General features: G+C 45.6%; 1 non-coding gene across 1 annotated transcript; it reads right to left on the bottom strand.

Moving 5' to 3' along the window:
- Positions 1 to 653,020: 653,020 nt before the first annotated feature.
- trnay-gua (transfer RNA tyrosine (anticodon GUA)) lies at positions 653,021 to 653,113 on the bottom strand. Its single transcript has 2 exons — positions 653,077 to 653,113; positions 653,021 to 653,056 (listed from the first exon to the last, which is right to left on the bottom strand). It is a non-coding gene; the product is annotated as a tRNA-Tyr (tRNA).
- Positions 653,114 to 1,153,433: the final 500,320 nt, after the last annotated feature.

Here is a 1,153,433-nt window from a genome sequence, read left to right as displayed (position 1 = left end):
ATGGATTTAGATAGCCTCAGAAACCATTAGACCAAAGCAACCAATGCTGTTTGAACTCTGAGATTAAATGATCCACTCTGTTCCATGTACCCTGTTTATAATATATGCTAATATAGCTTTAATAAAATGAACGCAATGCTAATGACATTTAAAAGTAGAGTTGAAATGGGTTTGATTGAAGACTGCAAGAGGCTATTATGATGCTACCATTGCAGAATGATGCAACAGAATAATATAATCACAGGAGTGTATGATATGGAAATAATTTTACATTTCTAAACATAAATTATAGGAGCATTGAAAGGCTTGTATATAATTGTACATTTGAATATTTCCAGAGTGAAACAACCTTGATTGTCCACTGATTGATAGCTGGCTTTTATTTACAGACAGCGGTTCCCACTGGGAAGATTTCAATTAAAAAAAATAAGGGTCTTATTCTGAATAGTGTCGTGCTGTTGCTCGATAGTCCAACACCATTTTTCCAAATAGGCAGTCGGAATTTTAGATGGAAAGCATGAAAACATGACCGTTTCATATTATGCCATAAACTGTAAGGATGAAGTTCAAACAGCCTCTAATCACCCGAGCCCTGAGTTGAGATGATAACCTTGAAATAATTCCCTGCTATCTGTTATCATTAATAATCTGGCAAAAGAATTTGTCCAGAACATACTTCAGTTTTGGAACTGATGCAAGTACATTTCTACAGTCAAATCCTGCTGGTAGCAATAGCTCTCGACAGAGGTGGCATACAGCTTCCATCCTTGCCCTTGGCTTGATGCTGCTGAGCCAAAATAGCAGTCAAAGTGAACTGATAATTAATGTGCTCTCACAATGGTAAGTGACATGCAAGTGATTCTTTCCTTTTGAAATCAGCATGATCTGTAAAACTTCCACAAGTCCTTGCAGTTTTATATTAAACATAATTGTTACAAACCTTGAAAAAGGAAAAGGATAATGAAGGGGAGTACTTTTCCTACAAAGTATTCCCCCTTGCCTAACTACTTAAAAAAAAATATCCTCTGTGTCGTATGCAGTACTGACATTTTTATCATTCATCTTGCCTCCCGTGGCAACACATCATTTTGGGCCTACTCTCTATCCTGGAAGCAACTGAATACTGATCTTGAGTTGCCAGAGCAAAGAAAATGTACTATTAGTTGAGCCCTGCTGTGTAGTCACCTGGCACTATCTTTACCTAATGCAGGTATCTCTGATCAGAATTCAGCAAAATTACCTTACCTTTTTACATTTTTTTTCCTGTTTTTAATTAGCTCATGGAAAAAGAACACAGCCAAGTTGCCAGATGGGCTTCTGTGAAGGTCTTGACCCCATATCCTTTCCATCACCAGGACCACCTACTTCCACCTCCGTAACATTATCCGTCTCCATCCCTGCCTCAACTCATCCATGCCTTTGTTACCAGTGGACTTGACTATTCTAATACTCTCCTGGCTGGCCTCCCACCTTGCACCCACCGTAAACTTGAGATCATCCAAAACACTGCTACCCATATCCCATCGTGCACCAATTCCCGTTTACCCATCATCTCTGTTCTCGATGACCTACATTGGCTCCTGGGCCAACAACGTCTCGATTTTAAAATTCTGATCCTTGTTTTCAAATCCTTCCATGACCTCGCCCCACCCTATCTTTGTAATCCTCCAACCCAACAACCCTCCGAGATATCTGCGTTCATCCAATTCTGGCCTCTTACGCATCCCCTGTTTTTATTGCTGTGATGGCTGTGACTTCAGTTTCCTACACCTAGAACTCTGGAATTCCCTCCCTAAACCTCTCCGCCGCTCTCCTCCTTTAAGACCCTTCTTAAAATCTAACTCTTTGACAAAGCTTTTGGTCACCAGATCTAATATCTCCTTATGTGGCTTGGTGTCAAATTTTGTCTGATAACGCTCCTGTGAAGCGTCTTGGAATGTTTTACTATGCTAAAGGTGCTATATAAATGCAGGTTATTGTTCTTGTCTGTGACTCTCATTTTGTTATATGTATTTCTGCTGTTCACATGTATGTGTCTGATTCTCCTCTTCTGTGTGCCTGTCTCCTCATCCTCTCCATCAGCCAGACTTGTTGGCACACATGCTGCAATCATACTGCAACAAACCATGGCTTGTTTGACAATAGTGCAGGATGTGGTTACTCATCTCACTTGCATTTCAGCTGACTTGAGGAAAAGAGGAGCTATGTGCATAGATACTCAGACAGAGCAGACTTTGAACTGCCAGTATGATTTCTAACCATTGTAAAGAGCTCAAAAATTGCCAAATCTGTTCATTCACTGGAAATGAAAAGTGCTTGAAGTTTAATTTTATTTTTTAAATCCAGTAAACCAGAACTGGCACATATTACTACCATTGGGGAAGTACCTCGCACTAGCAGTGTCCTAAGAGTTACTGTATTACTAGATTGGCGGATTATTTTATATATGCTACTTCAGTGAAAGGCTTTGGGGGAGAAATTCAATTCATGGCTGTTCGCTTTGCGCCTGAAAAACAGGCAGCTAGAATTTGCAAATTGGGAGGCGGGGGGTGGGGGTGAGGGGGTGGGGTGGTGCGGGCACGGCTCCTTGGTCACCCATTTGACACCCAAGGCCCGCCTGATGCAATATTAAGGTGGGCCTGTAAATGGGCGAGCCAATACCCTGTACAGTTGTAGCAGGACTTCTCTGCTTTTATACTCTATTCCTCTTGCAATAAAGGCCAACATCCATTTGCCTGACTGATCACTTGCTGTACCTGCATTCTAACTTTTTGTGTGTCATGCACAAGGACCCCCAGGTCCCTCTGTACTGCAGCACTTTTCAATTTTTCTCCATTTAAATTATAATTTGCTTTTCTGTTTTTACTGCCAAAGTGGATAACCTCACATTTTCCCACATTATACTCCATCTGCCAAATTTTTGCCCACTCACTTAGCCTGTCTATATCCCTTTGCAGATGTTTTGTGTCCTGTTCACAATTTGCTTTCCTACCCATCATCAGCAAACCTGGCTACATTACACCCAGTCCCTTCATCCAAGTCATTAATATAGATTGTAAATAGTTGAGCCCCAGCACCGATCCCTGCGGCACCCCACTAGTTACTGTTTGCAAACCTGAAAATGACCCATTTATCCCGAATCTCTGTTTTCTGTTAGTTAGCCAATCCTCTATCCATGCTAATATATTATCCCCAACACCGTGAACCTTTATCTTGTGCAGTAACCTTTTATGTGGCACCTTATCGAATGCCTTCTGTAAATACAAATACACCACATCCACTGGTTCCCCCTTATCCACCCTGCTTGCTACATCCTCAAAGAACTCTAGCAAATTTGTCAAACATGATTTTCCATTCGTAAAACCATGGTGATTCTGCTTGATTGAATTATGCTTTTCTAAATGTCCTGCTACTGCTCCCTTAATAATGGACTCCAGTATTTTCCCAACAACAGCTATTAGGCTAACTAGTCTATGGTTTCCTGCTTTTTGTCTGCCTCCTTTTTTAAATAGTGGCGTTACATATGCGATTTCCCAAACTGCTAGGACCTCCCAGAATCCAGGAAATATTGGTAGATTACTACCAATGCATCCACTATCTCTGTAGCCACTTCTTTTAAAACCCTAGGATGTAAGCCATCAGGTCCAGGGGACTTGTCCACCTTTAGTCCCATTATTTTACCGAGTACTACTTCTTTAGTGATAGTGAGTGTATTATTTCCTCTCTCCCTATAGCCCCTTGATTATTCACTATTAGGATGTTTCTAATGTCTTCTACCGTGAAGACCGATACAAAATATTTGTTCAAAGTCTCTGTCATTTCCCCAGTCTCAACCTCTAGGGGACCAACATTTACTTTAGCCACTCTTTTCCTTTTTGTGTACCTGTAGAAACTCTAACTATGTGTTTTTATATTTTATGCTAGTTTACTTTCATAATATATCTTCCCTCTCATTATTTTTTTTTTAGTCGTTCTTTGCTGGCTTTTAAATGTTTTCCAATCCTCTGTCCTCCCACTAGTCTTGGCCACACTGTATGCCCTTGTTTTCAATTTGATACCATCCCTTAATTCCTTAGTTAGCCAAGGATGGTTATCTGTTCCCTTACAGTCTTTCCTTCTCATTGGGATATATTTTTGTGGCGAGTTATGAAATATCTCCTTAAATGTCTGCCACTGCTCATCAACCGTCCCATATTTTCATCTATTTTCCCAGTTCACTTTAGCCAACTCTGCCTTCATACCTTTGCAGTCTCCTTTATTTAAGCTTAGGACACTGGTTTGAGATCCAACTTTCTCACCCTCCAACTGAATTTAAAATTCAATCATGTTATGGTCACCCATTCCTAGAGGATCCTTTACTAGGGATTGCTTATTAATCCTGTCTCATTACACAGGATTATAGAAACATATAAACATAGAAAGTACACCATTTGGCCCTTCGAGCCTGCACCAGCATTCAATAAGATCATGGCTGACCAGACCTAAGATAGCCTGCTCCCTGGTTGGTTCCGCGACGTACTATTCAAGGAAACTATCCCGGATACACGCTATGAACTCTTCCTCAAGGCTACCCTGGCCAATTTGCTTTGTCCAATCAATATGAAGGTTAAAATCGCCCATGATTATTGCCGTTCCTTTTTTACAAGCCTCCATTTTTTCTTGATTTATACTCTGTCCAACAGTGTAGCTACTGTTAGGGGGCCTATAGACTACACCCACCAGTGACTTTTCCCCCATATTATTCCTTATCTCCACCCAAACTGATTCAACATCTTGATCTTCCTGACGGCAAAATTCAGGTAAATATAGATGGAGCATGTTCTATACCCTCTCCTCCCGGTTGCAGCTGCCCTTGAAGGTGCCTGCTCATAAAATTGCCCAGGAAATTTTGAGTGCTTCTCCTAGGCCCATGAAAAAACTGCAGCCTGCTGCCAGCCTGTTCGAGCTGCTCCCCCACCACTCCCTCAAATACAACCTGATGGCCAGCTCAGTGTAGGAGCTGGTCAATTTGTTGCACTCCCAGAACCAGTGAGTTGAAGTAGGGCACCTGTTGGATGCCCACAACTTGCCAGTGGCATTTAAATGAAGCTCGATCCAAATTTAGTTCATGCCTCACACTGCCACAAATGGGCAGGCAGACCCGGCTGCTCCATTGACTTTCCAGTTGTATCAGGTGGAAATCAAATTTCTCGGCCCATATTCACACGAATGGGTCAGACATCAAAGGTATTATTGGCAGGCTAACAGAACTGAAAATGTCACATTGACCTGTGCGTAGGTCCAGTTTAAAGGATCATGTCTCAGTGAAAATTGGTTTGTCAGATGTGGTGCAAGATCCCCTCAAGGAGACAAACCCAGATTTTAACCTTCAATAGGCCATTCAGCCCTCGAGCCTGTTCCGCCATTCAATTAGATCATGGCTGATCTGTATCTCAACTCCGTCTACCCGCCTTGGTTCCATATCCCTCACCTAACAAAAAAATCTCAATCTCAGTTTTGAAATTTCCTGCTTGGTGGGAACAGGGTCGGACCCATTTTACTCCCCACCTGATTTTACGCGGCATTGAAGCCTCACAATAAAACTCAGAGGTCATCAGCTGGACCCTCTCCAATGCCAGAAAAGAACAGAGATTCAGAATCTCATGAGCATCCTGGGTGCATCTCTGCAAAAAGTGTTTTATTGCCCAAGTGCAGAAACTCCCTGAGCCAGAGTAGAAATTACAGCAGAGCCGGCAGTATAACTCAATGCTGCTGACTCCTGTTGCTCAAAAACAGGTCTTGCCGTTACACAATGAATTGTAGACACAGCAGTTGGGGGGGGGAGAACCTTTTAAAGAAGAGACTGCCTCTTAAATGTTAACTTGTCCGATCTCCTCACAAATGCTGACCGACCTGCTGCGTGTTTCCAGCTTTTTTTTTCTGTGTTTTTTTTCTGTTTCATCTGCAGTATTTTCGCTTTTTATTTGGATTAACTCTGCTGATCTTCTCAGTGACTGCAGTGAAAATTTGACCCCAGTATCACACTGTGAAATCATCAATCCAATTCCATAATAGAAGCAAGCCGCAGATTGCCATTATTGTTTGACAGTGCAATAAACCCAAGCAGTGCACATAAGAACAGCAGGAGAACTGAATGGTTGACACCATAATGATCTAAAGGTCAAATTACAAGATTTCGCTGTAATAAGGGCAAGAGCATACATTATTCTTTTTTGAAATGATGTATCGGCTTTATCAGTGCTGGAATGGCATTACAATTTTTCAAAACATTATTTGATTTTCATTTCCTAGATTTGCCCACTGCAGTGCACAATGTCTGAGACTGATATCCGCTGTAAGACCTCCTCGTTGTAGACTTTCTGTGCTGTCATTATGATAAATGCTATTCAGTAAGTTCGGAGCACCCGAGACCTAAAATTTCACTTTTTAATTTTTGTCAACCTGGATCTTGTACGCAAGTGAAAAAACTCAGTACATTTTTTTTTAAAAGGATACATTTTTGAAGTCATTTGTATAAATGGATTTAAGAAGCTTCCAGTTATGTATCTAGAAAGAAGGGATTGGGTTATATGTGAGATTAATTTAAAATCAATTAAAGAGGGATATGTTTGTAGAGCCTAATGGGGTAGAAATTGATTATGGGGTGTTTCTCGGGCGCATAACCGACAGAATGTGCAGACAGCTCGCGCCCCAACCAGGCGGCCTGAGGTGCACCTGAAATTAGACCTCGGGCCTCATTTCAATCATTTGAGTGAACTGCCGGTGTCTGTCGCACCTCCGGAGGCAGCTCGCCCCTTGCCTACTGATCAATTTTGGCTCACTTGCATTGTCGATCCTTGGGCAAGTCCCATGAGGGGATGGGGAGGGGGGGAGGAAGGAAAGCGGTGAGATGGGGGGGGGGGGGGGGGCAGTGGTGCGGGTCGATCGAAGGTGGGCAACAGCATCCATGTATGCTGTAAGGAGCATTCCTGCTTTTCCTGGCATCACATCACACTTCAAAAAAATAATAACTTACCTTTTTGGTGGAGGCCGCTTGCTAGGTTGCAGCCATGTGAGGAAAACCTTGGTGGGGTAGGCCTGGTCCCTACTCTGCTCAGTGAAGCCTGGCTTCTCAGAAAGGGTCTAAAATAGGCACCAGGCCTTTGACTGACATATGGAAGGGGCCTAACGGCTGTTTTAGGCAATGTCCAGGACACCTGTCCGAGGCTGGATGTTTTTCCAGGTGTTCTTGGGGCTGCCCTGTGCAGTTGGCCATTTTTGCCCATGTTTTTCATCTGGAAAAGAGGCGCGGCAAGGACCAATTTCTACCTCAATTACTTTTGTGCTATTTAAAAATTCTTATTCATGAAAGCAGTAAGTTACCCCAAAAATGCTTGCAGGGATATTAGCAAACCTAGCAAAAAGACCTATTAGATTGTTGGTTTAGATAGCTGATTGTTTCTGCAAGTACCCATACGCTCACTGCAGTGGGTGGACTGTACACCTAGGAATTGCCAGCTTCCAATTTGGCAGCCGACGGACTTCCGGGGGACATTGGGCATGAGAGATTGTTACCCAAAATTCCGCTCTCCAAACTCAATTTTTTGCCCCGGCCAAACGAGATTAAATTACTCCCCCAAGCTTTCTGTTCCAGTTGTTCTTTATGTCATTCAAATGAATTATGATATTGAAGTAAGATTATTAATGAGTTTCATAGATTAATATGGTTTAATTTCATTCCAGGAATTATGGTCATTTTTAGCTATAAAGTGCTTATGCGATGAGGGACAGTAATAAAATCTTCATTACTGTGGGACCTGAACAAAATTATAAAGGTATTATCAATCTCAGAGCCATTTGTTTTGCAAATTTTTCACGTTCTTCATAATATTTTGTGCTTCCTTGGTGCTTTGCTTGAAATCATCTTTGAAGCAGTGCAATATTTCAAAGTTCATGGTTGCATGTGCACTGACTAGTTTAACACATCCGCTGCAATATTGGCTGAGATTTTGCTGCAATATCCGCTGTTCATTAGACTTGCCCTTGCACACTGAAGTTTAAATTTTTTTTTGCGTGGCAAGTTACTGAAAGTGTGAGCTGATAATGTCACAGTGAGAGAAACAGGGCATCTGGGACCTAAGTGAACAAGACAAGCAAGTCTCCTTGATCAATCAGATTGAAGGATTGTGAAATAAGCAGTGCAAGGATTGAGAAGGAAATGTAAATTAGAGTGGGTGAATTCAATGTCACATCAACTACAGAAAGAGAAATAAAGAGAGGGAAAGAAAGATTGGATCAATCGAGAGAGAAGAAAAAGAGACAGAAAGGAAAAGTAAGAAAAAAAATTAAAAATTAAAAAAATTGACATTTTAAAAATCTCCAACAACAATTACTTTCTGAACGAATGAAACTCCATACTTATAATAGTTAATGTTCAGTGCTGGAGAGGTTGATTGCCGATAATTAAGAATGATCACATTGTTAAAAGGGTAATTACACTTGAAATGACATGACTTAACTTTCTGTGGCAAGTTTATCTACCGCACAACCTCAGCAACTTCCTGCTATTCAATGTATTTCAATGGTGAGGCAGCAGGCGAGATACCGTTTTCGCGAGCCTAATGGACAAGTGGCGCAACCTGGATAGCAACTTCTGGATATTGACAATTAACCACGCATCTGCTCCTCGCCTGAAATTGCTATACCATTTACGCATAAATAACGGTGAATGCCATTAGCCTCAACATTATTTTGACAGTAAAATCTGGCCCATTGTTTTCTTTTGTACTCTGTTAAGTTTCACGACTGGTCTAACCGTCTGAATGGTAATGGTTTGTATTACGTCTGTGTGAATCTTGATTGACAGATTGACCCTTGTTATATTAATTTTCAGGGAGTTATCGCTAGTGTCCTGGCCATTATGTATCCCTCAGCCAGCATGATTAAAACAGAAAATCTGGTCATTATCACATTGCTGTTTGTGCGCAAATCGGCTGCCGCGTTTCCTACATTACAACAGTGACTACACTTAAAATGTACTTAATTGGCTGTAATGCAATTTAGGACATCCTGAAGCCCTGAAAGGTGCTATATAAATGCAAGTCTTTCTTTCTCCAAGTTGCTATTTCATGAGGGCTCAATTTTCCCCAAATCTTTTTTTTGGTGTACTTGAAGAATTATGCCCATTTTTTTGGGGTCCAAGTGCGCCCAAAAATTTTTTCTAAATTTCCCTGTTGGATTTCTTCATTTTGGCGCAGCCTAACCTGTCCTTTAGTTTTGGGGCTGGAGCCTTGATCTGCGCCAAAAAGATTGGATTGCCACGGTAACCAGGGACACAATGCGAGCTGAGGCTGGAAAGTGAAACATACAGCTAGCTCGCAACACATTAAAACACATTGCATCAACTTAAAAACACATTAAAACACATTGCAGCAACTTACCTCCAATTATTAAAATCCCCCGCCCGCCTCCCGGTCTGCTTCCCCCGCCCGCCCCAAGCCTCGAGTGTCTTGCCGGTGCCGGTCCTGCTCCCCCGCCCCTAGCCCTGGCCGAAGGGTTTACTGATCTGCTTCCCTAGCCTGCCCCAAGCCCCTTGCCAGTGCCGGTCCAGCTACAGCACCCCCTCCCCACCCCCACAAGCACCGAGTGCCTTGCCGGTCCCGCTCCTAGCCCAGGCCGAATGGCCTCCCGGTCCACTCCTCCACCGCTATCCCAGGCCGAGTGGCCTCCTTCGTCCTGGTCCCCGAACGGCTACCCCCAGCCCCCATCTCTCTCCCCCCCCACCACCCCTCTCCCCCCCTCTCCCCCCTCTCTCTCCCCCATCCCCCCCCCCCCGATCTCTCTTTCTCTCCCCTCTCTCTCTTCCCCCCTTTACCTTTCCTGCTGCTGCTGTCCGGGCATCTGTTGCACTTACCTCCGCCAATTTCCTTACCTGCGCAAATTTCTTCACCTGCGCCGATTTCATTAACTCTCCAGAAGGTTTTTCTGCAGAGGCCACATATACTGGCCTAAGCAGAACTGGAGTAACTCTCAGCTGGCCAAACTTGCCTAATGGCCAGAATTGGCGTAGGTGGCAGGTTACGCCCCCTTTGGCTGAAAAAAAACTTACCTAAAAAAATCGTAACCAACTGAGTTATGCTGGAAACTGTTTTTTTTTAAACTTAGGCCAAAAAAAGCAGCCTGCTCCAAAAAAATGGCACAAATCACTGGGGAAAATTGAGCCCATAATTCTTTTTTGAACTTATTATTATGAATCTGCATGGTAAAATGTAGATTTGGCCGAGACAATATGGGGCAATCCTAAAATCAATAATGAATTTAATCTAGCACCTGGCAAACACCATTGTTGAGGAGACAACAAAACTAATCACATACAAGACCCAGTGAGACATTTGTAGAAAATCAGAAGGTTTTAAATAGCGCTGTCAGGGAGCAGAAAGACCACCACAGTACACACAATACACTGAGGCAGCAGAAGATCATAAACATAGAGAATATTGGAAAAATAAATGTCTACATAGATTAATAATATAGTGATAACATCATGTTCCTTAGGTATTACAATAGGTGCCTGGCCTTAGGCTCTCATTAGTGTTCTGTGCCTTGCTGAAGCAGTAATAACCACCTCAAGACTGATATTGATCGGAATGTCCTCCACATTGATGTATTTGTGTTCATAAATTTATTATTTCCCTGTAATTTTTTTCAAAAACTATGTCTTTTCTGGAGTTAGCTGGTAATTAACAAGGTATTTGCAAGTAAGGTTAATGTTAGAGGGCAGTAAAGGAATACTGTTAGCCACTGAAAATAATAGATCATATAATGCACCATTGACTTGACTTTTATTAACATTTTTGTTTATCCGCAACACTGTTTAGTTTCCTATTGCGTTGGTCCCGTTTGTAACTTCTCCTGCCTGGTGGAAACTGGGTAGGCGGTGGGGAAGGGGGCGGGGTGGGGAAGGCGGTGTGGGGGAGGGGGTTGTTGGGTGTTGGGGAGGCTGTTAAAATCTGGGTACTCACCCTCTCTGAACTCGGTGCCTTCCCGTCATGTCCCGATATTAAGCTGCTCTTCTGAAGGAAGTGGGTCCTTCTTTAAATATGTACATTGGAACCTGACTGCACTTTAGTTGCAGGTCTGAGGCAGGAGGGGAGCAACAGCTCCCCTGTTAGGCCAGACCTGCCGGAAGGTGGATCGTGGCCGAGAAGCGGCCTAGGCCCAGATAAGCAATTCAGTTAAATTTTAGGTTGCCTTGCGGGCCAGGAGGAACACTCCTGCTCCAGTGGACCTCTCGAGGAAGCCTTGGGCCTTCCTTGCCCCCCGGGCAATGCCTTCCTCCTCCCGATCAAGTCCAGAGCCCACCTCACCACTTACCTGGGTCCAAGCTTGTGGCTTCGTGCTGCCAAATTCCCGCCCGCCGACCAGCTAGTGGAAAATTTATGGTAATAATGGTCTGGCCCTTAAGATTAACCAAGCCTCCACATTGGCAGACTACCTGGGTTCACTGCCTGCTTTGTGCACCATGGACATGGAGAATTATGCAGCAGACCACCGCAGTAGGTTTTTCTTATGAGTAACTCTTTCATTGATCACACCTTGCATCGAGCATGACGATTCAAGGGAGGGGATTTCCTCCCTCCACATATGTACACGTGCGGGAGCACACACACACACACACTAAGTTTCCTTAGACACGTATTTTGATTGTTTTATTTTAGGACTCAGGAACCCAGTGCTCTGATAGTTAGGCTCTCTCTTTCAAACACGTGTGCATTGCCCTTATTCTCATCAATCCCTAAAGTAATGCTACAAGTTGAGTGGCTGATTCTATAGTGCGTCAGCTGTGGCTCAGTGGGTAGCACTCTTGCCTTTTGAGCCAGAAGGTTGTAGGCTCAAGTCCCACGACAGGGACCTATGCACAAAAGTTTAAGCTAACACTCCAGTGGAGTGCTGTATTGTCAGAGGTGCTGTCTTTCAGATGTGATGTTAAACCAAGGTCCTGCCTGCTCTCTCAAGTGGATGTAAAAGATCCCATGGCACTATTTTGAAGAAGAGCAGGGTAGTTATTCTTGGTGTCCCTGGACAATATTTATCCCACAAACCACATAACAAAAACAGATAATTTGATAATTATCATATTGCTGTTTGTGGGAACTTGCTTGTGTGCAAATTGGTTGCTACATTACAAAAGTACTTCATTGGCTGTGAAACGTCTGGTGGTCGTGAAGGGGGCTATATAAATCCAAGTCTTTCACATTGTATTGACCAGGGAAATTTTGTTCTCTGACATTCTTGCTCTTGATGTGGAAACCAGTTTTGCCATCTGACCCCAATAACTTTCCAATTGATAGCCCGGCTATTGAACAGGCCAGAAAGATCAGATGCTGAAGGGCTACTTCCTCACATCACACACAGCATCCTGTCCTATTTAAGCCTACAATTAGATTTATTCTCTGATACCTGAAATAAAGATTGGACCTGTACTGATTCAAATCTTAATCTATCTGCAAGACTTAAAGACCCAAGATCATGTTCAGTGAAGCTGCACGTGTAACTTCAATAACTCTCTTTTCCTGCTATATAATAAAAGCAGTATTTCAAACCCTCTTGTCATACTTTAATCCCTTGTAAAAGATTTGAATGTAGTCCTCCACAAGCCCATGCCACCACTGACTACTATTATGGATGATAACCACGATCTGCCTTGGTTTATGTCAGAAGAATCTGTGGGCTAGGAATCTGATGGTGCTACGCCCGTTGTTCGGGAACTAAACAAGTTCTTAAGCCTCTAATATGGTGAGTAAGAAGCACATCATAAGCCGAATGTGTGCCGCCTGCCATATTGACATAAGCCAAAAGGTTGGTGTCCAGGGCCTGAGCTTGAATCAGGGGTTAGAGACTTTGTATATGCAAATAAGGGACCTAATGCCTATTGAGGCCCCCTCTGCAATTTTGGTTTGTCCTGAACAGTCAGTCCTCAGGAAAACCAGGCCTACATGTGGCCTAACAGACAGTCCTTAAAGGGACTGCTGCAGGTCAGCACCAAAAAGGTAAATTTGTCAAAAAACACTTGCATGTGGAGCTGGGAGGAGCAAGAGTGCTCCTCCTGACCGCAGGCTTCTGCCGGCCAGCACTTGTCTCTCCCCCACTCATGAACTTGAGCCCTCGATTGTGACCTCCAAACCCCCCACCCCCCTCAATTGTGATCTTGAGCTCTCCATTTGCGTACTCGAACCCCCCCCCCCCCCGATCACTGCCACTGCACGCCCCGATTGATACCGCTGCCCTCCTTCTCAGCATCTCGTGATGTGACACAGAAATGGCTATCCATTGCAGCTTCTGCATTTTAATTGACATTTTGCAAAATGTACCAACGTGCAGAAAATACGACAACCCATTGGGAAAGGGATATAAATCAGTGCCAAACATTAAACACTGCCATCATTACAAATGCTTGTGGCCAAATTATATGCAGACTGGGAGCAAAAAGGATCTCAAGAGGGAAGATATAAAGTATAATCCAAACTTCAAATGAAGAATCTGTTGGTGTATAACTAACAATGGATAGAATAGTTGAGTAAGCAATCATAGAATAGTAGAGCTATCAAAAGGCAATAAAAATGTACAATTAATGCCATTAAGAGTTCTAATGAACCTTATTCAGCTGCAGGGTGATCATTACCATGTAATTCCGGCATATAGTAATTGGTGTTTCACACATAATCAAAAAGCAACCAGTTTCATAAATAAGCAGCAGTTTTGAATACTGCATTTCTTCAATCAGATTGTTGCACACCACTGTGCCTCCATATTACTGATTATCCCTGAGCCATGTGATGATCACTGGCGATAGGGATTATAATACTGCAGATTTACAGTCTTATTGTTAGATCATATCAACAGATGGCAATCCAAGGTGAAAGCAAGGGAAAGTTTCCAATTTTCTCAAATTGATCAAGCCAGTGTTGTCGTAACATCAGAGCAAATTTGGCTGAACATAAGGACAATAAACACGAGTGTTGTTCAGAAATATTCTTAATCCATCCACTTTAGCACACTTGAAAACAGATAACTCATGCTATCAACAACTGTTGTGTGAGAAAACATAATTTGATAAAAGCATGCTTTGTGGGGAGGTTGTGAAGAATTAAATGTTAGTTAAATAATGATACATTGTTAGAACAGGTGCATCTTCGAGAGTCACTGCAAGTCCATTGGCATAAAGACACATGTTTTTAAAATCTAACTTAGTCTGCTGGACACTACAGAATCCAGGCAGCTATATTATGGGTGTTTTCATTCTGGTTTCATTAGAAATAGTAGTCCTAAATCGGAAAATCAGTTATTTTGTATTTAGATTTGAAGTGCTTATGTTTGTCAGGATTCCTTGTTTACAGTTCCTCGCTCCTCTACTTTAATGATCATACCCACCCAAAGCAGCTTGAGACAAGAGACGGTTGGCCCTGTGCATTCATGCTCAATTACTCCCTCCTCTTGTGGTCACCATGAACAAAATATTTTGATGCTGGAGCATACTACCACCATCATTGTCATCATCATCATAGGCATTCCCTCAGAGTTGAGGATGACTTGATTCTACTCTAAAAGTGAGTTCTCAGGTGACTGAGGAGTCCAATGAGGACCTACAGTCTCTGGCACAGGTGGGGAAAACAGTGGTTAAAGGAAAGGGTGGGTGGGAAGCCTGGGTTGATGCGCGCACCTTCCGCTGCCTAAGCATGGTTTCTACTTATTCTCGGCGATGAGACTCAAGGCGCTCAGCACCCTCCCTGGATGCTCTTCCTCCACTTTGGGCGGTCGTGGGCCAGGGATTCCCAGGAGTCGGTGGGGATGTTACATTTTTCAAGGAGGCTTTGAGGGTGTCCTTGAAGTGTTTCCTCTGCCCACCTGGCCGTGTCGAAGCTCCGTGTTGGGAGTCTCGTGTCGGGCATGCGGACAATGTGACCCATCCAACGGAGCTGATCGAGCGTGGTCGATGCTTCGGTGCTGGGGATATTGGCCTGAGCGAGAACACTGACATTGTTGCGTCTATCCTGCCAATGGATTTGCAGGATCTTGTGGAAGCAGCACTAGTGGTACTTCTCCTGTGTTTTGAGGTGTCTTCTGTATCTCGTCCACATCTCTGAGCCATATAGGAGGGCGGGTATCACTACTGCCCTGTAGACCATGAGCTTGGTGCCGGAGTTGAGGTCCTGGTCTTCAAACATTCTCTTCCTCAGGCGACCGAAGGCTGCGCTGGTGCACTGAAGGCAGTGTTAGACCTCGTCGTCAATGTCTGCTCTTGCTGATAGTAGGTTCCCGATGTATGGAAAATGGTCCATGTTGTCCAATAACTGTTAATAACACTGCTACTACCAGTGTAACTAGTGTAGGACTTATCTTAATTAGGGCAGGTTTTAGCTGTAAGATATATCTACACTTTAGAGTTCAGACTTGTGAGACAAAAAAAAACAACACACAAACTCAGGATATTTCTTTTCTCACCCCTATCCAGGGGTTATCTTTATTTAGAATAATCAAAAGAAGTATAAGCAATTTACGATGGCATCAAATGCACAATCATTTCTAATTATTAGCCCGCACCAACCTAACCCATAACGGTTAAAATTACCTATCCCCTAAGTGATTAAAAGAAACAAAGACACTCACACAGGGTTAATTCCAGCTGTGGTCAACAATCAGAAATTAACTCCCTGATTCCCTTAGTAACTGACCAGGTTACCAATTCTCTTGACTACAGCCCCTGACCTCACATGTTACAGACATTTTATACTGTTTTTCTGGATGTCTGCCCACGGTGTATGCAATTGTCTAGGTTCAAAACGAAGAAACATTTTCTTACAATGAATAGGTCTGTCACTCTCTTATCTCCTGGAAGGTCTTTTTCCACAGTTCCCAGACAAGTGTTTTGTAGCTCTGAGGTGTTAAAACACATGAGAAAGTCTTTTGAATTCACACAGCCTTGTGGGTCACCAAAAAATGGTCAAGCCAGGTTTAGCCATCTTGGAGCAGTTTGCAAGCACAGTTATTAGCAGAAAATGAGATGAAAAAAATGCTGTAGTCCTACACTAGTACTATTACTACTACCACAACTACTACCAGTATAGCTACTACTACTACAAGCTTCACTGAGGCCTAGTCAGACAAAATGGACGCTGAGACAAAGGAGCGATGACAAAAAGAGGTAGGTTTGAAGTACACATAAGTACACATTACTATGCCAAAAGGCTCACTGTTTAAATCTATATTCTTGTAAATGCTATGTAACGAAAGAAGAATGAACTAGCATTTACATAATGCCTTTCATGATTTCAGGATGTTCTAAGTTCTGCACAGCAAATTAATTGCTTTGGAAGTGCAGTCACTGTTGTTTTGTAGGTGAATGCAGTAGCTAATTTATGCACAACTAGGTCCCAGAAACAATCATTGAGATAAAGGACTAGATAATCAGGTTTTTTTTCCGTGATGTTGATCGAAGTGACTGTTGGCCAGGACAATGGAAGAACATCCAGCTTCTTTTTGAATAGTGTCCTGGAAGGGTTTATGTCCACCTGAACAGGAAGACTGGGCTGTGGTATGATGCTTAGCTTAAAGAAGGCACTTTTAACAATGTGGCACTCCACCAGTACTACTTTATATGCACAAGTCCTGGGGTAAGAATGCTACTACTGAGCCAAACAAAATGTACAGCTGCATGACCATGTAATCCGGGTAAAGTTTTGGATTTTTAAAAAAAACAAACACTAAGAAGCTATGCAAGCATTTCTGGTGTTGCAACTAAAAAAAAAAATGGGCTCAGTTTTCCCCAGTGATTTGCGCCTTTTTTTTGATGCAGGCCGCTTTTTTGGCCTGTTAAAAAACCCAAGTTTCTCTAATCAATTTGCACCAGCGTAACTCAGTTACAATTTTTTGAGGTAAGTTTTTTTTCAGGCAAAGGGGACATAACCTGCCACCTGCACCAATTCTGAAGTTTGGCCAGCTGAAAGTTACTCCAATTCTTTTCAGGCCACTGTATGTGCCCCCTGTAGAAAAACCTTCTGGTGAGTTAAGGAAATTGGCGCAGGTAAGGAAATCAGTGCAGGTAAGTGCAGTAGATGCCCGCACAGGGGCAGAAGGGGAGGTAAGGGAGAGGGGGGCGGTGTGGGGGGAAGCCTTTTGGGTATAGTTAAGTGTGGGGACTAGGAGGGATGAGGCCATTCGGCTTGGGCTAGGTGCGGGGGAGCAGACCAGGAGGCCACTCGGCCAGGACTAGGTGCGGGACCGAGAGGGAGGAGGCCCTTCGGCCTGGGATAGGTGCGGGGATTGGCTCTGGCATTGGGAGGGGGGGGTGGAGGGGATCTTTAATAATTTAATGGCGGTAAGTTGCTGCAATATATTTACGCTTGTGAAGTTGCTGCAATTTATTTTAATGTGCTTGTGCAGGTTGCGAGCTGGCTGTATGTTTCACTTTCCAGCCTCAGCCTGCATTGTGTCCCTGGTTATTGTGGCAACCTGATCTTTTTGGCGCTGATCAAGGCTCCACCCCCAAAACTAAAGGACAGGCTAGGCTGTGCCAAAATGAAGAAATCCAACGGGGAAACTTGGAACATTTTTTTTTGGCGTACTTGGGCCCCCAAGAACGCCAAAAAAAAAGCTTTGGGGAAAATTGAGCCCAATATACTATAGAATTCCCTGAGACTGCCCCTTGGCACACTGGATTGCCTGGGCACAGCATGCCACTAGAGAACGCCATTCATTTTTCCTCCCATTAAATTCTGTTTCATTAGATATAAGAAAAAGACTCCCAGGGCCCCCTGTTGTTATTACCACCATTAAATTTAAGTAACAGTAATATCACTGGGAACAGCAATGTTAGCACAATAACAGTAATTCACCTCCCTCTTTAAACTGATGTGCTCATTTTAATCAATGGCACTGATGGTGGCAGTTTGCCATGTGCAAATAGCAGTTTGCTTCTACAGATAAGTAAAAGAACGTTTTGGCAGGAGCTGTAAAATAACCTTAATTTTTAATTTACAAGCTATATAACATATTTAGACAGGTATGTTGGCTTGATTTGGATAAGTTTGGCACCTTTATTTTTGATGAATACTATTTGGATGCAAAAAGGCTCCAAAGGCATCCAAAACCACAACCTTTGCTCAGGCTGAAAGGGGAGGAGATTGAGAGAGAACAGATAATGAAGGGAAAGGAAAGGCAAAGGGCAGGCATGAGTTTGTAGGTAAGTAATGAAGCTGCCCAACGTCCAACCGTTGTCTGGCTGTTGAACCCGAGGGGGCAATATATTGGCATGGATAGAGGATTGGCTAACAAACCGAGAGTCGGGATAAACGGTTCATTCCCTGGTTGGCAACCAGTATCTAGTGGGGTGCAGCGGGGATCAGTGCTGGGACCCCAACTATTTACAATAATGACTGGAAGAAGGGATTGAGTGTAATGTAGCCAAGTTTGCTGATGATACAAAGATGGGAGGAAAAGCAATGTGTGAGGCAGGCACAAAAAATCTGCAAAAGGACATAGACAGGCTAAGTGAATGGGCAAAAATTTGGCAGATGGAGTATAATGTTGGAAAGTGCGAGGTCATGCACTTTGGTTATTATTCAAATGGAGAAAGATTGCAAAGTGCTGCAGTACAGCGGCACCTGGGGGCACTTGTGCATGAAACACAAAAGGATAGTATGCAGGTACAGCAAGTGATCAGGAAGGCCAATGGAATCTTGGCCTTTATTGCAAAGGGGATGGAGTATAAAAGCAGGGAAGTCTTGCTACAGTTATACAGGGTATTGGTGAGGCCGCACCTGGAATACTGCGTGCAGTTTTGATTTCCATATTTACGAAAGGATATACTTGCTTTGGAGGCAGTTCAGAGAAGGTTCACTAGGTTGATTCCGGAGATGAGGGGGTTGACTTATGAGGAAAGGTTGAGTAGGTTGGGCCTCTACTCATTGGAATTCAGAAGAATGAGAGGTGATCTTATCGAAACGTATAAGATTATGAGGGGGCTTGACAAGGTGGATGCAGAGAGGATGTTTCCACTGATGGGGGAGACTAGAACTAGAGGGCATGATCTTAGAATAAGAAGCTGCCCATTAAAACTGAGATGAGGAGAAATTTCTTCTCTCAGAGGGTTGTAAATCTGTGGAATTCACTGCCTCAGAGAGCTGTGGAAGCTGGGACATTGAATAAATTTAAGACAGAAATAGATGGTTTCTTAAACGATAAGGGGATAAGGGGTTATGGGGAGCGGGCGGGGAAGTGGAGCTGTGTCCATGATCAGATCAGCCATGATCTTATTGAATGGCGGAGCAGGCTCGAGGGGCAGTATGACCTACTCCTGTTCCTATTTCTTATGTTCTTATATGCTACATGAAACGGTTGTGAGGACAGTTACTTTCTGCACAACTACCAGGATTTTATGTTGATAGTATAGTTGGCTGGCAGTGGCATGATATATCTCACGATATATCACGATATATATTCTGAATACAATCAAGTAAAAGAAAAAAGACAGACTTGCATTGATATAGCACCTTTCATGACCACTGGACATCTCAAAGCACTTTACAGCCACTGAAGTACTTTTTGAAGTGTAGTCACTGTTGTATTGTGGGAAACACAGTAGCCAATTTGCACATAGCAAGCACCCACAAACAGCAATGTGATAATGACAAGGTAAACTGTTTTTGAGTGAGGGATAAATATTGGCCACGACACCAAGGATAACACTCCTGCTCTTCTTTGAAATAGTGCCATGGGATCTTTTATGTCCACCTGAGAGAGCAGATGGGGCCTTGGTCTAACATCTCATCCAAAAGGCAACATAGCACTCCCTCTATAATGTACACCTAGATTTTTGTGCTCTAGTCCCTGGAGTGGTACTTGAACCCACAACCTTCTGACCCAGAGGTGAGTGTGCTACCCACTAAGTCACAGCTGACTCTTGGTACAAAGATTGGGCAATTGCTTAGTAGAAGAAGTAAGGCAGTTGCTCAGTATAAGAAGTCAAATTTCATAGTCTGTCTCAGTGTGAGAAGCCGGTTAATCAGATCCCTGGAAGACTGTCTACGGCCCTGATTGGAAAGCATTCTGGTGTTTTAAATTCCATGGGAATTGGACCAGCTGATGGATATGTTATACATAGTTTCTCCCTTTTGTTTGCTGTAACGTAGTCGGGGAAAGCCGTGGAAATTTGGGTGCTAAGTAGTGGTGGTCAAAGGGAAGAATCTTCGTGGGAGTTTTTGGATGGGCTACAGTAACACTTAAAAACATTGGGGATGATCAAGGTTGATAGTGGTAGCAAGTAGTTCTGAGCTTTCTTTACTATTCTCCCTCTTGCATCATCTACATCATTTTTTAAAAATCTCAGCATGCATCGATCTAATTACCAATTCAAACCGCGATTCATTTGAAGTTGAATAGAGCTTGTGTTCTGCATAGAGTAGAAGTGGGTGGGCAGCATCATATCTCTTTGTAGAATAATTGATTTATTTGTGCCAGAGGATAAAGCTGAGGGTAGCACACCATTTGTCTGCCGACTTTTCAATTCTGTCGATATCTGCCTGAAGTAATTTGCGGGCTGAAATTGCCCCACGCCCCGATCGAGGGTGGTAACCTTCCCGGTCTAGACTTTTATTACTCCTGATGCGGAATTAGGCACGTGCGCCCCTCCAGGGAAGCACAACGCTGTCTCTGGTGCTCTGCTTCCCTGGAGATGCGCTCCCGGTGTGAGAGTATAGTACTGAGTCCGCGTAGCATTGACACGCTACAATGCCCCTTCCCTTCATTTAAAGGTGAGGGCCGCTGTGCACTCTCCAGGCCCTTTAATGGCCAACCACTGGGCCTCCAGGGAAGCGATTGACCGGGCCAGTGGCCCAGCACCCAACTACTGGGCTACATGATGGCGGCACAGGCGACGTGAGGGCCGCCATTGTTGGGCTGACACTAATTGCGGTGTGCTCCCAAACCTCCATGGCAATTTTCCAGGAGGTGCTATCACCCCGTCGTTTGGGCAAAAATGCCATTGCGCCCGTTAGAGTCCCCCAGAAGTGCTAACGGATCTAAAAAAAAGTGCTAATTTTGGCCCCCTGGTCTTTGGGTATCATTCAGATGGGAAGTTAACCAGGGCTGTGACATTGTCACTCCAGGTATTAGGAAAAGTAAAAGTATTTCATTTAAGAGAAATTTGCCACAACAAATGCTTTTAATTGTATGACTCTCCAGTGGTAGTGAACAATTACACGTGGAAATATGCAAAATTAGTTTCAGTGACAGTCCATGCTGAGGTCTGCGTTAAGATAAAATGCCTTAACATTTACCAAATTTGCCAATTGCATTTTATCCCCAGGCATTCCCACTTCCCAGGTACATAACAACAGTGGCTGCATTACCAAAAATACTTAATTGGTTGTAAAGCGTTTTAGGATGTTCGGTGGTCGTGAAAGGCACTACATAAATGCAAGTTTTTTTTCTTGTTATCAAGCATCGCTTGCTCAATACTCCATGGGAATTATTAGCTCCAGTGCTTCTAGGACTAGGCAATTATCATCTACAGGAAAGAATTGATCAGAAGTGAAGACTGAAGATTTGAGGATGGATAAATATTCTCAGGTTTTGCTTAATTACCTGATGTATTTATTCAGAACTTCCCCTTCGGAGATTAAATATAGATGCCTCGACAAGATATCTTGCACATGGGCCTTACAGGGAGTGTACTGAGGGTCTTTTCTTTTTTCTTCTTGTGTTTTCCTTCTTCGCATATATCCTACAAATCATACAGACTACAAGCGTGGGGTTAACAGCATATGCAAGCCACATCAAACTGCCTTTGTAGCAGTTGAATCGACCAATTTTATTTGCCTTTCTAGAACAATGCCTTCCCCATGCCAACCAGAAATTGAATGAACATCACCATTCCTAAATAAATAAAACTTGATTGTCAAGACTGTAATCAAATACAATAGCTAAGATAAACAAGCACATTCGATTTTATTCATTAAAGGTGGTTGTTTATCTTACCCGCTCTATTTAATTTGAAGCGGTGTTGTTCATTGCGAAGCTTGACGATAGCTTCGGGTGACTTGAGAGTTGAACAAAATTGGGAGATCAGTTGGTAAGTGCATTTTCCAGTGTGGAACTGAGCCTCAGAGACCGGAATGATCACTGGTTTGATCCTTGTGATTTAATATTGACGGCCTTTGTCCCTACCTCACCCCACACCCTCCTCCACACCAACATCATCAACTTCAGGCTTGATTTCTCCATCATTCTCCTTGTCAGGCTCAAGAGCTCCACCTTGGCCAAGCTCCAGCTCATTCAGAAATCCATCACCTGCACCTTTCTTATATTATGTCCCATTTACCGATTCCCCTATCCATAATAATCTCCATTAGTTCGCTGAGCCCCAACGCATTGATTTCAAACCCTTATTCCCAGTCACAAATCTCTGCATATATCCTTCCTTAGGTAAAGAGACCAAAACTGTACACACTAATACAAAAGCAAAATACTGCGGATGCTGGAATCTGGAATAAAAACAGAAAATGCTGGAAATCTCAACGGGTCAGGCAGCATCTATGGAGAGAAAGTAGAGTTAACATTTCGGGTCGCCCTGAACTTGAAAATTTCATTCACTTTGCACCCAATTTCCAATCTTCCCTTACCTTCACATAGAAAATAGGTGCAGGAATAGGTCATTCGGCCCTTCAAGCCTGGTCCACCATTCAATAAGATCATAGCTGATCGTTCACCTCAGTACCCCTTTCCTGCTTTCTCTCCATACCCCTTGATCCCTTTAGCCGTAAGGGCTATATCTAACTCCCTCTTGAATATATCCAATGAACTGGCATCAACAATTCTCTGTGGTAGGGAATTCCACAGGTTAACAACTCTCTGAGTGAAGAAGTTTCTCCTCATCTCAGTCCTAAATGGCTTACCCCTTATCCTTAGACTATGTCCCCTGGTTCTGGACTTCCCCAACATCGGGAACATTCTTCCTGCATCTAACGTGTCCATTCCATCAGAATTTTATATGTTTCTCTGCGATCCCCTCTCATCCTTCTAAACTCCAGTGGATACAGGCCCAGTCGATCCAGTCTCTCCTCATATGTCAGTCCTGCCATCCCGGGAATCAGCCTGGTGAACCTTTGCTGCACTCCCTCAGATTAGGAGACCAAAACTGAACATAATATTCCAGGTGAGGCATCACCAAGGCCCTGTACAACTACAGTAAGACCTCCCTGCTCTTATACTCAAATCCCCTAGCTATGAAAGCCAACATATCATTTGCCTTCTTTACCGCCTGCTGTACCTGCATGCCAACTTTCAATGACTGATGTACCATGACCCTGGTCTCATTGCACTTCCCCTTTTCCGAATCTGCTGCCATTCAGATAATATTCTGTCTTCGTGTTTTTGCCACCAAAGTGGATAACCTCACATTTATCCACATTATACTGCATCTGCCATGCGTTTTCCCACTCACCTAACCTGTCCAAGTCACCCTGCAGCCTCTTAGCATCCTCCTCAGAGCTCACACCGCCACCCAGCTTAGTGTCATCTGCAAACTTGGAGATATTACACTCAATTCCTTCATCTAAATCATTGATGCATATTGTAAATAGCTGGGGTCCCAGTACTGAGCCCTGCGGCACCCCACTAGTCACTGCCTGCCATTCTGGAAAGGACCCAATTATCCTGACTCTCTGCTTCCTGTCTGCCAACCAATTCTCTATCCACGTCAATACATTACCCCCAATACCATGTGCTTTGATTTTGCACACCGATCTCTTGTGTGGGACCTTGTCAAAAGCCTTTTGAAAGTCCAAATACACCACATCCACTGGTTCTCCCTTGTCCACTCTATCAGTTACATCCTCAAAAAATTCTAGAAGTTTTGTCACGCATGATTTCCCTTTCATAAATCCATGCTGACTTGGACCGACCCTGTCACTGCTTTCCAAATGCTCTGCTATTTCATCTTTAATAATTTCTTCCAACATTTTCCCCACTACTGATGTCTGGCTAACCAGTCTATAATTATCTGCTAGCTCTCTCCCTCCTTTCTTAAAAAGTGGTGTTACATTAGCTACCCACCAGTCCATAGGAACTGATCCAGAGTCGATAGACTGTTGGAAAATGATCACCAATGCTTCCACTATTTCTAGGGCCACTTCCTTACGTACTCTGGGATGCAGACTATCAGGCCTCAGGGATTTATCGGCCTTCAATCCTATCAATGTTCCTAACACAATTTCCCGCCTTATAAGGATTTCCTTCAGTTCCTCCTTCTCATTAGATCCTCGGTCCCCTGGTATTTCCGGAAGGTTATTTGTGTCTTCCTTCGTGAAGACAGAACCAAAGTATTTGTTCAACTGGTCCGCCATTTCTTTGCTCCCCATTATAAATTCACCTGAATCTGACTGCAAGGGACCTACGTTTGTCTTCACTAATCTTTTTCTCTTCACATATCTATAGAGGCTTTTGCAGTCAGTTTTTATGTTCCCAGCAAGCTTCCTCTCATACTCTATTTCCCCCCTCCTAATTAAACCCTTTGTCCTCCTCTGCTGAATTATAAAATTCTCCCAGTCCTCAGGTTTGCTGCTTTTTCTGGCCAATTTATATGCCTCTTCCTTGGATTTAACACTATCCTTAATTTCCCTTGTTAGCCACGGTTGAGCCACCTTCCCCGTTTTACTTTTACTCCAGACAGGGATGTACAATTGTTGAAGTTCATCCATGTGATCTTTAAATGTTTGCCATTGTCTATCCACCGTCAACCCTTTAAGTATCATTCGGCAATCTATTCTAGCCAATTCACGTCTCATACCATCGAAGTTACCTTTTCTTAAGTTCAGGACCCTAGACTCTGAATTAACTGTGTCACTCTCCAGCTTAATAAAGAATTCTACCATATTATGGTCACTCTTTCCCAAGGGGCCTCGCACAACAAGATTGCTAATTAGTCCTTTCTCATTATACATCAGCCAGTCTAGGATGGCCAGCCCTCTAGTTGGTTCCTTGACATATTGGTCTTGAAAATTATCCCTAATACGCTCCAGGAAATCCTCCTCCACCGCATTGCTACCAGTTTGGTTAGCCCAATCAATATGCAGATTAAAGTCGTCTATGATAACTGCTGTACCTTTATTGCACGCTTCCCTAATTTCCTGTTTGACGCTATCCCCATCCTCATTATTACTGTTTGGTGGTCTGTACACAACTCCCACTCGCGTTTTCTGCCCTTTGGTATTCCGTAGCTCCACCCATACTGATTCCACATCATTGTAGCTGATGTCCTTCCTTACTATTGCGTTAATTTCCTCTTTAACCAGCAACGCCACCCCATCTCCTTTTCCTTTCTGTCTATCTTTACTGAATGTTGAATACCCCTGGATATTGAGTTCCCAGCCATGGTCACCCTGGAGTCATGTCTCCGTGATGCCAATTACATCATATCCGTTAACAGCTATCTGCGCAGTTAAAATCATCCAGCTTATTTCGAATATTCCTTTAATTGAAGCACAGTGCCTTCAGGCTTGTCTTTTTAACACACTTTACCCCTTTAGAATTTTGCTGTAATGTGGCCCTTTTTGCTTTTTGCCTTGGGTTTCTCTGCCCTCCACTTTTACTTTTCTTCTTTCTAATGTGAACAAAATTAGGATGGGTTGACAGGCAATGAATTTTTTAAGGCTCCTCCTCCTAATTTCAATTGGCTCTAAGCATGTAAACTTGCACATGGAGACTAGCCAGCAGCCTGATAACTTGGGGGTTGGGAAATCTAGGGTGCCTTTAAGAGCTATTGCTCACCCTTCGAGGGTACTTCTTTTTGGCTTAGAGGCAATCCCTGCTTTTAGTGGAACACGAATGGGCTTGAGAAAAGATAATGCAGTCGGGTGACGCCAAAAATGACTGCAAGTAGGAATGTCTGAGGCTGCCTTGGAGGTCCTAATGCAGGAAGTGCAGCAAAAAAGAATGGTCTCTTTGCATCTGGCCACACTCCTGTCAAAGCTGAGGTCCAAGCTGATTGGATGGAGGTGGCCAAGAGAGTGAATTCAGTTGGGCAAATGACAAAGAGGTTTCCTGGTATTGGGAGGAGTGCCAAGATAAGTGTATCCACCATTCACGACATTACTATTTTTCAGATATAGTTTGCATTAGCTTGAACCAAAATTGTGAGCATCAGCACCATCAGGGAGCAAACATTTTCCCCTTTTCTATATTCATAAATTGAGGACCAACTATGGAGCTCACCACCTGTGGGGGCCACATATAGCTTGCAGTATGTTAAAAGTTATGTTGAGAACGATAACTGCCATCAGAAACTACATGCATACTGCATTACCAAGCAGCCATGCAAAGACTCATGTGGACTGGACACGGGAATGTCGATCTGGATGCACTGCCAGTTCCTAATATCCGGGTGTCCTATGTGTGCTTTTCGGAAAGAGTTGCTTATAACCACCATGAATGTGCTGGCAGGAGACACACTGATTTGAAAAATCTGTTCAGATTTGAGGAGATGATCCTCAGTATTTTGGCCTAGCGTCTGTGGAAAGGGCAGTGAAGAAAATGTTTGGAGACATGTTGCCCCTTGCTAGCAATTATCCTCCTATTGTTTGTGTCATTGTTACCCTTTCTCACACGCAGTAACAGAGACATCTAGGGCTAGAAATTGCGTATCGCTCCATTTGAGACGATAACTTTTGGGGGAGCTACCTAATTCTAGCAGATGCAAACTTCCGGTTTAGCACTCCAGGAGGGAGGTGGAGCGCAAAACCAAGTGCTACCACTTCCCTTGGAGCACTAAATCAGGCAGGAGGGGCGGGTAGATGTACAGCACTGCACAATGTCCATAAGAACATAAGAATTAGGAACAGGAGTAGGCCATCTAGCCCCTCGAGCCTGCTCCGCCATTCAACAAGATCATGGCTGATCTGGTCGTGGACTCAGCTCCACTTACCCGCCCGCTCCCCGTAACCCTTAATTCCCTTATTGGTTAAAAATCTATCTATCTGTGATTTGAATACATTCAATGAGCTAGCCTTAACTGCTTCCATGGGCACAATTTCACAGATTCACAACCCTCTGGGAGAAGAAATTCCTTCTCAACTCGGTTTTAAATTGGCTCCCCCGTATTTTGAGGCTGTGCCCCCTAATTCTAGTCTCCCCGACCAGTGGAAACAACCTCTCTGCCTCGATCTTGTCTAACCCTTTCATTATTTTAAATGTTTCTATAAGATCACCCCTCATCCTTCTGAACTCCAACGAGTAAAGACCCAGTCTGCTCAATCTATCATCATAAGGTAACCCTCTCATCTCCGGAATCAGCTTAGTGAATCGTCTCTGTACCCCCTCCAAAGCTAGTATATCCTTCCTTAAGTAAGGTGACCAAAACTGTACGCAGTACTCCAGGTGCGGCCTCACCAATACCCTATACAGTTGCAGCAGGATCTCCCTGGGAAAGAGTGAGCATAATATGGTAGAATTCTTTATTAAGCTGGAGAGTGACAGTTAATTCAGAGACTAGGGTCCTGAACTGAAGGAAAGGTAACTTTGATGAAAAGAAAGAAAAAGAAAGACTTGCATTTATATAGAGCCTTTCACAACCACCAGACATATCAAAGTGTTTTACAACCAATTAAGTACTTTTGGGGCCAAAATTGTCCCACTCCTTAAGGCCTGTTACCACCACAAATTGGCGGCCATGCTGTGGAGTGGAGCGGCCGCCAAATTTTTGTGGAATGGCTGCTGATAGCCCATTTGCCCTCCCCAGTTTTGCCGGTGGTGCTCCGATCTTCCCCCCCACCCCACCCCACCCCTTCCACTCTGCTGCTGCCGATCTGCGGTATGCCCGTCATCACTGTGCACACTACCAACCTACCCCCCGCCCCCGCCCCCCCCCCCCGCCAATGGCAACATTCCCCTCTGAAAATCTTCGGCCCGCCCGGCGGTGCCAAAACCTGTTTTTTCCCGGTGGTCCAGTGAGACTGTGGCCTTTTGCAACGACGGTGTGGCTTCCCTTAACGGGGAGAATGCACTGCTGCCGCCACCATTTTTTTTTTGTCGGCCGACTGCGATGCCGGCCCGACAATTATGCCGCTGAGTTTGGCCGGGCAGTCAACAGGCAGCCTGGCACCCCCTCTTGGGTGCCAGGCTGTTGGCTCGGCCGAAACTCTCCCTGGTGGCCCAGTGGGCTGAAGTTTTAAAATTGCGGAGGCTCTCCCCTTTAAGTGAAGGGGAGAGCTGTGGTGACGCAGTGCCGCGATGACGTCATCGCGGCGGTAACTCTGCACCGCCCCCAACTTCCGCCCCTCAGATTTTGCCACCGCCCCGTATCCGCCCCTCAAGTGTTGTCCCCGCCCCCATTAAGAACGACTTCTGGATCCAAGGAAAAGAAAACAACAAGGAGCCGAATGTTGCTCAAGAGGCGACCTGAACTGCAGCTGTGGTAAAAACCATCGAAACAGGGTGGGAGCACCCCGTTTCGGGCGGGGGGCAATTTCTACCCCTTGGAGTCTAGTCACTGTTATAATGTGGGAAAGGCAATGATATGGTCAGTTCGGAGAGTTGTGATATGTAAATGCGACTTCTAACCTACTGATGTATGCCGGCATAATGTTTGAGGTGTTATTCAATGTACCTGCCTTTGCTATTCTATCATGAGCTCTTTCTTATCTAAATTGGATAGTACAATGGGAATCAGGAAAGGAATTTCCATTCCTAGCACTTTGCTGCAGCAACCAACGCTACTGTACAAAAATGTAATACACAAACAATATTAATATGCAAAATGGCACCCTTGACAGGGAAAGAAACTAATGTAGGGTGCTAAATGCTACTAAATATTCATGCTTCCTTGAAAATAAATCACTAGTTTTGATTCCATTTTGGGAATGGTAACTTAACTTTAATAAACTAATTTCAACAGGCCAAGTCAGTCGATTTATCATGCACCCATTTTATATGAGAATGGTAGTGAATTTTAGCTGGAGATCACATTGTAATTTCAACTGCAGAGCCCCCCTTTGCCTGCTATTTTGCTGAGAATCATGTCCGCAAGGTCACATTCCCGGCCTGCACTCACTCATAGCAAGGCCCCATGCTGCCATGTGTAGCCTTGTGAATTTTGGTCTATTATATCGGTTGTGTTATTTATACAGCTACTCTTGGGCTTTTAATATAAGGAGTTCTTGCAGAGCTAATTAACATCAATTTTACTGGCAATGAAATAACCTTGTGAAGTTTAAGTGGTTTCAATAACTAATAGATTGTCTTTTACCTCTTTGATCAATATTAAAAATGGAGATTTTAGCTTTTTCAGTTCCCTTACAGTTCCTTATGGATTAAGCCAATTTAATACAGGACATAACTATCTCTCATATGCTGCTATTTCCTGCAGAGTAGGGGATGTGCAAGTGCTTTGATTTCCTAATCGTGTGCACCCTTTTATGCTGACCATGTTAACAATTTTTATGTTTTTACCATTTATCTTACTTCCCACGCAAGACTCACCAGGCCTATAACTCCAGTCATTGGAAGAGTGATCAGCTCCCAGACCTTCACTAATGCTGCTCATAAGCTATTTGCTTCTTGGCATGGAACAGTGATTCTGCCGTCACCACTCTCCCCCCACCTCCACACACACACCGACCCCATCCCCCAGCCCCTCCCCATGCCCACATCCCAAAGAGCGGCATTCCTTTGATGGTGCTTAAAAAAAGGAAGAGAAAAAAACCAAGGGGCCGAAATTGCTCTACGCTAGGTTTGGGGCGGTCATTTCACTGATGGAGATATTTTTGCGCTGGTGCAGGATGTGACGGTGACGGCGCGGATTTTGGCTCTTCGTGCGTTCCCCTGGCGTTTGTGCGCCGCTCAGCACGTCAGCGCAGCGCACAACGTCATGGCGCCACATCGCAATGTCCCTACCCAGCGCGTAAAGGAGAGGGATGCTGTGATCTGAGCAGCACCTTTAGTGCCACCCACTGGGCCACTAGGGAGGGTGTCAGCCAGACCAGCAGTGGCCCGGCCAAACAAGCGGCCGCCATTGTCGGGCCAACTGAAAAGTCGGCCGACACAAAAAAGATGGTGGCTGTTGCGGCGACGCCTCCCCTTTAAGGGCGGCCGGGGCGCCGCAGGTTCTTGCACCGAGAAGATGTCGGTGGCATCGCCCCGCGCAGACCTCGCTCCGGCGGGGCACGTTCCCCTGCGGGGCACAAAGGGGTCAGCGCGCACAGCAATGACGTTATCGGCGTGTGCGCGCTAATCGAGGAGTATGCCGCAAACCACTTTTTGCCAGCGGAGCCCCGGGGGTGGATCCGCGCGGGTCGATGTCGCCGCCGCGCCCATGAGCTAACGTATTAGCGCTCCGGTAGTGCCAGCCGACAGCGCTAACTGGCCCTGCACTGAGGGGCTATTTCAGCCCCCAAGTCTCAAGTAAAGAACTTATAAGGAGATAAGTTTGACTTTGGGGCGATTTTGTAAAATGGCGGATATTGGATAGTTATGCATCACTCCCGATCACGGATATGGGCAAGACGTATAACGGGGGACGACTCTGATATTGCCTGTTTTACATTATCACCCTAAAGTCAAAATGTCCCCCTTTGTGTACTAGGAGAAAATTAAAGCTTGATGTCTGCCCCTCTTAGACTCTGATATTGTCTTCTGTGGTATTTATAGGTTGGGATCGATGCTGCATGTTGCAGTCTTAGATTGAAATCATGGAATTATCTCTCTTTAATCTTTAGGACGAGACAATTATTTTTTAGTATTTTCTCTTCTTGGAAGTTTTACTTTTAGCTATTCACTTCTCTCAGGAGATTAGGGGTCTAAATTGCCCCCATCCATAAGCTCCATTGCCGCCTCTCAGAGGGGACCTTACCAACCGGGGGCAGAATGGTGGGCCGACCCGACCGAAATTTCCCACGGGTGGGGAATGGCGAGAACGAGTTTCTGCTTTGCCCGTGTTCCCGCTGCGTCGGGCACGCGCCGAGCCCTTACCGACCGGTCCCCTTTCTGACCCCCGCGTGGAATTTCCCGGTGGGAGTACTGCCGGCGCCGGTCAGTACCACTGACAGCTTTCTCCAGCGAGGAGCTGTCTGTGGCTGGGCAGCGCTTCCGCCCTTAAAGGGGAGGTCGCGTTGCCGGAGACTCCATCTTATTTGTTATTGTCGGCTGACTGCCAGGTGGGGCCAACAATTATGCCCACGGGTTCGACTGGGCTGCCAACAGGCTGCTTGGCACCCCCACTTGGGTGCCAGGCCACTGGCCCAGCCGAAACCCTCCCTCGTGGCCCAGTGTTTGCCACTAATGTGGCTGCAGAGTTTGCAGCGGCCCTCTCCTTTAACTGAAGGTGAGGGATGTTGTGACGTGCACGCTGACATCATCAGCGCGGCGCTGATGATTTGGAGTGACAGCCGTTCTGACCCGCTCACACTTCCGCCCCGCTGACGACGGCCACTCTGATCCGCCTGCAATTCCGCCCCTCTCCCGACACCAATACCACTCCGACCGGAAACAAGCTACAAAGTGCTGAAAATCGCCGGATTGTTCATCCCATGCATTGGGATGGACAGAACACTTTAAAATCGGTAGGCGCACTCCGTTTCAGGCGGAGGGCAATTTCGGTCCCTAAATATGTTGGGAAAAATTCCTGATACAGGATATTGTTCACGGTTTGTTTGAAGCGGCAGGCTTAGAGTCATAGAATCATAGAAATTTACAGCACGGAAGGAGGTCTTTTCAGCCCATCGTGTCCACGCCGGCCGACCAAGAACTATCCAGCCTAATCCCACTTTCCAGCTCTTGGTCTGTAACCCTTAGGTTACGGCACTTTAAGTGCACATCCAAGTATCTTTTAAATGTGGTGAGGGTTTCTGCCTCTACCACCCTTTCAGGCAGTGAGTTCCAGAGCCCCCCCACCACCCTCTTATCTCCTCTAAACCTCCCCCCAATTACTTTAAATCTATGTCCCCAGGTTGTGGACCCCTCTGCCAAGGGAAACAGGTCCTTCCTATCCACTCTATCCAGGCCCCTCATAATTTTATACACCTCAATCAGGTCTCCCCTCAGCCTCTTCTGTTCCAAAGAAACCAGACTCAGCATCTCCAATCTTTCCTCATAGTCAAAATTCTCCAGTCCAGGCAACAGTCTTGTAAATCTCTGCACTGATGGTCCATATAATGTCTCTGCACCTTGTTACAAACTCTCACGAGGCATGGCTATATCAGACACTGTCACTCTGTGACCTTCACTTTATTTCCAGGACTGAAGAGTCTTGATCCTGGGTGGGACCTCCCCTTTTATACCTGGAAACCCAGGTGAGGAACTCACTCCCTGTGGTCAGGGTGTGCATTACAAGGGTACAGGTACAGTATGCATGAGTTACAGTTACATACTTATAGTCATTGCAAGATGGTGAAATACATGACAGTCCACATGGCCCTTTCTGATTCAGTGTTGATGCACCTGATTTTAAACTGCTGGTATACATCGCCTCCAAGTCACACAAAAATTTGCAATGTGATATAAGCGTTTCCCAACAAACCTACTAAAAACCTCAAAAATAAAAAAAGGCTTTTTTATTCCTAAAGCGTATATCATAGCAATAACTTCTATTTGCCCAAATTGATTTGATTAAAGTTGGATCACCTCATCTATTTACTTATATTAAGATTTATGAGCTTTTGAAATAATATCAGTTTGGCTTTGAAGTTGTAAGATTTAGAAGTCATATAACAGGAACATGTTTTAGTGACTGATTGTATCGATCTTGACCAAATGCAGGAAAGCTTGACTTTACATAGATCAGGCAGCTGTGAGGCAAGACACTATTTTGACTGTAGGCATTTCTTCTTCAGCTCAAATTAAATTACTGGTCTTGGTGTAACTAAATAATTTTTTGTTATCTCTTTCTCAAAAAGTTATTTAATAATAGGGATAATGCAAGTGAATGAACCAAGAACTTTAGTAGTTTAATAGGACCCCAGAGCAAAATAGATGAAGCTGCTGATTTCCTGTACTCCTGAATTGCAAACCTATTTCCATGCTCATTTACTAGCCGAGTCTTGGTCTTTTCTCTGAGCATTATGATCCTGATTTTAAGGGGGGGTGCAGTACGGTGCGCATGAACCCCAAAGTGGGCGGCGCACCCACTGAGTGCAGGGATGTGGAGGCCTAGCCAGTTCTAATAGCCGGGCCTCATTTCCTTAACTTTCATCGGAGTTCTGCCCGAAACTAGCCAGATGCACTACCTGGCCAGTCGGTGGGAGCGGATCGGGGATACTCCACAAAATTAAAATTAGTTTTTCAGGGCCATAACGTTTGTTTAGTACGTAACACGCTGTTAAAACCCCAGTTACACCTAATCCAAAAGGGTCTAACTTTTAATGGGATATTTAACAGCAATATTACCGCAGAAAAGCCAACGTTTTTGTCAGTTTCACTGATTTCTCGGATTACACTGATTGCCGGCTGTATGTGTGGGGTGGGGGCTGGCGGTGGTGGGGGGCGCAGCCACTGTTCGAGCACTGTGTGACTGACAGCAACCTCAGGATTGATGCGTTGGGATGCACATGCATTAAATCCTGAAGTTGCGGTCAGTTTCAAGGGGGTAATAACAGCGAATGCTGTTCATTTGCTATTGTTATCCACTGCACATTCCTGCCCATTCGTTCTATGGTTTGTAACCATGCCCCCATTTGTTAGTTCTACAAAGGGTTTCTTCACATCCATTGTATCAGTTTCCTTTATGGTTTTAGAAACTTCAGATATTCTTTCCATGCTGTTCTTTTTTCCCTCTGCAAGTGCAGATTGATCTTCATTAGGTCCTTTCGTATAGCTCAATAACTTAAGACAATGAACCATTCTTATTGCCTTTCTTTTAACAGATGACTCATTGCATTGTTGATTGAATTGTGTCAAAAGTCATTATCACTAATAGTATTGCGCACATCTCTGGTGGCTGTATGATCTTTTTCTATCTTCTTGATTGTCCATTGTCTCCATCCATCTGTCATTGTTGGCATTTGACAGGCTGGCAGTAATACCATAAATTTGCAATGTGGTGCAGAATGCAACAAAAAGCAAAATATTCACATACTTTCCGAAGGCTATTATTGCGATCTGCTCCTGAAACAAATCTAAATATCAAAATCTAATTTTCAAAGTGTCAAATATGTGCTCCAGGACATATTTTTCTGTGTGAGACTAATTTTGCCTCTCTTGTGCATGGTCTTGGGAATTTGGCACTGGAATCATGATCCACGGCTTCAGAACATTGCATTTGCCTCATTAAAGAGAATAACATTAATTAAAAAGAACCACTATATAACACAGACACTGCAATTTGGCGGATAATGTCTTATCTAGCAGTCATCCTCCACTTACTTCTTCTTCCATGAACTTCTTGCTTCATACAGAATTATGAAGAATAATAGTCATGGGTGTTGCCAGGGAAACTTATGCTCCTGCATATTATTTCTCCCACATACCACTCCCACATTATTAGGATCAAAGTCTTTTCCAGGTGCACTGTCTAGCATATGCTTCGAGTATATTGTAGCCAAAACATTGGGGAAATCCACAATTAGCAGGACCTAAATTGGATAGCCCCTGAAAAAGGGTACAGAGATCGGGATGCGCGATTATCCCGCTCCTGTTGATTGCAATGCAGGCAACACGGCAACTTCGTGCTGACTGCTCATTTGAATGATCTCTGCATCCAGCCAGTGCTAACCACGCTGTTCATTGGCTGGACGCATCAGCAGGAGGCCAATATCGTGAAAGACTAGCATTACTTAAAGCTAGCCTGCATTGCTGACAGCTAGCCTGCACCTCTTAAAGGAAAAGTGCATTGCAGCAGCTGGAGATTCTGACCTGGGAAAGAGTGAGGAATGGCACAACAGGGGACAGAGCGGGCTCCAAGGTTTTTGGATGCTGCACTGGAGGTCTTAGTGGAGGAGATGGAAAGGAGGAGTGATGTCTTGTATTTGCAAGGGGGAAAGGAGGCCCTCCAGACACACGCTCAGAAGGCAGTGGGAGCAGATAGCCACGGAGGTCAATGCCAGGAGTCAAGCCTCAAGGACCTGGATGGAGTGCCGCAAGAAGTTGAATGACCTCACATGAGTGGTCAAGGTTCGTGAATGCATTTTCAAATGCCATATCCTACCAACTGCACCAGTAGCCTCAGCCACCGCTCAAATTACCCATACCCCCAATTTCTCACCTACCAGCAATCTCTATCAATCAGGCTTCATACCTAACATTCATATGCTTCACTTCACCCTCACACACTTAGCACTGCTGCAAGCCACACACGCACATCTCACAGCTTATACACATTACCAACTATTCAACCATGACAGCCACATCAACCAAACACATTTCACAACACTCACTGACACATTTCCCTCTTTCTTGCAGGATAAGGTGATGCAAAATCGGAGGTAGCAGGAGCTAACCGAAGGGGGACCGGCACACCTGCATGTCCTAAACCCTTTGGAGAAGACAGTGCTGGCCATTATTGGCATTGTCATTGCTTAGGTCATGGCCAATGACAGACCTGAAACCATCAAAGATTACAGTATACTCATTCCTAATACTCCTTCTCACATCCCACTTCCCTCTCATCTCATAATCTCTTCTGATTTACAAGTTGCAGATGGTGCAAGCATGCACCTCTTGCTTTACCACCCCCCCCCCCTCCCCCATCTTCCCACACCACACCCTTACCCTGTGCCTTTTTCCTTTCCGATACCAAAAAACTAAAACTTGGCCAGGCAGTGGTGGAGGAACAGGAAGTGCAAGAGGAAGAAAGAAGTGACGCAGAAGATGCCCTGTCACACTCGCAGCCACCAGCTCAGATACTGACTCTCCACTTCATTTATAGGATATGCACATGGTGAGGCACACTGGATCTGCATGTGGTGAGACACCGGACATGAGTGGCCTGCAGCCAGGGCAGGAGGAAAGGGTAGTGCGGGTACCAGATCCCTGGAGGGCAAGGTCACATACAAATTCTGCTGCACAGGACTCAGATGAGGACTTCAATGGGGCGGCCTACGGAAGAAGCCTGATGGATATTCACAATGAAATGCTAGATGCATTGGCAAGCCTACCAGAAAGCCTGAGTGTAATGTCAAGGAGCATGGCGGAATCCTGCACCAACCTTGCACAGGATTTTGCGCAGAGCTTGGAGCCAACCCCTTCCAGGTCTGATGGCCAATATCTCAGCTTCCATTGCAGCACAAGCCAAAACCACCAAAGGTCTGAGTGCTGCAGTGGAAGCTCAGACTGAAGTCTATCAAGTCCAGCTTGCTGCCAAGCTAGCACAGCCTGCTGCCATCATGGCTGTGGTTACCAGTGTTGAAAGGGGCTTGCAGGGTGTCACAGCAGTCCAGCAATCTGTCCTCCATCAGATTACTAGCATTGCTGAGGCACCAGCCCCGGGGGAGTAGCAGAGGCTCCGTGGAGCATGAACCTGCTGGCCTCTCTCAGGATGACAACATTCGTCCTCCCACCACTGCCACTCCGCCAGTGCCCTCGCTGTTGCCTGTCAGCCAGCCAGCCCAGACTGCTGACGCCCATGCTGAGGCGGTGCAGTCTAAAGCCGGGCCTTCTCGGCCCAGAACTGCTCGAGGTCATCCTGCAAGGCCATCTGCAGTCTTCGCCACTGAAAGTCAGCAGCCTTCCACCATCCATGCTGCAGCCACTGGTGTAGGCATTGCGTAGGAGCACTAGGACAGGCAAAGGCACATGGAAGACAGGCACTAAGGGAATGCACGAGGGTGACTTTGTTATGAAAATTGGATATATTATTGTATAAAGTTGGTTTGGAATTTTTTTTTTGTGGTGGCTTTTATTGTAGCATTGTAGCCAAGAGATGCTGTGATTATCCAAAACAGAGCGAAGCTAAGGTGTGGGACTGTAAGTGAATGGGGAATTGGGGTTGCATTCACAGGTACCACAGTCTGATCAGTTGATCACGGACAGCCCGGCCAGAAAGTGACTGTCTTGGTTGCTTCCTCCTTCTACTCCTCCTCCTCCTCCTCCTCCTCCTCAGCTGTTCACTGTATACCTGGTGGCAAGGGCTATGCGAGGTTGTGCAGCATGTAGCAGATCATGACGAATCTTGAGACGCGCTCTGGCAAGGACAGCAGAGCTCCTCTAGAGCAGTCCAGGCAGCGGACGCGTTGTTTAAGGACCCCAATGGTCTGCTCGATCAAATTCTGTGTGGGACCATGGCTTTCGTTATATGCTCATTTCAATACTCATTTACATAATATAAGCCTTTCAAGTGTTTCAGAATCTCCATCTGATCAGAACTCTAAATGAACTACTGAACTGCAATAACGCATTTTTAATCAGTTTTTATTCTTTCTGCATCAGGGCTTCAGATGTTTCATGCTATCTAATTAGCGTAGAACAGCAGTTCTCTCTATGAGGCACCCGACCTGTCCAAATGGGATATGGCGAAGTGTCTCTCTCCATGATCTGCTGCTGCTTCCAGCCAGATTGTACCACACTGCCAATTCCACTCAACATGCAGCTCGCATCAGTATTAGTTTAGTTGGTCTTTTCTGCATTGCTTTCAATGCCTGGATATCCTTGCTGGAATATAGTGACAGAACTGTGCACAAACTCCAGGTGTGGCTTTACCAGTCCTTTTTACAGACTCATTATCCCCTCCTGGCTATACACCCCAAGATCCAATTAGCTTATTGCTGCTGCACTCTGCACACTGCACACTGCACTGTTGGTTTCAGTGAGCTATCCAACAACACCCCCAGATTCATCATTCCCTCCCATAAAATCCATGGCAACTCCCCACATCACACATATCTAGGTGTTTCATTATCCCCACTTTCAGGATGCCTTCTAATTAGATGCTGTGCTTCCTGCCCTGTAGTTCCCTCGTTTGTCCCTTTCTAAATTTGGTGTTCTGTTAGATACATTCCAGTCCTTGGGCACTATTGCTGTTTCTATTGATTTCCTAAACCATTATGTATTTGTAACATGTTCTAACGCCTGTTTCCATCATCTAGCGAATTCACTATTGAATTTGACTTAATACTTCAATTCAGAAAGAAAGACTTACATTTATATAGCGCCTTTCACGTCTCAAAGCGCTTTACAGCTAATGAAGTACTTTTGGAGTGTAGTCACTGTTGAATTGTGGGAAACATGGCAGCTAATTTGCACATAGCAATTCCCACGAACAGCGCTATGATGATGACCAGATAAACTGTTTTTCTTATGTTGATTGCGGGATGAATATTGGCCAGGCCACCGGGGATAACACCCCTGCACTTCTTCGAAATGGTGACCTGAGAGGGCAGCCGGGGCCTCGGTTTAAGGTCTCATCTGAAAGTCGGTACTGGAGTGTCAGCTTAGATTTATGTGCTCAAGTCCCTGGAGTGGGATTTGAACCCACAACTTTCTGACCCAGAGGCAAGTGTGCTACCCACTGAGCCACAGCTGATGCTCACAAACATTTAGTTTAGCCAGAAACTGTTGCAAATAACTTTTGTCAAATGCTTTTAGAAAGTCAGGATATAAAAGCAACTAAATGACCTTTCTCAATTAACATCAGGGCCTAGAAATTCACCTCGGGTGGTGGTGAAAATGGGCAGTGTCGGATTGGCCGCCCATTATACATAGCGTCTGAGAGTAAATTCAATTGCAGTCAATAGAACTGAGTATCAGGTGCTGTGTATAACAGACGCCCGCTCCGATACCGCCCGTAGTGCACCACTGCCCGGGGCGAATTTCAGGCCGGTACCTTTTTTGGCATGAGTTGCTCTCATAAAATTCATATTGGTCTTGTTTGAGTATGCTCTTGCTAGATACTCTTGAATTATACCCTTCACAATAAACTACATTATTTCTTTCAACTGTAAGTGCCAAGCTAATAAGCCAGAATCTTGCTTCTGACCTTTTATAAAGATTGATTGGAATAGCATGAGCTATTTTCTGGAGCCACCCATTTCAATGAGTGGCTAAAATGTTTCATCAAAGCAGCCAGAGCTTCTAATCTGATTTCTTGAAATATTTTGAGATTCTGTCTGGTCAAGGTGCTTTATAAATATTTAAGTAGTTCAGAAGTTACCATATAATTGCAGACTATTTCTCTGTGAACACATGCAGATCCTCCCATTCAGTTCCCAGTCTGGCAATGCAGCGATGCTCTTTATAGTGAACTCCATCCTTCATTTGTATTTAGAACTTCTGATCCACAGCGACACCCTTGGGTATTGCAAGTTACAAAATAATTGCTTTGTGCTTAACTAGTTAATTGATTGCCGCATTTTCTACTCTGGTTGTGGCATTCTCTTATTGTGTGAGTTTATTCTAGAGATGTAATTTTAAGACAATTTAGAGAGCACAGCTGAGAAATTTGACCTGCGCCAAAAATGGGTGCACAGTCGACTGACGGGGGGAGGTGCTCCGAGGAGGGGGTTGGACTGGGTGGCAGGTGTTATGTATGTAAACTTGTATTTACCTTTTACAGCCACCAGGGGGCTCATCCCCTGGAGTAGCAAGGGATCCCATAATCCCTTGGGAGCACCGGTATTTAAGGAGGCCTCGCAGGCTGGAGAGACACTCTGGAGACCTGCAATAAAAGACTAAGGTCACACTTTACTTTGAGCTCACAGTATCCAGTCAGACTCTTTCTTACATAACAAATGGTGACAAGGATGGGATGCAGATAACGAACCCAACGATGCAGAGAACAGTGGGCATCCTGGAGAAATTCTCGGAGGGAGATGATTGGGAAACCTTCAAGGAGCGACTCGACCAATACTTCGTGGCCAACGAGCTGGAAGGAGAAGCGAACGCTGCCAAACGAAGGGCGATTCTCCTCACCGTCTGCGGGGCATCAACGTATGGCCTCATGAAAAATCTGCTTGCTCGAGCGAAACCCACAGAGAAATCATACGATGATTTGTGCACACTGGTCCAGGAGCATCTGAACCCAAAGGAAAGCGTTCTGATGGCGAGATACCGGTTCAACACCTACAAAATGTCTGAAGGCCAGAAAGTGGCGAGTTATGTCACCGAGCTAAGATGCCTTGCAGGGCATTGCGAATTTGAAGAACATTTGGAGAACATGCTCGTACTTGGCATTGGCCATGAAATGATACTTTGTAAACTTTTGACTGCAGAGACCCAACCTTGAGTAAGGCCATAGCGATAGTCTAGGCATTCATTGCCAGCAGTGACAATACTAAGCAAATCTCTCAGCACACGAGTGCTGCTACAAGTACTGTGAACAAAGTGGTATTGTTTTTAAATCGCAACGTACAGGGCAGACCCCACATGCCTATAGCTGCATGTCCGCAGATGTCTCAGAGTCCACCATCAAGGGTGATGAATGTAAGGCCATTAAAACCTTGTTGGCGCTGCGGGGGTGATCATCATTTCCATTCATGCTGCTTCAAAGGGTATGTTTGCAAGGGCTGTGGAACAATGGGACACTTCCAGCGTATGTGCAGGTGAGCTGCTAATCCTGTTAATCCTGCAAACCACCATGTTGCAGAGGAGGACTGACCCATGGCGGATCATGACGAACCAGAGCCTCAGACTTAGGAGGCATGAGGTATATGGGGTGCATACATTTACCATTAAGTGTCCCCCGATAATGCTGAATGTTGAACTAAATGGACTCCTGGTGTCAATGCAGTTGGACACAGGCGCGAGCCAGTCCATTATGAGCAAAAAGACGTTCGTAAAATTGTGGTACAGCAAGGCCTCAAGGCCAGTCTTGACTCCAATTCGCACAAAACTGAAAACTAACACAAAGGAACTGATTCCCGTAATCGGCAGTGCTACTGTAAAAGCCTCCTACGATGGAGCGGTGCACAAGCTACCACTCTGGCTGGTACCAGGCGATGGTCCCACGCTGCTCAGGAGGAGCTGGATGGGAAAGATATGCTGGAACTGGGATGATGTCCGAGCGCTTTCGTCCGCTGACGACACTTTGTGTGCCCAGGTCTTAAACAAGTTCCCTTCGCTGTTCGAACCAGGCATCAGGAAGTTCCAAGGAGCAAAAGTGCAGATCCACCTAATTCCGGGGTGTGACCCATCCATCACAAGGCGAAAGCAGTACCCTACATGATGAGAGAAAGGTAGAGATCGAGCTAGACCGGCTGCAACAAGAGGGCATCATTTCGCCAATCGAATTCATAAGAATTAGCAACAGGAGTAGGCCATCTAGCCCCTTGAGCCTGCTCTGCCACTCAACAAGATCATGGCTGATCTGGCCGTGGACTCGGCTCCACTTACCCGCCTGCTCCCCATAACCCTTAATTCCCTTATTGGTTAAAAATCTATCTATCTGTGATTTGAATACATTCAATGAGCTAGCCTCAACTGCTTCCTTGGGCAGAGATTCACAACCCTCTGGGAGAAGAAATTCCTTCTCAACTCGGTTTTAAATTGGCTCCCCCGTATTTTGAGGCTGTGCCCCCTAGTTCTAGTTTCCCCGACCAGTGGAAACAACCTCTCTGCCTCTATCTTGTCTATCCCTTTCATTATTTTAAATGTTTCCATCAGATCATACCTCATCCTTCTGAACTCCAACGAGTAAAGACCCAGTCTACTCAATCTATCATCATAAGGTAACCCCCTCATCTCCGGAATCAGCCTAGTGAATCTTCTCTGTAACCCCTCCAAAGCTAGTATATCCTTCCTTAAGTAAGGTGACCAAAACTGCACGCAGTACTCCAGGTGCGGCCTCACCAATACCCTGTACAGTTGCAGCAGGACCTCCCTGCTTTTGTACTCCATCCCTCTCGCAATGAAGGCCAACATTTCATTAGCCTTCCTGATTACCTGCTGCACCTGCAAACTAACTTTTTGGGCTGCACTTCAGTCCCACACTCCTGATCTTCGGGCACCCTGTGCGGAGGGGAGCGGGTAGGTCCGAGGGCCTCCTCGTAGGACTGCTCCTGGGCATGGCCAAAGGGGCCATCAGCCGGTCCAGGCAGCAGGCGGTCGAGGGGGTCGTTCAGCCAGACTGCCTGCCTCTCTTCCGCGCATACATCCAGTCCAGGGTGTCCCTGGAGATGGAGCACACGGTGTCCACCGGTACGCTCGCGGCCTTCCGTGAGAGGTGGGCACCGGAGGGACTGGAGTGCATCATCACGCCCGGCAACCAAATTTTAATTTGATTTTATGTTTTTAAGTTAATTTGTTTTAATTGCCGGTGCTTTTAGTGTCCCCCCTCCCCTTTTATAGGGGGCACTTGGAGAAAAAATATGTTTTTGTGCCCAAAAAAAACCCCCAAAAAATACCACAAAAAAATAAAAGGGCCTGTAAATGTTTGGTGTTTCCCCCAGATCGGGGGGGGCACGGTTTAATGTTTTTTATTTACTCCCAAAAAGAGTTTCATGCACAAGGACCCCCAGGTCCCTCTGCACCGCAGCATGTTGTAATTTCTCCCCATTCAAATAATATTTCCTTTTACTGTTTTTTTTTCCCAAGGTGAATGACCTCACATTTTCCGACATTGTATTCCATCTGCCAAACCTTAGCCCATTCGCTTAACCTATCTAAATCTCTTTGCAGCCTCTCTGTGTCCTCTACACAACCCGCTTTCCCACTAATCTTTGTGTCATCTGCAAATTTTGTTACATTACACTCTGTCCCCTCTTCCAAGTCATCCATGTATATTGTAAACAGTTGTGGTCCCAGCACCGATCCCTGTGGCACACCACTAACCACCGATTTCCAACCCGAGAAGGACCCATTTATCCCGACTCTCTGCTTTCTGCTAGCCAGCCAATTCTCGATCCATGCTAATACATTTCCTCTGACTCCGCGTACCTTTATCTTCTGCAGTAACCTTTTGTGTGGCACCTTATCGAATGTCTTTTAGAAATCTAAATACACCACATCCATCGGTACACCTCTATCCACCATGCTCGTTATATCCTCAAAGAATTCCAGTAAATTAGTTAAACATGATTTCCCCTTCATGAATCCATGTTGGGTCTGCTTGGTTGCACTATTCCGATCTCGAGGTCCCGCTATTTCTTCCTTAATGATAGCTTCAAACATTTTCCCCACTACAGATGTTAAACTAACCAGCCTATAGTTACCTGCATTTTGTCTGCTCCCTTTTTTAAACAGAGGCGTTACATTAGCTGCTTTCCAATCCGATGGTACCTCCCCAGAGTCCAGAGAATTTTGGTAGATTATAACGAATGCATCTGCTATAACTTCCACCATCTCTTTTAATATCCTGGGATGCATTTCATCAGGACCAGGGGACTTGTCTACCTTGAGATCCATTAGCCTGTCCAGCACTACCCCCCTAGTGATAGTGATTGTCTCAAAGTCCTCCCTTCCCACATTCCTGTGACCAGCAATTTTTGGCATGGTTTTTGTATCTTCCACTGTGAAGACCGAAGCAAAATAATTGTTTAAGGTCTCAGCCATTTCCACATTTCCCATTATTAAATCCCCCTTCTCATCTTCTAAGAGACCAACATTTACTTTAGTCACACTTTTCCGTTTTATATATCGGTAAAAGCTTTTACTATCTGTTTTTATGTTTTGCGCAAGTTTACTTTCGTAATCTATCTTTCCTTTCTTTATTGCTTTCTTAGTCATTCTTTGCTGTCGTTTAAAATTTTCCCAATCTTCTAGTTTCCCACTAACCTTGGCTAACTTATATGCATTGGTTTTTAATTTGATACTCTCCTTTATTTCCTTGGTTATCCACGGCTGGTTATCCCTTCTCTTACCGCCCTTCTTTTTCACTGGAATATATTTTTGTTGAACACTATGAAAGAGCTCCTTAAAAGTCCTCCACTGTTCCTCAATTGTGCCACCGTTTAATCTGTGTTCCAGTCTACTTTAGCCAACTCTGCCCTCATCCCACTGTAGTCCCCTTTGTTTAAGCATAGTATGCTCATTTGAGACACTACTTCCTCACTCTCAATCTGTATTACAAATTCAACCATACTGTGATCACTCATTCTCAGTGGATCTTTTACTAGGAGATCGTTTATTATTCCTGTCTCATTACACAGGACCAGATCTAAGATAGCTTGCTCCCTTGTAGGTTCTGTAACATACTGCTCGAAGAAACAATCCCATATTCATTCTATGAATTCCTCCTCAAGGCTACCCCTTGCGATTTGATTTGACCAATCGAAATGTAGGTTAAAATCCCCCATGATTACTGCCATTCCTTTTTCACATGCCTCCATTATTCCCTTGATTATTGCCCGCCCCACCATGAAGTTATTATTTGGGGGCCTATAAACTACGCCCACCAGTGACTTTTTCCCCTTACTATCTCTAATCTCCACCCACAATGATTCAACATTTTGTTCATTCGAGCCAATATCGTCTCTCACAACTGCCCTGATATCATCCTTTATTAACAGAGCTACCCCACCTCCTTTCCCTTCTTGTCTATCTTTCCGAATTGTCAGATACCCCTGTATGTTTAATTCCCAGTCTTGGCCACCCTGAAACCACGTTTCTGTAATGGCCACCAAATCATACCCATTCAACGAGTGGGCCATTGCGATTGTTCCTGTCCTCAAGGCAGACGGCACCATCAAAATCTGTGATGTTTACAAAGTAATTATCAATTGTTTCACCCTGTAGGACCACTACCAAAGGCCGACGACATTTTTGCTACGCTGGCAGGAAGAAAGATGTTCACAAAGCTGGACTTGACCTTGGCCTACATGACGCAGGAGCTGGAGGTATCATCAAAGGCCCTCACCTGCATAAATACGCACAAAGGTCTCTTCATTTATAACTGATGTCCGTTTGGAATTCGATCAATGGCAGCGATATTCCAGAGAAATATGGAAAGCTTACTGAAGTCAGTCCCGTGCATGGTGGTCTTCCAGGACAACATCTTGGTTACAGGTCGGGACACAAGCGAGCATCTGCAGTACCTGTAGGCGGTTCTTAGTCGACTGAACTGCATGGGGCTCAGGTTAAAACGCTCAAAGTGTGTTTTCCTGGTGCCTGAAGTGGAGTTCCCGAGGATAAGAATTGCGGCGGATGGCATCAGGTCCACCGATTCGAAGACAGATGCAATCAAGAACGCACGAGGCCACAGAACGTGACGGAGCTGCGGTCATTTCTCGGACTTCCGAACTATTTTGATAACTTCTTACCGGGTCTCAGCACACTGTTAGAACCACTGCACGCCTTACTGTGTAAAGGAGACGAATGGGTATGGGGCAAAAGCCAAGAAAATGCCTTTGTAAAAGCTAGAAAATTGTTATGCTCAAACAAATTGCTTGTGTTGTATGATCCATGTAAGCGTTTGGTACTAGCATGTGATGCGTCGTCGTAAGGCTTCGGGTTTCCCAAAGCTAATGATTTTGGGAAATTGCAATCGGTGCTTATGCATCCAGGAGGTTGTCTAAGGCTGAGAGAGCCGACAGCATGATTGAAAATTAAGCATTAGCGTGTGTCTATGGGGTAAAGAAAATGCATCAATACCTGATTGGGCTAAAATTTGAATTGGGCACTGACCATAAGCCACTGGTATCCCTGTTTTCCAAGAGAAAGGGGATAAATACTAATGCATCCGCCCGCATCCAGAGATGGGCGCTCACGTTATCCGCATACAACTACACTATCAGCCACAGACCAGGCACAGAAAAGTGTGCTGATGCTCTCAGCAGGCTGCCATTGTCCACCACGGGTTATGGAAGCATTTGAGAGTGAGCAATCACTCGTTACAGCCCAACAGATTAGAACCTGGACAAGCCAGGACCCTTTACTGTCCTTAGTTAAAATCTGTGCGCTTCACGGGAACTGGTCCAGAGTCCCAGTGGAAATGCAGGAAGAGATAAAGCCATTCCAGCGGCGCAAAGATGAAATGTCTATATAGGCAGACCGCCTTTTATGGGGAAATCGGATAGCGGTTCCCAAGAAGGGCAGAGACACCTTCATCAGTGACCTCCACAGTACCCACCCAGGCATCGTAATGATGAAAGCGATAGCCAGATCCCATGTGTGGTGGCCTGGTATCCATGCGGACTTAGAGTCCTGTGTGCACAGATGTAACACATGCTCGCAGTTAAGTAATGCACCCAGCTAGGCGCCACTAAGTTTATGGTCTTGGCCCTCCAAACCGTGGTCTAGGGTACACGTCGACTATGCAGGCCCATTCTTGGGTAAAATGTTCCTTGTGGTTGTAGATGCGTACTCCAAATGGATTAAATGTGAGATAATGTCGGCAAGCACACCGGCTGCCACCACTGAAAGTCTGCAGGCCATGTTTGCCACGCACGGGCTACCCAATGTCCTTGTGAGCGACAATGGGCCATGTTTTACTAGTGCTGAGTTCAAAGAATTCATGACCAGCAACGGGATCAAACATGTCACATCTGCCCCGTTCAAACCAGCATCCAATGGTCAGGCAGAGAGAGAGCAGTGCAAACCATCAAGCAGGGCTTGAAGAGGGTAACTGAAGGCTCACTGCAGACTCGCCTATCCCAAGTCCTGCTTAGTTACCGCACAAGACCCAACTCGCCCACTGGGATTCCACCTGCTGAACTGCTCATGAAAAGGACTCTTAAGACAAAGCTCTCTTTAGTTCACCCTGATCTACATGAACAGGTGGCGAGCAGGCAGTTTCAACAAAGTATATATCAATATAGCATAAATGTGTCACGCAAAATTGAAATCAACGATCTTGTATTTGCATTGAATTATGGACAAGGTCCCAAGTGGCTTCCCAGCACTGTTGTGAGGGGAGCAGGGTGTTTTGGGTCAAACTTTCAAATGGACTCATTCACCGGAAACACTTGGACCAAATCAAACTCAGATTCACGGACTATCCTGAGCAACCCACTTTGGACCCTAACTGCCTTGAGCCCCCAACATACACACTAGTGGCAACTGACACCGTGCTTGACCATGAAGCAGAACCCATCATTCACAGCAGCCCAGCAGGCTCCAACACACCCAGCAAGGCCAGCTGCACAGCAGCCCAGCGAGGGTCCAACAGATGGTTCACCAATACCAGCATCTGCACCAAGACGATCAACCAGGGCAAGAAGGGCCCCAGATCATCTCACCTTGTAAATAGTTACACTGTTGACCTTGGGGGGGGCGGGGGAAGTGTTGTTATATATGCAAACTTGTATTTACCTTGTATAGCCACCAGAGGGCTCATCCCCTGGAGTCCCAATGAATCCCATAATCCCTTGGGAGCACAGGTATTTAAGGAGGCCTGACAGGCTGGAGAGGCACTCTGGAGACCTGCAATAAAAGACGAAGGTCACACTTTACTTTGAGCCCACAGTATCCCGTCAGACTCTTTCTTCATCCATAACAGGAGGTAAATGCGATTGTTTTTTTAAAATTCTTTTTATAATTAATGTTGATGTAGCCTCAGTAATGTATTGGGAATGTTTTTGGTGGGTTTTTTTCAGATTTTTTTTTCTACGGAAGTCTCTCTTAGGACGCTCTGAGGCTGGCTGTATAGCTTTGGATTTTCAGTTGCTCAGCCGGACTAGCACCCTAAAAGAGGTGAGGAACACCTCCCATAGAGCTCAGCTCCACACTCGGGGCTCAGCTGGTGCATTTTGCGGCTGGAGACATCAAACCGGCGCAAAATTTACCGCTCCACCTGGATTAACGCCGCAACAGAGGCACGGCTGAATTTCCACCCCTTTTGCTTTACTGTGCCAAGTGCCACCTTCTGTTCTCAAGGGCTCCATTGGTACAGTCCCTGTCTCGAACCTCACAACCTCTGACGTTGAGGTAGCAGCATGTAGGAGTCAGAGGTTAGGATTGTGCTTGAAAAGAATTTTAGGCACAAATAGTCATGGTGATAAGAGGGAGCAGGAGAAAGGCACAATGAAGGGGAAAGATGTTAGGACAACTGTACATTTCTGGCAATTTGGTGTATTTGTGTATTTTTTCCCAGAAGGTCTCTTGACATTCTTATATGGTGATTAATATTTGTAACCGTCCTCTCCCAGAAAGGACATTAGAGGTATTTTAAATTAGATGGATGGTTAACTAAGAGGAAGGCTTTATTGAGTCATGTTAATGGAAAACACCTTCCTTAGTGGAAGAATTTGGATCTGATCTCCTGGCTGCTGGAACGTGCTGCTGGCAGCAGGGTATTTGGGCCCACCTTCTCTCTCTCTCTTCGGTGTCTTTGTCATGAGCAGCATATTGGTTTCCAGCATCATTTCGCTCCTCATCTTCTGTGCTTGGAGGACCCAAACCCTTTAATGACCAAATTATAGAGAATGTAACTGTTATATATGTATACTTGTATTTACTCTGTACAGTCACCAGAGGGCTCATCCCCTGGAGTCCCAAGTGATCCCATAATCCCTTGGGAGCACCAGGTATTTAAGGAGGCTTCACAGGTTGGAGAGGAACTCTGGAGACCTGCAATAAAAGACTAAGGTTACACTTTACTTTGAGCTCACAGTGTTCAGTCTGACTCTTTCTCCATACACAATAACTGGCGACGAGATATAGATAGCAAACCCAAAGATGCAGAGAACAGTGGGCATCCTGGAAAAATTCTCGGAGGGAGATGATTGGGAAACTTTTGTGGAGCGACTCAACCAATACTTCGTGGCCAACGACGTAGATGGGGAAGAGAGCGCTACCAAAAGAAGGGCGATCCTCCTCACCGTCTGTGGGGCACCAACGTATGGCCTCATGAAGAATCTGCGCACTCCAGCGAAACCCACGGAGAAATCCTATGACGATTTGTGCACACTGGTCCGAGAGCATTTGAACCCAAAGGAAAGCGTTCTGATGGCGAGGTACCGGTTCTACACCTACAAAAGTTTTGAAGGCCAGGAAGTGGTGAGTTATGTCGCCGAGCTGAGACGCCTTGCAGAACATTGCGAATTTGAAGGGCATTTGGAACACATGCTCATAGACTTTTTCGTACTTGGCATTGGCCACAAAACGATACTTCGCAAACTTTTGACTGTAGAGACCCCAACCTTGAGTAAGGCCATAGGGATAGCCCAGGCGTTCATTGCCACCAGTGACAATACAAAGCAAATCTCAGCACACAAGTGCTGCTACAAGTACTGTGAACCAAGTGATGTTGTTTTCAAATCGTAACGTACAGGGCAGGTCACACATACCTGCAGCTACACGTCCGGAGATGTCTCAGAGTCTACCAACAAGGGTGATGAATGCAAGGCCATTAACACCTTGTTGGCGCTGCGGGGGTGATCATCGGTTCCATTCATGCCGATTCAAAGAGTACATTTGCAAGGGCTGTGGAACAATGGGACAACGAGTGTGCAGGTGAGCTGCAAAGCCTATTGAACCTGCAAACCACCATGTTGCAGAGGAGGACAGATCCATGGAGGATCATGACGAACCAGAGCCTCAGATTGAGGAGGCAGAGGTACATGGGGTGCACACATTCACCACGAATTATCCCCCAATAATGCTAAATGTTGAACTAAATGGACTCCCGGTGTCAATGGAGCTGGACACGGGCGTGAGCCAGTCCATCATGAGCAACAAGACTTTTGAAAGGTTGTGGTGCAACAAGGCCTCAAGGCCAGTCTTAACACCAATTCGCACGAAACTAAGACCGTACACGAAAGAATTGTTTCCTGTAATCGGCAGTGCTATCGTAAAGGTCTCCTATGATGGAGCAGTCCACAAGCTACCACTCTGGGTGGTACCGGGTGATGGTCCCACGCTGCTCGGCAGGAGCTGGCTGGGAAAGATACACTGGAACTGGGACGACATCCGAGCACTACCGCCCACTGAAGACACTTCGTGTGCCCAGGTCTTAAACAAATTTCCTTTGCTGTTCGAACCAGGCCTCGGGAAATTCCAACGAGCAAAAGTGCAGATCCACCTAATTCCGGGGGTGCGACCCATCCATCACAAGGCAAGAGCAGTAGCGTACATGATGAGAGAAAGGGTAGAGATTGAGCTAGACCGGCTGCAACGAGAGGGCATCATTTCCACGATCGAGTTCAACAAGTGGGCCAGCCTTACCGTCCCAGTCCTCAAGAGAGACGGCACCGTCAGAATCTGTGGCGATTACAAAGTAACTATCAATCGTTTCTCCCTGCAGGACCAATACCCACTGTCAAAGGCCGACGACCTCTTTGCAACGCTGGCGGGAGGAAAGATGTTCACGAAGCTGGATCTGACTTCAGCCTAAATGACGCAGGAACTGGAGAAATCATCGAAGGCCCTCACCTGCATCAACAAAGATCTTTTTGTTTATAACAGATGCCCGTTTGGAATCCGATCGGCAGCGGCGATATTCCAGAGAAACAAGGAAAGCTTACTGAAGTCGGTCCCGCACACCGGGGTCTTCCAGGATGACATTTTGGTCATAGGTCGCAACACAGTTGAGCATCTGCAGCACCTGGAGGAGATTCTTAGTCGATTCAACCGCGTGGGGCTCAGGTTAAAACGCTCGAAGTGCGTTTTCATGGCGCCTGAAGTGGAGTTCTTGGGAAGGAGGATTGCAGCGGACGGCATCAGGCCCACCAACGCGAAGACAGAGGCAATCGAGAACTCACCAAGGCCACAGAACGTGACGGAGCTGCGGTCGTTTCTGGGACTCCTGAACTACTTTGGTAACTTCTTACCGGGTCTCAGCAGATTGTTAGAACCACTACATTTCTTACTCCGAAAAGGGGACGATGGGTTTGGGGCAAAAGCCAAGAAAACGCTTTTGTAAAAGCGAGAACATTTCTTGTGTTGTGTGATCCATGTAAGTGTTTGGTATTAGCATGTGATGCATTGTCATATGGCGTCGGGTGTGTATTGCAACAAGCTAACGATTTCGGGAAACTGCAACCGGTTGCTTATGCAACCAGGAATCTGTTTCAGGCTGAGAGAGTCTACAGCATGATTGAGAAAGAAGCGTTAGCGTGTGTTTATGCGGTGAAGAAAATGCATCAATACCTGTTTGGGCTAAAATTCGAATTGGAAACTGTCCATAAGGCACTTATATCCTTGTTCTCCCAGAGTAAAGGGATAAATACCAACGCATCGGCCCGAATCCAGAGATGGGCGCTCACATTGTCCGCATACAACTACGCCATCTGCCACAGGCCAGGCACAGAGAACTGTGCCGATGCTCTCAGGAGGCTGCCATTGCCCACCACGGGGGTGGAAATGGCGCAGCCCGCAGATCAAGCCATGGTCATGGAAGCATTTGAGAGTGAGCAATCACCCGTCACTGCCCGGCAGATCAAAACCTGGACAAGCCAGGACCCCTTACTATCTCTAGTCAAAAGCTGTGTGCTTCACGGCAGCTGGTCCAGTATCCCAGTGGAAATGCAGGAAGAGATAAAGCCGTTCCAGCGGCGCAAAGGTGAAATGTCTATACAGGCAGACTGCCTTCTGTGGGGCAATCGAGTAGTGGTCCCCAAGAAGGGCGGAGACACCTTCATCAATGACCTCCACAGTACCCACCCAGGCATTGTAATGATGAAAGCGATAGCCAGATTCCACGTGTGGTGGCCCGGTATCGATGCGGACTTAGAGTCCTGCGTTCACAAATGTAATACATGCTCACAGTTAAGCAATGTACCCAGGAAGGCACCACTAAGTTTATGGTCTTGGACCTCCAAACCGTGGTCTAGGGTACACGTCGACTATGCAGGCGCGTTCTTGGGTAAAATGTTCCTTATGGTTGTAGACGCGTACTCCAAGTGGATTGAATGTGAGATAATGTTGGCTAGCACGTCCGCTGCCACTACTGAAAGCCTGCGGGCCATGTTTGCCACACACGGCCTACCCAATGTCTTGGTGAGCGACAACGGGCCATGTTTTACCAGTGCTGAGTTTAAAGAATTCATGACTCGTAACGGGATCAAAAATGTCACATCTGCCCCGTTTAAACGAGCGTCCAATGGTCAGGCAGAAAGAGCAGTGCAAACCATCAAGCAAGGCTTGAAGAGGGTAACTGAAGGCTCACTGCAGACTCGCCTATCCCAAGTCCTGCTTAGCTACCGCACGAGACCCCACTCACTCACTGGGATCCCACCTGCTGAACTGTTCATGAAAAGAACACTTAAGACAAGGCTCTTGTTCGTTCACCCTGATCTACATGAACAGGTAGAGAGCAGGCGGCTTCAACAAAGTGCATACCATGATAGCACAAATGTGTCTCGCGAGATTGAAATCAATGATCCTGTATTTGTGTTAAATTATGGACAAGCTCCCAAGTGGCTTCCCGGCACTGTCGTGGCCAAAGAGGGGAGCAGGGTTTTTCGCATCAAACTTTCAAATGGACTCATAAACGGAAACACTCGGACCAAATCAAACTCAGATTCACAGACTATCCTGAGCAACCCACCTTGAACCCTACCTTTTTTGATCTATCAGCACACACATCAGTGGCAACCGGCACCACGGTTGACCACGAAGCAGAACCCATCATCAACAGCAGCCCAGCAGGGCCCAACACACAATCGCAGCCCAGCAAGGCCAGCTGACCAGCAGCCCAGTGAGGGCCCAATAAATGATTCAACAACACCAGTTTTCACACCGAGATGATCAACCAGGGCAAGAAGGGCCCCAGATCGACTCGTATGGTAAATAGTTACGCTATTAATTTTGCAGCAGAGTGTTGTTATATATGTATACTTGTATTTACTCTGTACAGCCACCAGAGGGCTCATCCCCTGGAGCACAGGTATTTAAAGAGGCTTCACAGGTTGGAGAGGTACTCTGGAGACCCACAATAAAAGACAAAGGTCACATTTTACTTTGAGCTCACAGTGTTCAGTTTGACTCTTTCTCCATACTCAACAGTAACAATCCACTACAATTTTGGAAATCCTTTCACTGTATTGCAGGGCATCCCTTGCAACTGTCCACATACTGGAAATGGGACGAGAATTTCACAGATCTCTTCCAGAGTACTTCTAGTAATACCCAAGGCTCTACTGAACCCGTTTTTGTCCTTTTGTCCTTAGATTTCAGAAAGCTGTCATCTGTCGTGGCTGAAGTGGGTAACCTGGTGTCCTGACAACCACCCTGTCACCTTACTGTGATTGAGGAGTGCAGGTATCCTAGATTACCTGAGAATAAACACATTGGCCGGAATCTTACCAACCCTGCAAATGTGGATTTGGAGGTGGGCCCACTGGCAAAATGGCCAAGATTGACAGTGGGGTGAGATCCTGCTCTGAACCCACTTCCTTGTCAGTTTCCAAAGTGCTGGGTCTGGCTGCGGTTTAGAGACCTGACATCAACCGATGGGCCAGCCAATTAAGATCATTAAGAGGTACTTTAGAGGTATTTTAAAATAATTTTACCAGGTGCCTACCATTTTTCTACGTTTTTCAGCAGCTTCCTGTCACTCGGCCTTCTTGCCAGGCAAGTGTGTTGGGTTCTCAATGACTCTCCTTTGCTTTGACTAGTTGACAGCTGCAGAAGTGGTATAAAAACTACCATTTAACAGCTGCTCACTTTCTGATCTCAGAGGCTGAAGTCTTCAGGATTTGGAAGACACTTTTGAGCTGTATGCAGTTTGGAAGTGTCTGCAGTGAACTCTCTATCCACTGTCATCTCCTTGGAGCAACCTCTCTCACCATTGACAGATCGCTTCTGTCATCTCAATTTCAGCTACCATCTATTCCAGCAGCACCGGTGCCATTGAGAATATCTCAAATTGGTCCTCAGAATCCCACCACGATCAGCCCCAAAACCAACATCACTAAACGTACCAGCATCACCACCAACAACACCAACCTTCTCCACAATCACCTGATGCTGTACAAGAAACAGGGCATCAGCACCTGACCACATTGCTGCCTGGGATGCCGGGATGATTTCACCATGGCTACATTTTCTTCACTTGATGCTGTAAACCCTGGCTGCAACATGTTGCTCCAGGTTGGTACCACCCACACCAACACCTTAAAGCAACCCTGCAATTCACAAGCCATTCCTTTCACATTCATCACCATTGCAGGGGTTATCCTTATGTCTCACCATTCACTGCAAGTCACTTAGCCACTTCTAAAGGTTCACACAAATCTGTCTAAGAACGCAAAGTGTTCAAAATAAAGATTTCAATGTTTGGGAACACATTAGCAGAAACTCGACATGAACATTGGCTAAATGACCCAAGTGCCTACCCTTGTGTTGTTAGTTGGTATGATTGGACAAGGAAGAGAGGTGATTGTGAGGGGTGGCTCGATGGGGATGTGATAATGTAGATAGAGATAGAGGGATGGGTGGAGGTGCATGGTAAGTTGGTGTGAGTAAGGATATGCAGGAGTAGGGTAGGGAAGGCAGAATGATGGGGATGTGATGAGTGGCACAGCAGGATGAGGTTGAGTGTGGCTTTGCAGTAACATTTTGTGATCCACTGAGATCATTGAAAGGTTTGTGCCACTGCAACCAGCTCTTCCTGACAACATTTCTGCTGTGCAATGTGCAACCAGGCTGCATTGGTGTCCTGGGGAAGTCTCTTCCAGCTATTGGAAGAGCCAGGGTGCAAGCCATGCACTTTTGTGCAGTGCTTGTCAGTGTTTGCAGTACCACAATGCTGCAGCACACTGACAGAACAACTGTCAAAATCAATGAGGCCATGGTCCCCTTAAGGAAACCAGCTGATGACGCGTCATCAAATGACGCAATCAGATCAGCTTCCTTTTAATTGTCCGGAAACCTTGCAGGATGGGCTTAACAAGCCCCATCAATGGAAGATTCTTCATACAGAGTGGGCTGGAGTGAGGAGCGGCTTTGCCACCCACCACCTACCCCAGCCGCCCCGGTCTCGCCACGGTTAGTGAGATCGCGGCCTTTGTGTCTACTCCCTGGATAGCATGCATGAGATGACTAACATCACTTGCAACTGGACAATAAAGGGGATTGAATCCTTTCTTGATAATGACGTTTATGGGGCTTTGAAAGATACTTGTGAAAATCCAGCTGCTTAGAAGAAGTTGATAGCTCTCTCTCTTTCTCGCTCGCTCTCTCTCTGCTTTGATGGATCTAGGTGGACTTGAGTAAACTCAGAGGTATGCCTGACTTGGGGCATCTGTGATGTGTCTAATGCAGCAATGAATTGCTTAGTGACTGATATGATTAATGTCACTACAGACCACCTGGAAGCGTTTTGATGCATAAACGTTAAGTGCTGCAAGTCAGTTCCGACAGCTGGCATATCTCTGTGACAGTGTCAGTGGTAAAACATAGCCTTTTCAGCTACATTGCCTGCATGAAAAGTATAGATAGATCTTGCATGTTGGTCGTTCCTATGGCGCAGATACCTGCCGATCGGGTATTGCCTGTGTGCATGTCTCCGCAATCACCTGGCTTCCGTCCTTTTCCATGTCCTCATCATTTTCTTCCTCAAAGCACAGAAGCAATGAAATCCCCAGAGGGAAATCCATTATTACACTATGCCGAGCTCCTTTCAAATTCTCAAAAAGTTTCACAAAGTACTTTTAAGTGCTCAGAAACTGCAGCTTCAATGTCGTATTGATGACTCCCAGTCAAAATACTGTTGACGAATTGCATTCCTGTATGAACTTTCACCTTTCCGATCTTTTTCTAACTGTGGGCCACCATTCATGCTGAGCACTGCCAACTTTACTGTGGGTGTTGTTCTCAGGGATGATAAGGGGGCGGGAATGCAGGGAAATCTTGGAGATATTTGTCCGCACTTCTTGCTTCATAAGAACATGAGAATTAGGAACAGGAGTAGGCTATATGGCCCCTCGAGCCTGCTCCATCATTCAATAAGATCTTCTACCTCAACTCCACTTTCCCGCCCCATCCCCATATCCGTTGATTTTCTTCGGAAATGGGTGATTTTTTTAAGGAATATCCAGCACTCCTCACCCAATCTGACTCAACTTTCCAATATCAGTTCATATTGTCAATGGAATGAACTTACAACTACCCCTCTTAATATGGAAAGGCTTGACATATATAGAAAATGAATGTTGTTATATTTCAGTATTTTTTAGATAAATTAAATTCTCCAAAACTCCAAAGGAATGAACTTGCAGCATACTAGTTAGTCACAAGTTCACCCATTAAGTATCATTATTTTATTTATTTATTTCATGCCACAACAAAATATTCACACACATTATTTTATTAAGCCATATGTGCCATCTCTGTCCATATTAAGAGTCTTTTTTCTTTTTCAGCAGTCCCCTGGAGTTGAGGATGAGTTGCTTCCACACTAAAATGTGTTCTAAGGTGAATGCAGGATCTACATTCTCTGTCACAGGTGGGGCAGATGGTGGGTGGGGTGCTTGGGTTGTCACGTGCTCCTTCCGCTGTTTGTACTTGGCTTCTGCGTACTCTTGGTGAAGAGACTTGAGATGTTCGGTGCCTTCTCGGATGCTTCTCCTCCACTTTGAGCGGTCTTGGGCCAGGGATTCCCAAAAGTCAGTGGGGATGTTACATTTTTTCAAGGAGGCTATGAGGGTGTCTTTGAAGCGTTTTCTCTGCCCTTCTGAGACTCACCTGCCATGACGTAGCTTGGAGTAGAGCGCTTGCTTAGGGAGTTTAGTATCGGGCATGGGGACCATGTGACCTGTCCATTGGAGCTGTAATCAGCGCCTTGATGCTGGGAATGTTGGACTGAGAGAGAACGCTGACATCAGTGCACCTATCCTGGCAATGAATTTGCGAGATTTTGCGGAGGCAGCGTTGGTGGTACTCTCCAGTTCTTTGAGGTGCCTACTGTACATAGTTCATGTCGCTGAAGCATATAGGAGGGCGGGAATCACTACTGCTCTGTAGACCATGTACGTGGTGCTGGGTTTGAGATCCTGGTCTTTCAACACTCTTTTCCTCAGGCGGCCAACGGCTGTATTGGCACACTGAAGGCAGTGTTGGACTTTGTCATAGATGTATTATATTAAAACATTATATTAAGATTAGCACGTTGCCTATTGTTGTGTATGTATAATATAAGTATACTCCCTGTACACTCAATGTACAGTTACATAAGACTAATGAATGTACCTTCACACTGTATACACTATGCATGTACCACCAGAGGGTGCAACTGGTGGAAATCTAGTACACGACAGGTAATCGGGTATAAAAGAGAGCTCACCATGCTGTACTCTCACTCAGGAGCTGTAATAAATGGACTGTCACCACAGTTCAAGTACAATACCTTTCCTCGTGGAGTCATTACTAAAGTGCTTACAGATACAATACCTACTATGTGTGGACCTGGGTTCAAATCCATCCCAGATTGATGCAATAAAAATCTCTTTTGTTTGTCTACTGTAAGGGTCCTGTGTGATATGAGTTTGGGCAGTCTCAATACAGTGCTTGGTCAGCTTGGTCCTTCAGCCCCATAGCGTCCCTAATTCGGCATTAATTGACAACCTCATTCAAGTCACAGGATGGCTTGTGTGGAAAATGGGACTTTGGAGCTGAGGTTCATTGTTGAGGCAGAGTAGGGGGACACTTTACTCTGCACTTGGCTGTGCTGCTATTCCTGACCTGGGACCAGTTTGATACTTCTGTAGCACACTTGCCTGCTGTAAATCCATTTATTTGAATGTATGAGTTGGTACTCGGATTATAGTCGGGTGAAGAGGACTTACATGGGAGTTTGATGGGGTTGCAGATTCACAAAATCTTGGGCTGTGTTCACTTCACTTCACAGCTGGAATGAAGACATTTGCACTAGTTTTTCTAGTTAACTGCCAAACTAAGTGCTGAGTACTGTGCTAACAGAATTATTTCAGGTGTGTGGTGATACCTGTTGCCACTATAGAATTTTTGTGTTATAAATTCAATGAGAGGAAACGGTTGATAGCAGCCATTTTGAGTGGCAGTATTAAAATATCTAAAAAATATATGCCTCATATTTTTAAAAATTATCATTGCATTTTCAATAAGTAGAGCAGTCAGTACAAAATCCCAATCTAAGAATAAACTGTTTCTTTATTACTAGTTATGAATGCTCAGCACATTAAATATAGTCAATCCCCTGGCAAATGTCAACAGGAGACAGCAGTGTATTTTAATAGTCTAATCAGCTTGTGTAAAATATATGTTTTTGTTAAGTGGTTTGTGTTGCTTTGTTTGGATTGAATTGCTGAGTGAATGATTAAATGGGTTGTGTTTCAAAGCCCATGTAAATTAGCTATTTTTATTACAGAAATCGTGATCCAAGCAAAAAATGTGTTCAGGAAAGTAGCTTCATGTTTATCAGCAATGTTAACAATTTGTTTATTTTTTTATTTTTAGTGCCTCTCCATACCAACACAATTTTAAAATTGGCTGGTTAGGTTCAACATGCAAAACCTCAAGAATAATGCTTCCCCTTACTTCATATCATACAACCTGCAAATCTCAGGGAAACATAGTTGTCACTGCATGAAAGCACCATTTTCACAGTAAAAGTCCATCCAAAGGCAATATTGTATTTTAAGTACAGCTAATAAAGAATAACACAGTCCTTTTTGAAAGGTTGACAAATATTAGGACATTGTAGACATTTAAACAAAGCCTGACTATTACAACTCCGCATCTCTCGCAGAATGATTGTGCCATTCTGTTTTAGTTGAGCTTAAATATGTTTTCTTGAAATGCAAACAGAAAAGGGAAACTTGGCACTGTAATGGATTAGTACAATATCCATTCACTGGGGAGACCCAGGTTCAAATTCAGCTCACACTGCTGGGATAAAAGCCTCTTTCTGTTGGCTGTAAGGATCCTTCACAAAATGAACTGGTGGAGGCTCAATTCAGCTCTGACAAGGCATGGGCGTACAGCACAGAAGCTGCATTTATTTGGCACAAAATGGACAATCTTACTCTGAAGGGCGGCTGGTGTGTGAGATTGAAAAATTCACAGTGATGCAGCTGTAGTGTTGCCAACCCTCCAGGAATGCCCGGGAGTCTCCAGGCGGTAAACTAATCTGCACGACACTACTGCAAGCAACCCAAGAGAAAGATTAGCAGGGCAATAAAAATTGGTGTTTGCTTTTTATTTTCCTTGAACAATTTTGTTTATTAGTTATAAAAATATTGGACCCGGAGGGAAAAAAAAAGGCCATTTGACTGACAGTCAAGAATCACTCGATCGGGTAATGAAGAGTCGATTCACTTTCCGACTGGCCTGGGAAGGCGGTGTGCTGTGAGGATGGATATATCGGGCGACCAATAGCTTGGGTGTGGTGGGGGGGGGGGAGGTTGGAGGCAGGAGGTCATGTGATGACCCCTCCATGTCATCCATCCAGAGTTGTCAACCATATCCAGCAGTAAGCTTCAGGTGAAGGTGTACTTCGAGCAGAGTAAGCTGAGCTTTGCTCTTCATTTGGCTGAGGCTATACCTGACCTGGTGCTTGGAGTGCTGAATGCTGAGGTGAATGGAACAAAGTGAAAGTTCCATCCTTCTGCACTTTCATCCCTCAAACTAGATAAGCTCAAAATAATTGATACACACACACCACATAGAGTTTACTCCATTGATTAATGATAGCAGTAAAGGTCAATGTGAGCATTGTAATGTATTTGCTTCATGGGTTCTTTGCTAATAAACCAACTAGTTCTTAATAGCAAAGGTTTAACAATCACACTACACATTATCAGTTCATCCACCAGGCTCACAACCACATGCCTCATCATGGATCCCTTAAACCCAACTGGTTGGAGTTTTATTGAGTCTTGTGAACATCATGTGACTGGCTAAGCCACTCCCAACTCAACAGCTCGACAACTATTTTAGTTGCACTTGTAAATCAAATGCCCCTTTATTAAAGAGGCACCAAAACCGACACATGAACAAATTAAACATTAGACATTAAACAGATCGAATTAAAATTTCGTTGCCGGGGGTGATGATGCACTCCAGTCCCTCCGGTGCCCACCCCTCGCGGAAGGCCATGAGTGTACCGGTGGACACCGCGTGCTCCATCTCCAGGGACACCCTGGCTCAAATGTACCCACGGAAGAGAGGCAGGCAGTTGGGCTGAATGACTCCCTCGACTGCTCGTTGCCTGGACCGGTTGATGGCCACCTTGGCCAAGCCCTATGAGGAGTCCTTCCGACCTGCCCGCTCCCCTCCACACAGGATGCCCAAAGATCAGGAGCGTGGGACTGAAGTGCAACCAGAACTTGAGGAGCAGCCCCTTCAAATAATGGAAGAGGGGCTGCAACCTCACACATTGAACATATGTGGAACACAGACTCCTCCAGATCGCAGAAATTGCATGTGGCCTGGGAGTCTGTGAAACGACTTAAAAACCGATTGCACGGGACTGCTCCATGCAACACCCTCCAGGCCAAGTCCCCAATAAATAAAGGGAGAACTCCCGCATAGAGAGCACTCCACTGGGGACCCCCGCCTCCTCCGGACGGCAAGATGGTGCGTCATGGCGTGTCCGGACGGCAGACGAGGATAGCAAAGTGGAGAGTGTGTAAGAGCAGCCCGCCAAAAGCTCTACAACGATTTTGTTCTATCTGTAAAACAATAAGACGTTAAATCAAGTGTCCCCTGGCTAAAAGGTGGTGGTGGTGGCGGCGGGCACTAAAACCGACAAACCTAAACAAATTAAACTTTAGACAATCAACTGGTTCAAATTAAAATTTGGTTGCCGGGGGTGAAGATGCACTCCAGTCCCTCCGGCACCTACCTTTCGCGGAAGGCCATGAGCGGACCAGTGAACACCGCGTGCTCCATCTTCAGGGACACCCTGGCTCGGATGTACCTGCGGAACACAGGCAGGCAGTCGGGCTGAACGACCCCCTCGACCGCCCACTGCCTGGATCGGGTGATGGTCCCCTTGGCCATGGCCATGAGCATCCTATGAGGAGGCCCTTGGACCTACCCGCTCCCCTCCGCACAGGGTGCCCAAAGATCAGGAATGTGGGACTGAAGTGCAACCAGAATTTGAGGAGCAGCCCCTTCAAATATTGGAAGAGGGGCTGCAACTTCGCACATTCGACATACACATGGAACATGGACTCCTCTAGACCACAGAAATTACAGGCGGCCTGGGAGCCCGTGAACCGACTTAAAAACCTATTGCATGGGACTGCTCTGTGCAACACCCTCCAGGCCAAGTCCCCAATAAATAGAGGGAGGACTCCCGCGTAGAGAGCACTCCATTGGGGACCCCTCCTCCTCCGGACGGCAAGATGGTGCAACAGCTCCACAAAGTGAGCATACTCACAGGTGCATACATTACAAGCATGAAGTTGGGAAAGGGAATAGAGGAAAATATATACCCTACCATACTTAGTTTCTCTCTTCAGTTTGGAACTGCAGTGCAGAAAAACAAAAGTCTAGTCAAAAATACCTTAAATTAAAGTCTTTGATGACTACAAGTTTTTTTTTGATTATTATGGATTATGCTCTCAGAAACGAAGCCCGTACAGCTGTCTAATCAAGTGCGGAAAATATTCGGAGCACACCGCAGCTTGGAGTAAGAATATTCTACAGCTCATTTTGAATGTGATGACTTCCATCTCTGCACTGGTAATGTGTCAGACTGCTGCTGTGCCTCCTGCTCGGTAAACAGAGAAGCAGCTGTCGCATAGACATTGCACTGCCAGTTTATTTTCTCCCATCAGTTAGCAACTGCTTGTTTTATCTACAAGGGTTAATAATGTTTGATTAGTCATCTTGCCTCCTTTTCTTAAATAAGTTATTTGAGGGTCCCGACTGTAAAGTCCTGTCCCCTCAGTACAGATTCACACGAGGCATGTCGTGAAGTCAAGGTCACTCTGGACCTGCACCTTTATTTCACAGCTCTGGAATGCTGCACTTGCCTGAGACCTGTCCTTATATACCTGTCTCTTGCAAGTGCACTCCTGGTGGTAAGTTATGCTGGTGGTTACAGGTCATATCTTATTACAGTCCTGTATAGCATGTTAGGATACAGTTATATATATAAAATAATGTAAGATACATGACATCACCCTCCCCCAAGGTCTTATTGTCTTTATAGGTTCAGTCTCTCAGGTGGTCGATGCTCTCGCGTGGAGCGTCTGAGTTGTGGTTCAGTTGTTTGCCTTGGTGTCTGTTTTTCTTTGGGTGTGGTTGCTGGTATCTTGCCTGGGCTGTCTGTTTCGATTGGTGTGATTGTTGTTGACTCGCCTGGGCTGTCTGTTGGGATTGCCCTTTCCTCAGGTTGTTCCCTCTGTCTGTCCACCAGGTGTGGTGCGAGTTCCACATTGTAGTCTGCCTCTGGTTCCGCAGTGTTGTTGGTAAATCTGCTTTTGACTTGGTCTACATGCCTTTTGCCATTGTCCATTTGTACTACCAGTAGCCTGTTTCCTTCCTTGCCCGTTATTGTCCCTGCAAGCCATTTGGGACCCCTGCCATAGTTTAGTACAAACACTTTGTCCCCTATCTCATTCCATCTCCCCCTTGAATTTCTGTCATGGTACTCAGTCAGCTTATGGTGCTTTGCCTCAACGATTTTGTGCATGTCTGGGAGGATTAATGAGAGCCTTGTTTTTAAAGTCCTTCTCATCAACAGTTGCGCGGAGGGGAATCCCAGTCAATGAGTGCGGACGAGATCTGTATGCCAGTAGCAGTCGCGACAGGTGACCCTGCAGCGTGGGACCTTGGATTTTAAGCATGCCTTGTTTAATGATTTGCACTGCTCTCTCCGCCTGGCCATTGGAGGCCGGCTTGAATGGTGCCGTCTTGACGTGATTTATGCCGTGGTCAATTATAAAGTCTTGAAATTCTGCGCTGGTGAAGCACGGACCATTGTCACTGACCAATATGTCAGGGATTCCGTGCGTTGCAAACATGGTTGCGAGGCTCTCCACAGGGGTGGAGGTTGTGCTCAAGTTTAAAATGGTGCATTCGATCCACTTTGAAAATGCATCTACAACTACGAGGAACATTTTGTCCATGAATGGGTCAGCATAGTCTATGTGCACCCTCGACCACGGTTTGGTAGGCCAGGGCCAGGGGCTCAGTGGAGCCTCCCTGGGGACATTGCTGAGTTGGGCACAAATGGTGCACCTTCGGACGCAGAGCTCCAAGTCCGCATCAATACTAGGCCACCAGGCGTGGGATCTGGCTATGGCCTTCATGAGAATGATCCCCGGGTGCTCGCGGTGGAGCTCCCGGACAAATGCCTCTCTGCCTCGCAGAGGCATGACTACTCGGCTGCCCCACATCAGGCAGTCTGCTTGTAGTGATAACTCATGCATGTGCCTATGAAAGGATTTTAATTCCTTGGGGCAGGCATTGTGAGCCTCTGCCCAGTCACCGGTTAGGACACATCTTTTTACTAAGGATAACGTGGGGTCGCTGGCCGTCCAGGCTCTGATTTGGCGAGCCGTCATGGGCGAACCTGTGGACTCAAAGGCATTGATTGCCATGACTATCTCACAGTCCTGTTCGTCAGACCCTTCCGTGGTCGCCAGGGGTAGCCTGCTGAGCGCGTCGGCACAGTTGTCTGTGCCTGGTCTGTGCCTTATGGTATAGTCGTAGGACGCCAGCATGAGTGCCCACCGTTGAATTCGCGCCGAGGCGTTGGCGTTTATTGCCTTGCTCTCGGATAGGAGGGACGTGAGGGGCTTGTGGTCAGTTTATAACGCGAACTTGGCCCCGAAAAGGTATTGGTGCATCTTTTTCACACCGTACATGCACGCGAGCGTCTCCTTCTCTACCATTCCGTACCCGCGTTCCGCCTGCGAAAGTGACCTGGAGGCATAAGCTATGGGTTGTAATTTGCCCGCACTATTGACATGTTGCAAAACGCACCTGACCCCGTACGCTGACGCATCACATGTGAGAACTAGCTTTTTACCTGGGTCAAAGAAAGTCAAAACACTGTTGGAACACAGAAGGTTGCGTGCCTTATTGAAGGCGCGTTCCTGGGCGTCCCCCCAAAACCAGTCGCACCCCTTTCTGAGTAGCACATGGAGAGGCTCCAGCAGCGTGCTTAAGTTCTGCATAAAGTTCTCAAAGTAATTGAGTAGCCCGAAAAAGGCTCGCAGTTCTGAGACATTCCGGGGCCTGGGTGCCAGGCGAATTGCTTCTGTTTTGGACTCTGTTGGGCGGATTCCATCAGCGGCAATCCTTCTGCCCAAAAATTCAACCTCGGGTGCGAGAAACAGGCACTTGGATTTCTTGATTCGTAGACCTACCCGATCCAACCGCTTTAGTACTTCCTCCAAATTACGGAAATGGGAGTCGGTGTCCCTGCCCGTGTTAAGTATGTCGTCTTGAAATACAACCGTCCCCGGGATGGACTTGAGCAGACTCTCCATGTTGCGCTGGAATATGGCAGCTGCCGACCTGATGCCGAATGGGCATCGATTGTACATGAAAAGCCTTCTGTGTGTTGATGGTGGTGAGTAGCTTGGATTCCTCGGTCAATTCTTGCGTCATATACGCAGATGTGACGTCTAATTTTGAGAAAAGTTTACCTCCAGCCAATGTGGCAAATAAGTTCTCCGCTCTGGGCAGCGGGTATTGTTTCTGTAGGGAGACTCTGTTTATGGTAGATTTGTAGTCCCCACAGATTCGTACGGATCCATCAGGCTTCATGACTGGGACGATGGGACTTGCCCAGTCGCTAAATTCCACAGGTGATATAATGCCTTCCCGCAGAAGCCTGTCTAGTTCGTGTTCAATCTTTTCCCTCATCACATAGGGTACAGCTCTGGCCTTGTGATGGTCTATGTGATGGTCTAGCATCCTGTGTGATGGAGATTTTGACTTTGGCCCCTTTGAAAGTGCCCACACCTGGCTGAAAGAGATGTTCAAATCGCTTTATAACTGTTGAGCAGGAGGTCCGTTCCTCTAATGACATGGCATGGAATCATCCCATTTCCAGTTTAATTTTGCCAGCCAGCTTCTCCCCAGCAGTGCTGAAGGGTCTCCGGGGACAATCCACAGGGGAAGTCGGTTTACTGTCCCTTTGTGTGTGACAGAGAGCATGGCGCTGCCGAGGACTGGTACGATTTCTTTGGTATAGGTCCTTAGTGTGGTGTCGACCCTTGTGAGTTTTGGTCTGTCTCTTTTATGTGGCCACAGTTGTTCAAATTGTTGAGCGCCCATGAGAGATTGACTCACTCCCGTATCCAGCTCCATGTTGACTGGTATCCCATTGAGTAGGACCCTCATAATTATAGGAGGCTTCCTGTTGTAGGAGCAGCGGCCATTGATTGTGTTGACCCGCTGTACACCGGTGTCCCGGGTACTGTCCCCACCATCTTCTGGTCCGCTTTCCAACTCATCCGATTCGTATACCAGCCGAGCTGCCGTTTTTTTGCACATGCGGGCCAAATGCCCTGTATATTCACAATTTCTGCAAACAGCCTGCTGAAATCGACATCCCCTTGATGAGTGCCCACCCCCACACCTCCAGCACAGACCGGTTCCATTGTTCAAAGTGTTCCCAAAGAATGAGCTGCGTCTGGCTGATCTCTCTTGAGCTTCTCTCAGTTTGTAGTTGATTGCTCGCATTGTGGGTTGATGAGGTGTGAACTGCCGTTCCTATGGCCCTTGATGGCTTCTGCCTGCTGTCGAGAACCTGTTCTCCTGGTTGTGTGTGGGGGTAGCAGCTTGTTTAGTGCTGTGAACTTCTTGTTCCAATATTTCGTTAGTTGTCGTACCTGCATTGTAAATCAACCTCGTTTCTTCTTCCCCTACCAAGAATGTCTGTGCAACCAGTGCTGCTGCCTCTAAGGTCAGGTTCTTGGCCTCTATGAGCTTTCGGAATATGCCTGCGTGGCCTATTCCTTCAATGAAAAAGTCTCTCAGCATTTCTCTCCTCAGTTCATCGGAGAACTCACATAAACTAGCCAACCTCCGAAGTTCCACCACGAAGTCGGGTATGCTCTGGCCCACACAGAACCTGTGTCTGGCCATGTGTAGGCTGCTCGCTGGCTTCAGGTGGTCTCTTACCAGTGTGCTCAATTCTTCAAACGACTTGCTTGCTGGTTTCTCGGGTGCCAACAGATCCTTCATTAAAGCGTATGTTTTCAAGCCACAGCTGGTCAAGAGATGGGCTCTTCTCTTGTCTGCCTTATCGTCGCCTAACCAGTCTTTGGTTACAAAGCTTTGCTGGAGCCTTTCTATAAAGTCCTCCCAATTGTCTCCCGCATTGTACTTTTCATCTGATCCGTTGTTCACCATTCTGTGGATTCTGTAATCCCGTAACCCGTCGCCACTGTAAAGTCCTGTCCCCTCAGTACAGATTAACACGAGGCATGTAGTGAAGTCAAGGTCACTCTGGACCTGCACCTTTATTTCACAGTTCTGGAATGCTGCACTTGCTTGAGACTTGCCCTTATATACCTGTCTCTTGCAAGTGCACCCCTGGTGGTAAGGTATGCTGGTGGTTACAGGTCATATCTTATTACAGTCATGTTAGGATACAGTTATATATAATAATGTAAGATACATGACACCGACTATATGTTTGTGTGGCTGTGCATGTGCCTTTAAAAACAAATAAATTACATGTAGAAATGTTCTCTTTTCCTCTAATTTCCTCCCTTTCTCGCGTGAAAATGCTGGTGTCTCATAGCACCAGCTACCTGCGATACCACGTCCAAACAATCATTCCTCATGTATGAGCCTAGACTGTGAGCATTAGGGAGCTTTTCTGTTTAGGGGTGGGGTTATTGAAGCCGAGCTTGACTGTGCTGCCACGTGATATCCACACAGGCGCTTCCCAGGAGGGATAAATTGGATTACAATTAGGAGCGGGAAGTCTGGCTCATTTCTTCCCTTTCCTGCACCAGCAATTGATCCTAACTGTTGTTACGGGTGATATCCGCTAACTGATTGCAGACTATAAATTGAACTTGGGACCTTCCTGCAAATAGAATCTTGGGCTGTATAGTCAGAGAAAAAAAGCACAAATCTCAGCAAATGATTGAGTTTGCACAGAGCATTAGTCCAACACTTCCTGGAGCACGGTGCATATTTCTGGTCACTATATTATGAAAAAGACATGCAATCATTGAAGAGGATACAGCAAAGGGCAACTAAATTAATAGCTGGGATTAGATGCCCGAAATGTGAGAAGAAACATAGAAACATAGAAAATAGGTGCAGAAGCAGGCCATTCAGCCCTTCGAGCCTGCATCGCCATTCAATATGATCATGGTTGATCATGCAACCTTGGTACCCCACCCCTGCCTTCTCTCCATACCACCTGATCCCTTTAGCCGTAAGGGCCACATCTAACTCCCTTTTGAATATGTCCAACGAACTGGACTCAACAACTTTCTGTGGCAGAGAATTCCACAGGTTCACAACTCTCTGGGTGAAAAAGTTTCTCCACATCTCGGTCCTATATGGCTTACCCCTTATCTTTAGACTGTGACCCCTAGTTCTGGACTTCCCCAATATCGGGAACATTCTACCTGCATCTAATCTGTCCAGTCCCGTCAGAATTTTATAAGTTTCTATGAGATCCCCTCTCATTCTTCTAAATTCCAGTGAGTATAAGTCTAGCCGATCCAGTCTTTCCTCATATGTCAGTCTGGTGAACCTGCGCTGCACTCCCTCAATAGCAAGCACCTCTTTCCTCAGATTAGGAGACCAAAACTGTACACAATACTCAAGGTGTGGTCTCACCAAGGCCCTGTACAACTGCAGTAAGACCTCCCTGCTCCTATACTCAAATCCCCTCGCTATGAAGGCCAACATGCCATTTGCTTTCTTTACTACCTGCTGTACCTGCATGCCTACCTTCAATGACTGATGTACCATGACACCCAGGTCTCTTTGCACGTCCTCTTTTACTAATCCGTCACCATTCAGATAATAATCTGCCTTCCTGTTTTTTCCACCAAAGTGGATAATCTCACATTTATCCACATAATATTGCATCTGCCATGCATTTGCCCATTCACCTAACCCAAGTCCCTCTGCAGCCTCTTAGCATTCTCCTCGCAGTTTGCACTGCCACCCAGCTTAGTGTCATTGGCAAACTTGGAGATATTACCTTCAATTCCTTTGTCTAAATCATTAATATATATTGTAAATAGCTGGGGTCCCAGCACTGAACCCTGCAGCACCCCACTAGTGACTGCCTGCCATTCTGAAAAGGACCCGTTTATTCCCACTCTTTCCATCCTGTCTGCCAACCAGTTCTCCATCCACGTCAATACATTACCACCAATACCATGTGTTTTAATTTTGCACACTAATCTCTTGTGTGGTTCCTTGTCAAAAGCCTTTTGAAAGACCAAATACACCACATACACTGGTTCTCCCTTATCCACTCTACTAGTTACATCCTCAAAAAACTCTAGAAGATTTGTCGAGCATGATTTCACTTTCATAAATCCATGCTGACTTGGACCGATCCTGTCACTACTTTCCAGATGCGCTGCTATTGCATTTTTAATAATTGATTCCAGCATTTTCCCCACCACCGATGTCAGGCTAACCGGTCTATAATTTCCTGTTTTCTCTCTCCCTCCTTTTTTAAAAAATGGGGTTACATTAGCTACCCTCCAATCCATAGGAACTGATCTTGAGTCCATGGAATTTAGAAAATGACCACAAATGCATCCACTATTTCTCGGGCCACTTCTTTAAGTACTCTGGGATGCAGACTGTCAGGCCCTGGGGATTTATAGGCCTTCAGTCCCTTCAATTTCCCTAACACCATTTCCCGACTGATAAGGATTTCCCTCAATTCCTCCTTCTCGCTAGACCCTCGCTCCCCTAGTATTTTCGGGAGGTTATTCGTGTCCCTTACACTTAGTGAAGACAGAACCAAAGTATTTGTTCAATTTGTCTGCCATTTTCTTCTTCCCCATTATGAATTCACTTGATTCTGACTGCAAGGGACCGACATTAGTCTTCACTAATCTTTTTTTCTTCACATACCTATAGAAGCTTTTGCAGTCAGTTTTTATGTTCCACGCAAGCTTACTCTCATACTCTATTTTCCCCCTTCTAATTAAACCCTTAGTCCTCCTCTGCTGAATTCTAAATTTCTCCCAGTCCTCAGGTTTGCTGCTTTTTCTGGCTAATTTATATGCCTCTTCCTTGGATTTAACACTTTCCCTAATTTCCCTTGTTAGCCACAGTTGAGCCACCTTCCCTTTCTTATTCGTACACCACACAGGGATGTACAATTCTTGTAGTTCATCCATGTGATCTTTAAATGTTTGCCATTGCCTATCCACCATCAACCCTTTAAGTGTCATTCTCCAGTCTATCCTAGCCAATTCACGTCTCCTACCATCGAAGTTTCCTTTCTTTAAGTTCAGGACTCTAGTCTCTGAATTAATTGTGTCACTCTCCATCTTAATGAAGAATCTACCATATTATGGTCACTCTTCCCCAAGGGGCTCCGCACGACCAGTTGCTAATTAATCCTCTCGTTACACAAGACCCAATGCTGGAGAGGCTGGGAATGTTTACTCTGGGGAAGAGAAGGCTCTGGGGGACTTTATAGGAGGATTTCAGATCCGAATGTGCATTGACAAAATAAACATCGATATGTTTAAAATAGACAGAAGATCTATGATATGAGGGCATGGCTGCAAATTTAGAACAAGGGTGAAACGATATTATAGATTTAACTACCTTACACAGAGCACGGTGAATGTCAGAAGCGGACTGCCAAAGGAGACAGTGGGATCTGATTGGTGTTAGCAAGTTCAAGAGAGTTGGACAAGTACCTGGAGAAAAAAAACACTGAGATGGATGTGATTGGGAGGAATCATGAGATACAATATTTCCTACACACTGGAACTGACCAAATGGACAACAGTCTTTCCCAGGCTTGTACGCTCCAATATTTTTATGTTCTTTATTCCTTTGGCTCACTTCCACACTGGGAAGTGAGTTTACCAACTGACCTACCGGGAGACTCATTTTTTTGACATCTAGTTGTATAGAATTTCCTTCAAGTGACTGATATGTATTAACATTGCACTTCTTAGGACTCATGTTAAATATTTTGAGATGATAAGAATTAATTACAATTCCTCCATTCTTTCTTGAGAAATAATAACCTGTAGAAAATGTTTTGCATGTAGCACAAAGTCCTGTGACATTTCCGTCAGTTATACCAATCACACTTCAGCGTATTCTCTGACTCATAGAAACATAGAAACATAGAAAATAGATGCAGGAGTAGGCCATTCGGCCCTTCTAGCCTGCACCGCCATTCAATGAGTTCATAGGAGATTTGCTAGTAACGTCTGGCATGAGTAGACATGACATTTTCTTTCAATATGGGGTGTTTCTGACCTCCAGCCTGAAAATGCCCAACAGATTCCAATCTACAAAGTTCTCTGACCAAAGAGCATTTAAGCTTTGACCTTTGAGCTTTTATTTACTTAGACTCTGAAGCCTAAAGGGACCTTAGCAGCAGAATAATACATTAAGCATTGCAAGGTATAACACTCCTGTCTATATAAAATGACTATCATCTGACTTAACTAAGCCCAATACAATAGGAGATCCACTAGTGTGTATTTACAATTTCAGAGATCCAAATAAGTTTATGCAAACATTGTAAAAAAATCTTGATAGCTTCCTGAATATTTGAGGCATACCGAAAGCATCATTTCAGTCTTTCACATAACTTTGATTTTGCTATCTCTCATATTTTTCACATCAAGCATCTAACAAATTTTCAGTGATTCTATTCAAATTTATGCGCAATGTACAGTTTCCCTGAACTCAACTTCAGATTAATTCTCATTAAACATGTTGCAACACCTTCCCCCCCCCCCCCCATTTCCAGATTGCAAACATGAAACTCAATTGTGCATCCATGCTTTACTCAGCTGCTAAGTTATCGGACCAAGCATGAAAACTTACTGGTTGTTCACTGTATAACTAACAGACGAGACTGATTTCAAGGCCACAATCTGATCTCCGGGTTCAAATCATACTCACAAACCACTTGAGCTTCATTCTCATGATTAATGATGCTGGCTGAACACATTAATTTGATATACTCTTTTATCACTTCCTGCTAGCCTTAATTCTAATAATAGTTTTTAGATGCATGCATACTAAAAAGTTGGCAACAAACTATTTGAGGGCAGACCGTGTATTTAGCTTGACAGCTAAAGGATTCCTCAAGAATAACTGCAAGTTGAAAATGCAAGGAAGTCAGCATTTTTAGTTAGCTTTATACTACAATCGTAATTTCTAAATTTATACTGGATGTTTTCAAACAAAAACAGTTTTGAAACATTTAACTGAAGAGGGTGCCCCCTTTAATCTGGGTTTAGCTATAATCAGGAATTACATTTATCGGAGGATGCAGCTCATTCTTGAATAAAATAAGTGGCTGAAATTATGCATTTTTAAGTACTTGCATTGATGAACACGATCTTGATTGATTGATTATTTATTTATTGACAATTTCCTCCGCCCTCAACCACAGATCCATGCCTGAAGGCATTGACTCCTTGACAATGGTGACTACACTGCAAAAGTATTTCATTGTCTGTAAAGGGCTTTGAGATGTCCGGTGGTCGCGAAAGGTGCTATATAAATGCAAGTCTTTCTTTTTTGACATGGAATTTTCTTGGAGCTGGAAGTGGAGGAGAAACCCTCGTTTCTGACACATTTCTGGTGAAATTGCAGCAGTGGATTAAGGAAATTCCCAGCCTTTGCTGTAGTACAATTCCATAGGCTACCTTGCTAATTTAAATGGCCATTATTTATGCACGCCTCTTGACAGTGAGCCTGACGAGACTATTCAAGCTAGTAGGCTTAGGCTTAGTCCTGTCCTTACCTGATGTCTAGTCATTGTGCACTTTGAGCAGGTTAAAAAGAAAGACTTACATTTATATAGGGCGTTTCATGACCTCAGGATGTCCCAAAGCGCTTTACAGCCAATAAAGTACTTTTGAAGTGTTGTCATTGTTGTAATATTTGGTTCGGTTGCACCACTGTACCCATCTGGCGGCCACATGCTGAACACACTTGCTCGACCCCCACCGTCCCACCACCCCGGCAGCACAAAGCAGTCCTGCAATCAACAAAGCATCCCTTTCACAGACAGCCATTGCTCAGGTTTAAGTCTTGTCTTACCATTCATCAGAATCGAGCAGGCCTGTTGGCAGGGTGCAAGCAAAAATAGGCAAGGCGGGAAAGTGATGCAAAGAAATAATTTTATATGTGCATCAAAACTTACAGTAACTTATTATTGTGACATGTCTAAAGCACCCATATGTATTCTCTTGTGCAACTAATAATCTTTCATCTTTCTTTTCCTACAACTCCTGTGATGTGCACGCCTGTGGCTTCAGCAGAGGTAGAGGCAGGCTGCTCACTTCTCTGCTGTGACTGCTCAGATGTTCTTGGCTGATGCCCTCTGAGTTTTGGAACCCATAAGGGCCCCACCAAAGAATGCTCCACCTGCAACAGTGCAGGGGCCGACTCGGCCATTGGGACAGGAGGCAGCATGTAGGGCACTGATGAGGGGGGGGGGGGGGGCAAAGGGCTGAGAAGTGGCAGCGCTAAGAGCAGAACCCCCCCTCTTCAATGTCTCCTATCGCCATCATCCCTCTCATGGCCCACACGCACTTCCCTGTTATCAATGAGCAGGAGACCAATTTGCTGCATATTAAGGGGGCGATGAATGGCCAAGCCTAGGTTTTCATCTATCCTGGTTAAGGTGGCATTGAGAGTGTGCAAGCTGTTGATGAGGGCAAGCATGCGCTCGTTTGACTTCCGCGTTTGTTGCTCCATGCAAGTGGCTACCCTTTGCATGGACAAACACATCATATCGAAGGCCTGCAACATCTTGCCACTCATGCTTGAGGCGGACTCCTCCAATTCTCTCTGCAAGCCTGCACATCGCGGCTGGAAATCCTGCCAGAGCCTCACGCATTTTTTGCTGCTCCTCCAGAATCATCCCCTTTGTGGACGGCCCACGAGTTTCAGCATCTGCGTTCAGCTGAGCAGAGCTGGGAGTGTCCTGTGCTCGTCCACGAGGACTCTCCACTGCTGTCCTTGTCTCCACCAAGTGCTCTTGCTCACATGTGATCTCTGAGACACCAGGTGACAACAAAACTAGCTGTCTTTATGGTGCCACCGATGTGTGTGTATCTGCGCTGGTGCATGGTGTACATGCATCCTGTGGCGATGCACCCTCAGAGTTAGGGACCTCCTTTGAGGAGTCTTCTTTCTCTTCCAGCTCCACAACCTGTTGGATACTTAATGGGCCTGCGGCAGAGTAAAGACATGGATTTTCCGCTTTGATGATTTTGGGGTGGTAATGGCGGCGGGGCGGTAAAGTTTGCGCCTCAATAAGTAAAATTGGGCAGCTGGGCCCTAAGTCATGGGGTGCAGCGCTAAGGGAGGCGTTATACACATATCTTGGGCGCTAGCATGGGAAAATCCCAAGCTAAAGAATCGGTCTGTGAGCACTCTGAGAGACGCCTGGGGAGAAACCCCGCCCCCACCCCCCACCCCCCCACAAAAAACATTCCCAAAACATTGCCTATGCTACCACAACATAAATTGAAAAAAAAATTAAAAGAAAAAACAATCACACTTCCCTTAGGAGTAGTCCATTACTTATCTCTCTGCAGTCGGTATCGTTGGACCGCCTGATTTCCCAGGCGTTCACTGCGGGGCGCGCTGCGGGTCGGGCTGAAGTCAAAACACGCGTCAGCGTTGCAACCAGGGGCGTTGCACACCTGCGCATCTCTTCCAGGTGGTGCTGCTCCACGCCACCACAAAACCGGACCTGAGGATTCCTGAAGGGCGCTGGAGGCTGACCGTCCACCCAGAAGACCACCATTGCCGCCGCTCCGGGGCGAAAAACAGAGCGCAGAAGACCCGAAAATCCACCCCATGAATTAAAAACTGTCATAGTAAGAATATGTTAAGTTAACATTACGCAATCATATTTCACTAGCTGCTGACATCAAGTCAACATATTGTTCTCCACAAATGCTACTTGACCTGCTGAGATTTCCAGCGTTTCTGTTTTTATATTAAGTCAACATGAGTGGCTGTGTGATATTTAATTTTGTCACCAGGTAGCTGGGAGTTCCCCTTTTCTCCATCTCCCACTGCTATGCACACCGACACTCCACTTATTTCAATTGTCTCCTTCTCTGCAGCTGTGAGCGTTGCTATGACTGGAGGGCTACCTCCTGTTCTCTGGTTCTCCCTGTTATTCTGTGCTCTCTTCTGCAAGGCTGGAAACAAGAGATCTTTGAGTGAGAGTCATAAGTGAATCAGATGGATGGACAGCATTTGTTGAGGGTGACTATGAGGGAGAAGCGTTACATTGCATTAAGATGAAGGTGAGTGTTTGTGAGCGGATGGTCAAATGGGGATGTGAGGAAATGCATAGACAGAGCAAAATGGGTGCATCTGCAAGATACGTTGGTGTGAGGAGTGATGTGCAGGAGTAGGCTTGGGAAGTCAGAGTGAGGGGTTTGGGATGACACGCACATCAAGATGTAGTTGAATGTGGAATTATACTTACCTTTACTGCCCTCAGGAGGCCATTCAATCTCTTCCTGCATTGTATCTATAAGCGTGCTGCCACTCTCCTGCTGCTGACCTCCTCTTCTATGATATTGTAGGCCTTAGCTGTGATATGTTCATCCATGGAAAGGGTAGCCTTGGCCATGCACCTCCTCCACTATCTCCAGCCATGCCTTCTTTGTATGTGAGGCTGGCTTCTTCCTCCTGTCAGAAGGAAATAAAACCTCCCAGCGGGTCCTTGCACCTCACAGCATGAGGTCCAGGGAGGCATCACTAAAGCGAGGGGCAGCTTTGGAACGTTGAGAATCCATTTTCATCACCAATCAATCTTTCTCCCACTTCCACAAACCTTCAACTGTCATCTTTCCAATGTTCCTTTAAATACCTCAGCTGAAATAGACCCACGTGTGTTTTCATCGCGCCTGTTCGCGTTAATTAGTCAGATACAAATGCAGTGGCTGGGTTAAAAAGCCACTGACAGGGGCACTGCAGCAACTTCTGGGTTTCCCACACGATCCAGATCACGTGCGCCCAGCCCGTCTCCAGGTAAATATTCCGGCCGTTGATTGAGGGATAAATATTGGCTAGGACACTGGGGATAACTCCCCTGCTCTTCTTCAAAATAGTGCCAGGGGATCTTTTATGCCCACCTGAGACAGCAGACGCGGCATCGGCTTAACGTCTCATCTGAAAGGTGGGACCTCCAACAGTGCAGCACTCTCTCAGCACTGCACTGAAGTGTCAGCCTAGATTTTTGCATTCAAGTCTCTGGAGTGGGACTTGAACCCACAACCTTCTGACTCAGTGGTAAGAGTGTTACCAACTGAGCCATGGTTGACACAATTGGTATTGTAGGAAAGTAATCTGATGCAGGAACCATGTTCACTTTCACCCTGTCTGGCCCTGGGGCACTCAGGCCAATTACATTGTCCCAAAAGCTGCCTCAGTGGCAATCAGTACATTCAGCACAGTCTGAGGATTGAACCTGGGACAACCCTGGTCTGTATTGCTCAGCAACTCAAATGAATAAACTCACTGAATCCTTGGGGAACTGCTACATTCTTGCTTAATTGAAGTCAGTTAAAATGATCCCCATGAAAACAAGAGACTTATATCAAGTATAATATTAACAATAATATTAAATTAGAAAATTAAATTACCTGCAATTCATGTTCCTTATTTTTTAAATTATGTTAGCAAGAGACTGATGTAGATGGTTGCTTTTGTCAGATCCCTGTGTGCTGGCATATCTGAAAAACGATGGAAAATAAACAAGCAGCCACAAAGGACTACCTCATTAATTGGGATTCATCGGGAAATGCTTTGACCAACTTTGTGCAGTTTGGGGTTTGACAGATATCCCTTAGTGTTTCAAGCTTTCCAAAGCTGCAGCAAAATTAATTAGCAAAAAGATAATTTATATGCACTTTTTCCAGTCAACAATTTGCTTCTTGTAAATGATGATGAAGACTTTAATGTGTAAAGTTTTTGTCAGCCGCCATCGAAAATAAAATACTGTTATTTTTAAATTGGTCCAACTTAATGAGCATAAGTGTTCTGTTAATAACTTAAGCCTGTAATGTCACATTTCTTAATATGAATTTGTGGATGTTGTTTATGTTTAATAATTGAGACTTTTTAATTTAGTAACTCCTGACCTTCCACAGCTTTTCATGCCTATTTTATGTATTCAAGATAACTAGCTGAGATCAGATGCAAACTATTTATACATCCTTAAAAGAATCCTTGTAATACTGTCTTATTATCTCGAGATTCTCAAATGTCAATGCTTGATGTGTACTATTCCTGAATTTTTAATGTTTGTGTAAATTTAACGCCCTCCAGTGCAGAGAAATTGATCTCAATGTTGCAATGATTTAAATTATAAAACGATTTCTTCCTCTCTCTCTCACTTTGATTATACACCATTGAAATGATCAACTCTTTGTGGTTTTGATTGTAACAATCACAATAGTTCAAGGTGCCTTGGATATTCCTTGGAAACACTAAGGGATATCTGTCAAACCCCAAACTGCACAAAGTTGGTCAAAGCATTTCCCGATGAATCCCAATTAATGAGGTAGTCCTTTGTGGCTGCTTGTTTATTTTCCATCATTTTTCACATATGCCAGCACACAGGGACAGAAACATTATATTTAGGAGAAACAAGTTTTCCTTCCATAAAAATGTACTTAATATTATCAGTCTATCGTAAGTTATTACTTAAGTATAATACAGTATAATGAAGAACATAACATAAGAAATAGGAGCAGGAGTAGGTCATTTGGTCTCTCGCGCCTGCTCCGCCATTCAATAAGTTCATGGCTGATCTGATCTTGGCCTCAACTCCACTTTCCTGCCCGCTCCCCACAACCATTGACTCCCCTATCATTCAAAAATCTGTCTATATCCACCTTAAATATATTCAATGACCCAGCTTCCACAGCTCTCTGTGGAGAATTCCAAAGATTCATAACCCTGAGAGAAGAAATTGCTCCTCAGCTCAGTTTTAAATAGGCGGCCCCTTATTCTGAAACTATGCCACCTAGTTCTAATTTCCCCATGAGGGGAAACATCCTCTCTGCATCTACCCTGTCAAGCCCCCTCAGAATCTTACATGTTTCAATAAGATCACCTCTCATTCTTCTAAACTCCAATGAGTATAGGCCCAACCTGCTGAACCTTTCTTCATAAGGTAACCCCTTCATCTCAGGAATCAACCCAGTGAACCTTCTCTGAACTGCCTCCAATGCAAGTATGTCCCTCCTTAAATAAGGAGACCAAGACTGTATGCAGTACTCCAGGTGTGGTCTCACCAACACCGTGTACAGTTGTAGCAAGACTTCTCTACTTTTATACTCCAACCCCCTTGCAATAAAGGCCAACATTCCATTTGCCTTCCTAATTACTTGCTGTACCTGCATGCTAACTTTGTGTTTCATGAACAAGGATCCCCAGATCCCTGTGTACCGCAGCATTTTGTAGTCTCTCTCCAGTTAAATAATTTTATTCTTGCTACCAAAGTGGATAACCTCACATTTTCCCACATTATACTCCGTCTGTTAAATTTTTTCCCACTCACTTAGCCCGTCTATATCCCTTTGCAGATTCTTTGTGTCCTCCTCACAACTTGCTTTACCACCTATCTTTGTATCACCAGCAAATTTGGCTGATGAAGTGGCCCAGTACGGCGATGCTCCACACCGATGTGCTATAAAGTGATTGAAATGGAAGTTCATGGCTATCACTCTCACTCAATTAGTTCCTGATTTTTGGCCGCACAATCACGGGACACACTAAACAGAGATTAAAACTTCCCCACAAGGGAAGAAGGAAAATCAGAGTGCAAGTGACCCTGGGCGAGTGCTGCACCAGCTTTGGCAGAGTAGAAAGCAGCTACCTAATCTTATGGTGTGCACAGCTCAGGATGAAAACAATAATGAAATGTAAAACTAAAAATGCTAACGATGCTGATTGATCATCATAAATAAATAATTACTTTAGCTGGCCTATGTTATGTCCTAGGATTCTCTGATAATGACTCCACGAGGCAATGTGTTGTACTGGAACTGTAGTGACCTTAGTCCTTTATTGAGGATCACACCTGGTGGCCTGCCGCCTGGCACACCTGTACAGGTAACCAACAAGTCTCCCACTGCTGTGCCCTCTGGTGGCACAATTTGTGATAGTACAAACAGTAGCCATGTAGGATACATGACATCATTCTCCCCCAAGCCTTTAGTGCAAATCGCCACTGCATTGACTGTGCTTTGGGCTTAGCTCTATCTGGTTGACCCTTGGCAGGTCGTTTCAATCTTGGGTAAGTGGTTGGTGTTTCGTTGGCAGTAGAGTACTGTTGGTTGCTGTTGACCACTCCATTCTCCCCCCCGCCGCCCCCGCTCTGATATATAGATTATGCTGGAGGCTCATTGCATTCATATACAATGAAGTCCAGAAAAACAAGTTTGCATTACATTTGTGGTTCAGTTGTGAGACAAGTACATTAGACTGGTGAGATACATTATCGATACGTACTGGGGATCGGTAACCGGTGCATAAGGACAAGCTAGTTCCAGAACTGCTGGATGGTTCCAGGTAGTCTGGTGGCGGCGCGGTGCCCAGTGCTGGCAGTGGAAACCCGGTTGGCTCAAATTGCCTGCTCTTAGGGCTGTTGCCGTTGCTCCTAGCGTCGGGCAGGTTCACAGATGCCTGTGACCTCCCTGTCCTTTCTTTGCGCCCTGGGTTGCTGCTGCTCTCTGTGGAGCTGCCATCTAGCAGTTGTTTGGTTTGGGATCCTGGCTGGTCCCGGAGCCCTTTGGGAGAACTGTTGCGGGTGACCCTTCGTTCCCGGGTATGTCCTTGGTGGCAATGGGTCTGGTGGTTGAAAGTTTGCTCTTTCAGGCTCATGGCGGTTGGTGCCATCAGGTGCCTAAGAGGCAGAGCCAATCAGGGGCAGGGTATCAATACCAGTACCATTGCCCTCCTGAGATCGCTTGCTCTGCAGCTCATGTGTATTGGCTGCTTGTGGCCACCTTCCATGGTGCATAATTCTAGTCCCAGGGATGCAGGCCACAGCGTTGGGTAGCTCGCTGGACCTGTGTGCTCCCGATGGGTGTTTGCCCGCTGCATTGGCTGTATGTAGTTGAAATCCTACATCGCACAACGTTTCATTACTTATTGTGAGTACCCTGTAGCTCTGATCGCGATCGTACGTTTTTGCCTTGCTTGTTGCATTTACACAACCCTGATCATCAATTACACATTTTACATGATCGCAATCACGTGACTTTTCCTTGCTTATTGCACATACACAACTCTGATCATCAGTTACACATTTTACCTCTAACTCACAGTTGCTATTGCATCGCTTGAATGTGTGGAACTGTCCTTTTAAGTGTAGTAGGTTGCAGGCCTCTTTTAAGAGAGCCTTGCTATCTTAACCCCAATCATCATCTTCGCATGGTACCACATGTTGCTCCATCAGCGCTGCACCTCGTGGACTGGCCGCCGCCATCTTTTTCTTCAGCGCATCACCTCGTGGTTCGAGCGCCATCTTTCCTCCATCCACGATTTTGACTGCGGTGTTCTGCCACCGAAGCTGGGAAGTTGCCTTTGGATCCGATTTTCTTCCTCCGGAGTCCTGCCACTTGAGCCTGCTCGGTTTGCTCGGATCGTCCCAGCTGGATCATCTCCATGCAGTCGTGCTGGGCGGTCTGTGCCTCAGGTGCTGTGCTGGTCTGCTCTCTGGTGCCGGATCCAACCTCAGGTGAGTGCAGAGGACGTTGATCGCTGGAGGGGTGAAGTGGATCTTCTCCATCCACCTTCTTCCGAGTAGCGTTGGTCCATCACCTGCAACAATCCACAGAGATAACTTGTGCACCGCGCCATCAGGGAGTACCTTTACATCCACACTACCAACGATTGGGATAAGTTCATCGGTGTAGGTTCACAGCTTTGCCTGAACCGGGACCAACTTGGGTCGTTCAGCTTGATTGTTCCACGGCCTCTCAAAGGCTTTTTGATTCATTACTGACTGGCTCGCCCCCATGTCCACTTCCATGAAGACTGGAACGCCATCTATCTTGACTTCCATCCTCAACGGGGAATACTCGGTGGTGCAGGTAAACATGCTATATACCTCGTCGTGGGGCTGAGCTGCCTCTCTGCCTATCATTTCATAATCCGCGCTGGATTCATAGCCATCTGCAGACTCTCCATCAACACAGTTATATTTCTCTTACACATTTGCTGGAGGTGGCCCTTTGTGCTGCAGCCTTTGCATACAGAGTCTTTAAAACGGCACTGGTGAGCCCTGCCCTGTAATTCCCTCCACAACGCCAGCTAGGAGCTACTTGTTTAGCTCCCCTCGGCGTACTCTGAGTTAAGGGACTCGGGAGCCTGTTCTCTCTTCCCTGAGAAGGTTCGCATCCTACAGTCCAGCCTCTAAAAGGTGCCACCCTGTGCACAATATTTGCCGAATTTGAGTCCTGAGGATGAGTCATCTGCCTAGAGCCGCAGATTGAGGTCATGAATGCCCTGCTCACAGAGATGGCCTTCTGCAGTGTGGCTGTGGTATCCGCCGACAGTAGCTTGTGAAGAAGGCCCTCATGGCCGATTCCAATGACAAAAATGTCCCGCAGCGCTTCGGTGAGGTGGTCGCCGAAATCACACGATGCCGCCAGCCTCCTGAGGTCCGCAGCGTATTTTGCGATTTCCTGATCTTCGGGCCGTCGGCGGGTGTAGAACCGGTGTCTGGCTGTGAGGATGCTCTCCTTGGGCTTGTGTTGCTCATGGATCAGTGTTACGAGCTCCTCGTACGTCTTGGTCATTGTCTTCGCTGGTGCCAGCAAGTCCCTGACGAGGCCATAGACAGTGGGCCCACAACTGGTTAGCAGGATAGCTCTGCGCTTGCCAGCCAGTGTGGCCGGATTGTCTCCTGCCAGGTCGTTTGCTGTGAAGAAATGATCGAGCCTCTCCACAAAGGCATCCTAATCATCACCATCGGCGAACTGCTGCAACGTATCAAGGGTAGCCATTTTCGTGTGAAGGTCTGTAATCTCGTCGCCAATTGTTATGTCCTAGGATGCTCTGATAATGACTGCCTCGAGGCAATGTGTTGTACGTGAACTGTAGTGACCTTAGTCCTTTATTGATAACTCCAGAGTGAGGATCACACCTGATGGCCTGCCTTTTATACTAGGCCAGGCACACCTGTACAGGTAACCTACAAGTCTCCCATTGCTGTTCCCTCTGGTGGCATACCTTGTGATCGTACAAACAGTAGGCATGTAGGATACATGACAGCATACAGTACAAAAAAAATCTGAGGAACCAGTCTCTAGAAAATTTCCTCTGCTTTTGTGACAAAGGGTCACACCCAACTGCTAACTTCTCTTTAGTCTCATTCAGATGCTGACTGATATACTGTACATTTCCTGCATGTTTGTTCTTGTTTAGGATTTACAGCATTTTGTTTCTCTTTTCATGTGAATTTGACTGTGCATCCATCTGGAATTTTACTGCCTGCTTTCCTGGGGTACGGCAGCATAGTGGTTACTGGACTAGTAATCCAGAGGTCTGGACTAATTATCCAGAGTCATGAGTTCAAATCCACCATGGCAGCTGGGGAATTTGAATGCAGTTAATTAAATAAATCTGGAATAAAAGCTAGTATCGGTAATGGTGACCATGATTGTCATAAAAACCCATGTGGTTCACTAATATCCTTTAGGGAAGGATATCTGCTGTCCTTACCCAGTCTGGCCTATATGTGACTCCAGACCCACAATATGGTTGACTCTTAACTACCCTCTGAAATGACGGCTCATCACCACCTTCTCGAGGGCAATTAGAGATGGGCAATAAATGCTGGCCTTGCTAGTGACTCCCACATCTCAGGAACGAATAAAAAAAATATACAGAGGCCTTCACTTATCACCTCCATATAGAATTGTAAAAACAGATATTGACAAACAAGGCAACCTGCATTTATATAAACGTGGTTTTAGAACATGCAAGAGTTGTTTTGTCACAAAATGAGGGCGAGTGTTATCTCAGCTCCTACTTCTGAAACCGAGGTAAGTTACACACTTGTTGTGCCAAAGCATCAATGTCATTAGATTAACACAAAAACGTACTTGTTGGTCATTTTATCTCTCTTGCCTTAATCTTTAACAGCTGTCTGTGGTGCCCTGACAGCGAGCAGCAGTTTTGACACACAGTATTGAAAGGTTGAGTAGAAATATGCATCTATCTGGGATCTCACATCGGTTGTCTGTCATTTACGGTCCTCCTTTAGTCTTAAACAATATACTAATCAATCATTTTCGATAAATGGCATTTCACACGTGCCAAAACTTTATAAACTAATATGCAGAGACAGAAAAAAGCTCATGTCTACAGGGCTAAGTATTATAGTTATTACTCTGCTGAACTTTATTGGACACTGTTCAATAATTAACAGATTATAACATTTTTCATTTTGCTGAAGAAAGCACTCATTTTTTTTCCCTTAGTAAACTCTTGCAGATAATCATGTTAGCCGCCTAAGCAGCAACCTTTGGTTAATATTTTCCCAAGCGAACTTTATGCAAAAAAGGAGCTACCTAGTGACGAGGAAAGATCGTTTTACTAATGAATAGAATGCAGGAATTAGAATTCCCTTTCATTGTATGAAGACGTTGGGTTTTCTTTGTTGAAGGACTTGTGTTGATGATGTCAGGTGATTGACATCAATCAGTTCTTGGATGAAGCTCCCAATTTTAATTGTTGAATGTGTGAAGATTTTGATCTTAGCTTTATATATTTGCACAGGTATGGGTTGGTCTATACGGGAAGCTTTGTTGTGGTTAGGTTTTTCCATTACTCGTTACATTATTCTGAATCATTTTAATTTCTGTTTATACGAAAATGGATGTAAGTTGCTGTCTCAAAATCGTACTGGAGTATGGAATCAAAGGTGTATTATTAACTGTACCATGATGAAAATATTAAGTGATGTATAATCAGCTGAGTGGCAGTATGTGTGAGATCTGGTGATGGGAAAAGATGCTTATTATCCTGGTTCTATATTCAGAAAATTAATTGAAGCATTGAAAAGGGCCTGAATTTAGCTTATTACAGATGATATTGCACTTTTTGCAGGCACTCAGCCAGACCTATTGAAACTGGCGGAGAATTACTTCTAATGTGATATGAAAATAAGTGAAGCTAAGATTGAAATGATGTGTATCTCAAAAAGTCACACATATGCACACTGCGGGCGGAAAAACTCCAGCAGACTGACATTAGCACTACTAAGGAGCATTGTTCTCTAGAACAGTAAACGCAATAAATAGTTTGACATAAGCTGCTGCAAGGGTGGCCAATTCATTTAGCAGCACAAGTTTATCACACACAAATAAAGGATAAAAAGCAAAGCTGTCAGGCCAGCAGTAATCTATCCTATTTACTTTTGGGTTTTGGAATGTAATGAGAAAGCTGTACCAAAGACAGATGAGTTTAGAATTTTTTTAATTTGGGGCAGGGGGAGGGATTGCAATAAAAATAGTAGGAAGGGAACAACAGCAAAACAGGGTTATTGTGAAAAGATGTGCAAGCAAGTGAAGGAACTCTGGAAATATTGAACTGCATTAATATGAACACAATTCATTCATCCAAATGACTATCTTTTTAAAGAAAATGATATAAAAGTTTGCACCATGTGTGACATTTGTAGCTGCAGCAGCTTTTATGCTGGATGATTTCAACGACAAAAGGCCGCCACTGTTTGTTTGGAAATTTTGAGGCTGATAAAAACTTGGGGGTAATTTTAATCCAGAGCGGGATGGGTGTGGCAAGGGGGGGTGGGGTGGGATGGTGGGGACGGGAGCAAGATGGGTGGTGGACAAGGGAGAGGAAGTTGTAGAGAGGGACGGTCCATTTTAATGGCCGGGCCTCACAATAACATGTTTGTCGGGCTGGCTGGATGATTGCGTCGGTAGCAGGTCACTGGTTCGCCTTCGCTGTGCAATTTCCGGCAGCAGTCATGAGTTGGGATATTTAATGGATGAATGCACCTCTTAAAGGTAGGTTGCATTCTCTGCAGTTTATCATTTTACATCTCCATTTCTTGTACTGGATGGTGAATATGGCTGGTAGAAGAGCAAGGATTGGCCCCAGGTTTTCTGAATCCAGTGTAGGAAAAGGCTCAATGATCCTACTAGATCAGTAAAGGTGAGTACAGCTCTTCCTTTCACCATCTCTTACATTGCAACTGGTCACAGTCACTCTTCAGCATTCAGAGCTGTTACCATCCCTACATCACATCCCTCAACACCAATCACAAGGGCACACTGTATTACCTCTCATGCTCACTCCTAACATACACTCCCTTCCTACTTGCTGCCTTCACTGCTTCCACTCACACCATGCTCATCTCATTTGCTGTCAATTGTTGAAACTGCACCTCCTTCATCACACTCAACCTACTTACTTCCCAAACAAGACATCCCCGTTCTCCTAGTGTTATATATGTGGACTTGTATTTACTCTGTACAGCCACCAGAGGGCTCATTCCCCGGAGTCCCAAGGGCTCTCATAATCCCTTGGGAGCACAGGTATTTAAGAAGGTTTCACAGATTGGAGAGGCACTCTGGAGACCTGCAATAAAAGACGACGGTCATTCTTTACGTTGAGCTCACAGTGTTCAATCTGACACTTTCTCCATACACAATAACTGGCAACGAGATACAGATAGCAAACCCAAAGATGCAGAGAACAGTGGGCATCCTGGAGAAATTCTCGGAGGGAGATGATTGGGAAACTTTTGTGGAGCAACTCGACCAATACTTCGTAGCCAATGAGCTAGATGAGGAAGAGAGCACTGCCAAACGTAGAATGATCCTCCTCACCGTCTGTGGGGCACCAACGTATGGCCTCATGAAGAATCTGTGCACTCCAGCGAAACCCACGGAGAAATCGTACAACGATTTGTGCACAGTGGTCTGAGAGCATTTGAACCTGAAGGAAAGCGTTCTGATGGCGAGGTACCGGTTCTACATCTACAAAAGGTCTGAAGGCCAGGAAGTGGCGAGTTATGTCGCCGAGCTGAGATGCCTTGCAGGACATTGCGAATTTGAAGGACATTTGGAGCACGTGCTCAGAGACTTTTTCATACTTGGCATTGGCCACGAAACCATACTTCGCAAACTTTTGACTGTAGAGACCCCAACCTTCAGTAAGGCCATAGGGATAGCCCAGGTGTTCATTGCAACCAGTGGCAATACTAAGCAAATCTCTCAGCACACAAGTGCTGCTACAAGTACTGTGAACAAAGTGATGTTGTTTTCGAATCGTAACGTACAGGGCAAGTCACACATACCTGCAGCTACACGTTCGCAGATGTCTCAGAGACCACCATCAAGGGTGATGAATGCAAGGCCATTAACACCTTGTTGGCGCTGTGGGAGTGATCATCGTTTCCATTCATGCCAATTCAAAGGATACGTTTGCAAGGGCTGTGGAACAATGGGACACCTCCAATGAGTGTGCAGGCGAGCTGCTAAGCCTATTAAACCTGCAAGCCACCACGTTGCAAGGAGGACAGATCCATGGAGGATCACTATGAATCAGAGTCTCAGATAGAGAAGCAGAGGTACATGGAGTGCACACATTCACCATGAATTGTCCCCTGATAATGCTGAATGTTGAACTAAATGGACTCCCGGTGTCAATGGAGCTGGACACGGGCGCGAGCCAGTCCATCATGGGCAAAAGGACTTTCGAAATGTTGTAGTGCAACAAGGCCTCAAGGCAATCTTAACTCCAGTTCGCACGAGACTAAGAACTTACACGAAAGAACTGATTCCTGTAATCGGCAGTGCTACCGTAAAGGTCTCCTATGATGGAGCGGTGCACAAGCTACCACTCTGGGTGGTACTGGGCGATGGTCCCATGCTGCTCGGCAGGAGCTGGCTGGGAAAGATGCGCTGGAATTGGAACGATGTCCGAGCGCTATCGCCCGCTGACGACACTTCATGTGCCCAGGTCTTAAACAAATTTCCTTCGCTGTTCGAACCAGGCATCGGGAAATTCCAAGGAGCAAAAGTGCAGATCCACCTAATTCCGGGGGTGCAACCCATCCATCACAAGGCGAGAGCAGTACATGATGAGAAAAAGGGTAGAGATCGAGCTAGACCGGCTGCAACCGATCGAGTTCAGCGAATGGGCCAGTCCTATTGTCCTAGTCCTCAAGGGAGAAGGCACCCTCAGAATCTGTGGCGATTACAAAGTAACTACCAATCGTTTCTTCCTGCAGGACCAATACCCACTTCCAAAAGCCGACGACCTCTTTGCAACGCTGTCAGGAGGAGAGATGTTCACAAAGCTGAATCTGACTTCAGCCTACATGACGCAGCAACTGGAGGAATCATCGAAGGCCCTTACCTGCATCAACATGCACAAAGGTCTTTTTGTTTATAATAGATGCCCATTTGGAATCTGATCAGCGGCGGCGATATTCCAGAGAAACATGGAAAGTTTACTGAAGTCGGTCCCGCACACCGTGGTCTTCCAGGACGATATCTTGGTCACAGGTCAGAACACAGTCGAGCACCTGCAGAACCCGGAAGAGGTTCTTAGTCGACTCAACCGCATGGGGCTCAGGTTAAAATGCTCGAAGTGCACTTTTCTGGCGCCTGAAGTGGAGTTCCTGGGAAGGAGGATTGCGGCAGATGGCATCAGGCCCACCAACCCGAAGACGGAGGCAATCGAGAATGCACCGAGGCCACAGAACGTGACGGATCTGTGGTCATTTCTGGGACTCTTGAACTACTTTGGTAACTTCTTACCGGGTCTCAGCACCCTGCTAGAACCACTACATTTCTTACTACAAAAAGGGAGTGAATGGATTTGGGGCAAAAGCCAAGAAAATGCCTTTGTAAAAGCGAGAAAATTGTTGTGCTCAAACAAATTGCTTGTGTTGTATGATCCATGTAAGCGTTTGGTACTAGCATGTGATGCGTTGCCATATGGCGTCGGGTGTGTATTGCAACAAGCTAATAATTTCGGGAAACTGCAACCGGTTGCTTATGCAACCAGGAGTCTGTCTAAGGCCGAGAGAGCTGACAGCATGATTGAAAAAGAAGCGTTAGCGTGTGTCTATCGGGTAAAGAAAATGCACCTATACCTGTTTGGGCTAAAATTCGAATTGGAAACTGACCATAAGCCACTCATATCCCTATTTTCCGAGAGTAAATGGATAAATACCAACGCATCGGCCCGCATCCAGAGATGGGTGCTCACGTTGTCTGCATACAGCTACGCCATCCGCCACAGGCCAGGCACAGAAAACTGCGCTGATGCTCTCAGTAGGCTGCCATTGCCCAGCACGGGGGTGGAAATGGCGCAGCCCGCAGATCTAGCCATGGTTATGGAAGCATTTGAGAGTAAGCAATCACCCGTCACTGCCCAGCAGATCAAAACCTGTACAAGCCAGGACCCCTTCTTATCTCTAGTCAAAAACTGTGTGCTTCACAGGAGCTGGTCCAGTGTCCCAGTGGAAATGGAGGAAGAGATAAAGCCGTTCCAGCGGCACAAAGATGAAATGTCTATACAGGCAGACTGCCTTCTGTGGGGCAATCGAGTAGTGGTCCCCAAGAAGGGCAGAGGCACCTTCATCAATGACCTCCACAGTACCCACCATCGTAATGATGAAAATGATCATCATCGTAATGATGAAAGCAATAGCCAGATCCCACGTATGGTGGCCCAATATCGTTGCGGACTTAGAGTCCTGTGTTCACAGATGTAATATATGCTCACAGTTAAGCAATGTACCCAGGGAGGCGGCGCTAAGTTTATGGTCTTGGCCCTCCAAACCTTGGTCTAGGGTACACGTCGACTATGCAGGCCCGTTCTTGGGTAAAATGATCCTTGTGTTTGTAGACGCGTACTCCAAGTGGATTGAATGTGAGATAATGTCGGCTAGCACGTCCGCTGCCACCACTGAAAGCCTGCGGGCCATGTTTGCCACACACGGCTTATCCGATGTCCTGGTGAGCGACAACGGGCCATGTTTTACCAGTGCTGAGTTCAAAGAATTCATGAACCGTAACAGGATCAAACATGTCACATCTGCCCCGTTTAAACCAGCGTCCAATGGTCAGGCAGAGAGAGCAGTGCAAACCATCAAGCAAGGCTTGAAGAGGGTAACTGAAGGCTCACTGCAGACTCGCCTATCCCGAGTCCTGCTTAGTGACCGCACGGGACCCCACTCACTCACTGGGATCCCACCTGCTGAACTGCTCATGAAAAGAGCACTTAAATCAAGGCTCTTGTTAGTTCACCCTGATCTACATGAACAGGTAGAGAGCAGGCGACTTCAACAAAGTGCTTACCATGATAGTGCAAATGTGTCACACGTGATTGTAGTCAATGATCCTGTGTTTGTATTAAATTATGGACAAGGTCCCAAGTGGCTTCCCGACACTGTCGTGGCCAAAGAGGGGGGCAGGCTGTTTTGGGTCAAACTTTCAAATGGACTCATTCACCGGAAACACTTTGACCAAATCAAACTCAGATTCACGGACTACCCTGAGCAGCCCACCTTTGACCCTACCTTTTTGATCCCCCAACACACACACTAGTGGCAACCGATACCACGGTTGACCACGAAGCAGAACCCATCATCCACAGCAGCCCTGCAGGGCTCAACACACCAGGCAGCCCAGCAAGGCCAGCTGCACAGCAGCCCAGCGATGTCCCAACAAATGATTCCACAACACCAGCTTTCACACCGAGACGATCAGCCACGGAAAGAAGAGCCCCAGATCGACTTACATTGTAAATAGTTACACTGTTGACTTTGGGGGGGAATGTTGTTATATATGTGGACTTGTATTTACTCTGTACAGCCACCAGAGGGCTCATTCCCCGGAGTCCCAAGGGATCACAGGCATTTAAGAAGGCTTCACAGGTTGGAGAGGCACTCTGGAGACCTGCAATAAAAGACTAAGGTCACGCTTTACTTTGAGCTCACAGTGTTCAGTCTGACTCTTTCTCCATACGCAATACCTAGCACCTTACCTATTTTCCCTTCCAGCTTACGCACTGCATGCAGAAGCCCCATACATGTGCACTTGTCATCTCAGTAGCTACTCATAACTCTTTCCTTACATTTCTGCAGGAAAAGAAAGTGCACAACACGAGCGAGGGAAATAAGATGCATGGAGGAACAGCCAACATTGTGGCATTCACCCAGGTGGAGCAGGAGGCAATGGAAATAAATGGGACATCCAACGCAAGCAGAATTGGAGATGGAGGGGTTGGTGGTTTGTTAGAACAGGGTGATTGCTCTTCACTTGCACCCCTGCATGAATCACAAGCATTTGCAGCTTCAGCCAACTTCAAAACCACAACTACTATGGTCAAGCCTATCATATAAAAATGTCCAGTCCCTCATTGCAATCGTAACTCATCCTTTTCCTCTTTTCTCTAGACCTTTCTCAGCAGCAACCTCCCCTAGAAGCACCTGAAGAGTACACCCTGGAGGAGGTTGTTATGTATTGATGTGTGTATCGTCCTGGTATCTTAAATGTAATATAAGCACAATGGTACACCACAGAGGGCGCTGTGGTGGGAAACCTGGAAGTACCTGCAACAGGCAATATAAAAGGCTGACTACCACACCTGAGAGGCACTCTGGAGCTCAACAATAAAAGACGAAGGTCACAGCAGTTAGATTTACACCAGACTGTGTAGAATCAGTGATTTGTGTGCTAGATACACCACAGAGATGATCCCTCCTAGGGAAGCACAGTCATGTGCTCCATCCCTCCCAAGCACCAGCAGAGAGATTGCCACCTCATGTTGGATACACCTGGTGAAACACACAGCAGTGGCAGGTACTGGTTGCAGGGACAGCCCAGGAGATGAATTATCGGAGGGTGATGTCCTCTCCTAGCTCTGATGTGTGGGACAGAACCCATTATAAAGTTTCACTACTTATTGAAGTATTACAAATAAGCAATTTCCACTGTCATAAATTGCTGTATTTCCCTATGTAACAACAGTGACTACACACCAAAAAGTACTTGATGATCTGTGAAGCAAAATACACAATATAAATTCAGTTTCTTTCTTTCTTGTGTAAGAATATGAGTTAGTACACTAGTTAATAAAGACTGTTAATCAAAGGTGCATTGTCCATCATTTCTGTCACATCATTTGAATCATTGCATGATTTGTGCATGGTATGCTCAAGGCAGAAATGATGCAAGGCATGTTTGTTCTCCCTCCATGAACAATAAAAGGTTTATCAAACACTTTTTCAGGAAGATGTTTAGATAACAGAGGATCCCACTATAGGACGTAGAAAAGAAGTGGGAGAGGAAACATGTGGGAAGTGAAGAGAATAATGAGATAGATCTAACAGCTGGAAGAGCTTTGGGCAGTACTCTCATCCTGTCACAAAGAATCAACCTTATATTGTGCGAGTCAGCGCATTAACTAATGGTGATGAAATACGAGGAACTTGTTTAATGATTACGGTGGCCACTACATTAGGAGCTGCTAATGAGGGAACAGCGCTGAAATAAGAAGCAACAAATGTACTACAGTGATAATAATAACCAGTGGCACATATTCTAATGCTATGCAAGAAACCATTATGATTTAGATTGTAATTCTTATTTTTTAAACTCTCTTATGAACTATTTTACTGTCTGCTATTCAGCACAGCGAACTCCTCCCTGGACAGCAATGCCAGCTAGATAGGTTATAAATGCAAGCTCCTTCTCTCTTAAATTGTTTCTTTTACAGTAAAGGGTCAGGACTAGTTCAGAAGTGTTCTCAGAATCAATCTGTGTCGACTACAGTTCAGTTGACTGAATACTGTTCAGATTTGAGCCCAGGACTGAACATTCTCAGAAAATGTCATCAAATCTATGCAATGGAAAAGTTTGCTTTTTCTTGTTCAATCTTTGTATCTACCATGCATTTTATTTTCCTACAGTATAACAAAGGGGGCGAAATTGCCCTGCGCCCTGATTGGGGTGGTAACTAGCTGGGGCCGGGACTTTCTGCGCCCGGCGTAGAAGTCCTGCCCCTGCTGTGGACTTGCCCTTATCGTCCTCAAAGGAAGCGGCGCGCAATCTTGCGGGCTCCACTTCCTTTGGGGGGGGTAACCAGGGCGCTCTGCGTAGTGCTGACACGCTTCAATGCCCCTCCCCCTCGACTAGGCCACCAGGGCAGTGTGGAACCAGGCCTGCAGTCCAGCACCCAAAACGATGGCGGCATGTACCACACTGTGGCTGCCAGCGTAGAACCGACTTGAGAATCATCAGTCAAACATGGGGCACTGGCGCCCTCCCCTTTAAGGACATCCGCTCGTGCCAGCCTGCAGGGCAATTTCCCCTGCGGGGCGTTAAGGGGTTGGTGTTGGGCACTGAGGGGTCGTCTCGCACGGCGATGACATCGGCGATTGCGTGACAGCCCGGGTAGCTAACCGTGGGGCACGGCTCTGCCACGGCAGCACCTCTGCAAACTCCAGGGCAATTTCACCGCAAAGCGCCCCCACCCCCGAAGGCACTAATGGGGCTATTAAAAAGAGGCAAGTTCGCCCCCAAAATGTTCTGGCATCGCCTTCTGACCCAAATGAGGCATGTCTCTGAAAGAGATGCTGAAACCTTTCCAGTCTCTTTTGTAGATTAAGTGAATTCAGCCATGTCCCATCAGAGTGAATTCACGCTAAAATGCTGGAGCAACTGCAAAATGTCTGCTACCATTCATCTAAGAGGGAGTCTGAGGAATCCTGAAAATAGGTAACCAAAATCATTTTGCATGCAGGATAGATGTCTGCTAGTGGAAATTAGGCAGCAGGTGTTGACCTCGCAGTATTCAGCCATTCCCTTGATTCTGGGGCAGTCCCAGTGGATTGGAAAACAACAAATATAACGGTCCTATTTAAAAAAGGAGGCAGACAGAAAGCACGAAACTATAGACCAGTTAGCCTAACATCTGTCGTTGGGAAAATGCTGGAGTCCATTATTAAGGAAGCAGTAGCAGGACATTTGGAAAAACATAATTTAGTCAAGCAGAGTCAGCATGGTTTTATGAAAGAGAAAACATGTTTGACAAATGTGCTGGAATTCTTTGAGGATGTAACGAGCAGGGTGGATAAGGGGGAACCAGTGGATGTGATGTATTTGGATTTCCAGAAGACATTCGATAAGGTGCCACATAAAAGGTTACTGCACAAGATGAAAGTTCATGGGTTGGGGGTATTATATTATCATGGATAGAGGATTGGCTAACTAACAGAAAACTGAGAGTCATGATAAATGGATCATTTACCGGTTGGCAAACAGTAACTAGTAGGGTGCACAGGGATCTACTATTTACAATCTTTATTAATGACTTGGATGAAGGGACCGGGTGTAATGTAGCCAAGTTTGCTGATGATACAAAGATAGGTGGGAAAGCAAGTTGTGAGGAGTACACAAAAAATCTGCAAAGGGATATAGACAGGCTAAGTGAGTGGGCAAAAATTTGGCAGATGGAGTATAATGTGGGAAAATGTGAGGTTATCCACTTTGGCAGAAAAAATAGAATAGCAAATTATAATTTAAATGGAGAAAAATTACAAAATGCTGCAGTACAGACAGACCTTGGCATCATTGTGCATGAAACACAAAAATTTAGTATGCAGATACAGCAAGTAATCAGGAAGGCAAAAGGAATGTTGGCCTTTATTGCAAGGGGGATAGAGTATAAAAGCAGAGAAGTCCTGCTACAACTGTACAGGGTATTGGTAAGGCCACACCGAGAGTACTGCTTACAGTTTTGGTCTCCTAATTTAAGAAGGGATATAATTGCATTACATAGAAATTAGGTGTGGGAGCAGGCCATTCGGCCCTTCAAGCCTGCACCGTCATTCAATAAAATTATGGCTGATCATTCAACCTCAGTACCCCTTTCCTTTTTTCTCTCCATACCCCTTGATTCCTTCGGCCGTAAGGGCCATATCTACCTCCCTCTTGAATATATCCAACGAACTGGCCTCAACAACTTACTGTGGTAGAGAATTCCACAGGTTAATCACTCTCTGAGTGAAAAAGTTTCTCCTCATCTCGGTCCTAAATGGCTTACCCCTTATTCTTAGACTGTGACCCCTGGTTCTGGAACTCCCCAGCAACAGGAACATTCTTCCTGCCTCTAACCTGTCCAATCCCGTCAGAATTTTATATGTTTCTTTGCGATCCCCTCTCATTCTTCTAAACTCCAGTGGATACAAGCCTAGTCTCTCCTCATATGTCAGTCCTGCCATCCCGGGTGAACCTTCGTTGTACTCACTCAATAGCAAGAATGTCCTTCCTCAGATTAGGAGATGAAAACTGAACACAATATTCCAGGTGTGGCCTCACCAAGGCTCTGTATAACTGCAGTAAGACCTCCCTGCTCCTATACTCAAATCCTCTAGCTATGAAGGCTAACATGCCATTTTCTGCCTTCACCGCCTGCTGTATCTGCATGCCAAACTTCAATGACTGATGTACCATGACACCCAGGTCTCGTTGCACCTCCTCTTTTCCTAATCTGGCACCATTCAGATAATATTCTGTCTTCCTGTTTTTGCCACCAAAGTGGATAACCTCACATTTATCCACATTATACTGCATCTGCCATGCATTTGCCCATTCACCTAACCTTAAAAGTCACCCTGCAGCCTCTTAGCATCCTCTTCACAGCTCACACTGCCACCCAGCTTAGTGTCATCTGCAAACTTGGAGATATTACATTAAATTCCTTCATCTAAATCATTGATGTATATTGTAAATAGCTGGGGTCCCAGCACTGAACCCTGCGGCACCCCATTGGTCACTGCCTGCCATTCTGAAAAAGACCCATTTATTCCGACTCTCTGCTTCCTGCCTGCCAACCAGTTCTCCATCCACATTTAATTTTGCACACTAATCTCTTGTGTGGGACCTTGTCAAAAGCCTTTTGAAAGTCCAAATACAGCACATCCCTTGTCCACTCTACTAGTTACATCCTCAAAAAATTCTAGAAGATTTGTTGTGCGAGGATGATTTCAAGCATGATTTCCCTTTCATAAATTCATGCTGACTTGGACCAATCCTGTCACTGCTTTCCAAATGCGCTGCTATTTCATCTTTAATAATTGATTACAACATTTTCCCCACCACCGATGTCAGGCTAACCGGTCTATAATTCCTTGTTTTCTCTCTCCCTCCTTTTTTAAAAAGTGGTGTAACATTCGCTACCCTCCAGTCCATAGGAACTGATCCAGAGTCAATAGAAGGTTGGAAAATTATCACCAATGCATCCACGATTTCTAGTGCCACTTCCTTAAGTACTCTGGGATGCAACCTATCAGGCCCTGGGGATTTATCGGCCTTCAATGCCATCAATTTCCCTAACACAATTTCCTGACTAATAAGGATTTCCTTCAGTTCCTCCTTTTCGCCATTCGGCCCTTCAAGCCTGCACCGCCATTCAATAAAATTATGGCTGATCATTCAACCTCAGTACCCCTTTCCTTTCCTCGAACCCCTAGTATTTCTGGAAGGTTATTTGTGTCTTCCTTCGTGAAGACAGAACCAAAGTAATTGTTCAATTGGTCTGCCATTTCTTTGTTCCCCATTATAAATTCACCTGATTCTGACTGCAAAGGACCTACGTTGGTCTTCACTAATCTTTTTCTCTTCACATATCTATAGAAGCTTACTCACATATTTTATTTTCTTCCTCCTAATTAGACCCTTTGTCCTCCTCTGCTGAATTATAAATTTCTCCCAGTCCTCAGGTTTGATGCTTTTTCTGGCCAATTTATATGCCTCTTCCTTGGATTTAACACTATCCCTAATTTCCCTTGTTAGCCATGATTGAGCTACCTTCCCCTTTTTATTTTTACTCCAGACAGGGATATACAATTGTTGAAGTTTATCCATGTAATCTATAAATGTCTGCCATTGCGTATCCACTGTCAACCCTTTAAGTATCATTTGCCAATCTATCCTAGCCAATTCACGTCTCATACCATCGAAGTTACCTTTCCTTAATTCAGAGACTAGGGTCCTGAACTTAACACTGTCACTTTCCATCTTAATAAAGAATTTTACCATATTATGGTCACTCTTCCCCAGGGGGCCTCACACAACAAGATTGCTAATTAGTCCTCTCTCATTACACAACATCTAGTCTAGGATGGCCAGCTCTCTAGTTGGTTCCTCGACATATTGGTCTAGAAAGCCATTCCTAATACACTCCAGGAAATCCTCCTCACCGCATTGCTACCAGTTTGGTTAGCCCAATCTATATGTCGATTAAAGTCGCCCATGATAACTGCTGTACCTTTATTGCACGCATCCATAATTTCTTGTTTGATGCCATCCCCAACCTCACTACTACTGTTTGGTGGTCTGTACACAACTCCCACTATCGTTTTCTGCCCTTTGGTATTCCGCAACTCTACCCATATAGATTCCACATCATCCGAGCTAGTGTCCTTTCTTACTATTGCATTAATTTCCTCCTTAACCAGCAATGCTACCCCACCTCCTTTTCCTTTCTGTCTATCCTTCCTGAATGTTGAATACCCTTGGATGTTGAGTTCCCAGCCTTGGTCACCCTGGAGCCATGTCTCCGTAATCCCAATTATATCATAATCATTAATCGCTGCCTGCGCAGTTAATTCATCCACTTTATTCCGAATACTCCTCGCATTGAGGCACAGAGCCTTCAGGCTTGTCTTTTTAACACTCTTTGTCCCTTTAGAATTTTGCTGTAATGTGGCCCTTTTTGATTTTTGCCTTGGGTTTCTGTGCCCTCCACGTTTACTATTCTCCTTTCTATCTTTTGCTTCTGCTCCCATTTTATTTCCCTCTGTCTCCCTGCATAGGTTCCCATCCTCCTGCTATATTAGTTTAACTCCTCCCCAACAGCACTAGCAAACACTCCCCCTAGGACATAGGTTCCGGTCCTGCCTAGGTGCAGACCGTCCGGTTTGTACTGGTCCCACCTCCCCCAGACCTGGTTCCAGTCTCCCAGGAATTTGAATCCCTCCCTCTTGCATCACTCCTCAAGCCACGTATTCATCTTAGGTCTCCTGCTATTTCTACTCTGACTAGCACGTGGCACTGGTAGCAATCCTGAGATTACTACCTTTTGAGGTCCTACTTTTTAATTTAACTCCTGGCTCCCTAAATTCAGCTTCCCGCTTTTTACCTACATCGTTGGTGCCTATATGCTCCACGACAATTGGCTGTTCACCCTCCCCCTCCAGAATGCCCTGCAGCCGCTCCGAGACATCCTTGACCCTTGCACCAGGGAGGCAACATACCATCCTGGAGTCTCGGTTGCGACCGCAGAAATGCCTATCTATCCCCCTTACAATAGAATCCCACCACTATAGCTCTCCCACTCTTTTTCCTGCCCTCCTGTGCAGCAGAGCCACCCATGGTGCCATGAACTTGGCTACTGCTGCCTTCCCCTGGTGAGCCATCTCCCCCAACAATATCCAAAGCGGTATATCTGTTTTGGATGGAGATGACCGCAGGGGACTCCTGCACTGCCTTCCTACTCCTGCTCTGCCTGATGGTCACCCATCCCCTATCTGCCTTTGTAACCTTTACCTGCGATGTGAGCAACTCACTGAATGTGCTAGCCACGACATCCTCAGCATCGTGCATGCTCCAGAATGAATCCATCCGCAGCTCCAGTGCTGTCATGCGGTCTAACAGGAGCTGTAGCTGGACACCCTTCCTGCACATATAGTCGTCAGGGACACTGGAAGCATCCTTCATATCCCACATGGCAGAGGAGGAGCATGAAATGGGTCTGGGCTCTCCTGCTATGGCTTAACCCTTTAAATAACCTAATTTGGCAACAATGCCAAAGGTTCCTTACTGACAAGATAAGGAAAAAAGAAAAACTACTCACCAATCAACCAGCCAATCACTTACCCTCTTGGCTGTGACATCACACTTTGTTTTCTTTTCTTCCTAGGTCGGGGAGTCAGTACTGGTGGGAAAACAATACAAGGCAACACCTCCCGCTCCCACTTGCCTGAACTCTCCCATTTACCAAACTCTTCCCTTTGCACTCTGAGCTGCTGCTGCACTCCGAGCAAGTCTGCACAAAGCCCTCTCTTTTTATACTGTTTCTAGTTGACTCACCACTGGCCTGTTTAGGGAACCAGTTTTTCCAGCTGGCCAATTAACTAAGCTAGCTTGCTTGTTTGTCTCTGCTTAAACCTACAAGAATCCTATCTGTTTAATATTTCAGTTTTATTTAAACTTGTAATCTTATTTTACCTTTGGAGGCAGTTCAGAGAAGGTTCACTTGGTTGATTCCGGAGATGAGGGGGTTGACTTATGAAGAAAGGTTGAGCAAGTTGGGCCTGTACTCATTGGAGTTCAGAAGAATGAGAGGTGATATTATTGAGACATATGAGATAATGAGGGGGGTCGACAAGGTAGATGCAGAGAGGATGTTTCCACTCATGGAGGAATCTAGAACCAGGGGGCATAATTTTAGAATAAGTGGTCGCCCATTTAAAACTAAGATGCGGAGGAATTTCTTCTCTCAGAGGGATGTAAATCTGTGGAATTCTCTGCCCAGAGAGCTGTGGAGGCTGGGTCATTGAATATATTTAAAGCGGAGATAGACAGATTTTTGAGCGATAAGGGAGTAAAGGTTAATGGGGAGCGGGCAGGGAAGTGGAGCTGAGCCCATGAGCAGATCAGCCATTATCTTATTGAATGGCGGAGCAGGCTCGAGGGGCCAAATAGCCTATTCCTGTTCCTATTTCTTATGTTCTTATGTTCTTATTGAAACCAGATCCCAGCTACTTGATACTGAATGAAGACCAAAAAATTGTAGATCCTAGATTTTCTTTGGAAAGTTTGTCAGAAAAAACGGCAGACTGTGGCCATGTCTTGTCTTTAGTAATTAACACATGGATGCATTCTGACTGCAGTGTGTTAACTCTTGTCTGCTACTAGTTGACGCAGAAGCATCTGTTTATTAATGGCTCTGACAAAACGATTATTGCACATGTACAGAAGGAACTACAGAGGAATGGTGGTGTGGAATGAATTACATTCAAAAATAATTAGGCAACACACTGTAACATGAAGTTTTACAAAGACATTTTTGTTCTGAAAGTGTGTGATGTGCTGGTTATTGAACAGGACTGGAATGATCCGGCTGCAGTACAATTGAGTTTTTCATGCATTTGGTGAACATGGTGATTGCAGAGACTGATATAAATGATTCAGAATCTGAAACACAATGGGCTGGATTTTCGGTCTTTTGCCGCCCCTCTTAGCGCCCCAGAGGGGCGGCAATGGCACTTGTGCCTGGCTGGCCAGCTTCCAGCGCCCCGCCGACATATTAGGTGCTGAGTTTGTGAGGGCGTGGAGCAGTACCGCCCGGGAGAGACAAGCCAGTGTGCAACGCCCCGGTTGCGACTCTAGCTTGATCCTTGGATCACGCCCGCTCCCTAGCACCCCGTAACGCGCCCTAGTGGGACTGCCTGTGAAAGCTGGCATTCCAAGCAGTACCAGCCGAAGTGATTGAAGAAATGTCTACCTCAGGTAAATGTGATTGTTTTTCTTTTCGAGATTTATGTTGGGGTCACGTCAGAAAAAAATTGGGAATGTTTTTGGTGGGGTTTTTCAGGTTTTTTTCTCCGCGGAAGCCTCTGTTAGGGCATTCCCAGATCGGCTATTTAGCTCGGGATTTTCAGTGGCTCAGCCGGCCTTGCACCCTAAAAGAGGTGAGGAACACCTCCCTTGGCGCAGTGCTCCAAACTCCGGGCCCAGCTGACGAATTTTGTCGCGGCAGACGCAAACCATTTGCCGACACAAAATGTACCGCCCCGCCCAAGACAGCGCCACAACAGAAGTCTGACTGAATTTCTCCCCCGATGTGTTGGATCTTGCCCTAGAAAATAAATGCCTGTGCCAAGAATACGTTTGAGTTCAAGATCCTTGCCACAGATTTAGAGAAGGCTAACATTTTGTGAGTATTGCAAGGGTAAATGAAAGATTCAAGGTCACCGGTATAAAATGCTTCCAATTTGCAGGGCTATGGGGAAAAGGCAAGAGTGTTGGACTAATTGGATAGCTCGTTCAAAGAGATGGCACAGGCATGATGGGCCAAATAGCCTCCTTCTGTGCTGTATGATTCTAGAAGCATGTGACTGACCCCTGACAGAGCTTGTGCACTTCTCTGGTGAGAAATGGGGCATAGGAGAAGCTGATTCCTTGTGGTAAACTCTCTAATTTACGATGGTTGTTAAGGTGATTATGCACAAGTTTGTATATACGTGGGTAGAAGTTAAATAGTTTAATTTCCGAATTTATAAATGGAAGTGCATGCCTATTTCTGTGTCTGCTGGTGCATTAGTTGGTCAATTTCTCTGCTACTGTTTGCTTTGGATCAGCTATCTGGAGGTACAGATGTGTGTATGTGTCCATTATTTTTCCTAGCTGTGTACTGGGGAATTGTGGCTTTGGAAATGTTGTGTCTCTGTAGCATTGGGATTTGATCGTAAATGTTGCGACCATCTCAAGCTTTTTTTTATGTGCCATTTTCAAGATCACAAGGAGTCTCGATAGAGTAGACAGAGAAAAATTGTTCCCATTGGTGGAAGGGTCGAGAACCAGAGGACACAGATTTAAGGTGATTGGCAGAAAGTCCAATATGAGGAAAAGCTTTGTTATGCAGCGAGTGGTTATGACCTGGAATGCACTACCTGAAAGGATGGTGGAAGCAGATTCAAATGTGGCGTTCAAAAGTATCTGACGGAAAAAGATTTGCAGGGCTACGGAGAAAGGGCGAGGGATTGGGATTAGCTGAAGTGTTCTTGCAGAGAACTGGCCCGGGTTTGACAGGCCAAATGGCCTCCGACTGTGCTGTAATCATTCTATGATTCTATGTGGGCTCTGAAGTCAAACCCAAGAAAAAAGATTCCTTCTCATATCTGCAGCACAGTATGATTCATTTTGCAGTTGAAGTGAATGATCTGGTGACGCAACTGGTACAATTGTTGGATAGAAGTGTGATTCTACTCCTGAGGGGGGAAAAAGCCGAATGCTGGAAGAAGTGGCATGGTACCAACAAGTCTAGTCTTGGGTGCAGCATCAAGTTTTGTGAACATAAATCCATTTACAATGCGTTTTCAGCAGAAGCTATGGTAATACAGCACATTGAGGCTGGAATTGCCCCTTATGTGCGGCCCATTAGCGCCGCTGGAGCGCCCCTTAAAGGGAAGCTGTGTGCGCCCCGGCCTCCATTTTATTTTGGCGGCTGACCTTTTGGTCGCTCTGACAGTGGCGGCCATCAGGGAGCCCGGCACTCCGTTTTGGGTTCCGGGCTGCTGGCCTGGTTGAGCACGTCCCTGATAGCCTAGTGGCAGCCACCAAAGGGCCTGCAGAGTGCGCAGCGGCCCTCCCCTTTAAATATAGAGGAGGGGTATTGTAGCGCATTCATGCTACGTGGAGCTTCCGCGTGGCACTGGCCTCTTCAGCGCCGCGCTGCCGCCCCGGGAGCGCCCCTCTAACAAAGTGAAGCGCCTGAGACAGTGCTCCGCCTCATTTCAGGGCGCAAAGCCCAATTCCAGGCCGAGCGATACCGAGCGGTATCTGGCCCCGGAAGGTTACCGGCCCCAATTGGGTCGCGGGGCAATTTCAGCCCCATAGTCTATGGGGTCGAAATTGGTTATGTATGGCTGTTTTTGAGACGGTGTCACCGCCTGAGTGCTGATTTTAGTGGCAGGCGTTAGATGCAGCCTCAAACTGCCAAATTCAGTTTTTATGCCCAAAGATGAGAGAGCAGTGCTAAAAGTGGCATTGCACACTCATCCAAAGGCGCCAACAGGGCGGGAGCTCAGGAGGCTGACTGAATTTTGCAACGGAAGGCTGCCGGCATGTGAGCTGGGAAAACGGGAAGAAAAAAAACCTAAAACTTCTCCAACCCACACAAACACTTCCCCATTGGTACAACTAGTAAATAAATGTTGAAATTAATAAAGAAAAAAACTGACCTTGATCTCTTGGCGATTCCGCCCGAGGTCCGCTATGTACTCACCACTATTTGCGGGCTGTATGAACGCCTGCCGGTAAGGCCACCGTGGAAACGCAATATTGTGACAGCAGCGCCAAGGGGGCGTTGCACGCTGGATGATGTCACCACGTGGGATGGCATTAGAGGGAGCAGTGTTACCTCTTGTCGCCTCCTCCGAAGACCAACTGAATTTCGACGGAGGCGTGGACGACGACTATCACTTACGGTAGACATTTGCCGTCCACGTTAACGGGCGGCGTTATCAAGTGAATTTCGGCCCCTATGTGTTTTATGCTGGGGATATGAGAGTGAGATCTTAACAAAGCACGGGGTTAGGGGCTTTCTATTCTAGCATCAAATACACTGCGCACTAAACGTTCATCATAATCATTAGTTGATCATTTAATTTTTCTTTTAGGAATTGAGCTTTTATCATTTCTAAAAGTCTGGTCTCTTTGCTAATTAGATTGTTCCATAAGATTAATCTGTTTATTAATATGCCTGATATAACGACTCTTGCAAATGCACAGAAGGAACTGCAGAGGAAAACTGAGAGGCAGAATGGCATGAATTGCATTCAAAAGTAATTAGGTCACACGCTGTAACATGAAGATTTTAACAAAGACATTTTTTCTCCTGGAAGTGTGAGATATTTTGCTTATCGAGCAGGACCGGAGTGATCCAGACAAAGTACTGTGTAGTTTTTCATGCGTTTGGTAACATGGTGATTGGCAAGACAGATGTGAATATGTAAATAATTCAGAATCTGAAATACAGTGTATGGATATTGCCCGAAAAAAAATACAAACCTGCACCAAGAACACGTTGAGTTCATGGTCCTGACCACAGATTTAGAGAAGACTCAATATTTTGTGAATCTTGTAAATGAAAGATTCAATGTCACAGGTACAAAACATGTCAAATGCACCATTCTGCTTCTACTGAGCATTTGAATTGCAGGGTAAACTGTAAGCTAGTACAGAAAGCTGGAGATAGATATGTGATTTGAATGGAAAGGTCAGTCTTCTGGCAGAGGTTTGAGAAAGCTTCACGGTAGAATGAGTACAAAAATGTCAAATTATGGAAAATAAAAGTTGGGTTCTCTGAGCACATCAGACAAAGGTATCAGCATTGCTGCTGCAGGGAGGACTGTCTCAGGCAAGTGGTGTAGATCTCAAACCAGGTCAATGGTGGGCTTGTGCCCTCATGATCAGAGTAAAGTGTGAATCTGCTACCATATGTATGATAACATTGTACACAATGGGGGTCTAAACTTAACATTGTCATACCCGTTTTATGGGCCTAGAACCGTTGCATCAATAACCAATTTAGCAATGTAATACTGCACAGGTGTTTTGTCATCATCATCATCATAGGCAGTCCCTCGGAATCGAGGAAGACTTGCTTCCACTCCTGAAGTGAGTTCTTTGGTGACAGAACAGTCCAATACGAGAGCCACAGGCTCTGTCACAGGTGGGACAGATAGTCGTTGAGAGAAGGGGTGGCTGGGACTGGTTTGCCGCACGCTCTTTCCGCTGCCTGCGCTTGATTTCTGCATGCTCTCGGCGTTGAGACTTGAGGTGCTCAGCGCCCTCTCGGATGCACTTCCTCCACTTAGGGCGGTCTTGGGCCAGGGACTCCCAGGTGTCAGTAGGGATGTTGCACTTTATGAGGGTGTTTAGGTCACTGCTAAATCAATCAGGGCCTTTTATTAGGTGGCACTGTGACTGCCTGATTTCAACATTGAAATTAAGCTCCTGTGCTCATTTCAGATCTGAACTCCTAAATCCAGTTGTCCTCGTCAGAGCAAGCTTTTACTGACATCTCCATGTTTTGAGCAGTCAAACTATCGGTCCTGTAGATGGCTCAAAAAAGCCCCAAAACCAAGAAAATGTTTAGTTTGTTGTGGAGTTGTAAGGAACAAGAGTACTTCTCCTGGGTCCACAAAACAACTGCAGGCTGCTACTGTCCTGTCTTGTCCTCGCCGTGATTGTTGCCCCACCGCCTCCATCTCTGGGACTTATCACAGGGCCGGGGCACGGGTCGAAATCTTTAAGGACCCCCAGGCGAGCTGCTTCGGTTGCCTTACTTCAGCTTGCCTGATTTAGTCTAATAAGGCTCAAGGACAAGAGGTTCCAGGGAATAGTCATTCACATACTGCCATGTAAAGCTTAATATTGAGGGATCTTGGGGGAAAAATTTATGTTCGCCAGCAAAGTTGCTGGTGTCACCGGCAACTGCAGTTAACGGCCGCTGGAAATAGCCGGAACGCTAACTGAGTGAAATTGGTCTGGGGGGCACGCAGAGAGGTGGCACAGCGTTCACTTTCCGTGCAATGCCATCTTGGTGGCGTTGCTGGAGGGATCCGGGACGAAGTTCCTGTCTAGGTCTCCTCCTCATCATCATCATCATCATAGGCAGACCCTCGAAATCGAGGAAGACTTGCTTCCACTCTAAAAGTGAGTTCTTAGGTGACTGGACAGTGCAATACGGGAATTACAGTCTCTGTCGCAGGTGGGACAGACAGTCGTTGAAGGAAAGGGTGGGTGAGGAATCTGGTTTGCCGCATGCCCTTTCTGCTGTCTGCGCTTGCTTTCTGCATGCTCTCGGCGACGAGACTCGAGGTGCTCAGTGCCCTCCCGGATGCTCTTCTTCCACTTAGGGTAGTCTTTGGCCAGGGACTCCCAGGTGTCGATGGGGATGTTGCACTTTTTCATGCCCGACAGAAGACTCCCAAAGCAAGCACTCTACTTGGAACTCCTACACGGCTAGCGATCCCCAGCTGGACAGAGGAGGTCTCCTACCAACTGCACCACTAGCCTCTCTCACGGCTCAATGCACAACCCCCAATCACTCACCTATCAACAAACTGCACCAATGATGAGGCACATCTCCCATTCCTAGCCTCATCTCACCCCCTTGGAGGAGACTGTGCAGGCCATTCTTGGCAGTGCCATGGATAAGCCTTTGGCCAGCAGCGGGGCTGAAAGAATATAAGATGCGGGTATCCTCATACGTTATCCTCCTGCTGGTATGCACCTCTTGATTTTCCACCCTCCCATCAGCACAATGCCACCCTTGTGCCTTCCTCATCTCACACACCCAAGAAATGCAGCCTGCCCAGTCAGTGGGTCAACAAGAAGAGGCAACCTGCCCAGATAGTGCAACTGCAGGCAGATGATTCCATCCCGAATATCTTGGCCACAAAGGGACCATCTGAGGTGCATCCTTCCGTCTGATTCCTGCTCTTCGGCCTGCTCTTTTGCGTCTTCCTTGTCCCTCTGCAAGTGAATGCTGTAAATGTGAAATGACAGCATAAAATGCTGGAAATACTCAGTTGGTCAGGCAGCATGTCAACCTGAGACATAAATTCTGTTTTTCTCTCCACAGATGTTGCATGACCTGCTGAGTACTCGCAGCATGTTCAGTCTTCTCAATGGCCTTCATTTACCATCCGAGCACTTTCGAGTATCTAGCAGCACTCCCTACACACTTAAAAAACTTTTCACATCTATTGCAGCAAGCCACCACTTCAATAAAATAAAAAAAAACCAGTCTAAACTCTGAAATTCAAACTTACCTGAATGAATGACTAAGAGCTGCAGACATCGCCACTGTCAGCCTGCTTGACCTGGAATGCTTAGGACCCAGCATTGAATTCAGCGCTAGGGTCGAAGTTCACATTGGTGATGTTAAGTCAGTCTTGGACACCGATTGATGTCACCATGTCGCCATGTTTATTCCAGGCACTGCCAGCTACCAGCAGTACAAAGGGGAGAGCAATATGGCGGGATCCGCCACCAGCTAGCGAAAGAGCGGCGGCCGCCATTTTATCGCCATTTCATGGTGTTCTGGAGTGGCACTCAAGATATGAATTTCTAGCCTCTGTGTTCAGCCCAGTTGTAGTTTAGCACAGAAGATGCAACTATTATTTTTCGATGCCCTCATGAGGGGTAATTAAGCCTGCAACTACTGTAAATCTCTAGTATCATTGATTCTGTTCACTTATCCATTTACAGGTTAATAAATATTTTTTTTATTCATTCCTGGGATGCGAGAATCGCTGGCAAGGCCAGCTTTTCTTTCCCATCCCTAATTGCCCTTGAGAAGGTGGTGAGCTGCCATCTTGAACCGTTGCAGTCCCCGTGAGTGAAGATACTCCCACTAAACCACCAAACTGTTGTTAGGTAGGAAGTTCCAGGATTTTGACCCAATGACGATGAATTAACAGCGATATATTTCCAAGTCAGAATGATGTGTGACTTGGAAGGGAACTTGGAGGTGAGGATGTTCCCATGCACCTGCTGCCCTTATCCTTCTACTGGTAGAGGTCACGGGTTTGGGGTGTCGAAGACGCCTTAGAGAGTTGCTGCTGTGCATCTTGTAGATGGTACACACTGCAGCCATGGTGCGCTGGTGGTGGAGGGAGTGAATGTTTAATGTGGTGGATGTGTTTCGCAATCTATAGCCTAAGCCATATTCCAATCATTAGTGTAACACTTTCCAAAGTTGAGGAAGACCATGTGAAGCCATGTGATTTAAGCAGTTGCTGAAATACAGCAAGGGTTTCTGTTCAATCCTTGGGTTTATGACTAATTACTTAGATAGTGGGTAGGTAAAGGCACAGTCTGCGTCATTTTAAGGTGTTGGACTGGTTTAGTGGTAGTACTCTCACCTTTTGAGTCACCCACTCCAGAGACTTCTACGATGATACTTCAGTGTAGTACTGAGGGAGGGTTACACTGTCAGAGGTGCCATCTTTTGGATGAGATGTTAAATTCAGCTCCTGCCTGCCCTCTCAGGTGGACGTAAAAGATCCTATGACATTTTTGAAAGAAGAGCGAGCGAGTTCTCCTGGTGTCCTGGGCAATATTTATAGCTCAAAAAACACTACCAAAACCTGATAGTCTTGTCACTTATTTCATTGCAGTTTGCGACTCCTTGCTGTGCACAAATTGGCTGCTGTGTTTTCCCACATTACAACAGTGACTACACTTTGAAAATCGTCATCATCATGGGCAGTCCCTCGGAATCGAAGAAGACTTGCTTCCACTCTTAAAATGAGTCCTTAGGTGACTGAGCAGTCCAATATGAGAGCCACAGTCCCTGTCACAGGTGGGACAGATAGTCGTTGAGGGAAAGAGTGGTTGGGACTGGTTTGCCGCACGCTCTTTCCGCAGCCTGCACTTGATTTCTGCACGCTCTCGGCGCTGAGGCTCGAGATGCTCAGCGCCCTCCCGCTTCCTCCACTTGGGGCGGCCTTTGGCCAGGGACTCCCAGGTTTCAGTGGGGATGTTACACTTTATCAGGGAGGCTTTGAGAGTGTCCTTGTAGTACTTTGGTGGTACTTTGGTGGCTGTGAAGCACTTTGGGACATCTTGAGGTCATAAACAGCGTTCTATAAAGTTCTTTCTCTGTACTTTTCTCATAGCAGGTGAAAGCTCATCTACGGGAGTGACATGACATTACAGAACCCAAGATGGTCAAATGTTTACATTGAGTTTCTGAATTCTTTTATCTTGCTCATGTTTAAACCAATTTTCTCAACTCTTTGGTGTATAGTTATATATGCACTTCATCCTCCAGTAGCGCAACGATCTTTTTTCACACATGAGTTGAAAACATGTGTGCTGGCTAACTTTTTAACTGATGGCCCAGTTGACTCCTGTCTTCTTACAACATGCACACATGTATGCTTCCTGTACAAGAGCAGCAACCCCTCCCTAATGTTCTAATGTTGGAGAGCTGAAGTCTTTTGTAGCACTCTTGCCATTGCCCGATGTAAGACCAGCGATTGAACATGAGCCAATCCCCATTTGTGTGCCTTAGCCACTCACTACCTTAACCGGCTACGCTATGAAGAGCAATTGAATTCTCTTGTATTGTCCGCAGCTTTCCTGTATCAAGCAACCTAACCGCTCTGTTTTGTAGGCTATCATGTCTCGGCAGTTAAAAAAATATCATTATTTTCCCATAGGCAGTGCAATCTAATTGGTATCATTTAGAAAACATTTCATGAACAGATAATGGTTCTTGGCACATTAATTAAAGCCTCTCATTTGGATATCAGAGAACATTACCAGAATTGGGGGCCCAAATTGTTCCTTTCTATAAGGTCCGTGTGGGTCGGGGTGGACTGGCCGCCGAGTCTCCGCGGAGGGGCTGCTATTTTATAAATTGCCCTTCCTCAGTTTTGGAGTAGTATACGGGACGGCTCTGCCCGTTTTCCCGCTGTGTCATGCACGCGCCGACCCATTACTGACCGCCGGCAACTCCTTCCTGAAATTGCCCCTTTTGAAAATTGCCCCATGGGAGCGCCGCTGCCGCCGGTCGGTGCCACTGACAGCTTTTGCTGTCGGTACCCTATCTGTGGCTTGGCAGCGCGGCCGCCCTTAAAGGGAAGGCGGCATTGCTGCCGAAGGGGAGGGAGGTTGTGACGCGCCAGCACGATGACATCATCAGTGCGGTGCTGATGCCTTGCAGCGTCGGTGATCCGACCCACCCCTCACCTCTGCCCTGCTAGTGACAGCTACTCCGACCTGCCCCCACTTCTGTCCCGCTAGTGTGTTACTCCGACCTGCCCCCTCTCTGTCCCGCTAGTGTGTTACTCCGACCTGCCCCCTCTTCTGTCCCGCTAGTGTGTTACTCCGACCTGCCCCCTCTCTGTCCCGCTAGTGTGTTACTCCGACCTGCCCCCTCTTCTGTCCCGCTAGTGACAGCTTCTCCGAGCTGCCCCCACTTCTGTCCCGCTAGTGTGTTACTCCGACCTGCCCCCACTTCTGTCCCGCTAGTGACAGCTTCTCCGACCTGCCCCCTCTTCTGTCCCGCTAGTGACAGCTTCTCCGAGCTGCCCCCACTTCTGTCCCGCTAGTGTGTTACTCCGACCTGCCCCCACTTCTGTCCCGCTAGTGACAGCTTCTCCGAGCTGCCCCCACTTCTGTCCCGCTAGTGTGTTACTCCGACCTGCCCCCACTTCTGTCCCGCTAGTGACAGCTTCTCCGACCTGCCCCCTCTTCTGTCCCGCTAGTGACAGCTTCTCCGACCTGCCCCCTCTTCTGTCCCGCTAGTGTGTTACTCCGACCTGCCCCCACTTCTGTCCCGCTAGTGACAGCTACTCCGACCTGCCCCCTCTTCTGTCCCGCTAGTGTGTTACTCCGACCTGCCCCCTCTTCTGTCCCGCTAGTGACAGCTTCTCCGACCTGCCCCCTCTTCTGTCCCGCTAGTGACAGCTTCTCCGACCTGCCCCCTCTTCTGTCCTGCTAGTGTGTTACTCCGACCTGCCCCCTCTTCTGTCCCGCTAGTGACAGCTACTCCGACCTGCCTCCTCTTCTGTCCCGCTAGTGTGTTACTCCGACCTGCCCCCTCTCTGTCCCGCTAGTGTGTTACTCCGACCTGCCCCGACTTCTGTCCCGCTAGTGTGTTACTCCGACCTGCCCCGACTTCTGTCCCGCTAGTGACAGCTTCTCCGACCTGCCCGCACTTCTGTCCCGCTAGTGTGTTACTCCGACCTGCCCCCACTTCTGTCCCGCTAGTGACAGCTACTCCGACCTGCCCCCACTTCTGTCCCGCTAGTGTGTTACTCCGACCTGCCCCACTTCTGTCCCGCTAGTGTGTTACTCCGACCTGCCCCACTTCTGTCCCGCTAGTGTGTTACTCCGACCTGCCCCACTTCTGTCCCGCTAGTGTGTTACTCTGACCTGCCCCCTCTTCTGTCCCGCTAGTGACAGCTTCTCCGACCTGCCCCCACTTCTGTCCCGCTAGTGTGTTACTCCGACCTGCCCCCACTTCTGTCCCGCTAGTGACAGCTTCTCCGACCTGCCCCCACTTCTGTCCCGCTAGTGTGTTACTCTGACCTGCCCCCACTTCTGTCCCGCTAGTGTGTTACTCCGACCTGCCCCCACTTCTGTCCCACTAGTGACAGCTACTCCTACCTGCCCCCACTTCTGTCCCGCTAGTGACAGCTTCTCCGACCTGCCCCCACTTCTGTCCCGCTAGTGTGTTACTCCGACCTGCCCCCACTTCTGTCCCGCTAGTGACAGCTACTCCGACCTGCCCCCACTTCTGTCCCGCTAGTGACAGCTTCTCCGACCTGCCCCCACTTCTGTCCCGCTAGTGACAGCTACTCCGACCTGCCCCCTCTTCTGTCCCGCTAGTGTGTTACTCCGACCTGCCCCCACTTCTGTCCCGCTAGTGACAGCTACTCCGACCTGCCCCCACTTCTGTCCCGCTAGTGTGTTACTCCGACCTGCCCCCTCTTCTGTCCCGCTAGTGTGTTACTCCGACCTGCCCCCTCTCTGTCCCGCTAGTGTGTTACTCCGACCTGCCCCCACTTCTGTCCCGCTAGTGTGTTACTCCGACCTGCCCCCTCTCTGTCCCGCTAGTGACAGCTACTCCGACCTGCCCCCTCTTCTGTCCCGCTAGTGTGTTACTCCGACCTGCCCCCACTTCTGTCCCGCTAGTGACAGCTACTCCGACCTGCCCCCACTTCTGTCCCGCTAGTGTGTTACTCCGACCTGCCCCCTCTTCTGTCCCGCTAGTGTGTTACTCCGACCTGCCCCCTCTCTGTCCCGCTAGTGTGTTACTCCGACCTGCCCCCACTTCTGTCCCGCTAGTGTGTTACTCCGACCTGCCCCCACTTCTGTCCCGCTAGTGTGTTACTCCGACCTGCCCCCACTTCTGTCCCGCTAGTGTGTTACTCCGACCTGCCCCCACTTCTGTCCCGCTAGTGTGTTAATCCGACCTGCCCCACTTCTGTCCCGCTAGTGTGTTAATCCGACCTGCCCCCTCTTCTGTCCCGCTAGTGACAGCTACTCCGACCTGCCCCCTCTTCTGTCCCGCTAGTGACAGCTACTCCGACCTGCCCCCACTTCTGTCCCGCTAGTGACAGCTACTCCGACCTGCCCCCACTTCTGTCCCGCTAGTGTGTTACTCTGACCCGTCCCCACTTCCGCCCCGCTCCAAAAAATAGCACAAAGTGCTGAATTTCTCCGGATTGACCGCCCCATATATTGGGGCAGCCGGAACACTTCAAGAGTGATAGGGCAATTTTGGCCCCTTGATGTTCCTGGAATTCCTTCCATAAAATTTGGTGCTTTTCAAAATAAAATCTCACTTGGGTCTCGTGCCCTGCCATGTGTGATGTTGATTTATTTTGAACAGATTGTGATCTTGTTTAGCTCTCCAGCTATTGTGTTAGAAGTCATTTTTATTTAAACATTGTGGATTTATACTCACTAAGTTAATGAATATCAGCTCACAGAAGTGAATCATTTTCCAAATGTTACGCAGTGTAATTATCAAATAGTCCCAGCCAGGTATTGCAGCGCAGTCACGCCACATGGCGTAATATTTGTAGTTTTGGAACCATTACTGTAGGAAAGGAGCAGCTGAGCTCAAAAAGGTGCTGAGAAGAGCCTCTAGAATGATTGATTACAGGACTAAAGCATATTGAGCATGGTCTCTCGGAACTGCAGTTCTTCTCCAGGGAGAGTAGAGTGCTGAAGGGAGAAGACGATGCCGATGTTCAAATAAATAAGGCTGATGGATTTCGAGAATCAGTCAGGCTTATTGGATTTTGTATGGGGATGGGGGGATGCCTCGAATGGGGTGGTAGTGGACCACAGGTTTTTTGGAGGGGGCCCAGGAGGAGCATTCCTGGCCCAAGAGGAACACCCCTCCCACATGCCACCTGCCCCCCCACCCCAGGATCGCTTCCCTCCTCCCAGATTGGATCGGCTCAGCATGGGAGCCAACCAATTTCCTGCCCTCCCAGAACCGGCAAGCTGCAGTGGAGTTCCCATTTGGCACCCTCGTCATTCCAGCGACATGTTAACGGGCCTAATGGCAGCACTCCTGCTCCTCCTTGACCCACGTAGTTTCCTGAAGCGCTGATTAAGCCGCTCAACACCCGGTGCTATCGGGCAGAGTGTACGTGGTGCACGCTCCACCCATTTGTAGCTGAAAATTGCAATAGGAGCCCGGCAACCAGCGTAGTGTCAGCTGTGGCTCAGTGGGTAGCATACTTGCCTCTGAGTCAGAAGGTGGGTGGTTTCAAGTCCCACTCCAGGGACTTGAGCATATAAATCTAGGCTGACACTCCAGTGCAATGCTGAGGGAGTGTTGCACTTTCAGATGAGACGTTAAACCGAGGTCCTGTCTGCTCTCACAAGTGGATGAAAAAGATCCCATGGCACTATTTCGAAGAAGAGCAGGGGAATTATCCCCGGTGTCCTGGCCAATATTTATCCCTCAATCAACATAACAAAAAAAAAAAAGATTATCTGGTCATTATCACATTGCTGTTTGTGGGAGTTTGCTTGTGTGCAAATTTCCATGTTTCCTACCTTACGACAGTGACTACACCCTGCCAAAAAAAGTACTTAATTGGCTGCAAAGCACTTTGAGACGCCTGGTGCATGAAAGGCGCTATATAAATCCAAGTCTTTCTTTTCTTCCATACTTAAGCATCGGCCCACTTGTTTCAGTCTTGTCACACAGTGGAAAAAAACATGTTGTAGTTGCTGAATTCCCTGGCAGCTCCATTAAGCTTGCCTTGTGGTGTCAGATTCAACATCCATGGATATTGCAGACCATTATAATGAATGGGCATCAGATCATCCAAAAATGGGTTTTACATCTGCACTAACAGCAGTCTTACTGATTGAATGTAGTAAATCAAATTTGACTACTTCAGCTGGATAGCTGCATATATCTTATTTAAAAAAGCAGTTTGAAAGTTTCATTCCATACACATATTCTTTGTCAACCTTTTTGGTCCATTTGTCCCTTTTTGTCCCTTTTTGTCCCTTGAAGGTGCTAACTCCAAGCAAATTATGTTTTTGTACTCACCAAGTCAATGAGTGTCAGTCCGAGGAAATGATGCATTGTCTGTAATCCCATTGTATGATTCCATGGCTCTAGCAGCTCTCCACTGCCTTTAGAAAATCACCATTTCTTTATGCTTGAGCCTAGGCACAGTGTCGGCAAGCTTATTTGTGGTGGATATCACAGCTGACGCTGCCTTCAGCCAATGTCCATCCATGTATTTTCCAGCCAAGGTCACTGGATGTCAATCAGTAGTGGGGATCATGCCTGATTTCACCCTCTCCCATCTCTGGGGTATTGAAGCCAACTGTAGAAGCCCCAGTTGATCATCAGATCTGTTGTTGGAGCAGATGTGGAAAGTTTGTTGTAACTTACAAAGATAACAGATGAAGTACTGTTTGAACACTTAATTTCCTGCAGCTCTGTGGCCAACATCACTGAATTGGATAGAAGTAACCTTTCTGACGGTGAAAGTGACTCAATATCTTGGAAGCACAGCTGTGAAAATTATGAAAATCACTTTAAGTAATTGTCTGTGCCTACTTCTTAGATAGCAGGGAAAGGAGAGAATTGAGCTGCTTTTCAAAAATGAGAGAGACTTGTCGGAGAGTAACCCCCTTGAAGAAAATAATTGCATTTGTTGCACATCACCTGAGCTGGTAAGCAGCAAAAAAGCTGAACACTGAATCAAAAATTAATTTTGAATTATCAAACGCAGCAAGAATGCCATGCGAGTTACAGCATTTTCAGTCCAATAAACAAACGTTTTTGTCTGACATTTAGACTTGGTGTTCAGAGTCTGTAATGAGGAGTGGTATTATTGACCCTTTGAGTACTGGATGATTTTCTTTTCAGCTTTCAAAATATGTAGCAATTTTCATTCTAATATCTGCCAAAATGATGTTTTGTAAATCTCCAGCTATGATTGCTAAAGTAAGATCAGATAAAGGCAAAGAGCTACAGCACATTCTTCAAATTCTGGGAGTATTCAACATTTTAAGAATGCAAACATATATTTTTGATGGGCCGGTGTTCTGAATCATTTTGAATTTAAATTAAGGAAGACACACAATTGAATGTCCATAAGCAACATACTCTACTATTTTAAGTCATTTGACCTTGAGTGAAGAAATTCCAGCATGATGTGGTGCACTATTCAGACCAACAAAGTATTATCGAATCCCTTGTTTGTGCCAAGTTAGCCAATCTCAGCCAGGATAACTAGGGGCCACTAGTCTCAGTATCATTAGTTTATGATCAGGAGCAAAATACTGGTTGATTTTTCTTTTCTTTCTAATCTTTTTATCAATGGCCTTTCCAGAAAGTGAATGTGTGGACATCAAGGGGATAATTATGACTTTGAGTGATAGTGTAAAATGGGTGATATCGGATCAGCCGCCCTTTATCCATCTCCCGATTTTAATTTCCATTGACGGGCAGTTGATCCAACTGAGAACAGCGCTAGGCTAGGCTGGGTTGTGATGCCTCCACTGTTGAATAGCATGCAGATACTCAAGCTGAGATTTTTTAAGATGTTAACCCATTTATTTTAAATATAATAATGTGGATCAGAAAATAGGTGTCAAAGTCTAGGCTCTAAACAATCACTCCGATGAGGTACTGGTGGGCTGGATGCTTAATTTGAATGTTTTCTGGAGAAGGGGAAGGAGAGAAAACTGGAGAGGAAAATAGAAATTGCTGTATCACTAGTTTTCGAAGGGGGTTTAATGTGGGTTCTATATCCCCACATGCACTGCAGCATAGCATCGGAAAGATGAAATGGCCACAGTTGGAAAGTATAATATTCTGTCCCTTTTTTGTATTTTCCAGTTGTAATGTGGACCTAATTTTATATTCAGTATTATGCACCATTGTGCATTGTGCTGTGAAGTTTGAAATGCAAGTGTGAAGTTGGATATCATCATTGCACATTATACTGTACAATTTTGATATTTGCATGTTCTACACCAAAGAGCTCTAGATGGAAAATGTCAAATATTGTCATGAAAACCTATTCAAAGTGCAGGATTTCATCACATCATATAGTGGTTCTCAACACTGATGTTCAAAAATAGAACTGAGTGGAGTAGAACAGCGGAGCAGCATTTAAATTAATGGCCCGGCTATAGCCCAGCTTTTGTGCCGATGTGATGTAAAAACCATGTTTCACCAGTGCAAAAGCTACAGCATTACTTGGGAGTGAAGTCTTCATAAGAACATAAGAAATAGGAACAAGAGTAGGCCATTTGGCCTCTCGAGCCTGCTCCGCCATTTAATAAGATCTTGGCTGATCTGATCATGGACTCAGCTCCACTTCCCTGCCTGCTCCCCATAACCCTTTACTCCCTTATAGCTCAAAAATCTGTCTATCTCTACCTCAAATATATTCAATGATCCAGCCTCCACAGCTCTCTGGGGCAGAGAATTCCATAAATTTGCAACCCTCTGAGAGAAGAAATTCCTCCTCATCTCAGTTTTAAATGGGCGGCCCCTTATTCTGAGACTATGTCCCCTAGTTTTAGTTTCCCCTATGAGTGGAAATATCCTCTTTGCATCCACCTTGTCGAGCCCCCTCATTATCTTATACGTTTCTGTAAGATCATCTCTCATTCTTCTGAATTCCAATGAGTAGAGGCCCAACCTACTCAACCTTTCCTCATAAGTCATATCCCTCATCTCCGGAATCAACCTAGTGAACCTTCTCTGAACAGCCTCCAATGCAAGTATATCCTTCCTTAAATACAAAGACCAAAACTGTACCCAGTACTCTAGGTGTGGCCTCACCAATGCCTGTACAGTTGTAGCAGGACATCTCTGCTTTTATATTCTATCCCCCTTGCAATAAAGGCCAACATTGCATTTTCCTTCCTGATTACTTGCTGTACCTGCATACTAGCTTTTTGTGTTTCATGCACAAGGACCTTCAGGTCCCTCTGTACTGCAGCACTTTGCAATGTTTCTCCATTTAAATTATAATTTGCTTTTCTATTTTTTCAGTCAAAGTGGATAACCTCACATTTTCCCACATTATACTCTCATCTGCCAAATTTTTGCCCTGTCTATATCCCTTTGCAGATTTTTTGTGTCCTCCTCACAATTTGCTTTCTCACCCATCTTTGTATCATGAGCAAACTTAGCTACATTGCACTCGGTCCCTTCATCCAAGTCATTAATATAGATTGTAAATAGTTGAGCCCCAGCACCGATCCCTGCGGCACCCCACTAGTTACTGTTTGCCAACCAGAAAATGACCCATTTATCCCAACTCTGTTTTTTGTTAGTTAGCCAATCTTCTATCCATACTAATATATTACCTCCAACCCCATGAACTTTTATCTTGTGCAGTAACCTTTTATGTGGCATCTTATCGAATGCCTTCTGGAAATCCAAATACACCACATCCACTGGTTCCTCCTTATCCACCCTGCTCGTTACATCCTCAAAGAACTCCAGCAAATTTGTCAAACATGATTTCCCTTTCATAAAACTATGCTGACTCTTCTTGATTGAATTATGCTTTTCCAAATGTACTGCTAGTTTCATAATAATGGATTCCAGCATTTTCCCAACGACAGATGTTAGGCTAACTGGTCTACAGTTTCCTGCTTTCTGTCTGTCACCTTTCTTAAATAGGGGCATTACATTTGCAGTTTTCCAATCCGCTGGGACCTCCCCAGAATCCAGGGAATTTTGGTAGATTACAACTGATACATCCACTATCTCTGCAGCCACTTCTTTTAAGACCATAGGATGTAAGCCATCAGGTCCAGGGGACTTGTCCACCTTTAGTCCCATTATTTTACCGAGTACTACTTCTTTAGTGATAGTGATTGTATTAAGTACCTCCCTCCTATAGCCCCTTGATTATCCACTATTGGGATGTTTTTCATGTCTTGTGTTTATATGTGTGTGTTGTGTAAGGGGGTGGAGAAGGTGAATTGTGCACTAATCAGGTAGCAAGCTGGGACATGTCTTTTGCAGAGACTAGCATTTTACATATATTTTTCTTTACTATTAGTATCAAATGCTCCTTGATCAGTTGAAGCATTGACCAAATGTAAAATAAGGCTTCCTCTACAATCTGAACCTTAAACTTACAGTATAAGTGTCACTTTTCTATTTCCTGCACCTCTGGCATTCCCTGGCATCTCTGAATGACATTTGCAAACTGTTGATTCTTCAGTGTCAACATCATTATGCATTAAAAGATTGAATGGTTGTCCTGCTGTTGGAGGTGCTTTCTAAGTAAAAGGTGATCAGAATAAAATGGCCCCAAGAGGTTAACAGTGCACATTAAGAAAAATAAATGCTCTGGGGTAATCTCAAGGCTGCAATCTAGTCGCAAACCTCAGATGCTGTTTATAAACAAACTGCACTTTGATCTGGCAGATTATGCCATCTGAGTTAGCTGATCAAGTTGCTACCCTGCTATTACTCTCAGTAAGCCATTCCCAATGGAACAAGAGTCCTTTGAGATTTTGGAGCCCCTCAGTAACAATTAAAACATTGAATAATGACATCATCATGGTTTGTGCTGGAACAGCTGTCCTTCTCAGAAGGCGATCAGGGAAACTGCGAAAGATATGAAATTCTTGGAAATAACATTGCTTGGCAACATTGCTATTCCAATAGTGACAAAGTGGAGCAAATCTGAATGGTACATGTTGCTCCCTTTTGCTACTAGGATCAAGGATACAGAATGAAGCCCATTAAGCTTGCCCCATAACCTTCAACCATTTCACCTTCTGAGGATGGGTTAGGAAGGAGGAAAGAGGAAGGGGGAAAAGAGGCAGGGTTAAGGGGAATCAGCAGCTCTGTGGTGATTTTCCAGAGGCATTGATAGAATATTCTCCTCCACAGAGATATTTGCTCAATTGTGATAGTCTTGTATGGATTCTTTTGGACATATCTGTTTCCTCTTACACTGTACTTTGGTGTGAACATAGCAACTTTCTCCCTCTAACTAAAAGCAGAACCCGTGGATGATGCCAGGATTATGTGCTGCATCTGTTCCTTCAAACGTATAAAACTGAAGTAGACGAGGAAGTAATTTTATGATTAAATGAATGGTGACCAATATGTGGGCAAATTTCCATAAAATCAACCATAATCAATTGAAATCAGTGCCATGAACATACTATAGCCACACACTTACATTCAAGAGGATGCTCTCTATATCTGAATAAAATGGATCATTTGATTGTGCAAGCACTGAATCTGGAACTACCCTTAATAGAATTCATTTTTTTAGATACATTGAAGAGTTGGTCAGTAATACGCAGAATATACTGAGAGTGAAAAATGTATTTTTTTTTACTCAATATGAAATTTTTAATTTTTGTTAAACTACCATTTGTGTAGAACAAATTAACTAATGGTCTGGAATTTCCTGGAAGGGATGCGATATAGGACTTACGCTGTAAATCACGCCGTTGAGCCCTCCGATCTTCCCATTGTTAACTTTCATCGAAATTTCCTGGAAAAGTAATTTGAATATCACAACGAGCTTAATGGAAAATCAGGGACCTCAGCAGTGGATTGAGCCAATAGCTTCCTCGTATACCAACCACATGACACAAAAGGTTAGAAAAAACGCCACATAACTGAAGGTGAGGCTTGGAATTTGAAGGTGAGTGATCTAACTATTGTAAACTGACATTAAATCAATAAAAAATATAGCTAATTTTAGTCAACAAAATTCCTGTAAAACAATATTAAGAAAGTAATTTCCAATGTCTGCACTTCCCCATTTCCACAGATATGGCACGAGCTCAGGAGGAATCGACAAAAAGGACCGTGAACTTTGAGGAAGCTCACTTCGATGCAGTGGAGCAGCGCCGAGATCTGCTACTGCAGAAAGCAAGGGCGATTGCTTCCCGCAAGGTCAACTAGGCGACATGGAAGGAGGTGGCAGTGACTCTGAACACCCACGCTGCTCTCTGGCTGCCCTGGCCACTGTCACCGTACCTTCCTCCAAGGGGCTAGAACCCCTGGGCTCGGGGGTAAGCAGATCGGGATCCTCTGGTTCCATGGGCATCTTGCTTGGGAAGTTCAGGCTGAGCCAGTCTTCCAATGCAAATCTAGGCAGCAGACCACTACAATCTTTGCCACTTTATCGGGGGTGTACTGCAGGATTGCGAGTGCAGGGATCATTGATGCCCTGTCTCTGCTCTGCAGGGGACATGCTGCATTTGATGTAGTTTAATGCCCTGCGGAAGAGGGCCTATCACCCGTCGAATACGTGTCATCAGTCCCCTCTTCACTATTATGATGCAAAATACAGTGGCACAAGCAGGATAGCAATGAGGAATTGGGATGGTTATCTCTCCATGAAGCAATATTTAAATGGATAACTTTTTAATTATCAAGAAATTTGAGTCTAGTAGGATAGAGGTTTGGTATTATTGGAGACATGGAAGTGACACAGGAATTCTGTACTGGGAAAGATTCTATAGTCTGTATCAATTTAAAAATGAGAAATAATTGGACGCTTTACAGATTTCAGTGACATTGTTATACAGATGTTACTCTACCCTTCAGTGTATCATTTCTGTTTTAGTGTATGTGCTGCTGCAGCAAGCTCAAATTAACTTACCCTTATTGCTTCAAATACTTTTTCAAATGAAAATATTCCATCAAGCTTGCAGTTGTTCAATACGTATTGAATAAAAATAAAGTTACATCTGTTATGCCTAGGAAGAAGCAACAACAATGGCTTATTATTCTGTATCTTCAATCTGCGCAATTCTACTATTGTTTGTACAGTCTGCTTTTGTTAGGCAATTCTACAATTACTTAGCGAAGCAAAATACTGCGGATTCTGGGAAAATGAATTAACTTCATAGCTACAATAACTTAGTTATTTACGTATAAGGATTATGAATCCCTCTATTTTCTCACCAGATTTCCTTGATTCTATTGGCCCACATTATGCCTGTGGCTAATAATGAGTGCATACCCTCTTCTCAAACCTCTGTCCTTCAGGCACCTTCTCGGAGATATGCAACAGGATCCCAGCTTTGACTTGCCCTCTTCCTGCAGCTTCAGGGCTGAAAACTTGAGAACTCATTAGAGTGGAGGGAATTGAACCTGCATTCCACCCCATTGAAGGTCCACACATGGTGCTGTAACACATTGTGCCACAGCGTCACTGGGGCATCAAAATAACGTAAAACAGATTTTTGTAAATAGTTTATATAACTCAGGATATGAGTAAACACAAAGATGGTAGCTTGCTCCACAATTTTACATCTAAGCATTTTATTGCTGAATTTCTTTAGAACATAAGAAATAGGAGCAGGAGAAGTCCATTCAGCCCCTTGAACCTGCTCCACCATTCAGTAAGCTCATGACTGATCTTCTATCTCAACACCTTCCCACCCTATCCCCATATTCTTTGGTTCCCTTAATATCCAAAAATCAATTGATCGCTGTTTAGAAAATTCTTAATGACTGAGCATTCACAGCCCTCTGGGTCGAGAATTCCAAAGATTCACAACCCTCTGAGTGAAGAAATTTCTCCTCATCTCAGTCCCAAAGATTTAAGATTATCATGGATGAGATAATTTCCTAATATTTGTTGTGAATTTTTACTTTTGAATATAAATTAAATGTTTTGACGTGTTTCAAAACAGAAAATTATTGAGTGTTAAAATAATGTGAAGAAACAGTGATCTAGTTTCCTTTATCTGTAATACTGATATGTCATCTGCAGTTTGGATATACAGGCAACTCTCGATTATCAGCACACGGATGCAACGGGAAACCGTTGTAACGGCATTTAAAATTCCGTGTGTGTGACGTCACTTTGAAACTCTGATGTTCCTTTTGAATGTTGCATGTTGAGCCTTGCTTTTAAGCACTCTGCCTTGCCTCAGCTCCCGCTGCTGCTCGCACACAGGTCCACTGCCTCTCATAATTCATTAAAATGCCACGAACAGTTACAGGAAGTAATCAACAAGCCTAATGGTCTTTAGATCTAGAGGACTAGGATTCAAGGATTAGAAGATACGCTATAGCTATTGGTTAGAGCACACCTGCAGTACTGTAAGCATTAACTGTAATGTCAGTTCGCTCTAACGGAGAAATCGTTTACCCGGCATAGCCCAATCCCCGAGGGACCCGGATAATAGAGAGTTGCCTGTATATGATATATCAATAATACTCTACACTATTGTAACCATTTCTAGATCATTTGTTTCTGATCAACTAATACAGGTCAAAGTGACACTTCAAAAAATTTACAGCTCTACAACTTCATTCACTTATTATTCCTATATTATATATAACAATTTGTACAAACTGCGGTATTCCCAGCAGCAGCCAGTGAGGTAAAGCCTGAGATGACTTCCGACCCTGTTACATTGTATGGTAATCATGGCGAAAGATCGTGGTGGAGGAAGGGTGAGAGACCGTGGCGGAGGTGCGGCGAAAGTTTGTGGCGGAGGAGCGGCGAGAGATCATGGTGAAGGTGCGGCAAATGAGGGTGCGGGACCCAGAAGAGCCGAGGGCCCAAGGGCAGCACGGGCCAGCCCACGCTGCGATATGTGTGCGCACTAGGTCCGTGTAGCAGAGCAGGTCTCCAGTTGTCCTGGTTTACCCTTGCCACTGGATAAAGACCTAGCTCTGTCAAGCCCGTGTGGTGGTTGATGTGCAACAGTCACCGCACGTTAAAAAAATCCACCCACAGGCATCTTCCATCCCTGGAGTTCAGGACTGGAATATCTGGTCCTCCATTGAAACATCTATGAACTCATCCCTTTTGGTGTGGAAGCAAGTCATCCTCGTTCGAGGGACCGCCTATGATGACAACCTTCTGACTCAGAGGCAAGAGTTGTGCCCACTGAGCCAACACTTTTAGGAGAGGAGAAAAGGGGTGGAGGAAGCTATGAAGAAAAAAAATATACAAACCACTCCTTTTAGTTTTTCTTTTTTTTTAGTATTGTCAAAGAGCTGATTTTCCAATTCTCTCTTTGCTAACGTTAAAATGTTAATACAATGCTGGGAACACTCAGCAGGTCAGCCAGCTTCTGTGGAGGGAGAATCAGAGTTAACGTTTCAGGTCGATGACCTTTCATCAGAAAGTTAATGGTTACTTGGGCAAAGCTCTGCACATCATGCTGTACTATTGATTCTAAGCAGGTACAAGTATCAACTTTGCACCTTCATTGTAACAGTGGCATAAAAAAAGTTGAATGTAGACCGTCTGGCGGTGCAGCAAATCAGTACTGTAACACTGGGCGTGGAATGATATGGGTACTGACCATTGAAGGGAAGTGGCAGGTGCAGGCTAAACATTTGGCTGCAGGACAGGGAAGGAATCCAGAAATATAATTGAAAATGAAACAAGATGAACAGACAGAAGCCAGTGAGCAGTGCTCTGTGCACATGTTGGACACAACTGCAGGGAGCTGTACCCTCCCTCTGATCAATAGTGATGCTCACAGGCAATATAATCATGACTACACACTTATTACTGTTAACGCCACACTGGCTGGTGCAAAAATAATGAAGGTATTCGTGACCTGGATTGGGCTGGGCTTTGTTAGACAAAAGCCTGACCCAACAGTGGCTGATTTTAAGCACAGAAAAAGAGTGAGGGAAATTAGTTCATTTTTTCACCCAAAGATGTTGCTCAGAAGGGACTGGGCACTTGAATATTCAAGTGGAATAACAAAAGAGAAAAAATGCAGTGTTTTCAAATCCAGTATGTTTATGTGTGATCAAGAGCAGTTTCCATGGTGTCCTAGGGAATGCACATAAAATTGATGGTTCCGAATTGTCCTAAGTAATTGTGACAAGTGCACTCAGCAGCCACTGTATAACCATTAATAAGCAATGAGCAGTCGTGAAAGTTTTTATTTCACTAAGTTAATTCCTCACCGGTTTTTAACGTTTGGCTTATTCCACTTTCTCTAGGCATCTCTGGCTCATTCTTCGGTTTTCCTTTCCTCTCTGATGAAAATGTTTTTCTTTAACGAAAGGGTTTAAATTTAAAGCATCGAGAAGGAAGGAGGGGAAAGGGATGGTGATGCGGGGAAGTATCCAATTGTTGATCTGAGATTCACACCAGTTGCAGGCTAGAAATCAAGATATTTGTCATCTAGCATACTGGTGGGGACAAATATATGACCTCCTACTCCAATGTAGTAACAGTTATGTTGTATAACTGCATTTTCTCATTTATATGTTGCCCCTCTTCGAAATGATCTAAAAACACACCGTCAGGTTCCACATGTACGCTGATGATACCCAGCTTTACCTTACCGCCACCTCCCTCAACCCCTCTGTTGTCTCTAAATTGTCAGATTGCTTGTCCGATGAGCAGAAATTTCCTCCAACTTACTATCAGGACCAAAGCTGTTGTCTTCAGTCCCTACCGCAAACTCCGTTTCCTAGCCACCAACTCTATCCCTCTCCCTCGCAACTGTCTGAGGCTGAACCAGACTGGTCGCAACTTTGGTGTCATATTTGACCCCAAGATGAACTTCTGACCAGATCTGTGCTATCACTAAGACTGCCTATTTCAACCTCTGTAACATTGACTGACTCTGCCCCAGCCTCAGCTCATCTGTTGCTGAAACCCTCATCCATGCCTTTGTTCCCTCTAGACTCGACTATTCCTGGCCTCCCATGTTCTATCCTCTGTCAACTTGAGGTCATCCAAAACTCTGCTGCTCATGTCCTAAAACTCGCACAAGTCCCCTCACCCCTGTGCCTGCTGATCTACATTGGTTCCCAATGCAACGCCTTGATTTTTCAAATCCTTCCCTGGCCTCGCTCCCCCCCTCTCACCCCATCTTTGTAATCTCCTCAAGTCCGACAACTCTCTGAGATATCTGCACTCCTTTAATTCTGGTCTGTTGAGCATCTCTGATTTTAATCATTCTGTCATTGGTGGCTGTGCCTTCAGCTGCCAAGGCCCTATGCTCTGGAATTCCCTAAAAAGCTCTCTTTCCTCCTTAGGACGCTGTTTAAAACCTACCTCTTTACTGCCCTAATATCTCTTGATGTGACTTGGTTTCAAATTTTGTTTGATATCCCTCCTGTGAAGTGCCTTGGGACATTTTACTGCGTTAAAGGCGGTATATAAATAAAAGTTATTGTTGGTTGTTATTGCATTTAATCATTATATTAGAGATTCTAGCCCAAGGGCATCAGTTATACCTCCATAGGAAACAACTCAATTTACTCGAGTTATTCTTCAGATGAACCTGACCTTGTTCATGCCCTAAATATGTTGCTGTGCTTTGGAACCAATTGATCTGGCCTGATTTAAAACTGCAAGCCTGGACTTGGAGTTTAATACTACATATTTTATTTGGGAACAAAGTGCTCATTTATGTGCAATTCATTCCAGACCTCGCCTCTATTACCTTTTAAATTTCCATCTTAGCACCCGCATTTATTTTGACACTTATTGCTATTGGAATAGGATTGTGAAGATAAACATATAATTCATCAGACTTCTCGGATAGTGTGATTCTTGCAGGCTTATAGGGCAATTTCTCGGTGGAGAGCTGAGGCTTTTGTATTTGTTTGTATTCTGTGATATCATTCACCAGCTATTAGCAAGTGCCTCGGATGTATGGATTTCTGCAGGGGAGAAAGAAGCCTTGAAATCAACAGTAACAACTACTGCATTTATATTTCACCTTTAATGTAGTAAAGCAGCTCTAGGCACTTCACAGCTGCGTTATCCAACAAAATTTGATGCCACAATGCATAAGGAGATAATAGGACAGGAAAGAGGTACGTTTTAAAGAGTGTTTTAAAAGGAGTAGAGAGGCGGAAATGTTCAAGGAGGGAATTCCAGAGCTTGGGACCTAGACAACAGAAGGCAAAGCCCCCAATGTAGGCTTGAAGCAAATTGTGGAAGCACAAGAGCTCAGAATTGGAGGAACACAGGGTTGTAATGAGGTTACAGTGATGGGGAGGGGCGAGGCCATGGAGGGAATTGAACATGAGATGAGAATTTTAAATTTGAGGTGTTGCTGGACTGAGCGCACAAAGGGGTAATGGGTGAACGGGTGCGAGTCAGGATACGCGCAGCAGAGCTTTGGATGAGCTGAAGTTTACAGAGTGTGAAAGATGGGAGGCAGGCCAGGAAGGCATTGGAATAGTTGAATCTGGAGGTAACAGAAGCATGTTGTGAGGGTTTCGGCAGCAGATGGGCAGACACTGGTGATGTTATGAAGGTGGTAGTAGGCAGTCTTGGTGAGGGAGAGGATGTGGGGCCAGAAGCTCAGGTCATGATCAAATAGGACGCAGAGGTTGTGAACCGTCTGGTTCAGCCTCAGACAGTGGCCTGGGAGGGGGATAGAATCAATGGCTAGGAAATGGCATTTGTGGCGGGGGCTGAAGACAATGGCTTCGGTCTTCCCAATATTTAAATGAAGGGAGAAGAGTGGATGTCGGACTGCATGACACTGTAATACAAGGCTTTTTTTATGTGGCACAAAATCTCTTTGTGTTCCCTGCTATATTCTTTCAGTTCTATTTACAAATGAGATTTACAGTTTTATACCATTCATTCCTGTGCAATGTTTCACCCCCGTCATCCTGCTAATTGTATCTCTCCCCAAATTGATTACTTGTGCTCGGATAAGGTTCCATGCGACACTTAAGTTTAACTAATGAGTATTGATGGGCTATTTGACATACAGGGCAGCTGAGCTCAACCTTGCCATGAATGTTGTCCAGCAAGGGAAATTGGATCATGATCTGGATTATAGATTCTAGTTATATTTTCCTTTCTCTAATTCCAGAGGCAGACTTACCATGTGAAAAATTGGGTGATTTCCACAGCACTGTATAATTGGTGCCCTTTCTTTTTTCTCCATGAGAATCCTGAATAATCTCACACTCTATTGGGGGAAGCTAGTCTGACCCTGCCTAGTCCAGAGGCAATTCTGGATACATTCCTACATCCATTCTTCTCTCTTCATTGCCAGAGGCAATTCTCTCCGCTTGATTCTGGAAGCTCATCAGCTTCCATCCCAGCAGCTTGAGGAGGATGCACAGGAAGGTGATTAGATGGAACAAGAGAGCCTTAAGCTAGGGGAAGGTGAATACAATGTTAGCCCAGTGTTTTCAATGAATGGAAGTTGACACAGCAAATCAAGGAATTTCTCACTGCCCATGCTTCTCTCTTTTCCCCACCCTCATAAATCCTTCACAATCACTTCTGCCTATTTCCTTTTTATGACCTAAGCCAGCATCCAACTCCAAAAAGTAAGCAAGCGTACACAGAAATGAACTCTAAAGATGTGCAGTCAAGCCAAGTTTACGTTACAGAACTCTGTCTACCCTTTGTGCCAGCTACCTTAATTGCTCTGGCCCCTAATGTTCTAGCCTATGAGGTGGTCCTTGAATGAGATGAAGTTGAATGGTGGATGACTGCGAGGGTCTTCCTGGAGTCTTAGAGGTGCGAGGTGACTCTTGCATCTCAGTGAAGGTGTTGTCCCAGAGGCAGCCTTCCGCTTGCAATATTAAGAGGTGTCAGCCCCATGTCTGAAGCTCCCTCAGGTGCAGACGTTGGAGGAGACCTTTGAACCAAACTCATTGCCACCCTCCAAAGAAATAGCAATATCTGTGACTAAGACTTGCAGCTACTGGTGCAGGCGAAGACAGTAAGGTGCTAGTGGTCAAAATGATGACAGACCTAATTGTCTCAGGGCTTCAAATTTGTGACCGTAACGCCATCAAATGGCCATTAAATGACACTAAAATGGCAGCCGCTGCTCTTTTGGTAGCTGTTGATGGGTCTTGCGATAGCGGCAGTTTTTGTCCTTACCTTTGCACTGCCGATAACTGGTAGCGCCATTCCAAACAAAATAGCGGAGTTGTGATGTAAATCAGCGTACAACGCCGACTTTATGATACAAGCGCGATGTTTGACTCTAGTGCTCAATTCACTGCTGGTTGTAAGCATGTCAGGTTAACCTGGTGTGCAAGCAGGCTGACAGTGTCGACATCTGCATCTCTTAACACATCGTTCAGCTAAGTTTGAATTTAAGGTTTTGGACAGCTTTTAACATTTTATTGAAGTGGTGCAATAGATGTGAAATGTTTTGAAAGTGTGTAGGGAGTGCTGCTAGATGCTTGCAAGTGCTCAGATGGTAAATTTAAGCCTTTGAGAAGACAGAACATGTTGCGAATACTCAGCAGCTCACGCAACATCCATGGAGAGAAAAACAGAGTTCACGTCTCAGGTTGAGATGCTGCCTGACCAGCTGAGTATTTCCAGCGTTTTATGCTGTCATTTCACATTTACAGTATCTAATTGCAGAGGGAAGAGGTAGACACAGAGGAGGAAACCAAAGAGGAGGAAGCCATAAAGGAGTAATAAGATGGAAGGATGCATCCCAGACAACCCCCTTGTGGCTGGGATATCCTGGGTGTAATCATCTGCCTCTGGTCCCAGTGGCCACCTCTTTCAACATTAGTCCCACAATTTACCTTCCATCTGTTACTGACCATCACAATGTCCTCTTGGCCATGCTGCTGAAATAAAAACCACCAAGAAAACTTTCCAATCCACCGACATACGTCTATCCATCCAATGTGACATCACAAAATCAACTCATCACCATTATGCATTCCCTTAGTGACTGTCCTGTGTATGCCTTTGCATATCCTACTGATGTCACAGAGTGCTACCTCAGTGGCTACCTCAGTGGCTGGTGGAAGGCTGCTGACTTTTAGTGGGGGACACTGCAAATGTCTTTGCTGGTTGACTTTGAGAAGCTGGTGGCTGGGCGTGTCAAATCAATCTTCTTGTTCTTCACTCTCCTCTCCTTCTTGTTGGTCACCCATTGACGGGGCAGGATGCATTTCTTGGGCGTGTGAAATGAGGAAGGCACCAGCGTGGAGTTGTGGTGATAGGAGGGCGGGAAAGCTTGTGGTTCATGCCAGAAGGAGGATAATGAATGAGGATACCAGCATCTTTCATCCTTTCAGCCCCGCCGCTGGCCAAAGGCTCAGACATGCCCCTGCCAATAATGGCTTGCACTGTTTCCTCCAAGGGGGTGAAGTGAGGCTTAGAATGGGAGATGTGCCTTGTGATTGATGCATGTAGTTGGTAATGAATGATTGGGGGTGGGGGTCATGCATTGAGCAGTGTGTGAGGCTAGTGGTGCAACTGATAGGAGACAGCTTTTGAAGATGCATTCCTGACCATGCCCAGTGGTCTGAAGTCGAACCCAGGGACTGGGAGAAATTTAGAACTCAGCAGAGGAGGACAAAGGGTTTGATTAGGGCAGGGAAAATAGAGTATTAGAGGAAGCTTGCAGGGAACATTAAAACGGACTGCAAAAGCTTCTATAGATATGTAAAGAGAAAAAGGTTAGTAAAGGCAAACATAGGTCCCCTGCAGTCAGAATCAGGGTGAGTCATAACGGAACAAAGAAATGGCAGACCAATTGAACAAGTACTTTGCTTCGGTATTCATTAAGGAGGACACAAACAACCTTCTGGATATAAAAGGGGTCAGAGGGTCTAGTAAGAAGAAGGAACTGAGGGAAATCCTTATTAGTCGGGAAATTGTGTTGGGGAAATTGATGGGATTGAAGGTCGATAAATCCCCAGGGCCTGATGATCTGCATCCCAGAGTACTTAGAGGTGGCCTTGGAAATAGCGGATGCATTGACAGTCATTTTCCAACATTCCATAGACTCTGGATCAGTTCCTATGGAGTGGAGGGTAGCCAATGTAACCCCACTTTTTAAAAAAGGAGGGAGAGAGAAAACAGGGAAATTATAGACCGGTCAGCCTGACATCGGTAGTGGGTAAAATGATGGAATCAATTATTAAGGATGTCATAGCAGCGCATTTGGAAAGAGGTGACATGATAGGTCCAAGTCAGCATAGATTTGTGAAAGGGAAATCATGCTTGACAAATCTTATGGAATTTTTTGAGAATGTTTCCAGTAGAGTGGACAAGGGAGAACCAGTTGATGTGGTATATTTGGACTTTCAGAAGGCTTTCGACAAGGTCCCACACAAGAGATCAATGTGCAAAGTTAAAGCACATGGGATTGGGGGTAGTGTGCTGACGTGGATTGAGAACTGGTTGGCAGACAGGAAGCAAAGAGTAGGAGTAAATGGGTACTTTTCAGAATGGCAGGCAGTGACTAGTGGGGTACCGCAAGGTTCTGTGCTGGGGCCCCAGCTGTTTACATTGTACATTAATGAGTTAGACGAGGGGATTAAATGTAGTATCTCCAAATTTGCGGATGACACTAAGTTGGGTGGCAGTGTGAGCTGCGAGGAGGATGCTATGAGGCTGCAGAGTGACTTGGATAGGTTAGGTAAGTGGGAAAATCCATGGCAGATGAAGTACAATGTGGATAAATGTGAGGTTATCCACTTTGGTGGTAAAAACAGAGAGACAGACTATTATCTGAATGGTGATAGATTAGGAAAAGGGGAGGTGCAACGAGACCTGGGTGTCATGGTACATCAGTCATTGAAGGTTGGCATGCAGGTACAGCAGGCGGTTAAGAAAGCAAATGGCATGTTGGCCTTCATAGCGAGGGGATTTGAGTACAGGGGTAGGGAGGTGTTACTACAGTTATACAGGGCCTTGGTGAGGCCACACCTGGAGTATTGTGTACAGTTTTGGCCTCCTTACTTGAGGAAGGACATTCTTGCTATTGAGGGAGTGCAGCGAAGGTTCACCAGACTGATTCCCGGGATGGCGGGACCGACATATCAAGAAAGACTGGATCAACTGGGCTTGTATTCACTGGAGTTAAGAAGAATGAGAGGGGATCTCATAGAAATGTTTAAAATTCTGACGGGTTTAGACAGGTTAGATGCAGGAAGAATGTTCCCAATGTTGGGGAAGTTCAGAACCAGGGGTCACAATCTAAGGATAAGGGGTAAGCCATTTAGGACCGAGATGAGGAGAAACTTCTTCACCCAGAAAGGAATTCTCTGCCACAGAAAGTTGTTGAGGCCAATTCACTAAATATATTCAAAAGGGAGTTAGATGAAGTCCTTACTACTCGGGGGATCAAGGGGTATGGCGAGAAAGCAGGAATGGGATACTGAAGTTGCATGTTCAGCCATGAACTCATTGAATGGCGGTGCAGGCTTGAAGGGCCGAATGGCCTACTCCTCCACCTATTTTCTATGTTTCTATGTTTCTATGAAGTCATTAAGCTTCTTTGGGCACTGGAACCAGGTGGTGAGAGATGATACTGCTGGCAGTGACGGCCTCGGTGATGTACTCCCATATAGTTCTTTCTGGAGGACCTCCTGGCCCCTGTGGGTAGAGAGCCAGCCTTGTAGTGTTGACCCCTGCGTAAAGCTGGAGTGCTGGCTGCAAGACCTTGGGTGCCCCTTCCCTGGCTTGCTGAGCCATTTGTGTTAGTGCTGAGACACCTTTCCCATTTTTTTCAGCTTAGGCAGGGAATTCAGCTTAAGAGTGAAATATTCACATTTGGGATTTCTTTTTAATGTTACATTTTTTTTTATAGGAAGAAAAGGCTGAAAACTGCATTCTTTCACTTCTTTTTAATTTGTATTCCTTCAGTGTGCATGGCCCCTTTAATTCTCAGACCTCTTCATTACCCACAATTCCTTGCAAACTCCGAAGGCTGTGGGATTGAGGCTGTGGGAATGCTGCACTTGGACAGGAACTTCACCTTGGATGCCTGCAGCCACCAGGACGGCGTTGCATGGAAGGTAAGCGCTGCGCCAACAATCTCCAGCCTCTCGGACGAATTTTATCCCATTAGTGTTGTGGCCATTTTTAGCGGCTGTTATCGTCTGGCTAACATGAATTTCTCCTCCTCAATCAAGTCTTGGAAGGTCTGTGAAATGGTTCCGTTCAGGCATGCCCTAAAGATATTGGTTGAAGCAGTGGTACCGGCCACTCTGCAAGCCATAAACGTCTTTAGTATTTCCTCCTTGGCGCTGCAGAAACCTCCTGGACTGTCACTCCCTCTCCAGGGTATTCTGCAAGTCACGGGGAAACCTCCTGCAATGTATTACAGATGCGTGTCATGCACACCTCCTATTTCTCCATTACCTGCAGATGATATTGATGCTCCTAAGTAATCATTGGTCTTTTGAAGACTGGACCCCTGAGCTGGAGGCTGTTCAGAAAAGGTTCACAAGGTTGATTCTGGAGATGAAGGGGTTGACTTATGAGGAAAGGTTGAGTAGCTTGGGCCTCTACTCATTGGAGTTCAGAAGAATGAGAGGTGATCTTATCGAAACGTGTAAGATTATGAGGGAGCTTGACAAGGTGGATGCAGAGAGGATGTTTTCACGAATAGGGGAGACTAGAACTAGAGGGCATAATCTTAGAATAAGGGGCTGCCCATTTAAAACTGAGGTGAGGAGGAATTTATTCTCTCAGAGGGTTGTGGATCTGTGGAATTCACTGCCTCAGAGAGCTGTGGAAGCTAGGACATTGAATAAATTTAAGACAAAATTAGACAGTTTCTTAAACAATAAGGGCATAAGAGGTTATGGAGAGCGGGCAGGGAAGTGGAGCTGAGTCCATGATCGAATCAGCCGTGATCATATTAAATGGCGGAGCAGGCTCGAGGGGCCGTATGGCCTACTCCTGTTCCTGTTTCTTATGTTCTTATCTGCACTCCTCGGCTCCTCAGCTGAGGGTGCTCATTTTTCTTCCCTTTGTGAAGGAATGGCACTTTCCCTCTCTTCCGCTCCCAGGTCCTCGTGCTCATGAGCTCGGTGCTTCACCCAGTGAAATTCCTTAAGACTCACTGGGGCCGAAATTCGGTACCTCCCCATTTGGTTTGGTAACCAAGGGGAGGCGTGACTTCCTGCGGCACACGCAGAAGTCCCGCCCCGGCAGTGAAAGTGGGGTTACCGTCCCTGAGAGGAAGTGGAGTGGGCGGGACTGGGACACTAACCGCGGGAAGTTACGAGTGCTACGTGGAGCACCGCGTAACGCTGGCGGGAGCACAGGCCCCTTCCCTTCTGTTAAAGGGGAGGGCAAACTGTGAACTCTGCAATAGGGCGAAGGGGCCACCACTTCACCACTGGGGAGCGGGGTGCTGTGGCAGCAGCCCAGCACAAAAGTGGAGTGCCGGGCTGCAACATTGCGGCACGGACCCCACAAATTCGACAAGGCAAGGCCATTGTAAAACAATTGCATGCCACACCTCCCCTTTAATTTTTGCCCCATGAGTGGAGTGAGGCCCAGTTCGCAACCTGCAGGAGAAAAACAGGAGAAGTTGTTCAGCTGTGTACACTGTGACATTTCTCCTTGAGGAAATGGTGGCTACGTGTAAGGGAATTGCAATAAAGTTCATAAAGCTGACACTACCTATCATGAGCCTTTACCAACCATCTCATGCCACCTTGCCTCCAACCTCATGACCTCTCACAGAATCTCATGTTGGTCTGCCTATTATCTACAGACCACCTTCTTTGTGTGGGATCAAGGCTTTCAGTAGCAGTGTTCCTTCTCCAGTTACATTTGTTGGGGCTAGTTATGTGTGACCATTTCCTTTGCAATGTGTGAACACAATATTTCAAAGAAAGTTTCATGGACACTTCTTTTCCCCCATGTGAGTGCATGCATCCTGTGATGATGAGAGGTGAAGGTGGATTGTCTCTTTAAATCAACTGTTCTTCAAAACTGTCAGAACCCCTTGTGGCAGGCAATGAACTCAGGCATGATTGTGAGTGAGCACCCTGCTTCACTGCATCCAAAAAATTCTCCTTTGCATAAGTCCATCCCCTTGAAACCCAAGTGGTGACTTAGGAAAAGTATGAAAGGTAAGCTGATAAATGAAGCCTTTATCATTCGTATAGAATGTGCATTGGGAACAGTGCCTTGACGTATCTTGGCTAACCTTGCAAAGTCATTGAAATTCTTCCTGCACTGTGTGGCAGTTGTTGAAGTGGTGGAGATTGCACTTACTGTCCACAATCTTCCCAGCACTGAGAGTGCGGGTTTGGAGGCGGGCCCGCTGTTAAAATGGCCCTGATTGACAGCAGGTCAAGATCCCAATCTGAATCCGAATGAGTTTCTCAGCTGTTAGATGTGCGTTCGGATAGCAAATCCGACAGCAAACGGCAGGACAGGTAATTAACATAATTAAAAGGTACTTATTGCTAGTTAAGAGGCTTAAATGCAGGCACTTACAATTTTACTAACCTTTTGACGGGATTATTGTGCCTCAGGTTTCACGCTAGGTAAGTGTGTCGGGTTCTCAATGACTCTCTATTGCTTTGGCTAATTGACAGCTGCAAAAGTGGTATAAAAGTTATCATTTCACAGCTGTTCACTTTTCAATGTCAGAAGCTGAAGCCTCAGTGTTTCGGAAGAGTATTTAAGCTATATGCACCTCCTTGAAGCAACCTCTCTCACCATTGACAGGGCGCTTCTGTCATCTCAACCTCACCTGCCATCTATTCCAGCAGCATCAGTGCCCTTCTCACCTTAGACCTTAGAATTTCACCATCATCATCATAGGCAGTCCGTCGGAATCGAGGAAGACTTGCTTCCACTCTTAGCATAAGTTCTTAGGTGGCTGTACAGTCCAATAGGAGAACCACAGTCTCTGTCACAGGTGGGACAGACAGTCATTGAGGGAAAGGGTGGGCAGGGAGCCTGGTTTGTGCTTGTACCTTCCACTGCCTGCGCTTGATTTCTGCATGCTCTCGGCGACGATACTCGAGGAACTCAGCGCCCTCCTGAATGCACTTCCTCCACTTAAGGCGGTCTATGGCCAGGGACTCCCAGGTGTCAGTGGGGATGTCGCACTTTATCAGGGAGGCTTTGAGGGTGTCCTTGTAACATTTCCTCTGCCCGCCTTTGGCTCGTTTGCCGTGGACGAGTTCCGAGTAGAGCGCTTGCTTTGGGAGTCTCGTGTCTGGCATTCTAACTATGTGGCCTGCCCAGCAGAGCTGATGAAGTGTGGTCAGTGCTTCAATGCTGGGGATGTTGGCCTGGACGAGGACGCTAATGTTTGTGTGTCTGTCCTCCCAGGGGATTTGCAGGATCTTGCGGAGACATCGCTGATGATATTTCTCCAGCGACTTGAGGTGTCTACTGTACATGGTCCACATCTCTGAGCCATACAGGAGGGCGGGTATTACTACGGCCCTGTAGACCATGAGCTTGGTGACAGTTTTGAGGGACTGGTCTTCAAACACTCTTTTCTTCAGGCAGCTGAAGGCTACACTGGCGCACTGGAGGCGTTGTTGGATCTTGTTGTCAATGCCTGCTCTTATTGATAGGAGGCTCCCGAGGTAGGGGAAGTGGTCCACGTTGTCCAGGGCCCGCCGTGGATCTTGATGTCTGGGGGGCAGTGCTGTGCGGTGAGGACAGGCTGGTGGAGGACCTTTGTCTTACTAATGTTTAGCGTAAGACCCATTCTTCATTAAATACGTCGACTATGTCCTGAAGTTCAGTTTCTGTGTGTGCACAAGCACAGGCATCATCCGCGTACTGTAGCTTGACGACAGAGGTTGGAGTGGTCTTGGACTTGGCCTGGAGACGGTGAAGGTTGAACAGCTTCCCACTGGTTCTGTAATTTAGTTCCACTCCAACGGTGAGCTTATCAACTGTGAGGTGGAGCATAGCAGCGAGGAAAATTGAGAAGAGGGTTGGGGTGATGGCGCAGCACTGCTTGACCCCGGTCTGGATGTGGATTGGGTCTGTGATAGATCCGTTGGTAAGATCACAGCTGACATGTTGTCGTGGAGCAGGCGGAGGATAGTGACGTACTTTTGGGAGCATCCGAAATGGAGGAGTATGCTCCATAGACCGTCGCGATTGACAGTGTCAAAGGCCTTTGTAAGGTTGAAGAAGGCCATGTATAAGGGCTGGAGCTGTTCCCTGCATTTTTCCTTCAGCTGTCGTCTGCAAAAATCATGTCCGTTGTGCCCCGGAGGGGAAGAAATTCGCACTGCGTCTCTGGGAGGAGTTCCTCGACCATGAGGGGAAGACGGTTGAGGAGGACTCTAGCGACGACTTTCCCAGTGGTTGATAGCAGGGAGATTCCTCTTTAGTTGCCGCAGTCGGACTTGTCCCCTTTTTTAAAGATGGTCACGATCACTGCATCTCAAAGATCTCCCGGCATGCTCTCCTCCCTCCAGATGAGAGAGATGAGGTTGTGTATTCGCGCCAGTAGTGCCTCTCCGCCATACTTCAGTGCCTCAGCAGGGATTCCATCCGCTCCCGTAGCCTTGTTGTTTTTTAGCTGTCTTATGGCCTTTTCTACCTCGTGCAGTGTTGGGGTCTCACTGAGGTGTTGGCGGGTAGCATGCTGCAGATGGAGTCGAGAACACTCGGGTCAAAGGCAGAGGAGATCTTCTAAGTGTTCCTTCCAGCAGACCCTGACTGCCTCGGTGTCCTTGATGAGTGTTTCCCCGTTCTTGGCCAGGAATGGGGTGGGGCCTTGGGAGTTTGGTCCGTATGTGGCTTTGACTGCGGCGAAGAATCCTTGCACATCATGGCTGTCGGCCAGCTGCTGTATCTCCTGTGCTTTCTCCATCCACCACCTGTTCTTTAGGTCCCGGGTTTTTTGTTGGACCTTAGCCTTTAGCCGTCTGTAATGCTGCTTTGCTGCTCTCGAGTTGGGTTGCTGTTTAAGGCTCAGAAATGCCCTGTGCTTGCAATCAATTAGTTCTTGAATCTCCTGATCATTCTCATCAAACCAGTCCTGGTGTTTCCTGGTTGAGTGACCGAGCGTCAACTTGCAAACACTGGTTATGGAGGCCTGGAGGGCAACCTAGCGCTGTGGACATTGTGCATCTCGGGGTCATCAAGGCATGCCAGGTTAGTTGTGAGGCGCTGACTGTAAAGGGCTGTCTTAGCTTAGTCCTTAAGTGCCCCGACTTTTTTGCAACACTGCTTCTGCTGCCCCTTTCGCTTTGGGGCTATGTTGATGTCAATAATGGATTGGATTAGGTGGTGGTCCATCCAGCAGTCATCAGCTCCTGTCATGGCATGGGTGATGTGCACATCCTTGCGATCCCTGGCTCGGACGATGACATAGTCGAGCAGGTTCCAGTGTTTGGAGCGAGGGTGTTTCCACGATGTCCTGTATTTGTCCCTCTGGCGGAACAAGGTGTTGGTGATAACAAGTTCATGCTGTAGACATTTTGTCAGGAGTAGGGTACCGCTGGAGTTGGCTTTTCCTACCCCCTTTCTGCCAATCGCGCCTCCCCAGAGGTCTGTGTCCCTGGAGCAAAAACCCTCTTTGGCCTCATCTGTTGCATCGAGTTTTGGGCACTGCTGACTGTGGTGCACTGGTTCTGGGATAGGGGTGAGTCGAAGCGTCATGAGGCATTCGTTCGTCCCGCAGGGGGTGTCTTTGAGGCAGTTGACCAGCTTGTTTTTGATGGCGAAGCTGACTCCGTGGAGGCGGCGTTCTGCCTCCTGGTTTCCCTTTCCAGAAGAAGGTGTAACCTCCACCTTGTTCCTTGAGCTGGCTTTCCCCTGCCCGCCGGGTCTCGCTTAGGGCTGCGATGTCGATATCAAAGCATCCAAGTTCCCAGGCAACTATGGCAGTGCGGCGTTCCGGTCTGTCGCTGTTGGGGTTGTCCATGAGGGTCCTGATGTTCCAGGTCCCGAACTTCAGGTTAGATGAGTGGAAGATGCCTGTGCGTAATTTCTTTTAACGTGGGGTGATCGTTGCACGCCGGCTACCACACGGGCTTAGCTGAGCGAGATCTTGGTCCAGTGGCAAGGGGGTCCAGGACGACTGGAGACCAGGCACTGCTATATGGGCCTAATTGCCTACGGCGAGATGTTGGCCCCAGGCTCGGCGCTGGGTAGCGCCCTTGGCGGTAGGTGGTCCAAGGCTTGGTTGTGGGCAGGCATTGGGGGGCCAGTGGTGCACTGGGGTTCAGAATGGGGGAGGCAGGGAGGTCACAGCCATTGTACTCACCACGTGCTGGAGGAGGAGAGGAGACCAGGCCATCAGTGGGGAAGGAGAGATCCAGATGGCGGGGGTGGCGGGGGGGGGGAAGAAGAAGAAGAAGAGGTGGAGGCCTGATAGCCAGGTCCAGCCGCCCAGTCGCCGCAGAAGTTCCAGCCGGGAGGTCCAGGTAATGTCGAGTCGTCCAGCTGCTGCAGGAGGTCCAGCTGGGAGGCCCAAATCGTACTGAGTCGCCGCAGGAGGTCCAGCCAGGAGGTCCAGGTCACGTCGAGTCGTCCAGCACGATCAGTTCCAACACCAACATCACTAACCATACCAGCATCACTACCAACAGCACCAACCTTCTTCGCAATGACCTGATGCTGCACAGGACACAGGCCATCAGCACCTGACCACAATGCTGCCTGGGAGGCCAATGATGGCCTCACTATGTCCACATTTACTTCACTTCGCGCTGTACACCCTGACTACGACATGATGCGCCAGGTTGGCAGCACCCCACACCAGCTCCATAAATGTCCAACCCATTCCTTTCACATTCATCATTGTGAGGGGTACCCTTATTCTCACCATTCACTAAAACTCACTAAGCCACTTCTAAAGGTGCCCATAAATCTGTCCAAGAACGCAAAGTTCTGAAACTAAAGATTTCAATGTTTGACAGCACATCAACATTAATGATGCATGAATATCGGCTACAGGACCCAAGTGCCTACCCATGTGTGTTATTAGTTGGTATGATTGGACAAGGATGAGGGTGACTGTGAGGGGTGGCTAGTGAAATGGGAAACTGATCAGGGAGAGAGAGAGAGAGAGGGAGGGATGGGTGGAGATGCAAGGTAAGTTGCTGTAAGGATGCGCAGGTGTAGAGTAGGGAAGGCAGAGTGATGTGGATGTGATGCGTGGCACTGTAGGATGAAGTTGAGTGTGGTTTTGCAGTTACGTTTCGTGATCTACTGAAATCATTGAAAGGTTAACGCCACTGCAACCTGGTCCTCCTGATGACATCCCTGTGCCCTCCTGTGCAGTGTGACACCAGGCTGCGTTGGTGTCCTGGGGATGTCTCTTCCGCCCAGTGGAAGGGAAGACAACCTCCCTGTTAGCTGTGACTCCCTCCATAATCATCTGGAGGGAGTCATGGGAGAGCTTGCGTGCAGCCATGCACCTTTGTGCAGTGATCGTCAGTATTTGCAGCACCTCAATGCTGCAAAAAACTAACAGAAGAACTGTCAATAAAAAGTTGGGAATGATCCCTTTAAGGAAACTGGCTGATGACGCATCATCAGATGACGTAATCAGATCGGCTTCAGTTAATTGGCTGGGAAACCCGCAGGGGGGGATTAACAAGCTCCAGCACGGAAGATTGAAGGGAGAGGGCGGGCTGCATTTCAGAACGGGTTTCCCATGCTGCACCAATGCCGCCCGCATCGAACTCACCTCCGTGGGCTAAAGCCCGGCCACTGATCCAGCAACCTCTCTTCATTGATGCCTAAACCACTCTCTTATGGGGCTTCTTGCTCTTAATCCTTGAGTGCCGTTACCTTCTAGTCCACTCTTCAGCCAGTAAAACATCCGCAGATTCATCTGGGAGCCCTCTAGCTGCTGACTGTTCCCCTTCCCCAAGACTGCTGCTGCTTCAGACATTCATTCACTTGCCTTTTTGAGAGCAAGAACAACATGTTCCCATAAGCATAAGCAGAATTCACTTTCCCTCCCTTCTAGCAGCAGTAAACCAATGAGAAGTGTTCTTACAGTCCCTAACCCACCCTGCATATATTATTAGGGCCTCAGAGGAAAAACTGCCGGATTAGTGGTAGGGTCATTTGGGCAGGCGGAATTTCCGTCCTGTCGCTATACCACCAATTTGAGGGAAATCAAGCCCATGCTCCTTGAGCATTTGATCATCAATGTTTTCCTTACAACCTGCGATACTTTTCTTAACCAGATATTTGTTCATTTCTCTATTTAAAAAAAATAAATGAATTACTGGAAGTCAGTTCCATGCATTTACCGTTCTGTGTAAGGAAAGGTTTCCTTTTAATTTATAATCTCCCGAGATGCAGACTGAATTAAATAACCTGCTCAATATTACATTATGCCTCTCAGCAATTTAAACATTTGGATAGGTCCCCTCCCATTCTTCTTTTCTTCAATGAAAGCTGGTTCAGCTCTATGTACCTGTCTTCATAATTTAGAGCCGTAAATGTTGAAATCATCTTTGTGTTCTGAATCTGCTCCAATGCATTCGGTGATTTTGAAAGTTGGGTATACCAAACTATGCACGTTATTCTAAAAATAGACTAACCAGCAAGTTACATAAAGCCGCGATGACCTGGTTGAACCTTCAAGATGCATCCAGTGTAAATGTATATGCCGCTCTCTTTTTTCTGAGTTCGAAAGAAAAATGCACCAATCTGGGAAATTTGCAAAGCCGTGCACTCTTGTCTCCAAAGCCTCGATTTTAAAATGCGCCATGAGCAAGGCGTGTAGGGGCTGGGGTGAGCAGGAGCTCGCATCCGGCACTGTGTGATGCTGACTGATTTTAACTACAGTGTTCTGAGAAAAAGAGAGAGAAAATCAGCCAGCATTCTTCTTCCTAATCACAATCAGACTTTGTCCAGGGGGTGGGGTAGTGGGGGGTGGGGGGGTGGGTAAGGGAGGAAAGAACAAAAGGTAAGACCTGCGATAGGGTGGAAGGCGGGAATGATTAATGACAAATGTACTACAACAACAACAACTTGTATTTATATAGCGGCTTTAACATAGTGAAACGTCCCAAAGCGCTTCACAGGTGTATTATGAGATAAAAATTTTGACACCGAGCCGTATAAGGAGAAATCAAGGCATGGAACCAAATGCTTGGTCAAAGAGGTAGGTTTTAAGGAGCATCTTGAAGGAGGAAAGAGAGGCGGAGAGGTTTAGGCATGGAATTCCAGAGCTTAGGGCCTAGGCAACAGAAGGCACGGCACCAATGGTTAAGCGATTATCATCAGGGATGTTCAAGAGGGCAGAATTGGAAGAGCACAGACATCTCAGGGTGTCGTGGGGCTGGAGGAGATTGCAGATGTAGGAAGGCCATGGAGGGATTTGAAATCGAGATGTACTTAACCGGGAGCCACTGTAAGTCAGCGAGCACAGGGGTGATGGGTGAGCGGGACTTGGTGCGAGTTAGGACACGAGTAGCCGAGTTTTGGATCACCTCTAGTTTACGTAGGGTAGAATGTGGAAGGCCAGCCAGGAGTGTGTTGGAATAATCAAGCCTAGAGGTAACAAAGGCATAGATGATGGCTTCAGCAGCGGATGAGCTGAGGCGGAGACGGGCGATGTTACAGAGGTGGAAATAGGCGGTCTTAGTTATTCTATGGATATGTGGTTGAAAGCTGATTTCATGGTCAAATATGACACTAAGGTTGCGAGGCTGGTTCAGCCTCAGACAGAATTTGGCGAGAGGGATGGAGTCAGTAGCTAGGGAATGGAGTTTCAGCTGGGGGCCGAAAACAATTGCTTCGGTCTTCCCAGTATTCAATTGGAATATTCAATTGGAATATTATTATATTATCATATCTTTTATCATTTAATTACTCCTGCCTTAGAAATAAGATATAAGAAATAGGAGTAGGAGTTTGGCCCCTCGATCCTGTTCCGTCATTCAATAAGATTACGGCTGATCTGATCTTGGCCTCAACTCCACTTCCCTGCCCACTCCCCATAACCCTTGACTCCCTTATCGTTCAAAGATAATGGAGGGCGTGTTAGGGGTGGTAATAACTATCACAGGCCTTTCCTTTTGTTCTTTCCTCCCCTCTCTCCTACAGTTACTTAAAACATGTTACATCTCTAGCTTTTTCCAGTTCTGACGAAGGGTCTGAAACATAACTCCATTTCCCTCTCCACTGATGCTGCCTGACCTGCTGAGTATTTCAAGCATTTTCTGTTTTTATTTCAGATTTCCAGCATCTGCAGTATTTTGCTTTTGCATCAAAGTTTTAAAACTTACTTGGATCTCTTCCGGTCCCTCCTCGCACCCTGTTGCTGCTGCCGGACATCTTAAAGTTTTACTTTTTATTTTCTTTAAATGGTCTTATCGGAGCCATGAAGTGCATCGTGCTTATTTAGCAACTAAAATGACAACTGTTAATTATTTGAACTCCTGGGCGAGAAGCTGGAGCGAACCTCGACCTGCGAGTCTCCATGAGAGGCCTAGTCAATATTAACTTCCAGGTCGGGCCTTATTTACATTCTGCCAGCCAACTGCCCACCCGAAACGGGACTCGAGGCATCTGGCGGTTGCTACCAAGTGTTAAGATCGGCCAGACTGGAGGCTGCCCATTGGCATTTGGGTCAGTTGTTTCCAGGGCATACAGCATGGTCTCATGGGTGGCAAGGGGGGCTGTGAGCCCAGGGCAGCAGAAGTTGACGACACTCGTGCTCCCACAAAGCTGAGTTTAAAGCTGACCACCCTAGGCCTCCACTTCTTCCCCAATAGATTTTGCTGAGTGAGGCCCCTGTGGTGGGCACTCCACTCAGTAAAACGCCATCGAGGTCCTACATACCAGACTGATTCCCGAGATTGCTGGACTGACATATGAGGAGAGACTGGATCGACTGGGCCCGTATTCACTGGAGTTTAGAAGGATGAGAGGGGATTTCATAGAAACATATAACATTTTGACGGGACTGGACAGGTTAGGTGCAGGAAGAATGTTTCTGATGTTGGGGAAGTCCAGAACCAGGGGACACAGTCTAAGGATAAGGGGTAAGCCATTTAGGACCGAGATGAGGAGAAACTTCTTCACTCAGAGAGTTGTTAACCGTGGAATTCCCTACCGCAGAGAGTTGTTAATGCCAGTTTATTGGATATATTCAAGAGGGAGTTAGATATTGCCCTTCTGACTAAAGGGATCAAGGAGTATGGAGAGAAAGCAGGAAAGGGGTACTGAGGTGAAGGATCAACCATGATCTTATTGAATGGTGGTGCAGGCTCGAACGGCCGAATGGCCTACTCCTGCACCTATTTTCTATGTTTCTATGTTTCTACAGGACCCCGATTATTATATATTAATGAGTTAGGCAGGTGCCTCGGCTGTCTGCAAAAACAACAGGGTTAAACCTGCTGTAGGGCGGGAACGGAGGGGCAAATATAGCTGCTCAATTTTAATTCCCATACCTCCAAGTGGAAGGAGTTAAAATTGTCCCTTACGCATTCTTCGTGGCGGTGGTTTGTGTGGTCTTGACTTGCAATAATACTTTAGCTCTCTTTGAAGGTCATTTCAATTTAAATCAAATTTAAATGTTACAGTGTTACTTTCATGCTTATGATTGTATAATGTCACAAAACAATACTTGGGACTTGGTTACTCAGTTACTTTGTCTTTTTAATTTATTCTATGATGTGTTATCAGTATAAGATAATAATACCTTTAAAAACGGTTGTTGCAGCAGCATTACAATATCTTATCGTGACCTGCGTGATGTTCACCTTCTCCTCCGCATGCATAGCCCCTTTCTGCGTCAGTGCTTATAACAATTCATTGTATTCTTCTGAATGCATGAGACAAAACAAATGGTTATGCTCGTCATTGGTCTTAGTACAGCTCAATACCATCCTATTCAAGCCAGGTAAAGTGCCTTAGAGTGCTTCACTTACAGACCCATCTTGATTAACATGTGTATTAATATTTTAATTGCACTCCCAGCTAATTAAAAAGATTGTCTTCACTGATGCATGTAAAAAGATGGATGGTAACGGTTTCAGTAAACACAGAAAAAAGATTTGGTTGGCTTGAAATGGCATTTATTTTAGTTTGTGCTAAATTACATCAATTTCTGGAAACTTTTTCAGGCTATGGACATGTGGGATGAAATTTCCGCTGGGCTTCTCCCATATACCCACCGTAATTTTAATGGATGAGCCACGGAAACTCTGCAAAAATGGTGTAAGTTAGTGTTTTCACCATTTTTCCCGTGTTTCCGTTGAACTTACGGAGATGGATTGGAAGAACCCCTGTGGAAATTCAGCCCCTCTGAAACTTAAAAGGCGGCAGCAAATTCTTCGTGCATCTGAACAGTGAAAGAAACAATGGCGTGTAGCAGGGATATGCTTTATTGCCACTAAAATTTGATTTGCCTTCAGAGCTATTGGGGCAGGTATAAGGGAAGGCTTGGGAGAGCACATCTGTCATACATGCCAACCTAGAAAACGAGGAACGGTTGACTACCAACTTCTCTGTTAAATATGCTGTTAAGTTATTTGTATAATTCTCACAGTGACATAGAGACATTCTTCTCCCTCCTTCCACCCAGTTCCCACTGATCGTTCTCCTCCCTCCCCCTGCTTTATGCTGAAACTCTTCTTCCCCACCCCATCCATTATCTAACGTGTCGTAAAATTGTTGTGAAGCGCCTTGGGACGTTTTACTACATTAAAGGCGCTATATAAATGAAAGTAGTTATTATTTCCCCCCTTTTCCCATCTCTCTCCTTTTCCGTTTTGTTAGCACTCTTCTTCCCATTTGCCTTAAAAATTCAATGAAGCATTCTTCGCCTTCTTTTGCCCTCTCTCTCTATTTCTTTCCCTCTATTACTGAGGCACTTGCTCTGTCTCTTTATTCTGACCCTCGGCTCATTGAGGCACTCTCCACCATTTTTCTCTGACTCTCGTGCACTTTCTTCCCGCATCCCAGCTCATGGAGGCACTCTTCTTTATTCCCTCCCCCCCGATTTTCCACCTTTCCCTTTGGTCCACAAATACACTCTTCATATCCGAATCTCCCTCACTGTCGCTCCTGGCTCCTGCTTGATGATGATGCTGCTGCAGGGGATTGAACACTGCTGTACAATGTGGACAGGAAATACTGCCCACAGTGTGTAGCATAGTTTGATTTCCAGGAGCACCAGATCGGGTGAGGGGCGGAATGGGGCCTACCACTGGTTTTCATCTAGAAATATGGACAAGTGGCAACTGAGTTCATAACATGGAATACGCATGTAAGAGGCAGATGGTTGGCCTATATGATTTCTCTGGTATCTAGATGCTGTAATAGAGTTTAATAAATCCTGAGAACTCTGGCAGCATTCAAGGGTCTGGTTCTTTTGATATTCCTTTTTCATATATTACTAGTCTCCAGAAGATAACTGTTATCTCAGAATCCTGATAGCTCCTGAATTAAAAATGAGTCTTAAAAACAATCTTTTTCTTTTGGATAGCTCTCTCGCTGCTATGTAGGATACATAATATAAACATTCATGTATTTTGATCGATTTATGCATTGATGCATATGTCTTTTCTGAGAAAAATCAAGTATTTATGAAATCGATACTTTATTAGAGGAAAGTAAGGGTTGGGAAAGGAACATCTTTCATTGTTTGCCCCTGTTGCTCACATCAAGTACTCCTAAATCAGGCGCAACACAGACATGTGAAAAGTATGTGCAGGGAAGTGGAGCTGAGCCCAAGGTCAGATCAGCCGTGATCTTATTGGCCCGAAATCCTGCTCCACTGCTTCCTGCGGGCGCTCGACAGAAAAAGGTAAAAAAAAATCCGCCCCTACCTGTTCCTGCTGCGCGCACCAGCGATCCCGGCCCTGAGGCCTCCTCTCCCTGCGCATCGGAGCGCATGCACGTCGGGACATCCATAGGCTGGAGCTGGAGTCACATGGCACTGGGAGGCCAATCATTATAATTTTCTCATTCATAATAATGGGAGCTGTGTAAGTAGGAGTTCTCATTATTATGATTGAGAAACACTCCCCCAAAACACCCAAACACAAATAAAAAAATAGAAAAAATTCCGTCACATATTTAAGATTAATTTAAATTAAAGTTAATAAATGTCTTAGAAAAAATATATTTTTTTCCAATATTTAAAAAAAAATTATGGTTTAAAATAAACTTACCTTACTGGGCAAAGTTTTAGCATTAAAATGTGTTTTTTAAATGTTATTTTTATCTGTTTTTGTATGTTTTAAAACTCTTACGCTGGTAAAAGTAGGCTATGTGCCTGCTTTTACCAGGCGCAAGAGTTTGCAGGATATTTGCTGGGCAAGAGATGGGTAAATACCGCAACCTTGCCCATGCGTATGTCCTGGCTGTGGTGATACGGAAAAGCCGTTTTTCAGCGCATGCGCATTATGTGCTGCAAACCGGCTTTTGCGCTGCCTTCCCAGGTCCGTGCACACTTCGTACGGGAGGCCGCAATTTCAGGGCCATTAAATGGCGGAGCAGCTTCGAGGGGCCGAATGGCCTACTCCCGCTCCTATTTCTCATCTTATTGTAAAACTCTCAATTCTGTCCCAACAGTGCATCTTAACCCAAACTTCAAAAGACCAACCCTTACTGAATAAGTCTCGACAGTTCTTCATTCGTCAATAACAGAAATCCTTGAAGAGTAAAACTGATTCATTTATTGCCAATAATTCAAGAATTAGTGAGTTTTGTGCAGTTGGCTTGTACATACTGGGACCAGGCTTGCGATTATACAGACTCATTTCACTTCGGACTTTTCATAGCCAGCAGGGAGAGAGGTTTAATTGCATCAGTGTGGTCTGGATTGAAACCTAAGATCCAATATTTGTGTTACTTGTAATAAATAACGTTTAATTGTTTTTGTTTCCTTCTTATTTTGATTTGCCTGTTTCAAGTTATTAATATTCCCAATTTCTCCAATTGATTACAGTTTTGACAAAATGAAATGCATCATAATGACAAGGGCATGCATGGAAACCACAGTCTACAAAGTACTCATTGCTGAACCATTTCCTTTACTTTAATGTCGTTTTATGAAGCTATAATGCTCAAGTGAGTGAGTAAAGCAATTTACAGACCTATATATATGCTTTTCCATAACACTTATTTGACAACAACACAACTTCCCCCAAAAGCTCCTCTGTTATAGGTGCAATTGACCTGACTTGAGGTTTGTTTACCCAGTACTGGGAATACTAGATAAGGTCAAACTTCAATAGTTATCAGTAACAAAGGCATGACCAGTCAAACCTCACCTACTGAGGGATGCCAGAGTGACAGGGACTGTTGAGTTGGACACATTCAGAATTATAAGGAATTATCGATTTGAAGGAATCCCAGGAGGGGGTAGTGTTTAAAGAACTAGCAGCAGAGGTACCTGGGTTGATGACTGGTTGAATGTGAAATGGAAATTAAATTACATGCAAAATAAATGAGAAGGAACTAATAGGAGCGATGTTGAATGAAGAAACTAGTTTGTAGTTAGCTGCTTTATTAAAAAAAACATAAAATTGCAGTGACAAATGCATATGAAATCACAATGACAAATCAAAAAAATTATTTGAAGCTTAATTTTAATTTTTGGGACTATTGTGTAATTTTATTTCTCTAGTACTGACTTCCTTGGTTTGACATGAGATTACTTTAATGTATAATATATACAGGGGAAGAATATAAGTGTTGTACAGGTACGACATCTCAAATGTGGCAACCTCGGGACCAAGACAGTGCCGATATTTGGATTTTTTCGGATTTCGGACAAGAAAATCAAGAGCATACGTATACTACCGAGATCGACAATGTACTAATGGTGGCGTGGGTCAGGTCGGGTCGGGCTGGGTCGAGGGTCATTCAACAAGGCCCGGCAAGGTTCGGACCAATTGCACGCTCTTTAAAACATAGCGGCGAAGCTGATAACTAGTCCAGCCCGCCGGTTTTTGGACAATAATTCTGGATTTTATTTTACTGAATATCAAATGGGATTTTCTCAAAACTGTCCGGTTTTCGGGAAATACCAATTTTCAGACAGTTGGATTTGAGGTGTACCTGTAATGAAGAATAATATGTGGCACTGTTTATGTCTCCTGTTTCTCTCTTCCTGTAAATGTGATAGGAATGTTATACATTTAAAAAAGCATAAGACTTGTAGGTTCATTTCATGTCTATTTCATTACATCAATGATGCATTGAAATTTAATTTGACACATGTCAAATAAACACTTAATTTGCCCTGATGCTAATTAATTTTGTAGTTGACTTTCATGAGATTTGCAACACATCTTTCTAGATTCTGATTTTACCAAGTTCAATTATTAGATTTTTGTTAACATTTTATTAGGATGGGCAACATTGTATCAGTAATGGGGAAAAAAATTAAGAAACAATACCCAAAACAAACCCAGTTTGTATCAATGACTTAAAGCTCTGTCATCTGTCTCTCACCCGGGTGGCTTTTCTACAATAAGCTTTGACTCGAAGGTGATTTCTGTGACATCCTGTCACTTCGAGTACTCATCACAAACCCTCCAAGGGAACTCTGATCAAACAATTTAGGATTGAACAAAGATCTGTGTTTTTCTATATATGAGGTGATATGAAGAGTAACTGATTTGTGTCTGATTTTCCCTTTTCTTCTTGCATGCGACACCTCCCTGCCCCGTGGCAAATTTAGTTTTAAAGGTGAAAGCGGAGTGTTTATCAATCTGATGGGGGTAATTGTGGTTCAAAAGATACATCCTTTCTGCTTGACATTTTATTCACTGCAAATCACGTTTGAAGTCCTGACCTCCTGGAGAGATAGCTTAAAGTCATTGTCGGATTCTCCATTGCATTTTATGGTTGTATAGCTTTGTTTTTATAATGTGTATATTTTTTAAACTCTGAGATAAAACAACGAAGCAGCATGTAACAGTGGAAATATGCATAACAGTCAAGGTTAAAAGCAATGTTTTATGACAAAGCTGGGGATTAACGTGGACTCAAAAGGAGCACGGGGGTTTTGTCTCTATAGAAGCACAGCTGCCATTGTCTGACACATTGACGGAATGAAAATCCCTGTGTTCCTTTGCATTTTCTCTGGAGGCACTCGTTTTCATTTATTAGACTCTTCCTACTGATGATTTGATCTTGAGAGAAATTACTTTGAAATGTGCCGCTGACTTTCACAACTGTTGCCATTAAAAATTAATGAGATCTATGATTAAATAGAAACTTCAGCTTGTTATTGCTCTCACAGTCGCTCTCACGAAACAATATTTGCAGTGGCTTCTTTCAAATTACATGACATCTCAAAACACCTTGTTTTTGATGAGACGACAACAAAGACAATTTTACTCCCAGAAGTAATCAAAATGTAATTTACAAAGAGAAAAGGTTTTCATCTGCGACGTAAGGATCTCTTACCTTTTTTTGTTAAATTCTACATTAATCAGTAAAAAAATATATAAATAAAGACACCAGCTAATCCTGCTGATCAACTACAAAATGTGGCAAAGTCTCCTGTGTTTATTATTTTTACCACTGTAGAAGTGGAGCTACTTTGAAATTTAGTAAAATGTGGTTCTAAAATAAGTGAGAACTAAATAAAATGCAGTCCCAAGAAATCCATTTATTGAAATACATTTATTGTAATGGGAAATAGATGAAGTTCATTTAATTTCAGGTCTGTTTGCAGAACCAAGTTTTTTATTGGAACATAATCCTCATATTTATTGATGGACTTCCAACTGCAACATATTATTCCTTGAAGGAAAAGCTTCTTAACTTAGATCAAAGTATCTTGTAGCTTTTCCAGAATAAAAGACTTTGTTGCAGCGCAAACATATTTTTATCTTGAATACCTTTCCAGGTAGATCTACTCTGGCTACTGATTGGTTGTACATTTATCTCCCTCCACTGCTTCACTATGGATCCAGACTTAACTGATTTACACACAGCCACCTAGTCAGTCACATTTGTGCGCACACGCCCACTATTTCAGGAAGCTTATATGTTCTTTTCGGTGTAAACTTCCATTCAATAGGACAACTGTTCTTTCTACTTGCAGTATACACATCCAAGAATGCCCATTTTTAACTTTTTAAATCCAACTTCCGCCAATTGCGCACTGCCATTTGCCATTCCTTATTCCACCAAATGAAGCAACAGGCCATCCGAACTGTTTTGGCTCTGTCAGTGTGACCATGAAGTACACACATCTTTTGTTTTGGGTTGCTTTATCCTCCTCCTTCTACCTTCCTCCTGAAGAAATTGCATCACCTCATTTTCCCCTGGCCCCAGTTGATGTAAAGGAGTTGATAGGGTAGATAAGGGGTATGACCTTAAAATTGGAGCTAGGCCGTTCAGGGGTGTTGTCAGGAAGCACTTCGTCACACAAAGGTTAGTGGAAATCTGAAAGGCTCGCTCCCAAAAAGCTGCTGAGGCTAGGTCAATTGAAAATGTCAAAACTGAGATTGATGGATATTTGTTAAGCAAGGGTATTAAGGATTACTGAATCAAGGCAGGTAGATGGAGTTAAGGTCCAGATCAGCCATGATCTAATTGAATGGCAGAACAAGCTTGAGGGACTCAATGGCCTACTCCTGTTCCTATGTTCTCAAATCAACGCATGGAAAATTGTCAGTGTGACCCCATTTTCTGCCATTATAACAATTAATTTTATACTTTCAAATCTTAGTTAGTTATCGACTTGTGATGTATAGCACAGTGCCATCTCCTTTGGAGCAGTGCACAGCAGAAGGAAATTCAAGTTCAGAAAGGGAAGCAGTTTCTCATTTCAGATTTCCAGATATTGGACTAATAAATATTTTGTTGGATGTATAAATGTCTCAGCACCTCAGTTGCTGACTGAATTTTTACAAGCTGGTAGCTGTGTGGTAGCAAGGTTCAGAAGAAGGATAGCAATAGGAGAACAGAAGTGACTCAAAGAATGGAAGCAACGCTAGTGCTAAGAATGGTGGCAGCAGTTGTGAACAGGGTTATGTTGGATAGTGGATGGTTATGATGACCACCAACATAGAAGCAGTAGCAACCTCATTCAGGGTAGCAGCGAGGAAGCAACCACCACAGGGACAAGGCTAACTGTGAAGGAATACTCCAGAGGATTGAGTAGTCGTCTTTGATTTTAGGAGGACAAATTTCCCTAGTTAATGCAACTTAACTTATATTAAGGAGAATGAGACAGCCAATAAGATATTTCACTCAAGGGTTGCAACGTAAATATCTTAAGATGTAATTAAAATTGTATTTTCCAAATGTTATGTTGCCAGTATATTTATTTGTATATAATTAATAGTAATTCCCTGTGCTTAACATCTTGGGTGTTAATAATGCAACAACTTTTTAATTTATATTTAAGAAATGCATACAATTAAAAAAAAATGTTCATTGCATTAGGACCATTACAGTGACTGACTTTTTAAATATATTTTCACAGCTGCAAGAATGGGTTGTGTGTAACTTTATTTTTACTTCCCGATTTAGTTATGTAATATAAGAACATTGTAATGAAATTAACCTGTAGATTATGTCTTTCATGTATTACATTACAAATCAGAGTGTAGTCCAAGATGAATATAGAGTGTATAGGGCCACCTCCTCATTCTTGAGTGTACTGTCTCATTGTGTTTGTGTTGCTTCACCTTCCCTCACCACTGTTACACGCATGTTCTGGCTCGAGAGTTGGAGTCCCTCAGATCTTTAGGTCTGCGTGGCTCTGGGAGTACAGAGTGTTTTAGGAGATGCTCCATTGTTTGATTTGCCTCTCCGCAGTGGCAGTCGGTAGTATCAGTTTAGCTGCAACCCCACCTCTGCATGAAGGCTCTGCAGAGGTTGACACCAGTCCTGAGGCGATTGAGACACAGCCAAGCAGGCCATTTCTCACTGGCTCCTGTTGGAAGAGATTCTTCTAGATCGAAAGCTAGCTTGTGTGGCTTTGTCTGCAGATCCTTTGACCAAGCATCTAGTCTACAGCTGTGGGGGTTACATTCCAAGGGCTGGAGCGTATGCAAGAAACGACTCCGGCACTTGAGCCTCTTAGTTGCTGAAAAAGTGAATGACGGTGATCACTTGCCTGTTTTGACCTTTCCACTCTTGATGAAACTCGCCTTCTTATGAAATGTGGGGCAATACCAGCAAGCAGGTAAATATTATCCACCGTCATAGGTTTCAGGCAGTTGGAAATAGCTCTGCAGCCCGCATTCATTGCAAGAGGATTTGAGTACAGGAGCAAGGATGCCTTACTACAATTATACAGGGCATTAGTGAGACCACACCTGGAGTATTGTGTGCAGTTTTGGTCTCCTTACCTAAGAAAGGATGTACTTGCCATAGAGGGAGTGCAGCGAAGGTTCAGCAGACTGATTCCTGGGATGGCAGGACTGTCGTATGAGGAGAGATTGGGTCGACTAGGCTTGTATTCACTAGAGTTTAGAAGAATGAGAGGGAATCTCATTGAAACGTATACAATTCTGACTGGGTTGGATAGACTGGATGTGGAGAGGATGTTTCCTCTGGCTGGGAAGTCTAGAACAAGGGGCCACAGTCTCCGAATACAGGGTAGGAAATTTAGGACCGAGATGAGGAGAATTTTTTACACTGAGGGTGGTGAACCTGTGGAATTCTCTACCAAAGAAGGCTGTGGCGACCAATCACTGAATATATTTAAGAGGGAGATACAAAAGACATCAAGGGGTATGGGGAAAAAAACGGGAATATGGTGTTAAGATAGAGGATCAGCCATGATCATATTGAAAGGTGGTGCAGACTCGAAGGGCCGAATGGCTGCCTACTGCTCCTATTTTCTATGTTTCTATGTTAAGGACTGGATCTATTATCTTGTCATGCAAGGAGTGTTCCCAGAATGGACAGGTATATACAGCTACTGAATAGCGCAGGGCAAGGCCAGTAGTTCATTAAGGTCATTGGGTCGGTTCCCCATTTAGAGTTGGCTAACTTCCTTAAGATATTGTTTCTGACTCCCACCTTCACCTTTGTTTTGATGACATGATCTATGAAGATGCTAGGACCAGTTCAGTTTAAGAGCAGCCTGTTCCATCTCGAGCTTTCCCCTGCCCCAGAAGTGGTCCCAATGGTCTAGTAATCAAAAACCCTTCTGCACCATCTCTGACACCACACATTAGTGTCTAATCCGCTTCTCCCTAAATGGGCTGGCACAAGATGGGGGTATTCCTGAGATTGCTGCCTTTGAGGTCTTACTCTTGAATCCAACACTGAATTCATCAACATTTTCTTTGCAATAGCTTTCTTTTACCGTCTACTATATCATTAATGTCTGCATGAACGCTGATTTCTGGCTGCTCTCCCTTCCATTCCAGAGTTTTTCCAACTGCTCCAATGTGTTGCTAACCCTGGTACCTCAGAACAACACATTATTTCCGACTCCTGTAGATGGCTCCAATAAAGGCTGCCTATATTAAATTGCATATATATATAGTGCTTTATAGTGCCTATAAAGTAGAAAACATCCCACAATACTTTGGAAATATTGAAAAAAAAATAAAGTAGATGAAGGGGATTAAAGACTGGATGCTGTGTCAGGTTAGGGGAGGTGACTGAAAGCTTGGTCGAAAGGATCGGTTATGAGTAAGTGCGAAAGGTGCAAAGAGAGGTGGAGAGGCAGAGGGGTTTAGGAAGATAGGATGAAGGCCGAATGAGGCTATTCCTCCAATTATGAATTGTCCATAGCTACCAGTTACCTGTTTGAATACGTCTACTACATTCTCCAGGTGTAACCACACTTTTTTAATAGTGGCAAGTTATGTCCTCAAGTTCACATTTGCACTCCATAACTGCGATTGCGCCTGCCGAGGCAGGCTAAGTATGGCTGAGGTAGGTGGCGGAATGAGACCCCACTCCCGGTTCCATTGCGCTCTGTTGAAGTTATTTTGCCCTAATTGGAATTGTTAAGCCCGCTCTGCGAGGTTCTCGGCCAATTAAAAGGAAATTTGATGACGTAATTTGATGATGCGTCATCAGCCGGTTTCCATAAAGGGACCATACCCACATTCATTTTGACAATTGTGCTGTCAGTGTTCTGCAGCACTGAGCTTCTGCAAACACTGACAAGCACTGCACACAGGTGCACGGCTGCACCCAGGCTCTGCTTATGGAGGGAGTTACAGCATGCAGGGAGGTTTTCTTCCCTTCCAATGGGCGGAAGAGACCTCCTCAGGACGTAGCCTAGTTGCACATTGTACAGGAGGGCACAAGCAGGGATGTCGTCAGGAGTGGCGCAAACCTTTTAATTATCTCAGTAGATCATGAAATGTTACTGCAAAGCCACACTCAACCTCATCCTGCTGTGCCACTCATCACATCCCCATCACTCTGCCTTCCCTACCCTACTCCTACACATCCTTACTCACACCAACTTACCTTGTACCTCCACACATCCCTCTCTCTCTATCTACATTATCATATCCCCATCTCACTAGCCAACCCTCACACTCGCTCTCATCCTTGTCCAATCATAGCAACTAACAACACACAAGGGTAGGCACTTGGATCTTTTAGCCAATGTCATGTCAAGTTTCTGTTAATGTGTTGTCAAACATTTAAATCTTTATTTTCAACACTTTGCCTTCTTGGACAGATTTGTGTGCTCCTTTAGACGTGGCTTAGTGAGTTGTAGTGAATGGTGAGACATAACGGTAGCCCCCCAATTGTGATGAGTGTGAAAGGAATCGGTTGGGCATTGTGTGGATGCTTTATGGCGTTGGTGTGGGATGGTGCCAACCTGTCGCATCATGTGGCAGCCAGGATGTACTGCATCAAGTGAAGTAAATGTGAAGAATACACCAATTGCTCACATAACATTAATAAAGCCAGGCTCTGATTAGACTTATGGCACACACAGGGCTGGATTTTGCCGGCGTTCAGAGGGCAGGTTTGGAGGTGGGTCCATTGTCAGCCTGTCATTGTTCAAGTGATGTGCGCAGTTCAAGTTTCTGCCACAGACTCTTTCCAGGCACTTGGAGGAGACGGCAATGGCATTGCACAATCATCCATGTCCACCTGAATTTAGGAGGCGAGTGATGCACCCATTGACAAGGAGGGCAAGTTCTTCCATTCCTGGCCTCCCACTGTCCTTCAGGTGATTGCGGAGAAGGTTGGTGCTATTGTTGGTGCTGCTTGTGTGCCCGGTGATGTTGGTGTTGGGGCTGATGTTGGTGTTGGGGATTCTGTGGACCAAGGTGAGATTTTATCAAGGGCACCGATGATGATGGAATAGATGGTCGTGAAGTTGAGATGACAGAAGCGATCTGCCAAAGGTGAGATAGGTTGTTCCAAGGAGGTAACACTGGATAGAGAGTTTGCTCCAAACACTCCAACCTTCCTAAAGATCAAAAGTGTATTCCAAATCCTAAAGGCTCCAGTTTCTAACATTGGAAAGTTAACAGCTGTGAAATAATAGCTTTTATACCAATTTTGCAGCTATTCAAAGCAACGGAGAGTCACTGAAAACCCAACAAACCACTTGACGTGATCCCTGAGTGATGGAAACCTTGTGAAAAAGTTGGAAAAATGGATAGTTGCTGGTAAAATGCAGCTTAAGTACCTTTAAACACCCTCTTAAGTATATGAATTGGCTCACCCGCTGCTTAGTGCCAGGACTGCAAAGCGCAGGCAGAGCTGACACTTGGGAAACGTGCTCCCAAGTGGCTTCAAAGCGGAATACCGTCCCACTGTCAATCTTTTAGATTTTAACTGCCGCTTCCGAACCCACCCTCTGAGCGCCAGCAAAATCCAGCCCCATGTGTGCCATAAGTCTAATCAGAGCCTGGCTTCATTAATGTTATGCGAGCAATATTCACAACAGCTATTTAAATATGATTCACAATGGATGATTATTAATGGCTGTTTTACTGCAGGAAAGAGACTTGCATGACCTTGAATATTGTGTACAGTTTTGGTTTCCTAACCTGAGAAAGGACATTCTTGCTATTGAGGGAGTGCAGCAGACTGATTCCTGAGATGGCAGGACCAACATATGGAGAAAGATTGGATCGACTAGTCTTATATTCACTGGAATTTAGAAGAATGAGAGGGGATCTCATAGAAGCATATAAAATTCTGAATGGATTTGACAGGTTAGATGCAGGAAGAATGTTCTCGATGTTGGGGAAATCCAGAAACAGGGGTAAGCCATTTAGGACCGAGATGAGGAGAAACTTCTTCACTCAGAGAATTGCTAACCTGTGGAATTCTCTACCACAGAAAGTTGTTGAGGCCAGTTCGTTAGATTATATTCAAAAGGGAGTTAGATGTGGCCCTTATGGCTAAAGGAATCAAGGGGTATGGAGAGAAAGCAGGAATGGGGTACTGAAGTTGCATGATCAGCCATGATCATATTGAATGGTGGTGCAGGCTCGAAGGGCTGAATGGCCTACTCCTGCACCTATATGTTTCTATGTTTCTATGAGGCGAATACTTCATCCAGGCCACGGGTTTCACCAGTTGATAAATTGCCTGGGCTTGTCAGAGGAGCAACATTTGCAGAGGCCCAGATTTACCAGGACAGCATTGACTAATAATCTGCGGTGTTGACCCCCACTTCAGTCAGTTCAACTGTTTTGCCAGTCGCTGTTCAAGTGATGTGCGCAGTAAATGTTTATGCCGCAGCCTCTTTCCAGGCACTTGGAGGAAACTGCAACAATATTGCACAATCATCCACATCCGCCTGCATTTAGGAGGTGAGTGATACACCCATCGATAAGGAGGGCAAGTTCATCCATTTTCCGAGATGTGAACAGAAACGGTTGCAAAGCAAACGTTTAATGCCGCTGCTATATTTTCCACAATGTTGAAGTTGGCTGACTGTACTCCTATGGAAATCAGCGCTTGTAAATCCGTTTTCTTTCCTTCAACATGAAGGTGGTGTGATGCCCAAAACATGACCATCCAAGTCATGCGAAATACCTCATGAGTGAATGTCTGGGTGGTTTCGCCCGCTCGCCTGCTATAACTTTGTCAGAAAGACTGGAAAATGGCATAAACATGTTCCAGGATTTCTGCTGAGGTTTCGGCGGGCAAACAGGAGAGACACCTGCGGAAATGCACCCTCTTCACCTAGAAATTCCTTGCTGCTTTCGCCGTCATTTCAGTATATAATTAGGGCAAGTCATTTTTTTTTTTCAGGCAGCAAAATGGAACGGTAGTGAATTTCCTTGCACGTTATGGCCCTTTGCAGTGATCACACGCCAAGTCCCGAGTGAGCTGATCCACATGTATCATAATGAGGGCCAGTTTAGAGCTTTACACTTGCAATGCACTTGGGGTAAGTGTACCTGTTACCAGGATCAGAGGAGAGAGACTAACATAAATGAGGCGTTTGATGGCCTGACGAGTGGGGAGAGTTTCAGGAACAGTTTTTTTTTTTTGGCAGCTTTGTTAATGCTTGCTTTCTTTTTCTCATTCTGCCCATATCGACCTGGACTTCTTTCGCTGCTTCTGACAGTGTGAGATCACATTGCACAACTTCACCATGCAGAAAGACCTGGACTTGGACATTGCTGGCGAGATGGCCCTAGGAGAGCATCACCATGACCTGTGCTCAGAGGACTCCTCCGTGACTGCTGCAAGGGGCATTTCATCAATGAAATAAGAACATAAGAACATAAGAATTAGAAACAGGAGTAGGCCATCTAGCCCCTCGAGCCTGCTCCGCCATTCAACAAGATCATGGCTGATCTGGCCGTGGACTCAGCTCCACTTACCTGCTCACTCCCCGTAACCCTTAATTCCATTATTGGTTAAAACTCTATCTATCTGTGATTTGAATACATTCAATGAGCTAGCCTCAACTGCTTCCTTGGGCAGAGAATTCCACAGATTCACAACCCTCTGGGAGAAGAAATTCCTTCTCAACTCGGTTTTAAATTGGCTCCCCCGTATTTTGAGGCTGTGCCCCCTAGTTCTAGTCTCCCTGACCAGTGGAAACAACCTCTCTGTCTCTATCTTGTCTATCCCCTTCATTATTTTAAATGTTTCTATAAGATCACCCCTCATCCTTCTGAACTCCAACAAGTAAAGACCCAGTCTACTCAATCTATCATCATAAGGTAACCCTCTCATCTCCGGAATCAGCCTAGTGAATCTCTCTATACCCCCTTCAAAGCAAGTGTATCCTTCCTTAAGTAAGGTGACCAAAACTGCACGCAGTACTCCAGGTGCAGCCTCACTAATACCCTATACAATTGCAGCAGGACCTCCCTGCTTTTGTACTCCATCCCTCTCGCAATGAAGGCCAACATTCCATTCACCTTCCTGATTACCTGCTGCACCTGCAAACTAACTTTTTGGGATTCATGCACAAGGACCCCCAGGTCCCTCTGCACCGCAGCATGTTGTAATTTCTCCCCATTCAAATAATATTCCCTTTTACTGTTTTTTTTCCAAGGTGGATGACCTCACATTTTCCGACATTGTATTCTATCTGCCAAACCTTTGCCCATTCGCTTAACTTATCCAAATCTCTTTGCAGCCTCTCTGTGTCCTCTACACAACCCGCTTTCCCACTAATCTTTGTGTCTCCCACTAATCTTCTCTTCTGTACTACACAATCTACCCTTGATGCCACGTCTTACTGCCCACCCCACAGCCTTCAAATAAAGGAATGATCCTTTACTCCAGTAACCATCCTAGAATGGGTAGGATGTGAAAGCCTTAGAGAGGGTGCAGAGAAGATTTACGAGAATGATTCCAGGGATGAGGGACTTCAGTTAGATGGATAGCCTGGAGAAGTTGGGGCTGTTCTCCTTAGAACAGAGAAGAATGAGAGGAGATTTGATAGAGGTATTCAAAATCATGAGGGGTCTAGACAGAGTAGATGGATCGGGACAGAGTAGATAGCAAGAAACGGTTCCCTAGGGCAGAAGGGTCGAGAACCAGAGGACACATTTAAGGTGATTGGTAAAAGAACCAAAGGCAACATTTTTTTACACAACGAGTGGTTAAGATCTGGAGTGCACTCCCTGAAAGGATGGCGGAGGCAGACTCAATCACAGCTTTCAAAAGGGAGTTGGACAAATACCTGAAGAAGAAAAATTGCAGGGCTATGGGGAAAAGGCAGGGGGCTGTGATTAGGTCAGGTGCTCTTGCAGAGAGCCGGCACTCTCTCCCTCTATATGCCCATGCCATTAATTATCAGCTGATTGAATACGTGGAACCTTTCCTGTATAACACTAACCTCCAAGAATAATAAACTATGATACAAGTGCTCATTTATTTTATTACAACAATACCCAAAGTGAGCACAAGCTAACTGACTCTTTCCAGTCACAATACTTTAAGGGCATGGATACACCATGCCTTTCGTTTACCAATGGCTTCTCCTCGGTGCAATCTGGGGGCCTGTTTTGCAGGAAAGTTTCAGCTGATCATGTTCTACCAAAAAGTCATGGGACTGAGGTAATCCTCCTCTCCTGGCAGCTTGCTCTTGATAAAACAAAGAAAGACTTGCATTTACATAGCGCCTTTCACGACCACCGGATGTTTCAAAGTGCTTTACCATCAATGAAGTACTTTTGAAGTGTAGTCACTGTTGTAATGTGGGTAATGTGGCAGGGAGCTGTTGCGGGCTGCACCTCTGGAGCTTATTCTGGGCAGCCTGGTGTCGCCTCCTACTTTCCACTGGCGTGGTGCTTAGAGCAGGAAGGCCAAAAGCCTGACATGTGTTATTGTCCTGAAAGATGACTGTATCAGGCAGGTTGACTCCAATCATTGGTATTTATCTGGATCTGTGTCCCTGCTGATCAGAAGGTTGCCTAGTCTAATGGCAGCTAACAGATCCTGAAAGCCATGAGAGAGCAGCATGCATCGCAGCCACCATGGTCTGACAGCCGCTATGTAGGGTGCTGCCTATTCTCTCCCCTACTGCCACCAAAAACTGTTTCAAGTGGCTGAAGGGTCGATAACCAAAGAATACAGATTCAAAGTGATTGGCAAAAGAACCAGAGGTAAAACGAGGAAACTCTTTTACGCAGTGAGTTGTTGCGATTTGAATGCACTGCCTGAAAGGGCGGTGGAAGCAGATTTAATAGTAACATTCAAACGAGAATTGGATACATACTTGAAGGAGGAAAAAAGTTACAGGGTCATGGGGAAAGAGCAGAGGAGTGGGATTAATTGGATAGTTCTACCAAAGACCCGACACAGGCACGATGGCCGAATGGTGGCCTCCTGTGCTGTATCATTCTATGATTCTATAGTTTCTTCATGGCTTTTGGAAACCAAGGCATTTACACCCCCCACAATTGCTGACCAAGCACCAATATAACTCAGCTTTGATAGGATCTAGCATAGATAGAAAGTGCACCCCAGCAATTATAAAAAGCATCTTTGTGATCTTAAAATAGCGTTTCCAATGCTTGGAGTACTCTGGAGGTGCCCTGTGGTGTGCACCACACAAAACCTGCCGATTGTTTTGGGCCTGCTGCACAACCTGTCCATCAAGAAGGGCAGCAACCTTGAAATATATGAAGAACAGATTTGTGTTCTAGCTGTGGATGAGAAGAATTTATAATTGGCTGTGGCATGAGGTGATATTTTGACAGCCTCATGCAAACGTTATAACCTTACAGGTCACTTATTGATGCTGTAGTTATTAATGTTCCTAAATACCTACTGGTCAAGATTCATGCAGTGCTAACACTTTATCAACAGGCAATCTACAAGCAGGTCAAGGTTACCTTGCTATACATCACTGTAAACATTCAGTCCCTTGGTGGACCCGAGTACAATTTATTTTTGGGACATATCTATGCATTCTTATACTTAGTAAAGTTATACAAAGCTCAGTATTTTCTAGCATCTTAGTAAGAGGATGTAATCGCCCTTTGTACCTGTAGTTCTCAAGTCCATGCACTGTCCCTGTAGCTTGATACTTGATAACATGGCAATTAGACCTGGCTATTGTTGACGTATTCTTAGACCGGTTGTGGCAGGGCTCTCACCCACTTCAGCAGCTTGTTATTTAATGAGTCATCCAAACTCTTGGCACTTTCTTTTCTGTCCTGCTTACTCAAACCCTCACTTTCTGTATTTACCAAAGATGACAAACCACTGTCTCCATCTCTGACTCCTCCACTTGAACTTCCTCTGATGCTATCCGCACTCAAAAAGCCGTGCAGTTTTACAGCTATTTTTTTCTCTTGCTCACATTTCCCACGTTAAAGGATACGCGCTCGCCTGCTGCAATTACCATGACAACATATTCAAGCACATCTCTGTTCAAGGCCTCTTTCTTGCTTTGGCCGCGTTCAAGCTGTCTCCCAGGCACTGGAAATAAGAGTGTACAAATTACCTAGTCAGCCCAGGCTCAGTGGGTAGCACCCTGGCCTCTGAGTCAGTAGGTTGTGGGTTCAGGTGCCACTCCAGTGACTTGAGCACAAAAATCTAGGCAGACACTCCAGTGCAGTGCTGAGGGAGTGTTGCACTGTCGGAGGTGCTGTCTTTCGGATGAGACGTTAAACCGAGGCCCCATCTGCTCTCTCAGGTGGACGTGAAAGATCCCATGGCACTATTTCGAAAAAGAGCAGGGGAGTTATTCCTGGCAAATATTTATCCCTCAATCCATATCGCTAAACAAACAGATTATCTGGTCATTATTACATTGCTGTTCCTGGGAGCTTGCTGTGCGCAAATTGGCTGTCGCATTTCTTACATTACAACAGTGACTACACTCCAAAAGTACTTTATTGGTTGTAAAGTGCTTTGGAAAGTCTGTTGGCCATGAAAGGCGCAATATAAATGCAAGTATTTTTTCTTTCTAGTCTAAATAAAGCATAAAAAGCTGGAACATAATTTGAGGAAATTATTGTTTGAACCCAATAATAAAATTACCAGAAAGTTAAACTGCAAAGAACAAAACTACATGCACTAAATATATGATTTTTATTCCTTGAATATATTTAAAACCACAAACTTCTGAATGGCATTCCTTGGATTAGAGAGGTGAGGGCTAGGTAGACCTATTCTCCTGTGGTTGAGGTGGTCACTGCTCGACCTTTGGTTCCTGCCAAAGCCTTGCAGCCAGTAGACTGTAGCTCAGTAATGATAAGTAACAAATGCATCCACGCCCAATGTATGCATTCAAAATAATGTGCTAATATATGTTAACGATTTAGCAAATGCTAAAACTCATCACTATTAGTGCATGTTACCTTCTCGTACTCAATGTCTCAGTACACAAATTAATTTGCTGACACAGAAACAGTGGATGCACTTCAACAGTAATTCATTTGTTGCAAGGTGCTTTGGGACCTCCTAAGGACATGAAAGACTATCCAAACGTAAGTACATTTTTTTCTATTTATTCTTTTAACTGACACCCTGTGAGAAATACTGTCATACCGACTTCAGTTTGATATGTTCCAAGTTAACTCATAGCTCCAGTACTGTGCACCACTAACCTTTCTGAATGACTCAAGTTAACAAGATCTGCGCCCTCAATCATTGGCAAAATTGATACTTTACAGTCCACCACTGTAATAAAAAGAATACTGCCTTGTTAAACCATTGTTGGAATTCATAAACTGGCAGTACTGCCACCGAAGGGAGTCAAGGGTTATGGGGAGCAGGCAGGGAAGTGGAGTTGAGGCCAAGATTAGATCAGCCATGATCTTATTGAATGGCGGAGCAGGCTCAAGGGGCCAAATGACCTACTCCTGCTCCTATTTCTTATGTTCTTGTGAAGCTTGAATAAACCAAAGAGGGAATAATTGCTTTGGTTGCTATGCATAGTGATGATATAAGTGCATTAATGAAGAGTTTCTCTGATCGCTATTTGTAACAACATTATAAACCAGTTCCTTGATACCAAATGTGTTACAAATATTGATCAGAAGAAATCTTCATGAATGCATTTATCATGTTTCTTTACCCCAGAGTACCATTTTCCACAGGGTAGTACGTCAATGCAATAATGGCCATTAATCAGGAAGTTATCCTCTCAACACTTCACCAGCAGCAGAAAAACATTTGCAAAGCTATGAGGTAAAAATTTTCTGCATTTTCTCAAAAGCACATTTCCTTAAAACTCCACATACAAACCACAAGTATTGCTTGAAAAGTGTGACCTGTGCATATTTTTTATTTTGTAAAGGATTTTTTTCACTCCCTAATGAACAATAATATCATGATCAATAAAGTACAAATGTGAGCAGCACTGAAATAAGAAAAAATATCATTAAGTTTGATTCAGCAAAACTTTTCATTTCAGTAACTCAAAAAAATCTGTTTAAATTTGACCCTTTTTGGGTGACTGCTACACAAAGTTCCTCTAGTAAGATTCTGTGCCGATGAATTCACTGAGGGACCATCTTGCCACATGATCGCTCATAACCTGCTATTGCTATACTGACATCCTCTCACAAAGGTTAAAGAAAGAACTTTCATTTATATGTTGCCTTACCATATTCTCAGGCCATCCCAAAGCTCATTACTTCTAGAAGTGCAGTCATTATTACTGGGCCTGAAATTTCAGTCTCAGTGTGTTTGTCCAAAGTGTGTACAGATCCGAGGAGGCATCGCGAAAGCTGGTTTTTGGTGTGCAATCCGCAAGCGCCGAAAACCGGCTTTTCCGACCTGTCAAGTTGTAGCTTGACAGATCCAACGCATCTTGGGGAGAAGGACATTTACATGGGTGAGATTGCAGTATTTACCCATCTCTTGCCCAGCGAATGTCCTTAAAACTCTTGCGTCTGGTAAAAGCAGGCACATAGCCTACTTTTATCAGTGTAAGAGTTTTAAAACATCAAAAACAAAATGTAAAAACACATTTTTATGTTAAAAACCCTGTCCACTAAGGTAAATTTATTTTAAACCCTAATTACAAAACTTTTTTTTAAATCCGAAAAGTATATATTAATTTAAATTTAAATTAATGTTAAATATGTGGGGTCTTTTTTTGTGTTTAGGTGTTTGGGGGAGGGTGTTTCTCAATCTTAGTAATGAGAACACCTACTTACGGAGTTCCCATTATTATGAATGAGAATACGTTGCCTTGATTGGTTGTCTAGGCCCTCGTGACTCCAGCTCTGCGTATGTTCAGACGTGCACGTGCTCTGATGCGCATGCAGAAGAGGCCTAAAACTGTAATCGCTGATGGGCGCCCGAGCAAAAGGTAAGTGCGTATCTTTTCTCTTCTTTTCAGGCGACCATCCGCAGGAAGCCCAGAACCGGGATTTCAGGGCCGTTATATAAACAAACTCAGCAGCTATATTGCACACAGCTAGGTCTCACAAACGGCGAATAAACAAATGATCCAATAATCTGTTGTTGGTGGTGTTGCTTGAGGGAGAAGTGTTCGCCAGGACACCAGGAGAACTCCTGGCTCTTCTTCGATTAGTGCCATGGAATCTTTGACATCCACCTCCACAAACAGATGGAACCTTGGTCTCATCCAAAAGGTGTTGCCTCCAACAATGAGATACTCTCTTGATAATGCACTGAAGTCCTGATTGAGATTATGGTCTAGAACCTCCAGTTTTGTGCTTATCGCCCAAAAATGGACATTATTTCTGGTGTGGGCGATAAAAAAAGGTTTTCAGATTGCCGGCTTCTCGCCCATTCTCAAAGCACCTAGTCTCCATTTTAAAAAATGGGCAATACTGCGAGTGATATGAAATGGGCGGTAGCGTTAAATTTTTTTGACCTTCTGCCGTAAAGATGGCCGTCCTTAGCAGTGCTCGATTCCCACGATTCAGGAGGCCAGGGGTCAATAATGACATGTGCGTGAGAGGAGACAGAGAGAGAGAGGGAGCTCAGAGGGACTGAAGGCGTGTCTGGGTGTGGTTTGGCTGCTTTGGGAGGAAGGATGGAGACCTTAGAGCTTCACAGCAAGTAGGCAAACAAAAATTAGCTGTTACCAGCCACATATTTGCCCAAATTTGGCCTATAATGGAGAGAGAGGAAGAGGCATCACAGCACGCTGTGGAGATTGACGCTGGAGAGAACAGTGAGGTGGGAGAGGAGCGCGTTGGAGGCCACAACAGAGCCAGGAGGTTTTCGGACGAGGCAAATGCCTCCCTCCTGCAGGAGGTCGAGTTACACTGGGGTGATTTGACACAGGGAGGGCGTGGGAAGCCCACCCCAAAGGCCTACCAGAGGATATGGACCGAGATAGCAGAGGTGGTCTTGTCGGTGACCAACGAGGTTCGTGAGGGCAACCAATGCCGCAAACAATGGAACGACCTTGTGGGATCCGCAAGAGTAAGTATTACATTGATTTACACGTACTTATTTATTTATATAATTTGATTTGTAACAGTCATGAGTGACTATCAGCAGATGTAAGATCTTTCATTTTCACCGGGAATGTTTTACTCAAAGCCTGCGGTCACGGTGCACGTCTTTAGGTAAAGAATGATAATTATCATAATAATCATGATTACATCTGTCGGTTATGTGTTGTATCAGTCTCTGTGACAGTACCTAGCAATTATATCACGCAATGATCTCATGCCATGTCGTCCTTTTACAGAAGAAGCTATCGACGATGAGGTCTGTGCAGAGGCGAACGGGTGGGGGGTCACCAGTCCCCAATGACATCACCGAGATGGAGGAGCGAGTGCTAGCACTGATGGGGAAGCACACCCGGACAGCCACGGCTGCATCTGCAGACCCTGAAGTGATGCCACGTGAGTAAAGCTTACACCATTGCGTGATATGAAGCAAATCGTTGCCACACCCACATATATCCAAACAACCATATATAATAGATGATTTCTAAAATTGTCATAGAAATAATGATGGCATAATGAAAATCATTGTAATGCAAATGTGTTGATGGTCATGAAATGTAATGTCTGCAATGATTTTGAGAGCGGTGATGCTTTTGTCGTGTATATGCTGTGCGTAGCGCTGGACTCACCTTGTGACCCTAGAACCCCCTTCTCCTCTAATAACCTAATTTGTGTTTTGCAGCTCAGCCAGCAGCGCGTCACAAGGCAAGACCACAGAGGCCAGAAGGTGGGGGCATGGGGCCGACTCTCTGGACGATCCTACATCTGGTGCTGAGGAGCTCCGATTCTCGCCCGTCAATCCCCTGCGTCTGTTCTCCACAGATGAGAGCGCAGACTTCGAGGAACCTGCATCACCACGCTCCAGAAGCCATTCAACTCCAAGGCCATCAAGTGGTCCTCCGGTCATTCCCGCCTCCACTCTAGAGGTACCAGCCCCAAGCACTTTGCCACAGGGCACCTCATTTGTCCCCAGCATGGCACCGACCCCACGGAGGTCTCATGGACACGGCAGGTCGGTGGAGAGATGGTACAGTTGTCCAGGAGGACTGTAGACATTGGTGACCAGCTCATCAAAGCATTGTGGGGTATAGCCTGATAGCTGGCCACCGAGTACGTTCCATGGATGGCGGAGGCCCTGGATGCGATAGCCAGGAACACTGCTAGCACAGGCCTCCCAGTGGTCCCTGAGCATGGCACTCCACCCCTAGCTTCCGCACCACCACTTAGAACGACAGATGAGAGCAAGGACCAAGATCCTGCTTCTGCATCAGAGAATGTTGCCTCCTCGGCACTCCACGCTCCCGTACCCATGCAACGACCGCATCTGCCTTTTGTTGCAATGTATGGGGGCTGGGGACCTCGCTCCTGTTTTGCCTTTGTATTCTGTGTTGCTGGACATGTTGAACATTTGATTGATGTCAATGGTGGAAAAAGTGGGGTGTGGGCGGGGGTTGGGTGTTATTGACTGTGATACTTATGATTTCAGACCAATGTTGGTATAAATTTTTTTTTATTGAACATAACCTTATTGCGCATTGTTTCAGATAGCTGCAGCGTTACACGCTGGTGATTCCTTAACATGAAAATACAACTCAACATCAATCAACGTAAACTTTAACTGGCACCAAGTTGATGGGCACCATTGATGTCTGAGCTGCATACAGACAGCAGTGTGTCAGCGTTGTCACTCACATCAACGCTCTTTCAGGCAAATCGTTCAGATATCAGCTCTTCACGTAAGGGTCTTGCAGCTATGTCGCCATCACGGGCCCTTTCCTGCGGTCTGGAGGGGTTCGTGGGCATGGTTGCATAGCCAGCCTGATTGTCTGGCCCTAGGTCAGCGTCCAGCCCCTTGGCATCATCTTCCTCTCTCTCCTGAGGTGGAGCATCAGTCCCTTCTGGCAATTCTTGGCCCCTCATGATAGCCAAGTTGTGTAACATCGAGCACACGACCACAAATTTACTTACTTGTTCAGGGTTGTATTGTAGTCACCCTCCTGACTGGTCGAAACATCTAGGCGCTGCTTAAGCACAGTTATTGTTTGGTGGTCCTATTGCATTCAAAGTATAATAGATTGATCAGAAGCAATGATTTTCTCACTAAAATACACCTGGAGTAAAGCCCCAATCATCCAGAGTCTGAAAATATGTCTGTTGAGATGTTCACTTCACCTGAGAAGAACTCCAGAGTCAATGCAAACTTCCCCAAAGTTGAGGTAGCCTTTTCAATGAAGCGACCTGTGATTTTAAAAATGCCAGCCACACCACTGGCGTACGTTCAGAACAGTGCTACTTTTTCTGGGGGTTTTTTGGCCGAGCGATATTGTGGGCGATATGTGTGCGAGGTGGTGAAAGTGACGGTGGCGATCTCCTGGGCGTTAGTTTCACCAAATGTGCTCTTTACGACAAAAAAAAGTGGGTGGGTTGTATTATTGAATCTCAGCGTTAATTCCGTGTGGAAATTAACCCTGGGCAATATCAAGGGCGGGCGGTAATATTTTTTCCCAGCATTAAGCACATGGGGAAAGTAACGCTCGGCGATAAGTTTCCTAAAAATGGGCAATATATGGGCGTTATATGTCATTTCAGTGGTAAAAAGGGCATTAAGTGGGCGTTAAGCATGCAAAAAAAGTGGAGGTTCTAGCCCCATGTGCTTATGTCCCTAATAGGGCATAAAGTTACAACACTCTGAATTGGAGGCGGGTGCTATTAAATGAACCAAGCTGACATTAAAGATTAACAAACATTTCTTCTCTTCCATATCTAACAGCACATGAGGCAAGCCATTTTGTATACTGCCTTACATCCAACGAAAGTGCTCTGGGTTAATTCTGTAACAAAGTCCCTTTTTACGTGGACAGGTCATTAACCTTACAACTTCCTACTAGGCGAGCTGAGTAGATGCCATTAAGGGTCTCTTCTTCACTCCCATCGGACACAAGGATCCCGCTGGACTTAAACCCAGTTTTCAGAGACTCTTATATCTCTGGGACTGTCTGGGGCTCGAACTCAAAGCCATCTGACTCAGAGGCAGGCATCCTAATGCTTAGCTGAGGCTTACTCCGACAAACATTTAGCAGAATTTAAATTACAAACTGGGAAATGTTCTTGGTTGGGATATATTGACGGTGTTATCCAGGCATTGAAGCTATACAAGGAAAATATATATTTTTGTATTTGTGCAGAAATTTCTCAAGGTATTGGACATTTAAGACTTCATAGATGATAAACACCAAAAAGTGACGGCTGTTCTTTTGCTAGACCAATAGACAAACTTCAGTACAAGATCTTTTATATTTAAAGAATTTGACTCTTCATACATAGGGTATTTGACACAGAAACAGGCCATTTGGCCTGACCAGTCCATGCCAGCCTTTATGCTCCACTCGAGCCTCCTCCCATCTTTCCCATTCTAAATCTATCAGCATAACCCTTTATTCCCTTGTCCCTCATATGCTTGCCTAGCCTCTCCTTAAATGCATCGGTACTATTCCCTTCAACCACTTCCTGGGCCCAAATTTGACCAGGAGTTGCTCCGTTTTTTTTGGAGCAACTTGATTTTTCTGGAGTATCTTAAAAATCCCCATTCTGCACATTTAATTTGCGCCAGTGTAAGTGAGTTAGTTAGGATTTTTTTTAGTTTCGTTTTTTTTTCCAAAAGGGGGCGCTATCAGCCACCTATGCCTGTTTTGGCCATTTAAGCCAGTTTGGACAGCTAATAGTTGCTCCAAACTAACTTAGGCCAGTGTATGTGGCCACTTGTGGCCCGCACAAAAAACCCTTGCAGAGAGTTAAGAAATCAGCGCAGATAAGTCCATTCTAAAGCACCAAGCACTAAACAAAGTACAAAAATAAGCATTCAATAACAAATAAAAAATACAGGAAAGCTGAGAGGACCTGCACCTAGCACCGAGACTTACAAAGCACTAAACAAAGCACAAAAAGTAATAATCAATTAATAAACAAATAAAAAATAGAAGGAGCCCTGCACCTAAAGCAACAAGACCAAAGTAATAAGCAATCAATCAAACAATAACAAATAAAAAATAGAAGTCCAACCAAAACACGGCCCGGGAAGGTAGCAGGCTGTCGATGAGGAAATCCATTCGGCCAGGGATAGGGGCGGCTCACTTCGGCCCCTCCCACACAGCCTGCAGCACACACTCACAGATTCTGGGGGCGAGGCGCTACTGCGCATGCGCGCACACTCTAGCGCACATCCGCCCCCGAATCCAGTGGCCACGCTACGCCACCATCGAGGAGAGGCTGGGGAGCGGCCAAACTCGGACTGAAGATTTTTGGAGTACTTCGAGGCGGTCAAAAGTGGCACATCTCTGGTGAGTGCGCCAGAAATCTGTACTGGCCAAATTCTACCCCCCTGTGGCAGCGAGTTCCACATTCTCACCACTCTTTGGATAAAGAAGTTTTTTGTGAATTTCTTATTGGATTTCTTGGTAACTATCTTATATTGATGGCCTCTAGTTCTCCTCCACAAGTGGAAATATTCTCCCTGTAGTGACTCTATCAAAATCTTTCATAATTTTAAAGACCTCTATTAGGTCACCCCTCAGCCTTTTTTCAAGAGTAAAGAGAGCCAGCCTGTTCATCCTTTCCTGATATGTATACCTTCACATTTCTGGTATTCCATGTATTAGAGGAAACTTTGTTTTATTTAATTTTTTAATTGTTTTCAAATGTTTATAATTTCAGCACTACACTCTGTGATAGCATTAGCTGAGATGTGGTACGATGTCAGAAGCTTGGCTTCAGCAGGGACAGGTAACTATGAAATGCATTCACCCTCCATCCTTATTATAGATCCTTTTGTAACTACAGGTAATTAAAAATAAATAAATCATGGGTCCACACATCGTCATACTTACACTGCCTCAAGCACTGTCCTCCTGTTTTGAAATTATAGATTAAAAAAAAATCAGACAACTTCACATCTGTTAGTACGATGCATTTCTAAGATAATGTCACTTTTCCTGTTCAAGGTCAAGATCACGATCCACACATTTGTGTTTACAAATTGCAGTGACATTGTTCCTGTGGTGCCAGTCAATCCAGCCATGGAGGCAACAACTAGCGTTGCAGAATTAATGCACCAGGATAATTAGCAAACCCTGCATGAGTGCAAGCTCGAAACACACCCTGGAAGCAGTGCAAATATCTTGGAGAAAATGTAATCATTTTCACAATGACGTACTTCCATTTGTAATCCGAAAACTGCAGCACGGAGGTGATGGGACCTAATAGCATCAAGTTTTACAATTAAGTTAGGCTATTAAAAAAAAATTAGGAGTCTAATTAAAATTTTCACTATTTGACTGGACGTGATTCTGCTATGTGAGTCAGATTAGAACCAACCTTTTGTATGCTTATCTTTACTACTGTTCTATGGAATGAGAAAATAGCTAATTTACAGCAACAAAATATAGCTTTCTTCCTCCCTTTCTCTCACTGGTTGTCTGCTCTTCCCTTACCGCCTGCTCCCTTTCCCCCCACCCTCTGTCTCTATGACTAATTGTCCTTGGGTCAGTTTACCAGCACGTATGCAGCGACTGCTGTTGCTGTGATATAAAAGCAAGCACCATAGTGCATGATATTTACTAGACACAGGCTGGGCAAGAGGAATTATATTTAAAATCTTATACTTGAATTCATTTTAGGAAGGACTGAGAACTGCCATAAACAATAACAAAATAATATTTTGCATTATTTACACGGTAAGCTTTCAAGGCGATTCTTGGTTAAATAAAAATGGTTATTTTATACATGGACAAGGGCAGCTTAGTAATCAGATTTTTCAAACCTCCCTTAATAAAACCTTTCAGCAGCAAACAAAAACAGCAGCCTCATCATTCCTATTCACACATGCTCAGTAACCAGCTGCTAAACAAACTAACTGAGATTGAATACCACAGTATTCATCATCATCATAGGCAGTCCCTCGAAATAGAGGAAGACTTGCTTCCACTCTAAAAGTGAGTTCTCAGGTGACTGTACAGTCTGACGTGGGAATTAACAGTCTCTGTAACAGGTGGGGCAGACAGTGGTTGAAGGAAAGAGTGGGTGGGGAGTCTGGTTTGTCGTACGTTCCTTCGGCTGTCTGCACTTGATTTCTGCATGCTCTCAGCGACGAGATTCGACTTTGGTTGTGGTCTTGGGCCAGGGATTCCCAGGTGCCGGTGGGGATGTTGCACTTTATCAAGGCTTTGAGGGTGTCCTTGAAATGTTTCCTCTCCCCACCAGGGGCTCGCCTGCCATGTAGAAGTTTCGAATAGAGCGCTTGCTTATGGAGTTTTGTGTTGGGCATGTGGACGATGTGGCCCGCCCAACAGGGCTGGTCGAGTGTCGTCAGTGCTTCGATGCTGGGGATGTTGGCCTGAGTGAGAACACTGACGTTGGTGCGTCTGTCCCCCCAGTGGATTTGCAGGATCCTGCGGAGGCAGCGTTGGTGGTATTTCTCCAGTGCTTTAAGGTGTCTACTGTATGTGGTCCACGTCTCTGAGCCACAAAGGAGGGCAGGTATCACTACTGCCCTGTAGACTATAAGCTTGGTGCCAGATTTGAGGTGCTGGTCGTCAAACACTCTCTTCCTCAGGCGACCGAAGGCCGCGCTGACACATTGGAGGCAGTGTTGGATCTCATCATCGATGTCTGCCTTTTCTGATAGTAGGCTCCCGAGGTATGGAAAATGGTCCACGTTGTCTAAGGCCTCGCCGTGGATTTTGATGACCGTGGGGCAGTGCTATGTGGCGGGACCACAGTATTACAGTAGTATTAGTGAGTGATTATATCGGGAGGTATGTGGATGTTGTGATGGTTGTAGATTGATTCCTGACATTTGGAGTCGAGGAAATTCATGCACTGTGTATTATTTCCTCCACCCAGCTTTTGGTGAAAAGCTTGTAAGTCCTTTGCAGAAGAAGATATAGGCATTGATGGGGAACAGTGCTATTATCAATGATTCAGAGTCAGTCCATTACAAAACTGAATAGCTCATCTATTTTTGAAGCATTGTACCACATCACTGTTAGAAATGAGGAAGAAGAAAATCTACGGTGTTGCTCTAACCAGCAAGAAAAATACACCAAAACCCTGAATTTTCACCTCCCACACCCAACGAGAATGGGCGGTTGGGATTAGAATAGCGGTAAACAACTTATTGCTGCATTCTCGTTGCATGGCCATCTGCTGCCATGTTAACTCCTGGATTCTGAGAAGTGTTGGAGGCGCTCACTACAGGCAGGCGTGGGCTTCATTAATATCTAAAAGTTGGGGTCCTATGATGTAATTAAGACTCCGATGTGATTTTATCTATAGATCGTGTATAACACCGGAATCAGCAATGAAATCTGGTGGCAAACAGGAGTGGGATCACAAGAGGCCAGGAAGTCAAGTACTGTTCATGTTTTTGGGAGATTCCTTGTGGGGCAGGGAGAGCAAGGAATCTCCCACATAATGAACAGTGCTTAACTTCCTGGCCCCTTCTGATCCCGCTCCTGATTGCCGCTAATTTCACTGCCAGTATTCCTCCGGGCTTCAAATGGAAGTATTGGGACTTCCTTGTCCCACGCTTCCCCCTCCCCTCCCCCGACTGCGGTGCTCACCCAGCACGTTTTCTTCACCCATCCTCGACCACTTACCTTAATGCAGGGGACCATTCCCTCAGGTTTCCAGCGGTGGCCTCCTGCAGCCTGAAATGACTCTGCTGTGCCCACCCACCAGCTACCTGGTGATTCCCACCAGTTTCGGGCGGAAGTTCAACATCTAACATGCACACGAGTCCCAGAATTTAAAATAGGCTGGGCCTCATTTGGGTGCCGTCATTATTTGCCCCCTCATTGACACACTCGTGCCCTGAGTTAAAATCAAAGCTGAATTATTCATAGTCTCCCAGAACGTAAACACACCATATTGATAAAAATGGCTGTGGGTGATTCGGTTTTTAAGTTATGTTGTTGTGATAGGTAGATGTTACAACATCAATATTGATGGATCCTGTTCAATGCCAGTTTTAAGATCCCAGAGGGAGAAGTGCAGTCTTGGACATTATTTCCAAGTGCATCACTGGTTTCTTACAGATACTTCTTTTTACATACATAGTATTACATAGGATTATACAGCACAGAAACAGGCCATTCAGCCCAACCAGTCCATGGTAGTGTTTATGCTCCGTTCAAGCCTCCTCCCATCTTTTCTCATCTACTTCTCCCCATACGCTTATCTGGCCCCTCCTTAAATGCATCTATAATATTCATTTCAACCTATGACAGCGAGTTCCACATTCTCTCCACTCTCTGGGTAAAGAAGTTTCTTCTGAATTCCCTATTTGATTTCTTAGTGACTATCTTATATTGATGGCCTCTAGTTTTGCTCTTCCCCACAATTGGAAACGCTTTCTCTCTGTATCCACTCTATCAAAACCTTTCATAATTCTAAAGTCATCTATTAGGTCACCCCTCAGCCTTCTCTTTTCAAGAGAAAAGAGACCCAGTCCGTTCATCCATTCCTGATAGATATAACCTTGCATTTCTGGTATCATCCTTGTAAATCTTTTTTGCCCCATCTCCAGTGCCTCTATATCCTTTTCATGATATGGCGACCATGAATATTGTACAAAGATGTTGAAAAAGGTCTTAGTTTTCTGAACATTTGACAACTTCAGTTCCCTTAGGCTAAGGTACTTATAACAATATTTCACCAAAATCTCTTCATTTATCCACAAGTCTGCCATTAATTTTAAAATATTACTTCAAAATCGTATCAATATCAAAAGTAATTTTCCAGGTATTGGTAATGATACCATCTAGAAACAGTTATGTCCAACAATCAGTCAGTGTACCACTTTCCAACATAGGTTTACACTGTAGGAATTGGACAGCTGTGAAAGAACCAATTAAGCTCATTAATAGTATGGTGAGGTTGAATCCAATTAAAATAAGCTGAAGCGCAGTTTCCGATCACCTAAAGGGCTGCCGCAGATGCCGGCTATAATTCCAGCTTTGAATTACACTAATGAGATGAACTTGGCACCAAACCAAGCAACAATGGCTGTTTCTGCTATTATGCCTCCTCACCATCATTTTGAGGGGGCAATGGGACAAAAAGGAGGATTAGGGACAGGGTCCATAGGAGAAGGCCTTATCGAGGAGATAGGTCCTGCAGGGGCCAGAATGTCATAACTGAGATTATGGAGGTCATTTTCAAATTGGCTGCTTTGGGATGAAAATCGGGCGGGATCTACAATGAGCGGGCAATCTGCTTCACAAGGTTACCACCCAAGTGGTGAAATTGAAAATGATCTCCTGAATAACTCGGACTTGGAGCAGCAGTGCCTAAAAAGCTTGAAGCAATTATTGAACTGTCCGACAGCAACAGATGACCAGGAGCTCACCTATACATTTAGAACTGCTGTGAATTTTACTACAAAGGACACACTGCTATGAATTATTTTGTCCTTGGTTCATCTCAATCATGGGCATGGGAGAGGGGGTGGTGGAGGAGGTGTAGAGAATATTTCAGGTATTTAGTCAAAGGCCAATGTTCCTTTGCCTTCAAGCAACAACTAAGCACTATTTTGGAGGGTTCATTGGCTCATCCATTTTCATAGAGATAGGGAGGAGCAATTAGAAAGATGGAAACAGTAACTCACCTGCCCCAAGCTCTGGGGCACTATGTGGAGATAAGGGATCCCGAATCAATCCAAAGACTTGTATTGACTGCAAAAGCTTCTGCTCAATCAATGTGCAAGTGGCCTGTGATGCACCATGAAGAAGCTTGCATGTGACGTTCCCAAAATCACCATATCCCTCATTCATCTTCCTTTGCCAATCATTGTTGGTTGTGGTATTTGAATGGGATGATGCAGAGCAAAGCTGGTTGTTAAGGGATCTGGCCGATGGAATGAAATTATTTTTTGCTGATTCTGTGGTATAAGCCACATATGCCAGCAGAACTTAAGAGATAAGTAGGCACAAGGCTATGCACTCGATCATTAAACGAACCATCAGTACCTCAAGTGGTGCTTATGGTCTCTGGACTCCTTGAGAGAGAGTTTTTACAATACAAGATAAATGCAGTGCGGAATAATCATGTCTTGCTGTTTGCCGCGTAGCCGCTGCAATATATAATGAGGAACATAAATGAGGAACTTACCCATTCCACACTGATGGAGAGCAAAGGGCTCCAGCTACCTTCACCAGCAAAGGTTGAGGTTGCAAAGGTATGGTAGGCTAGAGCTAATCTGATTGTGTTGCCCATTTTAGTAAACAGAATCTTTAGTGGCATGGCACGAAAATGTATACACCTGCCTGGCTGATAATAAACGCAGATTCTAATTCCTCATATCAACCTCGGTCCCATGGGAAACATTACATAGATTTGTACATAACGATTGCTGGATTCAGTAAATCATTAGCTATGGTTAATCGTGCCTTCCTCCTTTTTGTTACCCTAGCAACCATTGTCATCACTTGGATTTACTCTCTCCCTTTGCTTGGCTAGAAATACATGTAAACAGAGGCGACAGAGATGCATATAGTAAATTAAATCCATTTATTGTTTGCTTTGTATGAGCGGTTTATATTCCTCTTAATACTTTTGGTCTCTTTGTAACCTTCTTACAGTAAATTATTTCAGCTCTCAAAGTCAAGTTGTAACTTTCCATTCCTTCACAAATGTTTATATTTGTTTCGAGATTGAGGTCAGCTTTCAGTAATGTGCCTGGGAAAGGAACAGTGAATAATGCGTGGTAAATGCTTTTAACCATCAGACTTATCCTATACCTCCATGTACTCTCACTCCAGGCTTTGACTATAGTAGAACCTCACTTCACACCTCATTAAGTTTGAAATATCAAATGAATTTAATTTACAAAAAATAAAAAAGCAAATAACGAGCTGTCTTTATAATATGATTATATATTTAAAATAGATATATACTCAATTCTTCATATGGTCAAAATAATAATAAAAGCAACACAACTCTTTAAGCAATCACTTTCTAAATGATCATTGTTTTTTTTACCTTGCCTATATTAATCTAAACTGTTTAGTGAAATTCTGATCTTCCTCTCATTCAAGAGTTTTATCCTGACTGATTCCTTTTCTGAGATTTTTCAAGCTAACTCCTCAATTCAGACAGAATTGGCCTTATGCATCCGACCACTCAAATCTAAAAAGGAACTGACAGTCATGAGTCAATCATGCAGTATTACACATAGAGTGCTGTGCTCAGTTCTGGTCTCCATATTACAAGAAGAAGGTAGAAGCACTGGAGAAAGTGCAAACATTTTTACAAGAATGATACTAGAATTGAGAGTGTATAATTATCAGGAAAGACTGATCAGGCTGGGGCTCCATTCTCCAGAAAAGAGAAGACTGATAGATGACCTGATAAAATTATGAAGGGTCTTAAGATAGATGTAGATATTTCCACTAGTGGGGGTCCAAAACTAGGGGGCATAAATATAAAATAGTCATTAATAAATCCAATAGGCAGTTCAGGATTAACTTATTTACTCAGAGTGGTGAGAATGTGGAACTCGCTACCATGGGGATTGGTTGAAGCAAAAAGCATAGGTGCATTTAAGGGGAAGCTAGATAAGCATGAGGGAGAAAGGAATACAAGGATATGTTAATAGGGTGAGATGAGATAAGATGGGAGGAGGTTTGTGTGGACCATAAACTCTGGCAGAGATCTGTTGCGCCGAATGGCCTGTTTCTGAGCTGTCAAATTCTATAGGCTGGAAATCGGCCAGACAGGGCGGATAATTTGAATTATTTGAATAATGACGGCCCGGCAGGAGTCAGAGGGAAGTTGCGGGAAATTCGAATCTTTAACCATGTCACCACCTCCCAGTTCTTTGGGGCGCTTTTTGAGGTGGTGTAGGGGCGAGTTTGCGTCGGGAGCAGGGCAATGTCTTTTATGTGACGGGGGGAGGGGGAACATGGTCAGCGTGACAGTGATGATGTCAGCGCGATGCAGATGTGCTGCGTCGCGCTGAAGCGTAGTAATGTTCTTGTAGTGTATGGAGAAAGAGTCAGACTAAACACTGTGAGCTCAAAGTAAAGTGTGACCGTAGTCTTTTATTGCCCGTCTCCAGAGTGCCTTTCCAACCTGTGAAGCCTCCTTAAATACCTGTGCTCCCAAGGGATTATGGGATCCCTTGGGACTCCAGGGGATGAGCCCTCTGGTAGCTGTACAGAGTAAATACAAGTTTACATATATATAGTGTAACTATTTACAATGTGAGTCGATCTGGGGCCCTTCTTGCCCTGGTTGATCGTCTCGGTGTGAAAGCTGATGTTGTTGAATCATTTGTTGGGCCCTCACTGGACTGCTGTGCAGTTGGCCTTGCTGGGCTGCCTGGTGTGCTGGGCCCTGCAGGGCTGTTGTGGATGATGGGTTCTGCTTCATGGTCAACCGTGGTGTCAGGTGCCACTGGTGTGTATGTTGGGGGATCAAAAAAGGTAGGGTCCAAGGTGGGTTGCTCAGGATAGTCCGTGAATCTGAGTTTGATTTGGTCCAAGTGTTTCCTTCCGGTGAATGAGTCCATTTGAAAGTTTGACTCGAAACATCCTGCTCCCCTCTTTGGCCACAACAGTGCTGGGAAGTCACTTGGGACCTTGTCCATAATTTAATACAAATACAGGATAATTGATTTCAATCTCGGATGACACATTTGCGCTATCATGGTATGCACTTTGTTGAAGCCGCCTGCTCTCTACCTGTTCATGTAGATCAGGGTGAACTAACGAGAGCCTTGTCTTAAGTGTTCTTTTCATGAGCAGTTCAGCAGGTGGGATCCCAGTGAGTGAGTGGGGTCTCGTGCGGTAGCTAAGCAGGACTTGGGATAGGCGAGTCTGCAGTGAGCCTTCAGTTACCCTCTTCAAGCCTTGCTTGATGGTTTGCACTGCTCTCTCTGCCTGACCATTGGACACTGATTTAAACAGGGCAGATGTGACATGTTTGATCCCGTTACAGTTCGTGAATTCTTTGAACTCAGCACTGGTAAAACATGGCCCATTGTCGCTCACCAGGACATCGGGTAGGTTGTGTGTGGCAAACATGGCCCGCTGGCTTTCAGTAGTGGCAGCGGACGTGCTAGCCGATATAATCCCACATTCAATCCACTTGGAGTACAACGACAGGAACATTTTACCCAAGAACGGGCCTGCATAGTTGACGTGTACCCTAGACCACGGTTTCGAGGGCCAAGACCATAAACTTAGCGGCGCCTCCCTGGGTACATTGCTTAACTGCAAGCATGTATTGCATCTGTGAATGCAGGACTCTAAGTCCGCATCGATACCGGGCCACCACACGTGGGATCTGGCTATCGCTTTCATCATTACGATGCCTGAGTGGGTACTGTGGAGGTCATTGGTGAAGGTGTTTCTGCCCTTCTTGGGGACCACTACTCGATTGCTCCACAGAAGGCAGTCTGCCTGTATAGACATTTCATCTTTGCTCCGCTGGTACGGCTTTATCTCTTCCTATATTTCCATTGGGACACTGGACCAGCTCCCGTGAAGCACATAACTTTTGACTCGAGATAATAAGGGGTCCTGGCTTGTCGAGGTTTTGATCTGCCGGGCAGTGATGGGTGATTGCTCACTCTCAAATGCTTCCATAACCATGGCTAGATCTGCGGGCTGCGCCATTTCTACCCCCGTGGTGGGCAATGGCAGCCTACTGAGAGCATCAGTGCAGTTTTCTGTGCTTGGCCTGTGGCGGATGGCGTAGCTGTATGCGGACAACGTGAGCGCCCATCTCTGGATGCGGGCCGATGCGTTAGTATTTATCCCTTTACTCTCGGTGAAGAGGGATATAAGTGGCTTATGGTCAGTTTCCAATTCGAATTTTAGCCCAAATAGGTAATGATGCATTTTCTTTACCCATAAACACACGCTAACGCTTCTTTTTCAATCATGCTGTACGCTCTCTCAGCCTTAGACAGACTCCTGGATGCATAAGCAACCAGTTGCAGTTTCCCAAAATCATTAGCTTGTTGCAATACACACCCGGCGGCATATGACGACACATCACATGCTAGTACCAAACGCTTACATGGATCATACAACACAAGCAATTTGTTTGAGCATAACAATTTTCTCACTTTTACAAAGGTATTTTCTTGGTTTTTGCCCCAAACCCATTCATCCTCTTTTCATAGTAAGGCGTGCAGTAGTTCTAACAGTGTGCTGAGACCCGGTAAGAAGTTACCAAAGTAGTTCAGGAGTCCCAGAAATGACCACAGCTCTGTCACGTTCTGTGACCTCGGTGCATTCTTGATTGCCTCCGTTTTCGCGTTGGTGGGCCTGATGCCATCTGCCGCAATCCTCCTTCCCAAGAACTCCACTTCAGGCGCCAAGAAAATGCACTTCGAGCATTTTAATCTGAGCCCCATATGGTTGAGTCGACTAAGAACCTCCTCCAGGTTCTGCAGATCTCGACTGTGTTCCGACCTGTGACTAAGATGTCGTCCTGGAAGACCACGGTGTGCGGGACCGACTTCAGTAAGCTTTCAATGATTCTCTGTAATATCGCCGCCGCCGATCGGATTCCAAACGGGCATCTGTTATAAACAAAAAGACCTTTGTGCGTGTTGATGCAGGTGAGGGCCTTCGATGATTCCTCCAGTTCCTGCGTCATGTAAGCTGAAGTCAGATCCAGTTTCGTGAACGTCTTTCCTCCCGCCAGCGTTACAAATAGATCGTCGGTCTTTGGTAGTGGGTATTGGTCCTGCAGGGAGAAACAATTGATAGTTACTTTGTAATCGCCACAGATTCTGATGGTGCCGCCTCCCTTGAGGACTGGGATGATAGGACTGGCCCACTCGTTGAACTCGATTGGGGAAATGGTGCCCTCTCTTTGCAACCTCTTTGCCCTCTCTAGCTCGATCTCTACTCTTTCTCTCATCATGCACAGTACTGCTCTCGCCTTGTGATGGATGGGTCACGCCCCTGGAATTCGGTGGATCTGCACATTGGAATTTCCCGATGCCTGGTTCAAACAGCAAAGGAACTTTGTTTAAGACCTTGGCACACAAAGTGTCATCAGCGGGCGATAGTGCTCGGACATCGTCCCAGTTCCAGCGTATCTTTCCCAGCCTGCTCCTGCCGAGCAGCATGGGGCCATCGCCCGGTACCACCCAGAGTGGTAGTTTGTGCACCGCTCCATCGTAGGAGGTCTTCATGGTAGCACTGTCGATTACAGGAATCAGTTCTTTTGTGTAAGTTCTTAGTTTTGTGCGAACTGGAGTTAAGACTGGCCTTGAGGCCTTGTTCCACCACAACCTTTTGCCCATGATGGACTGGCTCGCACCCGTATCCAGCTCCATTGACACTGGGAGTCCATTTAGTTCAACATTCAGCACTATCGGGGGACAATTCGTGGTGAATCTGTGCGCCCTATGTACCTCTGCCTCCTCAGTCTGAGGCCCTAGATAGTCATGATCCTCCGTGGATCTGTTCTCCTTTGCAACATGGTGGTTTGCAGGTTTAACAGGCTTTCCACCTTGCCTGCACACTCATTGGAGGTGTCCCATTGTTCCACAGTACTTGCCAACATACTCTTTGAATCGGCATGAATGGAAACGATGATCACCCCCGCAGCGCCAACAAGGTATTAATAGTCTTGCATTCATCACCCTTGATGATGGACTCTGAGACATCTGTGGGCGTGTAGCTGCAGGTAGGTGTGACCTGCCCTGTACGTTACGATTTGAAAATAACATCACTTTGTTCACAGTACTTGTAGCAGCACTTGTTTGCTGAGAGATTTGCTTCGTATTGTCACTGGTGGCAATGAACGCCTGGACTATCGCTATGGCCTTACTCAAGGTTGGGGTCTCGACAGTCAAAAGTTAATGAAGTATGGTTTCATGGCCAAATCCAAGTACGAAAAAGTCTCTGAGCATGTGCTCCAAATGTCCTTCAAATTCGCAATGTCCTGCAAGGCGTCTTAGCTCAGTGACACAACTTGCCACTTCCTGGCCTTCAGACCTTTTGTAGGTATAGAACCGATACCTTGCCATCAGAATGCTTTCCTTTGGGTTCAAATGTTCTCGGACCAGTGTGCACAAATCGGCGTACGATTTCTCCGTGGGTTTAGCTTGAATGAGCAGATTCTTCATGAGGCCATACGTTGGTGCCCCACAGATGGTGAGGAGGATCGCCCTTCATTAGGCAGCGCTCTCTTCCCCATCTAGCTCGTTGGCCACGAAGTATTGGTCGAGTTGCTCCACAAAAGTTTCCCAATCATCTCCCTCCGAGAATTTCTCCAGGATGCCCACTGTTCTCTGCCTCTTTGGGTTCGCTATCTATATCTCGTCACCAGTTGTTGTGTATGGAGAAAGAGTCAGACTGAACACTGTGAGCTCAAAGTAAAGTGTGACCTTAGTCTTTTATTGCAGGCCTCCAGAGTGCCTCTCCAACCTGTGAAGCCTCCTTAAATACCTGTGCTCCCAAGGGATTATGGGATCACTTGGGTCTCCAGGGGATGAGCCCTCTGGTGGCTGTACAGAGTAAATACAAGTTTACATATATAACAGTTCCCCCCTTTACTTAAAGGGGAGGGACACTGCGAGGCCTAGTGAGGCCTACTTGCCGTCCACTGGGCCACCGGGGAGGGATTTGGCTGGGCCTGTGGCTCAGCACCCAAGAGCGGGTGCCAGGCTGCCTGTTGGCGGCCCAGGTGAACCAGCGGCCGAATTGACAGCTGACTGCAGAGTCGACCAACAATGAAAACAAAATGGCGGCCGCACCGCCCAGCCACTAGTAGCTTCCCGCTTCATGAAGCTGTCAGTGGCACCGACTAGCGGTGGCCGCGCTCCTGCGGTGTCATTTCCCCCGTGGGGTGGAAAAGGGGTCGCCACCGGGCGGCAAAGGGTCATGTGCGGCCGACACCAGCTCAGCGCTGGGAGGGACGGAAACACGGGACGTGGCAGAAGCTGGTTTCCGAATCCCGCAGTCCGGGGCAAATTGCTGACTGGTTGCACAATCCACCTGACCCCTGTCTGTAAAGTCTTACCGCCCCATTACCGCCTCTTCAAAGTGGGAACGGGCCTTAAAAAAAGGGGCAATTTTGGCCCCTGTTTTTATAAGTTTAAATTCTTCTCTTCACTTTGTAACAGTATATCAAAATAAGTTTCTTGCAGAAATCTGAACTGCAGTCTGTTGTTTAAATTGCTTGGCCACGAACTTGCTCGGGTCGGGATCTCAGTGGTTGAGCCGGGTTGTGCCCTCCGGGACTTACTACGCAGGAGCTGTGGGGTCAGTGGTTGGCGACCTCAATTGCATGGGACAGGTGGGCCAATAGATGCATGCTTTAGCATAATATGGCTGTTCTATCCGGCGCGACGTCCACAGTGATGTTATTTTTGTTCCACTAATGTATATTTTGAGCAATGGCTGAGTCACAGTTCCAAAGTTTATGATCAGAAGGTGGTGACTGACTTATTTCTTATCGAGGTCAGGAGTTTGCTCCCTCGGTGGAGAGCCTCCTGTCGACATCAGGTTCTGTTACAATTAGTTCACTAATTTCACAAGCAAGCAAGAGCAGCATTCCGAGGTATTTGTATGTTGTCTGCCTCCTAAGTATCTCTGTTAAAGCATCTGATAGAGGAAACCTCCATGAAACCTTGAAAATAGCCACCAAAAAGCTCAGCATTTAATTCTTGCTCTGATGGGGAAGAACTGCTCTGCTCAGTATAAGTAGTGTGACACAGTAATGAAATTAATTTTTTGCCTCTACTGTTAATTTGCTAAGCACAAATCACTTCTGAGTTAACTAAGTAACGTGCTTCAATATATGTAATTACCTATCTCTCTTCTTATAATTGGGGGACCTTTGTAAGCTCCTCAAAAAGTGTGAGCAGAATATTTTACTCATGTGGCAGATTATAGCTTTCAGTGCCGCAAGGCACTTTTCTGTTTGATGTGGTCCAAGATGTCAGTGCATGTTGCTGAATAAATATGAAACTAGTCCTATTCTTACCCATTTCTAGTGTGCATTGTAGAAGTGGCAGGATGATGATGGGCTTACATGTTGCAAATAAAAAAACAAAGCCCATTATCTCCCCTGAGAAGACGGAACATTTTTGAATATTATTTTAAGGAAAATGATATTAAAGTCAATTTGACTCCCGAGTCACTGGCACATGTATTTGTAATTTCTTTTTTGTTTTATTTAGGTATTTGGTCAGGGGATGGTTGCCCTGGGGAATTGAATACTTTACTCAGTTTGGGCATCTTGTTCCAAATCCAAGTGCTCCCAGATCAAGGGCCAACAGCTCTAATGTCTACCCACTCATCATCCTAGGCAGTCCCTCGAAATCGAGGAAGACTTGCTTCCACACTAAAAGTGAGTTCTTAGGTGACCTACCCTCTACTTCAGAAGAGCATCCGCCTTGCTGTGCCGCAGTGCGAATTTATGGATTGAGATCTCAGTGTGGAACATTAGTAAGGAACATGTCTAAGAGTTTGCATCAAGTTCTTCTGTCTGCTATTTTGTTATGAATACCTTTAATCCAACTAAATAGGTTAATGCTACAATAGTAGAAAAAGGGAGAGGGTATAACTGTACTAAGGCTTTTGTTACTACTATCGCCCATCATGATTTCAATGCATCAGTTAAAAAATCTTTTAAAAATATGCCACTTCTCTATGTACTATTTTACAAATGTTGTTTCTGACAGGCTTGCTATGTTTACGCCTCTGAGTCAGAAGGTGGTTGTTATATATGAATAAAGAGTCTGACTGGATACTGTGAGCTCATTATAAAGTGTGACCTTGGTCTTTTATTACAGGTCTCCAGAGTGCCTCTCCAGCCTGTGAGGCCACCTTAAATACCTGTGCTCCCAAGGGATTATGGGATCCCTTGGGACTCCAGTGGATGAGCCCTCTGGTGGCTGTACAAGATATATACAAGTTTACATATATAATCGTTGTGGGTTCAAGTCCCACTCCAGGAACTTGAGGACATAAATCTAGGCTGACACTCCAGTCCAGTGCTGACAGAGTGCTGCACTGTCAGAGGTGCCGTCTTTCAGATGAAATGTTAAACCGAGGCCCCGTCTGCTCTCTCAGGTGGACGTAAAAGATCCCATGGCACTATTTCGAAGAAGAGCAGGGGAGTTATCCCCGGTGTCCTGGCCAATATTTACCCCCCAATCAACGTAACAAAAACAGATTATCTGGTCATTATCAGATTACTGTTTGTGGGAGCCTACTGTGCGCAAGTTGGCTGCCGTGTTGCCCTTATTACAATAGTGACTACACTCCAAAAGTACTTCATTGGCTGTAAAGTGCTTTGAGACGCCTGGTGCTCGTGAAAGGCGCTATATAAATGCAAGTCTTTCTTTTTTTTTAAAACAAATAAAGGGAGCAGTATCTCATGTGTCCTTTTAGCACTGGTTGCACTCCCTTATGGTGCATAGCTAGTTAAATGTTATACCACAACTGGGGAAGGTAGAACATTTATATTGGAAAAAACCCCACTTCTGTAGTGATACAAATATAACATGACATTTTGTGTACTTTATATACAATGTTCGATGAGTTTTATACAAGGTATGGGTCCATATACAATGCTCAGTATATTAGCGGTTATGGCAGCCAGTAGCTTCAGACTGCCTGTGGCTCTCGCCTAAAACAGGAGTAAGCATGCTCTGCTTAGATTTTCCAGCTCTACGGTGGCCTAACTAGTGGTCCTTAAAGGGCCAGCCGGATGCCATGGAAGAAGAGGTAAGGTTTTTCTTTTTTATTCACTTGAATGTGGAGCCAGGAGGAGCATTACTGCAAGCTGCTGCCAACCTGCCCTTTCCCTCTGCCTTTCGCCTCTCCCAGGACCTACTGAGGTCCACTTCCAATGCCGCAGATGGGCCAAATTGGTGACCTCCCAAACCATTGAGCTGCACTGGGACACGCAATTGCTGTCAACAGCTCGCCGGTTAAATTCAGTTGCGGTCTGGCGCCAAATTTGGCGTGGATTCCGTTAATTTCTCACCTGTTTCGGACATCCACTTTGGTAATTCTCGTACTTCATGCCATGAAGTTACCCGAGCACTTGCTGCAGCAGAGTGGCACCTCGAGAGGCTGTCTTCAAATGGAAACAGCTTTGGGTTTCCTCACCCGTTATCTTGTAAGATCAAAGAAGATGCTTAAAGGGAGACGTGCCAATGAAAAGTTTTTGGCAAGCCTCATTTTTCAAATGATCTCCAAGTGTCAATGCACATTGCACTTATGTCATTGTGACAAAGTTTGTACACTCTTTTCTGTTTATTTTCTGTCGCAAGACACTTGCATGAAGACATTGAACTTTAAAAGAAATGTTGGTGATGCCATGGTTTCCCTGTTGATGTCACAATGTATTCCAGAGTAAAACTTACTTTAAGGTGAACAAGTCAGATATTAACCTGAGTCTTTTCAACATCTGTAATTTTCCTTTAATGCAAAATTAAAATCCATAAAAAGGCAGTTTCAATTTGAATTTTATAAATAGGGTCATATAGTACAAGAGCAAAGAGGTAATGATATATTCATATAAAGCAATGGTTAGGCCACACTTAGTGTACTGTGTGCAGTTTTTGAGGTTCCATTATCAAACGGACATTAAAGTCAGGGAGAGTGTACAGCAGGATGATACCAAGCATGAGAAACTATAATTATGAAGAGAGACTTGAGCAGAGAAAGTGAGGTGGACATTGAGACATTTTTCAAACAATGAAGGATTTTGATGGGGTGAATGGAGAAATACTATTTCCTCTCGACAAAGGGTCACCAATTTATAAATTGTTTCTGAGGAGTGATGTTAGCAGAAGTTTCTTTACGCAGAAAGTTGTTCGAGCATGGAATGGTTTGCTATGGGGAGTAGTTGAGACCATTGCCTTTTTAAGGGAAGATAGATCAACATTTAAAGCAAACGAAGATCAGGGCTCCGAGGAGAGAACAGGCCAGTGGGATTAGCTTTGGATTGTCCTAACAAAGACCCTGCAACACATGTCAACATGTCACACTATCAACCATGATAGCTGTTTGATATTCATCTCTGACACCTCCTCTACCTGCTCCAAAATTCCATTGAATTTGGAAAGTTCATTAGGGGTGGTGTACTTTCAAAGTGGTCTAATGATTAGATACTTGTCCACACAGGTGAGAAACAGAGCATGTGTGACAGCTCGCCATGAATACTGATTTATAATTTACTGTTGAGTTGATAACCTTGAGTTATGGAGGTGATCTCCAGCAGTGAAATTAAAATTAATGCTTAAATTCAGACTATTTACGGATGTCATTTATGAACAATTTTGATGAGATCCTCAAGATTAGTTTTTTTTTTCTCTCCTCTCCTCAAAGTTGGCAACTCATGCTGAAATACTGGTCTTCAGATGTTGGCAGGCCTCTGGTAATTTGCCAGTCTTTGTGTCGAAGCCTGGACAGAGAGTCTCCACAGGCTATTTGACTTTCAACGTCAGCAAAATTAAGTACAAACTTGTTCTTGTCCACTGACTACCGTGGCAGAGGTGGGGAGAAGGTACTTTTACTTTCATAAAATGAAAACCAGCTATTTTCCAGACAGACATTCTGGTCTACAATTCATTTTATGTTCCTTTCATGGCTCGTGATATCAAATATTACAGCTTATTTTTTTTTCAATGTTAATAGAGATGGAAATAAAATTCAGCTGGTCTTAGCTACATAAAAACATAGAAACATAGAAAATAGGTGCAGGAGTAGGCCATTCGGCCCTTCGAGCCTGCACCACCATTCAATATGATCATGGCTGATCATGCAACTTCAGTACCCCATTCCTGCTTTCTCTCCATACCCCTTGATCCCTTTAGCCGTAAGGGCCACATCTAACTCCATTTTGAATATATCTAACGAACTGGCCTCAACAACTTTCTGTGGTAGAGAATTCCATAGGTTCACAATTCTGAGTGAAGAAGTTTCTCCTCATCTCGGTCCTAAATGGCTTACCCCTTATCCTTAGACTGTGACCCCTGTTTCTGGACTTTCCTAACATCGGGAACATTCTTCTTGCATCTAACCTGTCCAATCCCATCAGAATTTTACATGTGTCTAGGAGATCCCTTCTCATTTCTTCTAAATTCCAGTGAACATAAGCATAGTCGATCCAGTCTTTCTTCATATGTCAGTCCTGCCATCCCGGGAATCAGTCTGGTGAACCTTCGCTGCACTCCCTCAATAGCAAGAATGTCCTTCCTCAGATTAGGAGACCAAAATTGTACACAATATTCAAGGTGTGCCTCACCAAGGCCCTGTACAACTGCAGTAAGCCCTCCCTGCTCCTATACTCAAATCCTCTCACTTTGAAAGCCAACATGCCATTTGCCTTCTTCACCGCCTGCTGTACCTGCATGCCAACTTTCAATAACTGATGTACCATGACACCCAGGTCTCGTTGCACTTCCCCTTTTCCTAATCTGTCACCATCCAGATAGTATTCTGCCTTCGTGTTTTTGCCACCAAAGTGGATAACCTCACATTTATCTACATTATACTGCATCTGCCATGCATTTGCCCACTCACCTAACCTGTCCAAGTCACCCTGCAGCCTCTTAGCATCCACCTCACAGCTCACACTGCCACCCAGCTTCGTGTCATCTGCAAACTTGGAGATCTTACATTCAATTCCTTCGTCTAAATCAGTGATGTTTTTATTGAATAAGTAGACTGCACGATCCAATCAGGGATGGGTTTTTATAGCGAGCATCAAAAATGATCAAAATTTAGGAAATATTTGAACTAAATTGGAGTTTTCTTATTTATTAAATATCTGCAACAGTTATTACTAAAAAGATTCTGCTCATGACATGCGTACATGCAGGATTTGGATTCAAAACTCGTCCTTCAAGTTAGAATAATAGTACTGTCCTTTCTTTGGTTTGTTAAACTGACACTGTCATCTGTTGTTCTTTCTCAGATACACATATGGGGGCGATGTTAACCACTACTTGCCCAGCACAAACTGGTTAGCCATGGTTTCGCCTACCGAGGCGGACCCAGTGCGGACGAGGTAGGTGTCGGACTGCAACATCCCACTCTGTGAGAAGAATCTTCCATTGATGGGACTTGTTCAGCCTGACCTGCGAGGTTGCTGGCCAATTAAAAGGAAGCAGGTCTCATTAAAGGGACCATGTCCACATTCATTTTCAAGCAGGATATCGTCGGGAGGAGCTGGCTGCAGTGGCGCAAACCTTTCAATGACCTCAGTAGATCATGAAACGTTACTGCAAAACCACACTCAACCTCATCCTGCTCTGCAACTCATCACATCTCCATTACTCTTCCCTACCCTATTCCTGCACATCCTTACTCATACCAACTTACCTTGCGCCTCCACCCATTCCTCTCTCTCTTTATCTACATTATCACATCCTCCTCTCACTAGCCATCCTTCACACTCACCCTCATCCTTGTCCCATATTACCAACTAATAACACACATTGAAATCTTTATTTTCAACACTTTGCCTTCTGGGACAGATTTGTGTGCACCTTTGGAAGTGGCTTCGTGAGTTATAGTGAATGATGAGACATAACGGTACACCTCACAATAGTGATGAGTGTGAAAGGAATGGCTTGTGTATTGCAGGGATGCTTTATGGTGCTGGTGTGGGTGATGCCAACCTGGCATATCATGTGGCAGCCAGCGTGTACAGCGTCAAGTGAAGTGAAGTAAATGTGGCCATGGTGAGGCCATTCCTGGCCTCCTGGGCAACAACGTGCTCGGCTACTGATGCCCTCTGTCCTGTGCAGCATCAGGTGATTGTGGAGAAGGTTGGTGTTGCTGTTGGTGATGCTTGTGTGCCTGGTGATGTTGGTGAGGGCTGATTGTGGTGGAATTCTGAGGACCAAGGTAAGATTTTCTCAAGGGCACCGATGCTGCTGGAATAGATGACAGGTGAGGTTGAGATGACAGAAGCGATCTGTCAATGGTGAGAGAGGTTGCTCCAAGTAGGTGACACTGAATTGAGAGTTCACTGCAATCACTTCAAACCTCCATAAAGCTGAAAAGTGTATTCTAAATCCTGAAGGCTCCAGCTTCTTTGATTGGAAATTGAACAGCTTTGCAATGGTAGCTTTTATGCCACTTCTGCAGTTGTTAACTAGTTAAACCAATCCAGAGTTGTTGAGAACCCAACATACTTACCCATGTGCCCAAAGGATGGGAACCTTGTAAAAAAAATTTGGAAAAATCCTTTGGACCTGGTAAACTGCTGCTTAAATAGCCTTAAGCAGCTTCTTAACTAGCACAATTGCTTAGTGCCGGGTCTGCAATCCGCAGACAGAGCCGACACTTTGGTAATTCACAAGGAGGTAGGTTCAGAGCGGACTTCCGCCCCGCTGTCAATGGGCTGGCAGGGCTGGTAATATTCCGGCCAATAATTCTATGATTATGTAAAGTGGGAAAATTGGCACTGAAAGGTGGAGGTTGAGAGGTGATATGGTTAATCTTTTTAGGCTTCTAAAGGGACTGGATAATGTAGACCATGGCAAGCTATTGCATCTTGTCCAGAAGAATAGGGCCAGAGGACACGGCCTGTGCTTGAAGTGGGATAAATTCAAAACTACTATCTGGAAACTTTGGACAGGATTTTAATGAGCAGGAGCATATAGGTTTAGGAGCAGGTGGAGAATTAAAACAGATGAAATTGGCAGCGTGTCGCGAAATCGGCTCTAACCCCCCAACTATATTAGATAGGAGCAGACTAAGAAGGACTACGAGGAATACAAAGACAGGTTTCGAATGCATGTATGTAAATGCACAAAGTGTGGTGAATAAGGTTGGTGAGCTATAAGCACAATTAGTCGTGTGGGAATATGATGGAGTGGCAATAATGGAAACGTGCCTTAAAAATGGTGAGGACTGGGTGCTTAATATTCATGGAGACAAGGTGTTCAGAAAAGATAGGGAAGGAAAAGAGGTAGGTGGAGTGGCAGTACTGATTAGGGAAGACTTTATAGTTTTGAAAAGAGAGAATATCCTTGAGCGGGCAAGGACAGAATCCATTTGGTTAGAGTTGAGGAGCAAAAAGGGTATGATGATGCTATTGGGGGTATTCTATAGGCCTCCAAATAGTGAGAGAGAGATACAGGAGAAATCACAGAGAAATCACAGAGATGTGCAAGAACCAGAGAGTGGTGATATTGGGGGACTTTAATTACCTAAATCTCAATTGGGATAATGTTAAAATAAAGGAAAAGAAGGGGGAGGAATTTCTGAAATGTGTTCAGGAGAACTTCTTTGACCAGTATGTTCTCGGCCAAACTAGAAATGTGGCAGTGCTGGATCTGGTGTTGGGGAATGAGGTGGGCCAGTTGGACCAAGTGTCTGTGGGAGAACACTTGAGTAAGAGTGACCATTGTATCATGAGGGTTAGTAATGGAAAAGAGCAAGGAACAATCTAAGATGGAACTTCTAATTTGGTAGAGGACTAACTTCAATGGAATGAGAGGGGATCTAGCCAGGGTAAAATGGAACCAAAGATTGATAGGAAAAACTGTAACGGAACAATGGGTGATCTTTAAAGAGGAGATGTTTCAGGTACAGGCTAGCTACATTCCAACAAGATGGAAAGGTAAAGGAACCAAAGCCAGGGCTCCTTGGATGATGAGGAAGGTGGAGAATATAATGAAATAAAAAGAGAGGATGCATGTCAGGTGAATGCTTCAAGTGAGAACCAGGCCAAATACAATAAGCTGAGAGGGGAAATGAAGAGGAAAATAAGACTGGCAAAAAGAGAATATGAGAATAGAACGGCAGTTAACATAAAAGGGAACCCAAAAAACTTCTACCAGCATATAAATAGTAAGTGGGTAGTAAGAATTGGGGTGGGACAAAGGGACAAAGTGACAATGAAGGTGATATATGCGATGCCTTACAATGTGCTAGTTAGTCAGTCAGAGTTCAGGACTGGAATATTGGGTCCTTCATTGGAATATCTGTGAACTCATGTGGAAGCAAGTCATCCTCGTTCGAGGACCACCTATGATGATGATATGCTTCGAGGCACAGGGCAAGGCTAAAATATTTAATGAGTACTTTTTATCAGTGTTTACTAAAGAAGAGTATGCTAACAAAATATCGGTAGAAGCGAAGATGGTAGAGGTAATGGATGGGGTGAAAATAGATAGGCAGGATGTACTGGAAAGGTTGGATATGCTTAGAGTGGATAAGTCGTCTGGTCCGGATTGCTTGCATTAGGTTGCTAAGGGAAGTGGAGGTGGAGATAGTGGAAGGGCTTGCCATAATCATCCAATTTTCCCTCGATGCGGGGGAGGTTCCAGAGGATTGGAAAGTGGCAAATGTGACACCATTGTTCAAGAAGTAACCATTAGTGATGGGTAAAATTTTAGAAACATTAATCAGGAAAAAAATTAACAGGCACTTGCAACCAACAGGAAGGTTTAAGTTAATTAAGGAGAGGCAGCATGGATTTGAAAAAGGCAGATTGTGGTTGACTAATTTAATAGAATTTTTTGATGAAGTAACAGAGAAGGTTGAAGAAGGGACTGCAGTGGTTGTTGTCGATATGGATTTTAAGAAAGCTTTTGACAAAGTACCACATAAAAGGCTGGTTAACAAAATTGAGGCTTATGGAATAGGAGGGTCAGTGTCAGCTTGGATAAGAAATTGGCTTAAGGATGGAATACAGTGAGTCATGGTAAATGATTGATTTTCAGACTGGAGGATGGTAGACAGTATTGTTCCCCAAGGGTCAGTGCTAGGAACACTGTTTTTTCAAAATATATATATATAAATAACTTGGATCTTGGAATAAAGAGTAAAATTTCAAAATTTTGCAGATGCTACCAAACTTGGAGTTGTGGCAAACAGCGAGGCTGATACCAATCAACTGCATCAGGACACAGATAGGCTCGCAGAATGGGCAGACAAGTGGCAGATGGAATTTAATAGAGAAGTGTGAGGTGATGCATTTTGGCAGAAGGGATAGGGAGAGGCGACATAGGCTTAATGGCACAGTTCTAATGAGTGTGCAAGGCCAGAGGGAACTAGGATTCATGTGCATAGATCTTTGAAGATGGCAGGACATATTGAGAGAGTAGTTAGCAAAGCATACGGGATCTTGGGCTTCATAAATAGAGGTATTGAGTACAAAAGCAGGGAAGTTATGCTGAACCTTTATAAAGTTCTAGTTAGGCCACAACTAGAGTATTGCATCCAGTTCTGGTCACAAAACTTTAGGAAGGATGTGAAGGTCGCTGAAAGGGTGCAGAGGAGATTTACCAGAATGGTTCCAGGATGAGGGATTTTAGCGACAAGGTTTGGTTGGAGAAGCTGGGGTTGTTTTCCTTGGAGCAAAGGAGGTTGAGGGGAGATTTGATAGAGGTGTACAAGATTAGGGCGGGTTTGGATAAGGTAGACAGAGAAAGGCTGTTCCCATTGGCTGATGGTAGAAGGACTACGGAGAGACAGGTTGTCACTTAACATATGTTAATCACTCAATTTTATAGTGATGCTGTCATTGAGCTTTAACTTTAACTTTGGGTCCCCAGGTTTCCAGGGCTTCCTGGAAATTACCAGTAAAACAAGGTGAAAATTCAATGGCAATTGAGGGGGCTAAAGCCATGTCAGGGAAAAATGCTCATAAGTACTCAGTGCTCACAGCTGCTTTCTTTCCTGCTTGAGGGACATGGTTTCTTCACAGTCCATGTGCTGAGAGGTTACATTACACACGTTGGAGGTCTGATCTGCACTTTGGAACTCTCCGATCAGCATGGGTGCCGCTTATGCTGCCTTAGGTCGGAGGTCCAATGAGGACCAAGATGACCAGTAGCAGCACCAGCAGCAGAGTAGCAGCATGCTGGTCACATACCTCCACAGGAGAGAGGGGAGCAGCAGAAAGGTGCAGCTCACAGAAGACCATGCCCGGCACATAGGGTCTACAAACAGAGGATAAGCGCCTTAGACAAGTTGCATGTTCAGCCATGAACTCATTGAATGGCGGTGCAGGCTAGAAGGGCCGAATGGCCTACTCCTGCACCTATTTTCTATGTCTATGTTTCTATGAATACCAGCATCTCCGGAGGCTCAGGGTGTCGCATCAGGTAGAGGCGGACATTTGCAGCCTTCTGAAACAAGACCTGTTGTTGTTTCCAGCTGGACCTGGTGGCCACACTTTACCAGTGGTTGTCAAAGTCACTACCACCCTCAACATTTTTGCCTCCGGGGCTCTGCTAGAGACACTTGCAGGATTTCTCAGTTGGTGGCACACAAATGCATAAGACAGGTGACTGGCTTGATGACCAGATCCAAATTATGTCAACTTTGTCTGCGACGACGCCAGTTAGACTGAGCAGGCGTTCAGGTTTGCGGCTCTGGCTCAAATAGCCGTTGCATGAAAATAGAAAAGTTAGCGGTGGTGTAATCAGAGTGTCTCTGAGGTTGGAGCAGAACTGAGAGAGTATCATTGAGCATTTCATTCGGCTTATTCCTAACCGTGGCAATGCTTGTTGCCGATTGTTGGTGCTTAAAATGAGAAAATGTCCCATTCTCCAAAATTGGTGTCTCTTTTCTGGGTAAGAACATAAGAAATCTTAGGAACCAGGAAAGATCATTTGGTGTACTACGCTTGTCTCTCTTTGACTGATCTGCAGAAAAACATTTTTCATTACATTATCCGAGTAACCACCTTTATCTATTTGTCCCATTAATTTCCCTGCTATTTCTGTTACCTATTGTCTTTTGTGTAAAATTGTTCTGCCCAAGTAATCAATCTCTGAGTACCTATATATTTTTTTAATGTTTCCAAGGTTTTGAGCTCTTACTCAGTTTTTAACAATGTTTGGATCGATTTGATAAATCCTTTTTACAATTATGAAAACTTATTTTGGCTAAAGCCAATTTTCAGCAAGAACAAGGAAATATTGACTGAACAATTACTTAACCAGAAGAAAAGAACAACACAGATAAGAGTGGCATAAGACTTAAAGATACAGGCATCATGCCACCCGCATTATTATGTATGTTCTTTTCAGGGCTGGATTAATAGGAAATATATTATACACTGATATTTAACACCTTTGTAATTCTATTTCTCATACTAAGTTAATAGGTCATTCACGCTAGTGCAATATAACCCATATTTTGCACATTGTAGATGTTTACATTTTGTTATAAAATATATATATATATATATATATATATAATTCCATATATTTTTTTCTTTCTTTCCTCCCCTTTCGATCCCACAATTGCCACTTACCATTCTCCAGCTAACCTGGCAGGAATCTACTTATTCTCAGTCCGCTGCCAACATTCCAACAAGGAGGAGAGCAAGACTGATCTGTTGAAATATCAAACCTCTGCCCATCAACATCACCCAATAGCCAGATCTAGATTGGAACCTTCCCTGGTGGAGAATTGTGAGCTATGTTCTATTATTCTATGGTGTAGGAGTCAAAAGTGTTACTTTAAATATAGTGTGGGATATTTGTTATTGAAACATGTTTCACAAAGGCCAATTAGTGAAGTGATATGTCCTGGTTATGATACAATATGCTAAAAATGGAGTGTTTTAGAGAAATCGCATTAAGCTGAAAACACCTACCTTAGGTCATCATGTACTTGCATTAAGTCAGAAGGTCGTGGGTTAAAGTCTCATTCCAGAGACTTGAGCACCATATCTCGGCTGACACTCCAATGCAGCACTGAGGGAGTGCTACCCTGTCGGAGGTGCCATTTTTCGGATGAGATGTTAAACCCATGTGCCCTCTCAGCTTGATGTAAAATATCCCATGGCGCTACTTCGATGAAGAGTAGGGAAGATCGCCCTGGTGTCCTGGCCAATATTTATCCTAAACAATCCTCACTAAATAAAAAACATAATATCCTGTCATTTATCTCATTGCTGTTTGTGGAACATTGCTATGCACAAATTGACTGCTGCATTTTATACATTACAACAGTGATTGCACTTTCAAAGCATTTAATTGGCTGCAAAATGCTTTGAGACCTCCTGAGCTCATGAAAGGTGCTATATAAATGCAAATTATTTATTTTCTTTTGCATTATATTTCTTAAACATACAAATATGTGGAATAAAAATAAACTGTCTTCCATTATAAGCCTGACCATGTTTTTTAAGGATATGGTCAACTTTGATGCTGTAAACTATTTGCAATAAATTTCTTGCCTCCCAATGGTGACTGCAGTTCCGTAAATCATCTCATCCTGACTCTTGATCACATGAATAATGCAATTAGTACTGGGACAGTGATAAAAATTCTGGAATCTTTGTGACCCATTTGCTGAAAAAGTTTACAAAAACACAAGAATGGTCTTTTTTGCAGACATTATATTCACGTCTTATAAATATTTTATTTCTGCACTGAGTAATACGCATGAAATGATCAATTTTGTATTCCATTGGGATCCTTAAAAGCAATCCTTTTTTTAGGAAACGAGGACAGCCAGAGTATTACCCTTAAGACAAATCCAGTGCTGTGATATATTAATATTTAACATTTAATTAAAAAGACTGTTGGCTGCAAGTGAACTCTGCCAACAAGCTGAATGATTTTACAGCCTCTCAGTATGACCACTAGTTGCTCTCTGCAATTTACAAATGTCTTTGTCATATAATAAAACTGAAGTGCTGAGGTTGGTGTAGGACCATGATTTATTAGCTGTTTAAGAGCTGCGGACCTCTGCTACTAGACAGTAAATCAATAGCTTACACGCAAGTGATTGACTTTGTGTTATAAAGCTAATAGTATGTTTTCCAAATGATAGCTTGTCGAGAGATTTATGATTCTTTGTCCTTGGCCAGACCTGTCGTAATGATATTGGTTTTTATGTTTTCATTTTAACATAAAACAAAACATGAGGAAAAGAAAAACTTGACAATTGTGGCAACATTTAAATGCATTATTACTTTTGTTGCATTGATTTTGCTTTAATGCAATATCAAAGTTTTCTTCTCAAGCTTACTGTCCAAAAGACCTCTTCTTCCAGAGTTTCTTGCAGCCGAGATTACAGATAAGACATTAATCTGGAAGAACGGTTCTGAAGGCTGAATCGTCAGCTTTATTTAACCTTGGAAACTGTTGGATGAAGAGAGGCTTGCAATGTATTTTTTGTTATTGAATAAAGAATTCAAATCCTTGAATGAAAGTTTTTCAGTTTGTAGGAAAGTTCAAGTGGAATGAAAGTGATTGTGAGATATCAGTAAAAATGTGTTAAGACATTTGTATCAAATTTCTTTGCTGTTTTAACAAAGGTGATAATCTGTTTAAAATAAATGGGTTCTCGCCTTTGAGCAGAAGAGTTTCCTGTAAACTAGTTCTGTTTGCCTGTATTACTAATATCCACAGTGGAATTTCAATCTATTTATTCCATAACCATGCACCAATGACCTTCTACAGAACTTAAAAAAAAACAGTTCTACAATAACATTACTCATAGAAAAAAAATATTTGTTCAATTATGACTAAACCAAATGCTGAAACTCTAATAAAAATAGAAAATGCTGCAAATATTCATCAGCTCAGGCAGCATCTGTGCAGAGAGAAACAGAGTTAATGGGGGGGACATTTTCCAGGGGGTCAGCATGTGCGATTGGTGGCAGGTCGGGTAGGAATCATTTTTTTTTGACAGTGGGTCGGGACCCTGCTTTCAACCCGCTGCCACATGCATTTCCCAGATGTTGGGTCTGTCAGTGCTGAGCAGGCCCGACATGCAGTGGCGGGGTTGGCAATTCAGGCCATTAGTGGCTTGGTTACAGCCACTTAACTATGCTTCTTTCCCAGCTTTTTGAATTTGACAGGTTGCCCACCGGTTTCCTGCTGTGCCTAGACCTTGTCTGTGAAGCTGAGGTGGGAGGTCAGTGGCCATTGTTTCAGCTGATGAGTTGACAGCTTCAAATGTCAAAGCTCCAAGCTGATTGAGAAATGTTCCCTTAGACACTAGCTTCTCTAAACTGCATTTCCACTACAGATTCAGAAAGCTGCTTTACACAAATCTTCATCCAGTTTGATCTCATTACCTCTTCCACCATTGACAGATCGCTTCTGTCATCTCTACTTCACCTGGCATCTATTCCATCAGCATCGATGCACTTTATAATGTCTCACCTTCGTCCTCAGAATTCCAGCATCATCATCCTGAGCACCAAGCACACCAGCAACATCAACAACAACACCCCAACCTGCTCCGCAATCAACTGATGCTGCACAGGACAGAGGGCATCAGCACTTGATAGCTAGATTTACTTCACTTGACGCTGTACACCTTGGCTGCCACATGATGCACCAGGTTGGCACCACCCCATTCCAACACCATAAAAACATCCCGACAATGCCCAAGCCATTCCTTTCACAGTCATCAGCATTGCAGGGGTACTGTTATGTCTCACCATTCACTGCAACTCACTAAACTATTTCCAAAGATGCACAGAAATCTGTCCAAGAATGCAAAGTGTTGAAAATAAAGATTTAAATGTTTGACAGAACATTAACAGAAACTTCACATGCACATTGGCTAAAACACCCAAGTGTTGTATGTTGTTGGTTGGTATAATTGGACTAGGATGAGTATGAGGGGTGGCTAGTGAGATGGGGAAGTAATAATGTAGATAGAGAGGGATGGGTAGAGGTGCAAGGTAAGTTGGTGTGAGTAAGGATGTGCAGGAGTAGGGTAGGGAAGGCAGAGTGATGGAGATGTGATGAGTGGCACAGCAGGATGAGGTTGAGTGTGGCTTTGCTGTAACATTCCATGATCTACTGAGATAATTGAAAGGTTTGCACCACTGCAGCCAGATCCTCCTGATGACATTCCTGCTTGTGCCCTCCTTTACAATGTGCAACCAGACTGAGTTTGTCTCCTGGGGAAGTCTCTTCCGCCCTTTGGAAGGGAAGAAAACCTCCCTGCGTGCTGTGACTCCCTCCATAATCATATGGAGGGAGTTCTGGGAGAGCCTGGGTGCAGCCCTAAAACTTTGTGCAGTGCTTGTCAGTGTTTGCAGCACCTCAATGCTGCAGTACACTGACAGCACAACTGTCAAAATAGAGTTGCACACAATCCCTTTAAGGAAACCGTCTGATGGTGCATCATCAAATGACGTCATCAGACCCGCTACTTGTTAATTGGCCGGGAAACTTGCTGGGCAGGCTTACCAAGCATAATCCGGGGAAAATCATTTCTACACAGCTGGCTGGGGCCGGCAGTGGGGCTGGGACCTGCCACCAACGCCGCCCGCCATGGACCCACCGAGGTTCGTAAAATCCAGCCCAATGTTTCAGCTCGATGACATTTCACCTGTAAATTGGGTCAGCTGGCATCTGAATGATTTCTGTTGGGACCCTTTTTCAGATGCTTAGCATCTTCTGTTTATATCGCACAGGGATTTTCATTACCACAATTATGGAGATAGCAGCGATTCTTAGATAATGAGTGTGACATATTGGCTGCTGAGCATTAACAGTCCTGCAGGTAAGTGAGAAACCATTCTCTATACAGGCATTAGATAGTGATCTATAAATACTGACATTCAATTAAAATGCAATCATGTTCAACAACTTATATCAATATTAATAACCTAAAAGAGTACAGCTTTATAAAATATAAAGCTGCAGAAAGTACTGTCCATATTGAATTGAGCTTATCTTGTTTTTCATAGAGGCTGTATGCCAATAAATACAAACCACTAGACAAACTAAATTCCGTGTAAATATGAGCCACTTAAGTAATACTCCAAGGAATGCTCATAAAAGCCATATTTGTCAACCTTATCTGGCTATTTACTAGTTGCTTATGGAAATGAATAAAGTTTACTTTCATTCAGTAGTTGATGTCTGTAATCCATCCTTGGCCTAGACATTAATTGGAGTCACCAACCTCTCTATAACACTTCAAAATGATGTGGAACGATGTATAAATGTTATGCAAAATGTGTGTTCCTCAGCTTCAGCACTGAGCAAGGTCCCAAAAATTGAAACATTTTAATAATGAACTGCTCTCCCTATAAGCAACCCTTCTTTGGCATTTCTCATAAAATCCTATTTTCAGTTAGTGCTTGGATGAGTGTGGAAAAGATGACTAGACTTAGCAGCCGGAAAGAAAGAAAGATTTGCATTTATACAGTGCCTTTCAGAAACTAGTATGGATATGGAGTCAAGCCAGGTGGATGGAGTTAAGATAGAGATCAACCATGATCTCATTGAATGGCGGAACAGGCTTAAGGGGCGGAATGGCCTACTCATGTTCCTATGAACTCTGGGTGTCGCAAAGCACTTTACAACCAATGAAGTACTTTTGGAGTGCAGTCATTTTTGTAATGTAGGAAATATGGCAACCAATTTGCACACAGCAAGGTCCCACAAACAGTAATGATATATAGACCAGATAACCTGTTTTTTAGTGATGTTGGTTGAAGGCTACATATTGGGCTGCACACCTTGGAGAACCCTCCTGCTCGCCTTCAAATAGAGCCATGGGATATTTGATGTCCACCTAAGAGGGCAGGCAGGCCTAAATGTCCGCAATGCAGCACTTCCTCAGTACCGCACTGGAGTGTCAACCTAAATTATGCGCTCAAGTCACTGGAATGGGAACTCCTATATCACTCTGAAAATGAGCTGAGAACAAACTATTGGCCACAATTATTCTAACATGCAGGGAGCAGTACAGCGGGACCTGGGGGTACTTGTGCATGAAACACAAAAGGAAAGTATGCAGGTACAGCAAGGGATCAAGAAGGCCAATGGTATCTTGGCCTTTATTGCAAAGGGGATGGAATATAAAAGCAGGGAAGTCTTGCTACAGCTATACAGGGTATTGGTGAAGCCACACCTGGAATACTGCGTGCAGTTTCGGTTTCCATATTACGAATGGATATGCTTGCTTTAGAGGCAGTTCAGAGAAGGTTCACTAGGTTGATTCCGGGGATGAGGGGGTTGACTTATGAGGAAAGGCTGAGTAGGTTGGGCCTCTACTCATTGGAATTCAGAAGAACGAGAGGTGATCTTATCAAAACTTGTAAGATTATGAGGGAGCTTGATAAGGTGGATGCAGAGAGGATGTTTCCACTGATGGGGGAGATTAGAACTAGAGAGCATGATCTTAGAATAAGGGGCCGCCCATTTAAAACAGAGATGAGGCGAAATTTCTTCTCTCAGAGGGTTGTAAATCTGTGGAATTCGCTGCCTCAGAGAGCTGTGGAAGCTGGGACATTGAATAAATTTAAGAAGAAATAAACAGTTTCTTAAATGATAAGGGGATAAGGGGTTATAGGGAGTGGGCAGGGAAGTGGAGCTGAGTCCATGATCAGATCAGCCATGATCTTATTGAATGGCGGAGCAGGCTCGAGGAGCCAGATGGCCTACTCCTGTTTCTATTTCTTATATTCTTATGAACTATATCAGGATTGCACACTCGGGTACATTTTAGCATTTTCTTTTCTTTTAGTGAAGACAAATGTAGTCAGAAATGGGAGAATTTATAATGGGGAACAAGGAAATTGCAGAACAATTAAATAAATACTTTGGTTCTGTCTTCATGGAAGAGGACACAATAACATCCCAGAAATGCTAGGGAACCAAGGTTCTAGTGAGCAAGAGGAATTAACGGAAATGATCATTAGTAAAAAAATAGTGCTGGAGAAACTAATGGGACTGAAGGCCGATAAATCCCCAGGGCCTGATTATCAGCATCCCAGAGTACTAAAAGAGGTGGCCATGGAAATAGTGGATGCATTGGTTGTCATCTTCCAAAATTCTCTAAATTATGGAACAGTTCCTGCAGATTGGAGGGTGGCAAATGTAACCCCACTATTTAAAAAAGGAGGGAGAGAGAAAACAGGGAACTACAGATCGTTAGCCTAACATTAGTAGTAGGGAAAATGCTAGAGTTTATTATAAAGGATGTGACAACGGGACAATTAGAAAATATCAATGGGATTAGACAAAGTCAACATGGATTTATGAAAGGAAAATCGTGTTTGACAAGCCTACTGGAGTTTTTTGAAGATGTAACTGATAGAATAAATAAGGGAAAACCAGTGGATGTAGTGTATTTGGATTTTCGGAAGGCCTTTGATTACATCCCACATAAGGGGTTAGTGGGCAAAACTAAAACACATAGGATTGAGAATAATATACTGGCATGGATTGAAAATTGATTAACTGACAGGAAACAGAGAGTTGGAATAAACGGGTCTTTTTTGGGGTGGCGGGCAGTGACTAGTGGGGTACCACAGGGATCAGTGCTTGGGCCCCAGCTAGTGACAATATATATAAATAATTTGGATGAGGGAACCAAATGTAATATTTCCAAGTTTGCCGACGTCACAAAACTAGGTGGGATTGTGAGTTGTGAGGAGGATGCAAAGACGCTGCTAGGGGATTTAGATAGGTTGAGTGAGTGGGCAAACGCATGGCAGATGCAGTATAATGTGGATAAATGTGAAGTTATCCACTTTGGTAGGAAAAACATAAGGACAAAGTATTATTTAAGGTGTGGGAAATGCTGATGTACATAGGGACCTGGGTGACCTTGTACACCAGTCATTGAAAGCAAACATGCAGGTGCAGCAAGCAGTTAGGAAGGCAAAGGGTATGTTGGCCTTCATTGCAAGAGGATTTGAGTACAGGAGCAAGGATGTCTTTCTACAGTTATACAGGGCCTTGGTGAGACCACATCTGGAGTATTGTGTGCAGTTTTGGTCTCCTTACCTAAGAAAAAATATACTTGCCATTGAGGGAGTGCAGCGAAGGTTCACCAGACTGATTCCTGGGATGGCAGGACTGTCATATAAAGAGAGATTGGGTCGATTAGGCCTGCATTCACTAGAGTTTAGAAGAATGAGAGGGGATCTCATTGAAACGTATAAAATTCTGACGGGGTTGGACAGACTGGATGCGCGGAAGATGTTTCCCCTGGCTGGGAGGAATAGAACAAGGGGTGCAAGTCTCAGGTTAAGGGGTAGGAAATTTAGGACCGAGATGAGGAGAATTTTTTTTCACTCAGAGGGTGGTGAACCAATGGAATTCTCTATTACAAAAGACTGTGGAGGCCAAGTCACTGAATATATTTAAGAAGGAGATAGATAGATTTCTAGACACAAAAGGCATCAAGGGGTATGGGGAAAAAGCGGGAATATGGTATTGACAAAGAGGATCAGCCATGATCATATTGAATGGCGGTGCAGGCTCGAAGGGCCGAATGGCCTACTACTGCTCCTGTTTTCTATGTTTTCCAATAAAGAACTAGTAAGTAGTAAGGCTCATTTAATGAGATGAACTATGTGATAGTGAATAGAAATGAGTTAGTGTATATTGGATAGACTACCTTTATAGAACAATCATGATTGAAACTAGAAAGTAATACATCTTTTTCAACTTCGTAGAAGATTTAAAATTTATCCGCTTCATAAAAATATTTATACTCTTGTAGCTAAATGTGTGAGCTGAGGCTTTGGTAGCCAAATGGATACAAAGGCAATATGTATAAATGGTTAGTCACTGTAAAGCATCTCTTGATTGAAAATGCACTGAACCAGACTCAATATGACAAAGAAGAGGGAGGGGAGAGGCATTTTAAATCACTATATAATGGTTTCGGTGTCATCTCATTGTTCCTTGGAGTGCTGCCAGGTTCAGATTTGTGTGAGAACTGTATGAGCATACTTCATCCGGATGAGTGCATGATCAGTGAAAACCAGAAAGAGAGAGGATGTAGATCGAGAAATAACAATCAATAGGAACGGGAAGAGGAATGAGAAGAAAAAGTATTTCTGTGCACAAATAATAATAGAAAATAACATTGATGTTAAAACCAGGGCAAGTAGGTTTAAACATCTCGGCTTTGAATCATACAGAAATGCGTAAAAATGAAAGCTTCGTATCCTGTGATTATACATGGGGCGAACTTCCAGATGTCATTTGTTGGAGCTTCAAGGAAGGAATTGTGTGTGTCAGATGTATAATACATGATGACATGGGAATGCATAGTTCTTGCAAAAGTATTATTTGTCATAGTAGCTGTTTAATAATAAACACAAAGCAGTTAACAGATTGGATTTTGTACTGTTCATGAAGTTAAGCTCTCAATCATCGCATAGTAATGATGATCATAATCTAGCACCTTAATGAACAAAAAATGAGCCTCTAGATCAGTATGAACAGCTAACCTTTCACCAATCATCAGAACATTTCTGTCATTTCTCCTGTGTCCAAAGATTACATGCATTTTCTCCTCTCTACTTCCTCAGTTTGTTCATATCAAGATAGATCCAATTCTAGGGGGATCACATTGACTCCTACTCTAACCTACTTTTTCCTGATCTTAAAGGATAGTATGGAATTGTCAAAATAGATCTTTATTTTTGACTTTTTGAATAAAAATAGTTTTGCTGTTTCTGAACTCGCTGTAGAATACTGTAAGTAAATTACACTTGGTGCTGGAGATAGTCAGACCCCTTTTTATTTTTTGGGTGGGAGATGAGGGAAAACAAGCACAAACCCCTTGACAGCTGCTGAAGTCATTCACCTGAGCCACTGACAACTGTTTCCCTACAATAGAATAGAAGATCCCCCTCTCCCTCACCGAACACCTGCTTCATGCCACCTGGGATTAAAAAGACAAGACTGGTCAAACCAGTTCCCTCCTTCTGTCTCCACACCATTATTCTTCCTGCCCACATTTACCTTCCTTGTTCCTTCAGTTACTGTTTGACACAATGATGGCAACCCCTTTAGCAGCTCTATCCAAGCAGACTGTAGAGGCATCTGGGATGCTGCTACCACCTCAGCCATAGCATTGCAGCATGAATAGGTTTACAGGGGACCAAACCTTTACGTACACATGAAGGCCACAAGTCACATCATCTGGCACATGTAAATCAAATTAAAAACTTACCAGTCATTGACAGAAGGTGTCCATGTCAAAAAGTTGCCCCATTAGGTGTTAGCTGAAGCTCAGTGGTAGAACTTTTGCCTCTGAGTCAGAAGGTTGGGTGTTCAAGTCCCACTTCAGATACTGGGGCAAAAAATCTAAGCTGACACTCCAGTGCAGTACTGAAGGAGTGCTGCATTGCTGGAGATACTGTCTTTTGGATTACACGTTAAACCGAGACCGCATCTGCCCTCTTACGTGGACGTAAGAATTACCACGTTGATGTCCAGAAAAGATCAAAGGGGGTTCTTCCTGGTGTCATGGACAATATTTAACCCTTAACTAACGTCACTAAAACAGATTATCTCGTCATTATCACATTGCTGTTTGTGAGAGCTTGCTCTGTGCAAATTGGCTGCCATGTTTTCTACATCACAACAGTGACTACACTTCAAAAAGTACTTCAGCTGTAAAGCATTTTGGGAAGTCCTGGGGTTGTAAGAGGCGCTATATAAATTCAAGTCTTTTCTTATTACCTGAAAATTGCAAAATTATTTTGGCTCTCTCATGGGGGCTTTAATGCTACTTGCCTCTTTAATAATGCTCATGCCATTAAGTTTCAGGCAGTCCCCAGACCATCTCCTCCCTCTTGATCTATGCCCAAGGCTGCATCCATGAGTGCTCCGTGTGTGTGCTTGTAATGAAGCCCCAGAGAAAGGCTGTGATTTCGGTGAGAGGAAATTGTATTAAAAATGAGTTAAACTCTCTTTACAGCAATGTATATAATGTCCGTAATAAAACAGGAGAGCTGAAGTGTTGCGAGGAATCAGAGAGAGTAAGGATTACTGAGACATGGCTAAAGAAAAATCAAGACTGGGAATTAAACATTGCAGGGTCTAACATATTTAGAAAAAATAGAGATGAAAAAAGGGGAGGTGGAGTACTTATTAGGGATAACATAATGGCAGTAGAAAAAAGTGACACGGCTATCAGCAAGACAAAAATAGAATTCATATGGATATAGATAAAAGATAATAAAGAATCAATCACACTAATAGATGGATTCGACAAACCACCTAATAGTGGAAGGGAGGTGGAGGAACAAATATGCAGACAAATTAGGGAAATCAGTAACTAGTGGGATGCCGCGGGGATCAGTGCTGGGACCCCAACTATTTACAATCTATATTAATGACTTGGAAGAAGGGACTAAGTGCAACGGAGCAAAGAGGAACTATGAAATTAAATTATCAAGGAACAAAAAGAAAATAGTAAAATAGTTTACAGATACATCAATAAAAAGGAAAGTTGGGATGGGAATAGGACCATTAGGAATAGACAGGATAATACCACAGGTATCGATAAAGAGATGGCAGAAATATAAAATAATGATTTTGCTTCGGTATTTACCACGGAGATAGAACAGGTGGACATGACATTTGATGCTGAGATTAGTAACGAGATAAGAACATTTAAAGTAAAAAGAGGGGAAATATTAAATAAACTATTCAAACTCAAAGAGGATAAAACATCTGGTCTGGATGGATTGCATCCATGAATTTTAAAAAAAGCTAGGGAAGAGATAGCAGAGGCCGTACTACACATATTTAATAATTCGTTAGAAAAAAATGTAATGCCAGAGGACTGGCATAAACTAACATAATACCGATATTTAAGAACATGTCCAGGGAATTATAGACCAGTCAGTTTAACATCGATGATAGGAAAAATAATGGAATCCCTACTAAAGGAGAAAATAGAAAAACATCTAGAAACCAAAAATATAATAACAAATTCCAATGAGAAGGAAAGACTGTAAGAGAAGGGATAATCATCCGTAAGGGATAGTGTCAAATTGAAAAGAAAGGCAAGCAAAGTGGCAAAGACTAGTGGGAGGCTAGAGAATTTGGAAACTTTGAAAAGCCAGCAAACTTTGACTAAAAAAATAACAAAGAGAGGGAAGATAGATTATGAAAGTAAACTAGCACGAAATATAAAAACAAATAGTAAGAGTTTCTACGAGTACATAAAAAGGAAAAGAGTGTCTAAAGTAAATGTTGCTCCTGGAGGATGAGACTGAGGAATTAATTGCCAAGGCACCAGATTTGCTGCTCGAGAGGAGTGAATGTTCACTCGATAATGGAACATATAATTTTGTGTGCTTAATTGCACCTATGTTCTGGTGGCATCTTTTGAGTATCTCTTGTACTACTGGGGTTAGAAGCTACATTTTCAATAGAGCAAGGGGCATAGGGTGTAAGGACCCGCTCCAGACTAGGGACAAGATCTATTACATGCTGTGGGCATTGTACTGCACTGACACCTTGATCGATTTCACCTCCGGCCGCCACACCACCACCTATAAGCTGCCCCACGGCGTCGATGGCACCAGCTTCGTGGTGTACGATGGAGCGGTCTTCTTCAACAAAGAGCGCATGAGGAACATCAAGTACGACCTGAGGACTTGCATCAAAAGCGGCGAGGCCATCATTGCCAACGCCAACTCCCACAACACCTCCCCCTACAGGTGGGGGGTAGGGGGGGTGGCAAGTCAGATAACGACCATGCCGTGGACACAATGGGCTGTTGGTCACCTACGCAACCGAGCAGAACAACGGCATGATAGTCATCAGCCAGCTGAACCCTTACCTGATGACAGCATCCGAGCTCCTTACCACCTCCACCACGCTCCAGCTCAGGCTGTGAAACGCGGTCCTTGCTCTCTCTCTCTCTCCGTACTGGTTTGCTGTTCCTTTTTTATAAACCCTCCCTTTCCCTCAGGCCCTGCTTCAGCACCTCAGTCAGCCGCCTTCCCTTCCCTTTCCTTGCCTGGCCCACTTACCTCACTGAACAGAAAGCACAGGAAACCGGGACTAATGTCGAACCACAGATATTTCCAGACCAGAGGGTCCCAGACTGGAGAGGTACAATCTGTACCAGCCTTTCTGTCAGTCATGTTTAAAATTCTGCAGTCAGAGACGACTGAATGAAGATGAAAGAACAAGTATTGATCTTAGTTGTTGTGCATTTACGTACAAGATCTTTCATTGTGGAGCATAGACTGTCTGCATATTGATTAAATGGAAGCCTGTGTAATTGACTGCAGACCTCCTTTTCTCCACATAAGTGCTGTCAAACACACTCAAGACCATGGGACAGGTGACAATGGTATAACATTGTTGGTGTCTTCTAACTGCTTATCTGCAACTCTCAAATGCAGATGGGCACAGTTATTTGTTGATTGCCCACGATACTGCCCTCAGATTATTGGAATGATCTAGCAGTGAAAACCTGTAGAGCAGTTTCACAACCAATCGTACAGAGATGCCCACGTACATTTCAAACACATTGTGTTGCTGGAAAGCCTCCACTTCATCAAACACGGCTCCTACACAAATCCCACATATGACATTGTCGCCCTCTCGAATCCTGTCCATTGGGCATAGTCACCTCCTGAAAGTCCTGTGCTTGTGTCCCTAATGTCCTCCTTCATCTTGTTGCTCCTTGGAAAGCAAGCTGGCAGCCATGATTGGCATGTTTCTGTCCTCTTGTTGGATTTAATGTTAACATCACCAAATAAATAGGATGGTTTGCACAGCACTGTGGCCATCAGCCAACATCACAGGAGTCCATTTTGAAGTAGATCTGCAGTATAAAAGTGCAAGAAGAGGCTTCAAACACTAATTAGAATAGGAAACTCAAAATTCCATGGGAATGTTTCCTGCTATACTATAAGCAGTCATATCGTCAGCTAATTTAGTTTTCATTTTTACTGTAATATGCAAAACAACAATTTTTCTTTCACGGACAATTCAGTTTGCAAACACCGCACTAATGAAACTAAAATAATTTGGATGAGAGTAGTGAGAGTGAAGAAGAAAAGAATGACTTGTGCTACAATCATTGCACGTTACTGAATTTTATTATACAACATTAAAATTGAAAGATTGAATTATTTTGCCAGCAAAAATAGCTAATGGCAACAGCGATGAAATATTGGTGGCAAGTAATTTGGACAACATAAATCTTCAGTATGCAGCAGAATAAAGGTCAGGAATTTCCTACTGGTCTCCATAAAACACTGAATGTTTCATTAAATACCTTTCAACGCGAAGATATGTGGACTGAAAGAGTACTTTGACAAATTATATATTTAGCAGTCAGGTTGATGGAGGGCCTTTGTCTTATGGTTGTTTAATGTAAGGCCCATGCTTTTGTACGCCTCGGTGAAGGTGTTGACAATGGCTTGGAGTTCGGCCTCTGTGTGTATGCAGATGCAAGCGTCATCCGCATTCAATGACAGAGAATGGGCAACCTTGGATCTAGCCTGGAGGCGGCAAAGGTTGAACAGGTTCCCATTGGTTATATAGTTTAGTTCCACTCCAGCAGGGAACTTGTTGAGAGTGAGATGGAGCATTGCGGCAAGGAAGATCAAAAAGAGCATAGGCCTTGGAAAAGGTGGACCATTTTCCATACCTCGGGAGCTTTGGTCAGCAAGGGCAGACATCGATGATGAGGTCCAACAGCACCTCCAGTGTGCCAGTACAGCCTTCGGTTGCTTGAGGAAAAGAGTTTTTGAAAACCAGGACCTCAAATCTGGCACCAAGCTTATGGTCTACAGGGCAATAGTGAGACCCACTCTCCGGGAAGTCGGAGAGGCCTATAAAAGACCCAACGTCGATGGCAGATGGGAGTTCAGAGCAGCGTGAGTCCGGGGAGTCGGAGAGGCCTATAAAAGGCCCAACGTCGTCAGGAGGTGGGAGTTGGGAGCAGCATGAGTCCGGGGAGTCGGAGAGGCCTATAAAAGGCCCAACGTCATCGGGAGGCCAGCTGGTGCAGCTGCAGCAGGGGCAAAAGGTAAACAAAGAAGTAGAAAGAAATCAAAAGGTGACGTCACAGCCAAGGGGGTAAGTGATTGGCTGGAGATTGGTGAGTAGTTTTTCTTTTTCTTTTCCTTTATCAGTAGGTAACCTTTATCATTGTTGTTGCCAAATTAAGTTAATCTAGGGGTTAAGTCATGGCAGGAGAGCTTGGACACGTGCCATGCTCCTCCTGTGCTATGTGGGAACTCAGGGTCGCTTCCAGTGTCCCTCACGACTACATGTGCTGGAAGTGTATCCTGCTGCAGCTCCTGATAGACCACATTGCGGCACTGGATCTGCGGGTGGATTCACTCCAGAGCATCCGCGATGCTGAGGATGCCGTGAATAGCAAGTTTAATGAGTTGGTCTTACCGCAGGTAAAGGTTACACAGATAGATAGGGAATGGGAGACTAACAGGAAGAACAGTGGAAGGAAGGTAGTGCAGGGGTCCCCTGCGGTGATCCCCCTCCAAAACAGATACATCGTTTTGGGTACTGCTGGCGGGGATGACTCATCAAGGGAGGGCAGCAGCAGCCAAGTCCATGGCACCATGGGCGGCTCTGCTGCACAGGAGGGCAGGAAAAAGAGTGGGAGAGCTATAGTGGTAGGGGATTCTATTGTAAGGGGAATAGATAGATTTCTCTGCGTCCGCAATCGAGCCTCCAGAATGCTATGTTGCCTCCCTGGTGCAAGAGTCAAGGGTGTCTTGGAGCGGTTGCAGGACATTTTGGAGGGGGAGGGTGAACAGTGCATATAGATACAAACGATATAGGTAAAAAAACAAGATGGGGTCCTACAAAGTGAATTTAGGGAGCTAGAAGTTAAATTAAAAAGTAGGACCTCAAAGGTAGTAATCTCAGGATTGCTACCAGTGCCACGTGCTAGTCAGAGTAGGAATCGTAGGATAGCTCAGATGAATACATGGCTTGAGGAGTGGTGCAGAAGGGAAGGATTCAAATTCCTGGGACATTGGAACCAGTTCTGGGGGAGGTGGGACCAGTATAAACCAGATGGTCTGAACCTGGGCAGGACCGGAACCAATGTCCTAGGGGGTGTGTTTTCTAGTGCTGTTGGGGAGGGGTTAAACTAATATGGCAAGGGGATGGGAACCTATGCAGGAAGACAGAGGGAAGTAGAATGGGGGCAGAAGCAAAAGATAGAAAGAAGAAAAGTAAAAGTGGAGGGCAGAAAAACCCAAGGCAAAAATCAAAAAGGGCCACATTACAGCAGAATTCAAAAGGGACAAAGTGTGTTAAAAAGACAAGCCTGAAGGCTCTCTGCCTCAATGCAAGGAGTATTCATAATAAGGTGGACGAATTAACTGCACAGGCAGCAATTAATGAATATGTTATAATTGGCATCACGGAGACATGGCTCTAGGGTGACCAAGGCTGGGAACTCAACATCCAGGGGTATTCAACATTCAGGAAGGATAGACAGAAAGGAAAAGGAGGTGGGGTAGCGTTGCTGGTTAAAGAGGAAATTAATGCAATAGTAAGAAAGGACATTAGCTTGGATGATGTGGAATCTATATGGGTGGAGCTGCGGAATACCAAAGGGCAGAAAACGCTAGTGGGAGTTGTGTACAGACCACCAAACAGTAGTAGTGAGGTTGGGGACAGAATCAAACAAGAAATTAGGGATGCATGCAATAAAGGTACAGCAGTTATCATGGGTGACTTTAATCTATATATGGATTGGGCTAACCAAACTAGTAGCAATACGGTGGAGGAGGATTTCCTGGAGTGTATTAGGAATGGTTTTCTAGACCAATATGTCGAGGAACCAACTAGAGCATTGGCCATCCTAGACTGAGTGATATGTAATTTGAAAGGACTAATTAGCAATCTTGTTTTACGAGGGCCCTTGGGGAAGAGTGACCATAATATGGTAGAATTCTTTATTAAGATGGAGATTGACACAGTTAATTCAGAGACTAGGGTCCTGAACTTAAGGAAAGGTAACTTCAATGGTATAAGATGTGAATTGGCTAGAATAGACTGGCAAATGATACTTAAAGGGTTGACGGCGGAGAGGCAATGGCAAATATTTAAAGATCACATGGATGAACTTCAACAATTGTACATCCCTGTCTGGAGTAAAAATAAAACGGAGAAGGTGGTTCAACTGTGGCTAACAAGGGAAATTAAGGATAGTGTTAAATCCAAGGAAGAGGCATATAAATTGGCCAGAAAAAGCAGCAAACCTGAGGACTGGGAGAAATGTACAATTCAGCAGAGGAGGACAAAGGGTGTAATTATGAGAGGGAAAATAGAGTATGAGAGGAAGCTTGCTGGGAACATAAAAACTGACTGCAAAAGCTTCTGTAGATATGTGAAGAGAAAAAGATTAGTGAAGACAAACGTAGATCTCTTGCAGTCAGATTCAGGTGAATATATAATGGGGAGCAAAGACATGGCAGACCAGTTGAACAAATACTTTGGTTTTGTCTTCACGAAGGAAGACAGAAATAACCTTCTGAAATACCAGGGGACCGAGGGTCTAGTGAGAAAGAGGAACTGAAGGAAATCCTTATTAGGCGGGAAATTGTGTTAGGGAAATTGATGGGATTGAAGGCTGATAAATCCTTGGGGCATGATAGTCTGCATCCCAGAGTACTTAAGGAAGTGGCCCTAGAAATAGTGGATGCATTGATGATCATTTTCCAACAGTCTATCGACTCTGGATCAGTTCCTATGGACTGGAGGGTAGCTAATGCAACACCACTTTTAAGAAAGGAGGGAGAGAGAACATAAGAACATAAGAATTAGGAACAGGAGTAGGCCATCTAGCCCCTCGAGCCTGCTCCGCCATTCAACAAGATCATGGCTGATCTGGCCGTGGACTCAGCTCCACTTACCCGCCCGCTCTCCGTAACCCTTAATTCCCTTATTGGTTAAAAATCTATCTATCTGTGATTTGAATGCATTCAATGAGCTAGCCTGAACTGCTTCATTAGGCAGAGAATTCCACAGATTCACAACCCTCTGGGAGAAGAAATTCCTTCTCAACTCGGTTTTAAATTGGCTCCCCCGTATGTTGAGGCTGTGCCCCCTAGTTCCAGTCTCCCCGACCAGTGGAAACAACCTCTCTGCCTCCATATTGTCTATCCCTTTCATTATTTTAAATGTTTCTATAAGATCACCCCTCATCCTTCTGAACTCCAACGAGTAATGACCCAGTCTACTCAATCTATCATCATAAGGTAACCCCCTCATCTCCGTAATCAGCCTAGTGAATCGTCTCTGCACCCCCTCCAAAGCTAGTATATCCTTCCTTAAGTAAGGTGACCAAAACTGCATGCAGTACTCCAGGTGCGGCCTCACCAATACCCTATACAGTTGCAGCAGGACCTTCCTGCTTTTGTACTCCATCCCTCTCGCAATGAAGGCCAACATTCCATTTGCCTTCCTGATTACCTGCTGCACCTGTAAACTAACTTTTTGGGATTCATGCACAAGGACCCCCAGGTCCCTCTGCACCGCAGCATATTGTAATTTCTCCCCATTCAAATAATATTCCCTTTTACTGTTTTTTTTTCCAAGGTGGATGACCTCGCATTTTCCGACATTGAATTCCATCTTCCAAACCTTAGCCCATTCACTTAACCTATCTAAATCTCTTTGCAGCCTCTCTGTGTCCTCTACACAACCCGCTTTCCCACTAATCTTTGTGTCATCTGCAAATTTTGTTACACTACACTCTGTCCCCTCTTCCAGGTCATCTATGTATATTGTAAACAGTTGTGATACCAGCACCAATCCCTGTGGCACACAACTAACCACCGATTGCCAACCTGAAAAGGACCCATTTATCCCAACTCTCTGTTTTCTGTCAGTTAGCCAATTCTCTATCCATGCTAATACATTTCCTCTGACTCCGCGTACCTTTATCTTCTGCAGTAACCTTTTGTGTGGCACCTTATCGAATGCCTTTTGGAAATCCAAATACAACACATCCATCGGTACACCTCTATCCACCATGCTCGTTATATCCTCAAAGAATTCCAGTAAATTAGTTAAACATGATTTCCCCTTCATGAATCCATGTTGCGTCTGCTTGATTGCACTATTCTGATCTAGATGTCCCGCTATTTCTTCCTTAATGATAGCTTCAAGCATTTTCCCCACTATAGATGTTAAACTAACCAGCCTATAGTTACCTGCCTTTTGTCTGCCCCCTTTTTTAAACAGAGGCGTTACATTAGCTGCTTTCCAATCTGATCGTACCTCCCCAGAGTCTAGAGAATTTTGGTAGATTATAACGAATGCACCTGCTATAACTTCCGCCAGCTCTTTTAATACCGTGGGATGCATTTCATCAGGACATGGGGATTTGTCTACCTTGAGTCCCATTAGCCTGTCCAGCACTACCTCCCTAGTGATAGTGATTGTCTCAAGGTCCTCCCTTCCCACATTCCTGTGACCAGCAATTTTTGGCATGGTTTTTGTGTCTTCCACTGTGAAGACCGAAGCAAAATAATTGTTTTAGGTCTCAGCCATTTCCACATTTCCCATTATTAAATCCCCCTTCTCACCTTCTAAGAGACCAACATTTACTTTAGTCACACTTTTCCGTTTTATATATCGGTAAAAGCTTTTACTATCTGTTTTTATGTTTTGCGCAAGTTTACTTCCATAATCTATCTTTCCTTTCTTTATTGCTTTCTTAGTCATTCTTTGCTGTCGTTTAAAATTTTCCCAATCTTCTAGTTTCCCACTAACCTTGGCCACCTTATACGCATTGGTTTTTAATTTGATACTCTCCTTTATTTCCTTGGTTATCCACGGCTGGTTATCCCTTCTCTTACCGCCCTTCTTTTTCACTGGAATATATTTTTGTTGAACACATTGAAAGAGCTCCTTAAAAGTCCTCCACGGTTCCTCAATTGTGTCACCGTTTAGTCTGTGTTCCCAGTCTACTTTAGCCAACTCTGCCCTCATCCCACTGTAGTCCCCTTTGTTTAAGCATAGTACGCTCGTTTGAGACACTACTTCCTCACCCACAATCTGTATTACAAATTCAACCATACTGTGATCACTCATTCCGAGAGGATCTTTTACTAGGAGATTGTTTATTATTCCTGTCTCATTACACAGGACCAGATCTAAGATAGCTTGCTCCCTTGTAGATTCTGTGACATACTGTTCTAAGAAACAATCCCGTATGCATTCTATGAATTCCTCCTCAAGACTACCCCGTGCGATTTGATTTGATCAATCGATATGTAGGTTAAAATCCCCCACAATTACTGCCGTTCCTTTTTCACATGCCTCCATTATTCCCTTGATTACTGTCCGCCCCACCGTGAAGTTATTATTTGGGGGCCTATAAACTATGCCCACCAGTGACTTTTTACCCTTACTATCTCTAATCTCCACCAACAATGATTCAACATTTTGTTCATTAGAGCCAATATCGTCTCTCACAACTGCCCTGATATCATCCTTTATTAACAGAGCTACCCCACCTCCTTTCCCTTCTTGTCTATCTTTCTGAATTGTCAGATACCCCTGTATGTTTAATTCCCAGTCTTGGCCACCCTGCAACGACGTTTCAGTAATGGCCACCAAATCATACCCATTTGTAATGATTTATGCGGTCAACGGGTAATTATAGGCTGGTTAGCCTGACATCAGTAGTGGGGAAAATGTTGGAATCAATTATTAAACATGAAATAGCAGCATATTTGGAAAGCAGTGACAGGATTGATCCAAGTCAGCATGGTTTATGAAAGGGAAATCATGCTTGACAAATCTTCTGGAATTTTTTGAGGATGTAACTAGTAGAGTGGACAAGGGAGAACCTGTGGATGTGGTGTATTTGGACTTTCAAAAGGCTTTTGACAAGGTCCCACACAAGAGATTGGTGTGCAAAATTAAAGCACATGGTATTGGGGGTAATATACTGACGTGGATAGAGAACTGGTTGGCAGACAGGAAGCAGAGAGTCGGGATAAACGGATCCTTTTCAGAATGGCAGGCAGTGACTAGTGGAATGCCGCAGGGCTCAGTGCTGGGACCCCAGCTATTTACAATATACATTAATGATTTAGATGAAGGAATTGAGTGTAATATCTCCAAGTTTGCAGATGACACGAGGCTGGTTGGCGGTGTGAGCTGTGAGGAGGATGCTAAGAGGCCGCAGGGTGACTTGGACAGGTGAGTGGGCAAATGCATGGCAGATGCAGTATAATGTGGATAAATGTGAGGTTATCCACTTTGGGGGCAAAAACACGAAGGCAGAATATTATCTGATTGGCGGCAGATTAGGAAAAGGGGAGGTGCAACGAGACCTGGGTGTCATGGTACATCAGTCATTGAAAGTTGGCATGCAGGTACAGCAGACGGTGAAGAAGACAAATAGTATGTTAGCCTTCATAGCTAGGGGCTTTGAGTATAAGAGGAGGGAGGTCTTACTGCAGTTGTACAGGGCTTTGGTGAGGCCTCACCTGGAATATTGTGTTCAGTTTCGATCTCCTAATCTGAGGAAGGACGTTCTTGCTATTGAGGGAGTGCAGCGAACGTTCACCAGTCTGATTCCAAGGATGGCAAGACTGACATATGATGAGAGACTGGATCGACTGGGCCTGCATTCACTGGAGTTTAGAAGGATGAGAGGGGATCTCATAGAAACATATAAAATTCTGACGAGACTGGACAGGTTAGATGCAGGAAGAATGTTCCCGATGTTGGGGAAGTCCAGGATCAGAGTCTAAGGATAAGGGCTAAGCCATTTAGGACTGAGATGAGAAGAAACTTCTTCACTCAGAGAGTTGTTAACCTGTGGAATTCCCTACCGCAGAGAGTTGTTGATACCATTTCATTGGATATATTCAAAAGAGAGTTAGATATGACCCTTACGGCTCAAGGGATCAAGGGGTATGGAGAGAAAGCAGGAAAGGGCTACTGAAGTGAATGATCAGTCATGATCTTATTGAATGGTGGTGCAGGATCGAAGGACCGAATGACTTACTCCTGCACCTATTTTCTATGTTTCTATGTTTCTATATGGCTCAGAGACGCAGACCATATACAGTAGACATCTCAAAGTGCTGGAGAAGTACCACCAAAGCTGCTTCCGCAAGAACTTGCAAATCCACTGGGAGGCTCGATGCACCAACATCAGTGTCCTTGCACAGGCCAACATCCCCAGCATCGAAGCACTGACCACACTCGACCAGCTCCGTTGGGCAGGCCACATCGCCCACATCCCCGACCTGAGACTCCCAAAGCAAGCGCTCTATTCGGAATTCCTATTTGGCAGGCGAGCCCCAGGTGGGCAGAGGAAATGTTTCAAGGACACCCTCAACGCCTCCTTGATAAAGTGCAACATCCCCACTGGCACCTGGGAATCCCTGGCCCAAGACCGCCCAAAATGCAGGAAGAGCATCCGGGAGGGCGCTGAGCACCTCGAGTCTTGTCGCAGAGAGCATGCAGAAATCAAGCGCAGGCAGCGGAAGGAGCATGTGGCAAACCAGGCTCCCCACCCACTCTTTCCTCCAACCACTGTCAGTCCCACCTGTGACAGAGACTGTAATTCCCATATTGGACTGTACAGCCACCTGAGAACTCACTTTTTGAGTGGAAGCAAGTCTTCCTCGATTCCGAGGGACTGCCTATGATGTTGATGATGATTTAGCAGTCACTAAGAGTAACTTGAAACTGGTATGGGACTTTGGACTTTGGTTAACTTTGGCTTGGGTTAACGAGTTTTTCACAGGATGCTGACATATCGAAATATGCTAATATATTAAGTGAAACCCTGTGATAAATAAGCAAGCAGTCTGTATCTAATTGTGCCTCATTAGATAGTTTAAAGGGAGCCATTTTCATGAAAAATTGATGGCAAAACTCTCTTGTTTGTTTATAAATACAGGGCGTGCTGAGGTAAAGCTGCTGTTATACCATAGAGGCTGGTCCGAGACCAGTTTCTGCACAGTGCGACGTGCAACCAGAAGACTTGCATTGTACTGCCAGCCTCACAGTACATTGAGCTCAGTGACAAAATAGCTCTTCACATGTATAACTTGGACATGTAGACCCAAGGTGCCTCAGGAGGCTAATTTCTAATGTTCTGCGGCCATGCTCCAGGCTGTTGCTTCTATTCAAATGGCATGAAGATTCTACGGTAAGTTTTAAAACTTCCAGGAGATCCAGTGGAACAGCTAGGCACTTTTAAAGCATGGCATCACATTAGAATTATCCTACAAGGGGTTTAGAAAGACATCCATCCCTCATGGGGTGGATGAAAGTGAGGGGTATTCACTGAACAAGAACCCAGCCGCAGCCACCGCAATGCTGGAGTTTTTAAATGAGACGAGTAGTGAAAGGTGGAGGAGCCTTGTGGTGAAGACTAACTTCTCTCACTCCAGCAGGAACGCATGAACCCTGCTCCGTCAACTTGGCGGGGCAAACCCCGCCTATAAACACACGACGACCATCGGCGCAGACGCCATTGAGTCCCACTTGATACAAACATCAAAGGTTTCGGTGGACAAAGAATTTTGACGTTAGGTGAAGCGACAGCTTTCAACAAACTTGATCGCCAACTACATCTGATCCAGTCACCTGGACGAACTAAACGCAGTCCTGTCGACAACCAAATCTGGAAAAGCTGCAGGTCCAGATGTTTTCTGTCCAGAATTCTTAAAAGCACTGGCACCCAAAACGAAGAAATGGTTGACCTCCTTCTCTGAGGTACTGGCAACTGGTAAAAGGCCACCTATTTGGAGGGAGACTAAAATAATTGCCCTCCCGAAGCAGGGAAAAATGCTTGTGAAGCCTCCAGCTACCACCCGATCCCTTTACTTTGCACTTGTTATAAAGTGTTGGAGAGGCTACTACTCCACAGAGTAGCCCCCATCATTGAGCCAACCATTCCTAAGGAGCAAGCGGGCTTCAGGAGTGGCCGTAACTGCTGCGACCAAGTGGTAGCTTTAACAGCGCACATTGAAGCAGGCTTCCGGCTCCAGCTCAAGACCGCCGCAGCACTCATGGACCTGTCAGCAGCATATGACACAGTATGGAAGCATAGACTGCTTTTCAAGCTCGCCACCATTTTACCCTGCAGATCAATGATCCATCTTCTCAACTCCATGCTTAGCTTCCGTGTGTACTCTGGCACCCAGAACAGCAGATATAGGACATTGAACACCGGACTCCCACAGGGTTCTGTCCTGGCACCCATATTATTCAATGTTTACACCAGTGATCTGCCCGAAACAGATTTCGGAGTCACGCTTGATCGCACCCTGTCATATAGACAACATCTGTAGTACGTTGGGAAGAAACTAAAGAGTAGGGTCAGCTTGATCCAGAAACTCGCTCGATCCACATAGGGAGCAATGCTCAAACCTCCGTATGGCTGCACTCGTTCTGGTGTACTCTACAATGACATACTGCTCTTCAGCATGGCTATCAAGTCCACATGTCAAATCCGTTGATGTCCAGCTGAATTCTAGTATGAGAATTATCACCGGTATGCTTTTATCGACACCAACACCTTGGCTGCCCATGTTTGCAAACAGCGCACCACCACACCTACGCCGCAAATATGCAGTCTCCAGAGGATACAACAGCTACACCAGCAAAGACATGTTGATCAAGCCAACTTGAACTACCTCCCACCAACCCATATCAAATCTAGAAGGCCATGGAGTACCTTCAGCGATCTCCCTGCAGCCTTGATGACCGATGGTGAAATGATTGTAAGAACTGCAACATACGGAATGGATTCCTTATAGAGGACCCCACAGTACAACCTGGAGGATCAAACCTTCCTTACAGACAGTAAAAAACCATCAACTGCCTCAGAACTGGTCATGGTAGATGCTGTCACCTTCTCCATAGATGGAAGATTAAAGCTTCCCCATCATGCGTCTGTGGAGTACTGAATCAGACCCTGGAGCACATCATTGAGCACTGTACTCAGAGGAAATTTGCAGGTGTAATAGAGCTCCACCTAGTGGACTACTTCTCCATCTAGTGGGCTACTGTGGTAATGCAACTCCTGATGTATAATAATAAAATGGTCCAGTTTTCAGAAAGAGCCATCTTGTATAATGTATGTGTTAATGATGTCGTAAAGAAGATATCACATTGGCCACGAGGATAGGATAATCGGATTCCCTAGCTGAAACTTTTGGTGGTGGATGTTTCTGCCAACCAACAGAGAGACTTTGAGAGGTTCTTTGTTTTGCAGAACAGCTAAAAATCCAAGGTAACTTACAAGCACATTTGGCTGAACTGTGAATTCAGATGGCTGTGCCTATGGGAATAATACAGTGCTTGGGTAAGTTCCATCATGACCGAGAGACTTTCAGAATGTATGTTGAGTGGCTAGAAATGTTTTTCACCGCAAATAGTATCGTTGAAGTCCTTGATGATGAAAACCATAACTGGGTGGTGTTAGAAAGGAAACGGGATATTTTCTTGAATGAAGCAGGCCTCGAAGTGCAGGAAACCCTGAAAAATTTGCTTGTTCCTAACAAGCCAAAGGACACGCCACTGACAGAGATTCTAACCAAGTTAGAACAGCACTACAATCCTGAGCCCCTGGAAATTGCTGACCATTATCATTGTGGAATAGAAGATCAATTAATTGATGAGAGTATCAGTGAGTACATTGTAGCTTTAAAAAAGCTATACATTCACTATCATTTTGGAATCTTTCAGGACTGAGCATTGTGTAACTGCTTTGTTTGTGGGATGAAAAATGAAGCAATCAGAAGAAAGTTGTTGACAATCCCCAACTTGACTTTTAATTTAACTTGTTAGAGAGCTATGTTGATGGATATGGCTGACCAATACTCATAAGGACATAAGAACCAAGAGCAGGAGTAAGCCATTTGGCCCCTCGAGCCTGCTCCGACATTTAATAAGATCATGGCTGATCTGATCATGCATTCAGCTCCACTCCCCATAACCCTTTATTCCCTTATTGCTCAAAAATTTGTCTATCTCCACCTTAAATATATTCAATGACTCAGCATTCTGGAGCAGAGAATTCCATAGATTTACAACCCTCTGAGAGAAGAAATTCCTCCCCATCTCAGTTTTAAATGGGAAGCCCCTTATTCTCAGACTATGCCTCCTAGTTTTAGTTTCCCCTATGAGTGGAAATATCCTCTCTGCATCCACCTTATCGAGCCCCCTCATTATCTTATATGTTTTGATAAGATCACCTCTCATTCTTCTGAATTCCAATGAGTATAGGCCCAACCTACTCATCATAATCACCAAAACTTATGCAGTACTCTAGGTGTGGCCTCACCGGTACCATAGAAACATAGAAACATAGAAAATAGGTGCAGGAGTAGGCCATTCGGCCCTTCTAGCCTGCACCGCCATTCAATGAGTTCATGGCTGAACATGCAACTTCAGTACCTCATTCCTACTTTCTCGCCATATCCCTTGATCCCCCTAGTAGTAAGGACTTCATCTAACTCCTTTTTAAATATATTTAGTGAATTGGCCTCAACAACTTTCTGTGGTAGAGAATTCCACAGGTTCACCACTCTCTGGGTGAAGAAGTTTCCCCTCATCTCGGTCCTAAATGGCTTACCTCTTATCCTTAGACTGTGACCCCTGGTTCTGGACTTACCCAACATTGGGAACATTCTTCCTGCATCTAACCTGTCTAAACCCATCAGAATTTTAAACGTTTCTATGAGGTCCCCTCTCATTCTTCTGAACTCCAGTGAATACAAGCCCAGTTGATCCAGTCTTTCTTGATAGGTCAGTCCCGCCATCCCGGGAATCAGTCTGGTGAACCTTCGCTGCACTCCCTCAATAGCAAGAATGTTCTTCCTCAGGTTAGGAGACCAAAACTGTACACAATACTCCAGATGTGGCCTCACCAAGGCCCTGTACAACTGTAGCAACACCTCTCTGCCCCTGTACTCAAATCCCCTCGCTATGAAGGCCAACATGCCATTTGCTTTCTTAACCGCCTGCTGTACCTGCATGCCAACCTTCAATGACTGATGTACCATGACACCCAGGTCTCGTTGCACCTCCCCTTTTCCTAATCTGTCACCATTCAGATAATAGCCTGTCTCTCTGTTTTTACCACCGAAGTGGATAACCTCACATTTATCCACATTATACTTCATCTGCCATGCATTTGCCCAATCACCTAACCTATCCAAGTTGCTCTGCAGCCTCATAGCATCCTCCTCGCAGCTCACACTGCCGCTCAACTTAGTGTCATCCGCAAATTTGGAGATAGTACATTTAATCCCCTCGTCTAAATCATTAATGTACAGTGTAAACAGCTGGGGCCCCAGCACAGAACCTTGCGGTACCCCACTAGTCACTGCCTGCCATTCTGAAAAGTCCCTATTTACTCCTACTCTTTGCTTCCTGTCTGACAACCAGTTCTCAATCCTGTACAGTTGTAGCAGGACTTCGCTGCTTTTATACTCTATCCCTCTTGCAATAAAGGCCAACATTCCATTTGCCTTCCTGATTACTTGCTGTACCTGCATATTAACTTTTTGTGTTTCATGCACAAGGACCACCAGGTGACTCTGTACTGCAGCACTTTGCAATTTTTATCCATTTAAATTATAATTTGCTTTTCTATTATTTCTGCCAAAGTGGATAACCTCACATTTTCCTACATTATACTCCATTTACCAAATTTTTGCCCACTCACGTATCCCTTGCAGATTGTTTGTGTCCTCCTCACAATTTGCTTTCCCACCCATCTTTGTCTCATCAGCAAACTTGGCTACTCCGTCCCTTCATCCAAGTCACTAATATAGATTGTAAATAGTTGAGGCCCGACCACTGACCCCTGTGGCACCCCATTAGTTACTGTTTGCCAACCAGAAAATGACCCATTTATCCCTACTCTCTGTTTTCTGTTAGTTAGCCAATCCGCTATCCATGTTAATATATTGTCCCCAACCCTGTGAACTTTTATCTTGTGCAGTAACTTTTTATGTGGCACCTTATCGAATGCCTTCTGGAAATCCAAATACACCACATCCACTGGTTCCCCCCTTATCCATCCTGCTCGTTACATCCTCAAAGAACTCCAGCAAATTTGTCAAACATGATTTCCCTTTCATAAAACCATGCTGACTCTTCTTGATTGAATTATGCTTTTCCAAATGTCCTGCTACTGCTCCCTTAATAAAGGACTCCAGCATTTTCTCAACGGCAAATGTTAGGTTAACTGTCTACAGTTTCCTGCTTTCTGTCTGCCTCCTTAAATCGGGGCATTACATTTGCGGTTTTCCAATCGCTGGGACCTTCCCAGAATCCAGGGAATTTTGGTAGATTACAAGCAATGCATCCACTATCTCTGCAGCCACTTCTTTTAAGACCCTAGGATGTAAGCCATCAGGTCCAGAGGACTTGTTCGCCTTTAGTCCCATTATTTTACTGAGTACTACTTCTTTAGTGATAGTGATTGTATTAATGTCCTCCCTCGCTATAGCTCCTTGATTATCCACTATTGGGATGTTTTTAGTGTCCTCTACCGTGAAGACCGATGCAAAATATTTGTTCAATGTCTCTGCCATTTCCCTGTTCACCATTATTAATTCCCTAGTCTCATCCTCTAAGGGCTCAACATTTACTTTAGCCACTCTTTTCCTTTTTATGTACCTGTAGAAACTCTTACTATCTGTTTTTATATTTTGTGCTAGTTTACTTTCATAATCTATCTTCCCTCTCTATTATTTTCTTAGACATTCTTTGCTGGCTTTTAAATGTTTCCCAATCCTCTGGCCTCCCACTAGTCTTGGCCACATTGTATGACCTTGTTTTCAATTTGATACCATCTCTTATTTCGTTCGTTAGCCACGGATGGTTATCCCTTCTCTTGCAGTCTTTCCTTCTCATTGGGATATATTTTTGTTGCGAGTTATGAAATATCTCCTTAAATGTCTGCCACTGCTCATCAACCATCTCATACTTTAATCTATTTTCCCAGTCCACTTTAGCCAACTCTGCCTTCATACCTTTGTAGTCTCTTTTATTTAAGACACTGGTTTGAGATACAACTTTCTCACCCTCCAACAGAATTTGAAATTCAATCATGTTATAGTCACTCATTCCTCAAGGATCTTTTACTAGGAGATCATTTATTAATCTTGTCTTATTACACAGCACCAGATCCAAGTTACGCTGCTCCCTGGTTGCTTCCGCAACGTACTGTTCAAGGAAACTATCCTGGATACACTCTATGAACTCTTCCTCAAGGCTACCGTGGCCAATTTGCTTTGTCCAGTCATTATGAAGGTTAAAATCACCCATGTTTATACAGTTCCTTTTTTCCAAGCCTTCATTATTTCTTGATTTATACTCCGTCTAACAGTGTAGCTACTGTTAGGGGACCTATAAACTACACCCACCAGTGACTTTTTCCCTTTATTATTCCTTATCTCCTCCCAAACTGATTCAATATCTTGATCTTCTGAGCCAATATCATTTCACTAATGCACTGATCTCATCCTCCTTTTACTTTCTGTTTGTCCTTCCGAATTGTACATAAGAACATAAGAACATAAGAAATATGAGCAGGAGTAGGCCATAAGGCCCCTCGAGCCTGCTCTGCCATTCAATAAGATCATGGCTGATCTGATCATAGACTCAGCTCCACTTCCCTGCCTGCTCCCAATAACCCCTTAATCCCTCATCGGTTAAGAAACTGTCTATCTCTGTCTTAAATTTATTTAATGTCCCACCTTCCACAGCTCTCTGAGGCAGTGAATTCCACAGATTCACAACTCTCTGAGAGAAGAAATTTCTCCTCATATCAGTTCTAAATGGGCGGCCCCTTATTCTAAGATCATGCCGTCTAGTTGTAGTCTCCCCCACCAGTGGAAACATCCTCTCTGCATCCACCTTGTCAAGCCCCCTCATTATCTTATACGTTTTGATAAGATCACCTCTCATTCTTCTGAATTCCAATGAGTAGAGGCCCAACCTACTCAACCTTTCCTCATAAGTCAACCCCCTCATCCCCACGATCATCCTAGTGAACCTTCTCTGAACTGCCTCCAAAGCAAGTATATCCTTTCGTAAATATGGAAACCAAAACTGCACGCAGTATTCCAGATGTGGCCTCACCAATACCCTGTACAGCTGTAACAAGACTTCCCTGCTTTTATACTCCATTCCCTTTGCAATAAAGGCCAAGATTCAATTGGCCTTCCTGATCACTTGCTGTACCTGCATACTATCCTTTTGTGTTTCATGCACAAGTACCCCCAGGTCCCGCTGTACTGCAGCACTTTGCAATCTCTCTCCATTTAAATAATAACTTGCTCTTTGATTTTTTCTACCAAAAATGCATGACCTCACACTTTCCAACATTATAATCCATCTGCCAAATTCTTGCCCACTCACTTAGCCTGTTTATGTCCTCCTGCAGCCTCTTTATGTCTTCCTCACACATTGCCCTTCCTCCCATCTTTGTATCGTCAGCAAACTTGGCATCGTTATACTCAGTCCCCTCTTCCAATTCGTTAATATAGATTGTAAGTAGTTGGGGTTCCAGCACTGATCCCTGTGGCACCCCACTCGTTATTGATTGCCAACCAGAGAATGAGCCATTTATCCCGACTCTCTGTTTTCTGTTTGTCAGCCAATCTTCTATATTACCCCCAATCCCGTGAACTTTTATCTTATGCAGTAACCTTTTGTGTGGCACCTTGTCAAATGCCTTCTGGAAGTCCAAATACACCACATCCACTGGTTCCCCTTTGTCCACCCTGTTCGTTACATCCTCAAAGAATTCCAGCAAATTTGTCAAACATGAATTCCCCTTCATAAATCCATGCTGACTCTGCCTGACCAAAGTTTGTTTTTCTAAATGTCCTGTTACTGCTTCTTTAATAATGGACTCCAACATTTTCCCAACCACAGATGTTAGGCTAACTGGTCTATAGTTTACTGCTTTTTGTCTGCCTCCTTTTTTGAATAGGGGAGTTGTCTGATACCCCTGAATATTTAGGTCCCAGCCTTGGTCACCTTGCAACCATGTCTCTGTAATGTCTATCAGATCATTTGTATCTATTTGTGCCGTCAACTCATCTATTTTGTTATGAATGTTGCGTGCATTGAGATAAAGAGCTTTAAAATTTGTTTTCTTTCCATTTTTTCCTGCTTTGACCCCACTTTCTGATTCATCTTTATGTTTATACATTCTGTCCCTTCCTGGCATGCTCTGGTTTTCATTTCCCCCAGTGCTACCCTGCTGTATTGCCTTCTCCTTATTCTTTGATTTTTTTAAATTTTTGCACATCTGAACCCTCGGCCCCCCCCCCCCCTCCCCACAATAATTAGTTGAAAGCCCTCTATTGAGAATTTCACACCATTTCCAGTTGTCAGACAACAGAGGTGAATCGCTTGCAGGTTAAAAGTAAAAGGCAGTTGGGCCCCTCGGCCTCAGTAACTGGCCAAGATAACAGCGCATTGAAGCCGTGCTATCAGTACCTGAGACAACACATTGCTCAAAGCTGCTATTTGTGAAGGCAGAGTGTTTCTTCTGCAAGAAAACTGGTCATTTTGCGAAGGTATGCCGACTGAAAAATAAATCGATGTTCAATGCTATAAGTGGAACTCATCAGACACCACATAGCATTGAAGAGAAGCAACAGGATGAGGAGGTTCTGGAGATACACGTCATCGGGAGCACAATACTATATAACAACGATTCGTGATGTATCATCATCCAAGTAGACATTGAGCATCCAGGATACCCATGGAAATCGACACTGATGCATCCATGAGCATAGTGCTGGAATCATTATATATCGACAAATTGTGTGATTTTCCACTGGAGAAATCAAAAAAAAGCTGTGAGGCTACTCAGGAGAGCAAATTCCTGTTGTAGGACGTATCACCATACCAGTGAAGTACAAGGATCAGTTTCAGAGCTTGCCTCTCATAGTAGTGGCAAGAGTCAAGCCTGCCTTGATGGGTAGAAATTGGTTGGGATCTCTGAAGCTGGATTGGATTGAGATTTATTGTGTGGAAATGAAATTTGCATCAAAGAATGATGTCCTCAAACAGTATCCGAAGGTGTTCAGTGAAACAGGCAGTCTGATCCAAGGCTTCAAGGTGCATGTCAGACTGCAGAAGGATGCAAGACCAATTTATTGTAAGCCATGCCCCGTACCATATGCACTCAAGGAGAAAGTTGAGCAAGAACTCAAAAGACTAGAGACTGAGAACAAAGTAGATCTACATAACAGGTACAACAACAAATGGTGTAGCCCTAAGTCAGATGGTAAGGTACGGTTGTTTAGTGATTATAAAGTAACCATTAACCAAGTTCCACCATACCACCCTGCTTCAAATGTTGCAGCTGTGCGCCAGTGCAAATTGTAAAACTTGCTCTCATCAAGCAAACGTTGGATCCAAATCCAAAGAAACTGTAGTTGTCGTTGAACCACAAATTAGCAAATTTTCTAATTACTTATCGTAATACTCCTCATATAACTGATGGTAGAACACTAGCAGAGTTGCTTCTCAAATGACGGCCACGAACCAGGTTCTCGATGTTAAAGCCAAACTTGGCACAGTCAGTAGAAGAGAAACAATTAAGTCAGAAAGAGAATCATGATAGAGGTAGAGTAAGAGAGAGAAGTGTGAAATTGAATCAGAAGGTTAGAGTGAAGAACCATCACCATAAATGGTTAAAGTGGTTGCCAGGAAGAGTAGTGAAAATATGTGGCCCTCGTCCATATTTGGTCAAGATGTTTGATCATATACCAGTTAGGTTTGTTCACATTGATCATATTTTACCTACAGATGTGGAAGGAATTGAAAGTTGGAATGATTCGATTATTTCTGATGAGTCAGGTAGTCTTGCTACAAATAGCAAATCCTACATCAGATGTGCTAGAAACAAGTCCAAGAGAAAGTCAGAATTTAAGTCTGAGTCCAAGTCAGGCAGACAAACAGTCTGAAGTTGTAGTGAGTCCAAATGTAGATCAAGGGTTACCCTTAGAGAAAACCTCTCCTCAGGCTCAGCCTAGAATGAGTCTAAGTTCAACACCAAGTTTGTAAAGTTCTGTTCAAGAGCGAAGGTATCCTCTTTGAAACAGAAAACCAGTGGTCAAGTTTGATTTGTAAATATGGAAAAAATATGCCCATATCTTTTGTTGTGTATAACCATTACGTACAATGATTATTTTGTTATAATTACTTCTTCATTAAGGAGGGAGAAGTGTAATAGAGCTCCACCTAGTGGACTACTGCTCCACCTAGTGGACTACTGTGGTAATGCAACTCCTGATGTATAATAATAAAAGGGTCATTTGACAAGGTCACATGATGACAGTTTCCAGTCAGAGCTATCTTGTGTAATGTTTGTTAGTGATGTCATAAAAAATATATCACAGCAAGCAGCCTACAAGATATCCACACTGTTACACCGGAAACTTTGGCCTGGATATCCAACTTAGATATTGACATTTGATTTGTTATGCTACTACTATACTTTTGTGTATGTAATAACTGTTAAACTGAGTACTGTTTAACTCCAAGAGGTATGACCTTAGCTCTGCTTTATTAAGGCCCAAAGTGACTAATATACAAAATGGCTGGCCTTTTATAGTTGGGTTGAACACACGTATGTGCAGCTCAATGGGCTCCAACAGTGGCGCCATCTAGTGGCTAGTGATCCCAAAAGTACATACATGACAATACCCCCCTCTGATATATTAACAGAGTCTTCTACAAATTGAGATGGTCCGGTGTTTTACGCTCCCGGGTTGACCATCTCAGTTCAACTCCAGCCTTGGGTGAGTGTTCAGAGTCTGTTGTGACTGGTGGCTGGGTGGCTGACCTGGTGGGAGTGGCAATGGCCATGTCAGGGATTGAAAGTCCATTTTCATTGAACATGTCAGTGATTGAAAGTCCCGATTCACTGATGATCACTGAGTCCTCTGATGACTAGGGGTAGGTTGGTTGGTCGTCGATTGTCTCTTCCTCTGACTGTTCCGGTTTGTCTGTGTACCGGAGCCTTGTCTGATCTATATGTTTCCTGCATGTTTGCCCATTTTTGAGCTTGACAATAAATACTCTGTTGCCCTCCTTGGCCATGACAGTACCAGCGATCTACTTGGGACCCTGACCATAATTCAGAACATATGCAGGATCATTTACAGAAATATCGCATGACACAGCTGCGTGATCATGATACCCTTGCTGACTTTGTCTTCTATATTCAACATGATTATTCAAGCCAGGGTGTACAAGAGATAGCTTTGTCTTAAGACCTCTCTTCATCATTAGTTCAGCAGGCGAGACCCCAGTAAGCGTCTGTGGTCTTGTCTTGTAACTAAACAGTATGCATGACAGGCGGGTATGCAGTGACCCTTGGGTTACTCACTTCATACTCTGCTTTATGATTTGGACAGCATGTTCTGCTTGCCCATTTGAATGGTGCTGACTTTACATGTTTGATACCATTGAGTTTCATGAACTTGTGAAACTCCTGACTGGTGAAGCACGATCCGTTGTCGCTAACAACGATGTCAGGCAGACCATGTGTCGCGAACATGACACTGAGATTCTCAATGGTAGCTGTGTATGTGCTGGATGACATGATTATACACTCTATCCACTTCGAATATTCATCCACCACAACTAAAAACATCGTCCCCAGGAAGGGACCTGCAAAGTCGATGTGGATCCTAGACGATGGTTTGGATGGCCACGACCACAGACTCAGCGGTGATTCCGCTGGTGCTTTGCCAAGCTGCATGCAAGTGTTGCACTTTTGCACACATGATTCCAGCTCAGAGTCAATTCCCGGCCACCATACATGAGACTTGGCGATGGCTTTCATCATTACAATGCCGGGATGTGTGCTATGTAGCTCACGTACAAATTTCTCTCTCCCTTTCTTGGGCATAACAACATGATTGCCCCACAGTATACAATCCGACTGAATAGACAGTTCGTCGTTGCGACAAATGTAATGTTTGGTCTCCTTGCACATTTGCTTGGGTATGGCAGACTAATCACCTTTGAGGATGCAACTGTTCACCACCGATAAAATCAGGTCCTTGCTGGTCCAGATCTTAACTTGTTGAGGCATGACAGGGGTTCCTTCACTCTCAAAAGCATCCATAACTAACAATAGGTCCGCTGGTTGTGGCGTTTCCACCTCCGGTGTAGGCAACGGCAGACGGCTCAAAGCATCGGCACAATTCTTGGTGCCAGGTCTATGGCGAATGATATAATCATCAGCGGATAATGTCAGCGCCCACCTCTGGATGCGGGATGGAGCATTGGTATTGATATCTTTGTTTTCAGAGAACAGTGAAATGAGCAGCTTGTGATCTGTCTCCAGTTCAAACCGAAGACCAATAAGATACTGATGTATCTCTTTAACCCCATACACACAGGCTAGTGTTTCTTTCTCTACCATGCTGTAGGCTCTTTCCGCTTTAGACAAACGTTTTGAAGCATATGCGACTGGTTGAAGTTTACCCGACTCATTAGCTTGTTGGAGTAGGCAACCAATTCCTTATGACGAAGCATCACAGGCCAATACTAAACATTTACATGGCTCATAATGTACCAGCAGCTTGTTGGAGCAAAACAGATTAGTGGCTTTCTCAAAAGCTCTGTCTTGAGATACACCCCACACCCAGTTGTCGCCTTTTCTTAGCAGCATGTGCAGTGGTTCTAATAAGGTGCTCAATTTAGATAGGAAGTTACCGAAGTAGTTGAGTGGACCCAGGAACGAATGCAGCTCCATCACATTCTGCGACTAGGTGCATTCTTGATGACCTTGGTTTTTGCGTCCGTGGGCCTGATACCGTCAGCAGCAATTTTCCTCCCCAGGAATTCGACCTCTGGTGCCATGATGATGCACTTTGAGCATTTCAGTCTGAGTCCCACTTTGTCCAGACGATATAGAACCTCTTCCAGGTTGTTCAGATGTTCCTCGGAGTCACGACCTGTGATCAGGATGTCATCTTGGAACACGACGGTTCTGGGAATGGACTTCAGTAGACTCTCCATGTTCCTCTGAAATATTGCTGCAGCCGAGCGAATTCCAAAAGGGCACCTGTGATAAACAAACAGTCCTTTATGCGTGTTAATACACGTAAGTCTCTTCGATGTCTCGACCAGCTCCTGTGTCATGTAGGCTGACGTCAAGTCCAGTTTGGTCAACGACTTTCTCCCGGCTAGCGTTGCAAACAAATCATCAGCCTTTGGTAACGGGTACTGATCTTGTTTCAAAACCCTGTTGATCGTAGCCTTGTAGTCTCCACAGATTCTGACTGTGCCATCACTTTTCAGCACAGGAATAATGGGGCTGGACTCAGCCTGGGCCTCACAGCCTTAGTTTCCCGCAGCTTATTGAATGCCCTCTGGCTCATTATCGATTGACTCGCCCCCGTGTCCAGTTCCATTGATACCGGCATCCCATTAAATTTCACGTTGATCATGATCAGTTTGCTCTTAGTTAGGAACGAGTACAGTCAATACACTTCCTCCTCTGGTATCTTGGATTGTGTATCCGGATCCGCGCTAGTCTGACCATCATCCTCCATGTGATGTGTCGCAGCACACTTGCTCATCTGCGGACACTTGCGCTGGAGATGCCTCACTCTCAGACAGCCTTTGCAACTATATTGCTTAAATCGGCACTGCTGGTGCAGGTGATTTCCCCCACAACGCCAACACGGAGAAATCGGATGCATTCCTGCTGGCGGTTTTTGGGCAGCCACAGGTTTCGTGCACATAGTCGGGTAGGCCCTGCCATGTGCCGCTCTGCCGAATGGCGAATCAATCATATTTACAGTACTTGCCAAGTTTCAGTTTTTCACTGATATCTGCTTTAGATTTCTATCCGTCGTCATGCATGACTGAGCGATCATGATGGCCCTGTTCAACTCCAACATCTCCACTGCCAGTAGTTTATGCAGGATTACCTCATGGTTGATGTCGATTACAAAGAAGTCCTGCAGCATGTCTGCCAACACAGCCCCGAACTTATATGGTCCCGCTAGACATCTCAGTCGGCAACGAATTCCGCCGCATTCTGGCCCTCTGAGCGAACATGTGGGTAAAATTTGTATATTGAGATGATGATGCCTTTGTCTGGCTTAAGGTGGTTCTGTACCAGTGTACACAATTCTTCTCTGTTGGACTCACAGGCAGTAGTAGATTCTTTATCAGACCATAAATATTTGGCCCGCAAATTGAAGAATGCCCGGCACCGATCTGCATCGCCGACCTCCATTTTGTTGGCCTCGAAGAACTGGTTCAAATGGCTCACAAAGTCTGCCCAATCTTTCCCTTCCACAAATCACTCCAACAATCCAATTGTGCTCATTTTTGCATGCAAAGGTTCTTGTTGCCTCGTCACCAAATGTTGTGTATGCAATAGCTGTTAGACTGAGTACTGTTTAATTCCAAGAGGTATGACCTTGGCTCTGCTTTATTAAAACCCAAAGTGACTAATATACAAAATGGCTGGCCTTTTATACTTGGGTTGAACACACGTACGTGCAGCCCAATGGCCTCCAACAGTGACGCCATCTAGTGGCTAGTGATCCCAAAAGTATATACATGACACATACAAAACAAGAAGTGGTGATCTCACAACTCCATTTTTGTTTGGGCTTCTGATCACTTCCTCACTTGCAAGTTACATTATCCTTTGTGCTTTGCAACAATATAAGTGTGGTAGAATAATAGCAAAATACATCATTTTGTCACTTGTGATTGATGTCACCATGATAAAATTGACTCTTGAGGCTTTTCTTTCTGATAAGTGTCAGCTTGGCTTAGTTGGAAGCACTCTCAGCTCTGAGTCAGAAAATTGTGTTTTCAAGCTCCACTCCACATAATCAAGGCTGGTGTTTCAGTACCGTACTGAGGGCATATTCTCTTTTGGATGAAATTTTTAACCAATGTTGTTCTTTGTTCTAAGAGGAGGCTAAAGTCTGGATAATTCTCCCAGTGTCCTGGCTGACATTCAGCTCTTAACCAACACCAGCAAGAACAAATGAATTAGTCATTAGTAACAATTCATCTCATTGTTGTTTGTGGGACTTTGCATTCTGCAGAACGATTGCTGCAGTTGTTACTAGTAATAGTTACTACACTTCAAAGTAATTTATTCTATGTGAGCCGCTTTGAGATGTTTCAGACAAGCTAAGTTGCTGTATAAATCAGAAATTCCTTTTCTCCCTCCTGGGAAGATAAAAGTTTACCAAGCATTTTTGCATGAAGTGTTCATTTAATTGCATTTTCACAATATAACATCTAAACCAATGATGATTTCTCTGATACTTGCTACAATTGCAGTACATTTCTTTTTTGTTCCGGGGTGCGGCGTCGCTGGCAGGGCCAGCATTTATTGCCCATCCCTAATTGCCCTTGAGAAGGTGATATGGAGCTGCCTGCTTGAACTGCTGCAGTCCGTGTGGAGAAGGTACTCCCACAGTGAGGTTAGGGAGAGAGTTCCAGGAATTTGACCCAGCGATGATGAAGGAATGTCAATATATTTCCAAGTCTGGATGGTGTGTAACTTGGAGGGGAACTTGTAGGTGATGGTGTTCCCATGCGCCTGCTGCTCTAGGTGGTAGAAGCAAAGGGTTTGGGAGGTGCTGAAGAAGCCGTGGCGATTTGCTGCAGTGCATCTTATCGATGGTACACACTGCAGCCACAGTGCGCCGGTGGTGGAGGGAGTAAATGTTGAAGGTGGTGGATGGAGTGCCAATCAAGCTTTGTCCTGGATGGTGTCCAGCTTCTTGAGTGTTGTTGGAGCTGCACTCATCCAGGCAAGTGGAGCGTATTCCACCACACTCATGACTTGTGTCTTGTAGATGGTGGAAATGCTTTCGGGAGTCAGGAGATGAGACACTCGCTGCAGACATCTTTATCACTGTGAAAATGATAAGCATTTAATTGAATTTTCTGTTTGCAACTTGAGCTAAGTACAGACTTTTCTTCATGGGGGAGGGCGCAGGAGACAATTTAGCCCTTTTCCTTTAAAGAGGTTGATTCACACTCTGATTCACTGGAACAGAAATTCATCTTGGGTGGTGGGGCAAAATGGGCAGTATCGGATCGTCTGCCCATTATACGCAGCATCTGATATTTAATTCCATTGACTGCAATGGAACTGAACATCATTCACTGTGTATAACAACCGGCCGATGTGACAGCGCCCATTTTTTGCCACCGTCCAAGATTAATTTCTTCAACCCCGTTATTTTTTATTTGCAGTGATGAATTACGTGGCACCATAATTACATGATGAATTACTTCACTTGTATTTATTGCTTGCACTCTATTGCTATGAAGTGTATATCAGCATAAGTATATTAAATGGTGGTATGACGTTCCTTTATTCTTTATGAAGGCTGAGAATTTTAATTTCATTCTTTTTACTCTGGAAGGCTATTTTGTCAAGATAAAGTGATGGCAACTTGTAATACTTTATCCTGGAATAGTGCATCTTTTATTTGAATGAACATTAATGGGTTTTGTACAAGAGATACTTAACACTGATGTTCTGGTGTCCTTGTGTGCCATCTTCTTATTGATTTCATGTATTTGTCCAACAGGAAGACATGAACCTGAATGAAGCACACAAGACATCATTAAGCGATACAGATCTCTCTAATAAACGGGAAATGGTCTTGCAGTACATCTGTACTGCTTCAGAATCAGTAAATAAAGCCTGAATTACATTCTAACAGATGTTAAAATGCAAATTGTTCAGAAGGTAGAATTCCCTTTTAAGACATTTGTCCTCGTTACTCTGTGTGAGTGGGTTAGGGTTTTAAGTAGAAAGTTGGCAGGAAGTGCAGACATGTATGGATCTGTTATTTTACCTTGCCGAAGTGCAGTGTGGCATTGCGTGCAAATAATCTAGATGCAGATCAGGCCTGGCTTCATGTTGGTTTTGTCATGACCTTTCCAACTCTTTTCGGCCCAGGACTAGATTCTTGACCTTGTAGGGACTGGAATCAGTTCCTTTCCCCTCAGACGTAACTTTCTTGTGCCTTCACGTGCAAGAGAGTGAAAACAAGGTGCTAAAATTAGCTCAAAACTGGCATTGCATATTTGCCAACAGCACCAACTCACTGTGCATGTGAGGGTAACTGAAGCCAACATCTAATGCAAACAGACTTTCTATAGAAAAAGGAAATGAAGGCTGCCAGCTCATATACCATTTGTGTGCAAGTACTCGTAATAATGCAGCAACTCCTGTCATTGTCACTTCCAATTTAGCAGCCAAATGGAGTGACAATAAGGATGAATTGACAGCAACATACAATGTGATGTTTGTTTCTTCAGAGAAACATTCACAATTGACTGCTTTGCAAAACAATAACAGAAAAATTAGAATTAAAATTCGGACTGGATATGGTTACTATCTTTATAAAGTAGAACTCAAAGTGGTTTGTTGTTTGCCCCTCAGTTGGCCTTCATAAAATGGGACTGCACATGGTCTTCATAACAACTGTACCCGCCGCCATAATTTTGCAGTGATTTATTTATTCTTCCCATTTAAAGAAAGCTGCCAGCATTTGTGTTTGATTGCTTAGACAGGGAAGTGCTTGATGATTTTATGTATGATAAAAGTGACAATATAATAATGGATGTTGGTACATAAATACAGAAAACAAGTAAGGAAAAAGGAAGGATAGAAGTTCAATGGTCTTTATTTAGAGTGAAGTTTTCATGCTTACACAGAAATTCTTAGAAAATTTATCACAAGCCTCTGCAGTGAATTCAGCAATAAATAGGAGAAGGTAGGTACTGCAAGGAATTTAATGGCCAGAGTGATCTGCTGGACTAGTTTTATCGCTTAGATGTTTCGGAGAGGAATTTCCCACATTATTTTTCCCCATATTGGCCTGGGTTTTTAATCTGTTTTTTTGCCTCTCCGAGGAGATCACACGGTTTCGGGTGGGGTGGAGTGTGTATGTTGTGATACACAAGCTATCGCAATTGTGTGGGACAGGCCCGATGGACCAGATAGTCTTTAGCTGTCTGTCATTGTTCGTTGTTCATATGTTCGTAACAGTAAAGAGTAATGGGAAAAAATAATCTTTGATGACTGCAGCCCAAACTTGAAGTTCATGGAGAATTGAATATTTTTCATTGCTTTTCTGTCTTTTTAAAATTCTGTAATGGAAGGTAATAAAACACATGGGGTGGGGGCTAAATTTAGTAGCTCCCAAAAATGGGAGATTAACCGGAGCCTGTTGCTTTCGATACAGGTTTCGTGCTACCTGCTAATTTAAATGATTGCAGCATTGAGGCCGTGCTAAATGTTCTGTTGAGTAGATAAACGCTTCAGCAACAGGCCCCAAGTTCATGCGAGGCCAGTACCACAAGGCTAGCCTATAAGTGCATTCTGGCTGGAGCAGGTGCTGGAAGTGGCTGGGGAAGAGAGTCTGATTTGCAAGAACACTGACTAATGGCGCAACAGGGTAGAGAGTGTGCTTCAAGGTGCTCAGACGCTGCACTGGAGGCCTTGGTGGAGGAGGTGGCTAGCAGGTCCTCTATCCACAGGGGTCCTTCAGACAAACTCTGCAAGGGCAGTGGGAGTGGGTAGCCATGGTGGTTAATGCCAGAAGTCCCACAAAATTGGTCCAGGCCAGTGAATTTACCTGCAAATGCCACCATCTTCACCACGAGCCTCGCACACTGCTTAATGCACCCCAACCCCATCAGTCACCTATCAACAGGACTCAAACCTCACATTCAGAGCTTCACCTCACTCTTGCACTGCTGCAAGCTTCATGCCTACATCTCACAAGCTTGCACACACTGCCTGTTATTCAACATTGCACCACACTCACTGACACACTTCTCTCTCTCTTGCAGGACAAGTTGGTGCATAACCAAAGGCAGCAGGAGGTAACTGGCTGGGAACTGGTGCACCTGCCTTACCTTACGCCGATGGAGGAGACAGTGCTCGCCATCATTGCCATGGCCATCGCTGAAGCCGTGGCTAGCGGTGGGGCGGAGTCCATCGAAGATGGCGGTATCCTCATAACTAATCCTCCTTCTCATATCCCACTTCCTCCTCATCCCACAATATCTTCTGATTTTAAAGCCTCCCCCCGTCCTGCACCGTAACCCGACCCATGTGCCTTTCTCCTTTCAGAAACCCAGGAACTGCAACCTGGCCAGGCAGTGGTGGAATAGCAACAGGTGGAAGAGGAAGAAAGCAGTGATGCTGAAGACACAGCGCTGTCACTCGATTTCACACTCGCAGCTACCAGCTCAGACACTGACACTCTGCCTACTTTAGAGGATAGCTTAGATGTGGGATCTGCAGGTGGTGAGCCACCGGACACGAGTGGCCTGCAGCCAGGGCAGGGGGAAAGGGTATCTCAGGTGCCAGCTCCCTGGAAGGCGAGGTCGCACACAAGTTCTGCTGCAGAGGACTCAGGTGAAAAATTCGATGGGGCGGCCTTCAGAAGAAGGCTGATGGGGATGCACAATGAAATACTTGGTGCATTGGCAGGCCTGCCAGAAAGCCTGTGTTCAATGTCAAGGAGAATGGAGGAGTCGGGCGCCAAATTGGCACATGGCTTTGCGCAGAGCTTGGAGCCCATCCTTTCCAGCATCGATGTGATGGCCAATTCCATTAGCACACTTGCGCACACAACCACGATGCAGCATCAGACGGCTGATGTCTCAGCTTCCCTTGCAGCACAAGCAGAAGCCACCCAACATCTGGATGCTGCAGTGGAAGTTCAGACTTCTGGCCTGCAAGGTGAGCTTGCTGCCACGCAAGCTCAGACTGCTATCATCGTGGCTGCATTTACCAGTGTTCAAAGGGGCTTGCAGGGTGTCACAGCACTCCAGCAATCTGTCCTCCAACAGATGACTAGGATTGCTGAGGCACCGCACCGGGGGAATGGCAGTGGCTCCTTGGAGCACAAACCTGCTGTCCTTTCGCAAGCTGACATCATTCATCCTCCCACCCCTGTCACTCAGCCAGTGTCCTTGTAGTTGTTTGTCCGCCAACCAGCCCAGACTGCTGCCGCCCATGCCGAGATGGAGCAGTCCAAAGCTGGGCCTACTAGGCTCAGATTTGCTTGAGGTCATGCTCCAAGGCTAACCGTAGTCTCCTTTACTGAAAGTCATCAGCCTTCCACCAGTCATGCTGCAGCCACTGTGTAGGAGCACTAGATCAGGCAAAGGGAATGTACAAGGGTGATTAAATTACGTTTGTATGCAATTTGACATGATTTCATTTATACATTTTGTTTGGAATGTTTATTTTGTGTTGGCTTTTATTTTTGCATTGTGTCCAAATGGACGCTGTGATAGTCAGTGACAGAGGGAAGATAAGGTATGGAACTGAAAGCAGAAAATGCTGGAAATCTCAGCGGGTCAGGCAGCATCTGTGGAGAGAAAGCGGAGTTAACGTGTTGGGTCGATGACCCTTCGTCAGAACTGGAGCATGTTCGGAAAGAACAGATTCTTAACAAGCACTTAAAGGGGGAGGGGAAGAAAGAACAAAAGGGAAGGTCTGTGATAGGGTGGAAGACAGGAGAGATTAGAGAGACAAAAGGGATGATGGGCCAAATGTGGGACTGTTTGTGAATGTGGAATTGGGGTTGCATTTGCTGGTATCACAGCCAGATAAGTTGGTCACGGAAAACCTGGACAAAACAGGGCTGTCTGGGTTGCCTGCTTCCTTCCTCGTCCTCCTCCTCCTCCTCTTCCTCCTGGTCCTCCTGCTCCACAGCTAGTTGCTGTATGACTGGTGGAAAGGGCTGTTCCCTCCTGATGGCAAGGTTGTACAACAAGCAGCAGACCACCACAAATCTTGACACTCGCTCTGCCAAGTACTGCAAGGCTCCTCCAGAACGGTCCAGGCTGCAAAAGCATTACTTCACCACCCCAATGGTCTGCTCAACGATATTTCCTGTGCGTGGGTCATGCACTGGAGTCATGAGCCATGTTGATAACAGATAGCCCTTGTTGCCCAGTAGCCACCTTCTGGTTTGTCGTGATGCCTCAAATGCAGATGGGACAGTGGACTGCCACAGAATGAAGACATCATGATTGCTAGCGGGATACCGGGCATACACCTGCATGATTTGCTGAGTATGGTCACACACCTGTTGGACATTGAGGGAATAGAATCCCTTTCGGTTGCGGTACATCTCAGAGTTTACATGCGGTGCCCACAAAGCGACATGCGTGCAGTCAATGGCACCCTGCACCACGGGGAAGCGTGCAATCCTCACGAAGCCACGTGCTTGCTCTGCCTGCTTCTAACCTGTATGTAGTTGATGATCCCTTTAAATAGTGCTGGTGGGGGGGGGGGTCCTTCCTGCTGCTGAACGTGTGTTCAGCTGTGTGAGCTTAAGAGAGGGCGTAAGCTGGAGTGTTGAGCTGCAAAATGGCAGCACTGGCATCAAATCAGCGTTACATGCTAATTGACGTCATGATCTGCATACTTCTGGCGCACGCTTCCTGCGCCCGTTCTGATGCCTTACCCAAGATGACATCCGGCACGGCCCACACCAGAAGTGTACGGCGTGCCATGGACACCATTTTGGAACCAAAACAGCACCCATAGCGCCCAAACAATGGGCGCCACGGAACCAAATTTTGCGGCCATGAGAATTAAACAGGACTTGGGTTCTACAGTCGGGCAATGTTGCGAAAACATTTCTGATTTTTTTTTAACAAATTTTAATAGTTGCAAGGGATATGTTCTGAATGGGATGAAGATGCATTATTGGAGGCATGAACGCAACAACTCCTTCCGTTTTCACCCCCTTTGAAAATTGCGCACCATTACTAAATGGCAAAATCCTTCTTGGTGCAGCTTCATTTTTTAAGTCATTAACCTTTTCAAAGGCATAAGACCTTTCTATTTCTTTAATCTCCTCTGAACCACAGTGGCTGGGAAGGCGTTTGGTTGATTTGCCCCAAAGCTCCACTAATGAAAATCTGAGTTGGCCATGGAATGATTTTCATTCTGATTTTGATCAAATGCTTGATGATAATCATCAACTGTTCTCTTTCTTCAGGCAATATTCTCCTGCTTTCAAACTGTAGTAATTACACCACTCTTTACAAATCTATCATTGGCCCATCTATCCTTTCCACTTATCACCTCCTCCCCTTTCCTCTCAGGTTCTGGGATGTGGCATCACTGCTCAATTCCATCACCACCTTTTCTACCATTATCAAATTGAATCCCTTTATTCTGGCTTTAATCCCACTCACAGAATGGAGACCACCCTGATCAAAGTGACCAATGACATTCTGAGTGACTATGATCACTGTGTGTTACCCCTTCTCATTTTCCTTGACATGTCTGGCACCTCTTCATCGTGGTCCATGTCTGTAGTACTGCCTTCACATTGCTCACTTCCTACATATCCCACCAGAACCAGCAGACCTCCCAGAGTAGCTTCTCCTCAGCTGCCCACAAGTCCATCTTCAGGGTATCCCAGGTTGCATACCTTAGCTCCTTCTATTCATCTATATGCTGTCCCTTTGTTACAATATCATAAGCATGGGATCAGCTTCCATTTGTATGTTGAGAATACAGTTTTATCTCTTGATTTCACAGCTGCCAACTTGTTGCCTGACATCGAGTTGAAGATGAGTCAAAACAGTCTGTAGCTTAGCATTGGCAACAAACAAATGCATTCTTTTTAGCTCCTGCCAGAAACTCCAAGCCATAATCCTTGAATCCACATCCCTTCTGCAATGCTCACTTAGGTTCAAATCCAGTCAAAGATTGCCAACTGTACTTCTGAAATATTGCCCACCTCCATCTGTGCCTTATCCCCACTTCAACAGAATGGCCCTCTTCAAGCCTTTGTCATCTCCAGACTCAACTTCTCCATTGCTTACCTTGCCAACCTCCTGAACTCACCTCAAAGAATCTCCAGATCTAAGCCACACTAAGTCCTGCTCACCTATTACCTCTACCCCTGTAACACCCACTGGCTCAGTCCATTAGCACATTGACTTCACAACCCTTACTGTGGTCTACAAAACCCTCCCTCGCTCCACTCTACCCCCTACAATCCCCTCAGCCCTACATCCCTGCTCACATCCTCTGCACATCTAACTCTGCTTTACAGTGCATTCCCATTCCTCCACCTGTAGCATTGGTGCAGAGCTTTCAGCCATCTTGATCCCACAATCCCATACTCTGAAAGTCTCCCCCCCCAAACCCTTCCTCTTTCAAAAGCCTTCTTTCAGGCCTATTACTTAGATTCCTTCATCCATTCTTTCTAAACTCCTTCCTAATCCTGCTTGCATATAACCCAAACGGTGTGGTGCGTGGGGATGTTTTTTGCTACATGAAAGAGGTGCGATAAATTGTTGCAGAATAAGAAAGCACTTTACCTGGTTCTGGGGTGTAAGGAGTCAACCTAACAATAGGGAAAAATCTGAGAAACAGAGATCTCAATATAATTAGGTTCAATGAAAGAATAGAAAAGGAAAAAAGAAAAGTTCAGGACAAGGGTTCTGACTGGAAAACAATTGGCAAACAGAACTACAGATCATCAATGGAGAATATTTAAAGAGGAAATGGAAAAGGTACAAATCAAGTGTGTTCCAGTCAGAAAAGTAGGGATTACATCAAATGGCGAGCTTTCTTGCTTGAATGGGGACATTAAAGAAGAATTTAGCACTTACTGGACAGATAATTTAAAAAAACGCGAGGACAAAGGTAAAGAATGTAGAAAATCTGCAAAGAAGATTATAAAAGCTAAAGGAGAGCTTGAGTAGAAGAAATATCAAAAAACATAATGGGCAATAAAGACTTTTGATAGGCCACATCAGCAGTACAAAGATAATCAATGTATGGGCAGGGCAGCCAAACGATGAAGGAGACTAGCTTGTCGTGGAGAGTGAGAGAAAGGCAGCGTAGCTTAGGCCCTTCGCTAGCCAGAGCGATATAATAATAAGTTAATGTGCACGTCAACAAATCTTGTGCTGATGTGCAATGTGTAACATTATACATTCTTCCTGTCTTTCAATGCTAACATTTTTCTATTATTGAAAATTATTGTAGATCAGAGAGATTTTGTTAAGCTGGCCAGTAGGTTGTACTGCTTCATTCTTCCTAAAATATTTATTCATTTTTTTTGTACCAGAGAAACTGTTACTGTTATCAGGGTGTGGTGGTAGCTTTGTTGAAGTTGCAATGTTGGTGCAATTATTTGACAGTGTCTAATGTCCTGAGTCATCTCTGTTTCAGTTGTGTATAAAGAGGATATATAACCAGATAATTGGCCTAATTGTTCTAGCAAAATATTGTGTGCCGACACAGGCTGTTATTAATGCGCAAATCCATCAGCAAGTTCAAGGGGATGAAGAGATACGGAATAGCTCCAGAACTCGCTGGTTGATTTACATTGCTCTGTCATTTGCCTTGCTCAGACGGCATCTCACCATTAGCCTCCCCATTATTTTGAAGAATTTGCTGGATTTTCACATTAATAGCTCATTAAACTTGCCGCTGACAGTTAGTGCCCATAAATAATAGTATAAGTACTATGGCGTGATAATTGTTAATGCAAAGCCAATCAATCTCTCCAGCCCAGAAAGGGAAACATTTAAACTGTCGAGTCTCATTCCTGCATTTAGTAAATTGTAGTGAGAGATTTTAAAAATGTTATTTGGAATTTATCTATTTTTTTCTTACTTTTCCTTCCTATCTCTTTTTTCTGTCTCCCTCAATCAAGTCTTTTTCCCTCCCTTTATTTTTCTCTTTCTGTACCTGATTTTACATTGAATTCGCCGCTCTAACTCACTTTCCTTAGTCCCTCTGTTTCTTTCTCAATCCTTAAATCTCATTGGTTAAGGAGATAGATTGTTGGTTCCGTCATTCACCAAAGGTCCCAAATGCCCATTGCCATCGCCGCACCGTTATCAGCATGCACATCCAGCAAGTTATGCAGCAAAATTTATTCGAGCTGAAGAGTGCAGGAAAATGCTCCTAACTAACTGTGGATGCTGCGAGATGCCCGACTCCAGCAAGGTCTTGCGCTTTCTTTGTTTGTGAAGTGACACAGGGGCACAGTACCCTGTGTGATAACCAATTGGTTTTGTGGTTAGTTAGGTGTAAAAGTAAATAGCACAGCCACTGACTGTTGGAACAGAGAGAACAGGACAGGTCAGAACAGGTCAGAGCAAGACAGGCTGGAATAGAATAGAACAGAATAGAGATGCTGACTGTTAGTCTAAAACAGCCTCTCTGACTGTAGAATCAAATAGAATAGATTAGAACAGAACTGCTGACTATTGAACAAAATAGAATAGATTAGAACAGAACTGAACTGAAGAGACTTGAGAAGATACTGCTGAAAACACTATACTTCTATTCCTGGAAATTGAGGAAATTCTTGCTCTTTCTATAGTAAACTAAATTAATGCTGTGAGCTTGCTGATCTCGTATCTGAAAGCACAAGTAAACTAGTTGCAACAGCAGTGAACTGCAATAATAAGAAAACACCTAATGCAAGTGTTTTGCCACTGGCACGCATCACTGAAATGAAACGGTGGAGATTAACACTTTTGAGTGCTGAATGTCTTGGAAGTTGCACATTTTGTTAACTGCCAAAAATTGTATTTAGAGGGTCAACAAAGAGGTATGAAGGGGAAGAAATTCTCCAGCACCCCATTTGTGCACGGTAACCCAGTCGGGGAAGGACTTCCTGCGCCCAGCGCGGAAGTCCCGTCCCGGCCGTGAAATTAGGGTTACCGCCCCTCACAGGAAGTTGAGCCCAATGTCGCATGCTCCACTTCCTGTTGTGGCGGTATCTGGAGCGCTACTTGGGTGAGATCGGCAGCGCTATGTGGCCTCTCACAGAGCACTGATGTGTTTCAACGCCCCTCCCTTTCTGTTAAAGGGGAGGGCCGTTGCGCACTCTGCAGGGCATTTGATGGCCTCCACTGGGCCAACAGGGCGGCATGATGCCGTGGCCGCAGCCCGGCACTGAGACGGAGTGCCGGGCTGCACGATGACGGCCACGCCACGGGGTACCAAGATGGGCCGACCAGTGAGTCAGCCAAAACGGCAAAGTGACAGCGCATCTCCCTTTTAAATCCCGCCCCGCGAGCTGAGGTCGGCCTGGTTCGCGACCGGCGAGGCTGCTGCTGACACCGCTTGCGGGGTGCTGGCTAACTTACACTGAGGGGTGGAAAGGGGTCGTTGCGGGCCGCAAAGGGGTCACCATGCATAGCGATTAAATCATCGCCGGTTGCGCGGCGACCCAGGGTGCTTCAGTGTTTGTGTCTCCATTAACTCCCACGCAATTTTGTTGGAGTCAATAGCGTCCCCCATACCATCCCGACCCCCCACCCCGCTCTCAACTGAGCGAAAACAGGTTTGCGCTCCCTGGAGGTGCTAATGTGAGGCTCACAACAGGGGAATTTCACCCCTTAAATGATTACTGTATTTCAGTCATCACAGAGGAGGTGCATGCTGAGATTATAGAACCACTACATGTCAGTGTATAATTGTTAGTGGAGCTTATTATTTAAAGAGATGGTGCTGACATAAGGTAGATAAATCACAAGGACATGATGGATTACATCAGAGGGTCCTGAGGGAAGCTAAGGAAGAAATTGCTCTGACTTTGATTTTACAACATTGTTTGGAATGGGGAAGTGCGCCATAAGACTGGAAGATGTTAAACATGGCACCCCTCTTCAAAAAAAGAGATGGAAGTAAGCCATGAAATTATAAGCCAGTTTGTCTTACTTCAGATGGTGGTAAATTTCTAGGGAGTGAAATTGGTCTTTCAAAGTGTCATGTAAATTACATTATTCTATATAACTGTATCCTAACATGCTATACATGACTGTAATAAGATATGACCTGTAACCACCAGCATACCTTACCACCAGGGGTGCACTTGCAAGAGACAGGTATATAAGGAGAGGTCTCAGGCAAGTGCAGCATTCCAGAGCTGTGAAATAAAGGTGCAAGTCCAGAGTGACCTTGACTTCACTACATGCCTCGTGTGAATCTGTACTGAGGGGACAGGACTTTACAGTGGCGACGAGTTACGGGATTACAGAATCCACAGAATGGCGAACAACGGATCAGATGAAAAGTACAATGCAGGAGACAATTGGGAGGACTTGAAAGAAAGGCTCCAGCAAAGCTTTGTAACCAACGATAAGGCAGACAAGAGAAGAGCCCATCTCTTGACCAGCTGTGGCTCGAAAACATACGCTTTAATGAAGGATCTGTTGGCACCCGAGAAACCAGCAAGCAAGTCGTTTGAAGAATTGAGCACACCGGTAAGAGACCACCTGAAGCCATCGAGCAGCCTACACATGGCCAGACACAGGTTCTACAACTGCAGACGCTGTGTGGGCCAGAGCATACCCGACTTCGTGGCGGAACTTCGGAGGTTGGCTAGTTTATGTGAGTTCTCCGATGAACTGAGGAGAGAAATGCTGAGAGACTTTTTCGTTGAAGGAATAGGCCACGCAGGCATATTCTGAAAGCTCATAGAGACCAAGAACCTGACCTTAGAGGCAGCAGCACTGGTTGCACAGACATTCTTGGAAGGGGAAGAGAAACGAGGTTGATTTACAATGCAGGTACGACAATTAACGAAATATCGGAACAAGAAGTTCACAGCACTAAACAAGCTGCTACCCCCACACACAGACAAAACCGGGAGAACAGGCTCTCGACAGCAGGCAAAAGCCATCAAGGGCCACAGGAATGACCGTTCACACCTCATCAACCCACAATGCGAGCAATCAACTACAAACTGAGAGAAGTTCAAGAGAGATCAGCCAGATGCAGCTCATTCTTTGGGAACACTGTAAACAATAGAACAGGTCTGTGCTGGAGGTGTGGGGGTGGGCACTCATCAAGGGGATGTTGATTTTAGCAGGCTGTTTGCAAAAATTGTGAATATACAGGGCATTTGGCCCGCATGCGCAAAAAAACGACAGCTCGGTTGGTATACGAATCGGATGAGTTGGAAAGCGGACCAGAAGATGGTGGGGACAGTACCTGGGACACCGATGTACAGCGGGTCAACATGATCAATGGCCGCTGCTCCGACAACAGGATGCCTCCTATAATGATGAGGGTCCTACTCAACGGGATATCTGTCAACATTGAGCTGGATACGGGAGCGAGTCAATCTCTCATGGGCGCTCAACAATTTGAACAACTGTGGCCGCATAAAAGAGACAGACCAAGGGTCGACACCACACTAAGGACCTATACCAAAGAAATTGTACCAGTCCTCGGCAGCGCCATGCTCTGTCACACACAAAGGGACAGTGAACCGACTTCCCCTGTGGATTGTCCCTGGAGACCCCCCAGCACTGCTGGGGAGAAGCTGGCTGGCAAAACTAAACTGGAAATGGGATGATGTCCATGCCATGTCATTAGAGGAACGGACCTCCTGCTCAACAGTTATAAAGCGATTTGAACATCTCTTTCAGCCAGGTGTGGGCACTTTCAAAGGGGCCAAAGTCAAAATCTACATCACACAGGATGCTAGACCGGTCCATCACAAGGCCAGAGCTGTACCCTATGTGATGAGGGAAAAGATGGAACACGAACTAGACAGGCTTCTGCGGGAAGGCATTATATCACCTGTGGAATTTAGCGATTGGGCAAGTCCCATCGTCCCAGTTATGAAGCCTGATGGATCCGTACGAATCTGTGGGGACTACAAATCTACCATAAACAGAGTCTCCCTACAGGATCAATACTCGCTGCCCAGAGCGGAGGACTTATTTGCCACATTGGCTGGAGGTAAATTTTCTCAAAATTAGACCTCACATCTGCGTATATGACGCAAGAATTGACTGAGGAATCCAAGCTACTCACCACCATCAACACACATCGAGGCCTTTTCATGTACAATCGATGCCCATTCGGCATCAGGTCGGCAGCTGCCATATTCCAACGCAATATGGAGAGTCTGCTCAAGTCCATCCCGGGGACGGTTGTATTTCAAGACGACATACTTATCACGGGCAGGGACACCGACTCCCATCTCCGTAATTTGGAGGAAGTACTAAAGCGGTTGGATCGGGTAGGCCTATGAGTCAAGAAATCCAAGTGCCTGTTTCTTGCACCCGAGGTTGAATTTTTGGGCAGAAGGATTGCCGCTGATGGAATCCGCCCAACAGAGTCCAAAACAAGCAAGTCGCCTGGCACCCAGGCCCCGGAATGTCTCAGAACTGCGCGCCTTTCTCGGGCTACTCAATTACTTTGGGAACTTTATGCAGAACTTAAGCATGCTGCTGGAGCCTCTCCACGTGCTACTCAGGAAGGGATGCGATTGGTTTTGGAGGGACGCCCAGGAACATGCCTTCAATAAGGCACGCAACCTTCTGTGTTCCAACAGTGTTTTGACTTTCTTTGATCCAGATAAAAAGCTAGTTCTCACATGCGATGCATCAGAGTACGGGGTCAGGTGCGTTTTGCAACATGTCAATAGTGCGGGCAAATTACAACCCGTAGCTTATGCCTCCAGGTCACTTTCGCAGGCGGAGCGCGGGTACGGAATGGTAGAGAAGGAGGCGCTCGCGTGCGTGTACGGTGTCAAAAAGATACACCAATACCTTTTCGGGGCCAAGTTCGTGCTAGAAACTGACCACAAGCCCCTCATATCACTCCTATCCAAGAGCAAGACAATAAATGCCAATGCCTCGGCGTTAATTCAATGGTGGGCACTCATGCTGGCGTCCTACGACTATACCATAATGCACAGACCAGGCACAGACAACTGTGCCGACGCGCTCAGCAGGCTACCCCTGGCGACCACGGAAGGGTCTGACGAACAGGACTGTGAGATAGACATGGCAATCAATGCCTTTGAGTCAACAGGTTCGCCCATGATGGCTCGCCAAATCAGAGCCTGGACGGCCAGCGACCCCACGTTATCCTTTATAAAAAGATGTGTCCTAACCGGTGACTGGGCAGAGGCTCGCGATGCCTGCCCCGAGGAATTAAAACCCTTTCACAGGCGCATGCATGAGCTATCACTCCAAGCAGACTGCCTGATGTGGGGCAGCTGAGTCGTCATGCCTCTGCGAGGCAGAGAGGCATTTGTCCGGGAGCTCCACCGTGAGCACCCGGGGATCGTTCTCATGAAGGCCACAGCCAGATCCCACATCTGGTGGCCTGGTATTGACGCGGACTTGGAGCTCTGCGTCCGAAGGTGCACCATTTGTGACCAACTCAGCAATGCCCCAGGGAGGCTCCACTGAGCCCCTGGCCCTGGCCTACCAAACCGTGGTCGCGGGTGCACGTAGACTATGCGGGCCCATTCATGGGCAAAATGTTCCTCGTAGTTGTAGATGCATTTTCAAAGTGGATCGAATGCACCATTTTAAACTCGAGCACAACCTCCACCACTGCGGAGAGCCTCACAACCATATTTGCAACGCACGGAATCCCTGACATATTGGTCAGTGACAATGGTCCGTGCTTCACTAGTGCAGAATTCCAAGACTTTATAATTGACTACGGCATAAATCACGTCAAGATGGCACCGTTCAAGCCGGCCTCCAATGGCCAAGCGGAGAGAGCAGTGCAAATCATTAAAGAAGGCATGCTTAAAATCCAAGGTCCCACGCTGCGGGGTCGCCTGTCGCGACTGCTGCTGGCATACAGATCTCGTCCGCACTCATTGACTGGGATCCCCCCTGCGCAACTGTTGATGAAAAGGACTTTAAAAACAAGGCTCTCATTAATCCTCCCAGACATGCACGAAATCGTTGAGGCAAAGCGCCGTAAGCTGACTGAGTACCATGACAGAAATTCGAGGGGGAGATGGAATGAGATAGGCGACAAAGTGTTTGTACAAAACTATGGCAGGGGTCCCAAATGGCTTGCAGGGACAGTAACGGGCAAGGAAGGAAACAGACTATTGGTAGTACAAATGGACAATGGCAAAACCTGCTGGAGGCAAGTAGACCAAGTCAAAAGCAGATTTACCAACAACACTGCGGAACCAGAGGCAGACTACAATGTGGAACTCGCACCACACCTGGTGGACAAACAGAGGGAACAACCTGAGGAAAGGGCAATCCCAAGAGACAGCCCAGGCGAGTCAACAACAATCACACCAATTGAAACAGACAGCCCAGGTGAGATACCAGCAACCACACCCAAAGAAAAACAGACACCAAGGCAAACAACTGAACCACAACTCAGACGCTCCATGCGAGAGCATAGACCACCTGAGAGACTGAACCTATAAAGACAATAAGACCTTGGGGGAGGGTGATGTCATGTATCTTACATTATTATATATAACTGTATCCTAACATGCTATACATGACTGTAATAAGATATGACCTATCACCACCAGCATACCTTACCACCAGGGGTGCACTTGCAAGAGACAGGTATATAAGGACAGGTCTCAGGCAAGTGCAGCATTCCAGAGCTGTGAAATAAAGGTGCAGGTCCAGAGTGACCTTGACTTCACTACATGCCTCGTGTGAATCTGTACTGAGGGGACAGGACTTTACACAAAGATATTCAAGCGGGGTGTATAATGGGTCGCTGATTCGCTATCACCCATTTTGTGCTACCGCTTAAAATCAATTTCACTGCCCTCGAGTCTCCAATATGAGATGTAATTACTAAGCACTTGGAGAACCATGAGCTAATCAGGACCAGTCAGTACAGATTTCTAAAAGGCAGGTAAACTTGTGTCCCTTCATCAATCTTATAGAATTATTTGAGAAAATAACACCAAGGATAGATAAAGGAAATGCAGTGGATGTGATTCATATGGATTTTCAAAAAGTATTTGATAAGGTACGAGAGGCTTATGACAAATTCAGTAGGTCAGCTTTTACTGAGGGTTAAAATTGGTTTTGTGGATTAGCCACCTGCGAAAGAAACTAACCATTTTTCATTTACATTGAAATCAATGGATGGAAAATTTCATTTCTACAAGAGGCGGCCAATTTGCAAGGCCAGTTTTACATCTGGGCAGCAAGTTGAAAATCTACCCCAATGGCACATAGAATAAAGGAGGACTCTGGTTGCATGGATAGGGAGGCAGTTGAAGGGCAGAAAGCTAAGGATAAGGGTAAGAGACATTGGGCTAGAACCTCCACTTTTTTTGCATGCTTAACGCCCGCTAAACACCCATTTTACCACTGAAATGACATATAATTCCCAGATATCGCCCATTTTGGCACAAAATGGAAAATGACGGGCTTTTTTAGGAGACTTATCGCCGAGCGTTACTTTCCCAATCGGCTTAATGGCGAGAAAAAATATCACCGCCCGCCCACTTTTTTTGGGCGGAATCAGCAGAATGGGCGAAATCAACGCCATAATATCGCCCAGTGTTACTTTCCATGCGGAATTAACGCGAGATTTAATATTAACGCCCGCCCACTGTTTTTTGTTGTAAAGAACATATTTAACCAAGCTAGCGGCCATGGAGATCGTCCATCATCAATTTCACCACCTCGCACACATATCGCCCACAATATCACTCGCTCAAAAAAATCCGCCCACAAAAAGTGGAACTAACCGGAACGAATGCCAGCGGTGTGGCTGGCATTTGTTAAATCCCACTCTTACGTGAGGAGCTGATATCTGAAAGATTTGCCGGAAAGAGCACTGATGTGAGTGACAACGCTGACACATTGCTGTGTGTGTGCAGCTCAGACATCAATGGTGCCCATCACCTTGGTGCCAGTTAAAGTTTACATTGATTGATGGTAAGTTGTATTTAACCCTTTCATGGTAAGGAATCACCAGTGTGTAACAGTCCAGCTATCTGAGACAATGAGCAACAAGGTTATGTTCAATAACAAAAGTTTAATACCAACATTGGTCTGAAATCATAAGTATCACAGCCAATAACACCCAACCCCCGCCCACACCCCACTTTTTACACCATTGACATAAATCACATGTTCAACATGTCCACCATCACAGAATACAAAGGCAAAGCAGGAGCGTGGTCCCCAGCCCCCATACATTGCAGCAAATTGCATACCCCCAGATGGAGATAACACAGCCATCACCTGCGCATATGCACATCACTTTCCTTCCCCTTTCTCCTTCTTCTCCCTACCTCTATCCCTACGATGCCTGGCCGAGGAGCTCCTCAGGCAGTGCCACATTGGGGGATGATGAAGGCAGATGCGTTGGTTGCACGGGCACGGGAGCGAGAGGTGCCGAGGGGGCAACATTCTCTGATCTTGATCCTTTCTCTCATCTGTCGTTCGCAGTGATGGTGCGGAACGTGGGGTGGAGTGCCGCGCTCGTGGACCACTGGGAGTCCTGTGGCAGCAGTGTTCCTGGCTATCGCATCCAGGGACTCCGCCATGCACGGAATGAACTCGGTCATGGTAGCCAGGTGTTGGGATATGCCCCCTAATGCTTCGATGAGCTGGTCACCAATGTCTACAGTCCTCCTGGACAACTGTACCATCTCTCCGCTGTCGTGTCATGCTCGTGGAACAGACCTGCCACGTCCATGAGGCCTCCGCGGGGTCGGCGCCGTCCTGGGAACAAATGGGGTGCTCTGTGGAAAGGTGCTTGGGTCTGGCAACTCCAGAGTGGAGGCGCAAATGACCGCAGGACCACTAGATGGCCTGGGGTGGAATGGCTTCTGGAGCGTGGCGATGCAGATTCTTCGAAGTCCGCGCTCTCATCCGTCGAGATCAGGCCCAGTGGATTGACGGGCAACAATCAGAGCTCCTCAGCACCAGATGTAGTAGGATCGTCTGCCGACTCCTGCCCCATGCCCCCACCTTCTGGCCTCTGTGGCCTTGCCTGGGGCCGCGCTGCTGGCTGAGCTGCAAGACACAAATGAGGTTATTAGAGGAGAAGGGGGTGCTAGGGTGACAAGGTGAATCCAGCACTGCACACAGCATATGGGGACAAAAGCAACACCGCTCTCAAAATCATCGCAGACATCACACTTCATGACCATCAACATATTGTGCATTGCAATGATTTTCTTTAGGCCAGCATTATTTCTATGACACTTTTAGAAATCATCGAACAAAAATGATTGTTCGGGTATGAATTGGTGTGGCATCTATTGACTTTACATCACGCAATGGTGTAAGCTTTACTCACGTGGCATCACTTCAGGGTCTGCAGATGCTTCCGTGGCTGTCCGGGGGTGCTTCCCCACGAGTGCGAGCGCTCGCTCCTCCATCTCTGTGATGTCATTGGGGACTGGTGGCCCCCCACCCGTTTGCCTCTGCACAGACCTGATCGTCGATAGCTTCTTCTGTAAAAGGTGACATGACGACATGGCATGAGATCATTGTGTGATATCATTGCTAGGTATTGTCACAGAGACTGATACAACACATAACCGACAGATGTAATCATGATTATTATGATTATTATCATTCTTTACCTAAAGACGTACACTGTGACCGCAGGCTTTGAATTAAACATTCCCGGTAAAAGTGCAAGACCTCACATCTGCTGATAGTCACTCATGACTGTTACAAATCAAATTATATAAATACATAAGCACATGTAAATCAATGTAATACTTACTCTTGCGGATCCCACAAGGTCGTTCCATTGTTTGCGGCATTGGTTGCCCTCATGCACCTCATTGGTCGCCGACGAGACCACCTCTGCTATCTCGGTTCATATCCTTTGGTGGGCCTTTGGGGTGGGCTTCCCATGCCCTCCCTGTGTCAAATCACCGTAACTCGACCTCCTGCAGGAGGGAGGCATTGCTTCGTCCGAGAACCTCCTAGCTCTTTTACGACTTCCAATGTGCTCCTCTCCCACCTCACTGCTCTCTCTCTCGAGCGATCGTCTCCACAGCGTGCTGTGATGCCTCCTCCTCTAGCTCCATTATAGGGCACATTTGGTCAAATATGTGGCTGGTAACACCTACTTTTTGTTTGCCGACTTGCTGTGAAGCTCTAAAGTCTCCCTCCTTCCTCCCAAAGCAGCCACACCACACCCAGCCACGCCTTCAGTCCCTCTAAGCTCCCTCTCTCTCTGTCTGCTCTTCTGCGCATGTCATGGTGACCCTTGACCTCCAGAATCACGGGAATCGAGCATTGCCATGCCTTTGCTAAGGATGGCCACACTTTACAGCAGAAGGTCAAAATAATGTAACCCCAACGCCCATTTTCAAAAATGTAAACCAGGTGTTTTGAGAATGGGCGAGAAGCCGGTGATTTGAAAACCCTTTTTTCCGCCCACGCCAGAAATAACGCCCATTTATGGGCGATAAGCACAAAAGTGGAGGTTCTAGCCCTACGTCTTAAACTGGAAAGGTATGGCAAATGTTGTTCCACAGGTCTGTGTTGGAACCACACTTCTTTATTATTGTCATAAATAATCAGGATTTTGGGATTAAAGGAACAATATTGAAATTGAGAGGGGGGTGGTGGGGGGGTGATTGTGGGTAGTATGGACAATTGCACAAGCTTACAGGAGGACATGGGTAACAGATATGTCAATGCCGAACAAGCACAGGTCAATGCCGGCCGAAAAATACAAAATGCTACATTTCTGAAAGTTGGAATCAGAAATTGAAATACAACAACTTGCAATTATATGACATCTTTAATGTAAACATCCCAAGGTGTTTGATAGAAATGCAACTCAAATGGTAACATTTTAAATGGAATAGAGCTGCAGAGGTACTGTGTGGTATCTTGGCGAGCCGATATGCAGGTTATTAAACGAGGCAGCACAACTCAGGCAGGCTATGAACAAAAAAACTGATCTATGGCTTTCTATTTAGCGGGATAGAACACAAAAGCATAATATTGAACTTCTACAAGAATTTACTTCACAGAGTATTGTGTGCACTTTTGGTCATCCCCATTATACAAAGGATATTAAAGCAATGGAAAAGGTGCAGCAGATATTTAATGGGATGTTAGTGGGGATGAGGATTTACAATTATAAAGAGAGACTTGAGAAGATAGGACCTCTTTCATCAGAACTGAGGAGGTTAATGGGTGACTTGATACAGGGCTTCAAGACTGTGATGGATTATATTGAAGTAAATTGTACTAGATTGGTTCCACTGGTTGGTGAGGTGGTAGTGAGAGAACACAAATTTGAGATAATCACAAAAAGAATTGAAGGGGGACTTAGAAAAAAAATTTCACATGAGGATAATTAGAATGTGGAATTGTCTGCCAAAAAACATTGTTGAAGTAGGGTTGATAAATTCTTCTTAAAAGGGAGTTAGCCAGTGCTTGAAAAAGAGGACTATTAAAATGTATGAAGAAGAATCGAATTAGACCAGATGGTTCATGTACAGCATATACCAGCACAGACTTGATGGATCAAATGAACCTGTTTCTGTTCTATAACATTCTATGATTTAACTTATGATTGACATTAAGAGGCAATGTATCAGTTTTCTTTGTCATTGAACATATGTTTATATTTCTCTACTTACCACAACACCCAAGGGTTTGTGTTTCTGGAATGACACCAGGTTATCTCCGTATCAACAGACATTGAACTCTCTGCCCTCGTCTGAAGGTCTTGAGTGGGAGTTGGTGGTCTGCCCTTGTAGTCATTTTCAGAGTGAATGTGAACAACATTAGTAGCGAGAGTCAGAAGTCCTGCCTCGCCTGTTGAAACAAAGGTGATGGGAAGCGATAACGTTCAGAGGGAACTAAAAATAATGTTATCACGTGCTAAATAAAATTACGCCCTAAACCAATTTTCATTGTAAAAACAAAATGAGAAATATTTCCTTTGTGCATTGTGTGCAACCTAGTAATCTTATTCTCCCTTTGGGCAGAAATTTACAACAACATTTGAGCATAAATATGTCTCTGCCAGGTGATTTCCCTGACTGCATAGTGTTGGATCACTTGTTCATGTTACTCAGATTAGTCTGTAGAATTTACCAATATTTCGCAAAGATTCCTTGTACCTTTCCCCTGCAGAGGAGAAGAATCCCTTTCTGGACTTTTAAAATGGAAGAAAAAAACTTCGGGACACAAATGAGTTTAAAGGGGGAGACGAAGCCTGCAGGGGATAAAAGTGGATGCATTCATGGAAACCCCCCCCAGTGTTTGGACTCATAGGAAAGGGTATTTAATTTGGAACTATCTCCCAGAAAGTCTGAAATCCTAAAGTGCACATGGAAGAAACTACGACTTTAATCAAATTTGGGATTTTTAAAAGATGAATGTTGGGTTGGCAAGAAAAGGGATGGGGTCCATCTCTAAAGGGCCAGTTTGGACATTGGAGCTAATCAAATTGTCTGGGAACTGTTTACTCTCGAAAACTTGCCCCTAGAAAACATTAGCATTCAAACAATCGACCATGGAAGAAACAGTATCACCCCACCCAGAGAACCCAAATGTCACATACGTATTCTAACACCTTTTCAACAGGCATAGAAATATCTGGCTCAGGCCAGACTAGCACAATGGACAAGAGCTCACCAACATCAAAAAGCCTATTAACGCCAGATTAAAACCACTTAATCAAGTTTTAGTTAGCTTGGCTGCAAAATCGGAACAAAGAGCTGAGCTAGATTTGATGGAAGATAAGGAAGCCTGTTTTACTATAAGTGAAGGCCTGTTCTGGCAGTTAGGTGTGCTTCTAGAGACACTATTAAGTTAGCAGTCATGTTGCATAAGTTCTACACCAGCCTCGAAAAGTAGGACCCCGAAACATCGGCGAAAGGAATCTCTAAAACCCAGAAGGACAGCACCACGACAGCAAACAGGCTTTCAAAACGCCTATCGGAAAGTTTCGGACCATCACGACCAATCAAACAGTCAACCGGAGCCAACCCGACAAAACCGAAGAAAAACCGAAGATTTTTCCACTCTACAAGCTGGTCCTACGCTACCAAGGGGTACAGACTACAGAACGTGGACAACTAAGGCGAACCCCAGGGACAACTAAGGCGAACCCCGGAGTTGAAACTGTCAAGAGGGGATTGGTGAGCATAGCCCCTGAACCCCCCCAGAGCTATAACTTAGTTAGTTAGGGGAATTGGGAGGGGGAAGGCTGGGATAACTTGTGTAAATGTATCTGCATTCTCCTCTTTACCCCATTTAGAGTTTAAGCTGTATTTGTTTCCTCACAGGCTGTAATTTGACATTTTATTCAATGTGTTGTACCCCTCAGTGTGTAATGGTATTCCTATTCTGTGTGTGTTATTAAAGGTGTGCCTTTTTACTTCTTTTTAAACACAATAAAGCCATACCTGCTTCCTACCTTGAAACCCATTGTCTGTCCAAGTCTCTCACAGTCCCTTCATAATTCCAGTGTCTAGAACCAAGGGTGTGTGAGCGATTCGGAACCACTCATATAAGATCAGAAGGGAAAGCTGACCCCCTGAAAACCACCCCTTACAAGTCGGAGGTGGAGTGGGAAGGGTGGGGGGGAGGGGAGCAGGTACAGTGGTGTAGTTTATATATTACTGGCTAATCCAGAGAACATGAGTTTAAATTCAGTTTGAGAATTTGAATCCAGTTTAAAATATCTGGAAATAGAATGTTGATACAGATTGAATCTCCCTTATCTGGAACCCTCAGGACCTGGCCTATTCCGAATAAGGGATTTTTCCGGACGAGGAGAAGTTACGTTAAATTGGATGGTATAGGTACTGAGCAAGGGGTATCGGGGCTGGCTGGCTTGGGGCTGGGAGTGCAGCAAAGAGATCATGGGGGGTGGCGGGGGGGGCGGGTGGTGTATCGCGGGGTCAGGCCAGCGATTGTGGCAGTCGGCAGCGAGGAAGGACTTCAATTTATTCAATTTGTTCATGTTGGAGTTCTGTGCATGCGCCACCCGGTGGCCGGGAATGGTTCCGGATGAGGGGTCGTTCCAGATAAGGGAGTTCCGGATAAGGGAGGTTCAACCTGTATCAGTAAAAATGATCATGAAGCTGTTGGATTGTCGTAAAAATCCAACTGGTTCACTGTAGTGGGATAGCGGAAAGGCTTCCATTTCCACGAGCGGACCCCCTGATATAAGGGGTCGACACTCATCCCAATCCATGTAACAACTCTCGAAGTTAATAGACAGAGATGGAAGGCAAGGTTCAATGATCTTTAATCATGAACGGTCTGGGAGCAATTTCTCAACACAGCCGCCTGTGAGTGAAAACGCTCTGCGAACAGCAAATTCATACATATTTTATACAATTTCAAAGACCCCTTTACTTCCCCAATGCAACCTCCCACGACTCCTGATTGGTTACCTTATTAGTAATACCTTGGATTGACAGACCAGTGTCTTAAGGCAGTTTCAGGCCTTCTCTAGGGTGACCTCATCTTGTTAGAATGTGCTGACCTGGCGGCCTTCGGCTCAGGTTGGTTATTGGGGCTATCGAGCTCTGTTATAATTAAAGGGTTAGGAATGGACCTCGGACATAGGCCTTTGTAATGGGCACTTTTATAAGGGTGTGTAAAGGAAATAACATATCAGAATGATTAATTACAGGAGGCCCCATCACAGGAAACCCAGAGGGGCAGATAAACAGGGCAAGAGGTCAAAAGTGACAATGGAGAAATTCCATCTGGTCAAGGCAAGAGAGATAAGATAACATTCCAATGTGCTAATAAACCATTGAGACACAGTAAGGTTTATGGAGTACCGGAGATGGGCGTGTTTGAATTGTACCTTTACTTTGAGTGCCAAAGATTTCAACTATACACCTTTTCTGGATAACTAACTTAAAACATTTTATATATACCCCTAATGCAAAATCTATTTTTCCTCTTACATTCACTAATGTCCTTTAGGGGAGGAAACATTGTGTCCTTATCTGGTCTGGTCTATATATGATTCCAGTTGCACACCAATGTAGATAACTCCTAATTACATTTTAACTGGCCTAGCAAGGCATTCAGTTGAAGAAAGTCCATCACCACCTCCTCATAGTAAATAGAAATGGTTGATAAAGAATGGCCTTGCCTGCGACGGATCCTGAAAATGAATCAGAAAATAAGGTCAGAACTTTAATGTGTTCTACATATTTTCTGTTTTCTGCTGAGGGCTGCAAGTCCCAGATCTAGGATCTTTATTTTTATTTGTTCCTGGGATGTGGGTGTCATTGGCAAGGCCAGCATTTATTGTCCATCCCAAATTGCCCTTGAGAAGGTGGTGGTGAGCTGCGTTCTTGAACCGCTGCAGTCCGTGCGGTGAAGGTAAACCCATACAGCTGTAAGGGATGAAGTTCCAGGCGTTTGACCCAGCGACGATGAAGGAACAGCGTGGTGTTTGACTTGGAGGGTAACATAGAGGTGATGATGTTCCCATGTATGTACTGCTCTTGTCCTTCTAGACGGTACAGTTAGTGGGTATGGGAGCTGCTGTTGGAAAAGCCTTGGCTAGTTGCTGCAGTGCATCTTGTAGATGGTACACACTGCAGCCAGTAGTGGACGGAGTGAATGTTTAAGGTGGTGGATGGGATGCCAATCAAGTGAGCTGCTTTGTCCTGGATGGTGTTGAGCTTCTTGAGTGTTGTTGGAGCTGTACTCATCCAGGCAAGTGGAGAGTATTCCATCACACTCCTGACTTGTGCCTTGTAGATGGTGGAAAGGCTTTGGAGAGTCAGAAGGTGAGACACTCACCGCAGAACACCCAGCCTTTGATCTGCTCTTGTAGCTACCATATTTATATGACTGGTCCAGTTAAGTGTCTGGTCAATGGTAACCCCCAGGATGTTGATGGTAGGGGATTCAGTGATGTAATGCCGCTAAGTGTCAAGGGGTGGTGGTTGGGTGGGCTACATCGTCCGCATGCCCGACATGAGACTCCCAAAGCAAGTGCTCTACTCGGATCTCCCACAAGGCAAAGGAGCTCCAGGTGGGCAGAGGAAACATTTCAAGGACACCCTCAAAGCCTCCTTGAGAAGGTATAACATCCCCACTGGCACCTGGGAATCCCTGGCCCAAGACCACCCTAAATGGAGGAAGAGCATCCGGAGGGCACTGAGCACCTTGAGTCTCGTCGCCAAGAGCATGCAGAAAACAAGTGCAGGCAGTGGAAGGAGCGGGCGGCAAACCAGGCTCCCCACCCACCCTTTCCTCCAATGACTATCTGCCCCACCTGTGACAGAGACTGTAATTCCCGCATTGGACTGTACAGCCACCTGAGAACTCACTTTTAGAGTGGAAGCAAGTCTTCCTCGATTTTGAGGGACTGCCTATGGTGATGATGATGTTGGAGATAGTCATTGCCTGGCATATGTGTGACATGAATGTTACTTGCCAATTATCATCCCAGGCCTGAATGTCGTCTAGGTCTTGCTGTATGCCGACATGGACTGCTTCATTATCTGAGGAGTTGCGAATGGAACTGAACACTGAGCAATTATCAGCAAATATCCCCACTTCTGATGTTATAATGGAGGGAAGATCACTGATGAAGCAGTTGAAGATGGTTGGGTCTTGGACACTGCCCTGAGGACCTGTGGCAGTGATGTCCTGGGGCTGAGATGATTGATCGCCAACAACCACAACTATCTTCCTTTGTGCTAGGTATGACTCCAGCCAGTGAAGAGTTTTCCCCCTGATTCCCATTGACTTCAATTTTACTAGGGCTCCTTGATGCCACACTTGGTCAAGTGCTGCCTTGATGTCGAGGGCTGTGACGCTCATCACACCTCTGGAATTCTGTATTTTGAGTGATGTGAAGACAACTAGGCTAAAGCTCTGTGACTTGCATGGAGGCAGCTGACAAAGTGGGAGTCAAAAGCTTGCAGAGGTTTCCCAGAAAATAACAATCTCCAGTTCATGCATCCAAATTGTATGCACAATCCAATATACTTTGGTTCTGAGGCATTACGATGCCACTTATTGAAGCCACTTATTTCTTTTCAATCAGTAATTATATTAAACCATTGTTACAATTCTGAATATGTAGGAAATGCATTCTATGTAACAAACCACATTAAAGATTCATACATGTGAAACCATTGTTGTAAGCTGACATTCAGCAATTTAACCCATATGTTTGTAGTTCATGCTGAAGATCAACTTCTTCAATTGGGATTGGAGGTTTCAGTATCAGCTAGTTAGGTTGGAAGGCTGGACTAATCGGGACCACCCCCGCCCCACACCACCCATTGGGTCGGGAGATTGAAACCCACCCTGGGATTGAAATTCCCCTGGAGTCGGGGATTGACCTACCTGCTCCTGGAGCCTGCTCCGGAGTCCTCCCCACCTGACTGGAAGCCAAGTATATCAATTAGGCTGACTTCTGGGTAAGTTCCTGTCAAGGAGAAAAGAAGTGCACTGTGGACTTAAAACTGCACAGCATGTTTAAAAAAATATCCGTTAACAGGATGTGGATGTCGCTGGCAAGACTAGCATTTATTGCCCATCGCTAATTGACCTCGAGGAGGTGGTGGTGAGCTGCCTTCTTGAACTGCTGCAGTCCATGTGGTGAAGGTACTCCCACAGTGACTTTGTTGTAGCGGTTTTGGTACAACTGAGTGGATGGCAAAGCCATTTCAGAGGGCAGTTAAGAGTCAACCACATTGCTGTGGGTCTGGAATCACATATGAGCTAGACTGGGTAAGGATGACATATTTTCTTCCCGAAAGGATATTAGTGAACCAGATGGGTTTTTACAACAATCCGGTAATTTCATGGTCTCCAATACTGATACCAGCATTTTAACTTGAGATGTATTTAATTAACTGAATTTAAATTGCCCCAGCTGCCGTGGTGGAGATTTGAACTCACATCTCTGAATTATTAGTCCAGGCCTCTGGATTACTAATCCAGTGACATAACCACTATGCTCCCGAACCCCATGCAGGCCCGTCCGAAACTCCGTCCTCCCCCACCTATGCATCCTTCCCCTGTTAATATCCAGGCTCTTGTAACTGCAGTGGTGATAGCTTTTAGTTAAGATAAAGAAAATAATTAGAATGAAATTCCTATGTTTAGCATTCCACTACCAGACAAAGCTCTGAATTGCGATGTCTTTATGTGAGACCAGCGGCAGTTATATTCTGTAACTTGGAAAGCGGTCTTGAGCGTGCTGATATGCTTGCGGTGGAAGTCCTCTTATTACCATGCAGTAAGCAGATGACAGAGTATGCGCATGAACTATGTCAGAAACGACAACACTTCCAGGGAGATATAGGGCCGAAAATTCCGGCCTGACTGGGTCCGTATGGAATGCGCATGGACCCGGCGAGGCCTCGCAAAAAACGGTTTTCAGGGCGCGATGCGCATGCGCCGAAAACCAATTTTTCCGATCTGTCAATCCTCCGCGTCTCCGGGAGAAGGACATCCACGCGGGAGAGATTGGGCTATGTCCCAGCGAATGTCCTTCAAACTTTTATGCCTGGTAAAAGCAGGCGCAAAGGTTACTTTTAGCAGCGTAAGAGTTTTAACACGTATAAAAATTAAATTTAAACACTCATTTTTATATTAAAAACCCTGTCCATTAAGGTAAGTTTATTTTTAACACTATTAAAACACATTAAAAAAATTCCCCAAATATTTTTTTCTCTGAAACATTTAATTACATTTAATTTAAATGAATTTTAAATATGTGAGGTGTTTTATTTATTTATTATGTTGTGTTTCGGTGTTTTAGGGTTTTTTCTCATTGATAGTAATGGGAGTCCGTACAAACAGAGCTCCCATTATTATCAACGAGAAAATTGAATACTGATTGGTGGTCCAGGCCCACGTGACTCCAGTTTGTATGTATGTACCTGAAAGTCATCTCTCTGCTCAGCGATTCTAGGCCTCCGACCGGAATCTCCACATACCTGCGGGAACACCAGGTACTTTTGTAGATTTTCTGGGGGTTGGAGGCGATTGCAATTTTCCCCCCCATTAAAAGCAATAATGAAGGTATAATGCAAACCCCAGTTGGGAGACAAGTCAGTCAGCTCTATCCGAGAGCACAAAACCTCCCCACTGCTCGCGCCTGTTCCTGCAAACCACATTTTCATGCATTACGAGTTTATTTCATGAATGTTTTCAAAAGCTGCATTGTAACAGCTTATTTGTTACCTATGACATATTTAGGGGCCACATATTAAACAAACGCACCTGTTCCAATACAAGAAAATAAACCTTTTGGATGAGATTGATATGAGAGCAATATGTGCATTAAGTTTTTAAAAGCAGAAAATGTTTGAAAAGTACAAATAGTGAAAGAGCAAAAGACAGGTTAAGGTTTTATGATATCCTTTCACCAGAAATCAATTTCAAGGTTTAGCTTCATTGAAATTGACTCAGCCTTAACCCTCCTCAAGCTATTTAAAAACAAAAATAATGAAGTAGTTGTGGGTTGTAAGTGGAAATTGCACTGTCGATTGGTTTTGTAAAATACTTTTGTTTACAAATTAACATATATCTGGGATTATATTCCCAATAAAAACTACTGAAATGTGTCTCCCAAGAAAATAAATCTCATGGTTCGGCACTCAATAGCAACAACTTGCATTTATATAGCATCTTTAATGCAGCAAAACGTTCCAAGGCGCTTCATCATAGTCAGTCCCTCGAAATCGAGAAAGACTTGCTTCCACTCTAAAAGTGAGTTCTTAGGTGACTGAACAGTCCAAAGCGGGAATCAGTCTCTGTCACAGGTGGGACAGACAGTGGTTGGAGGAACGGATGAGTGGGGTGTCTGGTTTGTCGCACACTCCTTCCGCTGCCTGCCCTTGTTTTCTGCATGCTCTCGGTGATGAGACTCGAGCCCTCCCGGATGCTCTTCCTCCACTTAGGGCGGTCTTTGGCCAGGGACTCCCAAGAATCTTCCCTCCGGCGACGTTCGGGCCCCCAACCCTCTGGCGACATTCGGGCCTTCACTCCACTGGCGACGATTGGGTCTTCACTCCACGGCGACGTCCTGGCCTTCATCCCTCCGGCAACTTCCTGGCCTTCATTCCACCAATGAAGCTCTGGCCTCCCCCCGGCCACTGGCCCCGTTCTGTCGAGCACGTGGTGTGCACAATGGCTGTGATCACTCTGACCTATTGGACCTCTCCCAAGACGCTTCACTGGAGCGTTATCAGACAGAATTTGACTCCGAGCCACATATAGAGGTATTAGGACAGGTAAGATCACCTCTTCAGTAAATCCATTCCTGCTGCAAACGTTTCTGAGTACTTCAGGTGCCCCATCACTCTGTAATAAAAGTAATGGAACATTGAGTATATCTGCAATATAAGTTAACGACAAGCTCATGTCTCCATTGCACGTTCAGTTTGACTCCTTGTTGATATCTGTCATAATAATGTTTACATTCAGGAATATTTTTTGAATAGTCAGCTCTTTTCCTGGGTGTTAGTCAGCTTTTGTTAGCTTTCTGGATTGGAATGTTGAGGATTTTACAAAGAACATCATGAGAGACGCCTTTTTTGTTGTGGTAATGGTTTCCCCAAGGAGAAGCTGTAAGGACGGCAGCTGAGTGCACTGCTAAAAACAGTGCAACGTTTTACTCGCTTGTTTAACTGCAGTGCTGCTGCGTCTCTCTTGGGAGACTTTTAGGTCTGAGATCCTTTCAGGTACGTCTCAAATGAAATTGTCTGGCTTTCTCAAAGTCATGCTTATCTTCAAGGTTGTTGCATAGAACAAAAACTTCTTACCAAGTAAAAAGAAAAGCCATACAAAATCTCATGACATCTGCTTAATTAATAATGTATTACATCAGGATATAATTTCATTGTATAATTCAGTTAATAGTTTGACTCCAATAATACTATAAACTGGGAAAATATCTTGATTTATTTGTCATTTTAAAACATGCTCTTCTACAACTTAGTCAAATCCATTTACTAGTTTTGGAAAATGATAAATACTCTTGTAGGATAAGGACAACTGACCATCCAATATCCTGTTCAAGTGACAATTTTTCAAATGTGAGGCTAGATAGCGAGTGACAGGCTTTGGCATCATGACAATCACGTCCTATTGCTAAGGTTCACAAAGGCATTGTTAGATCTCTTAATTTCCAATGAAATACGAACTCCGATTGTAGTTTTCATGTAACTTTATTTTGGCAGCAGCAACAAGCTTCTGGCTTTAAGCCAGGCCTTTGTCCTTCTGAGACCACATGGTCAAAATGGCTGTACTTATACCTGGTTCAATTTACAGAAAAGAACTCGCCTCCTTGACCTTATTGGCTCAATTGATATATTCTTAACCCCGAATTGGCTCACTGTCAAAGGTCCTGAAATGTCAAGTTGATTGATGACTTAATGCAATGTGCTCAGTCGCACGTAGACCTGGGAGTCTGTGTTTTCTCAACCTCTCTAAATACAGCCTGTTTGAATTCTCTATCAATCCCCCCTTTGATTCTTTCACAAACTGAATCATAAAACATCAGGTATCACTGGTTAAACATTCTACAAAATAATTTCATACATGTTGATAGAGTTTCCTTCGAAAATTTGTTGATGTGTTTCGCCACATGTCCAGACTAGTAGCTTCCACACAAATTTACACCAACCCGAGTTCCATCGTGGCCACAATGGAAGTCTGGTTTTAGTAGGTTAATTAACCTTATTCCAATTTAATCCAAATCAATTTCTTAATTCAACCAGTAAACAACCTTCCCTTAAGCATAACATACTCCTGTGCCACGTACAGATGGTCTGCTGGGACCTGCAAGGTGTCTCACCTGCGGGACAGCAGCTACAGCCACTTGGTTGCAACAACATTTAATCAACATAAACAAACAATATAACAGTAAAACAATTACAATGAATAGAATTAAACCTTCCACCAATGAAGTTCCTATTGAACCTAGCCATTCAGTGGCTCCACTCCACAAAGTGAATGATGGGGGTTGCTTAAGTTTTTCTACCTCCTTTTGGATATGCTCCGCTAAGTGGGTAATTTCTTCGGAGCTATCTGGGATATATGTGCAACACTCAGTTCCGAGTAAGGCGCAAGTACCTCCCTTTTCAGCCAGGATGTAATCAAGGGCCAGTCTATTCTGTAGAGCTACTGTGTGGATTGCGACCATTTCTGCATTGATTTTAACGAGGGCCTCTGAGGTATCATTGGCTACCCGTTCCACAACGGATGCCATGTTAATGGATTCCCTTGCCAGTCTGGCGGTCCCATACCTGGGGATCAGAATGGCAAAGAACCTCTCTGTTTCTGTGATAGTTCTCTTAGGACGGTGTAAATGTTCCGACAGTGACTTTATATGATACATATAAGGCACAATGTAGGCTAAATAGCAGGATCCCGTCCAATTCTGGGGTAGTCAAGGTTAGGCCTTGTGGCCACACACCCAATAGGTGCCATTATAGGCAATGAAGGTGAGCTGTTTCTTTGTCAGCAACACTCCGGGGCCTGTCCAGGCTTTTCTATCTGTTTTATTCAGAATCCCCATTACGTTAAAAATTCCCACATCGGCCCAGTTTGGACGGTTCCGTGGCTTGATTATATTATAATTCCGGGAGCAGTTACTATACCCCATATTTTGGCCTCCTTTGATGTTTCTAATCAGACAGACCGATTCCCCTGGTCTTCCTATTCCCGTTGTATTAGTGATAACAAAAAATGGGGGCCGTTTGAAATTATTGTAGCATGGTTGGTATCCCCCTTCAAAGGTAGTCAGATTGTAACCTGCTGACTTCCATTGACGTGCCCAGTTTTCCGTATCCTGAAACGCCTTGCCTGTTTTGTTTTGATGAATTATCCACTCAGCCATTTCCGAGATATTCAAGGGAACTGGCCTCAAGGGAATCCCTCCCTTTGAGTGAATAGGAATATGCGCACATACCCAACAACTAGAAATGTTACCTTATTTGGCATAAACGTATGACATATATAAAAAGGTATTTACATGTAATTCCCTTGGTACTCTACTATTTCCCTTTGGTGCAGAGGGTCGGCTAGTAAGAAGTAGGCCTATGCCTAGAATACCAACAGTCAGTAATACAGTAAATTTATACATTTTGGCAAAAAGTAATTGTCCTTATTAGATTTCAGCTTCAGTTACGGGTGCTCATTTAACGTGTGAAGCATGGATCTAGGCTTTCTTTCCTTGGACTTTAACAGCTGCCTGGGTGGTCAATAACACTTGATAAGGTCCCTCTCACTTGGCACCCAAAGGTTCTTTATGCAACTTTTTCACATACACCCAGACTCCCGGGATGATGTCGTGTCCTCCTTCGGGTGGATTACCCCAAGCTGCCGATACTTGTCGGGAAACAGAACTAATATCTTTGGTTAGGTTCTGACAGTATGATAACAAAGTGTCACTCATTAAGTGAACATCAGCTTTCCTTAAATCAATAGTTCCTGGCAGCGACATGGTTCTTCTTGTTATAATTTTAAATGGGCTTCGACCTGTAGTTCTGTTCGGGGTTGCCCTAATACTACATAGCACTATTGGTAGTGCCTGGGGCCATGGTGTTCCTTCTTGGTGATATTTGGCAAGCCGTTGTTTCAGAGTTCGATTCATTCGCTCTACTTGTCCTGATGATTGTGGATGATAAGGACAGTGTAAATCCCACGTAATGTTCAGTAACCTACAGACTTCTTGGCAGACAGCACCTGTGAAGTGTGTTCCCTGATCTGAGTCAATGCTACTCAGGACTCCCCATCGGAGAATGTAATCCTTACACAAGACCTTTGCAGTGTGATTGGCTGTGGCTCTTTTAGTTGGGACAGCTTCTACCCATCTAGAGAATCTGTCGACCATGACAAGAATGTTAGTGTATCCTTGGCATGAAGGAAGAGATATATAATCAACCTGCAGATGCTGGAATGGTCCGACAGGGGCAGGGGGCCTCAGTTGGGGCATTACCGTGATGGGTCCAGAATTATTTTTCTGGCAGTCCACACAGCGGTCTACTACCAGCTGGGCATGTTTTTTAAATCCCCGACCCCACCAGCTTTTCTGGAATCGTGCCGTCATCTGTTGTGAGGCCAAGTGTCCCCACGAGTGGATCTGTTGGGCTGAAAAAGGCATAAGCGCTTGTGGCGCGACTGGATTGCCAGTAACTCTTTGTCTCCAGACACCATCTTCACATAGCTTAATTCCTGCCTCAATCCTTGTCCATTGTTCCTCTCTGGAGCACTCGCCTTGCATTGTTTGAAGGTCTCGTGTCAGAGTCCTGAGTGCTTTCAATCTGCACATCTGTGTTGGTTCTTTTGGAGGATCACCCTGTGAGGCGGCATCTTTAGCTGCCTGGTCGGCGAGGGCATTTCCCTGAGCTTCTGTGGTATTTTCCTTGGTATGGGCCTTACACCTCAGGATGGACACTTCCTGAGGTAATTGTATGGCCTCTAGTAAGTCTCGGACTTCTTTTCCGTTTCGGATAGGTGTACCAGCAGCAGTGAGGAATCCCCTTTTCCTCCATAACAGACCAAAGTCGTGAGCGACTCCAAAAGCATAACGTGAATCTGTGTAGACATTAGCTGTCTGTCCTTCTGCTATTCGACATGCTTCTGACAGGGCCCGTAACTCGGCCTGTTGTGCTGACGTTCCTGAGGGTAAACATCTTTTGTCCACTACCTCAAATAAGGTTGTAACTGCCCATCCTGCTTTTCTGGTACCATTGTCAACAAAGGAGGAACCATCTGTAAACTGGATGAGGTCTGGGTTGTGCAGAGGCTCTTCTGCTGCTAAGGCTGCTTCTTCTGTTTCTTTTAAAATCTCCACGCAGTCATGCTCTTCACATTCTCCCCCCTCTTGCTCCCTCGATTCTGACATCGGGAGCATAGTTGCAGGATTAACCGGGCTGGCCCGGACGATATGGAGATTAGGAGCTTCCAAAACTGCTGTCCAGCGGGTCCATCTTGCTGCCATCACCTGAGACATTCTATTCATAGACAGCAAAGCATGTATGGTATGGGGACACTTGACCATCAGCTTTTGGTCGAGGACTAGACCCGCAGTGATCATTACCGCTCAACATGTAGCTTCCATTGCCCTTAGGCAACTTCCCCATCCGAGGGCTACCGTATCCAGTTTTGCCGAATAATAGCCAATAGGTCTTTGCCAATCCCCATGTTCTTGTGTCAGTATAGCTGTCATATATCCTTCTTTCTCATGGACAAACAGGGTAAATGGCTTACCACTGTCGGGGATTCCCAGAGCTGGTGCCGAACACAAAGCCTTTTTCAAACTCAGGAAGGCCTCTTGCTGTTCCTTAGTGAGAAACATAGAAACATAGAAAATAGGTGCAGGAGTAGGCCATTCGGCCCTTCGAGCCTGCACTGCCATTCAATGAGTTCATGGCTGAACATTCAACTTCAGTACCCCATTCCTGCTTTCTCGCCATACCCCTTGATTCCCCCTAGTAGTAAGGACCTCATCTAACTCCTTTTTGAATATATTTAGTGAATTGGCCTCAACAACTTTCTGTGGTAGAGAATTCCACAGGTTCACCACTCTCTGGGTGAAGAAATTCCTCCTCATCTCGGTCCTAAATGGCTTCCCCCTTATCCTTAGACTGTGACCTCTGGTTCTGGACTTCCCCAACATTGGGAACATTCTTCCTGCATCTAACCTGTCTAACCCCATAAGAATTTTAAATGTTTCTATGAGGTCCCCTCTCATTCTTCTGAACTCCAGTGAATACAAGCCCAGTTGATCCAGTCTTTCTTGATAGGTCAGTCCCGCCATCCCGGGAATCAGTCTGGTGAACCTTCGCTGCACTCCCTCAATAGCAAGAATGTCCTTCCTCAGGTTAGGAGACCAAAACTGTACACAATACTCCAGGTGTGGCCTCACCAATGCCCTGTACAACTGTAGCAACACCTCTCTGCCCCTGTACTCAAATCTCCTTGCTATGAAGGCCAACATGCCATTTGCTTTCTTAACCGCTGCTGTACCTGCATGCCAACCTTCAATGACTGATGTACCATGACACCCAGGTCTCTTTGCACCTCCCCTTTTCCTAATCTGTCACCATTCAGATAATAGTCTGTCTCTCTGTTTTTACCACCAAAGTGGATAACCTCACATTTATCCATATTATACTTCATCTGCCATGCATTTGCCCACTCACCTAACCTATCCAAGTCGCTCTGCAGCCTCACAGCATCCTCCTCGCAGCTCACACTGCCACCCAACTTAGTGTCATCCGCAAATTTGGAGATACTACATTTAATCCCCTCATCTAAATCATTAATGTACAGTGTAAACAGCTGGGGCCCCAGCACAGAACCTTGCGGTACCCCACTAGTCACTGCCTGCCATTCTGAAAAGTACCCATTTACTCCTACTCTTTGCTTCCTGTCTGACAACCAGTTCTCAATCCACGTCAGCACACTACCCCCAATCCCATGTGCTTTAACTTTGCACATCAATCTCTTGTGTGGGACCTTGTCGAACGCCTTCTGAAAGTCCAAATATACCACATCAACTGGTTCTCCCTTGTCCACTCTACTGGAAACAGCCTCAAAAAATTCCAGAAGATTTGTCAAGCATGATTTTCCTTTCACAAATCCATGCTGACTTGGACCTATCATGTCACCTCTTTCCAAATACACTGCGATGACATCCTTAATAATTGATTCCATCATTTTACCCACTACCGATGTCAGGCTGACCGGTCTATAATTCCCTGTTTTCTCTCTCCCTCCTTTTTTAAAAAGTGGGGTTACATTGGCTACCCTCCACTCCATAGGAACTGATCCAGAGTCAATGGAATGTTGGAAAATGACTGTCAATGCATCCACTATTTCCAAGGCCACCTCCTTAAGTACTCTGGGATGCAGTCCATCAGGCCCTGGGGATTTATCGGCCTTCAATCCCATCAATTTCCCCAACACAATTTCCCGGCTAATAAGGATTTCCCTCAGTTCCTCCTCCTTACTAGACCCCCCGACCCCTTTTATAACCGGAAGGTTGTTTGTGTCCTCCTTCGTGAATACCGAACCAAAGTACTTGTTCAATTGGTCCGCCATTTCTTTGTTCCCCGTTATGACTTCCCCTGATTCTGACTGCAGGGGACCTATGTTTGTCTTTACTAACCTTTTTCTCTTTACATATCTATAGAAAGTTTTGCAATCCGTCTTAATGTTCCCTGCAAGCTTCTTCTCATACTCCATTTTCCCTGCCCTAATCAAACCCTTTGTCCTCCTCTGCTGAGTTCTAAATTTCTCCCAGTCCCCAGGTTCGCTGCTATTTCTGGCCAATTTGTATGCCATTTCCTTGGCTTTAATACTATCCCTGATTTCCCTTGATAGCCACGGTTGAGCCACCTTCCCTTTTTTATTTTTATGCCAGACAGGAATGTACAATTGTTGTAGTTCATCCATGCGGTCTCTAAATGTCTGCCATTGCCCATCCACAGTCAACCCCTTAAGTATCATTCGCCAATCCATCCCAGCCAATTCACGCCTCATACCTTCAAAGTTAGCCTTCTTTAAGTTCTGGACCATGGTCTCTGAATTAACTGTTTCATTCTCCATCCTAATGCAGAATTCCACCATATTATGGTCACTCTTCCCCAAGAGGCCTCGCACAACGAGATTGCTAATTAATCCTCTCTCATTGCATAACACCCAGTCTAAGATGGCCTCCCCCCTAGTTGGTTCCTCGACATATTGGTCTAAAAAACCATCCCTTATGCACTCCAGGAAATCCTCCTCCACCGTATTGCTTCCAGTTTGGTTAGCCCAATCTATGTGCATATTAAAGTCACCCATTATAACTGCTGCACCTTTATTGCATGCACCCCTAATTTCCTGTTTGATGCCCTACCGAACATCACTACTACTGTTTGGAGGTCTGTACACAACTCCCACTAACGTTTTTTGCCCTTTGGTGTTCTGTAGCTCTACCCATATAGATTCCACATCATCCAAGCTTATGTCCTTCCTAACTATTGCCTTAATCTCCTCCTTAACCAGCAATGCTACCCCACCTCCTTTTCCTTTTATTCTATCCTTCCTAAATTTTGAATACCCCTGGATGTTGAGTTCCCAGCCCTGATCATCCTGGAGCCACGTCTCCGTAATCCCAATCACATCATATTTGTTAACATCTATTTGCACAGTTAATTCATCCACTTTATTGCGGATACTCCTTGCATTAAGACACAAAGCCTTTAGGCTTGTTTTTTTTAACACCCTCTGTCCTTTTAGAATTTTGCTGTACAATAGTCCTTTTTGTTCTTTGCCTTGGGTTTCTCTGCCCTCCACTTTTCCTCATCTCCTTTCTGTCTTTTGCTTTTGCCTCCTTTAGAGGCACGTTTCCCCTTTAAAATATAATTCAATGGCTGAGCAAGCTGTGTGAAGGAGCCAATCCAATTTCTGTTAAAGTTACACAATCCCAAAAAGGACCTTAGTTCCTGAATAGTGGTGGTTTTTTTAGCAGCCCGAATGGCTGCAGTTCTATCCTGGGTAAGTTCTCTCTTTCCTTGTGAAATCTTTTGTCCCAGGTATACAACCGCTTCTTGGGATATTTGTGCTTTGTCGATGCTGGCTTTATGTCCTTTCAGCTAAAGGTGGTCCAGCAAAGCTCGTAAATCTTGTTCATGCTGTTCTTCCATGTTTGACGCTGGCAGGATATCGTCTACATATTGGATGACTGTGGATGACAGGGGAGGTAATTCTCGCAAATGGCTTTGTAAAGCCATGTGGAATACCGTAGGGCTGTTGTGGAAACCCTGCGGTAACCAGGTCCAAGTATACTGTTGTCCTTGGACCGTGAAAGCAAACCACTGTCGAACCTCCGATGCCAGAGGCACCGACCAAAATCCCTTGGCCATATCTATAACCGAGAAATATTTATGTTCCGGTTTGAGGGCATTAAAAATGGTGGAGGGATCTGCGACCAAAGGAGCTTTTTGATCAATACACTGGTTAGCTTTCCTATAATCGACAGTCAAACGGCAAGTCTCATTAGATTTCTATACCGGCCACACGGGGCTATTGGAGGAGCTATGCGTTTTAATAAGCGCCCCTTGTTTCTCCAATTGCTGAATAACTGGTAAGATTCCCGCGATGGCAGTTGGACTGATGGGATACTGTTTAGTGCATGGAGGCTTGGTCCCGGTAAATGACGCAGGCTCCATCTGGAGTAGGCCACAATCGTTCTTATCTTTAACCCATATCGGGTGTTCCTTCAATTCTTCTTTCTTCAAAGTTCTAATTGACCATGTCACACGACCATCCTCGAAATGCAACGATGAATCTACTTGGATTAGAACGTCCATTCCCAAAAGGGGTTGATCTACTGGGCCTATCCAGACCGGCATGGTTAGTTCATGTGGACCCAGCCCTATAAGTACCGGTGTTGTCCTTTTAATTTCCATTTTATGGCCCCCAACTCCATAGGCTGTGCGTGCCCTACCATCCAACGACAAAAAGTCTCCATATTGTAGGGGTAAGCATGTTAATTCCGTCCCTGTGTCCAAAAGACAGTCCACATCCTTATTGCCCACCCTCACAGTTATATATAGCCCATCTCCCCTTTGTTGTATTAGTGCGAGGAGGGGGGGCCAGGGTGGGCTCTAATCGTTTTTTGCTATCCCAAGTAACTCCTTCTGTTGTTGTATTGTCAGTCGCTTGAATGCTTCTATGAGGTCGTTATCTTGTGACAAGCCTGGCTTGTTGGCTGAATTGTATCCCTGGCTGCGTCCTCTTCCCCAGCCACGACCTTTCTTGGCCCAGTGACCTTCTTTCCCACAATAATGACATTTTCCGGGTAATTTTCCTAATAACTGTTTATCGGAATCCTGGGATTTCCATCCCATAGCCTATACAGCTCGGACTTTAGCTCCCATATCCCGATCTAATTGATTACATCGATCCACCAATGCTGCAAAGGTAGTTCCTCTACCTTCCCAGTCCGGTAACACTACCTTAAGCATTTTGGACAGTTCTGGCTTTAGACCTGCCACGAAAGCTGCTTTCAGGGGTCCAAACACTTGTTCATCCATTTCCTCATCCGTATTATTCATACCCGAATGTTCGAGCCACGTGCATCTAAACCGCTCGTCATACTCCAGGACCTCCTCTGTTCCTTTCTGTTGGCAGGCTGCAATTTTTCCCCAGTCTGTCTTAGCTGGACTGAAGGCTTGCAACCAGTGTTTAATCGCCTCCCATCCTGCGTCTAATTCTTGCTCATTCTGCCCCAAAGCTTCATCTACCTTGTCGTGTAATTTTCTTCCCAGTGTTTTTGGCACCATTATGGTCAAAATTTGCACTCCGTCCCAGGGATGAAGTTGATATATATTTCTTAAGCGGTCCAATTGGTCCCACGTTTTTACTCCCCCTTTCTTTGGATTGGGCAATTCCTTGGACCATTTATCAATTTTCTCTGGGTCTGCCGGATCATGAACTAAGTATTCTCCATACACCCTTCTCTTTGTTTTTTTGGTTCCGCCCTCATCCGCAGTCTCTTCTGATTTGACTACAACTCGTCTTTTTTTAAACGGGGCAAAGCGCACCCCTAATTCTTCATCATCCTCCGACACTGTATTGTCAGAGGATTCAGAAACCGTATCTATTCCTTGGTCGTGTTTTCGGGCTTGCGCCTTTAATTTATCCAAACATGGGTACCCTGGGAATTGATCAATACATTTTCCTTTTCCTATTACTGTCTCTTGACCTAATGATTTTTTCCATTCTTTAATTTCACCTTTAAGATCTTTAACTTCCGCTTCCAGCTTTTCAAGTTCAAGCTTTTTCTGTCGCAGCTGTGCACAAACTGCTTGCAATTGATCCTTTGTACTGGTCAGTTCTCGATCATGTTGGGAACGCATTATAATTTCATTCCGGTTTCGGATCTGGCCCATAACCGCTAGGGACCATCTGGTTCGCTCTTTATTTTTCATACGGGTCGTTTTTCCCCAGACCCTTTTAATCTCGTCCAAGGACCATTGTCCTTTGGAGGTTCCGTACTTTTGTTCGATCTTAATACAGGTTTTAGATAAGTCGAATTGTTGCTCTATGTATTCTTTCAACTGTTGGAGGATTTCATCTATCGAAACCTCAGGTGGTGCCCGCCCGCCTTTAGCAGTTGTAGGCAATTCTTTGCTCTTATCTCCTGCTGCCATAATACTGATTTCTTTACTGGGGTCTCGAGTCGTAGGCTTTCCAGCCGATCAGTGGGTTGGTGATTAATTAAATAACACACCGCCGAAGTTTAGACGTCTATGGGACCTCGAGCCGACTACCAACCGGAGGGTTCGCAAACCGGAGGCTTTCGGAATCGCGTAGAAGGAGAGGCGAATTTAGACTTTTGACCGAGGACTTTTATAAAGGAGTCCTCAGTATGTGGGTCCGATGTCCAAAATTCAGTTTCTTTCCTCAGCGATCCTGTTCGTGATGCTAAAATTGTTAGATCTCTTAATTTCCATTGAAATACGAACTCCGATTGTAGTTTTAATGTAACTTTATTTTGGCAGTAGCAACAAGCTTCTGGCTTTAAGCCAGGCCTTTGTCCTTCTGAGACCACATGGTCAAAATGGCTGTACTTATACCTGGTTCAATTTACAGAAAAGAACTCGCCTTCTTTGACCTTATTGGCTCAATTGATATATTCTTAACCCCGAATTGGCTCACTGTCAAAGGTCCTGAAATGTCAAGTTGATTGATGACTTAATGCAATGTGCTCAGTCGCACGTAGACATTGGAGTCTGTGTTTTCTCAACGTCTCTAAATGCAGCCTGTTTGAATTCTCTATCAGGCATACTTTCCAGGTGTAGGAATCCCAGCTGAATTTCCCTGTACAGGTATCTAGCCCAGAAAGAGCCATTCACAACTTCAGGGCATTCCAATCGAGCTTTACAGCCAATGACGTACTTTTGAAGTGTAGTCGCTGTTGTAATAAAGGAAATGCGGTAGTCAATTTGCGCACAGCAAGCTCCCACAGATAGTGCTGGGATAAATATTGGCCGGGACACTGCGGAGAACTTCCCTGCTCTGCTTCAAAATAGTGCCATGGGATCTTTTATGTCCACCTAAGAGGACAGATGAAGCCTTGGTTTAACATCTCATCCAAAAGACAGCACCTCCGACATTGCAGCATTCCCTCCGTACTGTACTGGACTGACAGCTTAGATCATGTGCTCAAGTCAATGAGGCCCTGGAGCTAATTGCAATGCCCTGTACATGACAACCATTGGTATTTTAAACTGACAAGTCTGTTAAGTCATGTGTCAGATTGTGAGCATTTCTCAAGAAGAATCCGTTCTTTTTTTAAGTATGATTGAAGGCTATTGATATTAACCAAGGAAATCGTTATGAGGGCAGGACTGGAGGTTGTCAGAAGCATCCAATTAAACTTTACTTTCTCTCACTGTTGGTTGTGCATAAAACTCAGGAAGAAGACCTAAAAAGGAGCTGTTGTTTTCAGAAGTTGCAGATGTCTTTATTTTGTGTTTGTCTCCAAAATTGTGAATATGTCATAAATAAGCTACTAGAATGCAGCTCATAAAAACTTTTTGTTTTCCTCAAAGCAACATTCTGGGGCATACCTGATTGTTGTCTTGTTATCAAAGTTTATTTTTCCCCCCCAAGACTGGTTGAGGCTGCTTTTTGAGATAAGGAAGATGTTCCCTGGTGTCAATGCAGTAACTGAGCATTCCTCCAAAATAGGGAGTAGAGTTGGAGTGATGCTGAGGTTTACTTTCCTTCGAAAGCTTACATAAGAACATAAGAAATAAGAGCAGCAGTAGGCTCTTCGAGCCTGCTCTGCCATTCAATAATCATCAGCGTCATAGGCAGTCCCTTGGGATCGAGGAAACATAGAAAATAGGTGCAGGAGTAGGCCATTCGGCCCTTCTAGCCTGCACCGCTTCCACTCTTAGCATGAGTTCTTAGGTGGCTGTACAGTCCAATATGAGAACCACAGTTTCTGTCACAGGTGGGACAGATAGTCGTTGAGGGAAAGGGTGGGCAGGGAGCCTGGTTTGCCGCTCGCTCCTTCCGCTGCCTGCGCTTGATTTCAGCATGCTATCGGCGACAATACTCGAGGAGCTCAGCGCCCTCCCGGATGCACTTCCTCCATTTAGGGTGGTTTATGGCCAAGGACTCCTAGGTGTCAGTGGGGATGTCGCATTTTATCAGGGAGACTTTGAGGATGTCCTTGTAACGTTTCCTCTACCCGCCTTTGGCTCGTTTGCCGTGGACGAGTTCCGAGTAGAGTGCTTGCTTTGGGAGTCTCGTGTCTGGCATGCGAACTATGTGGCCTGCCAGCGGAGCTGATCAAGTGTGGTCAATGCTTCAATGTTGGGGATGTTGGCCTGGACGAGGACGCTAATGTTTGTGCGTCTGTCCTCCCAGGGGTATTGCAGGATCTTGCGGAGACATCGCTGGTGGTATTTCTCCAGCGACTTGAGGTGTCTACTGTACATGGTCCACGTCTCTGAGCCATACAGGAGAGCGGGTATTACTACAGCCCTGTAGACCATGAGCTTGGTGGCAGTTTTGAGGGACTGGTCTTCAAACACTCTTTTCCTCAGGCAGCTGAAGGCTGCACTGGCGCACTGGAGGCGGTGTTGGATCTCAACAACAATGCCTGCTCTTGTTGATAGGAGGCTCCCGAGATAGGGGAAATGGTCCACGTTGTCCAGAGCTACGCCATGGATCTTGATGTTTGGGGGGCAGTGCTGTGCAGCGAGGACAGGCTGGTGTAGGACCTTTGTCTTACTAATATTTAGCGTAAGGCCCATGCTTTCATACGCCTCGGTAAATACGTCGACTATGTCCTGGAGTTCAGCCTCTGTGTATGCACAGGCGCAGGCGTCATCTGCGTACTGTAGCTCGATGACAAAGGTTGGAGTGGTTTTGGACCTGGCCTGGAGATGGCGAAGGTTGAACAGCTTCCCACTGGTTCTGTAGTTTAGCTCCACTCCAGCGGAGAGCTTATCAACTGTGAGGTGGAGCATGGCAGCGAGGAAGATTGAGAAGAGGGTTGGGCAATGACGCAGCCCTGCTTGACCCCGGTCCGGACATGAATTGGGTCTGTGATGGATCCGTTGGTAAGGATCACGGCTTGCATGTCGTCGTGGAGCAGGCGGAGTATGGTGACGTACTTTTGGGGGCATCCGAAACACCAGGACTGGTTTGATGAGAATGATCAGGAGATTCAAGAACTAATAGACTGCAACCGCAGGGCATTTCTGAGCCTTAAACAGCAACCCAACTCAGGAGCAGCAAAGCAGCATTACAGACGGCTAAAGGCTAAGGTCCAACAAAAAACCCGGGACCTAAAGAACAGTTGGTGGATGGAGAAAGCACAGGAGTTACAGCAGCTAACCGACAGCCATGATGTGCAAGGATTCTTCACAACAGTCAAGGCCACATACAGACCAAACTCCCAAGGCCCCACCCCACTCCTGGCCAAGAACAGGGAAACACTCATTAAGGACACCGAGGCAGTCAGGGCCCGCTGGAAGGAACACTTCGAAGATCTCCTCAACCGAGACTCTGCCTTTGACCCGAGTGTTCTCGACTCCATTCCGCAGCATGCTACCCGCCACCACCTCAGTGAGACCCCAACACTGCATGAGGTATAAAAGGCCATAAGACAGCGAGAAAACAACAAGGCTACGGGAGCAGATGGAATCTCTGCTGAGGCACTGAAGCACGGTGGAGAGGCACTACTGGCGCGAATATACAACCTCATCTCTCTCATCTGGAGGGAGGAGAGCATGCTGGGAGATCTTAGAGATGCAGTGATCGTGACCATCTTTAAAAAAGGAGACAAGTTCGACTGCGGCAACTACAGAGGAATCTGTTGAGTCCTTACACTCTACTGTAAATCAACACGAGGCACATACTGGAGACAAGGTCACTCTGTGACCTGTACCTTTATTCACAGGACCAAGAAGTGATGACCCTGCGTGGGACCTCCCTTTATATACCTGGATGACCAGGTGAGGAGTGTCTCCCACAAGTTCAACCCCTGTGGTTAAGGTGTGCATTTCTTAGGTGTATACAGTGTACAGTTTTGTTACATGAAGGTTACACTTACATGAAGGTTACATACATGACAGAATCTCCCTGCTATCAACCCACTGGGAAAGTTGTCGCTGAGAGTCCTCCTCAATCGTCTTCTCCCCATGGCCGAGGAGCTCCTCCTAGAGTCGCAGTGCGGATTCTGTCCCCTCCGGGGCACAAAGGACATGATTTTTGCAGCGCGACAGCTGTAGAAAAAATGCAGGGAACAGCGCCAGCCCTTATACATGGTCTTCTTCGACCTCACAAAGGCCTTTGACACTGTCAACCGCGAGGGTCTATGGAGCGTCCTCCTCCGTTTTGGATGCCCTCAAAAGTGTGTCATTCAATTAGATCATGGCTGAGCTCACCACTTTCCTACCCGATATCTATATCCCTTGATTTCCCTAGACTCCAAAAATCTATCTGTCTCGGCCTTGAATATATTCAGAGACTCAGAGGGGTGGATAATTCCAAAGAAACACAACCCTCTGAGTGAAGAAATTCCTCCTCATCTCTGTCTTAAATGGCGTACCCCTTATCCTGAGACTGTTCCCCTAGTTCTAAACACTTTAGCCAGGGGAAACAACCTCTCAGCATCTACCCGGTCAATTCCCTTCAGAATCTTGTATGTTTCAATGAGATCACCTCTCATTTTTCTAAACTCCAGATAGTAAAGGCCCATTCTACACAATCTCTCATCATAAGATAGCCCTCTCATCCCAGGAGATTTACATGGAGATTTACTCTCCGAATGGTGGCCAGAATTACAGTATGCTCCAAAATGCTGGAAAATGCATCAAATCAGGTGTCAGAAATCAAGTAATGGTTAGAAATGCAAGATTTCCTGGTTAATGGTTAATCTTTCACTAGAAATTGGGGAATGGTTAACGGTGACTGGTTAATATTTAAGCCAGACAACGCTAACTGTCAATGCTCAGCCAGAACTGGTTAATGGTGAACCGAGACTGTTTAAAGTTTTTAGTTAACGACTAGTTAATGATTGACACTAACTGGTGAATAGCTAAGAGTCATTGAAATGAGACGTCTTCTCATGTGCCCTTGACAGGGACCAGTTAGATACCGAAGTAGAGTTCAGGAGTTTTTTAATCTGATAATTATTTACCTCGATGGAACAAGCTGTAAATTGTATCTTGGAGGACTTCAGGTGAACTTGTGTATCTTTCCAGTTCTTTGGCACAGAAATAAATAAATATATTTGGTAAAAAAATATCAGGGCTCTCATCCCCTTGAATAATATTTAAATTCACCACTGTACAAACTGTGCTGTTATGTTCATTAGTTTTTTTCTCTTGAGGTATTAGATATAGCTGCAGCTTAAGTTATGACAAGCCCATGTCCTATTGCATGTTTCAGAGAAAATCTCTTTTTATGTCTTGAGGACTGAGGCCTATGTTCAGGGCTGATTTTGTGCTGTCAGTTTTTCGGGGGCTGTCAGGTTTCTGAAGCTGTTGCTCCAAAGCTGTTAGCTTTTGCTAGTTTTCTAAGTTGGCACGAATCTTGCCCCTAATGCAACCTCAGGTCAATGAACTCAAGACAGAGTAATTAAACTTGGGACCTTGTGGTCTACATGGATCAGTTAAATGCTATCAGCCCCTTGGCTGTTTTATACATGATGGATGATGTGTCATCCTTGCTTTAGTGGTAGAGCTCTTGCCTCTGAATCAGAAGATTGTGGGTTCAAACCCCACTCCAGGATTTGAGCACATCATCCAGTCTGACATTCCAGTGCAGTATTGAGGGTGCTGGCTTTCAAATGAGACGTTTAAATGAGGCCCATCTGCCCTCTCAGATTGGCATAGAGAGGGTGAAATTGGGTGGTCGTGAGAAATGGGCAATAGTGAATCAACAGCCTGTTTTACACCTCGCTCGATTTTCTTTTCCGTTTAAGTCAATGGAAAGGCAAATTGTTCGAGATGTAAAACAAATCACCGATTTGCTATCACCAATTCCTCTCACCGCCAAACACCAATTTCACCCCCAACAATTCCCAGGGCATTTTTTGAAAAATAGCAGAGGAGCTCCACTGCTGGCCTGGGCGATATTTATCCCTGTACCAAAACAGATTATCTGCTCATTTATCTCATTGTTGTTTATGGGAAGTTGCTGGGTGCAAATTGATTGCCACATTTCTTTTCATTACAACAGTGACTACACTTCAAAGATATTGGCTTTGGGACGTCCTGAGGTCATGAAAGGTGCTATATAAATCCAAGGTCTTTCTTTTTATGATACTGTTGATACAAGAGCTATTAAAAGTGCCTTGGTCACTCGAGGCTTTATGTACCTGACCAGAATGATAGATGGGATCTATGAAAGAGACTGAGAAATGAAATTGAAAAGACAGAGCCAAAGAGTGACGATAATTCAGCAGTATTTAATTGGGTGTAAAGCGCTTTGGGACATCTTGAGGTGTTGAAAGGCATTATATAAATGTAAGTCTTTCTTTTCAAATAAACAAAATGATGGCATTACAAAGGAAAGATAAATAAATTAAAGAAATATAGAAGAGGGCAGGGCAAGTTGTTTTTTTAAATGACATATCGGGCTAGAAATTGGTATTGCCCTGGTTGGGACGTTAACTTTTGAGAAGTTGGAAGTTCAGTGCCAGGCGCTAATCAAGCTCGCTGCCCGCTAAATTCAGTCTCAGCACTCAAAGAATGTAGGGGAGTGCTAATTCAGGCGCTAATTGGATAGGTGAGTGGTTTTAGGCTCCAAGCGAATATGAGGTGCTGTGTAATCGGGAGTCAGCATTGGCGAAGGTGCCTTCCAGCCATTAAAGGGGAAGGTCACTGGAGTCTGCACACCAGCCCCCAATGATTCAGGGAGAGCAGAACGGTGATATGCTGTGGGATGAAATGCAAATTCCTTTGACAGCTCGTAACATTCCGGGGACTAAGCAGCATTTATCTCGCTGTAAATACATCCTGCGCTCTCTGCTACTTATACCTGCCCTTTGGAACTGAAGTTCCTTGACAGCTGAGGCGCATACCTTGAAGTAGTGCCCCGCCAGCCACCAGCTGGCTGGTTCACGCATCCGCTCCTTGGCACTGTGGGCGTGAGGCGGTAAGGCAGGGGACACTACTGAAATTTACAGATCAGGCGCCCAGCACGCTCGCTGACGTCACAATCTGCATGGCGAAAGGTGCTGAGGTGCTAAGAGTTACTGCCGGCGCTATGGGGCCGGCGAATTTGGCGTGCAGCGCAGGATTCGGCCCGCCATGTCGCTACTGACTGAGCGCCCTGTTAGCGCCCTTGCCAGGCACTAACTGGGTGCGCTAATGTGCTGAATTTCTCCCCCATACTGTCGATAGTCATCCAGAAATGCCTACACTTCCATTTTCATTCTTTGCAATTTCGCAGTCGGCGTCAGAGTGAGGGCTGTCAGTGTTTGAAATGGAATGCTCTCCTCTGCTATTTTAGAAGAGGTGTTAACTTGTTTAAACCTGCTTTAATCTAACCCTAAGACACTGTTTAAACTGGTTAACACCCCCTTTTTAATTGAGAGAGGTATTTGGAGGAGCACATATCCCATTGACTGTGTGTTTCACTGTGGTGCAGAAAATAACAGGCGTTTATTTTTTTATATTCGTTCCTGGGATGTGGGCGTCACTGGCAAGGCCAACAATTATTGCCCATCCCTTATTGCCCTTTAGAAGGTGGGTAAGCCACCTTCTTGAACTGCTGTAGTCAAGTCAGGATGGTGTGTGACTTGGGGGGGAACTTGCAGGTGATGGTGTTCCCATGCACCTGCTGCTTTTGTCCTTCTAAGTGGTAGAGGTCGCAGGTTTGGGAGGTGCTGTCGACGAAGCCATGGCGAGTTGCGAGTACAATTACTATGAATTGAATGTTACCAACAAAAGTTTGTTCAACAGTTCTTTCCATGAAAATTAGCCCCCCTTTAAAAGATTGCATTCAATAAAATTATCTATGTTGCAATTTCCACAGAATTAACAGGACAGAAACAGGCCATTTGGACCAATTGGTCTATGCCAGTGTTTATGCTCTGCACGAGTCTCCGCCCACCTTCATCTAACCCTATCAGCATCACAGGCAGGGCCCTGTTGGGCCGAATGGCCTGTGACTGTGCTGTAAATTCTATGTACCTGCGACTCCTTTCTCCCTCATGTACTTATCTAACTTCCCCTTAAATACATCTATGCCGTTCGCCTCAACTACTCCCTGTGGTTGTGAGTTCCACATTCTAACCACTTTATGACACAGTCCTTCCTCGGCTATTTTTAAATTGAGTTTTATTTTATTTTTGGGGCAATTCTGCCCCCGGTACTGTACCATGGCTGAGTGGGGATACCCTGCCCCTTGGTCTCTTCTGATGATAATGGCAAATTACCTTGAGGAGAATAGTGAGCATAAAGCTGGACCCATTCTACCAGAGCATTGCACCACTTTGTATGTGAAACATTTTGAAAATGAAACAGTCAATCACGCTTCTCTTGCATCTTTCAAACCCCAAAGACTACAATTACTATGCAGATGCAGGTTGTGTGAGTCATTTTGCTCGTGAAATTACCTCAAGAATGAAGTTTGTCATTCTGTGGTGACCTGAAGTCTGTTATTTACAATGTTGATGAACAAGAATTACTTGGAGGATTTTTAGCAATCCACCAAAATTCTCTATATACTATAAAAAGCCAAATATGATTTTCAAAATGACTACAGCGCGAGAGGAGGTTTAGATAACGAAATCACAAAGGGGGAAAAACTTGTGTTCACCAGCAAAGTTGCTGGTATCACCGGCAACTGCAGTTAACGGCCGCTGGAAATGGCTGCAAAGCTAACCGAGTGAAATAGGTCTGGGGATATGGAGACAGTTGGTGCAGAGCTCATCTTCCATGCAACACCATCCCTGGTGGCTTTGCTGGAGGGACCTGGGATGAAGTTTCTGTCCAGGTCCAGCATTGCTGCTTCCCACAGCCTCTATGAGTGAAGTTGTGGAGCTCGTAGGGAATTGTGGGCAATGAAGAGGTCTGAGAATTAAAGGGGCCATGCAGACTGAAGCAATACAAAATAAAAATGCAGTGATTCAATACATTTTCAGCCCTTTCTTGCTTTTAAGAAATATTCAATATTTAAAAGAAGTTCCAAATGTGAATATTCAGCTGTTTAAGCTGAATTACCTGCTGAACCTCAACAAATGGGAAAACTGCCTCAGCACTAACACAAATGTCTCAGCAAGCCAGGGAAGAGGCACCAACAGTCTTACACACAGCATTCCAGCTATATGCAGGGAGGTCAACACGGCAAGAGCGGACCTCCACCCACAGGGGCTGGGAGACCCTCCAGAAAAAACAATGTGGGAGTACATCACTAAGACGATCACTACCAGCAGTGTCACCCCCACTACCTGGCTTCAGTGCCCCAAGAAGCATCATGACCTCAGACCACTGGTCAAGGTCAGTGAATACATCTTCAAAAGCCATCTCCTACCAATTGCACCACTAGCCTCACACACTGTTCAATGCACAACCCACAATCACTCATCTACCAAAAATCTGCACCAATGATGAGGAACATCTCCCATTTCTAGCCTCACCTTACTCCCTTGGAGGAGATGGTGCAGGCCATTCTTGACAGGGGCATGGTTGAGCCCTTGGCCAGCAATGGGGCTGGAAGGATAAAAGATGCGGGTATACTTGTATGTTATCCTCCTGTTGGCATGCACTTCTTGCTTTCCCACCCTCCCATCAGCACAACTCCACCTTTGTGTCTTCCTCATTTCACACACCCAAGAAATTCAGCCTGCCCAGCCAGTGGGTCAACAAGAAGAGGCAACCTGCCCAGCCAGTGGGATCACAGGCAGATGATTCCATCCCAGATATCCCGGCCACAAAGGGGTTGGCTGGGATGCAGCATTCCATCTGATTCCTGCTCTTCGACTTCCTCTTCTTCTGTGTCTTCCTCTTCCCTCTGCAAGTGGATGCTGTCAACTTGAAATTACAGCATAAAATGCTGGAAATATTCAATTGGTCAAGCAACATGTCAACCTGAGACTTGAACTCCGTTTTTCTCTCCACAGATGTAGCATGACCTGCTGTGTATTCGCAGCATGTTCTGTCTTCCTAAAGGCCTTCATTTGCCATCCGAGCCCTTGTAAACATCCAGCATCACTCCCTACACACTTAAAAAAAAAATTCACATCTATTGCAGCAAGCCACCACTTCAATTAAACAAGAACAAAACAGTCCAAACCCTTAAATTCAAACTTACCTGAATGATGTGTGTGTCCCTTTAAGAGCTGCAGAAATCGCTTCTGTCAGTCTGCTTGCAAGATAGGTTAACCTGGCATGCTTAGGACCCCACGCTAGGGTTGAAGTTCGCGTTGTTGATGTTTATTCGGCATTGCACGCTGGTTGACATCACAGTGGCGCCATTGTTTTTCCAGGGTGCTGCCTTACCAGCACCGCAAAGCGGGAGAGGAATATGACGGCCTTTGCAGGACCTGCCACTAGCTGGCGAAAGAGCGATGGCTGCCATTTTATCACCATTTCATGGCACTACTTCTTCTTCTTCTTAGGCAGTCCCTCGGCATCATGGATGACTTGCTTCCACACTAATATGAGTTCTCAGGTGACTGATGAGTCCAATGTGGGACCTACAGTCTCTGTCACAGGTGGGGTAGATGATGGTTGAAGGAACAGGTGGGTGGGGTGCTTCAGTTGTCGTACACTCCTTCCGCTGTTTGTGTTTGGCTTCCGCTTGCTCCCGGCGAAGAGACTCAAGGTGTTCAGCACCTTCCCAGATGCTTCTCCTCCACTGTGAGCGGTCTTGGTCCAGGGACTCCCAGGTGTCGGTGGGGATGTTGCACTTTTTCAAGGAGGCTTTGAGGGTGTCCTTGAAGCGTTTCCTCTACCCGCCTGGGGCTCGCTTGCTGTGTCGGAGCTCCGAGTAGAGCGCTTGTTTTGGGGGTCTAGTATCAGGCACGTGGACAATGTGGCCCATCCAGCGGAACTAATCAAGCGTGGTCAATGCTTTGATGCTGGGGATGTTGGCACTGACATTGGCGTGCCTATCCTGCCAATGGTTTTGCAGGATCTTGCAGAGGCAGCGTTGGTAGTACTTCTCCAGTGTGTTGAGGTGCCTGCTGTACATAGTCCATGTATCTGAAGAAATAAGAGGGCGGGTATCACTATTGCTCTGTGCCGGTGCCGGGTTTGAGGTCCTGGTCTTCAAACATTCTCTTCCTCCGGTGACTGAAGACTGCACTGGCAGTGTTGGACTTTGTCATCGAAGTCTGCCGTTGTTGACAGTAGGCTCCCGAGATATGGAAAATGGTCCTTGTTGTCCAAGGCCTCGTCATTGATCCTGATAATCGGGGAGCAGTACTGTGTGGTAGGGCAGGTTGGTAGAGAACCTTTGTCTTATGGATATTTAGTGTAAGGCTCATACTCTTGTACGCTTCGATGAAGTTGTTGACGATGGTTTGGAGTTCGACCGCCGAGTGTGCACAAACGCAAGCATCGTTTGCGTACTGTAATTCAATGAGAGGATGGGACGACCTTGGATTTGGACTGGAAACGACGGAGGTTGAACAATCTCCTGTTTGTTCTGTAGATTAGTTCCACTCCAGCGGGGAGCTTACTGAGGGTGAGATGGAGCATTGCAGCAAGGAAGATCAAGAAGAGCATTGGTGCGATGACGCAGCCGCGCTTGACCCCGGTTTCCATGTGTATTGCGTCTGTGGTGGATCTGTTGTTCAGAATCACGGCTTGTATGTCATCGGGAAGCAGGCGGAGGATGGTGAAAAACTTTTGAGGGCAGCCGAATTTGAGGAGGACACTCCATAATCCCTCATAGTTGACATTGTCGAAGGCCTTTGTGAAGTCAGAGGTTGGTGCGGCTCCCTGCATTTCTCTTGTATTTGACCTGCGGTGAAGATCATGTCCATTGTGCCCCTTAGTGGGCGGAATCCACATTGCGACCCTGGGAGGAGCTCTTCAGCCACTGTGAGAAGGTGATTGAGGAGGATTCTTGCGATGACTTTCCCTGTGACAGACAGCAGGGAAACTCCTCTGTAATTACCACAATCAGACTTGTCCCCTTTCTTGAAGATGGTCACGATTACGGTGTCTCTGAAATTCCCTGGCATTCTCTCCTCCTTCCAAATAAGAGAAATGATTTCATGCATTTGCATCAATAGTGCTTCTCCGCCATCCTTTAGCTCTTCGGCAGGGATTCCATCTGTTCCTGAGGCCTTGTTGTTCTTCAGTTGTCAGATAGCCTTTTCAACTGCTGGGCTGGGTTGTGCTGAGGTGGCGGCAGGTAGCATACTGCGGGATGGAGCCGAGGACACACGTCGAAGACAGAGTCTCGGTTAAGGAGATTTTCGAAGAGTTCATTCTAGTGGGCACTGACTGCCTCGCTGTCCTTGATGAGTACCTCTCCGTTCTTGGCCCACAGTGGGGTAGCACCTTGGGTGCTTGGGCTGCAGGTAGCTTTGACTGCGCTAAAGAATCTAAAATATTCTGCCTGGATCCTGTCATCTTCAATCTTAACCTGCTATTCTGAGCAGGTGAAAAATGCGCTCGCCTGAATCTGGCAGGGTCCTTTAATTATGCAGATCGGGGTCCGATGACCTGAGCGGGGAAAAGGCTTTCCCGCCAGATGAAGACAGTGGGAAGAGGATCAAGAACCATAAGAGGCCATTTAAGGTGCGTTTTTTCACTTTCCCGTGGGGTCAGGAGAAGGAGTACTGCTCTGGAAGACCCCACATGGAAAGTTTAGGCCTCCCTTGCCCTTGGCTCCCCCAAACCTCACCTCATGTGAGACAATCCCAAAATTCCCCCCGCCCCATGAATTACTTTCTTGCCCACGGGCTTCCCTTGGGACCTCCTGTCACCTGAACTTTTCCAATGATCTATCCTCGGCCCCCTCCACTTCCTTATCTATATGCTGTCTGTCGATGACGTCATCTGCAGTCAGTGACCAGAATCTTACCAGCCCTGAGAGTGTGAGTTTGGAGGCGGGCCTGCTGTCAAAATGGCCGTGATTGACAGCGGGGCGGATGTCCGCTTTGAACCCGTCTCCGTGTGAATTTCCAAAGTGCCGGCTCTGCCTGCGTATTGCAGGCCCGGCTCTGCCTGCGTATTGCAGGCCCGGCACTCAGTGACGTGTTAGGCAATTGTGCTAGTTAACAAGCTGCTTAAAGCTATTTAAGCAGCATTTTACCAGGTCCAAAGGATTTTTCCAAGTTTTTTTTACGAGGTTCCCATCCCTCAGGGAACAAGTCAGGTAAGTGTGTCGGGTTCTCAACAACTCTGGTTTGGTTTGATAAGTTGACAGGTACAGAAGTGGTATAGAAGCTACCATTTCACAGCTGTTCAATTTCCAATCTGAGAAGCTGGAGCCTTCAGGAGTAGACTTTTCAGCTTTATGTAGGTTTGAAGTGTTTGCAGAGAACTCTCTATCCGGTATCATCTCCTTGGACCTGACTTTTGTGAACGGGTTACTCACCCGACTCTCAAGTCTTCCAGTTAAATCGGAAGTAGGTGCGTTCGTGACATGTTGGGGTCGGGTTTCTTATTTATTTACAATGTAACGCTCGATCCGCTTAGCTACTGTCATGCTCATCCTGAGGTGTGGGGGATAAAATCCCCTCCCTTTCCAGTCCATGACAAAGATTGTTACATTGTCAGCTTCTATCTCTACTTCGGCTTCTTCACTGCTGAAACCATTGTACATTCTCACTTCCAGCTTTGACTCTGTTTCACACGTCATAACCTCCAAATTGTGCAAAACTCTGCCTATCCCACTTAAAGTCCAACATGCCTACCTTCTTTGTCCTTACTGATCTACAAAGAATTTCCACTCTCTGTAATGTTTTTGCTTCATGGGTTCTTTGCTTAAGAATTCATAGCAACACATTGCTATTAAGAACTAATTGGTTTATTAACAAAGGATTAACAATCACACTACACATCTCCAGTTCATCCACTAGGCTCACAACCACATGCCTCATCGTGGATCCCCTAAAACAAACTGACTGGGGTTTTATTGAGTCTTTTAAACATCACGTGACTGACTAAGCCACTCACAATTCAACAGCTCTACCAACCTGTGAGCATACTCACAGATGCACACATTACACTCCCCAATATAAAATTGTTGGCCGGAATTTTCTATACCTGGGTGGTTCGGATGTGGGCGGTCGGCATGGTGGGTCACGACCTTGCTGCTGACTCCAACCCGCTGCAGAAAACGACTTTGTGATAATGGGGCCTATTAAGCCCGACCTGCTCATTACCTGGCTCAATTAAATGGTGTGAGCTTAATGATGTCATCCATGATGTGTTTTCACCCGATATATTTAAAGGAGCCATGGCCACGTTGCCTTTGAAGTTTCATCTAGGAGTGTGCAGGCAGCACATTGGAGGTTTTCATTGTTCCAAATAATTGGAGAGATGACTGCACAGAGGCAGAAGGTTGCACCCAGGTTCTCTGATGACTCCCTCCTTATCGTTGTGGAAGGAGTCTGAGCACGCAAGGAGGCCCTCTTCCCTTCCAATAGCCAGAAGAGACCTCCCTAGGAGACCAAAAGAGCCTGGCTCTAGAGCATAGCAGGGATGTGGTCAGGAGGACCTGGGGGCAGTGCTGCAAACATTTTAATTATCTCATTAGATCAGGAAAGGTGAGTACAAAACTACACTCAACTTCATCCTGCTGTGCCTCTCATCACATCCCCATCACTCTGCCTTACTCCACTCCAGGAACTTGAGCACATAAAACAAATCTCGGCTGACACTCCAGTGCAGTGCTGATGGAGTGCTGCACTGTCGGAGGTGCTGTCTTTTGGATGAGACGTTAAACCAAGGCCTTGTCTGCTCTCTCAGGTGAACGTAAAAGTTCCCATGGCACTATTTCAAAGAAGAGCAGGGGATTAAACCCCCAGTGTCCTGGCCAATATTTATCCCTCAATCAACATAACAAAAAAACCCAGATTATCTGGTCATTAACACATTGCTGTTTGTGGGAGTTTGCTGTGTGCAACTTGGCTGCCGTTTTTCCCACAATACAATAGTGCTTCATTGGCTGTAAAGCACTTTGAGATGTCCGGTAGTCATGAAAGGTGCTATTTAAATGCAAGTCTTTCTTTACTCATACCAACATACCTTGCACATCCACCCATCCCTCTCTCTCTACAATATCACATCTCCATCTTACTAGCCACCCCTCACAGTCAGCCTCATCCTAATGCAATCATAGTAACTAACAATACGGAAGAAGCCCACTTGGCATTGCCACCCCACCACATCATAGTCACCCTCAAGATGTAACCCATCCATTCCTTGTGCTCATTCCATCACTCTCACTCAAACCATCTCTTTTCCTCCTTGCAGGAGAAGAGAGCGCACAATAAGAGGGAGAGGGAAAGAACTGGAGGTGGGCCTCCAACATTTGCGACCCTCACAACAGCAGACGAGGCTGAGCTGGAAGTTTTGGGAGTGGCCGAGCACCTGGAGGTAGGAGACAGAGAGAGAGAAGGACATCTTAGTAACCTGGGATAGAATTAACAATCAGACAGCTACATGGCATACATCAGTCACCCATATGGGGACTGAAGTCATCAGCCACTGAATGTCATCATGTGCATGATGATATCTGCGCATTCTTCATATGGCATATTTAACTCATCTCTTTACTCTCCCATAGGCCCATGAAGAGCCCTCCGCCCTCCCCCCCGCCCCACACACACACTGTCCAGGAGGAAGAGCAAGATGACTCCTCAGAGGAGCCTCCAGCCTCTGAGGGCGCAGCATCACCAGACATAAGTGCACCGAGCACCAGCATAGAGACGCACACCTCGGTGGGTCCACCGTGAGATAGAGTAGTGTTGTCACCTGTTGTGTCATAAATCTCACGTGATGGTGGAGACAGGGACAGCAGTGGAGACTCCTCAGCAGAGGGTGCAGAAAGCATCCAGCTCTGCTCATCTACACAAGTAGATTCACAAGGGTAACCACTTGGGTGTTTCAGTCAATGTTAATGACAAGTTTCCACTAATATATTATTTTCACCACTTTCCTGTCTTGAACATATTTTTGTGCACCTTTGGAAGTGGCTTAGTGAGTTGCAGTGAATGGTAGGAGATAATGGTACTTCCACCAATGGTGAATGGATTGGTCATTGTGGGGATGGTTGCTGTAGGGTGATGCCAACCTATGGCAGCCAAATGGGTGTACAACAAAAGTTAAGTAAATCTGGCCATGATGAGGCAATTCCTGGTCTCCCAGGCTGCAATGTGGTCAGGTGCTGATGCCCTGTGTCCTGTGCAGCATCAGGTGATTGCGGAGAAGGTTGGTGGTGTTGTTGTTAGTGTTGCTGGTGTGCCTGGTGCTGCTGGTGTTGAGGCTTATCATGCTCCGATTCTGAGGCCAAGGTGTGACAGTATAATAGATGGCAGGTCAAGTAGAGTTGATAGTAGCAATCTCTCAATGGTAAGAGAGGTTCTTCCAATGAGATGGCCGGATGGCGACTTTGCAGGCTGCAGAAAATTAAATCTGTGCTGGTAATGTAGTCAGCATCAGCTTCTGCCTGAGGAAAGTGATGATCTGTCAGGTGGGAGCTTTTACTGTACATTTGATGCTGTCAAGTAATCAGCTGGAGCAATGGCCGTTCAGCTCCCGCCTCAGTTTGACAGACGTGGTTCCCAAGCTGTGTGAATCCCATGGTTATGCAGGGAAATTTGAAATGTAGGGTGAGAAAGGCTCTTTGTTGTCTGACAACAAGCTGATAATGATTTGAATTAGGTTGCCCGCCTCTGTCAGTCGAGTCACTGCTGCACCAGCAAACGTGCCCGAGGGAAAGGCACGTGGGGGAGGAATGACGGCAGGTTCCTAACTTATTTCAAATTTCTCACCTGACCCGCCTCCAATCACGCTTGCATGAACCCCAGTAAATTCTGGTCGTTGTCTTTAAATACCTCCATGGCTTCAGCGCAGCCTATCTCTGCAAATGACTGCAATTTTATATTTTGCCTCCTCATGAATACTCCATTTCTCTGAGTTCGGCTTCTTGCACATCCCCCTGCTCTCCTTTCTCCCACCAGTAACAGCAGAGTCTTCAACTGCCTGAGTACTGTCCTCTGGAACTCTCTCCTTAAATCTTTCCATCTCCACACCTCCTCTATAAAACTCTTTTGAAAACTCACCCATTTGACTAAGCTTTTGGTCATCCTCCTATCCTGGATTAGTATCCATTTCCCATGTTCTTATCTGTGAAGTGCTTTGGACATTCTTTACATAAATGGTGTTATGTTCATGCAACTTGTCACTCTATTGGCACCTCTATTCCTAGTTTTACCCTGAACTGCGTTGTTCATATTTTCCGATAGTCATTTTTATAAATACTGCAGTCACAGATTTAAACCTTGCAGGTGTCAAAATTAGAACTTTTTCTGGTTTGTTTCCTATATTTAGATTTAAAAGCATTCTCATTGATTTCCATGTAATTTAAGTCAGGCTTAAACCAGATTTGATGTCATTTGTTTCTCTGTGATAGTTTTGCTGCCATTTCCTTTTGTTTCCCTGTTGTGTGAGAATGTTCTGAAGTCAAGGGGGCCGAAATTGGTGGAAGTGCCGTCCACAGCTGCCGAGGTTCCGCCGGAAATCATTGTTTTTTACAGATTCCTCCGGTGCCGCCCACTTGCTGCCCGGCGGGAGATTGGTCGTCGAGGTTTTGCCGGAGCAACGTGCTGCCGCCCGCTCATGCCAGAGACGGGAAATTCGGCATTTTCCTCAGGCGCGATCCCACTAAGATCGCCCTGCTGCCCACCAGAAGGAGCGTCGGCAAAAAGCTGGTTTGAGCTGGCTGTGGGTCGGGCATCAGTTGAAACACTGAAAGTCCTGCAGCGCTCCACATCCCGGGTATTGTGCAGATGCTGGAGCATTATAAGTGGCTCTGAAATCTTGATGGGACGGACCTTAACCCGCACAAAGACAGTTGAGAAATGTAAATCCATTTGACTCCATTGAAGGGAAGGTGTGGTCGGGGAAGCGGCAATAAGTATCGAGAGATGTTAAAGACTCAATGGAGATGCCCTACAAGAGTGTTGACACCATTTCAGGCGGACCATATTTAGTGACAGATTGTGACTGTGCAGATGGTATGAGCTTATATCAGAGTGAATAAGCGACAGTTAGAAGATGTAAAGATATGGCAGCACTCTGCAAGTGATAGTGAGAACAGCATGACATGAGGTATGTAAGACGGAAAAATACATATAATGGATTGCAATGTCACTGATGTACATGTCATCTCAGGGGTGGCACTCCGCGATGTATGTAGTTATAAAAAGTGGGTTGAAGTGCAAGCCTTAATGTGTGCCCTGCAAGTAGTTCAACTGACTGGCATTGAATGGCAGCCTTCCAGCATTGGTAACTCTTACTTGTCATTTTGCTATGGCCTGATGACAGGACGCATTATACAGTGAGTCATTTGTATAGGGCAAGGTAATTCTCAGAGCAGAACACCTGAGGGAGAGCTGTGTTTTTCTCAGGAGGCACCACACCTTATATAAAAATGAGACACTGACCAAAAGTGGGTGAACAATGTGACTGCATTGAAAATCTCAGCATACCAAAAGTGACATAACATAATAACATGAAGAACATTTTCACCACCAACACCCACCCGTCTACCCGCTACCACCACCTCTCTTCTCCCTCCTCGATGTGAGGCCCATGATCCTCTTCTTCGCCCCGCCTTCAACATGGTGTGCTGCACCCCTGCCCCTCAGCGCCTCTGCTTGGTCAGGTTGTGCAGGTGGGCAGCCGGATCGCTGCAGACGTGTCCGTCTTGGCGAGAAGGTAGTGGCGTGACTGAAGGTCTCGGCATCTCCAGCTCCTCGGGATTCGTCTGTCTTGAGGGCGTGGCTCGGGGGCTTGCATGACCGAGCCAGAAGCCATCGTATGCCTCATCGTCTCAACAGAAGCTCCAACGCGCTAATGAGCCACTCCATCCTGTCCGTATGCTGCTGAGCAACAGTCTCGATGGTGGCAGCTACCCCAGCCATGGTCTGCAGCAGGTCGCGACCCATCTCCACGCTCGTCCTCGATAGCTGCACCATCTCGTGAATAGTTGCGAGCCGTCCTGCATCCTCAGGTGGTTGTTGGGTGGTTGTGATTTCACGCACCTTGACTGATTTAGAGCCACGGCCTCTGCGCCTGCCAGCACTTGTTCCTAGTTCTTCCAGTTCGAAGCCCATGAATTCGGACCCTGACGCCGAGGATCTCCGGACAGGTGGCACAAATGTCAGGAGGCTACTGTCCTCCTCTTCCAGCTCCTCTACCTTAAATGGCTCAATCATGGGACCTTCTCCCTCATCTTTCTCCTGTTCTTCTGGACTTTGGGTGGCGGAGTTGGGTGTGGTAGATATGGGTGATCTTGGGTGGGGGGGAGGCGGCGGGGGGAGGGTATGGAGGAAGGAGCCACTGTCTTGGGCTGGTGACAACGTTGGGGTGGGAGAAGTTAGGGCCACACTCCTCCTTTGTGAGCCACAGGTGGATGCTGTGCATTGGTCGGTGCTGTCCGAATCACCATCTGCAAGTAGAGGCTAACATTTCAGTCTATGGGGGGAGGTGGGGGGTAGGATTGGGGATGCTGACATGTGAAGCGTCCCATTTCACATTGTGCCATCAAGGAGTTCCATCTCTACATCGGCACACCAATAATGGCCGACAAAATGTGTGAGAAATCCCATTTGACTTAACATTGCATGAGCTTTCATGCCATCAGCGTTAAGCACAGCAGAGATTAGTATAACCTTACCATACTCTATAACGGGATCTGCATCACCCTTTTTGGTTGCACGGTGGTGGTCAACCACCAATGCCAAGACACACTCCTCCAGGCTGCTCAACTCTATCAGCTCCCTCCCGTGGCACTCAGGCTTGCTGTCTTGGATGTCTTTTTCTTCTGCAGAAAGAAAAGTGCCAGCCTTGACCCCTTTTGCTCATGCAGCACACACACATACTCACACACACAGACACAGCTGGCACAGGGTTTTGTGGTGTTCTATGGGAGGGCTCCAATAAATGGTTACTCAGTCTTGCTGACGCCACCATATCGTTCCAACATTTCCTACACTGATCTCCATCGCACACAATGTTAGCCATTGAGGACACGGCCTCACCGATCTCACTCCAAATCTGTCTGTGTTGTGGTGGTGGAGGCTTGCCACGACCATCCTGGGTGAGGTCTTTACTCGACCTCTGATACAAGCCCCTCCAGTTCTTCATCATTAAACCAGGGAGCTCAGGCCTTGGGTTTAACAGTCTTCTTTGGCCTTTTGTCCACTCATTTTAATGCCCTCAATAGATGGCTGATGATAAATTTGGTCCTCTCTATTTCTAATGCTCTCCCCTCTCCAACTGGCAGTTGCAAGGGAATGAGCAGAATTTAAGCGCATGCGCAGATGTCCCAGCAGGCCCAATCGTGGCAAATTTGATGTCGGCTGCTTAATAAAACTACAAAAAAAAACACCGGAGTCTCGCGCATGCACGGTGCACGGCCTCTGAAGTTTTCCCATTCATGAGGCCTGCACCTGCTGCCCACTGCTGCCGCTGCCTACTGCCGCTGCCTACTGCCACCCACACCCGCCCGCCGACCCCTGCTGCCTGCCACTGCCGCCGACACAACCGCGATGAAAATTGCTCCCGCCTGGCCCCAGCGGCAGCGGGCCTCAAAAAGGTAGAGTTCACCAATTTCGGGGCCAAGAAGTCTTTAAAATTATGAACGGTTTTGATAGAGTGGATGTAGAGAGAATGTTTCCGCTTGTGGGTTAGAGCATAAGTAGAGGCCATCAATATAAGATCGTCACCAACAAATCAAATATGAATTCAGAAGAAACTTCTTTACCCAGAGTGCGGTGAGAATTTGCAACTCGATACCACAGGGAGTAGTTGAGGCAAATAGTATAGATACCTTTCAGGGGAAGCTAGATAAGCATATGAGGGAGAAGGGAATAGAGGGTTATGCTGATAGAGTTAGATGAGGAAAGAAGGGAAGAAGCTCGAGTGGAGCATAAACACCGGCATGGACTGGTTGGGTCTAATGGCCTGTTTCTGTGCTGTCTATCATATGTAATCCTATGTAATCCTATGTAGTATTTTTTAAAGGAGCCAAACTAGCTAGTGCATGGAAATGATGCCGTTCTATCATCTTCAAAGGAAGTGCATTAGCACGACAGAAAAGGAGAAATCACAGGCAAATCCTGACATTGCAAGAGGAAGCAACGGACATTATAATCAACGAGGTCCTAAAAAAGTGAGAGAAATCTTTGGCCTGATCAAGGACAGGTTGTTTCCTAGTGTGAACAGCAAAACATAGCAGATGTTCTCAAGAAGATAAATTAAATTTTCATCTGCTTCAGAGACATGATGGCCCTAATGAAGAGATGTTACAATTTCTAGAGTTGGAACAAGGAACAATTTATTCTTCATGCCAGAATTTCCATGGCCACACTATCTCTGACCCTCAACAACTTTCTGGGCAGAAAAATGGGATGTTGTAGAATATGAAACATAAGAACATAAGAACATAAGAAATAGGAGCAGGAGTAGGCTATTTGGCCCCTCGAGCCTGCTCTGCCATTCAATAAGATCATAGCTGTTCTGATCTTGGCCTCAACTCCACTTTCCTGCCTGCTCCCCATAACCCTTGACTCCCTTATCATTCAAAAATCTGTCTATCTCCACCTTAAATATATTCAATGACCCAGCCTCCACAGCTCTCTGGGGTAACAAATTCCTGGTACATTAGAACCTGCTCTGGAGGAGGTGGGACCAGTACAAACTGGACGGTCTGCACCTGGGCAGGACCGGAACTATGTCCTAGGGGGAATGTTTGCTAGTGCTGTTGGGGAGGGGTTAAACTAATATGGCAGGGGGATGGGAACCTATGCAGGGAGGCAGAGGGAAGTTAAAAGGGGGGCAGAAGCAAAAGGTAGGAAGAAGAAAAGCAAGAGTGGAGGGCTGAGAAATCAAGGGCAAAAATCAAAAAGAGCCACATTACAACATAATTCTAAAAGGACAAAGAGTGTTAAAAAAACAAGCCTGAAGGCTCTGAGTTTCAATGCAAGGAACATTCGTAATAAGGTGGACGAATTAACAGCGCAGATAGCTGTTAACGGATATGATGCAATTGTGATTACGGAGACATGGCTCCAGGCTAACCAAGGCTGGGAACTCAACAGCCAGGGGTATTCAGGAAGGATAGACAGGAAGGAAAAGGAGGTGGGGTAGCATTAATGGTTAAAGAGGAGGTTAATGCAATAGTAAGGAAGGACATTAGCTTGGATGATGTGGAATCTATATCGGTAGAGCTGCAAAACACCAAAGGGCAAAAAACATTAGTGGGAGTTGTGTACAGACCACCAAACAATAGTAGGGAGGTTGGGGATGGTCATTATACAGGAAATTAGGGACGCGTGCAATAAGGGTACAGCAGTTATCATGGGTGAGTTTAACCTACATATTGATTGGGCTAACCAAACTGGTAGCAATACAGTGGAGGAGGATTTCCTGGAGTGTGTAAGGGATGGTTTTCTAGACCAATATGTCGAGGAACCAACTAGAGTGCAGGCCATCCTAGACTCGGTGTTGTGTAACGAGAGAGGATTTATTAGCAATCTGGTCGTGCGTGGTCCCTTGGGGAAGAGTGACCATAATATGGTAGAATTCTTCATTAAGATGGAGAGTGACACAGTTAATTCAGAGACTAGGGTCTTGAACTTAAAGAAAGGAAACTTCGATGGTATGAGATGTGATTTGGCTAGGATAGACTGGCAAATGATACTTAAAGGGTTGATAGTGGATAGGCAATGGCAGACATTTAAAGATCACATGGATGAATTACAACTATTGTACATCACTGTCTGGTGTAAAAATAAAAATAAAACAGGCTCAACCGTGGCTAACAAAGGGAATTAGGAATGGTGTTAAATCCAAGGAAGAAGCATTTAAATTGGCCAGAAAAAGCAGCAAACCTGAGGACTGCGAGACATTTAGAATTCAACAGAGGAGGACTAAGGGTTTAATTAGGAGGGGGAAAATAGAGTATGAGAGTAAGCTTGCAGGGATCATAAAAACTGACTGCAAAAGCTTCTATAGATATGTGAAGAGAAAAAGATTAGTGAAGACAAACATAGGTCTCTTGCAGTCAGAATCAGGAGAATTTATAATGTGGAACAAGGAAATGGCAGACCAATTGAACAAATACTTTGGTTCTGTCTTCACTAAGGAAGACATGAATAACCTCCCGAAAATACTAGGGGACCGAGGGTCTAACGAGAAGGAGGAACTGAGGGAAATCCTTATTAGTCAGGAAATGGTGTTAGAGAAACTGATGGGACTGAAGGCCGATAATTCCCCAGGGCCTGATAGTCCGCATCCCAGAGTACTTAAGGAAGTGACCCTAGAAATAGTAGATGCATTGGTGGTCATTTTCCAAAATTCCATGGACTCTGGATCAATACCTATGGATTGGAGGGTAGTTAATGTAACCCCACTTTTTATAAAAGGAGGGAGAGAGAAAACGGAATTATAGACCGGTTAGCCTGACATCAGTGGTGGGGAAAATGCTGAAATCAATTATTAAAGATGTAATAGCAGTGCATTTGGAAAGCAGTGACAGGATTGGTCCAAGTCAGCATGGATTTATGAAGAGGAAATCATGCTTGACAAATCTTCTAGAGTTTTTTGAGGATGTAACTAGTAGAGTGGATAAGGAAGAGCCAGTGGATGTGGTGTATTTAGACTTTCAAAAAGCTTTTGACAAGGTCCCACACAAGAGATTAGAGTGCAAAATCAAGGCACATGGTATTGGGGGTAATGTATTGACGTGGATAGAGAACTGGTTGGCAGACAGGAAGCAAAAAGTGGGATAAATAGGCCCTTTTCAGAACGGCAGACAGTCACTACTGGGGTGCTGCAAGGTTCAGGGCTGGGACCCCAGCTATTTACAATATACATTAATGATTTAGACGAAGGAATTGAATGTAATATCTCGAAGTTTGCAGATGATACTAAGCTGGGTGGCAGTGTGAGCTGTGAGGAGGATGCTAAGAGGCTGCAGAGTGACTTGGACAGGTTAGGTGAATGGGCAAATGCATGGCAGATGCAATATAATGTGGATAAATGTAAGGTTATCCACTTTGGTGGCAAAAACAGGAAGGCAGATTATTATCTGAATGGTGACAGATTAGTAAAAGGGGAGGTGCAACGAGACCTGGGTGTCATGGTACATCAGTCACTGAAGGCAGGTATGCAGGTGCAGCAGGCAATAAAGAAAGCAAATGGCATGCTGGCCTTCATACCAAGAGGATTTGAGTATAGGAGCAGGGAGGTCTTACTGCAGTTGTACAGGGCCTTGGTGAGACCACACCTTGAGTATTGTGTGCAGTTTTGGTCTCCTAATCTGGGGAAGGATGTGCTTGCTATTGAGTGAGTGCAGCAAGGTTCACCAGACTAATTCCCGGGATGGCAAGACTGACATATGAAGAAAGACTGGATCGGCTAGGCTTATACTCACTGGAATTTAGAAGAATGAGAGGGGATCTCATAGAACATATAAAATTATGACGGGACTGGACAGGTTAGATGCAGGAAGGATGCTTCTGATGTTGGGGAAGTCCAGAACCAGGAGTGACAGTCTAAGGATAAGGGGTAAGCCATAAAGGACTGAGAGGAGGAGAAACTTCTTCACCCAGAGAGTGGTGAACCTGTCAAATTCTCTACCACAGAAAGTTGTTGAGTCCAGTTCGTTGGATATATTCAAGAGGGAATTGGATGTGGCCCTTATGGCTAATGGGATCAGGGAGTATGAAGAGAAGCTGGGAGTGGGGTACTGAAGTTGCATGATCAGCCATGATCGTATTGAATGGCGGTGCAGGCTTGAAGGGCCGAACGGCCTGCTACTGCATATATTTTCCATGTTTCTATGTTTCTATGTAACGAATTCCAAAGATTCGCGACCCTCTGAGAGAAGAAATTCCTCCTCATCTCTATTTTAAATGGGCGACCCCTTATTCTGAAACAATGCCCCCTAGTTCTAGATTCCCCCCACGAGGGGAAGCTTCCACTTTGCATCTATCTTGTCAAGCCCCTCAGAATCTTATACGTTTCAATAAGATCACCATAGGACTCAGTGGGAGGAAGCAAGTCTTCCTCAATTTTGAGGGACTGCCTATGATGATGATGTCATTATAATAGATTACACTGGGGGATGTAGGGTGCCACTCATATGGATACCAGATGGATAGACTCAATCTCTATGGAACCCAATATTCTCGAAGTGTAACCCCAGTACAACCTCATGTAAAGCCACTTTCCATTAACAAACAAGAGGGAAAGTTCTCCAGTAATACATTACTACTTTCTGGTTTGATCATACAATCAATGTTTCTTTTCCCTGCTAATCTTTCTGATGTCTTAAAATCTAGGTGAGGTATGTAAATGCTGAACATTAGAATGTTTTCTAATCCTGTGTCAGTATGAAGTTATCTGTTCAGTTATAGCATTGACCATATATTACAGATTAAAGCTGTGACTATTCTGCCTCAACAATGTGTCTTATCCCCAACACTCATGGGAGCCTGAAGCCTCAGCAGTATGTTTTAATCCAGCCCCAGGAGTATTCCATGCTGCATAAGCGTGATACTTCCCTTTCCCACATTGGCTACCTTTGTGTTCTGACTGAAGGAGATTGCTAATCTTGTACCAGATCTGAGACATGACTATGTCGTGGACTGTTGCACCCTGGTAACCGAGGTAAAACTCTGCAATCTCATTTCACATAGGACTATCAAAACAAAAAAAAACCATAAATTCAATCAGCATGGGCTGGATTTGAAACTAATTCTCAAAGGCGATGGCACACCAACAAATTGAGCTACCATTACATTCAACTTATTTTTCCTCCGGTTTCGGTTGGTGGCATTTTAATTTGTACGTTTGATTCTGTTGTTGACGTTTGTTCCTGAAATTTTACAAGTGCTCAAATGTAATCAACCACAGAGCCATTCAAGACTTTATATATAATCTAAACCGTTTGATTAGCGGATAACAAAATGCAATTGCAATTTAGCAAAGAATCCTTCGGCATGACTTCGAGGAGATAAAATTGATCTTGGCCAGTGATGCAAAACAGTCGATTGTGAATCGACACCCCACTTGATTTCTCTTTTCCACTGACTTCAAGAGACTGTGGGAGTGGGTAATGTGAAGCATGTGTATCTAATCAATTCAATGTTTCATGTTGCAGAGAAAGGAGGTGCTTGTCAAAACCATTCTTGGGTTTCCTGATGCGCAAGTACAGCTATCCATCATTAATGTGCTGACTCTTGTTTTCCCAACTGTATCCGATAAGTTTCAGGAATGTATAGCCTGGTTCAAAAGTTACTGCATGTTGTTTCAACAAACGTCAAACTTCCATTGTGCAGTAGTCAAAGAGCAGCAGATATTTCACAGGGTCGTCTGATAGTTCTCTCTTTTTGCAATGTTGTCCCTGGGTGGCAGAAATATTTTCACACTTTGCTTTGATTTTTAGACCTAGAGATCGCACTAAAGAAGATGTCAGCTTGTCATATTAGTTCATTCTTTTTTTTAGATTCTAGGCACTGTTATATACTTGAAAGTTTATATACAATAATAGCATCCATCTCTTCTGTCCCTCAGTCTTTCCTAGCTCTCCAGGCTTAGCATTGCTTTTGCAGTTTGAACATCAAATGACCAGTGAGTGGCTGACCTGACATTTTAAAATATTCTTTCAGATACCATCCAATTTCACTTGGCACAACGAGGCCACTTTTCCTTTATGACCACGTGCTGTCAGAGGGAGAAGCACGTGATTTTTCCTGTCTCGGACCATGCATTTCATGTCACAGTGCAAGCCCACTCGCTGGCTGGGACTGGCGCCAGATAATTGGGGAGGAAAATAAGCTCCGCTCTCTGCCTCTCTGGCCTGCAGGTGCATCCTGAATGCTGGGATTGATGTCTTCTGGCTGCTGCCTCAAAAGCCTGAAGATTGCCATGGGGGTGCAGGGGGAGGAGTGGGAGTGGTAGCTTGAGGAAACAAAAATATCCGGGAATGGCTCCCCTTCTGTCTTCGGGCTGCCCCAGGACACCTGAAGACCCTGTGAACTGCATGGGTCAGGTTTCTTCAGGTGCCCACCTGCTGGATGAATTTAGAGTGAAATGAGGCGGGAGCACAAGAACGCTTGCCTCCCCACCTCATCAACAGAGTTACCTTGGGCCTACACCTATGAAGCCACAATCCAATTGACCTATATTGACGGAGTGCCAGGAAATCTCGAGTCAATGCAGTGGGGGTAGAGATGTCACGTAACGGCTTTCACCCATTTCCCCTCTTCGTTGAACTTGATTCCCCAGGCACAGCAAAGAGGCAAACTCACCCTACCTTGGGTAGAAACAGCAGAGGTTGTATCATTAAAGTCAAAAAAGAACAGCGAGCCTGATGACAAGAAAAGAGACTGCTGGCTGTCTGAACAACAAAATAGGGCGGGCTTGGGATCGGGGCGAGCAGGAAGTTCTGATGATGTCACCAGCGTGAGTCTCATTTCAATATGATTGATGGGCTGCCCACTGGATCTCATCGGGAATCGGGTAGCCTACTCACTTTATGCCAGCAATTTTCGATGGGCTCCAAAGGTCTATTTAAAATGGGAATGCACTTCTTAAAGTGCGGTTACATTCCCTGCTTTGAACTTTGATTGCAACCCTCATCCAAGCCTTGGAAATTAGTGGCCTGAGGCAGAGCCACGAGCAACAGGGAAGGCGAGAATGGCGGCTTATCAGAACAGAGTGTTTGTATTTTACTCATTCATTCTGCACTCACCTCAGTAAGCTTCACATTCACCTGCTAATATACAACCTCTCAGTGCCATCCTAACTCGTCCCTTTTGTCTTTCCCCTAGCTCCTTCTCATCTCCGAATCTCGTGAAGAATGCTAATAAGCAATAGGAGCAGCAACAGGTCATTCGGCCCTTCGAACCTCGGAGAAGGATAGTTCTCCTGAGAACGCACCGTCAAATACTCCATCCCTCCCAAGCACCAATACAGACATTGGGTCCTAGATGTTCCATGACAGTACGCCCGTTTTACAGGCGTTAAATGGCCGGCAAAGCATCCAATATGGCGGGTGGTGTGCATGTGTACATGCTGAGCTGGACGTTCATCACCCGACATATTAGTATAGGCACGAAAAGAGGTGTCCAGTGCTGGTGCCTGAAACAGGCACTGGGTCCTTTGCATATGCCAATAAAAGGACTAAGCCTGTTTGATACCTCCTTTACCAAATTGATATACCCTGAAAAGGACAGCATGGCCGGCTGCGTTCAGCCTAATGCACAACTGCTGCAGGTTGACATCAAAAGATAAGTTTCCAAAAAACACATCCCTGATTGTGGAGCTAAGATTGCAAGAGTTCTCCTACTGACTGCAGGTTCGAACTTATCTTTTGACGTCAATCTGCAGCAGTTGTGTATTAGGCTGAACGCAGCCGGCCATGCTGTCCTTTTCAGGGTATATCAATTTGGTAAAGGAGATATCAAATAGGCTTAGTCCCTTTATTGGCATATGCAAAGGACCCAGTGCTTGTTTCAGGCACCGGCACTGGACACCTCTTTTCATGCCTATACTAATATGTCGGGTGATGAACGTCCAGCTCAGCATGTACACCACCCAGACATTCCCGGCCACCATTCGCGCCCCCGATCGCTGCTTCGACCCCCCTCCCGATCCCTACCTCGATCCCCCGATGACTACCTCAGCCCCTTCATCCCGATCGTTATCTCGACACCCTCTCCCGATTGCTACCACGTCCTCTCTCCCGATTACTACCTTGACCCCTCTCCCGTTTGTCCCAACTCTCCATCGTCTCCCTACTGCAAGACATAAGAACATAAGAATTAGGAGCTGGAGTAGGCTATTCAGCCCCTCGAGCCTTTCCGCCATTCCATGAGATCATGGCTGATCTTCTACCTCAACTCCACTTTCATGTAGGCTGAGGGCAACGGAGGCCATCACCCGTCCCTTCGAACACTTACCTGTGTCGCCGGCAGCAGCCTGAAATTCAAATGGTCTTCACCTGCCTGGGGATGTCCAGCTCGCCGGTCTGATGTAAATGACGACTGCGGCCCAATATCGGGTTGGCCTTGAGACTACCTGTTCTGGTGATTGATTCTTGTGCCCAGTTCACGCCAGCAGGCTGGAAACAACCATTGGCCCTGAAATTCCGGTGGGCGGCTTCCTTCGGACGAACGCCTCTGACCCGAAATTTCTCTACGAATGTACCTGGTGGTCCCGGAGACGCCTTCGATTCCGGTCGGAGGCCTTCTTTCCCCGGACTTCGTAGCGCATCCACGTCTTCTAGATACGGACGGAGAAGCTGGAGTCACGTGGGCCTGGACAACCAATCACAGTACAGTATTCTCATTGATAGTGATTCCGATTTTACAAGTTCCCATTACTATCAATGAGAATAACCCCCTAAAACGCCCAAACACAACATAATAAATTTAAAAAACACCTCACACATTTAAAATTAATTTAAATTAAAGTTAGTTAAATGTTTTAGAAAAAAATATATTTTTTGGATTTTTTTTACTGTGTTTTAATCAGCTTTAAAATAAATTTACCTTAATGGACAGGATTTTTACTATAAAAATGTGTGTTTTACTTTAATTTCTATGTGTTTTAAAACTCTTACGCTGGTAAAAGTAGGATACGCGCCTGCTTTTACCAGGCGTAATAATTTGAAGGACATTCGCTGGGCATGAGTTGGGCAAATAGCCCAATCTCTCCTGCACAGATGTCCTTCTCCCGGGAATGCGGAAGATCTGTCAAGAGGGTTTGTAGCTCTCGCACAGGCTGTATGTGTGTGTCTTTCACAAAAAAAGTCACATTTGCTCAAATGTTTCCAGCAATGTACCAAATCCAGATCAATCTATATTTTATATCTATATATAGAAACATTCTGTATGGGGAAACGAAAACTGCCAACTGTCTGTCGTCTTTTACTTATTCCTCAAAACAGTATTTTGACACTTGCTGATTTGTTTAAATAAAAAATTAGGTCGAAAATCTCTTTGAAATGGGTCTAAAGAGCCTTTGCAGAGCTACAGAAGCACTGCTCGTTAACATTTGGCTCACCTACTTTGATGAAATAGGTATATCTGTACATGGCTAGCCTAGGGTTTTTCTAAAGTGCCGTCTTTTATTAGCACTGTTCAGTGAAGTGGATGCGGACTGTAGTTTCTCCTCTACTGTGATTGGGTGGCTTCACGGGCTTCACAAATGTTTGGTTTGTGAATTCTGTTTTGACCATCTCTCGATATTTGGTAAATTATGAGCTGCTGTAAACTTGTACAATTCATGTATATTGGTGGTGGTAAAAGGTTGTACAGATTTCTATTTTGGAAGAGAGATTTTCTCTTATAATAAAATATTTCCTATCTTGCCATTTTAACAAAAAAAAAAGATACCTTGACAGATCGGAAAAGCTGGTTTTCGGCACATGCGCATTGCACGCCGAAAACCGACTTTTGCGAGGCTTTGCCAGGACCTGGCGAGGCTGGGATTTCAAGCCCAATATCTATGCCTTGCATTCCATATGAGTTTGATAGAGAAGCAGAATGGTCTGTGTTATGTATGAATAAAGAGTCTGACTGGATACTGTGAGCTCAAAGTAAAATGTGACCGTAGTCTTTTATTGCAGGTCTCCAGAGTGCCTCTCCAGCCTGTGAGGCCTCCTTAAGTACCTGTGCTCCCAAGGGATTGTAGGATCACTTGGGACTCCAGGCGATGAGCCCTCTGGTGGCTGTACAAGGTATATACAAGTTCACATATATAACAACACTCCCCCCACCCCCCCAAAGTCACCAGTGTAACTATTTACAAGGTGAGTCGATCTGGGGCCCTTCTTTCCTTGGTTGATCATCTCGGTGCAAATGCTGGTGTTGAATCATCTGTTGGGCCCTAACTGGGCTGCTGTGCAGCTGGCCTTGCTGTGCTGCCTGGTTTGGTGAGTCCTGCTGGGCTGCTGCGGATGATGGGTTCTGCTTCGTGGCCAACTGCGGTGTCGGTTGCCACTGGTGTGTATGTTGGGGGGCCAAAGAAGGTAGGGTCCAAGGTGGGTTGTTCAGGATAGTCCGTGAATCTGAGTTTGATTTGGTCCAAGTGTTTCCGGTGAATGAGTCCATTTGAAAGTTTGACCCAAAATACCCTGCTCCCCTCTTTGACCACAATAGTGCCGGGAAGCCACTTGGGACCTTGTCCATAATTCAATACAAATACAGGATCATTGATTTCAATTTCGCATTACACATTTGTGCTATCATGATATGTACTTTGTTGAAGCTGCCTGCTCTCTACCTGTTCATGTAGATCAGGGTGAACAAACGAGAGCCTTGTCTTAAGTGCTCTTTTCATGAGCAGTTCAGCAGGTGGAATCCCAGTGAGCGAGTGGGGTCTCATGCGGTAGCTAAGCAGGACTCGGGATAGGCGAGTCTGCAGTGAGCCCTCAGTTACCCTCTTCAAGCCCTGCTTGATAGTTTGCACTGCTCTCTCTGCCTGACCATTGGATGCTAGTTTGAATGGGGCAGATGTAACATGTTTGATCCCGTTATGGGTCATGAATTCTTTGAACTCGGCACTGATAAAACATGGCCCGTTGTCGCTCACATGGACATCAGGTAATCCGTGCGTGGCAAACATGGCCCGCAGGCTTTCAGTGGTGGCAGCAGATGTGCTTGCCGACATTATCTCACGTTCGATCCATTTGGAGTACGCTTCTACAATCAAAAGGAACATTTTACCCAAGAACGGGCCTGCATAGTCGACATGGACCCTAGACCATAGTTTGGAGGGCCAAGACCATAAACTTAGAGGCGCCTCCCTGGGTGCATTGCTTAACTGCGAGCACGTGTTACATCTGTGCACGCAGGACTCTAAGTCCGCATCGATACCGGGCCACCACACGTGGGATCTGGCTATCGCTTTCATCATTACGATGCCTGGATGGCTACTGTGGAGGTCACTGATGAAGGTGTTTCTGCCCTTCTTGGGGACCACCACCTGATTGCCCCACAGAAGACAGTCTGCCTGTATAGACATTTCATCTTTGCGCCGCTGGTACGGCTTTATCTCTTCCTGCATTTCCACTGGGACACTGGATCAGCTCCCGTGAAGCACACAGTTTTTAACGAGGGACAGTAAGGGATCTTGGCTCATCCAGGTTCTAATCTGTCGGGTTGTGACGGGTGATTGCTCACTCTCAAATGCTTCCATAACCATGACTAAATCTGCGGGCTGTGCCATTTCCAACTCCGTGGTGGCAATAGCAGCCTACTGAGAGCATTAGCACAGTTTTCTGTACCTGGCCTGCGGCGGATGGCGTAGTTGTATGCGGACAACGTGAGCGCCCATCTCTTGATGCAGGCTGATGCATTAGTATTTATCTCCTTACTCTCGAAAAACAGGGATATTAGTGGCTTATGGTCAGTTTCCAATATAAATTTTAGCCCAAACATATATTGATGCATTTTCTTTACCCCATAGACACACGCTAATGCTTCTTTTTCAATCATGCTGTAGGCTCCCTCAGCCTTAGACAGACTTCTGGATGCATAAGCAACCGATTGCAATTTCCCAAAATCATTAGCTTGTTGCAATACACACCCGACGCCATATGACGACACATCACATGCTGGTACCAAACACTTACATGGGTCATACAATACAAGCAATTTGTTTGAGCATAACAATTTTCTAGCTTTTACAAAGGTATTTTCTTGGCTTTTGCCCCAAACCCATTTGTCTCCTTTACACAGTAAGACATGCAGTGGTTCTAACAGTGTGCTAAGACCCTGTAAGAAGTTACCAAAGTAGTTCAGGAGTCCTAGAAATGACCACAGCTCTGTCACATTCTGTGACCTCGGTGCATTCTCGATTGCCTCTGTCTTCGAATTGGTGGGCCTGATGCCATCTGCCGCGATTCTCCTCCCCAGGAACTTCACTTCAGGCGCCAGGAAAACGCACTTTGAGTGTTTTAACCTGAGCCCCACGCGGTTGAGTCGACTAAGAACCTCCTCCAGATTCTGCAGATGCTCAAATGTGTCTCGACCTGTAACCAAGATGTCATCCTGGAAGACCACCGTGCGGGGGACCGACTTCAGTAAGCTTTCCATGTTTCTCTGGAATATCTCCGCGGCTGATCGAATTCCAAACGGGCATCTGTTATAAATGAAGAGACCTTTGTGCGTGTTGATGCAGGTGAGGCCCTTCGATGATTTCTCCAGCTCCTGTGTCATGTAGGCCGAGGTCAAGTCCAGTTTCGTGAACGTCTTTCCTCTCGCCAGAGTAGCAGAAAGATCGTCGGCCTTTGGTAGTGGGTATTGATCCTGCAAGGAGAAACGTTTGATAGTTACTTTGTTATCACCACAGATTCTGATGGTGCCGTCTCCCTTGAGGACTTGAATGATCGGACTGGCCCATTCGTTGAATTCGATCGGCAAAATGATGCCCTCTCTTTGCAGCCGGTCTAGCTCCATCTCTACCCTTTCTCTCATCATGTATGGTACTGCTCTCACCTTGTGCTGGATGGGTTGCACCCCCAGAATTAGGTGGATCAGTACTTTTGTTCCTTGGAACTTCCCGATGCCTGGTTCGAACAGCGGAGGGAACTTGTTTAAGATCTGGGCACATGAAGTGTCATCAGCGGATGAGAGCGCTCGGACGTCATCCCAATTCCAGCGTATCTTTCCCAGCCAGCTCCTGCTGAGCAGCGTGGGTCCATCGCCCGGTACCACCCAGAGTCGTAGGTTGTGCACCGCTCCATCATAGGAGACCGTTACAGTAGCACTGCCGATTACGGGAATCAGTTCCTTTGTGTAAGTTCTTAGTTTCATGCGAATTGGAGTCAAGACTGGCCTTGAGGTCTTGCTGCTCCACAATTTTTCAAAAGTCTTTTTGCTCATAATAGATTGGCTCGCGCCCATGTCCAGCTCCATTGACACCAGGAGTCCATTTAGTTCAACCTTCAGCATTATCGGTGGACACTTTGTGATAAATGTGTGCACCCCATATACCTCTGCCTCCTCAGTCTGAGGCTCTGGTTCGTCGTGATCCGCTGTGGATCTGTCCTCCTCTGCAACATGGTGGTTTGCAGGATTAACAGGGTTTGCAGCTCGCCTGTACATACATTGGAGATGTTCCATTGTTCCACAGCCCTTGCAAACGTACCCTTTGAAGCGGCATGAATGGAAACGATGTTCACCCCGCAGCGCCAACAAGATGTTAATGGCCTTGCATTCATCACCCTTGATGGTGGACTCTGAGACATCTGCGGACGTGCAGCTGCAGGCATGTGGGGCCTGCCCTGTATGTTGCGATTTGAAAACAACATCACTTTGTTCACAGTAATTGTAGCAGCACTTGTGTGCTGAAAGATTTGCTTCGTATTGTCACTGGTGGCAATGAATGCCTGGGCTATCGCTATGGCTTTACTCAAGGTTGGGGTCTCTACAGTCAAAAGTTTGCGAAGTATCACTTCATGGCCAATGCCAAGTACGAAAAAGTCTCTGAGCATGTGCTCCAAATGTCCTTCAAATTCGCAATGTCCTGCAAGGCGTCTTAGCTCGGCAACATAACTTGCCAGTTCCTGGCCTTCAGACCTTTTGTGGATGTAGAACCGGTACCTCGCCATCAGAACGCTTTCCTTCGGGTTCAGATGCTCCCGGACCAGTGTGCACAAATCGTCGTACGATTTCTCTGTGGGTTTCACCATGTGCAGGTTGTTATATATGTGAACTTATATATACCTTGTACAGCCACCAGTGGGTTTCGCTGGAGCAAGCAGATTTTTCATGAGGCAATACATTGGTGCCCCGCAGATGGTGAGGAGAATCGCCCTTCGTTTGGTCGTGTTCGCTTCTCCTTCCAGCTCATTGGCCACGAAGTATTGGTCGAGTCGCTCCACGAAGGTTTCCCAATCATCTCCCTCCAAGAATTTCTCCAGGATGCCCACTGTTCTCTGCAACGTTGGGTTCGTCATCTGTATTTCGTCGCCAGTTGTTATGTATGAATAAAGAGTCTGACCGGATACTGTGAGCTCAAAGTAAAGTGTGACTTTAGTCTTTTATTGCAGGTCTCCAGAGTGCCTCTCCAGCCTGTGAGGCCTTCTTAAGTACCTGTGCTCCCAAGGGATTGTGGGATCCCTTGGGACTCCAGGGGATAAGCCCTCTGGTGGCTGTCCAAGGTATATACAAGTTCACATATATAACAACCCGAACAGGGTGCAACACCCAGCACAAGTGAGCAACAGGAAGTAATGGTGGCAGGAACAGGCCAGGAGAGACCTAGCTGAAGGCCAGATCTCACCAGCTTTGCTGAGCAAGACAGAGATGAGGACTTCAGGGGCACAATCATGAAAAAAAAACTGTGCGCCTCACACAATCAGTTGCACAAAATATTGACACCAAGGAGTTTAGGCACTATGGCTGCAAGAGTGGAGGAGTCAACTTCCAACCTGAGTAGTGCCATCTTGCATGGCCCCAGCATTCTGCAATCTTCAGCCGGGTTCTCACAAAGGAAGCCAGTGTCACCAGCCTTTGCAGCTTTTGTGGAAGCTCAAAAGACTGCCATGCATGCAGAATCTGGGCTCAAAATCCTGCACTCCACCTTCGAGAGGCAGAATTTGGAGATATTGGTGGAGCAAATAGATACGTGCTTTCAAGGGGTCACTCATCTTTTGCAGTCTGCTTTCTTACAGATCTTTGGAAGTCATGAGACCAAGTCCCACTAGAGTGCAGTGGTGCAATGGCAGCAATACATATTGCCCTTTCTTAGGTTGCCAGCCCCTCTACTCCTTTGCCACCCCCTCAAACAATACCCACTATAATGCCAGCAGGTGAGCTGGGCCAGACTGCCTCGGCAGCAGCTAAGGTGCAACAGTCTGGAGCGGGGCCCACACAGGATTGAGCACCCAGAAGTCACCAGCCATGAACACCTCAAGATTCCCAACATGAGGAGGAGCAACGTTCCGCCAACTTTGAGCAGTTGAGCTCAGAAACCTACTTATTAGAAAGGCACCATGGGTTGGCACTTGAATAAATGGAAGATATTATGATGTTTGCCTTTAAATGAATCATATTTAGCACTTTGGTCTGAGGTATGGTTTCATGGCAGCTTCTGAGTTTGCGAGTGTGTCATTGATATAGAAGTTGGCTGAATAGTCTCAATGTTCTTTAATGCAGGATTAAGGCAACATTAAAGGATGTAACAAAGATTCTTAATGCAGAGGGGCTGTGTCTAAGGTCTTGGGGCAGAGGAATGAGCAGGGCAGCAGAATCGCTGGTCCTCTACATCTCTTGCTGGAAGGTGTTTGTGGTCTCCTTCCTTCTGCTACTTCCTTGCCTTCCCTCTGGTCTTGTGTGATTAGGACTGTTGCTCTGCCTCCTCCAAATACAGGCCTCTCTGTTTGACAAGTTTGTGTGTTGTATTGCATCCCATTGGGAGACTCCATACAAACAGAGTTCCCATTACTATCAATGAGAAAATACTTCATTTCCACTGTTGGTCCGTCCTACATGATCCCAGGATGCGCTTACGCTTCTGGGATATGTGGGCCTCTGCACTGGGCTGCGTAGCCAAGCCTCGGTGCCGATGTGCACGTTCCTCTGGGACCACCAGGTATTTTAGAATTTTTTTTGCGTGCGGAGACATCCGCCCCACAGGAAGCCTCTGACCGCAATTTCTTGGTCATGGTGACAGCTGTCTGGATACCTTACACAAACGTGCCTGATCCTGTTTGCTGTGATCGGGTGCTACCTGAACTTTAATGGAGTGTAGCCTTTTTCTACACACGAATGTTGCTGGCTGGTCTTCTGTTGTCCTGATGGCAACATGTGCCCTGGACGCGAGGAAAGCCAGTCTTGGTTGCAAGTCCCTGAGCTTTCTCATATTGCCTGCTGAGGTCAATGGCTAAGGCGATATACTGGCTAGCCCCTGTGCAAACAGTGCAATGGTAACCTGGGTAGTACCGCTGTATACTGAAGACTGAGATATATGGCAGAGATCTGCTGTAGAAACTGGAGGAGCCAGTGTTAAAGAGGATAAGGGCTGTTGCCTGATTTTGACAGCCATTGGCAAATCATGGTCACCTGGTCCAGCAGACAGCAGGCCCTGTTGCAGGAGGCTGCAGAGTTCTGCGATAGCCTGCCTGGATAAACACAGCCTCCTGAGACAATGCTCCTCCAATAGCTCCAAGAAAGGGGCTCTCGGTCTGTATGCCCTGTGTACTGGGTATGCAGTGCTACGAGTAGTCTCCTCACCTGCTGTCTCCTAATATGTGTAGCTGGTGCTAGTGGCCGAGGCTGCTGCATTTCTTCCCTCTACTCTTCCTCCATCCAAATGATACTAGCGATAATAGCACCCACGATAAGCAGGTAAAACTTAATGAGGCAAACAAAGTGAGAAAGAAGGGATTGTGAACCGGAAACCCTCCTGGCAATCCAAATAGCACACAGATCCTGTGATCAAATTAAATGCAGGCAAGTGCCTCTTTAAATACTACTTCAAGATTTTACAAGGTCCACGATTGAATGTTAATATGGAGTTGGGCTTTCTAATTATATCATAAGATGCCAATTTACATATATTTATGAGGCTCTCATTTGCCTCTGGCAGGCATCTCGGATAACTCCGAAAAAAACGTGGATAAGATGGCGGTGGGCAGGATTGCGTCAGCTACGCAGCGCTAAGTACCCTACCGCCATTTTAATCACCCGCCTGCCCATTCCCACCAGGTGGGCAGGATTAAACGTCCGCCTTTACGTTCTGTTTTGTACTTCAGGGGCAGCTACAATTCAGAACGACAGCCAAAGCAGAACAGTAGTCCTACTTTTGTGCTACATCCAACTGAATGATGCCCGCCTATGAACAGACAGCTCGCTGACACTCAGTGGCTAGGCTCACACGCGATTGAGATACCGGAGGGCAAATGGCACCAATGGAACCATACTCCAGCAATGAGTCAATGCTTTCGGGGGATGGAGACGAGAGGTTGAAATGGAAACAAAAAAGTAATTGCTGTGCTGTCACATCCACTCTGAATAGCTGCAAGGGGAGTCACTTAATATTAGGGAAAGGAAGAGATAATTTAAAGTCTAATTTCTGCCTCAAACCTATTTGCACTCGTGGCAGGCAGCTAATCATGGTTGTGCTGTTGCGACAGAGTGAAAATGTAGCCCAGAGTTAGGTAACACTAATAATACTGTTATCAATAATTAACACATGTTTATTAAGTAAACTGTTGTACCATCATAATAATTAGTGCTAGCTCAGTAAATGCAGGCCCACAACCCATTTCTAAGTTTGATTTCCTTGTGTAACTTGTTACTCATTTGATCAATTGCTTTTAAAATATTTATAAATGTGTTGCGATAACATTTTCTTTAAGGTTCATCTCTTCATTCTACAGCATGTAGAATTCTGAATTTAAAAATGAATGAACTGGGGTTGTGATGAGTTAATGCTCCATCCTGTTGTGTACGTGTAAATAACTGACAAACTGAGCCAGGAGAAAAGTAACTTAAACCGTGTGCTTTATACAACCCAAAATGGTGTCCCCAAATCGGCATGAGTCAGAATGAATATTACAACTGTGAATAGCTCCCGCAGGGTCCTAATGCCCGTCCAGAGAGCTTTAACAAATAAATAGAGTATGAACAGCGATCTTTTCTTCATTTCAATTGGCCTAAATATTTTTATAACAATATGATTAGATTATAATTCTGCAATTCACATCAGGCCTCGTTTGAAGAATAGTTTGTTGCACTGCAGTGCTAAAAATGGATTATGATATTATTCTAGTTGCTGTGGGAATTGAATGTTTGTGCTTCTGTATCAATATTTAAATGATGCCATGACACACTGCTGTATTTTGTCCAAAGGTCTTGGAGACGTGGCTGAAATCACTGAGTGTTAAAATTGTTTTATTGGCCAAATTGTGAACTAAAATTATGCTGGTAAACAGGCAATAAGTGCAATAACAGGCATTGGCATAGTAATACCACCATTCTGTGGCATCATTGGCACTGAGTGGGAGCACACTCAGGATATAATAATATTTTAATACAAAATTCCAGATACCATTTGAGCCATGGGGTTAATAGGTATCACCTGCCCTTGACCCTCTGTACTAACACCGAAATCTGTGCTGGTACTAATAGAATGAAAGTACCTCACTAAATAGCATTAACATTGATGTACTGGTGCCATTTGATGGCAGCACGGCAGTAGTAAAAATATCATAGTACTTTAATAATGTATTAAACATTTAACATGAGCGGAACTCATTTTCGTACGACTTAACATTGCTGAGTGCGAATGCAACGTGTTTGTAAATGTTTTATAACCAGTAATTATTACAAATGAGTTCCCTTTTCTTTATTAAATATGTGTTAATTATTTCTGGTAATATCATCATTGGATTATTAAGCAAGGCCATTTTTTCAGTACAACATTGTTAAACTTCACTTGTTTATCTCACAAGCTAGTTGTTTGAAAGTATGTATGTGCCCATCTCCAGTTCAAAGTTAAGATTGCCGCTTCTAATCCACAGTTCAAAAGAATGTTTGAACCAAAGTTCAAAGCGGTTCACTTCAATGATGAAGGGAAATTGTGAAAGATGTTTGACAGCTTCGCAGATGAATTTGTATAATGTGCTGTCTGGATCATTTGAATGTCTGTGAAGTTATCAATTGCTGAGTTCTAATCTTGCTATCTCGGCCTCGGTATTAACCTACCCCCTTGCTCTGAGTATTGAGTATGGCAAAGGTTAAAATTAGTCCGAGTTGACTGAGATCGCTCCGTTCCAGCCCAGTGTCATTTCATCCTTGCCAGCTTTCAAGTTGAACAAGGCTCCCACTACAAGGGGGGTTGCAGCCTGATGATGTCATCACCACTGTGATGTCACCTTAACAAAACATTGGGGGGAGTCCTGCACTCTCTGGAGCCCGATAGGTAGTGGATCTGTTGGGTGTGGGGCAGGATTCATTTCTGCAAATGAGTCCCGGCCATTCAGATCATGGGCACTCCATGTCCCCGGACACTCCAGGTGCCCCACCCACATTGGGGCTCGCGTATATGGTTCCCTCCCTCCCTTTTAAAATCGGAGTTGCAGTGCCTCGATGACCAGAAAATCTATTTGCATGCATCCCAAGAAACAATGCTGCTTGATGGTGAGACACTATTTGCTCCTGGAGGGAAAGATTTCCGAGCAGGTTTATAAACTGGAAGGGCTGGAAAGTGCCCTCCGCCCCGTTTGGGGTGGATAATTTGAATTATTCGAATTATCACCGTCCAGCGTGAGTTGGAGGGAAGAGACAGGGAATTTCATCACTAACTTTGTCACCGTCTCCCAGCGCTTTGGGGCGCTGTTTGAGGTGGTGTAGGGAAGTCAGCATGGTGGCTTAAAGCGTCCTTTGCGCCCACTGGGCTACCAGGGAAGGGGTTTGGCCGAGTCAACAGCCCGGCACCCAAAAGGGGGTGCCGGGCTGTCTGTTGGCGGCCCGGCCAAACCAGCGCCTGCCATTGTCAGGCCAACTGTAGAGTTGGCCGACAATTAAAACAAAATGATGGCCACGGCGGTGCGCCCTCCCCTTTAAGGGTGGCTGCACCGCCCAGCCATTGCCAACTTCCCGCCTTGCAAAGCTATCAGGGACACCGATCGGTGGTGGCCGCGCTCCTGCGGGGTCATTTCCCTCATGGGGCGGAAAAGAAGTGGCTGCCGGGTGGTAAGAGGTCGGCACGTGGCCGACAAGGGGTCGGAGCGCTGAGCAAGATGGAAAGTCGGGGCGTGGCTGCAACCTGTTTCCGCCGCCCGGCCCAGGGGTCAATTGCAGATGGGTCGCATTCTACGCCTGCCCCCGATCAGCGTGGCCTTACTGCCTCGTTATCGCCTCTTAGAGGCGGTAATGGGCATTAAAAAAGGGGGCAATTTGGGCCCCGAAGACTTTTCAGGTTTGCAATTCTTTTGAGTTCCAAGATTGGGCCCAATGAAAGGATTCCACGATGTGAGGCTTACATTACATACTTAATCATTCAATTCCATTCAACTCCAAGAAACAATAGCATGACTTGTCCAATTTGGATATAATTTGCGAATCTGATGATAGCCAAAATTATTATTCTGATAAGGCTAATTATCTCATTATAGTATTGTGGATTGTAATACCCAAAGCTGTAAATTAAAGGATAGAAGTTCCACTTGGTATAGTTATTGTTGTGTGCATCATTAGCCTGTTTATTTTAAATGGGTTAATGCATGTGTAATAGTACACACAGGAACACTTAAAGGAATTTATATATAATCTTCACTAATCTGTTATGTGACCGGTTCGTCAGCACTTTATGCACTAATTCACACCATTGGGTGACTGACAGCTCTGAATTAAGTGGCTTTTGGAATGTAAGTACAAGGGAATTCACCCATTCAGGCGGAAAGATTTCTGTGGAGCCATGGTGCTTCTCCTAAACATTCCTTCAGACCCCACAAAAATGGCTTTTTAAAGAAAACATAAATGAAGCATTTTCCAAACATCCTCCAGTGGTCCCTTTAAGACTTGACACGCCATCCTCTCAGTCTGGCAATCTCCAGCAGGTGGGTGACTTAAATGCACCTTCCATTGACAAGTAAATCAGAGAACCTGCCCCTGACCTGGACAATTTACTGGGGTTATCACTGGAGGCTCCTGGTTACTTATACCAAGAAGTACGCAATCACAGATTTTCGATCTGATATTTTTAACCCTTTGTAGACCAACTCAAGTTGGTTGTTTGGTCTAATGTTATCTGTGACTGATCTTTGGACAAACTGCCTTGTTTAGCCAGGTCTACCTCATGACATTGGGTAAAACCTCCAGGTCATCATAGGCAGTCCCTCAAAATGAGGATGGCTTGCTTCTATGTCGAAAAGGGATGAGTTCACAGGTGTTTCAATGAAGGACCTAATATTCCAGATCCCGAACTACATCTTGAAGGGTGGAGGATGCCTGTGCGTGGATTTTTTTAACGTGTGGCGCACACCACCTGGAGACCAGCTCTGCTGCACGGACCTAGTGCGCACAAATATCGAAGTGCCAGACCAGGTAGGGGTGGGATGGTTCCCTTCGCAACCTCCACTGTGCCCTTGAAATCCGCTGTCACTGTGTGAACAAAGGAAGGATATAATTGCATTGGAAGCAGTTCAGAGAAGTTTCACGAGGTTGATTCCTGAGATGAAGGGGTTGTCTTCTGAAGAAAGGTTGAGCAGGTTGGGCCTCATTGGATTTTGGAAGAATGAAAGGTGATCTTATTGAAACGTATAAAATTCTGACGGGGCCTTGATAGGGTAGATGCAGAGTGGATGTTTCCCCTCTGGGGGAATATAGAACTAGGGGGCATAGTTTCAGAATAAGTGGTCGCCCATTTAAAACCTCTCATTCTTCTGAACTCCAATGTGTATAGGCCCAATCTACTCAACCTATCCTATAAGTCAACCCCCCTCATCTCCGGAATCAACCTAGTTAACATTCTCTGAACTGCCTCCAATGCAAGTATATCCTTCCTTAAATACGGAGACCAAAACTATACGCAGTACTCCAGGTATGGCCTTACCAATACCCTATACAGTTGTAGCAGGACTTCTCCACTTTTATACTCTATCCCCCCTGCAATAAAGGCCAACATTCCATTTGCCTTCCTGATTACTTGCCTTACCTGCATACTAATTTTTTGTGTTTCATGCACAAGGACCCCCAGGTCTCTCTGTACTTCAGCACTTCGCAATTTTTCTCCATTTAAATTATAATTTGCTTTTCTATTATTTCTGCCAAAGTGGATAACCTCACATTTTACCACATTATACTCCATCTGCCAAATTTGTTCCCATTCACTTAGCCTGTCTAAATCCCTTTGCAATTTTTTTGTGTCTTCCTCACAATTTGCTTTTCCACCCATGTTTGTATCATCAGCAAACTTGGCTACATTATACTTGGTCCCTTCATCCAAGTCATTAATATAGATTGTAAATAGTTGAGGAACCAGCACCGATCCCTGTGGCGCACCCCACTAGTCACTGCCAACCAGAAAATGACCGACTTATCCCGACTCTCTGCTTTCTGTTAGTTATCCATGCTAATATATTACCCCCAGATAAGCTTTAATCTTGTGCAGTAACCTCTTATGTGGCACCTTATCAAATGCCTTCTGGAAATCCAAATACACCACATCCACTGATTTCCCCTTATCCACCCTGCTCGTTACATTCTCAAAGAACTCCAGCAAATGTTATCCTTTAACAAAATCAGTGAAGCAGATTCTCTTCTTCTCAGGCAGTCCTCCGGAGTCGAGGATGACTTGCTTCCACACTAAAAATGAGTTCTCAGGTGACCGAAGAGTCCAATGCGGGAGCTACAGTCTCTGTCACAGGTGGTTAAAGGAATGGGTGGGTGGGGTGCCTGGGTTGCCGTGTGCTCCTTTCACTGTCGTCGCTTGGCTTCAGCTTGCTCTTGGCAAAGAGACTCGAGGTGTTCAGCGCCTTCCTGGATGCTTTTCTTCCACTTTGGGCGGTCTTGGGCCAGGGACTCCCAGGTGTCGGTGGGGATGTTGCATTTTTTCAAGGAGGCTTTGAGGGTGTCTTTGAAGCGTTTCCTCTGCCCATCTGGGGCTCACTTGCCGTGTCAAAGCTCTGAGTAGAGCGCTTGTTTTGGGGGTCTTGTGTCAGGCATGCGGATGATGTGGCCCGTCCAACGGAGCTGATCGAGCGTGGTCAATGCTTTGATGCTGGGGATGTTGGCCTGAGCGAGAACACTAACATTGGTGTGCCTATCCTGCCAATGGATTTGCAGGATCTTGCGGAGGCAGCATTGGCGGTACTTTTCCTGCGTTTTGAGGTGCCTGCTGTACACAGTCCCATCTCTGAGCCATATAGGAGGGTGGGTATCACTACTGCTCTCTGGACCATGAGCTTGGTGCAAGGTTTGAGGTCCTAGTCTTCAAACAAACACACTCTTCCTCAGGCAACCGAAGGCTGCACTGGCACACTGAAGGCAGTGTTGGACCTCATTGTTGATGTCTGCCCTTGTGGACAGTAGGCTCCCGAGGTGTGGAAAATGGTCCACGTTGTCTAAGACCTCGTCGTGGATTGCTTCTGTGCACACCTGGAGGCCGAACTCCAAGCCATCGTCAACACCTTCACCGAGACGTACAAGAGCATGGGCCTGACATTAAACATCCGTAAGACGAAAGTCCTCCACCAACCTACGCCCGCCACACAACATTTACCCCCGGTAAAGCAGGTTATCTGGTCATTATCAGTTTGTGATAATTGCTGGGCGTAAATTGGTTTCCTACATTACAACAGTGGCAATAATTCAGAAGTACTTAATTGGCTGTAACACATTTTGGTGCATCCTGCGGTTATGAAAGGCAGTATATAAATGCAAGTCTTTCCTTCTTGGAATTGCAGCAATATTTTCTCACCATTTTCTCAGCATGTTTGCTAGGTGTGTTTGATGTGCGAGCATGTCTTTGTCAGTAATACTTACTCCATTACTACTCGAATAAAATTAGATGGTGAGTAGTTTTTACCAGAGAGACTACAAAACATAAATCTGATCAATGGGCATAGGTGACATAAACCCTGAGTGTCTTGCAAGGGGTAATGACTGTCATCTGATCCACTCGATCAGGTGGCTGACTGAAAATGAATTGCTAGAATGTGTTGTCTGTGAGTGAGATTGCTTCAGTTTGATGCTCTGCCAGGAATAGGGAGGAGGCCATTCCAGTTTTGATCAGTTTTGTGCCAGAAGGGATAGATGGAAATGACCAGCGTGCTCCATGTCCTTGATCTATGATGGTCTTCACAAAAAAGAATTCATGATTGTGCTGCCTTTACATAAGAACATAAGAAATAGGAACAGGAGAAGGCCATACGGCCCCTCAAGCCTGCTCCAACATTCAATAAGATCATGGCTGATCTGATCATAGACTCAGCTCCACTTCTCCGTACACTCCCCATAACCCCTTATCCCCTTACTCGTTTAAGAAACTGTCTATTTCTGTCTTAACTTTATTCAATGTCCCAGCTTCCACAGCTCTCTGATGCAACGAGTTCCACAGATTTACAACCCGAGAGAAACAATTTCTCCTCATCTCTGTTTTAAATGGGCGGCCCCTTATTCGAAGATTGTGCCCTCTAGTTTTAGTCTCCCTCATCAGTGGAAACATCCTCTCTGCATCCACCTTGTCAAGCCCCCTCATTATATTATACGTTTCAATAAGATCACCTCTTATTCTTCTGAATTCCAATGAGTAGAGGCCCAACCTACTCAACCTTTCCTCATAAGTCAACCCCCTCATCCCCACGATCATCCTAGTGAACCTTCTCTGAACTGCCTCCAAAGCAAGTATATCCTTTCGTAAATATGGAAACCAAAACTGCACGCAGTATTCCAAGTGTGGCCTTACCAATACCTTATATAGCTATAGCAAGATTTCCCCGCCTTTTGCCTTTGCAATAAAGGCCAAGATACCATTGGCCTTTCTGATCACTTGCTGTACCTGCATATTATCCTTTTGTGTTTCATGCACAAGTACCCCCAGGTCCCGCTGTACTGCGGCACTTTGCAATCTTTCTCCATTTAAATAGTAACTTGCTCTTTGATTTTTTTCTGCCACCCTTTCCAACATTATACTCCATCTGCCAAATTTTTGCCCACTCACTTAGCCTGTCTATGTCCTTTTGCAGATTGTTTGTGTCCTCCTCACACATTGCTTTGTATCATCAGCAAACTTGGCTCCATTACACTCAGTCCCCTCTTCCAAGTCATTAATATAGATTGTAAATAGTTGGATTCCCAGCACTGATCCCTGCGGCACCCCACTAGTTACTGGTTGCCAACCAGAGAATGAACCATTTATCCCAACTCTCTGTTCTCTGTTAGTTAGCCAATCCTCCATCCATGCTAATATATTACCCCCAACCCCATGAACTTTTATCTTGTGGAGTAACCTTTTATGTGGCACCTTGTCAAATGCCTTCTGGAAGTCCAAATATACCAGACCCACTGGTTCTCCTTTATCCACCCTGTTCGTTACATCCCCAAAGACTTTGTTGCAGGTTTGTTGAGAAATAATCTTCGGTTGATGCCCAGCATGTGTTACAGGATTTTTTTTAACTTGAGCACTTAGCTCATTGTGTGAAGGAGAATAAGTGGTATTCCAATATTGCATTAGTATGCAGCAGCATTGCTGCAAGAAGTTGCTTTAGATCATATATATTAACTTAATACATGATGTATTTCTGCCCCTTCTAAGGGGCCATGATCCTATTAAATGGTGGAGCAGGCTCGAGCGGCCAATGGCCTACTCCTGCTCCTATTTCTTATGTTTCTTATGTTCTTATGCCTGCAAAGGTGCCTTTGTTTTAAGCTGTGTGCGTCAGTTTATACCTTGTGAAAGTTATTGTAATGCTCTATTTGGCACAGTATCCATTTTTCATTCTAAATCTCACCAGGTTTTAGTAATAAACTTCTAAACTGTAGTCCCAAGATAATTCGCAAAAAAAAATCTGCAGTCTGCTCAAACTCTATGTGCAGCAACATAAGTCACAGACTGATGGTTCTTTGGCTGATAGCGCATACCGCAATGTCTCTCTTATTGATTGAGCTGAAAAAAGATACTGAATATAAACAAGACCTTTTGAGTTGGAAACAAAACCCACTGTAAACCAACCAGTATCAGTTTCTTTTCTTCTGCCAATGTATACACAGTGCTGTTTACTTTTCAAAGTGTCCATCTCCAAAGAAACAAGGGCAAACACCCTAAGCTGACAATATTGAATGACTCTGATTTTATTTCTATGAACAATAATGACTATACTGTTCATAAACTGCTAAATTGTGATTATCATGTACTACTGTGTTAATAATCAAGAACTAACGTCCTTCCATAATAGTTTTCCAATTACCTCCCCTCCTTTCCTTGAGGTTCTGACTCGCACTGGGGCATGGTGGCACATGCAGTTACTGCCTTCAGAATCTTGCCCGCTTGATCATGTGCAAGTCTGGACAGTGAGGGTTGGGTGCTATTCGATGGTTGAGGGTATTGAGCCTAATCCGATCCTTACCTAACGCAAGGATACTTTCCAGCGGGTCTCACTATATAACAGTTGGGAGCAGGATGTTCCCCTCGCCCCGCCCTGATTTTATTCTAGCCTCGCCCAGTGATGCTGAGGTCAATTGTGCTGCCCTTACTGCTCTTGAGCAGATCAGCTAGTTTAGCACAGACTAGATACTGAATCATTCATCTTTCTGGTCTGTATGGCTCTGTTCAACACTGGGCAGTTCACTTAGTCACTGAGCCTTAGAGGGTAGCTGCACCCTGCTTCTTGCATGCATGTTATGCTCTTGTCAGGAGAAAAATGTTTTTAGAGTAAGTTGAAAAAACATCCCATGGCACTATTCGAAGACGAGCAGAGGAGTTCTGCCCGGTGTCCTGGCCAATATTGATCCCTCAACAAAATCATTAAAATAGATTACCTGGTCATTATCACATTGTTGTTTGTGGGACCTTGCAGTGTGCAAATTCACAGTGAGCTCAGTGTTCGAATATATATAAAAAAATACTGTAACACATACAGGGCATCAACTGTAGATTATTTCTCTTGTGTGAAGATCATCATAGATCAAAGATATCGAGCACAAAGGCCATTTCCATCTGCACTGTCACTACTTGCTGGCATAAAGCTGATCAAAAATAGAATAGCCAGCTCGCTATCCCTTTGTTTAATCATAATTATAAAATACTATTAAATCCAATAGTTTAAATTAATTTCTAAACGGCAACCCTGGGTTAATACCTATGTATTGATGGGATGATTCTTTATTGAGCAAATACCCTATATGAAAATGCCATTTTGACCTTTGCACTGGTTTTTATAGTAGTAATTTAGAAGGGGGAGAGAAATGAACCATCTGGAGATATGATTGTTTCAGTGTGATGGCATGAATATGGAAATATGTTGTTTTTTATTCTCACATTATTGAAACATGGGAAGTTGTGAATTATGGAAAATAAACCATTAATTAGCTCCGGTCTGCACAACTAACAAATAGCGCAGGTGTGACTGAGTCACAGAGCACACATCATGAGTAATTTTTGAATTCAACATTTTCAAGTGCCACTTGCCAAGTTTTTCAGTCCTTGAAGATTTTTTTTTTTAAACTGAAAATAGTTTGCAGCATACTGTTTTGGCTTTGAACAAATGGGCCAGTGAGTGTGTCTTGACAGTGAGTTATAAAAAGTAATTTTACTGCGGGAGATATCTTGGAGTCTGATCCTACTCTCACAACATCCAGACACGCATACCTCCAGCATGGGTTGCTAGATGCAATTAGGAAGAGAAATCCTGGGCAATTCTTTTCCACAGCAACTTGGGTGCATCAGCCAATTATATGCCCACCTCGCCACCACCTCTGAGATCAGCTAACAGTACAGACTTGGAATCAATCCTGTGTAGTTCTGGTCTGTATGGCCCAGTTGCTCACTGGATAAGCACATTGAGCTATCAGGCAAGACCAGTTCCTCGGACCCAAAATACCACATTGGATTTCTTTTGCCGCTATTTCAGATTAATGGACGTTTTTATAATCCGAAAACATCTGAATTTCGCCAAAATTGTTTTTGATATTGGCGCAGTGCAGAAAGACCTTTGGTTTTGAGGGTGGAGATAATTGTTAGCACCGAAAAAGTGAGGCCCGTTCTCTGCGCATGCACAAAAAAAAAGTCTTCCTGTTTTCCACCTGCCATTTCTAAAGAGCTTTTGAGCAGATCTGTGAGTACCTGAAATCGCAGCTGCAAAACTAAAAAGAGAAAACGCATTCGATTTTGGCTCGACACCTGTGGTGTGAAAAACATAGGAGTCCATTAAAACCAAAACCAAAAAGGAGATAGAGAATTAAATATCCTAAAAATGGAGCATGAATCTGCAAGGAGAAGGGCCAAGACATTTAGCGAAGACGACAATGAGGCCCTGGTAAATGCCATTGAAAGGAGATGGTAGCAGGTTGGAAACAAGGGTGCCGGTAAACTTAAACCCACACCAATGAATAAAGCTTGCAGAGGAGTTTTTGGCAGTGGCATTCATCCAGAGGGACGGCAAGCAGTGCCGCAAGAAGTGACAGGACCTTGGCCAAGCAGTTCATGTAAGTAATATTTTTATGTTTGCACTGCAATTACTAGAATTGTAAATGTGACTATCTGTGTGTGCCACGATAGCAGAAGGCCCATCCCTTTAAAAAGTTGTATTTTCATCTTTGCAGAAGAAATTGTCACACAACAATTGAGAGCGGACAGAAACTGGTGGAGATGTGCCAAATATGCATCCACTAACACCCTTAGAAACGAGGGTTGCTGGTATGATTGGTGCTGGCTCCAAAAGATCGACCACTCTTGCACAAGCTGGGCCCAGCTTCCAGAGAAAGGGTTTCACAGTCTGGGTTGGCTAAATGTTAAGTACTGTGTGGACTACACTTCGGTTGAAATGGGATGTACTCTCCGTTGGCTACGCTTCGGTTTATTCAATGTGCTATCATTCATCGTGGTCCTTCAAATGAGCCTGCGTTATATGAGCCTACTCATGTCACCCCATCCCCTCCCCTGCTACTAACCATTTGTCTGTTCTGTTATATTTTGCTGATGTTGCACACGCATCCATTAATGAAGGACAACCCCCCACCGCGGCACCACAACCAGAAGTGGATGATGAGAATGACAACCTTGTCCATATTCAAGATCTTCCACAGCACAATGAGGACGAGGATGAGGAGGAGAATCAGGAGGAGCAGGAAGACGCTGATATAACTCAGATGGTGACATTGCATTTGGAGGAGGTGGTGCCGGACAGGCATGTACCAAGCCCTTTCGAGGCCACTATGACCAATGGGACATTTTGTGGTTGTCCAGCCTTCGAGATCGTGGCGGGTCCCAGAGGGTTGCAGCGCACCACACCCAGGGTATGGGTGACAAGGGGAAGGAGAGCTCAACAGCGCTCTGCTGAAATTCATGATACACTGGAGGTGTCAGAGCTCATGGGAATGTGTGGGGAGAGCATTGAGCTTACTGGATCGCTCATTGAGACCATGGGTGTGATGAGGGGAGAAATAGCAGCACTGTCGGCAGAAGTAGCAAGACTGTCAGGAGGAATGGCAGCAACAGTGTCGGGAGGAGTTGCAACGCTATCGGAAAAGTTAGGGAGGGAATATTGGAGATAGCTGCTACAATACGGGAACACACCCAGGTTGTCATTGCCCAGCGGCAATTGACGGCATCAATTGATGTCACTCCCACTCCAAGCCCCAGACCAACCTCAAGTACTGTGCAGGTTGATCCACAGGCCGAAGAGGCCCAAGCCAGCCTTCTAGATTGCCGTTTCGTGGGTCAGTCCACCAAGAAGTGCAGCGCCGTACCCGAGACAGTAACAAATACCTTGGGCTCAGCGGGAATAGGGCTAAGGCTGCGCCAACAAGGGTAGTGGCAAGTACAAGAGGGGCAAGGGCAAGAAGGGCGGTGGCGCGACGGTGTTTGAATAAGGGGGTGAAGAGATGGTTGCAGCTAAAGTTTGTTTGCTGCTGTTTTTGTTGTTGTTGTTTTGCTATTCTTTTGTTCTTTTATTGTTATTTAAGTGATTTTAATTGAAAAGTTTAAAGCTTGATACAATTTTTTTTAATTAAAGTTAAGTACAAATGTACAAATGTTTAATAAACTTAATTCTTTTCTCAAATAAACCAAAATCATGTACATTATTTTTTCAAGTAAACCAACATAATATTATGTACATAATTTTTTCAGATAATAGGTGCAAATAGTCAACATGGTGGGACACAATGATCAAAGGTGCCGTTCAGCCTTCATGCAGCAAAGCATTTAAGGATTAGCTGCTGACGCAACACTCTTGCAATGGCGTAAGGTCCACGAGGCCTCCTCCTCTTTCATCGTTGCCTTGCGGGTTGAAGTGGTGGCATGGGTTCCTCGTCCTGCTGCTGCTGCTGCTGCTGCTGCTGCTCCTTCTCCTCCTCCTCGTCAGCCTCCCGCTCCTCCCCCCCCCCTCTCGCCTGAGGTGGTTCTTCAACGTCCAGTGCCTGTTCCCTCATGATGGCCAAGTTGTGCAGCATGCAACACACGACAGTGAAACGACCGACCTGATCAGGGGAGTATTGCAGGTAGCCTCCAGAGTGGTCCAGGCATCGGAAACACTGCTTTAGCACTCCAATTGTCTTCTCGACGATATTGCATGTGGCTATGTCGCAGATATGAGAACATAAGAACATAAGAAATAGGTGCGGGATCAGCCATACGGCCCCCCGAGCCTGCTCCGCCATTCAATAAGATCATGGCCGATCTGATCATGGACTCAGCTCCACTTCCCCACCCGCTCCCCATAACCCCTTACCCCCTTATCGTTTAAGAAATATTGTAGCGACGCTCACCTTTTGTCTGCGTTTTGCAGAGGGGGGTGGGGGAGGTCATGAGCTAGGTGGCGAGCCTGTAACCTTTGTCCCCCAGCATCCAACTCTGCCCTTGGGGCTGCTGCTCAAATATAAAAGGTACAGTGCTCTCACATAAGATGAAAGCATCATGGATGCTCCCTAAATATTTCGCATCCACTGCTATGATACACCGCATATGGTCACAGATGATCTACACGTTTAGGGAGTGGAATCTTTTTCGATTCTGGTAAACCTCCAAATCATCTAAAGGTGCTCGCAGGGCGATGTGCACACAGCGAATGGTGGCCTGTACCTTGGGGAAGCCAACAATTCTTGCGAAGCCGATAGCCCTTTCACGCTGTGCCACCCTGGTCATCGGGAACTTGATGAAGTTGTCCCTGTGTGCATACAGTGCAGTAGTCACCTGATGAATGCAGCTATGTATAGCGTGCTGCAAGATGCAGCAAACATCCCCAATTGATGCCAGAAAGGAGTCGGAGGCATAGAAGGCAAGTGCTGCAGTCACCTTCACCTGCACGGGCAGTGCAGTTCTCCTCCAGCTTCTAGGTTGTATGTTTGCCTTGATAAGCTGGCATTTCTGTGCGACCACCTCCTTTCGAAAACAGTCTTCTGATACACTCTGCCTCACTCAGGTGCAGGTATGATCTGCTCTGTACACACGATCTGTGTAAGGGGATCTGCGAGTTCTCTGATGCCTTAGATATTTCTGCCGAATTAGCCTTCTCCTTCGAAAAGCAAGCATACAATATGCATGCAGCAGATTTGGCACTGTTAGACTTCCCCTCATTGCTTAAATTTGCTTCACAACAAATCAGTACTCATGAAAAGCAAGCACAGCCTTCCCTCCAAAAGGTTGCCGCCCTAGTCGAATGGACCCGCTCTGCGCATGCGCAACACTCGACTCGAAGCTTTTAGGTTTCCAGGGTAACGCGACACACAATTGCGAGTCGGCAGAGATTTCGGCCAGAAATACAACAGAGAAAATCAACACTTTGAGCAAAATATACGAATGAAATGTTAACACAAACTGTTGATGTCCCGTCTCCTCCGCTGTTCCGGGCGGGCTCGAGGCACACAGGGTCGGTGTGCCGGCCGGCAGGATTGCTCCCTTGGCCGAACACAGGGGCTCGCCGCTTGGCTTACACCTCCCCACCCTGGACCTCTTTGGAAGCCGAGTGCCGAGCTCCTGTGTCCGGTCGAGGGAGCAATCCTGGCGCGCTGATCCTGTGTGCCTCGAGTCCGGTGGGCAGCGGAGACGGAACATCAAAAGTTCGGTACTGGAACTTAAGCATTTCACTTTTCAACCGCAATAAAGTTTGTCTTTTCCCTCCACACATTTTAAGTAATTTATATATAATCTAAGTTTTGTTCCCTCCCTCCAAAAGCTATAACTCAGCTCTGTTTCCCAAAATGGCGTCGGTAACGGCGATTTCTATCTGACTCCGATTTGGTACGGTAAGGTTTTACAAAGTGGTCCCCAGTGCCATTCTTAAAAAAATTCTTATTGGCGAAACTAACAAAACCGGGCAAAAATGGCGTTACGAATGGATTTGACCCCGAGTGACGTAAGAAAAACGGTACTTAAAAAAATGGCCGTTATTTGTTAAGGACGATGTTATATCCTTGGCGAAACTTGCAAAATTAAGTTAGCTCCAAAAAACACTTAACTCCAAAAAAATTGAGGTTAATTTTGGGCCCCTTGTCTCTTGTCGCAAATTCAAGTTCATACAAATGTCTGAGTATTTTTTAAACTTCTTTGGAATACTTCATATATTTTCAAGAACGGATAAATTGCATAACTAATCTTCAATCCTTTTGCAAATCTTTTGCTGCACCCTGTACACATTGCTCTCTATATTTTTGTGTTGATTAGTAACAATAGGTTCAAGTTTTGGACCCCCGCTAGAACGGCGCTCATCGGAGAGGCTCGCCTAATTTGTGGAACAGAAATTGCGCCGAATACTTACCTTGCAATTCTCGGATATATGTCGGGCCGTTTGGGCGCAGCAGGAGCTGCTGGGGGCGGAGCTTCAGTCCTGCGCCAAAGAGTGCCGGCAGCTGCGCGCATGCGCAGTAACTCCTGGCCCTCCCAGCGCGTCCTGTCTCCGGACAACGACCCTATCCCTGACCAAAGGGACGTCGCCCCTATCCTGGGCCGAGTAGCCTGACTGCCCTTACCTCTTCTGCGATGGGGCCCGCCCGACTGGCATCTACCGGGGGCGGGCCCCCCCCGAACTCCTTGTCGGCAGTGGGGCCCGCCCGACCAGCATCTCTTGGGGGCAGGCTCCACCCAAACTCCTTATCGTGGTAGGGCCCGCCAGACTGGAATCTCCTGTAAGAAATGGATCATATTCTACAAGCGTGAGAAACCAATCTGTTGATCAGTGGAAAATTTTCAGAGTTGACCAAAACCAAACCATAAATCTCAATTGCTGCTTTGACTTCAATTGACAGTGCATGTCACCTACCCGCCTCTCTCTCGTCCCTCTCTCTCTGTCGCCCTACTCTCTCACCCCCCCTCATCCCCTCTCTCTCGTTCCTCCCCTCTCTTTCATCCGCGCCCTCTCTCTTGCCCCCCTCTCTCTCTCACCCCCTCTCCATTGCCTCTCTCGCCCCGCCTCTCCCTCTTGCCCCCTCTCTCTCTCGCCCCGCCTCTCTCTTTCACCCCCTCTCTCTCTCTCGCTCCGCCTCTCCCTCTCGCCCCCTCTCTTTCGCACCCCCTCTCTCTCACCCCCCTCTCTCTCTCACCCCCTCTCTCTCTCGCCCCCCCTCTCTCACCCCCCCTCTCTCGCCCACCCTCTCTCTCTCAACCCACTCTCATGCCCCCCCTCTCTCTTGCACTCTCTCTCTCTCACCCCTCCTCTCTCTCACTCCCCCCTCTCTCTCGTCCCCTGCATCTCGCATAAAGTTGCTGAAGCAGAAGGAAGTGGAGGTTTTGATTAAGCGACACGAGGCAGAAGAAGCGAAATCTGAATGTGAGAAAAAGGAGAAGGAGCAAAAAGAGGACATGAATCATTGAAAATCTAGTTGACTGCAGTTTCTCAATTTATAGAATTGGTCATACCAGATACCATTCAGCCTTCCTCTTCAGGCTGTTGGAGGGTTCCCGGTGCTGCAGTAAGTGAGTAGAAACTTTTAATTTTTTAGTTATTGATTGATTTTTTTAAAGAATATTTTTTATTTTTTATTTTTACATTTTTTTTGATTGATTAATTTATTGGTTGATTTATTGATTTATTTATCATTTATTATTGATAATAGCTCTTTATTGGTGAAAGTGAAGTGTTTAATGCTTTGTAAAATCCCCTAACATCCCTCCAACTTCCCTCCCCCGCCACTACCCTCCTCCCATCTCTCGCTCTCTGCGCCTAATTTCTGAAGTGTAGGCAAGGTTTTTCTGAGCGTACAAAAATCGGCATTTGCTCCGTTCTAAGTTAGTTTGGAGTAACGTTTCGCTGCCTAATCTTGCAAAACAAGCGTAAGTGACTGGTAATGCCCCTTTTTGAAAAAAAAACTGTACTAAAACGAAATTATTCTAACTAACTAGAACTGGAGCAAACTAAATGCCGAGAATTACGATTTCTAAGATACTCCATACTGAACTAGTTTCTCCAAAAAAATAGGAGCAACTCGAGCCGAAACTTGGGCCCAAGAGGGGTCCATGCACCGAGCCTGTGGGACTCTACACTTTTATGAAAAGTCTCTTATTTCTGAATTTTTAAATCAGTATCTCATCCATTCCCATTGGATTCCTGTGGCTTTTACATTAATTGGAAATCTTTCTTGTGGAATGTCATCAATAACATTCCCAATGGCACTGGAAATTCCCAATTGCACTAATTTTAATTTTCTTGAGGTATTTTCAAGAAGATGCAGATTTTTGGAGTAGGATAGTGTTCTCGTTCCTATTAGGCTTTTCTGGACCCTGTTCGCCTTTTCTGGCATCTATGAAGGGCAGAGTGTGCAGGTGGATTGGATGGTAATCTTTGGTATCCATGCTCAACCAGGCAAGTTAGGTTCGAGTCCATAAGTTAAGCAGCCCAGTAGCAGTGCTTGAAGTTGAGAAGGCTGAGAACACTCTTCATGATTGAGCCTTCAATAAAAAGCCAGATTAATACCTTTCACCATCTGTCAGACAAATACTGTTTCACCTAGCGCAATCTATTCTGCTATGTCAAAATTAAACAACTCTTGCATCCAAGCTGGAATTACCTCTCCTGGAACTGTCGCTCCATTCGTGACAAATTGGTTGATTGTTGCCCCAGTGATGATAGTATTTGACTGGTTCCCCAGTGATGATGGTGTTTGGTTGAATGTTTCCCCAGTGATGATGGTGTTTGGTTGAATGTTTCCCCAGTGATGATGGTGTTTGGTTGAATGTTTCCCCAATGATGATGGTGTTTGATTGTTTCCCCAGTGATGATGGTGTTTGGTTGAATGTTTCCCCAATGATGATGGTATTTGATTGGTTCCCCAGTGATGATGGTGTTTGGTTGAATGTTTCCCCAGTGATGATGGTGTTTGATTGTTTCCCCAGTGATGATGGTGCTTGGTTGACTGTTTCCCCAATGATGATGGTGTTTGATTGTTTCCCCAGTGATGATGGTGCTTAGTTGAATGTTTCCCCAATGATGATGGTGTTTGATTGTTTCCCCACTGATGATGGTGTTTGATTGTTTCCCCAATGATGATGGTGCTTGGTTGATTGTTTCCCCAATGATGATGGTGTTTGATTGTTTCCCCAGTGATGATGGTGTTTGGTTGAATGTTTCCCCAGTGATGATGGTGTTTGATCGGTTCCCCACTGATGATGGTATTTTATTTCCGAGCCTGCAGCTCCACAACATTCAAACAGAAAAAGCCAGCAGTATAATAAAAATACAAGTGTGAAAGGACCAAGTTGTCTGGGCTTTGTATTATGAATTGCTGGGCACTGGGGAGTATATTTTTCTCAAGAGTCACAGATTGGACACCATTGCTTTAGGCTCCAGGATTTGTTAATCTTAAATTAAGGAATGAATCAATGCCACATATGGTCTGAGTAAGATCAAAAATAAGATGGTTCCATGTGGCATTCAGCAAGCAGCTCACAGAATAAGTCCCTCCAGTGTATCTGATCTTAAATTTTGGATCAACTCAATGAGCAAATGGTCATCATTGCAGATACTTGCATTCTGGTGGTTATGGATTGGCAAAGATTTTGTCAATTTACATGCCCGGAAGTTATTGACTGCGCAGTCTATCCTAAGTAGGTTAGTAATTGGTTGGTCAGCTTTGCAGCTAATGGATCAGCATTAGGTTTTTTTAGATGGTGACACTTGTAGTGTAGTTGGTGTTGCTACTTCATATTGAAGATTGATGATCATTAGTTGGGCCCTAACTCCTTTCCAGGTTTTGGCACCATTCAGCAGTGTTGGCAATACAGCAGCATGAAAGAATCAAAGCTTTATCTGCAGGCTAACCATTCGATTATGCCACAGGTGCTGTTGAGGGCTGAATATGGTGGCTGTGTTCACTCTGTGTTAATATTGTTGTTATAGTGAACATTGTTACCAAGGTAAATTAGTTATCATACCTCTACTATTCCACCCTAATTACTGCCCTCCACATGACAACTTCCCCTTCTCCTGGATGTCATCAGCACAGAAGCCATCATGCTTTATGATAGTCAATGCTATGTTCTGGGACTGCAATGAAGGAACGTCTCGTTATAATATTTAGCATCACATAACAGAATGGAGGGTATAGCATGTTTAAAGAGGAGGTAGCTGTGGTGATCAGTTTGTCTGTGCTTATCCTCAGAAGTCTTCCTTTTTCTGGCAACATTTTGATTGTAAAGTTATTGGCCTAGAAATTCGCCTCAGGTGGGGAAGAAAAATGAACATTGTCGGATTGCCTGCCCATCATACGCAGTGCCTGATAATCTGTACCATTGTAGTCAATGGAACTGAAGACCAGACGCTGCGTCTAACGGGCAACCAATCCGATACTGCCCCTTTTGCCCCACCGCCCGAGACAAATTTCTAGGCTGCTGCCTTTTACTGTCTTCTTTAGTAGAGCCTTGAAAATGTTTAAATATAAACAAAGAAGACGTACTATGGGAAAACAATCAAGAGGATCTCTATAGACAAGTTCTGCATTCTATATTTTCAATGTCATCTATCCTAAGGGTGCTATTTTTAAATGTTGTGATTTCTTTCTCCAGAGATTAGGTACAGTGCACAGCTAACATCAACATCTTATCTTCTTTTCCCTACATTACAACAGTGACTACACTTCAAAAGTACTTAATTGGCTGTATATGCTTTGAGACCTACTATGGTCACTGTATAAATGCAAGTTCATCCAGAGCTCCATAGAATGACGTTGTAAAAGACATCGGAGTTTAATTTCTGACAAATTATATCCGAGTAAAACAGGGGAAATCTATTCCATATAATAGTGCCCAAATTCTTGCTAGAATTAATGGATTGTGGAAAATATACCCATTATTTTAAACAGACTGAGGAAAATAATTACTAGGAGTCCTTCCCACAGTAAATGCGTAGATATTCAGGCTAGGATTTTTGGCATGTTTGCTCACCAAGCTTGTGATATCCTACACGTCCCTTTTAACGGGCAGGAAAATTGTGGGCTGATGAGCACACAAGTTGAAATCTCCGGGCTCAACTGGCTTCCTCTAGAGACATTGGGATGAGAAATTCGATTTCTATCTGAAACAGCTGTACGCCCAGCCCAGCAGACGTGCCACTCGCCCAAAGCGAGAAGCCTGAACCACTTTCGGGTGGGGGGGCCTCATTGAATACAGCCGGCGAGCAGTGGGCACCAAACAGGCCTGCTGGTTGTGGGAGGATGAAGAAATCGGCTGACTGCCGCACGGAGCCAGCTGGCGTGATGAGACTGGGAGGTTAGGGAAAGGGCACCACTCCTGGGGAGGTAGGGCACAGCCTAGTAGCAGGCCATAGTCATTTTGTGGAGTCAGGAGGAGCATTCCTTCACCTCTTGGCCCTGTAAAAATTTCCACGCACACAAAAATATTCCTAGGCCTTTAAGGATGGTCGGTCAGGCCACTCACCGCTTGGCTCGTGCCACTGTTTTGGACATGAAAAGTTCAATCAGGGTTCCTACAATTGGTAGAGGACCCCCGTTTTGCATATTCAAGCAGCCTTGCATCCGATATATGCTGCTTATTTATTTACAGGCCTGCCCGAAAATTGCATCAGGCAGGCCTTGGATTTCAGTGGGTTTGGTGTCGGTGCCCTCTCAAATTTCAACTGTTCGCGACTTGTTTTTTTAGGACAGAAACAAGTGGCCGAGAGTTGATAATTACCCCCATGGTTTTCTTTTATATTGCAGTGCAGACTTTATTATTGTAGGCTTACTGTCTGCAAGGATAGTACCATTTAAAAACAACAAATAAAATGTATAAGGTTGTGTTGAGTTTCAAATCTTTTCAAAATATTGGCCTTGAAATTCCGAAGGGGGCTTCCCACGGGTAAATCTTGAAAAAATAGAAATAAACTGTGCACTTACCTGGAGCTACTGCGCAGGTTGGGACTTCCGATTCACAGGCCTCCTCTCCCAACTACGCGCAGTGCGTGCACGTCAGGACGTCCGCAGGAGTCATGTGTGCCTGGACACCCAATCACAGGTAAGTATTTTTTCATTCATAGTAATAGGAGATTTGTAAGTTACGAATCTCCTATACTATGAATGAGAAAAACCCCAAAACGCACAAACACCATACAACACATTTAAAAAAACACCCCACACAATTAAAAATGTTACACATATTTTTTAAATTTAAAAAAATGTCCAAGTTTAAAAAAAAGTTAGGGTTAGGGTTTCAAATAAAATTATCTGAGTGGGCAGGATTTTAACATAAATGATTTATTTTAATCATGTTTTTTCGATATCTTTAAACTCTTACGCCTGTAAAAGTAGGCTATACGCCTGCTTTTTTAGGCACAAGATTTTTGAGGACAGTTGCAGGGCAAGATATTCGTAAATATCGGAAATCTTGCCCTGCAAGTGTCCTCGCTCCCGAATTACGGAGGATCTGTCAAGCCAGAAACTTAACAGATCGGAAAAAACGGTTTTCCGCGCATGCGCATTACACACTGAAAACCGGCTTTTCCGATGCCTTCCCGGGTCTGTAGAAACTTCGTATGGACCTGGGGCATCGGAACCTCAGGGCCATTATTTATATAAAATATCGAAAGAGGAAAGTTGCAAGTCTGCAAAGGGTAGTCTGTTCAGCCTGTAGTGAGACAGGAGCTCTCCAATGATCATGTCTCATGCATTAAATTATCATCATCTGTTGCAGTATTCTAAATAATTCAGCAATAAAAGTGTTACTGCGATGCTTTAATGAGAATGCAAACTTTAATCTGGTTTGAAATATCAAAGAAAAGGATTCTTTTGAACATATAATAATAATAAAACCGGACGGTCCACCCATTATCGACCTCTGCACCGGCTTTGGACATGACAACAACAGACCCAGCCCAGTCGACCCTGCAAAGTCCTCCTCACTAACATCTGGGGACCTGTGCCAAATTTTGGAGAGCTGTCCCACAGACTAGCCAAGCATCAGCCTGGCATAGTCATACTTACAGAATCATACCTTTCAGCCATTGCCCCAAACTCCTCCATCACCATCCCTGGCAGGACAGACCTACTAGAGGTATCGGCACAGTGGTATACAGTTGACTGGGGGGAGGGGGGGGGAGTCAGGGGTGGATTGCCCTTGGGGTGGATGGGGCTGCAGCCCACCAAATAAATGTTGGAAAAATATATAAGGCCTCCCAAATAGGCTGAATGGAATTCACATGTTATTGAGAGAAATTTGCATACATGTAAAGGAATCTAGTATTGCAATGTTAACAGAACCAGAATATATACCTACTTGATACAGAATATATGCTTTCATTGTTGAATATACTGGCCTATGTTTTCATACTCAGAATCAGAATCATATATGTAATGTAATTAACATGAACAAACATAACTATAGGCCCATTTGGATAAGTTTGCCCCAGGCCCATCAGACCCTTAATTCGGCCCTGGGGAGAGGGCCCTGGGAGTCCTGAACATTGACTCTGGACACCATGAAGTCTCATAGCTTCAGGTCAAACATGGACAAGGCAACCTCCTGCTGATTCCCACCTACCATCCTCCCTCAGCTGATGAATCAATAGTCCTCCATGTTGAACACCACTTGGAAGCAGCAGTAAGGGTAGCAAGGGCACAGAATATACTCTGGGTGGGCTTCAACGTCCTTGGTAACACCACTACTGACTGAGCTGGCTGAGTCCTGAAGAACATAGCTGCCAGACTGAGCCTGTGACAGGTGGTGAGAGAACCAACACGCGGGAAATCCTACTTGACCTTGTCCTCCCCAATCTACCTGTCGCAGATGCATCTGTCCATGACAACATTGGTAGTAGTGACCACTGCACAGTCCTTATGGAAACAAAATCCCGTCTTCACTCTGAGGACACCCTCCACCATCTTAATGTGGCTCTAACACTGTGCTAAATGGGATAGATTCAGAACAGATCTAGCAGCTCAAAACTGGGCATCCATGAGAGCTGTGAGCTATCAGCAGCAGCAGAATTGCATTCCACCACAATCTGTATCCTTATGGCCCGGCATATCCCTCACTCTATCATTACCGTCAAGCCAGAGGATAAACCCCAGTTCAATAAGGAGTGCAGAAGACCATGCCAGGAGCAGCACCAGGCATACCTAAAAATGAGTTGCCAGCCTAGGAAAGCTGCAATACAGGACTACTACATCATGCTAAACAGCAGAAGCAGCATGTTATAGACAGAGCTAAGCAATTCCACAATCAACGGAACAGATCAAAGCTCTGCAGTCCTGCCACATCCAGTTGTGGACAATTAAACAACTAACAGGAGGAGGAGGCTTCATGAATATCCCCATCCTCAATGATGGGTGGAGCCCAGCATGCGAGTGCAAAAGACAAGGCTGAAGTGTTTGCAACCATCTTCAGCCAGAAGTGCCGTGGATGATCCATTTTGGCCTCCTCCTGAGGTCCTAATCATCACTGAAGCTAGTAAAATTGAAGTCAATGGAAATCAGGGGGGAAACTTTCCAGTGGCTGCTGTGCACCACCAGTGCAGATCAGCCATGATCTTATTCAGATCAGCCATGATCTTATTAAATGGTGGAGCAGCCTCGAGGGGCCAAATGGCCTCCTACTGCTCCTATTTCTTATACTTAGCACAAAGGAAGATGGTAGTAGTTGTTGAAGGACAATCATCTCACCTCCAGGACATCGTTCTCCAGCCCTACAACCCTCCGCGATCTCTGCGCTCCTCCAATTCTAACCTCTTGTGCATTCTCGATTTTCAGTGCTCCACCATTGGTGCCCATGGCTTAGCTGCCTTGGCTCTAAGCTCTGGAATTCCCTCCCTAAACCTCTCCGCTTCTCTACCTCGCCTCCTTTTAAGACGCACCTTAAAACCTACCTCTTTGACCAAGCTTTTGGTAACCAATCTTAATATCTCCTCATATGTCGAATTTTGTTCGATAATTCTCCTGTGAACACTGTGGAACATTTTACTACATTAAAGGTGCTATATAAATGCAAGTTGTTGTCTAAAAAGTGCTGTAAATACAAGCCAGGCCTATCAGCTTCTGAAGGAGAAAGATTGGTTCCTGTTTCTGATAGGGATCTTTATATAGAACTGATGGCATTTGTCTTTCAGATGCTGATTGACTTCTTGTGTACTTAGTGCATTTTCGTTTTTATCTCCAATTCAAGTTGTTATATGGGACCTGTAGTTGCACATACGAGCATCAAAAAAAAGCTTCATTTGATGGTAATACTGAATCTAGTTTAATCCAAATCTATTGATGCCTCAAAGTATGTCAGTAACTAGTATTTAAGGAGCATGAAGATGCTTAATTCAGTGATTGGCACCAGTTACATTAGTTTCAAATGTACAGTTTTTCATGCATATTTGTTTGCTTATTATGTTATTATACCAGTACTTTTACTTTGCCAGTACTTTAAACTTTACTTAAACTAATTCAGATGATAGGCCAGTGTAGGAAAGACAACAAGGAAACCCCACAGAAATGAAACTTTTGATTAACCCTAACTGTAATTGAACATTTGAATATCCTCAATAATAGTTCATGAGCTGCGGACGCAAAAGCTTAGCGGCCGTGTAACTGCCACTGGCGACTGGTCTTCGGGAAAGGTGTGGTGGTACCGGTGCTAGATCGCCAGGCTCATTAAGCTCCCCTATGTCCTCGCCCGCATCCTCTCCCGCCTGTTCCTCCTCTTCATCTTCGCCGGCTGCCTCTTCTGTCTCATCTTCTTCTGGAGGTGGACCTGCAGCATGATCTGGCATTATTTGTCCTCTCTTTATAGCTAGGTTATGCAGCATGCAACACACCACAATAAACTCTGCTACCTGATCAAGGTGGTACTGGAGGCTGCCTCCGGAATGGATCCAGGCAGCTGAAGCACTGCTTTAGGACTCCAATTGTCTTTTCAACAATGTTGCGAGTCGCTATGTTTTTTTCATTATAACGTTACTGTGCTTCAGTGACAGGATTACACAGAGAGGTCATCAGCCAACTGGCAAGCCCATATCCTTTATCCCCCAGCATCCAACCGTGACCTTCTGGCTGATTGGCAAACAGGTCAGGGATAGCACTTTCACGTAAGATGTGCGCATCATGGATGCTGCCAGGAAATATAGCATTTACTGTTAAAATTGTTTGATTGTAGTCGACAACAAGCTGCACATTTAGTGAGTGAAACCCCTTTCTGTTACGAAACACCTCTGCATTCTTTAAGGGTGCTTTCACGGCAATGTGCGTGCAGTCTATTGCTCCCTGTACTTGGGGAAGTCTGCTATTCTCGAGAAACCCAAAGCACTCTCGGTCTGTGCCTCCCTGATCATTGGAAAGCTTATGAAGTCCATCCTGCGAGCGTAAAGGGCTTCAGTCACCTGTCGAATGCAGCAGTGTGTAGCGTGCTGAGAGATATGGTAGATGTTGCCAGCTGAAGCCTGAAAAGATCCCGATGCTTAAAAGGCTAGGGCAGCAGTAATCTTCACCTCAACGGACAGTGCGGTTCTGATGGTGCTGGAAGGCTGCAGATTATCCTTGGCAAGTTGACATAATCGATGACCTCCTTCCGGAATTGCAACCTCCTAAGACAAACATTTTCAGACAAGTTCAGGTAAGATTGCTTCTCCAAGTACCTTTGTTGGCTGTACGGTCTCCTCCTCTGTCTTCATCTCCATCTACGCATTTCTCTGCCATCTCTTCGATTGATCCTTTCAGTAACCAGTGTGTGAGCAGTTACAATTAAAGGCAGGGAAAGCACAGGCTTGAATGCCCAGTAAAACCAAGCTGCTATCCCTCCTGAACCGAAGAAATTATATGATAATGAAATGGTAATAGTGTTAAAATGAACCTGCTTTGAGAAGTTTCCAAAGGTAATCATTGGATTTAATCTCAATTTAAAAGAGACTTGCGGGCATTTACATATTGCACAGTTGATGGGAGTGAACCAGTCTCCAGAGAATGGAAATAGATGAAATAAAATGACCTGATATCAAAAATAACTTGAAAAGTGTCAGATTTAAGTACACTTAACTAAGAGAGAAGGCACAAAAGTTATTGAATAAATTTTTTTTTATGAACAAACATAATTTTTTTTATTAACTAATGAACAACACCTTCCCTCCGACCCCCCGCCCCCCACACCAACCCACCCTTCCCTCAAATCCCCAAAACGTTAGAAGAAGAAGAAGAAATTGAACATTTAAGTAATAATAACAAGTGACCATTTAAGTAATAATAACAAGTGAACAGTTAAGTAATATAGAAACATAGAAAATAGGTGCAGGAGTCGGCCATTCGGCACTTCGAGCCTGCAACACCATTCAATGAGTTTGTGGCTGAACATGCAACTTTAGTACCCCATTCCTGCTTTCTCGCCATACCCCTTGATCCCCATAGTAGTAAGGACTACATCTAAATCCTTTTTGAATATATTTAGTGAATTGGCCTCAACAACTTTCTGTGGTAGAGAATTCCACAGGTCTACCACTCTCTGGGTGAAGAAGTTTCTCCTCATCTCGGTCCTAAATGGCTTACCCCTTATCCTTAGACTGTGACCCCTGGTTCTGGACTTCCCCAACATTGGGAACATTCTTCCTGCATCTAACCTGTCTAAACCTGTCAGAATTTTAAACGTTTCTATGAGATCCCCTCTCATTCTTCTGAACTCCAGTGAATACAAGCCCAGTTGATCCAGCCTTTCTTGATATGTCAATCCTGCCATCCCGGGAATCAGTCTGGTGAACCTTCGCTGCACTCCCTCAATAGCAAGAATGTCCTTCCTCAAGTTAGGAGACCAAAACTGTACACAATACTCCAGGTGTGGCCTCACCAAGGCCCTGTACAACTGTAGCAACACCTCCCTGCCCCTGTACTCAAATCCCCTCGCTATGAAGGCCAACATGCCATTTGCTTTCTTAACCGCCTGCTGTACCTGCATGCCAACCTTCAATGACTGATGTACCATGACACCCAGGTCTCGTTGCACCTCCCCTTTTCCTAATCTGTCACCATTCAGATAATAGTCTGTCTCTCTGTTTTTACCACCAAAGTGGATAACCTCACATTTATCCACATTATACTTCATCTGCCATGCATTTGCCCACTCACCTAACCTATCCAAGTCACTCTGCAGCCTCATAGCATCCTCCTCGCAGCTCACACTGCCACCCAACTTAGTGTCATCCGCAAATTTGGAGATACTACATTTAATCCCCTCGTCTAAATCATTAATGTACAATGTAAACAGCTGGGGCCCCAGCACAGAACCTTGCGGTACCCCACTAGTCACTGCCTGCCATTCTGAAAGGTACCCATGTACTCCTACTCTTTGCTTCCTGTCTGCCAACCAGTTTTCAATCCACGTCAGCACACTACCCCCAATCTCATGTGCTTTAACTTTGCACACTAATCTCTTGTGTGGGACTTTGTCGAAAGCCTTCTGAAAGTCCAAATACACCACATCAACTGGTTCTCTCTTGTCCACTCTACTGGAAACATCTTCAAAAAATTCCAGATTTGTCAAGCATGATTTCCCTTTCACAAATCCATGCTGACTTGGACCTATCATGTCACCTCTTTCCAAATGCGCTGCTATGACATCCTAAATAATTGATTCCATCAATTTCCCCACTACCGATGTCAGGCTGACCGGTCTATAATTCCCTGTTTTCTCTCTCCCTCCTTTTTTAAAAAGTGGGGTTACATTGGCTACCCTCCACTCCATAGGAACTGATCCAGAGTCGATGGAATGTTGGAAAACGACTGTCAATGCATCCGCTATTTCCAAGGCCACCTCCTTAAGTACTCTGGGATGCAGACCATCAGGCCCTGGGGATTTATCGGCCTTCAATCCCATCAGTTTCCCCAACACAATTTCCCAACTAATAAGGATTTCCCTCAGTTCCTCCTTCTTACTAGACCCTCTGACCGCTTTTATATCCGGAAGGTTGTTTGTCCTTAGTGAATACCGAACCAAAGTACTTGTTCAATTGGTCTGTCATTTCTTTGTTCCCAGTTATGACTTCCCCTGATTCTGACTGCAGGGGACCTACGTTTGTCTTTACTGACCTTTTTCTCCTTACATATCTATAGAAGCGTTTGCAGTCCATTTTAATGCTCCCTGCAAGCTTCCTCTCGTACTCTATTTTCCCTACCCTAATCAAACCCTTTGTCCTTCTTTGCTGAGTTCTAAATTTCTCCCAGTCCCCGGGTTCGCTGCTATTTCTGGCCAATTTGTATGCCACTTTCTTGGCTTTAATACTATCCCTGATTTCCCTTGATAGCCACGGTTGAGCCACCTTCCCTTTTTTATTTTTACGCCAGACAGGGATGTACTATTGTTGTAGTTTATCCATGCGGTCTCTAAATATCTGCCATTGCCCATCCAATGTCAACCCCTTAAGTTTCATTCGCCAATCTATCCTAGCCAATTCACGCCTCATACCTTCAAAGTTACCCTTCTTTAAGTTCTGGACCATGGTCTCTGAATTAACTGTTTCATTCTCCATCCTAATGTAGAATTCCACCATATTATGGTCACTGGTCCCCAAGGGGCCTTGCACAACGAGATTGCTAATTAATCCTCTCTCGTTACACAACACCCAGTCTAAGATGGCCTCCCCCCTAGTTGGTTCCTCGACATATTGGTCTAGAAAACCATCCTTTATGCACTCCAGGAAATCCACCTCCACCGTATTGTTTCCAGTTTGATTAGTCCAATCTATATGCATATTAAAGTCACCCATGATAACTGCTGCACCTTTATTGCATGCACCCCTAATTTCCTGTTTGATGCCCTCCCCAGCTACACTACTACTGTTTGGAGGTCTGTACACAACTCCCACTAGCGTTTTCTGCCCCTTGGTATTCCGTAGCTCCACCCATACCGATTCCACATCATCCAAGCTAATGTCTTTCCTTACAATTGCATTAATTTCCTCTTTAACCAGCAACGCCACCCCGCCTCCTTTTCCTTTCTAGCTATCCTTCCTAAATGTTGAATACCCTTGGATGTTGAGTTCCCAGCGTTGGTCACCCTGGAGCCATGTCTCCATGATGCCAACCACATCGTATCTGTTAACTGCTATCTACACAGTTAATTCGTCCACCTTATTCCGAATTCTCCTCGCATTGAGGCACAGAACCTTCAGGCTTGCCTTTTTAACCCACTTAGACCCTTTAGAATTTTGCTGCAAAGTGGCCCTTTTTGTTTTTTGCCTTGGGTTTCTCTGCCCTCCACTTTTACTCATCTCCTTTCTGTCTTTTGCTTCTGTCTCCATTTTGTTTCCCTTTGTCTCCTTGCATTGGTTCCCATCCCCCTGCCATATTAGTTTAACTCCTCCCCAATAGCACTAGCAAACACTCCTCCTAGGACATTGGTTCCAGTCCTGCAGACTGTCCAGTTTGTACTGGTCCCACCTCCCCCAGAACCGGTTCCAATGCCCCAGGAATTTGAATCCCTCCCTGCTGCACCACTGCTCAAGCCACGTATTCATCCGAGCTATCCTGTGATTCCTACTCTGACTAGCACGTGGCACTGGTAGCAATCCCAAGATTACTACTTTTGAGGTCCTACTCTTTAATTTAGCTCCTAGCTCCTTAAATTCGTATCATAGGACCTCATCCCGTTTTTTACCTATATTGTTGGTACCGATGTGCACCACGATGACTGGCTGTTCGCTCTCCCTTTTCAGAATGTCCTGCACCCGTTCCGACCCTTGCACCAGGGAGGCAACATACCATCCTGGAGTCTCGTTTGCAGCCGCAGAAACACCTATCTATTCCCCTTACAATTGAATCCCCTATCACTATCGCTCTCCCACTCTTTTTCATGCCCTCCTGTGCAGCAGAGCCAGCCACGGTGCCATGAACTTGGCTGCTGCTGCTCCCCCCTGATGAGTCATCCCCCTCAACATCACTCAAAGCAGTGTATCTGTTTTGCAGGGGGATGACCACAGGGGATCCCTGCACTACCTTCCTTGCACTGCTCTTCCTGTTGGTCTTCCATTCCCTATCTAGCTGTGGACCCTTTACCTGCGGTAAGACCAACTCACTAAACGTGCTATTCACCTCATTCTCAGCATCGTGGATGCTCCAGAGTGAATCCACCCTCAGCTCCAATTCTGCAACGCGGTCCTTCAGGAGCTGGAGGCGGATACACTTCCCGCAGATGTAGTCGTCAGGGACATCGGAAGTGTTCCTGAGTTCCCACATAGTACAGGAGGAGCATATCACCTGTCCGGGCTCTCCTGCCATGACTTAACCCTTGGATTAACTTAAATTGGCAACAACAATGCTAAAAGTTACTTACTGATCTGGAAGAGAAAAAAGAAATAATAACAAGTGAACATTTAAGTAACAACGGAAGTATTGAAAAACACTCCCCCCTCCCTTGACATAGCAGTACAGGGTAATGGCTTTTCATAGGCATCTATTTCACATATTCACTCTCTGTAGACCTCATTTCCCTCCAGATCCTGTCTCACCCTGTGTTCGCATCCCACCCGCCCGTTTTGGTCTATGCAGCCCGACATGAACGCGTTGTGCAGCGTGGGACGGCAAGACTTCCTGCCGTGGTGGAGGTGACGGGGCGGAAGCAGAAGCCTCAGGCTCTACTTCCGAGTCAGGAGGAACTGTGTCCTCCGTACTCACTTGTGTGCTTGGGGTGGACACGACACCTTGGGGTGCAGCGCCGTGTCCAGCCAGCAACGCTTGCCGTAGGGTATTTGTTGAGGCTGTCTGCTCCCTAATCGCCTCCAACGTCTCCCGAGCAGTCTGTGACTGCTCAGAAGACCAGCTGGAGAAGCGCGAGCAGAACTCGCTCCAGGTTGTGGAGAACTGGCTCCAATTAGCTGGGAAACCCGCGACCCCCTGGATAAGATTGCGACCGATCGCAACCATCTGGCTGCACAGGGATAGTAAGCTCTCCGTCTGGTTCTCCGTGGTAGGCGGCATCTGCAATGTCACGTGCTTTGGCGTCACCACCTGCACACCACTTGGTCCCGGTGCCTCATCTATCTCAAAAGAGATGGCCGCAGGTTGTTCCCCCCCCACTTCTTCCTCCTCCTCCTCCTCCTCCTGCTCATGCACAACAGCAGGAGTCTGCACTGGCTCCTCTTCTGGCTCTTCCTCCTGTGAAGTTCCAGAAGGGTCACTCCACGGACATTTGTTGACCTTTGAAAGACAAATGAAATTTATAAACAACGTTTAACAATTCAAATCAATACATCTCAATTTTTCAAGAACTCAAAACATTACAATGCTTTCCATTACCCCATATGCACAAGCCATCACCAGGCCGAACATGACCTCATTCGAAGATCAATAGTACATCTCAATTAAATATCAAATTACATTATAATTGCATAAGATTACCTGCGTAACAAATGTAGTATTTACTATTGATTCACACATTGCACAATGCACAGTTCTCATTACTCACGTGACTCAAGGGTGGGTTCGGCCACACCACGGATTGTGACCGAACGGCTTTCTGGCCCCACCAAGGCCACTGCAAGCTCCTCATAAGTACTAAGAGACTGCAGCATGGCACAGCCCCCGCCCGTCCTGCGTTGCTCGCGGTGGTTGATAGATATCTTCTGTAAATGATAAGATAACATTGCACGGCATAAGCAAATGGATTTGGCAATAAACATTTAAGACTGACAGATTTATATGTTCAATTACAAATTTGCATTACATTGCATAGGAATAAAATATTTCATACTGTAACATTCAAATTTATGTTGCGGTGCATAAATGTAATCATAATTTAATCATCATTTAGTTATTTAGTTATGTTTAAAAATTACGAGATAACATTGCAGATTCTAGTTACAATTTCCATACATCATTAAATAATACATATGGATGATTTCAAATATAAATTTCAACTTACTCTGGCAGCCGCCAGTAGGCAGTTCCATCTTTTGTGGCAGTGGTCCGGTGTCCGCGCTTCATTTGATGCCGACGTGACCACGTCGGCAATCTCTGCCCAAATCCTCCGATATGCACGGGGTGGAGGTTTCCCATGCCCACCCCATGTCAGATCCTCCCACCTCGCGCTGACTATGTTGACGAGGGCCTCATTGGCCTCCTCGCTGAAGGACTTGGCCCTTCGCCTTTTCAATGATCCCTCCATTTTAGAAATAAGGGTAGTATTTTTATATAAATTCGATCACTCTGGTAACTGCTTTCTCCTATCTTCTCTCCTTTCCCCTCTCTCTCTCTCTCTCCAAGATCCACACAGAGCTTCTGAGCATGTGTGACGACCCCTGACCTCTCAAAACGCAGCAAAGAGAATCAACCTTAAAAAAAGATCAAGCTACACATGTGCAGTAATTCATTGCTAGGGGAGCTTTTTTTTTCATTCACTTCCGTTTTCTTTGGCCGATCGTGAGATCGCTGAAAAATCAGATCGGCCATTTGACATCGCTGGGGTAAGGCCGAGTGGAAAATTGCAATAAAATAAATGGGCCTTTTGCCGACGATCAGCACGAGCGATACGTCCCACATCGCTGGAACAAGGCCCATTTTTTTGGGCCTTAGCCACCTAGTGGAAAGTCTAGCCCATAGTTCTGTGAGTTGCTCTTTAGAAACTTAAGCTCTAAGTCATAGAATTAGACTGTGTTGTAAGATTAAGTTAAGGGCGATGTTTTTCTCTCAGTAAAAATGCAGCATTGAAATGGGAGTAGGTTGAGAGGGTGGGAAGGGGAATGGTTAATTTTCACCTTTACCAGCTAGATGGTATCACCCACCCATTGTGGATCGACATTCATCCTATTAAAATAAATAAAATGGAAATTGGAGCAGATTGTAAAATAGGCAGTGAAGTTGAAAACAACACCCTGGGTTTTGCAGTGGGTTGTAACTTAATCGTTTCACCTGTGCAATGTAGATTTGTGTTCAGGATAGACGATTAGGAAGAAAGTTATCTTTCTCTGCTATTTGTAAGAATCAACTTCAGGGAGCAGGAAACTGGTGGTAGTGGATTGGCCGCCTGTTCTCCCCGCCCGATTCTCCATTCTGTTGATGTCATTTTCAGCCTGCACTGAAGTTGAAAATTGCCTCCCCCATAATTTGGCAGAAATTAGCGATTAATTGTCAATCTCAGTCAGGGAAGTGTGACATGTCTGAGAAAAAGCATATCACAGTGGTCCAGACAAAATTGTTTTTTCAAGGTATGTCGTTGAGGGGTAGACTTGCTGTTCACTTGGCTATACTTGATTTGTCTCCACAAGTAACCATTGGAAATAAGCTAATTTAAAAAAAGACTTGCTGGTATTTACATATTGCACAGTTGGTGGGAGTGAGCCAGTCTCCAGAGAAAGGAAATAAATGAATTAAAATGACCTGATATCAAGAATAGCTTGAAAAGTGTCAGATTTAAATTCACTTAGTTATACAAGCTTCTCCCCCTCACAGAAACATCCCCTACATTTTGAGATATATCAAGACTTCTGCAGTTACCTGTAGTATACAATTTTACCAATAGTTGGCATAGCTTATTCAATCTGCCACCCGTCCTCATATTCCTTGTCCTTAAACTAGACACAATATGGCATCATTGTACAGTGCGTAAAGGTTTTTGTAACTGTTGGTACCATCGATTAACAAGTATGGAATGAGAAAAGCCAATTGGCAGTGGAATTTGTTCCTTCCATAAACTATAATCCGTTTGCTAAATCATGTCATCTATCCAACCCCGTCAATATCTTGAGCGAGGTAACAACTGCAAGTAAACCCTTCATGAAGGCAAGGCTCGATGAACTGTTTCCCTACCTATAAAAGGTAAAGATCTAAAATTTCAGGATGTCATCTAATCATCTAATTCTACAAATTGCACTATTCAACTTTGAGTAGTTGCAATGTACAAATGAGAGCACAAGATTCATTGGGGTTAATAGAAGTTAATGGAAAAGGAAATCAGTCAAGGTATAAGAGGGGCTGCTGATTCGCTAACACCCATTTTGCCTATTGACGAAGATCAATTTCACTCCTATTAGGTTCTGTAGAGCATTTCATCAGCTACACCTCATGCTACAACGTTCAGACCCAATCATAATCTCGTTGTCATCATCTCTCCTAAAGTTAAAGTAATATCAGAGGAACCAAACTCCCAACCAATGCCTTATCCTTCTCTCCGCACTCTTTCAGCAGTCTCATTGCACCTATTAATAGGTTTGGATCAAGATTCTCCCTGCAGACAGACCATGGGAAGATTTTGTCTCCCATCCAAGAATATTGAGCTTCTGTTTATTGATCATCCCTTCAAACAGATTTTGTTTTCTGTATTTTATTGGAAATAATCATTTTCTTCTGGACTTTCCCCACCTTTCACTTTCCAGCTCTTTATGAAAGGGTGTAATTGACATAGCAGTACAGGGTAATGGCTTTTCATAGGCATCTATTTCACATATTCACTCTCTGTAGACCTAATTTCTACGCTCACTTGAGTGTTCATTTTGTACTTATGCCCATAAGTTGTATAATGGTTTGAATTCAGTAATTTGCTTAACTCTATTCATTTGTCTGAACACTTCAAAGACTGATATCGTGTTGCATCACAATCTTCTTTCCAATGAAAACAAATATAGTTCTCTGAGTTGCTCTTCAGAAACTTAAGCTCTAAGTTGCAGAATTATACTGTGTTGTAAGATTAATTAAGGATGATGTTTTTCTCTCTCAAAAAAAAATGCAGCCATGAGATGGGAGGCAGGGGAGAGAGTGGGATGGGGAGTGGTTCATTTTCACCTTTACCACCGAGATGTTATCACCCAAACATTGAGGATGCTGATCGACATTCATCCTATTAAAATAAATAAAATTAAAATTTGGGGCGGGTCGTAAAGTAGGCAGTGAAGGTGAAAGCGAACCCCTTGGTTTTGCAGTGGGTTGTAACTTAGTCTTTTCGCCTGTGCAATGTAGATTTGTGTTCAGGATAGACCGATAGGAAGAAAGTTATCTTTCTCTGCTGGTTGTAAGAATCTCCACATGGATAATTTTCTACTTCAGGGAGCAGGAAACTGGTGGTAGTGGATTGGCCGCCTGTTCTCCCCGCCCGATTCTCCATTCTGTTGATGCCATTTTCAGCCTGCAGTGAAATGAAAATTGCCTCCCCCATAATTTGCGATTAATTGTCAATCTTAGTCAGGGAAGTGTGACTGGTCTGAGAAAGAGAAATACACAGTGGTCCAGACAAGTTGCTGTTTCAAGGTTAGTGTTGAGGGGTAGACTCGAGGGAGCATTACTGATCACTTGGCTGCACTATACTTGATTTATCTCCACAAGTAACCATTGGAAATAAGCTAATTTAAAAAAAGACTTGCCGGTATTTACATATTGCACAGTTGGTGGGAGTGAGCCAGTCTCCAGAGAAAGGAAATAAATGAATTAAAATGACCTGATATCAAGAATAGCTTGAAAAGTGTCAGATTTAAGTTCACTTAGTTATACAAGCTTCTCCCCCTCACAGAAACATCCCCAACATTTTGAGATATATCAAGACTTCTGCAGTTACCTGTAGTATACAATTTTACCAATAGTTGGCTTATTCAATCTGCCACCCGTCCTCATATTCCTTGTCCTTAAACTAGACACAATATGGCATCATTGTACAGTGCGTAAAGGTTTTTGTAACTGTTAGTACCATCGATTAACAAGTATGGAATGAGAAAAGTCAATTGGTAATGGAATTTGTTCCTTCCATAAACTATAATCCATTTGCCCTATCATGGAATCTATCCAACCCTGTCAATATCTTGAGCGAGGTAAATAACTGCAAGTAAAACCTTCATGAAGGCAAGGCCCCCTGAACTGTTTTCCTACCCATAAAAGGTAAAGTCCTAACATAAGATGTCATCTAATCATCTAATTCTACAAACTGCACTATTCAACTTTGACTATTTACAATCCACAAGTGAGCAGCAGAAGACTCCTTGGATGTTAATAAAAGTTAATGGAAAAGGAAATCAGTCGGGGTATAAGAGAGGCTGACAATTCACTACCACCCGTTTTGCTTATTGATGAAGAGCAATTTCACTCCTATTAGGTTCTGTGGAGCATTTCTACACCACACCGAGTATTACAACATTCAGACCCAATCTTAATCTCTTCATCATCATCTCTCCCAGAGTTAAAGCAATATCAGAGGAACCAAACTCCCAACCAATGCCTTATCCTTCTCTCCACACTCTTTCAGCAAAGTCTCATTGCACCTATTAATAGGTTTGGATCAAGATTCTCCCTGCAGACAGACCATGGGCAGATTTTGTCTCCCATCCAAGAATACTGAGCTTCTGTTTATTGATCCTCACTTCAAACAGATTTTGTTTTCTGTATTTTAGTGCAAATAATCATTTTCTTCTGGATTTTCCCCGCCTTTCAATTTCCAGTCCTTTACAAAAGGGGTTAATTGACATAGCATTAATGGCTTTTGATAGGCATCCATTTCACATATTCACTCTCTGTAGAAAATAAACCCGACCTAATTTCTAGGCTCAATTTGTTATGTATTTAACCCTTTGCAACCTGTATTACTCTACCATCAGAGGGCCTACCTGTTGGAGTCCCAAGGGATCCCAGCATCCCTTGGGAGCACTGTATATAAGCAGGCCACCCACGAGGTACCTGCACTCTGGAGTCTTATTAAAGGCGCTAAGGTCACACTTACTGTTCACAGTACTCAGTTTCATCCTTTATTATGAACATATCACACATGAATGTTCACTTTGTACTCAAAACCCACTTGTTCTATAATCTGCTTACCCCTATCCATTTGTCTCAACACTTTAAAGACCAATATCGAGTCCTATCACAATCTTCTTTCCAATGGAAACAAATTTAAATCTGAGTCACTCTACAGAAACGTAAGTGCTAAGTCACAGTATTATACTTGTTGTAAGATGAAGTTAAGGGAGATGATTCCCTCGTCCAAAAAAAAACAGCCATGTGATGGGGGTGGGGGCATGGTATGATTTCAATTTTACTACCTGGATGGTGCCAACCATCCATTTTGGAAGCAAATGACTTTCATCCTATTGAAATTATTGAAATGAAAATCGGAGTGGGTTGTACAACAGGCAGGCAATTTGTTCTCCCAGTTCACCCCCCCCCCCCCCTGCCACCCCCCCCACACCGCCACCAGGATGAAAACTACCCCCTGTGTTTTGCAATAGGTTAAAACATTATCCTTTCCCTGTAAAATCTGAATTTGTATTCAGAATAGTCGAATAAGAAGAATATTTTATTTCTCTGCTGGTTGCAAGAATTTCCATGCGGGTAATTTTTCACTTTGAGGGGGAGCAGGAAACTGGCGGTAGTGAATCAGCTGCCCCTTATTCACCCCGCCCGATTCTCCTTCCGTTGACGTCAGTTTTCAGCCTGTGCTGAAGTCAAAAATGGCGCCCCATAATTTGGCAGAGACTAGCATTTAATTGGCAATCCCAGTCAGAGAAATGTGACTGGTTTGAGAAAGAGAAGTTCGCTGTAGTGCGGAAGTGATTGCTTTCTCAAGTTTAGAGTTAATGGGCAGACTCGAGGCAGCATTGTTGTTCACTTGGCTGCACTGTACTTGATTTGGCAATGCTTGACACTGGATTAAATTGGAAAAATCTGTTCTGTGCTCCAGCATGGACATGACTTATCTTAATGAACGCAAAGATATCCAAAAAAATGAACACAGATCTGATAATGCTGTAGCCATTGCAACCCGAATCTTGATTTCAATGACTTCTTATAAACTTATTTTAATTTAGGTGGCAAGATGGCCCCTCACATGCCTGAGTGAGACAAATGATACTTTTTCATTAAGCACGGCTCAATATAAGTTGTTAATAGTTAAATAGATATGTTAATGACTGCTGGGTGGCCCTTTGCTTGCCTCAGCATTTGTAATAATTCTTACTAAAACTAAAATTGATTTGCGTTAGCTATATTTAGTATTTCCTAGTAATTAATTGAAGATTGCTTTTCAATTAGCCTGTAGTAGAATTGTCACAAACATGATGACGTCATTAACATGTATCAGAAATATGGGATGCACACCGCACTGCAGGCACAGACATAGAACAACAGCTCCACATAAAATTGAACTAGACTATCACATAAATAGTAGGTACTAAGGAGTGATTCCAAGGCTGTAATCAAATCTCCGGGTTCAAGTAGCTGTTATAAACTGCGTTCCATTCTTATACAGAAATATTGTACACTTTTTTGAAATGAGGATTATTAATCCCATTTTACTTTGTACATTTTAACAGCTGCCAATCAAAATGACAGCTGAAGCAATTGTCCTGCAATTGATTTCATGAACTAAGCAGTCAATAAAGGCAACGGAACAAAACTGGCCAATCGTGGCACAGCTGCAATAACGCTCCTTTTACACTTCTGAAGTAGCTAAATTTCTCCTTAACAGAGAACCAATTTGGTAATCCAGCTGTGCAAAAACGTGCACATAATTTCTCTGTGCAAAAGTAGAAAAAGCTGATGAATTGAGAAAGGTCCCAAAAAGGATACTCCAAGATTAAAATAAATCTGTTTCCCCAGTGTAGGAGATGCTGTTCCTCAGGCAGCAGAGTGCACTCCATTTGTCAGTCACAAAAAAACCCTCAGTGATGCACATTGTTTAACAACTTCATATTTGCAATGGTAAATGCCATGAGTTTACCATTAAATGATTGATACTTTTAAGATCCTTGGGCTGGATTTTCGGCTTTTGAGATTTCGGGGCGTTAATGATGGCTGGGCTTTCCTGATAACGGCTGGAAAAGGTTTGTGCCTCTGTCTGTACAATTCGGCAGAAACTGAGGTTCAATGATCGGGGGCACTAAATCAGGTGTTACACTCCTATACAAAAGCAAAATACTGCGGATGCTGGAATCTGGAAATAGAAACAGAAAATGTTGGAAATCTCAACGGGTCAGGCAGCATCTGTGGAGAGGAAGCAGAGTTAACGTTTTGGGTCGACGACCCTTCGTCAGAACTGGCGAGTGTTCGAAAAGAACAGATTCTTAAGAAGCACTGAAAGGGGGAGGGTTAGAAAGAACGAAAGGAAAGGTTTGTGATAGGGTGGAAGGCAGGAGATATTAGAGAGACAAAAGGGATGATGAGCCGAATTGAAATGGTACTCCCAAGACGCGCGGCTCTTGCACTGGCAGCATCTCCACGCTGCCTCCTCTGTGGACGGTGTGGCTGTCCATTTGGGGCCTCGCCAGGCTCCCCTTCATCGTCCTCCTCCTCCTGAGGTTGGGCTGCAATCCTCCTGGCAATCCCCCTCATGATGGCCAATTTGTGCAGCATACAGCACACCAGAATGAATTGTGAGACCGGTTGAGGGAAGTATTGAAGGTTGCCTCCAGAGTGGTCCAGGCATCGGAAACGCTGCTTGAGCACCCCACTTGTCTGTTCGATGATGTTGCAGGTGGCTGTCATTGTAGCGCTGTTCCACTTCTGTGGTGGTGTTGCGTAGGGAGGTCATGAGCCAGGTGGCTAGTCCATATCCTTTGTCCCCGAGCAGCCAACCATGCCGTTCCCATGGTGGCTGAAACAATCGTGAGACAGTGCTCTCATGCAGGATGAAAGCACCATGTGCGCTCCTTGGATAGTGATCATTCACTGCGAGAATGCGCTGCATGTGGTTTATGAAGTGGTATCCCTTTCTGTTTCTGAAAACCTCTGCATTGTGTAATGGTGCTCACAAGGCCACGTGTCTGCAGTCAATGGCTCCTTGCACCCTCAGGAAGCCCGCAATTCTGCCAAACCCACATGCCCACACATTCTGGCTCTCCCTGCTCATTGTGAACATTATGAAATCCATTCTGCAGGCATACAGAGCCTTTGTAATGTGGTGAATGCAGCGATGTGCAGCGTATTGAGAGATGCTGCATATGTCCCCTGCTGCAGCCTGAAAGGAGCCGGAGGCATAGAAGGCCAGCACCACAGTGACCTTCACTGCGACAGGCAGTGCAATCGTGTTGCCGCTGTAAGGCTGCAGGTCTGTCTGTAGGAGATGGCATATCTCTGTCAGCACTTCATTTTGGAAGTGCAGCCTTCTCACACACTGCTCCTTAGAGAGCTGGAAGTATGAGCATTGGTGCCTGTAAACCCATGGGGAGTAAGCCCTCCTCCCCAGACGTCTTCAGCCTCTCCTCATCCGTGGGCCGACATGGCCAAGAGCCCTTTTTCTATCCTGACGCCGCCTAGCAATAGCATGAAGCATGATACGTTGGTGAACTAGTAATGTCCCCATTAAATGTTTTCACTGAAGTTGTAAGGACACTGTAATAGCAGATAAACCTGCCGCTTTAAAGTCTGAGCTTCACACAGCATGCAGTGCACAAATGTTGCTGTCAATGTGACCTCTGATTTAGAATCCTCCTACCTCAATTTAAAGATGTGGCAAATACCTCTTACTCGACTGTGGGACTACCTGGTTTTTCAGGCGTCACTTGAGGTAGACGTTTAATGCGGCGTTAGCACATAATTTTGTAGCTGTGGCGCTAGCGGAATGTTGCACAACGATTGACGTCATGACGTGATTGAAACTACAGGACGGGGTGGTAAGTTTTTGCACCGCCACAAACCCTGAGCCGAATTTGCCGGCCGGGCGGTAAAAGCAATCTGCCCACTGTTACGCCTTTAGAAATCCTTTACCACCCCTCCGGGGTGCTAACAGAGGTGCAAGCCAGCCGAAAATCCAGCCCCTTGAGTTAATATAAAAAAGGTGACTGTGGCAGATAGCTTGCAACACTAAGATTGTGCTTTTCCAGACAATCCGAGTTTTGTCTGTTTCAAGTTAAATTAGGCTGAACTACACTGTAGACAATTTATGAAGTTGTAAGAACCACAGCTTCTATTTTTGTTATATTTCCCAATGTAATATCATACTACAATAGTAGCAGCCTGTCCTATGGCTTCTTCATTCATTTATAAATGTGAAACACTGAAACTTTGAGGAAGAGAACTGATGATATGCATTACTTTGAACTGTGATGAGTCTTGTGACAAAAATGAAGCACTTTTGTCTTTGTTGGACTATCTATTGGACTCTTTATTGATGACCACAATCCACACACAGGGTACATCGATTATAGATCAGTATTTTACACAAGCTACATAGAACTTACATTCCAGTCTAACTAATATTTGCACCTTATCACAAGATAGAAACTTGTGTAGTTCTGGAAGGTCTTTGTATGTCTGATTGGATTGCTGGCATCATACCTGGATGGTGAATCGTCGAGCAGGTTATTCAGAGTACCTGACACAGATCAATGAATCCCATTCATTTCCAAACATCCTCCGTGATTGAAATTGCGGGGTAGTGGTGTTGATTAGCAGCTGTGCCTGGGGTGAAGTATTCGGTTAGGCTTGAGTGAGGGGCAGGACCGAATATTCTTTGCCGTCTCTTTGGCAGATAGTTACGTGGCAGGAGTTTCCAACTGAGGACTTGTAGTTGCCAGTGTGGCCTCATTCCAGCAGTAAATCTGAAGCCAGCAGGACTCAATGGTAGACATTTTCATTGCAAGAAGTGAGTGTGCAAAGACATGATTTTTGTTTCCATGAGTGCACCTCCTGGCCCCACTCGCTATCAGTCCCTGCATGGCCTCCCTCCCTATCAGTCCCTGCATGGCCTCCCTCCCACGATTGCTTCCCTTCTCCTCTCCAATGCCCCCTTTCTGTATTGTTTCTACGGAAGATTCGCTGGACTTTTCAACCCCCCACCCCCAGCCAGTCAGCGAGCTTGCTTAACACTGGCAGCTCACCGATGTTGTTGTGTCAAAGCCCGACCACGAAAATGGTTGAGGCCCCTCACCGACGACAGCAGGTAGATGTCCTAATCACTCCACCCACCGCCTGTCTGATGGTGTGCTAAGAATGAAATATGCCTCCCAGGTTTCAATGATCAATCTTTGTTGTTTTGCTATTTGATGCAGTTAGCTGTGAGGGTGCTTCTGGATTCGGCCATCTAGAGAAGAACATACTTCAAAATGGTTACAGTAAGATACTCCTGGAACTATTGCAACATGCCAAAATATTGCAGCATGTTACATTGAAATGATCCAATGAGGCCCTGCACGTGAGGGAATGAAGAAATGGATAAAGAGGTATGGACTAAGAAGTGAAAGATACCTGCAACAAACTGTGGCAGGACTCTAGCGTCACATTCGCCCACTCCCTCTCATGACTGCATGCACATAACCTTGATGTTCAACTCCTCATAAGGAGGTAAGGGTCATAGCTTTGGTGAACCCCTCCCCAATCTTCCTGCCCTGCGTCCTGTTGTGTCGCCTTCTTCCAGGAGACACATATTGGAAAGAGGAATACGAGAGAAGATGTGTTCCACCAAAGTGTCCAGGAGCCCAGCCATCTAATGAGAGTATACGGACATGCAGCAGTGTAGCATTAAGGAATATTGTGTTGGGATTATACTTATTACTTACTTTGATATGGCAACATTACAGAGTGCCATGGAAAGACATGCCTGTGCACTTACAAAGATGAACATTTGGCACAGTTCACTGCATTCTTCCTGTTGGATGTGTACTAAATTTTCATTGCAAGAAAAGCAATTAAGATGCATGTTTGCAAATTACTACCTTGGTTGCAATCCCAGGATGTATCAGTGCGGTCCAGTTCGCTGTGCTGATGGGCTCTTTGAGCCATTTCTGAAGTTTTTTACTTAAAGATTTGAAGAAAGGCTGGAGGAAATGTCAAAATCTTGAATCAGGTCAAATTTGTACTTGAAGTATTTTTTTTAAACAGTGAGGAAACAGATTGCAGACCTATTGCAGCTTTTATGTTCTAGTCAGTATGTAACAAGCCCGACATGGGAGGGGGCGGTTCTGGATTTAGTTTTGGGGAATGAAGTTGGGCAGATGCAAGGGGTATCAGTGGGAAAGCACTTGGCTGCCAGTGACCATAATTCAGTCAGATTCAAGGTAATGGATAAGGACAAGGATAGACCAGGAATTGCATTCTTCCTGTTGGATGCTGTACTAAATTTACATTGCAAGAAAAGCTATTAAGATACATGTTTGCAAATTACTACCTTGGTTGCATCCTGGGATTGCAACCAAGGTAGTAATTTGCAAACATGCAATGTCCCAAATTGGGGAAAAGCTAACTTTGCTAAATTGAGAAGTGATTTCGCTACAGTGGACTGGAAACAGCTACTAAATCAGTGTCGGAACAGTGGGAGGCATTCAAGGAGGAGATCCGGAGGACTCAGGCCAAACATGTGCCCTTAAAGAAAAAGGGTGAGAATAACAATTCTAGAGCCCCCCTTGATGTCTAGGGACTACAGGAGAGGATAAAGAAAAAAAGGGAAGTTTACGTCATATACTGACGGCTAAATACTGTAGCATCTCTGGAGGAATATAGAAAGTTCAGAGATGAAATTAAAAAGGATATTAGGAATGCTAAGAGAGTGAAAAATTCTTGGCAAGTGAAATCAAGGAAAACCCAAAAATGCTCTATAAATATATTAAGAGCAAGAGGATAACTAAAGAAAGGGTAGGGCCTATTAGAGACCATGAGGGTAATCTGTGTGTGGAGGCAGAAGTTATGGGTATGGTTCTTAATGAATACTTTGCGTCTGTTTTCACAAAGGAAAGGGGCAATGCAGATACTACTATTGAGGAGGAGTGTGAAATTCTGGATGAAATATAATGTTAAGGGAAGATCGTGTTTGACTAACCCGATTGAATTTTTCAAGGAGGTAACCAAGAGGGTCGATGAGGGTCGTGCGTACGATGTAGTGTATATGGACTTTAGCAAAGCTTTTGATAAGGTCCCACATGGCAGACTGATCACGAAGGTAAAAGCCCATGGGATCCAGGGCAAAGTGGCAATTTGGATGCAAAATTGGCTTAGAGATAGGAAGAAAAGGGAACTGGTTGATGGATGTTTTTGTGAGTGAAAGGATGTTTCCAGTGGGGTTCCGCAGGGCTCAGTACTAGGCCCCTTGCTTTTTGTGGCATACATCAATGATCTCAATTTGGATATAGGTGGTATGATTAAGAAGTTTGCAGATGACACTAAAATTGTCTGTGTGGTTCATAATGAAGAAGAAAGTCATGGACTACAGGAGGATATCACTCTACTGGTTAGGTGGACAGAACAGTGGCAAATGCAATTTAATTTGGAGAAGTGTGAGGTAATGCACTTGGGGAGGGCTAATAAGGAAAGAGTATACACATTAAATGGTAGGCCACTTAGAAGTGTAGATGAACAAAGGGACCTTGGAGTGCTTGTCCACAGATCCCTGAAAGTAGCAGGCCAGGTAGATAAAGTGGTTAAGAAGGCATACGGAATGCTTGCCTTTATTGGCTGAGGCATAGAATACAAGAGCAGGGAGGTTATGCTTAAATTGTATAATACTCTGGTTAGGCCACAGCTGGAATACTGTGTGCAGTTCTGGTCGCTGTATTGTAGGAAGGACGTGATTGCACGAGAGAGGGTGCAGAAGAAATTTACTATAATGCTGCCTGGAATGGAGAATCTTAGTTATGAGGACAGATTGGCTAGGCTGGGTTTGTTCTCCTTGGAACAGAGGAGGCTGAGGGGAGACCTCATTAATGTGTATAAAATTTTATGGGGCCTGGATATAGTGGATAGCAAGGGCCTATTTCCCTTGGTGGAGGGGTCAATTACGAGGGGGCATAGGTTTAAGGTGGTTGGTAGAAGGTTTAGAGGGGATTTGAGGGGAAGCTTCTTCACGCAGAGCGTTGTGGGGGTCTGGAACTTACTGCGTGGATGGGTGGTGGATGCAGAAACCCTCACCACATTTAAAAGGTGCTTGGATGGGCACTTGAAGTGCTGTAATCTGCAGGGTTATGTACTTAGAGCTGGTAAATGGGATTAGACAGGATAACCTATTGTTGGCTGGCGCAGATACGATGGTAAGTACTTCAGGGAATCTAATACGGCCAGAGTTGTCTCCTGGACTCATTTCGATCACCTGGATGGGTCGGAGAGGAATTTTCCCAGATTTCTTTCCCCCAACTGGCCTGGGGTTTTAGCTGTTTTTTTTGCCTCTCCCAGGGGATCGCATGGCTCTGGGTGGGATTTACTGTAAAATGTTGCGATACATGGGGTATCGCAGTTGTGAGGGGTGGACTGGTTGGGCCAAATGCTCTTTACCTGTCCGCCATTGTTCATTGTTCAAAGGTTTATATGTAACCTTCAGGGCTGCTGACCGAGGGTCGTGTGGCTCTTTGTCGGCCGGTGCGGACACGATGGGTCGTAAGTTTCTATGTTTCCATGTTTCTAAACTTCATAAAATACATTAAGCTCACAGGGAGATTATGTTCTCTTTGTAATTAAGATAATTTTTTTAAAGGAAGTTGAATTTTGAAACAAACAGCCTCTAATTATCTGAGATGTTGACAGTTAGAGTATGTAAATATTCTAGTTCCTATCAACTGTCACAGAGAGAGACACTGAATTTTCCCATTTAATTTGTTTAAAAAAAACGCAAACAAGTTGAATTTTGAAGGCTCTAATTGCCACCTGTGTTTTATTGTTAGTGTGTAATTAGAATGTCTACATTTTCTTATATCATCATCAAAGACAGTCCCTCGGAGTTGAGGATGACTTGTTTCTACTCTAAAAGTGAGTTCTCAGGTGACTGCGGAGTCCAATGTGGGACCTACACTCTCTGTCACAGGTGGGGCAGACTGTGATTGAAGGCATGCGCCTGGGTTGACACACGCTCCTTCCGCTGTCTATGCTTGGTTTCTGCTTGTTCTTGGTGATGGGACTCGAGGTGCTCAGCTCCCTCCCGGATGTTCTTTCCTGCCTTTGGGTGGTCATGGGCCAGGGAATCCCAGGAGTTGGTGGGGATTTATCAGAGGCTTTAAGGGTGTCCTTGAAGCACTTCCTCTGCCCACCTTGGGTTCACTTGCCATGTCGAAGCTCCACGTAGAGCGCTTGCGTTGGGAGTCTCGTGTCGGGCATGCGGACAATGTGGCCCACCCAACGGAACTGATTGAGCATGGTCGATGATTCGATGCTGGGGATGTTGGCCTGAGAGAGAACACTGATGTTGGTGTGTCTATCCTCCCAGTGGATTTGCAAGATCTTGCGAAGGCAGCGCTGGTGGTACTTCTCCAGCGTTTTGAGGTGCCTGCTGTATATAGTTCACGTCTCTGAGCCATGTAGGAGGGTGGATATCACTACTGCCCTGTAGACCATAAGCTTGGTGCCAGATTTGAGGTTCTGTTCTTCAAACACTCTCTTCCTCAGGCGACTGAAGGCTGCGCTGACACACTGAAGGCAGTGTTGGACCTCATCGTCAATGTCTGCTCTTGCTGATAGTAGGCTCCCAAGTTATGGAAAATGGTCCATGTTGTCCAAGGCCACGTCATGGATTTTGATAATCGGTGGGCAGTGCTGTGTGGCGGGGTCAGGTTGGTAGAGGACCTTTGTCTTACAGATGTTTAGCGTAAGGCTCATGCTCTCGTATGCCTCGGTGAAGGTGTTGACGATGGCTTGGAGTTCTGCCTCCGAGTGTGTGCAGACGCAAGTGTCGTCTGCGTACTGTAGTTCAATGAGAGAGGATGGGATGACCTTGGATCTGGTTTGGAGGTGGTGGAGGTTGAACAGTATCCCATTTGTTCTATAATTTAGCTCCACTCCAGCGGGGAGCTTGCTAGGGGTGAGATGAAGCATTGCAGCAAGGAAGATCGAGAAGAGTGTTGGTGCGATGACGTAGCCTTGCTTGACCCCATTCCGGACATGGATTGGGTCTGTGGTGGATCCGTTGGTCATGATCACAGCTTGCATGTCATTGTGGAGCAGACGGTGGATGGTGACAAACTTTTGAGGGCAGGCAAAATGGAAGAGAACGCTCCATAATCCCTTACGGTTGACAGTGTCAAAGGCCTTTGTGATGTCGAAGAAGACCATGTACAAGGGTTGGTGCAGTTCCATGCATTTCTCTTGTAGTTGTTGCGTAGTGAAGATCATGTCCGTTGTACCCCTTAGTGGATGGATCAGTTTCTTATAGCTGTGTGAGAGGGAAACACTAAATTCAGAGATCCTTTTAAGAGTACTGTTCAACATGGGATTCCCAACCCAATCAATGCTGTTAAGCCCATGCACTTCACCTCCTCTAACTGCTGACAGATACCAGGAATCGACCAATTAGCTAAGCCTCACATTCAACCCCCAGTTGTGCCAAACCTCAGGTTCACCCACACCTGCCAAACCCCACAGTTCCCTCTCTGTAATGTATGCACCTTTGCATATGCTCACAGGTTTGTTGAGTTGTTGATTTGGGAGTGGCTTAACCAGTCACATAATGTTCACAAGCCTAAATAAAACCCCAGCCAGTTGGGTTCGGGAGATCCACGATGAGGCAGGTAGTTGTGAGCCTGGTGGATGAACTGGTAATGTGCAGTGTGATTGTTGAACCTTTTGCTAATAAACCAACTAGTTCTTAATAGCAATGTGTTACAATGAATTCTTAAGCAAAGAACCCATGAAGCAAATACAGTATACTCTCCTCAGTGATGCCAGATCAAAGGACTCTCCATGCTGCCAACCGCCAACAATTCCAGGGGAATACAGCCAGACCCCAGAATCCCCATCCCAGTTCTACCAAACCCCAGATCCATTCCTTAGTGCTGCCAAAGCCGGGGACAATCTCCCAGTGCCATCAAAGCCTGGGACTGCTCCATTGCTGTTAAACTACAGGACAGTGCCTAAATGCTGCTAAGCTTCATTCCTGCTCCCTGGTACTACTAAACATAGAAACATAGAAACATAGAAAATAGGTGCAGGAGCAGGCCATTCAGCCCTTCTAGCCTGCACCGCCATTCAATGAGTTCATGGCTGAACATGAAACTTCAGTACCCCCTTCCTGCTTTCTCGCCATAACCCTTGATCCCCCGAGTAGTAAGGACTTCATCTAACTCCCTTTTGAATATATTTAGTGAATTGGCCTCAACTACTTTCTGTGGTAGAGAATTCCACAGGTTCACCACTCTCTGGGTGAAGAAGTTTCTCCTCATCTCGGTCCTAATGCCAGGTTCCTGATTTTCCTTGGCATTTTTCCGATTTCCTACAGTAATTTCAGCAGGAGATTGGGGGAACTCTGGAGAGATAACTTACATGATTTTTTTTTAACTTGCTTATGCTATTTCTCCAGGGATTTAGCTGATTTTCCACCAAAGAACACCTAGAGAAATTCCAGGCGCCAATACCTACCACCAATTGGTGCACCTTGCAGACCATTTGGCTGTATATGCTCAGCTTTAAAAATAGCAAGGCGTTAAAAAGTAAAGAGGTCAAGCAGAGGTTAATTTCTATTGGTGAGGAAGACTGCAGATTGTCGGGTACTCATAAACTCCAGGTGCCAGGTTAGAAAAATACAGCTTGAAATGACTGCTGTTCTTTCTCTTTGTTTATAATAACAATAGATTTTCCATGGCGGAAATCACTCATGGTGAGCTTGACAAATGTTATCAAGATTTGTCTCTTGATAACATTAGGGCTTTTTATGTCAGTTAAGATATCACACCAGAGCCGCTGATTTACAGTGACTGAATAAGTCAGCTTCCATTTAAAAAATAATGTATTCTGGGAACTTTACCGATGCTTTGGGAATGGAATTTCACAACTCTGCCCATTATTTTGTGAAAAATGTAAATGAGTACTCTTTATACACATTCTTTCACCCGTCTATTTGACCCTGAAATTGCGGCCTCTCCAGGTGCATACGATGTGCGCACGCGCCCAAAAAGACTCCGCAAGTTCCGGGTTTAGACGCGCAATGCGCATGCGCTAAAATCCGGCAGTTACGATCTGTCTTTTGACAGTTCCAATGCATGCCCGGGTGAAGGGCCTTCGCGGGCGGAGATTTGGACTATTTGCCCAACACTTGCCCAGTTAATGTCCTTCAAACTCCTATGCCTGCTAAAAGCAAGCGTTAGGCCTACTTTTACCAGCTTAAGAGTTTTAAAAGATAGAAAAATAGAATGTTATCAATAATTTTTATATTTAAAACCCTGCCCATTAAGGTAAGTTTATTTTCACCCCTATTAAAACATATTGGGCCTGAAATTGAGGTCAAAAGCTTCCATCGTATGAACGGCTGCAACCCGAAAAAAATCTACGAATCTACCTGTTGGTCCCGGAGAAATGTAGGATCCTGGTCAGAGGCTTAGATTTACTGTGCATGGAGACCTGTCTTCGAGGTACATAAGTCCAAGCTGGAGTCATGTGGGCCTGGACAACCAATCACAACGTGGGATTCTCATTGATAATAATGGAAGCTTCGTTTTATGAGCTCCCATTATTAGCAATGAGAAAACCCCCTAAAACACCTAAACACAGCATAATAAACAAATAAAACATCTCACATATTTAAAATTAACTGAAATTAAATATAATTAAATGTTTTAGAAAAAATATATATTTTGGGGAATTTAAAAAAAAATGTTTAATAGTGTTAAAAATAAACTTACTTTAATAGACAGGGCTTTTACTTTAAAAATGTGCATTTAAATTTAATGTTTGTTTTAAAACTCTTACACTGGAAAAAGTAAGCTATGCACCTGCTTTTACCAGGCATAAGAGTTTGAAGGTCATTTGCTAGGCATGAGTGGGGCAAATAGCCCAATCTCTCCCGCGCGAATGTCCTTCTCCCAGGGATGTGGAGGATCTGTCAAGAGAAATTTTGACAGATCAGAAAAGCCGGTTTTCGGTGCATGTACATCGCGCCCCGAAAACCGGCATTTGCAAGGCCTCACCGGGTCCATGCGCACTTCGTACAGACCCGTCAAGGCCGGAATTTTTGGCACATTAAAAATTTTTTAAAAAAAATACATTTTTATCTAAAACATTTAATTAAATTCAATTTCAATTAATTTTAAATATGTGAAGCGGTTTTCTTATTTATTTAAAATGTTTGTGTTTTTAGGGGTATCTCCATTCATAGAAATGGTGATCTCCACTGTGAATGGGGATGCGCCATTTTTATTGATTGGTCCACTCCCCACGTGATCCCAAGATGCACATACACTCCTGGAATACGTGGGCCTCTGCACTGGGCTGTGCATGATGGCCTCGAAGCGCACGTGCTCATTCCTCCGGTACCACCAGGTACATTCGTAAATATGTTTGTGATTGGAGGCATCTGCCCGCAGGAAGCCTTCGACCACAATTTCAAGGCCTTTCCAGGCTGGATTTTCCGGTCTTCTGCACGCTGTTTTTCACCCCGGAGCGGAGACAATGGCAGCGGTGACATCATCAGTGCCCCGCAGAGATCCTCGGGTCCGGATTTGTGGTGGTGCAGAGCAGCACCGCCCGGAAGAGCTGCAACAGCCCTGGTTGCAATACCGGCACGAGTTTGAACTCCTGCTTAACCCGTCTGCTTGGAAGCGCGTCCCGAAATGTCTGCCTGGGAAATCAGGGTGGTCCAACCATCCCATCAGCGAAGAGATGAGTAATAGACTCCTAAGGTAAGTGTGATTGTTTTTTCTTTTACGTACAATATACATAGATGACCTGGAGGAGGGGACAGAGTGTAGTGTAACTAAATTTGCAGATGACACAAAGATTAGTGGGAAAGCGGGTTGTGTAGAGGACACAGAGAGGCTGCAAAGAGATTTAGATAGGTTAAGCGAATGGGCTAAGGTTTGGCAGATGGAATACAATGTCGGAAAATGTGAGGTCATCCACCTTGGGAAAAAAAAACAGTAAAAGGAAATATTATTTGAATGGGGAGAAACTACAACATGCTGCGGTGCAGAGGGACCTGGGGGTCCTTGTGCATGAATCCCAAAAAGTTAGTTTGCAGGTGGAGCAGGTAATCAGGAAGGCGAATGGAATGTTGGCCTTCATTGCAAGAGGGATGGAGTACAAAAGCAGGGAGGTCCTACTGCAACTGCACAAGGTATTGGTGAGGCCGCACCTGGAGTACTGCGTGCAGTTTTGGTCACCTTAGTTAAGGAAGGATATACTAGCCTTGGAGGGGGTACAGAAACGATTCACTAGGCTGATTCCGGAGATGAGGGGGTTACCTTATGATGATAGATTGAGTAGACTGGGTCTTTACTCCTTGGAGTTCAGAAGGATGAGGGTGATCTTATAGAAACATTTAAAATAATGAAAGGGATAGACAAGATAGAGGCAGAGAGGTTGTTTCCACTAGTCGGGGAGACTAGAACTAGGGGGCACAGCCTCAAAATACGGGGGAGCCAATTTAAAACCGAGTTGAGAAGGAATTTCTTCTCCCAGAGGGTTGTGAATCTGTGGAATTCTCTGCCCAAGGAAGCAGTTGAGGCTAGCTCATTGAATGTATTCAAATCACAGATAGATAGTTTTTTAACCAATAAGGGAATTAAGGGTTACGGGGAGCGGGCGGGTAAGTGGAGCTGAGTCCACGGCCAGATGAGCCATGATCTTGTTGAATGGTGGAGCAGGCTCGAGGGGCTAGATGGCCTACTCCTGTTCCTAATTCTTATGTTCTTATGTTCTTATGTTCTGATGTTCTTATGTTTTTAGCGATTTGTGTTGTGGTGGCGTGGGAAATGTTTTGGGAATGTTTTCGTGGGTTTTTTTAGGTTTCCCCCTGCCACCAGACATCTCTCGGAGCGCTCCCGGCCCTGCTCTTTAGCTCGGGAATTTCCCATCCTTGGTGCACAATGCCCCCCCCACCCCTTAGTGCTGCACCCTCTGATGCAGGGCCCAGCTGCCCAAACTTAATTACTAAAGCGCAAACCATTCCCGGCCGCTAACTTTCCTGCACCGCCGCCATTATCGCCCCAAGAACATATAAGCCTCAAATCCAGCCCTAGACTTTGTGCTCGGGTGTTGGTTTAACGTAGTTGGTGGCATTTTTACCTCAGTGGTTGTGGGTTCAAAGCAAACTAAACATTTGAACACACAATCTTAGTTGACACTTCACTAGAAGTTAAGTACAGTTCCAACTAAGTAGCAGAGTAATACATTGTGTGTTACATGGTATAATGCTCATGTCATTATAAAATAGTTCATTGTCAACAACAATAACAAGTTGCATTTATATAGCGCCTTTAACATACTAAAATGTCCCAAGATGCTTTACAGTAATGCTACCAGACAAAATTTGCCACTGAGTCACATAAGGAGATATTAGGGTAGGAGACCAAAAGCTTGATCAAAGAGATAGATTGTAAGGAGCATCTTAAAGGAGGCGACGTAGAGAGGTTTAGGGAGGGAATTCCAGAGCTTGTATCCGAGACAGCTGTAGGGCACTGCCACCAATGGTGGGAGAAGAGGATTGGGGATGCACAAGCAGCCATAATTGGAGGAACGCTGATTTCTCGTAGGGTTGTTGGGCTGGAGAATATTACAAAGACTTAATATGAGACACATCATGAGAGATTTTCTAGTATTATATAATATAACACGAAAACGAGTCTGAAATTCTTTTAAAAATTAGGTAAGAATTCAAGCTGCTATTTTGAGTTCTCTATATCTGCTAATGTAATTAACACAAAAAACGTTTCTGTTATCCTCATGTCGATAAGGTGAGATGAAGTAGGGTGGGAGGAGGCTCTTGTGGACTATAAACACTGGCATAGACCTGTTGGGCCGATTGGCTTGTTACTGTGTTGTAAAATTATCCCTGGTGACACAATTCACATTCCAATCTAGACCAAGTTACAGTTCCTTGCCATTGATAGTTAATGTTAAATGTGCACTAAATCTCATTTCAAATTGAAACACGTAGGAAATTACATGCATTTTAATATTACTTTTTCTATTTTTCTCCCCTCCCCAAAACATTGAATCCTCATGGAGTACAGTGCCATTCGGTACTGAAAGTTTATCAATTGAAGCTTTCCAAATCGGTTGTTGTTTAAGAACATAAGAATTAGGAGCAGGTGTAGGCCATTTGGCCCTTTGAGCCTGCTCCACCGTTTAATAAGATCATGGTTAATCTTCTACCGCAACTCCACCTTCCTGCACTATCTGCATATCCCTTGGTTCCGTTAGTATTCAAAAATCTATTAATATCTGGCTTAAATATACTCAACGACTGAACATCCACAGCCCTTGGGAGTAGAGCCTTTGAGTAAACCTTTCTTCATGTGGAAGTATATTCCGTGACTGGTGACAGGCTATTTTACCATGGAGCAGCAGAGTCGAGCCTAGGCCTGGCCTCACCCAAGATCTGCACGCACATATTTTGGGATTTACCAGATAATGATCACACTGGGAATTGGGAACTCTGAATGATTTTTCTCTTAGCCCACTGAGGTCAATTTTAGCACCTCAACTGTTGTCCCAACTCTATGGATCGAGGATTGAATATGAGACCATCTGGCCTGCATGGCTTAGTGCTGTACTGGGTATTGCCTTTGCCAACCAGGCTTTTTCTTCAACATAATTACTTATCAGAGCAGAAAGGCACAAGTCCGTCAAAGCTCAGGAAAAAAAAAAGATGATGCATTGTTATTCCTGACAGGACTTAGCACAGTTTGACTTCTGCAACACTTTATGAAATGCATCAGTATTTATTCAGTGTGTAGGAGGCATCAAATGTTTTGCACCTGAGTGTTAAACATTCCTCGAATTTACACTGAAAGAATTATCATACAGTCAAGGATGAAATATCAAATGCTACTACCTGCTGTTTGGAAGCCCTGTCCAATAACAGTAAAAAGGGAGCAGAAACAGAAGCTGTAACATCGAAATCTTCAGGTGGTTCAGGAACTGGAAAGGATTTTCGAATGTTCTTAGACCTCCTCCAAACTCTTACCATATGGCAGAATGATGTGCCAAATTAGATACATTCGTCGATGTACTAATCTAGAGACTTGCAATGGAAATGGCACAGATTGTAAATTTAAGAATCCCACAACTCCAATCGAGTGCAACCTTTCCTCACAGTCTTGAAACTAACATCGCCATAATCCTTAAGTTTAAAAACTGCATGAAATACAAACAATGATGTCCATAATGGGCTTTAATCCAACATTTGCTAAACCAATTCATATTAAATAGATTGCACTTTCTAGACATTATGATTGGCATATATGTCTGCTGTATTATGAAAGGATAGCTGCCTCAAGGTTAGCGTTTAACTGAGGAACAGATAATTTCAACTCTTAAGTACAAGTCACCCCCTCCCCCGCCCACCATAAAAATTATGCAAGTGACATTTCTATTATTCATAGACCCCGTTATGCAAAGATTGCACAAAAATCTTTACTGTGATCTCTACTGGAGCCAGTTCTGAAAATTGGATTGAAAAAAATCAGACAGCAGCCCTGATGACTTGCCACAGAGCCATATAGATCAGAAATCCCAGGTTTAATCCCCAGTTATTTTGGCAACTTTCTGGGTCAAAAGTTTGTAAGGTAATCTCTGGACTTTCAGGTCTGTTTGGCTCTGTATCACACTAGGAATGAAACATAGAAACATAGAAAATAGGTGCAGGAGCAGACCATTCAGCCCTTCGAGCCTGCACCACCATTCAATATGATCATGGCTGATCATGCAACTTCAGTACCCCACTCCTGCCTTCTCTCCATATCCCCTGATCCCTTTAGTCATAAGGGCCATATCTAACTCCCTTTTGAATATATCCAACGAATTGGACTCAACAAATTTCTGTGGTAGAGAATTCCATAGGTTCACAATTCTCTGGGTGAAAAAGTTTCTCCTCATCTCCGTCCTAAATGGCTTACCCCTTATCCTTAGACTGTGACCCCTGATTCTGGACTTCCCCAACATCGGGAACATTCTTCCTGCCTCTAACCTGTCCAATCCCATCAGAATTTTATATGCTTCTATGAAATTCCCTCTCATTCTTCTAAATTCCAGTGAATATAAGCCTAGTCGATCCAATCTTTCTTCATATGTCAGTCCTGCCATCCCGGGAATCAGTCTGGTGAACCTTCGCTGTACTCCCTCAATAGCAAGAATGTCCTTCCTCAGATTAGGAGACCAAAACTGCACACAATACTCAAGGTGTGGTCTCACCAAGGCCCTGTACAACTGCAGCAAGACCTCCCTGCTCCTATACTCAAATCCTCTCGCTATGAAGACCAACATGCCATTTGCTTTCTTTACTGCCTGCTGTACCTGCATGCCTACTTTCAATGACTGGTGTACCATGACACCAAGGTCTCGTTGCACCTCCCCTTTTACTAATCTGTCACCATTCAGATAATAATCTGCCTTCCTGTTTTGCCCACCAAAGTGGATAACCTCACACTTATCAACATTATACTGCATCTGCCAAGCATTTGCCCACTCACCTAACCTGTCCAAGTCACCCTGCAGCCTCTTAGCATCCGCCTCACAGCTCACACTGCCACCCAGTTTAGTGTCATCTGCAAACTTGGAGATATTACATTCAATTCCTTCATCTAAATCATTAATATATATTGTAAATAGCTGGGGTACCAGCACTGAACCTTGCGGTACCCCACTTGTCACTGCCTGCCATTCTGAAAAGGACCTGTTTATTCCCACTCTTTGCTTCCTGTCTGCCAACCAGTTCTCTGTCCACGTCAATACATTACCCCCAATCCCATGTGCCTTAATTTTGCACACTAATCTCTTGTGCGGGACCTTGTCAAAAGCCTTTTGAAAGTCCAAATACACCACATCCACTGGTTCTCCCTTATCCACTCTATTAGTTACATCCTCAAAAAATTCTAGAAGATTTGTCAAGCATGATTTCCCTTTCATATATCCATGCTGACTTGGACCGATCCTGTTACTGCTTTCCAAATGCGCTGCTATTACATATTTAATAATTGATTCCAGCATTTTCCCCACTACTGATGTCAGGCTAATTCGCTGTTTTCTCTCTCCCTCCTTTTTAAAACTACACCTGAAATATTAAAAGCTACCTTCCAATCCATAAGAACTGATTTAGAGTCCATGGAATGCTGGAAAATGATCACCAATTCATCTACTATTTCTCGGGCAACTTCCTTAATTACTCTGGAATGCAGACTATCAGGCCCTGGGGAATTATCGGCCTTCAATCCCATCAATTTCCCTAACACCATTTCCTGACTAATAAGGATTTCCCTCAGTTCCTCTTTCCCGCTAGACCCTCGGTCCCCTAGTATTTTCGGGAGGTTATTCGTGTCTTGCTTAGTGAAGACAGAACCAAAGTATTTGTTCAATTGGTCTGCCATTTCCTTGTTCCCCATTATGAATTCATCTGATTCTGACTGCAAGGAACCTACATCAGTCTTGACTAATCTTTTTCTCTTCACATATCTATAGAAGCTTTTGCAGTCAGTTTTTATGTTCCCTGCAAGCTTACTTTCACACTCTCTTTTCCCCCTCCTAATTAAACCCATAGTCCTCCTCTGCTGAATTATAAATTTCTCCCAGTCCTTAGGTTTGCTGCTTTTCCTGGCCAATTTATATGCCTCTTCCTTGGATTTAACACTATTTTCCCTTGTTAGCCATGGTTGAGCCATTTTCCCCGTTTTATTTTCATGAAGTTACCCATCAAGGAAATTCTACGATATGTTTTAGAAAGATGTCCTTTGTTATTTTAATATTTCAGGTGTAGACCAAGGTGTCTGAAACATAACTATCCTGTTCCAGGTGTTAATAGACCTGCTATGTACTTCCAACATTTCCTGTTTTATTTGAGACATTATTCATTTGCTTTTTTTCTCTTTCAATTTGCTGATACTTCCTGTAGTCTCATACTGAGTTAGGAAAACAAAAATTGATGTCCAAAGACACATTATCACGCATAGATCTGGCATGCTATTGGCAAGACTGCGAAAGAATCACTTGTCCATTAAATCCATGGACCATATTCATTAGAATTTAGAATATTACAGGTGGTTTCATAGAGGTATCCACAATTATGAAGGGATGGGACAGAGTAGATTGAAACAGACTGTCCGGAATTTTACCAGCCCTGTGAGTGCGAGTTTGGAGGTGGGCTTGCTGTCAAAATGGCCGTGATTGACCCATTTCCTTGTGAATTTTCAAACTGTCAGCTCTGGCTGTGGATTGCAGACCCAGCACTAAACGGCGTGTCAGACAATTATGCTAGTTAACAAGCTGCTTAAGTAGCATTTACCGTTCAAAGGATTTTTACGAGAGCCACGTCCCTCAGGTATCATGTCAGGTAAGTGTGTCGGGTTCTCAACAACTCGATTAGTTTGACTTGTTGACAGCTACGGAAGTGGTATAAAATCTACCATTTCAGAACAGTTCAATTTTCAATCTTAGAAGCTGGAGCCTTCAGGATTTGGAATACACCTTTCAGCTGTTTGGAGATTTGAAGTGTTTGCGGTGAACTCTCTATCCAGAGTCACCTCCTTGGAGCAATCTCTCTCACCATTGACAGATCGCTTCTGTCATCTCAACTTCAGCTGCCAACTATTCCATCATTGGTGCCTTTGAAAAAATCTCACCTTGGTCCTCAGAATCCCACCACAATCAGCCCCAACACCAACATCACTAGGCACACCAGCATCACCATCAACAACACCAATCTTCTCTGCAATCACCTGATGCTGCACAGGGCACAGGGCATCAGCACCTGACCACATTGCTGCCACGGAGGCCGGGGATGGCCTCAGCATGGCCAGATTTACTTCACTTGACACTGTGCACTCTGGCTGCCACATGATTCGTCAGGTTGGCACCACCCCACACCAACACCATACAACATCACTACAATGCCCAAGCCATTCCTTTCACACTCATCACCATTGAGAGGGGGGCAGGGAGGGAGGGGGGGTTGTACTATTATGTCTCACTATTCACTGCAACTCACTAAACCACTTCCAAAGGTGCACGCAGATCTGTTCAAGAAGGCCTGGCGTCAAAAAAAATATTTCAATGTTTTAAAACACATTAGCAGAAACTTTATATCAGAATTGGCGATAACACCCAAGTGCCTACCCTTGTGTGTTGTTCGTTGGTATGATTGGACAAGGATGAGGGTGAGTGCGAGGGGTGGCTAATGAGATGGGGATGTAAGAATGTAGATAGAGACAGAGGGATGGGTGCAAGTGCAAGGTAAGTTGGTTTGAGTAAGGATGTACAGAGAAAGGGTAGGGAAGAGTAATGGGAATGTGATGAGTGGCACAGCAGGATGAGGTTGAGTGTGGCTTTGCAGTAACATATCGTGATCTACTGAGACCATTGACGCTGCCGTCATCACTCTTCTCAAAAAAACAACCCTTTGACCAAGCTTTTGGTCAACTACCGTAATTTCTTCTTATCTGGTTTGGTATCAAATTTTATTTTTCTCACAACAGTCCGTGAAGCGCCTTGGGACGTTTTACTAAGTTAAAGGTGCTATATAAATACAAGTTGTTGTTGTTGTTGTTTGCACCATGGCAGCCAGGTCCTCCTGACGACATCCCTGCTTGTGCCCTTCTGTACAATGTGCAACCAGGCTACGTTGGAGTCCTGGGGAGGTCATAGGAAGGGAAGAGGCCCTCCCTGCGTACATATGGAGAGAAGTCATGAGAGAGCCTGGATGCAGTCGTGCACGTTTGTGCAGTGCTTATCAGTGTTTGCAGCACCTCAATGCTACAGAACACTGACAGCATCTGGCCATGGTTCCTTTAAGGAAACCGGCTCATCAGGGACCACAGCCACATGCTGTCATCATCAGATGACGTCATCAGACATGCTTCCTTTTAATTGGCAGAGAACTTCGTAGGTTGGACTTAAGAAGCCCAATCTAGGAAAAGTTGTGGAGGGAGCTGACATGGAGGCATCAGCAAGGTCGCAGCCCACCTCAAATGTCGCCCGCTCTCGCATGCCTCAGTAGGAAAAATCTGTTTCCAGTGTTTGCGGGGTATAGAACAAAGGGGCATATAATATGGGGGGAGGGGTCTACAAGAAATGTAACCAGCCTAAACATAAACAAAAGGAAAAGAGCGGATAGGAAAGAATAAAATAAGGGAGGACATTGATGTCAAGGGAATGAATAGAGTTATAAAACAGGAGTCTAAAAATATATTAAACATAAAGTGAGAGGAAATCCTATTAAAAATGAGTTAAACTGTCTGTACAGCAATGCACACAGTATCTGCAATAAAACAGGGGAGCTGGAGACAATCATGTGTTGCGAGGAACCAGACATAGTCGGGATTACTGAGACATGACTACAAAAAATCAGGACTGAGAATTAAACATTGCAGGATATAACATATTTAGAAAAAATAGAAAGGAAAAAAGGGGAGGTGCAGTAGCTATAATTATTAGGGATAACATAATGACAGTTGAAAAAAGTGACGCAGCTATCAGCAAGACAAAAATAGAATCCATATGGATAGAGATACAAGATAATAAATGATCATAGAAACATAGAAACATAGAAAATAGGTGCAGGAGTAGGCCATTCAGCCCTTCGAGCCTGCACCGCCATTCAATAAGATCATGGCTGATCATTCCCTCAGTACCCCTTTCCTGCTTTCTCTCCATACCCCTTGATCCACTTAGCCGTAAGCGCCATATCTAACTCTCTCTTGAGTATATCCAATGAGCTGGCATCAACAACTCTCTGCGGCAGGGAATTCCACAGGTTAACAACTCTCTGAGTGAAGAAGTTTCTCTTCATCTCAGTCCTAAATGACCTACTCCTTTTCCGAAGACTATGTCCCCTGGTTCTGGACTTCCCCAACATCGGGAACATTCTTCCTGCATCTAACCTGTCCAGTCCCGTCAGAATCTTATACGTTTCTATGAGATCCCTCTCATCCTTCTAAACTCCAGTGAATAAAGACCTAGTTAATCCAGTCTCTCCTCATATGATAGTCCAGCCATCCCTGGAATTAGTCTGGTGAACCTTCGCTGCACTCCCTCAATAACAAGAACGTCCTTCCTCAGATTAGGAGACCAAAACTGAACACAATATTCCAGGTGAGGCCTCACTAAGACCCTGTACAACTGCAGTAAGACCTCCCTGCTCCTATACTCAAATCCCTAGCTATGAAGGCCAACATACCGTTTGCCTTCTTCACCGCCTGCTGTACCTGGATGCCAACCTTCAATGACTGATGAACCATGACATCCAGGTCTCGTTGCACCTCCCCTTTTCCTAATCTGCCGCCGTTCAGATAATATTCTGCCTTCGTGTTTTTGCCCCCAAAATGGATAACCTCACATTTATCCACATTATACTGCATCTGTCATGCATTTGCCCACTCACCTAACCTGTCCAAGTCACCCTGCTGCCTCTTAGAATCCCCCTCACAGCTCACACCGCCACCCAGTTTAGTATCATCTGAAAACTTGGAGATATTACACTCAATTCCTTCATCCAAATCATTAATGTAAATTGTAAAGAGCTGGGGTCCCAGCACTGAGCCCTGTGGCACTCCACTTGTCACTGCCTGCCATTCTGAAAAGGACCCATTTATCCCGACTCTCTGCTTCCTGTCTGCCAACCAGTTCTCTATCCATGTCAGTACATTACCCCCAATACCATGCGCTTTGATTTTGCACACCAATCTCTTGTGCGAGACCTTGTCAAAAGCCTTTTGAAAGTCCAAATACACCACATCCACTGGTTCTCCCTTGTCCACTCTGCTAGTTACAGCCTCAAAAAATTCCAGAAGATTCGTCAAGCATGGTTTCCCTTTCATAAATCCATGCTGACTTGGACTGATCCTGTTACTGCTTTCCAAATGTGCTGCTATTTCATCCTTAATGATTGATTCCAACATTTTCCACACTACTGATGTCAGGCTAACCGATCTATAATTACCCGTTTTCTCTCTCCTTCCTTTTTTAAAAAGTGGTGTTACATTAGCTACCCTCCAGTCCATAGGAACTGATCCAGAGTTGATAGACTGTTGGAAAATGCACTGCTATTTCTAGGGCCACTTCCTTAAGTACTCTGGGATGCAGACTATCAGGCCCCGGGGATTTATCGGCCTTCAATCCCATCAATTTCCCTAACACAATTTCCCATCTAATAAGGATATCCTCAGTTCCTCCTTCTCTCTAGACCCACTGTCCCCTAATATATTCGGAAGGTTATTTGTGTCTTCCTTCGTGAAGACAGAAACGAAGTATTTGTTCAATTGATCTGCCATTTCTTTGTTCCCCATTATAAATTCACCTGAATCCGACTGCAAGGGACTTACATTTGTCTTCGCTAATATTTTTCTCTTCACATATTTATGGAAGCTTTTGCAGTCAGTTTTTATATTCCCTGCAAGCTTCCTCTCATACTCTATTTTCCCCCTCTGAATTAAACCCTTAGTCCTCCTCTGTTGAATTCTAAATTTCTCCCAGTCCTCACGTTTGTTACTTTTTCTAGCCAATTTATATGCCTCTTCCTTTGTTTTAACACTATCCTTAATTTCCCTTGTTAGCCACGGTTGAGCCACCTTCCCCGTTTTCTTTTTACCCCAGACAGGTATGTACAATTGCTGAAGTTCATCCATGTGAGCTTTAAATGTTTGCCATTGCTTATCCACCCTCAACTATTTAAGTATCCTTTGCCAGTCTATTCTAGCCAATTCACGACTCATACCATCGAAGTTACCTTTCCTTAAGTTCAGGACCCTAGTTTCCGAATTAACTGTGTCACACTCCATCTTAATAAAGAATTCTACCATATTATGGTCACTCTTCCCCAAGGGGCCTCGCACAACAAGATTGCTAATTAGTTCCTTCTCATTACACATCACCCAGTCTAGGATGACCAACTCACGAGTTGGTTCCTCAACATTTTGGTCTAGAAAACCATCCCTAATACACTCCAGGAAATCCTCCTCCACCGTATTGCTACCAGTTTGGTTACCCCAATCAATAAGTGGATTAAAGTCGCCCATGATAACTGCTGTACCTTTATTGCACACGTCCCTTATTTCTTGTTTGATGCTGTCCCCAACCTCCCTACTATTGTTTGGTGGTCTGTACACAACTCCCACTAGTGTTTTCTACCCTTTGGTCTTCCGCAGCTCCACCCATACCGATTCCACATCATCCAGGCAAATGTCCCTCCTTACTATTTCATTAATTTCCTCTTTAACCAGCCACGCCATCCCGCCTCCTTTTCCTCTCTGCCTATCCTTCCTAGATGTTGAGTTCCCAGCCTTGGTCACCCTGGAGCCATGTCTCCGTGATGCCAATTACATCATATCCATTAACTGCTGTCTGTGCAGTTAATTCGTCCACCATATTCCGAATACTCCACGCATTGAGGCACAGAACCTTCAGGCTCGTCTTTTTAACACACTTTGCCCCTTGCTGTAATGTGGCCCTTTTTGTTGTTTGCCTTGGGTTTCTCTGCCCTCCACTTTTACTATTCTCCTTTCTATCTTTTGCTTCTACCTCCATTTTATTTCCCTCTGTCTCCCTGCATAGGTTCCCATCCCCCTGCCATATTAGTTAAACTCCTCCCCAACAGCATGAGCAAACACTCCCCCTAGGACATTGGTTCCGGTCCTGCCCAGGTGCAGACAGTCCGGTTTGTACTGATCCCACCTCCCCCAGAACCAGTTCCAATGTCCCAGGAATTTGAATCTCTCCCTTTTGCATCACTCCTCAAGCCACATATTCATCTGGGCTATCCTGTGATTCCTACTCTGACTAGCACGTGGCACTGGTAGCAATCCTGAGATTACTACTTTTGAGGTCCTACTTTTTAATTTAGCTCCTTGCTCCCTAAGTTCATCTCGTAGGACCTCATCCCGTTTCACCACCACCCTACACCACCACCCTACACCTATTAGTATCAACAATACTAATAGATGTAGTCTACAGGCCACCGAATAGCGAAGGGTGGTGGTGGAAAAAATATGCAGACAAATTAGTGAAATGAATAAAAAACATAGAGTAAGAATCATGGGGGATTTCAACTACCCTGATATTAATTGGACAGAACAGGTTGATAAAGGGGATAAAGGAATGGAGTTCCTACAGTGTGTACAGAACTCTTTTCTAACCCAACATGCAAAAAGCCTAACAATGGAGGATTTGCATTTGGATCTAGTAATGGGGAATGAACCAGAACAAATAAGAGAAGTAAAAGTAAGGGAACATCGAGGCAATAGTGACCATAATTTTAAGTCTTAAATTTAAATCATCCTCGACTCCGAGGGGCTGCCTAAGAAGAAGAGTGACCATAATATAATTAGCTTTAAGATAATAATTGAGAAGGACATAAGTATGACAGAACCCAGGATAATAGATTCAAGAAAATCTGATTTTGAGAGGCTGAGAATAGAACTTGGGAAAATAAAATGGGCAACAATATTGGCAAACAAAGATGTAGAACAGCAATGGGAAACGTAGGAACAATATATTCTGCTGAAAGGAAACAACAAACTAAACACTAATGAGACCCCATGGATGAATAAAGCCATAAGGGAACAATTGAGAGTAAGGAAAGAGGCATACATTAAGTACATAGACAGCAGGGGAGTGCATAATAAGGGAGAATACAAAGAAATTAAGAGAGAAACCCCCCAAAAATGAGGAAGGCAAAAAAGAACTATGAAACTAAATTATCAAGGAACATAAAACAAAACAAAACAAATATTTTACAGCACATCAATAAAAAAGGAAGGTGTAGATGGGAATAATACCATGAAAGGATAGACAGGATAATACCACTGATAATGATAGAGAGATCGAATAAATATTAAATGATTATTTTGCTTCAGAGAGATAGAACAGGTGGATGATGAGATTAGTAATGAGATAAGTGCATTTAAAATAAAAAGAGGGGATATATTAAATAAATTAATCAAACTCAAAGAGGATAAAACCCCTGGTCTAGATGGATTGTATCCACACATTTTAATAGAATCTAGCAAAGAGATAGCAAATGCCTTAATAAGTCTTTAGAAATGGTGTAATGCTAGAGGACTGGTGGATAGCTAACATAATACCTAAGAAGGGGGATAGAACATGTCCAGGGAATTATAGATCACGCAGCTTAACATCGGTGCTAGGAAAATTAATGGAATCTCGACTAAAGAATAAAATAGATAATCTTGAAAGTAAAAATATAGAATTGAATAGTCAGCATGGATTTCAAAATGGAAAGTCTTGCTTGATAAACCTCATTGATTTTTTTTGAAGAGGTAAGAGAGAGATTGGACAATGGTAATGCAGTAGATGTAATTTATCTAGATTTTCAAAAGGTCTTCGATAAGGTACCCCATAAACACTGATGAACAAAGTCAGAGAATGCATTGGGGACAAGTATGAGGTTATCCACTTTGGCAGAAAAAATAAAAAAGCTAATTATTATTTAAATGGAGAAAAATTACAAAATGCTGCAGTGCTGAGGGACCTGGGGGTCCTTGTGCATAAAATACAAAATCTTAGTATGCAGGTACAGCAAGTAATCAGGAAGGCAAATGGAATGTTATCCTTTATTACAAGGGGGATGGAGTATAAAAGCAGAGAATTCCTGCTACAACTGTACAGGGTATTGGTGAGGCCACACCTAGAGTACTGCGTACAGTTTTAGTCTCCCTATTTAAGAAAGGATATACTTGCATTGCAGTTCAGAGAAGGTTCACTCGGTTGATTCCAGAGACCAGGGGTTTGACTTATGAAGATAGGTTGAGTAGGTTGGGCCTATACACATTGGAGTTCAGAGGAATGAGAGGTGATCTTATTGAAACATGTAAGATAATGACGGGGCTCGACAAGGTAGATGCAGAGAGGATATTTCCACTCATAGGGGAATCCAGGACTAGGGGTCATAGTTTCACAATAAGGGGTCGCCTGTTCAAAACTGAGCTGAGGAGGAATTTCTTCTCACAGAGGGTTGTAAATCTGTGGAATTCTATACCTCAGAGAGCTGTGGAGGCTGGGTCATTGATTATATTTAAGGCAGAGATAGACAGATTTTTGAGCGATAAGGGAATAAAGAGTTATAGGGAGCGGGCAGGGAAATGGAGCTGATTCTATGATCAGATCAGCCATGATCTTATTAAATGGCCAAATGGGCTATGTCTGCTCCTATTTTTTATGTTCTTATGTTCTTAAGTAGCAGAATAGATTGCTGGCTGGCTTCAAGACAGGAAGCAGAGAGCAGGGGTAAAAGGTAGCTATTCACAGTGGCAGAAAGTGGGCAGTGGTGTCCCACAAGGTTCAGTACTGGGACCATTGTTGTTCACAATTTATATTCACTATTTAGACTTTGGAATCAAAAACACAATTTCTAACTTTGCAGATGACACCAAATTGGGGGGATAGTCAATACTGAGGAGTGCTGCAACAAATTACAGGAGGACATTAATAAACTTGCAGAATGGCATATAATTGGCAAATGAAGTTCAATACAGATAAATGTGAGGTATTACATTTTGGTGGAGAGAATAGGGAGGTTACTTATTATTTGGAGGGTGTGAGTCTAGGTAGGGTAGAGGAACAAAGGGATCTCGGAGTACAAATACACAAATCACTAAAAGTTGTGGCACAGGTTAGCAAGGCCATAAAAAAAATCACTCGGGTTTATTTCTAGAGGTATAGAATTGAAAAGTTGGGAAGTTTTGTTAAACCTTGGTTACACCACACTTACCTAAGGGCTGGACTTTCGGCTTTGCTCATTTCGGGGCGGTAATGGCGGTGAGGTGGTAAAGTTTGCGCTGGGGAACAGTTTGCACTTCAATCAGCAAAATTGGGCAGCTGGGCCTTGAGTGTGAGGCGGAGTGCTAAGTGAGGGGTTGTACACCTCTCAGGGCGCTAGGCCGGATGAACATGCAAAAATCTCGAGCTAAACAGCTGGTCTGGGAACGCTCTGAGAGAAGACTGGGGAGAAAAAAAAACCTGAAAAGAAACACTCAAAACATTCCCATTACATAGCCCACGCCACTACAACATAAATCGCATTAAAACGTAAAATAAAAAGCAATCACACTTACTTGAGGTCGGCATTACTTACCTCACTGCAGCCGGTATAGGTCAGACCATCCGTTTTCACAGGCGGTGGTATGGGTCGGGCGGGTCTCGAAAGTCGAGCCGGTGTCGCAACCAGGGGCGCTGCACACCGGTTCAACACTTCCGGGTGGTACTGCTCCGCGCCCCCACAAAACCGGCCCCGAAAACCCCTTTGGGGCATTGAAAACTGACTGTCCACCCAGAAGAGATCACCGCTGCCATTGCCGCCTCTCCTGGGCGAAAACAGAGGTGCAAATCAGCGGAAAACTCGCCCTTTAGAGTACTGTGTACAGTTCTGGTCGCCATATTATAAAAAAGTATAGTGGGGATTGGAGAGGGTGCAGAGAAGATTTACAAGGATGATACCAGAAATGCGAGGATATACATATCAGGAAAAGATGAACAGGCTGGGTCTCTTTTCTCTTGAAAGAAGAAGACTGAGGGGTGACTTAATAGAGGTCTTTAAAACTATGAAAGGTTTTGATAGAGAGAATACAGAGAGAATGTTTCCACTTGTGTGGAAGAGCATAACTAGAGGCCATCAATATAAGATAGTCACCAAGAATTCCAATAGGGAATTCAGAAGAAACTTCTTTACCCAAAGAGTGGTGAGAATGTGGAACTCGCTACCACAGGGAGTGGTTGAAGCAAATAGTATCGATGCATTTAAGGGGAGGCTAGACAAGCATATGAGGGAGAAGGGAATCGAGGGTTATGCTGAGAGATTTAGATGAGTAAAGATGAGTGGAGCATAAACACCAGCATGGACTGTTTGCGCCGAATGGCCTGTTTCTGTGCTGTATATCCTATGCAATCCTATGTAATATACAAAATGAAAATCCCGATTTTCATTGCTCAACCTGTGCCTGCAGCTGCCTAGGCCCAAAGCTCTGGAATTTCCTCCTTAAACCTCTCTGCAGCTCCTCCGTTAAGTCGCACCTTAAAACCCACCTCTTTGACCAAGCTTTTTGTCGGCTATCTTAATAGTTATTTATGTGGTTTGGTGTCAACTTTAGTCTGTTAACACTCACATAAAGTGCCTGGGAATGTTTTTACTACTTTTACGATCCTATATAAATGGATGTTGTTGTTGTAAAAGTAAGGTTTTTGGAAAGCGAGCAGTAGAAACTATTTTAACAGTAGCTTAAAGTCTGTAGAATCAATTGCCAGAGCTAATAATTAATGCAGAGATCATATCAACTTTTAAGAAGAGGATAGATAGGTGGTTGAAGAAAAGGGGGATTAAAGTATATGGGAACAAAGTGGACACATGGGATTATGACTACTGCTTGTGGGGATGATAGAGACCAACATAGATTATTGTGCTGAATGCCCTGCTTCTATGTTGATCAAAATAAATCAACGTCTTCAATCCTTTTCTCCCAACTCCACACCAGGAATGAGGGTTGGAGATTTGCCTTCCATATCTAAGATTAATTTAGTGCCTAAAGTGTATCTCATTTGAACCATCCTACATCAAATTATATTCATGGTTACCAAACTAATCACACACTGCACACCACTGAGTAAGTTAGCTAAATCTTTTTCTTGCCACGGTCATCAAAAATGAAGGCAGATCTACATGAATGGATATCAATTTATTAAGGCAGCTGTGACAACATGTTGATATCATCAAATTAAAACATTCAGGTACACATGAAGTGAATGTTAGTGACTGATAGAGTTCAGTATTTATAAGCTCCAATGTAGTTTGTGTACCAGAACTCAGTGTCAGTTGCGCTCTACTGAAAACAGCTTACTGTATGAGATTATATAGGTCAGAAAGATTAGAGGTCACATCGCTGGCAAGTTAACAGCTTGGGCAACAAGTCTACCTGGATTCATTTTAAATTCATTTTCAGCATACAGCTGACGATTCATACAACCGCATTCTTTCCGATTGAGTTAGAGTTAAGTGGATCTACCTTCCTCAGTCATTCAAGTTTAACTTAAGAGACACCAACAAGATCAATCCCCATTTGCAGCCATGGTATTTCTTCTTTCTTTCACCATCTGCTTTTCCTGGCAGATTAAACCTTGCAAATGACTGTACATGGACATGGGTAACCATGCTGTCTTTTGTCCCTCTGCTCTCAGACTTGGGGCTAGATTTTACACTTTTGTGCTTATCGCCCAAAAATGGGCATTATTTCCGGCATGGGCGGTAAAAAAGGATTTTCAGATCGCCAGCTTCTCATTCATTCTCAAAGGACCTAGTCTCCATTTTTTTAAATGGGCATTACCGCGAGCGATATCAAATGGGCGGTAGCATTAAATTCTTTTGACCTTCTGCCGTAAAGTGTCGCCGTCCTTAGCAATGGCATGGCAACGCTCGATTCCCGCGATTCAGGAGGTCAAGAGTCATCATGACATGCGCAGAAGAGGAGACAGAGAGGGGGAGCTCAGAGGGACTGAAGGTGTAACTGGGTGTGGTGTGGCTGCTTTGGGAGGAAGGAGAGAGACTTTAGAGCTTCACAGCGAGTAGGAAAACAAAAATTAGCTGTTACCAGCCACATATTGGCCTATAATGGAGAGAGGGGAGGAGGCATCACAGCACGCTGTGGAGACTGACGCTGGAGAGAGCAATGAGGTGGGAGAGTAGCACATTGGAGGGCGCAAAAGAGCCAGGAGGTTCTCGGACGAGACAAATGTCTCCCTCCTGCAGGAGGTCAAGTTACGCTGGGGTGATTTGACACGGGGAGGGCGTGGGAAGCCCACCTCAAAGACCTACCAGAGGATATGGAAAGAGATAGCAGAGGTGGTCTCGTCGGCAACCAACGAGGTTCGTGAGGGCAACCAATGCCGCAAATGATGGAACGACCTTGTGGGATCCGCAAGAGTAAGTATTACATTGACTTACATGTACTTATGTATTTATATAATTTGATTTGTAACAGTCATGAGTGACTATCAGCAGATGTGAGGTCTTTCACTTTTACCGGGAATGTTTTGCTCATGGTGCACATCTTTAGTTAAAGAATGATAATTTTCATAATAATCATGATTACATCTGTCGGTTATGTGTTGTATCAGTGTCTGTGACAGTACCTAGCAATGATATCATGCAATGATCTCATGCCATGTCGTCTTGTCACCTTTTACAGAAGAAGCTATCGACGATGAGGTCTGTGCAGAGGCGAATGGGTGAGGGCCACCAGTCCCCAGCGACATCACTGAGATGGAGGAGCGGCTGCTCGCGATCGTGGGGGAGCACCCCTGGACAGCCATGGATGCATCTGCAGACCCTGAAGTGATGCCACGTGAGTAAAGCTTACACCATTGCGTCATGTGAAGTCAATAGATGCCATATCCACTCATATCTGAACAATGATCGATGATTTCTAAAATTGTCATAGAAATAATGATAGCCTAATGAAAATCATTGCAATGCAAATTTATTGATGGTCATGAAACGTGATGTCTGCAATGATTTTGTGAGCGGTGGTGCTTTTGTCATGCTTATGCTGTGTGTAGCGCTGGATTCACCTTGTGACCCTAGCACCCCCTTCTCCTCTAATAACCTCATTTGTGTTTTTCAGCTCAGCCATCAGCGCGGCCCCAGGCAAGACCACAGAGGCCAGAAGGTGGGGGCGTGGGGCCCGACACTCCGGACGATCCTACATCTGGTGCTGAGGAGCTCCGATTCTCGCCCATCAATCCACTGGGGCTGTTCTCCACGGATGAGAACGCGGACTTCGAGGAACCTGCATCACCACGCTTCAGAAGCCATTCCACCCCAAGGCCATCTAGTGGTCCTCCGGTCATTCCTGCCTCCACTCTGGAGGTACCGAGCCCAAGCACATCTCCACAGGGCACCCCATTTGTCCCCAGGACTGCGCCGACCCCGTGGAGGTTTCGTGAATTCGGCAGGTCTGTTCAAGAGCACCACTTGAGAACGGAGAGATGGTACAGTTGTCCAAGAGGACTGTAGACATTGGTGACCAGCTCATCGAAGCATTGGGGGGCATATCCCAACCACTGGCCACCATGACCGAGTAATTCCGTGCATGGCGGAGGCCCTGGATGCGATAGCCAGGAATACTGCTGGCACAGGCCTCCCAGTGGGCCCTGGGCACAGCACTCCACCCCTAGGTTCCGTACAACCACTGCGAACGACAGATGAGAGCAAGGATCAAGATCCTGCTTCTGCATCAGAGAATGTTGCCCCCTCGGCACCCCCTGCTCCCGTACCCATGCAACCACCGTATCTGCCTTCATCCCCCCCAATGAGGCACCGCCTGAGGAGCTCCTCGGCCAGGAACCATGGAGTGAGGAGGGGAAGGGGTACAGGTGGGGAGAAGAAGTGGAGGGGGGAAGGAAAGTGAGGTACATGTGCGCAGGTGATGGCTGTGTTATATCTCCATCTGGGTGCATGCAATTTGTTGTAATGTATGGGGGCTGGGGACCACCCTCCTGCTTTGCCTTTGTATTCTGTGTTGCTGGACATGTTGAATATTTAATTGATGTCAATGGTGGAAAAAGTGGGATGTGGGCAGGGGTTGGGTGTTATTGCCTGTGATACTTATGATTTCAGACCAATGTTGGTATAAACATTTTTTAATTGAACATAACCTTGTTGCACATTGTCTCAGATATCTGGACCATTACACACTGGTGATTCTTTTACATGAAAGGGTTAAATACAACTTAACTTCAATCAACGTAAACTTTAACTGGCACCAAGGTGATGGGTACCATTGATGTCTGAGCAGCACACACACAGCAGTGTGTCAGCGTTAACAATCACGGCAACGTTCTTTCAGGCAAATCGTTCAGATATCAGCTCCTGACGTAAGAATCTTGCAGCTATGTAGCCACCACGGGCCATTTCTTGCGGTCTGGAGGAGGGCGTGGGCATGGTTGCATAGCCAGCCTGATTGTCTGGCCCTAGGTCAGCATCCAGCCCCTCATCGTCCTCTTCCTCTCTCTCCTGAGGTGGAGCATCAGTGCCTTCTGGCAATTCTTGGCCCCTCCTGATAATCAGGTTGTGCAGCATCGAGCACATGACTACGAATTTATGTATTTGCTCAGGGTTGTATTGTAGCTCCCCTCCTAAGTGGTCAAGACATCTGAAGTGCTGCTTAAGCACAGTTATTGTTTGCTGGCCCCATTGCATTGAAAGTATAATAGCGATTGATCAGAAGCAATGATTTCCTCACTAAAATACACCTGGAGGAAAGCCCCAATAGTCCAGAGTCTGAAAATATGTCTGTTGAGATGTTCACTTCACCTGAGAAGAACTCCAGAGTCAATGCAAACTCCCCCGAAGTTGAAGCAGCCTTCTGAATGAAGCGACCTGCGATTTAAAAAATGGCAGCCACACCGCTGGCGTTCGTACGGAACAGTTCCACTTTTTATGGGCGGTTTTTTGGGTGAGCGATATTGTTGCCGATATGTGTGCGAGGTGGTGAAAGTGACAGTGGTTGATCTCCTGGGCATTAGTTTTGCCAAATGTGCTCTTTACAACAAAAAAAATGGGCGGGCGTTATTATTGAATCTCAGTGTTAATTCCGTGTGGAAAGTAACGCTGGGCGATATTATGGGTGTTGATTTCGCCCATTCTGATGATTCTGCCCAAAAAAAGTGGGCGGGCAGTAATATTTTTTCCCGGCGTTAAGCACATGGGGAAAGTAACGCTCGGCGATAAGTTTCCTAAAAATGCCCGTCAGTTTCCATTTTGTGCCAAAATGGGCGATATATGGGCATTAGAAGTCATTTCAGCGGTAAAATGGGCGTTAAGTGGACGTTAAGCATGCAAAAAAAGTGGTGGTTCTAGCCCTTGGACTGTTAGGTACAAATGGTACTCAAACTTTTATTCCTGTGTCTGTGTTGGTTTAGTAGATTTGCTTGGTAAGCAATTCTGAACGCTTCCCAGAATTGTCCAAATCTCTCAAGACTTTTCTATTTCTTTCAACTTTTCTTTAACTTTTAACTTCCGATTCGGGTGTGAAAGAATCAGGGCTAGAAATTCAGTAGTGCCCGCTTTGAGGCGGTAATGCTGCCGGGTCGCTACCTTTAGCGCCTCAAAGTGTGATATTCAGTTGTATCGCCCCAAGAGGAGAGTGGAGCGCTAAAGGAAGAATTGCACAATCCTCTTAGGGCGGTAAAGGCCCATTGAGGGACGGTAGCACTGGGTCGCTTCTCAACTTGAGGCGCTAGGGTACCAGCATCCCAGCACCTAAAGAGGAGGTGCAGTCGGCCATGTAAAACCGGCAAAAAAAAAATGAAAGGGAGGCTACCAACAGCCTTTCACAGGTAAGAAAGGTAAGTAATTGTTAAAAATTTGACTCTCAACACTTACCTCATCATACCATGCGATATCGCCCTGGGATCCTCTGTGTACCGTCTGCTTCCCCCTGTTGGGAGTAGCGCCAGGCGCTACGGCAGATGTAAACTGTCAATTTCGGAAACGCGTTGCAAAGGCGGCGTTGCACACTCGTGATGTCACCAACCGGGTGGCTCTGGAGTGCGCAGCGCTAAACCGCCAGTGAAGTTTGCGATTGGCTGTCATAGCGCGGCACCTAGGCGGTAGGTGTTTAGCAGCTCCTTAGCTCCCCTCTCTGGCGCTAATGGTGAGGGTAAGAAACCGAATTTCTCCCTCTCAATTTTTTATCAAATTCATTGAACAAAATAAGACTCCTTTCCCCACCCATTTTGATGTTTGTATCAATCAAAATGAATCAATTTATTGCAAGGATTCATCTTTTAGGTGTCAATCAAAAATAGACACTTATAATGAGCAAATGTAATTATATGGCAAGAACCTGGTTAACTGGCTATTCCTTTTGCTTTCCTACCCTTAAGCAATTGGCAAGTGGACAGCACTAGGTAAAAATTCCTTTGAATCCTCCCGATGTTGTTTTTGAAGCCTATTTTAAACCCCTCTGCCCAGCAGGAATTGTGCGGGTATGGTGACGGGCGCTGGGGGGGTGTCGCAACACGTTCCCTCACCCACCATCGCAACTGACCTCAGTTCACGTACGGAAAGGCTGCCTGGCCCAGGCAGCTGGGGCACTGCTTAACAGGCAAAGGTCACAAGTCGCGATCTGATGGTATCGTCGGCACTGCGGTGCATTTTTACTCGCGGATTCAGGCGGCCCACACGGCACCAAACCCAATAGCAGAGCGCCCAATACAGTCCATGATAATTAGATTCATTTTATTTTTCTGTGGCATCCTTGTGGGCTAGGAGGAGCACGAGTGCTTCCCTGGACTGCCCAAAGATTCCTTGGGCCTCTTCAGCCCCAGTTATGTCTCTCCTACCCAGCGTCGGTATATGCTGCTAAAACCCTTGCTCAGCAGTAACTTCATGCCGGGGACCATTTCCTTGGGTCCTCCGTGTTTTCGGACTCCTGACTCAAAAACTGCTCCTGCCCGTTGCCTTTGACGACATTCCCGCTGGTTTCGGGCTGGAGACAGTGCCTCTTTATTTAAATGAGGCCCGAGATTTAAAATGGCCTGAGCTTCGTGCTGAACTCTCCATGGGGGTTTCCCTCCCACTTGCTCAGAACGTGGCCCGAGTAAAACTCAACCCAATGGTCTCTAGGCTTGGGATCCTTGCAACTTGCATTTGGTAGCTCTGATCATTAATTGGGGCCAGTTCCTGGTTTTATGAGTCCTTTGGTCAAGAGGATATGTTGGTAGGGTGAGATGAAGTGAGGTGGAAGGACTCTCGTGGAGAGCATAAACACCGGCACAGACTTCTCGGGCCGAATGGACTGTTTCGTGCTTCATATTCGATGTAATAGCACTGCCTCAACTTTCCAGAATGTTAAGCATAAACTTTCTGATTTCTCAGAGTACAGCTGTTTTTTTGTAGAAAAATATTTTTAAAGCCATGTTTCTACCTCTGATTCCAGTACAGACTCGGTATAGGCTGTTAAACAACCGGCGAAATGGTATAATGGGACAGCTTTATAACTACTCATCTGGATTTCTGCCAATCATCTCTCTCCTGCGATCAAGTGCTGATTTTTTAGCACCAGCTATATCGGAGGCCAAGCTTTTGTTTTGTACTTCTCTCAGGCAGCATACGCTCAAAAAAAAGGAAAGTGTGTGTTTCTCTTGGGGAAGAGTTGTGGTAAAAGTTAATTTGCTGTAAGGTAAATGATTAGAAGAATTAACTTTTATTGCTTTTTATGCATTTGAGGGTAGGAATTCTGATTGTGAGCTTTACGTATGAACACTGAACGCACTACATTTCTATGCGTGCTATTTTTATGCAGACATTACCTCATTTAAAATTAATAGTTAATGCCTGAATTAAAATGACAAGCACAAAAAATGTAGCGTGAGCACATTAAGTATTTATACACGAAAGTTGCCGATCAGAAGTTCTGTGTTGCTTAGTATGAGGTTAGTTCTAAATAGTTCAATCATTTTCCCATGCTTTTATCTACTGGGCATCAAACACTATGTTTGACTGATACCCTCGTTTGTTTCAATTGCAATTCATCCAAGGTGGGGCCCCAAGCGATCCTTTACTGCAGTCAATCACTGCTGAGGAGCCCCTCGGAATATGACATTGATGCTCTAGCGATGTCAGTTTACGATCGCGATGCTGCCCTGGCAATGTGGTCAGAGGACAGCCTGGATCTTGGTCCTCTGCTGCCGAGATCAAGATGTAGAAAGTCACAGCAAGGAAAATAATAACAAAGATGATATCAACATTTGAAAAGAAAAACTCGGTAAAAAGAATTGTCAGTAAAGCTACGATAACTATGGAATAAAGTCATTTCAGAACATATTGTGAGACACGTATGTGGGATCTGATGTTGTTTTTCTGGCAATACACTTGAGTGTCTTTTCAAAGAAAGAGCTGGAAATGATTGGATATCTCAGTCTGACATAATAGGCTTTTCTGTCAGATTAAATGCTCAGATCTTATCTTTGTACATTCCTGTTGCTGTCATGCAAAGATTTCCAGATTTGCCTCCAGTCTTGTATGGGAAAACATTCACATTGATGTGAATTCTGGGATTTGACTAGGCGTCAAAGAGTATTTGCAGTTTACTGAGCTCCAGTAAGCATCATTCACATTGGCAAAAATATTCATTGTTGTCACTATGTTATGCCATGATACAATCCCATGGGTCTGGTCTGCCCTCTTATTTTACTGTCCTGCAATATGCCTTGCAGTCTACCATAAATGAACATGCCAGTATGTCATAAGTTGGTGCTCAAGTGCCGCCAATGGTATTTTATAGTGAACATTTTCTTGCACACTACTTCATTGAAACAGACTGGCTCGACTGTCGCCGCTCGCTGTCATTACTGTGTCAAACTGACAGCAACTTCCGCATATGTGCTGTTCAACGCGGTAATCTGCAAGTTGCTGCCAATGATACCCTGCTCCTCCACAGGATGTGCTGTTGCAGTCTTTGCAGATGCAATCAACACAGAATCAGTGATTTTACATGAACTTCAACTTTCTATTCATTATTCTCGCTGTAAAACCCATTGAAAATTTTAAGCCTTGTTGAAATGAGGTGTAATTGAGTTTTTAACGGCGTACTAAGTCATAATTGCTGAACAACCTCTCTGGCCCTGATAAAACTAATTTTATAAGTGAGGAGTGTCATTCCCTCCATTCCATGATAAAAATTCCATGATTTTTAAAATAATAAAAAATATATTTTTTAGCTTATTTCCTTAATGTGTGTTTACGATATTTCAGCTTCTACCTTGATCCCGTGTGTATATCCCAATCTTTATTTCACTTTCTATAAAATGGTTAAAAAGTGAATGATAAGTTTTTTACTTCCTGGTTTGCTGTTCTGTGAGAATTCTTCAATCTGATTGGCTGCTCAGCTTGCTTGATGACTTCATTAGTCCTGGATGTCACAAATCCCCATATAGATGGAGCCAGATCGAAAGTCACATCGGAATAGGGGTAAATGATGCTCTAGAGTCTGCTAGATCTTTATGGGTAGTTTTTTTTAGGTCAGTGGCGAGCGCTGTCCCTTTGCCGCTGACTGCAAAGTCAAGGTCAATATATTTGGGATGTGGGAGAACTCCTCAATAAAGAAAGTTGTTGTGTCTTTTTGCAAAGAAAACTGTGCTGCTTTGTTCAGAATTAACATCTGAACTTATGCTGCATAATGTAAGAATATTAGAGCTATATTAAAATCTGGTGTGCTGATACAAAAACATGCCAGAAATGTGTTTAAATGGGCTACTTAATTTTAATAAATGGTCTGAAATGGCACGAGCTGAATAAAAACACAAGACAGGATGTCCCAAAGTGCTTTACAAGAGAGAAAAACAGAGTTAACATTTCAGGTCGATGACCCTTCGTCAGAACTGGCAATAGTTCGAAATGTAACATCTTCTTAAGGAAGGGATGGGGCTCTGAAAGCGGAGGGGGGCGGGTGGAAAGAACAAAAGGGAAGGTCTGTGAGAGGGTAGAAGGTAGAAGAGATTTGAGAGACAAAAGGGATAATGGGCCGAATTGAGATGGTAATAGCACAAGTTAGGAAACAAAAGATGCGTCTAGATAGGGTGTGAATGGCAGAATAATTATCAGCTGCCAAGGGAAACAGCGTAGGAGGCCAAGGACGGAGAGGTCAGAATGGGAGTGGAGCGGAGAATTAAAGTGACAGGCGACCGGAAGCTTGGGGTCACGCTAGCGGATTGAACGGAAGTGTTCCGCAAAGCGGTCACCCAATCTGCGTTTAGTCTCCCCAATGTAGAGGAGACCACATCGTGAGCAGCGAATACAGTATACTAAATTGAAAGAAGTACAAGTAAATCTCTGTTTCCGCACCACTCCCACTCTGACCTCTCCGTCCTCGGACTCCTACACTGTTCCAATGAAGCTCAACGCAAGCTCGAGGAACAGCATCTCATCTTTCGTTTAGGCACTTTACAGCCTTCTGGACTCAGCATCGAGTTCAACAATCTCAGACCTTAACCTGTCTTTATTTTTTACAAAAACTCAACCCCCTTTTTATTTTTATTTTGTTTCTCTCTGTTTCCCTTGGCAGCTGGTAATTATTCCGCCATTCACACTCTATCTATACTCAACTTTTGTTTCCTAACTTGTGTTATTACCATTTCAATTCGGCCCATCATCCCTTTTGTCTCTCAAATCTCTTCCACCCAATCACAGACATTCCCTTATGCTCTTTCAACCCCCTCCCCCCCTCCCCCTTTCAGGGGCCCAGCACTTCTTTAAGAATCTGTTATATTTCGAACTATTGCCAGTTCTGACAAAGGGTCATCGACCTGAAATGTTAACTCTGTTTCTCTCTCCACAGATGCTGCCTGACCCGTTATTTCTAGCATTTTCTGTTTTTATTTCAGATTCCAGCATCCACAGTATTTTACTTTTGTGTTATATTGGACTAGAATCATAAGAGCTGCCCGTCGTAAGCAGGTGAGTGGCAAGATAGGCTGCTGGGCTGTCTTGTCGGAGATAGGGAGGGTGTGGGGGGGTGGGGGGGGGCAGGGGTGCATTTGCTGCAGGGGAGGCCTCAGCTTTCATTGTGGAGCTCGGAGAAGCACTCCTGCTCCTGGCAAGGAAAGTAATAAAAATGAATAAATTTTGTCCTCAATTGTCTTCGCTGCTGATTTAGACTGGTGGGAAACTCAACCGCATCCCGCTCACGCCGTCCAGTAAAAATTGCAGTCTGGTCCTGATAATATCATTGGCACCTGACATCCATATGTGAAAAAGGACTCCACTGGCTTTGGGCAGGTGTCCTTGTCACTTGCTCAGGAGCGAAGATGAAAATCAAAACGTGTCTGCTCCTGGTGGCTCCAAAGCATAAGTATGTAAGTTGATTAATTTTAACTGCCAATCTCCCAGTTCCTGCCGGCTGGATAGGGTTAAAATTGTCCTCTATACATAGATAATCTTCCTGTGCAGGAAGTGTTTAAAACAAGGTTTGCTGTGTTACTGACATGACTTTAAAAGTATGATGTAATTAAAACAAATTTAGCTGAATAGAAATATAGTGCCCGAATTTGATGGACTCAACACACACTGCCGCCGACTGCCGCCAACATTCCTCCTTGAGTTCCGCCCAGTGCCAGTTTTGATGTGGTCTGGAGCGAGCGGGAAGGCAGAGCTGCCGTGAACCACCCACTGACTTCAGCGGATGGCCGAGTGGCGTAAGTGGACTCCCGCCCGCCGAGATGCCAGATTGGTGCGAGCGGGAGTCGGCGCCAGAACGGGGGTGGACCGCTGTGAGGAGGCTGGTCTGTCCCCGACGGCGAGTATGAAGAGCTGAAAAAAAAGGTGAGTAAACATTTTTTTCTTTTTTTCTCTACTGGGGCTTACCTGTATGGGGTCTCCTGAAGGTGTTACGATGTTTTTTTTTGATGCTTTTTCTTTGCAGGTCTTCGACCCTCCGTGGGCCCGACTCCATCCTCGGCGGCACTTGGGCGGCAAGTGCCTTTGCCGCCGAGATTGGGAGCTCCCGCCGGTTGCTGCCCAGATTGATGGCGTAAGTCCCTCATTTGCCGCCCGCCGCCCTTTAAAGGACATTTTTGATGAAAACCCTGCCCAAAGTACTTTGGCGCCATCGGCTGTCCTCTGGGTGGCACTTGGGTGGACGGGGGCCTTCACCAAATTCGGGCCCTTAGAGCCTGAAATTCTATGAGAGTCTCTTGCCAAAACACAGGAAAAATGGCATAACAACAACAACAACTTGTATTTATATTGTGCCCTTAACGTAGTGAAACGTAGTAAACATTTCTCTTGGCTTCTGCCAAGCTTCTGCTGATACAGCAGGAGATTGGGAGAAATCCAATGGAAATTTAGGGCTATGGTCTAATTAAAAGGGATTGTTTCTTAATATGATTGTCTTTAAATAATGTTTATTCCTCCTGAAGGTAATGAATTTTTTAATCATTGTGTGTCTTTTATTATCAATTTCAATATGCAAGAACCTTTAGATGTTCTTACAGGCATCTGTATTAGTCCAGGGTTATGTATAGGGCTATTAGAAGCTATAGTTTATGCCTTTGTATTGCATATTGCCATGGAAATTGGTCATATTGGAGGTAAGGAAGTCTACAGCCAAGTTTCCCTGTGAAAGTGCTTTACCAAATGTTTACCCAGGAGTGGCTTTGTCATTATGGGGTCAGTTTAAAAAATTCGTACACGTTACATTCAGCCTTGCTCGACAGGAGGGCAAATTGATTCTTAATTTTAATGGAAAGTTTGTGCAGTTGTGAGTTAACAAGCTGACTTCCACACATAATTGGCCAATCTTCCCTCTTCATCAAACAAGGCCCCACATTGATTACTGTTTTTTAAATATAAAAGTAGATTATACAATGCAGTCGTTAAATTATAAATTTAGTGTTTATTAGTGGTATAATCACCAAATTTGCCATTGTTCTCCTGTTCTCTTGCATATTTTAGTGAACACGCTGTAGTTCCTGAGCAGGTTTCAGGGGTTTCTCTTCCACCACCCCCAATACCCTGTTTGTCAGCACGAGACATAAAATGCTAATTCTACAAGTTCCCATCAGCACCATAGAATCATGGAATCATAACAATTTACAGCAGGGAAGGAAGCCATACTGGCTGACAAAGAGCTATCCAGCCTAATCCCACTTTCCAGCAGCATTGTAGATAACAGCACTTCAAGTACATATCCAAGTACTTTTAAAATGTGGTGAGGGTTTCTGCCTTTACCACCCTGTAGTGAATTCCAGACCACCACCACCGTCTGGGTGAAAGAAATTCCCCTCACATCCTCTTTTCAAACCTCGTACCAATTACTTTGAATCTATGGCCCCTAGTTGTTGACCCCTCTGCTAACGTCCTTCCTATTTACTCTATCTAAGCCCCTCATAATTTTATACACCTCAATAAGGTCTCCCCTCAGCCTCCTCTTTTCCAAACAAAAGCACCCTAGCCTATCCAATCTTTCCTCATAGCTACAATTCTCCAGTCCAGGCAACATCCTCATAAATCTCCTCTGTACCCTCTCTAGTGCAATCTCATCTTTCCTGTAATGTAGTGACCAGAACTACACGGAGTACTCTAGCTGTGGCCTAACTAATGTTTTAAATAGTTTAAGCATAACTCTTTGGAATTTTATGCCTCGGCTAATAAAGGCAAATATTCCGTATGCCTTCTTAACCAACTTATCTACCAGGCCTGCTACCTTCAGGGATCTATGGACATGCACTCCAAGGTCTCTTTGTTCCTCTACACTTCTCAGTGTCCTACCATTTATTGTGTATTCCCTTGCCTTGTTAGCCCTCCTCAAATGCATGACCTCACACTTCTCCAGATTGAATTCCATTTGCCACTGTTCTGCCCACCTGACCAGTTCATTAATATCTTCCTGCAGTCTACATCTTTCTTCTTCATTATCAACCACAAGGCCAATTTTGATATCTGCAAACTTTTTAATCATAACCCCTACATAGAAACATAGAAACATAGAAAATAGATGCAGGAGTAGGCCAATCGGCCCTTCGAGACTGCATCACCATTCAACATGGTCATGGCTGAACATGCACTTCAGTACTCCATTCCTGCTTTCTCTCCATACCCCTTGATCCCTTTAGCCATAAGGGCCACATCTAACTTCCTTTTGAATATATCTAACGAACTGGCCTCAACAACTTTCTGTGGTAGAGAATTCCATATGCTCACAACTCTCTGAATAAAGAAATTTCTCCTCATCTCGGTCCTAAATGACTTACCCCTTATCCTTAGACTGTGACTCCTGGTTCTGGACTTCCTCAACATCGGGAACATTCTTCCTGCATCCAACCTGTCCAATCCCGTCAGAATTTTATATGTTTCTATGAGATACCCTCTCATTCTTCTAAATTCCAGTGAATATAAGCCTAGTCGATCCAATCTTTCTTCATATGTCAGTCTTGTCATCCTGGGAATTGGTCTGGTGAACCTTCGCTGCATTCCCTCAATAGCAAGAATGTCCTTCCTCAGATTAGGAGACCAAAACTGCACACAATATTCAAGGTGTGGCCTCACCAAGGCCCTGTACAACTGTAGTAAGACTTCCCTGCTCCTATACTCAAATCCTCACGCTATGAAGGCCAACATGCCATTTGCCGCCTTCACCTCCTGCTGTACCTGTATGCCAACTTTCAATGACAGATGTACCATGATACCCAGGTCTCATTGCACCTCCCCTTTTACTAATCTGTCACCATTCAGATAATAATCTGCCTTCCTGTTTTTACCACCAAAGTGGATAACCTCACATTTATATACATTATACCGGATCTGCCATGTATTTGCCCATTCACCTAACCTGTCCAAGTCACCCTGCAGCCTCTTAGCATCCTCCTCACAGCTTACACTGCCACCCAGCTTAGTGTCATCTGCAAACTTGGAGATATTATATTAAATTCCTTCGTCCAAATCATTAGCGGTACTCTACTAGTCACTGCCTGCCATTCTGAAAAGGGCCTGTTTTTTCCTACTCTTTGCTTCCTGTCTACCAACCAGTTCTCTATCCACGTCAGTACATTACCCCCAATACCATGTGCTTTAATTTTGCACACTAATCTCTTGTGTGGGATCTTGTCAAAAGCCTTTTGAAAGTCTAAATATACCACATCCACTGGCTTCCCCTTGTCCACTCTACTGGTCACATCCTCAAAAAATTCTAGAAGATTTGTCCAGCATGATTTCCCTTTCATAAATCCAGGCTGACTTGGACCAATCCTGTCGCTGCTTTCCAAATGCTTTCCATCTTTAATAATTGATTCCAACATTTTCCTCACCACCGATGTCAGGCTGACCGGCCTATAATTCCCTGTTTTCTCTCCCCCTCCTTTTTTAAAAAGTGGGGTTACATTAGCTACCCTCCAGTCCATAGGAACTGATCCAGAGTCAATGGAACATTGGAAAATGACCACCAATGCATCCACTATTTCTAGGGCCACTTCCTTAAGTACTCTGGGATGCAGACTATCAGGCCCCAGGGATTTATCGGCCTTCAATCCCATCAATTTTCCTAACACAATTTGCTGACTAATAAGGATTTCCTTTAGTTCCTCATTCTCGCTAGGCCCTCGGTCCCCTAGTATTTCCAGAAGGTTATTTGTGTCTACCTTAGTGAAGACAAAGCCAAAGTATTTGTTCAATTGGTCTGCCATTTCTTTGTTCCCCATTATAAATTCACCTGATTCTGATTGTCTTCACTAATCTTTTTCTCTTCACGTATCTGTAGAAGCTTTTGCAGTCAGTTTTTATGTTCTCTGCAAGCTTACCTCATATTCTATTTTCCCCCTCCTAATTAAAACCTTTGTCCTCCTCTGCTGAATTCTAAATTTCTCCCAGTCCTCAGGTTTGCTGCTTTTTTTGGCCAATTTATATGCCTCTTCCTTGGATTTAACACCATCCCTAATTTCCCATGTAAGCCACGGTTGAGCCACCTTCCCCGTTTTATTTTTACACCAGACAGGGATGTACAATTGTTGAAGTTCATCCATGTGATCTTTAAATTTATGCCATTGCCTATCCACCGTCAACCCTTTAAGTCATCGCCAGTCTATCCTAGCCAATTCATGTCTCATACCATCGAAGTTACCTTTCTTTAAGTTCAGGACTCTAGTCTCTGAATTAACTGTGTCACTCTCCATCTTAATGAAGAATTCTACCATATTATGGTCACTCTTCCCCAAGGGGCCTCGCACAATAAGATTGCTAATTAATCCTCCCTCATTACACAACACCCAGTCTAGGATGGCTAGCTCTCTAGTTGGTTCCTCGACATATTGATCTAGAAAACCATCCCTTATACACTCCAGGAAATCCTCCTCCACCGTATTGCTATCAGTTTGTTTAGTCCAATCTATATGCAAGTCGAAATCATTGATATATATCACAAAAAGCAAGGGACCTAGAACTGAGTCCTATGGAACCCCACTGGAAACAATCTTCCAGTCACAAAACCACCTATCAACCACTACCCTTTGCTTCCTGCCTCTGACCCAATTTTGGATCCAACTTGCCACTTTACCTTGCATCCCATGGCCTTTCACTTTCATGACTAGTCTGCCATGTGGGACCTTATCAAAAGCCTTGCTAAAATCCATATATACTACATCAAACGTGCTACCCTCATCAACCGACCTTGTTACTTCCTCAAAAAATTCAATCAAATTAGTCATACACGACCTTCTCTTAACAAATCCATGCTGACTGTCCTTGATTAATCTGTGTCTTTCTAAATGAAGATTTATCCTGTCCCTCAGAATTTTTTCCAATAATTATTCCACCACCGTGGTTAGGCTGACTGGCTTGTAATTACTCAGTATATCCTTTTCTCCCTTATTAAACAACGGTACAATTTTAGCAGTCCTCCAGTCCTCCGACACCACACCTGTAGCAAGAGAGGATTGGAAAATGATTGTAAGAGCCTCTGCTATTTCCTCTCTTGCTTCTCTTAACAGCTTGGGATAAATTTCATCTAATATTTCACATTCCTCCTCCCTGATTGCAATGTCTGCATTTCCCCTCTCTTTTGTGAAAACAGACGCAAAGTATTCATTAAGAACCACATCCACGTCTTCCACCTTCACACACAGTTAACCTTTATGGTCTCTGAAGGGCCCTACTCTTTCTTTAGCTATTTTCTTGCTCTTAATGTATTTATAAAACATCTTTGGGTTTTCCTTAATTTTACTTACCGAATTTATTTCATGCTCTCTCTTTACTTTCATAATTTCCTCTTTAATTTTGCCTCTGCACTTTCTATACTCCTCAAGGGTTTCTGTAGTATTGAACCCTTGGTGTCTGTCATAAGCCTCCCTTTTTTTCTTTATTCTATCCTGTATGCCCCTTGACATCCAGGGGGCTCTAGATTTGTTAGTCCCACCCTTTTTTTGTCTGTTTTGTTCTGTGGGTATCAGCCTCAGTTCTGAAATAGTTATTTTCATTGGCCTGGTGTTTCCACATGGTTGCACTTGTTAGCATCTGTGAAATTCTGCGATTGGTGCCGGTTTGTGGGCCTTCGAGGAGACACTTAAAATTAAGATTTTTTCTTACATGCAAGGACACTTATAGGCACCTTTTAAAATCTTCTGAAAATAATTGTTAATGTACTAAGAAACTGACTACTGTACCCCAATATAATTAACAAATGGTTCTGTATACTTTTGTAAAGTCATTATCAGTTATTTAAAATCGGGTTACTCACAGGTGGTGGACTAGTTTGAGCAGAAACTTAAGAAAAAAAAACCTTTTCAGAACTGGAGCAACTTTTGCACCGGGATCACCAGGACAATTGTGTTTTTGTTGATGTTAAATTTTTGTATTATTCATTGTTTTTGTTGTCAAATTCATGCAAGTAAACTGCAAAAATATGTTTCCTGTCACATATGGTCTCCTCACCCTCCATACTGTTCACATTTTCACAGCTTCTGAATTCAATAACAGGTTTCAGGAATAATTTAAGGACTTGGCATCCTGAGAAGCGTGAGGAGCTTATTTTGAAAAAAAAAACCTGCCGTTTCGACCTTTTGCACACCTAAAGCCGTGAAACTCCGAATGTTATCTCAGCATCGTCTTGCTTTCAAATGTGGAAAGGTCTACCAAAAAAAACCCTGGAATCTGTTTGATCAGAACCCCATTATATTGGACCTCATTCAGGATATCTTTATAGAATATTAACAAGGAAAGCAAACAGGCAAAATGAATTCACTCAACCAACACTTTTTTAAAATTGCATTTTCAAGAGTTGATATTCAGAATGTATATTTCGTGGAACTGTTGCATATTTTGATTAAGTGCATGCTTGGATGGACATTCTCTCATCTTTAGGCTCCATCCTCTCTCCATTACAGTGGTGTTTATACCACAAATAATGTGGAAATGTATAATTTGAACACTGTTCTTTCTGCTTGGAAATTTGCTCATGTTTACCTTGTAACTTAGAAAGATTTATCCTTTCTAACTGCAGTAAAACCAATAGGGCCCGAATTTGATGAAGGCCTCCACCTGCCCAAGTGCTGTCCAAAGGACCGCCAATGACCGTCGAGGCACCTGACATCATTTTCGGCGGGATTTTCATCGGAGAGTTCCCTCGAAGGTCGACGGGTGGCAAATGAGTGAGCTACACCACCAATCTAAACGGCAGCCAGCGGGAGCTCTCATTCTCGGTGGCAAAGGTGCTTGCCGCCCAAATGCCGCCGAGGATGGAGTGGGGCCCACGGAGGGTCGAAGACCTGAAAAGCAAATGCATTTAAAACAAAAAATAAAAGAAACATCTGAAGACCTTCAGGGGACCCCATCCAGGTAAGTCCCCGTGAAGAAAAAAATTACCAAAAGTTTTTTCCCCATCTTCCGACCTACCGTTGGGGACAGACCAGCCTCCGGTCAGCGGTCCACCCCTGCTCTGCCGCTGAATGCCGCCGACTCCCGCCCGCATCAATATCGCAGCTCGGCCGGCGGGAGGTCAGTTGCCCGATTCGGCCGTCCGCTGACATCGGTGGGCGCTTCCCGGTGGCTCTCCCCTCCCACCCGCTCCAGGCCACGTCGAAAGTGGCACTGGCCGGTTCGGCAAGAGGAATGTTGGCGGCAGTGGGCAGTAAGTTCTTCAATTTCGGACCCATAAATTATACATACCTTAGGGACTGGGATCAACTGGCTGTTTTTTGTAGTGTCCTCATTTTCAAAATGTTCATATTATATACTGTAAAAATGTTCCCAACAATCTTGAAGAACCAGCTGAGATTGTGATCCACACCTAATCAAGCTGCAACAATGCTTAGAGTCAAACTCCCACACATCACTGTTCAGCTCTGTTCACTTTGCAGTTTTGAATCTGAAACCCCGTTTCATCTCAAACTGCTCTCACTTGGGGCAGAGTGTTTCTCAGTTCTGTCTATCATCGTTAGGGCAGTCACAGGACAATAAAAAGCATGAAATGTGATAACAGTTTGTGCTGGTATATTGAAACTTCCAAAGGCAAGTCTTCGATTGAGAACATTTGGGAGGGGAAACATAACAGGCCACTTTACGTGTCGGAGTGAGACTGCAGTTTTCTGGTTGAGCAGTGAGTCTGCAGGAAGGACGAGTGAGAGCTGGGACTTACAGGACTGTCCATCACTCTACAGAGTAGCAGAGTGAGAGAGAGAGAGAGAGAGACCCGGGACAGCCATCTACCGTAATGTATGCACCTATGAGTATGCTTACAGGTTTGCAAAAAAAACCCCAAAAAACAAGGGGGCACTTGTTTGAAAATGTTTGGTGTCCCCCCCCCACTTTAATAAGGGGGCACTTGATTTAATTGGTGTCTAAAAATAGTTGTCGAGCTGGCCTGGAGGGTGGTGCATGGAACAGTCCCATGCAATAAGTTTTAAAGTCGGTTCACGGGCTCCCAGGCCGCCTGCAATTTCTGCGGTCTGGAAGAGTCCGTGTTCCATGTTTTTATTGAATGTGCGAGGTTGCAGCCCCTATTTCAATATTTGAAGGGGCTGCTCCTCAAATTCTGGTTGCACTTCAGTCCCACACTCCTGATCTTTTGGCACCCTGTGCGAAGGGGAGCTTTCCTTGATTCGGGCGGTTGGTGAGGTCAGTGCATGCAGGTCAGCGCGAGGAGGCAGCAGGTTTTTTTGAAAGACATGGCTTTGGTCGAATGGGGAGTTCTTTACCCAGCATCCACAGTGGCATAGAACCCGCACTACCCCTGGGATAGCGTAATGGAGCAATGGGAGCATTCAATCCCAGAACAGCACAAAATCCTGCTGCCGCTCGCGCAGACCTGTGTATCCTCTGTTTTAAGTTGTAAAAGGGTTTGTGCATTGAAGGCTGGCCGTAGTTCAGAATTTGCAAGTGTCCGTGGTTTCAGAGTGCCTCTTATATATTTTACCATGTAAGTTATTTAGGTCTCTCACTAAGTGTCCATTTTGTGCAGGTGTCCATTTTCTGGGAGTCTCAGTTATTCAGGTTTCACTGTACTGTGGTTACATTCGTTATGGTTCTGGAAGCTGCTGACAATTTTCAGATTTTCATCACCTTGAAGGTTCTGGCCTGATCCATGACCATCGATCTACTTTTTGGTGATTTTATTGCTAATGCTGTGGGCTACTGCAACTCTTGAACATTTTGATGAATCATTTATCATTGTGGTTGGGTAAATGTTGGAGTCCATTATTAAAGAAGCAGTAGCAGGACATTTGGAAAAGCAAAATTCGGTCAGGCAGAGTCAGCATGGATTTATGAAGGGGAAGTCATGTTTGACAAATTTGCTGGAGCTCTTTGAGGATGTAACGAACAGGGTGGATAAAGGGGAACCAGTGGATGTGGTGTATTTGGACCACCAGAAGGCGTTTGACAAGCTGCCACATAAAAGGTTATTGCACAATTATAAAAGTTCACGGGGTTGGGGGTAATATATTAGCATAGATAGAGGATTGGCTAACTAACAGAGAACAGAGAGTCAGGATAAATGGTTCATTCTCTGGTTGGCAACCAGTAACTAGTGGGGTGCCGCAGGGATCAATGCTGGGACCCCAACTATTTACAATCTATATTAACGACTTGGAAGAAGGGACTGAGTGTAACGTAGCCAAGTTTGCTGACGATACAAAGATGGAGGAAAAGCAATGTGTGAGGAGAACACAAAAAAATCTGCAAAAGGACATAGACAGGCTAAGTGAGTGGGCAAAAATTTGGCGGATGGAGTAAAATGTTGGAAAGTGTGAGGTCATGCACTTTGACAGAAAAAAATCAAAAAGCCAGTTATTATTTAAATGAAGAAAGATTGTAAAGTGCCACAGTGCAGCGGGACCTGGGGGCACTTGTGCATGAAACACAAAAGGATTGTATGCAGGTAGAGCAAGTGATCAGGAAGGCCAATGGTATCTTGGCCTTTATTGCAAAGAGGATGGAGTATAAAAGCAGGGAAGTCTTGCTACAGCTATATAAGGTATTGGTGAGGCCACACCTGCAGTTTTGGTTTCCATATTTACGAAAGTATATACTTGCTTTGGAGACAGTTCAGAGAAGGTTCACTAGGTTGATTTTGGGAATGAGGGGGTTGACTTATGAGGAAAGGTTGAGTAGGTTGGGGCTCTACTTATTAAAATTCAGAAGAATGAGAGGTGATCTTATCAAAATGTATAAGATTATTAGGGGGCTTGACAAGGTGGATGCAGAGAGGATGTTTCCACTGATGGGGGAGACTAGAACTAGAATAAGGGGTCGCCCACTTAAAACAGAGATGAGGAAACATTTCTTCTCTGAGGGTTGTGAATCTGTGGAATTCACTGCCTTAAAGAGCTGTGGAAGCTGGGACATTGAATAAATTTAAGACAGAAATAGACAGTTTCTTAAACAATAAAGGGTTATGGGAAGCGGGCGGGGAAGTGGAGCTGAGTCCATGATCAGATCAGCCATGATCTTATTGAATGGCGGAGCAGGCTCGAGGGGCCGTATGGCCTACTCCTGTTCCTATTTCTTATGTTCTTATGTTCTTATTTGAACATCTCCAAAACCTTTGCTATGTCCTGCAACAGTGCACCTGTAAACTAGTTGGCCCTGAATTTCCGCACGGTTTGTCCTGATCTTCCACTATAACATTAGCGGAAGGTCAACGGTACCCTAGAGAATCCGCACAAACAGGCATTTTCAGCTGGGGTGTTCCTCCATTCTCTCACCAAAGCTTTAGTAGAAGATCAGGGAAGACCAATGGAAATTCAGCAACAATATCATTATATGCCCCTGCCACCCCTCCTCCCCTTCCCCCCCCCACATCATAGCTCTATATATGGCTAGTTTCCTCTCCATAGTTGGTGGTCTTTCCTCTCTTTTTCCATTAACAAGGGTAGCTGTCATTCACTGCGTTCCTTCATCATATCAGCCACCCTACCCCCATTCAACATCCACAGCTATACACTCTTTAGCAGATAATTCCACTCTATATTTATAAAAGTCCCCCATCATGCACTCAATGTTCATAAGTTCCAGTCCTCCAGCAATGGCTGAATCTTGATCTCACCATGGCCTTAAATGGGGAAGTGATAAACTTGTTCCATTCAATTCTTCAAAGACTTAAGGGTGGAAATTCGCCATGCCTGATTTCAGGCGCGAAGGTGGTGATACGCATCCAAACTAGGAGGCTCGAGGCCAGCTCAAATCTCAGCTAAATAATCTGGGCCAGCTGCTGCCGCCAGTCGCCCCGCCGCTGGGAGCTCAGTCGACTGGTGAATTGAATTGCAGACATTCCCCTCACCAAACTGAGCAGACAGCTCAACCAACCCCTCCCCACCCTTGGAGAAGCAGTTGAACACCATTGTAATGAAGCAGTTGAGCAGACAGCGCAACCCTCTCCCCCCCACCCCCGACAGCAGCCAGGCAGAGATAGGAAACAATTGCTCCAACCCAACTGAGCCTGTTCAATCCCCTCTAACCCTTGAGAAGATATTAAGCAAAACTAGCCGCCGCCCCCCCCCAAACCCCTTCCCTGACATGAGATTGAATGCCATTTTCCAACCCAACTAAACAGACAACTGCCCCATGGAGCAGAGTTAGTGGCAAACACCCCTCCATTAAGCAGAAATCTCCCATTCTCTCCCCCACCTGACCGCTCCCCACCACCACCACACCTGTGACTGAGCAGATAGCATCCCCCCCTACCCACTAACCAGAGATGGCAGCATCCCTGCCACTTCATAGAGCAGAGATCATGGCCAACAGGAACCAACCCCTCCTTACCCCAACCCCCGCCAAATCAGAGTTCACAGCTACTCTAAACAAAATCAGACTTTGGGATCTCTTGTCCCCCAACAGCAAGTGACAAATGATCAAAAACAAAGGTGTGGAAGTGCGTATTATCTAAGGTAAGAAACTGAAAGACCTTGGGCAGATGAGGCGTATAGGAAACCACCCCACTCTCTCACTGAGCAGAGATTCCACTGAGAACATTTGCTCTTCTGTTGAGCAGAAACCATGCAAGCTTCCCTCCCCATATGAGAAGAAAGATTATGTGCCTCACACCGATGGAATTAGGCCCTCGCCCAGTGCAGTTCCCCCTCCCACTGCGAGGAAGATTGGTCCTGGCCTAGTGGAACCCAAACTATCCCATCTATATAGGACAACAGAGGCAGGAGTAGGACATTCAGCTCCCCAAGTCTGTTCCGTCATTCAATTAGATCATTGCTGATCCGTACCTCAACTCCATTTCTCCGCCTTACCTCTATATCCCTTGATACCCTTATCTAACAACAATCTATCAGTTTCAGTCTTGAACATTTCAATTGATCTACAGCCTTTTTCTCAGAGCAAGTTCCATATTTTCACTACCCATTCTGTGATAAACAGCTCCCTGAATTCACTTCTTAATTGCTTAGCTCTAAGTTTAAGATTATGCCCCATTGTTTTGGTTTACCCAACAGAGGAAATGGTGCCTCTGTATCTACCCTATTGAAAATGTTTGGGATGTAAATGACACCCAGGAGTTAAAATAGCCCAGGCCTCAAATTGATGGTGTTGGGGAAGTTTGATGCCCACCCTGCCCTCATGAAGGCCCCCCCCCTCCTTCACTAACCAGTTAAGATTAAACCCTTCCCCCAGTCTAAAGTCCCTAGTTTGTTATACAGCCTGTTTGTTAAGCAACATCGGAAGAGATGTATAATGGGTAACCAATCCACTGCCGGTGCTAGAAGTGTGCAATGTAGTATGTAATAAAAAATCGTGGTAATTATCTGCAATATCTCTTTTGCATAAAATAAACAAAGATAAATAATTAATCATCTAACAGTGTTCTGACTGGCTTAGTGTTAGTTGTGAACTCTCAGTTGTTTTGGGATGATAAAGTATGCAAGTAGCATTTTACTCTTCTTTCAGCTTTGATAGATCTGTCACAACAGATGTCATCCATTTGCAGGAACAGTTTATTTCTACTTGAAACATTTATGCTGCTGTTTGTGTATTAAACTATCACCCATGCAATCAGCATGACAGAAATACTAATATATTGTTTTCATTTATTTTTAGGAAATATTTTTCATATTGCATTTTTAATTGACAAATGTGAACTTTTGTTTTGATTAAAAAAAATGTAATTTTATTAAGAGAAATTAGAAGGAAACACTGAATTGGCTTGGGACTGTTATTTTTCTGGTTGGATCATCAACTGAATATTGCTTTTGCTTTTCATAATTTAACAATTACTAATTGCTCTCCTGTGGTGTAACGCAGGGAAATAATTATTTTTAAAGTATACTAGTATATCTCCTGTGGCGATATTCACAGTCAGTCAGAGGATCTGCTGATTTTCTTTCAGCATATATGGGTGTACGGAATAACATCACTGCCACTGACTTACAGTGACTGAATAAATCATATGTATTTTGGACTAAACGGTATTCTTGTTTTTTTTTCCAGTGGTTCCGCGATCAAATTCCATGGGGGTCATTTTAACTTAACCCGTCAGGCAGGATTCAGGTGGCTTTTGGGTTGGACGCCCCTTTTACACCTGGTCTGATTTTACGCTCCATTGACATGGGTTAGGTTAAAATTAACTCCCACTACTCCGTCTATTATTCTGTGAAAACTATAAATGCGTGGCCTTTATTCATAATGTGCATTTGTACGCATGCGTATATTTTTTTACATTTGTATTAAGTTTTAACCATTACCAGTCTTGAAGCTGAGAATGCAAAGGAAGATGATTTGCACGACATATCAGTTGGAGTTCTGATCAAGCTATGGGTGGATTGCCCAGCTGGCGGACTGAAATGAGGGTGAAACTAAGTTGCACCCTGTATTTATGATCCAGCGATTTTCCGATGTCTAGGGCTATGATAGGTGGAGTTCCCAGGCAATTCTGCCTTTATATACCCATAAGAGAATTTAGTGGGAATCTCGCTAGCTGAGACTTGGTGGGTGTCTTCTGAAATCTTGGAAAGGTGCAGGGTGAAACCTTGCCAGAGGGGATTTATTACTTTATACTGGCCCCCATTGAAGACAATGGAAAAAAAGAAAGAAAGAGTTGTATTTATACAGCATCTTTCACGACCTCAGGACATCCCAAAGTGTTTTACAGCCAATGAAGTATTTTGGAGTGTAGTCACTGTTGTAATGTAGGAAACCCGGCAGCCGATTTTCACATAGCAAGCTCCCACAAACAGCAATGTAATAATAACCAGATAATCTGTTTTTGTGATGTTGATTGAGGGATAAATATTGGTTAGGACACTAAGGATAACTCCCCTGCTCTGTTTCAAAATAGTGCCATAGGAACTTTTATGTCCATCTGAGAGGGAAGATGAGGCCTCGGTTTAATTTCTCATCTGATAGACAGCACCTCCGACAGTGCAGCACTCCCTCAGTATTGCACTGGAGTGTCAGCCTAGATTTTTGCACTCAACTCTCTGGAGTGTGGCTTGAACCCACAACCTTCTGACCCAGAGGCAAGAGTGCTACCCACTGACCCACGACTGACAATGAGGGTCAAATTGGTCTTCGGAGGTAGTACAAATCAGGTGATAGTGAATTGGCAGACAACTTTATACCTCAGCCGATTTACTTTCCCATTGAATTCAGTGATGCCGAATTCAGATTGCAGAGTCTGAGCATTTGCAGGCTACCAATTTCTCAGGATGCTGGTGGGATATTTCTGGTTAGCATCTTGTTCACTGCTCAATTGTTTTAGAATTATTTGAAGAAAAGCCAGTGGATATATTTCAAAGGCTTTATTCAGGTAAAGATTATAATTAATTTTTTTTAAATCAGAAAGGCGATGTGTGTGTGAGGGAGGAAATACTTTTTGTTTTGTGTTCTATGATCTTCAGAAAGTGGATTAAGCTAACAGATAGAGCATGATGGTGTTTTTCTTCAAAAAAAAACATTGTTTGAATTTTGAAGCCTTTGGAAAGCATCAATGTTTTCATCTGCGTTTTGTTGGTATAGAAAGTGTAACCACTAATTGCTGGCAGCTATGAGACAGACAAATAAATACATAGACATAGACAAAGACAGAGACAGTGTCTGTCCTCCAAGTTAATTTTAACAAATGCAAGTAAATTACATTTTGAAAGCAAGCAATGCTTCTTTGAGAGCGATGAACAGAAGCGGGAGGGAAGGATGGAAGCAGGGTAAGGGTAACTGGGCCCCTGGCTTCTCATTACCATCACGGGAGGGGGGGCCGAGTGTGTGAAGGATTAAAGGTGTGATGAGTGACAGCAGAGTGACGGGCAGGGGAGGATACACGGTTTGACGGGGTAGTTCAAGGGGGAAGGCGAAGGGGTAGAGATGGGAGTGATGGGATTGTGCAAAGGGGAGGGATAGTGGGTAGGCAAAGAGGTAGCGGACAGGTTGAGCGTGCAGGCATGGAGGAAGCACGTGATGGTGAAAGGGATGGGAACGGAGCCACTGAGGGTTAAATATTCCCGGCAATCACCACTGGAAAATGCAGCCTGCAGGCATTGGCAGCTTCTTTCATCATCAAACACGCCACGCCATCCATGTGCTCCCATCCAAAAAGAAAGAAGGAAAATACAGAGAAAGAGGCAGGAGAAGGTAGAGAGTGAAGCAAAAAGATGTGTTAGGGAGAGAAGCAGGAGAGGAAAGGAGAGAGACAGCTACATGAAGACAACTGAGTAAAATAAAACAAGACCATTGTCTCTGACTTGCAGTTTACAATGCAATGGAAGAGCTATTAGTATTATATACATATATATATAAATATTCTGAGAGCAATCACATTGGCCAATACTGATATAGAAATGAATTTTCTTTCAAAATTTTAATAGCATACTGCATTTAAGAGCAAGTTTTGTCAGACTCTCTTCCCATCACGAATTGCTGAATCAGGTATGAAGGACAAGTTAAGGTGCTCACGAATTTCCACTGATTAATGCCACCCACTGAGGCTCCACACTAGAAATGGTGTCTTGCAAATTGTAACCTGTAATGCCATAATGTAGAGCTTTATCAAAGCCTAGAACATCTGAAGCACTGATAGAATCTTGGGTTGCACAGGTGTTGATTTTATTGTGGGTATGTTCTTTCAACTGGTTTTGCAATTATTTACCTGCTGACCCCATCATCATCATCATCATCATAGGTGGTCCCTCGAACGAGGATGACTTGCTTCCACATAGGTTCACATATATTTCAATGAAGGACCCGATGTTCCAGTCCTGAACCCCAATGGAGGGGGTGGAAGATGCCTGTGCGTGGATTTTTTTAATGAGTGGTGATGCCAATAGCTTCCTATCTGTCGGAAGAATAGGACAATCAGAAATGAGGCAGCAGAACTCCTGTTTTGTGAACAATTTTACCAGTCTCAGAATGAATTTTAGGGGCAAATAAGAAAGGTTTGACTAGCAAAAGGCCATCTGGACTATTAAGCCCACCCCTATAGGCCGGTTAGTTTAACATCTGTAGTGGGGAAAATGCTTGAAGCTATCATTAAGGAAGAAATAGCGGGACATCTAGATAGGAATAGTGCAATCAAGTAGACGCAACATGGATTCATGAAGGGGAAATCATGTTTAACTAATTTACTGGAATTTACTGAAATTCTTTGAGGATATAACGAGCATGGTGGATAGAGATGTATTGATGGATGTGGTGTATTTAGATTTCCAGAAGGCATTCGATAAGGTGCCACACAAAAGGTTACTGCAGAAGATAAAGGTACGTGGAGTCAGAGGAAATGTATTAGCATGGATAGAGAATTGGCTGGCTAACAGAAAGCAGAGAGTCGGGATAAATGGGTCCTTTTTGGGTTGGAAATCGGTGGTTAGTGGTGTGCCACAGGGATCGGTGCTGGGACCACAACTGTTTACAATATACATAGATGACCTGGAAGAGGGGACAGAGTGTAGTGTAACAAAATTTGCAGATGACACAAAGATTAGTGGGAAAGTGGGTTGTGTAGAGGACACAGAGAGGCTGCAGCGAAATTTAGATAGGTTAAGCGAATGGGCTAAGGTTTGGCAGATGGAATACAATGTCGGAAAATGTGAGGTCATCCACCTTGGGAAAAAAAATAGTAAAAGGGAATATTATTTGAATGGGGAGAAATTACAACATGCTGTGGTGCAGAGGGACCTGGGGGTCCTTGTGCATGAATCCCAAAAAGTTAGTTTGCAGGTGCAGCAGGTAATCAGGAAGGCGAATAGAATGTTGACCTTTATTGCGAGAGGGATGGAGTACAAAAGCAGGGAGGTCCTGCTGCAACTATACAGGGTATTGGTGAGGCCGCACCTGGAGTACTGTGTGCAGTTTTGGTCACCTTACTTAAGGAAGGATATACTAGCTTTGGAGGGGGTACAGAGACGATTCACTAGGCTGATACCAGAGATGATAGATTGAGTAGACTGAGTCTTTACTCTTTGGAGTTCAGAAGGATGAGGGGTGATCTTATAGAAACATTTAATATAATGAAAGGGATAGACAAGATAGAGGCAGAGACTGGTCGGAGAGACTAGAACTAGGGGGCACAGCCTCAAAATACAGGGGAGCTAATTTAAAACCGAGTTGAGAAGGAATTTCTTCTCCCAGAGGGTTGTGAATCTGTGGAATTCTCTGCCTAAGGAAGCAGTTGAGGCTAGCTCATTGAATGTATTCAAATCACAGATAGATAGATTTTTAACCAATAAGGGAATTAAGGGTTATGGGGAGCGGGCGGGTAAGTGGAGCTGAGTCAACGGCCAGATCAGTCATGATCTTGTTGAATGGCGGAGCAGGCTCGAGGGGCTAGATGGCCTACTCCTGTTCCTAATTCTTATGTTCTTATGTTCTTTCCTGCATAATGTACAATCTTCCTCATCATAGCCTCGATCCAACCTGTTCAATATTTTGAGTTGAAGTTATGCAAAGGTACTCAAATAAAACTCTCGAATATTTGTTATTCAACCCCAACCTGCTACTGTCCATAGGCAACATTTCCTCCTCCAGCCCTCATCTTTTGCCTCTGAGTCTGAAGGTTAAGAACATAAGAAATAGGAGCTGGAGCAGGCCATTTGGCCCCTCAAGCCTGCTACGCTATTCAATGAGATATTGGCAGAACTTCTACCTTAACTCCATTTTCCTGACCTATCCCCATATCACTTGTTTCCCTTAGTGTCCAAAAATTCATCAATCTCAATCTTCAATATATTCAATGACTGAGCCACCAAAGACCTCAGGGGTAGATCATTTCAAAGATCCACAACCTTCTAAATGAAGAAATTTCTCCTCATCTCAGTCCAAAATGGCTGAACCGTTATCCTGAGAATATGATCCCTAATTCTAGACTCTCCAGCCAAGGAAACAACCTCTTAGCATCTACCCTGTCAAGCCTTCTAAAATGTTATATGTTTCCATGAAATCATCTCTCATTCTTCTAAAATCCAAAGAAAAAAGGCCCATTCTAAATCTTTACTCCTAGGACAGCCCTCTTATTACAGGAATCAATCTAGTGAACCTTCATTGCACCCCCTCTAGGGCAAGTATATCCTTCCTTAGGTAAGGAAGTGGGTTCGTCCCGTTCCACAGACTTGAGCATTATACTCAGTGCAGTAATAAGTGGTGCACAGTTGGAGTTACCTGCTTTTGGATGAGACATTAAACAAAGACCTTGTTAGCCCTCTCAGGTGGAACTAAAGGATCCAATGGTACTATCAGAAGAAGAGCAGGGGAGTTGTTCCAGTGTCCTGGCCAACATTTATCTCTCAATCAACATCATTGAAACAGATGATCTGATGACTATAACATTGTTGTTTGTGGGACCTTGCCGTGTGAAAATTGGCTATCACATTTTCTACATTACAACAGTGACTACGCTTCAAAAGTATCGCACTAGCTGTAAAGCGCTTTGGGATGTCCTGAGATTGTGAAAGGCACTATATAAATGTAAGTTCTTTCTTTCTTCATTTCAAATTATAGACATAAATCTTTTTTGATGGATGTAGCTGGAGTTTTATGATCAAAAGATGAGGTGCTAAATTGGGCCGTGCAGGGCTTCCTCTGGGAATCAAACACAACTGGGAGAATGAAGAAAGGCCACACAGAGCAGGACAAGCTGCTAGAAGAGAGAGAAGGAGGAGGGGGAGAAGGGCACTCAGCAGGAGGCCATATCCACCAGGGGGTCTTTAGGGAGCAATTCTCTTAACTCAACTTCAGCGAGGACCAATGCATGACACATCTTTGGTTCACAGAAGAGGTCATAAATGAAATCTGTTAACTGCTGCAGCTGCAACTGCAGCCTCCAGCAGGGCAAAGACTGCATGCTTGTGGATGCCAAAGTGTCTGTGGCTCTTATTTTCTGTACGCCTGTCTCCTTTCAAGCTGCTGCCAGAGATGTAAGCAACATTTCACAGTCTGCAGTATGCTGCTGCATAGGGGAGGTCACTGAGGCTTTCTATATACAGGAAAACACATTCACATCATTCCCTCTTGCCAGAGACAAGCAGGCGGAGTGAGCACGAGGGTTTGCACAGATTACAGACTTCTCCATGGTACAGGGTCTCATTGACTGCTTGCACATGATCTTGGATGCTCCTCATCTGAGCTATGCTATTCTCATTAACCGGAAGAGATTCAACTCCCTCAGGTTTCAGATAGTATGTGACCACAGGCAACGCATCATGCAGGTGAATGCCTGTTATACTGGCAGCACTCACGATTCTTTCATTCTGCGGTGAGTCAAGGACTGGCTACTAGGGGGCCAGGTTTATCCCCTCATGACATGGCTCATGGCTTCGGTCAGGAATGCACACACACATGCATTGGGGGTCTACAATGAGAGCCATGCTGCCACGAGGAACATTATAGAGCATACCATTGGCATCCTCACATGATGTTTCCGTTGCCTAGACCGCTCTGGAGGAGCCCTGCAGTACTCAGCTGATTGGATCTCAAGATTTGCCGTGGTCTGCTGCATGCTGCACAACCTGGCCATTATGAGGGAACAGCCCTTGCCATCACTATCAGGCGAAGGAACTGAAGAGCAGGAGCATGAGGAAGAGGACGAGGAGAAGGAGGAAATGGAGGAGTAAGAGGAGGCAGAAATATAAGCGGAATTGGAGAAAGAGGAAGAGGGAGGCTACAACATAGACAGCCCCTTTCTTCCTGGCCTCTACTTGATCAGATTATTCATGAGCAATACCAATGACCTTTACTACATCTCCCCATTCACCAACAGTCCGACACTCCTTACCTTTCCTCTATCATTGACAATCACATCGTCCTCTTTCTGACAATATAAAAATAAAAACCACTAGGATATGCAAATTCATATCCAATTTTACAAATTCACTCATTAAATAATACATAAATGTAAGTAATCACCTTTGTGCATTCCCTTAATGCCATTTACCTTCCATTTACCTTTACCATCCCTAGTGCTCCTACGAGGTGCTTCCCCAGTGGCTGCAGCATGGGTTGTGGAAGGCTGCTGATCTTCATTTGAGGAGACGGCAGGAGGACTTGGAGGACAACCTCAAACATCTCTGGGTATAAAGGGCCCGGCTTCAGACTGCACCAACTCTGCCTGGGCTGCAGCAGTCCGGGCTGGCTGGCTAAAAGACTACAGCAATGGCACTGGCGGAGTGGCAGGGGTGGGAGCAGGAATGGAGCTTCAATGGAGCCACTGCCATTCCCATGGAGTGGCGCCTCAGCAATCCTGGTGATCTGTTGGAGAACAGAGTGCTGGACTGCCGTGACATCCTGGAAGTCCCTTTGAACAGTGGTATCCAGAGCCACAGTGGCAGCACTCTGAGCTTGCAAGACGGCAGTCTGAGCTTCCAGTGCAACAGTCAGACCACTGATGGAAGCTGTTTGTGCTGCAATTAAAGCTCTGACATCGGCCATCAGGCGCTGCATCATGGTGGGTTCCACAGGTGTGCTGGTGAAGGTGACCACCTGTTCCACGTTGGAAAGGATGAGTTCCAAGGTCTACAAAGCCCAGTGCCAAGTTGGAACTGAACTCCTCCCTGTTCCTTGACATTGTGCTCAGGCTTTTCCGTTCACCAAGTATTTGGTTGTGTTCGCTCATCAGCTTTCTTCTTTAGCCTGGGCCAATTAAGTCCTCATCTGACTCCTCACAGCAGAACCAGTGTGTGACCTGGCCCTCCGGCGAACTGGCACCTGCGCTATCTGTAATATCTTTTTTACGACATCACAAACACACACTTACAAGATGGCTCCATGACCCAGGAACTTGTCAGGTGACCTTGTCACCTGATGCTTTTATTGTATTTACATGAGCAGTTGCATTACCACAGTAGTCCACTGGATGGAGCAGTAGTCTACTAGGTGGAGCTCTATATTTCACTATCCTTTCCTCCCATCCTGTCTTCTGTGCACTTGTGCCTGGTGTCTCACCACGTGCAGATTTACTAAATGGATTTCAATTTGTTCTGCATTTAAAGGACCACTCATTCTTGCGTCTCAGCCATTGGTCTGGATTTTAGCCTGGAGGTGCATTTCATTTGTGTGGGGTTGGGGGGGGGGGGGGGGGGTGGGGTGGGGATGCAGGGTTATGTTTTGAGGCCGGGAAACCTGGAAAAACAGGTTTCCAGAAAGTCCTGCAGTTTTCAACTGCGAGGCTCCTTTAAATGTTTTTCTGTCAGTTTACCACCCACAGGCAGCCTGATTGATAGGCTGGAGGCCTGCCAGCCGAGGAAGCCTGCAGCACATGGCTGCAGTCGAGGAAAGCAGGTAGGTCTAGTGGGGGGGAGAAAGAATTCACGGGGGGAGCCGAATGCGCGGGGGCATGTCCGATGTTGGTGGGGGGAGCAAATGATGGTCGGGGTGGTCTGATCACGTGTGATGTTGAGAAGTTGGTGGTCAAATGTCCAATGGTGGGGGAGGTGGGGGGGAGTTGACAAATCACGGGAATGTTGACTGGTAGCTTGTTGGGCCTGGAAGCAGCTCCTGGCTCCTCCTGGCCCACAAGCAGTGCTGTAAAGGCACCTTTCCCGTGCTGGGTTTCACCAGACCTGGGAAACCTGGCCGACATTAGTTAAAAATAGAATGACTGTTAGAATGCAGGCAGGCAACCTCATTATAATATGTAAATGACCAACTCGCCTTCCACGAGTGGATTGGTCGCCCTTCCCTCGTCCTGCCTCCGTTAAAACCGGATGTTTACGGGTTTGGTTCCTGTTTCAGATTTTTTGAATTATAACCTCTGATTTGACCCCAACCCACCCATTTTTGGGAGTTAAGATTCAGCCCAATATTGTCTCTGAGGCTGAAGCTAGTCAGTCTCCTAATATGCATGAGGATAATGCCTTAGAATGAGATACTTTTCAAAATGTTTGAATGCCCAAAATATGCGTCCATCCTACTTATGGGCCGATATTACCGCAGTGTTAACAGGAAGGACCCCGCTATAATTCTGCATTAAGTAAGTAAGACTAAAGACTGTAATTTCTTCTCTTCAATCTCAGAATATATTGAATAGCTTCCTCTCAAAAGTAATTGATACCATACTGTTTAACCTCTTTAAAAGAAATAGTTGTGTCTATTTAAGAATGCGATGAAAGGTTGTAAACTTAGACATACGCGATCAAATACGACACAGAATGCAATTATTCCTGAGTTGAAGATTATGAGCAAGGAATTGTGGAAGGCAAATGTTCAGAGATGAATTTTACAGGTTGTAAAGTCACCTTAATGTCAATAAAGTTTTACTTGATTATCTTTGGTGGATGGGAGGAATTTCACAGAATTTTCTTGTTACCTGTAATTGGTAACCTGCCTCGAGAAATTAAACAGGTTGGATAAAGTCAGTGATGGGGTAAATTGTATGTGGAGATAATTAATTTGATAAGCCAGATAGATTTTTTGTGACTTATATTTTATGTTCTTTTTACAATACCAATCAGTTAAGACTGATAAATCTCTGCACCAGAGCACATCCAGACCATGTTTGTATTGGCATTATGCAAAAGTAACTGTCCTATATAGAATTACATCACAGTGGTTGAAATGTATGGATAATCTACTAAAGTAATTTTATAGTAGCGAATTAATCAATTGCATGATACTTTTAGGAGAGTCCGAATTGTAAGTCATAAAGCAAATAGAGGGCTGGATTTTCACTTTGATGATTTTGGGGCGGTAATGGCGGCAGGTCAGTAAGATTTGTGCCCCGGGAACTGTCTGGCCCTCATCATCACAATTGGGCAGCTGGGCTCTGAGTCTGGGGCGCAGCGCTAAGGAAGGGGTTATATACATCTCTTAGGGCATTAGCATTGGACTGCATTACTTACCTCTTTGCAGTCGGTATAGGTTGGACCGGCTGGTGGTCACAGCATGCGTGCAGCAGGGCGTACGGGTCGGGCAAGAGTCAAAAAGCGTGTTGGTGTCGCAACCAGGGGCGTTACGCACCGGCGCAGTGCTTCTGGGTGGTCCTGCTCCACGCCGCCGCAAAACCGGCCCCCGAAACTCCCCGCTGGGCGCTGGAGGCTGCCCACTCGCCCAGAAACCCCATCACCGCTGCTCCGGGACAGAAAACGGAGTGCAAAGGACTGGCAAATCCCCCCCCAAGAGGATCTAATTTGGGTAATACATATTTATAACAATGCAGAATAACGCACAGAAGGTGCAGCACTTCTTGGGCCAAAATTGCCCCTTTCCTTAAGACCTGTTACCACCGGAAATCGGCGGCCACGCTGCGGAGTGCAATGGCCGCCGACTTTTCATATAATGGCCGCCATTTTAAATACTCCGCTCCTGCAGTATCCTGGGGGTGACTCGCTCTCTACCCCTCCCGCTCCACTGCTGCTGATTCGTCATAAGTGTGTCCATCATCAGAATGCACACCACCAATATTCCCTCCCCGACAGTGAAATTCCACTGCCGGGCGGTGTCAAAAACAGTTTTTTTCAGATGGTGCAGCGAGGCTGTGACCTTCTGAACTGGCGGTGTGGCTCCATTAAAGGGGAGGACGCACTGCCGCAGCCGCCATGTTTTTTTTTGTCGGCTGACTGCCATGTTGGGCCGACAATTACGCCCCTGGGTTCGGCCGGGCCACCAACAGGCCGCTCTTGGGGGCCAGGCTGCTAGCAAGCCGAAACCCTCCCTGGTGGCCCAGTGGACCGAACTTGAAAAATCGCGCAGGCTCTCCCCTTTAAGTGAAGGGGAGAGCCTTGGTGGTGCGGCGCCGTGATGACATCATCAGCGCTATGTAGATGACTGACAATGGCGGACACTACACCCCTCACCCATGCCCCGCAACTTCCGTCCCGCTAGTGTGCTCACCGCCTCGCATTCACCCCCATTTTGAGCGACTTCCGCTCCGCCAAAAAAAAAGCCAAAGAGCAGAATTTTGCTCAAGAGGCTACCTCATCTATCGCGGCAGTAAAAACACTAGAAACGGTGTGCGTGCGCCCTGTTTCAAGCGGAGGGCAATTTCAGCCCCATTATGTCTTGATGCTTCTTTTCAAAAGGAGAAACCCAGATGAAGAGGCAAAGCATATAGTGCAGGACATCAGCAAAGTTGAAAATGGTAGAAGCGAAGGTAATTCAGAAAAGAAAAGTCATGAGTAGCAATTAGGCAAAGGAAACATTGTTTTTAAAAGCCTGATTTTCTTTCTTTTCTTTTCTTTTCTCTTTTCTTTTCTTTTCTTTTCTTTTCTTTTCTTTCCTATCTTTCTTTCCTATCTTATCTCCAAATATGGAACTATATTGAAGTCTTGGGTGTATAGAGATTTAAGAATTGCTATGGGAAAAAGGAATTATCAGCTGAACAAATATTGCATCTGGAAGCTACCTGATGTATTTTCTGTTTATTTCATGAGTAAAAATTTGAAGAAACCGGAACATTAAAATTACAATATAATATAAACAGAAACAAACTGTTACACTTCCCATTAGAATAATTTCTAACCCGGAGCGATTGGCTGATGTGATGTTACTTACAGTATCATTGAAAAATGTCATTCCTTAGGTGTTGCTGATTATTGCAAGAAACCTATTTAAAAGTAGCTATTTACCATTACTTTGTAATTGTGCATATACGTATTGAAGAGATGGCTATGCTGTATTTTATACTGGCTGTTCAGCATAGAAACATAGAAAATAGGTGCAGGAGTAGGCCATTCGGCCCTTCGAGCCTGCACCGCTATTCAATATGATCATGGCTGATCATGCAACTTCAGTACCCCATTCCTGCCTTCTCTCCATGCCCCTTGATCCCTTTAGCCATAAGGGCCACATCTAACTCCCTTTTGAATATATCTAACAAACTGGCCTCAACAACTTTCTGTGGTAGAAAATTCCACAGGTTCACAATTCTGAGTGAATAAGTTTCTCCTCATCTCGGTCCTAAATGGCTTACCCCTTATCCTTAGACTGTGACCCCTGGTTCTGGACTTCCCTAACATCGGGAACATTCTTCCTGCATCTAACCTGTCTAATCCCGTCAGAATTTTATATGTTTCTATGAGATCGCCTCTTATTCTTCTAAATTCCAGTGAATATAAGCCTAGTCGATCCAGTCTTTCTTCATATGTCAGTCCTGCCATCCCGGGAATCAGTCTGGTGAACTTTCGCTGCACTCCCTCAATAGCAAGAATGTCCTTCCTCAGATTAAGAGACCAAAACTGTACACAATATTCAAGGTGTGGCCTCATCAAGGCCCTGTACAACTGCAGTAAGACCTCCCTGCTCCTATACTCAATTCCTCTCACTATGAAGGCCAACATGCCATTTGCCTTCTTCACTGCCTGCTGTACCTGCATGCCAACTTTCAATGACTGAAGTACCATGATATCCAGATCTCGTTGCACCTTCCCTTTTCCTAATCTGTTACCGGTACACTCATAATAAAGGATGAAACTGAGTACTGTGTACAATGAGCTAGTGTGACCTTAGCTCCTTTAATAAGACTGCAGAGTGTAGATACCTCGTGGGTGGCCTGCTTATATACCGTGCTCCCAAGAGATGCTGGGATCCCTTGGGACTCCAACAGGTAGGCCCTCTGGTGGTAGTGTAATACAGGTTACAAGGGGTTAAATACATAACATCACTCCTCCTTGAAGTCAACAGTACACTTACTTACAAGGTGAGACGATCTGGGGCTTTTTGCTCCGTTGTCGATCATCTCGGTACAAATGCAGGTGGGGGTGAGTTGGTTAGTTCTTCACTGGGCTGTTGGGCAGCTGGCCTTGCCGGGCTGCTGGGGATGGTGAGTTCAGCTTCATGGTCAACCATGATGTCGGTTGCCACTTGTGTGTGTGTTGGAGGGTCAAAGTTGGTGGTGCCTTCTTCGGGTTGTTCGTAGCTGTTGGTGAACCGCAATTTGATTTGGTCCAAATCTTTTCTGTACATTTGTCCATTGGCCAATTTGAACTGAAACACCCTACTCCCCTCTTTGGCTGTGAACGTGCCAGTGAGCCATTTGGGACCATGTGCATAATTGAGCACAAACACAGGATCATTGATCTCAATATCGCGTGACAAATTTGCGCGGTCATGGTACATACTTTGTTGATGCCGCTTGCCCTTCATGTGATCATGGAGATCAGGGCGGACAAGAGAGAGCCTTGTTTTTAGCACCCTTTTCATGAGCAGCTCAGCTGGGGGAACCCCGGTGAGCGAGTGGGATCTGGTGCAGTAGCTGAGCAGCATTTGGGACAGCTGGATCTGCAGAGAGCCTTCTGACACTCATTTCAAGCTTTGCTTGATGGTCTGAACTGCCTGTTCTGCCTGGCCGTTGGATGCGGGTTTGAACGGGGCAGATGTGACGTGTTTGATCCCGTTGCGGGTCATGAATTCCTTGAATTCAGCACTGGTGAAGCACAGCCCATTGTCGCTGACTAGGACATCAGGCAAACCGTGCGTGGCAAACATGGCTCGTAGGCTTTCAATAGTGGCCGTGGATGTGCTTACAGACATTATTGCACATTCAATCCATTTTGAGTAAGCGTGCACGACAACCAAATTTTGCTGAGAAATGGGCCTGCATAGTCCTCGTGGATTCTCGACCATGGTTTGGAGGGCCACGACCACAAACTTAGCGGTGCCTCTCTGGGTGCATTGCTTAGCTGAGAGCAAGTGTTGCACTGGCGCACGCATGACTCTAAATCTGAGTCGATGCAATGCCACCACACATGGGATCTGGCTATGGCTTTCATCATTACAGCCCCTGAGTGGGTGCTATGCAGTTCACATATGAACATATCTCTACCTTTCTTGGGCAAGACCATGTGATTGCCCCACAACAGACAGTCCGCCTGCAGGGACAACTTGTCTTTGCGTCTGTGGAACGGCTTAATCACCTGCTGCATCTCCGCTGGGACACCAAACCAGCTCCCATGGAGGACACAGTTTTTTTTACCAAGGACAGTAAAGGATCCTGGCTCATCCAGGTCCTGACCTGGCGGGCTGCACGGGGGACTTTTCATTCTCGAATGTCACCATGACGGTCATGTTTGTAACCCTCACATAACTGTAACCTTTATGTAATAACACTGTACACTGTATACACCTGAGAAATGCACACCTTGACCACAGAGGGTGAACTTGTGGGAGACACTCCTCACCTGGTCATCCAGGTATATAAAGGGAGGTCCCACACAGGGTCATCACTTCTTGGTCCTGTGAATAAAGGTACAGGTCACAGAGTGACCTTGTCTCCAGTATGTGCCTCGTGTTGATTTGCTGTAGTGTGTAAGGACATAACATTTGGCAATGAGAAACGGGAATCAACGACTCAAGAGAATGGCCACCGGTAGCACGGAGGAACAGTACTGTGTTGGTGAGGACTGGGACGATTTCATTGAGAGGCTCCAGCAGAGCTTTGTCATGAAGGACTGGCTGGGAGCGGCAGCGGCTGAAAAGCGGAGGGCGATCTACTGACCAGCTGTGGACCTCAGACGTGCGTGCTGATGAAAGACCTGCTCGCACCCGAGAAGCCGATGGACAAGACCTTCGAGGAGCTCAGCAAACTGATCGGTGAGCACCTCAAACCGGCGAGTAGTATACACATGGCCCGACACCGATTCTATACGCACCGATGTTGGGAAGGGCAGAGTATACCGGACTTCGTTGCGGACCTTCGGCGCTTGGCCAGCCTCTGTAAGTTCACAGACGCCTGCAGGATTTCTTCATTGAGGGCATTGGTCATACCGGGATTTTTAGGAAGCTAATGAGACCAAGGACTTGACCTTGGAAGCAGCGGCGTTGACGGCTCAAACCTTCATGGCGGGGGAGGAGGAAACCAAGCTCATATACGCACGCAACTCTGCTCCCAATGTGGCGATGGAGCAGGGAGTTAACATGGTAAACGCGACTCAGAACCCCGCAGGCAGGCAAGGGCAATTCGACACCAACCAGACAGTAACAGACTATAGGGTGCGTCCTCAACAGAGACAATGGCAGGTTGAACGGACATTTACAGCATTACAAGGGACAATACGTCCCGGGATGGGACCATTGACACCCACAAACAGAGTGCTCAAGAGTAATCAAAGGGACAATCAGAGAGGAATGCCTGGTAAGAGCTCTTTTGTTCACAACAATCTCAGCTCATGCTGGAGGTGCGGGAGCAAATATGCTGCGAAGGTCTGCCGGTTTCAACAATTCATCTGCAGAAATTGTAACTTGAGTTGACATTTAGCCAGGATGTGCAGGATACTCGCAGCGAGGCTGGTTTATGAAGTGGATGAACGAGAAGAGGGGTCTGCAAGGCAGGGTTATGCTTGGGACACAGCAGTGGATGCTGAAATTCAGCGGGTTCAGGTGGCAAACATCCATAGCTCATACACAAGAACACCACCTATGATGATGAGAGTACTGTTAAATGGCATCCCGGTACGCATGGAGCTGGACACAGGAGCCAGCCAGTCACTCATGAGTGTCCAACAATTCGAGAAACTATGGCCACTCTGAGCTAGCAGACCCAAACTAGAACGCATTGACACGCAATTACGGACATACACCAAAGAGATCATCCCAGTGCTAGGCAGTGCAATGTTGGTGCTCACATATAATGGATCTCAGAACTGGCTGCCACTCTAGATTGTCCCGGGAAATGGTCCCGCGCTTTTGGGGAGGAGCTGGCTAGCCGAGATGAACTGGAAATGGGGGGATGTGCACGCCATTTCATCTGTGGCACGAAGTTCATGCTCACAGGTCCTACAAAGGTTCGAGTCATTATTATTGCCATCGGAACTTTCAAAGGCACCAAAGTAGTGATACGCATCACCCAGACGCCACACCAGTGCACCACAAAGCCAGAGCTGTGCTGTATGAGATGCGGGAGAAAATTGAGAGTGAGTTGGACAGGTTGCTAAGAGAGGGCATAATTTTGCCCGTTGAATTCAGCGACTGGGCAAGCCCCATCGTCCCTGTTCTAAAAACGGATGGCTCGGTCAGGATCTGCGGCGACTACAAGGCCACCATCAACCGAGTGTCCCTTCAGGACCAATAACCGCTTCCGAGAACGGAGGATCTTTCTGCCACGCTGGCAGGCGGCAAGCTGTTCACCATGTTGGACCTCACTTCAGCCTACATGACCCAAGAACTGGCCGAAGAATCCAAGCTACTGACCACCATCACCACAAACAAGGGGCTGTTTGTCGACAACAGGTGTCCGTTTGGCATTCGTTCAGCAGCCGCTATCTTTCAGAGGAACATGGAAAGCCTGCTCAAATTCATCCCTGGAACAACTGTATTTCAGGACGACATCCTTATCACGGGTCGAGACACCGAGGAACACCTCCACAACCTGGAGGAGGTGCTACGCCGACCGAACCGGGTAAGCCTGCAGACTAAAGAAGTCCAAGTGTGTGTTTTTGGCCCCAGAGGTCGAGTTTTTGGGCAGGAGGGTTGCCGCAGACGGGATCCGGCCTACCGAATCCAAAACGGAGGCGATCCGTCGCGCGCCCAGGCCTGGCAATACATCGGAGTTGCGTTCATTTCTGGGACTCTTGAACTATTTCAGGAACTTTCTGCCGAACTTAAGTACATTGTTGGAGCCGCTAAACGTGCTCCTGCATAAGGGTTACGATTGGTTTTGGGGGGACTGTCAGGAACGGGCTTTCAATCGGGTGTGGAACCTGCTTTGTTCTAATAAGTTATTGACCCTGTACGACCCCTGTAAGAAATTGGTTTTGACATGCGATGCATCATTCTTTGGGGTTGGGTGCGTGTTGCAGCAGAGTAATGATGAGGGGCAACTCCAACCTGTGGCTTATGCCTCCAGGTCGCTCTCCCAAGCAGAAAGGAGGGATGGGATGGTTGAAAAAGAAGCACTCGCATATGTCTACGGGGTGAAAAAGATGCACCAGTACCTTTTTGGCAGAAGCTTTGAATTAGAAATGGACCACAAGCCGTTAACATCCCTGTTGCCCGACAGCAAAGCGGTCAATGCCAATGCGCCAGCTCGCATACAGCGATGGGCTCTCACGCTGGCTGCGTATGACTACACCATACTGCACCGGCCAGGCACCGAAAATTGCGCTGATGCACTCAGCAGGCTTCCACTGGCCACCACTGAGGGGGCAGCGGAGCAAAGCGCTGAGATGGTCATGCAGTCGATGCCTTTGACAGCGCAGGCTCCCCCATCACAGCCTACCAGATCAAAATCTGGACCAACAGAGGTCCCTTCCTATCTCTGATTAAGAAATGTGTCCTGTCTGGGGATTGGGCATCCGCACATGGAGCATGCCCTAAAGAGGTCAGACTGTTCCACAGATGGATGGATGAGCTCTCCATCCAAGCGACTTCCTACTATGGGGCAGCCGAGTAGTCATGACCCGGAAGGGAAGGGAAGCATTCACCAGGGAACTCCACAGCGAGCACCCAGGCATTGTGCTAATGAAGCCATTGCCCGGTCACATGTATGGTGGCTGGGAATTGATGCAGACCTGGAACACTGTGGTCGCAGGTGCATGACATGTGCCCAGGTGGGCAATGCCCCCAGGGAGGCCTCACTCAGCCCGTGGCCCTGGCTCACCAAGCCATGGTCTCGTATTCATGTAGACTATGTGGGCCCGTTCATGCGAAAAATGTTTCTCATTGTTGTTGATGCGTACTCGAAATGGATTGAGTGCATCATATTGAATTCGTGCACGACATCCACCACAGTGGAGAGTCTGCGTCTGGTCTTTGCGACCCACGGCTTGCCGGACATCCTGGTTAGCGACAACGGCCTGTGTCTCACTAGCTATGAATTCCGGGAGTTCATGTCGGGTAATGGCATCAAACATGTCAGGACAGCGCCGTTCAAGCCGGCTTCCAATGGCCAGGCGGAACGTGCGGTCCAAATCATAAAACAAGGCATGCTCCGGATTCAAGGACTCTCCCTTCAATACCTGCAGGTCCCGACCGCACTTGCTTACGGGAGTCCCGCCAGCGGAACTACTCATGAAACGTACACTTAAAACTCGGCTGTCCCTCATTCATATAGTCTTGTCAGACATTGTTGAGGGCAAGTGTCAGTCCCAAAATGAGTGCCACGACCGTAACTCAAAGGGGAGATGGATAGAAATCGATGACCCTGTATTTATTCTTAATCACGCTGTGGGGCCCAAGTGGCTCGAGGGTACTATAATTGATAAAAAGTGGAATCGGGTCATAGTGGTCAGACTCAACAATGGGCAGATATGCCGCAAGCATCTGGACCAAGTAAAAAAAAAAGGTTCAGCATGAACACTGAGGACCCTGAGGAACAGCATGAGATGTTGCCCACACCACTGCCAGAGAACGAGCAACAAGAACTTTCAGCAGCATGCGGCCAGCCCGGACAAGCCAGAATCACCACCGGTGACAAAGACATATGCCAAGGCTCAACAACCAGAGCCCCAACTGCGGCGCTCCACGAGAGAGCGTCGACCGCCTGAAAGACTCAATCTTTGACCCAAAGACGTTGGGGGGAGGTGATGTCATGTTTGTAACCCTCACATAACTGTAACCCTTATGTAACAACACTGTACACTGTATACACCTGAGAAATGCACACCTTGACCACAGGGGGTGAACTTGTGGGAGACACTCCTCACCTGGTCATCCAGGTATATAAAGGGAGGTCCCACACAGGGTCATCACGTCTTGGTCCTGTGAATAAAGGTACAGGTCACAGAGTGACCTTGTCTCCAGTATGTGCCTCGTGTTGATTTGCTGTAAGGACACAACAATGACCATGAGCAAGTCCGCTGGCTGTGCCATTTCCACCCCGGTGGTGGGCAATGGCAGCCAACTGAGAGCATCTGCACATTTCTCTGTGCCCAGTCTGTGGCGGATTACATAGTTGTATGCCGACAGCATGAGTGGCCATCTTTGCGGGCAGAGGCATTGGTGTTAATCCCTTTGCTCTCAGAGAACAGTGATATGAGCGGCTTGTGGTCAGTTTCAAACTCAAACTTGAGGCCAAATATGTACTGGTGCATTTCTTTCACCCTGTAAACACACGCCAGAGCCTCTTTTTCAATCATGCTGTAGGCCCTTTTGGCCTTGGACAAACTCCTGGACGTATAAGCGACCGGTTGCAAAATCCCTGATTCGTTAGCCTGTTGTAACACACATCTGACCCCGTATGACGACGCATCACAAGCTAGCACTAATCGTTTACAAGGGTTATACAGGACAAGCAGTTTGCTTGAACACAACAGATTTCTGGCTTTCTTAAAGGCAGCCTCTTGTGAATTCCCCCATACCCAGCCGTCTCCCTTACGCAGTATGTAGGGGTTCTAGCAGGGTGCTTAACCCAGGTAGGAAATTACCGAAATAGTTGAGTCCGAGGAACGACCACCACTCCATTACATTCTGGTCTTGGCACATTCTTGATGGCCTCCATCTTGGCGTCGGTGGATCTGATGCCGTCTGCCGCGATTCTTCTTCCCAAGAACCCGACCTCCTGTGCCAGGAAAACACACTTCGAGCTTTTCAACTTGAGCCCCACGCGATCCAACCGACTAAGAATCTCTTCCAGATTCTTCAAGTGCTCAATGGTGTCCCGACCTGTAACCAGTATATCGTCCTGGAAAACCACGGTGCGAGGAACTGACTTTAGCAGGCTCTCCATGTTCCATTGGAAGATAGCCACGGCCAACCGAATTCCGAATGGGCATCTGTTATAGATGAATAGACCTTTGTGTGTGTTGATCCAGCTCCTGTGTCATGTAGGCCGAGGTCAGGTCCAGCTTGGTGAACGTCTTCCCTCTAGCCAGAGTTGCAAATAGGTCGTCTGCCTTGGGTAGCGGGTACTGGTCCTGCAGCGAAAAACAGGTTATCGTGACTTTATAGTCCACACAAATTCTAACCATGCCGTCCTCTTTAAGTACCAGGGCAATCGGACTAGCCCAGTCATTGAATTCCACCGGCACAATGATGCCTTCTCGCTGCAGCCTGTCCAGCTCAATTTCCAATTTCTCACGCATCATGTACGGTACCGCTCGTGCCTTGTGGTGGATGGGTCGCGTACCGGGAACCAAATGGATCTGCACTTTCGCCCCTGAGAAGCTTCCAATGCCTGGCTTGAACAACGATGGGAACTTGCTCAGAACCTGGGCACAAGAGGTGTCGTCGACGAACGAGAGCGCTCGGATGTCGTCCCAGTTCCAGCGGATTTTTCCCAGCCAGCTTCTGCCAAACAACGTAGGGCCATCCCCTGGCACAGCGGGAGTTCATGCACTGCTCCGTCATAGGAGACTTTGACTTCTGCACTGTCAATTACAGGGATTAGTTCCTTGGTGGTAAATCCTTAGTTTGGTGTGAATGAGGCTGAGCCTGGGCCTTTGTGCCTTTTTGCCCCACAGCCTGTCGAAGGCCTTTTTACTCATTATAGACTGACTTACACCCGTGTCCAGTTCCATAGATTCTGGAATACCGTTCAGTTCAACTTTCAACATTGTTGATGGACATTTCATAGTGAATGTGTGTACCCCGTACACTTCTGCCTCCTCGGTACGAGTCTCCAATTCAGCCTGATCCTCTTTGATCGATCTTCCTCTGCAACGTGGTGGTTTGCAGGGTTTGCAGGATTTGCAGCTCGCCTGCGCATTCGCTGGAGGTGTCCCATTGTTTTGCAACCATTGCACGCATAGTGCTTAAAGCGGCATTATGGGGCCGATGATCACCTCCACACACCAACAAGGTGTTAACTGCCTCGCATTAACGATTGATGGCGGACTCTGGGTCATCTGAGGTCGGGCAGCAGCAGCCAGCGTGTATCTTCTGCCATGTACATTTCTGCTTGAAACCGACGTTACTTTATGCACAGTACTGGCTGCAACTTCTTTACTCTACAAAATTTGTTTGGTGTTGTCGCTGGTGGTCATAAATGCCTGGGCTATCGTTATGGCTTTACTTAGATTCGGAGTTTCTACAGTCAATAGTTTGTGAAGGATTGTCTCATGGCCAATGCCCAGTACAAAAAAGTCTTGAAGCACTTGTTCTAGGAATCCGTCAAACTCACAATGTCCTGCGAGGTGCCTTAGTTCGGCGACATAGCTCGCCACTTCCTGGCCCTCCGATTGTTGATACGTGTAGAACTGATATCTCGCCATCAAAACGCTTTCCTTAAGATTTAGGTGCTCCCGGACCAGCGTTCACAATTCTTCATAGGATTTCTCTGTTGGTTTTGCCCGAGCTAGGAGATTCTTCATGAGGCCATAGGCTGTTGCCCCACAGACAGTTAGGAGGATCGTCCCTCGTTTGGTAGCGTTCTCGTCCCTTTCCAGCTCGTTGGCCATGAAGTATTGGTTGAGTCTCTCCACGAAGGCCTCCCAATCGTCCCTTCTGAGAATTTCTCCAGTTTACCGACTATTCTTTGCCTTTTCATGAGGTTGTTTGTTACCTCGTCGCCAATTGGTACACATAATAAAGGATGAAACTGAGTACTGTGTACAATGAGCAAGTGTGACCTTAGCTCCTTTAATAAGACTCCAGAGTGCAGGTACCTCATGGGTGGCATGCTTATATACCGTGCTCCCAAGGGCTGCTGGGATTCCTTGGGACTCCAACAGGTAGGCCCTCTGGTGGTAGTGTAATACAGGTTACAAGGGGTTAAATACATAACAGTCACCATTCAGATAATATTCTGCCTTCCTGTTTTTGCCACCAAAGTGGATAACCTCACATTTATCCACATTATATTGCATCTGCCATGCATTTGCCCATTCACCTAACCTGTCCAAGTCACCCTGCAGCCTCTTAGCATCCTCCTCACAGCTCACACTGCCAGCCAACTTAGTGTCATCTGCAAACTTGGAAATATTACATACAATTCCTTTGTCTAAATCATTAATGTATATTGTAAATAGCTGGGGTCCCAGCACTGAACCTTGCGGTACGCCACTAGTCTCTGCCTGCCATTCTGAAAAGGACCCGTTTATTCCTACTCTTTGCTTCCTGTCTGCCAACCAGTTCTCTATCCACATCAATACATTAACCCCCGATACGATATGCTTTAATTTTGCACACTAATCTATTGTGTGGCACCTTGTCAAAAGCCTTTTGAAAGTCCAAATACACCACATCCACTGGTTCTCCCTTGTCCACTCTACTAGTTATATCGTCAAAAAATTCTAGAAGATTTGTCAAGCATGATTTCCCTTTCATAAATCCATGCTGACATGGACTGATCCTGTCACTGCTTTCCAAATGCGGAAATTCCACTGCTAATACATCTTTAATAATTGATTCCAACATTTTCCCCACTACCGATGTCAGGCTAACTGGTCTATAATTCCCTGTTTTCTGACACCCTCCTTTTTTAAAAAGTGGGGATGCATTAGCTACCCTCCAATCCATAGGAACTGATCCAGAGTCTAGAGAATGTTGGAAAATGACCACCAATGCATCCACTATTTCTAGGGCCACTTCCTTAAGTCCTCTGGGATGCAGACTATCAGGCCCTGGGGATTTATCGGCCTTCAATCCCATCAATTTCCCTAACACAATTTCCTGACTAATAAGGATTTCCTTCAGTTCCTCCTTCTCGCTAGACCCACTGTCCCCTAGTATTTCCAGGAGGCTATTTGTGTCTTCCTTAGTGAAGACAGAACCAAAGTATTTGTTCAATTGGTCTGCCATTTCTTTGTTCCCCATTACAAATTCACCTGATTCTTACTGCAAGGGACCAAATTTCACTAATCCTTTTCTCTTCACGTATCTGTAGAAGCTTTTGCAGTCAGTTTTTATGTTCCCTGCAAGTTTACTCTCATATTCTATTTTCCCCCTCCTAATTAAACCCTTTGTCCTCCTCTGCTGAATTCTAAGTTTCTCCCAGTCCTCAGGTTTGCTGTTTTTTCTGGCTAATTTATATGCCTCTTCCTTGGATTTAACACTATCCTTAATTTCCCTTGTTAGCCACGGTTGAGCCACCTTATTTTATTTTTATGCCAGACAGGGATGTACAATTGTTGAAGATGATCCATGTGATCTTTAAATGTCTGCCATTGCCTATCCACCGTCAACCCTTTAAGTATCATTCGCCAGTCTATCCTTGCCAATTCACGTCTCATGCTATCGGAGATACCTTTCTTTATGTTCAGGATCCTAATCTCTGAATTAACTGTGTCACTCTCCATCTTAATGAAGCATTCTACCATATTGTGGTTACTCTTTCCCAAGGGGCCTTGCACAACAAGATTGCTAATTAATCCTCCCTTATTACACAACACCCAGTCTAAGATGGCCAGCTCTCTAGTTGGTTCCTCGACATATTGGTCTAGAAAGCCATCCCTTATACACTCCAGGAAATCCTCTTCCACCTTATTGCTACCAGTTTGGTTAGCCCAATCTACATGTAGATTAAAGTCACCCATGATAAGTGCTGTACTTTTAATGCAAGCATCCCTAATTTCCTGTTTGATGCCATCCCCAACTCCCACTAACGTTTTCTGCCCTTTGGTGTTCCGCAGCTCTACCCATACAGATTCCACATCATCCAAACTAATGTCCTTCCTGACTATTGTGTTAATCTCCTCCTTAACCAGCAATGCTACCCCACCTCCTTTTCCTTTCTGTCTATCCTTCCTGAATATTGAATATCCGTGGATGTTGTGTTCCCAGCCTTGGTCACCCTGGAGCCATGTCTCTGTAATCATATTCGTTAACTGCTGTCTGCGCAGTTAATTCGTCCACCTTATTATGAATGCTCCTCGAATTGAGACATGGAGCCTTCAGGCTTGTTTTTTTAACACTCTTAATCCTTTTAGAGTTATATTGTAATGTGGCCCTTTTTGATTTTTGCCTTTGATTTCTCTGCCCTCCACTTTTACTTATCTCCTTTCTACCTTTTGCTTCTGCCCCCATTTTACTTCCCTCTGTATCCATGTATAGATTCCCATCCCCTTGCCATATTAGTTTAAATGCTCCCCAACAGCACTAGCAAACACTCCCCCTAGGACATCGGTTCCAGTCTTGCCCAGGTGCAGACCATCCAATTTGTACTGGTCCCACCTCCCCCAGAACCGGTTCCAATGTCCCAGGAATTTAAATCCCTCCCTCTTGCACCATTCCTCAAGCCAGATATTCATTTTAACTATCCAGCTATTTCTACTCTGACTAGCATGTGGCACTGGTAGCAATCCTGAGATTACTACCTTTGAGGTCCTACTTTTTAATTTAACTCCTAGCTCCCTAAATTCAGCCTGTAGGACCTCATCCCATTTTTTACCTATATCGTTCGTACCTTTATGCACCACGACAACTGGTTGTTCACCCTCCCCCTCCAGAATGCCCTGCAGCCGCTCCGAGACATCCTTGACCTTTGCACCAGGGAGGCAACATACCATCCTGGAGTCTCGATTGTGGCCGCAGAAACGCCTATCTATTCCCCTTACAATAGAATCCTCTACCACTATAGCTCTCCCACTCTTTTTCCTGCCCTCCTGTGCAGCAGAGCCACCCATGGTGCCATGAACTTGGCTACTGCTGCCTTCCCTTGATGAGCCATCTCCCCCAACAGTATCCAAAACGGTATATCGGTTTTGGAGGGAGATGACCGCAGGGGACCCCTGCACTACCTTCCTACTCTATCCAATCTTCGTAACTTAAGTACTGCTAACTAGTGTGTTATATATATGACTTATACATTGAGAAAAGTGAACAAATGGAAAGTCACCTGGAACCAATAACCTATAGCAGGTTAACAAAGGCAGATTGTCATGTATGTAGACCATGTATACTAACTGTATAGTCACATAAGGTGTGCCACCAGAGGGCACTGTGGTGGGAGACCTTTGGGTCACCTGTATAGGTGTGCAGGGCCCAGTATGAAAGGCTGCCCACCATGCTTGTGCCTCATTCTGGAATTACAATAAATGGGACGAAGATCACAACAGCTCAAGTACAATACTAGACCTCGTGGAGTCATTCACAAGAGTGCTAAAGACACAACACAGGTAAGTGCCTTTGTAGATAACACTGGTTCATTCTGGTTCATGTGATCTCATGGTCTGGTTTTGATCGACTGAGGGAGTCAGAGAGGAGTTTCCCAGATTATTTTTTTCCAGGAAATTTCATGGCTGTGGGGGAAGTTAGAGAGGAAGAGCTTGAAATTCGGTAGGTTAGCATCTCCCATTAGCGTCTGGGTGTGGTGTTTGCTAATGGGGCGCTAATGGGTTAGCGACCGAGTGCGCCAAATGCAATGATGCCCGCAAACTTCAGTGCCTCGCAGATCATGACGTCATACAGTGCATAGCACCCCGTTAACACCCTGGGTGTGAAATTGACTCCCATCCCCTGCTGTATCGCAATGCACCGACAATGTCAGCAAGAGGAGACGTTGTGAACTCGGCTCGTCGCTTGGGAGCTGTAGTTAAAGGAAATGGTTTTCAGCTAGTGCAACCTTTATTATTTGCACCAATCTTTTCACTGCTGCAAGATGTCCAAGCCTCTCCACTTTGTGAAAGTGTTTGGGGCTGTAATGGCTATCACCCAGGTCACCATGCAAAACAGAACTACCGACAAATAACTTGTGCAGCATCATTGGCTCTTTCCTTTAAGCAAGGAAAGCAGACTCTCATGCTGTTAGCAATGTCATGTATGTAACCTTCATGTAACTGTAACCTTCATGTAACAACACTGCATACTGTATACACCTAAGAAATGCACACCTTGACCACAGGGGGTGAACTTGTGGGAGACACATCTCACCTGGTCATCCAGGTATATAAAGGGAGGTCCCACACAGGGTCATGACTTCTTGGTCCTGTGAATAACGGTTCGGATCACAGTGTGACCTTGTCTGCAGAATGTGCCTCGTGTGAATTTATAGTAGAGTGTACGGACACTACATTTGGCGACGAGAAACGGGAATCAACGACTCACGAGGATGGCCACAGGTAGCACAGAGGAACCGTATTGTGTTGGTGAGGACTGGGATGATTTTGTTGAGAGGCTCCAGTAGAGCTTTGTCATGAAGGACTGGCTGGGAGATGCAGCAGCTGACAAGCGAAAGGCGCATCTACTGACCAGCTGTGGACCTAAGACGTACGCGCTGATGAAAGACCAGCTTGCACCCGAGAAGCTGGTGGACAAAACCTTTGAAGAGCTCAGCAAACTGATCGGTGAGCATCTCAAACCAGCGAGCAGTATACACATGGCCCGACACTGATTCTATACACACCGACGTCGGAAAGGACAGAGCATACCAGACTTCGTTGCGGACCTTCGGCACTTGGCCAGCCTCTAAGTTCACAGATGCCTGCAGGGGGGAGATGATAAGGGATTTCTTTATTGAGGTATTGGTCATGCCGGGATTTTCAGAAAGCTAATTGAGACCAAGGAATTGACCTTGGAAGTGGCGGCATTGATGGCTCAGACCTTTATGGCAGGGGAGGAGGAAACCAAGATCATATACGCGCGCAACTCTGCTTCCAACGTGGCGATGGACAGGGAGTTAACATTGTAAATGCGACTCAGAACCCCGCAGGCAGGCAAGGGCAATTCGACACCACCCAGGCAGCAACAGACTCAAGAGTGGGTCCTCAGCAGAGACAATGGCAGGTTGAACGGACATTTACGCCATCACAGTGGACAATGCGTCCCGGGATGGGGCCGTTGACACCCACTAATAGAGTGCTCAAGAGTAATCAAAGAGACAATCAGAGAGGAATGCCTGGTAACAGCTCTTTTGTTCACAACAATCTGAGCTCATGCTGGAGGTGCAGGGGCAGACATGCTGCAAAAACCTGTAGGTTTCAACAATTTATCTGCAGAAATTGTAACTTCAGTGGACATTTAGCCAGAATGTGCTGGAAGCCCACAGCGAGGCTAATTTACGAGGCAGATGAACCAGAAGAGGGGTCTGCAAGGCAGGTTGATGCTTGGGACAAAGCAATGGACGCTGAAGTTCAGCAGGTTCATGTGGCAAACATCCACAGCTCATATACCAAAACGCCACTTATGATGATGAAATTCTTATTAAATGGCATCCCGGTACGCATGGAGCTGGACACAAGGGCCAGCCAGTCACTTATGAGTGTCCAACAATTCGAGAAACTATGGCCACTCAGAGCTAGCAGACCCAAACTAGAACGCATTGACATGCAATTATGGACGTACACCAAAGAGATCATCCCAGTGCTAGGCAGTGCAATGTTGGTGGTCACACATAATGGATCAGAGAACCGGCTGCCACTCTGAATTGTCCCGGGAAATGGTCCCGCGCTTTTGGGGAGGAGCTGGCTAGCCGAGATGAATTGGAAATGGGGGAATCTGCACGCCATTTCATCTGTGGAGTGAAGTTCATGCTCACAGGTCCTACAGAAATTTGAGTCACTATTTCAACCTGGTGTTGGGACTTTCAAAGGTACTAAAGTAGTGATACGCATCACCCCGGATGCCAGACCAGTGCACCACAAAGCCACAGCAGTGCCATATGTGCTGCGGGAGAAAATTGAGTGAGTTGGACAGGTTGCTAAGAGAGAGCATAATTTCGCCCGTTGAATTCAGCGACTGGGCAAGCCCCATCGTCCCTGCCCTAAAAACGGATGGCTCGGTTAGGATCTGTGGCGACTACAAGGCCACTATCAACCAAGTGTCACTACAAGATCAATACCCGCTTCCGAGAGCGGAGGATCTTTTTAACGCTGGCAGGCGGCAAACTGTTCACCAAGTTGGACCTCACTTCAGCCTAAATGACCCAGGAACTGGCCGAAGAATCCAAATTACTGACCACCTTCACCACGCACAAGGGGCTGTTTGTCTACAACAGGTGCCCATTTGGCATTCGATCAGCGGCCGCTATCTTTCAAAGGAACATGGAAAGCCTGCTCAAATCCATCCCTGGAACAATCGTATTACAGGACGACATCCTTATCATGGGTCGAGACACCAAGGAACACCTCCACAATCTGGAGGAGGTGCTACACCGACTGGACTGGTTAGGCCTGCGACTAAAGAATTCCAAGTGTGTGTTTTTGGCCCCAGAGGTCGAGTTTTTGGGCAGGAGGGTTGCCACAGACGGGATCCGGCCTACCGAATCCAAAACGGAGGCGATTTGTCGTGCGCCCAGGCCCGGCAACACATCGGAGTTGCGTTCATTTCTGAGACTCTTGAACTATTTCGGGAACTTTCTGCCGAACTTAAGCACATTGTTGGAGCTGCTCCTGCGTAAGGGTTGCGATTGGTTTGGGAGGACTGTCAGGAACAGGCTTTCAATCGGACACGGAACCTGCTTTATTCTAATAAGCTCTTGACCCTGTACAACCCCTGTAAGAAATTGGTTTTGACATGCGATGCATCATTCTATAGGGTTGGGTGCGTGTTGCAACAGAGTAATGATGAGGGCCAATTCCAACCTGTGGCTTATGCCTCCAGGTCGCTCTCCCAAGCAGAACGGGGATATGGGATGGTTGAAAAGGAAGCACTCGCATGTGTCTATGGGGTGAAAAAGATGCACCAGTACCTTTTTAGCAGAAGGTTCGAGTTAGAAACTGACCACAAGCCGTTAACATCCCTGTTGTCAGACAGCAAAGCTGTCAATGCCAATGCGTCAGCTCGCATTCAGCGATGGGCTCTCACGCTGGCTGCGTATGACTACACCATACGGCACCGGCCAGGCACCGAAAATTGCACTGACGTGCTCAGCAGACTTCCACTGGCCACCACTGAGGGGGCAGCGGAGCAAAGCACTGAGATGGTCATGGCTGGCGATGCCTTTGATAGCGCAGTCTCCCCCATCACAGGCCGCCAGATCAAAATCTGGATCAAACGAGATCCCCTCCTATCCTTGATTAAGAAATGTATCCTGACTGGGGATTGGGCGCCCGCACTCGGCGCATGCCCCGAGGAGGTCAGACCGTTTCACAGACGGATGGATGAGCTCTCCATCCAAGCCGACTGCCTACTATGGGCCAGTCGGGTAGTCATGCCCCAGAAGGGAAGGGAAGCATTCAACAGGGAACTCCACAGCGAGCACCCAGGCATTGTGCTAATGAAGGCCATTGCCTAGTCACATGTGTGATGGCCGGGAATTGACTCAGACCTGGAACACTGTGTTCGCAGGTGCATGATGTGTGCCCAGCTGGGCAATGCCCCCAGGGAGGCCCCACTCAGCCCGTGGCCCTGGCCCACCAGGCCATGGTCACGTATTCACGTAGACTACATGGGCCCGTTCATGGGGAAAATGTTCCTCATGGTCATTGATACGTACTCGAAATGGATCGAGTGCATCATATTGAATTCGTGCACGACATCCACCACTGTGGAGAGTCTGCATGCGGTCTTTGCAACCCACGGCTTGCCGGCCATCCTGGTTAGCGACAACGGCCTGTGTTTCACTAGCTATGAATTCCGGGAGTTCATGTCGGGTAATGGCATCAAACATGTCAGGACAGCACCATTCAAGCTGGCTTCCAATGGCCAGGCGGAACGTGCGGTCCAAATCATAAAACAGGGCATGCTCCGGATTCAAGGACCCTCCCTTCAATGTCGCCTATCTCACCTCCTGCTGGCCTATAGGACCCGACCGCATTCGCTCATGGGTCCCGCCCGCAGACTACTCATGAAACGTACACTTAAAACTCGGCTGTCCCTCATTCATCCAGTCCTGTCAGACATTGTTGAGGGCAAGCGCCAGTCCCAAAATGAGTGCCATGACCATAACTCAAAGGGGAGCTGTATTGAAATCGGTGACCCTGTATTTGTTCTTAATCCCAAATGGCTTGAGGGTACTGTAATTGGCAAAGAGGGGAATCGGGTCATAGTGGTCAGACTTAACAATGGACAGATATGCCGCAAGCATCTGGACCAAGTTTAAAAAAAAGGTTCAGCATGGACACTGAGGAACCTGAGGAAGATCATGAGATGTTGCCCACACCACCGCCAGTGAACGAGCAACAAGAACTTTCAGCAGCATGCACAGTCCCTGCGGCCAGCCCGGACGAGCCGGAATCACCACAGAGGACAGAGACGCATGCCAAGGCTCAACAACCAGAGCCTCAACTGCGGCGCTCCACGAGAGAGCGTCGACCGCCTGAAAGACTTAATCATTGACCCCATAAGACGTTGGGGGGGGGGGGGAGGAGGTGATGTCATGTATGTAATCTTCATGTAACTGTAACCTTCATCTAACAACACTGCATACTGTATATACCTAGGGAATGCACACCTTGACCACAGGGGGTGAACTTGTGGGAGACACTCCTCACCTCGTCATCCAGGTATATAAAGGGAGGTCCCATGCAGGGTCATGACTTCTTGGTCCTGTGAATAAAGGTTCGGGTTATAGAGTGACCTTGTCTGCAGAATGTGCCTCATGTCAATTTATAGTCGAGTGTAAGGACACTACAAGCAACGTATCAAAATTGTTTAGCGCTCTGCCGCTACCACCCCGCTCTTAGACTTTAGCACCCTAAGAGAAATGGTTAGCGCTTGATTTAGCACTCCACTTCCCTCTTGGAGCGCTAAAGCTAAATATTGCTGGAGGAGAGAATGATTTGCGCCTGGTGCTACTTTTTCAACTTTTCAAAATTTTACGCCCTAATCGGGGTTCTACCGAATTTTTAGCTCGAAATGTTTAGTCATGATGCTCCGCCGTCATGGTGTGGCTTAATAGCTTGATAAACCAGCTTGTCTTTTCTTGCCCCTCAATTTTGTATATTCCTATGTGGGTATGCTTGCTAACATCCAGTAAAAGAAAAATTTAAAAAAACAGAATGAGAAAAGGCTACTCTGCCCATGAAATTTGTTCTATCCATGAGCCTTGTTCCAATCCACTCTATCATTGATTCTGTAGAGCCCATCTAATCTCCTGAGACAAAGGCTGAGCAAACGTTCTCATTTTCCTACCCCTAGAGAGGAATGTCTCATCAGCAATGCAATGGTAGGGATATAAAATAGCATGTTTTTCACCACTATTCTAAAGCACCTGACATTAAGAGCTAGAGGAAGTCATTCAATGTGTAATGCTGGCATCAGTCCAAGATTCAGTCATTCCTACTGAGTAATAAACCAGCAGGAAAGGCTGGGACATTGGAGCAGGGCCAATCTCGAACTTGTGTCGGCGGCCCTTTCAGTTCTGTTCAGAATTCCCAGGAGAGCGAAGTAGAGATTAAACTATTACTACGTTCACTGCTAAGATTACTGAATGCTGAAACACAAACTAAGATCTATTACCAAAACAAAAATGAGAAAATAGCATTTTCTGCCCAGGAATGTATCTCTGCAGTCAGTAATTAAGCATAAGTTAAAAGAAAAACGGTGATCAATTCGAAAAAAATGATTACTTTGCATTGGTGGCCAAATAATAGTTACTTACTGTTAAATATAGATAATTGGGAACACCACAGGTGTGCAAGTAAGATTGAGAAGGAAAGATCAAAGCTGGAGCTGAGAGTTGACAGAGAGCCAGTATAAAGGTCAAATTCCTCCGCATTCAGCTGGTTTTTCGGGGCATGTCTGCTATAACTCTCATACATGGATAAGAATGGCAAGCCTCCATGACACTGTCGATGATGAGGGCCTGGGCCACGTTAACTCCCAGACCTCATTAACATTTGAAGGACGGGCTTCCTTCTCGATTGCCTGCAGAATTGGGCAGCCCACCCACATGACATGCGTGTTTGCTGACTATACATACTGATTGATGCATCCTCTGCTTGCATATTTCACACAACGGGGGTAATTTTAACTTTGGGCGATAATGCAAAATGGGCGAGATCGAATTGGCCACCCATTGTACGCCTCGCCCCATTTACCATTAACTGATGTTGCCATTTTTCACTCTCACCCAAAGTTAAAAATGACTCCCAACAACTTGGGAAGATTTGCTGGCTGCAGTGATGAGTCAACAGCCTCCCCACCTGCTTTCCTGCTACATCCATGGAGGTCCTGGTGGAGGATGTGTGGACCAGGAGTGAAGCACTATTCCCCAACACTAGCAGGTGCATCCTCAAGGCCACTGTCAAGCAGATCTGGAAGAGCTGGCTGAGAGGATCAATACCAACAGCATTGCCGCAGGGCTGGTTACAATGTAGAATGAGGTTTAATGAGCTCACAAGAGCATCAAGTCTGAATACACCTCTTCATCTCCCCACCTCTTTCACCGGCACCTCATAACACTCCTCAAACCCCCAATCCCTCACTCTGAACTATTACCTCTCCTCCACCACATCCTTCATCATTTATGGAAAGCCACGATCTTGCTTCTATTGACTGCTGAGGTCAGTAGGGATGGGGATGTACAGCTTGCTCCTGGAAAGAGGGCATCGGTGACCTTAATGTAGCTGTGAACTGCAGCCTGGGAGATGCAGTTGATGTCCCCTGTAGTCCCCATTGGCATCAAAATTGATTTACATATGTAAGGGGCCTAACGCCTGTTGTATCCTGCCGCCAGGAATGCCTAACATCCTCGGGGCACAGAACATTCCCCCAGAAATTATTACTTCTTGTTCCTGCTTTCTGCTTGCCTAGAAAATGGATGCAGTAAGGGACCATTTCATCCCATTCGCCTCGATATTTATGGAGAAGTGGGGAGAAAGCAGGGGCGTGCAGTGGTGGGGTTGGGAAACCCGGTGAGTCTGGGGACACGGCGGTGCTCCTCAATGTAATGGCTGGGCCTCATTATCAATGTTTTAATTCCGCTTCCCGCCCGACAGCCGGCCAAGATTGAGAGGCTGGCCAGTTGCCATGTCGGAAAGCCAGTTGGGAACTGTCCCCGGGAAATCGGTGCTTGGGATCGGGGCTTGGTGTGGAGTGGGGTGGGGGGAGGCGGTGGAGGGGAGATGGTAGGAGAACGGGGTGGGGGCTCCAAACCTGGCAGCAAGGAGAGACGGCGATCAGCAAAAGGAGGCCGAACGTTTGCTTGAAGGCTCAGGGGGAGCACTCCTCTTCCTCCTGGCCCACAAGGAATGCTCTAAGAAGCACTTCTGCAGCCAGCTGCTCTTGTCTCTCTTGAGCTTCCAGGCTTTACTAGCCCCGGTAAAGCCCGGCTGCCAACTTTTACATTTAAATCAGGTTCCCAACTGCACTGTGGGTACATGATTTAAATATTAGAATGAACTATCTCGCCTCTCCAAGACGCACGCCTCACAAACGACCACCCTAAAAACGGCAATGAGTGGGTACGCAGTGGGTTGGGCCGCGTTCCCCGTTTATTAAATTTAAAATCCCCTGCCTACCTAACCCTCTCCCATCCGCCATGGGGAAGGGGGCTTAATATTGACCCCATTGTGTCTAACAGTGTAACCTAATGAAAATGCATCAAAGAAAAATAATCACAGAGATGTTCTGAAATTTTCCAAAAGATATGCCAAGATTGTCTTTCAACTCTCCCCAGTAGCCATCTTGATTGCCTGTTGACTTCACTATCACTTATCTCAGGCATTAGATCATCCGAATCTTAGTTAGATCGCAGCTTTTATCAGCCCACAGCTGGAATCGATGCTTTTATCTGCTATCTGATGGTGTAACAAAATTTGACGTAGCAATTTGTACAGTTCTTGTGACTGTTCCAGGTTCTTGTTACTCTCTGGAGAATTTCAAGATCTCGGTGTAGTGCAGCCGAATGATGCCCACAGACTATCCCACTCTTTTGGGATGCGCTACTGCAGGTTTTTTTGTCGATCATTTCCAGTAAATCGCAGTAACAGTTCCCACGCATTACGCGCTGTACAGTTTGCGAATTGCTCATTAAAAAGAACAACATGCTTGAACAACTGACCCCCACTGGCACAGAGACTGCATCCAATGAAGAACCTTTTACGATAATCGTTTCAGTCTGAAAGTGATCATCTATGTTAGCATGATGAAAAGCATCATTTTTATGTACTTTACAATCAAACATCAGCCTGGGCCTTTTGTGGTCCCAGTTTAGAGTTTCTGTAACCTCCAAGCTCCTCTGGCCGAACCCGATATCACATCATGTGCTTGGATACTGAATCAATCATGTCAGTTTGATGCCAAGGGTATCATTACTGAAAATGCAATGTTTCATTGAAAAAGGTCTTAAAATGTTTACCAGTATCCAGAATCTATAAATAATGTTAGTTGCTTGTCAGTCACTTCCAGGAAATAAATCAGTCTTGGAGTGGGGTGTGGTGGAGGGGGCAGGATTCAGCTGATTAATAAACCATCCTAGCATCACCCTTGTGGCTTATGATATCATCTGAATTCCTTGATTGGATTTCTGTCTTGTAAATCCACTGCCAGTCAGCTATATCCTCCATATCTTTCTATTTCACATTTGAAGTATTTTGATAATTTTGAATCCTATCTAACAATAGCAGAGACACAGTTTGAAGTTTCTTTTGGAGCAATTATCGATGGTTGCCTGCCTCACTGAGGTATTAAGCCAGGTAGGGAGAGTTCATGGCAATTAGATTGTATGTCATCTGTTCTAAGACTGGGCCTGACAACTAAGTGACCAATTCACATTCTAAACCACCTGCATATGAGTTTGCAAACGGATGTGCGAAATGACAAATAGACTTCGACGTGGGCCGGGGCAGTCTGGCCCAGCCGGCTGTGTGGTACTGACAAGGGTACTGATGGAGTGAGTGGCAGGGCACAGCTAGGCTGTCATCCTGAGAGAAGACAGCAGGGGATTCTTCCACAGAGCCAATGCTGCACTTCTAGAGCTGTACTTCAGTAATGTCATGGCACTGCGTGAGAACAAAGAGCAGGCATGATGTGATGCTCTCCAAGTCCATGTCAATGCTGGCACCCAGAGCCAAGGTGGTAGCAGTCTGAGCTTGCATGGCAGCAGTAGGAGCTGCTACGGACGATATCAAGCCTGTCAGCAGATGCACCATCCTAGTAAGGTCCAGTGTCATGTATATGGAGATGGTTATTCTCTCCAACTTGGACAGAGAGGATGTTTCCACTGATAGAGGGGACTAGAACTAGTGGGCATAATCTTAGAATGAGGGGCCGCCCATTTAAAACTGAGATGAGGAAGAATTTATTCTCTCAGAGGGTTGTAACTCTGTGGAATTTGCTGCCTCAGAGAGCTGTGGAAGCTGGGTTATTGAAACATTTAAGACAGAGATAGACAGTCGTTAAGGGAATAAGGGGTTACGGGGAGCGGGCAGGGAAGTGGACCTGAATCCATGATCGGATCAGCCATGATCATATTAAATGGCGGAGCAGGCTCGAGGGGCCGTATGGCCTACTCCTGCTCCTATTTCTTATGTTCTTATGTAGAGTGGTCTTCAAGCTCCGCGTGAAGCTTTGACACAAGGCGGAGTGGAACTCTTCCATGCTCTCAGCTATTTTGTGCAAGCTAGCTGCAAGGCTGTCCAGTGCACACAGCATTTCCCGGTGTATGCCCACTAGCCTTTTCTTTAGTAGTCTTGGCCCTGAATGTCAGTATCTGTGTTCTCTACTCCAGGTACGTGATCTCAGCCTTCGGCAAGTTGACAGCTGAAGCAGGAAGACTGCTCTTCTCACCGACCCTCTATAGCACGCGTGGTGCCAGTCTCTGAGTGGGAGCTTGCTATGGTCAGATCGGCTGGCCCTGCATCTTCAGGAAGGTTGCCCTCCTCATGCTGAATTGGCACAGGGACTTTGACATTTTCAGCTCTTGAAATGAAAGAGAGGGACAAGGGTTAGCTTTCCGTGTGTAGTGAAAGCCGCGTGTGAAGAGTGCTGAAAGCAGCGACAGTTTGTCATGCAGAGTGTGTAAGGGTGAGATAGAAGCGAGGAGAGAAAAGCCTTGCCACTTGCAACAGCCCTGAGACCCCCCCCCTGCCCGTGATGTCCAACGTGTCCTCCTTGAGTGGAGGGATGGTGTGCAGGCAGCCTCGACTTTCTCCAACTGCCGTCTGCCTCTTCATATTGTGTGCAAGAAAGGAGTGTGTTACTGACAGCATTGTGAGCTGGTTTAAGAATGTGCCTCTCATGGTAGAATAGTGATGATGTTGTATGCAAGATGTGAGCTGAGGGTTGCAGTAGTGGTAAGAGTGGAAGGTGTGGAATGTGTCAGTAGGGGGACAAGGGGCTAGAACTTTAATTTTTGTGGTTCTGGCGTGGGCAGTAAAAAAGGGTTTTCAGATCGCCGGCTTCTCGCCCATTCTCAAACCACCTAGTCTCCACTTTTGAAAATGGGCGTTACCGCGAGCGATATAAAATGGGCGGTAGTGTTAAATTTTTCTGACCTTCTGCTGAAAAGTGTAGCCGTACTTAGCAATGGCATGGCAATGCTCGATTTCTGAGATTCTGGAGATCAAGGTTCACCATGACATGCGCAGAAGAGGAGGCAGAGAGAGGGGGAGCTCAGAGGGACTGAAGACGTGGCTGGGTGTGGTGTGGCTGCTTTGGGAGGAAGGAGGGAGACTTTAGAGCTTCACAGCAAGTAGGCAAACAAAAAGTAGGTGTTACCAGCCACATATTTGACTGAATTTGGCCTATAAGGGAGAGAGAGGAGGAGGCATCACAGCACGTTGTGGAGACTGATGCTGGAGAGCAGTGAATTGGGAGAGGAACACATTGGAGGGCGCAAAAGAGCCAGGAGGCTCTCGGACGAGGCAAGTGCCTCCTTCCTGCAGGAGGTCGAGTTACTCTGGGGTGATTTGACACAGCGAGGGTGTGGGAAGCCCACCCCAAAGGCCTACCAGAAGATATGGACTGAGACAGCAGAGGTGGTCTTGCCGGCGACCAGTGAGGTTTGTGAGGGCAACCAATGCTGCAAATGATGGAACGACCTTGTGGGATCCACAAGAGTAAGTATTACATTGATTTACATGTACTTATGTATTTATATAATTTGATTTGTAACAGTCATGAGTGACTATCAGCAGATGTGAGGCCTTGCACTTTTACCGGGAATGTTTTACTCAAAGCCTGCAGTCATGGTGTACGTCTTGAGATAAAGAATGATAATTATCATAATAATCATGATTACATCTGTCGGTTACGTGTTGTATCAGTCTCTGTGACAATACCTAGCAATGAACGGCTAAAGGGATCAAGGGGTATGGAGAGAAAGCGGGAAAGGGGTACTGAGGTGAATGATCAGCCATGATCATGTTGAATGGTGGTGCAGGCTCGAAGGGCCGAATGGCCTACTCCTGCAGCTATTTTCTATGTTTCTATGTTTCTATGTCATGCAATGATCTCATGCCATGTCATCCTGTCAACTTTTACAGAAGAAGCTATCGACGATGAGGTCCATGTAGAGACGAATGGGTGGGGGACAACCAGACCCCAGCAACATTACTGACATGGAGGAGCATGTGCTCGAACTCGTGGGGAAGCACCCCCGGACAGCCACGGATGCATCTGCAGACCCTGAAGTGAAGCCACATGAGTAAAACTTATACCATTGCGTCATGTAAAGTCTATAGATGCCACACCCACACATATCCGAACAATCATATATGATGGATGATTTCTAAGATTGTCATAGAAATAATGCTGGCCTATTGAAAATCATTGCAATGCCCAATGTGTTGATGGCCATGAAATGTGATGTCTGCGATGATTTTGAGAGCGGTGGTGCTTTTGTCGTGCATATGCTGTGTGTAGTGCTGGATTCACCTTGTCACCCTAGCACCCCCTTCTCCTCTAATAACCTCATTTGTGTTTTTCAGCACCGCCAGCAGCGCGGCCCTGGGCAAGACCACAGAGGTCAGAAGGTGGGGGCGCGGGGCAGGAGTCAGCGGATGATCCTACTACATCTGGTGCTGAGAAGTTCCGATTCTCTCCCGTCAATCCGTTGGGTCTGTTCTCCATGGATGAGAGCGCGGACTTTGAAGAACCTGCATCGCCACGCTCCAGAAGCCATTCTGCCCCAAGGCCATCTTGCGGTCCTCCGGTCATTCCTGCCTCCACTCTGGAGGTACCGGTCCCAAGCACTTCACAGGGTACCCCATTTGTCCCCAGGACGGTGCCGACCCCGCGGAGGCCTCGTGGACGCGGCAGGTCTGTTCCATGAGCGCGACATGAGAGCGGAGAGATGGTACAGTTGTCCAGGAGGACTGTAGACATTGGTGACCAGCTCATCATTGGGGGGCAGATCCCGACAGCTGGCCACCATGACCGAGTACATTCCACGCATGGCAGAGGCGCTAGATGCGATAGCCAGGAACACTGCTGGCACAGGCCTCCCAATGGTCCCCGAATGCGGCACTCCACCCGTAGGTTCCGCACCACCACTGCGAACGACAGATGAAAGCAAGGACCAAGATCCTCCTTCTGCATCAGAGAATGTTGTCCCCTCGGCAGCCCCGCACCTGTACCCATGCAACGACCACATCTGCCTTCATCCCCCCAATGAGGCACCGCCTGAGGAGCTCCTCGGCCAGCCGCCATGGAGTGAGGAAGGGAAGGGATAGAGGTGGGGAGAATAAGGGGAGGGGGGAAGGAAAATGAGGTGCATGTCCGCAGGTGATGGCTGTGTTATATCTCCAGCTGGGTGTATGCAATTTGTTGTAATGTATGGGGGCTGGGGACCACGTTCCTGCTTTGCCTTTGTATTGTCTGTTGCTGGACATGTTGAACATGTGATTGATGTCAATGGTGGAAAAAGTGGGGTGTTGGCGGGGCTTGGGTGTTATTGCCTGTGATACTTATGATTTCAGACCAATGTTAGTATTAAACGCTGAGGCGTGAGTCCGGGGTCGGCGAGAGGCCTATAAAGGCCGCGAGTTCAGCAGTCGGGAGGTGCGTCGCTGAGGCGTGAGTCCGGGGTCGGCGAGAGGCCTATAAAGGCCGCGAGATCAGCAGTCGGGAGGTGCGTCGCTGAGGCGTGAGTCCGGGGTCGGCGAGAGGCCTATAAAGGCCGCGAGATCAGCAGTCAAGAGGGGCGTCGCTGAGGCATGAGTCCGGGGTCAGCGAGAGGCCTATAAAGGCCGCGAGATCAGCAGTCGGGAGGTGCTTCGCTGAGGCGTGAGTCCGGGGTCGGCGAGAGGCCTATAAAGGGCGTGAGTTCAGCAGTCGGGAGGTGCGTCACTGAGGCGTGAGTCCGGGATCGGCGAGAGGCCTATAAAGGCCGCGAGATCAGCAGTCGGGAGGTGTATCGCTGAGGCGTGAGTCCGGGATTGGCGAGAGGCTTGTGCAGCTACAGGGAGAAGGCAAAAAAGAAGTTGAAAGAAACAGAAAGGTGACGTCACAGCCAAGGGGGTAAGTGATTGGCTGGTGATTGGTGAGTAGTTTTTCTTTTTTCTCTTCTATAACAGTGAGTAAACTTTAGCATTGTTGTTGCCAATTTAAGTGTATCTAAGGGATAAGTCATGGCAGGAGAGCTTGGTCACGTGATATGCTCCTCCTATACCATGTGGGAACTCAGGGAAACTTTCGGTGTCCCTGACGACTACGTGTGCAGGAAGTGTATCTGCCTCCAGCTCCTGACCGTCCGCGTTGCAGAATTGGAGCTGAGGGTGGATTTACTCTGGAGCATCCACGATGCTGAGAATGACGTGAATAGCACGTGTAGCGAGTTGGTCTTACCGCAGGTGAAGGGTCCACAGCTAGCTAGGGAATGGAAGACCAGCAGGAAGAGCTATGCAAGGAAGGTAGTGCAGGGGACCCCTGCGGTCATCCCCCTGCAAAACAGATACACCGCTTTGAGTACTGTTGAGGGGGATGACTCATCAGGGGAGGGCAGCAGCAGCCAAGTTCATGGCACCGTGGCTGGCTCTGCTGCACAGGAGGGCAGGAAAAAGAGTGGGAGAGCAATAGTGATAGGGGATTCAATGGTAAGGGGAATAGATAGGCGTTTCTGCAGCCTATCTGCGGCCATACTGGAACATACTGCGGCCGCAAGCGAGACTCCAGGATGGCATGTTGCCTCCCTGGTGCAAGCAGTGACGCATTGGTGCCATCAGTGTCCTCCTCTTCCTCTTCCACATCCCCAATCAATGCAGTGCTCTCGATACTGTCAGCAGGGCTTGACCCCTCAATGTCCTCACTGCTGTGACTTGAGATGTCTTCTGGTCATTGCGGTCTCTCCTCACTCCCCACTGTGCTCGGTGTGCTGCCACTCGGTCTGTCATCTGCAAGCATAAATGGGAGAAGGGCTGCCGTGAAGTGGAGGTGGGTTATTGATGCATTGTGCCTGCAAATAGCAGACTTCCAGAAGGAAAAGAAGGGTCAAGGATGTCTCGGAGCGGGTGCAGGACATTCGGAAAAGGGAGGGTGAACAGCCAGTTGTCGTGGTGCATATTGGTACCAACGATATAGGTAAAAAAAGGGATGAGGTCCTACGAGACGAATTTAAGGAGCTAGGAGCTAAATTAAAATGTAGGACCTCAAAAGTAGTAATCTTGGGACTGCTACCAGTGCCACGAGCTAGTCAGAGTAGGAATCGCAGGATAGCTCAGGTGAATACGTGGCTTGAGCAGTGGTGCAGCAGGGAGAGATTCAAATTCCTGGGGCATTGGAACCGGTTCTGGGGGAGGTGGGACCAGTACAAACCGGACGGTCTACACCTGGGCAGGACCGGAACCTATGTCCTAGGGGGAGTGTTTGCTAGTGCTGTTGGGGAGGAGTTAAACTAATATGGCAGGGGGATGGGAACCAATGCAGGGAGACAGAGGGAAACAAAATGGAGACAGAAGCAAAAGACAGAAAGGAGATGAGTAAAAGTGGAGGGCAGAGAAATGCAAGGCAAAAAACAAAAAGGGCCACTGTACATTGTAATTCTAAAGGGAAAAGTGCAATAAAAAGGCAAGCATGAAAGCTCAGTGCCTCAATGCAAGGAGTATTCGAAACCCAGGAGAGGGCTCTGAGCTAGTTAGAGTGGGTGAGAGCTCAGATGAACAGGACCCCAAGAAAGAATGCAAAAGGCAGGAGGCAACAGAGCAGAGTAGCACTGGGGTAAGTGTAAACCACAAGATGATAGGAAGGGACAATATGTATGAATATAAAGGGGCTGCAGGAGGGGTCAAAACTAAAAATCATGGTTTAAAAACTAGTATTAAAACACTCTACCTAAACGCACGCAGCATTCAAAATAAAGTAAATGAGTTGACGGCACAAGTCATTACAAATGGGTATGATTTGGTGGCCATTACAGAAACGTGGTTGCAGGGGGGGGCCAAGACTGGGAATTAAACATACAGGGGTATCTGACAATTCGGAAAGATAGACAAGAAGGGTAAAGAGGTGGGGTAGCCCTGTTAATAAAGGAAGATATCAAGACAGTTGTGAGAGACGATATTGGCTCGAATGAACAAAATGTTGAATCATTGTGGGTGGAGATTAGAGATAGTAAGCGGAAAAAGTCACTGGTGGGCGTAGTTTATAGGCCCCCAAATAATAACTTCACGGTGGAGTGGGCAATAATCAAGGGAATAATGGAGGCATGTGAAAAAGGAACGGCAATAATCATGGGGGATTTTAACCTACATATTGATTGGTCAAATCAAATCGCACGGGGTAGCCTTGAGGAGGAATTCATAGAATGCATACGGGATTGTTTCATAGAACAGTATGTTACAGAACCTACAAGGGAGCAAACTATCTTAGATCTGGTCCTGTGTAATGAGACAGGAATAATAAATGATCTCCTAGTAAAAGATCCTCTTGGAATGAGTGATCACAGTATGGTTGAATTTGTAATACAGATTGAGGATGAGGAAGTAGTGTCTCAAATGAGCGTACTATGCTTAAACAAAGGGGACTACAGTGGGATGAGGGCAGAGTTGGCTAAAGTAGACTGGAAACACAGACTAAACGGTGGTACAATTGAGGAACAGTGGAGGACTTTTAAGGAGCTCTTTCATAGTGCTCAACAAAAATATATCACAGTGAAAAAGAAGGGCGGTAAGAGAAGGGATAACCAGCCATGGATAACCAAGGAAATAAAGGAGAGTATCAAATTAAAAACCAATGCATATAAGGTGGCCAAGGTTAGTGGGAAACTAGAAGATTGGGAAAATTTTAAATGACAACAAAGAATGACTAAGATAGCAATAAAGAAAGGAAAGATAGATTACGAAAGTAAGCTTGCGCAAAACATAAAAACAGATAGTCAAAGCCTTTACCGATATATAAAATGGAAAAGAGTGACTAAAGTAAATGTTGGTCCCTTAGAAGATGAGAAGGGGGATTTAATAATGGGAAATGTGGAAATGGCTGAGACCTTAAACAATTATTTTGCTTCGGTGGACGACACAAAAACCATGCCAAAAATTGCTGGTCACGGGAATGTGGGAAGGGAGGACCTTGAGATAATCACTATCACTAGGGGGTTAGTGCTGGACAGGCTAATGGGACTCAAGGTAGACAAGTCCCCTGGTCCTGATGAAATGCATCCCAGGGTATTAAAAGAGATGGCGGAAGTTATAGCAGGTGCATTCGTTATAATCTACCAAAATTCTCTGGACTCTGGGGAGGTACCAGCGGATTGGAAAGCAGCTAATGTAACGCCTCTGTTTAAAAAAGGGGGCAGACAAAAGGCAGTTAACTATAGGCCGGTTAGTTTAACATCTGTGGTGGGGAAAATGCTTGAAGCTATCATTGAGTAAGAAATAGCAGGACATCTAGATAGGAATAGTGCAATCAAACAGACGCAACATGATTCATGAAAGGGAAATCATGTTTAACTAATCAACTGGAATTCTTTGAGGATATAACGAGCATGGTGGATAGAGGTGTACCGATGGATGTGGTGTATTTAGATTTCCAAAAGGCATTCGATAAGATGCCACACAAAAGGTTACTGCAGAAGATAAAGGTACACGGAGTCAGAGGAAATGTATTAGCATGGATAGAGAATTGGCTGGCTAACAGAAAGCAGAGAGTCGGGATAAATGGGTCCTTTTCGGCTTGGAAATTGGTGGTTAGTGGTGTGCCACAGGGATCGGTGCTGGGACCACAACTGTTTACAATATACATAGATGACCTGGAAGAGGGGACAGAGTGTAGTGTAGCAAAATTTGCAGATGACACAAAGATTAGTGGGAAAGCGGGTTGTGTAGAGGACACAGAGAGGCTGTAAAGAGATTTAGATAGGTTAAGCGAATGGGCTAAGGTTTGGCAGATGGAATACAATGTCGGAAAATGTGAGGTCATCCACCTTGGGAAAAAAAAACAGTAAAAGGGAATATTATTTGAATGGGGAGAAATTACAACATGCTGCGGTGCAGAGGTACCTGGGGGTCCTTGTGCATGAATCCCAAAAAGTTAGTTTGCAGGTGCAGCAGGTAATCAGGAAGGCGAATGGAATGTTGGCCTTCATTGCGAGAGGGATGGAGTACAAAAGCAGGGAGGTCCTGCTGCAACTGTATAGGGTATTGGTGAGGCCGCACCTGGAGTACTGCATGCAGTTTTGGTCACCTTACTTAAGGAAGGATATACTAGCCTTGGAGGGGGTACAGAGACGATTCACTAGGCTGATTCCGGAGATGAGAGGGTTACCTTATGATGATAGATTGAGTAGACTGGGTCTTTACTCGTTGGAGTTCAGAAGGATGAGGGGTGATCTTATAGAAACATTTAAAATAATGAAAGGGATAGACAAGATAGAGGCAGAGAGGTTGTTTCCACTGGTCGGGGAGACTAGAACTAGGGGGCACAGCCTCAAAATACGGGGGAGCCAATTTAAAACCGAGTTGAGAAGGAATTTCTTCTCCCAGAAGGTTGTGAATCAGTGGAATTCTCTGCCCAAGGAAGCAGTTGAGGCTAGCTCATTGAATGTATTCAAATCACAGATAGATAGATTTTTAACCAATAAGGGAATTAAGGGTTACGGGGAGCGGGCGGGTAAGTGGAGCTGAGTCCACGGCCAGATGAGCCATGATCTTGTTGAATGGTGGAGCAGGCTCGAGGGGCTAGATGGTCTACTCCTGTTCCTAATTCTTATGTTCTTATGTTCCAAACTTTTGTTATTGAACATAATCTTGTTGTGCATTGTCTCAGATGGCTGGACTGTTACACACTGGTGATTCCTAACCATGAAAGAGTTAAATATAACTTAGCATCAATCAACGTAAACTTTAACTGGCACCAAGCTGATGGGCACCATTGATGTCTGAGCTGCACACACATAGCAGTGTGTCAGCGTTGTCACTCACATCAGCGCTCTTTCCGGCAAATCTTTCAGATATCAGCTCCTCATGTAAGAGTGGGATTAACAAATGCCAGCCACACCGCTGACATTTGTTCCGCTTAGTTCCACTTTTTGTGGGCGGATTTCTGAGCGAGCGATATTGTGGCCGATATGTGTGTGAGGTGGTGAAATTGATGCTGGGCGATCTCATGGCTGCTAGTTTGGGTAAATATGCTCTTTACAATAAAAAACAGTTGGCGGGCGTTAATATTGGATCTCGGCATTAATTCCATTCGGGTGATATTATGGTCGTTGATTTCGCCCATTCTGCTGATTTCGCCCAAAATAAGTGGTCGAGCGGTAATATATTTTCCCGGAGTTAAACACATGGGGAAAGTAACACTCGGCAATAAGTTTCCTAAAAATGCCTGTCAGTTTCCATTTTGTGCCAAAATGAGTGATATTTGGGCGTTATACATCATTTCGGCGGTAAAATGGGCATTAAATGCGCATTAATCATGCAAAAAAAGTGGAGGTTCTAGCCCAAGCAGTTGGAGTGAAGTATCTTGTGGTGGTTGTCGCAGGTAAAGGACTTCCAGAAGGCATTTGACAAGGTGCCACATAAAAGGTTACTGCACAAGATCAAAATTCACAGGTTTGGGGGTAATATATTAGCATGGATAGAGGATTGGCTAACAAACAGAGAACAAAGAGTCGGGATAAATGACTCATTCTCTAGTTGGCAACCAGTAACTAGTGGTGTGCCGCAAGGATCAGTGCTGGGACCCCAACTATTTACAATCTATATTAACGACTTGGAAGAAGGAACTGAGTGTAATGTAGCCAAGTTTGCTGATGGTACAAATATGGGAGGAAAAGCAATGTGTGAGGAGGACACAAAAAATCTGGAAAAGGACATAGACAGGCTAAGTGAGTGGGCAAAAATTTAGCAGATGGAGTATAATGTTGGAAAGTGTGAGATCATGCACTTTGGCAGAAAAAAATCAAAGAGCAAGTTATTATTTAAATGGAGAAAGATTGCAAAGTGCTGCAGTACAGCGGGACCTGGGAATACTTATGCATGAAACACAAAGGATAGTGTGCAGGTACAGCAAGTGATCAGGAAGGCCAATGGAATCTTGGCCTTTATTGCAAAGAGGATGGAGTATAAAAGCAGGGAAGTCTTGCTACAGCTATGCAAGCTATTGGTGAGGCCACACCTGGAATACTGCGTGCAGTTTTGGTTTCCCTATTTACGAAAGGATATACTTGCTTTGGAGGCAGTTCAGAGAAGGTTCACTAGGTTGATTCCGGGGATGAGGGGGTTGACTTATGAGGAAAGGTTGAGTAGGTTGGGTCTCTACTCATTGGAATTCAGAAGAATGAGAGGTGATCTTATCGAAACGTATAAGATTATGAGGGGGCTTGACAAGGTGGATGCAGAGAGGATGTTTCCACTGATGGGGGAGACTAGAACTAGAGGGCATGATCTTAGAATAAGGGGCTGCCCACTTAAAACAGAGATGAGGAGAAATTTCTTCTTTCAGAGGGTTGTAAATCTGTGGAATTCGCTGCCTCAGAGAGCTGTGGAAGCTGGGACATTGATTAACTTTAAGACAGAAATAGACAGTTTCTTGAATGATTAGGGGATCAGGGTTTATGGAGAGCGGGCGGGGAAGTGGAGCTGAGTCTATGATCAGATCAGCCATGATCTTATTGAATGGCGGAGCAGGCTCGAGGAGCCGTATGGCCTACTCCTGTTCCTATTTCTTATGTTCTTATGTAAATGGAACAGGGAAGTGTTGTGAGTAGTGAGGCTGCAGGTGGTACTGGTGTGAGGAGAGAGTAGTTGAGGTAAGAGTTAGGATTCTTACCTTGACAATTCTGCTCTGGCGATTCAACTTCAGTCCTGTCCTGTGAGACAAGCTCCTTGAATTGATCTCCTTTGTAAAGTCCTCTTGTAGAAATGAAATTTTCCATCCATTGATTTCAATGTAAATGAAAAATGGGTAGTTTCTTTCGCAGGTGGCTAATCCACAAAACCAATTTTAACCCTCAGTAAAAGCTGACCTACTGAATTTGTCATAAGCCTCTCGTACTTTATCAAATACTTTTTGAAAATCCATATGAATCACATCCACTGCATTTCCTTGATCTATCCTTGGTGTTATTTTCTCAAATAATTCTATAAGATTGATGAAGGGACACAAGTTTACCTGCCTTTTAGAAATCTGTACTGACTGGTCCTGATTAGCTCATGGTTCTCCAAGTGCTTAGTAATTACATCTCATATTGGAGACTCTAGGGCAGTGAAATTGATTTTAAGCGGTAGCACAAAATGGGTGATAGCGAATCAGCAACCCATTATACACCCCGCTTGAATATCTTTGTGTAAAGTCCTGTGCCCTCAGTACAGATTCACACGAGGCATGTAGTGAAGTTAAGGTCACACTGGACCTGCACCTTTATTTCACAGCTCTGGAATGCTGCACTTGCCTGAGACCTGCCCTTATATACCTGTCTCTTGCAAGTGCACCCCTGGTGGTAAGGTATGCTGGTGGTTACAGGTCATATCTTATTACAGTCATGTATAGCATGTTAGGATACAGTTATATATAATAATATAAGATACATCACATCACCCCCCCCCCCCAAGGTCTTATTGTCTTTATAGGTTCAGTCTCTCAAGTGGTCTACGCTCTCGCATGGAGCGTCTGAGTTGTGGTTCAGTTGTTTGCCTTGGTGTCTGTTTTTCTTTGGGTGTGGTTGCTGGTATCTCGCCTGGGCTGTCTGTTTCGATTGGTGTGATTGTTGTTGACTCGCCTGGGCTGTCTGTTGGGATTGCCCTTTCCTCAGGTTGTTCCCTCTGTCTGTCCACCAGGTGTGGTGCGAGTTCCACATTGTAGTCTGCCTCTGGTTCCGCAGTGTTGTTGGTAAATCTGCTTTTGACTTGGTCTACATGCCTCCGGCAGGTTTTGCCATTGTCCATTTGTACTACCAGTAGCCTGTTTCCTTCCTTGCCCGTTACTGTCCCTGCAAGCCATTTGGGACCCCTGCCATAGTTTAGTACAAACACTTTGTCCCCTATCTCATTCCATCTCCCCCTCGAATTTCTGTCATGGTACTCAGTCAGCTTACGGCGCTTTGCCTCAACGATTTCGTGCACGTCTGGGAGGATTAATGAGAGCCTTGTTTTTAAAGTCCTTTTCATCAACAGTTGGGCGGGGGGGGATCCCAGTCAATGAGTGCGGACGAGATCTGTATGCCAGCAGCAGTCGCGACAGGCGACCCTGGAGCATGGGACCTTGGATTTTAAGAATACCTTGTTTAATGATTTGCACTGCTCTCTCCGCCTAGCCGGCTTGAACGGTGCCGTCCTGACATGATTTATGCCGTGGTCAATTATAAAGTCTTGAAATTCTGCGCTGGTGAAGCATGGACCATTGTCACTGACCAATATGTCAGGGATTCCATGCGTTGCAAACATGGTCGCGAGGCTCTCCACTGTGGTGGAGGTTGTGCTCGAGTTTAAAATGGTGAATTCGATCCACTTTGAAAATGCATCTACAATTACGAGGAACATTTTGCCCATGAATGGGCCCACATAGTCTACGTGCATCCGCGACCACGGTTTGGTAGGCCAGGGCCTGGGGCTCAGGGGAGCTTCCCTGGGGGCATTGCTGAGTTGGGCACAAATGGTGCACCTTTGGACGTAGAGCTCCAAGTCCGCGTCAATACTAGGCCACCAGACGTGGGATCTGGCTATGGCCTTTATGAGAACGATCCCCGGGTGCTCGCGGTGGAGCTCCCGGACAAATGCCTCTCTGCCTCGCAGAGGCATGACTACTCAGCTGCCCCACATCAGGCAGTCTGCTTGTAGTGATAGCTCATGCATGCGCCTGTGAAAGGGTTTTAATTCCTCGGGACAGGCATCGCGAGCCTCTGCCCAGTCACCGGTTAGGACACATCTTTTTACTAAGGATAACGTGGGGTCGCTGGCCGTCCAGGCTCTGATTTGGCGAGGCATCGTGGGCGAACCTGTGGACTCAAAGGCATTGATTGTCATGACTATCTCACAGTCCTGTTCGTCAGACCCTTCCGTGGTCGCCAGGGGTAGCCTGCTGAGCGCGTCGGCACAGTTGTCTGTGCCTGGTCTGTGCCTTATGGTATAGTCGTAGGTCGCCAGCATGAGTGCCCACCGTTGAATTCGCGCCGAGGCGTTGGCGTTTATTGCCTTGCTCTCGGATAGGAGGGACGTGAGGGGCTTGTGGTCGATTTCTAACTCGAACTTGGCCCCGAAAAAGTATTGTATTGGTGCATCTTTTTGACACCGTACATGCACGCGAGCGCCTCCTTCTCTATCATTCCGTACCCGCGCTCTGCCCGCGAAAGTGACCTGGAGGCATAAGCTATGGGTTGTAATTTGCCCGCACTATTGACATGCTGTAAAACGCACCCGACCCCATACGCTGACGCATCGCATGTGAGAACTAGATTTTTACCTGGAACAAAGAAAGTCAAAACACTGTTGGAACACAGAAGGTTGCGTGCCTTATTGAAGGCGCGTTCCTGGGCGTTCCCCCCAAAACCAATCGCACCTCTTCCTGAGTAGCATGTGGAGAGGCTCCAGCAGCGTGCTTAAGTTCTGCATAAAGTTCCCAAAGTAATTGAGTAACCCGAGAAAGGCGCGCAGTTCTGAGAAATTCCGGGGCCTGGATGCCAGGCGAATTGCTTCTGTTTTGGACTCTGTTGGGCGGATTCCATCAGCGGCAATCCTTCTGCCCAAAAATTCAACCTTGGGTGCGAGAAACAGGCAATTGGATTTCTTGACTCGTAGGCCTTCCCGATCCAACCGCTTTCGTACTTCCTCCAAATTACGGAGATGGAAGTGGGTGTCCCTGCTTGTGATAAGTATGTCGACTTGAAATACAACCGTCCTCGGGATGGACTTGAGCAGACTCTCCATGTTGTGCTGGAATATAGCAGCTGCCGACCTGATGCCGAATGGGCATCGATTGTACATGAAAAGGCCTTGATGTGTGTTGATGGTGGTGAATAGCTTGGATTCATCGGTCAATTCTTGCGTCATATACGCAGATGTGAGGTCTAGTTTTGAGAAAAGTTTACCTCCAGCCAATGTGGCAAATAAGTCCTCCGCTCTGGGCAGCGGGTACTGGTCCTGTAGGGAGACTCTGTTTATGGTAGATTTGTGGTCCCCACAGATTCGTGACTGGGATGATGGGACTTGCCCAATCGCTAAATTCCACAGGTGATATAATGCCTTCCCGCAGAAGCCTGTCTAGTTCATGTTCAATCTTTTCCCTCATCACATAGGGTACAGCTCTGGCCTTGTGATGGACCGGTCTAGCATTCTGTGTGATGTAGATTTTGACTTTGGCCCCTTTGAAAGTGCCCACACCTGGCTGAAGGAGATGTTCAAATCGCTTTATAATTGTTGAGCAGAAGGTCCGTTCCTCTAATGACATGGCATGGACATCATCCCATTTCCAGTTTAGTTTGGCCAGCCAGCTTCTCCCCAGCAGTGCTGGTGGGTCTCTGGGGACAATCCACAGGGGAAGTCGGTTCTCTGTCCCTTTGTTTGTGACAGAGAGCATGGCGCTGCCGAGGACTGGTATGATTTCTTTGGTCTTGGTCCTTAGTGTGGTCTCGACCCTTGTGAGATTTGGTCTTTCTCTTTTATGAGGCCACAGTTGTTCAAATTGTTGAGCGCCCATGAGAGATTGACTCGCTCCCGTATCCAGCTCCATGTTAACAGGTATCCCATTGAGTAGGACCCTCATCATTATAGGAGACGTCCTGTTGTAGGAGCAGCGGCCATTGATCGTGTTGACCCGCTGTACACCGGTGTCCCAGGTACTGTCCCCACCGCCTTCTGGTCCACTTTCCGACCCATCCGATTCGTATACGAGCCAAGCTGCCATTTTTTTGCACATGCGGGCCAAATGCCCTGTATATTCACAGTTACTGCAAACAGCTTGCTGAAATTGACATCGCCTTGACGAGTGCCCACCCCACACCTCCAGCACAGACTGCTTTCATTGTTCCCAAAGAATGAGCTGCTTCTGGCTCTCAGTTTGTAGTTGATTGCTCGCATTGTGGGTTGATGAGGTGTGAACGGCCGTTCCTGTGGCCCTTGATGGCTTCTGGCGCTACTGCCTGCTGTTGAGAGCCTGTTCTCCTGGTTTTGTCTGTGTGTGGGGGTAGCAGCTTGTCTAATGCTGTGAACTCCTTGTTCCATTATTTCGTTAGTTGTCGTACCTGCATTGTAAATCAACCTCGTTTCTTCTTCCCCTACCAAGAATGTCTGTGCAACCAGTGCTGCTGTCTCTAAGGTCAGGTTCTTGGTCTCTATGAGCTTTCGGAATATGCCTGCATGGCCTATTCCTTCAATGAAAAGGTCTTTCAGCATTTCTCTCCTCAGTTCATCGGAGAACTCACATAAACTAGCCAACCTCCGAAGTTCCGCCACGAAGTCGGGTATGCTCTGACCCACACACCGTCTGTGGTTGTAGAACCTGTGTCTGGCCATGTGTAGGCTGCTCGCTGGCTTCAGGTGGTCTCTTACCAGTGTGCTCAATTCTTCAAACGACTTGCTTGCTGGTTTCTCGGGTGCCAGCAGATCCTTCATTAAAGCGTATGTTTTCGAGCCGCAGCTGGTCAAGAGATGGGCTCTTCTCTTGTCTGCTTTGTCATCTCCTAACCAGTCTTTGGTTACAAAGCTTTGCTGGAGCCTTTCTATAAAGTCCTCCCAATTGTCTCCAGCATTGTACTTTTCATCTGATCCGTTGTTCGCCATTCTGTGGATTCTGTAATCCCGTAACTTGTCACCACTGTAAAGTCCTGTCCCCTCAGTACAGATTCACATGAGGCATGTAGTGAAGTCAAGGTCACTCTGGACCTGCACCTTGATTTCACAGCTCTGGAATGCTGCACTTGCTTGAGACCTGTCCTTATATACCTGTCTCTTGCAAGTGCACCCCTGGTGGTAAGGTATGCTGGTGGTTACAGGTCATATCTTATTACAGTCATGTATAGCATGTTAGGATACAGTTATATATAGTAATGTAAGATACATGACATCCTTGGCGACCTATTCTCACAGAGGTGTTGCTTGGACCCCCTGGGGGGAACATGATCTCCCTCATCCTGCCCACTGCCTGGACCAGGGCCTCGGAAAACCTGGCTGCCACCTCTGGCACTTCTGCAGCCATGTTTCAGAAGGTTTCCTACTGTCTGCAGCCACAGTTCACCTCCCCTTTAAGAGCTTTTGAATGTCTTTCAGTGACGTTGGAGACACCCAATTTCCTCCCCACCCCCCCCCCCCAAGCAAGCACACAGCCAATGAGCAGTGTGAGTAGTACTGGCTGCATATCTGACACATGATAATGAGGTAACAGCACCAATTCCCCACTGTCCCTGTGAACATATACAGACTGCACCCCAGCCCCTTCACACCCAGGTGCAATCAAATTTCCAGGCCTCTGTGTATGTGGGGGGGATGGTGGGTTATCTGCACAAATGGGAAGGGTATAATAATTATACGCATATTTTAAAGGGTTAAAAAACATTAGAAAATTGCAGACATGTAGGCCATTTATTTGGACTTTGGATTTATAAAGGCTGTTGCATTAATTGTCATTAAATCAGCTTCCTTTGTTTTGTTTCTCATATGGCTGTCCTTTGAAGTAAGTAGCAAGCGACCCGCTTTAAATGACAGTTACAGTTGATACACTTCTTGATTGCGTACAATTTTTAGCTCCGTAACTGCGCTTGCAATGTCAAAAGCAAACATATTATAGCTTATGTAATTGGCATACATTTCCAAAAATAAGTCTGTGGTGTGACTAACACCTCGTAATGCTGTTGCTGACGTGCTTATTGAGTATTAAATCGCACTGCTTCTTTTGACATTAAAATCCGACATTGGCCATTCCGTCATTAAAACATGTAGTTGGCAGACTATTTTTCACATAATGACGCAATAATGAGTTTTTCACGTTAAAAAATAAACATTCTTTGCATTGAATGTTTTTTTGAAACCACCCTGTCTTGTTAGATACTGGGAAATTTTCAGTCCCATCTGCTAGGATGTTGTAAGATAGCAAAGAGAGAATTCAGCGTCCTCTTGGCATATAAATTGCAGATGGCCTGTTGTGGTAATGATTTTATAGCCTTGTAAGGTGTATGGTATAATTTTACACCCCATCAATATGACAAGCTGGAATGTTCATATTTATTCAAAGCCGACTGTTATCTCACAGGCTGCTATGGAAATTCAGCAATCAAAGCCACAGCGGCACAGATAAAATGAAGGTGCAGACCTGAGGTGCATCGAATATTTGCACTCTGGTATTTATACGTGGGTCACTTCTCTCAAACGTGCCAGTGCTACCATCGCCATGGTGCTCAGACATGCAGTGTGTAGACACCACAGTATGAACAGCTCTGAACGCGGGTTATGTACTTTTTAACATTTTAATTGAGCTACAGCCCTGTGGCCTTTTTTTTGCCACACCTCTCGATCACTGAAGCAAAATTGAAATCATGTCACTACAGTCAGTGCTGCAATTCCTCCATTGATTAGCTCTGTGAGATGCCACTTTTGCATGTGCAGCCTTCAACGTGATGGAAGACAGCGGTGCTTCTTCCAACAGCAATTTCCCTTTTACTGCTATCGCTGTGACATCTGTAACTCCCCTTTTATGTGCCAAAATCCTTAAGTCATTTATGAAGTAGGTTCGCAGCCTTTAATGTGTCAGTGCCAGCTTCATGTCACCTCTGAGTTGGTAGATGGTGAAAATGAGTCAGCAGACATAACATTTCTATGTTACATTTTCTCCAGTGGTACGTGAAAAACAGACTGACACCCTTTTGAGGCTAGAATTAAGACGGGAATGCTAAAAGCATGAAGCTATTCGATGGCAGATCTAATTTACTGGGTATGTCTATTGCTGTTACCGGGATTAGAAGGTCCTTTTGTCTCGTGCAGTGCACAATTCTAAGCTAAAAAGTATTCAAATGATTTGTTTTGAAAGAAAATGTCTTCCAATTCTGCTAGACCAAATGTATGACTTGTCGCACCGTATCATTATTCCAGACTGATGGATTAGAATAAAAAAAGAACGCCTGTGCCAAAACTGTACTCAATGTGGCATAAAAAAGACAAAACAAGTTGTCATAGTCTTCGTATTCACTTCCACTTCTTGCGGAACAAAAGAATTCCTGAATAGATTGAAATTTCTCTCTTATATTAGCAATGATGCATTAACATAGTTGTATGAACTTACTTTGATGGTTAGAATAACTGGCCCCAAGTTTCCACATGATTTGCTCCTGATTTTTAGGAGCAACTGGTGTAGAACGGAGTATCTTAGAAATCGGAATTCTCCACATTTAGTTTCCTCTAGTTCTAGTCAGGTAGAACAGTTTCACTTTGGAACAGAATTTTTTTTTCAAAAGGGGGCGTGTCCGACCACTTACGCCTGATTTCAAAGTTTCGTGAGTGAAAACTTACTCCAAACTAACTTAGAATGGAGTAAGTGAAGATTTTTGTACGCTTGAAAAAACCTTGTCTACACTTTAGAAAATCAGGCGCAGGTTACAAATTAGCCGTAGGGATTGAGGTGGGGGGGAGGGGGGGGAAGGGAAATCATTAAATTCTACAATCAATCCTTAGTTATACTTATACAAATATTATACAAATAAATCCAACCTGAATAAAAATTTATAAGCAAAGAAAAGATTAAATAAATCATGTTCCTACCTGTGTGAAAGTGCTTCAGGCAGGCCTTTCATGTTGGAGACAGGCAGCGGTGTGGCGTCAGTGTCTCGACGGCAGCGGCAGCAAGCTTCGAGCTGAGCTGCAGTGCTTGAGGCAGGCCTTCATTCTCTTTGTGGCTGGCCGCGAAGAAGCAGCACCGGACGGACCCGAGGCCATTCGGCCATGAGATAGCAGCGGCGTCAGTGGCTGGCCGGCAGCCGAAGAATCAGCGGACCGATGTGAGGCCATTCGGCCATGAGATAGCAGCGGCGTCAGTGGCTGGCCGGCAGCCGAAGAATCAACGCAGGACACACGCAGCTCATTAAGGCTCTTGAGGCCATTCGGCCACGCTTTAGGGGCGGCGTCAGTGGCTGGCCGGCAGCCAAAGAATCAGCAGTGGACGGACGTGAGGCATTCGGCCATAAGACATCAGCGGCGTCAGTTGCTGGCCGGCAGCCGAAGATACAGCAGCAGCCTCGAGATGTGAGGCCATTTGGACAGGGAGAGGCAGCCACATCGACAGTTTTATATTTAAATTTGCAGAGTGGGTGCTGCATTGTCCACACCACGTATTATTGCAAAGTTGAATTGGCACTCTTATTTCTCCAAACACACAGTCCTTAATTTGCATGCACCAATGCAGCACCGGTTCTGCAAGTTTAGCAGTGAAAAGCTGAACTCACTGATTTCAGCAGGTGATTTATTCAGCAGTGCTGCTAAAAGCACTCCCTCACGCACAGAAATATAAAAAAAAATAAAATTACAAGCCTTTGCAGGGGTCCAAGAAACAAATCTTCACTTTTTCTGCAGTATTTTTAAAAATGGCCGAGTGCCAATGTTTGTGTGAGACTGCGCGCACGCTCCAACGCGCACGTGCAGGGTTGCCGGCACCACGAAGGCTAATTTAAATTGTACCCGCCCCCTGCTGCTTAGAAAATCGGCGCAAGTGTTAGGCTCCGCCCCCTGCTGCGAAGAGCGCGCCGCGCCAAGCAGACATCGAGCTCCAAGGAGCTCGAGAATATTGGATTTTTTTTTAGGCGCAGTTTTCGGCGCGAAAAACAGGCGCCCAGCTCGGAGGTGCGCCGTTTTCGCCGCGGCACGAAACTTGGGGCCACTAAGTGGGGAATTTGGACTTTGGGCGATAGTGAGAAATAAGTGATATCGACTCAGCTGCTGATTATACATCTTCTCCTGATGTTTATTTCGCTGAATCGATCTCCTCCATTTTACACTATCTCCAAAAATGACCCCCATAGGCCCTGAAATTCCATGGGGCTATGTCTGGTCCCCTAACTCTGGTGGGATACTGGCAGAAACCCCAGAGAAAAGGCATAAGCAGCTGAAAAACAATGCTGTCGGCGTTCTTGTGGGGGGAGGGCTTGTATCCTGCCAGAATTACGGCGCAGGAGCTGTAGTAGCCCTGCAGAATCTTTAACCCATGCCAGCTTGCTGGTCCTTTTGCCTCTGAGATAGAAAGTTGTGGGTTTGAGCCTCACTCCAGGCTCTGAGCACAAAATCTAGACTGACACTCCAGTGCAGGTCAAAGGGAGCGATGCACACTTGTAGTTGCTCTCCTTTTCATACCCTGCTTACCTCTTCTAGTGATTCAGTGAGCGTTAACAATGCAATGACACGATTGAAAGAACATGTGTTCTTTAGACAACACTCAACTAACACCTCAAAATTCGATTGACCTGGGCATTCATTTCATTGGTAATTGTGTGATCTTCCTGGGATAGAAACATAGAAACATAGAAAATAGGTGCAGGCATAGGCCATTTGGCCCTTCGAGCCTGAACCGCCATTCAATAAGATCATGGCTGATCATTCCCTCAGTACGCCTTTCCTGCTTTCTCTCCATACCCCTTGATCCCCTTAGCCGTAAGGGCCATATCTAACTCCCTCTTGAATATATCCAATGAACTGGCATCAACAACTCTCTGCGGTAGGAAATTCAACAGGCTAACAACTCTCTGAGTGAAGAAGTTTCTCCTCATCTCAGTCCTAAATGGTCTACCTCTTATCCTAAGACTGTGTCCCCTGGTTCTGGACTTCCCCATCATCGGGAACATTCTTCGCGCATCTAACCTGTCCAGTCCCGTCAGAATCTTGTAAGTTTCTATGAGATTCTCTCTCATCCTTCTAAACTCCAGTGTATAAAGGCCCAGTTGATCCAGTCTCTCCTCATATGTCAGTCCCGCCGTCCCTGGAATCAGTCTGGTGAACCTTTGCTGCACTCCCTCAATAGCAAGAAATTCCTTCCTCAGATTAGGAGACCAAAACTGGATACAATATTCCAGGTGAGGCCTCACTAAGGCCCTGTACAACTGCAGTAAGACCTCCCTGCTCCTGTACTCAAATCCTCTCACTATGAAGGCCAACATGCCATTTGCCGCCTTCACTGCCTGCTATACCTGCATGCCAACTTTCAATGACTGATGAACCATGACACCCAGGTCTCATTGCACCTCCCCCTTTCCTAATCTGCTGCCATTCAGATAATATTCTGCCTTCGTGTTTTTGCCCCCAAAGTGGATAACCTCACATTTATCCATATTATACTGCATCTGCCACGCATTTGCCCACTCACCTAACTTTTCCAAGTCACCTTGCAGCCTTTTAGCATCCTGCTCACAGCTCACACTGCCACCCAGTTTAGTGTAATTTGCAAACTTGGAGATATTACATTCCAATTCCTTCATCTAAATCATTGATGTATATTGTAAATAGCTGGGGTCCCAACACTGAGCCCTGCGGTACTCCACTAGTCACTGCCTGCCATTCTGAAAAGGACCCGTTTATCCTGACTCTCTGCTTCCTGTCTGCCAACCAGTTCTCTATCCACATTAGTATATTACCCCCAATATCATGTGCTTTGATTTTGCACACCAATCTCTTGTGTGGAACCTTGTCAAAAGCATTTTGAAAGTCCAAATATACCACATCCAGTGGTTCTCCCTTGTCCACTCTACTAGTTACATCCTCAAAAGATTCCAGAAGATTTGTCAAGCATGATTTCCCTTTCATAAATCCATGTTGACTTGGACCGATCCTGTCACTGCTTTCCAAATGCGCTGCTGTTTCATCTTTAATAATTGATTCCAACATTTTCCCCACTACTGATATCAGGCGAACCAGTCTATAATTACCTGTTTTCTCTCTCCCTCCTTTTTTAAACAGTGGTGTTACATTAGCTACCCTCCAGTCCATAGGAACTGATCCACAGTCGATAGACTGTTGGAAAATGATCACCAATACATCCAGTATTTCTATGGCCACTTCCTTAAGTACTCTGGGATGCAGACTATCAGGCCCTGAGGATTTATGGGCCTTCAATCCCATTAATTTCCCTAACACTATTTCCCGCTTTATAAGGATATCCTTCAGTTCCTCCTTCTCACTCGACCCTCGGTCCCCGAGTATTTCCGGAAGGTTATTTGTGTCTTCCTTCATGAAAACAGAATCAAAGTATTTATTTAACTGGTCTGCCATTTCTTTGTTTCCCATTATAAATTCACCTGAATCTGACTGCAAGGGACCTACGTTTGTCTTCACTAATCTATAGAAGCTTTTGTAGTCAGTTTTTATGTTCCCAGCAAGCTTCCTCTCATAGTCTATTTTCCCCTTCCTCATTAAACCCTTTGTCCTCCTCTGCTGTATGACAAAATTCTCCCAGTCCTCAGGTTTGCTGCTTTTTCTGGCCAATTTATATGCCTCTTCCTTGGATTTAACACGATCCTTAATTTCCCTTATTAGCCACAGTTGAGCCACCTTCCCCGTTTTATTTTTACTCCAGACAGGGATGTACAATTGTTGAAGTTCATCCATGTGATCTTTAAATGTTTGCCATTGCCAATCCACCGTCAACCCTTTAAGTATCATTTGCCATTCTATTCTAGCCAATTCACGTCTCATACCATCGAAGTTACCTTTCCCCAAGTTCAGGATCCTAGTCTCTGAATTAACTGTCTCACTCTCCATCTTAGTAAAGAATTCTACCATATTATGGTCACTCTTCCCCCAAGGGGCCTCGCACAACAAGATTGTTAATTGGTCTTTTCTCATTACACATCACCCAGTCTAGGATGGCCAGCCCTCCAGTTGGTTCCTCGACATATTGGTCTAGAAAACCATCCCTAATACACTCCAGGAAATCCTCCTCCACTGCATTGCTACCAGTTTGGTTAGCCCAATAAATATGTAGATTAAAGTCGGCCATGATAACTGCTGTATCTTTATTGCACGCATCCCTAATTTCTTGTTTGATGCTGTCCCCATCCTCATTACTACTGTTTGGTGGTCTGTCCACAACTCCCACTAGCGTTTTCTGCCCTTTGGTATTCCGTAGCTCCACCCATACAGATTCCACAACATCCAAGCTAATGTCCTTCCTTACTATTGCATTAATTTCCTCTTTAACCAGCAATGCCACCCCACCTCCTTTCCTTTCTGTCTATCCTTCCTAAATGTTGAATACCCCTGGATGTTGAGTTTCCAGCCTTGGACACCCTGGAGCCATGTCTCCATGATGTCAATTACATCATATCCGTTAACTGCTATCTGCGCAGTTAATTCGTCCACCTTATTCCGAATACTCCTCGCATTGAGGCACAGAGACTTCAGGCTTGTCTTTTTAATGCCTTTTGCCCCTTTAGGATTTTGCTGTAATGTGGCCCTTTTTGCTTTTTGCCTTGGGTTTCTATGTCCTCCACTTTTACTTTTCTTCTTTCTATCTTTTGCTTCTGCCCCCATTCTACTTCCCTTTGTCTCCCTGCATAGGTTCCCATCCCACTGCAATATTAGTTAAACCCCTCCCAACAGCACTAGCAAACACTACCCCTAGGACATTGGTTCCGGTCCTGCCCAGTTGCAGACCGTCCGGTTTGTACTGGTCCCACCTCCCCCAGAACCGGTTCCAATGTCCCAGGAATTTGAATCACTTCTCCAAGTTTGCGGATGACACTAAACTGGGTGGCGGTGTGAGCTGTGAGGAGGACGCTAATAGGCTGCAGGGTGATTTGGACAGTTTAGGTGAGTGGGCAAATGCATGGCAGATGCAGTATAATGTGGATAAATGTAAAGTTATATATTTTGGGGCAAAAACACGAAGGCAGAATATAATCTGAATGGTGGCAGATTAGGAAAAGGGGAGATGCAGCGAGACCTGGGTGTCATGGTTCATCAGTCACTCAAAGTGGGCATGCAGGTACAGCAGGCGGTGAAGAAGGCAAATGGTATGTTGGCCTCCATAGCTAGGGGATTTGAGTATAGGAGCAGCGAGGTCTTACTGCAGTTGTACAGGGCCTTAGTGAGGCCTCACCTGGAATATTGTGTTCAATTTTGGTCTCCTAATCTGAGGAAGGAATTTCTTGCTATTGAGGGAGTGCAGCGAAGGTTCACCAGACTGATTCCAGGGATGGCTGGACTGTCATATGAGGAGAGACTGGATCAACTGGGCATTTATTCACTGGAGTTTAGAAGGATGAGAGGGGATCTCATTGAAACGTATAAGATTCTGATGGGACTGGACAGGTTAGATGCAGGAAGAATGTTCCCGATGTTGGGGAAGTCCAGAACCAGGGGATGTAGTCTTAGGATAAGAGGTAGACCATTTAGGACTGAGATGAGGAGAAACTTCTTCACTCAGCGAGTTGTTAACCTATGGAATTCCTTACCGCACAGAGTTGTTGATGCCAGTTCATTGGATATAGTCAAGAGGGAGTTAGATATGGCCCTTACGGCTAAGGGGATCAAGGGGTATGGAGAGAAAGCAGGAAAGGGGTACTGAGGGAATGATCAGCCATGATCTTATTGAATGGCGGTGCAGGCTCGAAGGGCAGAATGGCCTACTCCTGCACCTATTTTCTATGTTTCTATGTTTCTGCAGCTCTCCTCAAGCCTTATTTGAGCTATCCTGCGATTCCTACTCTGACTAGCACGTGGCACTGGTAGCAATTCTGAGATTACTACTTTTTAATTTAGCTCCTAGCTCCCTAAATTCATCTTGTAGGACCTTATCCCATTTTTTACCTATATCGTTGGTACCTATATGCACCACGACAACTGGCTGTTTAACCTCCCTCTTCAAAATGTCCTGCACCCACTCCGAGATATCCTTGACCCTTGCACCAGGGAGGCAACATACCATCCTGGAGTCTCGGTTGCGGCTGCAGAAACGTCCATCTATTCCCTTTACAATAGAATCCCCTATCACTATAGCTCTCCCACTATTTTTCCTGCCCTCCTGTGCAGCAGAGCCACCCACGGTGTCATGGACTTGGCTGCTGCTGCCCTCCCCTGATGAGTCATCTCCCTCAACAGTACCCAAAGGGGCGTATCTGTTTTGCAAGGGGATGACCGCAGGGGACCCCTGCACTATCTTCCTTCCACTGCTCTTCCTGTTGGTCACCCATCCACTATCTGGCTGTGTAACCTTTACCTGCGGTAAGACCAACTCACTGAACGTGCTATTCATGTCATTCTCAGCATTGTGGATGCTCCAGAGTGAATCCACCCGCAGCTTCAGTGCCGCAATGTGGTCTGGCAGGAGCTGCAGCCGGATACATTTCCCGCATATGTAGTCGTCAGGGACACTGGAAGCATCCCTGAGTTCCCACATAGTATAGGAGGAGCATAACATGTGTCTGAGCTCTCCTGCCATGACTTAACCCCTAGATTAACTTAATTTAGCAACAATAATGATAAAGGTTACTCACTGATAAAGAAAAAGAAAAAACTACTCACCAATCACCAGCCGATCACTTACCCCCTTGACTGTGATGTCACCTTTCGATTCCTTTCTACTTCTTTTTGCCTTCTCTCCCTGCTACAGCTGCACCAGCTGGCCTTTATAGGCCGCTCCGACGTCCCCTAACCTCTTGCTGTGACATCACACTTTGTTTTCTTTTCCTCCCAGGTCGGGGAGTCAGCACTGATGGGGAAAACAAGACAAAGCAACACCTCCTGCTCCCACTTGCCCGAACTCTCCCACTTACCAAACTCTTACCTTTGCACTCTGACCTGCCTCTGCATATGTTTTTGAGAAATGTGATGAGGCATTATATAGATGCAAGCCTTGCTAATATCACAGAACTGAATTTGTCTCCATTTATGTATTTTAGAATTCTTGATTTTATTACTTCGTGCAACGTTTATACAGAGCATGGTCCGTGAGCCTACGAGTTTGGAATGGCAGACACACATAACAGTATAGATTGAAAATAAGTGATTTTTAAAACTTTAATGTTGCATTACTGTGCCGCGCCTTTAAGACTCAGCTGTTGCCAAGGTCTGACTCGGAGTTCGGTGCATCTGCAATGCGTCCGCCAAATTTACCGACCAAACTTTCATTATTGTCCCCCCGAGCTCTGGTGTGCAGCGGCTGATTTAGCACCCCTGTCAGCTCCTCGCCTGATTCTGATGAATTTCTGGGCGGAGGGTGCAAACTTTTTCAAGGCGCTAAAATTAATGATGCACAACCGAATTTGTCCTCCATTATTTCTTGCTTCATTTGTTTTATTTTTTCCTACGTGTTTATGGCTTCCTAGCTGAGAGGACAGGCAGGTGACCAGCATTCAGAGATTTGCTAATGACTTTATGAACTGACTGGTAGGAGATGCGCCAGAGGATCCAAGGATCATCCGTCTGCTGTTTGTCCTCATGGGTTAATGGTTGGCTTACACTTCAATGTCTCTGCTTGGTATGTGCAAATGTATAGGTATGAATGTGCATCATACCACTACATAGTTCATGCCATCTGTTGTCTTTGTTGACTGTATTAGGGGACAGAATATTCAACTGTTCACAGTTTGCCTTATTCTGAAAGGCAAGTGTATGAGGATCCTGCCAGTAATGTTTTCATCTGTTTTAACTTGAAAGATCGGTGTTAAATATCAGCAACTGGGGAATAACATCCAGATTTGCTTGCAGTGACGTCTATATCACCCAAATATGAATTAATTATAAAAATGCAGCCCCTTTCAATCAATCGCTCACCCTCCCACATCCACACAGATCATATTGGGCGTGCATCAAGACTTTATCCTGCTTCCTCTTAATTCTGCATATCATGTTGCCCCTCAATTGGCATCATCCATAGATAGGGGGTTGACTTCCATATGTATCCCGATGACAGCCCAGTTCTATCTCTGTGCCACTACCCTTAATTCCAGGATTCTGACATCAAGTAATGGATGAAACAAAATATTTTCTAACTAAATTGTGGCCTCTCTGGGTGCGTACGATGAGCACATGCACTCGAAGAGGCCTCGCAAATGCTGGTTCTCGGCACGCGATGAGCATGCGCTGAGAACCGGCACTTGTGAACTGTCCAACTTTCTTTGGACAGATTGAACGCTTCCCCGGGAGAAGGGCATTCGCACGCAGAGATTTGTGCTATTTACCCAACTCCTGCCCAGCGAATGTCCTTCAAACACTTACACCTGGTAAAAGCAGCGTAAGAGTTTTAAAAGATAGAAAAATTATATTTTATCACTAATTTTTATATTAAAAACCCTGTCCATTAAGTTAAGTTAATTTTTACCCCTATTAAAGCATATTAAAAAATATTTTTTTTTTTTGTCTAAAACATTTAATTAAATTCAATTTCAATTAATTTTACATGTGTAAGGTGTTTCTTTTATTTATTGTGTTTATTTCGGGGGGGTTATTCTCATTGATAGTATTGGGAGCTTGTACAAACAGAGCTCCCATTATTATGACTGAAAATACACCATGTTCATTGGTGGTTCAGGCCCACGTGATCCCAGGTTACGCTTACATTTCTGGGATGTGTGAACCCATATGCTGGGCTGTGAATGGAGGCCTCAGACCATAAGTATACGTTCCTCTGGGACCACCAGGTACTTTCATTAAAACATTTTGGTCGGAGGCGTCCACCCCCAGGAAGCCTCCAACCACAATTTCTGGGCCACTATTGGTAAGGTCAGAGCCACCTTGTTTGGTTCCTGCAGTAAGTTCCATAAGCTAGGCCCTAACTTCATCCTCTTGCCCAGGTGCTCACTTAGGCTGAATCTGATGGTGCACAGTATTAGTTTTCTGTCTGACACTGAGCTGTGCTTCAAACTTCATATCCTGTCCCTCAGCAACAACACAATTTCCTCCTCCTAACCTGCCTTCACCTGGATCTCATCTGCATTGTTACTAAAACTCTCATCCAGGCCTTCTCAAGCCACAACCTTCCATCTCTGTCTTCTTATTCCCAAGGGAGAAGTATGCTCCCATTCTTGGCTTCGACGTTCCATTCCTGCAAATCCACCACAGTAACAATCGGCATGGGGGTGGGAGGAAGATGATAATAATGGTGAAAAGTATGATAACCGAGCCACAAAGATGCTATCAGCTACTTTGCCTCGTTTAGCTTGAGTATAGTAACAGTGCAAAGCCAGATAATTCAGAGCTGCTACGCCACTGTCTTTCATGGAGGAGGGTAGTGGTGATTGAGAGGGAGGGTAACAGTAATCAGGGCATTTGAGGTCGAGGTCACAAATGGGGGGGAGGCTAGTTGTGTCCCATGTGGTTTGAATGTGGATCTTGGAGAAGCACTACTGTTCCTCCCGGTTCCACATTCAGTTAAGCATATTTTAAACACTTACCTTGTTGGTTGTGGCCTGCAGCGGCCCTTTATGGACCACTTATTAGGCCACATGTAAACTTGGATTTCATGAATGTAGCTGGTCTGTGGCAACCCATTATTGCAGAGGGGTTCCCAAACAGGCGCTAGGTCCCTTATTTCAATATGCGAAGGGCCTAATGCCTCTATCATGTGCGGACCCTGGACATCTATTGTTTGTCTTCATCAATATAGCTGATGTCACACTTCCGGCTCATAATGACCTGTATTTCCTGTCCGCCATATTGGAGGCTTAGGAAACTGTTCAGCACCTCAAATACTGGAGGTGCATGGTCGAATTTCTAGGGCAAGGTGTTAGTAACATTTGTGACTTTTATCTATTTGGCCTATGAGGGATTTAGATTGAATTTATATTATGTTACTGACATATGGCCAGGTTTAGTTTACAAAGGATTACCTCCCCAACATATTCAGGCTATTCAGAATGGTGAGTAGATGGAATAACAGATGAAGTAGCTGTCAAATGATGTAATTTTCAGCCATATTAGTTTTGAGACAATGGAAAAATCATTGAGCACATCCCATAGCAGGTCACTTCCCAGGTTTTCATCTAATACACCTGGCAGTGGGCTCAGCTGGAGAGGGGCTATATCGTTTCCATTGAGTTCCCATACCAAAGGGCAAGAGGTTTAATTCAAGGTGGCAACTCCGGCAACTCAACAGATCAATCCCCTTGACACAGAGTAGATAGAGTCAGATGTCTCTCTCTCTCTCTCTCCATCTCGCTTTCACTCTCTCAGTTAATTCAAGGACTTCTAACCTTTAAGTGAGTTTAGCTCATTACATGTTAGGGAAATGTTGTGTGGTTTGCTATTTTTCATGATATAAGGAGCGATAGGAAATTGATTGAAGCTTGTGTGAAAATTATATTCTGTTTATTCATGAATCCTTTTTGTTCATTTACAATTGATGTCATCACACTAGAGTGCTTTTCAATCCACATTCTAAAAAGACAAAAGAATGGGCATGCAAGATAATAGTATTCAGTTCATTCAACAAGGGCCCGATTGTTACAATACGTCATGCTAGCATTTCATTACATATTGGATAGTAAAGGTGCTCTTTGGACTGTACGGGATACTGGAACCACTTATGGAGGTGACCTGTAACGCTGATCCCCAGAGATTATCTACTGTCGACCTCTGAACCTGTGACAGTGTTACACATTGGAAGAAAAAAAATAAGGGATCATAATGATTGGTGTCATACTGGCCGAAGGAGAGGCTGAAAGAGTTCTGGGAGTGCTAATAGATTCAACACTTGCTATGCCCAGTCATGATTGAGCAATCAAAAAGACAAACCGAATGATGAGCTATATTGTCAAATCAGTAGATTTCAAGTCTGAGGCTGTCATGTTGAAGCTGTGTATTGCTCTGGTCAGGTCACACCTTGAGTACTGCATTCAGTTTCATTAACAACGGCACAGGAAAAACATCCAAGCACTGACATGGTGCAGAGAAGAGCCAAAGGACTGATGCTTGGTCTCAAGGAGTCGAGTTGTGAGTTGAACTCTTCAGCCTTGATGGGACGTGATTGAGAGGGAACTTTATAAAGGTATATATGCTATTAAATGGACTAGAAAAGATTAATTTAGAGCACTATTTCACATCAAACTATGAGTACAGATCAACAATAACTTTCATTTATATAGCGCCTTTAATGTAGTAAAATGTCCCAAGGCACTTCACAGGAGCGTTATCAAACAAAATTTGACACTGAGCCACATAAGGAGATATTAGGACAGGGGCTTGGTCAAAGAGGTAGGTTTTAAGGAGCATCTTAAAGGAGAGAGAGAGGTAGAGAAGCAGAGAGGTTTAGGGAGGGAATTCCAGACCTTGGGGCCTAGGCAGCTGAAGGCATGGTTGCCAATGGTAAAAAAAGAGATCAGTACAAACTAGTAAAATGCATTAGTGATGGAAAGCACTTCGTATTAACACATGATAAATACATAGAATGGCCTACCAGGTAGTGGAGGGGTAAACTATCAAAGAGCAGTTGGATGGTGCAATAGTGAATTTCTGGAGAAGGAAGAGCTATATGCAAAAATGGCCTCCCTCATCTCTACTTACCTTTGTGACGTTTACCTCAGAGTTTCTCAATTATTACAGCTCACAAAGGCAAAGTTTCGATCAAAAGTAATCTCTTCAACCATCTGATATTAAAACAGTGAAAGGTCAGATCTACCTAAAATTTCCTTCATTTTTGCAAACACTAATCAGCAACATTTAAGGTCAGTTTTTAATAATTCAGTACAATAAAAGTGTTTCCCACTAACCGTGGGTACTACTTAGTGAGCTCTACCGAGCAAAAAATTGCAGGATGGACATTTCATTTAAAAACAATCCAGATATTTCCAATTACAGATCTGTAGAAATCCATTGCAAAGAAGTTTTAGCATTTTCATGGCACAGCAATGCTTTGTACCTTGGATCAGTAGGAGATCAGTTCAAGCCCAGGATTACACAAGAAGTGTATGCATACCTGATCTCTTGTACCATAGGCACAGAGACTCCCAGCATAAATTAAATAATTTACTGTGGGGAGGGAAAGCCATTCCTAGTCACTCCCCTTGTAGCTCCTTGTGGCTAGTTTGGCACTACCATTAAAAAAAACTGAGACAGGCAACTCATTTCACTTTCCCACTGTTGACCAAGAAACGGTGCATATTAAAAGAGGGGTTGTAAATCTGAGAAAGGGGAAAAATAATTGAATTTTCACTTACTCTGAATATGCCTCTTGTGCACCCTCTCCTCCCTTGAAACTCACTTTTTTGACCAAGCTTTTGTTCATCGCTCCTAATCTATCCTGTTTTAGCTCAATGTCCGATTCTCCTTAAGCCTCTGTGAATCGCCCTGAGATGTTTTCTTATGTCAAAATTGGTATATATAAATGCAAGTTATTATTAATGGTGTCGAGAGGCCATTTCTTGAAAAGGTATTTTTAATTTTGTTTTAAAAAAAAACTGTTATTATGGCCGAGATTGTCCTCTTGATTTGGTTCAGGAGTACAAATGGATCCAAAAAACACATTTATATTGACACAAACAACAATATAAAAGCAAAATACTACGGATGCTGGAATCCGAAATCAAAACAGAAAATGCTGGAAATCTCAGCTGGTCAGGCAGCATCTGTGGAGAGGAAGCAGAGTTAACGTTTCAGGTCAATGACCCTTCGTCAGAACTGGCGAATATTCAAAATGAACAGAGCACTGAAAGGGGGAGGGGAGGAAGGAACAAAAGGGAAGGTCTGTGATAGGGTGGAAGACAGGAGAGATTAGAGAGACAAAAGGGCTGATGGGCCGACTTGAGATGGTAATGGCAGAATTTAGAGAAAAGTTAGTCTTGATAGAGTGTGAATGGCAGAATAATTAACAGCTGCCATGGGAGAGAGAGAGAGAAAAAAACTTACATAAGATCGGGAGGGGGGATGGGGGGGTTAAAAAAAGGGAGGAATGGAGCCAGATATGGGCAAAGGTTATATGGTTTGAAATTGTTGAACTTGATGGTGAGTCCAGAAGACTGTAAAGTGCCTAAAGATGAGGTGTCTAGAAAGTAGTGCTCACCCTTTTGAGTTACCAGAGCGTGACATTTGGTTGTGGTTGAGTGGGGAGGGGGGGCAGCTGTTTGGAAGGCCAGCGGGAAATGTGTTTTCTGTTGCCTCATGAGGACCACCCTTGGGGTTGTGTGAACTTGGATGCTGTTGGAGGCCTGGAGCTTGCCTGTTTTATGTTGTCAATCTAGAAATGTGTATATAATGAGCCAGTTTCACCTTGATGTGACTGGGGTTTGAAGTTATCAATTTGAAGGCATTTTGAGATTTGGACAGAGGTGTAAGTGACCTTGTGAAGGTAGTGTTGGGCAGCTTGAGACTCACAATTGTACAAAATAAAATTTAAGAAGATTGTCCACTGAGCAGCCATTATATTGTTCACGTCATTAAATGGGTGATAGGGCAGTAGCCTTTCCCTAGTTTTCACAATTTCACATGTATATTAATCAAAACTGTGCAGACGTGTTGAGCTTCACGTTACCTGAATCCAAAGTGTCACAGAGTCAGCCGCATGCTGTGGTATAAAGTGGAGAACAAAACACATCAAATATTCAGCGCAAACTTACCATTTTTCACTTTGGTCTTGTTACCAACTGTTTTCCCCAAATGTGTTGAAGTTCATCGACTGCATATTCAGAGACAGGAGGGCAGATTTTCCTTTGTAGTGAAACTGGCTCTCTTGGCATAACTATAATGAGCAGCATAGGAAAATAGTGCAGGGAGCCATTCTGCCAGCTACTAATGTGATTTCCTGCCAACAGTGATGTAAGGCATACAATATGCTTGCCCAAGTATGGGCGGGCATGAAAGGCAAATGATATATTTCCTGTCATTTGCACCTACGTGTTCCTGACATCCAGGGTTGCTAAAGTTGCGGGGGAGAGAGGTGGGGGGGGGGAGAGAGGAAACAAAATTGTTTCAAGCCCTTAAAGTCTAAATGAATTGAAATATAATGCAGCTCTTAATTTACAATTATGCCACTTCAATGTTGTATCTGCTCTGGTGTAGCTCTGACAAGGAAATATTAAGAAGAAAGAAAGACTTGTGTCTATATAGCGCCTTTCATGACCACCAGACATCTCAAAGCACATTACAGCCAATTAAGTACTTTTGGAGTGTAGTCACTGTTGTAATGTAGGAAACACAGCAGCCAATGTACGCACAAGCAAGCTCCCACAAAGAGCAATGTGATAATGACCAGATAATCTGTGTTTTTTTTATATTGATTGAGGGATAAATATTGGCCAGGACACCAGTGATAACTCCCCTTTTCTTCTTCAAAAGATTGCCATGAGATTTTTTACATCCACTTGAGAGAGCAGACAGGGCCTCAGTTTAACATCTCATCTGAAAGACAGGACCTCCAACAGTACAGCATTCCATCAGTACTGCATTGGAGTGTCAGCCTAGATTTGTTTGTGTTACAAGTTCCTGGAGTGGAACTTGAACCCACAACCCACAGCCCACAGCCTTCCAACTCAGAAGTGAGAGTGCTACCCACTGAGCCACAACTGACACAGTTGAGGGGGGGAAACTGCAGCAGACTTCAATGGAATAGAAAATCAGTTGGGGTGTATAATGATCAGCCAATCAATTCCACCCGTTTTATGTCCCCGCCCAAATTGAAGGTTTCTGTTGACTCAAAAAACTCCAGATAAGAGTTGGTACAAGAGTAATTTTTTTCTTTGGCTGAGCTATAAAAAAAAAAATCACAGACTCATTTCACTTTAAAATTATTATAAGCATAAAACATTTAAACAATCCCCAGGCAAAATCCGTGTATTGTAAGAAGTTCTTCAGATTTTAAATATTCCCAATCTGAGTCATTCCTTCTGGTTTAATACTTTCTTTCAAATGCAAAATTACTGCCTTGCTAAACCATAAAATTGATGGCTTTGGAATATCTTTATTGCAAATGATTAATAATTTACAAATAGTTCTAATGTTTGGAAACTGCTGTGAGCTATTTCGATGTGATAATGTGCCATAGGTCTTCAATCACTTATTTATTAAACATTTTAATAAATATGTATGCACACAAAATCTGTAAGGAACCCACTTTCTCATCTAAAGTTTTTCTGCAAAAAAGTGTGTTTTTAATCTTAAATTATTGTATGTACAGTAATAGTTGCAAGGTTTGAGAGTTTCATAATTTGAGTCCTCTTGTGATAGTTTTAGAAAAGGTGTAATTCAACATCTAGTGATTGGTAATCTTGGTAATGCAAGCTTTTCAAAGTATTTATTTTTGTGGCAGTTTTTTTGATTAACAATCCTAGAGATGCACATATATGAATATATGAATATCTAAATATATAGACAAATAGCACATACAGGATAATAGTTAAGTGGGGTATTACTGTGAATAGTGATGGATGGAATGTTGAATCATCCAATTTAATGAGAAGTGCTGTTATCTCATGTGTTTTTGCAATATTTGAATTTATTTATTTTACTCATCGATGAAGGAGAGTAACAGATGCCTGTTAATTTTATGGAGTAGCTTTGATTTTGCAAAATGTTGGATCAGTGCAGAAGTAAGGTGTTGATGTGCCCTATCACAGTCACATCATGAGGTTCACACTGAAGGATTAATGATTGTGACTTTACTGCTGTAAATTTGAAAATGAATTTACAGTTTAATATCTGTGGCTAATATTTGTTGTATTGTACCAAGTTATTTGTTGAAGTATGTTTCGTTGTAATATCAGCCCAATCTTCGCCGTGACGCAGTTGGTAGCAATCTCACCTCTGAGTCAGAAGGTTGCAGGGTCAAGTCCCATTCCAGAGACTTGAGCACAAAATCGAGTCCTGTTTTTCAAGTGAGACATTAAGCCAAGGCCCTCTCAGGTGTATGTGAAAAATCCCATGTTACTATTTTGAAGAAGGGCAGGGTAGTTCTCCCTGGTGTTCTGGCCATTATTTATCCCTCAGCCAAAATCACTAAAATTGATTATCTGGTAATAATTTCATTGTTGTTTATGGGAGCTTGCTGTGTGTAAATTGGCTGCCACATTTCCTACATTACAAAAGTGACTACACTTCAAATTAAGTACTTTATGGCTGTAAAGTGATATCCTAAGGTCGTGAAAGGCGCTGTATAAATGTGTCTTTCTTTTTTTTCTTTCAGGTTTAGTTGGGTTGGAGTACAAACCAACTAGATTCATATGTGTTTAGTCCTTTCATTACTGCCTTTAATTGGGATCCTTTACAGGCCTGGCCTCTCGCCAAGCCTCAGTGGGAGGATCAGCAGAACAGACATATGTTTTTTTCATTGCAGTTATGTGCACACTAGTGATGAAAAGGTTGCGGTGTGATTTGTGTCAGTCCATCACTGTGGTAAGTAACGCAGAAAAAAACAAGTTTTGTCAAACCTTATTAAAAACCCTTTAACATTTTGAGAAATGTATTACACGATTTGTTCATTCATGGTGAAATAATCTTCTCAGAAATGCAAAGGGTGCAAGGGGGGGGGGTGGCAGAGAAAAAAGATAGTCATCTGGGAAGACTAAGCTTTCCAACCGGAGAAGCCCTGAGTATCTAATATAGAAAGTTTAACTATTAATTTGGGATTCTGGAATACACGTGGATCAGTGCTTCCACAGCTGGAGCCTGAAGTACTTGGCAGAATTGCCAAGTTAAAGATGCTAGTACACTGAACAGGAGGAGGGTTGAGCATCAGTTCAGGGAGCCTGAAAACACTTGTAGATGGAATGAAAGGCAACCTCAGAGCATCTTTAAAAGCAGAATGAAACTTTTCATCCTTGAATGGTGTGAGATGAAGAGAAAGGCTAGACGTGACTTTAGTATTAAGTTATTTCCCTTCACGTTTTATGTTATGGTCGGGTCAAAGAGGAATTGCTGAAAGAGATGCTGTTGCTATTTTGAAGTGTTTTTTTTATCTAGTCTCATGTGGAGCAGATCTGACTGCTATCTCAGCTGCTTCACTTGTTCCTATTGCCACGTCCTGTGTCTAATCTGGATCGGCAGTAGGTCCACTTGGTAACTGCCTGTGTGGGTGTATCTATAACCAGTAAATAAATCAAGCAAAATAGTTTATGGAAAAATCTTGCGTCAGGAAAAATGAATGAACGCTGTTGTATACAGAAGACTGAATTTTCTAGTGGGCAGCAGGTTTTTCCACTGTAAGGGCTTCACAGGCTGGTCTGGTGATATCTTTACCCAACATCCGCACATGAGTACTTGCACCAACAGAGGTCACTAGAAAATGATCAGGATCACTGCCCAATTTTCCCTTCCCCAACTTAGCAGATCCTCAGGCCAATTATAGTGCCTCTACCGCTGACCCAGCTAACTTGCCACAACCCGTAGATTGAACTTGGGATCTTCTTATAGGGCTTGACATGGTAGCTGCAGGGAGGATGTTTCCTCCAGCTGAGGAGTCCAGAACCAGGGTTCACAGTCTCAGAATAAGAGGTTGGCCATTTAGGGCTAAGAATTTAGGAGAAACTTCTTCACTCAGAGGGTGGTGAGTCTTTGGAATTCTCTATCCCAGAGGGCTGTGAAGGCTCAGTTTTTGAGTACATTCAAGACAGAGATTGATAGATTTTTGGATATTCAGGAAATCAAGGGATATGGGGATAGCGCAGGAAAGCGGCATTGAGATAGATCAGCCAAGATCTCATTGAATGGCGGAGCAGGCTCGAGGGGCCGAAGGGCTTACTCCCGCTCCTAATTCTTATGTTCTTATGGGCTATAACGTCCACTTTTTTTGCATGTTTAACGTCCACTTAACGCCCATTTTACTGCTGAAATGACGTATAACGGCCATATATCGCCCATTTTGGCACAAAATGGAAACTTATCGGCGAACGTTACTTTCCAAATGTGCTTAATGACGGGAAAAAATATCAATGCCCGCCCACATTTTTTTGGGCAGAATCATCAGAATGGGCAAAATCAACGCCCATATCGCCCAGCATTACTTCCCGCATGGAATTAATGCTGAGATTCAATAATACCGCCCACCCAATTTTTTTTGTCGTGAAGAGCACATTTGGCGAAACTAATGTCCAGGAGATCGCCACCGTCACTTTCACCACCTCGCACACACATTTCCCACAATATCGTTCACCCAAAAAACTGCCCAGAAAAAGTGGAACTGTTCTGAACGAACGCCAGCGGTGTGTCTGGCATTTTTTAAATTGCAGGTCGCTTCATTCAAAAGGCTGCCTCAACTTCGGGGAAGTTTGCATTGACTCTGGAGTTCTTCTCAGGTGAAGTGAACATCTCAACAGACATATTTTCAGACTCTGGATTATTGGGGCTTTACTCCGGGTGTATTTTAGTGAGGATATCATTGCTTCTGATCAATCGCTATTATACTTTCAATGCAGTGGGGCCACCAAACAATAACTGTGCTTAAGCAGCGCTTCAGATGTCTTGACCATTCAGGAGGGGAGCTACAATATAAGCCTGAGCAAGTAGGTAAATGCGTGGTCGTGTGCTCGATGCTGCACAATCTGGCTATCATGAGGGGCCAAGAATTGCCAGAAGGAACTGATGCTCCACTTCAGGGGAGAGAGGAAGAGGACGATGAGAGGCTGGATGCTGACTTAGGGTCAGACAATCAGGCTGGCTATGCAACCATGCCCACGACCCCCTCCAGACCACAGGAAAGGGCCCGTGATGGCTACATAGTTGCAAGACTCTTACATGAGAAGCTGATATCTGAAAGATTTGCCGGAAAGAGCGTTGATGTGAGTGACAACGCTGACACACTGCTGTATGTGTGCAGCTCAGACATCAATGGTGCCCATCACCTTGGTGCCAGTTAAAGTTTACGTTGATTGAAGTTAAGTTGTATTTAACCCTTTCATGTTAAGGAATCACCAGTATGTAACGTTGCAGCTATCTGAGACAATACGCAACAATGTTATGTTCAATAACAAAAATTTTATACCAACATTGGTCTGAAATCATAAGTATCACAGGCAGTAACACCCAACCCCCACCCACACTCCACTTGTTCCACCATTGACATCAATCAAATGTTCAACATGTCCAGCAACACAGAATACAAAGGCAAAGCAGGAACGTGGTCCCCAGCCCCCATACATTACAAAAAATTGCATACACCCAGATGAAGATATAACACAGCTATCATCTGCGGACATGCACCTCACCTTCCTTCCCACCTCCCCTTCTTCTCCCCACCTCTATCCCTTCCCCTCCTCACTCCACGGTACCTGGCCGAGGAGCTCCTCAGGCGGTGCCTCATTGGGGCTGATGAAGTAAGATGTGGTGGTTGCACGGGTACGGGAGTGGGGGGTGCCGAGGGGGCAACATTTTTTGATGCAGAAGCAGGATCTTGGTCCTTGCTCTCATCTGTCGTTCGCAGTGGTAGTGCAAAACCTAGGGGTGGAGTGCCGCGCTCGGGGGCCACTGGGAGGCCTATGGCAGCAGTGTTGCTGGCTATTGCATCCAGGGCCTCTGCCATCCACGGAATGTACTTGGTCATGGTGGCCAGCTGTCGGGATATGTCCCATAGTGCTTCGATGAGCTGGCCACCAATGTCTACAGTCCTCCTGGACAACTGTACCATCTCTCTGCTGTCATGTGGAGCTTGTGGAACAGACCTGCCACATCTACAAGACCACCACGGGGTCGGCGCCATCCTGGGGACAAATGGGGTGCTCTGTGGCGAGGTGCTTGGGGCCGGTACCTCCAGAATGGAGGCGGGAATGACCGGAGGACCACTAGATGGCCTTGGGGTGGAATGGCTTCTGGAGCATGGCGATGCAGGTTCCTTGAAGTCCGCATTCTCATCCATGGAGAACAGCCCCAGTGGATTGACAGGCAAGAATTGGAGCTCCTCAGCACCAGATGTTGGATTGCCCGGAGAGTCGGGCCCCGCGCCCCCACTTTCTTGCCTTGGGATGCGCTGCTGGCTGAGCTGCAAAACACAAATGAGGTTATTAGAGGAGAAGGGGATGCTAGGGTGACAAGGTGAGTCCAGCGCTATACACAGCATATGCACGACAAAAGCGCCACCGCTCTCAAAATCATCGCAGACATCACATTTCATGACCATCAACACATTTGCATTGCAATGATTTTGATTAGGCCATTATTATTTCTATGACAATTTTAGAAATCATCTATCATACATAATTGTTCAGATATGAGTGGTGTGGCATCTATTGACTTCACATCACGCAATGGTATAAGCTTTACTCACGTGACATCACTTCAGGGTCTGCAGATGCGTCTGTGGCTGTCCGGGGGTGCTTCCCCACGAGTGCAAGCACCCGCTCCTCCATCTCAGTGATGTCGCTGGGGACATCACCCCACCCATTCGCCTCTGCACGGACCTCATCGTCAATAGCTTCTTCTGTAAAAGGTGACAGGACAACATGGCATGAGATCATTGCGTGATATCATTGCTAGGTACTGTCACAGAAACTGATACAACACATAACCGACAGAGGTAATCATGAGTATTATGATAATTAGCATTCTTTACCTGAAGACTTACATCATGACCGCAGGCTTTGACTAAAACATTCCTGATAAAAGTGAAAGACCTCACATCTGATGATAGTCACTCATGACTGTTACAAATCAAATTATATAAATACATAAATACATGTAAATAAATGTAATACTTAATCTTGCGGATCCCACAAGGTCGTTCCATCGTTTGCGGCATTGGTTGCCCTCACGCACCTCGTTGGTCGCCGACGATGCCACCTCTGCTATCTCGGCCCATATCTTCTGGTGGGCCTTTGGGGTGGGCTTTCCACGCCCTCCCGGTGTCAAATCACCCCAGCATGACTTGACCTCCTGCAGGAGGGAGGCATTTCCTTGTCCGAGAACCTCCTGGCTCTTTTGCGCCCTCCAATGTGCTCCTTTCCCATCTCACTGGTCTCTCCAGCGTCAGTCTCCACAGCGTGCTGTGATGCCTTCTCCTCTCTCTCCATTATAGGCCAAATTCGGGCAAATATTTGGCTGGTAACAGCTAATTTTTGTTTGACTATTTGCCTCCTTCCTCCCAAAGCAGCCACACCACACCCAGACACGCCTTCAGTCCCTCTGAGCTCCCTCTCTCTCTGTCTCCTCTTCTGCGCATGCCATGATAACCATTGACCTCCTGAATCGCGGGAATCGAGCATTGCCATGCCGTTGCTAAGGAGGTCAAAAAAATTTAATGTTACCTCCCATTTCATATCGCTTGCGGTAAAGCCCGTTTTCAAAAATGGAGACTAGATGGTTTGAGAATGGATGAGAAGCCGGCGATCTGAAAACCTTTTTTTACCGCGCACGCTGGAAATAACGTCCACTTTTGGGCGACGAGCACAAAAGTGGAGGTTGTAGCCCTAAGTTCTTATGGGGCCAAACTTGGTGCACTCACCACCCGCTGCCATCCGTGCCGCCGAGTTTTTTTGGGCAGTCTCCCCTCTGAGCGAGTTTTGTGGAGGCCTCCCGCTGGTGGGGAGGGAAGACCGCTGATGTCCGCTGGCATGCAACTCAAGTAAGTGTCCTCCTGCCTTCCGAGCTGCCAGTTTGGTCCGGGCGGGAGTCTGTTGCAGCAGGGGGAAGGACCGCCATGTGGAGGCAGGTCTAACCTCAATGGTAAGTAAGAAGACCCGCAAGAAAAGTTTAGTAAGCTTCTTTTCTTTATTTTTTTTTCCAGCGCTTCAGGTGGATGGGGTCCCCTGAAGTTTTGCAGTGTTATTTTTTGAAAATGTTACATTTTATATGTTCCCCCTCCCTGGGCCTGATTCAATGCTCGGCGGTACTTTGCCGAGGATTGCATTTGGCGCTGATATTGGGAGGTCCCGCCAGCTGCTGCCCAGATTCATGGAATAAATTGTTTTTTTTGCCGCCGGGCGATCTTTCCTTGCCTTTTCCACGAATCTCCCACCCAAAGTACCATCGGGTATCTCAGCATTCCTTTGGGCGGCACTTGGGCAGAACTTAGCTTCCACCAAGTTTGGGGTCTATGTTCCTGTTATCTATGGCTCAGCTGCTCACTGCAGAAACTACTTGGAAATCAAGAATGGTCTGTACTTCCATCAAGAGAGCAAGATTAAATAAAATCCCTATCTTAATATCAGCCGTGGCTCAGGTAGTAGCACCCTTGCCTCCGAGTCGGAAGGTTGGTGATTCATTGTTCCATCCCAGAGACTCGAGCACAAAAATATAGGCTCACATTGCTGAAAGGATTCGGAGTTCTCTAACTTCTAAGACACATGCAGCTTCTACTCATGGTGGGTCACAGTAATTCCTTCCAGCTGGTTCCCCGGTGATGTCATTAACCCTCATTGTTTAAACAAAATATATTCAACTGATCAACAAAAATACACAGGGAAAAAAGTAGCGGTGAGGTAATGGTGCATGCCGTTATTTATGCAACTTCAGATGAGGGCAGATGTGCGATTAAGTTGCTGTTCGAGACGAGATGGTAAGTGTGAATTACTGCCAATCAACCTCTCTAGCACTGAAAATGAACTACTACAAGTGTGGAGTCTCATTCCTTCAGGTATTAATTGTCGTTGGAGACTTAAAAATTTCAAAAATAGAATTTTTAAACAATTTTTTCTTTCTATCCCTTTTTCTCTCTTAATCCAATCTTTCTTTCCCTCGCTTTACTTCTCTTTCTGTACCTGATTTAACATTGAATTCACCCACTCTAATTTACACTTCCTTCTCAGTCCTAGCACTGTTAATTTCACAATTCTTCAATCTGATTGGTTAAGGAGATACACAGTTGCTTTCCCTGTTCACACCGGACCCTCGCTGCTCACACTTTCAGCAACTTGCCACGCAAGAATTTTAAAACCTAAACATGCAAGGGCAAGTCCAACTAACAGCAAATGCAGTCAGATGCCCAGCTGTGGCAAAATTTGACAATATAGTGGTCTTTATTTTTGATTTTAAAAAATTAGTCCAGAAAGCATGATAAGAAATCGAAAGATGACGTCACAGCCAAGGGGGTAAGTGATTGCCTAGAGATTGGTAAGTAGTTTTTCTTTTTCTTTTCTATATCAGTAAGTAACCTTTAGCATTGTTGTTGCCAATTTAAGTTTATCTAGCGGTTAAATCATGGCAGGACAGCTCGGACATGTGTTGTGCTCCTCCTGTACTATGTGGGAAGTCAGGGCACTTCCGGTATCCCTGACGACTATGTGTGCGGGAAGTGTATCTGGCTGCAGCTCTTGATGGACTGCATTGCGGCACTGGAGCTGCGGGTGGATTCATTTTGGAGCATGCACGATGCTGAGAATGACGTGAATAGCACGTTTAGTGAGTTGGTCTTACCGCAGGAAAATGTTACTCAGGCAGATAGGGAATGGATGACCAACAGGAAGAGCAGTGGAAGAAAGGTAGTGCAGGGGTCCCCTACGGTCATCCCCCTGCAAAACAGATACACCGCTTTGGGTATTGTTGAGGGGATGACTCATCAGAGGAGGGCAGCAGCAGCCAAGTTCATGGCACCGTGAGTGGCTCTGCTGCACAGGAGGACAGGAAAAAGAGTGGGAGAGCTATAGTGATAGGGAATTCAATTTTAAGGGGAATAGATAGACGTTTCTGCGGCCGCAACCGAGACTCCAGGATGGTATGTTGCCTCCCTGGTGCAAGGGTCAAGGATGTCTGGAGCGGGTGCAGGGCATTTTGAAAAGGGAGGGTGAACAGCCAGTTGTCGTGGTGCATATAGGTACTAACGATATAGGTAAAAAAAAGGGATGAGGTCCTACAAGGCAATTTTATGGAGCTAGGAGCTAAATTAAAAATTAGGACCTCAAAAGTAGTAATCTCAGGATTGCTACCAGTGCCACGAGCTAGTCAGAGTAGGAATCACAGGATAGCTCAGATGAATATGTAGCTTGAGGAGTGGTGCAGCAGGGAGGGATTCAAATTCCTGGGGCATTGGAACCGGTTCTGGGGGAGGTGGGACCAGTAGAAACTGGACGGTCTGCACCTGGGCAGGAGCGGAACCAATGTCCTAGGGGGAGTGTTTGCTAGTCTTGTTGGAGAGGAGTTAAACTAATATGGCAGGGGGATGGGAACCTATGCAGGGAGACAGAGGGAAGTAGAATTGGGGGCAGAAACAAATGATAGAAAGAGGAAAAGTAAAAGTGGAAGGCAGAGAAACCTAAGGCAAAAAGAAAAAAGAACCATATTACAGCCAAATTCTAAAGGGGCAAAGCGTGTTAGAAAGACAAGCCTGAAGGCTCTGTGCCTCAATGCGAGGAGTATTCAGAATAAGGTGGACGAATTAACTGCGCAGATACAGTGAACGGGTATGATGTAATTGGCATCACGGAGACATGGCTCCAGGGTGACCACGGCTGCAAACTCAACATCCAGGGGTATTCAACATTTAGGAAGGATAGCCAGAAAGGAAAAGGAGGCGGGGTGGCATTGGTGGTTAAAGAGGAAATTAATGAAATAGTAAGAAAGGACATTAGCTTGGATGACGTGGAATCGGTATGGGTAGAGCTGTGGAATACCAAGGGGCAGAAAACACTAGTGGGAGTTTTGTACAGACCACCAAACAGTAGTAGTAAGGTTGGGGACAGCATCAAAAGGGATCAAAAGGGATGCATGTAATAAAGGTACAGCAGTTATCATTGGGCTAACCAAACTGGTAGCAATGCGGTGGAGGAAGATTTCCTGGAGTGTATTAGGGATGGTTTTCTAGATCAACATGTCGAGGAACCAACCAGGGAGCTGGCCATCCTAGACTGGGTGATGTGTAATGAGAAAGGACTAATTAGCAATCTTGTTGTGCAAGACCCCTTGGGGAAGAGTGACCATAACATGGTAGAATTCTTTATTAGGATGGAGAGTGGCACAGTTAATTCAGAGACTAGGGTCCTGAATTTAAGGAAAGGCAACTTCGATGGTTTGAGGCGTGAATTGGCTAGAGTAGACTGGCAAATAATACTTAAAGGGTTGACGGTGGATAGGCAGTGGCAAACATTTAAAGATCACATGGATGAACTTCAGCAATTGTACATCCCTGTCTGGAGTAAAAATAAAATGGGGAAGGTGGCTCAACCGTGGCTAAAAAGGGAAATTAAGGATAGTGTAAAATCCAAGGAAGAGGCATATAAATTGGCCAGAAAAAGCAGCAAACCTGAGGACTGGGAGAAATTTAGAATTCAGCAGAGGAGGACAAAGGGTTTAATTAAGAGGGGGAATATAGAGTACGAGAAGAAGCTTGCTGGGAACATAAAAACAGACTGCAAACTTCTATAGATATGTGAAGAGAAAAAGATTAGTGAAGACAAACATAGGTCCCTTGCAGTCAGATTCAGCTGAATTTATAATGGGGAACAAAGAAATGGCAGACCAACTGAACAAATACTTTGGTTCTGTCTTCACGAAGAACGACACAAATAACCTTCCGAAAGTACTAAGGGACTGAGGGTCTAGTGAGAAGGAGGAACTGAAGGATATCCTTATTCGATGGGAAATTGTGTTAAGGAAATTGATGGGATTGAAGGCCGATACATCCCCGGGGCCTGATAATCTGCATCCCAGAGTACTTTAGAAGTGGCCCAAGAAATAGTGGATGCATTGGTAATCATTTTCCAACAGTCTATCAACTCAGGATCAGTTCCTATGGACTGGAGGGTAGCTAATGTAGAAACATAGAAACATAGAAACATAGAAAATAGGTGCAGGAGTAGACCATTCGGCCCTTCTAGCCTGCACCTCCATTCAATGAGTTCATGGCTGAACATGCAACTTCAGTACCCCATTCCTGCTTTCTTGCCATACCCCTTGATCCCCCTAGTAGTAAGGACTTCATATAACTCCTTTTTGAATATATTTAGTGAATTGGCCTCAACAACTTTCTGTGGTAGAGAATTCCACAGGTTCACCACTCTCTGGGTGAAGAAGTTTCTCCTCATCTCGGTCCCAAATGGCTTACCTCTTATCCTTAGACTGTGACCCCTGGTTCTGGACTTCCCCAACATTGGGAACATTCTTCCTGCATCTAACCTGTCTGAACCCATCAGAATTTTAAACGTTTCTATGAGGTCCCCTCTCATTCTTCTGAACTCCAGTGAATACAAGCCCAGTTGATCCAGTCTTTCTTGATAGGTCAGTCCCGCCATCCCGGGAATCAGTCTGGTGAACCTTCGCTGCACTCCCTCAATAGCAAGAATGTTCTCCCTCAAGTTAGGAGACCAAAACTGTACACAATACTCCAGGTGTGGCCTCACCAAGGCCCTGTACAACTGTAGCAACACCTCTCTGCCCCTGTACTCAAATCCCCTCGCTATGAAGGCCAACATGCCATTTGCTTTCTTAACCACCTGCTGTACCTGCATGCCAACCTTCAATGACTGATGTACCATGACACCCAGGTCTCGTTGCACCTCCCCTTTTCCTAATCTGTCACCATTCAGATAATAGTCTGTCTCCCTGTTTTTACCACCAAAGTGGATAACCTCACATTTATCCACATTATACTTCATCTGCCATGCATTTGCCCACTCACCTAACCTATCCAAGTCACTCTGCAGCCTCATAGCATCCTCCTCGCAGCTCACACTGCCACCCAACTTAGTGTCATCCGCAAATTTGGAGATACTACATTTAATCCCCTCGTCTAAATCATTAATGTACAATGTAAACAGCTGGGGCCCCAGCACAGAACCTTGCTGTACCCCACTAGTCACTGCCTGCCATTCTGAAAAGTACCCATTTACTCCTACTCTTTGCTTCCTGTCTGACAACTAGTTCTCAATCCATGTCAGCACATTACCCCCAATCCCATGTGCTTTAACTTTGCACATTAATCTCTTGTGTGGGACCATGTCGAAAGCCTTCTGAAAGTCCAAATATACCACATTAACTGGTTCTCCCTTGTCCACTCGACTGGAAACATCCTCAAAAACACCACTTTTCAAAAAGGGAGGGAGAGAGAAAGTGGATAATCATAGACCAGTTAGCCTGACATCAGTGGTGGGGAAAATGTTGGAATCAATTATTAAGGATGAAATAGCAGCGCATTTGGAAAGCAGTGACAGGATCGGTCCAAGTCAGCATGGATTTATGAAGGGGAAATCATGCTTGACAAATCTTCTGGAGTTTTTTGAGGATGTAACTAGTAGAGCGGACAAGGGAGAACCAGTGAATGTTGTGTATTTGGACTTTCAAAAGGCTTTTGACAATGTCCCACACAAGAGATTGGTGTGCAAAATCAAAGCACATAGTATTGGGGGTAATATACTGACATGGATAGAGAACTGGTTGGCAGACAGGAAGCAGAGAGTCGGGATAAACGGGTCCTTTTCAGAATGGCAGGCAGTGACTAGTGGAGTGCCACAGGGCTCAGTGCTGGGACCCCAGCTCTTTACAATATACATCAATGGTTTGGATGAAGAAATTGAGTATAATATCTCCAAGTTTTCAGATGATACTAAACTGGGTGGCGGTGTGAGCTGTGAGGGGGACGCTAAGAGGCTGCAGGGTGACTTGGACAGCTTAGGTGAGTGGGCAAATACATGGCATATGCAGTATAATGTGGATAAATGTGAGGTTATCCACTTTGGGGGCAAAAACGCAAAGACAGAATATTATCTGAATGGTGGCAGATTAGGAAAAGGGGAGGTGCAACGAGACCTGGTTGTCATGGTTCATCTGTCATTGAAAGTTGGCATACAGGTGCAGCAGGCGGTGAAGAAGGCAAATGGTATATTGGCCTTCATAGCTAGGGGATTTGAGTATCGGAGCAGGGAGGTCTTACTGCAATTGTACAGGTCCTTGGTGAGGCCTCACCTGGAGTATTGTGTTCAATTTTGGTCTCCTAATCTGAGGAAGGACGTTCTTGCTATTGAGGGAGTGCAGCGAAGGTTCACTATACTGATTCCCGGGATGGCGGGACTGACATATGAGGAGAGACTGGATCAACTGGGCCTTTATACATTGGAGTTTAGAAGGATGAGAGGGGATCTCATAGAAACATACAAGATTCTGACGGGACGGGACAGGTTAGATGCAGGAAGATTGTTCCCGATGTTGGGGAAGTCCAGAACCAGAGGACAGTCTTAGGATAAGGGGTAGGCCATTTAGGACTGAGATGAGGAGAAACTTTTTCATTCAGAGAGTTGTTAACCTGTGGAATTTCCTGCCGCAGAGAGTTGTTGATGCCAGTTCATTTGATATATTCAAGAGGGAGTTAGATATGGCCCTTATGGCTAAAGGGATCAAGGGGTATGGAGAGAAAGCAGGAAAGGGGTACTGAGGGAATGATCAGCCATGATCTTATCGAATGGTGGTGCAGGCTCGAAGAGCTGAATGGCCTACTCTGGCACCTATTTTCTATTTTCTATGTTTCCTTAAATGGTATTGATGGTAAGACTTGCTTTTAATCAAATTATCTGATTGTGAGACTCAGCCATGGCTCTAGCCTCTGAGTCAGAAGGTTGTGGATTCAAGTCCTACTCCAGAGACTTGAGCACAAAAATCTAGGTTGATACTGCACTGAGGGAGTTGCACTATTAGAGGTGCCGTCTTTCAGATGAGATGTTAAATCTCTCTCAGGTAGATGTAAAAGATCCCATGGCACTCTTTCACAGTAGAGCAGGGGAGTTATCACTGGTGTCCTGGCCAATATTTATCCCTCAATCAATATCACTAAAACAGATTATCTGGTCATTATCAAATTGCTGTTTGTGGGAGCTTGCTGTGCGTAAATTGGCTGCCATGTCTCCTACATTACATCAGTGACTACACTTCAAAAATTAACTTATTTGGCTGTAAAGTGCTTTGGGACATCCGGTGTCCTGAAAGACGCTGTATAAATGCAAATCTTTATTTTCTCTTTATGGGTGTGTACATCTGTATGGGGCCGAATTTGCCCGCAGCCGCCGAGGATCCACTGGAAATGTATATTTTCTGGGCGATTTCTCCGGCAGCGCTGCACATCGCGGCTATGGTGCAGATGCTCGACCATCATGAGTGGGACTGCTGGCAAAAAGTTAGATGGATGTTACTTTACTTTAGTGCTGATGGTCATGTTTAATTTGGATGTGATAAAAGCGACTGAAACGTGTCTAGGTTGATGGATTTGTTTTTTGACCTTGCTGAAAGACCTTCATTGAGAAGCCCTATGGCGAAGGCAAAATAATTATGAATAAGTGAAAAGTCACATTTTGTCCATCCAAGCTGATTAATTAATTCTGTGACACAGTACTTCATGAAGTTCTCAGGGAAGCACTACATATCAGATAGAGGGTGCGAGGGTTAGGGTTAGAATGATCTATTGTAAGCCTGAGACAGCTACAGACTCTGACAACATTTGTATGGGAGGAAAAAGATATAAAGTTACAGCTATTCGACTTTATCAGCAGCACGATTACAGACCAAACTGAGGAAGGATAGAACACCGCAAGTAACAAGAGCTGCGCTGACTCAGTGTCTACTGTTGAGGTTTCACTATTGCCTTGTTAATGTGACTTCCTTTGTACTGCAAGGAAACTACTTCATCAAATCTGTTCAGATTCATCACAAAAGACCTGTACCCAAAAGTGCATTGTTACGGTGACGGACATAAGTCTATTCTGAGAGATGTAATTAATCTAACACATCGAATAACCCTCACAGCACATAAAGCGTATTGCGATGGCGTGATGACCGTACCCATTATACAGTGCAGTCATATGTGGATGGGAAGATATTCCCGATAAAGCAGATGACCTGAGGGACAGATGTGTGTTTCTCACAAGACACCACAGATGACATTAAAATCAGACACTCACCAAGAGAGGGTCAACAATGTGAGTGTATTTACAAGTGCACAATAACAAAGGTTACATAACATTATTACATTTACAAACATTTACACCACCAACACCCATCCCTCTCCCCAGCACCACCACCTCTCTTCCCCCCCCTTGAAGCCATGCCCAAGCTCCTCTTCCTTGCCCCCCCTACACCATTGCGTCCCGCTCCCCTGCTCCTCACTGCCTCTGGTTGACGAGTTTGTGCAGGAGGGCAGCGGGATGTCTGCAGATGTGTGCGGCTGAAGGTGCCAGGATCTGCTGCTCTTCCAGACCTGTCTGCCTTGAGGGTGTGGGGTCAGGGGCTTGAACTGCATGTCCAGAAGCCAGCTCTTACCTCATCGCCTCAACGGTCTCGGTTCTGTGCTCCAACACAGTGATGAGCCAGTCCATCTTGTCATCATGCTGCTGGGTGAAGGTGGCCATGCTGTCAACTATCCCGGCCATGGTCTGGAGCATGTCGCGACCTATCTCCACGCTCATCCATGATAGCTGGACCATTTCCAGAATTGCAGAGAACCATGGTGAATCCTTAGGTGCATGCTCACTCCTGGTGGGTTCTGACGCCTTGCTTGCCTTCGCGCTATGGCCTCAGCGTTTGGCTGAGCTTGCCAGTGTGGAGTCCGTTCCAAACCCAGGAACTCGGAGGCCGACGCCGAGGTTCCGCTGACACCTGGCTCACATGGCAGGAGGCTGCTCTCATCTTGTTCCTGCTCCTAGCTCAAGGGGCTGAAAGACAGGCCCTTCTCTATCCTCTCTCTCCTCTTCTTCTTGCCTCAGGGTGGCGGAGGTGGGAGCCGTGGAAATGGGTGTTCTGTGGGGGTGGGGGAGGGGGGGCGGGGTGGAGGAGGGATCCGCTGTCTTGGGCTGGGGGGGCGATGTCGGCGTGGGAAACATTGGGTCTGATGGCTTCTCTGAAGGTCAGAGATCAATGGTGTGCCTTGATCCTTGCTGTCCGAGTCATCATCTGCAAGTAGAGGAATTGGAGGATGACATTTCAGTCTATGTGGCGGAGTGGAGTGGGGGGGCGGCGGGGTGGTGCTGGTCAAGCTGAGATGTGAGCAGTGCCATCGCACACTCAGCCACCAAGGAGTTCCATCTCTACATGGGTACAACAATAACAGCCAACAACGTGTGCGGTAAACTACGAGTGCATTAACATTGCATGTAATATCTCCAAGTTTGCAGATGACACTAAGCTGGGTGGCGGTGTGAGCTGTGAGGACGATGCTAGGAGGCTGCAGGGTGACTTGGATAGGTTAGGTGAATGGGCAAATGCATGGCAGATGCAGGATAATGTGGATAAGTGTGAGGTTATCCAATTTGGTGGCAAAAACAGGAAGGCAGATTATCTGAATGGTGACAGATTAGTAAAAGGGGAGATGCAACGAGACCTGAATGTCATGGTACGTTAGTCACTGAAGGTAGGCATGCAGGTACAGCAGGCTGTAAAGAAAGCAAATGGCATGCTGGCCTTCATAGCGAGGGGATTTGAATATAGGAGCAGGGAGGTCTTACTGCAGTTGTACAGAGCCTTGGTGAGACCACATCTTGAGTATTGTATGCAGTTTTGGTCTCCTAATCTGAGGAAGGACATTCTTGCTGTTGAGGGAGTGCAGCGAAGGTTCACCAGACTGATTCCCGGGATGGCAGGACTGACATATGAAGAAAGACTGGATCGACTAGGCTTATATTCAGTGGAATTTAGAAGAATGAGAGGGGATCTCATAGAAGCATATAAAATTCTGACGGGATTGGACAGGTTCGATGCAGGAAGAATATTTCCGATGTTGGGGAAGTCCAGAACCAGGGGTCACAATCTAAGGATAAGGGGTAAGCCATTTAGGACCGAGATGAGGAGAAACTTCTTCACTCAGAGAATTGTGAACCTATGGAATTCTCTACCACAGAAAGTTGTTGAGGCCAGTTCGTTAGATATATTCAAAAGGGAATTAGATGTGGCCCTTACCGCTAAAGGGATCAAAGGGTATGGAGAGAAAGCAGGAATAGGGTACTGAAGTTGCATGATCAGCCATGATCATATTGAATGGCGGTGCAGGCTCGAAGGGCCAAATGGCCTACCCTTGCATCTACTTTCTGTGTTTCTATGTTTCTATGACCTATCATGCCATGAGCATGGCTCAGACCGCAGATTAGTATAACCTTACCATGTTGTAGCATCGGATCTGCATCCATCATTGTGGTTGCATGATGGCGGGCACCCACCAATGCCAACGCACGCTCCTCCAGCCTATTCAATTCGACCACCTCTGCTGCTCCCCCTCCCGTCGCTTTCACGGTGGCTGCCCTGGTTGCTTTTTTTTTCTGCGCAAAGAAACGTTGCAGCCTTTAGCCCCTTTGCTGTTGCCCCCCCCCCACCCCCCCCACACACACACACTCCCACACACACACACACACACATCTGGCGCATAACCTTTTTGGCTTTGAACAGGAGCGGCGAATAAATTTGTACTCACTCTAGCTGCCGCCAGCAAATCGTTTCAACGTTTCCGGCATTGGTCCCTATCCTGCTCAACGTTGCCCATTGCGCTCACAATCTCACCGATCTCCCTCTAAGTGCATCGATATAAGGGTGGTGGAGGCTTGCAACGACCATTCCGGGTGAGGTCTTTGTACCTGAGCTCCACCTCCGTTACTAACTCCCCCAATTCCTGCTCATTAAACCATGGAGCTCTGGGCCTGGTTTTTCCAGTCTTCATTGCTGCTTTCGATGATGAAACGAATGGCTGCACAACAGTTTGTGTATCTCAATTTCTCCGACTGCTCCCTCTGCAACTCAGACTGACCCCTCTGCAACTTCCAACTCTCTCCTATCCAACCTCCAACTCTGCCCTCTGCAACCTCCAACTCAGTCTCTCCAACCTCCAACGCTCTCCTCTCAAATGCCAACTCTCTCCTCACACTCACAGGTGGAATAAAGTGGTGTGCCTTTAGGCGCATGGGCAGTACAGCAATCAGCCTCAAACGGCCCCGAAATGACGACACGTCGGAAGACAAAAACTACAAAAATAAATCGTGAAATCTCGCGCATGCGCATTGGAGGCCCTCCGAAGATCCCCGAGTGGAGAGGCCTCCAACTGCCGCACACTGATGATGCCGGCTGCTCACTCCCGCTCCCGCCCAGCGACTGCCGCTGCCTGCCGCTGACGCTGCCACCCACACAACGGAGCCGAAAGTGGCTCTTGACGGGTCCTAGCGGCAGAGGGCGGCCACTGAGACCAAATTCAGTCCCTATATTTTTATGTGTAATAAGTGAATAATAAAATATAAAAATATTAGCTTAAGGCACCAATTCAATCTCAGAGCTCATATTTATAAATCACTCAAACTGCACTCTGTTAGTTTATGACATCGCCTGAGTTTGATTCGATTACTTTCCTGTGATTTCTTGTGAGGTATCCATTATATATGATGCTATGGGATTTTTTTTTTTACTTTGTTTTACAGGAACTAATATAGTTTGGAAACCCTGTTGGGATCTTTGGTAAGTATGATAAAAAAAATAAAATCGTGGATTTTGTTTTCTTTTCTGATTAAAACATTCTCTTTTTTTTATCTCTTCCTGTCTTGTCACATGGCTGTCCTGATCCAGTGTGGAAAATATGTTGGTAAGTACAGTTTTTCATGCTCAGCCTTTGTTTGTCACTGAGGGAAAGAAATTGTAATGTTTGTAAGTGGTGCTATTTTCTTATTTTTCCATTACTTTTATAAAAGATCTATTCAGCATTTTTGTGCAAGTGTAATGGAACAATTTGATGCAGGAATCATGAACTGTTGCAGTGATTTATTGCATTGCTGTTTATTCCTTATGTAAATTTTTTTTGTACTAGTCCAACCATCAGTCTTTCCACCTCACCTTACCCCCACTCTTTTAATCACATTTTGCAGATTAAACGACAGGAAAATTGTGCACTTACTTTGATGCATTTTGCAATGTTTTTATTACTTGGTATGAAGTGTATACTCGCCGTCACTTCTAGTAATAAGACTTCACTTATTATTGAATGATTGCAAGGCCGTGAATGGTACAGTGTGCCAGTCTCCAGATGAAGTATGCTGTCTAGTTTGTCAATCATGGCACCACACTACTGTGAAAATACCCTGTGGAAGAGCCACAGGAGGGCACTATAGATTTCATCAAAGGGTTTGCCTGCTCTATTATTTGTTTGAGAGTGTCAGAAGATGGCAGTGCAGCCCCTTTAATTGTGCAGACGGACCATTTGTATCTGCCAGGCCGTTACAATAAATTACTTGAGCCAGGACACGGTTATACTGCCGGGATTGTTTTGATGCCGATAACTGTTTGGAGGAATGCAGAGCTGGCAAACCAGCTACGCTACCACTTCCACATTGCACTCTGGTGAGGGAAAGCTAGGCTCAAATGCCTATTAAATTTTAACGTTGACAAAGAGCCAGCGGAAGAGTCTGCTCTTTATTAACATTGAAAGGATGTTCTGCCTGGGAACTTTTCAAAGTTCACTTTGCATTGGTCATAGTAATACGACAGCACATGTCTCAGCATTTGAAATTTAGTTGGTATATCCTGATTTTGTTGAATTTTCAGAACCTCAATCCTGTCCTGTTGTGCTGACTTCAAAGCAACGTTCACAAATTTTAAAAATTCCTCTGATCCTAAAACTGTTGTTTCAAAGATTGTTTTTTTTCCTCCCAAATTACAGCAGTTGGGGAAATAAAGCAAATCTTAAGTGCTGAATAGGACTGATCATTAACGCCAGCCTGAAACGGGGGCAAAGTCAGCATAACGGCCACGCTGCCCATCCCAAGCCAACATTAGGAGGCCTGAAGCATTTTTGGTTCATAGAATCATAAAATCATAGAACGGTTGCAGCACAGTAGGAGGCCATTCAGCCCATCGAGCTCGTACCGGTTCTCTGCAAGAGCACTTCAACTTGTCCCAATCCCCCGCCCTTTCTCTGTAACCTTGCAATTTTTTTCCTTCAGGTAAACATAGAAACATAGAAAATAGGTGCAGGAGCCGGCCATTCAGCCCATCGAGCCTGCACCGCCATTCAATAAGATCATGGCTGATCATTCCCTCAGTACCCCTTTCCTGCTTTCTCTCCATACCCCTTGATCCCCTTAGCCATAAGGGCCATATCTAACTCCCTCTTGAATATATCCAATGAATTGGCATCAACAACTCTCTGCATCAACAACTTATCCAATTCCCCTTTGAAAGCCATGATTGAATCTGCCTCCACCACCCTTTCAGGCAGTGAATTCCAGATCATAACCACTCGCTGCGTAAAAAAGTTTTTCCTCGTGTCGCCTTTGGATCTTCTGCCAATCACCTTAAACCTGTGTCCCCTGGTTCTCGACCCTTTTACCAATGGGAACAGATTCTCTCTATCTGCTCTGCCTGGAGCCCTCATGATTTTGGACACCTCTATCAAATCTCCTCTCAATCTTCTCTGCTCTTCAGAGAACTACCCCAGCTTCTCCAGCCCCTCCGAAGATGCCCGAGTGGAAAGGCCTCAAACTGCCGCACACTGCTGACGAGAACGGATGAGAAGAAACCTCTTCACACAGAAAATTGTGAACCTGTGGAATTCTCTACCACAGAAAATTGTTGAGGTCAGTTTGTTAGATATATTCAAAAGGGAGTTAGATGTTTCCCTTATGGCTAAAGGGATCAAGGGGTATGGAGAGAAAGCAGGAATGGGGTACTGAAGTTGCATGATCAGCCATGATCATATTGAATGGTGGTGCAGGCTCGAAGAGCCGAATGGCCTACTCCTGCACCTATTTTCTATGTTTCTATGGGCTGGACTTTCCACTTGGAGGCTAAGGCCGAAAAAAATGGGCCTTGTTCCAGCGATGCAGGATGTATCGCCAGTGCTGATCGCCGGCTTAAGGCCCATTTTTTTTTTTGCGATTTTCCACTCGGCCTTAGCCTAGCGATGTCAAATGGGCGATGTGATTTCTCGGCGATCTCTCGATCGCCCAAGGAAAACAGAAGTGAATGAAAAAAAAAAGCTTCCCTAGCAACGCATTACTGCGCATGTGCAGGTTGATTTTTTTTTCAGGTTGATGCTCCTTCCCGCGTTTTGAGAGGTCAAGGGTCTTCACACATGCTCTGAAGCTCTGTGTGGGTCTGGGAGAGAGAGAGAGAGAGAGAGAGAGGAGAAAGGAAGCAGGTATTTTGAACAACTCTAAAATCAGATAAATTTAAAGAATGGAGGGAGCTGCAGGAAAGCGAAAGGCCAAGCCCCTCAGCGAGGAGGCCAATGAGGCCCTAGTGAACAGTGTCAGTGTGAGGTGGGAGGATCTGACACGGGGTGGGCATGGGAAACCTCCACCCCATGCAAATCCGAGGATTTATAGCTAGGTTATGCAGTATGCAACACACCACAATAAACTCTGCTACCTGATCAGGGTGGTACTGGAGGCTGCCTCTGGAATGGATCCAGGCATCTGAAGCACTGCTTTAGGACTCCAATTTTCTTTTCAATGATGTTGCGAGTCGCTATGTGACTTTCATTATACCATTTCTGTGCTTCAGTGACAGGATTACGCAGAGGGGTCATGAGCCAACTGGCAAGCCCATATCTTTATCCTCCAGCATCCAACCATGACCTTCTGGCTGATTGACAAACAGGTCAGGGATAGCACTTTCACGTAAGATGTGCGCATCATGGATGCTGCCAGGAAATGTAGCATTCACTGTTTGATTGTGGTCGACAACAAGCTGCACATTTAGTGAGTGGAACCCCTTTCTGTTACAAAACACCTCCGCGTTCTTTAAGGATGCTTTCAGGGCAATGTGCGTGCAGTCTATTATGCCCTGCACCTTGTGGAAGTCTGCTATTCTCGAGAAACCCAAAGCACTCTCGGTCTGTGCCTCCCTGGTCATTGGGAAGCTTATGAAGTCCATCCTGCGAGCGTAAAGGGCTTCAGTCACCTGTCGAATGCAGCAGTGTGTAGCGTGCTGAGAGATATGGCAAATGTCGCCAGCTGAAGCCTGAAAAGATCCCGATGTGTAAAAGGCTAGCGCAGCAGTAACCTTCACCTCAACGGACAGTGCGGTTCTGATGGTGCTGGAAGGCTGCAGATCACCCTTGACGAGTTGACAAATCTCATCGATGACCTCCTACCGTAATCGCAGCCTCCTAAGACAAACATTTTCAGACAAGTTCAGGTAGGATTGCTTTTCCAAGTACCTTCGTTGGCTATACAGTCTCCTCCTCTGTCTTCGTCTCTGTCTATGCATCACTGTGCCACATCTTCGATTGATCCTTTCTGATACTTCCTTACTATACAGTATAAATGCACACGAGGCCCATGCTTGAGAGAAGGTCAGTCTGTGACCTGTCCTTTATTCCTTAACACTCAAGTGATGAAGGTGGGTGGAGCTTCCCCTTTTATACCTGAAGGTCCAGGTTAGGAGTGTCTCCCACCTAGTGGTCAGTGTTCTCACGGTGTACAACTTAGGTCAGTTTATACATGGGTTACAATGCTGGTTGAATACATGACATCACCTCCCCCCACAAAGTCTTATTGGGATCACAGGTTGAGTCTCTCTGGTGGTTTACGCTCCCTTGTAGAGCGCCTGAGTTGGGGCTCCGGTTGTTGGGCGCTGGCCTGAGTGTCTGCTGTTTGCGGTACCTCAGGCCTGTCTGGACTGCCCACAGTGACTGGGCTCTCCTCCCTTTGGTTCCGGTGTTCGGTCACCTGTGGTGGAGTGAACTCTATATCGTGTTCTTCCTCTGCTTCTTCTATGGGGTTGCTGAACCTCCTTTTTGTTTGATCCACATGTTTGCGGCAGATTTGTCCATTGGTAAGTTTAACTACCAGAATCCTATTTCCCTCTTTGGCAACCACAGTGCCTGCGAGCCATTTGGGCCCTGCAGCGTAGTTGAGGACAAAAACAGGATCATTTACATCAATACATCGCGCCCTCGCATTCCTGTCATGGTAGTGATATTGTGACTGGCGCCTGCTCTCGACAATTTCTTTCATGGTGGGGTGTATAAGGGATAACCGGGTTTTGAGTGTCCTTTTCATTAGTAGCTCTGCGGGTGGAACCCCTGTGAGCGAGTGTGGTCGGGACCTATAGGCCAACAGGAGGCGTGGTTTGTAGGGAACCCCCTTGGATTCTGAGCATCCCCTGTTTGATTATCTGCACTGCTCGTTCTGCCTGGCCGTTTGAGGCCGGCTTGAACGGTGCCATTGTAACATGATTAATTCCATTGCCTGCCATGAAGTCCTGGAATTCAGTGCTTGTGAAGCACGGGCCATTGTCGCTGACCAAGATGTCCGGTAGGCCGTGGGTGGCGAACATTGCTCGTAGACTTTCTACCGTGGCAGAGGATGTGCTTGAATTTAAAATGTCACACTCGATCCATTTGGAGTAGGCGTTTACTACAACCAAAAACATTTTCCCCATGAAAGGACCTGCGTAGTCCACATGGATGCATGACCAAGGCTTGGCGGGCCATGGCCAGGGGCTAAGGGGGGCTTCCCTGGGCGCATTGCCTAGCTGGGCACACGTGTTGCACCTGCGAACACAAAGTTCCAGATCTGCGTCGATCCCTGGCCACCAAACGTGTGACCTCGCAATTGCCTTCATCGTGACAATGCGGCAGAGTCAGCGGCAGTTGGCGAGAGGTGGGAGCAGCGTCAGAGCGGCCTATAAAGGCCCAGCGGGAGCTCGAGAGTCAGCGGCAGTTGGCGAGAGGTGGGAGCAGCGTCAGAGCGGCCTAGAAAGGCCCAGCGGGAGCTCGAGAGTCAGCGGCAGTTGGTGAGAGGTGGGAGCAGCGTCGGAGCGGCCTATAAAGGCCCAGCGGGAGCTCGAGAGTCAGCGGCAGTTGGTGAGAGGTGGGAGCAGCGTCGGAGCGGCCTATAAAGGCCCAGCGGGAGCTCGAGAGTCAGCGGCAGTTGGTGAGAGGTGGGAGCAGCGTCGGAGCGGCCTATAAAGGCGTACTTGTGCAGTTACAGCGGGAGAGAAAGCAAAAAAGAAATAGAAAGGAATCAAAAGGTGACGCCACAGCCAATGGGGTAAGTGATTGGCTGGTGATTGGTGAGTAGCTTTTCTTTTTCTTTTTATATCAGTAAGTAAACTGTAACATTGTTATTACCAATTTAAGGGTATCTAAGGGTTAAGGCATGGCAGGAGAGATCGGTCACATGATATGCTCCTCCTGTGCCATGTGGGAACTCAGGGACGCTTCCGGTGTCCCTTACGACGACATGTGTAAGAAGTGTATCTGCCTCCATCTCCTGATGGACCGTGTTGCGGAATTGGAGCTGAGGGTGGATTCACTCTGGAGCATCCACGATGCTGAGAATGACATAAGTGGCACGTGTAGTGAGTTGGTCTTACCGCATGAGAAGGATCCACAGCCAGTTAGGGAATGGAAGACCAGCAGAAAGAGTAGTACAAAGAAGGTAGTGCAGGGGTCCCATCTGGTCATCCCCCTGCAAAACAGATACACTGTTTTGAGTGCTGTTGAGGGAGATGACTTATTAGGGGAGAGCAACAGCAGCCAAGTTCATGGCACCGTGGCTGGCTCTGTTGTACAGAAGGGCATAAAAAAGAGTGGGAGAGCGATAGTGATAGGGGATTCAATCATAAGGGGAATAGATAGGTGTTTCTGCGGCCGCAATCGAGACTCCAGGATGGTATGTTGCCTCCCTGGTGCAAGGGTCAAGGATGTCTCCGAGCGAGTGCAGGACATTCTGAAAAGGGAGGGAGAACAGCCAGTTGTCGTGGTGCACATTGGTACCAACGACATAGGTAAAAAAAGAGATAAGGTCCTACGAGACGATTTTAAGGAGCTAGGAGTTAAATTAAAAAGTAGGACCTCAAAAGTAGTAATCTCGGGATTGCTACCAGTGCCACGTGCTAGTCAGAGTAGGAATCGCAGGATAGCACAGATGAATACGTGGCTTGAGCAGTGGTGCAGCAGGGAGGGATTCAAATTCGTGGGGCATTGGAACAGGTTCTGGGGGAGGTGGGACCAGTACAAACCGGACGGTCTGCACTTGGGCAGGAACGGAACCAATGTCCTAGGGGGAGTGTTTGCTAGTGCTGTTGGTGAGGAGTTAAACTAATATGGCAGGGGGATGGGAACCAATACAGGGAGACAGAGGGAAACAAAAAGGAGACAAAAACAAAAGACAGAAAAGAGATGAGTAAAAGTGGAGGGCAGAGAAACCAAAGGCAAGAAACAAAAAGGGAAAAGGGCCACTGAATATAAAAGGGCTGCAGGAGGGGTAAAAACTAAAAATCATGGTTTAAAAACTAGGATGAAAACACTCTACCTAAATGCACGCAGCATTAGAAATAAAGTAAATGAGTTGACGGCACAAATCATTACAAATGGGTATGATTTGGTGGCCATTACAGAGAATTGTTGCAAGGTGGCCAGGACTGGGAATTAAACGTACAGGGGTATCTGACGATTTGGAAAGATAGGCAGGAATGGAAGGGAGGTGGGGTAGCTCTGTTAATAAGGGATGATATCAGGGCAGTTGTGAGGGATGATATTGGCTCCAATGAACAAAATGTTGAATCATTGTGGGTAGAGATTAGAGATAGTAAGGGAAAAAAGTCACTGGTCAGCGTAGTTTATAGGCCCCCAAATAATAACTTCATGGTGGGGCGGGCAATAATCAAGGGAATAATGGAGGCATGTGAAAAAGGAACAGCAGTAGTTATAGGGGATTTTAACTTACATATCGATTGGTCAAATCAAATCGCAGGGGGTAGCCTGGAGGAGTAATTCATAGAATGCATACGGGATTGTTTCTTAGAACAGTATGTAACAGAGCCTACAAGGGAGCAAGCCATTTTGGATCTGGTCCTGTGTAACAAGACAGGAAAAATAAACGATCTCCTCGTAAAAGATCCTCTCGGAATGAGTGATCACAATATGGTTGAATTTGTAATACAGATTGAGGATGAGGAAGTTGTGTCAGAAACGAGGGCACTATGCTTAAACAAAGGAGACTACAGTGGAATGAGGGCAGAGTTCGCTAAAGTAGACTGGAAACAAGGACTAAACGGTGGCACAATTGAGGAACAGTGGAGGACTTTTAAGGAGCTCTTTCATAATGCGCAACAAAAATATATTCCAGTGAAAAAGAAGGGCGGCAAGAGAAGAGATAACCAGCCATGGATAACCAAGGAAATAAAGGAAAGTATCAAATCAAAGACCAATGCGTATAAGGTGGCCAAGGTTAGTGGGAAACTAGAGGGTTGGGAAGATTTTAAGCAACAGCAAAAAATGACTAAAAAAGCAATAAAGAAAGGGAAGATAGATTACGAAGGCAAACTTGCGCAAAACATAAAAACAGATAGTAAAAGCTTCTACAGATATATAAAAACGGAAAAAAGTGACTAAAGTAAATGTTGGTCCCTTAGAAGATGAAAAGGGGGATTTAATAATGGGAAATGTGGAAATGGCTGAGACCTTAAACAATTATTTTGCTTCCGTCTTCACAGTGGAAGACACAAAAACCATGCCAAAAATTGCTGGTCATAGGAATGTGGGAAGGGAGGACCTTGAGATGATCACTATCACTAGGGAGGTAGTGCTGGACAGACTAATGGAACTGAAGGTAGACAAGTCCCCTGGTCCTGATGAAATGCATCCCAGGGTATTAAAAGAGATGGCAGAAGTTATAGCAGATGCATTTGTTATAATCTACCAAAATTCTCTGGACTCTGGGGAGGTACCAGCGGATTGGAGAGCAGCTAATGTAACGCCTCTGTTCAAAAAAGGGGGCAGGCAAAAGGCAGATAACTATAGGCCGCTTAGTTTAACATCTGTAGTGGGGAAAATGCTTGAAACTATCATTAAGGAAGAAATAGCGGGACATCTGGATAGGAATAGTGCAATCAAGCAGATGCAACATGGATTCATGAAAGGGAAATCATGTTTAACTAACTTACTGGAATTCTTTGAGGATATAACGAGCATGGTGGATAGAGGTGTACCGATGGATGTGGTGTATTTAGATTTCTAAAAGGCATTCGATAAGGTGCCACACAAAAGGTTACTGCAGAAGATAAAGGTATGCGGAGTCAGAGGAAATGTATTAGCATGGATAGAGAATTGGCTGGCGAACAGAAAGCAGAGAGTCGGGATAAATGGGTCCTTTTCCGGTTGGAAATCAGTGGTTAGTGGTGTGCCACAGGGATCAGTGCTGGGACCACAACTGTTTACAATATACATAGATGACCTAGAGGAGGGGACAGAGTGTAGTGCAACAAAATTTGCAGATGACACTAAAATTAGTGGGAAAGCAGGTTGTGTAGAGGACTCAGAGAGGCTGCAAGGAGATTTGGATAGGTTAGGCGAATGGGCTAAGGTTTGGCAGATGGAATACAATGTCGGAAAGTGTGAAGTCATCCACCTTGGGAAAAAAAAACAGTAAAAGGGAATATTATTTGAATGGGGAGAAATTACAACATGCTGTGGTGCAGAGGGACCTGGGGGTCCTTGTGCATGAATCTCAAAAGGTTAGTTTGCAGGTGCAGCAGGTAATCAGGAAGGCAAATGGAATGTTGGCCTTCATTGCGAGAGGGATGGAGTACAAAAGCAGGGAGGTGTTGCTGCAACTGTATAAGGTATTGGTAAGGCCGCATCTGGAGTACTGCGTGCAGTTTTGGTCACCTTACTTAAGGAAGGATATACTAGCTTTGGAAGGGGTACAGAGACGATTCACTAGGCTGATTCGAGAAATGAGGGGGTTACCTTATGATGATAGATTGAGTAGACTGGGTCTTTACTCCTTGGAGTTCAGAAGGATGAGGGGTGATCTTATAGAAACATTTAAAATCATGAAAGGGATAGACAAGATAGAGGCAGAGAGGTTGTTTCCATTGGTGGGGGAGACTAGAACTAGAGGGCACAGCCTCAAAATACGGAGGAGCCAATTTAAAACCGAGTTGAGAAAGAATTTCTTCTCCCAGAGGGTTGTGAATCTGTGAAATTCTCTGCCCAAGGAAGCAGTTGAGGCTGGCTCATTGAATGTTTTCAAGTCAAAGATAGATAGATTTTTAAGCAATAAGGGAATTGAGGGTTACGGGGAGAGGGCGGGTAAGTGGAGCTGAGTCCACGACCAGATCAGCCATGATCTTATTGAATGGCGGAGCAGGCTCGAGGGGCTAGATGGCCTACTCCTGTTCCTAATTCTTTTGTTCTTATGTTCTTAATGCCCGGGTGCCCATTGTGGAGTTCTCTGATGAACACCTCTCTGCCCATCTGGGGCATGACTACGCAGTTTCCCCACAGTAGGCAATCGGCCTGAATCGAGAGTTCATCCTTGCGCCTGTGAAATGGTTTAAATTTCTCAGGGCATGCCCAGTCCCCATTCAGGACACATTTCTTGACTAGAGACAATAGCGGGTCTCTACTTGTCCAGACTTTAATCTGACCGGCTGTCACGGGTGAGCCTTCGCTTCCGAAAGCTTCAACAGCCATGACCATCTCAGCAGCATGCTTGGTAGCCCCCTCAGTGGTGGCTAGTGGGAGCCTGCTGAGTGCATTGGCGCAGTTTTCGGTGCCCGGTCTGTGCCGAATTGTGTAGTCATAGGCAGCTAACGTGAGTGCCCACCTCTGTATGCATTTATGGCCTTGTTGTCGGCCAAAAGGGACGTTAGGGGTTTGTTATCTGTCTCCTGCCAAACAGGTACTGGTGCATTTTCTTTACCGCAAATACACATGCGAGCGCCTCCTTTTCTACCATCCCGTAGCCCCTTTCTGCCTGGGACAGACTTCTGGAGGCATAAGCTACCGGCTGTAACTGACCCTTGGCATTGACATGCTGCAACACACACCCGACACCATAGGACGACGCATCACACGTTAACACAAGTTTCTTACATGGGTCATACAGCGTTTACAGATTGTTGGAAAATAACAAATTGCGTGCTCTATTAAAAGCCCTTTCCTGGCTGTCCCCCCAGACCCATTCGCGACCTTTGCGTAGGAGCACGTGTAGCGGCTCTAGCAGCGTGCTCAATTTGGGAAGAAAGTTCCCAAAATAGTTCAGGAACCCCAGGAACAAATGCAGCTCCATCGTGTTACGGGATCTGGGTGCTCTCTGGATCGCTTCCGTCTTGGATGCAGTAGGGCTGATCCCGTCTGCTGCTACCCTCATCCCCAGGAATTCTACCTCTGGAGCTAGGAAGACGCACTTCGCCTTTTTCAGTCGCAGACCTACCTAGTCCAGTCTGCGTAGCACCTCCTCCAGGTTGTGGAGGTGTTCTTTAGTATTGTAACCTGTAATGAGGATGTCGTCCTGAAAAACCACCGTCCCTGGAATCGACTTGAGGAGGCTTTCCATATTTCGTTGGAAGATCGCGGCGGCCGAGTGAATCCCGAACGGACATCTGTTGTACTCAAACAACCCCTTGTGTGTCGTGATGGTGGTCAGCTTCTTCGACTCACTCACCAGCTCCTGGGTCATGTAAGCTGAGGTCAGGTTCAATTTTGAAAAAGGTTTGCCACCGGATAGCGTCGCAAAGAGGTCCTCCGCTCTCGGTAGCGGGTACTAGTCTTGGAGTGACACCCGATTGATGGTGGCCTTGTAATTGCCACATATCCTGACCGACCCATCCGCCTTGAGCACCGGCACAATTGGCCTCGCCCAGTCACTGAATTCGACTGGCGAGATGATGCCTTCCCTCAGCAGGCGGTCCAATTCGCCTTCTATCTTTTCCCGCATCATGTACGGCACAGCTCTGGCCTTGTGGTGTACTGGCCTGGCGTCCGGGTTTATGTGAATCACTACCTTGGCCCCCATGAAAGTGCCAATGCCGGGTTGCAATAATGAGTCAAATTTGTCCAGGATCTATGAGCATGATACTCGCTCCACAGAGGAAATTGCATTGACATCGCTCCATTTCCAGTTCATGACAGCAAGCCAACTCCTCCCCAGTAGTGCGGGACCGTCCCCTGGGACAATCCAGAGTGGCAGTCTGTTCTCCGAATCTTTGTGGATCACGACTACCATGGCGCTGCCAAGCACCGGAATGATCTGCTTTGTATAAGTCCGTAGCTGTGCGTCAATCGCCGATAATTTTGGCCTCCTGGCCTTGGATGCCCACAACTTTTCGAACTCTTTGATACCCATCAGGGACTGGCTGGCACCCGTGTCTAACTCCATTGATACTGGGATGCCATTGAGGAGCACTTTCATCATTATCGGTGGCGTCCTGGTGTATGAACTGTATACGTGCTCCACATGAACTCGCTGAACTTCAGCTTCCAGCGATTTCCCCCAGTGTTCATTTCTGCAATTTCTGCAGGTATTTTGCTCATCTCTGCAAACTCCGGCTGAGTGTGTGCCTCCACGCCTCCAGCATGAGTTGCGGTTTGAAACAAAAGGTCCCTTGCCAGTCGATCGTCCCTGACTGCCCCTGTTATTGTCCTTGAGTGCACCATTAACAGGTGTTGATGGCCCCATTACTGGCCGCATTGTCCCTTGCAATGGCGTGAATCGCTGTTCAGCTTGCCATTGTCTCTGTCGAACTCCCCCTCTGGGTTCGACTACATGTTGGGGCATGCCCGACTGCCCTTGTCTGCCTGGAGAACTGTGTGCTGCTTTAACAATGTTGAATCTCTGTCCCAACCATTCCTTAACACAGTACCTCTCGTCTGTTCTGCTAGTGGCCATGCTCGCGTGGTTTAAATCCCAGTTTCTTGTCGCCATTTGATACGTCCTTACTATACAGTATAAATGCACACGAGGCCCATGCTTGAAAGAAGGTTAGTCTGTGACCGGTCCTTTATTCCTTAGCACTCAATTGATGAAGGTGGGTGGAGCTTCCCCTTTTATACCTGAAGGTCCAGGTTCGGAGTGTCTCCCACCTAGTGGTCAGTGTTCTCACGGTGTACAACTTAGGTCAGTTTATACATGGTTACAATGCTGGTTGAATACATGACACTTTCAGTAACCAGTGTGTGAGCAGTTGCAATTAAAGGCAGGGAAATCATAGGCACCATAATCACTATCAATAATTACTTTCACTAATTTTAATAATCTCTCTACTCCATACTCTCTAATCACTTTAGTCTGCTCTCTCTGTACTCTCTAAGCTGTATACCAGTCAGTTTGAAAGGCCCCAACAATATCATTAAATGACTTCACTATGTAAAAGCTATTTACTAAATAATTCCAATATATAAGATCTATTTAGCATAAATAAGTTGATAATACCTATTTATATTCCCTGTCCCAAATTTCCGAGTACAATTTGCTTCAATTTTACTCTCTGAATGACTCACAACTAATTTTCCACCTTTCCTCCGAAGTTAAAAATGGCGTCCGTAGTGCCCATTTCTTTCTCTTAGGCCCTGAAAAAGCAACTATTTTTCAGCACTCTTTTGGGTCTTGCATTGGCCCAGCGAAGTGCATGCTAGGTGCCGAAGCTTGGGATGGGCCTTGTGTGGGCGATCATCTCGGCGAACAAAGTGGAAACTTGGGGGCCTATTTTTCCGGCAATGTCTTGGGCCTAGTTTCCACTTTTTGCTCAAAATGGGCAATAGAGGTTAGTTTTGGGCGATAGATGGGCCATGGATGGGCGATGTGAAGTGGAAAGTCTAGCCCATAGTTTCTATGTTTCCGGTCTATCCACGTAACTGAAGTCCCTCATCCCTGGAACCCTGGTTCGGGACTCATTTGACTGCTGCCAGCGAGCTTCAGACGGAAATGGACACGCGGCTGCAGCTCTCCAGTTGTAGGAGGGGAAGAAATCAGCTGGCTCCCAAGCTGAGTTTTTGGAGAGGCCTCCGACCATATCTTTGTGTGACCTCGAGTTATGCCGCTCAATGTCTGGTTCAAATGACACCGATACATAGGACCCCGATTTGCATATTTAAGCAACCTCCCACCCAAAACAGGCTTGTCAGTTTACAAGCCTGCTTGAGGATTGCACGAGATGGGCCTTGGTTCTCAATGGGGGCGGCCAAGGTGCCCCTCCCCGAATTTCAGCAGCTGACCACTCGTTTTTCAGGAAGTGGAACATCACCTCGTATATGTTTCTTTCAGCATTCTCAATCAGAGGGAGAAACGCTTTATGGTATTTTAATAGTGCATAATTTGAATCTTTAGTTACACAGTAAGAAAATGCATTTCTGTTAATTAATGGCTCTGATTGAGAAGTGTAAGGAAAGAAACAAATGAAGCAGATACCAGACTGAATCCTGCTTAATTTGTATTTGTAGAAATTGCAACAATTCACTAAACTTAGCTCATAAATAAAAATGTTTTGTTATTTGAATATTCAGCACTCTAAGGTTATGTTATTTAAATTTTGGCTCTGTTTTTCTGATTTTCAAGTTTGCAAAATTGAGATATATATTATCGTGGGAATGAAGCAGAGGCACTGTCTTCCTCAGGTGGTCTTGCACCCCATTTGCCTAAATTTGATTTGGGTGACTCTACATGTGGGATGCGGTGGAGGGGACGGTGGGGGTTAAGTCACCCACACTATGGTGGTGCAACGTGTGTTCAGCAATGTACTTATGCAAAATGCATTCTGAGTAGAGTACATTATGCATGTGGGAGCTGGCAAGATAGGGGCTGGTACCACATAACTGCAAATGTGTCTAAAAAAAATATTGAGGAACACAGACCTTTGGAAAGTGTACCCCACCTGCCCTGCAGCAAATAAAGAGCATTGTAAAAATGTTCTTGATGAGCGTTAATCTGTGTCTTTGGATTGGTCTCAGGCATGGTGTGGTCATGAGGTACTCTCTACGGTCATGAATGAATTGTCTTATCAGCTGTGATGATGTCTAAATACTCTGGCGTTGAAGACAACTAAACAGCAGCAGATACCAATTGCAACATGTCACTATGCTGTTGCGTTTTATATTGTAATGCAAATATGGTCAAACATCTGCTGTGTGCAGTTCACATGTTCACAGGTACGGTGACAAGAGGTTGGCAATGTGGCAAAGCAATTTTAGATTTTAGTTAACAATGTTGTAGATGCTTGGAATGAATTGTAACACGCACCCAGGCGATTGGAAAATCTTCCTACCTTTGTCAGCATCAAGTCTTCCTAACTTACATGCAGCAGGTGCTAGATGTAGATTAAAGCTTTCTCATTGTTCCAACTGTGTACTTGAGCCCTGAACTCAGTTAAACTACTTTTACACATGACCTCACTAGTTGAGACTGTTTCTTTGTTAACACTGAATTAAATCAATTAGCGTTTGTTTATTATATTCAGAATAACTCCACAAGACTGTGTTGTAAGCTCAAACCATTGTGACCGTGGTCTCTTTAATGTAACTCCAAAGTGAGGAAGCAGCATGGAGGATTGCCTTTTATACCTGCTTGCCCAGGGTGCACAGGTGACCCTTAGGTGTGCCCGCTGGCGGCAATTCTTACACATTGGTAAGGTTTGCATACATAACATCACTCCTCCCCCCCCCCCCCCCTCAAGTCTTATGTACAAGTTATTTACAGGTTGAGGCGATCTGGCGCTCTGTGTTCCCGGGTCGATCGCCTGAGTTGAAGTCCTGGCATGGGTGAGTGGGTCGGATCATTGCTGCACGGCGGCGCAGCTGGTCTGATTGGACTGTTGGGGATGGTGGGTTCATCCCCGTGATTGACAGCGAGGTCGATTGCTGGTTGGGTGTGTATTGATGGATCATAGTCTTTTTCAATCTGTTCTTGGTTGTCGGTGAATCGCAGTTTGGTCTGATCCAAGTGCTTTCTGCACGTTTGCCCATTCAACAGTTTAACAACAAACACTCTATTCCCCTCCTTGGCTAAAACAGTGACAGCAATCCATTTGGGACCATGACTGTAATTGAGAACAAACACAGGATAATTAACCTCAATATCAAGCGATACAGCCGCGATTGTGGTACACATTATGCTGGTGCCGACGGGTTTCTACGTGATTATTCAGATCCGGGTGGACTAAGGAGAGTCTGGTTTTGAGTGCTCTCTTCATTAACAATTCTGCAGGGGGATCCCCGGGGTGAGTGAGTGGGGGTGCGTCTGGTAGCTGAGCAGGACACGAGATAACCGGGTCTGCAAGGAGCTCTCCGTTACGCGTTTCAAGCTCTGCTTGATAGTTTGGACTGCCCGTTCCGCTTGACCATTGGAGGCGGGTTTAATTGGGGCAGACCTGACATGCTTAATGCCATTGTGGGTCATGAACTCGTTGAATTCCGAGCTGGTGAAACACGGTCCATTGTCACTAACAAGAACGTCGGGCAAACCATGGATGGTGAACATGGCCCTGAGACTTTCAATGGTGGCAGTGGATGTACATGATGACATTATTACATATTCAATATATTTGGAGTAAGCGTCCACTGCTACGAGAAACATCTTTTCTAGAAAAGGGCCAGCAAAAGCTACATGGACCCTGGACCACGGTTTGGAGGGCCATGATCACAGGCTCAGTGGAGCCTCCCTGGGTGCGTTGTTCAATTGTGAGCAAGTGTTGCATTGGTGTATGCATGACTCCAATTCTGAGTCAATGCCAGGCCACCAAACGTGCGACCTGGCGATAGCCTTCATCATGACTATGCCTGGGTGGGTATTGTTTAGTTCGCGTATAAATGTTTCCCTGCCTTTTTTTGGCAAAACCACGCGATTCCCCCATAGGAGACAATACGATTGGATGGATAATTCATCCTTACGATGGTAGAAAGGCTTCATTTCATCTTGCATTTCCCCGGGAACCGCCGACCAGCTCCCATTAAGGATGCAGCTTTTTACTAGTGATAACACAGGGTTTTGGCTAGTCCAGATCCTGATCTGGCGAGCTGTGACGGGTGACTCCTCGCTCTCATTGAAGTTTGTCCAGCTCAATCTCGACTTTCTTTTGCATCATATATGGGACTGCTCCTGCCTTGTGATGAATGTGCCGTGCCTCAGGAACAAGATGGATCTGCACCTTGGCGCCTGTGAAGTTGCCGATGCCTGGCTCAAATAACGCCAGGAATTTGTTTAGCATCTGGCCGCACGAGACGTCATCCACCAACGACAGTGCTTTGATGTCGTCCCAGTTCCATCGGATCTTTCCTAGCCAGCTTCTGCTGAACAGCGTTGGGCCATCGACTGGTACAATCCATAGTGGTAAATCATGCACCATTCCGTCGTACGATACTTTCACTGCCGCACTACCGATAACAGGTATGAGTTCTTTGGTGTACGTGCGCAGTGTTGTGTGAATCGGGCTCCGTTTTGGCCTCTGTGCCTTGTTGCCCCACAGTTTCTCAAAAGCATTCTTTCTGGCTCATGATCAATTGACTCGCCCCCATGTCCAATTCCATGGTGACTGGAATGCCGTTAAGTTTAACTTTTAACATTATCGGAGGGCTTTTGATGGTGAAGGTGTGTACCCCATACACTTCCTCTTCATCCTTAGGTTGAGTTGCCTCTCTTGCTCATTCAGCTTGATTTGTGCTGGATCGGTCGTCCTCTGCTGATTCTGCCAAGTGGTGAGTCAGAGGTCATTTGCACATTCACTGGAGGTGCCCCATTGTTCCACAGTCCTTGCACACATAGTGCTTGAATCAACATTAATGGGCTCTATGACTGCCCCTGCAGCACCAACATGATGTTAATGGCTACGCATTCACACCCCACAACAGCCTCTGAGTCACCCTAGGCCTGGCCTCTGTGGTCCTGTAGACCCTGCTTCTGCCTGCTGAAGGCATTATTTTATGCACAGTACTTGCCAGTGAGCTTCGATGCTGTGAAGATATCTGTTTCGTATTGTCACTCGTGGATATGAAGGCCTGGGCTATCATGATGGCCTTGCTCGGATCTAGGGATTCAGCAGAAAGCAGCTTGCGAAGAATGACCTCGTGGCCGATTCCAAGCACGAAAAAGTCCCGCAACATTTCCCCCAAAGATCCGGCAAATTCGCACTGTCCCGCAAGGCGTCTTAGGTCGGTGACAAAGCTCGCCACGTTCTGGCCCTCGGAGCGAAGGTGCGTGTAAAAGCGATACCTGGCCATTAGGATGCTCTCCTTCAGCTTGAGGTGTTCCCGAATCAGCTTGCACAGGTCTGTGTAAGTCTTGTCTGTTGGCTTGACCGGTGCCAGCAGATTTTTGACGAGGCCATATATCAAAGACCCACATATGGTGAGGAGAATCGCCCTGCGCTTGACCACCGTCTCAGCCGTGTCCAGCTTGTTGGCCATGAAGTACTGGTCAAGACGCTCAACGAAGGCTTCCCAATCATCACCCTCAACAAATCTCTCAAGAATACCAACGGCAGCCATTACCGTGTGAAACTTCGTGATCTGTAACTCGTCGCCAATTATTATGTTCAGAATAACTCCACAAGACTGTGTTGTAAGCTCAAACCATTGTGACCTTGGTATCTTTAATGTAACTTCAAAGTGAGGAAGCAGCATGGAGGATTGCCTTTTATACCTGTTTGCCCAGGGTGCACAGGTGACCCTTAGGTCTCCAACAGATGTGCCCCCTGGTGGCAAGTCCTACACATTGGTGAGGTTTGCATACATAACAACGCTAACTGTAGATGGCTATTTGTTGCTCCTTCTTGGAATTTGGTTGAGACCACAAACTCAATTCAGTTATCGCATTAACAGTCTAAGTAAGACTCTTACAGAGAAGACAAAAGCAAAACACTGTGGATGCTGGAACTCGGAAATAAAATGAGAAAATGCTGGAAATGCTCAGCAAGTCAGGCAGCATCTGTAGAGAGAGAAACAGAATTAATGATTCAACTCGATGACCTTACATCACAACTGGAAGATGTTAGAGATGAACAGTTATTTTTGCTGTGCATCATCATCCCTTTTGGCCTTGAATCACTCCACTCTATTACAGGCATCTCCCTTTTATTCTACCCCTCCCATCCCCACCTCCACCCCCACTCTCCCTTTTCCCCCTAGCTCTGTATTTGCTTAAAAGCTATTCATCTCTAACACATTCCAATTTTGACGAAAGGTCATTGACCCAAAACATTAGCTCTGTTTCTTTCTCCACAGATGCTGCGTGATCTGCTGAGTGTTTCCACCATTTTCTGTTCTTGCAACAACAACAACTTGTATTTATATAGTGCCTTTAACTTAGTAAAACGTCCCAAGGAGCGTTATAAAACAAAATTTGACATGAAGCCACATAAGGAGATATTAGGGTAGGTGACCAAAAGCTTGGTCAAAGAGGTAGGTTTTAAGGAGCGTCTTAAAGGAAGAGAGAGGTAAAGGGGGGGAGTTCCCAGAGCTTAGGGCCTTAGCAGTTAAAGGCATGGCCACCTATGGTGGAGCAATTAAAATCAGGGATGCTCAAGGGATGAGAATTATAGGAGCCCAGATATCCCGGGGGGTTGTGGGGCTGGAGGAGATTACAGAGATAGGGAGGGGCAAGGCCATGGAGAGATTTGCAAACAAGGATGAGAATTTTAAAATCGAGGCATTGCTTAAACCCGGAGCCAATGTGGGTCAGCAAGCACAGAGGCGATGGGTGAACGGGACTTGGTGCGAGTTAGGACATGGACAGCAGAGTTTTATGTGGCCTCAAGTTTATGGAGGATAGAAGGTGGGAGGCCGGCCAGGAGTTAGTTGGAATAGTCAAGTGTAGAGGTAACAAAGGCATGGATGAAGGTTTCAGCAGCAGATGAGCTGAGGCAGTGGCGGAGTGGGGCGATGTTATGGAGCTGGAAATAGGAGGTCTATTATTACAGAGATGAGATTGTGCTCCCATAGGTCTGGACTATACACATACGAGTATAGCTCACTTCATCAGTTATGAATATGGGATTAGTTTAGTTGAGTTTAACATCATGGTTGCTGTCAACATATCTCACTCCGAGGCATTAAGCAACTCAAACATTACACCTAATAATGTCTGTTCTCTAACTACTAAGAATACAGATTTGTCTCCAATCATGTAGGATTTCACACTCAGTCATATGACCAATTTCTGCTTCTTTGTTGTGGAGTGGCCTCTTGTTTTTAAATGAAAACAGGAGATGTATTATTCATTGCTGACTAATGGCAGTAATACATCTTTTATGCCAATTTCCTTCTGAAGGCATGTGTGCAATTTCATACTCACTGTCATTCTCTGATACTTTCTTCAATTAGCCATTATTTTTCTGCACACCTTGACTATGGGTCGGATCTTGCTGGAAAAATAAAGAAAGAAAAAAGTAAGACTTGTACTTATATAGCACCTTTCACGACCCAGGACGTCTGTCATTAAAGTGCTTTTGAAGTGTAGTCACTGTTATAATGTAGGAAACGCGGCAGCCAGTTTGTGCACAGCAAGGTCCCACAAACAGAAATGTGAAAATGGCCAGATAATCTGTTTATTGAGGGATAAATTTTGGCTAACTCCCTTGGTCTTCAAAATAGTGCCATGAGATCTTTTATGCCCATCTGAGAGAGCAGACTAGGTTTAACGTCTCATCTAAAAGATGGCACCTCCGACAGTTCAGTACTCAGCACTGCGCTGGAGTGTCAGCCTAGATTTTTCTGCTCAAGCCTCTGGAATGGGTCTTGAATCCACAACCTTCTGACCCAAAGGCGCGAGTGCTACCAACTGAGCCACAGCTGACAATGGCCTGTTAATGACACGTGTCATTATTAATATGCAAATTATTGTGCCTGCTAGTTCAGGGAAGCTGTGAGTTGCAAATCTCCAGAAGTTGCTGGTCGATTTACATTGCTCTGCCATTTACTTTGCACAAACGGCATCTCACCCTTTGCCTCCCTGCTATTTTTAAGAATTTGCTGGATTTTCACATTAATTCGCCATTAAACTAAAGTTAGGTTGAGAATTTAAGTAACTTTTTAACGATTTGATAATTGTTCATGCAATGCCAATTAACCCCTCTGGTTCACAAAGGGAACAAGTTAAACTGTTCAATCTTATTCCTGCATGTAGTAACTTATTGTTGGATATAAATGTTTCACTTTTTTTCTTACTTTTCCTTTCTGTCCCTTTTGCTCTCTTAATCCAATCTTTATTTCCCTTGCTTTATTTCTCTTTCCGAAGCTGATTCGACTCCAATTCACTCTCCTTCTCTGCTATCCCTCTGTTTCTTTCTCAATTCTTAAGTTTCCTTGGTTACGGAGATACACTGTTGCTCCCGCTGTTCATTAAGGTCCCAGATGCATCATTACCCTTGCCACACCGGTATCCAATTAAAAACAAGGGCATACAAGGTGCCCAAAACTACTGGGAAGACAGAAGATTGGGAAGCTTTGAAAAGCCAGCAAGGAATGACTAAAAAATGATTAAGAAAGGGAAGATAGACTATGAAAGTAAATGAGCACGAAATCTAAAAACAGATAGCAAGAGTTTCTATAGGTATATAAAAAGGAAAAGAGTGGCTAAAGTAAATGTTGGTCGCTTAGAGGATGAGAACGGGGAATTAGTAATGTGGAACATGGAGATGGCTAGAACTCTGAACAAAATCAGTCTTTATGGTAGAGGACACAAACAATATCACAACAGTGGATAGTCAAGGGGCTATAGTGGGGGAGGAACTTATCACAATCACTAAGGAGGTGGTACTCAGTAAAATAATTGGACTAAAGGCAGATAAATCCCCTGGATCTGATGGCTTGCATCCTAGGGTCTTAAGAGAAGTAGCGACAGGGATTGTGGATTCATTGATTGTAATTTACCAACATTCCCTGGATTCTGGGGAGGTCCCAGCAGATTGGAAAACTACAAATGTAACACCCTTATTTAAAAAAGGAGGCAGACAAAAAGCAGGAAACTATAGACCAGTTAGCCTAACATCTGTGGTTGGGAAAATGTTGGAGTCCGTTATTAAAGAAGCAGTAGCAGGACATTTGGAAAAGCATAATTGAGTCAGGCAGATTCAGCATGGATTTATGAAGGGGAAGGCATGTTTGACAAATTTGCTGGAATTATTTGAGGATGTAACGAACAGGGTGGATAAAGGGGAACCAGTGGATGAAGTGTATTTGGACTTCCAGCAGGCATTTGACAAGGTGCCACACAAAAGGTTACTGCACAAGATAAAATTTCACAGGGTTGGGGGTAATATATTAGCATGGATAGAGGATTGGCTAACTAACAGAAAACAGAGAGTCGGGGTTAATGGTTCATTCTCGGGATGGCAATCAGTAACTAGTGGGGTGCCGCAGGGATCAGTGCTGGGACCCCAATTATTTACAATCTATATTAACAACTTGGAAGAAAGGACTGAGTGTAATGTAGCCAAGTTTGCTGATGATACCAAGATTGGAGGAAAAGCAATGTGTGAGGAGGACACAAAAAATATGCAAAAGGACATAGGCAGGCTAAGTGAGTGGGCAAAATTTGGCAGATGGAGTATAATGTTGGAAAGTGTGAGGTCATGCACTTCGGCAGAAAAAAATCAATGAGCAAGTTATTATTTAAATGGAGAAGAATTACAAAGTGCTGCAGTACAGCAGGATCTGGAGGTACTGGTGCATGAAACATAGAAACATAGAAACATAGAAAATAGGTGCAGGATTAGGCCATTCGGCCCTTCTAGCCTGCATCACCATTCAATAAGATCATGGCTGATCATTCCGTCAGTACCCCGTTCCTGCTTTCTCTCCATACCCCTTGATCCCTCTAGCCGCAAGGGCCATATCTAACTCCCTTTTGAAGATATCTAACGAACTGACATCAACAACTCTCTGCGGTAGGGAATTCCATAGCTTAACAACTCTCTGAGTGAAGAAGTTCCTCCTCATCTCAGTCCTAAATGGCTTACCCTTTATCCTAAGATTATGTCCCCTGGTTCTGGACTTCCCCAACATCGGGAACATTCTTCCTGCATCTAACCTGTCTAGTCCCGTCAGAATTTTCTATGTTTCTATGAGATCCCCTCTCATCCTTCTAAACTCCAGTGAATACAGGCCCAGTCGATCCAGTCTCTCCTCATATGACAGTCCTGCCATCCCAGGAATCAGTCTGGTGAACCTCCGCTGTACTCCCTCAATAGCAAGAACGTTCTTCCTCAGATTAGGAAACCAAAACTGAACACAATATTCCAGGTGGGGCCTCACCAAGGCCCTGTACAACTGCAGTAAGACTTCCTTGCTCCTATACTCAAATCCCCTTGCTATGAAGGCCAACATACCATTTATCTTCTTCACTGCCTGCTGTACCTGCATGCCAACCTTCAATGACTGATGAATCATGACACACAGGTCTCGCTGCACCTCCCCTTTTCCTAATCTGCCGCCATTCAGATAATATTCTGCCTTCGTGTTTTTGCCCCCAAAGTGGATAACCTCACATTTATCCACATTATACTGCATCTGCCATGTATTTGCCCACTCACCTAACCTGTCCAAATCACCCTGCAGCCTCTTCGCGTCCTCCTCACAGCTCACACCGCCACGCAGATTAGTGTCATCTGCAAACTTGGAGATATTACACTCAATTCCATCATCCAAATCATTAATATATATTGTAAAGAGCTGGGGTCCCAGCACTGAGCCCTGCGGCACTCCACTAGTCACTGCCTGCCATTCTGAAAAGGACCCGTTAATCCCGACTCTCTGCTTCCTGTCTGCCAACCAGTTCTCTATCCACGTCAGTACAATACCCCCAATACCATGTGCTTTAATTTTGCACACCAATCTCTTGTGTGGGACCTTGTCAAAAGTCTTTTGAAAGTCCAAATACACCACATCCACTGGTTCTTCTCTGTCCACTCTGCATCCTCAAAAAGCAAACGTTCAGGGCCAGGGGCCCAGGGGCAGCACAGACCAGTCCACACTGCGATATGTGTACGCATTAGGTCCGTGCAGCAGAGCTGGTCTCCACTTGTCTTAGGTAATCCTTGCCACTGGACCAAGACCTAGCTCTGTCAAGCCTGTGTGGTGGCTGGTGTGCAACGGCCACCCCACGTTAAAAAAATGCACGCACAGGCATCTTCCACCATTCAGGATGTAGTTCGGGTCCTTCATTGAAACAGCTGTGAACTCGTCCTTTTTTTGGCGTGGAAGCAAATCATTCTTGTTTCGAGGGATCGCCTATGATGATGATGATGACAAGTTAAAACAAGTTCCAGAAATACATATTTAGACATATTTATGGAAACTGTAAATATGTTTCCACAAAATTATGCATTTAAAATTGTGGCTTCTTTGCCCATTCAAATGTCACCATGGTAAAACTACAGGGTCTCGTGAAGCCAGTAACAGACTCTAAATAATGTTCTGTTATTACTGATAGAAGAACATATGCTCCTGATTTGTTACTTGATCTGATTAAATTTACATCTAAGGGCCAGTTCATTGTCTTGTGTTAAGCAGGTGAAGATTGCCTTCCACCAAAGAGGTTGTAAAATCTGAATGGTTTGATGTGCACAATGGGACCAACATAGAACTGGCAGAGTCCTGGGTTGTTGTTTGGCTTCTTGAAAGGGCAGGTTTCCATTCAGCCACTTTGCTTTAACACCTAACACTCGCGTATCATGCGACTTTTGAAGACCTAAATTGTAACCTAAATTTGGGGGTAGCATGATACGCGAGATACAAAATTTGCGGGTGTGAAGTGCTGGCCAAGATTAGGCTGTTAGGCTGTTAAGCAGACCGTATCCATTTACGGTAAGTCAAATAGTACATATGTATATCAAATAAAGATGATTTTGATAAAACTGCTGTTTTACTTGCTGATACACACGTAATGTTTACGCTTTCCAAATCAGCTGAGAGGCTAACTACCAAAGGAAAACAGAAACGATTCTTAATTTCGGACACAGCTTTCTCCGACACCAAACAGCTTTGCAGCTTTAACGTTGTTGCTTTGTTCCACTTCGGCAACAACTTGCAGCTTAAATTTGGCAGTATATTTCTTCGCAGATCTTTTCTCCATAGTGGCTAAGGGTAGAATGTAAAAATATATTTGTTATAGTTTACTACCTTAGATGAGATTTGGAACGAAATACGGTCACTGTTTATTATCGTAATGAGAAACAGCAAAACAGCTGTTTCTCATTCGGTTGTTTACGGCGGAAGAGTTGTTTCATGATTCGGTTGTTAAGGTCTGTATTCGATCGTTGTTATGTGTTAGGGTACTTGTTACGTGTTGGGTACTTGTTAAACTTGTTTGAAAGCCTAGCCTAGTGTCATCTGGTATCTCAAAAAAGTGACTCGCATGATACATAGGATATATGATAAAATCATGTTTTGGGGACGAAAATTTAGGGGTCGCATGATACGTGAGATCGTAGGATACGCGAGTATATACGGTATGTGTCTGGAAACCTAATGCATCCTAAGGCATCCTAGATCAAATAGGGTTTGTCAGTATGTGCTGAAATGTGTTAGTTTATATGAAATGACTGTGCTGAACTTTGTGCCCATTAGCCTTATAAGAACTAATTTAAATTTTTGTCTTACTGAAAAGTGAGATAACAAGTACTGAAGGTGAAATAAAATGTCATTTCCTTTCAACAACTATTGCAAAGCAAATGCAATATTGTGGAAAGCAGAAATGTCATTATTAGATGCTAAGTGACCTCAACATTGAGGCCCCGACCTGCGAGGGAACATCAATGGCAGGTCGGGGCCATAAAAGGAGCGGCAAGTGAAGGCCATGGGCAGCGTGGAGGCCACTACAAGGCACAGTGCGAGCTGGTGCAGGAGGGTGACGGCTGTGAAGAGTGACGTCATCAAGATCCAGATCGGTGATTGGATCGTGGGCAGATACAGCAGGAGTGGCACGATCAGGGCGAAGGAGTGGTGAGAGACTGTGGAGGGACGTGATCGGGGCCCAGGGGGAGGCATGAGTTCGGGGCCAAGGGCCCAGGGGCAACACGGACCAGCCCACACTGTGATACGTGTGCGCACTAGGTGCAGCAGAGCTGGGCTCAACTTGTCTTGGGTAATCCTTGCCACTGGACCAAGACCTAGCTCTGTCAAGCCCGTGTGATGGCTGGTGTGCAACGGCCACCACATGTTTAAAAAAATGCACGCACAGGCATCTTCCACCCTTCAGGACGTAGTTTGGGGCCTTCATTGAAACACCTGTGAACTCATCCTTTTTTTGGTGTGGAAGCAAGTCATCCTCGTTTCGAGGGATCGCCTATGATGATGATGATGACAAGATAAAACAAGTTCCAGAAATGCATATTTAAACATATTTATGGAAACTGTAAATATGTTTCCACAAAATTATGCATTTAAAATTGTGGCTTCTTTGCCCATTCAAATGTCACCATGGTAAAACTACAGGGTCTCGTGAAGCCAGTAACAGACTCTAAATAATGTTCTGTTATTACTGATAGAAGAACATATGCTCCTGATTTGTTACTTGATCTGATTAAATTTACTTCTAAGGGCCAGTTCATTGTCTTGTGTTAAGCAGGTGAAGATTGCCTTCCACCAAAGAGGTTGTAAAATCTGAATGGTTTGATGTGCAAAATGGGACCAACATAGAACTAGCAGAGTCTTGAAAGGGCAGGTTTCCATTCAGCCACTTTGCTTTAACACCTATGTGTCTGGAAACCTAATGCATCCTAAGGCATCCTAGATCAAATAGGGTTTGTCAGTATGTGCTGAAATGTGTTAGTTTATATGAAATGACTGTGCTGAACTTTGTGCCCATTAGCCTTATAAGAACTAATTTAAATTTTTGTCTTACTGAAAAGTGAGATAACAAGTACTGAAGGTGAAATAAAATGTCATTTCCTTTCAACAACTATTGTAAAGCAAATGCAATATTGTGGAAAGCAGAAATGTCATTATTCGATGCTAAGTGATCTCAACATTGAGGCCCCGACCTGCGAGGGAACATCAATGGCAGGTCGGGGCCATAAAAGGAGCGGCAAGTGAAGGCCATGGGCAGCGTGGAGGCCACTACAAGGCACAGTGCGAGCTGGTGCAGGAGGGTGACGGCTGTGAAGAGTGACGTCGTCAAGTTCCAGATCGGTGATTGGATCGTGGGCAGATACAGCAGGAGTGGCACGGTCAGGGCGAAGGAGTGGTGAGAGACTGTGGAGGGACATGATCAGGGCCCAGGGGAGGCATGAGTTCGGGGCCAAGGGCCCAGGGGCAACACGGACCAGCTCACACTGTGATACGTGTGCGCACTAGGTGCAGCAGAGCTGGGCTCCACTTGTCTTGGGTAATCCTTGCCACTGGACCAAGACCTAGCTCTGTCAAGCCCGTGTGATGGCTGGTGTGCAACGGCCACCCCACGTTAAAAAAATGCACGCACAGGCATCTTCCACCCTTCAGAATGTAGTTTGGGGCCTTCATTGAAACACCCGTGAACTCGTCCTTTTTTTGGTGTGGAAGCAAGTCCTCGTTTCGAGGGATCGCCTATGATGATGATGATGTTACACAAAGGCACATCATAATGATGTTCCTAGAGTGTATTTACTCTCTTGCTGTACATTCTGTTGGTTTGCTAGATGTACCAAAATGTAACTATTGTTACCTGACCAGTTGTGTGTAGTGTTGGACAATCTTCTGAAAAAGGGGGAATGTAATCTCGCAAAGGGATTTGGATGTAGGTGGACCCTTCTGGTCAGAGCTAAACAATACCGTCTTTTTCTCCTTTATATTCTTCTTTTGTGTGTGTTCTTTTCAGTTGAGTGATACAGTTCTTAAAATTAATGCTGCATGTGTAAATTAAAAGAGACAATTTTTTTCCCCCACCTTTTGCTATTATTCATTATAGTGTGTGAAAACAATTTTTTTTACAAAACATCAATGTTTTATAGGCACTTTAGTGACAGTGCTAAGAATTGATGAGCAATTGCAATAAGCCATGGCATGTGGAGTGTGCTATCAGATAGGCTTCAGAATTTCGTTGCTGATTAGAAACTTTATAAGCATACAAGACTGTCAGCGTATAGTGACACCCACGAAGGTGGTTGAGTTGCTGCAATATTACTGCAGGGTGAAACTTTTGAAGATGAGATTACAGTGATATGTTTCCAAGAATGTAATTATTCTCCCACTCCACTGTCTTGTACTGAAGTTATGCAGATAAGTAGTTTCGGTTAACGTCGCAATACCCATATTAATTTAATTTTACACCAATAACTTTTTATTACTACGTTCCACTATTTGAATAAATCATGTATTGTTTTTTCCCAAATCACATTTAAATTGTTTTTAAAAGTCTAAAAAGATAACATGATTTCCTTTATTCATTTTAAATACACAAAACAGTCTTGAGAATAGGATTTTCTATTGCTGACTCAAAGAACATCATTTCATAATGTTCTGGGTAGTAGTCGGATAGCTGTGGTGTTAAGTACATAATTCTGAATAAGTAATAATGGCCCTGAATTTCCTTCTTATCACCAGCATTAGCACTTTCATTACGCAATTAATGCATTGGAAAGATTGAGGAAAATCGATTTTTAGTGCATTGTGCTGCATCTGTGCCAATATTGTGAAAAACACAGGCTAGACTTTCCACTTCACATCGCCCATCTATGGCCCATATATCGCCCAAAACGGACCTCTATCACTCATTTTGGGGAAAAAGTGGAAACTAGACCAGAAATATCACCAGAAAAACAAGCCGCAAGTTTCAACTCACTTCGCCGAACTGATTGTCGAGCTGATCACCCACACAAGGCCCATCCCAACTTTCGGCACATTGCCATCACAAGGCTGGGCTGATTTAAGGCCAAAAACATCGCTGTGAAATAGTTGCTTTACAGAAGAAAATGGACACTACGGGAGCCATTTTAAAGATCGGAGGAGGGGGGGGAGACAGCCAAAAAATCGTACTTTGATGGTTGTGAGTGATTTATGGATCCTGTATAGATAGATCTACTCAGATTTTTAATTGTATTTCATTTTACTAATAGTAGTCTAGTGGATTAGACATTTTTTAGTGAAAAGTGCATTTATTCCTGGTGAAAATAATTATTTAAAGTGAAGGGGGCCTAATGTTAGACTGGGGCTGGAATAGATAGAGTGTTGAATAGATTCACATTCTTTAGTGAAAAGTTAATTTATAGCAATGAAAATAATTATTGATAGTGATGGGGCCTATGCTTTCTGCACCATTACTTGTAACTGCTCACAAGTTGGTTTTTGAAAGGATCAATCGAAGAGGTGGCAGAGAAATGCGTAGACAGAGACAGAGGAGACAGAGGAGGTGAGCGTACAGCCAACGAAGGTACAAAGAAACGCAATCTTACCTCAACTTGTCGGGTGTCTAAGGAGGCTGCGCCTCCGGAAGGAGGTCATCGATGAGATTTTCCAGCTCATCAAGGGGATCTTCAACCTTCCAGTAACATCAGAACTGTACTGTCCATTGAGGTGAAGGTTACTGCTGCCCTAGCCTTCTACGCTTCAGGATCTTTTCAGGCTTCAGCTGGCGACATCTTTCATATCTCTCAGCATGCCACACACTGCTGTATTTAGCAGGTGATTGAAGCCCTTTACGCTCGCAGGATGGACTTTATAAGCTTCCCTATGACCAGGGAGGCAGAATAGCAGACTTCCCCAAGGTGCACGGAGCAATAGACTGCACGCACATCGCCCTGAAAGCCCCCTTAAAGAATGCGGAGGTGTTTCGTAACAGAAAGGGATTCCACTCCCTAATTATGTAGCTTGTTGTCGACCACACACAAATAATCATGACAGTAAATGTTACATTTCCTGGCAGCATCCATGATGCGCACATCCTATGTGAGAGTGCTATTCCTGACCCGTTTGTCAATCAGCCAGAAGGTCACGGTTGGATGCTGGGGGATAAGGGATATGGCCTTGCCAGTTGGCTGATGACCCCACTGCGTAATCCCGTCACTGAGCAGAGAAACGTTACAACAAAAACCACATAGCGACTCGCAACATCGTCAAAAAGACAATTGGAGTCCTAAAGCAGCGCTTCAGATGCCTGTACCAATCTGGTGGCAGCCTACAGTACCACTCTGACCAGGTCGCTGAGTTTATTGTGGTGTTTTGCATGCAGCATAACCTAGCTATAAGGAGAGGACAACTAATGACAGATGGGGCTGCAGGTCCACCTCCAGCCGGCGAGGAGCAAGAGGAGGAGGAGGAGGAACAGGAGGAAGAGGAGGTTGGTGAGGAACTCGGGGAGGATCAGCCTGGCGATGTAGCCATGGTCCTACCACCAACCCCCCCACCCCCCGCCACCGCCAGAAGAACAGTACCCTGTGGGAGTTATGCGGCCGCAAAGCTGTTGTGTCAGCAGCTGATAAAGGAATGCTTTGCACAAACTTATATTGGGGATCGTCACATTTATATTTAGATTAACAATTACGTTTAAACAAAAATTGTATTTGTGTTGAGTTAGTTGAGTTACATTTTAGCCTTGCCTGCACTGGCTTGTCCTTTGTAGTGCAGCATTTGCATTAATGCTTAACTTAAGTAATGTTATTACAAGAGAATAAAGATGTTCAATTATTCAAAATGCCTAAGTTAACTAACCTTATCAGAGAATGCACACCAATTGTTAAAATCATTAACAAAATTTATTGCAAACAGAATTCTTTTCAAACACCCTCCCCCCCACCCCACCAACTATGAACGGACATTTTAAACAATTTAACATACAATGAACAATGATCTCTCCTCTCTCCTCTCTGTCTCTGCCTTTCTCCATTCTCTCTATCCTCTCTCTCTCTCTCTCTGCCCCTCCCTGTGCCTTTTGTGCATGTGTGGATGACCCTGACCTCCTCCTGACCTCCCACATATGCCCAGAAGCCCGTTGCTAGGGAAGCTTTTTGACTTCCTCTTTCAGTGGGCGAACGCGACTTCGCTGAAAATCACATCGCCCATTCCACATCGCCATCCTAAGGCCGAGTGGAAAATCGCACAAAAAAAAATGGGCCTTGTACCAGCAATCAGTCCTACATTGCTGGAACAAGGCCCATTTTTGGGGGCAATGGCCCCCTAGTGGAATGTCTAGCCCACACAGTTTTTAACACTGCAGATCTTAGTGTTCGTGTCAGCTGTGGCTCAGTGGGTAGCACACTTGCATGTGAGTCTGAAGGTTGAGGGTTCAAGTCCCACTCCAGGGATTTGAGCACATAAATCTAGGCTGACACTCGGGAGGTGCCATCTGTTGGATGAAATGTTAAACTGAAGGCCCGTCTGCTCTCTCAGGAGGATGTAAAAGATCCCATGGCACTATTTCGAAGAAGAGCAGGTGAATTATCCCTGGTGTCCTGGCCAATATTTATCCCTCAACCAACATAACAAAAACAGGTTATCTGGTCATTATCACCTTGCAGTTTGTAGGTGCTTGCTGTGCACAAATTAACTGCTGCGTTTCCAACATTTCAACAGTGACTACACTCCAAAAGTACTTCATTGGTTGTAAAGTGCTTTGAGAATGTTTGGTGGTTGTAAAAGGTGCTATATAAATGCAATTCTTTCTTTCTTTCTTAGACGCAGCAGAGCTCCTCAGGGCTCATTTGCATAGCTGCACTGTTCGAGTACACAGAGGTTTACCGGGATTATGGCACTCCTCCAGCCGGTGTAACTTTACACTCACAAAAGAAACAGTCCTGCAGCTCCCCGCCAGCACTTCAGACACGTGTAATTGAGGAGCTGCCGAGTTGAAATGGGCACCATTTTCACTTACTGATTACAAACTTCCAAGGAACTTTTCTTGACACCTTCATTCACACTTTTTAATCATTTACACCTGCACTTAATTTTACTATAGTGCTTTCCTCCCTTCCCAGAAATAGATTTGGTGACCCCACCTCCCCCATCCCCCCACCCCCGACTCCCTCACTCCCTAAACCAACATTCAGATCAACTTTGGACAAAGATTGGATATCTCCATGTGCGTACCACCTTAAGCCATCATGATGGAGGCGCTGTGACAGCAGCAGTGTGTCAGGGCCAAGAGAATCAGGCATCATGCCAGTGGATAGAAGCTCACCTGTCACGATGCTCCTCAATGTGTGCAGAAGCTGAAAGGGTCCTACGAGGACCTTCCTGAGGAGCTGTGTGTGTTTCCGAGGATGTCATCTCTGCCAAAGTCATCACGGTTTGCTAACTTGCTGCACTGCCACAGCTGCTCTGTCTGTGGCTATTGAAGTGACGGATTGAAGCCCTCAGATTGTATGACTCCAGACCCTTCCAGGTTGCCATCGGGGATCCATGCACTGATAACAAGAGAGCTCTCAGAGCATGCAGCCAGCGGGTGACGGATGTCCTTTGTCATACAGCAGCTGAATTCATCCACTTTGGCATAATTCCCAGGCATCAGCAGCACTGAGCCAAGGGACTTTTACAGGCTAGCTGAATTCCCCAGGGTGCAATGTATCATGATAGCATGCTTATGGCACTGAAAGCACCAACCAAGCAATCGTAACATATATGCATAGCAAGGGGTTCCATTCCCATGATGTCCACCTCATCTGTGATGCAAACTGGGCTGTGTCCTCACTCACTGCCACAAGGGGCATCAGAAGACAGGTTCTGCAGGATGTCTTCATTGACTGATCGACTGCCATGCCAGCACCTCAGTCTCACCTTCTTCTTTGCACCCTACCTGGTGACACCAAAGTGGATCTCTTTAGCCCAGCAGGATATTGCCAGGATTCCTCACCTGTGTGAAGATGTTCGAACCTACTGAATGGACTATTTTGTGACTTGCTGCAATGTTCGTAAATAACAAATCACAAGAAAAGTGCTCAGTCTTTTTCAAAGCAAACATTTCTTTTATTGTAAACTAAGCGGGTAGAGGATTATGTGAATGAGGATTTGGCTGTCAGTTAAGGAGTGTGTGGCAACTGTGATGGAAGAGGTGAAGTGAGAGATGTGGGAGACGTTAGAGTGGAGGAAGGTGTTTTGGGGTTGTGCATTGTAGCTGGTATGTGTTAGGGAAGTTACAGTTGCCCTGTGTGTGTTGCTTTATGAGGGTGAAGGGTGTACTGGTGCCAAGGGTGGGCAGGGAGGAAAAAGACATGCTGCCCTTGCCTGGCCTTGTGAAGTGTTTTATTTTCTCTCTTCACTGTTGATCAGTCCTGAGTGTGAGGGAGTCGGGAGTCTATGCCAGTGCTAGCTCCCAACAGGGGGCCCGACTGATGTTGGTGACCGACTTGGAAAAAATAAGATCCAGGAGTGTGAGGCCCCTGACTTGTACCTTTTGGAGGAGAACGTGGAGGTCTTCAGTAGAGAAACCAGTCGGACCTCTTCTGCCTGCTGCCCTGGAGTGATGTCCAATAGGTAAAGCTGACACCTAAGTAGGCATGATCGTGCCAATCTGAACCTATGTTGTGGGTGAGAGATGCTGTCAAGAGATTTTGTAGAAATTGCCAGCAAAACCACTTGTTGGCTACTTACCTTGCTGTTGGTCAGTGTTCACTGCTGTTGGACATCTGTTTTTAATGAGTTGCACCATTGTTGCACAGAATATTCCTGCGGTGGGGAACGGGGTTTGGGGGCCGGTGGGGGTGGGGGGAAAGATTTGCACAAGTTTAGTTTCTACACTCAAATTACACCAGAGCTGCACCAAAAATATTGAAATTTACTTCTCACAGTAAACTTGTTTGTAACACCCTCTGCTGATAAATGGTGTAACGTTCTGGCACAACAATGACTTAACTGACATTGACATTGAGGAAATTCAGGGCCATTGTATCATGTTTTTGTTATATAGTTGCAACAAAAGCATATGCAAAAAGTGAGCAAAAATATAAATTGAAGTGTGATGGGTTAAAAGATTTCATTCACTCAACCTGGACCAGAACTGTGGCCTTATTCATCTGGAATAGACCAGCCAGTCACTGGGAGAACCAATCTTACAGCTTAATTCTTCACCGAGATACTGTTGGCATGGATAATCTTACGCAAACTGCTGGATTAGGATGGCCTGTTTGTCGCTTTGGGCTCGTGAAGCAGTTAAATGAAAACTGCCTGTGTATTTCATGATCGTACATAGTAAAACTGAGTTGTGTCGTCAGTTTCTCAGAACCGGTGGGCAACATGAAGAGAGAAATTTGCCATTAAATCCTTTTTTTTAATCAATGGAACAGTTGCAAAATATTCTGATGCGCTTCAACATCATTTGCTTCATTCTTGCTTTCCTTGGATTATTTTTGTATAAAGGATGAGTGCAGATGACATAATCGAGGCAAATGGTTCAGAGGAGGTGCCAAGCTGATACGATGAAGGGACTGAATTAACAGGCACAGTGAAAATGTCACGATTGCTGAAGGATTCGGAGCTCTCTAAGACTCATGCAGCTTCCACTCATGGTGGGTCACAGTAATTCCTTCCAGCTGATTCCCCGGTGATGCCATTAACCCTCATTGTTTAAACAAAATATATTCAACTGATCAACAAAAATACACAGGGAAAAACATAGCGGTGAGGTAATGGTGCTTGCTGTTATTTATGCAACTTCAGATGAGGGCAGATGCGTGATTAAGTTGCTGTTTGAGACGCACGGCTCTACTGTTAGCTTCACGAAAACAGCATTCCACTGACTGCCTCACCATTAAAATGCATTGAATAACATGAAATTGCTGTATTTGCATGGTAGATACAAACTAAACTCACCTCAGAAAGTTAAGTCTTGTAAATTTCAGTCTAGGTAGCTTTTTAATGACCTGGTAAGTGTGAATTACTGCCAAGCAACCTCTCTGGCACTGAAAATTAACTATTACAAGTGTGGAGTCTCATTCCTTCAGGTATTAATTGTTGTTGGAGACTTAAAAATTTCAAAAATAGAATTTTTTAAAAACTTCTTTTTGTCCCTTTTTTCTCTCAATCCAATTTTTCTTTCCCTTTCTTCATTTCTCTTTCTGTACCTGATTTAACATTGAATTCACCCACTCTAATTTACACTTCCTTCTCAGTCCTTGCACTGTTAATTTCACAATTCTTCAATTTGCTGGTTAAGGAGATACACAGTTGCTTTCCCTGTTTACTCTGGTCCCAGATGCCCTGTTTCCCTCGCTGTGACGTTATCAGCTCACACTTTCAGCAACTTGCCAAGCAAGAAATTTAAGACCTAAACATGCAAGGGCAAGTTAAGTAACGCTAGATGTGGTCAGATGCCTTGCTGCAGCAAAATTTGGCATAATAAGAAGTTTTTGTTATTGATTTAGAAAAATTAGTCCAGAAAGCAGGACTTCCTCAAATGGTACTGATGGCGAGACTTGCTTTTAGTCAAATTATCTGATAGTGGGGCTCAGCTGTGGCTCCAGCCTCTGAGTCAGAAAATTGTGAGTTCAAGTCCCACTCCGGAGACTTGAGCACATAATCCAGGCTGACAGATGTCTTCAGTACCGAGGGAGCGCTGCACTGTTGGAGGTGCCGTCTTTTGGAATTAGATGTTAAACCGAGGCCCCGTCTGCCATCTCAGGTGAATGTAACAAATCTGGCCACACTATTTGAAGAACTGCAGGGGAGTTCTTCCCGGTATCATGGCCAATATTTATCCCTTAAACAACATCACTAAAACAGATCGTCTGGTCTTTATCACATTGCTGTTTGTGGGAGCTTGCTGTGTGCAAGTTGGCTGCCGCGTTTCCTACAGGAGTGACTACACTCCAAAAGGACTTAATTGGCTGTAAAGCAGATTAGGTCATTCTGAGGACATGAAAGGCACCATATAACTACAAATCTTTGTTTCTTTCTTCCTCTTTTATTATTATCAATATGTGTATGGAGTTTGGACTGCTGTTCGCTGATTTTAATTGTCACTGGTTGCATTTTTGTAAAACATTTTAATTTTGTTGAGACATTAATTTTTCAATGCAAGTCTTTGTTCATTTGTGCATCAATGGAAGCCCAGCAGTGATGGCTGATTTTTCCCTCAGTACTCCAGCAGAGTGTACATCCAGGCATTATTATGGTGTTTCAATTCTCTGTTTTACTACTTCAGAGGAGCTCCACATTAAGAGTACTAGTCCCCATTTAAATAATTGAATATTGTTGATTTAAAAAAAAATTATCTGAATTTCCAGAAGCTAAAATTAATTTTTAACTGTAATTTCTCTTGGGCTTTGTTTTGAAATTAATTATCTTTATGTGGAACGACTTTGAAGTTGTAAAACTGAAAATTAAAACCTCATCATAGCTTTATGTGCATGAAATGAAGAGCTATCAAAATTAGCAACCGGAATTATTTTCTTGGTTGTACATGGCCAAGCTTTATGGCCAGACAGCTGATAATTCTACCCATTAAGGGGGTATTATCTTCATGAAAATTTTTGGGAGGGAATAGAACAGTGCATCATTTTTGCCACAATGGACATCGGGCACGAGTGATGTCCATGACAAATCAGAAGTCTATCCCAATCTTATGAATATTCTATATTTTAAAGTTACTTTTTTAACCAGCCCATTATTTATCTAAAATGGATTCCCAGACAAACGATTGCCTCTACACTTGTTGAACTTGACTTTGTTGGTCGATTTCAATCAAGTACTTTTTGAACACAAAATTAGTTCATAACTTCAAAAGCAAAATACTACAGATGCTGGAAATCCAAAAGAAAAGCAGAAAATGCTAGAAACACTCCATTCAGATGAAGGGTACGCCTCAAATATTAACTTGTCTCCACAGGTGCTGTGTCTGACTTAGAAAGATTGTGTATTTCTTTAGAAATTATGCTGACATATAGAGATGTCAGATGCTCTTAAAGCTGATAGGATCAATACACAGTCCAGTGTGAGCAGGGATTCCTCTGTTATATTCTGAGAACAGTTTTTGATCGTGAGCCAAGAATTAAAACAGAGATTTTAAGTAAATTATTGCACCAAATGCTAATTTTCTTCTACTTGATGAAAAACAGCCACAGCAAAATCAGTTCAGACACAATCCATCTTCTTATTGCATGCAAAATGCAAAATGCAATATTCCAAAGTATTCAGAACTTGCTAACTAGGAACTGAGATGTGACTAGCCAAATATACATTATTTTGGTACCTTTAATCAGCATAATCAGAAGTCTGCCATGAACTCTAGATTTCAGAGGTGATCAGACAGTGTTCGAATCAACGTCACCAGCCAGTCCTCCAGAATGTTTGGACTGATATTTTGAAAAACAAAAGCCCTGATTGGATTATTCTCCTTAGAGCAGAGAGGGTTAGGCGGGGATTTAATAGAGATGTTCATCATTATGAGGGAGTAAATAGGGAGAAAATGTTTCCACCAGCAGGATAGCAGATAACCAGAGGATACAGATTAAGCTAATTTGCAAAAGAGCCAGAGGGGAGATGTGCAGACATTCTTTTAACGCAGCGAGTTATTATGATCTGGAATGCGCTGCCTGAAAGGGCGGTGGAAGCAGATTCAATTATAACTTTCAATAGGGAGTTGGATAAATACTTGAAGGAGAAAAAAATGCAGGGCTATGGTGAAAAAGCAGTCGAGTAGGACTAATTGGATAGCTCTTTCAAACGCACGATGGGCCGAATTGCCCCTTTCTATGCTGTATGACTCTATGATTTATTTTACAGAAGGAGGGGATACAGATTGTGTAGTTTGTACATGGTCATGATTACGGCAGCTCTGAGATCTCCTGGCATGCTCTCCTCCTTCCACATAAGAGAGATCAGGTCATGCATTCGTGCCAATAGTGCTTCTCCGTCATACTTTAGTGCCCCGGCGGGGATTCCATCTGCTCCTGATGCCTTGTTGTTCTTGAGCTGACTGATGTCCTTTTATACCTTATGCAGGGCTGGGGTTTTGTTGAGATGGTGGTGGGTAGCATGCTGCGGGATGGAGTCGAGGACACTACTTTGACCTCACAAAGGCGTTTGACACTGTCAACCGTGAGAGTCTATGGAGTGTCTTCCTCTGTTTGACATATGAGGAGAGACTGGATCGACGGGGTCTGTATTCACTGGAGTTTAGAAGGATGAGAGGGGATCTTATAGAAACATAGAAAATTCTGATGGGACTGGACAGGTTAGATGCAGGAAGAATGTTCCCGATGTTGGGGAAGTCCAGGGCCAGGGGACATAGTCTTAGGATAAGGGGTAAGCCATTTAGGACTGAGATGAGGAGAAACTTCTTCACTCAGAGAGTTGTTAATCTATGGAATTCCCTATCGCAGAGAGTTGTTGATGCCAGTTCATTGGATATATTCAAGAGGGAGTTAGATATGGCTCTTGCGGCTAAAGGGATCAAGGGGTATGGAGAGAAAGCAGGAACGGGGTACTGAAGGAATGATCAGCCATGATCTTATTGAATGGTAGTGCAGGCTCGAAGGGCCAGATGGCTACTCCTGCATCTATTTTCTATGTTTCTATGTTTCGGCTGCCCCCAAAAGTTTGCCACCATCCTCTGTGTTGTGTATCTGTAAAGCATGCACTCCCATGTTCCGCCACCGGGGAGCGCATCCCCTGAAGTCCCAAGGGATCCCAGCATCCCTTGGGAGCACGTATATAAGCCGCCTCCTAAGGCCTGTTACTCTGGAGTGTTTTAATAAATACTGAGGTCACTGTTACTTTAACCTCCCTGTGTGCAGTCTCATCTGTGTTAGGAACACAACAACTGGCGACGAGTACACGAATCCAACACAAAAATGCAGCAAACTGTGGGCATCCTGGAGAAGTTCTCAGAGGGTGAGGTCTGGAAAGCCTATGTCAAACGGTTAGACCAGTACTTTGTAGTCAACAAACTGGATGGAAAAGGAAGCGCTGCAAAAAGGAGAGCGGTCCTCCTCACGGTCTGCGGGGCACCGACCTAAAGCCTCAGGAAGAATCTTCTAGCTCTGGTGAAACCCACAGATAAGTCGTATGAGGAGCTGTGTACACTGGTTTGGGAGCATCTTAACCCGAGGGAGAGCGTGCTGATGGCGAGGTATTTGTTCTATACGTACCAGCGATCTGAAGATCAGGAAGTGGCGAGCTACGTCGCCGAGCTAAGGCGACTTGCAGGTCAATGTGAGTTTGATGGCTACCTGGAGTAAATGCTCAGAGACTTTTTTGTACTGGGCATTGGCCACGAGACCATCCTACGAAAACTTTTGACTGTAGAGACACCGACCCTCAGTAAGGCCATTGCGATAGCACAGGCATTTATGTCCACCAGTGATAACACTAAACAAATCTCTCAGCACACAAGTACTAGCAATGTTCATAAATTAACTGGAACTGTGTTTGCAAGCAGAAACGTACAGGGCAGAAACCACAAGTCTGCAACTGCCAGCAGGCCTCAGGTGACCCAGATGACTCAGAATCTGCAACAAAGGATGAATGCAAGGCAATTCACACCTTGTTGGTGTTGTGGAGGCTTCCATTCAGCCTATTCATGCCACTTCAAAGGGTATGTTTGCAAGAGCTGTGGAACAATGGGGCACCTCCAACGAGCTTGCAGACGAGCTGCAAGTTCTGCAAAACCTGTTAACCACCACGTGACAGAGGAAGATCGGTCCATGGTGGACCAAAGCAATTTCAAGCCTCAGAGAGAGGAGGTAGATGCTGAAGTACACGGGATGCACACATTTTCGACGAAATGTTCACCTATAATGCTAAACATAAAATTGAATGGCTTACCCTTCGCCATGTAACTGGACACTGGCACTAGCAAATCCATCATGAGTAAAAAGATGTTTGAGAGACTGGTGCAACAAGGCACTCAGACCAACCCTGAGCCCCATCCACACGAAACTGAGACCGTACACCAAAGAGCTTATCACTGTCCTGGGCAGCATCATGGTCAAGGTCATCCACGAGGGCACGGTGCATGAACTGCCACTCTGGATTGTCCCGGTCGATGGCCCCACACTGCTTGGAAGGAACTGGCTGGGCAAAATCCGCTGGAACTGGGATGACATCCGAGCGCTATCACATGTCGATGAGGCCTCATGTACCCAGGTTCTCAACAAATTTCCTTCCTTTTTGAGCCAGGCATTGGAAACTTTTCCAGGGCGAAGGTGCCGATCCACTTGGTCCCAGAGGCATGACCCATTCACCACAAGGCGCGAGCGGTACCTCACATGGTGAAGGAGAGAGTGGAAATCGAGCTGGACAGGCTGCAACGCGAGGGCATCATCTTGTCAGTGGAATTCAGCGAGTGGGCCAGCCTGATTGTTCCAGTACTCAAAAGTGATGGCACGGTCAGGATTTGCAGCGATTATAAAGTAACTATTAATCGTTTCTCGCTACAGGACCAATACCCGCTACCGAAGGCAGACGACATATTTGCGACGCTGGCAGGAGGCAAGATGTTCACCAAGCTCGACCTGACGTCGGCCTACATGACACAGGAGCTGGAGGAATCTTCGAAGGGCCTCACTTGCATCAATGCGCACAAGGGACTGTTCATCTACAACAGATGCCCGTTTGGAATTCGGTCGGTTGCAGCAATCTTCCATGGAGAGCCTACTCAAGTCGGTACCACACACATTGGTTTTTCAGGACGACATATTGGTCACGGGTCAGGACACCATCGACCACCTACAAAACCTGAAGGAGGTCCTCCAGCAACTGGATCGCGTAGGGCTGCGGCTGAAGAGGTTGAAATGCATCTTCATGGCAACAGAAGTGGAGTTTTTGGGGGGTAAGATCGCGGCGGATGGCATACGGCCCACAGACGTCAAGACAGAGGCTATCAGGAACGCGCCCAGGCCACAGAATGTCACGGAGCTGCGGTCGTTCCTGGGACTTCTCAACTATTTTGATAACTTCCTACCGGAGTTAAGCACCCTCTTAGAGCCCCTACATGTGTTATTGCGTAAAGGTGAGAACTGGGTACGGGGAAAAAAAACAAGTAATTGCTTTTGAGAAAGCCAAAAACATTTTATGCTCCAACAAGCTGCTTTTATTGTATAACCCGTGTAAAAGACTCATGCTAGCATGTGATGCGTCGTCGTACGGAGTCGGGTGTGTATTGCAATAAGCTAACGTTGCGGGGAGGTTGCAACCTGTCGCCTATGCTTCCAGGAGTTTGTCTAAGGCCGAGAGGACCTACAGCATGATTGAGAAAGAGGACTTTAGCGTGTGTGTTCGGGGTAAAGAAAATGCATCAGTACCTGTTTGGCCTCAAATTTCAGCTGGAAACCAATCACAAGCCCCTCACATCCCTGTTCACTGAAAACAAGGGGATAAATACTAATGCCTCAGCCCGCATATAAAGGTGGGCACTCGCGCTATCAGCATATAACTATAGCATCCGCCACAAGACAGGCACCAAGAACTGTGCGGATGCTCTCAGTCGGCTACCATTGCCCACCATGGGGGTGGAAATGGCGCAGACTGAAAACTTGTTGATGATGGCGCAGCCCGCAGACTTGTTGATGGTCATGGAAGCATTTGAAAATTGTAAATCACCTGTCACGACCCGCTAGGTTAGGACTTGGACCAGCCAAGATCCTCTGCTGTCCCTAGTAAAAAAAAAACTGTGTACTGCATGGGAGCTGGGCCAGCATCCCCGTTGAAATGCAAGAGCCAATCAAGCCGTTGCAGCGGCGAAAGGACGAGCTGTCCATTCAGGCAGACTGCCTGTTGTGGGGTAACCGTGTAGTGCTACCCAAAAAGGGCAGGGAGACGTTCATCTTGGATCTCCACAGCACACACCTGGGTATAGTAATGAAAGCGATAGCCAGATCCCATGTGTGGTGGCCCGGCATCGACTCTAACATAGAGTCCACTGTACGGCAATGCAGCGTGTGTGCTCAAGTGAGCAACGTGCCCAGAGAGGCACCACTAAGTTTGTGGTCCTGGCCCTCCAGACTATGGTCGAGGATCCATGTCGACTATGCGGGCCCGTTTCTCGGTAAAATGTTCCTGGTGGTGGTGGTTGCTTTTTCAAAATGGATTGAATGTGAAATAATGTCGGGAAGCACCACCACCGCCACCATTGAAAGCCCGAGGGCCATATTTGCCACCCACGGCCTGCCTGACATACTGGTCAGTGACAACGGGCCATGTTTCACCAGTGCCGAATTTAAAGAATTCATGACCTGCAATGGGATTAAACATGTCACTTCGGCCCCATTTAAACCTTCAATGGGCAGGCAGAGCAGGCAGTACAAACAATCAAACAGAGCCTTAAACGAGTCACAGAAGGCTCACTCCAAACCCGCCTGTCCCGAGTACTGCTCAGCTACCGCACGAGACCCCACTCGCTCACGTCAACATTTTCACCGAGACGTATGAAAGCATGGGCCTTACACTAAACATCCGTAAGTCAAAGCTCCTCCAACAACCTGACCCCATCACACAGCAGTGCCCGCCCCGGTCATCAAAATCCACGACGCGGCCTTGGATAACATGGACCATTTTCCATACCTCGGGAGCTGAAAAGGACACTTAAAACCAGACTCTCGCTGGTTCACCCCAACCTGCATGATCAGAGAACAGGCGGCAGCAACAAAATGTAAACAATGGTCGCGCCACTGTGTCACGGGAAATTGATCTGAATTACTCTGTGTATGTGCTAAACTATGGACATGGTCCCAAGTGGATCGCGGGCACGGTGATAGCTAAAGAAGGGAGTAGGGTGTTTGTAGTCAAACTAGACAATGGACAAATTTGCAGAAAGCACCTGGACCAAACGAGGCTGCGGTTCACAGACTGCCCTGAACAACCCACAGCAGACACCACCTTTTTCGAGCCCACAACACACACCCAAAGGATCAACGACACCACGTCAGACCAGGAAATTTAACCCATCATGCCCAACAGCTCAGCAAGGCCAGGCTCACCCAGCAGCCCGGCAGGGCCAACAACACGCAAGCCCAGCGAGGGCACAGCCAACACACCAAAACAGACATTTGTACCGAGGCAGTCCACCAGGGAAAGAAAGGGTCCCGACCGCCTCATCTTGTAAGTAGTTTTCACTTTGACTTTGTGGGGGAGTGATGTTGTGTATCTGTAAAGCATGCACTCCAATGTTCTGCCACCAGGGAGCGCATCCCCTGAAGTCCCAAGGGATCCCAGCATCCCTTGGGAGCACTGTATATAAGCCGACCCCTAAGGCCTGTTACTCACTCTGGAGTGTTTTAATAAAGACTGAGGTCACTGTTACTTTAACCTCCCTGTGTGCAGTCTCATCTGTGTTAGGAACACAACACTCTGCCTGCTCCACAATGACATGCAAGCTGAGATCCTCAACAATGGATCCACCACTGACCTAATCCACGTCCGGACCGGAGTCAAGCAGGACTGCATCATCGTGCCAACGCTGTTCTCGATCTTCCTTGCTGTAATGCTCCATCTCACTCTCAATAAACTCCCCACTGGAGTGGAACTAAACTATGAAACCAATTGGAACCTTTGTCGCCTCCAGGCTAGGTCCAAGGTCATCCCATTCTCTGTCATCGAACTACAGTACGCGGACGACGCTTGCCTCTGCGCACATTCAGAGGCTGAACTCCAAGCCATCGTCAACATCTTCACCGAGACATATGAAAGCACGGGCCTTACACTAAACATCCGTAAGTCAAAGGTCCTCCACCAACCTGACCCCATCACACAGCAGTGCCGATCCCGGTCATCAAAATCCACGGTGCGGCCTTGGATAACATGGACCATTTTCCATACCTCGGGAGCCTACTATCAGCAAGAGCAGACATCGATGACGAGGTTCAACACCGCCTCCAGTGTGCCAGCACAGCCTTTGGTCACCTGAGGAAGAGAGTGTTTGAAGAGCAGGACCGCAAATCTGGCACCAGACTTATGGTCTACAGGGTAAGAGTGATACCCGCCCTCCTATATGGCTCAGAGACATAAACCATATATAGTAGATGCTCAAAGCGCTGGAGTAATACCACCAGTGCTGCCTCCGCAAGATCCTGCAAATTCACTGGGAGGATAGATGCATCAATGTCAATGTTCTCGATCAGGCCAACATCTCCAGTATCGAAGTACTGACCACATTCGACCAGCTCCGTTGGGCGGGCCACATCATCCGCATGCCCGACACGATACTCCCAAAGCAAGCGGTCTACTCAGATCTCCTACATGGCAAGTGAGCCCCAGGTGGATGGAGGAAATGTTTTAAGGACACCCTCAAAGTCTCCTTGATAAAGTGCAACATCTCCATCGGCACCTGGGAATCCTTGGCCGAAGACCGCCCTAAGTGGAGGAAGAGCATCCGGGAGGGCATTGAGCACCTTGAGTCTCGTCGCCGAGAGCATGCAGAAAACAAGCACAGGCAGCGGAAGGAGCATGCGGCAAACCAGACTCCCCACCCACCCGTTCCTTCAACCACTGTCTGTCCCACCTGTGACAGATTATAATACCCGTATTGGACTGTACAGTCACCTGAGAACTCACTGTTAGAGTGGAAGCAAATCTTCCTCGATTTCGAGGGACTGTCTATGATGATGAGTATGTATATGCAATGCTTTTAACAATTTAGGAATGCTAGTTTTGGGTTATCTGTTCACAATTTGCAGCTTTGAATGAGTTAAGTACAAATAACATTGTGGCATTAGTAACTGCACTACTGAACATGTCTTCCGGGAGCAACCTACATATTCTATAAATGGAATTGACATTTCAGTCACGGAATGGCTGTGATTGTGTACCAAGATTGTAAATACAAAGCAATACTGAGTATGACTCAGCTTGATTGAGCAGATGAACTGCGTTGGTTTTCAGCTTGCCACAGCTGGAAAATGCCTTACCCTCAGCTACTTTGGTGAACAGTGTTTTCCAGTCCTACTTAACAAATAAAAATGTCACCCCATTATGAAATGAGCCCAGAATGATAGCCGATATTGCCGACTATCTTGAGAAATTCTTAGCATCCTGTGCATGAGAACATCTTTGTTGTGATAAAAGGTCACTGATTAGGTCACTGATTTTGTGAACTAAAAGCTCATGATGGCCTCAAGGACAGAATGCAGTGAGGACACTGTACAGCCACGTTTCAGCAACTACAGTTTTTTAAAGAAGCCTGTCTGATGTTGAGTAATGAAATATTTACAGTGAGTTCATATATTTGTTATGTTTCCAATTTCATTTTATTTTTAAATCATTCTTTAACACAAATTATTTTTACAAGCCCCCACTATTTCTTGGTTTATACCCTAACCAACACAGTTGCTACTGTTAGGGGACCTATAAACTATGCCCATCAATGACTTTTTCCCCTTATTATTCCTTATCGCCACCCAAACTCTTTCAATATCTTGGTCATTTGAGCCAATATCGTTTCTCAATATTGCAGTGATTCCATTCTTTATTAATAGAGCTACCCCACCTCCTTTTCCTTTCTGTCTGTCCTTCCGAATTGTTTCTTCACCCCCACGCACCAATTTTCTCACCTGAACATGGTGTTCGGATCTGACTCCACAAGTGAGGGAACCAAATGGAACTGAACCACGTAGTTGAGGAAGGTCCTTGGTCTTACCTGGGACAGTGGTTGGGAGCACCATAACGAAGTCTCAGTCTCCTGGACTAGGTGATGGGAAAAATCAACCAGCGTTTCCGCCCCTGATCACAATCCAGTGACTGCAAAGTGTGTGTTTGTGGTTGCAACTTTAGGTGAGAAACTCCTTCACATGAGAAAATTGATGAAAGAAAGAAGAAAGAAAGATTTGCATTTATATAGCGCCGTTCACGACCACCGGACATCTCAAACCGCTTTACAGCCAATTAAGTACTTTTCAAGTGTAGTCACTGTTGCAATGTGGGAAAGAGAAGATGAGAGAGGAGAAATCCTAACAACTTGTGTATAAAATTATGTTAAAACTAAAATAATGGTAACTAGGGCTGCAGAGAGAGCTTTAAACTAATTAGTGGGGGGGGGTGGGGGTTCAGGTGAGCACAAACCTAAAAGTTCAAAGAACAAGGTGAAGGCAATAGAGCAGGGTAGCATCGGGGGAAACAAAAACCAGAGTGGGACAGGAAGGGACAGAATCGAAAACATAAGAGTGTATCAGAAACTGGGGCCATAGCAGGAGAAAATGGTAAGACAACACATTTAAAAGCTCTTTATCTGAATGCACGCAACATTCGTAACAAATTAGATGAGCTGTTGGCACAAATAGTTACAAATGAGTATGATCTGATAGCCATAACAGAGACGTGGTTGCAAGGTGACCAAGACTGGGAACTAAACAATCAGGGGTACTTGACAATTCGGAAGGACAGACAGAAAGGAAAAGGAGGTGGGGTAGATCTATTGATAAAGGATGGAATCTCTGCAATAGTGAGAAATGATATTGGCTCAAATGGCCAGGATATTGAAACTGTTTGGGTGGCGATAAGGAATAATAAGGGGAAAAAGTCACTGGTGGGCATAGTTTATAGGCCCCCTAACAGGAGCAACTGTGTTGGTTGGGGTATAAACCAAAAAATAGTGGGGTCTTGTAAAAATGGAACAGTAATAATCATGGGTGATTTTAACCTTCATATTGATTGGACAAGTCAGGGTAGCCTTGAGGAAGAGTTCATAGAGTGCATAAGGTTCGGGTTCCTTGAGCAGCATGTACCGGAACCAACCAGGGGGCAGGCTATCTTAGATCTGGTCCTGTGTAATGAGACAGGATTAATAAACAATCTCCTAGTAAAGGATCCCCTTGGAATCAATGATCATAGCATGGTTGAATTTCAAATTCAGATGGAGTTGAGAAAGTTGGATCTCAAACCAGTGTACTAAGCTTAAATAAAGGAGACTACAAAGGTATGAGGGCAGAGTCGGCTAAAGTGGACTGGGAAAATAGATTAAAGTATAGGACGGTTGATGAACAGCGGCATACATTTAAAGAGATATTTTATAACTCTCAAGAAAAATATATTCCAGTGAGGAAGAAAGGGTGTAAAAGAAAAGATAGCCATCCGTGGCTAACTACAGAAATAAAGGATGGTATCTAATTAAAAACAAGAGCATACAAAGTGGCCAAAAACTAGTGGGAGGACAGAAGATTGGGAAGCTTTTAAAAGCCAGCAAAGAATTACTAAAAAAATGATTAAGAAAAGGAAGATAGACAATGAAAATAAACTGGCACGAAATATAAAAACAGATAGCAAAAGTTTCTATAGGTATATAAAAAGGAAAAGAGTGGCTAAAGTAAATGTTGGTCCCTTAGAGGACGAGACCGGGGAATTAGCAATGGGTAACATGGAGATGGCAGAAACTCTGATCAAATATTTTGTATCAGTCTTGACAGTAGAGGACATTAAACATATCCCAACAGTGGATAGTCAAAGGGCTACAGGGGGGGAGGAACTTAACACAATCACAATCACTAAGGAGATGGTACTCAGTAAGATAATGGGATGAAAGGCAGATAAATTCCCTGGACCTGATGCTTGCATCCTAGGGTCTTAAGAGAAGTAGCGGGCAGGGATTGTGAATACATTGGTTGCAATTTACCAAAATTCCCTGGATTCCGGGGAGGTCCCAGCAGATTAGAAAACTGCAAATGTAACGCCCCTATTTGAAAAAGGAGGCTGCCAAAAAGCAGGAAACTATAGACCAGTTAGCCTAACATCTGTGGTTGGGAAAATGTTGGAGTCCATTATTAAAGAAGCAGTAGCAGGACATTTGGAAAAGCAAAATTCGGTCAGGCAGAGTCAGCATGGATTTATGAAGGGGAAGTCATGTTTGACAAATTTGCTGGAATTCTTTGAGGATGTAACGGACAGGGTGGATAAAGGGGAACCAGTGGATGTGGTGTATTTGGACTTCCAGAAGGCATTTGACAAGGTGCCACATAAAAGGTTACTGCACAAGATAAAAGTTAACGGGGTTGGGGATAATATATTAGCATGGATAGAGGATTAGCTAACTAACAAAGAACAGAGTGTCGGGATAAATGGTTCATTCACTGGTTGGCAATCAGTAACTAGTGGGGTGCCACAGGGATCAGTGCTGGGACCCCAACTATTTACAATCTATATTAACGACTTGCATGAAGGGACCGAGTGTAATGTAGCCCAGTTTGCTGATGATACAAAGATAGGCGGAAAAGCAATGTGTGAGGAGGACATAAAAAGCCTGAAGGCTAAGTGAGTGGGCAAAAATTTGGAAGATGGAATATAATGTTGGAAAGTGTGAGGTTATGCACTTTGGCAGAAAAAAATTGAAGAGCAAGTTATTATTTAAATGGAGAAAAATTGCAAAGTGCTGCAGTACAGCGGGACCTGGGGGTCCTGGTGCATGAAACACAAAATGTTAGTATGCAGGTACAGCAAGTGATCCGGAAGGCCAATGGAATCTTGGAAGGGGATGGAGTATAAAAGCAGGGAAGTCTTGATACAGTTATACAGGGTATTGGTGAGGGTTAGTACAGTTTTGGTTTCCATATTTACAAAAGGATATACTTGCATTGGAAGCAGTTCAGAGAAGGTTCACTAGGTTGATTCCGGAGATGAGGGGGTTGACTTATGAGGAAAGGCTGAGTAAGTTGGGCCTTTACTCATTGGAATTCAGAAGAATGAGAGGTGATCTTATTGAAACAAAAAGATTATGAGGGGGCTTGACAAGGTGGAGGCAGGTCTTACCTGAAAGTAAGTATGAAAACCGTCAAGAAATGGTTAGTGAAATGGTTTGCTTTATTTATTTTGCAACGATTTTACTTGATAGGATCCTCTGAAGGAATGTCATGGTTTGTTTTTCATTTGTTGAAGATTTTTTTTCCCGTTTCCCCCCTCTCCGGGCCCGACTCTAGCCTCGGCGTTACTTTGCCGAGGATTGTATTTGCCGCCCAGAATCCGACCTACCGCCCGCTGCCACCCAGAATCGGCGTGTAACACCCATTTTTTCAGCCGGGTGTTTTTTTTTCCATTTTTCCACCAAACTTCTGCCCAAGGTATCATCAGAATCTTAGCGGTCCTTTCTACGGTAAATGGGCAGAACTTAGGTTTGACCAAACTCGGGCCCTATATAAAATCTTCCATGAACCAGCGCAATCGGGCCATGTTTTAAATCCAATTTTTTTCCTCAGCATTAAAAAATATTCCTACATGTATTCCTACAACCTGGTGCAGTTTTATTAATAGAGCTGAATATGGGTTTCTCACAAAAAAATAAGCATTTTTAATCGGTGTCCAGGCCAGCACCTGTGAATAACCCTATTTTAAGTAATTGAAAATGACATTAAAAACTATACAGAATCATTTACTAGTTTCATTAGTCAGTTTCTTAGTAAATTAAATATTTTTTAATATTTAAAAACTTTAAAAAGTTGCCCATTAGTGCCCTAGTGCCTGAAAAAGGCTTAATTTTAAGAACCTCCTCGAAGGCCGCAAATTAGCGGAAACTCGGCATGCTGATTAATTCGATCTGGGGTCGTGGGCAGTTTTGTGGGTGGAGCCAGCTTCCAGTGTGATATTTTTTATACCAGCGCAAAAGTTCACGGAAACTTGATTTGTGCTGGGCAAAACTTGCGCTTAAAATTCTGCGATCTTCTGTGCAGGAGGTTTTTAGCCGATTGCAGGTGAATTGTGGTGAGTACAAACTAGCAGAGACTTTAGCCCAATGACAGTGTAAAGGCTTTTTTCATAATACTCCATTTCTAAAGAGTATATTGCAGCTTTGCTAGGATTAATAAATTTAATGATTTATAGCAACAGTTGGGGTGAGACAAGGATGCTTACTGTTGACTGATTTATTTAATCTAGTACTAGAAGCAATAATCAATCATACATTAAAAGATGATATTGGAGGCAAGAATTTAAACCACTTCAGATTTGCTGATGATATTGACCTTATAACAATATCTAAAACAGATATTCAGAAACTAATTGATAAGATATACAAGGAGAGTAGAAAATCTGGATCACTCATTAGCAAAACGAAAACAAAGATCTTGTCATTTGGGAAGCATCAGGAAATTGAACATATTACAGTTGGAGGGGATGCAATTGAACAGGTGTAAAAGTTTGTATACCTTGGTTGGTTAGTGCCAGAGAACAGGAGTTGTAAAGAAGACATCCAAAGAAGAATTGGATTTGCTTCTGCTGTTTTTGGAAGATTAAAGAAATTTTGGTAAAATCAAAAGTAAGAGTTTATGAAATGATGGTTATCCTCATATTATTATATGGATATGAGTGTTGGAACATGTGACAAGTTGACTAGCAAGAGATGTCAAGAGCACAGATGAGTTGTTTGAAAGGAATATTGGGAGTATCCAGAATGCAAAGAATCAAGAACGATATAATAAGAACAAGGCTTGGACATGAAACCAAGCTTATACAGATGATCCAAGAAAGACAACTGCAATGGTTTGGGCACGTTTCAAGAATGGGAAGAGCTAGAATACCTTTCATGGCCCTGCAAACAAGGGCCACGTGGAGCAAGAAGCTGAGAAAGATCAGTGAGGTACTGGAGAGACAATGTCAAGAGTGACTTGTCACAGAAAGGGATACAGACGACTGAATTGGCCAGGCTAGTTCAGAACCCGAATGGAATGAATTCATTTGGCTCCGTCGTTACTGCTGAGCCAGCAGACGGGAATGTCATAGTAGTAGCAATAGATTTAATAGTAACCGGGACCTTCTCGAACTTTGCTTGGTTTTTATAGGAAATTGCCTTAGTTAGTCTTTTTTTGCTTTCTGAGGAGGTTGTGTGATAGGGGGAGGGCTGAACAGAGTCCATGGCTGCACTGTGTCAGAACGGGATGGGTTTGATGGACTAGATGGTCTTTTCCTGTTATTTTAATACATTCATGGGACACTAGTAGGTCTCATTGTGTTGTAGCCCACAGTTTAATAGCCTGCTGACACACACTGTTGATGTTCACACATTGAAGAATAGTCATTTGGATGAGTTACTGGAAATTCTACTGGTACGCAAGGATGTGTGCCCCAGCATTCAAGACAAGAGGGGTTAAAACTTGAAGCCCATTCATGGCATGATAGAGTGGAGCAGCATGCCTGTGTTCCAGTGCCCTATGGTAGGGTAGGAATTTGCAGCCCTGTTCTCACTTATGCTGTGAAGTGGAGGACATTGATTTGATGGCAAATGGTACCACATATCACCCAATTCAAGCCCTGCCTGACAGACAGCTACGACTCATTGTCAGGGAAAATGGTGGGAAAAGTGTTTCCGACCAGCTAACATGCCCTAAAGAATTCTAGCCACTGCCTGCTGTGGTATGGAAAACAAAGATTAACCGCATTGTAAAGCTCTCACATGTATATCTTTTTGCCCTTCTCTTTCTTATCTCTCCTAATTGTAATGCACATATGCAAAACACAGCAGGTTTTACACAACTCTGCTGTATTTAAAAAGTCCAATTTGTCCCTTGTTTAAAAAAAAAAATGTTTTTCCTGCTGATTTCTAAACTAGGCTCCTTAGATGATGCTATTACTCAAATTATTTTATCCCACACCATAAGCTGACTTATTAAATAAGGTACAGCAGTGGCTAAACCATTATTTCATTGTAGAATCATTTACAATTCATAACGCTCCATCAGATAAACATGTTTGACGTACTGGTTTTTCACAAGTAGGAAATGGTTCAGTAAAAAATAAATTAGGGAGACTTAGATGTTCATTTGTGTAACTTACCATGATGCTTGTGATCATGAAGCAATAGAGCAGATGTTGGGAATCTGAAACATCTGAGTAGTATGGGTATACCAGTGTTTCCAGGGATGGGAGAGGCAAATGGGGTTGGCACTACATCTGGGGACAGCCTCTCTTCATTGGAACTTTGTGCTGTTCTACTCTCTTGACTTACTTTTTTCTTCCATCAGGCCCCTTGGCTACAGCAGCCTTCTACGGTTTGCTTCTCATTCCAGTTGCCTAGCAATCTCAGGAGCGATTTTAACCCGACTCGCTCAGCATAAACCTGGCGGGTAGGCAGTTAAAATCGCCCTGGCTCTTCCCTGTCCGAAAGCCGCCAATGATTGCAACATCTGCAATTTTTACCTGCTTTCCTGAGCAGGCAGCAAGGACACGCACCCAGAGCCAACAGGGTCATAGAAACATCGAAAATAGGTGCAGGAGTAGGCCATTCGGCCCTTCGAGCCTGCACCACCATTCAATATGATCATGGCTGATCATGCAACTTTAGTACTCCATTCCTGCTTTCTCTCCATACCCCTTGATCCCTTTAGCTGTAAGGGCCACATCTAACTCCTTTTGAATATATCTAACGAACTGGCCTCAACAGAAAATTCCACAGGTTCACAACTCTCTGAGTGAAGAAGTTCTTCTTAACATGTGCATCTTATGGCTCGATGACGTAGTGGAGATCCGACTATAATTTTAACTCGGGCCTAAGCGGGGAATCCACCTGGAGTTAAAATTGGGGCTGATTCGTGTCTTTTATTTATTTGATATATCATATTATGCCACCTTTTGGGCTAGAATTTCCATAAAAGCCGCCACTGTTGGATTGCCACCCAAAAAGATCGCTAAGATTCTTAAATTAACGCCAGCGGAAAATTGCACAAAATAATGAAAAAGTACCGCCCGGCGAGAAAATGGATTTTACACGTAGATTCTCAGTGGTTAAACGCGATCCTGGGCAAATTGGGCGGTTCTTAATTAAAATGGGCGGTAATTACTCAAATTTAGACTGAGGCTGCGATTGGGCCTAGGGAGTGGGGAAAACACAAAATATATTTTTTCCAAAAAACCAAAAATAAAAAATCAGAAAAGATTCTCAAGACCCTTTTTAACAATTGCTGTAAAAAAAAATTAAAAGAATTATAAAAAAACATTTTAACTTATCTTTCTTTGCAGGGTACTGACCTACTGGCGTTTTTTTCGATCTTATCTACGGGTCACCGCTGAGCCCAAACTTGGATGGCAGCATTTCTTTCAGCGGTGCGCACCTGCGGACCGCTCCCCAGTGATATTTCAAAATCACCGGCAGAACTCTTGGTGAAATGGAATGGACATTTTCGCCGGGTGGTTTTCCGCCGAAAACGAGCAGTACCGCCGAGAAAATCGCCAGAAATGGAGTGGAAATTCTCGCCCTTTGTCTCTTGTGCATATCACAATTGCCTTAAACCGTGTCCTAATCCCCACTGTAGTACTTTACAGGTCATTCTGTGGGGGTCATTTTAACTTAACTCACTCGATGGGAAGCTAATGGGATTGGGTCGCCTGCCCGTTTTACACCCTGCCTTCAATGGAACCTGTCGGGGTGTTAAGCGAGCGGTTGATCCAATCCCATCAGCTGCCTACTGGGTGGGTTAGGTTACAATGACCCCCCCCCAATGTCCTCTGCTGTGTGCGTGGTTATTCTGTGCATGTTTTTATTCCCTTTCCCTCTTTTCCTTGTTCTGTTCATCTGTAATGGGGCTAAAATTCTGGTCGGAGGCTTCCTTTGGACGAATGCCTCCGACCTGAAATTTTTTTGCCTGGTAGTCCCGAAGGCGCCTTCGATTGTGGTCGGAGGCCTTCATTCGATGCGTAGCGTACGGAGCGAGGAATTCCCCGTGCGTGCAAAAAAGCTGGAGTCACGTGGGCCTGGACCACCAATCACTCTGCAGTATTCTCATTGATAATGGGAACTCCGTTTCTCCGAGTTCCCATTATTATCAATGAGGATAAACCCCTAAAACAAGAAACACAACATCATAAATAAATAAAAACCCCTCACATATTTAAAATTAATTGAAATTAAAGTTAGAAAATATAAATATTTTTAACATTTTTTTTAATGTGTTTAAAATAGCTTACCTTAATGGACAGGGTTTTTAACATAAAAATGTGTTTTTAAATTTAATGTTTATATGTTTTAAAACTCTTACACTGGTAAAAGTAAGCTATGCGCCTGGTTTCACCAGACGTAAGAGTTTGAAGGACATTCGCTGGGCATGAGTGGGGCAAATAGCCCAATCTCTCCCGCGTGAATGTCTTTCCTGTGGGGATGTGGAGGATCTGTCCTTGACAGATCGGAAAAGCCGGTTTTCGGCGCCTTGAAAACCGGCTTTTGTGAGGCCTCGCTGAGTCCGTCCGCACTTTGTATGGACCCGATGAGGCCGGAAATTTAGCCCCAATATCTTTCTGAGGAAGGGTTTATACGTGAAACATCATCTGACGTGCCTTTTCTCGACTGGTGCTGTCTGACCTGACGAGTTTCTTCAGCTTTTTCCTTTTTTGTTACCATGAACCTTCACTAACATGTTACGTTAAATTCTTGCTTCAGTGATAAATGCGTAGAGAGACTGTTTCATCAGCATCTTAAAAATGCTGCATTGTCAAAGTCCAAAGACTTTGAAAGGCTGTATGTGAATATATCCTTGGTGATGAGGCTTGTTTTGTTACGAGGTGTAAAATCCTTGATTATATACACAGACTTGCTAATATCATTGAATTATCTCAGCCCTGTAGCGTTCCATCTTATTTAATCTCTGACAGTACCAAGAACACACTTTGTAACATCAATTATCCCTTAAGGTATCATGAGAGTTTGGCCTTGCTGTTAGTTTTCCAAGGTGGATCTTGAATTTTATTAAAAGACTCCTGGTCTAAGGTAATGTTGATGATAAAAGTTTTTAAAAAGTAGGTTTGTGTTATTAGTAAAAGCTTTCCATTGTACCAGTTTAGAATGCTAACAAGGTTGTTCTCTTTCACCTGCTTGATTGTGTTGAATTTTTACTTGTATTGTTATTAATCATGATGGTTAGGGGTTTGTGTCACCTGCCAAATGCCAACAATTAATATTGATGGTGCCTCCTGTGGCACAGGATGTTTAAAAGGGCTATTTCCTTCCCAGACACGGAATCTGTCAAAATAATGTGAAGGTTGTAGGAAACCCTCAGTCACATAAGTTAAGAAAATCCTCAGGTTGTGATCCCAGCATAACTCTAGGAATCGCACTTGATGCTGCCCTTCAGCACTGAACCTGCTGAAGTTTGCAAGATCATTGGGAGGGCACCACATCTGCATGTGCCAGGCGGGTGCAAGAGCCACTTTGGGTGCATCTGGGTGCACCTCTGGGGCACAGTGCCAAAAACTCTGGCTCTAGCCTACCCATTGGTCAAAAAATTCAGTGTCTTCAGATTTCCTGGGCAGGCTGATTGCCCGACCTAGATCCAACCAGTGAGGCCCACTTTTAGCCTTGTGGTTGCTGGTATGCTCGCACTCACTCAGTGTACCAACTGCCACAAAAATTCCAGCTCCCTTAGGAGTGGGGACTCCTGGCTTAGGGATTGCCCACCCATGATTCTGCCCCTTCCTTTCATTTGCCTTGTAGATTGAAGTTCAACCTTGTCTTTGTCATTTTGTTGGGAGTTCTGCTGGTTTCCTGTTGGAGTGACTGTGGGAGACAAGTGGTACCCCATTGAATTTCTGTGCCAGTATCATTAGTAAATGATGTTGCACCACATCTGGACCAGCTTTGGAGTGCACTATGGGTAGCATGAAGCAGGAGCTGGTGAAACCGGCAATGTCGCACAAGTGAGATTACCAATGCCACATTATCATTTCAGCTCTTTCTCATTAGCAGTGTGCTACCAACATTATATACTACCGTCAATACTGAGGAAGCATTTGTGTTGCCCACAAAGGGAGACTGTTGTCAACTACAGCAGCAAGATGAGCCCATTTACTTATTCAATACATTGAAGGTTTATTTATTTTTCGGGGTTTTGGATTAATATCAATTCTGCCATTTGGACAGCACGGCCCTGTATCTGAAGAATCTACCTATGATCTATGTAGTGAAGTGGCTTTCATTTTTTCAACTAGATCAGTTTGTGGTTATATAAGGCAAGAAAGTTCTGCAATGGACGGTTTTATGGCAAATGACATTAATTGGACCTTTATGCTCACCATTGATATTGCGCTATATTTATGTTGCAAATTGCATGAACGTAGATACGATAAGGGCACAGTGATGTCAATGTCATATCTGTGATCTCCAATACTTCGTGCCCAATGCTTTATCTCTTTAACTGATGAAATAAAAGGATAGAGAAAGAAATAGAGCAAAAGATGAAGAAAGAAATAAGGTGAATTAGAATCAAACGAAATATTGACAGAAAAAGACAAGGTAGGAAAGAGAGTGGAGTAAAAGAGAGAAAAAAGAGACAGAAAGGAAAAGTGAGAAGAAAAGACCAAATGGAAGAAGAAGACATTATAAGTGTTTGGGTGTTGCTGCATTGGCCCTTGAGAAGTTAATCAGTGAATGGCAGGGTCGGTGTGCAAAATCTAAAAACATTCTTGACCTACGCAGTTTAGAACCAGCAGCCATGCCCATCATGATCAGGAATAGTGGAACACCAAGTGGTGGGTACAATATTGCACAGCTTTCACAGGAGCTGCTAACTGAAAAAAGGCCAAGGTCCATCAAGTTCGCCTTCTACCAAGCTAGTAGTCACATGGTGCAATTATACTGGAATTGTTGACTAATCATGGCAATCAATCTCTATCAATTACTCTTCAATAGATCCAGAAATGATACGAGGTGATCCCCAGTGATGGAGAGTTTTGGGAACCATAGGTCCAATGTCACCTTTTCCCTCCCAAGCATGGTATACTTGCCACATAGAATAGTTGAGGTGAATAGCATAGATGCATTTAAGCTAGATAAACATAGGGAGAAGAAACAAATCGAAGGTTATGCTGATAGTGTTAGATGAAGAGGGGTGGGAGTAGACTTGTGTGGAGCATAGACACCACATGGCCTGTTTCTGTGCTGTACATTCTATGTAATTCTATGTATTACTTAGTTAACATTCTGTCCTCTCATTCCAGTGTAGGACCAAGATCTTTTCATACAGTGGCCATTTAATGTCAGAATAAGACTACAATTTTGATATTTTTCACTGTTCTGAAAAGGCAGGTTTTATTGGGAATTGGTGTTGCAGTAACCAATCAGACCATGGCATTGGTATTCATGGATTTGAATGAATTGTTTAGTTCTGCTTATAATCCTATTTTAGAATAGACCTGTAGCTCTATGTATGCGTGATACACCAGTGAGCTTCCCATTTCTTGGCAGGACCTGTATAACAAGACTAGCATGCAGTCTTCTGGAGATGCTGTTCAGAACTTACCCATAGTTACTCCCTAAATAATCCAGTAACAATATCAGTAGGTTATTTTTCTCTTATAATTTGTCTGGGAAGCCAGATCAATGTCAAGAAATCTATTTTGTGTGTGCTAATTAAAAAAGGAAGGTTAATTCAGGGTAAAGTGAAGTACTGCACTTTTTTGCCTTTTGTTCTAAATAGTTTGGTTTATAAAAAGACTGATTGCAGGTTATCCAGAAGACGAGTATTTTTGTAAATATATTCTTAATGTTTTTTTGTAAATTAGACATTATTTAATTCAATATTTGTTTCAAGGAGTACTTTAATTGCATGATTTTCCAAGTTAAATTATTAATGAGAATGTTGGTGACCGATGTCAGCCTTCATAGTTTCGAGATTAATTTAAAAGAGGGATTTCCTTGAACCTTGGGTGAAATTGTTTTGATTTCTTGGTGGATGATGAATTTATGTCAGTTGACATTATTATCACTGCCCTAAACTGTAACTCAGGCTTAAAACTGCACCACACTGTAACTTAGGGTTTAACTGCCAAACTCGTCCATTAAAAAGCAAAAGAATAAGTGAACAGCAGCAATGATATGGATTTTATGGTAATGTTTAGACTTCACTGTCACCTCAAGTATGTAAAACATTACAAATAGTAGTGACTGCTGCAGTAAACTATTATGTACACAATGGGGTTGAATTTCCATGGGGCTTCTCCCAATCATTCGCCGTAACTTTGGTGGAAGATGTGGAAAAACCATAAACGCCACTTTCACAGATCCTCTGCCAAAGTTACAAAGGCCGATTGGGAGAATCCCTGCAAAAATTCAATTCTCAAAATCCGATGGGGTCAAAAGCAAATATTTTCAGTTATGGCATGGGCAAGTGCAGAGCAATATTTGTGTATTCTGTTCACAAAATGTATCACAGCCCACAGCTCAGTAAAAGCTCATTCCCATTTCCTATGCCAACTTGCAGTGTGCTTATATCGACTCGGAGACTGCCCTAACTCAGATTGTTCAGAACAATATCACCACATCTGTCTGCCATAATTCAAAACCTCAGTTCTAAGAGAGGACAATGTCTTAACTCATTAAGGCCAATTTTAACTGGCTCTTCGCAGCGTAAATGGGGCATTAGTGGTGCTGGGTCACTTACTGCCCCATTTACGCTGGTGTCCCAGCCACTGCCATTTTGGATAGGTTCCTGAGATGGGCAGCAGGGGGGAGCCCACCTGTTTCAGGTAGGAGGCCACTTGTAATATGTACATTGGGGTCCTATGATGTATGATACATCCTTACTATACAGTATAAATGCACAAGAGGCCCATGATTGAGAGAAGGTCAGTCTGTGACCTGTCCTTTATTCCTTAGCACTCAAGTGATGAAGGTGGGTGGAGCTTCCCCTTTTATACCTGAAGGTCCAGGTTAGGAGTGTCTCCCACCTAGTGGTCAGTGTTCTCACGGTGTACAACTTAGGTCAGTTTATACATGGGTTACAATGCTGGTTGAATACATGACATCACCTCCCCCCCGCAAAGTCTTATTGGGATCACAGGTTGAGTCTCTCTGGTGGTTTAAGCTCCCTTGTAGAGCGCCTGAGTTGGGGCTCTGGTTGTTGGGCGCTGGCCTGAGTTTCTGCTGTTTGCAGTGCCTCAGGCCTTTCCGGACTGCCCACAGTGACTGGGTTCTCCTCCCTTTGGTTCCGGTGTTCGGTCACCTGTGGTGGAGTGAACTCTATATCGTGTTCTTCCTCTGCTTCTTCAATGGGGTTGCTGAACCTCCTTTTTGTTTGATCCACATGTTTGCGGCAGATTTGTCCATTGGTAAGATTAACTACCAGAATCCTATTTCCCTCTTTGGCAACCACAGTGCCTGCGAGCCATTTGGGCCCTGCAGCGTAGTTGAGGACAAAAACTGGATCATTTACATCAATACATCGCGCCCTCGCATTCCTGTCATGGTAGTAATATTGTGACTGGCGCCTGCTCTCGACAATTTCTTTCATGGTGGGGTGTATAAGGGATAATCGGGTTTTGAGCGTCCTTTTCATTAGTAGCTCTGCGGGTGGAACCCCTGTGAGCGAGTGTGGTCGGGATCTATAGGCCAACAGGAGGTGTGATTAGCGGGTTTGTAAAGAACCCCCTTGGAATCTGGGCATCCCCTGTTTGATTATCTGCACTGCTCGTTCTGCCTGGCCGTTTGAGGCCGGCTTGAACGGTGCCGTTCTAACATGGTTAATTCCATTGCCTGCCATGAAGTCCTGGAATTCAGTGCTTGTGAAGCACGGGCCATTGTCGCTGACCAAGATGTCCGGTAGACCGTGGGCGGTGAACATTGCCCGTAGACTTTCTACCGTGGCAGAGGATGTGCTTGAATTTAAAATGTCACACTCGATCCATTTGGAGTAGGCGTCTACTACAACCAAAAACATGTTCCCCATGAAAGGACCTGCGTAGTCCACACGGATGCGTGACCAAGGCTTGGCGGGCCATGGCCAGGGGCTAAGGGGGGCTTCCCTGGGCGCATGGCCCAGCTGGGCACACGTGTTGCACCTGTGAACACAAAGTTCCAGATCTGCGTCTATCCCTGGCCACCAAACGTGTGACCTGGCAATTGCCTTCATCGTGACAATGCCCGAGTGCCCATTGTGGAGTTCTCTGATGAACACCTCTCTGCCCATCTGGGGCATGACTACGCGGTTTCCCCACAGTAGGCAATCGGCCTGAATCGAGAGTTCATCCTTGCGCCTGTGAAATGGTTTAAATTTCTCAGGGCATGCCCTGTACGTGGCTGCCCAGTCCCCATTCAGGACACATTTCTTGACTAGAGACAATAGCGGGTCTTTATTTGTCCAGACTTTAATCTGATGGGCTGTCACGGGTGAGCCTTCGCTTCCGAAAGCTTCAACAACCATGACCATCTCAGCACCATGCTCGGTAGCCCCCTCAGTGGTGGCTAGTGGGAGCCTGCTGAGTGCATCGGCACAGTTTTCGGTGCCCGGTCTGTGCCGAATTGTGTAGTCATAGGCAGCTAAGGTGAGTGCCCACCTCTGTATGCGGGCCGATGCGTTTGCATTATGGCCTTGTTGTCGGCCAAAAGGGACGTTAGGGGTTTGTGATCTGTCTCCAGCTCAAATTTCCTGCCAAACAGGTACTGGTGCATTTTCTTTACCGCATATACACATGCGAGCGCCTCCTTTTCTACCATCCCGTAGCCCCTTTCTGCCTGGGACAGACTCCTGGAGGCATAAGCTACCGGCTGTAACTGACCCTTGGCATTGACATGCTGCAACACACACCCGACACCATAGGACGATGCATCGCACGTTAACACAAGTTTCTTACATGGGTCATATAGCGTTAACAGATTGTTGGAACATAACAAATTGCGTGCTCTATTAAAAGCCCTTTCCTGGCTGTCCCCCCAGACCCATTCATGACCTTTGCGTAGAAGCACGTGTAGCGGCTCTAGCAGCGTGCTCAATTTGGGAAGGAAGTTACCAAAATAGTTCAGGAGCCCCAGGAAAGAACGCAGCTCCGCCGTGTTACGGGGTCTGGGTGCTCTCTGGATCACTTTCGTCTTGGATGCAGTAGGGCTGATCCCGTCTGCTGCTACCCTCATCCCCAGGAATACTACCTCTGGAGCTAGGAAGACGTACTTCGCCTTTTTCAGTCACAGACCTACCCGGTCCAGTCTGCGTAGCACCTCCTCCAGGTTGTGGAGGTGTTCTTCAGTATCGTAACCCGTAATGAGGATGTCGTCCTGAATAACCACCGTCCCTGGAATCGACTTGAGGAGGCTTTCCATATTTCGTTGGAAGATCGCGGCGGCCGAGCGAATCCCGAACGGACATCTGTTGTACTCAGACAACCCCTTGTGTGTCGTGATGGTGGTCAGCTTCTTCGACTCACTCTCCAGCTCCTGGGTCATATAAGCTGAGGTCAGGCCCAATTTTGAAAAAAGTTTGCCACCGGATAGCGTCGCAAAGAGGTCCTCCGCTCTCGGTAGCGGGTACTGGTCTTGGAGTGACACCCGATTGATGGTGGCCTTGTAATCGCCACATATCCTGACCGACCCATCCGCCTTGAGCACCGGCACAATCGGGCTCGCCCAGTCACTGAATTCGACTGGCGAGATGATGCCTTCCCTCAACAGGTGGTCCAATTCGCCTTCTATCTTTTCCCGCATCACGTACGGCACCGCTCTGGCCTTGTGGTGTACTGGTCTGGCGTCCGGGTTTATGTGAATCACTATCTTGGCCCCCATGAAAGTGCCAATGCCGGGTTGAAATAATGAGTCAAATTTGTCCAGGACCTGTGAGCATGATACTCGCTCCACAGAGGAAATTGCATTGACATCGCCCCATTTTCAGTTCATGACAGCAAGCCAACTCCTCCCCAGTAGTGCGGGACCGTCCCCTTGGACAATCCAGAGTGGCAACCTGTTCTCCGAATCTTTGTGGGTCACGACTACCGTGGCGCTGCCTAGCACCGGAATGATCTGCTTTGTGTAAGTCTGTAGCTGTGTGTCAATCGGCGATAATTTTGGCCTCCTGGCCTTGGATGCCCACAACTTTTCGAACTGTTTGATACCCCTCAGGGACTGACTGGCACCCGTGTCTAACTCAATTGATACTGGGATGCCATTGAGGAGCACTTTCATCATTATCGGTGGCGTCCTGGTGTATGAACTGTATACGTGCTCCACATGAACTCGCTGAACTTTAGCTTCCAGCGATTTCCCCCAGTGTCCATTTCTGCAATTTCTGCAGGTATTTTGCTCATCTCTGCAAACTCCGGCTGAATGTATGCCTCCACGCCTCCAGCATGAGTTGCGGTTTGAAACAAAAGATCCCTTGCCAGTCGATCGTCCCTGACTGCCCCTGTTATTGTCCTTGAGTGCACCATTAACAGGTGTTGATGGCCCCATTACTGGCCGCATTGTCCCTTGCAATGGCGTGAATCACTGTTCAGCTTGCCATTGTCTCTGTTGAACTCCCCCTCTGGGTTCAACTACATGTTGGGGCATGCCTGACTGCCCTTGGCTGCCTGGAGAACTGTGTGCTGCTTTAACAATGTTGAATCTCTGTCCCAACCATTCCTTAACACAGTACCTCTTGTCTGTTCTGCTAGTGGCCATGCTCACGTGGTTTAAATCCCAGTTTCTTGTCGCCATTGATACGTCCTTACTACACAGTATAAATGCACACGAGGCCCATGCTTGAGAGAAGGTCAGTCTGTGACCTGTCCTTTATTCCTTAGCACTCAAGTGATGAAGGTGGGTGGAGCTTCCCCTTTTGTACCTGAAGGTCCAGGTTAGGAGTGTCTCCCACCTCGTGGTCAGTGTTCTCACGGTGTACAACTTAGGTCAGTTTATACATGGGTTACAATGCTGGTTGAATACATGACAATGTACGTCGGAATCAGATTGCAGTTTTGAGGTACTAATCGGTGGAGGGTGCACCGTGCATGCTCTGCCCGTTTGTGCCAGGTGTTGAGCAGCCGCTCAGAAGACGGGCTAGCAAATGTTTCATTATTTTTTTTGCTAAGGCCTGTTCAAGGCCTCTCACTCCAAGGATCACCTGGTTTCCAAGGCTGGTTTCCCACCCTCCCACAACTGTCAACCTGCAGCGTGTCTCATCTGCTTGGCATCACTACGATTGTATATGAAACCCGGGCCTCAAAATGGCTAGGTCATGGCGGCTTATTGCTATCCACCTGAAGTGATAATCACCCCTTTTTGCTTCCTGAGCCATCTGAATTTAATGTGGATCAGGCTCAGTACTTTACCAACTGTGCCCACCAGTCTTTGCCTATTACCTTTATAGCATTGACACTAGAAAGCACTTTGGAGCGAACAGCAAAGGCCAGCAACATGAAGTACATGACCCTAATATTATCTTCCAACTGGAAGGCAGTTCTGAATATGTATTTTAACTCATTGGCTTCTATACCTTCTAGCTATACATCATAAATAAGTCAAACAACAAGGCCGTGATCTCGCCAACCGTGGCGAATCTGGGGCTGTGAGGGTCGGGTGGTGGGTGGCGCCCCTGCTCCTAACTTCAGCCCACACTGTGTGAATTATCTTCTCTTGGTGGGGCTTGCTAAGTCTGCCCTACGAGGTTCCCGGACAATTAAAAGGAAGCGGGTCTGATGATGTCATTTGATGACATGACAGATCCTTAAAGGGATCATGTCCACATTGATTTTGACAGTTGTTCTGTCAGTGTTCTGCAGCATTGAGGTGCTACAAATACTGACAAACACTGCACAAAGATGCACAGCTGCACCCAGGCTCTCCCATGAGTCCCTTCAGATGCTTATGGAGGGAGTCACAGCATGCAAGGTGGTTCTCTTCCCTTCCAATGGGCAGAAGAGACCTCCCCAGGAGACTAACACAGCCTGGTTGCACATTGCACAGGAGGGCACAAGCAGGGATGTCGTCAGGAGAACCTGGCTGCAGTGGCACAACCCTTTCATTGATCTCACCAGATCACGAAACATTACTGCAAAGCCACACTCAACCTCATCCTGCTGTGCCACTCATCACATCCCCCGTCACTCTTCCCTACCCTGCTCCTGCACATCCTTACTCACACCAACTTACCTTGCACCTCTCTCTATCTACATTATCACATCCCTTTCACACTCACCCTCATCCTTGTCCAATCATAGCAACTAATAACACACAAGGGTAGGCACTTGGGCCTTTTAGCCAATGTTCATGTAGAGATTCTACTAATGTGTTGTCAAACATTGAAATCTTTATTTTGAACACTTTGCCTTCTTGGACAGATTTATGTGAACCGTTGGAAATGGCATAGTGAGTTGCAGTGAATCGTGAGACATAAGGGCACCCGCGCCCCCCCCCCCCCACCCGGAATGCTGATGAATGTGAAAAGAATGGCTTGGGCATTGAAGGGATGCTTTATGGAGCTGGTGGTAGCAACCTGGCACATCATGTGGCAGCCAGGCTGTACAGCTTCAAGTGAAGTCAATGTGGCCATGGTGAGGCCATCTCTGGTGCCCCGGGCAGCAATGTGGTTGGGTGATGATGCTCTGTGTCCTGTGCAGCATCAGGTGAAGGTTGGTGTTGTTGTTGGTGATGCTGGTGTGTTTAGTGATGTTGGTGTTGGGGCTGATCGTGTTGGGATTCCGAAGACCAAAGTGAGATTTTCCCAAGTGTACCAATGCTGATGGAATAGATGGGAGCTGAAGTTGAGATGACAGAAGCGATCTGTCAATGGTGAGAGAGGTTGCTCCAAGGAGGTGACAGTGGATAGTGAGTTCACTGCAAACACTTCAAATTGTATACAGCTCAAAAGCGTCTTCCAAATTCTGAAGGATTCAGCTTCTGAGATTGGAAAGTGAACAGCTGTGAAATGGTAGCTTTTATACCACTTTTGCAGCTGTCAACTCGTCAAAGCAATGGAGTGTCATTGAGAACCCAACACACTTACCTGACGTGAAACCCGAGCAATGGGAAGCTCCTGAAAAAGTTAGAAAACTGGTAAGTACCTGGTAAAATTATTTTTAAATAACTTCAAATGACCTCTTATTGATGTTAATTGGCTGCCCCGCCGCTTGGTGTCGGTCTTTGAACCGCAGCCAAACCCAGCACTTTGGAAACTGACAAGGAGGCGGGTTCAGAGCGGGATCCTGCCCCGCTGTCAATCCCAGCCATTTTGAAAGTGGGCCCGCCTCCAAACCCACACTCATAGGGCTGGTAAGATTCCGGCCCAACTGTAGATCGATATATCTTCAGTTTACTTAGGAAATGTAAGTTTAATTCGAAATTAAAGGAAGTGCAATGCTAATTTGAAATAGCTATACATCTGTCTAGCATCAGTAGGTAATTGATGCTACTGATACATTTAATTATAATAAAATGAACAGTTGTAAAGATCAATACGTTTTTTTTCCTGAATCCCACAGGATTGATTCATGTTCATAATTAGCTTTCGCTCCTACTTGTCCCATCCAGTACGATCGTGGTTCTGTTGATTTTTAACTATTAGGAGCTCATGCTCTATATTGCTAAATTTCCAAAACAAAAGAATTCTGGAAAGCATGTTGGTACGTCAGTCTATGAACCTTAGTTGTACTGGAGGTAAAGCTAATGAGGGGACACTCTTCAGAGCATTGCCTACCTTTTGTAGCAATTAGCAATTGGTACCAAAAGAGACATTTTGTCATTGTAAAAATTGTGTTAAAAATCGCTTGATGAATGGGGACAGGAAATTTCTAAAGAGTTTATTCCTTTATAATGTTCCTGTTTCTATGGGCAGTCAGCATGACAAATGATTAATGCGTGAACTGGGATGCATTGTAAAAACTTCACACGTAAATATGTGCATGGAAAGCATTTTTTTCTCAAAGTTCAGAGAGCACAAATCCATGGGGGTAATGTGGGGCTTGATTGACATAGCATGCTAAATAAAGGTGATGATGTAAAGCATTTCCCACAAGGAGCTATGCAGCGTTTTGGAGGACTTTTAGAAAATGCTGAATGCTTCCCTTTTGTTTCTTGCAATTCCTTTGCCACCTTGTAGTCTTTTGTTACTTTTTCATGTAATCTTTCGCTGTATTATTAATAATTGTGGCATAGATGAAGGGCACTTCATTTTCAATTATGCCTCTTTTTCACTCAATTATGTGGAAGACAAAGTAGTTGCCTTCTGTCAAAAAAAACAAATCTAATTTATTGTTCATGTCATTTTGTAAAAATACGTTTGGTTCATCTATTGAGGTCTGTGAAAATACAGGACCCATGTGTTGAACCTTAGTGTAGAATCTATTCCAAGTGTGTTTGAGTTGGCTTGTCACATATGAACCTGACTTTAGACCTTCTTATTGAAGCTATTCCCAGTGATTGAGTTGCCGTGACACCTGCAAACTATGGTACCCCCACGTGGCAAGACATCACTTTATATAGTCAGAGCTGTGTCAGCCAGGGTGGAAACTGCTCATAGATTCACACTTCAGGAGCGGGGGAGTCCAGATGGATTGCATCCACGCATTTTTAAAGAATCTAGGGAAGAAATAACAGAGGCATTACTGCATATATTTAGTAATTCGTTAGAAAAAGGTGTAGTGCCAGAGGACTGGCCGATAGCTAACAATACCTATATTTAAGAAGGGGGATAGAACATGTCCAGGGAATTATAGACCAGTCAGCTTAACATCGGTGGTAGGAAAAATAATGGAATCCCTACTAAAGGAGCAAATAGAAGAACATCTAGAAACAATAAATATCATAATGAATAGTCAGCATTGATTTCAAAAGGGAAAGTCTTGCTTGACCAAACTCATGGAATGTTTTGAAGAGGTAACAGAGAGAGTAGACAGTGGTGATGCAGTAGAAGTAATTTATCTAGATTTTCAAAAGGCCTTCGATAAGGTACCCCATAATAGACTGATGAACAAGGTCAGATAATGCGGAGTCAGGGGACAAGTAGCAGAATAGATAGCTAGCTGGCTTCAAGACAGAAAGCAGAGAGTAGGGGTAAAGGGTAGCTATTCACAGTGGCAGAAGATGGGTAGTGGTGTTCCACAAGGATCAGTGCTGGAACTACTGTTGCTCACAATTTATATTAACAATTTAGATTTTGGAATCAAAAACACAATTTCTAAATTTGCAGATGAAACCAAATTGGCGGTGACAGTCAATACTGATGAGGATGCAACAAATTAAAGGAGGACATTAATAAACTTGCAGATTGGGCATATAATTGGCAAATGAAGTTCAACACAATAAATGTGAGGTATTACATTTTACTTGGAGGGTGCGAGTCTCAGTGGGTAGAGGAACAAAGGAATCTTGGAGTACAAATACTCAAATCACTAAAAGTTGCGACACAGGTTAGCAAGGCTGTAAAAAAAGCAAACAAAGCACTAGGGTTTATTTCTAGAGGTATAGAATTTAAAAGTAGAGATGCTATGCTAAACCTGTATCGAACCTTGGATAGACCACACTTAGGGGGAGAAATTGGCCAGCCTTTCGCGTGTTTTTTTAGTGATATTTCGCCTTTTGTGCCGATAAAGGTATAGGCAACTCTCAATTATCCGGGTCCCTCGGGGATTGAGCTATGCCGGGTAAACGATTTCACCGTTAGAGCGAGTTGACATTATAGTTAATGCTTACAGTACTGCAGGTGTGCTGTAACCAATAGCTGTAGTGTATTTTCTAATCCTTGAATTCTAGTCCTCTAGATCTAAAGACCAAGGCTTGTTGATTACTTCCTGTAACTTTTCGTGGCATTTTAATGAAAAAGCAGCGCGGCAAGTGCAGGCTCGACAGAGGCAGTGGACCTGTGTGCGAGCAGCAGCGGGAGCTGAGGCAAGGCAGAGCGCTTAAAAGGAAGGAACATCAGAGTTTCAAAGTGAAGTCACACACACGGAATTTTAAATGCCGTTACAACGGTTTCCCATTGCATCTGTGTGCGGATAATCGAAAGTTGCCTGTATTCCCCTAGGGCCCAAATTTGGCCAGTAGAGATTTCTGGCACACTCACCAGAGGTGCGCCGCTTTTGTAGAATGAAAAATCTTCAGGCCAAGTTTGGCCACTCCCCAGCCTCTTCTCGATGGTGGTGCAGCGTGGCAACTGGATTCGGGGCGGAGCCAGGTCCCGGCGCCGAAAACAGTGCCGGAATCTCTGCACATGCGCGCTAGAGTATGTGCGCATGTGCAGTAGCTCCTCACCCCCAGAATCTCTGCGTGTGCTCTGCAGGCTGTGTGGGAGGGGCCCGAAGCACACCACCCCTATCCCTGGCCAAAATAGGCTCCCTCGTCAGCAGCCAGAGTGTGCTCTGCAGGCTGTGTCATCTGATTGTTTTCTTCCCTTTTCCACGTGGTGCTTCATGTACCAGATTAGACTGAACTTAACCATGCAGCTAGAGTCAGGTATTGGACCTGAGCTTTGGGTCATTCATTATAAATTTACTGCAAATTTACACTTTGATATACAGACTGGAAGGTTCCAGATTCAATTTTGAGTCTCTGCTGAGCTGACTAGTCTTGGCTAGGGCATCAATTGGCACGGGTACCTTGAGTTAGTAAAAGGAAAAATCATCCCTAACCCTAACCCTAACCCTAACCCTAACCCTAACCCTAGCATTGAGAACAGGTTCAGAATTGGCTGACGGCTTGCTGGCACTCGCTGCCTGGACATGGACGTGTGTATGGGAGGGGCCCGAAGCGCGCTGCCACTATCGCTGGCCGAATGGGCTCCCTCATCAGCGGCCCACTGCTTTCCCTTCACATAAAGGTAGGACTTCTATTTTTTATTTGTTATTGATTGATTGCTTATTACTTTAGCCTTGGTGCTTTAGGTGCAGGGTTCCTTCTATTTTTTATTTGTTAATTAATTGATTATTACTTTTTGTGCTTTGTTTAGTGCTTTGTATGTCTTGGTACTAGGTGTAGGTCCTCTCAGCTTCCTTGTATTTTTTATTTGTTATTGAATGCTTATTTTTGTGCTTTGTTTAGTGCTTGGTGCTTTAAATGTACTGACCTGCGCTGATTTCTTAACTCTCCACAAGATTTTTCTGTGCGGCCACAAGTGGCCACATACGCTGGCCTAAGTTAGTTTGGAGCAACTACGAGCTGTCCAAACTAGCTTAAATGGCCAAAACAGGCGTAGGTGGCTGGTAACACCCAATTTTGAAAAAAAAACTATACTAAAAAATAATTCTAACCACCTCACTTACACTGGTACAAATTAAATGTGCAGAATTGCAATTTTTAAGATACACCAAAAAAATCAAGTTGCTCCAAAAAAAACGGAGCAACTTCTGGCCAAATTTGGGCCACCAATTTAGCCAAAGTTAACGAATGACGGTTTTGAAATATTGTTGAAAAGCGGATCGACCACGTGCAATGTCAAAAAAAATGCACCGCTTAAAATTGGCCGTTGGGTGAAAAAAAATGCCTGAGGAAAGCCAGCGTTGAAACCCGAGAAACAGCGGTATGTATGAAGATCCTCAAAAAAGGTAAGTTGAAGTTTTTATTTTTAAATTCTTTTTTAGCAATTCATTAGTTAAGTGTATAGTGAAGTAGAATGGGGGCAGAAGCAAAAGATAGAAAGAAGAAAAGTAAAAGTGGAGTACAGAGAAACACAAGGCAAAAAGCAAAAAGGGCCACATTACAGCCAAATCCTAAAGGGTCAAAGTGTGTTAAAAAGACAAGCCTGAAGGCTCTGTGCCTCAATGCGAGGAGTATTCGGAATAAGGTGGACAAATTAACTGCGCAGACAGCAGTTAACGGATATGATGTAATTGGCATCACGGAGACATGGCTCCAGGGTGACCAAGGCTGGGAACTCAACATCCAGGGGTATTCAACATTCAGGAAGGATAGACAGAAAGGAAAAGGAGGTGGGGTGGCATTGCTGTCTAAAGAGGAAATTAATGCAATAGTAAGGAAGGACATTAGCTTGGATGATGTGGAATCTGTATGGGTGGAGCTACGGAATACCAAAGGGTAGAAAACGCTAGTGGGAGTTGTGTACAGACCACCAAACAGTAGAAATGAGAATGGGGACAGCATCAAACAAGAAATTAGGGATGCGTGCAATAAAGGTACAGCAGTTATCATGGGCGACTTTAATCTATATATAAGCTATATATTGACGGGGCTAACCAAACTGGTAGCAATGCGGTGGAGGAGGATTTCCTGGAGTGTATTAGGGATGGTATTCTAGACCAATATGTCGAGGAACCAACTAGAGGGCTGGCCATCCTAGACTGGGTGATGTGTAATGAGAAAGGACTAATTAACAATCTTGTTGTGCGAGGCCCCTTGGGGAAGAGTGACCATAATATGGTAGAATTCTTTATTAAGATGGAGAGTGACACAGTTAATTCAGAGACTATGGTCCTGAACTTGGGGAAAGGTAACTTCGATGGTATGAGACATGAATTTCCTAGAATAGACTGGCAAATGATACTTAAAGGTTTGACGTTGGATAGGCAATGGCAAACATTTAAAGATCACATGGATGAACTTCAACAATTGTACATCCCTGTCTGGAGTAAAAATAAAACGGGGAAGGTGGCTCAACCGTGGCTAACAAGAGAACTTAAGGATAGTGTTAAATCCAAGGAAGAGGCATATAAATTGGCCAGAAAAAGCAGCAAACCTGAGGACTGGGAGAATTTTGTAATACAGCAGAGGAGGACAAATGGTTTAATTCGGAGGGGGAAAATAGAGTACGAGAGGAAGCTTTCTGGGAATATGAAAACTGACTGCAAAAGCTTCTACAGATATGTGAAGAGAAAAAGATTAGTGAAAACAAACGTAGGTCCCTTGCAGTCAGATTCAGGTGAATTTATAATGGGTAACAGAGAAATGGTGGACCAGTTAAACAAATACTTTGGTTCTGTTTTCATGAAGGAAGACACAAATAACCTTCTGGAAATACTAGGGGACCAAGGGTCTAGTGAGAAGGAGGAACTGAAAGATATCCTTATAAAGCGGGAAATTGTGTTAGGGAAATTGATGGGATCAAAGCCCGATAAATCCCCGGAGCTTGATAGTCTGCATCCCAGAGTACTTAAGGAAGTGGCCATAGAAATAGTGGATGCATTGGTGATCATTTTCCAACAGTCTATTGACTCTGGATTAGTTCTTATGGACTGGAGGGAAGCTAATGTAACACCATTGTTTAAAAAAGGAGGGAAAGAGAAAACAGGGAATTATAGACCGGTTAGCCTGACATCGGGGAAATGTTGGAATCAATTATTAAAGATCAAATAGCAGTGCATTTGGAAAGCAGTGACAGGATCGGTCCAAGTCAGCATGGATTTATGAAAGGGAAATCATGCTTGACAAATCTTCTGGAATTTTTTGAGGACAAGGGAGAACCAGTGGATGTGGTGTATTTGGACTTTCAAAAGGCTTTTGACAAGGTCCCACACAAGAGATTGATGTTCAAAATCAAAGCACATGGTATTGGGGGTAATGTACTGAAATGGATAGAGAACTGGTTGGCAGACAGGAAGCAGAGAGTCGGGATAAACGGATGCTTTTCAGAATGGCAGGCAGTGACTAGTGGGGTGCGTGTTGCCAATTATATCATATCCGTTAATTGCTATCTGCGCTGTTAATTCGTCCACCTTATTGTGAATACTCCTCGCATTGAGGTACAGAGCCTTCAGGCTTGTCTTAACACACTTTGCCCCTTTAGGATTTTGCTGTAATGTGGCCCTTTTTAAAAAAAAAAAACTGACTAACAAAAAACCTAATTAACTCACACACTGGCGTAAATTAAATGGACATAGTTACAACTTAAAAGATACACCAGAAAAATCAAGTCAGACCAAAAAAACCAGTGCAACTCATGGGGAAATTTGGGCCCAATGTACCTCAGCCATGCGCTCTGCCTGCATGCATACTGTTGTATATGGAGAAAGAGTCAGACTGAACACTGTGAGCTCAAAGTAAATTGTGACCTTAGTCTTTTATTGCAGGTCTCCAGAGTGCCTCTCCAACCTGTGAAGTCTCCTCAAGTACCTGTGCTCCCAAGGGATTATGGGATCCCTTGGGACTCCAGGGGATGAGCCCTCTGGTGGCTGTACAGAGTAAATACAAGTCCACATGTATAACAACACTGCCCCCCGCAAAGTCAATAGTGTAACTATTTACAATGTGAGTCACTCTGGGGCCCTTCTTGCTCTGGTTGATCGTCTCGGTGTGAAAGCTGGTATTGTTGAATCATTTGTTGGGCCCTCGCTGGGCTGCTGTGCAGCTGACCTTGCTGGGCTGCCTGCTGTGTTGGGCCTTGCAGGGCTGCTGTGGATGATGGGTTCTGCTTCGTGGTCAACCGTGGGGATCAAAAAAGTTAGGGTCCAAGGTGTGTTGCTCAGGATAGTCCATGAATCTGAGTTTGATTTGGTCCAAGTGTTTCCGGTGAATGAGTCCATTTGAAAGTTTGACCCGAAACACCCTGCCCCCCTCTTTGACCACGGCAGTGCCGGGAAGCCACTTGGGACCTTGTCCATAATTTAATACAATACAGGATCATTGATTTCAATCTCGCGAGACACATTTGCGCTATCATGGTATGCACTTTGTTGAAGCTGCCTGCTCTCTATCTGTTCATGGAGATCAGGTTGAACTAACGAGAGCCTTGTCTTAAGTGCTCTTTTCATGAGCAGTTCAGCAGGTGGGATCCCAGTGAGTGAGTGGGGTCTCGTGCGGTAGCTATGCAGGACTCGGGATAGGCGAGTCTGCAGTGAGCCTTCAGTTACCCTCTTCAAGCCTTGCTTGATGGTTTGCACTTCTCTCTCTGCCTGACCATTGGACGCTGGTTTAAACAGGGCAGATGTGACATGTTTGATCCCGTTACGGGTCATGAATTCTTTGAACTCAGCACTGGTAAAACATGGCCCGTTGTCAGTCACCAGGACATTTGGTAAGCCGTGAGTGGCAAACATGGCCCGCAGGCTTTCAGTAGTGGTAGCGGACGTGCTAGCCGACATTATCTCTCATTCAATCCACTTGGATTACGCATCTACAACCACAAGGAACAGTTTACCCAAAAACGGGCCTGCATAGTCGACGTGTACCCTAGACCATGGTTTGGAGGGCCGAGACCATAAACTTAGCGGCGCCTCCCTGGGTGCATTGCTTAACTGCGAGCATGTATTACATCTGTGAACACAGGACTCTAAGTCCGCATCGATACCGGGCCACCACACATGGGAACTGGCTATCGCTTTCATCATTACGATGCCTGGATGGGTACTATGGAGATCATTGATGAAGATGTCTCTGCCCTTCTTGTTTGCCCCAGTCTGCCTGTATAGACATTTCACCTTTGCGCCGCTAGAACGGCTTTATCGCTTTCTGCATTTCCACTGGGACACTGGACCAGCTCCCGTGAAGCACACAGCTTTTGACTAGAGATAATAAGGGGTCCTGGCTTGTTCAGGTTTTGATCTGCCGGGCAGTGACGGGCGATTGCTCACTCTCAAATGCTTCCATAACCATGGCTAGATCTGCGGGAGGCGTCATTTCCACCCCCATGGTGGGCAATGGCAGACTACTGAGAGCATCGGCGCAGTTTTCAGTGCCTGGCCTGTGGTGGATGGCGTAGTTGTATGTGGACAACATGAGCGCCCATCTCTGGTTGCGGGCCGATGCATTGGTATTTATCCCTTTGTTCTCGGAAAACAGGGATATAAGTGGCTTATGATCTGTTTCCAATTCGATTTTTAGCCCAAACAGGTATTGATGCATTTTCTTTACCCCATAGACACATGCTAACGCTTCTTTTTCAATCATGCTGTAGGCTCTCTCGGCCTTAGACAGACTCCTGGATGCATAAGCAACCGGTTGCAGTTTCCCAAAATCATTAGCTTGTGGCAATACACACCCGACGCCATATGATGATGCATCACATGCTAGTACCAAACGCTTACATGGATCATACAGCACAAGCAATTTGTTTGAGCATAACAATTTTTTCGCTTTTACAAAGGTATTTTCTTGGCTTTTGCCCCAAACCCATTTGCCCCCTTTTCGTAGTAAGACATGTAGTGGTTCTAGCAGTGTGCTGAGACCAGATAAGAAGTTACCAAAGTAGTTCAAAAGTCCCAGAAACGACCGCAGCACCTTTATGTTCTGTGGCCTCGGTGCGTTCTCGATTGCCTCCGTCTTCGCATTGGTAGGCCTGATGCCGTCCGCCGCAATCCACCTTCCCAAGGACTCCACTTCAGGTGCCAGGAAAATGCACTTCGAGCATTTTAACCTGAGCCCCACGCGGTTGAGTCGACTAAGAATTTCCTCCAGGTTCTGCAGATGCTCGACTGTGTTCCGACCTGTGACCAAGATGTCGTCCTGGAAAACCACAGTGTGCGGGACTGACTTCAGTAAACTTTCCTTGTTTCTCTGGAATATCGCCGCTGCTGATCGGATTCCAAACGGGCATCTATTATAAACAAAAAGACCTTTGTGTGTGTTGATGCAGGTGAGGGCCTTCAATGATTCCTCCAGTTCCTGCGTCATGTAGGCTGAAGTCAGATCCAGCTTCGTGAACGTCTTTCCTCCCGCCAGCGTTGCAAAGGGGTCGTCGGCCTTTGGTAGTGGGTACTGGTCCTGCAGAGAGAAACGATTGATAGTTACTTTGTAATCGCCACAGATTCTGACGGTGCCGTCTCCCTTGAGGACTGGGACAATAGGACTGACCCACTTACTGAACTCAATCGGTGAAATGATGCCCTCTCTTTGCAGCCGGTCTAGCTTGATCTCTACCCTTTCTCTCATCATGTACGGTACTGCTGTCGCCTTGTGATGGATGAGTCGCATCCTCGGAATTAGGTGGATCTGCACTTTTGCTCCTTGGAATTTCCTGATGCCTGGTTCAAACAGCGAAGGAAATTTGTTTAAGACCTGGGCACACGAAGTGTCATCACCAGGCGATGGCGCTCGGACATCGTCCCAGTTCCAGCGTAGCTTTCCCAGCCAGCTCCTGCCGAGCAGCGTGGGACCATCACCCGGTACCACCCAGAGTGGTAGCTTGTGCACCGCTCCATCTTAGGAGACCTTTACGGTAGCACTGCCGATTACAGGAATCAGTTCTTTCGTGTAACGTCTTAGTTTCGTGCGAACTGGAGTTAAGACTGGCCTTGAGGCCTTGTTGCACCATAACCTTTCAAAAATCTTTTTGCCCATGATGGACTGGCTCGCGCCTGTGTCCAGCTCCATTGACACCAGGAGTCTATTTAGTTCAACATTCAGCATTATTGGGGGACAATTCGTGGTGAATGTGTGCACCGCATGTACCTCTGCCTCCTCAATCAGAGGCTGTGGTTCATCGTGATCCTCCATGGATCTGTCCTCCTCTGCAGCATGGTGGTTTGCGGGTTTAAGAGGCTTTGCGGCTCACCGGCACATTTGTTGGAGGTGTCCCATTGTTCCACAGCCCTTGCAAACGTACTCTTTGAATCGGCATGAATGGAAATGATGATCACCCCCGCAGCGCCAACAAGGCTTGCATTCATCACCCTTGATGGTGGACTCTGAGTCATCTGCGGACGTGCAGCTGCAGGTATGTGTGACCTGCCCTATACGTTATGATTCGAAAACAACATCACTTTGTTCACACTTGTAGCAGCACTTGTGTGCTGAGAGATTTGCTTCATATTGTCACTGGTGGCAATGAACACCTGGGCTATCGCTATGGCCTTACTCAAGGTTGGGGTCTCTACAGTCAAAAGTTTGCGCAGTATGGTTTCGTGGCCAATGCCAAGTACGAAAAAGTCCCTGAGCATGTGCTCCAAATGTCCTACAAATTCGCAATGTCCTGCAAGGTGTCTTAGCTCGGCAACATAACTCGCCACTTCCTGGCCTTCAGACCTTTTGTAGGTGTAGAACCGATACCTCGCCATTAGAACGCTTTCCTTCGGGTTCAAATGCTTTCGGACCAGTGTGCACAAATCGTTGTACGACTTCTCCATGGGTTTCGCTGGAGTGAGCAGATTCTTCATGAGGCCGTACGTTGGTGCCCCACAGATGGTGAGGAGGATTGCCCTTCGTTTGGCAGCGCTCTCTTCCCCATCTAGCTCATTGGCTACGAAGTATTGGTCGAGTCACTCTACAAAAGTTTCCCAATCATCTCCCTCCGAAAATTTCTCCAGGTGCCCACTGTTCTCTGCATCTTTGGGTTCGCTATCTGTATCTCGTCACCAGTTGTTGTATATGGAGAAAGAGTCAGACTGAACACTGTGAGCTCAAAGTAAAGTGTGACCGTAGTCTTTTATTGCAGGTCTCCAGAGTGCCTCTCCAACCTGTGAAGCCTCCTTAAATACCTGTGCTCCCAAGGGATTATGGGATCCCTTGGGACTCCAGGGGATGAGCCCTCTGGTGGCTGTACAGAGTAAATACAAGTCCATATATATAACGCGTAGCTCTCCTTTTTGATCCCTAATTGATCCCAACCCTCCTCTAACTACCCATTTACTAGTCATCTGCCTAGTTTGAAGTCACCTCCAGTAATATTGAGAAAAACACTTGAATTGCTGCTTAACAAGAGAGAAAATAAGCCTCCTGGGACTTTGCATTAACATATGCTCATTGATATGCATTTACTGTTAGGGATAATTGAGGAACTTCGGCAACATTTTGTGACCACTTCATTAATACTAATTCACAAAATGGCTGCACCTTAATGCATAAATGGCACAACCAGAACTCATGATATAAAGTAATTTTACTTCACATGGTTAAAGGAAGGAGCTATCTTCACAGGATAACTACAGGCTGTGATTTCAGTACCTTCTTACCACTTACTGATGCAGCCATCCTCCCATACCAATAGTTTTATTTGCCTGTTTGAACAAGCACCTGACTGGGCTTTCAATGTTTAAAGTTGCAATCCAACTCCCATTTTGGTATTTTTGGAGTTGTTGAATTTTGGCCTACCAGGAGATAATGGTTTAACATTCAATTCTTATGGCATGCTTTCGAATGGTGTAAGTTGCATGTGGCTCATAATGCTTACACTAACTACTCAATTAAACAGCAATGAGGTAAAATTAAGGGAATGATAATGTTTGTTGAGGTTTCCACTAAAAGCATGTATATTCTGAGGTATAGTTTGAAACCCTATAATAAGCATAATGATTTTTTTTCCAACTTTTGGAGCTTTGAATTGCAGATCTTATATTGCTCAGATAATTTTCATAATTGTATTCTATCAGAATGATTAATATTGGACTTACCAATATTGATGTAATGAAGTGCTGGGGCTAAAAAGAAGGTAAGCAATCTCTGTTTTTTAGTATATAGTAATTTCTGCAAAGAAGTGGGTCATTCAGCTCATCGTCCTTCTCTGGTACTACCTACTCTGAGCCCATTTCTATGCAGTTTGCTCATGATCTTTCGGGGGGGGGGGGATTTTAACTCCCTTAACTCACGGAAAGCAGGCAAAGGGCAGTTAAAATGGAATGGGGAGCTTACCCACACACTTCCCTCCCCAATCTGGCTGGTTGCAATTTTAAATTTCCAGATCGGGCTCTGATGACCTGCTTGCTATCTTTACCTGAGGCCTGAGCAGAAAAGTTCCTGCCAGGCTAACGCTACACCGAGCTGCATCGAGGGCCAGAGGAGGCCCAATCAGATTTGTTTTTAAAATTTATTTGAGGTTTCCTTGTGGAGCAGGAGGAACAGGAGTGCTTCCCTAGGCCCCAGAAGGAATCCTTGGTCCTCCATGTCCTGGGCTTTCCCACCTCCCTTCCCCGAACTGTGATTCCCATCCTGAGCCCCTCCAATCCACTTACCGTTCTCTTTGGTCCTTAGTCTGTCCTCTGGGCTGCCCGATTTTAACTGCCGGGCAACCATTTCTCTCCAATTTCCTGCCCACTTTGGTACAAAAGTTGGCAAACGGCATGCTGATGAGGCCCAGCTTTTAAAATTGGCCCAGCCTCCATTCCAATGCTCCCGGACAGGTCAGCTGCTCGCTAGGCCATGTATCCACCTGGGATTTAAAATCAATTCTTTAGCATTTTTCTTTGGGTTAAATTTTCATCTTCATTGCATTGATTTCAATAGATGAAAATCAAGCAGGTTCTATGACTGGCGAGTGATCCGGTCTGTCACGTTGCCATTCCTGCGGTGAAGAGAAATATTTTACCCCTTTGTGTTTAGCTGATCCCCACTTAAATATTGTGATTGCCTCAATTGTCAAGCATTTGTGAGATGATGAACAATGGTGCTGTCTTTCTAAAGCATCGTCACATCACTGTGAGTGACTCTAAAATCATATGCAGCTCATTCTGAAATTCCTTTCACCCCCCCTTCCCTCACTTGGCAACAATGTTCTCCTTAAATGGTTGTAGTGAATAAATTAAAGTAAATCATCAAAATTAATTTCAAGTTTTAAATAATATTTGCAATTTACAATTATCTCAAATGTTACAGTCAAACCTCTGGCAAGGAATAAATGTCCCATCTGTTGCAAAATCTCAATATATAGAAAATCTTTAATTACATCTAAATCAGCTAAGTGGATATATTTCTACATAGAGCACACAAAGGTATACAGCTGCTGTCATGTAATAAAATGCTTCCAAGAGGAAGAATTCAAAGGTGGTTCTTGCAATGTAGTGTCTGGTTCTATTTCCTACTTTAACCATTTGGGAAATGTCTGTCCTATATGTTTAAATAGCAGTAGTTGGACAATGGCACACATGCATCAAAAATTTGGCTTCAGCCAGCAGAATCTCAAAAGGAAGCCCATGGCCTCTGTGGTGAAAGCATCACAGACTGGTTGAGTGACAGACTTCAACACATGGACACAGTGAAGGAGCTAACTCGCTTCCAAGTAAGAACTATACCTTGTTAGCAGTAAAGCCAAACCATGCCGAGAAGGTTAAATGGTAGAGGTTAGAAGGATAGCAACATGATTTGGAGAGTATGGCCATTGCCATTGCAATATTTGACCATTCCACATGGGGACACAAGTTTAGAGCTACGGAGATTGTAAACTGGTGAGACCCACTGTACTGTAAATTAAAGAGTGCTCAGGAATAATCTGGCATTGCAAATGGACTGCATTCCAAAATTTTCCAGGCACCTTGCCTTGCTTACCATCAAAGAACAAACTGAGGGGTTAATGGAATGAACCTCACAAACCACTTTTCTAAACTCATTTGTGTCAATGCTTTCTATCTTGCGAGAGGATCATTAAGAATTAGAAACCTAGTCGTAATAGGTGGTGAAGATGGTGGAAGTTGCAGTTATGGATCTGCATGTAGACATTCTGGAACGCTGGCCACTCAATGCACTGGCATCATTTGGAAGCATGGCAGATGACGGAGTCACCCGACGTTGGCTTAGCACAGCTCACTCCTTTCTGCGGTCATAAAGAAAGCAACAACAAAAAGGAAACTTGACATTGGCTTCATGGAACAACACAACTCTCTTTACAAAATATAGAAAAGTCAAACAGAACTGAGGGCAGCATGGGAGCTGAGTCGGGTATAAATGAGACCAAGCTGGCTGGAGAGCGACAATTGGGGATGATGATGTGGCTGTACTCTCTTCTGGCGTGGCAGGATAGATGAGATACTGCATACAGCTGGTGCGTGATTTATGATTTGCAATAACATTAATGCAAAGTTGGATAGTCTGCCAAAAGACATCAACAAACGTCTGATGACTGTGAGACTATCACCGAAATAAAAGCACTGCACTGCTATCGTTAGTGCCCATGCACCAACAATGATGAATGAAGTTGAGATGAAGGCACAGTTTTATAGAGTTCTAGATGATGTGACTGCTACAATACACATGGCGCACAAACTCATCATTGTGAGAACTGATAGGGATGCCGCCACTTCAGTTTGTGTCAGTGGTTTAAAGGTGTTCGGAAGGCTAATAGTAATGGGGTTGGATTTTTGGCTTTGCTCATTTCGGGGCGGTAATGGCGGCAGGGCAGTAAAGTTTGCGCCTGGGAACAGTTTGCACCTAACTCAGCAAATTGGGTAGCTGGGCCCTGAATGTGGGGCGGAGAGTGAAGGGAGGTGTTGCACACATCTCTTAGGGCATTAAGCCGGCTGAACATGCGAAAATCCTAAGCTAAACAGCCAGCCTCCGAGTGTTCTAAGAGAGGCCAGGAGAGAAAGAAAAACCTGAAAAAAACCCACCAAAAACATTCCCAATAAATAGCTCATACCACCACATCATAAATCGCAAAAAAAAATGTAAAAAAAATCTCATTTACCTGAGGTCAACATTACTTACCTCACTGCAGTGGGTACAGGTCAGACCGCCCACAGACCGGTCCCAGCATGGCGCTCTACGGAGCGTTACGGATCGGCGGGAGCCAAAAACCGAGCTGGCGTCGCAACCAGGGGTGTTGCACACTGGCTTGCCTTTTCCAGGCAGTAATGCTCCGCGCCTCGCAGAAACCGGCACTGAAATCCCCGGCAGGGCGCTGGAAGCTGGCCATCCGCCCGGAAGAGCATACCCCGATATTTGCCGGGGCAAAAACAGAGGCAGCAACAAGCTGAAAATCCCGCTCATGGTCTCCTTGTTATGAAAAAATGCCACTGAGCATGGACTGGATATAAATGCAGTCTTCTGCCAGTCAGACCAGGATATAACATCCTTGATCCAAAAATATGGCATGTAATTGTTTACATCATTGTCCAGCATCATGACCTGCAAGATGTAGTAATCACCAGAACTGTGGGCTGTAGTGATACCCGCCTTCCTGTATGGCTCAGAGACGTGGACCATATACAGTAGACACCTCAAATCGCTGTAAAAATACCACCAACGCTGTCTCCGCAAGATCCTGCAAATCCATTGGGAGGATAGACGCACCAACGTCAGTGTTCTCGCTCAGGCCAACATCCCCAGCATCAAAGCACTGACTGCACTCGACCAGCTCTGTTGGGCGGGCCACATCGTCCGCATGTCTGACACAAGACTCTCAAAGCAAGCGCTCTGCTCACAACTCCTACACAGCAAGCAAGCCCCAGGTGGGCAGAGGAAATGTTTCAAGGACACCCTCAAAGTCTCCTTGATAAAGTGCAACATCCTCATTGACGCCTGGGAATCCCTGGTCAAAGTCCACCCAAAATGGAGGAAGAGCAACCAGGAGGGCGCTAAGCACCTCGAGTCTCATCGCCGAGGGCATGCAGAAAACAAACGCAGACAGTGGAAGGAGCGTGCGGCAAACCAGCCCCACCCACCCTTTCCTCCAACCACTGTCTGTCCCACCTGTGATAGAGACTGTAATTCCTGTATTGGACTGTACAGTCACCTGAGAACTCACTTTTAGAGTGGAAGCAAGTCTTCCTCGATTTCGAGGGACTGCCTATGATGATGATGCATGTATCAGAATGCTGGGCCAACCACCATATGATGAGTTCTGAGCTGTCACTAACAATCCAACCACATTGTCACTGAACCATTTTGAAGTCCATTAAGTGCTAAAACGTAAAGTGGCTGAAGGATTCAAACACCCAACAGGAGCTGTGCATTACCAACCTTGAAGAACTTGTTGCAGTTTAGTACCTACAAATGATGTTGAAATCAAGTTGAAGACACAAGAAGTGCAAGGCCACTTCTGGCACTATTGGCTTTGGCAAGTGCCAGCAAGAGGACTGGTTTGGTGAGAATGAGCACTCAATTAGAAAATTGCTTGAAGAGAAACAGGGGGGCACACAACAGCCTGCTCTCTGATTCCAACTCTGCTGCTTGCAAAGCACATCACCAAGCCATCAGTCTCTGGTCCAAGCTAAATTGCGGTAAAGAAAAGATCATTGATAATGATATAAGCTGATGAAATCCAACTCTATGCAGGCTAGAATGACACAAAACATTCCCATGATGCACTAAAGGAAGTATACCAACTCAAGTATATCAATACTGTATCTCCGAAGAATGCAGATGGCATTTATCACTAGCAAGGTTGGGATCATGCAACGGTGGCACAAACAATTTGAGGAATTATTAAATACACGATTCATCATTACAGATAAAGCCCTCAACAGAATGACATGGCAGCCAGCACCTAATAACAAGGAAAGGGTACTTATAATGGCCAAAGTTAGCAATGAGGTCTAATAAATCTCCAGCATAGTTAGAAAGAGGGATGAGGTCCTGCAGGCAGAATTTAGGGAGCTAGGAGGAAAATTAAAGGGTGGGACCTCAAAGGTAGTAATCTCCAGGTTACTACCAGTGCCATGTGCTAACGAGTACAATAATAGAAGGATAGAGGATGAAGGCGTGGCTGGAGAGTTGGTGTAGGAGGGGGGGCTTTAAATTCCTGAGGCATTGGGACTGCTTCTGGGGGAGATGGGAACTGTACAAACCAGATGGGTTGCATCTCAACAATGCCGGGACCAATATCCTCGCGGGGAGTTTTGCTAGTGCTGTTGGGGAGAGTTTAAACTAGGTTGGCATGGGGATGAGAACCTGAGAACAAATTCAATAGGGAAGGAAGTAAAGCTGAAATTGGATAGCAAGAATGTAAAAAGTGAATCTGTAAGACAGAGGAAACAAGGGTTACTAAGTAGTAATCAAGGAGCTGTGCTGAATGGTATATATTTTAATGCAAGGAGTATAGCGAATAAGGCGGATGAGCTAAGAGCACAGGTAGATACTTGGGAGTATGACATTATAGCCATTACAGAGAAATGGCTGAAAGTGGGGCATGTTTGGTAGCTCAATATTCCTGTTTACAGGATTTTTAGACAAGACAGAGAGGGGGGTAAAAATGGAGGAGGGTGCATATTGATTAAATAAACTATTACAGCTGTGAGGAGGGTTGATATGTTAGAGGGATCATCAAATGAGGCCATTTGTCAAATTGAAAAATAAAAAAGGGGTGATCACACTGCTGGGCATGTGGCACAGTGGGAGGGAGATAGAAGAGCAAATATGTAGGCAAATTTCTGTGAAGTACAAAAAACATAGGGCAGTAATAGTAGGGGATTTTAACTATCCTAATAATGATTGGGACAAATATAGCGTGAAGGGTAAAGAGAGTGCGGAATTCTTAAAATGCATTCAAGAGAACATTTTTAGTCAGTACGTAACAAGCCCAACACAAGAGGGGGCGGTTTTGGATTTAGTTTTGGGGAATGAAGCTGGGCAGGTGGAAGGGGTATTAGTGGAGAACACTTGGGTGTCAGTGATCATAATTCAGTCAGATTCAAGGTAATTATGAATAAGGACAAGGATAGACCAGGAATAAAAGACCCAAATTGGGGAAAAGCTAACTTTGTTAAGTTGAGAAGTGATTTGGCCACAGTGGGCTGGAAACAGTTACTTGTAGATAAATCAGTGTCGGAACAGTGGGAGGTATTCAAGGAGGAGATCTGGAGGGCTCAGGCCAAACATGTGCCCTTAAAGAAAAAGGGTGGGAATAACAATTCTAGAGCCCGCTGGATGTCTAGCGACTTAAAGGGGAGGATAAAGAAAAAAATGGAAGCTTATGTCATATACCGACGGCTAAATACTATAGATTCTTTGGAGGATAATAGAAAGTTCAAAGGTAAAATTAAAAAGGATATTAGGAATGCTAAGAGAGAGCATGAAAAAATCTTGCAAGTAACATTAAGGAAAATCCAAAGATGTTCTACAAATATATTAAGAGCAAGAGAATAACTAAAGAAAGGGTAGGGTCTATTAGAGACCACGAGGGTAATCTCTGTGTGGAGGTGGAAGATGTTGGTATGGTTCTTAATGAATACTTTCAGTCTGTTTTCACAAAGGAAAGGGGCAATGCAGATACAGCTATCGAGGAGGATCTGGAGTGTGAAATTCTGAACGAAATAAGCATAGTGAGAGAGGAAGTATTAAGGGCTTTAGCAGCTTTTGAAAGTAGATTATTCCCCTGGCCTGAATGAAATGCATCCCAGGCTGTTGAGCGAAGTAAAAGAGGAAATAGCAGAGGCCTTGACCATCATTTTCCAGACCTCTTTGGATTTGGGCATGGTGCCGGAGGATTGGAGGATGGCTAATGTGTTATCCTTGTTTAAGAAAGGGATAGGCCGAGTATTTACAGGCCTGTCAGCCTAACCTCAGTGGTGGAAAAATTATTGGAAAAATCCTGAAAGACAGGATAAATCTACATTTAGAAAGGCAAGGATTAATTAGGGACAACCAGCACGGATTTGTTAAGGGAAGATCGTGTTTGACTAACCTGATTGAATTTTTCGAGGAGGTAACCAGGAGGGTCAATGAGGGTAGTGCATACAATGTAGTGTATATGGACTTTAGCAAAGCTTTTGACATGGTCCCACATGATAGATTGGTCATGAAGGTTAAAGGATTCAGGGCAAAGTGGCAAGTAGGATCCAAAATTGGCTCAGAGGTAGGAAGCAAAGGGTAGTGGTTGATGGATGTTTTTTGACTGGAAGGATGTTTCCAGTAGGGTTCCAGAGGGCTCAGTACTGGGTCCCTTGCTTTTTGTGGTATACATCAATGAGTATGATTAAGAAGTTTGCAGAAGACACTAAAATTGGCTTTGTGGTTGATAATGAAGAGGAAAGTCATGGACTGCAGGAGGATATCAATCTATTGGTCAGATGGGCAGAACAGTGGCAAATGCAATTTAATTTGGAGAAGTGTGAGGTAATGCACTTTGGGAGGACTAATAAGGATAGGGTATACATATTAAACGGTAGGCCACTGAGATGTGTAGATGAACAAAGGGACCTTGGAGTACTTGTCAACAGATCCCTGAAAGTAGCAGGCCAGGTGGACAAGGTGGTTAAGAAGGCAGATGGAATGCTTGCCTTTATTGGCCAAGGCGTAGAATAGAAGAGCAGGGAGGTTATGCTTAAATTGTATAATACTCTGGTGAAGCCACAGCCAGAATAATGCGTGCAGTTCTGGTCGCCGTATTATAGGAAGGACGTGATTGCATTAGAGATGGTGCAGAGGAGATTTACTAGACTGTTGCCTGGAATGGAGAATCTTAGCTATGAGGGCAGATTGGATAGGCTGGGTTTGTTCTCATTGAAACAGAGGAGGTTGAGAGGAGACCTCATTGAGGTGTAAAACGTTTTGAGGGGGCTGAATATAGTGGATAGCAAGGGCCTATTTCTCTTGGTGGAGGGGTCAATTACAAGGGAGCATAGTTGTAAGGTGGTTGGTAGAAGGTTCAGAGAGGATTTGAGGGGAAGCTTCTTCACACAGAGGGTTGTGGGGGTCTGGAACTCATTGCATGGAAGGGTGGCTGATGCAGAAACCGTCACCACATTTAAAAGTTCCTTGGATGGGCACTTGAAGTGCCGTAATGTGCAGGGTTATGGACCTAGAGCTGGTAATTGGGATTAGACTGGATAACCTCTTATTGGCTGGTGCAGATACAATGGTAAGTACTGCCGGGAATCGAATACGCCCAGGGTGATCTCTTGGACTAGTTTTGATTGCCTGGATGTGTTGGAGAGGAATTTTCCCAGATTTTTTCCCTAATTAGCCTAGGTTTTTACCTATTATTTGCCTCTCCCAGGAGATCGCATGGCTCCGGTTGGGGTGGAGTGTAGAATGTTGCGGTGCAAGGGATGTCGCAGTTGTGTGGGGTGAACTGCTTGGGCTGGATGCTCTTTACTTTTCCATCATTGTTCATTGATCATAGGTTTATATGTAACCTTCAGGGCTGCTGACCGAGGGCCGTGTGGCTCTTTGTCGGCCGGCGTGGACACGATGGTCCGAAATGGCCTCCTTCTGCGCTGTAGATTTCTATGTTTCTATAAAGTAGGGCTGAGTGCCATTAACAGAATCTTGAAACCGTCTGGAGCAATGGCACCATCTCACAAGACCTGAAGAATGAAGCAAGAATGAATGTACAAACAGAACAAAAAGAGAAGCTTGACTCCAGCAACTATTATGGCATTTTGCTATATATACTACATCATTTGATAGTCCACTTGATAGCCATGAAAAGAGCGCTCTTGATTATTGTCTTGAAAATATAATTGACTTAGTCCTTTAGAGAAAAATGCAGCATCATTGACATAGTTATTATCACTTAACAGATTCTGGAGAAAGGTGTGTAGAACAAACAGACTTCTACACATTTTGACCCCTGTTCCTCTCTCTGGATGTAAGTGTTAAGACATGTTACCCTCATCACATTTGGCAACTTGATGATATTGATAAGAACTATTTGATCATCTAATGAGTTTGAACAGCAAAGCCAGCCATCTAGGTGACAGCCTTGACTTAGTGTTAGCATTCTTACAAGAAGTGGCTGCAGAGATAGTGGATGCATTGGTTGTAATCTACCAAAATTCCCCGGATTCTGGAGAGGTCCTAGCGGATTGGGAAAACTGCAAATGTAACGCCCCTATTTAAAAAAAAAAAAAGGAGTGAGACAGAAAGCAGGAAACTATAGACCTGTTAGCCTAACATCTGTGATTGGGAAAATGCTGGAGTCCATTATTAAGGAAGAAGTAGCAGGACATTTAGAAAATCATAATACAGTCAAGCAGAATCAGCATGGTTTTAAGAAAGGAAAATTATGTTTGAAAAATTTGCTGGAGTTCTTTGAGGATGTAACAAGCAGGGTGGATAAAGAGGAATCAGTAGATGTTGTGTATTTGGATTTCCAGAAGGCATTCGATAAGATGCCGCATAAAATGTTACTACACAAGATAAGAGCTCACGGGGCTGGGGGTTATATATTAGCATGGATAGAGGATTGGCTAACTAACAGAAAACAGACAGTTAGGATAAATTAGTCTTTTTCAGGTTGGCAAACTGTAACTAGTGGGATGCAACAGAGATCAGTGTTGGGGCCTCAACTATTTACAATCTATACTAATGACTTGGATGAAGGGACCAAGTGTGATGTAATCAAATTTGCTGATGATATAAAGATCGGTGGGAAAGCAAGTTGTGAAGATGACAGAAAGAATCTGCAAAGCGATATAGATAGGTTAAGTGAGTGGGCAAAAATTTGGCAGATGGCATATAGTGTGGGAAAATGTGAGGTTATCCACTTTGGTAGGAAAAATAAAAAAGCAAATTATTATTTAAATGGAGAGGGATTATAAAATGCTGCGGTGCAGAGGGATCTGGGGGTCCTTGTGCATGAATCACAAAAAGTTAGCATGCAGGTACAGCAAGTAATTAGGAAGGCAAATGGAATGTTGGCCTTTATTGCAGGGGGGGTGGAGTATAAAAGTAAGGAGGTCTTGCTACAACTGTACAGGGTGTTGGTGAGGCCACACCTAGAGTACTGCGTACAGTTTTGGACTCCTTATTTAAGGAGGGATATACTTGAATTGGAGGCAGTTCAGAGAAGGTTCACTAGGTTGATTCCTGAGATGAAGGGGTTACCTTATGAAAAAAGATTGAACAGGTTGTGCCTATACTCAATGGAATTTCGAAGAATGAGAGGTGATTTTATCGAAATGTATAAGATTATGAGGAGGCTTGATAGGGTAGATGCAAAGAGGATGTTTCCCCTCGTGGGGGAATCTAGAACTAGGGGACATATTTTCAGAATAAGGGGTCACCCATTTAAAATGGAGATGAGGAGGAATTTCTTCTCTCATAGGGTCATTAATCTTTGGAATTCTCTACCCCCCAGAGAGCTGTGGAGACTGATTCATTGAATATATTTAAAGGTAGAGATAGACAGATTTTTGAATTATATGGGTTTCAGGGGGCAGGGAAGTGGAGTTGAGGCCAAGATCAGATCAGCCATGATCTTACTGAATGGCGGAGCAGGCTCAAGGGGCCAAATCGCCTATGCCTGCTCCTATTTCTTATGTTCTTATGTTCTTATTCTCACGCTCCAATCCAATGACTTGAGCTCCTAATCTAGGCTGCCACTTTCAGTGCAGCACTGAGAGAGTGGATAGTTCTCCTAGTGTCTTGGCCGACAGTTATCCCTCAACCAACATTACCATCTGGTCATTTATTTCATTGCTGTTTCTGAGACCTTACTGTGTACAAATTGGCTTCTGCATTTCTCCACATTACAATAATGACTACACTTCAAAAGTACTTCATTAACTCTGAAGTGCTTAGAAATGTCATGAAAGGCACTCTATAAATGCAAGTTCTTTCTTTCTATATTATGGAGGAACATTTTTGTGGTTTCCAGTTTGCCATTTTGTACTTTCTCAGTCATGTCAAGAAACTAACAGAGGCTCTGAGAGAAGTTTCCTCTAATATAATGTCCATTGGAGATTCAAAAGCTTTTTTTAAAAAAAAACAAGGGTTCACCTCTTGTTTGTCTAGTATTGTACTTTTAATATCTTATATTATCTTACATGTAAATAAATCTGAATTTATTTTAACGCAAATGAAATGATCTCACAGCCTTTTATTTACCACCTTTCGGAGAAGCATCCCACATGACTTCTAGTGCACTATACCATAATTAAGGGGTAATTCTTGCTCTCCGTGGCATTCTATTCCACTCAATTCAAGCATCTAGCTGTAGAGTTTGGTTCACAGAAGACTAGGTCTGCCTGTAGAAACTGCCTTTCTACCATGAGCATGAGTTGTTGGGGGAAAGCCTAAACTGTAGCACCTATCTAAGTCAGACTGTAGTCTAAGACACTGCCCCTCATGCAAGATTTTGTTTCAGAGTTGATCGGTTCTCAGTGACAGCTATTATAAACAAGTAGAATTATTTTGTTGCTTTCTGGCTTTATCAGACAGAAGCTGTTTTAAATGTAGTAGTTTCAGGTCAGGGAGAGATGGGCTGAGTGTTTGGTGGATAGGAACACTTTAAAACGTGCCTAGAATTGATATACAATATAACTACAGAAATTCGACATCACATACCTACCCAAAAGGCTCTCATAATTGCTTGGCTTTCCTTATAAAGTTCTATTTTTTGCTTGTTAAGCCAACTTACATGGATACCATATTATGCATTACTTTTTTCAAAGTTTATTTGTGTGATTTTGAAATTATGATGAGTTAAAGCTCCTTTTTAGTGAATTTGTATACTCGTCAGTGGAAATATTAACATATTTGGAACCCAGTATCGGGATCAATACTCCCATATTGGGTAAAGTACACTAGATGTACATTATTCAAATCATTCCCCAACATGTGCCTTCATTTCAACCTCAGAAAAAGACCCCATTCCCAATATGCTGTTATGCACTTCACTTTACCAGTTTGGCTCAACTTTATGGCTATTCAGAGTAATTTGGTGTGCTTTGTGCGTGGTTTTCTATGGCAAACTTGTGAACATTATCACGTCCAACTTTCCAAAGCTGTGTACAAGTGGCTGTCTCAAGACAAGGCTGAATTGACGTCAAGGGAGAATTGGCAATGTTGACATAGAAGCTGACAGAGAGAAGATACTTGAATCCAACCAGTCTGGGATGTATTCAAAGCCACGTTCCACCGAGATGGAAGGCCATTGCTACAACTCATTGGATCACTAATTCCTGAACCTAGTCCCATGTTAGTTTTGCAACGTGCAACTCAAAGACAAACAACCTGGCAATGTTCTCTCTAAGTGCAGCTGCGCAGTAATGGGAAAGGTCCCGTGCAGGCAGTAAGTACCACGCACGCACAGAAATTTAAAGGGATAGTTTAAAAAAACCCAGACTGTACAGGACAAAGCGCAGCCTACAGGGAACATTGCACACTGGATTAATATTCTGAATAAAATAGTCAGTAAAAAAAAAACAGACTGTAGTAAACATTGCACACTGGATTAATAGTCTGAATAAAATGAACTTTTTATTTAGAACCTGTATGGAGCTTTGTCTGTGTGTAGTTTGATGAGCGGTACATGACAAACCCAAATGGTGAATGAGTTAAACATTATTCATTTCCTGTGGCAACTCTTCTGCATATATTCTGCTACATGTTGAATTCAAAGCTTTTACATCTTCATCAAAAAGAATGCACAGAGAATTAAAAGGATGTAAAACTTTGTTAATATGTTAATATTGAAATGGCTTTTTGGTGCTGCCGAAGTCTGACTACCTTTGTAGAACATGGATATTGATGAAATTAGCAACAGCTCCTTCTGTAGGACGTGAAATCTGACATGCAAATGGAGATGTTGATGCATAGTGAAATCCATTTAAGGGAATCATTCTGGTTAAAATGGTAAAAATGAAAACCTTTCAAAAGGTTGAGGGTTTTTTTTCTATTGAAGGGAATCGTCAAATTATCAGTCGAATGTATTATGTACTGAGATGCAAAGCTAGAACCTCACATTATGACATTTAGGACATTGTGGGCTGGATTTTCATTTTGATTCCACCTTTGTTAGCACCCTGGAGTGGCTGCAATGGCTCTGGACATGGTAACCGCCCAGGAGACCAGATTTCAGCACCCCACCGGGACATTTGGTGCCGGTTTTGTGGCGGCGCTGAGAAGTATTGCTGGGGAGCGCCGATCCGGTGTGCAATGCCCCCGGTTTCGACTGTGTTGTGAAATTTGGTTGGAGCGGCTGGAGTTCGGGGAGTTGGGGAGGTGGGAGTTCGAGCAGTGGGAGTCCGGGCGTCCGAGGCCTATGAAAGGCCCAGGAGTCAGAGAGGTGGAAGTTCGAGCAGCGAGACTCCGGGGAGTCGGAAGCCTATAAAAGGCCCAGGAGTCGGAGAGGCGGGAGTTCGAGCAACTGGAGTCTGGGGAGTCGGAGGCCTATAAAAGGCCCAGGAGTTGGAGAGGCAGGAGTTCGAGCAACTGGAGTCTGGGGAGTCGGAGGCCTATAAAAGGCCCAGGAGTCGGAGAGGCAGGAGTTCGAGCAACTGGAGTCTGGGGAGTCGGAGGCCTATAAAAGGCCCAGGAGTCGGAGAGGCGGGAGTTCGAGCAGCGGGAGTCTGGAGAGTCGGAGGCCTATAAAAGGCCAGCTGCAGGGGCAGAAAGTAAGTAAAGAAGTAGAAAGAAATCAAAAGGTGACATCACAGCCAAGGGGGTATGTGATTGGCTGGTGATTGGTGAGTAGTTTTTCTTTTTCTTTTCCTTTATCGGTAGGTAACCTTTATCATTGTTGTTGCCAAATTAAGTTAATCTAAGGGTTAAATCATGGCAGGAGAGATCGGATACGTGTCATGCTCCTCCTGTGCTATGTGGGAATTCAGGGACGCTTCCAGTGTCCCTGACGACTACATGTGCGGGAAGTGTACTCTGCTGCAGCTCCTGACAGACCACATTGCGGCACTGAAGCTGTGGGTGGATTCACTCTGGAGCATGCGCGATGTTGAGGATGCCATGAATAGCACGTTTAGTGAGTTGGTCTTACCGCAGATAAAGGTTACACAGACAGATAGGGAATGGATGACCAACAGGAAGAGCAGTGAAAGAAAGTTAGTGCAGAGGTCCTCTGTGATCATCCCGCTCCAAAACAGATACACCGCTTTGGGTATTGTTGCTGGGTGACTCATCAGGGCAGGGCAGCAGCAAACAAGTCCATGGCACCGTGGGTGGCTCTGCTGCACAGAAGGGCAGGAAAAAGAGTGGGAGAGCTATAGTGGTAGGGGATTCTACTGTAAGGGGAATAGATGGACGTTTCTGCAATCGAGACTCCAGGATGGTATGTTGCCTCCCTGGTGCAAGGGTCAAGGATGTCTCGGAGTGGTTGCAGGACATTTTGAAGGGGGAGGGTGAACAGCCAGTTGTCGTGGTGCATATAGGTACCAACGATATAGGTAAAAAACAGGATGAGGTCCTACAAGGTGAAATTAGGGAGCTAGGAGTTAAATTAAAAAGTAGGACCTCAAAGGTAGTAATCTCAGGATTGCTACCAGTGCCACATGCTAGTCAGAGTAAGAATTTCAGGATAGCTCAGATGAATACGTGGCTTGAGGAGTGGTGCAGAAGGGAGGGATTCAAATTCCTGGGGCTTTGGAACTGGTTTTGGGGGAGGTGGGACCAGTACAAACCGGATGGTCTGCACCTGGGCAGGACCAGAATCAATGTCCTAGGGGGAGTGTTTGCTAGTGCTGTTGTGGAGGGGTTAAACTAATATGGCAGGGGGATGGGAACCTATGCAGAGAGGCAGAGAGAAGTAGAATGGGGGCAGAAGCAAAAGATAGAAAGAAGAAAAGGAAAGTGGAGGCAGAGAAATCCAAGGCGAAAATCACAAAGGGCCACATTGCAGCAAAATTCTAAAAGGGCAAAGTGTGTTAAAAAGACAAGTCTGAAGGCTCTGTGCCTCAATGCGAGGAGTATTCGTAATAAGGTGGGCGAATTAACTGCACCGGTAGCAATTAATGAATATGATATAATTGGCATCACGGAGACATGGCTCCAGGGTAACCAAGGCTGGGAACTCAACATCCAGGAAGGATAGACAGAATAGAAAAGGAGATAGGGTAATGTTGCTGGTTAAAGAGGAAATTAACGCAATAATAAGGAAGGACATTAGCTTGGATAATGTAGAATCTGTATGGGTGGAGCTGTGGACTACCAAAAGGCAGAAAACGCTAGTGGGAGTTGTGTACAGACCACCAAACAGTAGTAGAGAGGTTGGGGACAGCATCAAACAAGAAATTAGGGTTGCATGCAATAAAGGTACAGCAGTTATCATGGGTGACGTTAATCTACATATTGATTAGGATAACCAAACTGGTAGCAATACGTTGGAGGAGGATGTCCTGGAGTGTATTAGGGATGGTTTTCTGGACCAATATGTCGAGGAACCAACTAGAGGGCTGGCCATCCTAGACTGGGTGATGTGTAATGAGAAAGGACTAATTAGCAATCTTGTTGTGCGAGGCCCCTTGGGGAAGAGTGACCATAATATGGTAGAATTCTTTGTTAAGATGGAGAGTGACACAGTTAATTCAGAGACTAGGGTCTGAAAAGGAAAGGTAACTTCGATGGTATGAGACGTGAATTGGCTAGGATAGACTGGCAAATGATACTGAAAGGGTTGACAGTGGATAGGCAATAGCAAACATTTAAAGATCACATTTAAACTTCAACAATGGTACATCCCTGTCTGGAGCAAAAATAAAACTGGGAAGGTGGCTCAAATGTGGATAACAAGGGAAATTAAGGATAGTGTTAAATCCAAGGAAGAGGCATAAAAATTGGCCAGAAAAAGCAGCAAACCTGAGGACTGGGAGAAATTTAGAATTCAGCAGAGGAGGACAAAGGGTTTAATTAGGAGGGGGAAATAGAGTATGAGAGGAAGCTTGCCGGGAACATAAAAACTGACTGCAAAAGCTTCTTTAGATATGTGAAGAGAAAAAGATTAGTGAAGACAAACATAGGTCCCTTGCAGTCAGATTCAGGGGAACAAAGAAATGGCGGACCAGTTGAACAAATACTTTGGTTCTGTCTTCATGAAGGAAGACTCAAATAACCTTCCGGAAATACTAGGGGACCGAGGGTCCAGTGAGAAGGACGAACTGAAGGATATCCTTATTAGGCAGGAAATTGTGTTAGGGAAATTGATGGGATTGAAGGCCGATAAATCCCCGGGGCCTGATAGTCTGCATCCCAGAGTACTTTAGAAGTGGCCCTAGAAATAGTGGATGCATTGGTGATCATTTTCCAACAGTCTATCGACTCGGGATCAGTTCCTTTGGACTGAAGGGTAGCTAATGTAACACCACTTTTTAAAAAGGAGGGAGAGAGAAAACGGGTAATTATAGACCGGTTAGCCTGACATCAGTAGTGGGGAAAATGTTGGAATCAGTTATTAAAGATGAAATAACACCGCATTTGTTAAGCAGTGACAGGATCGGTTCAAGTCAACATGGATTTATGAAAGGGAAATCATGCTTGACAAATCTTCTGGAATTTGTTGAGGATGTAACTAGCAGAGTGGATAAGGGAGAATCCGTGGATGTGATGTATTTGGACTTTCAAAAGGCTTTTGACAAGGTCCCACACAAGAGATTGGTGTGCAAAATTAAAGCAGATGGTATTGGGGGTAATGTACTAACATGGATAGAGAACTGGTTGGCAGATAGGAAGCAGAGAATCGGGATAAACGGGTCCTTTTCAGAATGGCAGGCAGTGACTAATGGAGTGCTGCAGGGCTCAGTGCTGGGACCCCAGCTATTTACAATATACATTAATGATTTGGATGAAAGAATTGAGTGTAATATCTCCAAGTTTGCAGATGACACTAAACTGGGTGCCGGTGTGAGCTATGAGGAGGATGCTAAGAGGCTGCAGGTTGACTTGGATAGGTTAGTTGAGTGGGCAAATGCATGGCATATGCAGTATAATGTGGATAAATGTGAGGTTATCCACTTTGGTGGTAAAAACATGAACGCAGAATATTATCTTAATGGCAGCAGATTAGGAAAAGGGAGGTGCAACGAGACCTGGGTGTCATGGTACATCAGTCATTGAAAGTTGGCATACAGGTACAGCAGGCGGTGAAGAAGGCAAATGGTATGTTGGCCTTCATAGCTAGGGGTTTTGATTATAGGAGCAGTGAGGTCTTACTGCAGTTGTACAGGGCCTTGGTGAGGCCTCACCTGGAATATTGTGTTCAGTTTTGGTTTCCTAATCTGAGGAAGGACGTTCTTGCTCTTGAGGGAGTGCAGCGAAGTTTCACCAGACTGATTCCCGGAATGGCTGGACTGACATATGAGGAGAAACTGGATTGACTGGGCCTTTATTCACTGGAGTTTAGAAGGATGAGAGGGGATCTCATAGAAACATATCAAATTCTGACGGGACTGGACAGGTTAGATGCAGGAAGAATGTTCCCGATGTTGGGGAAGTCCAGAAGCAGGGGACACAATCTAAGGATAAGGGGTAAGCCATTTAGGACTGAGATGAGGAGAAACCTCTTCGCTCAGAGAGTTGTTAACCTGTGGAATTCCCTACCACAGAGAGTTGTTGATGCCAGTTCATTGGATATATTTAAGACGGAGTTAGATATGGCCCTTATGGCTAAAGGGATCAAGGGTTATGGAGAGAAAGCAGGAAAGGGGTACTGAGGTGAATGATCAGCCATGATCTTATTGAATGGTGGTGCAGGCTCGAAGGGCCGAATGGCCTACTGCTGCACCTATTTTCTATGTTTCTATGTTTCAATCTGGGTGGCAGCTGACGGAAGGTCTCATTCGCGGCAGCAGACGTACCACGGAGTCAGGTCCACGGAGAATCGAAGAACTAAAAATAAAAAGCATTAAAAACAAAAGAAAACATCTGACGACCTTCAGGGGACCCCATCCAGGTAAGTACCCATAAAGAAATAATTGAAATAAATAGTGAAATAAACTTCACTAATCTTTTTTACAACATAAAAGCATACTGTTGAGGACAGAGCTTCTTGCACTCAGCGGTCCATCGCCATCCTTCCGCCGACTCCTGCCCACTTCTGCCTGCATGAATCTGGCATCTCAGTGGGTGGGAGTGTACTTACATGCATGGGCCATCCGCTGACGTCGGCAGGTGCTTCCTGGCTGCTCTCCCCTCCCGCCCAATCCAGGCCATGACGAAAGTGGCACTGGCCGGTTCGAGTAGAGGAATGTCGGCGGCAGTGGGCGGTAAGTTCTCCACTTTTGGCCCCTTAATTTTCTTCACAGAACCTGGAAAACTGCCAGCTCTCCTATATGCATCCAACAATAGCCTCGAAGAAATTGCAACTCCCCTCCTCAGACTAAATTGTGAACTTAAAAGTCAACATGCCCTTCTCACTGCCAGCTGACACACGGCAAACACTTGACCACAGGACTTGCTACTTCCAAAGCATTCAGCAGCCTAAAAAAAAAGACCTGCTGCATTTGCTCACTTTGGTTTCATTTGTGGACATGTGAGCTGGGAACTAGCTGTCCAAAATGGAGCTTGGTGCCATTTTAAATTCACAGATGAGAGGATTTTCATTCCAGACAGCCTTTGAGACACTGAATTTTAACGGCAGGGCAGCAGCTTCCCGCTGACTTCCTGGCTCTTCTGGTCGCTAATTCGGCCAGCAGACAGGCCGGTCCCTCCCTAGGCTGCTTTCCCACCTGGGAGTTAAAATTCCCCCTAGAAAAGTTGGACGATCCCCTTGTCTCTGTTGAGCTGATAGATCTTAGCAGCATAGTAAAGGGGTGCTACTCTTGGTCCCAATAGCCCTAAGCTATGGAGAGGAAAACCAACTCGGGCTCCTGCTCAGCAGGCAAATGCATGTGTGTGGGCATTGGATGAGGGCAGGATTGGGCTTGGCTATGACGCATCTATATTCAAATAACTGCTGGCACTGCTCAAGCTTCCACATAAAGAATGGCCACCTGGACAAGGGACTGGAGAGCGGCTGCAGCAATGGAGCCATACTCAAACATTACATCAGATGCTGTTCTCCATTGGCTGCCCATCCCTCGGCCATTGACGTCGAAATCCTTGTTTTTATCTAAAAGTGGTCTATTTCCGTGGGCCTTGTAAGGGAGTCGCTGGGGCTAGGGCAGTAGGGCTACCTAAATCCTTGGTGCTGAGAACAGGCATACCAGCCATCTCCAAGGTAGAAATGGGAGCAGGATTGAGATCTGAACTCCTGAAGAGGAGGCAGATATTTAATTTCTTAATTTCTTTTTAGATTGGCCCCTTAAGAGAAGATCACTGAGGGCAGAATTAAGAAGTGTTCCTGGGGGAGGGCGCCTAACATTTCCACCACCAATGGCCTGGGCACCTAAGTAGCAATTTGAGGCCTGCTGCACAAGTTAGGTGCCCCAATTGAATTGGTGTGCTATGGTATCAAAAAGATGATTGGTTAGAAATAAATGGAACAGTTGCTGTATTAGGCAAGCAATTTGATTTGTATGTGTCAGAAAGTTAATCCATTATAATGGCACCAGGGTAGTGAATTCCACAATCATCAGACTAAAGTTCATGTGACATCAAAAAAAAAAATCCTTTGTTGCTGAATGCACTGGTTGCTTGTGTAGTTATTTGTGTCTTTCCTCTGTTCAGTGGCACAAGACGTTATAGGCAGGAATACGACATCCTTTTGTTTGTGGCATCTTAAGTATTATTGCTCTCTGTTTTGTGACATCCATGTGATTTAATCTGATGCATTCAAACCATGATTTCATAACCGAGCAGGCCCAGCTAGAATTTAAAGAACGAAAATGTAGCATTCAAAGGAGCCTGGGCCAAGTTAGCAGACATGCTAAAGGAAGATATATTTTAATAAAAATAAATGTAAGCTTGTGAATATTGTGAAAGGAAACAGCAAACGTGAGCTGAATGGCTTTTTTCTCATTCTATGTTTTCTTACCTTATTAACAAAATTCTGACTAACCTCTCAGTGAATTGAAAATGAATCAAATACGCTGCAAGAATAAAAGCTACTTGTTTGAAACAGTTTTATTTTAAAAAGGTGTTACATTCACAAAGAGCATCCCAGAGATCTACGTGCCTACAGTTATGCTTAATCCATCTGGTAGCTCATATTCAAAATCGGAGGAAAAGCAAGTAATAAAGAACAATGCAGCCAGATTAAGAAGGATTTAGATTTCTTAGGTAACTGGTGCAGTAGATGGCAGGTACAGTTTAACAATGATATGTGTAAAGATAGCTTAGATTAGCAGAGGGGTCGAATTGTGCTGTTGTTGTACAAGGCATTGGTCAGAGCCTATCCGCAGTGCAGTGTGCATTTCTTCTCATGTAATTATTAGAATGATGTTACTGACCTTGTGACAGTTTTGAGGCAAGCGATGATGATGATATTGGATATCGAGAAATTTAAGTTATGAGGAAAAGTAAGTAAGTTGTGCTTGTTTTCTTTGTTTAAAAAATATATATATTTTGAGCTGAGCCAATTGAGGTTTACAAGATTACAAAGGGAATTAATAAAATGCATGCAGGCAAAATGTCCACTGTGGTCAACAGTTCAAATATCAGGAACAAAGGTTCAAAATATGGAAGTTAGGAGTAGGAAGGGAAGTTAGGTGGAACTTTTTGATCCAAAGGTAATTGAACCATGTAGAAATTTACGAGGGAAAGCAATCAATGTAAATGGGGTTCAAGAGTTCACTGGATGCTTTTCTGGAGAGGGAAAGCGTTGAAAGATTTGATAAGAAAGTGGATCGGTGGGATTGATCCAAGATTCTGTTTGTCGTCTGAAAACAAATTGTTCAGTTATAGTCATACCAAATAAGTGTCTCAAATTATGTGGTCTGCATATCCCAGGCTGGCTTTAGAATCAGCGGGGGAGAAATTCGGTCGTGTTTCACTTGGGGCGGTGTCCCGTACGGAGCAATAACATTTTGCACCAGCAAATGATTTGTGCCTGCTGCCACAAAATTCATCAGTTTGGAGCAGGGCGCCAAGGGAGGCATTGCATTCCTCTTTTAGGGCGCTAGGCCGGCTGAGCAAGGGAAAATCCCAAGCTAAACAGCCGGCTTTGGAACAAAGGCCTGGGGAGGGGAACTCTGAAAAAAACCCACCAAAAACAATCCCAATACATAGCTCATGCCACTACAACATAAATTGCAAAAAAATAAATTAAAAAAACCATTCACACTTACCTGAGGTCACTGTGGCTGCTTTCGCAGGCGTTCCCACCAGGATGCGCTGCGGAGCGCTAAGGGTCGGGCAGCAACCAAAAATCGAGTTGGTGTCGCAACCAGGGGCGTTGCACACTGGCTCGCCTCTCCCGGGCAGTAATGCTCTGCGCCCCCGAATGTTCTGGCAAGGCACTGAGAGCTGGCCGCCCGGGCACAAGTGCTTTCCGCCACCATTGCCGCTCCTCCGGGCCCTAAGAGGGGCGGCAGCAGACCGAAAATCCAGGCCATAGAATCCTAGAAACTTATTGCATTGAAGGTGGCCACTCGGCCCACCATAACTGTGCTAGCTCTTTGAAAGTGCAGTCGTGCTTAGCCCCACACTCCTGCATTTTGTCCATTACCTGTTAATTCCTCATCCTCAAGTACCTGTTCAACTCCCTTTTAAATGTATCAGCTTCCACCACCCTTTCAGATAGAGCGTTTCAGATCCCAATGACTCTTATTTCTCCTCAGCTCCCCTCTAGATCTTTTGCCAATGATTTTAAATCGATGACTTCTGGTTGTTCACCCACTCACCAGAGGGATTCATTTTTCTCTAGCTACTCTATCAAAACCTCTCATCATTTTGATAACCTCTATTAGGTCACCTCTTAACCTTCTCTGTTCCAAGGAATACAGTCCAAACTTTTCCATCCTCTCCTCATAACTGAAATCCTTAATTCCTTGTAACATCCTGGTAAACCTCCTCTGCACCCTTTCTAAGGCCTTTACATCTTTCCTGGTGTAGTGCCCAGAATTGTCCACAATAACCAGCTGAGGCCAAACCAGTGATTTATAAAGCTCCAGCATGATCTCTTTTATATTATATGCCTCTATTTATAAACCCAAGTAATCCATATGCTTTTTTAACCACCCTATCAACTTGCCCTGCCACCTTTAAGAATTTGTGTGTATGGACACCGATGTCTCTCTGCACATTTACACTTATCAAAATCATTCCATTTATAGTATATTGTCTTTCCATATTTGTCCTCCCAAAGTGCATCACATCACACTTGTCCACATTGAACTCCATCTGCCATGATTCTGCCCATTTCACCATTATGTCTACAAAGATCCTCATCACTATCTACTAATTGCCAAGTTTTGCATCATCTGCAAACTTTATAATGTACTCCCTACACATGTGTATAGGTCGTTTACAAAAACTGAGAAGAGTAATGAACCCAAAACTGACCCTTGGGGAACACCACTGCAGACCACCTCCCAGTCTGAAAAACATTCATCGATCCATCCACCACCCTCTGCTTCCTGTCACTGAGCCAATTCAGTATCCATACTGTCTCTTTCTCCTTAATTCTATGGGATTCCATCTTCTTAATAAGCCTCCTGTGCAGCACTTTGTCAAATGCCTTCCGAAAGTCTATTAAAACAACATCTATTTCAGTACATAAGAACATAAGAACATAAGAATTAGGAACAGGAGTAGGCCATCTAGTCCCTCGAGCCTGCTCCACCATTCAACAAGATCATGGCTGATCTGGCCGTGGACTCAGCTCCACTTACCCGCCCGTTCCCCGTAACCCTTAATTTCCTTATTGGTTAAAAATATTGATCAACCTTCTCTGTTACCTCATTAAATAATTCAATCAAGTTAGTCAGACATGATTTGCCTTTAACAAATTCATGCTGGCTTTCCTTGATTAACCCATGCCTTTCCAAATGAAAGCTTATTTTGTTCCTGATAATGGTTCTAATAATTTCCCCATCACCAATGTTAGGTTGACTGGCTTGTAGTTTCCTGGTTTTTCCCTCTCCCCTTTCTTGAATAGTGGTATAACTTTAACAACCCAGCAGTCCTCCAGCACTACTCCAGTATCCAATGAGGATTGAAAGATTATGACCAATGCCTCTGCTATTTCAACCGCTGTTTCTTTCAGCAACCTAGGATGCATTCCATTTGGATGAGGCACTAACGACTTACTGACCGGGTGTGGCGAAATGAACAACTCCCGCTAAATTGGCCGAGAGGTTTGTGGCGGCGGCAACACATTGCACCACGATCTCCTGCGCCCGGAGATCGTGACGTCATTGTCCTGCGCATCGCTTCCATAGCGCCCCGGACCCGAGCTTCGGTTCAGCCCCCTGCAACACTGCTAGGCGACTACACCGACAGCTGCAGGAGGCATTGTCTGGGAGCATGTTAATGGGGATGTTGGCGCAGTAAGTACAAAAACTGTTGAAATGCATAAGTTAATTCTTCGGGCGCAATCGATCAGCCAGGCACTCTGCTGGAGTGCAAGGGGCTGATCGGGCCATATCACAGTTGGCATTAGCGACCAGCTATCTGGTCCCAATGCATCATCATCATCATCATAAGCAGTCCCTCAGAATCGAGGAAGACTTGCTTCCACTTTTAAAATGAGTCCTTAGGTGGCTGAACAGTCCAATACGAGAGCCACAGTCCCTGCCACAGGTGGGACAGACAATTGTTGATGGTAAGGGAGGGTGGGACAGGTTTGCCACATGTTCCTGCGCTTGTTTTCTGCATGCACTCGGCGATGAGACTCGAGGCACTCAGTGCCCTCCCGGATGCACTTCCTCCACTCAGGGTGGTCTTTGGCCAGGGACTCCCAGATATCAGTGGGGATGCCGCACTTTATCAGGGAGGCTTTGAGGGCGTCCTTATAATGTTTCCTCTATCCACCCTCGGCTCGTTTGCCATGAAGGCGTTCCAAGTAGAGCGCTTGCTTTGGGAGTCTCGTGTCTGGCATGCGAACAATGTGGCTTGCCCAACGGAGCTGATCAAGTGTGGTCAGTGCTTCAATGTTACATCGATGGCCTTTCCCTTTAAAGGAGGGAAGGAGCCTCTGATCATGGCAGCGCTGCACGGGACATTGTGCAGCACTGCACCACTACCATCCCGCCTGCGTACTTTAGTGCTCCAGGAAGGAAGTGGAGCATTTGATTTAGTGCTCCACTTCCTGTCCGGAGTATTAATACCGAATTTAGAGAAAGCTGAAAATCATTAGCGCCTAGCGCTAATTTTTCCAGCTTTTAAAAGTTAGCGCCCCAAACAGGGCAACTCCTGGACTTCTCTCCCCGGTTGTGTCCTTGAGTTTCAGCAGCTATCAAGGAAAAGCACCAGAAGTTGTTCTGGTAGATGTAACCCAATTGTTTATATACTCAGATCCTAAGTTATGGGTAGTTTTCTCAAAAACAAGAAACTAAATATAACTAATTTGTGGCATATCTTAATACACTGGCAAAGACCAGCTGGGTACTTGATTCTGTTATTGTCAAGTGAGAAGTCTAATTTTTTATTAAAAAGCCACCAGGATTCATCAGAAAATAACTAGGTTTCCTTTGTAGTCGAATAATTCTTATGTTAATAATTATGGTACATGGATTTTTAAAGGTTTTAGTAAGGTAAACTAATGCATCTTTATGACTCCTAAAGGACCAATTTGTGGATGCTTTTTTGGATTATTGTAGTAAAATATGCAAATGCTCAGCTTATTGCCATCCAGCCTGTATGTTATATTTAATTAGATTTTATAGTTAGGTGACTGTGAACATAACAGTATATTTGAGCCATTCTAAACATACCAATTACTGAAGTTACACATCCTCATCCTTGAATTGAAGTTATTTCTCTTTTTTGTGTGTGTGGGGGGGGGGAGCAAGTGCATGTCAGCAACTTGAAGGCTCTCCCAAATGAATCAAATATTTTTACGTCCCTAAGCTTCCTAAAAGTGCAGAACAGCCAGACTTTGCAAATAGAGTAAGCGCTGACTGACATAATGAGACAAAAAAAAGTGATGCAGAGCGTATCACTCATTTTTCTGGTAATTTGAGTCAGAGACTTGAGAGATCATTGATGAAACTCAAAAGGGACATAGGGAGCAGCACTTTCATTTCTTAATGAGCGGTTTGATTTTTACTATGAAAGAACCTCATCAAATGTTAAGAAATACCATTTTTGCCTCTTTATTTATGCAATAGAACATTTGCAGACGACGTGGTCTGAAGAGATAGTCTTATCAATTATAGAAAAAAAGAAAGACTTGCATTTATATAGCGCATTGCATAACCACCAGATGTCCCAAAGTACTTTACAGCCAACTAAGTATTCTTTGTAGTGTTGTCACTGTTGCAATGTTGGAAATGCGGCACCTAATATGTACACAGCACACTCCTACAATTGACCATTGTCAGGGATGAATTGTAATTCATTGAAAAATGATTATTTTTTGTTTTACACATAAGGCCCGATTGTTAGACTTCTTTCTCCCCTCCCCAACGCCCCCTCCATCTTCTCTAGACAGTTGTGTTTCATGCAAAAAGTTGGATTGCGCTCTATACAGCACACGCAGTGCTACCCCTGAGTTAATCGTGGCTCAGTTGGTAGCACTTTCACCTCTGAGTCAGAATGTTATGGGTTCAAGTCCCACTTCAGAAGTTTGAGCACATAATCCAGGCTGACCCTCCATTGCAGTACTAAGGGAGGGCAGCACTATTGGAGGTGCTGTATTTTTGGATGAGATGTTAAAAGAAAAGAACGACAGGCTTGCATTTCTATATATGTCAAACCATTAAATGTCTGCCCTCCCAGCCGGACTTAAAAGATCCCATGGCACTAATTCTAAGAAGGGCTGGGGAGTTCTCCCCGGTATCCAGGTCAATATTTATCCCTCAACCAACATCACTAAAACAGATTATCTGGTCATTATCACATTGCTGTTGTGGGGATGTTGCTATGTGCAAATTGGCTTCTGCGTTTCCTACATTACAACAGTGACTACACTTCAAAAAGTACTTCACTAGCTAGAAAGCACGTTGGGATGTCCTGAAACCATGAAAGGTGCTATATAAATGCAAGTCTTTATTTTCTTTTCTTTTCCGTTGTGACTTAAATTGAAGACAGACATGGTTGGAGCCTGTGATATCTACTAACCTAGCAATGAGACAAACTCACAGGAAGGTGCTGTTTACATGCTTAAAACAGTTGGGAATGGAAAACACCACAATTAATTGACCCTGCAGGAAGCTCATCTTGCCACTATCTGAAAAATTGCCTTGCGGGACACCCCAGCAGAGCAACTAACTTGTGAGAGCAAGGAGGGATTATAGTAATTATAGTGCTTGCAAAATGGAGAGAAAAAGTGGCAACAAAAACAAGATGCTCAGGAAAAGCTTTTTTTGATGGGAAGCAGGTAGAATTTTTGTTTTTTCAGAAGGTTAAATGTCAACAATCAAAGACACAAATGGCACCCTAAAACAAGAGAGATGCATCAGACGAGGCACCCACAATCTTGAATTCTACTTCACAAGTTGCAGAAGAACATTAATGAAAGGGAACTGCTTTCAACTACTGTTAAACTGGACTCAGGAAAGTCTCAGGTTCAGTAACGAGGTGCCGCTGATATAGCTGATTTGGGGATAGCAGTGGGTGGGGGGAATGTTGCTGTAGTTGGACTTTGTCGCGAGGTTACAGAGGGGGTGGGGGAAATTGACCCGGATTCCTGCACGGTTATGGTCTGGTGATCCATGCTGAAAAGTGTTTGTGTGGATGTCTGGTGGGAATCGGGTCAGGTTCAGCCGTGATATCTAATTGAGTCAGCCGTGATAATTAGTTGAGTTGCCCGCTGACACTCACAAAGGAAGAATGTTTACTTGGCTGAGATAATAGATATCTGCCAATGACCATGTAATATGCCTTTAGAAGAGTAGTGAAGAAAAGAGAAAAAGTAATGTAGAATGATTTTAGTATAAAGGGAAGACAACTGTTCATTGTTTTGAATTGGTTTCATGGAATCATTTCAAGATTGAATGAAATAATTACAAAATAAGTACTATGTATTCTGAATTGCATTTAGATTCTCTTCCTATTCTGCGCTTCCATCTAAAAACCATAAGATTGATCATCTTTTCTCAGCAGATGAGTGACACAGTGTGTTGAATCTGGTTCAATTGGGTCCGATTTGCATTCTCAATTTGTCCATGAAATTGGAATGTAAAATTACTCAAGATGAAAAAGTACGTTGACAATACCCATAAATAATCGTTTTTTTGCACACACTTTGAATCAGGTTCAAATTGGGCCTTATTTGCACTCTCAATTTGTCCGTGAAATTTGAATGTAAAGATTTTCAAGGTGAGGGGAATTACTGGCAACACCCAGAATTGATCCATTCGTGAAGTGTGGAAAATGACTGTTGTCTATTAAATGTACCCAGGCGTAGATGAGGCAAATGGTGTGAACTTGAAGCAAAATAATCAGTTTACATTTGCAAATATATGAATGTCCTTTCCCCACAAAAATAAATAGAACAGTTAATAGATATAAACTCATTAAAATCTAAGTCATGCAATCACTTCTCAATACTTTCATCTTAACCTCATTCAATTACCCATCAAAATGAAACAAAATTAATTGGAAGACAAACCTTCCACCTAGACATGCTGGGGCAAATTTTCATTTTCAGCACTTGGGTGATAATCTGGCGAGTGGATTGCTTATCCTTTCATCAAAGATTGTCTTCATTTGGGACTAGCTAATGGACTTCTTTAAAGCAAACCTGCCTGTCTCATTTTCTATTTTATATAACACTCTGTTCACCAATGGAGTATGATCTATCTAATCCTGCCCTCTCTTCAATTCGATTGGCTGCCGTATGTCAAGTGGTGATCTCACCCTTGCTTATACATAGTGCTACCTAAATGTATGCAAAGATCTGTATACCAATGTTATGTTGTTGTCAGGGCTGCATAACATATGCTAGTGTGATATTAAATGATGGGAATAAGTGTGCACAAATTCAGAAAGATTTGATATTTTTAGCTGGAAAAGGGGCAAATTTAGTTTCATGCATGTAAATATGAAGTTTTGACACCTGGTAAAAGAAAATGTAACCTTGACTATGTGGGAACATTCTTTACATATCAGAGTAGCAGAGTGATCTCACTATATTGCTGGACATGTCACTGACACAATCAGCCGAATCTTCCCAGATAGTAAACAAAAAATTGGGATGCATAGCAAAAGATGAATCAAAAGAATTGATATTAGAATTGTACAGGGCTTTGGCGTGGCCACAGGCTAGATATTTCCATCGGCAAAGTTGATGTATAAACACTTAACATACTACGTTCCTGTGTGCACCAGTTTTACATAGGCATTAACCCATTTAAAATAAAAGGGTTAATGTGAGCAAAACTAGCCTACATGACATGTAGTACATGTTAAGAAATTGCTAAAAATGCTAAGAGCTAATCATGACATAGGACATGTCATGTGTTCTTGCTATTGAGGGAGTGCAGTGAAGGTTCACCAGACTGATTCCTGGGATGGCAGGACTGACATATGAAGAAAGGCTGGATCGACTAGAATTCACTGGAATTTAGAAGAATGAGAGGGGATCTCATCGAAACATATAAAATTCTGACGGGATTGGACAAGTTAGATGCAGGAAGAATGTTCCCGATGTTGGGGAAGTCCAGAACCAGGGGTCACAGACTAAGGATAACGGTAAGCCATTTAGGACCGAGATGAGGAGAAACTTCTTCACTGAGAGAATTGTGAACCTGTGGAATTCTCTACCACAGAAAGTTGTTGAGGCCAGTTCGTTAAATATATTCAAAAGGGAGTTAGATGTGGCCCTTACGGCTAAAGGAATCAAGGGGTATGGAGAGAAAGCAGGAATGGGGTATTGAAGTTGCATGATCAGCCATGATCATATTGAATGGTGGTGCAGACTCGAAGGGCCGAATGGCCTACTCCTGCACCTATTTTCTATGTTTCTACCATCACATCTGAAGTATCATGTCCAGTTTGGTTATCCCTTCTTCAAAAGGCACATCATGTTATTGAAGACTAGATTGAATCCTGGGATGAGAAGGCTGTCTGAAGTTTAGAAGAATGAGAGGTGATCTCATTGAAACATACAAGATTCTGAAGGGGATTGACAGGGTAGATGCTGAGAGGTTGTTTCCCCTGGCTGGAGTGTCTAGAACTAGTGGGCGCAGTCACAGGATAAGAGTAGGCTATTAAAGACAGTGATGAGGCGGAATTTCTTCACTCAGAGGGCTGTGAATCTTTGGAATTCTCTGCCCCAGAGAGCTGTGGCTGCTGAGTCTCTGTATATTCAAGGCTGAGATAGATAGATTTTTGGAGTCTAGGGGAATCAAAGGATATGGAGATCGGGCAGGAAAGTGGAGTTAAGGTCGATGATCAGCCATGATCCTATTGAATGGCAGAGCAGGCTCAAGGGGCATATGGCCTACTCCTGCTCCTAATTCTTATGTTTTTATGTAGGGTTCAGCAGAGGGTTACACGATTACTTCAGAAACTTTGGAGGGCAGAGGTATGATTGGTCAATTGTATATTTTGGGGCTTTTCTCTTTTGAGGAGGGGAGAAAGATAAGACTTTATAGAAGTTTTTAAAATCATATGAAGGGGCCCAATAATTAAAATCTGAGCAGTTTTTTTGTTTCATACAGAATTGGGGGCATAATTCAAAATAAGAAAAACTAAAGCAGATAGAAAATTCAGACAGATTTTCTTGAGAAAAATGGTGATCAAGATATGGAACGAACTGCTAGGAAACATTGAGGATTTTGAGGAAATAGCTAAGTTCTTGACAGCTGAAGGGATTTGCAGTTATTACATTTTATAAATGATATGTGGCCTGAAAGACAAGAGATAATTGAATGGGCAGGCTCGATGGAATACCTTAGGGTGGGAATTTTCTTTGGGGTGGGGGATTGGTTGCAGAGGGGGTCCAAAGGCGGCTGGGAAACCCAGGAAGCCCTGCCGACTTTACCGGCAGGGCCTATTTTGAATGTGAGAACTCAGTTTCACACCCGCTAATTGAGAGGCTGGCTGGTGGCGGGCGAGGAGGCCTCGGTTTGGGAGGCGTGGGTCCGGAATGGTCCATGTCCAGGGGAGGGATCACGGGAGGGGGTTCGGCAATCGCCATCTGGAGGGGTTCGGCAATCGGTAATCGGTGGGAGGTGGTCGAGAATCGGGAGGGGTTTGGGAATCGGGAGGAGGTCGGCAATCAGGAGGGTGGAGGGAGGATCGGTGGGGGATCGGCAGGTGATGGTGGGTGGTTGGGGATCGGAGAGTTCAGAGATCGATGATTGTGGGAGGGTTCAGCCAGGAAATTGTGGGGGGGGGTCGGCCAGAGATCGTGTGGTGGGGGCAGGGGGTTGGGGGGGGGGGCGGTGGAGGATTGTTAGGGTGGCCAGAGTATCGTGGCTGGCCACCAGAGGATCATGGCGGATCTTATCATCATCATTGGGGGATGAGGATACCTGGGGAGTGGAGGGGGGAGAACGCTTGGGAATGCAATCGAATGCCTCATGGAAGAGACTACGATCGCAGGGGTTTGGGCTAGGCGGGGACCCTGGATCCAGAAGGTAGGTATAAAGCCACTTACCTCCTGGATGTTGCAGTCTCCACCTCTGTTTAATTGTGTGGTTTCACAAATTGTGTGAAACCCATCCACAGGCAGTTAAATTCAAAATGGAGGGTAAAATAGAGCCTTCCAGCCTCAATATAATATTTAAGTTAAGGTAACAACTGTCATGTATGCATGTTAATGTATGTACTGTAACACTAGACCACTGAAGCAAGTCCAAATCTGTCGGAGCGACGAAGGCCTCCAGGCCCCGGTGATCGACATCCTACTTGGATCCATCGCAGCACCTGGAAATCCTACCATCCAACTCGACTACGCGGTGATGACATAAACTGCACCCAAACTCAACGAGATGATCCAACCTGAACGACCAGACCTTATCTTCCGGGCTCCAGTGGCAGGACTCCGAGGGAAAAAGATCGGCGCAGAAGGTAGATTCCCGGCGTCCGTGAAAGAACCTGGGGAGAAAAGGATTACCGCAGCCTACCTCGTGGAGAGAGAGAAGATGGCGCCCGCACCACGAGGTGAAGCACCTGGAATCAAGATGGCCGCGACCAGACCACGAGGGGCAGCGTTGAGGAAGCAACATGTGTCACCGAGCGGCGAACCGGATTGAGGTAAAGATTACAAGGTCCTCTTAAAGGAGACCGGCAACCCAGAACAATTAAAGGGACAGTTCCACTCTTGGCACAGTGATGCCGGTGATATTAAAGATAAAAGTGTAAAGAATGAATGCAGATATATAAATGTACTGTTGAACGGCGATGCCGGCAATGCTAATGTGAGAAATGTAACAAATGCTTCAAAAGATGATGTAAGTGACAAGTTTGCACTGTTGAACAGTGATGCCAGTAATGCTAACGTGACAAATGTAACCTTTGTAAGTGACAAACGTGGAAGTGTAAAGAAGTATAACAATGTCGAAGTAGCTAGTAGCGATCATAGCCAATGTATCATGTATGCTCATGATAGAATGAGAAATGATACCGGGTTCTACATATATAATGACAATGCCAAAGGGACCCCCCCCCCCCCCCGCCCTCCCCGCCCCCCCTCCCATGGGAAACACCCAGGTCCAGCGACTACAGTGATCATGTAGCCTGCGCTTCCGGGACCAATGTGATGCCCCAGGAAGAGTTCACACACACCCAGTGGGAGCAAACCCACTGCAGGGACAGCAGTCAATGGGCAGCACAGCCACCACCACTGGCAACCTGCCCCAGATTGGCCCTGGCCACCAGGGCCAGCACTGGGAGCAAGAGGCCAGTACCCTCCAGCTTTACCGGTGGAACCTGGGATGAGCAGACTTCCACCACCAATGGAGGACAAGGAGGCCACACCACTAAATGCCACCACCTACCCATTCTACAATGTATGTACCTTACCCATAGAATTTGCTCCACCACTGCGGAATCCTCCAACAGTGACACCCACATGGTCTATGTATGTGGGGGGGGGGAGGGAAATGGATGTGTGCAGCCACGAGCACATGGATTACACCTGGCACCCACACAACCCTCACCACAACCTCCCACCGCCCACTACTGATCACCTCCCCATGTCATGGCAATAAGGACGTGAGAAAGACTTAGGGGGGAGTGTTGTCATGTATGCATGTTAATGTATGTATTGTAACACTAGACCACTGAATGTACCTTCACCCTGTATACACTATACCTGTACCACCAGAGGGTGCTGCTGCTGGAGACCTAAGGCTCACCTGTACACTGCAGGTAACCAAGTATAAAAGGGAGCTTACCTCTTGGTGTCCTCACTCTAGGAGCTGCAATAAAAGGACTAAGGTCACTACAGTTCAAGTACTATACCCTTACCTCGTGGAGTCATTATTAGAGTGCTTGCATATACTACAACAACCCCTGGTCACCCAGCCCCCAGCCACCTCCTGCAAAACCGGAAGTGGGAGGATTGGAGGTGGAATCAGGCCGGGAATCACATTTTTAACAATTTAGCTACCCCCCACGCTCCAAACCCACCCATTGTTTTTAGAGGAAAATTACGGCCTTCATGTCTGAATATGTACAATGTTCTCTACTTGTGCTGTGATTTAACCAGATATGTAAATCACAATTAAATCCGTCAATAATGAATGATTTTTCTAAACAAGTTTGAAACGTACTATTACATAATCCTAATGCACCAGTACCTCTATTTTTTAAAGTATTACTTTCAGTAAGTTCCAGAGATTACTATAGTTTCAGTTCCGAAATGACTGTAGAATCCCTGAAGCCCCTGTGTAATTCCAGGGCACCTACACAAACATATGCTATTTAAAGTAGTTCATGAATATTTATTTATCCATTGCCAAATTCTAGCTAAATTCCAACAGTGCCTGAAGGTACAGGCACAGATTCTCACCCACATCCATGCCCACCACCCCGAATGAATAAAATTCTGAATTTAGTGTTCAATGGTAATTTTTAAAAAACTTTTATTTGACGTCTGTGGGGAAAAAAACGATCTGGATTGTGAATACGTGCATAAAAGTGTCATCTCCTGAAACTGAGTCAAAAAATAATTATATGGCTAGCATTTCTGTGGAAACAGCAAGAAATATTGAAACCTATAAAATGAGAGGGTCAAGGGGCAATCAATTGAATGTTATAAACCTTCCAGCACGATGTAAGAATCATAAAATACAAAAAATATCAATATGATATACAATAACATGGAATCTATGACTATAATCCACTCCTAATGGTCATGCAACTTAAAGATGTGACATAGATATATTGCAAGAACCCCCTCTACTGAACTAAAAATCCATAAAATGAGAACAGTATTTATGCACTACGAAGCCACACAGAAGCAAATGGTCACAAAGGAAGGTCGAAATGTATTCTTAAACTAAAGCACAGGGACCTAATATATTTTGACATCATTTACATAAAAATATAGAAATGTCTAGACGAAAAAAATGATTGTTCAGGTTCAGTTCTTTAGGGCTAGAAATTATTATCGGCACCGTCTATATCTCAGCAGTATTCCGGCAGTATACACTAATCGAATGTTTAGTACCGCCAGAATACCGCTAAGAACCAAAGCCACTAGTCTCGGCTTTCTTTCCCCGGCGATGGCTGTCGCGGTAGATATCTGGCAGTAGCGGTGTTCATAGTCGTGTAAGGCTGGTGTCCGTGACAATGGCCTTTCTGCGCAAGCGCAATTTTTTTTTCTCTCAGTTAAGTTTTTCCCACGATTCGGGGGTCAGGGGTCGCTAATTGTGGATGTCTAACTATGTGTTCCATAATAGTAGCTGGGCAATTAGCTCATACCAAGTTCTTGTCATGTTTGCAGAAAAAAATACCTTCCAATCGCGCCGAGCATCGGCGCATGGGTGGAGGGCCATCAAACCTGGCTGAACTGTCAGACCTGGAGGAGCGGGCTGCAGCCCCCATAGGAGTACATAATCGCTCAGCCATCTGTGGTGGTGCTGCTCCTGTGGTAGTGGCAGGTAAGTCATGCATAATCCTGGGCCGGTCATGTAATTTAATGCTATGTGAATATAATGTAGAAATGATGTAATGTAATGTAATGCTGGGAAACAAAATCTAAATCTGATGCCATGCAGTTTCTGTCCATTCTGTTCATGCTAATTTCATGGAACGTCTCTTGGTGATATCTAATGCTGCAGTGTTGCTCCTCTACATATGCCTGCTTTTATTGCAAAGGGGATGGAGTATAAAAGCAAGGAAGTCTTGCTACAGTTATACAGGGTATTGGTGAGACCACACCTGGAATACTGCGGACAGTTTTGGTTTCCATATTTAAGAAAGGATATACTTGCTTTGGAGGCAGTTCAGAGAAGGTTCACTAGGCTGATTCCGGAGATGAGGGTTGACTTATGAAGAAAGATTGAATAGGTTGGGCCTCTACTCATTGGAATTCAGAAGAATGAGAGGTGATCTTATCGAAACGTATAAGATTATGAGGGGGCTTGACAAGATGGATGCAGAGAGGATGTTTCCACTGATGGGGGAGACTAGAACGAGAGGGCATGATCTTAGAATAAGGGGTCGCCCATTTAAAACTGAGATGAGGAATTTCTTCTCTCAGATGTTTGTGAATCTGTGGAATTCGCTGCCTCAGAAAGCTGTGGAAGCTGGGACATTGAGTAGATTTAAGACAGAAATAGACGGTTTCTTAGCCGATAAAAGAATAAGGGGTTATGGGGAGCGGGCAGAAAAGTGGACCTGAGTCCATGATCGGATCAGCTATGATCGTATTAAATGGCGGAGCAGGCTCGAGGGGCCGTATGATCTACTCCTGCTCCTATTTCTTATGTTCTTATGTTCTTAATGTAAACGTTCTCATGTCACCCTGACCCTCCCCTCCTCTGCTGCTAACCTCTCATATTATGTTTTCTAGTTGCCCAAGAGCTTCAACAATCTTCCGAGCCACCTGGAGCTTCGCCATTATTGGTGCAGGTGATACTTTCCGGAGCGGACTCCACTGAGGAGGAGAGCGTACGCCTTGATGACCCTCCTCAAGCTGTTACGGCGGGTGTGTTAAGTGCACAACATTTGCAGGAGGTTGTTGAGGAGGGGGAGATGGCGATTGAGGGGTCCATTCTACCTGAGGCCACCTCTTCCTCAGTGGAATCCATCTTTCATGGATTCGGCTCGGAGGAAGTAGCGGGACCAAGCGGTGTGCAGCAGCGCACACCGAGTGTTCCAGCCCCTGTACCGAATCCACGGAGGTTGATTCGGTGGGGCAGGTATGCTCGACGGCAGGCAGACATCAACCTGGACTTGGTGGACTGTCTAGGGCGAGTGTTGACATTGGTCAAGAGCTCCTCCAGGCCATTAGTGGCTTAGCCAGGAACATCGGCACGCAATCAGCACGTCAATCGGTGGACATGGCGGAGCTGATTGCGGTGATGCAGCGAACTGCCGATTCCGTCGATGCCACGCGGCGCACAATGGAATTGGCATATGGCACTGCACCCCAAAGTGTCAGACCACTGATGCCGACAGCACCTGAGAGTCGGGAGCAATCAACTGCTTCCGAATCTGAAGACGGGTGGAGGCAGGGTAAAGATAATGGGAAAAAACTATTGGGGGTAAGGGGGAGGGAAGACGGGGGGTGGGGGGAGGGGTGAAAGGGCGGTCAGAAGGGTGGCCGCAGGTAGAATTTTTGCTGGGTGGGGGGGTGTCGTAGGTGTTTTTTTACTTGTTATCAAAAATTGTTGATTGTTGGAGGGTGTTGTGGGTGTTTGCAGCTTTTAATGTTTCCACTGTCTGTTGTTAATGTTTGTTTTGTTAAAATTATGTATCACATTTCATTTAAAAATAATTATTTATTAATTTATTTTATTTGAAATATTATAAAGTTTTTCAATTTTCAAATGTTATAAAAAGTTTTATTCAACTTAACCATTCTTGTGCAGTGTCTCACTCACTTTTACAAAATGAGGGATAACAATCATTAAAAGTGTTGCAAACAATGGCCAGGCAAGAATGAAATGTAACTTTCACCGTTCAAGCAAAACGTTCATTTATGAACTGCTGACGTACCAGTTTTGCAGTTGCGTAAGTACCACAGGGCTTCTCCTATGGTGTAGGGGGGATGGAGTGGTGGGGGCATGGGTTAATCGTCAGGCTCCTTGTCCTCCTCGACCTCCGCTTCCTCCCCCTCGTCTACCTCTTTTTCCTCTGCCTCCTCCCCTCTCTCCTGAGGTTCTCCTGCAATCCCCATTGGCAATTCCTGTTCCCCCTCATGATTGCTAAGTTGTGCAACATGCAACACACCACAATGAACTCCGCAACCTGCTCCGGGTGATATTGTAGGCTGTCTCCAGAGTGGTCCAGGTATTGGAAGCACTGCTTCAGCACTCCAATTGTCTTTTCGACGATATTGCACTTGGCTATATGGCTGTTGGAGCAATGCTCAGCATTTGTCTGGGGCTTACGGAGGGGGGGTGGGGTCAAGAGCCAGGTGGCGAGGCCATATCCTTTGTTCCCAGCATCCAACAGTGACCTTGTGGCTGACTCTTAAACAGGTCAGAGACAGTGCTCTCATGCAAGATGTACGCATCATGGATGCTCCCTGTAAAATTGGCATTTGCTGCCATGATGCATTGCGTGTGGCCACAGACGAGCTGCACGTTCAGGGCATGGAATCCCTTTAAGTTTCAGTAAATCTCTTCATCCTGTAAAGCTGCTCGCAGGACAATGTGCAAACAGTCTATGGCACCCTGGAACTTGGGGAAGTTTGCTATTCTTGAAAATCCCAAAGCCCTCTCACTCTGTGCCTCCCTGGTCATAAGGAAGTTTATAAAGTCCATCCTGCATGCATAAAGTGCTTCAGGTACCTGTCGAATGCAGCAATGTATGGCGTGCTGAGAGAGGTAGCAAATGTCGTCAGCTGAAGCCTGAAAGGAGCCCGATGCATAGAAGGAAAGTGCCGCAGTAATCTTAACCTCAATGGGCAGTGCGGTCCTGATGGTGCTGGTCGGCTGCAGGTCTCCCTTAATTAGCTGGCATATCTCACTGATGACCTCTTTTCGGAAGCGCAGCCTTCTAATGCACTGTGTATCGGAGGGTGCAGGTAAGACCGCTTATCCCTGTAAATGCATTGGAGGTAAGGCCTCTTCCTCCTCAGCAGTCTGCGGCCTCTTTGATTGGGCACATAATGCTCTTCAATGAACCTTCTTCCAGCCCTATTGCACAGCATGTAAGTAGTCAGCAATATTGGCAGAGAAATTACAGGCTCCATTCCTTTTAATGTCCTAAACTGTCATCAAAAGTCTTCAATTGTCCTCAAACAACTCCAAATGTACTGTAAATTGACCACAATGTGCTCAGATAATCTGCAATATATTCAAACACCCTTAAATACCGCTCACAAATGGCTTTTATGCTCCCACCAACTTGAAACAGCCTTTTCTTCAAGTTCCTCTGATTTAGAAAATGGCGTACATATCGTTGGATTAAGGTCAGGTAAGTGCAGCTTTTTCTGGGCAGTATTTTAGTCTGGCGGTAAAAATGGGCGGTTTGTTGAATTTACTGCCGGCGGTAATTTTGAGCGGTATTTGAGCGGGGCACAGGAAATTACGTCGGAATTCATTTTAAAAAAATGGACGGGCGGTATCGGTTACCACCGGCGGTAATTGACTGCCGAATTTACAGTCGCCGATATATGGGTGGTAAATGGGCGGTAATTTCCACTTTGACCGTCATTTGGGCAGTAATCTGTTTCCCAGCGGTAAATGGGTGGTAAAATGAATGGTAAAATGGGCATAATGTTGCTGAATTGCTAGCCCTTAGACCTGAGTCTGAATTTGAATGATTTAAGTATTGAAGCAGATTTCCTTCTCATCATTTTAGGATAAAATGGCACCTTGAATTTTATAACCAAGGTATTGAAATGATGTGTGATGGAGGAAAAGGAATGTCGGAAAGGGGATTGAAAAAAAACGAGTTGCATTTATATAGCAGCTTTCACGACCTCAGGATGCCCCAAAATGCTTTGCAGCCAATCAAGTACTTTCACACACATGGAGGTCAGTGTTACACTCAGAGCAGAACTACAGAGCAATAATGTGGTAAACCCAACAGGACGATAGCATTGCAGCATTTTCCCCTGGAATTCTTTTTGGAGAAGCAAAGAAAGAAAGTAGAAAGAACTTGGTGGCGCAAAGTACTTTACAGCCAATGAAGTACTTTTGAAGTGTAGCCATTGTTGTTATGTAGATAACACGGCAGTCTGTTTGCACACAGCAAGATCCCACCAACAGCAATGTGATAATGACCAGATAATCTGGGTTTTTTGTTAAGTGTTGAGGGATAAATATTGGTCGGGACATTGAAGGATGGGTAAATGTGATTAGAACTATTTGTTCGTGTGAAATTCCTCTGACCACTATTTTAATAAAAGTGTAACATTGTTTAAAATATATGGGTTAACTCCTTCATTAAAATATTGGACAAAGGAATTTGATGAAACACATGAATGTGCTTATTACTAATATTATGCAGTACAATTTCAACCCCCTAATTCTTAAAAAAAAAATGTGAGACCAGGGAGCCAGGAATATTCCTGGACCTGCAAAGAGACATTAGCAAATTAAGTAGATGGACTAAAACATGGAAAGTAGCTTATAATATCGATCAATGTATGGTAATGTATATCATTATAGAAAAATTGGGTACACAATGAAGGAATCGCCACTGGCAAGAATGGAGAAGGATTTATGCTATTAACAATGTACTGAAAGTATAAACTTAATATAATGCTGCTAATATAGCCAGCTACGTGCTCGGATATATTACAAGGGAATTTGATTATAACCATAAGTAACTCCATGAAATAAACAGGTATGGTAATACCTGAACTACGATAAGTGTATATTTGGAATATTGGCCGCAAAATTTGGCTCCATTGCACCCATTGTTTGGACGCTACGGGTACCGATTCAGAAACAAAATAGTGTTTGCAGCACGTGCGCACACCTCTGTTGCGGGCCGCGCCACATGCCAACTTGGGTAAGCCGTGAGCGCGGGCACAGGGAGTGCACATCGGAAGCATGCAGAGTAGGTAGATTGCGACGTCAATCAGCTCCGGGGAGCTGACACCTGCGCTAACCTTGCCCCCTGCCCTGGCTGCAGGCCACTCATGCCCGGTGTCTCATTACATGCATATCCCGCCTCTAAACTATCCTCTAAAGTATGCGGAGTGCCAGTATCTGAGCTGGTGGCTGCCCGTGGGAAATCGAGTGACAGTGCTGTGTCTTCAGCATCACTGCCTTCTTCCTCTTCCACTTCTTACTCCTGCACCACTGCCTGGCGGGGTTGCAGTTCCTGGCTATCTGAAAGGAGAAAGGAACAAGGGTAGGCTTGTGGCGAGGGGAGGGAGGGAAAGCTCCACAGGAGGGAGGGGGTCATCACAGGAGTGCACCACGCCGGAGGCGATACCCCCAACATAGGGCATACAGGCAGAGAATTAGTTTCCTCAACATGACTGAACAGCAGTGCTTCAGGAGGTTCAGGCTATCTTGTCAGGTCGTGGCAGACATTTGCAGCTTACTGGAAGAAGACCTGTTGTCCAAAGGACCTGGTGGATACCCCTTACCAGGGCTGTGAAAGTCACCACTGCCCTCAATTTCTTTGCCTTAGGCTCCTACCAGGGATCTGCAGCAGACATTTGCAGGATCTCGCAGTCGGCCACCCACAGTTGCATCACCCAGGTCATCAATGCCCTGTTTCACAAGTCAGGCACTTATGTCAACTTTGCCACTGATGAAGCCAGTGTTACTGACCGGGCGCTCAGCTTTGTGGCTCTGGCTGGCTTCCCACAGGTGCAGGGAGTCATCGAATGCACACATGTGGCCATCAGGACATCCTCACATGACCCAGGAGTCTCTGTCAACCGCAAGGGCTTCCACTCCCTCAATGTACAGCTCGTCTGCAATCATAAAATGATCATCACGCATGTGTGTGCCAAATTCCCAGGGTGCTGTCATGACTCTTTCGTCCTGGGCAAATCCACCGTTCCTTCACTCTTGAGACCTCCAAACAGACTTACCAGCTGGCTGCTTGGAGACCAGGGCTATTCACTGATGATGTGGCTGAAAACACCCTTGAGGAAGCCAAGGAATGAGGCTGAGGAGCGCTATAATGAAAGCCACACGTCGACTAGATGTGTCATAGAGCAAGCAATCAGCGTGCTGAAGACGTGCTTCATATGCCTTGACAGATGTGGAGGAGCCCTTCAGTATGCACCAGCCATGTTGTCGGCCCCCGAGGTTCAGCATCTGCTTGCAGCTGAGCAGAGCTGAGGGCGTCCTGTGTCCTCCGGCGAGGCCCTTGAGGAATGGAGGGAGGAGAGAGAGAAACAGATGCCATTGTAAGGAGGGGGAGAAGAGAAGCAACCTGATAGGAGTGGAAGGGTGAAGAGAATAAAGCTGGTTTGAGGGTGGGAAAGTGACAGGAAGAAGGACAAATGTCCAGTATTAGCGGGGGGTTTGGGGGGGGGGGGGAGCAGAGAAGGAAGAGTGAGAGAAAGCCTGTGGAGATGGAGGAAAAGGGAGAAAGAGCCCATTGGGTGAGAAGTGGAAGAGAGAGATATGGGAGGTGAAATCTGATAGCAGCGGCCTGCCAGTGCGAACTGGCCACAAGGTAACAATCCCTGCATTGCAATGGGTAGGCCCGAGGCATACTTGATATTTGGCCTCAGGCCTCAGTTAAATTAGATCAGTGAGCTGCGTACTGACATGCAGCAAGCAAATTGGATTTAAATTTCGGACTGCTATATTGCCGGCAGTAACCCTCGGGTAGTTCCTGGGAAGAAAGGGGGAAGAGGTGATCAGGAGGGGGCCGAGTGATTGGCAGCTGCCACTCCTGGTGGCATGAGAGATAGGTTAAATATAAAATGTATCTTTCTACGTCTAAGAGAAATTTGCACTAATATTCACAGAATGTCCAGTGATTTGTCAGGCTAAATTGCAGAATATGTGTGTGTTTCAAAGGGCATATATATATATATATACTTGGAAAAAAATTAAGAACCAGTTTCAAAATATTGGCCCTGAAACTGCGGTTGGAAGCTTCCCACTGGCGAATGCCTTCGATCCGCAAGAAAACTACTTGGTGCCTCCGTATCTTCGAACTCTGCAGTCCTGGGCCTGCAGGCGTACACCTGTGTAAAGGCCTGCGAATCCCAGGGGTGCATGCATTTCGCAAGTGTCCCTGGGATCACGTGGGCCAGCCCAACCAATCAAAAAGAGGGATTTCTATTATGCTTATGGGAATTTCATTTACATACGGAATTTCCATAAGCGTAATAAAATGACATTAAAAAAATAAATTTTCACACAACCGAAATAAGAATAAATCACCACATGTTTAATAAGTCCTCGCATGTTTAAAATGAATAAGAATACAATGTCATTAAACATTTAAAATAAAAATTTAATTTTTTGAAAAATAAATGTAAACATTTTTAAAGGAGCCAAAAATAAGCTAAACTCATTTTGAAGGTTTTAGAATGTTTAAATTATTTAAAAATTTTATTTTAATATTTATTTAAACCCTTTTTTATACTGGTAAAAGAAGGCCCTATGCCTGGTTTACCAGGCGGATGAGTTATGTGGGCATTCGCTGCGCAGTAGTTGCGTAAATTGCAGACCTCAACCAGCGAAGGTACATTTCCTGCGTATGTGGATGATCTGCGGAAAGTTGACAGATCGCAAATTCCGGGTTTTCACGCATGCGCAGCACATGTGGAAAACAGAACTTGTGGGGAAATTACGGCTGCATACACAGTGTGCACGCGGTCATCGGTCCTCTAGGATCCGGGCAAATACATTTTAAAAGGAATCTCCTCAGATAAGACAAGTGAAATTACTTTTTTTTTGCAAATCTGGTGAAACATCTTTAACTGATCCCCATTCAGTGATAGAGTATCTGTTAAAAAGATTTTCCAGTAGTCCAAATGAAATGTTCATGGTAAGCTGCTCTGAATGTAAATTGCTTCATTTAATAAATATAAATTGCACAGAATTAAACTGTCTCCATTTCTTTATTCATAAACCCTCTCCTCTACTTTGTTTGGTTTATTGCTTGTCGGTTCAGAGGTGTAAGCAGCAAATTTAAAACGGTAAATAATTGTCCGAAAGGCCTCTTCTCTTCCCCGCCATTTGTTCCCCCACCTCCACCGCCGCCCCTCCCCCACCCCCGACTCATGTATCTTCTAGTGCGTACAATCTCTAGTGGGCTCCTGGAGTATGCACCCACAGAAAGTTTCTTTAAAAATTCATATTAAGTTTATTTTGTTTTAATATTATTTCACAGTTGATAGGTTTTTAATTCTGTAAAATTGCTCATTGCAGTACTCTGAATCAGATATTCAGTGTTATAGAGGCTGAGGTCATGTTGGTCAATAGAATGAAAATGAGCAGGGATGCAACACTCGTGAAATTCATGGTCAGTATGACGATCAAAGGCTCAGTTTATTGAAAACTTGTACACTAAAAGAATAAAACGCATTAATAAAGGAATAACTTTTGCTGCAACAATATTATTCATTCTCTCTCTCTCTCTTTTTCATCTTTCTCATTTCACCCTCTTTCACAGTTGCTTTTTTCTTATTCCTTCTTGTTCTCCAAAATCTCACCCCTCTAAATCACTCTCCATCCTGATGTCCCAGTTACCCCCTCCTGATCGCCCTCCCTTTCCTGGTCCCCCTCTTCCTATCGTCTTCCCTTTCCCAGTTGCCCCTCTCCCAATTGCCTTCCCTTCCCTGGGCCCCCTATCCCGATTGCCCTCCCTATCCCGGTTGCCCCCATCCCACTTCTCCTTCTTGTTCCCCGAAATCTGGGAGCCCATCCAGCTGCTCACACCCCTAAGGCTGCTGCTTCTTCTGCCTTCCTGCTGAAAAGTGATGCTGCCCTTTAACTGGCTCCAGCCTTTCAAATGTTGCCCCAGAAATGTATTCGCCCCCTTCTTAGTGACAGTAAGCCAATGAAAGATGGGTTCCTGGCCTCCAAACAGGCCTACACAACTAATGAGGATTCTGGGAGGAAATAGCCTCAGGTTAACAATTGTTTGATATTTGGTGGATGGTAGGAGCTCCTTGCCACAAATCCACCAACGGGAGGCAAATCCAATGTGTCTTCAGCAAGGAAAGCCTTACATAAGGTACATAGCAATTTTTAACCTACAATATCCAATAGTTGGCTTGAGTTTAATTTAATCTTGCTGACATCATCAGAAGCCCTCTGTTGATTTGTGAGTCTTGTAACTCACTTCTAGCTGTCTCTTTTTCTTTCTTTATTGTCTTTCATTTGACAACTATTTCATTGCTCATCAACTAATGGAATCAAGGTAACAGTCAAGTTGGTTCAGTAAAAGAATTAAGGCTTTCTGCCAGTTTTCAAAACCAATGATAATGATAGTGAAGAAAGTTTCCAGTTTTTAAAAATTAAATTGACTCCTCCAGTGTTTTTCCCTTACCCTTTCCTTCCGAAAGACAGTGATATTGAATGATTCTATGTTACAATTCCATGGGTGTTAGCTGTCTTCCAGTACCTCACCCAAGTCTCCAGTTTCATGTATCAGCCTGAACAGTGATTGATGGCAGGTTGTTCATCAATGGGAAGATTGCAACCTAGCACAATCTTACGCCACCTGACGTATGTACACTTTCTGAACAATGATCAGGAGCAGAAAATGTAGCCATTTTTCTTTTCTTCTCAGCAAGGAAACACTGCTGCCAATTGAAACTACATTGTGGCAGCCCCAGCAAAACTCTCAATGCACTTCAGGAATCAAATACAGGTTGGACCTCCGTTATCCAGGACTCCCTTATCCGGTACCACCCCTCGTCCGGCATGATTCCGGCGGCCGGGGGCGCGTGCACAGAACGCGGGCGACCTCCACCCGACTTTGGGGTTGCGCTGACACTCGGCCCGCTGGCACTCAGCCTGCCAGGGCCTGCCGACACTCATCCCGCATCAACACTTGGCCCGCCGACACTGAGCCCGCCGACACTGAGCCCGCCGGGGGCCCGCCGACATTTTGCAGCTGGCTGACATTTCAGCCCAGCCTGGGGCACCGATATCCTCCCCCTCCCACCCCCTCGGCAAGACCTTCCTTTATCCGACAAAATCCCTCATTCGGCACAGGCCAGGTCCCAAGAGTGCCAGATAAGGAAAGTTCAATCTGTATGTTACTTCCCTTTTCTGATCTCAGTACTATATTCTCACAGTGCACTTACCCACCAAATAAATCAGGAGATCGTAAGGGAAAAAAAATTAATATGTACATTATATCAAAGTAACCATTAAAAGTTTTGAAATTGTGTTTTAAAGAAGCAAGATCTTCTGTACAAATTGTGATGTGCAGCTTGACAGAGAATTGTTGTGCAGTTGTTCAAACAAGAAAATAGATTGTAAGCAGTAAGTTGAATTCATGTGATAGTTCAAAAAAGGTTAGTCTCACCTGTCTTGTTCCTTGTAATTCATGAAATAAACCTGTATGGAACATGATGGTTTGTGAACTGCTTGAACAAGGAAAGTAGCTGATCAAGGATAAGAACATCAGAATTAGGAGCCGGAGTAGGCCATTTGGCCCCTCGAGCCTATTCCGCCATTCAATAAAATGATGGCTCATCTTCTACCTCAACTCCACTTTCCTGCCCTATCCCAATAATCCCTTGAATCCCTTAGTGTCTAAAATTCTATAGATCTTAGTCTTGAATATACTCAATGACTGAGCAGTCACAGTCCTCTGGGATAAAAATTTCCAGAGATTCACGACTCTCCAAGTGAAAAGATTTCTCATCATCTCAATTCTAAATAGTCGACTCTTTATCCTGAGACTATGACCCCTAGTTCTCGACTCTCCAGCCAGGGGAAACTGCCTCTCAGCATATGTATCCTGTCAAGCCCTCTAAGATTTTTATATGTTTCAAGGAGATCACCTCTCAATCTTCTAAACTCCATTTGACTCAATCTTTCCTCATAAGACAATGTTCTCATCCCAGGAATCAATCGAGTGAACCTTTGTTGCACTCTAAGGCAAGTATATCCTTCCTTAGGTAAGGAGACCAAAACTGTAAACAGTACTCCAGGTGTGGTCTCACCAAGGCCTTATATAATTGCAGCAAAACTTCCTTACTCTTATATGCCAACCTCCTTGCAATATAGGCAAACACACCATTTGCCTTTGTAATTGCTTTCTGTGCCTGTTTGTTAACGTTCTGTGAATCTTGTACAAGGACCCCCAAATCTGTCTGCCTATTAACATTTACTAATCTCTCACCTTTTAAAAAATATTCTGCTTTTGTATGTATGATGTAGAATCTTAGGGCCCAAGTTTCAGGCCGCACCTAGAACGGCGCAGCCCCGACCTGGACGCCCGTTTTTCGCGCCACAATGTGCGCCTAAAAAATTATCTATTCTCCGGCTCCCTGCAGGTCCTCTGGAGCTGGGCGCGGCGCAGCACGAGCTGTGGGGGGCGGAGCCAGGTCCCTGCGCTGAAAACAGTGCCGGGACCTCTGCACATGCGCGCTACAGTGGGCGCGCATGTGCAGTAGCTCCAGGCGCCCAAAACTGTGTGGGAGGGGCCCGAAGCACGCAGCCCCTAGCCCTGGCCGAATGGCCTCACTGGGGCTGTGTGGATAAGGCTGCCTCCTACGCCCAGCTCCTGCTTCCTCCCGACCCGACCCGACTCGACTCCCGCTCCCCCCCCCCACCCCCCCGCCCCCGAACTGGACCCGACCCCCCCCACGGCCCCCAGACCAGACCCGAAACCCTCCCCCCCTGCCCCCGGACCGGACCGGACCCTGGACCCGCCCCTCCCGCCCCGGACGGCCCCCCCGGACCATACCCGACCCCGACCCTGACCCGCGCTCCCCCCGCGACCCACGCACCACCCCCCGACCTGCGTTCCCCCCCCCCTCCGTACCCCGGACCCGACCCGACGCGACGCCACCTACCTGTAAATCCAGTGCTGGGGGCCCGCCCGAAGTCTTGGACCTGGCCCATTCAGCCTCCCTCTCCTTTCTCCCCTCCCTTCGCTCCCTCCCTCCCTTCTCGCCCTCCCTCCCTTCTCTCCCCCCCTCCCTTCTCGCCCTCCCTCCCTTCTCGCCCCCCTCCCTTCTTCCCCCCTTACTTCTCCCCCCTCCCTTCTCCCCCTCCCCTCCCTGCCCTCTCTCCCCCCTCCCCCTCTCCCCCCCTCCTCCCCTGCCTCCCTTCTCCCTCTCCCTTCTCTGCCCCCCCCCTCACTGTCAGAAACACAGATACTGACAGACAGAGAGTGAGAGACACACACACAGACAGACAGATAGATAGAGATACTGACAGAGACACACTGGGGGGGGGGGGGGGGCATCCCAGCACGCTGTTGGAGGGCTCCCGGTGCTGCAGTCGGTAAGTAGAAAATGTTTTATTTATTGATTTTTAAATTTTTTTTATTTTTTATTAATTTTTTTTGATTGATTTATTGGTTGATTTATTGATGTATTTATCATTTATTATTGATGATGGCTCTTTATTTGGAAAACTGAAGTGTTTAATGTTTGTAAACTTCCCTTTAAACCTCCCACCCCCCCATTCCCTACGCCTGATTTGTAACCTATGCCTGATTTTCTAAGTGTAGGCAAGGTTTTTCTGAGCGTACAAAAATCTACACTTACTCCATTCTAAGTTAGTTTGGAGTATGTTTTCACTGCCTAAACTTTCAAAATGAGCGTAAGTGGCCGGACACGCCCCCTTTTGAAAAAAAAATCTGTTCCAAACTGAAACTGTTCTAACTGACTAGAACTGGAGCAAACTAAATGCCAAGAATTGCAATTTCTAAGATACTCCATTCTAAACCAGTTGCTCCAAAAAAACAGGAGCAACTCAGGCCGAAACTTGGCCCCTTAGAAGGGAGGAAGAGGCTTAAACTGAATTTTTTTTTTGTAGAACTTTTTTTTATTCGTTTCTGGGATGTAGGCGTCGCTGGCAAGGCCAGCATTTATTTCCCATCCCTAATTGCCTTGAGAAGTGGTGGTGAGCCACCTTCTTGAACGGCTGTAGTCCCTGTGGTGAAGGAACTCCCATTGTGCTGTTAGGGAGGGAGTTCCAGGATTTTGACCTGGCAACAATGAAGTAACAGTGATGCATTTCCAAATCAGGATGTTGTGTGATTTGGGGGGGAACTTGGAGGCAAAATGGATTTGGTAGAGTTCACAATACTGGATTGTACTTGCTCTGTGGAAAGAACAAGCCACATGTCCTTTTCTTATTCCATGCCTTTTCAAGTTTGATTTAAAATTTCAGCTATTCTCGTTATCTTCTTGAATGAGGTTGGTCCTTCAATTTAGCACTAGGTGTCTTCTTATGTATTTCTTTGTTATTTGGTCTATTGCTTGTTCCAAATATCCTACCTCTCAAATTTAATGGGCCTGAAATTGATGGCCTTACCATCCACTGTTGCCGACATTCCTCTTGAAGTTGCCACTTTCCATTTGGTGTGGAGCGGGTGGGAGGGGAGAACCGCCAGGAACCGCCCGCTGACGTCAGCTGATGGCCGAGTGGTACAACTAACTTCCCCCTCGCTGAGATGCCATATTGGTGCAGGCGAGAGTCGGCGCCAGAACGGGGAAAGACTGTTGGCTGGAGGCTGTTCTATCCCCGACGGTGAGTATGAAGAGCTGGAAAAAAAGTTAGTAAACATTTTTTTAAAATTTTCTTTACAGTGACTTACCTAGATGGGGTTCCCTGAACGCGTTCCGATGGTTTTTTTTTAATGATTTTCCTTTTCAGCAATTCGACCCTCCGTGAGCCCAATTCCATCCTCGGCGGCACTTGGGCAGCAAGCGCACTTGCCACCGAGATTGGAAGCTCCCGTCGGCTGCCGCCCTTTCAAGGACCTTTCTGACGAAAACCCCGCCCAAAGTATCGTCAGGTACCTCGCCGGCCATCGGTGGTCCTTTGGGTGACACTTGGGCGGGTGAGGGGCTTCACCAACTTCGGCTCCCATATATTCTTCTGATTGCTTTGCTACAGAGTATGCTTTACAGTTGTTTAACCTAGTTGATAACCTTTGCTCCTTTTGAATTCTTACTTTCCCACACTCTGTATTTCACTCTCACTTGAACCCTCTTTACTTTCTGTGATTTACTTTTTCTCGTTCCTCTCTCTCAAACAATGCTTTTTTATTTGAGCAGTCCTCTTTCTGCTTTCCCTGGCTCATTCTTTGAGCCCTCGATCTCCATGGATTTGAATGTGCTTTTTAGGTTACGCTCTGCTCCTGAGCTCCTCTGAGCTGTCTACAGATTTGCTTTGAGCGTCTTTGCTGACAACTGTGTCATTCCTAGATATCATCTGAGGTTGCTAAATCTGTGGCTTTTCTCTTCAGGGTAGATCCCTGGATAATGATCCCTTCAACCAAAAAGGCTCCAGAGGTGGCTGTCTCACAATGCTTCCGTTGGCCCGAAAACCTTCCATTCTGAGATGGAGCTCACAGGATAGCATTAAGCTGTCACCACAAACGTACATTGCTTCCTGCAAGTGTTTACTGTGGTGGGACAGATGTGATACCTTCAAGGATTTTGTATCTAATTACAGTATGAAATACAAGCAGTAAAACTAGGGTAACAACTTGTGCAAACTGGAGAGCATTTCTATTTAAGGATAGCTCCGGGGGGAGGGGAGTTTAATGATGCAAATAAATTTGTAAAAGAAGGAATTGTAGCTCACCATCAAATTTTATAAGAAATATATTCATCAAACAGCCAAAGAAAATAACGAGAATCACTGTTTTATATTTATGAAGTATAACCTTATTCTGACCCAGACATTCTGCTTTATAAATCAGATTACCTTAGCCATTCATATTGATTTTTAAAATGCAAAAAAAACTGGTGTTGAAGGTCTCATTTCTTGATTTCACTGAATTAGGAGTAACATCTTTAAGGGGTGACATTGGTCTTCAACAACAGCTCAAAACAATCTCATCCCAAATCAACAATCATTTTACACCACGCCCTTCTTTTCCATTGACTTGAAAAGAAAATTTGCCGCAGTGTAAAATGGAATGCTGATTTATTATTTTCACTACTGTTCAAGGTCAATTCCCTCCCCTGAATGTGTAAGCAAAACTGTTTTTTACTCATCTAATGGAAAACATTTCTTTGCTCTTTTTTCAATTTTTAAAATTCAGTCTTAGGATCCGGACATTGCTCACAAGACCAGCATTTATTGCACATTGCTTGTTGCCCTCGAGATGCTGTTGGTGAACCGTATTATTGAAACGCTGCAGTCCATGTGGTGATGGTACTCCCACAACGCAGTTAGGTAAGGAGTTTCATGATTTTGACCCAGCGGTGATGAAGGAATGGCAATATATGTCTAAGCCAGGATGCTGTGTGACTTGGAGGGGCACTTGAAGGTGAGGGGGTTCCCTTGCATCTGTTGCCTTCGTCCTTCTAGGTGGTAGAGGTCATAGGTTTGGGTGGTGCTGTAGAAGAAGGCTTGGTGAGTTGCTGCAGAGCATCCTGTAGATAGCAGCGTGCATCCACGATGCACTGAAAGTGGAGGGAGTGGATGTTTATGGTGGTGGATGGGCTTTTCAGGAGGTGAGCCACTCGCCGCATAATATCCAGCCTGTGCCAAGCTCCAGTAGCCATGGCATTTGAATAGCTGATCCAGTTGAGCCTCCAATCCCTCAAAATGTTGATGGTGGGATTATATGATGATGGTGATGCCAGTGAATGTTAAGATGAGGTTGTTAGACTCTCTCTTGTTGGAGATAATCGTTGCCAAACACTTGTGTGATGTGAATGTTACTCCCCAAGCCTAGATGTTGTCCAGGTCTTGCTGCATATGGGCATGAACAGTTTCATTGGGCCCAAAATTGAAGAACTTACTGCCTACTGCCGCCGAAATTCCTCTGGTCGAACTGCCCAGTGCCACCTTCGATGTGCCTGAAGTGGGCTGGAGCGGGCAGGAGGAGAGAGCCGCCGGGAAGTGCCCCCCGATGTCAGCGGATGGCCGAGTCGTGCAACTGACCTCCCACCCACTAAGCTGCGATTTTGATGCGGTGGGAGTCAGTGGCAGTCGGCAGCAGAATGGGGATGGACCACTGGCTGAAGGTTGGTTTGTCCCCGACGGTGAGTATGAAGGTCTGAAAAAAAGGTGAGTAAACATTTTATAATATACTTCTTTACCGGAACTTACCTGGATGGGGTCCTCTGAAGGTCTTCGGATGTTTTTTTTAATGCTTTTCCTTTTCAGCTCTTTGACCCTCCAAGGGCCCGACTCCATCCCCAGTGGCACTTGGGCGGCAAGCGCCTCTGCCGCCGAGATTGGGAGCGCCCGCCGGCTGCCACCCAGATTGGCAGCATAAGTCACTCATTTGCCACCCGCCGACCTTTGAGGGACCTCTCCGATGAAAATCCCGCCGAAAGTACCATCATGTACCTCAGCGGCCATCGGCGGTCACTTGAGCGGGCGGAGGCTTTCATCAATTTCAGGCCCATTATCTGAATAGTTATGAATGGAACTGAACACTGTTCAATCAACAGCGAACAGCTCCATTTCTGACCTTATGATGGAGGGAAGGCCATTGATGAAGCAGCTGAAGGTAGTTGGGCCTAGGAGGCTGCCCTGAGGATTTTCTGCAGTGATGCCCTGGAGCTGAGATGATTTGCCTCCAACAACCACAACCTTTGTGTTATGTATGACTCCGGTCACGGAAGAGTTTTTCCCCTGATCCCCCATCGACTTTGGTTTTAGCAGGGCTCATTGGTTCCATGCTCAGTCGAATGCTGCCTTGATGTCCAGGGCAGTCACATGCCAGCAACCTCTGGAATTCAACTCTTTTTTGTCCAAGTTTGGACCAAGGCTGTAATGAGGTCTGGAACCAAGTAGTCCTAGCGGAATCCTAAGTAGTATTGGTAAGCAGGTTATTGGTGAGTAAGTGCCGCCTAATAGCACTGTCTATGACTCCTTTCATCACTTTGCTGATGATTGAGAGTAGGCTGATAGGACTGTAATTGGCTGGATTGAATGTGAAGTGCTTTTAGTGGCCACGACATACCTGGGTAATTTTCCACATTGTAGATATCAATGTTGTAGCTGTAGTTAGTGCTGGAGCATATATCTTCAACATTACAACCACGATACTGTCGGGACTCGTATCCTGTGCTGTGTCCATTGCACTCAGCCATTTCTTGATGTCACGTTGAGTAAATTAAATTGGCTGAAGACTGACATCTGTGATGGAGGGGACCCAAGGAGGAGCCAGAGAAGGATCATCCACTCAGCACTTCTGGCTGAAGATGGTTGTGAATGCTCGTCTTTGCACTCACATATTGGGCTCTGCCGACATTGATAGGGATGTTCAAGGAGCCTCCTCCTCCTGTTAGTTGATTATTTTGTGACTGGATGAGGCAGGAGTGCAGAGCTTTGACCTGAACTGTTGGTTGTGGGATTGCTTGGCTCTGATGCTGGCTCCACCGTTTATTATGCATGTAGTTCTGTGTTGTAACTTCACCAGGTTGACACTTCTTTTTCAGGTACACCTGCCGCTGCTCCTGGCATGTCCTTCTATATTCCTCATTGAATCAGGGCTGGTCATCTGGCTTGATGGTGATGAAGAAGTGAGCGATATGCCGGGCCCTGAGGCTATGGCTTGTGGTATAATACAATGCAGCTGCTACTGATGGCCCACAGCACCACATTGGTGCCCTGTTTTGAGCTACTAGATCAGTTCTTAGTCTATCCCAATTAGCACGGTGGTAGTCCCACATGACACAATGGAAGATATCCTTAAATTGAAGATGGGACTTGGTCACTCCTACCAACACTGTCACGGACAGATGCATCTGCGACAGATATATTTGTAAGGATAAGGTCAAGTAGGTTATTCCCTCATGTTGCTACTATCATTTCCTGTCACAAGCCCAGTCTGAAGTTGTGTCCTTCAGGACTTGACCAGCTTGGTTAGTGGTGGTACTACAGAGCCACTCTTGATGATGGACATTGACGTCTCTCCTCCAGAGCATAGTCTGTGCCCTTGCTAACATCAGTGCTGCCTCCAAGTGCTGTTCAACATGGAAGAGTACTGATTCATCAGCTGAGGGCAGCTGGTAGGTAGTAATCAGCAGAAGGTTTCCTTTCCCACGTTTGACCTAATGCCTTGAGAGTTAATGGGGTCCGGAGTCATTATTGAGGATTCCCAAGGCCACTTTAAGGCCTTAGACACTGTCAACCGCGAGAGATTATGGAGCGTCCTCCTCTGTTTCGGCTGACTCAAAAGTTTGTCACCTTCCTCCGCCTGCTCCACGATGACATGCAAGCCGTGATCCTGACCAACAGATCCACCACAGACCCAATCCAAGTCTGGACCAGGGTCAAGCAGGGCTGTGTCATTGCACCAACGCTCTTCTCGATCTTCCTTGCTGTAATGTTCCATCTCACTCTCAACAAGCTCCCCGCTGGAGTGGAACTAAACTATGGGGACCTGTTCAACCTTCGCCGCCTTCAGGCTAGATCCAACATCATCCCATACTCTGTCATCGACTTACAGTATGCGGATGATGCTTGCATCTGTGCACACTCAGAAGCCGAACTTCAAGCTATCGTCAACACCTTCAACGAGGCGTACGAAAGCATGGATCTTACGCTAAACATCCATAAGACAAAGGTCCTCCACCAACCTGACCCCATCACACAGCCCCCTGGTCATCGAAATCCGTGGCGCGGCCTTGGACAATGTGGATCATTTTCCATACCTCGGGGTCTACTATCAGCAAGGGCAGACATCGATGACGAGGTCCGGTCACCTGAGGAAGAGTGTTTGAAAACCAGGACCTCAAATCTGGCACCAAGCTTATGGTCTACAGGGCAATAGTGATACCCGCCCTTCTATATGGCTCAGAGACGTGGACCATATACAGCAGACATCTCAAAGCGCTGGAGAAGTACCTTCAACGCTGCCTCCGCAAGATCCTGAAAATCCACTGGGAGGATAGACGCACCAACGTCAGTGTTCTTGCTCAGGCCAACATCCCCAACATCAAAGCACTGACCATACTTGACCAGCTCTGTTGGGCCACATCGTCCTCATGCCCGACACAAGACTCCCGAAGCAAGCGCTCTACTCAGAACTCCTATATGGCAAGCGAGCCCTGGGTGGGCAGAGGAAACGTTTCAAGGACACCCTCAACGCCTCCTTGATAAAGTGTAACATCCCCGCTGGCACCTGGGAATCCCTGGCCCAAGACCAGCCAAAATGGAGGAAGAGCATCCGGGAGGGCGCTGAGCACCTCGAATCTCATCGCCGAGAGCATGCAGAAATCAAGTGCAGACAGTGGAAGGAGCTTGTGGCAAACCAGGTTCCCCACCCACCCTTTCCTTCAACCACTGTCTGCCCCACAAGTGACAGAGATTGTAATTCCTGCATTGGACTAAACAGCCACCTAAGCACTCACTTTTAGAGTGGAAGCAAATCTTCCTCGATTTCGAGGGACTGCCTATAATGATGATGATACCAATGTGTCACTATCTCTGGTGGACATACCCAGGGATGGTGATGGAGGAATCTGAGTTGTTGGCTGAAAGATATGGTTCTGTGAGTATGACTGTGTCAGGTTGTTGCTTGACTAGTCTGTGGGCCAACTTTCCCAATCCTCAAATGTTAGTGAGGAAGACTTTGCAGGTTCGACTGGGCTAGGTGTGCCTTTGTTGTGTCTGAATCTGGTGCCTAGGTCGATGCCGGGTTGTCCATCCAGTTTTATTCTTATCATTTTTCATACAACTGAGTGGCTTGCAAGGCCATTTTAGAATGCAGTTAAGAGTCAACCATCTTGTTATGGGTGTGGAATATGGAATCACATATAGGCCTGACAGACAGATTTCCTTTCCTAAAACATATTAGCGAAGCAAATAGGTTTTTATGACAATCTGGTAGTTTCATGGTCTCATTTACTGATAATAGTTTTTCTTAAATTCCAGACTTATTTAATGAATTGAATTTAAATTCACCAGCTGCCTTGGTAGGATTCTGAACTCACGTCAAAGCATTAGTACAGTGCTCTGGATTACTAGTCCAGTAACATAACCGCTACTCCTACTTCTTCCTTAAAGGACATTAGTGAACCTGTTAGGGTTTTACAACAATCAGACAGCTTCATGGTCACTTTTACTGATGCCAGCTTTTTATTCCAGATTTATTTAGTTTAAAAAGAACTGAATTAAAGTTCACAAGCTGCCATGGTGGATGATTAGTCCAAGTGTCTGGAAAATTCTGCACAGTTGGACAAGAAAGTCTGTACAATGCAATAGCTTTTTTAAAAACTGGGAGTAATGATTCGATCTGTCTCTGACTGGCAATTTTCTTTTAATGTCGGCGCAACTTAGTCACAGAAGTATATTTGGATAAAGGAGCAGTATTCTCTTCTTGTTAAGCAGCACTGTTTGCTGCATGAATGAAGCGGTTTTCAGTTTGTGAACAGGTCTATGCTATAAACTATATGATTTCAAACCCATCCAGTGCACTATGAATGGCACAGGATGAATAACAGCAGTAAATAACTATATTGAGGTATTGGGTGGGTAGGAATAGATCAGAATCAAGCACTGTTGCACCAGTACAATACTTTGAGGAACATAATGGCTCGGAATTTGCGATCAGCGGCGAAGCGTAGGCATTCGCCGCTGGCCCCGAAGTAAGCTTCGTACAAAGATCTCGTGATCTCTGTGTCGAAAAGTTCAGGGTTTCCAACATGTAATTCATATCAACGTAGTATAATGGGAATCCCCTAGTGCGAGCTGTTGTGGCATCAACAAGCTGACTAAGCAGCCAATCAAAATGCAGAATTCTCATAGACAGCGAACGAGGAAGTGTGTAAGCTCCTAAAATTCTACGGGCCCAAACTTGGTGGCCTTACCGCCCACTGCCGCCGGATGCTGCTGAGTTTTCTGGGTGGTCTCCCTTCGCTGCCAGTTTCGTGGAGGTCTGCCACTGACAGGAGGGGAGTACCGCTGGGAACCGCTGCTGGCGAGCAAGTCGCTTAAGCGTCCTCTCGCTCGTCGAGCTGCCATATTGGTGCAGGCGGCAGCAGGGGGAAGGACTACTGCGTGAAGGCAGGTCTAACCCCAACGGTAAGTATGAAGACCTGCAAAAAAAGGTTAGTAAACTTCTTTTCTTTTTTTCTTTTTCAGCAATTCAGGGGGATAGGTCCCCCTGAAGGTGTTGAAGTGTTTTTTTTGTGTTAATTTTAATTCTTATGTGTTCCCCCCTCTCTGGGCCCAACTCAGTCCTCGGTGGCACTTTGGCGAGGATCGCATTTGCCGCCGAGATTGGGCACTCCCGCCCGCTGCCACCCAGATTTAGGGCGTAAGTCGGGATTTTGCCGCTGGGCGGTACTGCCATATCTTTTAGAGGAATCTTCCTGGCAAAGTACCTCCCAGTCTCTCGGTGGTCCTTTGGGCGGCACTTGGGCAGGCCTTGGCTTTCACCAAGTTTGGGCCCTAACTGTTTAGAAATGTTAGAGAGAGCAAAACAAAGGTTGGGTGTCTCACATGGGGAGAAAGCACACCTGAAATAAAGATGAACAAACTTGCTTAAATCATTTTATTTTTATTAAAATGGATAAATTTGACACGGCAAAAAATTAAAAGCAGTTATTCAGGGTCATAACATTTGTTTAGCAATAAATGCGCTGTTATAACCCCAGTTACACCTAATCCCGTTGGGTCTAACTTTTAGTAGGGGATTTAACTGTGTAATCAGGTTCCGTGATTTGAGAGATTTCACTGATTGCCGGCTCTGCCGGGGGGAGGGGGTGCGAGGCACAGCGCAGCCTATGGAGGAGCAGTGAATGACAGATCACAACTTCAGAATTTCCGCGTTAGGCTGCGCATGCGCCCCATCCTGCAGCAAAAGCTGCCAGTTCACCATCATCAGGACTTCAAATTCTGGGCCAATTTATATTTTTTAACAACTACTGCATAAATCGAGTTTTGGGTCTTGCCAAATGCAGTGTGTGTTTATCAGTTGCTTGTACCTGTTTAATCCAGCTATAAATTGTTATGAGAAGTCCTCAGAACATAGGAACAGGAGGAGGCCATTTAGCCCCTTGAGCCTATTCCACCATTCAATGAGATCATGGCTGATCTACGACCTAACACCATATACTCACCTTTGCCCCATATCCCTTAACACCTTTGGTAAACAAAAATTAACATATGACCTAGCATCAGATCCTGCTTGCAGAAGAGAGTTTCAAACTTCTACCACCCTTTGTGTTGTGGAAGTGTTTTCTAACTTCACTCCTGAAAGACCTGGCTCTAATTTTTAGACTTTGCCGCCTAGTCTTAGACTTTCCAACCAGCAGAAATAGTTTCTCTCTATCTATACTATCAATTCCCCTTAATATCTTGAAAATTTCAATCAAGTCATCCCTTACCCTACAAGGCCATGGACCAAGAGCTGGAAATTGGAAGTAAGATGGATAGCTCTTTTTCGGCTGGCACAGACACAATGGGCCGAATGGCCTCCTTCTGTGCTGTAAACTTCTTGGATTCTATAATTAACCTTCTAAGTTCCAGGGAATACAACCCTAGTTTGTGTAATCTTTTCTTGTAATTTGACCCTCGCTGTCCAGGTATCATTCTGATAAATCAACATTGCACTCCCTTCAAGGCCAATATATCCTTTCTAAGGTGGTGCCCAGAACTGCTCATTGTACTCCAGGTGTGATCTAACCACGGCTTTGTATAGCTGTAGCATAACTTCTACTTCCTCTAGATATAAAGGCCAACAATCCATTAGCCTTTTGATTATTTTATGTACCTGTCCATCACATTTTAATCTACACAGACCCCCAAGTTTCTTTGAACCTCCACTGTTTCTAGATTTTCACCATTTGGAAATCTATCCTTTTTCGGATAACCTCACATTTGTCTACACTGAAATCCATTTGTCACAGTTTTGCTCATTTCCTTAAACTGTTAAAATTGTTGTATCCATGTTCACTGCTTACAATGCCGCCTACCTTTGTGTCATCAGCAAACTTAGATATGTGGCTTTCTAGCCCATCATCTAAGTCATTAATAAATACGGTGAATAGTTGAGGCCCCAAAACAGATCCTTGCACCATTAGTCACATCCTGCCAATTAGAGTACCTGCCCATTATTCCTGCTCTCTGTTTATTGCAGCTCAACCAATATTTTAACCAGATCAATAATTTTCCTTCAATTCCATGAGCTTCAACTTTAGCTAATAGCCTCTTATGGGGGGCTTTATCAAATGCCTTTTGGAAGTCCATATAAATAACATCCATAGACATTCCCTTGTTCTCTACTTTCGTCACCTCTTCAAAGACTTTCAATCAGGTTTGTCAGGCATAAACTACCCTTTACAAATCTATGCTGGCTCTCTTTGACCAGCTGAAACTTTTCAAGGTGTTTAGTCACTCTACCCTTAATTATAGATTTTAGTAATTTCCTGACAACAGATGTTAGGCTAACCGGTCTATAATTTTCTGGTTTCCCTCTCTCACCTTTCTTAAATAGCAGAGTGACATGGACAATTTTCTAATCTAAAGGAATGGTTCCCAAATCAAGCGAACATTGGAAGATTATAGTTAGGGCACCTGTAATGTTCTCAGCTACTTCTTTTAAAACCCTGGGATAGAAACTATCTGGTCCTGGGGATTGTCACTCTTTCGTGCCATTATTTTCTTCATTACTGTGGTATCTTGAGACACAGCTAATACACACACTTGCACTATCATCATCATCATCATCATAGGCAGTCCCTCGGAATCGAGGAATACTTGCTTCCACTCTAAAAATGAGTCCTTAGGTGGCTGAACAGTCCAATATGAGAACCACAGTCCCAATCACAAGTGGAACAGATAGTCATTGAGGGAAAGGGTGGGTGGGACTGGTTTGCCACACGCTCCTTCCGCTGCCTGCGCTTGATTTCTGCATGCTCTCGGCGATGAGACTTGAGGTGCTCAGCGCCTTCCTGGATGTATTTCCTCCACTTAGGGCGACCTTTGGCTAGGGACTCCCAGGTGTCGGTGGGGATGTTGCACTTTATCAGGGAGACTTTGAGGGTCTCCTTGTAACATTTCCTCTGCCCACCTTTGGCTCGCTTGCCATGAAGGAGTTCCGAGTAGACCGCTTGCTTTGGGAACCTCGTGTCTGGCATGCAAATGATGTGGCTTGCCCAGTGGAGCTGATCAAGTGTGGTCAGTGCTTCAATGCTGGGGATGTTGGCCTGGTCAAGGATGCTAACATTGGTGCATCTGTCCTTCCAGGAGATTTGTAGGATCTTGCACTTGCACTAACATGTCTGCTGAATAACAGCTGTGCAAACACATGGCTTTATTGTTATTACACAAGTAGTCCACTAGGTGGAGTAGTCCAGTAGAGTGCTCTATTTAACTTCTTCAATAAGGAGGGAGAAGTGTATCGTAACAAAATAATTATTATACATAACTTGCATGGTATACACAAACAAAAGATTAGAATTTATTTTCCATATTTGTAGATTAAACTTAACCAGTGGTTTTCTGTTTTGAAGATTATACCTTCTTTCTTGAACAGAACTTTCCAATCTTGTTGTAGAACTTAGATTCATTTTAGGCTGAGCCTGAGGAGAATTTTTCTCCAAAGACTGACCTTCATCTACTTTTGGACTGTACACTTTCAGACTGTTTGTCTGCCTGACTCAGACTCAGACTTAAATTCTGACTTTCTCTTGGACTTGTTTCTAGGACATCTGATGTAGGATTTACTACTGGTGCTCTACTTGTAACAACACTATCTGAATCATCACAATAAATTGAATCATCTCAACTTTCGACTCCTTCAACAGGTAAGATAGGGTCAATATGAACAAACCTAACCTTTAGATGATCAAACATCTTGACCTTATATGTGTGAGGGCCACATATCTTCACTATTCTTCCTGTTAACCACTTTAAACATTTATGGTGATGGTTCTTCACTCTAACCTTCTGATTCAATTTCATACTTCTTCCTCATGACTCTCTTTCTGCCTTGATTGTTTCTCTTCTACTGACTGTGCCAAGTTTGGTTTTGACAACGAGAACGTGGTTCATGGCTGTTTGAGAAACAACTCTGCTGGTGTTCTACCAGTAGTTGTATGAGAAGTATTCTGATAAGTAATCAGAAAATTTGCCAATTTGTGGTCCAATGACAACTGTCGTTTCTTTGGATTTGGATCCAACATTTGCATGATGAAGGCACGTTTTACAATTTGTCCTGTGCACTCTGCTGCACCATTTGAAGCAGGGTGGTTTGGTGGAACTTTGGTATACTTCACACCATTTCTGCTCGTGAATTGTGCACATTCTTCGGAACAAAATTGTGGCCCATTATAAGACACAATTCCTTCTGCGAGTCCATAAGTCCGTATCTTTGCAAATTATCTAGTGTTTTACTTGTTATTTTCCACATCGAAAACACCTCTACCCACTTCAAATGACTATCTATCACTATGAACAATTGTTGTCCTTCTAGCTCAGCAAAATCTAGACGTAATCTTTGCCACACCCTGGGAGACGATTTCCATGGCTGTAGTGGTACTGATGGTGGCTTCTTGCTCACCGATTGACATGTTGTACATTGACTGACAATGTACTCTATCTCTTTATCTAAGCCTAGCCACTATCAGTAACTGCGTGCAAAACTCTTGGTCAAGTACAATCCCAGGTGCTGGTTTTGAAGATCTCTTAACAATAAGGACCTGAACCAATTTGGGATAACCACTCTTGCTCCCCACATGATAATTAATTCTTATGAATGAAGAATGGATGAATATCTTTGTCGGATACTTGATTTGGCCATCCATTTGCTATGTAATCATACACCTTTGACATAACTGGGTCACGTTCAGTTACCCTACCAATCTCTTCAGCTGTGACTGGCAGCTCATCAATGTATGAAAAATAGAACACGTCTTTCCTATTGGGTGTAACTTGTGATGGGGATGGCAACCTGGACATAGCATTACTGTGATCAGCTGATCTTCTGTACTCTAGTCATACATATATGCTGACAAAATCAAAGCCCATCTCTGCATTCGGGCTGAAGCTAAGGTTGGAACTGGGGATTTTGGAGGGAGAATTGATTTCAAAGGCTTATGGTCAGTAATGATGGTAAACTTACGACCAAGCAAGTATTTGTGAAACTTTTTGACCCCAAAAATCAATGTCAAATCTTCCCTTTTGATCTGTATATAATTCCACTCACTGGCACTGAGAGTGCATGAAGCAAAAGCAATAGGTCTCTCCTCCCCACTATGTAGTATATGAGAGATCACTGCCCCAACTCCATACAGAGAGACATCATACACTGGCCTGATTTTCTTGGATACATCATAGTGAACATGATGCTCTCTACTAACTGGCTTTTACACTCTTTGAATGCCATGTTGCCTTCTTTTGACCACTTCCAAGGGACCTGTTTTCTCAAATGCTCATTCAGTGGATGTAATCCTGTAGCCAAACTTGGGAGGAACTTTCCATAACAATTCAAAAGACCCAAAAATGATCGAAGTTCAGAGACATTCTTGGGAATGGGTGCATTTCTGATTGAATCCAGCTTTCCCTTGGTTGGATGTAAACCATCTTTGTCTACACTGTGCTCTAAGTACTCCACTGAGATTTGAAACATCTCAAACTTGTGAGCAGTCAATCGTACTCTGTGCTTCTCTAGCTATTTGAGCACGACATTCAACACCTTATCATGGATTTGCCTGTTTGGTGCTGAAATGAGTATATCATCTAAATAAAATACTATACCTTCAATCCCTTGCAAAATCTGATTCAGCATCCCTTGGAATATGGCGGAGGTGGAAGACACTCCAAATGGTAATGTATTGAACTGATATAGACCTAGATGAGTATTAATAGTCAAAATGTCTTGGACTTTTCATCTAACTCAAGGTGTAGGTAGGCGTTTGTTAGATCTAACTTTGAGAAGATCTGTCCACCTGTCAGTGCTGTGGAAAATCTTCCACATTTAGCCACGTATTGGGTAGATTACACTCTAGAAACTGGTATAATCACCACACAACTTTACCTTACCATTGACTTACGTAGAACAATGGATGTAGCTCAATTATTAGATCTACCTTAGAGATAATGTTCTCAGTTTCTAGTCATTTGAGTTCTTGCTCAACTTTCTCATTGTGTGCATATGGTGGCTTGCAGTAAATTGGTCTAGCACGCTCCTGCACTCTGAAAGTCGCCTTAAAGTCTTGGATTGGACTGCCTGTTTCGCGGAACACCTTCGGATATTGCTTGATGACATCATCATTCAATGTAAATTTTGCTTCCACATGAAAAATCTCATTGCAATCCAGCTTCAGTGATCACAACTTGTATGGATATAGTGATTCCGGTAATATGCTCACGGACGCACCAGTGTCGATTTCCATGGATAGCCTAGTTCCTGTGACATCTCCTTGGATGACAACACTTGATGAATCACTGTTAGATACCTTCATGATCCTGATGATGTGCATCTCCAGAACCTCCTCGTCCTGCTGGTTCTCTTCAACGCTATGTAGTGTCTGTCGATTTCTGCTTATAGCATTGCCAGTCGGTTTACTCGTCAGTCGGCATACCTTTGCAAGATGCCCAGTTTTCTTGCAATAGAAACACTCTGCTTTCACATATGGATAGCTTTAAGTGAGGTGTTGTCCCAGGCACTGATAGCATGACTTCAATGCATTGTTTCCTTGGCCAGTTGCTGAGGCCTTGGGGCCCAACTACCTTTTATTTGTAGCCTGCAGGCGATTCACCTCAGTTGTCGGACAACTGGAAATGGCGCGAAATTCTCTGGAGTGTTGGTCGGCCATATCCATCGATATAGCTGTCTGACAAGATAAATCAAAAGTCAAGTTAAGTTAGGGGTTGACAACAATTTATTCCTGATTCCTTCATTTTTCAAATGACAAACAAAGCGGTCACGCAAAGCTCGGTCCTGAAAGTTTCCGAAATGAAAAAGTGAATGGATAGCTTTTTTAAAGCTGCAATGTACTCACAGATACCCTCATCACTTAATTGATCGCGTGTTCCAAAACGATAACTTTCAGCAATTTCCAAGGGCTCAGGACTGTCTTCTTCTTCGGCAGTCCCTTGGAGTTGAGGATGACTTGCTTCCACACTAAAAATGAGTTCTCAGGTGACTGATAAGTCCGATGCAGGAACAACAGTCTCTGTCACAGGTTAGGCAGACGGTGGTTGAAAGATTGCTGTTGAAGGGCCGGTTGGTTGAAGTGCTTGGGTTGTCGTGCGCTCCTTCCGCTGTTTGCGCCTGGTCTCCACTTGCTCCTGGTGAAGAGACGCAAGGTGTTCAACGCCTTCCCGGATTATTCTCTTCCACTTTGAGCGATCTTGCGCCAGAGATTCCCAGGTGTCGGTGGGGATGTTGCACTTCTTCAAGGAGACCTTGAGGGTGTCCGTGAAACGTTTCCTCTGCCCACCTGCGGCTCGTTTGCCGTGTCGGAGCTCCGAGCAGAGTGCTTGGTTTGGGAGTCTCATAACAGGCATGTGGACGATGTGGCCCGTTCATCGGAGCTGATCAAGCGTTGTCAATGCTTTAATGCTGAGGATGTTGGCCTGAGTGAGAACACTGACGTTGGTGCGCCTATCCTGCCAATGGATTTGCAGGATCTTGCGGAGGCAGCATTGGTAGTACTTCTCCAGTGCTTTGATGCGCTTGCTGTACATAGTCCATGTCTCAGAAGCATATAGGAGGGCTGGTATCACTACTGCTCTGTAGACCATGAGCTTTGTGCCACATTTTATGGCTCTCGTCTTCAAACACTCTCTTCCTTAAGCGGCCAAAGGCTATACTGGCACACTGAAGGCTGTGTTGGACCTCGTCATCGATGTCTGCCCTTGTTGATAGTCGGCTCTCGAGGTATGGAAAATGGTCCACATTGTCCAAGGCCTCATCGTGGATATTGATAATCAGATGGGCAGTGCTGTTTCTTGGCAGGAGCAGGATGTTTAATCTAAGGCCCATGCTCTTGAATGCTAGGGTGAACGTCCATCGCCTTCAGACCAGATCCAAGATCGTGCCATCCTTTGTCATTGAATTACAATATGCAAAAGATTCTTGCGTCTGCGTTCACTTGGAGGATGAACTTCATAAGAAAATAAGAACATAAGAAATAGGAACAGGAGTAGGCAATACGGCCCCTCGAGCCTGCTCCGCCATTCAATAAGATAATGGCTGATCTGATCATGGACTCAGCTCCACTTCCCCACCCACTCCCCATAACCCCTTATCCCCTTATCATTTAAGAAACTGTCTATTTCTAAATTTAGTCAATGTCTCAGCTTCCACAGCTCTCTGAGGCAGCAAATTCCACAGATTAACAACCTTCTGAGAGAAGAAATTTCTCCTCATCTCTGTTTTAAATGGGTGTCCCTTTATTCTAAGATCATGCCCTCTAGTTCTAGTCTCCCCCATCAGTGGAAACATCCTCTCTGCATCCATCTTAACAAGCCCTCTCATAATCATATACTTATTGATAAGATCACCTCTCATTCTTCTGAATTCCAATGAGTAGAAGCCCAACCTACTCAACCTTTCTTCATAAGTCAACCCACTATCTCCAGAATCAACCTCGTGAACCTTCTCTGAACTCAAAGCAAGTATATCCTTTCGTAAATATGGAAACCAAAACTGCACACAGTATTCCAAGTATGGCCTCACCAATACCTTATATAGCTGTAGCAAGACTTCCTTGCTTTTATACTCCATCCCTTTTGCAATAAAGGCCAAGATATCAATGGCCTTCCTGATCACTTGCTGTACCTGCATACTATCCTTTTGCGTTTCATGCACAAGTACCCCCAGATCCTGCTGTACTTTGCAATCTTTCTCCATTTAAATAATAACTTGCTCTTTGATTTTTTTCCATGACCTCACACTTTCCAACATTATACTTCATCTGCTAAATTTTTGCCCACTCACTTAGCCTGTCTATGTCCTTTTGCAGATTTTTTTGTCCTCCTCACACATTGCTTTTCCTCCCATCTTTGTATCGTCAGCAAACTTGGCTATGTTGCACTCAGTACCTTCTTCCAAGTCATTTATATAGATTGTAAATAGTTTGGGTCCCAGCACTGATCCCTGCGGCACCCCACTAGTTACTGGTTGCTAACCAGAGAACGAACCATTTATCCCGACTCTCTGTTTTTCTATTAGTTAGCCAATCATCTATCCATGCTAATATATTACCCCCAACCTCGTGAACTTTTATCTTGTGCAGTACCTTGCCAAATACCTTTTGGAAGACACAGCTAATACACATACTTGCACTAACATGGTTGCTGAATAACAGCTGTGCAAGCACATGGCATTATTGTTATTACATCAGTAATCCACTAGGTGGAGGAGTCCATTAGAGAACTCGATTACAATTACTGTTACTTTGCTTATGTTCATTTTGGTGTGTCCCCGTCCCTGATTAAATATTAATTGCCTTGGAAATTCCGGCATGCTCTACTGCTCTACCTCTTCCTCAACTGTAAATACTGATGAAAAGTAATTATTCAACATGTCCACCATTTCCTTATTTTCATTGACAGTATCACTGTTATCAGTTTTCAAGTGGCCCACCCATTACTCAATGTCGGTATTTTGCTTCGGGCTGGACCTACAACTAGGCTATATTAATATTTTGTGAGGGAAATATTGGAATATGATAGTTTTTATTGTGAGCTCTTTACCTCACCCTCCTAGAAATTTATTTTAAAGAAAACTTATTAGAGGGTTCTCTAACATAAACTGTACACATGAAACTGGGAGAATAAAGTTACAGCAGCTCGTAGGTGTCTTTCCAACTTCTTAATTGCATTAATGCTTTCTAATCACTCCCACTTAAACATTAAACATTTTGTATGATATATTGTGAATTTTATCGAGTGATTTAATTCACTACTGGTCAGCCGTGGCTCTTAATGTGGGCACTAACTGCCAGTGCCAGTGCACTCCATGTCATTTATGCATGAAGGTAATTACACTGAAGGATTAATGATTGCCATATTGGCCCAGTATTTGCTGGAGCGGCGCATCTTTCAGCATGCCCCGTTAGTTAGACCTTTTCCTCACCCATCAGCTTGAAAAAAAAATTGGGGCAGCAAATTGCTTGGAGTGCAAACTGATAATAAGAACATAAGACCATAAGAAATAGGAGCAGGAGGAGGCCATACGGCCCCTTGAGCCTGCTCCGCCATTTAATAAGATCATGGCTGATCTGATCATGGACTCAGCTCCACTTCCCCATCTGCTCCCCATAACCCCTTATCGTTTAAGAAACTGTCTATTTCTGTCTTAAATTTATTCAATGTCCCAGCTTCCACAGCTCTCTGAGGCAGCGAATTCCACAGATTAACAACCCTCTGAGAGAAGAAATTTCTCCTCATCTCTGTTTTAAATGGGCGGCCCCTTATTCGAAGATCATGCCCTCTAGTTCTAGTCTTCCCCCATCAGTGGAAACATCATCTTTGCATCCACCTTGTCAAGCCCCCTCATAATCTTATACATTTCAATAAGATCACCTCTCATTCTTCTGCATTCCAATGAGTAAAGGCCCAACCTACTCAACCTTTCCTCATAAGTCAACCCCCTCATCTCCGGAATCAACCTAGCGAACCTTCTCTGTATTGCCTCCAAAGCAAGTATATCCTTTCATAAATATGGAAACCAAAACTGCACACAGTATTCCAGGTGTGGCCTCACCAATACCTTATATAGCTGTAGCAAGACTTCCCTGTTTTTATACTCCATCCCATTTGCAATAAAGGCCAAGATACCATTGGCCTTCCTGATCATTTGCTGTACCTGCGTACTATCCTTTTTTGTTTCATGCACAAGTATCCCCAGGACCCGCTGCACTGCGGCACTTTGCAATCTTTCTCCATTTTAACAATAACTTGTTCTTTGATTTTTTTCTGCCAAAGTGCATGACCTCACATTTTCAAACATTGTACTCCATCTGCCAAGTTTTTGCCCACTCACTTAGTCTATCTATGTCCTATGATAAAAGAGACAGAAAGGAAAAGTCGGAAAAAAAAGTTAAATTTAAAGTTTTAAATAATTTCTAAGAACAATTTACTACATGCAGAAATGAGTCTCCACAGTTTTAGAAACATAGAAACATAGAAACATAGAAAATAGGTGCAGCAGCAGGCCATTCAGCCCTTCTAGCCTGCACCGCCATTCAATGAGTTCATGGCTGAACATGAAACTTCAGTACCCCCTTCCTGCTTTCTCGCCATAACCCTTGATCCCCCGAGTAGTAAGGACTACATCTAACTCCCTTTTGAATATATTTAGTGAATTGGCCTCAACTACTTTCTGTGGTAGAGAATTCCACAGGTTCACCACTCTCTGGGTGAAGAAGTTTCTCCTCATCTCGGTCCTAAATGGCTTACCCCTTATCCTCAGACTGTGACCCCTGGTTCTGGACTTCCCCAACATTGGGAACATTCTTCCTGCATCTAACCTGTCTAAACCCGTCAGAATTTTAAACGTTTCTATGAGGTCCCCTCTCATTCTTCTGAACTCCAGTGAATACAAGCCCAGTTGATCCAGTCTTTCTTGATAGGTCAGTCCCGGGATGGCGGGAATCAGTCTGGTGAATCTTCGCTGCACTCCCTCAATAGCAAGAATGTCCTTCCTCAAGTTAGGAGACCAAAACTGTACACAATACTCCAGGTGTGGCCTCACCAAGGCCCTGTACAACTGTAGCAACACCTCCCTGCCCCTGTATTCAAATCCCCTCGCTATGAAGGCCAACATGCCATTTGCTTTCTTAACCGCCTGCTGTAACTGCATGCTAACCTTCAATGACTGATGTACCATGACACCCAGGTCTCGTTGCACCTTCCCTTTTCCTAATCTGTCACCATTCAGATAATAGTCTGTCTCTCTGTTTTTACCACCAAAGTGGATAACCTCACATTTATCCACATTATACTTCATCTGCCATGCATTTGCCCACTCACCTAACCTATCCAAGTCACTCTGCAGCCTAATAGCATCCTCCTCGCAGCTCACACTGCCACCCAACTTAGTGTCATCCGCAAATTTGGAGATACTGCATTTAATCCCCTCGTCTAAATCATTAATGTACAATGTAAACAGCTGGGGCCCCAGCACAGAACCTTGCGGCACCCCACTAGTCACTGCCTGCCATTCTGAAAAGTACCCGTTTACTCCTACTCTTTGCTTCCTGTCTGACAACCAGTTCTCAATCCACGTCAGCACACTACCCCCAATCCCATGTGCTTATACTTTGCACATTAATCTCTTGTGTGGGACCTTGTCGAAAGCCTTCTGAAAGTCCAAATATACCACATCAACTGGTTCTCCTTTGTCCACTTTACTGGAAACATCCTCAAAAAATTCCAGAAGATTTGTCAAGCATGATTTCCCTTTCACAAATCCATGCTGACTTGGACCCATCATGTCACCATTTTCCAGATGCACTGCTATGACATCCTTAATAATTGATTCCATCATTTTACCTACTACTGAGGTCAGGCTGACCGGTCTATAATTCCCTGTTTTCTCTCTCCCTCCTTTTTTAAAAAGTGGGGTTACATTGGCTACCCTCCACTCCATAGGAACTGATCCAGAGTCAATGGAATGTTGGCAAATGACTGTCAATGCATCCGCTATTTCCAAGGCCACCTCCTTAAGTACTCTGGGATGCAGTCCATCAGGCCCTGGGGATTTATCGGCCTTCAATCCCATCAATTTCCCCAACACAATTTCCCGACTAATAAAGATTTCCTTCAGTTCCCCCTCCTTACTAGACCCTCTGACCCCTTTTATATCCGGAAGGTTGTTTGTATCCTCCTTAGTGAATACCGAGCCAAAGTACTTGTTCAATTGGTCTGCCATTTCTTTGTTCCCCGTTATGACTTCCCCGGATTCTGACTGCAGGGGACCTACGTTTGTCTTTACTAACCTTTTTCTCTTTACATACCTATAGAAACTTTTGCAATCCACCTTAATGTTCCCTGCAAGCTTCTTCTCGTACTCCATTTTTCCTGCCCTAAGCAAACCCTTTGTCCTCCTCTGCTGAGGTCTAAATTTCTCCCAGTCCCCAGGTTCGCTGCTATTTCTGGCCAATTTGTATGCCACTTCCTTGGCTTTAATACTATCCCTGATTTCCCTAGATAGCCACGGTTGAGCCACCTTCCCTTTTTTATTTTTACGCCAGACAGGAATGTACAATTGTTGTAATTCATCCATGCGGTCTCTGAATGTCTGCCATTGCCCATCCACAGTCAACCCCCTAAGTATCATTCGCCAATCTATCCTAGCCAATTCACGCCTCATACCTTCAAAGTTACCCTTCTTTAAGTTCTGGACCATGGTCTCTGAATTAACTGTTTCATTCTCCATCCTAATGCAGAATTCCACCATATTATGGTCACTCTTCCCCAAGGGGCCTCGCACAATGTGATTGCTAATTAATCCTCTCATTACACAACACCCAGTCTAAGATGGCCTCCCCCCTAGTTGGTTCCTCAACATATTGGTCTAGAAAACCATCCCTTATGCACTCCAGGAAATCCTCCTCCACCGTATTGCTTCCAGTTTGGCTAGCCCAATCTATGTGCATATTAAAGTCACCCATTATAACTGCTACACCTTTATTGCATGCACCCCTAATTTCCTGTTTGATGCCCTCCTCAACATCCCTATTACTGTTTGGAGGTCTGTACACAACTCCTACTAACATTTTTTGCCCTTTGGTGTTCTGCAGCTCTACCCATATAGATTCCACATCATCCAAGCTAATGTCTTTCCTAACTATTGCATTAATCTCCTCTTTAACCAACAATGCTACCCCACCTCCTTTTCCTTTTATTCTATCCTTCCTGAATGTTGAATACCCCTGAATGTTGAGTTCCCAGCCCTGATCATCCTGGAGCCACGTCTCCGTAATCCCAATCACATCATATTTATTAACATCTATTTGCACAATTAATTCATCCACCTTATTGCGATACTCCTTGCATTAAGACACAAAGCCTTCAGGCTTGTTTTTTTAACACCCTTTGTCCTTTTAGAATTTTGCTGTACAGTGGCCCTTTTTGTTCTTTGCCTTGGGTTTCTCCGCCCTCCACTTTTCCTCATCTCCTTTCTGTCTTTTGCTTTTGCCTCCTTTTTGTTTTCCTCTGTCTCCCTGCATTGGTTCCCATCCCCCTGCCATATTAGTTTAAATCCTCCCCAACAGCACTAGCAAACACTCCCCCTAGGACATTGGTTCCGGTCCTGCCCAGGTGCAGACCATCCGGTTTGTACTGGTCCCACCTCCCCAGAACCGGTCCCAATGCCCCAGGAATTTGAATACCTCCCTGCTGCACCACTGCTCAAGCCACGTATTCATCTGTGCTATCCTGCGATTCCTACTCTGACTATCACGTGGCACTGGTAGCAATCCCGAGATTACTACTTTTGAGGTCCTACTTTTTAATTTAGCTCCTAGCTCCTTAAATTCGTTTCGTAGGACCTCATCCCTTTTTTTACCTATGTCGTTGGTACCAATGTGCACCACGACAACTGGCTGTTCTCCCTCCCATTTCAGAATGTCCTGCACCCGCTCCGAGACATCCTTGACCCTTGCACCAGGGAGGCAACATACCATCCTGAAGTCTCGGTCGCGGCCGCAGAAACGTCTATCTATTCCCCTCACCATTGAATCCCCTATCACTATTGCTGTCCCACTCTTTTTCTTGCCCTACTGTGCAGCAGAGCCAGCCACGGTGCCATGAACTTGGCTGCTGCTGCCCTTCCCTGATGAGTCATCCCCCTCAACAGTACTCAAAACAGTGTATCTGTTTTGCAGGGGGATGACCACAGGGGACCCCTGCACTACCTTCCTTGCACTACTCTTCCTGCTGGTCTTCCATTCCCTAGCTGGCTGTGGACCCTTTCCCTGCGGCAAGACCAACTCACTACACGTGATACTCACGTCATTCTCAGCATCGTGGATGCTCCAGAGTGAATCCACCCTCAGCTCCAACTCCGCAACGCGGTCCGTCAGGAGCTGGAGGCGGATACACTTCCCGCACACATAGTCGTCAGGGACACCGGAAGTGTCCCTGAGTTCCCACATGGTACAGGAGGAGCATAACACCCGATCGAACTCTCCTGCCATGACTTAACCCTTAGATACACTTAAATTGGCAACAACAATGTTAAAAGTTACTGACTAATATAAGAAGAAAAAGAAAAACTACTCACCAATCACCAGCCAATCACTTACCCCCTAGGCTGTGACGTCACCTTTGTTTCTTTCTTTGCCTTCTCCCTGTAGCTGCACCGGTACGCCTCTCTCCGACACCGGACTCGCGCTGCTCCGAGCTCCCGCCTCCTCGACTGGCTGCTCGAACTGCTCGACTCCCGCTGGCCTTTATAGGCCTCTCTCCGACCCCGGACTCGCGCTGCTCCGAGCTCCCGCCTCCTCGACTGGCTGCTCGAACTGCTCGACTCCCGCTGGCCTTTATAGGCCTCTCTCCGACCCCGGACTCGCGCTGCTCCGAGCTCCCGCCTCCTCGACTGACTGCTCAAACTGCTCGACTCCCGCTGGCCTTTATAGGCCTCTCTCCGACCCCGGACTCGCGCCGCTCCGAGCTCCCGCCTCCTCGACTGGCTGCTCGAACTGCTCGACTCCCGCTGGCCTTTATAGGCCTCTCTCCGACCCCGGACTCGCGCTGCTCCGAGCTCCCGCCTCCTCGACTGGCTGCTCGAACTGCTCGACTCCCGCTGGCCTTTATAGGCCTCTCGCCGACCCCGGACTCGCGCTGCTCCGAGCTCCCGCCTCCTCGACTGGCTGCTCGAACTGCTCGACTCCCGCTGGCCTTTATAGGCCTCTCTCCGACCCCGGACTCGCGCTGCTCCGAGCTCCCGCCTCCTCGACTGACTGCCTTTCTGTGCCAGAGAGGTTGAGTGCCATTGAAGAAACATAAATCTCATCCTTTATCACTGTTGTTGCCAAATTAAGTTAATCTAGGGGTTAAGTCATGGCAGGAGAGCTCGGACACGTGTCATGCTCCTCCTGTGCTATGTGGGAACTCGGGGACGCTTCCAGTGAGCGGGAAGTGTAACCTGCTACAGCTCCTGACAGACCGCATTGTGGCACTGGAGCTGCGGGTGGGTTCACTCTGGAGCATCCACGATGCTGAGGATGCCGTGAATAGCACGTTTAGTGAGTTGGTCATACTGCAGGTAAAGGTTACACAGACAGATAGGAGATGGGTGACCAACAGGAAGAGCAGTGGAAGGAAGGTAGTGCAGAGATCCCCTGCGGTAATCCCCCTGCAAAACAGATACACTGTACTGCTGGGGAGAATGACTCACCAGGGGAGGGCAGCAGCAGCCAAGTCCATGGCACCGTGGGTGACTCTGCTGCACAGGAGGGCAGGAAAAAGAGTGGGAGAGTTAGAGCGGTAGGAAATTCTATTGTAAGGGGAATAGATAGACATTTCTGTGGCCACAATCGAGACTCCAGGATTGTCTCCCTGGTGCAAGTGTCAAGGATGTCTCGGAGCGGTTGCAGGACATTTTGGAGGGGGAGGGTGAACAGCCAGTTGTCGTGGTGCATATAGGTACCAACGATATAGGTAAAAAACGTGATGAAGTCCTACAAGGTGAATTTAGGGAGCCAGGAGTTAAATTGAAAAAATAGGACCTCAAAGGTAGTAATTTCAGGATTGCTATCAGTGCCACATGCTAGTCAGAGTAGGAATCGCAGGATAGCTCAGATGAATACGTGGCTTGAGGAGTGGTGCAGAAGGGAGGGGTTCAAATTCCTGGGACATTGGAACCAGTTCTGGGGGAGGTGGGACCAGTACAAACCGGACATTCTGCACCTGGGCAGGACCGGAACCAATGTCCTAGGGGAGTGTTTGCTTGTGCTGTTGGGGTGTGGTTAAACTAATATGGCAGGGGGATGGGAACCTATGCAGGGAGACAAAGGGAAGTAGAATAGGGACAGAAACAAAAGATAGAAAGAAGAAAAGTAAAATTGGAGGGCAGAGAAACCCAAGGCAAAAATCAAAAAGGGCCACATTACAGCAAAATTCTAAAGGAGCAAAGTGTGTTAAAAAGACAGGCCTGAAGGCTCTGTGCCTCAATGCGAGGTGTATTTGTAATAAGGTGGACGAATTAATTGCGCAGGCAGCAATTAACGAATATGATATAATTGTCATCACGGAGACATGGCTCAAGGGTGACCAAGGCTGGGAACTCAACATCCAGGAGTATTCAACATTCAGGAAGGATAGTCCGAAAGGAAAAGGAGGTGGTGTCGCATTGCTGGTTAAAGAGGAAATTAACGCAATAGTAAGGAAGGACATTAGCTTGGATGATGTGGAATCTCTGGGTGGAGCTGCGGAATATCAAAGGGCAGAAAACTCTAGTGGGAGTTGTGTACAGGCCACTAAACAGTAGTAGTGAGGTTGGAGACAGCATCAAAGAAGAAATTAGGGATGCGTGCACTAAAGGTACAGCAGTTATCATGGGTGACTTTAATCTACATATAGATTGGGCTAACCAAACTGGTATTAATATGGTGAAGGAGGATTTCCTGGAGTTTATTAGGGATGGTTTTCTAGACCAATATGTCGAGGAACCAACTAGAGGGCTGGCCATCCTAGACTGGGTGATGTGTAATGAGAAAGGACTAATTAGCAATCTTGTTGTGCGAGGCCGCTTGGAGAAGAGTGACCATAATATGGTAGAATTCTTTATTAAGATGGAGAGTGACACAGTTAATTCAGAGACTAGGGTCCTGAACTTAAGGAAAAGTAACTTCGATGGTATGAGACGTGAATTGGCTAGAATAGACTGGCAAATGATACTTAAAGGGTTGACAGTGGATAGGCAATGGCAAACATTTAAAGATCACATGGATGGACTTCAACAATTGTACATCCCTGTCTGGAGTAAAAATAAAACGGGGAAGCTGGCTCAACTGTGGCTAACAAGGGAAATTAAGCATAATGTTAAATCCAAGGAAGAGGCATATAAATTGGCCAGAAAAAGCAGCAGAACTGAGGACTGGGAGAAATTTAGAATTCAGCAGAGGAGGACAAAGGTTTTAATTAGGAGGGAGAAATATTGTATGAGAGGAAGCTTGCTTGGAGCATAAAAACTGACTGCAAAATCTTCTATAGATATGTGAAGAGAAAAAGATTAGTGAAGACAAATGTAGGTCCCTTGCAATCAGATTCAGGTGAATTTGTAATGGGGAATAAAGAAATGGCAGACCAGTTGAACAAATACTTTGGTTCTGTCTTCACAAAGGAAGACACAAATAATTTTCCGGAAATACTAGGGGACCGAGGGTCTAGTGAGAAGGAGGAACTAATGGAAATCCTTATTAGGTGGGAAATTGTTAGGGAAGTTGATGGGATTGAAGGCTGATAAATCCCTGGGGCCTGGTAGTCTGCATCCCAGAGTACTTAAGGAAGTGGCCATAGAAATAGTGGATGCATTGGTGATCATTTTCCAACAGTCTATCGACTCTGTCCTAGCACTTCAGCTGCATTTCGCTGCAAAAAAAAGTGATCTGTAGAGTCTTTGCTGGAGTTAGCACATTTTTATGAACTGGAGGGTAGCTAATTTAACCCTACTTTTTAAAAAAGAAGGGAGAGAGAAAACAGGTAATTATAGACCGGTTAGCCTGACATCAGTAGTGGGGAAAATGTTGGAATCCATTATTAAAGATGAAATAGCAGTGCATTTGGAAAGCAGTGACAGGATCTGTCCAAGTCAGCATGGATTTATGAAAGGGAAATCATGCTTGACAAATCTTCTGGAATTTGTTGAGGATGTAACTACTAGAATGGACAAGGGAGAACCAGTTGATGTGGTGTATTTGGACTTTAAAAAGGCTTTTGACAAGGTCCCACACAAGAGATTGGTGTGCAAAATTAAAGCACATGGTATTGGGGGTAATGTACTGACGTGGATAGAAAACTGGCTGGCAGACAGGAAGCAGAGAGTCGGGATAAACGGGTCCTTTTCAGAATGGCAGGCGATGACTAGTGGGGTGCCGCAGGGCTCAGTGCTGGGCCTCCAGCTATTTACAATATACATTAATGATTTAGATGAAGGAATTTAGTGTAATATCTCCAAGTTTGCAGATGACACTAAGCTGGGTGGCGGTGTGAGCTGTGAGGAGGATGCTCAGAGGCAGCAGGGTGACTTGGACAGGTTAGGTGAATGGGCAAATACATGGCAGATGCAGTATAATGTGGATAAATGTGAGGTTATCCACTTTGGGGGCAAAAACACAAAGGCAGGATATTATCTGAATGGCAACAGATTAGGAAAAGGGGAGGTGCAACGAGACCTGGGTGTCATGGTACATCTTCATTGAAAGTTGGCATGCAGGTACAGCAAGCGGTGAAAAAGGCAAATGGTATGTTGGCCTTCATAGCTAGGGGATTTGAGTATAGGAGCAGGGAGGTCTTACTGCAGTTGTATTGGGCCTTAGTGAGGCCTCACCTGGAATATTGTGTTCAGGTTTGGTTTCCTAATCTGAGGAAGGACGTTCTTGCTATTGAGGGAGTGCAGCGAAGGTTCACAAGACTGATTCCCGGGATGGCAGGACTGACATATGAGGAGAGACTGGTTCAACTGGGCCTGTATTCACTGGAGTTTAGAAGGATGAGAGGGGATCTCATAGAAACATGTAAAATTCTGATGGGACTGGACAGGTTAGATGCAGGAAGCATGTTCTTGATGTTGGGGAAGTCCAGAACCAGGGGTCACAGTCTAAGGATAAGGTCATTTAGGACTGAGATGAGGAGAAACTTCTTTACTCAGAGAGTTGTTAACCTGTGGAATCCCTTACCGCAGAGGGTTGTTGATGCCAGCTCATTGGATATATTCAAGAGGGAGTTAGATATGGCCCTTACGGCTAGAGGGATCAAGGGGTATGGAGAGAAAGCAGGAAAGGGGTACTGAGGTGAATGATCAGCCATGATCTTATTGAATGCTGGTGCAGGCTCGAAGGGCTGAATGGCCTACTCCTGCAGCTATTTTCTATGTTTCTATGTTTCTATCCTTAAAAACGTGCTTATGTTGTTGGGTTGTAGCCTTAACATTCTGTAACGAATTTAAATGGTAATTAATGCATAAACACACCAATTTCTTGATGCTGATGAAGACTTTGAGGGCGAGGTGCCACTTCGCAAGGCTTACGGTGAAACAACGCAAATGTTCCAGCAATTTGTGGTGATTCGCAACTCACAGGATATCTCTTTCTTCCCACAAATTGCTGGATGATTTACACACCATAAAAGCAAGCGCCATTGAACTCGTTGCTACTTTGCCAGCAAATTCTGGCCCATTTTTGCAAGTTTTAGGCAGAAATCATTTGCTGTTAATCTCTGATTAGTGTGTGTTATGATGTTTTATTTGTGTGGTGCATTTTACCACCATGCCTTTCAGTTTGAACAATTTATGGTGCTTATTGTATCTGTAAAATGCTAACTCATCTATCTTCACTGACTAATGGTTTTGGATCTCAGACTCACATGAGACTAATAAACTGCTCGATTAGATGCTGAGCTTTTAATCATACACTTTCTCAGAATTTTGCATTGCATAATTTTCAACATCCCTTTTCTCCCCACTGCCCCCCCCCCCCCCCCCCGCCGAGGTAAGGGGTGTCAGGCCACTCGGCCCAGGATAGGGGCAACATCCCTTCAGCCAGGGATAGGGTCATCGCCTGGAGGTAGGATGCGTTGGGAGGGCCAGGAGTTACTGCACACAAGCGCAGCCTCCACTGCACACACGCACAGCTGCCAGCACTGCTTTTGGCGCAGGGTTGTAGCTCCGCCCCCAGCAGCTCCTGCTACGCCACGCTGAGCTGGAAACGGGTCTACAGATATCGGAGAACTGCGAGGTAAGTATTCGCCGCAATTTCAGTTCTACAAATTAGGCGGGCCTCTCCGATGTGCACCGTTCTAGCGGGGGTCCGAAACTTGAGCCCTATGTAACTGGGCTGGTTGAAGGGAAAGAGAATTTCACTTGAAAATTTAGGAAGGAAATTAAGTGTCATGAAAAACAGATATGCAAGAATAAGAGTTAAACTGAATAAAGTAATTGAGGAAGGCTGACAGAAACCGAAGAAGAAAAGTGTAAAGTGGCAGGAGCAGAAAAATAAGAAAACAAATCAGACTGAGGAATACAATAAAGACAAAGTTAAGAGAAGTAACCTTAGAAATTACTATTGGTGATATTAGTGGACGAACATGAGCAGATCCTCCGACCTTCCCCTGCTCAGGATTTACTGGGGTAATGGCCCATTTAAAAGAAGCCATTCTGAACTCAGCAGCAAAGAAATCTCAATGGACATGTTAAGAATGCTTCCACTGATCTTTCAAATGTTAATTTCTAGGCTATGATTAAACTAAGAACATGTCAGAAAATCAGCAAAGAATGAAAGGAACAAAGAACATGGCAAGAACAATAATGCACGTGGATAGGGCCATCTCATTTATAAGTGTTAGGGGAAGTCGTAAATGTTATCTGCTTCCCAGAGCTAGAAAAAATATTAAAGGGTAGGGATTCAGCTATGTAGTTCTTGGGTACCATTTGATTGTGTATAAATGTAATATATATTCTACAGTATGTTAAATACAGATACGGTACTGATTAAAAGTTTCTTAATAAACTTTACAGACTAAACGGCAAACAATGGCAAAACATAATTGTTCAGTTCAAAAACTGTTCGATGTCGGGACAAACATTCAGGTCGCCTCAGATTCAGATCTCTTCTTCCTTTCCAAACTACACTAATTAATAATTGCACATCAAAATATGTTAAAGCAACTTTGAAGTACAGTAAATGAAAGTAGGTAGATTCACCTGGTCCCCAAAACAGAAAGGGAAACCCTTTGCTAATTATTAAGGAACTTTTGCTATATTTTCATTTTTGACACTCCGACTGCAGAGTTTCACACTCCTGGTGCACAGGAGAGCTGAAAATCTTCTCTATTGTTCTTGTCTCAACTCCTGCCCCTCTACATAGCACGAGGGAATTCACTCATTTATTTTCTCTCTCTATTAGGCCATAAGAGACTTTAGATGGCTGCAAACCCACTATAACCACTTGAGAATATAAAATATGTGTATTTTAAATGCTTTTCCACCAATTATTTCTACTGAGCCACCAATTTCAATATGCCCAACACATAAAAACTTATCAAAGAACTTATCAAGAAGACGCCAAAGGGAAAGAAACCAACAGTACTGCTTTGTGCATTTGTGGCCCAATCTCAATTGACCACATTTACTTTTGTGATACTTCTGAATTCTCCCCTTTGTTAAACTCACTGACAGGAAAAAATCTTTTCTTCATGACATTATCCTACAAGCTAAAGTATGTATGCATTATGACTTTACCCATGGGAATAAATGTAATGCACAGAGGAATATTTCCCATTAGCTCCAGATGCGACCTGGAGTAAAATACTTTCTGACTTGACTGTGCAGCTGTTAATGTCTAGAATCTTTTCTTTCCCTCTTTCAATTTTTCCTGTTTTTTGTCCCCTTAGCAGACCATTTCACAGTCATCTGAATAACATGGGTTGTGGTCCCTCAAGTTCTGGTTGCTTTCGAGCATCTCACGCAAGTATCTATTCCTCATGTGTGAATCTAGCCAGGGAGTGGTAACAGATTATTTGACCCTGCATCTTAGCTGAGGTTGAATTTGACCTCACCCAACATCCACGAGTACTTTCCAGCTGGTGTCCTGGGTAGTGATCAGGAGCAGGAATCCTGATTGTTTCTTTTCCTCTTCCCAGCCGAAGGCCCATTGTAGCACCAACACCAAACTGGCTGAGGTTAGCTAACTGAATCTGCCTTCACTGGAACAAAGAAGATTGAGAGGCAACAATATACAAATCTTTAAAATAATGAACAGAGTGCATGATGTGAAGTAGACTTTTAATTTCAAATGTTGCAAAATCAGTGGGCATTGATTGACTATAGACAGACTTTGGAAACGCTTTGGGACGTTTTACTACATTGAAGGCACTATATAAATACAAGTTGTTGTTGTCATTTGAAGGTAGGAATTTAATTCCTGAGTGAGTGATGTGTAGAATGGACTTCTATCAGTTGGTCAATGCTAATCCACGGAGTTCCTTAAACAGACGATTATCTTGCAGAAAGTGAGATTGAAGGTTATAGGGATAGATTTAGGTATTCATGATTAAATAGTTATCGAACACAATCATATACTATTCAGTATATGACAAAATAATTATCCAACACGGTGTTATGCTATTCAGTATATGGAGGAAGGTTCTTGCTTTAACTTTTTGGATATTTCACTCTAGTATAAATGACCTTCTTCATAATTAAGTTAGATGGGAGCTGTGACTGTGTAGTTGAGCTGTTCACGGCGATTGGAGGGAATGGGCTGAATGGCGTTTCTCCATTCCATACTTTCTTATGTTTTTAATTTGGCAAAAATGGAACTTAAGCTTCAAATGTTCTTATTCCTCAAACCGTTTTGATTACTGGCAGGATACAAGAGTTAGAAGAGAAATGCAGACAACTCTTTGAAGGTGTGACAGCTAACTGTTTTCAGCCCGTTCGATGAGGTAATCTGTGAAGGTATTATTTTCCCACAGCAACAATAAGACTGACTTTAATTTCTATTTTCTGAGGACACTATAGTGTTTTTTTAAAATCAGTGTTCAGTAACAGAGCCCAGATTTACATTCATACTATTTGCACTGTGACTGTACATAAGAAAACTATAATGAGCATAGTGCTAAGATATTTAGATTTTAGGTCAATGGGATGCCATTCTTAAAATGAAGGGAGCAGATACTTACATAAAGCATATGGAATGTAAGCAGGGTATGTTCATACCTGGATCTGTTACACCCTGGGGAGCAATATGAATGTGTTTTATAAATTAAGTGGCAAAACGTGCAAATAAGCAGATTATTGTTCCCTTGGGTTTTATTTTACTTAGCCATAAAATCCTATTAATATTCATGAATATTTCATAAGTGATCTTGTCTGTGACCGTAGGTACTATGGAGATTTAATATCCCTACTTAGTAAACTTGCTGTGTGTGAGGTTAAATAAAAATGGCCAAAACTTTTCTAATTTTCTGTGATAATATACATTTCAAGCTAGAAAAAGGAAGACGGCATTTATATAGAGCCTTTCAAGACCTTAGGGTGTCCCAAAGCATATTACAACCAATGAAGTTGTTTTGAAGGGTAGTCGCTATTGGAATGTATGAAACGCGGCAGTCAAATTGTGCACAGCAAGGTCCCACTAACAACAATCTGATAATAGCTAGATAATCTGTTTTAGTGATGGTTAAGGGATAAATATTGGCTAGCACACCAGAGTGAATGCCCCTGCTCATCTTTGAAATAGTGGCATGGAATATTTTACGTCCACCTGAGCTGAGAGGGTAGATAGGGCGTCGATTTAACATCTCATCCAAAAAACTCCCTCAGTACTGCACTGGAATGTCAGCCTAGATTATGTGCTCTAGTCTCTGGAGTGGGACTTGAACCAACAACCTTTTGATTCAGAGACGAAAATGCTACCATTGAGCCAGCCACGGCTAGAAGTAGAGTAAACAATGAGACCCAGTTCATCACTACCTTTTCATAGTTAAATCTTTAATCTGATTGCAAAACACATGACAAAGCCACAAATGTGTTATGATGGTTGGGTCATAGGCTGTGAAGCCATGGTGACTGACTGGTTACCTGTCTGATACATCGATTGTTAACGACAACGCTCATCTCCTAACTGAAGGAGACACATAACTCAAAAGTGACAAAGCCATTAGTTAAATAATTCCTCTTTCTATGTAGTCTACTTATATTTGTGGGTTTGATTTTTGTTTGATTTAACTCTTGAAATTTGGTTGTGTAGTATTATCTTATGCACAATTTGCACATTTGCTACAAGTTCCTCTGTGTGCAATTTTAATGGGAATATTAAGCCTTTTAAAAGTATACGAATACTGCCACAATGCAATTTATAGACCACAGGTTCACTACCGCCAATGCTAGTTTATACAATTATGGCAACAAGCTCTTCATATTAATATATGGTCCTGTAAATACCTGTGAATAAAATGTAAACCCTTGTAAAAGTCTTTCAGGTAGATAAGGTGGTTAAGAAGGTATACAGAATGCTTGCCTTTGTTAGCCGAGGCATAGAATACAAGAGCAGGTGGGTTATGCTTGAACTGTATAAAACACTGGTTAGGCCACAGCTGGAGTACTGCATGCAGTTCTGGTCATCGCATTACAGGAAGGATGTGATTGCACTGGAGAGGGTACAGAGGAGATTTATGAGGATGTTGCCGGGCGTGGAGAATCTAAGCTATGAGGACAGATTGGATAGGCTGGATTTGCTTTGATTGGGACAGAGGAGACGGAGGGGAGACCTCATTGAGGTGTATAAAATTATGAGCGGCCTAGATATAGTGGATAGAAAGGGCCTATTTCCCTTAGCAGATGGGTCAACAACCAGGCAGCATAAATTTAAAGTAATTGGGAGAAGGTTTATAGGGGATTTGAGGGAAGATTTCTTTATGCAGAGCGGTCTGGAACTCACTGTCTGAAAGGGTGGTAGAGGCAGAAACCCTCACCACATTTAAAAAGTACTTGGATATGCACCTGAAGTGCCATAACCTGCAGGATTACGGACCTAGAGCTGGAATGTGGGATTTAGGCTGGATAGCCTCTTGTTGGCCACGATGGGCCGAAATGGCCTCCTTCCATGGTGCAAACTTCTATGATTCTATGATATCAAAATGTAACAGAGATATTGACCCAAAAATTGCGGTCCGCGCCATAGCTCTGAAGTACGCCGCGGACCTGTGAAATGATTACACACCTACCTGATGGGGGCCCTCCTTCGTAAACTTGCTCTCTGACTCTGTACAGGAGGGCAGCGTAATGGCCCACGGGTCCCAGGGCGCAACTTGTGTGGAAACATACCTGGGATCACGTGGGCCTGGTCCTCCAATCAGGAAACAGAATTAGATTTTACATCATTTCAGGAGGGAATCCCGTAATCAGATTTAATTACAATTACTTTACAGGATTGGAATTTAATTCCTAATTAGCTTCATTCCACCAGCTTCACTACATCTTAGTTCTGTTAATAAAACCAAGAAAAATACATTTGATACAATTAAACTCTCTGATTTCTGAGATGGAAATGGTTAAAACGTGCCTGAAGTATTCACTTACGCTGATGCAAACAGGTCCTTTACCTGTTTGCACCAACCATAACATTTTCGCACGCAATTGCCGGGCAATTGGTGGGAAAATATCCCAACTCTGCGCCAGCAATTATTTTTTCTTTTGCCGTGCGAATGATCTATCAATGCATACATAGACAGATCTCAAGTTCGGGACTTAGCATAAGCGCATGTAGAAATCCTGAACTTGCGGGCCATTTAAAAAATGATATGACGCCATATGCTCAGAGTACGACATCATAACCACCGAAAATTCTGGCCCATTCATAAATTTTATACAGTATCATCCACTGTCTCTTCCCCTACTGAAGATGGTGACTTACTAAGGAGGTGTTCCATAGATGCTGCCTATCCTTTGTTATCTCATCCAAGTGGCCACTTTACACATTGAGCCTGGACTAATCAGTTTTGAGAACATTGCAACTGAGCCCAATTCTGGCCCCATCTGATGTGCACATTCATCACAATGGGCCACAAGATAGTGATCAAGAGAAATAATCCTGGTCATCCTTTTTAATCTCTCTAGCTTCTGTACACAGAAACCAATGTTTTTTCTTTTATAACATTTAGCATTATATGATGATTCAGTAGAGTACAATTCCTCTTAAACCTTATATCGGAAAGGTTATTGTACTTGTCTATTTGCCATTATACAGAGCTATGTTTTCTTACTTGTAAAGCTATAAATGAGGTAAATGAGTATCTAAGCTGTAGTTGGATACTAACTAATGAAATTGCACATGCCATGACGATAGAATGTTGCAATAAAATGGAACAAAAGCAGTTGGTAACAGGGATGTATAACTACGTGAATGCTCTTTTATTCAAAAGAAGAAACGTGTAATGTGATACTGGAACTGTTCAGGGCTTTGAATTAGTGAATGACTTTGGAAAGCTTTTTATTGTATAGCAAGAGGCACTTTGATAGAGTAGATCCAGCTATTGCCCTTCAAACAAAGTATTTTTGATTTAGTCTTAATAAACTAGCTGTTTGAGAGAGAGGCATCATTTCATAAAGCATTAAAATACTGGGCCTGAATTTGCGGCCGGAGGCTTCCCGCGAAATGCCTCCAATCCTCAAATAAAATCCGCGCCTACCTTCTGCCTCAGGAGCCACGCACTCCTGGGCCTCTACACGTAGACATGTGTACAGGCCCACATACCTCAGGAGCGCAGGTGGTTCGCAAGTGCCCCTGGGATCACATGGGCAGACTTAACCAATCAAAGCATGGAGAACCTCATTCTAGCGAGTTGCATGCGTGAAAACCTGGAACTTGCAGGGCCCTTACGTATGTAGCGGAAAATACGGGACATTGGTATTGGACGGGTGTTCTCTGTCTGTCTTAGAATCTGTAGGACAAAACTATTGATATACAAACACTTAGCATGAATGTTCATTTTAAACAGAACTAAAGGATGCAGCAATGCAATAAGATGTTGGGGCTGAAATTCAGGTATGCCAGAAAGCTGGCGCACCTATGAGTTTTTACCTGGTTTTACTGCTGGGATCCACGAGGCGGCCGGAGTATGACCGATTTTCAGGACTTTGAAATTAAGACCTGCCAGAAGTCGGTCATAGTGGGGGCGGGAGATGGACAGGAAGACAGGCTGAGGGGCTGAATTTGGGCTGGACCCGGGACTCCGCCGCTGTCAATTAGCGGTGGAGCGGTGGTGGCATCACAGCGCAAGTGTGTCACCATGCTCTTCTCCGTTAAAGGGGAGAGAATTGGGCATTTTAAACCTTCAGCCGCTGGGCCACCAGGGAGGATTTCGGCCGCACCAGTGGTCTGGCACCCAAGAGGGGGTGCCAGGCTGCCCGTTGGCGAACACGTGAGCACTATCTTGCCGGCCGGATCAGGAAGTTGGCCAGAAAAAATAAATACATGGCGGCGTCGGCAGTGGGCCCACCCCTTGAAGGGCCACCGTGCTGCCAGGCCGCACACACTCGGGATAAGGTGCACTGACAGAAAAAGCTGTCGGGGCAATGCGTGACGGGGGATCGATTTATTTTGGTGAATTGCGGTCGGTTTATTTTTCAGGTGAGAGAGAAAGGCGGTCTCCAGCATCGGGGCAGAATCGGGTGCAGGCCGAAAAATCCCCGACCTGAATTTGGGTCAGGGCGGCCAGTTGATCACAAAGTGGCGGCAACGGGATTCCGACGCATGGCCGCTGCAAACGGGCAGTAACGGGTCTTTGAGATCCTGAATTTTGGCCCCGTTATGTTTTCACTGCCTGCTCACAAAGCTGTGAAATGATAGATGTATGAGTCCATGAAAGGAAAGGTAACTGAATATGTTTTGTATCAATAGTAACTATTCACCTCTCGAAGGGATTGCTTACTTTGTACACAAAAGTTAACTTTAAAAATTGTCATTTATTTGCACTGCTCCATGGAGGAGTTCTTTGTTCTTCCATTTCAGGCAGCACAGACTCAGGAAGTATGTTGGTGTGATGCAGTGCAAAGATGATCCCTTCACAGCAAAGGTCTCTTCAATATCACTGGATTCACTTTATTTAGAGATTGAGCACGACAAGCTGGGTGTTCTTTATTTTGTCAGTCCAGCAATTATTGCACACTGACAAAAAGATTCACCATTGGTCATTAATCAGCTTCACTCAAATAATCAGATGTAGTGACAGATTTAAACAAATAATCTTTTGATTGCCCGAAGGGACAGAGTCTCTTTCTGCCTTCCGGCGTGTTGAGCAGGAATCCTTCAGATATACTTAAGCTTTCATTCAATATATATATTAAAAAGCAACAATTTGGGGAAACTCAGGGAGTAATGGAGAGTAAAATCGGGCAGGGGGTACAACCAATGTTGCACCCGATCCTGTAAGTTTCCCAATGAGCAGGCTAGATTAAAATTGCTCCCTGGGGAATTTCAATCCCCAAGGATGGGTGGGCTGGGGGCGAGCAGGAAGGTAAAAATGTTAAAATTCTCAAACCGAACCCCAACCCACCCACATGCAGTTTTAACGGAGGCAGCTTGGTGACCAACATCTTTTAAGGAGGTTGCATGCCTCCATTTTGACTGATTTAAAATTTTTAAAGCATTGGAGGCTGAGATTCCTAGACCTCGGGAATCCCGCCGGGTAAAAGGAGACAAGAAGGGCTGGACTCATGAGGTAACTGCCTTTATTGCACTGTTTGTGGGCCAGGAGGAGCAGGAGTGTTTTTACTCAGGCTCAACAAGCTTACCTCCAAGCAAATGGACCCCCGCAATGTCCTTCCCCTCCCGTGATGTCTGACCTGTTCCCTCCCACCTGCCCCATGATGTCAGACTTACCGTATTCCCAGTCTGGAATTTTGCCAGCGCTGAAATGATGGGTCTGGAGGCGGGTCCGCTGTCTAAATAGAAAAGATTGACAATGGGTCATCAGCCCACTGTCAACCTGCTTCCAAGGTCCCACATAAGAGATTGGTGTGCAAAATCAAAGCACATGTTATTGGGGGTAATTATACTGACGTAGATAGAGAACTGGTTGGCAGATAGGAAGCAGAGAGTCGGGATAAACGGGTCCTTTTCAGAATGGCAGGCAGTGACTAGTGGAGTGCCACAGGGCTCAGTGCTGGTACCCCAGCTCTTTACAATATACATCAATGATTTGGATGAAGGAATTGAGTGTAATATCTCCAAATTTGCAGATGATACTAAACTGGGTGGCAGTGTGAACTGTGAGGGGGACACTAAGAGGCTGCAGGGTGACTTGGACAGGTTAGGTGAGTGGGCAAATGCATGGCAGATGCAGTCTAATGTGGATAAATGTGAGGTTATCCACTTTGTGGGGCAAAAACATGAAGACAGAATATTATCTGAATGGTGGCAGGTTAGGAAAAGGGGAGGTGCAACGAGACCTGAGTGTCATGGTTCATCAGTCATTGAAAGTTGGCATACAGGTATAGCAGGCGGTAAAGAAGGCAAATGGTATGTTGGCCTTCATAGCTAGGTGATTTGAGTATAGGGGCAGGGAGGTCTTACTGCAGTTGTACAGGGCCTTGGTGAGGCCTCACCTGGAATATTGTGTTCAGTTTTGGTTTCCTAATCTGAGGAAGGACGTTCTTGCTATTGAGGGAGTGCAGCGAAGGCTCACCAGACTGATTCCCCGGATGGCTGGACTGACATATGAGGAGAGACGGGATCAACTGGGCCTTTATACATTGGAGTTTAGAAGAATGAGAGGGGACCTCATAGAAACATTCAAGATTCTGACGGGACAGGACAGGTTAGATGCGGGTAGATTGTTCCCGATGTTGGGAAAGTCCAGAATAGGGGACACAGTCTTAGGATAAGGGATAGGCCAGTTAGGACTGAGATGAGTTGTTAACCTGTGGAATTCCCTGCCACAGAGAGTTGTTGATGCCAGTTCATTGGATATATTCAAGAGGGAGTTAGATATGGCCCTTACGGCTAAGGGGATCAAGGGGTATGGAGAGAAAGCAGGAAAGGGGTACTGAGGGAATGTTCAGTCATGATCTTATCGAATAGTGGTGCAGACTCGAAGGGCTGAATGGCCTACTCCTGCACCTATTTTCTATGTTTCTATGTTAATCTCCCAAGTGTCGGGTCTGACAGCGCTTAACAGACCTGATACCAAGCAGCGGGCGAGGCAACTGACATCATTAACAGCTTATTAAAAAGGTAGTTGAACAGCATTTTACCATGTACTTACCATTTTTTCAGCTTTTTCAGGAGGTTCACAGTGCTCGGGGATCACGTCAGGTAAGTAGGTCAGGTTTTTAACGAGTTCCCATTCTTCTGAACAGTTGATAGCTACAAAAGTGATATTTTCTTCTTCTTTCTTATGGTAGTGGCAAAGCAAATCAAATGTCAACATCCAAATTGGATATCCAGGCCAAAGCTTCCGGTGTAAGAGCATGGCTCTCTTGTAGGCTGCCAGTAAATTTCCTCTGAGGGCAGTGCTCAACGATGAACTCTGGAGTCTGATTAGGATCTCCACAGTCGCTTTAGCCTTGCATCGATGGAGAAAGTGGCAGCATCGACCATGACCAGTTCTGAGTCGGTTGATGGTCGTCCACTGTTTGCGAGGAAGGTTTGATCCTCCAGGTTGTAATGTGGGGTCCTCTATAAGGAATCCATTCCGTATGTCGCAGTTCTTTCAAATATTTTGCCATCAGTCATCAAGGCTGAGGGGAGATCGTTAAAGAGCTTCGACGACAGTCCATAATGGCCTTCTAGATTTGAGATGGGTTGGTGGTAAGTTGTTCAAGTTGGCCTGGATCGGCATATCATTGCTGGTGTAGTCGTTGTATTCTCTGGAGACTGCATATTCGCGGCATGGGTGGATGATGACAGCCTTTTTGCAGCTTCACGGCTAATGTCGTCTCAAAGGACACTGACCTTGTCATTAAATCGACCTCCAGGTGACATTAGCAAACCAAGCAAATCGAAAGTGGTATAAAAACTACCATTTCACAGCTGTTCACTTTCCAGTCTTAGAGGCTGGAGCCTTCAGGATTTGGAATACACTTTTGAGCTTTATGCAGGTTGGAAGTGTTTGGAGTAAACTCTCTATCCACTGTCATCCTTGGAACAACCTCTCTCACCACTGACAGATCGCTTCTGTCATCTCAACTTCTGATGCCATCTATTCCATCAGCAGCTTTGCCCTTGAAAAAAACTCACCTTGGTCCTCAGTATTTCACCATGATCAGCCCCGACACCAGGCACACCAGCAACACCAACAACACCAATCTTCTCCGCAATCAACTAATGCCGCACAGGACACAGGGCATCAGTACCTGACAATATTGCTGCCTGGGAGGCGGCCTCACCATGGCCACATTTACTTCACTTGACGCTGTACACCCTGGCTGCCCACATTATGCACCACCCCACACCAGCTCCATAAAGCAACTTCCAAAGGTGCACACACATCTGTCCAAGAAGGCAAAGTGTTTAAAATAAATATTTCAATGTTTGACAACACATGAACAGAAATTTCACATGAACATTGGCTAAAACACACAAGTGCCTACCTTTGTGTGTTGTCAGTTGGTATGATTGAATTAGGATGATAGTGAACGTGAAGGGTGGCTAGTGAGATGGGGAATTGACAATGTAGATAGAGAGAGAGGGAGGGGTGGAGGTGCAAGGTAAGTTGGCGTTCATAAGGAAGTGCAGGAGTAGGGTAGGGAAGGCAGAGTGATGGGGATGTGATGAATGGCACAGCAGGATGAGGTTGAGTGTGGCTTTGCAGTAATGTTTTGTGATATACTGAGATAATTGAAAGCTTTGCGCCACTGCAGCTGGTCCTCTGGACCACATCCCTGCTTGTGCCCTCCTGTGCAATGTGCAACCATGCTGCGTTGGTCTCCTGGGGAGGTCTCTTCCCCCATTGAAAGGGAAGAGAACCTGCCTGTGAGCTGTGATGGGAGTGCCTGGGTGCAGCCTTGCCCCTTTGTGCTGTGCTTGTCAGAGTTTGCAGCAGCTCAATGCTGCAGAACACTGACAGCACAACTGTCAAAATCAATTTTGCCACGGTCCCTTTAAGGAAACCAGCTGATGTCGCGTCATCAAGTGACATCATCAGACCTGTTTCCTTTTAATTTGAACCTCGCTGACGGGGGGGCTTACCAAGCCCTATTATTGTAAGCAGCTCGGAGTGGGCTGGAACCTCGCTAAAGGCCCAGCCGCTCCGGACTCAACAGTGTTGGTGAAATTACGGGCCATGGCCTGGCTAATTTCCAGCCCGACATACAAAAAGTTTTAAAGACGTCCCGACATTAAATTCAGCAGCACGTGTAGGAAACCCTTATTTTCGGAATGCCTCTCTGAAAATCCTTCCCCTCACTCTCTTCCTAGTTCCAAGTAACTATCAAGGCCTATGTCTCTGCTAGACCTGCACCATCTTGCTATTAATTACAAATGCTGGGAACTAGGGGCTAGAAATTGGCCTCATTTGCGTTCCCGCCTTGCATCTCTGGGGGGGATAATGGGACGCTACTGGCTCTGCGGGAGTACCAACGGCCACAAAATTGCCGTGGAGGTTTGCGGCGGCCGTAACTCCGAGCGCCACGATCTTCTGAGCCTGGAGATCGTGATGTCATCCGACTGTGCAGCGCCCCGGATCCAAACTTCGGTTCAGTCTCATGCAGCATCGCCGGGAGTCAACAGAGGCTGCAGGAGGCATTGTTAGGGAGGCCAACTGCTTAGGGAACGTTTTTTTACAAGTGATGATGGTCGGTCTTTTCAACCCTTAGGTGATTTTTTTTACAATCTGATCTGCCGTGATCAATCAGCCGTGCACTCTGTTAGAGTGCTTGGGGTTGATTGTCACAGATTGCGGGACAACGAGGGATATCGTTGCAATGCAGAGCCTGCAGCAATGGCCCTTACCTTTAAGGGCTGGAAGGAGTCTCAGATCCCGGCAGTACTGCCCTAGACATTGGGCAGCGCTGCACCGCTACTGCTCCCCTTGCCAGCTTTAGCACTCCAAAGGAAGTGGTAGCGCTTGATTTAGCACTCCACTTCCTTCCTGGAGCGCTAAACCGGAAGTTCGAGTCGGATTCACTCGCGTAGCGCCCGCCGATATTTTTCCGCTACCACCAAAAGTTATCACCCCAAATGGGTCGCTATGCAATTTCTCCCCCAAATAGTTTTATTTGTTTTCCAACAAATGTACAACTACAAAATAAAATTTCAGCAACAACATAAAATTGCAATAAATACAACACAACATAAACAATTCTTATCACTTAAAATTGTTTAGAGCCACAGGAAATAAAAGTTTTAAAATTGGTTAGTCATTTCTGTTGGCACACAACCCACTTCCATCTTTTTTGCAGCATATAACCTTCATATTAGCAGCACCGGGAAGATAATTTAAGCCTTGGATAGTTTTTCCATTTTCTCGTACAGAGACTCAGTTGGTGAGATAATACAAGAGGCTTCTGAATTGATTCAGGTTGCTCTTTTATTGTCTCATTCAACCTAGGCCCACTAACCCATTCACGCTTGCTGCCTGTGTACAGTTGCAGATGATTGGATTTTGGGTGATTAAAATTGCATATGCATATCTACTCTTTTTGGAGTTCACCTGCAAAAACATAAAACATTAAACCGTGCCACCCGACCTGGGTGACACACCAGACATTTACAAGGCCCTTTTTTTTCCCCCTTTTTTTTTGTGTTTTTCATTTTTTTTTTTGGTTTTTTTTTTGGGCGCTAAAATCACATTTTTCCAGTGCCCCCTATAAAAGGGAAGGGGACACTAAAAGCACCGGCAATTAAAACAAATTAAACTTTAAAACGTAAAATCAAATTAAAATTTGGTTGCCGGGCGTGATGATGCACTCCAGTCCCTCCGGTGCCCACCTCTCGCGGAAGGCCGCGAGCGTACCGGTGGATACCGCATGCTCCATCTCCAAGGACACCCTGGACCGGATGTAAGAGCGGAAGAGAGGCAGGCAGTCAGGTTGAACGACCCCCTCGACCGCCCGCTGCCTGGACCGGCTGATGGCACCCTTGGCCGTGCCCAGGAGCAGTCCTACGAGGAGGCCTTCGGACCTACCCACTCCCCTCCGCACAGGGTGCCCAAAGATCAGGAGAGTGGGACTGAAGTGCAGCCAGAATTTCAGGAGCAGCCCCTTCAAATAATAAAACAGGGGCTGCAACCTTGTGCATTCCATAAAAACATGGAACACGGACTCTTCCAGACCGCAGAAATTGCAGGCGGCCTGGGAATCCGTGAACCGGCTTAAAAATTTGTTGCACGGCACTGCTCCGTGCACCACCCTCCAGGCCAAGTCCCCGATGAATAGTGGGAGGACCCCTGCGTAGAGTGCCCTCCATCGGGGACCCCCGCCTCCTCCTGACGGCAAGATGGTATAAAGAACACCAGCTCCTTCGAGCCAGAAATGAACCAGCAACCTAAGGATGATCTTGCTGCATAGTGCCACTACAGTCCTCCGCTCTACCAACTGAGCTATCGAAGGGAAGCTGCCATATGCATATCTACCACCAGTTTGGAGTATCACTTTGCATTAATGATTGGTAACAAGGGTTGTTTACAGATTGAAGAAGGGTTAACTTAGTTTACAGTAAAAATTGGGAGTGGGGTGCAGAACTGGAAAAAGAAGATACTATCTTCAATGATCAACTGCAGTATTTTGACTGACTGTTTTTTGTCCAACTGAAGGTCAACTTATGCGGGATAATTTTCCACCTGTCGGTAATTTTGACACAGCTGTATTGAACAGAAAATTCAATATTAGTCATAAAGTCTCATCCGTTTCTTCTAGTTAATGTTCCCATTTTCTGACATGTGTTTAAAATGCTGTAATGGTTTTTCGCTATGTCAAAGAAAAATTCATGCCAATATTTGGTGCGCAGCTCCAACTAATTGTAGCCATGTCGCATATTTCCAAATAGTTTTATGGCTTTTGCACTTGGAGATCAATGTTACACCCAGAGTAAATCTGCATGACAATAGTGTAGCAAACCCACCAAGAAGATAGCATTACAGCATTTTCTCCTAGAATCCTTTTGGAACAGCAAAGAGTAAAGTAGAAAGAACTTGCATTTATATAGTGCTTTTCATGGCCTCAGGATGTCCCAAAGCACTTTACATCCAATGAAGTATTTTTAAAAGTGTAGTCACTGTTGTAATGTAGGAAATGTGGTAGCCAACTTGTCACAGCAAGGTCCCACAAACAGCAATCAAATAATGACCAGATTACCTATATTAGTGATGTTGGTTCAGGTATAATTATTGGCCAGGACACCAGGGAGAACTCCCTTGCTCAGCCTTGAATAGTGCCATGCGATTTTTTATGTCCACCCGAGAGAGCAAATGAAGCCACAGTTTAACGTCTCATCTGAAAGACGGCACCTCTGATAGTGCAGCACTTCCTCAGTACTGCACTGAAGTGTCGGCCTAGATTTTGTGCTCAAGTCTTTGGAGTGGGACTTGAACCCATAACCTTCTAGCTCAGAGGCAAAAGTGCTACCCACTGGGCCACAGCTGACACCACATTGAAGCAATGCAAGGACTATCAGCAGAAGTCCATATCCAAGGGGAAAAGAGTGTACAGAAAGAGAATGTGCTACCCTGAACCTAATCGAGGAGCAGTATTTAAAGAGCTTTGTGAAGTGGTATGCTAGATGTTTTCAAACTGTTAAGTCTGTAGCTGTGAAAATCTGTGATGCACAAAGAAGTATCTTCCATGTGAATGTCGACTAACTGAGACCAACACATGATTCCTTCATTCTCAGCCAGTTTCACTGATATGCAGAGGTGCACAGATGGTTTTGTATTTGTGTTGGTACCTGGTATAATTGTGAGTACATTCAGATATAGCGTATGATAGGGTAGTAACCTCCCCTCCAGATAAAGGGTTGCAGATTATAAGGTATCACGGAAGTGTTAGTCCAAAACATTGCCAAATGTAGACAAAACATCAATAGGTAATAGCATGCTTTCCAGCTATTATTGTACGCTACGCTTTGTATCAGTTAAGGTTGGGGGACAATATCACCTAGAAATGGAGAAAATCAGTGGGGGAATAGCTCTGTAGCAACCTCCACATCCTCTCCAGACTTTTCCAGACAAACAAAAAGATGCATTGGTATAGCACCTTTCATATAAAGAACATTCCAATGTGCGTCACTGATAGATTAAGGAGCCAATGCTAACCAGGGGCGAACTGGCTCCCTTGAAAGATTGCAAAATTCTCACAGAAAGAGTGGCCGATAATACAGTACTATGAAAACATTCATGATGGTACTCAGGAAATCTCCCGATGTCTCACATGGGCAATCTATCCTTGGAGGTGGCGGAAAGATCGGTCGAAGAAAGTTTCTGAATAGGAGAGGGAGGTGGAGAGGTTTTGGTGGAGAATTCCAGAGAGTGGTCATCACCTTGTGACTTTCCTAGCTGGTTAGTTGAATGCTGTTTTTCCTTTCCTTGTCTTTTTTTAAAAATAGTATTATTCCTTTTCCGACATTTTGCAATTGCTCACCCCTTTGCTTGGAGGAGATAGTAATCACTTCCTTTGTTATTTCATCCCAGGTTAATCTGGTGAAATTGGGGTGAAGATTGTTACTTTCTCAATGAGGGTCACTTCCAACTCAATAAAACACACTTTGCATGCTTTTTAAATCATTAGTTGCAATTTTCTGCTCAGCAGATCACAATTACCACTCAATGGTCTGTTATAGAGGTCAAGGGACTCATTGCCCATGTGCTTGGGTGCTATCCTCTGATTATTGTAGCTGAGTGCTGATTGGACTTCTTAACATCTTATCAGTTGGGAATCATCTTGTGCTGCTGGTCAGAAAATTCTGCATTCCTTAGTGGGCAGCAGTTGAGTTTATTGCCAGAGTAATGATTGTGTAAAGGGTCTGACTGTCCAACAGCCAGAAAGCCATTCTCAAAAATCTACGATAAATTCACTGCATCAACCCCATTGATAGAGTAACTTTTATACTGGGCACATTCATCTCAGATATGAAAAGGGCAGTACACTATCTTTCTGTTTTTATTGTATTAATGCACCTGTTATTTCCGAGGACCTTTTCAAATTCTTTGTTACTTGATAATTTACTTACAAACTGACCTAGTACAAATGTCAAGAACTGTTACATGATCACCGTATTTAAGATATGGGGTTAGAGGCAAAGATCAGCAGCCGTTACCAACAAGGGTCCAAATCTGGTACCCTATGGACCCTTAGTATTTAATGAAAATAGTTGTGTCAATAGATTGTTAACCTTAACATGCTGGATTATCTAATCGAGAAGAAACTGATTGAATGCACAACTGGAGGATATATGGCAGGAGCAACACATTTTCTGAGTGTTACGTTATGGTCAGTTAAATTAAATGCCTTCTAATGAATTAAGATGATTCTTACAAACTGACTTGTTCTGCCAGCTGTGGTTAAGCATGAATGCAATATTTCATCGAATTGCATACCAGTGACAAGTTATTAATCCTGCTGAACAAGTTCCTTATTCTGCCAAACAAAAACAAGACAAACATTCACGGTAGATTCTCAAATCAACCACAAAGGATTTGGATTTGAAATCTAGGATTTCCTACTAGGATTGAGCTAGGATTGAAGTGGTTTGAAAATTTTTAGGTCATGTAACCATTTAAGTTTACATTGAGCCACTCAAAAATCCAATATGATCCCATACAAAGTAAAATATATTGATTATTGTGAAACAATATATAGGATTATTGGAATTTTAATCCTTTTTCAATCACTTCAGTGTAACAATTGAACGTATTTCAATAATATTTTGATGAACATTGCATTCTCTCTTTTGCATCAGAGGTTTAGATACGGATCGAAATGGCTGATTAACTAATTACTTGTGGCAACAAAATTACATTTTCATCAACCCTTCGGGAAGCCAATGAGTGTAAACGAGAGAGAGATGAACCTAAAATCCCATCAATGCTTTTACATGATTCCATCATAAATCTTGTGAATCATTATTTTGTAGCTGGACATACCATATAGATTCTGGGGTAGAAATTTCCTGGGGGTTCTCCTGATCTCCCACTGTGACTGTAGCAGAAACAATGAGAACGGTGAGAGATTGGGAGGAACCCGATGGAAATTTCAGTTTACAAAAAGAAGAGAGTGCTTGTTTTTTTATTAACTTAGAATCTTTTGTGATCATGGAACCAAGGTTTGACAGAATGACTGCTGCTATTAGTGCCAGTTTTGCTCAGTTGGTTTCATTCTCACCTCTGGGTCAGAGGTTTGGGCCTAGAACGTTGCTGGTGCCGAGCCCGTTCTGCAGGTGTTAACCAGGCATCTAACCTTCCAATATGGCAGGCAGCACGATCAAACTCATTCTGTGCCTAAATTGCGCTGTCCGCCACATTGGATTGGACTGCTACACAGGCATTCAAAACGTGCAGCGGAAGAATGCAAAACAATGGTTCAAATATTTAAATATGTGTCCTTCATCTGTTGTAGGAGGCTTTTGTAATATTGGATAGCCCCAGCACTCTACCCGCCACACGATAAACTCACTCAGCGACTCGTGGCATTAGCAGGTAGGAAGGATCCTTCAGCAACGCTATTTAAAGGGCTCATCTACTACATGCAGCTTAGTTTATTGCCTATCTCCTTCCCTGCCTCAGCCCGCCTGCTGCTGAAACCCCCATCCAGACTCAACTATTCCAATGTTCTCCTGGCTGGCCTTCCATCTTCCATCCATCATAAACTTCAGCTCATCCAAAGCTCTGCTGTGTATATCCCGACTTGCACCATGTCTCACTCACCCACCACCCCAGTCCTCGCTGACCTACAATACCTCCCTGTCAAGCAACACATCAAATTTAAAATTCACATCTTTGTTTGTAAATATCTTTATGGCCTCGGCCTTCCCTATCTCTGTAACCTCCTCCAGCCCAACAACCCTCCGATAAATCTGTGTTCCTCCAATTCTGGCCTCTTGTGCATCCCCAATTTCCTTCGCTCCAACATTGGCAGCCTTAACTTCAGCTGTCCTGCCACTAAGCTCTGGAATTCCCTCTCTAAATCTCTCTGCCTCTTTAGCTCTCTTTCTTCCTTTAAGACACTCCTTCCACTGGGTCCACTGTTGTTCACCATTTATATAAATGGAAGTACTATATCACAATTTCCCCCCCCCCGGGGGCGCAAACGACTTTTTGCCTGGGCGCGATGCCGCTACTGAATCCTGTGCAATTCCACAGGAGGTTAATGGTATCGTGAACCAGTAGCGCCCCATTCCTACCGGTAGCGTCCCGGGCTGCTGCGCCGGCAATGATAACGTCAACACCGTGCACAGCGACCGGTTTTCGCCACGGAGCAAAAATTCAGTAGCGCCCCGTGAGGCTGTCGCGGGCGATGACAGGGACAGCTTTGCGGGGCACAAATTAATGTGGAGGTGTGACGCTGAAAGTTTTTGAAATGGTCGATTTACCAGTCGTGGCCTTCTCATCTTCATATTGTGGGGTCCGAACCGTGATCTTGCAGCCTGGCACTCTGCTTGTGTGCTGGGCTGCTGCTACGGCACCCCGCTCCCTAGCGTTCCAGCGGTGGCCCCTTCTCCCTAATGCAGAGTCCGCAGCGTGCCCTCCCTCGGACTTGCAGCCATGTTCCGAGAGCTAAATTCCTGGCATTGCCGTTCTCTGTGATCTTTTCCCACTGGCGGCAGAGGTGATGCCTGGAGAGTTTTCTGTCCCCCGTCACTGTTCTTCAATCGGGAAAGTTTTCCTGCTGTCTGCAGCCAGAGTGTACCTCCCCATTAAAAGGTGCTGGTGGCTGCCTTTAAGTGCCATCAGAGAAGCCTGATTTCTGGCCCCCCTAAGAGGCTCCACGTTTGAATCATTCTAATGAGGTCCCAGCACAGATTTAACCTGCTGCCCAGGACCACGTGCGCAGTGAGTACAGGTCCCTCCCCGCCCGTTTTTACAGAGCGATCGTATTTCTAGGCAATAATCTAGGCTGGCAATGCAGCGCAGTACTGAAGAATGCTACATTGCTCAAGATGCCATCCTTTGGATGAGCTGTTAAATTGAACTATTACCTGGTCCAGTGGTTCAGTTGGAAGTTAGAAGATCCCATGGCACGATTCTATTCTATGAAGAGCAGAGTGTTTTCCCCAGGATCTTGACACCTGACCTTCCTCAACCAACACATTCAAAAATTAACTGCTCGTCGTTTCATTGTTGTTTGTTAGATGTTACTATGTGTAAAATGTCCATCTTAGTTTCTTAAATGACAGTTATTTCATAGAAACATAGAAACATAGAAAATAGGTGCAGGAGTAGGCCATTCGGCCCTTCTAGCCTGCACCGCCATTCAATGAGTTCATGGCTGAACATGCAACTTCAGTACCCCATTCCTGCTTTCTCACCATACCCCTTGATTCCCCGAGTAGTAAGGACTTCATCTAACTCCTTTTTGAATATATTTAGTGAATTGGCCTCAACAACTTTCTGTGGTAGAGAATTCCACAGGTTCACCACTCTCTGGGTGAAGAAATTCCTCCTCATCTCAGTCCTAAATGGCTTCCCCCTTATCCTTAGACTGTGTCCCCTGGTTCTGGACTTCCCCAACATTGGGAACATTCTTCCTGCATCTAACCTGTCTAACCCCGTCAGAATTTTAAACGTTTCTATGAGGTCCCCTCTCATTCTTCTGAACTCCAGTGAATACAAGCCCAGTTGATCCAGTCTTTCTTGATATGTCAGTCCCGTCATCCCGGGAATCAGTCTGGTGAACCTTCGCTGCACTCCCTCAATAGCAAGAATGTCCTTCCTCAGGTTAGGAGACCAAAACTGTACACAATACTCCAGGTGTGGCCTCACCAAGGCCCTGTACAATTGTAGCAACACCTCCCTGCCCTTGTACTCAAATCCCCTCGCTATGAAGGCCAACATGCCATTTGCTTTCTTAACCGCCTGCTGTACCTGCATGCCAACCTTCAATGACTGATGTACCATGACACCCAGGTCTCGTTGCACCTCTCCTTTTCCTAATCTGTCACCATTCAGATAGTAGTCTGTCTCTCTGTTTTTACCACCAAAGTGGATAACCTCACATTTATCCACATTATACTTCATCTGCCATGCATTTGCCCACTCATCTAACCTATCCAAGTCGCTCTGCAGCCTCATAGAATCCTCCTTGCAGCTCACACTGCCACCCAACTTAGTGTCATCCGCAAATTTGGAGATACTACATTTAATCCCCTCGTCTAAATCATTAATGTACAGTGTAAACAGCTGGGGCCCCAGCACAGAACCTTGCGGTACCCCACTAGTCACTGCCTGCCATTCTGAAAAGTCCCCATTTACTCCTACTCTTTGCTTCCTGTCTGACAACCAGTTCTCAATCCATGTCAGCACACTACCCCCAATCCCATGTGCTTTAACTTTGCACATTAATCTCTTGTGTGGGACCTTGTCGAAAGCCTTCTGAAAGTCCAAATATACCACATCGACTGGTTCTCCCTTGTCCACTCTACTGGAAACATCCTCAAAAAATTCCAGAAGATTTGTCAAGCATGATTTCCCTTTCACAAATCCATGCTGACTTGGACCTATCATATTACCTCTTTCCAAATGCACTGCGATGACATCCTTAATAATTGATTTCATCATTTAACCCACTACCGATGTCAGGCTGACCGGTCTGTAATTCCCTGTTTTCTCTCTCCCTCCTTTTTTAAAAAGTGGGGTTACATTGGCTACCCTCCACTCCATAGGAACTGATCCAGAGTCAATGGAATGTTGGAAAATGACTGTCAATGCATCCACTATTTCCAAGGCCACCTCCTTAAGTACTCTGGGATGCAGTCCATCAGGCCCTGGGGATTTATCGGCCTTCAATCCCATCAATTTCCCCAACACAATTTCCCGACTAATAAGGATTTCCCTCAGTTCCTCCTCCTTACTAGACCCTCCGACCCCTTTTATATCCGGAAGGTTGTTTGTGTCCTCCTCAGTGAATACCGAACCAAAGTACTTGTTCAATTGGTCCGCCATTTCTTTGTTCCCCGTTATGACTTCCCCTGATTCTGACTGCAGGGGACCTACGTTTGTCTTTACTAACCTTTTTCTCTTTACATATCTATAGAAACTTTTGCAATCCGTCTTAATGTTCCCTGCAAGCTTCTTCTCGTACTCCATTTTCCCTGCCCTAATCAAACCCTTTGTCCTCCTCTGCTGAGTTCTAAATTTCTCCCAGTCCCCGGGTTCTCTGCTATTTCTGGCCAATTTGTATGCCACTTCCTTGGCTTTAATGCTATCCCTGATTTCCCTTGATAGCCACGGTTGAGCCACCTTCCCTTTTTTATTTTTACGACAGACAGGAATGTACAATTGTTGTAGTTCATCCATGCAGTCTCTAAATGTCTGCCATTGCCCATCCACAGTCAACCCCTTCAGTATCATTCGCCAATCTATCCTAGCCAATTCACGCCTCATACCTTCAAAGTTACCCTTCTTTAAGTTCTGGACCATGGTCTCTGAATTAACTGTTTCATTCTCCATCCTAATGCAGAATTCCACCATATTATGGTCACTCTTCCCCAAGGGGCCTTGCACAACGAGATTGCTAATTAATCCTCTCTCATTACACAACACCCAGTCTAAGATGGCCTCTCCCCTAGTTGGTTCCTCGACATATTGGTCTAAAAAACCATCCCTTATGCACTCCAGGAAATCCTCCTCTACCGTATTGCTTCCAGTTTGGTTGACCCAATCTATGTGCATATTAAAGTCACCCATTATAACTGCTGCACCTTTATTGCACGCACCCCTAATTTCATGTTTGATGCCCTCCCCAACATCACTACTACTGTTTGGAGGTCTGTACACAACTCCCACTAACGTTTTTTGTCCTTTGGTATTCTGCAGCTCTACCCATATAGATTCCACATCATCCAAGCTAATGTCCTTCCCAACTATTGCCTTAATTTGCTCCTTAACCAGCAATGCTACCCCACCTCCTTTTCCTTTTATTCTATCTTTCCTGAATGTTGAATACCCCTGGATGTTGAGTTCCCAGCCCTGATCATCCTGGAGCCACGTCTCCGTAATCCCAATCACATCATATTTGTTAACATCTATTTGCACAGTTAATTCATCCACTTTATTGCGGATACTCCTTGCATTAAGACACAAAGCCTTCAGGCTTGTTCTTTTAACACCCTTTGTCCTTTTAGAATTTTGCTGTACAGTGGCCCTTTTTGTTCTTTGCCTTGGGTTTCTCTGCCCTCCACTTTTCCTCATCTCCTTTCTGTCTTTTGCTTTTGCCTCCTTTTTGTTTTCCTCTGTCTCCCTGCATTGGTTCCCATCCCCCTGCCATATCAGTTTAAATCCTCCCCAACAGCACTAGCAAACACTCCCCCTAGGACATTGGTTCCGGTCCTGCCCAGGTGCAGACCGTCCGGTTTGTACTGGTCCCACCTCCCCCAGAACCGGTTCCAATGCCCCAGGAATTTGAATCCCTCCCTGTTGCACCACTGCTCAAGCCACGCATTCATCTGTGCTATCCTGCGATTCCTACTCTGACTATCACGTGGCACTGGTAGCAATCCCGAGATTACTACTTTTGAGGTCCTACTTTTTAATTTAGCTCCTAGCTCCTTAAATTCGTTTCGTAGGACCTCATCCCTATTTTTACCTATGTCGTTGGTACCAATGTGCACCACGACAACTGGCTGTTCTCCCTCCCTTTTTAGAATGTCCTGCACCCGCTCCGAGACATCCTTGACCCTTGCACCAGGGAGGCAACATACCATCCTGGAGTCTCGGTTGCGGCCGCAGAAACGCCTATCTATTCCCCTCACCATTGAATCCCCAATCACTATTGCTCTCCCACTCTTTTTCCTGCCCTCCTGTGCAGCAGAGCCAGCCACGGTGCCATGAACTTGGCTGCTGCTGCCCTCCCCTGATGAGTCATCCCCCTCAACAGTACCCAAAGCAGTGTATCTGTTTTGCAGGGGGATGACCACAGGGGACTCCTGCACTACCTTCCTTGCACTGCTCTTCCTGTTGGTCTTCCATTCCCTATCTGGCTGTGGACCCTTTCCCTGTGGTACGACCAACTCGCTACACGTGATACTCACGTCATTCTCAGCATCGTGGATGCTCCAGAGTGAATCCACCCTCAGCTCCAACTCCGCAACGCGGTCTGTCAGGAGCTGGAGGCGGATACACTTCCCGCACACGTAATCGTCAGGGACACCGGAAGTGTCCCTGAGTTCCCACATGGTACAGGAGGAGCATAACACCCGACCGAGCTCTCCTGCCATGACTTAACCCTTATATACACTTAAATTGGCAACAACAGTGTTAAAAGTTACTCACTGATATAGAAGAGAAAAAAGAAAAACTACTCACCAATCACCAGCCAATCACTTACCCTCTTGGCTGTGACGTCACCTTTTGATTTCTTTCTACTTCTTTTTTGCCTTCTCCCTGTAGCTGCACAAGTACGCCTTTTATAGGCCTCTCCACGCACCTCCTCGACGCTGCTCCCGACTGCCGCCGACGCTGGGCCCCGGACTCCCTGCTGTGCCTTTTATAGGCCTCTCCACGCACCTCCTCGACGCTGCTCCCGACTGCCGCCGACGCTGGGCCCCGGACTCCCTGCTGTGCCTTTTATAGGCTTCTCCACGCACCTCCTCGACGCTGCTCCCGACTGCCGCCGACGCTGGGCCCCGGACTCCCTGCTGTGCCTTTTTTAGGCCTCTCCAAGCACCTCCTCGACGCTGCTCCCGACTGCCGCCGACGCTGGGCCCCGGACTCCCTGCTGTGCCTTTTATAGGCCTCTCCACGCACCTCCTCGATGCTGCTCCCGACTGCCGCCGACGCTTCATTTGAAATAATTCATTGTATACAAAGCACTTTGATTTGTGTCTGGGAAATGCACTGAGATACTAAGAGCCAAAAACCTGATAGTGAGCACTTAATGTGCCACCTGTATATCAGGTGCTGAGGCTGCAATACACCTGTGACACCTCGTGCCCCCTCCCCTTTTATAGAGGGCACTTGTAAATTATGGTTTTAGAGCCCCCCAAAAAAACACAAAAAAAACCTACAAAACTACAAAAAAAAAGGGCCTTGGGAAATATTTGGAGTGTCCCCCGGATTGGGGGGCACGATTTAATGTTTAATATTGTTTACTCCAAAAGAGTTGTGACACCTCGTGTGACATTATGTGGGTATAAAACGAAAAGGGAATTGTAAGCCGACACCCCAGCTATGTGCGGGCTCAATAGGCTAATAAAAACATTTGAATTCTCATCGTACAGTATGGGAGATGTTAGATCTCTTAATTTCCAATGAAATACAAACTCCGATGGTAGTTTTAACTTTTTAATACTGGCAGAGAGTAACAAACTGCTGGCTGATTGCCAGTTTCTTTGTCTTACTGAGACACATGGTCAAAATGGCTGTACTTTATACCTGGATCAATTTACAGAAAAGAACTCGCATTCTTTGACCTTATTGGCTCAATTGAAAGTCATTTAACATTTTATTGGCTCACTACCCAAGGTCTGAAAATTTCAAGTTGATTGATGAGTTAATGCAACATGCTGAGCAGCATGTAGCAGCCTTGACTTGGGGGTCTGTAAATTTTCACAGTCTGTCTAAATGAGCCTGTTTGAATACTCTATCAATCCCCCCTTTGATTCACAAACTGAATCATAAAACATCAGGTATCACTGGTTAAACATTCTACAAAATAATTTCATACATGTTAATAGAGTTTCCTTCCAAAATTTGTTGATGTGTTTCGCCACATGTCCGGACTAGTAGCTTCCACACAAATTTACACCAACCCGAGTTCCATCGTGGCCACAATGGAAGTCTGGTTTTAATAGATTAATTAACCTTATTCCAATTTAATCCAAATCAATATCTTAATTCAACCAGTAAACCACCTTCCCTTAAGCATAACATACCCCTGTGCCATGTACAGACAGTCTGCTGGGACCTGCAAGGTGTCTCACCTGCGGGACAGCAGCTACAGCCACCTGGTCGCAACAACATTTAATCAACATAAACAAACAATATAAAAGTAAAACAATTACAACAAATAGAATTAAACCTTCCACCAATGAAGTTCCTATTGAACCTAGCCATTCAGTGGCTCCGCTCCACAAAGTGAATGATGGGGGTTGCTTAAGTTTTTCTACCTCCTTTTGGATATGCTCCGCTAAGTGGGTAATTTCTTCAGAGCTATCTGGGATATATGTGCAACACTCAGTTCCGAGTAGGGTGCAAGTACCTCCCTTTTCAGCCAGGATGTAATCAAGGGCCAGTCTATTCTGTAGGGCTACTGTGCGGATTGCTACCATTTCTGCATTGATTTTAACTAGGGCCTCTGAGGTATCATTGGCTACCCGTTCCACAACGGATGCCATGTTAATGGATTCCCTTGCCAGTTTGGCGGTCCCATACCCAGGGATCAGGATGGCAAAGAACCTCTCTGTTTCTGTGATAGCTCTCTTAGGACGGTGTAAATGTTCCGACAGTGACTTTATATGATACATATAAAGCACAATGTAGGCTAAATAGCAGGATCCCATCCAATTCTGGGGCAGCCAAGGGTAGGCCTTGTGGCCACACACCCAATAAGTGCCATTATATGCAATGAATGTTAGTTGTTTCTTTGTCAGCAACACTCCAGGGCCTGTCCAGGCTTTTCCATCTGTTTTATTCAGAATCCCCATTACGTTAAAAATTCCCACATCAGCCCAGTTTGGACGGTTCCGTGGCTTGATTATATTATAATTCCGGGAACAGTTACTATACCCCATATTTTGGCCTCCTTTGATGTTTCTAATCAGACAGACCGATTCCCCCGGTCTTCCTATTCCCGTTGTATTAGTGATAACAAAAAATGGGGGCCGTTTGGAATTATTGTACCATGGTTGGTATCCCCCTTCAAAGGTAGTCAGATTGTAACCTGCTGACTTCCATTTACGTGCCCAGTTTTCCGTATCCTGAAACGCATTGCCTGTTTTATTTTCCACTCAGCCATTTCCGAGATATTCAAGGGAACTGGCCTCAAGGGAATCTCTCCCTTTGAGTGAATAGGAATATGCGCACACACCCAACAACTAGAAATGTTACCTTGTTTGGCATAAATGTATGACGTATATAAAAAGGTATTTACATGTAATTCCCTTGCTACCCTACTATTTCCCTTTGGTGCAGAAGGTCGGCTAGTAAGAAGTAGGCCTATGCCTATCGTACCTACAATCAATAATACAGTAAATTTATACATTTTCGCAAAAAGTAATTGTCCTTATTAGATTTCAGCTTCAGTTACGGGTGCTCGTTTAACATGTGAAGCGTGGATCCAGGCTTTCTTTCCTTGGACTTTAACAGCTGCCTGGGTGGTCAATAACACTTGATAAGGTCCCTCCCACTTGGCAGCCAAAGGTTCTTTATGCAACTTTTTCACATAGACCCAGACTCCCGGGATGATGTCGTGTCCTCCTTCGGGTGGATTACCCCAAGCTGCCGATACCTGTCGGGAAACAGAACTAATAGCATTGGTTAAGTTCTGACAGTATGATAACAAAGTGTCACTCATTAAGTGAACATCAGCTTTCCATAAATCGATAGTTCCTGGCAGCGACATGGGTCTTCCTGTTATAATTTGAAATGGGCTTCGACCTGTAGTTCTGTTCGGGGTTGCCCTAATGCTGCATAGCACTATTGGTAGTGCCTGGGGCCATGGAGTTCCTTTTTGGTGATTTGTGCTTTGTCGATGCTGGCTTTATGTTCTTTCAGCCGAAGGTGATCCAGCAAAGCTCGTAAATCTTGTTCATGCTGTTCTTCTGTGTTTGAAGCTAGCAGGATATCGTCTACATATTGTTGGGGTAAGCATGTTAATTCCACCCCTGTGTCCAAAAGACAGTCCACATCCTTATCGCCCACCCTCACAGTTATATAGCCCATCTCCCCTCTGTTGTATTAGTGCGAGGAGGGGGGCCAGGGTGGGCTCTAATCGTTTTTTGCTATCCCAAGTAACTCCTTCTGTTGTTGTATTGTCAGTCGCTTAAATGCTTCTATGAGGTCGTTATCTTGTGACAAGCCTGGCTTGTTGGCTGAATTGTATCCCTGGCTGCGTCCTCTTCCCCAGCCACGACCTTGCTGTTTTGCCCTGCACGTCTTGGCCCAGTGACCTTCTTTCCCATAATAATGACATTTTCCGGGTAATTTTCCTAATAACTGTTTATCGGAATCCTGGGATTTCCATCCCGTAGCCTGTACAGCTCGGACTTTAGCTCCCATATCCCGGTCTAATTGGTTACATCGATCCACCAATGCTGCAAAGGTAGTTCCTCTACCTTCCCAGTCCGGTAACACTACCTTAAGCATTTTGGACAGTTCTGGCTTTAGACCTGCCACGAAAGCTGCTTTCAGGGGTCCAAACACTTGTTCATCCATTTCCTCATCCGTATTATTCATACCCGAATGTTCTAGCCACGTGCATCTAAACCGCTCGTCATACTCCAGGACCTCCTCTGTTCCTTTCTGTTGGCAGGCTGCAATTTTTCCCCAGTCTGTCTTAGCTGGAATGAAGGCTTACAGCCAGTGTTTAATCACCTCCCATCCTGCGTCTAATTCTTGCTCATCCTGCCCCAAAGCTTCTTCTACCTAGTCGTGCAATTTTCTTCCCTGTGTTTTTGGCACCATTATGGTCAAAATTTGCACTCCGTCCCAGGGATGAAGTTGATATATATTTCTTTAGCGGTCCAATTGGTCCCACATTTTTACTCCCCCTTTCTTTGGATTGGGCAATTTCTTGGACCATTTATCAATTTTCTCTGGGTCTGCCGGAGCATGAACTAAGTATTCTGCATACACCCTTCTCTTGTTTTTTTGGTTCCGCCCTCATCCGCAGTCTCTTCTGATTTGACTACAACTCGTCTTTTTTTAAACGGGTCAAAGCGCACCCCTAATTCTTCATCATCCTCCGACACTGTATTGTCGGAGGATTCAGAAACCGTATCTATTCCTCGGTCGTGTCTTCGGGTTTGCGCTTTTAATTTATCCAAACATGGGTACCCTGGGAATTGATCAATACATTTTCCTTTTCCTATTACTGTCTCTTGACCTAATGATTTTTTCCATTCTTTAATTTCACCTTTAAGATCTTTAACTTCCGCTTCCAGCTTTTCAAGTTCAAGCTTTTTCTGTTGCAGCTGTGCACAAACTGCTTGCAATTGATCCTTTGTACTGGTCAGTTCTCGATCATGTTGGGAACGCATTATAATTTCATTCCAGTTTCGGATCTGTCCCATAACCGCTAGGGACCATCTAGTTCGCTCTTTATTTTTCATACGGGTCGTTTTTCCCCAGACCCTTTTAATCTCGTCCAAGGACCATTGTCCTTTGGAGGTTCCGTACTTTTGTTCGATCTTAATACAAGTTTTAGATAAGTTGAATTGTTGCTCTATGTATTCTTTCAACTGTTCGAGAATTAAATCTAGCGAAACTTGAGGTGGTGCCTGTCCACCTTTAACAGTTGTCGGCAATTCTTTGTTCTTATCTCCTGCTGCCATTGTACTGAGTTCTTTACTGGGGTCTCGAGACGTAGGCCTGCTAGCCGATCAATAGGTCGGTGATTAATTAACTAACACACCGCCGAAATTTAGATGTCTATGGGACCTCGAGCCGACTACCAACCGAAGGGTTCGCAAACCGGAGGCTTTCGGAATCGCGTAGAAGGAGAGGCGAATTTAGACATTTGACCGAGGACTTTTTTTTTAAAAAAGAGGAGTCCTTACCTCAAAATGTAGGTCCGATGTCCAAAATTCAGTTTCTTTCCTCAGCGACCCTGCTCGCAGCGCCAAAATTGTTAGATCTCTTAATTTCCAATGAAATACGAACTCCGATGGTAGTTTTAACTTTTTAATACTGGCAGAGAGTAACAAACTGCTGGCTGATTGCCAGTTTCTTTGTCTTACTGAGACACATGGTCAAAATGGCTGTACTTTATACCTGGATCAATTTACAGAAAAGAACTCGCCTTCTTTGACCTTATTGGCTCAATTGAAAGTCTTTTAACGTTTTATTGGCTCGCTACCCAAGGTCCGAAAATGTCAAGTTGATTGATGAGTTAATGCAACATGCCGAGCAGCACGTAGCAACCCTGACTTGGGGGTCTGTGAATTTTCACAGTCTGTCTAAATGAGCCTGTTTGAATACTCTATCAGGAGATCACGCTCAATATAAACCCTGGCAACCCTGTTCTCATGTCACCAATGCCCCTTTCCCCACTCTGGAAAACAGTTGTCTGCTGGTACTCCCAGCCAATCAGGAGTCATGAGCCCACAGCTCCAGAATGATGTAAATATGCTAACCTTGATTTATCTATTGAGGATCCCCAAGGGCGTGGGGTAATTTGAACCTAACTGGTCGGGCATGAAACCCAATGCTTCCGGTGGAACGCTGGCTTTAACCCCGGCCGACATTACTTTATTGAAAGAAAGTAAGATTTGGATTTGTATAGCACCTTTCACGAACAACAGACGTCTCAAAGCGCTTTACAGCCAATGAAGTACTTTTGGAGTGTAGTCACTGTTGTAATGTAGGAAACACAGCAGCCAATTTGTGCACAAGCAAGCTCCCACAAACAGCAATGTAAGAATAACCGGATAATTTTTTAAATGTTGATTGAGGGATAAATATTGACCAGGACACCGGGGATAACTCCCCTGTTCTTCTTCGAAATAGCGCCATGGGATCTTTTACGTCCACTTGAGCGAGCAGAGGAGGTATCCGTTTAACGTCTCATCCAAAAGACAACACCTCCGACAGTGAAGTGCTCCCTCAGCCTTGATTTCTTGTGCTCAAGGCCCTGGAGTGGGACTTGAACCCACAACCTTCTGACTCAGAGATTGAACACTAATTCAGGCTGATAGTCGCAGTGCAGCACTGTCGGAGGTGCTGTCATTCAGATGAGACATTAAACCGAGGCCCCCTCTGCTCTCAGCCAAGTGCAGGAGAAATGCATTGAGCAGAACATGGACCTGTACGCTGTATTTATTGACCTCACCAAGGCCTTTGATACTGTCAACAGAGCAGCGCTGTGGTAAATCTTGACGAAACTTTGGTGCCCAAGGAAGTTTGTCCACATCATTGAGCTATTTCATGACAACATGACAGGTGAAGTGCTCTCAGATGACACAACCACGGCCCCATTTTCCATCTCAAATGGAGTGAAACAAGGTTGTGTACTCGCTTCAGTTCTGTTCAACCTATTCTTTACCTGCGTCTTGAACTATGCCATAAAAGACTTGGAGTTTGGGGTCTACCTGAAATATCGATTAGATGGTTCACTGTTTGAACTCCGCCGCCTTGCTGCAAAGATCAAACGACCCATCCTAGAGGCACTCTTTGCTGATGACTGCGCCCTTATGGCACACAAAGAGAGTGACCTACAATTCATACTCAGCAAATTTGCTGAGGCAACAGAATTGTTTGGCCTAACCATCAGCCTTAGGTTCTCTATCAGCCTGCCCCTGGCACCACAGCACCTGCTCCCACAGTCTTCATCGGCAGTATACAACTAAAATTGGTGGACAGCTTCAAGTACCTTGGCAGCACCATATCAAGTGATGGGTACTTGGACAAGGAGATTGATGCAAGGATCTGTAAAGCCAGCCAGGCACTTGATCGCTTGCGCACTAAGGTGTTGAGTCACCACCACATCCGACTGTCAACTAAACTGTTGGTGTATAGAGCAGTCATTCTCTCATCTCTCCTTTATGGATGTGAGACCTGGACACCCTACAGGTGTCACATCAAAAAGTTGGAAGCTTTCCATATGCGCAGTCTCAGATCTATACACCACATACGCTGGCAAGACCGGGTGTCAAACTTTGAGGTTCTGGAGAGAGCACAATCAACTAGCATCGAGATGATGATCATGCGAGCCCAGTTCCTGTGGGCTGGACATGTCATCCGCATGGATGAGTCAAGGATCCCTCGTCAGCTTCTTCACGGCGAGCTCTGTGAAGGTCAAAGACACCAGGGGCGCCCCTGCAAGCACTACAAAGATTGCATCAAGGCTAACCTCCAGTACTCTGGTATCCGACCAAAGGACCTCGAGAATACAGCAGCTAATAAAATCCAGTGGCGAAGCCTCACGAGGACTGCCTGCCAGACCTTCGAAGAAAGCTGATGTCAACGCCTGCGGGACACTAGAGATAGAAGACATCAGGTGGCAGTACTGTCAGCATCAGGCACATCGAACTTCCCTTGTCCGACGTGCAAGAGACTATGTGCATCCAGAATTGGCCTATACAGCCACTTGAAGACACATGCCATTGATGATTAGCACATCAACATCTTTGTTGGATATGACTGACTACCAAGAGAATGCTAAGGGAGTGCTGCACTGTCGGAGGTGCCGTCATTCGAATGAGACATTAAACCGAAGCCCCCTCTGCTCTCTCAAGTGGACCTAAAAGGTCTCATGGCACTATTTCAATGAAGAGCAAAGGAGTTCTTTCCAGTGTCCTGGCCAATATTTATTTTTCAACCAACATCACTAAAAGAAAAATTATCTGGTCGTTATTGCATTGCTGTTTGTGGCATCTTGCTGTTGGCGAATGGGCTGCCACATTTCCTACAGTGACTACACTTCAAAAGTACTTCATTGGGATTGGCTGTAAAGTGTTTTGGGACATCCTGAGGTTGTGAAAGGTGTTATATCAATGTAAGTTCTTTTTTCATTGGTGTAACTGTGAACATGCTCAGAGCTGTGATTGTTTAAGGGTTGAGGCAATTTATTTCACCTTGATTTCTGAGGTTTGGTTGGGAGAAGATGGGTAAGCATAGAATCCTGCATTCATCGACTGGTGGTTTGTCAGCTGATTTCATTCCATTTCTCTGGCTTCAGGTAGACCATTGCTATTTAGTCATTTCCTCTGGCAATCTCCTGCTTGCTCACTCTGGAGGTGGGGTCGGTTGTGTCATATAGACTTTCAGGAACGAGGACCAGATTATGGGCCCGAAATTGGTGAAGGCCCCCGCCTGCCCAAGTGCCGCCCAAAGGACCGCCGATGGCCGTCGAGGTACCTGATGGTGCTTTGGGTGGGATATTCATCAAGAAGGTCCCTCGAAGGTCGGCGGGCGGCAAATGAGGGACTTATGCTGCCAATCTGGGCAGCAGCCGGCGGGAGCTCCAAATCTCGGTGGCAAAGGTGCTTGCCGTCCAAGTGCCACTGAGGATGGAGACAGGCCCACGGAGGGTCGAAGACCTGCAAAGAAAAATCATCAGGGGAAAAAAAAAACCATCGGAAGATCTTCAGGGGACCCCATTGAGGTAAGTCGCTGTGAAAAAAAATAAATAAAAAATATTTACTTACCTTTTTTTCAGGATCTTCATACTCACCGTCGGGGACCGATCAGCCCCCAGCCCGTTCTCCCCTGTTCTCCTGCCCGCATGAATATGGGAGCTCGGCGGGCGGGTGCTCAGTTGTGTCACTCGGCCATTCGCTGACCTCAGCGAGTGCTTCCCAGCGGCTCTCCCCTCCCACCTGCTCCAGCCCAACTCGAAAGTGGCATTGAGAGGATCTTCCAGAGGAATGTCGGCAGCAGTGGGTGGCAGTCGGCGGCAGCGGGCGGTGAGTTCGTCAGTTTCGGGCCCTATAACCCCAGTCTGAGGTGCAGGCTAAACATCATGCTCCAGGCAGTTTTTAATGAAAGATTTTCTGTGCACAAAACGTCTTTTATTTCACATCTAAGTGCCTAAAAGCAACTGGTAATATCCCTCAAATATTCTTCTTCTCCACCCTACCTGAGTAGGATTACCCATGATTTAGTTCATGTCGTTATTTTAAGTACAGAGCTGGCCAATGTTTCCATTGAGGAATTATTCCATAAGGTAAAATTAAAATATTCAGGGTGCAAGGCAATACTATCCCCCTATATCGCACCTGCGAAACTTGGTTGGATACCGAGTACTGGAACAGTGATAGGGAGAAGTTCGAATTGTTGCAAATACTTTAACAAGCTCCTATCAGCAAAATTAACCTTCTGTGGTCATATGAGTTACCCTTGTTGACAGGAAGTTGTTTTATAGATTTTTCTTCCATTTGAAATATACGTAAGAAACCCTGGACATTGTAACCTATTGGTCCAGTGCTCAGGGACACTGTCTGTTGCTACCTTTCTCTCCTTTTAAAGCCCCTCAAAACCTATCTCTTCACTCTTGCTTTTTCTCACCACCGCTAAATCCTTCTTTCTTCACATCTCGCTTTCATTTATTTGCACCTCTGCAAAGTACTTTGGGATGTCTCATTACAGTTGTTTTGGTTTGATCCAGCCTGATCGGTGTGATGCAAAGGTCACCATTGTAGAAAAGTGAATGCTTGAGAACGCAATTATCTTCTTGTTATTTTCTTTTATTAAAAATGCAATCAAACATTCGGCCAATTATGTTGACATTAAAAAGCATCGTGTCACCATTACTGTAAACCATGTTGTTTCTTTAAGATGCAATGACCATTATGGCAATCATGTTCACATTGATTTTTATTAACAGGGTGATCATTTCTGAGCATTAAACATTATTGTAACATTTAACTTTATTGTAATAGTAATACTAAAAGCACAACACATCCTCAAAAGAAAAATGCATCTAATACAGACAGTCTCATGCTCATGGTTATGGGCTGATGTTGATCTAGTTGTCTGCTAGTGAACAAAGTTGAAAGTTTCATAACATTTGTCAACATTTCAGTTGTACCATTCTCAATCTTTCTATAATCAATCTGGGAAGGCTACAGGTGCATCCGATCCTGTCACTGTCACACTCCCCCATTCACTGTTACCTGTACTCCACTTTTAATTGCTTACTCATGCAGCGGTTATTTCAATCACCTGATTGAAGATCACATTTAGCCATATGACGTGGTTGGCATACCTGAGTTAAAGTCCACATTTGAATCTTCTGACACAAGCTCACTGATTGATAGTGCTCTGGAGGTTTCATTCACCAATCTAGACAACTCAAGAACCCACCTAGCTAATTCAAGCTTTGAAAAGAAAAGAAAGACTTGCATTTATATAGCGCCTTTCACAAGCTCAGGACGTCCCAAAGCACTTTACAGCCAATGAAGTACTTTTTGAAGTGTAGTCACTGCTGTAATGTAGGAAATGGGGCAGCCAATTTGCACACGACAAGCTCCCACAAACAGAAAAGTGATAATGGCCAGATAATCTGTTTTGCTGATGTTGATTGAAGGATAAATATGGGCCAGGACACCAGGAAGCACTCCCCTGCTCTTCTTCGAATTAGTGCCATGGGATCTTTTACATCCCCCTGAGAGAGCAGACAGGGCCCCGGTTTAATGTCTCATCCAAAAGACGACATCTCCAACAGTGCAGCACTCCCTCAGCACTGCACTGAAGCGTCAGCCGATATTTACGTGCTCAAGTCTCTGGTGTGGGACTTGAACCCACAAACTTCTGTCTCAAAGCCCTGGCTGACACTGCAACTCAGTGTTTACTACCTTCTGATAGAATGCAAGGACATTTTCTTGCACAAGTGGACAGAATATTTTTGGACCTAGAGATCTGCACCCATTTCAAAATCTCTATTTTTAATATCCTCATTGTGTGCCTATTGCAGTCTTGAATAAGACCCCGCTTCAAAATTAATTCCTGAATTTGTATCTATCCACATTTGAACTGTTAGAGTCTGCAGCTACTCATGCAGTCATCCATGGTTCAATAATACAAATGTGACCTCCAATCGTTAATTTGGTCCTGGTTTTCTCATTTTGGCCTTCTAATTAAACATAAGAACATAAGAAATAGGAGCAGGAGTAGGCCATACAGCTCCTCGAGCCTGCCCCGCCATTTAATATGATCATGGCTGATCATCGATCTCAACTCCACTTTCCGACCTGATCTCCATATCCCTTGATTCCCCTAGACTCCAAAAATCTATCTATCTCAGCCTTGAATATATTCAGAGACTCAGCATCCACAGCCCTCTGGGGCAGAGAATTGCAAGGATTCACAACTCTGAGTGAAGAAATTCCTCCTCATCTCCATCTTAAATGGCCTATCCCTTATCCCGAGACTCTGACCCCTAGTTCTAGACACTCCAGCCTGGGGAAACAACCTCTTGGCATCTACACTGTCAATCCCCTTCAGAATCTTGTGATAACAGTGAAAGAGCACTTTAATTCTACAACACATCCTCCAAAATGACCTTGCAGCCAACAGATGTTAGCACATTCACAATGGAGGAGTTTCCAACTCTCCTTTTCAATCAAATTGTAAACTGTGAACTTGACAAACCAGTGTTACCTTGATCGTAGACTAGGGTAGTGTAGCAGTGGTGAGTCATTATAGCCTAGGGGAGCGTAGCAGATAAGTGATTGGATGTGGGCAAATTTAATTTAAAAATTAGTTTGATGCTCGCTGCAGGTATCCTTCAGAAAGGCAAGATGTGTTAAAGTGAACGATAGGTTGGATTATCATTGTTTTGCTTTCCACTGTTAGTGTTAAATTCACTCGATAAAATAATGGGGGAGATTATATAATATGTACGACAGAGTACTCTGAGAATATGCCGTCATACTGCCTTTGAAATATATCGCAAGTTTGGGATTAGTGCATGCGTTAAATCGTGAACCTGCGATCTGTCAAGGTTTGCCTTGACAAATAATCTGCACTGATGGGAAAACATTAATTGCTGGTGCTGAGTTGGGCTAATTTCCCACAAACTGCCCAGAAATTAAGTCAGAAAATGTTATGGTTAGTGAAAACAGGCACAGGAACCTGTTTCACTGCGAAAGGAACCCATTTGAGTGCGTCTGAAAGGAGTGTTAGTGTGTAGGTGTGTGGGTGTGTAGGTACAGGGCCCAGAAGAGCCAAGGGCCCAGGGGCAGGACGGGCCTGCCCACACTGCGATATGTGCACGTACTAGGTGCGTGCAGCAGAACAGGTCTCCAGTCGTCCTGGTTCAACGTTTGCCACTGGATAAAGGCCTGGCTCTGTCGAGTCCGTGTGGTGGCTGATGTGCAACGGTCACCACACGTTACAAAAATCCACGCAGGGGCATCTTCCACCCCCTCAACTGGAGGTCAGGACTGGAACATCGGGTCCTTCATTGAAACATCTGTGAACTCTTGTGGAAGCAAGTCATCCTCGTTCGAGGGACCGCCTATGATGATGATGATGATGATGATATATCACTTCACAACAAAATACATGTACCAAGTGGCAACATTTAAAAAAATATAAAATATGACAATTAGGACCCGAAATTGGTCGTTGCATAAGGTCCGCCCATTTCTTGGCGGTATGTCAGCAGGTTCATCGTTTCAAACCTCCGGCATACCGTCGAGACCGAAGAGGACAAAATTGGTCGATTTTTTTTTGGCATTATGTCGGCGGTATGCCAGCGGTCTGCAGCGGGCAGTATGTAACCTAGTAGTCAATCCAGATCGACTTTCTCTTCGATGGACGGTGTGGCACTGAACTGCGAAAGTGCAATTTTTTTCAGTTTTTTTTCACAGAAGCATTTTACCTGCGATTTCGAGTGTCAGGGGGTCACCAGCGCATGTGCAGTGAGTTGAAAAGGAGGGAGAGAGAGTGAGAAGGAGCAGCAAGCTAGTCGACAGGCAGTTACTTTAAAAACACATTGCAGAGTTAAAAAATATTCATAATAACTAATAATTTTACAGTTTGAAGAATAAGAAGACATATTTTACAAAGCAAAAATCATTACAACATAAATATTATGGAAATGCTTAAAAAAAAATCGAAGCTCAGGAACATCGAAAAGGGCAGGAGGTTCAGGGTGCCCGCCTTCGATGAGACGGATTTCCTGCCCTTTTCGAGAATATTACAGCGAGGTACTCTGAGCTAACAAAGGGTGGCCGTGGAAAGGCCCCCACCCCCAAAGGAATACAACAGGATATGGGACAAGATCAGGGAGGTTGTGTCCTCCAAAAGTAGCATGGTACGTGTTATGTATGTAACCTTATGTAACCAGTGTTCTACCGCCACCAGAGGGCGTATCTGTTGGAGTCCCAAGGGATCCCAGCATCCCTTGGGAGCACTGTATGTAAGCAGGCCTCCCATGCTGTACCTACACTCTGGAGTTAGAATAAAGAGATTAAGGTCACACTTACTCACGTCTGCAGTAGTCAATCATATTACTTTATTATGGACGGGACAGTACGCTCCGGGAAAAAATGCCGTAAGAGGTGGAACGACCTGGTGAGGGTAGCAAGAGTAAGTAATGATTTTATTTATGCACCCTCATGTGCCATGAACCATGTAAATGTAGGTTCAGTATTTATCTTAAGGTTAGGGTGATATATTTATGCTTTCAGGCAATGACAAGAGGATCAATGCAGTGTTTTTTAATGTGTGTGTGTGTGTGTGTGTGAGAGGCCTTGTGTGTCTGTGATGTTAAATGGATTGAAGATTTTTACTTTAATTTACTTTACTTTCTGCAGAAGAAGACATCTGCAATAGCAGCGGATCAGAGGCCTATGGGGGGAGGACCCACAACCCAAGAGCCTCTGACTGAAATCGAGATCCATGCCCTGTTCCTGGTTGGGGATAGCAACCGTGCCACCACTGGTATTGGAGCTGACCCACTCACAGTTGAGTACAATCCAGTCTGTGTTGTGGTCATGTTATATCATGTAATGTAACTGTAACTGTAGTGTTGGCCTGATGTAATGTAAGTTTATTGCACTGTAATGTTGGCCTCATGTGATGTACTGCAATGTTGGGGGCATGTACCACAATGCATATATGTATTGTCTGTCTGTGATATGTAATGCAGTACTGCAGCAGTGGTGGACATTTAAGTAAGACTGCGATAAGTCACTGTACTATGTACTCATGTAACCCTGACCCCTCCCCTGGTGCCAAGCATTTAAATGTTGTTTTGTACTTCCAGACTCGGACGATTCAGATTACACCGACACAGATGACAGACCCACTGCCTTCACCTCCAGCTTAACCCAGCCCTCTCCCGACTTCACCACTGGCAGAGATGATGAAGACAAAGAGGTAGAGGAAGAGCCACTGATCCTGCAGCCAGTGGAGGTGGAGGTGGGGGTGGAGACGGATGAGGATACACCAGCTCCACGTGGGCCAGCTGGAACATCCTCCACCACCGAGTCTGTCGCAGCGACGAAGGTTGGTGTTAGGCGTGTACTAGGACAGGCCAGCGTCGACATAGGTCGAGAGCTGTTCAAGGCCATGGCTACGATAGCCTCAAACATCGTGGCTCTATCAGAGCGGCAGTCAGAGGATATGTCGCGTATGATCACCGCGATGGAGCGAGCCGCCGACGGCGTTGAAGCCATGCAGCAATCGACGGGATCGGGACATGCCGCGGAATCCCCCCTTGCCATAGTAATCAGGTCGACAGTACCTGAGGGTGCGGAGCTGACAGCAACTTCCAGCCCGAAAGCCGCACCTTCCACATCGTGAGCTTCTCCCGAGGCCCCATTTATTGCGCCTGCAATGTCTGACCCCCAAAGAAAGCAACAGCACTCTGGGTGCAGTGCTGCACTCTGGCTTGGTACCAGCACGGGGAGGTCCAGGCTCAGAGGCACTGGGAAAGGGAAGGGCGGGAGTAAGAAAGGGGGGAATAGTCCCAAGGGTGGGGTAGCACACAGTCGAGGTCGTGGTTGAGGTCAGTAAAGGGCCTTTTGTTGTAGTTATTCATTGAATAATTGCAGTTTGATTTGTAAAATTTATTAAAGTTGTTAACGTTTTGTTAAAGTTGTTATTAAAGTTGTTAAAATTTTTATAGTTTTATAGTTATAAGTTTACAAAGTTTTTAAATTGTTGTATATTTTGACATTTTTACATGAATGTTTGATTTGAATTTAAGCACTCTTGTACAGTGTCAAACCTTTAGGGTAACAATTATCAGGGTCGCAAAACGCAGTTCTCCACATTCACGCAAAACATTCATTTATAAACCTTCTTACATCTGGTTCCTCCATTAGACGGGTAGTCAGCATGCAGGTTGAGATAGCACAGGCTCCATTTTTTTTATATTTCCACAATAATTTTCAATGAAAAAAAATAACTAAAATATCTTCTATCTTAAGTTACCCAGTACCAATAAAAATACCTTTTCCACTCTAAATCGCACTGTAAAGTCACCTCAGAAATACAGAGGTACTGCTTTAGCTAACATTTCCCAATTTCCAAAATGGCAGCTCCAAGCACTCCACACATTCCCACCCACTTAACATCGTGTAAAACTACCTTTTCCAGGACGGTATGCAGCTCCGGTGGTATGTCGGCGGTATGCGATGAAAATCGAACATTTTGGGTGGTATGTGGGCAGTCCTGCACGGCGGACGGTGTGCATACCGCTCGGTGGTACGTCAATGATGAATATTCCGGCGAGCGGTATATCGGCGGTATGTAGGTGTTTTTTCACTAAAATTGCATTTTTGGGTGGTACGCGGGCGGTAGTGGGCGGTATGTGGATGAATCTTAGGCCCTTAATATTTAAAATGATCAATGTCTGATTCTTAGCATGAAATATAAATGACGCAACGTTCAATACATTCCCCAACTGAGAGAAACTGGACTGCTTCTATGTGTTTACTGAGGAAGGAATGTGTGAGGTGACCTGGCAACAGGTTAACTGATATGTTGATTAATCAGCATATGTTTCCTGGAATCTGCTATTAAGAGCATGAATCCAGGTTACGTGATAATACACGGGAAAAGGAAAGAACCATGAGCTAAGTTTTCACCCACAAATCCATGCACCTAACTCCGATCTTCAATATGCAAAGTGTCTGTTAAGTGATGATACATGTTGTCCATTGTGTCTGAACCTTAACCAGGTATTGTTTATACAGATAGGGAGTTATCAGTCCACAGTTACCACCCAGCACTGTAATTCCTGGAGAATCTGGTCTGGTTTAAAACTCTTGCAAAGGAAGGCTTATGATAGAATGGAGCCTGCCTGGCCCATGAGCAGTACAAACCAGCTAATCGAAGACTGAACAGCTCAGCGATTTATTTCACTTTAGTAAACGGTCAAAGGGCGAGAATCTTTCCATTGACCTCAAATGATCATTTTTAAACTTCAAGTGGAAAACAGATGCCAAATTATTCTTTGGTATTTTGTTACATAATTTTAACAAAATGTTGACATATGAAATAAGTCCAAGTATGAGTTTAATTTAAAGATTTTTTTAAAGCTTTTAGAAGTTTTAAAATGTTTTCAAAATGTGATTTCAATGGAAGAGACTGAAAGAAATCTCAATGGGCGCGGCGTAGTTTTAACAGATTTTGTGGACATGCCTTCCCTTATGAATTGGCTGTACGCTGCGCTTCTGGCCTCCCTGAAGTAATGCACTGTGCAGAACTCTGCAGCACCAAAGAGCAAGCCTACGTGCAGGGCCTTGCACAAGGCACGTTCGGCATACTCCGTAGCCACACCATCGACTGCAATTTTGGGGCCTACAGAAGAAGTTAGGAACTTAGGATATATAACCAAATATCTTCAATTTGGTCAGTCCTGCCCATTTCAGTGAGATTACAGAGTCAGGATACACTATTGTTGTACAATGGGAAATGGGACTGGATTACCGTGCCCCAGCAACACGTAGCTGCAGCATTTTCTGCCAAAAACACAATGAATTTGCGGATGCCTCTGACCAGCAAAAAAATCTACGTACTTCCCTTCTGCCTCAGGATCCACGGAGATGTGCACTCTTGGGCCTGCAGGTGTAGGCCTGCGTAGAGGCCCACGTATCCCAGGGGCACATGTGGTTTGCAAGCGCCCCTGGGATCATGTGGGCCAGCCCGACCAATCAAAGAAGGGAATCCCATTCATGCTTATGGGGTTCCGTATATATGGAATTCCTATAAATATGAATGGGAATACCCCCAAAAATAACTCTCGACATCAGATTTTTAAAAAAATTACATATTTAAAATGAATTAAAATGGCATTTAATTAAATATTTAAAAGAACATTTAATTTTTTTGAAAAATAAATGTATATTTTTCAACGGGGCTAAAAATAAACTTACCTTAATGTACAGGGTTTTTAATGTATAAATGATTGATAAAATTTTTTTTAAACTATTCCGCTGGTAAACCAGGTGTAAGAATGTCACGGGCATTCGCTGGCCAGAAGCTGGGCAAATAATCCAACTTTCCACCCGCGGATGCCGTTTTCCTGGGAATGCGTGCAATCTATAGAGATACTGGATGCATTGGTTGTCATCTTCCAAAATTCCATAGATTCTAGAAAGGTTCCCGTGGATTGGAAGGTAGCAAATGTACCCCTGCTATTTAAGAAAGATAGGAGAGAGAACATGGGGAACTACAGATAGGTTAGACTGACATCAGTAGCAGGGAAAATGCTAGAACCTATTATTAAGGATGTGGTAATAGGGCACTTAGAAAATAATAATAGAATGGGGAAGAGTCAACACGGATTTATGAAAGGGAAATCATGTTTGACAAATCTGTTAGAGATTTTTGAGGTTGTAACTAGCAGAATAGATAAGGGGGAACCCAGTGAATGTGGTGTATTTGGATTTTCATAAGGCATTTGATAAGATGCCACAAAAGAGGTTATTAAACAAAATTAGGGCTCATGGGATTGGGGGTAATATACTAGCATGGATTGAGGATTAGTTAACAGACAGAAACAGAGAGTAGGACTAAACGGGTCATTTTCGGGTTGGCAGACTATAACTGGTGGGGTACTGCTTGGGCCTCAACTATTCACAATCTATATCAATGATTTGGATGAGGGGATCAAATGTAATATATCCAAGTTTGCTGATGATAAGATGGGGGCCGACTGCCAGATCGGCCCGACAATTATGCCCACAGATTCGGCCGGGCCGTTAACAAGCAGCCTGGCACCCCTTCTTGGGTGCTAAGCTGCTGGTCCAGCCAAAACCCACCCTGGTGGCCCAGTGGACTATAACTAAAAAAAATCGCAGAGCTCGCAGCAGCTCTCCCCTTTAACTGAAGGGGAGAGACCTGGTGACGCGCCAGCGTGATGACATCATCAGTGCTACGCTGATGACTGACAGCGGCAGACATTCCGCCTGCCCCACTTATGACTGATCTTTTGCTCTCCGCCCCACTTCTGCTGCGCTCAAAAAAAAGACAAAGAGCTGAATTTCACGCAAGAGCCCACGCCATCCACTGCGGCGGTGAAAACACAGAAAAAATGGTAGGTGCAACCTGTTTCCGGCGCAGGTGCATTTCTACCCGAAGGTGTCTTACTGCAATTATATAGGGCCCTGGTGAGACCACATCTGAAGTATTGTGTGCACTTTTGCTCTCCTTACCCAAGTAAGGATACGCTTGCCATAGAGGGAGTGCAACGAAGGTCCATCAGACTGATATCTAGGATGGGGGTTGTTATATCTTGAATAAAGAATCTGACCAGCTACTGTAAGCTCAAAGTAATGTGTGACCATAGTCCTTTATTACAGGTCTCCAGAGTGCCTCTCCAGCCTGTGAGGCTTCCTTATGTACAGGTGCTCCCAAGGGATTGTGGGATCCTTTGGGACTCCAGGAGATGAGCCCTCTGTTGGTTAAACAAGGTATGTACAGGTTTACATATATAACAACACTCAAACCCCCAAAGTCAATAGTGTAACTATTTACAATGACTTTCTTTCCCTGGTTGACCATCTCGGTGCAAATGCTGGTTTTGGTGAGTCGTTTGTTGGGCCCTCGCTGGGCTGCTGCGGAGTTGGCCTTGCCGGGCTACAGGGTGTGGTGAGTCCTGCTGGGCTGCTGCAGGTGATGGGTTCTGCTTCGTGGTCAACCACTGGGTCGGTTGCCACTTGTGTGTGTGTTGGGGGGTCAAAAAAGGTAGAATCTATTGTGGGTTGTTCTGGATAGTCCGTGAATCTGAGTTTGGTTTGATCCAAGTGTTTTCTGCAGATGAGTCCATTTGAAAGTTTGACCAGAAACACCCTACTCCCCTCTTTGTCCACGACAGTGCCAGCAAGCCACTTGGTACCTTGTCCATAGTTCAACACAAATACAGGATCATTAATCTCGATTCCGCGTGACACATTTGCGCGATCATGATATGTATTCTGTTGAAGCCGCCTGCTCTCTACCTGTTCGTGTAGATCAGGGTGGACTAAAGAGAGCCTTGTCTTAAGTGCCCTTTTCATGAACCCCAGTGAGCGAGTGGGGTCTTGTGCGGTAACTAAGCAGGACTCGGGATAAGCGAGTCTGCAGTGAGCCTTAGTTACCCTCTTCGAGCTCTGCTTGATCGTTGTTGCACTGCTCGCTCCGCCTGACCATTGGATGCTGGTTTAAACGGGACAGATGTGACATGATTGATCCCATTGCGGGTCATGAACTCTTTGAACTCGGCACTGGTGAAGCATGGCCCATTGTCACTCACAAGGCCAAGAGGCAGGATGTGAGTAGCAAACATGGCCCGCAGGCTTTCAATGGTGGCAGTGGATGTGCTTGCTGACATTATCACACATGCAATCCATTTGGAGTACGTATCTACAATCACAAGGAACATTTTTCCCAAGAATGGGCCTGCATAGTCGACATGGACCCTGGACCACGGTTTGGAGGGCCAGGACCATAAACTTAGTGGCGCCTCCCTGGGTGCATTGCTTAACTGTGAATATATGTTACATTTGTACACGCAGGACTCTTAAGTCTGCATCGATACCGGGTCACCACACGTGGGATCTGGCTATCGCCTTCATCATTACGATGCCTGGGTGGATACTGTGGAGGTCACTAATGAAAGCATCCCTGCCCTTTTTTGGCACCACTACCCGATTACCTCATAGGAGGCAGTCTGCATGTATGGACATTTCATCTTTGCGCCGCTGGTACGGCTTTATTTCTTCCTGCATCTCTAATGGGACACAAGACCAATTCCCGTGGAGCACACAGTTTTTTACTAAGGACAGTAAGGGATCCTGGCTCGTCCTGGTTCTAATATGTCGGGCGGTAACAGGTGATTTTTCACTCGAATACTTCCATTACCATAACTAAATCTGTGGGCTGTGCCATCTCCATCCCTGTGGTGGGCAATAGCAGCCTATTGAGAGCATTGGCACAGTTTTCTGTGTCTGGCCTGTGGCGGATGACGAAGTTGTATGCGGACAACGTGAGCGCCCATCTCTGTATTCGTATTTATCCCCTTACTTTCAGAAAAGAGGGATATAAGTGGCTTATGGTCGGTTTCCAATTGAAATTTGAGCCCAAACAGATAATGATGCATTTTCTTTACCCCGTAAGCACACGCTAATGCTTCTTTATCGATCATGGTGTAGGCCCTCAGCCTTCGACAGACTTCTGGATGCATAAGCAACCGGTTTCAATTTCCCAGATTCATTAACTTGTTGCAATACACACCCGACCCCGTAGGACGATGCATCACATTCTAGTATCAAATGCTTACATGGATCATACAACACAAGCAATTTGTTTGAGCATAACAATTTCCACTCTTTCTCAAAGGCATTTTCTTGGCTTTTACCCCATACCCATTCATCGCCTTTACGCATTAAAGAATGCAGTGGTTTTAAAGTGTGCTAAGATCTGGTAAGAAGTTACCAAAGTAGTTCAGGAGCTCTAGAAACGACGGCAGCTCCATCACGTTCTGTGGTCTCGGTTCGTTCTTGATTGCCTCTGTCTTCGAATCGGTGGGCCTGATGTCGTCCGCCGCAATTCTTCTCCCCAGGAACTCCACTTCAGATGCCAGGAAAACGCACTTTGAGAGTTTTCACCTGAGCCCCACACAATTAAGCTGACTAAGATCCTCCTCCAGGTTCTGCAGGTGCTCGACGGTGTCCCGACCTGTAACCAAGCTGTCGTTCTGGCAGACCACGGTGTGCGGGACCGACTTCAGCAAGCTTTCCATGTTCCTCTGGAATATCGCCGCAGCTGATCCCAAAAGGGCATCTGTTGTAAATGAAGAGACCTTTGTGTGTGTTGATGCAGGTGAGGCCCTTCGATGATTCCTCCAGCTTCTACGTCATGTAGGCCGAAGTCAAGTCCAGCTTTGTGAACGTTTTTCCTCCCGCCAGTGTTGCAAATAGGTCGTCTACCTTTGGTGGCGGGTATTGATCCTGCAGGGAGAAACGATTGTTAGTTGCTTTGTAATCACCACAGATTCTGACGGTGCTGTCTTGTTGAGGACTGGAACAATCGGACTGGCCCACTCATTGAATTCGATCGGCAAAATGATGCTCTCTCATTACAGCCTGTCCAGCTCGATGTCCACCCTCTCTCTCATCATGTACGGTACCGCTCTCGCCTTGTGATGGATCTGCACTTTTGCTCCTTGGAACTTCCCGATGCCCAGTTCGAACAGCGAGGGGAACTTGTTTAGGACCTGGGCACATGAAGTGTCGTCGATGGACGAGAGCGCTCAGACGTCGTCCCAGTTCCAGCGTATCTTTCCCAGCCAGCTCCTGCCGTACTGCGTGGGGCCATCGCCCGGTACCACCCAGAGTGGTAGCTTGTGCACCGCTCCATCATAGGCGACCTTTATGGTAGCACCGCCATTTACGGGAATCATTCCTTTGTGTATGTTCTCAGTTTAGTACGAATGGGTGTCAGAACTGGCTTTGAGGCCTTGTTGCACCACAATTTATCGAAAGTCTTTTTGCTCATTATGGACTGGCTCGCGCCCGAGTCCAGCTCCATTGACACCGGGAGTCCATTTAATTCAATCTTCAGCATTATCGGGGGTCACTTTGTGGTAAATGGGTGCACCCTATATACCTCTGCCTCCTCAGTCTGAGGCTCTGGTTCATCGTGATCCACAATGGATCTGTCCTCCTCTGCAACATGGTGGTTTGCAGGATTAGCAGGGTTTGCAGCTCGCCTGCACATATGTTGGCGGTGTCCCATTGTTCCACAGTCCTTGCAAACGTAACCTTTGAAGTGGCATGAATGGAAGCGATGATCACCTCCGCAGCATCAACAAGGTGTTAATAGCCTTGCATTCACCACCCTTGATGGTGGACTCTGAGACATCTGCGGACGTACAGCTGCAGGCATGTGAGTCCTGCCCTGTATGTTACGATTTGAAAACAACATTACTTTGTTCACAATACTTGCAGCAGCACTCGTATGCTGAGAGATTTGTTTGGTATTGTCACTGGTGGTGATGAACGCCTGGGCTACCGCTATAGCTTTACTCAAGGTTGGAATCTCTACCGTCAAATGTTTGCGAAGTATTACTTCAAGGCCAATGCCAAGTACAAAGTCATCCCTGAGCATGTGCTCCATGTGTCCTTCAAATTCGCAATGTCCTGCATAGTGCCTTAGCTCGGCGACGTAGCTCGCCACTTCCCGGTCTTCAGACCTCTTTTACGTGTAGAACCGATACCTCACCATCAGAACGCTTTCCTTAGGGTTTAGATGCTCCTGGACCAGTGTGCACAAATCATCGTATGGCTTCTCTGTGGGTTTCACTGGAGCGAGCAGATTTTTCATGAGGCCATATGTTGCTGCCCCGCAAACGGTGAGGAGGATCGCCCTTCATTTGGCAGCATTCGCTTCTCCTTCCAGCTTGTTGGCTACGAAGTATTGGTCAAGTCGCTCCACGACGGTTTCCCAACCATCTCCCTCTGAAAATTTCTCCAGGATCCCCATGATTCTCTGCATTGTTGCGGTGGGGTTTGTCATCTGTATCTCGTCGCCAGTTGTTATATCTTGAATATAGAATCTGACCAGATACTGTAAGCTCAACGTAAGGTGTGACCGTAGTCCTTTATTGCAAGTCTCCAGAGTGCCTCTCCAGCCTGTGAGGCCTCCTTATGTACAGGGGTATTATCCTATAAGGAGGGATTGAGTAGACTGGACCTATATTCTCTAGAGTTTAGAAGAATGAGAGGTGATCTCATTGAAATATACAAAATTATTACAGGACTTGACAGGATGTTCCCCCTGGCTGGGGAGTTTAGAACCAGGGGTCATATTCTCAGAACATGGGGTCGGCCATTTAGGACTGAGATGAGGAGAAACTTCTTCACTCAGAAGGTGGTGAATCTTTGGAATTCTCTACCCCAGAGGGCTGTGGCAGCTCAGTCTTGGAGTATATTCAAGACAGAGATTGATAGATTTTTGGATATTAAGGGAATCAAGGGATATGGCAATAGCGCTGGAAAGTATTGCGGCTGAAGATTAGCCATGATCTTCTTGAATGGCGGAGCAGGCTCAAGGGGCCGAATGGCCGACTCCTGCTCCTAATTCTTATGTTCTATATTCTTATCTGTCACGAGAATTCATTGACAGATCGCAAGTCGCGAGACCCAGAATTTGCCCAGTCCCTATGGCTGCAAATTGTGGCCCATTAAAATTTCCACGTGTGTTTATGAAGTGAAAGCACTTTTCAACTGTTCATTATTTTAAAAAGTTGAAGAAGTTTGCAAATCAGAATTTTAAAGATACCCTGCAGATGTGACCCACAAATCTGCATTAGCTGTTCTTGTGTTAAAAATAGTCTGTCAAAAATAATGATTAAAAATAATAAAAATGTCTTGTCTTTATTCTATCTAAAAATTGTTCTTCCTCTTTTGCAGAAACCCCAGATACTCAGTCCAAATCAATTCTCAAAACATTTTTTCTCTTTCATTTCTTTGTCTTCCATTTAAAACTGACAATTTCTTTCTCTTTCCAGCCTCTTTCCCAAGGGAAATGTCTGTGAATCTGCCAGCGTTACTATAAGAGAAGCACGCCAAATCTAAAATGGAACAAAAGAAGGCATTTCACAAGGTTTAAATTGTCTCCTATTGGTCTTGACACTTGGTATCCCATGAGCATTGAATCAAATAGCCTATAACAGGCGCTATGTATTCCATAAAAGCAGGGCATTGTTTTTGCTACAACTTTTTGTTGTATTATTTGATCCCAATTTTAGGTAGGTCAACATGGATTATGGGCTTAAAATTCTGGAGTGGGACTTCAACCCACAACCTTCTGACTCAGAGACAAGAAAGTTACCACTGAGCTATAAATCAGAAACATGGACCATGTACAGTAGACACCCCAAGTTGCTGGAGAAATATCACCAACGATGTCTCCGCAAGATCCTACAAATCCCCTGGGAGGACAGATGCACCAACATCAGCGTCCTCATTCAAGCTAACATCCCCAGCATTGAAGCACTGACCACACTTGATCAGCTCCGTTAGGCAGGCCACATAGTCCACATGCCAGACACGAGACTCCCAAAGCAAGTGCTCTACTCGGAGCTCCTTCACGGCAAATGAGCCAAAGGTGGGCAGCGGAAACACTACAAGGACACCCTCAAAGCCTCCCTGATAAAGTGCGACATCTCCACTGACACCTGGGAGTCCCTGGCCCAAGACCGCCCTAAGTAGAGGAAGTGCATCCGAGAGGGCACTGAGCACCTCGAGTCTCAACGCCGAGAGCATGAAGAAATCAAGCGCAGACAGCGGAAAGAGAGTGCGGCAAACCAGTCCCACCCACCCCTGCCCTTAACGACTATCTGTCCCACCTGTGACAGAGTCTGTGGCTCTCATATTGGACTGTCCAGCCACCAAAGAACTCACTTCAGGAGTGGAAACAAGTCTTCTTCGATTCCGAGGGACTGCCTATGATGAGGATGATGATGAGCTTGAATAGTAGGCATGGTGGGTGTATCAAACCCTTTGGACAACAGCTATCATTAATAAGGGATATGTGTACAGGTTAACCGTTTTTATTATTTTTAACTATAAAATTATTGTGAGAGGCTCCACTTGATGGGCATTTGAGTAAATTCATTTTGTTGTGTGGTACTGAGCCACCAGGAAACCAGGAAAGCCTCACTTTTGGGCCTTACCCAATGTTGAGTCAGTGGAAAGGATGCTGGAAACACTGCAGTTCACCTCAGAAACTTTTGGTTAGAGAAGGTTAAAAAAAAAATTATCCAGGGTTCCAACTCTTGGTCAACGTTCAGTGACCCCTGTTTGAAAATGGGTCTGTATTAGCTTTGGAGAACAACAAAATTGGCCTTGTTTGTGATGCGCGCTACCTCCCTATCACCTGCCAACAGCTCCCATTCTTTGAGGCAGCATGCCAATCTTGTGAAAAACAGCCTCCAACCAGGGTGAAATACTGCTGGGCTGGCAATATCAGCATTTCTTTCAAGAAAAGAAGTGAGAAATGTCAGAAAAGAAGGAAATGACACTGAGTAGTTACAGTATGTTGGTGTTCTATTCAAACCATTTGAGAACGTTTCTCAGCGTGTGTATTGTTATTGGATCCCTTTCTATTTCTTCATACCCTGTCAGACACTCAGATAATACTTTCCCTGTAACCATATGCTTTAGCATTAATTCCATGTCAGTTTTGTCATCTTCAGTTGATTCTAAATAGTTCCTCATCCCAAATATCAATCCATGTGTAAAACGTGCCACAGCTATGGCTTGGCTTCCAGCACATTGGAATTGTAATTTTACATTTCACATTCTGGATCTTAATCAGCAGAATTGCAATTAACTAGAAATTAGATTTGTGCAATCTAACCGGAGGAGATTAATTTAAAATCACTGTTTCGTTGGTCAATCGCCCTAACTGAAATTGTTATTTTTTATACGTTTAAATACACTTTAAAGGTAGTATGGTGTCCTGCATGTGTTTATAGATGTGTGTTCACTTTGGGGTTAGATGTAACTGATTCCAACATCCAAATCTGTTGTCAAAGTGGTTATATCTGCGTTGCACAATAAAAGGTGATAAGAATAGTGAACTACCCTTTTGAAAAGAGACATTGCTCATTTTGTTTTAAAAAATCATTAAAAAATGTCAGCAGTAAAAGCGTAATGAATCAACAATTATACAAATCTAAGCAGGAGCCAGGTTAAACCATAAACAGCTATAATCAGTCACTGGACATATTCAGCCAATCATTGTCAAAATGTCCGCAGAATCAATATACAGCATTCTTGGAGAATAAAGAATATTGTAAAACCCAGCAGGTGTGAGCAAGGTTATTGGAAACTTAGGGAAGGATCTCAAAAGAGGAACAAAACGGAGAAAATAAAGTACCAAGGAAAAGGAATTACAACCAAGAACCTCCAATACTTGAAGGGAGGGCCGGGTAGGCAAGGTAAGGCCTAAAGGCAAAGAGAGAAACAGAAGGACGGAAAGCCTGCAGAGGTGAAGGAACAAACAAAAGGATATCTACACCCCTCCAGAGGGGACTTACATCTGTCTTAGAAATTGCTGCTGAAGGTTATGCTTAAATCGGCAACAAATATGTAATAGCAGCCAGTAGTGAATATTTATCAATGCCATCCACCCTCTTGCTGTATGTTCTAAAATTGCTGTGAAGGCATTGAGAGCGGTGTACACCAGCCTTTTTGTTGTAGTGGCTGCTGGCATAATTGCTAACAAAGGAGTTAGTGCGTCAAATTACAGTCTTTCAGCATCACACAGACAATACACTGACACTACTTAGAATTACATTTCAAAGGATCTACAGCACATTCTATTCGGTCCAACTGGTATAGGGCCACTGTTTATACTCCACACGAGCCTCCTCCCACTCTCAATATCTCTTCCCACCCTGCCCCCATCCTCCCTTTTCCCTCATGTATGCATCAATCCTCGCCTTAAATATATCAATACTACTTGTTTCACCATACCACGTGGCAACGGTTGCACATTCTCATCATTCTGTGTGTAAAGAAATACCTCATAAATTCTTCATTAAATCTGTGAATGGGTGTCTTATTTTTTTTCATTCATTCATGGGATGTGGGTGTTGCTTGCAAGGATAACATTTATTGCCCATCCCTAGATGCCCTGGTGAAGGTGGTGTTGAGCCATTTTATGCAACTGGCTTGCAAAGCCATTTCAGAGGGCAGTTAAGGGTCTGAAGTCACATAAAGACCAGACCAGATAACGAGAGCAGATCTCCTTCTGTAAATTGAACCACATGGGTTTTTACAACAACCTGGTTGTTTCATGTGGCTGCAATTTCCACTTAGACCGTTACCACCCGTATCTCGGTGGTATTCGGGCGGTATGAAACATAGAAACATAAAAAATAGGTGCAGTAGTAGGCCATTCGGCCCTTCGAGCCAGCACCACCATTCAATAAGATCATGGCTGATCATTCACCTCTGTACTACTTTCCTGCTTTCTCTCCATACCCCTTGATCCCTTTAGCCGTAAGGGCCATATCTAACTCCCTCTTGAATATATCCAACGAACTGGCCTCAACAACTCTGCGGTAGAGAATTCCACAGGTTAACAACTCTCTGAGTGACGAAGTTTCTCCTCATCTGTCTTAAATGGCTTACCCCTTATGCTTAGACTGTGATCCCCTGGTTCTGGACTTCCCCAACATCGGGAACATTCTTCCTGCATCTAACCTGTCCAGTCCCAATAGAATTTTATATGTATCTATGAGATCCCCTCTCATTCTTCTAAACTCCAGTGAATACAGGCCCAGTCGATCCAATCTCTCCTTATATGTCAGTCCTGCCATCCTGGGAATCAGTCTGGTGAACCTTCGCTGCACTCCCTCAATAGCAAGAACATCCTTCCTCAGATTAGGAGATCAAAATTGAACACAATATTCCAGGTGAGGTCTCACCAAGGCCCTGTACAACTACAGAAGACCTCCCTGCTCCTATACTCAAATCACCTAGCTATGAAGGCCAACATACCATTTGCCTTCTTCACCGCCTGCTGTACCTGCATGCCAACTTTCAATGACTGATGTACCATGACAACCAGGTCTCGTTGCACCTCCCCTTTTCCTAATCTGCCGCCATTCAGATAATATTCTGCCTTCGTGTTTTTGCCCCCAAAGTGGATAACCTCACATTTATCCACATTATACTGCATCTCCCATGCATTTTCCCACTCACCTAACCTGTCCAAGTCACCCTGCAGCCTCTTAGCGTCCTCCTCACAGCTCACACCGCCACCCAGTTTAGTGTCATCCACAAACTTGGAGATATTACCCTCAATTCCTTCATCTAAATCATTAAAGTATATTGTAAAGAGCTGGGGTCCCAGCACTGAGCCCTGCGGCACTCCACTAGTCACTGCCTGCCATTCTGAAAAGGACCCGTTTATCCCGACTCTCTGCTTCCTGTCTGCCAATCAGTTCTCTATCCACGTCAGTACATTATCCCAATACCATGCGCTTTGATTTTGCACACCAATCTCTTGTGTGGGATCTTGTCAAAGGCCTTTTGAAAGTCTAAATACACCACATCCACTGGTTCTCCCTTGTCCACTCTACTAGTTACTTCCTCAAAAAATTCTCGAAGATTTGTCAAGCATGATTTCCCTTTCATAAATCCATGCTGACTTGAACCGATCCTGTCACTGGTTTCCGAATGCGCTGCTATTTCATCTTTATTAATTGATTTCAACATTTTCGCCACTACTGATTTCAGGCTAACCGGCCTATAATTCCCCGTTTTCTCTCTCCTTCCTTTTTTAAAAAGTGGTTTACATTAGCTACCCTCCAGTCAATAGGAACTGATCCAGAGTTGATAGACTGTTGGAAAATGATCACCAATGCATCCACTATTTCGAGGGCCATTTCCTTAAGTAATCTGGGATGCAGACTATCAGAATCCGGGGATTTATCGGCCTTCAATCCCATCAATCTCACGAACACAATTTCGTTCAGTTCCTCCTTCTCACTAGACCCTTGGTCCCCCAGTATTTCCGGAACGTTATTTGTGTCTTCTTTCGTGAAGACAGAACCAAAGTATTTGTTCAATTGGTCTGCCATTTCTTTGTTCCCCATTATAAATTCTGACTGCAAGGGACCTACGTTTGTCTTCACTAATCTTTTTCTCTTCACATAGCTATAGAAGCTTTTGCAGTCAGTTTTTATGCTCCAAGCAAGTTTCCTCTCATACTCTATTTTCCCCCTCCTAATTCAGACCTTTGTCCTCCTCTTCTGAATTCTAAATTTCTCCCAGTCCTCAGGTTTGCTGCTTTTACTGGCCAAGTTATATGCCTCTTCCTTGGATTTAACACTATCCCTAATTTCCCTTGTTAGCCACGGTTGAGCCACCTTTCCCATTTTATTTTTACTCCAGACAGGGATGTACAATTGTTGAAGTTCATCCATGTGATCTTTAAATGTTTGCCATTGCCTAACCGTCGTCAACCCTATAAGTATCATTCGCCAGTCTATTCTAACCAATTCACGTCTCATACCATCAAATTACCTTTCTTTAAGTTCAGGACCTTAATCACTGAATCTGTGTCACTCTCCATCTTAATAAAGAATTCTACTATATAATGGTCACTCTTCCCCAAGGGGCATCACACAACAAGATTGCTAATTAGTCCTTTCCCATTACACATCACTCAGTCTAGGATGGCCAGCCCTTTAGTAGGTTCCTCAACATATTGGTCTAGACAACCATCCCTAATACACTCCAGGAAATCCTCCTCCACCGTACTTCTACCAGTTTGGTTTACCCACTCTATATGTAGATTAAAGTCACCCATGATTACTGCTGTACCTTTATTGCACGCATCCCTAATTTCTTGTTTGATGCTGTCCCCAACCTCATTACTACTGTTTGCTGGTCTGTACACAACTCCCACTCGCGATTTCTGCCCTTTGGTATTCCACAGCTCTACCCATACAGATTCCACATCATCCAAGCCAATGTCCTTCATGACTATTGCGTTAATTTCCTCTTTAACGAGCAACGCGACCCCACCTCCTTTTCCTTTCTGTCTATCCGTGCTGATTGTTGGGTTGTTGGGTTCCCAGCCATGGTCACCCTGGAGCCATGTCTCCATAATCCCAATTATAATCTTTCCGTTAATAGCTGCCTGCGCAATTAATTCATCCACCTTATTACATAGAAACATAGAAAATAGGTGCAGGAGTAGGCCATTCGGCCCTTCCAGCCTGCACCGCCATTCAATGAGTTCATGGCTGAACATGCAACTTCAGTACCCTATTCCTGCTTTCTTGCCATACCCATTGATCCCCCTGGTAGTACGGACTACATCTAACTCTTTTTGAAAATATTTAGTGAATTGGCCTCAACAACTTTCTGTGGTCGAGAATTCCACAGGTTCACCACTCTCTGGGTGAAGAAGTTTCTCCTCATCTCGGTCCTAACTGGCTTATCCCTTATCCTTAGACTGTGACCTCTGGTTCCGGACTTCCCCAACATTGGGAACATTCTTCCTGCATCTAATCTGTCTAGACCTGTCAGAATTTTAAATGTTTCTATGAGGTCCCCTCTCATTCTTCTGAACTCCAGTGAATACAAGCCCAGTTGATCCAATGTTTCTTGATATGTCAGTCCCGCCATCCCGGGAATCAGTCTGGTGAACCTTCGCTGCACTCCCTCAATAGCAAGAATGTCCTTCCTCAAGTTTGGAGACCAAAACTGTACAAATACTCCAGGTGTGGCCTCACCAAGGCCCTGTACAACTGTAGTAACACCTCCCTGCCCCTTTACTTAAATCCCCTCGCTATGAAGGCCAACATGCCATTTGCTTTCTTAACCGCCTGCTGTACCTGCATGCCAACCTTCAAGGATTGATGTACCATGACACCCAGGTCTCGTTGCACCTCTCCTTTTCCTAATCTGTCACGATTCAGATAATAGTCTGTTTCTCTGTTTTTACCACCGAAGTGGATAACCTCACATTTATTCACATTATACTTCATCTGCCATGCATTTGCCCACTCACCTAACCTATCCAAGTCACTCTGCAGCCTCATAGCATCCTCCTCGCAGCTCACACTGCGACCCAACTTAGTGTCATCCGCAAATTTGGAGATACTACATTTAATCTCCTCGTCTAAATCATTAATGTACAATGTAAACAGCTGGGGCCCCAGCACAGAACCTTGCGGTACCCCACTAGTCACTGCCTGCCATTCTGAAAAGTACCCATTTACTCCTAATCTTTGCTTCCTGTCTGCCAACCAGTTCTCAATCCATGTCAGCACACTACCCCCATTCCCATGTGCTTTAACTTTGCACATTAATCTCTTGTGTGGGACCTTGTCGAATGCCTTCTGAAAGTCCAAATACACCACATCAACTGGTTCTCCCTTGTCCACTCTACTGGAAACATCCTCAAAAAATTCCAGAAGATTTGTCAAGCATGATTTCCCTTTCACAAATCCATGCTGACTTGGACCTATCATGTCACCTCTTTCCAAATGCGCTGCTATGACATCCTTAATAATTGATTCCATCATTTTACCCACTACCGATGTCAGGCTGACAGGTCTATAATTCCCCGTTTTCTCTCTTCCTCCTTTTTTTAAAATTGGGGTTACATTGGCTACCCTCCACTCCATAGGAACTGATCCAGAGTCTATGGAATGTTGGAAAATGACTGTCAATGCATCCGCTATTTCCAAGGCCACCTCCTTAAGTACTCTGGGATGCAGTCCATCAGGCCCTGGGGATTTATCGGCCTTCAATCCCATCAATTTCCCCAACACAATTTCCCAACTAATAAGGATTTCCCTCAGTTCCTCCTTCTTACTAGACCCTCTGACCCCTTTTATATCCGGAAGGTTGTTTGTGTCCTCCTCAGTGAATACTGAACCAAAGTACTTGTTCAATTGGTCTGCCATTTCTTTGTTTCCCGTTATGACTTCCCCTGATTCTGACTGCAGGGGACCTATGCTTGTCTTTACGAACCTTTTTCTTTTTACATAAGAAGCTTTTGCAGTCTGTTTTAATGTTCCCTGCAAGCTTCCTCTCGTACTCTATTTTCCCTGCCGTAATCAAACCCTTTGTCCTCCTCTGTGAGTTCTAAATTTCTCCCAGTCCCCAGGTTCGCTGCTACTTCTGGCCAATTTGTATGCCACTTCCTTGGCTTTAATACTATCCCTGATTTCCCTTGATAGCCACAGTTGAGCCACCTTCCCTTTTTTATTTTTACGCCAGACAGGGATGTACAATTGTTGTAGTTCATCCATGCGGTCTCTAAATGTCTGCCATTGCCCATCCACTGTCAACCCCTTAAGTATCATTCGCCAATCTATCCTAGCCAAGTCACGTCTCATACCTTCAAAGTTAGCCTTCTTTAAGTTCTGGACCATGGTTTCTGAATTAACTGTTTCATTCTCCATCCTAATGTAGAATTCCACCATATTATGGTCACTCTTTCTCAAGGGGCCTCGCACAATAAGATTGCTAATTAATCCTCTCTCATTACACAACACCCAGTCTAAGATGGCCTCCCCCCTAGTTGGTTCCTCGACATATTGGTCTAAAAAACCATCCCTTATGCACTCCAGGAAATCCTCCTCCACCGTATTGCTTCCAGTTTGGTTAGCCCAATCTATGTGCATATTAAAGTCACCCATTATAACTACTGCACCTTTATTGCACGCACCCCTAATTTCCTGTTTGATGCCCTCCCGAACATCACTACTACTGTTTGGAGGTCTGTACACAACTCCCACTAACGTTTTTTGTCCTTTGGTGTTCTGCAGCTCTACCCATATAGATTCCACATCATCCAAGCTAATGTCCTTCCTAACTATTGCATTAATCTCCTCTTTAACCAGCAATGCTACCCCACCTCCTTTTCTTTTTATTCTATCTTTCCTGAATGTTGAATACCCTTGGATGTTGAGTTCCCAGCCCTGATCATCCTGGAGCCACATCTCTGTAATCCCAATCACATCATATCTGTTAACATCTATTTGCACAGTTAATTCATCCACCTTATTACGGATGCTCCTTGCATTAAGACACAAAGCCTTCAGGCTTGTTTTTTAACACCCTTTGTCCATTTAGAATTATTGTTTACTCGGCCTTCCACTATTGCTTTTTACCTTTCTACCATCTGTTTCTGACTCCATATTACTTCGCCCTGTCTCGCTGCATAGATTCCCATCCCCCTGTCATATTAGTTTAAACACTCCCGAACTGCATTAGCAAATGTTACCCCCAAGACATCAGTTCCAGTCCTGCCCAAGTACAAACCATCCCTTTTCTACAGGTCCCACTTCCCCCAGAACTGGTTCCAATGTCCCAGGAATTTGAATCCCTCCCTCTTGCACCACTGCTCAAGCCACATATTTGTTCTAACTATCCCGCTCCCTCTACTCTGATTATTATGAATACTCCTCGCATTCAGACACAGAGCCTTCATGCTTGTCTTTTTAACACACATTGTCACTTTCGACTTTTGCTGTAATGTGGCCCTTTTTGGTTTTTGCCTTGGGTTTCTCTGCCCTACACTTTTATTTTTCTTCTGTCTATCTTTGGCTTCTGCCCCCATTTTATTTCCCTCTGTCTCCCTGCATAGCTTCCCATCCTCTTGCCATATTACTTTAACCCCTCCCCAACAGCACTAGCAAACACTCCCCCTAGGACATTGGTTCCAGTCCTGCCCAGATGCAGACCATCCCGTTTGTACTGGTTCCACCTCCCCCAGAACCAGTTGCAATGTCCCAGGAATTTGAATCCCTCCCTCCTGATCCGCTCCTCAAGCCACGTATTCATCTGAGCTATCCTGCAATTCCTACTCTGACTAACATGTGGCACTGGTAGCAATCCTGAGATTACTACCTTTGAGGTCCTGCTTTTTAATTTAATTTCTAGCTCCTTAAATTCAGCTTGTAGGACCTCATCCCTTTTTTTACCTGTATTGTTGTTGGTACCTATATGCGCCACGACAACTGGTTGTTCTCCCTCCCCCTCCTGCAGCTGCTCCGAGACATCCTTGACCCTTGCACCAGCGAGGCAACGTACCATCCTGGTGTCTTGTTGCGACCGCAGAAACGCCTATCTATTCCCCTTACAATAGAGTTCCCTACCACTATAACTCTCCCACTCTTTTTCCTGCCCTCCTGTGCAGCAGAGCCACCCATAGTGCCTTGAACTTGGCTGCTGCTGCCATCCCTGATGAGTCATCTCCCCTAACAGTACCCAAAATGGTGTATCTGTTTTGGAGGGAGGTGACCGCACGGGACCCCTGCGCTACCTTCCTTCCACTTCTCTTCCTGATGGTCACCAATTTCTTACTTGCCTGAGTAACCTTTACCTTCAGTGTGACCAACTCACTAGACATGCTATTCACGACACCCTCAGCATCGCAGATGCTCAGAGTGAATTCATGTGCAACTCCAGTGCCACAATGCGGTCTGTCAGGAGCTGCAGCTGGATATACTTCCTGCACATGTAGTTGTCAGGGACACTGGAAGCATCCCTGGCTTCCCACATAGCACAGGAGGAGAATAACACAGGTCTGGTCTCTCCTGCCATGATTTAACCCTTAAATTACTTAATTTGACAACAATGCCAAAGGTTACCTACTGATAAGGAGATAAAATGAAGAATAAAAGATTAAATACTCACCAATCCACCAGCCAATCACTTACTCACTTGGCTGTGACGTCACACTTCAATTTCTTTTTACTTCTTTGTTTTACCGTCGGCCTTGATCTCCCACTCTCACTGTGATCTCGGGCCTCGGGACCCCGCTCCTTTTATCCCCGCAGCTCAGGTCCTGCTCTCACTGTGATCTCGGGCCTTGGGTTCCCGCTCCTTTTATCCCCGCAGCTCAGGTCCCACTCTCACTGTGATCTCGGGCCTCGGGTCCCCGCTCCTTTTATCCCCGCTGCTCAGGTCCCGCTCTCACTGCTGTGATCTCGGGCTTCGGGTCCCCGCTCCTTTTATCCCCGCTGCTCAGGTCCCACTCTCACTGTGAACTTCTCTACTTTTCAATACTACCTGAATACCACAAAAATCCAAAGCTACTAGTTTTGGCTTTTTTTCCCCGGTGGTAGCAGTAGTGGGCGGGCGGGAGTCGTATACTTTCCTCGTGTAAGGCCGGCGTCCTTGGAAACAGCCATACTGCGCATGCGCTTTTTTTTTTTCCTTCTTTTTCCTGTGATTCGGGGGTCAGGGGGCAGCCCACGCATGCGCAGATGAGGAAGGGAGGGGGGAGAGAAAGAGGGAGAAAAAATCGGCCAGCAGCCTGTTTTGATAGCTTATCTTTGCAGTTCTTTTGTGCCTCTCTCCTTGATTGCATACAATAGCATACAATAGCTTACTATTCTATACACAATATTGTACCATTATAACATTATACTATTATAAATAAAGAATAATATTATTATTATTAATAATAAAAAATGTTATAAATATTATAAAATGGAAGATCAGTTGATGGTCGAGGCAAAGGTAGGAGGGAGGAAGAGGCAAAGAAATTTGCCTTGGACGCCCAGGCTGCCTTGATCCATGAAGTGATGGCACGTTGGGACCAATTAACCCGGGGTGGTCGTAGAAAATCCAGCCCACCCATTTTTCAGCGAATATGAGCAGAGATTGCAGAGGCAGTGTCCTCATTTGCCCAGGTCCGTTGAGGGCCAGTCCAGGGCCACAAGTGCTGGAACGACCTTGTTTCTGCCGCGAGAGTAAGTACTAATTTTAATAACTTTAATCATGCACTAACTCATTACTTAAAATGTAAAACTGCCATGTTGTGATTTTGTTAATCTTGGTAAACTTGGTGTTGAACATTATTACTATCAACGCTATTATATTATTTTGCTGTAATTAATAAGATGTGTTCGTCATGCATCACTTGCATGCTAACGGTGCATTAATGGGATAGTGTTGAAAGGCATTGAGGGTGGGTACTAGTACCTGGGTAATTATCTTATACCATGCTATTGTCAACTTTTCAGAAAAAAATCGCTTTCAATCGCGGTAAGCGTTGGCACACCGGAGGCGGGCCAGCAGAGCTGGAAGAGCTCACTGACCTGGAGGAGCGGGCTACAGCTCTCACTGGGACACATGATGGCTTGCCCACCTGTGGCGCCATCCGTTGTTGGCGCCATGTAAGTCACGCATAATCCCCAGGCCGTGCAGCGTTCATTTATAATGTTCATGTGAACATAATGTATAAATGATGCCAAGTGATGTAAAGTAATGCTGGGACTGTCATGAAATCTTATTATAATGCCATGCAGTCTCTGTAAATTCTGGTCATGTTCATTGCATGTAGCGTCTCTCGGTGATACATAATGCAGCAATGTTGCTCCTCTACATATGTCTGCACAATGTAAGCATTAAAATGTCACCCTGACCTTCCCTCCCTTCCCCTTCTGCTTATCTCTTCTGTTATGTTTTCTCGCTGACCAGGAGCATCAGTGTGCACTGCCGATTGTCATGCTTTTGACTGGAGATGACACTGAAGAGGAGGATGAAGGTGATGAAACCATACGGCTTTACAAACCTCCCCCCCGCCCCATCCCCAGGATGTACTGTAGAAGAAGGTGTGGGTGGAAACTGAAGGGTCCATAATATCTGCGACCAGCTCTTCCTCAACCCTATCCACATTTCATTGAAAGCAAACATGCAGGTGCAGCAAGCAGTTAGGAAGGCAAATGGTATGTTGGCCTTCATTACAAGAGGATTTGAGTACAGGAGCAAGGATGTCTTACGACAGTTATACAGGGCCTTGGTGAGACTGCACTTGGAATATTGTGTGCAGTTTTTGTCTCCTTACCTAAGAAAGGATATACTTGCCATAAAGGGAGTGCAGCGAAGGTTGATCAGATTCCTGGGATGGCAGGTCTGTTGTATGAGGAGAGATTGGGTCAACTAAGCCTGTATTCACTAGAGTTTAGAAGAATGAGAGGGGATCTCATTGAAATGTATAAAATTCTGACTGGGTTGGATAGACTGGATGCGGGAAGGATGTTTCCCCCTGGCTGGGAAGTCTAGAACAAGGGGTCACAGTCTCAGGAGAGGGGACAGGAAATTTAGGATCGAGATGAGGAGAAATTTTTTCACTCAGAGGGTGGTGAACCTGTGGAATTCTCTACCGCAGAAGGCTGTCGATGTCAAGTCACTGAATATATTTAAGAGGGAGATAGAGAGATTTCTAGAAACAAAAGGCATCAAAGGGTATGGGGAAAAAGCGGGAATATGGTGTTGAGATAGAGGATCAGCCATGATCATATTGAATGGCGGTGCAGGCTCGAAGGGCCGAATGGCCTACTACTGCTCCTATTTTCTATGTTTCTATGTTTCATGGACTCGGCTTCGAGGAAATGGGGCTACCAAGTGGTGTGCAGCAGGGCAGCCCGAGTGGTACAGCCCCCGTGCCGAATCCATGCAGGCTGATTCGGCAGGGGAGGCATGCTTGAAGACAGGCAGACACCAACCTGGATATGGTTGCGCTGTCTAGTGCGAGCGTCGACATTGGTCGAGAGCTCCTCCACGCGATTGGTGGACTAGCCGGAAACACTGCAGCGCAATCAGCACGCCAATCGGAGGTCATGGCGGCGTTGATTAGGGTGACATATTGATGCCATGCGGCAGACACTGCAATCGGTGTACGACACTGAACCACAAAGTGCAGTACCACCACTGCCGGCAGCACATGGGAGTCAGGAGTATGGCAATACTTCTAACTCCGAAGATGGGTTGTCAGACACTCCCTCTTCTCCAGATTCCCCACACATGGCGCTGCCACCGTCACCCCACTACAGCAGCAGCGCTCGGGGTGCCCTGCTGCACAAAGCACTGGTCCCAACTCGGGCAGAGACAGGGGTAGGAGTGATGCCAAAAAAGAATTTGGGGTGAGATGGGGGCCGGGGGGAAGAGGCGGTGGGAATGGTGGTCGCAGGTAATTTGATTTGTTGGTAGTTTGGTGGGGGAGGTTTGTTTATTCAAAAATGTTTAGCTTTTAATGAAAAATTGTTTACTGTTTACTGTTGGGGGGGGGCGTTGTGGATGTTTTTTAATGAAAAATTGTTTACTGTTTGGGTTGTTGCGGGTTTAATGTTTAAAATTTAATGTTTAATTTTTTCAATCTTTTGGCTTTGTTTAAAATTTGTTGCAAATTTACGTTAAAAAGATTTATTTATTATTTATTAATTTATTTGACAAAAAACATTTTTCATAATTTATAATATTTTATTGAACCTAACAATTATTGTGCAGTGTCTCACTTACTTTTACAAAATGAGGGGTCAACAATCAATACAAGGGTTGCAAAAAATGGCCAGGCAACGTTTAAACTTAACTCTCACCATTCAAGCTAAACGTTAATTTATGAGCTGCTGACGTAACAGTTTTGCTGCTGTGTAACTACCATGGGACTTCTCCTGCGGTGTAGGGATGGGTGGTGTCATGGGTTCATCGGCAGACTCCTCCTCGTCCTCCTCGACCTCCTGTTGCTTCCCTTCCTCTTCCACTTCTTCCTCTGCCTCATCCACTCTATCCTGACTCCCCTGTGACAATTTCTGTCCCTTTTGATTGCCAAGTTGTGCAACATGCAACACACTACAATGAACTCCGTGACCTGCTCAGGGTAGTATTGTAGGCTGCCACCAGAGTGGTCCAGGCATCTGAAGTGCTGCTTCAGCACTCCAATTGTCTTTTCGATGATATTGAGTGCTGTTATTGTATCGATGTTCAGCATCTGTCTGGGGCTTACGGAGGGGGATCAAGAGCCAGGTGGCGAGGCTGTATCCTTTGTCACCAAGCATCCAGCATTGACCTTGTGGCTGACTCTTAAAAAGGTCGGAGACAGTGCTCTCACGCAAGATTTGCGCATCATGAATGATCCCTGGAAAATTGGCATTTACTGCCATGATTATTTGCTTGTGGTCAACAACGAGTTGCACGTTCGGGGAGTGGAGTCCCTTTCGGTTCAGAAACACTTCTGCATCCTCTAAAGGTGCTCGCATGGCGATGTGTATACAATCTATTGCACCCTGGATCTCAGGGAAGTTTGCTATTCTCGAGAAACCCAAAGCCCTCTCACTCTGTGCCTCCCTGGTCAATAGGAAGTTTATGAAGTCAAACCTTCATGCGTAAAGTGCTTCTAACACCTGCCGAATGCAGCAATGTGTGGCGTGCAGAGAAATGCAGTAAATGTCGCCAGCTGATGCTTGAAAGGAGCCCAATGCATAGAATGAAAGTGCCACAGTTATCTTAACCTCAACGGGCAGTGCTGTCCTGATGGTGCTGGTAGGCTGCAGGTCTTCCTTAATTAGCTGGCATATCTCATTGATGAACTCCTTATGGAAGCGCAGCCTTCTATCGCATGTGTTATCAGGCAGGTCCAGGTATGACCGCTTATCCCTGTAAATGCATTGGGTGTAAGGTCTCCTCCTCAGCAGTCTGCGACCTCTTTGATTAGGCACATAATGCTCTTCAATAAACCTTCTTCCAGCTCTATTCTGCAGCATGTAACTAATTAGCAATATTGGCAGAGAAATTGCAGGCCCCATTCCTTTAAAAGTCCTCTAAGCTGTTAAAAATTATTCAATTTTCCTTAAACAACCAAAAAATTAATCCAGATACACTACTACACCCTCAGATTATGAATGATTTTAATGCTCCCTCCAACTTGAAACAGCCTTTTCTTCAAGTACATCCATTTTAAAACATGGCCTCCATACTGCTGGGATAAGATCAGGTAAGTGCAGCTTTTTCAGGGTGGTACATTATGTCGGCAGTAATTTGGGCGGTATTTGGGCGAATTGCCGAATTTAGCGGTGGGTGGTAATATGGGTGGTATTTGGGCGGTGCACGTTGACGTGCATGGAAAATCACCTCAGATTGATGGGCGAGCAGTTCCGTTTACCTCCGGTGGTAATAGGCTGCCGAAATTACCACTGGCGGTATAGGGCACTAGTTTCCACTTAAAGCAAATAATGGGCAGCAATGGCTTACAAAATGGGAAATGGGCAGAATGTTGCTGAAAGTCAAGTCCATGGTCACCATATCTGATACAAGCTTTTTATTTGATTAACTGAATTAAAATTCTCTAACTGTCATGGTGGGATTTGAACTCATGTTTCTGGGTTATTAGTCCAGTAACATAATCACTATGCTATCATACCCCTCCTGTGCTTCTGTTGTCGAAGATATGTATGTCCTTGCTTATAATATACTCCTCAAATCAATAGGGTTCCTAAGCATTGAATGTCAGATGTCACGGATTTATTGGCCCGGAGTTGCGGTCAGCAGTGAAGGAACAGCGCTCACCATTCACTACGCTGACAGCTTTGGTGCATGGTGTAAAATAAGCTCCCAACTCGTATTGAGCCCATTTTGCCTTGCTGAGGAAGACCAATCTCACCCCCTGAGTTTCTCATTTTAAAAATGTGTGGCCCTTTCAAGTTTGTTTGCTACAGTCACTGTTTTTTGTTGGTTGGAGGTGGAGAAACAAATAAAAATGGTCTTACATTGTAGCTAATAGATTTAAGATTTATTGAGCCATGTATTGGGCTCGGCAAGTTACTGTTATTACAGATAAGTGAATCAGCAATGCATTCTGACATGAATCCGACCGCCACAGAACTAGCCACACTGCACGTCTCTCCAAAGTTTGTAAAAGAACAATAACCTTTTATTTGATTACAATTTTGAAGCAATTGAAATACTTCTGTTAACTTTTTTTTCTAATATCCTATCTTGTAAGATGCTGTCATAACTTGTGTGCCTGTGTGAAGCAGAGAATGGCAGGTGGTATCCTTGTTCAGTTAAACATGTTTAACTAACAAAATGTATAAGAAAGATATAAAAAGCAATTTATTTTTTATATTTCAAAAGCGACATATTTCCAGTGCTTTCCGAACTTGTTATATACTGTGTATACTGTGTAAGAATGTATGTCTGCTTCCCCTGTGACCTCCGGAAGTTAAAACAATGATAGCTGGGCCACACAACAACAATAATAACTTAAATTTATCTAGCACCTTAAATGTAGTAAAACATTCCAAGTCACTACACAGAATCGTTAGTAAAAAAAAATGACACTGCATCACATTAGAACATAAGAAATAGCAGCAGGGTTAGGCCATTTGGCCCCTCGAGCCTGCTCCGCCATTCAATAAGATCATGGCTGATCTGATCATGGGCTCAGTTCCACTTTCCTGCCCGCTCCCCATAACTCTTTACTCCCTTATCACTCAAAAATCTGTCGATCTCCACCTTAAATATATTCAATGACCCAGCCTCCACAGCTCTCTTGGGCAGAGAATTCCATAGATTTACAGCCCTCTGAGAAAATAAATTTCTCCTCACCTCAGTTTTAAATGGGCAGGCCCTTACTCTGAGACTATGGGCGAGACTTTCCACTAGGTGGCTAAAGCCCCGAAACATGGGCCTTGTTCCAGCGATGTGGGACGTATCGCCCATGCTGATCGCCGGCACCAGGCCCATTTTCTTTTTGCGATTTTCCACTCGGCCTTAGGCCGATGATGTGGAATGGGCGATCTGATTTTTTGCCGATCTCACGATAGCCCAAAAAAAACAGAAGTCAAAAAGGAAGTCATATAAAGAAAAGCTTCCCTAGCAATGTTATTGTGCGCATGTGTGGGGTGTTTTTTTTTGGGGTTGATCTTTCTTTGCTGCGTTTGGAGAGTTCATGGGTCATCTCACATGCTCAGAAGCACAGGGAGGGTCAGAGAGAGCGGGAGAGAGAGAAGGAGAGAGGACTTGGTAGTTTGCTGTGAGGAGAATTTGATTAATGCATTATATTTGACAAATCTATTGAATTTGATTGATCTAATAGCTAGTATAGGAGCCATTATCTAGCATCATCTCTTATCTGAAAAAACATTTTGTAGCAATGTCAATGCAAATGCAAGTGCAAAAAGAAAGGGAGATGGAGAGGAGAAGGGCCAAAGCTTTAGTGAGGAGGTCAATGAAGCCCTTGTTAATGTGGTCACAACGAGGTGGGAGGACTTAACACGGGGTGGGCATGGGAAACCTGCACCCTGTGCCTATAGGAGAATTTGGCTGGAGATTGCCGATGTCATGACATCGGCATCGAATGAGGTGCAGACTGCTGACCAGTGTCGCAAGAGATGGAACAGCCTGCTGGCAGCTGCCAGAGTAAGTTGCATTATATATTCTATATTTAAAACATATTTAAAAGTCATATTTAAAATCACACATATGTATTATTTACTTGATGTTTATAAATGATTATGTATTATTTACTTGATGTTTATAAATTGTAAATAAAATCCTCAATGTCATTTATTTATAATGTAAAGTAATTAAATTAAATTAAAAATTACATTTATTCACCCTAACAATAAGTTGAATGTTATAGTATTAAAAATTATTCATATGCAGCTATCAGAGTAAGTTGCATTTAAAATTCTATATTTAAAACCTATTTAAAAGTCATATTTAAAATCATACAAATGTATTATTTACTTGCTGTGTATAAATTGTAATTAGGATCCTCAATGTCATTTATTTATAATATAAAATAATTAAGTTAAAAATACTTTTATTCTCCCTAACACTAAGTTGAATCTTATAGTATGTTATGTAATAATTGAACATTTAAATCTGTCAGTCTTAAATGTTTATTGTCAAGTCCATTAGCTTATGTTGTGCAATGTTAAATTATCATTTACAGAAGAAGATAACTGTTAACCGCGCGGAGCAAAGGAGGACGGGTGGCAGCTCCGTGACGGTACACATTCTTACTCAATATGAGGAGCTTGCGGTGGGGACTGAAAGCCGTTTGGTCATGACCCATGGCGTGGCCAAGCCCACCCTTCAGTCTCGTGAGTAATGGGAACTGTGCAATGTGTCAAACATTACTAAATAATACGAAAAATAATGTAGTTACGCATGTAATGTTATGCAATTATAATTCAATAATTTCAATGTAGTCTTGATCTACAAATGAGGTCATGTTAACCCTGGTGAACCCTTGTGCATTTGGGGTTTTGAAAAGTATTGTAATGTTTTGGGTTATTGAAATATTGATATTGATATTGAAATATTGATATATATTGATATGTATTGTTATGAGTTGTTTAGAAATGTCATTCATCTTTCTAAGGTCAAGTGTCCATTGAGCATTGTGAACTAGCGGAGACATCTGCAAATATCGACCCCTCCAACAGCTCGCAGGAGGAAGAGACAGAGGAGGAGGAGGAAGTTATCACGCACTCCGTCAGTCAATTTGAGGCGGAGCAGGAGGAGGAGGAGGAGCAGGAGGAGGAGGGTGAGATTGTTTTTGTGGGGGGGGGAACAACCTGCGGCCATCTCGATTGTGATGGAAGAGGCACCGGGTCCAAGCGGTGTGCAGGTGGCGACGCCAAGGCACGCAATTTTGCAAACGCCGACCCCACGGAGGTCTGGTCAGCAATCGCCTACCATGGAGGGCCAGACAGAGAGCTTAATATCCCTGTGCAGGGAGACGGTTGCGATTGGTCGCCACCTTATCCAGGGTTTTGCGGGATTCTTTGCCAATTGGAGCCAGTTCTCCACGAACTGGAGCCAGTTTCCAGCATCCTGGAGTGAGTTCTGCACGAACTTCTCCAACTGGTCTTCCGAGCAATGCACAGACTGCAAGGGAGATGTTGGAGGCCATTCGGCAACAGACAGCCGCAACCAATGCCCTATGGCATGCGTTGCTGGCTGGACACGGCGCTGCACCCCAAGGTGCACCTCCACTACGGCAGGAAGTCTTGCCGTCCCATTCTGTACGACGTCTGCGTAGACCAAAATGGGTGGGTGGGGTACGAACACGGGGTGGGACTGGACCTGGAGGGAAACGTGGCCGCAGGTAGGGAGGGGGGAGTTTTTTCACTTGTTCACTTGTTCTTGTTCAATTGTTCTTGTTTTGTTAGTTGTTATTTGTTAATTGTTCATTGTTAATTGTTAAGATTTTGTGTATTTGAGGGAAGGGTGGGTTGGTGTGGGGGATGGGGGGAGGGGGTTGGAGGGATAGTTTATCAAATTTTTTTCTCATATTTGTTAATAAAAAAAATTATCTTTGATTCAATAAATTGTGTGTGCCTTCTCTCTTAGTTACATTAATTATCAACTATACAGTTGTTAATCCATATTTGTTTATTCTTTTAATATACAAGTACTTTAGTAACAACTTCACTATGTAAAAGCTATTTAATAAATTCAATATTTACCAAAAATAATGTAATAATACCTATTTATATTCCCTGTCCCAATATTCTGAGTACAACTAACTCTTTAAATAACTCACAACTAATGCTCCACCCTTCCTCTGAAGTCATAATGGTGTCCGTAGTGCCCATTTTCCTTCTCTGAGGCCCATAAAAAGCAACTATTTCTCAGCACTCTTTTGGGCCTTTCATCTGCCCAGCGAAGTGCATGCTAGGTGCTGAAACTTGGGATGGGCCTTGTGTGGGCTATAATTTCGGCGATCTTCTCGGCGATCAAAGTGGAAACTTAGGCACTTGTTTTTCGGGCGATATTTTGTGCCTAGTTTCCACTTTTTGCTCAAAATGTGCGAAAGAGGTCCATTTTGGGCCATATATGGGCCATAGATGGGCGATGAGAGGTGGAAAGTCTATGTCCCCTAGTTTTAGTTTCCCCTATGAGTGGAAATATCCTCTCTGCATCCACCTTGTCGAGCCCCCTCATTATCTTACAAGTTTCAATAAGATCACCTCTCATTCTTTTGAACTCCAATGTGTATAGGCCCAACCTACTCAACCTATCCTCATAAGTCAACATCCTCATAAGTCAACCCCCTCATCTCCGGAATCAATCGAGTGAACCTTCTCTAAACAGTCTCCAATGCAAGTATATCCTTCCTTTAAATACGGAGACCAAAACTGTATGCAGTACTCCAGGTGTGGCCTCACCAATACCCTGTACAGTTGTAGCAGGGCTTCTCTGCTTTTATACTCTATCCTCCTTGCAATAAAGGAGATATTAGGAGATATTAGGATAGGCGAGCATAAACTTGGTTAAAGATGTAGGTTTTAAGTAGTGTATTAAAGTGGGAGAGAGATGCGGAGAGGCTTAGGGAGAGAAGGAGCTGAAGGTACGGCTGCCAATGGTGAAGCAATTAAAATCAGGGATGCCATAAGGTCAGAATTGGAGGAGCGCAGAGATCTCAGAGGATTGTCAGGCTGGAGGAGGTGACAGAGATAGGGAGGGGCAAGGCCATGGAAGGACTTGAAAACAAGGATGAGAATTTTAAAATCGAGGTGCTGCTGGAGCCAATGGAGGTCAGGGAGCACAGAGGTGATGGGTGAACGGGACTTGATGCGAGTTAGGACACGGGCAGCAGAGATTTAGACGAGTTCAACTTTATGGAGGTTGAATGATGGATGTAGAAAGGTGCCAAGTTTGATGCCTGCTCTGTGCTGGGTTAGCTGAACTTAGCCCCAGCAGCAGTGAGGCCACCACAACAGGTCCTGGGTACATGAGGAAGAAATTGGCTAAAGTTCCTTCTCCTGATTGCTATCCAAAAGCTCGTGCTGAAAGAGGAATCTGCCAATTTCTTCTAAAGATGAATTTTACGTCAAGCATGGTAGCTTTAGAACTGGCTTCTTTGAAATAGGGCAAGGGCTTCTGCTGGTCAGACACTATGAAAAAACTTGTGAAAGTGTTATTAGAAATGCTTAAAAACGACAACGATTTCCTGTAAATCTATCTGTAAATACATTATTTGTTGGTCAGACATTGTATATTAGGGAGAGCGCCTGGATCTGGCAGTCTTGAGATTTAAATGTTTTCTTCCTGAGCTTGTGCTTGAACTGAAGATGTTTCCCATCGAAACAACAACAACAACAACTTGTTTTATATTATGCCTTTAATGTATTAAAACGTCCCAAGGCGCTTCACAGGAAAGATTAGACTAGTCCAGTGATTTGCAATGCAATCAAGCAAATTGCCATCTTAGTCTGTCTGTACTAAACCATACAGTACATATTCATTGTTTGCATTCAACCATAAAAAATATTAATCTGGCTCGGCTGTTTCAAAGAACCATCTTTATTTTATAACATTCTTTTTAAAGTCTGCTGTGCTTCATTTTTCATAACCGCAACGGTGAACAACACCAATATTAACATTCAGGCAATAGCGTAAATAGATGGAAACAACTGTAAATTTCACGTTTTTGGCAGGGAAAGGCTCATTTGCATTGTTCACCGGCCCCAATTTTTGCTCACTTTAATGCCCCAGTTTTCCACAGGAACAGGGCGGTAGCAAGGCCAATATGAAGGAAATAAGCTTCCCAGCCGACTGCCCGTACGAACCCTGCCTGCTGCTATTTTCGATTAGGGCTTTGATTTACTCAGCTAGTGCCCCTATTAGAGACTGGTGGGAGCCTTGTTATTGAATGTAAATCAGGGTCCTATAATGTTGTTAAGATCCGAATGCCATTTTGGTGCAGTTTAGTGTGCTACTCCACATAAAACGGCCCAAACCAGCACCCCTTAAAGGGGGTGCTGATGGCAGCTATGGGAGCAATAAAAAATGGTTTACGTGACACTGTTAGGGCTGCAGAATGAGCATAATTGCACGCCCCCTTCCATGCTGGGAGAGCATGGCCAGAATTTTCATGCGGGCATGATCGAATGCGGGTCATACGGGAAATTTAAAATATGTTAGAACGGGTTGGGAACCCGCCGTCATCCCGCCCCCATGTGCTTTTTTCTCGAGTAAGTTTGCCGGCGATGCAGCGACCTGAACGGCAGAGGCGGGTGACCTCATTTAAATCATTAACAGGTACTTGTCAGACCCTTAAGCACCTTTTTAACCCTACCTTTCAAATTTGCCTGGATGACCACGGGAATCACGCAGCTCGGGAACCACGTCTGTCAGCCTGAGGCGGGAGTTGAATGGTCAATGATCCAGCTGATTAGATGACAGCATGAAATGTACTATAAAAGCTCCCACCTCACAGCTGATCACTTTCCCACCCTGGTCCTCAGAATCGGACCATGATTAGCCCCAACCCCAGCAGCATCAGGCACACCAGCAGCACCAACAACAACACCGCCAATCTTCTCCTCAACCACCTGATGCTGCACAGGACAGAGGGCATCAGTGCAGGACTACACCACGCCATAGAGGATGCCTCCAGCACAGGATATACAGGCAGAGAATGAACTTCCTCACATGACTGAGTAGCAGTGCCAAAGGAGGCTCAGGCTACTGCACCAGGTCATCGCAGACATTTGCGCATTGCTGGAGCAAGACCTGCAGCCCAGTGGAGCGGATGGACATGTCTTACTAGTGTCTGTCAAAGTCACCAGCGCCCTCAACTTCTTTGCCTCAGGCTCCTTCCAGGGATCTGTGGCAGATATTTGTGGCATCTCGCAGTTGGCCGGCCACAGATGCATCACACAAATCACCGATGTCCTTTTTGACAAATCAGCCAATTATATCAACTTTGCTGCTGATGAAGCCAGTGTTACTGAGCAAGTGCCTGGCTTTGCCACTCTGGCTGGCTTCCCACAGGTGCAGGGCATCATCGACTGCACACATGTGGCCATCAGGGCACCCAATCATAACATAGGAGTCTTTGTCAACTGCCATTGCTTCCACTTCCTCAATGTGCAGCTGGCCTGCAAACATCGGAAGATCATCATGTATGTGTGCGCCAAATTCCCTGGCAGCTGCCATGACTCTTTTGTCCTGTGCCAGTCCACCCTTCCTCAGCTCCTTGCTCCTCCAAGCAGACTTCCTGGCTGGCTGCTTAAAGACAATGGCTATTCACTGACGACGTGGCTCATGATACCCTTGAGGAGGTCATATAATGAGGCTGAGGAGAGATGTAATGAAAGCCATATTTCCACCAGATGTGTCATAGAACAGACAATAGGCATGCTGAAAATGCGCTTCAGATGCCTTGACAGATCTGGAGGAGCCTTTCAGTATTCATCAGCCAGGGTCTCCAGAATCATCATGGTCTGCTGCGCACTGCACAACATAGCGCAGCAGCAAGGGTTAGTGCTGCATGAGGAGCAAGGCACTGGGCGCACAGCTTCTTCTTCTTCTTCAGAGGAGGAGCATCAGCAGGAAGATGAGAAGGAGGAGGTGCTGGAAGAACCTGTGGCCAGATCCCACCAGCACCCAAGCACATTGCTGCCCGGGAGGCCAGGGATGGACTCATCGTGGACAGATTTACTTAACTTTACACATTATTCCTATAATGGCTGCCACATGATGTGCTAGTTTGACACCACCACAGCAACACCATAAAGTATCCCTACAATGACCAAGCCATTCCTTTCATACTGACCACCATTGCTGGAGGTAACGTTATGCCTCACCATTCACTGCAACTCACTAAGTTATTCCAAAGGTGCACACACATTTTTCCAAGACCGGAAAGTGATGAAAATAAAGGTTTTTATGTTTTGACAGAACATTAACGGAAACTTTACATAAACATTGAATAAAACACCCAAGTGGCTACCATAGTGAATCTACTTGTGTGTAATCTTTCTCTTCCACATGCTTCCATGAGGTGCTACCCCTGTGGCTTCAGCAGAGGTAGAGGCAGATTACTCACTTCCCTGCTGCAATTGCTTAGGCACTCTTGGCGGATGTCCTCTGGGATGGCCATCACTGTCGGAGGAGGCATCTGGAGCTCCCTCTGAGGAGATGACAATGGGGGAGAAGTGTGAGCGCTTTGAGAGGAGCCCTCACTCCCATGTCTCCTCTCACTGTCATCCCTCTCGTGGGCCACCCGCACTTCCTTGCTAGCAAGGAGCTGGAGAGCACATTGCTGCTCATCAGTGGGGCCATGAGGACCCACATCTACACTGACATCACTCCTAGAGAGGGGGTCTATGAGCCTCCATCATCTGTTCTCCATAGATAGCATGTGCTCCTGTGAGTGGCACAGTAGCTGCTCCATGCAGGTGGCCATCCTTTCCATGGAAGAGCCTACAGTCGCCATCGCCTGCGACATGGTGGTGCTCATGTGGGAGACGGACTTCTCCATTCGCTGAACATTTGCAGACATCGCAACCACAAAACCTGTCATAGCCACCTGTACTTCTTGCTGCAACTCCAGGATGGCCTTCTTTCTGGATGGCCCCCGAGGCTCAGCGTCTGCATGCAGCTGAGCAAAGCTGGGAGTGTCCTGCGCCCTCCACTGCTGTCCCTGTCTCCACCATCTGCTCCTGCTCACTTGTGAGTTGTGAGACATCAGGTGAGAATATTATTCTATCTCGCGTGGCACCCACCGAGGTGTGCGTATCTGCCCTGATGCTGGGTGCACTTATGTCTGGTGACGCTGCACCCTCAGGGGCTGGAGATTCCTCTGTGGAGTCCTCTTCCTCTTCCTCCTGGAAAGTGGGGGGAGGGGAGGGGGAGCGGGGCGGGGGGGGGCTCTTGAAAGATCTGTGGGAGAGTAATGAGATGAGTTATATATGTCATATGAAGAATAGGTACAGATATCATTATGCACATGATGACCATGCAATGGCTGCTGACATCGGTCCCCATGACATGAGTGACGTATATCCCATGTAGCTGTATGATATGTAATTCTGTTACCAGGTTGCTGAGATGTCCCCCTCTTGCCGTCTTCCCCCTTCAGCTGCTCGGCGACTTCAGATGCTTCTAAGGCAGCCCCCTCTGTTGTTGTGAGGGTGGAAAATGATGGAATGCTACCTCTGGTTCTCTCCTTCTCCCGATTACTGTGCGCTCTCTTTTCCTGCAAGGAGGGAAAGAAGAGAAGGCTGAGTGAGTATGATGAAGTGAGTGTAAGCAATGTATGGGTTAGAAACATAGAAACATAGAAAATAGATGCAGGAGTAGGCCATTCGGCCCTTCGAGCCTGCACCATCATTCAATAAGATCATGGCTGATCATTCACCTCAGTACCCCTTTCCTGCGTTCTCTCCATACCCCTTGATCCCTTTACCCGAAAGGGCAACATCTAACTCTCTCTTGAATATATCAATGAACTGGCATCAACAACTCTTTGCGGTAGGGAATTCCACAGGTTAACAACTCTCTGAGTGAAGAAGTTTCTCCTTATTTCAGTCTTAAATGGCTTACCCCTTATCCTTAGTCTATGTCCCCTGGTCCTGGACTTCTCCAACCTCGGGAATATTCTTCCTGCATCTAACCTGTCCAGTCCCATCAGAATTTTATATGTTTCTATGAGATCCCCTCTCATCCTTCTAAACTCCAGTGAATACAGGCCCAGTCGATCCAGCCTCTCCTCACATATCAGTCCTGCCATCCCGGGAATCAATATGGTGAACCTTCGCTGCACTCCCTCAATACAAGAATGCCTTCATCAGATTAGGAGAGAAAACTGAGCACAATATTCCAAGTGAGGCCTCACTAAGGCCCTGTACAACTGCAGTAAGATCTCTCTGCTCCTATACTCAAATCCCCTAGCTATGAAGGCTAACATACCATTTGCCTTCATCACCGCCTGCTGTACCTGCATGCCAACTTTTAATGACTGATGTACCATGACACCCAAGTCTCATTGCACCTCCCCTTTTCCTAATCTGCCGCCATTCAGGTAATATTCTGCCTCCTTGTTTTTGCCCCCAAAGTGGATAACCTCACATTTATCCACATTATACTGCATCTGCCACGCATTTATCCACTCACCTAACCTGTCCAAGTCACCCTGCAGCCTCTTAGCATCCTCCTCACAGCTCACACCGCCACCCAGTTTAGTGTCATCTGCAAACTTGGAGATATTACACTCAATTCCTTCATCTAAATCATTAATGTATATTGTAAATAGCTAGGGTCCCAGCACTGAGCCCTGTGGCACCCCACTAGTCACTGCCTGCCATTCCGCCAAGACTCGTTTATCCAGACGCTCTGCTTACTGTCTGCCAACGAGTTCTCTATCCACGTCAGTACATTACCCCCAATACCATGTGCTTTCATTTTGCACACCAATCTCTTGTATGGGACCTTGTCAAAAGCCTTTTGAAAGTCCAAATACACCACATCCACTGGTTCTCCCTTGTCCACTATACTAGTTACATCCTCAAAAAAAATTCCAGAAGATTTGTCAAGCATGATCTCCCTTTCATAAATCCATGCTGACTTGGATCAATCCTGTCACTGCTTTCCAAATGCGCTGCTATTTCATCTTTAATAATTGATTACAACATTTTCCTCACTACTGATGTCAGGCTTGCCGGTCTATAATTACCCATTTTCTGTCTTCCTCCTTTCTTAAAAGGGGTGTAACATCAGCTACCCTCCAGTCTATAGGAACTGATCCAGAATAGATAGACTGTTGGAAAATGATCACCAATTCATCCACTATTTCTAGGGCCACTTTCTTAAGTACTCTGGGTTGCAGACTATCAGGCCCTGGAGATTTATCGGCCTTCAATCCCATCAATTTCCCTAACACAATTTCCCACCGAATAAGGATTTCCTTCAGTTCCTCCTTCTCACTAGACCCTCGGACCCCTCGTATTTCCGGAAGGTTATTTGTGTCTTCTTTCGTGAAGACAGAACCAAAGTATTTGTTCAACTGGTCCGCCATTTCTTTGATCCCCATTATAAATTCACCTGAATCTGACTGCAAGGGACCTACATTTGTCTTCACTAATCTTTTTCTCTTCACATATCTATAAAAGCTTTTGCAGTCAGTTTTTATGCTCACTGCAAGATTCCTCTCATACTCATTTCCCCCCAACTAATTAAACCCTTTGTCGTCCTCTGCTGAGTTATAAAAGTCTCCCAGTCCTCAGGTTTGCTGTTTTTTCTGGCCAATTTATATGCCTCTTCCTTGGCTTTAATACTCTCCTTAATTTCCCTTGTTAGACACGGTTGAGCCACCTTCCCCATTTTATTTTTACTCCAGACAGGGATGTACAATTGCTGAAGTTCATCCATGTGATCTTTAAATGTTTGCCATTGCCTATCCACCGTCAACCCATTAAGTATCATTCACCAGTCTATTCTAGCCAATTCATGTCTCATACCATCAAAGTTACCTTTCCTTAAGTTCAGGACCCTAGTTTCTGAATTAACTGTGTCACTCTCCATCTTCATAAAGAATTCTGCCATATTATGGTCACTCTTTCCCAAGGGGCCTCGCACAACAAGATTGCTAATTAGTCCTTTTTCATTACACATCACCCAGTCGAGGATGGCCAGTCCTCTAGTTGGTTACTCGACATATTGGTCAAGAAAACCAGCCCTAATACACTCTAGGAAATCCTCTTCCACCGCATTGCTATCAGTTTGGTTAGCCCAATCAATATGTAGATTAAAGTTGCCCATGATAATTGCTGTACCTTTATTGCACACATCCCTAATTTCTTGTTGGATGCTGTCGCCAGCCTCACTACTACTGTTTGGTGGTCTGTACACAACTCCCACTAGCATTTTCTGCCCTTTGGTATTCCATAGCTCCACCCATACCAATGCCACATCATCCAAGCTAATGTCCTTCCTTACTATTGCGTTAATTTCCTCCTTAACCAGCAACACCATCCCACCTCCTTTTCCTTTCGGTTTATCCTTCCTGAATGTTGAATACCCCTGGATGTTGAGTTTCCAGCCTTGGTCACCCTGGAGCCATGTCTCCGTGATGCCAATTACATCATATCCGTTAACAGCTATCTGCGTAGTTAATTCGGCCACCTTATTATGAATACTCCTCGCATTGAGGCACAGAGCCTTCAGGCTTGTCTTTTTAACACATTTTATCCCTTTAGAATTTTGCTGTAATGTGGCCCTTTTTGCTTTTTGCCTTGGGTTTTTCTGCCCTCCACTTTTACTTTTCTTCTTTTTATCTTTTGCTTCTGCCCCCATTCTACTTCCCTCTGTATCCCTGCATAGGTTCCCATCCCCCTGCCATATTAGTTGAACCCCTCCCCAACAGCACTAGCAAATACTCCCCCTAGGACATTGGTTCCAGTCCTGCCCAGGTGCAGACCATCCGGTTTGTACTGGCCCCACCTCCCCCAGAACCGGTTCCAAAGTTCCAGGAATTTGAATCCCTCCCTTCTGCACCACTCCTCAAGCCACAAATTCATCTGAGCTATCCTGTGATTCCTACTCTGACGAGCATATGACACTCGTAGCAATCCTGAGATTACTACCTTTGAGGTCCTACTTTTTAACTTAGCTCGTAGCTCCCTAAATTTGTCTTGTCGGACCTCATCCCATTTTTTACCTATATTGTTGCTACCTATATACACCACAACAACTGGCTGTTCACCCTCCCCCTTCAAAATGTCCCGCAACCGCTCCGAGACATCCTTGACCCTTGCACCAGGGAGGCAACATACCATCTTGGAGTCTCGATTGCGGCTGCAGAAACGTCTATCTGTTCCCCTTACAATTGAATCCCCTACCACTATAGCTCTCCCAGTCTTTATCCTGCCCTCCTGTGAAGCAAAGCCATCCATGGTGCTATGAACGTAGCTGCTGCTGCTCTCCCCTGATGAGTCATCCCCCTCAACAATACCCAATGCGGTGTATCTGTTTTGCAAGGGGATGACCGCAGGGGACCCCTGCACTACTGTCCTTCCACTGCTGTTCCTGTTGGTCACACATCCCCTATCTGGCTGTGTACCCTTTCCCTGCGGTGTGGCCAACTCACTAAACGAGCTATTCACGATATCCTCAGCATCGCGGATGCTCCAGAGTAAATCCACCTGCAGCTCCAGTGCCACATCATGGTCTGTCAGGTGCTGCAGGCAGATGCATTTCCTGCACATGTAGTCGTCAGGGACACTGGAAGTGTCCCTGACTTCCCACATAGCGCAGGAGGAGCATAACACATGTCCGAGCTCTCCGGCCATGACTTAACCCTTAGATTAATTTAATTTGGCAACAATGATAAAGTTTACCTACTGATAAGAAAAAGAAGAAAGACAAACTACTCACCAATCACCAGCCAATCACTTACCCCCTTGGCTGTGACGTCACCTTTCTACTTCTTTGTTTACCTTCTGCCCCTGCAGCTTCGCCGGCTGGCCCATCCAACTGCCTCTCGACGCTGCCACTGGGCCTTTATAGATCTGCAGAGGGAAACTACGATGGAGTGGGGTGACAATGCCAAGTGGGCTCCTTTTGTGTTGTTAGGATTGTATTAAGATGAGGTTAAGTGTGAGGAGTGGGTAGTAAGATGGGGCTGTGATAATGTAGATAGAGAGAGAGGGATGGGTGGACATGCAAGGTATGTTGGTGTGAGTAATGATGTGCAGGAGTTGGGTTGGGAAGGCAGAGTGATGGGAATGTGATGAGAGGCACAGCAGGATGATGTTGAGTGTGGCTTTGCACTCACCTTTCCTGATCTAATGAGATCATTGAAACGTTTGCGGCACTGCCCCCAGGTCCTCCTGACCACATCCCTGCTGTTTATCTCCTCTGCAATTTGGAGCCAGGCTCTTTTTGTCTCCTGGGAGGTCTCTTCCGCCCATTCGAAAGGAAGAGATGCCTCTCTGTGTGCTCTGACTCCCTCCAAAAGCAAAAGGAGAGAGTCATCGGATAGCCTGGGTGCAGCCCTCTGTCTCTGTGCAGTCATCTGTCGAACTTTGCAGCAGTCGATTTGTTCAGTGCGCTGCCTGCACACTCCTAGATGAACCTTCAAATGCAATGTAGCCACAGCTCCTTTAAATATCCCAGCTGAAAACGTGTCATGGACGATGTCATCAGACCCGCACCATTTAATAGGACTGGGAAATGTGCGGGACGGGCTTAATAGGCCGCATTAACGCAAAATTGCTTTCTGGAGCGGGATGAAAGCAACCACGGGGTCGTGACCCGCCACAGCAAGTGTCCACCCTGTTAAAGAACACTCCGGCCCATGATTAGGGAGGCTAGGAATGAGAGAAAGGGATCAGGGAGGCCAAGACCTGCCTGGGGCTGGGAGGGGCTATATGGGAAGAGAGGAACCACAAGAAAATGAACAGGAAGGTTGGTGCTGGCTAGACCTGAGCCAGAATGGATAGGAAGGCTGGAAGGCTGAGACGAACAGAAAGCCCTAAAATGCAGAATCCCTTCCTGATATGAACATAGAGTGAAGGTATCCTGCTTTATTTTTTTGTTAAATTACACAAGCCTCCAGCATGCTATAAATTAGGTTTTATTAATAAAAAACTGCTTCATACAGAGGTTGGTGAGTTTGTAGAATAGGCTACCCAGGGAAGCTGTGCAAGCAGAAAATGTTATCAATTTCAAGAAAGTGATCAATGTATTTTTTATCAGACAAGGCTATTGAATTTCTAGCATAAGGTATATTATTGTAGAGAAGCACAATTGAAGCAAGAGAGTGGATCACATCAGAATATTTTAACTGATAAATGTCAACTTCCTAAGACTATTGTTACAATAACATTTGAGAGTGAGTTGCATATTCCAAGGCTATGTAGCATGTTACTACATGACAAATCACATGCATCATTAACTGAAGATATAGGCTGGAATTTTTAGCGTGGAGTTGGGTTTGGTGTGTGTGGGCTGCATAGTGGGTCAGGAACCCAATGATCTGCTCAGCACGTTCTTCAGGGCGACATTCACTTAATGGCCCCACTTAGAGCAGTCATATGTTTTTCCTGGACCAATTAAATGGAGCAGGAGGAGGAGGAAGAGCATCCGGGAGGGCGCTGAGCACCTCAAGTCTCGTCGCCGAGAGCATGCAGAAAGCAAGCGCAGGCAGAGGAAGGAGCGTGCGGCAAACCAGACTCCCCACCCACCCTTTCCTCCAACGACTGTCTGTCCCACCTGTGACAGAGACTGTAATTCCCGTATTGGACTGGACAGTTGCCTGAGAACTCACTTTGAGAGTGGAAGCAAGTCTTCCTCGATTTTGAGGGCCTGCCTATGATGATGATGAAATGGAGCCGGTATAATGTCATCATCGATGACTCGTTTCCAGTGCCAAAGCAGCCTTGCACACGCCTCAAATTGAAGGTTGCTAGAGGTGTGGAAGGTGAAATAGAAAAGTCTAAGTAATGTTCCAAACTTTAAACCTGCTCCATTTAATTGGTCCAGGAAACACATATGACTGCTCTAAGTGGGGCCATTAAGTGAATGTCGCCCTGAAGAACGTGCTGAGCAGAACATTGTGTTCCTGACCCACTATGCAGCCCACACACACCAAACCCAACTCCACGCTAAAAATTCCAGCCTATGTCTTCAGTTAATGATGCATGTGATTTGTCATGTAGTAACATGCTACATAGCCTTGGAATATGCAACTCACTCTCAAATGTTATTGTAACAATAGTCTTAGGAAGTTGACATTTATCAGTCAAAGGCAGAGGGCTGCACCCCAATTTTCTGATGAACCCTGCATATTATGGTGGAGGCACTGAGAGCACACACGGAGGTCCTGTCCCCTGCAGATAGGCACAGGAGAGTTCCCAAAGATAGCAGAAGGGCTTGGTTGGAGATGGCAGAGGAGGTCAGCAGCATGGATGTGGTGATGAGGGCCTGGATCCAGTGCAGGAAACGATTCAGTGATCTGATGAGGTGAGATAAGGTATGAGCAATGCTTCACTTACCTTGATCCTGATGTATCTGTCACCACATCCCTGTCACTCTGCCTTCCCAAGCCCACTCCTTTACATCATTCCTCGCACCAAAAATCCTTGCAGGTCCACCCATCCCTCTCTCTCTAATACATACTCACATCCCCATCTGACTAGCCACTCCTCACACTCACCCTTATCCTAATGCAATCAAAGCAAATAACAACACAGAAGAAGGTAATTTGACATTGTCACCTGACTCTCTCCTACTCAACCTCTACAGATATAACCCATCCATTCCTTACACTCATTCCATCACTCTCACTTGAACTTCTCTTGTTTCCATCCTTGTAGGATAAAATAGCCCAGAATACACAGAACAGGCAGAGAACCCGAGGTGGCCCTCTGGTAATCAGGCAAATGCTAAAAGCAGAGAAGGGGCCCTGGAGATATCAGGAGTTGGAAAGCTGCTGGCATTGGGAGATGGAGAGAGCCGGACTTCACAGCAACCTTGTAATAGAACTCCCCCTAGTAGACTACTGCTCCACCTAGTGGACTACCAATGTAATGCAACTACTGATGTAAATAATAAAAGGGTCATGTGGCAAGGTCACCTGATGACAATTTCTGTTAAGAGCCATCTTGTTTAGAGTGTGCTTCTTAGTGATTTCGTAGGAATATATCATATTGGCGACGATAGGATTTCTGGATTCTTTAGCTGAAATTTTTGTTGGTGGATGTTTCCCAAACTAACAAAGAGACTTTGAAAGGTTCTTTGTTTTGCAGAACAGCTAAAAATCCAAGGCAAATTTCAAGTACACTTGGCTGAACTGTCGATGTTGCCAGAGTCCAGATTGCTGTGCCCATGGGAATAATAAGGGGTTTGGGTGAGTTCTTCTATGACCGAGAGACTTTCGGAGTGTATGTGGAGCAGCAGTTAGAAATGTTTTTCACCGCGAATAGTATCGTCGAAGTCCCCGATGATGAAAACCATAAAGGGGTGGTTTTAGAAAGGAAACGAGCTATTTTCTTGACTGAAGCACGCCCCGAGGTGTATGAAACCCTGAAAAATGTGCTTGTTCCTGTCAAGCCAAAGGACATGCCACTGACAGAGATTCTAACCAAGTTAGAACAGCACTACAGTGCTGAGCCCCTGGAAATTGCTGAAAGTTATCGTTTTAGAACACAAGGTCAATTAATTGAAGAGGGTATAAGTGAATACATTGCAACTTTAAAAAACCTTTCCATTCACTGTCATTTCAGAAACTTTCAGGACAGAGCATTGCATGACCGCTTTGTTTGTGGGATGAAAAGTGAAGCAATCAGAAGAAGACTGTTGACCTGTCTTTTGGTTTAGCTTGTCAGACAGCTATGTCGATGGATCACATGGATGAACTTCAGCAATTGTATATCCCTGTCTGGAGTAAAAATAAAACAGGAAATGTGGCTCAACTATGGCTAACAATGATAGTGTTAAAGCCAAGGAAGAGGGGCATATAAATTGGCCAGAAAAAGCAACAATCCTGAGGACTGGGAGAAATTTAGAATGCAGCAGAGGAGGACTAAGGGTTTAGTTAAGAGGGGGAAAATAGAGTACGAGTGGAAGCTTGCAGGGAACATAAAAACTGACTGCAAATGCTTCTGTAAATATGTGAAGAGAAAAAGATTGGTGAAGACAAACGTAGGTCCCTTGCAGTTGGATTCAGGTGAATTTATAATGGGGAACAAAGAAATGGCAGACCAATTGAACAAATACTTTGGTTCTGTCTTCACGAAGGAAGACACAAATAACCTTCCGAATGTATTGGGGACAGTGGGTATAGTGAGAAGGAGGAACTGAAGGATATCCTTACTAGGTGGGAAATTGTGTTAGGGAAATTGATGGGATTGAAGGCCGATAAATCGCCGGGGCCTGATAGTCTGCATCGCAGAGTACTTAAGGAAGTGGCCCTAGAAATAGTGGATGCATTGGTGATCATTTTCCAATAGTCTATCGACACTGGATCAGTTCCTATGGACTGGAGGGTATCTAATGTAACACCACTTTTTAAAAAAGGAGGGAGAGAGAAAATGGATAATTATAGACCGGTTAGCCTGACATCAGTAGTGGGGAAAATGTTGGAATCAATCATTAAGGATGAAAAAGCAACGCATTTGGAAAGCAGTGACAGGATCGGACCAAGTCAGCATGGATTTATGAAAGGGAAATCATGCTTGGCAAATCTTCTGGAATTTTTTGAGGATGTAGCTAGCAGAGTGGACAAGGGAGAACCAGTGGATGTGGTATATTTGGACTTTCAAAAGGCTTTTGACAAGGTCACGCAGAAGAGATTGGTGTGCAAAATCAAAGCGCATGGTATTGGGGGTAATGTACTGATATGGATAGAGAACTGGTTGGCAGACAGGAACAGAGAGTCGGGATAAACAGGTCCTTTTCAGAATGGCAGGCAGTGACTCGTGGAGTGCCGCAGGGCTCAGTGCTGGGACCCCAGCTCTTTACAATATACATTAACGATTTAGATGAAGGAGTTGAGTGTAATATCTCCAAGTTTGCAGATGACACTAAACTGGGTGCGATGTGAGCTGTGAGGAGGATGCTAAGAGGCTGCAGGTTGACTTGGACAGGTTAGGTGAATGGGCAAATGCATGGCAGATGCAGTATAATGTGGATAAATGTGAGGTTATCCATTTTCGGGGTAAAAACACGAAGGCAGAATTTTATCTGAATGGCGGCAGATTAGGAAAAGGGGAGGTGCAACGAGACCTGGGTATCATGGTTCATTAGTCACTGAAAGTGGGCATGCAGGTACAGCAGGCGGTGAAGAAGGCAAGTGGTGTGTTGGCCTTCATAGCTAGGGGATTTGAGTATAGAAACATAGGGCCCAAGTTTCGGGCCGCGTCTAAAACGGCGCAGCCCTGAGCTGGACGCCCGTTTTTCGCGCTCGAAAGTGCGCCGAAAAAAACTCCGATATTCTCCGGCTCCTCGCAGGTCTTCAGCAGCTTGGCGCGGCGCGCACAGAACAGCGGGGGGCAGAGCCAGACACTCGTGCCGATTCCACAAGCAGTGGGGGGCGGGCCTAATTTAAATAAGGCAACGTCGTGCCGGCAACCCTGCGCGTGCGTGTTGGAGCGTGTGCGCACACGCAGTGGGAAATAAACATTGGCACTCGGCCATTTTTAAAGGGACTAGAGGAAAAGTGAAGATTTGTCTCGTGGACCCCTGGAAAGGCTTGTGATTTAATTTTAGTGATTTTTTTGTATGAGAAAGAGTGCTTTTAGCAGCACTGTTAAATAAATCACCTGCTGAAATCAGTGAGTGCAGCTTTTCATTGCTAAACTTGCAGAACTGATGCTGCATTGGTGCATGCAAATTAGGGACTGTTTTGAGAGATCCAATTCAACTTTGCAATGGATCAACATCCACCAAGAACAAAGAATTTCTTGCATGAGGAAGTGGAGATATTAGTCAAGCAGAGATGGCAGGAGCTAGATACCAGCAACAGAGGTCGCATAAAAGTGCCACCAAAAGAAATGAAAAAACGCTGGAACCAAGTTGCAGAAGATTACTGCGCCATGGTGCATACCAGGAGATCTGGAAGCCAGTGTAAAACGAAATGGCACGACCTTGGTCAAGTAGTTAGTGTAAGTAATATTTTCCATTTTTAATGTAATCGTAATTGTAACCTGGTTATCTGTATGTCCCACCTTGCAGACTGACACACTCTGTAAAAAGTTATATTTTACTCTTTGCAGAAGAAATTGGGCCACAACAAAAGGGAGGCAACTCGGACAGGTGGAGGCACGCCCAATCTGCATCCACTGACACCCTTGGAACAAAGGGTAGCTGCTATGATGAGTCGTACATGGAGAAAAGCAATCAGTACAGCACAAGCTGGGCCCGCACGCGAGGAAGAGGGTAAGTCCTGAAAATGCATCGTGGCCTTTCAAATCAACCTGCTGCCTAACCTGCTATGTGTGAGAGTACTCATGCCACCCATCTGGCCCCCTTCCTTGCTGTTAAACATTTGACTGTTCTGATGTATTTTGCAGAACATGATGATGATGATGTTGATGATGATGATGATGATGCTGCTGCTGCTGCCAACCCTGAGGATCCTGAGGGTACAGAACAAGAACCAATACAACCAGATGCGGACGAACCAGACTGGGTGATGGCAGCGATGACTGAAATGTCTGCAGGGGAGAGCTTCCAAATTAATGTTTATGAGCCCCCATCAAGGGGCATCAGAGTTTCAACCCCAGCATAGGTTTTGGTTCTACCTTCCATGGTTTTGATTCCGATGTTGCGGGTCCCAGTGGTGCTGCTGGTATAATGCAGCATTCTACAGTCAGTGCACCACCCTCCGAGCCTGCGCCTCCCTCTCGCATAGGTTCTGGTTCCACCTTCTATGGTTTTGATTCTGACGTTGCGGGTCCCAGTGCTGCTGCTGATATCATGGAGCAGTTTACGCCCATTCACCCACCATCCCAGCCCACGGCTCGCACTCGAGTGCTGTCGTCTGGAACACCGAGCGTCCCACTGTCCCAGCCTGAGCCTCTCTCTCTAGTACTGCCGTCTGCAACACAGAGCGTCCCACCGTCCGTGCCCGCGCCTCCCAGTGTAGTGGTGCCATGAGGCAGACCCAGGCAGAGGAGAAGGAGATTGGAGACACGCTCTCCTGAGATGCAGTGTGCAACAGATGCGGCTCAGGTTGTGGCATTGGGTGTGGAGATGAATGAGCTTACCCGATCACTCATCGGTGGCGTCAATGCAGTGGGTGAAGAGTTGACGGTCCTGACGGGAGAAATAGCAGTAATGACACGGGAACTTAGGGAGGGAATGTCCGAGGGAGTGCAAATGTCGGCACAGGCCGTCAGGGAGGGCCTGGGTGAGGTAGCTGCTGCAATAATAAGGGCACACAGTCCGGCCAATCAAATGACACCCCCATGAAGAAGTGAACATTCGCCGAGATATGGATGAGACATGGTTGCAGCCTTTCTTTGCTGCTTTTGTTCTTGTTCTTGATGTAGCTGTAGTAGCGTTTTTCAAATTGAAATTGTTTTGTAAGTTTTCTAACTTTACAACTTATAAGTGATCTTAGGGTTTTTAAATGATCTTATAATGTAAATGCTCTCACATTTTGTGTCTTATTTAATTTTGCACCTAAAAAGTGATCCTGAAGTTTAAGTGATCTTAAGAGTGTAAGATTTTTCACATTGAAAAAAGTTTTGTAACTTTTGAAGTTTATAAGTGATCTTAAAGTCTTTAAGTGACCTTCAAGAGTCATATTAAAAAGTAGAGTTTGATACAACAAATATTTTATTACAGTGACGTTAACTTTTCAATAAAATATTTTTTCATTAAAACTATTTCATGTTCCATTAACACAACACAACGTAGGAACAACTGCAAAGAATAAACATGTCCATGTGCAACAGTGGTCGCAGAGCCCTCAGGCATCAGTAGTTGAAGCGTTCACGGATGAGCTGCTGGCGCAAGGCTCGAGCAATCGTTAAAGGAGCACAATGGACGGCCCTCCTCCGACCTCGCGCTCCGGCATCAGGCACTTGCATGCTTTCCTGATTGTCGTCATCATCCACATCCTGTTGTTCCGTAATGTTATCATCATGCATTGGACCCTCACGTAGGTCTTCTGGTTCCACTACCAGCTCCTGCTGCCTCATGCTGGCTAAGTTATGAAGCATGCAGCACACAACAGTGAAGTGACCGACAATCTGAGGAGAGTATCGCAAGTGTCCTCCAGAATGGTCCAGGCATCGCAATCGCTGTTTCAATGTGCCAATGGTCCTCTCAATAATGCTGCGCGTCGCAATGTGCGCCATGTTGTATTGACGGTCAGCTTCTGTCCGTGTCACGCGTATGGGCGTCATGAGCCAGGTGGTCAGGCCGTACCCTTTGTCTCCCAGTAGCCAGCTCTGCCCTTCTGGCTGCTGTTCAAACATGTCAGATATAACGCTGTCGCGTAGGATGAATGCATCATGGGTGCTGCCAGGGTATCTCACATCGACTGACATGATGCGCTGCTTGTCATCACACACGAGCTGCACATTGATAGAGTGGAAATCTTTCCTATTTCGGTATTGCTCAGAATCCTTACACAGGTGCTCACAAGGCTATGTGGGTACAATCAATGCTGCCCTGTACCTTTGGGAAGCCGGCAATCTTGAAGAAGCCCACAGCCCTCTCATGGATCACTTGTGCGGTCATTGGGAAATTGATGAAATCATTCTTTCGTGCATACAATGCAGCCGTGACCTGGTAAATGCAGCCATGTATTGCATGTTGAGAGATGGCACACACATCTCCAGTTGTAGCCTGAAACGATCCCGAGGCATAAAAAGAAACTGCAGCTGTTACCTTCACTGCAACAGACAGGGCAGTTGGCGTTCTGCTTATGGGCTGCAAATCTGCTCTCAGCATATCACAGATCTCAGCGACAACTTCTCTGCGGAAACGCAGCCTTTTCACACAATCAGCCTCACTCATGTCCAGGTACGAGCGTCTGGCTCGATATTGTCGACGTGGGTAAGGTCTCCTGCCCATCAACCTACGGGCTATGACGTTCCTGGTGCGGTGAGCTCTAATCAATTCTCTCCTATGCAGTGAATTTCTGGCCAACCATTGCATAATACGTGGTGTTGACAATGCAGCACCCATTCTGCAAATTTAAGTTTAAAAGTATCTATGTGGCTGCCTCTCCCTGTCCCTGGCCAAATGGCCTCAGTCCCCCTCACAGCTTGAAGGCTGCTTGATTGCTGTATCTTTGGCTGCCATCCAGTCACTGACGATGCCCCTATCCCGTGGCCGAATGGCCTCAGTCCCCCTCACAGCTCGAAAGCTGCTTGATTGCTGTTTTTACGGCTGCCGTCCAGACATTGACGATGCCCCTATCCCGTGGCCAAATGGCTTTAGTCCCCTTCGCAGCTCGAAGGCTGCTTGTTGTATCTTTGGCTGCCGGCCAGCCACTGATGGAAGGAAGGCTTGCCTGAAGCACCACAGCTCGAAGGCTGCTTGCTGCCGCTGTTGGGCTGCCATCGAGACTCTGACGCCACCCCGCTCGAAGGCTGCTGCTGTTTCACACAGGTAGAAACATGGAGTATTTAATCTTTGCTTTGTTTATAAATTTTTATTCAGGTTGAATCTTTATTTGTATAAGTATGACTGTTGAATGATTGTAGAATTTAATGACTTCCCTTCCACCTCCCCTCCCCCCCTCGTTCCCTACGCCTAATTTGTAACCTACGCCTGATTTGCAAAGTTTTTTCGAGCATGCAAAAATCTTCACTTACTCCATTCTAAGTTAGTTTGGAGTAAGTTTTTACTGCCTAAATTTTGAAAACAGGTGTAAGTGGCCGGACACGCCCCCTTTTGAAAAAAAAATTCTGTTCCAAAGTGAAACTGTTCGAACTGACTAGAACTGGAGCAAACTAAATGCCGAGAATTGCAATTTCTAAGATACTCCATTCTAAACCAATTGCTCCAAAAAAACAGGAGCAACTCAGGCTGAAACTTGGTCCCAATGAAACATAGAAAATAGGTGCAGGAGTAGGCCATTCGGCTCTTCGAGCCTAAACTGCCATTCAATGAGTTCATGGCTGAACATGCAACTTCAGTACCCTATTCCTGCTTTCTCGCCATACCCCTTGATCCCCCTAGTAGTAAGGACTACATCTAACTCCTTTTTGAATATATTTAGTGAATTGACCTCAACAACTTTCTGTGGTAGAGAATTCCACAGGTTAACCACTCTCTGGGTGAAGAAGTCTCTTCTCATCTCGGTCCTAAATGGCTTACCCCTTATCCTTAGACTGTGACCCCTGGTTCTGGATGTCCCCAACATTGGGAACATTCTTCCTGCATCTAACCTGTCTAAACCTGTCAGAATTTTCAACGTTTCTATGAGATCCCCTCTCATTCTTCTGAACTCCAGTGAATAAAGACCCAGTTGATCCAGTCTCTCCTCATATGACAGCCCAGCCATCCTGGGAATCAGTCTGGTGAATCTTTGCTGCACTCCCTCAATAGCAAGAATGTCCTTGCTCAGACTAGGAGACCAAAACTGAACACAATATTTCAGTTGAGGCCTCACTAAGGCCCTGTACAACTGCAGTAAGACCTCCCTGCTTCTATATTCAAATCCCCTAGCTATGAAGGCCAACATACCATTTACCTTCTTTACAGCCTGCTGTACCTGTGTGCCCACTTTCAATGACTGATGAACCATGACACCCAGGTCTCGTTGCACCTCCCCTTTTCCTAGTCTGCCGCCATTCAGATAATATTCCGCCTTCGTGTTTTTGCCCCCAAAACGGATAACCTCACATTTATCCACATTATACTGCATCGGCCATGCATTTGCTCACTCACCTAACCTGTCCAAGTCACCCTGCAGCCTCTTAGCGTCCTCCTCACAGCTCACACCGCCACCCAGTTTAGCGTCATCTGCAATCTTGGAGATATTACACTCAATTCCTTCATCCAAATCGTTAATGTATTTTGTAAAGAGCTGCCATTACTATGAGAGGCAAGCTCTGAAACTAATCCTTGTATTTTGCCAGTATGGTGATATGTCCTACAACAGCAGTTTGCTCTCGTGGTTAGCCTCACAGCTCTATCTTCGATTTCTCCAGTCAAAATTCCCTCATCTTCTCGAGATAGCGATTGCGGTACTACGTTTACGGATGCACTCGTATCGATTTCCATGGGTATCCTAGTTCCTGCAACATCTACTTGGATGAAAATACATCGCGAATCATTGTTAGATACCTGATTGCTCCTGATGACTTGTATCTCCAAACCCTCCTCGTCCTGTTGCTTCTCTTCAATGCTATGTAGTCTCTGGCGATTTCTACCTATAGCATTGAAAATTGGTTTACTCTTCAGTCGGCATGTCTTCGCAAGATGGCCAGTTTTCGTACCATTCTGAAGTCTCGGTTGTGGCCGCAGAAATGCCTATCTATTCCCCTTACAATTGAATCCCCTATCACTATAGCTCTCCCACTCTTTTTCCTGCCCTCCTGTGTAGCAGAGCCACCCACGGTGCCATGAACTTGGCTGCTGCTGCTGCCCTCCCCTGATGAGTCATCCCCCTCAACAGTACCCAAAGCAGTGTATCTGTTTTGCAGGGGGATGACCGCACTACCTTCTTTGCACTGCTCTTCCTGCTGGTCACCCATTTACTATCTGGCTGTGTACCCTTTACCTGCGGTGAGACCAACTCGCTAAACGTGCTATTCACGTCATTCTCAGCATCGTGGATGCTCCAGAGTTCATCCACCCACAGCTCCCGTGCCGCAATGCGGTCCATCAGGAGCTGGAGGCGGATTCACTTCCTGGACAAGTAGTCGTCAGGGACACCGGAAGCGTCCCTGTCTTCCCACATAGTACAGCAGGAGCATAACATGTGTCTGAGCTGTCCTGCCATGACTTAACCCTTAGATTAACTTAAATTGGCAACAACAATGCTAAATGTTACTTACTGATAGAGAAAAGAAAAATGAAAAGCTACTTACCAATCACCAGCCAATCACTTACCCCCTTGACTGTGACGTCACCTTTCAATTTCTTTCTACTTCTTTTTTGCCTTCTCACCCTGCTGCAGCTGCACCGGTAGCCCTCTCGCCGACTCACCAACACTGGGCCTTTTTATAGGCCTCCCCACACTGCCTCTCGCCGACTCACCAACACTGGGCCTTTTTATAGGCCTCCCCACACTGCCTCTCGCTGACTCACCAACACTGGGCCTTTTTATAGGCCTCCCCACACTGCCTCTCGCCGACTCACCAACACTGGGCCTTTTTATAGGCCTCCCCACACTGCCTCTCGCTGACTCACCAACACTGGGCCTTTTTATAGGCCTCTCCACACTGCCTCTCGCTGACTCACCAACACTGGGCCTTTTTATAGGCCTCCCCACACTGCCTCTCGCTGACTCACCAACGCTGGGCCTTTTTATAGGCCTCCCCACACTGCCTCTCGCTGACTCACCAACACTGGGCCTTTTTATAGGCCTCCCCACACTGCCTCTCGCTGACTCACCAACACTGGGCCTTTTTATAGGCCTCCCCACACTGCCTCTCGCTGACTCACCAACACTGGGCCTTTTTATAGGCCTCCCCACGCTGCCTCTCGCCGACTCACCAACGCTGGGCCTTTTTATAGGCCTCCCCACACTGCCTCTCGCCGACTCACCAACACTGGGCCTTTTTATAGGCCTCCCCACACTGCCTCTCGCTGTCTCACCAACACTGGGCCTTTTTATAGGCCTCCCCACACTGCCTCTCGCCGACTCACCAACTCCCGCTGCCTCTTATAATATAAGAGACCAGAACTGCGCACAGTATTCTATTGTCTAAATAAGGTTCTATACAAATGAAACATAATTTCTCTGTTTTTCAATTCTATCCCTCTAGAAATGAACCCCAGTGTTTGGTTGGCTTTTTTTTTATGGCATTATTAACCTGCATCGGTACTTTTAGTGATTTGTGAATCTGTACCATCAGCTCCCTTTGCTCCTCTACCCCATTCACACTCTTAGTATCCATTGTTGTCAAATTCTTCCTCAGTATTAACTATACCCCCAACTTGATATCATCAACAAATTTTGAAATTTTACTTCCGATTCCCAAGTCAAAATTATTTATGTAAAAGATTGTGGTCCCGGCACTGAACCCTGTGGAACACCACTTCCCATCTTTTGTCAGTCGATGAGTACCTACCCTTAACCTTACTTTCTGTTTTCTGTTTTGTAGCCAGCTTGCTATCCATTCTGTTACTTGTCCCCTGACTCCGCATCTCTGACCTTAGTCATGAGTCTACTATGTAATACCATATCAAATTTTGAAAATCCAAATATATTACATATATGGGCCGCCCATTTAAAACTGAGATGAGGAGGAATTTCTTCTCACAGAAATGGAATTCTCTGCCCCAGAGAGCTGTGGAGGCTGGGTTATTGAATATATTTAAGGCAGAGAGAGACAGATTTTTGAGCGATAAGGGAATAAAGGGTTATGGGGAGTGGGCAGGGAAGTGGAGTTGAGGCCAAGATCAGATCAGCCATGATATTATTAAATGGCGGAGCAGGCTTGAGAGACCAGGTGGCCTACTCCTGCTCCTATTCCTTATGTTGTTATGTTCTTATCTTCTACATTACCGTTGTCTACTCTTTCTGTTACTTCTTCAAATAATTCAATAAGCATGACCTTTCTTTTGAAAACTGTGCTGCTTATATTTTCAGTTTCAAGTTATTTTTCTATTACATAAGGAACATAAGGACATAAGAAATAGGAGCAGGAGTAGGCCATACGGCCTTTTGAGCCTGCTCTCCCATTCAATAAGATCATGGCTGATCATCGACCTCAATGGCACTTTGCCCCCCGATTTCCATAAACCTTGATTCCACTAGAGTCTAAAAATGTATCTATCACAGCCTTGAATATATTCAAAGACTCAGTATCCACAGCCCTCTAGGGTAGAGAATTCCAAAGATTCACAACCCTTTGAGTGAAGAAATTCCTCCGCATCTTGGTCTTAAATGGCCTACCCCTTATCCTGAGACTAGGCTTCCTAGTTCTAGACACTCCAGCCAGGGGAAACAACCTCTCAGCATTTACCCTGTCGATCCCCTTCAGAATCTTGTATGTTTCAATGAGATCACCTCTCATTCTTCTAAACTCCAAAGTGCATAGGCCCATTTCTACACAATCTCTCACCATCAATTTCCAGGAATCAATCTAGTCAACCTTCCTTGCACCGCCTCCAAGGCAAGTAAGATAAGGAGACCAAAACTATGCACAATACTCCAAGTATGGTCTCACCAAGGCCCCGTACAATTGTAGCAAGACTTCCTTACTCTTATACTGCAACCCCCTTGCAATAAAGGTCAACATGCCATTAGCTTGCTGTACCTGCATGCCAGCTTTCTGTGTTTCTTGCACGAGGACACTCAAATCTCTCTGAACATCTTTCAGTAACAATTCCATTGGGCTGGATTTTAGGCTTTTCTGTTTGCGGACGGAAATGGAGGCGGGGGCAGGAAAGTTACCGGCCGGGAATAGTTTGTGCTTTAGTATGTAAGTTTGGGCATCTGGGCCCTGCATCAGGGGATGCAGCGCTAAGGGATGTGTTGCACACTTTTTGATGGGAATGGGAAACTCGCAAACTAAAGAGACAGCTAAGGAGCGCTGTGAAAGAGGCCTGGGGGGAGTGGGGGTGGGGGGGGGGGAACTTAAAAAAAAATCCCACAAAAACGTGCCCAAAACATTGTACACGCCACCACAACACAAATCACTAAAACATTTTAAAGAACAAATACTCGTTTTTACTTTTGCAGTACTTTATCTTCCTCTGTGCCGCCGGCTATGCTGGACCGGTCTGTTTCCCAAGCAATCATTGCAGACACAGTTCCGGTCGCACAGTTCGGGCAAAAGTCAAATTCCCTGCTGGTGTCGCAATGAGAGGCATGGCACACCCGGTGCAGCTTTTCCCGGCGGTGCTGCTCAGCGTCACCGCAAAACCCGACCGGAGGATCGCAACGGGCCGCAGGACTCCTCATCGCCGCCTTTCACAACGCTTCGGGGCGAAACCCGGAACGCAAAGGACCAGAAAATCGAGCCCAATATCGTTCCAACTAAATTAACTGGTCTAGAGCTTCCTGGACTTGTTCTATCTCCTTTTTTTAAGGGAGACATTCATAAAGACACGTGGATGTTGTAACTTCGCAGTCTGAGCCAGAAAGAAAGAATGATACCTAGGACAGACCATATGCGTGTTTATAGGAGAGAAATATATATCAACATATCGAGAAATGGTTTATCTTAAAGGAACAAATTCCTCCTGAGCTGTGGCAAGTGAAATGGTGGTGAAGTGTCAGCAGAGACATTCTATTCATTGAATCCAGTGTGAAATGACAGTCTCTTTTCATCCAAAGAGTATAATTTACACATATAATAACATGCTATAAACCCATGGTAATTACTTAATTAAAGTACAACATACCATTTCCTCTATGGAGCAAGAGATGCTTAGTCCCTCTGGTCTGCAGCGATTATCAATCAACCATTAAGAAAGATAAGTGAAATTGAAAACTAAATGGTGCTGTTCTCCTAATGCAAATGCCACAATGTAACCTCATATACACTAGCCACCTATTTTGAACATGCTTTGGACAACACACTATGGTTTTATGTTGATAGGGTGAGACAAAGTAAGGCTGAGGCGATTAAAAGGTGCATTTAAGGGGAAGCTAGATAAGTACATGAGAGAGCAAGGAATTGAAGGATATGTTGATAGGGTGAGATGAAGTAAGGTGGGAGGAGGCTCATGTGGAGCATAAGCATCGGCACAGACCTGTTGGGCCAAAATGGCCTGTTTCTGTGCTGTGAATGACAGCTTAATATTTACACATTATCCTTTATAAATATAAATACCACTCCTATATAAACACTAGTCTTTTCTTTCTCTGTTTACAATTTTATAGCAGGCACTAACCCATTAATTTCAATGTACATTCCCAAAGCCTATGACTCATGTTACTTCTGTCCTTCCCTCAGCTGTACGATGATTTCGGAGGTCGTCTCTCTCCAGTTGTGAGCACATCATTTCACGTTAACACTGCTGCAGTACCAAAAAGGCATTGTGAGATACTTATACCCATCGGATGAATTAAATATGTTATGATCTGTGTACTTTAAAATAGCATCTCTACATAGTATATTTAATGTAACTAACTTAAATATTTAGGGGCCGAAATTGGTGAAGGCCATTGCCCGCCCAAAGGCCCGCCGATGGCCGCCGAGGTACACGATACTTTGAGTGGGGTTTTCATCAAAAAGGTCCTTCAAAAGCCGGGATGGGCTCCCAATCTCTACGACAAAGGCGCTTGCCACCCAACTGCTGTCGAGGATGGAGTCGGGCCCACGGAGGGTCAAAGAGCTGAAAAAGAAAAGCATAAAAAAAAAACCATCAGAAGACCTTCAGGGGATCCCATCAAGGTAAGTCCCTGTAAAGAAAAAAATTATAAAATGTTTACTCACCGTTTTTTCAGATCTTTATATTCACCGTTGGGGAAAGACTAGCCTCCAGCCAGCGGTCCACCCCCGTTCTGGCACTGACTCCCGCCGACTCCTGCCCGCATTAATATGGCATATTGGCGGGCGGGAGGCCACTTACGCCACTCGGCCATCCGCTGACATTAGTGGGCGGTTCCCGCCGGTTCTCCCCTCCCGCCCGTTCCAGCCCAAATTGAAAGTGGCACTGGGCACAACTCGAGGAGGCAGAGGGTGGCAGTCGGCGGCAGTGGGCGGTAAGGCCATCAATTTCGGGCCCTTAGTCTAATATGACATTACTTTCATTCCGCTTTGTAATATGGTTTAATGTCGAATGAATGAATGACTTGCATTTTTATTGCGCTTATCAAGATCTCAGGATGTCCCAAAGTGCTTTACAACCAATGCAATACTTTTGAAGTGTTGTAAAGTAGGAACAAATTGTACTTAACTTCAAGTCTAGATCATTGATGTACTTAAAGAAATAATTAAGTTCCGCCAACATGGAATTTTCTGCAGTTTTATAGAGTGTTGTCACTGCTCTAGCTTTGTAATGTTATAAGATTGTAACTGTAAATAGGCACTCCAAAGAAACCATAAAGTTATAACTTATTGAGCGTGTAAAGAGAATAAAAATGGCCTTAGCGCTTGTGCCCTAGTGAAGAGACCATTCCTGAAACCCAAAATTCTCACTGAGCAGTTGCATATTCCTCAAGGCAAAAGATCATTTGAAATAATCCTAGGTTTCTTCTAGGTTTGTCATTTGGAAACTTGCTTGGTTTAAAGACATATTATGGGAACAGGCCCTTCACATTATCCTCACTATGTTTTTGACTCAACATCTTCGTGTGACTAATTCAAAAGATTGTTCTGAACCTTGCCAAATTGTGGCTGGCTTTCTGATTAGGCATTTCGAAGAAGTGATGTATTTGCTTCATGGTCCTTTGCTTAAGAATTCGTAGCAACACATTGCTATTAAGAACTAGTTGGTTTATTAAAAAAGGTTTAACAATCACACCACATATTATTGTTCATCCACGAGGCTCAAAACAGCATGCCTCATCGTGGATGACCTAGACCCAACTGACTAGGGTTTTATTGAGTCTTGTGGACATCACGTGACTGTTAAGCTACTCACAATGCAACAGCTTAACAACTATTTTGTGTAGAAACTTTAAATCAAGTGCCTGGAACAGCTCCACAATTATTTTTGTGAATCTATACATCAAGTGCCGCCTTGTTAATGGGGGGCACTAAAACCGGAAAATTAAACAAATGAAACTTTGCACTTTAACGATCAAATAAAAATTTGGATGCCGGGGGTGATGATGCACTCCAGTCCCTCCGGCGCCCACCTCTCGCGGAAGGCCGCGAGCGTACCAGTGGACACCACGTGCTCCATCTCCAGGGATATCATGGCTCGGATGTAATCACAGAAGAGAGACAGGCAGTCGACCCCCTCGACCGCCCGCTGCCTGGACCAGCTGATGGTCCCCTTGGCCATGCCCAAGAGCAGTCCTACGAGGAGGTCTTCCGACCTGCCCGCTGCCCTTCGCACAGGGTGCCCAAAGATCAGGAACTAGGACTGAAGTGCAACCAGAATTTGAGGAGCAGCCCCTTCAGATATTGGAAGAGGGGCTGCAACCTCACACACTCAATAAAAACATGGATCACGGACTCTTCCAGACCGCAGAAATTGCAGGCGGCCTGGGAGCCCGTGAAGCGACTTAAAAGCTTATTGCGCAGGACTGCTCCGTGCAACACCCTCCAGGCCACGTCCCCAATAAATAGAGGGAGGACTCCCTCGAAGAGTGCACTCCATTGGGGACCCCTGACTGCAACAGCTCCTCACAGGTGCACACATTACACAAGGTTAGGATGCACAAATCTGAAGCTTTGTGCTTGAGTCCCAATTACCAGCAACCCAGCTGCAATATAAAGTTAAAAAAAGAGAGGCTTAGGGCCCGATTTTAATCCTCGCCCCCGCCCCCCTCCACCCCTGTACCCAACAAAAAAACTGTATGGTGGGTGTTAAAATGCTTCCAGTGACCTAGTCACTTGAACTCCATGCGCCATGCGGCATTTATTAGGCGTACCCTGGTCACCCAGCGGGTCCCACACATCAGACTTCATATGATGCCATTCAGACCCGGACTATATTTTCCCTCTCAGCAGCCATATTCAGTGCCAGCTGACATCCTCGCCACTGTTGGGAGCGAAGGAGCAGCAAGCCCAGAAGAGAGGCGAAGAGGTAAGTACATTTTTCCTCTGAGCACCACGAGAAAAGCTATGGCTCCGGGCTTCCCTTCCCCCACCAAAATTGCCTACCTCCCCACCCCACCGCGAAATGGCGCCCCCCCCACCCATGGGTACCCTGGCTGCAGCTCTCCACTGCGCTGACGATGCCGACATCATCACTGTGCGCAGCGACCCGTTTTTGCGGCGGAGCAAAAATTCGGGAACGCCCCCTGAAGCTGCTCCGATGATGCCAGTGACAGCCCACAAGGGACGCGTACCAGGCTATTGGCCGCTAGTGGGGCGCTACTTAAAGCAGAGGTGGCGCTCGCACTAAAAAAAATCGTCCGACTTACCGGTCACAGTATGTTGAATGGTGGACAGCGGGGTCCATGCCGCAATCTTGCAGCCCGGCACTCCGCTTGAGTTCCAGGCTGATGCCATGACACCCCGCTCCCCGGTGGTGCAGGTAGGGTCCCGCAGGGTTGGCAGCTTGGCCCTCCCCTTTAATGAAGGGGAGGGGAGGGTTCCTTCTATGTGGCAGTGCGACGTGATCCAACGTGTAGCGCTGCGCCACTCTCTTTTTACTTCCGCCCGCATGCACTCCACAGAGGAAGTGGAGCGCGTTATTTCACTTCCGCGGGAGGTAACCCCATTATCGCGAGCGGGGCAGGGAAGTCCCGCCTCGTGGCTGTTACCGCCCCAAACGGGGCGCTATGCAATTTCCCCCCAAGAGACAAAAGGGATGATGATGCAAGGCAAAAGAAGATGGTACTGGGGCATGTTAAGAAACAAAAGATGGGTCCAGATATGGTGTAAATGGAAATGGCAGAATCATCAACAGCTGCCATGGGAAAGAGAGAAATAAACAGAAAGAAAGAGAAAAAGAGAGAAAAAAAATTAGGGTAGCGGTTACGGTCTGACATTGTTGATCTCGATGTTGAGTCCAGAAGGCTGGAAAGTGCCTAAACAAAAGATGAGATGCTGTTCCTCGAGCTTACATTGAGCTTCATTGGAACAGTGCAGGAGTCCGAGAACGGAGAGATCGGAGTGGGAGTGGAGCAGAGCATTAAAGTGACAGACGACTGGAAGCTCAGGGTCACGCTTACAGACTGAACGGAGGTGTTCTGTAAAGCGATCACCTAATCTGCATTTGTTCTCCCCAATATAGAAGAGACCTCATCATGAGCACCGAATACAGTATACTAAATGAAAGAAGCAAATGTAAATCGCTGTTTCATCTGGAAGGAGAGTTTAGAGCCTTGGACAGTGGAAAGGGAGGAGGTAAAAGGGCAGCTGTTGCATCTCCTGTGCTTGCACGGGAAGGTGCCATGGGAAGGGGAGGGGGTGTTAGGCATGATGAAGGAGTGGACCAGGGTGTCGTGGAGGGAATGGTCTCTTTGGAATACTGAAAGTGGAGGAAAGGGGAAGATGTATTTGGTGGTGGGATCACGTTGGAGGTGATGGAAATGGTGGCGGATGATTCGTTGAATGTGGAGGCTGGTGGGATGAAAGCTGTGGACAGGGGGAACCCTATCGTGGTTCTGGGAGGGAGGGAAAAGGGTGAGAGCAGAGGTGCGGAAAATAGAATGGACACGGTTGAGGGCCATGTCAAACATGGTAGAGGGGAAACCTCGGTTGAGGAAAAAGGAAGACCTATCGGAAGGTGGCATTGTCAGAACAGATGTGACGGAGACAGAAAAACTGGGAGAATGGAATGGAGTCCTTACAGGAAGCGGGGTGGGAGGAAGTGTTGTCCAGATAGCTGTGGGAGTTAGTGGGCTTACAGTGAATGTTTGTCAATAGCCTATCCCCAAAAATGGAGACAGAGAAGTCGAGGAAGGGAAGGGAAAAATCGGAGAAGTTGAGGGAGGGGTGGAAACAGGAATTCTAACAGGAGTTGTGCCTGGGAGTTATAATGGCCTCACACTGGTGAACCTAATGCTTGCTTTGCTGGTCCCACGCTCGTCCCTCAATTTACATTGATATGCTCCTCATATAAGCCAACACAATCTCAGTTTGATTTATGAGTAGATTTTAAAAATAACTCCTAATACTAATCAATCTGTCACGGCATTATTCCCAGTGCAGAGCATCACACGCTGAAAGTGCATATCAGGATTTTGGATCCAGGGAGATCCAAAGCCTGCCTGATTTTCTGCATATTAATATTAATGGATAGTAAAAACGATGAGCCATAGTCTCGGTGCCTAATGCGTGCAATGCTTTTTTGCTGCGATTTCAAAGTTAGAAGATTACCCCTTATGTCCCAGCTTGTCCCATACTCTCCTCATCCTTTTCTTATTTTCTCATTCTCTCGCTCTGGTATTCCGCTCATTACCATCTCTATCTCTTTTTGTCTCAAACTGTTTTATTCATGCTTCCTCTGAGCTTCTTCTTCACACTGTCTTTTTCATTCATGTCCCACTTTCTCTGCCTCTTATACACTTTCTGCCCGAGTCTCTTTCTGTGAGTCTCAATTTATGATTTGAAATATATTGAAATTCTGGGAGCCAAAGAGGGCAGAGAGAAGGTGTCCAGCCCACCAGGAGGCTGGAGTATCTGTCACATTTGCCGTAAATTCTTGTTGGGGTGAGCGGGAAAACCTTCTGTCAAAGCGTACTACATCTGGGGAGATCTCAGTTTACCCTGAACCTTCTTTCAATTAATTCCCCATCAACCATTTGACCGAGTGTGGCATCAAGCTGCCCAATAAAATTGAAGTCAATGGAAATCAGGGGGAAAACTCTCCACTGGCTGGAGTCATACTGAGCACAAAGGAAGATGGTTGTGGTTGTTGGAGACCAATTATCTCAGCCCCAGGACATCGCTGCAGGAGTTCCTCAGGGCAGTGTCCTAGGCCTAACCACCTTCAGCTGCTCCATCAATGACTTTCGCTTCATCATAAGGTCAGAAGTGGGGATGTTCGCTGATGATTGCACAGTGTTCAGTTCCATTCATAATTCCTCATAATGAAGTGGCCCGTGCCCGCATGCAGCAAAACTTGGACATCATTCAGGCTTGGGCTGAGAAGTGACAAGTAACATTCACACCACACGCGCACCAGGCAAAGACCATGTCCAATAAGAGAGAGTCCAACCACCTCCCCGTGACAGTCAATGGCATTACCATCGCAGATTCCCCTATCATCAACATCCTGTGGTTCGCCGTTGACCAGAAACTTAACTGGACCAGCCACATAAATACTGTGGCATGAAGAGAAGGTCAGAGGATGGGTATTCTGAGGTGAGTGTCTCACCTCCTGACTATCCAAAGCCTTTCCATCATCTACAAGGCACAAGTCAGGATTGTGATGGAATACTCTCCATTTGCCTGGATGAGTGCAGCTCCAACAACACTCAAGAAGTTCAACACCATCCAGGACAAAGCAGTCTGTTTGATTGTACCTGATCCACCACTATAAACGTTCACTCCCTCCATCACTGGTGCACCGTGGCTGCTTTGTGTACCATCTATCAGATGCACTGCAGCAATTCGCCAAGGTTTCTTCGGCAGTACCTCCTAATCCCGTGACCTGTACTGGCTAGGTGGACAAGGGCAGCAGGCACATGGGAACATCATCACCTCCAAATACCCCTCCAAATCATACACTGCCTAGCCTTGGAAATATATTGCCGTTCCTTCATTGTTGCTGGGTCAAAATCCTCAATCTCCCTCCCTAACAGCACTGTGGGAGTACCTTTACCACACGAACTGCAGTGTTTCAAGAAGGCGGCTCACCAACACCTTCTCAAGGGCAATTAGGGATGGGTAATAAATGCTGGCCTTGCCAGCGATGCCCACATATCATGATGAATAAAAAGAAGCCCAACGACACTCTTACCATCTGAGAGTGGCATGAGTTCCATTCAGGGCTTAGTAAAGGCTCCAAACATTACCAGGGTAACTGCCTATTAGGTGCTTTCTAAAAATGGCTTTTGGCCCTCTTAGGGACTGAAAAACAAAACTGACGAGAAAGGCTTCTGGGTCCCCATAGTGAATCGGTTGTGAGCCACTCCGACTTTGGTTTGTGGACCAGGGTACGTGTATCAGATGGTCCTTTACAGGCCTGCGCTGTTTAAATGACCCCCATCCTGACAATTTGGCACGGGGTTTGCATCTTTCGCTCTTGGTGTATGGGACTCCCGCTCCGCAATTTTCTACCAGTGGAGACAAGACCCCAAAATTCAAGGGTCGAGCATTTTCTCTGGCCTCATCCAATTCATGCTTCTTTTGACCAAGATTATTTCTATTACCACGTAACATTCAAACTGTTATGACTTAACGGAAAATGACTCGTCCTCACAATATGATGGTATAAAAACGCACACATGCTTTATTAAAAATCAAGAATATTTGAAAACACTGTAGTCTGTCAGTATCATTTTTAACAATTGTGAAAGAATCAGTTTTGAAGTGTTAAGATGCCAGCGCTGCCTGTATTGAAATGAAATGCAATAGAACTAAAATTTGTTCAGAGTCAATTCATCAGAGCAAGGGCTTTTGAATTTTATATTTATTGCACTTTCCTTTCTGGTGGATAGGTGAGTACAGCTTTCACATTTTATCAGGCAGTGTCTCCTTTTATTAGCAGAATTATCTGAGACTAAGGCTACCTTTCTTCAAACTTATCTCAGTTTCACACATTACAAAGTGACTACACTTCGAAAGTACTTCATTAGCTGTAAAGCAGTTTGCGAGGGTCTCAGGTCGTGAAAAACGCTGTATAAATGCAAATCTTTCTTTTCCTTTCTTTCTCTTCATATATCCGTATTATTCTTTTTCTACACGACTTCCTTTTATTAGGGACATAACCCATTTCTAACTAATTAAAACATCTGACAAGAGTTGGGATTTATATCATAAAATGGCTCTCTTTTAGCTCTGCAAATGCACTTAGAACCTGGACATTTTATTTCCTTTTTGTTGTGCTTTCTCCATAACTTTGGCTCTGTCTCGAAATGTCTTTCTTTTCCAAAGCCATTACTAACAGGTTCACAGCTAATAGCGTTCTCTGTCCTTGCTCTGCGCCCAGCGGCTATTTGCTGAGACTGGCTGCTGATCACCCCTGTGTGTTGCCCAAGTAACTTACTGTACTTCCAACAAACAAGACATTCCTTCTCCCTGTCCCTTTGAAGCAGTCAGTTCTTATATACAATTAAAATAGCAGAAAATGCTGGAAACACTGTCAGGCAGCATCTGTGGTGAGAGAATCAGAGTTAACATTTCAGGTCGATGACCCTTCATCAGTTCTTATGTACAGCTTTCTCTATGTCTCTATTGATATCAATGCTCTGTCTTGTGGTTGAAGGGACCAGAGAGTGTGGTAATGTCTAGGGGCTGGGGCCATTGCCAGGATGCTGCTTGAAAAAAATTGAGTGTTAATAACATCTGCAAGCCTTTAGTCTGCAAAGCAGCATTCTTTGCATTGGTTGTCAGCTGGAATGGTGCTTGGAACACCATGGGTATAGGCAGATCTGTCGCTGTTCGCTAGTGGAGGAGGATGTACGTGGGTTTGAAGATATTGATCAGGCTCAATGAGATGAATTAGGCACTGAGTGGATAGTGATTAGGCAATGTTGTAGTGATTGGAAGATGAGATTGGTAAGTTTATAATATATAAACGAAGAGTCGTCGACCCGAAACATTAAGTTTGCTTTTCTCTCCAAAGATGCTGCCTGACCCGTTGAGATTTCTAGCATTTTCTGTTTTTATTTCAGATTCCAACAACCGCAGTATTTTGCTTTTGTATTGGTAAGTTTATAGATGTGTCTCCAATTAAATATCGGAAAGACCGAAGCCATTGTTTTCGGTCCCCACCACAAACTCCGTTCCCTAGCCATTGACTCCATCCATCTCCCTAACATTTGTATGGCAATGAATCACACTGTTTGCAACCTTGATGTTATATTTGACCCTGAAATGAGCTTCCAACCACATATCCATGGCATAACTAAGACCATCTATTTCCACCTTCGTAACATCGCCCGTCTCCGTCCTTTCCTTTTTTGTTGAAACCCTCATCCATGCCTTTGTTGCCTCTAGACTTGACTATTTCAACACCCTCCTGGCTGGCCTCCCAAGTTCTACCCTATGTAAACTTGATATCATGCAAAACGTGGCAGCCCGCATCCTAACTCGCACCAAGTCCCGCTCACCCATCACCCCTGTGCTCGCTGACCTTCATTGGCTCCCGATTAAGCAATGCCTTGACATAAAAATTCTCATCCTTGTTTTGAAATCCCTCCATGGTCTCGCCCCTCCCTATCTCTGTCATTTTGTCCAACGCCACAACCCCTCCAGATATCTGCGCTCCTCTAATTCTGCCCTCTTGAGCATCCCTGATTATAATAGCTGAACCATTGATGGCCGTGCCTTCTGTTGCCTAGGCCCTAAGCTCTGAAATGCCCTGCCTAAACCTTTCCGCCTCTCTACCTCTCTTTCCTCCTTCAAGACACTTCTTAAAACCTGCCTTTTTGATCAAGCTTTTGGTCATCTGATTTCCCCTTATGTGGCTCGGTGTCAAATTTTTTGTCTTATACCCCTGTGAAGCGCCTTGGGATGTTTTACTACGTTAAAGGGGCTATATAAATACAAGTTGTTGTTGTTGTTTCATCTCTTCTAACCTTCCTATCTTAGATTATTTTGGCTCTTGTAGCCAGATCACTCTCACAGTTGAGTTACACTGTCTTTGCCTCTGTAATTATCTACCCGTGGCTTGAGATCAGGTTAATATCCTGGGTCATTTGCCTGGGAAATGAACACCACATGTAGTCTGGTAATTAATTATGCCGGCATAAGATCGCACCTCAGGCTTTGAAAGAGGATCATTATCATATCATGGTTTATGTTTAAAATATCAAACAAATTTATTATACAAAAGATAAACAAGACCATAAGTAACTGTCACAGTTATATATATATTTACAGTAGACATCTTTCTAAATCAACTGGATGATACAATAAAAGATTGCAACTCTAAGAGCGACGCTGATTCTTTCAAAATAAGTTTTAAATATTACACAATTGTGGTCATTTTCACCTTGGTGGGACGGTAAACTGGGAGAGTGGATTGCTCGCCCATTATAAAACCCATCCAATTTTTATTTCCACCTGCTTATTGCCGAGATCTAAGTCATCAGTGCAAACTATTGGGTGGGTGATGTTTTCTGCCAGATACTCTTTTGCAATCGCAGGCTAATGTTCTGGGTGACCACTTTCAGGTGGAAAGATCCAGTGTGAACAACACCCCCCCACGTATGTGCCAATGCTTCAACCACTCCATGTGGCAGTGAATCCACATTCTCACAACTCTCGTCAAGAAATTCCTCCTAAGCTCTTTATTTGATCTGTAAGTGGCTATCTTACATTTATACCCCCTTGTTCTGGACATACTCACATGGAAAATGTTTTTCCTCTCTGTCTTCTCTTTTCCAGAGGAATAAAGCCCGAGCATGGTCAATCTTACCTGGTACTTGTCTCTCCATTCTGCTAACATCTTTTCTGCACTTTCTCCTGTGCTTCAATACCTTTTTGTAGTATGCAGACCAGAACTGCAGACTGTACTCCAAGAGTTAGGAACACGAGCAGGAACGGTCTCATTAAAGAATCCATTTAAAGAAAGAAATACTTACATTTATATCGCGCCTTTCATGACCACCAGATATCCCAAAGCACTTTACAGCCAATGAAGTACTTTTGGAGCGTAGTCACTTTTGTAATGTGGGAAATGCAGCAGCCAATTTGTGCACAGCAAGCTCCCACAAACAGCAACGTGGTAATGACCATATAAACTGTTTTCATTATGTTGATTGAGTGATCGATATTGGCCAGGACACCAGGGATAACTCCCCTGCTCTTCTTCGAAATAGCGCCATGTGATCTTTTACATCCACCTGAGAGAACAGACGGGGCCTCGGTTTAACACTTCATCCGAAAGACGGCACCTCCGACAGTGCAGCGCTCCCTCAGTACTGCACTGGAGGATCAGCCTAGATTTATGTTCTCAAGTCCCAGGAGTGGGACTCGAACCCCACAATCTTCTCACACAAAAGCGAGTGTGCCACACTGAGCCACAGCTGACACATGTTCATATTTTATGTTCAGGACACTATTTTGTGGTTAAAAAACTGTTTTGAGACTCTGTTGAAACAGGCATTATCTGGAAATTGTCCCATTACAGCTCAAATCACCAAGGCCAAATCTGCAAGGCTGTAACTGTCATCATGCAGGTTAGCCTTGGGTAGTTTTAATCTGCTAGTAGATATATATTTCTGTTTGGTGACAACAAGTTTAGGTTTCCTGTACTTGTAAGAGCCGCTTTTGTTACCATAGAATCATAGAATGGTTACAGCATAGAAGGCCCATTGAACCCATTTGGCCCGTTGAACCCATGCCATCACCCATTCTGGAATGCTCTGCGAATGTAAATCACTATAAAACCAAGAGTGTGGTCATGGAGAAGATTTGGTGTAATGGCCTTTTATCGCAACTTAAAAAGTGAGACCATTGTAAGGAAGTTAGAGAAGACCCTTACAACATCAACAACAATTTGTATTTATATAGCGCCTTTAACGTAGTGAAACATCCCAAGGTGCTTCACAGGAGTATTATGAGATTTTTTTTTAATTGACACCGAGCTGCATAAGTAGAAATGATGGCAGGTGACCAAAAGCTTGGTCAAAGAGGTAGGTTTTAAGGAGCATCTTGAAGGAGGAAAGAGAGGTAGAGAGTTAGATGGGTTTGGGTAGGGTGTTCTAGAGCTTGGGGCCTAGGCCACCAATGGTTGAGTGATTATAATCAGGGATGCTCCAGAGGACAGAATTAGAGGAGCGCAGAAATCTCAGGGGTTTGTGGGAGGCCAGCCAAGAGTGCGTTGTAATAGTCAAGTCAGGAGATAACAAAGGCATGGATGAGGGCTTCAGCAGCAGATGAGATGAGGCAAGGACAGCGACAGGCGATGTTATGGAGGGAAGATCCTTAGGGATAAATCACTCTGTGACCAAAGTCAGCAATTGTAATGTCACTTACAGCCTTTGCATTGTTGTGTGTGTTGTCTGTGAGTATCAATAAAAGCTGTAAAATTAAGACTCTGAATTTAGAATCTTCATTTCTGGCACAGAGAATATGGGTAGAAATCGTTTTGCATTGTGCCTGATTTTTGGCAGTAATATGGAGTATGACAAAGACACTCAACACAGGTCTGTTGTGGAGAAAAGAATTGTTTAATTGCTTGATCAAGGGAGACACGGCTACACCAGTTCCTCAACTGGGTACGTTACCAAATGTTTGCGTCGAACACTTTAGGAGTTGCTCCTTTATACAGAATTCTTGCAAAGTCATCATTTATATTATCATTGGTCAGTCTTTCTACCGCGTGACAATTTTTTCGCTTTGTTACAGATTGTTTAATTTTAACTTTGTTAATTGTTCCAGTATCCTCCTTGGTTATGAACATATGCACCCTGCATCCTGCTTCTTGCCACTAACAGGAACTTAATAACAGGAATCCACTTCCTAGGCTCAAGACCTTAGTTCTGAATAACAGGAACTCACACCATTGTTCTACAGTTGCACCTGCTAATTTTGCCACATCAGCTTCCCAATCTAAAACATGTTTAACTCTTTAATTCCCCCTTCACAAAGTATACCAATTTAGCAGTGGAGTGGGATGGCTTTCCCCAAATTTGCACAGCAATTGGCCCCACAGCTAAATTTCTGAGTTCCTGCTGGAGTTTTGACTGGAGATCTGAAACATGCATTAGACCCCTTAAATATGTAAGTTAGGGGCCTAAAGTTTGCTAAAGGACCCCCATTTCAAGATGTGCTGGTAAAGAACGGGTCAGGCATTGGAGGCTTGCCCCGTTCAGGATTTTGCAGTCGCCTCCACTGCTGCCAATAAAAGGTGAGTGATACATTTTACAAAGAAAACCCTTCCTCTGGAGCCTGGAGGAGCAGGAGTCCTCCCCCGACTCCACAGGAGTCACAATGCTTCCCCCTCCTCATCCCTCCCCTGCTCCATTTCCCCATCCTGTGACTTACCTGAGGGCTGCTGTCAGCAAGGCAGGTGGGCCAACATTGATGTCTTTGCTTGGATGAGCTGCGTCGGTATTCGAGTATGTTGGTGAGACCCCATGACCAATTTCCATTGATCCTCGGGTCCCTCGATTCGGGCACGTGCTGGTTCTACACACCTCCATGCTGTTTTATCTAGCCATATTAATTAACACCGAGTAAGGTGGGACCAATGTTCTTTATAAATTTAACATTTCTTGCCAGCTTTTTTATTCTGTTCCTCTACAAATGAACCCCAGTATATGGTTGCACTCTTTATTCCCTTATCAACTTATGTTGCCATATTTTGGTGTAGTCATTCACATTATTAGCTACAATTCCCAAATGGTATCATCTGCAATTTTGACACCTACCTCCAATTCTGTGTTCAAATCATTTTTATATATAGTGAACTACAGTGGTCCGAGCATGGATCCCAACAGGACACCAATTCCTCCTGCCCTCTGTCTTGTAGCCATCTTCCAAACTACTCTGCCAGCTGACCCCTGACCCCAGATAATTTTCATAAGTCTCTTTTGTGTCGCCTTATCGAAAACTTTCTGGGAGTCCACATATGCTACATCCACTGCATTTCCCTTGTCTACTCTTCCGCATAATTTCTTTAAAGAATTTAATAAGGTTGGTTAAACATGACCTTCCTTTTCAAAATCCACGCTGACTATTTTTATTGTGTTCTCTGTCTCTACATGTTTTATTTTCTTAACTTTTAGTTCAGAGTCTAATATTTTCCTACATTGGTTTATAGTTCTCTGGATTAGTTATATCTCCCCTTTCGAAGATAGGAATTACATTTGCTGTTGACCAGTCTTCTGGCACATTCGTTTTTCTATTGAATTTTTATTTATGGATACTAGTGCCTCTGCTATCTCCTCCCTAGTTTGAGTAACCGTGGGTGCAACCCATCCTGACTCGAGGGCATTGTCCTCCTTAAGTTTGGCTAGTTTTCCAGGATCTCCTTTCATAACTGCTAAAATTTTCCGCTTGGTTTCTTCTAATATTCTCATTTCCTCTCCCATAGCCTCTTAAAAAATGAAAGCAAATTATCTATTTAGTATTGCTGCCATTTCTATAACATCTCCTGTGAGTTTGTCTTGCACATTCCATAGTGGCTTTATCCCGATAATAATTTTCTTTTTATTACTATTTTTACTATTTCTTTTTATATTCTCTGATATTTTCAATTCCTATTTCCTCTTTACCTTCCGAATTGTCATTTTGGCATCAGCCGTAGTTCAGCGGGTTGTGTAGAGGACTCAGAGAGGCTGCAAGGAGATTTGGATAGGTTAAGCGAAAGGGCTAAGGTTTGGCAGATGGAATACAATGTCAGAAAGTGTGAGGTCATCCACCTTGGGAAAAAAAACAGTAAAAGGGAATATTATTTGAATGGGGAGAAATTACAACATGCTGTGGTGCAGAGGGACCTGGGGGTCCTTGTGCATGAAATTGTTTTTGGTCCTTGTGCATGAAACTCTTTTGAGTTTACCTGAAAATAACATAAACATTAAACCGTGCCACCCGCCTGGGTGACACAGCTGACATTTTCAAGGCCCCTTTTTTTTTGGGGGCGCTAAAATCAAATTTTTTCCAGTGCCCCCTATAAAAGGGGAGGGGGACACTAAAAGCACCGGCAATTAAAACAAATTAAACTTTAAAACGTAAAATCAAATTAAAATTTGGTTGCCGGGCGTGATGATGCACTCCAGTCCCTCCGGTGCCCACCTCTCGCGGAAGGCCGCGAGCGTACCGGTGGACACCGCGTGCTCCATCTCCAAGGACACCCTGGACCGGATGTAAGAGCGGAAGAGAGGCAGGCAGTCAGGTTGAACGACCCCCTCGACCGCCCGCTGCCTGGACCGGCTGATGGCACCCTTGGCCGTGCCCAGGAGCAGTCCTACGAGGAGGCCTTCGGACCTACCCGCTCCCCTCCGCACAGGGTGCCCAAAGATCAGGAGAGTGGGACTGAAGTGCAGCCAGAATTTCAGGAGCAGCCCCTTCAAATAATAAAACAGGGGCTGCAACCTTGTGCATTCCATAAAAACATGGAACATGGACTCTTCCAGACCGCAGAAATTGCAGGCGGCCTGGGAGTCCGTGAACCGGCTTAAAAATTTATTGCACGGCACTGCTCCGTGCACCACCCTCCAGGCCAAGTCCCCGATGAATAGTGGGAGGACCCCTGCGTAGAGTGCCCTCCATCGGGGACCCCCGCCTCCTCCGGACGGCAAGATGGTACGCCATGGCGTGTCCGGACGGCCGGCGAGGATGGCAAAGTTGAGGGTGTGCAGGAGCAGCCCGTACAGGAAACCCCTCCGCGCGGAACTGAAAGGCACGGAGGGGATTTCCCCGAGGCGGCTCAAGTTGTGAGGCGCCGGCCCCCGAGGGAGGTTCCGGGGTTTGGCGCCGATGAGGAATTCCGTCCGGACGGGGGTCAGTTCGGACGGGATCTCCCCACGTGCTTGAGCCCCCTCGATGCACCTAACGGAGTCAGGGCCTAGAGCTGTTTTTAGCGACTCGATGGCATCGGCCGCGTGGCAGACGTTGGCAGAATTTAGGCGCCGCGCCAGCGTGTCTGGCGCCATCCAGCCCGCTCCTCCGCCATCGAGCAGGTCCCTGACCCTGGTCACCTCACCAGCCACAGCCCTCTCTTCCGACCGCCACATAAAACCTCGGTCGTGGAGGTACGGATTCCCGAGCAGCGGCTCCTGCAGGACGGCCGCCACTCCAGCCGGTGGAGAGCTGCGCTTGGTGGAGACTTTGTTCCAGACCCTGATGAGTTCCCTGTAAAAGACAGGCAGCTCCCGGAGGGCGGTCCTGACACCCCCCAAGTTCACAAACAGGAGCTGCGTGTCATAATTGAGGTCGCGCTGCTGGCAGAAGAAATACCTCGCCAGAGCGCACCATCTAGGAGGGGGCTCGACGTAAAGGTATCTCTGCAGGGTCTGAAGACGGAAAGTCGCGAGCTGGGCGCTGACGCACACCAACGACTGATCGCCCTCCTCAAGCGGGAGACTCAAGACCGCAGCAGAGACCCAGTGCTTCCTGTTGTTCCAGAAGAAGTCCACCAGCTTCTTCTGTATCTTGGCGACAAACGCAGGGGGAGGGGTCAAAGTGACCAGCCGGTACCACAGCATTGCGGCCACCAGCTGGTTTATGACTAGCGTTCGACCCCTGTAGGACAGCACTCGGAGCAGTCCTGTCCAGCGCCCTAGGCGAGCGGCGACCTTGGCCTCCAACTCCTGCCAGTTCGCCGGCCAGGCTCCCTCATCGGGGCTAAGGTAGACTCCCAGATAGAGGAGATGGGTCGTGCTCCAGGCAAAAGGCCTGAGCTCCTCCGGCAGGGAGTCCACCTGCCACTGACCCACCAGGAGTCCGGAACATTTCTCCCAGTTTATCCTGGCGGAGGACGCGGCCGAGTAAATCTCCTGGCACTCACGCATCCTCCGCAGGTCAGCGGGATCCTCTACCGCGAGGAGCACGTCATCGGCGTAAGCCGAGAGGACGACCTCCACGCCCGGCCCTTGCAGAGCCAGTCCCGTCAACCTCGTCCGCAAGAGGCGCAGGAAAGGCTCCACGCAAACGGCGTATAACTGGCCGGACATGGGGCATCCCTGGCACACCCCTCTCCTAAAGCGAAGGGGCGCTGTCAAGGACCCGTTAACCTTAATCAGACACTCCGCGGCGGCATACAAAAGTCGGATCCGGGCGACGAAATGCGTCCCGAACCCGAAAGCGCGCAGAGTTCCGAGCAGATAGTCGTGATCCACCCTGTCGAACGCCTTCTCTTGGTCGAGGGATAGGAAGGCGACCGACAGACCAGCCTCCTGGGAACAATGGATGAGATCCCGGACCAGATGGATGTTATCGTGGATTGTCCGGCCCGGGACCGTGTAGGACTGGTCGGGGTGGATCATGTGGTCCAGCACGGCACCAAGGCGAGCAGACATCGCCCTGGCGAAGATTTTGTAGTCCGTGCTGAGGAGGGAGACCGGGCGCCAGTTCTTAAGGAGGCGGAGATCGCCCTTCTTAGGCAGCAGGACGATGACTGCCCTGTGCCAAGAGAGGGGCATCTCCCCGGTCGCCAGACTTTCCCCCAGGACCCGCGCGTAGTCGCCCCCCAGGACGTCCCAGAACGCCCTCCTTGTGCATGAATCCCAAAAGATTAGTTTGCAGGTGCAGCAGGTAATCAGGAAGGCAAATGGAATGTTGGCCTTCACTGCATGGAGTACAAAAGCAGGGAGGTGTTGCTGCAACTGTATAAGGTATTGGTAAGGCCACACCTGGAGTACTGCGTGCAGTTTTGGTCACCTTATTTAAGGAAGGATATACTAGCTTTGGAAGGGGTACAGAGACGATTCACTAGGCTGATTCGAGAAATGAGGGGGTTACCTTATGATGATAGATTGAGTAGACTGGGTCTTTACTCCTTGGAGTTCAGAAGGATGAGGGGTGATCTTATAGAAACATTTAAACTCATGAAAGGGATAGACAAGATAGAGGCAGAGAGGTTGTTTCCATTGGTAGGGGAGACTAGAACTAGGGGGCACAGCCTCAAAATACAGAGGAGCCAATTTAAAACCGAGTTGAGAAAGAATTTCTTCTCCCAGAGGGTTGTGAATCTGTGGAATTCTCTGCCCAAGGAAGCAGTTGAGGCTAGCTCATTGAATGTTTTCAAGTCACAGATCGATAGATTTTTAAGCAATAAGGGAATTAAGGGTTACGGGGAGAGGGCGGGTAAGTGGAGCTGAGTCTACGACCAGATCAGCCATGATCTTATTGAATGGCGGAGCAGGCTCGAGGGGCTAGATGGCCTACTCCTGTTCCTAATTCTTATGTTCTTATGAATGGCTTACGAGGCCATTTCAGAGGGCCGGTAAGAGTCAACCACATTGCTATAGGTCTCGAGTCACATATAGGCCAGACCGGGTAAGGACAGCAGATTTCCTTCCCTTAAAGACATTAGTGAACCAGATGGGTTTTTATGACAATCTGGTAGTTTCGTGGTCACCATTACTGATACTAGTTTTTTATTACAGATTTAATTAATTAAGTGAATTTAAATCCCCAGCTGCCGTGATGGGATTTGAACTCGTGTCCCCAGGTCATTATGTTCTCCCACGCTTACTTTTCTTATCTGCTCCTGTTTGTTTTTCACTGTTAGGCCTAGCTATGCTTCCTCCCTTGTTAATCTGCATACATAATGAATCAGAAAGGAGTTTGGAACGCACTGTAAAAAATCAGCCCCCTGCTCCTCTTTCACTCCTTCTCTTTACCAGTTTATTTTGGGATAGTTGAAATCCCCTATGATTATGATTCTGTGTCTTTTACTCATCTCCCAAACCTGCGACCTCTACCATCTAGAAGGGCAAGGGCAGCAGGCGCAGGGGAACTCCATCACCTGCAAGTTTCCCTCCAAGTTACACATCATCCTGACTTGGAAATATATCGCCATTTCTTTATCGTTGCTGAGTCAAAATGCTGGATCTCCCTCCCTAACAGCCCTGGCAGTACCTTCACCACAAGGACTGCCGCGGTTCAAGAAGGTGGTTCACCACCACCTTCTTAAGGTGGGAAAGCAAGTTGTGAGGAGGACGTAAAGAATCTGCAAAGGGATATAGATAGGCTAAGTGAGTGGGCATAAATTTGGCAGATGGAGTATAATGTGGGTAAATGTGAGCTTATCCACTTTAGTAGGAAAAATAAAAAAGCAAATTATTATTTAAATAGGAAGAGATTACAAAATGCTGAGGTACAAAGGGATCTAGAGGTCCTTGTACATGATCAGCCATGATCTTATTGATCTTATTGAATGGCAGAGCAGGCTCGAGGGGCCAAATGGCCTACTCCTGCTCCTATTTCTTATGTTCTTATCACTTTGTGCCTCTCCCCATTTAGACACTTTTTCCCCCAAGGAGTAGGTAGCCTTCTTATTCCTCCAACCAAAATACAACACTTCCCACTTATCAATATTGAAATTCATTTGCCATTTACACGCCCATTCTGCAAGTTTGTTAACGTATTCTGTTGCAGTCTTCCTCATTATTTACTATACTCAATATACATACAATTTCTATCATATATATTTATATTAGATATCTTCAATATATAATAGAGGTGTTGAAGATAATTAGGGGATATGATAGGGTAGAGAGAGAAAAATGTTTTCCTCTGGTGGGGGAGTCCAGAACAAGAGGGCATAACCTTAAAATTAGTTAGGGATGATGTGAGGAAGCACTTCTTTACAGAAACAGTAGTCGAAATCTGAAACTCTCCCCCTATAAACTGTTGAGGAATGGTGGTCAATTGAACATTTTTAAATTATGATTAATAGATCTTTGTTAGGCAAGGGTATTATGGGATGTGTAACCAAGGCAGGTAAATGGGGTTGAGGTACAGATCAACCATGATCTAATTGAATGGTGGAACAGTGGCCAAAACTAGTGGGAGGACAGAAGATTGGGAAGCTTTTAAAAGCCAGCAAAGAATGACTAAAAAAATGATTAAGAAAGGAAAGATAGACTCTGAAGGTAAACTAGCATAAAATATAACAACAGATAGTAAGAGTTTAGGTATATAAAAAGAAAAAGGGTGGCTAAAGTAAATGTTGGTCCCTTAGAGGACGAGACCAGGGAATTAGTAATGGGGAAAATGCAGAAACTCTAAACAAGTATTTTGTATCAGTTTTTTATGGTAGAGGACACTAACAATATTCCAACAGTGAATAGTTAAGGGCCAATTGGAGGGGAGGAACTTATCACAATCACAATCACTAAGGAGGTGGTACTCAGTAAGATAATGGGACTAAAGCAGATAAGTCCCCTGGACCTGATGGCTTGTATCTTAGGGTCTTAGGAGAAGTAGTGTCAGGGATTGTGGTTGCATTGCTTGTAATTTACCAAAATTCCCTGGATTCTGGGGAGGTCCCAGCAGATTGGAAAACTGCAAATGTAACGCCCCAATTCAAAAAAGGAGGCAGACAAAAAGCAGGAAATTATAGACCAGTTAGCCTAACATCTGTTGTTGGGAAAATGTTGGAGTCAATTATTAAAGAAGCAGTAACAGGACATTTGGAAAAGCAAAATTTGGTCAGGCAAAGTCAGCATGGATTTATGAAGGGGAAGTCATGTTTGACAAACTTGCTGGAATTCTTTGAGGATGTAACAAACAGGGTGGATAAAGGGGAACCAGTGGATGTGATGTATTTGGACTTCCAGAAGGCATTTGACAAGGTGCCACACAAAAGGTTACTGCACAAGATAAAAGTTCACGGGGTTGGGGGTAATATATTAGCATGGATAGAAGATTGGCTGACAGAGAACAGAGAGTCGGGATAAATGGTTCATTCTCTGGTTGGCAATCAGTAATGAGTGGGGTGCCGCAGGGATCAGTGCTGGGACCCCAACTATTACAATCTATATTAACGAGCTGGAAGAGGGGACTGATTGTAACGTAGCCAAGTTTGTTGACAATACAAAGATGGGAGGAAGGGCAATGTTTGAGGAGGACATAAAGAGGCTGCAGGAGGACATAGACAGGCTAAGTGAGTGGGCAAAAATTTGGCAGATGGAGTATAATGTTGGAAAGTGTGAGGTCATGCACTTTGGCAGAAAAAATCAAAGAGCAAGTTATTATTTAAATGGAGAAAGATTGCAAAGTGCTGCAGTACAGCGGGACTTGGGGGTACTTGTGCATGAAACACAAAAGGATAGAATGCAGGTAGAGCAAGTGATCAGGAAGGCCAATGGAATCTTGGCCTTTATTGCAAAGGGGATGGAGTATAAAAGCAGGGAAATCTTGTTACAGCTGTACAGGGTATTGGTGAGGCTGCACCTGGAATACTGCGTGCAGTTTTGATTTCCATATTTACGAAAGGATATACTTGCTTTGGAGGCAGTTCAGAGAAGGTTCACTAGGTTGATCGTGAGGATGAGGGGGTTGACTTATGAGGTAAGGTTGAGTAGGTTGGGCCTCTACTCATTGGAATTCAGAAGAATGAGAGGTGATCTTATAGAAATGTATAAGATTATGATGGGGCTTGACAAGGTGGATGCAGAGAGGATGTTTCCACTGGTGGGGGAAACTAGAACGAGAGGGCATGATCTTGGAATAAGGGGCCACCCATTTAGAACTGAGATGACGAGAAACTTCTTCTCTCAGAGGGTTGTGAATCTGTGGAATTCGCTGCCTCAGAGAGCTGTGGAAGCTGGGACATTGAATAAATTTAAGACCGAAATAGACAGTTTCTTGAGCGATGGGGGATGAGGGGTTATGGGGAGCGGGCGGGGAAGTGGAGCTGAGTCCATGATCAGATCAGCCATGATCTTATTGAATGGCGGAGCAGGCTCGAGGAGCCTTATGGCCTACTCATGCTCCTATTTCTTATGTTCTTATGTTAACAGGCTCAAAGGGTTGAATGAACTACATCTGTTCCTATGATCCTATATTACTGCGATATGTGTGTGCACTAGGTCTATGCAGCAGAGCAGGTCTGCAGTTGTCCTGGTTAACCCTTGGCACTGTATAAAGACCTAGCTCTGTCAAGCCCGTGTGGTGACTGATGTGCAACAGTCACCACACGTTAAAAAAATCCATGCACAGGCATCTTCCCCCCTTCGAGTTCAGGACTGGAGTATCGGGTCCTTCATTGAAACATCTGTGAACACATTCCTTTTGGTGTGGAAGCAAGTCATCCTCGTTCGAGGGACAGCCTCTGATAATGATAATACTTCCTATGTTGCGAGAGCCATAGGAATTTAATTGAGCTCTGGAGCTGTCAGCTTTTATGAGATCAAACACTTGAGCTGCTAAAAATATTAAAGGATTGCTGGAAGTAACTTTGTTATTTTACTAACAACTGACAATTACTGAACTTCTAACTCACACCTCGCCGACATCCCTCGGTTTGTTAGGCGTGCATGCTCTTTGCCTGTGCATATTTCCGTCCCCCCCCACAAAGTCCATCCCTGAAACATATGTAATCTTCCCACATGGAGAGAGTGCTGACACCTATCAGTGAGCAGTCTCAGTTTCAACCAATCCATTAAAAAAGTTCATCTCAGCCTTGATCCTTCGTATCAAATTCTCCAGAATTACAAAAGAATGAAAAAGTAAGAAAGACTTGGATTTATATAGCACTTTTCACAACTACCGGGCGTCTCAAAGCTCTTTACAGCCAATTAACTACTTTTGGAGTGTAGTCACTGTTGTACTGTAGGAAACGCAGCAGCCAATTTGCGTATAATAAAGCTCCCACAAACAGCAATGTGCTAATGACCAGATAATCTGTTTTTTTGTTATGTTGATTGAGGGATAAATATTAGCCAGGACACCAGGGATAACTCCCCTGCTCTTCTTTGAAATAGTGCCATGTGATCTTTTACATCCACTTGAGAGAGCAGATGGGCACTCGGTTTATCGTCTCATCCGAAAGACGGCACCTCTGACAGTGCAGCACTCCCTCCGCACTTCACTGGAGTGTGAGCTTAGATTTTTTTTGTGCTCAAGTCCCTGGAGTGGGCCTTGAACCCACAACCTTCTAGCTCAGAGGCGAGAGTGCTGCCCACTGAGTCACATCTGTTACTAAAATGACCACCAGACGTCTCAAAGCACTTTGCAGCCAATGAAGTACTTTTGGAGTGTAGTCACTGTTGTAATGTAGGAAACGCAACAGCCAATTTGCGCACAGCAAGCTCCCACAAACAACAATCTGAAATTTACCAGATAATCTGTTTCTTAGGTGTTGGTTGAGGGATAGATGACACCGGAAGAATTCTCCTACACTTTGAAAGTGCCATGGATCTTTTACGTTCGCCTGAGAGGGCAGACAGTGCCTTGGTTTTAAGATCTCACCTCAACAGTCCGCACATCCGACAGTGCAGCACTCCCTCAATACTGCACTGGCATGTTCAAGTCTCTGGTTTAGGACTTGAACCCATTTCCTTCTGACTCAGGGTGAGAGCTTTACCGCTGAGCCAAGGCTGACAGTGGAAACACGCTGCGAAATTAGCCAAGCAAAATGCAGAGTTACTGTCAATTATTAGAGCTGTGATCACCCTAATTATAATATAAATGATTACAGTAAATGAATCACTATGATATGGTTAAACATGTTAATTGTAATAAATAAAAATGATCATTGTCATGTGATTAATAATTTTAATCAGTTATTCACCGCAGTGTAATTTGTGAAACAATGATTGATTGCAATGAATTAAAAGTTATTTATTGGGTGCATAAAATTAATTTGCTGCAGTGTGATTTAAAAATAATGGATTGATTTTAAACCAAGCCTAAATTTCAGGCCTGGGTTATTTTAACTACCGATCCTTACTTTAATGTGGCCGGTCCACTTCTCACCTGTAAGGCGGGTGAAGATCCTCCTGGTCCAACAAAGGAAAATTTTGACTTGCCTGACAGGGCTTGTTCTGCCTTCAGGTCTATTTCTGCCTAGTGGGGAACTGTATTTGGGGTCCTATTGATGTAATAGGACCTCAGTTTGCAGACTCCCCTGGACAATGGGGTGTAAAATGTGGGTGAAACAGGTTTATACCAGTAATGCTCAACGGGCTCATAGTGAAAAGAAAATAGGGCGTTTTATAAGATATGCTGCCAATTCACTGTCAGTTTCACGCTACTGACTTGGATCAAATTCACCCCTAATAATTCTTTAACAATTGTATGTCCCTTCAGGCTTTCTAGTGCTTAATGTTTCCTATGTTAAAACAGTGACTGCACTTCAAAAGTACTTCATTGGTTGTAAAGCGCTTTGGGACGTCCTGAGGTTATGAAGGCGCTATAGAAATGCAAGTTCTTTCTCTTTCTTTCTTTAAGGTTTGTCCCTATAAAAACAATAAATTTGTCCCATGTAGTTTCTGGCTTTCACGTGTCACAGCCATATATTCAGGGCTCTTTTTGAGTTGTCAGCTTTTATGGGCTTGTGTTAGCTTTTATGAAGCTGTTAGTCAGGTTTTGTTAGTGTTCTAGGTTGACATGTATGTTTAAGAGCCCTCTTCACTCTCACCTTGGAACGGGAGTGGGACCTGTTTTGCATACCACAATATTGAAGTACTGAGACATATTTCTAATTTTATCTGATCCAAATATGGGCATTAAGCAGCCAAGCCTGGACCTCAGTGACAGAGCTTGGATTGGTGATGCTCCCAATTCACCGTTCAGTTGCTTTCTTTCTTGGCTGGTGAATTTGCTGATGGAGTGAAACTGGCTTCATGTGTAACATTAATCTAAATCACGGTTCATTGCGTTTTTGCTAAATGATCACAATCTAAATTGTTTGAGGTGGAATCCAAGTATATATATATATCGATGTGTACACTGGCAGAATTGCTTGCAGCTGCTTGCTGAGATTTTCTCAGCAGTAATACATGCTATAATGTATTTGCTTCATGGGTTTTTTGTTAAAGAATTCATAGCAACACATTGTTATTCAGAACTAGTTGATTTATTAGCAAAGGTTTAACAATCACACTATACATTACCAGTTCATCCACCAGGCTCACAACTACATGCCTCATCGTGGATCCCCTGAACCCAACTGGCTGGGGGTTTATTGAGTCATGTGAACATCACGTGACTGGCTAAGCCACTCCCAACTCAACAGCTCTGCAAACCTGTGAGCATACTCACAGGTTCATACATTATACATGCCAATGTAGAAAGCCTGCGTGGTGCACGTGAAAACAAGTTTAGTTTCAAAACTAGGTACTAGGTCGCACAAAGAAATTTTGGGCCACTTCCACTCGAGGCATCCCTCCGCCCTTCCACCTGCAATGCACTCCCTCAGCACTGCACTGGAGTGTAAGCGTAGATTTATGTGCTTAAGTCGCTAGAGTGGAACTTGAACCCACAACCTTCTGACTCAGAGATGAGTTTGCTACCCACTAAGCCTACCCTAAGTGTAAAGTCCTTACTCCACTGCCTGAAACCACACGAGGCACATTCTAGGGACAAGGTCACTCCGTGACCTCAACTCTTTATTTACAGCACTCCACAAGTGATGACCCTGCGTGCGACCTCCCTTTTTATACCTGGGAGATCAGGAAAGGAGTGTCTCCCACAAGTTCACCCCTTGTGGTCAAGGTGTGCATCTAGCTTGTGTGTAACAAGTAATACATTGTTACATTGTTACAGTAATACAGTGTTACATTGTGGCTACATACATGACATCACCTTCCCCCCCCCCCCACAAAGTCTTGTGGAGATCATAGGTTTAATCTTTCAGGTGGTCTACGCTCCCTCGTGGAGCGCCGCAGTTGGGGCTCTGGTTGTTGGACACTGACGTGAGTGCCTGTCACCTGTGGTGATTCCGGCCTGTCCGGGCTGACCGCAGGGACTGTGCATTCTTCTGATTGCTCTTGTTGCTCATTCACTGGCGGTGGTGTGAGCTCCATCTCATGGTCTTCTTCAGATTCCTCAGTGTCGAGGCTGAACCTTTTTTTTTACTTGGTCGAGATGCTTGCAGCATATCTGACCATTGTTGAGTTTTACCACGAGGACCCTATTCCCCTCTTTGTCAATTACAGTACCCTCATGCCATTTGGGTCCCATGGCGTGATTGAGGACGAATACAGGATCATTTATTTCTATATATCTTCCCCACGAATTGTGGTCATGGTACTCGTTTTGTGACTTGCGCTTGCCCTCAACTATGTCGGTTAGGACTGGGTGAATGAGGGACAACCGGGTTTTGAGTGTCCGTTTCATTAGTAGCTCTGCGGGCGGGACTCCCGTGAGCGAGTGCGGTCGGGATCTATAGGCCAGCAGGAGGCGCGATAGGCGGCATTGCAGGGAGGGTCCTTGAATCCTGAGCATACCTTGATTAATGATTTGGACCGCACGTTCCGCCTGGCCATTGGAGGCCGGCTTGAACGGCGCAGTTCTGACATGGTTGATGCCATTGCCCGACATAAACTCCTGGAATTCGTAGCTTGTGAAACATGGGCCATTATCACTAACCAGGATGTCCGGCAAGCCATGGGTTGCAAAGATCGCACGTAGGCTTTCCACAGTGGTGGATGACGTGCATGAATTCAGAATGATGTACTCAATCCATTTCGAGTACACATCTACCACAATAAGGAACATCTTACCCATGAACGAGCCCGCATAGTCAACATGAATGCATGACCATGGCCTGGTGGGTCAGGGCCACGGGCTGAGCGGGCCTCCCTGGGGGCATTACCCAGCTGGGATCACATCGTGCACCTGCGAACACAGTGTTCCAATTCTGAATCAATTCCCGGCCACCAAACATGTGACTGGGCAATGTCCTTCATCAGCACAATGCCTGGGTGCTCGCTGTGGAGTTCCCTGATTAATACCTCCCTGCTCTTCTGGGGCATAACTACCCGGCTGCCCCATAGTAGGCAGTCGGCTTGGATGGAGAGCTCATCCATCCGTCTGTGGAACGGTCTGACCTCCTCAGGGCATGCTCCATGTGCGGGCGCCCAATCCCGAGTCAGGACACATTTCTTAATCAGGGATAGGAGGGGATCTCTGTGCAGATTTTGATCTGGCGGGCTGTGATGGGGGAGCCTGCGCTGTCAAAGGCATCGACAGCCATGACCATCTCGGCGCTTTGCTCCGCTGCCCCCTCAGTGGTGGCCAGTGGAAGCCTGCTGAGCGCGTCAGCGCAATTTTCAGTGCCGGGCCGGTGCCGGATGGAGTAGTCATAAGCAGCCAGCGTGAGAGCCCATCGCTATATGCGGGCTGATGCGTTGGCATTGACAGCCTTGCTGTCTGACAACAGGGATGTCAATGGCTTGTGGTCCGTCTCTAATTCGAACTTCCTACAAAAGAGGTAATGTTGCATTTTTTTTACACCACAGACACATGCGAGCGCTTCTTTCTCGAATATCCCATATCCCCGTTCTGCTTGAGAGAGCGACCTAGAGGCATAAGCTACAGGTTATGGTTGACCCTCAGCATTGCCCTGCTGCAACACGCACCCAACCCCATGGGACATGCATCACATGTCAGAACCAAATTTTACAGGGGTCGTACAGGGTCAACAACTTGTTTGAACAAAGTAGATTTCGCGCCCGATCAAAAGCCTATTCCTGACAGTGCCCCCAAAACCAATCGCAACCCTTACGCAGGAGCACGTGTAGCGGCTCCAACAATGTGCTCAAGTTCGGCAGAAAGTTCCCGAAATAGTTCAACAATCCCAGAAATGAACGCAACTCTGATGTGTTGCAGGGCCTGGGTGCTCATCGAATCGCCTCTGTTTTGGATTCGGTGGGCCGAATCCCATCTGCAGCAATCCTCCTGCCCAGAAACACAACCTCAGGAGCTAAAAACACACATTTAGACTTCTTGAGTCGCAGGCCTAACCGGTCCAGTCGGCGTAGCACCTCCTCCAGGTTGAGAAGGTGTTCCTCGGTGTCTCAGCCCTTGATGAGGATGTCGTCCTGAAATACGATCGTTCCAGCAATGGATTCAAGCAGGCTTTCCATGTTTCTTTGAAAGATCGCGGCCGCTGATCGAATGCCAAATGGGCACCTGTGCGTGGTGATAGTGGTCAGTAGTTTGGTTTCGTCGGCCAGTTCCTGGGTCATATAGGCTGAGGTGAGATCCAACTTGGTGAACAGTTTGCCGCCTGCCAGCGTGGCAAAAAGGTCCTCCGCTCTCGGGAGCGGATATTGATCTTGTTGGGACACCCGATTGATGGTGGCCTTGTAGTCGCCACAGATCCTGACTGAACCATCCGCTTTTAGGACGGGAATGATGGGGCTTGCCTAGTCGCTGAATTCAACAGGCGAGATGATGCCCTCTCTCAACAGCCGGTCCAATTCGCTCTCGAACTTTTCCCGCATTACATACGGCACCGCTCTGGCTTTGTGGTGCACTGGCCTGGCGTCCGGGGTGATGTGTATTACTACTTTGGTGCCTTTGAAAGTCCCGACGCCAGGTTGGAATAGTGACTCGAATTGTTGTAGGACTTGTGAGCACGAACTTCACTCCACAGATGACATTGCGTGAACATCCCTCCATTTCCAGTTCATCTTGGCTAACCAGCTCCTCCCCAATAGTGCGAGATCATTACCCGCGACAATCCAGAGCGGCAGCCAATTCACTAATCTGTTGTGTGTGACAGCCAACATTGCACTGCCTAGCACCGGAATAATTTATTTGGTGTATGTCCGTAATTATGTCTCAATACGTTCTAATTTGGGTCTATTGGCTTTAAGTGGTCATAGCTTCTCGAATTGCTGGACGCCCATGAGTGACTGGCTGGCCCCAGTGTCCAGCTCCATGCATACTGGGATGCTGTTTAATAAAACCCTCATCATCATTGGTGGCGTTTTGGTGTATGAACTGTTCGCCGCATGGACCTGCTGAATCTCAGCGTCCATCGATTTGCCCCAAAAGCCATCCTGCCTCAAAGGACCCTCTTCTTGTCCATCTGCCTCATATATTAGTCTGGTTGCAGGCTTCCTGCACATTCGAGCTAAATGGCGACTGAGATTGCAGATTCTGCAGACAAACTGTTGAAACCTGCAAGATCTGGCTGAGTGTTTTCCCCCACACCTCCAGCATGAGTTAAAGTTTCTATTGTTGGGGACAAAGGGACTATGGCCGGGCATTCCACGCTGGCTGTCCTCTTGACTGCTCTTAAGTACCCTATTAGTGGCTGTCAATGGCCCCATCCCGGCCGCATTGTCCACTGTGATGGCATAAATGTACGTTCAGCCTGCCATTGTCTCTGTTGGAGTCCTACTCTAGGGTCTATTGCTGCCTGGGGAATGTTGGCCTGCCCCTGCCAGCCTGCGGGGCTCTGAGTTGCATTGATGATGCTGACTCCCTGAGAGGCAGAATTGCGCACGTATATTATTTCCGTCTCTTCCTCCCCCGCCATGAAAGTTTGAGCTAACAACACCGCTGCTTCCAAGGTCAAATCTTTGGTCTCAATTAATTTGTAGAAAATTCCCGCATGACCGATGCCCTCGATAAAGAAGTCCCGAAGCATCTCCCCACTGCAGGCGTCTGCGAACTTACAGAGGCTGGCCAAACGCCGGAGGTCCGCTACGAAGTCCGGTATGCTCTGTCCTTCACGACGTCGGTGGGTGTAGAATCTGTGTCGGGCCAGATGTATGCCACTTGCCGGTTTGAGGTGCTCCCCGATCAGTTTGGTAAGTTCTTCAAAGGTTTGTCCGACGGCTTCTCAGGCGCTAGTAAGTCCTTCATGAGTGCGTAAGTCTTTGGTCCACAGCTGGTCAAGAGATGAGCCCTTCGCTTGTCGGCCACTGCATCCCCCAGCCATTCTTTCGTAACGAAGCTTTGCTGAAGCCTCTCAACAAAATCGTCCCAGTCTTCCCCAACACATACCGTTCCTCTGCACTACCGGTGGCCATTCTCGTGGGTCGTGAGTTCCCGTTTCTCTCGCCAATGTAAAGCCTTTACTCTACTGCCTGAAACCACACAAGGCACATTCTAGGGACAAGGTCACTCTGTGACCTCAACTCTTTATTTACAGCACTCCACAAATGATGACCCTGCGCGGGACCTCCCTTTATATACCTGGGAGATCAGGTAAGGATTGTCTCCCACAAGTTCACCCCTTGTGGTCAAGGTGTGCATCTAGCTTGTGTGTATACAGTAATACAGTGGTGTTACATTGGGGCTACACACATGACACTAAGCAGCAGCGGTTAATTTTAAATCAGCCTCCGAATTGCACTGTGGGAGCCCGATTGAAATATGTCAGTGAAGTGCCCTGCCTCTCCACAGTGGGGCACTTGGATGCCACGTAACCTGCCACCATAGAAAAAGCAATGGGCACTTGCACAGTGGTCACATTTCACAGTTAACCTCCCTCCCAACACTCACCTGCCCATCATGGCAGGATTAATATCAAAGCCAAAAAAAGACTAGCATTCGTATAGCACTTTTCAGGTCCTTTGGACATCCCAAAGCACTTTACCACCAATTAAATACTTTTGAAGGGCAGACACTGCTGCAATGTAGGAAATGCAGCAGACAATTTGCATACAGCAAAGTAATGTGATTGACGTAGTGTGCATGGATTTCCAAAAGGTCTTTGACAAAGAGCCGTATAATAGACTTGCCACCAAATTTGAAGCCTATGGAATAAAAGGGACGGCGGCAGCATGGATACGAAATTGGCTAAGTGACAGGAAACAGAGAGTAGTGGTAAACGGTTGTTTTTCGGACTGGAGGAAGGTATACAGGGGTGTTCCCCAGGGGTCGGTTCTAGCACCACTGCATTTCTTGATGTGTATTAATGACTTAGATGTGGGTGTACAGGGCACAATTTCAAAATTTGAAGATGACCCAAAACTTGGAAATACCGTGAACAGTGAGAAGGAGAGTGGTAGATTTCAGGAAGCCATAGACAGGCTGGTGGAATGGGCAGACACATGGCAAATGAAATTTAACACAGAAAAGTGTGAAATGATACATTTTGGTTGAAAGAATGAGGATAGGACATGTAAACTAAATAGTACTATTCTAAAGGGGGGTGCACGAACAGAGAGACCTGGGGTATGTGTCCATAAATCATTAAAGGTGGCAGGGCAGGTTGAGAAACATAGACATAGATAGAAACATAGAAAATAGGTGCAGGAGTAGGCTATTCGGCCCTTCTAGCCTGCACCGCCATTCAATGAGTTCATGGCTGAACATGCAACTTCAGTACCTCATTCCTGCTTTCTCACCATACCCCTTGATCCCCCGAGTAGTAAGGACTTCATCTAACTCCCTTTTGAATATATTTAGTGAATTGGCCTCAACTACTTTCTGTGGTAGAGAATTCCACAGGTTCACCACTCTCTGGGTGAAGAAGTTTCTCCTCATCTCGGTCCTAAATGACTTACCCCTTATCCTTAGACTGTGACCCCTGGTTCTGGACTTCCCCAACATTGGGAACATTCTTCCTGCATCTAACCTGTCTAAACCCATCAGAATTTTAAACGTTTCTATGAGGTCCCCTCTCATTCTTCTGAACTCCAGTGAATACAAGCCCAGTTGATCCAGTCTTTCTTGATAGGTCAGTCCCACCATCCCGGGAATCAGTCTGGTGAACCTTCGCTGCACTCCCTCAATAGCAAGAATGTCCTTCCTCAAGTTAGGAGACGAAAACAGTACACAATACTCCAGGTGTGGCCTCACCAAGGCCCTGTACAACTGTAGCAACACCTCCCTGCCCCTGTACTCAAATCCCCTCGCTATGAAGGCCAACATGCCATTTGCTTTCTTAACCGCCTGCTGTACCTGCATGCCAACCTTCAATGACTGATGTACCATGACACCCAGGTTTCGTTGCACCTTCCCTTTTCCTAATCTGTCACCATTCAGATAATAGTCTGTCTCTCTGTTTTTACCACCAAAGTGGATATACTCACATTTATCCACATTATACTTCATCTGCCATGCATTTGCCCACTCACCTAACCTATCCAAGTCACTCTGCAGCCTCATAGCATCCTCCTCGGAGCTCACACTGCGACCCAACTTAGTGTCATCCGCAAATTTGGAGATACTACATTTAATCCCGTCGTCTAGATCATTAATGTACAGTGTAAACAGCTGGGGCCCCAGCACAGAACCTTGCGGTACCCCACTAGTCACTGCCTGCCATTCTGAAAAGTCCCCATTTATTCCTACTCTTTGCTTCCTGTCTGACAACCAGTTCTCAATCCATGTCAGCACACTACCCCCATTCCCATGTGCTTTAACTTTGCACATTAATCTCTTGTGTGGGACCTTGTCGAAAGCCTTCTGAAAGTCCAAATATACCACATCAACTGGTTCTCCCTTGTCCACTCTACTGGAGATTTCCCTTTCACAAATCCATGCTGACTTGGACCTATCATGTCACCTCTTTCCAAATGCGCTGCTGTGACATCCTTAATAATTGATTCCATCATTTTACCCACGACCGATGTCAGGCTGACCGGTCTCTAATTCCCTGTTATCTCTCTCCCTCCTTTTTTAATAAGTGGGGTTACATTGGCTACCCTCCACTCGATAGGAACTGATCCAGAGTCAATGGAATGTTGGAAAATGACTGTCAATGCATCCGCTATTTCCAAGGCCACCTCCTTAAGTACTCTGGGATGCAGTCCATCAGGCCCTGGGGATTTATCGGCCTTCAATCCCATCAATTTCCCCAACACAATTTCCCGACGAATAAGGATTTCTCTCAGTTCCTCCTCCTTATTAAACCCTCTGACCCCTTTTATATCCAGAAGGTTGTTTGTGTCCTCCTTAGTGAATACCGAATCAAAGTACTTGTTCAATTGGTCCGCTATTTCTTTGTTCCCCGTTATGACTTCCCCTGATTCTGACTGCAGGGGACCTACGTTTGTCTTTACGAACCTTTTTATCTTTACATATCTATAGAAACTTTTGCAATCCGTCTTAATGTTCCCTGCAAGCTTCTTCTCGTACTCCATTTTCCCTGCCCTATTCAAACCCTTTGTCCTCCTCTGCTGAGTTCTAAATTTCTCCCAGTCTCCGGGTTCGCTGCTATTTCTGGCCAATTTGTATGCCACTTCCTTGGCTTTAATACTATCCCTGATTTCCCTTGATAGCCACGGTTGAGCCACCTTCCCTTTTTTATTTTTACGCCAGACAGGGATGTACAATTGTTGTAGTTCATCCATGCGGTCTCTAAATGTCTGCCAGTGCCCATCCACGTCAACCCCTTAAGTATCATTCGCCAATCTATCCTAGCCAATTCATGCCTCATACCTTCAAAGTTATCCTTCTTTAAGTTCTGGACCATGGTCTCTGAATTAACTGTTTCATTCTCCATCCTAATGCAGAATTCCACCATATTATGGTCACTCTTCCCCAAGGGGCCTCGCACAACGAGATTGCTAATTAATCCTCTCTCATTACACAACACCCAGTCTAAGATGGCCTACCCCCTAGTTGGTTCCTCGACATATTGGTCTAGAAAACCATCCCTTATGCACTCCAGGAAATCCTCCTCCACCATATTGCTTCCAGTTTGGTTAACCCAATCTATGTGCATATTAAAGTCACCCATTATAACTGCTGCACCTTTATTGCATGCACCCCTAATTTCCTGTTTGATGCCCTCCCCAACATCACTACTACTGTTTGAAGGTCTGTACACAACTCCCACTCACGTTTTTTGCCCTTTGGTGTTCTACAGCTCTACCCATATAGATTCCGCATCATCCAAGCTAATGTCCTTCCTAACTATTGCATTAATCTCCTCCTTAACCAGCAATGCTACCCCACCTCCTTTTCCTTTTATTCTATCCTTCCTGAATGTTGAATACCCCTGGATGTTGAGTTCCCAGCCCTGATCATCCTGGAGCCACGTCTCTGTAATCCCAATCACATCATATTTGTTAACATCTATTTGCACAGTTAATTCATCCACCTTATTACAGATACTCCTTGCATTAAGACACAAAGCCTTCAGGCTTGTTTTTTTAACACCCTTTGTCCTTTTAGAATTTTGCTGTAGAGTGGCCCTTTTTGTTCTTTGACTTGGGTTTCTCTGCCCTCCACTTTTCCTCATCTCCTTTCTGTCTTTTGCTTTTGTCTCCTTTTTGTTTCACTCTGTCTCCCTGCATTGGTTCCCATCCCCCTGCCATATTAGTTTAACTCCTCCCCAACAGCACTAGCAAACACTCACCCTAGCACATTGGTTCCAGTCCTGCCCAGGTGCAGACCGTCCGGTTTGTACTGGTCCCATCTCCCCCAGAACCGGTTCCAATGCCCCAGGAATTTGAATCCCTCCCTGCTGCACAACTGCTCAAGCCACGCATTCATCTGCGCTATCCTGCGATTCCTACTCTGACTAGCACGTGGCACTGGTAGCAATCCCGAGATTACTACTTTTGAGGTCCTACTTTTTAATTTAGCTCCTAGCTCCTTAAATTCGTTTCGTAGGACCTCATCCCTTTTTTTACCTATGTCGTTGGTACCAATGTGCACCACGGCAACTGACTGTTCTCCCTCCCTTTTTAGAATGTCCTGCACCCGCTCCGAGACATCCTTGATCCTTGCACCAGGGAGGCAACATACCATCCTGGAGTCTTGGTTGCGGCCGCAGAAACGCCTATCTATTCCCCTTACAATTGAATCCCCTATCACTATCGCTCTCCCACTCTTTTTCCTGCCCTTCTGTGCAACAGAGCCAGCCACGGTGCCATGAACTTGGCTGCTGCTGCCCTCCCCTGATGAGTCATCCCCCCAACAGTACTCAAAGCAGTGTATCTGTTTTGCAGGGGGATGAACACAGGGGACCCCTGCAATACCTTCCTTGCACTGCTCTTCCTGCTGGTCTTCCATTCCCTATCTGGCTGTGGACCCTTTACCTGCGGTACGACCAACTCGCTACACGTGCTACTCACGTCATTCTCAGCATCGTGGATGCTCCAGAGTGAATCCACCCTCAGCTCCAACTCCACAACGCGATCCGTCAGGAGCTGGAGGCGGATACACTTCCCGCACACGTAGTTGTCAGGAACACTGGAGTCGTCCGTGAGTTCCCACATGGTACAGGAGGAGCATAACACATGACCGATCTGTCCTGCCATGACTTAACCCCTAGATAAGCAACAACAATGCTAAAGTTTACTCACTGTTATAGAAGAGAAAAAAGAAAAACTACTCACCAATCACCAGCCAATCACTTACCCCCTTGGCTGTGACGTCACCTTTCTGTTTCTTTCTACTTCTTTTTTGCCTTCTCCCTGTAGCTGCACCGGCCACGCCTTTTATAGGCTTCTCCACGCACCTCCTCGACGCTGCTCCCGACTGCCGCCGCGTTGGGCCTTTTATAGGCTTCTCCACGCACCTCCTTGATGCTGCTCCCGACTCAGTGATGCACCTCCACACGCTGCTAAAAAGCAGTTAACAAAGCATATGGGATCCTGGGCTTCATAAATAGAGGTATAGAGTACAAAAGTGTGGAAATTATGATGAACCTGTATAAAACACTGGGTTCAGCCTCAACTGGAGTACTGTGTCCAATTCTGGGCACCACACTTTAGGAAGGATGTGAAGGCCTTAGAGAGGGTACAGAAAAGATTTCCGAGAATGATTCCAAAAATGAGGAACTTCAGTTACGTTGATACACTGGAAAGCTGGGGTTGTTCTCCTTGGAGCAGAGAACTTTGAGAGGAGATTTGATGGAGATGTTCAAAATCATGAGGGGTCTGGACAGAATAGAGAAAAACTGTTCCCATTAGCAGAAGGGTCGAGAACCAGAGGACACAGATTTAAGGTGATTGACAAAAGAACCAAAGGCGATGTAAGTGTAAAATGTTTTATGCAGTGAGTGGTTAAGATCTGGAATGCACTCCCTGAAATGATGGTGGAGGAAGAGTCAATCTTTATCAAAAGGGAGTTGGATAAATATTTGAAGGAAAAAAAATTGCAGGGCAACAGTGAAAGGGCAGGGGATCGACCGGCCAAATGGCCTTCTTTCGTGGTGTAACCATTCTATGATCTATGATTCCCATAAACATTAATGCGATAATTAGTTTAAGTGATAAATATTGTCCAGGACACCAGGAAGAACTCCCATGCTGTTCTTCAAAATAGTGCCATGGAATCTTTTACGTCCATCTGAGAGAGCAAACTGGGCTTCTGTTTAACATTTCATTCAAAAGTCAGCACCTCTGACAATGCAATACTTCTACACTTGCACCAAAATGATGCCTAGACTTTGCACTCAAGTCGGACTTGAACCCACAATTCTGACTCCGAGGCAAGAGTGCTGTCCACTGAGCCACGGCTGACAGCTACATACATCCCAATAAATTTCACATTCAGCTCTTTGCATCTGTCTGGATCATTGGAGATTTTTGGAAGATGTATTAGAATATTCATATTTTCTGCAATTTTTCCTTCTTTTTGGTCTTCTGGTCATGAGGAGGGTGAGCGGGTGGTCTGTTACCATGCCATCCACCTAGTCTATCCTTTATCTGTCCATTGAATGCTTGAAAATGCAAACTAACAATGTGGTTTCCACCTGTATTTTATACTCCCTCTCTGTAGAAAGTAGCCAACTTGGACTTTGTATCTCTCAGCAACAGAATATCTGTGATTCATTATTTAGCAGAGGTTAGGATTGAACCTGCACCCTTGGATTCTATGGCATTGTGCTTTGGTACTGTTTGCTTGCATATTTGAAATATTTAACAGAAAGAGACACGTTCATGTGTTTCCTTGACTGTTTTGCCAACATTGATATTCATAAGGGTCTCTAAACCTTTACTATTTTATTAGAATATGTAGACAGAACTGCCTTAATGAGACCTTCACTTTGTATCAGAATAAGAAATGGCAAGGTGTGATGACAAATATCTTTATTATATTTTACCGGGCATGATAAGCTTTCAATCTTAAAATGAACTAAAAATTTTCAATAAAGTAAACATTTGATAAAATTGGCATATATAGGACAGTAAGTGAATGATAGTAACTCAAATTAAATAAGAGTTTGCTTTGTCTGTATAACACGCAAGTGGGGAATAATTAGAAATGTCAGAATCACCTATATTTTTCTTTTGCATTTTCATTTAAAAAATTTGAAGCTGTATTTTTTAAAAGTTTACGATTTCATGGATGATCCAAGTTGAATTTGGAATTCAGATCTGAGCAATTGGAAACGTTCATTTATGTGCAAACATCGGGAGAACAAAATCTGACAAGAAAACATGTAGCCACCAATTTATCTACTTTCCTGCTCCTGCTTTGCCTCTTATCAAGATTTAATGGAGGTCGTTGCAATATAGGCCTCGAAATCCCGGTCGAGGTCTTCCTGCGGGCGAATGACTGAAAAGGGGGAAAAAGATGCACACTTACCGGTTCCTGCTGCGCCCACGAGCGATCCCGGTCCTGAGACCTTCACTCACTGCACGTCGGAGCGCGTGCACGACGGGACGGATGTAAGTTGGAGCTGCAGTCACATGGCTCCGGGCAGCCAATTAAGGTACAGTATTTTTTCATTCATAATAATAGGACCTCCATAAGTTGGAGTTCCCATTATTATGATTGAGAAACACTCCCAAACACCAAAACACTAATAAAAGATAGAAAAAAATACACTACATATTTAAGATTAATTTAAATTAAAGTTATTAATGTCTTATAAAAAATATATATTTTTCCGATTTAAAAAAAAGTTTTTTTAGTTATGGTTTAAAATAAACTTACCTTAATGGGCAGGATTTTTAACAATAAAATGCATTTTTTAAATTTTATTTTGTTATATTTTTGTATGTTTTAAAACTCTTATGCCTGTAAAAGTAGGCTATGCGTCTGCTTTTATCAGGCACAAGAGTTTTCAGGACATCCGCAGGGTAAGAGATAGGTAAATACCACAATCTTGCTCATGCAAATGTCCTTGCTGCCGAGATATGGAAGATCTGTTAAGCTGGAGCTTGACAGATCGGAAAAGCCAGTTTTTAGCGCATGTGTATTGTGCGCTAAAAAACGGCGTTTGCGTACGGACCTGGGAGGCCGCGATTTCTATTAACTGAGCTGAAAAGGAGCATTTTAAATGTGAACATTTTCATACATTCTCCATGCATATTGTATGTTTTCTTTTCCTTAAATTAGTTTTCAAAGCTTCACCGAATCTTACAGCACAGAAGGGGGCCTGTGCGGGCTCTTTGAAAGAGCTATCAAATTAGTCCCACTCCCCTGCTCTTTCCCCACAGCAGTGCAAAGATTTCCTTCAGTAATTTTTTTAACCAGCACAATTATCAAAGCAGCTAAAGGGAGTCAGTCACGTTGACAATAAGTTACATAAAACCTCGAAGCTTGGGCAAGGCAGAGAAAATGGAAGGCAGGCTGGTTGATACTGAACATGTTAATTTGCTGTTGCTAACTTGCTTGCACAGCTTGTTGGAATCCATACTGACAGAATCGCAAAGGTTAAAAATTGCAGAATAATCAAATCCCACTGGGCTTCATCTATTCTGAATGCTCTATATTTGTGGTGGTTATAGTAGTAAACAGTAAAAGTGCCAGTTTTGTGGGGATTTTTATTTCTAATTTGGGTATGGTTTGCCACTCAAAAGAAAAATATAAGATGACATAATCCTTAAATTACAAGAAATAAATATGAGTCGTGGTGATGCGACAATTTACATATACACACTGTGATGAGAATGAGAAAATAGATTAAATCCTGTTGATAATTGTTGTATTAGGGACAACATACAATGGATTATGATAATTGGGACTAATTTACATGTGAAAATGACAACTGCTTGAAACCTCCAGTCTTTATCTTTGTGAAGCTTGCAGGCTAGAGGTAAGCTACCATCATTCTAACTTTTAATCCTACAACATTCCTTTCTTTCTCCTTCATAAAACGAATGGCAGGAGAAGTGTTGAGTGGAGATTAGACGCTTTCTCACAGGAAGAGAGGGAAGATCAGAGACAGTAGATCCTAACTGTCTCCAAGTGATTAGTAATAACTTAACACTGTTGGGGACCTGGGTCTCCAGTCTCAGTTATCAGCTGGGGAAGGTGTATGTCATGTTTGGGGGCGGGGGGGGGGGGAAGTAAAAAAGGAAAATGGGAAGAAATGCTCCCAAAATTTGGGATACCGCACCATAGCATTTGTAAGAATATAAAAACATGGATGTCGAAATGGCGCTATGCGATATTAGTAAAAAGCACATGAACACATAATCCCTTTATCTGCTGTTAACATGGGCACAGATTAATTTCATCTTAATGCCTTTCACTAAATTGCAGACACAGGAATTTTATACGCTGTTTTTCATGCACTTGTTACTACAATCGGGCATTGTGCTTTCAATTCCTTAACACGGAGACGGTGTGACGAGTTTTTGCTGTGGGAGAGTGAAATTGGACTGAAAATTCTGCTTCAATGTTGTGTTGATGTCTTCTGCTTCAGAACTAGCCGGGCCTCTAGCCAGGCTGTTCCAGTGCAGCTTCAACACTGGCATCTACCTGACAATGTGGAAAACTGCCCAGGTATGTCCTGTCCACAAAAAGCAGGACAAATCCAATCCGGCCAATTCATGCCCCATCAGTCTACTCTCAATCATCAGCAAAGTGATGGTAGGTGTGGTCAGTAGAGCTATCAAGCAGCACTTACTCACCGATAACCTGCTCACTGACGCTCAATTTAGGTTCTACCAAGCCCACTCGGCTCGAGACCTCATTTTGAGCCTTTGTCCAAACATGGAGAAAAGAGCTGAATTCCAGACATGAGGTGAGAGTGACTGTCCTTGACATCAAAGCAACATTTGACCGAGTGTGGCATCAAGGAGTCCTAGTAAAATTGAAGTCAATGGGAATCATGGGAAAACTCTCCACTGGCTGGTGTCATACATAGCATAAAGGAAGATGGAGGTTAGTCATCTCAACCCCAGGACATCACTGCAGGAGTTCCTCAGGGCAGTGTCCTAGGCCCAATCATCTTCAGCAGCTCCATCAATGACTTTCCCTCATCATAAGGTCAGAAGTGGGGATGTTCGCTGATGATTGCACAGTGTTCAGTTCCATTCGCAACTCCTCAGAAAATGAAGAAATCAGTGCTCGCTTGCAACAAGACCTGGACATCATTCAGGCTTGGGCTGATAAGTGGCAAGTAACATTTGCGCTACATAAGTGCCAGGCAATGACCATCTCCAATAAGGGAGCATCTAACCACCACCCTTTGATATTCAACCACATTACCATCATTGAATCCCCCACCATCAACATCCTGGGAATCAGAAACTTGACATAAAGACTGTGACTATAAGAGTAGGTCAGAGGCTGTGTATTCTGCAGCGAGTGACTCACCTCCTGACTTCCCAAAGCCTTTCCACCATCTACAAGGCACAAGTCAGGAGTGTGATGGAATACTCTCCACTTGCCTGGATGAGTGCAGGTCCAACAGCACTCAAGAAACTCGACACCATCCAGGACAAAGCACCCCATCCACCACCTTAAATACTCACTCCCTCCACCACTGGCGCACCATGGCTGTGGGGTTTACCACCTACAAGATACACTGCAGCAACTCGTAAAGGCTTCTTCGGCAGCACCTCCCAAACCCGTGACCTATACCACCTAGAAGGACAAGGGCAGCAGGTGCATGGCAACACCATCACCTCCGAATTCTTCTCCAAGTCCTGACTTGGAAAAATATTGCCATTCCTTCATCGTCACTGGGTCAAAATCCTGGAGCTCCCTCCCTAACAGCACTATGGGAGTACCTTCACCACATGGACTGCAGCGATTCAAGAAGGTGGCTCACCACCATATTCTCAAGGGCAATTAGGGATGGGCAATAAATGCGGGTTTTGCCAGTGATGGCCACATCCCAACGAACAAATTAAAAAAAAATGTTCGTCAATTGATTTCAGTTTAGAAAGATAAGCATAGCAGACCACTAGAGTTCTAAACATGGATGTTTTTTTCCCAATAAAAATAGATTAATTAGGGTAGAAACATAGGAATATAGGAACAGGAATAGGCCATTTTGCCCCTCGAGCCTGTTCCTCCATTCAATGAGATCATGGCTGATCTGCAACCTAATTCCATATTTCTGCCTTTGCCCCAAATCCCTTAATACCTTTGGTTAACAAAAAACTTTCAATCTCAGGTTTAAAATTTACAATTTATCTAACATCAATTCCCATTTGCAGAATAGAGTTCCAAACTTCTACCAGCCTTTGTGAGTAGAAGTATTTCCTAATTTCACTCCTGAACTGTCTGGCTCCAGACTATACCCCCTCGTCCTAGACTCCCCAACCACTGAAAATAGTTTCTATCTACAATATCTACTCCCCTTAATATCTTGAAAACTTCGATCAAATCAACCCTCAACCTTCTAAATTCTAGGGAACACAACCTTAATTTGTGTAATCACTCCTTGTAATTTAACCCTTAGAGTCCGGGTATAATTCTGGTAAACCTTTGCTGCACTCCCTCCAAGGCCAATATATCATTCCAAAGGTGTAGTGACCAGAACTGCTCACATTACTCCAGGTGTGGTCTAACCAGGGTTTTGTACAGCGGCAGCATAACTTCTACCCCCTTGTAGTTTAGTCTTCTAGATATAATGGCCAGCATTCCATTTGGCTTGTTGATTATTTTCTGTACTTGTTTATGACATTTTAATGATTTATATACCTGAACCCCCAAGTCGCTTTCGATCTCCATTGTTTTTAGCTTTTCACCATTTAGAAAGTACCTGTTCTATCCTTTTTAGGTCCAATGTGTATGATCTCATATTTGTCTACGTTGAAATCTATTTGCCACAGTTTTTCCCATTCACTTAATCTATCAATATCCCTAATCTATCATATTCCCTTATGTTTTCATCTACACTGCCTACAATGCCGCCTATCTTTGTGTCATCGGCAAATTTGGATATATGACTTTTTATCCCGTCATCTAATTCATTAAAAAATACAGTGAATAGTTGAGGCCCCAGAGTCACATCCTGTCAATTAGAGTACCTGCCTATTATCTCTACTCTCTATCTCCTGCTGCTCAGCCAATTTCCAAACCAGGTCAATAATGTGCCGTCAATTCCATGAGCTTCAACCTCAGCTAACAGGCTCTTATGTGGGACTTAACATCCATTGACTTTCCCCTGCTCACAACTTTAGTCACCTCTTCAAAAAATTCAATCAGGTTTGTCAGGCATGACCTTTTACAAATCCATGCTGGCTCGCTCTCATCAACTGAAAATTTTCAAGATGTTCAGTCTCCCTATCCTTAATTATAGACTCTAGTAATTTCCCAACAACAGATGTTAGGCTAACTGGTCTACAATTCCCTGGTGTCTCTCTCTCACCATTTTTAAATAGATGAGTGACATGTGCAATTTTCAAATCTAAAGGGACAGTTCCTGAATTGAGAGAACTTTTAAAGATTATAGTAAGGGCATCTGCAATATTCTCACCTACTCCCTTTAAAACCCTGGGATGGAAACTATCTGGTCCTGGGAATTTGTCACTCCTTAGTGCCACTATTTTCTTCATTACTGTTATTTTGCTTACGTTAATTTTGTTGAGTCCCTGTCCCTGATTCAATATTAGTTTCCTTGGGATTTCCGCCATTCCTCTTCCTCTACTGTAAATACTGCCGCAAAGTAATTATTGAACGTGTCCGCCATTTCCTTATTGTAATTGACAATATCACTGATGTCAGTTTTCAATGGGCCAACATTGCTCCCGACCTCCCTCTTTTTCCTAATATAATTGTAAATATTTTGTGTTGATTTTGATATCCCTTGCAAGTTTCTTTTCATACTCCTTTGTTGTGGCTCCTACAATCTGTTTTGTCACCCTTTCCTGTCCTTATTATCTTCCCCATTTGTCAATATCTGTGCTTTTTTTTGCATTGTTGTATGCTTTTTCTTTTCTTTTTATATTGTCTCTTACCTCTTTAGTTGTCCACGACTGTTTTTTTGGCAAGTAGAGCTCTTGACCCTTAGGGGCATAAATTGGTTCTGTATCCCGTTAAATTCTTTTTTGAACACCTCCCACTGATTCTCTGTCATTTTACCCATCAACAGGCTTGTCCAGTTTACTCTGGACAGCCTTTGTCCCGTTGAAGTCGGCCTTACCCAAATCTAAAATTTTAGTAGCTTTTTCACGTTTCTCCCTTTCAAATACTACTTTGAACTCAATCATGTTATGATTGCTATTAGATAAATGTTCATGCACTGTTAGGTTGTTAACTGAATCTGGCTCATTACTCATTACTTAATCTAATATGGTATGCCCTTTTGTTAGTTCGAGCAAAATGATTTAAATTAGCAGAAAATGAAGGCACTGACCACAACACCCAATTCTCCAACCATCTCTCAGGTCTAGCCAGGCTCCACACCAGGTGGACCCTATTGCATAAGACACAATCTCTGAATCATAATGCTCACAGTGCTTAATATCATTATTAAAGCAGCACATCAAATTTCAGGGGTGTTTTTGATAACCATCATGAGTTAAAGGCAGCATTATGCTTGCAAAGGAAATTGAGAAGCTTTTAGTTCATTGACTGACACATACCAAAGGATTTTTTTCCTTACTGTAATTTCGCTGATCAAAACTGCATGACATCGTTTTCTGAATATGTTTCTTTCTTCTTCTCTGTTACATCTCTGTACAGATGGATTTCATTAAATTGATAAGCCCATGCCACACTGAAGAAGAAATTGAAAGGTTTTCCTAATGTCACTTAGTGTTATCTGCTGAGGGAAGGGTTTTTATATACAGAAATGGCAACGTGCTTTTCGGAGGAGCATTGCATATTAGTGTTCATTGCGTTTTTTCAGGTAACAACTAATTGTGAAGTTGCACAATTTGTAAAGCTATGCCGAGAGATTCCTCATAGCTGGTCTGCTCGACCGCCAGCGTACCTTTGTTCTCAGTGTGGCTGAAAACTCTGAAGAACTTTTAAGGATCCTTTAACCAGATATACCTAATAGGCAACAGTCAGTATGGTTTGTGCAATAGATTAGATTTATTAAGCTTACAACAATATTATACTTAACAAAAAAACGATAGTTGACGAAAGTTCACAGGCCCAAGTCCCTGGAAACTTCCGTGCACAGGTCGATGTTGTTCTAAATCTGTACGTTGCTATTCCAGCCGTCTCTGTGCAAAGGTATTCTTTGAGTATTGATGCTTTAACCAATTTCTTATCAAAGGTTCATTTGGCCAGAGTCCATATATGGTCTTTAACAAAATCATCTTGTTTAATTGGTTCTAATGGTCAAAATACCATTGTCACTCAAACCAGAGCTAGCATGTGGCCACTCCTGTCTCCATCAATGTCTGCTTGGTCATGTTATCTTGTTTACAAATTCCTTCATCTCCTTGTAACCTCTTATTTACTGTATTCTAACTGTTAGTTTTTATTAAGCTGACTCCAATTTCTACTTTGTTATTATAATAACGTGACCTTGGCTCGCAGCTCATATTGGTTTGTTATTTAAGGAGTTTCTAACATTTCTAATGTCCACAGAGAATCATGGGTAAGATTAGTTGGTCAATGACTACAAATTGAATATATATATATATGGATCTCTCATACCAGTCTTTCTCACAACCCGTATACGTGCGTAGACTGTGTTTCTGCCGCACTTCTGGCAAAGTTACAGTGGCAGAGTGGGACAGCTCTGAGGAACCTCCTGCTATAGTCGTAGAAATTTGCAGCACATCGAGCGATCTTATTTGTGCTCGATCAATCGAAAGCTAATCCCGCTTTCTGCTCTTTCCTATAACTCTGTATATCCTTCTGCTTCAAATATTTATTCTGTTTTCCCTTAAAAGATGCAATGGTTTCTGCCTCAACTACTATCGATGGCAAAGTATTATATTCTCCAATATTCCTCTATGTCAAGGCATTTCTTCAAACCCCTCTCTCCCTCATTCCTTACTCTCTTCGGGACAGTTTTAAATTGATGACCCTTTGTTACTGACTCCACAATCAGCGGAAATAATCTTTCCCTATTCACTATTAAAACCTGTCGTCATTTTAAAAATCTCGATTAAACCTTCTCTTAGCCGTCTATGCTTCAGTGGAAATGGAGATGTGAATGGCTCGAAGGGAATGAAGCAAAGCAGATGAGTGTTTCCCGCGGGATTGGGTGGGAGGGTGGGGGAGCTGGGTTGTGATCCTCGGGGTGGAGGGGGCAATCATGGGCTTCGGGGGCAATCACAGCCCTCAGGGGATGGATTGCTACCATAGGGTGGGGTGATTGCAAGCCTCAGGGGGGAATCACGGGCCTCGGAGGTGGAAGGGAAAGGGGGGAGGGGAATCACGGGCACGGAGGTGGGGAATCCCAGGCTTTGGAGGGGGGAAATTGCGGGCCTCAGGGGAAGATCGTGAATCTCTGGGAAAGATCATGGTTTGGGGGTCAGGAGTGGAGATCGTAGGACTTAGGGAAATCACCAGCATTCGGGGTGGGGGAGCCGGGGGAGAAGATCATGGGTCTCGGCGGGGGTGGGGGGGTGGTGCAGGGTCGGTCTTGGGGAGATCGTGGCCCTCGGGGTGAGATCGCAGGCCTTGAACTTGGCACCTTCGCAGGTTCACGAGGTTGATTCCTGAGACGAAGGGGTTGTCATATGAAGAAAGATTGAGCAGGTTGAGCCTATACACCTTGGAGTTTAGAAGAATGAGAGGTGATCTTATTGAAACATGTAAGATTCTGAGGGGGCTTGACAGGGTAGATGCAGAGAGGATGTTATCCCTCGTGGATGAATCTAGAACTAGGGGGCATAGTTTCAGAATAAGGGGTCGCCCATTTAAAGCAGAAATGAGGAGTAATTTCTTCTCTCAAAGGGTCGTGAATCTTTGGAATTCTCTATCCCAGAGAGCTGTGGAGGCTGTGTCTTTGAATATATTTAAGGTAGTGATAGACAGATTTTTGAATGATAAGGGAGTTAAAGGTTATGGGGAGCGGGCGGGGAAGTGGAGTTGAGGCCAGTATCAGATCAGCCATGATCTTATTGAATGGCGGAGCAGCCTCGAGGGGCCAAATGGCCTACTCCTGCTCCTATTTCTTATATTCTTATGTTCTTATGTTCTGAGGAATGGGAACTACGTGACCCAATTTCTGGGCTATAATGTTTTTGCATGTGCCTTTTATATCCCAGGTGGTGCTAAAATGTAATGCGCATTGCGTAGTACAGTTATTAAGCTACACGAAAATATAAATTTACTTTTGCAGTAATTAGGCTCCTGCAGCCATCGTGTGAGCAATCTGCAGTCTATGTTTAGCTGAAATAGCCTACAAATTAAACTGAAGCACTTTCTACCAATCATTGTTAAATTCAAAGCAAGGGGCTCATTTTTCCCCAAGTCTATCACTACCTTAAGTATTGCCAGAGTTATGCTCATTTTTCTAGGCCAGAAATGTGCCAGAAATATTTTGCCAAAATTTCCCTGATGTATAATTCGAATTTGGCGCGCGCAGCGTGTCCAGTCACCTCGGGGGGGTGGAGCCTACTGTCTGCACCAAAAAACAAAGCTGCACCTTCTGCGCATGCGCAGAAAAAAGTTATGTTTTTGACATCGTTCCAATGGCTGTGCATGCCCAGCACAGCTCGGGTTTGGCAATCGGCCATTTTTAAAGAGCCAGTTATGTGTGTGAGAAGGAGTGCTGTGAGAGCATTGTAAAAATCGCAGCTGCAGCAATACAAGATGCAATGCAGTGCAAGGACCAATAATTTTTTACAGGAAGAAGTGGTGGCACTAGTTACTGTGCTTGAGAACAGATGGCAGGAGCTGGACACCAGCAGAGGTCATATAAAAGTTCCACCCAAAGAAATGATGGAACGCTGCAGAACTTGCAGAAGATTACTGTGCAATGGTAACCACCATGACAGCTGGAGGCCAGTATAAAAAGAAGTGGCAGGACCTTGGTCAACTAGTTAGTGTAAGAAATATTTACATTTATTCAATGGAATTGCCATTGTAAATGTAACCAGCTGTATATGTCCCACCCAGCAGAAAGACACCCTCTCAAAAAGGTTGCTTTTTCATCTTTGCAGAGGAAAGTGGCACATAATAAAAGGGAAAGAACTTGAACAGGAGGAGGCCCGCCAAATCTATAGCCACCGACACCCTTGGAAGAGAGGGTCACTGCTTTGATAAGTCCTGCCTGGAAAAAAGCAATCAGTACTGCATAAGCTGGGAAGCAGTCCTGCTGATGTTTCTAGATTGCAGGTCTGCTTTGACCAACTTACAGCTCTCACTTACAACCTCTTTGTGGAAACGCAGACTTCTGACACAGTCTGCATCATGCAGCTGGAGATACGAACGCCTATCTCAATATACCTGAGGTGGGTAAGGCCTCTTGCCCAGCACCCTTCGGGCTCTGATGTTCCTGATGCGATGAAGTGAAATCAATTATCTCCCTCATAGCACCATGATGCGGAAGGCTCGCACAAGGTATGGCATTGTCAGAATTGCCCCCATACTTAAATTTAACCTTTGAAAGAAGCGCAAAACGGCAGGAAAACAGGCAGCACAGGTTTGCAGTTGTAACTCTCTAGGTCTGAATGGATGGACCACACCCAAAGGTCTTGTGACTTCTCTCTCCCTCCCCCTCCCCAGGCTCCAAGCCTTCCGATCGGCACCTTGCTCTCTCTCTCTCACTACCCCCCCACCACCCCCCCGCCCCACGGCTTGTTTTGTAGCCAAATCCTGAGCCGTTGTGTCCAGGCGCGGGGCCAATCCTGTCGACCAAACCTACAACCCTCCAGCCCTGCTTCAAGACGTTCGATGGTGGCATGTGATGAGTAAAAAATGAGAAAACTTGTGAAATCCAACAAATTTACGCTGCTACGTTGACAGAGAAAAAACGTTGAACTTTATTATTGATTTTGACAGTGTTCTTGACTCCCTCCAAAATCTTTGATTTAAAAACAATGGCGTCTTTCAGCGCAGATTTGTGAATGGGCGCTGGTTTCTTAACTCACCAGAAGGTTCTTCGGGAGTGGCCAGATTCGCCAATGTAATGGAGAAAACTGTTGGGCAAACTGCGAATAATTGAAAAAACCGGCGCGCAGACATGAGGGGCCCCCTATGATGTCAAAACAAACTGACTCAGAAAAATTGTAACTAAGTTAGTTACGCCGGCGCAGATCGCAGGGGTAAACTTGAAAAAAAAATACGCCAGAAAAAACGGCGTGTGCCAAAAGAACGGTGCAAATGACCGGGGAAAATTGAGCCTTATGAAACTAGAGTATAGTCAGTCCTGTGAAGTCCAACATTTAAAAAGTGAGCCCTATAAATCACTTTAATTTCCTATTCACTGTAAGTAGCAACAGTAATAAAAGCAAATAAATGCACATCATCTAACAATTCCCTTTTTGCTTTTTCACATAAACGGCTTTATTGTTGCAATTAAGCATTGTTCCAAAGTGTGTACGTTTTCTGCTTTCAGCAGATATCATCATTGCGTGCACAGCTTATGCTGACCTTTTGTTAAGCACACATGTCAAAAGCAAATATTCCATACTAGTCAGGCCTGCTGTGGTTTTTGCATCTCCCTCAGACACATCACTTCCATAAACAGTGCTAGATTCACCTTTCCCATAATGTGTACTTCTCAACTAAAGTAATCAATAAAATGCTTCATTATCGTCCGAATTTCAGATGCATGGACAGGAGCACAGAAGAAATAAACATATAGCCTATAAATACTGCATTGATTATATAATACCTCTTGTACCCACTGGACAGGTTTGCAGTCAGTCGTTTAACTGCTACCAGAATACAGGTTGCCTTTGCCATTCTATAGGTATCATCTGGAATCTGTAACATCTTGTAGTTAAAAGGAGGTCAGTGAGCATTTTCATTCCTGCCATTGGTTGATATACAAGAAAGAAAGAACTTGCATTTATATAGCACCTTTCATGACCTCAAGATGTCCCAAAGCTCCTTACAGCCAATGAACTTCTCGAAGTGTAGTCACCGTTGTAATGCAAGAACCGCGGCAGCCAATCTACACATAGCAAGGTCTCACAAACAGTAATGAGATAATGACCAGGTAATTGTTTTATAATAATGTTGGTTGAGCGATAATATTGGCCAGGGGATTACTCCCTTGCCCTTCAATCTCCCTTTCCTCTCCAAAGTCCCGCTACTCCATGTTTGAATCCCTCCAATCAGGTTTCTGCCCCTGCTACAGGACTGAAACGGCTCTTATCAAAGTTACAAATGATATCCTTTGTGACAGTGACAAAGGTAAACTCGCCCTCCTTGTCCTTCTGGACCTGTCTGCAGCCTTTGACACGGTTGACCACTCTATCCTCCTCCAACATCTCTCCACCGATGTTGGGACTGGGTGGGACTGCACTTGCCTGGTTCAATTCTTATCTATCTAATCATAGCCAGAAAATCACCTGCAATGGCTTCTTTTCCTGCTCCCGCATCATTACCTCTGGTGTCCTCCAACGAGCTATCCTTGGCCTCCTCCTATTTCTCATCTACATGCTGCCGCTTGTCGACATCATCTGAAAACTCTGCGTCAGTTTCCACATGTATGCTGACGACACCCAGCTCTACCTCACCACCACTTCTCTCGACCCCTCCATGGTCCTTAAATTGTCATACTGCTTGGCTGACATCAGGTTCTGGATGAGCAAAAATATTCTCCAATTAAATATTGGGAAGACTAAAGCCATTGTTTTCAATCCCCGCCACAAACTCCGTTCCCTTCGCCATCAAATCCATCCCTCTCCCTAACATTTATCCGAGGCTGAACCACACTGTTCGCAACCTTGGTGTCATATTTGATCTGGAAATGAGCATCTGACCACATATCCATGGCATAACTAAGAACGCCTATTTCTCCCTGCCTCAGCTCATCCGCTGCTGAAACCCTCATCCATCTAGACTTCCCTCTAGACTTCAATATTCAAATGTACTCCTGGTTGGCTTCCCACGTTCTACCCTATGTAAATTTGAGGTCATCCAAAACTCGGCTGCCCATATCCTAATTCACACCAAGTCCCGTTCACACATCACCCCTGTGCTCACTGACCTACATTGGCTCCCGGTTAAGCAATGCCTCGATATCAAAATACTTATCCTGGTTTTCAAACCCCTCTATGACCTCGCCCCTCCCTATCTCTGTAATCTCCTCCAGCGCCACAACACCTCGAGATATCTGTGCTCCTCTAATTCTGCCCTCTTGAGCATCCATGATAATTGCTCAACCATTGGTGGCCGTGCCTTCTATTGACTCAGCCCCAAGCTCTGAAATTCCCTCCCTAACCCGCCTCTCTAACTCTCTTTCCTCTTTTAAAATGCTCCTGAAAACCTACCTTTTTGACCAAGCTTTTTGTTACCTGCGCTAATTTCTCCTTGTATGGTTCGGTGTCAAATTTTATGTTTTCTTATACTGCTGCGATGTGTTTTGGGACGTTTTACTACATTAAAGGCACCATATATACAAGTTGTTCTTGTTCTTCTTCGAAACAGTGCCATGGGATCTCGTGCATCCACCTAAGAGGGCAGAAAGGTTTAACGTCTCGTCCGAAAGACGATACTTCTGACAGTACAATAAAGAATTTGTAATGAATTGCCTGCAATGACTGTGAGGGTATGTAGTAAACCAGACTGAAGGTATGACTCAATCTGAATTCTGCAAGACAACGAAAAGCTCAAGAGCTACATTGACTTAAGTAACCATTCCCAGTTCGCTGCAGTTATGAGCATTAATTTGACAAATAAAACAAACCAGCCCATTTACAGGAAGTCTCCATAGAGCCCTGTATTCCTTTAAAAGAATCACAGATGCACTGTGATTATGTGAGCCAATGAAATTCATTTTGTATGCATCTGCTTTTCAGTTGTGGGGTTCAATGCTGCCAGTCATTTTTTAAGCCATCACTTCTTTTTTCCAGTAAGTTTTTATTGAATGTGATAGTTAAAATCCTTCATCAGATTTTCAACAAACTTGATACATTACTTCTTCAAGTTACACTGCATACTGTTTCCAAAAGGGACGTGCTGAGAATTTTCCATATATCATCTGTGTATCCATAAACATTGAGTTGTCACTGTATGTGATAAATTGTCAACTTAAAAATAGTTTATCAGGTTTTCACAAAATTCTCAAAGTGACTGCCTAATATTTCACCTGAAGGTAATACACTCTCTTCCTATAGTTGTGACCTCCCATCCAAGGATTGAATAATGGCCTTCAATGGCAAAACTCTTGCAACATCCCAGCAGCTCAGAAACCATCATGTTTTCTTCTGCTTGCAGCGTTAGGGCTGGGGTTTATAGCTGTCTTGTGGTGCCACTTTCTGATATGCTGATATTGGTGTCTGTCTCCATCAAACATCAGAAGTCTGCATCTGAGTCCTTACATTTGGTCTTTGAATGATTATCATCTTTCTCATCAACTTCTCTGCAGCAGATTCTGTGCAGCGGTATGTTGCTGGCATACTCGTTCCATAGCGAGCATGGTCTATCCCAACTAATGCATTTCTTATAGAGAGCATAGATTGCTTTTAGTTCATCAATGAAAGCAAAGCTGAAACTATTTCATAACAGAGAACTTGTTTGCTTTAAGACCAGAGATAAGAATGACGTGTCTGTCACAGAGATCTAAATATGGTGATGTCGTCCTCGTTCTTCATTTTACTTTCTTAAGAGGGCACTGGCTCTCAATTTCTGCAGGGCTGTCCTGATCTCACACCATAGCTTAAATGCAAAATGGTTGGAACCCCCAGAGAAATGGCTGTTTACGGCCATTTACACCATTTAGTTTTGGGCCCCACTGATCTCCTGCCTCACTTAAAGAGATTGGAAGAGCACTCACAGAAATTCAGGGGCACTGTCTGTAAAGTCCTTACTCTACAGCATGAAACCACACGAGGCACATTCCAGGGACAAGGCCACTCTGTGACCTTAACTCTTTATTACAGGACTCCAGAAGTGATGGCCCTGCGTGGGACCTCCCTTTATATACCTGTGTGGTCAGGTAAGGAGTGTCTCCCACAAGTTCACCCCCTGTGGTTAAGGTGTGCATCTAAGTTGAGTGTATACATTGTAGTTACAAACATGGCGTCACCTTCCCCCCCCTCAAAGTCTTACTGGGATCATAGGTTTAGTCTTTCAGGTGGTCTACGCTCCCTCGTGGAGCACCGCAGTTGGGGCTCTGGTTGTTGGATGCTGACGTGAGTGTCTGTCACCTGTGGTGGTTCTGGCCTGTCCGGGCTGACCGCAGGGACTGTGCATTCTTCTGATTGCTCTTGTTGCTCGTTCACTGGCGGTGTTGTGAGCTCCATCTCATGGTCTTCTTCAGGTTCCTCCGTGTCGATGCTGAACCTTTTTTTTACTTGGTCCAGATGCTTACGGCATATCTGGCCATTGTTGAGTTTTACCACGATGACCCTATTCCCCTCTTTTCAATTACAGTACCCTCAAGCCATTTGGGCCCCATGGCGTGATTGAGGATGAATACAGGGTCATTTATTTCTTTACATCTCCCCCTTGAGCTACGGTCATGATACTCATTTTGTGACTTGTGCTTGCCCTCAACTATGTCGGTCAGGACTGGGTGGATGAGGGGCAACCGAGTTTTGAGTGTTTGTTTTATGAGCAGTTCTGCGGGCGGGACCAGCGTGAGCGAGTGAGGAATCTATAGGCCAGCAGGAGGTGCGATAGGCGGCATTGTAGGGAGGGTCCTTGAATTCTGTGCTTACCTTGTTTAATGATTTGGACTGCCCGTTCCGCCTGGCCATTAGAGGCCGGCTTGAACGGCGCAGTCCTGAAGTGGTTGATGCCATTGCCCGACATAAAGTCCCAGAATTCTTAGCTCGTGAAACACGGGCCATTATCACTAACCAGGATGTCCGGCAAGCCATGGGTTGCAAAGATCGCACGTAGGCTTTCCACGGTGGTGGATGACCTGCATGAATTCAGGATGATGCACTTGATCCATTTCGAGTACGCATCTACTATAATGAGGAACAGCTTTCCCATGAACGGGCCCGCATAGTCAACGTGAATGCGTGACCATGGTTTGGTGGGCCAGGGCCACGGGCTGAGCAGGGCCTCCTTGGGGGCATTACCCAGCTGGGCACATGTCGTGCACCTGCGAACAGTGTTCCAGGTCTGAGTCAATTCCATGCCACCAAACGTGTGACCGGGCAATGGCCTTCATCATCACAATGCCTGGGTGCTCGCTGTGGAGTTCCCTGATAAATGCCTCCCTGCCCTCTGGGGCATGACTACCCGGCTGCCCCATAGTAGGCAGTCGGTTAGTATGGAGAGCTCATCCATCCGTCTGTGGAACGGTCTGACCTCCTCAGAGCATGCTCCGTGTGCGGGCGCCCAATCCCCAGTCAGGACACATTTCTTAATCAGGGATAGGAGGGGATCTCTGTTTGCCCTGATTTTGATCTGGTGGGCAGTGAAGGGGGAACCTGCACTGTCAAAAGCATCGACAGCCATGACCATCCCAGAGCTTTGCTCAGCTGCCCCCTTGGTGGTGGCCAGTGGGAACCTGCTGAGCGCGTCAGCGCAATTTTCAGTGCTGGGCCAGTGCCGGATGGAGTAGTCATAAGCAGCTAGCGTGAGAGCCCACTGCTGTATGCAAGCTGACGCGTTGACATTGACAGCCTTGCTGTCTGACAACAGGGATGTAAGTGGCTTGTGGTCCGTCTCTAATTCAAACTTCCTACCAAAGAGGTACTGATGCATTTTTTTTACACCATAGACACATGCAAGCACTTCCTTCTCGACCATCCCATATCCCCGTTCTACTTGAGAGAGCGACCTGGAGGCATAAGCCACAGGTTGTAGCTGACCCTCAGCATTACCCTGCTGCAACACGCACCCAACCCCATCGGACGATGCATCACATGTCAGAACTAACTGTTTACAGGGGTCGTACAGGGTCAACAACTTGTTTGAACACAGTAGGTTTCGCGCCCGATCAAAAGCCCGTTCCTGACAGTCCCCCCAAAACCAATCGCAACCCTTACGCAGGAGCACGTGTAGCGGCTCCAACAACGTGCTCAAGTTCGGTAGAAAGTTCCCGAAATAGTTCAACAGTCCCAGGAATGAACGCAGCTCCGATGTGTAGCAGGGCCTAGGTGCTCATCGAATCGCCTCTGTTTTGGATTCGGTGGGCCAAATTCCATCTGCAGCAACCCTCCTGCCCAGAAACTCAACCTCAGGAGCTAAAAACATGCATTTAGACTTCTTGAGTCACAGGCCTACCCGGTCCAGTCGGCGTAGCACCTCCTCCAGGTTGAGGAGGTGTTCCTCGGTGCCCTGACCCATGATGAGGATGTCGTCCTGGAATTCGATCGTTCCAGGAATAGATTTAAGCAGGCTTTCCATGTTACATTGAAAAATCGCGGCCGCTGATCGAATGCCAAACGGGCACCTGTTATACATAAACAGTCCCTTGTGTGTGGTGATGGTGGTCAGTTCCTGGGTCATATAGGCTGAAGTGAGGTCCAACTTGGTGAACAGCTTGCCGCCTTCCAGCGTGGCGAAGAGGTCCTCCGCTCTTGGGAGCAGGTATTGGTCTTGTAGGGACACCCGATTGATGGAGGCCTTGTAGTCGCACAGATCCTGACAGAGCCATCCGCTTTTAGAACGGGAACGATGGGGCTCGCCCAGTCGCTGAATTCAACAGGAGAGATGATGCCCTCTCAGAACAGCCGGTCCAATTCGCTCTCGATTTTGTCCTTCCTCACATACGGCACCACTCTGGCTTTGTGGTGCACTGGCCTGGCATCCGGGGTGATGTGTATCACTACTTTCGTGCCTTTGAAAGTCCCAATGCCTGGTTGGAATAGTGACTCGAATTGTTGTAGGACTTGTGAGCACGAACTTCGCTCATTAAGGTCATTGCGTGAACATCCCGCCATTTCCAGTTCATCTCGGCTAACCAGCTCCTCCCGGGACAATCCAGAGTGGCAGCCGGTTCACTAATCCATTGTGTGTGCCAGCCATCATTGTACTGCCTAGCACCGGAATGATTTATTTGGTGTAAGTCCGTAATTGTGTCTCAATACGTTCTAATTTGGGTCGACTGGCTTTGAGTAGCCATAGCTTCTCAAATTGCTAAATGCCAATGAGTGACTGGCTGGCCCCAGTGTCCAGCTCCATGCGTACTTGGATGCCGTTCAACAAAACCCTCATCATCATTGGTGGCGTTTTGGTGTATGAACTGTGAATATTCGCCATATGGATCCGCTGAACCTCGACGTCCATCGATTTGCCCCAAAAGTCATCTTGCCTCACAGAACCCTCTTCTGGTCCATCTGCCTCATATATTAGTCTGGTTGCAGGTTTTCTGCACATTCGAGCTAAATGGCCACTGAGATTGCAGATTCTGCAGACAAACTGTTGGAATCTGCAGGATCTGGCTGAGTGTTTTCCCCCACACCTCCAGCATGAGTTAAAGTTTCCATTGTTCGTAAAAAAGGGACTATGGCCAAGGATTCCGCGCTGACTGTCCCTTTGTCTGCTCTTAAGTACCCTATTAGTGGCCCCATGTCAATGGCCCCATCCTGGGCCGCATTGTCCACTGTGATGGCGTGAACGTCCGTTCAGCCTGCCATTGTCTCTGTTGAGGTCCTGCTCTGGGGTCTATTGCTGCCTGGTAAATGTCAGTCTGCCCCTACCTGCCTGTGGGGCTCTGAGTTGCATTGATGATGTTGACTCCCTGATCCATCACTGCGTTAGAGGCAGAATTGCGCACGTAAATCATTTTCGTCTCTTCCTCCTCCGCAATGAAAGTTTGAACTAACAACGCTGCCGCTTCCAAGGTCAAGTCCTTGGTCTCAATTAACTTGCGAAAAATTCCCGCATGACCGATACCCTCTATAAAGAAATCCCTTAGCATCTCCCCCCTGCAGGCGTCTGTGAACTTACAGAGGCTGGCCAAATGCTGGAGGTCCGCTACAAAGTCCGGTATGCTCTGTCCTTCACGACGTCGGTGGGTGTAGAATCTGTGTCGAGCCATGTGTATGCTGCTTGCCGATTTGAGGTGCTCTCCGATTAATTTGCTAAGCTCTTCAAAGGTTTTGTCCGACGGCTTTTCGGGTGCCAGTAAGTCCTTCATGAGCGCATAAGTCTTTGGCCCGCGGCTGGTCAGGAAATGAGCCCGTCGCTTGTCGGCCGCTGCATCCTCCAGCCAGTCTTTAGTAATGAAGCTTTGCTGAAGCCTCTTGACAAAATCGTCCCAGTCTTCCTCAACACAGTACCGTTCCTCTGTGCTACCGGTGGCCATTCTCGTGGTTCGTGAATTCCCGTTTCTCGTCGCCAATGTAAAGTCCTTACTCTACAGCATTAAACTACACGAGGCACATTCCAGGGACAATGCTACTCTGTGACGTTAACTCTTTATTACAGGACTCCAGAAGTGATGACCCTGCGAGGGACCTCCTTTTATATACCTGTGTGGTCAGGTAAGGAGTGTCTCTCACAAGTTCACCCCCTGTGGTCAAGGTGTGCATCTAAGTTGAGTGTATACAGTGGTGTTACATTGTAGTTACAAACACGACACTGTGTTTATTAGAAAACTTTGACTCTTTTTTAGTGGGGAGGGTGGAAAGAACATAAGTACTGGGAGCAGGAGTCGGCTATACAGCCCTTTGAGCCTGCTCCAACATTCAATAATATCATGGCTGATCTTTTACCTCAACTCCACTTTCCCACCTGATCCCCATATCCATTGATTCCCTTAGTGTCCAAAAATCTATCAATCTCAGTGTTGAATATACTCATCGACTGAGCATCCACAGCCTTGTGGGGTAGAAAATTCCAGAGATTTAAAAACTCTGGGTGAAGACATTTCTCCTCATGGCCAACCCCTTATCCAGAGCGAGGAGGCAAATGCCTCCCTCCTGCAGGAGGTCGAGTCACGGTGGGGTGATTTGACATAGGGAGGGCGTGAGAAGCCCACCACAAAGGCCTACCAGAAGATATGGACCGTGATAGCAGGGGTGGTCTCGTCAGCGACCAATGAGGTTCGTGAGGGCAACCAATGCCACAAACGATGGAACGACCTTGTGGGATCTACAAGAGTAAGTATTATATTGATTTACATGTACTTATGTATTTATATAATTTGATTTGTAACAGTCATGAGTGACTATCAGCAGATGTGAAGTTGTTCACTTTTACCGGGAATGTTTTACTCAAAGCCTGTGGTCACGGTGCACGTCTTTAGGTAAAGGTAATTTTCATAATAATCATGATTACATCTATTGGTTATGTGTTGTATCAGTGTCTGTGACAGTACCTAGCAATGATATCACTCAATGATCTCATGCCATGTCGTCATGTCAACTTTTACAGAAGAAGCTATCGACGATGAGGTCCGTGCAGAGGCGAATGGATGGGGGGCCACCAGTCCCCAGCGACATCACTGAGATGGAGGAGCGAGTGCTAGCATTCATGGGGAATCACCCCCGGACAGCCACGGACGCATCTGCAGACCTGAAGTGATGCCACGTGAGTAAAGCTTACACCATTGCGTAATGTAAAGTCAATAGATGCCACACCCACTCATATCCGAACAATCATATATGATAGATGATTTCTAAAATTGGTATAGAAATAATGCTGGCCTAATGATAATCATTGCAATGCAAATGTGTTGATGGTCATGAAATGTGATGTGTGTGATGATTTTGAGAGCGGTGGTGCTTTTGTCGTGCATCTGCTGTGTGTAGTGCTGGATTCACCATGTGACCCTAGCACCCCCTTCTCCTCTAATAACCTCATTTGTGTTTTGCAGCTCAGCCAGCAGCACGGCCCAAGGCAAGACCACAGAGGCCAGAAGGTGGGGGTATGGGGCCCGACACTCCAGACGATCCTACATCTGGTGTTGAGGAGCTCCGATTCTCGCCCGTCAATCCGCTGGGTCTCTTCTCCACGGATGAGAGCACGGACTTCGAGGAACCTGCATTGCCACGCTCCAGAAGCCATTGCACCCCAAGGCAATCTGGTGATCCTCTGGTGATCCTCTGGTCATTCCCGCCTCCACTCTTGAGATACCGGCCCCAAACACCTCGCCACAGGGCACCCCATTTGTCCCCAACACGGCGCCGATCCCGCGGTGGCCTCGTGGACGCGGCAGGTCTGTTCCACGAGCGCCACATGAGAGCAGAGAGATGGTACGATTGTCCAGGAGGACTGTAGACATTCTTGACCAGCTCAACGAAGCATTGGGGGGGCATATTCCGACAGCTGGCCACCATGACAGAGTACATTCTGCGGATGGCGGAGGCCCTGGATGCAATATCCAGGAACACTGCTACCACAGGCCACCCAGTGGTCCCAGAGCGCGACACTCCACCCCTAGGCTCCGCACCACCACTGCAAATGACAGATGAGAGCAAGGACAAGATCCTGCCTCTGCATCAGAGAATGTCGCCCCCTCGGCACCCCCTGCTCCCGTTTCTGTGCAACCACCGCATCTGCCTTCATCCCCTCCGAATGAGGCACCGCCTGAGGAACTCCTCGGCCAGACACCATGGAGCGAGGAGGAAGGGGTACAGGTGGGCAGAAGAAGGGAAGGGAAAAAGGGGAAAGTGAGGCGCATGTCCGCAGGTGATGGCTGTGTTATATCTCCAGCTGGGTGTATACAATTTGTTGTAATGTATGGGGGCTGGGGACCACGCTCCTGCTTTGCCTTTGGATTCTGTGTTGCTGGACATGTTGAATATTTGATTGATGTCAATGGTGGAAAAAGTGGGTTTGTGGGCGGGGGTTCGGTGTTATCACCTGTGATACTTATGATTTCAGACCAATGTTGGTATTAAAATTTTTTTTATTGAACATAACCTTTTTGTGCATTGTCTCAGATAGCTGGACCATTATACACTGGTGATTCCTTAACATGAAAGGGTTAAATACAACTTAACTTCAATCAACGTAAACTTTAACTGGCACCAAGATGATTGGCACCATTGATGTCTGAACTGCACACATACAGCATTGTGTCAGCGTTGTCACTCACATCAATGTTCTTTCAGGCAAATCGTTCAGATATCAGCTCCTCACGTAAGAGTCTTGCAGCTATGTAGCCACCACAGGCCCTTTCCTGTGGTCTGGAGTGGGTCGTGGGCATGGTTGCATAGCCAGCCTGATTGTCTGGCCCTAGGTCAGCATCCAGCCCCTCGTCGTCCTCTTCCTCTCTCTCCTGAGGTGGAGCATCAGTGCCTTCTGGCAATTCTTAGCCCCTCCTGATAGCCAGGTTGTGCAGCATCGAGCACACGACCATGAATTTACCGCTTGCTCAGGGTTGTATTGTAGCCCTCCTGAGTGGTCCAGACATCTGAAGCGTTGCTTAAGCACAGTTATTGTTTTCTGGACCACATTGCTGTGTCTCTGTGGCTCTGCTTGCATTGCTTCTGGGCCTCAGTGTGGGTGTTACGCAGGGGTTGTTCAGCCAGGTGGCTGGGCCATTTCGGTTATGAACAAGTATCCAGCATTGTCCTTGTGGCTGACTCTTAAAGATGTCAGAGACAGCGCTCTCACACAAGATGTGAGGCTCATCGAAGGTGCCTGGACATTTGACATTCACTGCCAGTATGATCTGTTGTGGTTGACAACGAGTTGAACCTTCAGGGAGTGAAATCCTTTTGTGTTATGAAAACGCTCCGGGTCCTGAGAAAGTGACCACATGGTGATGTGAGTGCACTCTATTGCTCCCTGCACCCTGGGGAACTTAGCAATGCGGTAGAATGCTCCAGCCCTGTCAGTCTGAGCCTCCGTGGTCATGGGGAAACTGATAAATTCCATCCTTCTCCCGTACAGAGCCTCCATGACCTGTCCAATGCAGCGATGGGTTGCATGGTGAGACAGAGGGCAAATTTTGACCGTAGAGGCCCGAAAGGAACCGGTCGCATCCAAAGACAGTGCTGCGGTGACCTTGACCTCGACCGACACTGATGTCCTGATGGCAGGCTGCATATGTGGCCTGATGAGCTCACATATTTCATTGATCACCATCTTGTAGAAGCGCAATCTCCGAAGGCAGGTGTGGTCGGAGTCGTCGAGGTAAGACCTCTTTTCCTTGTATGTGTGGAGTGTGTATGGTCTGGCCCTCCTCCTCATTCTTGCACATCTTAAATTGGTAACATAATGATGTGTATCACACATTCAGCCATCTGCACTCTGCAGCATCTGCGTATTAATTGTCACAGGCTGTGAAATGGCTGGCCCCATTGCATTGAAAGTATAATAGCGATTGATCAGAAGCAATGATTTACTCACTAAAATACACCTCGAGTAAAGCCCCAATATTTCAGAGTCTAAAAATATGTCTGTTGAGATGTTCACTTCACCTGAGAAGAACTCCAGAGTCAATGCAAACTCCCCCGAAGTTGAAGCGATTTTAAAAATGGCACCCACACCGCTGGCTTTAGTTCAGAACAGTTCCACTTTTTATGGTTGTTTTTTTGGGTGAGCAATATTGTGGGCGATATGTGTGCGAGGTGGTGAAAGTGATGGTGGGTGGTCTCCTGGGCCAAATGTGGTCTTTAGGACAAAAAAAAATGGGCGGCGGTATTATTGAATCTCAGCGTTAATTCTGTGCGGAAAGTAACGCTGGGTGATATTATGGGTGTTGATTTCGCCCATTCTGATGATTCCGCCCAAAAGAAGTGGGCGGGCAGTAATATTTTTTCCCGGCGTTCAGCACATGGGGAAAGTAATGCCTGTCAGTTTCCATTTTGTGCGAAAATGAGTGATATATGGGCGTTATACGTAATTTCAGCAGTAAAATGGGCATTAAGTGGGCATTAAGCGGGCACTTGAAAAAAAGCGGAGGTTCTAGTCCTGTGACCCTTAGTTCTGGACTCTCCAGCCCAGGGAAACAGCCTCTCATCTACCTTGTCAAGCCCTCTAAAAATATAATATGTTTCAATGAGATCATCTCTCATTCTTCTAAACTCCAGAGAATATAGGCCCATTCTACTCAAATCAGAACTATCGATCAATTTTCTCATATGTAACTGGCCTCATGATTTCTTTCAAACTCTTTGCATCAGGCTTCCTTGGAAAGGCAGGAAATAAATGTTTTGTCAAATATTTTAATAATCGGACAATACAAAAGGACAGAACCAGAAAAGACTCTTTAATCCACATGTACTCAAAAACTAGCACCTATTAAATTCTCTCTTAAATTTATCTGCACTATCTGCCAGCCTTTACTTTCTTGAGCAGTCCATTGCACACATTCAACACTCTCTGCATTAAGTAGTTAATTTTAAGCCATCTGCATGTTTCGAGTTCTAAGCTTGAACATCTGTGTCCCCCTGTTCTCGATTAGGTGACATATTATTGGGTTTAATTGGTCCACGCCCTTGAGAAACTGAATTATCTCTGGTCAGCCTTCTCTTCTCCAGAATAAACAATCCCAATGTTTTCAGTCTCTCCTTATAGTGCAGATATCTTAAGCTGCCGATCATTCTGGTTATATTTTTCTGTCCCACTCCCCTCCAATGCTTGGCTTTCCTTGCTGTAGTACAGCAACAAAATGGTGCACAGTACTCAGAGTAAGAAGAAGAAAGAAAGATAGTCTTGGATATATAGCGCCTTTCGCGAACACCAGACATCTCAAAGCGCTTTACAGCCAATGAAGGACTTTTGGAGTGTAGTCATTGTTGTAATGTAGGAAACGCGGTAGCCAATTTGTGCACAGCAAGCTCCCACAAACAGCTATGTGACAATGACCAGATAATCTGTTTTTGTTATGTTGATTGAGGGTTAAATATTGGCCGGGACACCGGGGCTACCTCCCCTGCTCTTCTTCGAAATAGTGCCATGGGAACCTCTACATCTATTTGAGAGAGTAGACGGGGCCTCGGTTTAATGTCTCATCTGAAACACGACACCTGACAGTGCAGTGCTCCCTCAGCACTGTACTAAAATGTTAGCCTAGATTTTTTTGTCCTTGGTGTGGGACTTGAACCCACAACGTACAGGGAGAGATAAATAGGTTGTTTTCCAGTTGGCAGGCTGCAAATAGTAGGGTACCGCAGGGATCAGTGCTGGGGCTTCAGCTATTTACAATCTATATTTAATGACTTAAATGAAGGGACCGGGTGCAATGTATCCAGGTTTGCTGACAATACAAAGCTAGGTGGAAAGTGGGCTGTGAGCAGAGGGATGAAGACAGGTTAAGTGAGCGGGTAATAATGTGGCAGATGGAGTGTAATGTGGGGAAATGTGAGGTTATTAACTTTGGTGGGAAGAATAGAAAAATAGAATATATTTTAAATTTGAGAAAATGTTAAATGTTAATGTTCAGAGAGATTTGGGTGTCCTTATACAGGAAACACAGAAAGTTAGCATCAAGGTACAATAAGCAATTAAGTAGGCAAATGGCATGTTGACCTTTATTGCAAGGGGGTTGAAGAGTTCATGAAAGTTCATCGACCTGAAATCTTAACTCTGTTTCTCTCTCCACAAATGCTGCCTGACCCGTTGAGTATTTCCAAGATTCTGAGGGGAATTGACAGGGTAGATGTTGAGAGGTTGTTTCCCCTGGCTGGAGCATTTAGAACTAGGGGGCATAGTCTCAGGATAAGGGGTCAGGCATTTAAGACTGAGATGAGGAGGAATTTCTTCATTCAGAGGGTTATGAATCTTTGGAATTCTCTACCCCAAAGGGCTGTGGATGCTGAGTCATTGAATATATCCAAGGCTGAGATAAATTTTTGGACTCGGCGAATCAAGGGATATGGGGATCGGGCGCGAAAGTGGAGTTGAGGTGGAAGATCAGCCATGGTCTTATTGAATGGTGGAGCAGGCTCGAAGGGCCGTATGGCCTCCTCCTGCTCCTCATTTTCATGTTCTTATGTACTCCAGGTATGGCTGTATCAGTGCCTTGTACAGATTCATTGGGCCCGAAATTGGTTGGCTTACCGTCCGCTGACACCGAGTTTTCTCGGTGGTTTCCCTGGTTTCTGAGCGCTCTCCCCGCTGAGCGAGTTTGGTGGAGTCCTCCCGCCGGCGGGGAGAGAAGACCGCCAGGGACCGTCCGCTGATGTCCGCTGGCATGCGCCGGCGTGTGCCGATGTGCAACGCCCACAAGAGTCCTCCCGCCTGCTGCGTTGCCAGTTTGGTCCGGGCGGTCCTCCGCTCCAGCAGGGTAAAGACCACCGCGTGGAGGCAGGTTTTACCTCAAATGGTAAGTATGAAGACCTGCAAAAAAAGGTTAGTCCACTTCTTTTCTTTATTTTTTTTGCAGGGATTCAGGAGGATGGGGTCCCCTGAAGGATTTCTGGTGCTTTTTTTTGTTTTGACTCGACTCTATCCTCAGCAGTACTTTGCCAAGGATTGCATTTGCCGTCCAAAATGGGAGCTACTGCCCGCTGCCGCCCAGAATCGGCATGGAAGGCCCATTTTTTTGCCAGGCGGTCTTTCCCACATTTTGTCATGAAACTTCCGCTCAAAGTACTGTCAGGATATTAGTAGTCCTTTGGACGGTACTTGGGCGGAACTTAGTGTTCACCAATTCCGGGTCCAATATCCCCTTTGTGCTCTACCTCTCTGGCTATACATTCCAAGGTCTAATTAGCTTTTCTTACTGATATCTCACACTGCACTGCTGTCTCTGCTGAACTACCCAACCAGACTCCTCCGCTTTGTTATGTCTTGTTGCCTAGAGCCATTTAGCTTATATTTTTATATGCCTTTCCAGAATGGTGGTTTCCTTTTCAGAGGTGGTTGAAATTGTGCTACTTCTTGAAAACACGTGAATACTGCAAGATGCAGAAGCTATTTCCCTTGAGATATTCCTTAACTCTATCCTCGCTTTGGCCTTTTTCTTCAAGGTAGGAAGAAAATTAATTGGTTCCTGGTTGGTCTGATTATCCTCATATTGCAAAATGGTAAAGGGGTTGAGTCATTTTAATAATTGATGAGCCGACAGGGGAAGCAGTGTGTGATCTTCAGTGTGCTGGAGAGGCAGTGCGACTGCTGCATAGAAACCCCCTGATTGCAGCAACACCGGAATCAAGAGCAATCTGTAGCTTAGTCATCCAAGAGCCCAGGAGAGACAATAAGACACTGTGAAAGGGCAGTATATATCTATTTTTCTTGACTTGTAATTTCAGCAGAGAATGTTGATTCACACAATGGTAATGCCATGGTAAATATAACGTCCTTCTTTTCGTCAGTGATGTACTTCCCAGTAGAAGCACAAGTGGACTGGACAATCTATCTGCATATGGCAAAAGCAAGGGGTGATACTCTGGCTTTAAACATTCTCACATTTTGGGTCACTCATGCTCTATTTTCACTTCTGCAAAGAATGACAATCCTGATGCACCAGTACTGCTATACAACTATTAATTGCTGTTAAACGTATCTCTGCAACCTCATCCAGCCCTACAACCCTCTGAAGTATCTGTGCTTATCCAATTCTGGCCTCTTGCACATTCCCGATTTTCATTGCACCACCATTGGCTGCCGAGGCCCTAAGCTCTGGAATTCCCTCCTTAAGCCACTTCGCTTCTCTACCTCCCTCTCCTCCTTTAATACACTCCTTAAAACCTATTGCTTTGTCCAAGCTTTTTATTACATGACCTAATGTGACTCGGTGTCAAATTTTGTTTGATAACGCTCCTGTGAAGCGCCTTAGGGCGTTTTACTACGTTAAAGGCGCTATGTAAATTCACATTGTTGTTGTTTTCCTGCCATTCTGCAAGTATTTCAGACTATACATAAAAACAATGATGCATTTACATCTTTCAGCTAATGACAATGAAAACATGACGAGACCAAAATGGCCCACCGCCCAAAATGAGTAGCATCTACCGTTTTCAATGGGTTCCGGCCGCCCCAACGCATGGGATGGCCAAACCAAAGAAATTCAGCACTTGGTGCTTTTTTTTGGAGCGGGGCGGAAGTGGCCTCATCATGGGCGGAAGTGGGGGCGAGGCGGAGTGGCCGTCACTAGCAGTGCAGAAGTGGGGGCGATGCGGATTGACCGTCACTGCAAGGCATCAGCGCTGGACTGATGGAGTCATCATGTTGGCGCGTCACAACGTCGCTCCCCATCAGTTAAAGGGGAGGTCCGCTACGAACTCTGCAGTCACCTTAGTGGCAAACACTGGTCCACCAGGGAGGGTTTCGGCTGAACCCACAGCCATAATTGTCGGCCTGGTCTAACAGTCGGCCCACAAAAAAAAAATGGCGGCCGCGGCAGTGCACCCTCCTCTTTAAGGGGCGGTCGTGCCGCCCAGCCACAGAAAGGGTACCGACAGCAAAAGCTGTCAGTGGCACTGACCGGCGGTGGGGCCGCACCCATGGGGCAATTCCAGGAAAGGGGCAATTTCCCGCGGGGCAATTTCGGGAAGTGGTCGCCGCCGGTCGATAAGGGGTTGGCGTGTGCACGCTGTGGTGGGAAAACGGGAGGAGTGGTCCCCTACACCAGTCCAAAACTGAGGAAGGGCAATTTAAAAAATGGCAGCCCCTCTGCGGAGACTCAGCGGCCATTCCGCACCGACCCATGGCCGTTGCTTTTCGGCTGCCAGAGGCCTTATAGAAAGAGACAATTTTGGCCCTGTCATGTATTATGTCTACTGTCTAGAGGAGTCTGTGTTCCATGTGTATGTTGAGTGTACGAGATTGCAGCCCCTCTTCCAATACTTGAAGGGACTGCTCCTTAAATTCTGGTTGCACTTCAGTCCCACACTCCTGATCCTGTGCGGAGGTGAGCGGGTAGGTCGGAAGGCCTCCTCGTAGGACTGCTCCTGGGCACGGCCAAGGGGACCATCACCCGGTCCAGGCAGCGGGGGGTCGAGGGGGTCGTTCAGCCCGACTGCCTGCCTCTCTTCCGCAGTTACATCCAAGCCAGGCTGTCCCTGGAGATGGAGCACGCGGTGTCCATCGGTACGCTCGCGGCCTTCCGCGAGAGGTGGGTGCCGGAGGGAATGGAGTGCATCATCATCCCCGGCAACCAAATTTTTATTTGAACCACAATATCTAGAGTTTAATTTGTTTAAGTTTCTCGGTTTTAGTGTCCCTCTCCCCTTCTCATTAATTTTCATAACTTTGATCCTATTTTTTGCTCTTATTTTTAAATACATGTCTCCAATTTAAGAAAATATTTCCAATTAATGTATTTTTAAAATGTGCAGTGTGTAATTTTGTATAATTTGTGTTTTTGGTGCCCTCAAAAAAAAAACAAGGGGGCACTTAATTGAAAGTCTTTGGAGTGTGAGCCCCCCTTTAGCCAGGGGTCACTTGTTTACAGATACAACAAAAATAGTTGTATTATATCTACTACAAACATATTTAAAATTCGAGCGAGGACAGTTTCATTTCAGTTATGAAGAAAATTCAATATATTCAGTTTAGGCTGTGATTGTGCACACTACAGATAAGTACATTTTTAGGACCTAGGTTTTTCAATAAATAAAACGATTTTTTAAATTCAGTTATCATGTTCTGCTTGTTGCACTCTATCAGTGATCATACGTATTGGGGGAAAAATTCGGTTGCGCATCTGTTGCGGCGCTAACCCAGTCTGGTTTGAACAAACTGATGAAATGTGTGTGAACGTGAGTTTTACAAGTGGTGTAGTTTCTTGTGTGCACTCTGCTGCCATTTTGTTTTGTTGGAATGAAGAGTTCGTCCTCCACCTTCGTTGTGCATTGAGGTGAGCTGATTGAGTTGTGCCGAAATTTAGCCTCGCGAAAAGGCCAAGTGGCAGAGTCCAGTGGCCGCCGATTTGCAATTGAGTGGCCGCCGCCAGCGAAATTCACCTCGGGCATTTTTGGAGCGGTATTCACTTCCATTCACTTCCACCGCGGTCTTGCGGATGCGGCCGTAAAGACGGCATCACAGCGCGCACTGCTGCCTCTCTGCACCGGAAGCAATATTCAGTGTAAAAAATCTACCTGCCGTCTGATGATGCCCCCGCCCGACAGTTTTTTGTGTTGGAGCACTGTGCTGGCCGGCTCAAGACCACCAGCGGAGCTGAAAGGAGTGTTTCGCGAATCACCATTTTTGTGGTCCAAACTTCTTCGGATTGTGAAAAGTTTTTCGGCATTGTGAAAACTTTTTCTGACTTGTGAAAAGTTTGTCACGTGCCCTTTTGAGATTGGCAGTGAATACTAGTGGCTTGGAGGCCTCAATCTGTACTCCACAGAGGCCTCACAGTGAAGGTTGAGCCTGCAGACGTAATGAGCTCAATGCTAGCCTTGTGCATATTGTGCGCGGCAGAGAGGCACGCAGGAGACGGCTGCGACGTCAGCAAAGGATCCAGAGGCAACGGACAAGGGAGGCCGCGGACATGGCTGCCCGACATAGAGAAGGGCCTGGAACTGTCGACAGACCGCAAGGCAGAGAGGTCAGGTACGCTGACCCCCCGCACCAGATAGTGTGCGATGAAGTAGATGCTTGCCAGCAGCAGCCTGCAGAGGCTGAGGAGCATGAAGAGGATGAGAGAGAAAGCAGTCAGCCAGCTGCTGTAGGAGGAGCCCAGCATAGAGTTAGAGGAAGAAGGCCGTACTGTGCAAGGGTGTACAGGCACGTTTTCATTCATACAGCTCACAGATGACCAATGTCTACGAAGGCTCCATTTCAGGAAGGACATCCTCAGGGAGCTGTGCAATCTCCTGCGCCCAGGTCTGCAGCCTCAGACAAGGCTGAGTACAGCTCTGAGCGTGGAAACCAAACTGATCATTGCACGAAGCTTTTATGCACTGGCTCTTTCCATTCTGCAACTGCAGATATCTCCAACATAGCTCAGTTCTCGGCCCATTGCTCCATCCGTCAAGTGACAGATGCTCTCTACAAGAGAAGACTGCAATATATTTCTTTCCCGATGACCAGGGAGAAGCAGGTGGAGCGGCAGACTGGATTTGTGTGGATTGCGGGGTTCCCCAGGGTGCAGGGCGCCATCGACTGCACACACATCACACTGAGGGCACCACAAACCCATGCGGAGATGCTCATGAATCAAAAGGGATTCCACTCCCTCAACGTCCAGCTGGTGTGTTACCACCAGCACAGGATCATGGCACTTGATGCCCGGTATCCAGGCAGCAGCCATGATGCCTTCATCCTGCGCCAGAGCAGTGTGCCCGCCGTGTTCTCGGGCCCAAACCAGGATTGTGGCCGGCTGCTAGGTGACAAGGGATATCCCCTGTGCACTTGGCTGCTGACTCCCCTTCGCAACCCCAGGACTGCTGTGCAACATGCCTATAACAACTCATTCAGCTTCCAGGTGCATAATTGAGCATTACATCGGGATGCATAAGCAGAAATTCCGTTGCCTGGGCCACTCTGGTGTAGTGTTGCAGTACTCACCTGAGCGGGTCTCCCTATTCGTGGTCGTCTGCTGCATGCTTCACAACCTGCCAATCATGAGGCGCAGGAGGAGGAGGAGGAGGAGGAGGAGGAGGATCAGGATGCAGGTCGCCAGCCACCCAGGAGGCATCGTCGCCAACCGAACCCTGCAAGGGAATTGCAGACCCGTCTCATCGCTGCTCGTTTTCGATGAGATAATGGCCACATCACCCTTCATCTTTGCATTTCCATGGCCATCCCAATGAGTCCCTTCACACATCATTGCCCACCGTGAAATGATACACCTGCCCCCAGATATAGGAACACATAATAAAGAAGGGTGCAAAAAAGATACACATAATCATTTCTCACCTTTGTGCATCTCCTTATAACCCCTCTTATGCAAATCTATCCTGCTACTACGCCGCAGTGTCTCCCCTGTGGCTGCCTCATGGGTCTGGGAAGGTTGCTGTGTTCCCTGTGTAGTAGCTACAGATGTCCTTCTAGGATGCCCTCAGCCAGCTCTGGCCCTGGAAGGGCCAGCTGCAGACTGGTCAGCACCCTCCTCGGAGGGTTCAGTCGGCCTTGGCTCGGGTGACTCCATGCTTGGAGGCAAAGGCGAAGTGACAGGTCTGGGGTCAGGATTGCTGTGACCCTGAGAGAGCAGATCATCATCATCCTGGTCCGAGGAGCCTGCGCCACGCCTCGGGGGCAGCATACCACCACCGGCACCAGCCTGAGGGAGCTCAGGTCGGTGCCGTGGCGCCACACTGGTGTTGCATGGCATCCAGCTGAGACTGCATGAGAGCAGCCACAGTCTCAAAGCCACCAGAGATGACAGCAGTAAGACGCGCCGTGGCCTGTTGCCCAGAGTGCATAAGAGCATTCTGAGCTTCCAGGGCCACGGCCATCCTCTCCAAAGCAGCACCAATACTCTCGTTCCCTTGCACCTATACTGTAATGGCAGCTGCCACATCACCCACGAATCGCGGCATCACAGCTGGATCCGTACGGTCTCTCTGGAAGTCCACCATTGCCTGCACACTGGCAATAATGGGCTCTGTGGTATGCGCAGAGCTGTCGACAATGTGGGAGGCGGACTCCTCCATGCTCCTTACCTCTTCTGACAGCCTGTCCGGCACCCTTGCCATTGTCCCCAACATCTGGGAATGCATGGCCTCCACCCTTCTTTCCAACATCGATGGGCTTGTCTGAGCCCTCTTCAGCAAAACTCCCATACGCACTCGCCCCCCCGGAGAGATGGCACCCGAGGTTCTCTTTGCCCGTCACCATGCTGCAGCCCACTAGGCTCTGTTGCAACACCCAGTGCAGGCCCCTCTACTATGTGTTATAGATTGGACTGCGTACTCCCAGTGGCTGAGCTGGCACATGTGACTGTAGGAAGTAGTGACACGGTGCTGCTAGCATTATCCCCCTCTTCCTCCGCCTCATCTGACATGGGGCCAACAGATGGAGTGGACTCCAGGGTGTCATCCATGCTCGCATCCCCAATGTACTCCATGGTGTCAGGATCACAATGGCTGTCATTGCCCTCTTGGCTGTCCTCCAGGCTTGGCCTCTCATTGTCCACATCAGCCTCTCCCTGGCTTCGGCTGCCACTGCCCTCAAGGCTGTTGTCCTGCCTTGCCCTCCCATTCGCACCAGTGCTAGGACCCTCGCCATGGCTCTCACTCTGCTTCTCATTTGTAAGCATAAATGGCACAAGAGCTGCTGTGAGAGGGAGATAAGGAATTGACGCATGGAGGCTACAACTTTCAGAAGGAAATGCACATTAGGCGCTTGCGCTTTCAGGGAAAGATAGCATTAAAGGAAGGTCTTCACTTACCCATGCTGCCCAAAGTGGGATTGGCATTACCGGAGGCCACAGGGAAGGCAGCACATCTGCCCATGAGCACCTGGACCCTCTCCTCAAATGGTGTAAGGATCTGAAGCTCAGCCTCGCCACCACCAGTCCTCGTTTGCTCGATGCGGTTGTGCACAAACTTGGCCTGCAAAACAAAGAATGGTTGCTGCGTAGCCGTGTTATGAGGCATCACAAATGCGTGCACAAGAGTGTGTCCCTGACATGCAGCTGGAACTGTGACCTAAAAGGGAGCCTCCACTGCGACAACATATACATATACACATATATATATATATATATATATAGTGAAATGCTGCTTCAGTGACAAACAGTGAAGGTGGGAAATAAGAGAAGGATGAAGGAGAGGCTCGCGGATGGAAGGTCAGCAGTTGGTGGAACAGGTACTCATTTCATCAGACGAATGATGTCGTTCATCCTTTTCTGGCATTGGGTGGCAGTCCGATCATGAATGGGGGTCCCTGAGACCTCCACAGTTATCTATCTCCAGGCATTTGTAAACACTTCCCAAGTTGGCCTGCCTGTATCGGGGTACAGGACTCATCTCCTTCCCTCCACAGCCTGCATGAGTGTCTCCAGCTCGGCATCAGAAAAATGGGTTGCCCTCCTTTCTGCAGGTGCAGCAACCATGGCCTTACCTGAAAGGCCTTCCCTGCTCAGGGCCGAGCTGCAAACCCTGGCCTTTAGCAGCAATTCACTAGAAGCTGGATATCCCAGTCCAATGTTGCTCCCCAGTCCCCACCCACACCGTTGCAAAGTGACGATTCCCACCAGACAATACTGTTGCCCGCCATTTAAAAAAACCTGAATTTCGATCAAATGGCCGCCGCTACTATCATGGCGGTAATGGCAGCCAAAAAGCAGTAGGTGCACCCCGTTTCAGGTAGACCTGAATTTCTACCCCAGTGAGTTGTAGCTGCCTTAGGCTGGAAGTGACAACAGTTTCTGTCACCTTCACCTTTTAAATGGTGTTAATTGTATTTTGTTTGATGTGTATGTTTAAAATTTGGTCTGTGCATTTCAAGTTACGAGGGCACAGACAGCCCTATTTAGCATTATGTTGTACATGGTTGCTTACATAAATTAATATAATACATTACTAAGTCTAATCATAGTTGTGAAAATTAATATTCAATGCAACAAAAGCATTGTAGTTTTATGGAGGAAAACATTTAAGGAAATACAACTATAGGTTAATAAAAGAGGCATATAATGCTTCATTTTGTTTGAGAGAATGTGCACATTGTCACACATATTTAAACTGTTGTGACACATTTACAAAGCTAGCATTAAAGGTATGGATCTAAAGTGAGACATATGTTATGAATTGCTGTCACTACTGGTATTTCTTCATTATCGTTCTTCAATTAAAACTAATTTGATTTCTATGAATGATATTTCTTTCAATGACGAACCTTCTTTACAAAATTATGAACTTATGTGGCACAAATTCTAATCTGTTCATTTTGACTTTAACTTTGACTTAAAAATGAGATGCAGTTAATGGAAAGCTCATTGTTGAAATGTCACAGACTTCTGTTCAACCTTGCCTAGACTTCAATCCTTGAGCTTGGCAATGCTGTCAAGGTGAGGTCCCCAGTGAACGTGACACATTTTCCCAATGAAAGGAAGAAACGATCAGAGGCTGAGTCATCCATTCTGCTCTTGTCCTCCCCATGCCAGCGTGGAGCAGATGGAGGATAGTGACAAACTTTTGAGGGCAGCCGAAACGGAGGAGGATGCTCCATAATCCCTCATGGTTGACAGTGTCAAAGACCTTTGTTAGGTCAAAGAAGGCCATGTACAAGGGATGGTGCTGATCCCTGCATTTCTCTTGCAGTTGTTGCACGGTAATGATCATGTCTGTTACCCTTAGTGTACCCCTTAGTGGACGTATTCCGCATTGCAATTTTGGGAGGAGCTCTTCAGCCACAGGGAGAAGACGATTGAGGATGATTCTTACGATGACCTTCCCTGTGGCTGACAGCAGGGGTATTCCTTTGCAGTTGCCACAGTCAGACTTGTCCCCTTTTTTGAAGATGGTCACGATTATAGCATCTACGTGAAGCTTCGACACGACAAGCGAGCCTCAGGTTTCAAGGACATCCTCAAAGCCTCCTTGATAAAGTGCAACATCCCCACCGACTCCTGGGAATCCCTGGCTCACGATCATCCAAAGTGGAGGAAGAGTATCCGGGAGGGCGCTGAGCACCTCGAGTCCCATCGCCGAGACCAAGCAGAAACTAAGCGTAGACAGCGGAAGGAGCATGCGTTAACCCAGGCTCCCCATCCGCCCTTTCCTTCAACCATTGTCTGTCCCACCTGTGACAGACTGTAATTCCTGCATTGGACTCCTCAGTCACCTGAGAACTCACTTTTAGAGTGGAAGCAAGTCATCCTCGACTCCAAAGGTTGTGATGATGATGATCTTGTCTCCCCCAACTAGCTTGCAAAGTAAGAGTAGCATGTCACTTGCATTCTCAATCCACCAGAGAGTGAGGGGTAGGCAGGGGAAGGAAAGATTAAGAAAAATCCTAACATGGCATTCCTTTTGGTAAGTTGGAGGATCATCATAGGCAGGCCCTCAGAATCGAGGGAGACTTGCTTCCACTCTTAGAATGAGTCCTTAGGTGGCTGAACAGTCCAATACGAGAACCACAGTCCCTGCCACAGGTGGGACAGATAGTCGTTGAGGGTAAGGGAGAATGGGACAGGTTTGCCTGCGCTTCTTTTCTGCATGCTCTCGGCGATGAGATTCGAGGTGCTCGGCGCCCTCCCGGATGCACGTCCTCCACTTAGGGCGGTCTTTGGCCAGGGACTCCCAGGTGTCGGTGGGGTGTTGCACTTTATCAGGGAGTCTTTGAGGGTGTCCTTGTAACGTTTCCTCTGTCCACTTTGGGCTCGTTTGCCATAAAGGAGTTCCGAGTAGAGCGCTTGCTTTGGGAGTCTCGTGTCTGGCATGCGAACTATGTGGCCTGCCCAACGAAGCTGACCAAGTGTGGTCAGTGCTTCAATGCTGGGGATGTTGGCCTGGTCAAGGATGCTAATGTTGGTGCGCCTGTCCTCCCAGGGGATTTGTAGGATCTTGTGGAGACATCGTTGGTGGTATTTCTCCAGCGACTTGAGGTGTCTACTGTACATGGTCCATGTCTCTGAGCCACACAGGAGGACGGGTATTATTATGACCCTGTAGACCATGAGCTTGGTGGTAGATTTGAGGGCCTGGTCTTCGAACACTCTTTTCCTCAGGCGGCCGAAGGCTGTGCTGGCGCACTGGAGGCGGTGTTGAATCTCCTCATCAATGTCTGCTTTTGTTGATAAGAGGCTCCCGAGGTATGGGAAATGGTCCACGTTGTCCAGGGCCACGCCGCAGATCTTGATGACTGGGGGGCAGTGCTGTGCGGCGAGGAGAGGCTGGTGGAGGACCTTTGTCTTACAGATATTTAGCATAAGGCTCATGCTTTCAGTAAATATGTCGACTATGTCCTGGAGTTCAGCCTCTGAATGTGCGCAGACACAGGTGTTGTCCGCGTACTGTAGCTCGACAAATGAGGTTGGGGTGGTCTTGGACCTGGCCTGGAGATGACGAAGGTTGAACAGCTTCCCACTGATTCTGTAGTTTAGTTGCACTCCAGCGGGGAGCTTGTTGACTGTGAGGTGGAGCATGGCAGCAAGGAAGATTGAGAAGAGGGCTGGAGCGATGACGCAGTCCTGTTTGACCCCGGTCCGGATGTGGATTAGGTCTGTAATGGATCCGTTGGTAAGAATCACGGCCTGCATGTCGTCGTGGAGCAGGCGGAGGATGTTGACGAACTTCTGGGGGTATCCGAAATGGAGGAGGACGCTCCATAGACCCTTGCAGTTGACAGTGTCAAAGGCCTTTTAAGAAGGCCCTGCATTTTTCCTGCAGCTGTCACGCTGAAAAGATCATATCCGTTGTACCCCGTAGGGGACGAAATCCGCACTGTGACTCCGGGAGGAGCTCCTCGGCCACAGGGAGAAGATGGTTGAGGAGGACTCTAGCGACAACTTTCCCAGTGGTTGATAGCAGGGAGATTCCTCTGTAATTGCCACAGTCGGACTTGTCCCCTTTTTTAAAGATGGTCACGATCACTGCATCTCTGAGATCTCCCGCCATGCTCTGCTCCCTTCAGATGAGAGAGATGAGATCATGTATCTGCGCCAACAGCGCCTCTCCGCCATACTTTAGTGCCTCAGCAGGGATTCCATCAGCTCCCGTAGCCTTATTGTTCTTGAGCTGTCTTATGGTTTTTCCTACCTCGTGCAACGTTGGGGTTTCACTGAGGTGGTGGCGGGTCGCATGCTGCGGGATGGAGTCGAGAACACCCAAGTCAAAGGCAGAGTCTCGATTGAGGAGATCTTCGAAGTGCTCCTTCCAGCAGGCCCTGACTGCCTCGGTGTCCTTCATGAGTGTTTCCCCGTTCTTGGTCGGCAGTGGCATAACATGGCATTACTTTTGGTAAGGTGCAGGATACACTATTTTTTAATGGTAGGAGCGCTATATCATATAATGCACAATGGTGTGCTAAGATAGAGCAGTGTTTAATCTTATCCCGAAAAGGCCATAAAATCTAACTGCTGTACATAATGATATCCTGAGGTCAAATATAGGTTACAACGGTTGTTGGTGAGGGAAGTTTACCAATTGCCGAGTGCTTGTAAATTGGTTGCTAACATTCAGAGAAATCGGCATGAACTTTCTTTCTCTTTTTTTATAGGTTTTTCACTTTGAAGGGTGCCATCTGACGTATGCCAGACTTATAACGATGCAGTAACATATAGAGGGAGTAGAGGTGAAAATAAGTTTACTACAGTCGCAAACCTCAATTTTAAGTTATAGCTGCAACTCATGCAGCAAAGTACACAGAAGACTCTTAAAAAAAAAATTTGACGTAAATGCTTGTGAGGAACACAGCAGGAATATCTGAGTTCTTTATTCAGTAAAAAATATAGCCTTGCTTCTCAAGGACAATTTATAACCAGCTGCTGGATCTCTAAGGGCTGCTTTTAGAACCTTTTCATAATGGCCACTTTTATCAAACCTCTCAGTGCCCATTTCTAGATCGAAGAGCTGTAAAATAAAAGCTTCATAGTCCGGTAGCAACCTTTTGAAAGTCTGCTATTATATTTTAATAATCACTTATCCCTTGGAAATCTTTGAATGTGATATCAACTGACCCTGAAGCAACTTTGAACTTTCACAATTTTGAAGTGTGCATTATCTTGTAACATGATACACACTTTAAAGTTTAGAACATTTAAAGTTTAGAACATTTAAAGTTTAGAGCTGGAGCTTGACAGATCCTCCGCATCTCGGGAACGAGGACATTTGCATGGACAAGATTGCGGTATTTACCCACATCTTGCCCAGCGGATGTCCTGGAAACTCTTGCACCTGATAAAAGCAGGCACATAGCCTACGTTTACAGGCAGAAGAGTTTTAAAATACACAAAACCATTACGAAATAAAATTTAAAAAACAAATGTTATTGTTAAAAATCTTCCCCACTATGGTAAGTTTATTTTAAACCATAATTAAAAAAACTTTAAAAAATTGGAAAAATATATATTTTTAATAATGCATAAATAACTAATTTAAATGAATGAAAATATTTGGTGTACTTTTTCTATTTTTTATTAGAGTTTTGTGTGTTTGGGGGGGGTTTCTCATTCATAATAATGGGAACTCCAACTTACGGAGTTGCCATTAATATGAATGAGTATATACTTTACCAGGATTGGCCGTCCAGAGCCATGTAACTGCAGCTCCAGCCCTGTGCACGTACCGACGTGCACGCATGTCGATGCACAGTCAGTGGAGGCCTCAGGACCAGGAATTCACATGGGCGCAGCAGGAACAGAGAGGTGCGCATCTTTTTAACTTTTTTTCCTCGCTCGCCCATGGGAAGCAGCCGACCGTGATTTCTGAACCGTTTTGTTTCTTTAAGGTTAAAGGGAGAGGTTAAAGTTTTACCATTCGTACTGTGATGTCTTATCCGATACAATGCACGATGTACACATGGGCCGGAATTTTCATGCTGCCCTGTGTGCGGGATTGGAGTGGGTCGGGAATATATATATTTTTGTAACGGGAGCTGTGACACTGCCGTCATCCCGTCTCCTCGTGCCTTTAACTCAGGCGCGTTTGCCAGCGTGGCACGGACCCGAATGGCAGAGACGGGCAACCTCATTGAGCTCATTAATACCTTGTTGTCAAGACCCTTAACAGTGTTTTTAACCAAACCTTCTGAATTTCACTGCATGACCACGGGAATCAAACTGCTCGGGAACCACGTCTGTCAAGCTGAGGTCATTACTGCAGAGTATGGAGAGCACAATGAATAATTCCATGTCACAACTGCTTACTTGCCTAAGGGAAAGGCTCTTGCTAAGTGCATTTCAAGCACAGATGTCGGTGTCTATAGTTTGCAAGTCTTTTCTGCAAATTCGGAAGCCACACTCACCTCATTGCTATTACTTTTCACACCACTAACAGGTTGCTTCTCTGATCTCTATTTGACCTGCCATCTATTACATCAGCAGGGGTGTCATTTATTGTGTCTCACCATGGTCTTCAGAATCGGACCAGGATGAGCTCCAACACCAGCAGCAACAGGCACACCAGCAAAAACAGCTTCAACAAACTTCTCCTCAACGACCTGATGCTCCACAGGACAGTGGGCATCAGTGCAGGGCTACACTGTGCTGAAAGTGATACCACAACACAGGGTATACAGGCAGAAGATGAACTTCCTCAACATGACTGAGCAGCAGTGCCAAAGGACATGGCAGACATTTGCACTTTGGTGGAACAAGACCTGCAGCCCAGAGGAGTGGGTTGACACGTCTTACCAATGGCTGTCAAAGTCACCAGTGCCCCCAACTTCTTCGCCTCAGGCTCCTTCCAGGGATTTGCACTAGACATTTGTGGGATATCGCAGTCGGCAGCCCACAAATGCATGACACAGATGACCAATGCTATGTTTGACAAGTCAGCCAATTATATCAACTTTGCCATTGATGACGCCAGTGTTACTGAGCAGGTGCTCGGCTTTGCCACTCTGACTTCCTATGGGTGCAGGTCGTCATCGGCTGCTTGGAGACAAGGTCTATCCACTGAAGACATGGCATAGCAACCTTGAGGAAGCCAGGCAATGATGCCGAGGAGCATTATAATGAGAGCCACATATTCACCAGATGTGTCATAGAGCAAACATTAGACATGCTGAAAATGCACTCAGATGCCTTGACGGATCTGGAGGAACGCTTCACCAGGCAGGGTCTCCAGAATCATCATGGTCTGCTGCATGCTGCACAACATTTTCAGCAACGAGGATTCACGCTGCATAAGGAGCAAGGCGCAGAGCGCACACCCTCATCAGAGGAGGAGGAGGAGCATCATCTGGAAGAAGGAGCAGGAGGAACCTGAGGTCCAGATGCCAACAGCACTTGTGATATATTCTTACGACATCACTAACAAACACACAGAACAAGATAGTTCCAGCTGTTATCATGCCACTATACCCTTTTATTATCTGCAGCAGTAGTTGCATTACCACAGTAGTCCACTCGGTGAAGCAGTAGTCCACTAGCTCTATTACACTTCTCCCTCCTTACTGAAGAAGTAATCTTAACAAAATAATCATCATACATAACATGCATGGTTATACACACCAAAAGATTATGGGCTAGATTTTACACTTTTGTGCAGATCGCCCAAAAATGGGCGTTATTTCCGGTGTGGGCGGTAAAAATGGGTTTCAGTTCGCTGGCTTGTCACCCGTTCTCAAAGCCCCTAGTCTCCATTTTAAAAATTGGGCGTTACCACGAGCAATATGAAATGGGTGTTAGCGTTAAATCTCTCTGACTTTCTGCCGTAAAGTGTAGCCATCCTTAGCAATGGCATGGCAATGCTCATTTCCCGCGATTCAGGAGGTCAGGGGTCATCATTACATGCGCAGAAGAGGAGACAGAGAGAGAGGGAGTAGAGCGGGACTGAAAGCGTGTGTGGGTGTGGGAGGCATGAGGGAGATTCACCAGCAGCAAAAAGCCTACTAAACATCAAGAACATAGTTGGCACTGAGTTTTTGTCCAACAAATAATATATAACATGGAAGGAATGGAGGAGGCCCTGGAACTGGTAGCCAGGAATATTGATGGCAGAGGGCTCCCAGTGGTCCCGGAGTGCGGCACTGCACCCCAAGGTGCTGAATCCCCATTGCCAACGACACGAGAGCCAGGAGCAACATCTTGCTTCTGGCTCGGAGCATGTTCCCACCTTGGGAACGTCCTCTCCTATATCCGTCTAAGCAGCGGTTTGGCCGTCATCTCCCCTCCCACCCTGCCCACCCCCCCAATGAAGCAGTGCCTGAGGAGCTCCTCGGCCAGGCAGCTTGGAGTCAGGAGGGAAAGGGGAAGGGGTAGAGGTGGGGATGAGAAGCGGGGCAGGGGAGTGGGAGATTGTTTTTTTTACAGAAATACTGATGATTTCAGACAAATGTTCGGTTTAAATGTTTTTTATTTAACAAAACCTTGTTGCGCATTGGCTCAGATAGCTACACTGTTACACACTGGTGATTCCTTATCAAAGGATATAATTACACTTAACTTCAATCAACTTAAACTTTAACTGTCCACAAGTGGATGCTCACCATTGATGTATGACCTGCACGCCTAGCAGTGAGTCAGCCTTGTAAATAATACCAACATTCTTTCAGGCAAAGCACTCATTTATGAGCTCCTGATGTAAGAGTCTTGCAGCTATCATGACACCGCCTTTTCATGCGGTCTACAGAGGGGAGGGGGCATGGCTTCAGCGTCAGCCTGATTGTCTGGCCCGATGTCAGCATCCGCCTCCCTGTCCTCCTCTTCCTCTCTCTGGTGAGGTGGACTGTCAGACTCATCAAGCAATTCTTGTCCCCTCCTGATATCCAAGTTGTGCAGCATGGAGCAGACCACCACGAATTGATCTACCTGCTCAGGGTGGTATTGAAGCGCGCCTCCTGAGTGGTCCAGGCATCTAAAGCGCTGCTTAAGAACTCCAATGGTTTTCACCACGATATTACGAGTGGCTCTGTGGCTCTCATTGTATCGCCTCTCGGCTTCGATGTGGGTGTTATGCAGGGGGGTCATTAGCCAGGTGGCAGGGCCATATCCTTTGTCACCAAACATCCAGCATTGACCTTGTGGCTGATTATTAATCAAGTCAGATACAGTGCTCTCACACAGGATGTGAGCATCATGGATACTGCCCAGAAATTGAGCATTCACTGTCATAATAATTTGCTCGTGGTCAACAACGAGTTGCACATTCAGGGAGTGGAATCCCTTGTGGCTCCTGAAAACCTCTGCATCCTGAAAAGGTGCCCACATCGTGATGTGCGTACAGTCTATTGCTCCCGGCACCTTGGGGAAGTTGTCAATTCATTAGAATCCTAAAGCCCTCTCAGTCTGAGCCTCCCTGGTCATAGGGAAGCTGATAAAGTCCATCTTGCGTCAGTTACCTGTTTAATGCAGCAGTGTGTGGCATGCTGAGACATACTGCAAATGTCACCAGCTGAGGCCTGAAAAGAACCCAACGCATAGAACGACAGTGCCGCGGTGACTTTGACCTCGACGGACAGTGTAGTCCTGATGGTGCTGGCAGTCTGCAGATCCATCCTTATGAGCTGGCATACCTCAGTGATAACCTCTTTGTGGAAGCGTAGTCTCCGGAGGCAAGTGGTGTCGGGCAAGTTGAGGCAAGACCAGTTCTCCCTGTACTTGTGGGGGGTGTAATGTCTGGTCCTCCTCATCAGTCTGGCACATCTTACATTGGGCACATAATGCTGTGGAGCGTACCTTCTACCATCTCGAGTCTGCAGCATATAATTGGTTATCAAGAGAGGGTGAGAAAGGACAGGCCCCATTCCAATAGCTATCTGTTTTCCACCGATTCGTCACAAAGAATGAATGTCCCGATGAAGACACCTATTAAATTCCAATTGTTTACAGTATGATAAAGTTGTTTGTTCAGATGTTCATATAACCTCCATAAGACCTTCAGAGTATATCCAAACTCCTGAGGCTGAAGCAGATCAACATGATGTGACATGTGATTTAGAACATGGCGTTCATACCGTTGAGTAGTTCCAGTTAGTTTCACTTTTTCCCTGCGGTTTTTTGGGCGAGCGATATTGTGGGCGAGATGGTGAAAGTGACGCTGGGTGATCTCCTGGGCATTAGTTTCGACAAATGTGATCTTTACGACAAAATAAAATGGGCGGTCGGTATTATTGAATCTCGGCGTTAATTACGTGCAGAAAGTAACGCTGGGCGATATTATGGGTGTTGGTATCACCCATTCTGATGATTCCGCCCAAAAAAAGTGGCCGGGCGGTATTAATTTTTCCCGGCGTTACACACATGGGGAAAGTAACACTCGGCGATAAGTGTCTGAAAAATGGGTGTCAGTTTCAATTTTTGGCTAAATGGGCACTATCTGGGTGTTATACGTCATTTCAGCGGTAACATGGACGTTAAGTGGGTGAAATGCATGCAGAAAAAGTGTAAAATCTAGCGCATGGATTTATTTTGCCATATTTATAAAATCAAACTTAACCACTATTTTTCTGTTTCAAAGAGGATACCTTCGCTCTCGAACAAATTTGTTGTCGAACTTAGACTCATTCTAGGCTGAGCCTGAGAAGAGTTTTTCTCCAAGGGTAGTCCTTAATCTAAATTTGAACTCTCTACAACTTCAGACTGTTTGTCTGCCTGACTCAGACTCAGACTTAAATTCTGATTTTCTCTTGGACTTGTTTCTAGTACATCTGATGTAGGATTTGCTACTGGTACTCTAATTGTAACAAGACTATGGGCTAGACTTTCTTATTATTTTCGGTGGGTCGACGCCGATTTTCTCAGCTGTTTTTTCGCCCGATGAAAGTTATTGCTTTCGTTTTTTTAGTGGTATCGCCCAAATCTGAAAACGCCTGCCGAGACCAAACAGCTGACGTGCAACACTGAGAAAATTGCCAGGGCGTAAGTTTGGTCGCAACGGAAGCCCGTCCAGATTGCCGAGGGAACCACCCTGTAAAATCTGCTTAAACATGACAGTAGGCGAGTACTCTGCAAAGAAAGGTAAGTTAAAGGTTCTTTATTTATTTATTTTTAAATTTTAAAACGCCGATTAGGTGTAAAAGTGTCTTGGGATTGCTTTTTATGTTTTTTTTTAATTGAAATTTTCTTTTAAGTTTTCCCCCTCCCTAGGCCCAACCGCAGCCTCAGACTAAATTTTTAAAAAATGCTCATTTTACTTAGTTTCCCCTTAACCACTGTGAAAACCGCCGAGAATAAAGGTGACATGCCCATTTTCTCACCGGGTGATTAGTTTGAATTAGTTTTAACATAAAAGTGGAAATTCTCACCAGTGTTACTTACCAAACGTTAGCGTTTTTTCTGAGTGGGCAATTGAGTGTTAGCGGGCTCATAGGAAAGTCTAGCCCTATCTGACTCATCAGAAATAATCGAATCATTCTAACGTTTAATTCCTTCCACATCTCTCGGTAAAATGTGAACAAACCTAACCTTTCCATGATCAAACATGTGCGAGAGCCACATATCTTCACTACTCTTTCTGATAACCACTTTCACCACTTATGGTAATGGTTCTTCGCTCTAACCTGATTCAATTTCACACTTCTCTCTCTTACTCTACCTCTATCATGATTCTCTTTCTGCCTTAATTGTTTCTCTTTTACTAACTGTGCCAAGTTTGGCTTTCGCAATGAGAACCATGGCTGTTGTTTGAGAAACAATTCTGCTGGTGTTCTACCAGCAGTTGTATGAGGAGTATTATGATAAGTAATTAGAAAATGTACTCATTTGTGGTCGAATGACAACTGCCGTTTCTTTGGATTTGAATCCAACATTTGCTTGATGAGGGCAGGTTTTACAATTTGTACTGTGTGCTCTGCTGCAACATTTGAAGCAGGGTGGTATGGTGCAATTTTGGTATGTTCCCACCATTTTTGCTCATGAACGGTGCAAATTCTTCTGAACAAAATTACACCCATTATCAGACACAATTTCTTCTGGATGGCCATATGAAGAATTGCAAATTGTTTAGTGTTTTACTTGTTATTTTCTGCATTGGAAACACTTCTACCCACTTCGGATGGCTATCAATCACAATAAACAATTGTTGTCCTTCTAGCTTAGCAAAATCTATATGTAACTTTTGCCACACCCTGGGAGGCCATTTCCATGGTTGTAATGGTACTTATGGTGGTTTCTTGCTTACCGATTGGCATGTTGTACACTGACTAACGATGTACTCTGTATCTTTACCTAAACCTGGCCACCATAAGTAACTGCTTGCAAAACTCTTGCTTAAGCACATTCCCAGGTGCTGGTCATGAAGATCTCCCAATAATTTGGACCTGTACTTATTTAGAATAACTACACTTGCATCCCACATGATACAGTCTTTATCAACGGATTATTCATTCCTATGAATGAAGTATGGATGAATATCTTTCTCTGATACCTGGTTTGGCCAGCCATTTGCAATGTAATCATACACCTTTGACATAACTGGGTCATGTTTGATTGCTCTACCAATCTCTTCAGCTGTGTCTGGCAGTTCACCAATGTATGAAAAATAGAATAATTCTTCCCTATTGGGTGTAACTTGTAATGGGGATGGCAACCTGGACATAGCATCAGCCTTGCCATCTGACTTAGGAACAACAACAATGGGTATAGCCCAATTACTTAGATCTACCTTAGACATAATGTTTTCAGTTTCTAGTCTTTTGAGTTCTTGCTCAACTTTCTCCTTGAGTGCGTATGGTATGGGATGTGGCTTGCAGTTAACTGGTCTAGCATTCTTCTGTACTCAGACACTCGCCTTGAAACCTTGGATTAGACTGCCTGTTTCATGGAACACCTTTGAATATTGCTTGATGACATCATCCTTTGATACAAATCTTGTTTCCACACGAAAAATCTCATTTCAATCCAGCTTCAATAATCCCAATCAATTTCTACCTATCAAGGAAGGCTGGTCTTCTGCCACTAAGAGAGGCAAGCTCTGAAACTGATCCTTGTATTTCACCAGTACGGTGATACATCCCCTGATACAGGGATTTGCTCTCCTGAGTAGCCTCGCAGCTCTATCTTCGACTTCTCCAGTGGAAAATCACTCAATTTGTCGTGATATAGCGATTCCAGTACTATACTCACTGATGCACCAGTGTCAATTTCCATGGGTATCGTGGTTCTTGCAACGTCTACTTAGATGAGGATACTTTGCGAATTTTTGTTAGGTACCCTTGTGCTCCTGATGATATTTATCTCCAGAACCTCCTCATCCTGTTACTTCTCTTCAATGCTATGTAGCATCTGCCGATTTCTACTTCTTGCCTTGAAAGTTGGTTTATTCTTCAGTCGGCATACCTTAGCAAGATGCCCAGTTTTCTTACAGAAGAAACACTCTGCCTTTACATATGGACAGCTTTGAGCAAATATGTTGTCCCAGGCACTGATAGCGCATTGAAATCATGCTATTACCGTAGCCAGTTGCTGAGGCCTTAGGGCACAACCGCCTTTTACTTTTAGCCTGAAGCTGATTTACCTCGTTGTCTGATGACTGGAAATGGTGCGAAATTCTCGGGAGTATTGGTCAGCCATATTCATCAACATAGCTGTCTGACAAGCTAAATCAAAAGTCAAGTTCGGGGTTGTCAACAACTTTCTTCTGATTTCTTCATTTTTCATCCCACAAACAAAGTGATCATGCAATGCTCGGTGCTGAATGTTTCCGAAAAGACAGTGAATGGATAGCTTTTTTAAAGCTACAATGTGCTCACTGATACTTTCGGCAGTTAATTGATTTTGTATTCCAAAACGATAACTTTCAGTAATTTCCAGGGACTCAGAGCTGTAGTAACGAGAATCTTCATCAGTGGCATCACCTTTGACTTGACGGAAAGAAACATATTTTTTAGGCTTTCATACACCTTCAGTCAGTTCAGTCAGGAAAATAGCCCATTTTCTTTCCAACACGACCCGGTTATGCTTTTTATCACTGGGGACTTCAACAATACTATTTGGAGTGAAAAATATTTCTAGCTGCTCCACATATGCTCCAAAAGTCTCTGGATCATGATGGAATCTCACCCAAGTGCCCTATTATTCCCACGGGCACGGCATTCTGGACTCTTCAGTTCAGCCAATTGTACTTGTAAGTTACCTTGGATTTTTAGCTGTGCTGCAAAACAAAGAACCTCTCAAAGTCTCTCTGTATGTAGGCAGGAACAACCACTAACAAATATATGCTAGAGAATCCAGAAATCCCATCCTACATCACCAAATGTGATATATTCTTATAACATCACTAATAAACTGTACAAGATGGCTCCAGCTGTTATCATGTGACCATATCACCTGACCCTTTTATTATCAACAACAGTAGTTGCTTTACCACTCTAGTCCATTAGGTGGAGCAGTAGTCTACTCGGTGGAACTCTATTACAGCACCTGAACACATTGCTGTATGGCCTCATCATGGCCAGATTTACATAACTTCCTGCATTACACCCATATGCCTGCCACATGCAGTGACAGGTTCAATGACACGCAACCCACCCCCCCCTCCACCCGTAACCCCCTCCCCCCAGCCGTAACCCACACCCCCCAGTCGTAACCCCCTCCAACAACATCATAAAGACCTGCATTAAGGGAAAGTCGCTCTGAGGAGTGGGTGAAAAGAATGGGGTTATGATCTGCCATGCCAACTGCCTGTACCCAACCCACCCAGGTAATGATAATTCCAGCCACGGTTTCACAATAGCTCACTTAAGGATGGTGAGTGGATTGCATTTTCATCTCGGTAAGACAATATTAGTCACAATATTATTTTAAGGGCAATGTTCATTTCAGCCATTTAATTAATAAAAATAATACCTTCAACCTTTGGTTAAAATATGTACTAATTTCTATTTCAAAAATGCGGCCATAAGTTCCCTGTAAATGGAGTCCATTGCTTGTCTGTTTGAATGTGTGGGATGTGTGCAATAGTCGATTCAAGATGAGAGAGACTGGGTTAATTAGGACTGTGGGTGATAATGTAAACCGAGTGATATCGATATTGAAGTCAAGGGAAATAAAAATTGGCAGAGATGTATAGCGGGCAGCTGAATCAATATCGTGCGTTTTATACTCTCAACCAAAGTGAAAATTATCCCCACTGAGTGTGAAAAATATGTTGCAGGATGACAAAGCACCCCTGAAGATCAGTGGGCAAACTGCTATATAGGGAGCGATTATTACGGAAGAGTGGCCAAGGAGGTCAGGAATCCTGGGAATTTGCATGATTGCCGTCAGACTCCTTCCTGAACCTGGTGGGAAGCATTGACTGGCCAGCGGGCAGGAGCAGGTTTTCGGGCGGCAGAGGACCACTGCAGGGAACTCAAAGGAATGGTCCCTGGCAATGAGGTAAGTGGTTGGGGCAAGATCGGACCATCGGACAGGGAGGGGAGCCCGGGGCAAGTGAGGGACACTGTTTCCTTATGGAGTCCGGAGGAGCACTCTCACATATGGGTGCATGAGAAATGCTATGATGTGAAGTTTCCATACTTTAGTGGAATCACATAAAATGTATTACTTTGCTCTACTTTCCCGTGTTGGCCATTCTTGGTTACTGGCTGGCAACTCGTCTTTTCACTTGCTTGATCATGAATGGGAAGACATGAATTGATAGGGACCAAGGGGGGTGGATGCGCAATGGGTGGTTTGTTGTTTGCAGGACTGCTTTGTGCCAGTGGCATTGTCAGGGGCGGGGTGGAATGGGGGGTAGGAATGGGAAGAGTGGGCATTGCATGCAGTTCTGACATCGGTCCAGTGGTGGTAACTAACTGAACCAATGGCTTGCTCAATAACTCATCTGATTGTCACCTGGCTTTCAGTGTAGCGCTCTTGGGCTTCTTTGGTTGGGTTTCTGACGGGTGCATTCAGCCAAGTTTGAAGTGGATATCCCTTGTCTCCAAGCAGTCACCCGTTAAGCCTGCTTCCAGGTCCAAAGACGTCAGGGAGGTTGAACTGCTGCAGGACAAAAGCATAATGGCAACTCCCCGGGAATCTTGTGCACACCTGCATAAATATCTTCGCTGCATATTGATGGAGTGGAAGCCCTTTTAGTTCACAAATACTCCTGGTTGATCTGTGGGTGCCCTGATTGGCACGCAATCGATGACACCCTGTGGGAAAACAGACAGAGATGCAAACCTGGGCACCCACTCATACTGACTGGCGTCATCACAGGCAAAGTTCACAAAATTGCTGGCCCTGGCAAACAAACCATTCGTCACCCATCTATTGCATTCGTGGGTCACCAACTGAGAGATCTTGAATATGTCTCCGGCAAATCTCTGGAAGGATCAGGAGGCAAAAAAGTTGGGGGTGGTCGTCACTTTCACAGCCACCGGTAAAGCATGGCCACCAGGTCCAGCAGGGAGCAGGTCTTTTTCTAGTAGGCTGTAGATGTCTGGCACCACCTGACAGGACAACCTGAGCCTTCGGAAGTACTGCCGTTCAGACAGGTCAAGGAACCTCATCCTCTGCTTGTACACCATGTAGTGCCTCTTGCGAGCTGCAGCCCTCTGCTAATCCCCTCTCTGTTGTCCAGCTCCAGGTCTGTCAACAGCAGCCTGTTGCTGCTGCTGATGGTCATATTGTTTCTCAGCTGATGTGCAATCTAAGGCAACCAAGGCACCACCCATCCTCATCTGTTTATGAAAACTTCCAAAGTGTCGAAAGTAAACTCTCGGCAAAAGTACTATGAACAGACCCTTTCCCACTAGTAGGTAAGAAAGCAGCTGTGGGTACTGAGTATTTGTTGCATTATTTCCATGAGTTTTAATCAGACCCGTCAATTGCCGACAATTCTCTCCGCGACACAATGTTTCACACTTCCACCAGATTAGATGATTGGTTTGCCAAACACCTTTGGTCATGTCCACAAGTGTGATCCTGAGCTACCTTTGGCTCACCACTTTATCTCCCCTCTCCCATTTCCATTGTGACCTCTCCGTCATTGGCCTCAGACACTGTTCCACTGAAGCTCAACATAGGCTTCAAAAACTTCAACTTCTTGTTCTCCTCGACACTCTGCAAACTGCTACTCTGGGGCCGACTGCATTAACTTCAGGTGTTGCCTCATTTCCAAACTTGTTTCAATTTCAGTTCAGGAGGAACTTCTTAACCCAGAGAGTAGTGAAAATGTGGAACTCTCTGCCACATGAAATAGTTGAGGCGAATAGTATAGATGCATTTAAGGGGAAGCGAGATAAATACGTGATGGAGAAAGGAATAGAAGGTTATGCTGATAGGGTGAGATGAAGAGGGATGGGAGGAGGCTCGTGTGGAGCATAAACACTGGTAAGGACAAGTAGGGCCGAATGGCCTGTTTCTGTGCTGTAAATTCGAGGCAAGTCTGTGTGAATTCACGCCAGACCCACAGGTTTTCTATCGTTTCCATTTTCTTTCATTTCTCCCAGTTCTCCCAGTTCCTTAACTGTTTACAAATGCTAAAAAAAGTTCTGCACCGGAAACGTTAATTTGCCTGTTCCTTCCATGGGTGCTGACTGACTTTGTGTATCCAGCATTTTCTGTTTTTGTTTACCTTTCAAATGATATTGTGAAGCACCACAGAATAGCTTACTAAAGAACTTACCGAAGTAATCTGAACCTCAGACCCTGTGTTACCAGTTTTAGAAACAAAGAAACATAGAAACATAGAAAATAGGAGTAGTAGTAGGCCATTCGGCCCTTCAAGCCTGCACCGCCATTCAATATGAACATGGCTGATCCTCTATCTCAACACTATATTCCCGCTTTCTCCCCATACCCCTTGATGCCTTTTATGTCTAGAAATCTATCTATCTCCTTCTTAAATATATTCAGTGACTTGGCCTCCATAGCCTTCTGTGGTAGAGAATTCCACAAGTTCACCACCCTCTGAATGAAGAAATTTCTCCTCATCTTGGTCCTAAATTCCCTACCCCGAATCCTGAGACTGTGACCCCTTGTTCTAGACATCCCAGCCAGGGGAAACAGCCTCTCCGCATCCAGTCTGTCCAGCAGTGTCAGAATTTTATACCTTTCAATGAGATCCCCTCATTCTTCTAAACTCTAGTGAATACAGGCCTAGTCGACACAATCTCTCCTCATATGACAGTCCTGCTCTCCCAGGAATCAGTCTGGTGAACCTTCGCTGCACTCTCTCTATGGCAAGTAAATCCTTTCTTAGGTAAGGAGACCAAAACTGCACACAATACTCCAGGTGTGGTCTCAACAAGGCCCTGTATAACTGCAGTAAGACATCCTTGCTCCTCTACTCAAATCCTCTTGCAATGAAGGCCAACATACCATTTGCCTTCCTAACTGCTTGCTGCACCTGCATGTTTGCTTTCAATGACTGGTGTACAAGGACACCCAGGTCCTTTTGTATATCGACATTTCCCAAGCCATCACCATTTAAATAATACTTTGTCTTTATATTTTTCCTTCCAAAGTAGATAATTTCACATTTATCCACATTATACTGCATCTGCCATGTGTTTGCCCACTCACTCAACCTATCTAAATTGCCTTACAGCGTCTTTGCATCCTCCTCACAACTCACAATCCCACCTAGTTTTGTGTCATCAGCAAACTTGGAAATATTACATTTGGTTCCCTCATCCAAATCATTTATATATATTGTCAATAGCTGGGGTCCAAGCACTGATCCCTGTGGTACACCACTAGTCACTGCCCACCACCCCAAAAAAGACCCGTTTGTTTCTACTCACTGTTTCCTGTCAGTTAATCAATTTTCAATACATGCCAGTATATTACCCCCAATCCTATGTGCTTTAATTTTGCACACTAACCGCTTATGTGGAACTTTATCAAAGGGCTTCTGAAAATCCAAATACACTACATCTACTGGTTCTCCCTTAACTATTCTATCAGTTACATAATCAAAAAACTCCAGTAGGTTTGTCAAGCACAATTTTTCTTTCATAAATCCACGTTGACTTTGTTTAATCCCGTTGCTATTTTCTAAGTGTCCCGTTATCACATCCTTTATGATAGACTCTAGCATTTTCCCTACTAGTGTAGGGGTCGAAAATCCAGCCGTACACAAAAAAAAAGGCACCCAGTAACAAGGAAACAGAGCATGGGACCATTCCATACACCCTTTTAATCGAACTTTGGCCAAGGCAAGCCGCAGGAAGAAAGGCAGGCTGGGAAATATGTCTGTGGCCAGACACTATGTGAATTCGGGGGCCACAGGTAGGCTGAGAAGCCAGCCAATCCCGGGAAAGTGCATCCTGGGCCGGCCAATCAGTGAATTGAGCCGGGCCAGAAGCAGGGAAATCGTCGACCAATGGGGAATACCTGGCCCATTTTGTAAAGAACAGCTTACCTGGATCTAATCAAAGAGATGGGCCTATTACCAGCCCATTACCCATGTACATAAAGACAATGGGAAAGCCTCACACTTCAGTACATCCCAACCCTGACACAATAGCCAGCCAGATGATTAGGCACCGAGGTGCACAAGAAACAATGCTTTACATTTAACACCTCATCCCCACCTCGACTCAAACAATGAGACATTGATTCAGTTTGGGCGCAAAAGGGGCCGGAACCAAACCGGATATAAAGGCAAGAGCAAGAAGGACACACAGGCGGAGAAGGAGACGCACACAAGAAGGACACACACTCAGAAGGAGACACACTCAGACAGAGGCAGAGACCTGACGACACCTCGAAGGAAGAGAGAGGGACTCAACCTCGCAGCAGATAAAACCTCCGAGGACGACTGGAGAAGCCCGATTTAAGGTGGGACCCACTATACCTGTCAAAAGGGAAACTGTGAGTATCACCCTGGAGTCTTTTCCCAACTGTCAGCTTAGGCTAGTTAGGTGTAAAGGAGCAGGTGGGTGATAGAGTGGGTGTAAGGATTTTTAACTTGTGCAAAACTTTCGATGTGTCTGTTCCTCCCATAGACCTTTTCTTAGTTCAAAGGTGGTTCAACAAACCAATGCGTCAACCTTGTATTTCACTTGGTCCATACTTTGGGGGCTCGTACCATATATACATGTGTGTATTAGCCTTTGTGTTGTTTTAGCAATGTAACCTTGTTTAAACGCTCACCTGGGTGTTAATAAAGTAGGACTTACCTGAATTTTCCACGAACATTTCTTGTCTTTTGCATCTCTGAGTGTTTTATTGTGGGAAGCTCACTATCCACCTAAATTCTGAGGTCAGAACCAGATAGGGGTACAGGACGCCTCAAAAACGTCAAGGTTGTGATTGGATATAAGCGGCCGCAGTCATATTGGTGGTGTCAAACATATCACTAAGCTGTAATTGGATATAAGCAGCCTCAGTCCTATTGGTGGTATCAAACATATCACTAAGCTGTAATTGGGTATAAGCAGGAAAAAGAAAAGGTCCACTGGTGATAGCAACTCAAATCACCATAGTCTGAAGGTTGCGCCCGGTCACCAGCAACCGTAGAAGGAAAAACCCCTACACTGCTGATGTCAGGCTAACCGGTCTGTAGTTCCCTGTTTTCTCTCTCCCTCCTTTTTTAAATAGTGGGGTTACATTTGCCACCCTCTAATCTGCAGGAACTGTTGCATAATCTATAGAATTTTGGAAGATGACAACCAATGCATCCACTATTTCCATGGCTACTTCTTTTAATACTCTGAGATGCAGATTATCAGGCCCTGGGGATTTATCTGCCTTCAGTCCCATTAGTTTCTCCAGCACTATTTTCTTACTAATAATCATTTCCTTTAATTCCTCTTGCTCACTAGACCCTTGGTTCCCTTGCATTTCTGGGACGTTATTTGTATCCTCTTCCGTGAAGACAGAACCGAAGTATTTATTTAATTGTTCTGCCATTTCCTTGTTCCCCATTATAAATTGTCTCCTTTCTGACTGTAAAGGACCTACATTTGTCTTGACTAATCTTTTTCTTTTTACATACTTGTAGAAACTTTTGCAGTTGGTTTGTATGTTCCTTGCAAGTTTCCTCTCATACTCTATTTTTCCCCTCTTAATCACTCTCTTGGTCCTTTTTTGCTGCATTCTAAACTGCTCCCAATCGTCAGGTTTGCTACTTTTTCTGGTAACTTTGTGTGACTCCTCTTTGGATCTAATACTATCCTTAATTTCTTTTGTTAGCCGTGATTGGGTTACTTTTCCTTTTGTGTTATTGCGCCAAAAATGAATGTATAACTGTTGCAATTCATGCATTCGTTCCTTAAATGTTAGTCATTGCCGATCCACCATCATGCCTTTTAATGAATCTTCCTAATCTATCATAACCAATTTATTCCTCTTACCTTCGTAGTTTCCCTTGTTTAGATTTAGGACCCTAGTTTCAGATTGGACTACTTCATGTTATGATCACTTTTCCCTAAAGGACGAGCACAACAATACTGTTAATTAACCACTTCTCATTGCACAATACCCAATCTAGGATAGCCTGTTCCATAGTCGGCTCCTCAATGTACTGGTCTAAAAAACCATCTCATATACACTCCAGGAATTCATCTGCCACAGTTTTATTACTAATTTGGTTTGGCCAGTCTATATGTAGATTAAAGTCACCTATGATTACTGTAGTACCCTTGTTACATGCATCTCTAATTTCCGTCCCCTACATTACCACTACTGTTTGGAGGCCTATAGACAACTCCCACCAATGTTTCCTGCCCCTTGATGCTCTTTAGCTCCACCCAGACTGATTCTACATCTTGATTTTCTGAGCCAATATCCTTTCTCACTATTGCTGATTTAATCCTTCACTAGCAACGCCACACCACCCCCTTTTCCTTTTTGCCTGTCCTCCCTAAATATCAATTATCCTTGGATATTCAGTTCCCAACCCTGGTCACCCTGCAACCATATCTCCGTAATTGCAACTACAGGCAACTCTTGATTATCCGCACACGGATGTAACGGGAAACTGTTGTAACGGCATTTAAAATTCCGTGTGTGCGCACGCTGCTGCACCGCTGTCTCTCGCGGCTGCCGCTGACGTCGGAGTCCTTTCGGCCTGGGAAGGTAGCACGCTCCGGAACCCCGGAGCTCGACAATCTCCTCCTCGAGGCCACCTGCATGCATGCTGGTAATATCCATACTTAACTGCCTTGTTACTGTTTGTAGCTGATTGCACAGTATTTATTCATTGAAGTTTTAACTTTATCAAGTCAACTCGCTCTAACGGAGAAATCGTTTACCCGGCTTAGCCCAATCCCCGAGGGACCCGGATAATCGAGAGTTGCCTGTATATCGTATCTGTTTACATTTATTTGTGCTGTTAATTTGTCTACCTTCTTACGAATGCTTCATGCATTCAGATACAGTGCTTTTAGATTTGTCTTTTTAACATTATTAGACATCTTAACATTTTTTTGTACTATAGCCCTATTTGTCTTATCGCTATATTTTATTGCTATATTTTAACTCCTTTTAAGTTATATGTGAGAGTTTTATAATGCTGGGTGCAGTTTTTGCATCTACTGCACACTGAAAAATTCAGTTTGTTTATTATAGGCTCTGAAATCTGCTGAAAGATCATTAAATGGATCGAAGGCGGCACATTACAAATATAGTAAAATGTATAGCACTACAACTCGTAATTGATGCCAAGGTGTTGAAGGATACTTGTTTTTCTAGCAGTTATTATTGTTAATATCACAATTGTGGCGAGTTACCAGCGGTGTAATAGGATTCTACTGCAATGCAGAAATAGATGTTAAGCAGGATATTACAAAAATCAATAAGTAATTAGCAGTTAGACTGGCGGCTCCAGGAGAAGAATATTGCACTTGCCACACCAGCCTCGAGAAACATTTGAACATTTGACCTTGTTTGGCTTTATCAGTTTGTGGTTTGCCATTCATTTCAGCAGAGTACTTGTCATCCAGAAGAACAAAAAGGGCTGATTTCCCAACCTTTCTCCACCCAGTGAAGATGCAGAGTTCTCGCTGGGTGATCACGGCTGACCATAGAGAGGATTGCAGCATAGGTCATATTGGTTTGCTCACTAAATGGCGTGCTGCCATTGAAATGTGGGAATAAACAAAGCACTGTAGTGGCAATGGAGGTAGTGGGGAGGGGTCTGAGCAATATAGTATAGTGCAATTAGTGGCGGGGGTGGGTGGTGCTAAAGGAGGGACTATGCTGATGGTCAGCATGTGATATGTGATGAAGGGATGCAAGGGAAGTGTGTGGTGACAATGGAGCTAAAGGTAGTTTTGTGAAAATGGGTGACCTGAAAGATGTGGGAATGTACCAGTTATTTAACATTAAGTATCAAAGATCTGTACCACATAGTCCTGTGCTCAGCTTGAAACAATTTTCAACTATTCTGCATTTTTGATTTTACAGTGTTAAATTCCAGTTTGCTAGCTCTTGTGGACCTCATTGCGATTAAGCACATTGGCAGCCCATTGAGTGGGGTGGTCCACGCACAATTTTTTTAACATTAACTTGAGGGTCCTGTTCTCCCTTTCTACCCCTCCGGACTGCCCTAGATGTTTGGGGGGGGGGGGGGGGGTGCTGTACAGGCAGTGCCGCGCCCTGTGATTAGCGCGATGGGGCGAGGCGCCAACAGACGATGAAGCCAATGATGTGCGTGCTGATCCCGCACCTTCCAGCGCCGACCCCTTTGAGACCCATGGGGGAAATTGCCCCATTGGCCGCAAGGCTGGTGGACATCCGCCGCCGGGGTGCTCCTTAAAGGGGAGGTCTTCATCACCCCGGGCTGCTATTTTTATTTTGTCGGCCGCTGGCCCGATCGATAGCACCCTGCGGCCACCAAAGGGCCTGCAGAGTGCGCAGCGGCCCTTCCCTTTAACTGAAGGGGAAGGGCGTTCTGGAGAGTTTGTGCTTCGCGGATGTTGCCGCCTGAGTACGTCGCTCCAACGAGGTGGAATGTTTGAGACAGCACTCCACCTCCTTTCAGGAGCACACAGGCCCAATTCCCTGTCGGGGACAGGACTTCCGAACAGGGCAATAAAAATCCCGGCTTTGGAAGATTACCACCCCCAATCGGGGCGTGGGGCAATTTCGGCTCCTTTAGCTCTTAGAGCTCAACTGCCTTCTGAATAAAAAAATAAACATTAAAAATAATTCTGAAATGGCAGTCTTCCAGCTCTTAAAGCTGGACTGCCTTCTGCACAGCAAAAAATGGTAAAAGTGTTTCAGCACTAACAAAATAGCTCAACAAGCCAGAGAAGGAGCACCCAGGGTCTCGCACACAGCACTCCAGTTTTGTGCCAGGGCGGGGGTGGCGGGGGGGGGGTCAACACTGCAAGAAAGGAGGAGGAGGAGGAGTCCATGTCTATGTCGATGTCAGATATCCCGAATATCCTGGCCATAAATGGGCTCTCTGGGTTGTATCCTTCCTTCTGCTTCTTTCCTCATCTGCTTCTTCCTCTCCCCTCTACAAGCTGCCTCTGCTCTATCTCCATGTGCTCCCCTGGACTCTGAGCAAGTGGTCTTCTGAAAGGCAAAATAAAAAAACAGAAAATGCTGGAAATACTCAGCAGGTCAGGCAGCATCTGGACCTGAGCCATTAATTTGGTTTGTCTCTCCACAGACGCTGCCTGACCTGCTGAGTATTTCCAGCATTTGCTGTCTTCTCAGAGGCCTTCCTTTACCATCCAAAGCCTTGCAAGCATCCCTGCACTTTAACAACTATTTAAATCAATTGCACCAAGCCATTACTTCAACAAAATATTAAAAATCCAGTTCAAAAGCTGAAATATAAACTTTCCTGGAAGATGTGCCTGTCACTTTAAGAAATGCTGACAGCCTCTCAGCAGGGCTGCTTCAAGCTATTTTTCTATGTGTATTCAGGACACAGCGTTATGGAGAGCGAGAACGTCCAAATTTAGCAGTCGTGGTGTTAAATCAAGCGTTGCTTGGCGATTGACGTCACAATCTGCTTATTTAAATTTGTGAGGCCAGCACTGTCAATGGCAGTGCCGTGGCCCTTACCAAAATGGTGGCTGCCATGTCCCACGCTGGAACAGGTGGAAGTGAGGCGGCATCCATTTTTTCTACAACAGCGGCCTTAACTACCAGCACTGCAGCACTGAATTTCAAGGCCATAATCTCACGCTTACAGTTAAAGGCACAGTCTACCTTATCTGTGCCTCATTATTTTAATGATCTGGAACTAACCAATATTTCTCTAGCTGTTCAAGACCATATTCAAACATTTGCAGAGTATGTCAAAGTATTCATAAATTATTCATTCCATTGGGAACCACGTGAAACAATGGCTTAATACAACATTTTTTTTTGGTATGTGGGTTAGAATCGAGGCCAGACTGATTGAATGAAAGTCTCCTCTCACTACTGGCTGTGGGGTTGAGGTGGGGTGGCGTGGGGGAGGTGAGGGAAGTCATAAGTGAGACAAATTAACACAGGTATAACAAAATTACCACTGTGCGAAACCACAGCATGAAGCTGCCCACAATTTGCCACTAAATTGATAATCTCATCCAATGATGCCACCAATTAAAGAACATGTCACAGTGATGCAAGTAGAAGTACTCTTTTGAAGGTGGGGTTCAAGGAACATTATTGGGGCAGCATATGTCAAGGCTGGGAATTTCATAGGAACAGCAGTAGGCAATTCAACCCCTCGAGCCTGTTCCGCCATTCAATTAGATTATGGCTGATCTGTATCTTAACTCCATTTGCTCACCATGGAGCTGCTCCTGCACCAGCACTGTGACTTCAGCGGAAGCGTGGAGAAGTTGCAGCGTTAGAGTGAGAGCAGGTCTGAGGAAATTCCCAGCCCTAGTCTATGATCAGTTAGCTCTAGAAATGTTTGATGCTGACTGACAAAAATGGTACAGCGTTATCTCCCAGCATCTTCCATTCGTACAGCATAATTATTTACCAACAAATACTTATCCATTTCCTCGGGACAGAAATGCAATTCATATCTGCATTAAAAGTTTGACTTGGATTCTTCTTTGCTGGAAAGACCGGCCCCGATTTTAACTGCCCCCACCGGGCACTTAAAATAACTCCTATCTCGCTGCCTTCCCGCTATGTCCCGATCTTATCCAGCTCTTTTGAGCAGGCGAGCAGGACACCCGCAGGAAGGAAGCGGGGTCCTACTTTAATTTTGTAGGAGTACTCCTCTGGGCCTCACAAGGAAGGCCTGAGCTTTCCTTATGCCAGGCTTTCCCCTCCAATCTTTGCTGGAGTCTTCCACCCCCTCCCCCGCTCCGTGCCCCACCCCCCCCCCCCACCACACTAACTGCTGGATATCATTCCCACAGGCTTCTTGACACAAATTCCCACTCCCGCCCACCGGCCAGACAATCAATCTGGCCGGGTGTCACACGGGACTCTGTCGAGTTTTATTTAAATGCCACCCTGACATTAAGATTGGTCGGTCTTCCATGCCCTGTTCATTGCCGGGCCTCTACCGGGGCTGCCACGCACCATTGAAAATCGAGGCCAACATATCAGGGCCGATTTTAACCCACACTTCCGGTGACGTGCTCGCTGTTCAAATTGCTTGAGATTACTTACGGTCCTGTTCCTGTTGGCCGCCATTTCAACCACACATGTTTTTTAGGTGGGCGAGGTGCCCGCCCAGAAGGCGGGGACCTCATGAATACATAGTAATTGGGGCTCTATGATGCCATCAGGACTATTTTAACGCAAAGTCGAGGGATGTCTTGCCCTGCACCCACCCTGTTAGGAAAACCTAGCGGGATTGGTCTCACAGAGCTACTGGAAGCACTTTTTAAAGGGACACTCATCTCAAGACAACCAGATCACAGGGAGCTGTGTACTGTAGCACTGTTTGGAATTCCAGTTGAGTTTTCAGATTAAAGATTGCTTCTGTCTGATATTTTTTGCCTTATTCACCTTGAATAAAATCTCACAGCTTATCAGAAATGCCTTTATTGCCACTTTAATTTGGATGGAGGGAGAGGTGACGTAAGAGGAGCAGCAGCAGCAACAAGCAGCAGGAAGACCTCTTAGAAGACAGCAGATGGGGGGGAGAAGACCATAGCCAGCCCACAGAGTCTATAGGCTATGAGCCAGATTTCTGGATCTATTTGAGGAGCGATGCAGCAAGAAGCTCTGCTTCTTCAGGCAGGCTGTTAGGAACCTCTGTAGCCTCCTGCAACAAGACCTGCTGGACCAGGTGGCCATGCTTTGCCAGTGACTGTCAAAGTGATCACCTGCCTTAACTTTTTTGCCACAGGCTGCTTTCTAGGCTGCTACTGGGGACTTTTCCCTTAACTCCCAATCTGCAGTGCACCAGTTGTATCAAGCAGCTCCCCAATCCCTTCTTTGCCAGGGCCAACCAATACATTACATTCCCAATTGATGCCAGCGATGAACATGAGAGAGCCCAGGGATTTTCAGCAGTGGTTGGTTTCCCTCCTGTCCAGGACATTATAGACTGCACCCATGATGCTGTCACGATATCCTGGCCAATATTTATCCCACCACCAACATAACAAATACAGATTATCTGGGTTATTATCACAATGCTGTTTGTGGGAGCTTGCTGTGCGCAAATTAGCTGCGCGTTTCCCACATTACAACAGTGACTACACTTCAAAAAGTATTTCATTGGCTGTAAAGCACTTTGTGATGTCTGGTGGTCGTAAAAGGTGCTATATAAATGCAAGTCTTTCTTTTTGTTTCTTTTATGAGAAACTCCAGACCTGGTGAACGTGTGACAGGATCCAAGTACCAAGAGCAGAATCAGACGTGGATGTCAGTGCTCCCGAGTTGCGATTGTGATTTTCTGGCCATTAAAGTAACATTTAAATCTCAACACATCTCACTGGATATTTAAACTTAAACTGGGTATTTGTGTCACAGATCTAGCTGTGAGGTGGAAGAGTGAATTTAAATCCTTTCCCATAGCGCTTAAAGATGCCTCCCGATAGGTTCAGTTTTGCTCATATCGTATTTTCTTTATTTTATTTTAAAGGACAAGAATATGCAGCCGAAACCTTCAAGGTATAGCAAACAGCAGTAATACGTTTCATGACTACCGACATCCTAAATAAAAGATCAAATGGCAGTCGAACAGATTTAACCTTTGGTCTTGACATTCAGTTGTCGAGCTTGTGCTCAATTAGGTAAGATGGAGCAAAGGTGTGTGGACATTTAAAGGTGAAAAGCGATCAGGTTTTAAACCTCCCATTTGCGGATTAACTGTGATTGTCAGACTGGTTTGATTATCCTTCTGTATTTTCCTACCTTACGGTGACAACTCGGAGTGGAGATATCACTTCCTGAAAGGTTGAAGGTGCCTAATTATATATTCGCCAGCAACACAGGGCCTTTTGAAGGAGTCTATCTTTTTTTTAACAGCTGTGCTGAGTGGAAAATTTCTAGGTGTCCGTGATTTGTAAATGCAATGGGATGCAGCGAATTATAATCAATAACTGTAATGGTGACTGCACATGCATTTTTGCTGTTCTGCTACTATGCTTAAATCTCAGACAGCAAAACCAGATTTTCACATTTTAAATCCATGAATGAGGAAACTATGCATGTGCTTCACGTCAATAAACAGACCAGAGCAATATTTAAACTCCAAAGTAGAGGTAAACTGTATATGTAATCTGGACCATGCGGTGCATATCAGAAAATACACCTTTAAAATATTTCAATAAATTGCTAACTTCAAAGAAATGTTATCAGTTAATGGCCTAGAAATTCGACCATGCAGCCACAGTTTTTCAGGCACTATTTGGCCTGCTAAGCATAGCTCATTATGAGCCGGAATCACGTTCAGGAACGGCAGGTCTACATGCAGCCTAAAAGGTGGTCCTTAAAGGCCACAGCCAATAAATGTTTAAAATATGCTTACCTGGATCTGGAGACGGAAAGATCAGAAGTGCTCCTCCCGACCCCACTTTCAAATCATGCAGGCCGCTGTCATCCCCACTCTCCCACTCTGATCACGGTCTCAATCCCCCCTGAACATGGTCTCGAAACACCCGATCGCGGTCTTGATCTCCGCCCCCGCCCCTAGATTCCCACTGCTGCAGTGCTCCCAACACCCCCTCCAATTCCGACCTCTGCCCTCCCTGATCGATCTCGCCAATTGCCCTTTCCAACCGAATTTGGCCTCTTACCCACTACCCACCCATCTCAATCACCACTACCCACACCCACCCAACCACCCTACCTCCTGGCCACCCTCCCTGCCCGTCTTCCCAACCACCCCCCTTGCCGATTGCCCCCCTTTAACTACTTACCCGAGGGCTGCTGCTGGCAGCCCGATCTTCAATTCCTCTTCTCTGTCAAGCTGCCTGGGAATGCCTAGTAGGCCTTAGGCCCAATCTCAGGTGCGTTTTGGGCCTCTCCATTCAAGCATGGCCATAATTTCCTGTGCTCTTCTGTATGTCCAGTGCGTCGAATTTCCGGGCCAAAGTGTCCACAGCTGAGAAACAATGCATTTTTTTCCATGTGTATCATGTAAAAAAATCCACGCACAGGCATCTTCCACCCTTCAACATGTAGTTCGGGACCTAGAATATCAGGTCCTTCATTGAAACACCTGTGAACTCATCTCTTTTTGGCGTGGAAGCGGACCATCCTCGATATGGGGGACGGCCTATGATGATAATCATCAGTTTTTCCAGAGTTCAAATTAAGGCTTCGTATTATCTTCAATGGTCACCAAAAGATCATGGCCCCGATATTGATGGCCTTACCGCCACTGCTACCTTCCGCCACCGACTGCCGTCGAGTTTTGCTGCCGGTTACCTCTCCTCGCCATTTTCCACTTGGGCTGGAGCGGGCGGGAGGGGATAACCGCCGGGAACCGCCCGCTGACGTCCTCTAGCGACCAAGTAGCGTAAGCAGCCTCCTGCCCGCCGAGATGCCAGATTGGTGTGGGGGGGAATCGGCGCCAGCAAAGGGAAGGACTGCTGCATGGAGGCTGGTTTAACCCCAACGATAGGTATGAAGAATGGGAAAAAAAAGGTAAATGAACATTTAAAAAAATAATTTTTGCAGCGACTTTCCTGGATGGGGTCCCCTGAAGGTCTGGGGTTTTTTTTGTTTCCTATGATTTTTATTTTCAGCTCTTCCACCCTCCCTAGGCCCAACTCCATCCTCGGCGGCATTTGGGGGGCAAGAGCCTTTGCCGCCGAGATTGAGAGCTACCGCCCAGATTGACAGCGTAAATCATTGTTTGGCCACCGGCCAGTACTGCCACCTCTTTTGAGGAATCTTTCAGGCAAAGTACCGCCCGGTCTCTCGGCGACCATCGGTGGTCCTTTGGGCGACACTTGGGCGGGCCTTGGCCTTCACCAATTTCGGCCCCCATAAAGCTATTTGAGGAATAAAGTGCAGGATGCGACTGGTACCTGACACCTGAATGTGGAGAGGGAGGAGGTTCAACAGTATGAGTGTGATAGCCTTGGTCAGACCTCCAGAAGTTGTCAATTTGCAGAATTTTTCCCTGGGTGATTCTGCTCTTGTTGCTGAGGGAGCTCACTAAATTGGGTTATGATGAATATACTGTGGGTTATGGTAGATTGCCTTTCTCTTCAGAAGTTCGGTGCACAATAATCTCTTTGTTTAAAATGGCTAACAATTTTGTGGCTTTGTATAATTTGACCTCCTCTGACTTGACCTTAGTAGATGAGAAGCTTTGTGCAACACAAATTATTCTTTCAAGCTCTGCTGAGATTTTTTTATTTAGTATTAAAATATTTTTAAAATGTTACTTCTTGAAAGAACGGCAACTTCACAGCCCACTCTCTGAACAGAGATTGCAGTACTTATCAGTGAAGGAAAATAAATTCTATGAACAGGCTTTCAATTTAGTACCAATAGGGAGGAGATGGGGGAACAGGGATATCTACATTTATACAATGCGGTAGGCAGTGCGATGAAAATCTTATTCCATTTTCAGCATTGCAGGGACTTGGCTCCAGTAAAACATGCCTTGCTGATGACATAATGAAGGTGCTACGGAAGCATTGTTGCAAACTGAGCTCCACAATGTTGTAATGTCTGTAAGCTTGTAATGTTTGTAGCTCCACACTGTGGATGTGGACGTCTTGTATACTGCAAGTGCAGGGTTAATAATAAACAGAACCAGGCAGATTTCCGGTGGCTTCCGAGAGAGCTGCCTGCCATGTAGGTAGCTGTGTGTGCTTGTGCTCTGTGAATATATCACATTTGGCGATTGAGATGGGATTTTTTGGATGATTTAAAGCTTAAATTTTGTTGGTGAAGGATTCAGCCAGCCGACAGAGAGATTTTGGAAGTTTCTGTCTTTAGAAAAAGCTACAAAATCCGAGGTAAAATACAGCACACGGTGTGAACAGCTAGAGATTAAAATGGCAGGTGTAATCGGACATTTGGGGGAATATAGACATGACCGGGAACGTTTTAAAGCATATGTGGATTGGCTAGAAATGTATTTGACTGCAAATAACATAATTGAAGTTTCAGACAATGCAGTCCAGAACCAGGCTGTGTTGGAATGCAAGAAAGCGATCTTCTTATCGGAGGCAGGTCCGACATTATACGAAACCCTTGTAAATCTGCTTGTGCCTGATGAGCCAAAGGACACAAACGCTTAAAGAGATTTTAATGAAGCTGGAGCAGCACTATAACCCCAAACCGTTAGAAATTGCTGAAAGCTATCATTTCGGGATTTGGAATCAAAAGGCTGATGCAAGTATCAATGATTATATCGTAGCATTAAAAAAGCTATCGATTCACTGTAATTTTGGAAACTTTCAAAACCGAGCATTACGGGATCGTTTTTTTTGTGGGGTAAAAAATGATGTGATCAGAAGGAAGTTATTGACGATGGATGACTTGACTTTTGAGGTTGCTTGTCAGACAGTGAGGTCGATGGGCATGGCCAAACAATATTCCCGAGAATTAAATAATGATTAGGATCGTCAGACAAATGAGGTAAATCACCTGCAGGTTCAAAGTAAAAGATGGTGGGGGCCCAAAGTCTCAGAAACTAGAAATTCTAACCGAGCATCGAAGTCATGCTATAGGTGCCTGGGACAACACATTGCTCAAAGTTGTCCATACGTGAAGGCAGAGTGTTCCTTCTGCAGAAAGACTGGGCATCTTGCGAAGGCATGGCAACTGAAGGGTAAACCAGCTTCCAAAGCTATGAGTCCAGTGTTCAAAGCTATGAGTAGAAATCCCAAGAGACTACATAGCATGGAAGAACAACAACAGGACAAAGAGATGTTAGAGTTACACGTCATCAGGAGCACAAGGTTAACAGACAGCGATTCGGAAAGCATCAAAATCCACATAGATGTTGCGGGATTCAAGATACCAATGGAAATTGACATGGGTGCATCCGTGAGTGTAGTACCGAGTCACTATATCGCGACAAATTGCATGATTTTCAACTGGAGAAATCCAAGATAGAGCTGTGAGGCTACTCGGGAGAGAAAATTCCTGTGGTAGGTTGTATCACCGTATCGGTGAAATCTAAAGATCAATTTCAGAATTTGCCTCTAATAGTAGTGAAAGGCGACAAGTCTGCCTTACTAGGAAGAAATTGGTGAGCTCACTGAAGCTGGATTGGAGTAAGATTTTCTTTGTGGAAGCAAGATTTTCATCAACGGATGAGGTTATCAAGAAGTATCCGAAGGTGTTCTGCGAAAGGGGCAGTCCGATCCAAGGCGTCAAGGCAAGTATCAGGGTACAAAAGGATGCTAGATCGGTTTACTACAAGCCACGTTCCATACCATATGCACTCAAGGAGAAAGTTGAGCAAGAACTAAAATGACTAGAGACTGAGAACATTATTTGTAAGATAGATCGATGTAATTGGGCTACACCCATTGTTGTACCTAAGTCCGATGGTAAGGTAAGATTGTGTGGTGATTATAAAGTAACCGTAAACCAGGTTCTAGAGGGTAATGTCCCAATACATTGTTCACAACACTGACAGGTGGTCAGATCGTCTCAAAACTGGATCTTATGAATATCTACTTACAGCTTGAACTAGATGAGGAGTCCAAGTCATGTTTGACTATAAATACTCATCTAGGCCTATATCAATTTAATAGGCTACCGTTTGGAGTGTCTTCCGCCCCTGCCATATTCCAAGGGGTGATGAACCAGATTTTGCAAGGTATTGAAGGGGTAGTATGTTATTTGGATGACATACTAATTTCAGCATCAAATAGGCAAATTCAGAATAACATATTGAATGAAGTCCTCAAACGGCTAGAGAAGCACCGAGTACGAGTGTCTGCTCATAAGTGTGAGTTATTTCAAAACTCAGTGGAGTACTTAGGGTACAGAGTAGACAAAGATGGTTTATATCCAACCATGGAAAAATTGGATGCAATTAGAAATGCACCCACTCCCAGGAATGTCACTGAACTTCGTTCATTCTTGGGTCTTTTGAACTATTATGGGAAGTTCCTACCAAATTTGGCTACAGTATTACATCCACTGAATGAACTGAATGAACAGGTCCATTGGAAGTGGTCAAAAGAATGCGATACAGCATTCAAGGAGTGTAAAAGCAAATTGGTAGAGAGCACCATGTTAGTTCACTATGACATATCTAAGGAGACTAAGCTAGCATGTGATGCCTCTCCGTATGGAGTTGGGGCAGTAATCTCTCATGTATTAAGTATTGGGGAGGAGAGACCGATTGCTTTTGCTTCATGCACTCTCAGTGCCAGTGAGAGTAATTATACGCAAATTGAAAGGGAAGCTTTGGCATTAATCTTTTGGGTCAAGAAGTTTCACAAATACTTGTATGGCCATAAGTTTACCATCATTATGGACCATAAGCTCCGAACAGCAATCCTCCATCCAAAGTCCTAGTTCCAACATTAGCTGCAGCCCGAATGCAGAGATGGGCTTTGATATTGTCCGCGTATACATATGATATTGAATACAGACGATCAGCTGATCACAGTAATACTGATGCAATGTCTAGATTGCCTTCCCCATCAAAAGTTACACCTGACAGGGAAGAAGTGTTTTATTTTTCATCCATTGATGAACTGCCAGTCACAGCTGAGGAGATTGGTAGAGCAACCAAATGTGACCCAGTGATGTCAAAGGTGTATGAGTATATTGCAAATGGATGGCCAAACCAGGTAACAGACAAAGATACACATCCATTCTTCATTCGTAGGAATGAATTATCAGTCGATAAAGATTGTATCATGTGGGGTGCAAGAGTGGTTATACCAAATAAATTCAGGTCCAAATTATTTGGAGACCTCCATGAACAGCACCTGGGAATGTGCTTGACCAAGAGTTTTGCACGCAGTTATTTATGGTGGCCAGGTCTTGATAAAGATATAGAGTACATCGTGAGTCAGTGTACGATATGTCAATCGGTAAGCAAGCAACCACCACCAGTACCATTACAGCCATGGAAATGGCCTCCCAGGGTGTGGCAAAGGCTACATATTGATTTTGCTGAGTTAGAAGGACAATTGTTCATTGTGATTGATAGCCATTCGAAATGGATTGAGGTGTTTCCAATGTGGAAAATAACAACAAGTAAAACATTGGACATTTTACGAAAATTATTTTCTTCATTTGGTCTCCCTGAAGAGATTGTTTTAGATAATGGACCACAATTTCGTTCAGAAGAATTTGCACAATTCACGAGCAAAACTGGTGTGAAACATACCAAGGTTCCACCATACCATCCTGCTTCGAATGGTGCAGCAGAGTGCACTGTACAAATTGTAAAACGTGCCCTCATAAAACAAATGTTAGATCCAAATCCAAGGAAACAACAGTTGTCATTGGATCACAAATTTGCTAATTTTTTGATTACAAATCGAAATATTCCTCATACAACTACTGGTAGAACACCAGCAGAGTTGTTTCTCAAACGACAGCCTCGAACCAGATTCTTGTTGTTAAAACCAAATTTGGCATAGTCCGTAGAAGAGGCACAATTAAGACAGAAAGAGAATCATGATAGAGGAAGAGTAAAAGAGAGAAGTGTGAAATTAAACCAGAAGGTGAGAGTGAAGAACCATCACCATAAATGGTTAAAGTGGTTACCAGGAAGACTGGTGAAGATAAGTGGCCCTCGCACATATTTGGTAAAGGTGTTTGATAATGGACAGGTTAGGTTTGTTCATATTGATCACATTTTACCTACAGACATGGAGGGAGTTGAAGGTGGGAATGACTCAATTATTTCTGACTCATCAGATAGTTTTGATACACCAGTAGCAAATCCTAAATCCAATGTACTGGAAACAAATCCAGGAGAGAATCAGAATGAAAGTCTGAGTCCGAGTCAGGAAAACAAAGAGCCTGAAGTTAGAGTGAGTTCAAATGAAAATCAAGGAAATTCCGTGGAAGAAAATGAGCCTCGAATGAGTGTGAAATCGACACCATGTTTAGAAGGTTCTGTTTGAGAGCGAAGGTATCCTTTTTGAAACAGAAAACAAGTGGTAAAGTTAAATTTGTAAATATGGAAAAAAATAAGTTTATATCCTGTGTTATGTATAAACATGAAAGTTATGTATGATGTTTGTTATGATAGCTTCTTCATTAAGGAGGGAGAAGTGTAATGTCTATAAGATTGCAATGTTTGTAGCTCCACACTGTGGATGTGGACGTCTTGTGTACTGCAAGTGCAGGGTTAATAATAAACAGAACCAGGCAGATTTCCGGAGGCTTCCGAGAGAGCTGCCTGCCATGTAGGAAGCTGTGTGTGCTTGTGCTCTGTGAATATATCACAAATGTAAATACACATGCCCTCAACTGGCTGGAGAATCTTAGACACAACGGCTTGAAAAGGATTTGGCAATTTGTAAAGATTGGGGCGGGGAAGGAGATATGCCTTTTGAGAACCATTGAGATGTGTGGTTGTTCCCCTGGCACTCTGGTGGTATTTAAGCATATCAGAAACATACTGATCCAATAATGTCTACTTTAGTATTGTGCTGTCTGATACAATACATTATTTTTGCGCTGTGTTGACTGCAGCAGTTGCTATTGCATTCTCAGCAACCAATCAGATGTGACCAAAACAACATTGTTCTTACAAAATAAATCATTCCGATTATTTTTTTCTGCAACACTGAATCTGTATGTTGCCTGGAAACAGGTGGCACTTCTCACTGCACCACAAGCAATCATCTTGTTCCATACCTATTTATACTAGCACCAACAATGCTGCATGTTGGCTTTCAATAGAAAGGGAGTAAAACTCCTAGGGCTGGAATTTCCTATGGCTTACCGCCTGGTTTCTGGGCGGTATTGGCCATTGTGGGCGGGAATGAGGTGAGCGGTAATTTCCTACCTGAGGCATGCTGTCAGTTTCGAACTCCCGCTGGGAAACAGACCGCTGGCGTGCACCGTCCACAGATCGCCCTGGCGTGATTTTTGGCTGAGCGGGGTGTTTTTAAACACCAGGAGGATCAGCAGAGCTGGGCAGTAGGTAAGTAAGTCTGCAAAAAAAGGTATGGTTTTTACTATTTATTTTCCAAATCTGTTGGGGGTGATTTAATTTAAAAGTGTGTTGGGAATGTTTTTTTGATTTTTTTTTAAGTTAGGTTTTAAAAAAATTATTTTTATTCTTTTTCTCGTGTTAGGCCCAGCCCGCAGCTTCGGAGTACATTTTTATAGATTTTTAAATTGATCACCTATTTTCTCTCGGCACTGCCCAATCTAGCCTAAATTGTACTTTTATGCCCAGATTGGAGGTGTAAGGCCAATATTTTTCGTTGGGCGGATTTTAAATGTTTTTTTCGGGACGTTTTCTCTGACGATAATCTTCCCAGCCTATTTGGGCAATTTTTTTGGGCGGCAATCGGGCGCTAGCGGACTTTGGGGAAATTTTAGCCCATATTGTCATAAAGAATAAATCCATGTATACTGCAAGCTGTATAGTGTTCCAATGCAGAAGAAAGGTTATTGTGCAACCCCTTTACAATAAACGGTGCAATATTTGTTTCTCCTGGCAGATGATTGACACTGCGACTCTGCCATTATTTGAGATATTTACTGGATAATTAGTTTACACGTGTTTGTGTAGTCTCCTGCTCCAAATTAGAGGGAAATTCCAGTTGCCAAAGCCAAGCAGCTGTTATGCAAAGCACGGAACATTCAGTTGATGGCAAGTTTTATGTATCTGTTCATTGTTAGAATGTTTTCACAGTAAATACATGTTTCCTACTGGAAGTTTGCCACTTATGTCACTCGTGTTGGGACCCGCATCCTTGAATAAATTGCTGCTGCTCAATTGTCTTGCATAATTTTTGTGGCAGTTAGGACTACTTTCCCATCCACTCAGTCACGAGAGCGCGACTGATGTCTGGCAAAGCACTGTATGGTCTGGAAATTGGACCGTGCCCGAATTTGGGCGCAAACCCAACAGCGTGGCCGTGCAGCTGTCTGGAGGTCTCGTGCAGGCTGCTTGCTGGCTTTACCATAGAAAAAAAGCCACGCATGCGCTGAAGTTTGAATGGGCAGTGTAGCCTGTTAAAGGAGCCGTACACCCAAACCAAAATTAAAGAGAACATTGATTCTCACCCAGTTTTGTGTCTTACAATGACATTCCTACTTCTTTGCATGACATTACTAATTTACAACAGCAACAACAACTTGCACTTATCTCGCACCTTTAACATAGTAAAACGACCCAAGACGCTTCACAGAAGCGTTATCAGACAAAATTTGACACCGAGCCACATAAGAAGATAATAGGACTGGTGACCAAAGGTTTGGTCAAAGAGATAGGTTTTAAGGAGCATCTTAAAGGGGGAAAGAGAGGTAGAGAGGTGGAGAGGTTTAGGGAGAGAATTACGGCACAAAGGGCCCAGGGAGCTATAATTGTGGGCAGTTTTGTGCTGTCGACACAAACCCTGTAGGAATTGCAACAAAACTGCCCAAACTCTTTTTGGCAGGACCCTTAAATGATAGGCTTCTATTCCATAAATCTGTCTGGATTCAAACCTAGAGTGCAGAGTTGAAAGGACAATGGGCTGGATTTTAATGGGGAAGACGGGGGGAAGGGTTCCGAGGCGGTCGGGAAACCTGGGAGGCCAGCTTTCCCGCACACCTTGCCGACTTTAACGGCAGGGCCTGATTTGCATGCGAGGCCTTGGTTTCCCGCCTGCAGCCAGCCAGTTTGAGAGGCTGGCTGGCTGCAGGTGGATAGGCCTGCGACACTTGGCTACACAGAGGAAGAAGGGAGGGTATACGTGGATGCTGGGCCGTTAAAAGGATTAAGTTGGCGGCGGCGGTGGGGGGGAATGGGCAGAGGATATGGGGTCGGGCAGTTAAAAAGATTGGACGGGCATAGGATCAGGCAGTTAAAAGGATTGAGGGGGGGGTTGCGTGTTGGGCAACGGATCGGGGTGGGCATGGGTGGGTGAAGGGAATATCGTGGCTGGCCTCCAGAGGATCGGGGCTGGCCACCAGAGGATCGTGGGGGTGGAGAAAAGATTGTAGCTGGCCTCAGTATCATCGGCGGGGGGTCTGGGGGGTGATCGGTGGCCTTGTGAGCGAGTCTTCAATCGCGGGGGGTGGATTAGATAGGGACATTGTATCTAGGAGGTAGGTATAAAGACACTGATCCAGTAGTCCCCGCCTTGCTGTAACAGCCGGGTTTTACGAATTGTTCACTTGCAGTTAAAATGGCGGTTAAAAAAGATGCTTCCAGCCTCATTATAATGTGGGAAAGATTGTGCTCGGAAGCTTCCTTCGGACGAACGACTCGGACCCCAAAAAATTTTGCAAAAATGCCAGGTGGTCACGGAGGCGCCTTCGATTGCGGTCGCAGGCCTTCAGTCGATGCGCAGTATATGGGGAGATGCCTTCCCTGTACGTACGAAAATGCTGGACCTGGATCATCAATCACTCTGCAGTATTCTCCGTTTTTACAAGTTCCCATTACTACCAATGAGAATAACCTGCTAAAACAAGAAACACAGCATAATACATTTTAAAAAACACCTCACATATTTAAAATTAATTGAAATTAAAGTTAATTAAATGTTCTTAAAAAGTATATATGTTTTGGAATTTTTTTAATGCGTTTTAATAAGGTTAAAAATAATCTTACCTTAATGGACACAGTTTTTAACATAAAAAGGTATGATTAAATTTAATTTTTATATGTTTTAAAACTTCTACGCTGGCAAAGGTAAGCTATGCACCTGCTTTGAGCAGGCATAACAGTTTGATGGACAATCGCTGGGCATGAGTTGGGCAAATAGCCCAATCTCTCTGATAGGTCCTTACTATACAGTATAAATGCACATGAGGCCCATGCTTGAGAGAAGGTCAGTCTGTGACCTGTCCTTTATTTCTTAGTATTCCAAGTGATGAAGGTGGGTGGAGCTTCCCCTTTTGTACCTGAAGGCCCAGGTTAGGAGTGTCTCCCACCTAGTGGTCATTGTTCTCACAGTGTACAACTTAGGTCAGATTATACATGGGTTACAATGCTGGTTGAATACATGACATCACCTCCCCGCCAAAGTCTTATTGGGATCACAGGTTGAGTCTCTCTGGTGGTTTACACTCTCTTGTAGAGCGCCTGAGTTGGGGCTCCGGTTGTTGGGCGCCGGCCGAAGTGTCTGCTGTTTGCGGTGCCTCAGGCCTATCCAGACTGCCCACAGTGACTGGGCTCTCCTCCCTTTGGTTCCGGTGTTCGGTCACCTGTGGTGGAGTGAACTCTATATCATGTTCTTCCTCTGCTTCTTCTATGGGGTTGCCAGACCTCCTTTTTGTTTGATCCACGTGTTTGCGGCCGATTTGTCCATTGGCAAGTTTAACGACCAGAATCCTATTTCCCTCTTTGGCAATCACAGTGCCTGCGAGCCATTTGGGCCCTGCAGCGTAGTTGAGGACAAATAAAGGATCATTTACATCAATACATCACGCCCTCGCATTCCTGTCATGGTAGTCATATTGTGGCTGCTCTCGACAATTTCTTTCATGGTGGGGTGTATAAGGGATAACCGGATTTTGAGCGTCCTTTTCATTAGCAGCTCTGGGGGTGGAACCCCTGTGAGCGAGTGTGGTAGGGATCTATAGGCCAACAGGAGGCGTGATAAGTGTCTTTGTAGGGAACCTCTTGGGATTCTGAGCATCCCCTGTTTGATTATCTGCACTGCTCGTTCTGCCTGGCCGTTTGAGGCCGGCTTGAACGGTGCCGTTCTGACATGGTTAATTCCATTGCCTGCCATGAAGTCCTGGAATTCAGTGCTTGTGAAGCACGGGCCATTGTCGCTGACCAAGACGTCCGGTAGACCGTGGGCTGCGAACATTGCCCGTAGACTTTCTACCGTGGCAGAGGATGTGCTTGAATTTAAAATGTCACACTCGATCCATTTGGAGTAGGCGTCTACTACAACCAAAAACATTTTTCCCATGAAAGGACCTGCGTAGTCCACATGGATGCGTGACCAAGGCTTGCTGGGCCATGGCCAGGGGCTAAGGGAGGCTTCCCTGGGCGCATTGCCCAGCTGGGCACACTAGTTGCACCTGCGAACACAAAGTTCCAGATCTGCGTCTATCCCTGGCCACCAAACTTGTGACCTGGCAATTGCCTTCATCATAACAATGCCCGGGTGCTCATTGTGGAGTTCTTTGATGAACACCTCTCTGCCCATCTGGGGCATGACTACGCGGTTTCCCCACAGTAGGCAATCGGCCTGAATCGAGAGTTCATCCCTGCGCCTGTGAAATGGTTTAAATTCCTCAGGGCATGCCCTGTACGTGGCTGCCCAGTCCCCATTCAGGACACATTTCTTGACTAGAGACAATAGTGGGTCTCTATTTGTCCAGACTTTAATCTGATGGGCTGTCACGGGTGAGCCTTCGCTTCCGAAAGCTTCAACAGCCATGACCATCTGAGCAGCATGCTCGGTAGCCCCTTCAGTGGTGGCTAGTGGGAGCCTGCTGAGTGCATCGGCGCAGTTTTCGGTGCCCGGTCTGTGCCGAATTGTATAGTCATAGGCGACTAACGTGAGTGCCCACCTCTGTATGCGGGCCAATGCGTTTGCATTTGCGGCCTTGTTGTCGGCCAAAAGGGATGTTCGGGGTTTGTGATCTGTCTCCAGCTCAAATTTCATGCCAAACAGGTACTGGTGCATTTTCTTTACAGCATATACACATGCGAGCGCCTCCTTTTCAACCATCCCGTAACCCCTTTCTGCCTGGGACAGACTCCTGGAGGCATAAGCTACCAGTTGTAACTGACCCTTGACATTGACATGCTGCAACACACACCCGACACCATAGGATGACGCATCGCACGTGAAGAAAAGTTTCTTACATGGGTCGTATAGTGTTAACAGAGTGTTGGAACATAACAAATTGCGTGCTTTATTAAAAGCCCTTTTCTGGCTGTCCTTCCAGACCCATTCGCGACCTTTGTGTAGGAGCACGTGTAGTGGCTCTAGCAGCATGCTCAATTTGGGAAGAAAGTTACCAAAATAGTTCAGGAGCCCCAGGAACGAACGCAGCTCCGTCGTGTTACGGGATCTGGGTGCTCTCTGGATCGCTTTCGTCTTGGACGCAGTAGGGTTGATCCCGTCTGCTGCTATCCTCATCCGCAGGAATTCTACCTCTGGAGCTAGGAAGACGCACTTCGCCTTTTTCAGTCGCAGACCTACCCGGTCCAGTCTGCGTAGCACCTCCTCCAGGTTGTGGAGGTGTTCTTCAGTATCGTAACCCGTGATGAGGATGTCGTCCTGAAAAACCACCGTCCCTGGAATCTACTTGAGGAGGCTTTCCATATTTCGTTGGAAGATCGTGCGGCCGAGCGAATCCCGAACGGACATCTGTTGTACTCAAACAACCCCTTGTGTGTCGTGATGGTGGTCAGCTTCTTCGACTCACTCGCCGGCTCCTAGGTCATGTAAGCTGAGGTCAGGTCCAATTTTGAAAAAAGTTTGCCACCAGATAGCGTCGCAAAGAGGTCCTCCGCTCTCGGTAGCAGGTACTGGTCTTGGAGTGACACCCGATTGATGGTGGCCTTGTAATCACCACATATCCTGACCGACCCATCCGCCTTGAGCACCGGCACAATCGGGCTCGCCCAGTCACTGAATTCGACTGGCGAGATGATGCCTTCCCTCAGCAGGCGGTCCAATTCGCCTTCTATCTTTTCCCGCATCACGTACGGCACTGCTCTGGCCTTGTGGTGTGCTGGCCTGGCGTCCGGGTTTATGTGAATCACTACCTTGGCCCCCATGAAAGTGCTGATGCCGGGTTGAAATAGTGAGTTCAATTTGTCCAGGATCTATGAGCATGATACTCGCTCCACAGAGGAAATTGCATTGACATCGCCCCATTTCCAGTTCATGACAGCAAGCCAACTCCTCCCCAGTAGTGCGGGACTGTCCCCTGGGACAATCCAGAGTGGCAACTTGTTCTCCGAATCTTTGTGGGTCACGACTACCGTGGCGCTGCCTAGCACCGGAATGATCTGCTTTGTGTAAGTCCGTAGCTGTGCATCAATCGGCGATAATTTTGGCCTCCTGGCCTTGGACGCCCACAACTTTTCGAACTGTTTGATACCCATCAGAGACTGGCTGGCCCCCGTGTCTAGCTCCATTGATACTGGGATGCCATTGAGAGCACTTTCATCATTATCGGTGGCGTCCTGGTGTATGAACTGTATACGTGCTCCACATGAACTCACTGAACTTCAGCTTCCAGCGATTTCCCCCAGCATTCATTTCTGCAATTTCTGCAGGTATTTTGCTCATCGCTGCAAACTCCAGCTGAGTGTATGCCTCCACACCTCCAACATGAGCTGTTGTTTGAAACAAAAGGTCCCTTGCCAGTCGATCGTCCCTGACTGCCCCTGTTATTGTCCTTGAGTGCGCCATTAACAGGTGTTGATGGCCCCATTACTGGCCGCATTGTCCCTTGCAATGGCATGAATCGCCGTTCAGCTTGCCATTGTCTCTGTCGAACTCCCCCTCTGGGTTCGACTACATGTTGGGCATGCCCAATTGCCCCTGTCTGCCTGGAGAACTGTGTGTTGCTTTAACAATGTTGAATCTCTGTCCCAACCATTCCTTAACACAGTACCTCTCGTCTGTTCTGCTTGTGGCCATGCTCGCGTGGTTTAAATCCCAGTTTCTCGTCACCATTGATAGGTCCTTACTATACAGTATAAATGCACATGAGGCCCATGCTTGAGAGAAGGTCAGTCTGTGACCTGTCCTTTATTTCTTAGCACTCCAAGTGATGAAGGTGGGTGGAGCTTCCTCTTTTGTACCTGAAGGCCCAGGTTAGGAGTGTCTCCCACCTAGTGGTCATTGTTCTCACAGTGTACAACTTAGGTCAGATTATACCCATGGGTTACAATGCTGGTTGAATACATGACACTCTCCTGCGTGAATTTCCTTTTTTCGGGGCTGCAGAGGATCTGTCAAGAGAAATCTTGACAGATCGGAAAAGCCGGTTTTCGCCTCATGCGCATCGCTCCCCGAAAACCGGCTTTTGTAAGGCCTCACCAGGTCCGTGTGCACTTCATAGGGACCTGGTGAGGCCGGAATTTTTGGCACAATATTTAAATTGATATCCTGCATCCTGGGAGCTGGTTTGCTGCCAGCTCCTGACCTGCTTCGTATCCCGCCTCCGTTAAATCTGGAAGAGGGTGGGTTGGAGGTGGGTTCAGGTCAAGAATCCAATTTTTAACAATTTAACTGCCCCTACACTTACAACCCATCCGCTTTTTTGGGCAGGTGAAAGTGGTATCAGTGGGAGAGCATTTTGGTGCTAGTGATCATAATTCAGTTAGATTTAGGATAGTTATGGAAAAGGACAAAGAGGGACCAGGAATATCAGTTCTCATTTGTGGAAAAGCCAACTTTGCTGAGCTGAGATGGGATTTGGCCAAAGTGGACTGGAAATGGCTACTTGATGGTAAATCAGTGTCAGGGAGGCATTCAAAGAGGAGATCCTGAGGGTACTGAGCAAATATGTTCCCTTTACAAAAAAGGGTGGGGCTAATAAAACTAGAGCCCTCTGGATGTCAAGGGACATAAAGGAAAAAAGGGAAGCTTATGACAGATACCAGGAACTCAATGCTGCAGAAACTCTAGGGGAGTATAAGAAGCGCAGGGGTGCAATTAAAAAAGATATCAGGAAAGCAAAGAGAGCATGAAAAAATGTTGGCAAGTAAAATCAGAGAAAACCCAAAGATGTTTTATAAATACATTAAGAGCAAGAGGATAACTAGAGAAAGAGTGGGGTCTATTAGAGACCATAAAGGAAATCTGTGTGTGGAGGCGGAAGGCGTGGGTAGGATTCTTAATTAATATTTTGCATCCGTTTTCACAAAAGAGAGGGACGATGCAGACTTTGCAATGAGGGTGAAATATGGATGGGGTAAACATAGTGAGAGAGGAAGTATAAGGGGTTTAGCAGCTTTAAAAGTGGATAAATCCCCATGCCTGGATGAAATGTACTCCAGGCTGTTAAGAGAAGCAAAAGATGAAATAACAGAGGCTCTGACCATCATTTTCCAGTCCTCTCTGGCTCCAGGTGTGGTGCCAGAGTACTAGAGGACTGCTAAAGTTGTACCTTTGTTTAAAAAGGGAGAAAAGGATAAACCGAGTAATTACAGGTCAGTCAGCCTAACCTCAGTTGTGGGCAAATTATTGGAAAAAACTCTGAGGGATAGGATAAATCTTCATTTGAAAAGACATAGATTAATCAAAGACAGTCAGTATGGATTTGTCAAGAGAAGGTTATGTCTGACTAACTTGATTGAATTTTTCGAGGAGGCAACCAGATGGGTCGATGAGGGCAGTGCATATGTGTAGTGTATATAGATTTTAGCAAAGCTTTTGATAAGGTCCCACATGGCAAACTGGTCACGAAAGTAAAAGTGCATGGGATCCAGGGCAAAGTGGCAAGTTGGATCCAAAATTATCTCTGAGGCAGAAAGCAAATGGCAAAGGGTGTTTTTGTGACTGAAAGGCTGTATCCAGTGGGGTTCCACAGGGCTCAGTGTTGGGTCTCTTGCTTTTTGTGGTATTTATATCAATAACTTGGACTTGATAATGAGGAAGAAAGCTAAGGATTGCAGCAAAATATCAATGTACTGGTCAGGAGTGGCAAGTGGAATTCAATCCAGATAAGTGTGAGGTAATGCATTTGGGGAGGTCTAACAAGGCAAGGAAATACACATTAAATGGTATGACACTGAAAAGTGTAGAGGAACAAAGGGACCTTGGAGTGCAGGACCATAGATCCCTAAAGATAGCAGGCCAGATAGATAAAGTGGTTAAGAAGGCATATGGAATACTTGCCTTTATTAGTCAAAGCGTGGAACACAAGAGCAAGAAGGTTATGCTTGAACTGTATAAAACACTGATAGGCTGCAGCTGGAGTACTGTGTGCAGTTCTAGTCACCACATTACAGGAAAGATGTAATTGCACTGGAAAAGGTGCAGCAGAGATTTACAAGAATGTTGCCTGGACTGGAGAATTTTGGCTATGAGGAAAGATTGGAGATGCTGGGTCTGTTTTCTTTGGAACTAAGGGAAGACCCAATTGAGGTGTATAAAATTATGAAGGGCCTGGATAGAGCGGATAGGAAGGACCTGTTTCCCTTGGCAGAGGGATTAACAACCAAGGGGCATAGATTTAAAGTAATTGGGGGGAGGTTTAGAGGAGCTATGAGGGGAAATTTCTTCAGCCAGAGGGTGATGGAGGTCTGAAACTCTGCACGAAAGGGTGGTAGAGGCTTCCCGCATGTAAAAGATACCTGGATGTGCACTTAAAGTGCCATCACCTACAGGGCTACGGACCAAGAGCTGAAAAGTGGGATTAGGCTGGGTAGCTCTTGGTCGGCCGGCACGGACATGATGGGCCAAAATGGCCTCCTTCCATGTTGTAAACTTCTATGATTCTAAATTTCCCCCCAATGTGTTACGTTTCCAGTCCTCCAGCTCATGATTCCTTTTATCAATTCCTGCTCGTGTGAGTGTTAAAGTGAAACATAAAATCCTGTAATGGGTGACTTACAGTACAGATTAACATAACATTGATATTAATGAAATAAATCATTTTTTGTTATGTCACACATGATATAATTAGAATACTCTGATAAAGCATTGCATTCTCTCCATTTATGTTATTAAGTATAATGCTATTGTATCTACTTGTATAGAATTGCTTTACTTCAGTACTTGTCATTGTTTCACATCAGTTTAAGTTTGTAAGTTAGAGATATTCCCTTAATCAATATTCAACAATGACAATCGATTTGACGCAGTTTTCTTCAGCGAAAAACTGCACTTGTTAGTAAAAAGCTGAATTGTTGATCGCTGCTGTTATTATGTTGTTGCTTTAATACCTTAATATCCTTTCCATCTATCTTGGATCACAAAGAACCGTGAAATAAGTTCAAAATAGGAACATTGTTTGGTGGTCCCATGTCTGCAGATCACGTCCCCAAGGGGCATCAGGTTGATTAGGAAGAGGTTGCGGGGGGGTGTGGGGGCAAGGATAGATCCTTGGGGGACTCCGGAGGTAACAGTGTAAGAGTGGGAAGAGCAGCCATTGCTAGAGATCCATCCATCATTAGGCAGTCCCTCGAAACAAGGATGACTTGCTTCCATGCCAAAAAAAAGGATGAGTTCACAGGTGTTTCGAAGGAAGAACCTGAACTACATCCTCAAGGGTTGAAGATGCCTGCGCGTGGATTTTTTTAACGTGTGGTGGCCGTTGCACACCAGCCACCACATGGGCTTGACAGAGCTAGGTCTTGGTCCAGTGCCAAGACAACTGGAGACCAGCTCTGCTGCACAGACCCAGTGCGCACACATATCAGTGTGGGCTGGCCCGTGCTGCCCCTGGGCCCCTGTCCCCAAACTCACGCCTCCCCTGAGCCCCGATCATGTCCCTCTACAGTCTCTCACCGCTCCTTCGCCCCGACCTCGCTGCATCTGCCCACGCTCCAATCACTGACCTGGGCCTTGCTGACCTCACTCTTCATTGCCGTCGCCCTCCTGCACCAGCTCGCGCTGTACCTTGCAGTGGTATGCCTCCACGTTGCACCCTGGCCACCGTCCGCCGCTCCTTTTATGGCCCCGACTTACCACTGATGGTCTCTCACAGGTCGGGGCCTCCATGCTAGAGATACTCTGGATAGGTAAGAATTGAATGAAGTGAGGGCTGCTGAGCAATGGAGGAAAGGCATTAAAGAAGGACTGTGTCAAAGGCTGTAAAGAGGTCAAAGAGGATGAGTAGCAATAATGCACCACTATTATTGTCATGGAGGATGTCAGTTGCTTGGGAACACTTCAGTGCTATGGCAGGGTGGGAAATCTGATGAGAGAGGTTCAAACAGAAAGATGGGTATGGATTTGGGGTGGCAACACTTTCAAGGACTTTGGAGAGGAAAGGGAGATTGGAGATGTGTGCTAGTTTGAGAGAGCAGAGGGGTTAAGGATGGATTTGTTTGAAAAGGAGGATGACGAAAGTGATTAAAGGGAGACAGTACCTGAGGGGAGGGAACCATTTATTATATCAGCTGCATGGTGGCCAGGAAGGGAAGTTGCTCAATGAACAGATTACTGAGAATGGGATCAAGGGAACAGGAGTTGGCTCTCCTGGATGAGATGTGCTCAGAGAAGGCATGAGAGGAGGTGAGAGAGAAATTTGAGAGAGAGGCAGGTTCAGCAATAGGGAAGGAGACAGTAGCAGAGGGATCTGAATGAATGTTCTCAATCTTAGTGACAAAGAAGCCCATCAGTTCTCACATTTGTTGAGTTGAGAGGGACAGACCAGGGGAGAGGAGTTTAAGGAGATTGTTGATGATACTGAAAAGAATCCAGGGCTTATCTTTGCTCTCAAGGCTGATCCTAGAAAAGTGGACGGTTTTGGCACAGGCGAGTGAGGAGAATGTACAAATTTAGAATCAGCTATGAAAGGTCCATACACCATTCATATGCCCAGGCCCATACTCTTGAAATGGAATAAAAGCCCCTAATTGCTCTTTTTATAAATGATAAATGATTGTTGAGTGCAAATACATAGAATGCTAATCAGGCTACAATTGTATGATCTGACAATGTCATGGTTACTGAGTGATTTTATTTACAGTGTACCAGAATGAAAAACTCTTTTGAGAGAATAGTCAGTTTAATTGGCACAGTTGTGGCTTTGCCACTATCTGACCAGAAGATAAAAACCTAAATCAGAACATGATGGAAACTTAAAACAAACAATAATGGAGGAATGGGCACAAATAAGATGAGATTCCTGTCCACACTTTGAAGAGTAGTAGAACTGAAAGGAGAAATTAACAGTAAGAAATGGGATAGCATGCAAAGGAAGTAAGATTGTAACTCTCTAAAGCTTACATTGAGAAATACTGTAAAAGATTCATGGGCTTGAGTTTCCATTATTATTGCTATCGCCCAAAAATAGGCGATATTTCCAGGGTTAGTGGTTGTTTTATTTTTCAGGATCGCCGCATATTGCCCATTTTAAAAACTGCTAGTTTTGCCTTTTTAATTTGGGCGATAGCCTTAGTGATGTGAAATGGGCGACAGCGATGTAGTCAGTCGTGCAAGGCCGCCGTCCATAACAACAGCCATTCTGCGCATGCACCTTTTTTTATCAGACAAAGAAATGTTCCCGTGATTCAGGAGGTCAGGGGTCATCATGGAGGGAGGGAGAGAGAGAAGGAAGGTTGTGTTGAAGCAATGGTGATGGAACATGAGGAGTCTGGAGAGGGTGATGTTGCGGAGGTTGCCGGGAGAAGGAGGGCGAAAGCCTTTTCTGATGAACCCAACGAAGCTTTGGTCCATGAGGTGGAGACTCGGTGGGGCCAATTAACCTGGGGTGGGCGTGGGAAACCCCCCGGATATATGAGCAAATATGGGCGGACATCACCAAAGTGGTAACTTCAGCAGCCCATGATGTGAGAGAGACAAACCAGTGCCGCAAGCGCTGGAACAGTCTGGTGGTATCTGCAAGAGTAAGTATTAAATTATTAAATTTATAATTGTAATGATGCACTGACTCATTAATTAGAATGTAAATCTACCGGATTGTAATTAAGCAGGGTAATCTCGGGTAGCATCCCTGTTAAGATTTAGATTGGGGTTGGAACCTGCGGCCCCAGGTCTCTAACCCAGGGAGGGCAGGGCCCAGGACTCTAACCCTGGGAGGGTAGGTGTCACAGGAATCATTCCGTGCAAATGTGCATTTGTAATCTTGCTGAGATGCCTTAAACTGAATCGACAGTATTATTATTTAAACGCTTTGATCGAAAATTGGGGCCAAAGGAATGACTGAAAACAGACAGACTGCAAACACTTGGCATTTCTACCACTTTAGTTTAGAAGGAGAATTATTAAATTATATCTCAACTTGTGTGCTGTGAGCAACTCTTTAACTTGGGCACTGTCTCCTTTTCGGTTTGGTTGGTGGATGGGGGCACAACTGAGCGCTGAGGGGGCCGCTCAGTTTTGCCCAGACTGTGAGTCTCTCTGGCTGCCGTCAGTCACATAGTGACCCAGTCTGGATGGAGGGAGAGCTGCCTGGCTCACTGTCTGCCTTGGGACACTTTGGGACATTAGCTCCGGCCACACGGAGTTCACCGAGCATAGCCCAGGGCCACGGTGACCCCTCCCCTCATGGTCCGGTCATTGCCGAACTCACCAGCTGCCCAGCAGTCCTTATTTCCCCTCCTGGGGACCTCCAATGATTTCAATAACCCGGCTCCCTCCCCTCAGGCGACGAATGGCACGGCCCGTGGATGGGGCCTTTCCTGAGGATTGTACGCGAGAGCGTTGGTGTCACGCATTAGTTCCTAACCACGATTCAGGTTAGATGTGGGTAGATTGTTCCCGATGTTGAGGAAGTCCAGAACCAGGGGACACAGTCTAAGGATAAAGGGTAAGCCATTTAGGACCGAGATGAGGAGAAACTTCTTCACTCAGAGAGTTGTTAACCTGTGGAATTCTCTGCTGCAGAGAGTTGTTGATGCCAGTTCATTGGATATATTCAAGAGGGAGTTAGATATGGGCCTTACGGCTGAGGGGATCAAGAGGTATGGAGAGAAAGCAGGAAAGAGGTACTGAGGTGAATGATCAGCTATGATCTTATTGAATGGTGGTGCAGGCTCGAAGGGCCGAATGGCCTACTCCTGCACCTATTTTCTATGTTTCTATGTTTCTATGATCTTATTAAATTTCTTCTCTGAACATAGATGTTATAATCATGTATCAATTGCATAACAACCATATTAGCATATAACGTTAATGATGAATTGCATGTGTGATGACTAATTGTGGATTACAATATCTATGTTTCCCTAATAGTATCTAGGCAATTAGCCTATGCCATGCCCTTGTCATGTTTGCAGAAAAAGATATCTAAGAATTGGGTGGACCAGAGGAGGGCCTGTGGATCTTTTTCAGTTAACCGACCTGGAGGAGCGTGCCTCAGACCTTGTAGGGGCGCATAATCGTTCTGCCACCCATGGTGGTGCAGATCCCATTGTTGCTCCACGTGAGTAATGTGTGAAGCAGTGGTAATTTAAAGTACAGTAATCTAATGCCATTTGATAATAATATATAAATGATATAACGTTACGCACGAAGCTTCTGTACTCTCATGTTAATTATACGTAACGTCTCTCGTTCACATTTATTGCAGTAATGTAGCTCCTCGAACATATGTCTGCGCAGCGCAAGCATTCTCATGTATCCTCTTCTGTACTACTAATCTCAGTTATGTTTTCCAGCTTCCCAGGTGTAACAGGAGGCCCCTGGAGCATCGCCCCAATTGCTGCAGGTCGTGCTGACCACGGGGGAAGAAATAGATACAACCGAGGAAGATGATGAACCTCAAGGGTCGTCTGCAGTATCTACGGCTATGTCATCCTCAATGAAGCAGTGGGGCAAAGCGGCTTGCAGCAGGGCACTGCGAGTCGTCCAGTGTCCACCGCCGACCCCTTGGAGGTTGGGTTGGCGAGGGAGGCATGCGCAGCGACGGACAGATGTGAACCAGGACATGGTGTCTCTGTCGAGGGCGAGCGTCGACATTGGTCGAGAGCTCCTCCAAGCGCTTGGTGGATTGACCAGCAACATTGCCGCACTATCTGCGCGAATCTCGGAGGACATGGGGCAGATGGTTCCGGCAATGCGGCGAATAGCCGACCCCGTTGATGCCATGTGGCAGGCGATGGTTTCGGGATACGGCACTGCACCCCAAGGTGCCATACCACCAACAACGTTGATAGATGCGAGTCAGGAGGAAGCAGTTGCTTCTGACTCAGAAGACGTTTCTTCCCTAATTAATCCTTGCCGATTCAAATTCAGATTTATCCTGTCTTTCAGTATTTTTTCCAATAGGTTTCCCACCACTGAGGTTACGCTGACAGTTCTGTAGTTACTTGGCCTATCCCTTTTTCCCTTCTTAAACAAGGGTACTACATTAGCAGTCCTCCAATCCTCCGGTACCATGCCCATATCCAAAGAGGACTGGTAAATGATAGTCAAAGCCTCTGTTATTTCCTCTTTTACTTCGCTCAACAGCGTGGGATGCATTTCATCCAGGCCTGGGGACCTATCTACTTTCAAAGCTGCTAAACCCCTTAATACTTCCTCTCTCACCATATTTATTTCATCCAGAAAATCACACTCCTCCTCTATAGCAGTACCTGCATTACCTCTTTCCTTTGTGAAAACAGATGTAAAGTATTCATTAAGAACCCTACCAACATCTTCCACCTCCACACAAAGATTACCCTCATGGTCTCTAATAGGCCGTACCCTTTCTTTAGTTACCCTCTTATACTTAATATATTTATAGAACATCTTAGGGTTTTCCTTAATTTTACTGGCCAAGAATTTCTCGTGCTCTCTCTTATCATTACCGAATATCATTTTTAATTTTATCTCTTAACTTTCTATATTCCTCCAAACGTCTTCCTCTATATTCCTCTAAACGTCTTCAGAAACGTCTTCTCCTCGGCCCCCTGAATTGAATCTGCCAACGTTACCCCGGCCCCCCCTCCCCCCAAAACAGCAGCCCTCGAGGTGCTCTACGGCACGACGACTTGGCCCCGTTACTTGGGGTGTAAGTGGGAAAGGGGGGGGTTATGATGAGGGAGGGTAAAGGTAAAGGAGGGAAGCGTGGCTGCAGGTAGGGAGCAGCGAGGGTGGGGGGTGCTATTCTATTTTAATTAAAATTGTTGCCTGTTCTTATTGTTATTAAGAATTTGTTAAATTTTGGGGGTGGTGGGAGGGTGTTTTTGTAGTGTTATCATTATTTAAAATGTATTGTTGGGTGAAAAATGTTGCTGACTATTGGGGGTGAGGAGGGGAAGATGGGTGTTATCATTTTTTAATAAAAATTTTTACATCAATTGTTAAATTATTAAAATGTTTTATTGAACTTTACAATTGTTGTGCAGCGTCTTCTAATAATGTAAGGTTAAACATCAATACAAGGGTTGCAAACAATGGCCAGGCCAGGCAAGGAGGAAATGTAACACAACTGATACTGTCACCAATGTAACTTCACACAAAGCGTTCATTTAGGAGCTGCTGACGCAACAGTTTTGCAGCAGCGTAACTACCACGGGGCTTTTCCAGTGGTCTGGGGGTGGTGGATCATGGGGGCATGGGTTCATCGCCAGGCTGATTGTCCCCGAGGTCTTTGTCCTCCTCCTCCTCCTCCTTCTCCTCCTCCTCCTCCTCCTCTTCCACCTCCCCTCTCTCCTGAGGTGGATCGGCGGTCCCAACTGGCAATTGTTGTCCTCTCCTGATAGCTAGGTTATGCAACATGCAGCACACCACAATGCTCAGGGTGGTATTGTAGGTTGCCTCCTGAGTGGAGCAGGCAACTCCAATTGTCTTTTTGACGATATTGCATGTGGCTATATGGCTTTCGTTGTAGCACTTCTCAGCTTTTGTCTGGGGCTTATGCAGGGGAGTCATAGAAACATAGAAAAATAGAAATTTACAGTGCAGAAGGAGGCCATTTTGGCCCATCGTGTCCACGCCGGCCGACAAAGAGCCACACAGCCCTGATCAGCAGCCTGAAAGGTTACATATAAACCTATCAACAGTGACGGAAAGGCAAAGAGCACCCAGCCCAACCAGTCCGCCTCACACAACTCCGACACCCCTTATACTGAAAACATCTACACTCCACCCCAACCGAAGCCATGTGATCTCCTGGGAGAGGCAAAAAACAGATAAAAACCCAAACCAATTTAAGGAGAAAAAAATCTGGGAAAAATTCCTCTCCGACCCATCCAGGCGATCGAAACTAGTCCAGGAGATCACCCTGGCCGTATTCTATTCCCTGCAGTACTTATCATTATATCTGCACCGTCCAACAAAAGGTCATCCATTCTAATCCCAATTACCAGCTCTAGGTCCGTAACCCTGCAGGTTACGGCACTTCAAGTGCCCATCCAACCATCTCTTAAATGTGGTGAGGGTTTCTGCATCCACCACTCTTCCAGGCAGCGAGTTCCAGATCCCCACAACCCTCTGCATAAAGAAGCCCCCTCTCAAATCCCATCAAAACCTTCCACCAACCACCTTAAAACTATGCCCCCTTGTAATAGACCCCTCCACCAATGGCAATAGACCCTTACTATCCACTATGTCCAGGCCCCTCAATACTTTGTACACCTCAATGAGGTCTCTTCTCAACCTCCTCTGTTCTAATGAGAACAAACCCAGCCTATCCAATCTGTCCTCATACCTAAGATTCTCCATTCCAGGCAGCATCCTAGTAAATCTCCTCTGCACCCTCTCTAGTGCAATCACGTCCTTTCTATAATATGGCGACCAGAACTGCATGCAGTACTCCAGCTGTGGCCCAACAAAAGTATTTAAGCGTAACCTCCCTACTCTTATATTTTATGCCTCAGCCAATAAAGGTAAGCATTCCGTATGCCTTCTTAACCACCTTATCCACCTGGCCTGCTACTTTCAGGGATCTGTGGACAAGCACTCCAAGGTCCCTTTGTTCATCTACACTATTAAGTGGCCTACTGCTTAATGTGAATACCCTTTCCTTATTAGCCCTCCAAAAGTCCACCTCACACTTCTCTGAACTAAATTCCATTTGCCACTGCTCTGCCCACCCAACCAGTAGATTGATATCCTCCTGCAGCCCATGACTTTCCTCTTCATTATTAACCACGCAACCAATTTTAGTGTTGTCTGCAAACTTCTTAATCATACTCCTTATATTCAAATCTAAATCATTGATATATACCACAAAAACCAAGGGACCCAGTACTGAGCCCTGCTGAACCCCACTGGAAACATCCTTCCAGTCATAAAAACATCCATCAATCATTACTCTTTGCTTCCTACCTCCGAGCCAATTTTGGATCAAACTTGCCACTTTGCCCTGGATCCCATGGCTTTAACCTTCATGACCAATCTACCATGCACGACCTTATCAAAAGCCTTGCTAAAATCCATATATACTACATCGTATGCACTACCCTCATTGACCCTCTTGGTTACTTCCTCAAAAAATTCAATCAGGTTAGTCAAACACAATTTTCCCTTAACAAATCCACGCTGACTGTCCCTAATTAATCCTTGCCTATCCAAATACAGATTTATCCTGTCTTTCAGGATTTTTTCCAATAGTTTTCCCACCACTGAGGTTAGGCTGACAGGTCTGTAATTAAACAGCCTATCCCTTTTTCCCTTAAAAACAAGGGTACTACATTAGCAGTCTTCCAATCCTCCGGCACCGCGCCCATATCCAAAGAGGACTGGTAAATGATGGTCAAGGCCTCTGCTATTTCCTTTTTTACTTCGCTCAAAAGCCTGGGATGCATTTCATCCAGGCCTGGGGACTTATCTACTTTCAAAGCTGCTAAACCCCTTAATACTTCCTCTCTCACTATATTTATTTCATCCAGAATATCACACTCCTCCTCGATAGCAGTATCTGCATTACCTCTTTCCTTTGTGAAAATAGATGCAAAGTATTTGTTCAGAAACCTACCAACACCTTCTGCCTCCACACAAAGATTATTCTCATGGTCTCTAATAGGCCGTACCCTTTCTTTAGTTACCCTTTTATTCTTAATATATTTATAGAACATCTTAGGGTTTTCCTTAATTTTACTGGCCAAGAATTTCTCATGCTCTCTCTTAGCATTCCTAATATCCTTTTAAATTTTGCCTCTTAACTTTCTATATTCCTCTAAACATTCTAAAGTATTTAGCTGTTGATATATGACATAAGCGTCCCTTTTTTTTCTTAATCCTCCCCTGTAAGTCCCTAGATATCCAGGGGGCTCTAGAATTATTTTTCCAAGCCTTTTTCTTTAAGGACACATGTTTGGCCTGAGCATTCCGGATCTCCTCCTTGAATGCCTCCCACTGTTCCAACACTGATTTACCTACAAGTAGCTGTTTCCAGTCCATTATGGCCAAATCATTCCTTATCCATAACCAACTTGAATCTGACTGAATTATGGCCACTGGCACCCAAGTGCTCCCCCACTAATACCCCTTCAACCTGCCCAGCTTCATTCCCCATAGTTGGGCGTACTACATACTGACTAAAAAGATTCTCTTGACTGCATCTCAAGAATTCCGCACTCTCTATATCCTTCACACTAAATTTGTCCCAATCAATATTTGGATAGTTAAAATTCCCTACTATTACTCCCCTATGGTTTTTAGACTTCACAGAAATTTGCCTACATATTTGCTCCTCTATCTCCCTCCCACTGTTTGGGGTTCTATTATACATGCCCAGCAGTGTGATCGCCCCTTTTTTTTTGAGCCAGCTGGCAAGGCCATATCCTTTATCCCTCAGCATCCAACCGTGACCTTGTGGCTGACTCTTAAACAGGTCAGAGACTGTGCTCTCACGCAAGATGTGCGCATCATGGATGCTTCCTGGAAAATTTGCATTTACTGCCATGATTATTTGCTTGTGGTCGACAATGAGCTGCACATTCAGGGAGTGGAATCCCTTTCAGTTCTGAAACACCTCTGCATCTTGTAAAGGTGCTCGCATGGTGATGTGTGTACAGTCTATTGCTCCCTGCACCTTGTGAAAGTTTGCTATTCTCGAAAACTCCAAAGCTCTCTCACTCTGTGCCTCCCTGGTCATAGGGAAGTTTATAAAGTCCATCCTGCATGCATAAAGGGCTTCAGTTACCTGTCGAATTCAACAATGTGTGGCGTGCTGAGAGATGCTGCAAATATCATCAGCTCCAGCCTGAAAGGAGGCCAATGCATAGAAGGAAAGTGCCGCAGTAACCTTAACCTCAACGGGCAGTGCGATCTTGATGGTGCTGGTAGGCTGCAGATCTCCCTTAATTAGCTGGCATATCTCACTGATGACCTCCTTTCAGGAGCGCAGCCTTCTAATGTACATGTTATCGGACAAGTCCAGGTATGATCGCTTATCCCTGTAAATGCGTTGGGTGTAAGGTCTCCTCCTCCTCAGCAGTCTGCCACCTTTTTGATTGGGAATGCTCTTCAATGAACCTTCTCCCATCTCTATTCTGCAGCATGTGAGTAGTCATCAATACTGGTTGAGAAATTACAGGCCACATGACTGTAAATGCCCTAATCTGTTTTCAAATATTCTTAACTTGTCCTCAACAAATACAATATTAGCTCAAAATTAACCACAATGTGATTAGATGATTGCCAAGATTCTAAAACACCCTTAAAATAACTCAAGAATTACTTCAGTGCTCACATTCACTTCAAGCAGCCTTTTATTAAACTTCCTCCAATTCATAAAATGGCATCCATACTGCTGGGTTAAGGTCAGGTGAGTGCAGCTTTTCTTGAGCGTCTTTTTGGGCGAGTGATTTGGGCGCAATATGGACGAAATGCCAAAAGTAGCGCTCGGCGATAATCTAGGCGATATTTGGGCACTGATTTCCATGATAAACAGTATTCTGGGCCTTGCACGAGTGATAACGTCAAATTGTATTAAAAAACATAGGCCAGGCGATTCACCTCATTCCTGTATGCCGCAAGTTGCGCCGGCGATAAATGGGCGATAATCGGGCACTAGTTTCCATTTATCATCAAATATGGACAATAAACAGCATCTCGGCACTTTTTTGGGTGCTAAATGGGTGCTAAATGGGTACTAAATGGGTGAATATGTGCCAAATGTCTAGCCCATAAGGAATGTATTGGCATGAAGAAATGCAAGATAAATTGGGCAAGTGAGACTACATGTTGGTCCAAAATAAATCAGGACATTCTCAACCTGTTTAAAATATAAAATGCAGAACCGTTGCAATCTCATTCAGTAACATTGAGCATATACACTGAGAAGCCTGCCTGATTTGTTCATGTGGTGGGCAACTTGATAATTACTGACTACTACTCAACTTACTCAGAGCTGTGCACACTGCATGGAAAACAGTGATATATTACATGAAAGTTATTTCTGCATATATAACTAATGAAGTAATTTGTGACATAATGACCCACATTTTCTAAGTGCTGAGTTCAGAGAGTTTTCTAAAGAATTTGATTTCATTCACATAATTTCCAGTCCAAATTCACACAGCCAGCTGAACTCCCGGACAAGTCAGCACTGACCGTAACCAATTTTGTGAAGGAGTCAGGGGATAGTGGGACTGATGGGTATAACAATCTCTTCATTTGCCACAGTCGGCCATTAGAGAGCAAGCAATCTCTCCAGCACAGCTACTCAGGGAGATAATAGACACTCTACCTCAGTCTATCGGAAATGTTAAGAGACAGAAAAGAGCAACTAGAGCTCAAGCAGAAGTTTTATTCTAGTTAGAGACTGTGTAGTCTTCCATTACTGAAACCTAGCGATAACAGGACCTGGATTTCTGCTTGAGATATGCCAGCTCCACAGTGTAATAATATGTAAATACTGTAAGTACGTCATTTGACATGTTTCCTGTCATTTGCATCAAAAAAACACTCAGCACGAGACATTTGGTGATCCATGGGGTGCAGCATTGCTAGTTGTGTGGAGGTATGAAAAACGAATGCACTCAATAGCAGAGTGATTGCTTATATAAGTTAAAATGCTTATCATGCTGGTTTTGTAAAACATTTTCAGTCAAAAGAGTGGGCACCAGGAAAGTTACGCTGTGCAGCTCTTTGAGGCATGCTACTGATATTCCATGGTCCTTTCCAAACTGCTCAATGGAGGCTGGAGTGTCTGCTGAGGCCAGAAAATTGACTGCTGTCAGAAACACATCTTTGTGGCAGATAAAAGTCCCATAATACCAAGGATGCACCTCAATTCCACGAAAGCCTAACTAGCGAGTCTTCGAAATTCCACCACAAAGACATGTGGACACAGATAGGTGTCATGAGAAAGCAAATGTATCCAAGATCATGCCTGGGACAGGAGAAGGATCCCCTTGATGATGTGTTGTTATATAGTAATCCTGCTCAGTATGATAGTAACCGCAGGTTCAGACATTGGTGTATGTACTTGGCTGAGGAGTCAATGGTGTGAAGCTGCCATCTGTGGGATTATGGCTGAACGCCTCAAACTCAGAATCCCCCTTGAAAGTAATGATACCCTAGCGGATCACCGGTTGGCCTGGGATAACCGACTCCGGTCAGTGTGTAGCATCACTTGTTTCGGGACTGGAGCACTGTCTCTCTCCCCTTAACGCATAGCATGATTGTGGGGAACCTGGTGATAAATCATTCATTATCAACCTGATTTTAGGTCAGGGTTTTGTACACAGCAGAGCAGCTATCTCATTGCGATCGGTTGAAAGTCAACCCTCGAGCCAACAATTTGTTTGAAAAAAAGTTTTCCTCCTTAGATACAGGGTGCTGCCAGAGGACAGGATGATTGCAAATGTTACACCCTTGTTCAAGAAAGGGGAGAAAGATAAATCCGGAAAATATAGGCCAGTCAGTTTAATGTCGATGGTGGGGAAGCTTTTAGAAACAGTTATCAGGTAGAATATTAAGAGCCACTTGGAAAAGTATGGACTAATAAAAGAGAGCCAGCATGGATTTGTTAAGGGAAAATCATGTTTGACTAACTTGATGGAGATTTTTGATGAGGTAACAGAGTGGATGGATGAGGGCAATGCAGTTGATGTTGTTTATATGGACTTTCAGAAGGTGTTTGATAAAGTACCGCAGATTAGGCTCGTTAGCAAAATTGAAGCCCATGGGATAAAACGAGCAGTAGCAGCATGGATACAAAATTGGATAAGAGATAGAAAACAGAGAGTAGTGGTGAATGGCTGCTTTTTGTACTGGAGGAAGGTATACAGTGGTGTTCTGGAGCATTCAGTACTAGGACCGTTGCTGCTTTTGATATGCATTAAAGATTTGGACTTGGGGGTACAGGGTACAATTTTAAAATCTGGTAATTACACAAAACTTGGAAGTATAGTAAGCAGTAAAGAAGATAGTAATAGACTTCAAGAGGCTGGTGGAATGGTCAGACACATAGCAGAGAAGTGTGAGGTAATACATTGAAACATAGAAAATAGGTGCAGGAGTAGGCCATTCGGCCCTTCAAGCCTGCACCACCATTCAATAAGATCATGGCTGATCATTCACCTCAGTATCCCTTTCCTGCTTTCTCTCCATACCGCTTGATCCCTTTAGCCGTAAGGGCCAAATCTAACTCCCTCTTGAATATATCCAATGAACTGGCATCAACAACTCTCTGCGGTCGGGAATTCCACAGGTTAACAACTCTCTGAGTGAAGAAGTTTCTCCTCATCTCAGTCCTAAATGGCTTACCCCTTATCCTTAGACTGTGTCCTCTGGTTCTGGATCCCCAACATTGGGAACATTCTTCCCGCATCTAACCTATCCAGTCCCGTCAGAATTTTATATGTTTCAATGAGATCCCCTCTCATCCTTCTGAACTCCAGTGAATACAGGCCCAGTCGATCCAGTCTCTCCTCACATTTTTGTAGCTAGAATGAGGAGAGATAATATAAGCTAAATGGTACAATTTTAAAGGGGGTGGTGATTCATTATGGCAAGATACTCTCCAGTTTGTAGTTCTAAAAGAAAAATGTAATGTTCAAATATTTGTGTCTGAATTTTTACTTTATTTATACAACCTAATGATATCAATATGTTAATTTTTAAAGACAATAATCAGCTAGGAGTTACTCATAAGATGTTAAAATTGTTACTAAAATGTTGCTAAAATGAAATAAATTGACGACATTCCAAATGCCACATTAATGGTTAGGTATGAAACTTAACCTCTTGTGATAATAAAGTGCTGTTTTTTGGAACCAGTATTAAACATTGCATTTTTTCACAAAAAATATAGCCACAATGTTTTTGGATTAGTTTTCTAGCAAAATGCTTGATCTCATTATTGTTTTTGATTAAAGGAAACAACATTTAAATTTGTGCACTCCACAATCACCGGCAAGTGGAACATTACAGCATACATGTCAACCTCGAAAAACCTACAGCTTCAGAAAAGTTGACACAACCCTCCAAAATTGTCCTTGAATACAAACCTTTGATATTCCAAAACATGTAGTTACACTGAAAGTGCAGGTCCGTAACTGAAGCTGTAGATATATCCAAAAATCCTTCAATTGTCTTGAGAGAGGAAGAAAAAAAACAAGTGCATGAAAAACTGAAGGGAGATACAAATGCTGAAAGGAACAAGATTCATTTTCCCGGGGGCGGTCATGTCAGAAAATGTTGACTTTTTGACAATTTGTTTGGTGTATTTTCTAGTATTTTGCAATCTACAATGAACATGGACACTAGTTTTTTTAATTTCTAAAGTATAGAACTGAAGTAGGAATTGGGCCTGCTTTAGCCAACAGCCTGCATTAGTAGTTTTAAAATTGGCCATGGCAACATTGTCATCAAATCTATATTCAGTTCTTGCGGTCAGGCAGGGTGTTGAATAACAGGAAGCCTAGCAGTCTGCATTTCTTAGAACAAAGGATGCTAGAAATATAGAAAGTCCCCAAAGATCCAAACTTATGAATTTATCAAAACAAATCATATATCTGTATCTTTGACCGAAAAAGGTAATGTAAATGAATGTACAAGCCTACTTGCTTTCTGTATAACTGCTATGCACCTCAGTGAATTTTTTGAGATCGGATTTTAGAGCTCAGTGAATTGCTGATAAGAGATATCCGTATCTCCCTTGCAGCTAAATAAACGACTGACTTTTCACGGACTTCTCGTGGTGTATTTATTATTATACCACATCAAAGACTTTTCCTCAATTGTACTAAAAATGACTTTCTCTTTGCCATTTTGACAGGTCTTTTTTTCTATTTTAAAACTAATTTCTTTTAGTTGGGAGATAACCTATTACTGGGAGAAATAAAAAGTCTTAAGCATTTTCTTTGAGAAAGTATATTTAATTAATAGCAAATTAGGAATTTGAACCTGGTCTGATTGACCAGTTGGATCTGCAGGCATAAATCTGTGGGTGCATTAGTGACCTGTTGGATATCTAGACGTAAGTGCTGCATGACCTTGTTCACATCATGACTTAACCAGATATGCAAACTCTGCCAATAACAATAAAATTCTTTGGGGAAAAAACTTCTTTAAGCAGGCACTCAATGAAGGTCGGACATTTGCCACAATGAGAGAAATCGCTGGAGAGATACCACCAACGATGACTCCGCAAGATCCTGCAAATTCCCTGGGAGGACAGACGCACCAACGTTAGTGTCCTCGATCAGGCCAACTTCCCCGGCATCGAAGCACTAACCACACTCGACCAGCTCCGTTGGGCGGGCCACATCGTTCACATGCCTGACACAAGACTCCCAAAGCAAGCGCCCTACTCGGAACTCCTACAAGGCAAGCGAGCCCCAGGTGGGCAGAGGAAACATTTTAAGGACACCCTCAAAGCCTCCTTGATAAACTGCAACATCCCCACCGACACCTGGGAGTCCCTGGCCAAAGACCACCCTAAGTGGAGGAAGAGCATCCGGGAGGGCGCTGAGCACCTTGAGTCTTGTCGCCGAGAGCATGCAGAAATCAAGCGCAGGCAGCGGAAGGAACGTACGGCAAACCAGGCTCCCCACCCACCCTTTCCTTCAACGACTGTCTGTTCCACCTGTGACGGAGACTGTAATTCCTGTATTGGACTGCTCAGTCACCTAAGAACTCACTTTTAGAGTGGAAACAAGTCTTCCTCGATTTTGAGGGATTGCCGATGATGGAAGAGCATCAGAGAACCAGGCAACTCCTGAAGTTTTCAATTACCTCTTAAGAGCACAGGTATAGAATGGCATTAGAAGAGATGTAGGAGGACATCCTCCCAACTGGCAGGAATGTGTGAAAATAAAAATTAACAAGACATCGACACATCAGATTATGATCAATTCTATATCTGTGTAACACAAACATACCTTTTTGTTTCAGACTGAAACAAACTGGCTCAGAGAAATTGCTGCATTTCGAGTTACTCTTGTAAATGGATCTGGCGGATATTCAATTGCTACTGCTATACAATTCACCATTTCGAATTTCCATTCTGTTCTTAGTTAAGCTTTGTTTGATTGGTCTCTGGCAGAAATAAAGAAACAGTGAATGTAAATATGGTAATCTTCCACTCTACTCTTTGAATTCCACATTGAACAAGAGGGACTTGGGGTGTTTGTGAACAAATCTTTGAAGATGGCAGGACAGGACAACAAAACAGTTAATAAAGCCCATGGGATCCTGGGCTTTATAAATAGAGGCATAAAGTACAATAGCCAGGAAGTTATGTTAAACCTATATAAAACACTAGTTTAGCCCCTGCTGGAGTACTGTGTCCAATTCTGGGCACCACTCTTTAAGAAAGATGTGAATGCTTTGGAGAGTGTATTTAAGAGATTTACTAGTTTTACTAGAATGGTTCCAGAGATGAGGGATTACAGTTATGTGGATAGACTGGAGAAGCTAGGGTTTTTTTCTCCTTAGAGCAGAGAAGGCTATGAGGAGATTTGATAAAGGTGTTTAAAAGTCATCAAGGGTTTAGATAGAGTAAATAAAGAATAACCGTATACAATGGCTGAAGAGTTGATAACCAGAGGGCACAGATTTATGGTGATTGGCAAAAGAACCAGGGCTGACATGAAGAAAATTGTTTTTATGCAACGGGTGGTTAGGATTTGGAATGGACTGACATAGGATGGTGGATAAAGATTCAATAACAGCTTTCAAAAGGGAATTGGATAAATACTGTAGGGATATGGGGAAAGAATTGAGGATTGGGACTAACTGGATTGCTCTTCCAAAGACTCGGTGGGCCACATAGCATCCTTCTGTGCTGCACTATTTTCTGATTCTATGATTCTAAGGAACATAAATTAGAATGAACTGCCAGGATATCAGAGAAGCAAATACAGAATGGATTGCTGAATATCATTGAGGATGCAGCAACCATCGTTACCATTTAAGTGATCAGAGATCAATAGAAATAAGGATGCAGGATGCAATCAATCAATAAGTAGAATTCCTATACTAAAATGACAAATTTCCCTTTTATGTGAACTTCTCGTCTTTCTTCCTACACTGTCTTAGCCTTTCTAATCAATTTTTGCTATCCCTCTATATATTACATATTCCACTTGATTTTCTTTCGCATCCTTAGAATTAAATCTGTTATTTTCCACTTTCTTCAATCTAATTTTAATTTTAATTTCTCTATTTAACCAAGTAACTCTGCCTTCCCTCCACTTTTTCTAGGAATATACATAATTCGTACCCTCATCATCTCCTCTTTGAAAGTTTTATATTGAATCTAATTATATGATGGTTATTGGGCTAGACTTTCCACTTCACATCGCCCATATATCGCCCATATATCACCCAAAATGGACGTCTATCGCCTATTTTGAGCAAAAAATGGAAACTCAGGCTGGAACATCGCTGGAAAATTAAGCCCCCAAGTTTCGGCTCACTTTGCCGAGGTAATCGCTGAGGTGATCGCCCGCACATTGCCGAGTTGAACTTCCGGCACATCGCCATCACATCGCCGGGCTGATCGCTCACTGAGAACATCGCTGGAAAATAGTTGCTTTTCCCGGGCCTTCCTCACTGAACTGAGCATTACGGACGCCATTTTGAATTTTGGAGGAAGGGAGGAGGCAGCTAAAAAACTCGAGCTAAGATATTTGTGAGTTATTTAAGATCTTTTACAGATAGATCCATTCAGATTTATACTTATATTTAATTGTACTAATAATAGCTTAGTAGATTTGGCATTTTTTACTGAAAAGTGCATTTATAGCAAGTAAATATAATTATTGATAGTGATGGGGCCTATGCTTCCTGTGCCATTAGTCGGAACTGTTCACACACTGGTTTCAGAAAGGACAAATCAAAGAGGTGGCAGACTAACGCATAGACAGGGAGAGAGGAGGCAGAGAAGGCGAGCGTACAGCCAAGAAGGTACAAAGAAACGCAATCTTACCTCAACTTGTCTGAAAATGCATGTCTTAGTAGGCTGCGCTTCCGGAAGGAGGTCAACGATGAGATTTGCCAGCTCATCTAGGGGGATCTGCAACCTTCCAGCACCATCAGAACTGCACTGCCCGTCGAGGTAAAGGTTACTGCTACGCATCGGGATCCTTTCAGGAGCTTCAGCTGGCGACATCTGTGGTATCTCTCAGCACGTCACACACTGCTGCATTCGGCAGATGACCGAAGCCCTTTACGCTCGCAGGATGGACTTTATAAGCTTCCCTATGACCAGGGAGGCATAAACCGGGAGGGCTTTGGGTTTCTCGAGAATAGCAAACATCCCCAAGGTGCAGGGAGCAATAGACTGCACCCACATTGCCCTGAAAGCCCCTTTGCAGAACACGGAGGTGTTTCATAACAGAAAGGGATTCCAGTCTCTGAATGTGCAGTTTATTGTCGACCACAACCAAATAATCATGACATTAAATGCTACATTTCCTGGCAGCATCCATGATGTGCACATCCTACGTGAGAGTGCTAACCCTGACCTGTTTGTCAATCAGCCCGAAGGTCACAGTTGGATGCTGGGGGATAAAGGATATGACGTTGCCAGCTGACTGATGACCCCACTGCGTAATCCCATCACTGAAGCAGAGAAACTTTACAATGAAAGCCACATAGCGACACGCAACATCATCGAAAAGACAATTGGAGTCCTAAAGCAGTGCTTCAGATGTCTGGACCACTCTGGTGGCAGCCTACAGTACCACTCTGGCCAGGGCATTGAGTTTATTGTGGTGTGTTGCATGCTGCATAATCTAACTATAAGGAGAGGGCAACAAATGCCAGATGGGGTTGCAGGTCCACTTCCAGAAGGAGGGGAGATAGAAGAACCAACTGGAGAGGAGCAAGAGGAGGAGGAGGAGGAAGAGGAGGCTGGCGAGGACCTCGGGGAGGACAATCAGCCTGGCGATCTAGCCATGATCCCAACCCCACCCCCCCCGCCCCAGAAGACCAGTACCTCGTGGGAGTTACGCGGATGCAAAGCTGTTTTTGCCTTGCCTGCACTGACCTGGCCTTTGTTGTACAACATTTGCATTAATGCTTAACTTAACTAAACTTATGTTATTATAAGAGAATGCACAACAAATGCAGAACAATTGTTAAAATGTTAAACTTTAAAAATGCTGAACTTAACTATAAGAGAATGCACAATAATTGTTAAATACAGTAAAAATTTTTACTGCAAACAACGAATTTGCATTTTTTTTTCATCAACACCCTCCCCCCCCCCTCCACCGCCACCCACCGCGCACCCCCCTGCCCTCCCCCCCACCGCCACCCACCGCGCACCCCCTGCCCTCCCCCCCCACCACCACCCACCGCGCACCCCCCTGCCCTCCCCCCCCCCCACCACCACCCACCGCGCACCCCCCTGCCCTCCCCCCCCCCCACCACCACCCACCGCGCACCCCCCTGCCCTCCCCCCCACTCCCCACAACTATGAATGCACATTAGCAGCAACAAATTAACTATAAAAAATTTAACATGAACATGGACATTGCAAAGACAACAACCCTCCCTACCTGCGGCCACGTTTCCCTCCAGGTCCTTTCCCCCCCACCCCCGCGGATTTAGCCCCACCCACCTGTTTTGGTACCGGCAGACTGAGACGACGCTGGCGTGCAGCAGATGACTAAAGCTTGTATTTAATGCAAAAAAATTTAACACATCACAAGTCAATTGAGAATCACAATAATAAAAATTCAGAAGGGGTAAGCACCGGCTTGCAATATTACCTGCTTCAGCCTTGTGCATTAAATTGTCACCTCCTGGTGGGTAGCAAACTGAAACTGGGGTAAACTATTCCATTCAGACTTCTCTCTTCCTAATGCATAGAAGTTCAGCCGCTGTGCACTTACCATCTCCCTGTGGTGCAGTCACCTTCAAGGGTGGGGTGGTCATTCTCTTCAAGCTGGGTGGACTTTCGGAAGAAGTGGAATCCACACTTCAAGGGAGGACAAAAACTTAGATTATATTGTTTGTTTTTATCGTGATCTGCAGCAGCATTGCCCTGAAATCATCATTTGTTTAAAATTCACAATTTTCAATGTAAAACAATCCTTTTTTGCTGTGTTTAAATCACTGGTGGTCAAGTTAGCTCGCTTTTGGTTTGCAATTTAAGGAAGAGAGAGTCAAGTGGAGATGACTAGGAGTATGAGCTCACTTTTGCTCTTATGACCAGTGAAACAAAGTTATCACCTTGATATAAGTGATGCCGTCTAAAATTTTGAAATCGTTAAAAGCACTAGTTCCTAAAAAATGGTTGCTTTGATGAAAAATCTTCAAAACCATCAAGAATATCTGTATAATTTTGTAATTTTCAAAGATACTCTTCTCCTACATGACCTCTCCAACTTGAGTTTTGCTGCTTCTCATTTAGATGTTCAGGAGAATGAGAGGGGATCTCATAGAAACGTTTAAAATTCTAACGGGTTTAGACAGGTTAGATGCAGGAAGAATGTTCCCAATGTTGGGGAAGTCCAGAACCAGGGGACACAGTCTAAGGATAAGGGGTAAGCCATTTAGGACCGAGATGAGAAGAAACTTCTTCACCCAGAGAGTGGTGAATCTGTGGAATTCTCTACCACAGAAAGTTGTTGAGGCCAATTCACTAAATATATTCAAAAAGGAGTTAGATGTAGTCCTTACTATTCGGGGGAATCAAGGGGTATGGCGAGAAAGCAGGAATGGGGTACTGAAGTTGCATGTTCAGCCATGAACTCATTGAATGGCGGTGCAGGCTCGAAGGGCCGAATGGCCTACTCCTGCACCTATTTTCTATGTTTCTATGTTTCTATGACGGCAAGACTTCCTGCCGTGGTGGAGGTGTTGGAGTGGAAGACGAAGCTGGCTGTTCATCTTCCGGGTCAAGAGGCAGTGTATCCTCCGTACTCGCTTGAGTGCTCAGGGCCGTGTTCAGCCAGCAGCGTATGCCGACGGGCATTGGTTGCGGCAGTCTGCTCGCGCATCTCTTCCAGTGTCTGCCGTGCTACCTCCAGTTACATAGCAGACACGTGCAAACTGGGTAAACCCTTGGAGAAGGTCGCGACCTGTCGCGACTGTATCCGAGTACAGGGACATCAAACCCTCCAACGGATCGTCCATGGGAGGCGATTGCTGACCTCACTGACCCGGCCTCCGTGGGGTTGGCGTGCGCAATATAATGTGCCTTGGTGTTGCCGGCTGCACAACGCTTGGTCCCGGTGCCTCTTCACTCTCAAATGAGATGACCGCAGGTTCATCGCGCCCCCCTCCACAATTGTCTGCTGCTGCTGTTGCTGCTGCTCCTTCTCTTCCTCCTCGGGCTCAGTGGTAGTGATGGTGCTGGTGTCGTGCACCTCCTCCTCCTCCTCCTCCTGTTCTCCAGGTGCAGGTGCAGGTGCTGGTTGCACCTCAACCAGTGTCTCAGGATGACCTTAAAAATACATATGACCTTATTACAGAGCTTATTAGAATATAACGGTGCACATTAACGATAGACGTTAAAAAAGCTGTAGCGGCTGCATCCCCTGCTTCTTATCACTTCTTATGCACCAGGGCTGCATGCATAACATGACATGCCATGACATCATTCGTATGTTGCATATTGCATTATAATTATAGGACATTACATTACTTTTTAATACTGTTTGACACATTTCTCACGAGAAGCATAGCTGGGCTCCGCCAGACTGCGGGTGATGGCCGAAAGGCTTTCATGGCCCACCAGCGCGACTGCACACTCCTCCAGGTCCATCAAGGGTTGTATCTGAGCAGAGCCTCTCCCAGTGCGCCTCTGCTCAGCGCGGTTGTTAGATATCTTCTTCTGCAAACGAGAAAAGAGCATGGCATAAGCTAATTGACTCGGCAGTATCATGAAATCACAACAGTTTAAAACATTACATGCTACAGCTTGACACATATACATCTCTCTATACTGCAACAGCCAGAGAGACTACAATCCAATCAAACACTCCCAGGGTAGCTGCAGCACAAGGTTATTTAGAGTAAAGCTCCCTCGACACTGTCCCATCAAACACTCCCAGGGCAGCTGCAGCATGGGGTTGTTTACAGAGTAAAGTTCCCTCGACTTAATCCCAGGTTCAGAGCTCTGTCAGGATCTTAACAGCGAGTTTATGTAATATATTTATGAATAACAAACTTAAATTCAATACAGGAGATTCATTATTACAATTAAAATTTGCATCAGTACAATATAAAATGCAACTTACTCTTGATGCAGCTACCAAGCTGCTCCAGTGTTTTCGGGCACTGGTCCGACCCCCTCACCTCATGGGATGCGGAGGACACCACCCTGCTCATATATTCAAAACCCCAAGCTATGAAGGCCAACATACCATTTGCCTTCTTCACCGCCTGTTGTACCTGCATGCCAACCTTCAATGACTGATGTACCATGACACCCAGGTCTCGTTGCACCTCCCCTTTTCCTAATCTGCCGCCATTCAGATAATATTCTGCCTTGGTGTTTTTGTCCCCAAAATGAATAACCTCACATTTATCCACATTATACTGCATCTGCCATGCATTTGCCCACTCACCTAACATGTCCAAGTCATCCTGCAGCCTCTTAGCGTTTCCCTCACAGCTCACACCGCCACCCAGTTTAGTGTCATCTGCAAACTTGGAGATATTACACTCAATTCCTTCATCCAAATCGTTAACGTATATTGTAAAGAGCTGGGGTCCCAGCACTGAGACCTGCGGCACTCCACCAATCACTGCCTGCCATTCTGAAAAGGACCCGTTTATCCCGACTCTCTGTTTCCTGTCTGCCAACCAGTTCTCTATTCACATTAGTACATTACCCCCGATACCATGCACTTTGACTTTGCATACCAATCTCTTGTGTGGGACCTTGTCAAAAGCCTTTTGAAAGTCCAAATACACCACATCCACTGGTTCTCCCTTGTCCACTCTGCTAGTTACATCCTCAAAAAATTCCAGAAGATTCGTCAAACATGATTTCCCTTTCATAAATCCATGCTGACTTGGACCGATCCTGTCACTGCTTTCCAAATGCACTGCTATTTCATCCTTAATGATTGATTCCAACATTTTCCCCACTACTGATGTCAGGCTAACCAATCTATAATTACCCGTTTTCTCTCTCCCTCCTTTTTTAAAAAGTAGTGTTACATTAGCTACCCTCCAGTCCATAGGAACTGATCCAGAATCGATAGATTGTTGGGAAAATGATCACCAATGCATCCACTATTTCTAGGGCCACTTCTTTAAGTACTCTGGGATGCAGACTATCAAGCCACGGAGATTTATTAGCCTTCAATCCCATCAATTTCCCCAACACAATTTCCCGCCTAATAAGGATATCCTTCAGTTCCTCCTTCTCACTAGAACCACTGTCCCCGAGTACATTCGGAAGGTTATTCGTGTCTTCCTTCGTGAAGACAGAACTGAAGTATTGGTTCAATTGGTCTGCCATTTCTTTGTTCCCCATTATAAATTTACCTGAATATGACTGCAAGGGACCTACATTTCTCATCACTTAGTTATAGAAGCTTTTGCAGTCAGTTTTTATGTTCCCTGCAAGCTTCCTCTCGTACTCTATTTTCCCCCTCTTAATTAAACCCTTATACCTCCTCTGTTGAATTCTAAATTTCTCTCAGTCCTCAGGTTTGTTACTTTTCCTCGTCAATTTATATGCCTCTTCCTTAGTTTTAACAATATCCTTAATTTCCCTTGTTAGCCACGGTTGAGCCACCTTCCCCATTTTATTTTGACTCCAGACAGGGATGTACAATTGCTGAAGTTCATCCATGTGATCTTTAAATATTTGCCATTGCTTATCTACCGTCAACCCTTAAGTATCCTTTGCCAGTCTATTCTAGCCAATTCACGCCTCATACCGTCGAAGTTACCTTTCCTTAAGTTTAGGACCCGAGTTTCTGAATTAACTGTGTCACTCTCCATCGTAATAAAGAATTCTACCATATTATGGTCACTCTTCCCCAAGGGGCCTCGCACAACAAGATTGCTAATTAGTCCTTTCTCATTACCCAGTCTAGGATGGCCAGCTCTCTAGTTGGTTCCTCGACATATTGGCCGAGAAAACCATCCCTAATACACTCCAGGAAATCCTCCTCCACCGCATTACTACCAGTTTGGTTAGCCCAATCAATATGTAGATTAAAATCGCCCATGATAACTGCTGTACCTTTATTGCACACATCCCTTATTTCTTATTTGGTGCTGTCCCCAACCTCACTACTACTGTTTGGTGGTCTGTACACAACTCCCACTAGAGTTTTCTGCCCTTTGGTATTCCGCAGCTCCACCCATACCGATTCCACATCATCCAGGCTAATGCCCTTTCTTACTATTGCATTAATTTCCACTTTAACCAGCAACACCACCCCACCTCCTTTTCCTCTCTGCCTATCCTTCCTAAATCTTGAATACCCCTGGATGTTGAGTTCCCAGCCTTGGTCAACCTGGAGCCATGTCTCCGTGATGCCAATTACATCATATCCGTTAACTGCTGTCTGCACAGTTAATTCGTCCACCTTATTCCAAATACTCCTCGCATTGAGGCACAGAACCTTCAGTCTTATCTTTTTAACACACTTTGCCCCTTTAGAATTTTGCTGTAATGTGGCCCTTTTTGTTTTTTGCCTTCGGTCTCTCTGCCCTCCACTTTTACTATTCTCCTTTCAATCTTTTTCTTCTGCCTCCATTTTATTTCCCTCTGTCTCCCTGCATAGGTTCCCATTCCCCTGCCATGTTAGTTTAACTCCTCCCCAACAGCACTAGCAAACACTTCCCCTAGGACATTGGTTCCGGTGCTGCCCAGGTGCAGACCATCTGGTTTGTACTGGTTCCAATGTCCCAGGAATTTGAATCCCTCCCTTTTGCATCACTCCTCAAGCCATGTATTCATCTGAGCTATCCTGCGATTCCTACTCTGACTAGCACGTGGCACTGGTAGCAATCCTGAGATTACTACTTTTGAGGTCCTATTTTTTAATTTAGCTCCTAGCTCCCTAAATTCGTCTTGTAGGACCTCATCCCGTTTTTTACCTATATCCTTGGTACCTATGTGCACCATGACAACTGGCTGTTCACCCTCTCTTTTCAGAATGTCCTGCACCCACTCCGAGATATCCTTGACCCTTGCACCAGGGAGGCAACATACCATCCTGGAGTCTTGGTTGCAGCCGCAGAAACGCCTATCTATTCCCCTTACAATCGAATTCCCTATCACTATAGCTCTCCCACTCTTTTTCCTGACCTCCTGTGCAGCAGAGCCATCCATGGTTCCATGAACTTGGCTGCTGCTGCCCTTCCCTGATGAGTCATCCCCCTCAACAGTACCCAAAGCGGTGTATCTGTTTTGCAGGGGGATGACAGCAGGGGACCCCTGCACTACCTTCCTTCCACTGCTCTTCCTGTTGGTCACCCATTTACTATCTGGCTGTGTACCCTTTACCTGCGGTGAGACCAACTCGCTAAATGTGCTATTCACGTCATTCTCCGCATCGTGCATGCTCCAGAATGAATCCACCTGCAAGTCCAGTGCCACAATGCGGTCCGTCAGGAGCTGGAGGCGGATACACTTCCCGCACACGTAGTCGTCAGGGATACCGGAAGCTTCCCTGATTTCCCACATAGTACAGGAGGAGTATAACACGTCTCCTGCCATAACTTCACCCCTAGATTAACTTAATTTGGCAACAACAATGCTAAATGTTACTTACTGATATAGAAAAGCAAAAGAAAAACTACTTACCAATCACCAGCCAATCACTTACCACCTTGGCTGTGAAGTCACCTTTCAATTTCTTTCTACTTCTTTTTGCCTCCCTGCTGCAGCTGCACCGCTGGCCTTTTGTAGGCTGCTCACCTCCCGAACTCCCGCCTCTCCGATGCGTTGGGCCTTTTGTAGGCCTCCGACGTTCCCGGACTCCCTGCTGCTCGCACTCCCGCCTCTCCGACGCATTGGGCCTCTTGTAGACTTCTGACGTCCCCGGACTCCCTGCTCTTTTATAAAGTTTAAATTATGATTTCAAGCCTGCTCTTTAAACTATTATAAAGATTAAATTATGATTTCAAGCCTACTCTTTAAGCTATTATAAAGATTTATGTTTAAATTATGATTTCAAGCCTGCCCTGTTGTCTTTTCTGCTATTCTCTGCTCTACTGCCTTCTCAGACTCTCTCTCTCTCTCTCTCTCTGCCCCTCCCCATGTGTGGATGACCCCTGACCTCCCGAAACGCGGGAAAACCAGTCACCAAGAAAAAAAATCGCATGCGCAGTAGGCCGTTGCTAAGGAATCTTTTGCCTTCCACATTGCTGGCCGTACACTGGGCGCACGTCACATTGCCAACCTTTCATTGTGCATCGCTGGAATATTGCCCATTTTTTGGGCGATAGCCAGCAAAATGGAAAGTCTAGCCCATTGTTTCCTCAATGTACTCCTCACCCTTACATTACCTACTTGCTCCAATTTCTTTCCTAGAATTAAATACAGCTTCTCTTCTTTCCTTATCGGACTGGAAACACACTGCAAATGTGCTGATCTAAAAAAAAAATCACATTGTATAAACCCATCTCCTTCTCCGCCACTTACATTATTCTTACCTCACTCAATCTTTGGATAATTAAAGTGATCCATTGTTATGGCCTGATTATTTCTGCATTTTTCTCTAATCTGTCTACATACCTCTTCCTGTATCCTGTTTTGATAGTCTATAGTATAGTCCCAGAGTTACAGTTCACTTCTTATTCCTGAACTCTAAATAGATTAGGTTGTCTACCATCCCCCACATAATCTTTACATTCTAATGAAATCTTTGATTAATACAGACACATATTTTTCCCTGCTTTATCCCTCCTAAATATTTTGCAACCAGGAATGTTTAGTTCCCAATCTTGACCTAGCCTAAGCCACATTTCTGATTGCTTTTATATCACAATAATTTGTGCCTCTAGTTCACTGATTTTATTCAGAATGCTTTGTGCATTATGTACACATAACCCGGCCAGATTTGTATGGGTTGCAATCTTATTCTTGTAAATTCCTCTTCCTTCTCACAAGAACACAAAATTATTATGGATCAGCCCATCATAGTCTGTTCATCCAGAAATACCTTAAAATCTATCATTGCTAGGGAAGCTTTTGCCTTCGACATTCCACATTGAATTGGTTCTTACATGATTCCAGGGTATTTTGCCTCCACTAATATCATCATCATCATTATAGGCAGTCCCTCGGAATCGAGGAAGACTTGCTTCCACTCCTGAAGTGAGTTCTTTGGTGGCTGAACAGTCCAATACGAGAGCCACAGATTCTGTCACAGGTGGAACAGATAGTCGTTGAGGGAAGAGGTGGGCAGGACTAGTTTGCCGCACTCTCTTTCCGCTGCCTGCAAGTGATTTCTGCATGCTCTCGGCGTTGAGACTCGAGGTGCTCAGCACACAGCCGGATGCACTTTCTCCACTTAGGGCGGTCTTCGGCCAGGGACTCCCAGGTGTCACTTTGAATATCGCACTTTATCAGTGTAACATTCCAACATTCCATTGACTCTGGATCAGTTCCTATGGAGTGGAGGGTAGCCAATGTAACCCCACTTTTTAAAAAAGGAGTGAGAGAGAAAACAGGGAATTATAGACCGGTCAGTCTGACATCGGTAGTGGGTAAAATGATGGAATCAATTATTAAGGATGTCATAGCAGTGCATTTGGAAAGAGGTAATATGATAGGTCCAAGTCAGCATGGATTTGTGAAAGGGAAATCATGCTTGACAAATCTTCTGGAATTTTTTGAGGATGTTTCCAGTAGAGTGGACAAGGGAGAACCAGTTGATGTGGTATATTTGGACTTTCAGAAGGCTTTCGACAAGGTCCCACACAAGAGATTAATGTGCAAAGTTAAAGCACATGGGATTGGGGGTAGTGTGCTGACATGGATTGAGAACTGGTTGTCAGACAGGAAGCAAAGAGTAGGAGTAAATGTGGACTTTTCAGAATGGCAGGCAGTGACCAGTGGGGTACCGCAAGGTTCTGTGCTGGGGCCCCAGCTGTTTACACTGTACATTAATGATTTAGACGAGGGGATTAAATGTAGTATCTCCAAATTTGCGGATGACACTAAGTTGGGTGGCAGTGTGAGCTGCGAGGAGGATGCTATGAGGCTGCAGAGTGACTTGGATAGGTTAGGTGAGTGGGCAAATGCATGGCAGATGAAGTATAATGTGGATAAATGTGAGGTTATCCACTTTGGTGGTAAAAACAGAGAAACAGACTATTATCTGAATGGTGACAGATTAGGAAAAGGGGAGGTGCAATGAGACCTGGGTGTCATGGTACATCAGTCATTGAAGGTTGGCATGCAGGTACAGCAGGCGGTTAAGAAAGCAAATGGCATGTTGGCCTTCATAGCGAGGGGATTTGAGTACAGGGGCAGGGAGGTGTTGCTACAGTTGTACAGGGCCTTGGTGAGGCCACACCTGGAGTATTGTGTACAGTTTTGGTCTCCTAACCTGAGGAAGGACATTCTTGCTCTTGAGGGAGTGCAGCGAAGGTTCACCAGACTGATTCCCGGGATGGCGGGACTGACCTATCAAGAAAGACTGGATCAACTGGGATTGTATTCACTGGAGTTCAGAAGAATGAGAGGGGACCTCATAGAAACATTTAAAATTCTGATGGGGTTTGACATGTTAGATGCAGGAAGAATGTTCCCAATGTTGGGGAAGTCCAGAACCAGGGGACACAGTCTAAGGATAAGGGGTAAGCCATTTAGGACCGAGATGAGGAGGAATTTCTTCACCCAGAGAGTGGTGAACCTGTGGAATTCTCTACCACAGAAAGTTGTTGAGGCCAGTTCACTGAATATATTCAAAAAGGAGTTAGATGAAGTCCTTACTACTAGGGGAATCAAGGAGTATGGTGAGAAAGCAGGAATGGGGTACTGAAGTTGCATGTTCAGCCATGAACTCATTGAATGGCGGTGCAGGCTAGAAGGGCCGAATGGCCTACTCCTGCACCTATTTTCTATGTTTCTATGTTTCTATGTAATGTCCTTACTCAATGGCACAAAACCCACACGAGGCACATTCTCTGGACAAGGTCACTCTATGACCTGAACCTTTATTCACAGGACCAAAAAGTGATGACCCTGCATGGGAGCTCCCTTTATATACCTGGATGACCAGGTAAGGAGTGTCTCCCACAAGTTCACCCCCTGTGGTCAAGCTGTGCATTGCTTAAGTATATACAGTATTGCAGTGGTGTTACATTGAGGTTACATATATGACAATCAGGGAGGCCTTGAGGGTGTCCTTGTAACGTTTCCGCTGCCCACCTTTGGCTCATTTGCCGTGAAGGAGCTCCGCATGGAGCAATTGCTTTGGGAGTTTGTTTCTGGCTGGGGATGTTAGCCTGGACAAGGACGCTGATGTTGGTGCACCTGTCCTCCCAGGGATTTGTAGGATCTTGCGGAGACATCGTTGGTGATATTTCTCCAGCGACTTGAGGTGACTACTGTACATGGTCCATGTCTCTGAGCCATACAGGAGGGCGGGTATTACTACAGCCCTTTAGACCATGAGCTTGGTGGCAGTTTTAAGGGCCTGGTCTTCAAACACCCTTTTCCTCAGGCGGCCGAAGGCTGCACTGGCGCACTGTCCATGTATTGATCTATCCATGTGTTGATCACTCTTTGTGTGAAGAAAATCATTCTGAATCTGCTAGTTTAAACCAATACAGGTCCCCTTGCATTATTCAAGCAATTTAATTTAAAGTAATTTGTTAGATTTATTTTTTCTAAATTGTATTATTTACTTCTATAAGGTCACCTTTTCGATGTTTCCTTTTGAATGTCATGCTCCACCTCACAGTCAACAAGCTCATCGCTGGAGTGGAACTAAACGACAGAACCAGTGGGAAGCTGTTCAACCTGTGCCGCCTCCAGATCAGATCCAAGACCACCCCAACCTCTGTCGTCGAGCTACAGTACGCGGACGACGTCTGCCACTGCGCACATACAGAGGCTGAACTCCAGGACATAGTCGACGTATTTACTGAGGCGTATGAAAGCACGGGCCTTATGCTAAACATCTGTAAAACAAAGGTCCTCCACTAGCCTGTCCTCACCGCACAGCACTGTCCTCCAGTCATCAAAATTCATGGCGCGGCCCTGGACAACGTGGATCAGTTCCCTTATCTCGGGAGGCTCCTATTAACAAGAACAGGCATCGACGACGAGATCCAACACTGCCTGAGGAAAAGAGTGTTTGAAGACCAGGCCCTCAAAGCTGCCACCAAACTCATGGTCTTCAGGGCTGTGGTAATACCCGCCCTCCTATATGGCTCAGCAACATGGACCATGTACAGTAGACACCTCAAGTTGCTGGAGAAATATCACCAATGATGGATCCGCAAGATCCTGCAAATCCCCTGGGAGGACAGGCGCACCAACATCCGCATCCTCATTCAGGCTAACATCCCCAGCATTGAAGCACTGACCACACTCGAACAGCTCCGCTGGGCAGGCCATATAGTTCACATGCCAGACACGAGACTCCGAAACCAAGTGCTCTACTCGGAGCTCCTTCACAGCAAACGAGCCAAAGGTGGGCAGCGGAAACACTACAAGGACATCCTCAAAGCCACGCTGATAAAGTGCGACATCCCCACTGACACCTGGGAGTCTCTGGTCCAAGTCCGTCCTAAGTGGAGGAAGTGCATCCGAGAGGGCGCTGAGCACCTCGAATCTCATCGCTGAGAGCAGGCAGAAATCAAGCGCAGGTTGCGGAAAGAGCGTGCGGTAAACCAGTCCCACCCACCCCTTCCCTCAACGACTATCTGCCCCTCCTGTGGCAGAGTCTGTGGCTCTCACATTGGCCTGTTCAGCCGCCAAAGATCTCACTTCAGGAGTGGAAGCAAGTCTTCCTCGATTCCGAGGGACTGCCTATGATGATGATGATCCAAAGATGAAAAACCACAAATATCACCAATCATTCCTCAGAACTCAGACTGCCGTCACTAGTAACTCTTCTATGCACTGTCTCCAATGTTTGAATGTCTCCCTTATGTTTAGTTGACAGAGCACTCATTGGCTGGAATTTTGCCAGCACTCAGTGGGCGGGTTTGGTGCCGAGTCTGCTGTCAATATATCAAAGATTGACTGCGGGTCGGGATCCCGCTGTCAACACCCCCCAATGTCAGTTTTCCAAGTGCTGGGTCTGTCTGCGCTTGACACCAAGCAGCGAGCAGTCCAATTGACATAGTTAAGAGTTAGTTAAAAAGTATTTGAACAGTATTTTCAGTGTCATTTTCCAAGCTTTTTGATGAGTTTCACGGTGCTTGGGGATCACGTCAGGTAAGTATGTCGGGTTCTCAATTATTCTCCTTTCCTCTGAATAAGTGACAGCTGCAAAAATGGTATCAACTCTACGATTTCACAGCTGTTCATTTTACAATCTTTGAAGCTGGAGCCTTCAGGATTTGGAATACACTTTTCAGCTTCAAGAAGGTTGGAAGTGTTTGGAGTAAACTCTCTATCCACTGTCACCTCCTTGAAGCAATCTCTCTCACCATTGACAGATCGCTTCTGTCATCTCAACTTCAGCTACCTTCTATTACAGCAGCATCGGTGCCCTTGAAAAAATTTCACCTTGGTCCTCAGAATCTCAACACAATCAGCCCCAACACCAACATCACCAAGCACACCAACCTGCTCCGCAATACCCTGATGCTGCATAGGACACAGGGCATCAGCAAAGGACCACATTGCTGCCCAGGAGGCCAGAGATGGCCGTATCATGGTCAGATTAACTTCACTTGATGTTGTACACCTTGGCTGCCACATGATATTCCAGTTTGGCACCACCCTACCCCCGCACCATAAAATACCCCTACAATGCCCAAGCCATTCCTTTCACACTCATCACCATTGCAGGAGTACCTTTATGTCTTACCATTCACTGCAACTCACTAAGCCACTTCCAAAGGTGTACATAAATGTGTCTAAGGAGGCAAAATGTTGAAAATAAAGATTTTAATGTTTCGCAACACATTAACAGAAACTCTACATGAACATTGGCTAAAAGACTCAAGTGCCTACCCTTGTGTGTTGTTTGTTGGTATGATTGGACAAGGATGAGAGTGAGTGTGAGGAGTGGTTCGTGAGATGGGGATGTGATCATGTAGATAGAGACAGAGGCATGGTTGGAGGTGCAAGGTACGTTGGTATGATTAAGGATGTGCAGGAATAGGGTAGAGAAGGCAGAGTGATGGGGATGAGTGGCACAGACAGATAAGGTTGAGTGTGGCTTTGCAGTAACATTTTGTGATCTACTGAGATCATGGAAAGCTTTGCGCCATTGCAGCCTTATCCTCCTGATGACATCCCTTCTGTGCAATGTGCAACCAATGTGTTGGTGTCCTGAGGAGGATTCTTCCACCCATTAGAAGGGAAGAGGAACTCCCTACGTGCTGTGACTCTCCCCATAAGCATATGGAGAGACTCATGGCGGAGCCTGGGTGCAGCCGTGCACGCACCTCTGTGCAATGATTGGCAGTGTTTGCAGCACCTCAATGCTGCAGAACACTGACAGCACAACTGTCAAATCAATGTGGACGTGGTCCCTTAAGGAAACTGTCTGATGATGCATCACCAAATTACATCATCAAACCCGCTTCCTTAGCCGGGAACCTCGCAGGGCAGGCTTAACAAGCCCCATCAACGGAAGATTCTTCTCACAGAGCGGGATGAAGCCAGGAGCAGGGTTGCAGTCTGCCACATACCTCGACCGCACTGGGCCCACCTCGGTAGGCGAAATCGTGGCTATGCTGTGGTCTGAACACAGCATTCTACAATTTGATCATGACTTCAACTGACTTGTATTTTATTGTTTTGTCTACATAGTTCAACATCCGATTGGTTTTGTTGATTGCTGCTCTGGAATGGCTAGGAATGTTGAACATCGAATCTACCAATTTATTCTTTATTATTTTGCTGCTTTTCTCTTTTTTTCTTGTGCTACTTGCCTCTTTTGCTTTCCTTCTGGTTTGCCCATTTTGTGCTTTTCCCTCTCCTTCCTGCCATAACCCTTTCCACAGCAATGGTTACTCTCCCAGGAAGGACATTAGTCCCAGCCCTGCTCAAGCAAAGCTAGACTGTTTTATACACATCAGCCCTGTCCCAGAGATGTCCTAGTGTTCCAAGAATCTGAACCTCTAGCAATACATTTACATCTGTACTCTTACTATTCTTCATGTGTACCACAAGAAGTAATTCTGATATTGCTATCATTGAGGTCCTTCTCTTGAATCTATCATATCATTCCTGAAACTACCTTGACCAGAATTTAATTGTATCCCTTCATATGACATAGATTCCAACATGAATTGCAACTTGTAGCTATTTCCTTTCCCTTTCCAAAATCTTTTGCATCCATTCCATTATATCCCTTATGCAACTACCCGGAGAAAAGACATTATTCAGGACTTTTGCAAGGGCCCGAAATTGATGAAGGCCTCTGCCCGCCCAAGTGCCGCCCAAAGGACCGCCGATGGCCGCCGAGGTACCTGACAGTTCTTTGGGCGGGGTTTTCATCACCAAGGTCCCTCGAAGGTCGGCGGGCGGCTAATGAGGGACTTATGCTGCCAGTCTGGGTGGCAGCGGGCGGGAGCTCTCATTCTCGGCAGCAGAGGCGCTTGCCGCCCAAGTGCCGCTGAGGATGGAGTCGGGCCCACGGAGGATCAAAGGCCTAAAAATAAAAATCATCAGCAAAAATTTAAAAAACTATTAGAAGACCTTCAGGGGACCCCATCAAAGTAAGTCACTGTGGAAAAAACAAATAAAAAATGTTCACTAACCTTTTCTCCATGATTTTCCTACTTACTGATGGGAACAGACCAGCCTCCAGACAGTGGTCCACCCCCGCATCTCAGCGGGCGGGAGTCCACTTACGCTCCTCAGCCGTCCGCTGACGTCGGCGGGTGCTTCCCGGCGGCTCTCCCCCCCCCGCCCACTCCAGGTCATGTTGAAAGTGGCACTGGGCGGATGTTGCAGAGGAATGTCAGTGGCAGTGGGTGGCAGTCGACGGCAGTGGGCAGTAAGTTCACCAATTTCGGGCCCTTGGTTTCTGATACAAAGATACCTGTTTATTCCCTTGGCTATGAAATCACCTACTGTTCCTGTGTTTCTGCAATCATTTCCCTACCTTTAGCAATCATTTGCTGTGGCATTGCTTGTACCTGCCATCTTCCAAGTTGTTGTCAAAATCATTCACCACTCAATATCTGTTTGCCAATTCAGCAATCTCGGGGGGGTGACTGCATTCTCCTCTTCCCCAATGAATAGTCACTGCCTGACTAACTAGTTCAGCCTGTGAACTGATCGTACCCTGGACTGTGGATTACAAATAGCCTTCAGCCTCCAGTATGTGAAAGACTCCACCTACCAGCTCCTCAAACTCAGAAACTCTGAACTGAGCCACCAACACAATAGTGGATTTCATAGTCAGTTGCATGGGCAGATGCTTTTTGTAGCGGTATGATGTATTGCCTCCAGATGCTTGGCGCCTTGCCTGCCAGCAGCATATATCGAAAATTTGGGTGCATACAGTACCCTCTCAGAGGGTCGTGAATCTTTAGAATTCTCTACTTCAGAGAGCTGTCGAGGCTGGGTCATTGAATATATTTAAGATGGAAATAGACAGATTTCTGAACAATAAGTGAGTCAATGGTTATGGGGAGAGGGCAGGGAAGTGGAGTTGAGGCCAAGATCAGATCAGCCATGATCTTATTAAATGGCAGAGCAGGCTCGAGGGGCCAGATGGCCTACTCCTGCTCCTATTTCTTATGTTCTTATGTTCATTTTTGGTCGGAAAATCAGGGCAGTACACACCAGAATTCCCAATATGCACTGCCGGTAGGAGATAATCTTTACTTGCAGCTTTTAATCATAAAATGAACCCATTTCAACTTCCTTTTAATAAAAATAAAGATTAAAACTAAAAAAAAAGTTGAAAAACTTGATTAAACTAAATTGCTCACATGTGAAAGTAGTGGTTTTAGGGGGTGAAAGGGTCTGAGTTATTCAACTCCTTTGGATTTGTTCATTGTGGCAGTCACGGAGGCTTGGAAGCAGGTTGGCTGTATGGACGGCCCAGGAAAGACAAAGGGAAATTGGATTGTCATTGGAGATATTCATGCCCTCAAAAAGGGGGTTATAATTTCTCTGATGGTTGGTGTAAACCTCCATGTTGCTAGTATCACATTGTAGAATGGGGTGAGCATGCACTTAATTCATTGCTTTGCTGTGTTTATCTGCTTTGCAATGCTGAATGGAGGGGAAATGGAGCAAGAAGTCCAGCAGCTCAGTCTCCTGGCTTACAGTGGAATTGGAGACAGCGGGAGGAGAACTTATCCTACACTGCCCTGCCCTTTCAGATGTTGCAGTACATGGCCTGGGGAATAAGCAAGGAAAGCAAATAACGGCAAAAAAGTGGGTGTGTAATATTGAAGACAGAAATGAAGCACGAGTACAGACTAACAACATCTATATTGATATAACCGTGAGTAACAAACAGCAGTAACATGCTAATTACAGCACACAACTCGAAGAAAGGGATGTTGTAGGACCACACATCAAACTACTGCAGGGAATCTGGCAGTATTGTATGGCTGTACCTTAAAACTCCCGGGGTTGGAAATTCGGTCGCGTCTCATTTGAGGCGGTAACCCAGGCGGAGCGATAATTTTAGCGCCTTGAAAAAGTTTGCACCTCCTGCCCAGAACTTCGTCAGAATCAATCGAAGAGCAGACAGCGGCGATAAATCAGCTGTTGCTCACCAGAGCTGGGGGGGGGGCGCCATAACGAAAGTTTGGTCAGTAAATTTGGTAGACCTATTGCACATGTGCGGAACTCCATATCAGATCCCGGGAAAAACCATGTCTTAAAGGCACGGCTTAGTAATGCACCCATAAAAGTTTTCAAAATCACTTGTTTTCAACCTGCACTGCTTTGTCTGTCTGCTGCTGCAAACTCGGAGGCTCACGCACCGTGCTGTATGTAAACATTGCACTGACTGTGACCTCCGAGGGAAGCGCTTTCTCATCCCTTTAAGTAGCCACCAGTTAACGACTCTGCAAACCTGTACCAACTGTTTATCCAGAAGTTGTTCTTTGGCGGCCGCTGAATGAGGTAGCCGCACCGAATTTACCGACCGGTGTGCAAGTGTGATCGTTGCACCAGGACTGACGTTAGGATTACACTAATCATCAGCAGCCAGGCGCTACTGGTTTGCGCCCCCTGTGATTCTCCAATGAATTTTCGGTTGGGGCGCTCAATCTGTGCTCCGGGTTGGTAACATCTTACGCTCCCATTAACGCCCCCTCTGGCCGCTAACTGAGGCTTTAGGCAACCGAAAATTCAGCCTTTGCAATTTAATTCAGACCATTGCAGGCTGAAAGGTTAACAGCGTTGTTTGTTATAGATTTAAATGTCGACAAAGTTCGTAAAATGAAACAGGGATTTGCCAGACTTTTTAATTAATTAAATATGTGGCGAGGGACATGCTTTCTCTTTGAGCTTAAGAACAGGAGTGCTTCAATCCTGTTTTTTTCTCCCTTTGCTCTGATGTCAGGAAGATCTTCTTCATCCCCAAAGATCTTCTTCCAGTAGTTAATGAGCTTTGTCAGTCAAGTATCTAAAATCAGATTACGCTCCTTTTTTTTAGATCAGAGATGATTGGGGCTGGAATTCAACTAAAAAGAATGGCCCAACAGCTTGATGTTGCCTGCAGGTGTATTAATAATGAGAGAACATTAAAAGCAGGATTTATGAGTTTCTATTTAATGTGCATATCTGAGCAGTGTAACATGATCAAAGGTTCCTGCCCATGAAGTCCTCACAAACGTGCTTTCAATTCAAATTTTACTTGACTTTAGATACTAGTCTATAGGGAGTCAGCCTTACTTTGTGTAAATTGAACAGAAGCAGGATTTGTTTGGTATCTAGCACAGTTTTGTTGCATTCCCTAGAAGGGTGATTTTGGGTGTAATGAATCTTATAAGAGAATATTGCTGCAAAAACATCCTTATATTTTGTGAGAGAGACTCAGTTGGTTTAGGCAGCAGTGAGTCTGTATTAACGTAGGGATTTCCATGCTTAGCTGTAACTCTAATAGTGGATTGATTAGACAGGTGTCAAAAGGAGATCAACAAGCAGCACTATTTCTTTATATTATCAACAGAACAGCCTTTACTGCCACTTTCATTTACAATGGAGAAAGAAATTACTGTTTGAGCTGTTAACAAGAATGACTTTGTTTAACCAGAAATCAAAAAGGTGACCGCAGTGGTGAATCAGAGAAAATAATAACACTTAACCTTCTCCTCCAAAAATGCTCTATCCTCGAGCCTTAGTATATATAAGAGCAATAACTGAGAAACAGTATAATCTGACCTGGCTTGTGGTTGAAATGGAAATGTCCATAGAGCTGGACTGGATCCGTTTCTTCAATAATTAAAGAGAATCAAAAGAAATCAATTGTGACGACTGCTGAGAAATCCAACCAAATTGGAACAGAGTGACACACAACTCTTGCCCCTTAAACGTGTGGCAGTTATGAGTAGAGTCCCCAAACGGTTTTGTAAAATGCCTGATTATATTTAGGCTTTGTCACTGCACAATGAAAGGCATCATCGGTCCAAATGTGTGACTTAACGTGTTCAAGCAATGAGGAATGAACTAGTGTATTGTTCTATCTAGTTTTCCGATGCTTTTGACCTATTGACCTTATGACAACATTTGTGCAGATTTATGCTACCAAAAGTGTTAACAATGGTTACGTATATATTATTGATAGCAGTTCGGAATAATCATTCACCAGTTACGACGTATTGTCCTCTCTTTTTCAACTACTCTGTATTTGGGATATAACCTCTAAAGGAGGGTAGACACGGTTCAGACTTTAAATAATGCAGTAATAAATTTGCTTACAATTGAACATATTTCTACATAGAAATTAATACATTGGAATGAATGCACACACTAAGTTCATTATATCCTGTTTAAAAAAAGTGTCATGTATATATGCTTGGAATTACTAGCCACCAGGTGGCACCACTGTCGGAGGTCATTGGGCTGTACGTACATGTATAAAAGGAAAGCCATCATGTAATGTAATCACTTTGGGCCCTAATAAAGCAGAGCCAGGTTTGTACCTGTATTGGTTTACAGTATTCAGTCTATCGAGTTATTTCATACATAACATTTGGCGACGAGGTAACTTAAGAACCTTCACCTGCAAAAATGAGCACAATTGGAATTCTGGAGAGATTCGTGGAGGGAGAGGACTGGGCAGATTTTGTAGCTCGCCTGGACCAGTACATCATGGCTAACAAAATGGAGGAACCCACTGACGCAGTTGGGCGCAGGGCGGTCTTCCTCATGGTTTGCGAAAATCTATGGACTCATAAAGAATCTTCTCTCGCCTGCAAGTCCAATGGACAAGGACTATGAGAAATTGTGTGCTCTACAAGCACATTCATTCTGAGGGCCAGGATGTGTCAGAATTCGTTGGCGACCTAAGACGTCTAGCTGGACTGTGTAAGTTCGAAAACGCATTAGGAGACATGCTGCGGGACTTCTTTGTAATCGGTGTCAACCACGAGGTGATCCTACGTAAGCTACTGGCAGCGGAGACACTGGATTTGAGCAAGGTCATCACAATTGTCCAGGCATGCATGACGACGGACAAAAACTTAAAGCAGATATCATCGAAAAATCAGCACTCGGCAAGCACTGTAAATAAGATTGTAACGTCGTTTGGCAGAGCTGCATATGGCAGGGCCTACTCGACTATGTATGCAAAACCTGTGGCTGCCCAAAGTCTGCCAATGGGAATGAATCCGATTTCACCGTGTTGACGTTGTGGAGGCAATCATCGGCCTCATCAGTGTCGGTTTAAACAGTATATTTGTAAAGGCTGTTCGAGAGTGGGGCATCTCCAGCACATGTGTCCGCAACTGAGCGAGTGTGCTGCGACACACCACGTGGCGGATGATGACCAGTATAGCGCCGATCCAGATATGCAATCCGAGATACCAGAGGAGGAAGTGTCTGGACAGTATTCGTTCCTTACAAAGAGCCAACCGATAATGATTAATGTGAAACTTAACAGTGTGCCAGTACTGATGGAGTTAGACACGGGTGTGAGTCAATCAATAATGAGCAAGAGGACATTTGACAAGCTGTGGGATACTAAGGCTGTGAGGCCTAAGGTGAGTCCAGTCAATGCCAAGTTGTGTACGTACACTAAAGAACTCATAACGATGATTGGCATTGCAGTAGTCAAGGTGTTGTATGATGGTGCGGTTCATGATTTACCATTATGGATTGTTCCAGGCAATGGTTCAATGCTGTTTGGCAGGAATTGGTGAGAAAAAATCAAATGGAATTGGAACAATATCAAAGCGTTGTCGTCGGAGGTTGATACTCCATGTGCTCAAGTGCTGAGCAAGTTCCCCTCGCTGTTTGAACAAGGCATCAGCAATTTCACGGGAGCCAAGGTGCAGATCCACATGGACTCGGATGCAAGACCCATCCATCATAAAGCTCGGGCGGTTCCGTACATGATGAGGGAGAAGGTTGAAATCGAACTGGACAGACTCCAGCGTGAAGGGGTCATATCTCCAGTCAAATTGTTCCTGTGTTAAAGAGTGATGGCACTGTCAAGATTTGTGGAGACTACAAGGTTACGATCAACCGAGTTTCGAAACAGGATCAACACCCGTTACCGAAGGCTGATGACCTGTTTGCAACACTAGCCGGGGGGAAGTCGTTCACGAAATTGGATCTGACGTCGGCTTACATGACATAGGAGCTGGTCGAGACGTCGAAGAAACTTACGTGCATCAACACTCATAAAGTACTGTTTATCTACAACAAGTGTCCTTTCAGAATTCGCTCGGCTGCAGCCATATTTCAGAGGAACATGGAGAGTCTACTGAAGTCTGTCCCTAGAACCATCGTGTTCCATGATGACATCCTGGTCACAGGTCGTGACACCGCCGAACATCTGAACAACCTGGAAGAGGTTTTACATCGTCTGGACATAGTGGGACTCAGACTGAAACGTTCGAAGTGCGTTTTCATGGCACCGGACATCGAATTCCTGGGGAGGAAATTGTTGCTGACGGCATCAGGCCGACGGACTCGAAAACCAAGGCCATCAAAAATGCACCCAAGCCTCAGAATGTGATGGAGCTGCGTTCGTTCCTTGGTCTACTTTGGTAATTTCCTACCTAGATTGAGCACTTCATTAGAGCCATTGCACCTGCTGCTAAGAAAAGGAGACAACTGGGTTTGGGGTGTGTCTCAAGATAGAGCTTTTGAGAAAGCTACTAATCTGCTTTGCTCTAACAAGCTGCTGGTATATTATGATCCATGTAAGTGTCTAGTTTTGGCCTGTGATGCTTCGTCATATGGAGTTGGTTGCGTGTTCCAACAAGCTAATGAATTGGGTAAACTACAACCTGTTGTGTATGCTTCTAAAAATTTGTCAAAGACGGAAAGAGGCTACAGCATGGTAGAAAAAGAAGCATTAGCCTGTGTGTATGGGGTTAAAAAGATGCATCAGTACCTGTTTGGTCTTCGGTTTGAACTGGAAACAGATCACAAGCCATTCATTTCATTGTTTTTTGGAAAACAAAGGTATAAATACCAATGCATCATCCAGCATCCAAAGGTGGGTGCTGACATTATCTGCCTATGATTATGTCATTCGCCTGGCACCGAGAATTATGCCGATGCACTGAGCCGTCTGCCGTTGCCCACACCGGAGGTGGAGATGCCACAACCTGCAGACCTACTGTTAGTTATGGATGCTTTTGAAAGTGAAGGAACCCCTGTCACGGTTCAACAAATTAAGAACTGGACCAGCCAGGACCCGATATTATCGGTTGTGAAACATTGTGTCCTTAGTGGTGATTGGTCTGCCATACCCAAGTAAATGGGTGATAAGACCAAACCTTACAACCGTCGCAAAGACAAACTATCCATTCAGTCAGATTGTTTACTGTGGGGTAATCGTGTTGTTATGCCTAAGAAAGGCAAAGAGAAATTTGTACATGACCTACATAGCACTCATCCCAGTATTGTCATGATGAAAGCCATTGCCAGGTTTCATGTATGGTGGCCTGGAATTGACTGATCTGGAATCATGTGTGCATCAGTGCAACACTTACATGCAGCTAAGTAAAGCACCAGCGGAATCGCCGCTGAGTCTGTGGTCATGGCCATCTAAACCATGGTCCAGGATCCATATCAACTTTGCAGGTCCCTTCTTGGGGAAGATGTTCTTAGTTGTGGTGGATGCTTATTCCAAGTGGATGGAGTGTACAATCATGTCATCCAGCACATCCACAGTTACCATTGAGAGCCTTCATGTCATGTTTGCTACGCATGGTCTGCCTGACATCGTTGTAAGCGACAATAGATCTTGCTTCACCAGTATGGAGTTTCAAGAGTTCATGAAACTCAATGGTATCAAACATGTGAGGTCAGCACCATTCAAACCCGCATCTAATGGTCAAGCAGAGCGTGCTGTCCAAACCATCAAGCAGAGTATGAAACATGTAACTCAAGGTTCACTGCAGACTCGCTTGTCATGCATATTGCTTAGTTACAGGACAAGACCCCCCATGCTTACCAGGGTCCCCCCTGCTGAACTATTGATGAAGAGAGGTCTCAAGACCAAGCTCTCTCTTGTCCACCCTGACTTGAACGATCATGTTGAATACAGACGTCAAAGTCAGCAGTGGTATCATGATCACGCTGCTGTGTCACGTGACGTTTCTGTTAACGATCCTGTGTATGTATTAAATTATGGACAAGGTCCCAAGTGGATCGCTGGTACTGTTACGGCCAAGGAGGGTAACAGAGTAGTTATCGTCAAGCTCAAGAATGGGCAAACATGCAGGAAACATGTTGATCAGATAAGGCTGCGGCACACGGATGAACCGGAACAGTCTGAGGAAGACACAATCAGTGATTAACCAACCTACCCTCAGTCGTCAGAGGACTCCACTGTCATCAATGAATCTGGGCTTTCAATCCCTGACATGGTCGTTGCCACTCCCATCAGATCGGCTACCCAGTCCCCAGTCATAACAGACTCAGAACACTTGCCCAAGGCTGGAGTTGAACTGAGATGATCAACTTGGGAGCGGAAAGCCCCGGACCGTCTCAATTTATAAAAAGACTGTTACGAATATCTTAAAGGGGGATATTGTCGTGTATGTATGTTTGGGGTTACTAGCCACCAGGTGGCGCTACTGTCGGAGGTCATTGGGTTGTACACACGTGTGTGCGGTCCAGGTATAAAAGGTAAGCTATCATGTAATGTAATCACTTTGGGCCCTAATAAAGCAGAGCCAGGTTTGTACCTGTGTTAGTTTACAGTATTCAGTCTATCGAGTTATTACATACTTAATAAAAAGCTAAAAGGAAATTGTGCACAAGATACTCACGAAGGATGTGGAGGAATAATTTATTCTAGATTACTCAATTTTCTTTGAATTTCACTGTTTTAGGTTGTATTTTTCCCTCGCTATCTCCTCTCCAACACAAACATCTTGCTGTTTGCAGGGATCAAGAGCAATTGCCTGCAGTACAAATACTTTTCTTAGCAGAGCTGTGTTCATTGTGGTTATAAAAGCAAAGAAAGCAGAGAATTAACAATTGATGCAATGAAGCCAATTGTGCACATTTTTTCCTCTCTCTTAAATGACATAAAATCCACTTTCAGCTAAAATTGCTGACCGTGAGACTGAGTTACCAATTTTATTTTTGAAGTCTGATGGCCAGGTCCATGTTCTCGGAGATGTTCATTCAAACAACCTGACACGTATGGATTTCAATCAGAAAATGATGAAAGTAAATATGGGCTCTATTGAAGAAAGCTGTGGCTGTTTTACATCAAACTGAACAGACCTGTGCTGCATTTGGACAGCTGTATGATGGAATATTAAGCTCTAATCAAATTATCTTTACTGTCGAGCAAGACTTTTGCTCAATTTCCTTCTACAGAGGATTCATGTGACAATATTAGTTAATTAAAAGAGGGCGTTACAGTATTGTTTTATGCTGGAATAGCCTGCAATCTAATCTTCAAAACAAAAGTGGTAGTGTCTTCAGTCAGTGCTAGCAAAGTTACATTTCATCGCAATGTTCAAGGTACAAATGAGAATTTCCATTGAAGTTGTTCTTTTGTTGATTTGAATTGTGAGCAGCGGAAGCAGATTTGAATCTGTGCATTACTCCAGGCACATCGAAATCTGGCTGTTGTTCTTATTGAAAAGACATGTAACTGGCCCCAGGCAAAATTGTGAGATGAACTACTTCTGTAAATTAACAAGTGCAGAGCTGGCACAAATATTGCAATAATGTGACCTAAATACAGCCGCAAATGTCCTTGATGATATAATGCTTCGGTAATTTCAGGACTTGCCTATAATAATTCACCCTCATGAAATTCTTATATTTATACATATTGATCTTATCATAACAATTAAGATCCATTGACAAAAGAGTTGGCAGGAATTGCTTGGAAATGTAGCATTCAATAGCAAAGTAGGTTATCATTGCTTTCAACCAAAGAATCATAAAGGAACTAACCATACCCTTACTACGCATATAATTTTTGATAATTACAGATGTTTCAGATAATAAAAAAAGTGCTCTTCCAGTCCATAGAAATTAAAGAATAAAGCTACGTTTCCCTAGGCTTGTACAGCAGATGCACCTTCTGGTATGGCACTAAGCTATACAGACTAGGAAGATACAAAACATTAATGGGCCAGATTTTGCAAAGTGACACCGCTATCGGCTGACCACGAAGAAAGCAGCCCACAAAGCGATCTCTGTGGTGTGGATTTCACTGGTTCCAACGTTAATCTGATTCTGGCGCCAGGTCTAAGGGATCTCCAGCAGCCAGCAAAAGTGATGCCTTCAAGCAGGCTAAGCAACCAATCACATTGAAGAATTCTCACACAGCAAACCAGGAAATAAAGTGCACTGATTATCCTTCACTTTTTAATCATTTTACAGAGAGTGAAATAAAGATTGGGACATGCACATGGGATTAAGATAGAAGCTTAAACATCATAAACAAACTTATAAAAATGTTATTATATAAAAATCATGGAATTTTTATCATAATGGAAACATTTGACATTCCACGAACATAAAATTAGTTTTTCGGGGTCAGAACGGTTGTTCTGCAGTAGTTATGACTCAGTATGCCTTCAAAAACCCAGTTACACCTCATTCAACAAGGCTTAACTTTTTCAGGGTTTTTTAACAGTGATATTAGAGTGTAGAAGGGGAAGTTCTCATCGGTTCAGTGATTTCAATTGATTGCTGGCTGCGGAGTTCAACAGTACAGAGCCTCTGGAGGAGCAGGGAATAACTGACAGCAACTTCTGGCTTTCCACGTTGAACGTGCGGATGCCAGGTGTTGCTGCCAGTTTCACAGTTTTAATGATGGCGAATGCTGACAGTTTCACTGTCATTACAACCACAAATTCTGGGCCGTTGATCCTTGTTCCTTGCGCTGAATCTACTGATCGCAGCTGGGGCAGCAATAGAGGCACTGGGCTTTGCCTTAAATGTTCCTGTGCAATGGATCAGAAAAAAAATCATGTGAAGACTGAATCAGGTTTCAGACCGAGGTGCTCGATTTTCTGAGCAACGTTCAGTGGTCCAGACAAGCAGGTGAAGGATGGTCACCTGTGTGTGAGACTCAAAGTGTGATACTGAGGGAATACTGAACTGTCAGCAGTGCCATCCTTCAGATGAGACATTAAACCAAACATTAAATCTGTCCTCTCAGGAGGATGTGCAAGATTCCCATCAAACAATTACCACAAAGATTAAGGGAGTTCTCTCTGGTGTCCTGGACAATATTTATCCCTTACCATCATTAAAACAGATTATCTGGTCATAATCACATCGCGGTTTGTGGGACCTTGCTGTGGGCAAATTGGCTGCCGCATTTCCTACATTACAACAGTGCTTTATTGACTCTAAGGTGCTTTGGGAAGTCTTGCGATCATGAAAGATGCTGCATAAATGCAAGTATTTTATTCTTTCTCTCTTATTCCGTCTTGCTGAAAGTGAAAATTACCACCATTGTCTTCAGGAGAGAAGAGGGGGGGTAAAAGATCAAAAGAAGAACCATATTTGGTTTGTCGCTGCATTTCTTCTGTAATAAATTCAAAATTTCCATTTCCAGAAATTTCAACAGCTCTATTATTATGCATCACTTAATTAGATAGAATTAATGTATATGTCTTGTACAGATGTGATTTATTGTAAGAAATTATAAATTAGAGCTTGTCTGTATCCCCAGTAGAAAAAGACAAATTAATAATTAGCTGCTTAATAATTACCGTTGCTACTTCTGACAATTAATATTGCAATTTACCTTTTGGTTGACCTTCAAAGGCTTCATTTAAAGTTAAACAGAAACGTGGGGCGAAATTGCCCCTTTTTTGTGCTCCGTTAGCACCTTGTGGGGGGGTGGGGGGGAGGCGTTGTTTTACCCGGGAGATGGGGGCGCTACTGCCTCCTGGGAAATTGCCCTGGAGATTTTGGTAGCCGCTCCGTGCCGCTGCGCAACCGACGATGATGTCATCGCCGTGCCCGGCGACCTATCGCTGCCCCGTTGGAGAAATTGCCTGCGGGCCGCGAGCCTGGCCCGGGTTGCGAAGCTGGCAGACATCTGCTCTCGGGATGTTGTTTAAAAAAGAGGCCTGCGGCACCGCGGGCCACCATCTTTGTCGGTCTGCCGACTCTCGGGCCGGCCCGACCATGGACCATCGTACAGCCCAGCACTCCGTGTTGGCTGCTAGGCTGCTGGCCCGGTCTCATGCTGCCCTGCCCAAAGGGCCATATAGAGTGCGCAGTGGCCCTCTCTTTTAGCGGAAGGGGAGTGGCAGTGTAGTGCGTCAGTGCTACATGGAGCATCCGGGTAGCGCTGGCTTCAGCGCCACATTACCACCCCGGCATCATCCCCAAATGAAGCAGAGCGCCGGAGACAACGCTTTGCTTCCTTTGAGGGGCGGCAGGCCCAATTCCACGCTGGAGATGGGACTTCTGGACCCGGTGCAGGAAGTCCTGGCCCCCGAAGGTTTCCGCCCCCGATCGGGGCGCAGGGCAATTTCGCCCTCCTTGTTTTATATATTCTCGTAAAAAGTTCTATTACATCAATAGGACCCCGGTTGCCATTTTTGGATTGAAATAGCATAGTATCAGCTGGCTGCCCTGCCGAAGAGAACCCGAATGCTCCTTCTGGGCTTGGCACTACAAATCCAGCCTGGCCACTGCCACTCCACAATCCCCCCACTCACCAACCCCCGCATCACTCTGAAGATCAAAGCCGCTCCAATAAAGCTACCTTACCCAGGTCCGATGGCTGACCAGGCCACCTGATATTGCCCCAGAGTGCTTGGTCTCCAGTGGTGGCTGTCTGGCCCAATACAAATAAGGCCTGGTCTTCAGAATGGACCAGTCCTCTCAACATGACTACTGGTTCAGCCGGCTGGCCACATGTCGCTCTTGGTTAAAATCCATCCCAAGGAGTCCAAATGGCCCACCTTCACCAGATGTTCCCTCGAACAAACTAAAGCCAATCCCACTGCTTTGCTCTTTGCCCATAGCCATGTAATAGCTTCTGCCTCAAATCTTTATCTACTCTTCCCTTAAAAGTCTAACTAACCACTGCCTTGCACAAACTTATCTTTACCTCTGTTATGAATTTCAGATTGGCACTAAATATTCTCTTGAGTTCAACATCACTGGTGTCTCTGTCAGTGGACCCCGTGTGCTTCATAATTCGGAGTTTACTTATACTGCCCAATGTCAAGACACTGCATCTAGATACTGCAAGAATCTAGATACTACAAACTAGCGCTTGCCCCCCAAGTATTTCTCCTATCTTCTGAGAGGCAGACGGATTTTGTGAGGCAAGGAAATCTATAAGCCAACAACCTGATTTATTTTCATGTAATGAGTTAACAAACAGAATAATGATTCCAGTGAATTACAATATATTTCATAACACACCTCATACTGCAAAAAATAACGAATCACACCACGCGGTCCCTGTCAATGGGAAAAATGTGATTTTTCTGACTTTTTCTTGCTTAGTCAATTCAGCCTTGTACTCAAGGAGAGACCTTCCTCTCTTCAGCTTTGGCTATTTTAATGTATTTGCTTCATGGGTTCTTTGCTTAAGAATTCATTGCAACACATTGCTATTAACAACTAGTTGGTTCCTTAACAAAGGTTTAACAGCCATACTACACATTATCAGTTCATCCACAAGGCTCACAACTGCATACCTCATCATGGATGACCTAAACCCAACTGACTGGGGTTTTATTGAGTCTTGTGAATATCATGTGACTGACAAAGCCACTCAAAATGTAACAGCTCTACAACTATTTTAGTTGTATCAGTAGTCAAGTGCCCCCCTAATTAAAGGGGGGGCGCACTCCAAAAACTTTTCAAGTGTCCGCTTGCTTTTTTTTGATGGGCACTAAAAACACAAATTATACAAGTGCCCTCTGGCTAAAAGAGTGATGGTAATGGGGGGGCGGGGGGCGGGGCACTAAAACCGACAACTTAACCAAATTAAACTTTAGACATTAAGATCAAATCAACATTTGGTTGCCGGGGGTGATGTTGCACTCCGGTCCCTCCGGCGCCCACCTCTCGCGGAAGGCCACGTGCATATCCTGGCTTGGATGTAACCGCGGAAGAGAAGCAGGCAGTTGGGCTGAACGACCCCCTCGACCGCCCGACACCTGGACCAGCTGATGGCCCCCTTGGCCATGCCCAGGAGTAGTCATACGAGGAGGCCTTCCGACCTGCCCGCACCCCTCCGCACAGGGCGCTCAAAGATCAGAAGTGTGAGACTGAGGTGCAATCAGAATTTGAGGAGCAGACCCTTCAAATATTGGAAGAGAGTCTGCAACCTCACACATTCAATAAAAACATGGAACACGGACTCTTCCAGACCGCAGAAATTGCAGGCGGCCTGGGAGCCCATGAACCAACTTATTGCATGGGATTGCTCCGTGCATCACCCTCCAGGCCAAGTCATCAATAAATAGAAGGAAGACTCCCGCGTAGAGTGCACTCCATTGGGGACACCCGCCTCCTCCGGACGGCAAGATGGTCCGGACGGCAGACGAGGATGTCAATGTGGAGAGTGTGCAAGAGCAGCCCGTACAGGAATCCCCTCCGCACAGAACTGAAAGGCACGGGGGGGATTTCCCCGAGGAAGCTCAAGTTGTGAGGCGCCGGCTCCTGATGGGAGGTTTCGGGGCTTGGCGCTGATGAGGAATTCTATCTGGATGGGGGTCAGTTCGGACGTGCTTGGGCCTCCTCGACACATCTAACGGAGTCAGGGCCCAGCGCCGTTTTTAGCGACTCGATGGCATTGGCCGCGAGCTGGACGTCAGCCCAGGGTAGGCGCCGTGCCAGCACGTCTGGTGCCATCCAGCCCGCTCCTCCACCATCGAGCATGTCCCTGACCCTGGTCACCTCGCCAGCCACAGCCCTCTCGTCCGCCTGCTACCTAAAACCGTGGAGGTATGGATTCCTGAGCAGCGGCTCCTGCAGGACAGCCGCCACTCCAGATGGTGGAGAGCTGCCCTTGGTGGCAACTCTGTTCCAGACACTGATGAGTTCCTGGTAAAAGATATGCAGCACCCGCATGGCGGTCCTGATGCCCCCCAGGCTCACAAACAGGAGCTGCGTGTTGTAATTGAGGCTGTACTGCTGGCGGAAGAAATACGTTGCCAGCGCATGCCACCTAGCGGGGGGCTCGACGTAACGGTATCTTTGCAGGGTCTGAAGATGGAAAGTCACATACTGGGCGCTGACGCACACCAACGACTGACCGCCCTCCCTAAGCAGTAGACTCAAAAGCGCAGCAGGGACCCAGTGCTTCCTGTTGTTCCAGAAGAAGTCCACCAGCTTCTTCTGTATCTTGGCGACAAGTGCAGGGGTAGGGGTCAAAGTGACCAGCCGGTACCACAGCATAGTGGCCACCAGCTGGTTTATGACTAGTGTTCGACCTCTGTATGACAGCACTCGGAGCAGTCCTGTCCAGCGCACTAGGCGAGCGGCGACTTTGACCTCCAGCTCCTGCCAGTTCGCCGGCCAGGTTTTCTCGTTAGGGCTAAGGTAGACTCCCAGATAGAGGAGATGGGTCGTGCTCCAGGCAAAAGGCCTGAGCTCCTCCGGCAGGGAGTCCACCCACCACTGAGCAACCAGGAGTCCGGAATATTTCTCCCAGTTGATCCTGGCGGAGGATGCGGCCGAGTAAATCTCCTGGCACTCACACATCCTCCGCAGGTCAATGGGATCCTCGATCATGAGGAGGACATCATCAACGTAAGCCGAGAGGACGACCTCCACGCCCGGCCCTTGCAGAGGCAGTCTTGTCAACCTCTTCCGCAAGAGGCGCAGGAAAGGCTCCATGCAGATGGCATATAACTGGCCGGACATGGGGCATCCCTGGTGTACCCCTCTCCTAAAGCGAATGGACGTCGTCGAAGACCCACTAACCTTAATCAGACACTCCACGGTGGTGTACAAAAGTCAGATCCGGGCTACGAACTGTGTCCTGAACCCGAAAGTGCGCAGAGTTCCGAACAGATACTCGTGATCCATCCTGTCGAACGCCTTCTCCTGGTCTAGGGAAAGAAAGGACAGGCCAGCTTCCTGGGAATGGTGGACCAGGTCCCGGACCAGATGGATATTGTCGTGGATTGTCCGGTCCGAGACCGTGTAGCACTGGTCGGGGTGGATCATGTGGTCCAGCATTGCGCCAAGGGGAGCAGGCATCACCCTGGCAAAAATTTTGTAATCTGTGCTGAGGAGGGAGACCGGGTGTCAGTTCTTTAGTAGGCGGAGATCGACTATCTTAGGCAGCAGGACGTTGACTGCCCTGCGCCAAGAGAGAGACATCTCCCCGGTTGCCAGACTTTCCCCCAGGACCAGTGTGTAGTCGCCCCCCAAGATGTCCCAGAACGCTCTGTGGAGCTCCACAGTCAGCCCGTCCAGCCCAGGGGACCTGCCCCTCGAATGCTGGTTGAGGGCTCTGGTCAGCTCTGCCAGGCTTAGCGAAGCATCCAGATTTTCGGTGCCCTCCAGGCCCACCTTCAACAGGTCCACCCACAAAACTCTACGCGCTTCCTCGTGGACGGATCTGGAGACAACAGAGTCCCATATTAGTCTCGGGCCCTGTTGCTGATGCACTCCCGATCCGAGACCAGAGATCCGTCATAGGCCAGCAACGTCAAGAGCTGCTTACGGACCCCCTGTCTTCTTTCCAGTGAGTAGAAGAAGGGGGAGCCGTGGTCCAGGTCCCGGAGGAACCTGATCCGCGACCTTACAAACGCGCCTCAGGAGCAACAGCTCTACAACTATTTTGTTGTAATCTGTTAAAACATAAATCGTTAACTGAAATGCCCCCGATTAAAGGGGCACTAAAACAGAAACTTTCAAACAAGTGCCCCCTTGTTTTTTTTTTTGAGAACACCAACACAAAAATTATTCAAGTGCCCTCTGGCTAAAAGTGGGGGGGGGGCACTAAAACCGACACAAAAAAAAATTACATTTTGGATATTTAAAATCACTCCAGTCCCTCCGGCACCCACCTCTCACGGAAGGCCGCGAGCCTACCGGTGGACACCACGTGCTCCATCTGCAGGGACACCCTGGCTCGGATGTACCCGCGGAAGAGAGGCAGGCAGTCGGGCTGAATGACCCCCTCGACCACCCGCTGCCTAGCCCGGCTGATGGCCCCCTTGGCCGAGCCCAGGAGCAGTCCTACGAGGAGGTCTTTTGACCTGCCCGCTCCCCTCCGCACAGTGTGCCCAAAGTGTGCCCGAAGTGCAACCTGAATATGAGGAGCAGCGCCTTCAAATAATGGCAGAGGGGCTGCAACTTCGCACATTCAATAAAAACGTGGAACACGGACTCTTCCAGGCCGTAGAAATTGCAGGTGGCCTGGGAACCCGTGAACCGACATGAAAACTTATTGCACGGGACTGCTCCGTGCAACACCCTCCTGGCCAAGTCCCCAATAAATAAAGGGAGGACTCCCACGTAGAGTGCACTCCATTGGGGACCCCCGCCTCCTCCAGGCGGCAAGATCGTGAGCCATGGCGTGTCCGGACGGCAGATGAGGGTGGCAACGTGCAGAATGTGCAAGAGCAGCCTGTACAGGAATCCCCTCCGCGCAGAACTGAAAGGCATGGAGGGGATTTCGCTGAGGAGGCTCAAGCTGTGAGATCAACAGCACTACAACTATTTTGTTGTGAACAATTAAATCATTAAAACAAGTGCCCCCTGATTAAGGGGGGGGGGGAACACTCCAAACACTTTCGCACAAGTGCCCCCTTGTTTTTTGGTTTTTTGGGGGGTTTTTTTGAGGGCACTAAAAACACAAATTATACAAGTGTTCCCTGGCTAAAAGGGGTGGGGGGCGCTAAAACCAGCACAATAAACAAATTAAATTTTAGACAAAAAAAAATCAAATTAAAATTTGGTTGCCGGGGGTGATGATGCACCCCAGTCCCTCCGGCGCCCACATCTCACGGAAGGCCGCGAGCGTACCGGTGGACACTGCATGCTACATCTCCAGGGACACCCTGGGCTCGGATGTAACCGCGGAAGAGAGGCAGGCAGTCGGGCTGAACGCAACAGCTCTACAACTATTTTTGTTGTATTACTTTAATCAAGTGCCTCCTGCAACAGCTCTACAAACCTCTGAGCACAGTCACAGGTACATTACAGCTATCCTACCAGAACTTGCAGACTGAGCCAAAATGTGTGTTTCTCTGTTCATTAGCAGGAAGGCTGAAGCTGACCTCTGACTCTGTCTCTGGGAATACGGGAGTTGAGTTGGCTGTTGCCCTGAGTATGCACAAATGCAGTGCTTCCCTCCTGGAAGTGTGACAATGAAAAAATAAGTCACCTATTTTCCCGAAACTGTTAAGGATAACAACTTCCATGGCTGTCTTATTACCTTTTGACAACACTCCTTAAGACACCCAGGGGGATAAATGAATGTGTGCCCGGGTAACATGCCTGCTGCATGCACCAGAAGAGGTCGAACTGATGACTACCCAAAATTGATCCTGGGACTTCATAATAATTCGGACGTGTTGCCTCTGGAGATGCGACAGGCACCGACAGCTTGCACAAATTATTTTGGTGCCCTCCAATTTGAGCTGGCTGCCTCACGGGCAGTGGCCCGAAGGTAAGTCTTGGGGGTGGAGGAGAACCCGAGGGTGCTGAGTGTGACTACCAGCAGCCCAAGGCAGTGATAAAGGGCTAGGAAGAGCCCTTCCATCTCCTGCTCCTTCCATCACCACATTAAGGCGCGTGTATTAAACAGGTACGTTTTTGGTGCTGACCTCCAGCGTTCCCTCGAAGGACCACTGATGTAATCCTGCACAGAGCACACCCAGCTCAGGGAAGACAACGTTCCAGAATGTTATTGAGAGGCTGAGCCACCATGGATGCCTGAAAAATCGGCCAACCCAATCATTTTTTCAGGCGTCCTTGGGATACGATACACAGCCGAATGAAATTGGTCCTTTATGCACCTGCTTTCTACCCAAAAAATGAACGCAATGAGATAAAATTTCTCCCCTCCCAGGTTCCTTATTGTTCCAGCGGCTCCAGTTTTTCTTTTTGTTAAGTAAAAACGAAAAGGACTTTTGTGAATTAAACCTCAGAATCCTGAATATTAGGAAGTAATTCTGAATCTGTGCGATCGTGTAAAACGAGCGAGATCAGATCAGCCGCCCGTTATACATCTCTCCTCATTTCCATTATCATTGAACACCTTATAATTTAAAACAAAGATCCCTTCTAGGTCAAATAGTTGAAAATGCAACAAGCTCTTTAACCATCAGTGTCAGCTGTGGCTCAGTGGGTAGCACACTCGCTTCTGAGTCAGAAGGTTGTGGGTTCAAGTCCCACTTCAGGAATGTGAGCACACAAATCTAGGCCGGCACTCAGTACAGTGCTGAGGGGGTGCTGTCTTTTGGATGAGACGTTAAACCGAGGCCTTGTCTGCCCTCTCAGATGGATGTAAAAGATCCCATAGCACTATTTCAAAGAAGATCACCGGTGTCCTGGGGCCAACATTTATCCCTCAATCAACATAACAAAAACAGATTATCGGTTCAAACTTCATCACCTCCAGGTCAAATCCAAGACCATCCCATCCTCTGTTACTGAGCACAGTACGCGGACGACGCTTGTGTCTGCACACATTTAGAGGCTGAACTCCAAGTCATGGTCAACATCTTCACCGAGACGTACAAAAGCATGGGCCTTACACTAAACATCCGTAAGGCAAAGGTCCTCCACCAACCCGACCCCACCATATATCAGTGCCCCCAGCCATCAAGATCTATGGCATGGACCTTTTTCCATACCTCGGGAGCCTATTATCAGCAAGAGCAGACATCAATGACGAGGTTCAACACCGCCTCCAGTGCACCTGCGCAGCCTTCGGCCGCCTGAGGAAGAGAGTGTTCCAAGATCAGGCCCTCAAATCTGGCATGAAGCTTATGGTCTACAGGGCTGTAGTGATACCCGCCCTTCTGTATAGCTCAGAGACATGGACCATATATAATAGACACCTCAAATCGCTGGAGAAATACCACCAACGCTGTCTCCACAAGATCCTGCAAATCCTCTGGGAGGGCAGTCGCACCAAAGTTAGTGTTCTCGATTAGGCCAACATCCCCAGCATCTCTGACTACACTCGACCAGCTCCATTGGGCGGGCCACATTGTTCAACACAAGACTCCCAAAGCAAACACTCTACTCGGAACTCCTTCATGGCAAGCGAGCCCCAGGTGGGCAGAGGAAACATTTCAAGGACACCCTCAAAGCCTCCTTGATAAAGTGCAACATCCCCACTGACACCTGGGTGTCCCTAGCCAAAGACTGCCCTAAGTGGGGGAAGAGCATCCGGGAGGGTACTGAGCACCTTGAGTCTCGTCACGAGAGCATGCAGAAAACAAGCGCAGGCAGCGGAAGGAGCGTGCGGCAAATCAGACTCCCCACCCACCCTTTCCTTCAACGACTGTCTGTCCCATCTGTGACAGAGACTGGAATTCATGTTCAGTCACCTGAGGACTCACTTTTAGAGTGGCAGCAAGTATTCCTCGATTTTGAGGGACTTCCTCTGATGGATGATCTGGTCATTATTACATTGCTGTGTGTGGGAGCTTGCTGTGCTCAAATTGGCTGCTGCATTTCCCACATTACAACAGTGACTACACTCCAAAAATACTTCATTGGCTGTAAAGCACTTTGAGGGGCCCGGTGGTCGTGAAAAATGCTATAGAAATGCAAGTCTTTCTTTTTTCTTTCTTATACACCTTGGCTTAACAGAGGTCACTGAAATCTGCTTGGATGTATGCCATGGTACTATATTTTGCAGACATTGGTATTTTTTAAGGAAATAGCTCTAACTATTCCAACACAATATATCGCAGCAGACAATAGAAAATGGTGATGATGTTATAAGACAAATGTTCCTACAAGTAGATTTTAATTTAAGACTGATGATGGATATTGTGCTGTAAAACGAAGTAACTATGTAGTGAGCATGTCACTTCATGGATATACAGGTATAACAATATACAGCAAACTAATTACAGAAACGGAAACTGAAAGAGATGTGAGTCAATAATAAAAAACACCGAGCAGAATCTGGTTTTGTTCTATGTCTGCAGTTAACACAGTTCTCTGTCTATTTGTACAGAATTTAAAATCCCTTATTATTGGCTGGTATGTTTCAGAAAGCCATGTTCGCAGCCAATACATCAACCAATTAACAGGCAGCTTGCACACATCACTTGGGAAACAGCAGTAAATCAATATTGTAAACTCGGGTAACAAATAAAGAATTAAAATAAAGTATTTAATGACCAACTGCCTTGATTTTCATAGCCTTGTTACCCTAATTAAATACATCACCTTCTTCATATGAATGCAAAACCCAATCCATCAGTGAATTGAACCAGGTCATAGCTAAATCACTTTACCTTAAACTGGTCAAAGGCACCAATCCTTAAGATGTCACTTGAGACAGTGCATTACTGATGAAGTTAACAGTCTAACCAATAGCAGAGCCTTCAAACATAGTTGTTGTTGTCATCAACTTTGTACGATTTTAAATTGTAGAATTCCCATAACATTGTGTTCAATTGCTCATGCTAACCATGTGAAGACTTGATATTTTTTATATGCCTCAGGTCGTCCCAATGTGCTTTACAGCCAAATAAGTACTTTTGAAGTGTATTCACTGTTGTAATGTAAGCAAGGCAGCAGCAAATTTGCACACATCAAGCTCCCACAAACAGCAATGTGATAATGACCTGTTTTAGCGATGTTGGTCGAGGGACAAAAAGTGGCAAGGGAACCAGGGAGAACTCCCCTGATTGTCTTCAAAATAGTGTTTTGGTGCAAGAAACAAACATAAGAAACATAAGAAATAGGAGCAAGAGTAGGTTATTCGGCCCCTCGAGCCTGCTCCGCCATTTAATAAGATCATGACTGATCTGATCATGGACTCAGCTCCACTTCCCTGCCCGCTCCCCATAACCCTTTACTCCCTTATCGCTCAAAAGTCTGTCTATCTCCGCCTTAATATATTCAATGACGCAGCCTCCACAGCTCTCTTGGGCAGAGAATTGCATAGATTTGCAACCCTCTGAGAAGAAATTTCTCCTTAATATGTCCTTACTATACAGTATAAATGCACACGAAGCCCATACTTGAGAAAAGATCACTCTGTGACCAGTTACCTTTATTACCAAGACCTCAAAAGGCAGACGGTGGGTGGAGCTTCTTCTTTTATACCGGAAAGTCCAGGTTAGGAGTGTCTCCCACAAGTTCGCCCCCTGTGGTCAGTGTTCTGAAGATGTACAACTTAGGTCAGCTGATACATGGGTTACAATGACAGTTGAATACATGACATCACCTCCCGCCCAAAGTCTTATTGGAATCACAGCTTAAGTCTCTCTGGTGGTTTACGCTCCCTTGTAGAGCGCCTGAGTTGGGGCTCCGGTTGTTGGGCGCTGGCCTGAGTGTCTGCTGTTTGCGGTGCCTCAGTGACTGCCCACAGTGACTGGGCTCTCCTCCACTTGGTTCCAATGTTCAGTCACCTGTGGTGGAGTGAACTCTACATCGTGTTCTTCCTCTGATTCTTCTACGGGGTTGCTGAACCTACTTTTAGTTTGATCCACGTGTTTGCGGCAGATTTGTCCATTGGTAAGTTTAACTACCAAAACCCTATTCCCTTCTTTGGCAATTACAGTGCCTGCAAGCCATTTGGGCCCTGCAGCATAATTAAAGACAAAAACAGGGTCATTGACATCAATACATCGCGCCCTCGCATTCCTGTCATAGCAGTCACATTGTGACTGACGCCTACTCTCAACAATTTCTTTCATAGTAGGGTTTATAAGGGATAACCTGGTTTTGAGCATCCTTTTCATTAGCAGCTCTGCGGGTGGAACCCCTATGAGCGAGTGTGGTCGGGATCTGTTGGCCAACAGGAGGCGTGATAAGCAACTTTGTAGGGAACCCCCTTGGATTCTGAGCATCCCCTGTTTGATTATCTGCACTGCTCGTTCCGCCTGGCCGTTTGAGGCCGGCTTGAACGGTGCTATTCTGACATGGTTGATTCCATTGCCTGCCATGAAGTCCTGGAATTCAGTGCTTGTGAAGCACGGGCCATTGTCGCTGACCAAGACATCTAGTAGACTATGGGCAGCCAACATTGCCCGTAGACTTTCTACTGTGGCAGAGGATGTGCTTAAATTTAAAATGGCACACTCAATCCATTTGGAATAGGCGTCTACGACAACCAAAAACATTTTTCCCATGAAAGGACTTGCGTAGGCCACATGGATGCGTGACCATGGCTTGGCGGGCCAGGACCAGGGGCTAAGGGGGGCTTCCCTGGGTATATTGCCCAGCTGACCACACGTGTTGCACCTGCGAACACAAAGTTCTAGGTCTGCATCTATCCCTGGCCACCAAACGTGTGACCTGGAAATTGCCTTCATCATGACAATGCCCGGGTGCTCATTGTGAAATTCTCTGATAAACACCTCTCTGCCCTAGGCAATTGGCCTGAATCGAGAGTTCATCCTTGCGCCTATGAAACAGTTCAAACTCCTCAGGGCATGCCCCATACGTGGCTGCCCAGTCCCCATTCAGGACACATTTCTTAACTAAAGACAGTAGCGGGTCTTTATTTGTCCAGACTTTAATCTGACGGGCTGTCACAGGTGAGCCTTTGCTTTCGAAAGCTTCAACAGCCATGACCATCTCAGCATCATACTCAGCTGCCCCCTCAGTGGTGGCTGGTGGTAGCCTGCTGAGTGCATCGGCGCAGTTTTCAGTGCCCGGTCTGTGCCGAATTGTGTAGTCATAACGTAAGTGCCCACCTCTGTATGCAGGCCAATGCATTCGCATTTATGGCCTTGTTGTTAGCCAAAAGGGACAGTAGGGGTTTGTGATCTGTCTCCAGCTCAAATTTTCTGCCAAACAAGTACTGGTGCATTTTTTTTACCGCATAAACACATGCTAGCGCTTCCTTTTCTGCCATCCCATAGCCCCTTTCTGCCTGGGACAGACTTCTGGAGGCATAAGCTACCGGCTGTAACTGACCATTGGCATTCACATGCTGCAACACACACCCGACCCCATAGGACGACGCATCACACGTTAAAACAAGTTTCTTACATTAATGATTTAGACGAGGGGATTAAATGCAGTATCTCCAAATTTGCGGATGATACTAAGTTGGGTGGCAGTGTGAGCTGCGAGGAGGATGCTATTAGGCTGCAGAGTGACTTGGATAGGTTAGGTGAGTGGGCAAATGCATGGCAGATGAAGTATAATGTGGATAAATGTGAGGTTATCCACTTTGGTGGTAAAAACAGAGAGACAGACTATTATCTGAATGGTGACAGATTAGGAAAAGGGAAGGTGCAACGAGACCTGGGTGTCATGGTACATCAGTCATTGAAGGTTGGCATGCAGGTACAGCAGGCGGTTAAGAAAGCAAATGGCATGTTGGCCTTCATAGCGAGGGGATTTGAATACAGGGGCAGGGAGGTGTTGCTACAGTTGTACAGGGCCTTGGTGAGGCCACACCTGGAGTATTGTGTACAGTTTTGGTCTCCTAACTTGAGGAAGGACATTCTTGCTATTGAGGGAGTGCAGCGAAGGTTCACCAGACTGATTCCCGGGATGGCGGGACTGACCTATCAAGAAAGATTGGATCAATTGGGCTTGTATTCACTGGAGTTCAGAAGAATGAGAGGGGACCTCATAGAAACGTTTAAAATTCTGACGGGTTTAGACAGGTTAGATGCAGAAAGAATGTTCCCAATGTTGGGGAAGTCCAGAACCAGGGGTCACAGTCTGAGGATAAGGGGTAAGCCATTTAGGACCGAGATGAGGAGAAACTTCTTCACCCAGAGAGTGGTGAACCTGTGGAATTCTCTACCACAGAAAGTAGTTGAGGCCAATTCACTAAATATATTCAAAAGGGAGTTAGATGAAGTCCTTACTACTCGGGGGATCAAGGGTTATGGCGAGAAAGCAGGAAGGGGGTACTGAAGTTTCATGTTCAGCCATGAACTCATTGAATGGCGGTGCAGGCTAGAAGGGCTGAATGGCCTGCTCCTGCACCTATTTTCTATGTTTCTATGTTTACACGGGTCATATAACGTTAACAGTTTGTTGGAGCATAACAAATTGTGTGCTCTATCAAAAGCCCTTTCGTGGCTATCTCTCCAGACCCAATCGCGACCTTTGTGTAGGAGTACGTGTAGCGGCTCTAACAGCATGCTCAATTTTGGAAGAAAGTTGTCAAAATATTTCAGGAGCCCCAGGAATGAACGCAGCACTGTCGTGTTATGGGGTCTGGGTGCTCTCTGGATCGCTTCCGTTTTGGACGCAGTAGGTCTGATCCCGTCTGCTGCTACCCTCCTCCCCAGGAATTCTACTCTGGAGCTAAGAAGACGCACTTCGCCTTTTTCTGTCGCGGAGGCAAACAGTGGGTGGAGCTTCCCCTTTTATACCGGAAAGTCCAGGTTAGGAGTGTCTCCCACAAGTTCGCCCCCTGTGGTCAGTGTTCTCAAGGTGTACAACTTAGGTCAGCTTATACATGGGTTACAATGACAGTTGAATACATGACACTCCTCATCTCAGTTTTAAATGGGCGGCCCCTTATTCTGAGACTACGCCCCTAATTTTACTTTCCCCTTTGAATGGAAATATCCTCTCTGCATCCCCTCTCATTCTTCTGAACTCCAATAAGTAGAGGCTCAACCTACTCAACCTATCCTCATAAATCAACCCCCTCATCTCCGGAATCAACCTAGTGAACCTCTCTGAACATCCTCCAATCCAAGTATATCCTTTCTTAACTATGGAGACCAAAACTGTACAGAGTACTCCAGGTGGGGCCTCACCAATATCCTGTACAATTGTAGCAGAACTTCTCTGCTTTTATACTCTTTCCCCCTTGCAATAAAGGCCAACATTCCATTTGCCTTCCTGATTACTTGATGTACCTGCATACTAACTTTTTGTGTGTCATGCACAAGGACCCCCAGGTCTCTCTGAACTGCAGCACTTTGCAATTTTTCTCCATTTAAATTAAAATTTGCTTTTCTATTATTTCTGCCAAACCTCACATTTTCCCACATTATACTCCTTCTGCCAAATTTTTGCCCACTCACATAACCTGTCTATAGGCTAGATTTTCCAATTTTTTTGCATGTATACTGCCCACTTAACACCCATTTTACCGCTGAAATGACGTAAAATGCCCATATATCGCCCATTTAGCCACAAAATGGAAACTGACGCCCATTTTTCAGACACTTATCGCCGAGTGTTACTTTTCCCATGTGCGTAACGACGGGGGAAAAAAAATATGGCCCGCCTACTTTTTTGGGGTGGAATGATCAGAATGGGCGAAATCAACACCCATAATATCGCCCAGCGTTAGTTTCCCCACATAATTAATGCCGAGATTCAATAATTCCACCTGCCCACTTTTTTTTGTCGTAAAGATCACATTTGTTGAAACTAACGCCGAGGAGATTGCCCAGTGTTACTTTCACCACCTCGCACACATCTCGCCCACAATATCGCTCGCCCAGAACATCGCTCAGAAAAAGTAAAACTGTTCTGAACGAATCACAGCGGTGTGGGCGCCATTTTTTAAATCGCAGGTTGCTTCATTCAAAAGGCTGCTTCAACTTCGGATTGACTCTGGAGTTCTTCTCAGGTGAAGTGACCATCTCAACAGACATATTTTCAGACTCTGGACTATTGGGGGTTTACTCTCGGTGCATTTTAGTGAGGAAATTATTGCTTCTGATCAATTGTTATTATAATTTCATTGCAGTGGGGCCAGCCATTTCTCAGCCTGCATCGATTAATATGCAGACGCTGCAGAGTGCAAATGGTTCAATGTGTGATGCACATCATTATGTGCCCAATTTAAGAAATGCAAGAATGAGGAGGAGGTCCAGACCATAAACAACCCGCTCTTAAGGAAAAGAGGTCTTAGCTTGACGTGTCCGAGCACACCTGCCTTCGGAGATTGCGCTTCCACAAGGTGATGATCAATGAATTATGCAAGCTCATCAGGCCGCATATCAGGACATCAGTGTCGGTCGAGTTCAAGGTCACTGCGGCACTGTCTTTCTACACGTCCAGTTTCTTTTGGGCTTTCGCGGTCGAGATTTCCCCTCTGTCTCACCATGCCACCCATCGCTGCATTAGACAGGTCACGGAGGCCCTGTAAGCGCGAAGGATGAACTTTATCAGCTTCCCCATGACCATGGAGGCTCAGACTGACAGAGCTGGAGCATTCTACCGCATTGCTAAGTTCCCCAGTGTTGTGTACTGTGAGCTAAACTTAGTGTGATCTTAGTCTTTTTTATTACAACTCCAGAGTGCCTAAATAACATGGCAGCTAACCTTTTATACTGGCCCTGCACGTGTGTGCAGGTGACCATTAGGACTCCAACAGTCGCGCCCTCTGGTGGCAACTATTACATAGTTATATACAGAACATCACTCCCCCCAAAGTCTTCGGTATACGTTATTTACAAGTTGAAGTGATCCGGAGCCCTTCCCTCCTTGGTTGATCGTCTAAGTTCAAACCCTGGCGTGTGTGTGAGTTGGCTGAACCTTTGCTGCACTGCACTGCGGCTGGTCTGACCAGACTGTCAGGAACGGTGGGTTCATCCTCGTGATTGACAGCGAGGTTGATTGCTGGTTGGGTGTGCATTGGTGAATCGTCGATGGTGATGTCCTCTTCAAGTTGTTCCTGGTTGTCAGTAAATTGCAATTTAGTCTGATCTAAATGCTTTCTGCATATTTGGCCATTTAACAGTTTGATTATAAGCACCCTATTTCCTTCCTTGGCCAAAACAGTGCCAGCAACCCACTTGGGACCATGACCGTAATTCAGGACAAACACAGGGTCGTTAACATCAATGTCACGTGAAACAGCCAGGCGATCGTGGTACATGTTCTTCCGGTGTCGCCGGGTTTCCACGTGATCATTAAGATCCAGGTGGACTAGGGAGAGCCTGGTTTTGAGGGCTCTCTTCATTAACAATTCTGCCGGGGGAACCCGGGTGAGTGAGTGGAGTCACGTCCGGTAACTGAGCAGAATGCGAGACGAACAGGGAGCCGTCTGTCACGCGTTTCATGCTCTGCTTGATTGTTTGGACTGCCCGCTCCACTTAACCGTTAGACACGGGCTTAAATGGGGCAGACCTGACATGCTTGATGCCATTGAAGGTCATAAACTCGTTGAATTCCGAGCTGGTGAAACGCGGTCCATTGTCACTACCAAGGACGTCGGGCAAGCCATGGGTGGCGAACATGGTCTGGAGGCTTTCAATGGTGGCTGTGGACGTGCTGGATGACATGATTACGCATTCAATCCATTTGGAGTAAGCATCCACAGCTACTAAAAACATCTTTCCGAGAAAGGGGCCGACAAAATCAACGTGGATCCTGGACCACAGTTTGGAGGGCCATGACCACAGACTCAGTGGAGCCTCCCTTGGTGCATTGCTCAGTTGCGAGCAAGTGTTGCACTGACGCACGCATGACTCCAAGTTCAAGTCAATGCCGGGCCACCAAACATACGACCTGGCAATTGCCTTCATCATGACAATGCCTGGGTGGGTACTGTGTAGGTCGCGTATAAACGTTTCCCTGCCATTTTTTGGCAAAACGTCGTGATTACCCCATAAGAGACAATCTGACTGGATGGACAGTTCATCTTTGCGTCGGTGAAACGGCTTAATTTCATCTTGCATTTCCCCGGGAAGGCCAACCAGTTCCAATTTAGGATGCAATTCTTTACTAATGATAGCACAGGATCCTGGCTGGTCCAGGTTCTAATCTGGCGAGCTGTGACGGGTGACCCCTCACTCTCAAAAGCATCCATGACTAGTAGCAATTCTGCGGGCTGTGCCATTTCAACCCCAGTGGTGGGTAATGTAGCCGGCTGAGAACATTGGCACAGTTTTCAGTGCCGGTCTGTGGCGGATAACATAGTCATAAGTGGATAATGTTAGTGCCCATCTTTGGATGCGGGACGAAACATTCGTATTTATACCTTTGCTCTCTGAAAACAGCAAAATGAGCGGCTTGTGGTCAGCTTCAAGCTCAAACCAAAGTCCAAATAGGTATTGGTGCATTTTCTTAACCCCATATACACATGCTAATGCCTCTTTCTCGACCATACTATAGGCTCTCTCAGCCTTAGACAGACTCCTAGATGAGTATGCAACCAGTTGGAGGTTGCCCGATATATTGGCTTGCTGTAACACACAGTCGACCCTGTACGATGAGGCATCACAAGCTAGCACTAAACGTTTACATGGGTCATAGTGTACAAGTAACTTATTTGAACATAGCAGATTCCTGGCCTTGTCAAAAGCTGTGTCTTGAGATTTGCCCCAAACCCAGTCGTCACCCTTATGTAGCAACATGTGCATAGGCTCTAACAACATGCTCAACCTGGGTAGAAAGTTCTCAAAATAGTTGAGGAGTCCCAGGAATGAATGCAGCTCCATCACATTCTGCGGTGCATTTTTGATGGCCTCTGTCTTTGAGTCCATGGGCCTGATGCCGTCTGCTGCAATCTTTCTCCCCAAAAATTCGACTTCTGGCACCAGGAAAACACACTTGGAGCATTTCAGCCTGAGTCCCACTCTGTCTAGGTGACTGAGAACCTCTTCCAGGTTCTGTAGATGTTCGCTGGTGTCACGACCAGTGATCAGGATGTCGTCTTGAAACACAACATTGCACGGAACAGATTTCAGCAAACACTCTATGTTTCTCTGGAAAATGGCTGCAGCTGAGCGAATCCCGAAAGGGCACCTGTGGTATATAAACAGCTCTTTGTGTGTGTTGATGCACGTCAGTCTTTTCGAAGATTCAGCCAGTTCCTGTGTCATGTCGGCAGAGGTTAGTTCCAACTTGGTGAACGACTTCCCCCCCGCTAATGTTGCGAACAGGTCATCCGCTTTGGGCAGTGGGTATTGGTCCGTAGTGAGACTCAGTTAATTGTTACCTTGTAGTCTCCGCAGATTCTGACTGTGTCATCGCTTTTCAACACTGGAACAATTGGACTGGTCCACTCGTTGAAGCCGACTGCCGATATGATTCCTTCGCGTTGGAGTCTGTTCAGTTCGATCTCGATTTTCTTTCTCATCATGGACAGAACTGCTTGAGCCTTGTGATGGACAGGCCATGCATCGGGGCCTAGATGGATCTGTACCTTGGTGCCTGTGAAGTTGCCAATACCTGGTTCAAATAGCGAGGGAAACTTGCTCAGCACTTGGGCGCACGAGGCATCATTCACTGAAGATATTGCTTTATCATTCCAATTCCATCTAATTTTTTCTAGCCAACTTCTGCCGAACAGCGTTGGGCCATTGTCTGGAACAATCCGCAATGATAGGTCATGCATAGCTCCATCATACGATACCTTCACTGCTGCACTTCCAATGACTGGTATGAGCTCTTTGGTGTAGGTACGCAGCTTCGCATTAATCGGGCTCAGTTTGGGCCTTTGTGCCTTATTGACCCACAGTTTCTCGAAAGCTTCCTGGCTCATTATTGACTGACTCGCACCTGTGTCCAACTCTATGGATACTGGAACTCCATTTAATTTGACTTTCAGCATTATAGGAGGGCTCTTGGTGGTGAAGGTGTGTATCTCATACACTTCTTCCTCGGGTTGAGTTGCCTGTGCTGCATGATCCGCGCCGGATCGATCATCCTCTGCCACGTGCTATGTCACAGCACGCTTGCACAATCGCTGGAGGTGCTCCATCGTTGCGCGGCCTTTACACACGTAGTGCATGGATCGACATTGATGGGCCCGATGATTACCCCCGCAGCGCCAACACGGTGCTAATGGATTCAAGTTCACCCCTGATGGCGGACTCTGAGACATCACAGGCCTTGCAGCCGCAGAGGTATAGGCCCTGTCATATGCAGTTTGGCCTGCTAGCAACGTCACTTTATGCACAGTACTTGCCGGTGAGCTTCCATGCTGAGAAGATATCTGTTTGGTGTTATCGTCTGTGGCCATGCATGCCTGGGTGACTGCGATGGCGCTGCCCAGGTCTAGGGTTTCGGCAGCCAACAGCTTTCGAAGAATGGCCTCGTGGCTGATGTCCAGCACGAAAAAGTCCCGCAGCATTTGCCCCAACGCAACTCCAAAATCACAAGGTCTCGTGAGGCGTCTCAGGTCGGCGACCTAATCCACCACGTCCTGGCCCCTGGAGTGATGGTGCGTGTAAAAACGATATCTGGCCATGAGGATACTCTCCTTCGGCCTGAGGTGGTCCCGAACCAGCGTGCACAACTCTGTGTATTCCTTCTCCATTGGTTTTATCGGTATGAGCAGATTCTTGATGAGGCCGTGTATTTTAGGTCCACAGACGGTGAGGAGAACCGCCCTGCGCTTGGCCGCGTTAGTGTCTCCTTCCAGCTCGTTGGCCACGAAGTACTGGTCGAGACGCTCGATGAAGGCTTCCCAATCATCACCCTCTACGAATCTCTCTAATATTCCAACGGTAGCCATGGTTACGTGAAGGTTTGTATTCTGTTACTCGTCGCCAATTGTTGTGTATAGAAGAACTCCACGAGGCTGAGTACTGTGAGCTAAACTTAGTGTGACCCTAGTCTTCTTTATTACAACTCCAGAGTGCCGAAACAACATAGCAGCCAACCTTTTATACTGGCCCTGCACGTGTGTGCAGGTGGCCATTAGGACTCCAACAGTCGGGCCATCTGGTGGCAAATATTACATAGTTACATACATAACACCCAGGGTGCAGGGAGAAATACAGTTCACTCACATCGCCATGCGGGCACCTTCTCAGGACCCAGAGCTTTTTCATAACAGAAAAGGATTTCACTTCCTGAAGGTCCAACTATTTGTCGACCACAACCAGATCACAATGGCAGTGAATGCCAAATGTCCGGGCAGCTTTGATGAGGCTCACATCATGTGTGAGAGCGCTGTTTCTGACATGTTTAAGAGTCAGTCACAAAGATAATGCTGGATGCTTGGTGCCAACTGATATGGCCTAGCCACCTGGCTGATGACCCCTCTGCGTGACAACCACACCGAGGCCGAAAAGCGATACAACCAGAGCCACAGAGACACACACAATGTAGTCCACAAAACAATAACTGTGCTTAAGCAGCGCTTCAGATGCTTGGACTACTCAGGAGGGGAGCTACAATATAACGCTGAGCAAGTAGCTAAATTCGTGGTCGTGTGCTCCATGCTGCACAACCTGGCTATCATGAGGGGCCAAGAATTGCCAGAAGGGACTGATGCTCCACCTCAAGAGAGAAGAAGAAGAGGACGAGGGGCTGAATGCTGACCTAGGGCCAGACAATCAGGCTGGCTATGCAACCATGCCCATGCCCCCCTCCAAACCGCAGGAAATGGCCTGTGGTGGCTACATAGCTGTAAGACTCTTACGTGAGGAGCTGATATCTGAAAGATTTGCCTGAAAGAATGTTACTGTGAGTGACAACACTGACACACTGCTGTGTGTGTGCAGCTCAGACATCAATGGTGCCCCATCACCTTGGTGCCAGTTAAAGTTTACGTTGATTGAAGTTAAGTTTTATTTAACCCTTTCATGTTAAGGAATCACCAGTGTATAATGGTCCGGCTATCTGAGACAATGCGCAACAAGGTTATGTTCAATAAAAAAAATTTATACCAACATTGCTCTGAAATCATAAGTAGCACTGCCAAAAACACCCAACCCCTGTCCACACCCCACTTTTTCCACCATTGACATCAATCAAATGTTCAACATGTCCAGCAACACAGAATACAAAGGCAAACAGGAGCGTGGTCCCCAGCCCCCATACATTGCAACAAATTGCATACCCCCAGATGGAGATATAACACAGCCATCACCTGCGCACATGCACCTCACTTTCCTTCCCCCTTCCCCTACTTCTCCCCACTTCTACCCCTTCCCCTCCTTGTTCCACACCGCCTGGCGGTGCCTCATTGAGGGGAATGAAGGCAGATGCAGTTGTTGCACGGGTACAGGAGTGGGCGGTGATGAGGGGGCAACATTCTCTGATCCAGAAGCAGGATCTTGGTCCTTGCTCTCATCTGTCGTTCGCAGTGGTGGTGCGAAACCTAGGGGTGGAGTGCCGTGCTCCGGGACCACTGGGAGGCTTGTGCCAGCAGTGTTCCTGGCTATCGCATTCAGGGACTCCGCCATCCGTGGAACGTACTCAGTCATGGTGGCCAGTTGTCGGGTATGCGCCCCAATGCTTTGAGGAGCTGGTCACCAATGTCTACAGTCCTCTTGGACAAGTCTACCATCTCTCCGCTCTCATGTTGCGCTCGTGGACCAGACCTGCCGCGTCCACGAAGCTTCCGTGGGGTCAGCACTGTCCTGGGGACAAATGGGATACCCTGTGGCAAGGTGCTTGGGCCGGTACCTACAGAGTGGAGGCAGGAATGACTGGAGGAGCACTAGATGGACTTGGGGTGGAATGGCTTCTGGAGCGTGGCGATGCAGGTTCCTCAAAGTCTGCGCTCTCATCCGTAGAGAACACAACCAGCGGATTGACGGGTGAGAATTGGACCTCCTCAGCAGATGTAGGATCGTCCGCCGAGTCCGGCCCCGCGTCCCTACCTTCTGGCCTCTGTGGTCTTGCCTGGGGCCGCATTGCTGTCTGAGCTGCAAAACACAAATGAGCTTATTAGAGGAGAACGGGGTGCTAGGGTCGCAAGGTGATTCCTGCGCTACACACAGCATATGCACGACAAAAGCCCCATCACTGTTAAGATCATCACAAACATCACATTTCATGAACATCAACACATTCTGCAATGAAATGATTTTCATTAGGCCATCATTATATATAGGACAATTTTAGAAATCGTTTATCATATATGATTGTTCGGATATGAGTGAGTGTGGCACCTATTGACTTCACATCATACAATGGTGTAAACTTTACTCACGTGGCATCATTTCAGGGTCTGCAGATGCGTCCGTGGCTGTCCGAGTGTGCTTTCCCACGATTGCGAGCACCTGCTCCTTGGTCTCAGTGGTGTTGCTGGGGACTGATGGCCCCCCACCCATTCGCCTCTGCACGGACCTCATTGTTGAGAGCTTCTTCTGTAAAAGATGACGGACGACATGGCATGAGATCATTGCATGATATCATTGCTAGGTACTGTCACAGAGACTGATACAACACATAACCAACAAATGTAATCATGATTATTATGATAATTAGCATTCTTTACCTAAAGACGTACACCGTGACCGCAGGCTTTGACTATAACATTCCCGGTAAAAGTGAAAGACCTCACATCTGCTGATAGTCACTCATGACTGTGACAAATCAAATTACATAAATACATAAGTACATGTGAATAAATGTAATTTTACTCTTGCGGATCCCACAAGGTTGTTCCATCATTTGCGACATTGGTTGCCCTCACGCATCTTGTTGGTCGCCAACGAGACCACCTATGCTATCTCGGTCCATATCTTCTGATAGGCTTTTGGGTTGGGCTTTCCACGCCCTCCCTGGATCAAATCACCCCAATGTAACTCAACCTCCTGCAAGAGGGAGGCATTTGCATCGTCCGAGAACCTCCTTGCTCTTTTGCGCCCTCCAATGTGCTCCTCTCCCACCTCACTGCTCTCTCCAGCATCAGTCTCCACAGAGTGCTATGACATCTCCTCCTCTCCCTCCATTATAGGCCAAATTTGGGCAAATATCTGGCTGGTAACAGCTAATTTTTGTTTCCCTATTTGCTCTAAAGCTCTAAACGCTCCCTCCTTCCTCCCAAAATAGCCACACCACACCCACACATGCCTTCAGTCTCTCTCTCAGCTCCCTTTCTCTCTGTCTCCTCTTCTGCGCATGTCATGATGACCCTAGAATTGCGGGAATTGCACGTTGCCATGCCATTGCTAAGAACGGCAACACTTTACGGCAGAAGGGCAGAGAGATTTAACGCTACTGCCCATTTCATATCACTCGTGGTAATGCCCAATTTCAAAAATGGAGACTAGGGGCTTTGAGAATGGACAACAAGCCGGCGATCTGAAAACCCATTTTTACCGCCCACACCGGAAATAACGCCCATTTTTGGGCGATCTGCGCAAAAGTGTAAAATCTAGCCCTATATTCCTTCGCAGATGTTTTGTGTCCTCCTCACAATTTGCTTTCCCACCCATCTTTGTATCATCAGCAAACTTGGCTACATTACACTCCGTCTCTTCATCCAAGTCATTAATATAGATTGCCAACCGATAATTGACCCATTCATCCCAACTCTGTTTTCTGTTAGTTAACCAATCCTCTTTCCATGCTAATATAATACCCCCAACTCCATGAGTTTTTATCTTGTGCAGTAACCTCTTATGTGGCACCTTATCGAATGTCTTCTGGAAATCCAAAGACAGCAAATCCACTGGTTCCCCCTTATCGACCCTGCTCGTTACATCCTCAAAGAACTCCAGCAAATTTGTCAAACATGATTTCCCTTTCATAAAACCATGCTGACTCTGCTTGATTGAAGCATCTTTTACCACACCTGAGAAAGCAGTCAGGGCCTCAGTTTAACATTTCATCCAAAAGGCAATAGCTCTGACAGTGCAGAGCTTTCAGTGGTAGCATTCTTGCTTCTGAGTCAAAAGGTTGTGGGTTCAAGCCCCACTCCTGGAACTTGAGGACAAATTTTAGCCTGACACTTCAGTGTAGTACTGAGGGGGCTCTGCAGTATTCCAGGTGCCATCTTTTGGATGAGAAATAGCAAATTCGAAGAAATAAATGCTCAAGAAAATCCAAACTGAGACTGGAAGGAACAATAGAAGAGCAGGAAATAAAAAAAATGTCAGAGTGAATGAAAAAGGTAAAGAAAAACAAAATGAAGGCACGTGGACAGATTGATAGATTGACAGATAGAATCGAAAGAAGGAGAAAATGAGTCAGGTAGATGCAAATGCATAGACACAAAATATGTGGCAGACATACTTCGAGAGTAGGAGAAATACAGAGAGCAGGAAAGCAACAAGTGAAAAACAAAAAAATCAGTGTCAGACAAATAAAAAGTTGATAGAATATCTCTGAGGCAACCAGAGAGAAAAATGAAGACAGAAAGAGTTGAAGCTGAATAGAAAATAGAGAAGGATTAGAGTGGGACAAGCATAGACGTAAGGCTTGATTTTAACCTTGCCCACATGGCGGGAATGGAATGAGCGGGTGAAGATGGGGGGTTGGGTCAATTAAATGGCAGTTGGGTGCGACCCACTGTGTTCCTGACATATTTGTGGCCACTGATACTTTAGCAGCATTGAGGCAACCCACTAGGCGCAAACAGCGACCTCATTAATATTTAAATGTAGGGGCCCAATGACGTTATTCGGATACAAAGTTTACGGATGATTGTGTCAGTGATACTCAGTGCCAAAGATGTCAGCAAAAGCTGACAGCAAGCTGGTTCATGGCCAGAAGAGGCGCAAGGAGGAGGCTTCTCCAGAGCCCACAAGAAAACTTTGGGTCTCAATTGCTCCAGGCTTCCCTCACAGTCCGTCGATCGCAATCGACACGTGAGCCCTCTCCCCGACAACTTACCTTATGATGGTGACTGTTCCTTCAGGTACCTGGTGGTGGCCTCCTGCTGTCTGAAATCCCTCTCCTACCTACTGGCCTCCTCATCATCCCGTCTGGTTTTAGGCAGGGGTCAGCCTTTGATCCTTTTAACAAAGGCCCAGGACTTAAAATAGCCTGGGTGGGCCTCACACCGACACCGTCATGGGCGCTTCTTACATGCTTCATGGCCCTTGCACGCTGCACTCATTCCTTGGGCTGCCAACCTTCCAGCCTTGTCCAGGAGTCCCCAGGAATTGAAGAGCAATCTCCAGGACATTGCCGCGGACAACCCAGGAGAAAAATCATAGGGATATTAAAAATTTGTGCTTCAAAGTAGAAATTCTTTGATTATTAGTAATAAAAATATCTGAGACGGGGAAAAGTGCTGTTCGACTCACAGTCAAGAATCAACCAAATGGGGTAACGAAGCATCGATCCGCTTTCCAATTGGGCGGCCAATGGCGGGAACGTGGGGGCGGGACAGTTGGAGGCAGGAGGTCATGTGATGACACATCCCGAAATATGTCCAGCCAGAGTTGGCAACTCCACTCACATTCCGAGTTAAAATCAGAGCTATAGGTATATGAAGAGAGGAGACTAACAAGTTTTGCTTTATTATTAATACAAGGCCTTTGCCTTCACCAACTCCACAACCTGCCGATTTTGCTGCGACTTGGGTTCAGCTTATTTTTCGCGGAGGCAGCCCATTTTCTACCTGTGTTTTTATCACTGAGATTCAGATCTTGGAATATAACTCTCCTTAGAGGGAATGTATGGATAAGGGGGAGGAGAGTGGGAGGAAAAATAGTTTCATTAAAAAGCTCTTTCTGCCCTGTAGAGCCAATAAATGTCTTTTTTATGCTAAGGGAAGTGCAACTGTGCAAAAAGGAGCAAAGGTTATTTGTTTTAAATGGTAAAAGAAAATATTTATTCCGTAAGGAATTCTTACAGTTGCTTGAATTTCTAAAAATGTTTCCAAAATTTGCAGTCAATTAGAGTTTATGTAAAGGTAAGAAAGGTTAAGTCTAAGCTTAAAATAGGATAAACACAGAAGATCAAGAATATTACGTGGAATTAGATGGAACTACAAAGAATTTACGGCACAAAAACAGGCCATTCGGCCCAACAGGTCCATGCTCCACATAAGACTTCTCTTACCCTGCTTCATTTAATGCATCTGCACATCCTTCTATTCCTTTCTCCCTCATGTATTTATCTGAGGGAGAAAGGAATAGAAAGATATGCAGGTGCTTCTGTTCCTTAAAGTCAGCTATGCAATTGGCCTTAGCTATTCCATGTGGTAGCAATTCCCACATTCTAACCACTCTCTGCCTAAAGAAGTTTCTCCTGAATTCTTTATTGTATTTACTAGTGACTATCTTATATTTATGGTCCCTAGCTATGAACTTCCTCACAAGCAGAAACATTGGAAGAAATATTTACAGGGATACAGGGAGGGAGCAGGGGATATTCGTAATGGCTGGAAAACCCAGAAATGCAGGTAATATGGAGATGCTGCTCAATTTAGTGTGGGTCAGGGCAGGGGGGAGATCGGCTTTGGGGGAGAGCAGAGCATGGGTCGGGGTGAAGATCGGAGCGTGGGTCGGGGGGGGCGGAGCTCGTGGGTCAGGGGAGATAGGAGTATGGGTCAGAGAGGGGAGATAGAAGTGTGGGTCGGGGGGGGCGGGGAGATCGGAGCATGGGCTGTGGGGGAGAGCAGAGCATGGGTCGGGGTGGAGATCGTGGGTCAGGGGAGATCGGAGCGTGGGTCAGAGGGGGGAGATCGGAGCGTGGGTCAGAGCGGGGAGATCGGAACGTGGGTCAGACGGGGGATGTTGTGTATGCATTCCTGTTTACTGTGTGATGTCGATAACACTGTTATGCCACATTGAATGTACCCTTACACTGTACACAGTTTACCTGTACACCAGAGAGTGCTGCTGCTGGAGACCTAGGGGTTGCCTGCACACGGCAGGTAACCCAGTATAAAAGGGAACTCACAGCTTGTAGTCGTCACTCAGGAGCTGCAAATAAAGGACTACAGCTCTACACAGTTTAAGTATCATATCCTGTTCTCATGGAGTCATTACTAAAGGTGCCTACATACACTATGGGGGAGATCGGAGTGTGGGTCAGGGGTGGGGCAGGAGATTGGAGTGTGGGTCAGAGGGGGGAGATCGGAGTGTGGGTCAGGGGGTGTGATCAGAGAATGGTCGTGGGAGATTTTGGGTTGGGGGAGATCTGAGTGTGAATTGGTAGGGGAGATCGGAATGTAGGTCGGGGGGAGATTGGTGCGTGGGTCGGGGGTGGGAGATTGGAGAGTGGGTTGTGGGAAGAGATTGGAGAGTGGGTCGGGGGGGAGATTGGAGAGTGGGTCGGGGGGAGATCGGAGAGTGGGTCGGGAGACTCGGAGAGTGGGTCGGGTGGGGAGATTGGAGAGTGGGTCGGGGGAAGATTGGCGAGTGGGTCGGGGGGAGATTGGAGAGTGGGTCGGGGGGAGATGGAGAGTGGGTCGGGGGACTCGGAGAGTGGGTCGGGGGGAAATTGGAGAGTGGGTCAGGGAGAGATTGGAGAGTGGTTCAGGGGGAGATTGGAGAGTGGGTCAGGGGGAGATTGGAGAGTGGGTCGGGGGAAGATTGGCGAGTGGGTCGGGGGGAGATTGGAGAGTGGGTCAGGGGGAGATGGAGAGTGGGTCGGGGGGAGATGGAGAGTGGGTCGGGGGGAGATTGGAGAGTGGGTCAGGGGGAGATTGGAGAGTGGTTCGGGGGGAGATTGGAGAGTGGGTCAGGGGGAGATTGGAGAGTGGGTCGGGGATGGGGAGATTGGAGAGTAGGTCTGGGGGAGATTGGAGAGCGGGTCGAGGGGAGATTGGAGAGTGGGTCGGCGTGAGATTGGAGAGTGGGTCAGGGGGAGATTGGAGAGTGGGTCGGGGGGAGATTGGAGAGTAGGTCGGGGGCAGATTGGAGAGTGGGTCGGGGGGTGACTGGAGAGTGGGTCAGGAAGAGATTGAAGAGTGGGTCAGGGGGAGATTGGAGAGTGGGTCGGGGGAGATTGGAGAGTGGGTCAGGGGGAGATTGGAGAGTGGGTTGTGGGAAGAGATTGGAGAGTGGGTCGGGGGGGAGATTTGAGAGTGGGTCGGGGAGATCGGAGAGTGGGTCGGGGGACTCGGAGAGTGGGTCGGGTGGGGAGATTGGAGAGTGGGCTGCGGGGAGATCGGAGAGTGGGTTGGGAGGAGATTGGAGAGTGGGTCGGGGGCAGATTGGAGAGTGTGTCGGGGGGAGATTGGAGAGTGGGTCAGGGGGAGATTAGAGAGTGGGTCGGGAGGAGATTGGAGAGTGGGTCGGGGGGAGATTGGAGAGTGGGTTGGGGGGAGATTGGAGAGTGGGTCAGGGGGAAATTGGAGAGTGGGTCGGGGGACTCGGAGAGTGGGTCGGGGGGAGATTGGAGAGTGGGTCAGGGGGAGATTGGAGAGTGGTTCGGGGGGAGATTGGAGAGTGGGTCAGGGGGAGATTGGAGAGTGGGTCGGGGATGGGGAGATTGGAGAGTAGGTCTGGGGGAGATTGGAGAGTGGGTCGAGGGGAGATTGGAGATTGGGTCGGCGTGAGATTGGAGAGTGGGTCAGGGGGAGATTGGAGAGTTGGTCGGGGGGAGATTGGAGAGTAGGTCGGGGGGAGATTGGAGAGTGGGTCGGGGGGTGATTGGAGAGTGGGTCAGGAAGAGATTGAAGAGTGGGTCAGGGGGAGATTGGAGAGTGTCGAGGGTGGGGAGATTGGAGAGTGGGTCGAGGGGAGATTGGAGAGTGGGTCGGGGGAGATTGGAGAGTGGGTCAGGGGGAGATTGGAGAGTGGGTTGTGGGAAGTTTTGGAGAGTGGGTCGGGGGGGAGATTTGAGAGTGGGTCGGGGAGATCGGAGAGTGGGTCGGGGGACTCGGAGAGTGGGTCGGGTGGGGAGATTGGAAAGTGGGCTGCGGGGAGATCGGAGAGTGGGTTGGGAGGAGATTGGAGAGTGGGTCGGGGGCAGATTGGAGAGTGTGTCGGGGGGAGATTGGAGAGTGGGTCAGGGGGAGATTGGAGAGTGGGTCGGGGGGAGATTGGAGAGTGGGACAGGGGGAGATTGGAGAGTGGGTCGGGGGGAGATTGGAGAGTGGGTCGGGGGGAAATTGGAGAGTGGGTCGGGGGGAAATTGGAGAGTGGGTCGGGGGGGGATTGGAGAGTGGATCAGGGGGAAATTGGAGAGTGGGTCAGAGGGGGGGAGATTGGAGAGTGGGACGGGGAGATTGGAGAGTGGGTCGGGGGGAGATTGGAGAGTGGGACAGGGGGAGATTGGAGAGTGGGTCGGGGGGGGAGATTGGAGAGTGGGTCGGGGGGAGATTGGAGAGTGGGTCGGGGGGGGATTGGAGAGTGGGTCAGGGGGAAATTGGAGAGTGGGTCAGAGGGGGGGAGATTGGAGAGTGGGACGGGGGAGATTGGAGAGTGGGTTGGGGGGGGGAGATTGGAGAGTGGGTCGGGGGGGAGATTGGTGCATGGATCGGGGGGGGAGATCGGAGAGTGGGTCAGGGGGAGATCAGAGAGTCATCGAGGGGGGAGATTGGAGAGTGGGCCGGAGGGGGAGATTAGAGAGTGGATCGGGTGGAGATTGGAGAGTGGGTCGAGGGACTCGGAGAGTGGGTCAGTGGGGGGAGATTGGAGAGTTGGTCGGGGAGAGATTGGAGAGTGGGTCAAGGGTGGGGAGATTGGAGAGTGGGTCGAGGGGAGATTGGAGAGTGGGTCGGGGGAGATTGGCGAGTGGGTCAGGGGGAGATTGGAGAGTGGGTCGGGGGGAGATTGGAGAGTGGGTCGGGGGGAGATTGGAGAGTGGGTCGGGGGTAGATTGGAGAGTGGGTCGGGGGGAGATTGGAGAATGGGTCGGGGGAGATTGGAGGGTGGGTCGGGGGGAGATTGGAGAGTGGGTCGGGAGGAGATTGGAGAGTGGGTCGGGGGGAGATTGGAGAGTGTGTCAGGGAGAGTTTGGAGAGTGGGTCGGGAGGAGATTGGAGAGTGGGTTGGGGGGAGATTGGAGAGTGGGTCGGGGGGAGACTGGAGAGTGGGTCGGGGGGAGATTGGAGAGTGGGTCGAGGGGAGATTGGTGCGTGGATTGGGGGGGGAGATCGGAGAGTGGGTCAGGGGGAGATCAGAGAGTGGTCGGGGGGGGAGATTGGAGAGTGGGTCGGGGGGGAGATTGGAGAGTGGGTCGGGTGGAGATTGGAGAGTGGGTCGAGGGACTCGGAGAGTGGGTCGGTGGAGGGAGATTGGAGAGTGGGTCAGGGGGAGATCAGAGAGTGGTCGGGGGGGAGATTGAAGAGTGGGTTGGGGGAAGATTGGAGAGTGGGACGGGGGAGATTGGAGAGTGGGTCGGGGGGAGATTGGAGAGTGTGACAGGGGGAGATTGGAGAGTTGGTCGGGGGGGGAGATTGGAGAGTGGGTCGGGGGGAGATTGGAGAGTGGGTCGGGGGGAGATTGGAGAGTGGGTCGGGGGGAGATTGGAGAGTGGGTCGCGGGGAGATTGGAGAGTGGGTCGGGGGGAGATTGGTGCGTGGATCGCGGGGGGAGATCGGAGAGTGGGTCAGGGGGAGATCAGAGAGTAATCGGGGGGGGAGATTGGAGAGTGGGTCGGGGGAAGATTGGAGAGTGGGTCGGAGGGGAGATTGGAGAGTGGGTCGGGGGGAGATTGGAGAGTGGGTCGAGGATGGGGAGATTGTAGAGTGGGTCGGGGGGAGATTGGAGAGTGGGTCGGTGGGGGGAAATTGGAGAGTGGGTCAGGGGGAGATTGGAGAGTAGGTCGGGGGGAGATTGGAGAGTAGGTCGGGGGGAGATTGGAGAGTGGGTTAGGGGGAGATTGGAGAGTGGGTCGGGGGACTCGGAGAGTGGATCGAGGGTGGGGAGATTGGAGAGTAGGTCGGGGGGAGATTGGAGAGTGAGTCGAGGGGGGATTTGAGAGTGGGTCAGGGGGAGATTGGAGAGTGGGTCAGGGGCAGATTGGAGAGTGGGTCGGGGGGAGATTGGAGAGTGGGTCGAGGGTGGGGAGTTTGGAGAGTGGGTCGGGGGACTGGGAGAGTGGGTCGAGGGTGGGGAGATTGGAGAGTGGGTCGAGGGGCGATTGGAGAGTGGGTCGGGAGGAGATTGGAGAGTGGGTCGGGGGGAGATTGGAGAGTGGGTCGGGGGGAGATTGGAGAGTGGGTCGGGGGCGTGATTGGAGAGTGTGACAGGGGATGATTGGAGGGTGGGTCGAGGGGGGAGATTGGAGAGTCGGTCGGGGGGAGATTGGAGAGTGGGTCGGGGGGAGATTGGAGAGTGGGTCGGGGGGAGATTGGAGAGTGGGTCGGGGGGAGATTGGTGCGTGGATCGGGGGGTGGAGATTGAAGAGTGGGTCAGGGGGAGATCAGAGAGTGGTCGGGAGGGGGAGATTGGAGAGTGGTTCGGGGGAAGATTGGAGAGTGGGTCGGGGGGGAGATTGGAGAGTGGGTCGGGGGGAGATTGGAGAGTGGGTCGAGGGTGGGGAGATTGGAGAGTGGGTCGGGGGGAGATTGGAGAGTGGGTCGGTGGGAGGAGATTGGAGAGTGGGTCGGGGGGAGATTGGAGAGTAGGTCGGGGGTATATTGGAGAGTGGGTCAGGGGGAGATTGGAGAGTGGGTCGGGGGACTCGGAGAGTGGGTCGAGGGTGTGGAGATTGGAGAGTGGGTCGAGGGTAGATTGGAGAGTGGGTCGGGGGAGATTGGAGAGTGGGTCAGGGGGAGATTGGAGAGTGGGTCAGGGGGAGATTGGAGAGTGAGTCGAGGGGAGATTGGAGAGTGGGTCGGGGGGAGATTGGAGAGTGGGTCGGGGGGAGATTGGAGAGTAGATCGGGGGGAGATTGGAGAGTGGGTCGAGGGGAGATTGGAGAGTGGGTCAAGGGGAGATTGGAGAGTGGGTCAGGGGCATATTGGAGAGTGGGTCGGGGGGAGATTGGAGAGTGGGTCAGGGGGAGATTGGAGAGTTGGTCAGGGGGAGATTGGAGAGTGGGTCGAGGGTGGGGAGTTTGGAGAGTGGGTCGGGGGACTGGGAGAGTGGGTCGAGGGTGGGGAGATTGGAGAGTGGGTCGAGGGTAGATTGGAGAGTGGGTCGGGGGAGATTGGAGAGTGGGTCAGGGGGAGATTGGAGAGTGGGTCAGGGGGAGATTGGAGAGTGAGTCGAGGGGAGATTGGAGAGTTGGTCGGGGGGAGATTGGAGAGTGGGTCGGGGGGAGATTGGAGAGTGGGTCGAGGGTGGGGAGATTGGAGAGTGGGTCGGGGTGAGATTGGAGAGTGGGTCGGGGGGAGATTGGTGCGTGGATCGGGGGGGGAGATCGGAGAGTGGGTCAGGGGGAGATCGGTGAGTGGGTTGGGGGGGAGATTGGAGAGTGGGTCGGGGGGAGATTGGAGAGTGGGTCGGGGGACACGGAGAGTGGGACGGTGGGGGGAGATTGGAGAGTGGGTCGGGGGACTCGGAGAGTGGGTCAGTGGGGGGAGATTGGAGAGTGGGTCGGGGGGAGATTGGAGAGTGGGTCGGGGGGAGATTGGAGAGTGCGTCAGGGGTAGATTGGAGAGTGGTTCGGGGGTAGATTGGAGAGTGGGTCAGGGGGAGATTGGAGAGTGGGTCGGGGGACTCGGAGAGTGGGTCGGTGGGGGGAGATTGGAGAGTGGGTCGGGGGGAGATTGGAGAGTGGGTCGGGGGGAGATTGGAGCGTGGGTCGAGGGGAGATTGGAAAGTGGGTCGGGGGGAGATCGGAGAGTGGGTCGGGGGGGAGAGATTGGAGAGTGGGTCAGGGGGAGATTGGAGAGTGGGTCGGGGGGAGATTGGAGAGTGGGTCAGGGGGAGATTGGAGAGTGGGTCGGGGGGAGATTGGAGAGTGGGTCAGGGGGAGATTGGAGAGTGGGTCGGGGGGGGGCGCGATTGGAGAGTGGGTCAGGGGAAGATCGGAGAGTGGGTTGGGAGGGGAGATTGGAGAGTTGGTCGGGGGGAGATTGGAGTGTTGGTCAGGGGGAGATTGGAGAGTGGGTTGGGAAGGGAGATTGGAGAGTGGGTCGGGGGGAGATTGGAGAGTGGGTCGGGGGGAGATTGGAGAGTGGGTCGGGGGGAGATTGGAGAGTGGGTCGGGGGACTCGGAAAGTGGGTCGGTGGGGGGAGATTGGAGAATGGGTTGGGGGACTCGGAGAGTGGGTCGGTGGTGGGAGATTGGACAGTGGGTCAGGGGGAGATTGGAGAGTGGGTCGGGGGGAGATTGGAGAGTGGTTCGGGGGACTCGGAGAGTGGGTCGAGTGTGGGGAGATTGGAGAGTGGGTCGGGGGAAGATCGGAGAGTTTATCGGGGGATGATCGGAGAGTGGGTCGGGGGGGGTGGGATTTGAGAGCAGGTCGGGGGAGGATCGGAGAGTTGGTCGAGAGGGGCAATCGGAGAGTGGGCCGAGGGGTGGCATCGGTTAGTGGGTCGGTGGGCGGGATCGGAGTGTGGGTCGGGAGGCGCGATCGGAGAGTGGGTCAGTGGGTGGGATCGGAGCGTAGGCGGGGGAAGATTGGAGAGTGGGTCGGCGGGGCGATCGGAGAGTGGGTCAGGGTGTGGGATCGGAGCGTGGGTCGGGGGAGGAGATCGGAGAGTGGGTCTGGGGCGGGGGGTTGGGATCGGAGCGTGGGTCGAGGGGGGTCGATCAGAGCGTGGGTCGAGGGGTGTCGATCGGAGAGTTGTCCGGGGGGGCGATCGGAGCGTGGGTCGGGGGGGTGGGATCGGAGAGTGGGTTGGGGGAGGAGATCGGAGAGTGGGTCTGGGGCGGGGGAGATCAGAGCGTGGGTTGGGGGGAGATCGGAGAGTGGGTTGGGGGAGATCGGAGAGTGGGTTGGGGTGAGATTGTAGTTCAGAGGGGGAGATTGGAGTGTGAGTCGGGAAGATGTTCTGCTTGCGGGGATGGGTGAGAGGATGCGCTCCTGCTTCTCCTGGTCCACACGCAGTGCCGGAAAGGTACTTAGCTGATGGATCTAGCTCTTCTCGACTCCATTCAGCTGCTGGTCTTCCCGATTCCCACTCCTGTTAAATCTGAAAGACTGTTAAAATTTGAGTCACGCAGCCTCATTTACACGCATAAATAATGGAGCCACCTCTCGCGAGCTGGTTAGCCGCCCACCTTCCATCCCGTGTCCGTTAAAGCGGAAGTGGAGGCGGGTTTAGGTCAGGTATCAGATTTTTGAAATTTTAACCTATTTCCCCGCCCCTCTGCCGCTCACCAGGGGGGGGAATTAAAATTTCCCCAGCTTCTTTATGTCTGCCCTATCAAACCCCTTAATAATTTTAAGGGCCACTATTCGGTCACCCCTCAGCCTTAAACTAATGAGAAAACTTTGAGACCAGTACTTGTATAAGCAGCATGAGCTAAACTCCTGAGTTAATAAGCTAACCTAAATGAAAGGCTTGCAACCAGCAAGGAGAATAGTAGATAAGTATTACAAGTTTAAAAGAAACGCTTAAGCTATTACCCGAGATGTTACCAACCTTCTAAGGAAGGTGTCCTTTCCCTCAAAAGTTCATGTGAAAGTTAGGTTACTGGAAAGGCATAAAATTGACAAAAGAAGAGATGATGAAGAGTCAGCCATTCAAACAAAGATGTCGAGTTGCAGCAGTAGCTAGACATTGAGACTAAGGGACCGAAATTTATGATGTTCCGCTGCCGCCCGTTTCTCGGCGGTATTCAGCTGTCCTTCATTTTTTAGCCACTGATGCCGCTGAGATCCTCCAGCATGAATTTGATGGTAATGTAGTGGGTATTTCCGGGCAGCGCAGGCCATTAGACGCGGCAAAGATCAGAGGCCAAGTTCTGCGCATGCGCGATTTTATTTGTTTTGACGTTGACGTCGGTTTGGCGCGATTGGGGGTCGCCCGCGCATGCATGGGACAGCTTGGGAGGGACAGGGACTTCGAAGAGAAGACAGTGAGAAGACCAGAGAGAGAAAACAGAAAGTACCGAAGACAACGGACAAAGCAGGAAAAGTCAGTTTACAGATAGATAGGGGAGAAGAGAGTGGAGAGACAGTGTAAGAACAAAAATTTATAATTGTGCAAGATTTATTAACAATCTTAAATAAAATCATGAGTCAGAAGAAGAGCCTCAAAAAAGTCAAAGATGGGCAGAGGCTGAGGGCACCATGCTTTATGGACGAGGAGCTGGAGGCACTTGTCTCTGCACTGGGGGCAAGGTATGGGGCCCTTACCAGGGAAGGTCGTGGGAGACCACCCCAGGTCCAGTACCAGTGGATCTGGAAGGGAATTGGGGAGGCCATGTCCGCAGTGGGGACAAGTGTGAGGGATGGAGACCAATGTCTCAAAAGGTGGAATGACATTGTAGCCACAGCCAGAGTGAATAATGATTTTATTGATGCACTCCATGACTATTTACAATGTAAATCTAAATGGGATTAATGGGACATAAAACTAAGGACTAGTGTTTTGATGGCTATTTTTGTGTATCTGTGCGTGTGTCACATGTACAAATCGGTTAAAGATTGCTACTTTAATTTCTGCAGAAGAATTTGTCAACCAACGCCTCCGAGCAGCGGCGCATGGGAGGACACCCACCACAGGTGCTGGAGATAAGTGACTTGGAGCAGCGTGCCTTAGCCTTGCTGGGTGGGCACAACCGTGCAACCACCCATGGTGGTGCTGATCCCTTGCCACAGCAAGGGTAAATTGCGGTCATGCAATGTCATCTCAAAATGATATAATGTACTGTGATGTTGGAGTCATGTAATGTAATATCATGCATTTTAATATACTGTCTGTCAGTCATATATAATGTAGTAATGCAGCAGTGGTGGTCCTTGAAATAAGACTGTGCTACGTGATGGTACTCATGTAACCCTGATCCCTCCCCTGCTGCTAACCACTGAACTGTTGGTTTGTACTTGCAGGTGCTGATTTGGATGACACCGAGGTAGTCACTGTCTCGACCTCTGGCATTCAACCAGCAACCGCCTCGACCTCTGGCCCCCAAAGAGCCTCTGCCAGACCCCTCGCCCCAAGCTCCTTCAGACCCCCCGCCTTGACCTCAGCGATAGCCCCCGCCTCCACCTCTGCCACCCAGGGAGACCAAGAACAGGGGGAACAAGAGGAAGAAGGGGCACTGTCTCAGCCACTTCAACTGAAGGGGTGGGTGGTGGGGGCGGGGGGGTGGGAGGAGGAGGAGGAGCAGTCCATTGTTTTAACCTTTGTGTCTACACATATGGGCACGAATACCTCTGCATCGGGTTCGGAGTTTTATGGCTTTGCAAACGATTTTGAAGAAGTGAGGCCGAGCGGTGTGCTGCAATGCACGCCTAGTGTTCAAGCCGCTATGCCGCATCCATGGAGGTTGATGCAGCAAAGAGGGAATGCTGCTAGTCAGGGAGCCGCTCAACAGGACATGGTTGAACTGTCCAGGATGAGCATCGAGATAGGTCGAGAACTCCTCCAGGCCATGGTTGCGATAGCTGGGCACATTACGGGACTTTCAGACCGACATGAGGGGTTTATGTCGAGGCTGATTGCCGCGGTGGAGCGAAACACCGAGTCCGTCGATGCCATGCGGCAACTGATGGTCGAGGGATATGGCACACAACCGCACCACCCCCTCCTCCTCCCCCGTGGCATAGCAGCCAGGCCTTCCACATCCCGAGCTGGTCCTGTGAGTCCGATCACAGCGCCGCCATTGTCTTCCCACCAACGATGGCAGCAGCGCTCCGGATGCAGTGCTGCCCCTCGGGGAGGGGCGGGGGTGGGGGTCGGCGTGTGGATAGGCAAAACGGGAAGAAGAGAGGGGGGGTGAGGGTAAGGGGGGGTGAAGAGAGGCGGTGGGAGTGGCTAGAGGGTTGGTGTTGGTCGGTTTTGTACATGTTGTTGATGTTGTTCTTGTTGGTCTTTAATATGTTGTTTGATTAAAAATGTTATTACTGTTCATTGTAAATTGTTAAAAATAATTTATTACGTTGACATTTGGGAAAGTTTTGAAAGTTTTCTAAGTTTTAAATGTTTTGAATGTTTTACAATTTTATATAATCTTCTTATTGAATGTAACCACTTTTAGAAAATGAAGGGTAACAGTCATGAGGGTTCCATAGAGTCGGGGGGTGGGGATTGCAGGTGGGGTGGTGCTGCCATGGCACACTACTACCATCAACTTAAGATCGGCTAAGATCAGGTAAGATCTTACATTTCAGGACAGTATTTAGGCCCGGCGGTAAATAGAAATCAAATTTGCGTTTTTGGGCCTTCTCCAATGTGCGGACAATATGGACTACTGCCGGCGGTAAATATAGAAACATAGAAAAATAGATAATAGGTGCAGGAGTAGGTCATTCGGCCCTTCGAGCCTGCTCCACCATTCAATAAGATCATAGCTGATCATTCACCTCAGTACCCCTTTCCTGCTTTCTCTCCATATACCTTGATCCCTTTATCCGTAAGGGCCATATCTAACTCCCTCTTGAATATATCCAATGAACTGGCATCAACAACTCTCTGCGTTAAGGAATTCCACAGGTTAACAACTCTCTGAGTGAAGAAGTTTCTCCTCGTCTCAGTCCTAAATGGCTTACCCCTTATCCTTAGACTATGTCCTCTGGTTCTGGACTTCCCCAACATCGGGAACATTCTTCCTGCATCTAACCTGTCCAGTCCCGTCAGAATTTTCTATGTTTCTATGAGATCCCCTCTCATCCTTCTAAACTCCAGTGAATATAGGCCCAGTCGATCCAGTCTCTCCTCATATGTCAGTCCTGCCATCCTGGGAATCATTCTGGTGAACCTTCGCTGCACTTCCTCAATAGCAAGAACGTCCTTCCTCAGATGAGGAGACCAAAAGTAAACACAATATTCCAGGTGAGGCCTCACCAAGGCCCTGTACAACTGCAGTAAGACCTCCCTGCTCCTATACTCAAATCCCCTAGCTATGAAGGCCAACATACCATTTGCCTTCTTCACCGCCTGCTGTACCTGCATGCCGGCTTTCAATGACTGATGAAGCATGACACCCAGGTCTCGTTGCACCTCCCCTTTTCCTAATCTGCCACCATTCAGATAATATTCTGTCTTTGTGTTTTTGCGACCAAAGTGGATAACCTCACATTTATCCACATTATATTGCATCTGCCATGCATTTGCCCACTCACCTAACCTGTACAAGTCACCCTGCAGCCTCTTAGCATCCTCCTCACAGCTCACACCGCCACCCAGCTTAGTGTCATCTGCAAACTTGGAGATATTACACTCAATTCCTTCATCTAAATCATTGATGTATATTGTAAATAGCTGGGGTCCCAGCACTGAGCCCTGCGGCACTCCACTAGTCACTGCCTGCCATTTTGAAAAGGACCCGTTTAGCCCGACTCTCTGCTTCCTGTATGCCAACTAGTTCTCTCTCCATGTCAGTACATTACTCCCAATACCATGTGCTTTAATTTTGCACACCAATCTCTTGTGTGGGACCTTGTCAAAAGCCTTTTGAAAGTCCAAATACACCACATCCACCGGTTCTCCCTTGTCCACTCTACCAGTTACATCCTCAAAAAATTCTAGAAGATTTGTCAAGCATGATTTCCCTTTCAAAAATCCATGCTGACTTGGATCGATCCTGTCATCGCTTTCCAAATTTGCTGCTATTTCATCATTAATAATTGATTCCAACATTTTCTCCACTACTGATGTCAGACTAACTGGTCTATAATTACCCGTTTTGTCTCTCCCTTGATATTTGATATTATCTTATGAAATTTCCCGCCAACGGGAATGTGTGCGGAAAGTGGGCAACAATTGATTATTTTTGATCAAATTCGCATTTCTAGGTGGCAAGTGGACGGTAAGTGGGCGATAAGTGGATGGTAGTGGGCAGTAATATGGTGAATTTCGGGCCCTAAATTCTTACTTAAAGATTAGGGGCTGGATTTTCAGTTTGCTGTTGCCTCTGTTTTTCCCCCGGAGGGGCGGTAATGGTGGTGGAAAACATTTCCGGGTAGACGGCCAGCTTCCAGCGCCCTGCCGGGACATTCGATGCAGGGTTTGCGGGGGTATGGAGCAGTTCCGCTCGGGAGAAGCGAGCCGATGTGCAACGCCCCTTGTTGCAACACCGGCGCAACATTTGAAACCCGGCCAATCCGTAGCATCTCGCAGCATGCCCTAGTGGGACCGCCTGTGAAAGCTGGCAGTCCAAGCTGTGAGTGAAGTAATGTCGACCTGAGGTAAGTGTGATTGTCTTTTATCTTTTTATTTTTGCAATTCATGTGGGCATCAGTAAAGTATTGGGAATGTTCTTGGTGGTTTTTTTACCACAATTTTTTTTTTCCACCGAATCGTCTCTTAGGGCGCTCCGTTTACCTCTGTTTACCTCGGGATATTCATTTGATCAGTCAGCCTAGCACTCTAAAGGAGGTGTGGATGGCCTCTCTTAGCGCACGCTCCACACTCAGGGCCCAGCTGGTGAATTTTGTGGCTGCAGACGCAAACCATTTCCCGGCATAAAATTTACCGCTCCACCTGGGTTAATGCCACAATGGAGGTGGGACTTGTGCTGGGACCTACTACAGTGTTGTCCAATATAAATCGTTGACTAGCCACAAGCGTGGCTACAGAGTTACCGTTTTAGTCACATGCACCAATTTTAGTCGAAGATACTTTACATGCACTCACACAACACATGTGCATATTTACTTAACAAACATCTACCACCTTTTTCACCAATTCCAGCAGATGCAGCACATCTTAGTGCAACTTCTGGGTTTTTATCCAGCTGTTGCGAGCGGTACTTTGACTTCATCAGAGGGTTTGCTGAGAATATTGACTTGCCCAATAAAAGACAGCAGACCCTGCTCTCCATCCAGAACGCGGTTGTATACTGCTTGCTCTTTGCCCTGACGTGCATTGTTGGGGTTGCTCATTATGGGCAGGGCTTGGTTTCTTCTGCTGGTCTGGAGCGCTTATTCCCATTGGCCGAATTGACCACAATATGAAAGCCTTCCTCTCTATGCACTGTTGCTGGTGTTTCCATGGTGAATAAGCAGCAACCAAGGAAGTAAATCATGCACAACAATCAAAAGACACTTGCACACTCTGCTTTCATTTTATCATTTTATGAACAAATGCAGAGAAAGGTTGAAGGATACATGCATATGCCATGCAAGTCTGAGTATTGAGTTCACACATCGAATAATGGTGTTTGCTACACATTTTTTATTTATGAATCAAAAATGCAAATAGCCACATCTGGATTTTCAATTAGCCAGGTGACTGGGGGCTAATCTAAGCTGCATATAGTGACACAACAATTCCCGGCTGGAATGGAGATGTTTGGGTAAACCCCCCGTCAATCACGCCTAGAGACCGTACTGATGTGAATGACTGGGATTGATTTTATGTGCATAATTTGTATGTAACTATCTTCCACTCACTGCATTTTGCTGGAGAAATCACCGTGTTGTTATCGGGCGAAGTTGCTGCAGTTTTGGTCATGCATGAGTTCTGTTTGTTTCTGCAGTTCGTAGAGACTCTTTGTAAATAGACTCTGTAACTAAACTTTGCTTGCTTTGCTATTTGCTGTAAAATACACTATTTGCTGTAATATAGATCCTGTTTGCTGTAAAATACACTATTTGCTGTAATATAGATAGTGTTTGCTGTAAGTCCTGTCATAAGTCCCGCCCCATCTTCAACTCATTGGCTGACTCGGTGATGCCAATGGACATTCCAGCTAATCTAATGAACCACCCTGACAATATTAAAACCAAACAACTGCCATTGATCTTTGTACCCCCATAATTTCTAAGGAAAAATAATGTTTACAAAAACAGGTAAGAAATGTAACTTTAAAGTCCAAAATATGAGGAATAAATTTTATCTTCACCAACTGGGCAATAATTGATGTCCAATTTTCATTTCATTGAAATCAATTTCCTGGCCTGGATTTTGAAATTTGTATTTGATATTATCCAAGATCTTGATGATATGCTGTAGAGAAATCATTGTAAAACGACACACCCACAGATAGAAATAACTAGCTGTGATTTTACGATGTGAACATGTGTGCCTAACAAATATCTCTCTCTGCTATTTTAGTGAAGACATTAACATGTTTCTTTAAAACAATTTAAAGTCTTCATTAAAATTGAGAAGAACTTGGTACAAACCATTAAGCATTCCTACAATAACACTGTCAACCATAATTGAAACCTTTTGTTGAAGACTATTTGCACTCAGAAATGGAGACAGCTCTACCCATATCTAAAGACAGTTCACAGAATACTGGTGTAATACAGCCTGCAGATGAGCTGATTGATAGTCAAGTCGATGATGTGGTCGGTGTTTTCAGAGCTAATGAGATACTGAAGCTGGAAAAGAAAGAAAGACTTGCATTTATATAACACCTTTCAAAACCTCAGGATGTCATCTACAGCCAATTAAGTACATTTGAAGTGTTGTCAATGTTGTCATGTATTTAATTAATAAATAATAAGGCAGCCAATTTGTGCACAGCCAGGTCCCGCAAACAGCAATGTATTAATGACCAGATAATCTGTTTTAATGATGGTTGAGGGATAAATATTGGAGAGGATACCAGGCATAATTTATAATCAAACAACAACATATAAAACAACAAAAAGAACAACATCAACAACATGTACAAAACCGACCAACACCCAATCCTCTAGCCACTCCCACCGCCTCTCTTCCCCCCCTTACCCTCACCCCCGCTCTCTTCTTCCCGTTTTCCCTATCCACACGCCGACCCCCACCCCCGCCCCTCCCCGAGGGGCAGCACTGCATCCGGAGCGCTGCTGCCATCGTTGGTGAGAAGACAATGGCGGCGCTGTGATTGGACTCACAGGAGCAGCTCGGGATGTGGAAGGCCTGGCTGCTATGCCACGGGGGGGGGGGGGGGGGGGGGGCGGTTGTGTGCCATATCCCTCAACCATCAGTTGCCGCATGGCATCGACGGACTCGGTGTTTCGCTCCACCGCAGCAATCAGCCTCGACATAAACTTCCCATGTCGGTCTGAAGGTCTCGCGATGTGCCCAGCTATCGCAACCATGGCCTGGAGGAGTTCTCGACCTATCTCGATGCTCATCCTCGACAGTTCAGCCATGTCCTGTTGAGCGGCTCCCTGGCTAGCAACATTTCATCTTTGCTGCTTCAACCCCCATGGATGCGGCATAGTGGCTTGAACACTAGGGGTGCATTGCAACACATCGCTTGGCCCCACTTCTTCAGATCGTTTCCAAAGCCATAAAACTCCGATCCCGATGCAGAGGTATTCGTGCCCACAGATGTAGTAACAAAGGTTAAAACAATGGACTGCTCCTCCTCCTCCCACCCCGCCCCCCTTTAGTTGAAGTGGCTGAGACAGTGCCCTTTCTTCCTCTTGTTCCCCTTGTTCTTGGTCTCCCTGGGTGGCGAGATGGAGGCAGGGGCTATGGTGGAGGTCGAGGCGGGGATCTGAAGGAGCTTGAGGTGAGTGGTCTGGCAGAGGCTCTTTGAGTGCCAGAGATGGATGCAGTTGCTGGTTGAATGCCGGAGGTCGAGGCAGTGGCTACCACAGTGTCATCCGAATCTGTATCTGCAAGTACAAACCAACAGTTCAGTGGTTAGCAGCAGGGGAGGGGTCAGGGTTACATGAGTACTGTCACGTAGCACAGTCTTATTTCAAGGACCACCACTGCTGCATTACTACAATATATATGACTGACAGACAATATATTAAAATGCATGATATTATATTACATGACCCCAACATCACAGTACACTATATCATTTTGAGATTACATTGCAAGACCGCTACTTACCATGCTGTGGCAAGGAATCAGCACCACCATGGGTGGTTGCACGGTTGTGCCCACCCACCAAGGTTAAGGCACGCGGCTCCAAGTCACTTATCTCCAGCACCTGTGGTGGGCGTCCTCCCATGCGCTGCTGCTCGGAGGCGTTGGTTGACAATTTCTTCTGCAGAAATTAAAATAGCAATCTTTAACCGATTTGTACATGCGACACACACACACATACACACATACACAGATACACACAAATCGCCATCAAAGCACTTGTCCTTAGTTTTATGTCCCATTAATCCAATTTAGATTTACATTGTAAGTAGTAAGGGAGTGCATCAATAAAATCATTATTCACTCTGGCTCAACCAAAAGATGACACCTCATTACTGCACTGAAGTGTCGGCCTAGATTTTGTACTTAAGTCTCTGGAGTGGGACTTGAACCCACAACCACAACCTTCTGACTCAGAGGTGAGAGTGCTCCCATTAAGCCATGGTTGACACAAGAAGAAAATGAAATGATTTTATTCCTCAAATTTCTAGCTGAGGGTGCATTACCTTCTGTTCTAATGAAAGCCAAGATAGCAATAATGTGCTGAAGCAATATATGTTTATGCATTACTGTATTGAAGGAGCAAACCCGTCCACACAGAGTCCTACTTTGCATGAAAGCACAAAAATAATATCTGATGCAAGTTTATGGGATAATAATATAGAAATTACAATGGAAACTTTTGGAAGATATTTTGAAACATGAATTAATTTTACGAGCCTGTAAGCCAAAGCCTATGGGCGTCATTTTAACCTAACTTGCGAGACAGGAATCCCAGGGGATCCCATAGAATGCCAGTTTCACACCCTGCTCCACACATTGCCTTCAATGGAGAGTAACATCTGGCGGGGTGTGAAACCAGCATGGCACCCAACATTGTCACTTTCCCAACTGGTGGGTGTGGTTAAAATTGGCCCCATTAGTCAGATTTGAGAAAAGACAGATTTGAATGACTGTGCTATTTGTCAGGAATTTGCAACACCAAAACAATTACCACTTAGAAGGGTGGCTTCAGCAAAGGCCCAACAACCATGAGAGTTAGCAGGCATTTATGTCAAGGGACCTTGTAGTAAGCCGAGAAGTGAGTGTGTTCATTAATTATTTCACACTGTGACCTAAATTAACTCCCACAGGAAAATAAATAATAAAACTGTCAGAAGGAATTTGAGGTCGACATTGTTTGCCAGCATGACTGTCCAAAGTACATGATCACCAACAATGACAGGCAATTTGCAGTTTTTTTGAAGCAATATGTAAATGCTTTGGAGTGAAGCATTTTTTTTACATCCTATCAACGTCACATAACTTAGCAGAAAAAAAGTTATGCAGGTGTTTGGAATTATAATTGCAGAATGTTTTGAAAGAGGTCACAGAGAATGGGACAATGATCCTCTATCATTCATATTAGCAGTTTGATCAGGTAGACAAACCTTTCTTCCTAAATACTGGACAAGATCTTGTTCTACTGATGGATGTTCTTTCAGGATCATCTATTCCCCGAGGGCCTATTTTAGCAAGTGAGAGTTTCACAGCATTGAGTGGGGTTGGGGATTGGATTTTACACTGTACATCGTGATGCCCTCACCTTTTAAGGTTTGCATTTTTGGTACACACTTTTGCAGTCATTTTTAAGTCAAATGAAAAGATTCTACTTGAATATTTATAAATTACACAGAAAAATATTTGCGGTGCCTAATTTGTTGCACTTCATACTGCAATGGGTCTCTTTTCTCGCTTTCATTTGCAAGCACTTCCCCTCTCTGTTCTCTGCTTCTATCTTGTTTATCTATTCTCTCCTCTCTTACCTATCGCTACTGTCTGTCTGCTTTTACTTTTTTTTCTTTTGGGGCTGTCTTGTTGTTTCCCTCTCTTTGCATGACCTCTCAGCTCCTTTCTTCATATCTCCTTCACCTTCCCCTCTGCCAACCAGTCAGGCATTTGTGCATAAAAAGGCCCTGGCCTATTTTGGGAGAACTAGATCGTTTGTGATCCTAACATTGTTTCAATTCTTGGTGGCTATCTTATTCTCCTTGGTCCCCAGCACATTGCTGTATGTGTCAAAGTGGTGTACAGCTGAGATACCATAAGGAAAATGTGTATAGCGGTCTGATGTCTGATGTATAGGGCTGGAGGAGATTACAGAGATAAGGAGGGGGCAAGGCCATGGAGGGATTTGAAAACAAGGATATGAGGAGAGATTGTGCAGACTAGGCCTATATTCTCTATAGTTTCGAAGAATGAGAGATAATCGCATTGAAACATACAAAATTCTTACAGGGCTTGACAGGGTAGATGCAGGGAGGATGTTTCCTCTGGCTGAGGAGTCGAGAACCAGGGGTCACAGTCTCAGAATAAGGGGCCAGTCATTTAGGACTGAGATGAGGAGAGACTTCTTCACTCAGAGTGTGGTGAATCTTTCGAATTCTCTACTCCAGAGGCTTGTGGAGGCTTTGACTATATTCAAGACAAAGATCGATAGATTTTTGGATATTAAGGGAATCAAGGGATATGGGGATAGTGCAGGAATGTGGAGTTGACGTAAAAGATCAGCCATGATCTTATTGAATGGCAGAGCAGGCTCAAGGGGCCAATGGCCTACTCCTGCTCCTAATTCTTATATTCTTACATTCTTATTGGGTATTCACTGGGAACAATATGTCCACTGTTCACTACTGTTTGCAAAAAGGTAAACATGGAAAGTCAATGCTGTAATACTGCTAGAAATTTAACACACTGGCAACAACAACAAATTATTTTGGAATGTCCTTACTCAACAACATGAAACCACATGAGGCACATTCTGGAGACAAGGTCACTCTGTGACCTTAACTCTTTATTCACAGCACTCCACAAGTGATGACGCTGGGTGGGACCTCCCTTTATATACCTGGGAGATCAGGTAAGGAGTGTCTCCCACAAGTTCACCCCTTGTGGTCAAGGTGTGCATCTAGGTTGTGTGTATACAGTAATACACTGGTGTTACATTGTGGTTACATACATGACATCACCTCCCCCACCCCCCCCAAAAGTCTTGTTAGAATCTTAGGTTTAGTCTTTCAGGTGGTCTACGCTCCCTCGTGGAGCGCCGCAGTTGGGGCTCTGGTTGTTGGACACTGACGTGAGTGTCTGTCACCTGTGGTGATTCCGGCCTGTCCGGGCTGACCGCAGGGACTGTGCATTCTTCTGATTGCTCTTGTTGCTCGTTCACTGGCGGTGGTGTGAGCTCCATCTCATGGTCTTCTTCAGGTTCCTCCGTGTCGATGCTGAACCTTTTTTTTTCTTGGTCCAGATGCTTACGGCATATCTGACCATTGTTGAGTTTTACCACGAGGACCCTATTCCCCTTTTGTCAATTACAGTACCCTCAAGCCATTTGGGTCCCATGGCGTGATTGAGGACGAATACAGGATCATTTATTTCTATACATCTCCCCCTCGAATTACAGTCATGGTACTCATTTTGTGACTTGCGCTCGCCCTCCCTCAACTATGTCGGTCAGGACTGGGTGAATGAGGGACAACCGGGTTTTGAGTGTCCGTTTCATTAATAGCTCTGCGGGCGGGACTCCCGTGAGCGAGTGTGGTCGGGATCTATAGGTCAGCAGGAGACGCGATAGGCGGCATTGTAGGGAGGGTCCTTGAATCCTGAGCATACCTTGCTTAATGATTTGGACCGCCTGGCCATTGGAGGCCAGCTTGAACGGCGCAATCCTGACGTGGTTGATGCCATTGCCCGACATAAACTCCCGGAATTCGTAGCTTGTGAAGCATGGGCCATTATCACTAACCAGAGTGTCCTGCAAGCCATGGGTTGCAAAGATCGCACGTAGGCTTTCCACGGTGGTGGATGACGTGCATGAATTCAGAATGATGCACTCGATCCATTTCGAGTACGCATCTACCACAATAAGGAACATCTTTCCCATGAACTGGCCTGCGTAGACAACATGAATGCATGATCATGGCCTGGTGGGCCAGGGCCACGGGCTGAGCGTGGCCTCCCTGGGGGCATTACCCAGCTGGGCACACGTCGTGCACCTGCGAACACAGTGTTCCAGGTCTGAATCAATTCCAGGCCACCAAACGTGTGAACGGGCAATGGCCTTCATCAGCACAATGCCTGGGTGCTCGCTGTGGAGTTCCCTGATGAATGCCTCCCTGCCCTTCTGGGGCATAACTACCCGGCTGCCCCATAGTAGGCAGTCAGCTTGGATGAAGAGCTCATCCATCCGTCTGTGGAATGGTTTGACCTCCTCAGGGCATGCCCGTGTGTGGGCGCCCAATCCCCAATCAGGACACATTTCTTAATCAGGGCTAGGAGGGGATCTCTGTCCAGATTTTGATCTGGTGGGCTGTGATGGGGGAGCTTGTGCTGTCAAAGGCATCGACAGCCATGACCATCTCAGCGCTTTGCTCTGCTGCCCCCTCAGTGGTGGCCAGTGGAAGCATGCTGAGCGCGTCAGCGCAATTTTCAGTGCCGGGACAGTGCCGGATGGAGTAGTCATAAGCAGCCAGCGTGAAAGCCCATCGCTGTATGCGAGCTGATGCATTGGCATTGACAGGCTTGCTGTCTGACAACAGGGATGTTAATGGCTTGTGGTCCGTCTCTAATTCAAACTTCCTACTAAAGAATACATTTTTTTTACACCATAGACACATGCGAGCGCTTCTTTTTCGACTATCCCATGTCCCCGTTCTGCTTGAGAGAGCGACCTGGAGGCATAAGCCACAGTTTGTAGTTGACCCTCAGCATTGCCCTGCTGCAACACGCACCCAACCCCGTAGGATGATGCATCACATGTCAGAACAAATTTTTTACAGGGATCGTACAGGGTCAACAACTTGTTTGAACAAAATAGGTTTCGTGCCCGATCAAAAGCCCATTCCTGACAGTCCCCCCAAAACCAATCGCAACCCTTACGCAGGAGCACATGTAGTAGCTCCAACAACGTGCTCAAGTTCGGCAGAAAGTTCCTGAAATAGTTCAACAGTCCCAGAAATGAACGCAACTCCGATGTGTTGCAGGGCCTGGGTGCTCGTTGAATCGCCTGTTTTGGATTCGGTGGGCCGAATCCCATCTGCAGCAACCCTCCTTCCCAGAAACTCAACCTCAGGAGCTAAAAACACACATTTAGACTTCTTGAGTTGCAGGTCCAGTCGGCGTAGCACCTCCTGCAGGTTGTGGAGGTGTTCCTTGGTGTCTCGACCCATGATGCGGATGTCGTCCTAGAATACAATCGTTCCAGGAATGGATTTAAACAGGCGTTCCGTGTTGCGTTGAAAAATCGCGGCCGCTGATCGAATGCCAAACGGGCACCTGTTATAAGCGAACAGTCCCTTGTGCGTGGTAATGGTGGTCAGTAGTTTAGATTCATTGGTCAGTTCCTGGGTCATATAGGCTGAGTTGAGGTCCAACTTGGTGAACAGCTTTCCGCCTGCCAGCATGGCGAAAAGGTCCTTCGCTCTCGGAAGCGGGTATTGATCTTGTAGGAACACCCGATTGATGGTGGCCTTGTAGTCGCCACAGCTCCTGACAGAGCCATTCGCTTTTAGGACGGGAATGATGGGGCTCGCCCAGTCGCTGAATTCAACAGGCAAGATGATGCCCTCTCTACACAGCCGGTCCAATTCGCTCTCGATTTTTTCCCGCATCACATACAGCACCACTCTGGCTTTGTGGTGCACTGGCCTGGCGTCCGGCGTGATGTGTATTACTACTTTGGTGCCTTTGAAAGTCCCGACGCCAGGTTGGAATAGTGAATCGAATTGTTGTAGGACTTGTGAGCACGAACTTCGCTCCACAGATGACATTGCGTGAACATCCCCCCATTTCCAGTTCATCTCGGCTAACCAGCTCCTCCCCAACAGTGCGGGACCATTACCCGGGACAATCCAGAGCGGTAGCCGATTCACTAACCCATTGTGTGTGACAAACAACATTGCACTGCCTAGCACTGGAATGATTTCTTTAGTGTAAGTCCGTAATTGTGTTACAATACGTGCTAATTTGGGTCTGCTAGATTTAAGTGGCCATACCTTCTCAAATTGCTAAACGTCCATGAGTCACTGGCTGGCCCCAGTGTACAGCTCCATGCATACTGGGATGCCGTTTCATAAAACCCTCATCATCATTGGTGGCATTTTGGTGTATGAACTGTTCGCTGCATGGACCCGCTGAACCTCGGCGTCCATCGATTTGCCCCAAAAGTCATCCTGCCTCAAAGGACCCTCTTCTGGTCCCCCCGCCTCATATATTAGTCTGGTTGCTGACCTCCTGCACATTCGAGCTAAGTGGCCACTGAGATTGCAGATTCTGCAGACAAACTGTTGAAATCTGCAAGATCTGGCTGACTGTTTTCCCCCACACCTCCAGCATGAGTTAAAGTTTCAATTGTTGGGGACAAAGGGACTATGGCCAGGCATTCTGCGCCGACTGTCCCTTTGACTGCTCTTAAGTACCCTATTGGTGGGTGTCAATGGCCCTATCCCGGGCCGCATTGTCCGCTGTGATGGCATGAATGTCCGTTCAGCCTGTCATTGTCTTGTTGGCGTCCTACTCTGGGGTTTAGTGCTGCCTGGGGAATGTCGGACTTCCCCTGCCAGCTTGCGGGGCTCTGAGTCACATTGCTGACGTTGACTCCCTAACCCATCGCCACGTTAGAGGCAGAATTGCGTGCGTATGAAAGTTTGAGCTAACAACGCCGCCGCTTCCAAAATCAAACCCTTGGTCTCAATTAATTTGCGGAAAATTCCCGCATGACCGATGCCCTCGATAAAGAAGTCCCTCAGCATCTCCCCCCTGCAGGCGTCTGTGAACTTACAGAGGCTGGCCAAATGCCGGAGGTCCGCTACGAAGTCCGGTATGCTCTGTCCTTCATGACGTCGGTGGGTGTAGAATCTGTGTCGGGCAATATGTATGCTATTTGCTGGTTTGAGGTGCTCCCCGATCAGTTTGCTAAGTTTTTCAAAGGTTTTGTCCAATGGCTTTTCAGGTGCTAGTAAGTCCTTCATGAGCGCGTAAGTCTTTGGTCCGCAGCTGGTCAAAAGATGAGCCCTTTGCTTGTCGGCCGCTGCATCCCCCAGCCATTCTTTCGTAACAAAGCTTTGCTGAAGCCTCTCGACAAAATTGTCCCAGTCTTCCCCAACACAGTACCGTTCCTCTGCACTACCGGTGGCCATTCTTGTGGGTCGTGAATTCCCGTTTCTCGTCGCCAATGTAAAGTCCTTACTCTACAGCATGAAACCACACAAGGCACATTCTGGGGACAAGGTCACTGTGACCTTGTCTCTTTATTCACAGCACTCCACAAGTGATGACCCTGCATGGGACCTCGCTTTATATACCTGGGAGATCAGGTAAGGAGTGTGTCCCACAAGTTCACCCATTGTGGTCAAGGTGTGCATCTAGGTTGTGTATATACAGTAATACAGTGGTGTTACATTGTGGTTACATACATGGCAATATTTTGTAGCACTTTTAACATAATAAAGTGTTAACTTGACTGATGCTCTCTTCAGGCTTGCTGTGCAGTTCAATTCCATCCCAAAACCAGAGAGAGTTTGAGTTCGACAGATTTGCAGAGTTCCCATAGGTGCAAGGAACAATTGATGAATGCATGTGACCCCCAAAGCCCCTTATAACATGCTCCCTCAATTTCATGAAGCTTGTATTTTTATTCTTTTTATTTGAGAAGCACAATTTCAGGGTGGGGTGCACAATTTGGGAGAGCACTACAGCATCTGGTAACAGCTGGCTGAAGCTTTGGCTGGAGTACTGATGGGGAATAGATGTCAGTTCAGGAGATATCTATTCTCCAGTGGCTTCTGTGCTTTGTTGATACTCTGTTTGTCACCATCATCTTTCTATTTTTATCATGTTCTGTGAGGTGATATTTGGCAAACAATTGGTGATAGGTTCCAGAGATCCAAAGGCATATGCCATTTTGCTCTTACCAGTTATTGCCTAATATTACTTGGTTCTGTTAACCTTTGTTAAAGTTAAATAATCTACTTCTATTTACATCGCGATTCTGCATTCTTTTCAACATTTTTATGACTTGCATCATTTCCCTTCACAATATTCATCTCTTCAAAGAAAACTGCTTTTATCCTGTGAGCTTTTCTTCATAACTTATATTTTTAGCTTTCAGAGTCATCCAAGAATCATAAGACACATGAAACAGAGTAGAATTGTTTTTATCTGCTCCAACATGTACGTGTTTGATATAGAAGGATTAGATTTATTGCGCTGTTCAGTCGTGGTGTATTCCATATTTCCCTCATCCCCAAGCCTCTGCTGTAATTTGCCAACCTTCATCATTTTGTCTTTAAAGCTGTATAGTTGGTGTAATCTTTTGATGTATTTGATTAAAGAAACTGTACAGTTGAAATGATTGGTTTGTTGGTGGTACCAGTCTGGTTGGCTCCATGGGGTTTCCAATGCCAGGAAAAGAGGACTTGACCTTCACATAATGAAACAAATGAGCTTTATTTAGGCAAAGTACATCCTGCAGCTGAGTGAAGAATTTTATGAAATTATCCCATATGATATTTGCAAATCCTTTGATTAATTTAGTGTTCCAGCTAACAAAGCCACCTTGCAAACTTTATTGCAAGAATTCAGGGTTATTGTAACTAGGAGAGAAGGCAGATCTACCTTCTGGGATTTTTGAAATCTTGACAGTGTAGCCACCCTTAATGTGGGGTCTAGTATGGAGGGGATAAGAGCTTTGGGGGTAATTTGACAGTAGTGATGAATTGAAACCATGGGGGTCAAATTGATCTTGGGTGGCAGCGCAAAATGGCCGATAGTGACTCAGCATCCCGTTTCATATGGTGGCTGATTTTCTTTTCCGTTCAATTCAATGAAAAAGAAATCGGGCAGCATGTAAAACAAGTGCCTGATTCGATCGTGCCTGTTTTATGCTACTGCCAATTTCACCTCCCCCCACAGCCCCCATGTCTCTTTATTCAGATATTCGTTGATTTTATCACATTGTTATCAACAGGTAGAAAATATCAGTGAGGGTACTCATGTCATATTTTCAATGTCAGTACGAAATAAAAATAAATATTTGCACTACATAATGGCATATGCCCCAAATGTCTTAAAGCTTTTCACATTCAGTGAATTAATTAACACGTATGTTAGCAGTCATTGCGTGCACTGCAAGCAGCAATATAATGATTGGACGGTGTTGTTTGAGGGATGGATCTTGACCAGGTCACTGTCTGCTCTTCTTTGAACGGTGCCATGTGATCTTTAATGGGCAAATCAACAGGACATTACCTGACATCTCTACTGAAGGGTACCACCTCTGACAATATAGTACTTCCTCGGCACTGTGCTGGAGTGCCAGCCTGCAAGATTTTGGATGGAGCTTGAACCCACAACCTTCTGACTCTGGGGTGAAAGTGCTATTAACTAGGCCAAGCTGAAAAGTGAGGGGTAATCTTAAATGAACCCGCCCAACAGGCAACTGGCACGATCATATCGGCTGCCTGTTTTACACACCATCCAATTTTACTTGCCATTGAAGTCAATGGAAAGTAATATTGGGCGGCATGAAAAATGGCAGCCAATCTGATCCCATCAGTTCCCTGCTGGGCGGGTAAGGATAAAATTACCCTTTGCTATTTCATAACTGGTGAGCTGAAAGCACAGATTTAGTCTATCATTAGAGGGCAGATCTAATGAAAGTAGCTCAGTCAGTTAACCTTATTTGAATGTTTTCAAGTATTTACAACATTAGTGTTGTACGTCTTGGTACTGCCAGGTTTTATGCCACGACTGCGCTCACCACAATGGGATGAAGTTTTGGCCGCCCGCTAGAATGGAGCACATCGGAGAGGCCCGCCTAATTTATCGAACAAAAATTGCGCCGAATACTTACCTCGCGATTCTCTAATAGCTGTAAGCCCAATTCCACCTCGGCGCGGTGCAGCAGGAGCTGCTTGGGGCGGAGCTACAGCCCTGCGCCGAAATTAGCGTCGGCAGCTGCGCGCGTGAACAGTAGCTGCCGGCGTCCTGTCTCCGGGGCGACAACCCTATCCCAGGCCGAAGGAACGTTGCCCCTATCCCCGGCTGAGTGGCCTGCGCATCTTACCTCGGCGCTGGGGCCCGCCCGCCCGGCCTCTCGCTGGGGCAGGCCCCGCCCGAAGTCCTCGGTGGGAACGGTTTCCTTGCCGTCGGCATGGCCCGCCCGTCCTGCACCTTGCTGGGATGGGCCCCGCCCAGAGAATCGTCGGCAGCCCGGCATCGGCTGCGTGCGGGCCCCGCCCAAAGTCCTCGGTGGGGCCCGGCTTCCTTGTCGGCGGCGGGGCCTACCCGCCCTGCAACTTGCTGGGGCCGATCCCGCCCGAGCAAGTCAGTGGCATCAGCAGCAGCCCGGCATCTTCTTCTCCCCCCGCCTCCCCATCATCTTCTCCTTCTCCCCCCCCACCCCATCATCTTCTCCTTCTCCCCCCCCCCCATCATCTTCTCCTCCTCCCCATCATTTTCTCCTTCTCCCCCCCGCCCCCCCATCATCTTCTCCTTCCCCCGCCCCCCCATCATCTTCTCCTTCTCCCCCCCCCCCATCATCTTCTCCTCCTCCCCAATCATCTTCTCCTCCTCCCCAATCATCTTCTCTTCCCCTCTTCTCCCTGGTGCTGCGATAGGTGAGTAGAAATAATTTTTTTATTTATTGAGTGATCTTTAATTTTTTTTTTTAATTTTTAATTTTTAAATTTATTTCGATTTATTTATTGGTTTATTTATCATTTATTATTGATGATGGCTCTTTATTTATAAAAGTGAAGTGTTTAGTGTTTGTTAACCCCCCCCCACCCCTCGTTCCCTACGCCTGATTTGTAACCTACGCCTGATTTTCTAAGTATAGGCAAGATTTTTTTGAGCGTACACAAATCTACACTTACTCCATTCTAAGTTAGTTTGGAGTAAGTTTTCGCTGCCTAAACTTGCAAAACAGGTGTAAGTGGCCGGACACTCCCCCTTTTGAAAAAAAAATCTGTTCTAAAATGAAACTGTTCTAACTCAGTAGAAGTGGAGCAAACTAAATGCCGAGAATTGCAATTTCTAAGATACTCCATTCTAAACTAGTTACTCAAAAAAAATAGGAGCAACTCAGGCCGAAACTTGACCCCAATGTTTGTAGCCATTGGAACATGGGTTTTGTTTCAGTAAACTGCAATAACTGCATACTCGAAGGGAAGAGAAATGTGGTGCAAGGTAGCAAGAAGAAGGGCATATACATGAAAAATAATGGCTAACACATGAATTCTCTTGCATGATCTGAGGAGGCATTCTGCTGACCAGGGAATAATATTTAATTATGTGAAATGCGAACCAGATTTGGAGGATTCTTCAGTGACTTGTTTTTGTCACCATAGAATATTTCAGGCTCCAGAATGAGTGGAATTGATCAAGGAATCATGTCCTCCACTTTTAGGAAGTGACAGATGTGCTAATCTGGAAGACTGGCAGAATCATTTGTTTCTGTGAGTGTGGAGAAACAGCTAATTGCACAGCAAAATATTTATGCCCCTGCCAGATTTTGCAGACAGCTCAGTCTGGTAGGTTGTACTCACCTATAAATGTGGATACCATTTATTAATCCAATAGTATACAACAACTTTCAGGGTTCTTTTTCTTTGATGTGCATATGGGATGATTCTCCTGGGTATTGCCAAATATCTGGGTCAACACATGATTCATTCACCCTAAATGAATCCTGTGATCAAGCTTAAGTGGAAAAGTTAACTGGAAGTCTGTCTTTTCAAGGATAATGGGCCAAATTCATTCCATTCCCAAACACCAGCAGAGCGCATATCCAATCAGGCAGTCAATTTGATAAAGCCACAGTAAGATGCATTAGTAATATTTCCCTGTGCAGCTAAATCCATGAGTCATTGAAGATTCTATTCATCTATTAGCTTGGTTGGCCCTTTTTTCCATAGCGGACTAAAGTACATCCATTTTGTACTCTTATCACTGCACGTATCTCAGATGTGGAGACATCAGTATCTTCTCACCTCAGAAAGGCTGGATTGGAAGAATATTTATTCCAGACGCTTTGGGGTCGAAATTCAGTACAGCCGATTTTGAGGCGATGTCACCAGCGGAGATGATTTTTTACCACCAGATGTGAGGCCGACCCCTCTGGGGACAATGATGGTATGTTGAGTTCCAGCAGGCCACTTAGGCCTGACACTACAATTACTTCAGCTCTTTCCATGGGACTGCCATTCTCAAATGCGTTTGCCACTCCTGGCCCCCTCCCCTGCAGGTAACCACTCTTCTCTGGCTTTGTGCTTTCAGATGATGACTCAGATGGCCTGCACGTCAGCCTTCTACTGCGGGTGACGGTGGAGAGGGCGAGGAGGCAGAGGAAATTTCTCTGGATGCGACAGAGAATCCAGCGTCCTCACAGAACAGTGCCAGCAGCTTTTTGTCGGAAGGTGTGGTCGGTGAGCTATAGGTGGGTGATGCTCTTGGATCCAGTGGCCTGCACCAATGCTACAGGGGATGGGAGATCAGGGGGCCAGCTCCCCGGAAGGTGAGTGCGCAACTGAGTGATGCTCAGCAGCACTCTGATGATAAGGCCGACTTAGAGGATCTTGCAAGACATTCACTTCAGATACACAGTGATCTGCTGGGTGTTTTGTCAAAGGTGCCAGAGAATGTCGATGTACTTGCTTTGAGTGTGGTGGAGGCCACCTCAATAATTGCATTTGTGTCTCAACAGCCCATCGAGCCCATACTTGGTAGATACTGTTATATTTGTGAACTTGCACTTACTCTGTGCAGCCACCAGAGGGCTCATCCCCTGGAGTCCCAAGGGATCCCATATACCTTGGGAGCACAGGTATTTAAGGAGGCCTCACGGGTTGGAGAGGCACTCTGGAGACGTGTAATAAAAGACTAAGGTCACACTTTACTTTGAGCTCACAGTGTTCAGTCTGACTCTTTCTCAATACATAGCAACTAGCGAAGAGATACAGATAGCGAACCCAAAGATGCAGAGAGCAGTGGGCATCCTGGAGAAATTCTCGGAGGGAGATGATTGGGAAACTTTTGTGGAGCGACTTGACCAATACTTTGTAGCCAACGAGCTAGATGGGAAAGAGAACGCTGCCAAACGAAGGGCGATCCTCCTCACCGTCTGTGGGGCACCAACGTATGGCCTCATGAAGAATCTGCTCACTCCAGCGAAACCCACGGAGAAATCATACGACGATTTGTGCACACTGGACCGAGAGCATTTGAACCCGAAGGAAAGCATTCTGATGGCGAGGTATCGGTTCTACACCTACAAAAGATCTGAAGGCCAGGAAGTGGCGAGTTATGTCGCTGAGTTAAGACGCCTTGCAGGATATTGTGAATTTGAAGAACATTTGGAGCACATGCTCAGTGGCTTTTTCGTACTTGGCATTGGCCACGAAACCATACTTCGCAAACTTTTGACTGTAGAGACCCCAACTTTGAGTAAGACCATAGCGATAACCCAGGCGTTCATTGCCACCAGTGACAATACGAAGCAAATCTCTCAGCACACAAGTGCTGCTACAAGTACTGTGAACAAAGTGGTGTTGTTTTCGAATCATAACGTACAGGGCAGGTCACACATACCTGCAGCTGCACGTCCGAAGATGTCGCAGAGTCAAGGCCATTAACACCTTGTTGGCGTGTGGCGGTGTTCATTGTTTCCATTCATGCTGATTCAAAGGGTACGTTTGTAAGGGCTGTGGAACAATGGGACACCTCCAACGAGTGTGCAGGTAAGCTGCAAATCCTGTTAAACCTGCAAACCATGGAGGATCATGATGAACCAGAGCCTCAGACCGAGGAGGCAGAGGTACATGGGGTGCACACATTCACCATGAATTGTCCCCCGATAATGTTGAAGGTTGAATTAAATGGACTCCCGGTGTCAATGGAGCTGGACAGGGCGCAAGCCAGTCCATTATGGGCAAATAGACTTTCAAAAGATTGTGGTACAACAAGGTCAGTCTTAACTCCAGTTCGCACGAAACTAAGAACTTACATAAAAGAACTGATTCCTGTAATCGGCAATGCTACCGTAAAGATCTCCTATGATGGAGCGGTGCACAAGCTACCACTCTGTTGTACTGGGCGATGGTCCCACGCTGCTCGGCAGGAGCTGGCTGGGAAAGATACACTGGAACTGGGACGATGTCCGAGCGCTATCGCCCGCTGACGACACTTCGTGTGCCCAGGTCTTAAACAAATTTCCTTTGCTGTTCGAACCAGGCATTGGGAAATTCCAAGGAGCAAAAATGCAGATCCATCTAATTCCGGGGGTGCAACCCATTCATCACAAGGTGAGAGCAGGACCGTACATGATGAAAGGAAGGGTAAAGATCGAGCTAGACCGGCTGCAAAGAGAGGGCATCATTTCACCGATCTAGTTCAATGAATGGGCCAGTCCGATCATTCCTGTCCTCAAGGGAGATGGCACCATCAGAATCTGTGGCGATTGCAAAATAACTATCAATTGTTTCTCCCTGCAGGATCAATACCAACTAACAAAGGCCGACGACCTCTTTGCAATGCTGGCGGGAGGAAAGACGTTCACAAAGCTGGATCTGACTTCAGCCTACCTGATGCAGGAGCTGGAGGAATCATCGAAGGCCCTCACCTGCATCAATACGCACAACAGATGCCCATTTGGAATCCGATCAACGGCGGCGATATTCCAGAGAAACATGGAAAGCTTACTAAAGTCGGTCCCGCACACCCTGGTCTTCCAGGACGACATCTTGGTCATAGGTCGGAACACAGTCGAGCATCTGCAGCATCTGGAGGAGGTTCTTAGTCGACTCAACCGCGTGGGGCTCAGGTTAAAATGCTCGAAGTACGTTTTCCTGGCACCTGAAGTGGAGTTCTTGGGAACGAGGATTGCGGCGGACGGCATCAGGCTCACCAACTCGAAGATGGAGGCAATTGAGAATGTACTGAGGCCACAGAACGTGATGGAGCTGCGGTCGTTTCTGAGACTTCTGAACTACTTTGGTAATTTCTTATCGGGTATTAGCACATTGTTAGAACCACTGCATGTTTTACTATGAAAAGGAGACGATTGGGTTTGGGGCAAAAGCCAAGAAAATGTCTTTGTAAAAGCGAAAAAATTGTTATGCTCAAACAAATTGCTTGTGTTGTATGATCCATGCAAGTGTTTTGTACTAGCATGTGATGCATCGTCATATGGCATCGGGTGTGTATTGCAACAAGCTAATGATTTCGGGAAACTGCAACCAGTTGCTTATGCATCCAGAAGTCTGTCTGAAGTGGAGAGTGCCTACAGCTTGATTGAAAAAGAAGCATTAGCGTGTGTCTATGGGGTAAAGAAAATCTATCAATACCTGTTTGCGCTAAAATTCGAATTGGAGACTGACCATAAGCCACTTATATCCCTGTTTTCCGAGAGTGAAGGGATAGATATCAACGCATCGGCCCCCATCCAGAGATAGGCACTCACGTTGTCCGCATACAACTATGCCATCCGCCATAGGCCAGGCACAGAAAATTGCGCCGATGCTCTCAGTAGGCTGCCATTGCCCACCACAGGGGTGGAAATGGCGCAGCCCGCAGATCTAGCCATGGTTATGGAAGCATTTGAGAGTGAGCAATTACCCGTCACTGCTCGGCAGATCAAAATCTGGCCAAGCCAGGGCCCCTTATTATCTCTAGTAAAGAGCTGTGTGCTTCACGGGAGCTGGTCCAGTGTCCCAGTGGAAATGCAGGAAGCGATTAAGCCGTTCCAGCGGCGCAAAGATGAAATGTCTATACAAGCAGACTGCCTTCTGTGGGGCAATCGAGTAGTGGTCCCCAAGAAGGCCTGAGTCACCTTCATCGATGACCTCCACAGTACTCACCCAGGTATCGTAATAATGAAAGCGATAACCAGATCCCACGTGTGGTGGCCCGGTATTGATGTGGACTTAGAGTCCTGCGTTCATAGATGTAATGCATGTTTGCAGTTAAGCAATGCACCCAGGGAGGCGCCGCTAAGTTTATGGTCTTGGCCCTCCAAACCGTGGTCTAGGGTACACGTTGACTATGCAAGCCCGTTCTTGGGTAGAATGTTTCTTGTGGTTGTAGACGCGTACTCCAAGTGGATTGAATGTGAGATAATGTTGGCTAGCATGTCCGCTGCCACTACTGAAAGCCTGCGGGCCATGTTTGCCGTTCACAGCTTACCCGATGTCCTGGTGAACGATAACGGGCCATGTTTTACCAGTGCTGAGTTCAAAGAATTCAAGACCTGCAACGGGATCAAACATGTCACATCTGCCCCGTTTAAACCAGCGTCCAATGGTCAGGCAGAGAGAACAGTGCAGACCATCAAGCAAGGCTTGAAGAGGGTAACTGAAGACTCACTGCAGACTCGCCTATCCCGAGTCCTGCATAGCTACCGTACGAGACCCCACTCACTCACTGGGATCCCACCTGCTGAACTGCTTATGAAAAGAGCACTTAAGACAAGGCTCTCGATAGTTCACCCTGATCTACATGAACAGGTAGAGAGCAGGCGGCTTCAACAAAGTACATACCATGATAGATTAAAATCAATGATCCTGTATTTGTATTTAATTATGAACAAGGTCCCTAGTGACTTCCCGGCACTGTCGTGGCCAAAGAGGGGAGCAGGGTGTTTCGGGTCAAACTTTCAAATGGACTCATTCACCGGAAACCCTGGGACCAAATCAAACTCAGATTCACGGACTATCCTGAGCAACCCAACTTGGACCCTAACTTTTTTGATCCTCAACAGACACACTAGTGGCAACTGGCACCACGGTTGACCACGAAGCAGATCCCATCATCTACAGCAGCCCAGCAGGACCCAACACACAAGGCAACCCAGCAAGGCCAGCTGCACAGCAGCCTAGCGAGGGCCCAACAAATGATTCAACAGTACCAGCTTTCACACTGAGACGATCAACCAGGGCAAGAAGGGTCCCAGATTGACTCACATTGTAAATAGTTACACTATTGACTTTGCGGGGAGAGTGTTGTTATATATGTGAATTTGCATTTACTCTGTACAGCCACCAGAGGGCTCATCCCCTGGAGTCCCAAGGGATCCCATAATCTCTTGGAAACACAGGTATTTAAGGAGGCCTCACAGGTTGGAGAGGCACTCTGGAGACCTGCAATAAAACACTACAGTCACGCTTTACTTTGAGCTCACTGTGTTCAGTCTGACTCTTTCTCCATACATAACAGATACCAATGAATGTTAGATGCTTCAAGTGACCATACGCTCCCTGACATGGTGGCATGGCCTATGGCTGATGTAGCAGTAGCCAATGAGCACCAGGATGATGCTATGGTAGGCCTGCAGACTGTCATGTCGTCAGTGCATGGTGGCATCAATCAGCTCTCTGGTGTGCTGCAGTCACAGTCTGCCCTGATGCAGAGCTGGCTTGAGTTCACGCAGGCACTGACCGCTGTCAACATGTCTGGGGCCCCATCACATGCATGGGGAACTAGTGTTGGCAAAGCATGCCAGCAAACTGTGCTCAGCCAGATAGCTCCAGATGCTGAGGCTCTGCCCCAGGGGAGTAGCCGTGTGTCAGGCCTGTTGGAACGTGATGTCCACTCTCGGGACGACATCATTCCACCCTTGCCCCTGTCGTTCTCTGCAATCCATCCACCACAGAGTGCTGCCGTCAATGCTGAGGTGATGCAGTCCCCAGCCAGCCCTTTCAGGGCCCAGGCTGGACCTGATGGCTTGCATCCTAGGGTCTTAAGAGAAGTAGCAGCAGGGATTGTGGATGCATTGGTTGTAATTTACCAAAATTCCCTGGATTCTGGGGAGGATCCAGCAGATTGGAAAACTGCAAATGTAACGCTCCTATTTAAAAAAGCAGGCAGACAAAAATCAGGAAACTATAGATCAGTTAGCTTATCATCTGTGGTTGGGAAAATGTTGGAGTCCATTATTAAAGAAGCAGTAGCAGGACATTTGGAAAAGCAAAATTCGGTCGGGCAGAGTCAGCATGGATTTATGAAGGGGAAGTCATGTTTGACAAATTTGCTGGAGTTCTTTGAGGATGTAACGAACAGGATGGATAAAGGGGAACCAGTGGATGTGGTGTATTTGGACTTCCAGAAGGCATTTGACAAGGTGCCACATAAAAGGTTACTGCACAAGATAAATGTTCACGGGGTTGGGGGTAATAGATTAGCAAGGATAGCAGATTGGCTAACTAACAGAAAACAGAGAATCGGGATAAATGGTTCATTCTCTGGTTGGAAATCAGTAACTAGTGGAGTGTCGCAGGGATCCCAACCATTAACAATCTATATTAACGACTTGGAAGAAGGGACTGAGTGTAACATAGCCAAGTTTGCTGATTCTATGTTGCTATGTTGTCGCTATGATACAAAGATGGGAGCAAATGTAATATGTAAGGAGGACACAAAAAATCTGCAAAAGGACATAGACAGGCTAAGTGAGTGGGCAAAAATTTGGCAGATGGAGTATAATGTCGTAAAGTGTGATGTCATGCACTTTGGCAGAAAAAAAATCAAAGAGCAAGTTATTATTTAAATGGAGAAAGATTGCAATGTGCCGCAGTACAGCGGGACCTGGGGGTACTTGTGTATGAAACACAAAAGGATAGTTTGCAGGTACAGCAAGTGATCAGGAAGGCCAATGGTATCTTGGCCTTTATTGCAAAGGGGATGGAGTATAAAAGCAGGGAAGTCTTGCTGCAGCTGTACAAGGTATTGCTGAGGCCGCACCTGGAATACTGCGTGCAGTTTTGATTTCCATAATTATGAAAGGATATACTTGCTTTGAAGGCAGTTCAGAGAAAGTTCACTAGGTTGATTCCGGGGATGAGGGGGTTGACTTATGAAGAAAGGTTGAGTAGGTTGGGCCTCAACTCATTGGAGTTCAGAAGAATAAGAGGTGATCTTATCGAAACTTATAAGATGATGAGGGGGCTTGACAAGGTGGATGCAGAGAGGATGTTTCCATTGATGGGGGAGACTAGAACTCGAGGGCATGATCTTAGAATAAGGGGCCACCCATTTAAAACAGAGATGAGGAGGAATTTCTTCTCTCAGAGAGTTGTAAAACTGAGGAATTTGCTGCCTCGGAGAGCTGTGGAAGCTGGGATATTGAATAAATTTAAGACAGAAATAGACGTTTCTTGAGTGATAAGGGGATAAGGGATTATGGGGGGGGCGGGCGGGAAAGTGGAGCTGAGTCCATGATCAGATCAGCCATGATCTTATTGAATGGCGGAGCAGGCTCAAGGGGCTGTATGGCCTACTCCTGTTCCTATTATGTTCTTATGTTCTTATGTTCTTATCCTGATAGGTCATCAGCTGTGGAAGCAGCGCCAACACAGTGACCTTCTCCCAGCCTTGCTGCAGGCACTGAGACCCCATTGAGGAGGAACAGTAGGCCTGGGAGGGGAGAGAAGGGAAGGAGTGGGAAAGCACTGAGAAAGAACCATTAACTATGTCTTTGCTATGTAATAGAGCTCCCCCTAGTGGACTACTACTCCCCCTAGTGGACTACTGTGGTAATGCAACTCTATATGTAAATACAATAAAAGGGTCATGTGGCAAAGTCACATGATGTTATTTTTCTGTGTAAGAGCCGTCTTGTAGAGTGTGTTTGTTAGTGCTGTTGTAAGAATATATCACATTGACGATGAAGATAGGATTTCTGGATTCCCAAGTTTAAATTTTGTTGGCGGATGTTCCAGCCACCCGACAGAGCGACGTTGAGAGGTACTTTGTTTTTCAGAACAGCTAAATTTCCAAGGTAAATTTCAAGCACACTTGGCTGAACTGTCAACATTGCCAGAGTCCAGATGGCCATGCCTATGGGAATAATAGGGCACTTGGGTGAGTTCCATCATGACAAGAGACTTTCGGAGTGTATGTGGAGCGGCTAGAAATGTTTTTCACTGCAAATAGTATTGCCGAAGTCCCTGATGATGAAAACCATAACCAGGGTGGTTTTAGAAAGGAAACGGGCTATTTTCTTAATTGAAGCAGGCCCCGAGGTGTATGAAACCCTGAAAAAGCCAAAGGTCATGCTGCTGACGGAGATTCTAACAAAGTTAGAATAGCACTACAGTCCTGAGACCCTGGAAATTGATGTAAGTTATTGTTTTGGAATATGAGATCAATTAATTGACAAGGTTATCAATGAGTACATTGTAGCTTTAAAAAAGCTATTCATCACTGTCATTTTGGAAACTTTCAGGACTGAGCATTACATGGCCGCTTTGTTTGTGGGATGAAAAATGAAGAATTCAGAAGAAAATTGTTGGCAACCCGAAACCTAACTTTTGATTTATCTTATGAGACAGCTATGTCGATGGATATTGCCGACCAATACTCCCGAGAATTTCGTGCCATTTCTAGTCGTCAGACAACCGAGGTGTATCGGCTTCAGACCAAAAGTTAAAGGCAGTTGGGCTCCAAGGCCTCAGCAACTGGCCAAGGTAACAGCACATTGAAGTCATGCTATCATTGTCTGGGACAACACATTGCTCAAAGCTGTCCATATGTGAAGGCAGAATGTTTCTTCTGCAAGAAAACTGGGCATCTTGTGAAGGCATGCCGACTGAAGAGTAAACCGATGTTCAATGCTAGAAGTAGAAATTGGCATACACCACATAGCATTGAAGAGAAGCAACAGGACGAGGAGGTTCGGGAGATACATGTCATCAGGAACACGAGAGTATGTAACAATGATCCGCGGTATCCTCATTCAAATAGATATTGCAGGAACCAAGATACCCATGGAAATTGAAACTGGTGCATCCATGAGCATAGTACCGGAATCACTATATCTTGACCTGACATCAGTAGTGGGGAAAATGTTGGAATCAATTATTAAAGATGAAATAACAGCACATTTGGAAAGCAGTGACAGGATCGGTCCAAGTCAACATGGATTTATGAAAGGGAAATCATGCTTGACAAATCTGGAATTTTTTGAGGATGTAACTTGTAGAGTGGACAAGGGAGAACCAGTGGATGTGATGTATTTGGACTTTCAAAAGGCTTTTGACAAGGTCCCACACAAGAGATTGGTGTGCAAAATTAAAGCACATGGTATTGGGGGTAATGTACTGACGTGGATAGAGAACTGGTTGGCAGACAGAAAGCAGAGAATCGGGATAAACGGGTCCTTTTCAGAATGGCAGGCAGTAACTAGTGGGGTGCCACAGGGCTCAGTGCTGGTACCCCAGCTATTTACAATATACATTAATGATTTGGATGAAGGAATTGAATGTAATATCTCCAAGTTTGCAGTTGACGTTAAACTGGGTGGCAGTGTGAGTTGTGAGGAGGATGCTAAGAGGCTGCAGGGTGACTTGGGCAGGTTAGGTGAGTGGGCAAATGCATGGCAGATGCAGTACAATGTGGATAAATGTGAGGTTATCCACTTTGGAGGCAAAAACACGAAGGCAGAATATTATCTGAATGGTGGCAGAATAGGAAAAGGGGAGGTGCAACGAGACGTGGCTGTCATGGTACATCAGTCATTGAAAGTTGGCATGCAGGTACAGCAGGCGGTGAAGAAGACAAATGGTATGTTGGCCTTCATAGCTAGGGGTTTTGAGTAGAGGAGCAGGGAGGTCTTACTACAGTTGTACAGGGCCTTGGTGAGGCCTCACCTGGAATATTGTGTTCAGTTTTGATCTTCTAATCTGAGGAAGGACGTTCTTGCTATTGAGGGAATGCAGCGAAGGTTCACCAGACTGATTCCCGGGATGGCTGGACTGGCTTATATGGAGAGACTGGATCGACTGGGCCTTTATTCACTGGAGTTTAGAAGGATGGGAGGAGTTCTTATAGAAACATATGAAATTCTGACGGGACTGGACAGGTTAGATGCAGGAAGAATGTTCCCGATGTTGAGGAAGTCCAGAACCAGGGGACACAGTCTAAGGATAAATGGTAAGACATTTAGGACTGAGATGAGGAGAAACTTCTTCACTCAGAGAGTTGTTAACCTGTGGAATTCCCTGCCGCAGAGAGTTGTTGATGCCAGTTTATTGGATATATTCAAGAGGGAGTTAGATATGGCCCTTATAGCTAAAGGGATCAAGGTATATGGAGAGAAAGCAGGAAAGAGGTACTGACGTGAATGATCAGCCATGATTTTATTGAATGGTGGTGCAGGCACGAAGGGCCGAATGGCCTACTCCTGCACCTATTTTCTATGTTTCTATGTTTGACAAGTTGTGTGATTTTTGACGGAAGAAATTGAAGATAGACCTGCGAGGCTACTCAGAAAAGCAAATTCCTGTGGTAGGACATATCGCCATACCATTGAAATAAAAGGAACAGTTTCAGAGCTTGCCTCTCATAGTAGTGGCAGGAGACAAACCTGCCCTGATAGGTAGAAATTGGTTGGGATCACTGAAGCTGGATTGGAATGAAATTTTTCGTGTTGAAACAAAATTTACATAAAAAAATAATGTCATCAAGCAGTTTCCAAAGGTGTTCTGTGAAACAGGCAGTCCGATCCAAGACTTCAAGGTGAGTGTCAGAGTACAGAAGGATGCTAGACCAGTTAACTGCAAGCCACGTTCCGTTCCAATGCACTCAAGGAGTAAGTTGAGCAAGAACTCAAAAGACTAGAAACTGAGAACATTATCTCTAAGGTAGATCTAAGTAATTGGGTTACACCGATTGTTATTGTACCTAAGTCAGACAGTAATGCTGATGCTATGTCTAGGTTGCCATCCCCATCGCAAGTTGCACCCAATAGGGAAGAATTGAAATATTTTTCATACATTGATGAACTGTCAGTCACAGCTGAAATGATTGGTAGAGCAACCAAATGTGACCCAGTTATGTCAAGGGTGTATGATTACAAAGCAAATGGCTGGCCAAACCAGGTATCAGAGAAAGATATTCATCCATACTTTGTTCGTAGAAATGAATTATCAACAGATAAAGACTGTATCATGCGGGGTGCAAGAATAGATATTCCAAATAAGTTGAGGGACAAATCTCCTACAGGAGATGGGAAGGAGCTGGTAGCATAGAAGCTGAGGGCTGCTGTCACTTTCACTGCCACTGACAGCGATGTCCTGGTGCCTATGTCAGCTGCCAGGTATGTCTGCAGAAGGTGGCAGAGCTCCGTCACCACCTCTTTGCGGGACCTCAGCCTTTTTAGGCACTGCTCCTCGGACACCTCAAGGTAACAATAATGCACACGGTAAACCCTGCGATTGTACGGCCTTCTGCCCCTCCGTCTGGTGCCACTCCTCTGGTGAGCATCCATATTTGCCTTAAGCTGTCTCTGTGGCCGGTGCCTTTGAAGTCATCACTGCAGGACGACATGGTGTCAAATCACTGCCCCCATAAATTTGCAGAGGTAAAAGCGATATGCTAGTTACTAATGTATTCGATGGTGAAGGCAACAATGTCTCCAGGATTCTAGTACTGAAGCTTAGGAGTCAGTAGCCGCAGGGCACCAGCACCTTCGAACTGTGTGAGCAGCCATCGCAGCTCGGACCGCGAGCTCTCTGGTCCATCTGCAACTTCCTGTAAATAACGCCCGGATTCGTTTCCCCGTCTTGTGCATGACAACATTTTCAGGCATCATTGCCGCCAGCCGATAAGTGAGGCAGCAAAATTGAATTTGCCGAGACTGGCGTCAAGCAGACATTGCACGCGTACTGACGTCAGCATTTCCATGGTGGGGCGGCAAATCTTTACGCCCTTGAAAAAGGACAACCGAATTGCCCATCAGGCGGCACCCATGCATAATGCCGGCAGCCAGCTGTTCACGCCCCATTGCCGTTTCACTCAGGCGGTATCAGCTGACGGTAGAAACCAAATTACGACCCCTTACTGTCTGCTCCATCACAAGTTACACCACCTTCTCTGAGAATGTCACCTTCATAAATTTTTAATCACCAACTGTCTTTTTTCTAATTATTTCTATCATTGATAGTAACTGATGAATATTTATAGGAGTCAGGGTGATCAGTGTTAATGTTCAGTCCTGGATGGTTTAACATACAACCAATGGTTTGAATATTGAGCATTGGTAACATACTTTATCCAAAACTATCTGTTTATTAGGTCACAAGTTTCCAGTGGAAGACCTAAATATGCCTTTGATGAAGTAGGAAACTGTAGCAAGAGGAATAGGATCAATCGGTAGAATGAATACGATGCCAGCTTGCAGTCCACTTCTGTTTTATTTTTAGAGATAAAGTAAACATACAAGTAACAGATTAGTTGAGCTGGCTGGGTAACTGTAGTCATTCCCATGACTGTCTGTCACTCCAGGGGATCAGAACAATGATACCATCTAGATTATTAACCAATATAACTAATGTCTTGGCACGAGCATCTGAAACATCTCAAGTAATCAATGGATGGAACTTTCCACTTCAATGGAAAGGAAAATCGAGCGGGGATGTATAACGAGCAGCCGATCCCATATCATCTGTTATGTGCCCCGCCAAAATTGAAAGTTCCAGTGAATGAGTGTCAAACCAGAGGAACACATCTAACATGTAAAATTATTTCTGCAAGTGTGCAAAATTTGAGGGCAAGATATTAGTCCTTGTTTATGTGAAACCCTTTGGAGAGCATGAATGTCCTTAGGAATGTCTTGGCCTTGGATTTAGAATCATTTGTATCATACTAGGATAGAAAACTGAAAGGCTAAAACAAGGACAACCTGGCCTGGAGATTCACCGTGGGCACAACCCAGAAATTGCAATCGAAATTTCACCTGTTTTTCCGACGTCAGGTTACACCTAAGTATCCTCCCAATTCATTAGAATACAACCAAACTTAAAATGGGCATAAGTGAGCGTAAATCAGTGTAAACAATCCGAGCCCAAGGAAACACCGAACCCACACCAGTATTATCCTTCTTTGAATCTTAAAATTAAAAGTTGCAACTCATTTCACTATCTTGTATCCAAATCAGGCACAGCATGTTTAAGAACCTGCAATCGGGGTAGCTTTTCAATTTTTAATGTGACTTATACTTTGTCATAAAAAATGCATTCAAAGAAACAGATAAAACAGCAATGTTGAGAGGATTGAGAGTTGTGGGCAGAGATTTGTTTGGACAGAATGTTTGATGAATGGCGTAAAAGAAGAAGGAGACACGGGCGAATTGTAGTTACGCGCGTAACTCATTTATGCTCAAAATTTCCACGATCTTTGAAGCCAGTTTATGTATATATCTGAGCGCAAGTGCAGGTGAAACTCCAGGCTGCTATGTTTTGGATAGCTAACATCTCCGATTCAAAAGGGAATTCTCGAGTCAAATACAAACTGAACCAATACCAAAGTTTGTATCTATTTGAAACGATGTGTTAGCCTCCCTCGGGGAAACCATAACAAAATCATTGTATGAGAAATAAGTTTGATACTAGATTTGTTTAGTGAGCTATTAACTTTAGTGTGCACAATGACTGATTTCATAAAAGGACATCCACCACAAAAATACTTAACAAAAATCCATCATATGTTCAGCACACATTTCTGCAAGATTTCCACTGATACTCCACCGAAGTGACGGCAGGAAAATCCCCAAAGAAACTCTATCCGTTTATGTTCAAATTCCCCGAGATAATACACTTAACAACAAAATCGGTCACCATAGCGACAATTAGGAATTGAATTAGAGTGTAGGAAGGTGGAAGAGCAGCAGGCAACCTTGTATGGGCTATGCAATAGGTTTTATAAGAGACAGTAGACCTCACTAGTCGATATTGAGAATCCAGTCATCCTTATACCCACTATTATGCCTCAGGCTTTCTCCCAACACTTTAACATGCAACCAGGGCAGAGAAGCAGTTCCCATATGCAGACTATTTCTCCTATGAACTGAAACTTGCGTGAGATAGCATGCTACGGGACAAAATATTACCCATTGCCCACAGTATAATGCTGAGAAGATCAGGTGTAATGACCACCACATTGTCCTGAAAGGTGCTAAGCAAAATACTGCTGGACCACTGTGTTCTGCCCAAAACTAATGGTCAGATTTACTTACAAGTAAGATAATCATACAGAAGTTATAAGGTACCAATGATACTTAGATAATAAAAGAAGAAACAAATAATTTATATTTATATATACTTATATAGTGGCTTTCACAACCTCGGGATGTCCTAAAATGCTTTACAGCCAATTGAGTGCTTTTTGAAGTCTAGTCACTGTTGTAATGTAGGAAACGTAGCAGCCAATTTGTGCACGGCAAAATTCCACAAACGACAATGAGATAAATGACCAGATAATCTGTTTTAGTGATGTTGGTTAAGTTTTCAGAGGTGATTTTAATTGTACAACCCACTGGGCGGGGTCAGTTAAAAATGCCCCAGGTGTGGCAGAGAATGGGGTCCTGAATTGAATTTATGTATACTACATTATTCACTTGGGAAAAACTTCCTCCAATTGTAATGCCACAATATATAAAGGATATGCAACATTATAATTACTGAAAAATAAACCACTGGGGTAATTTTGACTTTGGGTGATGGTGTAAAATGGGCGATATTAATTTAGCCACCCGTTGTACATCTCTCCCAATTTTCCTATTCATTGAATGTGCGGCAAACTTTAAATTAGAAATTTTCATTTAAAAAAAGAAAGAAATTGTATTGACATAGCATTCAAAATCACTTTTTAAGTATAGCCACTGTTCTGTAGACAAGCACAGCAACAAATTTGCTCACTGTAACGAACAGTAATGAGAGAAGTGACTAGTTGAGATAACTGACCAGTTGATCTGTTTTCATAGTGTTGATTGAGGACCCCAGAAGAGCTCCCTGCTCTTCTTCAAATGATGTCGTGGGATCTCGTATTCAACAGAACAAATCTTGGTTTAATATCTCATTCAATAGACAGCACCTCCAAAGTGCAGCATTCCCTTAGTAATGCACTGAAGTACTAGCCTAAGAAAGAATAAGAATTTGCATTTGTATAGCATCTTTCAAGATGTCCCAAAGCAGTTTCCAGCCAATAAAGGACTTTTAAAGTGTTGTATCTGTTCCAATGTAGAGCAGTCACTGCTGGAATTTAGATTATATACTCATGTCCGTGAGTGCAGTTTGAACCCATGACCTTCTGATTCAGAAATGAAACTGCTATCTACTGAACCGAGCTGACACTGTACTAGCAATAGTTTTTGAGAAAATTATATTGCGGAAAGATTAAATCATTGTAACTGTTAGAAGTTAGAGAAAAGTGAATATTTTAATTTCAAATAAGGTTAAGCTTTAAACTTCAAAAGAAATGTGGACCAGATACAACATTAAACACTGTAGAGATTTTCATTTGCAATAGTGATCTTCATCTAAGAATTCACATGACTGGTGAGCCTTTCTTTATCCCTGTCCTTGGCTCAGTGAGATATGTGCCGTGCATTAAGAGGAGGGCTGGTATATCTTTACATTTACAATACCTCCTTATAATAGTGGATTTATATAGAGAGTTTTGTAGCTGGCACTAGAGTTCTCAATTTGGTTTCATTATTTTGATGTGTCTTTACACTTGATATTCTTTATTCTTGCTAGTAGAAAGAACATGGGCGGGTACGTTAGTATGTGATACATAGGTTGAGTTGGGTATTAGTGTCAATAGTATGCATATTTCTAGGTATTGAAAGCTCATTACTGTGTGACGTATTCTGTTGTAATTGTCATTGAGCCCATAGAAATCTGCTTCTAAAGGTATATACCATTCTCCAATGGGAGCGTACACCCTCTCCTTCATCATTTCCTACCTCACAGATCTCGCTGGACATTGCTTCTCCCACAGTGACCAGTGCACTTTTAGGCAGCTGTCAGGAGGCACCCAAAACAGCAAGGACAACACACTTCATCCAGTTTTCCCTTTGGTGCTTCCTACAGCAGTATCACTGAGATCAGGAATCAGTGAAGTGGGGCTTCAACTAACATCTATTCAATAGTGTGAGATTGATGGCTATGGTAAAAGCTGTAGCTAGGCAGCACTTTGCTTATTTTGAATGGATCCCGCCCGGTGGTGATTTGAATTCTCTTGGTCAGGTTAAATTCTACCTCGCATCGGGTCTCGTGTCTCATTTTCAGTGTGATGCGTCTTTATTTTCATTTTCTTGTGACTGTTCTGTTCATGTTTTTATTTTGATATTTGATTGAATATTCCAAGCACTGCTTTGACTATCTTTAATTGTGATTGGATGGCTCCCTACCTTAGATTGTGGCGGTCTGTGGAATCATGCATAAGCAAATAACAATAAGTCTCAATGATTTTACGAATGCTTGATTTTCCTGGGGTTGAGTTTTGTATATTTTTTTAATAATATTGTCTGTCAGTTCATCGACAACATTGGGATTACAGTCCCCACCACTTGAAATGCCCATGTTTAAAATGGGCAGTTGCTTTTATCGTCCTGAAAGCGATAAATGTTAACCCTTTCCACTAATGTCAATTCCAAAGTTATGTGCTCCGTTTATTCGAACAGAAATGGCTGTGCTTACTCACTAGTTCGCACTGAATGCAAGATCAAACTTAAGTCCATAACATCACGGTAATGTTCACGATTACCTCCTGTGAACTTAATCCCTTCTAATTCCCTCTAAGCAGTGTGGTGTTACAGGTTGTACTAAATGCAGACTGCAGTTTAAATATAGCGGGGCTGAAATTCAGGCCCGCCACAAACCTTGCGCACTTACCGTATTTTTTGGGCCATTACCACCGCTATGTTTGCAGTGACTACTTGATCGATTTTCCCAGATTTTTAAAAAAAAATGGTGTCTGGCGGTAATGACTGGTGGGAATCGGGAGTTAGCAGTGGTGTGGGTGGGTTAATTGGAGCGGCATTACCACAGGGAAATTCACCCTTCTGGTCATTTGAAGCTAATGAGCCAGTTGCTCCCTGACCGACTTAAAGGCCAGGATTTGTGTTATGTATGAATAAAGAGTCTGACTGGATACTGTGAGCTCAAAGTAAAGTGTGACCTTAGTCTTTTATTGCAGGTCTCCAGAGTGCCTCTCCAGCCTGTGAGGCCTCCTTAAGTACCTGTACTCCCAAGGGATTATGGGATCCCTTTGGATTCCAGGCGATGAGCCCTCTGGTGGCTGTACAATGTATATACAAGTTTACATATATAACAGTTTGCAGCTAGGCCCTGCGGAGGGAAGGAGTTGTGTTCAAGGATGGCTGATGCTGCTGGACCAAGAAGGGGAACGTGATTTTCTGATGCTGAGTGAAGTCCCTGATGCAGGGTGTCGAGGGAAGGGAGCGAGTCCTGTACCCAGACGCGGGAAGACCCACTCGTGAGGTGTTTACAAATGCCTGGAGGGAGATTGCTGTGGAGGTCTCCGAGACCTCCATTCACAACCGCACCACCACGCAGTGCAGAAAATGGCTGAACGACATCATCCCTCTGATGAAAGTGAGTACCTGTTCCACCAACTGCTGACCTTGCTTTTGCGAGCCTTTCCTTCATCCTTCTCTTATTTCCCACCTTCACTGTATAGTCACTGAAGCAGCATTTCATTGTTGAGGCATCTATATATGTATGCCTTACAACTGGATCTGGAGAGTAGATCCACAGCTGGAACTGCATTGCCTGCAGCAGTGAAAGCTAAGACAGCAGTCCAGGTTGCAGTTGGTGACCTGTCAGTCTGCAGTTCATTCCTGCAACTAACAGTCCACTGCTATCCTCCTCTCAAAGGCCAATGACAATATCAAGTTCCCCATGGACACCAGAAGCCAGTAGATAAGGGCTGTAGGGCTTGCCAACATTGCAGCTTATCCCCAAGTGTAGAATGAGATTGACTCCACCCATGAAGCCATCAGATCTCCCACTAATCAGGCATGACCCTTGATGAACTGTAATGGATTTTACTCCTGTGATGTTCAGCTGGTCTGTGACCACCATCGGCAGTTCATGCAGGTGTGTGCCCACTTTCCCTAGCAGCTCACATGGGACAGTTCACCATTCCCCAGACCCCCATTTGATGTAGAACAGCAAGTCAGAGGCTGGCTTCTCGTTGACAAGGGCTATCCCATTCTGACGTGACTCATCACACCTTTGCAAAAGGTATGGTCATCTGCAGAGATGACACTTAACCAGAGCCATGGGTCAACAAGAGCCATCATAGAGCAGACAATAGGAGTGCTGAAACAATGCTTCCGCTGATTTGACAGATCGTGATGTATCTGTAGCACCATTCTGAGAATGTGTCTCAGATCATGGCGCTACACCGTATACAACATTGCAGTGCAACAGGAACAAATGGAGCCAGCAAAGGAAAAATCCCTTCCGCTATCTGATGAGGAGAACCCTGATAGTAGCAAGGATAGAACTGAAATGGGAGGCTGCATCAACAGCCTGCAACCAGAACTCTCCGCCAACAGTTAATTGAGCAGTCCTTCGCCTTAACTACTCCTTCCCCCATTTACAGTCCTGAACATCATCTGTACCAGTCCAAGAAAATACTTCCAACCACTGACCATTATTGATATACATGCCTCCTAACTTTGCATAGTCAGCAGCTACTACACAAACATCCTGTCGACAAAATCATAATTGTAAATAGTGTGACAAATGCCAGGAAAGAAAATTATCATCCAAGTGTTTATATATAGTGCCTTTCTTACATGAATTATTGCCAATTCTATGACATTTATGAGGTGCCCCTGTAATGACTTCAGCAAAGGAGGGTGGAAGGCTCCTGATGCTCAGATGAGGACTTCTGAGATGACCTCTAGGAGCTCGGCCTGAGAGGGGCTGGCTACAGACTGCAATACCTCTGCTGCTGCTAAGGTAGTCTAGCCCTAGCCACCTATCTGGCACCAGAAGGGGCAATGATTGAGAGGGTGGCTCGGGAGTAGCTGTGCAATCATCCTGAGAAAGGGCAACATTCATTAATGTGCAGTGCGAACTACATAACAGAATGTTGAACTTCATTACAGTCGTTACCAGGTAAACACAAAATGCTGTTTGTGCCTGTTCCAAGGGCAGAAACAGTGGTGAGTGTGTGGTTAGAATTAGAAGGAGGGTATGCTGTTCTCCTCATGTGCAAGTTGGTATTAGATTGTATTTTGCACCTTGGGAGAGGCAACTGAGATCATGTGACCATGTAAAACACTTTTGTCCATCTCTCAGAATGTGACCAATGAAATATTAACGGTTCTGTTTGTTTGTGTCTAGAAATAGGCTTTATGTTTGTGTGATTGGAGGAGAAGCATGTCCGGCGGGGCAGGGAAGAGTTGGAAGTGCTGGGGGAAGTGTGTTGCAAGGCATCAAAAGACATCATTCTGAGTAAAAAGACATACAAATAAATCATTCTCACCTTTGCTGTCCAGGTAAGGTTATTGACCTTTTTTGGAACTGCAGCCAGCTCCTTGGGATTATACTTCAGATATTTTTTTTCTCAGCATACCATGTGGCGTGGATCTCTGCAGTCTACCATGGAGCATACTCAAAATGGGGTTATTACCATATTTGTAAGTGAATGATGGATACTGCTTTTTTGGTCAGTAGTAAATGGAACCAATTGTGGCTGAAAATGCAGTTCTGTTGTCCTTCTGTTAAAAGCAGTGCAAGTTCTCCTCATGTGCAAGTTGGTATTAGATTGTATTTTGCACCTTGGGAGAGGCAACTGAGATCATGTGACCATGTAAAACACTTTTGTCCATCTCTCAGAATGTGACCAATGAAATATTAACGGTTCTGTTTGTTTGTGTCTAGAAATAGGCTTTATGTTTGTGTAAGAGTGGTAAGGAGCATGGGATGGCATGTCCTAAGTGTTAGGCATTGCTGAGATCTGAGAGGGGATCTCTGTTCTACATTATTTGAAGCAGAAGCTGCATCAGGTCCATAAATATTTAATAGTATGATAGGCTTATTTGCCAAGCATCTATTTATCAAAATAGACCTGCCCTGATTGACCTGAATGGAGGACTCGGCAATCATTTGCTCATGTATTAATAGGAGGAGCGAGAGAAGTGAATCTGAGCAAATTAGTCCCTTTTCCCATATTTAATCTGTTTCCAGAAACGTGTTGCTTTTTTGTATCAAAGTTATGTTCACTCATTGTGTTTTTTTAAATAAAAGATAGGCTATTCATTCCCTTCGTAGGATGGTCCAGAAAAACTTCACGTTGCATGCAATTATTTTAACAGTGGTCATTAAAGAATCTTTGTGGTTGTCAGATGAATTTTAAAACATGCATCCTTGTGCCTTCCTGCACAAAGCACCGTTGAACGCCCCAGGGTAAAGAATGATTTATGGGGTATAACTGATAAAGGAAATATACTTCCAGCTACTTTCCTAAAGCTACATATATGATTATATGAAATATACATAGAAAAAATGAATGAAATAATAAATTAGAAAAGGATTTTTTTCTTTTTGTCTTTCTGCAATTTTCTCCCTTTATCTTCTGAAGGTTCTTTTATAGGTTATAGTTCCATGGGCATCGTTTACCTTCTGGCACCTCTCCCAAATAGCAATCATTCATGTGTCAGCCAAGGCAGTGAGTGTCAGCGAGCTACTTGACTGCTTGGGGGTAGGGGATTGTATCACAGGTGACCCTGACATTGTTCCCATCCAAGGTCTTTAAAGAAAGACTTGCATTCAGATAGTGCCTTTTGCAATCTCAGGATGTCCCAAAACGCTTTACAGTCAATTAAGTACTCGTGAAGTGTACTTACTGTTGTAATGTAAGAATTGCATTGTGCAGATTTATCTCCAATAGGAGTCACCGGGGCCGAAATTCGATTCCCCAAAAAGGCCTCTTACCGCCAGAAAGAGGCAGTGGAGTCGAGTGGCCGCCGACTTCTGGCCCAATGGCCGCCGCCAGCGAAATTCAGCTTGGGGATTTTTCTGGCGGTCCCCACTTCCGCCTCGCTGCTACCGTCGGTCCTAAGTGCGTCATCAAAGGGTGCACCGTTGATCTCCCGCAACTCTTTTCCAGCTCCCATGAAATTTAGCTGCACAAATCTTTAAAACGTCACGCAATGCCCCCGACAGCTTTTTCTGTCGGTGCACCTTGCTTTCATAGCAGCGCGGCGGCCATTTTTTTTTGTCGGCCGACTGCCAGGCCAAGCCGACAATTATGTCCCCGGGTTTGGCCGGGCCACCAACAGGCAGCCTGACATCCCCTCTTGGGTGCCAGATCACTGGCCCAGCCGAAACCCTCCCTGGTGGCACAATGGACCAAGGTTTCAAAGTGCTGAAGGCTTTCCCCTTTAAGTGAAGGGGAGAGCATGACGACGCACATGCGTCATGACGTCATCTCTGCTCCGCTGCTGATTGACAGCGGCGGAGACTCTGCCCCGCCTCCACTTCTGCTCCGCGTGAGTACTTACTGCCCACTTCCACTCCCATTATGACTGACTTCTGGTCCGCTGCAAAAAAAAAGGACAAAGTGTAGTTTCTCTGCACCTTGTTACAAACTCACACGAGGCATGTATATATCAGGCACGGTCACTCTGTGACCTTCACTTTATTCCCAGGACCAAAGAGTGCTGACCCTGGGTGGGACCTCCCCTTTTATACCTGGAAACCCAGGTGAGGAGTGTCTCCCGCAAACTCACCCCCTGTGGTCAGGGTGTGCATTTCAAGGGTACAGGTGCAGTGTGCATGAGTTACAATTACATAACTATTGTCATTGCAAGATGGTGAAATACATGACATCACCTCTCCCTTTGAGTCTTTTTACTTTCAGAGGTTAAGTCTATCGGGTGGTCGATGCTCTCTCGTGGAGCGCCGCAGTTGTAGCTCTGGTGACTGAGCCTCAGCACGCGTCTCTGTCACTTGAGGTGATTCCAGCCTGTCCAGGCTGGCCGCAAGGACTGTGCATGCTGAGGGCTGTCTTTGTTGCTCGTACGCTGGCAGTGGTGTGGGTGCTATCTCATCATGCTCTTCTTCCGGTTCCTCCGTGTCTATGCTGAACCTTGTCTTTACTTGGTCCAAGTGTTTGTTTAGTCTGACCACCATGACCCTGTTTCCTTCTTTGCCAATTACGGTGGCCTCAAGCCATTTGGGTCCCAAAGCATGGTTAAGAACAAATACCGGGTCATCTATTTCTATACACCTCCCCCTTGAGCCATGACCATGGAGCTCGGTTTGAAACTGGCGCTTGCCCTCAACAATGTCTGCCAGGTCTGGGTGAATGAGGGACAGCCGCGTCTTGAGCGTGCATTTCATGAGGAGTTCCGCTGGCGGGACTCCCGTGAGCGAGTGCGGCTGGGACCTGTAGGCCAGCAGGAGGAGCGATAGGCGGTACTGAAGGGAGGGTCCTTGGATGCGAAGCATGCCCTGCTTTATGACTTGGACCGCCCGTTCCGCCTGGCCAGTGGAAGCCGACTTGAACGGCGCTGTCCAGACGTGCTTGATCCCATTGCCCGACATAAGCTCCTGGAATTCATACCTGGTAAAACACGGGCCATTGCCGCTGACCAGGATGTCCGGCAAGCCGTGGGTCACGAAAACCCTACGCAGACTCTCCACTGTGGTGGATGTCATGCACGAGTTCAATATGATGTACTCAATCCACTTCGAGTATGCATCGACTACGATCAGGAACATTTTCCCCATGAATGGGCTCGCATAGTCTATGTGATTACGTGACCATGGCCTGGTGGGCCAAGGCCACGGGCTGAGTGGAGCCTCGCTGGGGGCATTGCCTAGCTGGGCACACGTCGTGCACCTGCGAACCCAGTGTTCCAGGTCTGAGTCAATCCCCGGCCACCATACATGCGACCGGGCAATGGCCTTCATTAACACAATGCCAGGGTGCTCGCTGTGGAGTTCCCTGATGAACGCTTCCCTTCCTTTTTGGGGCATGACTACCTAGCTGCCCCATAACAGGCAGTCGGCTTGGATGGAGAGTTCATCCATCCGTCTCTGAAACGGCCTGACTTCCTCAGGGCACGCCCTGTGTGCGGGCACCCAATTCCCAGTCAGGGCACATTTCTTTATCATGGATAGGAAGAGGTCCCTGTTGGTCAAGAGTTTGATCTGTCGGGCTGTGATGAGAGAGCCCGCAGTGCCAAAAGCCTCAACGGCTATGACCATCTCGGCGCTCTGCTCCAACGCCCCTTCAGTGGTGGCCAGTGGGAGCCTGCTGAGCACGTCAGCGCAATTTTCAGTGCTTGGCCGGTGCCGTATGGTATAGTCATACGCAGCCAGCGTGAGGGCCCATCGCTGTATGCAAGCTGCCACATTAGCGTTGACAGCCTTACTGTTGGACAACAGGGATGTTAACGGCTTGTGGTCCATCTCTAGCTCGAACTGTCTGCCGAAAAGGTACTGGTGCATCTTTTTCACACCGTACACACACGCGAGTGCCTCCTTCTCGACTATGCCATATCCACGTTCTGCCTGGGAGAGCGACCTGGAGGCGTAAGCCACCGGTTGGAGTCGGCCGTCATCGTTACCCTGCTACAATTCACACCCAACCCCGTAGGATGAGGCATCACATGTTAAAACCAGTTTTTTACAGGGGTCAATCAAAGTCAACAGTTTATTGGAACACAGCAGGTTCCTCGTCTTATTGAAAGCCCGTTCTTGACAATCCCCCCAAAACCATTTACAGAGGAGCATGTGTAATGGCTCCAACAATGTGCTTAAGTTCAGCAGAAAGTTCCCAAAATAGTTCAAAAGTCCCAGGAATGATCGCAACTCCGACGTGTTGCTGGGCCTGGGCGCCTGGCGAATCGCCTCAGTTTTTGATTCAGTCGGCCGGATACCGTCTGCGGCAACCCTCCTGCCCAGGAACTCGACCACTGGGGCAAAAAACATGCCCTTGGCCTTTTTCAGCCGCAAGCCTACCCGATCCAATCGGCGTAGCACCTCCTCCAGGATGCGGAGGTGTTCCTCGGTGTCTCGACCCGTTATAAGGATGTCGTCTTGGAATACGACCGCTCCAGGGATGGACTTGAGCAAGCTTTCCATGTTTTGCTGAAAGATAGCTGCTGCCAAACGAATGCCAAACGGGCACCTATTGTAAACAAATAATCCTTTGTGTGTCGTGATGGTGGTGAGAAGCTTGGAATCTTCCGCCAGTTCCTGAGTCATGTAGGCTGAAGTGAGGTCCAGCTCCGTGAACAGCTTTCCACCTGCCAGCATGGCAAAGAGGTCCTTCGCTCTCGGAAGCGTGTATTGGTCTTGCAGTGACACTCGGTTGATGGTGGCTTTGTAGTCACCACAAATCCTGACCGAGCCATCTGCTTTGAGGACGGGAACGATGGGACTTGTCCAGTCGCTGAATTCAATGGCCGAAATTATGCCCTCTCTGAGCAGCCTGTCCAGCTCACTTTCAATTTTCTCACGCATCACGTACGGCACCGCTCTGGCTTTGTGGTGCACTGGTCTGGCGTCCGGAGTGATGCGTATCACTACTTTAGTGCCCTTGAAGGTACCGACACCGGGTTGAAAGAGTGACTCGAATTTTTGCAAGACCTGCGAGCATGAACTTCGCTCCACGGATGAAATGGCATGCACATCCCCCCATTTCCAATTCATCTCAGCTAGCCAACTCCTAACCAAAAGCGCGGGGCCATATCCCAGAACAATCCAGAGTGGCAGCCGGTTCTGTAATCCATTATGCGTTACCACCAAGTTTGCACTGCCCAGCACTGGGATGATCTCTTTGGTGTACGTACGTAGCTGCATCTCAATGCGTTCCAGTTTGGGCCTGCTAGCTCTGTGTGGCCATAGTCTCTCAAACTGTTGGGCGCTCATGAGAGACTGGCTAGCTCCTGTATCCAGCTCCATGTGCACCGGGATGCCATTCAGTAAGACTTTCATCATCATGGGTAGCGTTTTAGTGTATGAGCTGTGGACGTCAGCCACATGAACTCTCTGAAGTTCCGCATCCATGGTTATTCCCCAGGCCTCATCCTGCATTGCAGATCCCTCGTCTGGTTCCTCTGTCTCGCAGACTAGCCTCGCTACTGCCTTTTTGCACATCCTGACCAAGTGTCCACTGATATTACAAATCCTACAGGTGTAAAGCTGGAACCTGCAGCTTTTGGCAGTGTGTCTACTCCCACATCTCCAACATGAGCTGAGATCGCTGTTAACAAAAGGACTATTCCCAGGCATTCCTCCCTGATGGCCCGTTTGGCTGTTTCTAAGCACTCTGAATGGTCCCATCACGGGATGCATTGTTCCTCATGATGGCGTGAATTGCCGATCCCCTTTCCATTGTCTCTGTTGCGGGCCCACCCTGGAGCTTGTTGCTGCCTGGGCGGTGTCGAATTGCCCTTGCCCGCCTGCCTGGGCAGTGTCGAATTGCCCTTGCCTGCCTGCGATTCTGTGTACTGGGTTCTGTATCACTTTTACAACATTAACTCCCTGGTTCATCGCAACGTTAAAACCAGAGCTGTGTGCATAAATTAGCTTGGTCTCCTCTTCCCCTGCCATAAAGGTCTGAGCTATCAACGCCGCCCCTTCTAAAGTCAAGTCCTTAGTCTTCATGAGCTTCCTGAAAATGCCGGCATGATTAATGCCCTCGATGAAAAAGTCCCTTAACATCTCCCCGCTGCAGGCATCAGAGAACTTACAGAGACTGGCCAAGCGCCGCAGTTCTGCCACGAAGTCCGAGACGTTTTGACCCTCCCGACGCCGGTGAGAGTTGGAACTGGTGCCGGGCCATATGTACGCTACTTGCCGGCTTGAGATGCTCACTGATCAGCTGGCTGAGCTCTTCGAAGGACTTGTCCGCTGGCTTTTGGGGTGCGAGCAGGTCTTTCATCAGTGCATACGTCTGTGGACCAGTAGATGCGCACTCCACTTGTCAGCCGCTGTCTCTTCCAGCCAGTCCTTTGTGACAAAGCTCTGCTGGAGTCTTTCCACAAAGTTGTCCCAGTCCTCACCCACACAGTAGCGTTCTTCTGTGCCATCGGTGGCCATCCTCGTGGTTCGGTGATTCCCGTTTCTCGTCGCCAGATGTAGTGTCTCTGCACCTTGTTACAAACTCACATGAGGGTGAAATACATGACACAAAGAGCTGAATTTAACAAAAGAGGCAACCTCATCTGGAGCAGCGGAAAAAACACTTCAGGAGCGGAAGATGCAACCTATTTCGATTGAAGGTAAATTTCGGCCCCACCGTATAATGATCAGGCAGTTTTCTTTTGGACAGTGTTTCCTTACTGTCCCTCTGGCTGTGGTAAACTAATTCATCACAGTCAAGGGACTGAATTGACTGACCTGTAGACTTTCTGATCTGTAAAACTCAGTTATTCATTGGACAAACTCATTCAGTCATTCAGGTTGCTGGTAGAAATGATGCTGAATTGACCATTTACTGGGATGTGTTACTGCCTATTGCCTACCTGGAAAAAATGGTCTTTTCTTCAGTTGATCCAGCCAAAAACCATCTCCATTTAATACGACCGAGGAAGATGACCAAAAGGATCCACCCAAGACATTTCTACTCACCTGCAAACCTGTAATTCCAAATCAAAATGCAAGCTTGAATTAAGCAGGTGTTTCTGTTCTCTTAAGCTACAATCCCCAATTTTACCATTATGGAAGACACGGGTGTCTAGAAATTGGATCATGCCTATTTTACAGGAGTAAAACGGCTGCCTCAGGGTCCAATATGGTGGGCGACATGGGCAAGCTCATTTGGTTCTGGAAGCACGTCACCCACCATACTGGATCAGGGTGCCGCCTGAAATTGGCACTGGGCCCCGATTTGCAAATGCAATGAGCCTAATGCCTATTTCAGGCCCCTTGGTGAAATTAGACTGTGAAATTGTGCATGCTGTGGTCAGTTGTTTCAGGTACAGAGCAACCAAAGCAGCAGTCCTTAAGGGGGCCGCTGGAGGCTGCCACCCAAAAGCTAAGGTTCAAGTTTTATACTTGCCTTATTTTGGGGGTACGGTCAAAGAAAAAAAGAAAGACTTGGATTTATATAGCACCTTTCATGACCACCGGACATCTCAAAGCACTTCACAGATAATTAAGTACTTTTAGAGTATAGTCACTGTTGTAATGAAGAAAATGCGGCAGCCAATTTGCGCACAAGCAAGCTCCCACAAATAGCAAAGTGATAATGACAAGATAATCTGTTTTTTTTTGTTATGTTGATTGAGGGATAAATACTGGCCAGGATAGTGGGGATGACTCCCCTACTCTTCATCAAAATAGTACCATGGGATCTTTTACGTCCATTTGAGAGAGCAGACAGGGCCTCGGTTTAATGTCTCATCTGACAGTAGAGTATCAGCATAGTGGTTATGTCATTGAACTAATAATCCAGAGGCCTGGACTAATAATCCAGAGACGTGAGTTCAAATCTCACCACGGCAGCTGGGGATTTAAATTCAATTAACTAAATAAATCTGAAATTTTTTAAAAAACAGTATCAGTATGGTGACCGTGAAACTACCGGATTGTCGTAAAAACCCAATTGGATCACTAATGTCCTTTAGGGAAGGAAATTTGCTGTCCTTACCCGATCTGGCCGATTCGTGACTCCAGATCCACAGCAATGTGGTTGACTGCCATCTGAAAAAGCATCGCCATCCACTCAGTTGTACCAAACTGCTGCAACAAAGTCAGCACTGTGAGTGTACCAGCAGCTTCACAAGGGCAATTAGGGAAGGACATTAAATGCCGACCATACCAGCGACGCCCACATTGTGTGAACATATAAATAAAAATATAAAATGTTGGAACCAGGAGGAGCAGGAGTGCTCCTCCCAACTTCACATTGAAACTGTGGGCCACTACTTGTCCCATCTCCCCTTTGTCTCCTCCCCATGAGGTCCTCAACTGGCGATCAAGCTGGGCAATCTTGCAGCCACTGCTCCCCTTCCCGTGCCCCCACCTATGTTGCCTGCAGCTCACTGATATTCTAATGAGGCGGTAGACCAATTTGCCCTGGTCACGTCGCCGCTCTCATTCAGTCCGCACAGCACGCACTGCACCAAGATCGTGCCCTAATTTGGGCGCAATCCAATTTCTAGGCCTGTAATTACAACGTTATGAAAAAGCTTATCTCAAGCATCATAGGCGGTCCCTTGAACGAGGATGACTTGCTTCCACATGAGTTCACAGATGTTTCAATGAAGGACCCAATGTTCCAGTCCTGAACTCCAGTTGAAGGGGTGGAAGATGCCTGTGCATGGATTTTTTTAACGTGTGGTGACGGTTGCACACCAGCCACCACATGGGCTTGACAGAGCTCGGCCTTTATCTGGCACGCCCATACTGCCCCTGGACCCTCGGCTCTTCTGGGCCCCGTACCCTTATTTACCACACCTCCACCATGATCTCTCACTGCTCCTCAGCCACAAATATTCACCGCACCTTCGTCACGATCACCCGCCGTACCTCCGCCATGACCTTCCCGCTCCTCTGCTTTATCTGGGCCCTGCTGATGCTCCTGCCCACGCTCCAAACAGCGACCTGGGTCCTGATGACCCCCCCCTGGGCCCCCCGACCTGTGAGAGGACAGCGCCACAGGTCAGGAAGTATAAAAGCTGGAGCACCCACCTACAACATCCAGCGCGAGCTGCTCCAAGTTATCTCAAGCAATGCTTAATCGACAGTTTATGACAGCCTAGCCACTCATTAAGAATTGTTGCAGTGCATTTATGCTAAAGTCAAAGACAGACGGCAAAAGACAGTTGGAGGTCCTCTGCTTGTTTAAATAGGGGATGTCAGGGCACATTGATCTAATTGTTTCAGTAACAGAGAAAGAGATGGTAATATAAGCCCAAACTGTCAGTGGTAAGATTAGTACAAGTTTTGGAGGGAAGAAATCCTTTATTCTAGATTCAAAACTAGAAGGAAAGTATTGTGGCAGCTCCAAAGTGCTTAGCTTCACATTTTAAAGCATATATTTAAAGCAACAAAACATTTATTGCCTCTGAATCAGAACGTTGTGGGTTCAAGACCCACTCCACGTACCTGAGCACATAAATCTAGGCTGACACCTCAGTGCAGTGCTAAGGGAGTGCTGCACTGTCGGAGCTGCCATCTTTCAGATGAGGCTATAAACCGAGACCCCGTCTGCTCTCCTAGGTGGATGTAAAAATCACATGGCAATATTTCGAAGAAGAGCAGGGGTGTACTCCCAGGTGTCCTGGCCAATATTTATACCTCAATCAACATTTAAAAAAATAGATTCTCTGGTCATTATCACTTTGATGTTTGTGGAAGCTTGCTGTGCGCAAATTGGCTGCTGCGTTTCCCACATTACAGCAGTGACTACACTCCAAAAATACTTCATTGGCTGTAAAGCACTTTGAGATGTCCGGTGGTTGTGACAGGTGTTATATAAATGCAAGTCTTGCTTTTATCTACAGAAACGATCAATATTAAGGGTCCTCCCAACTGACACTCCAAATACATCTGTTGATGACCTCACTACCACCAATGCTGCCTCTGCAATATCTTGCAAATCCACTGGAAAGATAGATGCACCAACGTCAGTGTTCTCGATCAGGCCAACATCCCCAGCATCGAAGCACTGACCACACTTGAACAGCTTCGTTGGGCGGGCCACATCGTCCGTATGCCCAACACGCGACTCCCAAAGCAAGCGCTCTACTCGGAACTTCTACATAGTATGCGAGCCCCAGGTGGCCATGCCTGTAAAGTCCTGTCCCCTCAGTACAGATTCACATGAGGCACATAGTGAAGTCAAGGTCACTCAGGACCTGCACCTTTATTGCACAGCTCTCGAATGCCACACTTGCCTGAGACCTGTCCTTATATACTTGTCTGGGACAGGTATCCAGTGTCTCCTGCAAGTGCACCCCTGATGGTAAGGTAAGCTTGTGGTTACAGGTCATCTCTGGTTACAGTCATGTATAGCATGGTAAGAAACAGTTATGTACAGTAGTGTGAGATACATGACATCGCCCCCCCCCCAAGGTCTTATTGTCTTTATAGGTTCAGTCTCTCAGGTGGTCTACGCTCTTGCGTGGAGCGTCTTAGTTGTGGTTCAGTTGTTTGCCTTGGTGCCTGTTGTTCTTTCGCGGTGATTGCTGGTATCTCGCCTGGGCTGCCTGTTTCGTTCATTGTGATTGTTGGTGTCTCGCCTGGGCTGTCTGTTAGGATTGTCCTTTCCTCAGGTTGTTCCCTCTGTCTGTCCACCAGGTGTGGTGTGAGTTCCACATTGTAGTCTGCCTCCGGCAGGTTTGGCCATTGTTCATTTGTACCACCAGTAGCCTGTTTCCTTCCTTGCCTGTTACTGTCCCTGCAAGCTATTTGGGACCCCTGCCATAGTTTAGTACAAACACTTTGTCCCCTATCTCATTCAACCTCCCCCGCGAATTTCGGTCATGGTACTCAGTTAGCTTACGGCGCTTTGCCTCAACGATTTCATGCATGTCCCAGGATGGTGAGACTGACCTATCAAGAAAGACTGGATCAACTGGGCTTGTATTCACTGGAGTTCAGAAGAATGAGAGGAGACCTCATAGAAACATTTAAAATTCTGACGGGTTTAGACAGGTTAGATGCAGGAAGAATGTTCCCAATGTTGGGGAAGTCCAGAACCAGGGGTCACAGTCGAAGGATAAGGGGTAAGCCATTTAGGACCGAGATGAGGAGAAACTTCTTCACCCAGAGAGTGGTGTACCTGTGGAATTCTCTACCACAGAAAGTAGTTGAGGCCAATTCACTAAATATATTCAAAAGGGAGTTAGATGAAGTCCTTACTACTCGGGGGATCAAGGGGTATGGCGAGAAAGCAGGAAGGGGGTACTGAAGTTGCATGTTCAGCCATGAACTCATTGAATGGCGATGCAGGCTAGAAGGGCTGAATGGCCTACTCCTGCACCTATTTTCTATGTTTCTATGATTAATGAGAGCCTTGTCTTTAAGGTCCGTTTCATTAATAGTTGCGCGGGAGGAACTCCAGTCAATGAATGCGGACGAGATCTGTATGCCAGCAGCAGTCGCGACAGGCGGCCCTGCAGCGTGGGACCTTGGATTTTGAGCATGCCTTGTTTAATGATCTGCACTGCTCACTCCACCTGGCCATTGGAGGCCGGCTTGAATGGTGCCGTCTTAACGTGATTTAGGCCGTGGTCACTTATAAAATCTTGGAACTCTGCGCTGGTGAAGCACGGACCATTATCACTGACCAATATGTCAGGAATGCCGTGTGTTGCGAACATGGTTCCAAGGCTCTCCACAGTGGTGGAGGTGGTGCTCGAGTTTAAAATGGTGCATTCGATCCCCTTAGAAAATGCATCTACAACTACGAGGAACATTTTGCCCATGAATGGGCCCACATAGTCTACGTGCACCCGCGACCACGGTTTGGTGGGCCAGGGCCAGGGGCTCAGGGGGGCTTCCCTGGTGGCATTACTTAGTTGGGCACAAATGGTGCACCGTCAGACGCAGAACTCCAAGTCCGCGTCAATGCCAAGCCACCAGACATGGGATCTGGCTATGGCCTTCATGAGAACGATCCCCGGGTGCTCGCGGTGGAGCTCCCGGACAAATGCCTCTCTGCTTCGCAGAGGCATAACTACTCGGCTACCCCACATCAGACAGTCTGCTTGTAGTGATAGCTCATGCATTCGCCGAGGAAAGGTTTGATCTCCTCGGGGCAGGCATCGCAAGCCTCTGCCCAGTCACCGGTTAGGACACATCTTTTTACTAGGGATAGCGTGGGGTCGCTGGTCGTCCAGGCTCTGATTTGGCGAGCCATTATGGGCGAACCTGTGGACTCAAAGGCATTGATTGCCATGACTATCTCACAGTCCTGTTCGCCAGACCCTTCCGTGGTCGCCAGGGGTAGCCTGCTAAGCCCGTCGGCGTTGTCTGTGCCTGGTCTGTGCCTTATGGTGTAATCGTAAGACGGCAGTATGCGTGCCCACCGTTGAATGCGCGCCGAGGCGTTGAAATTTATTGCCTTGCTTTCGGATAGAAGGGACGTGAGGGGCTTGTGGTCAGTTTCTAATGCGAACTTGGTCCTGAAAAGGTATTGATGCATCTTTTTGACACCGTACACGCACACGAGCGCCTCCTTCTCTACCATTCCGTACCCGCGCTCCGCCCGCGAAAGTGACCTGGAGGCATAAGCTATGGGTTGTAATTTACCCGCACTATTGACATGTTGTAAAACGCACCCGACCCCATACGCTGACGCATCACATGTAAGAACTAGCTTTTTACCTGGATCAAAGAAAACCAAAACTGTTGGAGCACAGAAGGTTGCGTGCCTTATTGAAGGCACGTTCCTGGGCGTCCCCCCAAAACCAATCGCACCCCTTTCTGAGTAGCATGTGGAGAGGCTCCAGCAGCGTGCTTAAGTTCTGCATAAAGTTCCCAAAGTAATTGAGTAGCCGAGAAAGGCGCGCAGTTCTGAGACATTCCGGGGCCTGGGTGCCAGGCGAATTGCTTCGGTTTTGGACTCTGTTTGGCGGATTCCATCAGCAGCAATCCTTCTGTCCAAAAATTCAACCTCGGGCATGAGAAACAGGCACTTGGATTTCTTAACTCTTAGGCCTACCCGATCCAACCGCTTTAGTACTTCCTCCAAATTGCGGAGATGGGAGTCGGTGTCCCTGCCCGTGATAAATATGTCGTCTTGAAATACAACTGTCCCTGGGATGGACTTGAGCAGACTCTCCATGTTGCGCTGGAATATGGCAGCTGCTGACCTGATGCTGAATTAGCATCGATTGTACATGAAAAGGCCTGTGTGTTGATGATGGTGAGTAGCTTGGACTCCTCGGTCAATTCTTGCATCATATACGTAGATGTGAGATCTAGTTTTGAGAAAAGTTTTCCTCCAGCCAATGTGGCAAATAAGTCCTCCGCTCTGGGCAGCGGGTATTGGTCCTGTAGGGAGACTCTGTTTATAGTAGATTTGTAGTCTCCACAGATTCGTACGGATCCATCAGGCTTCATGACTGGGATGATGGGACTTGCTCAGTCGCTAAATTCCACGGGTGAGATAATGCCTTCCCGCAGAAGCCTGTCCAGTTCATGTTCAATCTTTTCCCTCATCACATAGGGCACAGCTCTAGCCTTGTGATGGACCGGTCTAGCATCCTGTGTGATGTAGATTTTGACTTTAGCCCCTTTGAAGGTGCCCACACCTGACTGAAAGAGATGTTCAAATTGACTTAGAACTGTTGAGCAGGAGGTCCGTTCCTCTGACGACATGGCATGATCATCATCCCATTTCCAGTTTAGTTTTGCCAGCCAGCTTCTCCCCAGCAGTGCTAGGAGATCTCCGGGGACAATCCACAGGGGAAGTCGGTTCACTGTCCCTTTGTGTGTGACAGAGAGCATGGCGCTGCCGAGGACTGGGACGATTTCTTTGGTATAGGTCCTTAGTTTGGTGTTGACCCTTGTGAGTTTTGGTCTGTCTCTTTTGTGCGGCCACAGCTGTTCAAATTGTTGAGCGCTCATGAGAGATTGACTTGCTCCCGTATCTAGTTCCATGTTGATGGGTATCCCGTTGAGTCGGACCCTTATCATTACTGGAGGCGTCTTGTTGTAGGAGCAGTGGCCATTGATCGTGTTGACCCGCTGTACATCGGTGTCCCGGGTACTGTCCCCACCATCTTCTGGTCCGCTTTCCGACCCTTCCGATTCGTATACCAGCCAAGCTGCCGTTTTTCTGCACATACGGGCCAGATGCCCTGTATAGTCGCAGTTTCTGCAAACAGCATGCTGAAATCGACATCCCCTTGATGAGTGCCTTCCCCCACATCTCCAGCACAGACCGCTTCCATTATTTCCAAAGAATGAGCTGCGTCTGGCTGATCTCTCTTGAGCTTCTCTCAGTTTGTAGTTGATTGCTCGCATTGTGGGTTGATGAGGTGTGAACGGCCATTCATGTGGCCCTTGACGGCTTCTGCCTGTTGTTGAGGGCCTGCTCTCCTGCCTTTTTCTGTGTGTGGGGGTAGCAGCTTGTTTGACGCCCTTGTTCCGATGTTTCATTAGTTGTTGTACCCACAGTGTAGATCAACCTCGTTTCTTCTTCTCCTGCCAAGAATGTCTGTACAACCAGTGTTGCTGCCTCTAGGGTCAAGTTCTTGGTTTCTATGAGCTTTCAGAATATGCCTGCGTGGCCTATTCCTTCAATAAAAAAGTCTCTCAGTACTTCTCTCCTTAGTTCATTGGAGAACTCACATAAGCTAGCCAACCTCCGAAGTTCCGCCACGAAGTCGGGTATGCTCTGGCCCACACAGCGTCTGTAGTTGTAGAACCTGTGTCTGGCTATGTGTAGGCTGCTCGCTGGCTTCAGGTGGTCTCTTACCAGTGTGCTAAACTCTTCAAACGACTTGCTTGCTGATTTCTCGGGTGCCAGCAGGTCCTTCATTAAAGCGTATGTTTTCGAACCACAGCTGGTCAAGAGATGGGCTCTTCTTTTGTCTGCCTTGTCGTCGCCTAACCAGTCTTTGGTTACAAAGCTTTGCTGGAGCCTTTCTATAAAGTCCTCCCAATTATCTCCAGCATTGTATTTTTCATCTGAGCCGTTGTTTGCCATTCTGTGGATTCTGTAATCCCGTAACTCGTCGCCACTGTAAAGTCCTGTCCCCTCAGTACAGATTCACAGGAGGCACATAGTGAAGTCAAGGTCACTCAGGACCTGCACCTTTATTACACAGCTCTCGAATGCCACACTTGCCTGAGACCTGTCCTTACATACCTGTCTGGAACAGGTATCCAGTGTCTCCTGCAAGTGTACCCCTGGTGGTAAGGTAAGCTTGTGGTTACAGGTCATCTCTGGTTACAGTCATGTATAGAATGGTAAGATACAGTTATGTACAGTAGTGTGAGATACATGACAGCCACCCTCAAAGACTCCTTGATAAAATGCAACATCCCCATTGGCACCTGGGAATCCCTGCCCCAAAACCATCCTAAGTGGAGGAAGAGCATCTGGGAGGGCGCTGAGCCCCTCGCGTCTTGGCGCCGAAAACATGCAGAAACCAAACACAGACAGCGGAAGGATCGTGTGTAAAACCAGACTACTCACCCATCCTTTCCTTCAACCACTGTCAATCCCACCTGTGACAGAGACTGTAATTCCCGTATTGGACTGTACAGTCACCTGAGAACTCACTTTTAGAATGGAAGCAAGTCTTCCTCGATTTCAAGGGACTGCCTATGACAATGATGATGATGATAAAGGTAAGAATTCAGATTTTTTAAGTGTCCAGCTAATTTATAAATAATAATGGTCGATGATGGCTGAGTGGTGAACTGGAGTGATATTATGAAGCTAAATTATTGGAAAAATCTATCTAATTGAATGAAAAGTTAGTGATTCTCTCTATTTGGCCATTAGTGGTTGTGGATGGCAGGTCATCACATACCCTTTGTTCCCTGACATGTCTCTCACAGATGAAGTATCTGCCACAACAGTCACACCCATTCTGCATGCTTTTTATTTCCCCGCAGACTCCGGCCTTGGAGAAATCTGTACATCCTGTGCACACAAATGCAGTCCTTAGTTTTAGGATACTGAACATGGAGGAAGATAGAGTACAGCATGTTGTAATTCATGTCGGATTCCTACCTAATTGCTTTGACAGACTCAAATTTCTTTGCTAGAGCAATTCCAGGGAGAGGTTTGTATAGACAACTGTGTGATTGCCCTGGAATATATGTCCCTCGCTCCCTCGTTGCTGTCAAGATCACTTTTTAGTTAAGCAGTCAGAGGACATATACTCAGGAGTATACAGGATCAGTTACCGTTTCTAATAGCCAACGCAACTGTCAAGTTGATGGATCTTTTTGAGGACTAAAATGTTGTGCTTCTAATAGAAAAAGAATCCCACTGAATTTTTGACCTTCATGTCATTGAGGGCACCAAAAATCCAGAGACTGCTCCCCTGATTGTCAAGATTGAGTTTCAAGAATGCTGTTTGAAATGGGGACTTTGCTTTGGCATTCATGGCAACTATACAGCTCTTTTTTTTAGGATAAAGAAAAATGCTCTTAAACATTAACAAGTACCATATGGAAAAGAGAATGAACAAGAAAGGTATTGCTTTTAAAAGCCCACGTTTTGATTTTGGCGATACCAGGTAGCTTGATTGTTGATTCGAGGGATTCATAGGCAGTCCCTTGGAATCGAGGAAGACTTGCTTCCACTACTAAAGTGAGTTCTTTGGTGGCTGAACAGTCCAACATGACAGCCACAGATCCTGTCACAGGTGGGACAACATTCCTCGGGGGAAGGGGTGGGTGGGATTGATTTACCACACGCTTCTTCCACTGCCTGCGCCTGACCTCTTCACGCTCGCAGCGTTGCGATTCGAAGAGCTCAACGCCCTCCCACCTAGGGCAGTCTTCGGCCAGGGTCTCCCAGGTGTCAGTGGTGATTTCGCACTTCACCAGGGATGCTTTGAGGGTGTCCTTGTAATGTTTCCGCTGCCCACCTTTGGCTCGTTTGCCATGAAGGAGCTCCGCGTAGAGCAATTGCTTAGGGAGTCTCGTGTCTGGCATGCGAACTAAGTGGCCTGCCCAGCGAGGCTGATCGAGTGCGGTTAGTGCTTCAATGCTGGGGATGTTAGCCTGGGCGAGGAAACTGATGTTGGTGTGCCTGTCCTCCCAGAGGATTTGCAGAATCTTGCAGAGACATCGTTGGTGATATATCTCCAGCGACTTGATGTGCCTTCTGTATATCGTCCATGCCTCTGATCCATATAAGAGGGCAGGTATTATTACAGGCCTGTAGACCATGAGCTTGCTGGTAGGTTTGAGGGCCTGGTCTTCAAACACTCTTTTCCTCAGGGACTGAAGGCTGGACTGGCGCACTGGAGGCGATGTTGAATCTCCGCATCAATGTCTGCCTTTGTTGACAACATGCTCCCGAGATATGGGAAGTGGTCCACGTTTTCGAGGGATGCGCCGTGAATCTTGATGACTGGGGGGTAGTGCTGTGTGGCGAGAACAGGCTGGTGGAGGACCTTTGTATTATGGATGTTAAGTGTAAGGCCCATGCTTTCATATGCCTCGGTGAATACATCAACTATATCCTGGAGTTCAGCCTGTGCGCAGATGCAGGCAACGTCCGTGTACTGCAGTTCAACAAAAGAGGTTAGGGTGATCTTGGACCTAGCCTGGAGGCGGCGTAGGTTAAACAGCTTCCCACTGGTTCTGTAGTTTAGTTCCACTCCAGCAGAGAGCTTGTTGACAGTGAGGTGGAACATGGCAGAGAGGAAGATTGCGAAGAGGGGTTGGAGCGATGACACAGCCCTGTTTGACCCTGGTCTGGGCGTGAAATAGATTTGTCATGCATCCGCTGGTAAGGATCATGGCCTGCATGTCGTCGTGGAGCAGGCGGAGGACGTTGACAAACTTTAGGGGGCATCCAAAACGGAGGAGGATGCTCCATAAGCCCTTACGGTCGACGGTGTCAAAGGCCTTTGCAAGATCGAAAAAGGCCATGTATAAGGGCTGGCGCTGCTCCCTGCATTTTTCCTGCAGCTGTCGTGCTGCAAAGATCATGTCCATTGTTCCCTATAGGGGACGAAATCCGCATTGCGACTCCGGGAGGAGCTCCTCGGCCACAGGGAGAAGACAGTTGAGGAGAACTCTAGTGACAACCTTCCCAATCGTTGATAGCAGGGAGATTCCCCTGTGGTTGTTGCAGTCGGATTTGTTCCCCTTTTTAAAAATGGACATGATTACTGCATCTCTGAGATCTCCCGACATGCTCTCCTCTCTCCAAATGAGAGGGATGAGATCATGTATCCCCGCCAACAGCGTCTCTCCGCCATATTTTAGCCCCTCAGCAGGAATTCTATCCGCACCTGTAGCCTTGTTGTTCTTGAGCTGTTTTATGGTTATGCCTACCTCGTGCAGCGTTGGAGTTTCACTGAGGTGGTGGAGGGTAGCTTGCTGCGGGATGGAGTTGAGAACACTCGAGTCAAAGGCAGAGTCTCGATTAAGGAGATCTTCAAAGTGCTCCTTCCAGCGGGCCCTGACAGCCTCGGTGTCCTTGATGAGTGATTCCCCATTCTTGGCCAGGAATTGGGTGGGGCCTTGAGAGTTTGGACCGCAGGTGGCCTTGACTGCAATGACGAATCTTCGCGTGTTGTGGCTGTCAGCTAGTTGTTGTATCACTTGCGCTTTCTCCATCCACCACCTGTTCTTTAGGTCCCGGGGCTTTTGTTGGACCTCAGGCTTGAGCCATCTGTAACGTTGCTTTGCAGCTCCCGAGTTGGGTTGTTGCTTGAGGCTCAGAAATGCTCTGCACTTACGATCTATTAGTTTTTGGATCTCCTGATCGTTTTCATCAAACCAGTCCTGGTGTTTTCTGGTTGAGTAACCAAGTGTCTCTTCACAGGCACTGGTTATGGAGACCTGGAGGGCAGACCAAGCACTGTGGGCATTGAGCATCTCAGGGTCATCAAGGCACAGCAGAATGGCTGTGAGGCGCTGGCTGTATAAGGCTCTCTTAGCTGGGTCTTTAAGTGCCCCGGTATTAACTTTTTTGCTTCTGCTGTCCTCTCTGCTTTGGGGCTATGTTAACATTGATGACGGATTGGATTAGGCAATGGTCCATCCAGCAGTCGTCAGCTCCTGTCATAGCGCGGGTGATGCGCACATCCATGCGATCTCTGGCTCGGACAGTGACGTAGTCCAGCAGGTGCCAGTGTTCAAGGGATCTCCCAAAGTGTCAGGACTCTCGCCTCTGAGTCAGAAGGTCGTAGTTTCAGGTCCCATTCCAGAGACTTCAGCATAAAATCTAGGCTGGCATACATGAGAACATAAGAAATAGGAGCAGGAGTCGGCCATACCGCCTCTCGAGCCTGCTCCAGTGCAGTACTGAGAGTGTTGCATTATTGAAAGTGCAGTCTCTTGGTTGAGACTTTAAATTGAGGCCTCACCTGCCCTCTCAGAGGGATGTAAAATATCCCATGGCACTAGTTTGAAGAAGAGCAAGAGAGTTCTCCTCGGTGTCCTGACCAATATTTATCCCTTGACCAACAGCACTAAAACAGATTTTCTGACCATAATCAAATTGCTGTTTGTGGGACCTTGCTGTGCGTAAATTGGCTCCTGTGGTACCTGTATTACAACAGTGACCACACTTCAAAAAGTGCTTTATTAGCTGTAAAGTGCTTTGGTACATCCTGAGGTCATGAAAGGCACTAGATAAATAGAAGCCTTTTTTTCTTTCTCCTGTGACATGATAAATATATCCCGAAGTGAGACCAAGTAATTAATTTATGAGAGGAAAAGTTATAAATGGGTCATAATTACCTTGAACATGATAGAGTGAGGTAGTCAACTTGCTATCAAAAAATATCTATCAAAAATGATAGAGTGGAGTAGTCAACTTGCTCTCGGACATCTGTCAAAGTTCTCTTGAACACATTGCTCAGGAATTTTCCCCGACTTGTTTTTCCCTTCATCCCAGTGGACGTGCCTCTGACATTTAATTTGCTGGGTTAGCCCAACAATCGATCCTGATCTGGAAATTATTTACTTTGGTAATCATGGTGGTGACTCACCATCTAATCATTCTGTGCACTTGCTCAGTGCATTAAAATACCACCACATTGCCACTGCACTGATTGATAAATGTAGATTCACTTAACTGACTGTGGAATCTGGATGGATGGGCAGGAGCAGAGGGAAGGCTGAAGTTTTCGGTTTCCTGCAACTGTTAATCTTATTAGAGAACTTCTTTGTTTATTCCCAGAGATCTCACACTGGACCATTCTTGCTCAATATCATTGGATATTGCTTGGTCTACCATACAAGATATGAGAGGTATTGGAATACATAGGAACAGGAGTAGGCCATTCTGCCCCTTGAGCCTGTTCCACCATTCAATGAGATCATGGCTGATCTATATGTTAACTCCATCTATCTGCTTTAGTTCCATATCATTTTATAAACTTGTCTAGCAAAAATCAATCGATCTCAGATTTAAAATTATTAATTGAGTTAGCATCTACTGCTTTTTGTGGGAAAGAGTGCCACACTTAGCATGAAGGAGTACATAACATAAGAACCTAATAAATAGGAGTGGGAGTAGGCCATTTGGCCCATCGAGCCTGCTCCGCCATTCAATAAGATCATGGCTGATCTGATCCTGGCCTCCTGGCCTCTTGGAAGTGTTTCCTAACTTCTCTCCTGAATGGCCTGGCTCAGAATTTAAGGTTATGTCCCCTTGCCTTAGACGTCCCCACTAGCATATATAGTTTCTCTCTATCTATCCTATCAATTCCTTTCAAAATCTTAAAAAACTCAATCAAATCTCTCCTTATCGTCAAATTTATCTGTTTTGTCATAACACTGCTGTGAAGCACCTTGGGACGTTTTACTACATTAAGGGCGCTATATCAATAAAAGTTGTTGTTGTTTTGTTGTTAACTATCTATATTACAGGGAACACAAGCATCATTTATGTAATCTCCCCTCATAATGTAACCCTTGGTGCCCTGGTCACATTCTGGTGAATCTCCGCTGCACTCTTTCCAAGGCCAATAAATCCTTTCTAAGATGCGATGACAAGAACTATACACAGTAATCCAGATGTGGTCTAACCAGGGTTTTGCATAGCTGTAGCAAAACATCTTCCCTTATATATTCGAGCCCTTTTGTTATAAAGGTTAACATTCCATTAGCCTTTGTGATTATTTTTGTATCTGACTATTGCATTTTACTGATCTGTGCACATGGACCCCTAAATCTCGTTGGACCTCCAATGTTCCGAACTTTTTAATCATTTAAATCATACTTGGATCTATTCTTTTTTGGTCCAAAATGGATAACCTCACACTTACCTGCATTAAAATCCATCTGCCACAGTTTCACCTACTCACTTAATCTATCAATGTCTTTTTGTAATTTTATGCTCTCGTCTACACTACTTGCTGTACCACCAATCTTTGTGTTATCGGCAAACTTGGATATATGGCTCCCTATTGTGTTATCTAAGTCATCAATAAATATAGTGAATAGTTGAGGCCCCAGCACAGATCCTTGTGGGGCACCACTAGTCACTTCCTTGCAATTCAAGTATATACCCATTATCTATACTCTTCTACCACCTAAGCAATCTCCTAACCAGATCAATAATTTGCTTTCAATTTCAGCTGTCTCTTATGTGGAACCTTAAAAGATGCCTTCTGGAAGTCGATGCAAATTATATCCAGAGACATTCCATTGTCTACTACTTTAGTTACTTCCTCAAAATATTCAATTAAGTTTGTTAGGCATGAGCTACCTTTTACAAATCCATATTGGCTCGCTCTAATTAGCTCAGATTTCTCTAAGTGCTCAGTCGCTCTGTCCTTAATTACAGATTACAAAATCTTCCCCACAACTGATGTTAGACTAACAGGTCTATAATTCCCTGGTTTCTCTCTCATCTTTCTTAAATAATGGAGTTACATTTTCAATTTTCCAATCTAAAGGGACAATTCCTGAATCGAGAACTTTGGAAGATTATGGCAAAATCATCTGTAATTTCCTCACCTACTTCTCTAAAATCCTTGGGTGCAAGCTATCTGGTCCTGAGGATTGATTGGTCAGTCTTCTGTGCCATTATTTTTTTCTAATTCTGTTTTCTCACTTACATTAACTTTGGTGAATTCCAGTCATTGATTCATTATTAACTTAATGTTTCAGGTCGATGACCTTTTGTCAGAGCTGGAAAAGGTTAGAGATGTAACAGGTTTTAAGCAAGTGCAGGGGCAGGGAAATGGGGGAGTGAAGTCATTAGTCAACATGTCTGCCATTTCCTTCATTTAATTTGCAATATTACCCCCATCTATTTTTAAAGGCCGACATTACCCTTAACCAGCCTTTTTCTTCTAATATAATTGTAAAAACTCTTTGTGTTAATCTTCATTCCCTCGTAACCCTTCTTGCTGCTCTTACTATCTTTTCTGTCTTCCTTCAATGTTCTTTATATCTCTCCCAGTCCCCTGGATTGTCACTAGTCTTGCACTTTTTATGCTCTTTCCTTTAGTTTTATGTTATCGCTCACCTCTTTTGTTGGCCATGACTGTTTTATTTGGTAAGCAGAGTTCTTTCCCCTTAGGGGACATATTGGTCCTGTACTAACTTCAATTCTTCTTTGAACATCTCTCAGTTTTCCTCTGTAGTTTTACCCGATAACAGTTTTGACCAGTTTACTGTTATCAGTCTCTCTCTCGCCTCTGTATAACCGTACCAAAATCTAGACCTTAGTAACTGTATTAAGGCCTTTTCCACACCTAACATTGAATTTATTCTTATTATGATCACTGTTAGATAAATGTTCCCTTACTGCTAGATTATTAATTAATTCTAGCTGATTACTCATTACTAAATTTAGTATGTCCTGCCCTCTTGTTGGTTGTAGAGAACTATCTTGAAAGCACTTTTTGGGCTGGACTTTGGGTCTTCTGCCACCCCTGTTAGCGCTCCGGAGGGACGGCGATTGTGGCGGTAAGCACTCCCGGGCAGGCGGCCAACTTCCAGCGACCTGCCAGGCATTCGGTGCCGGTTTCAAGGGGGCGCAGAGCATTACCGCCTGGAAGTGGCGAGCCAGTATGTAATGCCCCTGATTGCGACACCAGCTCGATATTTGGATCGCGCCCGACCCGTAGCACCACATAGCGCTCAATAGCGCGCCCTGGTGGAAACGCCTGTGGAAGCTGGCATTCCAAGCTGTAGCGGCCGCAGTGAGGTAAGTAATGCCGACCTGAGGTAAGTGGGGTTGATTTTTTTGTTTTGCGATTTATGTTGTGGTGGCATGAGTTATTTATTGGGAATGCTTTTGGTGGGATTTTTCAGATCTTTTTTCCTCCGAGGCCTCGCTTAGATCGCTCCGAGGCCAGCTGTTTAGCTCGAGATTTTCACTTGCTCAGCTGGCCTAGCGCCCTAAGAGAGGTGTACAACACCACCGTTTGCACTCCGCTCCAAACTCTGGACCCAGGTGATGGATTTTGTGGCGGCAGAAGCAAACCATTTGTCGGTGCAGCATTTACCACTCCGCCTGAAACAACGCCGCAACAGAGGCACGACCAAATTTCTCTCCCTTAGTTTGGTAAAGTTGGAGTAAGTCTATTTCTGTTGAATTGAGTTCTTGAGAGGAAACTGGCTGTTTAAAGGGGTCTCTTGCAATTCTGTCATTTGTATGCTAAATTTTGTAAAACGTTCTAGTGTGAAGGCATTTCAGTCACTGATGGTATTCACCTTGCCAGTAACACATTGGATGTGAGGAGTTGAGTAGTTGACTTGAAAAGTCTTAGTTGATTGAATGAATTGGCCTAACTCAGCAAGGTTCAACTCAATGAAAGAGTTTCTTTGAAATATCCAAAATGACGTCCTTTGAAGGTAAAGTGCACTATGATGAACAACATTAATTCAATATTACATACCTGTAACAAAGCACCATGTGCAACCTTTTTCTGAGTTTGAAACTCTCTTTCGATGTTTTTTTTCCTGGCCTCTTTTTGGTTTTAAGGGCCATAAAATATCCATGTTTTAGCCCCTGCCAGTGCTTCTCTGAAAGTGGCGCAAGAGAAGCTCTGAGACGATTTTCCCTCGGACATGCCTTTGGAACTCTTTACAGTGACAAAGCTCAAATTGAAAACTCAGCAACTTGCTGCATCGCCCTGATGGTCAAGACTTATGATCAGCCAAAATTTGAAGAACTTAACATCTTGAAATCTTTGAAGAACCTGAAGTCTTAATATCATCCAAATTTAAGCCAACTGCAAGGCAGTATGCAAAAAAAGACCAGATGAAGACTCCTTTGCAATTTCCCTCCTCTCATCTCATGGAGATGCCAGACTCCTGTTTCATACCTCTCTGTGAAGTATGTCTGAAGTTGAGAAACCTGTGCAAGGAGATTGAATACATGCCTGCACTTCATGGTTCTAATGTACAGCACCAACTTGCCGATAGATTCTTGCAACAGTAGTGGACGTAGAGAAAATAACGAGCAATATTGATTGATCAGAATGCATCTGCTCCCCGATTGTCAAGGAAATGGATCTACTGAAACAGATAAATTGCAAGTTTGCTTAGTTGAGTTATACATGGGGTTGTTTATAGCCTCAGTTAGTGGCCAGAGGGGGTGTTAATGCAAGTGTTAGAGCTTAGTGACCGGGCACGCAGCTTTTAGCTCCAGACGGGAAATTAATTGGAGGCTCACCAGGGCCGTCAACCATTAGCGCGTGGCAGCTGACGATCACTCTGATGATGGAGTATTCCTGGTGCAACGCCCACGCTTGCACCCCGGTCGCTAAATTCGGTCCGTGCGCCTCATTGAGCACCCGCCAATAACAACGTCCGGAAAAACAGTCGGTCCAGGCTTGCAGAGTCGTTAACTGGTGGCTACTTAAAGGAATGAGGAAGCGTTTCCCTCGGAGGTCACAGACATTGCAACGTTTACACAGAGCACGGTGCATGAGCCTCTGAGTTTGCAACAGCAGACACACAGAACAGTTCAGCGTTACAAAAAGTCATTTTGAAAACTTTGATGTGTGCATTACTATGCCGCTAGCATCACATTGTACACACTCTAGCAAGGCGGCATCAACAGAGAATGGCTGTTGGCCAGGTCGGCGGCCGAAGGAGCTCAGCCCCTAGACATCGGTGCTGGAGGCCATACACTCCACGGCTTCACCAGCGGCAACACCCATTCATACCTGAGCAGTGTCTCAAAAGGCTGTGCTTCCAGGAGGTAGTTACAGAGATATGCCATCTCCTGCAGTAAGACCTGCAGCCTCACATCGGCACAAAGACCGTTCTGCCCGTCACAGTGAAGGTCATGGTGGCACTCACCTTCTATGCCTCCGGCTCCTTCCAGGCTGCATCAGGAGACATATGCAGCATCTAACAATCCACAGCACATCGCTCCATCTGCAATGTCACACAGGCACTCTACACACGCAGAATGGACTTAATTATTTTCCAGAGGACCAGGGAGAAAGAGGATGCATGCGCATATGGATTTGCCAGGATAGCGAGCTTCCCGAGGGTGAAAGAAGCAATTGACTGCGGCACGTGGCCTTGCGAGCACCATTCCAGAATGCAGAGGTTTTCAGAAACAGACAGGGATACCACTTCCTAAATGTACAGCTGGTGTGCGACCACATGTAGCGCATCCTCACAGTCAATGCTCGCTATCGTGGTAGCACACATGATGCCTTTATCCTGCAGGAGAGCATTATGCCTCGACTGTTTCAGCCACCACGACAAGGCTGAGGCTGGCTGCTTGGGGACAAAGGAGACAGCCTGGACACCTGGCTAATGATTCCCCTCCGCAACCCCATCACAGAGCTGGAGGAACGCTACAATGAGAGCCAAGCCACCACCCACAACATCATAGAGCAGACAATAGGGCTGGTGAAGCAGCAATTCCAATGCTTGGACCGCTCTGGAGGCAGCCTTCAATACTCCCCTCAACAGGTCTCACTATTCATTGTAGTGTGCTGCATACTGCACAACTTGGCCATCATGAGGGCCCAGGCCTTGCCAGTGAAGATCGTAGGCCCAGCTCAGGAGGAGGAGGAGGAGGGGGAGGAGGAAGAGGAAAAGGAACAGGAGCCTAGTGATACCCCGAATCTCCAGCAACACGACGAGGACCAGCAGCAGCCATGGAAGAGGCAGCCTGTCAAAGTTAGCGGCAGCATGGCTATTTGGCGGCGGCTCATAAGGGAGCTCTTTGCTTAAATGCAGGTAGCTGAAGGATGCAGCTAATAATGATTGCACATTGTGCCACGATAATGCCACATATCCATCACAACTGAACAACCAGACACCAGAGGCTGAAGGAAATGGTTCAACTAACATTTTATTTGGCAAACATGCCTCAAACAACCCCAAAACCCCCACACCCTTCAATAAAACAAAATGGAGCACCCACCCCTTCAAAAAAGACAACATCTGAAACCACCCAACATATATACATAGGTCCCATGGGGACACATTTGTTCAGTGAGAATTCTGCTGGCATTTCCCACCCCTCTGTCTCACCCCCTTCCTTCCCTCTCCGACTGCTCCTCCTCAATGGGTCCTCAGTGCCTGCAGCAAGCCTGCTTGAGGGTTGTTGTGTGTCAGAGGGAGACAGGACAGGCATCAAGGGTGGAGGGGGAGAAGTGGGGAGATAGCTGGTGTCCTCTTTGCTCCTCCATTTTCACACTCTGAAGACACTGTGGAGCTGGAGCTGCTCCTGTGCCAACTTACCTTGCCGCACCTTTAAGACTCAGATTTTTCCAGGATCTGAATTGGAGTTTGGTGCATGCGCAATGGATCCGCAAAATTTACCAACCAAACTCTCGTTATCGCCCCCCTCCCTCCCCCCCACCCCCAGCTCTGGTGTGCAATGGCTGATTTAGCGCCCCTGTCAGCTCTTCGACCGATTCTGACGAATTTCTGGGCGGGAGGCATAGACGATTTCAAGACGCTAAATGTACCGCTCCACCTGGATTAATGCCACAACAGAGGCGAGACCGAATTTTCACCCATGGTCTTTGTAAAGACAAAGTTGATTAATATACTTTATGGTCAGCTAAGATATCAAGACAAAGAAAGGAATAGCACAAGAAGGAATTAGGGGCTCAATTTTCCCCAAAGCCGTTTTTTAGCATACTTGAAGAGTTACGCCCATTTTTTTGGGGCCCAGCTATGCCAAAAAAAAAATCATCCAACTTTCCCCGTTTGAATTGTTGATTTTGGCGCTGCCTAGCCTGTCCTTTTAGCTTTGGGGGTGGAGCCTAAGAGCTGCGCTAAAAAGATCGGGTTGCCAGGGTAACGAGGGACACACTGCGGGCTGAGGCTGGAAAGTGAAACATGCAACACATTCTGACCAGCTCACAGCAACCTGCACAAGCACCTTACACATTGCAGCAGCATTCCAGCATTAAATTATTAAAGTGTTGATGCCAAAAATCTATCCCTCCCTGCCCACCCCCATCCTGGTGTCGGGTGCCGCTCCTATCCCTGGCCGAAAGGTCTCCTGGTGCCGGTGCCGGTGCCAGTTGCCGCTGCTAACCCTGGCTGAAAGACCTCCCCTTCCCAATGCCGGGTGCCACTCCTAAGCCTGGCCGAAAGGCCTCTACCCCTTCTCCCCACCTCCTCTCTCCTCTCCCACCCCCCTCTCTCCCCTCCCCCCATCTCTCCTCTCCTCCTCTCTCTCCTGCTGCTGTCCCGGCCGTGGAACTGCATCTGCTGCACTGATTCTCTTACCTGTGCCGATTTTGTTAACTGCCCAGAAGGTTTGTCCACAGTGGTCACATACACCATCCTAAGAAAAATTGGAGTAAATCGGAGCTGGCCAAACTTGCTTAAATAGCCAGAATTGGTGCGGGTGGCAGGTTGCGCCCCCAATGAGGTAAAAAAAATCGTAGCCTAAAATAATCCTACTCAAGTGAATTACGTTAGCGCAGAAACTTTGGGGAAACTTGGAGATTTTAATTTACTCCAAAAAAAATGGTGCACGCCAAAAAAACGGTGCAGATAATTGGGAAAAATTGAGCCCGTGATGTTGTTAACATAAAGTTGAGAGAAACTGCATTTGAAACATTTTTCATTTTTATGATAGATCATTGACCTGAAACATTAATTCTGTTTCTCTCTCCACAGATGCTGCCTAACCTGCTGAGTATTTCCAGCATTTTTTGTTTCTAGTTCAGATTTCCAGCATCCGCAGTATTTTGCCTTTGTATTAAAACATTTTTCATAGTGTTAAGCATGTTATAGTGGAAAGTAAGATTATGTTTTTGGCAATCCAGAGAAACTCAAGCAGGGCTTCACTTTGAAATTCAAGTGCCAATTATGAGAAAAACAGCATGCAGAAAGAAGTGCAGGTGGGAACAATTGAAGAAAAAAGAGAATATAAGAAAGGGAGAAAAAGTGAAACAGAATAGTCAAACTTCTGGGGAGAAACTGATATTTTAATGAAATATAATATTCTTCAGTAAATTCAATTAAATGTTGTGAATATATTTAAAACTGGTTAGTACATTAATTTTCAGGCAGGTGTGAAACTGATAGTCACAACTGATACGTCCTTACTACACAGTATAAATGCACACGAGGCCCATGCTTGAGATGTCAGTCTGTGACCTGTCCTTTATTCCTTAGCACTCAAGTGATGAAGGTGGGTGGAGCTTCCCCTTTTATACCTGAAGGTCCAGGTTAGGAGTGTCTCCCATCGCGTGGTCATTGTTCTCACAGTGTACAACTTAGGTCAGATTATGCATGGGTTACAATGCTGGTTGAATACATGACAACAACACGATATCTGAAGGAGAAAAAGCAGCAAGCCTGTATTGGAAAGTTTGCCTTGTGATGGATTGTATTTCAGCATTATGGCCAAGACGATGCTGTGATGAACAGTAACAGAAGAATGGTTGATAGGGGAATTGGGGTTGTGTTTACTGGTACCACAGGCGGATGATTCAATCCCAGATATCCCAGTCAGAAAGTTTTCTACCTTCTGCTTCCTCCTTTTCTGCTCTTCCTCTTCCTCTTTCGCCTACCTCTGCGAGCAGCTTGTCCCCTTTGCTGCCTTTGCTCCATCTCCTTGTCATGCTGAAGCCGAAGGGAGACTGCAACTAGAGCCCCCAGGACTGTGAGCAAGTCGTCTACTCAGAGGCCTTCCTTTAAGAGACAAAGCCTTGCAAACGTCAAGCAGCACTCCCTGCACACTTTAACAAATAAGAGCAGCGACATCCAAAACACAAGATTGTGCATTAATTCAGTGTTGCCACAATCTGGATTATCTAATTATGTGATGGCAGCGCCAACCTGCCCAAAATGGTAGTCGCCATGTTCCGCGTCGGAACTGAGCAGAAGCGAGGCGGCCACCATTATTTCTTCCAAACCGGCCTTAATGGACCACACAAATGATATAAGTTTTGGCCAACAAATACTCAGGGAACAGAGAAGGTTATAGAAAGTAAAAATAAAATAACTGACAGAAAAAAAGCAGGTGTAATGAAAATAAGAGCGCGTTAAATTGCCTGTGTAGCAATGTATAGAGCATCAGCAATAAAATGGGGGAATTGAAGACTATAATTCAAAGTGAGAAAACAGGGATGACAGAAACATAACTGTAGATAATACAAGATTGGCAGTTAAATATTACAGGCTATAATGTATTTAGAAATGCTAGGGAAGGAGGAAGAACTAGTATTAATCGGAAGTAACAATGCCAATAGCAAGAAAATACATAACCGACAAATTGTTCGGCCAGAATTTTCTGGGGTCTAAGCGGGCGCGATCAGAGGTGGGTCGGCTGGGAAATTTGAAATAAGTTGGAGCGGGATGGGAACCTGCCTCACCCCACCCCCACGTGCCTTTCCCTCGGGCACGTTTTCCGGTATAGCAGAGGCAGGCAACCTAATTCAAATTATTATCAACTTGTCAGACCCTTGAGCACCTTTTTCAGCCCAACTTTCAAATTGCCCTGGCTGGAATATGGGATATATGCAGCTCGGGAACCATGCCTGTCAGCCTGAGGCAGGAGTTGAGTGGCCATTGCTCCAGCTGATCATGTTGACAGCATGAAATGTACTATAAATGCTCCCTCACAGCTGATCACTTTCCTCAGGCAGAAGCTATTGCTGGACTGCATTCCCAGCACATATTTAGCTTCCTACAGGCTAAAAGTGTTTGCAGCAAAGTCGGCATCCAGTGTCACCTCTTTGGTACAACCTATCGCACCATTGACAGATTGCTTCTGTCATCTCTACCTGCCATCTATTCCATCAGCATGGTTTATACTGTGTCGCCTTGGTCCTCAGAATCAGACCACTATGAGCTCCAACACCAGCAGCACCAACAACAACATCACCAACCTTCTCCTCAACCACCTGATGCTGCACAGGTCAGCGCGCATAGCCCCAAATAGGGTATACAGGCAGAGGATGAGCTTCCTCAACATGGCGGAGCAGCAGTGCCAAAGGAGACTCAGGCTATCACGTCATGTCATCTCAGACATTTGCACATTGCTGGAGCAAGAACTGCTGCCCAGAGGAGCGGGTGGACACGCCTTTTCAGTGTCTATTAAAGTCACCAGTGCCCTCAATTTCTTCGCCTCAGGCTCCTTACAGGGATCTGCAGCTGACATTATGGCATCTCGCAGTCAGCCGGCCACTGATGCATCACACAGGTCACCAATTCCCTGTTTGACAAGTCAGCCAATTATACCAACATTGCCACTGATGAAGCCAGTGTTACTGATCGGGCGCTCAGCTTTGCCACTCTGGCTGGTTTCCCACTGGTGCAGGGGGCCATCAGGGCACCCCATCATAACTCAGGGGTCTTTGTCAACCGCAAGGGCTTCCGCTCCCTCAATGTGCAGCAGGTCTGCAACCACAGGATGATCATCATATATGTGTGCACCAAATTCTCTGGTAGCTGCCATGATTCTTTCGTCCTGTGTCAGTTCACCCTCCCTCACCTCTTCGCTCCTCCAAACAGACTTTCTGCCTGGCTGCTTGGTGACACCCGGGCTATCCACTGAAGACCTGGCTTATGGTCCCCTTGAGTACTGAGGCCCCGGAGAGATATAATGAAAGACACATTTCCACCAGATGCGTCATACAGCAGATAGTGGGCATGCTGAAATTGCACTTCAGAAGCCTTGACAGATCTGGAGGAGTCCTTCAGTACGTACCAGCCAGGGTCTCCAGAATCATCGTGGTCTGCTGCGTGCTGCACAACTTAGTGCAGCAACGAAGATTAGCGCTGCATGAGGAGCAAGGCTCTGAGTGCACAGCCTCTTTAGAGGAGGAGAAGGAGCATCAGCTGGAGGAACCTGTAGGCCAGATCCCACCAGCACTTGAGCACAGTGCTGCCCGGGAGGCCATGGATGGCCTCATCATGGCCAAATTTACTTAACTTTATGCAGTACACCCATATGGTTGCCACATGCTGCACCAGGTTAACAGCACCCTACAGAACATCATAAAGGATCCCTACAAGGACCAAGCCATTGCATTCACACTGACCACCATTGTGGGGGGTACTGTTATGTCTCACCATTCATTGCAACTCACTAAGCCACTTCCAAAGATGCACACAAATTTGTCCAAGACCAGAAAATAAAGATTTTTATGGTTGAGGTCACATTAACGGTAACTTGACGTTAACATTGAATAAACATGCAAGTGGCTACCCTTGTCAATCTATTTACGTGTTATCTTTCTCTTATGCATGCTTCTACAAGGTGCTACCCCCGTGGCTTCAGCAGAGATAGAGGCAGCCTGCTCACTTCCCTGCTGTGACTGCATAGTCACTCTTGGCGGACATCCTCTGGGTTTTGGAGCCTGTGATGGCCCCGCCAAAGTTTACTCCTCCTCCGACTGCGCAGGGGCAGACCGGCCATCGCAGGCTCCAAAACCCAGAGGATGTCCGCCAAGAGTGACTATGCAGTCACAGCAGGGAAGTGAGCAGGGAGGCATCTGGTGCTGTTTCTGAGGGAATGACAATGGGGGAGAATTGTGAGTGCTTTGAGAGGACCCTACACTTCCATGTCCCCTCTCACCGTCATCCCTCTCATTGGCCACCTGCACATCCCAGCTAGCAGGGAGCTGGAGAGCACCTTGCTGCACATCAATGGGGCCAGGAGGATCCACGTCTACGCTGACATCCCTCCTGGACAGGAATCTATGAGATTCTGCCATCTATGCTCCATAGATAGCTATCTATTCTCCTTAGAGACCATGTGCTCCTGAGAGGCACATTTGCTGCTCCATGCAGGAGGTCAACCTTTCCATGGAAGAGCCGACAGTTGCCATCGCCTGCGAGGTGGGGTGGTGCTCATGTTGGAGATGAACTCCTTCCATTCTCTGAACATTTGAAGACATCGCAGTCACAAAACCTGTCAGAGCCTCCTGCACTTCTTCCTGGACCTCCATAATCACCCTCTTTCTAGATTGCTCCCGAGGTTTAGCATCTGCATGTAGCTGAGCAGAGCTGGGAGCGTCCTGTGCCCTCCGGCGAGGAGTCTCTACTGCTGTCCCTGTCTCCACCATCAGGTCTTGCTTACTTGTGACTTGTGACAGCAGGTGACAACACTACTCTATCTCGCAGGGACCCACCGAGGTGTGCGTCTCTGCGCTGGTGCTGGGTGCACTTATGTCTGGTGATTCTGTGCCCTCAGAGGCTGGAGGCTCCTCTGAGGAGTCATCTTCCTCTTCCACCTGGACAGTGTAGGGGGCTCTTGATGGACCTGTGGGAGATTAAATAGATGAGTTAGATATGCCACATGAAGAATGGGTACAGCTACCATCATGCACATGATGACCATTCAGCGGCTGATGATATCAGGCCCCGTATGAGTGACTGATGTATACTATGTAGCTTAATGATATGTAATTCTGTCACCAGGTTGCTGAGATGTCCCCCTCTCTCCATCTCCCACCTCCAGATAATTCCAACGCAGCCTTCTCTGCTGTCGTGAGGGTGGAAAATGGTGGAGGCCTACTTCCAGTTCTCTGCCTCTTATTGTGCGCTCTATTTTCCTGCAATGAGGGAAAGAAGAGAAGGTTGAGTGAGAGTGATGGAATGAGTGTAAGGAATGGATGGATTACATCTTTAGGGGGAGACTATAATGGATTGGGGTGGCAATGCCAAGTGGCCTCCTTGCGTGTTATTAGTTGGTATGTTTGCATTAGGATCAAGGTGAGTGTGAGTGGTGGATCGTAAGATGGAGATGTGTTAATGTAGATAGGGAGCGAGGAATGAATGGAAGTGCAAGGTATGTTGGTGTGAGTAATGTTGTGCAGGAGTCGGCTTGGGAGGGCAGAGTGATGGGGATGTGATGAGAGGCACAACAGGATGAAGCTGAATGTGACTTTGTACTCATCTTTCCTGATCTAATGAGATCATTGAAACGTTTGTGGCACTGCATCCGGGTTCTCCTGACCACATCCCTGCTGTTGACCTCCTCTGCAATTTGGAACCAGGCTCTTTTTGTCTCCTGGAGTGGTCTCTTCTGGCCATTTGAAGGGAAGCGAACCTCTAAGTGTGCTTTGACTTCCTCCACAGGTATATGAAAGCAGTCATTGGACAACCTGGGTGCAGCCCTCTCTGCCTCTGTGCAGTCATGTCTCCAGGTGGTTGAAGCAATCAAAGCCTCCAGTGCAGTGACTTCACTATCTTAGATGAACTTCCAAATGCAATGTGGCCATGGCTCCTTTAAATATCCTGGCAGAAAACATGTTGCAATGTATTTGCTTCATGAGTTCTGTGCTTAAAAATTCATAGCAGCACATTGCTATTAAAAATGAATTGTTTTATTAGCAAAGGTTAAACAATCACACTACACATTACCAGTTCATCCACCAGGCTCACAACCACCTGCCTCATCGTAGATCCCCTGAACCCAACAGGCTGGGGTTTTATTGAGTCTTGTAAACATCACATGACTGGCTAAGCCACTCACAACACAATAGCTCTACAAACCTGTGAGTATACTCACAGGTACATACATTACACGCATCATCGATAACATCATCAGATCCGCACCAATTAATAGGGCCGGGTAACGCGCGTGGCAGGCTTAATAGGCCCCATTACTGCAGTCGATTTCTGCAGTGGGTTGGAAGCAACAATGGGGTCGTGACCTGCTACGCTGATCATCCACACCCAACTCACTCAGGTAAAGACAATTCCGGCCTTAGAAACAGAAAACATTTGGATTGAAATACTGAATTGGAAAGGATTAGTCACAGTGTTAGGATATATATTACAGGCCACCAAACGCCCATGTCCCGTGAATGAAAAAAAAATATAGAGGTGGGGATAAAATGAATCTGAAGAAAAGAGCAAATGCAAAGTGCATAAATAATAAAGGAAAGGATGACAAAAGGGAATATGATGCGTTTAAGAATGAAGTTAAAAAGGCAATCAGGAAGGCGAAGAGGAATATAGAAAGAAAATATCTATGTACAAGAAGCACAAATTTCTACCTCAGTGAATTTTGGAAGGCCTTCAATAAGGTACCACATAAGAGACTCATGACAAAAATCAGGGGTAAATAAAGGCGAGGAGTTAAGGGAAGTTTCTCAGACTGGAAGAAAGTGGAGAGTGGTGTCCCACAGGGATCCTTGCTGGGACCACTGTTGTTCACTATATATATAAATGATTGAACTCATTAATGGTTGTAGAGGAGCAAAGAGATCTGGGGATACAGATGCATAAATCACTAAAAGTAGCTGCACAAGTCGATAAGGCCATAAAGAATGCAAACAAAGTATTTAGATTCATTTCTAGAGGATTGGAATACAAATTCAGGGAGACAATGTTAAATTTATATGAAACCTTGGTGGGACCGTACTTTGAGTACTGTGTGCAGTTTTGGTCTCCATACTCTCAAAACGATATTGAACAGGAGAGAAGGTGCAAAACAATTCACAAGGGTGTTATCAGAATTGAGAGGATGCACATATCAGGAAACCTTGAGCAGGCTGGGGCACTTTTCTCTGAAAAAATCTAAGAGGAGAACTGATACAGATAGCCGCATTTCTGGGCTAAAATATTTCGCAAAACAATAATTTTGGAGCAAAACATTGAGCAGAATAATGCACAATATTTAACAATAAACCACAATGGGAGAAAATGTTCAAGTCCATTGTTTGTACCAAAATTGCAAGTGCATTCTTCACACCCTCATTTACAATTTTTCTATAAATCTACACCTGAAACGTTTGTCAATATGAAGTTATATTATGAATTAAAAAAGGATACATGGCTATAGTAAGAATTTTGTAAAACATAAGCTTAAAATAAATGATTAAAACCTGAAAATTATTTATCGTATGAGTGCTTACCACATTCCTATCTGATTCCTGTTTCTGTTATTCTGCTGAGATAATGCTCCATTTTAAGTAAACAGGTTAATACATTTCTTAAAAGAACAGAGTTAGAAACTCAAAATGAGAAAGTTAAATGTTTCTAAAATAGCATCAGCAACTGTAATTTCTACCAGAACTCTCACTGTTTAGAAAATAATTTGTTGATTATAATAAGAATCTTGTAACATAATTTATGGATGTAAATTGAACGTCAACTTTCATTAATTTGAAATGACATAATTCACTTCTACAGATAAATTGAAAGCATAATGGGATGGAAATTCCTTTTGGGCCTGAAATGGGCACTAAAAAAGGAAGGCATGCCCCAACAGGGAGGCCCGTGGCTACCCTGAAATCGGGTCTCAAACTCATGGAAATTATTTGGGTAAGCTGTCAGTACCCACTTTGCCTCCACAGACAGCTCTCCCATTTTAAAACTATGAGGGTTGCCTGCCTCATCCACAGTGGCTTGAAGGTAAGTTCTGGGAAGGGACAAGGAGGAGAGGTGGTGGTGGTGACAGGCGGCAGAGGGGGGTTTGATGACAAGTATTGTGGAGTCAGGGGAGCACCCCTGCTCATCCTAGTTCCACAGGAATTTACTTTTGAACTTCAAAACAAAGTAGCCTTTTGGTTGGCATCTGCTGCTCAGGCCAAAGTGGTTGCTGAACAATCCTGAGGGCAGCACATCCATACCCAGTTCCACCTGTTGCTTTCCAATATCAGCAAGGGGGCCTGAAACAGGCATTAGGCCTCTCATTTACATACATAAGAGTCCTAACACCTGTTTTAGGTAGCCGTCGGGAACCCTTGAAAAATGGCCTGACCTATTGTCGGATCGGCGGTCTTTCAGATGTGTTCTGGGTGCGGCTTATTGGTCGTCAAAATTGGTCCTCAATGCGCCCATTTTAGGCCTGTAAAACAGGAATAATGAGGCTAATTTCTACACTAAATTTTAAAAAAATTATATGGATTAGTTGTAATTGAAAGACCAATTATTTTACGAATGTGTGAACTCAATTAATACTATTAAGTTTTCATAGATTAATTTTGAATTGATTAACATGTTAACACTTTTTTACAGTTAACTGAATCTACAGAGCATATCAAATTTATACTAGTAATTACAAATTTAATGTTAATGATTATTTACTTAAAAATTAAGTGCGATGAAATATAAAATTACTCCGATGGGAGTGATGAGATGAGAAAATTGATTCTATTTTCACTGAAAAGAAAATGAATGATAGAAAATGAAGGGATCAGAAGAAGCTGCACCTCAATAAGGTCTTATGGTACATATTAGGGAAGAGAGTGTCAGTAGTAAACTTGGCCTTATTCAAGCTAATAGAAGACAAATAGGATATTGGCCTGGATTTTGTGTTTAGTAGCAAAGTGACAGCACTCGCCGCTGACATCGAAGAAAGCTGCCAACAAAGATCTAGTGATCTGTGGCATCAATTTCACCTCTCCCAATGTTAATTTGATTCTGGCACCAAGTCTAGTGGATCTTCAGTGTCCAGCAACAGTGATATCATCAAACTGGCTAAGCAGCCAATCAGGTTGGAGAATTCTCACAGACAACAAACCAGGAAGTAAAATGCATTGATTATCCTTCACCTTTACATCATTTTACAGAGAGCGAAATAAAAATTGGCATTAAGGTAGAAGCTGAAATATAAACAAACTTTTAAAATAATATTATATTAAAGACCATGGAATTTTTATGTTAATGGGAAAATTTGACATTCCACTAATATAAAATTTGTTTTTTGGGGCCAGAATGGTTGATCAGCAGTAGTTATGACTCAGCACACTGTTAAAAACCCAGTTACACATCATTGTACAAGACTTAAGTTTTTTGGGGTGTTTTTAACAGATATTAGAACGTAAAAGCTAAAGTTCTCGTCAGTTCAGTGAATTCAATTGACGGACGACTGTGGGGACCTCAACTGTGGAGGAGCAGGGAATGACTGACAACAACTTTTGGATTTCAGTGTTTAACAGCACATGTGCAGACACCAGAAGTTGCTGTCTATTTCACCGTTGTAGTGATGGCGAACTCTGACAGTTTTGAAGTCACTACAACCGCAAATTCAGGCTCATTATTTACTTAGGTTCCTCCACTAGTTTCTATTCTTTTGGGGAATTTTTTTCTCTTCTCTCTAAATTCCTTCCTGTTTCTCATGTGAGAAATTCCTAGCCTGGTTGTTTGTTTTCAAATTTAGATTCAGTACATTTGGTCACTCGAGCAAGAACAGGTAATATTATTTCCGATCGTACCCCAGTGACCATTTCATTTAAATAACTGGGTTAAGGTTAAGGAATGTATGAACTGTAATGCCATTAAAAATATTGCTGCTTGGAAAATTCGTATAGTGGATAAGAAAAGTAATGAGTATTAGTGGAGGGAGTCCATGCCTGTTTGAAAGAAATGGACACATAAGTGAATTTTAAAAAATCCTTTTGATGAAGTGTTAATAGAACAGCCAACACAAATATAATATCCCCATGTTGCACAAAAGTCATTCATTCAAAAAGAAAACAAAAAAAATGTATGGGTTGGTGAGCAGGTGGTTTATTATAACTCTTATATCAAAGAAATGGTTATTTTTAGAAGAAGTTAGTCTCCATGTATTGAAATTGAACAAGGTGAAACAAGGAGTGTAAATACCGATAGAGACCAGAAGCCTGCCGCATAGTCAGGCTCATAATCTGACACGCTTCAATTTCTGGTTGGATAAATTTTGTGGTGTTCCAGTTGCAACTAAGCCTTTGATATGGAGAGTTAATACATATTGATCTAACTAATAATGAATATTTAACCAAAGCACTATAAGGATTTTTCAAAAATTAGAAATTCAATTGAAAAAAAAAATTGACTTTTCCTTTGGTGTCTAATCCCAGACTGGTGATTTTCTTTTCTCAATCTAATTATGTACATTTAATCAGTGAAGCAAATACAAAGAATATTATTTCTGATCATGCTCCAAATACCAGACCTTGAACAGAGGAAATTATGCAAGATGGAACCGTACTGCATCATTAATGCTAGATGGGAGGTGTTAAAACCTGGACCCGCTCCCAATATTTTCTATAGCTATGCATGACAAATTACAATGTCCATAAGCAAATTTGCATTCCCTATGAGCCAAAACCTAGAATTGTAGGAAGTGAGGTGAATAGGAATAATGTGCCTTGGGGTTGACAATCTATGATAAAATTGCTTTTGGATAGTATACAGAATAACCACCGTGTTACGCAACACCTCAGAAGGCTGATAATATTAGCCGCACAATACACTTTTCATAACAGGTCACTCTGCTAGTCAGACTTATTTGCAAATAGAATTCATTACAGAACCAGGTGACACTGGAAAATACAATATGCACTGCAAGTCTGGAGACATTTTACAAGTTGTTCAGCCATTAGTTAGTCCAACAAGGTTCATTGTAGTTTTTCTTGCAGATCTTGAGACAAATTGCTTTTCAGAAAGAAATGTGTGACCTGTTCCTTAGCAGAAATAGTACACAGTTGTTTATAGAATGATGTAAGCATGAACAGATTTTTGTATCACCCCATTACTCACTGATGTAGCTACATTGGTTCCCGGCCTGGCAACGTCTTGATTTTTAAATTCTCTTGCTTGTTTTTAAATCCAGATGACATGAAACTTGGAAGTTTAGTAAACAGTAACAGAGTTCAAAAGGAGAAAGACTGACTGGTGAAATGGGCAGACAATGGCAGATTAAATGTAATGCAGAAAAATGAGAAATTATTCATTTTGGTGGGAAGAGTGAGGAGAGGCAATATAAACTAAATGGTACAATTTTAAAGTGGGTATAAGGGTGTATGTACACAAGTCTTTGAAGATTCCATTATTTTTCCTACTACTCATGTTAAGCTGACTGGTCTATAATTCCCTGGACTATCCCCCTTCGTAAATATAGGTTTTACGTTAGCTATCTGCCAGTCCTCTAGCATTACACCTTTTTTTAATGAATTATTAAATATGTGTAATAATGCCTCTGCTATCTCTTCCCTAGATTCTTTAAAATGCATGAATGCAATCCATCTGGACCAAGGGATTTATCCTCTTTAAGTTTGATTAGTTTATTTAATATATCCCCTCTTTTTATTTTAAATGCTCTTATCGTATTATCTCATTACTAATCTCATCATCCAATATCACGTCCACCTATTCTCATTATCATCATCATCATCATAGGTATCCCTCGAAATGAGGATGAGTTTACAGTGTTGCATTTCAATGAAGGACCTAATATTCCAGGTCCTGAACTACATAGTGTAGGGTGGAAGATGCCTGTGCATGGATATTTTCAATGTGTGGTGGCCGTTGCACACCAGCCACCACACGGGCTTGACAGAGCTAGGTCTTGGTCCAGTGGCAAGGATTACCCAAGACAACTGGAGAGCAGCTCTGCTGCACGGGCCTAGTGCGCACCCATATCGCAGTGTGGGCTGGCCCGTGCTACCCCTGGGCACGCACCTCTTCTGGGTCCCAAACTCGCTCCTCTCCTGGGCCACCTATTCTATCTCCCTGGTAAATACTGAAGCAAAATAATTATTTAATATTTCTGCTATCTCTCTATCATTACCTGTGGTATTATCCTGACTATCGCTTCATGGCCCGATTCCCATCCCAACCTTCCTTTTTTTATTGATGTGCCCGTAAAATATTTAAGTTGCTCCTTAAAACCTATCTCTTTGACGAAGCTTTTGGACACTTGTCCTAATATGTAGCTCAGTATCAGATTGAAGCGCCGAGGGACCTTTTCCTACGTTAAAGGCTCCACATAAATACAAGTTGTTGTTGTTGTTGTTAGGCAACCAATCGGCTCAACACACAAAACAGTTTGAAATTCAGCCTGTCAAACGAAAGTGATCAGCTGAACAATACCATTGATGCTTACAACCTTGAAATGCAAAGTTATGCGGGTGACCACATGGAGTGTTAATGAGGACCATGAGTGTGCATCAAATGTGCTTGGGCATTTGACTCAATTCAACCTTTAATAAAATTTGGGAACATTCAGTCCGCATTTCGTTCAAAGCACCTTTACTTGAATTGATTGCGAATTAAACATCATCATCATCATCATAGGCAGTCCCTCGGAATCAAGGAAGACTTGCTTCCACTCCTGAAGTGAGTTCTTTAGTGGCCGAACAGTTCAATACGAGAGCCACAGACTCTGTCACAGGTGGGACAGACAGTCGTTGAGGGAAGGGGTGGGTGGGGCTGGTTTGCCGCAAAGATAAGCAGCCTGCGACAATGCGGTATGTCATTTTTGAAGCCTTGAGGAGCCGCAGCGTTGAACTTGGAAAATCTGGGTTGCTATTATTTTTAAAGCTATGAGTAAAATCAAGAATGAAGTATCCTTTTTTGTCAAATGCAATGTAGACTATCTTTAAAAAGAAAGAGACGAAAGGATTCTTAATGCGAGCAGCATAAGGACATAAGAATTTAGAGCAGCAGTAGCCTGCTCCAACATTCAATAAGATTATGGCTGATCTTCGACCTCAACTCTATTTTCCTGCCCGATCCCCATATCCCTTGAACCCCCTAGAGTCCAAGAGACCGAAATTCATCACTCACCGCCCACTGCCGCCGAATGCCACCGATATTCCTCCTGAAGATCCGCCCAGTGCTACTTTCGAGGTGACCTGGAGCAGGCTGGAGCGGGCAGGAGAGGGCTGCCGGGAACCGCCCGCTACCGAGTGGCGCAACTGATCTCCCGCCTGCCGGGCTCCCAGATTCCTGCGGGCGGGAGTCAACAGCAGACCGGGGGTGCACTGCTGCGAGGAGGCTGGTCTGTCCCCGATAGTAAGTCTGAAAAACCTGAAAAAAATGTAAGTGAAGATTTTACATTTTTATTTCAACAGCCACTTACATGTATGGGGTCCCCTGAAGGTCTCGGATAGTTTTTTTTATTTTTTTTACTGTTGTTTTTTTTTTCAGGTCTTCGACCCTCAGTGGGCCTGACTCCATCTTCGGAGGCACTTGGGCGGCAAGCGCCTCTGCCGCCGAGAATGAGACCTCCCGCCCGCTAATACCCAGATTGGCGGCGTGCGTCGTCCATTTGCCGCCCGCCGACCTTCGAGGGACCTCGGCCATGAATATCCCGCCCAAAGTAACGTCAGGTACCTCAGCGGCCATCGCGGCACTTTGGGCGGCACTTGGGCAGGCGGAGACCTTGATGAAAATCGGCCCCCAAAAATCTATCTATCTCAGTGTTGAATATACTCAACGATTCAGCATCCACAGCACTCTGGGGTATAGAATTCCAAAGATTCACAACCTCTGAGTGAAGAAATTCCTCCATATCTCTCTGTCTTAAATGGCTGACCCCTTATCCTGAGACTGCTCCCCCTAGTTCTAGGCTCTCCAGCCAGGGGAAACAAACTCTCAGCATCGTCCCTGTCAATCCCCCTCAGAATATTGTGTTTCAATGAGATCAGCGCTCATTCTTCTAAACCCCAAAGAGTATAGGCCCAATCTACTCAATCTCTCCACATAGGACAACCCTCTCATCCCAGGGATCCATGATTCATCTATGTTTAGCCCTGCGCTGAACATTCCTCTCCCTCAGAAAAAAAGATTTAAAAAAAGGCCAGCAGAAAGGGAAAACAACAGGCCAATTTAACTTGTTGTAAATAATGGTAAATATGCACAGAATTCTGCTGCTGCAGAATTATATCAAAGATATATTTTACTCCAGGCTAGACTGTGTGTATATGCTTAATGTGTGTTGCTGCCAAATTTGCCCCTTGTGTGTCATGAGTATTCTGTGTTGGTTGTGAATGCGCCCTTTCATTACATGCTTCTGTAGTTTATTGGCATATATATTGGTGAGCTGCAAGGGATACAGAAGACCCATTGTCCCTGATAGATATGCACCAGTATCCGTGATCTTGTTGCTTTAATTATTGTGCACTCAAGTCTTTAAGAAGGGTTGCCTCCTGTCAATTGTGCAGGGTTATAGGATAGCGCAGAATTGTTGCTATCGTAAGGGCCAGCTGGCTGCCCCTGTGCTTCTCCATGTGTGGAAGGCATCTCATCATGATCTCCAGAGATTTGAGTGAACAGAAAATAACAAGGTTTCAAAATCCCTTTTGTTTTGATTGTCCCTATGCAAATGAAAGCTGGTTATCTTGGGGTTGGTATCCCAAAGCATCCATAGCAGTGGGAGCATTCATGAGAGACACTCCTACTGTGTTTTTGAATAATTGAGGTCTTCATTGCAGATGACACTGGTGTTGCCATGTTTATCGTGGCAAACTGGACCACCATGACCTCACTCACATAGGAGATGACAGTATATTTTTGGTGCTCGACTCCTCGTAACCACTCAGACCTCCTCCCAATGCTTTGTGCAATAAGTTAAAGGCCCGTTCAAAACAATGCTTCCAGTTCAAAGCAGGTTCATTAAGTCAATATTGGAACTCAGCATTCTGTGCCTTTGCACTGTAGCAACTGGCCCCTTATTAACCACCATTGTTCCTTCCTTACCCCTGTCAGGTGGGGTTCTACTTCACATTGGGAGGTCACGGCCCGATGGCATCATCGACACCTCCACAGCATTTCAAATTCTGTATCCAGGAGGCTTGTACGAGGCCAATCCCGACAACAGAGTCACGGCAGCAGTCGTGCAGAGGCCAGAAGAGGCCAAGGTAAGTTTAGAAAAATCACATCTGTGGAATTCTTTTGGGCTATGAGGAGCAGGAGTGCTCCCCAGGGCAATGCAACAAATCGTTTTGCCTCCCCAACACTTGCCTCGCGCTCCCAGCATGATCATCCACTTCCAAAGCCCCTGCTCACCGCTAATTTTATGCCGGTGACTCTTCCTTTAAGCCCTCAGCTTCCTTAGGCCCTGAACCAAATTTTGTTCCCACCCACTGTCCCTGATGCCCACCAGTTTGTTTTGGGTTGGAGAATACCCTCCAATTATTTAAGTGAGGCCTGGGAGCTCAAATGGCCTGCACCTCACGCTGAGCTTTCTGGACAAGCCCCCAATTAAATCCATCCCTTAGAATCATAGAAAATACAGCATAAGTGCACATATCCCATCGTGCATGTGTCGGTGCTTGCTCTTCCACCAAGCCTATCTATCCACTTTGATTTTCCTGCCTTTTCTCTGTAAATGTTTATCTTCTTCATGTTTAATATTTATTTAATTCCCTTTTCAGTGGTATTACAGTCTGTCCCAATAGTCATTTGTATGTTCTAATAACCTCAAACCTCAAACGAAAAAAGATTCTTCTGACATCTGACTTCATTCTTATGGTAATAGTTCTGAGGTATACTAATACACAAATATTTCTCATTTGCCAATGTGTGCGAATGTTCTTTCACTATTTACCCTCTCAAAACTTTTCAAATTTTTGAAAACCTCTATTCATGTTAAGTATGCAATAAAGGTACAAACTGAGTACTGTTTAACTGAACAAGGTACAACCCTTGTTCTGTTTTATTATGGTCCAAAATGCCTGACTCAGAAAATGGCTGGCTTTTTATATCAGAGCAGCACCATGTGCGTGCTGCTCAGTGGCCTCCAACAATGACACCATCTGGTGGCTACAAACAGAATGTACATACATGACACTTCATTAACTGACTGTGGCTCAGTGGGTAGCACACTTGCCTCTGAGTCAGAAGGTTGTGGGTTCAAGTCCCACTCCAAGGATTGAGCACATGGATCTGGGCTGATACTCCAGTACAGTGCTGAGGGAGTGGAGAAAATAAAAAAGCAAATTTAAATGGAGAGAGATTACAAATTCTGCAGTACAGCGGGGGTGCTTGTGCATGAAACACAAAAAGCAAGTATGTAGGTACAGCAAGTAATCAGGAAGGCCTTTATTGCAAGGGGGCTAGAGTATAAAAGCAGGGGAGTCATGCTACAACTATACAGGGTATTGGTGAGGCCATACCTGGAGTACTGCATACAGTTTTGGTCTCCTTATTTAAGGAGGGATATACTTGCATTGGAGGCAGTTCAGAGAAGGTTCACTAAGTTGATTCCTAAGATGAAGGGGTTGACTTATGAAGAAAGGTTGAGCAGGTTGGGCATATACTCGTTAGAGTTTAGATGAATGAGAGCTGATCTTATTGAAACACATAAGATATTCAGGGGGCTTGACAAGGTAGATGCAGAGAGGATGTTTCCACTTGTGGGGGAATCTAGAACTAGGGGGCATAGTTTCAGAATAAGGGGTCGCCCATTTAGAACTGAGATGAGGAGAAAGTTCTTCTCTCAAGGGTCGTAAATCTGTGGAATTCTCTGCCCCAGAGAGCTGTGGAGGCTGAGTCATAGGATATATTTAAGGTGGAGATAGACAGATTTTTGAACGATAAGGGAGTGAATGGTTATGGGGAACGGGCAGGGAAGTGGAGCTGAGCCCAAGATCAGATCAGCCATGATCTTATTTAATGGCGGAGCAGGGTCGAAGGGCCAAATAGCCTTCTCCTGCTCCTATTTCTTATGTTCTTATGTTCCTATGTTAGTTGCCGTCTTTCAGATGAGACGTTAAACCGAGGTCCCATCTGCTCTCTCAGGTGAATGTAAAAGATCCCATGCCACTATTTTGATGAAGAACAGGGGAGTTATCCCTAGTATCCTGGTCAATATTTATCACCAAATCAAAATAACAAAAAAAAAGATTATCTGGTCATTTTGCTGTTTGTGGGAGCTGCTACATTTCCCACATTACAACAACGACTACAGTTCAAAAGTACTTTATTTGCTGTAAAACACTTTGAGATATCCGGTGGTCATGAAAGGCGCTATAGAAATGCAAGTCTTTCTTTTTCTTAGTTCCTGTGGAAAAAACAATGGTCTAGAAATTTGCCTGCTTGCGCCTCTGGGGGGCGATAATAGGGCACTACCGGCTTTGCGACCTGGCGCGGCAACAGTACCGATGCCCGCCAATATTCCCGTCGAGGTTTGCGATGGCAGTAACCCCTAGCACCACGATCTCCTGAGCCCGGAGATCGTGACATTATCATGCTGCGTATCGCCCCGGTAGCTTCCACCTTCTGTAGCATCGCCGGCATCAACACCGACAGCTGCAGGAAGTGTTGTTAGGGAGGCCGGCCGCTTGGGGGAGCAGTATTTAAAGTGATGATGGTTGCGTCAAATAAAAATTTCTGTTAATCCCTTACGCGCATTTTTCAGCATTTTCGGTGGCCGCGATCGATCAGCCCTGCACCCTGTTCGAGTGCTTGGGGATGATCATCGCAGATCGCGGCTGCCGTCGGCAAGGAGGTAATGCAGAGCCTGCATCGATGGCCATCGATGGAGGGAAGGAGCCTTCATTCCTGGCGATATTTTCGCGCGACCGCAAAAGTTACCTCCCCAAACGGGTCGCTACGCAATTTCACCCCCATTGTTCATTAAGCGTTACTGCAAAACTATGCCCTCTCATCTCTGGTATTATTCTTGTGAACTTGCAATGTAACCTTTAGTTAGCTCTAATGTCACTCACATAACTGGTTCTCAGCACCATACGCAATACTCCAACTGCAGCCTAACCAGTGTCATATAAATTCAGCACTTCCTTCATTTTATATTAATTGCCAATGTGTATAATGGCTAGAATCCCGTTTGCCATGATCTATCGTTTTCTACTTGCTGTCTCCTACATTTAAAGATCTATGTATTTGTACCTCAAGTTCATTCTGTTCCTCCAGTCTGTTAAGTATCTTACCATTTAGGGTATATTTCTTTTCATTGATTTTTTTCCCCCAAAATATACTATTTTACTGTCACAGTTTGGGATTTTTTGGCTAGTTGTTCACAGAAAGGCATCAGATGCAAGCTATGTTAAGATGTATTTTTTTTAGCAAAAAAATGTGCCCAAACGGGCTTAGCTTTCCAAGACAGTTCCTTGCTGAGCAGTGGGTCAGTAGGCAGGTGAATGTACTTACATGCAAGATGCAAAGATGTTTCTCTGAGATCCAAATAAGCGACAATTTATCACCATGTCTGGCTATCCAGATGGGCACTTAGCACCTGGGTGTTGGAAACATCTGTCATCTCTGTGGGGGCTGTCAAGTTCTGGTTGCACTTTAGTCCCACACTCCTGATCTTTGGGCATCCTGTGCAGAGGGGAGCGGGCAGGTCGGAAGGCCTTGACGTAGGACTGCTCCTGGGCATGGCCAAGGGGGCCATCAGCCGGTCCAGGCAGCGGGCGGTCAAAGGGGTCGTTCAGCCCGACTGCCTGCCTCTCTTCCGCGGTTATATTCGAGCCAGGGTGTCCCTAGAGATGGAGCACGCAGTGTCCACCGGTATGTTCGCGGGTGTCCGCGAGAGGTGGGCGCCGGAGGGACTGAAGTGCATCATCACCCCCGGCAACCAAATTTTAATTTGATCCGTTGAATGTCCAAAGTTTAATTTGTTTATTTGTCAGTTTTAGTGCTCCTTTAATAAGGGGGCACTTGATTTATAGGTTCAACTTAAAATAGTTCTGAGAGAGATCTTTAGATATCAAAAGATAGACATCAAATGGACATTGGACAGCGGAAGGCTACAAAGGCAGTAGGACGGTGTGCAGAGATACACTGAGCTTTTATGTCAAGTTAGACAACCCACCGAAGTGAGCTAGCATATGCATGCTTATATATTTTTGTAACAGTACACAAACAGAAGCAATACTGATTGTACCAAGTGTCTCTCATCAAACCAGTGCTCTGTATGTTTTACCTACTGTGGAATAAAGCAGTTTACAAATCAAACAGAACAATATTGTGCATAGTGTTAACTGAGTCCACCTTTGGAGAGATTGAAGGAGAACATGTGCATAAGACATAAAATAATAAACAAATACACATTTATGTAGTGCCTTTCATGACCTCAGGATGCTCCAAAAAGTACTTTTGGGATTATTTTGGTGAAAGGGTGAAAACGGGCACTAAAAGGGTGCCGTGCTAATAAGACCCACCTGTTTGAAAGTCTAGTTTTAGCATGCAATTTTGGTTCTAATTGCAGATTACTATAATTTGAACGTGCCTGGAGGTGCTAAATCAGACACCTGCAGATTTAGCACTCAAGTGCTGATTAGACACAACTTTTCTTGGAGCAGAATATGTGGGCTCCAAGCACCCACTTCCATTGAAGGTGTAGAGTGGGTTGACTGTACACGGCGGCACGTGTCAGGATGGCTCAGAGACCGAGTGAGGGAGTGCTCAAGCGGTCCTGGTTGAGGAGGTCCAGAGGAGCAGGAATGTCCTGTACCCGCAAGGGCGGGGGGAAACAGTCCCCATGACCCTCCTGTCCCTCTCTCCTGCAGCAGCTGGTGCTGCTCTGTCTGACCTCATAACCTCCTCCTATTCCTCCTGCAGACCAAGGGGACCCCTAGCAAGATGCTGATGATCAAGCACTTTCTTTCTCCTGGTGACTTCTATAAGGTGCCCAATAAGGTAGAGTAGCACAGCAGTCACTCTTTTTAGTTGAAGTCTTCATAGAAGTTCCAGAATAAAGGTTGATAGAGTGTTGTGAAGTCTTGACAAAGTGTCCCAGAAAATCTCCTTCAAACCTCCAGCAGCAAATGAACAGTAAAATGTGATGTACCTTTAAGCAGCGCTCAAAATTCTCAGCAATGACTTGTTTACATCTCATCAGCTGGTCATGATTAGGAAAGATCGTTAAATGAAGTGTTATCCATCAAAATGGCGGGTAACCTCTTTAATGAGCACTAGCTGGCAATTTAATTGTCAATCAGTCCTATCATGATCCTCCGGGCGGCTGTTACTAGCGCAAACTTCCACATCTTGACCAAGATGGAGACCAAAATGAGGGCTATGTCAGCGTTACCCATATCTTGGCCAACGCTTTACTTCTTTCGCATCTAAATTATTTGGCCAAAATCACCCCCTTGAAGTGTTGTAACATAGAGATCTGATCTAGAACACAAGGTAATTTCACTGTTACATTTCTGGGTCCCACTACGGCGCTACTAGATATAAGGTAGTGAGAGCAGTGAGAGTCAATTTCCATAGTAAGCAGGTGACCAGACAGCTTAAGGGAACAACGTGGAGGCATGCCACTGCAAGGTTCAGCGCGAGCTGGTGCAGGAGGGCAACGGCAGCAAAGAGTGCGACTAGATTGGACGTCATCAAGGTCCAGGTCGCTGATTGGAGTACGGGAAGGTACAGCAGGAGCGGCGAGGTTGGAGCGCAGGAGCGGCGAGTGATCGTGGAGCGACATGATCGGGGCCCAGGAGAGGTGAGGGCCCAGGGGCAGCACGGGCCTGTCCACACTGCGATATGTGTGCGCACTAGGTCCGTGCAGCAGAGCTGGTCTCCAGTCATCTTGGTTAATCCTTGCCACTGGACCAAGACTTAGCTCTGTCAAGCCCGTGTGGTGGCTAGTGTGCAATGGCCACCACATATTAAAAAATCGAGGCACAGGCATCTTCCACCCTTCAACATATAGTTCAGGACTTGGAATATTAGGTCCTTCATTGAAACACCTGTGAACTCATCCGTTTTTGGCATGGAAGCAAGTCATTTTTGATATGAGGGACCGCCTATGATGCGGGAGCAGCTGACATCACTGAACCCAAGTAGACAACATGAACTGCATCTGCCCACTCCACTAACCTGTCTACTTCTTCTTTCAATTTCCTGTATTTTTGCTCACAGTTCATCATGACCCCCACGCTAATTTGTTATCATCAACAAACTTTGAATTAATTTCACTGGTGCCTATGTCAAATCACTTATATAAATGGAAACTAGAGAAGTTCCAGTACACATATCTCCAATTCAAGAACCATCCATTTACCCCTACTCTCTGCTTTCTGTTCACAATCCAGCTCTATTCTGTGACTACATTTCCTACAGTTTTTGGGCAGGATTTCCGGCTTTTTTCACTTTTGCCCGTTTCTGGGCGCAATTCACGGCAGATTCAAAAATTTAGTGCCAGGTTAAGGCCAGAGCGTGCACCTTTCGCCAAATGAAAGTTCACGAGGAGCATTAGCGCTAACTCTGGCGTCGCACCACACAATTTATTTTCTTCCCGCGCTTCTGGTCTGCTGCCCGATCGCAAATGCTAATGCAGGGCGAGGTCGCACGCATGCGCAGTACACCCAGAGCTGAATCAGCCATTTTAAAATTGGATTTTCATGATGGAGGATGAGGATTTGAGACAGTGTGCGAGGCAATTCAGCCAGGAGGCGACTGGGGGCTTTGGAGAGAAGATGGCAGGAGTTACATCGCAAGGGTGGATCTAGACCACTGCCATCCATTTTCAAACGTATTTGGAGGGAAACCGCTGAGGAGGTCTCTGCCTCAAACACAATGGTCAGGAGTGGCACACAGTGCCAAAAAAAGTTCAATGATCTTTCAAGGGCCATTAGAGTGAGTAAAATTTTAATTCATGCACTCCTTCAAAGCGTTCAATTATGACTTTCCGACATAAGGCTTTTGCAGCAGTGAAATCTCCACGATGCCTCCGCCGTGGTTGTGGTGGTGGTGTTGGTGGCATGGGTTTCTCGCCAGGTGGCGAGGTCGTAACCTATGTCCCGAGCATCCAGCTCTGGCCTTGTGGTTGACGCTGGAACATGCGTGAGACACTGCTCTCATGCAAGATGAAAGCATCATGGATGCTCCTTGGATATTGGGCATTGACTGCCATGATGCGCTGAGGCGTGAGTCCAGGGACAGCGGAGTGGCCTATAAAGGCCGCGAGAGGCAGCAGGAGTTGGTGGTCACTGAGGTGTGAGTCCGGGAACAGCGGAGTGGCCTATAAAGGCTGCAAGAGGCACCGGGAGTTCGTGATCACTGAGGCGTGAGTCCGGGGACAGCGGAGAGGCCCATAAAGGCCGCGAGAGGCAACGGAAGTTCATGGTCGCTGTGGCATGAGTCCGGGGACAGCGGAGAGGCCTATAAAGGCCCAGCTGGTGCAGCTACAGGGAGAAGACAAAAAAGGAGAAAGAACTCGAAAGGTGATGTCACAGCCAAGGGGGTAAGTGATTGGCTGGTGATTGGTGAGTAGTTTTTCTTTTTTCTTTTCTATATCAGTAAGTAACATTGAGCATTGTTGTTGCCAAATTAAATTATTCCAAGGGTAAGTCATGGCAGGAGAGCTTGGACACGTGTTATGCTCTTCCTGTACTATGTGGGAACTCAGGGACGCCTCTGGTGTCCCTGACGACTACGTGTGTGGGAAGTGTATCCGCCTGCAGATCCTGACAGACCTCATTGCGGCACTAAAGCTGCGGGTGGATTCACTCTGGAGCATGCATGATGCTGAGAATGACGTGAATAGCATGTTAAGTGAGTTGGTCTCACCGCAGATAAAGGGTACTCAGCCAGATAGTAAATGGGTGACCAACAGGAAGAGTAGTGCAAGGAAGGTAGTGCAGGGGTCCCCAGATACACCGCTTTGGGTACTGTTGAGGGGGATAACTCATCAGGGGAGGGCAGCAGCAGCCAAGTTCATGGCACCGTGGGTGGCTCTGTTGCACAGGAGGGCAGGAAAAAGAGTGGGAGAGCTATAGTGATAGGGGATTCAATTGTAAGGGGAATAGATAGGCCTTTCTGTGGCCGCACCCGAGACTCCAGGATGGTATGTTGCCTCCCTGGTGCAAGGGTCAAGGATGTCTCGGAGCGGGTGCAGGACATTCTGAAAAGGGAGGGTGAACAACCAGTTGTCGTGGTCCACATAGGTACCAACGATATAGTTAAAAATGGGATGAGGTCGTACGAGACGAATGTAGGGAGCTAAGAGCTAAATTAAAAAGTAGGACCTCAAAAGTAGTAATCTCAGAATTGCTACCAGTGCCACATGCTAGTCAGAGTAGGAATCGCAGGATAGCTCAGATGAATATGTGGCTTGAGGAGTGCTGCAGAAGGGAGGGATTCAAATTCCTGGGGGCATTGGAACTGGTTCTGGGGGAAGTGGGACCAGTACAAACCGGACGGTCTGCAACTGGGCAGGACCGGAACCAATGTCCTAGCGGGAGTGTTTGCTCGTGCTGTTGGGGAGGAGTTAAACTAATATGGCAGGAGGACGGGAACCTATGCAGGGAGACAGAGGGAAATAAAAGGGAGACACAGGCAAAAGATAGAAAGGAGAATAGTAAAAGTGGAGGGCAAGGAATCCCAAGACAAAAAACAAAAAGGGCCACATTACAGCAAAATTCTAAAGGGGCAAGGTGTGTTAAAAAGATAAGCCTGAAGGCTCTGTGCCTCAATGTGAGGAGTATTCGGAATAAGGTGGACAAATTAACTGCGCAGATAGCAGTTAACGTATGATGTAATTGGCATCACAGAGACATGGCTCCAGGGTGACCAAGGCTGGGAACTCAACATCCAGGGATATTCAACATTTAGGAAGGATAGACAGAGAGGAAAAGGAGGCAGGGTGGCGTTGCTGGTTAAAGAAGAAATTAATGCAAAAGTAAGGAAGGACATTGGCTTGGATGATGTGGAATCGGTATGGGTGGAGCTGCAGATACCAAAGGGCAGAAAATGCTGGTGGGAGTTGTGTACAGGCCACCAAACAGTAGTAGTGAGGTTGGGGACAGCATCAAACAAGAAATAAGGGATGAGTGCAATAAAGGTACAACAGTTTACATGCATGACTTTAATTTACATATAGATTGGGCTAACCAAACTGGTAGCAATGCGGTAGAGGAGGATTTCCTGGAGTGTATTAGGGATGGTTTTCTTGACCAATATGTCGAGGAACCAACTAGAGAACTAGCCATCTTAGACTGGGTGCTGTGTAATGAGAAGGGACTAATTAGCAATCTTGTTGTGCGAGGCCCCTTGGGGAAGAATGACCATAATATGGTAAAATTCTTTATTAAGATGAAGAATGACACAGTTAATTCAGAAACTAGGGTCCTAAACTTAAGGAAAGCTAACTTCGACGGCATGAGGCGAGAATTGGCTAGAATAGACTGGCAAATGATACTTAAAGGATTGACGGTGGATAGGCAATGGCAAACATTTATGGATCACATGGATGAACTTCAACAGTTATACATCCCTGTCTGGAGTAAAAATAAAACAGGGAAGATGGCTCAACCGTGGCTAACAAGGGAAATTAAGGATAGTGTTAGATCCAAGGAAGAGGCATAAAAATTGGCCAGAAAAAGCAGAGGACTGGGAGAAATTTAGAATTCAGCAGAGAAGGACAAAGGGTTTAATTAGGAGGGGGAAAATAGAATACGAGAGGAAGCTTGCCGGGAACATAAAAACTGACTGCAAAAGCTTCTATAGATATGTGAAGAGAAAAAGATTAGTGAAGACAAATGTAGATCCCTTGCAGTCGGACTCAGGTGAATTAATAATGGGGAACAAAGAAATGACAGACCAATTGAACAAATATTTGGTTCTGTCTTCACGAAGGAAGACACAAATGACCTTCCGGATGTACGAGGGGACCGAAGGTCGAGTGAGAAGGAGGAACTGTAGGATCTTCTTATTAGGCGGGAAATTATGTTGGGGAAATTGATGGGATTGAAGGCCGACAAATCCCCAGGGCCTGATTGTCTGCATCCCAGAGTACTTAAGGAGATGGCCCTAGAAATATTGGATGCATTGGTGATCATTTTCCAACAGTCTATCGACTCTGGATCAGTTCCTATTGACTGGAGGGTAGCTAATGTAACACCACTTTTTAAGAAAGGAGGGAGAGAGAAAACAGGAAATTATAGACCAGTTAGCCTGACATCAGTAGTGGGGAAAATGTTGGAATCAATTATTAAGGATGAAATAGCACTGCATTTGGAAAGCAGTGACAGGATTGATTCAAGTCAGCATGGATTTGTGAAAGGGAAATCATGCTTGACAAATCTTTTGGAATTTTTTGAGGATGTAACTAGAGTAGAAAAGGGAGAACAAGTGGATGTGGTGTATTTGGACTTTCAAAAGGATTTTTCCAAGGTCCCACATAAGAGATTGGTGTACAAAATCAAAGCACATAGTATTGGGGGTAATGTATTGGCATGGATAGAGAATTGTTGGCAGACAGAAAGCAGAGAGTCGGGATAAACGGGTCATTTCGAAATGGGAGGCAGTGACTAGTGGAGTGCCGCAGGGCTCAGTGCTGGGACCCCAGCTCTTTACAATATACATTAATGATTTGGATGCAGGAATTGAGTGTAATATCTCCAAGTTTGCAGATGACACTAAACTGGGTGGTGGTGTGAGCTGTAAGGAGGATGCTAAGAGGCTGCAGGGTGACTTGGGCAGGTTAGGTGAGTGGGCAAATGCATGGCAGATGCAATATAATGTGGATAAATGTGAGGTTATCCACTTTGGTGGCAAAAATACGAAGGCAGAATATTATCTGAATGGTGGCAGATTAGGAAAAAGGGAGGTGCAATGAGACCTGGGTGTCATGGTTCATCAATCATTGAAAGTTGGCATGCAGGTACAGCAGGTGGTGAAGAAGGCAAATGGCATGTTGGCCTTCATAGCTAGGGGAATTGTGTATAGGAGCAGAGAGGTCTTACTGCAATTGTACAGAGCCTTGGTGAGGCCTCACCTGGAATATTGTGATCAGTTTTGGTCTCCTAATCTGAGGAAGGACATTATTGCCATTGAGGGAGTGCAGCGACGGTTCACCAGACTGATTCCAGGGATAGCTGGACTGACATATGAGAAGAGACTGGATCAACTGGGCCTTTATACACTGGAGTTTAGAAGGATGAGAGGGGATCTCATAGAAACGTATAAGATTCTGACGGGACGGGACAAGTTAGATGCGGGAAAAATGTTCCTGATGTTGGGGAAGTCCAGAACCAGGGGACACAGTCTTAGGATAAGGGGCAGGCCATTTAGGACTGGGATGAGGAGAAACTTCTTCACTCAGAGAATTGTTAACCTGTGGAATTCCCTGCCGCAGAGAGCCGTTGATGCCAGTTCATTGGATATATTCAAGAGGGAGTTAGATTTGGCCCTTATGGCTAAAGGGATCAAGAGGTAAGGAGAGAAAGCGGGAAAGGGGTACTGAGATGAATGATCAGCCATGATCATATTGAATGGTGGTGCAGGCTCGAAGGGCCGAATGGCCTACTCCTGCACCTATTTTCTATGTTTCTATGTTTCTATATTTCTGTATGTGCTCGCAGAGGATCTGTACGTTCATGGAGTGGAATCCCTTTCGGTTTCGGTAAACCTCTGGATTCTGTAAAGGTGCTCGCAGGGCGATGTGTGTACAGTCAAGGGCACCCTGAACTTGGGGAAGCCAGCAAATCGTCCAAAACCTACAGCCCTTTCATTTTAAATCTCCTTGGTCAGTGGGAAGTTTATGAAGTCCATCCTGCATGTGTACAGTGCAGTAGTCACCTGGTGAATGCAGCAATGTGTAGGGTGCTGCAAGATGGAGCATATGTCCCTCGCTGATGTCTGAAAGGAGGCGGAGGCATAGAAGGCAAACGCCACAGTCACCCTCACCTCGACGGGCAGTGCAGTCCTATTGCCGCTGGTAGGCTGTACGTCTGCCTTTGTGAACTGGCATATCTCTGTGACCACCTCTTTTTGGAAGCGCAGCCTTCTAATGCACTGTGCCTCAGAGAGCTGCAGGTATGAGCCTGTAAACTCGTTGGGGGGTAAGGTCTCCTCCCCACACATCTGCGACCTCTTCGATTACATTGCAAATGATCATCAATAAGCCTCTTCCGGCTTGAAGCCGTATAAATATTGCAGCCAGGATTATTGTCTCCCGACACAGAATGGCCCCCATCTTTTAAAAAGTAATTAAAAGTCCTTAAAAACAAACTAGAAACTCACATAAACTTCACAATCAAAAGTGTGCTGTAATGCAGCGTTCTTCTCACAATCCTTTTAATCACTGACAACTGTGACTTTATCCTCCATACACAAGATGGCGCCGTTAACGTCTGGTGCACCCTGCGTCCGACTGGTTTTACTGGGTGAGTTCCCGGGCGGACGCAAAATCGGGCGATATGCTCGAAAGTTCCGCCCAGGGTGCCAGTACACCATGATTTACGTCATCCAAATGGTCAAAACAACGACGGGGGGGGAAGTTTTAGCGTCGCTGCAAAACCATTGTTGAAAATTCCGCCCGGGCGCAAAATCTTGTGCACTCTTTCCGCGCCCCCAAAAAATCATTTTTGCGTCCCTGCCGAGGTGCTAAATGGGGCCCAATTCAGTCAAAATTCCAGCCTTTGGTCTCCCTACCTAAGGAAGGATATACTTGCCATAGAAGGAGTGCAACAAATGTTCACCAGATTGATTCCTGGGATTGGGGGATTGTCCTATTAGGAGAGATTGAGTAGGCGAGCCCTTTATTCTCTGGAGTTTAGAAGAATGAGAGGTGATCTCATTGAAACATACAAAATTCTTACAGGGCTTGAAAGGGTAGATGAAGGGAGGATGTTTCCTCTGGCTGAACAGTCTAGAACCATAGAAACATAGAAACATAGAAACTAGGTGCAGGAGTAGGCCATTCGGCCCTTCTAGCCTGCACCGCCATTCAATGAGTTCATGGCTGAACATGCAACTACAGTACCCCATTCCTGCTTTCTCACCATACCCCTTGATTCCCCTAGTAGTAAGGACTTCATCTAACTCCTTTTTGAATATATTTAGTGAATTGGCCTCAACAACTTTCTGTGGTAGAGAATTCCACAGGTTCACCACTCTCTGGGTGAAGAAATTCCTCCTCATCTCGGTCCTAAATGGCTTCCCCCTTATCCTTAGACTGTGTCCCCTGGTTCTGGACTTCCCCAACATTGGGAACATTCTTCCTGCATCTAACCTGTCTAACCCCGTCAGAATTTTAAACGTTTCTATGAGGTCCCCTCTCATTCTTCTGAACTCCAGTGAATACAAGCCTAGTTGATCCAGTCTTTCTTGGATCCAGGAGTCACAGTCACAGAATAAGGGGTCAGCCATTTAACACTGAGATGAGGAGAAACCTCTTCAATCAGAGGGTGGTGAATCCTTTGCACTCTCTGCCCCAGAGGGCTGTGGAGGCTCAATCTTTGAGTATATTCAAGACAGAGATGGATAGATTTTTGGATATTAAGAGAATCAAGGGATATGGGGGTAATGCAGGAAAGTGGAGTTGAGCTAGAAGATCAGCCATGATCTCATTGAATGGCAGAGTAGGCTCATGGGGCCGAATGGCCTGCTCCTGCTCCTAATTCTTATGTTCTTCAATACCATGTAACTTAGAAGTCACAACATTACACTACATTAGAAGTTTCCTACATTACAACAGTCACTGCACTTCAAAAGTACTTCTTTGGTACTCAAGTCGCTGGAGAAATACCACCAACGATGTCTCTGCAAGATCTTGCAAATCCCCTGGACTCACCAACGTCAGTGTTCTCGATCAGGCCAACATCCCCAGCATCGAAGCACTGACCACACTCGACCAGCTCTGTTGGGTGGGCCACATTGTCCGCATGCCCGACACGAGACTTCCTAAGCAAGCGTTCTACTCGGAACTCCTACACGCAAGCGATCCCCAGGTGGGCAGAGGAAATGTTTCAAGGACACCCTCAAAGCCTCCCTGATAAAGTGCTACATCCCCACCGACACCTGGGAATCCTTGGCCAAAGACCGCCCTAAGGGCGCTGAGCACCTTGAATCTCATCGCCGAGAGCATGCAGAAAACAAGGGCAGACAGCGGCAGGATCATGCAGACAACATGGCCCACCCACCCTTTCTCTCAATGACTATCTGTCCCACCTGTGACAGGGACTGTAGTTCTCACATTGGACTGTTCAGCCATCTAAGGACTCATTTTTAGAGTGGAAGCAAGTCTTCCTCGATTCCAAGGGACCGCCTATGATGATGAAATGCCATTTTTGCTTTCCTTCTGTACTTTTTATACTTCTCCTAGGTTTCTTCAAAGTATAAAACTGGAATGAGCCTTGGCTTAGTGGTAGCTTTCCTGCCTCCTGCCTCTGAGTGAAATGTTACTGGGTTCCACCCCCGCTGTCGACATTCCTGCCAATAGTTACTGTGATTATATTTACAACATCACTAAGCACATTACACACAAGATGGCTCCACAGAAACCTTGTGTGTGATCATGTTATTATATACATCAGGAGTTGCATTACCACGGTAGTCCATTAGGTGGAGCAGTAGTCCACTAGGGGGAGCTCTATATTACAGTTTCGGCCATGGAACAAACACTCACGCCATAGCCTGTCAGACTGTTAATCAGCTTACGAATCCTTCCACTACTTCACAGTATTTAAGATACAAAAACAACAGGGACAAAGAAACCAAAGCAAAGAAAGTATGTTTATGTGAGAATATATAGCAAAATATTTAAATACTGATGACTAAGTTAAGGGAACTTGTGAGTAGTGTCAAAAGGTCTAGTTGCTGTAAATGATGCATCAATAAATAATTGGTTAACATCAAGTATGGCTCCCCCAATGGTTTGGTGAGTAAATGCACTTGCAGTGTGACACTGAATCACACAATAAAAATGTCCAAGGTGTGATCCTTAGTCTGTATTAACAGTCTGATTTCAACAAGGGTGCTAATGACAAAACTACATTGACATCTGACTCCCTAGGCTAGGAAATGGATAATAATTCAGACACAGCTCCTGCTCCTGATTGCTATTTGGCATCTCTTGTTGAAAATGGCATTTGAATGGATATAGATGATGATAGGATCTTGCTTGCCACTAATGCACTTTAAAAATACAATGCACCCCAGCATGACTCGCTGCCTTCAGGAGAATAGTCGAATAAACTGAAAAGAAATCAAATACTTTGATTTGATGAAAATCACAAGAGAGATTCAAATGGTCAGGAATAGCTCTCAACAGAATGGGAAGCTGCCCGGCTGTTTTCAGTTCCAGTTTGTACTGCACTAGAAGAGGTTGAAGTTAGTTATTTTGCTGTAGATTCAAAGCCACCTGGAGGCTACTCATTATCAACGTAGTCAATAGCACAGAGAAGCTCAATTGAATGTTCCATGCCAGGATGCTAGACAATTAACCAACAATAAGTGATACTGGACGTATTATAACTACCCCAATGTATTTGAAAACAACCATTTTAAATTGCTGTATTGAATTCCATTCCGGAGAAGTATATACATTTCATCAGTTGCGGTATTGCTGTCAGAACACTGCCGGCTGTGGCATGAAAGTGCATTTCCATTGTCTACAACTTCTCCATGGTATCAGAATAATAGATACAGCAATCTGGCACACTAAACAAAGCAATGGAAGACTTGAAAAGTCAATTACAATAATGCCTCCAATATCATAAGAACATAACAGCCTATCAATTCGGCTGTGTTTTTTGGACACTAAACGACCTACTAAACCCCCAATATAGTGGGCAGGATGCATGTCACCCTCCATATTGGTATAGGAGATTGCATTGGTGGCAGGAGCACACACTGACAACATTCTATTTTCTGCATAATGTATTTAAATCAGGGACCTCTGCTTCTCGCAGGACCTGTTTTCCATTTTCAAATGTCCGAGTACTTCGCTTGCCATATGCTGACCTCACACAGCACAACATGGCACTAATCGGAAGGCCCACTCACCAATGCTATTTAAAGGGATCATGCAGTATTTATAGGCTAGTTGCTAGTTTATTATTCCTGGCTGCTGCTTGACTTCTAGGCATTTTCGATGTGTTGTATCACTCTGCAAAGTTCACTTTGTCTGCACAGAGAGAGCTTTTACCACACTTGCTCTGTTGTTGCTCTTTGCCTCACAAATAGTCTGGCTGAAGACATAGGTGTTCTTCTCGTAGGGCTCTGTTTGGGGCTGGAGGAAGATGGGGAGCAGTAAGGAAGACACCACAGAGCAGAGGAAGCTGCCAGAAGAGGGAGGAGGAGGAAGAGGTGGGCACTGAACAGCAGACCACATCCACAGAGGATCTTCAGAGAGCACTTCTCCTACATTAACTCTACTAAGGAGCAGCGTATGAGGCACCTTCACTTTGCCAATGAAGTTGTTACCGAGCTTTGTCACCTGCTGCAGCCAAAACTCGAGCATCAAACCATGGCATGGGCAGCACTGTCAAGGTCACCAGCGCCCTCAACCTTTATGCCACGGCCTCCTTTCAAGTTGCAGCAGGTGACATTACTAACATCTCACAATTTTGAGTTCACCATTGTATCTGAGAGGTTACTGAGGCTCCTTACACCAGGAAAAAGACTTAGATCTCCTTCCCCACTGATAGAACAAAGCGGGACAAGAAAGCATTAGGTTTTTCCCAACATGGCAGACTTCCCCAAGCTGCCACTGACTGCGCACAAACTGCCTTGCGTGCTGCCCATCACCAGCCTAGCATCTTTAACAATCAAAAGGGATTCCACTTCCTTAACATACAGTGCATCATGCGGGACAGTGACCACTATCCTGGTGGCAGTCATGACTCTTTCATTCTGCATCGGTCCTCTGTGCTGCCTTTATTCTGAGCAGGCCACCAAGTTACAGGCTGGCAATTAAGGGAGAAAAGGTTATCCCCTCCGGGCATGGCTCATGACTCCAGTCAGGTTGTGCATGGCTGCAGAGCAGGCCTACAATGAGAACTGCCACAAAGAACACCATCGAGCAAACAGTCGGTGTGCTCCAGGTGTGCTCAAGCAAGTCTTCTGGTGCCGGGACCATCCATGAGGAGCTTTGTAGTATACCCCTGAGCAGGTATCCAGATTTGTCAGTATTTGCTGCAGGCTCCACATCTTTGCCATCATGAGGGACCAGTCCTTCTCCCCACCTGGGAACCACCATGTACAAAAGGAGGAACAGGAAGAGGAGGAAGAGAAGGAGCAAGAGTACGAGGAGAGGCAGTGACCACCAGAGCCCCTATCTGCCTAAGCTCTCAAAAAGCAGCTCATCAAGGAGTACTTCAACTAGGTCAGCCCTCCCATTCCCCATCCACCAACAATCCCACAATTCTTAACACTCTTCTTACAACCACCATCAGATTGCCTTTCTTCACCGCACACTTATTGCTCTAAAACCCCACTTCAGCACAAAGACAAATGCCAACACCAAAATCCAGATTAAAAAATTAATTTATCAAACAAATCATCAGCATTGACAAAAGAAATGACTAATCAAACTTGTGAAAGCCCTTATTGCCCATCTTATGTATTTGTTTTCCTATCCTGGTGTGACTAGAAGGTGCTTCTCCAGTGGTTGCAGCTTGGGAGGTTGAAGACTGCTGAGCTTCCACTGAGGACATTCCATGTGGCCTTGGAGGATAACCTCGCTCACCTCTGGGCCAAGAAGGACCAGCTGTAGTTTGCAGCATCTCGCAGTGAGCAGCAGCAGTCTGGGCTGGATGGCTGAGTAGCCTCGGCAAGGGCACTGACTGAATGTCTGGCGGGGAGAAGGCATCCTGAGAGGGCCCTTGCACCTGGCCTCAGCTCCTAGTGCTCTGCTGGAGAACAGAGTGATGTAATGCCCCTTTCAACAGTGGCCCCAGAGCCAAGATGGTAGCCCCATGAGCTTCCATGGCAGCTGTTTGTGTTGCGATGGAAGCTGTCAGATTTGTCATAAGACACTGCCGTGTTGATGGATCTGACTACCATGTTGGATGGAATGGTCTCCATGCATAAAGCCTTGAGACAAATTGCAGCTGGACTCCACAACATTGTACACAATCTCTCTTGCAGGCTGCACAGTGCACCAATTGTTTCTGGGTATACGTCCATGAACCTTCTTCGGCAATCGGGGCCCTCGAAGTTAGCATCTGAGTCCCCTATGGCAGAACGAGTATGCAACTTCATCCTGTCCCCCTGTCCCGGCTCCTGTGCATTTGTACCCAGTGAGTCACTACGTGCAAATCCCTCCTCTAACCTTGCCTCTAACGTCCGCGCAGTGTCAATATCTGAGCTGGTGCTTGTGCAAGTCAGTGTGAGTGACCGTGCATCTTCAGGATTGCTGGGTTCCTCCACTGGCTGTGGAGCATCGACATCCTCAGTAGTTGAAATGAAAGACAGGGACAAGGGGTTAGCTTGTGATGTGAGGGAGAGCAGGGAGAAAGACAAGTGGTTGTCGAAAGTATCTGTAGCATGTCATGCTAACTGTGTGGGGTTCTGGAGAGGTCAGAAGAGACAAAAAGGATTAGGTACAAAGAAACCTAGTGCAATATCTGCTCCAGAGTTGGAGTGGTCATGGCCTCCACTCTGCCACTTCCCATGATGGCTAGGACACTCTCTTCAAGAGGGAGAGGGCGTGCCAATGCACTCTTCCTCCTCCGGTGGCAGCTTGTTGCCTGGTGTTATGTGCCACCTTCTCCTGCAAGAAGGACAGAAGTGTTTTGGCGAGAGTCTTGTTAAGTGTTTGGAGAAAGAGGCTGTCACAATGGCATAGCTATGTGTGAGATGTGAGTTGCAGATAACTAAGGGTTGTAATTGTAGTGAGTTTGTGAGCATGAGGAGGATGTGGTGTAGTGATTGCAGGACAGTGGGGGGGGGGAGCAGTGTTCTGAGTGCTCTCAGTGTTGTAATTAGGCTGTGTGTGGTGCAGCTGTGATCAGAAAGTATGTTAGCACAATAAATCTAATTAGATCCTTGAGATGTTGTACTACGTTAAAGGCGCTATATAAATACAAATTGTTGTTGTTGTACGTCATTGCATTTTTTTCTTGCACGACAGATATGTTCTTGTGCCAGTGCTCCTGGCATTGACGCATGAGGAATCTCTTCCCACTGCCTCCTGAGTAGATGCCTGGAGGGCTCCCTGTCCCCAGAGGAAAAAGGACGTCCCTCTTCCACTCCACTGCCTACACCAAGGCCTCCAGTGCAGCATCAGAGAACCTTGGTGCCTAGTGGCTCGCTCCTTCAGCCATATCTTCCTCAAGTTGTTCCACAGTCTCTGCAATTGGAAAGCACCTCCCCTTTAAGCGGCGCTGGCCACCTTTAAGTAGGACTCCCGATATCGGCCCTCCCATTAGACATACAGCCAACATATAACACGTGTGGCACATGGCTGCATGCATTAATGATTGTAATTAGCACGCAGCACAAATATTACGGGCTGCCTGCATCGATAGTAACTGGTGCGGGTAGTCTGCCCCCACCCTTCCCCACTCGCCCGTTTTCAGGTGCGATCCGATTTCTCGGCCACGATCTTTTTAAGAACAGGAAATCTATTATACATTGTATATATACAAAAGTTCCAATCCTTCTTACTCCTAACTTCTGAATTTTTCAAAATAACATTTCCTACAATGTTTCTTACATTGCAACAGTAACTATACTTAAAAAAAAATAGTACTTAATTGGGTGTTAAACATTTTGAGACGTCTGGTGGTCCTGAAAGGTGCAAAATAAATGCAAGTCTTTTTTTTTAAACTTGCATTAGAACCCGTCACCATAGTGAACAATTTGATTGGACCTAATTTGTCAATCCCCTTCCTAATCTTGAAAAATTCAGTCCTGATTATTACTCGAGGCACGATTATGGTATGTGGAGGGGTAGGAAGCCCATGAAGGCACCGCCTGGGGCCCAGAGATATTTTATCTCTCAGGCCTCATTTCCACATTTGAAGTCGGACTCTTGCTCAAACCCAATGTGTAACGTTACCTGGCCGGCTGACAGGAACGGGATTTCGGAAGACAGGAGATCTGAGGAAACGCATTAGGAACACAGCTGGAAACGTTTGACTGCCATTTTAATCACTGGGCTTCACACTTCCCACTGGATGCACAGGGTTAAAATCGGCCCAGAATTTCCTCAGTTCCAACGGGAACAAATGAGGCTTTCTCAAAACAATACAAAATATGGGAAATCTGAAATAAAAACAGACATTCTGGAAATACTCAACAGGTCAGGCAGCATCTGTGGAGAGAGAAAGAGAGAATGTTTCAGGTCGATTACCTTTCGTCAGAGATGTAACAGTTTTTAAGCAAGTACAGAGGCAGGGAAAGGGTGGCTGGCGGGAGGAAAGAACAAAAGGGAAGGTCTGTGATAGGATGGAAGGCAAAAGTTATTACATGACAAAAGGGGTGATGGTGAAAGCCAAAAGGGGGTGGTGATGGGACAACTAACGGAACAATGAACTCATTGAATGACGGTGCAGGCTAGAAGGGCCGAATGGCCTACTCCTGCACCTATTTTCTATGTTTCTATGTTTCTATAATAGGTGGGTTTAGAGGAGCTATAAATGGCAGCAGCAGAACAATTATCAGCACTTGCTGTCTGAAAGAATGAGAGCAGTGGATTTGATCTGAAATTGTTGAACTCAATGTTGAGTCTGGAAGGTTTAAAGTGCCTAATAGGAAGATAAGATGTGGAGGTCTGGCCTGTACACATGTCCTGATTGTATCAGTTTTATTAGTGAAAATTAGAGCACAAAATTGCTGTGGGAAATTATATATAGGGGGCGAAATTGCTCCGCACCCCATTTGGAGGCAGTAAACTCCTGGGGCCGGGTCATTTATCGCCCGAACCGGATTTTCCGCCCCCTCCAGCACGGAATTCAGAGGCGGAGTGCTATCGGAGACGCTCCGCGTCCATGGAGGGTTGTACCCGGGGCCCTAGAGTGGTGCTGAGTCCAGTGCGCACTCCGGAGCCCTGCGCCCCACCGGCAACGTCAGCGCTACGTGGATGCTCTGTGTCGCGCTGACATGGCAGAACGCCTCTCCTCTTCAATTAAAGGGGAAGGCCGCTGCGTGCTCTGCAGACCCTTTGCCGGCCACAACTGGGCCATCAGGGATACCCTCGTCTTGGCCAACAGGCCGGCTCCCAAATGGTGCCATGCTGATGGATGGCGGCCCGGTCAAGGCAAGGGTCGCCATTGTCGGGCCGACAGAACAGTTGGCCGACAGTAAAATAAGGCGGCCCACAGCATAAAACAGCTTCCCTTTTAAGGGGCGCCCTGGCGACGGATGTCCACCAGCTTTGCGACCCGCGAAGCTGACCGTAACATCAGCCAGTGCCATCCTCACCCTCAGGGGGCACAAAGGGGTCGGCGCGGGGCGGTGACATCATCGCCATGCATGCACTTGCCCGGGGCGCAAATCACGGGGCGCGGCGCTAACCACACAACACCCCTCCCCAAACCTCCAGGGCAATTTCCTCGGAGACGCTATTGACCCCTGTGAGGCGCTGATGGGGCTATAAAAAGGAAAATTTTGTCCCCATAGTGTACAAATTTGCTGGTTATGTCACGAATTGAAATGTTCATTTGCTAAAAAGACGGTTGGGTCCAAAGTATTTTCTGTTACCCACAAACAAAAGCAGATGGGGAAAACATGGTGAAATGATGATATATGCACAAATATTAATACTTACTCACACTGAATCATGCATTGGTAGAAAAATAAATAGATGTGCGACATTGTGTACTAAGGAAAAATTGAGTTAAAAGCCCCTTAATTGTGTCATTATTCTAACAAATACAGTCAAAGAAATCAATTGTTAGTGAGTAACCCGTTGTTCTGCAATTCAAAATGTTCTATTTTGCATTCAGTAGGATGGGAGGAGGAGGGAGAGAAATGAGCATTTGTTGCCAAAAATCAGAGCAACAATTCTCTTAAACATTGTTACAAATCTGTTTTGTTCTGCTTGCTTGTTAAACACAAGAAAAAGTACACCATTATTATAAAATAGACTTTAGAAGGCAAAGATTTGTGCTGGTTGAGATATTGTAGGCACTATTTTGAATATGCCATAAAGTGTAGCACTGGACCATGGCCCAGTAGTTTTATAACCAAGATCGTTACATGTCTGAAGGCTGTTTAATGAGACTGGGATGAATTCATCTTATGTTGGCTTATGTCCACCATAAGTCAATTGAAGAATAACAGGCACCAAAGTATACACAGGGTAACAATGAATATTTACTGATCTGAATGTATAGCAGCAGAAGTTTTTACACTGAATTATAAATGTTAAAAATGTTGTCATTCTTTCTGGATCATCTATAAAGTTCTACACATGAATACCCTCCAAAATATCTGTGGTCATCCAATTTTGTCCTCTTGCATATCCCTGATTCTCATCGTTCCACCATTGGCAGCCGTGCCTTCAGGTACCCAGGCCCTCAGCTCTGTAACTTTCTCCCTTCACCTCCCTGCCTCTCACTTCTCTCTCCTCCTTTAAGACGCTCCTTAAAACCTATCTCTTTGACCAAGCTTTTGCTCATCTGCCCTGATATCTCTTTTCTGGCTCGGTAGCGGCGAATAGAGTTGGTTGAAGCACAGGGATTTCTCTGTAGTACAGGCTAAGGAGCTAGGAGATGCAAAACCGAGGTGCTACAGTGTCACCACTGGTGGGCAGGTTTGATTACAGTGTGATAAGTTTACTTAATAAATAACAACTGGCATTTATTTAACCTCTTTAACAAACAAACACATCCTAAGGTATGTCACAGAGGATTAAGGAAATAAATTGGATGCTGGGCCAAAGAAGGTGATATTAGGCGGAGTAACCATAAGCTTAGTCAAGGAGTTGGGTTTTAAGGAGTGTCTTGAAGGAGGAGAGGGAGCTAGCGATATGGAGAGGTTAGAGGGGGAATTCCAGAATTGGGACTTAGTTGACTGAAGACATAGCTGCCACAGTGGAGCAAGAAGGGGAATATTCATGAGGCTGTAGTCAGAGGAACAAAGCGGGGTGGGGCGGCGGGGTGTGTTCGGGGGGGGCGTTGGTTAGCGCTAGAAGAGATTACAGAAATAGGGAGGAGCAAATCCATGGAGGGGCTTAAACACAAGGATAAAATTTTACATTTGATGTGTTGGGAAACTGGGAATCAATCTAGGTCAATGAGGTCAGGAACTTGACACATTAGAAGATATGGGTGACATAATTTTGGATGAGCTTAAATTTATAGAGGGTAGGGGGTGGGAGGCTGGCCAGGAGATTATTGGAATAATCAAGTCTGGAGGAGATGAAAACATGGATGATGGTTTTGCCAACAGATGAGCTGAGGTAGGTGTGGAGCTGGAAGATGTTAGAGGTGAAAGTAAGCAGTCCTTGTGATGGAGAAGATATGGGATCGGACGCTGAGCTCAGGGTTGAATAGGTTCAGCATGAGATGATAGCCAGGGAGGAGGTTGGTGTCGGTGCTGAGGACATGGAGTTTGTACTGGAGGCCAACGCTGATGGCTTTGGTCAGCTAGAGGTGATGGCTTTGATCTTCCCGGTGTTTAGCTGGAGGAAGTTGTGTCTCATCCCAGACTGTATGTCAGACAAGCAATCTAATAGCATAGAGGCAGTGGAGGGGTAGAGAGTTATAGAGCTGGGTGTCATCGGTATATATATATATATATATATATATATATATCCATATGGAAGCTGGCCCCACGTCAGAAGATTATGTCACTATAGGGCAGCACGTAGATGAGGAAAAGGAGGCTTCATCAGTTTCTGTTATAAATGTGGTCATAGGAATCTAGAAAGGGAAAAGTTGCCATGAAGCATGTGCAGATGTAAGAGTTTTAATATAGTAGCTGATGTCCCATGGTATTGTACACAGAAAGTCAAGACTTAGTATAATCTTTAGGTGAAACGAGGTTAGAGGTCAGGTGATAATTGGACCGGAGTGTGCAGACATAATTCAGTTCCCATTTTAAAGCCATATATTCAGTTCCTATTCTTATATAATCCTTGATTTTATATTGTTAATAGTTCATTTGCTACGGTATTACCATCACCATAACGAGGATGACTTGCTTCCACGACAAAAAGGGATGAGTTCACAGCTGTTTCAATAAAGGACCTAATATTCCGGATCCCCAACTACATCTTGAAGGGTGGAAGATGTCTGTGCGTGGATTTTTTTAACGTGTGGCGACTGTTGCACACCAGCCACCACACGGGCTTGACAGAGCTAGGTCTTGGTCCAGTGGCAAGGATTAACCAAGACGACTGGAGACCTGTTCTGCTACACGGACCTAGTGCGCACACATATCGCACTGTGGGCTGGCCCCGTGCTACCACTGGGCCCTTGCTTCTTCTGTGCCCCGAACTCTCGCCTCTCCTGGGCCCCGATCACATCCCTCTACAAACTCTTGCTGCTCCTTCACCCTGACCTTGCCGCTCCTGCTGTACCTGCCCGCATTGCAATCAGATGTGGCCCTCCTGCTCTCTGCTCCCTGAAGTGGTATGCCGCTGCTCGCTGCTCCCTCTAATGGCCACGGCCTGCTGATAACACACAGAGAATGAAGACCAAGTATTCAGGCGAAGGTGAGCTAAAGGACGGGGAGATAATTTGACCAGGATAAGTAGAGCAAATTCAGTGCCCAATTTAAAGACATATTTATATTCTTATATATTTTTATATGTAGCAGCTGAGCAAAACCTTCTGGCCGCAATTGATAAGAGGTTAGGCTCACATGTAAAAAACACACTGGAGGATAGTCAGATTGGTGTTGTTATTATGGGAAGCATGGGAAAGTTATTGTACTTGTAAAAAACACAAACAATATCAGGTTCCAAATAAAAACAGGAAATGCTCAGCAGGTCAGGAAGCCTCTGTGGAGAGGGGGTAATTTTAACCCACAAGAATGTGTGGGTTGGGAGCGGGTGGGGGTGTGGTATAAAAAATGTTGATCGTTCGAGCGGGAGCACAACCTAGATGCTGACCTCCGGGTTTAACAGAGGTGTGTTTGGATGCCAGCGAGAAACTTACTCGTCAAAGTTGGGTATTTCCTAATTGGATGGGGCGGGTACTCGGCGCAATTAACATCCGTTGGAGACATTAAGGTACTTTTTAAAATTGTTTTAATTTGGTTCCAAATTTAACTTGAGCAGCACGGGTTTCCCTAGGCTCGGGAATGTGACCAGGGAAACAGGGGTGAGTTTGAGCAGCAGTTCAGGTCGGTATTTAAACTTGTCATTGTCCCATCTGAATAAAACCTCAATTATTGCAGCTACTGTCTCAGTTCCCTCTGGCAAATGTTTGGCAGAGAGTGCGTGTGTGGATGTAGATTTTTCAACCTTTGACGATTTCAAACTGACAAGATCAGGATGTGAGGCGCCTTGGGTGCGTTTGACAGAACATCAGTAGGCCATCACCAACCATCACCATAGGCACTCTCTCGGAGTCAAGGATGACTTACTTCCACACTAAAATTTTGAGTTCACAGGTGACTGAAGAGTCCAATATGAGACCTACAGCCACTGTCACAGGTGGGGCAGACGGTGGTTGAAGGAACGGGTGGGTGGAAGGCCCGGGTTGCTGCACGCTCCTTCTACTGTCTATGCTTGACTTCAACTTGCTCTCGGTGAAGAGACTCGAGGTGTTCAGCGCCATCTCGATGCTTTCCCTCCACTTTAGGTGATCTAGAGCCAGGGATTCCCAGGTGTCAGTGGGAATGGTACATTTTTTCAAGGTGTCCTTGAAGCGTTTCCTCTGCCCACCCAGGTCTCGCTTGCCATGTCGGAGCTCCGAGTAGAGCGTTTGTTTTGGGAGACTCGTGTCAGGAGTGCAGACGATGTGGCCCATCCAGCAGAGCTGATCAGGCGTGGTCAGTGCTTCGATGCTGGGGATGTTGGTCTGAGCGAGAACACTGACGTTGGTGCATCTATCCTGCCAGTGGATTTGCAGGGTCTTGTGGAGGCAGCGTTGGTGGTACTTCTCCAGTGTTTTGAGGTGCCTGCTGTACATAGTCCATGTCTCTGAGTCATATAGGAGATTGGGTATCACCACTGCTCTGTAGTCCATGAGTTTGGTGCCGGGTTTAAGGTCATGGTCTTCAAACAGTCTCTTCCTCAGGTGACCGAAGGCTGCGCTGGCACACTGAAGGCGGGTGTTGGACCTCGTCGTCGATGTCTGCACTTGTTGACAGTAGGCTCCCGAGTTATGGAAAATGGTCCACGTTGTCCAAGGCCTTGTCGTGGATTTTGATAACCAGGGGGGGGCGGCGGGGGGGGAACAGTGCTATGTGACGGCGTCAGGTTGGTAGAGAGCCTTTGTCTTACGGGTGTTAAGTGTAAGGCCCATGCTCTCGTATGCCTCGGTGACGGTGTTGATGAGACCATCCATGGCGATGATGTGTGTGGTGGGATCAGCACATGCACAGGAGGGAGTTGCATAGGAGAGAGGTGCACAGGAGGGAGGTGAACAGGAGAGAGGTGGACAGGAGGGAACTGCGAAGGAAAGAAAGAAAGAAAGACTTGCATTTATATAATACCTTTCACAACCACCATTGGCTTTACAGCCAATGAAGTGCTTTTGAGTGCAATCACTGTTGTAATGTAGGAAACACAGCAGCCATTTTGTGCACAGCAAGCTCCCAACAAACAACAATGTGATAATGACCAGATAATCTGTTTTGTTATGTTGATTGAGGGATAAATATTAGCCAGGAGATCGGGAATAATTCCCCTGCTCTTCTTCGATATAGTGCCATGGGATCTTTTACATCCACCTGACGGGAGAGCAGACGAGACCTCAGTTTAACATCTCATCCAAAAGATGGCACCTCCAACACTCCCTCAGCATTCCACTGGAGTGTAAGCCTAGATTGATGTGCTCAAGCCCCTGGAGTGGGACTTGAACCCACAACCTTCTGACTGAGTGGTGAGTGTGCTACCCACTGAGCTACAGGTACAGGAGGGAAATGCATGGGAGAGGGGCCGAAGTCACAGGAGGCACTACCCATGTAACAAGGTTTATAGACAGAGGCTCAGCTTCCTTCACTGCTCAGAAGAGCAGTGCTTCCGCAGGCTGAGGTTGTTGCGTCAGGTGGTGGCAGACTTTTGCAGTCTCCTACAGAAAGAGCTGCTCCCTGCTGGAACTGGCACCACGCATTAGCAGTAGCTTTGAAAGTGATCATCGCCTTCAACATTTTAGCTTATGGATCCTTCCAGGGCACTACTAGCGACAAGTCCAGGATCTCCCAGTCGTAAATGCATAAGGTAGTTCACTGATGGCTTGTTTGCCAGGGCCGACAATGGTGTAATTTTCCTCTGTGATGACAATAGCCAAAATGAGCATGCACTGGATCCACCTCTCTGGCTGGACTCCCCAGGTAGTATTAGTATTAGGCAATCCCTCGTATCGAGGATGACCCACTTCCACACCAAAAAGGGATGAGTTCTCAGGTGTTTCAATGAAGGACCTGATATTCCAGGTCCCGAACTACATATTGAAGGGTGGAAGATGCCTGTGCGTGGATTCTTTTAACGTGGGGTGGCCGCTGCACACCAGCCATCACACGGGCTTGACAGAGCTAGGTCTTGATCCAGTGGCAAGGGTTAACCAAGACGACTGGAGACCAAGCTCTGCTCTCCCCAGGTACAGGGTGCCATCGACTGCACACACGTGGCAATCTGTGCACTGCCACAGTAACTACAAGTTTTTATAGACTGCAAGGGATATTCTTCTATCAATGCACTGTGTGTGTGCAAGAAGAGGTTCGTGCCGGTCTGCACCAGGTTCCCTGGGAGCTGTCATGATGCCTTCATATTGAGGCAGCCCAACATCCCAGGCCTTCTTGTTCCAGGAAGCAGGCTTAAGGGTTGGGTCATAGGAGACAAGAGATTGCCACTGCAAATGTGGCTCCTGATACCTGTGAGGAACCCCGCCTATGAGTGCTACAAGAGCCACATGCCCACCAGGTGTGTCATCGAGCAAGTCATCGGAATGTTGACGATGCGCTTCAGGTGCCGAGTTAGGTCTGGAGGCACCCGTCAGCACTCACTAACCAGGGTGTCCAGAATGATAGTGGTGTGCTGTGTTCTGCACAACATTGCGCAGCAGAGAGGATTGCAGGTGGAGGAGGACAAAGGGCCTCATCCTTGGATGAGGAGAACATGGAACAAGAGGAGGAGGAAGAGGAGGATGAAGATGGTGAACCCATCACGCGACCAGCCGCTTACATTGCTGCCCAGGATGCCAGGGATGCCCGAATATCACAATGGTTCACCGAGTATGAAACGTAACAAATGAAATCCTGCGGTCCAGCACCAAACCCCCCACCCCTTCCCTTTGCACTAAACATTCTTTCAACCACTCACCCACCCAAAGCACATCTGCCAAATCGGTCCAGGCATGGATTGACATTCATCATTAAACAAGTGATTGGGCGAGTTGGGCCTCAGGGCACAATAACGGACAGGACGTGGAAGTGGTGCAAATTATTACATTTTATGTGGCATTATAAAAAAAAGAAAACCTAACATTGTGTCAAACACCCATGTAAATACTCTTGGTGAATTATAATTTCTTCAACTTACGCTTCCAACTGCTTTACACGGTGCTTCCCTTGTGGCTGCTCAGAACTCTGCCTGACAGCTGAGCTGCTTCTCACCTACATCCTTTGGATTTTGGTGCCCCTGAAGGCCCGGCCAAAGACTACGCCACCTGCACCTGTGCAGGGGTAGGCTTGGCCAGCGGGAGACGAGTCAGTATGTCGGGTACTGGCTGAGGGGGAGCCAACGGGTGAGAAGTGGGAGCATTTTCAATGGCATTCCTGCTTCCATGTGCCCGTTTACTATCATTCCTCTCCTGTGCCAGTGCCACATCACTCCTACCACTCTGCTCAAAAGCAGATTGATGCAGATAAGTGATGCATTGTAAGGTCACAGATAAGGTATCTGTCATCCTGTTTAAAGCGGCATACAACAACAGCTTGCATTTATATAGCACCGTTAACATAGTGAAACATCTCAAGGTGCTCCACAGGAGTATTATGAGATAAAAATTTGACACCGAGCTGCAGAAGTAGAAATTAGCGCAGGTGATCAAAAGCTTGGTCAAAGAGGTATGTTTTAAGGAGCGTCTTGAAGGAGGAAAGAGAGGTAGAGAGGCAGAAAGATTTAGGCAGGGAGTTCCAGAGCTGGGGGCGTAGGCAACAGAAGGCACAGCCACCAATGGCTGAGCGATTATAATCAGGGATGCTCAAGAGGGCAGAATTAGAGAAGCGCAGACATCTCGGGGGGTTGTGGGACTGGAGGAGTTACAAAGATAGGGCTCGATTTTCCCCAGTTATCTGCACCGTTATTTTGGCGTGCACCATTTTTTTTGGAGTAAATTAAAATGTCCAAGTTTCCCCAAAGTTTCTGTTCTAGCGTAATTTACTTAGGTAGGATTTTTTTAGGCTACGATTTTTTTTTACCTCATTGGGGGCATAACCTGCTACCCATGCCAATTCTGACCATTTAAGCAAGTTTGGCCAGCTCTGAATTACTCCAATTTTTCTTAGGAAGGTGTATGACCTCTCTGGAAAAACCTTCTGGGCAATTAACAAAATCGGTGCAGGTAAGAGAATCAGTGCAGCAGATGTAGTTCCACGGCCCGGACAGCAGCAGCAGAGAGGGAGCGAGAGGGGGAGAGGAGAGAGGAGAGAGGGGAGAGAGAGGAGAGTGGGGAGAGAAGAGAGGAGAGTGGGGGAGAGAGAGGAGAGAGGAGAGAGGGGGGAGAGGAGAGAGAGGGATAGAGGAGAGAGGGGGAGAGGGGGGGAGAGAGGAGAGTGGGGAGAGAAGAGAGGAGAGTGGGGGAGAGAGAGGAGAGAGGAGAGAGGGGGGAGAGGAGAGAGAGGGAGAGAGGAGAGTAGGGAGAGGGGGAGAAAAGAGAGGGGGAGAGAGGAGAGAGGAGAGAGGGGGAGAGAGGAGAGTGGGGAGGGGGGGAGGCCTTTCAGCCAGGGTTAGGAGCGGCACCAGCTCCGGGAGTGGGGCGGCGGGGGGGGGGTGGGGGCGTGGGGGGGATAGACTTTTGGCATAAACACTTTAATAATTTAATGTTGGAATACTGCTGCAATGTGCAAGGGGCTTGTGCAGGTTGCTGTGAGCTGGCCAGAATGTGTTGTATGTTTCACTTTCCAGTCTCAGCCCCCAGGGTGTCCCTCGTTAACCTGGCAACCCGATTTTTTTGGCGCTGATCTAAGGCTCCACCCCCCAAAGCTAAAGGACAGGCTAGGCAGTGCCAAAATCAACAATTCAAATGGGAAAAGTTGGGTGATTTTTTTTTGGTGTAATTGGGCCCCCCAAAAAATGGGCGGAACTGTTCAAGTACGCCAAAAAACGGCATTGGGGAAAATTGAGCCTATAGAGAGGGGCTAAGCCTCCAAGTTAGCATCCAAAGTCTTTCCGGCCGTGGTCATGGCCTGCATGGACACATTTGTGAACATTGCTTGAAGCTCCACAGAGGTGGATTGTCTCAGCATGGCAGACGTTCTCGCAATTCCCTGCACCGCCAATGCATGAGTGATGGAGTTGGACTCCTCCATCCTCTTTGTTATTGTGGAGAATATACAGGACAGGTCTGTCAGTACCTTACTAAGTTGCTGATACACCTCTAGCATTCTCCTTCTCGATAGTCCTAGGAGGCCAGTATCTGTGACCAGCTGAGCTTGGAGAGAATTGTGGCCCTAGACGCAGACTCTCACAGCTGTCCCTGCCACGTATCTGCTCATGCGCACTGGTGAGGTGTGAATTAACAAGTGATTTTAAAATTCTCATCCTTGTTTTCAAATCTCTCCATGGCCTCGCCCTTCCTTATCTCTGTAATCTCCTCCAGCCCTATAATCCCCTAGACCTCTGCGCTCCGCCTATTCTAGCCTTTTGAACATCCTCGATTTTAAATGCTCCACCTTTGACGGCCGTGACTTCAGCTGCCGAGCTCCTAAGCTCTGGAATTCTATCCCTAATTCTCTCCATCTCGCCACTTCTCTTTCCTCCTTTAAAAAGCTCCTTAAAATCTATCTGTTCGACCAAGCTTTTGGTCATCTCCTTATATGGCTCGGTGTCGAATTTTGTTATTTTGATAACCTCCTGGGACATTTTATTACATTAAAGGTGCTATATAAATATAAGTTGTTTTTGTTGTTGTTGTGACAACCCAACTGACACTCTAAATGGACCAACTAAGTGCGAGTACCTGCGTTGGTGCCTGGCTACAAGTCCTGTGGTGGTGCATCCTCAGAAGAAATGAGGTCCTCTGAGGAATCGTCCTCATGGATGGCCTGTGACATTTTCTGTATGCATGAAGGCCTGGAAAGACAAAAGAAAAAAATATGATTTAATTGTGTCAAAGTCACAGTCTTGACAATCACCATACTCAGTCTTCTCATAGTTCAGTCATTAATGAACTGAAGGCAGCATATTTGTGTCAGAGATATTTGTAATTCTGTCACCAACTATCTGCGAGCTCCCTCCCTCTACATCTCCAACTGAGGGCAATGCAGACGTGCCACTTATCTCGAGGGCTGTGATCTGGACTATTTGTGGCGACCCACCTTCAATCCTATTCCTCTCCCTTGCGTTTTGCGTTCTCTTCTCCACCAAGAAGGAAAGGGGGCGCTAAATCAGATGTTTCACACCTGTGCTTGGACACTTCAACCAAAAACCCCAGAGCTAAAATTTAAGGTGAAGTGCGTATGCTCCGTGGCCCATAAAAGATCCTGGGCAGGGCCGAGTCGTAAAGGCGCGGCACTATAAGAGCAGTTCCAACTGTGCATGTGCTGAGCAGAGTGGGAAAATGGAGGAGCAGGAAGGACACCAGCGTGCACACCGGTTCTCAGCCACGGCTGCTGAGGCGTCGATAGAGGCTGTTAAAAGGAGGTGGCATGTGTTGCAGCTTCCCGGAGGAAGCAGGCCCGTCCCACGAGTTTATCGCAGACTTTGGAGGGAGGTGGCACAGGACGTCTCAGCAAGAGACACGGTGCCGCGAACTGCAACACATTGTCGGAAGAAGTTAAATGACTCGTCAGGATGAGTACCCTTTATATTAATGCACCAATTCCATGATGTGAACCTCACTGTCTCACACAATGTCAAGTCTTTGCAGTACCTGCCCTTTCTCTATGTGTTTCAGGCCATGGTGTTAGTTGGTGAAGCCACCTCAAAAGTGGAGGCTCAGTTCACCAGCCATGCCCGGCGCATGCAAGTTTGGCGTACCTTCTTGTACCCTACTCAGTCTCACCTTTCCTCGCACTACTCTTTGACTCTTGATATGCGCTTGCAAAACGCCAGCCTGATCTGTAAAGCTAGGTGGCTCTCACCTCATCCCACCATTCCCACAGGCGCTGTGCACAGCCACGCAAATTCTAATGGACATCTGCAAACTTCCAGACTGTAGGACTCTACTATAGAAGGCACATGTGCCACATGATGAACTGCACACTCACTCACTCACACCTTCTTCTTTTTCTTATTGCAGGCGAAATTGGCACATACACATCGGGAGCAGCAGCGCACCGGAGGTGGTGAGCCTGATCTACAGGACTTCACTCAAGTTGAGAAGTGAGTGTCCACCTTCCTGGGACCCCAGTTGAAGTGGTGGTCGGTGGTGAGGCAGAGCCTCCTATGGATAGTGACGGTATGTAAATGGCTTTTGTGACTTATGTGAGTTCCATCACCCTTGATATCAATTGGCCTACCTCCTTTACATATAAATGTCCAATGACACCTTCCTCTTATTTCCCTCCCCCCTCCCCCGCTGCTAACCACACGTCTGTTACTTTGTGTTTACAGATGTTGAGCCAGGAGTGCAGCAGCATGCCCCTGATCTTTCTACATCAGGCGACAGGGCAGATAACGAGGGAGGGGGCAGGAGTGTGCTCACTGAGCGGGACACTCTATCAGTCCCATCAAGTGTGGCCACCACATCAGTGGAGGATCCACAATTTGTGGGGTTTGAAGATTCCGAGGCTCCTCACCCCGGTGACCTACAGCAATGCACAGCACGAGGGGAGGCTTGGAGGCCAGCTCCCCAGAGGGTGAGTCGGCACAGGAGTCCTGTTGAGAGACAGGGGAGCTGGACTTGGAGGCTATGTCCAGGGAGTCCATGCAAATGCACCGCGAGCTCATGGGTGCATTGGAGAAGGTCCCGCAGAGTATGGATGCACTTGCTCTGAGGTTGAGGGAGGCCGATTCAAGCATTGCCCATGCCTCTCCGGCATCCACCGATCCAACCCTTGTCCACTTACACAGGGCGATGGACTCAACGAGCAACAGTGGAGTCCCAGGCAGGGTGGCGTATGCCATGGCTGACATGGCAGCAGCTATCACATCACAAGCCCAAGCCATGCAAGAACTTTGTCATGTGGTGCTGTCAATGGTTGCTGGCATGAACCCGCAGACTGCTACGTTTCAGGCTCAGTCTGCTCTGAGTCAGTCGCAGAGTGATGCCATGCCCACACTGACTGCTGCCATCCTCTCTGTGTTCCCCGCAGTCTGATGGGGAAGTGACGATGCTGAAGCAGGCCAGCAACCTGTGCTCACACATCTTGCTCCGGATGCTGATGCTCCGGCCCGGCTGAGTGACAGTGGGCCGTTGGAAATTGAAGGTGCTGTCCTTCCTCAAGATGACAGCATTCCGGCTCCCACCACTGCCATTCTGCCTTTGCACCTGCCACAGTCTACACCACGAGCCATCCCAGACTGCTGCTGCTGATGCAGAGGTTGTGGAGTCCGCAGGCAGGCCTTCCAGGTCCAGAGCTGGTCCAGGGCGTCCTACTAGGCCATCTGTACTGTCTGCCCCACACTCACAGCAGCCCTCAAGCAGCCTTGCTGTAGGTACTGAGGGAAGATTGAGGAGGAGCACGGGGTGTGGGAGGGGGTAAAGGCAAGGGGTGGCAAATCTCAGAGTGTCAGACTGAAGACTTTGCCCACCATGGAGAGATGTCCTCAACATGTGAATAATGGCTCTAAATATGTCATTGCATTGTTTGACGCAACTTATTGTTGTGAGTGTGTGCCTAATATGCCACACAGATGCTGCTGTGGCATGACTAAAGGGAGGGGTCTTTGTCCAGACATTGTTGAAGGTCATGTTGTTACACTCATAATAAATGGTGAGACTGAGTACTGTGTGTAATGAGCAAGTGTGACCTTAGCTCCTTTATTACGATTCCTGCTCATATACTGTGCTCCCAAGGGATGATGGGATCCAACAGGTGGGGCCTCTGGTGGTCAGGTGTGATGCAGGTTACAAAGGGTTAAATACATATCATCACTCCCCCGTGAAGTCAACAGTACACTTATTTACAAGGTGAGACGATCTGGGGCTTTGAGCTCCCTTGTCGATCGTCTCAGTACAAATGCTGGCATGGGTGGGTTGGTCAGTTCGTCACTGGGCTATTGGGCAGCCAGCCTTGTCGGGCTGCTGGGGATGATGAGTTTGGTTTCGTGGTCAACTATGATGTCAGTTGTGTTGGAAGGTCAAAGTTGATGGTGTCCTCTTCGGGTTGTTCGTAGCTGTTGGTGAACCGTAATTTGATTTGGTCCAAATATTTTCTGTGAGTTTGTCCATCGGTCAGTTTGACCTGAAACACCCTACTCCCCTCTTTGGCTGTGACCATGCCAACAAGCCATTTGGGACCATGTCCATAATTGAGCACAAACACAGGATCATTGATCTCAATATCGCGTGACAAGTTTGTGCGGTCATGGTACACATTTTGTTGATGCCGCTTGCCCTTCACGTGATCATGGAAATCAGGGTGGATAAGAGAGTGCCTTGTTTTAAGTGCCCTTTTCATGAGCAGCTCAGCTGGGGGAATCCCGGTGAGTGAGTGGGGTCTGGTGCAGTAGCTGAGCAGCACTCGGGACAACTGGGTCTGCAGGGAGCCTTTCAACACGCATTTTGCTTGATGCTCTGAACTGCCCATTCTGCCTGGCCTTTGGATTCGGGCTTGAGCGGGGCAGATGTGACATGTTTGATTCCATTACGGGTCATGAATTCCTTGAATTCAGCACTGGTGAAGCATGGCCCATTGTCGCTGACTAGGACATCAGGCCAACCGTACGTGGCAAACATGGCTCATAGGCTTTCAATGGTGGCCATGGATGTGCTTACAGACATTATTGCACATTTAATCCATTTTGAGTAAGCGCCCACGACAACCAAAATCATTTTGCCTAGGAATGGGCCCGCATAGTCTACATGGATCCTCGACCAAGCTTTGGATGGCCATGACCACAAGCATAGCGGTGCCTCTCTGGGTGCATTGCTCAACTGAGAGCGATTGTTGCACCGGCGCACGCATGACTCTAAATCTGAGTCGATACCAGGCCACCACACGTGAGATCTGGCTATGGCTTTCATCATTACGGCATTCATCCCTGCCTTTCTTGGGCAAGACCACGCGATTGCCCCATAAAAGACAGTCCGCCTGCAGGGACAATTCGTCTTTGCGTCTGTGGAATGGCTTAATCGCTTCCTGCATTTCCACTGGGTCACTGGACCAGCTCACATGGAGGACACAGTTTTTTCCAAGCACAGTAAAGGATCCTGGCTGGTCCAGGTCCTGATCTGGCGGGCCGTAACGGGGGACTTCTCGTTCTCAAATGCCTCCATGACCATGAACAAGTCCACTGGCTGTGCCATTTCCACCCTGGTGGTGGGCAATGGTAGCCGACTGAGAGCAGTTCTCTGTGCCCAGTCTGTGGCAGATTACATAGTTGTATGCCGACAGCATGAGCGCCCATCTTTGGATGTGGGCAGAGGCATTGGTGTTAATCCCTTTGCTCTCCAAGCATAACGATATGAACGGCTTGTGGTCAGTTTCAAGCTCAAACTTGAGGCCAAATAAATACTGGTGCATTTTTTTTACACCATAAACGCACACCAGAGCCTCTTTTTCAACCATGCTGTAGGCCCTTTCGGCCTTGGACAAACTCCTGGATGCATACACAACTGGTTGCAAAATCCCTGATTCATTAGCCTGTTGTAACACACACCCGACCCCATATGACGACGCATCGTAAGCTAACACTAATCATTTACATGGGTTATACAAGACAAGCAGTTTGTTGGAACACAATAAATTTCTGCCTTTCTTAAAGGCAGCCTCTTGTGAATTCCCCCATACCCAGTCATTTCCCTTGCGCAGTAGCACATGTAGGGGTTCTAGCAGAGTGTTTAACCCAGATAGGAAATTACCCAAATAGTTAAGGAGTCCCAAGAACAACCGCAGCTCCATCACGTTCTGTGGTCACGACGCGTTCTTGATGGACTCCGTCTTGACGTCGGTGGGTCTGATGCCGTCTGTTGCGATTCTCCTTCCCAGAGAACTCGACATCCTGTGCCAGGAAAACACACTTCGAGCGTTTCAACCTGAGCCCCATGTGATCCAACTGACTAAGAACCTCCTCCAGATTCTCCAAGTGCTCCATGGTGTCCCGACCTGTAACTAATATGTCATCCTGGAAGACCACTGTGCAAGGAACCGACTTTAGCAGGCTCTCCATGTTCCGCTGGAAGATCGCTGCGAACGACCAAATCCCAGATGGGCACCGGTTGTAGATAAACAGACCTTTGTGCGTGTTGATGCTGGTGAGACCTTTCGAAGACTCCTCCAGCTCCTGCGTCATGTAGGCCGAGATCAGGTCCAGCTTGGTGAATGTCTTCCCTCCAGCCAGGGTCGCAAATAGGTCGTCTGCCTTGGGTAGCAGGTACTGGTCCTGCAGCGAAAAACGGTTAATTGTTGCTTTATAGCCCCTGCAAAATCTAACCGTACCATCCTCCTTGAGTACCGGGACAATCGGACTGGCCCAGTTGTTGAATTCCACCGGCACGATGATGCCTTCACATTGCAGCCTGTCCAGCTCGATTTCCACTTTTTCACGCATTTATGTACCTTACTGCCCGAGCCTTGTGGTGATGGGTCGCATACCGGGAACCAAATGGATCTGCACTTTCGCCCCCGAGAAGCTTCCAATGCCTGGCTCAAATAAAGATGGGAACTTGCTTAGAACCTGGGTGCATGAGGTGTCATCGACGGACGAAAGCGCTCGGATGTCGTCCCAGTTCCAGCGGATTTTCCCCAGCCAGCTTCTGCCAAACAACATGGGGCCATCCCCTGGCACAGCGGGAGTTCGTGTACTGCTCCATCATAGGAAACTTTGACTTCAGCACTGCCAATTACAGGGGTTAGTTCTTTGGTGTAAGTTCTTAGTTTGGTGTGAATGAGGCTGAGCTTGGGCCTGTGTGCCTTCTTTCCCCACAGCTTGATGAAGGCCTTTTTACTCATTATGGACTGACTTGCTCCCTGTGTACAGCTCCACAGATACTGGAATGCTGTTCAGTTCAACTTTCAACAATTGTGAGCATTTCGTCGTGAATGTGTGTACCCTTACACTTCTGCCTCCTCAGTACAAGTTTCCAATTCAGTCTGATCCACTGTGGATCGATCTTCCTCTGCAACGTGGTGGTTTGCAAGGTTTGCAGGGTTTGCAGCTCGCCTGCACATTCGTTGGAGGCGTCCCAGTGTTCTGCAACCATTGCACGCATAGTGCTTAAAGCGGCATTGATGGGGCCACTGATCACCTCCGCAGCACCAACAGGGTGTTAACTGCCTCACATTAACAGATGATGGCGGACTCTGGGTCAATTGAGGTCAAGCCACAGCAGCCGGCGTGTACGTTCTGCCATGTACATTTCTGCTCAAAACCTACATTACTTTATGTACAGTACTGGCCGAAGTGTCTTTATTCTGCAAAATCTGCTTTGTGTTGTCGCTGCTGGACATAAATGCCTGGGCTATCGTTATGGGTTTACTCAGATTCGGAGTTTCTACAGTCAACAGTTAGCGAAGGATTGCCTCATGTCCGATGCCCAGTATAAAAAAGACTCTGAGCATTTGTTCTAGGAATCCCTCAAACTCACAGTGTCCTGCAAAGTGCCTTAGTTCGGTGACATCGCTCGCTACTTCCTGGCCCTCTGATCGTTGACACGAGTAGAATCGATATCTCGCCATCAAAACACTTTCCTTCGGATTTCGGTGCTCCCGGACCAGCGTACACAATTCTTCGTAGGATTTCTCTGTTGGTTTTGCCGGGGCCAGGAGATTCTTCATGAGGCCATAGGTTGGTGCCCCACAGACAGTTAGGAGGATCGCCCTTTGTTTGGTGGCATTCTCATCCCCTTCTAGCTCATTGGCCATGAAGTATTGGTCGAGTCTCTCCACGAAGACCTCCCAATCATCCCCTTATGAGAACTTCTCCAGGATGCCGACTGTTCTTTACATTTTCACGCGGTTGTTCGTTAACTCGTCGCCAATTGTTACATGGTGAGACTGAGTATTGTGTGTAATGAGAAAGTGTGACCTTAGCTCCTTTATTATAATTCCAGAGTGCAGGTACCTCATGGGTGGCCTGCTTATATACTGTTCTCCCAAGGGATGCTGGGATCCCTTGGGACTCCAACAGGTAGGTCCTCTGGTGGTCAGGTGTGGTGCAGGTTACAAAGGGTTAAATACATAACACATGTGTTTGATGGCCTTTTAACGGGATGTTGTGTTTTGTTTTGTTACATGCTGGGGAGGGGTTTGGATGTCGTGTTTGAGGCGACTATGTTGGTGTCGTCAATAACATTTTACTTTGACCGTTTTGCATTGGCGTCATGTGTATGATTGTGGATTTAACGGAGATGTGCCATTATGGTGGCACATAGCGCAGTCAGTATTAGCTGCATCGCTTAGCATCCTCCATCAAGAGAACCAATGCATTATGAACCTCTGACGCATGGCTCTTGCAGCGGCAGCATTACCATGCTGCCTCCACCGTGGATGGTGCTCCTCCTGGTGTGGCTCACCATTCGGGGCCTTGACCGGCTCCTGTTCCTCGTTCTTCGCCTCCCAATGTGAGGCTGCAGGTCTGCCTGTAGGAGATGGCATATCTCTCTCAGCTCTTCCTTGTCGCACACTGCTCCTCAGAGAGGTGAAGGTGTGAGCGTTGCTGCCTGTAAACTCGTGGGGGATAAGGCCTCTTGTCCAGACGTCTGCGGCCTCTCTTCATTCATGGCCCTGCATGGCCAACAGCCCTTCTTTCTTCACGCCGCCTAACCAGAGCATGGAGCAGGCGACACTGGCCAACTAGTGATGGACCCATTAAATGATTTCACTCAAGCTGTAAGGACCCTATATTGGCAGATCATTCTTCCCATTTAAAGTCAGAGGTTCACGCAGCATGCTGGGTGGAAAGGTTGCGCTCAATGTGCCCTCCGATTTATGCTCTTCCTCCATCCCTTTAAATAGGCTGCAGATAGTGCCAACAGAAGGTGGTACTGCCTGGTTTCTCTGGGTTGATTAGGAACAGGCACTAAATGAGACGGCTGCTCCTAATTTTGCGAGTGGGGCACTAGCGGGACGTTGCACGATGACTGATGTCATGATCTGAATGAAACTACACAGCGAGGCGGGAGTGTTTTGCAAGCAGTGCGGCCGGGCGGTAAGCAAATCGAGATGCATTACCGCCCCTCCAGTGCGCTAACAAAGGTGCTATACAACAAAACTTCCAGAGCAAAGTCTCTTACAACTCCATGCTGCCAAATCAATTTTATCCATGTTATGAATGCCCCAGTTATATGTAAAAAGAAAGACTTTCATTTATATGCTGCCTTTCACAACCTCAGGTCGTGCCAAAGTGCTTTTTAGCTAATGAAATACTTTTACATAAAAACATAAGAAATAGGAGCAGGAGTAGGTCATTTGGCCCCTCAAGCCTGCTCTACTATTTAATAAGATCATGGCTAATCTGATCATGGACTCAGCTCCACTTCCCTGCCCGCTCCTCATAACTCTTTATTCCCTTATCACTCAAAAATCTGTCTATCTCCGTCTTGAAATGTAATCACTTATAATGTGTACTATTTCCACCTGTGCCAACATTATAAACCGTTTCTGTTGTGTTGTCGTGTCGTTTGTGCATTATTCAGTTTGATTGACCCATTGGATAAATAATGTATTTGACGGCTGTCCAACACACATATTCGATTTAGGGCACTGGTCTTTATTGTCATAAAAGTTTGACTTCCAATGCACTCTTCTTGTGAACATGAAAATTCTAATCCATTTTGATCAAATTTAATGTGGTCCATTTTACTGCAGTCAAGTTCAAATGGAATCTAGTCAATGATATTGAATGATATCCCACCTGCTTCATCTCTCACACAGTCTGTGGTAGGGAATCAGCTACTGAATGGAGACAAGGAAGTTTCCTACAGGGAGATACAGAAGATTGCTGGGTGAGCTCCAAGTTGCTCTTGTACACTTCTTGGCAACCAACTCAAGATCATTATCGGACATCTCCGAGAGTTTGCCTGTCAGTTCTCCAAGCTGTTAAAAGAAAGTTAGATGAAAAGAGGGAGAAAAATACATAACAGTGACTGGAATTGAAAATCGGGAGAGAGGTGCAACGGGTGGCTGAATCAACTTCATACATTTTACACTATCACCCACAGTCAAAGCTACAGTCTGTGAGTTTGTTGTGCAGTGGACTGTCAGAATAAGAAGAAATATGCAACTAAATTTAAGAGAATTGTCGCAATGATTTTTTTTTTCACTTCCTTTCTCTATCAATGTTTTGCCTTTTTGTGAAGCAGTTAACTTTTTGCTGGAGTACCGTATCACAGGTGCTTGGCACCCTCCAGTATCAGATATAGGCGCTCTTAATATGTGAGCTGAACGATACGTTTTGTCAGAGTGTCACAGTGAAGCAATATACACATACACACTTCCAGCTAATATTGTTCGATAGCATTCAGAAATGGAAATCCTGGCTGATCTTTTTCCCGCTCCCCTATGCCAGGGTGCTGAGGCCAATTTTAGTGCCTGCCTGAGATCAATTAGTACAGAACAAGGATCAAACCTGGGACCTTCCTAGTCTGTATAGCTCAACTTGTCACTCTCTTAGCTAGCTGAGTCATCATCATTGTGACCCATTAAAGACATTGGCAGTGAAATAAGACAAGCCAGTACTGAAGGGACTGAAGGAACCAATTGACTCTGACCATTCGATCACTGGTTATAATGCTCCACTGGACCATTTTGCTGAAAGATCATAAAGCTGTTGGTTGTGAAGCAATGAATTTGAAACTCTTTGTTACTGGAAATATCAACGATTATACAGCAGCCAAGGTACTCAATGAATTTTCTGTTTTCGTCTTGGCCCTTTTTGTTAAATTTGACATAATCCTGGAGGAGACTTCTTTGAGGGTCTCCTTTGTCATTTATTTTAGTTTTCAAGAGGTGAATGGAGAAACCACGGGGGCAAAATTGCACCTTTTTATAGCCCCATTAGTGCCTCAGGCAATACACTTTTTGACTAGAGGAGGGAGGCACTACCGGCTCCTGGGAAATTGCCCGGGAGTTTGCGGAGGCGTTGCCATGGCAGTGCTGCCCCAAGATTAGCTCAAGGGCCCGCTGCACAACCGGCGATGACGTAATCGGTGTGAGCGGTGAACCCTCACCGTTCCACGCCAACCCCTTAGTGCCCCGCGGGGGAAACTGCTCCATGGGCCGGGGGGAAACTGCTCCATGGGCCGTGAGGCTGCAGCAAGCAGACGTCAACGTCAGCTTCGCGGGTTGCAATGCCGGCCGACATCCGCTCTCGGGGCGGTGCTTAAAGGGGAGGGTGCCAGTGCCCAGGCCCGCCACCCTTTTTCGTTGGCCGACTCTCAGGTTGGCTCAACGATGGCGGCCCTAGCGTGGTCCGGGCCGACATCGTGCCGCCTGGCACTCTGTCTTGGGTGCCGGGCTGTTGGCCCAGTCGCAAGCTGCCCTGGTGGCCGAGTGGACGGCGGCCCTCCCCTTTAATCGAAGGGGAGGGGTGTTGAAGCGCATCAGCGCTATGCAGAACATCCATGTAGTGCTTCCTTCAATGCCCCAGTATCACCCCAGTTATCGCCCCCAAAGGAAGTGGAGCCTGGGAGATTGCACTCCGCTTACTTTGAGGAGCGGTAAGGGCAATTACCTGGTGGGGGCGGGACTTCCGTGCCAGGCGCTAAAAATTCTGGCCCCAGAAGGTTATCGTCCCCAATCAGGGCGCAGGGCAATTTCACCCCCTACATTTCTAAACAGTGTTTATAAGAGTGCTTGACAAGTTCATTACAAGGACTTAACAAGAATTTTATAATTGACTTCCAAAAAATTCCTAGAAAGCTGGTAGTCTTTCATATAAAACCAAGTTGCGAGTCTGAATGATGTGAGCAGTGTGTATAGGTAAGGTTCAGATACATTTTCTGTCATATGTGTGATCCCAGTGATTCATGATCTGAAAACTGCCCAAACTCCAATACATTTGATATTCACTTTGCACTATTGTTTGATGTGGGCGTATAACCTGTCGTTTGATGTGGGCATGTAACCTGTCGTTTGATGTGCTGCAAAATCGCTTCCAATCAACAGCCAAGATGTATCACACAACCTTAAATAAGCCACGGAGTATAGAAACAATTTTTTTGTCCTTTGCCTTCGACACTGCCAACACATGGGCTAGAACTCAGGTATCGTCCATTGTGAGGCGTTAATCCCGGCTCGCCGGTAATTGTAGCGCCTTGTGAAATTTAACACCATCTGCCGCAAAATTAGGTTTCAGCGCCCCAAGGGGGAAATGGATCAGTAAATCAGTCATTGCACAATTCTCTTATGGCAGTGAAGGTGAAAATCATTGCAATAAAGTCCCAGAGTGAATGAGGATGAGGCGATACTCGGTAGACATTTCGGCACCAGCCGCTCCTTCAGGGGATGTAAGATGACTCTGCGCAATTGCAGTTTCTCCATCTCAGTCTGATCAGAGTGGCAAGATGGCTGAGACAGCAGGTTGCCAGCATGCCCACCGGTTTTCCAACGCGGCCATGGAGGCTTTGTTGGAGGCTGTTGAGAGACGGACGGATGTCCTGCAACCTGGGAGTGGCAGGAGGCCACTGCCAAGAGTTTTTCAGGCGTTAGTGGAGGGAGGTGGCACAGCACGTGTCAGCGAGCAGCACGGTGCCCAGATCTGTGACACAATGCCGCAAGAAGTTGAACGACCACACTCGAGTCGTCAGGGTGAGTACTCTTTCTATTAACCTTACAATGCCATCATTTGAACCTCACTTTCTCACACAATGTACAGTCTGTGCAGCATCTGCTCCTTCAATATGTGTACCAGGCCGTGGTCTTTGTTGCTGAAGAAGGCTGCAAAGTTCCACCTCGGTTCAGCAGCCATACCCTGGGCCTCCATGCGTAGCTCTCCTTCTTGGTCCCAACTCAGCCACACCCTTCCTCTTACTACCTTTTCATTATTTTATATGCGTTGTCAAAACGTTAGCCTTACCCTTAATCTTAGCTGGTAGCCACCAAATCTCACCGCTCACATGGCCAAACTGCACAGCAACTGACGGTCAAATGGACATCTTCACACTTAAATACATATGCAGCTATTCAACTCTGCAAGGCACATGTGGCAGACGATTAGCTGCACACTTACTCACACCTTCTTCTGTTTGTTGTTGCAGGCGAAACTCGCTCACAACAGGCGTGAACAGCTGTGGACTGGAGGAGGGGAGCCTGAACTCCACGCCCTCACGGAGTTGGAGAAGCGCGTGTCCGCCCTCATGGGTGCACAAGTGGGTGCGATAGTGGTCGGGGAAGCTGAGCCCCCTGGGGTCAGTGACGGTATATTCATCCCCTTTCTCTTTTAAATGGGACCATTTACCCCTGAAACCGCATGCCTTTCCCCCTTTATGTATAAATGTCCTATGTCACCTCTTTCTTCCCTTCCTGCCCCCTCCCCTGCTGCTAACCACACTTCTGTCGCTTTGTGCTTAAAGGTATTGAGTCAGAAGCGCATCAGCCTGTCCGTGAGGCGTCCACCTCCAACGACGGGGAAGACGAGGAGGAAGTGGGCGACAGTTCTGCTCCACTCCGGCAGGATCCAACTGCTGCAGACAGTGGGGACATCACCTCGGTGGACGAGCCAATCTTCCTGACGTTTGACGAGCCTGCGCTCCTCGACCCAATGGCCTGCAGCAACGCCCAGCACGAGGGGAAGCTCAGGTGCCAGCTCCCCGGAGGGTGAGTCAGCGCCTGACTCCTGCTGAGGCTGACTCAGATGTGGACCTGGATTTGTAGGCTATGGCGAGAGAGTCTCAGGGGATTGCGACATTGTGGGTGCATTGGCAAGAGTCCCGCAGAGCATGGATGCATTTACTGTGAGGTTGGGGGAGGCCACCTCAAGCATTGCCCGTGCCTCTGAGCATCTCATTGAGCCCATCCTTGGCAAGTACCAAAGGATGTTGGAGTCGACGATCAGGTCCCAGAGGTGATGGTGTGTGCCATGGCTGCTGTGGCAGCAGCTATCACTGCACAGGCCGAAGCTATGCAAAACCTGTGTGATGTGATGCAGTCACTGGTTGGTGGCATCAACTCTCAGTTTTCTCTCATGCAGACTCAGACTGCTCTTCTGCTGACGTAGTCTGCTCTCATGAAGACTCAGGTTGATGCCATGCAAACACTGACTGCTGCCCTTCTCTCTGGAGCCCCCCTGAGTCCAATGGGGAACTCACAGTGCCGAAGTAGGCCAGCAATCTGTGTTCTAGCTGATTGCTTCAGATCCTGAGGCTCTGCTCCAGGGGGGTGGCAGTGTGTTGATGGAAATGGAAGGTGCTGTCCTCTCTCATGATGACAGCCTTCCAGCTCCCACCACTGTCGCTCTGCCTTTGCACCTGTTGCAATCTAAAACCCACCCATCCCAGATTGCTGCTGCCCATGCTGATGTGGTGCAGTCCGCAGCCAGGCCTTCCAGGCCCAGAGCTGATCCAAGGCATCCGCTGCGAGGCCATCTGCAGTCTCTGCCTCACAGACACAGCAGTCTCCAAGCAGCCTTGCTGCAGGCACTGGGGACACATTAAGGAGGAGCACTAGGCATGGAGAAAAGGGAAGCAGTGGGAAATATGAAAGTCACAATAATGACTTTGACCATATTGGCTAGATGTCCACATGCTGTAAATATAATTGTACATATTTTGTTGCTGATGTTTGACCCCTGTTATTTGTGGAATGGTCTTGGCATAATATGGTTCATGGGAGCTGGTCTTGCATTTCAGATGGGAGGGGCATTTATATATATAATCATGACATTGTCTGTGTGTTATGCTGTTTCAAGGGGCTGTTGTTACATTCTTTTTTAGTTGATGGTGAAGAGTTGTTGGTGTGCTGCTTGACGGCACACTCTTGTTAGAGATAATAAAATGTTGAGTTGACTGTTTGCATTGCCGTCATGTGTATGAATTGAGAATTTCACAGAGCTGCACCATCAGCCTAGCACATAGCAATACGCCTACGAGGCCCAGAAGTCATGAGGTCGTTGATTCACCGGAATCGATACAGGATGAGGCGCTGACGCAGTGGCAGCATTGGCACGATGCCATCTCCATGGCTGCTGATCCTCCTCCTCATCGGCCTCGCGATGCTGTGCATCATCATGCTCCTCTTCCTCTTCATGCTCCTGAGGTGGAGCTGCAATCCCCAGTGGCAATGCATGGGCCCTCATGATGGGCAGGTTGTGCAGCATGCAGCAGACCACAATGAAGCGCGACACTTGATCAGGGGAGTACTGAAGGCTAACTCCAGAGCGGTCAAGGCGTTGGAACTACAGCCTTCTAACGTGGTGCTCCTCAGAAATGTCTAGGTATGATAATTGCTCCCGATAAACCCATGAGGGTAAGCCCTTCTGCCCCGAAATCTACGGGGTTTCCTCATTCGTGACCCCACATTCCCAATCTACCTTCACAGTAGATGCCGCATATCAATTTCTTGGAGGAGACGAGGGTGGTGAGTTAGCACTGCATCCATGCACCCACTGCACACCTCAAACCACGACCGGACTGTAACTTTGAAGACTGCTTCAGCAATCCTAGAGATACACGCACTGTGCTATGTGGAAACGTAGCACTTACTTTGAACTCTGAGTAACCTGGTTGCTCATTCCTTTAATTATCCTGCCGGTGTCACTCAAAGAAGCTGGCACTGCCTAGTTTTTCTGGCGTGTTCAGCAGCTATCGGTAATTAAGGCAAACAAACTAAAGTTTGCATCCAGGCGCTAGCAGGCCATTGCGTGCGTACTGACGTCATAGAAACATAGAAACATAGAAATTAGGTGCAAGAGTAGGCCATTCGGCCCTTTGAGCCTGCACCACCATTCAATAAGATCATGGCTGATCATCCACCTCAGTACCCCTTTCCTGCTTTCTCTCCATACCCCTTGATCCCTTTGGCCGTAAGGGCCATATCTAACTCCCTCTTGAATATATCTAACGAACTGGCATCAACAACTCTCTGCGGTAGGGAATCCCACAGGTTAACAACTCTCTGAGTGAAGAAGTTTCTCCTCATCTCAGTCCTAAATGGCTTACCCCTTCTCATTAGACCGTGTCCCCTGGTTCTGGACTTTCCCAACATCGGGAACATTCTTCCGGCATCTAACCTGTCCAGTCCCGTCAAAATTTTACATGTTTCTATGAGATCCCCTCTCATCCTTCTAAACTCCACTGTATAAAGGCCCAGTCGATCCAATCTCTCCTCATATGTCAGTCCAGCCATCCCGGAAATCAGTCTGGTGAACCTTTGCTGCACTCCCTCAATAGCAAGAACGTCCTTCCACAGATTAGGAGACCAAAATTAAACACAATATTCCAGGTGAGGCCTCACTAAGGCCCTGTACAACTGCAGTAAGACCTCCCTGCTCCTATATTCAAATCCCCTAGCTATAAAGGCCAACATACCATTTGCCTTCTTCACCGCCTGCTGTACCTGCATGCCAACTTTCAATGATTGATGTACCATGACACTCAGGTCTCGTTGCACCTCCCCTTTTCCTAATCTGCCGCCATTCAGATAATATTCTGCGTTCATGCTTTTGCCCCAAAAGTGGATAACCACACATTTATCCACATTATACTGCATCTGCCATGCATTTTTCCATTCACCTAACCTGTCCAAGTCACTCTGCAGCCTCTTAGCATCCTCCTCACAGCTCATACCGCCACCCAGTTTAGTGTCATCTGCAAACTTGGAGATATTACACGCAATTCCTTCATCTAAATCATTAATGTTTTTGGAAATAGCTGGGATCCCAGCATTGAGCCCTGCAGCACCCCACTAGTCACTGCCTGCCATTCTGAAAAGGACCAGTTTATCCCAACTCTCTGCTTCCTGTCTGCCAACCAGTTCTCTAGCTACATCAGTACATTACTCCCAATACCATGTGCATTAATTTTGCACACCAATCTCTTGTGTGGAACCTTGTCAAAAGCCTTTTGACAGTCCAAATACATCACATCCGCTGGTTCTCCCTTCTCCACTCTACTAGTTACATCCTCAAAAAATTCCAGAAGTTTTGTCAAGCATGATTTCCCTTTCATAAATCCATGCTGACTTGGATCAATCCTGTCACTGCTTTCCAAATGCACTGTTATATCATCTTTAATAATTGATTCCAACATTTTCCCCACTACTGATGTCAGGTTAACCGGTCTATAATTATTCGTTTTCTCTCTCCCTCCTTTTTTAAAAAGTGGTGTTATATTAGCTACCCTCCAGTCCATAGGAACTGATCCTGAGTTGATAGACTGTTGGAAAATGATCACCAATGTATCCACTATTTTTAGGGCCACTTCCCTAATTACTCTGGGATGCAGACTATCAGGCCCCAGGGATTTATCGGCCTTCAATCCCATCAATTTCCCAGATACAATTTCCCTAATAAGGATATCCTTCAGTTCCTCCTTCTCACTAGACCCTCAGTCCCCTAGTACTTCTGGAAGATTATTTGTGTCTTCCTTCGTGAAGACAGAACCAAAGTATTTGTTCAACTGGTCTGCCATTTTTTTGTTTCCCATTATAAATTCACCTGAATCTGACTGCAAGGGTCCTATGTTTATCTTCACTAATCTTTCCTCTTCATAGATCTCAAGAAGCTTTTGCAGTCAGTTTTTATGTTCCCGGCAAGCTTCCTCTTATACTCTATTTTCCCCCTCCTAATTAAACCCTTTGTCCTCTTCTGCTAAATTCTAAATTTCTCACAGTCCTCAGGTTTGCTGCTTTTTCTGACCAATTTATATGCCTCTTCCTTGGATTTAACACGATCCTTAATGTCCCTTGTTAGCCACGGTTGAGCCACCTTCCCCATTTTATTTTTACTCCAGACAGGTATGTAAATTGTTGAAGTTCATCCATGTGATCTTTAAATGTTTGCCATTGCCTATCCACCGTCAACCCTTTAAGTATCATTTGCCAGTCTATTCTTGCCAATTCACGTCTCATACCATCGAAGTTACCTTTCCTTAAGTTCAGGACCCTAGTCTCTGAATTAACTGTGACACTCTCCATCTTAATAAAGAATTCGACCATATTATGGTCACTCTTCCCCAAGGGGCCTCGCACAACAAGATTGCTAATTAGTCCTTTCTCATTGCACATCACCCAGTCAAGGATGGCAACCCTCTAGTTGGTTCCTCGAGATATTGGTCCAGAAAACCATTCCTAATCGATTCCAGGAAATCCTCCTCCACCGAATTTCTACCAGTTTGGTTAGCCTAATCTATATGTAGATTAATGTCACCCATGATAACTGCTGTACCTTTATTGCACGCATCCCTAACTTCTTGTTTGATGCTGTCCCCAACCTCACTACTATTGTTTGGAGGTCTGTAGACAACTCCCACTAGCGTTTTTTGCCTTTTGGTATTCCGCAGCTCCACCCATACTGATTCCACATCATCCAAGCTAATGTCCTTCCTTGCTATTGCGTTAATTTCCTCTTCAACCAGCGACGCTACCCCACCTCCTTTTCCTTTCTGTCTCTCCTTCCTGAATGTTGATTGCCCCTGGATATTGAGTTTCCAGCCTTGGTCATCCTGGAGCCATGTCTCTGTGATGCCAATTATATCATATTCAGTAATTGCTGCCTGTGCAGTTAATTCGTCCACCTTATTACGAATACTCCTCGCAGTGAGGCACAGAGCCTTTAGGCTTGTCTTTTTAACATACTTTGCCCTTTTTGAATTTTGCTGTAATGTGGTCCTTTTTGATTTTTGCCTTGGGTTTCTCTGCCCTCCACTTTTACTTTTCTTCTTTCTACCTTTTGCTTCTGCCCCCATTCTACTTCACTCCGTCTTCCTGCATAGGTTCCCATTCCCCCTGCCATATTAGTTTAACTCCTCCCCAACAGCATTAGCAAACACACCCCCTAGGACATTGGTTCCGGTCCTTGTCAGGTGCAGATCGTCCGGTTTGTACTGGTCCCACCTCCCCCAGAACCAGTTCCAATGTACCAGGAATTTGAATCCCTCCCTTCTGCACCACTCCTCAAACCACGTATTCATCTGAGCTATCCTGAAATTCCTACTCTGACTTGCACGTGGCACTGGTAGCAATCCTGAGATTACTATCTTTGAGGTCTTACTTTTTAATTTAACTCCTAGCTCCCTAAATTTAGCTTGTAGGACCTCATTCCCATTTTTTTCCTATATCGTTGGTACCAATGTCACCACGACAACTGGCTGTTCACCCTCCCCCTTCAAAATGTCCTGTACCTGCTCTGAGACATCCTTGACCCTTGCACCAGGGAGGCAACATACCATCCTGGAGTCTCGATTGCAGCCGCAGAAATGTCCATCTATTCCCCTTACAATAGAATCCCCTACCATTATAGCTCTTCTACTATTTTTCCTGCCCTCCTGTGCAGCAGAGCCACCCACGGTGCCATGGACTTGGCTGCTACTGCCCTGCCCTGATGAGTCATCCCCCCCTCAACAGTACCCATGATCTGGCTGTCGTTAGCCGACGATGCGATTCGTATTAGCGCCGCCGGTAAATGTCAACCAAAGCTTCTCATCCCCGTTACAATCTGTGCGGCCGGGCGTTAAGCCATTAGCAATGCTTTACCACCTCACTGGAGTGCAAAATGGAGGCGATAGCTAACTGAATTTCTAGCCCATCATGAAGTCTTGAGTTTCTTTATGGTTCAATATTTCCATGCATTTTTCATTTATCACGATTAACCTGCTGAAGTAGTTTCCTCAAACATTTGTACTATGGTGTGTTTGGATGAATGGGCCCAATTTTACTGTTGTTCAGATTGTCATTAGTAACTAGGGGCTCAATTTTGGCCATGACTTGCACCAATTTTTTTGGAGTAAGTTGTTTTTTCTGGCGTAAGTTAAAAAATGTCATTTTCCCCCCAAAACTTGCTCTAGGGTAAGTCAGTTAGGTACGATTTTTTTTAGTTCAGTTTTTTTTTCAAAAGGGGATATTCCCAGACATTTCTGCCAGTTTTGGCCCTTTATGCCACTTTGGCCAGCAAAAACTTACTTCAAATCGACTTAGGTCAGCGTATATGGCCAGCTCTGAAAAAACTTGCGGCAGTGAAGAAATCAGCGCAGGTTAATACATTTAAAGCACCAAGACTTACAAAGCACAAAAATAAGCATTCAATAACAAATAAAAAAATAGAAGGAAGCTGAGGACCTGCACCAAAGCACTAAACAAACCACAAAAGTAATAAGCAATCAATCAATAACAACTAAAAATAGAAGTCCTACCTTTATGCCAGAATCAATTTTTTTTTTAAAGTTCCCTCCCCCCCCCCGCAAAATACTCTTCCCGTCCCCAAAACACTCTTTCTCCCCCACCGCCGCAAAACACTCCCCCCCCCCAAAAAAAACACTCCTTCTTCCCATCCCCTACCCCAAAATTTTCCTCCTTCACGCCCCCATCCCCCCACCCCCAAATCAAAACTCTCAAGCACAATGATCAATAAATAAAAAATAAAACTGAAGTCCTACCTCGGCCTGGGAACTCAGCGGGCTGGCCGGCCGGTGCGGGAAGCCACTCGGCTGGGGATAGGGTGCGGCGAGATCGGGGCGTCCCTTCGGCCGGGGATAGGGACTGCAAGCATCGGGTCCTGCTCACAGCCCGCAGGACACTCTGGGAGGGCAGGAGCATGCGCGCAGACTTCACTGCGCATGCGCGCAGCTGCCGGCAGTGCTTTCTGCACTGGCCTGTTGCTCCGCCCCCCCCCCCACTGCACAATGTACGCCATGCTGGGACTCCAGGGACTTGGAAGAGTGGCCAGGATGGGCCGACTTTTTTCCAGAGCCCGTTTCCAGCGCGCAAAGTCAGCGCACTTAAGGTAAAAGTTGAGCAAAATTGAGCCCATACATTCTACTGGCCTGCTGTTAGGTTAGGTTATGCATACTTTCTTTTTTTAATAGAGTGAACAAGGTATCATTGTTGTGCCTCTACCAATCTGCTATTCTATCAGATTTATCTTTGAGAATGACAAGTATTCGAGATGTGAACCCTTTTACTGCATGCAGTCCAGCAAGCTCACAAATCCATTGCATTGCTTTCTTCAGATCTTGCTTGAGCTGATAGCAAGAATCTTAATTTTTAGCTACTTGTCCTCGATAAAAATTGGTCATTCAAAAAGCAATGTTCCAACTATTACATCTCCATAGCTTGTATTGTAATCATTACATGAATTTGGTGCTGATTTTTATTTTTGCTAAACCCAGGTAAAGAGCTTAGGGTCATCAGACAGTTGATCAGCAAAGTTAAAAAGAGTGGGACAGAAGATATAAATCAAGGGAGTAGCAGCGATTAGATGATGGTAATCTTGAGTTGCTTTAAGAGCTTGTAGGTTGTAGGAGAAAGGGAGAATTGAAGGGAGTAAGGATTTCCACAATGGTGAGGTCCTGAAAAAATTGTTGCTTTTTTTTCTTTGAGTGGACAGTCAGATAAGTAGTGGGCGGAACGATCGTCATTATCAACTGAGAAGCCCAATCAATTATAGTGATTGAGTTTTATTTAAATAAAAAATGCTCTGACAGGCAGCTCATCAATTGGCGGCTGGTGAGGGAAGGGGGGCGGGGGGGAGGGGGTGCTGTGGGGGGCAGGAAGGTGATAGGTGGGCGGTATGAAATCTGTTGGCTTCTTTACAGAGCCGAGCCTTACAGGGGGAGGGGGGCGGGAACAGGCTTTAATTGATTTTGGTGAGCCAGGAGCAGCAATCAATGAGCATGAAATTCAGATGGGATCTATAGTGGGCGGGCAATCCACACCATCGGTGAAGCTGAAAATTTATTCTCTCTGATTCCTCATAAAGGAAAAAGTTGTGTTTCCATAATTGAAGCATTATATAACGCAACCACATCACAATGCGATATATTCACAATACTCCTGGTGCGATACAACATCGAATACAATTCTGGCATGTTGTCTAAATGTTTTGTCACACTGGCATTCACAACCAGTAACCAAGGCAGTTATCCTTATAGAAGCTATAATTAAAAGAATGAGTTTGTGTAATAATTATGTAATTATGGAATGATGAAAGAAGATATTTCTGGGTGTTTTTTTAATGAAGGTATACTTAGATGTAGAACTGTGAGTTACATTTTTAGCTGTCTGTTTGGAGTTTTTTCTTGTTTCTTATTTTGATTGTGTTCTGTGGATTTATTAAATGGTACAGAAGGACATCTCTCTCCATTCTTCTCCTGTGGTGCAGTACTATAGGTCGAAACTCCAGATGGGGTTTGATGTATCAAAGGCTAGTAACTTTGAAATTGACAGTTATGCTGGTTTTATATCCAGTATGAACATCATAATGTGCCTAAGCTAACTATAGATAGACCTTTGATGGTATCTTCCTTGATTTGCTGAAACACAAACCATGGTATGATTTTCTTTTTACAACCACTGACATCCTTGTACACTGTTAGTTATTTGAACACCTTGCTGAAGGCAAGGGTGACTTGGCTTGATATCTGTGTATGCTATGATCAAAGTCATTTCCAGTCATTAATGCAGAATTCTCCGAATGTCATGCAGTGTCTTTCCTCAACTTCCCTCCTTAGACAAGCTGTATTTCTGTAACTTTCTGCTCAGCACTGTGGCCTTGCAATTTGGTAGGGTGACGTAATACCCCAGGCACCTTTTCTTTTAACAGATTTTGTAAACACTGGGGTAGCTTTCGAACTCGCCACTCAGGCATGAAACCCGCATTGTGGATTCGTCGTCCGTTATAGAGACTGCCCAATTTTCATTTCCATTGAAATTGCAGGTTGGGGTCAAGTGACCCCATAAAAAACAGGTGCTACTCATTGCTATGCCTGTGTTTAGATTCTGGTTCACTTAAAGGGACAGGCTGCAAGTTAACAATTTGTTTCAGTGGGATTTTGCTATCATACTGCTTTTTACATATTTCATTGCTGCTGGTCTAGGGTGCAAGTCAGACAAAAGCTTTTCAAGGATGATCACTTGTATCCACTTCCCACTACCCCTTCAGCAAAATGGGCTTGTCTTTTGTGTTCTTCTCTAATGGTTTATTGGGAGATGGGGAGGATAAAGCTGAGGCTATGGTCGAGATAGCAAAGGAGAAAAGCCGTTACTCAGCTATACTCCCACAGAAGGATATATCATTGCAAAAGCAGTGAGGAACAGTGCCTGCAAAGACTTAAATTTCCCAAGCAAATGGTCCAGTGTCAGCTGTGGCTCAGTGAATAGCACCCTTGCCTTAGTCAGAAGCTTGTCGTTTCAATTCCCACTCCAGGGACTTGAGCACATAAATCTAGGCTGACACTCCAGTGCAGTGCTGAGGGAGTTAAACCGAGGCCCTGTCTGTCCTTTCAGGTGAACGTAAAGGATCCCATGGCACTATTTCGAAGAAGAGCAGAGGAGTTATTCCCGGTGTCCTGGCCAATATTTATCCCTCAATCAACCTCACTAAAACAGATTATCTGGTCATTATCACATTACTGTCTGTGCACAAGTTGGCTGCAATGTTTCCCACATTACAACAGGGACTACACTCCAAAAGTATTTCATTGGCTTGTAAAGTGCTTTCAGACATCCAGTGGTCGTGAAAGGCGCTATATAAATGTAAGTCTTTCTTTCTTGCAAATTTATGACCTGCTATATGTGAGAACTGCACCTATGGTCTCGAAAAGGCAATCCTGCTCTCAGTGACAGTGTAGATGAGAGTGGCTTTACATTTCTTTGCTAAAGGGATCCTCCAGGCGGACACTGGGAATATCAGCAACAGCAATCACTTTGCTATACAATAACAATAACAACTTGCATTTATGCAGTGCTTTTAATGTAGCAAAACATCCCAAGGCTGAGGACCGGAAGCCAATGTAGGTCAGCGAGCACGGGAGTGATAGGTGAACGGGACTAGATGCGAGTTAGGATACGAGCAGCAGAGTTTAAGTTTATGGAGGGTGGAGGGTGTGAGGCCAGCCAGAAGAGCATTGGAATATATACACAGTTGCATTCATGCCCTGAGCTGGGAAGTACATAAAACTCCCTATGGAACTTTAAGAGTAGTAACGTTGTGCCCAGACCTTTTATTTTGGAGTCGCTGGATTTCTTCAGTGTACAGGGGAAACAGATGGCACTCATGTGGTTCTTTGGGCTCCTCTTCAAATGAATGTCCCTTAAAGTTCTATTCAATTAATGTCCAACATTTCTGTGATCACCACCACCGTATCTTGCAAGTCAATGCCAAATACCTCGGTTGCCCACATGATGCATTTAGTCCAAGACAATCTACACCTTGAGCAATATTTGTCAAGGCTAGCCTCTGGGGGAATTAGAGGTATCTGCTTATGCCATGTCCAATGTCCCTTCTGTGGCATCCCAGCACACCAGGGTACTGCTGCTGTCATGAGGCACATGCCTCCTCCACAGGCATAATACAATTAGGATGTTCAAGCAAAAATTATGCTGTTCAACCATTGAGAGTGTGTCTCCCAGTCCTCCTCAGCTGAAATATCTTGCATCATTGTAGTGTGCTGCATTCTGCACAAAAAACTTGGAAGGGGCTGCCGCAAGATCCCACAGCTGAAGAGCTTTATGAGAATGATACCTGGACTCCAAGGATTAAATTACAAAGCGGGATTACACAAACTAGGGTTGTATTCCCTGGAATTTAGAAGGGTGATTTGATCGAAGTTTTCATGATATTTAAGAGGAACTGATAGGTTAGATAGAGAGGTTGTTGGTTGGGGAGTCTAAGACTAGGGGACATAGCCTAATAATTAGAGGCAGGCTTTCAGGAGTGAAGTTAGTAAACACGTCTACACACAAAGGGCCAAAGTTTCCACAAGAAAAAAAACGGGCGCCCCTCCGAGCTGGGTGCTCGTTTTTCGCGCCTAAAACGGCGCCTAAAAAAATCCTCGGTATTCTCCACCTACTTACAGGTCCTCTGGCCCTCGGCGCAGCCAGCACGAGCTGTGGGGGGGGCGGAGCCAGGTCCCGGCGCTGAAAACAGTGCCGGGACCTCTGCACATGCGCGCTACAGTCGGCACGCAAATGCAGTAGCTCCAGGCGCCGAACTGTGTGGGAGGGACCCGAAGCACGCAGCCCCTAGCCCTGGCCGAATGGCCTCACTGGGGCTCCTCCCACGGCCAGCTCCTGCTCCCCGCCCCCGACAAGACCCGACACCCACTCCCCCCCTCCCCCCGCCGACCAGACCCGACCCGACACCCGCTCCTCCCCCCCCCGACCCGAGACCCGAGACCCGCTCCCCCCCACCCGACTGACCCGACCCGCGCTCCTGTGCCCCGCCCCCCCCCCCCCCCCCCACTGGACCCGACTCCCGACTCCCGGACTGGATCCGATCCGACCTGACCTCTCCCTTCCCCACCCCCCACCCCCCCGCTCTCTCTCTCTCCCTCCCTCCCCTCTCTCTCTCTCTCCCCCTCCCCCTCTCTCTCTCTCTCTCTCTCCTTCCCTCTCTCTCTCTCCCCCTCCCTCCCCCCCTCTCTCTCCCCCTCCCTCCCCACCCTCTCTCTCCCCCTCCCTCCCTCCCTCTCTCTCCCCCTCCCTCCCCCCTCTCTCTCTCTCCCTCCCTCTCTCTCTCTCTCTCTCCCCCTCCCGCTCAGCGACACGAACGGCTGCAGAATTCTCCCTGGCTGAAGCACTTTCACACAGGTAGGAAGATGGTTTATTTAATCTTTTCTTGGCTTATAAATGTTTATTCAGGTTGGATTTATTTGTATAATATTTGTAGAAGTATAAATAAGGATTTATTGTCAAATTTAATGAGTTCCCTTCCCCCCCCTCCCCCGCACCTCGTTCTGGACGCCTAATTTGTAACCTGCGCCTGATTTTTTAATGTGTCGAACAGGTTTTTTCAGTTCTACAAAAATCTTCACTGGCTCCATTCTACTTTAATTTGGAGTACGTTTTCACTGTGGAAACTTTCAAATCAGGCGTCAGTGGCCGGACACGCCCCCTTTTGAAGAAAAAATTCTGTTCTAAACTAGAACTGTTCTACCTGACTAGAACTGCAGAAAAAAAAATGTGGAGAATTGCGATTTCTAAGATAGTCCGTTCTCCACCAGTTGCTCCTAAAAATCAGGCGCGAATCATGTGGAAACTTGGGCCCATAGGGTGGAAAAAGTTCGGAACTCTCTTCCGCAAATGGAAGTTGATTGTTAATTTTAAATTTGAGATTGACAAATATTTGGTAACCAAAGTTATTGAGGGATTTGGGGCAAAGGCAGAGTTCAGTCACAGATCAGCCATGAGCTCATTGAATGGCGAAACAGACTCGAGAGGCTAAGTGGTCTACTCCTGTTCCTATGTTTCTATCAGAGGAGACTGAGGCCTCCAAAGCACTGGAAGAGCCAGAATATTAAATGACTCTTGAGAGCTGATAGAAATATTTGTCTAGCTTTAATTCGGGACCCTTTCTCCTAAGCGGCAACTAGGGTTTCTCATTATCCCGGCTACTAACTACCGGTAGTTAGTTCTATTTATTTGGCATGTTTGAACATGAGGTATAATGGAATTCGGTTCAGAGGAGTTTGCTTCTGGTAAAAATTACATCTATAAAATAACAAGGGAGGGAAATCGAAGTACTTCAAAAAGAACTCACTCTGTTTTATTTAGTAGCATGGTCAAAACTGAGAGAAGAGATGCAGATTATATACTTGTTCACTTTTTAATTTACGAATTCACCTCATCCCCTGACGGTGCTGATACATACTGCTGTTTGGTTCCACATGTTCCAGCAGCTTACCTCCTACCATGTTGGGGTAAGATCCATAGGTTCCAGCAGCCCTCTGTATATTGTTCAAGTAGCTACTTTTTATGTGTTAATCCTGGACAGTAAATATTGGCAGGGTATTTGACTGTACAGAAGTATCACACCCTGTCTTCTCCTAATAGCCAAACATGCGCACATTCCACGTTGATACCAATTTGGAGTAGTACCCGCAGGTCTGTCTGGCTTAAAGCAATTAACTCAGCACAGAGTATGGGGATTAAACGAAGGACCATCCTGGTCTGAAATAAAAACAGAAGTACTGGGATTGCACAGCAAGTCAATCAGCCTCTGAAAGAGAAAGACAGGTTAACATATGGCCATACCGCTGGCATATTTATACAGCTATCGGGAAGCTTATGTAACTTTTAAAGCTCCATAACCACATAACTTTTAAGAACATAAGAACATAAGAAATAGGAAGAGGCCATTTGGCCCCTCGAGCCTGCTCTGCCTTTCAATAAGATCATGGCTGATCTTTTATTTCATTTAAATATTGGTTGAATTTTGCAGATATGTAATTTTAAAAATGAATCCCATTGTGTTTAAAGATTAATTGATCATGTCTGTTCAAGTCACATAGAAGAAAATCTATGGGCTAGAACCCCCATTTTTGTGCTTATCACCCAAAAATGGGCATTGTTTCCGGCATGAGCGTTAAAAAAGGGTTTTCAGATCGCCGGCTTCTCACCCATTCTTAAAACATCAATTTACATTTTTGAAAATGGGCGTTACCACGAGCGATATCAAATGGGGGGTACCATTACATTTTTCTGACCTTCTGCCGTAAAGTGTGGCCGTCCTTAGCAATGCTCGATTCCTGCGATTCAGGAGGTCAAAGGTCATCATGACATGCGCAGAAGAGGAGACAGAGAGAGAGGGAGCCCAGAGAGACTGAAAGTGTGTATGGCTGTGGTGTGTGCTTGTTTGGCTGTTGTGAGAGGAACGATGGAGCAAAACCAGCAGCAAAAAACCTACTAAGCACCAAGAACATAGTTGGCACCAAGTTTTTGTCCAACAAATAAGAAATAACATGGAAGAGATGGAGGAGGCCCTGGAGCTGGTAGCCAGGAACACTGGTGGCAGAAGGCTCCCAGTGGTCCCAGAGTGCCGCACTGCACCCCAAGGTGACGCACCGCCATTGCCAAGGGCACACGAGAGTCAGCAGCAACATCTTCCTTATGGCTCGGAGCACGCTCCCACCTCGGGACTGTCCTCTCCCGTATCCGTCCAAGCAGTGCTTCGGCTGTCACCCTGCCCCCCCGCCAATGAAACATCACCTAAGGACCTCCTCGGCCAGGCGGCTTGGAGTCAGGAGGGTAAGAGTAAGGGGTAAAGGTGGGGAGGAGAAGTGGGGGGGTGGGTGGACTGGTTTGGTTTGTACAGAAATACTGATGATTTCAGACTAATGTTCGGTTTAAATGTTTTTTATTTAACAATACCTTGTAGCACATTGGCTCAGATAGCTGCACCATTATACACTGCTGATTCCTTAACATCAAAGGGTATAGTCACACGTAACTTCAATCAATTTAAACTTTAACTGTCACCAAGGTGATGCCCACCTTTGATGCATGACCTGCACACCCAGCAGTGTGGCAGCCTTGTAAATAACACCAATGTTCTTTCAGGCAAAGTGATCATTGATGAGCCCCTGACGTAAGGTGCAGCTATCATGCCACCATGGGCCCTTTCATGCGGTCTACAGGGGGGTGTGGGCATGGCTACAGCGTCAGCCTGATTGTCTGGGCCGATGTCAGCATCCGTCTCCTTATCCTCCACTTCCTCTCTCTAGTAAGGTGGACTGTCAGACTCATCAGGCAATTCTTGTCCCCTCCTGATAGCCAAGTTGTGTAGCATGGAGCACACCACCACGAATTGAGCTACCTGCTCAGGGTGGTATTGGAGCTCGCCTCCTGAGTGGTCCAGGCATCTAATGCGCTGCTTCAGCACTCCAATGATTTTCTCCACGATATTGCGAGTTGCTCTGTGACTCTCGTTGTATCACCTCTCGGCCTCAGTGTGGGTGTCATGCAGGGGGGGGGTCATCAGCCAGATGGTGAGGCCGTATTCTTTGTCACCAAGCATCCAGCATTGACCTTGTGGCTCATTGTTAAACAAATTAGATATAGTGCTCTCACGCAGGATGTAAGCATCATGGATGCTGTCTGGAAATTGAGCATTCACTGCCAGTATAATTTGCTGGTAGTCGACAACCAGCTGGGACATTCAAGGAGTGGAATCCCTTGCGGTTCCTGAAAACCTCAGTATCCTTAAAAGGTGCCCGCATCGCGATGCGTGTACAGTCTATTGCTCCCTGCACCTTGGGGAAGTTTGCAATTCTGGAGAATCCTAGAGCCCTCTCACTCTGTGCCTCCCTGGTCATAGGACAGCTGATCAAGTCCTTCCTGCATGTGTACATGGCTTCAGTGACCTGTCTAATGCAGTGACATGTGTCATGCTGAGAAAGTCCGCAAATGTCGCCAGCTGTGGCCTGAAAAGAACCCGAGGCGTAGAACGACAGTGCCGCTGTGACTTTGACCTCGACGGACAGTACAATACTGACGGTGCTGGCAGGCTCCAGATCTGCCCTTATCAGCTGGCATACCTCAGTGATAACCTTTTTGTGGAAGCGCAGTCTCTGAAGGCAGGTGGTGTCGGACAAGTCGAGGTAAGAATGCTTCTCCTTGTACTTGCGGGGAGTGTAATGTCTGGTCCTCTTCATCTACCTGTCACTTCGTACATTGGGCACACATGGAGTGTTCCTTCAGTGATGTCGAGTCTGCTGCATGTGTTTGGTCACCAAGAGAGGGTGAGAAAGGACAGGCCCCATTGCAGTAGCTCTCTGTTTTCCACCGATTGCTCACAAACAAGGAATGTCCAGACAAACACACCTCTTCAATTCCAATTGGTCACAGTGTGGTCAAGATGTTTTTAGAGGTGTTCACATCAACTCCAACGACCTGCAGAGTACATCTGAACTCCGCTGAGGTTGAAGCACAGCAGCCTTTTAAAGTTCGCGACATGTGATCTACAACATGGCATCCGTAAAGCTATAATTCGTTCTGGTTCGTTCCACTTTTTGTGGGCGGTTTTTTGAGCGAGCGATATTGTGGGCGAAATGTGTGCTAGGTGGTGAAATTGACGATGTGCGATCTCCATGGCCGCTTGTTTGGGTAAATATGCTCTTTATGACAAAAAACAGTGGGCGGGCATTAATATTGAACCTTGGTACTAATTCCGTGCGGAAAGTAACGCTGGGCGATATTATGGGCGTTGAATTCGTCCAATCTGCTGATTCCGCCCCAAAAAAGTGAGCGGGCGGTAATATTTTTTCTCGGCATTAAGCACATGGGGAAAGTAACGTTCGCCGATAAGTTTCCAAAAAATGCCCGCCAGTTTCCATTTTATGCCAAAATAGGCACTATATGGGCATTATACGTCATTTCAGCGGTAAAATGGGCGTGAAGTGGGCGTTAAGCAGGCAAAAAAAAGTGGAGATTCGAGCCCATAGTTTTCCTGAAGTACTTTGATGAAAGAATCAATTCAGAAATGTTTAAGTACTGAGCATGACCAAAGCACTGTGCACTGACATTAATAAAATATGCTATCCAGCAGGATTGCCACCAAGCAAAACTGTGGACACTAACTGAGAAAAAGTTTTGCAATAAACTTTTTTCTATTCATTTATGGAATGTGGCAAGATCAGCATTTATTGCCCATTCCTAATTTCCCTTGAGAAGGTGGGGTGCCCTGCTGCAGTTCATGTGGTGACGGTACTCCCACAGTGCTGTTAGGGAGGGAGTTCCAGGATTTTGACCCAGCGACAATGAAAGAATGGCGATATACTTCCAAGTCAGGATAGTGTGTGACTTGGAGGGGAACTTGCAGGTGATGGTGTTCCCATGCGCCTGTTGCCCTTGTCCTTCTAGGTGGTAGAGGTTTGGAAGTGCTGCCGAAGAAGCCTTGGCGAGTTGCTGATCCTGTCGATCTGACTGATGTATAAGGAAGATCGTTTTTGTTGGATTCAATTCACTGATTGATTTTTACTTATTTGTATCTAAATATTTGCCTTTAAAATATCTGGATATTTAAACACGGGTAGGTTTTAACTTGGGCTACTCTGTGTAAATGGAGCAGTAATGGCCCTAAAATGGCTGGCTGCCCTGTTTACCCTGGCTGTCCAAGTGCTGTCACCTTCGAAGGGGCCTTCCACTGGGTGGCTGGAGTACCTGCCTGGTTTAGGTGATTGGCCCTTTTAACTGAGGTTGTTAGATATTTGTTATACAAGGGCATTAAGGATTATGGACCCAAGGTGGGTAGATGGAATTAAGATATAGTTAAGATACAGATCAGCCACGATCTAATTGAATGATGGAATAGGCTCGAGGAGCTGAATGACCTACTCCTGTTCCTATGTTCCTAAAGCGGGGACCCACTTGCAATTTTGATGGTGATCTGGTGGGATGTTTACTGGGTGGTAAAGCAGAAGAGGCACCAAAAACGTAGGCATAAGATTATTTTTCTGGGCCTAGGAGGAGCAGAAATGGGCTCCCCAGCTCCAAGATCAGCTCACCCCTCCTCCACCCAGAACTCATTGGCTGAGTTGGCACTGAACTATCCAATAAATAGGACATTAAAAAAATTCTTGTGCAGTCTTGATTTATTTAATCAAATCTCTTCACCTCCAAAATCTATACCTCATATTTAAAGCCTGGCTATATTAAATCTGTATTTTCTTTGTCTACATTTACAAAATGTTTTTTTTTGTTGAATTCCTGTTTTATGAAGTCTTATTTTAATCCTTCAATTTAACACATCCTTACATTAATACACTAAACCCTAATTTCAATGCCAGAGATTTATTAAATCCTGATTCAAATTTATTACATATTGACTTCTGAGTGTCTGGATTTTGCAAATCCAGCTCTTCCAATTAGTGTAGATAATGACTTTGTGGACAGTTAATTAAAGAACAGAGGGGATAATCTCTGAGAAAATGAGAGACAGAGATTGAACTTGCTGCCGAAGAAATGTCAGATTTCTTACAGCAATGAGACAAAGTGTTTTTTCCACTGCTGTAAATTGTTAGAAGTGCAGTTTGTTGTGTTTGCTGAAGTAAACTAAACATTGGCACTTTTTTTCCTGTATTTGTGGATCTCCCGTGGCATTGCTCATGGTGAGTAGGAAGATCTGCTGCTCTATAACTGCAGAGGTGTTGTCAACAAAGTGTAACATAAGAGTCGATAACCAGAGAGCACAGATTTACGGTGATTGACAAAAGCACCAGAGGAAACATGAGAAGCAACTTTTTACACAACGAATGGTTTGGATTTGGAATGCACTGCCTGATAGAAACATAGAAACATAGAAAATAGGTGCAGGAGTAGGCCATTCGGCCCTTCGAGCCTGCACCGCCATTCAATGAGTTCATGGCTGAACATGCAACTTCAGTACCCCATTCCTGCTTTCTCGCCATACCCCTTGATCCCCCTAGTAGTAAAGACTACACCTAACTCCTTTTTGAATATATTTAGTGAATTGGCCTCAACAACTTTCTGTGGTAGAGAATTCCACAGGTTCACCACTCTCTGGGTGAAGAAGTTTCTCCTCATCTCAGTCCTAAATGGCTTATCCCTTATCCTTAGACTGTGACCCCTGGTTCTGGACTTCCCCCAACATTGGGAACATTCTTCCTGCATCCAACCTGTCTAAACCCGTCAGAATTTTAAACGTTTCTATGAGATCCCCTTTCATTCTTCTGAACTCCAGTGAATACAAGCCCAGTTGATCCAGTCTTTCTTGATATGTCAGTCCCGCCATCCCGAGAATCAGTCTGGTGAACCTTCGCTGCACTCCCTCAATAGCAAGAATGTCCTTCCTCAGGTTAGGAGACCAAAACTGTACACAATACTCCAGGTGTGGCCTCACCAAGGCCCTGTATAACCGTAGTATCACCTCCCTACCCCTGTATTCAAATACCCTCACTATGAAGGCCAACATGCCATTTGCTTTCTTAACCGCCTGCTGTACCTGCATGCCAATCTTCAATGACTGATGTACCATGACACCCAGGTCTCGTTGCACTTCCCCTTTTCCTAATCTGTCACCATTCAGATAATAGCCTGTCTCTCTGTTTTTACCACCAAAGTGGATAACCTCACATTTATCCACATTATACTTCATCTGCCATGCATTTGCCCACTCACCTAACCTATCCAAGTCACTCTGCAGCCTCATAGCATCCTCCTCGCAGCTCACACTGCCACCCAACTTAGTGTCATCCGCAAATTTGGAGATATTACATTCAATTCCTTCGTCTAAATCATTAATGTATATTGTAATTAACTGGGGTCCCAGCACTGAACCTTGCGGTACTCCACTAGTCACTGCCTTCCATTCTGAAAAGGACACGTTTATTCTTATTATTTGCTTCCTATCTGCCAATCAGTTCTCTATCCGCGTCAGTACATTATCCCCAATACCATGTGCTTTAATTTTGCACACTAATCTCTTGTGTGTGACCTTGTCAAAAGCCCTTTGAAAGTCTAAATACATCCCATCCACTGGCTCCCCCTTGTCCACTCTACTAGTTACATCCTCAAAAAATTCGAGAAGATTTGTCAAGCATGATTTCCCTTTCAAAAATCCATGCTGACTTGGACCGATCCTGTCACTGCTTTCCCAATATATTAATAGTGATCATTCTAACAGAAAAGAATCAAACCGGTGCACGTGAAAAGCAAATGATGATCGCAGTAAATCGGGTGGAAATCTTTCTTATACATGTAATGTAGCAAATTCACAGAAATCATCAGGTGAGAAAAATCAGAGACCGTGGGGAGAATTTTACCTTCTGTCGAGTGGGGAGCAGTTAAAATGGAGCCGGAGACTTAACCACTGGCATCCCGCCCTGATCCTGCTATCTACATTTTTAAATTGCAGACGCCAAAGATAGCTGTCCGAAGCTGGCAGGGTCATAGAAATATAGAAACATAGAAAATAGGTGCAGGAGTAGGCCATTCGGCCCTTCGAGCCTGCACCGCCATTCAATGAGTTCATGGCTGAACATGCAACTTCAGTACCCCATTCCTGCTTTCTCGCCATACCCCTTGATCCCCCTAGTTGTAAGGGCTACATCTAACTCCTTTTTGAATATATTTAGTGAATTGGCCTCAACAACTTTCTGTGGTAGAGAATTCCACTGTTCACCACTCTCTGGGTGAAGAAGTTTCTCCTCATCTCGGTCCTAAATGGCTTACCCCTTATCCTTAGACTGTGACCCCTGGTTCTGGAATTCCCCAACATTGGGAACATTCTTCCTGCATCTAACTTGTCTAAACCCGTCAGAATTTTAAACATTTCTATGAGATCCCCTCTCCTTCTTCTGAACTCCAGTGAATACAAGCCCAGTTGATCCAATCTTTCTTGATATGTCAATCCCGCCATCCCGGGAATCAGTCTGCTGAACCTTCGCTGCACGCTCTCAACAGCAAGTATGTCCTTCCTCAAGTTAGGAGACCAAAACTGTACACAATACTCCAGGTGTGGCCTCACCAAGGCCCTGTACAACTGTAGTAACACCTCCCTGCTCCTGTACTCAAATCCCCTCGCTATGAAGGCCAACATGCCATTTGCTTTCTTAACCGCCTGCTGTACCTGCATGCCAACCTTCAATGACTGATGTACCATGACACCCAGGTCTCGTTGAACCTCCCCTTTTCTAATCTGTCACCATTCAGATAATAGTCTGTCTCTCTGTTTTTACCACCAAAGTGGATAATCTCACATTTATCCACATTATACGTCATCTGCCATGCATTTGCCCACTCACCTAACCTATCCAAGTCACTCTGCAGCCTCATAGCATCCTCCTCACAGCTCACAATGCCACCCAACTTAGTGTCATCCGCAAATTTGGAGATACTACATTTAATCCCCTTGTCTAAATCATTAATATACAATGTAAACAGCTGGGGCCCCAGCACAGAACCTTGCAGTACCCCACTAGTCACTGCCTGCCATTCTGAAAAGTACCCATTTACTCCTAATCTTTGCTTCCTGTCTGCCAACCAGTTCTCAATCCACGTCAGCACACTACCCCCAAATCCCATGTGCTTTAACTTTGCACATTAATCTCTTGTGTGGGACCTTGTCGAAAGCCTTCTGAAAGTCCAAAAACTTACCTATTCTTTTTCGGCCTCTAGCGCTCCGTTTTGGACTGCTATAGACTCGTAAAAACTGAAGCAGTGCTGACTTCCTGTGTCATTTCACCCTTAAACTTTGCTCTGCTCAATTTTTGCTGAATATGGCACTGATATCTTAAAACAGGGTTAGAACAAAGCTTGTCCGGCTCAGCGGTGAGCAGAGTCCAGGGGAGGGGAGGTGGGAGGCATGGGGGTGAGGAGGCGAGGGTGAAATGGGAGGGCAGGGGCGCGAGTGGCAGCCAACAGTGGCCCCATGAATTTAATGTTCAGTCGGGAGGAGCACTCTGGCTTGGCCCGGCTCCTAGTATGGTAAGTAAAAATAAAAACAAGAGGTAGACACCAGCAGTCCCTTTAAGGAGCATTGGTTTAGCTGCCAAGTGTCGGAGATTACTAACTGCACCGTACATTCTGCAGTCAGTCATTAATGATTTTTGGAAAGAAGGGGGCGGCAAACAGACACTAGCGGGTAGAAATTCAGTATCGCCGCGCTTGGGAACAGTTGGGAGGCGCGAGACTTAGCGGCAGGCGCTGAAGTGTAGCCTCTCTCCAAAAATTCGGGTTTCCGCCCCCGGAAGGAAGTGGAGTGCTAAATCATGTGCTCCACTTCCTTCTTGGGGTGTTAACAGGGCAGACGCCTCAGCAGCCCCACGCACTGGGCTGTGCAGCACTGCCGCGTCCAAGAGGCCCTTCCCTCACTTAAAGGGAAAGGCCCACGCTGCCGACTCTACAAAGTAAAGAGGCACCTACCTGGACCACGATAGAGCGGGGGGGGGGTGCCGCGTGATCAGCCCAGCACTCAAGCATTCCGGGCTGAGCGGTCGCGGCCAGGACCCCGCGAAGAAACTGGGATCAGCAGCGGCAACAAGAAGGTACATTTTTTTTCAATTTTTCACTCGGCCACCTCCCCTTTCATTTTTGCTCTGGTAACAGCTGGCCTCCTGAGCCATACCTCCTGTAGCTGCCAGTGTTTTCGCCCGCCGTTGCTGCAGGGGACGAAAGTGAATTTCGGGCCTGGGGTGCTAACGGAGCGATGCGCACGGCGATGATGTCACGATATCTGGGTGAAGGAGATCAGGGCGCAAAGCTGTAGAACCGCCGCTAAACTCCTGTCCAATATGGCGGGAGTCGTTAACAGTGCTGCGCCCAGTCGGTAACTCAATTGCTACCGGGGGCACTAACGGGAGGCGAAAATGAGTTGAATTTCTAGCCCTAGGCCCTTTATTTGTAAAAGTAAAAGGCCTATTGCCTGTTTCAGACATGGGCCCTGGACGCCTATACAGGAGCCTTTAGCAATATGATGGAACTCACTTCAGGCGCAGAGTGTTAGCATGTACACTGCCCGCCAAATTGGATATTTAGGTAGTTGTTTTAATCGTGTAAAGTTAGTGTGGCACCAATGAATTTCTAGGCCATAGAGATCAGAGAATGATTTGGAAAAGTAATTATATACAGAATAATTTAATATATTGAGATTTCATGTTTTGACATCTCTGGATTCAAATTTCACAGATGATTTATAGACAAGCAGGAAAGATTTTAATGAATATGATACAAATTGCTAGTGTGCTTGTTACGCAATGTAACAATGGGCTGAAAATTCCGGCCTTGTCGGGTCCGTACGAAGTGCGCACCGACCCGGCAAGGCCTCGCAAAAGCTGGTTTTTGGGGTGCGATGCGCATGCGTCTCAAACTGGCTTTTGCGATCTGTCAAGATTTCTCCGAAGAGGAACCTCCATATTCCCAGGAGAAGGACATCTGCACGGGAAAGATTGGGCTATTTGCCCAACTCATGCCCAGCGAATGCCCTTCAAACTTTTACACCTTGTGAAAACAGGCGCAGAGCTTACTGTTACCACCGTAAGAGTTTTAAAACATATAAAAGTTAATTTTAAATACTCATTTTTATATTAAAAACCCTGTCCATTATGGTAAATTTATTTTAACCCTATTAACACACATTAAAAAAAACTCCCCCCCCCCCCAATTATTTTTTCTAAAACATTTAATTAAATTGAATTTCAATTAATTTTAAATATGTGAGGTGTTTTATTTATTTATTATGCTGTGTTTGGGTGTTTTAGGGGTTTTTCTCATTGATAGCAATGAGAACAAATGGAGTTCCCATTATTATCAATGAGAATACTGCATTGTGATTGGTTGTCCAGGCCCACGTGACTCCAGCTTCTACGTATGTACCTCAAAGACAGGTCGCCATGCGCTATGCAATGAATCTAGGCCTCCGACCGGGACCATCAGTTACTTTCGTAGATCTTTTTCGGGTCAGAGGCGTTCGTACGAAGGAACCCTCTGTCCACAATTTTCAGCTAAATATGTTTTGAAGTGAAAGCTATCAAGAGAAAATATTTAAAGCAGGACTGGTAAATTCACAAAATCAAATGTCAACAAGTGCAATGAACAAATCCTGCAGGAAAGAAATGTTGAAGGCGTTGGTTAGAGGAGGGGGTTGAAAAACACCGAGGGGAAGATTTCCTCTGTGCATTGTGTAATAAAATGTATAACCGGTTTGTAAAGAATAATTTAATGATTTTGTTGCACATGGTGCCAAGAGAACATTTTCCTTTTTTGGCATTGAGGCATACCAGCATTCGAAAATGACAGGCAGGAAAACACCAGCTGGTCCACCAATCCTGGGCCACACTCACGATGGTTGAAGCATCATGACTAGATACTTCGTATGCCCCCCTGCAACCATGTAATCTTCTGGGAAGAAACAGAGAAAAACCTAGGGACAGTAAAGAAAAACAAACTCTGGAAAATTCCTCTCTGACCCCATCAGGCAATCAGACTCAGGCCAGGGGAACACACGGACCATGTGTTTCAGAATTATCGAAGAATCAGAGAATTAATCAGCACAGAAGGAGACCATTCGGCCCATCGAGCTTGTGCCGGCTCTTTGGTAGAGTTATCCAATTAATCCCAATCTCCTGCTCTTTCCCCATAGCCCTGTACATTTTTTCCTTCAAGTATTTATCCAATTCTCTTTTGAATGTAACTATTGGATCTGCTCCCGCCACCCTTTCAGGCAGTGCATTCCAGATCATAACAACTCGCTGCGTAAAGCATACATCCTCATGCCGCTTCTGGTTCTTTTGCCAATCACCTTAAATCTGCTTCCTTTGGTTACCAGCCCTTCTGGCACTGAAAGTTTCTCCTTATTTATTCTATCAATGATTTTGAACACGATTAAATCTCCTCTTAACCTTCTCTGCTCTAAGGAGAACAATTCCAGCTTCTCCAGTCTCTCCACATGACTAAAACCCCTCGTCCCTGGAACCATTCTTGCCTAAATAATACAGCTACCTCACACTGAAAGCAGATTGATTCGATGGCCATTTTACTGACATGTGAACTTGCTGGAAAGGTATTTCAAGAACATATTTAAGATTTTGTTGTCAAGTTATGAGCTAGATTCACTGGTTTCCACTTTTATTAAATACAGTAACACAACGATTCCCTCTGTTTTTCTTGAAATGTATTATGGAACATTCAACTAGTTGCATTTCTAAAGTATAGTTGGAGATTTCCTCAGAACACAACGGGAAATAAAGGGTAAGTTGCTTCTCTCCTTTTCTCCTCTGGTCTCCTCAGTTCAAAACATCAACTATAAGGGATGGCCAACTTCCAGAGCTCCATTAATACTGCTCGTAACTGGAAACTAAGAGATACACAAGATCAGTCCAAGATAATTCTTTCTCTAATTATCACTATTTAAATGAAGTGTCAGCTATGACTCAGTGGGTAGCAATCTCACCACTGAGTCAGAAGGTTGTGGGTTCAAATCCAACTCCAGGGACTTGAGCATCAAAAAATCTAGGCTGACACTCCAGTGCAGTGCTGAGGGAGCACTGCACTATCAGAGGTGCTGTCTTTCAGATGAGACGTTAAACCGAGGCTCAGTCTGCTCCCTCAGTTGGACGTAAAAGATACCATGGCACTGTTTCATAGAAGAGCAGCGGAGTTATTCCTGGTGTCCTGTCAATATTTATCCCTCAATCAACATGAAATAAAACAGATTATCTGGTCATTATCACATTGCTGTTTGTGGGAGCTTGCTTGTGTGCAAATTGGCTGCTGCATTTCCTACATTACAACAGCGACTACACTCCAAAAGTACGTAATTAGCTGTAAAACACTTTGAGACGTCTGGTGGTCGTGAAAGGCGCTATATAAATACAAAGTCTAGAAATTCAATTTTTGGTCGGAGCGGTATTTTTCTCTCAGAAGTACCACTTTGACTCTGCTACCGCTACGAGGCCTAACATTAGGGGAAAAACACGCCCAGCGGTAAAAATTGGCATTGCATGAGGATTCATGCAAACCGCAAACTTTCTGCAACTTTTCTCCAAGGCCGATACCGCTGCAAATTAGGCCCAGGGAGGGGGAAAACAGCCCCCAAAAATTTGCAAAAAAACAAAAATTAAAAAATCACAAAACATTCACAAGACATTTTACTATCGAATCAGTGCAAAAGAATTAAAAAATAAAAACTTTAACTTACCTTTTATACAGGTCTTCATACCTACCGCTATTCCAAGGGCTGCAACGATGGTTTTTCCCAGGCATTTTTTTTAGTCCTATTAGTCAAATTTTTGGCGAAAACACTATTTCGAGTCTTGCACGCCGGCGGTCCGCTACCCAACGGTACTTAAAAAGCACCGTCGCAAGACTTCTCCAAATTTCCCGGTTTGCCGTTTTTTGGTAAAAAATCGGATGCAAAGTTGGGGAATTTTCAACCCCTTGACTTTCTTTTTTTTCTTTTATTTCCTTATTTGGAAGTGCTTCATCTTTGCGTATCTCCTCTCTGCCGTGACATAGCTCTAGGGAAGGATTAAAGCTACATCCCACCATCCCACAGTGTCACACATTAGAGATTTAACGCAGCATGCACCTGCACCACAGAAAAATACATTTTGTAAATTAAATCCTCTCGTATTAGGAAGAGAGCACGGTTTCTACTGCTTAAATGACAATGCAGAGGAGCCATAAACATTTATCGTGTTTACACTAACGTTATGAAGGACTGGGAGCTCTGGCAGCATCTGTGCACTAGGTTTCGGTCTTAATGTGCAAGTAATTGAAAATAATCCATTGGGATGAAACTGTTATAGATTGAGCGATTGTTAAAGAAATGTATTTAGTAGGCTCTGCAGGCTGCCACAATTATTAAAAGATACACGCAGTGTCTTGTTAATCCTTTGAGGTTTCTGTAACAAAATAAAACTTGTTACACAATGGTTGGAACAAAGGTGTCATTGTTTGTCGTAAAAAAATTCTATTCCCACAAGCCCATGAATAAAGAGATAAGTATTGAATTTCCTTGATGTTTCTTTCCTACTTACGGTACTGGAAGGTTAGATTTGAAACAAGGAAACTCGGATGGAGATGATTTGCACTCTTTGTGCACCTTTAAATTGCTATCCCAAGTTTCCATGGGCTAGAACCTCCACTTTTGTGGTTATCACCGAAAAATGGGCGATATTTCCGGCGTGGGCGTTAACAAAGGATTTTTAGATCGCCGGCTTCTCGGCCATTCTCAAACCACCTAGTTTTCACTTTTGAAAATGGGCGTTACTGCGAGCGATATAAAATGGGCGGAAGCATAACATTTTTTTGACCTTTTGCCGTAAAGTGTGGCCGTCCTTCGCAACGGCATGGCAACGCCCGATTCCCGTGATTTTGGAGGTCAAGGGTCATCATGACATGCGCGGAAAAGGAGACAGAGAGAGAGGGAGCTCAGAGGGACTGAAGGCGTGGCTGAGTGTGGTGTGGCTGCTTTGGGAGGAAGGATGGAGAGTTTAGAGTTTCAGAGCAAATAGGGAAACAAAAATTAGCTGTTACCAGCCACATATTTGCCCGAATTTGGCCTATAATGGAGAGAGAGGTGGAGGCATCACAGCACGCTGTGGAGAGGAGCAGATTGGAGGGTGCAAAAGAGTCAGGAGGTTCTCGGACGAGGCAAATGACTCCTCCTGCAGGAGGTCGAGTTACGCTGGGGTGATTTGACACAGGGAAGGTGTGGGAAGCCCACCCAAAAGGCATATCAGAAGATATGGACCGAGATAGCAGAGGTGGTCTCATCAGCGATCAACGAGGTGCGTGAGGGCAACCAATGCCGCAAACGATGGAACGGGCCTTGTGGGATCCATAAGAGTAAGTATTACATTGATTTACATGTACTTATGTATTTATATAATTTGATTTGTAACAGTCATGAGTGACTATCATCATGCAATGATCTCATGCCATATCGTCCTGTCACCTTTTACAGAAGAAGCTATCGATGATGACGTCCATGCAGAGGCGAACGGGTGCGGGGACACAAGTCCCCAGCGACATCACAGAGATGGAGGAGCGAGTGATCGCACTCGTGGGGTAGCATCCCCGGATAGCCACGGACGCATCTGCAGACCCTGAAGTAATGCCACGTGAGTAAAGCTTACACCATTGCGTAATGTAAAGTCAATAGATGCCACACCACTCATCTCCGAACAATCATATATGATAGATAATTTCTAAAATTGTCATAGAAATAATGATGGCCTACTGAAAATCATTGGAATGCAAATGTGTTGATGGTCATGAAATGTGATGTCTGCGATGATTTTGAGAGTGGTGGTGCTTTTGTCGTGTGTGTAGCGCTGGACTCACCTTGTCACCCTAGCACCCCTTTCTCCTCTAATAACCTCATTTCTGTTTTTCAGCTCAGCCAGCAGCACGTCCCAAGGCAAGACCACAGAGGCCAGAAGGTGGGGGCGCGGGGCAGGAGTCGACAGATGATCCTATATCTGGTGCTGAGGAGCTCCGATTCTCGCCCGTCAATCCGCTGGGTCTGATTTCCACGGATGAGAGCATGGATTTTGAGGAACCTGCATTGCCACGCACCAGAAACCATTCCATCTCAAGGCCATCTAGTATTCCTCTGGTTATTCACACCTTCTATCTGGAGGTACCGGCCCCAAGCACCTCGCCACAGGGCACCCCATTTGTCCCCAGGACAGCGCTGATCACACGGAGGTCCCGTGGACGCGGCAGGTCTGTTCCACGAGCGCCACATGAGAGCGGAGAGATGGTGCAGTTGTCCAAGAGGACTGTAGACATTGGTGACCAGCTCATCGAAGCTTTGGGGGCATATCCCAATAGTTGGCCACCATGACAAGTACATTCCGCAGATGGTGGAGGCCCTAGATGCGATAGCCAGGAACATTGCTGCCACAGGCCTCCCAGTGGTCCCCGAGCACGGCACACCACCACTACGAACGACAGATGAGAGCAAGGACCAAGATCCTGCTTCTGCATCAGAGAATGTTGCCCCCTTGGCATCACCCGCTCCCATACCCGTACAACGACCGCATCTGCCTTCATTCCCCCAATGAGGCACCGCCTGAGGAGTTCCTCAGCCAGGTGCCGTGGAGCGAGAAGGAGAGGGGGTAGAGGTGGGGAGAAGAAGGGGAGGGGGGAAAGAAAGTGAGGTGCATGTCCGCAGGTGATGGCTGTGTTATATCTCCATCTGGGTGTAAGCAATTTGTTGCAATGTATGGGGGCTGGGGACCACGCTCCTGCTTTTCCTTTGTATTCTGTGTTGCTGGACATATTGAATATTTGATTGATGTCAATGGTGAAAAAAGTGGTGTGTGGGCGGAGGTTGGGTGTTATTGCCTGTGAAACTTATGATTTCAGACCAATGTTGATATAACATTTTTGTTACTGAGCATAACCTTGTTGCGTATTGATTCAGTTAGCTGCACCATTACAAACTGTTAATTCCTTAACATGAAAGGGTTAATTACAACTTAACTTCAATCAACATAAACTTTAACTGGCACCAAGCTGATGGGCACCATTGATGTCTGAGCTGCACACACACAGCAGTATGTCAGCATTGTCACTCACATCAACGCTTTTTCAGGCAAATCATTCAGATTTCAGCTCCTCACGTAAGAGTGGAATTTTAAAAATGCCAGCCACACCACTGGCGTTCATTCAGAACAGTTCCACTTTTTCTGGGCAGTTTTTTGGGCAAGCGATATTGTGGGCAATATGTGTGCGAGGTGGGGAAAGTGATGGTGGGCGATCTCCTGGCCGTTAGTTTTGCCAAATGTGCTCTTTACGACAAAAAAAAGTGGGCGGGTGGTATTATTGAATTTCGGCATTAATTCTGTGCCAGCATTAAAGGACATGCGCAGGGCAGGTCACTGACACCCTGTGCAGCAGAGCAGCCCACTTTGTTAGCTGTAGCATTACACCAGGCAGCCGAGAGAAAGGGCCACTATGGTGTTGCTGGCTTCCCCAAGGTACAGGATGTCATCGATGGTTCCCATGTCACACTGAAGCACCCGCTCACCAATGTGAGCAGGAAAGGGTTCCATTCTATGAATGTGCAGATGGTTTGTGATGCCACTCAAGAGGATCCTTCATTTCAATGCTCAGTATGGAGGAAACTGCCATGATGCCTTCATCTTCCAGGATTCGGAACGGCCTAATCTCTTCAGGGCTGAAAACCATAGAAATGGATGAACGCAGGGTGACAATGCATAGCCCCCTATCCTCTGTTGCAAAGGCTGATGTCTCGACCTGAACACAAGCAGAGGAGTGGTACAATGAGTTCCATGCAGCTATCAGCCTGGTGATTGAGAGGACCGTTGATGGACTGAAGGCGCAGTGCTGATGCCTGGATAGGTCGGTTGGAGTTCTACAGAATGTATCAGAGAGAGTCTCCAGAATTATCATCACCTGCTGTGCCCTTCACAAATTTTCCATCCAGGAAAGTGCTGTGGTTTGGCATGGTTGAAGAAATGGTGCCAGTTTCAGAAGATCCCGAATCGCAGGGAACAGCACATGTGGACGATATCCACCCACTGATAGCTGCAAGGGGCATCAGAGAGGTTCTCTCCAAAGTGTTCACTCGCTGATTCAATCGACCCCAACACCACAGCCTGACATCCTTCTCCCCACTTGTTAACAAAGAGAAATTCCATGAAACCACTAACCACATGACTAAACAAGAGCCTTCATTATCCTGACGTGGCTTTGCCATTAACCATCATCTGAGTGAAAAAGCTCCCTTTCCTGTACAACTAATCTCCATAAGTAATAAAGTACAATATAAGTGCACATTGTATTTTAATACAATCCCCCTAGTCTTTCCTTATTCTTTCCTAATATCATGCTTCCCCTTGGTGCCTGGACGTGCCTTTCATTGCTGCTATTCTAATGCTCCTTCTAAGTACTATCTGGGGGACAGGATCGCTGGACATAGGTGGCACCTCATGCTGTACACAAGAGTAATTGGACTGAAATGGCTCCCAACTCATGTCAACAGGCTCCTGTATGGAGCCATTGCTGAATGCGTCTGTGGAGGATGCTTGTGGGCAGGCTGGTCTTATCTCCCATGTTCCTCTGGTATGGTGCTCTTAGGGGGAAGGCCGCAGCCCATGTACTGCTGTCCTCTGGATCAGTATCTCGTCGTTGTTATCTCATTCCTAGCTTTCAAAAGCCTCTTTAAGCTCTATCTTCTTGAACGTGCTTCTGCCTTCCCTGAGCCCCTCTTCCCTTTCTCTCTCCTCAGTGTTGTTTCACTATCTACCATAATGTACTCTGAAATGTTTCTCTGCAATAGCAATTGTTGTAGAAATGATATAGATTGCTGCAGTAGCACTTGGGAGAGAGATTGAAACATCAGGTTATTGAGGGCATTCACAGCAGCCGGTAATGAAATGGATTTTCTTGTACAACAGCTGCACTTATTTCATTTTCAAATTTACAAAATCCTTGTGGCAAATCCTGTTAGCAAACCTACAATTAAAGAGTAATTACAGCAGACCATTCACCCTTACAGCTGCACAAGATTTGTGACAAACCTGCAGTGGTGCAGCACTTAGTCTACAAAATATCAGGCAGGCCCGTGAGCAAAAAATGCCCAGCGTTTTGGGGCACGCAGCTTAGCATGTAAGTGTCCTTCTTAAAGTCAAAGACCGACTCAGCTGTGGTTCAGTCCATAGTACAATGCCATGCCAGCTTCAATCGCTGATTTGTGCTGAGTTAGCGGACCACAGCTAGATCACAGTAAGGGTTCGACAACTAACCTCATTTGGGATCCAATGTCTGGGTGTCGCCAATGTTTCATCTGTAAACATCATTTCTGTGTTCACCAGGCCAGTCATCCATTGTGAACAGAAGTTGCCAATTCTGGCATCTTGGTCTCGCATCTCGGATCGGGTGCATGAAGCTGCCAATGAAGCAATTATGTAGGCGGAATGGAGGGCTGCATGGAATTCGAGTGGACTGTAATATAGCTCCACCTAGTGGACTACTGCTCCGCCTAGTGGACTAGTGTGGTAATGCAGCCGCTGATGTTTATACAATAAAAGTCACATGATGTAATGGAGACAGCTTGTGTGTGTGTGCTTTAGTGATGCCATGAGAAAATATCACATCGGCGATGAAGACAGGATAATCAGATTCGCTAGCTGAAATTTTTGTTGGTGGATGATTCCTGCCAAACAACAAAGAAACTTGGAGAGGTTCTTTGTTTTGCAAAACAGCTAAAAATCCAAGGTAAATTACAAGCACACTTGGCTGAACTGAAGAGTCCAGATGTCCACGCCTATGGGAATAATAGAGCGCTTTGGTGAGTTCCATCATGACCGAGAGACTTTCAGAGTGTGTGTAGAGCGACTAGAAATGTTTTTCACTGCAAATAGTATCACTGAAGTCCCCAATAATGAAAACGATAACCAGATGGTGCTAGAAAGAAAATTGAAGCAGGCCGAGAGTTGCATGAAACCCTGAAAAATGAGCTTGTTCCCATCAAGCCGAAGGACACACCATTGTCAGAGATTCTTAGCATTACAGTCCTGAGCCCCTGGGAATCGCAGAAGTTTATCATTTTGGAAAACGACATCAGTTAAATGATGAGAGTATCAGTGAGTACATCGCAGCTTTAAAGAAGCTATCCATTGACTGACATTTCGGAAAATGTTAGGACCGAGCATTGCGTAAACGTTTCGTTTGTGGGATGATAAATGAAGCAATCAGAAGAAAGTTGTTGACAACACCTTACTTGACTTTTGAGTTAGCGTGTCAGACAGCTATGTCGATGGATATGGCCGACCAATACACCCAAGAATTTCGCACCATTTCCAGCCATTAGACAACAGAGGTGAATCACCTACAGGTTAAAAATAAAAGGCAGTTGGGCCTCAAGGCCTCAGCAACTGGCCAAGCTAATAGTGCATTGAAGTCATGCCATCAGTGCTTGGGACAACACATTGCTCAAAGCTGTCCATATGTGAAGGCAGAGTGTATCTTCTGCAAGAAAACTGGGCTTCTTGCAAAGGCATGCTGACTGAAGAGTAAACCGATGTTCAGTGCTATAAGTAGAAATCACCAGAGTCTATATAGTATTGAAGAGACACAACAGGATGATGGGGTTTTGGAGATACACATCATCAGCAGCATGGGGGTATCTAACAACGATTCACGATGTAACGTCATCTAAATAGACGTTGTAGGAACCAGGATAGCCATGGAAATTGACACTGGTGCAACCATGAGCATAGTATTGGAATTGCTACATAGAAACATAGAAAATAAGTGCAGGAGTAGACCATTCGGCCCTTCGAGCCTGCACCGCCGTTCAATAAGATCATGGCTGATCATTCCTTCAGTACCCCTTTCCTGCTTTCTCTCCATACCCCTTGATACCTTTAGCCGTAAGGGCCATATCTAACTCCCTCTTGAATATATCCAATGAACTGGCATCAACAACTCTCTGCGGCAGGGAATTCCACAGGTTAACAACTCTCTGAGTGAAGAAGTTTCTCCTCATCTCAGTTCTAAATGGCCTACCCCTTATCCTAAGATTGTGTCCCCTGGTTCTGGACTTACCCAACATCGGGAACATTCTTCTGCATCGAACCTGTCTAGTCCCGTCAGATACCTATATGTTTCTATGAGATCCCTTCTCGTCCTTCTTAACTCCAGTGTATAAAGGCCCAGTTGATCCAGTCTCTCCTCATATGTCAGTCCTGCCATCCTGGGAATCAGTCTGGTGAACCTTCGATGCACTCCCTCAATAGCAAGAACGTCCTTCCTCAGATTAGGAGATAAAACTGAACACAATATTCCAGGTGAGGCCTCACCAAGGCCCTGTACAACTGCAGTAAGACCTCGCTGCTCCTATACTCAAATCCCTAGCTATGAAGGCCAACATACTATTTGCCTTCTTCACTGTCTGCTGTACCTGCATGCCAACTTTCAATGACTGATGAACCATGACACCCAGGTCTCGTTGCACCTCCCCTTTTCCTAATCTGCCGCCATTCAGATAATATTCTGCCTTCGTGTTTTTTCCCCCAAAGTGGATAACCTCACATTTATCCACATAATACTGCACCTGCCATGCATTTGCCCACTCACCTAACCTGTCCAAGTTCCTCTTAGCGTCCTCCTCACAGTTCATACCACCACCCAGTTTAGTGTCATCTGCAAACTTGGAGATATTACACTCAATTCCTTCATCTAAATCATTAATGTATATTTTAAATAGCTGGGGTCCCAGCACTGAGCCCTGCGGCACCCCACTAGTCACTGCCTGCCACTCTGAAAAGGACCCATTTATCCCGATTCTCTGATTCCTATCTGCCAACCAGTTCTCTATCCATGTCAATACATTACCCCCAATACCATGTGCTTTGATTTTGCACAACAATCTCTTGTGTGGGACCTTGTCAAAAGCCTTTTGAAAGTTCAAATACACCACATCCACTGGTTCTCCCTTGTCCACTCTACTAGTTACATTCTCAAAATATTCCAGAAGATTTGTCAAGCATGATTTCCCTTTCATAAATCTATGCTGACTTGGACCGATCCTGTCACTGCTTTCCAAATGCGCTGTTATTTCACCTTTAACAATTGATTCCAACATTTTCCTCACTACTGATGTCAGGCTAACCAGTCTATAATTACCCATTTTCTCTCTCCCTCCTTTTTTAAAAGGTGGGGTTACATTAGCTACCCTCCAGTCCATAGGAACTGATCCAGAGTCAATAGACTGTTGGGAAATGATCACCAATGCATCCACTATTTCTAGGGCCACTTCCTTAAGTACTCTGGGATACAGACTATCAGGCCCCAGGGATCTATTGGCCTTCGATCCCATCAATTTCCCGAACACAATTTCCCGCCTAATAAGGAGATCCTTCAGTTCCTCCTTCTCACGAAACCCTCGGTCCCCTAGTACTTCCGGAAGGTTATTTGGGTCTTCCTTCGTGAAGACAGAACCAAAGTATTTGTTCAACTGGTCTGCCACTTCTTTGTTCCCCATTATAAATTCACCTGAATCTGATTGCAAGGGACCTACATTTGTCTTCACTAATCTTTTTCTCTTCACATATCTATAGAAGCTTTTGCAGTCAGTTTTTATGTTCCCAGCAAGCTTCCTCTCATACTCTATTTCCCCCCCCTAATTAAACCCTTTGTCCTCCTCTGCTGAATTTTAAATTTCTCACAGTCCTCAGGTTTGTTGCTTTTTCTGGCCAATTGATATGCCTCTTCCTTGGATTTAACACGATCCTTAATTTCCCTCATTAGCCACGGTTGAGCCACCTTCCCTGTTTTATTTTTACTCCAGACAGGGATGTACAATTGTTGAAGTTCATCCATGTGATCTTTAAATGTTTGCCATTGCCTATCCACCGTCAACCCTTTAAGTATCCTTTGCCAGTGTATTCTCGCCAATTCACGCCTCATACCATCGAAATTACCTTTACTTTAGTTCAGGACCCTGGTCTCTGAATTAACTGTGTCACTCTCCATCTTAATAAAGAATTCTACCATATTATGGTCACTCTTCCCCAAGGAGCTTCGCTCATTAGTCCTTTCTCATTACACATTACCCAGTCTAGGATAGCCTGCCCTCTAGTTGGTTCCTCGACATATTGGTCTAGAAAACCATCCCTAATACACTCCAGGAAATCCTCCTCCACCGTATTGCTACCAGTTTGTTTATCCCAATCTATATGTAGATTAAAGTTGCACATGATAACTGCTGTACCTTTATTGCACGCATCCCTAATTTCTTGTTTGATGCTGTCCCCAACCTCACTACTACTATTTGCTGGTCTGTACACAACTCCCACTTGCGTTTTCTGCCCTTTGGTATTCCGCAGCTCCACCCATACAGATTCCACATCATCCAAGCTAATGTCCTTTCTTACTATTGCGTTAATTTCCTCTTTAACCAGCAACGCTATCCCACCTCCTTTTCCTTTCCGTCTATCCTTCCTGAATGTTGAATACCCCTGGATGTTGAGTTCCCAGCCTTGGTCACCCTGGAGCCATGTCTCCGTGATGCCAATTATATCATCTCAACAATTTGAGTGATTTTCCACTGAAGAAGTCAAAGATAGAGCTATGAAGCTACTCAAGAGAACAAATTCCTGTTGTAGAACATATCACCGTACCGGTGAAATACAAGGATCATTTTCAGAGCTTACCTCTCTTAGTAGTGGTAGGAGACAAGCCTGCCTTAATAGATAGAAATTGATTGGGATCACTGAAGCTGGATTGGAATGAGATTTTTTGTGTGGAAAGGAGATTTGCATCAAAGAATAATGTCATCAGGCAGCATCTGAAGGTCTTCTACAAAACAGGCAGTCTGATCCAAGGCTTCAAGGCGAGTGTCGGAGTACAGAAAGACGCTAGACCAGTTTACTGCAAGCCACATGCCGTACCAGATGCACTCAAGCAGAAAGTTGAGCAAAAACTCAAAAGACTAGAAACTGAGAACATTATCTCTAAGATAGATCTGAGTAATTGTGCTATCTAAGTCAGATGGTAAGGTAAGATTGTGTGGTGATTTTAAGGTAACTGTAAACCAGGTTCTAGAGGGTAATCTACCCAATACATTGCCAATGCTGACAGGTGGCCAGATCTTCTCGAAGTTAGATCTGACAAATGCCTTCTTACAACTTGAGCTATATGAGGAGTCCAAGTCATGCTTGACTCTAAAAACTCATCTCGGCCTATATCAATTTAATAGGCGACCATTTGGAGTGTCTTGCACCCCTGCCATATTCAGTGAACCAGATCTTGCAAGGCATTGAATGGGTAGTATGTTATTTAGTTTACATACTCATTTCAGCACTAAACAGGCAAATCCATAATAACATATTGAATGAAGTGCTCAAATGGCTAGAGAAGAACAGAGTATGAGTGTCTGCTCCCGTGTAAGTTATTTCAAACTCAGTGGAGTACTTAGGGTACAGAGTAGACAAAGATGGTTTACATCCAACCAAGGGAAGCTGGTGCAATCAGACATGCACCCACTCCCAAGAATGTCACTGAACTTGGATCATTTTGGGGTCTTTTGAACGATTATAGGAAGTACCTACCATATTTGGCTACAGTGAATGAGCTGTTGAAAAAACAGGTCCATTAGACGTGGTCGGAAAAAGGCAACACAGCATTCAAAAAGTGTAAAAGCAAATTGGTAGAGAGCACCATGTTAGTTCACTATGATGTATCTAAGGAGATCAAGCTAGCATGTGACGCCTCTCCATATGGAGATGGGGCAGTGATCTCTCATGTACTTGTTAGTGGGGAGAAGAGACCAATTACTTTTGCTTCACGCACTCTCAGTGCCAGTGAGCATAATTATGCGCAGATCGAAAGATAAGCTTTGGCATTAATTTCTGGGATCAAGAAGTTCCATAAATACTTGTATGGCCATAAGTTCACTATTGTTACTGACCATAAGCCCCAGACAGCAATCCTCCATCCAAAGTCCCCAGTTCCAACCTTAGCTGAAGCCCGAATACAGAGATGGGCTTTGATTTTGTCAGCATATACATATGACATTGAGTACAGAAGATCAGCTGATCACAGCAATGCTGATGCTATGTCCAGGTTGCCATCCCCATCACAAGTTACACCCAATAGGGAAGAATTGTTCTATTTTTCATACATTGATGAACTGCCAGTCACAGCTGAAGGGATTGGTAGAACAACCAAACGTGACCCAGTTATGTCAAAGGTGTATGATTACATAGCAAATGGCTTGCCAAATCAGGTATCAGAGAAAGATTCGGAGGATTGAATTATCAGTGGATAAAGATTGTATCATGTTGGGTGCAAGAGTAGTTATTCTGAGTAAGTTCAGCTCCAAATTATTAGGAGATTTTCATGACCAGCACCTGGGAATGTGTTTAACCAAGAGTTTTGCATGCAGTTACTTATGGTGGCCTGGTCTAGATAAAGATATTGAGTACATCATTAGTCAGTGTACAACATGTCAATCGGTAAGCAAGAAATCACCATCAGTACCATTACAGCCATAGAAATGGCCTCCCAGGTGTGTCAAAGGTTACATGTAGATTTTGCTGAGCTAGAAGGACAACAGTTGTCCATTGTGATTGATTGCCATTCGATGTGGGTAGAGGCGTTACCGATGCGGAAAATAACAACAAGTAAAACACTTGACAATTTGCGAAGATTGTTTTCTTCATATGGCCTCCCAAAAGAAATTGTGTTTGATAATGGGCTGCAATTTTGTTCAGAAGGATTTTCACAGTTCATGAGCAGAACTGGTGTGAAACATGCCAAAGTTCCACTGTACTTCCCTGCTTCAAATGGTGCAGCAGAGCGCACAGTACAAATTATAAAACAAATGTTGGATCCAATCTAAAGAAATGGCAGTTGTTATTGGATCACAAATTAGCAAATTTTTTGATTACTTATCATAATATTCCTCATACAACTACTGGTAGAACACCAGCAGAGTTGCTTCTCAAACAACAGCCACAAACCAGGTTCTCATTGTTAAAAGCCAAACTTGGCACAGTCAGTAGCACAGAAAGAGAATCATGATAGAGGTAGAGTAAGAGAGGGAAGTGTGAAATTGAATCAGAAGCTGGGTTAAAGTGGTTACCAGGAAGAGTAGTGAACATATGTGGTCCTCGCACATATTTGGTCAAGATGTTTGATCATGGAAAGGTTAGGTTTGTTCACATTGATCATATGTTACCTTCAGATGTGGAAAGAGTTGAAAGTTGGAATGAATCGATTATTTCTGATGAGTCAGCTGGTTTTGTTACAAGTAGAGTACCAGTAGCAAATTCTAATCAGATGTACTAGAAACAAGTTGAAGAGAAAGTCAGAATTTAAGTCCGAGTCCGAGACAGGCAGACAAAAAGTCTGAAATTGTAGAGCGTTCAAATGTAGATCAAGAGCAACCCTTGGAGGAAAACTTTCCTCAGGCTCAGCCTAGAATGAGTCAAAGTTCAACACCATGTTTGGAAGGTTCTGTTCGAGAGCGAAGGTATCCTCTTCGAAACAGTGGTTAAATTTAATTTGTAAATATGGCAAAGTAAGTCCATATCTTTTGTAGTGTGTATAACCATGCAAGTTATGTATGATGATTTTTTTGTTATGATTACTTCTTCATTAAGGAGGGAGAAGTGTAATATAGCAATACCTGGTGGACTACTGCTCCACCTAGTGAACTAGTGTGCTAATGCAGCCACTGATGTTTATACAATAAAAGTCACATGATATAATGGAGCCAGCTTGTGTGTGTGTGTGCTTTAGTGATGCCATAAGAATATGGACCTTCTTGTAGTTTGAAATCACTAGAGGGAGCTGCAAACTTTTTCTTCTAAGTAAAGCTCTGACCTTGATTTAGAAAGGGATACATTTTTTGCCAAACGCAAATAAGAAATGAGCAACATTGAACTTTGTTCTATGGTGGCTCCTATTGGGGGAGCACAAGATAATTATGAAATGCCATTTGCCATAATGCATCCATCCAGAGAAATCCTAAATTCTCTAATTTTAGCATCCAGTTGTTTTTTTTTAAGATTCCAGGGTTTTCACCTCCACAGCTCTTGGACTGGAAATCCATTCCATATGTTGATCGCTCTTTATGTGAAGAAGACTTTTTGACAGCAGTCTTAGATTTTACCTTGATTAGTTGTAACCTGTGTCCCCTTCTACTCTCACAATTTGCTTTAATGAATTGTGAGAGATCATCCCTTTCCATACCACTATTTTACATACCTCTATAAAATCATTTCTCAAATGTTTCCTATCCAGATTAAGGGTTAGAATGTCAGTAGCGTTTTTCCCAGTTTTTAGATGGGTGATCAAAATAGCAATTTTGCGATCGGATGTCCCGCGCTGGAAGTTTCACGAAATGCGTTGACTGCCATATTGATTTGAGTGCTCCTTAGTTGGCTATGGTAGCTGCCTGGGTTCATTAAAATATTTAATTAGAAACCTGCACACGAAAGTGAGAAATTGGTATCTGGGAATGCCAGATTTGATCATTCTTAAGTCTGCCCAGAAAAACATGGCTGGAACACTCAGGAAGAAAGAAAAATAAATATTTGCATATATATAGCATCTTTCACGATCACTGGATGTCTCAAAGCACTTTACAGCCAATTAAATACTTTTGAAGTGTAGTCACTGTTGTAATGTAGAAAACGCAGCTGCCAATTTGCGCACAAGCCAGCTCCCACAAACAGAAAAGTGACAATGACTAGATAATCTGTTTTTGTTATGTTGATTAAGGGATAAATATTGGATGCACTTAGTTGTACCGCCAAAATGGCCGCATTGCCTCTGCTTGGCTCGCCATTATCACATGACCTATCGCTGATTGGTCTCCTTGGAGGATAAGTCACACCCTAAAGTTTCGCTGGAATGTATAACTGGAACTGTCCAGCCCAAGTTCTGACTGACTTTGCAAAGTGTAATTCGATCCATTCTGACTTCAGAAGCCAGAGAGGATGGATCTCCACCAACCCAGCAAAAGCCTCCCAAGTTCCAACCGAAGTTTCTTAACCCAGCTCAAATGCTGCCTACCCCAGCCGAAATCTAGTATCCCAGCGCAAGTGCATCTCTCCCCCGATTGAAGTCCCTTACCCCAGTGCAAGTACATGACCTTACCCCGCTACCCACCATAGATGGGGCATTGTATGTCGGTCACGGATTGGTAACATGTTTATTGGGTATGAAGTGAGTAATGACAGTGCCGTTATTTCCGGATTTCTTCCACTCCGACAATGTCCCTTGTAACACATGCATCGAGCTTTCCGAGAAATGGGGTGTGGGTGTAAAGACGGGGTTTGAAGAACGTGAACCGTTTCTCTCTCCCGCGCCCCCCCCCACCCATGTCTTTCTCGCTTCCCCTCCCATGTCTCTCTCTCTCCCCACCTTGTGTCTCTCTCTTCCCCCCACCCCGCAGCATGTCTCTCTCGCTCTCTCCTCACCATGTCTCTCTCCCCATGTCTTTCTCTCTCCCCTCCGCGTCTCTCTCTCCCCCCGCATGTCTCACTCTCCTCCCCCCCCGTGTCTCTCATTCTCACCCCCCCCCCCTCCGTGTGTGCCTCTCTCTCCCCCCCGCCTCTCTCCCCACCACCCGCCGCCTCTCTCCTCACCGCCCGCTTGCTGGCTTGGAGGAACAACATGGTCAATTGCTGAGCCCCACTTTCAGTTCCGGTATCGGGCGGGAGGTGTCTGGGGCAGAGTCCAGAGGACGCAGGCACAGAAAGTCAGAAAAAGGATAGTACGAATAATCACTCTGATAAATATTGGCCAGGTCACTGGGGATAACTCCCCTGCTATTCTTCGAAATAGTGCCATGGGATCTTTTACGTCCACTTGAGAGAGCAGACGGGGCCGCGGTTTAACGACTTATCCGAAAGATGACACCTCCGACGGGCACTGGAGTGTCAGCCTAGATCTTTTTGTGCTCATGTCTCTGGAGTGGGACTTGAATCCACAACCTTCTGACTCCGATGCGAGAGTGCTACCCATTGGCAAGAAGGCTGAAGCAGCGATATTTAAAGTGATCCATCTCTTCATTAAGGTAAATCACGGTTTTATTTAGGCTGCTGGAGATTGTTGGAGCAATTTTTGGCTGGGCATTGGCAGATTCTGATAGTAGAGAGCTGTTGGAGAGCTGACTTTGGCCGCACTGTTTTATTATTGCTGTAGTATTCAGGAAAGTAGAAATGTTGCTGGGACTGCCATTGAGGCTTGGACACCAGGGGGAGCAGCAGCAACAGCTTAGGGATGGCAACATGACCTGAAGGGGGCAGAGGAGAGACAGGCAAAGCAGGCCTTGCAGGATGCAGGTATTCCAGAACAAAATGTCACACCTTACCATAACAGAAAATCAGTGTACGAGGAGGCCCCAGTACTTATCTGAATGCCTGCCACTGACCTATGCCGCCTGTTATAGCAGGAATTGGAGCCCAACCCCAGAGCTGCCCATGGCTGTAAAGGTAACCGTGGCTCTCAACTTCCATATTCATGCTCATTCCAGTTTGCAACAGGTAGTAACAGCAACATTAGTCAATTTGCTGATCATATATCAAGCAGGTGTCAGACGCCTTCTTTTCCAGGAGACAGCAGTACATCCCTTGTCTCAAAAACAGGCTTCCGATCAGGAGGAGAGAGCTGCTGAACTTTCCCACATTGCTGGATATGCCTAGGTGCAGGGCATAACTCACTCCACACACATTAACTTGCCTTCTTCCCTTCAGGAAGCAATCTTGTTTTATAACAGGAAGGGGCTCCACTCCCTCAATGTGCAGCTGGAGACAGCACAAGAGGAACAGGTGGGGGAGGAAGATGAAGAAGGGGACCAAGAAGCAGAGGATGAGGAAGGACACGGTCGAGCCATGCTGCCAGCTACCAGAGCGATTACTTCACCCCCCCCCATCCACACCCCACCACACTCCAGCAAGCCACCAGTCTCTCCTACCGTCTGACCCAATGCTTACACCCCTATCTGAATGCCCTCAAACAATACCACCACACGGGGGTTCCTCTTACATAACTAAGAAAATGAATACCAACAGCAATCCAAAAAATTAAACATTTTACTTCACACCTTGTACATTTCCTATTTTGGATTTATCAAATTTTTGTTTTCGTAATGCTGAAGTGAAATCACCCTAGTGCAATCCCTGAGTGCCAGGCCTCGGTGCTTGTTTATCTATTCTCATGTTTCTATGAAATAGTTCCCTTGTCATTAGAGTCTGGGAGATGGAAGCCTGCTGATCATCCACTGAGAGGACTTGAGATGACCAGGGTGATTGACCGCGAGCAGCTCTGGCCTTTGTAAGAATTCGGCGAAAATACACGTTTGGATTTAAGTGTTGGACATTGCTTGGACATATTTTCTGTTACTGCAGAAGAGCAGACTGCTGAAATGGGACAGGTCCAAACATGTCCTACAGATCAGCTGGGCGGGATGGGTCAATGGTTGAAAGCAGGAACATCATGGTTGATGGGCGCCTTTTGTCATGTAATGGGAACCCATCAGCGAGACTTTAAGTAAAGTGGCCGGTGTTCAGGCCATCGAAAGACAAAGGAAACAATGTGGCCACCCAGACTTTTTGGAGCCAGATCCACAGGAAGAGGCCCAGTGACAAAGAGACAGGCTGGAGATGTGTCTTGCTTTTCAGTTGGACTGCCTCAGGCGAATGGACAGTTGGACTTTTGGCTCGAGAAGAAACATTTTTGCAAGTATAAGAGATGGCAGTTGCAGCCATCTCTCTCTCCCCTCTTCTACGCCTGCCTGCTTTATTCAACGCATAAGGACTGTGCACTCCATCTGGGACGGAGAGAAAAAACACCATCTATGAGCCAAGAGAACCTCACTATTTCGACTGGGAGGCTGACCTTGAGACTGGACTTGAATACCACAGTTTGGTATGGACCCAGAAGATACGCCTCATCGGGAGAAGCAGCGAGTAAGCGAGAGGGGTAATTGTTGAGCATTTATCCCAGCCCACACATCTATAAGACCACAGCATAGTGTGAAAGAGTGTCATGTATCCCAATCAAGCCATTAGGGGTTTTAGTGGGAGGCTTTAGCACGGATCGTATGCTTACGCGTAATTCTGTTGGACAGTTTTCACTTTTGAATCCAAGCAGGGGTGTTTTACACTTGGGTACTTTGCGTTAGGGGCCTGTTTAAATGGGCCAGGGTTGTGTTGTACTGTGTTTGTTTATTTTACACTACAAGGGTATGTTTTACTGGGTGCAGGTGTGTGCTTTAATTTGAATAAAAGCATTGTGAGGGTTGAGACCGAAAGATCTGGCTGTAACTATGTAGTTCTGTACACCACTGTAATTCCAGTGTCTAGAACTGTTGTAAGAGGGTTGATTCGAAACCACCAAGAGCAAAACCATTTACACCTTTGAGGTTTGTAGTTTGCAGTGTCTCAGCATTGGCCAGCTGGCTGTGTGGAACCAACAAGGGCATTGGGTCATAGGTTGACAGGGGAGCAGACGTGCTGTCCGAGCTAGTGCCACTGTTATGGGGCTGCTTCTCTACACTCCCACTGCAGCGCATGAGAACAAAGTGAAGGAATGCGGCGATACTCTGGAAGACCCTGTCCATGTTTTCCACACCATGTCCCATGTGTCTTGGCAGCCAGAACCCAACACAGGCTGAAAGTGATCTATTTTTCCTACTGCGGCGGGAGAGTTGTACTCGACGTCGGAGGAGGACTGCAAGCCCACTGCTGGCTCCATGTCGGCTCCCCCCGATGACTTTCTCCTGATTTGGCTTGTCAAGACCGCCTGTGAGGTTCCTGATCAATTAAACGGAAGCGGGCCTGATGACATCATCTGATGACACGTCAGCAGCCAGTTTTCTTAAAGGGACCATGCCCACATTCATTTTGACAGCTGTGCTGTCAGTGTTCTACAGCATTGAGCTGCTGCAAACACTGACAAGCAGTGCACACAGGTGCACGACTGCACCCAGGCTCCCCCTTGACTCCCTCCATATGCTTATGGAGGGAGTCACAGCATGCAGGGAAGTTCTCTTTCCTTCCAATGGGCGGAAGAGACTGTTCCAGGAGACCAATGCAGCTTGGTTGCACATTGTACAGGAGGACACAAGCAGAGATATCATCAAGAGGACCTGGCTGCAGTGGCACAAACCTTTCAATGATCTCAGTAGATCACAAAACATTACTGCAAAGCCACACTCAACCTCATCCTGCTCTGCCACTCATCACATCCCCATCACTCTGCCTTCCCTACCCTACTCTTTCATATCCTCACTCACACCAACACATCTTGCACCTCCACCCATTCCTCTCTATTTAATTAATCATTTTCCCATCTCACTAACCACCCCTCACACTAACCCTCATCCTATTTCAATCATACAAACTAACACACAATGGCAGGCACTTTCATGTTCTCGCCAATGCTGATGTAACGTTCTGCTAATGTGTTGTCAAACATTGAAATCTTTATTTTGAACACTTTGCCTTCTTGGACAGATCTGTGTGCATCTTTAAAAAGTGCTTATTCAGTTGCAGTGACTAGTGAGACATAACGATATTCCCCAATGATGATGAGTGTGAAAGGAATGGCTTGGGCATTGTAAGGATTCTTTACAGTGTTGGTGTGGGGTGGTGCCAACCTAGCGCATCATGTGGCAGCCAGAGTGTACAGCGTCAAGTGAAGTAAATGTGGCCATGGTGAGGTAATCTCTGGCTACCCAGGCAGCAATGTGGTTGGGTGCCAATGCCCTGTTTCCTGTACAGCACCAGGTGATTGCGGAGAAGGTTGGTGTTGTTGTTGGTGATGCTGGTGTGCCTAGTGATGTTGGTGTTAGGGCTGATTGCGATGGGATTCTGAAGACCAAGGTGAACATTTTGCTGATGTAGTAGATGGCAGTTGAAGTTGAGATGATGACAGAAGCGATCTGTCAATGGTGAGAGGGGTTGCTCCAAGAAGGTGACACTGGATAGAGAGTTCACTGCAAACACTTAAAAACTTCATAAAGCTGAAAAGTGTATTCAAATGCCTGAAGGCTCCAGCTTCTAAGATCGAAAATTGAACAGCTGTGAAATGGTAGATTTTATACCACTCCTGCAGCTGTCAACTACTCAAAGCAATCCAGAGGTGTTGAGAACCCGACACACTTACTTGACGTGATACCTGAGGGATGTGAACCTCATAAAAAAACTTGGAAAAATCCTCTGGAACTGGTAAAATGCTGCTTAAATAGCTTCTTAACTATTACAATTGGCTGAGTGCCGGGTCTGCAATCTGCAACCAGAGCCGGCTCTATGGAAATTCACAAGGAGGCGGGTTCAGAACGGACTTCTATCTCGCTGTCAATCATGGCCATTTTGACAATGGACCCGCCTCCAAACTCACACCCGCAGGGCCGATAAGTTTGGCCAGAGCCCTGTACAGTTTGATCACAATTCCCTCCGCATTGTATTCTACTGTTTGATGCATTTGTTTCTGATTAGATGTTCTATCTATTCCTCATAATCAATAAGGTTCTTGAAATGTTATAGTCTAGTCTGTATAGATTTATGAAGTATATAGTACATGCAACAGCACTTAAGCATACACTTAAAATAACACTTAGAACCACACAGGGTGATGATAGTCAGAGGGGCCGAAATTCACTGCACTTACCGCCTTTTTCTTGCGATTACCCGCTATGGTTGTGTCGGGCAATGGATGGATATTCAGCTTTTTTTGTCGGAAAAGTGTCCTCCAGCACTAATTGCCCTTCAGATTTGGTACTTTGCAGCGGTGTGGGTGGGTTGATTGGGGCGGTATTCTCATGGGGAAATATGGCGATTTCCAGCCAATGAGCCAGTTGCTCCCTGGGCTTCCTAAAGGCTAGAGTTTGCAGCTAGGCACTGAGGAGGGAAGAAGTTGTGTTCAAGGATGGCTGCTGCTGCTGCGGGAAGCAGGGAAACGGGATTTTCCGACGCCGAGCTGGAAACCCTGATGCAGGGTGTCGAGGGAAGGGAGCGAGTCCTGTACCCAGACGCGGGGAGACCAACTCGCCAAGCATTCAGTAATGCATGGAAGGAGATTGCTGTCGAGGTGTTGGGGACCTCCATCTATAATCGGACCGTGACCCAATGTGGAAAAAGGCTGAACAACATCATTCGTCTGATGAAAGTGAGTACCTGCTGCATCAAATGCTCACCTTCCGTCTGCGAGCTTCTCCTTCATCCTCCTCTTATTCCGCACTTTCACTCTTTAGTCACCGACGCAGCAATTCATTGCTGAGGCCTCTATATATATATATATCAATATATGTGCGTGTATTCGCAATAGAGGCTGTCTCATCTCACATTTACAGCTGCATGTCAGGGACGCACACTTGTGCTCTCATTTCTGAGACATCATCATGGTGCTATAAACCAACCATTCTTAGTTTTGCAGGCAAAACTAGCTCATAATCGCATGGAACAAAGGAGAAGGGATGGTGGTGAGGCTGCCATTCAAATCCTCACACCGTTGGATGCCAGGGTGGAGGCGCTCGTCGACAGACATGGTTCCTTCCCTGTGGTCCACAGCATTGGCAATGCCGATGAGGGTAAGTGAAGGCCCTTCTTTTATGCTATCTGTTCCTGAATGCTTCAGCTCCTACTGTGCCTTTGCCTCTGAAAGTGTGCTAATTGCAGGCTACATGCGTAAATTCCCCACCTCCCTCTCATGGCAGACCTTCTCCCATTTATGCTTACAGATGAGCCCCCTCCTGTGGCCTCTGGTACAGACGATGCCAATGTGAGCAGCATTGATAAGTGATGGCCTTCCTTTAATATTATCTCTCCATGAAAGCACAGCGCGCATTGTGTCTTTCCTTCTGAATGAGTGTTCTAGTTGCAGGCTCCATGCGTAAATCCCCTACCCCCCTACTCATGGCAGCTCTTCTCCCATTGATGCTTGCAGATGAGAGGCCGAGTGGCAACCGAGGCGAGGGAGAGAATCCTCGTGAAACACCGTCACGAGGCCTGGAGGAGAGCATTGTGAGCTGTGGCAGGAGAGGTGAGGGAGAAGATCCTCCTGAAGCACGGTCGCGAGGCCTGGAGGAGACCCTTGATGACAACCAGAGATGAGCATACTGACAGCATTGAGGACACTGAGGTTTCCAGCCTTGCTGACACCCTGGAGCGCACTCCATCTTTTGGGGACCTCTCCCATGAGGAAGAGGAAGAGGAGGACACTGCTGGCAGCATCGCATCACTGCTTCCACCCACACATGCCAGATCAGACACTAGGAATTTGTAGTCCGATCTAGTTAACATCGTACAGGGGTCTGTACTGGGTGTTGCTTCGAGGCCTAGTGGGATGCAGCATGGTGACGGGGCAAGGCAACCTCAGGTGCCATCTCTTCGGGGGGAGCGAGTCCGCACCGGAGCTTTGCTGAGGAGGACTCAGACGAGCCCATTGATGTTGCGGCATACGAAAGAAGGGTGGAGGCCATGCATTTGAAGATGTTGGGGGCCCTGGCAAGGGTGCCAGAGAGCCTGTCGGAAGTGGTGAGGATCATGGAGAGTCTGCCTCCCGCATAGTCGACAGCTCTGCGCACACCATGGAGCCCGTCATTGCCAGTGTGCAGGCGATGGTGGACTCCCAGAGAGACCATGTGGATCCAGATGTGAGGCCGCAACTCGCAGGTGATGTGGCAGCTGCCATTGCAGCACAGGCGCGAGTGAAAGAGCGCATCGGTGCTGAATTGGAGAACCCTGGAAGCTCAGAATGCTGTTATGCACTCTGGGCAACAGGCCACGGAGCGTCTAAGTGCTGTCATATCTGGTGGCTTTGAAATTGTAGTTGCTCTTATGCAGTCTCAGCTCGATGCCACCCGGCACCTCAGTGTTGCCTTCACGGCTGGGTCCACTACGGGTCACTCCTTCTGGTATGACGCCACAGCACCGACCTGAGCTAACTCAGATTGGTGGTGGTGGTATTGTGCCACCCCCGGTGAGTGACTCAGGCTTCTCGGACCAGGATGCATAAGGATGGTGCGCTCACTCAGGATAGCAGCATTCCTGGCCCCAGACCTCTCACTCCACCAGTGCCTCTTCGCAGGGTCTCGCCCGAGCCAAGCCAGACTGAGCCCTCCCAGGAGGGTGCTGACCAGTCTGCAGCCAGACCTTCTAGGCCCAAAGTTGATCGAGGGCATCCGAGAAGGACATCTGCGGCTTCCACACAGGGAACACAGCAGCTTTCCCAGACCCATGAGGCAGCCACAGGGGAGACACTGAGACACAGTAGTAGGATAGGCACGCATAAAAGGGGTTATATGGAAATGTACAAGGGTGGACAATGATGTATATTATTTACTTTTCTGCACTGTTTACTGTTGTATTAGTTGTTTGGAGTGATATTGATGATCTATTAAATCTTTATTTCTTGCATCTATATCTGGGCAGGTGTATAATGTAACGGCGGCCAATGATGTATCAAGGCACTCATTGGGATGGCCATGGAAAGTAGAAGGTGAAGGGTCATGTGGGGATGAAATTATCGAAATTGAGCAGCAATCAGACGTGTCTGCACTTCCCTTGCAGGGTTGGCATGGAAACGACGCCTCTTGAGTGGCTCAGGACACGCATCCTCCTCGTCCTCGTCCTCCTCCTCCTGCTGCTATGCCTTCTCCTGTGGTGGATCGTCCTCAAGCTGCTATTCACTCATGATAGCCAGGTTATACCGCATGCAGCAGATGACCACAATGATGGAGACCCATTCAGGCGAATACTGTAATGCGCCACCAGAGGGGTCCAGGTAATGGAACCTTTGTTTTAGCATGCTAATGCTGCTCAATGATGGACCTGGTCCCTGAATGAGCGTCGTTATAGGCATGCTCGGTCGCAGTCCAGGGGTTGCGAAGTCGAGTGAGTAGCCAAGTGGACAGGGGATATCCTTTGTTCCCAAGCAGCCATCCAAAATCCTGGTTTGGGCCGGTGAAGATCGCAGACACACTGCTCTGGCGCAGGATACATAACATAAGAACATAAGAAATAGGAGCAGGCCATACGGCCCCTCGAGCCTGCTCCGCCATTTAATACAATCATGGCTGATCCGATCATGGACTCAGGTCCACTGAAGACATTATGGCTGCTACCTGGATACCTGGCATTAACTGCCAGGTTCCTTCGCTGGTGGTCGCACACCAACTGAACATTCAGGGATCCCTTTCTGTTGATATCCCAGTGGTATCCATTTCAGTTGTTAAAAATTTCTGGATGGTGTTGTTGTGCCCTCAGGCCAACATGTGTGCAGTCCATGGCCTGCTGCGCCCTGGGGAACCCTGCATTTGGACAGATCCAGCCTGCCGTCCCACTTGCTTCTCCCTGGTCATGGGGAAGGAGATATATTGGAGTCTTCTCTTGTAAAGCGCATTGGTGACCTACTGGATGGAGCGATGGGTGAAGAATTGGGAGATATTAGCGATGTCTGCACTTGCAGACTGGAAGGAGCCCGTGGTGTAAACGTTCAGAGCTATCGTCACTGTGGTCTCCACGTTTAGAGCTGTCTTCAACCTTGTGTGAGGCTCCAAATCTGGCCGCAGGACATTGCAGAGCTCAGTCAGGATGTCCTTCGTAAATCGCAGCCTCCACACACATTGCTCGTTGCTGAACTGTAGGAAGGAGAACTGATGCCAGTAAACCCTTGGACGCTAGGGCCTCCTTGCCAGAGGTATGTGCTGGGCCCCTCCTATGCCAGCTGGCTGAGCGCCTTCTCCCTCTTCCTGCTGATGTTTCTGAGCCTCTGCAGGCTGCTGTTGGCAAGGCTCCTTCCCCACTATCTGGTGCGGGGAGTCAGCATACCTCACCCTCCTCCTCATGCCATCTCCCTACCGTTCTACATATTGGGCAGCCATTGCTGCTGCCTCTCTTGCCCGTTGCCTCAGGACCCGTTGATGACGGCGACGCTTCCTCCTGCGTGCCTCCCTGCCTCTGACAATGTGCAGCAGGCGTTCCCCTGCCAATACTGAGCCCATTATGGCTGCAGGCTCGACCCTCGCTTGGTGGCCTCTGTGGAGCAGAGAATGACTCCCACCGGCCACGACTAATGGGAGAGAGGGAAAACATTTGATCACTCAGCAAAAGTTTTCAGAAGGCTGCTGCCGTTTCTCAAAAGTTTTTCAAAAATCCACGAAAAATTCTGATGCGTTGAAACCTGATCGCAACACACCAGCTGGCGCTCTCCAACAGTGCACCGACCCAAAAAGCTGGCGGGGGCACTGTCACTAACCAGACAGTGGGGTCGGGGGCAGCGCAGCAGTGGTGCGCGTCATCACTGCCGCAAGCCCCATATCGCCACGACGGTTGGCCGATTGGGCAGAAGTTGACAGCGCCCGCAAAACCTCACGTTCTAAATTTCCGTTGCGGCGGCCAGTTGACGGCAATGTGGCGGCCATTGGATTCCGCCACATGGCCGCTGCAAATGGGCCTTATCGAGACCCTGAATTTCAGGCCCAGGGTCTTTAACAAATTACAGTTCTGGTTCTGAGCACAGTATTTAGGTTGATTGAACCTTCAAATCAGTATAGATTTCTTATTAATTTCTCCTTATATGGAATTGTTTTCAACTTTTGGTATAATCATGTTGTATAAAGTCATGCTGATTGTCACGTAGTAGGAGTTGAAGAAAGGTTTAAAAAGCAGAGAATTACAGTGTCAATAACTCAGTTAAAATCTGAATATGTCACTAATAATTTCCTTTTCCATTGAGTTAACAAGATTAGCATAAGCCTTCACTTTTATTATCTTATCGCATTTTTGTTCCAATTCTATTTAATTGCTATTCGACCACGTGAATCTGTCGCTTTGATTCTGCATCCCCTAACCTACTGTCATACACAAACTTTGATTAAAAAGGTAACGTTTTCACAGATGCTTTTCTTCCGTAGAACTAACTAATGTCCTTGCAGCCATAGATCAGTGAACATAAGAACATAAGAACATAAGAATTAGGAACAGGAGTAGGCCATCTAGCCCCTCGAGCCTGCTCCGCCATTCAATAAGATCATGGCTGATCTGGTCGTGGACTCAGCTCCACTTACCCGCCCTCTCCCCGTAACCCTTAATTCCCTTATTGCTTAAAAATCTATCTATCTTTGACTTGAAAACATTCAATGAGCCAGCCTCAACTGCTTCCTTGGGCAGAGAATTCCACAGATTCACAACCCTCTGGGAGAAAAAATTATTTCTCAACTCGGTTTTAAATTGGCTCCTCCGTATTTTGAGGCTGTGCCCCCTAGTTCTAGTCTCCCCCATCAATGGAAACAACCTCTCTGCCTCTATCTTGTCTATCCCTTTCATGATTTTAAATGTTTCTATAAGATCACCCCTCATCCTTCTGAACTCCAAGGAGTAAAGACCCAGTCTACTCAATCTATCATCATAAGGTAACCCCCTCATTTCTCGAATCAGCCTAGTGAATCGTCTCTGTACCCCTTCCAAAGCTAGTATATCCTTCCTTAAGTAAGGTGACCAAAACTGCACGCAGTACTCCAGGTGCGGCCTTACCAATACCTTAGACAGTTGCAGCAACACCTCCCTGCTTTTGTACTCCATCCCTTTCGCAATGAAGGCCAACATTCCATTTGCCTTCCTGATTACCTGCTGCACCTGCAAACTAACCTTTTGGGATTCATACACAAGGATTTGAACTCGTGTCTCTGGATCATTAGTCCAGGCCTCTGGATTACTAGTCTGGTAACATAACCACTATGCTACCGTAAATTTAAAAAAAAACATGGCATTGTAAATGTTGGTGTTTCCCCCAGATCGGGGGGCACGGTTTAATGTTTTTCTGTTAACTCCTAAAAGACTTTCATACACAAGGACCCCCAGGTCCCTCTGCACCACAGCATGTTGTAATTTCTCCCCATTCAAATAATATTCCCTTTTACTGTTTTTTTTCCCAAGGTGGATGACCTCACACTTTCCGACATTGTATTCCATCTGCCAAACCTTAGCCCATTCGCTTAAACTATCCAAATCTCCTTGCAGCCTCTCTGAGTCCTCTACACAACCCACTTTCCCACTAATCTTTGTGTCATCTGCAAATTTTGTTGCACTACACTCTGTCCCCTCTTCTAGGTCATCTATGTATATTGTAAACAGTTGTGGTCCCAGTACTGATCCCTGTGGCACACCACTAACCACTGATTTCCAACTGGAAAAGGACCCATTTATCCCGACTCTCTGCTTTCTGTTCGCCAGCCAATTCTCGATCCATGCTAATACATTTCCTCTGACTCCGCGTACCTTTATCTTCTGCAGTAACCTTTTGTGTGGCACCTTATCGAATGCCTTTTGGAAATCTAAATACACCACATCCATCGGTACACCTCTATCCACCATGCTCGTTATATCCTCAAAGAATTCTAGTAAGTTAGTTAAACATGATTTCCCTTTCATGAATCCATGCTGCGTCTGCTTGATTGCACTATTCCTATCCAGATGTCCCGCTATTTCTTCCTTAATGATAGTTTCAAGCATTTTCCCCACTACAGATATTAAACTAACCGGCCTATAGTTACCTGCCCCCTTTTTTAAACAGAGGCGTTACATTAGCTGCTCTCCAATCCACTGGTACCTCCCCAGAGTCCAGAGAATTTTGGTAGATTATAACAAATGCATCTGCTATAACTTCCGCCATCTCTTTTAATACCCTGGGATGCATTTCATCAGGACCAGGGGACTTGTCTACCTTCAGTCCCATTAGTCTGTCCACCTCCCTAGTGATAGTGATCATCTCAAGGTCCTCCCTTCCCACATTCCTATGACCAGCAATTTTTGGCATGGTTTTTGTGTCTTCCACTGTGAAGACGGAAGCAAAATAATTGTTTAAGGTCTCAGCCATTTTCACATTTCCCATTATTAAATCCCCCTTTTCATCTTCTAAGGGACCAACATTTACTTTAGTCACTCTTTTCCGTTTTATATATCTGTAAAAGCTTTTACTATCTGTTTTTATGTTTTGCGCAAGTTTACCTTCGTAATCTAGCTTCCCTTTCTTTATTGCTTTTTTAGTCATTCTTTGCTGTTGCTTAAAATTTTCCCAATCCTCTAGTTTCCCACTAACCTTGGCCACCTTATACGCATTGGTCTTTGATTTGATACTTTCCTTTATTTCCTTGGTTATCCACGGCTGGTTATCTCTTCTCTTGCCGCCCTTCTTTTTCACTGGAATATATCCCAAGCTTGAGGGATCAGTACGCATTGGCATGTCTTCAATTAGCTTATCCCATTAAGACACATTCCCAATCAGGCAATTACCTCACATAAACATATTCAAACTATGGCACTGTAAGGGCCAGTTCATCGTTCAAAAGTTCAGTGGTCACCATCTTGGAATTGCTGTGTAGCATCATTTGGCTCTGTTGATTGTCACTCTGCATTCTGCGTTAGTTGGACAGGTTGAGAGTCAAGTGCACTAAGACTCGTAGATCATTTTTGAGTTCATCTTTGGCTATTTTTAAATGATTTCTAGAGCGTGTGGCTTGCCCAGTTTTCCTTCCTGTGTCCAGTCCTTTACACTTATCTTCATTAAATCCCATCTAGTTTTGCTTTGCCCAAACACAGCTTTCACCCAGCTCACTCTAAAATGTCTGAGCTACCTCCTTCGATTCCAGTGCCCCTTTTTAGTTTGGTGTCATCTGCAAATGTGAGCACATTGCATTCAGTTTTGTTGATTTAAATGAGGAAAAACATTGGCCCCAATGCCAATCCCTGGGACATCCCACTCGGCACTCTCCATTCCCTTACCCCAACATAACTCTTCGAACAAGTATCTGCTGTTTTTTTCACCGTCACCCATTTTGTTTTCCATTCACAAGATTCAGGGACATCTGATTGCCACAGATTTCAGTTATGGAAACCTCTCATGCAAAGGTAAAGTGACATCAAACATTGGTTTGGCTGCTACTAGATGACACATAATCACTTACCATAACAATCTTGCAGCCGCAGAAAACATCACACAGATTTGTATAGTATAATTAAGGCGTACAGTATTTCAACAGCTATGACAAGCCTGCCTTTCCTTTTTGAATCACACTTTTTTGTGAAAAGAGCAAGCATTTCCATTATGTAATCTTACCATAGCCCTTTGCCTGCTCAAAAACAAGAGCCATGGGCAAGGCTATCGATTTAATTTAGTTTTTGCATTAATGAATGTGTCTTTTATAGTCTTACTTCGTGTAACACAGTAGGACTTCTAACCCTGCGACCTGTGGTGATGCAATCTGTGTTCTCATTTAGGTAGCAGTACCACTGGTGTTCTTCTCTGCTTTGGTGGCAGATGTAGCAGGGGACCATAAGAAATAGGAGCAGGGTAGGCCATACGCCCCTCGAGCCTGCTCCGCCATTCAATAAGATCATGGCTGATCTGATTATGGACTCAGCTCCACTTCCCTGCCCGCTCCCCATAACCCCTTATCCCCTTATCGTTTAAGAAACTGTTTATTTCTGTCTTAAATTTATTCAATGTCCCAGCTTCCACAGCTCTCTGAGGCAGCGAATTCCACAGATTTATAACCCTCTGAGAGAAGAAGTTTCTCCTCATCTCTCTTTTAAGTGGGTGGCCCCTTATTCTAAGATTGTGCCCTCTAGTTCTAGTCTCCCCCATCGAAACATCCTCTCTGCATCCACCTTGTCAAGCCCCCTCATAATCTTATACGTTTCGATAAGATCACCTCTCATTCTTCTGAATTATTTTTTGATTGTTCATAGGGAACGGTGGAGGGTGGTAGCTCTCCATGATAGCATAAGGAGAAGGAGTCATTGAAAACTGTTACTGTGGAGAGCTTATTACCTTGGAGTGGGACATCACATGTGGTCAAAGCTCTCTTGCATTGGGTTCCAACAATTGAAAGGCCAACTAGAATTCACCAGTTGGGCTCCCCTCTGAGGAATGGCCACGTGCATTAGGCACTTACCCCAGCATGTGCCAAGGAGTCAAAGATAAAAGCACTTTATCTATTTTCTTACCATATCCTTTCTTTCTGACTTTGCAGTGATGGCAGTTTGCGGGAGAGAGGGGAATGAGGCGAAACAATTCCTGAGCTTTGACTGCACTTAAAGACACATCATCGTGAAGAATCAGCTGAGGTGTTTCAATTTTTTTCCTGACGTGCTACAAAAATAAACCTTCACTACTTGATCCACTTGTTAAGGCTTTTAATAAACTATGTAAATGAAGGGCTGAAACGTCCCAACAGTTTGGCACATTTTTCAGCTTTAAAAGATCATGTCATAGTCATAAATCATCTAGGTGGAAAATTGCAAAGCAGGCAAAAAGAATCAAAGAGCCATTTAGGGAAAAGGTTTGCGTTTTTACTAAGAGGAATGAAAGTAGAGTGAAAGACTGTGTGGTCTGCAGCACAGTTCTGCAGTTGCTCCCCTCCCCCTTCTTTGCTACCATAGTGACAAAGTAGTTACTGCTGATTTGCCAGCAGCAGCTTCTAAGCAAAGGTACACAATGGCTCTGATTAGACACAGCAAGAAAAATATTTGATTGGGCAATAAACAGATGCTAGACCAGGCTTTAAGTTTGTTTTCTGCTGTGCCATTGAATACCTCAATTAACGCACAAAATTAACTGTGGTAATGGTGAACTTGCCTTCACCCGTGGCTTGTGAGTCGCATTCTGAATTGTAATTTAAACAATTCAAATGAATACAGGTTTATCTTGAGCAGATTTTGTCTGACATACCACTTAGTACAAACTGATTGCTTGATTCAAGAAAGAAATAACTTGCATTTATATAGAGACTTTCACATCCTCGGGACATCCCAGAGTGTTTTGCAGTATGTTTGACATGTAGTCTTCAGTACAATTCAAAATGAGATGCTAAAGAGCAATAGCAATTTCTGTAGAAATCTAAGACATGTACGCTACTGGTCCAAAATGGTAACTTTATAATCCTCATGTGCTTTTAAGAAGGAGGGTGAGATGAGATGCTCCCCAGATGTATCATTGGCAGCACATATTATTGACAGAAATCAATTAGATTTCCATCCCAACCTGAGTTTGAGTTCCATTGCACAAGTATGTGGTCAGGAGTTTCTTAATTATCAAGGTATTTAGGAATGGCAGCAGTTGTTGGTTTTGAAGGGGACAGAATTTTACCATCTCTTTTGTCATTGCAGTCAATAGCACAGACATTGGCCTGGATTTGGCTGTACTATTACTTCATCATCATCATAGGGAGTCCCTCGGAACGAGGATGACTTGCTTCCACACCAAAAGAGGGATGAGTTCACAAATGTTTCAATGAAGGACCTAATATTGCAGATCCTGAACTACATATTGAAGGGTGGATTTTGTTAACGTGTGGTGACCGTTGCACACCAGCCCCCACATGGGCTTGACAGAGCTAGGTCTTGATCCAGTGGCAAGAATTACCCAAGACTAACTGGAGACCAGCTCTGCTGCACGGACCTAGTGCGCACACATATCGCAGTCTGTACTAATAATGGAGAGGCTGTCAGCGTTCGCCATTATTACTGGATGTTTTGGACTCACAGATACACAGGCAGAAGTGACCCAACGTCTCACTGCTGCAGTGGAAGCGTACACTGCTCTTCTGCAGGCTCAGCTTAGTGCTACACAAACTCAGACTACTGCCATCGCCGTTTGTTTTAAGAGTGTCGACAGGGGCTTTCAGGGTATCGCAGCAGGCCTGCAATCTGTCCTCCAACAGGTGGCTAAGAATGTTGAGGCGGCGCCCCTGGGAACCAGCAGTGGGTCTGTGGATCAAGAACCTGCTGTCGTCTCTCAGGAGGACAGCATTCCTACACCCAGCACTGCCACTCCGCCATTGCCCTGACCGCTGCCCATCAACCAGCCAGCCCAGACTGCAGAGGCCCGTGCCGAGGTGGTGCAGTCTACAGCCAGGCCTTCTTGGTCCACAGCTGTTGAAATTCATCGTGCAAGGCCATCTGAAGTCTCCGCCACTGAAAGTCAGCAGCCTTTTGTGGAAGACACAAAAACCATGCAAAAATTGCTGGTCACAGGAATGTGGGAAGGGAGGACCTTGAGACAATCACTATCACTAGGGGGGTAGTGCTGGACAGGCTAATGGGACTCAAGATAGAAAAGTCGCCTGAAGAAATGCATCCCAGGGTATTAAAAGAGATGGCGGAAGTTATAGCAGATGCATTCGTTATAATCTACCAAAATTCTCTGGACTCTGGGGAAGTACCAGCGGATTGGAAAGCAGCTGATGTAACGGCTCTGTTTAAAAAAGGGGACAGACAAAAGGCAGGTAACTATAGGGCGGTTACTTTAACATCTGTAGTGGGGAAAATGCTTGAAGCTATCATTAAGGAAGAAATAGCGGGACATCTAGATAGGAATAGTGCAATCAAGCAGACACAACATGGATTCATGAAGGGGAAATCATGTTTAACTAATTTACTGGAATTCTTTGAGGATATAGCGAGCATGGTGGATAGAGGTGTACCGATGGATGTGGTATATTTAGATTTCCAAAAGGCATTCGATAAGTTTGCCGCACAAAAGGTTACTGCAGAAGATAAAGGTACGCGGAGTCAGAGGAAATGTATTAGCATGGATCGAGAATTGGCTGGCTAACAGAAAGCAGAGAGTCGGGTTGGAAATCGATGGTTAGTGGTGTGCCACAGGGATCGGTGCTGGGACCACAACTGTTTACAATATACATAGATGACCTGGAAGAGGGGACAGAGTGTAGTGTAACAAAATTTGCAGATGACACAAAGATTAGTGGGAAAGTGGGTTGTGTAGAGGACACAGAGAGGCTGCAAAGAGATTTAGATAGGTTAAGCGAATGGGCTAAGGTTTGGCAGATAGAATACAATGTCGGAAAATGTGAGGTCATCCACCTTGAAAAAAAAACAGTAAAAGGGAATATTATTTGAATGGGGAGAAATTACAACATGCTGCAGTGCAGAGGGACCTGGGGGTCCTTGAGCATGAATCCCAAAAAGTTAGTTTGCAGGTGCAGCAGGTAATCAGGAAGGTGAATGGAATGTTGGCCTTCATTGAGAGAGGGATGGAGTACAAAAGCAGGGAGGTCCTGCTGCAACTGTACAGGGTATTGGTGAGGCCGCACCTGGAGTACTGCGTGCAGTTTTGGTCACCTTACTTCAGGAAGGATGTACTAGCTTTGGAGGGGGTACAGAGACGATTCACTAGGCTGATTCCGGAGATGAGGGGGTTACCTTATGATGATAGATTGAGTAGACTGGGTCTTTACTCGTTGGAGTTCAGAAGGATGAGGGGTGATCTTATAGAAACATGTAAAATAATGAAAGGCATAGACAAGATAGAGGCAGAGAGGTTGTTTCCACTGATCGGGGAGACTATAACTAGGGGGGCACAGCCTCAAAATATGGGGGAGCCAATTTAAAACCGAGTTGAGAAGGAATTTCTTCTCCCAGAGGGTTGTGAATCTGTGGAATTCTCTGCCCAAGGAAGCAGTGGAGGCTAGCTCATTAAATGCTTTCAAATCACAGATAGATAGATTTTTAACCAATAAGGGAATTAAGGGTTACGGGGAGCGGGCGGGTAAGTGGAACTGAGTCCACGGCCAGATCAGCCATGATCTTGTTGAATGGCGGAGCAGGCTTGAAGGGCTAGATGGCCTACTCCTGTTCCTAATTCTTATGTTTTTATGTTCTTATGTTCCACCAGCCATGCTTCAGCCACTGGGGGAGCACTTCGTTGGAGCACTATATTAGGAAAAGGCACATGGAAGACAGACACAAAGGGGGGAATTTTTCAGGGGGTCAGAGGGCGCGTTTGGTGGCGGGTTGTGTGGGAACATTTTTTTTTTGACAGTTGCCTTCCCCGCTCTCAACCCTCCACTACTCGACTTTGCCAGATGTCAGGTGTGTCAACACAGAGCAGACCAGACACGCAGTAGGGGGGAGGCAATTTAGGTCATTATGACCTTGTTAAGATCCAACTAAAAAGAATTTTGAGCTGGACTTACCATTTTCCAGGTTGGCCACAGGGCTTACACTGCTCGGGTACATGTCAGGTAAGGACGTCAGGAGTTGTGTGACCACGGATTCATTTCTTTACTTGACAGCTGCAATTGTGTTCCCAAAACCTCCCCTCCTACAGCTATTCACTTTCCAAGATTAAAAGCTGTTGCTTACTGTATTTGGAAAGCAGATTGAGCTTGGAGCAATCTCTCTATCCAGTGTCACCTCATTGAAACAACCTCTCTCACCATTGCCATCTCAAGTTCACAGCAGTGACAGATTAGACTAATGGTACTTGTCTGAAAATAAATACCATGCTTGCCTGTTGCCAATCTACTGGTACCTTCATAATGACTGTCAATGCCGGACAAATCTCCTCCATATCATAGAAGTAGAAACATAGAAACATAGAAACATAGAAAATAGGTGCAGGAGTAGGCCATTCGGCCCTTCTAGCCTGCACCGCCATTCAATGAGTTCATGGCTGAACATGCAACTTCAGTACCCCATTCCTGCTTTCTCACCATACCCCTTGATTCCCCTAGTAGTAAGGACTTCATCTAACTCCTTTTTGAATATATTTAGTGAATTGGCCTCAACAACTTTCTGTGGTAGAGAATTCCACAGGTTCACCACTCTCTGGGTGAAGAAATTCCTCCTCATCTCAGTCCTAAATGGCTTCCCCCTTATCCTTAGACTGTGTCCCCTGGTTCTGGACTTCCCCAACATTGGGAACATTCTTCCTGCATCTAACCTGTCTAACCCCGTCAGAATTTTAAACGTTTCTATGAGGTCCCCTCTCATTCTTCTGAACTCCAGTGAATACAAGCCCAGTTGATCCAGTCTTTCTTGATAGGTCAGTCCCGCCATCCCGGGAATCAGTCTGGTGAACCTTCGCTGCACTCCCTCAATAGCAAGAATGTCCTTCCTCAGGTTAGGAGACCAAAACTGTACACAATACTCCAGGTGTGGCCTCACCAAGGCCCTGTACAATTGTAGCAACACCTCCCTGCCCTTGTACTCAAATCCCCTCGCTATGAAGGCCAACATGCCATTTGCTTTCTTAACCGCCTGCTGTACCTGCATGCCAACCTTCAATGACTGATGTACCATGACACCCAGGTCTCGTTGCACCTCTCCTTTTCCTAATCTGTCACCATTCAGATAATAGTCTGTCTCTCTGTTTTTACCACCAAAGTGGATAACCTCACATTTATCCACATTATACTTCATCTGCCATGCATTTGCCCACTCACCTAACCTATCCAAGTCGCTCTGCAGCCTCATAGAATCCTCCTTGCAGCTCACACTGCCACCCAACTTAGTGTCATCCGCAAATTTGGAGATACTACATTTAATCCCCTCGTCTAAATCATTAATGTACAGTGTAAACAGCTGGGGCCCCAGCACAGAACCTTGCGGGAAGGTTCTGGGAACAGTCTGGGAAAAATATCACCTATCCCTGCAGATTTATTTGTATTGAGCCATTTTAGCCTGTCTTAAGACATCCATCTCATTTATATAGAAGTCATTAATTCTCCTTTGATTATTGCTGCTTAGGGAGGACATGTTGCTGACATCTTCCCTTGTGTTAACTTGGAGGAAGTAATCACTCAGAATATTAGCTATCTTGTGCTTATCCCTTTTGACTGCCCCCTTACTTTTAAAATATTAAACTAATTTGTTACCATTATGCTTTGTGGCTGCAGCTATGCTTTTTTCCAAGATTTCATGCATGGGCTGGAATTTCGTCAAATACCGCTACCATTGGATTTTCGGCGGTATTTTGGTGGTATTTGCAGATCGAGTTTTTTTACCACTATGACTGAAGGCCACTGTTTTGGTCAAAAGTTGACCGGTGGTAACGGTAGCGGTATTTTCAGTCGTGCAAGACTCGGGTTTTTGGCGCCGAAAATGAACGGACATTCTGCACATGCATCATTTTTTCCCCCGATTTCCCCCCCCCCACCACCCCCGCGATTTCTGGTCAGGTGCCAGGGTCAGGGCTCGCTCGCGCATGCGCAGACGAGAGAGAGAGGAGAGAATCGGAGAGGATACAGAGGATACAGAGAGTTTGCAAAAGGAGATTAGGAGACATATAATAGCATATAATAGCAGATTGCGAGAGAGATAGATAAAAGCACATAAAAGCGGGTAACAGGATAAAATAATATAACAAAAAGGATAAAAATGCAGCAATCAGTGGTAGGGAGGCAGAGGGCACGTACATTTAGCCTAGATGCCCAAGAGACACTGGTTGCAGAAGTGGAGGATAGATGGGGACAATTGTCCTGGAGTGAGTGTGCAAACACATCCTCCTCTCATGCAAGAGAATCTGGAGTGCAATATCTGAGGGGGTGTCCTCAGTCGATGGCATACAGCGGGGACCCAGCAGTGCAGGAAGAGGTGGAATGACCTAGTTGCATCTGTGAGAGTACGTAATATTTTTATTCATGCACTCCTTGATTACTTACAATGTAAATCTGACACATGTTGATGTAGGTAGGCTTAGTGTAGCACTTTATTTGCCATGAATGATCTTATTAAGATGGCTTTCTTAAAAGATGTTTCTGCACTTCAATGTCTCATGAACCAGGTGCAGCTTAATGGGACATTAATGGGACATTAAACAATGGACTGTATTAAATGTACACAATATGTTACAAATGCTTTATTGGCTATCTGTGTGTGCTGCAAGTGCAGAAGGGCAATTTGGTTAAGTATTGTTATTGTTATTTTTGCAGAGGAAACTGTCAATCTCTCTGAGCAGCGACGCACGGGGGGTGGTCTACCCAAAATCCAACAAGTAAGAGAAGTGGAGGAATATGTGGCAGCCCTGTTGGGTGCCCACAATAGAATGGCTACCCGTGGTGGTGCTGATCCGATGACATCAGCTGAGGGTAAGTCCTGCAAAATCCCCGGGCTGTGCTGGGGTCGTGTAATGTAATGTTGGGGTCATGTAATGTAATGTCATGTAGTGTTTGTGGATTCGGGTTAAGGTAATTTCATGTAGCGCCAGTCAATGACATATAATGCAGTAGTGGTGGTCCTTCAAATAAGCCTGCGCTAAGTGACCGTACTCATGTCGCCCTGCCCCCTCCCCTGCTGCTAACCACTCATATGTTGTTTTCTATTTCTATTTCTATTTCTATTTCCAGATGAGGAGTCGCATGCACGCCATCCCACCATGGGAGCCTCCACCTCCACCTCATTCCGTCATACATGGGTCAACGAGGAAGATGAGGAGGAAGAGGAAGAGGAAGAAGAGGGGTGCCCAGAACACCATATGGAAACAGTTGTTGTGGGGGAGGGGGGAGGTCGATGTTAGAGTCAGTGGGGATGGAGGTGGAGTTGTTGGTGGAGGAGAGGTGGGGGCAGTGGGGTTGGATGAATCAGCAAATATTTTAGCTGCAGCCACCACTCCCTTGGAGAGATCCACCTTTCACGGATTCCCCGCCTCAGAGGCAGCGGGACCAAGTGGTGTGCAGCAACGCACCCCGAGTGCACAACCCCGTATGCCACCTCCATGGAGGTTGAGTCAGCAAAGCAGGTATGCTCAGAGACAGGCTGATGCAAACCTGGACATGGTGGGACTGTCAAGGGCGAGCATTGATGTAGGCTGAGAGCTCCTCCAGGCCCTGAGTGGAATTTCCAGCAACATCGCTGCACAATCAGCCTGACAATCGGCGGACATGTCGCAGCTGATTGTGATGGTGCGGGAAAACACCAAGTCTGTCAATGCCCATGCGGCAATTGATGGTCTCGGCTTTTGGCACCGCCACCCCAGTGTCATACCACCCAGATCGACAGCACCTGTGGCTGGGGAGCTAGAACAGTCTTCCGCCTCAGAAACTGGGTCTTCCACACCCTGATCTTCTCGAGTGGATCCACACATGACGTCGCCATTGTGTATCTCCCGACAACAGCAACGCTCTGGATGCCTTGCTGCACAACTTCCTGGTCCCAACGCGGGTAAGGGGTAACGGGAGGAAGCAATTGGGGGCAAAGATTGGGGGGGGGAGGGGGAGAGGCGATGGGACTGGTGACCACAGTTAAAATTGGTGCAGAGTGGAGGTGTTTGTTGGTTGGTTGGTTAATTGTTGTTCTTGCTGCTATTGCTACTGTTGTTGCTGTTATATCATTACTTTTCTTGTTAGTTTTATTGTTCTTTCAAAAATGTTACCATTTACAAATTTGTTGGGGAGAAAAAATTATTTATTTACTGTTAATGTTTTCAAATGTTTTCAAAATTTAAGATTTTTTATAAATCTTTTTGTTCAACTGAACCATTCTTGTACAGTGTCTCACTTTTAGAAAATGAGCGGTAATAGTCAACATGGTTCGATAGAGTGGGCGGGCAAAGGTGAAACGTAACTCTCACTGTTCAAGCAAAGTGTTGATTTATGAGCTGCTGCCATAACACTTTTGCAGTAGCAAAAGCTCCATGAGGCCTCTCCTGTGGTGTTGGGGGTGCGGGGCGGGGTTGGCATGGGTTCATCGCCAGGCTCCTCCTCCTTGTCCTCCTCCTCCTCCTCCTTCTCCCCTCTCTCCTCAGGTGGACCTGCAGTTCCTTGTGGCAATTCCTGTTCCATGATAGCTAAGTTGTGTCATCATCATAGGCAGTCCCTCGAAATCGAGGAAGACTTGCTTCCACTCTAAAAGTGAGTTCTCAGGTGACTGTACAGTCTGACGTGGGAATTACAGTCTCTGTCACAGGTGGGACAGTCGTCGAAGGAAAGGATTGGGTGGGGAGTCTGGTTTGCCGCACGCTCCTTCCGCTGCCTGCCCTTGTTTTCTGCATGTTCTCGGCGACGAGACTCGAGGTGCTCAGCGCCCTCCTGGATGCTTTTCCTCCACTTAGGGTGGTCTTTGGCCAGGGATTCCCAGGTGTCGGTGGGGATGTTGCACTTTATCAAGGAGGCTTTGAGGGTGTCCTTGAAACGTTTCCTCTGCCCACCTGGGGATCGTTTGCCTGCAGGATTTCTGAGTAGAGCGCTTGCTTTGGGAGTCTTATATCGGGCATGCGGACGATATGGCCCACCCAATGGAGTTGCTCAAGTGTGGTCAGCGCTTCGATGCTGGGGATGTTGGCCTGGTTGAGAACGCTGACATTGGTGCATCTGTCCTCCCAGGGGATTTACAGAATCTTGCAGAGACATCGTTGGTGGTATTTCTCCAGCGATTTGAGGTGTCTGCTGTACATGGTCCACATCTCTGAGCCATACAGGAGGGCGGGTATCACTACAGCCCTGGTCTTCGAACACTCTCTTCCTCAGGCGACCGAAGGCTGCGCTGGTGCACTGGGGGCGGTGTTGGACCTTATTGTGTAGCATGCAGCACACCATAATGAACTCAGCGACCTGCTCCGGGTGGTATTGCAGATTGCCTCCAGAGTGGTCCAGGCATCGGAATCGCTGCTTGAGCACTCTTTTTGATGATAGTGCATGTGGCTATATGGCTGTCATTGTAGCAATACTCGGCTTCTGTCTGAGGGTTCCAGAGGTGGGTCATGAGCCAGCTGGCGAGGCCGTAACCTTTGTCCCCCAGCATCCAGCTGTGACCGTGTGGCTGACACTTAAACAGATCAGAGACAGTGCTCTCACGCAAGATGAAAGCATCATGGATGCTCCCTGGAAACTGGGCATTGACTGCCATGACACACTGCGTATGGTCGCAGACGAGCTGCATGTTCAGGGAGTGGAATCCCTTTCGGTTTCAGTAAACCTGTGGCTCCTGTAAAGGTGCTCGCAGGGCGATGTGCATACAGTCAATGGCACCCTGAGCCTTGGGGAAGCCAGCGATTCATGCAAAACCCACAGCCCTCGCAATCTGTGCCTCCTTTGTCATTGGGAAGTTTATAAAGTCCATCCTGTATGCATATAGTGCAGCAGTCACCATGCGAATGCAGCGATGTGTAGTGTGCTGCAAGATGCAACATATGTCCCCAGCTGATGCCTGAAAGGAGCCGGAGGCATAGAAGGCAAGTGCCACAGTCACCTTGACCTCAACGGTTAGTGCAGTCCTGTTGGTGCTGGTGGGCTGCAGGTCTACCTTTATGAGCTGGCATATTTACAAGGTGAGACGATCTGGGGCTTTGCGCACCCTTGTCGATCGTCTCGGTACAAATGTTGGTGTGGTTGGGTTGGTCAGTTCTTCATTGGGCAGCCAGCCTTACCGGGCTACTGGAGATGATGAGTTCTGTTTTATGGTCAGCTGTGATGTCAGTTGCCACTTGTGTGTGTATTGGAAGGCAAAGTTCGTGTGTCCTCTTCAGGTTGTACGTAGTTGTTGGTGAACCGCAGTTTAATTTGGTCCAAGTGTTTTCTGTGCGTTTTTCCATTGGTCAGTTTGACCTGAAACACCCTACTCCCCTCTTTGGCTGTGACCGTGCCAGTGAGCTATTTGGGACCATGTCCATAATTGAGCACAAACACAGGATCATTGATCTTAATATCGCGTGACAAGTTTACGCAGTCATGGTACACACTCTGTTGATGCCGCTTGTCCTCCACGTGATCATGTAGATCAGGGTGGACCAGAGAGAGTCTTGTTTTAAGCGCCCTTTTCATGAGCAGTTCGGCTGGGGTAATCCCTGTGAGTGAGTGGGGTCTGGTGCGGTAGCTGAGCAGTACTTGGGACAACTGGGTCTGCAGGGAGCCCGTTCTGCCTGGCCGTTGGATGCGGGCTTGAACGGGGCAGATGTGACATGTTTGATCCCGTTGCGGGTCATGAACTCTTTGAATTCGGCACTGGTGAAGCACGGCCCATTGTCACTTACTAGGACATCGGGCAGGCCGTGTGTGGCAAACATAGCTCGTAGACTTTCAATGGTGGTCGTGGATGTGCCTACAGACATTATTGCACATTCAATCCACTTTCAGTAAGCATCCTCGACAACCAAAAACATTTTGCCTAGGAATGGGCCTACATAGTCTATCTACATGCATCCTCGACCACGGTTTGGATGGCCAGGACCATAAACTTAGTGGTGTCTCTCTGGGTGCATTGCTCAACTGAGAGCAAGTGTTGCACTGGCGTACACATGACTCTAAATCTGAGTCGATGCCTGGCCACCACACGTGGGATCTAGCTATGCTTTCATCATCATGATGCCTGGGTGGGTGCTGTGCAGTTCACAAATAAATGTGTCTCTGCCTTTCTTGGGCAAGACCACACGATTGCCCCACAAGAGATAGTCCGCCTGCAGGGACAGCTCATCCCTGTGCAATGGCTTAATTGCTTCCTGCATCTCCACTGGGTCACTGGACCAGCTCCCATGGAGAACACAGTTTTTTTACCAGGGACAGTAAAGGATCCTGGCTGGCCCAGGTCCTGATCTGGTGGGCCGTAATGGGGGATTTCTCGTTCTCAAATGCCTCCTGACCATAAGCAAGTCCGCTTGCTGAGCCATTTCCACCTCGGTGGTGGGCAATGGTAGACGACGAGAGCATCTGCGCAGTTCTCTGTGCCCGGTCTGTAGCAAATTACATAGTTTTATGCCAACAGCGTGAGTGCCCATCTTTGGATGCAGGCAGAGGCATTGGTATTGATCCCTTTGTTCTCCGAGAATAGCGTTATGAGCGGCTTGTGGTCAGTTTCAAGCTCGAACTTGAGGCCAAACAAGTACTGGTGCATTTTTTTTACCCCATAAACGCACGCCAGAGCCTCTTTTTCAACCATGTTGTAGGCCCTTTCGGCCTTGGACAAAATCCTGGATGCATACGCGACTGGTTGCAAAATCCCCAATTCATTAGCTTGACGACCCCGTATGATGACGCAGCGCAAGCTAACACTAGTTTACATGGGTTATACAGGATAAGCAGTTTGTTAGAACACAGTAAATTTCTAGCTTTCTTAAAGGCAGCCTCTTGTGAATTCCCCCATGCCCAGTCGTCTCCCTTGCACAGTAGCCCATGCAGGGGTTCTAGCAGGGTGCTTAACCCAGGTAGGAAATTACCGAAGTAGTTGAGGAGTCCCAGAAACGACTGCAGCTCCGTCACGTTCTGTGGTCACGGCATGTTCTTGATGGCCTCCGCCTTGGCGTCGGTGGGTATGATGCCATCTGCTGCAATTCTCCTTCTGAAGAATTCGACGTCCTGTGCCAGGAAAACACACTGCGAATGTTTCAACCTTAATCCAACCGACTAAGAACCTCCTCCAGATTCGTCAAGTGCTCCATGGTGTCCCAACCTGTAACCAATATGTCGTCCTGGAAGACCACTGTACAACGAACTGACTTTAACAGGCTTTCCATGTTCCATTGGAAGCTCACTGCAGCTGACCGAATCCCGAACGGCACCGGTTGTAAATAAACAGACCTTTGTGCATGTTGATACAGGTGAGACCTTTCGAAGACTCCTCCAGCTACTGCGTCATGTAGGCCGAGATCAGGTCCAGCTTGGTGAACGTCTTCCCTCCAGCCAGGGTCGCAAATAGGTCGTGTGCCTTGGGTAGCAGGTACTGGTCCTGCAGCAAAAAACGGTTAATCGTTACTTTATAGTCACCACAAACTCTAACTGTACCGCCCTCCTTGAGTACCGGAACAATCGGACTGGCCCAGTCATTGAACTCCACTGTCGCGATGATGCCTTCACATTGCAGCCTGTCCAGCTCGATTTCCACTTTTTCACGCATCACGTACGGGACCGCACGAGCCTTGTGGTGGATGGGTCGCGTACCGGGAACCAAATGGATCTGCACTTTCACCCCCAAGAAACTTCCAATGCCTGGCTCAAATAATGGGTACATGCGGTATCGTCAACTGACGAAAGAGGTCGGATGTCGTCCCAGTTCCAGCGGATTTTCCCCAGCCAGCTTCTGCTAAACAACATGGGGCCATCCCCTGGCACAGCGGGAGTTCGTGTACTGCTCCATCATGGGAGACCTTGACTTCAGCACTGCCAATTACAGAGATTAGTTCCTTTGTATAAGTCCTTAGCTTCGTATGAATAGGGCTGAGCTTGGGCCTGTGTGCCTTCTTCCCACACAGTCTGTCGAAGGCCATTTTACTCATTTTGGACTGACTTGCCCCGTGTCCAGCTCCATAGACACTGGAATATCGTTCAGTTCAACTTTCAACATTATTGGTGGGCATTTCGTTGTGAACGTGTGTACCCTGTACACCTCTGCCTCCTCCGTACGAGTTTCCAATTCTGTCTGATCCACTGTGGACCGATCTTCCTGTGCAACATTGCGGTTTGCAAGGTTTGCAGCTCGCCTGCACATTAGTTGGAGATGTCCCATTATTCTGCAGCCATTGCATGCATAGTGCTTAAAGCAACATTGATGGGGCCGATGATCACCCCCGCAGCGCCAACAGGTTGTTAACTGCCTCACATTAACAGATGATGGCGGATTCTGGGTCAATTGAGGTCGGGCCACAGCAGCCGGTGTGTACATTCTGCCCTGCACATTTCTGCTCAAAACCGACGTTACTTTATGCACAGTACTGGCTGCAACTTCTTTACTCTACAAAATTTGTTTGATGTTGTCGCTGGTGGACATAAATGCCTGGGCTATCGTTATGGCTTGACTCAGATTCAGTGTTTCTACAGTCAACAGTTTGTGAAGGATTGTCTCATGTCCGATGCCCAATACAAAAAAGTCTCTGAGCATTTGTTCTAGGAATCGCTCAAACTCACAATGTCCTGCAAGGCGCCTTAGTTCAGCGACGTAGCTCGCCACTTCCTGGCCCTCCAATCGTTGACACGTGTAGAACCAATACCTTGCCATCAAAACACTTTCCTTAGGATTTAGGTGCTCCTGGACCAGAGTACACAGTTCTTCATAGGTTGTCTCTGTTGGTTTTGCCAGGGCCAGGAGATTCTTCATGAGGCCATAGTTGTTGCCCCACAGACAGTTAGGAGGATCGCCCTTCGTTTGGTCGCGTTCTCGTCCCCTTCCAGCTCGTTGGCTGCGAAATATTGGTCGAGTCTCTCCACAAAGGCCTCCTAATCATCCCCCTCTGAGAACTTCTCCAGGATGTCAACTGTTCTTTGCATTTTCGCGTGGTTCGTTACCTCGTCGCTAATTGTTATACTCATAATAAATGGTCCGACCAAGTACTGTGTGTAATGAGCAAGTGTGACCTTGGCACCTTTATTGTAGTTCCAGAGTGCAGGTACCTCGTGGGTGGCCTGGTTATAGAACCAGGTAGGTTCTCTGGTGGACAGGTGTGAGGCAGGTTACAAGGTTACAAGGGGTTAAATACATAATAATATCGGTTATCACCAAGCATCCAGCATTGTGGCTGACTCTTAAAAGTGTCAGAGACAGCACTCTCACGTAGGATGTGAGTCTCATCGAAGGTGCCCAGACATTTGGCATTCATTGTCAGTATGATCTGGTTGTGGTCGACAACTGGTCCTTTTCTGTTACAAAAACGCTCCGGGTCCTGAGAAGGTGGCCGCATGGTGATGTGAGTGCACTGTATAGCTCCCTGCACCCTGGGGAACTTAGCAATGCGGTAGAATACTTCAGCCCTGTCAGTCTGAATCTCCATGGTCATGGGGAAGCTGATAAATTCCATCCTTCGCGCATACAGTGCCTCTGTGACCTCTGCAGCATTTGCGTATTAATCGATGCAGGCTGAGAAATGACTGGCCCCATTGCAATGAAAGTATAATAGCGATTGATTCGAAGCAATAATTTCCTCACTAAAGTACACCTCGAGTAAACCCCCAATAGTCCAGAGTCTGAAAATATGTCTGTTAAGATGGTCACTTTACCTGAGAAGAACTCCAGAGTCGATGCAAACTCCCCCAAAGTTGAAGCAGCCTTTTGAATGAAGTGACCTGTGATTTAAAAATGGCAGCCACACCGCTGGCGTTCGTTCAGAACAGTTCCACTTTTTCTGAGCGGTGTTTTGGGCGACCAATATTGTGGGCGATATGTGTGCAAGGTGGTGGGCGATCTCCTGGTTGTTAATTTCGCCAAATGTGGTCTTTACCACAAAAAAAATGGGGGATGGGTATTATTGAATCTCGGCATTAATTCCATTTGGAAAGTAACGCTGGCCGATATTATGGGCGTTGATTTCGGCCATTCTGATGATTCCGCCCAAAAAAAGTGGACGAGCAGTATTATTTTTCCCCGGCATTAAGCACATGAGGAAAGTAACGCTCGGCAATAAGTTACTGAAAAATACCCATCAGTTTCCATTTTGTGGCTAAATGGGTGATATATGGGTGTTATACATCATTTCAACGGTAAAATGGGCATTAAGTGGGCGTTAAGCATGCAAGAAAAGTCGAAAATCTAGCCCATAGTCTTAGAATAAGGGGTCACCCATTTAAAACTGAGATGAGGAGAAATTTCTTCTCTCAGAGGGTTGTAAATCTATGGAATTCTCTGCCCCAGAGAGCTGTGGAGGCTAGATCATTGAATATATTTAAAGTGGAGATAGACAGATTTTTGAGCGATAGGGGAGTAAAGGATTATGGGGAGTGGGCAGGGAAGTGGAGCTGAGTCCATGATCAGATCAGCCATGATCTTATTGAATGGAGGAGCAGGCTCGAGGGGCCGTATGGCCTGCTCCAGTCCTATTTCTTATGTTCTGATGTTGTTCTTCTACTAATTTGCATCTGATTCATTTACTAATCCATTTGGATCACACATGTTTAGTCCCTGCTGATCCTCGACATGTACTTATCTTGTACTCATCAGTCTATGCCTTTACATGTGTTCCAGTTATCCTCTATTGAAAATATGCTGAATAACTATCCCAATCAATTTGCTTCATCTAGTCTTTCATTTCTTTGAAACTGGCTCCTGATCTTTTGCAATTATTGTTCCTAGATAATTTCAAACCTAGTCATTTTATGATCATTATTCCCCAAGGATATCATGACTTCTTTTTCCTTTGTGATGCCTAGGTCCCTTTCTTATTACCAAGTCACGATGTGCACTGTCTCTTGTGATATATCAATTAAGTATGAGATTGATGGATGTTCAGTTAACATTGTTAACTGTCAATATTTTAGTTAAGCACAACTCTTTAAAACCACGATGAAGAAGGAAGCCATAAGAATTGTAGAAAACTGCTTAATGTTTCCTGAATGTGAAGTTGTTTGCATACTGAACAAGTCCAATTATTCCATAAAACCAATAGAATGGCACATGTTGCAGTAAATAGAGGCTGAAAACATGGTAATCACGGTGCTATTTTGCTAGATAATGTAAATAAATCTGTTAAGTGCTTCATAACTAGCTACCATTTATTCACAGTTACTTTACACTAAACCACCCATTAAATAAAGTCACTTTCAGAACCAGAGAAGTCAGGCTGTGAGCTATTTGTTTATTTTTTATTTTTACACTGCTGTAGTGCTTCTGAAATTGACTGTCATTTAAGCTGATTGTGAATAAATAATTATGAAATGCTGAACAAATATTGGCCCAGAAAATGCGATCGGAGGCTTCCCGTGGGCGGATGCCTCCAACTGCAAATATTTCTATGAAAGTACCTGGTGGTCCCGGAGGTTCGGAGGCTTGCGGTCCTGGCCCTCTACGTGAAGGCCTTCGAAGGGGCAGATGCCCATTCATACTTATGTGAGTTCCGTGGAGCTCTCACAAGTATGAATGTGGATGCCCAAAACACAGAAACACTGAAAATAACCACAAAAAAATCACATATTTCAAATTAATACCAATGGAATGTAATTAATTATTTAAAACAAACATTTAATTTTTTGAAAAATAAATTTACATATAGTGATGGGTCGAAAAATAAACTTACCTTATTTAACAGGATTTTAAATGTTTAAATTATTTTTTTAATGTCCTTTTCTGCACTTTATGGGCCCAAGTTTCCACACGCGCCTGGAACGGCGCAGTCCCGACCTGGACGCCCGTTTTTGCGCCACAAAGTGCGCCTAAATAAATCCTCGGTATTCTCCACCTCCCTGCAGGTCCTCTGGCCCTCGGCGCAGCCAGTACGAGCTGTGGGGGGGCGGAGCCAGGTCCCTGCGCTGAAAACAGTGCCGGGACCTCTGCACATGCGCGCTACAGTGGGCACGCAAGTGCAGTAGCTCCAGGCGCCGAACTGTGTGGGAGGGGCCCGAAGCACGCAGCCCCTAGCCCTGGCTGAATGGCCTCACTGGGGCTCCTCCCACGGCCAGCTCCTGCTCCCCCCCTCGACCAGACCCGACACTCGCTCCCCGCCCCCGCCTGCCTCCGGACCAGACCCGACACCCGCTCCCCCCCTCCCTGCCTCCGGACCAGACCCGACACCCGCGCACCCCCCCCCCGACTGACCCGACCCGCGCTCCTGTTCCCGCTCCCCGCCTCCCCGACTGGACCCGACCCGACCTGCGCTCCTGTTCCCGCTCCCCGCCCCCCCCCGACTGGACCCGACCCGACCCGCGCTCCCGACCCGACCCCCCCCCACTGAACCCGACCCCCGCTCCCGGACTGGATCCGACCTGACCTCCCCCCCACTTCCTCTCTCTCTCTCTCCCTCCCCCCTCTCTCTCTCTCTCTCTCCCTCCCTCTCTCTCTCCCCCCCTCCCTCCCTCTCTCTCACCCCCCTCTCCCACCCCCTCTCTCCCCCCCCTCTCTCCCCCCCCTCTCCCTCCCTCTCTCTCCCCCCCTCCCACCCTCTCTCTCCCCCCCCTCTCCCACCCTCTCTCTCCCCCCCTCCCTCTCTCTCTCTCCCCCCCCTCTCCCTCTCTCTCCCCCCCTCTCGCTCTCTCTCTCTCCCCCCCCGCGACCCGAACCGAACCTCCCCGACCCGACCCAACCCAACGCCACCTACAAGTAAATCTGGTGCTGCGGACGGGCCCTGCCCGAAGTCTCGGGCCGGCCCGTTCAGCCTTCGGTCCCGAAAGGCCTGCCTGAAGCACTTTCACACAGGTAGGAAGATGGTTTATTTAATCTTTTCTTTGCTTATAAATGTTTATTCAGGTTGTATTTATTTGTATAATATTTGTATAAGTATAAATAAGGATTTATTAGAGAATTTAATGACTTCCCTTCCCCCCCACCTCATTCTGGACGCCTAATTTGTAACCTGCGCCTGATTTTTTAATGTGTAGAACAGGTTTTTTCAGTTCGACAAAAATCTTCACTTGCTCCATTCTACTTTAGTTTGGAGTACGTTTTCACTGTGGAAACTTTCAAATCAGGCGTCAGTGGCCAGACACGCCCCCTTTTGAAGAAAAAATTCTGTTCCAAAGTAGAACTGTTCTACCTGACTAGAACTGCAGAAAAGAAAATGTGGAGAATTGCGATTTCTAAGATAGTCCGTTCTCCACCAGTTGCTCCTAAAAATCAGGCGCATATCATGTGGAAACTTGGGCCCAAAAAGTCTTACGCTGATAAAAGCAGGCCTTACGTGTGCTGTTATCAGTCGTAAGAATTTGAATGACATTCTCTGGGCAGGAGTTGGGCAAATTGCCCACGGAGGCCCTTTAGTTTCAGGTGCGGTGGATCTGTCAAAATCATTTTTTTTGGCAGATCACAAGTGCCGGGGTTTAGGCGCATGCGCGTCTCCTACCTAACCTCGGAACTTGCGGGGATCCCACAGCCGTGCGTGCTCCGCGTACCCGAGGGGAGCGCGATTTCAGGCCCATTATTTAGCAAACACAACCAATATGGAAATGTTTTCATGCTTTTGCACTGAGTCCAGCTTTTGACAGTAAAAAAAAGATAATAGCTCGGATTTTGGGGTGCTAATGACGGTAAAACTGATTGCATTCGTTTCGCTGCTGATCGCACATTCCAGGCCAATGTTTAAAATAACACAGGAAACAGGGAGTCTGGGTGATGCTGCAGGATGAACTGATGACTGAAGAGGTAAATGCCTCATCTCCCTACTGGCCACAACATTCCAAGTGAAATGTTGCTTTTAACTGTATCCAGCTCAGTCATAATTGGGAGAGTACACCCACACTGCTGAATTAAAATTGCAAATCTCACACAAAGTCGTGGAATAGGTCGCTGGGAAGTGGGACAAAGTTTAGAATGGTGCTCTTGGGACTGAGGCACAGAATACAGCACGGTGCAGGCAGTTTTACTCTTCTGTGCTGTGATCTGATTTCATTGGGAGCCTCAATCTGGCCGAGCTAGACCTGAGTTAAGATCGGCTGAATGACAGCTGTAGAAAATCTATTCCTCGTCCGTCACTTTGAGAAATCCCAAATTTAATTGATTGTATCTAGATTGATCTGAGAAATGCTACACTTGAACATTTGGCAAAAGACCAATCAAAAGCTGTGGCTTTTTCGCCCCATGTTTCATGGGCCATTTTAATAGGTGGTATAATATTGACTCAGGAGTGGCAATCATTCATAACAGATAGTGACAAAATGTCTTGTGTTACTTTTTAATTAGAGTCTTGACCCTATGCATTTATAATCCTCACAGAAACCACACACTTTTGTTACTTCCAGCATCGCAACTGTGTGATTATTAGTACACTTTTACAATTCACTGCCTAATTATCTTATTTGTTTATCCTAATTAGTTACAAACATGGCTTAAACAGTCAAGTGTGGCTTAAACAGTCAAGTGCTGCTCAAATCTGTGTTTATTCATTTTAATGGCTACGGTCATCAGGGGCATGAATCCCATTAAAATTGTCTGCAATTTACACAATTTCAATTCAATGACCTCTTGTCATGTACACTGATTTCATTGGGGGTCAAATTGGTTAACCCCAGCCATGCAAAACAGTTCTCAAGAATAAGGTTGTGGGTTCAAGTGCCACTCCAGAAATTTGAGCACAAAATCTAGGCTGACATTCCAGTGCAGTGCTAAGGGAGTGCTACACTGTCGGAGGTGCCGTCCTTCGGATGAGACATAAAACCGAGGCACTGTCTGCTCTCTCAAGTGGGCGTAAAAGATCCCATGACACTATTTCGAAGAAAGGCAGAGGAGTTCTTCCCGGTGTCCTGGCTGATATTTATCCCTCGACCAACATCACAAAAAAAGATTATCTGGTCATTATCACGTTGCTGTTTGTGGGATCTTGCTGTGCTCAGATTGGCTGCCGCGTTTCCTACATTACTACAGTGACTCAAAAAGTACTCAATTGGCTACAAAGTGCTTTGGGACATCCTGAGGTCATGAGAAGTACAATATAATTGCAAATCTTTCTTTCTATACAACAATACCACCTCACCAGAAGAATCCTTTGGAAAATATGCCTTCACCAATAAGTTGTGTGGAAGAAAGCATCGAAAGGAGCGATTTATCTTTGTGACAGAATTTTAAACTGGTGAAATATTTGCATCTGAGAATTAATGAAAAATCATAGTGCTTGACTGTATCTATTTTAATGTAAGGAAATGAAACGCCTGCGAAAATGGATAGCTATGAATATTTTTAGGGTGACATTACTTTCTGTTTTCCTGCTCAGAAAGTTCTGGATCATTTCATGAGGGTACTTTTTTTATACAGTATCCACCTTCAAGTATTCCCTCAGCAATAAGCATGTTCGTTTGCCATTAATTTTCAACACATTCACTGTCTCTCATGGTCCAGCAAGAGTAATTCCTGGAGCAAAGGTTTCCTCTTTATAGTTGTCTGCTCTGGAGCACACTATTCTCCTATTCAGCATGCTAATCAAATCCAGTGCCTTTAACTGCATTTTACTATTTATTTAACTCTCTATAGCCAAGTTCAAGCAGATGTGAACTATACATATATTTAGAAAAATAGAAAAATAAAAACATAGAAAGTTACAGCGCAGAAAGAGGCCATTTCGGCCCATCGTGTCCGCGCCGGCCGACAAAGAGCCGCACGACCCTCGGTCAGCAGCCCTGAAGGTTACGTATAAACCTACGAACAATGAACAATGGCGGATAGGTAAAGAACATCCGGCCCAACCAGTCCGCCCCACACAACTGCGATACCCCATGTATCACAAGATTTTACACTCCATCCCACCCGGAGCCATGCGATCTACTGGGCGAGGCAAAAAAACAGATAAAAATCCAGGCCAATTGGGGAAAGAAAATCTGGGAAAATTCCTCTCTGACCCATCCAGGCGATTGAAACTAGTCCAGGATATCACTCTGGCTGTATTAGATTCCTTGAAGTACTTACCATCGTATCTGCGCCAGCCAAGAAGAGGTTATCCAGTCATCCCACTTACCAACTCCAGGTCCGTAACGCTGTAGGTTATGGCACTTTAAGTGCCCATCCAAGCACTTTTTAAATGTGGTGAGGGTTTCTGCCTCCACCACCCATCCACGCAGTGAGTTCCAGACCCCCACAACACTCTTCGTGAAGAAGCTTCCCCTCAAATCCCCTCTAAACCTTCCACCAACCACCTTAAAACTATGCCCCCTCGTAATTGACCCTTCCACCAAAGGAAATAGGCCCTTGCTATCCACTATATCCAGGCCCCTCAAAATGTTATACACCTCAATGAGGTCTCCTCTCAGTCTCCTCTGTTCCAAGGAGAACAAACCCAGCCTATCCAATCTGTCCTCATAGCTAAGATTCTCCATTCCAGGCACCATGCTTGTAAATCTCCTCTGCACCCTCTCCAGTGCAATCACACCCTTCCTATAATACGGTGACCAGAATTGCATGCACTAATCCAGCTGTGGCCTAACCAGTATATTATACAATTTAAGCATAACCTCCCTGTTCTTGTATTCTATGCCTCGGCCAATAAAGGCAAGTATTCCATATGCCTTCTTAACCACCTTATCCACCTGGCCTGCTACTTTCAGGGATCTGTGGACAAGCACTCCAAGGTCCCTTTGTTCATCTACACTTTTCAGTGGCCTATCATTTAATGTGTATAGCCGTTCCTTATTAGCCCTCCCAAAGTACATTATCTCACACTTCTCCGAATTAAATTCCATTTGCCACTGTTCTACCCACCTGACCACCTGCAGTCCATGACTTTCTTCTTCATTATTAACCACACAACCAATTTTAGTGTCATCTGCAAACTTCTTAATCATACTCCCTATATTCAAATCTAGATCATTGATGTATACCACAAAAAGCAAGGGACCCAGTACTGAGCCCTGCAGAACCCTACTGTCAACATCCTTCCAGTCACAAAAACATCCATCAACCATTACCCTTTGCTTCCTACCTCTAAGCCAATTTTGGATCCAACTTGTTCCCATGGGCTTTTACCTTCATGACCAGTCTGCTATGTGGGACCTTATGAAAAGCTTTGCTAAAGCCCACATGCACTACATCATACGCACTACCCTCATCGACCCTCCTGGTTACATTCTCAAAAAATTCAATCAGGTTAGTCAAACATGATCTTCCCTTAACAAATCTGTGCTGACTGTCCCTAATTAATCCTTGCCTTTATAAATGTAGATTTATCCTGTCCTTCAGGATGTTTTCAATAATTTTTCCCACCACTGACGTTAGGCTGACAGGCCTGTAATTACTTGGCATATCCCTTTCTTCCTTCCTAAACAAGGGTACCACATTAGCAGTCCTCCAGTCCTCCGGTACCAAAGAGGACTGGAAGATGATGTTCAAGGCCTCTGCTCTTTCCTCTTTTGCTTTGCTCAACAGCCTGGGATGCATTTCATCCGGGCCTGGGGACTTATCCACTTTCAAAGCTGCTAAACCCTTTAATACCTCCTCTCTCACTATGTCTATTTCATCCAGAATTTCACACACCTCCTCGATAGCAGTATCTGCATTGCCCCTTTCCTTTGTGAAAACAGATACAAAGTATTCATTAAGAACCATAACAACATCTTTTGCCTCCACACACAGATTACCCTCATGGGGCTAGATTTTCCATTATTTTTGCATGCATATCGCCCACTTAATGTCCATTTTAACGCTGAAATGAGGTATAATACCCATATATCGCCCATTTAACCACAAAATGGAAAGTAATACCCATTTCTCGGTCACTTATCGCTGAGCGTTACTTTGGCATGTACGGAACGCCGATAAAAAATAATACCGCCTGCCACTTTTGTGGGGGGGAAAGCTCAGAATGGGTGAAACCAACGCCCATAATATCGGCCAGCGTTACTTTCGGCACGTAATTAACGACGAGATTTAATAATACCACTGTTTTTTGTCATAAAGATCACATTTGCCGAAACTAATGCCTAGAAAATCGGCCCGCATTACTTTGGGCACCTCCCACACATCTCGCCGACAATATTGCTTGCCGAAAAAGCCGTTGTGAAAAGGTTGCTCTCACCCGAACTAATCACAGCGGTATGGACGCCATTTTATCAATCGCAGGTCACAACATTTAAAAGGCTGCTCTGCTTCAACTTCGGGGGAGCTTGGATGTACTCTGGAGGTCTTTTAATTTGATGTGAACATCTGAACAAACATCTTAACATACTGTAGACGATTGGAATTTACTTTAGATGTCTTAATGGGGACATTTATTGTGCGTGAACAATTGGTGCAATACTGATAGTTATTGGAATGGGGCCTGCCATTTCGCAGCCTGTCTTGATGAGTACGCACATGCTGCAGACTAGAGATGACAGAAGGTATATTCCTCAGCATTATGTGTCCAATCTAAGACGTGCCAGACTGATGAGGAGGACCAGACTTTACACCCATCGCACTTACAGGGAGAAGCGGTCTTACCTCAACTTGTCCGATAATACCTGCCTTAGGAGACTGCGCTTCCACAATGAGGTTATCAGTGAGATATGCCAGCTTATCAGGGGAGATCTGCAGCCTGCCAGCACCATCAGGACCACACTGTCTGTCGAGGTCAAGATCACCGCGGCACTTTTGTTCTACGCGTTGGGTTCCTTTCAGGCCTCAGCTGGCGACATTTGCGCTATATCTCAGCATGCCACACATTGCTGCATTAGACAGGTCATGGAAGCCCTGTACACATGCAGGATGGACTTTATCAGCTTCCCCATGACTAGGGAGGCTCAGACTGAGAGGACTTTAGGATTCTACCGAATTGCTAACATCCCCAAGATGCAGGGAGCAATAGACCGTACACATATCGCGATGCGGGCATCTTTTCAGGATACAGAGGTTTTTAGGAACCACAAGGGATTCCACTCCCTGAATGTGAAACTTGTTGTCGACCACCAGCAAATTATTATGGCAGTGAATGCCAAATTTCCGGGCAACATCCATGATGCTCACATCCTGTGTGAGAGCGCTGTATCTGACATGTTTATCAGTCAGCCACAAGGTCAATGCTGGATGCTTGGTGACAAAGGATATGGCCTCGCCACCTGTCTGATGACCCCCCCCCTTGCCTGACACCCACACCGAAGCCGAGAAGTGATACAACGAGAGCCACAGAGCCATTCGCAATATCGTGGAGAAAACCATTGGCGTGCTTAAGTAACACTTTAGATGCCTGAACCACTCAGTAGGAGAGCTCCAATACCACCCTTAGCTGGTAGCTCAATTTATGGTGGTGTGCTCAATGCTGCACAACTTGGCTATCAGGAGGGGACAAGAATTGCCAGAAGGGACTGCCGGACTACCTCAGGAGAGAGAGGAAGAGGAGGACGAGGAGGTGGACGCTGACGTCGGGCCAGGCAGTCAGGCTGACGCTGAAACAATGCCCCCGCCCCCCTCTAGACTGCAGGAAAGGGCCCGTGGTGGCTACATAGCTGCAAGACTCTTACGTCAGCAGTTCATAAATGAGCACTTTGCTTGAAAGAATGTTGTTGTTATTTACAAAGCTGCAACACTGCTGGGTGTGCAGGTCATACATCAATGGTGTGCATCACCTTGGTGACAGTTAAAGTTTAAGTTGATTCAAGCTAAGTGTAATTATACCCTTTCATGTTAAGGAATCACCAATGTGTAACGGTGCAGCTATCTGAGACAATGCGCAACAAGGTTAAGTTAAATAAAAAACATTTAATCCAACCATTTGTGTGAAATCATAATTATAACTGTAAAAAAACACTGCACCCCACCTCCGCCCCACCTCATAATAAATTTATCATATTTACATCATTCGATTGGTCACCATTTCCAGCAACACAGAACACAAATGCAAACCAGCAAGGTAGCCCCCTCTCCCCTTCCCCCGACCCTCCCACCAAAATAGCACAAACAACATAAAAATATGCCCAAGACAACACCTGCGGTCATGCACTTCACTTTCCTACCCCCCCCTTCTCCTCCCCATCTGTACCCCTTCCCCTTCCCCATGGCAGACATGCTGGACAGCTGGAGGGATATGCCCCCATTGCCTGTTGGATCTGCTGACCTATGTCAACACTTCTCTTGGACAAGTGTACCATGTCCCCGCTCAGATCTGCTGCTCGTCAAGCAGACCTGCCGCGTCGAACCAACCTCCGCTTGGTTGGCGCCGTCCTGGAGACATCTGGGGTGCCCTGTAGCAAGATGCTTAGGGCCGGTACCTCCACGGTGGATTTTGGAATGGCCGCAGGAGCACTAGATGTCATCGGTGTCGAGTGGATTATGGAGGTTGGGGGTGCAGGCTCCTCAAAGCCGGCACTGTCCTCCGTTGAGAGGGGACCCAGCAGATGCACAGGCGAGAATCGGTGCTCGTCTGCACCAGATGGAGGAGAGTCCGGCGAGTCCGTCCCCGCGCCCCCAGCTTCTGGGCTCGGTGTTCTTTCATGGGGCCGCGCTGCTGGCTGAGCTGCAAAACATAAATGAGGTTATTAGAGGAGAAGGGGGTACTAGGGTCACAGGGTGAGTCCTGTGCTACACACAGCATATGCACAACAAAAGCAACACCACGATCAAGATCATCACAGACATCATATTTCATGACCATCATCAAATTCTGCATTGCAATGATTCTCATGAGGACATCATTATTTAAAGAGGAATTTTATGATTCATCTATCATATAATATTGGTTGGATATGAGTGGGTGTGGCATCTATTGACGTTACATCATGCAATGGTGTATAATTTACTCACGTGGTATCACATCAGGCTCTTCTGCTGCTTGCGTGGCCGACTGGGGATGGGTCCCCACTAGTGCCAGCACCCGCTCCTCGTTGTCGGTGAGGTCGATGATGACTGGTGAGCCCCCCACCCGTTCGCCTCTGCTCGACCCTATTCCTCGAAAGCTTCTTCTGTCAAAGGTAACAACAACACGACATGCCATGAGATAATTGCGTGATATCATTGCTAGGTATGGTCACAGAGACTGATACAACACATAACCGACAGATTTAATCATGATTATAATGAAAATGATCATTCTTTACCTAAAGACGTACACCGTGACCGCAGTCTTTGAGTACAACCGGTTAAGTGCAAGATATCACATCTGATTTTAATCACTCATTACACTTACAATTCCAATGATATAAATATATAAGTACACGTAAATCAATGTAATACTTATTCTTGCAGATCCGACAAAGTCGTTCCATCGCTTGCGGCATTGGTTGCCCTCACGCACCTCGTTGGTTGCCGATGAGACCACCTCGGCTATCTCGGCCCATATCTACTGGTAGGCCTTTGGAGTGGGCTTCCCACGCCCTCCCTGGGTCAATTGACCCCAAAGTGACTTGACCTCCTGCAGGAGGGAGGCATTTGCTTCGTCCGAGAACCTCCTCGCCCTTTCACGTCTTCCCAATTGTTCCTCTCCCAGCTCACTGCTTTCGCCAGCATCCTCAGTCTCCACAGCGTGCTGAGTCACCCCTCCATCGCTGCCATGTTAAATATTATGTTTTCCACAAAAACTCGGTGCCAACTACCTTCTTTGTGCTTAGTAGGCTTTTTGCTGCTGGTGAATCTCCCTTGTGCCTCCCACAAGAGCCAAAGAAGCACACACCACACCCACACACATGTTCAGTCCCTCTCTGCTCCCTTTCTCTCTGCCTCCTCTTATACAATGTAATGATGACCCCAGACCTCTACGCTAATGCCCATTATAGATCGCTCGCGGTAATGCCCATTTTCAAAAATGGAAAGTTAGGGTTTTGAAAATGGGCGGTACCCCGGCGATCTCAAAACCCATTTTTACCCCCCACGCTGGAAATAACGCCCATTTTTGGCCAATCTGCACAAAAGTGGAAAGTCTAGCCCATGGTCTCCAATAGGCCCTATCCTTTCTTTAGTTATCCTCTTACTCTTAATATATTCATCTTTCGGTTTTCCTTGATTTTACTTGCCAAGAATTTTTCATGCTCTCTCTTAGCATTCCTAATATCCTGTTTAATTTTACCTCTGAACTTTCTTTATCCTCCAGAGATTCTGCAGTATTTAGCCATCGGTATATGACATAAGCTTCTCTTTTTTTCTTTATCCTCCCCTGTTAGTCTCTAGACATTCAGGGGGCTCCAGAATTGTTATTCTCACCCTTTTTCTTTAAGGGCATATGTTTGACCTGAACCCTCCAGATCTCCTCCTTGAATGCCTCCCACTGTTCCGACACTGATTTACCTTCAAGTAGCTGTTTCCAGCCCACTGTGGCCAAATCACTTCTCAACTTAATAAACATAGAAACATAGAAACATAGGGCCCAAGTTTCGGGCCGCGCTGACCTGGACGCCCGTTTTTCGCGCCACAAAGTGAGCCTAAAAAAAACTTACCTATTCTCCGGCTCCCTGCAGGCTCTCTGGAGCTGGGCGCGGTGCAGCACGAGCAGTAGGGGGCGGAGCCAGGTCCCTGTGCTGAAAACAGTGCCGGGACCTCTGTACATGCGCGCTACAGTGGGCGCGCATGTGCGGTAGCTCCAGGCGCCCAAAACTGTGGGAGGGGCCGCAGCACGCAGCCCCTAGCCCTGGCCAAATGGCCTCACTGGGGCTGCGTGGATAAGGCTCCTCCCACCCGACCGGACCCGACCCGACCCCCGCTCTCCCCCCCCCCGGCGACCCGACCTCTGTGACCCCCACCCCCGGATCTCCGCGCGCCCCCCCCCGGACCTCTGCGCCCCCCCCTCCCAGACCTCCGCGACTTCCCCCCCCCCCCCCGGACCTCCGCGACTCCCCCCACCCGTCCGCGACTCCCCCCACACCGGACCTCCGCAACTCTTCCCCCCTCCCCGGACCCTCCGCAACCCCCCCCCCCCCCGAGACCCGATGCCACTTACCTGTAAATCGAGCCCGAAGTCTTGGGCACGGCCGTTCAGCCTCCTTCTCTCCCTTCCCCCTCCCTCCTCTCTCCTTCCCTCCCTCCCTCCTCTTTCCTTCTCTCCTTCCCTCCCTCTCTCCCTCTCTCCTTCCCTCCCTCCTCCCCTCCCTCCCTCCTCTCTCCTTCCCTCCCTCCCTCCTCTCTCCTTCCCTCCCTCCATCCTCTCTCCTTCTCCTCCCCCCCTTCTCCTCGCCCCTCCTCCCTCTCCTTCTCCCCCTCCCCTTCTCCTGCTCCCCCTCCCCTTCTCCCCTTCTCCTCCTCCCTCAACCCCCTTCCATTCTCCCCCTCCCACCTCCCCCTCCCACCCCGTTTCTCCCCCTCCCCCTCCCACCCCCTTCTCCCCCTCCCCCTCCCCTCGCTGTCAGAAATACAGACACTGACAGACAGAGAGTGAGAGAGACACACACAGACAGACAGAGAGATAGAGACACTGACAGAGACACACTTGGGGGGGGGGGGGTGTCCCAGCACGCTGTTGGAGTACTCCCGGTGCTGCAGTCGGTAAGTAGAAAATGTTTTATTTATTGATTTTTTAAATTTTTATTATTTTTTATTAATTTTTTTTGATTGATTTATTGGTTGATTTATTGATGTATTTATCATTTATTATTGATGATGGCTCTTTATTTGTAAAACTGAAGTGTTTAATGTTTGTAAACTTCCCTTTAAACCCCCCCCATTCCCTACACCTAATTTGTAACCTATGCCTGATTTTCTAAAGTGTAGACAAGGTTTTTTTGAATGTACAAAAATCTTCACTTACTCCATTCTAAGTTCGTTTGGAGTAAGTTTTCACTGCCTAAACTTTGAAAACAGGCGTAAGTGGCCGGACATGCAACCTTTTGAAAAAAAAATTCTGTTCCAAAGTGAAACTGTTCTAACTGACGAGAACTGGAGCAAACTAAATGCCGAGAATTCAAATTTCTAAGATACTCCATTCGAAACCAGTTGCTCCAAAAAAACAGGAGCAACTCAGGCCAAAACTTGGCCCCATAGAAACATAGAAAATCGGAGCAGGAGTAGACCATTCGGCCCTTCGGACATGCAGCACCATTCAGTAATATCATGGCTGATCATTCACCTCAGTACCCCTTTCCTGCTTTCTCTCCATACCCCTTGATCCCTTTAGCCGTAAGGGCCATATCTAACTCCCCCTTGAATATATCCAATGAACTGACATCAACAACTCTCTGCGGTAGTGAATTCCACAGGTTAACAACTCTCTGAGCAACGATGTTTCTCCTCATCTCAGTCCTAAATGGCTTACCCCTTATCCTAAGACTGTGTCTCCTGGTTCTGGGCTTCCCCAACATCAGAAACATTATTCCTGCATCTAACCTGTCCAGTCCCGTGTGAATATTATATGTTTCTGTGAGATCCCCTCTCATCCTTCTAAACTCCAGTGAATATAGGCCCAGTCGATCCAGTCTCTCCTCATATGTCAGTCCTGTCATCCTGGGAATCAGTCTGGTAAACCTTCGCTGCACTCCCTCAATAGCAAGAACGTCCTTCCTCAGATTAGGAGACCAAAACCGAACATAATATTCCAGGTGAGGCCACACTATGGCCCTGTATAACTGCAGTACGACCTCCCTGCTCCCATACTCAAATCCCCTAGCTATGAAGGTCAACATACCATTTGCCTTCTTCACCGCCTGCTGAACCTGCATGCCAACTTTCAATGACTGATGTACCATGACACCCAGGTCTCGCTACACCTCCCCTTTTCCTAATCTGCCGCCATTCAGATAATATTCTGCCTCCGTGTTTTTGTCACCAAAGTGGATAACCACACATTTATCCACATTATACTGCATCTGCCACGCGTTTGCCCACTCACCTAACCTGTCCAAGTCACCCTGCAGTCTTTTAGCATCCTCCTCACAGCTCACACTGCCACCCAGCTTAGTGTCATCTGCAAACTTGGAGATATTACACTCAATTCCCTCATCCAAATCATTAATGTATATTGTAAATAGCTGTGGTCCCAGCACTGAGCCCTGTGGTACCCCACTAGTCACTGCCTGCCATTCTGAAAAGGACCCGTTTATCCCAACTCTCTGTTTCCTGTCTGCCAACCAGTTCTCTATCCATGTCAGTACATTACCCCCAATACCATGCGCTTTAATTTTGCACAGCAATCTCTTGTGTGGGACCTTGTCAAAAGCCTTTTGAACATCCAAATACACCACATCCACTGGTTCTCCCTTGTCCATTCTACTAGTTACATTCTCAAAAATTAGCTTTTCCTCAATTTGGGACTTTTATTTCTGGTCTGTCCTTGTCTTTATCCATAACTACCTTGAATCAGACTGAATTATGGTCACTGGCATCCAAGTGCTCTCCCACTCATACCCCTTCCATCTGCCCAGCTTCATTCCCCAAAACTAAATCCAGAACCGCCCCCTCCCATGTTGGGCTTGTTACATACTGACTAAAAAAGTTCTCTTAAATGCACTTTAGGAATTCCGCACCGTCTATACCCTTCATACTATATTTGACCCAATCATCATTAGGATAGTTGAAATCCCCTACTATTGCTGCCCTATGGATTTTGGACTTCACAGCAATTTGCCTACATATTTGCTCTTCTATCTCCCTCCCACTGTTTGGGAGTCTATAATACATGCCCAGCAGAGTGATCGCCCCTTTTTTATTTTTCAGTTCGACCCCTCATTTGATGATCTCTCTCAGATATCATCCCTCCTCACAGCTGTAATAGTTTCTTTAATCAATACTGCGACCTCCACCCCCTGCCTTTTTAACCCCTCTCTGTCCTGTCTAAAAATCCTGTAACCAGAAATATTGAGCTGCCAAACCTGCCCCTCTTTCAGTCACGTTTCTAATGACTAAAATGTCATATTCTGCTCATCCGCCTTATTTGCTATACTCCTTGCATTGAAGTATATACTATTTAGCACAAGAAGACCTCCTTGCTTACTACTTACTGACCCTTGTTTCCTCTGTCTTACAGATTCACTTTCTACATTCTTGCTTTCCAATTTCAGCTTTACTTCCTTCCGTATTGAATTTGTTCTCAGGTTCCAATCCCCCTGCCAAGCTAATTTAAACTCTCCACAACAGCACTAGCAAAACTCCCCGCGAGGATATTGGTCCCGGCACTGTTGAGGTGCAACCCGTCCAGTTTGTACCGGTCCCATCTCTCCCAAAAGCGGTCACAATGCCTCAGGAATTTAAAGGCCTCCCTCCTACACCAACTCTCCAGCCATGCGTTCATCCTCTCTATCCTTCTATTCTTGTACCCATTAGCACGTGGCACTGGTAGGAACCCGGAGATTATTACCTTTGAGGTTCTACCCTTTAATTTTTCTCCTAGCTCCCTAAATTCTGCCTTCAGGACCTCATCCCTCTTTCTACCAATGTCATTAGCCCTGATATGGACCATGACCTCTAGCTGTTCATCCTTTCCCCTCAGAATGCCCTGCATCTACTCTGTGACATCCTTGACCCTGGCACCAGGGTAGCACCATACCATCCTGGAGTCACGCAGAAACACCTCTCTATCCCCTAACTATTGAATACCCTACCACTACAGCTCTTTTATTCTTTGTCCCTCCCCTCTGTGAAGTTGAGCCACCCATGGTGCCTTGGACTTGGCTCTGGCTGCACTTCCCAGAGGCGCCATCACCCTCACCGGTGCTCAGAAGAGAATATCAGGTGGAAAGCGAGATGGACTCAGTGGGGGACTCCTGCACTACCTGCCTAGTGTTCTTCCTCCGTCTGGTGTTCACCCACTTCCCCTCTACTGGCATGCTTTTAAGCTGCAGGGTGACCACCTTCTGAAACGTGCTATCCACGTAGCTCTTAGCCTCGCAGATGCACCAGAAGCTGCTCAAGCTCCGAAGCGTGGAGCTCGAGTAGTTGGAGTTGGAGATACCTCCTGCACACATGGTTGTTAGGTTGCGCAATGCATCCAGGTCTTCTCACATGCCGCAGGACATGCACTCCACAAGATTGAGCTGCCCTGCCATCCCTCTTTTTAGACTTATCTGTTATAAAAGAGAAAGAGAGATACTTATCAATCAACCAGCCAATCACTTACCTGCCCGAGCGAGGACTATGAGCTCCTCGCCAGAATTGAACTCCTCGCCAACCTCCGGGCCTCCTGCTCCTCAGACTCCTGAACTCCCGAACACTCGGACTCCCGAATTCTCGGACTCCTGAACTCCCGAACACTCGGACTCCCGAACTCTCGGACTCCTGAACTCCCGAACTCTCGGACTCCTGAACTACTGACTCTCGGTCTCCCGAACTCTCAGATTCCCGAACTTCCGAACTCTCGGACTCCTGAACTCATCAACAACATTTCTGTATTGCATTCTAGGTCCACTTGCTACTCATACTGTGTAATTTTAGTGCTTGCCCAAATAAGCAAACATGTAATCAGAGCCGTAAAGTGAAAGAGGCCTGGCCTCATAGTAAATCATAAGAATGAAATTTTAAAATAAAAGGCATATTAAAAGATACACAACCTGCGTGGTCTGGCTTTGAAGCCCACCATTAAAATGGCGTCTTTGCCGCATTTTCTATTGAAGACAATTTCCATTTTCCTCTCGTAACCATTTGTTTACCTCAGATTGGGGACCTTTGCATTGTTAATTCTCAGCTCCTGCAACTGGTGGGAATTAACAGCTTGAGATGCATGTTGGTGCAATTTATGAACACTCCACCAATTCCTGTGGACTAGTAAATGAGAGAAAAATTGGAATATTTTCTGAAGTAATAGAGTGACTTGGAGTTGGTGACTCTCAGGCCACTGTAAGATCTGGTCCTGTACAGAGAGGATTACACTTGGACAGTTGGAGAAAGGGAAAGGAAAGGAGAAAGGGAAGAAGAAAGGGTAGGGGAAAGGGAAGGAGAAAGGGAATGAGAGAGGGAAAGGAAAGGGGAAAGTAAAGGAGAAAGGGAAGGAAAGGGGAAAGGGGGGAAGGGAAGGAGAGAGGGAAGGGGAAGGGAAGGAGAGAGGGAAGGGGAAAGGGAAGGAGAAAGGGAAAGAGAGAGGCAAGGGGAAAGGGAAGGGGAGAAGGAAGGGGAGGGATGGGGAAATGGAAGGGAAGGGGAAAGAAAAGGAGAAAAGGAAGGGAAGGGGAAAGGGGAGAGGAAAGGGGAGGGAAGGAAAAAGGGAAAGGAAGGGGAAAGGGAAGGGAGAGGAAAGGGAAAGGGAAGGGGAAAGGAAGGGAGGGGGAAAGGAAGGGGAAAGGGAAGGGAGAGGAAAGGGAAAGGAAGGGAAAAGGGAAGGGGAAAGGGAAAGGAATGGAAAAAGGAAGGGAAGGGGAAGGGAGGAGGAAAGGAAGGGGAAAGGGAAGGGAGAGGAAAGGGAAAGGAAGGGAAAAGGGAAGGGGAAAGGGAAAGGAAGGGAAAAGGGAAGGGAAGGGGAAAGGGAAGGGGAAATGGGAGGGAAAGGGAAAGGGAAAGAGAAGAGGATAGGGGAGAGGAAAGGGGAGGGAAGGGGAAAGGGAAAGGAAGGGAAAATGGAAGGAGAAAGGGAAGGAGAGACTTTGCACACTGCAAGCTCCCACAAACAGCAATGTGATAATGACCAGATAATCTGTTTTAGTGATGTTGATTGAGGGATAAATATTGGTCAGGATACCAGGGATAACTCCCCTGATCTTCTTCCAAATAGCACCATGGGATCTTTTACGTCCACCTGAGAGAGCAGATGGGGCCTCGGTTTAATGCCTCATCTGAAAGATGGCACCTCCATCTGTGTAGCGCTCCCTCAGCACTGCACTGGAGTGTCAGCTTAGATTTTTGTGGTCAAATCTCCGGAGTGGGACTTGAACTGCCAACCTTCTGTCTCTGAAGTGCAAGTGCTACCAACTGAGCCACGACTGAACAGTTTAGGGAGGGAATTCCAGAGCTTAGGGCTAAGGCAGCTGAAGGCACGGCCACCAATGGTGGCGAGATTAAGATTGGAAATGCACAAGATACTAGAATTGGAGGAGTGCAGATATCTCAAAGACTTGTAGATCTGGAGAAGGTAATAGAGATAGGAAGGGGCAAGGCCATGGAGGGATTTGAAAACAAGGATGAGAATTTTAAAACTGAGGCGTTGCCGGACCAGGAGTCAATGTAAGTCAGCGAGCACAGGGGTGATGGGTGAACGGGACTTGTTGCGAGTTAAGATACAGATAGCAGAGTTTTGAATGAGCATAATTTTATGTAGGGTTGACGTTATTGGTGTAATTTCAGTGAGTTACTATTAGTAATTGGTGGAATCAAAAGGTCCTCTCAATGCTAGTTCCCCCTCTGCAAATCCCTCCCCCACCTTCGATTCATTCTTCTCCACATTCGGTTTCCCTTCTTTGTTTGGTGGTCTCCTTGCTCTGGGAACTTCTCACACAACAGCTGCTGGTGCAAAACCATGAGCAAAGGTACTCAACTTCAGGGAACCCAACCAGAAGGTGAATACAATAACATTCGCAGGTGTCACCTGATCAGGCATCGCGTGGTCAAAATGTCACGTGATTAACCCTCCAGGAATGCCTTCAATTAGAGCTGGCAGCTCTCGGCAACTCGTGGGCTCTTACCTTCGGCTCGCTGGTGACGAGGCAATTGACCCGACATTCCTTGCCTTCAAATGCAGAAGCTGCCTGTGCGATCAGTGTCAGCAGCTCACACATATAATATTAAGCAGGATTGAGGCCCAATTTAGGACCGGTCTCAGGCCTCCCAGTTGGGGCATGCAATATTGGCGGCAGTTGGTTATGAACCCGAGAACAGGCCATAACTGATTCCACCCCTGTGTCTCTCAGAAAGCTCCTGTTTGGGTCCCCCTTTGTTACAAATAATTCAACTCAGGAAATGGGCCAACCAGTTCTCAGCAGGTTTAACCTTTAGAAATATAGAACAGCTTGTAATACCTCTTTAACTGAAGTAAACATCTATTCCCCCCAAAATTAAAAATGACGCATAATTTCTAGCTCTTTTCATATTATTAATGATTATATTGGACAAGTCATTTGTATTGCTTGAAAATCTATATTAAAAAATAAACTTTTTCTCTGAGCTCATTAAATGTGTTACTGATTCAACTAGCAATGCTTACCCTGAAGTGATGATAGGAGCTGCAGTATATTGTCACATACTTCACACAAAAGTTAAAACATTTTTCCAAAAGATAAATAACTAAGAGCAGGAAAGCTGCATTTATCTGTTTCTAAGCAATTTGTAGATAAGAATTAATTCACACTGGGAATGAAAAGTGCTATGGCTGAAGACTATAAATTGATTCAGTTTAAAAGAGAAATCTTCCATTCGCAGACAAACACATGCATATTATTTGAGATTATGCTATCACCGTGGTGGGTTTATTTGTATTAATAAAGGCCTCCAAATATTTGCAGTAGTGATTTAGTTCCAAATTATCACTTTTCCCTCGCTCCCCTCCCCCACCCACTCTGCAATGATATTTGAAAAGCACCTTGCACATCATCTTACTTTACATTTTTGTGTGTTTGAACACGGAGAATTTACAATGACACCAGGTCCTGTCATGAGCGATACTGACTTTGCCTATTTTCCTTCTATTCATAGACACAATTGTATCTGCCAGATCAAGCATAACAAGCTCAGGTTAGACAGTGGAAAATTGTTACACACACTCTTGCACTTTGTTGCCACCCATCTTTCTTTTCACCGAGTAAAATGAATTTTGAAGAGTATTTCTGTTCAGTGCCCTTTAATTGCCGTGTTTAAAGTGACAGTATTGTACCATATTCTACCTACATTGCATTTATAATCTGAATTTAAAAAATGGTGCCTTTCTGCCATGCAGCTCATAACCTGAATGGTATTATAAATCAAGGAAGATAGCAGTAATGTTTACTGTTTTTATTGAAACTTGTAAAATCCAGCTTTTCCTTCCTTCCTTTCCATGCTATCTTAATTTTCTTCCCTTTTCTTCCCTTTTGTCCAACTGCTAAGCACTGCATATGGTCGCACGGTGCCTTCAGTAGTCAGGTCCTCAACCAAGTGGTCATTCTTCACACGTGAGTCTCGGCAGTGAGTGACAATGGGGAAAGATTGTGCAACATTTCATCTTGACCTGGTAGGCTGCTAAGGCAAAACTCCACCATCTATCAACCCCTACACCTCCTCTATTGAGGCTGGCCTTTTGCTTTCTGCAGATGACATTTCTGTGTGCATGTCCCAATAGCTCAGACAACACTGCGTTTCATACCCAATCCCAATCTATCCTTATCTGATGTTGACACAATTGCAGTTTTCAGCAGAGGATACAAGATAGGGATCAACAGTGACTTTTTTAATTCCCTTCGCTGACCTAAGGACACTGATACCAGGGAGGGTGAATTTCCGCTGGGGTTCTCCCGCTCATCTGCCGTAACTTTGGCGGATGAGCCGGAGAAATCCAGGAAAAATGTGAATCCTTCTTCTTTGAACAGTACCTTGAGATCTTTAACGTACACTTGAACAGGTTGGCAGGCCCTCAGTTTAGCATCTCATTTGAAGGACAGAAACCTCCAATAATGCAGCATACTCCTCTATTGACTAGATCACAGTCCCTTAGTGTCATAATATTAGCCCTACAAGTATAATTTGAGCAAATAAGTGAAGACATTGAATGCAGTAACAAATTTAATAAGCACAGAATGAATTATGGAAATTTGAATTCTATTTTAAATAAGGTTCGTGCTTGAAGCATTAATAAAAGTTGAATGTGAAAGCACAAACCACAGTGCTCTGTGTGTTTTACATTCGAGTGTCTGTTACCCCCTTGCTATTTGGCTCTGTTTGATTTTTTTTGTCTCGGTTGCCAATTAACTTTATTGGTTGGTGAATGGCTGACTCTGTGGTGATTTTGTATAAAAGTACAGTTGGTGGCCAGATATACAAGAGACTTTGGGAGCTTGCTGTGTTGTATTAGCATGGGGCTTGACTTAAAGCCTGCCATGATGGTGGGAGGCAGTCTGTCGGTTATTCAGAAAGTATTGGAACTTTCTGCAACATTATGCGGTTGTTGAGTGAATAGTGAATAGTTGAGTTGAAAGGTGGATAAAGCCAATAGGGGCAGAATTAAGTAGCTGTTGCTTGCAAAATCTCAATATTGCCTATCAGTCTTTTACAACAGTGCATTAAAATGCAAATCCCAACAGTTTCAAGTTTTGAAGAATACGCTTGCTTTTTTTAAAATAAAAGGTTTGTATTCCAATGCAATATTGAATCAATGGTTCAAATGCAAAGCTGCAAAAAATAATTTGACTTGTGAAAGCAGGGCTAAGTCTTAGGTTAATTCCGTGGTGGGAAGCAGAAATTGTATTCAGTGCAAATGAAATTTGCATAACTGTAGATGTTTCCCTTGGACAAAGGCTATGGACTTTTCTGTGAGGGAATCTATAAAACGCCGTTTTATGTTGCTTAATTGCTTTTGTGTGGAAAGAAGCAGCACGACTGAGAAAATCAGTTTCTCAGTTGCTTTGGGCTGTTTGGTTTTCTTGCTCAAAATAAAATCAGAACAGATAATAAAACCTGGAAATCCAATCCATCACAGCATAAATAGAGAGGTGACTGGCTGTGAAAAGCTATCACTGTGGATGAGCCTTATTTACTACACAACACACTGAGTTTTAGGCAAATTGCATTTGTAACAATTTGCAGATATTTTGTAATGCATCAACTGAGGAAAACATGAGGCTAAATTGTTGACACGAGCTATAAACAACACTACTTTTCATAGTCACTCTGCACAGCTTCACCGCACTCACTCATCCTGTCATTGTGTATATGTATATATATGTTGGATCATTGTTGTCTCCTTCCATTTTAAATGCTGTTGAAGTTCTGCCTGCCAGTGAATTAACTGTGCATCCGAAATATAATGCTATGCGAATCCTATAAACAATGAGTTCAAGAACGTGCGCCCGACACATGGTTTACACCTTGTTCTCGCTCCCAGCTCTCTCTCTCTCTCTCTCGCTCGAGATATCTGCAGGACCCATTTGCTCCTGGTTGGTTTGTGCTACAGTCAATATCCACAATTGTTATCCAGAATAGTTGTTGCTGGTACTGTACCTAAACTCAGCCACTCGTGGGGTGTATCCAAGTCATTGTAGCTACGGTGCTGGTTCCAGCCAGACCATTTACAGTGCCCTGCAACAGTGATTCTTTCGCCATGCAGAGCTCGGCAGTTCCTCTACCAGCGACTAAATTTGAAATTATTCGAGAGCAGTGTGTGCAATCTCTGAAAGTTTTAATCAAAGGCTTAATATATCTGGGAAAGCCCAAGAAATGCCGTGGGCAACTTTTAAAAACCAGTTTGACAGCGCACTGGCACTGATGCTGCTCAGCGCCGAGCTTATGGCTCGCACCTCACCATAGGCAACTAGGCCCATACAGTAGAGCCTGGTCTCCAGTCGTCTCGGACCCCCGTGCCACTGGGCCAAGACCTTGCTCTGCTAAGCCCGTGTGGTAGCCGGTGTGCAATGGCCACCCCACGTTAAAAGAACTCATGCACAGGCATCTGCCACCCTTCAAAATGAAGTTCGGGACCTGGAACGTCAGGACCCTCATGGACAACCGCGTTGGACTGTACAGCCACCTGAGAATTCACTTTTAGAGTGGAAGCGAGTCTCCCTCGATTTCAAGGGACTGCCTATGATGATGATGATGCATCCAGGTCAGCACTGCCACTTGATGTGCACAATGATTGCTCAGAGCTGCAGCCTTTGCTGCATTTCCACCGTGAGCCTGGTGGACAATTCTTGAAGAAAACGCACTTAACACTTGTATTTTTTTTGTGCTATAAATTCTATCTGGCCGAATTTTCAACTGCAATGGTTTCTCAGTCCCGAATACATGTCATTTTCAGGGACATGCAAAAACATTGATTTAAAAAAATTCTCTATGGTCATCACCACATTATTGGGAGGCATTTCTTTAATTCTATTGCATCCATTTTGTGCGCACAATTTTCAGAGTTCTGTGGTTATAACCCATAAATTGTTTAAGAATATTTAGATTTTTTTTTCCTCAACAGGATCAAGTGGATTGGTCTTTGTAATAAAAACAGATTTTGGAATGCTAAAAGGCTGTTGATTGGACAAACACGTGCATTGTATAAGAACATAAGAACATAAGAAATAGAAGCAGGAGTAGGCCATTTGGCCCCTCGAGCCTGCTCCGCCATTTAATAAGATCATGGCTGATCTGATCATGGACTCAGCTCCACTTCCCTGCCCGCTCCCCATAACCCTTTACTCCCCTATCACTCAAAAATCTGTCTATCTCTGCCTTAAATATATTCAATGACCCAGCCTCCACAGCTCTCTGGGGTAGAGAATTCCACAGATTTACAACCCTCCAAGAGAAGACATTTCTCCTCATCTCAGTTTTAAATGGGCGGCCCCTTATTCTAAGACAATATCCCTTAGTTTTAGTTTCCTCTATGAGTGAAAATATCCTCTCTGCTTCCAGCTTATCGAGCCCCCTCATTATCTTGTATGTTTCGATAAGACTGTTATATTTATAGTGTACTTATGAGTGACTGCACAAGGCAATGTATTGTACTTGAACTGTAGTGACTTTGGTCCTTTACTCTAAACTCCAGAGTGCTGTGTAAGCATGGTATGCAGCCTTTTATACAGGACCCTGCCCAGGGCAGGAAACCCCCGGTCTCCACCAGTTGCACCCTCTAATGGTGCCAGCATATATATACACGGTGTGAACCTTATTGATTGTACATCAGGTAAACAGGTCTCCGTCTTATACAATGTCACAGTGACGACACATAGAGTACACCCATAGTCAGCATATACAACAAAGATCACCTCTCATTCTTCTGAACTCCAATGTGTATAGGCCCAACCTACTCAACCTATCCAGTAGGTCAACCCGCTCTTCTCCGGAATCAATCTAGTGAACCTTCTCTGAACAGCCTCCAATGCAAGTATATCCTTCCTTAAATGCGGAGACAAAAACTGTACGTAGTACTCCAGGGTTGGCACCAATACCCTGTACAGTTGTAGCAGGACCTCTCTGCTTTTATAGAGGTTGTGAGTTCAGAGAGGTTGTGAGTTCGTGAGTTCTGAGAGGTCGTGAGTTCCGAAAGGTCGAGAGGTCGGGAGGTCTGAGGAACAGGAGGCCCGAAGGTCGGTGAGGATTTTAATTCTGACAAGTCGGGAGGTCGGTGAGTCGGGAGGTCGACGAGTCGGTAACTCCCTGAGGTCGGCGAGTCGTTAAGGACCTGAGGTCGGTGACTCGGTGAGTCGGGAGGTCGGCGAGTCGGTAAGGCCCTGAGGTCGGCGAGTCGGTAAGGCCCTGAGGTCGGCGAATCGCTAAGGCCCTGAAGTTGGCAAGTCAGGAGGTTGGCGAGTTGGTAAGGCCCTGAGGTCGATGAGTCGGTAAGGCCCTGAGGTCGGCGAATCGCTAAGGCCCTGAAGTTGGCAAGTCAGGAGGTTGGCGAGTTGGTAAGTCCCTGAGGTCGATGAGTCGGTAAGGCCCTGAGGTCGGCGAATCGCTAAGGCCCTGAAGTTGGCAAGTCAGGAGGTTGGCGAGTTGGTAAGTCCCTGAGGTCGATGAGTCGGTAAGGCCCTGAGGTCGGCGAGTCGGTAAGACCCTGAGGTCGGCGAATCGGTAAGACGCTGAGGTCGGCAAATCGGTAAGGCCCTGAGGTTGGTGAGTTGGGAAGTCGGCGAGTTGGGAGGTCGGCGAGTCGGTAAGGCCCTGAGGTCGGTGAGTCGGTAAGACCCTGAGGTCGGCGAATCGGTAAAGCCCTGAGGTTGGCGAATCGGTAAGGCCCTGAGGTCGGCGAGTCAGGTGGTCAGCGAGTCGGTAAGGCCCTGAGGTTGGTGAGTCGGGAGGTCGGCGAGTCGGTAAGGCCCTGAGGTCGGCGAGTCAGGTGGTCAGCGAGTCGGTAAGGCCCTGAGGTTGGTGAGTCGGGAGGTCGGCGAGTCGGTAAGGCCCTGAGGTCGGCGAGTCAGGAAGTCGGCGAGTCGGTAAGGCCCTGAGATCATCGAGTCAGGAAGTCGGCGAGTCGGTAAGGCCCTGAGGTCGGCGAGTCGGTAAGGCCCTGAGGTCGTCGAGTCAGGAAGTCGGCGAGTCGGTAAGGCCCTGAGGTCGGCGAGTCGGTAAGGCCCTGAGGTCGGCGAGTCAGGAGGTCAGCGAGTCGGTAAGGCCCTGAGGTCGTCGAGTCAGGAAGTCGGCGAGTCAGTAAGGCCCTGAGGTCGTCGAGTCGGGAGGTCGGCAAGGCCCTGAGGTCATCGAGTCAGGAGGTCAACGAGTCGGTAAGGCCCTGAGGTCGTCGAGTCGAGAGGTCGGCGAGTCAGTAAGGCCCTGAGGTCGTCGAGTCGGGAGGTTGGCGAGTCGGGAGGTCGGTGAGTCGGTAGGGCCCTGAGGTCATCGAGTCAGGAGGTCAGCGAGTCGGTAAGGCCCTGAGGTCGTCGAGTCGGGAGGTCGGCGAGTCGGTAAGGCTTGAGGTCGGCGAATCGGTAAGGCCCTGAGGTCGGCGAGTCAGGAGGTCGGCGAGTCTGTAAGGCCCTGAAGTCGGCGAGTCAGTAAGGCCCTGAGGTCGGCGAGTCGGTAAGGCCCTGAGGTCGTCGAGTCAGTAAGGCCCTGAGGTCGTCGAGTCGGTAAGGCCCTGAGGTCGGCGAGTCGGGAGGTCGGCGAGTCGGTAAGGCCCTGAGGTCGGCGAGTCAGGAGGTCGGCGAGTCGGTAAGGCCCTGAGGTCGGCGAGTCAGGAGGTCGGCGAGTCGGTAAGGCCCTGAGGTCGGCGAGTCAGGAGGTCGGCGAGTCGGTAAGGCCCTGAGGTCGGCGAGTCAGGAGGTCGGCGAGTCGGTAAGGCCCTGAGGTCGGTGAGTCGGTAAGGCCCTGAGGTCGGCGAGTCAGGAGGTCGGCGAGTCGGTAAGGCCCTGAGGTCGGCGAGTCAGGAGGTCGGCGAGTCAGTAAGGCCCTGAGGTCGGCGAGTCAGGAGGTCGGCGAGTCGGTAAGGCCCTGAGGTCGGCGAGTCAGGAGGTCGGCGAGTCAGGAGGTCGGCGAGTCAGTAAGGCCCTGAGGTCGGCGAGTCGGTAAGGCCCTGAGGTCGTCGAGTCGGGAGGTCGGCGAGTCGGTAAGCCTTGAGGTTGGTGAGTCGGGAAGCCGGTGAGTTGGGAGGTCGGCGAGTTGGGAAGGCCCTGAGGCCAGCGAGTCAGTAAGGCCCTGATGTCGGCGAGTCGGTGAGTCGGGAGATCGGTGAATAGGTAGGCCCTGTGAGGTCGGCGAGTCGGGAGTTCGGAGACCGGGAGTTCGGGAGGCCACAGAAGTCGGCGAGGTGAGTTGGTAAGTAGCTCTCTTTTTTCTATTTCTTTTTAAGTAGATTTTAAACTAGATTAGGCTAACTAGAGGGAT

This window comes from Pristiophorus japonicus, chromosome 2 (genome assembly GCF_044704955.1).
Source record: "Pristiophorus japonicus isolate sPriJap1 chromosome 2, sPriJap1.hap1, whole genome shotgun sequence".
Lineage (NCBI taxonomy): Eukaryota > Metazoa > Chordata > Chondrichthyes > Pristiophoridae > Pristiophorus > Pristiophorus japonicus.
The sequence above is the reverse complement of the archived record's forward strand: the minus strand, read 5'-3'. Positions and strand labels throughout refer to the sequence as shown.